Source organism: Panthera leo, chromosome C2 (assembly GCF_018350215.1).
Source record: "Panthera leo isolate Ple1 chromosome C2, P.leo_Ple1_pat1.1, whole genome shotgun sequence".
In the NCBI taxonomy this organism is placed as follows: domain Eukaryota; kingdom Metazoa; phylum Chordata; class Mammalia; order Carnivora; family Felidae; genus Panthera; species Panthera leo.
Window position 1 is genome coordinate 44,637,204 of NC_056687.1, and position 1,024,840 is coordinate 45,662,043.

Here is a 1,024,840-nt window from a genome sequence, read left to right on the forward strand (position 1 = left end):
CAGTCCTTAAATAGAAAGTGCTCTCCTAGTGATGTTAGAAATACTGCTTTGCGTGAGGCTAAATATATCTCTTCATGTGGACTTTACTAAAATCTAAATCAAGTTGACCAAACCCTAATATTCTGAATTTTTCTGAGAGTCCTGCTTGATACTGAATTATATGATCCAATAAAATCCACAGATTACAAATAATGCCATCATAGCCATTGTGGCTACAGTAAAGTAGCAAAGTGATCAAAGAAGAGAATATTAAAAGATAAGGTCAAATAAATGTGGTTTTGGGTGGGAAAATGGGAGGAATAGTGTTGTCAAATAAATGTGAGACATCCAGTTAAATATGAATTTCAGATAAATGAAAACTTTTTAGTATTAGTTTATTCTGAATATATATATGTAATATATAATATATTATACATAATAGTTAAACATAGTTACACATCTGTATTTAAATTCTTGTTCATCTGAAACCCAAATTTAACTGAGAGTCTATTTTCTTTGTTGTTTTGTTTTGTTTTTGCTAATTTAGCAATCCTGGGGATGCAGAGGGGATGGTGATGAAAGGGCATATCATGTAGGATATTAAAGCCATGTCAAAGTCTTAGTCTTTTCCTTTAAGGGAGATGAAAAACAGTGAATGGTTTTAATCTGAGGAAAGACATGATCTGTCTTACAATTTTAAAGAATTTCTCTGGGTAGAGTTAGGAATAGCCTGAAAGGGAAAAATGATGGAAGCAGGGAGAGATGTGAGCAGAATTCTCCAGCAGTTCAGGCAAGAAGTGCTGGTGACTTGTGAAAGTGTATGAGTGTTAATAGTGCTAAGTGCTGTGATTCTGGATTTATTTTGATGGTGATATATCCAGGCTATGTTAATGGATTAATGATGAAGTATAAAAGAAGCCAAGGATGGATACAGTGGGGTTTCCCACCCCCTTGCCAACTGGAAGAAACAAGTTCCCATATGCTGAGATGAGAGCGCTTGCAGGAGAAGCAGGTTAGGTGGATGAAATGAGGAGTTCTATTCTGGACATGTTAAGTTTGAGAAATTTAATGTACATTCAAGTAGAGCACAGTTGGATCTTAGGAGACATGCCCAGGATGAAAATAAAAATTTGAAAATAGTATGCTTATGGATGATATTTAAAGTCACTGAGCTAAGTATGATCATATTCACAATTATTTTGGAGGTTATGTCTCGTCCTCCTGAGCCAAAATTTATAATTGTTATCATGAAACATGCTGAGATATGACACCAGTTATTGGTCAAATTGCCACAAAAGGTAGTTGGTTTTAAGAAAAATATGTGTTCTCCTTGCCAAAAAATGGCCCTAGTGAGGTTACTATAAAGTCTTCAATGAGACAGGCTTAGTACCCTCAGAACATTACTATAAAAAAAATTCCGGTGAATTTATAAATTATCTATGAAATTTGGTACCTGGGGAAGCAGCAGATCTACCAAAACTGATAGGCCTAACTAACATCTCATTAATATGTAATATCTTTAATAAACTGACCTTCAAGAAGACATTGATTTTACCTTAAAATGCTTCTATGCTCTGTTTATAAATTTGAAACAGTAACTTTTCAGAGTAGACAAAGTATCAATAATTCATGATGTTACATTAACATAATTTTCACCTGTGCTTTAATGGCCCAGAAAGTAATGATTTGTAGTTTTATACCCGAGATCCTTCTGTGATAGTTTTTACTTGGTTCAAATACCTCTAACTTTATTATATTTTCATATACCAAAGAGCAAAATGAATAAATAAATAAATAAATAAATAAATAAATAAATAACCTAAACATGTAATTATATCATTAAAACTCAAAATTATGATTTTAACCAACTTCAGGCACTTTACAAATCAATAATACTCAAGTAAATTCATGGCGACAATATAGCCTGAGTAACAAATATCTGAACTGAAATTCCCTAAGGTTCCACAGGTTAATGAACATGAAACTCTGAAACAGTCTTAAGTTTAAGAAGTGTTGAAAATAAAGGAATTAGATAGTTCTTTTTTGCAGTACTTCTTAAAATATGCATCATGGTAATGTTCTTTGTGAATCTGAAAAGTTTCTGAAATTTATTTGGATTTATTTGTAGCACACACTTGAGGGAAGAAAACTTCCCTGAATATATACTACTGATTATGTGTATTTTGCAAGCAGATTGCAAATAAAAGTGTATTTTGCAAGCAGATTTGCAACAAAAGCAAAATTGCAAAAACAAATGAATGAGAGGAAGTTATTTTTAAGAGTATTGATCTACAGATTATACTAATTCTCAACTATGATATGTAAAGAAACAAGATAAGTAGACAGATAAATATAAAGACAGACATGTAGATATGGATACACTGATTATTAGAACAATAGAATTTCATCATAGCTATAGTATCAGATAACAAAGAACCATATTTAACTTATTATAGAAAATTTATACTGTGTATTTATATTTTGAAAATGATATATAACTTGATCTATAGCACACATGAATCTCTATATAAACTTGGTTATGACAAAAGTTTAATGTTCAAAACTTACAGGTTATTCTCCAATCTACCTTGCAATAGGGAAATAATCTTTATGTTATCCCTAACAAATTATTATTTATGCTTTATCATAACAATATACTACATTAAGCATAACTTAACCTATGTTTTGAATAAGACAGATCTGAGCCTAAGTTTCAGATACATCATGAGTTTGGTTATATAACTGTTAGTTTCTTTACTAAAATATAAATAATAGTATCAACTCATAAGACATTCTGGAGGATTAAGTGGAAAACTATATAAAGTCCAGAACTTTAAATAAGTTCAAGCATATTTAATATTATTTTATGACTCTTATTAGCATTTTTATGAAATAATATAGCAGTACCCAGAGTTTCCAGAAATCTTCCCAAACCTCTCTAATTAAATTAGAAAAACAATTTACAAAGAGTGATACCAAATAACTGGAAATAGATGTAGCTAACATCATTGACTTATACATTTATACCCTACTTTAAGGGTCATATATATATATATATTTTTTTAATTTTTTTAATGTTTATTTATTTTTTAGAGAAAGAGAGAGCGCGCGCAAGCAGTGAAGGAGCAGAGAGAGAGGGAGACACAGAATCCAAAGCAGACTGCAGGCTCTGAGCTGTCAGCACAGAGCCCAATGCAGGGCTCAAACTCATGAACAGTGAGATCATGACCTGAGCTGAAGTCGCATGCTCAACCGACTAGCCACCCAGGTGCCCCAGAGGGTCATATATATATTAACTAATTTACTTACTACATACTATTGTTATGTCCATTTTACCTGTGAGAAAACTGAAGCACATAGATATTTCCAAATTCCAAAACAAGTAGTAAATGACAGAGCTGGAAATTGAACCAGTAGCTATTAGGCTCCAGGACATCTGCTCTTTACTTCTATCATACGCTGCCTCCCTAACTATATACAGACAGATGACAGATAGATTAAATAGATTATTGAAAAATAAATGAATTAAGAGAGTGAGATGAAATCAATGAGAGAACAGGGTGGAAGACACTTGGCCCGGCAACATGAGTGTGAAATTCATCTAATTTAGACTGGAGAATGGTAATAGACCTAAACAAAGCCTTTACCAACAGAAGAGAAGATTGGTAAGTAAAATTGGGAGCTAAGGAGGTAGTCAGAGAAAAGATGTGTAACTAGTGCTCAGAATTTCATAGTGGGGCAGTTTCATGGCTTTCACACTCTGCCTGGCATGTGTCTCTTTAATACTATTAATACTCTATAATACTGGGTAACCACAATAAGATACCAATTAACATTTGAATCATGTAATACTTTCTTTCTCTTACATCTGATTCCATTAATTCATTTATTCATAAATTTAACATTCGGTACCTTTTGTAACCAGGCACTACTGTGTGTACTTGAAATATAGTGATAACCTAGGCAGAGAATTTGATTTTCTAAAACATTCTATGGTTTGTACAATTATTGGGAATAATCTGTTCCTCCACCCTTAAGCTCAATTGGTAAACATCAAATAAGTACTCAGAGGCAGTCACTCAGACAGGAAGAAGGACATGTTTCTGATCACTTAACAAAATGAACCTGAGGTGGAGGGTGAAGAAGACATGTGAGAAAGTGCCAGAAATCAGTTCTTCTATGCACAATTTCAATGATCCCTTCATTTCAAGAAAGGTTCCCATAATTCCTGAAAGCTTAAAAGAGACACAGATTTTACTCATACTCCCCTCGGAGATAAGAGAGAATGATATTCTCATTTCTTCCCTAAGCCTGTCCAGGAAGGGCCAGTTCCCATGAGAACAGGAGGTTGTAAACCAAGAGGAAAGATATGAAAGCCACCTAACATCTCAACTTACTTATAACACCCCAAGTATTTCTGGGGAAGATTTTAAATACCCATACACAAAACCTGTCCCCATTAAAGAGATGGTATGTATCTTCAGTTAAAACACTACTTAATTCCACATCATCCCCCAAAGATTCCACTAAGTAATAGAAGGTATTTTTTTTAATGGTTATTTTTTGGGAGAGAGAGAGAGACACAAAGTGTGAGTGGGGGAGGGGCAGAGAGAGAGGAGACAGAATCTGAAGCAGGCTCCAGGCTCTGAGCTGTCAGCACAGAGCTCCATGCTGGGCTCGAACTCAAAAACCACAAGATCATGACCTGAGCTGAAGTCAGACGCTTAACCAACTGAGCCACCCAGACGCCCCATGTTTCTAATAACTTATACAAAACGAGAATACAGTAATACAGTAACCAGTTTGAGTGCAGTGATTATTCTGCTCATCTTTACCACTATTACCATGGAATAAAAGTATACACATTTACTGCTACTTTATTTTTCTTCTTCCCAAATTACAAAAAATAAAAGACTGATAAACATTACTGAAAGCTAAAATAAAAGTAACAGCTAGCTGAAAAATTAACCCATTTTATATGTGAAACATTAGACGCTCTGAAAAAGGAAGCCCTGTCCTTATCCAAGATAGTATAAAGTATCTGTGGCTGGTGCTGTTCTTAAAGTTTATGACTTTGGGATCCTTTCACATCACACTCCTTTTCATATACACTAATCTTATAATGATGCAAAAAACTTGTACGGTCCCCTAATTGAAAGAAAAATTACATATAAAGTCACAAAATATTTTCCTCATCTTTTTATTATAAGAATGTTATTTAAATGAGTCTTATTTATGTGCCAGGTATTTGATTTTCTTTTCTTTTTTCTTTTTTTTTTTTTTTTTTTTACTGATATAGGTGAATATATTTGGGTTTATTTCTGTTTCTTCACATGTATGCACTTACACATAGTGATTTATAGCCTAATATGAAAAACATGTTATATTTGAGAGGGCCTGGGTGGCTCAGTCAGTTAAGCACCAGACTCTTGATTTTGGCTCAGGTCATACATGATCTTACAGGTGCTGAGCATGGAGGCTGCTTAAAATTCTCTCCCTCTTCCTCTGACCCTCCCCAGCTTGTATGCACCCACACACACATACATGCACACTCTCTCAAAAATGAAAAAACAAAATAAAATAAAAACATGAATAAAAATTCTATGTCTGATGTCATGCAACTATTATTCTGAAAGTTAAAAATATCTATTTTTTCATACTATTTTTCAATGAAATATCAGTGTCTATCTAAAAAAAAAAAACAACCTTATAAGATAGACAAAATAAAGACCCCTAAAACGGGAGCAAGGGGAGACAAAGAATAATGACAATAGTAATAATTCGCTTTCTGATGAAAGAATGGAGCAGAATGAAAACATAGTTGGATACTTGCTTGGACAGCCTTTTTGTCTTAGGAGATGGAATCTGAGAGTACTTAGAGGTTGATCTCCGTTGTTATAGAAAACACACATTAGCAAAGAGCGAGGATTTCCTAAGCACCACAAAACATAGAATTGGGTCTTGGAAATGTTGATTTTTATTTGGTCGCAAGTCATTGAAACCAATAATCTCAGTGGGAGATGATACACTTAGCTCACTAATCCAAGGAAATATTTCACAAACCAAGCTTCAACACCTCTGTGTTCAGATCTCTATTCAAAATTTCAAATTACCAGAAAACAGACTGAATGAGGTGGTGGCAAGAGTTCCCAGCTGGGTCATTCTTGTAACTTGTTGTAACGTGGGGGTGGGTCACATTAGCAGAGATGTGGCTGCCAGGGACACCATGAGTGTCAAGGGAAGAAGAGGGAGTTGCTAAACTCCCAGAAGCTATCTTAAATGGTAGTTACTATAGAGCTGGCAATGTTTAATCATTTGTTCAATGTTACCATCTTCAGACCATGAGCAAAGATAAGAAAAGATGGTGTATACAGAAAAATAATTTCCTCTCTCTAACTCAGATCCCATGTGATGAGGGAGCATAATGCAAGCTGAGGGCAAAGTATAAGCTAGCATCACCCCTCCTCCCCACAGGTAGAATATGTGTGATATTCCTCAGACAGTCCTAGCTACACAAGAGCAAAGGAAAGGGGTTTAAGTGCTTGCCATGGCAATGTGGGAAACTAAGGCAAATAAAAAATTAAATTCCCTTACTGCCTATAGCCCATTGACAAGTCTCTGAAACCAGCAGAGTGACCTCCCTTTAGGAGCTCAGGTGCCTTCATGATGACACTTTGCTGGGGTCAAAAGAGAATCTTAGTTCAACATTATCCCTACCTCAAGGATCCTGTTAGTCTACTTTAGCATATAAAAATTCCTTTGGAAACTTCCTTTATCTCAACTCTCCCAAGTACGGTCATCATACTCCAAACTTATGGCCACCTGATATACATCTGAAGGGTCTCATGACTGAGGTTTTACTAAACAATAATAAATGGCATTTGCCTAGCAAAAGCTAGCCCCTCAAGGTCCTGGAAACCTTGCTTCCAAAATTCCTTAGAGACTTAATCTCTCCCTAACCCCTCCCAACCTGAGGGTATGTAATCAGTTACCAGTTATGACCCCAGTGAAGCTCTTCTTGCCCATGGCTCCTGTCTCCATGCTTTAATAAAATCACCTTTTTGCACCAAAGACTTCTTCAAGAATTCTTTCTTGGCTGTCAGCTCCGGACCACCCCACCATCACTCCAAAACTTCATCACCATGTATTTCCACAATGTATGTACACAAACATATACTCAAGTACTGTAATAGTCCTAGCTAAATATTTGGTAAATTATTAGGGTGTTGGTTAGTCTGCTTTAAGCAGGGATGATATACTAGTCACTTTAATTAAATAGAAGTTTATTTCTAATGTTATAATATTATTTCTAATGTTAGAGTACACTAGTAAGAGGTACAGACAAAGTAGAGTTGATGGGTTTTGGAGTGGTGGTTGTCCACAGCCGACTGCTAAGAAAGAATTCTTGAGATTTCTTTGGTGCAAAAAAGGTAATTTTTTTTAAAGCATGGGGACAGGATCTGTGGACAGAAAGAGCTGCACTGGGGTTGTGAGGAGTGACTGGTAATATACTATGCAGTTGTGGGAGGTAAAAGCAAAAGGGATGCCTCCAGAAGCACTTTCATATGCTAAAGAGGACTCATGAGATACCTGAGGCTTTGCTATTGTCAAGCTAAGGTTGTTTTTCCTCTAGCAGGCATTAACATTAAGAGAGTAGGGGTTTCCTGGAGAAATGTTATACACTGTATTTGCCTCAAGTAGTTGTCAATGAGATGCAGGTTATAAAGAAATTTAATTTTACCTGCCGTTTACTTCTTGCCTTTATTCCCCGCATCACTATGGAGGGGAAGGTGATATTAGGGGCCCCAGGAAACTGAGTCTATAGGTTTCTGGAGATTAGGCTATTGATTAAGATTGCCTTTTTCTTGTAACTTACTAAAATATTTGTAAACTGATGGAAACTCATGTCCTGTTTGACAGTGATGTCTATCAGCTACCCATTTGTTTTCTTTCCTTTCTTTTGTTCTTGGGCAGCCAGGAATGCCTGAGTATCACACACCCCACCTTGGATGGGGAGGGCTAGCTTATGCTTTGCCCTCAGCTTGCTTTATGCTCCCTCATCAGAGTGGCACTGTCATTCTTAACATATGACTTCCATGTGTGAATCCAAACCAGCTACTCCTTTTTTTTAATCACCTGCCAACCAAGGAGAAGGGAAAAAAGGAATTAAGAAGTTCATGCTTATTCCTTTTAAGGAGACCTGATGATGACTGAAGGCACTTCTGTTCACTTCTGCTGATCAAAGCTTAGTCAAATGTCCACACCTAAAATGCATGAGAAGCTGAAAAACAGTGTCTAATTTGGTCAACCATGTGGCCTGTTTATAACTGTTACTATGGAAAAATGAGAGATTGGATGTTGATGACAATAAACAATCTGTCACAAAGCTTTAAGAAGCTAAGAAATGAGGCCATCAAAATAAATTAAGAATGGGAAATGTAACAAAGATATAACAAAACCAGAAGTATGAAAACGAAAACTTATAATTCTCAAATAATCAAAGTAACATGGAATTTTCCGAAAACAGAGCCCCCAAGTTACAACAGAGATTTCAAGTGTTTGTTGAGTGAACCTAAACATGTCTCAAGTTTCCTCTGACCCTGAAAAATAGTAAAAAAAAATTATGATTTTGACCTAGTTGTGATACTTACAGTAAAAGCAGATGAATTGTAACAGTTACAATATATATCTTGCTTTTTTGAATTTTGGTTTTAAATTATAATATTTCCTAAAGCTTATCATTACAGGATGATTTTTTGTTAAAAAAAATAGTACTATTGATGGTATTTTAAGTTTCATTAAAGAGAACTTAAGATAATGCTAGTTTACTCTGCCTTTATGTCCATATAGCTCTTCCCCATATACTGGCAGTTTCTTGAATTACATGGAGTGTCCTTTGCAATGGCAAATTTCAAATCATGCAGTATATAAAATATAACTCTTATAGAGTTATATTTATTTATTATAGAATCATATCAGACACTTCTAGAAATACTAGTGCCATATGTCTCATTGATTAAATGGCAATAGACAATTTCCTTTTGGAGTTACCTATTTGTATGCCTGTATGCATTTAAGTAACTGTCCATGTTAAAGAAAATATGACTAGATATTTCAGTCAAATATTAAAAGCCAAATATTCTACAGTGGATATAGACACTTTACTATTCCAATCAGATATGACCACTGGAGACAATAATCAACAAAGATCATCTCCAAATGGAAAAAACAAGGAGAATTTAACTGGCTGGCTGAGATACCTAATTCACTTATGTATTTAATTACTTATTTATGCCATTATAAATAATATATATTGATTATATCTTATGAATATACTGATGATATTCATTCTGTTTTATGGTTAAAATAAAATTCCATTATTATGCATTTTATTGCTCAAATTGTTCTAGCTTTGATCATGAGGAACTCCTTGTGGTTGACTCCTGTGTTCTATCAACAGGTTTCCATATTTTATTAAGAGTTTTCATACTTTCTGGACAAGATATATCAAGCTCATATTATATTTTCCCTGCCTGAGCCCTGGAATCAACTACTTCTTAAAGAATCCACAGTTCCTTTTATTGGAATCTACTGGGTTCTTTTTATGCTCACTACTGGGATGTCGTTGCTTCTATCTACTTTCAGTAAACATATCCAGGAAATGTATGCATGCACACTAATCCATGCATAAGCACACATCTATACTTCTTTATCTGTCTATCTGCCTTCCTATCTACCTACCTACCTATCCGTCTATTTGTGAGAAGCATATTTACTAACTAGATTACAGCATTTTATGTATAGTTCTTTTTGCATTTAGGTTTACAGTTAAGATAGTTTTCCAAAGTTAATAAAGTTTTTTTGTTTTCTTCCCTACCCACTTCATTTTTTTATGGGAGTTTTTTTTTTTCATGTTTATTTATTTGTGTGAGAGAGAGAGAGATTGAGAGCACAAGAGGGCACAGAGGACCCAAGGTGGGCTCTGTGCTGATAGCAGAGCCCAATGTGGGGCTCAAATTCATGAACCAAGAGATCATGACCTGAACGCAAGTTGGACACTTAACTGACTCAGTCACCCAGGCACCACTTCCCTACCCACTTAAGTGTGGTTTTGTTTTTAATTTTCAATTTACTTAGGTTTATTTTTTAGTGTTCATATTCTGTTTTTATTCCCCCAATAATCTGGTTGGCTTTGTTTGTTTGCTTAGAAACATAAAGAAACTTATGAGCTATAGCACCATGGTTCTAAGAGTCCAGAGCCACAAAAAAGGATATACTCAGAGAAATGTCACTTCTTCCTCATTGCTATTACACCGGTCCTATCTCCGTTTTTTTTAACCCCTTCTCATACAATTTCTAATAGAATGTACATATAGAAATCATCTGAAATGACCATCTCTTTAAAGAAAATTTATACTTTTAGTTCTTACTTATATAATATATATTATACATACACCTGCACTTACAGAGAAAGAAAGAGAGAGGTCCTATACATTTATTTCGTCTCAAATTCACCACAGTTTGTATTTTTGTGTTTTCTTTTTTTTTTTTTTTTAAGATTTATTTATGTAATCTCTATACCTAATTGTGAACCCACAACCCAAGATCAAGAGTCACAAGCTCCACCAGCTGAGCCAGTCAGGCACCACTGTAGTTCTGTGTTTTCAATTAGGCAAGATGATCAGAATAAGTTTATAACAAAAAGTATGAGTCTGTTTTACTCAAATAGTCTAGGGGTTGGTGAAAACAAACCCAAAGTCTTATTATAAGTATGTCCTATATGTTTCATAAGACATATTTATACTTAACAATATTTTGTTGCTTATCTGAAACTTAAATTTAACTAAGTATTCTGCATTTTGTGTGATAGGCCTATCTTAGCAGGATAGAACTAGATCAGTTCATAAGGTGACATTTCATGCACACCTAGAGTACAGAATAAGAATCAAAGGTTCTACACAAACAGGGAGCTGGATCAAATTCTAAAGAATATATATGGAATGCAGTGCAGTTTTCTTTTACAGCTATAAACTCATATATATCTTAAAATTTCAATGTGATTTCTGGCAAAGCCTATCATGATCCAAGAAGAATGGGGACGCTTCCTTGAATGGCTCCTATCACTGCTCAGATGCTTTGGAAGACTGGGCTCAAAGATTAGGAACAATTTTGAGAGGCAGTGGGGAAGCTACTTTGGTTGCCTTCAGAATCATGACCCTAATTCTGGATGTTCTTGATTTCCATCATGGGAATCAGGTCTGGAATTAGGGAGAAAGGTATTACTCAGCCATCGAAAAGAATGAAATCTTGTCATTTTCAATGACACGGATGGAAATAGAGTGTAGTATGCTAAGCGAAATGAGTCAGTCACACATGTGGAATTTGAGAAACAAAACAGATGAGCATAGGGGAAGGGAAGCAAAAATAAGATAAGATAAAAAGAGAGAGGGATCCAAACCATAAGAGATTCTTAAATAAAGAGAACAAACTGAGGGTTGCCGGAGAAGAGGTCAGTGGGGGGATGGGCTAAATGGGTGTTGGTCATTAAGGAGGACACTTGTTGGGATGAGCACTGGGTGTTATATGTAATGATGAATCCCTAAATTCTACTCCTGAAACCAATACTACACTATGTACAATATGTTAACTAACTTGAATTTAAATAAAATCTTGAGAGGCACCTGGGTGGCTCGGTCAGTTAAGCATCCAACTCTTGATTTTGGCCTAGGTCATGATCTCGCAGTTCATGAGATCCAGCCCCACATCAGACTCTGGACAGATGCTGTGGAGTCTGCTTGTGATTCTCTTTCCCTCTTTCTCTCTGCTCCTTCCCTGCTCATGAGCTCACTATTTTTCTCTTTCTTTTTCAAAAATAAATAAATAAACATTAAAAATAAAGAAATACAATCTTAGAAGAAAGAAAAGAGAAAAAGAAAAGCAGTTTTCTGACTCTAACAAACAAAGGCTTAAGTTGCTGTTTTAGTCCTTTGCCTCTGTAGAGAATGGAGTTCAGGATTTCATAGTGGGGAAAGTTTCAAAGTCAGAAAAACCTTGCTTCTTTGGCTATTTAAACTGATATTTAGGAAAAGAATTCAGAATTCAGGTACATGTTCTTGAAGTTTTTCTTTGACTTTTTCCATTTGGAATTTTTTGATGATTATTTTGGTGTTCCTATCAGAATCATATTCAGAGAAAAATATAGAATTATCTACCACTTGAGAAAGGGAAAAAATAGCTGCAGCCATGGTGTAGGAATAGTGGTATTAGTAAAAGTCACATAATAGCATAGTTTTCAGAGGGCAACAAAAGTTGCTATATTTTGTATTCATCCCTCAATTATATTTTTCCACTACAGCTTGTGTTACAGTACAAACGGAAAATCATTACTAAGTGCATGTATTTGTTGTCCTAGTTTATGAAAGATCACCAGTGTTTTCAAATTGTGCATAAGGAAAAGTAAATTATTTAATCAAATTGTGTTGGGAAATAGTGAAAAAAAAAGAACATAATTACGTTTAATGTATTCTCCAAGGTAAAGCATAGTAATTTGTTTCAGTACTTGTAGTACATAGGGGTATTTCTAATATGTTTTCTTCCAGATATTTATCTGCCAATATCCAACTCATTAACACTAGCTATTAATATTTGATTTGGAAGAAAAAGATTTAATTTGTAACATAATTTAAACCAGATATTAGCCAGTATTTATACATTTTAAAAAGTATCAGCAGTCCTTGCTGTATGTAAAAGTGCAGTACAATACTCTGCAAGCTTAACTGTGCTAAATGATCTTACTAAAAATGGGGAAAACTATAGTACATAAGCCCATGACCTTTAAAAATAGTAAACTAATAGTAAAAAAATAGTAAAAAATAGTAAAACCAATATTTATTTTATATGCTGTAAAACATTAAGAATTAAAGTGTTTTTATTTCTTCATAAAAACACGTCAAGGGGTACCTAAGAGGCTCAGTCTGTTGAGCATCTGAGTCTTGATTTCGGCTCAAGTCATGATCACAGAGTCATGGGACCAAGCCTAGCATCAGGCTCTGCACTGAATGTGGAGCCTGCTTGAGATTCTCTCTCTCCTTCTCCCTCTGCCCCCACTCACTCTTACAAAAAAATGTCAGGAGTTTGAATAGTGTTTGCCTTCTTTTCATCATGTATCTTACAGTATGGAGCAAGTATCTTTTCTATGACTTGGAAAAGTGTCTTATTCCCTTCTAAGTTTTGATCAGTTTCAAACATTTATCCTTTCTATTTTCAAGGTCATGAAATATCTTCAAAGTTCCTTTAAATGTGAAGTTATTGGCCAGTGTCAGTTCCTTTGAGATATTTTGATTCTTTTTATCATAACCACTTTCTTCATTTGCATTGATGAGTTTGCCTCACTAGATTCTCCTAAAGGCTCTCAGGCTTTTCTAGAATTTTATTTATACAATATTCTACTTCCAGCATTATCATTTTTTGTTGTTTTGCTGCATTATCTTTGTTGGCCAGTTTCCTCTTTTGATTATCCATCTTGTAAAATGCCATCTGAGTTTATCAGGGAAAACAAAGAGGCAATGTGACTATAGCTTTGCTTTCTGTGTGTGAACTGAATAACACACACACAGTGGCCAATCACTAACAGACTCTGAAAGAAGTGATGTGATTGGTCACTGATTCTGATATGCACCAATTATTTACATAGAGATTTGTGGGCTGAAGAGGTAGGAGCAATGTTTGCACTTTATGTGATGATTCACAGATAATGTACTGTAGTAACTGAAATTTGAATCATATTTTCAAAGGGCCGGGGTTAACTAAAGTGTTGTGAATGAAATTTGTTCTTATCCAAACTGCAAAGTTAGGACTATTTGTATCTACTGCAACCAGAACTAGGCTGGTTGTTAAATTTAGTCAGCGATGAATGCTTCCCTTATTGAGATCAGGTGGCTCACAGAGGCTAACTTAGAAAGGACTTAGCTTTTGCCATAAGCTTCACAAGAACCCCCCAAAACACACCAATACCCAAGCAAATGCAGAATATAAGTAAAAATAGCATGCTTATTGTGAAAACACAACTTGGTATGCTTATTGTATAAACACAACTTTAAGACCAGTGCCCTAGTTGCCCCAACCATATGGACAGACATAATCTTTTCATATACGGAAATTCCACTATATCAGATACTATCAGTGATAAAGCTCAGGATAGAAAAAATTACTTTATAGAGACCAGCATTCAGCTGGAACTTTGAGTTCATTACTATCTTAATAATTATTAGCCAAGCAGTGCTTCTACTTTCTCTCCACAAAACTGTTGGTCAATGAGTCTGCCAGCTCATGTCCATTAATATTAACATTATTCATAATTATTGAAGTTGGCACAATGTCTAATCCCATCATACCATATTTCACTTTGTTCTTATAGAGATCATACCCATTCCTCCAATTCAGAATTCTTTCTTACCTATCTAAGCACTTATGCTCTGCCACATGGGCTCTATTCTAAAATACGAAAGAATTTGCCAAATATGTGAATATTATGCTGACATTACAGCTACAGTCATGTGCATTTCTTCTATCAATTCATTCTCCTTCCATGGAGAAAATAACAAATAACTTCAAATTGAAAATATTTATAAATATTTATACACAGTATATTTGTATATAAATATGTAATATGTACATTCTGAAAATTTATGAAGGATTTACAAAGCCTGAAAGTTCTTAACCAAAAAAAAAAAAAACAACACAATTTTTAATGGAAGAGAGATAAAAGACATCTTTTTCCCAAACTACGGATCCTTTAATTTTTTTTCTATAAAAACAAGAAAATACGTGTTTGTTTTAAGGCAGATACTAAAACTTTGTGGTTATGATCTACAGGAAAAGAAAGCCCTGAAAAACTTATTCTCAGTAATCAGGAGCTAATGTTAAATTCTTTTATCTGACATTACCAGAGTTCAAAGATTGTTGTAAATGTCAGTAATCAAATCTACAAAGGATGTCTCTGAGGATAGGATTAGGAAGCAAACACATCCTGAAGTCAACTGTTAACCTCAAATTATCTTTCTATACTCCAGCAAAACATCAAGGAGATTAGAATCAAGGAAAAACCACACTAATTGATACTTACTAATAAAGGTCAGCCACAAGAAGTAATTAGACCTCTATGAAAACCCAGAAGACCTAATCCTCTGCCTGTGTTGCAGTCTTCAACTGGAAGCCCTTAGAAGACACTGCCTCACTATGAGTGAGGGGCATCCATAGGCTGTTATAACATGAAAGTGTTGAAGATTAGCAAAGATAAGCATTAGGATATGAAATTGGGAGAAAAGCAAATAGGACATAAGAGAAAAGAATCACCAAGTGCACCAGAGTATCACTTTCAAACTAAGATCAAGTGAGGAGTTATATGTTGATGTCACAGTAAGATGGGAACAGACAAAATTGTAGAACCAAATGATGCATTTGGAGTGAAGAATTCTCAGTTAATATGTTGGACCATGTAATCATGGGATATGTAAGGAAACCATCTGACCAAAGGTTGGATATTAGGCAATAAGACTGAGCTACTGTTACATGTTCCCACATGTCTCTTCTAAAGACCTAGGATTCATACTCCTTACCTTTTTTTTCTTTACCCTCAAATTAAAAGCATGCTATAAAATACAGCATATAAAATAAAAGCATGGTTTGATTACCAGCTGCTTTGGAAACACTCTGACTTTGGGCAGTGCAATATTTGATTTCCAAAGACAATATCTCCATGAGTTCAGAGGCACAGCAGTGGACATTTGGACTTGAAAATCATTCAGTTTTCTAACATTCTGGGGCATTTGTAGTTTAATGAGGCCTAAATAGTTTACTCTACTTGTCTACCGTCAAGTTTTGACCTCACTCAAGTAATATAGATCATTATTCTTCCTTCACTTCTTTATTCAAAGACTATTAATGGCCTACAGTGTGGCAAGAGCTTTATTTTCTATTTATTAGGAATACAAATATATATGAGAAAGATTTCCTACTTTTAAGATTTCCTACTTTTAAATCCCAAGGAGTCTTAAAAGATGGGGGGAGACAGAAGCAGAAGATTCTAAGAACAACTTCTGAGTACATTAAGATACGGACTCAAACACTTGTTGTCTTTCTAGAGATGTAATTGCAGTAGAACTCAGTATATATCCTTAGCCTCATGCAGGCAAAAGCTTTTTGCAAATCATGTCAATCAGCACATGACATTATTAGATATGGGGCTAAAAGAAGATAGTGTTTGGAATAATGTAGATTGTACAAAATTGTCTGGGGTAGATATTGATCCTCATAATTGCACTATACAGTAATGATATTATATAACATCAGCGTTGGCATCCATCATTTTATTTATATTTATTTTTTGCAGTTTATTATGTACACATTTATGTGATTATATTTATATGTATTAAATTTTATTATGTATTTTATTCATTTGATATTTATTTATTGTCTGTTTTGTGGCTGTATGTCAATGTCGTATATAAGGCAGGCATTTTTTCAGTTTTAGTCTTTGCTATATTGCTAATGCTTGCAACATAATAGATGCACAATAAATATTCATTGACTATTGTTTCATGTAACAGCAGGAGTAGGGCTCCATTATCAGATTTTTCTTACCCCCTACCTGTCAATGCTATATGCGGAGAAATGCATCTTTGAAGGGTAAAACCAGAAGTAGTGTCTGTGATTTGACATCACTTATTTTGTTAGCTCATGGAAAATTATCATGTCTCTGGTAGCCATATGGGCTATAAGCATGAAGGAAAGTACATTATTTTGTGGAGAGGTTAAAATTGTACTGTGCTATTATCGCTTGATAATGCAGTGACACTTTACAAAAAAAATTTTTTTTGCAATGAGAGACATGTGCAAAAAATTGACATGCATTAAGTAACACTGAAATACATAGACAAAAGCTATCCACACAACTATCAATCTTCTGATTACATCAAAGATAATGTCAATGTGCTGTTATTATGTTTTTTATACCTCATTTATACTTGCTAATCTCCCTTTATGGAAGAGAAAGCAGGCTTTGCTATTACAGCCTTTGTTAGGCAACAATATTTGACTGGAATTTTAAAATCTTGTTTGCTTAGAATTTATTTTGCATAGTTATCTTCTATTATAGTAAGTGATAATGTTTCTAAAAATAATGACACAAAATTTTTAAAAATACTTATCTATGTTTTAAAAAGTTAGTTGATTTAGTGAAAACTAAACACTCTGACAGGAAATACTTGGACAGTGTTAAAGTTGTAAAGATGATATAAAAAAAGACTTAAATTTAGAAAACACCAGTTAAAATCCAGGGAGGTAAAACTGGTTCATTATTTGTCTTGAAGCATAATGGAGATATCAAGACCAGAGCTTGGTCCGACCTTAGGATCAAGGTCTTCATGATGTTGTATAAAGACCACAAAGAGATTGTCCTAAAAGGAATTTCTAATTCTCCTTCCTCAATCTCTACAGTTCACACTGCTTGTTCAAATAACAAATTTATTGTCTTCACCTTTCTTAAGATTTTCTGATCTTGATTTCCTGCCCAGTCTGACCTGTGGCCATTGTGCTTGTCAATTGGTTTTCATCTTTCAATTCTGACTCTGAGACCAATACACTCTAAATTGCTCCTGCACTTCAGCTTTGACATAATTTTTCTACATCTTTGAAATATCTTAGATTATTTTTTCCCAAGGCTAATACAAGCCCTGTGTTTTCAACCATCCTACATTCTCCCTAGGTGGAGCTCTTCACTCTATGTTTATAAAGGTGCAACCCAAGTGGACAATTCTAACTATTGTGTTGTATCACTCTACTCAGAAATGGATTTACCCTGACAGTAACGAAATATAAATATCACCAGTAAAGACAACATTCAAAACCATGTAACTAATTATTTTCCGTGATTTTGTGTTCTTTTCTAATGAGAGAAAGCAACATCATATAAGCTTCATACCACATAAGCTTGATAGCAGCTTCAAATATAACAGTAAGAATGATTTAGGCATTTCTGAAACTAATGTATAATGATATATCAACTATACTTCAAATAAGTAAATAAGCAAATAAATACGGATTTAGAAAGGATGTTTCAGGCATATTAGAAAATAATAAAACATATATAAGAAATGATGGGAAACAATTACAGTTTGGACACTGAGGATTGAAACTATCCTCTCTCACAACATATTTTTTATAATAACATGATTTTATTATTCCGTTACCTTCATTAGCATAACTTTACTATTCCATAAGACTCTTTCTTATACAGGAAGATATATTTATTGTTTACAGGAGGAATTTCATGAAAGACTCATAAATTCTTCAATATAATCATCAACAGTTTACATTATTACGACTCTGAACATTTAGCTCTCAAATCCTTGCTTTGCTATTTCTACCAATTCTAGACAGATATACCCTGATTCTTACCTAACCCTAATCAATCCTCCTCACTCTCCACATGGAAATACCACCTTAAATCAAACTGCAAATACTCAATAAAATTGAATCTTGTCTACCCTCCATGGGGCATTCACAAAGTTCTGTTGAGATGGTTTTCTCCCTTACCATGGTAAACAATGAACTCAAATCTGTCTTATGAAGAGATTGTGTTGGTGATATTTGGGGAGCCAGCATACAACAGCTTATAAGCCCTTTTATGTATTCACATACCTGCAAAGAATCATTTTAGTTGTAAACTTCTATAAATTATGACTACACAAATGATTAAGAGGATATAATTTGCATATATATATGTATATATATATACATATACACACATACAGATGACTCCAATCTGGCAGCATCAATGGTTACTTTCATTAATTTTTTCCTCACCCTTTGGAAGATAGAAATCAGAATTTTAACATTTAAGCACTGAATGTGAATTTTCTACAATTTTTAAAATTTCTTCTGAAAATAAATGGTCTTATGAAAGTAACATTTGGTTATTTTTATGGGAAATTTTGGAGTTGATTAAATGTAATTATATGTACTATTTCTTTTTCTTTCAGAGTCTTAACCCACTGAATTTTAATTCCAGAGATAGGGGAAACAGAAGGTCAATTAAAGAATGCTCTGGTCCCCGTTTTCAACTTATTCAATCTAGTTTCTTAATATTTGTGATTCCTTCTCCTTATTTTCCTGATAAAATGCAATGCTAGTTGCAATGGCAATGGCTCAAATCTGCATAGAAGGGAAAGACAGCATGATGACACTACAAAAATAATCATCAATTATTTGGAAATACTTCACTCATCTTTACTGCCACAGAGACAGAACAAAAACCTTCCACCCTTTTCCATTCTGCATCCACAATATCCTGCTTCTTCTTTTTCCATTCCTGTTGGTGCTGTTCATTTAAACCAATTGCATTTTTGCAACCAGGTGTGTGATCATTACGTGGGGAGGTAAAAAAGAGAATGCATGAAAATCGAGGACGCTGCATTTAAATAGGGACTCTGCATTCCGCTGTGATGCCTGCAATAGTAATAAGCCTAGTAATAGTTCATATTTGTGGTATTTGCTTTCAAGATTGGACATAATAATATATTACTGGAGAGGTAGGAAGAAAATACAGAAAAAGGGTAAGGACCAATTTGTTGGGGGAAAATGAGGAATGTGAAGAACCTCAGGTTAGGTCAATAAATAGGCCCTGAATCTGCTATCAAGCTCTTTATGAGTTAATCACTTAACTTTGACCTTTCCCAAAAAGAGAAATGTGATCTTTGTTTAAAGAAATGTGGAGGCCAGCTGCCAGTTCTCCCAGCTGACCTGCACCCACAGATAGGCAAACATAGCCTAGCCTTGTCCAACTTGAGAGCCCTGTCAGACATAACGGTATGGATCATCATTGGGTCCGGAACACACAATACAGGATCCAACATGGCATCCCAGCCACTCAGGTGGTGGCACTGACCCTGCTAATGGTCCATGGGACCATTCTTGAGTGTTCCGAGTCCAGCAATGCAGAAATGTTCCAGGGTGTGCAGGTGCACCCGGGCTCCCTTGGAGTCATCCTCACCTTCACCCCAGTCCCAGTTGCAGGAGATCTCATTCGCCTCAACCCTGAAAGAGGTTCTTGACAACCTAGACAGTCACCTGAAGAAATCTGAATACTTTTGCTTTCCTCTGGTTCCCACACCGTGAGAAGATCAGTGTCATCTACCAGGACCACACCAATAAGCCTCCCTCCTCTTCAGCCAACTGGTTTTGGAACTATGTTATCAGATTCTCTTTACTAGAGTTCTTGCTCTGGATCAGTTCCTTCCTGCAGGGTCTTGTGGGATGGATAAATCACCCCATTTGGCTCCTGTTCACGTGGAAGAAGGAGAGAAGCAACCTTGGCCATAAGATCTTCACCTACAAGTGCCTTTTAAAGCAGCATGTCCACAATAGGGTCATCCCCAGAGAGAAGACCAAAGAGGCCTTGCTAGAACTGAAGGTCATTGTGGGAGCCCACCCCAAGATGGTGGCCTACTGCCCTGTGGAGGTGTACTTCATCCAGGGGATGACATCCTGTTGAGTTCTTGCTTCCAGAGGCATAGCTGCTACACAGATATCATTATGTACGAGTTATATGCAAGGATGTGCCATGGCTGGACTACTGACTGGCTTAGGAGACCATCATGAAGACAGTCCCCCCTCGGTCAAGGCCCACAGCTGTATGTTGAAGGACTTTTGAGAAAATCTATCTAGCCTTTTCAAAGTTCTGTGTCATTTGAGAAAAGCTAAACCCCACTAGGATATTTCTGAATGCATATCTGGAGAAAGTATTGTACTGAAGCAGAAACAGGAAATAAATTGAGCCTACCCCATCCCCCAGGGCCACCTCCGGTTAAGTTGAAGGCTCAGTGTCCCACTGGCCTGATGGGGATCATACCTCTTTCTGCTGGCCCTCTGCTACAACACCCACAGTGATGAGCCTAGATTGGGCAGGATTCCCCACTGTCCTACTTCCTTTGTCATCACAAAAACCCCATGCAAGGAAGAGCACTGCCTTTTGCTAATATTATATAGCAAAAAGATTCTGTGAAACACCACATGTATACATGTGATACAAATATAAAACATATAACAAATATATATATATTATATATATATTTATATATATATAAAACATATTTCTGCTATATGTTAATATTTTTATACAGTTTGAATTATTTTTACATCTGTTTCTACCACCTATTTTAGTAGTCTGTTTGGATTATAAGTTCTAAGAGGTCAGAATCTTTGAGTTCTCCAAGTCAATTCAATGCATAACTAGAATTTTGAAAATCTGTGACAATTGCATGACCTAAGATACTCATTTTCAATTACAGATATCCCACAATTTGCTCTTGTAGAAGGCTGTGTCACCCAGATGCATATATTTGCATTTGTTTACTAATGCCTTTATGTGTGCTTCACTCTGAGTAATTTGAGATTCCAAAATTACTTCTTTACTTCTTATTACTGCTAAAAGTAAAAGAAATTTATTAGCTTGATTGCCAGTCCAACATAAGATAAAAAAGTGGTTTGTTTTTGTTTTTGTTTTTGTTTTTGTTTTTAGAATAAGTTAGTTTCTTTTTGGAGTGATCTGTAAGTCATATTCCAAATGTTTAAAACTATCCCCCCAGCACACAGGGTCTCATTGCATGGCACTATTATCCTGCTCTTTATCCCATTAAGGAAAATATGGTTAAATACTTCAGGGGTTACAAAAACAACAAAATAAGCCTTGTCAGATGTCTTAACAGAAGGTAAAAGTCAGGAAATAATTGTTTCTTAAGTACGTTTCCCTCATAGTCTTTATAGGTCTCCCAGAATTGTGTAATATTAATATTTTACCTCTTCACAAAAGTTGAGGGGCAAATGATTTCACCATTGCTTTTCTCCTTGCTTCCAAACATTTGAAAGAGGAAATATGACTCATTTTGAAAGTCTTTTGGACAGTAGCCTTGCTATTTTCAAAGAAAATATTAGAGCCACCAAACCTAAGACTATGGATTTGGGTTTCAACTTAAAATTAGAGAACCATTCATTTCTTGATTCTACTCTAGCAGAATATATCAGATCATAGATATCAGATCATAGAAGGCTGTGCAGCAATGTTGAAAGAAGGAAAAATGCTATACTTTCAAGTCTGCAAAGACCAACAAAGAGTAAGGCTATATATATTCACTGATATGTAAAGTTATTTCTGCTGAAACAAGGTCCTTTCCACTAAAAAAATCACAATTCTCTCTTTTGACAGGTTTGGAATTGTTACTTTGCTTTCAGGAAATCATGAAAGGGAAAAAATTAGTCCCCATGTTCTGGAGCAGAGGCACCAAGTCAAACAAAAGAACCTCTCTAAGGATCACACAAATGTTTTCATTTACATAAATCAATATCATTCTATCAATGTCTCATTTGGAAAGGATCAACTGTAAAAGAACTCTTTTGCTAATGTCAAAGGAGTCACTTAGGACAAAATTTTTTACCATGGATCTCTGTCAAACGTCAACATCATGAAAAAAGGGAAGGAATCCTGACATGCTTATTTGTCCAGCCACAACCCACATGAAATTAGTTCACACCTTGGGGAGAAGCCCAAGTTGTTAGTCCACCACTGGTACATAGAGCACCCTGGAATGATTTCAACACCTCCCACTTGGGTCAAATGAATGTTCCTCAGACAGACATGACTTTGCAAACAGTGGGATACAGGTCAGCCTTTGCTAGTTCTCTCAGCCAGGTTCCTTTGTGCTATTAACAAACTGTACAACCACATGGGATAGCCTTGGGCCCAAAAAGCAGCAGCTTTGCATCTTCTACGTTGATGGAACTATTGCTTAAGTGTTTGATCTGAGCCCATTGTATCACAGAATTGTGTTAATTAGATACAGAATAAATGGACTATATTCCTATATAGACCAAGCTTTAAGTATCATGGTAACTTTTACTTAGGCCCCTCTCTTTATAAAGAATTTCATCAATATAATTCTAGATGTAAGTCATTTCTATAATACTTATCTCTTATTAAAAATTATGCTGGGGGATGGGCTAAATGGGTAAGGGACATTAAGGAATCTACTCCTGAAATCATTGTTTCACTATATGCTAACTAATTTGGATGTAAATTTAAAAAAATAAAAAATAAAATTAAAAAAAAATTATGTGAATACCTGCTCATGATTTAATATTGACTCATAAGATTAATATGAACCCTACAATAGTACTATTACTTAAGACAAAAACCGAAAGGGTGTGCCAAAATAGAAAATATAATAAAATAGTAAATGATGTCAACCAGTTATGCTCACTTATAAAATTATATTGTTCTACATTTTAATATAATAAACTGTCATTTTTTCTTATCCTAACTTCCAGATAAGAGATTCATTCAGTGTCAGACCTCATGATGATAACCAGCTGCTGTGTGCCACCAACACAAATGGTATGTAGTATTTAGTATCAAGAAGACAATTCTAGACCTACATAATGTGGTGTCATTCAGAGCATAATGTCAGCTACCTGAATTATTTGGGTGGCGAAATTCTCCTTTCTGACATATCTGTAAGGGACATCTGTCACTTGTGTTGCAATTCAATCAAACAAGCTGATGTTTTGAAAAGATCAGAAAACTGTATATTTATTTGTCCATGTTATGCCTTTCTATTTTATGGCAGCCAGAACATGACTAGGCCCTCAGATAAACCTCTCAGGAATTTATATATTGAAGAAATAATGCATAACACAAAAATAATAGTCAAAGAATGACTCAGTATGGTGACTGTGGCAAAAGTAGGGCTAGCATGGAGTTGAGAGTTTGACCATATTGACTGCCCACCCAGCCAAGCATCCAAAAAACTATTATTTGGCTGTCTGTGCAAACTAGATTCTCAGATCCTAGTGGTTTTCTGAGCCTAATCCTCTTGCCTTTCCATTGATTCCTAGAGCTATTTGATATCCCTTCAATAAATTCATTTTTTGCTGAATTCAAACAGAATTTGTCTCTATTGTTCTCAACCAAGAATTCTGAATGATACAGGCACATAGAAGGAATTATATCAGTGAGAGACTTTTATTCACTGGGACATTTTTATTCACAGTGCTGCTTTAATAACTATATAGCTTTATAAAAATGTCTTGAATAGTCATAATGAAATTTTCAGGTTGGGAGAATTTGCTAATGGTCAATATTTGCTGAAATCCTGAGAGAATTCTCCAAGGTTCTGCCTCTTCAATCTTAGAAGCCTAACTACATTTCTATTATGAATTCTGTAGTGATAGACAGCTACACTAAAGTACCACATGTTTAAAATTATAACATTTTTCAATGTATTATTCTGTAGACTTTTATTAAAAATTAATTTTGATTTTTACTAATGTAATATAACTTATGAAACCATAATTTGGACAAAGAATCCATTTTCCAATGAACCGCCAAATACCATTATTTACCACTAATTTATAACACATGGCTTAAGTACAATGATAATGCATGTGTTTTATAAGCTAAGTGTGAATTCAGATCAACATAAATAATTATTTTGAAGGGTGCTTTATCAGAAATTATGTCCAAAATTCTACTCTATATTAAAACAAGGCTTCACATTATTTATGTGAGTAATGTTAACATTGGACAGAAGAAAGTTGAACATAGTCAAAACTTCTAGAGTATGTATATTATTTGGCAATCTAACTCATAGATTAAAGTATCTGTGTCAATGGGGTGCCTGGGTGGCTCAGTTGGTTAAGCCTCTGACTTTTGATTTCAGCTCAAGTCATGACCTCACCATTTGTGGGATCGAGCCTCATGTCTGCACTTACAATATGGAGACTGTTTGGGATTCGCTCTTCCTCTTTCTATCCCCCTCCCCACTCATGCTCTCTCTCCCTTAAAATAAATAAATAAACTTAAAATGTTTAAAATATCTGTGGGTCATTAAGTAAGAAGAGAAAAGAACAGAGACTTTCCTCAAGCATATATATATATATATATATATATATATATATATATATATATATATATATATACACACACACATATATAGGCTGGAATATATTGGAATTGACTTATTCCAGAGCAAAGACCTATCAATAAAACATGACTACAATTCCTTTTTTTTTCTATACGTTACTCAGTGCTCACTATGATAAATGTATTGACTATATTCCCTATGCTCTACTCTTTATCTCTGTGACTTTCATTTTATAACTGGAAGTTTGTACCTCTTATCTCCTTCACCTATTTTACTATATGCTATTGACTATTTTACTTTTTAATCATTTTATACTGGTTCATTAGGGGAGTAAGCCTGTTTGAGAGTAATCATGTAGACATACTTGTGATATAGCTAGTATATATTAAATAAATGTGGTAGGATACTTATATTAACCACCCAAAGGTCCAATTGCCTGCTCTATAGATCCAGTGAAAATACTGGCATTGAAATGGTGAACCTGCATGAAGTTCTCTAGAATGTCAATACATTCAAGATCCCTTCTATGTATATTGTGTCTACTATGTTAAAGAGCAAGAGATTAGCACAGTCCTAAAGCTCTGTGTTCAATATAAATGTAAACTGCATTAGATCCTCCTCCTTGACCAAGATAAGAAAATAATACATTTTCCATATCAACAGGACTAGCCATGTACCAGACGCTATGTTGGTCTGTCCTAGTAAAGATACCACCTCCTCACAGAGACTGATTACACTACCCTTGGTTCAATTTATGATAGTCCATCAGCAGTGACCATGGTACTTAGGGTTTTCTCAGGCGTCATTACAGTGAATTAAAATTTTTATTAGGGATACCTTCTTTAAATAATTAAGAGTACGACTTGAATCCTTCAAATTTTTGAGTGTGCCATGTACTTTTATGCTTCTTCCTGGGTTCCAATATGGTTTCTTATTTACTATCTTGTCCAGTAGCAATGGAGTCATTTGCTTTTTCTCAGACTTTCCTTCTACAATAGCTCTTACTTTACAAGGCATAGAACCAATACAAGTAGCCTACCAGCCAAAAATTATATCCAGCCTAATTTTGTACTCTGGAACCCAGCAAGTGACCACACTATAGATCTGTGGCCACTATGACATGAACAGAGGCCAGGTTTTCATTTATCATCTAGACTTTTTACAACCTCATTTTAACAAGGAGATATGATGGCATTTTGTGTTCTCTGTTGTCAATGTCAACTAATATCCAGTATCCAAAGACCTTAAAAAGATATTAGTATCTCTCTTTCCTTTTATATTTCTCATTTTTCTATAAATATATTTATGTCCATTTGGCAAAGCATTGGGTGAAGAACTACTGAATATATTTGTATGTCATTTCAGGCTTCTATTTCAATGGTCACAATTTCCCTTTTAATCAATGGACTTTGTATGTCTAAGAACTGACTCAGTTCCGCAAACTAAGAGACTATGATTTTCTATTTTGTTATCTGACATCAACCTTCTGCTTGTCTTGATCACTTTGCATTATATAAGTCAAGCAACATACTTCATGACTGTTCATCTATCTTGTCCTTAGGAACTATTAGCTAATGTCAAGGCCTTTCTGATCTTACAGACATTACGCAATTATGTTCACCTAGCCACTGAATTAAATGCTATCATCTGGTCTCTGCTATTCTGTAAATTTACAAGCCACAATGACAACGGAGAGCCCCATTCCATAACATTTCCTATCCTCAACCCTGGCCTACAGAAGAAATACACCACTGAGCTACTCAACAATGCAATGGAGTATCCCCACTCTATTCACACATTTTATAATTTTAGACATGGGCAAATTCTCTGGGCCTTCCTAGGGAGTAGAATCAAATGGTACATTTTTTGGTCTTATATAATAAGTCAATTCTATCAAGTCTAATTTTCTGAACATTGTGAGCCCTTCCTCAATACACTACCAAGGCAGTCCTGCAATCCCACCCATTTAAGCATAAGCCTTCTATTTTTCCAATTTAAATTTCCAACTGTCCCATTTCAATAGCCAACAGCATATACATATAAAACATGTTCCTTTTCCAGAGTTATCAGAGACTACTCTCATTTTTAAAAATCCTTATCTTATCCAACTATAAATTCTTTCCTCCCTGGTCCTCCAGTATCTCTATAAGCCATATTCCCAAATACATTATGTTGGTTATTGCAAGTATGTTAGCCAGAGGCAGTAGTACTTTCATTGAATGATCACTTTCTTTCAGCAGTAGTGACAGTACCCCTCTCTTTAGGGTTTACAAAGATTTAACCTAGTTATTCCACTAGAAGCAATGAAAACAGTCTGAGGTAACACATGAGGACCACAAGCATCATCATGTAAGGTATCCCCTTCATGTGAACACTTTGCTTAATTTCTAAATTTTTTTTACACTTATTTATTTTTGAGCAGAAGTGGGGGAGGGGCAGAGAGAAAATTAGACACAGATCTGAGCTGTCAGCACAGAGCCTGATGTAGGGCTCAAACTCACAAACTGTGAGATCATGACCTGAGCTGAAGTCGGACGCCCAACTGACTGAGCTATCCAGGCACCCCTACTTTGCTTAATTTCAATCAATGAGTAGACTTGCCTGAATGAGGAAAGATTTATGATCTAATGTTTTAAGAGACATTAGGAACTTTCGGTCACCTTTCTTGTATAGATTCCAGGTAGCACTGGTCCCAGTGGAATTAGATATACATGGAACAGATTTGAACCCAACTCAGAGTTTGGAGCTGAGCTAGTCAAGCTTAGATCAGATGAGTAGCAACCAATTCACAGACCACTGGGTGTAAAATTAAATAATTAGTATTCAAATCTCCTGAGTTTGGGAATGGCTGGTCATGCAGCAATATTATCGCAACAGCTGACTGTTACAGAATAGTATTCACTTCAGAAACTGAGCTATTAAATTAGCATATATAATTTCATAGTTTCTCCCAAGAGTCTGGTGATTTTATTATTTTAATATTTGCCGAACTAATGTGTCTATAAATCTAGAACATAGCATCTGTAGGTCACTGTTTATAAGAAGTATTATTCCCATAAAAATTAATTTTCCAATAGCATATATTACAACAGAATGAGAGTTTAGCAATCATTTTGCCTAACTTATTTCAGATTCTGACCAAATAGCTAATCAGCCAAAAAATAACTAAATAGATAGATGTGTGAATGAATGATTGGATAGAATTTAAAAGAACTATGGTTTTCTAGAGACTTACTTTTAAATGATCTACAACTGTTTAGTTTGTTCATTTTAGCCGACTGTATAACTCACTGAGATATAATTTTCCAACTGTATAGCAGGAATAATCATACCAACTTCCACAGAACTGGTGTGAGTTTATAATGAGATATACATGAATTTGCATACCACACTACATATCACTGAATCTGAAAAACAACAGGCATTCAATCTATGCTGAATTTCCCCCCTCTTCTACTCCTCCTATCACTATATTTAAAGAAGAATAATACTAAACACTAATATTTGTATTATGACTAGCTTCATAACTTTTGTTCTCATAAGAAGAGAGAAGAGACCTAATCATTTTGATACCTCTATCTTAATTTTTGTTAGACTTGTCTAGGTATATTTTTAGTATGATTATGCTGGCTTATCCCATATGTATGAATAATTTGGGAAATCAAGGAAACCATGCCTGTATTTGAATGCCAACATGACAGACATTCTAGAAATGCACACATGGATGTTTATTTTGAATTATTGAGTTTTTCTGGCACTTTACATTGTGAAATATTAATTCATTTTGAGTGTTTTAAAAGATGTTTTGCATAAACAATGGCTACAAAAATGAAATGGAAACTCTAACCAAGACTCTAAAATCACATTTTAAAAAGTGATTATCCATTAATTTAGCTTTTTCTAAGTGTTGAAATGGAATAAATTTTTTTAAAACAAGCAAAATTTCTGGTATAGACAGCTGCTGGTTCTTCCTTGACAGGTTTCTTTACTCTTCCACCACTGATATTTGAATTTCCTATTGACAAATTCACTTTTTCTTAGTCAGCCACCAGGTTTCAGAGATGGCCCTGACCCTTGGCTCCAGAGAAGGAAGAGAATGAGGTTCTTGAGTGACGTTAGCCTATCAGCAGATTATGCTACTGATACAACCAAGGAAATCTTTACTGGTGCTTCTAGGAGAAAAAAAGATTAGTCTTTTGAGGAAGACACTCGAATAGACTCTCACTACATGGAAAAGAGGATATGACCTACAGTGTTCCTTTTTTTTAATTTTTTTTTTTTAACGTTTATTTATTTTTGAGACAGAGAGAGACAGAGCATGAACAGGGGAGGGTCAGAGAGAGGGAGACACAGAATCTGAAACAGGCTCCAGGCTCTGAGCGGTCAGCACAGAGCCCGACGCGGGGCTAGAACTCACAGACCGTGAGATCATGACCTGAGCCGAAGTCGGCCGCTTAACCGACTGAGCCACCCAGGCGCCCCTACAGTGTTCCTTTTTGATCCCAGAATAAACCTGCATGAAAATGTAATGAATCCAGAGAAAATACAGCCAAGTTGAGAAGGAGAGACTAAGCCCTGATCATATCTCTCGAGTATGAATCTAGACATACCTGAAGTCAGAGGTTTCCCTGGACTTTTAAGTTTTCTGAGCCAAAAAATATGAGGCTTGTTTACTGTATCTTGACAAATAAAGCATACTGACTGATTTTTTTTTAAAGACGAAACTTATTTATTTATTAAATAAGTAAGGTTTTGTACTCATTTTTAGAAACTCAACATAACATATAAATCTTAGTCTCTGGAATCTTTTCTGTGTGTGAATTCTGCTTTTGCTGTTTAATGGCTGACCTTGGCAAAGTGTGTCAATTGAAGTGATATAACAAAGTGTAAAGACTTACACTTAGAAATAAGAAAAAATTGTTTCTCACAGTTCTAGAGGCTGGAAGTAGAGATCAGGGTTTTAGTATGATCAGGTTCTGGTGAAGGCCTTCTTCTGGATTGCAGACTGCTGACTTCCTGTTGTATCCTCACATGGTAGAAAGAGAGAAAACTGGCCCTCTGGCCTCTTCTTTTTTCTTTTTTAAGTATTTTGAGAGAGAGAGAGAGAGAGAGAGAGAGAGAGAACATGTGAGTGTGAGTGGGGGAGGAGCAGAGAGAGAGGGAGAGAGAGCATCCCAAGTAGACTCCATCCTGTCAGTGTGGAGACTGAGGCAGGACCTGATCTCACAAATAGTGAGATTATGACTTGAGCTAAAATCAAGAGTCAGATGCTTAGCTGCCTGAACCACCCAGGAGCCCCTCTGGTCTCTTCTTATAAAGGCACTAATCACACTCATCAGAGCTCTGCCCTCATGACATGATAAACTTCCAAAGACCCTACTTCCAATACCTCTAATACCTTTATGCTAGGGATTAGATTTCAAGAGATGAATTTTGGGGGGACAAAAACATAGCAGTAAATAAATTAATATATTTGTTCCTCAGTTTCCTCATGTATATCATAGAGATAATAGTGTCTACATCACAGGGTGGGGTTAAATAAGCTAGTGTATGTAAAGCACTAGTAACATCTGGCATATAGTATATTCAATAAATGAAGCTATGATTATCATTGCCTTTAATTAATTAGAATTTTATACCATATATATTGAGAATCTTTTCATTGCACTTCTATACAACATGAGCATAAGATATTCCCTTTAAATAAGAGAAAATGTTAAAACAAATATCAATGCAAATATTCAAATATTCCAACTCTATAAATTCAATGAACAACCAAAGGAATTTAATAAAATTTTCTTAGCTTGAATACCGTATCATCAATACAGCAATAGGTTAACAATAAATTGGAAGAAACAGAGAACTTCACTGTATGGCACACATAAAAGTCTAAATATAAGGAAAAAGTGAATTCCTGAAAAGTTATTAGTAATTCTGTACATTATATATTTAGTAAGAGGCAGGCTAAGGTATACTGAAGCAACCTCAAAATATTACAGGATAAAACAAACAGAAGTTATATTATTGAATTTTTAACAAGTTTTTACTGGCCCACACAATTGTCCTCTTTAAGGTGACTCAGTAAATGTTCGTTTTGATCTTGAGAATTTCAGTGAAAGCCCAACACACTAGATACAGTGAGGAAAAAGAAAAATTTGGGAAATGTCACTTCCACTTTCATTATATATTTTATAACTAGGCACATGATCCCACCTAATAGCAAGGCACCTAAGAAATTCAGTCTCCCTTATGCCACAAAAAGAAAGGAAAATGGGATAGTTTCAAGCACTAATTAATATCTGTAGATTAAAAAGTAAAAATGAAATTATTTACAATCTCTAACGAAACTGTAATGTTTTTAAAAAATTTTTTAAATGTTTATTTACTTTTGAAGGACAGAGAGACAGAGTGTGAGCAGGGGAGGGGCAGAGAGAGAGGGAGACACAGAATCTGAAGCAGGGTCCAGGCTCCGAGCTGTCAGCACAGAGCCCAGCACGGGGCTCGAACCCACAAACTGTGAGATCATGACCTGAGCCGAAGTCGGACACCCAACCGAACCGACTGAGCCACCCAGGTGCCCCATGAAACTGTAATGTTTTTACATTAAAATAAAGCCCCTAATTTTAAAATTACAAATTAAACATGATCAAAGTAAATATTAATAAATAATACTATGTCTGAAAATATCATGAAGGCTATATCATGAAAATCGTCATTAAGGAGGTATGAGTTTAGCCGCCTAAACTGTAATCACCATTGCTTAGAAATATACTATCATCTTTCTACCCTTAATCTTTTCTGATTAAGTCTTTTTTAACTGTTGCATAGTCCCTTTTACAATTGTCTTATTTCTTACAAGAGGTTTCCTTCAAAACCTTTGAGCCTATGGTATCTGATAAAATTAATTCAATTTATTAGAACCTCTCTGGGAAGGCATCAACACTAAAGATTAAATTAGTAAATTCTAAGATACAGTAAAAGATGTTTAGTTCATTATCATAACTCAGAAACAAGAACATGAGGTGATGGCCAGGACTGGAGCTAAGGTGGTTACTCTCTGAACTCCTCCGAATCTAAGTCTTTACAAGATAAGGAGTACTTCTTCCATCTGCTGGTTTCAAATACACACTTAGCAAGAACCACAATCAAACAGGTATTTCTTCTGACCACACCTCCAAACTCTAATTTGGCCTACAGCAGAGCTGATAAGAGGGCTGAAGACTCTTAGCTAGAGGTTTCCATCTCCATTCCATATTTATCATTTACTCAGAATTTCTTTAAAAACATTTATTTAAGTCCCCAAAATAAGACAGAATCACTGAAAAGTCTATGAACTTTGATCGTAGGCAACAGATTTAAAAATCTACTTGTGAATTCCCATGTTCAACAATAATGAAACTACATGTTAGTTTATAATAATTACAACATCTATAACATCATTTCAATTAAAAGAATAAAAAGTATACTAAAATAATGTCTTTAATTTTCTTTTTAACATCCATACCCACAAATATATATATTTTTTACTATCACAGTTTTGTATAAGAAACAATTATGGCACAATTATTTTCCTTTTCATTTATTTATTGTTTAAAAATAGAATGAATACATAGTCTAAATTTATCCTCAAAGGTAGGACAGAGTCAATGTTTGATTGATGAAACTTCCCTTCATCACATGACAGTGTAACTTCAAAGAACTAAAGCAAAAATGGGAACATTGCCTTTGTGTAGTTATTGTTATTTGAAAATAACAGCAAAGTATATAACATAGAATATATATTTTTATATTTAAAGGAATAAAATACAAGAAATTTTTCAGAAAGATGGAAGCTTCATTTTGACATGAATGAGCAATCTTCCCTCTGTAACATAAAACAGTAGCCAGAGGAGGAAAGCTAATAAAACAGGCAGGTTTTTTATAATAGTAAAAAATTATTGCAAGTGACAGAAAACTCAACATTTTAAAATTCTTTAATGAAAATACCAGTATTAGCAAAACTGTGGAAGAAACAGAACTCTCATGTATTGTTGCTAAAAGTGTGGACTGTTACAACCATTACAGGAAATTGTCAGCATCTACTAAAGCTGAGTATGTACCTATCCTTTGACCTGGTAATTACATGCCTAGGTATGCTTCCAACAGAAGTGCATACGTATGTTCATTGGAAAACGAGTTCCAGGGTCGCCTGGGTGGCTCAGTCAGTTGAGTGTCTGACTTCGGCTCAAGTTATGATCTCCCAGTCTGTGAGTTCTAGCCCCGCATCGGGCTCTGTGCTGACAGCTCAGAGCCTGTAGCCTGCTTCAGATTCTGTGTCTCCCTCTCTCTGCTTCTCCCCTCCTCATGCTCTGTCTCTCTCTCAAAATAATAAATAAACATTAAAAAAATAAAAATAAAGAAAAACGAGTTCCAGTATGTTCAGAGCATTACTATAAATAATAGCTTCCAACAGAAACTACCCAAATGCTTATCGGCAGAAAAGCAGATAAATAAACTGAGGTATAGTCACACAATGGAATCCAGAATATCAGCAGGAATAAACAAACAATAACTACACATGACAATATTAATGCATCTCATAAACAAAATATTGAGCCAAAGAATCCAGACCAAAAAATTCATATATGTTCCATTTATATAAAATTCAAAACTGGTGAAGCTAATCTACACTATGAGATCACAGGACAGGGTTGCCCTTGGATGTTACTGATTAACTAGTGGGGAGCATAAGAGAAGCTTCTGGAGTAATAATAATGTTCTATTTCTTGACCTAGGCTTAAGTTACACAAATTTGTTCAGATGGTGAAAATTCATTATTTATGATAACTCAAAAATTATACTTTAAATTCATTAACAAAAGAGTGTTGGTTTGCAAACTGGCCCCTGTACATGGAGGGCAAGAAGAAACCAAAGAAAGAAGCAGACCACTCCATTGGTAGGTGGCAGGTTTAACAATCAAGGGAACTTACCTTTGAGGTTTGTCTTCAACAGCTACAAGATGAGATCTCGGCACCTACCCAACAGAATCTTAAATGTTTATACAGAGGCCTTAACTAGGTTTAGGCAAGTATACTGTTCAGATGGTCTCAACAACACTTACTCTCTCAAAGTTGCATCCTTGAAAACAGCTCCTGCTGTGGGAATGGTGGACAGAACATATATTCCTAGGGTGGGGGATGGGTGAGGAGAAGCTTCTGGATGTGTTGTCTGGTTTGAGCTCAGCGATGAACCAGCAGTCATACTCTCTTGATGACCTTTTTCAACAAAGAGGCATCTATTACAAACTTTAGATGTAACACAAGCTTCAAACAACCTGTTTCTCAGGTACACAAAGTGTGCCTGTTTTTCAGCTCTTTTCTCATCTGTGTTGAGTTGTGAGGCTATGCATGATGTGAAGAGCACCTCCAGCCACTACAGGTCTTTCCTTTCAAATATAAACTCAGTGGAGAGGGGCGCCTGGGTGGCGCAGTCGGTTAAGCGTCCGACTTCAGCCAGGTCACGATCTCACGGTTCGTGAGTTCGAGCCCCGCGTCGGGCTCTGGGCTGATGGCTCGGAGCCTGGAGCCTGTTTCCGATTCTGTGTCTCCCTCTCTCTCTGTCCCTCCCCCGTTCATGCTCTGTCTCTCTCTGTCCCAAAAATAAAATAAACGTTGAAAAAAAAATATTAAAAAAAAAAAAATAAAAATAAACTCAGTGGAGAAATAAACTTCTCATTTCATAAATGCTTTGTGCCTGAACAGCCTGTACTCAGCTATGTGACCATTCTTTGAGCCAATCAACAGAGCTACCTAAAATAGAATGTGCTGAATATTGTTTCACTCAAATATTCACCCAGAGTTTAGTGTGGGGGCATTTTCTTCCAAATTATTTGGACTGAAAAATGGGAAACAGATTTTCTATCTCTAAAAACAAAAAAGCAAGCAAACAAACAAACAAGCATTTCTGTTTACTTACCAGAAATAGAGTGAATGGATGCTATGTGTCAGAGGTCAAGATAACTCTCAAACAATAGAGAGCAGATATGGTTTGACATTGAGGAGGATCATGAATATAGCTGCTCAGGTGAGCTGAGTTATTTCCCATTCCTATGGTGGGTGATGTAAGCTAGCAGGGATGATTATTGCCTGTGACATCACTGTGGTTGAAAGCATGAGCAAGCAAAGAAAGCCAGTGAGAAAATAAAAACAAAGGGGGAAACAAAAATGAGCCATCTTACAGGAAGTGGAACTGAAGTCAACAGAGACAAAGTAACAGAGTCTATCAAGGATATCAAATATAGAACAATTTGAGAAGAAACAACAACAAAACAGAATGGATTTTCAATTTAAAATTTTCAACAGTTAAACTGAAAAAATAGTTATGGTTGAAATTTAACTTGACCAGGAATATCTACTGAAAGAAATACAAAACATATAAAGAGTATAAATGATGAAAATCAGTAATGAAAAATGAGTTGAGGGCATAGATAAGAGAATTTTCACCTGTATAAAAGGAGTCCTCAAATTAAAAAAAAAAGTGATAGAAGAGAGATAATATTTAAACAAATCAAGAAATTTTATTTTATTTGAAGGAGGATTTGTGCCTGAAGATTGACAAGACTCCCTAGGTCCCAAGGAGGATTTATTAAAAAGGTCATTTACTTAGATATATCCTAGGGAATATTTTGAATTCCAACAGTAAATATAAAATCTTATAAGCTTCTAGAAGAGCAAGTAACTTTTAAAGGAAAGAGAATATGACTAAATCTGACTTACTTATAACATTAAAACTTAGCAGTCAATGAAATATAATCTGCCAAGACCAAAGCAGTTATAGTCAACTTACTATTCACCTATCAGAGAAATGGAATGATATTTTCAGGTCTAAATAGATTCAGAATATCTATCACCCATGTGTTCTGAGGAAAATAATTACGAAAAAACAACAACAAAATGACAATTAAATCAGAACTAAGATATTATAAAAGATGAGGATCATATTGAGGAAAGAGTGGTAAGTAATGACTTGCAATTTACATAATTGACTCTAAATGGATAATGTTATTATGATTGGGAAATTGTAATTGTGCCATAAAGTAAGGTTTCCTAAAAGAAATGAGACAAATTATGAGGAAAACCCTAAATCTAAATCAACAAAATCTAGGACCTTGAAGCTATAGAGAATGAAAAAAGAATAAAAGCATTTTAACTGTCACATCTAGAAAAATGATATGCAACAGAAACTGTTCAAAACTACCCAATACCCATTTTGTTTCTCTTCCTTACAATAGAAATTCAATGTTACTCATGGCATGATGTATCCAAATAAAACATGACATTTTCTGCTATGTCTTATAGTTGGAAGAGCTTCGTGACCAAGTACTAGGCAACAGATGCACGTGGAGGTTTTGATTTGATGGCTGGAAGGCTACTAAATAGCTGCTGACTGAACTGAGATGTAGGAAGGCCTATTTTGCCTTCTCTCGTTCTCTTCATTGATGCCTGGAACATGAATTTAATAGCTACAAGTCCTTGAAACAAAACAATAGATAGAGTCAAATTAAAAATACACAAACATGGGGTGCCTGGGTGGCTCAGTCGGTTGAGTGTCCAATTTCAGATGAGGTCATGATCTCGTTTGTGAGTCCCAACCCCACGTCGGGCTCTGTGCTGACAGCTCAGAGCCTGGAGCCTCCTTCAGATTCTGTGTGTCCCCCTCTCTGCCCCTCCCCTGCTCGTGCCCTGTCTCTCTCAAAAATAAATAAACATTTAAAAAAAATACACAAACATGAGCACACATGTACATATGTATGTAGAAGGAGGAAGAAAATACTGTGAAATATGCAATATGAAAGAGGAGCTTATACAGATTTTGAAAGACTACTACATATTATTATCAAGAAAAGTAAAATAAAATCTAGGTGATATGGATTATTTACATGCAAAGTACAAAAGATCAAAATTAGCCAAGAAACAGAAATTGTAAACATACTGTAGAAGAAATTATAAAAGTGATTAAATGTTGAAAGATAAGATCAACTAGATTTTATTGCAGTATTTTTAGTAGTTAAAAAATAAAAGAAACATTAAATATTTATTTATAGAAGAGTAGTTAGATAAACTGTTAGCACATTCACACTATGAAATATTATGCAACTATTAAACAGAATGATTTCAATCTCTATTAATGAGATCATATTTAAATGATGTATTATTGTGTGAACAAAACAGTTTGTAGTATTGTATTAGGGAAATATTAATTTTAATTTATTTTGTTTAATAATATCAAATAGCAAAACTGTGCAGTAATAATAGCAATATTGGTTTTCATGAGACACTGAATTCAAAAGATTCACAAAAGATTTAGGGAATAAATAGAGGCACAAAGAAAACCTACTTAAGAGGCGATTGTACTTGTTTTCTATTCTGCAATGACAAATTACCTCAAAGTTAATGACTTAATACAATTTTTTTCTTTTATAGTTCTGGAGATCAGAAGTTTAAAAGCAAGGTATTATCGGAGATATATCCATTTTAGAGCCTTTGGGGGGAAAAAATCTATTTCCTTGCTTTTTCCAGAATCTAAAGGCAATCTACATTTGTTGGCCCATGCCTCCTTTCTTCATTTTGAAACCACATCACACCACCTTCTGGTTTAGACACCATATCTCCTTTTTCTGTCTTTGATCCTCCTGTATCCCTTTTATAACTACCCTTGTTATTACATCAAGTCCACCCAAATAATCCAGAATAATCTCCGCCTCTCAAGATCTTTAACTTAATCACATTTGCAAAGTTCCTTTTACCATAGAAGTTACATATTTAAAGGATCTTTGTATTAGGATGTGGATATCTTTGGAGGGCCATTCTTTAGCCTACTACATCCATCAATGACTTCAATGCATTAATACAATAATAGCCACTAACCTAAAATTATTAGTATATTTACTAACTTTTTTCCTACTAAACTGAGAAAATCTATACAATCTGAATGTTATGTATCCAAGCTACAAATGAAGTCAGGATGTAGAGTTGAGGCAATGCTTTCAGTTCTAAAAAGTTAAAACTAAAAATGGATTCTTCTAATAGAAACATTAAAAAAAAATAAATATAGTCACATAAATAATTCAAAAAATGAAGAAGGAAAGAAACTTTTCAGCATAGTTTCTGATTAATTGCACATAATAAAGGGAAAATAACTAGTAAACTGGCAAATGCAAATTAGGTATAAAATCTAAACCCTTCACTGAAATTATGCTATAACACTGAAAGCCACCTTAATCATGTTAATTACATGCCTAAGTATATTTTGATTGAATATACAGAGAACATATAACTTTAAATGCATCTAAGACTTTAATTTTAAGGAAAAGACAATCTTTACTTAACACATCAAGTGAAATTTGTCATTGTTATTTGTTAGATTTACATTAATAGTTAAACAAATAAATATTTTCATCACAAAATCCAAAACCATAATCAAACTGATAAAATCTGAGGTAAATTATACGATGTTTTAATAAAATAAGAGGGAGGTCCTTTCATCAAGCATCTTGTTTATAGTTCTTCTGTTGATATCTTCCATCAGGAAATATAGTACATAGAATCTGACAATTTTACTATTGGAAACAGACTGGCAGTTATTCAAGTAAATGTCTTTACAAATCAGCAGAATAAAGCATAGAAGAATTCACTTATTTATTCAAGACATACCACTAATTAGTAGGAGAGAAAAAAATCTACAACTATAACAAAGAACTCATATAATGCAGACATTTTATTTTTGAACATATCATAAAATCCCATTGTAAACATTAGTGTTGCAAATGTGTCTGGGGAAATTAGTTTAAAGAATTATTTTATTCTAGGTTGTTTCCTCAAGAGATTTTGCTCTTATATAATAGGTGATTTATGTCATGAAAAATGTCAAAGTGGCAAGCATCATCTCTTCAAAAAAGTCTGATTATTTATATGCTATTACATTATAGCTATTACAATGGCTATTTATAATTCCATAGAAAATTAGTCATACATGACAAAACATTTAAACAACACCTATAACCCCAAATGGTCCGATGCGTCAGATGTCGATGTTAAATACTGCATTTGCCTTGTTAATTGCCATGTATTTAGAAAACTACTAACCATGAGCAATGTATATGTAACATATAATTGTTTTATTTATTTCTTCTTTACACTTAATGAAATAAAATTTTGTAGATTGAGAAAGTTGCTTCATTGATTTGTTCTAAATGTTCAATATGGCAGAATAAAAATGTAAACTTTTGCAATGAAATAAATGCTTTTGAAGTAATGAAAAACCAACTAGAAGATAATCACTGTAAGATATTCTCTTGATAAGTGACTTTTAGGTAATCCTTTGGGGAATATCAAAATATATATGTTCAGTACATGAACTGAGAGACAGACTCAGTGGTTAATTTTAAATTAAACTATATAAAGTTGGTTGTGATACTTGTGTACAAACAAAAGCACCTGATCTATTTAAAAATGTTTTTAATGAATATGTTATCTACCAATATTTGAATTGATTGTCCACTTATGTAATTTTATTGACTATAATGTTTGGTATAATCCAAAATGTCTAAGACATTAAAGAGATCCTTAAGTAGAAATAAATTTCATACAAAGGAAATCATTCTGATTAAATTTGTAGGTTAAATCACTAGCTTGGTCTATGTTATCATGAAACATTATTAGGAAGAAAAGCAATTTTTTTCTTGGTCATATGATTCAGAAGAGTTCTGAAAAATATATTGTTGCATTACTTTTCCTGCTGAAATTTGAATCATTATTCTTGAGACTATTCTGTTAAGCCTAGATGAATATGTTAAACAATTATATTAACAGCTCACTATTAAAAATTAAAGTTGGAGTTAGATACAACAATGGAACCAGTTTGTGAGGAAGAAGAAGAGGAAGAACAAAGAAGAGGAGGAAGTGGGGGGATTAAAGAGGAAGAAGAGGAAGAAGGTTGTGATGAAATTCACTGATAGATTATAGGTTGGATGAATTGATTAACTGATATTTTTACTTTTCAACTAATGCTATTAGCATTGTGTCAAGAAATACAAAATCAATTTCTATCTACAAATCTTGCTTTGTAGCAGATCTTATAATTACTTATATAATTTAAACTTTATTAATTTATTCATTTGTAACTCAGCACAAAATATTGAAAAATCTCATTAAGATATAATGCATAATAAATTGAATGAACTAACAATTGATAAAGCAACATATAGCTGTCAATGACAAAACACATGCATTGGGATGTATTGGTCAAAGCCTGTTCCTGTGATAAATTCAAATGTATTATACTTCTTATGAACATTCATGACCTGAGAAGTGAATCTATCCTGCCCTGCTTTATGGCCTCCTCCATTTACTCAAGGACTCCTCATTATTGTGACCCCCAAAGCTACAAATGTCTATATATATCTAAAATGAATTTAATAATAATCATAATTTCAGGGGAAGTTTTAAAGATTAAATAAGTCATGTGTATGAAACCCTTAAGCATCATATATTATAGATATGATATATTTAAAAATTTATTTTTTATTTAATACCAAAGAATAAATTCAGCTATTTGTATATTTTCTGAGGTTACTAGATATTTGAAATTTCATTAGCCAGTGTAATGATGAGAAAAAGATACCCAGTTAAAACAATGAATATACATATGTAAGCCCATCGATAGGTGATTGATGGACAAATAGTTGGGCTTTGTCCAAATGGGCTATGCTGTTTCTCGTGAATCTTAGAGATGCTCTACCAAACATAGAAATAGCATTAGCAATTCAGGATTCATTAACGTAATATAACTTCTTAAAATTGATAGTAAATATTTATCTTGTTTTATTGTCCAATTGTAACTTTTTACATGAACAACTTTTCATTTTCCTGTAACTTATTTATAATGGACTGAAAATGAAACGTGAATATATATATAGAAAATTCCTTGACATTTAACTCATTGAGAGCTCAAATGTAATAAAAAGACTCTTACATTCAAATTTATTTACTAATCCCTTTAAATTCAAGTATATTTCTATAAATCTGTTGTGTTTGTCCTCTCATAATACCTCTCAAAGCAATAATGTTTCAATAATTTTAATCATTGGCATTGATTTCCTTTTAGAAAGCAAAGTTAAAATTGCTTTCTAGAGTTCTCAGATTTGGGGCAATTCAGTACACTGAAATTGTACCATCACTTGGCCTTGAAGGATTTGAAAACCTAAAAGAATAAATTCAGTTCTCAAAAGTTCTTAAATAAAGGTCCCAGTGAGTATTGGGAAGAATTATAAAATTATTTTATTGTAGTTTTATAGCTGGTCAACTTGGTTTTTATCTTTTTTTTTAATCCCAGAATCCATCCAGGATACCACACTTCATTTAATTGTCTTGTGTCTTGGCTGTGACAGCTTATAATTAATATTTTCAACTGATATTCTAAACATCGGATTTTTAAAAATTTTACTGTAAATTACTCTTTCCTTTTAGAATATTAAAATTTACAGTAGTAGAAATACTCTAATATTCTCAGGAGTATTTGGTGGACTCTACTCTGTATTAATACTGTCTTCCTACCAATTAAATCTCAAATTTATTTTGTACTACAGCATTCTTCACACAAACACCTGTACCACTGAAAGTTAATTAATATTCTTACCTTTTAAATCAGGCTAGTTCTGGTACTGTGTAGGCAAATAATTTCTCTTGAAATGTTTACTGTCTTTCCTGAAGAAATAATATAGAAATTATTTCTAAATGATCCATGAGTATAGATACAACATCTTTTTATAATACATTGGTACTTGTATTGGAATCCTACCATGAATAAATACATAATAGCATCCTATTGAATCTGTTTCAGTTCTTAGTGTGGAAAACTGAGTGAAAACTCTTATTTTTGTTAAAGGTCATTCAAGAATTTGCCTCTTTGTAGAATTTAGGGCACATATCAGGAAGGAGGGATTAAATTTGGATGATTGGCATAAAAAAATCACTATAAATATCTTTGCAAATATATACATTGATGAAAAAATGAATCTATTGAAATAGTTTTGCATATAACTTTCTAATAAAATGTGGCAGATTCTAATAAAAATGCTCTAATGGCTGAAAGAGTTGAAGAAGCACACAAAACTGTCTAAATTATTTTCTTAATTAGACATTGGTCTGAAAATTTCAGCCTAAAAATTTGATAGAAAAATATAATTAAAAACTCCTGGGAAGCAGCACCATACCCAAGAGAGTCCAACATGTAGAGAAAAAAGCAACATGAACAATCAGAATATATCCACCATAAAATCAAACTATTGGTGAGAGAGAATAATTTGAATAAAAATATAATAATTCTTAAAGAATTTCAAGTATTTCACATATACACACAAATTTCCACTTCTTTTTAAATATGGTTTCTATAGCTGCTATCTAACTCATAACAAATAATCACAATGTTATTTTAAATACCATTTCCAGAAGCGATCATAATTTTAATTTTAATAAAAAATTAAATTAAATTTAATTTAAATTTAAAAGTACAAAAAATAAAACTATTAATCTCACCAGTGAACATACATTAAAAATATTAAATAAAACATTAGGAAATTAAAAGAGTAATTTATTTAAAAATAAATACTATTCTAAGTATTTATTCTATTCTATTCTAAGACCCCCACACACAGTTGTCATACTAAAGGCAGCCAGCACCTCAGGAACATGTGTCTTCTATTTTGGTTTCTCACATTACATATTCCAAGTCTCCATTTAGAAGGCAGAACTTAGCTACCAGGCTCCTTTCTTTCCACCTGATTCAAATGCAAAAGCATACAAAGGCCATTTGCCTCAGGGGAGAAGAGGAAGAAATTGCAAGTCCTAGAGTCTAAGGTGGCTAATGTCCAACATTAAGTTCCTTTTTCTGTGTCATCAGAACATTTTTTTTCTCCTGTGTCTGTACCCAGCTACATTGGACTTGAGCTTGTCAGCAATATGTTGAGGAGGTCTGTGCATTTTTCAGTCTGAAAAGCTCTGAACTCTATTGGAGATATACTGAATGGCTGATATACTACAGTAAATTCCTTTTTTGCCTAAGCTATTTAGAAGTGCTATTTGCAAGAAAGAATTGTGACTGGCACACAGCTTATAACAGTATTTCAAGTATTTTAAAATTGCATCAATCTCTCAGTAGATTCAATTCATTAACAAATTAAGAGACAAACATATGATTACAAAAACTGGGCCAAATTAACACTGGATTGTATGATAAATGACACTGAAGATATACGCAAATTAAACCTAAACAGCATGGGGGCACCTGGGGGGCTCAGTCAGTTAAGCAACAGACTCTCAAGTCATGATCTCACAGTTCTAGAGCTCCAGCTCTGTGTTGGACTCCCCGCTGGCAGTGTGGAGCCTGCTTGGGATTCTCTCTCTCCCTTTCTCTGCCCCTCCCCAGGCTTGCACACACACTCTCTTTCTCTCTCACAAAAAAAAATAAACTTTAAAAAACAAACAAACAGAAAAATCTAAATAGCATGTAAGCAGACTTTTACCAAAATTTAATGACAATGCAGCCCAGGGCCTATATCTTATAGATATAAAACTAGCAATATATATAAAGATATATCCTGTAGCATATTCATAGTGGTAAAAAATTACAAAGTGAATGTCCCTTAATAATAAAATGGTTAAGTAAATGATTTGTATCTCAGACATGTAATATTATGAAAGTATTACAAAAAATGACAATTCTATTTGTCTATTTGACAATTTTCATTTTTCTAAATGATTCCATCAATTATTGAGTGAAAATAGAAAGATACAGATTGCAGTATATAATACAATCTTAGTTTTAAACTCAAAACATGACAAAAATATATTCTTTGTATATATATAATATATATATATGTGTATATATATATATGTGTATATATATATATATATATATATACACATATATATATATATGTACACTCATAACCTTATGTATAAGGTTACATGAATCAAGAGAAGAGAATGAACGAATAAACACTTGGTTCTTAGCATGGGTTAGAACTTGGTCAGGGAACATGGTGAGATTAATGGCTGGGGTGTTATGCTTGGAGTAGATAGAAGATGTCAAGAAAGATAAAGCTTGCAAAAAGGAAAAAAAGTAGAGAGATTCAGATAACACAGAAACAAAAACAAAAAAAAAATGTAATACCCAAACATAAAGCAGCATGTGTGTTATGACTCATGTTATGTAATTTGCATGCATGATGATATTAGCTTGAAAATGAAAGACACTGTTTCTTTATAGCATAAACATATGGAGGCAAATATCATGAAAAACTCTAAAGTGGAGGGTATGTGCCTCAAAGGAATGGACCATAGTAGGGGAGGGTGACCACAGAATTACTGTTCATTGCTGGTTTTTTGTTGTTGTTCATTTGTTTTGTGTGATAATGAGACACTTGTATTCTCCCAGAGAAGCTGAAAGGTGTGTTCTACTATGTTCTAAGAATGTAGTTTGATATGAACAGAGAAGAACTTAGGGAAGTCATAAGACAACTAGATTCTCTGGGAATCAAAAAAGCCTTAGGAGAGCTTTTACCTGGGCCAGGAATAAAACAGCTGTTTATGTTTCAACTTCACACAAATTGACAGAGAGTAATTCTCTTATCAGAGTACCTTGAATAGTGGTACAGGTGGAGATCACCACCCCAAAGGCTATCTATGAAACTGGGGAATGGAGAGAAAAATTTTTATTTATTTATTTATTTTTAAGAGTTTCACTTTGGACCTAACTATCAAATGTCAAATTCCTCAAATTCACAGGCAAAACAAGCGTAAACTTATGAAATGTCTTGATCTAACTTTCAAAATATTTTTAATTGAGATATAATTGGCATATAACAATATATTAGTTTCAGGTATACAACATTATGATTGGATATTTGAATATATCGTGAAATGATTACTAAATAAGTCTAGTGAACATCCATTACCATAAACAGTTACAATTTTTTCTTATGAGAACTTGTAAAATCTACTCTATTAGCATTACTGTTTGTTTTTATTGTTGTTTTTGTTGTTAGCCTTTAGTGTCACTTCACAATTTAAAGAAGATACATCTATTGCATTGGTAAAGTTAATACAAAATAAAGTTTAAAGGCAAAATCAAATGTTCTTCATGTGGATCCTTTGCCTTATTTTAATGGCTTTCCTCTATTTAATTGGCTGCTCAAAAACATAAACCAAGAAAGAAATTACGGAAAAAATGAGGCTCACAATAGTAAGAATATTTTAATTTTTCCCTTTTTAACTACACTGAAAAAGTAACATACACATGAAACTTTTCTGTTTTGTAAAACATGTAGTAAGGCCAGGAACTGTTTTTAGACTTCAAAATATTTTTCTAGCTAACCAAACTACAGTTTTCATTTCTGTTTATTTTTAACAAATTACACTTTACCATTGAGCTATCTCACATGCCATGCCGTCCCCTTCCTTCATGCTTTCCTGGATCTTCCTTAATTGCTTCTGCTCATCCTCACTGCAGTTCTGGGTTATTCACCCTGAGGTTCTCCTATATTGGGTTCACTACTTTCTTTAAAGTAGCTTTGTGAATTAAATATTTATCTTAATTTGAGTATGTCATCTCTTCTTGATATCCTGAGAGATAAATTTATGTCAGAAGTTGTAATTTCTTTTGATGATATGGATGATGCCTTGTGCCTCTTTTCATCTTTGTATCTATCCAGGGCAAAGTTCCTTCAGTGTAGTAGATACTTAATAAATACGAAACCAATTGTTACAGATATCATCTTGAGATGAACATATTACAGAGAATTCTATGCATTATATATAATCTTAACAGAACCACTGATTCAGTCTTCATTTAACCAGCAGTGGAAATATGTTAAGAGTTTATTTTGACACTACAGTGACTCCAAACTGAAAAAAAAAGGCAAAGCTGCCTAAAACACTTAAAAGAGTCCCCCTTTTAACAGTAGATCATACACAATACAAAATATTCAAGGATTTTTTCTTAAAACATTATTTTTAATTACTTAAAATTGAATGTGAGATATAATAATTTTTAGTAGTTCACTAAATACCAATTATCATGAAATAAAGTCTATAGAAGTAAGATGAATCAATGTGGGAAAATAGCTTTTATTTTTCACAAAATGTTGAAATTCTAAATCTAGAAATCACTACCTGGCATTTTCACTTTAATGCATTTTCCTCTTACATTTTCTACTGATGCTTCTGAAAGACACTTCTGATAATACAAGTCCCTCTAGTGGCATCTGAAGTGAAATTTGTAATATAAGTAAAAAGTTATCATTTTTTGTTAGTGCTTGGAAAATACATTAAGAAACTTAAAAATTTCTTGATAAAACTGACATTTGGAAGTTATGATGCAATCATTTATTTATTGCAACTTTTTTTCATTCTGACATATGATATATAAGTATTCTTTGTATAAACTTTTAAATTGATTAATAAGAAGGTAACATTTTCCAACTTGAAAGGGACAGTTTGGTATGCAGCAAAAGGGATTATATTTCTTAAGGAACTAATCTGTGCTAGGTGTTTTATCCATTAATTCATCTAATTTGATCAGCCAACAGATTTTATCATTTCTACTTTAAAATTAAACAGGGGCGTCTGGGTGGTTCAGTCGGTTAAGCGTCTGACTTGGGCTCAGGTCGCGATCTTGCGGTTGGTGATTTCGAGGTTCTTGAGTTAGAGCCCCACGTTGGGCTTGTGGAGCCTGCTTCAGATTCTTTGTCTCCTTCTCTCTCTGCCCCTCTCCCACTCGCACTCTGTGTCTCTGTCTCTCTGTCTCTCTCAAAAGTAAATAAACATTAAAATTTTAAAAAATAAAATTCAGAAACTAATGTTACATGTCTAATTAGTGACAGAACATGGGGTTCAAACACAGGTTTATCTAAGGATTTTTTACTATACATTCCCCTTAAGATAAAATGGTTTAAAAATGAAGAGAAAGACTGACATGAAACCAGAAAATTTGGACAGCTAATTCTAAACTGACAAGTAGAAGGGCAATACTAAACTGTAAGAAGGTGAATGAGTCAAAAGAGATTTTTAAATGTCTGAATTCAGATGTAATTAAATTGACTCTCACTCTCTCCCATATTTTTTCTTTTTAACCAGACAATATCTTACTGAAAAGTAAATTGATAAGTATCTTGCTTCATTTTAAATTTGACCATTTAGTTTATTATATTTATCATGATACTCACTCTCTGATTTCTGTTGAAATTATGTAAGAGATACTATAGTAAACAATATTGGTCCATGTCAAGATTGAAAATAAAATATACAAAACTTATATAATAGGATATTTCTTAACATAATCTTGATTTTTAGTCTAAGAAGCCAAGAGAAAGAAGCATAGTTGCATAGGAGATAGGAAAAACCTATTTTGGAATTTTTTCCCCCAGTTTTCCCTAAGAAAACTATAAAATACCAAAATTTTGACAATTCTTTGTTTCTAGTTTAATTAAGGTGTAATCTCTGAAATATAATCATAGTATTATTTTAGTATTCATATTTCTGGATCTGGTTAATATTTTTAATATCATGTGTTTATAAAAACAAATTTAATATTTGCCCACTGCCAATCATTACCAGTATGACCCCAAACTGGCACTTCTTTTAGGCAGGAAAAAATAATTCTTGTATTTCCATATTATTACCTAATTAAATCTACTCTTGAGATGCTAGCTCTTTCTCTATGCTGGGGATGAAATTTCAGACAAGACCCAGAGCTGGCTGCTCTTCACAAAAATATTCTCATTTGACTGGAAGAAGTAGGATGGAGATTGTCCCTGGATGTGACAGATGCTTAAAGCTGACTTTCCCCTTAAAGGCATTTTCATGGGCATAAAGAATGTAGGGCATAGAGATCCTATATCTCTGGTGATCTTTCTCTAAAGTGTCTTTGGGGGCACCTGGGTGGCTCAGTTGGTTAAGTGTCCAACTTTGGCTCAGGTCGTGATCTTGCGGTCCGTGAGTTCGAGCCCCGCATCGGGCTCTGTGCTGACAGCTCAGAGCCTGGAGCCTGTTTCAGATTCTGTGCCTCCCTCTCTCTGACCCTCCCCCGTTCATGCTCTGTCTCTCTCTGTCTCAAAAATAAATAAACATTTAAAAAATAAAAAAAAAAAAAAATAAAGTGTCTTTGATGTGATGTGCATCTTCTCTGGCTATTAGCAGATAATTCACAGATTGTCCTCTGGACTTTCAGCATTACAAATCCAATCTCTCAGCAGTCATTGACCAGACCATCTAGGTGGACATTTTGTTTCTGTGGGAAATGCTCACATGTAGCCTGTTGTCCTTGGAAGTACAGAGATTTTCGAACCTCAGCTCGTATTCAGATTGTTTCAGCAGGCTTCTCAACCTTTCGATACTAGGCTATTGTTTTCAACAAGATCATCAGTCTCTGTTTGCGAAGCCCACACCCATTTCCTTGAAAGGGACTGAAAGCATACTCTTAACAGAATAAAGTGATGACAACATCCTGTCCTTTACTTTCTTCTGCCTTATATTCCCCAAACTGCATGTGTTAAAAACCACCACTTGTATTGACCAGAAACTGTGTAAGCTGGAAAAATAAAGACTATCAGTCTCCAGTTTAAACAAGCCCACCCTGGGGGCGCCTGGGTGGCTCGGTCGGTTAAGCTTCCGACTTCGGCTCAGGTCATGATCTCGCGGTCTGTGAGTTCTAGCCCCGCGTCGGGCTCTGTGCTGACTGCTCAGAGCCTGGAGCCTGTTTCAGATTCTGTGTCTCCCTCTCTCTCTGCCCCTCCCCTGTTCATGCTCTGTCTCTCTCTGTCTCAAAAATAAATAAATGTTAAAAAAAAAAAAAAATTTAAACAAGCCCACCCTGGATGAGAAGTACTTTAACTTGATGAATTATTCACATTTTATTATTGGATTCTCTTATATCTGAGTTTTTCATTTATTCTGGATTCAATTCCTTTGTCATAATATGGCTGTAAATATTTTCTTTCGGTTACGGCTTACCTTTTCATTCCTTAAGGATGGTTTTCAAAGAACAAAAGTTTTTTTTTTTTTTTTTTTTTTTTTTATGATGTCCAGATTTTTTCTCTTTAATGTTAAGTGTTTGCTGTATCTGCTATAAAATTCTTTATGTCTTCAAATTTTGTCCCTAGACATCAAATCTTTGGGATGTCATGTAGAAGCTTTATAAGTTTAATTTTTATTTTCATGCCTATGACCTATTAAGAATAAATTTTGTATATAAAGTCAAAGACAAGATTTATTTGTGTATGAGCATTCAGTTGTTTTAGCACTAATTTTTGAAAAAAAAAAAAACCAAAAAAACTATCTTTCCCCATTGAGTTACCTTGTTAACTTTGTCAAAATTCAATTGCTCATATATGCATGGGTCTATTTCTGGACCATCTATCTTATTCCACTAATCTCTATTTATATTTATGTCAACATCATACTCTCTTGGCTTATAGTATGTCTTAAAGTTACTCATTTAGAAATGGGCACTGTCCCTGCCCACAACTCCGGAGAAGTGGCACAGAGATTTTGACCAATGAGAAAGGCAGGCCATATAAAAAGAGTTTCAATCTCTCCCCAAAGGAACTGACTTTATTTGGAACATAGTGTGGGAATTTCAAGTCTAAAGTTGCTCTCAAAAGTCAATGCACATTTTGAAGATAAGTAATTAAGAAGTGTCATAGTAGTTCCATAGAGCAATAAGGTAAACTGTTGGTAGGCCAGCTAGTTTATCAGAAAGAATCAGAGAAAGAGACATCTAAAAGAATCCTTCCTGGTGTCAGAACAAACCTAAGATTTACTTCTAGAAATACTCTGGCAAAGCAGCCTATATTTAATTAGAACACATGGTTAATGTTTGTACCAGGACACTTTTGAAAATAATAAGTCAATCAGCAACAATTAGTTATAAAAAAAACAACAACAACTGGGTATGATACCAACTGAGGCACACAGGTTAACAGAGGCATCAGGGAAAGGGACAAATTGCTCAGCTAAAGCTATTGTCATCACAGGGTGACTAGGTACATGCTCAAGGCTGTGCCCTCTAAAGAGTGACATCAGAAGCTTCATACTGAAAAGAAAATAAACTTCACTATAATAGTCCAGCTAAGTTACTAAAAACAAAGCCCCAAAGTAGGATAATCAGTAACCAGAGTTGCTATATTACCTAAAATGGACAGCAACCAAAAATGTGGGACAAGCAAAGACACAGAAAAATATGGTCCCTATACAGGGGGAACAAAGTGGGCAACAGAAATCATCTAGGAGAGGGACATGATATTGGAGTTAGAAGATGAAGACTTCAAAGCAGCTGTTCAAAGAAACTGTGCTCAAAGAAGCAAAGGAGGATATGACGACACTATCTACAGAATAACAATAAAAACATAGAAATTATCTTTTAAAAGAGGAATCCAATGAAAATTCTGGAGTTGAAGAGTAAAATAATTAAAATACAACATTTAGTGGGGTGGGGGTGGGAGGTGCCTGTTTGGCTCAGCTGCTGTAGCATGTGACTCTTGATTTTGGGGTTGTGAATTTGAGTCCCATGTTGGGTATACAGATTACTTAAAAAATATTCAATAGGAAGATCAACAACAGATTTTAACTGTTTGAAGAAGAATCACCAAACATGCAGATTGATAAAGATTAAGAACAAAGAAAAAAAAGAATGAAGAGAAATGAACACATCCATAGGAAAACATGGAACCCTATTAAGTGTACCACCAAAATCCTAATAGGAATACCAGAGAAGAGTAGAGACCAGAAAAAATAGTCAAAGAAATAATGACTGACACAACTCAAATCTGATGAAAAACAATCTACATGTTCAAGAATCTCAACATTGAAAGTAGGAGTAGGAGTAGGAAAGTAGGAGAAGAACAAAGAGATCTACATTTAGATACATCATAGTAAACAGTTTTAAAAGACAGAAAATCTTGAAAGCAGCAAGAGAAAAAGGACTCATATACATACAAAAGAATCCTGATAAGATTAACAGCTGGTTTCTTATCACAAACCAAGGAGGTCAGAGAAAATGGGATGACATATTTAAAGTGCCAAAAAAAAAAAGAAAACAAAACCCAAAAAACTGTCCACTAAAAGTCTTATATTCAGCAAAACTATCTTTCAAAAAATGAAGACAAAATACAGACATTTCCAGGTAAATGTAACATAGACTATCCACTACTAGTAAACCCTCCTTGCAAGAAATACTAAAAGAAATTTTTTAGGGTGAAATAAAGTTTTACCAGACAGAATTTGAATTCACATACAAAATGTAAAAGTACCTTGAAAGGTAATTAAATAATTATAAAAGACAACATTAATGCATATTTCTTTTTTTCTCTAAACTGTTTAAAAAAGCAATTATATTAAATAATATGTATTCTTAAGCCTATAACACATGAAAATGTAATAAATTTGACCACAACAACACAAAGGAGGCAAGTGTGAGCAAAACTGTATCAGAATAAGACAATGACACCAGATTATAATTTGGACCCACAGGAACAAATGAAGAGATCCAGAAAAGGTAAATGAGAAAATGAAATTAATAAACTCTATATATATGTATAGAGTTTATTTAAAACTCTTCTCTTCTCTAAGTTTATTTAAAAAGATAAAATGATGTAATAATTATAACCATGTATTATTGGATTTATTACATAAGTAGATATATGTGTAGAAATAAAAACACAAAAAAGAGGAAAATGGAGTATATGGGAATAATGATTCTGTATGTCACTGTAATTAAATTATTACAAATCTGAAGTAGCTTCTAATAAAATGTGCAGTGGCCCTAGAGCAACCACTAGGAAAATAGCTCAAAAATATTTTTAAAAATCATTGAAAGAGTAAAACACTAAAAGAATAAAAATATACTAGAAAAAATTCACTTTACGCCAAAAAAAGAGCAACAAAGGGAAAAACAAGACATGAAACATACAGAAAACAAAATATAAAATAAATCCAACTATATCAGTTATAACATTAAATGTGGATAGAATAAATAATTCTCTATTTGACACAGAGAATGTCAAACTGGATAACAAAGAAAGATCCAGCTATATGCTGTTTACCAGAGAATCTTTAGATTCAGAGGTACAAATAGTTGAAAGTAAAAAAGTTATAAAAAGATATATCATGCAAACAACTATAACAAAGGTAAAGTGGCTATACTAATATCAGAAAAAATAAACTTTAAATGAAAAAGTGTTAATAGTATAGAAGGGATATTTTGTAATTATAAAAGTGTTAATCCATCAGGAAGACAGCAATGAGAAATATATATGGACTAATAACAGCCCCCAAATACATGAAGCAAAAAGCAAAACTGACAGATTTGTAGGAAGAAATAGACATTTCAACAACAATAGTTGGAGACTTTAATACACCACATTGAATAAAGGCCAGAAAAATTATAAAGAAGATCAATAATAACAAGTCTAAATTAGACCTAATAGACATCTAGGCTCTTAGACCTAGCAAAATACACATCTTCTCAAGTAAAAACAATAAGAAAAAAAAGCGATAAACCCAAAAGTTGTTTCTTTGAAAAGATCAATAAAACTGACAAATATTTAGGTGGACTTACCAAGAAATAAGGAGAGAAGGTTCAAATTACTAAAACATGAATAAAAATAGAGCACATTAGTACCAATTTTACAAAAGCAAAAAAAAATATGAAGGATAATATGATCTACTATACGAAAACAATTTACATAACATAGATTAAATAAGCAAATTCCTAGAAAGACTCAAATTACAGAAACTGACTCAGAAATAAACTATCTGAATAAACCTAAAAATAAGTAAAGATATTGAATAAGTAACTCAAACACTTTCCACAAGACAAGCCCAGGCACAGATGGCTTCACTGAAGAATTCTGCCAAAGTTTCAAAGAAGAATTAATAATAGTATTTCACAAACTCTTCCAGTAAATAAAAGAAGGAACACTTCCCAACTCATACTATGAGGCCAGGATTTCCCTGAACCCTAAAGCAAACAAAGACAACACAAGGAAATAAAACTACAAACCAATACCTCTTATGAATGTAGATGCAAAACTCCTCAATAAAATATTTATAAACCAAATCCAGCAAAATAATTATACATCATGACTAGTGGGATTTATCCGAGGAATACCAGGTTGGTTTAAAATCTGAAAATCAATTAATTTAATCCACTATCTTTTAATAGAAGATAGACAGACATAAACCACATGTCATTATAATAGACACAGAAAATCATTTGACAAGATGCAACATCATAGTTTGATAAAAACATTCTGCACTGTAAAAGGTACCCCTTCCATTTGAGTCAGGGAGAAAACTTAGGATTTCAGCCTAGGATGTAGACTGTCCAGGATTTCAGCCTCCACCCTTGGTTGTGCACCTTTGGTCAGTGCAAAAGCTATAAAAAGCTACAAAGCTATCATGCCTGTAGTCTGGGTGAGGCATAAACATGTTGGAAGGACTCAACTGAAGCAACAGAGGTATGTTTTGCATGGTATACATTCCATGTTATGGAATGCCTAAGGCATTGACTGAATTAAGATCCTTAGAGAATTTTCCATGTCCCAGAAAAAACCTGGAGTAGCAGAATGAGTTCCATGCACCCACAAGTAACATGGACATAGCTCAGAGAGCCACCATTACTTATAGGACCTTTAGAAAAACAGTAAGTATGTATTATCGGAAACATAATGGACAGACAGATGAGGAAACACAAGATAAAGGATGCCTCATCAGAAGCTGGTGTGAACTGAAAACGCTGAAACTAGAATCCTTAACTCCAACACTGAGATTTGATGTCCCTAACTCCTCCACCTATAACTAATTCTCTTTACAGATAAGAATCATAATCCTGGAGAAAGGCATGTGGAGATCCCTTCTGACAAAATGGAAACCTGAAATTAAAATTAATTTGAGTTATAAGAAATTGTTGTATATCTTGAAGCTGAGTTTGTCGAATTAGATGCATATTTGCTAACTTAGCTTAACAGATGTCATAAATGCCTTTCATAGCCAGGCCCTGACAAGAATTCTAGAGCCTCTTGAAATTACGTTGCTTAACTTACATTTCTGCCACCCAACAAAGGGATATCTTAAATACTGACACATAGTTGAATATAATATCTGAAACTATTTTATGTAGCTCTGTACAAATTCACAAGATAGCAGTGGTACTTAATTGGGAAAACTTTTGGGGGAAAAACTGAATAACTTGACAGATCTTAACTTTAATTTGAACATTTTGAACATTACTGACAACATTTTAACCATCTGGACTTCACAATATATAGGATCATTTTGTTCAACTTTTACTTGATTACTCAGACAATGGCAAATGCTTATTCCTCTCTATGAAGGTTAAAGAACTAACATTATTGCCAGTATTCACTTTCCTAACTCATTGGTGTTCACCTGAAGACCTTCTCCCTAAGGCATCCCAGTCTGTTGTTGATGCTTACCTCACCTGATCCCATCTCATCATGCATGAATTATCATTTTCATCTTTATGACATTAAATTACTCCTTTTTCAAATGTACCATGAAGATTCCATATTTTCCTCTATTCTAGGGACAAAAACTCTAAGTCATTATCTTTATAAGTGAAGATTGTTCTAACTTGGTAATATTAATAAAAATCACTATGGGATCAAACAACCTAAAGATTTAAAAGGAAAAATTTTGCATTTTATGATCCTAATGTGTTTATTTTTTATTCTCCTTACCAGTGATTAAGCTCCTTGTCTGAGATGCAGCACAGAGTACAAAAATCTAACCTTCTAAACTTCCATTCATTCTTTATCATACTATCTACGATAACCAAGGCTTTATAATATAAAGTTTTGTATGTGTAAAATCTAATATTGTATTTACATCCAAACTGGAAGACACTGGGAACAAGGATAAAGACAAACATACTAATTTCAGTTGTTATTAAAAGTCAATTCTGAAATATTTGGTTTAAATAACAAGAACATATTCTTCTCAAGCCTGAAGAAACTTGATGACAAGTCTGCCTGGTTATATATTCTATACCCATTATCTACAAGAAGGTTGTTTACTCCACTAATGAGCACAGAGAGCCAGCAGGTGTCTAGAACCATTTGGCAGCTTCTAAACTTTATATGCATATTCCAAGAATCCATTAGCTGAAAATAATATTTAGAAACTTAAATTTCAGAATCCTGCCAATGCTACATCCATAGGAAATCTAGAATTGGAAGATTACATTGTTATAAAATATTTCTCCCTAAAAAACAGCTGAAAAGATTAAGAACCATCTGAAATATTCACATGGCATCATCAATATCATAGTTAATATCTTTAAATTTTGCCAACATTCTTAAACTTAAAATATTGAATAATTTCACCTGTGTATCAGCTCTTTCAGTGACTTGAGGTGGGAGTGACAGAGAGGAAGGGTTGTAGCTTATATCTTCATAGGCCTTATCATAATTAGGTTTTCTATGGAAGTCACAGTGTAGAGCAAGCTGTGGCCAGTTGATGACATCTACTCTCAATTTTCTGCTCCTGATCCACACTTCTCTTAATCCACTATTTCTTTAAGTACTTGGGAATGTTTTAAACTATTTTCTAGGAAAACTTCTGCTTTAAGAACTGTTATGATCCAACCCGATAAATAGGACAGGCCTCCACTTGAGAAATAATATACGTCAGATTCCTAAACTGTTATGGTAAGATGTTAACTCTACCACCGAAATCTTATTTTTAATCAGATTTATAGTCAATCATGTAAAATATGGCACTCCAATTACTAGTGCTAATTGTAATATTAGACTGATTGAAAGCTGGTCTTTGTCATAAACTCATATGGAATATTCATAATGGGGCTCTTTAGGGGCAAATTTTCCTTCCTTGTTTTGTGCTAGAATCTTTATGATATTGTTAAGCCAACACAAAGCTACTTACCTAACTGTATTATTGGAGTTATCCAGATAACTGCTAAATAATACCTTTATATCCAGATACCTTTCCTAAATTATAATTTAATTATATGGCTTTGGTGTCTTCTATGTGATGAGACAAGAAATATCCATTTGAATATTTATTCAGTACCCCTTTACTCTATATAAAAGTTTATTGAGGGCCTATTGAATGCCCCATATATTGTATAGGGGCTGGGAACAAAAAGTCAAACAACTCAAAGTCAGATGCCCCTAAGAAATTTCAGTTTAATTAGACAAATAGACACATAAATTGTTAAAGTATATGAATATACAAGTTGGTATATGCAGCGATTGTGATATGTCTGTGGTACTATGGGAGTACAGAGATGGTTCACTTAATGCTGTAATAGAATACAGGTTCAATTATATTACCTAATATACACGGGAATCATGGTTATTTCTTCTAGAAGTCAATGAAGAAAAGTGAATTTATTTCCATAGAGAAATTTTGTACTCTATTTTATTGTATTTTGAGAACTAGGCAGACTAATTTGTCTTTTCATTCTGACTTAAATTCATTTCAGTAAGTAACTCATACTGCCTGATACATTTTTTAAATATCTTGTCCAAATTAGCTTTTGATGTTTACCTTGTAATTACTTTGTATTACACATTTCTGATTGTGTAATTTTAAAGTAGTAAGGGTTAAAAGGTAATCTATTTTAATCTCCTAAAGTTTCAAAGGGATTAATTTAGGCCTCTGGGTTGTGAACCAAGATTGCATATCTGGTTACTTATGGAATTTAGATTAGAAATGTGGTCACCTGAATCCTAGTAACGTGCTTTAGTTATGCCATCTTTCTGGAAGATGAAATATAAATAGATGACAAATATAAATAGGTGACAAATCAGAAAATAAGAAATGGATGAATAGAGGAAAAGAAACAAAGGAAGGAGGAAAATAGAAAGTTAAAAAAAAAGAAAGGATTTAGATATAAAATAAATAAATAAATTTAGATATAAAAAAGAGAAAGGATTTAGATATAAAATGTTTAAAAATGCAACAGTCAAAAATCTCACCATTAGAGGAAAATACTAGTCTCTTGGCCACTTTTCTAGAATTATTAAACATAATATTCTCTTGGCAACTTTTCTGGTATAATTAAACATGACCCCAAATTCAAATAATGTCTATAAAATGAGGTGTGTCTCAGTGGCTCAGTCAGTTAAGCCCAACTTCAGCTCAGATCACGATCTCATGGCCTCTGAGTTCCAGCCCCTTGTCTGCACAAAGCCCGCTTTGGATCCTCTGACCCCTTCTCTGCCCCTCCCAGCTCATGGTCTCTCTCTCTCTTTCTCTCTCTCTCAAAAAACAAAAAGAAACAAAACAACAATAACAGAAAACAACATATATATATATATATATATATATATATATATATATACACACACATATATATATACACACATATATATATACACACACATATTTGTAAGTATTATATTTGTATGTATATATATATATACATATATATGTATGTATATATATATATACATATATATGTATGTATATATATATATGTATATATATATATATATATATATATATATATAAAAATGAAACAAAATATATCTTTCTCCAGGATCATTGATATAGGGTGTATTTTATTTTAAAGTTTATTTCAGAGAGAGAGAGAATGCGTGAGTGGTAGAGGGGCAGAGACAGAGGGAGAGAGAGACAATTCCAAACACATTCTGTGCTGTCAGCACTGAGCCTGATATGGGGCTTGAAACAAAGAACTACAAGATCATGACCTGAGCCAAGATCAAGAGTCTGACACTTAACTGACTGAGCCACCCAGGTGCCTCTATATGGTATATTTTAAGTTGTAAGCGTAAGTCTATTTATCCAGACATTGGGAAAAAAATGAGAATCACTCTTACCTCCTTTGCTACATTTCCTAAAACAGATGGTTTTTTTAAGACCCAAATGCTAACAGCTCAGGTCTCCACACTAGCAACCTAACATCTAGCTCGCTATGGGTTCTTGATTCATGAGGAGAAACAATTTATTAATTAATATAATTTAATTTATCCCTAAAATATTTATAAACTGAAAAACACATGTTTTTGTGTGTTTGCCACTCTGATTTGTAAAATTAGGAAAGCAGCATAATCTGCTTACAATTAAATAGGGGTAAAACCTGGCATGTATGTCATGGTTGTTTGACCAAAGCACTACCTCAGTTTTATATCAGTTTGTTAGTGTTTGGAGGAAAAAATCACATACCTTGGATATCAAACAATATGATTATTGAGAATTGTTTCAGTTTTCTATTGCTACATAGCAAACTGCCAAAAAATTAGTGATATGAAACAACCATTTATGACTATCCTTCAATTTACTGAAATAATTTTATGTGTGGTTATTTTCTGTTATTATCTATGGTTCTATTGGTTGACTGGGCTCAGCTAGCAATTTTTTCTCAGGGTCTCTCATGCAGCTGAGGCTGGAATCTTCCAACAGATCAAGTGGCCAAACAACCAAGATGGCTCACACACGTGACTGGCAGTTGATTCTGTTAGCTGGGAGATATACTGGAGCTGTCAACCAGCACACTACAATGACCTCTGCATGTAAGAAGCCTCTGGGCTTCTTATAGCATGGAAGGTCATGTTCCAAGAGGCAGAATCCTAAGCATTCCAAGAAGCCCACAGTTTCTTATGACCTAGTCTCAGATGTTACAGATATCATTTCCACTGCATCTTATTATTTCAAAGAAGTTACTATAGACAGTCTAGATTCAAAGGAATGGGGAATTAAATTCTACCTTTTGACGTGAGGAAGAACTTGTATATTCCAGGAGGAAGGAATTGATAGCAGCTATCTTTGGATATTACGTTCCCAAAGAGGTCTCACACAGATGAAAACTCATCCAACAACTGCTTGGGATGGGTTATAGGACACATCACACCAAAACATCCTTCAATTAATAATTTTGGATCTGTTCAAGTGTTTAAAGAAAATATGGAATAAATGCACATCTGCCACAAATTTTGCTCTACAGAACCCAGTAAATATTAACTTACCCTTTATATTTTAAAAATGAATTATTACATGGTGTTTACTTTCACTTTAAAGAATCTCCATATTGCTTTTTTAATATAATGGAAATGAAACAGACATCAATTAATCATTAACTTATTTCCTTTGTCATTATATTTTTTCTTAACTACCTTTTCATTTTCATTACTGGCCACTTATTTTTAATTATAAGAATATTGTCAAGATAACTATTAGTAGGCATAAAACTTTCATTGAAAAAAGATATATTAAGCATATACTCTATACAAGTGGATATTAAAAACAGATTGATGAACATCCCTTTTTGTACATATGGGTTTTATTTACCATATTCTGCTAAATGTATCAGAATGCTTCCTCAGGTATAAAGCTAGAAATAACATGATGTATAATTGTATTGTCTGTCCCAGAGAGCTTTTGTTACATTAGTATTTTAAGAATAACCTGCCATATTCTACACAGCTGCCCAGCAAACAGTAATACCTTCAGTCATAATAACACTTCCTTTGCCTAGTTATCTTGAAGATCTGCTGTCCATATTAATATTTTTATCTTCCAAACATTGATGGAAAAATCACATATGCTTCACATTATTTGGATCCAAAGGTCTTATCAGTTATTGTTAAGAACAGCATAAGTCTCTCTACACGAAAATATTTTTTGGTGAGCAATTCTATTAGAATTCTCTTTTGGAGTATTTTCAACGTGCTTACTGTCTCACACACCTACAAGTATTTCACTTGGTCACATTAATATCTCCCATTTTATTAATTATTAGCAAATGTATGTACCCTTAAGATGAATATTAGCATGGCTATTACTATTAATTTATGAAACTAGTTAAATTGTACCTTATTGTTTTATTGGTATAATAGTAACAGTTATTGTTATTTTCCATTAAATTCATAGCATTCTCACAAGTGCCAAACAACTCACCTTTGCAGTCAGGAATTTTTATTTTGCAGACCATTTGAGTGAATCCCCAGAAAAGGATAACTTTTAAATTGCTTTGGAGAGTCTTCTAATGCTTCTGTTGTTGTCAAGTAACCACCTGGGGAGTATTGTTCCATTTCTTCAAGAGGATAATGTCAATCTGTGGACCTATAACTCTAACAACAATGCATAGGTAATATAACCTCGGTTGTAGCATTATAGACTTATCAAAGTCTCTTCCATATTTCATAGATCAACTCTATTATTTGGTGAAGTCTTGAATATATGTTAACCAGTTACCACCTAAAAGAAGATACTATTGTCCTAGTAGGCATAACCCAGTCTGGAAGATGTTGAGGCAAGGATTTCAACAGAAAATCAGCAAGATTAGAACAGAAATTCCATTTCTGGAAAAGAAATTACAACATTTTAGCAAATTGGTTGGGAAGTCTGGTGTTCAATATTCTGTATTAATCTGACTCTTGGTATTTTTGGTTGGGATTGAAGTTATCTGAAGATGCATGTTTTCTGTTCTTGCTAACAGTAAAGAATAAAAGTGTGTCATTTCACGAAATATTAGCACACCATTAACTGGATAGAAATATGGATAGATTCTGGAAGACTAATAGGCCAGAAAAAGTAAGCCACATTTAGGTGGTATGTTAAACATATGACACATGTGATGCCATCTAAATAAAAATATACTTTGATTTCCTCCTGTCTCCTTAACTTTTTTCCAGTGGGGAAGGAAATCTTTCTTAGCACTATAAATTTGGACATATCCCATGAGTATTCTATTTTAGACAAGGGATAGTCATGTAACCTCATAATTGTAGACCCAATTTAGTACTTAGAATATCCATCAAAATACTAATTAAACACTAATTAATTCAAGAGTATGATTTCTTAAAACATTTTTCTCCTTTTCTAACTCTACTCTTCTAAACCCTGAGAGGCTACCTGTTTTTAGGTTGAGTGATATAGTTGACTTCTACTTTCTCTTCATATTCAAGGGTTTCCACATTAGTTCTGGTTTAATCTACCAGGAAAGAGAAGAGATTTAAGAGGATGGGACATTTTTTACTTGCATTGGTGGCTTCTCTGTTTCTGGTTCTGGCAGGGATTTAACTCTTTTTTTTTTTTTTTTCCTTTCTCATGAGCTGCTATTGTAAATTTTTTAGATTTTCACATCTGCGGCCATCTTTCTCATGCAGTTCCTTTGAACTGAGAAGAGGCATCTCTATTCCAATTGGACCCTTATGACTCATTCAACATTCTCTATAAACCTAGTGTTCATCTCCTGTATTTTAAATACTTTATTTTTTAATGCAGTTTTAGGTTCACAATAAAATTGAAGGGAAGGTACAGAGATTTTCCATATACCTTTTCCCATACGTGTGTATACACTCCCCCATTATCAACATCCTGCACCAGCGTACCTTTGTTATAATTAATGAACCTACACTGACATATCGTTAACACCACCCAAAGTCCTTATTTTACATTGTGGTTCATCCTTAGTGTTGCATATTCTGTGGGTTTGGACAAATGTATAATGCTTGTATCCATCACTATAGTATTATAAAGAGTATTTTCACAGACCTAAAATTCTCTGTGCCCCATCTACTTCCCCTCCCTACCCAGTAATCCTTGGTAGCCACTGATCTTTTACTGACTCCATATTTTGCCTTTTCAAGAGTGTCATATGGTTGGAATCATACAGTATCTAGCCTTTTCAGATTGGTTTCCATGTTCATGTCTTTTCATGGCTTGATAGCTTATTTCATTTTAGTGCTGAGTAATATTCCATTGTCTGGATATACCACTGTTTATTTATTCATTCATCTACTTAAGGAAATCTTGGTTGCTTCTCAGTTTTGGCAACTATGAATAAAGCTGCTATTACAGTGGGAAGGATTTTGTGTGGACATAAATTTTCAACTCCTTTGGGTGAATATCAAGTAGTATAGCTGCCAGATTATATTGTAACAATATGTTTAGTTTTTAAAGAAACTGCCAAACTCTTTCTTCCAAATGTAACATTTTGCATTGCCACCACCTGTTCCTCTTGCTTCTCATCCACACCAGCATTTGCTGTTGTCAGTGTTCTGGACTTGAGCATTTCTTATAGCGGTGTAATGGTGTATCATTGTTGTTTTACTATGGATTTCCTTGATAACATACATCCTGTTTTTTATTGCTGGAGTTCTTCACCTTTTTACTGTCCCTCTGAGACTGAATTCAAAATGGCCTGATTAAATAGTCATTCTCATATGTTCCATTCATTCCTTGCTCTACAAATTGAGGTTCAGACTGCTTCCATTGCAGCCACCCCTATCTTATTTTTCACAAATTATGTAGGCTTTCTCAGGCATAATATATTATCCAAAATTACCACAAGATCTTCCAGCGCACATGCTCTTCTTATAATATTCTTTCCATTGAGATATGCGGCCTACATTTTCTGAAGAAGACTAGACCACACGGAGATGTCAAGTGTAGAAATTCTGATTGACAGTCCCAAATGAGGCATCAGCCAGCATCAACTGGCAGATATGCAAGGGAAGATGCTTGAGTCACTCATAGCCAATGAGTCTCCTGAGCTTAGGCCTCAGACAGCATGAAACAGAGACTGGATCTGCTCCCTGCTGTGCCCTGTTTGAATTCCTATCCCACTGAGTCCATGAGTATAATGGAATGATTGCTTTATGCCACTAAGGTACAAACAATGAAAAAGTGGAATATTAGGAGTGAATTATACACCAGCACTCTATGTCTCCCATGTGCAGCAAATATATCTTAAGCTTCAAGTGGTCTGATGGATCTTTCTCAACTCGTACCAACCATTTTATCTTTGCAGTAAGACGACAGATGTCTTCACAAAGGTTTCATCATAAGCTTCCTTCTCTAAACCTTAATCTTTTTTCTAACAGATGGGTCCAAGGGACAAGAGTGGATTCATGTAAAGTTCCTTTGTAAATGCACATAATAATCTGTCTTTCCTAATCTTGGTATCTGTTCACTGTCAAAATGTCAGTTTTAACATTTGTTACACACAGTATAAACCATCCATGGAAGTTTGGAGCAAAGATGAGAGATGTCTTCCTGTGAGGCTCCAAAGACAGGTTTTACACCATGCCCATAGAGATCAACAATAGCAATATAGAACCAGGAAACTCAGGGGCCCACCTCTAAAGAAATAAAATTGAATTTCTAAAGAGGATAAGGGTCCTGAAATGGGTTTTGTTTCCCTAAGAGTAAAGGGTTTATTATTCTAGCATAAGGATGGAGTAAAGTCTAAGTAGCCTGACTGCTTTCTGCCCAAAGTAAACTTTCAGTCAACCCTCAATGCTGAAGAGAGACCTGATTTGCAAAAAGAATTAATATAAGAGAGATCCACAGTAGCTAATTTTATTAATTAGTCCTTCCTTTAGAAATATGAATGAAAGCAAAATAACTAGTCTTTTAAAAGTTTTTATTTAGGGGTGCCTGGGTGGCTCAGTCAGGTAAGCGTCCGACTCCGACTCAGGTCACGATCTCACGGTTCAGGAGTTCAAGCCCCATGTCGGGCTGTGTGCTGACAACTCAGAGCTTGCAGCCTGTTTGAGATTCTGTGTCTCTCACTCTCTTTCTGCCCCTCCCCCGCTTACACACACTCTCTCTCTCTCTCTCTCTCTGTCAAAAATAAATAAAAACATTAAAAATTGTTTTTTAAAGTTTTTATTTAAATTTCAGTTACTTAACTTACAGTGTACTATTAGTTTCAAGTGTACAATAAAGTGATTCAGCACTTCCATACAATACCTGGTGCTCATCACAAGTGCAGTCCTTAATCCCAGCACCGATTCAACCCATTCCCCCCACCCACCTCCCTTCTGGTAACCATCAGTTTGTTCTCTATAGTTAAGAATCCATTTCTTGGTTTGCTTCTATCTTTCTCTTTGCTTGTTTTGTTTCTTAAATCCCGTACATGACTGAAATAATATGGTATTTGTCTGTCTCTGACTCACTTAATTTGCTTAGCATAATACTCTCTAGTTCCATCTGTGTCATAGCAAATGGCAAGATTTCATTACTTTTTATGACTGAGGTTATATATATAACCTCTTCTTTGTCCATTCATCGGTCAACGGACACTTGGGCTGTTTCCATAATTTGGTTACTGTTGATAATGCTGCTATAAACATTGGGGTGCATGTATTCCTTTGAATTAGTATTTTTGTATTCTTTGGGTAAATACCAAGTAGTGCCATTGCTGGATTGTAGGGTAGTTCTATTTTTGACTTTTTGAAGAATCTTCACTGTTTTCCAGAATGGCTGCACCAATATGCATTCTCACTAATAGTGTAAGAGTGTTTCCCTTTCTTCATATCCTTGCCAATGCACACTGTTTCTTGTGTTGTTGATTTTAGCCATTCTGACAGGTGGAGATGATATCCCATTGTAGTTTTGATTTGTATTACCCTGTGATGAGTGAAATTGACTATTGTTTCACTTGTCTGTTTACCATATATATGTCTTCCTTGGAAAAATGTCTATTTATGTGGTCTACCCAATTTTTTAATTGGATAATTTGGCTCTTGGGTGTTGAGTTTTATAAGCTCTTTACATATTTTGGATACTAATCATTTATCAGATACGTCATTTGCAAATATCGTCTTCCATTCTATAGGTTGCTTTTTAGTTTTGTTGATTGTTTCCTTTCACTGTGCAGAAGCTTGTTATCTTGATGTAGTCCCAGTAGTTTATTTTTGCTCTTGTTTCCCTTGCCTCAGGACACATATCTAGAAAGAAGTTACTGCCAACTAGTCTTTTATGGAAAATGAATCTCCACTTCCATACTTTCCCTCCAAAAAGGTAAGTTAATTAAACAAAACTGGTGATCTTGGAAAATGGAGATATTTTAAGATTATATAATTGTTATTCTTTTAAAGAACTGTTCTGACAACACCAGCATCCATTTTTTTTTCTTCTTTGAGAACCACCCCTCGACTACTTTCAATTTGCATGGTCCTCAAGGTGATTAACCTACCCCCTGCTATTAGGAGTAGACATATGAACTATCCAAACTGTGAGAATTCTGAATCCCTTTGGCAATGGTAATTTAAAATTTGTCTGTATGACCAAAGTTGAGCTAGTAATAGCCAATGAATGTCATTCTCCTTTTCTGGTTAAGGCAGTTGGAAACAGATTTCTGTTATTTGAAACCAAAGAGGTCTGATTCATAGATTACTCATCATTATCAAAGAAAATATTACTATATAAAAACAAAAAAACCTGAACTTTTATTAAAAGAGACTAATCAGACATTCAGAAAGTTGTGGGTATTAAAAATAATGTTATTAAGGAAGTACAAAAGTGAGAGGCAGAGAGTTCAGGAAGAAAGAGTTTTGGAGGAGGAGTTAAGATGGTGGTGGAGTAGGGGAACCCTAAGCTTGCCTCATCCCTTGAATACAGAGAGATAAATATCAAATGATTCTAAACACCCAAGAAATTGATCTGAAGACTGCGAGAACAAACTGCACATATACAGGTGCAAAAATGGCCACATTGTGGAAGGAGCTAGCTATTTTTAACAAGCAGGCAAAACAAACCTAGTTAAAATTTTCAACAGAGCAGACAAGGTCCAAATACCCCCACTGCAGGCAAGGAGAAACTCTGCAGAGGATTAATCTGAGGTAAGGAGCATCCAAAGCATAATAGCAGAGTGGACACCATGAAACACCTCCTGAAGCCCCAGGCCCAAGACAGTAGAGGACCTCTTCTTAGTATGGCCATTATTCTCAGGAGCAGGAATATAACAGATTTTCCTAACAATTACACACACACACACAAACATTGACCTAGACAAAATGTCATGTCTAAGGAATTCACTCCAAAAGAAAGAGCAGGAAAAAGTAACAGCCAGATTTAATCAATACAGATATAAGTAAGATTCCTGAACCAGATTTAAAACAGCAGTCACACAGATACTAGCTGGGCTTGAGAAAAGCATAAAGGACACTAAAGAACACCTTACTACAGTGATAGAAGAACTAAAAACTACTCAGGCCAAAATAAAAAATGCTATAACTGAGAGGCAAACTGATTGGTGGAATGGCAATAAGGATCGATGAAGTAAAGGAATGAATCAGTGATATAGAAGATAAAATTATGGAAAATAATGAGCTGAAAAGAAGAGGTAAAGATAGGTATTGGATCATGAAAGTAGACTTAGTGAACTCTATGACTCCTTAAAGAGCAATAACATTTGTATCATAGGAGACCCATAAGAATAAGAGAGAGAAAAAGGGGCAGAAGGTTTATTTGAGCAAATTAGAGTTGAAAATTTCCATAATCTGGGGAAGGAAACAGACATCAAAATCTAAAAAGCACAGAAAACTCCCATTAAATTCAACAAGACATACAGGGCGCCTGGGTGGCTCATTAGTCAAGTGTCTGACTCTTGACTTTGGCTCCGGTCATGATCTCATGGTTTGTGAGTTTGAGGGCCACATGGGGCTCCACACTGAACGTGTAGAGCCTGCTTGGGATTCTGTCTCCCATTCTCTCTGCTCTCACTTCCACTTGGTCTCTATCTCTTTCTCAAAAATAAATTTAAAAAAATGTAAAAAATTCAACAAGATATAGAAACATAGACAAATTCACAAAATACACAGACAAGGAAAGAATCCTGAAAGCAGCAAGGGAAAAAGTCCTTAATGAACAAGGGAGGACAGATCAGGTTTGCAGCAGCTCTATCCACAGAAACTTGGAAGACCTGAAAGGAGTGGCATGATATATTCAATTTGCTAAGTGGGAAAAATATGCAACCCAGAATACTTTATACAACAAGGCCGTCATTCAGAATAGAACGAGACATAAAGAGTTTTCCAGACAAATGAAAACTAAAGGAGATCATGATCACTAAACCAGCCCTGCATCATATATTAAATGGGTCTCTTTGGTTGGTGAAAAAAAAAGATTAAGAGCAACAAAGACTACAAAGGAACAGAGAACATCACCCAGAAACACCAACTTTACAGGTAACAAAATGGTACTAAATTCATATCTTTTGAATAATAATCAGTTTGAATGTAAATGGACTAAATACTCCAATCAGACACATAGTGTATCAGAATGGATAAAAACAAGATCCATTTATATGCTGCCTACAACAGACTAATTTTAGACCTAAAGACACCTGAAGATTGAAAATTAAGGGATGCAGAACCATCTATAAAGCTAATGGATGTCAAAAGAAAGCTGGAGTAACCATAATTATATCAGACAAGCTAGATTTTAAACCAAAGACTGTAACAAGATATGAAGAAGGGCATTATATCATACTTGAGGGGTCTATCCATCAAGAAGATCTAACAATTGATATTATTTTGATAATATTTATGCTCTCAACTTGAAAGCACACAAATATGTAAACCAATTAATCACAAACATAAAGAAACTCATTGATAATAATAGCAGGGGACTTTAATACCCAGCTTACAGCAGTGGACAGGTCATCTAAGCAGAAATCAACAAGGACACGGTGGCTTTGAATAATATACTGGGCTGGATGGACTTAACAACATATTCAGACATTTCATTCTAAAACAGCAGAATACACACTCTTTTTGAGTGCCCATGAACATTCTCCAGAATAGATTACATACTGGGTCACAAATCAGGCCTTAACAAGCACAAAAAGGCTGAGATCATACCATGCATATTTTCAGACCACAATGCTATGAAACTTGAAATCATCCACAATAAAAAATTTGGAAAACCCTCAAATACATGGAGGGTTAAAGAACATCCCACTAAACATCCCACTAAAGAATGAATGCATTAACCAGGAAATTAAAGAAGAAATTTAAAAAAAAACCCTCAAATACACAACCTAACCTTACACTTAAAGGAGCTACAAAAGGAACAGCAAATAAAGACTAAAGGCAGCAGAAGAAGAGAAATAACAAAGATCAGGACAGAAATAAATGATATAGAAAATAAAAAAAAAACAGTAGAACAGATCAATGAAATTGAGAGCTGTTTTTTTGAAAGAATTAATAAAATTGATAAACCCCTAGCCAGACTTATCAAAAAGCACAGAGAAAGGACCCAAATAAATAAAATCATGAATGAAAGAGGCGAGATCACAAACAATACCACAGAAATACAAACAATTGTAAGAGATTTTATGAAAAATTATATGCCAACAAACTTAACAATTTGGAAAAAACGGATACATTCCTACAAATATACAAACTATCAAAATTGAAATGTGAAGAAATAGAAAATTGATAACCAGCAAAGAAATTGAATCAGTAATCAAAAATCTCCCAACAAACAAAACTCTAGGGCCAGGTGGCTTTCCAAGGGAATTCTACCAGACATTTAAAGAACAGTTAATACCTATTCTTCCCAAATTGTTCCAAAAACTAGAAAAGGAAGGAAACCCTCCAAACTAATCTATGAGTCCAGAATTATCTTGATTCCAAAACCAGACAAAAACCCCACTAAAAAAGAATTACAGGCCAATATCTTTGATAAACATGGATGCAAAAATTCACAACAAGATATTAGCAAGTCGATTCCAACAGTACATTAAAATAATTATTCACCATGATCAAGTGGGGTTTATTCCCTGGTGCAGGTGTTTTTGCAAACCAATCAAGGTGATACACCACATTAACAAAAGAAAGGGTAAGAACCATATGATCCTGTCAATAGATGCAGAAAAATCATTTGACAAAATACAATATCCATTCCTGATAAAAATCCTCAACATACTAGGGATAGAGGGAACATACCTCAACATCATAAATGTCATATACAAAAGAACCACAGCTAATGTCATCCTTAACGGGGAAAAACTGAGAGCTTTTCCACTATGGTCATGAAGAAGACAGGGATGTCCACTCTCCCCATTACTATTTAACACAGTACTGGAACTCTTAGCCTTAGCAATCAGAAAAAACCAAAAACCAAAAACCAAAAACCAAAAAAACCTTCCAAATCAGCAAGCAAGAAGTAAACTTTCACTGTTTGCATACCACATTATAATCTATGTAGAAAGCCTAAAAGACTCCACCAAAATTTGTTAGAGCTAATACATGAATTCAGCAAAATTGCAGGATGCAAAACCAATTGTACAGAAATTAGTTGCATTTCTATGCACCAATAATGAAGAAGCAGAAAATGAAATCAAGGAATCAATCACATTTACAAATACACCAAGTTCAATAAGATGTCTTGGAAAACCTAACCAAAAAGGTAAAATATCTGTACTCTCAAAACTATCAAACACTTATGAAAGAAACTGAAGAGGACACAAAGAAATGGAAAAATATTCCATGTTCATGGATTGGAAAAAAACAAATACTGTTACAATGTCTATAGTACTGAAAGCAAACTATCCATTTAATGCCATTGCTATCCAAATACTAAGAGCATTTTTTACAGAGCTAGAACAAATAATTCTAAAATTTGTATTGAACCACTAAAGACTCTGAATAGACAAAGCAATCCTGAAAAAGAAAAGCAAAGCTGAATGCATCATGATTTCAGACTTAAAGCTTTATTACAAAGCTGCAGTGGTCAAGACAGGCAAAAAACCAGACACATTGATCAATGGAACAGAATAGGAAACCCAGAATTGGACCCACAACTGTAAGGTTAACTAATCTACAACAAAGCCAGAAAGAATACCAAATGGTAAAAAGACAGTCTCTTCAAATAATGGTGTTGGGGAAACTGTGTATCAACATGCAAAAGCATTAAACTGGACCACTTTCTTACACCATACACAAAAATAAACTGCAAATGGATAAATTACCTAAATGTGAGACAGGAAACTATCAAAATCCTAGAGGAGAACATAAGTAGCACCCCCTTTGACCTTGGCCATAGAAACTTCTTACTAGACATGTCTCTAGAGGCAAGGGAAGCAAAAGAAAAATGAACTATTGGGACTTCATCAAGATAAAAATCTTCTGCAAAGTGAAGGAAACAATCAACAAAACTAAAAGGCAGCCAATGGAATGGGAGAAGATATTTGCAAATGACACATCTGATAAAGGATTAGCATCCAAAATCTATAAAGAATTTACCAAACTCAACACCCAAAAAACAAATAATCCAGTTAAGAAATGGACTGAAGAATAAATGGACATTTTTCCAAAGATTTCCAAATGGCTAATAGCCACATGAAAAGGTGCTCGATATCACTCATCATCAGGGAAATGCAAATTAAAACTACCATGAGATATTGTCCTACACTGTCAGAATGGCTAGAATCAAAACAATAAGAAATAAGTGACAGTGGAAATGTAGAGAAACAAGAAGCCTATGCACTACTGGAGGGAATGTAAATTTTTTAGCCACTGTGGAAAACAATATGGAGATTCCTCAAAAATTTAAAGTAAACTATGATGGGACACAACCTCATAACTGTCAGAATGGCTAAGATTAACAACATAGAAAACAACATGTTGGTGATGATGCACAGAAAGAAGAACATTCTTACACTGTTGGTGGGAATGCAAACTGGTGCAGCGATTATGGAAAACAGTATGGACTTTACTCAAATAGTTAAAAATAGAACTACCCTAGACCCAGGAATTGCACTACGAGGTATTTACCCAAAGGATACAACAATACAGATTTGAAGGGGTACATACACTCCAATATGGAAAAAGCCCAAATGTCCATCAGCTGATGAATGGATATAGAATAGGTGACACACACACACACACACACACACACACACACACACACACACACACACAATGGAATAGTACTCAGCCATCAAAAAGAATAAAATCTTACCATTTGCAACAATGTGTGGAGCTAGAGAAATAAGTCAGTCAGAGGAACACAAATACCATGTGATTTCACTCCTATATGGAATTTAAGAGAGCCAAAGCAGATGAACATATGGGAAGGAAAAAAAAGAGAGAGAAGGAAGCAAATAAACCACAAGAGACTCTTAATGACAGAGAACAAACTGAGGGTTGGTGGAAGGAGGTAGGTGGGAGGATAGGCTAAATGGGTGATGAGCACTAGGCGTTATATGTAAGTGATGAATCAATAAATTCTACCCTTGAAACCATTATTACACTATATATTAAGTAACTAGCATTTGTATACAAATCTGAGAAAAAAATATTATTAAACTTTTATTAAATTAAATATTAAATATTAAAAAAATATTATTAAACTTTTAAATTAATAGGAAGGAGAGCCAATAAGTTCTCTAAAATTTGATCAAATAGAAAAAGAATTGTAAAATATGATTGAAAAATTAACAGACATAAAAAAGGAAACCACAAAGTCCAAAATCTATATAACAGTATACCAAAGAGAGAAAACAAATAAAAGAATGTGTGAATAGAATATAACTAATAAAATAACATTTCCCAGAGACAAATACAGATGTTGTTTTTAAAAATAGATTTAATTTTTGGAGCACATGGGTAGCTCAGTTGGTTAAGTGTCCAACTCTTGACTTTGGCTCAGGTCATGATAGGCTTTCATTGTTTGTGGGATCAAGCCCCGCCTTGGGCTCTGAGCTCATAGTGTGGAGCCTCCTTGGGATTCTCTCTCTCCCTCTCTCTCTACCCCTCCCCTGCCTCTGTGTGCTCTTTCTCCCTCTCTCTAAAAATAAATACATAAACATCTAAAAATAGACTTTATTTTATAGAGCAGAAGGTACAGAGAATTCCCACTTATCCCCTTCCCCCGGCACACAGATTTTCTATTATTAACATCTTGCGTTGGTATGATACACATATTATAATTAATGAGCCAATATTGATACATTACTATTAAATAAAATTTATAGTTTATATTAAGTTCACTTTTTGGTTGTACAGTTCTATGGTTTTGATAAACGCATAAAGGTGCCATTATTGTTATTACTTAAATTTTGAAAATGAGCAGAAAGAATAAGAAGAAAAGTTCAATTCTAAATAGACTATCTTGAATTTAGGAACGCCAAATATAACTGGAAGATCCTTACCATTTTCAAAAAGAGAGAAAAATGGGGGTTAGATTCATTGAAATGAAAATCACTAACATCAAATATTAGCAATCACAGGTGACAATGGAGCATGATTTCAAAATTTTGCTAAGAAATAATTATACACTCAGCCAACCTGTAAGAAAATAATAAAAATTTTCTGACATATTAGAGTAGAATATTTTTTTTAAAAAAACATAAAGGTCTGAGTTTATTTCCCATATGCTCTTTTAAAAGAAATAAGTTAAATTGGTGACAGACTATAGGAAAACATATTTTAGGCCACATGGAAATATTATCATTAAATTTAAATATTAAACTAAAGGATTGAAATATTTTTAGAAGTCCAATTTAACAAATGGTTTTCTAGCTTTGAAATAGGTCAGTACTAGATAAATCTTACTGATGATTTAAAGAAGACAATTTTTATCAACAAAGAAAAAATAACCTAGTAATTTGAAAAACAAACAGGAAAACAAAAATGTTTAAACTAAACACATTTGGCAAATTAATACATAGAATGATACTGTAAAATTAATGAAGTCCTAGAGAAGTTTTTAATCTGAGCCACTAGACCAACATGCTGGCACAGGATTAGTCCTTAAGTTTCATTTCATTCCCCCTAGATGTAATCACCAATGTTTCAGCGAATAATACTTGCATAATACTATAATCAACACAGTGTATTAGCATAACTAATACTGAAAATATGGAAAAGTTAGTCATAGTTACTAAACAGAATGTATATGTTTTAATTAAACCTTTGGGCTGTAAAACAATAATGGTAATGGTTATGATCATAATTAAGAATAATAATGCTATATTTGACAAGGTTATGGTAAAGAGACAGAAATGTAAAAGGATATATAGACTGCTCATTTCAAAACTTAATATTTGGGCAGCTAAGAGGTACTCTAAATAAAGAAGAATTAAAGATCAGTGGAGAAATAATTTAACAGTATATGGAGACAGAGAAAAATAGTAAAGAAGTTAGTGTAGGTAAGCTTAATTCCACATTTTCATATCAGAGAGTTAAAAGATGCTTTTTAAATTTGATAAATTAAAAAAACACTAACATTTTACCTAGAGCTTCACTATCCAATACAATAGTTACTAAGCCACATGTATCAAATAAATTTATATTGGTTAAAATTAAATAATTTACAACGTATTTCCAGGTTACATTAGCCATATTTCAAATGCTCAGTAGTCACATATGGCTAATGGCTGCGCTTTTTGGGGAATGTAGAATAGAACATTTCTCTCATATTGGAAAGTTCTTTTGGAAAACACTGATTTAGAATAATGAAAATAAATACCAGAAAACAAAATCCGAAATACGTAGATGGGTTAATCACAAGGATTGGGTCTAAGAGTTGAAAATCGTTAGAGATTTTTAATTTTATACACAACTGGGGAGTTTAGATTTGTATTTATATATGGTTATATTACTTTTAAAATAACAAAAAGTATAATAAAAAATGAATAATCAACACAATTTATAACTCTCCCAAAATACTTGTTATTAATTTTTAATAAATTAAATTGTACTTAAAGCCACATGAATAAGTAATGATAGATATAATTTTTTTAGGAAATACTTGGTATCAGCCAAAAAACAGGTTGAATGCAAAGAACATGAGCAAATACTCAGCTACTTATTACCTGTGTAACTCTGGATAGTTTATCTTTCAAGCTTCACTTTCTCAAATGCATATCATTGGTACTGTTATCGTTGAGTTGTTGGCTGTTGATAAAATAGAACAGCATGGCTCCAATTGCTTCCATTTCTCCTTTACATTTTGTTTTGTGAGGGAACAAATAAAGATCAAAATTGAGTTATTAGGTTAGTTGTGTCAGGTTAGTATCTGAAAGGAGGGATGGTACACAAAGGAAGTATTTAAAGACAAGGTAAAATAAATGTATTTGCTTAAATTATTTTGCATTTTTGCCTAGATTTTATAACAGAGAGTCATTGCTTTATTTTTGTCATTGTAGAATATTAAGATTTTCTTTAGCAAAAGCATTGCTGAAGGAAACATTCAACAAAACTAAAAGGCAACCTACAGAATGGGAGAAGATATTTGCAAACGACATATCCAATAAATAGTATCCAAAGTTTATAAAGAATTTATCAAACTCAACACACAAAAAGCAAATAGTACTTGGATAGTACCTGGCACACAATAAATACTATGTAACTGCTTTCTAAGTAATAGAAAAATTAATACTTTTAATTTATTATATTGCAAGATGACATTTTTATTGGATTTTCTTTTTTCTTTTTTTTAATTTTTACTTTGGTGCTTATAACAAATTAAAGTTATAGAAAGATAGCATCAAGTAACAACCTTGGTATGCTAAAAATGAAACAGTGGTGAGCAGATTCTCAGGCTTTCCTATGAACCCTCATATTTAAAAAAAAAAAAACAAAAAAAAAAACTACTAACATGAAAACGGGATCCTGACATTTCTACATGCAAATTTAAAACTAAAGAAGAAGAAGAAAAAAAAAGCCCCATAACACAAAGACAAACACATTATCATCTAAATGCAAAAGTCTTGCTGCTTCTTTAACGAATTTCTGGGTAAGGATATTAGTTTTGGAACCTCCACTACTGTTACTGAGTCCCTCAGGTTACTGTGATCTTATGAAACCCTGGCAGTTTAACAGCCAGAATAGGCATAGCAGGGTTGATGGCAGCTTCTGAACCATTTTTAAAATGTAGCATCTAGCAATGTAGACTAGGCACATTGGCAAGTAATTCTATTCAGAATTGAAATATTTTTAAATAATATGGTTTTCCATTAGGGTGACTATTTTTAATGTCTTTGACCAACTCAATGTAATATACAAAAAGCACATCATGTCAGGCTAGCTTTGAAGACAATGTAAACCCATGTAGCAGCAGAGTTATTGTTCAAAGTGTGCTTCATTTTCGTTCATGATAAACATGACTGTGTGTCACAGAATTGTTGTAGTAAGAATAGGCTTTTCTTGTAAAAAGTTGTACTGTGCCTATGCAATGTTTACGTGGTTTTCAGATTCCTTTCTTATTTTCCCCAATAGTAAACAAGCAAACAGTGAAAATAAACCTATATATAGAGAGAATAAAATTATATCTATATCTTCATATAGATATAGACATATATAAAATATGTGCTATCCAATGTGGTAGCCACTGCCATATATGGCTATTTAATTTTAAATTTATTAAATTTAAGAAAAACTAAAAATGCATTTACTCAGTCATTCTAGACCACATTCACATACTGAAAAGCTATATGTGAATGTGGTTACTGGCTACTGTATTGAACAACACAGATATACAAAATCTCTAACACTGCAGTAAGTTCTATTAATCAGTTATTAATATATCATTTGTTTTAGATAAATCACATATGACCTTAATATTTTAACTTGTACATATTCTCAATAAACAAGAAACTTATTTTTTTCCCATTGGATAAAAATACTCAAAAACAAGCATGAATATACTTACGATTTTTTATATATTTACAAAAATTATACAAAATAAATCAGGAAGAAATAAATCAATAGTCTTTGACTATACATTAATAATAATCAAAGTCAACTTAGTTTTTATGTTTTTTTCATTAGTATGTAACATTTTATTTTTACCTCTAAAAATAGCAAAGATACTACAATTGAATTCCAAATACTATGAACATCCGTATATTCAAATCCTATGGGCCATTAATAGAATTTAACAGTGAAATACCAGAGGAGTCTCACATTGGCTCTATATTGGAATTTAGTTCCTGAGTAGCAAAAGCCCATTTTCATAACAACTCAGAATGGGCACATCTTACACGCAATATATGTATTTCACATATAGTAAGTTATAATGTTATAATGACTCAAATATTTAATGATCTTTAACAAACAGAAAAAGGAAAACTAGATACTTTTTAATAGTTGAAATATGTAATATTCAATTATCTTTTATGAAAAATTAAGATGATAAATTTGACTCAAAAATAAATATAGTTAGTGTTTAAACACACAGTTATTTAGCACATATTTTTTGTAGACATGTAAAAGAAACATTCTCTGCTTTAAAAACTTTTTGAGGTTCTTGAGAAGGCTGTATATGTGTATCAAAGTTAGACAAAAATGTGAAGAACCATAAGTTAATTGTCAAGTGATTGGTATAAGTGAGTTACATGGAATTTTTAACCATCTAATAATTATAAGATAATATTGAGAAATATTTATATTCCCTATAAACATTTGAACAGCCATAGTAAAGAAACATACTATGATTAAAATGATGGGGAACTCCTGACATAAAAGGCATATTAAGTTTTCATTGGGTTGTTATAGGTCATTTGGAAATATAATGAGATGTCATTCAAAAACTGTTCTTTTTATAATCAAATTTTAATATACACCAAAATATATAGAACTTCATAAATGCAAACATGGTACCTGACTTCAAACTAAACTGAAATATTATGAGAAACATTTTGATAAAAAGTACTTACAAAATCCAGCTTGAGATGCCGGGTTAATTATTTCCTTTCATCTGACACATTTACTCTATCTCTAATTTGTAGTAAGAGAACATGTTTTGCATTAATTGTATCAAAATAGTTAAAATGTTTAGCTGATAATGGTTATTAATATGGATAATATTATTAATAAATTTAACATTTAACTATTTGATATACCCAAATATTTGTATTACAAAACCTAGCTTTGTCTTTTCCTGAAGCAGGTCATGAAGTATCTTTTTTTTTTTTTTTTTTTTTTTTTTTTTTTTTAATAGACCAGTGTTTTTTATTTATTTATTTATTTATTTATTTATTTATTTATTTATTTTTTAATATATGAAATTTACTGTCAAATTGGTTTCCATTAAACACCCAGTGCTCATCCCAAAAGGTTCCCTCCTCAATACCCATCACCCACCCTGCCCTCCCTCCCACCCCCCATCAACCCTCAGTTTGTTCTCAGTTTTTAACAGTCTCTTATGCTTTGGCTCTCTCCCACTCTAACCTCTTTTTTTTTTTTTTTTTTTTTTTCCCTTCCCCTCCCCCATGGGTTTCTGTTATGTTTCTCAGGATCCACATAAGAGTGAAACCATAGGTCATGAAGTATCTTAATACACATATGATATGATAGAAAATTTCTTAGCCTATTTTGATAGACTAATTTGAATACATAAATAGATATTAATAGCAGTATTCCTGTAATATTTTATCTTATTTGTTAAGATGGAAATAGGTGTATTTCAATATATAAAGGTTTTTTTAAAGTTTTACTTTTAGTTTTACTTCTATAATTGGTCTCTGGTTGGTATTTAGAACATGCTCTTTAATGGTATTTATTATAATTCAATAAAAATGAAGTTTTTCATTCAAGTGGGCATGAAAGAAAAACTGAATTAATATGTTACTAACAAAACTGAAATAATTTAAAACAAACTTTAAAAAATTCTCTACATAATTTAGGTAAAATTAATTTTTGTGAATATCTGATGCCACAGAGCCTATTATGTAAACCTCATTAAAAAGGCAAGTAAATTGAATCTAGTTGACTTATTTGGCCATTCTGTATAGCCTTCAGTATTGTAATTGATAGTAGTAAAAGTTCATGTACTAGCTTTCAAAGGATGAAACAATCTTTACCAAAAGTTTAACTCAAGCAAAAGTAGTAATGGTAGAGATCCATGCCTTAAAAGGTGAGGGTATGATTCTTTTCCTCTTCACTAAAATAATGCGAAACTCTATTATGGGGTAATAGATGCCTTGTAATGGAATAATTCATATGTCTGTGACTGCAATATAATATAAGCTTCTAATAGTTAGGAACTAAATCCAAATAATCCTTGTACCTTCCCCATAATGCTTAGCACAGATGCACATGGAAATCTCACCTGGTAAATGTTACTGAATTAGAGTAGTACTAGAGAGAAGATTTTTAATGACTTGCAAACACATTAATATATATATATATATATATATATATATATATACACACACACACATCATATATATATTTAATAAAATGTATGTATATATTTAATATATGTATATATTATATATATGATGTATATATATTTGCACATATATTTTCTCTTATTACAAAATGCCATACAACATAAAAACAAAAGGTAATATCGGAGCAAAATAAGCTAATGTGTTTTATGTAGCCTCAAGTTGATTTATTTTCTGTGAAGTTTTTAAGATTTGATATGCTTAACAAAAAAGTGAAATAGCCAGCACTGCTTTTGAATGTCTTCTTTCAGAAAAATATTAACTATCTCCTAATATCAAAGAAATATTTCTGAAGTGTGTTTTCCTTCTGATTACATATTTTCTTAAAGTAAAGGGCCTCAGATTAACTATATTTGACTTTGTGGATTTTTTCTTTTTAATTTTAGTGGTCTGCATTGTAGAACATAAAACCTAAGCTTTTAATTAATTTATACTTTAAAGTTAATGACATGACAGCAACAATACTTTTCACAGCATGTCTCTAAATTTTATATTAACAAAAAAGACTTAGACAATTGTACCTATTCAAAGTACTAATCTTCTAAGACTTGATGTTTTGACATACTTGAGAATCAACACTCTTTATTTATGTAGCTTCTACCTTGACCTTAGAAAATGTAAATTACAGATATAAATGGATTAATTTACTCTTCTACCAGGATAAAATACCTAAGATTTTCTCAAGCCTTGAAACATGCTGAGTATTAAACATTATAATCCTTTTTTTCCTCAAAGAAATTAATTGCAGGTTAAGTCTCTTCTCCTTTCATCATTTTAAAAAGCAAATAGTATTTTTGAATACTATTATTTCTACTATAAAAGATAGCTTATACTAGTTTTTAGTGTTATTTACATATATTTTTAATTGAACTGTGGTTAACATACAATATTATATTAATTTTAGGTGTATAACATAGTGATTTGACATTTATATACATTACGAAATACTCACCATGGTAAGTGTAGTTACCATCTATCACCGTACAAAGTTATTACCATATTATTGACTATATTCCCTATGCTGTACTTTTCATCCCTGTGATTTATTTATTTTACAACTGGAAGTTTATACCTCTTAATCCCCTTTACCTCACATAGTCTTTATTTAATAAAAATTTAATCATTCTTACCTGAATCCAGACCAGGTATATGTACCATATATCATGAAGAACAGCAGTCTGAAAGAATACAAAAGAATTCTGAATATAGTGCTGAAAAATGAGACATGAATGCTTTTCTGAATATGGGTATGATTCAAACAGACAAGTGCAGATAAATCTACATGAATATTGCATCTGGTTCACTGAGTGGCTTATAATTTTGAAACTGTCACATGTCAGCAAATACATCAACACTGCTGGAAAATCAAAAAGGAACTACATTTCTGTTAAGTGAAATTGCTTCCCCCTCACATAAGATAACCATGACTATATTTTAAATAAAAAGTTAGCTTTTAAAAACAAATTATTTTTACTTATATTATCATTAACTCTTTTCTGAGTGAAGAGAACTGACCACATAAAAGAAATCAACAAATGTTTCAGAATGAATATCAATATACACATTGTGTGTGTATATATATGTGTGTATATAAATATCTATGTATTTGTATGTACATATAATGTAGCACAATGGTCAAATAGTTATGGTAATTCTTTTGGAATCTCACTAGTCAAAGGTCATGATAACTGCACTTCAATTCATGTTCTTTGAGATGAGTTTTTTTTTTTTTTAAGAGGTCGTTATTTTCTAGACATGCAATTGACAATATCTAAATATATGAAGCAGTTTTTATTTTAATATTGATAAAAGTCTTGTAATGTTTTTCTTAAAAATCAAAACCAGAATATAACTATCGATTATCTGACCAGAAAGTAATATGCTTCACTATGACTTATTTACACAAACAAAAATTGTGAATTGCAGATGAATTGTAGGTAGGGGTAAAGATCCAGTTTAAAAATTCAAATCTAACTTTAAAAAGGACATGGAAGTCTATTCTTTGGCAATAAAGAGATTGTTTAAACAAAATATCAGCATAATGAATCATTAACACTTCTAAGACTATTTAGACATAACGATTTATATTATAATGCAGCCTTTTACTTTTACAGTTGGCAAATTATAAACTGAATTTGCAAATGCCCATGTGGTCAGTCAGTATCAGTAAGAGTGGTAAAATCAAATTTTACTCCTTTAAGTACCAATACATAAACTCCATACTTGGCTATCTTTTCAGCAGTGATTTGCATACGTTTAAACTGGCATGGACACCTTTAAAGAGAGGCAGTGTTTGAATTCGTAAGGAGAGTGAAAGTACAGTCACCAATCAGAAACCTTCCTTACATTCTCAAAATCACTTGCATTTTACATTTCTCTCCACGCAGCTGAATTAGACGTGGGGCCTCTTCAGCCACACTTCCCTCTGCTTCCAGTAGACTTTAGCCAATAACTGAACTTCAACTACCATATGTGATAACAAACATCGCAGGGTGGAAACACATCGAATGAGGATCCTTTCTCTCCCAGAATTCCGTAAGCGTCAAACGCCGATCCTTTGCTCCTTCATCAGCTATTTCCTCAACACTTGCCACTGTGCCATTTCCCTCTGCCCACTTTGAAAACATCGTCTACCCTTTATAAGAACACTGTTTTCTCCGCTCAGCATTCTCCATTGCCATAAATACGTTCTGAGTTTTAAGGAGGGCTTTTCAAGCTCACTCGACTGTGACAGGCTAAGTCCCTTCAAGAAAGAAGATGATGATGCTAAAGAATAACAGCAAATAAAGTATTACAGAACCCCCATGCTAGCAATATGGGTTGCTCTGCGCCACCCTATAAAAACGCATTAAGTTTAGTCTGAGAGCCTTTCCTCCTTGCTTTTTTCTTCCTCGTGTGAGCAGTCGCCTCCACCGGCGAGCAGTGGAGGCATTTTTGTTGTCGACTAACCCCCTCTAGCGCCGAACTGGCAGCATCCGAGCCGCGGCTGCCAGGCGGGCCGAGCGCAGGGCTTGGCGGAGCTCAGGAGAGCTCGCGGCTCCGGCCCTGCCCTCTGCGCCCGCCGCGGCCGCGGGGCGAGGGCACGAGGGCCACGGACGCGAGACATCTCCCTGTTAGCACTGCGTGTTGGCCCGGCCCTGCGCTGAGAGCCGCGTGATCCTACCGAGTCGCCAGTGAGTCTGCGGCTTCCCACCGACTCGAGCGCCGGCGGGGAGTGGGTGCCGCGAGGGGGCGGCTTGCGTGGGGAGAGCAGTCCGCTCGCCGCGCACCCGGCGCCGCCGTGGATGTTGCCGCGCGCCGCTCAGCCCTCGGGCCGCTTGGAGCGCACGGTCCGACGCCGCCACGCGGGGGGCACGCCAGGAGCGCTCCGAGCCCCCAGAATCCCAGCGCCCACGACTGCGACAATGCTTGTGACCTCCACCGCGAAGTCACCGCCGCACGGCGACGCGAAGACCTCAGTGAGCCCCGGCGCCGGGCACCCGCCCGTATCCAGCCTGATGTGACTCTCCTCAGCTGCTGGCTCGCTCTTTTTTGCCTTACTAGGACCCGAAACAGCGAAGGAGGCCACAAAGTTGAGGCGCTCGCCCTAGTGGGCAAGTTTGGGCGACCCGAGCGGTTGGAGTGGTCGGCCGCCGCCAGGCTCGCCCCACACCGGGAGCGCCTGCCCACAGCACTCACCCCCTCCAGCGGCGGAAAGGTGGAGAAATCAGGGAGAAACGGTGTCAGGGGCTGATTAGCCCTAACACGCTCGGCGCTGCTGCCGCGAAATGGGAAGCAAAGTGTTTGGGGGACTAAGTTCGGCCTTAGAAATGCCCGGAAAGAGGCTGCCAAGGCCGAGGCTCAGCGCGGACGCGGCGGAGTCGGAGGTGTCCTCTGTGCTAGCCGCTGCGGTTGCCACCTGGGCAAGGGGCTGAGGGCGCAGCGCGCACGTAGCTCGCTCGCTCGGACCACTCGCGGCCCCGCCGAGCCACTTCGTTTCCTTAGCTCTCGCCACATCGGCCGAAGGAGTGCCCGCGCGGTGCCCGCGCGGTCCCCGCGCCCCTTCACAACTGCTGCGCCTCCTGCTTTTGGCTCTGCAAGTGCCCACTTCAGTCCGGAGAGGCGCTCGGGCCGCCGAACTGCCCGCCGCACCTGGTCGTCCCTCCCCCCACTTCCCCCCCGTGAGGCGCCCTCCCCCGCCCCCTCGCTCCCCTCCTCCAAACCACAGCCCGAGCTCGCTCCTGCGCGCGCGCTCTCCCGGGCCCAAGTGAATAGTCCTCGCGCGAGCGGGACACGGTGGTGGATGCAATTCCGCTCCCTTACTGCCGCCAGGAGCTCCCTGGCGCCGCAGGCAGCGTCCTCCTCCGAAGCAGCTGCGTCTGCACCTGGGCAGCCTGGACCTTCGTGCCCTGCCCCCGGGGCCTCGCGCGGGGGGCGCCCCGGGACACCTCCTGAGGGCCGGGTGGAGGAGGAAGAGGAGGAGGAAGAAGACGTGGACCGGGACCCCTACCCTACGCAGGACACCTGGTCCCGCTGCTGTCATTTCTCTTTAAGTGGGAGAAGAGAGCCGGGGAGAGCCATGGGGGGCTGCGAAGTCCGGGAATTTCTTTTGCAATTTGGTTTCTTCTTGCCTTTGCTGACAGCTTGGCCAGGCGACTGCAGTCACGTCTCCAACAACCAAGGTAAGGGACGGGGCGGAGAAGGGGGAGGGGGGGCGGGAGGAGGCGGGTACTCTGACGACCGGTGCATTGGTCGCCTCCTGCAGGTAACTTTGTCCCGGGGTAGGCTTCTTCGGGTTCGCCACATGAGGAGGTCGAGGTTGTTGTCCCCTTTACCAGAGCGCCAGGAGCGGCAACCTTCCCGAGTTGCGGTCCCTTTTGCTCCCAAATGTCTTTAAACGGATGTGTGGGCATCAGCAGCAGTTGGGTCCCACCGCTGGCGGCCGCGGGACCGCTCCCCGCAGCGCTGTCTCCCCAGAAGGTCAGGCTCCGTGGCATACGCTTAATGGACTTCTGGCTCTTCGCTGTGGCTAACGGCGCGGTTACTCGTAGGTTCTCACTTGCTTTCCTGAAAGCGGATAGCTCCCGCTGTACCCTGTGACTAAATACCAGCCTTGTGCCTGTGGTAGCTATGTTGCCCTCGCCCAGCCGCAACCCCTTTAGCCCATCCAGACCGAATGTAGACTTGCTGGAAATTATTCCTGGACCAGATGCCCAGATTTTTGTGGTTTCTTTATTGCCGTGACGAGGTGGGGGGGGGGGGGGTCGCTGGGAGAAAAACCGTTAAGTGTGAATTTCCAAGTTGTGAATATCCTACTCGTAAAGTGGAGTCACTGACAGATTTTTTAGGAGGAAGACTTTGGTAGATAAAGTGGTAAAGTGAAACTGTATAGTGTGTGAAAAGTGAAAGTCAGGTTTACACAATGGAAAGCACTGAGAATTCTTGAACGTTTTCTTTCCTTCTATTCAGTAGTCTTTATGAGACATACCTCACTGGATATCTGCTGTGAATATTTAAGGTTCTGTAAAAATATCACCTGCATAATCTAAATTCCTTGAACTAAGTGGCGAACAACCATAAAAGTTTTCCAGCATGTACCTGGCTGGATGTTCTCATTGGCGCCGTGATGACCATCAATATGTCACCTGTTATGTCACACGTTTCTAAAGACCTCAAATGTAAAACTTCAATTATAGTTACAATTTAACATCTAAGGCTTTGAAATAATTTGCAGATATAAAAATGGAGGTCAGATGATATGTGTGTGCACTTGCTTTGTGAGGATGAGAAGGTAGAGAGAAGGCAAGTAAAACAACACAGCCCTCTTTTGTGTCATAAACATATGACCATTTCATTTTATTTGGAAATATAATTATTCAGAATAAGAATTCTGTTCTTATTTATACAGCTGCTACTTTTGACAGGTTTTCCTAATTATTTGTTTTTTTTTTTTTTACCTGCCAGATTGAAATCATACATGCATATGTAAATTTGGAAATCATACATAACTGTCATGTCTTTGAAGATCTGTCACAAAAGTGCCACCTATAGTACAATACTTGCCTGTGTTGGTGTATACCTTCACACACATTCCTCATTTGTTTTCAAGGGCAATTGGCATTAAATATTGAAGGAGTAGTTACTTAATATACCTCTGTAAGAATAGAAGGTTTTAAAAAATAGCATAAAATTATTTACTTGGACTTTTTTTGTGGGGAGACAACGATTTTTAATGATCAGAAACTCAGACGTTTATATCATAGTATGTGTTAATATTTAGTATGTTAGTATACATGTCTTTAGTAGCCACAGTAGACTCATTTACTAGAAATATTTAACAGTTATTTCCATGCAATCATATCCCTAAATCAACATTTAGTTTTTCATTAAGTATCTATGATATACCAGTTACCATACTGGGCCCTGGGGAAACTAACATAAATAAAACACATATCAGAATCTCCAAGTGACTAAAGTGCCATTCTACCAAAATGTGTCAAGTGTTAAAATACCACCTTTCAGATATTCATGTTAAATTTAAGGGCATTGAAGAGTTATTTGTTAACCTCTTGCAGTAATTTTTATTTTTTATGAGTTTCCCATGCTTTTTAAATACATTTTACCTAAAATATTTACCAATATATGTATTATATGTGTGTTTGTGTCAATTCGCTTAACGTTTGTGAACATTACTTAGTTTACCCATCAGTTAAGGAGGATCTTAATTTGAATTTTTATTATTATAATAGAAACGCAGGCTATGCATAAGATTACACTTGAACAATACTGTACCTAAAGGCTAAGTTGGATAAAATTTAGAGTTCTTCAACAGAAGATTATAGAGAAATATGCTCCGATTTTTTTTATCAGACACAAGTGATTGCTTATAAAATGGTTTATACAGCCTAAATTCATAGTGATTAGAAGTTAAGCCTTATGTTACTTTAGGATAATATTTGAATACTGAAATCATCACACTAATGGTTAATAAAATGTCAGACTTCAAAATGTTATTAACATTTTGGAGATTTTTTTTAATTTGTAGTTTCATGAATTAGATAACATGAATCAAAACATTCCTTAACAATTTTTTAACATTGAAAATATGGGGCATTACAGTATGTGTACAATATAAAAAGAATAATGTAAAACATAAATTAGATTTGTTATACACATGATAGTAAATATTAGTAATATGATTAATGTTTAATTTTAAGGAGGTAGTATTTATTTTCCTAGTAATTTGTCTTATAATGGAATTTATATTTTATTTTAAAAATTTGTTAGGGTAAAATTTCATTTTTATATAATTTGTCTTCTGATTAAGGATATTTACAAAGTAATTTTTTAAATGTTATTTATATATTTTTACCAAATTATATAAAATCTTCCGTGGTGAGTAGATTCACCTTTCCCTCTCCGTTTTTCTATTACTTAGCCAGGGTAAAATGATGATAATGACAAAAAAGTGAACTACTTCATTTTTAATATGATGCTTAACAAGGTACTGAGAGTAACTTGACTATAAGAAGCATCTCTTGTCCTTTAACTGGATGTGAAGCTCTGCACTATAAAGACAAAATAAATCAATTTGACGCTCTCTTCCTATTACCTAAACCTCCTTGAATCGATCAGAAAGTAGAGTTGCTTCCTAGATCACTTCATCTGATTAAGTAAGTGAAAACATGATTTGTGTTCAAATTTCTCATATTCCATTAATTTTCTCTGTATTTAAAACCACAATATTTATTAAGTAATACCAATTTTAATTTAAAAATAACATTTTATCTTCTTTATAAGCTTTATTTCTGTACTGGGCATTTAGGTGAATATAAAGCATAATCTTATTTCATATGTAAGTAACCATGTCTGTCAATTACAGTGGTTAGTAGCCACCAGGGGTCCATTTATTCGAAGATTACTCTGTTTTAGCTAATAGTACTGTATAGCCTAAAAGTGTTGATTTATTTCTCAGATCATGTTTCCAAAACTAATCAGAGACTAAAGTAATTGATTAAAGCAAAATATGGTTCGCATACAAGAGTCTAGTGAACTCATTTTACTACAAAGATTGTGTGAATTGATCTTTTTTTTTTCCAGGATACTTAGGAAAAATTAAATAAACAAGCAAAACAGTAGTCTGACTCATTACTATCACTGAATTTCTTAATTTGAATGCATTGACTGTAAAATCCCCTGAGTTGTATGTGAATACAGGTTAACATACCTGAGCAGAAAAATATCGGCTTAAGAAAAGTCATAGCCTAAAATTAGTTGAACTTCCATCAGTATTGTTCACAAACTGTAAAAGTAAATATTGTTCTTATAGAAAGGGATGAATTGAAAGTTTTTTAGAAAGTTTGAGTGAACTTTATCGAAAATATTAAAAACTTTGTTAAATAAGAGAAACTGGATGATTTACAAAGTATGTTTCTAAAATACCTTTCACCTAGATAAAATTCATTTGCAGGGGTAAGCTGTTCATGGTTGTAAAGGGGCAGGAGTTTGTAATCACATGCCTTCTTATTACCTATAAGTATAAAAACAACCTAAAGTGTCATTTTATAATACATTTACAAATCAGAAAAAATCATGTGTAATTAGTCATTATGATTAGTACTCAAAGTAGAAAGATAAAATGTCATTGATATGTATTGATCATCTAAGTATTGTTTGCTCTGGGTTTGGGATAAAAGTGTATCTAAAAACTTTTTCATGCACGAAAGTTATACAGTGTTCTTTAAGGGTCTCTTTAAAGTAGAAGTAACATGAATAAAATGGTTTTATTTCGATTTTCCTAAGAGGAAAAAATACATATCTAGGAGACAAGACAAAATTAATGTTTCCATTACATCTTTTATTTTTTTTTTTTTTTTACATTTTCAAGCTTTTCTGTATGGAATTTGTATTACTTTCATGTTACAAAATTAAATATTAAGAAAAATATTAGAGTAGAATCCTTCTGTTTCTTCACTCATTATTGCCAGCATAAACTAGTACAAAAGGCATTATGTATTTCTTGTATTTCCTTCTCCTAAGATCTTTCCCCATCAGAGGCACCACATCTCAGTCAGTCTCTACCTTTATTCACACACCCGAGTACTTCAGGGTACATACTGCATTTGTCCCAGATGGCAAGAGAATGGATTGTACTTTATACTGTACATCAACCAGACTCCAGAAGTAATAGAAGTTAGCAGTAATAGAAGTTTCTTCTTTGTGTTTGACTCAACATTTTTTGGGAGCGTAAATTGATAGAGATCAGTACATATAGTTAAGTAATCAAAATGGGTTGACTTTGCCTAAAGTACAATATAATCCAACTAAATTTATAAAGAAGGATTAAGTTGTTTATGCATCTACCATGTTCTTTTCTAAAATAAAAAAATATGTATTTGAAGTGTGCAATATAATTTGATATACTACGTCTACAGCATTTTGATCAACTTATAATTTCATTAGACTGGGGAAGTGACATTTGAGCCAAATTCTAGGGAGAAAAAATGTAGAAGTATGGAAGGGGAAGAATTGCATTCTAGGTATAGAGAACTGCCTTGGCAGTGATCTGGAAAGGAAATGAGCTTGACACATTTGAAGAACGGAGTCCTGTGTGACTGGAGTTCACTGAAAAACAAGAGAGTAGCACAGTGGGCGGTCTGAAAGATGGCTAGGAACCAGATCCCACAGAGAAGAAAAGGAGTCATGGTAATGAGTTGTGTTTTAATAATATTCTAGGTAAAATGGGAAGCTTTTGAGAGATTTTAACCAATTTTCATTTTAAGAACATTATGGCTGATGAACAAAGAAATGATTGGAAGATGGCAAGAATAGAATTAGGGGTCTGTTGCAGTTGTTCAGGAGAGGGGTTATGGTGGCCTGGCCTAGAGTGGTGGTAGCAGAAATGGGGAAAAGAAGACGGATTTGAGATACATTTTGGAAGTAGAATTTGTGGGACCATCTTATCTTTACAAAGAAATAAGTGTAGATATTCAGCATTTATATCTTTTTTTTTATTACCAAGGGGCCCAAACAAATTTTTCATTACTCCCCATAAAAATTACCTTGCCATATAATTACTGATACTTGACAGGGACAGGAGGGGTGATTATATGATATTCTTGGGGGCAGGAATGAGGGAAGGAACATACTTTCCACTAAGCAATAGTAAATTGCATGTCATTTAACAAATTTCTTTGACCAGTTAAATATCAATTGTTTGAATTCCCTTTTAATAATATTATATAGGTGCTGTTATTAAATATATAGAATCATAAAAAGTCTTAACAGTCCTATATATTTAGTCTGTATTTAGAAAATTCATACTCTGGAGAAGCTTCATTTAAACATTTCCAAATATTCTTAAATATATATTCAAACATAGTAAATCTTAAATTTTACTTTACTGCTTAAAATTTTCTGAAAAAAAGGCTACTGTTACAGTTATATCCTTTCAGTAAACATTTTGACTTATGTAATATACAGCCTCAGTTTTCAATGATAAATATTATAACTGAAAGGAAACATCTACTCTTTAAAAGATATTTATTGAAGGCCTTCTGTTTGATAGGGTGTTTACTTGCCATCTATAATGGATAAAGGAGAAGTTTCCCTTCCAAAGAATATGACCCAATGAGGAGTTTCCAGTCTCTTTCCAGATCTGGCAGGAACATTTTGTTTCCTTAAAATGAGGTACAAAAGCGATTAGAAAAACTTTGAAAACACGTTTGTTATGTGATAAGGTATAGCAGTACTGACAATAAACCCTCATAGAACATGTATATATCATTTATTTGAAAGTGATATCTAAGATTACATTTTATCTCAAAATGAGTCACTCGATAATCATTAAGCATCTCGCTTGTGTCAGGAATTATGCTAGGTTCTGAAGCTACATTGATGATTATAGTACAGTCTCTGTTCTTTAGAAGCTCAGTCTGCACTGTTGATGTTGTATATCTTTGAATCATCTTTAATTACTTGGTGATTTTTATAAGATGAAGAATTTTATAGTAAATGAGATTATGAGGGAGAGAGGGAAGGGAATAAAATACTATCAACCTTTTTACACATTTTACTTATAAAATTGCTTCACAAGAATCTTCTAATGTTTTATGATGGGTATATATTTAATTATATAAGAAAAAGCATAAATATACATCTTAAAAATATATTCATGGTATAAAAACATATTTCATATACCTAATGGCTTTCCACAGACTGACATGTGGAGTGAGCTTTTGTTCAAGCTGGCATATTTTGTTTTTTTAAGGTGGACTAATTATTGAAAACTGTAATTTATGTTGAAGATGCCAGTTTCAAATAGGAGCAAGCATACCTTTTAATTGAACTTTGAGTGAGAATTAAGGTTAAAGTGTGTATTTTCAGTCCATGTCCTGAAAAATACTTCAGCTACTTTCCTAGGATACTGCTGAGTCCTCTAACTGTTGGCCTGTTTGATGACCTGTACTTGCATAAAATTGAAAAGTCATCACTCTTCCTCATATTTCCTTTCATAACTTCAGGTGTAAAAGTCATACTTACTTTTTGATCATAGGAGATACAAGATAATATCTCCTTAAAAATTTGATATTCAGGGGGTGGAAATAATGTTATTTTTATCTTGTAATGTTAGATATCTTTGTGGATCTCTGGAGCTGATAAAAAGTAAGCATATGTGTAAATATAGATGTAACTTATTTATTATGCTAATTTACAAGTAACGTAAGACTAGGATAATTATATATTCTTTCAGGTTGTACTGTACTATGATACTTATATTTTGTGGTACATGAGCATCACAATGAGAAACACGTTCTAGTACATAAAGTGTAATATGTAGAATAAAGATAAAACACTTGTCCACAATTAAAAAAATGATCAAATGGAAATTTTCGTACCTATGATAATTATTAATAGGTATATTTTAACTAAGTTAATCAATAGAAATATTTTGTGTACTTAGAAATGAAAAGTATTACATTAGTATGTATTCCAAGTAAGAATTATCAAAACTAATTGAAATTGCCCTGAAATTTGAGTTGAATTATATTTTAATATCACCTTAGTTTTTACTTTAAAAGGCAGGAATTTTTTTGTTATGTTGCTGAGAGATGATACTTTAATATTGTTGAATATGATATAAATTAAATGTATAGAGAATTAAAATGAACAATGTGTGCTATTCTAAAAATTGATAGCTTAGACAATGACATTTATTTTTAAATATGATTCAGTAGTTCCATAGTTTATACAGACACCAAAATGAAAGAAAAATAGGGATAGAAGAGAGAGATGAATTATGGCTCTATTTAAAAAATAAACCTGTTGGTTAAGGAATCTTTCATTATACATCTCTCATAAAGTTCCGACTTAGATTCCTTAATCTCAGCAAGTATAGAAGTGCCCATTGATGACAAACAGTCTTAGCTAAAACTTAAACCCAAAACTACAAATTTCCCTCCACACTACCTCTGAATTTAAAGTATGCTTAGATAATGTTTATCTTGTGAATGCAAGTGAAAATAAGTAGTAGCTGCCATTAAGTGTGACAGGAAAGAGCTGAGCAAACTAGTAGCTAGCATTGCAAAAATCATGAGAGTTTTGTCAATTTTCAAAATTAAGTAAAATTTCCATATTGGTCCACTTGTTAATAATTAGTATGTCTCAACAGCAACAAAAAGACAAGTGGATAATAGGACAATTTTAGGATACTAGAAAATTTAATGAGGAAAGTTCACCCTTAACTTAGCTATTTTTCACACATAATTTAGTGAGGAAGCAGTCAGGAAGAGATCTCAATTTTTATCTTGAAAAGAAACCCAAAATTTCAGAAGTATATATTATTGTTAAAACATATTGCTTAGTATAGTTCAAAGTAAGTAAAAATTAACATGCTCCAATTTTATTGTTATATTTATGATACTATATTAGAGCAAAAAGGTATCTGTAGTAGACGCAATAACTTACTATCTTACAGTGTTATAGTATAATGATTTCATTTTATAGGTTAAAAAAACTGTAGTTCACCAAGGTTATTAAAAGCATCAGTTTGGTTCTTTGTTTAATAAAAATTAAATGTGTAAGAATCTTTATAATACTCACTAGTTTAGGATCAGAAATCTATATATGTATGCGTTGTTTTTTAGATTTTCCAGAGCCCTATTACCTAGTAAAGCAGAATTAAAATATAAGAATTTATTTTAAAGGTTAGTATTCCAAAGTTTTAATATGCTTATTAAGGCTAAATGAAGCTTTTTTTCCCCTAAAAATGTAGTGAAGCCTTAAAATCAGATGAAATTGTTAGCCTGTTTCTATAATAAAGTCCTCAAATACTTTTTGATTGGAATATAGCTGTTGTTACCTTTGGATTTTTTATTTGTTCATTTATATTTTTATTACTTAGATATATATGGTTTATTTTTTTCTAGAATTCTCAAACTAGTTCAACAATAAGGGTACATTCATCCAATTTTTAAATGAAATATATTGATAACTCTTATTTATTTTTTTTTTTTCACTGTGCTGGGCACATGAAATACAAAGGCAGGTTATTGCCAGGAACTTCTGAGAGCCTAAGATCTAGTTAGGCCATTTATATGTTATTGAATAAGTGAAGCATTAATTTATATATCAAGGTTATATGGATTAGCTGTTGCATAGATAAGTTCACATCTATGAACTATTGTATACAGAGATGAAAAGATAAAAGTACTGCCTTAAGGGTCTATGGATTGATATATGGAAACATTGAAAATAAATATCCATTCCCTATATTGGCCATGACTTTATGTGACTGCTAGAAATGAGATAAGTTAAGATCTGCCTCCTGACCTTAAGGGCAATGTTATGAAATTGAAGAGAAATACCAGACAGTTAAACATTAGTGATCTATTATTGCAAATATAAAATGAAGGGAAATAACATCAAGTTTTACGAATAAATGAGTCACACATGGAAAATAAAAATGAGCTTCACATTTATCAGTTTTCATCATCATGAATATATGAAGTTATTAAGAGAATTAAAATGAGTAGCTGCTCCAGAGATCTCAATTCTTTAAAAAAAATTTAATGTTTATTTTTGAGAGAGAGAGAGAGAGCAAGCAAGTGAGCATGAGCAGGGCAAGGGGCAGAGAGAGAGGGAGACACAGAATCCGAAGCAGGCTTCAGGCTCTGAGCTGTCAGCACAGAGCCCGATGCAGGGCTTGAATCCAGGAGCATGAGATCATGACCTGAGCCGAAGTCGGACGCCCAACTGACTGAGCCAAAGTGCCCCAGAGACTTAAATTTTTAAGTTACTTTGAATAGTTATTATGCACTTAAAGATTAAGATTTATTCTACATACAAATGCAAAGTAAATATCCAAGTAATATCTTACATTGAGCATAAAACTTTTAAGTTAAGTGGTACAACTTGGCTTTTTCAATAGAGTTTTATCAGGTTCTTTAAGAAATATATTTAGTGATGGTGGCTGCTTTTATAAAACCGACAAAATCTAAATTTTAATGGATTACTATGATTTTGTCTACTGAATATTTTATCTTTAGATGAAGGCAAAATTGGAAATACCTGTATGGTTTATATTATATTTAATTTAAAGATTAAAAATCTTTTTGTAGGTTCTTTCCATCTCCTAGTATGTTAATTACTTGTTTTATTATATAATTCTTTTCCCTAACTCTATTAAATATTTGTTTTTAGCAGTGTTTCATAACTTTGAAATTGCTTTAATATCTAAAGAAATTAGGTAAATTGCTGTTTTATTGATTTCATATTTGAACAATGTGCCTGTAGAAACACATAGAAATAGAAATTGCTGCCAGAACATGGTATTTTTAAACAGAGAAAAATCAATAGCAGATTATCCATGATTAGCTGTTGACATTTAGATTTGTATATTTAGAATGTCAAAATCTCTGAAAACTGTCAATTTAGTTTCTAAATTACAACAGTATTCTCAAATATAACATTTTATTTTTTTATCTTTTTAAGTTTATTTATTTATTTTGAGAGAGAGAGTGGGGGAGGGGCAGAGAGAAAGGGAGAGAGAGAATCCTAAGCGGGCTCCACGGTGTCAGCACAGAGCCCAATGTGGGGCTTGATCCCATTAACTGTGAGATCATGACCTGAGCCAAAATCAAGAGTTGTCTGCTTAACCGACTGAACCACCAAAGCACCCTTCAAATCTAATGTCTTGTGGTTCACATCTTCCCTCCAACATAAAGGTGTACTTATAAAAAAACAATTAATTGAAATAATTATAGATCTTTTGACAAACTGGACTTTAATTAATTAAAAAATTAGAGATCTGCCAATAAGCCTAATGGATTACTCATATCTTTGCATGCATCTACGTTTGTTGTTATTATTATTACAATATGCTAGTATAGGCATTATTTCTATCTTGTGAAAATAAATGTATTTATAAGGCATATTATAATTGGATTAATATATTCTCCTTTAACCATTATACAATACCTGGAATATGGTTATTGCTATGTCATAAAAATTATTTTGATTCTATGCCAGAGTATATATCATATATCATAAGTCTTCAAAGTATTTTCGCCCACAGGAGATGAACCTAGGCTAGGCTGACCTAGGCTGTCAGAATGTAACTTGTTGCCGGACTTTACTAGACTGATGATTTTTTTGAGGTTTAATATTTTAATTATATAAGATTATGATTTTATAAACACTATACCACACACACACACACACACACACACACACACACACACACACATTGCTTATACATGGATCCCATTCTCCAAATACACCAGTAGCTTAGTGGAAAGTTCTATCCCTGATGTGGCACTAGAATTTACAAAGCTTATATGGTACCTGTAAAGATAATGAAAAATCAGAGAAATTTCCTTTTTAATATGTTTGTCACTGATATATATTAATTCTCCAAGTCCAAGATTATTCTGTTAAGTGCAGTTGCTCTCAACTTCCAATTTAAAAACATGCACTTAATTCTTTCAGTGTAAAAGTAGCAACTATTCCATGTGAAGTGGCTATTTTTAATTTATTTCTTTTAGCTATTAAATTGGAATGATTATGATTTTTGCTTTTGTTACGTATAAATTCTTAATATACTACTTATATATGTCATTTTAACTCCAGGTGCTTCCTCCAAGTTTGTCTTTAAATAAATGTATTAATATTTGGATATCAAGATTGGTTTCAACCTTCAAATTTTCCCACTCACTATTCCTTTCCCTTTAAGATTGCTTCTGAAGGCTGATGTACACATTGATAAATAAGCAGTTGGGAAATAAGATGTCCATTTGCCAATGACTACAATAGTATTTTATATACCAATGATAAGCTTCCTGACAAAAAGTCAGTTATAGAATTACAACTAATAGAAGTTATTCTGAAGTGGCGTTTCTTACCTTCCAATTTAAATCTAAATCATTCTAAGCCCATTTATGAATGTCCACATGAACAAGAATGGCTGATACTTACCTAGTTGTAGATGGAAAAGGGGGGAGCAAAAGGTATGCTCAAGTGTAGAGATGTTTACTACATGGAATGAGGCTGACACAAAAGCAGATTCATGAGGCTTTACTGCAAGTGTAACTTTATCTTGAATCCACACATACATACACAATCTTGTAATGTTTAGCTCTAAAAAACTCCTTGGATGAAAAAACCTAGAAAACAGTTGAATGGGGGTTAAGAATTTGACTAAGAGCTAAAGCTAAATCTTTAGCTAAAAGCAACAAAGTTTTCTTCCCTACTTCTCATTTCTTTTTTCTTAAAAAAATTTTTTTAATGTTTTATTTATTTTTGAGAGAGAGGGTGTGAGCAGGTGAGGGGCAGAGGAAGTGGGAGACACAGAATCTGAAGCAGCCTCCAGCTATCAACGCAGGGCCCAATGTGGGACTTGAACTCACAAACCACGAGATCATGACTTGAGCTGAAATCAGAAGCTTAACCGATGGAGCCACCCAGGTGCACCCCTAGCTCTCATTTCTTAACAATTAATATTTTGGGAGAAGTTTACAATTTTATGGAATTATGTCTATTGATCTTTTTCTTGGTTAATTTTCTGAGTTTTTTTTTTTCAAATGTGTAGAGAATCTTTGCACATCCTATTTAACTGTATTTTCTAGTATGTTATGTCTTCAGGTTAGTATATCCTGCCTCTAATGATGCTGTGACAACAAACATTTCTTTTGAAGATATAAAATGTTCCAGAAAGCAATTAAGCAGAATATTGAAATATAGTCGTATGCTTGGATCCATTAATTCTGTTTTCATGAATTTAAATTCTAGGGAAATGCATAGAAAAAGAGGCTAACATTTATATACAAGGATTTTTTCTGTCTTATTTATAAAATTGAAAAATTGGAATCAGAATACATGCTCCCAAATAGAAGAGTCCTTATAGAGACATAACTTGCTTTATTTGGAAAAATTTCTTTCTTCTTTTTTCTTTTTATTTTTTTTTCATTTATTTTGTTTTTGAGACACAGAGAGATACACAGTGTGAGCAGGGGGGCGACAGAGAGAAGGGGAGACACAGAATCCGAAGCAGGCTCCAGGCTCTGAACTGTCAGCACAGAGCCTGACATGGGGCTTGAACTCACGGAGTGTGAGATCATGACCTGAGCTGAAGTCAGACTCTTAACCGACTGAGCCACCCAGGTATCCCTGGAAAAAAATTCTTAAATGAGGGCATGTGAATCAATAGGAGCCCCAAATTCCTCTGTGTGAGACAGTGGAAAAGTCTGTTTTGCTACTAAAAAGAGAACATTGGAGAGATGGTAGGAGAACCAGGAAAGAAGCCTTGTAAGAAACAGTGTAGTGTAGTGCTCGCTTCGGCAGCACATATACTAAAATTGGAACGATACAGAGAAGATTAGCATGGCCCCTGCACAAGGATGACAAGCAAATTCGTGAAGCGTTCCATATTTAAAAAAAAAAAAAGAAAAGAAACAGTGTAGTGTAGATTCTGGGGTCAGTTTAGCTTAGACAAGAGGAGAGTTTAAAAATGATGGTGACTGCCATTCTATTTGATATTGTTTGCATGACTGAGATGTTAACTGATCACCCCAACTTCACCTGCACAATTTTATCAAAATCTGTTACACTCCAGAAAAATGATAATAGAAAATAGGAGTAAAAATTCTCTGAGAAAATAAGAACAGTTAGATAATCAACCACCCTTCAAAATAAATTCCTGGAGATACAAGATTTAGCTATTCAGCGAAATGGGGTTTGGTTCTGCAGAAACTTTGCCCTATTCTTGTAGGTGGTTAAGAACAGCAGCTGGGTCAGGAATTTTATTCTCATCTAGTCCTAAAACGAGTCTCTAAATCCCTTCAGAGGAGGCAGCATGGATCCATCTAACATGACAGCATTCCCACAGAAAATTTATAGAGGGCAAAGAATTTAAAAAAGAAAAGAAACAAAGCTTCCTCTGTGTTTGCTATGTGTGCTATTTCTCTCATCAGGAAATACAGGTCAAATGTGTAAGAAATGGATTTTAGAGAAGTAAAAGGGAAAGTGGTAACTTTAACAGTATGTAATCTTGTTTCAGATGCTTTAAACACACTAGCTTCACTTTCATTTTTATGAATGAACAGAATAGCTTGGCCACCTGTACTTTGCTCATGGAAATGAGCCCTGAAGTCAGGGATTTGGCTATAGTTTCCAGCTGAAGTGAAAATGGGGGAATGTTTTAGCAAAAATGAAGGAATGGGGTGGGGCTCTGTTTGCCTTCATCCCCTTTTTCCTGGGTGATAAACACTATATCATTTCCCAGCACCTCTATAGCTCCATCATTCTGAGCTTTCAAACACATTTTGTGGTAGCAGCCACCAATCCTATTCTCTCTTTGCTGCCTGATATCCAGCCAAGAGCTGACTTTACATTCTCTCTGATTTTTTGCAAACAGGATTAATTTGGTCACATGCTATCACTGACAAATTAATCTCTAGGAAGGGTATATTTTGAATGGCAACATTTCCAGGTTTGGAGAAATTGTAGAAAAGAACAATGATTCGTACAAACTGGTTGGGATTACCAGGGTCAGGAAATAGATCCTGCATCATCTCATAAGGAAAGCTTCAGACTCAGATTATATTTTTGGCTGTATTTTAGAGGTTGCAAGCTATCCCAGTCCACCTTTATAATGGTTGTAAAATAGGGCACACTGCAGCATGCGGACCACTCTTAGGCGTATAAGTGTCATTTGTTTATCAGGAATACTGTTGCTTAGAGTAACAAATGTTCCTTTAAAAAAAACACATTTGATGAAGAGGTGGCATCATTGCTTTCACTTTTGGAAATTTTATGAAAGGGAAAAAATGAGCCCACGTGGTACAATAAGAAAGGAATACAATTAAATACAGTCATTTCCTTTTACTCCAGGCAGTTTTATTTCTGTCAGTTATCTGTGCTCTCAAGCACCTTGGGATGCTCCCTTTCCAATAAAAGCCTACTAGAAATAGCTGGCTTAGGAGGAGTCTGTGTTCCTCAGAAGTACTCAAAGGAAGAGAGGTGTGGTTATTTGCTTGCTGTCCTGTTCTTGGACACTACTTTAGTATTTTGGCAATTAATGTGTATTTCTTCTTAAACTAAGTATATGGCAATCCATAGAAGGATGAGAGCTATCTTCCAATCTCATGGGGAAACAGAGAGAGCATCTGCTTCCTCTCCCCTTCTTCCTTCCAGCATTCTGACTTGATGATTGATATCTTGTATTAAATGCTTATGACTGTCATATGTAGGGAATGGAATATATTTGAAATAAATATATGTTTAGCTTGAGTTACTGTATTTTGTTCAAAAGCTTAAAAATAGCTTACTTAGCTATTACCGTAGCTCTTATAACCTGTTAGCAATTATTTCCACTCTGACTTACTATCTGTCCACACACACACACACACACACACACACACACACACACACAGCCTAAAACACTATACTACTTGCTCTATAAACTTTTTTTCACTGGTGCGCAATGGTTCACATAATTCCAAGTATCCCATTTTAGTGCTATAATGAAAAGAACTATAAATTTAAAGTGTGTGTACATTTTTATCTTTTTGACTGTATTTCAAGTCATATTACATTAAGTATTTGAAATATAACCTGTGTGAGCCTGTAGTTATTAGGAAAATCAGTTCTAATTTAAGTTCAAAATAAATGGATAGCATCTTTGTGCTAAACGAGGATATTTTTCTGAAAAACTCAAACATGTTTTACTTTCAGTAGTCTCTCCCATTAATGCACGTATAAAAATGTATCTCCAGTTGATGGAGGATTTGGCATACTAGGAAAAATAAAGAAAAAGACCAAATGCTTCTCAACTATGTATATTAATTTAATTCTACCACTTTATCGTTTTTATTCCACCTCTCTAAGGTAAGTAAGCAGCATAAATTACTGCCCTTATTTTACTAATGGAATTTATATGGACATTAAGTTACTTGGCAAAGCTGATAGACCAAATTAGTAACCGCAAAGGAAAAAAGAAAGCCGATCTTAAGCCTGTGAGATCAGTGTACTTTCTAAGTGAGAAGGAGAATTTCAAGCAATGTCTGGAGTATTAAAAATGCAAAGATATTAAATTTAAATATTGTTTCTCAATATTAATGTCTTGAAAGCACTTAAAAACACTGAGCCTATATCTCTTATAAAATAATTAAAATCTGTTTTAAAAGAATAGAAAATTATTTGCAAAGAGTCTTTATAAAGAATCTCTAGATAGCATGCCTGGCTGGCTCAGTCATTGGAGCCTGTCTCTTAATCTCAGAGTTGTGAGTTCAAGCCCTACATTGGATGTGGAGCCTACAAAAAAAAAATCCTTGGAATATACAATTTTTTGTTATTAGCAATTAATAGTATGGCTTCAAATGATACTGTTATTTTTACTCTCATTTTCTGTATATATTGTTTTTTCTTGCTTTTTCTTTATTATTACTCTTTCTGTGGCTCTTGTTTACTAATTTGTCTTGATATGTTTTAGCCATTTGTGTAACTAGCCTTGATTAACAAACAATAATAAAGACTAAGACTTTAGTACCTAATGAGAGGCTGTATAGTTTGAATCTTCAGTTCCTGATGTTCCTCTGCATGGGCTACTTTTCATTTTCCTTCAAATCAGATCTAGCATAGCAACTACCAAGTCTTAGTGTCTATAAGAATTGCTGCAGAGCTTGCTGCCACTATTAAGTGGCACATTTCTGGGCCCACTACCAATGAATTGGATTTAATGTTTGAGATAGTGTTTAGGACTATTCATTTTTAATAAGCACTCTCCAAAATTTAGATGCAGATGGCTTGAGACACTCCAACTTACAGATCCCCATCTGTATCCATTCTAGTTCTTTGTTTGCAAGCTGTAGGAATTAAAATAAGCAGAAAAGGAGCTTTAAAAATGTTGAATAATCCACAGAAACAAAGAGAATCCTAGAGAATCAACTTTAGAAAAAGATGGAAACCAAGGCAGCACCTGGGATCTAGGCATCAGGAATTAATTATTAGCCTCATTGGGCTGAATTGATTTCAGCCCTTTTTCTTCCTATAATTTTATCATTCAGCTAAAAATCTTATTCCTGCAAAAGTGAGTCTGATTGGCTAGATTGTGTCATGAACACCAGCATCATTGAAAGAGTAGAACTCCTTGATTGACAACCTTACCATGACTGGACACTATATGGCACAAGTAATTTTTTAAAAATGCTGTCAGTAAAACAAGTGGAATGGGTAATGGGTGGCCCAAACCCAGCACATGTCCAATGACTGATCATGTAATATTATTATCCAAATAACTTTTTAAAAGAATTTTAGCCCTTACACTAAAAGCTTAATTATGAAGTGAATATAAGTTTATATAATTAGAGTCTGTAGAGTTTCCTGGTTAAGTAGCATCAATTTTGCTACTATCCTCAGTAGAGTATTATTGATTTAGGGGGCATATTTTAATAGAACCATTAAGCCAGTCTCCCAAAACGGATAGTATATATTTGCTTTTACTCAAGTATACTTTAAAATGTCCCTTGAGGGGCGCCTGGGTGGCTCAGTCAGTTAAGCGTCTGACTTCGGCCCAGGTCATGATCTCACGATTCGTGGGTTCAGGCCCCGCATCGGGCTCTGTGCTGACAGCTTGGAGCCTGGAGCCTGCTTCAGATTCTGTGTCTCCCTCTCTCTGTCCCTCCCCCACTCATGCTCTGTCTCCCTCTGTCTCAAAATTAAACATTAAAAAAAATGTCCCTTGATAAAATTCTTATTTTACAGTATAGGAAACATAGGTGACCTGAACTAAACTTTGCTTTACAAGAAATTTGATCTTTTAATGAATGACTTAGTGCTATTATGTTCAGACTTTCAGTGTATTAATATAGTGTACAATATTTTTGGTCATTACCATTTGCTTGATTAACATGAGAAAATTTGTAACACAAAGTATTGTGCCCAATATTGATCCAACTTCTATATACACCTATTGTACTTTTTTTTTAAAAGTTTATATATCTTGAGAGAGAGAGCGAGTGAGCAAGCCTGTGGTTATACGAGAGTGGGAGAGGGGGAGAGACAGAGGGAGAGAGAGAATCCCAAGTAGGCTCCACAATGTTAGCATAGAGCTTGATGTGGGACTCAGTCTCATGAACTGTGAGATCATGACCTAGGCTGAGATCAAGAGTTGAATGTTTAACTGGCTGAGCCACCCAGGCACTCCTACAACTATTGCACTTTTGAAAATAAACATATTCCTAAACTATAGAACAAAATTGATATGCATCTAAGCCTTATGTTTTTAAAATATCCAATTACTGACATTTAAGGGGCTTGGATTTTCATTTTAAAATAATTACTTTTCTGTAGCCCATTTCCCCAGAAATAGCTGCTTAAATGCAGTGGTATAAACTTTTGAGTTTTTGAGTGTTCACTCCTTGCTGGGGACTGTACTAAGTACTTTAATGTATTTAATTGTATAATCCTCATAACAATCCATAAAGTAACCAGTATCATTATCATCCCCATTTTATAGGTGAGGAAATTAGGACACAAACTAAGTAGGTAACTTGGCATAGTGTTGAAGTGTATTAGTTACAGAGTGTTAAGGGTTCATTTGTGTCTCCCCCCCCCCCCCCACTCCCATCCCCCGCACCAAAATCAGTTGTTTTTAACCCCTATTGCCTCAGTATATTGTATATTACCTTCTTTGGGAAATAAGATTGTTGCAGACATAATCAGTTAAAATGAGGTTATACTGGTGTAGGGTGGGTGGGCCCTTAATCCAATATAATTTGTGTCCTAATAAAAAGAGGAAATTTGGACATAGACATGTATGTAGGGAGAAGCTACGTAAAGACGAAGGCAGATATTAGAGTTATGCATCTGCAAGGCAAGCAACACCACAGATTGCCAGCAAATTGCCATAAACTGGGAAAGGACCATGAAATAGATACTCTCTGGCAGCTCTCTGAAAGAGCTAACATCTGTGTCTCAGACATCTAGCCCCCAGAACTAAGACAATACATTTCTGTTATTCTAGAGTCCCCTTTTGTGATACTTTATTATGACATCCCTAGGAAACTAACAGAGTAAAGGATTTGGATTTCTGGAGTTTACATTCCTTTTTTTCCCCCCTAAATGTATCCATCCTAAGTATATAGTCAGTAAGGTTTTTTTTTCCTCTTAAGTTTATTTATTTACTTTTGAAAGAGCACAAGTAAGGGAGGGGCAGAGAGAGAGGAGACCCAGAATCTGAAGCAAGCCCCAGGCTCTGAGCTGTTAGCACAGAGCATGACTCAGGGCTCGAACGCACAGACCAGGAGATCATGACCTAAGCCGAAGTCAGAGGCTTAACCGACTGAGCCACCCAGGCACCCCAAGAAGTTTATGTTCTTAAGCAACACACTATATTGTTGTCTTTCTGAGGTTAAGAGAATGAATAAACACATCATCTCTTGGCATGTGAAAGAGATCTCAACTAGGAAAGCTAATCTAGACTAAGAAGCTGGTAGCATTTTTTTGGAGCTTAAAGTGCCTCTTTGCAAGCACTAAAGAGGAGCCTAAAGTACTACTTTCCTTTAAACTGACAACAAAAAAGAAACAAAAACTGACTAAATATTGTTGGAAAATATCTGAGAATTTAATTATAAATTATAAATTTATATGAATTAAGTCTATTTAAATATATTAAAAAGTATCCCCCTTACTAAATGTCTAGGGGAAGATAGAAAATCTTCAGGAAGATTTCTGTGGTTGCTGTTTGGCTGGTAACTGTTTACATATATCTCAGCTCATATAGAGTACGACTTTTCCATAAACCCAGGCCTGATAACTAGTGAATTTAATAGGAAAAAATGTAGAAGAAAAATATGATTCTTATTCTACAAACCGTAATGGAGAATGTGCATAGCCTTCTGCCCATAGCTTTTTCTAATTAAAACCGACAGCTGTAGAATAAAGGAAAAATCATGCATAACCTAGGTCTCTTCTGTTCAGAAATAAATGCAATGAAAGGTAAAATGAGAAAGAGTTAGAAGTAGGAAGTCCTTAGAAGGTACATTGATACCTCAATTCTGAAATAGTAGAAGCAATAATGAAAATCTCAAGATGTCAGAATGATGTGAATTGTCAAGGATAGAAAAGTAAAAGAAGGCCTAGAAAATTTGGTATTTTTTTTTCTTCCAACTTCAAGAGATTAAAGATGAGTTAAGGGGAGTTTTCTGCATGTATCCAGTAGAGGAAATAGCTTACTATTAAAGTTTGGTCAATATGATGCTTGATTTTCTATCTCCTTATGTTTCTTAAAGTTTTACTTTGTTCAGAGCTGCGTAATCAAATAAGCTTGAGACTGAATTCCAGTCCTATGTTTATTAAGAATGAGTTTCTTAGAAACTGGCTTAATACTTTGGCCTTGCTTTAAACCTCTAAAAAATAACAAAAAGAACACTTAATCAGCTTTGAGAATTTATAGATGCACCTGACCACACAATCACAATAATAGCTATTATTAATTGAGTTATTAGTATGTTTTAAGGACTTAGGTGCACCATTTCATTACATCCTCTCATCTGAATTAGGAAGTAGGTCATGTTGTTTATTCACACTCAACATCTGAAAAAAACAAAGTCAGACTTTGGGGAATTTACTGAAGGTCACAATCTAGTAAATTATCTAAAGATTTTGGAACCAAACCTAGATCACTACCTTTGAAATAGCACACATAGTGTTTATTAATTATATTGCTAGTGGCCTTATATCAAGAATACAAATATGAGTAAACTTAGTTCTTTGAGAATTTACTAATGGGAAGAGAGAGTTAAATGGGTGGAGACAACTTGCTATAGATGTTGTGATGGAAATATGAGCAGGTTACCAGTAGCTTCAAAGGAAAAGATGGTCACATCTACTTTCAGGCACTAAAAAGGACTTTATATAGGCAGTGAAGCTTGAGCCGAGTGTTGAAATATTAGTTGCTATTCATTAAATGATTGGTGACTACAAATCATTCCAGACAATGGAAGTAATAAGTACAAGGTCATGGAGAACACATATGATAGCATTTTGTGGGGGACCAGTAAATAGTTAGGAATGGGTAAAGACTATGAAGAGGAGTGAGGTAGGAGATGAAGGAAGAAAAATAGGAGTCAGGACAGGAAGAGCCTTGAATGCTGTGCTATTAGTGGTTTGTTCTTAATCATGAGAACCCAGAGGTTCTTAACGCTGGCCATATATCAAAATCACACTGGGAAATTTTGAATAAGTGCCCCAAATTTAATGAATTTTGAACATCTTTCTTCCTGCTCTTGTTAACACTCATTAAGCATATAGTAGGATCTTAATAAATATTGGTTGATTGATCTTAGTAGTTAGCTTTTATTAGCTATTACAACCCTTCAGAAATATTTTTAATTATGTTACTGAGTTACATGAAAGGAATTTTTTTCATTATTAAAAAGTTTCATTTTTACAGGGGTGTTCAAGAATTAAAAAAAAAAAAAAAGAGAAGTGTCTGGGTGGCTTAGTTGGTTAAGCATCCAGCCTTGGCTCAGGTCATGATCTCATGGTTCATGGGTTTGAGCCCCATATCGGGCTCTGTGCTGACAACTCAGAGTCTGGAGCCTGCTTCAGATTCTGTGTCTCCCTCTTTCTGTTTCCTTTTTCCACTCACACGCTATCTTTCTCTCTCTCAAAAATGAATAAATGTTAAAAAAATAAAGAAAAAGAATTAAAAAAAGATATTAAGTTAATTATGACCAATAGCCATCAGTGTGATATGTTGATATATTTATTGGTGATTTACTAATAAATAGCCAAAGGGTACATTTTGTGAGCAGCACATTCATGTATTCTTACCCTAGTTATACCACGTTAGCATGATATGAGGCACACTGAACTTTTCCATGATACTGAAGCTGACAATCTAGTTATTTCTCTATTTCAACTTCTAATATAGAATGAATATTTTACCTATGGGTGTTTTGTTTTGTTTTCTTTTTGTTACACACAGATTTAGTTTGTCATTAGTGCTTCAAAGACAGAAATGAATTAAACTAATCTAAAAAAACTTATCTAGGAATAAAAAGAAAAGCTATTCAGTTTCACATATAATGAGATTGTAATAAGTCACTGAGTCCTAACAATAAGTGAAAAGCTTAACAGACTGAAAAACCAACTCCTCTTGGACCTGTGGGAGAGGGGTGGATACTGGGCAAGTTGTTGCCCCCAAGATTGGAAAGAGAGGCAAATATAGGGAAGTCACTTTCTCAGAGCGGAGACTCACAAATGGAAACAACCACAGGAACTATTGCTGGTACATCATGTCTGGCTTTCAAGAAAAAAAAAATTACAAAGTATATCAAAAGGCAAAAAACACAATTTGAAGAGACATAGCAAACATCAGAAGCAGACATGGTTGGAATGATCAAATCAGGATTTTTTTTTCTTTTAAGTTTTTACTTAAATTTCAATTAGTTCACATATAGTGTAATATTAGTTTCTTGAGTAGAATTTAGTAATTCATCACTTAACATACAACACCCAGTACTCATTGTAAGTGCCCTCCTTGATACCCATCACCCATGTAACCCATCCTCTTGCCCTCCTCCCTTCCAGCAACCCTCAGTTTGTTCTCTGTAGTTGAATCTGTTTTATGGTTTGCCTCTCTCTTTTTCCTCCCTATGTTCATCTGTTTTTTTTTCTTAACTTCAAATCAGGAATTAAAAAAAAAAAGTTTATTTTGAGAGAGGGAGTACATGTACATGAGTGGAGGAGGGGCAGAGAGAGAGAAAGAGAGAGAGAGAGAGAGTCCCAAGTGGACTCTTATGTGGGGCTTGAACCCATGAACCATGAGATTATGACCTAAGATGAGTCAGTTGCTTAACCGATGGTACCACCCAGGGGCCCCTCAAGTCAGGAATTTAAAACAACTATGATTAATCTGCTAAAGTCTCTAATGGATTAATTATACACCATGTAAGAGCAGATGGACAATGTAAGTAGAGAGATGGAAATCCCAAGAATGAGACAAAAAGAAATGCTAGAGATTCAAAACAGAACAAAACACCTCAAACAGGAATAAAGAATGCCTTTAATGGGCTTGTTGTTAGACTGGACACAGAAGAACAAATCTCTGAACTAGAGGATATGTCAATAGAATCGTGAAAAAAAAACAAAGAAAAACAAAACAAAAACAGCACAGACTATCCAAGTACTATAGAATAACTACCAAAGGTACAACATACACATAATGGGTATGCCAGAAGAAGAAAGAAAGGAATGGATGGAATATTTGAAGTAATAGTGTTTAAGAACCATAGATCCAGGAAGTTCAAAGAATACCATGTAGAATAAATGCCAAAAGAATAATAATAACAATAAACACTGAGGCATATTGTTTTCAAACTACAGAAAATCAAAGAGAAAAAATCTGAAAGAAGCCAGAGGCAAAAAAACCACTCACCTATAAAAGAACAAAGATAAGAGTTGTATCTGTCATCTTCATAGAATAAGCAAGAAGAGAGTAGAATGAAATAGTTAAAGTGTTAAAACACCACTAACCTGTAATCCTGTATCTTATGAGATTATCCTTTAAAAGTGAAAGAAAAAGGTATTCTCAGACAAAAGTTGAGAGAATTTCTTGGCAGTAAGCCTGTCTTGCAGGAAGTTTTAAAAGAAGTTCTTTAAAGAGAAGGAAAATATTATACGTCAGAAACTTGGATCTTCATAAAGTAAGGTAGAGTATCAAAGAAGGAATAAATAAAGGTAAAATAAAAACAGAAAACATTTTTTCAAAACAATTATAGCAACAATGTAATATATATACACCTACACAGTTATTTGTATTATATACTGTTAATATGTAATTGTATATTCATGTATGTGTATATCTAAGTGAAATAAATGACAGCAACAGTACATGGGACAGGGGAGGAAGTAGGATTATTTTGCTGTCATAAGGTACTCTACCTACAAAGAGATATAGTTTAATTTGAAAGTAGATTTACATTAGTTGTAAATGTATATTTCAAACTCAAGGGCAACCACTGAAGAAAAGTAAAAAAAGTATATCTGATATGCTAATAAAGGAGAGAAAGTGGAATGATAAAAAAAGCTTAATTAAAGTCACAAAAGGCAGAAAGAGAGTGAAGACTAAAATAAGAACAAAGTACAAAAACAATAAACAGAAAACAATGAGTAATTTAGATATTAATCTGATTATATTAATAATCATGTTGAACATCAGTGATCTAAATGGACCAACTAAAAGCGCTTGCTGGAATGGATCAAAAATCAAGACACAATTATCTTTCCTCTACAAGAAAACCAGTTTAAATGTAAATAAACAATGCATTAAAAGTAAATAGATGGAGAAAAATATACCATTCTAACACTAACTAAAAAAAATACATTAGTAGCTACACCAATTTTGGACATAACAGACTTTGCAGCAAGGGAAGTTAGGGATAAGGAAGTGCATTACATAATGATAAAGGGACCAGTTCTTCAAGAAACCCTCTCCAAGAAATCCTTAACATGTATGTGCCTAACAACAGAGCATCAAATTTTGTAAGACAAAAATTGATGAAACTGCTGGGAAAAATGAATGAGTACACAACCATAGTTGGAGTCTTCAGTATCCCTCTATCAGAAATGGACAGGTCCAGCAGGCAGAAAATCAGTAAGGACATGGTTGAACTTGAGAAAACCATCAGTCAACTAGATATAATTGACATCAGTAGACTACTACATCCAACAGCAGCAGAATACATATTCTTCTCAGGTTCACATAGAACGTTCACCAAAATAGACCCGATTATGGATCATAAAACATACTTTAACAAATTTAAAAGAAGATAATTCACACAATTACTGTTTAGGTAACAGGATCAAACTAGAAATTAATAACAGAGAAGTAACTGGAAATCCCAAAATACCTGATATAAATAACACACTAACCAAGTCTGAATCATGAGGGAATAGAAAATCTGAACAGAGTAGTTACTACTAAGGAAATTGAATCAGTAATAAAAAAAACCTCCCAACAAAGAAAAGTCCAGGACCAAATGACTTCACTGGTGAGTTCTACCAAATATTTAAAAAATAATAATACAAATCTTTCTCACACTCTTCTGAAAAATAGAAGAGGAGGAAACAATTCCAAACTCATTTTATGAGGCCAGCATTACCCTGATGCCAAAACCAGACAAGGGCATTACAAGCAAAGAAAATTACAAACCAATATCTCTGGTGAATATAGGTGTGAAAATCCTTAACAAAATATTAACAAAACAAATTCAGCACTGTATTAAAAGGATCATACACCATGATCAAGTGGGATTTATTCCAGGGATATACAGGTGGTTCATCATTTAGAAATCAATGAATGTGATGCACCACATTAACAAAATGAAGGTTAAAAATTATGTGATCATCTCATTAGATGCAGAAAAAGCACTTGACAAAAAGTCAACATCCATCCATGATAAAAACTCTCAGCAAATTGGGTACAGAGGGAACATACTTCAGCATAGTAAACACCATATATTATTAGCCCATAGCCAACATTATACTTAATGGTAAAAAGTTGAAATTATTTCCTATAAGATTGGAAGCAAGACAAGGATGCCCATTCTCACCATTGTATTCAACATAATAGTGGAAATCCTAGTCAGAACAATTAGTCAAGAAAAATAAATAAAAAACAAATGGAAAGGAAGAGTAAAATTATCTTTATTTGCAGATGACATGGTATTATATATAGAAAACTCTTAAGACTCCACCAAAAAGTATTAGAACTAATAAACAAATTCAGTAAAACAGCAGGATTCAAAAATCAATATACAAAAATCAGTTGCATTTTTATACAGTGATAACAAACTGTCAGAGAAACTAAGAATTCAATCCCTTTTACAATTGCATCAGAAAGAATAAGATACCTAGGAAAAATTTAATCAAGGAGGTAACAAATCTATACACTGAACACTATAAGACATTGATGAATATAATTTAAGAAGACACAAATGGAATGATATTCTGTGCTTATGGATTGGAAGAATTTATATTCTTAAAATATGTGTGCTACCCGAAATATTCTACAGGTTCAATGTAATCCCTATCAAAATGTCAATGTCATTTTCATAGAAATAGAAAATCACAAAAAACCAAAAGACCCCAAATAGCCAAAGCAATCTTGAGAAAGAAGAACAAATCTGGAAGCATCATCTGTCCTGATTTCAAGCTATATTACAAAGCCTTAGTAATCCAAACAGTATGGTATTGACATAAAATATACACACATCAGTGGCACAGAATCACAAGCCCAGAAATTAACCCACATGTATGTGGTCAATTTACAATGTAGCAGTCAAGAATATACAGTGGGGGAAAGAACAGTCATTTCAATGAATGCTGGGAAAATTTGACAACCACATGCAAGAGAATTTAAGTGGACCCCTATCTTACTCAAGACAGATTTGAGACTTAGTTATAAAACCTATAAGGTAAAGCTCCTAGAAGGAAAGATAGGGGATAACCTCCTTGACATCAATCTTGGCAATGATTGTTTGCGTTTGACACACAAAGAAAAGGCAACCAAAGCAAATAAACAAGTGGGACTACATAAAACAAAAAAACCTTCCGCACAGCAATGGGAGCCATCAAAATGAAAAGACCACCTATGGAATGGGAGAAAATATATGCAAATCATATATTTGATAAAGGGTTAATATCCAAAATGTATAAGGAACTGGCATAGCTCAATAACAAAAACACAATCCAATTAAAAAATGGGCAGAGGAACTGATAAACATTTGTCCAAAGAAGTATAAATGGCCAACAAGTATATGAAAAGATGCTCTAAATTACTAATCATCATGGTAATGCAAATCAAAACCACAGTGAACTATCATCTCACACCTGTGATAATGCCTATCATCAAAAAGATGAAATAACACGTGTTCACAAGGATACAGAGAAAGGGATTCCTTGTTCACTGTGGGTATGAACATAGGTGTATCAATTACAGAAGTAGTATGGAGCTTCCTCAAAAAATTGGAAGTAGGACTACCATATGATCCAGCATTCCCATTTCTGGGAATATGCCCAAAAGAAATGAAAACAGGATATCAAAGAGATACCTGCACTCCTTATCCATTGCAGCATTATTCACAACAGTCAAGATATGAAAACAACTAAGTGTCTGTCAACAGATGAATAGATATGAAGATTTGGTGTATATATACAATGTAATATTATTCAGCCATGAGAAAGAGGTAAATCTAGCCATTTGAGACAACAGGGATGAAACTTGAGGGCATTATGCTAAGTGAAGAAAGCCAGGTAGACAAAGATAAATAATACTGCATGGTATTGCTTACAAATGGCATTATTTTATTTTATTTTTATTTATTTTTTTCATGTTTTTATTTAAATTCTAGTTACATAACATGTAGTGTAAATATTGGTTTCAGGAGTAGAATTTAGTGATTCATCACTTACAACAAACACCCAGTGCTCATCACAGCAAGTGCCTCCTAAATACCCATCAACCATGTAGCCCATCTCCCTCCCAACTCCACCATCAACCTTCAGTTTGTTCTCTGTTGTTAAGAGTCTCCTTTGTTTTGTTTCCCTCTCTCCTCTTTTCCACCCCCTTCCCATATGTTAATCTTTTTTTGTTTTTTAAACTCCACATGAATGAAATAATATGGTATTTTTCTTTCTCTGATTGACTTGTTTCACTTAGCAGAATACATTCTAGCTCCATCCATGTCATTGTAAATGGCAATATATCATTTTTTATGGCTGAGTAATATTCTGTTGTATATATAAATCACATCTTCTTTATCCATTCATCAGTTGATGGACATTTGGGCTCTCTCCATAGTTTGACTATTGATAATGGGTCTATAAACAATGGAGTGCATGTACCCCTTTGAAACTGTATTTTTGTATCCTTTGGGTAAATACCTAATGGTATTTGCTGGATCATAGGTAGTTCTATTTTTTAGTTTTTTGAGAAACCTCCATGCATTTCTCTCAAGTGGCTATAACAGTTTGCATTCCCACCAACAGTGGAAGACCGTTTCCCCTCTGCATCCTTGCCAATATCTGTTGCTTCCTGACTTGTTAATTTTAGCCATTCTGACAAGTGTTAGGTGGTATCTCATTGTGGTTTTATTTGTGCTGCTCTGATGATGAGTGATGTTGAGCATCTTTTCATTTGTCTGTTGGCCATCTCTATGTCTTCTTTGGAAAAGTGTCTATTCATGACTTCTGCCCATTTCTTCACTGGATTGCTATACATTAGTAGCTAATACACTAATACATTAGTAGCTATACCAATTTTGGACATAACAGACTTTATTATGATATAGTGCCCTTCTTCATCTCTTATTACAGGCTTTCTTTTAAAATCTAGCATCTCTGTTAGAAGTATGGCTACTCTTGCTTTCTTTTGATGTCCATTAGCATGATAGATGGTTCTTTATCCCCTCACTTTCCATACGCAGGCGTCTTTAGGTATAAAATGAGTAGGCAGCATATAGATGGATCTTGTTTTTTTTAATCTATTCTGATACCCTGTGTCTGTTGATTGGAGCATTTAGTCCATTTGCATTTAGAGTAATTATTGAAAGATACAAATTTAGTGCCGTTTGTTATCTGTAAAGTTGGTGTTTCTGGTGATATTCTCTGTTCCTTTCTAGTCTTTGCTGCTTTTGGTCTGTTTTCTCCATTCAAAGAGTGGAGAGTCTTGCAGGGCTGGTTTATTGGTCATGATCTCCTTTAGTTTCTGTCTGGGAACTCTTTATCTCTCCTTCTATTCTGAAGGACAGCCTTGCTGGATAAAGTTTTCTTGGCTTCTTATTTTTCCCACTCAGCATGTTGAATATATTATGCCACTCCCTTCTGGCCTGCCATGTTACTGTGGAGAGCTGCTGCAAACCTGATCTGTCTTACCTTGTAGGTTAAGGACTTTTCTTTTTCCCTTGCTGCTTTCAGGATTCTTTCCTTATCTCTCTATTTTGCAAATTTAATACAATATGTCGTGGTGTTGGACTGCTTTTGTGGATTTTGATGGGAGTTCTCAGTGCGTCCTGGATTTGAATGTTTGTTTCTTTCCCCAGATTAGGAAAATTTTAGTTATAATTTGCTCAAATAATCCATTTGCCCTTTTTTCCCTCTCTTCTTCTGGGATTCCTATGATACAAATGTTATTACGCTTTATGGAGTTCCTGAGTTCTCTAAGTCTGCATTCATGATCCGAATATAGATCACATACCTTTCTTTCTGTCTTCTTTTCAGATTCATTATTTCCCATTATTTTATCTTATATATTACTTATTCCTCAGGTTCTTCCATCCTTGTGTCATTATGCCAGTTTGGTTTGTATCTCAGTTATAGCATGTTTTACTTTGGCCTGACTAGTTTTTAGGTCTTTTATCTCTGCAGGACTGCCAACTGTCTTCTATGCTTTTCTCAAGCCCAGCTAATATCCTTATGATTGTTATTTTAAATTCTGGTTCAGGGATATTACTTATATCTGTTTTTTTATTAGATCCCTGGCAGTGACTTCTTGTTCTTTCTTTTGTGATGGGTTTTTCCATCTTGGCATTTTATCTAGTTCTCTGTCTTTTGTGTGTTAGGAAGACCTGTTCCTGAGAGTAATGGCTTTATTAAGAAGTCATATACTGTCTGGGGCCTGATGCTTCAGGAAATGCTTATAGTATATGTTGTGTCCACTCTGCTGTTGTGTTTTGGCTGCTCTTTCCCTCAGAACAGTCCTCTGCAGAGTTTCTCCTTGTCTGCTATGGGGAGTGTTTGGACCTTGTCCACTGTGTGGTGAGTTTTAACTAGGTGTGTTTTGGTCTGCTTGTTAAAAGAATCTAGATCCTATTTCCCCTAGAGCTGAAGCTTTGTAGCACTCTCTGGTCAGTAGACTTGGCTTTTTTCTGGTTGTCTGAGGGAGGGGCCCAATGCCTCTCTAATTGTCAGGCACACTCTAATTCAGAAGTACCCGCCTATCACAGGGGTTTGGGGCTTGGTGTATGTGGCTCATGCTTCCTTATGGACACTGTGCTGGTCATTGAAGTCTGTGCTCATGGCTGGGGTGAAAAATGGTATCATCCGCTTCTCCTTTCCCATGAGAAGGGAGTTCTCACCTGCTGGGGTTCAGGAAATCCTCACAGAAGAGCACACAATCTCCCCTCATTTGTCCCAGGCTTCTGTCAGATCCTTGCCATCACCTTGTCTGTGTCCAAGTAGTTGCCCATCCAGCAGTGTGGTGCTTCTGTGTTTTACATCAGGCACTCCAGCTGAGTTCAAAACTCCAAATTTTAGGGACCTGGCACAGTATAGATCATGCTGATCTTCTGGTGGAGGGTTTTGCCAACTCTGTGGTTGGTGCCAATTTGTCCCAGAAGGGCAGTCATGCAGACTCGCAGGGGCTTGGATTTTATAGTAAAGAACAGCAAAAAAAAAAAACTGGTGTCCTCAGTAGTCTCTATTCCTGTGCTAATGAACGGGGCAGCTCAATGGTGCCTGCGGGCTCTATTGTCCCCTGAGGTGCAGGGCTACCTCTCCCAAATGCACTCCAAGAAGGGGAACTGTCTCTCCCAGTGTTACCAGGGGGATCTTCAGAGCACGCTCTCTGCTCCAGGCCTCTGCCCTTCTTCTCCACAAGAACACCTCTACTGCCACCAGGCTCCACCCCGGTGATGCCACAGACTTCTAAACTTCAGACCTTGAGCTCTGCTACTTGTACAAACTTAAGATTATTAGTCTTCCTTGTCTTCCCTGTCAGTGCTTTTTGGGGAAGTGTTTTCTTTGCAATGTCTGGCACCCTGCTTCCTCTTTCTGTCTCTTTCTCTCTCTCTCTCTTCTCTCTTCCCCTTACTCTCCCTTTTTCCCTCTCCCCTCTCTCCCTGGTCAGGGTTCCCTCCTTTCAACAGTACCAGTGATTCTTTTCTCCCTCTAATTACATCTTACATCTCTGTACCTCCTACCTTCCATGTGTGGCTTCTTTTCTCTCTCTGGTTGTGCAGTTTGTTTTCTCAGTCCTCAGATGAATTGCCTGGGTGTTGTGAATGATTTGATACTTATCTAGCTGTATTCAGGGACGAGGCAAGCATAAGGTCCTTCTATTTCTCTGCCATCTTAACTCCATCCATATATGGAACCTTAATAAAAAAAAAAAAAAAAAAAAACCTTTGGCACCTGGTTGCCAAAGGTGGGAAAGTGGGGAAATTGGGAAGAGAGGTTGGTAAAAGTATGTAAACTGTTAGCTATAAGATGAATTAGGTTTGAGGATCTAATGTGTAACATGGTGATTGTAGTGGATAACAGTGAATTTTATAATTGAAATTTGCTAAGAGAGTAGAACTTAGATAATCCCATAAAAATATATGAGGCGATGGATATATTAATTAAGTAGATGGGAGGAATCCTTTCACAATGCATATAGATATCAAATTATCACAATGTGTATCACCTTATGCATTTTTACCTATCTCACAATTTTATTTGTCAATTATACCTCAATAAAGCTGAGGAGAAAAAAAGAAAACAGAGGAAGATGATAAACTGAAAACATAGTAATTGACCAATAGTAAAAATTATGTGTTGACCTTAAATATAGATCTTGCTTTCATTCAAGTATTAATGTTTTCCTCTGTATTCTCAAATATATGGTATGTCTATATGTCATTTCTTATCTATATCATTTCTATGCCATAGAAGTGCTAAGTAGGGAAAAGTTTATATTTTTATTACAGACGTCTTCTGAGTTAAAGTATTTTTATTCAATTAAACATTTTTAATATTAATACAATAAAATTTTTATTTACTTTCAAGTGATGTTTTTAAAAAGTGGAGTTTTTTGATACTTTAATCATGGAAATATGGCTGTAACTGATGTTTTGATTTCTTAATGTAATGTTGTGCTTTCTTTTTATTATTATATTTGTATTGATTTATTTGGGCAATTGGGTGTATAAAATAGGAATTTAGAGGTATGTGGAAAGCCAGAAATCACTAGCAAGACTCTGTAATTTTGATCTGAGTGAAATGAGACTGAAAAATATTAACTGATTTGTCCATGGTCATTTAGCAGTTATTGGCAAAACGAATACAAGAACCTCTACAACACACTGAAACTTCCATGTACGACATAAGTGATTTTCATTGATTTTCCAAACAAGTGTGATGATGGGATAAACCTTGCCATTTCTAAATGGAGATACACAAATTTGGAGATGAAAGTTATACAAAAAATATAGCTAAGAATTTCACAGTATCAAGGGGAAATAAGTGTCAGTAATTATTTCTCATACTGCTTGTATAAAATTTGTCTCATGTTCTATATGATGGAGATAAATTCAGTAGGAAGAAACTCAAACCATTGAGAGACTATATAGTTAAAAAGTGAACTAACTTTGTGCTATGTAAACTGTGCAACACTTGACACTGTCCTTAAGTGTGCAGCTTTGATCTCTTTTTCCATAAACAGGATAGTCATATATTCCCTCTCTCATTCTTTAAAATTATTAAATCCCTTTTCCCACTATGGGTCTGGTGCATGAACAACTATCAGGGAAAACCATTTAGGCCATTAATATTTAATTCATATTTTGCTAATTTATTGAAATCATGAGAAAACATATGAGTAGCTTAAGGAAATAACCCTCTTGCTTAACTCCCTTAAGGAAACACCACACAGACTAATTGGCTGGCTGATATTGCTTTTTTTGTGGCTATGGGAAAATATTTCCATCTCTTTGAGCCACAGTTTTCTCCTTGGGAAGGTACTGATAATCCTTAAAATTTCATTTTACCATGTTATTGCAATAGAATGTAGTTTGTCAAAATCTTTTTAAAATTGTGAAGTGCTGCACAATTGTATTATTTCATTACTTTCATCAGCAATGTTCGAACACTTTTAAGTAGTGTTGATCAAGTCATTTAATCATCCATTCCACATTTATTGAAGAAACACTAATTGAATTCCAGAAACTGTGATTCATGTTGGCATTAAAAAGATGAACCATCCTGCCTTCCTTTTAAGTCAAGAAGAACAGTGGGAGAGGTAAGGGCAGGTGAGCCAGTTGTGTTCAGGTGTTGTCACTGTGATTGTACCTGTGCACACTTCAGCCTTGCTGCAGCACATAACAGTGTACATTGGTCTATTCTATCAGTAATTGGCTGGTCCTAGATTATCAAATTGACATATTGCCAAAAGGGGAAAGGAAGCCTGAGTAGATTATATACACTTAATTTCCTTTCAACGTTGGGAGATAGGTAGTGACACTGCGCCCTTTTTTGTAAATGAGGAATCTGAGGTACAGAGAAGATAAGTAATTTATCAAAGATTACTCATATAGGATGAGAAAATAAAAGGAAAACAGCAATGTCTGAAAGTATCTACATTGGGCAATATAAGATGAGGAGGCAGGGAATGGTGACTTTTCATATCTGCTGTTGTATAGCAAGTAGAAGTGTGGCCTGCATCCTCAAATCATATTCTAGAAATAGATGGAAATAGCTTCTCATTAAGAAATTCAGAGTGGAGAAATATTACAATGGTAATTATAATTAAATACGGTAAATATTTTCTGGTAGGAAAATTCATAGGATTTTCTGCATGTTGAGGAAGGGTGGTGCGACTTACTCTCCATGCAGAAATCAACAAAGGCTTTTCACAGGACATATTGCTTGTGTAGTATTTGTGTGTGTGTGTGTGTGTGTGTGTGTGTGTGCGTGGTAAAACTGTATACCACAGTTCAGTGGTATTAAGTGTATTCATACTATTGTCAAGCATCACCACCATTTATTTTCACCTTGCAAAGTTGAATCTTTGTAACCCATGAAACGGTAACTCCCCATTACCCTCTTCCCAGCAGCCCCTGAAAATCATCATTCTACTCTTTTTTTTCTTTTTTCTAATCTCTCCTTTTCCCTCATAACTCAGTCTTTGTTAACTACTGTTTTACTATATTGTTGCTGTGTTCACTTTTTTTACCCTCCACATATAAGTGGAATTATGCAGTATTTGCCTTTCTCTGTCTGGCTTATTTCACTTAGCATAATGTCCTCCAAGTCCATCCATGTCATTGCAAATTTGATTTATTTTAAAGTTGATTAATATTCAATTGTATATATACCTACATATATGTGCAGTATAGTCCATCCATTGATGGACATTTAGGCTGTTACCATATCTTGGGCATTGTGAATGATGCTGCAATGAACAAGGAAGTGCTAATATTTCCTCAAGATAGTGACTTTATTTCCTTGGAGTATACACCTGGAAGTGTGATTGTTGAATCATGTGGTAGTTCTGTTTTTTAATTTTTTGAGGAAACTCCACACCATTTTCCATAATGGCTGTACCAATTTATATTCCCATCAACAATGTACAGAGGTTCCCTTTTCTCCACACCTTTTCCAACACTTATCTTTTGACTTTTTGATTATAACCATCTTAACAGATATGATTTAGAAAAATGCATTTCAGGTCCTTTGCTGAAAAGGATCTGAATAACTTGATTTTTTTTGTTGTTGTTGTGATCGAGTTCTAAGAGTTCCTTATATATTTTGAATATTAACCCTTCATAATGATTTTTAGATGTTTTCTCCCATTCTGTAGGTTGACTTTCATTTTGTTGATGGTTTCCTTTGCTGTGTAGAAACTTCTGTTTGATGTAGTCCCACTTTTTTATTTTTGCTTCTGTTACTTGTGTTTTAGATGTCATATCCAAAATAGCATTAACATAACCAATTTCAAGGGCTTTTCTTACATGTTTTCTTCTAGTTTTACAGTTTTAGATCTTATGTTTAAGACTTTAATCTTTGAGTTGATTTCTGTGTATGGTTAAGATAGGGGTCCAATTTTATTCTTTTGTATGTGGGGATCCAGTTTCCCAACACCATTTACTGAAGAGACTCTCTTTTCCCTATTATGTATTCTTAGCACCTTTGTTGAAAATCAGTTGACTGTACATGTGTGGGTTTATTTGAAGGCTTTCTATTCTGTTCCGTTGATCTATGTGTTCGTTTTTATGTGCAGAGTCTTGAATGACATTGTTTATGATGAGGGAGAATCAACATAAAATGGCTTTTCCAAAGGTTGAAGAGGCCATTCCAAGATGCAGAGAGAGCTAAGAACCTGGCATTTCTGCAGAAAATGCAACTAATTTGGTATAGTTGACTTTGGCGGGGTGCAAAAAGGGATTGGAAGTACTGGACAAATTGGAAAAATGAGGTGGTCCTGAACTATTTTTTTAGTCAGCATGCTTCAATTATATTCTACTTTTGTACCCTTTTCATTATGTTGTGATATCTTTAATACCTTTAAATAATAGCTTATTTAATAATTTTTGGTGTAATATGACAACTTTGGATACAGACATCTTATTTTGATTGCTATAAAATTATAGTAACATTAATAATTAAATTGAAATTATACAAAATAATTTATATATAATGTTATATTAGTTTCAAGTGTACAACACAATGATTTGACAATTCTGTATATTATGCTATATTTACCACAGTAAGTATAGTTAGCATCTGTCACATATAATGTAATTGCAATATTATTAACTAGATTTTACCTTTTGCTTAATAATTAATACTATTTAAAATTGTTATGTAAGATACAATTACGATTTTTACATAACTCAAAAGTATATTTTAATATATCAGTTATAATGCATTTACTTGATATGCTATAAAAATCTATTAATATTTTGATATTTGGAATTTATCAAATTTTCACTAAATTCTCAGTGGTAATTTTTATAATGGTCATATTCTAGCTCTACATGATAAAATAAACAAGTGGTCAAATTGCAGTTTTACATACTTATCTGCAGAGAACACATTTTGCGTGTTGAAAGCCTCCCCCAAGTAAATAATTAAACACAGTTTCTACCACAATTATCTCTTTAATGTAACTCTACATTAGTATTCTTATTGTTCCTACTTTAATTGGTGGTCATTTATGGGTAGATATTTAATATATGTGACTGAGAATGAGCTATAGCTAGTGGAGCCTAAGAGAAAGGCTGATTGAGTGCTAGCTTTATCTCTATAAACTGTCACTTGCTTGCATCCCTTTGACTTTCATTTTAAGGGGAAAATTTTGAATAATTTTATCCATTGACTTTTTAAAAAAGCAACTGGAAAGCCAAAATTATATGTTTTAATTTGTACATTTAATACTAGCATCAGAGACCCAAGGGTTTTAGTTAGAATATGTTGTAATTGATTAGAAGCCATTAATAGATTTTTAGAAATAAGGAGTCTATAATGTAATTAATATTTTAGAATACTCTTTCTGGAAGTGATTAAATGTTTTGGAGACTAGAGCCAGTGGTATCAATTAAAAAAGTAATTTTACAATAGAATAGGAAAGAGGAAACAGTGATTTCTAAGAACCTTGTGAGCTTAAGATTTGGTATCTTGGTCCTGATTGTTGGGTTTTGGTTGGGTTGTTGATTTTGTAGGCACTTACTAGGCAGTGGTTGGCACAGCAATGAAATGATTGGCAGGTGTTAAAAAGGAAAGGGATTAAATAATCCAGTTTCTTTAAAAAAAAAAAAAAAGATTATTCTGGTCCCTGGATCAACAGTGTTTGGATGTTTGGAGAGGGCAAGAGTTGTTAATGGGACACAAGTTAGGACACTATTGCTGTTATTCAGGGGTAAATGATGGTGATGTGGACTAGAGCAGTGGCAGTGAGTGTGGAGAGTGGATAGATTTTAGAGGATCTTAAACCAGCCAGTGAGTCGTCCAGGTCAGAAGTGCTATATGACTTAGCCAAAACTGATTGGCTAGAGCTAATAACACCTTTAGGGCCCAACCATAAAGGGATAAGAAACACAATTGTACTTTGTGCCTGGAAGTTGGAGATCTATATATACTTTGTGAACAGCAATAATGACTTTCTTAGTTTGTCCTCTGGTAACTGAATACTTGACTCATTCTGCCTCTTGTCAACAAAATACACACTTACCTTGTGGTGTTCAGGAAAACTGTTATTTCTCTACTCTTAATCTATTCAGAATTATTCCTTTTTCTTGAACTATACTGGGATGGTAGTAATAATTTATCTCCCTAACTCAGACTTGACCCATTCTTGTGGGTGAAGGTGGAATATTGGGGAGGGTAGGAAAAGTAACAATTGAAAACAAAAGAGAACTGAACCCTGATTACTGGATAGTGTTTTGGGGTTGGACAAATCAGAATTTGTTAAAGTTAAGTCATTAGAATGACTGTTTAGAGGAGAAAAAAGGAAATATACTTCTTTTGGCTTCATTGTGGCAATCAAGTAAGTCAATAATACTGGATTTTGAGAAAGAATGAACATTTATTTCCAAGTTGTAGTAGCTAATGTCAACATTCCTGGCTCTCCATTTTCCAGGCACACAGTAGCATTGGATTTCCTAGCCACCTTTGGGGTGGGTGAGACCACGTGGCTAGTACTGTCTAATGAGTTTAGATCAGAAATGATGTGTATGTTACATTAAGTGCCAGCGTAACACTCTCTAGAGGCTTATTTTCCCTCTTCCATGGCAGCGATCATGTTTATGCCTTCTTGTTCATCCTTGGATTCTAGCTACCATGAGAAGGGCCTCCATCCAAGAGCACAGTGGAGCTCATTGAACTTCTGGAGTTTTTTTTCCCTACAGCATAGCTTATTTTAGCCTATTTTAATATACCTAACAATAGTATATATTGATATACTTTTTGATCTTTATAATAGGTAAAAGTTAGCATCTCAGTTTTATTTGTATTTATGAGGAATATTTAATATCAGTTGCTGGCAGCAGTGCCACGAGAACACCGAACGTTCTGGTTTTGCCACCAGCACTGAAATTAATTCAGTTTATGCTTCCTGCTGTCCCTCACTCCAGGTTAAACATTTCATTAAGTGCTCCTAGGTCATGGTGCCTGTGATACAGCTGCCAACAAGCCAAATATCTGCCTTCCTTCAGATTCTCTCTTGAGGGGCAAACTCCCATCTCTAGCTGCAGATTTCTCCCTAAAGAAAGATAAGATTCATGTGAAGGCATTATTCTCCAGATCTGAGATCAAAGGCATGAAAATGTGATCTCAGAAAATCTTAAAGCATAAAAGAACCAGTAGTGCTACCAGTGTCATACAGGAAAATGGGGAACCTTATCCCAGGGCTCAGCATGAGTTAATGTTTACACCAGTAAGAAGTAAGATTATGTCTACTAAGCCAATAATAGGTGTTAATTGACCTTTCCTTGATGTGTTATATTCCCATAATCCATGAGGAAACATAAGAAATACAGGGGGAAAAAAAGGTGATGTAGCTGCTCTCCAGATGACTATATCTGGAAGGTTACACTTTCTGCACAGTGTTGCTCCCCTACCTCAAGTCTAATTGTTTCTTTAGCACTACATTCTAACTCTAACCTTACAAACAGGTTTAGATTATTATCTTAATTCCTTTAAAACACATTGTAAGTTTCAACTTCATGGTAACATTCTCTAAGTAATTAATCCATTACATATGGTGATGGTATTAAGACCTTTAAAGGTTTATTGCACCTTAATTGGTTTTACTTTCCCTCTTAGAAAATCTTTAATTTTATTCAAGATATACTTCATTAATATCTTACTCTTTTTCAATATAATTGGAGAGAATTCCCCAGAAAACAAAACCAGAAGCATCACTTTGTTCCGATTGGAGTGTTATGTCTAAATATCTTTATTTACTTAGCATCTTGAGTTGAGGGTGGTTTGGTTTGCGTGTGATAGCTGTTTACTCTTAATATCTATTTTTTAAATATTTCTATCAGCCAATTTTTAACTCAGTATGTTTTTTTTTTTTTTAAGTTAATTACCTTAAGAGAGAGTGTGAGCAGAGGAGGGGCAGGGAGAGAGACAGAAGAAAGAGAATCCCAACCAGGCTCCACACTGTCAGCACAAAGCCCAATGTGGGACCCAATCTCATGTCCCGCAGGATCGTGACTTGAGCTGTAATCAAGAGTCAGACACTTAACCGACTGAGCCACCCAGGCACCCCTTAACTCAGTATCTTTAAAATTTGGTGCAATCATAAAACTTAAAGTGGTGTTCTCTATTAAAACACTAATTTTAAAAAATTAAGTAAAGGATAAAAATGCTTTCATTATAGCAGAATTCCTACTTAGTTAGCTTCTGCTAAGCATCTCCATGTAGGGATCTCCTTTGTGCAAGCCAATATGCATTGCCCATCATCTGCAGTATGTTGTCAGAGAAGATCTGTCAACATCTAAGGATTGTCACTGATCTCATATTTTGGTTAATGAGAATATAATGTCGAGAGGTTGAATTGAACAAAATATTTTGCCTTTAATCTGAGGTTTTTGTTTTTATTATTTTTTTAATCTTGCAAGAATAAGGATTCAATGTTTAGTTTTCAGCTAGAAATGAACATTAATGAAAATATTTGGGGACTGGATAGCTGAGAGTGTATGTGAAGACCTGTGAATGTTTGTGTGATGTACGTTGTTTGAAACATGTTCATTTAATAATATTCCTAACTTATAGATTAGAGATATTTATAGAACTCTTTACTAAAGTCAAATTTAGTTTAGGTTAGTTAGGAAGAGAAGGATGTTTGTCAGTTTTATGAGGCATTTCTATCTGTCAGGTGGCAGTGAACAAGCAGAAAGGGTAGTAATGAAGTTGGGTTTTATTCTTTAGAAATCATGAACTCCTTTCTCTAGCAAGGGAAATTTGGCTATGAGTGTTCAGAATAAAGGGATTACTTACATGAGGAACAAGGGATATGTACAAGTACAATTATCACTTGGAATGACAGCCAGCCAAAATAGGCTATCTTGAGAGCATATGAATTATCACTTTCAGCATACCCTGGAGTGTCTACTGTTTATATGACACCTTGATAAAAGTGTGTACTTTAGTGAAAACAGTACTTTAAGAAATTTTTCATTGTCCACTTCTTTAACTTGTAATTCTTATTATTTTTTAAAGAAATCAATATTGATCAATAGATGTGCTTTATAAAGTGAGCATATTTATATTTACATAAAATGCACAAAGCATATTGGAGTCATATTCTTTTCCACTGAATTCTTCTTTGCTTGAACATGGACCCATTTGAGCCCTACAGGTAGGGTATACTTCCCATTCAGGCTGAAAGGTAGGAGTAGCTTTGACTTAATAGAAAAATTTCAGGAATCTTTAACACTGCAGCATAGATTGCTATATTAGGTTAATATTTTATATTTGTTCTAATATCTAGGCTTCTCTGTTTTTCCTAAGGTCAAATTTTGGTCTAGTGATGGAAACTCTGTGCTTGACTCCTTACTTTTGTCTATAAGCTTTATTCCCAACTAGTGTTTGTGGTATTCCCTGTATATCTATAGTTAAACTTCCCACGAGTGACCCTGTGACTAGACACAAAAATGTATGTCACACATTATTCTTTTGACCTCCTCAGTTATTCATATTTAAATTGAGACTAGCCTCTGGATATATGTTACTCTCTCTAATTATGCTCTGACATTCAATGTTTTTACCTACTAAAGATATAGGTCTGCGTTATCTGGCTTATCATACAGAGACATCAAATATGATGAAGCATTTATGATAAATTACAAATTGAGTTTATGTAGGTATAATGAAAAATATATCTCAAAGAGGATTGGGATATTTGGAAAATAATTTAAACTTAAATGATTAAATTTAAAAAATCTGTTTCTGAGTGACCTTAAAGTATCTTTATATATGAGACGTGAGTTATTAGTATACTAAAAGTCATTTTGCTATTACTGGTTTGTTTACTTTGTTAAGAGTAAGGTAATTGAATATCTGGGTTGTGATTAGCCAGTTGAGAATTGTGGCACAATTTTTTCTCAGAATAATAAAATTGTGATGAAATGTGTGTCAAATCATCCTGTGAGGAATAAAAGTGGATAATTTCTATAAGCAAGTATGGGATACATTTGATTTTGATTCCAGTGGAACTTGGCCTGTGAAAAAGTGAGAGGCAAATGTGAAAAAGTGAGAGGTAAATATAAAATACTACAGGGAGGGATGAGGTACTGAGTGTGAGAGAGAGATCAAGATAGGTAGTAAGAATGGGGAACACCAGCTAAAATAAAATCAACCAAGATGATCCTAGCTGATCTTCAGTGCATCCAGTCTGTGTGAGACTAAATAATTAAGTGAGATATAAAGCATGGGCAAATTAAGATAAAAGAAATATATTCTACTTTCAGTGAAGGTGCATTTATTTGTTATATTCTCTACTGTGTCCCTAGCAATTAGCACAAAAACTAATGTAAAGGTGAGACAGATATTTTTGAATTAATTAGTAAAATTTTTTAAATGAGGAAAGCCTGACTTTAAGAAAGTAGCTTATATGATCAAAGAAGAAAATTAATTTCCACATCTTAATAGATTTTCCCCCTTTAGATAGCATGATTAAATGGAAGAATGTAAAAAAAAAATATGTTATACTTATCCAAATATAATCAATCTGTTAGAATTCAAGGTGGGGGCATAAAGGAGATTTATTAATTTGGTGAGGAGTTGTGTTAGGATTAGTCTCATGCTGTGCCCAGTTAACTTTCATTCAGCAATGTAGTTCATGTGCTGTAATACAAAGACTTAGTATCTGGCTCAAAATGAAAATAAACCCCTCACATCTGTAATGTTGATGATACCTCTCTGCTGATGTTCATCCAAATGTCTTGGTGATTGCTCTCAGTAGATTACTAAAGATCTTTTTGTCTTACTTCCCTCTTTGTTTTGTCTGCTCTAACTTTCTGACCATCATTAGTGAATTCTCATAGTGAACTTCTAATCTTTACCCACAGTGAAAACTGATTAATTATCTTATCATTTTATAAGGTCTGACTTGAGTTAACCAGGAAAGGGAAACCTAGCACATTTCTATATATCCTTCATAGATCATAGGTTAAGGAGTTTGTTGGTGTAAAGGGTAAGGTCCTACTGGCCACACCGTATTTTGTAGTATCTCTTCGTTCTCCTGATTCAGAGCTGGCTTTACTTTTCAGTCCCAATTCCAAGACATATATTGTGAATTTAGCTAAACTTACTAGCTAATTACAAGATTAGTTAAATTTGTACTGTTATGCAAAATAGAGTATTGCTTCTCTTGAGAAGAAACATAGTCTTTTAGAATTGACCTTACATGTAAATAGATACAGGAATATGGATTATAATCCATGAGATGATGAAACATTTAATAGATGATATTCTTCAACTCTAGGATTATAGTCTTTAAGAAAATTATTATATAAGAACTTATTTTTGCTAAGTAGATTGGGGGTAAATTATATCAAAAAATGAAATATTTATATATTTTTGGATATTTTGGACCTGTGTGCTATCAAAAGCTAAAATATAATTTACCCCAAAAGATATACAATGAAGTTATTATAAGCCACTTAAAATTTGATTTGATTGGGTAATTAATATAGGGGCAAGTATAATAGAAAGAGTCGTGTTTATTCATTTAGTACATATTATTGATTGCTTATTAGTCACTATATCAAATATCAGTGTTAAGAAGATGGGAAGTTTTGTTGAGATATGTTTTATAATGCTCACAGTTTTCTTGGATGTAGCAAACAAAAATAACTTGGAGTACTATCAGCAGTACTACAACTTGGAGATGTATTAAAAAATCGTCTTTCAAGATGGTTTTATGTTTACCTGTGTATGGGCAAACATTCTTATGTATATGTATACAGTTCATTAAATTAGTCTTACAAGTCAGATTTTAATATTAGTTTTTAATATTGGTTTTTAGCTTTTTTCCCCTATTGAAATTTTACTAATGTGTATTAAAATTCTAAACAGGTGATGAGGATCATAGATTATTTTAAATTATTTTTAATATTTTTACTTTTGTAAAAATTTGTTCAAATCTAATTTTTTCTAAGAATACCCAAGAAAATATCTTAAAATAAAGATTTGTGAAAACTATCAGGTGACCACATCAAGTTTTATCTGAAAATTAAATTAACACACTTTATTATGCTATATAATAGTTAATGGTTTTAAAAAAATGTTCAAGAATTTCTTGTGATGGGATAAATTGGACAATTCATCCTTTAAAAATAAGATGTATTTTAAGCTAGACTAGACTGCATTTTTTGTTATTATTCTTAGATAATCTGAATGAATAACTTTATGTCTATGTATCTTATAAAAATCTTCAAGATTCATAATCCCATTTAGATACATACAAAATCCTGGTGTTAATATATTTTATTTGTTTAATGCTTTAAAATTTATTTTAAGAGAGCGACAGCGAGAGTGCAGGTGGGGTAGGAGTAGAGAGAGAGGAGAGAGAGAGAAATCCAAGCAGGCTCTACTTCAATAGAAGTGTGAATGACTCTGGCTTAATAGTCATTCATTTCACACTATGGGAGATTGGGCAGTAAATGGGACTCCTTATAAAATCAGTTAAATTTAATATAAAGTTTCATGATATTTACTTCTAAAATTTTAGATAAATATAAATGTAATTATTTTGTTGGTTGTATGTTAGGAAAGACCCACAGAAAATAATGTAAACTTTTGCATCTTGCTGTGTTAATTTTCTGTAGCTGCTTATTCGAATCCTTAAATCAGAAAACCAGGAGTTCAGGATCCCTGTAAAATCTCTTAGATATGTTCTCCCTTTCACTCTGCTAGCACTACAGGCTGATCTATTTCCTTTTCTCTTAAACTTTCCTATTCACTTGTTCTTGATAAGATCAGAGAGGCCTTAGCGTAGTGGTTAGGTCCTTGAGCTTTAAAAAAACCCAGCAGGCATTAAATTCAAATGCTTGTGCATTGTATTAGCTTTGCTTCCTGGAGTAGGTTTGTTTCTTTACCTCTTCAAGACTTTGCTTTCTTAACTGGTAAAGTGGAGGTAGTAATAGGAACTTAAAAAAAAAAAAGGTTTGAAATAAATAGCAAATAAGGTAATGCATGTAGAACATGTTTATTTAGCTAAGTGTTTGACTTATAGGATTTAACAAATGTTAGCTAAAATTACTGTATTACAGTATAGGATTTTAAAATGAGACTCATAAACTCAGGTGAAATTCCAAAGACAAGAGCAATGTATAGGTACCAATACCTACATGTATGAAAATGAAGCACTAGACGATTCCCTTTGCACCTCATGGCTAGAAGTTTTTAAGAACCTATTTTTCCAGCACTTATAGTAGACTAGTTTCAAGTATTGTAAGTGGTTGAGTTTGGGGAGATTGGAAGGACTTGCATTTTGGGGTTACAGAGGGGATGCTCTAGTGCAGGGGACATTAAAGGGACAACCTAAAGGTTAATATATGTTCTGGGGAGGGGGTAGAGGATGGTACAGGAGACAGCGACTAAGTGGCCTAAGACAGGAAAGCAGAGGCAAAGACAGGGCTGCACCAGGAGGGAGCTACATAACTGGTATGTAGAGGTAAAATGTGAGGATTTCCATGTCTAATTGTGGACCATTAGGAAAAGAACAGTTCTGAAACCTTTTGGAGAGGGTTAGGGTTAGGATTAGGCCTAGTAGTTTCTGGACAGGATGCTATAAGGTAGGAGCTGAGGAGGAAGTTGAAAATAATTAACTAGAAGAGAAAACGTTTTCTTCAGAATTGGGGTTTCCTAGCAAGAGAATTTCCATAAAATGGTCATCTAAGGTAAAGTCAGTTTTGACCATATTCCAGTCCCAGAGACCACCAAAGCCAGATAAAGACTGAACTGAAGCAGTCATGAAAAACTGTACCACTGTCTCCTTAATCGCTTGGCTTGATCCTGGTGAGTCCAGAATAGCAGCCTGTGAGTGGCAGATTATGAAGGGAATCTAAACACATTCTCTTTCTTGTACTGCAAGCTTCCAGGCCTTAAGCAAAACCAAACTGATGGAGAAGTGCAAAGTAGTGTGAATTTTAAGTTTAATTATTTTCTTGAACTGAATATTTAAAATTTTTGAAATACAACATGTTAAAAGGCTAAATAAAAAGGCATGGCAAAGTAATGTTATCTGCCCAAGATTTCAGTGGAGGATAGGGTAACACTATGTTTAAGGATAGCTGGCAGAAAATTAAAATCAAATAAAAATACACATAAAATAAATATAATGCATAATTACCTAAACTAAAATGTAAATATAAATACAATTCAGTTTTTTCAATAAAATCATCACTTACTGTAAGTTTACTCTTAGCTATATGACACAGGATACATATCTTGCTGCCCTCTGGAAGCATGAATGCTAGTTATGGGAATGTAATTTTATGGTGTAGTAGGAAAAGCAGTATACCTCAGGAAAGATAAAGATTTTTTTTAGAGAAGAAGAGTTGGCATATAAGATTATATTAGTTTCAGTTGTACAACATAATGGTCAACATTTATTATACATTGCAAGATGATCCCACCAGTAAGTGTAGTTACCATCTGTCACCATACAAATTTATTAAAATATTATTGACTGTATTCCCTATGCTGTACTTTACCTTCCTGTGAATTATTTATTTTATAACTGGAAGTTTGTACTTCCTAATCCCACTCACTTATTTCACCCATTTTTCCCACATTCCTCCCCTCTGGCAACCACGAGTTTTCTGTATTTATGACTCAGTTTCTATTTTATTTATTGATTGATTGATTGATTGATTGATTTAAGATTCCACATAAGTGAAATCATACAATGTCTTTCTCTGCGTGACTTATTTCACTAAGCTTACTATCCTCTCTAGGTCCATCCCTGTTTACACAAATGTCAAGATTTCATTCTTAGGGTTGGGTATGTTGTTTATATTACCACATCTTGTTTGTCCATTCATCTATTGATGGACACTTAAGTTACTTCCATGTATTGGCTATTGTAAATAATGCTGCAGTGAACAGCGGGTGTGTGTATCTTTTTAAATTAGAGTGGGTAAATACTTAGACATGGAGTTGCTGGATATTATGGTAGATTTTTTTATTTTTTATTTTTTGAGGAACCTCCATACTGTTTTCCACAGTGGCTACATCAGTTTACATTCCCAACATAACTGTATGAGGGTTTCCTTTTCTCTACATTCTCACCAACACTTATTATTGCTTGTCTTTTTGATACTAATCATCATGACAGGTGTGAAGTGATATCTCCTTGTGGTTTTGATTTTCATTTCCCTGATGATTCGTGGTATTGAACATCTTTCCATCTGTTTGTTGGCCATCTATATGGCCTGTGTCCTGACAGTTTTAGAACATTGTGTTTCTGTTTTCATCTGCTTCAGGGTATTTTTTATTTCCTCTTTTATTTCTTTTTTGACCCATTGGCTGTATAGCAGCATGCTGTTTAGCCTCCATATCTTTGTGTTTTTCCTTTCTCTAAAAATTGATTTCTAGTTGCATATTGTTGTGGTCAGAAAAGATTCTTGTGATTCCAGTCTTCTTAAATTTATTGTGAGTTGTTTTGTGGCCTAACATGTGATCTATCCTAGAGAATGTTCCATGTACACTTGAAAAGAATGTTTATTCTGCTGTTTGGGGCTGGCATGTTCTGTATATATCTATTAAGTCCACATGGACTAATGTGTCAGGACACTGGGTCCATATTGATTTTTCTGTCTGGATGATCTATCTAGTGAGTAAGTAGTGTTAAAGTCTTCTGTTATTGCATTATTGGAAGTTTCTCCTTTTATGTCTACTAATATTTGCTTGATATATGTAGGTGCCCCTACGTTGGGTACATAGGTATTTACAAAGATAATACTATTTTCTTGTTGGATTGACCCCCTTAAATTATGTAATACTCTTTTCATCTCCTGTTACAGTCTTTGTTTTAAAGATTATTTCTTCTGATATAATATTGCTATATTGCTACCCCAGCTTTCTTTTTATTTCTATTTGCATGAAACATCTTTTTCTGCCTCCACTTTCAGTCTCTTTGTGTCTTTAGGTTTGAAGTGAGACTCTTGTAGGCAGCATATGGATGGGTCTTGTTTTTTTGTTTTTGTTTTTCATCCATCCAGCCAACCTATGTCTTTTGATTGTATTACTTAGTCTATTTACATTTAAATAATTATTCATAGGTAGACATTGGCATTTTCTTAATTGTTTTCTGGCTGTTGTAGCTCTTCTCTGTTCCTTTCCTTTTCTCTCTTGTGATTTGATGACTTCTTTAGTGTTATTTTTGGCTTCCTTTCTTATTATTTTTTGTGTATATGCTATAGATCTTTGCTTTGTGGTCATATATCATGTGTGGTCATATGAGTTCATATATCACACCCTATGTATGCAGCCATCTATTTTAAGTTGATGGTCACTTAAACTCTAAAGGCACAACATTTTTACCCTTACCACCATATTTTATTTTTTACATCATTTTTTTTTGTGTATCCCTTATGTAGTTATTGTAGATATCTTTAGTTTTGTACTTTAACCTTCATACTATCTTTTTAAGTGGTTGATCCATTATTTTTTACTACATGTTTGCTTTTACTGATAAGATTTATTTTCTTTCATAGTTTTTTTTTTTTTTTTTTTACTTACAGTTATGGCCATTTATTTATTTGAAATATAATTAACATAGTGTTATATTATTTTCAGTTGTACATTATAATGATTCAACGATTCTATACATTAATCACTGAGTACTCATCAAGATAAGTGTACTCTGAATCCCTTTTATTTCATATGTATACATGTACATACATATACACACACACCACACCTTCTTTATCCATTCGCTTATCAATGGACACTTGGGTTGCTTTGATATTTTGGCTATTATAAATAATGCTGCAATAAACATAAGGGTGCATTTGTCTTTTCAAATGATTGTTTTCATTTTTGGTGGGGAATAATGCCAAGTAGTGGAATTACTGGATCATATGGTAATTCTATTTTTAATTTTTTGAGGAACCTCTAAACTATTTTCCACAGTGGATGCACCAATTTGCATTCCCATCAACAGTGCATGAGCGTTCCTTTTTCTCCACATCCTCACCAATACTTTTTATTTCTTGTGATTTTTATTTTCACCATTCTTACAGGCATAAGGTGATATATTATTGTGGTTTTGATTTGCATTCCCCTGATGAGTGATGTTGAGCATATTTTCATGTGTCTATTGGCCATTTGTATGCCTTTTTTGGAAAAATATATATTTGGGTTCTCTGCACATTTTTAATCACGTTCTTTGTCTTTTTGTTGTTGAGTTGTATACGTGTTTTTATATGTCTTGCATATTAATCCCTTATTGGATATATCATTTACAAATATCTTCTCTATTCAGTAGGTTGCCTTTTCATTTTGTTGATGGTTTCATTCACTCTCCAAAACCTTTTGGTTTGGGTTTATTCTCAGTAGTTTATTTTTGCTTTTATTTTCTTGCCTGAGGAGACATACCTAGAAAAATTTTTCTATGACTGATGTCAAAGAGATTATTGCCTGTGTTTTCTTCTATGAATTTTATGGTTTCAGGTCTCACATTGAGGTCTTTGATCCATTTTGAGTTTATTTTTGTGTATAATACAAGAAAGTGGTTCTGTTTCAGTCTTTTCCCTGTAGCTATCCAGTTTTCCCAGCACCATTTGTTGAAGAGACTATCTTTTCCCCAATTGTGTATTCTTGCCTCCTTCATCATAGATTAATTGACCAGATAAACATGAGTTTATTTCTGGGCTCTCTATTCTGTTCCATTGATCTATGTATCTGTTTTTGGGCAAGTACCATACTGTTTTGACTACTACAGCTTTGTAGTATATCTTGAAATATGGGATTGTGATACCTCTAGCTTTGGTATTCTTTCTAAAGATTGCTTGGCTATTTGGGTCTTTTGTGGTTCCACCCAAATTTTAGTATTATTTTTTCTGGTTCTGTGAAAAATGTTATTTTGATAGGGATTGCATTAAGTTGGTGGATTGCCTTGGATGGTATGGATTTTATCAGTATTGGTTCTTCAAATCCATAAGCATGGAGTATCTTTATTTTTGCGTTATCTTCAGGTTTTTTCATCAGTGTTTATGGTTTTCAGAGTATGGGTCTTTTATCTCCTTGGTTAAATTTATTTCTAGGTATTTTATTTTTGGCCTTTTATTTTTGGTTTATAGAAGACCCTTTAACATTTCTTACAAGCTTGGTTTAGTGGTGAAGAACTCCTTTAACTTTTGTTTATCTTGCCACATGGAGTATTCCTCATTTTAGTGGGTTTTTTTGTTTTTTTTTGTTTTTTCTTTTGGCACTTTGAATGAATTGTCCCTCTCCCTTCTGGCCTGTAAAATTGCTGCTAAAAAAGTCAGCTGGATAGTCTAATGGGAGTTCCTTTGTAAATAACTAGTTGCTTTTTTTTCTTACTGCTTTTAATATTCTCTTTAATTTTCAGCACTTTAATTGTTATGTGTCTTGGCATCAACCTCTTTGGGTTCAATTTGTTTAGGATTCTGTTTCCTGAACCTGGATACCTGTTTTTTTCCTTAGGTTAGGTTGTTTTCAACTGTTATTTTTTCAAATAAGTTTTCTGCCTCATTTCTCTCCTTCTTCTGGAATCCCTATCATGTGAATGTTCTTACGTTTGCTGTTATTCTAGATTTCCCTTACATACTTTTTTATTTTTAAAATTCTTTTTCCTTTTTGCTGGTCAGCTTGGGTGATTTTCATTACCCTGTCTTTCAGATCAGTGATTCATTCTTCTTCATCCTCTAATATGCTATTGATTTTCTCTAGTGTATTTATTGTTTCAGTTACTGTATTCTTTGACTCTGATTGTTTCTCTTTTATATTTTTTATCTCTTTGTTGACATACTGTGTTCATATGTTCTTCTCCCAAGTTTGGTGAGCATCTTTATGACAATTGTTTTGAAATGTTTATCAGGTAGATTGTTTATTTCCATTTCACTTGTTTATTTTTCTGAGGTTTTGTCTTGTTCTTTGCTTTGGAACACATTTTTCCAGTGTCTCCTTTTCTGTGATTCTGTTTCTTCAGCTCAGAAATGGATTTTAATCTGGTAGGAAACACTAACTCTCTGAGTGACCTTCAGTAAGTCTTCTCATATTTCTGGATCCTATATTCCTCATCTGTGATATGATATAATATATAAATAATATAAACTGTCATATGGTAAGTTTCGAGTGAGAAGCAAAAATTAGCCAGGCATGCTAAGTATATTTAGAGGAAGTAGAGTTTATTGTGGTCTTGATCAGTTGGGGAAATTTTTTATGCCAAGGCTACTATTATTTCTCATTTGGACTTTTACTGATAGCTTTCTGATAGGTCATTCTTCTAGGTCCTAGAAAAAGTTTGCTGAACAAGGTGACTAAGGTCCCTAAACTTACAAAACGTACTCTCTTCTTGGAAATATATGATTGAACACTTACAGTAAATAGTTACATGTTTTTCAGCTATAAAATATGCATTAGTCTAAGGAGGCCCATTAAACATGACACTTCCTCATCATTAGGTAAGAGAGATCAGGAGACATTCTAACAAGAATTTCATGGAAACTGTGACCAAGGGTGAGTGGGTAGTTACCAAGATGAGATATTAGTTTGTGAGAAGGCCCAAAGAATTTGAGGTTTTTGAGAACATTAAATAAATTTAGTAAGGCCTGGAGCACTGGGTTTGAGGGATAGAGTGCTAAGAAAAAAGGCTTGAGATGACTGTCAAGAGCCTGTTAGGGACATATGACATGTTGGTCACTTGAGAGTTGCTCAGAATTTTTGTTGAATTTAGGTAATACTCAAGAAAATATCATCTTAAAGAAGAATATAAGAAACACTTAGTGAATAAATACAGATTTGCAAATTGTATTTTGTTTTTTAAATTGACTAAATGTTTTAGCTTAGTCACATTTATGATGGTATGGTAGGAACATTTCTTTATAATGTGTGACATTTTGGAGTTGGCCTGGAGCAACTGGAGTATTAATCTTCTAGAAAACTAGAAATTCCAGTTCTTATCCACATGGGTCCAATACTGTGTCAAGAGGGTATTCATCAAAGTTTAATCTTTTGGACAGGATGAATTCAAAATTGTTTCCTTATCACTCAGTTTCATGAGTTTGGGTCAGTTTAGTAAATGTTCTCAGCCACCCTATTTTGAAGAATTTTATGTGCTGCAGTGGCATCTCAGTGGCACAATCAGTTAAGTATGTGACTTGTGATCTCAGTTCAGGTCTTGATCTCAGGATCATGAGCTCAAGCCCCATGTTGGGCTCCATGCAGGGTGTGAAGCCTACTTAAAAAAAAAAGAATTCTATGTGGTACTATATATTTCTTAGTTTTTGAAGTATTCATCTCACAAACCATTTTCTAATGGAAAATGGTTTACTTTACCTTGACCTATTCCCCTCCATTCCATATGTACTTGAGTCCCTCAAAAGTTCTTGGGTTTACTAAGTACTTGATAGATGATTGACAAAGGTGGTGATAAGGAGACAAATGACTGTTTATGGTGTTTCTCACATCAGTAGCTTATATATCTGGGATTAGGGCCTCAGGCAAAACTATTCATTCAAGAGGTTTCTCTTACAGTTGTTTTTATGGAATTTCTTTGAGATAAAATTGTTTCAGTATATCATCCATTTCTCTGTAAACAAGATGACTATGATATTACTGCTCTTATAATAGAGGGCATATGAGATAATTGTCACTGACTCCAGGGTCAGAGTAGCCTACCTCTTCCTGATTATAGTCAACTTGGCCCCCTTGTTTAGAAAAGAAAGGAGTCTTTCCTTAGTAATAATGTGAAATCTTGACTCTGTTGGGACTTCCATATTTCCTAATATCTACAATTTGCTCTTCTAAGACACAAAGACATGTCATCAAAATTTATAACTATGTCTTAGAGCAATATTAGGTATGGGGATTTATTAATATCCCGTTTTATTTTCTGAGGTTTTAGTATAGTATCTAATAAAAATAAATTTCCTGGAAATTTACCTGAAAACCCAACCAAATAAGGGCTCTATAAAATTGTGGTATCATTCTGGTTACTTCAAAGTGAAAGTGTCAAATCAGTAGTATTCTTATATTTCACTGCAAAGATGTTGTAGCAGCTTCCATAGCTCTTTTAAAATGTTTTTAATGTTTATTTATTTTTGAGAGAGAGAGAGTCAGAGTGAAAGCAGAGAAGGGGCAGAGAGAGAGGGAGACACAGAATCTAAAGCAGGCTTTAGGCTCTGAGCTGTCAGCACAGAGCCTGAAGTGGGGCTTGAACTCACAGACTGTGAGATCATGACCTGAGCCAAAGTCGGATAACTTAACCAACTGAGCCACCTGGGAGTTCCTCTTTTAAAATGTTTTTAATACCATCTGATGTTCCTTTCCTAGCTATTCTCCAATTCTAGTGGCCATAATACATCAACTTTTCTTAATCAAGAGCACCAACTGATTTATTTTATTCTGAGTGGATGATTCTCCTTTTTCATGGGTATTTTTTCCCCTTCTATTTGAGTGTATTGTTTTAGATTAGTTACATACATATTAATTAGAATACATATATATTACATATATATTTTTGTAATCTTAAAATGTGTTCAAGAGTACTTCAAATATATTTTATATATATAAAATCTCTCTACGTGGTTTCCATGGAAATTTCTTTTGCGTAAGTAGTTGAAGCTCCTGAATCGTTATGATTTCATTTAAGTTGTAATTTTTTTCTTTCCAATATGATCAGGATTTTGGATTTTGTGACTTTGCCAGTCCTTTAACTCTGCTCTAGTAATTTCTTTTTAACAATCTGATAGAAAAGCAGAAAGTTATTTTATTATTTATTGCTTTTGGAGCAGTGGATTTATAATCACAGGACCTTAACTGCTACCTCTTCAGTGTACTCCAGTGTACTTTGTAGCTACTGAAAGTGTACTACTTTTTTGTGTGTGTGCTCTGAGTTGTCCATATTTTTTGACCTTTTGAACCATTTACTAATTGTGGCATAGTATGTATTTTGTTATTCTGAATTTCTCATTTATTTACATTCATTTTGCTAATCCATTCAGTTATTCATTTTTGTTTATATGTTTTCTTTTTTTTTAAATATTTATTTATTGAGAAAGAGAGAGAGAGAGAGAGAGAGAGAGAGAGAGAAACAGAGTGTGAGTGGGGGAGGGGCAGAGAGAGAGGGAGACACAGACTCTAAAGCAGGCTCCAGGCTCTGAGCTGTCAGCACAGAGCCCAACTCAGGGTTCAAACTCATGGACTGCAAGATCATGACCTGAGCCGAAGTCAGATACTTAACCAACTGAGCCACCCAAACACCCATATTTGTTTGTTTTTAACCCCTTTTCACCACTCCCACTGCCCCAACTCTTGTCCAAGCTTCATCGACTCTTGCCTAGATTATTGAAATAGCTTCCTTTTTTTTTTCATATACAGAGTTTATTTTTTATTCTCTTTAAATCCTAGTTAGGTAACATATAGTGTAATAATGGTTTCAGGAGTAGAATTTAGTGATTTATCACTTACATATAACACCCAGTTCTCTTCACAACAACTACTCATTTTTAAAATAATGAATTCAGGAAAAGTGTGGGGGGTTGAAATAGACAGTTTTAGCCTTTAAGGATTTTAGGTTATATGGAAGAATAGTTACACCAAGAAATATATACGTTGTAGTAAAATTAAGTGAGATGAGTACTGTCTGTGAAGTATGTACAAATTTCAATGGGGCATAAGAGTAAAAGCATGTATATATTTTGGGAATAAGTTTAGGAAGGTTCTGTAAGACATCACATTTAGGCTAAGCCGTAAGTGATGACTAGGAGTCTTTTTGCAGGACCAAAACAGTGAGAGAATTCCAGTAAGAAAGGAATAGCATGAAATAGAGAGAGGGGAGAGGATGAAATGAGTTTGAGCATTACCAGTATATCAGAGTAATGTAGGGCAGGGATGGGGTACTATAGAAAATGAAGTAGGACAGATAGATGGGATCAAGCCAGGAAGTATCTTGCATGCAGTGGAAAGGATCCCTTGTAAGGCAGCAGTTACCTTACTGTGTTTTCTTGAACATTTTACCATAGAATGTTAATGTATATTCAGTGTCAAAGAGGTTCTAGTACCAAAAAGGTGAGAGAAATACTGGGTTAAAAATAATAAGGAATATCTTATTTCATGTCTTCTCCAATTCATTATTATATACTTTGCATCATTAATCTAAAAGAAATATAGACAATAGTTCCACTCTATAATCATGACTCTTTTTAGAGGCTTTCCATGAGCCTAAAATATAAATTAGATTCATAGCACTTCTTATAATATAGGTCTATATTTATTTTATTTTTTGTTTAATTTCTGTTTCTCATATTAGATTATAATAACCCTGAAAGCATGTGCTATGTTTATTTTGATTCATCTTTTTACTCAGAACCTGCTAGAATGTTCAGTGTATACATTATGAACATTTCTTTTGCACATTTCTGGCAAATACTTTGGGAGAATTCTCTAAGTGATAAGGTGAACCACTGAGGAATTTTGAAAAAAAAGAAGGGAAAATTTGGATTTATATTTTAAGCAGATCACTGAAGCTGCCTTGTGGAAGTTAAATGAGAGGAAAAGGACCAAGGGACCCTAGTCCAGTTGAGAGGTGAAATGGGTAGTGGAGAGAAAAACTGATAGATTTGAAGATGATTTAGGATGTTTAGTGTACTGGTTCCTGGTTGGTGTTGTAACAAATTACCTTCAATTGAGTGGCTTTAAAAAACCAAAAATTTATTCTTACCAGTTTGTAAGTTAAAAATGGGACATGGATCTCTTTAGGCTAAAATCAAGGTGTCAGTGGCACTGTGTTCCTTTCTGGAGGCTGTAGGGTAAAGTCCATCTCCTTACCCTTTCTGGCTTCTGGAGGCTGCCCACCATCCTTGGCTCATGGCTGCCTTCCTCCACATTCAGCCCAGCAAGGTTGTATTTCGCTGCACCTTCTTCTGTAGTCGCATCTTCTAATGACGCCCTCTTCTACTTTTAAAGACCTTTATTATTACAGTGGGCTCACTGGATAATCTAGGATAGTCTCCCTATCTTCAGGGTTAGATGATTATCTAATTCAGTCTGCAACCTTAATTTACCTTTGTCATGTAACATAGCATTTTCACAGTTTCCTTGGATTAGGAAATGAACAACTTTGGAGGGGGGGGTCATTATTCTGCCTACAATATATACTTTGCAAAATTATAGATGAGCAGTTAAGGGTGAGTTAGGGTTGGATACAGATTCCTAATTTGTGTACTTGGGCAGCTGCTGTGTGCCCGTACCTCAAATAGGGAAATCAGGAGGTAATATCTGTTCATAGGAAAATAATCGAGTCACATGTGGACTTGTTAAGTTTGAGGGATATTGAAGGAGGTAATCCAGAAGATATGGCTAACAGTTGACCTGTGAGATGGACCTGGGTGATCAGAGGCTTCTCGCCCCCTCCACTGTCCTTGGAATGTACAGTTCTGCCCATTATTCCTGCAGTGGGAGCTGTTCCAAAGACATAGCCTTGAGAGAGTAAGGTGTTGTTGAGACCATCTGGATGGTACACTTGTGAGAACCCATTTGGGGCTTCTGTAAACTTAAGATCTGGCAGGGAGATATGGAGGTCCACTCATCTTGTGGCTGCCTAAGACAAGCCTTGTTTATTAAAACCTGCCACCTACTAACCTGAAGGCTTTTTGCCTCTCTTTCTTTGGTCTTTCCCTGCCTTCCCTATACAGAGGCCAGTTTGTGAACAGGTAAAGGGCTTGTGAATTGTGTCTGATGGGTAAGAGAGATTTGTTCAGGAGATACTGTTTTGGAGGTGGGTAGAATTGAAATAATAGTTGAAACCCTCTAACTGGTAATTTTTTTTTTTTTCTGAAAAACATGAAGACAGAGAAAACAAGAAGTAACAGATTTCTGAAGAACATACAATTGTTCATTATTCAGAATATGGCAGTTTTAGATTATATGATCAAATAACGTCATCTAGGTAGGAGAAAACTATTAAGTTTCTCAGAAATAATATTAAGTTTCTATGTATTGACAAATCAATGGTTTTAAGTTTTTAAAACTTCTCTCATTTTTGGCTGATAAAAATAAGGATTGTAGTAAAGAGCAGTCTAAGACCAAAACAATCTGTCCAACCAACTATGGACTCTATGCCTAAAAGTTTAGATTCTTACCAAATTGTGCAGCAAGGTTGCAAATGTTATTCCCTGTCCTTATTTGAAACCATATAAGAGTCAGTAATTGGAATTTATTTTACTCACATGTGAGAATCTTTCTTGGGAAAAATACATAGTACTTTGTTATTAACGAGAGTCTATAGATAGAACCATTTTTTCCCCACAAAATAAAAATTAGTACTTCCAAAATTTAGCCAATACTAGGCTATAACCATGGAGACTGTAATATGCCTTGTAAATAGTGTTTGAAATGCCAAAGTTATAGTTGGCAATATGTATGTTTGAAAAATAATTTTTTGGAAGTAATGAACTTCCTATTGTTTCTTCCACACTGTTAAAGTTAAGCGCTTTAAAATGAGTAGATAAAATTGTTTGTTCCTTACATGGAAATAGACGTAGAGGACTGTAAAAGTGAAACAGGGGTTACTCCTTTTCAGTAATTTAGTACTTTCCTAGAAATCTTTGATCTGTAATTTAGTCTCTTGAATGTGTTTACCTGCAAGGAAGGAGATTCCCTGGGGAGATAAATCATCAGTGAATAAATCGTCCTTCTCATTTATAAATTAGTCTCCTGTATGTCTGATTACCAGGAATAAGTCTCCTAAAATATAATCACTCCTCCTTGGAATGATAAAAATCGAGCTTCTCAGCCATGGCAGTTGAAGATGGAGTTTGGATCCTGATGACTTCACCAAAAGAATTTCTCAACATTTTATATTTCTTACCATAATCCATGTCTTGGGTAATCAATAAATTAAAACTGATCACTGCCTTATGAAAGCCTATATCTGCTTTCTTATGCTTAATTATGGTTGGGAAACCTGTGTTGGATAAAATATTCTCCATTTGCCTAAATGCTAAAATGCCATTATCCTCTTTATTGCATAAGATCCTGGTGATAAACACTTTCACAATAGCACTTAATGACTTGCCTTCCCTACAGGATAATGATGATAATGCCATTTTTTGTTGTTGTTTTGCTTTTTTCTTTTATTTTTTCTGCCAACACTAAAGTGTCCATCTGTCATTCTTTCCTATATACTGAAGCCATGCTGCTCTTGGCATGGGTCACATTTGTAAATGTTTCATTTATGAACCATTCCTCCTCCTGACTCGTCTGCAGTACAGAAATATGCAACAGAAGATCAGCTGTCTTTACAGTTCATGTGCCTCTAAATCTGGCATCACATTTGCTCTCTCATTTCCTCAGTAGTTTCAGTAGGAAATTGTCCTACATAATTCTCATGACATTATTTATCAAATTTTCCTAAAAAGCTGTTTTATGTATAAATGATACAACAACTGGTTGTTTTAATATTTTATTTTTCTTCACATTTTTCCTGCCCATTTCTCTCATTACAGACTTTTCTCTTCCACAAGCAATACTACTTACTAAAATTCTCAGTACAATTCAATTTAGTGATTCACGAGACAACACACATTCCTTAGGCAGTCAAGGATGATGAAATTATGGGAAAAGGGTTAAAAATTACATTTTATTTAAATTATTCTTTTACAGCATCTCTCCCAAAATATATATTATTATATGAACAGATTATCAAGTTTTATGACATGACAATCATGTTTTATAAGCAGTTGACTGTTTAAGTGTTCATGGATGGTTTAGTTAGCTGCTTTAGAGGAGTCTTCAATTGGCAATTTGGCTGTACCTTTTTTAGAAACTAAAGCGAGTATGGATAATATTTCTGTAAGCAGCTGGAGGGAGTAGATGGGGAAATCTAAGGAAGAAAATAAAAACATTTCTCTTAGCTTTCTCTTGAAGAAGACTCTTCAAGTAATCAATTAATAAGAGAAACTCAAAGGGCAAAGAAGAGACAATCATGACCCATGACACGAAAAGCAAACTTTTGTTTGTTACTCTTGTTTTTACATGCTAAGTCATACATGCTACCCTGGAAGAGTGGCTAAGACCAGAGTCTGTCAAGAGCCAGGTTAGAGTGGATACTAAAGCTTAGGGAATTACTTGGTTTATGGCAGAGCAATTCCCAACAGTTGGTAGAATAAGAATTATGACTTGGCTAAGTTTACACAAGCACATCATATATTCTAAACAGAGGGTAATTTATTTGAATATGGTAGAAGTTGGAGTTTTACACTTGATCTTAGCCAAAAGGCCAACAAGCAATTAGAAATTGGAGTTTTAGGAATTCTTTTGCAATATAGTTCTATGAGAAATTGCTTATGCCGTGTGATTTTAGCTATGCCATGGAAGAGTCCCAAGTTCATTGTCACCCAAAAGGTGCTGTAATCAATTCAAATTTAAGTCGGATAAATAAATAATGTAGGAAGGGATAAGGGGAAATGAGTATTCATAAGCACATTTGTGTGCTATTTTACTTAAGATGTTTTCTTGATATGATGAGTGTGTTCAGTGGGGCAACAGATTAGAAGGGATAATTTGAACATTGTGCAGTGAGAGATGAGATTAGATGCACAGAGTTTGGACTGAGAGCAAGCAGCCTAAGGGTACTCTTTGATGAAAGGGTAGGGGTAGGGATGGAGCAGGGAAAAGGACTCCAAAAGGTATGAAAATGTTTGTCTTCTGACAATCCATTCTGTGCTCAAAACAAATGCCTACTTTAACTATATTTTTCCAAAGACCACTTTGTCCCTTAACCACTTCTTAGAGAGATCATATGTGAGCCTTCTCCCTTACAAAGTAAGCACAATGACTATATAAATTTTGTCCAGTGCCTGCCTTCCCACTAATCCTGCACTATTTTTTCAGTAGTTGGTTAAAAATGTTTCCTCGAAGGCATGAGTTTTTTGTGCATGCTCCTTCTACTCATCTGTTCCTTTGTTCATTCATTCATTCATTCATTCATTTTATTCAACAAATACATGCGTGCGCGCACACACACACAGACCCTGCCCTTGAGGAGCTCATACTATATTGGGAGAACTAATTTTTAAATTGATACTGATAATTATGTCTTGATTTGGCCATAATTTTAATGGAAAAAATGAGAATGTTGTCCTTTCACCGTTGTCTAATATGTATATTTTTCAAAATTTTAACAATACAATTAAGATTTTTACTGGATAATTTTTTAAAGCTGATGACTTAAGCTTGGGTTAGTAAATGTTTACTTATAGTAGTGTGTAGTTTAATTTTTTAAATTCGTACTCTAAGTAAAACACTATCTCTTCTGAGAAATTTAGCAGATATTTCTTGTTCAGGATTGTTTTGAAGAGTATTCTTCAGGTAGAAAATTACTATTTCCCTTACTGTTGACTACTGGGATATATTTCTACAATCTATTCATTGTTTGGCACTTCTGTAGAAAGTGAGATAAGTTGTCCAATTATAGTTTATGGAGATGTTGATTTGCTATTGGATGTTTGCCCTTTTGGAACAACAATTTAATTCTACACATTCTACTAAATAGCTGCCGCCTTTTCTGCACCTTCTGAATAAGGACATTTTAAGCCTTTTTGCTATTTACATGTTTGAATAAACTATGGCATGTGAGTTGACACAAAAATCCTAACAATGGGAGTGAAAAACATGACATCAGGTATACTCCTTGCGGCTATACATAGTACCCTATAAACTTTCTGTAGTCTGTAATAGCTAATACAGCCTCTGGAATATAACAGCCTCAATAAACGTTTGTTGAAATAATATCAAAATGTCTTAAAGTAAAATCAAGTAACATTTTTATGACTATATGTCCTAATGAAGAAGGTTAAAAATGTTTTACATTATGTCTGTGTAAATGAAATGGAGAAAAAAACCAATATTGCAAAGGGGAAAAAACAAAAACAAAAACAAAAATTCCTTTCCATTTTCCAGGGGAAAAATAAAACTCTGTTTTACTCATATAATTTTTTCTTAGATTCTAGTAAAGGTCATTTTTTCCTTCTCAGTGCAAAGCTACTCTTGTTTCTTTTTAAAGTAAGGGTTTCAATACTTTATTTAGACTGTTCTTCCATTATGTAGAAGTGGCTTTACATTATTTTATTGTAGATAAGACTTTCAAAAAGTATTCATAATCTATTTTGACCAGAGCTAATAAAATAATATTTAAGTGCATTTCAAACCTTGAGTTTCATAATATTCTTCCAAAAAAAATAGAAAGTGTCCAAAGCCCATGGAAGACAAGTGAAAAATATAAGAAAGGAAAGCACTAGAAAGCACTAGAAAGAAGCATCTCTGATGCTGTGTAAGTGATGGGGAGAATATTTAGTGGTTTGGGCTAACTGGAGTATATATAGTAAATGTTGTGAGTTTCTGTGACAGATGAGAAGATCAACAACATTTATTAAATGTATGACTAGCAAATCTAAAACCAAAGCCAAATAGTCTTTTCTACTATTTAATCCCTATGTAATTGAAAAAAAAATGGAAATAATACAGGTCCTAAACAAAGCTACTTAGTTGATTTATAGATCAAAGTGATGAAGATGTCAAAATGGAAGAATTATATTTGCTGTTGATTAGGAATCTGTCAAATTTCTTTTCCTTTTTTTTAATTCATAGAAATAACTAAACAACTTGATGGGGAAAGCAGGACTTGTGAGGTGACTCATTGATAAGTCTTAATGACCTTGCTCAGGAGCCTAGGAGTAAACCTGTCATTTGGTGACCTTGTCATGGATCAGATCTATACTTGGGTTCTCCTTGGGTCTTTGGGGTAAACTAGCCCATCTGAATGGCAGGCATTAAAAATTATTTAAGACTAAAGCAAATAAAGCTGTGTCAAGCAGGATAACAGTATAGTTCTTTTGAGCAAAATAGGTGTGGAAGTGATAAGGATGAACACTACTAGTTATATTTTTAATCAAATACTATTGATAAAGTTTTCACTGGCAGTACTTGACTCTGAGGTATAACTTGCCTTCTATACAGCAAACTGGCTTGAATTTTTTTTTGCTCTTTTCTCTATTTAAGGTAATAATGAAGGAATAATTTCTCTGATTATTAGAGCTTATTTTTCCATCATAACTAAAAAAAACAAACAAAAAAGTGATCTGTTTTCCAGAAGGGACAGAGGCAGAGAGATTTGAACATGCTTTCTAAAAAAGATAACATTTTCTGGAAGAGTAGGAAGTTGAAGGGTATGAATTCAAAAGTTCTAGGCTTGACTTCATCCTATAAATTTGAGAAAGGTGCTTAATATCACTATGTTCATGTTATCTTTCAGATAGGATTTTCAAACTCTCACATCGGGTAGAAAAAACAATCATGAATAATACCTATATTAAAAACAGTTATAGGGGCGCCTGGGTGGCTCAGTTGGTTGAGTGTCCAACTTTGGCTCAGGTCATCATCTCACAGTTAGTGGATTCGAGCCCCACATCAGGCTCTGTGCCGATGTCTTGCTCAGAGCCTGGAGCCTGCTTCAGATTCAGTGTCTCCTTCTCTCTCTGCCCCTCCCCCGATCATGCTTTGTCTCACTGTTTCTCAACACTAAATAAATGTAAAAACAAACAAACAAACAAACAAATAAAACCAAACAGGCAGGTAACCACAGAATTAAGAAAGGCATGACAAAACAAAATGCTGTAAGTACACCTAATGAACAAATAATTGTTCTCAGTTTCTAGACAAAAGTAGTTTTGTTAGTTTTTTTTTTTTTCTTTTTTTTTTTTTTCAACGTTTTTTATTTATTTTTGGGACAGAGAGAGACAGAGCATGAACGGGGGAGGGGCAGAGAGAGAGGGAGACACAGAATCGGAAACAGGCTCCAGGCTCCGAGCCATCAGCCCAGAGCCTGACGCGGGGCTCGAACTCACGGACCGCGAGATCGTGACCTGGCTGAAGTCGGACGCTTAACCGACTGCGCCATCCAGGCGCCCCAGTTTTGTTAGTTTTAAGAAGGAATGATTCTCTTTGGAAAATGTTGGCTTAAAATAATACCAATACACAAAGGGACATAGGAGTAAAGTTAATAATCCTACATTTATTTAAATCAATCTGTGGTTGATTTTTAGAAATTAAATATTGATTTTGACTCTATGTGAGGGTAGATACCCATTGTATACAGATCTGGAAGTTACAGCTGTGATTTTTGTCAATCAGAAATATACGATTATGCCAAAACTGGTAGTTAATGTAGTAATCTGAATGTCAGTTTAAAGCAGGATGTAAACAGGATGACGTTCAAATAGACTAGTGCTAATATACACACAGATATATATGCATGTTTATCTATAATTCAAAGTATTCTCTGACTGTATTATATTTGGTCATGATGTCAGAAGTATTCCTTTTGTTTATTTACTAGTTTGTTTGGAGCTATGGGGGGTTGTAGGGTATGTTACAGTCAGTGGAACATGACTGGAATTTACTATGAAAAGCCTCTACTACTATGTTACTAAAAAACTTAGTAACTTATGTTACCTTTCTGGGCTCTATTTGTAAAATAAGACTCTAAATTGAAGATTATAAGAAGAAATTCCTTTTTCTTTTTCTCATAAAGTCTATTGGAGAAAATCCCAAACTTGTGTTTACTGGTATCTGAACTTTAAAAAATACTGATAAATATTTGGACTCAATTCACATGCCATTAACTTGAATTTTTACAAAAAAATTATCCTAAAAGAATAGCTTAGTGGGTTGATTGATCTCTTCTTTGCCTAATTTGTCAAAATGGCATACAAATAAAATCTCCTCCTTTTTTATTGTACAGTTGGAGTAAAGATGATCTAGCATATATGATAAACCTGTATGCTAATTGCTTTAAAACTAATATCTTAAATTCATTAAAAGGGATGTAGATAAAGACTTGATAAATTATTTAAGGCAAAACTTAGCATTGAGCTTTTTTATCTTGGATACTCATCAGTCTCATTTAATTCAGTATTATCAACCTTGCCTTTATCATTTCATATCTTCTTTTAGAACATAATGAAATTTTCTTAAAACTTCCAAAATAATGAGTAAAGGGAGTACTAAAAATTAAGAGATATTTTCAGACAGAAATATAATATGCTGGAAATTTATTTCTGAAGGTTAATAGGAAAATTGCATGTGGTATAGCAAATATATTCTATGCATTATGTTGCTTATTAAACAAAATACACATATTTTCAAAACTTTGGTACCACCAACCTAGTCCTACTTCCATTTATTTTTGACTTATCCAACTTCTCATTATGATGTGAATAAATAATTATATTTTCATATGTACTCCTTACATAAATAATAAGTATTATGCTATATTTAAAAGCTTGCAGTTAAATTAAAAATAAAAAAAGTATTGACTTTTTACTGAGTTTATGTCGACATCGTGGTTTTTTCCCTGTTTAAGTTTACAGTATTTTTACACTCTGGTAGGAACTGGATAACTCTTGTTTAAAACCAGCAGGAGGAGCTCTCACCTTGCTGGGTTCAATGCAATTAGTGAGCCTGAAAAACCTGAATTTGTGGGGTTTTTACATATAAAACAAATAGTAAAATTTAAACATTTATCACGTTTCATGGTATTAAAAATCTCAAAACTCCTTAGTTTTATTTTAGTATCAGTTTATCGTTCACTTGTCAGGAATGCAAATTTGGAATTTTACTGTTCTTATGAATTTTTAAAAGGTATGATTGCAGTTTAAAGAGGAAAACAGAGCAATAATATAAATCTTGTTTCTTAAAGCTAATCTGAAATAAAAAAATTCTAAGGATTTACACTTTTGTAGGTATACATATTTTCCTTTTTTGTTTGTTTTGAAATTAGTATACTTCACAGTTTACAAATGCTAATTATCGAAAACCAAGCAGCCTAACATTTTAGAAAGTATATTTATATCAACTAATCAATTAATTAATTTTCCAGTCTGTGAAAAATAAATCTCTATTGGTAGACTTCAATATTAAGGATTTTTGAACACTCTGCTCCAGTAAACCTCTTGACTTAAATGGCATGATTTGTAGGTAGTACTAGTGAATTTTCTGTAGAAACTATTCATGAAAAACTAGGATAAAAACTTACAAAGATTTGGGTGACTGGGTGGTTCAGTTGGTTAAGCATCTGACTCTTGATCTCAGCTCAGGTTATGATCTCACTGTTCCTGAGCCTGAGCTCTGTGTTGAGCTATATTGGGCTCTGCACTGAATATGGAGCCTGCTTGGGATTCTCTCTCTCTCCCTCTCTCTCTCTCTGCTCCTCCCCTGCTCTCTCTTTCTCACTCTCTAAAAAGTAATCAATAAATTAAAAAAAAAAAAAAAACTTACAAAGTTTTTGGATCAGCAAAAGAAATAGTGATGTTTTTCTGCATCTACAGAAATAAAAGAGAGGGAGGCAAAGAAACAGACTCTTAACTATAGGGAACAAATTGATGGTTACCAGGAGAACTGGGGATGGGGATGGGTTAAATAGGTGATGGGGATGAAGGTGTACTTGTAATGAGCACTGGAAGTGTTGAATCACTGTATTGTATACCTGAAACTAATATTATGCTATATGTTAACTAACTGAAATTTAAATAAAAACTGTAAAAAAAAGGTAAGAAAAACACTTAAAATTGAAAGACTTTAAGTGTTTTACAAAGGACATTCTAACATCACTGTCCTTGATTTGAATCCAAATCTGTCAGTTTGTGATATAAAGGAAAATTACTTAACCTTTTTGAGGCTCAGTATTCTCATTTGTAAATTGAGCATTTAGAAAAAGACACACCTTCTAGGATGATGTGGAGATTACTTGAGGAAGAAAATACATAGAAACTTCTTCCAACAGTGACGGTGAATTAGTATCATTATTTTTCTAGCCTTCAGGGAAATAATGATGTATTTAAAAAATATAAATGTTCTAGATGAGGGGTACCTGGGTGGCTCAGTTGGTTGAGTGGCCGACTTCGGCTCAGGTCATGATCTCGCAGTCCGTGGGTCCGAGCCCCGCGTCGGGCTCTGTGCTGACAGCTCAGAGCCTGGAGCCTGTTTTGGATTCTGTGTCTCCCTCTCTCTGACCCTCCCCTGTTCATGCTCTGTCTCTCCCTGTCTCAAAAATAAATAAAACGTTTAAAAAAATTAAAAAAAATGTTCTAGATGAGTAACATTAAACTTTTGTGTATCCCAAAGTGCATACTGGTAGTAAATACTTCTGAATTCTTTATAATAGTGTATATCAAAAATGAAAGTAACTTTCATTTGATAATGAGATAAACTTACAGCTTTGAATATTATTATAATGATATCTTTAGCTTCTTTCTCTAATAAATGAGATTATTTTTGTTATACTGAATGAACCCAAATGACATCAAATATCATTTTATGTATTTGTGTGTGTGTATGAGAATGAATGTATGTATATGTGTGTGTTTGTGTGAATATGTATGTATCATCCTTGTATCATCCTTAGTGTACTTTCTTTTACTTCCAGGCTTCTTAGAAATATATGTTAATATGGAGTAGATGAAACTATAAAGAAATCCTTTTAAAAAGCTTTAGCCCTTTGTGTGTCTTTTTTTTCTCTTTAGGTGATGTTTGCAGCCATTGAAAACCATTAGCTAAGTCTATTAATTCATTAGGGGTTAGAAAACGGTATAGCCTAGTTCAGCCATTCCTTCTTCATTTATTAAGTGAACTACTTCAATAAGAGCAATGTTCCTTCTTTAACTGTTTTTTTATTCATAAGTAGTTTATATAGCAAAATCAAAATAAGGGTGCCTGGGTGGCTCAATTGGTTGAGTGTCCAATTCTTGGTATCAGCTCAGGTCATGGTCCCAGGATCATGGGATCAAGCCCTGTGTGGGGCTGTGTGCTGAGCATGGAGCCTGCTTAAGATTCTCTCTCCTGCTCTTTCACTCTCCCCCACTCACGTGTGTGTATGCACTCTCTCTCAAATAAAAAATAAAGAAACAAAGAAAAAACAAAATAAAATGTTTTATTGTTTTCATATTAGTTACCAGTTTTTAAAATAATGGTGTCCTAGTATTCTATAAAAGTTGTCAGTAGGTATATTTTATCATTATGAATGCATGGATTTGAGCATATTTGTGAAGTCCCTATAGTCATTAACCTTGTATATGATCAGATTATCCATTTTTGGCCAGTAGAAGCCTATCCAGGTTGGTTCCCAAGTCTTTTTGACACAACTCTAGTAAAACATTGATATCTTCCTTGATTTCTGTATAAGCATTACAAAACATCACTAATGAAGTAATTTTACAAAAAAAATAAAAATAAATTGAACTTCAGTCTGATCAAGTTACTAAATATATCTACCAATTTAAAGAATATAAAGGGAATGGGGGGCATGTTCAATGATATCTTACAATTAGAAAAATCTAGAACGTAGGACAAAATAACCTTTTTTTTTCCAGTAAATTTGATTTCAAGTAATGAAAAAGATAACTGGCCAGGCATTAAGGAAATATATTAAAACAACAATGAGATACCATTATACACCTGTTGGAATGCCTTAAAAAAGACCTGGACAATACCAAGTCCTGCTGAGGATGTGAAGCAACTGGAAAACTGGTATTCTGCTAATGGGAATTTGAAACATCATAGCCATTTTGTAGTACAGTTGGACAGTGTCTTCAAAATGAGGATTCTCCATAAACCCAGGAATCCCTATTTACCATGAAGAAATGAAGGCATAGGGTCATATAAAAACCTGTACATAAAAGTTTATAGTGGCTTTATTTATAATGTCCCCAACGGGAAATAGCTCACATTTCCATCAAGTAGGGAATTCCATACAATAGGATACTTTTCAACAATAAAAAGGAACTATTGATACATGCAGCAACATAGATGAATCTCAAATGCGTTATGCTACAAGAAAGAACCAGTCTTGAAAGACCCCATGCTATACTATTTCATTCATTTGACATTTTGGGAAAGGCAAAATCATAGGGACAGAAGTTAGATTAGTAGTTGCCAGGGACTGGGCTGTGGAAGGGATTAGCCATATTGGATAACAAAGGAAGTTTTGGGGGTGATGGAAATATTCCATAGCTTGACTGTAGCAGTGGTTACATGGATGTGGGTGTTTGTCACAATTCATAGAAATGTACATTCAGAAAGGGTAAATTTATTGTAAGTAAATCATACCTCAATAAATCTAACAAAAAAAGTTAATGGGATAAAGTGTAGATTAAAAAACAAAAGTAGATTGTCAACTCAGTGTAATGAATAGGACTTATTTAGAGCTTGATTTTTCTATTCAAGTAAGTAGAGACAATAGGGATATTAAACACTGGATATTTGATGGCATTAAGGAATTACTACTTATAGTAATGAATTAAGTTACTGTAGCTATATAAAGAGGAGTCTTTATCTTAGAAATATATACTTAAATTTTTATGGATATTACTGGAATTTGCTTCAAAGAAATCCTGCAGTGGGAGAGAGTAGATAAAAACATGTGGATGAAGTAAGATTGGCTATAAATTGGTAATTATTGAATCTGGATGATGAGTACATGAGGGTTCATTTTACTGTTTTCTCTACATTCTAAAATACGTTTGAGAATTTTCCACAATAAAATTTAAATAATTGAAGCTTAGTTCTACAAACGTATGTTTAATGAATTGATTTAAACAGTACTGAAAGAATATTCTGCAATGACTAATGTTACTCTGTCAAGGTTGTGTCCCTGAAATAGCTCCCACTATGGGAACAGTAGGCAGAGCTCATATTCTGAGAATAGGGGAGGGGGGTGGGGGGATGAGGAGCCTACAGTTGCCTGAGTCCAGCTCGAGGGTCAAATGACAGTCACATCCTCTTGATTACCTCCTTCAACACTTGTCAGTTTTAAAAGTCAGCTATTAAAAATAACTTAATTCTGTTATTCAGTTATCTGCCTTATTTAGCATTGTTAAACACAAATTACATGTTTTGGAAATAAGTTAGGACTACTTTATGTTATTTTGTTATTAATATTATTATATATTAGAATTTAGTATACATAGTTAATTTTAAAGTAAGTAATGCAACTTATTAAAGCTAATGCAATGAATAATAGTAAAGGTAGTTGACATTAATGATTTAAATAACATATTTTTTTCATCAATTGAGATATTCATGTAAGTTTTTTTTTTTTTTTTATTTAATTCCAGTTGTGTTGCTTGATACAACAACTGTGCTGGGAGAGCTAGGATGGAAAACATATCCATTAAATGGGGTAAGTTTAATTATGTTTTTAAAACTTTCATCCTTACTAGGTTTTAGAATTTGTTATAATAGTTAAAGGAACAGTGAATTTTGGCTCTAGTTACCATGAATTTTAGCACATAACTAAAATCTCTTAGAAAAGATTAAAATACAATTAGAATTGGTAACCAATGAGAATGATGTATAAAAATATTTGCTTTTCTTTAAATTATCATTATTCTTTAATACAGTGTTTATATAATATTAGACTGTCTCCCCTATAAATATTTTTTTCATAGAAAAAAATTCTATGTATAAGAGGTTTTTGTATATAGGTTTATTAAATTTGGTAACCTCAGTGAGTATTTGTCCATAAACAAACTTTAGATTGTTATAAAAGAAGTGGATTTTACAGATATTAACAATTTATTTTTTATTAAAACATATGAGTGTAACAAACCAGTGTATGTTTTTGAACTTGACCAAAAGAAACATTATGATTAGGTTTTGTTACCTGAGAGTAGTTGCTTTTGAAAGGCATGTGTAATTTAAAGATGTGTAATTTACAAACTAATTTTTCAAGTCCTGATATCACTTTAGCTGTGGTTATAATGGACTTTTTATGTGGTTTAATATATTTTGCACATTTTCACATTGCAATGTGTTTCTACTTCTTTTTTAATTTTCACTCTTACGTGGATCCTGACAAACTTAATAGAAGACCATGGGGTAGGGGAAGGAAAAAAAAAAGTTAGAGAGGGAGGGAGCCAAACCATAGGAGACTCTTAAAAACTGAGAATAAACTGAGGGTTGATGGGGGCGGGGGAAAGTGGGTGATGGGCATTGAGGAGGGCACCCGTTGGGTTGAGCACTGGGTGTTGTATGAAAACCAATTTGACAATAAATTCCATATTAAAAAATTGTTTCAAGTAAAAATAAAAGGATGGTTTGTGAAGCTTTTTGTATAGATTTTGCCGAATTAAGGAAAATTTATAGTAACGGAGGTAGTCAACAGTTATTCAGGTGTACTTGGGTTAGCTTTTCTTCCTTTTTTTATAAATTGTATTTTTCTCATTCATCAGATTCTTAGTTGATACTTTTATATTGTTTTTTTTTTCCATTACATCTGCAAATTTAAATTTGAAAGGAGAAGTTGACTGAAAAACGTTTTCTTTTTAGAATCATTCAAATATTGCTGTTTGAATTTGACTTTTTATATAAATAGTCATTAAATGTGTATTTTCAAGTATACATTTCTGTAAAGAGTTAACTTTTCTGTCTGTTCAGCAGGCTTTTTGTTTCCTTAGATTTGTTTGCTTTACAGACTGATTTTATTTTTTTGAAATTTTCCTTGTATTTTCATAGAGCTCTCATCAAACCATTCCTGAAAATATATCTTTGAAACTATATTTGTACATTCATCATCTTATTTTTAGTAAACGTCAATATTTATTGATTGTATTAAACATGTTAAATTTATTAGTTACTTTCAAGGAATGAATGATTTTTTTTTCTAAAATACCCCTCCAAGATATATACATATCTGTGTTCTCAGTGTACAAAGTAATTTATAAGAACGTATAAATCCTTAAAAAGTTTATAAGAATTATTTTTCCATTGTTGAAAAAAAATGACAAAAAGTTTAGTGATTATATTATCACTCACCTCATGGAGTCATAGCCAAAGAATCCTGTGAGGAACAGCAGTTACACCCCTGCTGTCGTGATTGTATTTGTCTTGATCAGGCTGTTTCAAAACAAACTGGTAATGAGGAGACACAGGGACTTAGTGAGTTACAAGTAAACTTATTGTAAAGAACTATTGTTCTTACAATGATCTTGTCATAGGTGTTATGAAAGTGAGATTTTTTTTCTACTATATCTAGTTTATTAGTTTCGAAGAGAAAGGGCAGAATTGTCTGAAAAGTAATGCTTACTCCATAGTTTTCTATTTGCAGACACTGCACTAAGAATTTTACATTTTATTTCCATAGTAGCCTTATGAGGTATATCTGAGTTCTGGTTCCCAGTTGGAGAAACCTCTTCTTAAAGAGAGTAAGGAACAAAAAATACCAACAAGTTATAGGCTAAATCGTGACTGATGGGATTTATTTCAAAATAAATTATTTCTACTAAAGCCTATATCTTTATCATGGCACTGGTAACAGAGAGGAGCATTGGAAACTTCATGAAAGGCCGATTAATTATGTTGATATTTGCATAATTGATTCAGATTTCTTTTCTCCCCTTGCCAAACATAGTAGTTGACTGAGATGAACATTTTGGACACCAGCCATGGATTTGCAGGAGGAAAGAGAGAAAGGAGAGGAAGGAGACAACAGTAGAAAATATGTATGATAGAATAAGGTGGAAAAGGGAGAAATGGTTAACATTTATCAGGCATTTACCATATGCTAGGCTTTGTTCAAAGAAGTTTATTCACATGAGTCCTAGAAATCAAGAATCATTTTACCCTATTGAAACATACGGAAATTGAGACTCAGGTACATTAAATAACCTTTACAAGGTCACAGAGCTAGGAATTAGTGCAGTGAAAATTCTAAGCCAAACAGATCCTAATTTTTAACACATATATGTGCTTCTTATTTCCTTTAAGATTCTACCTTGTAAATATAAAGACCAGTGACCAATATGTATAAACTACAGAGGGAAAAGTAACACAAGGATTCAGGCATTAACACATAAATTGAATACTCAATTGCCTTGGAATGTCACTGTTGGGATGATCTATATTACTTTTAGATTATCCCTCAAATAATAATGCATATATGGAAAGTGAAAGCAGTAGGAATAATTGAAAATGAGAGTATATGGACATAGTTTATAATAGGTGCATGAATTAGAGGAAACAGGTTAATCAAGGGATACAATAAAATGGATAGATGACTTAAGTAAGTTTTAAAGAAAATATATAGCTTCAATTTCTCTTTTAATGAAGGGTGTATATTACTGACAAGAATGGAGTTTACTTAATGCTCTTGATAGGTAAAAACAAGTAAGGAAATAATCAAGAAGGATGAAGAACTTTGAAAAAGGCTACTAAAGATGGCAAGAGTGAAAATCATTTAGACATCAGTAATAGTCAAATAATTAAAAGCCTATAGAAACCGTTAATCAATTTATAACATTTAAACTACCATTTATATCTGTATATTAAAATTATATCTATTTGAAATTGTATGACTTTTTTTCAGGTTGTCACATTTATTGAGCCATGCTAATATGAATGGTCATTTTAACTAAAATTGACTTTTTTCACTAAACTTGACTACTTAAGTTGATTTTACAAATGTGCCACAGGTAGAAAAGACAGCTAGATGTTAAATTGGGTAATTTTATGATATCAAGTATAATTGGTATTTCTCTAAATGAAGTATTTTCTAGGAATAACATTTTAATTGATCATTTTTTTCTTTTTTTTAAATGTTTATATTTGAGAGAGAGAGAGAGAGAGAGACAAAGTGTGAGCGGGGAAAGGGGCAGAGAGAGCGAGACACAGAATCCAAAGCAGGCTCCGGGCTCTGAGCTGTCAGTATAGAGCCCAACATGGGCCTCGAACCCATGAATTGTGAGATGATGATCTGAGTTGGATGTTTAACCAACTGAGCCACCCAGGATCCCAGATAAATTTTTTTTCTATAAAGACTTGAACTAAGAGACATTTTTGAAATTATATACTATTTATATAAAATAATGTGATTTAATAAGTTATTTAATAGTTTTTTTTTCTTTTTACTTAGAATAGCCATCCCACCAGTAGTATCATGCTAATGTGGTTACAGGAATAGACATTTGCAATGTTGTAAACACAACCATTACTGGTTATTTGAGTAGTAAGTAAGTACCTCTGGTTACAGAATGTGGAAGATAGGTGACTGAATAGTCTTGAGCAAATGACCTTTAGGCTTGCAAAAATGAAAAAAAAATGTATATATTTGCTGAAATGCTTGCTTGTCAACTCACTTGTACTAACATTTAAAATATGTGGTGTCCAGGATTCAATTTAAATTTTTTTAAATGTTTATTTATTTTTGAGAGAGAGAGAGAGACAGAGCATGAGCAGGGGAGGGACAGAGAGAGATGGAGACACAGAATCCGCAGCAGACTCCTCGTTCTGAGCTGTCAGCCCAGAGCCCAACTTGGGGCTCGAACCCCCAAGCCGTGAGATCATGACCTGAACTGAAGTCGGATACTTAACAAGCTGAGCCACCCAGGCGCCCCCAGAATTCAATTTAACAAACTTTTCATTTTATGCTCTTTGTGCCAAGTACCCTATTAGGGTGCTTAAAAGTATGCTTACATAACTTGCGGAGTCTTGGAGTATAGAGCTAATTCTGCACAATTATAAGGCCAAAGAGTGTCTTCAGGTAGTTTTGAGTAATGGTTTCTGAAAAAATAATAAAAGGAGGGATTAATTCTGGTCAGAAAAAATGGTAGTAGGATGTGACATCAGCTCTTTCTTATAAACTGTGAAGGAATCACATATGGGCTGGATGAGAGGGTGGAAAGCATCTGTTAGGCAAAAAGAATAACTTGAGGAAAGGCACAGAATTCTCAAATGTGTGTGCATTATGTTATAGGAATGTTGAGAATAATTTGTGTGGTTGGGTGAAGGGTTTTGTGGGAAAGGAGACTGTGATGATAGGCTAACCATATTGTGGAAAACTTAGAATTTCAGCTTCTTAACTCATTTAGATTAGCGTATGTCTCACCCCCAGTAAATAGAAGTAAAAGTAAAAATGTTCTGGATTCAGTTAAGCAAACAAACAAAAATTCATAAAGCTTTCTTTTGTTTTAGATAATAACATAGACCCTTGGAAATGAAAGGTAAGCACCTTAGAAAATCGTTAGGAAAGGATGTTCAAAATATAGACAATATGACATTATTGATATATTGAGAACAGAGTACAATTGAATAGTTACACTTGTATATATGCTGGAGCTTGGTTTTAGAAAAGAATGAATACATCAAAGATTTTGGTAACCAGTGGTTGTAATTCTTAACACTATGCTCTCAGTGCCTAATGTCAAAATTTTATGTCTACATAATTTAAAAATCTTAAGAACTTTATCCTGTAAGTGTCCCTTCCATCCTTAATCTGTCAGTGTATTACACTAACATAGTGAAATGATGATGATATAACAAAGTAGTTAATAGTGCTATGGTAATCAATGAAAGAATGCTGAATATAAATTTTTACATAATATATGGAAGTTATTAGTGAATAGTGGAGATTTTTTTTTCATAAATATTAAGTACAGGGCATATGCCCTTGATTTTCCTTTTGCTGTAAATCACTAATAACTAACTAGTTAATACTAAATCTTACCCAGTGCAAAAATGAAAGACCCATTTTAATTTTGAAAATCTTCTGGGAAGGAGATAGTCTTTAAGAAGTCATGTTATTGTAATGCTAATGAGAAAAAAGGAAACATGAAGGATACTGTTCATGCAATAACTTTGTACAAAAGAAGAAATTAAAAAATATATATCTCTTGAGTTCTCATAATCTGAAAAAGAGTTAAAGAAAAATCACATAAATTTTCTTGAAATACTCGTGGTTTACTCCTTTCAACTGATAGTTTTATTTATTGATAGTTTATTTATTACAGTTTGGTTTTGGCCAATATAGAACATTGTAGATGAAATAGAAAAATACAGTAAGACCTGTAGTTGACTGTGACATTCAAAATCCGTAATACTCATTACAGATCAGGTTCCATTCAATACTTCCCAGCAGTGGGTATATCACAGTGGGGCATCCTGGCTCAATATTAATTCTGACTAATAAAAAGTAACTGGTACCCACCAGAAAAGTAAAAGACTTTTCATAATATAGAAAAGAAATTTCATGATTAAAGACATACCGTTTCCTGTGAGCTTTATTAATTATATTTGATACTACTTAAAATGTAATAGCTATGTGGTTTTTAATTTTGATACTGTAATTGCAAAGATAAATGACTTGTTTGGGTAGCCACATACTGATTATTAACAGTACTTATACCTGAATAAATCCTGATAGTTGAAAGGTAACATTTCATAATAATAATTCCATAAGGTATTATTTGATTTATATTCAATATTACACATACTTAATGTTGGGGTGCTTGCATGGCTCAGTTGGTTAAGTGTCTGACTCTTGATTTCGGCCCAGGTCATGATCTGTGAGATTGAGCCCTGCATCGGGCTCTGCGTGTACAGCCTGGAGTGGGCTTGGGATTCTCTCTCTCCCTGTCTCTCTGCCTCTTGTCTGTGCTCGTTCCCTCTCTCTCTCTCTCTTTCTCTCTCTCTCTCTCTCTCTCTCTCTCCCTCCCTCCCTCAAAATACGTAAACATTTAAAAAGTACTTATTGTTGATGGAAAGAACTTGATTTTTAAGTTTTTTAATGTTTATTTACTTTTTAGAGAGAGAGAGAGAGTGAATTGGGGATGGGCAGAGACAGAGGGAGAGACAGAATTGGGTGCAGGCTCTAGGCTCTGAGCTGTCTGCACAGAGCCTGATGCAGGGCTGGAACTCACAAACCACGAGATCATGACCTGAGCTGAAGAGCTGAAGTCAGGTGCTTAACTGACTGAGCCACCCACATGCCCTGAAACAACTTGATTTTTAATCACCCCATCAACTCACCCAGAAGATTTTAACTATTTATTTTTATTCATAGTAATAATTTTAGCAAGAAAATGAAAGTTTTGATTTTCCCAGTTTTTTTCTCCCACTCTTCTGATTTGGCTACTTGTAAAACATAGTAGATCAGATCTTTGTTACAGAGTTGTAGTGGACATAGATATAGGCACACCAATACTCAAAATCAAACTTCTTTTCAACAGTGAAGTACACTGTAACAAAAAGAAGACTGAATGCTAGTAGAAAAAAATTGCTATTGGATATTAAGTTGTATTTTATATTAGTTATGACAATTAGAGGTTAGAAAACTTTGTTTCTGAGATGTCAAATATTAATTTCAAATACCATATATGTATTTTTTGCACGTTGTGACTTAGATGATCTTTAGGGTTTGAATAATCCAAGATGATACAAGATATGTGATCTTATCTGTTAAATATAGTGAATTACTATTAGGAAATTTATTCTGAAGCAATTAGGAAAATAGTGATTCAGGTCATTCATGTCTAAATAAAAGCTATGGGGCGCCTGGGTGGCGCAGTCGGTTAAGCGTCCGACTTCAGCCAGGTCACGATCTCGCGGTCCGTGAGTTCGAGCCCCGCGTCAGGCTCTGGGCTGACGGCTTGGAGCCTGGGGCCTGTTTCCGATTCTGTGTCTCCCTCTCTCTCTGCCCCTCCCCCGTTCATGCTCTGTCTCTCTCTATCCCCAAAAAAAAAAAAAATAAATAAAATTAAAAAAAAAAAATAAAAATAAAAAAAAAAAAAAATAAATAAAAGCTATAAGTGAACATAGTAATTCCATTACTATAATAATTTTTATAATGGCAAAATGATTTTTGTAATAAAAGAGTCTTCTATTACAATTAAACTGTTTGGAAAGGCACTGTATTCCATATATCAGAGCCTGTTTTAAGGCCAACCAGGAAACATAAAATCCATGGAAGGTAGAATTTCCTTGAAGAGAACACAGGAATATGAATTACCCCAGCTACAGGCCCTCTTTTAGCAACTTGTGCTTGGGTAAATGACCTCCCCTGCATGTGGGCAATGCGAGGAAACAGGTGAATAAATATGCATAGCTTATTAGAGTCCATAAATTTCCAAATATTTAATATCTGAGCCACTGTGATATTTTTTGTTTTTTTTCTAAGTTTTTATTTAAATTACAGTTCATTTACATACAGGGTAATATTAGTTTCAAGTGTAGAATTTAGCGATTCATTACTTACATACACACCCAATGCTCATCATACCAAGTACCCTCATTAATAGTCATCACCCATTTAACCCATGCCCTTGCCCACTTCCCCTCCAGCAACCCTCAGTTTGTTCTCTGTAGTTAAGTCTTTTTTCTTGTTTGCCTTTCTTTTTTCCCCGCTATGTTCATCTGTTTTGTTGCTTAAATTCCACATATAAGTGAAAACATATGGCATTTGTCTGTCCCTGACTGAGTTATGTTGCTTAGCATAATAGTCTCTGGCTCCATCCACATTACTACAAAAATGACAAGATTTCATTCTTTTTTTATGTCTGAGTAATACTCTACTGTGTGTGTGTGTGTGTGTGTGTGTGTGTGTGTGTGTATACATACCACAACTTCTTTATCCATTCATCAGTTGTTGGACATTTGGGCTCCTTCCATAATTGGACTACCGTTCATAATGCTGAGCAACTGTGATTTGTGGCACTTTTCTGTGAACTATATCAGACTATTCCTTCCTATATAGTAGCATCCTCTCCAAAATAAGTAAATATGTGGATTACTTCCTTAGTTTTTACCAGTTGAAAGAACATGTATTGAGTAGTGATGAAACTAATTCTATGGTGAGGAAGAGAAGTAAGAGTAAAGCAGATAGTAATGATTTGGGAAATCAGATGTGAAGTATTTACTGATCTGTGAATATATAATTAGCTTCATATTCTCTGGGCAGCTGAAAATAAGTATGTATGCAATTCATTTTTCCAGTATCTCTGCGGTTTTTTATTGTATATTCTTGTCGGTGTCTTCCCATAAGCATGCATATATATATGTATATATATATATATACATATATATATGCATATATATATGTATATATAATGGTATGGGTCACTTTAAGCCAGTTACCTTTGATTTATATAACATAATATTTCCTTTATTCTCTTTATTTTTTACACTATTACTTAGAAAGCTTTAACTTCTAGTCTCCTAGTTCCAACAGAAGTTTACAGTTGTTCTTTTAAAATAACTCCCATATTATATAATTTAAACTCAGTTTCTGGTTTTATCAAAAAGTTCTAATTGTTTTAACCAGAATAATTCAAGCTATTTATAAACTGTTTCATTTAGGAGCCCCTGGTGGCTCAGTCAGTTAAGCATCCGACTCTTGATTTCAGCTAAGGTCATGATCTTATGGTTCGATTTGTGCTCATGTTGGACTCTGTTCTGAGCACAGAGCCTGCTTGGGATTCTTTCCCTTTCTGTCTGTCTTCCTACCTGCATGCACACACATACAAGTTATCTCTCTCTCTCTCTCTCTCTCTCTCTCTCTCTCTCTCAAAATAAATAAATAAACTTTAAAAAACCCATTTCATTTATAAACAAAAGAGTCTACATCTAAATCCAAAGCAAGCACATACAAATGCTAAATTCTCTTATGAACTCTAAGGGATTATTAGTAAAATACTTAACAACTAGATGAAATATAGTCAGCCAGATATTCTTATAATCTTGTTTGCATTTTAAGTGATTGACTCATTCTTAAGCCCCACCTCCAATCTCCAAATCCTGTTGTTCTACCTCCTTGAAGCTCTTTCAGATCATTCTCTATCATTACCGCATCAATTTGGTTCCTCATCACCTCCTCCACATCAGCATGGTTATGTTTTAAATTATCCTCTTGCTTTGGGTTTTTCTCCAGCCCCTTCCACCAACCTTTCAAACCCATCCTTTATCCTGTGGCCAGACTAATCTGAAAACTGAAGATCAAATCTTGTTCCTGTTTAATCCCTATTCCCCTTATCTACCATTTGCCCCATGACCCACAGCTGCTTCTCACTTTTCACCTTCTGATGTTCTCTGCCCTTTAGCCATGCCCATTTTCCAGCTTTTTTTTAAAAGAGACTTTTGTAGTTTCTTCTATGTAACTTTCTGTTACTTTCGTGTAAGACTATGCTATTGAGTTTATATGGAACGTTCTCTTGTCAACCCTTATCTTCTCTGGCTTTTTTCCTGTTGGTATTTTAAAGCAAAGAAGATTTTCCATCTTTTCTGTGTAGACTTATTACTGCAGAAAGTTGAATTTTAGGAAACTCCTTTTTTTTGGGATACCCAAAACTCAATACATATCATAGCATTTATTTCACAAAATTTAAATGTCTGCCTCCTGCCAGATTGTGAACTCTCAAAGAAATGGATTGCATGTGTCACCTGTATCAATTAGGCAGTATAGTGACTGACCTTTGACATGTTCAGTAAAAGTTGGTTGAATAGCTACATAGATATAGAAGTAGCAAATTATTTTATATAAGTTATTGGTTAAGATATCTTAGATAAGATATTGGTATTACAACTCTCACTGGAGCTGGAACAGTTTGATATTACCTTTGGGCTGAATCAGCTATGAAGAAAAGACTAAATGCTTGTGATAATTGAACTGAGTTCTTATTTAGCATTGGTCTTGAGTATAGGCAGAATGGTTTATATATTTATTCTCATTTTTGTATTTTAGGCAGTCCAATCCATTTTATCATCATGAATTTTTTTTTACATTAAAAGTAAGTTGAAAGGTGGGTGGGAAAGATACTTACCTATGAAATAAAGACTATAAAAGAGCTTAAAAGGTATTTAAGCAACCCCAGTCAAGGCATAATACACTTTCAAAGAATTAATGACTGGTTTAGAACAGTTGATGATCTGAATCACGTCTGGGAAGTATTAACCCCAGATGGATATTAATCCTGCACTGTGTTATTAAAGAGGAAGATAAAAAATACAACATATGGATTTTTAATGGTTGATACATGGACTGCAAATTTTAGAAAATTTATGTTAACCAGTCAGGCTTCAAAAAGCATAGGTCAGCATTAAATGTTAAATAGGTTTTTGTAATCTGTATTCCGTGCAATTAGTATTTTGAACTAATGTATCATAGTAAGCAAAATAGGTGTTTAATGTGGTTTAACTTTGTTTTATCTTAGGAAAGCAAAACCTGTTGTGCCCATAAATGTAATACTTGACTTAGTCTTCATCTCTCCCATAATTAGGAAGCAATAAATATCAAAATATTTCAACATAATTTAAAAAGTCTTTCAAATGAAAGCATGAAACTAGGATTTAAAAATATACACACACATACACACACACACACATTTTATCCTTTGATGTTAGTTCATTCTATAGACCACATTTGGAGAGGTAAAATTAAATCTGTATTGTTGATTTAGATTGCTCAATTTAATAATTTTATTCATTTAATCAAATTATATGCTTTCCTTAAATGCAGTACTTTCTGATGCACATTAAAAGGGATTTCTTCATGGTTCCTAATGAGAATTGCTCTCAGAAATACCCACATTTTAGGTCTTACAGTAAAGAAGTAGGTACAGAAAACATACAATAGTTATTTTTTATTCTTTCTATTTATGAACACTGGACTAGTTGTTTGGATTAATGGTTTGCCTGGAATAGTCCTGGTTTATTTTTGTTGTCCTAGAATAATTATTAATTGTGTCCTATTCATTTTTGTTTGGTTGTTTGTTTGTTTTGTTTGGTTGGATCCTTGTTTGGTTGGTAAATTGTATTGCTAGTGTTCAGGTAATGTTAATTATATTACAGATAAACCCCAAATATATAATTCAAGCACAAAAGAATATTATTCTCCCTATGTAAGAGTCTAAAGTGAGTATTCTTTAGTTGTTGTCATGAGTTCCTCCTTCTCTTCTCCATGGAGAGGATAGTCCTTTTTAAAAGTTCAGAAGTGGCACATAGTATATTCCCTCATATTTCATTGGCTACAACCCGTTCACATTATTATACCCAACTACAGAGGAAGAGAAAGTATAAGTTAATCTGGGAAGAAGAGAAAATGGATTTTAGTTGAATGGAGTAAACTACTAGTTGTCATGTAATATCCATTCTCCTTTTTCTCTCTCATTAATAGAACCTTTTAAGGCAGCAGTGTGAGTAAGGAAACTCTGAAGTGTCTAGTGTATTTTGCAGCCAGTTGTGGCCAAAACATTATGTTTTAGCCAATGAGATGTAAATGGAGATGTTTTGTGTAGGATGGCTGCTTAAAATGAGCTCTATCAACTAGAGGTCAGATCTTTTTAATAGATACATCCCCTTTTGCTATCTAGAATGCAGATATGATATGTAGAGTTTTACAGCCATCTTGAACCTCACTCAAGCTGAACTTGAGGATGAGATCACATGCCAGGATGTTGCCTATTATACAACCATTAAACTTGTATTTACATTGTAGACTTAAATAACATTGGAATGTTGTCTTATATAATACTGAGTGAAATAAAGAAAAAAAAATTGGTCTTTATTTTAAACTGTTAGTGCTAGAACAAAAAAAACATGAAAGGAAATAAAAACACTAAGAATATGTTTCTCTAGGTCATGAGAATATGGGTGATTTGGTTTTTTTGTTCTTATTATATTTTTTTTGAAAATTCTCTATAATAGGTGTACCTTTCTTTTATTATTAAAAAAGAAAACATGTAATAAATATATATTTATTTATGCTTCAACTTAATTAATGTGTAATTTTATCAATAGTGTGATTTAATATTGATATTTTCCCAACAATCATAAAATGACTTCGTTACCTCTGTAATCCAGAGTTGATATATAAAATCAATATATGTTATATGTATGTAGGAAAATACCTTAATTTTGTTATATGCTTCCTGAGCTTAGAAAGAGGAAGACTAAGAATCTGGTTTTATTACATCTCTAAGAGATGTTACCTATTAATTTATATAAAAAATAAGAAAGACTGCCTTGATGCAAATGATTGACATTGTGATTCAGAGAGAAAAAAGAATTGTCAGTGTTTATTCAACAGTCATTAATTTATCTTTTTTTATCCATCTATCCACCCATTTAGCAACTATTTATTATAAGCTATATTGTTGGCTATAAGACTAAAATAATAATGAAAATTTGGTCCTTGTTATGGAAGCAGATAGACATTAATGAAATAATCATATAATATGGTAAGTGTAAAACTCAAAATGTGATAAGTATAAGTTTTATGAAGGAGAGATGCCACTGGACTTTATAATAAGGAACTTAATCTGATCAGAAAAATCAGAAAACACTTTCCTAAGGGACAGTGGAGAGGAGACAGAGGGTAAGCATATGCTGGCAGGAGAAAAGAAGGAAAGAAAGCACTTCTCAGAAAGTGGAAACAGAATTTGCAAGGCATATGAGACTAAATTAATGAAGGTCCTTGTGGGTAGAGATCAGAAAGAGAGAAAGAGTGAGAGAAGGAGGGAGGAAAGGAAGGATACAGGTTAAGCAAAAAGAAGCAAAGAGTAAGTCAAGCAAGAAGAGAAAGAAGGTAAAAGAGGCTAGGAGCATTATTAACAAACAAGGCCTTGTCGGCCATAGCAAGGTATGTAATCTAATTATCTTATCTCAATGTAAATTTATTGGAGTGTCGGAAGCAGACTTATATTTTGAAAAGATCACTTTGTTGAATGTGGGCAGAGTAGTTAGAAAGCTTCAAATCAGGGACAGGGACTTAACAGGCTAGTTTTAGGGTCGTAATATTGTGCATATGGCTGCTAAAGCTATTGTGATCTAATGCCATTAAATATTATCATATGTATTCTGGCTATGATTTGTCTGTCTAGATATATAAAGGTTTGTATCAGTCCAGTAATGGTTTATCCCTTACATGATATTCAATGATGCTTTCCAGTAGCTTTTTAAGATTTGATATCTCTAAGCACCGAATCAATTATAATCGTTTACTAGAGAGTAGGAATAAAATATGAATGATAAAAAACATAAAGTTAACCTTCACAAATATTGTCTACCTTGTTATTAATTGATCATTAGTATCATTAATTTCTAGTACACAGATTAGTTTAAGGGAACTAAATAAATTGATTTATTATTTTTGAGTGTATATTAATATTATTACAGAAAAACATACTTCATAAAACTTCACTTACAGGGCACTTAATATGTTATTAATGTTGTGCTTTATTTTATTATGAGGTATTATCTACCCTTGGGTTTAAGGCTTTGTAAGACTATGTTTTTATCGTTTCAGTGAAAATCTAAAATGCAGATAAAACTTTCCTTGGATGAAAACTATAAATATTGTGCTTAAAGTGTCCTATTCATAATTCCTTATTTCATTAATGATCCATTTCTAGTGTTAGCTTTTGTAAAAGAAATGGGGGTAAAAATCAATGAGTATAATAATGGATACAAGGTCAATATATAAAAATTACTTTTGGGGCTCCTGGGTGGCTCAGTCAGTTGGGCCTCTGATTCCGGCTCAGGTCATCATCTTGCACTCTGTGAGTTTGAGCCCCACGTTGTCGGGCTGTGTGCTGACAGCTCAGAGCCTGGAGCCTGTTTTGGATTCTCTGTCTCCTTCTCTCTCTGCCCCTCCACCTCTCATGCCTCTCTGTCTCTGTCTCTCTCTCAAAAATAAATAAACAATAAAAAATTACTTTTATTTCTGTATACTATCATTAAAAAATAAATATTTTAAAGTATCATTTTTAATAACATCAAAAACTACAGATATTCAGAAATAAATCCGAAAAATTATATGCAGGGACACTTTGCATTTGAAACCACAAATAGTCTTTAAAGAAAATAAAGACGTACAGAAATGGAAAGTATATATGTTCATGGAGTGGACAAAACACTATTATATATTAGTGAATTCTCTCAAAATGCCTTATAGACTTAATGAATTCTATCAAAATAGATACTTCATCTAGTTTTTGTTTTTTTCCTTTAAAAAAACTGAGGTGAAATTGACATAAAATTAACCATCTTAAAGTGAATTATTCAGTGTAACCACCACAGTATTGTGGAACTATCACTTCTACCTAGCTCCAAAACATTTTCATCCTCCTAAAAGGAAGCCCCATATTCATTAAGCAGTTCCTCCCTGTGCTTCCTTTCCCTCAGCATCTGGCAATAAGCAATCTGCTTTCTATCTCTATGGATTTACCTATTTTGGATACTTCATATAAATGGAATCATACCATGTGTGACCCTTTGTGTCTAGCTGCTTTAATTTAGTGTAATGTTTCTGAGTTTCATTCATGAGCTTCATCTATGCAGCATGTACCAGTACTTCATTTCTTGTTATGGCTGAATAATATTTCTTGTATGTGTATGCTACAGTTTGTTTATTCATTGGTCCACTGATGGACATTTAAGCTGTTTCTCCCTTTTAGTTATTATTAGTTCTGCTATGCATATACATGTATATGAATACCTGTTTTCAATTATGTAGGGTGTATACTTAGCAATGGAATTTTATGTTTAACTTTTTGTGGAACTCCCAAACTGTTTTCCACACTGGATGAACCATTTTGCATTCTCATATGTGATATTAGAAGCGTTCTAGTTCCTCCGTCTCCTCATCAGCTCTTGTTATTTTCCATTTAGTTTTGTGTGTGTGTTTATGTGAAAATTGATAAGCCAATTCTAAATTTTTTTACAAAATCAAAGAATAACCAAGGAAATCTGGATAATAAAACAAAATATTGAGACATTTATAGCATAAAACATCTAAACTGATTATAATGTGTAGTAATTAATGCAGTATGATGTTGGTGCAAGTATAGACAAATTGACTAATAGAACAGACTAGAAAATTTAAAAATAGACACCATATATTAGGTTACCTGATTTGTAATCAGGTGACATTGCAGTAATATGTTTTCAAAAAATGTTCTGGGGTCAATTGAATAACTATATGGGAAAAATGTATCTTGACCCTTCACATAATACATAAAAAATGGATTGGAGTTCTAGATGTGAAAGATAAAATTATAAAGCTTTCCAAAGAAAATACTTATAAGTTTCAAATGGGAAAATATTTATTAAACATGACCCCAAATTTAATGAACAAACACAAAAATGTAAATTGATCTATATTAAGACCTTTTGTTATTGAAAGAAACCATCAAAAATAGGAAAGGACAACTTAGATTGGAAGAAGGTATCTGCAGTACAGCCACCAGACAAAGGATTCATCTGCAGAATATATATTAAAAAAAACTTCTTACAAACCAATGAGAAGACAGTTGACAGGAAAGAAAACTATGCAAAAGACTTGAATGAGTATTAGAGAAAGAAGATAGCCAAATAATCAATAGACCTATGAAAATGAGCTCAATTTCTTCAAAATGCATCAGAATATAAAACTTGAGATGATAGAGGGATTGATAGGTGATTTTAAAAAGGTGTAGTAGAATGCTGGGACACCTGGGTGGCTCAATTGATTAAGCATCTGATTCTTGACTTTGGCTCAGGTCATGATCTCTGGATTTGTGAGTTTGAGTCCTACATCGGGCTCTGCACTAACAGTGTGGAGCCTGCTTGGGATTCTGTCTCCCTCTCTCTTTGCCCCTCCCCTGCTTGCTGTCTATCTCTCTTTCAAAATAAATAAAAATAAACTTAAGAAAATAAAAAATAAAAAGATATAGTAGAAGGTTAAAGTATCAAAGTGGTGGATATATGGATGTTCATTGTAAAGTTCTTTGAACTTTTTTATATTTTTGCTGTTATAATAGAAATGTTGGAATAATAACATAATGAGTTTTTAATATATACATAACAGAATGGCTAAAGTTTTTTAAAAGTCAAGTTTTAGAAAGGATTTGGACTCATACACTACTGGGGAGTGTGAAAATCATTGTCAATACTCTGAAGAACTGTTTGGCAATTTCTGGTAATTGTTAACACTCCCATTTCCTACCACCTTACCTCTGGATATAAATGCAGTAGAATTGCGTAACATGTTCACCAAGAGACATGAATGAATGAATGTCATTCAAGAATAAAATAAATAAATAGTGGTCCACACCCCAAAGGCAATATTACAAAGCACTGAAAATGAACAAACTATGTCTTCATCCAACAGGATGGATGAAGCTCATAAATATAATGTTGAGTGAAAGAAACTGGAAACCAAGGAGTATATACTGTGTGATTCCATGCATATATAGATTCAAAATAGGCAAACTATTATATTAAAATTCAGGATAGTAGTGACTGAAAGAAGGAAAAAGAATGTCTTCTGAGATGCTGCTAATATTCTGTTTTTGATATGGAGATGATGACATGGGTCTGTACATTTACCCATACACTTGGTTCTGTTCCCTAGGAGAAACTCCCTGGTTTGTTTCGTTCTGTGACTCTGGTTCTACCCTTGATAAAGTTTTTTCTCATCCACAACCACAACTGAGATGTCTTGGGGGATGCACAGGTTTCATAGTCTACTGGTGTAGTTTTAAAGACTCACAAATGGCTTTAGAGCTGTGAAGGCTTGCTCATTGCCAGGTATATCATTTATTTGAAAACAACATTTTCTTCTAAACATTTAGGCTTAAGTCAGTTTCACATTTGAGTAACTATAGCAAATGATCTCAAATAGATGGTACATCATAGAAGGGTACCCCTATTCTGCCTGCATCATAGCTTTGGCCCAAATTTGACCTATTCCTTCTTAGAGTGCATTCACCAGAACTAGCTGCATGCCCTCAGCTAATTTCAGTGGGAGTAAGCTATGTAAGGAAGTGCATGGAGTAATTGTTGAACATTATTTCTCTATAACATCCTCTCATTCTCAGAATTTACTTTTAATTTGAAGACTCGTGGGTTTTTTTTAAAGTTATTTTTAATCCTCTTGAAGAAAATTCACAACTATGATCTCAGGTATTCTATTTTATTGTCATAGGACAAATACTAGAACCTTTCAATCCCTTCTCTCTATTTCTTAGCAGGTCTTTCACAATTTTGAATGCTTTTCTCTTCTTGTAGGTAAACCAGGATATGTTTCTATATATGTTCCACTATTTTAATCATTTTGTCAAGTCAAGTGGGTAGCCTGTCCCCTGATTTCATAGCAATAAATATATGTGTGAATCTGTGCATATTTATGATTCTTTTTGTAATCCTCTCTTTTTATTTCTTTTCACTCTTTTTGTCTACCCCTACGTTTATTTTTATCTTCTTATAATGGAAATTATTCCAACATTTATATCATTGACATCTTAAATATATTTATAATTTTTTTCAGACTATATTATTAACCTATTTTCTTCCTTTCTTTCTTTCTCTCTTTCTTTCTCTCTCTCTCTTTCTTTCTTTCTCTCTCTTTCTTTCTTTCTTTCTTTCTTTCTTTCTTTCTTTCTTTCTTTCTTTCTTTCTTTCTTTCTTTCACTTTCTCTCTCTCTTTCTTTCTTTCTAGAGTCAGGGAGGGGCAGAGAGGGAGAGAGAGAATCCCAAGCAGGCTCCATACTGTCAGCGTAGAGCCTGACACACGGGAATTGTGAGATCATGACCTGAGCCTAAATCAGCAGTTGGACACTTAACTGACTGAGCCACCCAGATGCCCCTGAATCTATTTTTATCCATGTTTATTTACTTTGTCTCATTATGATTCTATTCACTAATCCCTAGCATTAGATTTCTACAGTTTGGTTCACTCCTTTGTTGCCAAGCTGGGCCTGCATATTGCTCAGCAACCATGTTTGTTTGGTTTTAGCTTCCTATCCTGAGTTGAAGTGGGCAGTGAAATAGTGTAAAAAGTCAATCTTGAACCAATAAGCCTCTTCTGTCTTCAGCCTCATGTAAATGATTTTTAGTTCTTTGCCCTCTGAGGACAAAGAGTTAAAACTACCAGGCACAAGTACTTGTTTTCACATCAAGATGTCAGCAGCCCTGTGGCATCAGGTCTCCCTAATACTTTGCATCTTTGTTCACTTTTTCTTCCAAGGACTTCTTACCTGGTTTTCACCTTGGCTATGGTAATTTTGATTATCTAGTTTTATATTTTATTTATGACTTCTCTATGTTGAATAGAAATGGATTATCAAAGCAAGGGGTTATGACATCACTTGACCAGAAATTCAACATAACAAAAGTTAACTTTCACTCACCTGTTGAATGGAGGACCTTATATATACCTGTTAGTGTTTTGTAAACTTTTCATTTATTTATTAAGGTTGAATAGGTTTTAAGTTATCTATATAAAATTTTAGAACCAGCCCTTTGTCTGAAAGGCATTCAAGATTATTTATTTTTTAAGTGTGAACAATATTTCTGTCCTTTATCTTGTTACTCATTAAAAAAAAACACTACAAAATTATAATAGCTATTTCTCTCAATAGCTCTCATAGTATTTCAGGGAAAAAAGTCATAATCAAATAACTGTTACAGTTTTATTGTAATAACAAAATAGTATGATTTTTAGAAATATATTTTGTCATTCTCCAATAGGGTCTCTACAGATACCAAAAACAAAGTTTTTTACAAACACCGGTTCCATCCAATGCCAATTACCTATTTTATGTGTTTTATATTTAGCTTCAGGTGAATTTTCTCTCTCTGTTTATTAGCATTCTTTGATGCTGAGTAGTGATTTTGCTATGTGTTTATTAGCAGACTAAATTTCTTATGGCATCTATTTACTCATTATCTAATTTGCTTTCAAGTAGATCTTGGTGGGTGCTAGAACAAGATCACACTGGATAAAGAAAGAAGACAAGCTACTCTTTGCTTCTGGTTCTTCAGGTGTATACCTAGGAAGCAGAGAGGATGTTATTCAACTAGAAGTACATCTTTCTGTAGTCTTAGTCCTGGACTGGCTCTTCTCTTCACAGACTCACTGTCTGTCTAGAAAAGCAGCCTTCAGTCAGTGTCTTCAAAATATGCTCTTTTGTAGCCTTTTCCTTCTATATGTAACTAAATGTGTCATTTATCTCTGAGTAGATGTTAACAAACATAATCATAAATTCTAATGTAGCTACATATTTGGAAAGAACAGCAAAGTAAAGGGAGAGGAATGCTAATTAAAATTAAAATGTAGTTCAGTGACTTCCTTTATGTAAGAATTTTTCCAAATGGGTTCCAAAATTCTCAAGTTTTTTTGTTAGTGACCTGACAATGTGAATAATGTAATAGAAATCTTCATGACAGGGGTGCCTGGATGGCTCAGTTGGTTAAGTGTTGGACTCTTGATTTCAGCTCAGGTCTTGATCTCAGGGTCATGAGTTCATGCCCAGTGTTGAGTTCCATGTTGGAGGTGAAGCCCACTTTAAAAAAAATACATCTTCACAACAAATTTTGGCATTTCAGTACATGTGATTTGACAGTTTCTCCCTTTGCCAATGGAAAGAATAGCATGGGGCAATGAACTAGTCTTCCTTGGTGAATTAGCCAGTGCTTCCACTTAGTGTTAGGCAGTTCTCAAGGCAAAATGTTTTCCCCTCAATGCATAATGTTTAACCCTAAAACCATAAGACTTCAAAACCTAAAGCAAATGAAAATAGAAATTGTTAGTTTTATAAAGTTTTACACATTACTTGGGTTTTGAGAAATCAGTGTTGGTTTATTTACCTGTTTGGAATGAAATTTTGCTAAAGAAAGAAAACATCTGTTGAAACTAATGGTACATAATTGAAATTTAACCTTTAACTAGGACAGTGCCTAGAAATGAAATGCTGACTTTCCATATGTTACTGTTTTATATTCACTATACAAACTATTTTTAATATTAAAGTAATTAAATGTGTCTATGTATTTAATATTTGTAATGTGACTTAAATATTGTTATTGGGAGCCATAGTAAGGATAAGACATAGATTTATATTGAAACTGGGAAAAGATAGCTGATAGAAGAAATCTGTCATTGCATGAACGGTAGAGAAGGATAGTTTTCCCAACCGCAGCAATACTTTCCTGCCTTCCATCTCCTAACCCTCACTTACCAACTATCTCATCTAGGGATTCAGAGTAATCACTCAAAGCTTCAAAGTATTCTTCTATTGCCAGAATTTAAGTTACTTAAATAATATGTATGACCAATGAATCTTTATTTTTACATGTAAGACATGTAAATTATTAGTCAATTTTATTACCCAGTTATGACTAGTTAAAAGTACAACCTAAATAGGAATTATTACTATATATCATAGCATATGTCATATCATGTGTTCATTTCCTAGGATTTTTGTGACAAATTTCCACCAACTGGTTGGCTTAAAACAACAGGAACTTATTTTATTTTCTCATGGTTCTAGAGACCAGAAGTCTAAAATCAAGGTGTTGGCAATATCACATTTCCTCTGAAGACTCTAGGAAAACATCCTTGCTTGTGTCTTCCAAGCTTCTGGTGTTTTCCAGCAATCCTTGGCATCCCTTGGCTTGTAGCTGCATTTCTCCACTTTCTGCCTCTGTATTCACATGGCTCTCTTCCCTCTGTGTATGTCTTCTTACAAGGACACCAGTCATTGGATTTTGGTCTGTTGTTATACATTTTGATGTTAACTTGATTACATCTTCAAAAATTATATCTCTGTTTCAAAATAAGGTCATATTTACAAGTTCTAGATGGAATTGTAAGGTGGGGGGGCACTATTCAACCCAGTCTGTGTCAGCATATTAATTTTCACAGTGGTATAAAAGGTATACTCATGATTTAAAGTAAAACAATGTGACAGATACATAGATTAATTCAATATGAAGTCAGTACAGTTGTTCAGTACCTGTTTCTTTGAGGTTAACATCTGACATTTTGAATAAACTCATTCTCACTGAGAAGTAGTTGAGATGCTAAAAATGTTTGATAGTTATGTGCTGGTAGAATAATTGCCCTGTGTCTTCTGTCTTTTAATATTTCTTTATAAGCAGAGTCCTGTTGCCATGGAGGAGCCTGTCTTTAGTGAAATCTGAAGAAGCACTGTTAAATACAATATGGACAATAGAAGAAACAAAGGGATTTGAGAAATTTGCAAATGTTTTTTTGTAATTTCAGGAAATAATCTTAATTTTCAATTTAAATATGGTCTCCAACAGCCCTTATATAGATCTTGAAAAAGTTTATGAAATTATGGGAATATATAATCATTTTCTGTTTACTTGTAATGGTTTTTCAGGTGCTTCCCATTGTCAGACTTTGGTCTGCTCTATACTATGAATCAGTGACAGTTGAAGTAAATTAATATGCAAACTGTTTTTTTTTTTTTTTTGAAAATGAAGTGAGCACTATCAATAATTACTCTAGAACAGTAGTTATAAACAGTGCATACAGTCCTGTTAGCTATTTACCAACTTACTGATCTCTTTATTGGTAATTGGAATAATTGTGTCTCTCACATGCCTCAACATGGAAAAAAAATAATGATCAAACATAGTTTCTCTCAGTCATGGCTAATGTTTCATAGTCATTGAACTAAGGAGGAGAAAGGTATTAATTCAGTAAGAAGACTGTGCAAATTGGTGCTCCCTGTTTTGCATAACTCCCTAGACAGGTAAAATGACGTATGTAATTGGAGGAAAACATAAAAGCTACTGTCTGTTTAATTTAAAATTTCACATGTAACATATTACATATTATTCTTGTGTACATGTCTTTTTTATCCCAGGTACTTGGATTACTACAAATGAAATTAAATGGTATTGAATATCATTAGATTGTCATTGTAAATATTCTGAAGAAGACCTAATTTTTTTAAAGCACCTTAATCTTGGTGATACCTTTTTTGCAGAGAAGGATCAGAATTTTCTTTTTAGGATCCTCGATTTTAAATAACTTCAAATTGAGTTATGTAGATTAATTTGTTGAGTCTTACTTATAATACAGATATGTGAAAAGATAGATGTTTCAGGGATATGTTTTTCAGTGTTCAGGTATAAGAAAAAGCAAAAAAAAAAAATCAAAACAGAGGAAGAAGGAAGAAGATAGTGAATACAGTAAACATAAGAAAACAGGAATTGGAGAAGGAAAGAGATGAGGCTTTTGAGGAATACGGAATACAGCTGTAATAACAATCATGGAAAGAGATGTTTAGTTTTTAGAGATTGTTTATTATATATAGAATGTTACTAAGAAGCTTTACATGGCATGTTTTTGCCACAGGAATAGGCTCTGGCATGTGCCACTGCGATTAAGCATCCTATTCATCTCTGTCAGTCGTGGCCCTTCAAAGACTGATTTCAGAGAATTGCCTGTTATGAGAGGGAGGACATGAGGAAACATTTGAAAGAACAAGTGATTAATGGCATCATTACTGAGTCCTGTAGCCATTATGCAAAACCTACAGTGTTTGTGTGAGCAAAATGGAAAAAACTGGAATATCCTTGGATTTCCACATTCTGAATCTTTGACCCAAAATGCATTAATATAACAGGTCACAGGTTGAAGATAAACTCAAGTGCCTGGCTAAATAGGAAGTGGTGATCAGTGTTGATTCTAACTACACATTTTCCTGGGAGTAAAAAAGAACTAATGTTATTTCTTTTGCATGAATTATGACATTTGTTGCTTAGAGGCAGCATATTAGGAGAGGCTAAAACTCATGGAAAATGAGGCGTTCAGTAAGACAGGACAGTTTTTATTAATTCATGAGACTCCCATCAGCTAAGAGATTCTGAAGTTCTCTGTCATGGACACCGTTAACCCAATTATTTTCATGAGGCTTGCAGCAGGCCTAAATATTTGAGTATGCTAATGAGGAAATAGTACATATATTGGCAGTCAAAGAAGAAAATAGATACATATCTGCAGGCTTCTGAGGATAGCCATCACACACACACACACACACACACACACACACACACACACACACATACACACACACACACATCACATATATATATATATGATTAAATGAAAAAAGCTATTACAGGACTATGTCTATAACACTACCTTATTTTTAATCTTGAAAAAGTACCTACAAAAATTATTGGCACTATATATGTATGCACAGTATACATACAATCATAAATACTTGGTGAGTGATTTCCAGTTGGTTATATTGCGGCAGTCCCAGTTACCTCCCAGATTCAGAATCGGATTAAGAGGACTCTGGTAGAAGATGACATTTATTTACTCTATACCCTTTTGTAAAAAAGTAGAATTATACATGATATTCACATTAATTTTTATTTTTTATATCACATTCATTTTTATGCTTTTATATGAAACAAGGAAAATGAGTTTCTAAAAAGGGACAGTTATTAAAATTTTAGTGGTCATAACAGAATAAAAATAAAGTCACATGATTTGTAACTTAAACTCACATTGAGGGAACAAAAACAGCCTTCGTTTGTTGCCAAATGGATGAGAATGGTGTCCTGTTCCTAAAGGAAAAAAAGTAGAGGGGAGTATGTTACAAAATTCATATTGCCAAGGAGAACAGGGAGGCTAGATCATGCTTCATTTTTTGGCTCAGAGTCTACAAGTATAATTATGATTTTGAAGAGTTTCAAGTAATCATTACTCAACTTCCAACGAGTTATAGAAATGGTGGTATTATAAATTATTTTTATATACAATCATTTCCACTAATCACTCATTAATGTGTCTATTCTGCCAAACATCTATTAAATATGAAGATTAAAAAGTGCCAAAAAAAAGTTTGAACATTGTCCTGGAGAGCATATTGTTAATTTTAATTTTAATTCCAGTTAGTTAACATGCAGTGTAATATTAGTTCCGTGTGTGTGATATACCGACTCAACAATTCCATACATCACCCAGTGCTTATCACAATAAGTGCACCCCTTAATCCCCATCACCTATTTAACCAGTCCTCCCAACCACATTTCTTGTGGTAACCATCAGTTTGTTCTCTAGAGTTAAGAGTCTGTTTCTTGGTTTGTCTCTTTCTCTCTTTTTTCCCCTTTGCCCATTTATTTTGTTCCCTAATTTCCATATATGAATGAAATTATATGGTATTTGTCTTTCTCTGACTGACTTATTTTGCTTAACATAATATTGTTTAGTTCCATCTGTGTTATTGCAAATGGAAAGCTTTCATTATTTTTTATGGCTGAATAATACTCCATTGTGTACATAATATACCACATCTTCTTTATCTGTTTATCAATCAAATGACACTTGGTCTTCTTCTATATCTTAGCTATTGAAAATAATGCTGCTGTAAACATAGGGGTGCATGTAGCCTTTGAATTCGTGTTTTTGAATTATGTAGGTAAATACCCAGTAGAATGATTGCTGGATCATAGAGTAGTTCTATTTTTAAATTTTTGAGGCCCCTCCATACAGTTTCCTACAGTGGCTACACCAGTTTGCATTCCCACCAACAGTGAACGAAGGTTCTCCTTTTTCCACATCCTCACCAAAACCTGTTGTTTCTTGTGTTGTTGATTGTAGCTGTTCTGACATGTGTGAGGTGATATCAATTTGTAGCTTTGATTTGTATTCCTCTGATGTTGAGTAATGTTGAACATCTACCTTTTCATGTGTCTGTTGGCCATTTGTGTGTCGTCTTTAGAGAAATCTCTGTTCGTCTCTTCTGCCCATTTTAAATTGAATTACTTGCATTTTTGGGTGTTGAGTTGTCTGACCTTTTATCAGATATGTCATTTGCAAAGCTCAACTTCCATTCTGAAGGTTGCCTTTTAGTTTTGTTGTTTTCTTACAGAAGCTTTTTATTTTGATGTAGTCCCAATAGTCTATTTTTGCTTTTGTTTCCCTCAGAAACCTCAGGTCTCACATTCAGGTCTTTGATCCATTTTGAGCTTGTTTGTGTATGGTGTAAGAAAGTGGTCCAGTTTTATTTTACATTTTCCTGTTCAGTTTTCCCAATACCATTTGTTGAAGAGACTGACTTTTTCCCATTGGATATTCCTTTCTGCTTTGTCAAAGATTAATTGACCATATAGTTGTAGGTGTATTTCTGGGTTTTTTATTTTGTTCTATTGGCTATGTGTCTGTTTTTGTAACAGTACCAAAGTGGTTTGATTATTACAGTTAAAAAAATTTTTTTTTAATGCTTGTTTATTTTGGAGAGACAGAACACAAGCTGGGGAGGGGCAGAGAGAGAGGGAGACACAGAACCAAAGCAGGCTTCAGGATCTGAGCTGTCATCACAGAGCTCAATGCAGAGCCCAAACCCATGAACCACGAGAGCATGACCTGAGCTGAAGTTGGACGCTTAACTGACTAAGCCACCCAGGCACCCCTGATTACTGCAGTTTTGTAATATAACTTGAAGTCCAGAATTGTGATGCCTCCAGCTTTACTTTTCTGTTTTAAGATTGCTTTAGTTATGGGGTGCCTGGGTGGCTCAATCGGTTGAGTGACCGACTTCGGCTCAGGTCATGATCTCGTGGTTTGTGAGTTTGAGCCCTGCGTTATGCGTCAGGCTCTGTGCTGACAGCTCAGAGCCTGGAGCCTGCTTTGGATTCTGTGTCTCCCTCTCTCTCTGACCCTCCCCTATTCATGTTCTGTCTCTCTCTGTCTCAGAAATAAATAAACATTAAAAAAAAAAGAAAATGGAACTTAAAAAGTTTAAAAGAAAAAATATTGCTTTAGTTATTTGGTGTCTTTTGTGGTCCCATACAAATTTTAAGATTGTTTGTTCTAGTCCTGCGAAAACTGCTATTGGTATTTTGATAGGAATCACATTAAATGTGTAGATTTCTTCGGGTAGTGTAGACATTTTAATAATATTTGTTCTTCCAGTACATGAGCATGGAATGTCTATTTCTTTGTGTAATCTTTAATTTCTTTCATCATTGTTTTATAGTTTTCAGAGTACAAATCTTTCACCTCTTTGGTTGGGTTTATTCCTAGTATCTTATTATTTTTGGTGCAATTGTAAATAGGATTGTTTTGTTAATTTCTCTTCTGCTACTTCATTATTGGTGTATAGAAATGCAACAGATTTCTGTACATTGATTTTGTATCCTGTGACTTTACTGGGTTCATTTGTCAGTTCCAGCACTTTTTGATGGAATCTTTTGGGTTTTCTGTATACAGTATCATGTCATCTGCAAATAGTGAAAGTTTTACTTCTTCCTTACCAATTTGGATGCCTTTTATTTCTTTTTGTTGTCTGGTTGCTGTGGCTAGGACTTCTAGTACTATGTTGAAAAGATATGTTGAGAATGGACATCCTTGTCTTGTTCCTGATCATAGGGAAAAGCCCTGTGTTTTCCCATTAAGGTCATTGATTTTAGCTGTAGGATTTTCATATATGGCCTTTATTATGTTGAACTATGTTCCTTCTAAAGCTATTTTGCTGAATGTTTTTATAATGAATGGATTTTGTGCTTTGTCAAATGCTTTTTCTGCATCTGTTGAAATGATCATATGGTTATTATCCTTTCTGTTATTAATGTGATGTATCATGTTGATTGATTTGCACATACTGAACCACACTTGAAACCCAGGAATAAATCTCACTTCATCTTGGTGGGTGATTTTTTTTTTTAATGTATTATTGGATCTGGTTTGCTAGCATCTTGTTGAGGATTTTTACATGTGTGTTCATCAGATCTATTGTCCTATGCTTCTCTTTTTTTTTTAATTTTTTTTAATGTTTATTTATTTTTGAGACAGAGAGAGACAGAGCATGAATGGGGGAGAGTCAGAGAGAGAGGGAGACACAGAATCCGAAACAGGCTCCAGGCTCTGAGCAGTCAGCACAGAGCCCGACGCGGGGCTCGAACTCACATATCGCGAGATCGTGACCTGAGCCGAAGTCAGACGCTTAACCGACTGAGCCACCCAGGCGCCCCTTATGCTTCTCTTTTTTAGCGGTATCTTTATCTGGTTTTGGTGTCAGGATAATGCTGCTCTCATAGAATGAATTTGAAAGTTTTACTTCCTTTTCTATTGGACTAGTTTGAGAAGAATAGGTATTAACTTTTCTTTAAATGTTTTGTAGAATTCACCTGTGAAACCATCTGGTCCTGGGTGTTTCTTGGGAGTTATTTGATTACTGGATGTAATTTCTTGGTGATTGATCTGTTCAAATTTTCTATTTCTTCCTTTTTCAGTTTTGGTAGGTTACATGTTTCTAAAAATTTATCCATTTCATCTAGGTCAATTTGTTGGCATATAGGTTTTCATAATATTCTGTTATTGTATTTCTGTGATGTTGGTTGTTAATTTCTCCTCTCTCATTTGTGATTTTATTTATGAGTCATTTCTCTTTTTTGTTGATAAACCTGGCTAGAGGTGTATTAATGTTATTGATTTTTTTCAAATATTCAGCTCCTGGTTTCATTGATCTATTCTATTGGTTTTGGTTTTTGTTTTAGTTTCCGTATAATTTATATATGCTGTAATCTTTATTGTTTCCTTCTGCTGATTTTAGGTCTTCTTTGTTGTTCTTTTTCTAGTTCCTTTAAGTGTAAAGTAGGTATCCTAGAAAGTATTTTTTATTTGTTGTAGTTACAAGTAAATATGTATGAAAACTTAAAAGACATCACTGTTTCCTATGGAGAGTGGGATGATTATGCCAACATCACAAAACTTATTGCTAATTTAATATGCCAGAGTATTATATTACCAATAAGAAAGACAAAAGATGGGAAAAGACCATGGAAAGAGCTAGGGCAGTGGAAACCTCTTGGCATTGTTTAGCACCTTCTGGGATTGCTGTATTGGAAATATGGGCACACTTGCTGTTAAATTGAGCAGGTATTTGGCAGAAAGTTATTTTTCTTTTTTTTTTTTTTTTTTTTAAACAAATTCTTTTTTAATTTTTTTTTTAACGTTTATTTATTTTTGAGACAGAGAGAGACAGCATGTGAACAGGGGAGGGGCAGAGAGAGAGGGAGACAGAGAATCCGAAACAGGCTCCAGGCTCTGAGCTGTCAGCACAGAGCCCGATGCGGGGCTCGAACTCACAGACCGCGAGATCATGACCTGAGCCGAAGTCAGACACTTAACCGACCGAGCCACCCAGGCGCCCCCCGGCAGAAAGTTATTTTTAAAGCAATGGGCTAATCTTGTCTTGTAGGAACACAAAAACCTCTCTAATTAATTCCAACACAGAAATTAAAACAGGAAATGGTTTACAAACATATTTGAAGGACTAGAGGAGTAAAAGATGGAAAAACCCTAGTACTGAAGGGGCAAAAATAAGTGATTATCCAGAGTCCCATGACAGAGAGCTCCTGTGGCTGCTTCTGTTGTTCAAAGTACTGACTCTCCATTTTTCAGCAAGCCAGGAGTCACACATCTACCCACACTGGCAGAATTTTGGCAAGCACATTCCGGCCAAAGCTCTTGGCATTCATCTATGAAGTGGCTGGTGTCCACATCTCAGTTGATGCTGCTGCATTGCCTGTTGCCAGAGCCAGTGAGGCTGTCCTGCTAAGGACTGCAGGACTACCCCTCCTCTGCTGCCAGAGCCAGAAGTAGACTAGGGGAGTAACAATGCCTTTTTTCCTGCTTTCAGTCTACCATCAGTGTCTCTCACTGACAAGATCCAACTGGAAGTTAGGCAGCAATTGATTCTGGGAAACTGCCACTTCATGTGCTAATTATATTAATTTAACAAATAGATATTGAACATTTTCTGTGTGTCAGATATATTTTAAACACTTAAGACTCAAAAATTAGCAAAACAGACAAAACCTGTGCCTCCTTGGTGCTTATATTTAAGCCAAGAGAGAAAGGAAATAATTGCATGTGTAAGTTACTATGATGTAAAGTGGTGATTTGTGCTAAGAAGAAATAAAGTAATGACAGAAGAGTGAAGACTGTGAGTGAAATGGTGCTGAAGTTGGGGAAGATCTCCCTGATAATATTTGAGCAAAACTCTTTTAAAAAAAAAAAAAGAATGGTGAGCCATGTGGACATCAGAAGGAAGACTGTTCTTGGGAGAGGTATCATCTAGTGCAAACCCTTTCAAGTTTGGATGATTGACAAATGTAAGGAAAAACATGGGAGCTGGTATAACTAGTGTGAATGGAGCAAGGGCATGAATTATAGGAGTTGAGGACAAAGATATCATTCCCCTCCCCCCTGCATTTATGACAGCTCATTTGACTCAGATATTCTATGGAACTCTCTTTGAGAGACTCTGCTTAGAACGCATGATAGAAATTTGTAGATATTTGCCAGGATTCCAGCATTGGCAATACTTCTAAATTTGACGTACAGGATGATGTTATTCATGAAATTTCTGCCAAATACAATTAGCTCACACAATACATGAAAACGATAATATTTTACTTGTCAAATTAAAGTTGTAAACAGACAATAACACTGACAAAAAAGCATTAAAACTAGTGTTCTTGTTCAGGCTAATATCACTGTATATATTGGAAAATAGGTACATACCACAAACCATAAAATCAGTAACATTCTTACCTAGTATTACCATTTATGAGAATCTTGACTAGGGAACGCAAAAAGTACATGTGACATGTGCTTTAAGATGTTAATTGCCTAGTTATTTAACATTTCTAAGAGAACGAAGAAAAATGGCTTTAGAATTCAAAGTACATTAATATTTATGATAGTACAAATAGTTTCACTAAATCACAGATGTTTTATGGTGACTTGGGTCTATTAAGAACTCCAAGGTCTTAAGATCTTTCCTGTTCTGTGAATAATTTTATAGGAATATTTAGTTGTAAAATTATTTGAAAACTATTTTAAATAGGATATAGAAAGTTCTTCCTGTGTTTAAATTTTTAATTACAATTTTAATGTTCACAATTATTAGTCTGAGCATAGAGGCCTGAATGCATCTAATTAAGGATGAAAATACAGATTTAAAAAAATCATATGGAATATTATCATATCTTTCTACAAAGAAAATAAATTAAATTAAAAGTTATTAATGTTATCTAAACCAAATTAAGTATTTTATAGTTCTGTGAACACTGGGTTCAAGAATGGTAAATATACTTGAACCGAAATACCTGACATGCTTTGTCACTTGTAGAAAGACTTATAGCTTAGAAAAACTTGTAACGTGTAGGAAATAAGACTATTAATTATTTTTATCAGGTTTTACTTACTATTATAGGAATCACCAAGAGTGACAGTCTCTACAAATGCTAGAGAAGCGAAACTGGTTTTAAGTTACCATATATGGATGTTTTAAATATAGTAAATTGTAGTCTACAAGAGTTACTTTTATCATAGATTACTTACGGTTTATAGAATCTCATATTTAAGATGTTTTAATTAGAATAATATTGTAAATATATACCTAACCTATGTAGGAATGTGTGTGTGCATTCTCTCTCTCTCTCCCTCTCTCTCTCTCTCTCTCACACACACACACACACAGATTAGTAGTTCAAAACTTAAAACTACATCTTATAAAATCTGAGTATGATAGGTCTGCTGAGTACAAATCATACTGAGAAATCCCAGAGAATTGCCCCCCAATGTTATTTTTCTCCCCCTCCCCCCCTTTTTTTAATAAAAGCTAAATTGTCCAGATTCACTTACCAAGAAATTGCTAAGCAAAGCTGCAAGAGAGAGGAGTGGCAGGCAATATAACTTCCATTCCCCCTACTTTCTCTCTCTCTCTCTTTTTGTTTTTACTTTTATTTCTGCAGATCCTGCAGTCTCAGATTTCTACTCTGTTCTGACCAACACTGTATGTGAAGTGGGTCACGTGTCAGCCATCTTTGGTAAGTTTCACTGAATCCCAGGCTTTTGTCTTCCTTGGTTCTCAGTTTCTTTATTCCTGGATCCTATTCCTCATGCTCTAACATCTGCTTCACAATGCATCAAGATCCTCTTGTCTCACTTGTTTACCCACTGAGTACCTTGAACACTCTGATCACAAGGGAACTCATATCAAAGCTATTTCCATTCACACATCCTGTCATGACATGTGCCTTTGTGCCCTGTTATATCTTTCTTCCTTTCTTTCTTTCTTTTTTTTTTTAAATATCTTTGTGTCTTTGCACCTTTGTTTACAATTTCTAGTTTGTTCTTTGTCGTAATTTTCTATGCTACTTCTTGTGGTCTCTCAGACTACAAAGCAGCAGCAAACTTTTTACAGTAGCTGGCTTAGGACAACCATTGAGTTAGGAAGTAAGGAGTTTTCAAGATATATTTTTCTCTAGAAAGTTTAGAGTACAGAAAGGTCATGCAGAATTTGGATCACTGGAAATAGAGACTGGAAATAAATAGAGACCAGGACATGGGAAGAATACTGATAAGAGAAAGGATAAGATTATTAGGTCTAGATTTGTAGGACACTGAGATTCCAGATAAATGATTCCTGGATTCCTGGTAGGGGCGGTAGGCAACAAAGGAAGAAAGAATTGAGCACTGAGGAAATTAAGATACCTTGGTTGGGTTTACAAATAAGACTTATTGCTACTTATCGTACTCTTGATGAAATATCAAGGAAGGTGATAATTAAAAGATCTGTAGAAGTAAAGTAAAAATAGTAATAAAATGACAAATGACTTGCATTCCTGTGATTTCTATTATGTATCATTTATTAAAATATGTTTAGCATTTCCTTGAGACTTTTACTATAAATACCTTGAATGCCAAGATTTTAGGATTGACCACTTAAATATTTTACCTTATTTCCTTATTAACATTGTGCACCTCTTGTGTTCAAGGAACTGTTACAGGTGTTCTTTATTACATACTCTCCAGAAAAGATGTTTATTTACTTCTTTTTATTCAAGTTATCTGTTCATTATGAATATGGAATAGTTGCAAATAAGATTAATTAGCTTCTAGTATCTTGCAGCTATTTCTAGACCTTTACCTATTTTTGATAACAAGGGGAAAATATTTTGATATTTTTCTCCTGCTATTGTTTTATAATTATTACTTATTTTTTTCATTTTTTGTTTGCATTGATATATAATCTTTTATTGGCATTAATTTCAATTTTTGTATCTTTTATATTCAGTAAAAGATGTCAGTTTCAAGAGAGTATACAGGGATATTTTATGTTTTTGACTTTCTGTAATTAATGATTATTTTATAATTTATTTTAAGATATCAGTAGTCCCTCCCTAAGGTCATATGTCTGGTACAGCGTAATGAAATAATTTACAGTATATCCTGAGATAATCAACTGTGAGAAAATGTCAAAGTTCGGTACCATTCAAACAAATGAGTTAACTTTGTTTAGTTTTCTTTTCTATTAGTGTGTTACATGTTTATGTATATTTTCATTCCAAAGGCCAATTTAGCCTTATTTACATAACAATTTCTATTTTATTCTACAAACACAGGAATACAATTGAATAACCACAGAATTTTTGCAAAATTTTTTCGGATATTTTGCCATATCTGATCACCAGTGATAGAGTGTGGCAAAATGAAATATTGAACTGGATAGCTTTTTTGTGTACTTGGATAGCTTATTTTTAGTTCTCAACTAAGATCAATAAGTAGGGTAAAAATTATATTTCTTCATTCCTTTTTTATTCAGATTTAGCAATTTCATTTCATATTCTGAGATAACAATAACTATTATTAACTGAGTGAGTCAGTGAAGTACAATGGAATCTAGGGGCAGCTGGGTGGGAGAGTTGGTTGGATATGAGAAGATAGTTTTATACTGAGAGAAGGAAGTATTTGAGTCTTTTTAAAATTTTACAATAAAGAAAACTTTTTTTTCTGTATTTTTATTGTTGTAAACTGTTGATGACTTTGAAAGCAAAAGCTATTTGAGTTTATTTGGAGGCATTGAGATGAAAGGATCATCTTAATCCAGTGTTAAGGGGATGGCTTTGTTGATGTTAATCTACTATGAGCCAGAAATAAAGCTTTCAGAGATTTGTAAAGTAATTGAAACACTGGGAAAGATGAAAAACAGGAGCCAGAGGTTTCTTTTGCTTTATATTGATTCAATTAGTGAGACACAGTTTTCAAGGTTTCAGCAACAGTGATAGAGAGGTGCAGGCTTTGATGGTAGATAAGATATTTTTTTCATGTTCCTTTAACTGGTTGTTTTTGTTCTAAAAATAGTTTGGAGAGTTTTTTTTTAGGACAGAGCTAATGTGGTATGTTAACTTCCTAAGGAATTAGTTTTTATTTTTTCTATTTTTATTTTTTTTTAAGTTTATTTATTTTGGGGGAGAGAGAGAGAGCAGGAAGGTCAGAGAGGGAGAAAGAATCCCAAGTAGGCTCTGCACTGTCAGCGCAGAGCCTGATGCAGGGCTCAGACTCACAAACTGTGAGATCATGACCTGAGCTGAAACCAAGAGTTGGATACTTAACAGACTGAGCCACCCAGACACCACAATAATTGGTTTTTAAACTAATATACTTAGTGTAGATGAGAATTATTTGGGCACTCACTCAGATTATTAAGAAAAAAATAATTATTTTTAAACTTTTTAGGCTGGTCCACTAGATTCAAAATCTTTGAATTAATTTTTAAAAGTAAGTTCCAGTGAAACATTTTGGTGTAAAGATAAACATAATAGGAATTTTCACAAATATCTTTAAATATTTGTTTGATATTTATTCTTTTCTGCTGTCTTCCTCCCATTGACATTTCAGAATGGCTAATATCTACATGTGAGATCTTAGAAGAACTGTATAATGTGTGTATGTTTGTAATAAAAATAACAATGTATCTGTGGTTTCACTTACTAAGTTTATTTATATTTTACCTCTTTCCATAAAAGGTATGAGGCAACTTATCATAGCACTATGGAAATTAATTTATAACTTTAGAATTAAATATGGAATAACTTTTTAATATATTCTAAATATTACATCTTAAGAAGACTTGAGTCTTTTATGTTCAAGGGACTCAATATATGTTTTTTATATAAATTAATGGAATGAAGTAAAAAAAAAGTGATAAATCTTCAGTGAATTGCATAACCCAACAGTTATATGACTAGAATATCATGGCCTAAAATCCAACTTTCTTTAACAGGAAACTGTGGATGGGAGTTATGAATGTTGATTTTGTTGCAGAGTTTATGCCTGATCTGGGCATATATTTCTTCAGTCCCACAATGTGGGAATTGGTCTAAACATAATCTAAGATTCCATCCTTACATCTGGTGTCCGTGAATAGCCCATTGGTGCTTATACCCTCCCATAAATAGTTAGCTTGTTAATTCCTCAGTATGCCCAACTCATATCTGTGTAATTCCAAATGCCAGTAAAGTTTTTCTTATACTGAGATGAAATCTGTCTTCGTAAGTTTTGTGTTGTTCGTAGTGCTAAGTGTGCCCTCAGTATATTCATAAAAATTATTGATGAAAATATTATGCAGGACTGGACAGGGCATTTTGTTATGGTCACAGTTTTTAACCACAACAACAGACATTTTTAAGTCCTTTTTAATCAGTACCTTTTGAACTTGGCCATTCAGTTAGTAGTAATCAAATAATTGTCCTTTTAGTTTCACCAACATTTTTCCATCATGCACAGTAGGACATTGCAGAAACTTGACAGATGCCTTGCAAACTGATCGATTTTGATGGCTGCATTTTCTAAGAAGGAAGGAAGTATGAAAGGTGGGAGGGAGAGAAGGAAAAGCAGAAGAGAGGAAGGAAAGAAGGAAGGAATTCATTTACATATGTAAGATTTGCTATTAGAGAATCCATAGGATTCTTTATATGCAGGAATTTTGCTTTGCATATATAATTCCCTTTACATGTTCAGTTTCTCCATGTGTGTCATGAACCAATTGCCAATAAAGAGTGAAAACAACAGATATATCCTCATGAAATTTATAGCCTAGCAAGAGATAGAGAAAAGTGAACAGGAAATTCCAATATTGTGAGATAAATGTGTTGATGTGATAAAATACAGAGTACTATGAAATAATAGAGGAAGTGCCAACCCCAGTTATACATTTATTCTTGGGAGAAGTAGCATCTATTGAAGACCTGAAGATTGAGTAGGATTTATTTAGGCAAAAAGTGGAAAGGCAAAAGTTTTTTAGAAATAATCAGAAGTCCTTCAGAGAGAGAGCACAGTAGTGACTTAAAGAAAGGAAACATGGTTGAATATTCTAGCAGCATGGTTTTTGAGAGAGGGAAAAGCAGTGTAAGATGGAACTAAAGAATAAGAGGAGTTGTAAAAATTTTTTTAATTGAAGTATAATTAACATACATTATATTAGTTACAGGTGTACAACATATTGATTCAGCAATTATATATATTACTCAATGCTCACCAGGATAAGTGTAGTCACTATCTATCACCATACAACATTACAGTATTATTTACTATATTCTCATATGCTTTACTTTTTATCTGTGTGACTTATTTATTTTATAGCTGGAAGATTTTGCCCCTTAATCCCCTTTATGTCTCCCACCCATCATCCCACCCACTTCTCCTCTGACAACCAGGAGGTTGTATTAAAGAGTATGTATTCTGTATTTAAGACTCTTCTGTATTTAAGAGTCTAGGTTTGGGGCACCTGGGTGGCTCAGTCGGTTGAGCGTCCGACTTCAGCTCAGGTCACAATCTCACGGTCCGGTCCGTGAGTTCGAGCCCCGCATCGGGCTCTGGGCTGATGGCTCAGAGCCTGGAGCCTGCTTCCGATTCTGTGTCTCCCTCTGTCTCTGCCCCTCCCCCGTTCATGCTCTGTCTTTGTCTCAAAAATGAATAAACGTTAAAAAAAAAAATTTATAAAAAAAAAAAAGAGTCTAGGTTTTTGTTTGTTTCTCCTTTTATTTGTTTTGTTTTTCAGATTCTGCATATAAGTGAAAAGTATTTCTCTTTTTCTGTCTGATTTATTTGCTTAGCATAATATCCTCTAAGTCCACCCATGCTGTCACAAATGGCAAGATCTTATTCTTTTTTATGGCTGAGTAATATTCCATATATGTGTGTGTCTTTTTTATCCATTCATCTGTCTATTAGTCCATCTATCATGGACACTTCTGCTGATTCTGTATCTTGGCTGTTGTAAATAATGCTGCAGTAAACACAGGTGTGCATGTATCTTTTTTGAACTAGTGTTTTCATTTTCTTTGGTAAATACCTAGTGAAGGAATTACTGGAAGTATGGTTATTTCATTCTGCAATTTTTTTATTCAAGTATAATTTACATAAAGTGTTGTGTTTTTTGTTTAATTTTTGTTTTTGTTTTATTTTTATGAAAGAGAGAGAGAGAGAGAGAGAGAGTGTATCTTAATCAGGCCCTACATTTAGCCTGAGACCCTGGGGTCATGACCTGAGCTGAATTCAACAGTCAGATATTTAACTGACTAAGCCATCCAGGTATCCCCACATACAGTATTATATTTGTTTCAGGTATACAGTATAATATATATTATGATATATATTTTAATGTATTTAGTATATTTTTAATTTTCTGAGGAACCTCCATACTTTTTCCCCCAGTGGCTGTACTAACTTATATTTCGAGCAGTGGTACACAAAGTCTCCTTGTCTTTTGCATCCTCACCAACACTTACTATTTCTTGTCTTTTTGATTCTAGCCATTCTGACAAGTATAAGGTGATATCTCATTGTGGTTTCGATTTGCATTTTTCTGATGATGAGTGATGTTGAGCATCATATCATGTGTCTGTTGGACATCTGTATGTCTTCTTTGGAAAAATGTCTATGCCCATTTTTAATCAGATTATTTGTTGGGTTTTTTTGTTTTGTTTTGTTTCTTTGTTTTTTTTTTTTTTTTCTTTTGGTGTTGAGTTATATAAGGTTTTTATTTAATTTGATATTAACTGTTATGGGAAGTATCATTTGCAGATATCTTCTCCTATTCAGTAGGTTGCCTTTTTGTTTCATTGATGGTTTCCTTCACTGTGCAAAAGCTTTTCTGGTGTGGTCCCAGTAGTTTATTTTGCTTTTGCTTTCCCTTACCTAAAGAGACATTATCTAGAAAAATGTTGCTATGGCTGATGTCAAAGAAATTACTGCCTGTTTTCTTCTAGGAATTTTATGGTTTCACATTTCACATTTAGTTCTTTAATCTGTTCTGAGTTTATTTTTGTATATGGTGTGAGAATGTGGTCATGTTTCATTCCTTTGAATGTAGCTATCCAGATTTTCTAGCAACATTTATTGAAGAGACTGTCTTTTCCCCAGTGTGTATTCTTGCCTCTTTTGTTGTAGAGTAATTAACTATATAAGTATGGGTTTATTTCTGGGCTCGCTCTTGTTCCGCTGATCTATATGTCTATTTTTTTTTTTTTGCCAGTACATAGTGTTTTGATTATTACAGCTTTGTAGTACATCTTGAAACCTGGGATTGTGTTTAGAAAGGCCTTGTGTATGTCACATTAAAGAACATGGACTTAATTGTAAGGGAGTGGCTTAATCCACTTTATATTTATGGAAGATCACTGTTGGCTGCAGACCTGGCTGTATCTTACTATGTACTATTCACTTTAAAACTTTTAGTAGGGGTGGGCGCCTGGGTGGCTTGGTCGGTTAAGCGGCCGACTTCTGCTCAGGTCATGATCTCATGGTCCGTGAGTTCGAGCCCCGCGTCGGGCTCTGTGCTGACAGCTCAGAGCCTGGAGCCTGTTTCAGATTCTGTGTCTCCCTCTCCCTCTGCTCTTCCCCTGTTCATGCTCTGTCTCTCTCTGTCTCAAAAATACATAAACGTTAAAAAAAAAAAAATTAAAAAAAAACTTTTAGTAGGGGAGAATTTCCCAACTTTCTAAACCTGATCATATTCCCCTTGCATATGCTCTTTAAAACTTTGCACATCACCTGCAAAGTGCATGTTATAATTATAATAGAATAATAATTTATGAGGTTAGATGTTCAATGTTACATTCTCCTCCTGAATCATAATCTCTGAGATAATAGAGGCCAAACTGTCTGGTATATTGCTGTATCACCAGCACCTGTCTCAGTACGTTTTATGTAGTAGGTATGCAATAAGTATGTTTTGAATGAGCGATCTATAGGAATCTAAGTACCATGAATAAGAAAGCCTTTAAGATTAACTAATAACTTAGCTAAAGAGAACTAAAACTCAATGATGATTTTAATCTCTTTTTTTTCTCATTCTTATCTCTGTAAGACAAACAGTCGTTGAGGACCTTTCTGTGCCAAGTATTGTGATAGAAACTAAGGAAGATGGGGTGCCTGCATGGCTCAGTCGGTTGAGCATTTGTCTCTTGATTTCTGCTCAGGTCATGATCTCCCTGTTCATGAGTTTTAACCCCATGTTGGGCTCTGTGCTCACAGTGCAGAGCCTGCTTGGAATTCTGTCTCTCCCTCTCTCTGCTTCTCCCCCACTATGCACACATACTGTCTCTCAAAATAAATAAACAAACACTTCAAAAAAAGAAACTAAGGGAAATAAATGATAAGGTGTGTGAATAATAAATATTTAAAAAAAATAATGGCTACAATTCAAGAAAGGTGTATTGTAGAGGTACAATCAGCAATATTAAATAAACAGCTAAAAGTATAGATTTCTTCTCCTTATTACATCTTAAGAAAAAGCTTTATCTTTTATGGATCTTTCATATCCCTGAAGCTGCATATTAACTTTAAAATGTCTTTTATACCAAAATAGAAAGAATTCCCTGAGTAGAGCTTCTTTTAAAGTATAATTAGAGACTTGCTGTTAGTGATTTATCAACAAAGATAAAACACTAGTCTAAAAGATTAGGAGATATTGATGAATTGGAAATAGCTACCTTGTTGCTATTCTTAAAAATCTACTTAAGTTTTTTGATCAATGATAAGTGAGTGAGTATCTATTCAGGAAAATTTTAAATTATGTATAAATAAATAAAATCTTTCTTCTTTTAAGCCAGAAAAATCAATATTATTTTAAATACTGTTTGTAATTACATATTTCAAAAAGCCATTGTAATTACAAAAAACAGCCACAAATATACTCATAAAAGTACCTAATTCAAAAGGATCCATGTAGAATTTTGGCTTCCAAAGCAAATATTAAATTGAAAATTTTCTGGTAAAATTAATTTCAGCTCTTTAAGTTATCATTTGTGATTTAAAAAGAATAGGAATTCCAGAGACCCCAACTCAGTGAAATTTATGCAGTGTGTGAAGAAACTACTTCATAATTTTTGGCAGAGTTAAATGGCAATATGGCCATTAAGTAGAGAAATTCCTAGTAAAGGATATAGGTATTAACCATAAAGAAAAGCAAGTTGAGAGAATCTTGTTTGCCAGGGAAATAAGATGTATGGATATTCTAGAATAAAATTCTCTATTTTGATTCCCCCCACCCACACTCTTTTCGATATTGAAATAAAACTTAAAAGAATGTTGAAGAAGATTATCTAAATTCTTTTGTGAGATTTTGAGAGAATTGTGAGGTTAAAAAAAAATCAAATTTTAGATGACTAAAATTGCGTATACAGATTGGTGAAAAACAGTGTTAAGAAGCAAAACCTTTAGATAGGTAAGTCAATTAAATATTTTTTGTCTCTACTATTAAATATGGGTACTGTGGATTGAATATAAAAGTTTATAAAGTTATGGGAACATTGAGGCATCAATATTTGCACTGTGAAGAAATAAGATATGTCTCCTTGAAAGGAAAGTAAGGGAAAAGGAAGTTAAAATAAGCCATAGTAGCTACCAGTTAAACTTTAATGTAAGGAAAATGTCACATGTATTAAAATATGTATTTCTTTATATTGCTTTAAAATTGAGCATTCCTTTATTCATGGTATTATTAATTATTTACATTTTAATGTTAATAAGCTGTTTTCTGTTAGTGGTACATAAAGTAATTTAGGCTAATCCAACATATCTATACTGGAGAAAACGATTGTTCCTTAATGGAAGCCATAGAATTACTGACTTAATGCATAAGCATGGTTAAATTGTTAATGTTTGGCTAGAATGAGAAGTGATTAAGGTAATAAATTCTACCTACTATGTACCTAATGCTTCACATATATTTTGAAATTCATTCTCACAAAAACTCTTTCATTAATTGATATTCTCATTTTGTAGCTAAGGAACCTAAAGCTTATAAAGTGTAAGAAAATTTCTTACATAATACAAGCACTTATTTTTCAGGGAGTCAAGATTTAAATAAAAATGTGTCTTATTCTAATCCATGTTCTTCTCTTTATACTGCAATAGCCCTCTCACATGATGTTGATAACAGTAGCAATTGCAGCAGCATTAGTAATAATATAGTGATAGCATATACTTATTGGGCTTACTGTGTGCCAGACACTGTCCCCAGCACAGTGGGGACAGTATTAATTTAATACATTAATTCCATTTAATTCAAAAAAGAACTCTGTGAAAAAATGCTGTTTTGTCATATTTTTATTGGTGAGAAGAAGAAACCAGGAAATAGGAGAAACCACGATTGTATGGGTGTATGTAGGTTTGTGTGATTCTACAGATACAGGTAGAAATGCAGGCTTTTAATAAATTAAAATGGTATAGTACTTTGTATTTCAATGTGGTTTTAAATAAATTTCATCCTTTTAATAATTTATGATTTAAAAATGCTGATAATTGAGTCCTTGAAAAGGTTGTAAAGTATTCAAGTCCTAAAGAAAGAGAATAGACCTATCCATATTTGTGGGTGGGTAAAAGACTGATGTGGGCGTATTTGAACTTCTTGGTCCCAGGGTAGCCTAAAAGGCATAATTAAATTTGATTTTTGGTTTAGGAGTTTGAGAACAGAACTGTAGGGAACCAGTTCATTCATATGAACTGGTAAACAGTTACAGTTGCCTGTAAACAGATGTCTAACTGGAGAGAAAGAAGTGGTGATTTTGATTTCTGTAGAGGAGAAAGAAATAAAAGCATACTTGGTAATTCTCATAATGGTAAGTTCCAGGAGTAGTTGAAATCCTTTTGTAGGCTTTTCCTTATGTCATCTTTACCATTTGGTAGTAGTAGCATAGTAGTATTTTTGACATTACTTGGTAGGTTAATAAATATCCTTCTGTATTTACTGAAGTTCTGAGGGGGAAAAAATGTATGTCTTGAAGGGACCAAAGAAAAAACAATGAACTCCACTGTGGAATGGTAGAAAGTAAGTTTGGTCTAACATGGCAGAATGCTTAGAAGATGGTCCTTTTGATTAAAAGACTTATTACTACATGAGGAGACTATTATTATTATTATTATTATTATTATTATTAATATGAGTCTCCAGGATCAAGGGGTCAGTGAGTTCAAAATACTGGGCAATCAGAAAATATAAGAAGCTCCCCCAATCGCAAAGACTCAGTAACTTCATAAAATTTGCAAAATGAGAAATCAGTACATTTTTATTGATTAACTTGTGTAACTTCGTACTTAGTAATCTTCAAAAGTATGGAAGATTTAGTATTTGCGAATATCTACAGTGCCATTAATGTTTTCAATTTTATATTACAGATAAAAAAATTTTCCAGTGGAATTTCTTTGATTCTTCTATATGGTATCTTTCAAATTTTTTTGCCATTGACAGTATAATTTTTATATTGCAACCCCATATTTTAGAAAGTTATGAAAATAATACTTATTGTTACTATTTTCTATTTTACTTTTTCTAGTGTTTCCCCCTCCTCCTCCTGCTTTTCCTCCTTTTCCTCCTCCTCCTTCTCCCCTCATCTCCATTTCCCCTTCCTGTTTTTCTCTCATCTTGGTAGTCGTGACCCACTATCATTACATATTTTTTAAATGTTTATTTTTTGAGAGAGAGAGAGAGAGAGAGAGCACGCACAAGCCAGGGAGGGGCAGGGAGAGAGAGAGAGACAGAATCCAAAGCAGGCTCTAGGCTTCTAGCTGTCAGCACAGAGACCGACATGGGGCTTGAACTCACAAACTCTGAGATCATGACCTGAGCCAAAGTCGGACACTTAACCGGCTGAGCCACCCAGGCACCTCATGACCCACTATTATTTTGATGACCCAGTCATGATCGAGATTTGCAGTGCATTGAGATTGGAGCACAAAAAAGATTATGAGTTGTAGATAATTATTATTAAATTTGCATATATGCTAGAGGTTAAAACAGGTTTGAAGGGAAAAACAACTAATGGTATACTGTTCCAACTGGGCAAAATTATGTTTTAAATTTACATATTAAATATTTATAGCCTTATGTTATTAAAATATGAAAAAGTAAAAAAAATATGAAAAAGTATCCTTTTAAACCCTTACCTTTAAGATTTCAAAAGTTGTGCTGTGATAAGCTAAGTTGCATAATAATGGATAGTCAGTATATAAAGGCATTGCCTGATGGCTAAAATTTCTTTGCCCATTCAGTGATGGAAGGCAAAATACAAGACAGCAAAGAGATATGAGTAGGAAATACATTAAAAATTATGTATGGTAAGGGTTTATAAAACATTGGGACCTTACCTTATAAGGCTTTTTGAAATTGTGTTTTAACAGTATTTTAAATAATTCATGGTTGGCTTTCATGTTTTTTAGTAAAAATAAATAGACATTTCACATTGTAAACATGGATTGAAGTGTGTATAAAAACATAAAGGAAGATATTACCCTAATTTAAAAAAAATAGATGTTAGATGCTTGGTGTCTATTTATAGACTCTAGAAATAGGATAGTCAAAACATGTTTTAGGCTTTTAAACGAATTTTGAAACAGTGTTTTGTACAAGTTCCGATTAAGAAGGTTAATATTTGGGGAGCCTGGGTGGCTCAGTCGGTTGAACCTCCGACTTTGGCTCAGGTCATGATCTCACGGTGTGTGAGTTTGAGCCCCGCGTTGGGCTCTGTGCTGACAGCTAAGAGCCTGGAGCCTTCTTCGGATTCTGTGTCTCCCTCTCTCTCTGACCCTCCCCTGCTCTCTCATGTTCTCATGTTCTGCTCTCTCGGTCTCAAAAATAAATAAACATTAAAAAAAAATTTAAAAAAAAAAGGTTAATGTTTGAGTTTATAAAGCAGATGACCAGAATCCTACTATGAGTTGCCAGTTCTACCCTACTAGGAAGCAATATTTATGACTGTAAAACTTCTAAATTATTTATTATTTCTATGACTAAGATTATGACACTTTATGCAGTCTGTAATGGGGAAGGTAGAAAGCTAGTTAACTACTTTGAAACCTTAAAAAAATTGAATATTTTATAGAGTTAACCATAAGTTGTCTTGATTTTATGAAATGGTGCATTCAGAATTATTTAGCATTTTTAAAAGTAGTTTAATTCAATATATTATGCAGTCTTTATTTGAAATACATAGCAATTTAGTAATACTTCTTGTTTTTTTTAAATGTTTAGATTCTCGCTTATATATGAGGGATGACCAAAAAAAATTGAGTGATCTGAAAGCATAGTATATTACTTTTGATTCATTATTTTATTTCACATTCTTATATACTTAAGTGTCTGACTAATAAATAAATTTCTAGTGGGGAAAGGAGTTTCTGTAGTTATAATACTACATAATGAATTTAATGTGTTTTTGAACTAATTTTTTAAATAAATCAAATACATAAACAAGGAAATATTACTTTAATAAAATATGTCACAGTTTCTTAATATAAACTGGGAAATTTTATAGTGAACATAAAATGAAATCTAGGTTATTCCTTTTCATTCTACTACTTTATTCATAAATAAAATATGGGCAACAATTGAATATGGCCATTTTTTATAACTATGTATTTGAAAAAATGTCTATTCTTTACAGGGTTTAAGGATATGTTATATATATTTTGCATTAATATCAAGAGTAAATAATTAGATAATCCATTACTACTACTCTGCAAACCAGAGGAAATACGAAGTATCAGGAATATCAAAGTTAGAGAATCTTTTTGGGAATGACAAAAGCTCATAAATTCAGGTTTGAGATTAAGGATTAAATTTACATGTCTATATATAAAATACATTAAAAAAAGAAGTTTTAGGAAGAATTCAATTAAAGTTTGTGGCAGGATAATAGATTCCATAGAAATTCATAAAAGTACATTAATATTATCTACAAAGGAATGTTATGTTGTCTCTTGCTTAAAAATGACTCATTTAGGCACTTCATTTAATTTGGCTTTAGGGAATTTTTTATGTTTATGTCTATTTCAGTAAGAGAAACTATCTTTTTTCAGGCTACTGAGGCAGGGATTTTAATTGACTTTAATAACTTTTAGGTATTGGATACTATTTAAAGTCTCACAGATGTAAAAGCCTATGCCTTTGGCCAAAGTAGAAATGTGTGTCCATCTCTAATAATACTTTTCTTAATATTTCTTTACTTGACAAATCACTTTGCTGCAAGCTCTTTGTGTTAATAATAAGTACACTGTGGATTTTTTTTTCTTTTTTTCCATTCTGTGTTGTGTAAGTGTTACACTACTTTATAGAAGAAGAAAAGGAGGGCATACAAAACATAGTATGTCTCTGAGTGTAAATCTGTAATTTGTAAAGCTCTCCTTTGGTAAGTACCCACTTATTTGATATAAATACTCATTAAAAGAATAAATTTTTAACCAGTTGCATATGTAAAAGCTAAAAACATAAAGCTTCCTGGAAACAAAAACAACAGGAGAATACATGACCTAAAAGTAGGCAAAGATTTCTTAAAGACTACTCAAAATCCTTACATTACAAATTAAGTTAAGGAGACAAGGGAAAGGCAACAGAAGTTGATTTTATCTTTTGCTTCTCATTATAACAAATGGTTGGTGGAAGAAAATAATAAAAATAAAATTGCCAAAATAGTTTTGTGTTATGTAAGTTTTCTTATCAGTGACATACTTTCCTGTAACAAAAGATGTTTAAACTTAAACTTTAAATTAATGCCAAATTAATTGGTGGAAAAAGGGATTAAGTGATGGAAAAGCACACAGGATTTAAGGGTGTAATTTCATCTACCTATCATAAATTAGAAAGATCCCCTTTCATTACAGTGTAAAGTACAGGACATATTAAACAAAATGAAAACATGCCTTCATTTATTCATTTATTCAATTCACAGTATATTTAGTGAACGTTTATGTAGTGCCAAAGACTTGCTCTTCAGGAGTTTTTAAGAGCTAGTGTCAAATTTCTCTTGGCCAATTAAGTTGTATTTACAATGACAAACAAACCAGCTAACATTTCCACTTAGATAAGCTATCTTTGTATTAATATATAGATGTTTCTTTTGCAATTTGATTATTTCAGAAGCCTTTGAAGAAGACTTCTTATAGGATTTTCTTTATAATTGTGTGGGTATATGTATGTCTATACTATATTATATTTTTTAGGATGTACATATATGTATGTGTATATTTGTGTCTTTCTGGGAAGACATCCCTTTATTTTATTTTATTTTTTATTGAGAGAGAGAGTGCAAGCAGGGGAGGGCAGAGGAAAAGGGAGAGAGAAAATCTTAAGCAGGCGCCACCAGTGCGGAGCCTGATGTGGGGCTCAATCTCACAATCATGAGATCATAAGCTGAAATCACAAGTTGGATGCTTAACCAACTGAACCACTCAGGTACCACAAGACCTCCATTTTTAAAAATAAAAATAAGTGCGCCTGGGTGGCTCAGTTGGTTGAGTGTCCAACTTCAGCTCAGGTCATGATCTCACAATTTGTGAGTTTGAGCCCTGCATCGGGCTCTGTGCTGACAGCTCAGAGCCTGGAGCCTGCTTCGGATTCTGTCTCCCTCTCTCTCTGACCCTCCCCTGCTTGCACTCTGTCTCTCTCTCCCTCAAAATAAATAAACATAAATTTTTTTTTTCAATAGACCCGTAAAATGACTTCAACTTAAATAGAATTTCTTGTTCTCTGTAGTGGAAACCAAAATAATTAAAACTTATGTTGTAGAATAAAAATAATTTCAGTTTTGAGTAGAATTTGAAATACTAATTTATGTAAGCTTCAAGAAAAAGAAAATTTTATATAATGCAAGATTTTATGGATTATAAAAGAGCATTAAATTTAGCCATCTTTTGTCTGGAATTCTTTAAGGCTATTATCTATATAAGAAAAAAAAAGTTAATTCTAATACATATATCCAGATTATGTTTTACTTTAAGACTGAGAATTATACATATAACTTTATCTATAAAAATAGGAAAATATGCATTGTAAAAACTCACTGGTGATAATGTTACAGGTGATTGCAAGTTTCTTCATGATTAGCATACAATGAGAACATTACTTTGTAAAAGTTATTAAAATCATCTGATAATTGAAAATTGGTAAGCACTTATTTTTCTTTTCCAGATCAAACATATATAGAGGAAAATATTAACTATATAAATCATCTTACATGTTTGCTTTTTGTATTATTATGATTTTTTCCAAGTACATATATGTTTGGTTAAATTTTTTAAACTTCAAAAATATCCAGAAAAATCAAATGTATCATTTCTAAAATCATATATTTTTATGATTGTTTTTCTCCTAATGTAAAATATTTAGGATTATAAATATTTTTGGCTAATATTGGCAATGGTGAATCTCTCAATGCTTTCATCAGTCTCCTCAACTAGAATAGCTAACAAATACTAAATAAATTAATTTCTAGAGATGATTTTGAAATTTATTGAAAAGTCATGACGCTAATGTACTGTGTATATTTGTGATAACATTGAAATCAAGTTAATGGAGCTTCTGTTGGTCAAGATTATGAAAATTTAAGCATGAAAAAGAATAATGACTGAAGTTGATTGAAACATATTAAGTATATTAAAATCCATTGGTCTACTTTGATGTGAAAGAGAGAGAAAACAGAAAAAAAAACTATTATTTGATAAATATTATACCAAATCCTGGGGTGCCTGAGTGGCTCAGTTAGTTGAGCGTCCGGCTTCAGCTCAGGTCATGGTCTCACGGTTTGTGAGTTCGAGCCCTGTGTCGGGCTCTGTGCTGACAGCTCGGAGCCTGAAGCCTGCTTCGGATTCTGTCTCCTTCTCTCTGCCCCTCCCCACTTGTGCTCTGTCTCTCTGTCTCTCAAAAGATAAATAAATGTAAAAAATTAAAAAAATATACCAAATCCTTACTCTGAAATTTTGTAATTAAAGAAAGGTATTAAACATTTATGCTTATTTTTGTAACAACTCTATTTCTGGGTAACCAAATAGTCTCAGTTCATGAGGTACAGGTTTTCATTACAGAAAAATGCCTTCTACTAAATAAAGAAGGAATGGTAGTATTAGAAAAATCACCATTTAACAAAACTTAGTGGAATAATTAATTCAGCACATACTGTCAAAGGATATTAAACTCATAGGTAAAATATTTGCGGTAGCAAATTGATTGGATTTAAAAAGTAGAATCATAATCAAATGCAAGATGTACACCTCTATTGAAAATGTCAGTAAATTTGAAAATAGACTGTGTATGTAGATAACATTAAAGAATTGGTGTTAATTTTATTGAATATGATAATAGTATGATGGTTATGAAGGAAAATATTTTTAGAAGAGTCTAGCTAAAGTATTTACAATGTTATGTATAAATTAAAAATGATAAAAAATGATATTTGGAAATAAATCTAAGTGATGTACCTCCTCCAACTTTTTATCCTCCTGAATATATTTTGGGCAATGTTTTTTTTAATATTTTAAAAACCATTATAGAGTGTAGGTTAATTATCTACCCATCTTTTTCATTTTATTACTTCATCAAAAGCCTATAAAAAGAAAACCTTTATCCTAGTATTTAACATATTTCACATTACTTAAACCACATGAATTAGAAATTCATAATGAATTTGATATAATGAAGAAAATGATGAATGTCTAATAGGATTAATCTGCTGAATTTAAAAGGAAATTAAATTGCCTTAGTATATCTCCCTCTACTAATGATATATTTAATTAATGGATTTCCAAGTTTCAAAAGTTGCCGACCTTCCTTTGTTATTTATATATTACTAAATTTCTTTAAAGTTATTTACAAAAATGTTAGTTTAAATATTTGCATACTTTCAAAATTCACACTTTGCCATAGACAGATCTAGTAAATAGTAAATAGTATAGTTTCTTAGGATTCCACTAGCTCTACTTTGGTTTTTAAATTTCCCCAATTAAAATTAGTATGTTATAACGTAATTCACTTGCAATTCTACAGTTTCATTAGCACCTTGCATTAAGAGGGAAAACAAGAAAGATTAGGGATCAAGAAGACAGACATTTTGGGAGCACAAGTACGTTTAGGACATGGTAGTTTTTTTGGAAGAGAAGAATTTAGTATGAAATTATAGGGATACAGATTTTATGACTATTTTTTAATTTTTTTAAAGTTTATTTATTTTGAGAAAAAGAGTTTGAGTGGGGGAGGGGCACAGAAAGGAGAGACAGAGACAGAGAGACAGAGAGACAGAGAAACAGAGAGAGACAGAGAATCCTAAGCAGGCTCCATGCTGTCACCACAGAGCCCAACATGGGGCTTGATTTCATGAACTGCGAGATCATGTTCTGAACTGAAACCAAGAGTCAGACGCTTAACTGACTGAGACACCCAGTTACCCCCAGAGTTTGACTATAAATTGAAATTGGAGGAAAGTTAAATATGTAAAACAACTAATTGTGGATTGATGAGTCAGACAAGGGAGAGTGTATACATACTTGTTTCTATTTGGGGGTATTATAAACAATACTGTGATGATCATCTTGTCATACAACACGAAATGACCAGTTACCAGTTGTTATTATTTATAGGAAATGGCTTTATTACTGTAGTGTTTTGTGGCAAATTTTTTATAACAATTATGAAGTAGGCTCTGAAGTAGTAATTTAATGTGGAGAACCAACAAGTTTAAGATTTCTTACACCAAAAATCATATTAGTTGGTGTGTCTGGGTGGCTCACTCCATTAAGCGTCCAACTCTTTATTTCAGCTCATGTCATGCTCTCATGGTTTGTGGGATCGAGTCCCACATTGGGCTTTGTGCTGGCAGTGTAGAGCCTGCTTGGGATTCTCTCTTTCCCTCTCCCTGCCCCTCCTTCCCCCAAAATAAATAAACATCTAAAAAATGATATTACTTGCTAATATTTTTACAAATATCTAAATATTAAGGTGTTTTCCTTTCCCATACATCCCACTTCAACACACACACACACACACACACATAAAACAAATTTTATCTTGTAGTTTGGTTTCCTTGAAGCAGCAGAATTTATGCAAGTGATTTTTTTCAAGGAAACAACTTTTGCAAAATAAGGGTTTAGAGCCAATACTTGAACTTCATAAGGATCAACAATAATTTAAAATGCTTTCCTCAGTAAGCCTTAAAAATACATTTTAGGTACATCCAAATGATCTGCAAATTGTAAGGCTTTTGATACCAATAAGTGCTAGAATTAAGTTGTACAAAGGCAGAGATTTTTATGTGTTTTGCTCATAACTATACCAAATGCCCAAAAATTAGTTGGTGTATAATGAGCATGAAATTAATCATTATACTTCCATTAGCACCATATGAGTCTACTTTACCAAAGCTAGTAATTTTTTTTTTTTTTTTGGTGTGAAACCTTGAAGTGAGATTTCTTGAAATAATGCTAATATGGATTTCCACATTTGAAAATGGTTCCCATATATACACTATGCTCACCCTCATCATTTTATAAACTTGTCAGTGATGCAGCCAACATTTTACTTGGTCAGTGTTTTGGAACTCAACATATATAATGTTGGGCTTTATTTTATAAACCAATTTAATAGACTAAAGATTTTGATCTATAATAATTCTTGCTAATTGGTCATTGGAATTAATCATTGGTATTTCATTTTTGTAAATCATCTGAATATAACTTTTCTTAGCTTTCAGAACTTCTCCATGGTCCTTACTTTTTTAGATGTTCTCCATGTGTGTCTTTGAACTTCAGAACTTTCATACAATTTTAATGAACATTAGCTAAATATTTCATTCTATGACAGATTCCATATCTTCATCCAACTCTGCCATATCAAGAAAAAAATTATCTCTACCCAATTCTGAAAGAAGAGTAGCATAATGCGAACGATGATATTTTAAAAGTTTATTTATAAAACGCACAAAAGAAAAAAAAACAGAAGCCACCTCATTAACATCACTTGGTCAATTATAATATTTAACTTTTTAAGAAGTACTTTAAGGTTGTAATTTCTAATTGAGTGCCCTAACTTTTAAATAACTTAATTCTGTAATATTTTCTAGAAGTTTTAATTGAAGTATAACTGACATGCAGTTTTATTTCAGTTTCGGGTATACAACATCATGATATATTTTTATACATTACCAAATGTAAGTCTAGTTACCATCCATAACCATACAAAGTTACTACAATATTATTAACTATATTCCCTATGCTGTATATTATATCCTCATGATTTATTTTATAATTGTAAGTTTGTACTTCTTCATTCTATTTACCTATTCTGCCCACTTCTCAACACATTCCCACTCTGGTACCAGTAGTTTGTTTCCTATATCTATGAGTCTGTTTCTGGTTTTTGTTGTTGTTGTTTTTGTTTTGTTTTTTAGATTCCACATATAAGTGAGCTCATATGATAGTTGTCTTTCTGTATCTGATTTATATCACTTAGCATTATGCTCTCTAGATCCATCCATGTTTTTGCAAATGGCAAGATTTCATTCCTTTTATGGCTGAGTAATATTCCATTGTACATATATATCACATCTTCTTTGTTCATTTACCATTAATGGACACTTAGTGAAGAATGCTGCAATGAACATAGGGGTGCATGTATCTCTTCAAATTAGTACTTTCGCTTTTTTTTGGATAAATACCCGGAAGTGGAATTGCTAGATCATATGGTAGTTCTATTTTTAATTTTTGGAGGAACCTCCATACTGTTTTCCATAGTGACTGCACTATGTGTGGTATATAAGAGTTCCCTTTTCTCCACATTATTGCCATCAGTTGTTATTTCTTGTCTTTTTGATGATAGTCAATTTGACAGGTATGAGGTGATATCTCACTGTGGTTTTGATTTGCATTTCTCAGATAATTAGTGATGTTGAGCATCTTTTCATGTGCCTATTGACCATCTGCATGTCTTCTTTGGAAAAATATTTAAGTCCTTTGCCCCCATTTTTTAGTCAGCTTGCTTGCTTATTTATTTATTTATTTATTTGTTTATTTATTTATTTATTTATTTATTTATTTTTGGTATTGAGTTTTTTAAGTTCTTTATATTTGGATTTTAACTTCTAATTGGATGTAAGATTTGCAGATATCCTCTCGCATTCTTTAGCTTGCCTTTTCATTTTGTTGATGGTTTCTTTTGGTGTGCAAAAGCTTTTTAGTTTGATATAATCCCATTTGTTTATTTTAGCTTTTGTTATCCTTGCCTGAGGAGACTGTTCCAAAAAAATATTGCTAGGGCTGATGTCAAAGAACTTACTGCCTACGTTTTCTTCAAAGACTTTTATGGTTTTATTATCTTACGTTCAAGTCCTTAATCCGTTTTGTATATTTTCCACAATTTAATGTTCTTGTTAATTCAGCAACAAACTACTATTCCAACAACTTTAGTACTTTTGTAACCATTTACAAAATGATTTATGTATTAGTTTTTAGTTTGTTTTCCTAGCAAACAACTGATGTCTATAATTAAAATCTCCCAAGATCCTAATTAAAAAAGAACCAATAGTTTTTATTTATCCTGCTTGGAATTTGCTGAGCTTCCTGAACCTGTGGGTTTCTTTATGATGGAACTTAGAAAAAATTTTGTCGTAATGTTTTTGAATGTTTCTGCCCCAATCTCTCTCTCCTCTATGAGATCCTAAAAGGTGGATGCAGGGTATCTTCATATTAGCTCTCAGGTTATTGAGGTTGTATTCCCTTTTCTGTTTTTCAGTCTTTTCCCTCTGTATGCTTTAGTGTGGATTATTTCTATTAACCCATGTTTCACTGATTCTTTTTCTATTTTGTCCAATATGTTTTTAATTTAAACTAATGGATTTTTTTTTAAATTTCTGATACTGCATTGTTCAATTCCAGAATTTCTGCTTAGCTGCTGTCTTGTCTATTTGTTTCAATTGACAGATTTTTTCTTGATACTGATTCACATTTTCTTGTTTTTCCATGTTTAGTAAGTTTTATTATATACTGAACATTGTGAATGATGTATTTTAAAGACTGGATATTGAAATTTTCTTCTGAAAACCTTTGACTAGTCTTCTAGCAGGCAATTTAAATTACTTGTAGATTACCTTGATTTTTTTTGGAGGCTTGATTTTAGGCTTTGTTAGGGCTATTCAGTCTATTAATTGTTTTGCACTTAGTTGTAGAAACGATCCCTTAGTCTGCAGACAAGGACAGCTGGAGTATTTACAAAGTCTGAATTTGTTGAGACTTAACTGTGAATTCACCTCCCTTGGGGTACTCAACTGCTAAAATCTCTGCTAAGCTCTTTCAAGGCTTTCAGTTTTTTTCCTCTGGGCTGCTTTTAGCCTTGCTTAGAAAAAGAGCAGTTTGAGTGATGTGTATGTGCAGCTTTTGGACCCCACCTTTTTTGGCTGTCCACAGTCACACCCCCAGCCCTCATTTCCATCTGCTCTGAAAGTCAAAAGTCCAACTTCTGATTCCTCCATAGAGATTCAGTAAAACAGCTTTCTAATTGAGCTCTTTCTATTCCCTTCCAGTCGCCCCCCTATATTAAGAGACTGTGGGCCCTCACTATGAGGGTGTCTGAAATCTGACACAGCACCAGTGTCACCAGCACTTTTCTTTCAAAAATCTCATTCATCTCCTTTAGATTCTGCCTCCCTTAAGTCTCTTCCAGTTTTTCCCCAGAGTTTATTCTTACTATTAGTAGAAGACAATTTATCAGAAGCTAGCCTACCTATATCAAAGGCTGAAGACATGCCCTTGTAGTTTTTTTAATAGTCTTTCTAAATAACTAATATAGTAACAGTTAAAACCGTGGACTTGTGAAATTTTATTTATCCTTTAAGATTTGTGACTCTTATGAGGCTATATTCTTGAGGTGTTCCCCTCCCCCCACTTGGCCATCCTGTCATAACTTCATGTTACTTTTACCTTCTGCCAAAAGTATATGTAGATATTCTTTCTTTTTAATTTTTTTAATGTTTATTTTTGAGAGAGAGAGAGAGAGAGAGAGCAGGAGCGCGAGCGGGGGAGGGGCAGAGAAAGGGAGACACAGAATTCTAAGCAGGCTCCAGGCTCTGAGGTGTCAGCACAGAGCCCTACATGGGGCTCAAACCCACTAGCTGTGAAATCATGACTTGAGCTGAAGTCAGACACTTAACCAACTGAGCCACCCAGGCACCCAATATTCTTTATTTTTAAAGTTTATTTGAGAGAGAGAGAGAGAGAGCGAGCGAGCATGCTTAACCAACTGAGCCACCCAGACATCCCTATACATAGATATTCTTATATATCTCTCTTTAATTTCTTCTTTTCTGGGAAGTTATGGGTATCTTTAATACCATTCTGTACAAGCAAACAAAACTCAATCTTAGAACATTTTTTTCCCTTTATTTTAGGCTAGAAAAGCAGTTCACCAGGAGTGCACTGGAGTTACCATTCTAGGATGGTTATATTTAGAGTAGAAAATTCCAGGGTTCCAAGGATATTGCTGCACCCTATCAGCAGTATCATAAGGGGAACAAAAGGTGGGATAGGTTAATGACCTTTCATACCCTGGACTTAAGGACTATTTTTACCTGAAAGCATGTCAAAACCAGCAAGCACTTTTATAATCTCTTATCCCTACCCATTACTAAACTCAATATGTCCATTGAGTTAGATTTGGAAATGTGCTGAGGGAATCCCAGTATTTTCAATGGCAGCTCAACAGAAAACTTTGCCATTTTTTTACCATAAGTCTCTCCCATTGCCACATATTATATTTTTCAGTGTAGGTCACTGTTATCTAAAGTATACACTGGGGAGAAATGTCCCATGATGTATTTCATCAAAAATAGAGGCATATCGGGGCACCTGGGTGGCTCAGTCGATTAAGCATGCAACTTCAGCTCAGGTCATGATCTCAGGGTTCATGAGTTCAAGCCCTGTGTTGGGCTCTGTGATTACAGCTCAGAGCCTGAAGCCTGCTTCGGATTCTGTGTCTCCCTCTCTTTCTGCCCCACCCCTGCTTGCACTCTGTCTCTCAAAAATGAATAAGTGTTAAAAATTTCGAAAAAAAAAGGAATAGCATACCCTTCCTAAGTTAAAATAGCATTTTAAAGACTGAAATATTTTTAATTATAAAAATAAATAATCCAACACAAACATGCAGACAACACTTAAATCTGATTCTCAGGTTTCCCAAAATTTGTTTCACTGAGGAATTCTTTTTTGTTATTATAGTTCTCTCATTTCTTCCTGATGTTGTGCAAAATTATTTTGCATGTCTTCAATAAATTCAGATTGGTGTTAGTCCCTCCATGTAACCTTACCAGTTGTTTTCTATTCATTCTTTATTGCTCTCTAAGCTAATTAGATACTCACTGGGAACTTTAAAACCCTTTATTTAATAACTGAATAATTGTATTAATCTTTATTTATGCTATAATGAAGTTTATAATTAAGGATGTTCATGAGCTGCTACCATTCTTCTGCTTACTCATCTTAATACTTGAGGATCTATATACTTAGAAAATTTCACTTTCTTTCCTTTAAACTGAAGTACATACTCAATCTTTTATAAGACATTGCCTTAAATTGCCTAAAACAATTTGATATTTAAAATTTTGCTAATAGCAACTAGTACATATGTGTGGCATGTCTATTTAATTATGTGGTGTAATAATCTTCCAGGAAGAAAAAAGAATTTGCCATTTATGAACCCTGTATTTCATTACTAAATCATGGAAAATGAAGTTTTTACTAGTTTCACCTCTATAATATGCCTGGTTTATCTGTCATAACTTTGAACATGTTTCTCTTAGACTGTGCTTTTGTTCAGACCAAACTTTTCCCTGGTTCAGTTTTTTTTTTCTTTTTCTTTCATAGTTCGCTCTTTTCAGTTTTGAATTCTTCTTGCTTATGCAAAGTGCCAACCTATTAGCCAGGAATTTGTGAAAATCAAACTAATTTTATTATTGTTGTATGTTTTAACTTTGGCACCTTCAAATTTAAAAGACATATTTAAATTGAATACTTAATGAACACTTGGGAACTCTGCGAACTCTTATTTTTGTAGATATCTTGGAAAGATTTTATTTGCTTATGTTATAGCTGATCTTAAAGACAACACAGCTTCTATTTTGTAGGTTTTTGTCACAGCAAGTTGCCTCTGAACATACCTTCAATTCTGCAGGTTTTCTTATTGTTCATAATCAGGTGTTCTGATTACATATGATTTTCCTTAAGTCTTTGCAATATTGTATTGGTGAACACCTTCACCTTAGAAGTTTCTGTTGTTAAATCATCGGTTCCCCATCCGGTATTTTCTGTTCATTCTGAGTAAGTTAAATAGAGCTTCTCTATCAAAATGTGAAATATATTTCCCTGTTTTAATGAGTTCTTTTCCCACAGAGAGAAATAAATTTGCAAACATTTAAGCCACAAAGACGGATGTTTATAAATCGACTCTTGTGATTTTTAACTTAAATTTAAGTCACAGGACAGTATTAATTTCTCCCAGATTTTCCTTCCTTGAATCAAGCTTTGGTCTTCATTTTGTTTTTAGAGTTTATTCTTAAAGGTTAATTCTAATTTTATTCTGTCATTATTATTAAAGAAATTATATTAACACATTTGAGTTTTATTATCTTAATTGTAAACTATCATTTGTTTTTTAGAGTCAATTTTTTCAGCATACCTTATTATTTTTTAAATGTGTTTCGAAATAACCAAATACAGAATCCTAGAATAATCCAACAAAATATATCAATATCAAGCAGAAATAGACATTTCTACTGATTTTGTGTTTCATTAAGCAAACTACATATTGTGTAACTGTAATTTCACTATATGTATAACTATGTCACAGTCATATGGTAAGTGGATATAAGAATATTTGTAGAAATTAATTTATAGTATTCATATTAATTTACATTGTTTTCAAGTATTAGTGAATTTTACATAAAGTTATAAATTTAGAGTACACAAGTGGGAAGGCAAATGACATTGAAATAAGTATTAACAAATTTAAGTACCATAAAACAAATAATTCAAATGTCTTTTTCCTAAAGGACCATCAATCCTAAATATGAAAACATCAGCTAGAAAATGTTTGTTTTGAGAGAGAGAGAGAGAGAGAGAGAGAGGGAGAGAGAAAATTCCAAGCAGGCTCTGCACTGTCAGCACAGAGCCTGACATAGGGCTCAGTCTCATAAACCATGAGATCGTGCTCTGAGCCAAAATCAAGAGTCCGATGTGTAACTGACTATGCCACCCAGGTGCTCCCCACAAAAATCCTTTATTTTTATTTATTCATTATTATAAAGTTTTTTTATATATTTTGAGAAAGAGAGTGAGAGAAAGGGGGAGAGAGAGAGAGAGAGAGAGAGAGAGAGACTGTGTACAAGTGGGGGAGGGGAAGAGAGAGAGAGAATCCTAAGCAGGCTCTGTACTGTCAGTACTGAGCCCAGTGTGGGGCTCAAACCCATGAACCTCGAGATCATGACCTGAGCCAAAGTCGGAGGCTTAACCGACTAAGCCACCCAGGTGCCTCCCAAAAAATCCTTTAAATATGATCATTTTAGATATTGTATTGGTTTCTAGCATTACAAAAGTATTCTCCATTACTTCTTTTTTCTGTATACTAGCACTATAAAAAATGGTGATACTGTTTACAATTTATATCCACTTTCAATTATACTACAGAAATTCAAATTTATTGGCTCTCTAGTGTCCATCCAAGCCTTGTAAAGTTTAATCCAGTAACATTGAGTATTTAGATTAATAGTTACTGTTTTAGCAACCTCTCTTTTTTAAAAATTTATTACTATGTTCGTTTTCACTAAACCAGAAGATAATACCCACATTACCAACGTTTTTATGGATTTTAGAAAACAACTATAACTAAATCATCCAATAGTTTTACTACATGCCAGGTAGTTAATACTGGGGAAGAATCAAATCAAAATATATTTTTCATGTTGTAACTAATTATGCTGATCATTTCAACAAACTAAAGATGATATATATATTTGCCAACATATAATCTTATCTTTTTCATTCAATTCATTAGAAATGTAATTAGTGATACTTTCATTTTCGGTAAACACAAATCTATAACTATTTCATATATATGTGACATATGTATGTAAAATTATTATTACACATGGAAATAATTCTTATTTATCATCATTAAACAATGCATTTCATTTTTTCTGGACTGTATAGGGCCATATACTATTTAAATATTTTTGAAAATGTAGCTTATAAAGATAACATATCAAAAGTTTTATATTGTCCTAAAGCATCATATTTCATTTTTTATAAAGGATACCACCCTAAATACTTCAGTTTTTCTTAGAAATCATTTTTATGTGTGTGTAGTTCTAAGGATGTTTCTGATCTGACTCACACAAGCATAATTTCAAATATAGCCTGATTTGAATTAATACAATGTAATTATATTTTTCTTGAGGATATTGTTAATTTTACATGAGAGGACTCATTAGTGAAAATGAATACGTGTGTCATACCATATAACACCTTCACCATGCAAAGTTGCTAAAACAGTATGGAAAAAACCTCATAAGGAAAATTTGATATAGCTTTCCTATGCTTTTCCAGACCTATTTCCAACACTGCTAAAAGGGGGGAAAATTCGAGAAGGCACTGAAGAGACCACCTCACCAGACCCTGATGTTACTTCTCCTCTGGATGTACATGCTGCAGCTCCATAGGAGCCAGGTTGGAAAAGTTTCTAGGAAAACAACATATTCCTTAATAACATATATTTTTAAGTAGAAAGATTTTTTTTTTCCTATTTGGCAGTTTGTCTTTTTAGGCCCCAGAGTTGAGTACATGAAAAAGTCTATACTTTTAGTTTGAAGTTAACATTTGTTTCTTCATTTTTTAAAAATGAAGTGGAAAACATCTGGCTTCTCAAAAATATTTTTGAAATGTAATGGTTTTAAAGTATGCAAAATTAGCTAATTAAAAAAATCATGGTTCTGTTTTATACATACTATAAAAATATAAAGCTGTTTCTAATCCATTATACTAGAGTTTAATGTTAAATTATTATAAAAATGATATCAACTTTTTCAAGCACTTCTGTATATACTACATAAATGGCAGTAGATAATTTCTATAATGCTCTTTTTTCTAATACCTCGAGCTCAGTATATATTATCGCTCTTAATTCTAAGTGAAACTTTAAACGTAACTAAATATTCATATAATGTTGTTAATTCTCTATATCTGGGTGGACTCTGGAGATACAGGTCAGTGAGTTAGCAAAATGAACATAAAAGGGCATTTTTTTTATAAGACTAATCTCAGAACCTAAATTTCAGATTTTGTATATTTTGAAATATAATGAACCTCTACTCAGGTTATTGAAATGCAATTGCAATAAAGAGAAATGATACATTTCACACCTGTAAAGATAATTCCTACTTTTGTGCACTTATTTCAGAATTAAACTGTCAGTGGTATAACCTATAGCTTTTCTTAGATCTTTTATTAAAAAATTAACCTCATTTATCATGTTCCCATAGTTAAATTATGTTTTTCATTCTTTATTAATATATTTTTTGATTATTGCTAGGTGATTATATCTTTAAAAAGGCTTGAATGTGGGGTGTGTGTGTGTGTGTGTGTGTGTGTGTGTGTGTGTGTATGTGTGATAGTAATTCCATGAATAGAAGTTGCATATTGTAATTGTAACTGATGTATTTTTTTAAAAACAGTCGATTGCTTCTTGGCCTTTTGGCTAAATCATGTGTAGTATTTGTTCTTATTAGCTTAGTATCTGATATGTCCTCTATTTAAAGATAATATATTAAATAGATTTTTGGAGGAGGGAGGGGGCATAGTAGCTTGCTCCATCCATTCCTGTGCGTTGATCTGTTATTGCAGTACTTCCAGGAATGGTGCACCTCTACACATACACACACACACACACACACACACACACACACACACACACACCACATTCAAGCCTTTTTAAAGATATAATCACCTAGCAATAATCAAAAAATATATTAATAAAGAATAAAAAACATAATTTAACTATGGGAACATAATAAATGAGGTTAATTTTTAAATAAAAGATCTAAGAAAAGCAATAGGTTATACCACTGGCAGTTTAATTCTGAAATAAGTGCACAAAAGTAGGAATTATCTTTGCATGTGTGTAAGGTAATATTACAGTGGTATATGTCTACATGTCAACTAAATCCCAGCGTGTTACTTCTAAAGTTTGAGATATCTTTCTAATTGTTTATAATTGTCTTGCCAACTTTTTCACAGAAAAATATACAGTAACCTATACTTGGTTTAAAGCCTTCCTCTCATTTGCCTTGTATTACAATTACTATTTCAGGGGATTTTGTTTTGTTACTCTTGTTCTTCTTTCCCTAGTATTCAGTTATAAACTCCTTGATAGAAGTGATCATATGTCAATGTATCATTATGTTTCTGTCTCCTGTGAAGTGAGATAAATTGATTATAAAATATTAATTACATAGCAAGTTTGTTGATAGAACTAAATGTACAAATTCAAACGTTAAAAAAAATACTTGGCCTAAAAACATGCTTTATATATAAAATAGGCTATTGATTCCTAATACGTTGTGTTTATTATATTCAGAATCATTTATGGGTTCACCTGCCTGGAAACTGTAAAGCAACTTTGGCATATGTGGCTACTGTCTTTTCTTAATGGTCTAACAGACTGCTATTTTGGATAGACTAGAATGGTGGTCCAAATCATATTTTTAAAAATTCTAACTTTTTCATGTTGCGTTGAATAAACATTCAGTGAAAGTGAACTGTTTAGTATCAGCCTACATAAAATAAGTAATTAATAAAAATAACCCTAAAGGAAGGAAAAACATAAACCCTAAAGTAAGGAATAACGTAGGGTTATTTTATTTTATTTATTTTATTTTATTTAAATATTTTTATTTAGTTTTGAGAGAGAAAGAGAAACAGAGCACTAGTGACGGAGGGGCAGAGAGGGAGAGGAAGACAGAATCTGTAGGAGGCTCCAGGCTATGAGCTGTCAGCACAGAGCTGGATGCGGGGCTCAAACCCACAAACCATGAGATCATGACCTGAGCCAAAGTCGGATGCTTAACCGACTGAGCCTCTCAGGCACCCTGGGTTATTTTTTATAATGAGAGCATCATTGACAAATTTAGCTGCTCTAACTTCTTCATAGTATGGATTAGCAAAACTGAAAAGAGGCAGCAATTGTTAAGAGAAAAATGGACCAAGGAACAAAATTTTCTAACAGGTTGAGATAGAGAAAAAAATAACTTAACTAATCTTATTAATCAATAAATAATTTTAATTGAAGTGCCAAACATATTTTTTCCAGTCAAGAAGAAACGGTCATAAGTAGATCATATTTAGGAGTTTATAGTGACAGGTGAAGTTTAGCAATAGCTCTCTGCATAACTGCTCTCAATGAATGAAGCAAGTCTCTGGAGAGGCTGTAAGAAAGGATTATAGTCCTTTAGAAATAGTCTGGGGACTAAGAGATAATTTAGTTTAAACCTGTCATTTTGTCTCACAGTACAGACCATATTTATATCTGTATGTGAGTATACATACAGGTGTGTGTATATATTAATATATGTACACATACATATATATGTATGCACATAATCATATTAAAAATTGTAGATGAAAGGTGAGCTAGAAATCTTTATTTTCCTGGGGAATAAACTATAAAAATTAACTATTAACATAAAGGAGATAACAAAGAAAGTGAATTTAAGATTTGGGAAATTATCATTGAAATATAAGCAAGGTGAATTATGCAATTCATGATATGTATTCTTTAATATTAGTAGTATTAATCTAATGCATCATCAATTGTAATTGTATTATATATGTGTCCATATAAATATACTGCCATATGTTCATCCCCTTCAGCTACTATACACTTCTCTAAAAAATCCTTGAACAATTATCTATATATTATCTCATTACTTCTCCATGAAAGAGCTATCTGTATTCCCCATCTTTTCTCACAAAACCATTCCAGTCTGATTTTTGTCCAACTGTTCTGCCAAAAAATCTCATCTTAAGATCACCTATAATGCTCACATTGTCAAATTTGGCAGCCTTTGTCTTACATGAGCTATCAACAGCATTAATCATATATAATAGTTACCTCTTTTTGAAACAATTGTATCAGTTGGTTTTCATAACATCACTCTATTTTGTTTCTTTTCTTATGTTTTCTATTTCCTTGGTTGATTTCTCCTCCAAGGATCAGTAACTTGACTCTTATATTGCCATTTAGTCTTCATGTGGTTTTATTGAGCCTTAGGATTTTATATTAACTAAATCCTGAATTTATATTCCAGCCTAGATTTCTCCTCTGAACTCAGACTTGTGCATCCAGAATTGTACCTGCTCAGCTTGGATGTGTGTCAGGCATCTTATATAACTTATGCAAATCTGAACTCCTTATTATCACCTCTTCCTGTTCTTTCCACAGTAATCGCTGTTTCATAAAAGGGAGATCCAGCATTTGAGTAACTCTAAACAAAAACTTGGAGTTATATTTGACTTAACATTTACCTCAAACTTTACAATGGGTTCAACGGCAAATTTCTGTGGCTTTCCTTATAAATATGTACAGAAGTTTTTCTTTTAAAATAAAATTTTAATTTTATTTATTTATTTTTAAGTTTTATTTAAATTCCAGTTAGTTAACATACAATGTAATATTATTTTCATGTGTACAATATAGTGATTCAAAGCTTCCATACAATACCTAGTGCTCATCACAACAAGTACACTCCTTAATCCCCATCACCTATTTAACCCATCCTCCCACCTCACCTCCCCTCTGGTAATGATCAATTTGTTTTCCATAGTTAAGAGTCTGTTTCTTGGTTGCCTTTAAAACCATTATTGTAACCACTCTGGTTCATGATAGCATCACCTTTCCCTTGGATTAGTAGAAATAGCAAGCGCTAAGTAGATTTTGTGATTCCTTATTTACCATCCCCCCTAAGAGTCTATTCTACTTATAGACCTGTGTTGTCCAGTATGGAGCCCCAGAGCTGACGGGTTCCCTGAAATGAAATAATTTTCACTTGCCCTATGTTGTCTGAATTATACATGTGGACAAATTGAATGAGCAGCTAACTTGCATATGACCAAGGCTAATGAAGGTTGTGTAAGCCAGATATTGGAATTAGGATGGGTTCTCAACTTATTCTAGTAAGTAGCATATACTCCCAGACTGAAAAAATTAGAATATAGATCTGTATGACTATCAGAGCACTTAACAATTCCATATTTAGTTTTCTTATCTAAAATAACAAAAATAATGTTACCTAAACTTTGTAGATTTTTTGAGGGTTAAGTAAAAAAAAAATGTAAAAATCAGTGCAGCACAAAGCTGTACTTACAGATTTATATCTATAAATGATGAAAAATATATGAATCTATAATTACTAATAAAATCAATAGATTTAAATTGAGAACTTTAAGCATATCTTAAAGGCTGCAGAAAAGTGAAGGAGAGCAAATTTGCAATTATTAAAACCATTATGATTCTGATGCCCAGGAAATAATATCAGCCTCCAAAATGTACGTGGAGAAAAGAAAATATAGAGCAAAACTGTAATAAGTCAACATTTTCTCAATAAAATTCATGTGATTTAAAAAAAATGAAAATCTGTACATGTTTTAGATAATTTTTCCCAACCATTTTAAAATAAGTATGAGGGCAAAAATTGGGATTTTCATTTGTACTTTGGTAAAATATAACTTGTATGTTTCTTAAAATAGACATACTCATTTAAAAATTAGGTTGTTTAAAGATCAATTGCTTTCATATGTACTTTATATGCTTGGTATGTCCTATAAGACATCAAGGACATTTTCTGTTATTGCTTGTCAACTACCACACAAAAGAAACTGAAGACATTTTTTTAATGTTTATTTATTTATTTTGAGAGAGAGAGAGAGAGAGAGAGAAGGCAGGGGAGGGGCAGAGAGAACCCCAAGTAGGCTTCAGGCTGTCTGTCAGTGCTGAGCCCAACACAGGGCTTAATCCACAAATTAGTCAGACTCTTAACTGACTGAGCTACCCAGGCACCATGAAACTAAAATTTTTTGTGACTACTCAGTCTGTATTCTGTTATAGTTCATATTTGACTTTGGTGTAAGTTTAGGTGTTTTGGATATTTTAAAATATATTTCAAATATTAGGGATCAGTACACTCTTTAACCTATAGGAAAATGTAGCAAATCAGTAAGATTTTACTTTGATGTTACTTTGCTTCCCTGAAAGTTAAAAGAGGTTAAATATCTTAAAAATCAATTAAATTTTAAGAAAAAGTCAATAAGCATTTAACATGTAATTACATTTTAATACATATTAATTAAATGAAATAATTTCATATTACAAATTATAACATGGAAGAAAGTATGAATACGTGGTTAGTCATCTTTTCTCTATCTCCGGAAAGCCTCCTTATACCACAAATTCAAGGAATTTGTAGTATATACCAGATCCAAGATAAATGAGAACCTTGCCAAGATACTTTTTAAACCAAATGCCTGTACCGATTGTTGAGATGGCTTACTGGGTAATAATTACCAATATTGATACTCAGAGGATTAGAGCAAGGTGTAAAAGCTTCAGGGGCCCCAGCGCTGATTGGTTTTCTGAAATGAGGTTGTCTTCACACACCCTGCATTGCCTCTTTTGACTGTGTGTGCTGAATTATGAGTGAGTGGGACATTTGGAGGCCATGCTGTGCTCTTGCCTCTTGCTATGTATGGAATTTTGTTGTGTGCCCTACATACTGTCATAACACCAAACAAAGATGGTGTTACATGAAACTTTGGTGTCGGATTATTATGCCTGTTGCACTTAATTATTAATTCAAAACCAAGAACACTGCTGTTTATTCATAGGTATACACCAGGTCCAATATAAATGAGAATCTGGCAAAGTTACAGATTAACAGAGAGGAGTTGTAGGTGGTTTTTCACTTCTTTTAAATATAATTATAGAATTTAACTAAAGTGATTAAAGTGAAAATGATAACATGAAACAAAAGTAACTACTTGTAATAAATGATATAAAATATATAGAAGTAATGTAGTTAATGAGAAGGTGGGCTATCGATTGAAAACTCTGCTCCATTATTTATTGTGTCACTTTGGGGATATTACCTAACCACTCTATGCCTCAGTTTCTATATAGTAAGGTTTGGTTCATAATAATTAATGACTTCATGGGATTATTTTGAGAATTAAATGATTAAATTAAACTAAATGCTAAATAGTACTATCTATTAGTATAGCACATGACATTAAACCTCTATAATTATTGGGATTATAAGAGAATGATATAGGATTAAAATAGGTAACAATTTTAATGACTAAAAAACATTAAAAAGGAAAGAAAGAAAGATACATGAGGAGAATTAACTCTGAAATGTTTGACTCTATGCACATACAATTTTAAATTGTATTTTTTTCTTTTCTGTCCCTACTATTTAAATATCAGTGTGTTTAGTGCTTTCTCCTCCATTTTTCCTCTACTGCTTAAACTTACTCCCTCTAGAACGTCTTGTCTGTGGCTGCCATAATCATAGAAGGCTAGATATTAATCAAAATATTTTCTGTTGCCCTGAAATTTTATCTGAGCCTCACCCATGATCCACATTGACTACTGGAAATTCAGTCTTAACATTAGATGCTTTATATTCACAAATTTAATGGTCTTAACGTTAAAATATTTGTGTCCTTCACTTCCTAAAATAATGTCCTTTTCATTCAGTGTCTTTTAACTAATGAAGTTCTATCTAGGCTGACCTCAGTTTTATTTTATTTATTTATTATTTATTTTTGAAAGAGACAGAGACAGAGCCTTAGCCCTGAGCCGGGGAGGGGCAGACAGAGAGGGAGACACAGAATCCAAAGCAGGCTCCAAGCTCAGCACTGTCAGCATAGAACCTGACACAGGGTTTGAACTCAGCAACCACAAGATCATGACCTAAGCCAAAACTCATTCCTTTATTTACAAAGACAGAAAAACTGTGCACTGAGTACATTATAAATGCAAACTTGGTATCATAGTCCATACATTTATAGCATTTTAGAAAAAAGAGATCTCTGTGACCTGAGGTAGTCATGAAACAGCATGGTCTCTGGTGAAGATAGGAATTAAAGAGTAGAGTTCACTTACTATTTCTTAGCAACCTAGGAAACTGATTTACATGGTTTGAGCTAAAGGCAGAAAAGGGAGTAGCCCTAATCCTAGAAGCCAAGATTCTCGGAACACTTAATCCTTTTTTATTACCCAAGCTGAGTACTTGTCCCCATTCTTCCACACTATACCAGGCATAGACTGTCATCATTTAGCATCCTCTCCTACCCCCCTCCAGACAAGAAGGTGAGCTAGTTATTGTTGGAGCCTTAGTTGAATAGCCTGGTAAGCACCACTGACCACAGTGACTAGTACATAATAGATATGTTTTCTAAGCTTACTTTCTATTTAGTATCAGGGTCAGTATTTGAATTCAGGATTTTCTGGATTTTCCATAGCCTATGTTTTCCACCATACCATGTAACTTAGGTTTGCCATGCTTTGTTGTATGCCAATCAAATATTTAATTTTTTAACAAGAAATTGCATTTGGAAATTCATTTATATCATTGAAAAATAAAGTATAGGATTTACATTTCAAATTATTAAATCACTATTGAGAAGTTGTATTTGTAAATATAATATTTACATTATTGAAAATTATAAATGAATTAACAGAACTATAGTCACTTCTAATTTTAAGGCTCATTTTACCATCTCTCCTTTCACTACAGAAACAATTTTAAAATTGCTTTAAATATTATACAAATTATATGTTAATAATAAAATACTCAAATGATATCAAAGTCCATGAAGTAAAAAAATGTGAAGTTTTTAGCTCCCACTTCCTCTATTAGAGTTAACTACTATTAAAACTTAGTATTGTTGATGCAAAATAAACAAACATTTTAAAATTTCTATGGGGTGCCTGGGTTGCTCAGTTGGTTAAGTGTCCAACTTTGGCTCAGGTCATGATCTCACGGTTCATGGGTTTGAGCCCCACCTCGGGCTCTGTGCTAACAGCTCAGAGCCTGGAGCCTGCTTGGGATTCTGTGTCTCCCTCTCTCTCTGCCCCTACCCACCCCTCTCTCAAAAATAAATAAAACATTAAAAAAAAAAAAGAATTTCTAAAAAAAAAAAAATGGAAGAAAATTTTGTTTGAGCCCAAGTGACTGCTCTGGGAAGGGAACATTTGGTGTAGGGCCATATACGTTTTTTTAAATTAAAATTTACAAATTATTACATAAAGACCTTTTTCAGAAATTTGCAGACCTTGTTTCTACTGTGTTCAGGGATGTATGACTCTAATCTTATGGGAACCAGGGAAGTCTCTTACTTTTTATCTTTTGTATTTAGAATGCTCCTTTTGGTTATTTTCTTTAAGCACATGTACAGTTAGTGCCTGGGGCAGAAATAGAGCCCATGCTTTGAGGTTTCATGGAGTCATTTTGGCTTTGCTAAATGTTAAAGTATAGCTTCCCAGGGAGCCCAGGAACAGGGCCCACAAACAGTAAAAGTTGAAAATTCCCTTTATATGTATCTATCTTTCCAGGCCCCGTCCCCTTTTTTTAATGGTCTGGTTCTGCACAGTTTTAGGCAGATTTCTTCACTCTCCCTTGATAACATCATGGGCAACCTTCTGTATCAGCATGTGCTGATACATCTCATACTTGTCATTCCTGCTCTCTTATACCTCCCTCCATATCCAAATGATTAGCAAGTCCTATCAGGTCAGCCTTAAAAAGATATCTAGTATCCATTTACTGCTGCTATTTTAATCTAGATGCTATTTTAATCTCCTCTCACTTGAACTATTTCAATAGCATATTCACTGATACCCTCCTTCACTTGCCTTCTGCAGCCTATTATCCATATAACCAGAATGACCCACTTAAAAGGTAAGCCAGATCTCATCATTGCTCATGACAAAACCTTCCAGTCATTTGAAATCTTATTAAGAGGGAAAGTCAAAATCCTCTAATACCTGCTTGAGTCTTAGTGGTCTTTCTTCTCAGCTTTCTCTTTGAATTCATTTCTTTACCACTCCCTGCCTTGCACACTGAACTCCAGTCACACTGGCCCCTTGCTGTTTCTCAAATAAGTTGTGCTTCCTCCCAACTCATGCAATTTGATCTATTTCCTACTCCTTTCATGCTCTTCCCCCATATTTCTTCTTGTCTTGCCCCCTCAGTTAAGTTTCAGATATCACTTGGTTATCTTCTATAAAAGAAAACCTTTCTCTTTCACTCACTGCCCCCTTACCTTACTTCACTTTATTTTTCTCTATAGCAGTTTTCACCAGTGATATTTCATAATGTTTCTTCTTAATTTCCTTCAAAATAAGTTATCACCTAATAAACATTCTGTGAAAGCAGAGTTTATCTTATATTTTCACTGTTGTGTGCCCTAAATAGAACACTATCTGACACATAACAGGTTCTTAAAAAATATTTATTGAATGAATTATTGAATTATATGAATGATTAATGAGCTATATTAACATTTCTATGTATTCTAAAGTATAAATCAACCATAATTTATCCATTGACCTATTATAGATCTTTCATTTGTTTCTAATTTTTCCCTAATAGAAGTACTTCCCAGTGAACATTCTTATGATGTATTTCTATAGCATATTTCTAAAAGTAGACATATCAAAGGGTATAAAAATTTAAATTTGATATATGCTGACAAGGTATCTTTCAAAGATGGATTATATGTATCTTTATAATAATGAGTGTTTTTATCCATGGACATGTTATATCTGTTACATATATTCAGGCTCCTTGTATTTTAATGAGTTTTATTCATACATGTGAATAGACTTGATATTCATACTGTTTATGGTTTTTCAATGTCTATGCAAAAAATATTTATTTAGTACTGTATGTTTTCCATGGAGGCAGAAGGGAAGCAGTTTTGGTATGTGAAGAATTTCCACTTAACTTGTGGAAGTTAGGATTAGTTCAATTTTATTTTTTTTTAAGTTTATTTATTTATTTTGAGAGAGAACAGGGACCACACATGCAAGCGGGGGAAGGGCAAAGAGAGAGGGAGAGGAGATTCTCAAGCAGACTCCATGATGTCAGTGTGGAGCCTGACCTGGGGCTCGATCTCACAAACCGTGAGATCGTGACCTGAGCTAAAATCAAGAGTCAGATGTTTAATCTGACTGAGCCACCCAGGCGCCCTGGATTGGTCTTTTTTAATACTTGTATCAGTATTCCCAGTCCCTTAACTCCTTTTTGGTAAATTTCAAGATTAATGGCAAAAGGAATACATGACCTAAGAAAAAGATACTATGGTGTGAATTTATAGAAGCAGTCAGAAATTTTAAGAAATAAGGGTTGAGTGGTACTTTTTATTGAATAATCTTTATTTTAACCATCACAGACAGAGTTCAATGATTTAAAAAGGTATATAATGAACAACACTCATTTTATTATCATGTTAGTAAATCTCGTATTTCCCACCTTCTTACACATTATGCTAATGACTTTTTCAGATGAGTGCACTTTAATTAAAATATAGGAGTCACTTGAAAAGTGTTATAAGTAAGAGCAAATACAGACTGTGTTTGTGTGATATGAAAAATGTTTTGAAGAAATCAGCTGAAGAATCATTTGCTGGTAGCGCTAAGGGATAAAAATGTTTAAAACACATGCTTTTGGGGCGCCTGGGTGGCGCAGTCGGTTAAGCGTCCGACTTCAGCCAGGTCACGATCTCGCGGTCCGTGAGTTCGAGCCCCGCGTCAGGCTCTGGGCCGATGGCTCGGAGCCTGGAGCCTGTTTCCGATTCTGTGTCTCCCTCTCTCTCTGCCCCTCCCCCGTTCATGCTCTGTCTCTCTCTGTCCCAAAAATAAATAAAAAACGTTGAAAAAAAAAAAAAAATTTAAAACACATGCTTTTTTCATAGTTATATGAATTAGTATTCAGTAGGAAATGGGGTAAACATGCCCTCTACATTTCTGAGCAAATGTTTCAGCAGGTTAGTGTCAAAGGTTGCTAAATGGAAAAATGTTCCATGCTGTAAAAGGAACATGAAAATAAATTTTAGAACATTACTCAATACATATGCACTTCTTTACAAGTGCCTTCCTAAACCTTCTGAAGAAATAACAATTTATATACAGAGAAATGGCTTAGAGATTGGTAATTAGAAGCAAAATTTCTTTCCTTGAAGGTTATTGAGAAACTGCTAATAAGAGGTTACATAGGTGATAGTAAGTAATCCTGATGAGTGAATCACAAAGTTTAAGCATATTCTGATAGCTATAACCCATTGAACTGACTAGACTGCTTCTAACCCAACATAATTCAAATGAATACAAATAATGCACTTAACCCAAAGCTGGGAAACAGCTCTCAGGTTTTTGAGATTCTGGGAGGAAATCTGATGGACTCTGTTAGCTTTTTTTTTTAATTCCTTCTAGTTGAACGTTATGACTTTGGAATGAAAAGAAGATATGTTAAGTAAACAGCAGGTGACAGAACTTAGAATTCCATACAGAAGCGTTCCTGGAAAGCTAGAAGACACGTTTTGCAAAGACCTGAATGAATTAATTTGGCAGGAGAATTGTCCTTGTGATCAGGAGGGCATGAAAATAAAATTTTATAAAAAAGAAGAGAAAATTGTTCAGGTAATTCCACAAACCCAGTTCAAGAGAGGAAATACGAGTGTAGAAAATTTGAATCAGTGATGAGAAAAATAGAAATTGAATGAAATAAAATACTTCTGGACCTAACTGTAAGTGTATTGAACAGAGGAGGAATAATGTGCAGAGTGATTTGGAAAATAACAAAGAGTCATTAAAAGGAATTTGGATAACAGCAATGCAATGTTTTTGGTGGATCAAAACATAAGACCCAAAGGGAGAGAGTCTATGAAGCTGAAGAGTATTTGGAGACATTAAGAGAAGAAAAAGTAAGTGTTGGCAGTGTTGGATGGCTAAGGACATTGCCATGTTACACACAGAGGTTCTCAATTTAATTTTGAAAATTTGAACCAAATGAACATACAAAATGGGACCTCTAGTTTCTGGATCTTTTCATATATGCAGAAGCGTGCTTTACTTAATTTTAATGAAATTCTCCTATTTCTCAATGTAAAGAATCTGTAATGGGGAATGCATTATTGCCTTGAGTACCTTGTAACTACAAAGAATAATAGAAGTTATTAAATTTTAATCACTTGTTAAGTTCCTGTCAACATAGCACTAAATGGCATTGTGAAAATATGGAATCCTTGGCCTGAATATTATGTTTTTTGAGTTTTGTTTTTTCCAGGAATGATTACATTGCTCATGAAACCAGGAGCAAAACTCTACTTGGGGTGATTAAAGAAGCTTTAATATGTAGCCTTTGTAAGTTTCTTGAAGTATGAGTAGAATTTGGATGGATAGAGATATAGTATGGAAGAAGATGATAAGCAAGGTGGAAAAGACAAAGGAGCAAAAAAGTTAAAATAATGATTTCATTTTGGCAAGGTTTGCAGAGATCTTAAAACCCAAACATAAACAGACTCTGAGAAAATGGTTCAAGTACACGAAATGTCTTTGGGAGTTACCTTGGGGTTATCTGCCACCGGACACAAGTGACCTGCCATATTTGTAAACTAATTTTCTAGAATCCTTTGGTTGAGGACTTCTTGAAGTATGTGTTGATTCCCTAGAACCTGTGATATCCTCTCTGGTGTTATAGATATTTTTCTCAAAGGGACTTGGCCTGCTATTTAGTTGATAGGCTTGGGGTATGAGAAATACTGTAGTGCAGAATGTGGGTCTGGTATAATAACTTCACTGTCAGCACTGATATTAGCTTTGATGTGTTCTGGTCTTGAAATTCCTTGGTTTTGATATCGAACAATGCTGGCATGGTGTCTCAGCTATCTCATTTCTTAGAACATCATGATCTTTTAGCCAATGCCACAGATCCCTGCATGTGCATTTCCTCTGATTGCCATTCAAGCTTGGCTGCCCATTTTGGCACTTAGAACAATTACATCCACCTTTCATCTTACATTTAAGTGTTACCATCTGGCTGCTGCTATTCCAAACTCCCATCATTACTATTCTAGCTAGGGAACCAGTTTCATAAGCAGACCTCCAACTCTACTTTCAGATCTGGTCTATAAATCCCAACTGAGTTTCTCAAGATGAGGCTATTCTCATTAGCACATTCCTTTTGGCTATAGGAAAATGTGCCTTTAGGGCTGTCCCAGGAATATAGTCAACTGGTGGATTCTTTACTGTTATTTAATGCAGCTAGTGTTGTATGTTTATCTCTCTGAAGTTTTGATCCCTTCATCAAAACTTGTCATAGGTAGTTTTACCTTTTTTACCCTAGATTATTATCACCCTCTCCCCTAATCCCTGCTTCGAATAAGTATCCTAAACATCCTAACAGCATGTAATGACCACTCTAGGTGTCATTAAATTCCGGGTTACAGATGAAGGGTCCCATATTAAACAACTCTCTTTTATCTGGCCTTATATTATGCCCTTCCTTGTCTAATTGTCTTAAGATCTATTCCCAGGCATCATTTCACAATTCCACCTATACATATTAGCCAGGGCTTATAGTTCTTTTGATCAATAATCCCTTCCCTCCCAGTGAAGGGGGAGTACTTTTATAGTTGGGTTACACTGAGAATTGACTGTACTTGTTGGCCTAGAAGCCTTGAAGAAGGTGGAAAAAGAGATCTTGAAGAAGGCTGGCCTCATCTTACCAGATATCTACCTGAGAAAAAGCCACGGAATATTCCCCAGGCAAAAGGAGGCTGTTCTCCTTTAGCAAAGGTGAATGAGCTATTTCTGCAGGCCCACCCATTTTAGGAAAATCTGGGGATTCAGGTTCTCAAAGATTTCCATTCATCTCCTTCTCTGAGTCTTAGATCCTTCCATATATATGCCTGACTTTATTTAAGAGACACAACTAGGCTGTGAAATCATTCTTCTCTGCAGTTTTGTTTCTTGCACAACCAGGTCCTAAGCTTGCTTTGCATTCCTGACTGCCTTTACACTACAGATTAGTATCTTTATAAATACCATTAAAAAAAAAAAAAAAAAACCCTTTATTTCACTCTATTCTCCTGAGTTGCATGCTACTGAGTTGAGTATATCCTTTTTTTTTTTTTCTTTCAGTGCATTGATAGCATTTAACAGTAACCATTCTTCTTATAATTACCTTTGCTACTGCAGTGTCATTCAAATCCTGGAGTTACTACATAAACTAACGTAATAGCTCCACCTTATGACATCTTAGTTTACCATAGGTAAGGATGTTAGTAATTTAGATACTCTAGAATCCAGGGGTTGTCATTACCCCAATCATTGCCAGTAGTAGAATCCTTGCAACCATTTGGCCAGTGAGTAATCGATTTACCGAATCATTTTTTGTACAAACTAACTTAGTTGCAGTTCCCCTGTAAGGTAATGGTGAGAGGATAATTCAGGTAGTTTATTTGGGAGCAGGGTTGGGAAGGAAAAGTGATGCAGAAAAAGGATGACAGCAATAAAAGATATTTTATTAAGCTAGTGAATACCATGGATAACTGGAGCTTAATACCACCAGGACATTCAGGGAAACAGTATAAAACACATGTCTCAAACCCTAAATTTGATGAGTTATTTGCTGAGGGCTTTTCCCATAGGGGTGTTAATTTGTCAGCACTTCTGATGTGGTGTGTACATAGAGCTTCTGTAGTTTGAGGGGGTAAAAAAAAAAACAACTGTCATGCACAGAATTGATGTTAGAACATCCCAAAAGGTCAGAGGAAATGGGCAGAGCATTTTACAGAGGAAATAGGAGGAGCATTTACTTCCTCCTACAGACACAACAAATATATAGCTACATATGGACTAATTCCCTCTGTAAAGAACCTGAGAACTAGCTTAACACCTCCATAACAAAAGATAAAAGGGACCACCATACCAAGATGAATAGAGTCAGAAACATACTCTCAGCAGAAACCCCATACCTGCCCACAATGAGGAGGGATCTCAAAAAACAAAAACAAACAGATATAAATGGAGTTTCTCCCTAAGGAGAAAAAAGGTTTATGCCCCATACCAGGGACCCTAGCTTTTGAGTCCTGGACCAGAGAGATGAGCCCCTGAAATGTCTCATTTTGAAAACCAGTGAGGATTATGTTCAAGGCAAACACAGGGCTGTAGGGGAAAAGATTTTGCTTTCAAAGTGCCCACATGCAAACCTATTCACCCTGGTACACAGTGCAAAAAAACCAGCAGTTTGGAAAAAGCCTAGGCCATAGGTGAGGAGATTTACTTGCTAAACTTAAAGCACCTGCCAGATGGCCCAAAGTCTGCTGGAAGTCTCTGAGTATTCAACACTGGTAGATGCTATCTTTATAGCCTCCCTCTACCTTGCTGGCACCAGTACTGGCATGCATCATTTTTTTACCCTCCTAACTGCCTAACAGCACTTGGTGAACAGCCCCACCCCTATCACACCTCACTTGTCCTGCTCCAACTGACACACAAACCTACCCCAAACCCCTCTATACCACTTGCACATGCCTGTCAGATACAGCAGGTGAGCCATCCTGTCTCCCCTGCCCCCATCACTCTTGTAACCCTGCTAGAGCCAGTGGCCATGTTCAGACACAGAGAATGCCCCTTGAGCACCAGGCTCAGGTTGTCAGGAAGGATTGTGATTTTGGACTCCATAGGTCTGAAATAATTGGGGAGACAGCTCAGTAGACAATCAAGAACTAAAGCAAGGTTAAATAACATTTATGTCTTACATAGAACCACTCCTTAAAGACAGGGAGAGAGATCACTATTTCACATAATACACAGAAACAGAGAAAATCAAGCAAAATGAGGAAATAAAGGAACATGTTCCATATGAAGGAACAAGATAAAACTACACACACACAACCTTAATTAAGCAGAGCTAAGTAATTTATCTGATAAATCTGATAAATCATCAAAGTAATAGTCATAAAGATGCTCACTGAAGTTGGGAGAAGAATGGATGAACACACTGAACACTTCAACAGAGAGATATAAAATAAGAAGAAAGTACCAAGTAACTCATACAGTTAAAAAATGTAATAACTGAACTGAAAAATGCACTAAAGAATTTCAGCAGGAGACTAGATGATACAGACAGCAGACCCGTGACTTGGAAACAGGATAGTGAAAATCACTCAAATAGGAAAGAAAAAAAAATGAGGATAGCTCAGGGATCAGTGAAGCTACAAGTATACTAACATTTGCATATAGGAGTCCCCGAAGAAGAGAGAGATAAAGGGGCAGAAAACTTGCTAGAAGAACTAATGGCTGGAAACTTCCCTAACCTAGGAAAGGAAACAGACATCTAGGTCCAGGAACCAAAGAGAGTCCCAAACAAGATGAACCTAAAGTGAGCCCTAAACAAGATGAATCCAAAGAGATCCAACCAAGTCACATTATAATTAAAATGTCAAAAGTTATAGAGAGGATCTTGAAAGCAACAAAGGAAAACAACTGATTATATACAAGGAAAACCCCAGAAGGTTATCACCTTAGTTTTCAGCAGAAACTTTGAAGGCCAGAAGAAAGTGGTATGGTATACTGAAAGTGCTGAAAGAAAAAATAATCCAACCAGAGTACTCTACCTGGCAAGATTATCATTCAGAAATGAAGGAAGGATAAAGAGTTTCTTAGACAAGTAAAAACTAAGGGAGTTTATCACCACTGAACTGACCTTACAAGAATTATTAAAGGGACTTCTTTAAGCTAAAAATAAAAGGCCCTAAATAGAAATAAAAAATTTATGAGAGGAAAAAAATCTGACTGGAAAAGGTAAATATACAGTAAAGATAGTGGACTAACCACTTATAAACCTAGTATGAATGTTAAAAGACAAAACTAGTAAAATCAACTATAACTACAATAATATGGTAAGGGATACACAAAATAAAAAGAGATAAAATATGACATAAAAACATAAAATATAGAATGGGATGGAATAAAAATGTAGTGCTTTCAAAATGTGGTTAAACTTTAATGACTATTAAAATAGACTGCTATATATAGGTTATTATATAGGAATCTCATGGTAACCACAAACCAAACTCTAATTGATACACACAAAAAATGAGAAAGGAATCTAAGCTTAATACTAAGAAAGTCATTAAACTACAAAGGAAGAGACAGAAGAAAGGAGCAGAGAAAAACTATAAATATAGCCAGAAAAAAATTAACAAAAAGGCAGTAAGTACATGCCTATTAATAATAATGTTAAATATAAATGGGGTAAATGCTCTAATCAAAAGACATAGTGTGGCCGAATGGATGAGACAACAAGACCAATCCATATGCTGCCTAGAGGAGACTTACTTTAGATCTTAAAGACACACACATACTGAAAGTAGAGGCGTGGAAAATGATATTCTACACAAATGGAGCAAAAAGAATGGGGTAGCAATAATTATATCGGACAAAATAGATTTTAGAACAAAGACTATAACAAAAGACAAAAAAGAACAATACATAATGATAAAGGCACCAATTCAACAAGAGAATATAACATTTGTAAATATTTATGCACTCAACATAGAAACACCTAAATATAAAAAAGATATTAAGAGACCTTGAGGGAGAAATTGACAGCAATACAATAGAATTAGGTGGCTTTAATACCCCCACTGACATCAATGGGTGAATCATCTAGAAAGAAAATCACTAAGGAAACATGAGCCTTAAACAACACATTAGACCAGATGGACTTAAGAGATGTATACAGAACATTCTGTCCAAAAGCAGCAGATTCCTTTCAAATGCACAAAGAACATTTTCTAGGATAGATCACATGTTAGGCCACAAAATAAGTCTCAATAAATTTAAGATTGAAATTAAGCATGTTTTCTGACACAGTGTTATGAAACTAGAAATCAATTACAAAGAAAAAAATTGGAAAAAAAACCCACAAACATTTGGAAACTAAACAGTATGCTGCTAAATGACCAGTGGGCCAATGAAAATATCAAAAAGGAAATCAACAAATACCTTGGAAATGTAAATGGAAATACAACATTCCAAATTCTATGGGATGCAGCAAAGGCAGTTCTAAGAGGAACATTCTTAGCAATACAGGACTACTTTAAGAAATAAGAAAAATCTCAAATTTACAATCTAGCTTTATAACTAAAGGAACTAGAAAAGGAAATGAAGCCCAAAGTTATTAGAAGGAAGGACATAATAAATATCAGAATGGAAATAAATGTAATACAGGCTTAAAAAACAATGGACAATATCAATGAAACTAAAAGCTGATTCTTTGAAAAGATAAACAAAATTGACAAAACTTTAGCCAGACTCATCAAGAAAAAGAAAAAGAAAGGGCCCAAATAAATAAGATCAGAGATGAATAAGAACTTAAAACTAATACTAAAGAAATACAAAGGGTCATAAGAGCCTACTATGAACAGTTATATGCCAACAAATTAGAAAACCTAAAAAAAAATGGATAAATATCCTAGAAACACACAGTCTTCTAAAACTGAATCATAAACAAATAGAAAATCTTAATAGACCAAATACTAGTAATGTGATTTAATCAGTAATAAAAAATCTTCCAACAAATGAAAGTCCAGGACCAGATGTCTTCACAGATGAATTCTACCAAAACTTCAGAGATCTAATACTTATCCTTCTTAAACTAGTCCAAAAGAATTAAAAATGAGGGAATATTTCCAAGCTCATTTTCAATGCTAGCATTATGCTGATAACAAAACCGAAGATACCACAAAAAAATTACAGCTAATATCTCAAATCAACATAAATGCAGAAATCCCCAATATATTTGCAAACCAAGTTCAACACTACATTAAAAGGATCATACACCATGATCAAGTGATATTTATTCCAGGGATGTAAGAATGGTTCAACATCTGCAGATCAATCAACGTGATACACCACATGAACAAATGAAGGGTAAATTATCTAAATAGATGCAGAGAAACCACTTGACAAAATTCAAAAGCCATTTATGATAAAAACTCTCAACAAAGTGGTTATGGACAGAATGTACCACAACATAATAAAGGCTGTAATATGAAAAACCCAGAGCTAATAATGTCAAGCTCAAAGATAAAAAGCTGAAAGTTTTTCTCTAAGATCAGGAACCAGAGAAAGATGCCCACTCTTACCACTTTTATTCAGCATGTTGGAAAGTCCAGCCACAACAATTAAGAAAGAGAAAGAAATAAAAGCCCCAAATTAGGAAGGAAGAAATAAAACTCACTATTTGCAGGTGATTTGATAGTATATATAGAAAACCCTGAAGACTTCCAAAATACTTAGAACTAATAAATGGATTCAGTAAAGTTGCAGGATACACAATTAATATGCACAAATCTATCATGTTTCTGTAAACTAGTAATAACTATTGGGAAGGAAATTAATAAAACAATCCTATTTACAATAACAAAAAATACCTTGGAATAAATTTAATGAAAGAGGTGAATATGTGTGTATGTGTGTGTGTGTGTGTATGAGAGAATATATAAGAAAAGACCATCTCTTCAATAAAGGGCATGGGTAAGTGGGACAGCTTCATGAAAATGACACTAAGCTACTAGGTTATACCATATACATAAATTCCCTCAAAACAGATTAAAGATTTGAAAGTAGGACCTGTAAATTTATAAAATTTATAAAAGAAAACAAAGGCAGTAAGCTCCTTGACATTAGTCTTAGTATATTTTCTGGACCAGACTTTACAGAAAAGTGCATGAAAAGCAAAGTAAACAACTGGGACTACATTATATTGAACAATCTTTGCACAGTGAAGGGAACTATCAACAAAACTGAAAGGTAGCCAACTGAATGGGAGAAAATATTTTCAAATCATATACCTGATACGAGGCTAATATACAAAATATATAAAGAACTCATATGACTCAATAACAAAAAAAAATCTGATTTTAAAAATGGGCACAATATTAAATAGACATTTTTCAAGAGAAGACAGATGAGCAACAGGCACATCAGAGGCTCAACATCACTAATAAGGAAATGCAAATCAAAACCATGGTGAGATATCCCTCCACACCTGTCAGAATGGCTAGTATTAAAAAAAAGAAGAAGAAGAAACAAGAAATCTGAAGCTGGTAAACATGTGGGACCCCTCATGCATTGCTGGTGGGAATGTAAATTGATGTAGCCACTATGGAAAACAGTATGGAAGTTGCTCAAAAAGTTAAAAATAAAGCTACCATATAATCCAGCAGTTTCACTTCCAAGTATTCATTTGAAGAAAATGAAAACACAAATTTGCAAAGATATATGCACTCCTATGTTTATTGTAGCATTATTTACAATAGCTAAGGTATGGAGGCAACCTAGGTGCTATATAGATGAATAAAGATGAGCAGACATGCACATGCTGTCTCTCTTTGTTTATGATGGAATATTAGTCATAAAAAAGAACAAAACATTGCCCTTTGCAGCAATATGGCTGGACCTTGAAGCCATTCTATTAAGTGAAATGAATAATACAGAGGAAGACAAATACTGTTTGATTTCATGTACATGGAGCCTCTAATAAAACAAATGAATAAGCAAAACAAAACAAAATCAGACTCACAGATACAGAGAACAGACTTCTAGTTGCTAGAGGAGATCAGGGGTAGGTTGTAGGCAGAATAAGTGAAGGGAATCAAGAGGTACAAATTTCTAGTTATAAGATAAATAAGTCATGGGGATGAAATGTATAGCATGGGTAATATGGACAATAACACTGTTAACTTAGTATGGTGACAGATGATAATTAGACTTATGGTGATCATTTTGTAATGTATATAAATGTTGAATTACTATGTTATACATCTGAAACTAATAATGTATGCCAGTTTTATCTCAATAGAAAGAAAGTTAACTGATGTCAGATCTGAAGGTCATTGAATGCCATTTAAGAAAATATTTAGGCTTGATTTTTTCTTGGGTGAAAATGTTGCACATACATAGATTGGGGAACAGAGACTTAATTGGGTAGTGCAATGCAAGGGGGATGCGACATGATAATATTCCTTCTATTTCAGTTCTGATCAAGACTTACACTCAGTTCTAATACTAAAGTCACATTAGAAGCATTCACTTGAGAGAATAGCATTCTGAGTGTATTTCAACAATACTATTTCTACATAAAACAAGATTCCATTCTAAAAAATTGGCAACTTACAATGTAGACAAATATTCCTAAGGTTCTTTCCTGTATTCCATTATGAAGATTCACAGAAAATGTTATCCTCACCTTTAAATTTAAATATATTATTTTAGCTAAAGCAAATTAGCCTCATTCCAGCATAATCAATTTCACATAGAGAGACACAACACGGTCCATACCTGCATTTTCTAGTCTACTGTATTTTTTTCAGTCACCTGTATGTGCCCTTTGAATTCCATTTAGTAATATGTCAGTCCCAGTAGTGGTTTGCCAAAGACAAGGGACAGAAATTAGATGCATAAGAAGAAACAAAAAAAGAAGGAAGCATTGAGGAGCATTTTTGGAATAATCCGAAACCCACTTAGAAACAAAAGTGTAAAGGGGTGTCTGGGTGACTCAGTCAGTTAAGCGTCCAACTTTGGTACAGGTAATGATCCCAGGGTTCCTGGATTTGAGCCCCATGTTGGGCTCTGTGCTGACAGCTCGGAGCCTGGACTCAGAGCCTGGAGCCTGTTTCCGATTCTGTGTCTCCCTCTCTCCCTGACCCTCCCCTGCTCGTTCTCTATCTCTTTCTCAAAATAAATAAACACTAAAAAATACAAAGAAAAAAGCATAAAAACTAAGAAAATGTTTTTGTATCTTAATCACTAATCTAGTAATGGTTGCATTAATTTGTTATCTCTACATAGAACACCAATAGGCAGATTCAAATTAGGCAAACCCAGGTCTCTACCCACTCATAAAAACCCCTACAGATTTTGCTGTTTCTGGGACTTCTAGTCAGAAACTTCCCTCTACGACTAAGGTTGAAGATTTTCTTACTGGGACAAATGTAGGCTGGCTTTCTGTTTCTTTCTTTTTAAATTTTTTTTTAATGTTTATTTATTTTTGACAGAGAGAGAGACAGAGCATGAGCAGGGGAGGGTCAGAGAGAGAGGGAGACACAGAATTGGAAACAGGCTTCAGGCTCTGAGCTGTCAGCACACAGCCCGATGCGGGGCTCGAACTCACAGACCGCGAGATCATGACCTGAGCAGAAGTCGAGATCATGACCTGAGCAGGAGTCGAGATCATGACCTGAGCAGAAGTCGGACGCTCAGCAGGCTGAGCCACCCAGGCGCCCCCTGGCTTTCTCTTTCTTTTGGAGGAATTCTCTACTGGTTTTCACAGGTTATTTCAATAAATCTAGTAAAAAGACTTCTGTAGGATGCAGCAGATTGCCAGACATGTTTCAGTATTTATGTGTCTACAATGGAGACAGTTTAAGTTCATTTCCAGAAAACTTATCATGTGTCACACAACTGAGTTCTGATGTCTCCTCCTTGTTTAACAGAAGTGATGTGCAAAAACATCAAGTACTACAAAAAATACTACAATTTAAGCACTAATCTCGCCTACATATGTTTATATAAAGTAAAAAACAGCATCTGTGAAAATGTAAACCTTTAGCTTTGGGTAAAATAATATATCATATTACCAAGGTATTATAACCCTTGCCCAATTTGCCAAGGTTTAAAAGAATCATTCTTTTCATGCGGCTCTCACCCATGTTTCTCTCCCAGATTTCCAAATTTTTAGGATGGCTTATTCATGTATAAGAAGTGAGATCTAGTTAAATTTTTTCACTTTCTGGAAGTAAGAAGCCTCTTGAGGCTAGAAGAACCAATTATGGTTGCCTCTTAATTCTGACTGCTTAGTTCAATGATACAATATCATCATAATTCTATGTAAGTCCCCTCTTGCTTTGTTTAATCCTGTTTCCTACTCAAACTCCTTTTACATAGACATCTATTCTGTTGTATTTAAGGTGAACACCTTTAATTTGTATATGTTCTTAGACATGTAAATTGTCTTATTAATACATTTTGGTTTTCGTAAATTATATTTTATTGTAGATCTCAACTTGATCCTATTTTTTCATCAGCCCTGTGTTTTAACAGCCCTGTGTCTTTGTTACTCAAAATACATTTAGTCTTTCACTACTAACTTCTGTGAATGTATTCTGTCAGTGTTTGGTTCCACTACATTTTACTTATCTCTAGTGATTACCTCTAACTTCCAATTACCATAAATCATGCTATGATGAACATACTTATACATTTCCAGTTATGGACCTGAATATTTCAGTGCAGTTTATGTATTTGTGAATATGTATGTGCATGTACATGTCTTATGATATATGCATACTTAAGTTTCAGAAAATTGTCTATAGTAGCTTCAAGAATCTACTTCTTTATCAACGATGTATGAAGTTTCTTCCTTGTCTACCTTCTGAAAACACTTGAAAAGATAGAGCTTTTTTTATTTTTGTCAATCTTCATGAATCTAAGATGTTATTCCAGTACTGTTCCAGTTTCTTTACATTTTAGTGAGTTTGTGAATATTTTGATGTACTTGTCTTTATCCTATATCCTCAGGGATTATTTTTATTGAGGTTGCTGGATTTTTATTATTGATTTGCAAGAATCCTTTATATAGTCTGCATATTTTTCCTTTCTAAGTATTACCACTGGAAAAAACATATCCAAATCTGTCACCTACCAGTTTTGACCATGGTGTCCTTTGTTGAGTAGAAATTCTTATTTTTATATAATCAGGTTCACCAGCTTTTCACTTTATATTTTGTACTTTAGATTACTGTTAAATAAGTCTTTCTCGAGCCCTAGGTCACAAAGATATTTGTTTATATAGTATATTAACTTTGAAGTTTTATCTTTTATATTTAGATCAGTTGTCTTTGGGGATCAACATTTTTATGAAGGATAATATAGAAATCTAGTTTTATTTTTCTTTATACATTGAGTTTTTCTACTGAACAGCCATCCATTGAAGTGATTGTGTATACACTCTTTGATATTTACTTCCCATATAAACATGGTCTTTGAACTCTATATTCTGTTTCATGACCCATCTGCCTATTACTATGTTAATATAAAAAAAATTTATAACTGTGGAATTACAATATATTGTAATAGTAATAGGAAAACTCACCACTGTAGGACATTTTTTTTAAGAAATAAGTATTTTTGAAATTCTTTCCTGTGTATTTTAGAATAAGTTTACTGAGTTTCTTAAAGATAATTAGCTAGTATTTATTCTATAATTCAATTTAACTTAAAGATAAATGTGGAGAAAATGGACACCTTTAGCCTATTAAAGTATCCCATTATTATCACAGATTATAGTGTCCCATCTAAGAGCATTAGATGTGCCTCCATTTATTAAGAACTTCTTTTGAGACCCTCGCAGGAAGCCAGCTGAGCTGGCAAAGCAAAAATGTGATTACAAGGGTCAAGTTCTCATACCACAGATCACAGTACAGAAGGTTACCTCTGAAGCTGAGAGACAGTACTTAATAATGTCTCAGATAAGAATTAATTGCTCTTAAAGTTTGGTTGAATTTATTTAAGTCTATTAGACTAGGGATTTGAGGCATTTATTTCTGCCCTCAAGTTTGAACCATATTTCTGTTGTTGCTATTGCTATTACTTTTTTTAAGGAAGTAATTTGTTGATTTTTTGTAGTGATTAAGATTGTTATATTTTTATTATCAGAAGTATGTGAATTAACTAGAATTAATATGGAGAATTTAGTTTTCTGCGCTTGGAAACTATTTTTTTTTAATTTTTTTAACGTTTATTCATTTTTGAGAGAGAGAGAGAGTGGGGGAAGGAGCAAACAGAGAGGGAGACACAGAATGTGAAGTAGGATCCAGGCTCTGAGCCATCAGCACAGAGCCAGATGCGAGGCTTGAAATCACTCACCACGAGATCATGACCTGAGCTGAAATCAGATGCCCAACCAACTGAGCCACCCAGGCGCCCCAGATTTATCAATTTTAATTGATTTTTTTCCCAAAGAACCAGCTTCTGGTTTCAATGGTCTGTTCTGTTGTTTTTTTCTTTTTGTTTCTTTTCATTTCTTAGTTTCTTTATCCTTTATTTCTGTTCTAATTTTTATTATTTCCTTCCTTCTGCTGATTTTAGGTTTTGATTATTGTTCTTTTTCTCATTTCTTTAAATGTAAGCTTAGGTTGTTTATTTGAGATTTTTCTTGCTTGTTGAGTTAGACCTGTATTGCTGTAAACTTCCCTCTTAGCACTGCTTTTCTTGATCCCAAAGGTTTTGGATGACTGTATTGTCATTTTTGTTTGTTTCTATGTACTTTTTATTGGTGGACCCCTTTCATTGTTTTGAAGCATGTTATTTAACCTCCATGTATTTGTGGTCTTTCCAGGTTTTTTTCTTGTGGTTGACTTCTCGTTTCATAACATGGTCAAAAAAATGCATCATATGACATCAATCTTGAATTTGTTGAGGCTTGTTTTATGGGCTAATATATGATCTGTTCTGGAGAATATTCACGTACACTTAAAAAGAATGTGTATTATGCTCTTTTAGGATGGAATGTTCTGAATATATCTGTTAAATCCATTTGTTCCAGTGTGACATTCAAGGCCATTGTTTCCTTGTTGATTTTCTGTTTAGATGATCTCTCTCTTGATGTAAGTAGGGTGTTAAAATCCCCTACTATTATTTTATTATTATCAATTATTTCCTTTTTGTTTGTTATTAACCATTTTGTGTATGTGGGTGGTTTCATGTTGGGTACATAAATATTTAAAACTGATAAATTTTCTTATTGGATTGTCCCCTTTATTATTTTATAGTGTCCTTCTTTGTCTTTTATTATAGTCTTTATTTTAGACTCCAGTTTGTCTAATATAAGTATTGCTACTCTGGCTTTCTTTTGACAGTCATTGTATGTTATATCTTTCTCCATCTCTTCACTTTCAATTTATAGGTATCTTTAGGTCTAAAATGAGACTCTTGTAGGCAGCATGTAGATGGGTCTTTTTTTTTATCCATTTTTTTAATATCAGGTTTTTTTTTAATGTTTATTTATTTTTGAGACAGAGAGAGACAGAGCATGAACGGGGAAGGGGCAGAGAGAGAGGGAGACACAGAATCGGAAGCAGGCTCCAGGCTCTGAGCCATCAGCACAGAGCCCGACGCGGGGCTCGAACTCACGGACCGCGAGATAGTGACCTGAGCTGAAGTTGGCTGCTTAACCGACTGAGCCACCCAGGCGCCCCTCTCCATTTTTTTTTATCCGTGTGTTTTGTGGTTGTTACTGCAGATTTTCTCTGATCCTTTCTTGTCTTTTTCTCTCTCATGGTATTCTAATTTTCTTTAGTGACATATTTGGATTTCTTTGTTATTTTTTGTATATTTATTAGTGGTTTTTGATATATGGTTGCCATCAGGTGTGTATATAACCTCTTCATATAGCAGTCTATATTAAGTTGATAGTCATTTAACTTTGAACTCATTCCTCTTCTTTTTGAACCCATTTATTCCTCTTCTTCCCATGTTTTAGATATATGTTATTTTACATCCTTTTATTTTGTGAATTCCTTGACTGATTTTTATTTTTTAAAGAAATATTCATTTTTTTGTTTCCTACTTTTATACTGTCACTTTTGATCTCTCATTTCCCCCTTTATTTCTTGTAAGGCTGGTTTAGTCATGAACTCCTTTAGTTTTTGTTTGGGGAACTCTTTATTTCCCCTTTTATTCTGAATGATAGTCTTTCAGGATAAAGTTTCTTGGATACTGCTTCTTCTCATTCCACTCTTTGAATATATCATGCCACTCCCTTCTGGCTTGGAAAGTTTCTGCTAAAAAATCTCTTGCTAGCCTCATGGTTTTCTACTGTAGGTTACTGACTTCTTTTGTCTTGCTGCTGTTAAGATTTTTTCTTTATCACTGTATTTTGTCAGTTTAATTACAATATGTCTTGGTGAGGATCTGCTTCTGTTGATTTTGATGGGAGTTCTCTGTGCCCCCTTGATTTGGATGTCTGTTTCCATCTCCAGATTAGGTAAGTTTTCAGCTATTATTTCTTCAAACAAATGTTCTGCCTCCTTTTCTCCTTTCTTCTTGTAGGACCCCTGTAATACGAATGTTGTTACATTTCCTAAATCTATTCTCGTTTTGTATATTTCTTTTTACTCTCCTGTGACCGACTTGATTACTTTCCATTCTGTCTTCTAGGTCATTAATTCATTCCTCTGCTTCTTTTAGACTGCTGTTCATCACATTAAGTGTGTTTCTCATTCCATTTATTGAGCCCTTTATCTATACTATTTTATACTATCTATACTATTTTATTCCTTATTTCTGTATTAAGGGTCTCACTGATGTCTTCTATTCTTTTCTCAAGTTGAGTGAGTATCCTTATGATCATTGCTTTAAATACTCCATCAGACATGTTATATCTGTTTCACTTGATATTTGGCTATGGCCTTTTCCTGTTCATTCATTTGGGATAATTTCTCTGTCTACTCATTTTGTCTAAGTCTCTGTGCATGTACTGTGTGTTAGGAAACTCAGCTATGTCTCCTGTTCTTGAAGGTAATGACCTTCTGAAGAACCGGTCCTGTAGTGCTCTGCTATCTAGTGTTCCCTGTTCCCCAGGGCCTGGTGCTTCTAGGGGTGTTGCCATTGTGTGCTGTGTGTTCTCTGCTGTATTGTTTTTACCACTTTATCCATTAGGCCAGTCATCTACAGAAGCTGTCTTTGCCTGTTGTGGAAGTGTTTGGTTCCTGGCCTGAATGTGACATGTTTTACTAGATGTGCTCTGGTATGTTTGTGAACTAAGATCTATCACCACCACCGCTGGAAGGGATGATCCACAATACTTTCAAGTAGGGAGGCACAGTGTGAGCATGAGTTTGGGTCTTCTGGGGGAGGAGGGCTGGCTATGAGGGACTGAAGCAAGTATGACTGGGAGGGGCAGTGCCACCAGAGTGGGGGCGGTGGGTGTCAGTGCTTGGTATAAACAAAGGTAGGTAGGAAGTGTCACTGCTGTGCTAGTTCCCTTAGGTGTCTCTGCATTTATGTTAGTGGGGGGGAAGGAGGGAAGGCAAATGGTATAGCCCCTTTCTTTGTTGCTAGAGAAGTCTCCCAGTGAACACTGTCTCTCTGGGATGCGGTCTGAAAAGGGTGAATAGCCTCTCCACTCTGCCCCAGATGCTCTTCAGATCACTCTTTCCATGCTCTATGTTCATGGGTTGTTTGCCTTCTCTTTAAGATCAACACATTGTCCTCCAGGCTACATCTCAGCTAAGCTCACTGACCTTTAAAACTCCAGGCTTTAAGCCCCACTGGTTGCCATAAGTTACAAACTTTGGTCCTTCTCACTTTCCAAGTCAGTTGTTATGGGGATTCATTTTCCCTTGTGCTTGCCTGTGTGTTAGTATCCTTCTCTGTGACTGCAGCTTCCTCCCCAGAACAGCAGCTTTCTCTCCCAAACTGTGTCTCCACACTATCTACCTTCTTTGATATGCCTTCTACTCTGCCTTTAATTTGTGGAATTTGCCTTGTCAATCTTGAAGTCAATTTCTGGGTTTTTTAGTATCATTTGATATTTATCTAGTTGCATTCATGGGAAAGGTGAGTCTATGGTCCTCCTACTCTGTTGCTGTCTTTCAGCTTAGTTAACTCATTTTATAATTCTATTTTTCCACTTAATAAATCATGGATATTTTTCTAAGCCATTAAGTGTTCTTTTCAAAATGAGTTTTAATGACTAAATGGCATTCTTTCATCTCACTATTCCACAATTATTTTTTAAACCTTATTATGATAAAATTCTAGAAGTGGAATTACTAGACCCGTGGCTTAAATACATTCTCAGAATTCTTCAATATATTGCCAAGTTTTTCATGATTGGCCATTATGCCAATATTTTTTCTAGGAAGTCCTTTTACTCTTAACTTTTTGGTGTTATGTTGATTAGTTGTTACTCTCATTAACATGCAGTTGTGTGAACAATTAGTTACTCTTTCTGGTGGGTGGGGGTGTGTGTTTTAGTTACTGGAAAATTCTTTATTTTGCCAAGCATTTTTATGGATTTTTATATTTAAGTTTTGAAACAGAGGTAACAGTGTAGGGCTAACCAATCTAATTAGTAAAAGAAATTAATCTAATGTGCTTTAAGAAAATTTGAAATAGGGACCATGGATCCACAGCCAATATTTGAGTTGTAGTTGGATTTTGTTTATTGTAAAATCCAGGAGTCTTTAAAAGTAGATATTTTTTAAAAGTAGATATTTAACAATTATTGTTTGGTAACGGACATGTATATTTTGTCTTCTGTCATGAGCTATTATATACCTTCTATGTGTATGCTGGTTTACAATTTTTTCTTTTCATTCTCCTTATGACACTCTTTTCTGGAATTATTCTATCTCCTACTTTACTATATTTCTACTTTCTCAAATGTATATGTTTGTTGATTGTTTTCTAGTAGTTTGTAAACCATTGAGTTTAGTTTAAATTATTACTCTAAATATTGACTATTTTTAGTGTATGTTAAATCCTTTTAAGTAAATGTTAGTGATGATACTAATTTTGAATGTACTTCTTAACTATGGGAACCATATCTATTTAAGTATATGTAGTACTTTGCTTAATTCTATGACCTTTTGATTTTTAGCTACTTAGGAAATGCAATATTTTGCTAATTGGGTTATGAATTATAAACTTTCATAGAAAAAAGGTAATATAAGCAAACACAAAGAGGCACATAATATTTTCATGTATTTTCAGAGAATATCCATGTAAAATAATTCATAAATATTTACTGACAATACACTCATGTTCTTCTGTTTCTTAAAAATATCAGATTAATCAGAAGTATATGTGATAATTAACATCCAATCATTTTTGTCTTGTAAAAAGCACCTCAGTACAGAAGTACCTAAGTTCATTGGGTCCATACAATATATTTCAGAGCTGAAAGATTTATGTTCCCAACATGACCTTAAAATTTTGTTATGCATCATAAGTTTTATTACTATGCTAACAGCAATTTTAGTTTATTATTCTGTAGAATATATGTAATATTCAGGGATAGTTTTTTCCTTGAAGTTTGGAAGGTGAATGGTTGTTAAGCATTGTTATTTGGTTAGCTTCAAATATTGTTTTGTTTTGTTTTGTTTTTTTCCTAAGAAAAGATTAATGGAACTTTTTAAAAGGTTGTTTAACATAAAGGGCAAGTTTATTATACTCCCTGGCTTATTGCACAGTAATGATTGTGTCAGATCCTATATAAAGCCATGCAGTTCTTTTAAATAGTTTAACACAAAGAATATGATACATCTAAACTATACTGTAGTTCATTAATAATTTGTGAGATTAAAAAGAGGGTATAGGGGAAAATTCTCAACTTGGCTCAATAGTGTAAAACTTCCCTTCTAATTACTAATAATTTGTTGTTTTAAAATAATTTTTAATAAATAGAAATCAGTCCCACAGAGTTATTCAAAAAATAGTGCCTATGCTTTTATACTTTTCCCATTATATATGCACTTATATTCTGTGTTCAAGAGTCATTGAATACAAATATGCAAAATAAGTAAGTATAATCTATTGTAGTTTTATTCAAGTCAGAAATACACATATGGCACATGTCAGTTAATGCAGAAAAATTTCAGTTTGAAGCCTTTGAACTTGCTGACGATCATTAGTTTTACCTGTAAGATTTTGATATCAAGTTTTGACCTACCAGGAACAATTCCCATTGAAATGTAGTCCTGGGTAGAGTTGTAGCTTGTTTTTGTGTTTTGTTTTTTTTTTTGGGGGGGGGGGGCAGGGAGAGAGAAAGAAAGAGAGCGTACATGGGGGAGAGGCAGAAAGAGAAGGAGACAGAGGAGCTAAAACGGGTTCTGCACTGATAGCAGAGAGCCTGATGCAGGGCTTGAACCCAGGAACTGTGAGATCATGACCGAGCTGAAGTCAGATACTTAATCAACTGAGCCACCCAGGTGCCTCTAGAGATAGTTTTAATTGAATTGTGAAGGTCTACGTATTTTGAAAAAACAAGTCAAAATAGATATTTTTGTGAAGTGTCAAACAACATATGGACCAGAACATAAACTAAGAAGATATGTATAGAATCATCTTCTTACTTTGGAATAATCTCTACAAATTTATTTTACACATTACATGTCTATAATAAGAAAGCACTTGTCTCCAGATTTCTGCTTGAAGATTATGCTTCTGCCCACACTGGCACTGCACCAGGCCTTTTCTTGTCATAGCTGCCAGAACTTCTCCATTAACAAATCCAGTAGATATTGGGCTGTCTTTATTTTACTGGACCTTCAGCAGCATTTGATGTGCCCAAACACTTTCTCCTTTGTTAATCATTTTCTTCTTTAACGTGTACAGAATATCCGGGAGGTTTCTTCTGCCACTTTGTATTAACACGTAGAGTTTGAATATTCATTTATTTCATACTTCATGTTTGCAAGAATTACCAATTCCTAATTTTAATATACTTAAATATTATACCTTTTACCTAAAGTAGTAAGTTAATCAGAATCGGGGCTATAGACTTTATCAGTAATTAGAGCAAAGGTAATTTGACTGGATCAGTAAGTAGTCCTTTTTATCTCAAAGTCCTTTTCTATTAAAGGATAGCTTCTAAGCAGCCTCGGCACTATTTCACCTGGTCATTTCACTCTCTCTTCTGGTATAGACACATTTTCTTGATAACATTTTCCTCTCCTCCTCCCTCTGTCTTGAAACACACACACATACAGACAGAGCATCTCCCAGTTCTAAACCTGAGTCTTCATCCTAACTTAAAGTCTTGTGCACTAGCATAATGCTGGCTGAGTCATCTGATGTTTGCAATTAAGTCATCTGATATTTTTATGTTCAGCTAAGTCATTATGAAAGTTCTAAAATAAGATTAGTTTAGGAGATTGCTCAAAGTATATATATCTCTCAATAATGTGTGATATTTAGAATACTGATTTAAGAAGTAGTAAGTCTCAGAAGCATTAGCAGAAGCATTCAGGATTGGTTTAGAATTCAAGCCTTCTATTATTCATTTGTACATTCAGCAAATATAGAGAACCCACTCTGATCCTGGTGTTGTATCCCCTCGTACTAGGGATGCAGTGATGGACAAAACAAAGAGCCTTCCCTCACAGAGAATACAAGCTACTTAAATTTAGTTCAGAGACTTCATATGGGCCAATAGGACTTTTCAGATACTTGTGGTGTTGACTTTTCTGTTTTCTCTCTAAATTTAAGAAGTCAATCCCCTCGTCCATAAAACCAGGATGATATGATTTATTCTACCATACAGAAATGAAATGAAATTAAATATAGTTTGTAAATATAGTTTGTGAGATTATTTTTAAGTTTTCTATATTTTGCAAGGTATTTTATTTAAAGTATTCTATATTTGCAAGGTATTCATGTATTGTTGAACATAAGAGAATAATTAAGATGAATACTTACATCTTTTTTGTAGAAATCCTATTCAAAGATGATATTTACACTATGTTATTCATTTTTAAGGGAAAATCTCAACTTTTTATAACAATTAAGACTTTCAGACATTCAGAAGATAGACTCTAAGAAGTTTTAATCTTCATATGACAATGTTTTATGGGAAGAATTATTCCTTCTTAATGGAAATTATCCTTTTTCCTATAATATTTTGATCCTGTTAATAGGACAAATGCACCAAAAGTAATAAATTTATTTATAAAACTTACTTAGTCTCAGCAGTTGTCTTCCAGATATGCCATTGAGTTCGTACTTTTTTTTTATTAAATATCTTTGTAGTGCTAATAAAAAAGTTTTATGTTTGCCCAAAGTGAAATAGAAATGTATCTGCACATGATACATTTTGCTTCTTGTTTTATTCTCTGTAAGTAGTTATCATTTAAATGCAGAGCCTTCACTTTTCTGCTGCAAAAACAGATTTATGTTATTAACTACATGCCTAGCAGCAGAATTCAGGGCACTAATTTTCTAAGTTTATGTCAGTATATTGACTCAAAGTGAATATTTAAGTGGTTCTGAGGAAAATATCACATTAGAATAAGAAGGCCCCTTTAACAAGCTTTTCGTTGATTGAGAATATTAGATACTTATGACTTAAAAATTAAGCCATTACAACGTTACCTAATGAGATGCCTATGTACGTTCAACTTTAGTTTATTTGGATTATGCATGGTAAGAGGTAGAATGTTTGGAACAAATCAGAGATTCACCAAATGAAGGCTTGTCTTCATTCTCAGCTCTTCTATTTTTATCAATCTTAGAATGATGTTGAAGGTTTTCTCCCCTTGTTTCCCTTTCTCATTTAAATTTGGTTCAATTTTGAGGAATAATTAGTTATAGCCACATACTACAAAACACTTGGTAAGAAGTTATACATGGAAACTGAGAATATTAGATTTATCATGGTTTTATTGTTGTTTCTTTGTTTTACTTTGTCCTATCTTTAGATTATTTTTTACTTTTAGAAAAAATCTGAGTAATAGGCTATCTCATTTATTTATGAATTAATCAAATGGCAATGTAATGGTAGCTAATCTAAAAAGGCATTTGCTCTTTTGGATTGTATATCTTTGAAATAATCTTCTGTTATATTCTAACTTCTTTGTATATATTCTGTCTATATATTTATCAAAACTGCATTTTAAAGAAATAAATCAAGAAAAAATATTTTTCACCACATATTTATCTCCCTTTTAGCTTATGGCTGGGATGTGTTACAAATGGGGGCAGATATAAGTTTAAGACTTATCAATTTGATACTAGAGTGTTTAGTAGTATTATTACAGTAAATGATTTTTTAAAAGGCAGAGAGAAAAAGAGAAGAACAATTTCACATATATACAAAAAAGTACTTATTCATTGAGGAAGCACAGGTAAAGGTGAAACCCAAATTATTATTATTTTTTAATGTTTACTTATTTATTTTGACAGAGAGAGAGAGAGAGAGGGAGGGAGAAAACATAACCACCAGTGGGGGAGTGGCAGAGAGGCTGTTAGCCTGGAGCCCAGTGCAGGATTCAATCTCAGGAGAGATGCGTGAGATCAGGACCTGTGCAGAAATCAAGAGTCGGATGCTAAATTGACTGAGCCACACAAGTGTCCCCCCAAATTATTATTATTTTTTAATATTTTGTTCTGAGAGAGAGAGAGAGAGAGAGAGAGAGAGAGAGAGAGACAGCGAGAGGGGGAGGGGCAGAGAGAGAGGGAGACACAGAATCTGAAGCAGGCTCCAGGCTCTGAGCTGTCAGCACAGAGCCCAATGCGAGGCTCGAATCCACGAACCGTGAGATCATGACCCGAGCCGAAGTCGGACGCTTAACCGACTGAGCCACCCAGGTGCCCCCCAAATTTATTTTTTTATAGCTATTTCATTCTTCAATGTTATTAGAGTGCTACTTTCCCTAGTCACAACTATCAGCATATTTAACTTTGTTTCTTACTAATTTGTTTTTCTTTTTGCCAAAAAGCAGACCAGCCCTGAAGCTGGTTAGTGTCCTAAGGTATCTAGGATATGATTTTCCCTCTCCCTTTTCTGTCTGGAGATACAGTAGTGAGCATGGTAGTATGAGGGTAATTCTCTTCTTTTGCTACAAGTTTTCTTGAACTGTGGTTTTTGAGTAAGTAATCAGGACTTAATACTGCTATTTGAAATTACAATTAGGTTACAGCCCTTTCTATGCTGAGTAACAGACTATCTGCTTTTATTTTAAAAATTTAACAGTTATTTTTGAAATAAATGTTTATATTCCTGATGAATTCCAAAGATTTTTCAGAGAGAAGAAGGTATAAATTTGAAAGATTTACATTAGCAGTTTAGATGTTTGGGTCAATTTGCCAGCAAATTGTCTGAATATTCTTGCCTAGAAAGGCTATTTGATTGCTTTATTTTGTTCTCTGAAAAAAGAAAGAAATCTGATTCCACAATGACTGCTAGTTGCTTTAAGAATTAATTTTCTTGTTCTAATTTTCTATGCCCAAAAGGAATCCAGCTTTTTGGCCTAGTTTATTTAGCTTGCTATGGAAACAAAAATTCTCTGTGTGTGGGTGGGGATGGGTTTTTAGAGAACCTCAGGCATAAAAGGATTAAGTACTGTTCATAGCTGTTTGTACTTCCTGTCACTTCTAAGAAACATTCACTTTAAATGAGGCTGCCCAAGAGATCCATCAGTGAAGAAATATTCTTAGGTGCTGTAAAGCACTAAGCTGTATGCACAAACTTTTGGTAAACGTAACCCTCTACTAAGTTTTTCCAGTGTGTAAAAGTTCCTGCTCCTATTTACAACAAGCACATGCATAACATTCTCTAGTGTAAAATATTTAGATGTACATAATCTTTATACCTGTAGAAATTGCACTATGAAATAATCAAACCTATCATTAGTTCTGCAGTTGAAATTAAGTTGATTAATTCTGTCAACTATATGCTTTTACATAATAGGAACTTAACTGAAAATATTTTAACTCCTCCATCTTATGTTGTTTAGTTTTCTATATTTTCATGTAAGACTTAAAATACTAAGGTATAAAAAAATTCACTGGTAGGCCACCTGGGTGACTCAGTTGAATTATCAGTGGCTTCAGGTCATGATCTCACAGTTCCAGAGTTCAAGGCTCACATCAGGCTCTCTGCTGTCAGGGCAGAGCCTGCTTCACATCCTCTGTCTCCCTACATCTCTCTGCCCCTCCCCTGCTCGCTCTCTCTCTCTCTCTCAAAAACAAACACTAAAAAAACACAATTCACTGATAATATTATTTATAGTAGATCAAAACTCAAGTTATGTATTAAAAGATAAACTGAGGCATATTAACATTTCTAAATGTGTATTTGAATAAGCATTAATTTGAAATCAAGCAGTGTCAAACCAAAAGTGATTAAGGGTCATTCTGCTAATAGGAGCTAGGGAAAAGGCTGTTATAGAGCAGAGCAGAAGTCAAAGGAAAGCGAGGAAATTATTTTATTGCCTGTAGCTTAAGTGGGTGCCTTATTTGGGAAAGCCTTGGTTGACTCCTTATGATTTGTTGTTCATAGGTTTTGATTTTCTAACCTTGGAGCATTTATAGGAATTTACTATAGTTTAGGTTTCAGTTTGATTAAGTAGTCTGCAAAAGCATTAGAGCCACCTTGGTCTAATGGTATCCTTGTTTAATTACCTTGATACATGCTCCTGCAGAGTAGAGTATCTTGCAAATTGTATTTGCTCCTACTGCCTGGATTAATAGAAAAGAGAGAGCTTGTCATATGGTCGTTTTATGAGTCCTTTTTTTTTTTAGATCAAGGAGTGAATATATGAATTATATGTAATGAATAGTAAAAGCTTTGCAACTTGAAGTTTCATCTTGCTCAGTGAAAGCTTTTGGTTAAGAATCAGTTGTCCTCTGAAGGGTTGTCAGGAAGTATGTCTCAGGATCCATGACTATTTGTTCTAAGGATGTTAATGTTGGATATGGTATGGTGAAGTCCATGTGGCCACTGGGGGAAACAAGAACTAGACTTGGAAAAACAAAGTTTATTATATTCATCGGACTCAGTAAAGGAGTAACCACATGCCACACAGGGCCACAGGGGAAGTGACAAGTTTTGGTCAAGTGGCAGAAGATGGGGTGAGGGAAAAGCCTGAGCCAGAGCCTTTATTGGGTTTTCTGTGGGAAAGGCAAGGTAGGGCAGGGTAAACAGTTTAGGATTAGCTGGTTAGTATAATTCTGTGGGCTTTAGACTATAGAAGTGCTCTCTAGTTGCCTGGCATCTATCAAGCTCTGGGATAATTTAGGGCAGGGGAAATATTAGTTTGGTACCAGAGTTAAATAAGAAAGTAGCTGGGGCTATAAACTCTAGTTTGGTTGCTTTCATATGCAAATGAACATAATTTCAAATGCAAAGGCCCAGGCCCCTTTGCTGTCTCTAAGAATTGGCTAGCCCTGGGAGGGGTAGTCTCTCCCAGGCCAGTAAGTATGCCATCAAAACAAAAATACGGAAAATAAAATTAGAAAGCTTGGTTTCTGTTATGCCCAGAATTCGTGATCCCCAAAGACCGCCAGGGAGCCGAGTCCGTGTAAAAGCAAAAGAGCCTTTATTCGAGCTAGCTCCAGCTCAATCCCCTACCTGCACGGACGCAGCGGTGAGATACCAGGGAGAGAGAGTTTCAAAAGGACAAAGGTTTTATTGGGGCCTAGGGACAGTTGGTGAGGTAATGGCTGTGGCCTCAGCCGATTGGCTGGGGAAGGGTCCGAGTCCTGTTAGGCAGGTGATGGGGGATTACTCAAGGAGAGGATGCATGGTCAAGGTGAAGGACACAGAACAAGATGGAGTCGGCTGGCTTAGGCCCGCCCTTTCAGTTTCAGTCCTTGGTCCATGCGGCACTGGGCAAGGACTAATTCCTAGGTATTGGGTTCCTTATCTGTAATATGAAAATGAAAATATTTGTTTTGCTTTACTGGATTGATGTGAAACGAATGTAAACATTTGTAAAAAATAAAATTGTAAAAAAGCTTTGATAAATATAAATTCAATATACAAATAGTTTCCCCTAGGAATTAGTGAATCCAAGATACCCTCGAAGATTTTATTTTTTTTTTAATTTTTTTTTAACGTTTATTTATTTTTGAGACAGAGAGAGACACAGCATGAACGGGGGAGGGGCAGAGAGAGAGGGAGACACAGAATCGGAAGCAGGCTCCAGGCTCTGAGCCATCAGCCCAGAGCCTGACGCGGGGCTTGAACTCGCGGACCGGGAGATCGTGACCTGAGCTGAAGTCGGACGCTTAACTGACTGAGCCACCCAGGCGCCCCAGCCCTTGAAGATTTTAAAAGAGAGAACCCTTTGGTTTACAACTGATTCTTGCTTAACCAAAATTCACTGAGCAGAATGAATACTCCCAAGTTAAAAAACTTTTCCACTCATCATTTTGTAAGTTATCTATCTACTCCTTGATCCAAAGAAAGGGCTTTTAAAACTAACGTGAAAAAGAAGCTTTCTGTTCTACTCGTCCAGGCCATAAGAACAGATATAATTTGCAAAATACTTTACTTTGCAGAAGCATTTATGGTTTATTTTTTGTGGTACTGAGCTCTTTTCTATATTATATATTAGTAAACTGTTTTATATATTGGTATTTCAAGTCCTATATGAAAATATTTTTACAAACAGCATGAGATTAAGGAGTCATAATATTTTGGGTTATCTATTATGTAAAAGCAAACAGCTGACAGAATTGACCAACTAAATAACAGAATTAGTAACAGGTTTGATACATATTTTCATCTTGTAATTTCTACAATTTCCAGGTATGTGTACATCTAAATATTTCACAGCTGTAGAATAAATTGTGTGTTTGTTTTAAATAGGGGCAAAAACTTCTACCCGTTGAACATATGTGGTACAGTTACAGTTGCTAATAAGTGTATGTATGTAGATTAATCTTATATATTAATTGCTCTTCATTCTTCTTCTTGCAAGAAGACTTGAAGCCATCTGAGCAAGGAATTCTGGGGTCTTCCCTACAGTGTGGTACAGAAGGAAAGTGTAGGATCTGATGAGGGAGCATAAGATCAACTGACAGGCTGCAAACACTACCCCCCCCCCCCCCCCCCCCCCCCCCGCAAGTTGGGATATGTGTGATATTCCTAGGGCATTCCTGGCTGCCCAGGAACAAAGGGAAGGGGAAAAACAAATGGTTAACTGATAGAGATCATAGTCCTGCAGGTCGTGAGTCTCCATCTATTTACAAATATCTTAGTAAATCAGTAAATCACAAGAAAAAGGCAATCCTATCAAATAGCCTAATCTCCAGAAACCTATAGACTCCTTTTCCTGGAGCCCCAAGATCATGACCCTTCATAGTGATGTGGGAAACAAAGGCAGAAAGAAATGGCAGATAGAAGTAAATTCTCTTATAACCTGCAGCCCATTGACAAATACTTGAGGCTGGAAGAGTAAAACTTTTCTGCAGGAACTCCCTTCTTACTTAATGCTAATGCTTTGCTAGAGGGAAAACTTTAGCTTGACAATAGCTAGACCTCCAGTATCCTGGGAGTCTTCTTTAGCATATGAAAATCTCATTGGAAACTTCCCCTGGACTTTACCTCCCCCAGCTCCACAGTATATAATCATGGTCCCAGGGCAGCTGTTTTCTGCCCACAGGTCCTGTCCCCGTGCTTTAATTAAATCACCTTTTTGCACCAAAGATGTCTTCAAGAATTCTTGAAGAATTCTTCAAAAATTCATTGAATTCAACGAGTTCAATCCCAATTATCATGCAGGCAAAACTTTAAAGTTTCAGATTACCAAAGACTGAAAGCTATCTTAACAATTACCCATGAAAACTTTGCAACAGAATTAACCATCATTTAAGTTGCCTTTTTGCTAACAAATTGCAAGAGACAACACAAGCTTATTTGACTTTTCAGCAAACCTGGATAAGAATAATAAGAGTTTCATGTTTAATGCTGATAGGTCTATCTTAGACCAACAAACTTAAATTAGCTTAAACACCAAAATGTTCCACCTGCATCCATTTAAAAAACAGTCTGTTCCCTATGGTCAGTTCTTACCTGGAATCCCAGTGGGAAAATCTGAAATGGGCGGTCCAAGTGGGTGCTCTTTCCTCCTTGACACAGAGGGTGGGAGGAGGAATGAATGAGGAGGTGGAGGATGGTATAGAATCAGTTATGTAGGCCACATCCTAGGTGATGCAGAAACAGTAGGAGGCAGAAGAGGTGAGATGCCACCAGGAGGTGAGAAAGAGGGTTCCTAGTCTTACATCTCCTCAGTTCAGACAGAGGAGCAGACACCATATTTGTATTCCTTTCCACCAACAAGTGGGAAATGTGCAGTCCATGTCAGACCAGAGAAGACGGAATTTTCCCAAAACAAAGGGAGTTTCAGCAGCTGTTCTGCTTGGTAATATTCCTTAAAGTCCCTGTCCTGGGGTAGACTAACCACAGGTGGCTCCCATTAGAGCCATTAACCAGGAAATGAATGAGCGAGAAGCCCCCACATCTATTAGAGGGACAGAGAGAGAGAGTCAGATAACCATTTATTTTGCCTCTTTCCTTTGTTCTTGGGCAGCCAGGAGTGCTTGAGGAATATCACACATATCCTATCTGGGGGGAGGGGCATGTTTGCAGCCTGTCAGCTGGCCTTATGCTCCCTCATCAGGATCTAAGTTCTTTTAAAGAACTTAATGACTTCTTGTTGGGGTCCATCCTCCAGTGGGTATATTGTGCCATTGGTATGTTCAACCTGAGTTGATTGGAAGGCCAAAATTGGCAGCTTTTTGTAACAGGAGAGGGGCACAGCTTGGACTTGAGGGCTGGGATGCTGTATATATGTGCATATGTGAAGACTTTCATGGTGTGGGAAAGAGCTAGAGTCAGGGAAGGAATTAGAAGTGGGATTGGTTAAAGTTAAGGGCAGTCTCTCTATGGAGAGATACCAGTGTAGATAACATACAATGTTATATTACTTTCAAGTGTACAGTAATGATTCCATAGTTCCGTATATTTCTCAGTGCTCATCAAGATTAAGTTTACTTTTGATCTCCATCAACTATTTCATCCATCACCCTACCAATCTCCCCTCTGGTAACCATCAGTTAAGAGTTCGCTTTTTGATTTGTCTTTTTTCCCCTCCCCCCTTTTGTTCATTTGTTTTGTTAAATTCCACATATGAGTGGAATATGGTATTTTTCTTTCTCTGACGTGCCTATTTCATTTAGCATTATACCTTATACATCCATCCCTGTGTTGCCAATGCCAAGATTTCATTATTTTTTATGGCTGAATATTTCATTGTATATACCATATCTTCTTTATCCATTTAGCTATAGATGGGCATTTGGTCTGTTTCCTTAGTTTGGCTTTTGTAAATAATGCATAGGGATGCAGGGGGCATCTGGATGGCTCTGTTAAGTGTCTGACTTTAGCTCAGGTCATGATCTCACAGCTAGTGGGTTAGAGCCCCCTCATTGGGCTCTGTGCTGACAGCTCAGAGCCTGGAACGTTCTTCGGATTCTGTGTCTCCCTCTCTGTCTGCCCCTCCCCCGCTCATGCTCTGTCTGTGTGTCTCTCTCTCTCTCTCTCTCAAAAATAAACATTTTAAAAAAATAATGAATAGGGATGCATATATTCCTTCAAATTAGTGTTTTCAAATTCTTAGGGTAAATACCCAGTAGTGCAATTACTGGGTCACAGAGTAGTTTTATTTTTATTTATTATTATTATTTTTTAAATTTATTTATTTATTTTGAGAGAGAGAGGGAGAACACTTGTGCATGCATGAATACACTCAGGTGAGGGGTAGAAAGAGAGAGAGAGAGAGAGGGAGAGAGAGAGAGAGAGAGAGAGAGAGAGAGAGAGAGAGAGAGAGAATCCCAAGCAGGTTCCATGCTGGCAGCACGGGACTCGACTCATGAACTGTGAGATCATGACCTGAGCCGAAGTTAAGAGTCGAATGCTTGACCGACTGAGCCACCCAGTCGTCCCTATTTTTAACTTTTTGAGGAACTTTCTTACTGTTTTCCACAGCGACTGCACCAGTTTGCATTCCCACCAGTAGTGCACAAGGGTTTCCCTTTTCTCCACTTCCTCACCAACACTTGTTTCTTGTGTTTTTGACTTTAGCCATTCTGACATGTGTGAGGTTATAGCTTATTGTAGTTTTGATTTGCATTCCCCTCATGATAAGTGATCTTGAGGACGTGTCTGTTGGCCATGTGTATGTCTTCTTTGGAGAAATGTCTGTTCATGTCTTCTGCCCATTTTTAACTGGATTGTTTGTTTGTTTGCTTTCTGATGTTGAGATGTATACTTTTTTTTTATGTATTTTGGATACTAACCCTTTACTGGATATGTCATTTGTAAATATCTTCTCCTATTCAGTAGGTTGTCTTTTAGTTTTGTTGGTTGTTTCCTTTGCTGTCCAGAAGCTTTTTATTTTGATGTAAGCCCAAAAGTTTTTTCAAAAGCCAAGTATTTTAAATTTGAACTTGGCCTTCCATCTTTTTATGAAGGTATCTTTGTAATGTAGGCAAAGAGAACATACTTAGAATTTGATATGATTTAAAGAATGATTTATCATTTTAACATATTTAGACGCATGCTATATGAGCCCTCATACTACCATTCTTACTATGGGCCCCACAATTTTAGAGGTCTTACTTAACACTTGAAAATTATAACAAAAAGATTATGTAACTACATAAATGCAAATATAATTATGTGTAAATGCAGTATTTCTGAAGGCTATATTATGATTAAATTGTCATACCATTTCTATATCTGCTAATGTTTATATTTTTTAGTAAACTTCATAATCTTTTAGGTATACCAATATTGAATTTATATTCTAGTTTTAGTTAGATTCAGATTTAAATATCTAATTTCAATTACTTTGAATGTTTTAGATAAGATAGAATTTAGCAATTGATCTGTTCTAATTATTTCGGTACTCAAATCTAATTCTGACTTTTTTTTTAATAAAAGAAAGAAAAAGCACTAATGACCATCAAATATCACAAATTTAGCTGAGAAAATGAGGTACCATTTTGTTAAGAATCTTTATGCAGTGTCTTTGAGAAGAACCACGTTTTTCATTATCCATGTATATTTTGTCATTTCCTTATCCCTTGCTTCAGCTCAGTTTTAATTCAGTGAATGTATGTTACATTCTTCTCATTCCTGACCTTTCTTTCCATCTAAGTATTTCCCCCACACCCAACACATTTTAAATAAAGATATAAAATGATTTCAGAATTTATTTTTGTCACAAGAGGCCATTTTTGACATTTTAGTTAAATTTCATATTTTAGGAGTAGTTGTGATGACCATGATTAATACTTTTTATTAATACGAAGAGATATAGTGTGAAGGTTTTAAGATGTAATATTTAAACAGAATTCATTGAGAATATAGCCCTGTCATTCTATATGGAAAAGTTCAGGATGTGGTATAGACATGTATTTCCTGAGAAACAAAATCAGTTCTTATTAGAAATTATCTAAAATAAGAATAATCATTTGTTGAGTACCCTCAGAGGCTCTCCAATGGGTGAAATGCTTGGAGTTTTAGATACTGCTTTTGATATTTCACAAATTTTATTATTTGCATCTTGCTTCACTGCTTATATTCAAAATGGTTACTTTGCTTATTAAATAAGCTATAAGAGGGGCACCTGGATGTCTCAGTCGGTTGAGTATCTGACTTTGGCTCAGGTCATGATCTCATGGTTCATGAGTTCAAGTACCACATCAGGCTTGCTGCTGTCAGCCAGTCACCGCAGAGCCCACTTCAGATCCTCTGTCCCCTTCTTTCTACCCTCCCCCACTTGCAGACTCCAAAAATAAATAAATATTTTTTAAATATGAGCTATGATAATGCTTGTTTGCCTTAAATTCAAATGTAAGAATTACATAAGACCCATGATTGCTAGGATGAAAATCATTTAGATGAGTAATTGCATGTATCTTTATGAGATTATTGGATCACTCCTATGTTTATCAGGGGTGTTTTGCAAAATTATATCCACAGTTCCAAAGGAACTTATTGTTTTTTCTGGATAGTATCCTCTCAATTTAAAGCTAGCAACTTGTAAATGAAATTTCAGATACAGATTATTTTTAAGTTTGCTTGAGAATATAATTATTTTTTCATGGAAATGTACAGTAGATATTGAAGACATTTAAGTGTCATAACTGTCCTGTAGACTGAAGAAAGTAGTCAATCTGTTAGAAACTACTAATTGAAATTCAACGAATCTTGATTAAGTGACTCTCTACTGCCAATTAGAGTAAGAAACTGCAAACAGAATGTGTTAAATAATCATATTATAAATCACTGAAGTCTGGTATTAAGAAATAAAATACTTATTCACGATAGAAAATAGTTTATTATTTCCAGTATATATTAATAGAAATGAGAAATTATGATAACTAGCATGTTTTTCCAAAAAGGCTATAAAATTAACAGAATGGTTTGTTTTTAATCTATTGAAAGTTATCACTGTTTCTATACAAATAAAATACAATTACAACCTAAATTTATAATGTACAATTATCAATATTATATGTGTAAATGCGGACGATGCCAATTTACTTCAAGATACTTAGAGATTTTTATTAATTTTTTAAAAAAGAATCAACAAAGTTTATTTATTTTTGAGACTGAAACAGAGCATGAGTGGGGGAGGGGCAGAGAGAGAGGGAGACACAGAATCCAAAGCAGGCTCCAGGCTCTGAATTCACCAGCCACCAGTGGGGCTTGAATTCACCAGCCATGGGATCATGACCTGAGCTGAAGTTGGACGCTCAACTGACTGAGCCAACCAGGCACCCTTCAGAACCTACATTCTTAACCAGAGGTTCATGGTTAAAATCCTGCTGCATTATTGGTTTGAATAGCTTCATTTGTATCCTTTTTATTCATGTTTCTTTGCTAAAACTGAAAATATCAGAAGTAATCATATCTGCTTAACCACTGTGGTTTTATAATCACTTAATTTTTTTTTTCCTTCTTGCAGTGGGATGCCATCACTGAAATGGATGAACACAATAGGCCCATTCACACGTACCAGGTATGCAATGTAATGGAACCAAACCAAAACAACTGGCTTCGTACAAACTGGATCTCCCGCGACGCAGCTCAGAAAATTTATGTGGAAATGAAGTTTACATTAAGGGATTGTAACAGCATCCCATGGGTTTTGGGGACTTGCAAAGAAACATTTAATCTGTATTATGTGGAATCAGATGAGTCCCATGGAATTAAATTCAAGCCAAGCCAGTATACAAAGATTGACACAATTGCTGCTGATGAAAGTTTTACCCAGATGGATTTGGGTGATCGTATCCTGAAGCTAAACACGGAAATTCGTGAGGTGGGTCCTATAGAAAGGAAAGGATTTTATTTGGCTTTTCAAGATATTGGGGCATGCATCGCCTTGGTCTCTGTCCGTGTTTTCTACAAAAAATGCCCCTTCACTGTTCGTAACTTGGCTATGTTTCCTGACACCATCCCAAGGGTTGATTCTTCTTCTTTGGTTGAAGTAAGGGGCTCTTGTGTGAAGAGTGCAGAAGAGCGTGACACTCCTAAACTATATTGTGGAGCTGATGGAGATTGGCTGGTTCCTCTTGGAAGGTGTATCTGCAGTACAGGATATGAAGAAATTGAAGGTTCTTGTCACGGTAAGAAAGATGCATTCAAATAATTTATCATGCATTTAAATAATGTTTTTAAAAGGTAAATTTATTATACATTTATTTTCAAGTGATAAATTTTTAAATGCTATTACTGGTAGAATTAATTGTGCAAGAAATTATTAACTATAAGATAGTTTCTTATTACTTTTCCTCCTGGAGAGGATATATGAAAATATAAAATAAATTGTATACCATGACAAGTGTTGCTCCATATTGAATTCAGTAAACCAGTTAAACTATATGAATGGCTGTATTCACCAAATTTTTATAAAGGAAAGCAACATTAATAGCAGCAACAAAAACCAAAAGGGATTCAAAATGAACATTTGCTCAACTTTCAACATTTGCTCAATGATGACCTATAGAGAATGTGGCATTTAAAGATAGTTTAAAAATAATTCTCTCACGTTTACTGATAGTAATTGTATAGTACATAGAGAAAATGAACTTATATTTAAATAAGTGATAAATTCACATATATGTTACAAAAACATATAGGATAGTTTATGCAGGTGTTGTGTTTGGTGATTGAGTAGTGACTATACTAGAGCTTAATTTATCTTTTGAAACTATTAAGTACAGTTTTCCACCATATAACAAATTACCTTTTAGTTGTAATAATAATATTTCTGTAAGATCTGTCAGGAAATATTAACACACACAAGGGTAATTAAGTTAAAGCCATACCTTTCACATTGTTATGATAATAAAATACCTGTAATTTTCAAGGTAGAACATTTTTTTTCTTTATATATGAATCATTTTGTAAGGGCTTATTAATCTAATAAATTTATACATTAACAATTTTTACATAAAGATAATATATATCAATTGTGTTTGGATTAAGATTTTATAATCAAAATATAAATATAGAAATAAAATTATTGTAGATAAGTATTAACATAGTGCAGATATTTCCCTCTTGATGGTAGGTGATTTATAAGTTTCTTTTCTGTAGTACCATATTAAATTTAGTGATTTCTTTTTTTGTGGTATATTCATGTTCTTTAAAAAGGATGATAATAAGAAAAAACATACTTGTATGCATGTAAGGGTCATGGGAAATATATGTGTTTTTTTTTTATTTTTTTTAACATTTCTTTATTATTGAGAGACAAATTGTTATCAGGGGAGGGGCAGAGAGAGAAGGAGACACAGAATCTGAAGCAGGCTCCAGGCTATGAGCTGTCAGCACAGAGCCCGACACCGGGCTCAAACTCACAAACCTAGAGATCATGACCTGAGCCTAAGTCAGACGCTTAACTGACTGAGCCACCCAGGTGCCCCATGTGTGTATTTTTAAAGGTTTTATCTATTTATAAAACACTTGGGTTCTTGAATGTTCAAAAGTTCACTAACTCTGGTCAGTTCTAATGATTTTATTTGGTTGTTTAAAAATATTTGTATAGAATCTGTGGTATATTTTTTGTAAAGCATGAACCAGGTTTCTTCCACTATTTAATTATTAAAAGATGTTTCATTGAAGTTTATCAATATAGATTTAATTCCAAATTTTTATTTACCCATAACAAGGATTTACAATGGAATAGTCAGAAATGATTCTTTGAAGGAATTTTATAAACATTTCTATATGTTGGAAAATAAACTAAAGAAAGATTAATATAGATGAATAATTAGTGGGATTAAGGGGATAATAAGTGCTGAGGATACTGATACTAATCATGTAGTTTTACCACATTTTAAATTAGGTAGAAACTAGTCATTCATTGGTAAAAATAATAAAGATTTTAAAATACGTGAAGAATAATTCCCAGGATTTATGCGATTAGCTTTTATTAAATATTTGTATTTTTGTGGCATTAATCACAGAATAAAAGGTAGTGTCAATTATTGATGACTAGATTCTTTTTTGGTTAATATGTTTGCTCTGTGAATTTCATTCTTATTTATATACCTTAAACTCTTCCAGTTGTTAGATAAGGATGATTTTGGACAAATGATAATCATTATCAGCTTATGTAGAGCTACTTCTAGACTCATCTGTTTTTATAGCTTGTTATCTTTATTTTAATTTATTTGATTGTAGAAATGCAGGAGAGTGGGTATAGTACAATGTTCATCATCTTGTAGTGGATGGCAGGAATTGGAAGAATTAAGCTTGAATTATAAATCCATGGCTTATTAACTTTGAAATCACAGTTGCCTTATCCATAAATAAAGTACTGGTTGTCATCAACTCATGACAAAGTATATAGAGAAATATTAAAAAATGCACATATGCTTGTTCCAATTAAATACAATAAATTGCTATTTAAAAACACAGGGGAAGTCAGAGTGGATGCAGAGACCTCATTTTTAGGGAGAGGTATCTTGTACTACCACCAGTCTCCATTTTAGAGTATTTATATAAGTGTGTGTTTTGATGCATTGCATTGCCCTTTTATTTTCTGTGATAATAATTTTTATCAGATTCTGTTGCCATCTGTCAACAACTTATTTCACAACCTAATCTTTGAATTACATGTAAACTAAATGGTAAATTAATTGGAACTTATATGAATAAAACCATAGCTCAAGGAAGTATATGGTCACATATATAATGTATATGTGTGTGTGTACATACATACATATATACACACACAATTGATTTGAGCTATTAACATTTTTGAGTATTTATCTGTTAATCACTTTTGGTAGGTTGGTAGAGATAAATACTGATAAGCCTTATGTTTTACTTATCTATTGTTACTGAGTGATAAAACAACCCAAAATGTATTAGCTCAAAACCACACTGATTTATGTTTTCTCAGGCCTCAACAGGATAATTCTTTTGCTGTAGGTTAAGCAGAGGTCAGCAGTGCAGCTAAATTCAGCTGTTGAGGTTGACCAGAGCTGGAACGTCTAAGACAACCTCTTACCTTCCAGAGTTCCTTTCCATATGTTGTCCCATCATTTAAGAATCTAGTTTAAGATATTTTACAGTATGGTGGCTACCTTAAGAGGGAATTTTTCACATGGGCAGGTAAAGAGTGGGTATATGAGGGGGTAATAACACAAGGGGGTGAATACCTGGAAATATGTTTATAGGGAGCTGGCAATGTGACAGTATATCACAGTCCACTCTCTGGATTCTCAAGATTAGTGTCTCTCCTTCATGTACACAACCCCACATTCTCCTAAACATTTATTCCATTATGGCATCATGTTGAAGTCCAGAAGAGCACTGTTAAAACCAGCTCCAGACGTAAATGAAGCTTCATAGCTCAAGTTCCTCTTGATCTGGAGAAATAAGAACTAAAAAGATAAATTATCGTTCCTTACACAGAACACATTGGGATAGGGACAGGATAATTGTAAAAGATTTTCCCATTCCTAAAGGCTGGGAACACAGCAGTTACTGGTCCATTGTGATTCTGAGATACAGCTGGATGTTGTCAAGATCTCTTATAATAAGGGAGGGTAATGAATGTTCTTTGATTGGAGCCCAGTTCTGCTCCCTGGGATTGGTTCTCTGTGGTACTTAGTTTCGTTCTGTGGTTTCTGGCTTTGCCTTCTGAGTCATCCCATCCCTCCCTCCCTCCCTCCCTCCTTCCTTCCTTCCTTCCTTCCCTCCTTCCCTCCCTCCCCTGTCTCTGTTTATTTTCATCTTCCTTATTTATAAGAATTATTTATGTGTCTGTTTCACAGGGCTGTCAGATAAAGGAGTATTTTAAAAGCATGTGTGTAATTAAGGGTAAGAAATTTATTGCTATGAATGACCATAGCATTGAGAACCAAGCTCTGCTGATAAATGTGGACACTAGTGGTATACCTATGGAGTGCTCTGTGTCTTCTCATTTCTGTGAAATAGGAAAGTTTTATTCAAGGAGGGTTACAGTAGATCTGGTTGCTTTAGATCTGGAAAGCCTTAAAAATATCTGTATCCCTCATTTATAAATCAAAATGTTAAATTACTGAGAACAGAGTTTTATTCCCCAGGGCCACTCAGTAACTAATACCAAACTAAGAACTAAAGCCTAAATATTTTTAAGTCTGGTCTTTGTGTTTTTCCTCCCTACTTTGTTCCTTCTCCCATTCCTCAGTTTTCTCTTTCTTTCTGTTTCTCTTTGATTTCCTCATTCCAGGCATCTATACCCTTAATCTTGATTTAACTTTTCCTGCCTGTCCACCAGTGCAGAGGAGCCCTAAGTTATTATTGATCATTCATTAGGGCTTTTTTTCCTGTGTTTATATTTTGGAATCTGATATGAACACAGAACAGTATCTACATATCTGTTCTGAAATTCAGGATACTGATAATGATGGAAAAATTTATAGGCTTACCTGAACTTTGCTGTTACATACGATAAACAGGAAAAATTATAATGAGGTTTTAGGGATTCTGATAATTTACTTGAATAGATTTGAGAACTCTTGGTCTGCTATATAACAAAAACACGGTAAGCTGGTTTAAAACAGAATTAATCTGTGTTTACTCATACTGTCAATTATTTATGAATGATGTGTATTTATTTGCATTTAAATAACTCCTCATTATATTTTATCCTAAAAGTTATACTACTCAATATTTGAACATGTGATTCATTTCTCTGTAATATTGTTAAGGCATATCTAGATCCAAATGCTAGGTGCATAAAGGGGAGAGGTTCTTTTATTCTTGCTATCAATCAGGTTTAAATAGACATAAATATTATATTATGCAGATATGCTAAAATTTAAAACCAAACAGTCATTTAGGTTATTCTGTTATATATAGTAAGCAGTATTTTATTCTCGGCACAAATCTCAACTTATTTTTCATAACTATTTTAATTTTATCTCATAGGTTTATAATTAAAACTATCATACTTAGGCATAGTGGTGTTACATGTTTTATTTTTTTAATTGTCTTAATTTATTCCACAAAGAATTTGAATAAAAAATAATGTTGATTCATGAACCATTAATTTACATCAAATAGTCTTTCACTGCATATATCTAAGAATATCTTAACCTATGGAAGAAATAATTGGAAACAATTAACATGAAAAATTGAATGCAATTTTTGTTCAGTAGTGAATTTTGAAGTGATATGAATTTCTAATAAATTCCTCTTGGATATTAATTTAAAACAAATCTCATTAAGACAGTGGCACTTGTACTTAGAGATAATAGAGTTCGGGCTTTTACGCTTATGTATGTACAAACACATGGCAAGGATATATTCTTCCAGCCTTTAAGTATCACATGATGTAATTTAACAAATAACACTTGACTATGGAAATAAAAGTTCTGAAACATGGAGAATTTTTTTAAACACTCTTCCTCTTTCTACATATATGCTTTTACTTATGTATTTTTCTCTAGTGCTGCTTTAAAATTCAGGAGGAAAGGATTCTGGCAGTTCTCAGACCATTGCGTTACTGTTCACTGAATGAATGGGATATACAGGGCCTTTGGTGACATAGCTATTGATTTGATCTCCTGAAGAGTGTTGTTATTAAGGCTTCATGGCTCTGTCCTCTGCTGCAGTTCAGAAACATTTATGCTCTGTGTTATGATCTTCTGTCTAATCATGTTATCAGAGATGATTGTGGAAGCAGAGAGCATAAAGAAATTTTGAGACACCAGGATTTGCTGACATTAAATAAGGGGGTTTGAGGATATGATGGAAAGCTGAAAGTTGAGATTGGGATCAGAAAAAAAGGGCATACTTATTGGCCCAAATAGTATCTTCACTTTCTAAAGGTTTTCAAAACTAAATATAAACTCTTACAATATAACCTTCAATTCCAAATAAAGCTGCTTTTTCATGAAGCAATTCCTGACTTTCACCCAGCTTGAGAAGAATATGAAATCAAGAGGCTCCAAGGAGTCTAAAAATAGAAGGTATTCTTTCCAAGAAAGATAGAGTAAAGTTAAATAATTATATTTTGTTCTTTGTCACAATTTTAAAAATAGGTTAAAACATAAGCTGGCTTGAAATGATCATTTTTAGTATGTGATTTTAACTAAATTTTAACTTCAAATTTAGTAACTATTTTACTCTCTGCTGACTTGAATGCTAAAACTACTATTTCTATAGGAGCTATCCTTAATTTAAAAAATCCTTTCTTAATACATATATTTAAAAAAAGATATTGGGGAACCTGGGTGGTTCAGTCAGTTGGGCGTCCGACTTTGGCTCAGGACATGTTCTCATGGTTCCTGGTTCGAGCCCTATGTTGGGCTCTGTGCTGACATCTCAGAGCCAGGAACCTGCTTCTGATTCTGTGTCTCCCTCTCTCTGGCCCTCCCCAACTCATGCTCTGTCTCACTCTCTCTCTGAAAAATAAGTAAACATTTTAAAAAATTAAAAAAAAGATAGAATTATTTAGCATCTCTATTCACTTTTCAAACATAGTATACTATGCCATCTACTGAAATTGCTACCAATCTTGAAATTTAGTTCTACCTTTTAAAGAAATAAAATTAATAGGTTTATAAAGTCACCCCTTAGATACATCAAGATATATTAAGTTTTTATACTTGCTAATTTTTTCTTTATTATCTCCTGTTACCTGGGTTCATTATGCTATTTGCTGAAGTATATTTCTGATCTTTTGGCAAGGTACTATAAGTGTTTAAACTCTTCATTTAGTGTATATTTAAAAATAGCTTTATTTTAACCTCCTTTTTCAAAGATTATTTACTTGGATACAGAATACTAGGTAACTATTATATTTCCTTAACATTCTGAAAACATTATTTCCCTGTCCATGAGAATCTACTGAAATTGTAGTTGCTAATGTTCTTCTGACTAATTCTTATTACTTGGGAGATTATAGGTTCCATAGTTTTTCTCTTCTATAGATTCTTTATGGATCTTAGTCACATTAAAATTAATTTTGAAAGAAATTTGTTCTAAATTAATCTCCCAATCTCAGTGTATTGGTTATATATTTAAGCATTAGTGTCTTTTTTTCTTTTTTTCTTTTTTTGGAATTGTTACTTGTAGGGCTGTTTTCTATTTCTCTCTCTCTCTTTTTTTTTTTTTTAAATTTGGAGATGTTGTAGTTGGTCTAATTCTGCTCCCTGAGGCTTTATATAAAGCTATAAAGCAAACTTAAGAGCATTAATAAATTTACCAAATAATTCATATTGGAATTCTTGGTTGATAGGAGTTACACCCAATGCAGTGATTCAAGGATCTAGGCTTCTTGCATTTAGGGGACCCGCCATCTTTTAAGAGTTTTGTAGTTATCTGTGTCCAGAAATTGCAACAGGAGATTGGAGAAGGTACAGGTGATTTTTAACCAACTCAGATATGAAGAGATACATCATTTTACGTACCAACAGTAAGAACTGATTATATAGTCACACCTAGCTGGATATAGAGGTAAGATGTTGTTAAGTGATGTCCCTGACTCAGTAGTTACTTTCCAACAATGCTTCTCTATTATAGAAGAGGAGGCCCTAGTTTCTGTAGCTACTTGGTCATCTCTGCTGTAGTTTACCACTTTACCCACAAAATGTGTATGCTCATTCTCATATATCTGGTAATACAAAGTTTTCTCCACTAGGTTCACATATGTTTTGTCAACTGGTGACCCACAGATTGAATGAAAACCTACCTACTCCTAACATAAAATATACAATAGTTGAAATAAATAGAAAACCTTTCTTTCTTAAGAAAGAATAAACCCAGCCATAGCCATGATGGATAGGCATTGTAAAGAACAGATCTGGGCATGTGAGTTCACTGGGACATTATTACCCATTGTTCTCAAAGGCCATTGACTCCACTGTGAGCCTCTTTTATCATCCTGACAACTTCTGAAGTAGTTATTGGTGGCTGAACAGCTTTCATACCTGTTTTATGATAATGTTTTGAGAGCTTGATGATCATTTCATAGCTATAGGAGACCAGACCAAATTTGTTGGCAATAAAATTTCCTAAAAGTCAAATTAGACTTTTAATCTATCTGTCAATCCATGTGCCAGAAACTACACAGAAGTCTACACCCAAAGTTCTTTCTTGGACATAGTTTTCAAGTATGAATACTTAACTAATGTATCTACTTGCTTCATTATTCATATGCTTTGTTAACCTAATGGCAAGTAAGTTGAGGTCATTATAAAATAGGGGTGGGTAGATCTTGGACATAGGTCTGAGTCTTTTTGTTTAAGATGTCTTAATCTGTTTTTGGTGCTCAAGCTGCTTTTTCTTAATTTCCTCTCCATGTGATGGAGCAGAAGTGATCTTTTATAATCCTGAAAGCACTAAAGTTCTATACTCTTCTTTCCTTTTCTTTGAAACTTTCAATCCAGCCAATATTGATTGAGGTCACCTGTTCCTGGAAATAACTTGTTAGATGCATCAAGTTTCAGTCAACACAAATAAATCAGTAGTTTACCTGTTTCCAAATTATTGCAGATAAAATTTTACAAAGAAAGTTACTATTATGTAATGTGGTCTCCCATCAGTGTAGTCTCCTATTAAAATTTTACATATCACTTGTCTTCTGACTGCTAAGCTAATGCAATATGTTTTAGGTTTTGGTTTTGGGTATATCCCAATTGAAGAGGATATATATATATATATATATATATATATATATATATATATATACACACACACACACACATATATGAGGATATATTTGTAGATAGATATTTAAAAGCTGAGAAAACAAAATTCCAAATTCTAGAGTCTAACATACAGTTTATTTTTCACATACATTAGACCCCAAAGTGTTCCTGGTTGTTGACAGTTTTCCCTCATACAAAGAATAGAGAATTACACCATTTCCACTTGTAGCTTCATTATCACATATGCCTTATAGTCATCTGTATCCAATAAGTGGAAGAAGAAGGAGAGCATATACAGTACATACCTTTTTCTTAAAAGTTTTGGCATAAGAGTGACTTATAAATTTTACCTACAGTAGCCACATTTGTAAAAATTACATAATCCATAGAGTAAAAACTTTTCAGTGTGAACCTTAATATTAAGCTATGTATGTCCAGTAAGTATAATCAGGATTTTTGTCTATCAACAGACAAGCAGAAGCTGTGTAACAATGTTACATCAAAGCAGATACAAACTGAACTAATTATGCTAAATTAAACATTAAAAGAAAAGTTATTTGTATGTATCTATACCTTATTCTGTTTTCATAGAAAAAAAATAGGATTCAACTATTTTGAAGAAGGGGGTGATTATTTCTACATAGCATCCACAAGTAAACATTCAGCATAAACCTTACACTGGAATATTATGTAGTACATTGAAGACATAATGGCAACATTTTACCAGAGAAGAAAAAGATCTTACTTTTCATTTTATAGAAATATAATAAAATAATAAAGTATTGCATTTATTAAATCTGTATATAATTCAGATTAAATCATATTCTAAGCATCAAAACAGCTATAAATAGTACAATTATAATATGCATATTAAAATTTGGGAATCATTTCATGTTAAAAATTTTTCATTATATATTCATAGCTAGCTTTGGAAGTACAGAGGTATGATTGACTATTCTCTATATGAACAAAAGTGTAGTAATTTGCATTTTCAGATATTTACATATTTAAACTCTAGGGAAGTATATTTCAAAGGACAGCAAAATTGTAAGAAAAACAAGCATCAAAGGAAAAACTTGATGCAGAAAAAGGAGTGGGTGAAACAATGTAGAGATACAAGTACATTTAATATGTTTATTTGGTTTAAGAAATCTTGTGATCCTTTGTGAGAAAAGCATTCTTGATTTCATTTATAATAAGTTACTATAATTACCTAGGAGTTAGTGATAAATAACACATTGTGATGACATTGGGGGACATTAATATTTTTGAGTCTTTGGAAATAACAGTATTAAAGAGATCACTGGTGTTCTCAGTTATGCACATGGCCTTTTTAAGAAGTAAGTCTTCTTTTGTACTTGAGTTTTTTTCTTTTTTACATATAATAGTATACAGTAAAAGAATTTAGTGTTAGAAATAGCTTTCTATCATGATTCTGTATGAGCAATAAACTTTGATAACCAGTTACTATTTTCAATCTGAGCTTAGGACAAACTATCTGTTTTCGGAATGAGTTCCAATAAATAAGGAATGTGGTATTTAGTCTCAGTTTTACAGGGAACTGTAGAATGGTGATAAATTTAAAGGGATGGAGATTTCCAATTGCCAGTTGCTATATACAAGGACTATCACCATATAAAGAAGCATGCAATACCAAAATTGATGGGAACTCTGGGAGCGTAAAAACAAGTGCTGCTTTATCTTCAACAATGGACAGGGAAAAGGCATGATTTATTCCTATTATTTGACAGCATCAAAAGTGACTGTTAAAAAAGTCATGAAAACCTCTTAAAAGATGCAAACCCTGTTTCTTTGGACAGAAATAAACAACCATTGTTTTGGATAGAATTCTTTAAGTAGAATCACTCCATTTTCTTTTGTCTTTTTATTAAAATGACTAATATCTGTATTTCTTTGTTTTATTTCTATTCTTGTTTTAAAGTTAACTATTATCCAGGGTGGGTTGTTTTTTACCCTATCACAGTGAAAAATCTTATATTCTTTATCTCTATGTTGACCAATTAAATATTTTTAATAAAATTAATTGTAAAAATTTTAATTGGTAAAACTTCAAAATGGCAATAAATATGGATTATGTGAGAGCTTTTTAAAAGACTTTTTAAAATTAATTTACTAATTGCATTATGACCAAGAGCATACTCTTCTTAAAGTCTAATTATATGTGACTATATTCACAAGTAATTCAGATTGCTTAATGTGAATGAATTTGCCAGGCAGATGAAATGTTATATTTAATTGTATACTTTTCAAAATTATTCTGTAAATAGCATACATTAATTAGATGATATTTTTGTTCATGATAGTTGCTGAATATTTAAAAATTTCACAGGCATCTATTTAAGGGGACTATAAAATTCCTCTATAAACCTATTGATGAGGTATGTTATAACAATATATTTCCTTAGATGACCCATCTTTGATTCATTAAATTAATTTGGTGTCAATGCATTTATTTAATGTTGAATTATACGTTTTTCTTACATTTTTAAAAAATTGGTCAGAGGGTATCCTAATGCAATGAAGTAAAAATGTGTTTTGAGTGATGTAAAGAAGAATAGAATAATTCTTAGATGAGAAAGTGTGTTTGTGGATGAGAAACTGAAACATTCAGAAGATATAAATATTAATTTAGAATCATAAATCACATTCAAAATTCTGATTTATCATTGTTTTAGCTACTTTGAACTCAGTAAAAGTGATTATAAATTTTATGTGAAATAATAAATGGAATGACATGTGGATTATTTGAAAAGAACAGTAAAGGTGAGCAAGAACCCTGACAGATATTAAAATATATTTATGGGAAATTATTTAAAATACATAGTTATTAAGTCCCAAAGAAAAATATTTTGTCAGTGGTACCAAGTAGAAAGAGAAAGAAATAGACGAAACTGCATAAAGTAGTTTAATTTGTGGTAAAAAGAGATTACTGATGGGGAAAATTGATGGATTATTTAATACAGTCGTTCTTAGTTAATAAGGGTTCAGATTGGCGAGGGAAGAGCAATAATGATTTGGGTGTAGGGTTATCACTATCACCTCTTACTAAGCCTAGAGGAATTACCTTAACTGTTGAGGTAATCTTTCTTTAGAATGTGTGTAATTAACCTCCACCTACCTTAGTTTAGGGAACTCTGGGAACAACAGGAATGCCACAGAGAATTTCTTGTTGCCATAAAATGAAGCCTAAGGCAAAGTTACAATGAAAAGATGCTGATTTTTAAGATACATATTAGATTTTTCATGGAAATTCACGACTATAATGAAACAGTAATTTTTTTTAAGAATTAAAAAGGCAAAAGGGAAACATTACTAAAGTACTAAAGGATGAGACTTTACAGCAAAAATTGTTTTTGTTTTTCATTTGTGTTTTAAAGAAGGCATCATCTAGGTATTAAATATGGAGTTTGGTCAATCAAAGGAAAATCTTAGATTATTTTTGATATTGTGAAAGGAAAAATGATCAGACATTGTTAAAGAACTGTAAGGCAGACATTATTTAAGGGGACTACTACAAAGGAGTTTTGGAGTAGAGGAGAGGAATTGAACTCTGAATTCAACAAGGAAAAGTGGGAATTTATGGACAAAGAACAGGGTAGGGGTCAGTGGTTGGAAAATTATTAAGAGGAAACATCAGAGGTAAGGAATGATTCTGGCTGGACTGATCTAACGGGATTCTTGCTAATGGCAGATTAGGGTGATCAAATATCAGGAGATAAGGAAGTGGCCAAATATTGGGTTGAGGGATTCTCTCTAAACTTAAGACTTAGCACGATTCTTGTTAAAACATTTTTTTATAGATAATGTTTGCAAAACTCTTTCCTATAGGCAGATTAAAGCATATCTGAGAAATATGAAAAAAATTATCAAACTTTTTCTTTCTGTTACTGAAACCCAAGTTCAGCTGCCCATCATTTGTAAGGCCAGTACTCAAGAGATAAGTTTTGATTGGAAAGGAAACAGTTTTATTCAGGAGGCTGGCCACCTCAGGGGGAAGGCCAAAGGCCAACTGTGAGGTTTCTGCCTGGCCCAGTGGTTTTTAAATGAGTTTAGGGTAGTTAATCAATAAAGGGAGTACAGTGGTCTGTGATATTTCTTGATTATGTGCAGACTCCCATCAGTGCCAGCTACAGATGTTATCTCAGTGCTTGGAGGTTGTGCAGCAGGGTCTGGTTCCTGAGTGCCTGTGGGTTGTGCAGAGGTGCTCTGTTCTTTCTAGAAAAGAATGCATGATCTATAGATACACAAAGAACGGTTAGTTAATCAATCACCTGGGCTAAGGGTGTTGCTAAAGCTTAAAGAATACTAGGTTGGCCAGAGGGGCTTAGGCCATTTCATTTTGAGCCAATTATTAGGGTGTAACGTTTTTGCAATTAAACATAGAATAAAACCTCTAGTGGAACGGTTTTCCTCCAAAGTTAGCCATTTTTTTATTCATTCATTTATTAAAGTGTCTGTGCTAAGGAATATAATTTCAAAAGCATTCAGTGGAGGATTTCATATTGATTTATTTTGGGGAAACGAGATTTTTATTAAATATCTGAGAGAAAAGATCAGTTAGTAAAAAATGTAGGGATTGTGTGTGCTTTCATTAGAGGAGAATTATTTCAGAGCTGTTTGCTTATAAGACCTTTCTCAAGGACTCTCTTTGATACTAGCTTGTTAATTCTTATTCAGCAATATCTTGACTGGTTCCCATACTAGACACTGAAAGTGTATTTGTTAAAAATTGGCAAGTTGATTGTTTATATTCTTTGTGTAAAATAATACGCAGGAGCAAATGGTAAGTAAAAATCGGTTTGTCTTAGAAATTACAGTTTTACTTAGAAATTACAAGAAAACAGACTTTATGTGAACTATAAGGTACAATTTCCAGTGGTTCCCCTTTTTGCTCCTGATTTCAGATTTTATTGAATTTTCAGCAATGGTAGATGTATGTTTATTAATGTAGGCTATAACCTTAACATTTATTGCATGCCTCTTATATCCTAGGATCTATGAATTGCTATGAATTACCGTGATCTCCGCTGCACAATACACACAGACCTTGCCATACAATGCTGTTCAAACAATTGAGCTGTTACTTTTATGAAGGCACATACACTCGCATAGCGCCCACAATTTGATATATTTTGCTTGTTATGTTATAAAATATATTTAGAATGAGTATTTTTAAAAAGATTCTCCCCAATTTTTGATAATCCTGAACAAGTATCTTTTTACACACATATTTCTAAAGTAAGCAATAAATTATACCTGTTAAAGAATAATAAAATCTTTGTTTTCAGCTAAAATAATAGTTTCAAATTATAAAGGGTGTTATGTATGATGCTTTATGTATGTATATGAGTTTTTTTGTGATCTGTATCTTCAGTTGTTCCCCCTTGCAAATTTATTATTACTTTATTTTGTCATTCACTTATTTTTGTTTCTCTTTCTTGCTGTCTACCCCCTACCCTCTCTCTTATTTATGCCTTTAAAGAAATTAACTTACTGAATATTTTATTTGAATATTTTACTGTAGAATTGTGATTATATTTATGCTCTTCTTATCTTATCTTTTAATATAGCTAGATATAGATAGATAGATATTCTAGTTATTCATTATAATTCATCACAATTAAGAATTTAGAAAAACCATTTGGCATTTAATCTTAAAATATATTTTCAGTATTTCACAGTGAGCATTATCATCTCCTTTTTAAGGAGTGTCGGTCTGCCTTATGTTATTTACTATTTGAATAGTCTTGCTCTTCAAATAGAAGAGTTCTTTCCTTTCTTTCTCCCTTCCCTCCTTCTCTCCCTCCTCCTTCTTTCCTCCCACCTGTCTTTCTCTCCCTACCTCCTTTGTTTTAATAATGTCTTGGAATAAATACAGAAAAACTTGATTGGAAGAAATGGAGAAATAATTGCTTAATACATCATTTTCTGTTAAGACTCTTTATTGTGTGTATAACTGGCATTCTTAAGGAGACTATGATCTTTGAACTATAGATATTAGTGATACTTATACAATTTAATGGCCTGACTGCTAAATGGAAAACATATCATACAATTCTTATGCCTACTAATGAAACACTAAAGAAAGTCTAGCACTGCATCTGAAATGTATCTTTAAATGAGTATTACTTCAAAGGCAAGATCAAAGTATAAAATAATTCCTCAAGGAGATAGCAGTGTTTTTTTGAGAGAATTTTCCTCTCCATGTGATAACAATGAACGTTTATTTACTGTCTGATAGCCATGGAGTAGTAGTATTTCATGAGAAATATCTCAATTTTGCCATGACAATTTGACGGAATTCCCACATGGCCAGCATTTCAAAGTTTGTCTTCTATATATATTCAGAAACGTGATAAAAAATGTTAATTCTAATTAAAATTATGCCTAGTTCATTAGTAGGTCTAATGAGGCCTCCAAGGATAAGTAAATCAAAATTGAAGATTATTGACAGAAGTTTTATTATTGGAGAAAAAAATAATTATCAAATCATTGACTTTGTTGGTTATCTTCACTCCTTTTCATAGAAAATTATTAAAGTTAGGAATTAAAAAGGGAGTAACATAAAACATCATTCTAAAAATATCAGTGGAACTATTTCCCCAGAAACATCACATACGTCTATATTCTTTCCCAAAATATCTGGGAGGGCTTGGATTATAGCTAATTTCATTTCTTGGGGTGCTTGGGTGGCTCAGTCGTTTAAGCGTCTGACTTTGGCTCAGGTCACAATCTCTCGGTTTATGAGTGTCAGGCTCTGTGCTGACAGGTCAAATCCTAGAGCCTGCTTTGGATTCTGTGTTTTCCTCTATCTCTGTCCCTTCCCTGATCACGCTCTCTCTCTCTCTGTCAAAAATTAATAAATATTAAAAAAATATATAGCTAATTTAATCTCTTCATACAGAAAGACCATCAGGCTCTGTCTGGACCATCTTAATTTTTTTAAAAAAATGTTTTTATTTATTTTTGAGAGGGAAAGAGACAGAGTGTGAGCAGGGGAAGGGCAGAGAGAGTGGGAGGCACAGAATCCCAAGCAGGCTCCAGGCTCGGATCTCTCAGTAGAGAGCCCCACGTGGGGCTCAAATTTGTGGACCAGGAGATCATGACGTGAGCCAAAGTCAGGCTCTTAACCAACTGAGCCATCCAGGCACACCTGGACCATCTTAAATGCCAAAATAAATATGCTTTTAGAATAAGAGTCTAAGTGTTGTAAGGACAAAAAGTCATTCTAGCTGTTCCCACCTCTAGTTGTAACAATTAAAATGTTAAAAAGAAACATATATATATCTTTCTATAATAATATAATAAGCATAAATATAAATTGTACATATATATGTGTGTGTGTGTGTTTGTGAAAAGCTATGAGCTCATGATGATAATCAAAAGGGATAAGTTAAAATAACCACATGTACAATGGAAGGGGCTAGAGAGAAGTGTGGACAGTATTAGCAAGGATGGTACTGGAGAACCTGGTCCCACATCCCAAAGGTACAACTTCCCAAGTACCTTAAGTGGCTCTGGGTCACTGAGAACATTACTGGGCTTATTTGGTTCACCAAAGCAGGTGGGTTTTTTTTTTTTAATTAGAAACTGAAAAATTTCACTGCTTTAGAAGATTTGTCAGAAGTGATGTTTTGGAATTAAGAGGATTTTTTTTCTTTTTTTAATTCAACCCTTTTACATTAAATTTCAGAATGGCTTCAGTTACGGCCTTTTTCTTTTTTTAAGTTTATTTGTACTACTTGAGTATCTTGTACTTTGTTTTTCCTAATGAAAAAACAACAGCTTGATTAATCTTAAAATATAAAAGGCAAATCCCAAATTGGTGAATAAACATTGGAGATTGTGTCTTACTGCAGTGGCTTTCTGTAGGGGTTGGTTTTTCTTAGAAGTTCCCTGCCTGTGATGGTCCACATAAGAAACAATGAATTGAGAAGAAATCATGTAGATCCACTAAAACTGAAGAAAAAAGTATAATTATAATAAACTGGGATTAGATTCAATGTGTGCTGTAAATTTTATAATAGTATTATCTCATTTCTTATGTACAGAAAATCTAACTGGTGGTCTTAATTATGGCTACTGGTTGAATATTTCTGCCATTTTATTTTTAGATACATTACTGTTTATATACTTTTTATATTAAAATAGTAATTCATATAGAAATTAAATTATGCAGGCACCTTATGATTTTAAACAATGCATCTTCAGTAATAAAATGAACACTTCTGATCAAGTAAGTGAGAAAATCTAAAATTTTAGTAATTTTGGTCCAAAGCCATTTCTCTGAATATCAGTAATTTGAACAGAATCTGTACTTTAATCTTTTCCCTAAACTTTAAATATATTATTTTCCAGATTTTTTTTTGTTTTGATCAGTTGAAGTGATTATTCCCTTTTGACCTTCCATTCATTTTATTTTATTTTATTTTTTTTTTTTTTTAAACATTTATTTATTTTTGAGACAGAGAGAGACAGAGCATGAACGGGGGAGGGTCAGAGAGAGAGGGAGACACAGAATCCGAAACAGGCTCCAGGCTCTGAGCTGTCAGCACAGAGCCTGACGCGGGGCTCGAACTCACAGACCGCGAGATCATGACCTGAGCTGAAGTCGGCCGCTTAACCGACTGAGCCACCCAGGCGCCCCTTTCCATTCATTTTAGATGTATAAAAATATACCGCTGTCAAGAATTATAGTTGGCCCTTCAACAACATGAGTTTGAATTGTGTGGGTGCACTTAGAAGCAATTTTTTTTAATAAATACAGTACTGTAAATGTATTTTCTTTTTCTTATGATTTCCTTAATATTTTCTTATTATAAGAATACAGTAGATAATTCATATAACATACAAAATGTGTTATTCAACTGTTTATGTTTTTGGTAAGGCTTCCAGTCAAAGAAGACAATTAGTAGTTACGTTTTTGGAAAGTCTAAAGTTATATACAGATTTTGACTGAACCAGACCATTGTTGTTCAAGGGTCAACTATGCTTGAGTTTTCACAGAGATAAACTCTTTATTTTAAAGAGATGATCAACTACTTAATAGAAATATCTTGATTTCGAAAAAGAAGTAAGCTAGATATAAAAATATCTAACAGCAAAGAGTTATTTGCTTTCTAAAAGATTTGTGTACTTTAAAATAAAATGTGTAGAATTCAGTTAAAAATCAAGAGATAAGGTACCTGCGTGGCTCAGTTGGTTGAGTGTCTGACTTTTTTTTTTTTTTTAATGTTTATTTATTTTTGAGAGAGAGAGAGACAGAGTGAAAGCAGGGGAGGGGCTGAGAGAAAGGGAGACAGAGATTCCGAAGGTAGCTCCAGGCTCTGAGCTGTCTGCACAGAGCCTGATGCAAACCTGAGCCAAAGTCAGAGGCTCAAGTGACTGACCTTCCCTGGGTGCCACAAGTGTCTGACTCTTAATTTTGGCTCAGGTCATGATCCCAGGGTTGTGGGATTGAGCCCTACATTGGTATCCACACTGAGTGTGTAGCCTACTTAAGATTCTCAATCTCTCTCTCTCTCTTTCTCTCTCTCTCTCTCTCTCTCTAAGATTCTCAATCAATCTCTCTCTCTCTCTCTCTCTCTCTCTCTCTCTCTCTCTCTCTGTCTTCCTCTGACCCTGTCCCCTCCTCATACTCTGTCTCTTAAAAAAAAATCATGGGATAAATATAAAACTTCTACGTAACAACTTCATGCAGTATAATGACATACAATAAATAATACTTTAAAGTGTGCAGTTTGCTAAGTTTGGACATATGTATATGGCCAAGAAACCTTTAGCACAATTAAGATAATGAACATGTCCATCATACCCAGATATTTCCTCATCAACTTCTATAATTTCTGTCTCATCTGTCTTGCCTATAGCCAGTCACTATAGGCTCTATGCTTTGGTCCATATTTTCTAGAATTTTATATCACAGGGATTATATAGTATGCAGTCTTTTTCCTGGGTTTTTAATTCCACATAATTATTTTAAAAATTATTTATATACTTGCATGTAATACTTCATTACTTTTTTTGTTGAGTAGTACAGTTTTTGGATTAACCACAAGCTGTTAATGCATTCATTTGTTCATAGACATTTTGATTTCTGTTTTGGGCTATTATGAATAAAGTTGCTGAGAACATTTATGTACAGTTCTTTATGTCGACATATGCTTTTATTTCTCTTAGGTAAATACTATGAGTGGAATATCTAGGTCATATGATGAATGTATACTTAAATTTTAAAGAAAATGATACATTTTTGTAGAGGGGTTCCATTTTATACCCCATTGGCAGAGTATGAGAGTTTCAGTGGGTCCACATCCTTGACAACATTAGGGGTAGTCATTCTCTTTAATTTTACACATTCTGAAGTTGTATACTGGTATCTCATTGTGGTTTTTATTTCCATTTTCCCAGTGGTTAGTGATGTTGGAAATCTTTTCATGTGCTCATTTGTTCTTTCTGGTGGAGTGTCTGTTTAAATGTTTTGCCTATTTTTAATTATGTTGTTTACATATTATTGAAATTTGAGAGTCCTTTATACATTCCCAAAACAAGTCCTTTGTCAAATATGTGATTTGAACACCATCTCCCTTATTCTGTGTCTGGCCTTTTTATTCTCTTAACAGGATTTCAAAGAACAGAAGTTTTTAAAATTTTGATTAAGTTCAATTTATTTATTTTATGTCTCCTAACTCCAAAATCACAAGACTAGTTTTCCTGTATTTTATTCTAGAAGTTTTATAACTTTAGGATTTTATTTAGGTCTCACATTTACTATAAGTCAACATTTTTTATAGGGTGAGAGATATGAATAAAAGTTTATTTTTTGTTCATTATGGATATCCAGTTGTTCCAACACCATTGATTGGAAAGGCCTTCCTTTCACTACTGAATTGTCTTTGCATGCTTGTCTGATATAAATTTAACATATGTGTAGGTATAATTTTAGACTATTGCTATGATCCATTTGTCTATTTTTATACAATAGAACAATGTTCTTGACTAATGTAGCTGTATAGTAAGTCTTGAAATCAGGAAGAGTAAGTTTTCCAACTTTGTTCTTCTTTGAAACATTGTTTTGGTTAGGTTTTGCGTTTCCATATGAATTTTTAGAATCAATTTGTAAATTACTACAAAAAAGAGAAACTACTTGGATTTTAATTGGGATTGAGTTAATTCTATGAATCAATTTGGGGAAAAATGACATTCTAGTAATAGTAATTCTTCTGATTTATAAGTACATTATATCTCTTCATATATCTTCTTAATTTCCAATAACAATATTAAAAAAAACATTTTTAGTGTATATATCTTCCATATCTTTTGAAAGATTTATTTCTAAGTATTTCATATTTTGATGCTCTTGTAGATATTTTGTTGATTTTGACTTCCAATTGTTGTTCACATACAGAAATGCAAATAATTTTTGCACATTGATTTTGTATCTTGCAAACATCCTAAACTCACTTATTCATTCTCAAACTATTCCAAAAAATTAAAGATACAGGAACACTCCCAAACTTATTTTATGAGGCCAGCCTTTCCTTGATACTAAAACCAGGTAATGGTATCACAAAAGAAGAAAATTATAGGCTAATATCCCTGGTGAGCACAGATACAAACTTTCTCAATAAAATATTAGTGATCTGAATTCAGAAATACATCATATACCATGATCAAGTGGGATTTATTCTGGGGATGTAAGAATGGTTCTGCAAATCAGTCAACATGATACACCACATCAACAAAATGAGGGATAAATATTGTAAGATTATCTCAGTGGAGTCAGAAAAAACATTTGACAAAATTCAACAGTGATTTATGATAAAAACACTCAACACAATAGGTATAGACAGAATGAACTTCAGTGTAATAAGGCCATGTATGGCAAGCTCACAGCTAATATCTACTCAACAGTGAGAAGCTGAAATCTTTTCTTTTAAAGAAGAAGAAAAGGATGCCCACTCTTAGTACATTTATTCAACATAGTGTTGGAAGTTCTAGCTAGAGAAATTATGCATAAAAAAGAAATAAAAGGCATCTAAATTGGAAAGGAAGAAGTAAAACAGTCACTTTTGTGGAGAAAATGCTTTTATATTTAGAAAACTCAAAAGACCACCAAAACCTGTTAAACTAATAAATTAATTAAGTAAAATAAATATACAAAAATCTGTTGTGTTTTCATACCCTAACAATGAACTGTCAGAGAAATTAATAAAATAATTCAGTATACAATTACACCAAGCAAATACCTAGGAATACATTTCTCCAAAGAGGTGAAAGATCTTTATACTGACAAGTATAAGACATGGTTGGAAGAAATTGAGAAAGACACAAATAAATGGAAAAATACTCTATGCTCATGGAGAAGAAGTAATATTGTTTAAATGTCCATATTACCCAAAGCAATCTACAGATTTAATGCAAACTCTTTGATAATGCAATATAAAAATTCCAAAGTCATTTTTAAATGAAACTAAAGCAAAATTAAAATGTGTATGGACCCACAAAATACTTCAGAGAGCCAAAGCAACTTGAGAAAAGAGAAAAAATCTGGAGGCATTATATTCCCTGATTTCAAACTATATTAATAATCTATAATGGTCAAAACAGTGTGGTATTGGCATAAAAACAAACATGTAGATCAATGGGACAGAGTAGAGAGCCCAGAAATAAACCCATCCATATATGGTCAACTAATTTTTGACAAAGGTGGTGAAAATCTATGATAGGGAAAGGACAGTCCCTTCAATAAATCGTGGGAAAACTGGACAACCCCATGGAAAAGAATGAAACTGTATTGCTATCCTACACCATACACAAAAGTTAGCTTAAAATGAATTAAAGACTTGAATGTAAGACCTGAAACCATAAAACCAGAAGCAAACCTATGCAGTAAGCTTGTTGACGTTGGTCTTAGTGATATTTATTTGGATCTTTCTCTAAAACAACAACAGCAAAAATAAACAATTAAAACTACATTAAACTAAAAAGCTTCTGCACAGTGAAGGAAACCATCAAAAAAATGAAAAGGCAACCTACTGAATGGTAAAGATATTTGCAAATCACACATCAAGTAAGAGATTAATTCCAAAATATTTAAGGAACTCATACACTCAATAATTTTTAAAAATCCTATTTAAAAAAATGGGCAGAGGATCTGAATAGAATTTTTTTCAAAGACATACACATGGCCAACATGCATATGAAAAGATGCTCAACACTAATCATTAGGGAAATGCAAATCAAAATTTCAATGAGATATTACCTCATGTCTGTCAGAATGGGTTTTATCGAAAGGATAAGAAATAACAAGTTTTGCTGAGAATGTGGACAAAGGGAAACTCTTCTGCACTGTTTATGGGAATGTTAATTGCTACAGCCGCTATGGACAATACTATGAAAGTTTCTCAAAAACATGAAAGTACAACTACTTATGATTCAGCAATTTTACTTGCAGGTGTTTGTCTGAAGAAAATGAAAACACTAATTTGAAATATTTACCCCTGTGTTCATTGCAGCATTACTTACAGTAACCAAGATATGGAAGAAACCTAAATGTCCATTGAAAGATGAATAAAGAGATGTGGTACATGTATACAATGGGTTACTACCCAGCCATAAAAAAAAATGAAATCAGACTGCGACAATATGAATAGACCATAAGGGTATTATGCTAAGTGAAATAAGGCAGAGAAAGGTACCATAGATTTCACTTTTATGTGGAATTTAAAAAAGAAAACAAATTAACAAGCCCAACCCAGATTCAGAGTACAGACCCATGGTTGCTAGATGGGAGAGAGGCTATTGAGGGGGATGAAATGGTTGAAGAGGATTAAGAGGCATAATCTTCAGGATAAATAAGTCACAGGGATATGATGTACAGCATGGTAACTATAGTCAATAATATTGTATTGCAAACTTGAAAGATACTAAGTAAGTCATAAATATTACCATCATAAGAAAAAATTGTATGTGATAGATGGTAATGAGACTTACTGTAGTGGTCATTTCCCATTGTATACAAGTATTGAATCATTATGTTGTACGCCTGAAGCTAATGTTGTATGTTAGTTAAACTTCAATCAAAAATAAAAAGATTTACCATTCTAAAAAAATGATGTGAATTGCATTCCCATGATAAAATTTCTCTTTGTCATGATTTAATATCCTTTATAAATATTATTGCATTTCATTTCCTAAAATTTTTAAAAGAGTTTTTGCATCTGTGTACATTAGGGCTGTTGACTTATAGTTGTTCTGTCTAGTTTTGGTATCATAATAATATTGAATTTATAGAATGCATTGGTTAGTATTTCCTACTTTTCAATATTTTAGAAATTTTCAGAATTTATATTATTTATTTTTTAAATACTTGGTAGAGTTCAGTTCTGAATCCATTGTGTATGGATGTTGGCTTATTTTCTTATACATATATGCTGATCATCACTCAACTGAGTACCCAAGGGGTCCCTCTGTAAATCTTAGAGTTTTGTCTTATTTCATCAATCTCCTCTCCAGTTATATGCATGTATATATTATGTATGTGTATATCGATATATACATATTTATTACATTTGCATTTTTTGAAATAAGTCTGTGTCTATCATGATTAGTTATACACTTTTTAAAAATCTGTGTAATTAGAGAAGGGTGAATACCAGTGTGATATATGAATATTGGTGTGGCAAATTGAATTATTGCCCTCAGTTCCTTTTTTTTATTTTTTATTTTTTTAATCTTTATTTATTTTTGAGAGAGAGATGAGTGTGAGCAGGGGAGGAGCAGAGAGAAAGAGGGAGACACAGAATCCGAAGCAGCCTCCAGGCCCTGAACTGTCAGCACAGGGTCCTATGTGGGGCTCGAACCCACAAACTGTGAGATCATGACCTGAGCCGAAGTTGGACACTCAACCGACTGAGCCACCCGGGTGCCCCTGCCCTCAATTCTTAATTCCTTGTATTCAAGCTCATTCCCTTGTAACAGAATAAGAGCCTAAGGTAAAGTTGCCAGTTCTGAGCCTACATCTCAAGAGGCCTAGCTTGGGTTTTGTTTGTTTCCTTGCACCTCTATCAACACCATGAAAAGTTAGTATTTGCTGGAGTAGAAAACCCAAGCTATAATGAGGAGCCAAATCCAGCCAAATCTACAGATTGAAGCAGGGTCACCCCATAAAGTCCAGGCTAGATCAGATGACCTCAGCAAATCTCCAGAATAAATATTAGGAGATGAATAATATAGATAAAGCCATATCTACTGAGAATGATAATATATGAATAATGCATACAAAAAGCTAATAGATCTGGTCATTACATGAAAATGACAGGATAACACATCATATAACCCTGGCCAAGCTAGAAAAATATATCATTTTTAGGGCAATCCAGTTTACAGTAACCTGAAATGGCCTGCACATTATCTCAGTCTGTTGGACCATGGATAAAGGGTCAAGAAAATTCAAGATGGGAATACAAAGCTATAACAATCAATGCTAACAAGGATAGAAACTAAAGAATTATATTATTTCTAGACTATGATGAGAGAAATAGGTATTCTATTATCTAAGCTTCTGGAGTAAAAGCTCTATCTAGTCTATTGGAGAGGTTTCACAAGCATATGCTTAACCCTTCCCTGTTCCCATGATCTAACTCCTCCCTTGACTGCCTCTATAACTTCAACTCCTACATTTGCCACACTTGATGTGACTACATTCCTACTGATATCACTTGATTTGTAGAACTCCCCAAGCTGCTTTTTTCTTTAAGGATTTTACATTAGTTGTTTCCTCTGTCTGAAGTATCTCCCTTTCTGTATTATTCTTCTAGAGGTGCCATGATAAAATACCACAGACTAGGTGGCCTACAAAACAGGAATTTATTTTCTCATAAGTTTAGAGGCTGGAAGTCCAAAATGAGTTGTCAAAAGAATTGGTTTCTGGTAAGACATCTCTTCCTGGCTTGCAGATGGCTGTTTTCTTGCTGTGTCCTCACATAGCCTTTTCTCAGTGCATATATACTCCTAATGCCTCTTCCTCTTCTTAAAAGGACATTTGTATTCTTGTATGAGGGACCTGCCCTTATGATTTCACTTTACCTTAGTAACCTCCTTGAAGGCTCTTTTTCCAAATACAGTAACCCTGGGGGCTAGGGTTATGAATTTTGGAGGACACAGTTCAGTCTAAAACAACTTCCCTCCTGTCCCTACCGTTTAAATCATAACATGGCTGATGACTTTTTATTCAGGTCTTATTTCCAATATCACTTCTTCAGAGTGTTCCTCTTAGACTATGGTTTATCCCCAGTGTAATCTAACAGAATGGGAACTGGGACATATCTGGCTCTGTTCACTCATCACTAAGCTCACTATAACAAGAATTTTGCTTGGCACATATGAGGCGTTGGAAAAAAAACATTTGTTGAATGAATGCATTTTTCCAATGCTCTGGTTTATGGGGCAGCATAATTATTTCTGGGTGTGCTACACACTTTAAGAATACATTTATTGTGCCTTTTCTCAGAGATAAATACACATGAGCTGCATGATCCAGCAAGATAGAACTCAATAATGTTATCCTAAGTATACCATTTAATAGAGTGACTGGTTTATTAAGGAGTTACAATCTGTTATTTCTTAAGTAAGATATTGTTTTAATTTTTTCCAGTAATTGTCCTTAGCTATGTTATAATGGAAATTCTCCCCGTTTTTTTCCTTACGTGGGAGCTCTTCCTTGACTCTTTTTTGTACAGATACCATAACTTCTCAGACACCTGGGTTATTAGTTTATTCTATTATGTATTCATTTTAAAATGTCAATCTCCAATTCCAATCAAAGCTTTTCTACACATACCATCTGTGCTGACAGCTCTTACGTTTTGAGAGTACTGGGGTGTGGGTTGGCTTCCAGACACCCCTTTTCTCTCCCACTTCTAGATACCAGCTCCATCTGTGATGTGACAGGAACAGACAAATGTGTTTTTATAGGACTCAATGAGATTGCAGTCTTCTTTTTGTGGGTTGTTGCTACTTCTTAGACTGAAAGTCACCGTAGATATCCTCTGTGTAGCTGACCTCCCAGTGCTAGTGCTTACCCTGTATGCTTTCCTCCAAAAATTATGCTATTGATGTCCCATTTCTTGGATCACTGAAGAGGCAGATAAAGATTCAGCTTCATTTTTTTCTTTATTCTTCACTAAACCCCCCAAAGACTACTCGTTAGGTTGAATCACTATATTGTACACCTGAAACAAATATTACACTGTATGCTAACTAACTGGAATTTAAATAATAATTAAAAAAAAAAAGACTTCTTGTTAGGGTGACTTTTCCTTTTGGTAACTTACTTGAGTGGACATTAGCAGGTTAGCTTAGGTTCAGGAGCCTTATTCATATGCGTACCATGCAAGGAAAGTCCACAAAGAATAAGAGGACAAGTTACTCACTAGAGCTTCTTGTTTCAGCACCTCCCTCTCTCTATTTTGGTCATTATTTTCATGCATGGACAGCATTAAGCTATCCATGGACCCACCAACTTTTTAGAAGAGGGAATAGATCTCATTTAATAAATTTGAGGGGGATACTTCATGCTATTTAATGTATGTTTTAAGGATATTTAACCTAACATTTATGAAAAATTCTTTTGACTGTCTTACTTCACATCACCTCGAAAGACCATTCTCTCTTATCACTCATTATTGCTGTAATGACTAGGGGCATTGAAACTGGTGAATCCTGACACTCCATTTTTTGAGATAGCTGGCCCCACATGTTGACGTTTGTGAGATAAGAGCATAGATTCCTAACAATGATTAAATTACAGTTGGCCCTTTGTTGGAATTTCTGGCTATGGGATAATTCCCATTTAACATTATATTACAGTAGCATTTTACAGAATAACAGGCTTTACAGTATATATCTTGCCTAAATTAAGTATTTTATATGAAAAAGTTTTCTTCTTTTTCTCATTTTCTATTTTTAGTTTACTTGTGTCATTCATACTGTCAGGTTTTGTAAGATTAAGTTGTATAAAATATTTTTATACTTTTCCTTTTTAATCTGTGTATTATATATTAAATATATTATGTGTTTTAAGTTACAGTATAATTTTATTTTGCCTTTATATATATTTTTTCAAATTTGAATTTCTTTCCCATAAGGGATTGCTCATAACCAGAACCCTATTTAGATTTCAAGGACTTTATTCTTATATTATTCACTTTTGTTGTTATAATTTGCCTTTTAAAATCTATTTTTCATGTTCTGATATTATTAATATATATTAATTTGGTGAAATGTTACATATAAGCAAGCAGAACTAAAAACTATTGTCAGAGGAAATACATTTTTCAATTTTGCATTATATAACCTTTAGAAATAAATTCTTAGGGTTTTTAAAAACTTTTTTATGGTGCTTCTTTTAAAGTTATTTTCTACTTATGTTCATTTAGGTAAAGAATCTCAAATAGAGAAATATCTCATTTTCTGTGCTAAAGAGTTATAAAATTCAATTATTCATAAAGACAAATATCAGCCTGAGTAAAGAATCATCTGTAAGACTAGCAGAATGAATCTATTGCAACATTTACACTTTATACCCTGGAATTGATTTTTTTATGCATTTTAATGTAAGCAGTATTCTGCATTTGAGTACATTACATAGGAAAGTAAAATGTCAAAGCTTATCCCTCTCAGAGTTCACAGTCTCCTCTCTCTCTCTCTCTATCTCATAGTTAGAAGAATTCTCTTATGAGAATATTTGGTGGTCAGTTCATTTCTGATTCTTTTAGAACAGAAATTTGCATATCAAAGTCATGATACAAATAAACATATTCTATCATGGTCCCATCTGTTTCTCTCATTCTACTGAGACCTAGTGTAGAAATAAGGTAGTAGATGGGAGAAGACAGCTAATACATCACCTATATGCCAGTCTGTTTCAAATGACAAAATACACAAATGTTTTCCATATGTTTGAAGTTTTGCTTCTTTGAAACTATTAGAGACAAAATATTGATCTCAGTCATGGGTAGGGGTAGTAAGGTGTAATCAGCTATGATTTCATATAAAGAACATTATCGTTTTTACTCCTATAAACTATAAGCATTATGAGTAAATCAATTTTTAAGCTTTAGAATTAGCACATATATTCTGACATTTTATTTCTAATTGATCTGAAAGAAATTCTAAAATTCAACACCTTAAATTCTCAAACATGAAGAGCTTGAACAAAGCATGACACGAAGACAGGATTTTTTTGTGTGTTTTTCTCTTTGAAGATGTAAAACTAGGAATCTAAAACATAAGAAAATCTAGTCCAAATTTTGAAAATTCAAGTCATTGTTTGCTGGATTCGTTTAACTCCCATCTTCTGTGAACCGAGTGTTACACTGAGAGATACCACACCAAATAAGACACAGTGTCTGCCAGCAAAGTTAACATTTGCAAAGCTGCTCACTAATTGCTTCCTATCTTTTCTTCCAATTTTACTGTTAGATTATTTTCTCAGTGACTCTTGATTCTGATTTGTTTTATTTGAAAAATTACCTAAAAAAATCTAAAAACCAACCACTATTTAATGACAAGTTTTCTGGTTTCTGAAATCACTGCAAAATGGAAACATTTTTAAAGACCATTAGCCTTTGTACAAAATTGGTTATGACTTAATTGAAAATGTTGCTTCCATAGGTAAAATTTTAAGACAAGGCAGTATAGTCTGGTGATGAGGTTTGCAGGCTCTGGAGTCTAAGCAAGGTCAAAGCTCATTTCTGCTACTCACAGAGTAAAGTAAGCTGTTCAACCATTAAAGCCAGGGGAGAAAGCAGTGTGTGTCATGTGGTTCTGTGAGTATTAAAAGAGATAATGTACCCAGAAGATTTAGCATTGCCCCTCTGACATTATAAGTATTTGCTATGTTAGCTGTTATGGTTATGCAAGTTTTCAAAAAATTTTAATAAAAAATAATTCAAAATCCTACCAGGGAGGAGGGAAAGAGAGAGAGAGATTAAATGAGTGAATGAATTGGGACTAAAGAGAGAGATGATTTGGGAAAACATGACATTAGTGGTTTGAAACTGGGCAGAGAAACTTTATACAAGTGAAGGTGTTGATGCTGCTTGAATAATATTGGTCTCAGTAGAATTTTAGCTATTTTTGGTCTGTTAAGAATTGGGATGAATAAACATTAACAGGTTAATGAAACCTCTGTCTGAAAATAAGTGAATCCAGTTGCTTGTTTAATGTACCAAAACCCAACCTTCTAATGCTTTATAATGGCCTCAGTTCCTGTTAAAACTGTGAGGAAATAGCTTCTGTCCCAGAGGTATACTGCCTTTAAAGGAAAGTCTATTTTTATTAACATCCCTTTGTGGCCATAACTACTGTTATGTGGTTAGAGTAAAATATTTTGCTGATGACCCATTTCTGTTTCTAATAGTTCTTAATCAAAAATGATATGCAATACAGACACAAATCTCTTTCCTCATACTTACTCTTAAATCCCATATCCTGATCCCCAAATGGAATTGGGTCTCTAGAATTCCTGTTAAAGCTGTAAGTGGCCAAATTTTCTTTCTTACTATCTATCATTTTAAACATGTTTAGCATCATTTCAGAGTTAAGTTTTATTTTGGTATTCTAAAAATGGGAAGTAAAAAATTTAGAAAGGATACAGAGGGTAGGATTAATGATGCTTGATTGAAGGAACTGGTTTATTTTACATAGAGAAGAAAAAGTCAAGGACTAGATTTAGTGACTATAAAAGGGGCAGAGCTAAATTGCAACTTTCATTGCCTGGATGAATTTGTGGAACTTCTTTAACCACTTTAAACAACAGCTTCCTAGTTTGCAAGATGAAGATAATACTTCTCTCTCATGACTGTTGGAAGGCTTAAATGAGATAATACAGATAAAATGTTGAATGTAGTACCTGGTAATAAAAGGAGATCAGTGAAAATGTCCTTTTTTCTTTGGTCTTTCTAATAGATGATGTGATCACCATGAATATCAGAATAGGAAATCACAGTTGTGATTACCTAAACTTTCAGGATTATCTGTGCCATAATGGTTAGCTGTGGAGTTCTCTCTCTCTCTTTCTCTCTCTTATTCTCTAAAGAAAAAAAATGAAAAATTGATTTCTTTTTCTGGAATAATTACAACGCTCTTTGCAATTCAGTTACTTCCAAAGAGCTTAAAAGTGACTATGATTATTTTCCATTTTATTAAGACTGTGTTGTTTATAAATGTTATTGATAGTATATTCCCTAGAAAGGTGCTGAACTGAAAACAATAGAAGTTAATATAATTTCTCATTTACATGAACATAACTAATAATAAAATATTTGTATTCTTATCGATCATAATTAAATACAAACTTATGTCACTTAATAATTTTAATTCTTGAACTGATAAAAGCTTTTTCCTTGTCTGAGCATTTACCTCAGATCAGCTGATATCTTTTTGTTGCCTTTAGTTGAGTGTTATAGGGTCAAACATTTAAAAATAAATAAATGAAATATTGCAGATTTACAAAGTAAAAACAAACAAAGATTAGAAAATTGATTTCATTGCCCATATGTCTCAAATGCAGCTATATTCCACTTATTGCAAAATAACAACAAAAAAACCCCTCCAGTATGCATGGAGCATCGTACTTTACTTTTTGACTGGATGTATACAGAATGATTAAATAATTACTTCCCTTAAAACACTGAATTATCTAAATATAAATGTGATAATATAGTTTTATAAAAATTTTTCCAAATTTTATTTTTATGGCTTCTAACAGGATTTAGTTAGTATAAGAAGGGAAGGTAGTAACATCTTATTTGCTGTTTTAAAAATACTAAATTGATATCTTTAATGAAATGTAATGGCATATACTGAAAAAGATTTGAAAGTAAATGAGAAAAAGACTCCAAGTAATTTATATAAGAGAAATCCTGATACTAAATTCTCAAAAATTATAATGCTGAGTGAAAGAAGTTGGGAAAGAGTACATGCTGAAGCACAAAGAATACATATGAATGATACGTGAATTTTTAGATTGTAAACTCTTCTATTCTGATAGAAGCAAATCAGCAGTTAACTTGGGGCTGGGAAGGATGAATTGCAAGGAAGCACAGAAATTGGTAGGGGTGATGGTAAGATTTTGTAACTCTTTTGTGGTGGTTTCATCAGAATTCATCAGATTGCACACTTTAACTGGCTATAGTTCGTTTTACAGAAATCGTATCTTATTAAAGTTATTTTTTAAAAAGAACAAGGACAGTAGTTTCACTTTGCTAGTTTTGAAGTAAATAAATATAAAAAACTATAAGGCACTATTTTTTTACCAATGGGCTATAAAAACTAAAAAATAAACCAAACAACAGCAATAATGGTGTCATTTAAATCTAGTGAGGATGTGATGATCATGGCAATTTTATTGGTCAAACTTTTGAATAAGCAATCTGGTAATACCTTTCCAGGGTCATAAAAAATGTTCCTACCCATGGACATATCAATTCTACTACCATTAAATTGTCAATGAGATAATCCAGAAAGATAAAGTGATGTACAAAAAGATTTTCTTTTCAGAGTAGGTTATTTAGTGGTTTTGAATCTTAGTCCAAATATTTAGCTATGTAATAAATATCTCTTCTTTTATTTTTCTCAAGTCAATCTAATTCTATTCTTGAGCCACTTTTCTACTGAAAAGGCAGGAATTGAACCTGAGTTGTTATTACTGTCTTCACCCAGTTGTGCCAAGTTGTTGAAACCTAACTCAATACCTATGAATTAGGGATGACCCTCAAACTGCCATTGTTCTGCACTGGACTACATCCCAGGCTGTACCATTCAGGGGTCTGCTACTTTCTTGCCACTTTCTGTGCAAGGCTGTCTTTGGACAGAATGAGACACCCTGTGTCTAAAAAGCCAGTCTCTTTGGCGCCCTAAAGAGCCACCCCTTTGATGTCTTGCCATCATCCAGAGTTAGAGCCATGCAACAGGGCTTATATCCCCACTAGTTCTGCAACCCCTTCCAGTCTTTTAGCACCTTTTCATCCCCCTTCTTAGTCCTGAAAGTTCTCCTAAGCTCCCTTCCCCTTCCAGAGATTGTAGTATAATCTTTTCAATGAGTTTGGCTACTTCTTAGAACTTTGGTATAGAGTTATGTGTTGTGTCTAATTACTGCCTCTTAAATTACCATGACAAATTCATTTTACTGAAAAACTATAAGGGAGTTAAATAGTCAAGGAATGAGTTAGAAAAGTATCCATTAGATGAAATATTATGGTTATGTTAAAATTTTAGGAATAGAAGCAGAATACAAACTTGTATAAACCATAAATGTGATTTCATAAGAATCAGGTATACTTATGATGAGAGCATTATGGGAGTTTTTCCATGTTTTAAAGTTATGAAAGTGTGTATGTGTGTGTGTGATTTATTAAGAAAAGTACATGTGCATTATTCAACATAAAAAAGTATGATGTGGCCAATTTAAATACAAAGAGCTAGAAAATCCTGAATAACTATAGTTGTCCATATTGTGAAAGTTGTGCACAATAGAAGGAGGGACTGAGAAGCCTTGAAGAAAAGTTAAGGGGTTCTTAGGAATGCACCAGTTCCTCTACGAAGGAACATGGAAAATCCTAAACAAGGAGTTGTGTGAGGAGGCTGTCAGAGACTCAGTGCATATTTTCATGAAGGGTGCTATGAACTGGCTTTAGGAGATAACAATTTAATTTTTACTATGTATACTGTTTTATTCAAGTTGCATATTTAATCACAATGATTGTTGTTAAAATGTTCTAAGTGTGCACTCATGTTATTCAAATTTTTCTAAGTTGAAGAAAACTTGTCAATAATTATATGTACAAAATTTAACCTAGGAAAAATTGCAACAGTTAATTTTAATGTTATATGTGAAAAGGTGGTCTATCTGTCACCATAAATAAACAATGAGGTAACATCTTGAATTCATCATGACATGTATCATGGATTTTTCAGAAAATTCTAGAAGTTATATTCAAAACAAATATTTAAAAATCACTAGTGAACAAACTAAAAACATTCTGATTTTAACTATAAAAAGTTAAAGTATAGTAGCTATATGATGGTGCTTGGCTGAATATAGTATGATAATGCTCAACATATTCTATAAAAAATTGATCATATTCTCATTAATAACTAAAATATAAGATGGTGAAGACTGTCAGGTCAGACCAAAATAAAGCAAAACCCTTAATTTCTAAGATGGAAGACTAGTGAAAACCCCAAGTTCATTGTTATGAAGGAGTATTGAGGTTCAGTGAAGACTACATTAGAAAAAAGCCCCAGTCAAAGCAGCATAGTTTCTGAGAACACACAAAAACTGCTATTATGCCTAATTCTCCCCCAAAATTATAATACATATTTTTGAAGTAATGAGATCTTGCTACAAAAAATATACAAGTGTTTATTGTAGTTTTATAAATCACATAACATTTTCTAAGAATTATTATGAAGTAAAACAATTTTTTTAAGCTCTGCCTTTATATTTCAGGGAGTTTACCTTAGTTGTTGTCTAATTCATTTGTAAACTACCTATTGACCACCATTCTGTCCCTTTATATCATAGGATAAAATTGTATCCTAAGGTGACAGTCTAATCCACCTACACTGGCACTTTAAAAACAAAAAAACACTTTCTTGACAACTTTTAATTTGAACATTCTTTTCCCAAATAACATAATCCAGTTGTTCCAGCTGTTTAAATGAAAATGTAATTCATTTCTGAATTATAATTTCACAATTTGTATGAAAACAAATCATCTTATTATAGTGCTGAGTTTTGTACTTCTTGACCTCCAATGAGATGTTAATGTGAACAGAGCAAACTGAACTCTGCTTCTGCTCCTTGGGGAGAGTTTTACAATCTTTGTAATGATCAGTGCCATAGCTGTAGATTATCACAACCTCAGTATTTTCTTTTTTATAGACTTAATATATAAAGTTATTTGTTGTCCATGAAAACACCATTTAGTATGATGTGAATGGTTCATCTAATTTTCTAAATAGAAGTTTCCATTCTTATTAGAATCTCTTTTAATCTTTGTGTCAGCAAATATGTTATTTTAAAGGCATTATCCCTGGTTTGAAGTCACCCTCAGTAACATTTAGAAGTCAGCTGTGTCTGAGCAGATTTTTTTTCTTTTTACTTTTCCTTTACCTAATTGCTTTAAATCTTTCAGATTTAGCTGAAAACAGACTTAGATTCATTTTAGTAGATTATTTTACACCTGTTGTTTGCAAAGTAGCATAAGCAGTCTACTAAAAATAATATGCACACACACAGAGTACTGATTTTTGGTTTCAAAACAATTTGTTCATGGAACTATAATATAAACAATCACATGCAGAGATCCTCTTCCTCACTTTGAACTTTTCTGGAACTCAGCAGCTAAGATTCCTCAAATTATAGTTTGGAAACTTCTTTGACAATTGTTGTACTGCATGTTAAAAATCCTTTTGAAAGAGGGGCTCCGTCAGTTAAGCATCCACCCTTGATTTCAGTTCAGGTCATCATCTCATGGTTTGTGAGATGTAGCCAGTGTCCCTCTCCGCCCTGACATCATGGAGCCTGCTTGGGATTCTCTCTGTCTCCCTCTCTCTCTCTGTTCCTCCCGTGCTCATGCTTTCTCTCTCTCTCTCTCTCTCTCTCTCTCTCAAAAATAAATAAATACACTTAAAAAAATAAAAAAATCCTCTTGAAAGAAATAGAATTACAGGCATATTTCCACATGTAATTACATTTTCAGAGTATAATGCCAGACTTCTAGGCAAAATGTAAGAGTAAATGTAAACTCCATTCTTTCTTTTTCACAGTCCTGTTTCTTGTTTTGCTTTCGATTAAGATTTAGAGTATCTACAAAATCCCTCTAGAAATGAGTGAAATAATTATTTATGTAGTTAATTACTATAGGTCACAAGCACCCCAGTTTGCCCCCAAAGGAGAGCACAAGCATTCAAACCATTGTTGGAATCACTGTTATTTTGGCTTATCCCTCTCAGGTTTCTACTCTCTTTTTCTGATGCTAGAGCAAGCACTTTACCTTTTCAGCAATTCAAGTCCCTCAGCGGGATGCTTTGCAGATAAAATTTCTCTTTTGTATAGAATACTCAGTGAAGAGGTAAGCTCTAGTGGTACATAACTTTTATAGCCACTAGAACTTTTTACATGATGCCCTTTTATCATCCTTCCCTTCTTAATATCTCCCCAAGTGTATTTTGAAACAGTGATATGCCTCTTCTTGTATTGCAAGTAGTACTTGTTCTTTGATATTTAATACTTGATTCATGTATCTAGAAATCTGTATAACAGCCCTTAAGTTTCCCTTTTGAAAAAGGAATGGATTTATTTAAAGCAATGGATTGTACCTTAATAAAAGTCTTCTCTATTTTTAGTTCTATTGTTGCCAATTTAGCTTTCAAAATTACATGATTTTTGTAGCATAATCCATATTCCAAAATAATTTTATTTATATTTTCAACTTCTTATGTATAAGAGGGATGTTTCTTCATTTGTTGTCAGAGATTTCTCCTTTTAGAATTATATCTATTTTTCTCTTTTTCAGTTACTTGATGAGTGTCTGAATTTTTCTTCACTTGTTATGACAAAACATGATAGTGCTTTGATTTAATCCTTACCATATTTCAGTAATTAGAGTAATTTTAAAAATAAAGTGTGAAATATGTCATTAAGTTTTTATCACTGAGTTATTTTGTTCTATTTCTCTCATAAGACTTTTGTCCTAGATATAGAATAATTTTGTTATGTACAGAATTAGATACATCAATTCATTTTGCCATTGACATCGATTAATCACAGAATCTAGTCACTACACAGAATCTAATATCAGGGTGTCCTAGGTTCAAGTCCAAGTATGTAACTTCCTGGTTTATGACTTTGAGCAAAACAAAAATTCTGTAGCTTGCTTTTTCATCTATTTAGTAGGAATAACAACAGTATCTGTCCCATCAGGTTAGAAAGTATTAAATTTGAAAATACCTTCAAAGGTATCAATCAGCATGATTATAAGTAGGTAGCAAACACCAAATAGATGCTAGCTGGTATTATCCCCATTATTATTATGGTGATTTTCCTAATGCTGAGCAGAACAAAATCATTATTAAAACCCGAGTCATTAGTGTTTTTATATTTTAATGTGTGTGTGTGTGTGTGTGTGTGTGTGGCAAGTAAATCATTGTTTCTGTCCTCTAGTTTAGAGGTTCTTCACTTCTCTAAGGATTTCTTTTGCAATGTAAAGCAGATTAAATGGGTAAAGTTTTGGTTTTAGAGTGAAAGTCCTAGATATGGTTCTGGGCAGTATCCTGTGCTGGAGTTTTCTCTTGAACTAATCATTTAATCTTTTACGTTTAATTTTGTCATCATAAAATAGGGATGATAATCTTCTTAGATGGATGTTAAAATGAAAAAGTATATGTAATGGCACTCTAGATACCTTATCCAAATCCCATTTACTGAGCAATTGCAACCATCCCTTAACTGCTGAGTATTGGCTGCTAATGGCTCACAGCTGCCCCTCCTCCAAGAGTTGCCCTTGGCTGAGAGCTGCCTGGCCAGGGAAGGTATATCCACTGCAAACCCCTGGAGAAACCCGTAGCCATTAATGGATTTAAAAGGGGTTTCCAAAGTCCATACCCCTTCCCTTAAAGCAAGAAAAACTCTGTAATATGATTCACATTGTATAGTTCCTTGTAGGATTCAACCAAAGCAAGACTGTGAGACCACATCGTTGCAAACCTTCCCCTGTCCTACTCTGATTCCTCCACTTTATTTGAAAACACATTCACAATATATCACATGTGTCTAAGTCTTTGTTTCTGGAGAGTAGGTTTAACCAAATATATGTGAAATGCTTTGCCATACTTTCCTGGTAAATACTTTTTAAAGGTAACACAATAGACCATCAGGAGGTTCTTAAGAATACCTCCAATACTGAGAATTCTTAAGTAGGCAAATTATTTACATTTATTAAAAAAATTAAAAGTACAGTAGAATTTAAAATTGTATTTAAACAAAGTAAATGGTAGATTTCTTAACCAAATTTATTAAAGTACCTACAATGTGCCAGATCTGTGCTAATTACTAAGGGGAAAAAAAGATAAATAAGACAGGGTGTCTGCCTTCAAGGACCTTTTATTTCTGTGGGCAGTTATCCACAAACTAACTCTCTCTGTCTCTCTCTGTCTCTCTCTGTCTCTCTCTCTCTCTCTGTCTGTCTGTCTCTCTCTCTCTCTCTCTCTCTCTCTCTCACACACACACACACACACGAAAATTACAATAGCTCTTGACATTTTCTACGAAATATAAAAACAAGGAATAGAGAATAAGAGTAGAATATAGGCGTAGATAGTTTTATTTGATTTCAAATATTTCTCAGTCTTGAACACTTTATTTTTAGTTTCATATCCTGAAGAAGTAGGATGATTTTTAAATGCATGTTTATATAAAACTCACAGGTAGCAGATAGTAAAGAGTTAAGAGAAAAAGTGGCAGCTGTTTGCTACAAGTTTACAGCTTTTGATCCTGGCTGTTTTGTTGTAGCCAGGGGACATTTTGAAGTAAGCTGTTAGGCAGTAAGTCCTTGTAATATAATTGAATACTGAGCAAATTGCAGCCTCAGAGTGTGCCCTTGTAACCTTTATACTACTAAGTTCAATAAAACTGCAGAAGACAATGAAGAGGAAACATGGCTCAGAAAAGAGAAAGAGAACAGAACAACCCAATTTGATCTATGAGCCTGTTTGATACTATAGACTCCAGTGGGAAGCAATAGTAGTTAAAAAGGGAAGCAAATCTGTTAATTCTAGTGATAATAGAATATTTATTACAAATATATACATTTATCAGCACTTAATTCTTGATGTCCACTTTGAAATAATGCATCTAGGCATTCTGAACCCTTATTGCCTTTATTATTAATAATTTTCAGATACTATCCAATTGGGTCTCAAGTCTCAAATAAGTATGTGGAGATACTAATTAAAATATTCATCATATAAATGAGCTAATATTATACAATGGGAATTCTGATAAGGACTTTAAAATAATATTCTAAGTATTGATCATATTTCATAACAGAACAACTTTGTTTTGTCTGATAGTTTATATCAAAATAGGTTGTTAAAGTAAGAAACAACCAAAATGATGAAAGTGTGCAAGCCATCTTCAATTTATAATGGCCTTTGCTTTTAAGGATAGAACAGCTTACTATGAATTCTTAATGTTATGGGAACTTTGGGAACTTGAATTCCTTGGAGTGTCTTCTATATTATTATTTCTACTCTCTTTCTCTGATCAATCCTAATTGATTTTAACATAGTTGTAAAGATCCAAGGATTCTTGTTCTCCCTGGAGATGATTCCTGAAATAAAATAATTTAATTCGTGGGCTATGTCATATCCTTTGGAGATAATTTATTTTATAATCAGGAACACCAGACAAGAGATGCGGTTGTTTACCATGGAGTGGAGAAATTAAATTAACCATTTGTTTTCTAAGTCTTACTTGTATCTTATGTATGACTATGGATTCAAAACCTTATATATCATTGTTAAATATATCATACTTATGGTATTTAGAATTTAATGCTGACAGTTTAGGACTATAATGCCAAAGGACGGTTTACTTAAGAATTCTAATAACCTTTATTCAGATAACTGTCTCATTTTCTTTTCCTCCTCCTCCAATTACTTCTTGTTTCTACTTTTGCTTATTCATAAAAAGTGGAGATGAATTAACATACTATCTTCAGTTTATTTTCTCTGTAGCAAGAATTCTTAGGCAACAGCATCCAAACAGATGAACCCGTCACTACTGGACTGACTCTCTCAGTGCTCGTCTGCATTCCTACAGTATTACATTCACACCTCATTTAGGGCATTTGTTCCATGTTCCTGTGTTATAATCATTACCTGATCATCAATCCTTGAAATCAGATACCCTTCCTGTTTGTGCCTATCCATGTCCCTCTGATTTAATGCATGACGGGTGTAAATGGAACTGATATTTTTGAGTCTGTTGGACATTACTCCTGGAAGCCTTGGATGTGCCCTTGTAATGACATATGTGTAATGGTGTAATGTGAATTATATCATTTGGGAGAACTATGCCCTGCTTATAACCTAGATACAAACCTTCTGGGAAAGGGTGCCTCTTCCCAAACCTTCACATATTTATCAGACTCTGTTTCAGTCCTGATGTTTGCCTTTTCATTTACCGATTGAGTTGGTATGTTACACCTCAGGGAGCACAAACTTTAATGGCCCTGGATATATAGATAGGTCAGATTCATCCAGGGTATAATATCAAAGATCTGGGTCCCTCTCCTGAGTTGGCCTGTCTCTTATCTCACCTTACCTGAAGTCCTGATATTTCACATCACCTCACTCCCACTACTGAAGAGGAGTATACCCGTTGCTAACGTTTGTTACGCATCTCCATGCCCCAGAACTGTCTGTAGGACTAGAAAATCAGTGCTATATGTTTGTCTTCCTGTAGATCCAATCGTGGGTCCAGCCATTAGAGAACTCCTCTGCTTTCAAGCAGGCAAGGTTACTCAGCAGGAGGGACTGTGAACTTTTTGAACCTCAGACTAGGCTCTGAGTAGAAAAGTGTACACTTGTCTACGTCCAAATACAAGCAGTAAGATCAGATGTACTGCCCTGTGTACAATCAGATCAAACTAAAATCTTGACAACCCCTATACTGCTCACATTCTCAATAGCAGGCAATCTAGGGCCTGGTGTGATGACTTGGCCTAGCAGTGTAGCTTTCTGCAAGCTTGATCTCAGCAGGCAAGCCCTCAGAGCAGATAGTAGGTAACAGAAAGGTAGCTGTAATAGCAGACTGGCAAAGTAAAGCAACTCCCTGCTGCAGCCACTGACTCACATGAATACTGCTTTGATCTTGTATTTCATCCTTTTTTGTCTAATACTGTAACCTTTTTGTTTTTTTGTTTTTTGTTTTTGTTTTTGTTTTTGGTAACGCAGGCTAGACTTTTCTTTGTTTTTGAAATTCCTTAGTGTGTGGAATTAACCCAAGAGTCTTACGTTCTAGAAAATCATGAGCCAAAGGCAAGATAGCTCATGCCCAGTCCTATGTTAGAACCAGAAGGAGGACGTACTATCTCAGCAGTAGTTCCATAGACAGGCCAAGTCTCCCTTGGCAGGGGCAGCCAGTCAGCTACGTATACGCAGATCAGAGCTGCCTGCTCTCCCCTTTTAGAACTTTGTTTAGCCATGTGTCCTAGAGGGATACTCTAATCCTCTGGGCAGCAATATAATGGACATTTGTACAATAGAAGTGAGTCATTCTGTATCAAGAACCCTGGAATACCTTTCTAAGAATAGAGGTATTTTCCATGCTGGTACTCTTCAGCAGACACTAGGGTACTTAGTTTATACCAAACTACAGGAGCTACAATGAAATGCCCCTTTTCAGAGCAGTCTCTTCAGTGGGATCACTTTATTTCCACCCTCATACCCAGGGTGAGTTGGTTACTCTGGTTATGACTCTTTTCATTTATCTGATTCCTGATGTCCATTGCTTTTTCCAATGTCCCATCAAGATAAGAATCATCTAAAATTTAGCAAGTATAAAAATCCAAATCTTTATGATAAGGTCTATATAGGTATTTCCAAGCCTTTTTAATATACTGGAGCATGAAAATGTATCTGTTCAGCATACTGGGGTCAACATGCCTCTGTTGCTAGAGGTGATTGAACCCAAAGGATGCGCCCGGCCCTGCCAAAAGCCTTGATGGCTGAAAGAATCAGTATCCGCCCTGGCTGGGAATCCCTGGTTTATTAACAATACTCACTTCCTTAGCATTGCAGTCATGCTTTTTCACAGACTACTAACTTACCTCACCTCTCACTACTTCTCCAAGATACCCTGTTCTCTAGCCACATATAGTGTCTGTACATTTGTAATAGTTTTAACTTCCACACATTTGTAGATGCTGCTTTCTGTACATGGAATACCTACCCTATCTTTCTTCATCTGGCAAAGGCCTACTTAGCCTTTAGGATTCAGTCAAATATTCATAACCTATCTTTTGCTGAAAGATTTAGTCATTTCTTCTTCTGTGTTTCTTTAGCATTTTGCTCATACCCGCATCCTAAAATGATTCATATTGAATGTAATTATTTCTTTGTTACTCAGTCATTCTGAGCAAGAAAATGAAATTAACTTTCAATTAATCAACTTCTGTATGTCAAGTATGGTGCTTAGTGCTTTTATATATACATGATTGAGTTTAATCCTCTAAACTGTGTAAGTTTTTTTGTTTCAAAACTGTTTTTGCATGAGAAAACAGTGTTTCGAATCATTCTACAGTTTTCCTAAGGTGAAGTGTCTGGTAAGTGATGAAGAAAGGATTTCTTTGGATGTTCTGATACTTTATTGGCAATGCCCTTCTTACCGGCACAGTTCTTTACAACCCAACCTAATATGAAGATGCCAATTAAAATGCTTAATGAATAAAGGAAGGAAGGAAAGAACAAAGAGAGGAAAGGAGCAAAGAATGAAGGAAAAAAGAAGCAAAGGATCAATATGCCAATTATAGACTACCAAACAAAAACCCCAGGGCTTGTATGTAATATGCAGACTTAACCAGATTTTCAATTTCAGATAATGGTTGCACGATATTTTAGACTTTAGGGATATAGTAAATATAATGAAAAAGTGGAGTAAACTATTAAAAGTTTGGTGGCTCCACCTTTTTTAAAAAATTAAAGTGTATGTATTAAGGTAAACACCAAGAACTTCATCTAATTCAAGAAAAAGTTAGTCATTAGAAATTCTTTAAAAGAAGCTTTCTCACGTGGATAAACTTACAGAAGAATATAAACTAAAATTGGATATTATCAAATTTATCTAATTTGAACATGTTGACATTTAATATGTAGTTATGGATATATTTCAATATCTAATATTATACACTTAGTTTATTCTGTGGCTAAATTGGATGTTAACATTTTAGTAAATTATGCTATTCTTAAGATGTAATGTGATACATTCAGTAATATATAGTTAAAAAATGCAGATTCTCTGTTTTAAATGTACCATATTAAAGAAAATATCTAATACTGATATTTCATACCCTTGTAGAGTTCAGTCAAGATTATTTTCCTGGCAGATGGCAACATGCAAAACTAATTACAATATGATTAAGAAGGGTTGGAATGTCACAAAATGATAAATTACCATAAATAGGATAGAGGAAAAAAATCACATAGTCAGCATTTTTCTGATAGTCTTTTTGTAAAGGGTATGAAGCACTAGTTTATTTCATTTTTCTTTGACTTCCTTGGTTTGTCTTCTTTTCATTAAAAATATGGGTAGTCAAATATTCAAAATAATAGTATCATAAGTAACCAGAAAAAAGAGATAAATCTAGTCTGACGTTATAAGGTGCCTGATTTCATTGTTTTCTGATTAAAAAGGAATATGTATATTTCTTTAGAAATTTTATGAAGAATAGGAAAAAAAACAAATTACTCATAGCCCCATTACACAAAGACAATATGTTTTTCCATATCTTTTTTAGAATAGTTGTAATGTAAAATTGTTTGTCAGCAGTTTTTGACTACTCTTTTTCTTAAAAGAAGGTGGGTATAGATGTATTTATATGTGAGTACTTGTGATGATTGAAGTTTATAGACGATTTCTTTTGATTGACTTCATTTCTACAATAAAACAAGAAGCAAGGTAACTATCTGAGAGTCATAGGAGATTTGAAAACATAAACAGTATGAAATAGACATCCAGGAATCTGTAAATGAATGGACCAGGGAGCACAATGTGATTTCTGGGAAGCGTTAAAGTCATCTAGAAAGGAAAATCCTATTTTATGTAAATTCCTCCATTGATTAAAAAAAAAGGGGGTGATTTTTCCTAACTCATAAAGCAAATACAACCTTAATACTAAATCTACACAAGGGTAGTGTAAAAAGAGATAAATCAAGCCATTTTCTTATTTGAACAAAGACATTACAGTCCTAAAGAAAACTGAAGACTGAGTACAACAATGTGTAAAAAGTAATACAGTGTGACCTAGTTGGTTTTATCTCAGGTATTCAAGGATATTTTAACATAAAATCTTTTAATGTAATTCATTGCCTTAGCAGGTTAAAGGAGAAATATGATCATCTCAGTAGATGCAGGAAAATCGTTTGGTAAGATTCAATGCCTATTCATGACAAAGACTGTTGGCGTAGTTTGGTAAGATTCAATGCCTATTCATGACAAAGACTGTTGGCGTAGGAGGAATAAAATGTAATGTTAACGTGAAAAAGGATTTTTGAATCAAAAACATGCTTTATTATGAAATTCTAGATGAGTTGAAAGACCTGACAAGATACCCACTGTCTTTATTTTGTCTTGCATTTTTCTAGATCCACTCATTCTAAGGATAGAAAACATTTAAAATTGAGAAGGAAGAAATAAAACTTGCCTTTTTTCAGTGATATTATTATCTGTATAGAAAATCCAAGATAATAGGGCAATAATCTATACAAATCAATGAGAAAACTCAGCATTATCACTGAACACAATCATTTTATAAAAACTGATAATGTTTCTACCTTCCAACAAGAAACAATTAGAAATTATAAATGAAAGGAAGTTTCCATTTATATAATCAAAAACTATAGGAATCCTGGAAAAAGATTACCAAGAAAAAGTTCTGCAAAAATTTTTAGAAAATAATTAAAAACTTTATGAAGAAAAAATAAAACTTTATTGAAGATCAAAAAATAAAATGTAAGTAGATTACTATATTCAGTGATGAGAACTCTCAATACTCAAAATATGTAAATATATATCATGAATGTTGACAAACTGATATATAATTTGTCTGAATGAGAATTTAGTTCAAATTTTTTATTTAAAATTTGTCTTTCTCAGTGTTGTTTTAAAAAATCCATATATACCTTATCATCATAGATAACTTTATATATTATATTAAATATTTTGACATATTTGATTTTCATACTAAGTTTCTGTGAACCTGGATTTGAATTTATGTATGGTATGATGATAGGATACATAAAAATTTCCTAACAAGACCCCTCAAGACAAACTATAGAAAAACTATTGAACATAATAATTTTATCAATATCTGAAGTTCTCTAAGAATATAAAAAAAATTATAAACATAAAAATATTATCCACATTCTAAATGAAGAGATTTGTAGCTCATATCACAGGCCCGAAATCTAGAGATAGGAAAACTTTGTACAGATTACCAAAAAAAAAAAAAAAAAAAAAAAAAAAAAACAATCTTCAGTGCAATGTGCTCAAATCTAATATTTGTTATATTATAGGATGGGCCATTAAATAATTGGTTTGTATCACTTCAGTTGGAAGGAAAGAAGCAGTAGTCAGTGGAAATATAAATTCCCTAAAAGCGAGGATTATTAAGGTAACTTAATTTTCCTTCTAAAGGAGTTACTGGAGAAATGCTGTAGTTGATGTCAATTTCAGGATGCTTGACAGTCATTCACATTATCCTTATAGACAAATGAAGAAATTATCAAGTTTCAGGACTGTTAAATTATGGATCAATGTCTACTTTAATGGAATTCTCTAATGGATGTTACTAAGCTCTACTCATAGAAATATTATTTTTAGCTTGATCAATACAGTTGGTAAAGATATAAACATGTTTTTGTTAAAATCAAAAAGAATAAAAACATGGAACATATAAATAATTCAATAAAACAAACTACTAAGATGAGGATTTACTTTGACACTCTTGGTAAAGAGTTTAAAAATTAATAGGAAAGAAGAGACAAGCAGATTTAGTTGTGCTACGACTGGATCTGTTGAAAGGAGAAAATTAATTTGGCTGGAAGAATAAAATATTAGGAACGTAATAACTGAATGTAAAGCCTTACTGGAAAGGTAGGGTTTTATAAGCAGGGACTGGAGTAAGAGCTGTTGCAGGTGGAGGAAACTGTATGTGAGTAAAGGCATAGAGGTGAGAAATTATGAGACATAGTCACAAATGGCTTGAATATGACATCTAGGGTTCCAGTTAGAAGAATCTTGAATGCCAAATTATGGAGTTGCTGCTTTATTTGTTAAACAATGTCACAATGTCAGTGAAGGTAGTTGAACATAAAGATTATTCTTACAGCAGGATGTAGGATGTGTTGGATCAGTGAGAGATCTTGTAGTAAAGAAAACAATAATTCCAGTAAAATGTAATGTCATTCTGAGCTGTAACATCAGTGGTAGATGGGATTGATGGAAGAAACACAGTAAGGGTCAATTCATCAGAACTCTAATATGTAAACATGGGGAAATCATTCATTTGATAAATGCTTATTGATTGGCAGGTACTAAAAATAAAACAGTGAACAAAATCAGGCAAAAATCTCTACTCTCAAAGAACTTATTTCTAGTGGGGAGAGACACAGGTGATAAATAAAAACCACAAAGGTAATGTATAATAAGTTAGAAAATAAATTCTATAGAGAGACACAAAGCAATGAAGAGGGAATAGGAAGTATGGTGAAGGCAGGGGAGTGAGAAATTTTATAATAAGGTGAACAGAAAAGGCCTTGCTGTATAGGAGATATTTGAGTGAAGACATAAAGAGGGTAAAGGAAGAAGCCATAGGGATGTCTTGAGGACAATTTTTTCTATAGAAGGAATGTCAAAAACAGATGCCCTGAGACAGAAGTATGTTGGAAGTACATGGGGGCCAGTGGAACTAGGAGGATTGAATGAATGGGATATAAGATCCAGAAAATACTGGAGAGATGTCTCCTGGGTAAAGCCAGAGAGGGGGCTTTGGTTTTCACTCAGTGGGAGATAGGAACCATTAGAGAGCTTTGCTCAAGGAAGTGTCATGATCTGACTTATTATATGTTAACAGAATCCTGTTGACACTATTATCTTATGATTATTCTGGTTACTGTGTTGAAAATAGATTGAAGGGAACAAATTGGAAGTAGGAAGACCAGTTATGAGGTTACTTGAATAAGCACCCAGGAGCAGTGAAACACTATCCTGGCAATTTAAGTTGGAGAAGGTATGGTTGTCAGTTAGTAAATCCAACAGAGCAATTAGCAAGAATGCCAGATTTTTGATGAAGATGATAATGCTGTTGTTGGGTCAGGTTAAATTTTAAGCCGAGATAATGCTTGTAATGCTCACAAGTGAATTGATTAATCTAGATTTAGAAGTCATCTGTGCCCAGGGATTATTAGGACAGAAATTATTTGGAAAATGTGCTTTAGTAAAAAACCATTGAAATTTCAAAGGAGTTAAAAGAGGAGCATTAGGGGTAAGACTAACTATCTTTGAATCATTTGAAAACTGTCAGGTCAAATCCGGTATTTTCTTCTGGAGTCTCCCTCTCCTTGACAAGTAATCTAGGGCACTGGACTCAGCCTAGGTCAGGTATGAGAGTCAGCATTACTGAGAGGTTTGGATGAGAACCCTTCAAATAAATATTAAATACGAATGACACAAGGAAGAGAGAGACTCTGGGTGCAAAATCAAATGTTATGTCCAAGAGATCTTTTGTTTTTAAAATTTTTTTAAATGTTTATTATTTATTTTTGAGAAAGATAGAGTGCAAGCAAGGGAGGGCATAGAGAGAGGGAGACACAGAATTGGAAGCAGGCTCTGATCTGTCAGCACAGAGCCCAATGTGGGGCTCGAACCCAAGAACCGAATCATGACCTGAACTGAAGTCAGACGCTTAACCGACTGAGCCACCCAGGTGCTTCTCATGTCCAAAAGATCTTAGTGAGAAGATTTAAAGCAAAAAATGAGAAACAGTAATTCATTTATCAATTAGTAGATAGATCCAGTGACTTTAAAAATATTTTTTTAATATTTATTCATTTGGAGAGAGACAGAGAGCAAATGGGGGAGGGGCAGAGAGAGGGAGCCACAGAATCTGAAGCAGGCTCCAGGCTCTGAGCTGTCAGCACAGAGCCAGATGCAGGACTCACACCCACAAACCAGGAGTTCATGACCTGAGCTGAAGTCAGACACTTACCCAACTAAGCCACCCAGGTGACCCTGGACTCAGTGACTTTTTATGTGCTCTTGGGCTAGATGGGACTTGGGCTGGGAAGTGTGTCAGAATGTTGAAAGGCACAATCAGTAGTAAGCCTAGAGGAAAATGTAAAAACTGAAATATGTGGGTTATTAGAAAATTTCATGCGCATACCAGGAAAGACATGTTTCCGAAAATGGAGTACATTGCTTTGAGAAGCATTAGAAAATGACCATTAAGCTGAAATGGGGAGCCCCACATCAGAGAAGGTTTTCTTTTTTCAAGCCAGGGTGAGGTAATAGTGTTTTAATGATCTCTGTATTATTCTCTAATTTTAAAAATATATGATTATGATACTGATACTTAGTTGGAACACAAAGCTTGCCTGTGATAGCTGCTGCTTTTTATGATTCTTCCTTTATTTGTCTGTTTATAACTTCTCACAGCCTTAGAAAGGAATAACTGAAAGATTGCTGCTCATTTGTTGGGTACTACCCATGCAGAGAACTTTACCATGAAGGCATCAGCATTCTATATTTTAGCCTGACTTTTTAGGGATATAGTAGACTTAAAAATGTGATCCTCAGCATAACCTTGGAATTCACTCAATAAATTTATGTACTAATATAGAACTTGAATTTACTTAGCCCTGGTATAAAGAATCCTTTTGAACGCGACTTCTATTGATTGAAAATATGGATCTTGTCAGAAAGAATAAGTTTATCCAGGAAACATGTCCTGTGATACTATTTCAGACGGGCTTGTCAGTACCCTCAGAGAATTGTGGAAATTGAGAATGGCAATAGCCTACTGGAGGCAATCTGAGAGACAATTAATAAGCTATGTATCACTCATTCGTTTATCATTAAATAGCCTGAATAATTTTATTTCTGCTGACAAAATATCTTAAAAATGACCCCTGGGGATGTAGAGTTTGGAAAGTATCTCTAGAGAGCTGCCTTTTTTTTCTCTAATAAATTGAAACAAAGAAGTACTTATTAAATCTCCTCTTAAAAGAAATAGAGTATGCATGTGTATGTGTGGCCCAGGGTTTCTGGTGCTTAAGGCCTGGCCCCTGCTCTCCAGAAAATGCTATTTTGTAAAAGAGGTAAAAATGTATGTTATTACTATAGCACAAGGTATACTATAAACTGTGTGTCATATGGGTGACATATAATGTTACAGGAAGTCTGATGTGGATGTAACCTACATCAGAATAACCTATAATACTTTTTAAAAATAAAGATCCCTTGGTCCTGTCTCATATAAAGCCATAAAACCAAAATCTCTGGGGTAAGACTTAGGAGTGTATATTTTTAAACTCAGTGGATATTAGATTTGGCACCCAAACGTTATTTGACAAGTGCTATAGTAGCTCCCTGCAAGAAGATCCACTTCCAGTTTTCCTCAATTCAGTCAAGTTCCCTAATCCTGTTATGGTTCTCAATCTTGGCTTTACAATGGAGTTAGTTGGAAAGCTTTACTGATGCTTGGGTCTCACCCACAGGGATTCTGGTGATATTCCGGTTTGCAGCCTAGGCATTGGGATGATATCCAGCCAAACATAGCATAGTTGTGTTTCAGATGTTAGAGCCTGTTTGTAAGGCCATTCATGACATACATCTTACACTCATCTGCTAGCCATAGTGACTACCTGCAGACTTCTACATGATGATGAAGAGGACGATGATCAATATAATAGTGACAGTCAGTATAAAATGTTGTTATTATTCCCATTTTACATATGAGAAACAGAGCTAAAGTGACTTGCCTAAAGCCACAGAGTTAGTAAATGACAGAATTGGGGTTTGAACCCAAGGAGGCCAGATCTCGAGTTCTCACTATTAATACTACCGCACCTGCACATGTTTTATATGCTACCTTTCATGCCACTCTCATGTCACTGAACTACATCATATGTGTTTACACTGCCTTGAAATGCCTCCCCCCAACCTCTTATATGGTGAGTTTTCACCATTTTTAGTTCACAGTTCAAATGTCACCTCCTACAGGATGTCTTCCCTACTTCCCTACCTGGAGAACTGATATTCCCATTGTAGCTTTTGTCAGGGTCTGTTATTTATTTATCTGTTTATTCATTTATTTATTTTGTCTGTCATATGAGTGTGAGCTCCTTGAGAGAAGGGAGTGTGCTATGTTTTTGTGGTTCTCCTAATAATGTCTGGAATATAATAACTATTCAATGTATATTGAATAAGTAAATGATTACATGGAGGAATGCATCACTGAGTATATGGGAAAGCAAAAGTGTATTTTAGTCTTATAAGTAAATTAAGTTAATTGAATTGATTAAGAGCCAAAGCCAAAAATGTGTCAGAAGCTGTTATAGAGCTTCCTGAATTCCTGAATGAGGTGTTTGGTTTCATTTGAAGATAGTGGGGGATTTTAGAAGATTTTAAGTAAGGAAGTCATGTGATACATCTTATTTCCACCACAAGGACTTAAGGAAACTCAGGGGGAACAACAGGGAAATGTTGTAAGCAAGTCTAACCATTCCAAATCATCCTGGATACAATTTTATCTCTATCCAGGGAGATCTACCTCCATCTAACCAAAGTCAGACACATGATGAATTGTGGTGAGAATGGAAGTGAGGGAAATGTGAGGAATGAAGGAATGATGCTAAGCCTATATTCAAGAGGTAGGATAAGGCCATACTGTGTATAAAGTGTTGCAAGTGCAGTAGTCAGGGAGGTAGAGTACATGTTTCAGGAGAAACAAGAGTAATTCAGAGCAGAAGCCAGGAACACCATCCAGGAAAAAAGTCTGCTTTTAGCTGATGCTGGGTGAGTGGTGAGGGGGAGAACATGGAGGTTTAAGGAACCCAGAATTACTAGTAACAATGAAAGAAGTGTTTTCTGATGGTAAACCCAGCAGTAGTGTGCAAGATAGTCTAGAGCAAGGATTGGCATCTGGAGAGCTAAGAATGATTTTTTTAAGTTTTAAATGGTTGAAAAACAATTTTAAAAAGAATATTCATGGACGCCTGAGTAGCTCAGTCAGTTGAGCCTCCAATTTCCGCTCAGGTCATGATCTCATAGTTCATGAATTTGAGCCCTGCATTGGGTTTGCTGCCGTCAGCGCATGGCCCCCTTCAGATTCTCTGTCCCCCCCTCTCTGCCCGTCTCCCACTCATGCTGTCTCTTTCTCAAAAATAAATACACATTAAAAAAATAGTGTTCATGACATGTAAAAATTAAACAAAATTCAAATTTGGCTGAACATAAATAAATACAGATGTATTGGGATACAACCATGGTCATTTACTTAAGTATTGCCTATCATTCTTTTATTACACTATGGTGGCACAGATGAGAGTTGCAGCAGAGACACATGTGGCCCAGAAAGCATCATGTATTATCTGGCCCTTTGCAGAAAGTTTGATGAGACTGGAGAAGATCAAAGCAGAGATTGATTAGGAGTCTTACCTTAAGACTATTACAATAGTCTTACATATTGTAAGGTATTATAGTAGCCTGTGAATGAAATAAAGATATTTTATCATGTAGCCTATGTATTTTTTAAGTTTATTATCTTGAGAGAGAGAGAGAGTGAGAGAGAGAGAGAGAGAGAGAGAGAGAGAGAGAGAGAGAGAGTATGCCCATGAGGGGGGTTAGGGACAGAAAGAGAGAATCAGAATCCCAAGCAGGCACCTCCAATGCGGGGCTGGACTCAGGGCTCAAACTCAGGAACCATGAGATCATGACCTGAGCTGAAGTCCAGAATCAGATGCTTAACAGACTGAGCCACCCAGGTGCCTTTAAAGCTTTTAAAGTTGAATCTGTTGAAAGTAATGTTATCTCAGGGAATAAATTGGAAGGGTGTGGGTCCTAGGAGAAGAGTTAAGAGTTAGAGTGTTATGATAAGGGCAGGGGTTCTGTATAGAGTAGACACGTGGGTAAGTCTGGTCTGGAGAAGGACTAAGATGCTGAGTTTGAGCAGAGCTGCAGGACCAGGAAGTGCAGAATGCTTTGGAATGGGAACATGTTATAAGTGCTAAGATAGAACCAATGAGTGAACCAGAATTGGATGTAAAGGAAAGGATAAGAGCTAGTTTCTTGACCACAGTAGGCATTTAATTACTAAATTGACTAACTAGAACTGATAGAACAGCCAAGCATTGGAAAGTAAAGCACTAAGAACCAAGAAAGGCAATGCAAAAGAGAGCACATTCCAAGGAACTTAGTTTCAGGGTCTAGCAGCAGTCAGTCTTAATACTGATCTATTATTTCCCATACAACTTGGATTTGCAAGACAGTGAACTTCCACATGTTATTTTATTTAAACCTCTTACAACTAATCTGGTAATGTAGATTAGGTAGACATTTGGACTTCCATTTTACATTTATCATAATGGAAAATCTGGAGTATCTCTCCAGATGCAGATTTTTTATGTCGCTAACAAAGCTTAAGCTTTAGAGCTCCCAATTTTTATGGGTCCCTTTCCCTGTCTTGATCTTAAAGGGAATCTCAAATTATCTGATTTCAAGATTAATAAAACCTTGATCTTACCTTGTGTTTTACCTAACCTAGATGGAATTGGTTGGGGCTGAAACTTCAAATCCAGGGTTTTGGTTTTTTGTTTTGTTGTTTTGTTTTTTTGTTTTTTTGTTTTGTTTTTTTGTTTTTTTGTTTTCTGTTATACCTTGTTGCCCACTGGCTGTCTTTTGTATCTTTCATGGCTAGGAGGTAACCAATTCCTGTGGGGCTCACACTACAGATGAAATGACAAAATTCTAAGCAACCAGCAGATGGAAAAAAGCATGTAGACAGGGTAAGCAGCAGTTTCTGACATAATATTTGACAACCAAAAACAGATGAAGAAAACTGCCTGAATCCCTAAAAATAAACATTGCACCAAGGCCTGCAAATTGAATATTCCTTTAGAATGATTTGTTACATGAATGGCTAACACTAGGTTTCCAGATGCTCTCCGTTATTCACAAACACATAGTTATTTTAAAGCTATTGAACATAAATATTAGTGTAGAGAAAAGACTGTTTAGGTTAGCTTACAAAAAAGCAGCATTTCTATTCCACTTCCATTTATTTTTCCTTTAAAACAATTTAATAAGTGCATCATTACAGAATGGTATAAAATATGACAGAATAGTCACTGAATTGATTTAAGCAACTACTTATATAAGGGAAGGCATAAATGTTCACTTTAAAAGTAGTTTTTCTTTATGCACCAAAAGAGAGTAAAATGTTTGCTTTTCATTTTGAAAAAAATTCTTGAATGTAACAGCTATCAATGATATGAAATAAATCTTCTAATTAGTGCTTCAAAAATGTATTATTCTCAGAAAATTAAACCCTCTTTTGATTTTTACCAGATAGATAACATTTTATTTATATGACACATTTAATTCTACTTTCCTTGTGATTTGTTCAAGAAGGATATTTCAGATGGCTGTCAGTTGAGTGTCCGACTAGCTCAGGTCATGATCTCATGGTTCATGAGTTCGAGCCCCATGTCAGGCTCTGTGCCGACAGCTCAGAGCCTGGACCCTGCTTCTAATTCTGTGTCTCCCTCTCTCTCTCTGCCCCTCCCCTGCTGGCACTCTGCCTCTGTCTTTCTCTCTCAAAAATAAATAAACATTAAAAAATTTTTTAAAAGAAGGGTATTTCAGTTTCCATGAGAATCTATTCACATGTGTCTGTGTGTGTGTGTCTTTTGCCCATGTGTGTTTGTGTGTGTATTAAAAGTTTCCAGCTTTCACTGTAACTGAGTAGCTATTATGGCTTCTCCTCTTCCTCCTCCTCCTCCTCCTTCTCCTTCTTTATAAACCTTTTAAGGATAATACAGCCTATACCTCCTTCTGCTATTGCCCTGTCCACCATTTTCCATTTCTGTTACCCTTTGCCCTCCCTCTTTGAGAAATAATGAGGATGATTCTGCTTAGCTGTGTTCCTGAAAAATGGAATCTAAATTGCATATATACTTACTTGATTCTAAGTAGTTGAATGGGAACTAGGCTGACATATTTACTTTCCTTTTACAAAATGTTGCAGACTAACTCTCAAAAAGCACTATATCAGAGATACACTTGAGGGCGACCTTCATCAGAATGATTTGGATTGCTTGTTAAAAATGCAAGTTCCTTTGTCTTAGCCAAAACCTTCTAAACCTGAACATCTGAGGTTCTAGAGTAGGGATAAATATTTTTAACAGACTTCTCAAGTGATTCTTACATTAAAGTTTGAAAATACAGGCTTATATATAGCCTACCTTATTTAAGTCCTAGGAGTGTTGCAAATGGATTATGATATAGTTGCTAAGAATAAAAGGATATTCTTCATCCATAGAGGGAACTTGGGAAATCTTACTTTTAAAACCTCTAGCTAATTAAGATTCATGAGTAGAAATGGTTTGTTTATAGAAAGACTTTTGCTTGGGTCATTAATTTTTAGAAAGGCTTATAATCTTTCAAGAATTAGATTCATCTGGAAATACACACGGGTTTGCAAACTGACACTAAAATGAACAACTGAGTGCTTGAGTGTGGTAAAAGACATAAAGGAAACAGAATGAGTTGTTAGATAAAATGTAATGTTGGGGAAAAACTGTCCTCCAGGCATCTATTTCCTTATAAAACACTTGAAAATGATCTTTTCTAATAACAAATCATATATGCAGTTTTTTCCAAGACTATAATTATATTAAATAGAATTCTCATATTTTTCCTTTAGTGTTCCTTTGATTTCTCTATTTTTTAAATAAAAATAATCTATTTCCTAAGGGATGACAATAATGAGAAGTTGTAGTACTTAAAAATATAGTAAAGGTTAAGAATAGAGCACTCCAGAAAAATAAATTTTGCATTTTTAACTTGGCAAATTTGACTATGACATAAAATATGATATTTTAATTTCAAATTTAATTTCCCATGCAACATAAAATATATTCTGCACTTACCATATGATTTTCCTTGTATTATTAATATGTTCTTTTACTAAAGACATGTGATATTACTATAACCAGAATGCCACTCTTCCAGTACCTCAATCATTTAGAGAAAATTGAGATCAGTACTTTATATAAATATTTGGAAATGTTACTCATCTCATGATGACTAATATCATCACCAGAGTAGATGATCCCAAAACTATGGGTGGCATCCCCAAACTACCTTAAATCCATTGTAGCTTTTATGTATTTCAGTATGCTTGAAATAGTCAAAATTTGCACCTATTATCTCAGCCTACGTAGTAGTTCCCCCTTCACTCTCAGTTAACGTGATTTAGATAACAGATTATATGCTGATTCTAAATTTGAGATTGTTATGTGCTGGTAGGTAAAAGCCCCTCTCCCATTTAAACATTTTCACAAATTCTTTCACAAATTTCACAAATTCATCACTACCCCCATGATAGGTAGCAGAAGCACTGCCCCAAGAAATGAGAGGAATAGCTCTTCTGGCTTGACCTTCTCCCTCAATTTGGAGATGTTTGTGCTCACAAGTCTCATTACTCGTTGGTTCCTGACCTCGTGTTGTATAGCATTTTCTCAGAAGTGGAAAAGTTTATTTAGACAGAAGTGTGCTATTGCTGCTTTGGTAAAAGGAGAATTTCTTGTACCTGGACCTAGTGTTCACAGATCCATGTACCAATACTACAGATAAATATAAAAAGAGTGAAAGTGTTTTAGCCCAGTGGTTGAAAACAGCCTCTGGAGTTAAATAGATCTGAATTTGCAATCCAGCATCCTCATTTACTTGCTATGTGAACTTGGACAATTCTTTTAACCTTCCCAAGCTTTAGGTTTTCTGTAAATGGGGATATTAAAGGTCTTTTCTTCCTTTTCTCATAGATCTGTTGTGAGGTATGATGGAGTTAAGATATTTATCACAGTGTATTACACATAGTACCTATTGTTTTGACTGATACTATCACCAGCACAACTATTGCTGCCAATACTATTGCTTCTTCTAGATAAAATGTACACTTCTAATAGGAAAATATGAGGAAAAACTCTAAAGATAGAATGGATATGTGTGATCACTATTTCTATTTGTTACCTTGCTCAAAAGTTAAAAAATTGTAGGGCGTTACCTAACCCATTCATACATTCGATCAACCAATACATACTGCTGAGCTAGAAGTAGTAAAAATGAAAAGAATAGTGGTCTAAGTATTATTTTACTTTAAACACCTTTCTTTTCAACTGGATGTCCAGGATACTGCATCACAGTTATTTTCAACTACCCTCCCACCTTTTTTCTTTCCCCATATACATTAATATTTAAAATAGAAAACTTAAAGAAAATAGAAATTTTTGATAACTCTACCTTATCTCATCCTGCCTAATGGAAGCAGTATTGGCAACAGTCCTTTTATCAGTTCTGTGTTGCTGGCCTCCCTTGGGCTCGTTCTTGCAACTGCATATAGCAGGCCACTCACCTGGGAGCTGGGTTCAGCTGAGGTGGCTGGGATAGCTTGCTCTTTCTCTTCATGTGGTCTTTCCTCCTCATGAAGGAATTTTATGGAAACAGCAGTGTTATAGGAGGGCAATCCTCAATGTGAAAGGACATTTTAAGCTTCTGCTTAGGTCATGTTTGATGATGTCGCATTGTTCAAAGCAAATCAGATGATCAAGCCCAGAGTCATTGTGTGAGAAAAATACAAAATGTAGAAGTATCAGGAGGGCTAATACATTGAGAGTCATTAATATAAGACCCTACCTCGACTATCACACGGTAGTTTTTTGACAGAATGAAAATACTCCAATATGTGTATGAGTAGGGTACTTTCAGCTACTATTATAGCTGAGCAAGATATTAATTCTCTCATCTACTTCAGGCATGAAAGAACTTCTTGTCTTATTTCTTCGAATGGAAGGGAGAATTGAGCATTCTTGTAATGCAGCCTTGATTTAGACCCTGATCCTTTATCATTGGTAGGCACTAATGTTTCTAGCTCTGTACATAAAGCAAGATGAATTATCTAGTTTTATTGTGTTCTTGTGCTTATTATATGTTGTACTCTCATTTTTTCCTAAATAATGGTATTGACTTTTCTATGGATTTCCTATTTTAATTTAAACAGTATGTGAATCACATTTTTTAGTTGCAAGAAAATTAGAATAATTTGTAGTATTAAAATGCATTGCAGCAGAAATATTGGTAATTATTTTACCTGTCATTCTAAAATTTGATACTCTACATTTTTTTCCAAAACATAGCCACGCACATCTACATGTTCAATGTATGTCATTGTTTTCAATATAGGTATTCAAATGATCAAGGAATAGTTTTTGAAATCCATAATTAAATCAATAGCTTGACTTTTTCCTTATATAAAGGACCACACAAACCACTGACCTTCTTCTTAATCATTTTTAGCTTAAAACTGGACTTTAAAAAATCATTAAAGATATGTGAATCAAGTCTACTGGTTTAAAGAATGAACTAATAGAGGTAGCTTGAGCAAGTCTTCTTAGTGATGTATCAGTAAGATTGTGTTTATTTTTTCATATTTGAAATGATTTCTCAAAAATACAAAAGGCTAAGAATAATGCTGGAGAGAAAATATCTGCTCTTAACTGAAATCTAACCTCAAGAGCTTGGGATTTTCATTCTATAGTGGGGTGGGGGGGGGGGCTTGGTGGGGAGGAGGAATTATCTCTGTCTGAACAGTGGAGTCTTTAGATCAAATACTAAGAATAGATAAAAAGATAAGCCTTAAGTAAGATAAACAAAAGTGAAGCAAGTGGGAGAATAAGAAAACTATTGTTTTTATGACTGTAGTAGCAAAGAGAAGGAAGCCCAGAAGAGAGGCAAGAAAATAAATATCTGTAAGTGTCTGATTTTCAGAGTTGTTGAACCTGATATCTGAGAATCAAATTTTTTCTCTCAAATGGCTTTTCTTTATAATAATAGCCTGTGAAAAATAAAACTAGCTGTCTCAGAGGAAAACACACTTCTTTCTCTTGCATTCCAAATACTTTCATTTAAAAGCAAACCTCAGACACCTTAGGGCAATCCTGTCTCTTGGGGAAGATAATCATTTTAGGATTTGATACAAGTGTAACACCCATTGAAGGTTTTGTAAGATGTTTCACTAGTAGAGCGCTTTATTTTTTTCAGTCATTAAGATGCATAAATTATTCCAGATATATTCTCATCAAGAGTGTTATTATGTGTGGGTGCTGAAAGATATCATTTTTACCTATATGCATTTCTGAAAACTATAACAAATTAGGTCATCACAAATTGGCTCATATTTTCACCTTAACTATTTGATGTTGGAAGTTTTATTCCTGATCCAGAATTTAGCAGCAGATAAAAAATAATTGATAGAATATTTAGATTGTAATAAATACTCATTATTATTGAAATTCATTTCTCAAGTACCATAAAATAGACAAATATGTTGAACATATCCGTAGTAAAATAAGAGCTTATATTTATTGGACACTTCCCGTATTCAGAACATTATATAGGATACTTTTATTATATTAATGAGTCTTTTATTAGATGTTATCCTCCTATTATAGATGAGAAAACTGGAGGGGTTAAATAATAGGAATACCTAAATTAATGATATTAAGCATCGGGGGGTGCCCGGATGGCTCAGTCAGTTAAGCGTCCGACTTCAGCTCAGGTCACGATCTCACGGACCATGAGTTCGAGCCCCGCGTCGGGCTCTGGGCTGATGGCTCAGAGCCTGGAGCCTGCTTCTGGTTCTGTGTCTCCCTCTCTCTCTGTCCCTCCCCCGTTTATGCTCTGTCTCTCTCTGTCTCAAAAATAAATAAATGTTAAAAAAAATGATATTAAGCATCATATTATACTCTGTGACTTATAATTTAGGAAAACTAATGTATCACAGAGTATATATACAGAACATAAAGTACTTTCATAATTTTACCAAATAAGCATACATATTATAATAAGAACTTTTATGTAATTAACAACAGTTGAACTTGCCTTATAGAAATAAACCCTGGGATAGACACCCTGGAGTGGAGAAACAGATAATGATGGCTTGGTTGAATTCGAGATTTCAATAGAATAAAGAATTATAGAAACTTGGTAACCTACATTAGAAAATTATATGAAGAAGTAGCTAACAGTTTTCTTCTAGGACCCAAACGCCAAGAAATGAGATAACAGGAATTCAATGTGTAATGTGGATTTCAGAATAGGTAGACATAGACAGGAATTGGATGTGGAGCAAGTATTGGTCAAGAAGGGGAGCTATGTAAGTTCCCTTCTTGGCAACAGGACTAAGATCAGAATGGAGTTGTGAAAGAGATTAGAGTGGGGAAAAGGAACAAAAGTGAACTGGAGAGCCAAATGAAGGAGACACTGCCATTGTAAATGATTTTATCCAAGTATGCAATAAACAGAGCCTGTACTTTGAGCCCAGAGTCCTCGTCCTCTTGGTGTTTACCTGAAAGAAATCATGAGAAGTTCAACAAGTTGCAAGGAAAGGTCAGTCTTGTGTTTCTGGAAGCTGATAGAATTGGAAAGCATTCTCAAAGAACAATATATAATCAGTTAAAAATGGAATAAATCCACTACTCTGTTTATCGTGGGGAAAGTACAAGGAGATGAGAAGGTAAAAAGTAAGAACACTGAGCTTCGGATACTCCATCCCTAGAAGTCACTACTACCTGGGAGGGAGCCAATGTCAGACTCAGACAGGAAATAGGAAGGAAAGAAGTGATTCACTTAGCAACCTTATAAATGCTCATATTATGTACTATATACTCTGCTCTGTGCTGGAAATACAGACATAAAAAGACACACTGTCTACCTTTATAAGGTTCCTGATGTAGTTGAGGAGATAGAGAAGTATAGCAGAAATCATATGGAGACCCTTTAATAACCATGTACCAGTAGTCACAGGATGAATGGCTAAAGAAAAGAAAGACACTAATTCAGACTTAGTCCTTGGGGACTGGAGAGAAGAATGGAAGTGAGGACTCCCAGAGCATATATTCTTGGTTGTATCTTGAAAGTTGGATAGGAATCACACAGGTGTATAATGGAGAATAGTTATTCCAGGAAGATGGTGACAAATGAATCATCCTTTAGTTGTGATGTAGCCTCGTATGTTTAGTAATTGAAAATATGGCATTGATGGAGGTATTAGTCAAGGTCCGATTAGGAGACAGAAGCCACACAGTAAGTTGGACAGGAAAAGTTTAATATGAAGAATTATTAACTATAATAGGATTTGATTAAGAAGGGATTCTCTAGTAAGAACTAAGAGAACTGTAAAGATAAAAGAATAGCTGATGTAAGGAGTATCTTCCACTCCTAGAGCTGAGGAAAAGCTCCTAATAAAACCCCTCCAGCTTCCTGAACCCTGTACCCCCAGGGCTGAGACCCAGACCTTGCAAGAGAGGGCATCACTGTGGATCAATCACTGCATGGCAGAGAAGTTGCTGGAATGCTAGTTGGTGGAATTTGCTGAAAATTTGCTTTCCGAAACTTACCACAAATTGGTCCTCTAAGGTGTCAGAGAAAGTTGTTCACAGAGAGATGTCTCACTAGAGGCTGCCAAACTCTGTGTGTGGAGGGGGGCGGGGGTGGAAACATGGGGGAAGATGATGGCTGCTGCTGGCCACTGTGTACTGTGGGGTCAAGTGCTGGAAAAGCTCTCTATACTGTAGGAAGCTGATGCTGGACAAGGAGACTTCTGGGACTGTAAGAGCCTAATGCTGGAGCAGGTGCTGGACAAGTTGTATACCTAGTAGGAGCTGTGCAGAACATATACCAGACCAGGAATGAAAATTCCTTCCTCCTCCAGTGCCTCTGTATCACCCTGTACTGATAAAGATTATTAACCTTCATCACAGCTGATAAGGAAAACTGATCTAAATGGCTCAGCTTAGTCTTCACAAAGCAAACAATGAAGAATGAATTTGGAGCTAAAGGGCAATAAATCATAACAGCACAATGGGCTAACAATGGATTGCAGAATACTTGGGGGTGTGGTGAATGGTGTTGGAGAAGGAAGCCAAGGTCAGATGGTTATGGATACATGGAAGGAGCAAGGGATTAGGGAATACTGTAGTCCATATTCTATAATGTGTGATATAATATTGGCTCTGGATACAGCACCTTATGAAAATAGGTATACAAATGCTACATTTCTGCATAAATCTTGAGACTGTAGAGAGAAATCCAAAGAAGACTCATAGACTAAATTTGTCATGGAGTTAATTCTATTTTTTTTTTTTTTGTCAATTCATATAGAATCCTCAATTGCTTATAACCAGGGGTGGCATAATATAAATATTAGATTTTACTATAACTTGGGCCAAATAGTGTAAATAAAATGAGCCAGGATTAAGGGTGTGCCCTTATCAAGTTTTTAGAGAAGCTTACCCCATTCAACAATCCTAAAGAGATCCCTTTCTAGCAAAATACTCCCCAAAAGTCAACTCCCCTTCCTTCTTGGCATGTATCTTAATTTGTAGTTATGTATTAATACACAGTACTTGATTAAACCTGTATAATCCTCACTAAACTGTAAGCTTCAAGAGGACAGAGATGTGTTTTGCTCTCTGAGTAGTTCGCACAGTGCTTGACATAGTAGGACATCCATAATAAATGCTTCTTGAATGGGTAGTTGAATGAATCATTTTAGATTTTGCTACGATGGTCTTGATAACCCAGAACATTTTCTGTCTATTCTTCTCAGTGCCTTTCAGATAATGATATCTTCATTAATCTCATTTAAGTCTGGAGTGCTTCTGATATACCAAAAAGTGACACTGGTCAAGGGTTTTCCAATTTAGGTTTTTAAAATTACATTATCAAGCATTTTTATTTCCCCCTGTTACTCTCAGAGTTGCCGAAATCTCTGCTCCAGCATTGCACGGCTCCCCTTCCTCCAGCCACATTTGTTACGCCATGATTGCTGCTTCAGGATTCCTCCTTTAATGGCTGTTCTCTTCCCGGAAAGCAAAATAAATGGGAAGGAGAAAAGACTTGATTAAATTCTCAGGTTTTTTTTTTTTTTTTTCATGGTTGTTTACTGCTATAACCTATTCAAAATACATACAGTCACAATTTAGGTAAAGTATATTTGAGTTGAAAAATTTACTGCCAATCGAAAATATATATCTGGTATGAAAATTAATACCTTGAGCTGTGACTGTCAGATTCTTTGAACTAATGGGCCTTTACAGGGAGTGCATTATTCAGAATAGTTTAAAATATGCAAACAATGCACAAGGAGATTCATAAAGCTATAAAATTATTCTAAGCCAGAACAAAATTTCCCTGATCTTTAAAGGGATTTAGCTATTAATTTTTAAATGCTGAACATAGTTGACATTTCAAATTGAATTGTTACTGAAATAATCACATTGAATCTCTTGGTTAAATGTTCAAAGTAGAGCCCATGAAATATGCATGTTACCAAATCAAGGCAAAGGGACTTTCTTCTGAATACATGATTTTTATTTAGATAAAATGCTAGATGCTTTTTATTTAGAAATAAAATAATCTCTGAAGAGTAAGATATGTTTACTGTTCCAAAATAAAATTCTGTGTGAAACTCAAGGGGTTTATGCAGTGTTTATTCTGTAGTTAACTTCTTGTGTTTCCACTGTTTGTGAGGAAGTAAATTTAAAAAGTTAGGAAAGTCAGTTTCTGATGTCAAGATAATTAGACTCTGATGGTTAATCCTGGGAAAATATACTATTTTAAGGCTTTTTTTACATATCAGCAATATTTCCCATAACCAGATTTCTCAAAGAGTGGTATTTGTATCCTTATTGTCTCATTAAATGAGTTTATGTGGTACCTGGATGAACATTTTATAATTTCATTCTATTTTTAATTTTGTATGCCTGGTTTCTACTCTATTCAGAAAATACGATACTAGTTTATGTTGTAGTAACTATATAAAGTTTACTTTTTATATAAATGTGGGTTTGTGAAAGCAGCTTTTAAAAAATCACATATAAATAATAATATATAGAGAACACAGATGTTCGCAGCCATAAACATGGTAGGTGTTCAATAAATATTTGTTGAATATGTGAATAAATGAGTAGTGTATCCATATTAGACCTTTACATTTCTAATAAATGAAATCAAGGCGGAAATATATCTAGTGCATTTATTTTCTAGTTAATTCTTTATAATTTATTCCTAATCAGGAATGTTTTCCACTTACCATTGTCAAAATGCCTCATTTTCCAGGAATGTCTACACAGTTTGTTTTGCCGTGGGATCTCTCTTATAGAACTTACACAGAAGAAAGAATTAAGAAAACATAACATTTACAAAGTAATTTCAAAAGTGAAAACTTGTTTAGTGAAAAATAGATGTAGGGATTGCTCAATATGTGAATTAAATGTACTTTTAAATATATATAAATATGAAAAAGTCACTTATACTGTTGACTTCAGTTATAAAACAGACTGAATATTCTAGGTTTTAGGAATCTTAGGAGACAGAAGGATTTTATAAAATATTTCCAAGTGAATTATGCTAGTGTTCCATTTGGGATGAGTTTCTGTCGATGAGACACAAGAGGAGATAGGTTTACCTTATCAGAACAAATGTCTGTGGCTACTGCCTTTTCATACATTTTGCTATAAATAAGCTGCCTCACTGGGGCCTTCCCAGCACATCAAATATCCAGTCAGCTGTGTAGGGACTATAGAGATTTTAGAGTATAGATTACTTACAAGTATGTGTTTTCATTTTTTGTTTTAATAAAGCTAATTCAAAACTCAAGTTTTTACATGTCTTGAGCTCTAAATGTTTTCTGAAGTATACCCAAGTCAGTGCAGTAGGCATACTCATTCAGGGATTAAACAGAAAAGAATCATCACCAGATAAAGCAAATTAATCTGAAAAGACAGAATATGGAGCAGAGACCTACTTTAGCAATTTAATAGGCCAGGAGGGATGTCTTTGTTTTTTGCATCAGGATATCTCAGAATGATATTTAACACTATAGAGCTCTCTAGACTGAAGACTATTTCTTCTTTATAGTACATCTTCCATTTTGGAATTCTTTCCTTTTTTTTCTCACTTTCAGTAAATAATGATAAATTTCAAAAGTGTGTATTTAATTTATGCTGACTGCTGTTGCCCATCTGATTTAGCAGAAAACCTAAATAGCAAACTCTACATCATAAATTTATATCATATAATCTCTTGAATGTTAAATTTGTTCAAATATTTATTCAATGTTTGCCATGCAGTAGGTAATATCGTGTTGTATCAGAAATACAAATATGAACAAGATGTAATTCATGATCTATGGAACTTCAAATTCAGGAGGGGAAGCTAATGTCTTCCATCTTATACATTTTAATTGCAAAATGAGACAAAGGAAAGTGCATGGTAATAATGTATTTTTTATATATAATTCTAATAACTGTGTTTCTGAGAAGTACAGCCTCCTTCTGTTTCTCCAGCATCCCTAACTCTTTCAGGCTGTGTGGCCTTGTTCTTGCTCTTTGCTCTGCCTGGAATGCTCTGCTATTGATATGGCATGAAATATCAGGAAAACCTTCCTTGACTGATCTAAAAGAGCTTTCCTCCTACCTCACTACTCACTCCATTGTATCTCTTGGTTTTCTTCAGAGCTTTTATCATTAACCAAGGCTGCCTTGGTCATATGTGCTTGTTTATTGTGTGTATCTCTCAACCACCCTATAATTCTAGGAGGGCCTGGAATATTACAGTGCATAAATACCACTTAATTAATGAATGAGAAAAAATTAAATAACATGTATTCAGTATTTTATAATTGGCAATGTGCTTAGCTAAATGTATCTGTAACATGCCGCATTTTCCTAAAACATAGGCTACTATGTCAGAAGAGGATGTGGAGTTGGGGGAGTTGGGAATGGGAAGTCATGGGGGCTGAACCAGAGGAACTAAACCTTAACCTCATGGCATCTGTGGCATCTCTGGTTGCCTCATCAGTTGTGAGGCAATATTAAAAACAATGTAGTGTCAATAATAAATGATTGAGGTTTATGAATGATTTTCTTATAAAATATTATAGAGCTGACAATACTATCTCTGTAATATCCCTCACATATTCCTGTGTGGGAGAAGAGGAGGCATTAGGAGGAATGAGTGTAGCATCAGTGACTATTTCTCAAGATGTTAATATGATGATGATGTTGAATTACTGTTGTATTTTTACTCTAAAATTTTTTGATGTTTTAAAAACAACTTATATGTGTTTCTGGGAATGTTTTGTGCATGGTAGGAATATCTTGCATGTATGTCAAAATAAAAAATAGTTTGAGAACTACTACTCAGAGTTACCTTTGTAGGAAAACAGGTGTTCTGGGTAGGCTCAATAACTTAAGCTATAATTTTGCTGAGAGGAGAGATGATCAGTGTGTCTTTGTATCCACAGTGTCTTATAAATGTCTGATACACTGAATATGATCTCAAAATTATCTGTCAAATAATAGAATTAATCAAATAGATAACTGATGTGATTTAACTGGCATAACAAAATCCTAAATGATGTTTGCCATCAGTTGATAGAATTAAATTTGGTAGTCTAGACTTTTTAAAAGTGATTATAGTGATTATTTTTCCTGCAGTACCCCAGCATTAATTTAGGCATCTCCCACTAGAAAAATGGGATTAGATCTAGTCTTTGTTAATAATTCCAACAAGGTGGGGAAGACTTTCCTTAGTAGATATTGTGGTTTATAATAACCTAAACCATTCTTTTCAAACTTCCCCATATACAGCACTATTCCTTTTTTGACTTACTACCATTTTCTGTACTCCTACAATAAAAACAATTGAAGTAAACTATGTTATTTATAGGAGTTTCTTTCCCCTCCAGCCTTTAGGGATTGTTATGGGTTGAATTGTGTCCCACATAAAGATGGTGAAGTCCTAATCCCTGTTATGTGTGAATACGATCTAATTTGAAAGTAAGATCTTTGCAAGTGATCAAGTTAAAATGAGATCATTAGTTGGGGAGTCTGGGTGGCTCAGACTCTTGATCTCAGCCGAGGTCGTGATATCACACAGTTCATGAGATCAAGCCCTGCATCAGGACTGCCAGTGCAGAGCCTGCTTGGGATTCCCTCTCTCCCTCTTTCTCTGTCCCTTCCCTGCTCACACACATGGTCTCTGTCTTACAAAATAAATAAACATTAAAAATATTTTTAAAAGAGATAAGTCTTTTAAAAAATGAGATCATTAGGATGGACCTTAATTCCATATGACCCATGTTCTTATAAAAAAAGTACAGAGAGGGAAGACAGTGTGAAGACACAAGGAGAACACCATCGATAAGCCAAGTATCTAAGAGGGAGACATGGAACAGATTGTCCCTTACAGCTCTTGGAAGGAATCAGCACTTCAGACATCTTTATTTTTTTATTTCTAGTCTCTAGAACTGTAAGACAATATATTTCTGTTGTTTAAGCAACTCAATATTTGGTACTTTGCTACAGCAGCCCTAGGAAACTAGGGAAGGGACAGAAATTAATTGAGAATCATGGTAATAGAATCATAGGTAATAGAATAACTGATTGGAATAATTTTAAAAATATTTAGTTATTAGGGCTATAGTTAGAAAAGTATATCTTTATCAATGATTAAAGTAACTTGAAAATATCTTTTTATAAAAATTACTGTAGACAAGGAGAAAATAATTTCAGGAACTATAATTTGCCAACAAGTGGCAGATTTTTGTCTCAATGTCAACTATTATGAAACACTAATTAATCTAACCTTAGATTTTCCCATTGGGCAGGTACTAATCTGCACTTGAATTAACCATGAATTTTTTCTCGGGTTCAGGAACCTACTGTGATGTGTATTTTGCTCATAGCGTATGGGTCTTCCACTCCAGGCTTCAGATTACCTTTGACATCAAAAACCTTATAACTTCTTGCAACATAGTAAGGCAATGTACCCTCTTCTATTATCCTATCTTCCATTATCTTTTTATGAGGAGGGACTGCTTTCTTTTTTACATAGGGCGTTCGATGCCACATGTGATGTAGATTTACAGCCAAAATAAGAAGATATAGATGTATGATAATACATCTGCTGTATGAGCTTACCTTTTTTTTCCCTCAATCAGTACAGGAATCCTTGGCAGCTGAATTGTGGACCTTTCATCAAACTCATTCATTCACTCAACTCCATGTTTCTTTTTGGTAAATGCTATATGAACTGAAAAGAATTTCTAAAATGCTGTAACACCTTCCTTAATTTCTCTGTAATCTGATTTGTTTTGACTATTGCCTATTTTTATTTCTGAACATTTAAAAAGACTGTGGGGGCACCTGGGTGGGTGGCTCAGTCGGTTGAGCGTCCTACTTCAGCTCAGGTCATGATCTCATAGTTTGTGAGTTCGAGCCCCGCATTTGGCTCTGTGCTGACAGCTCAGAGCCTGGAGCCTGCTTTGGATTTTGTGTCTCCCTCTCTCTCTGCCCCTCCCCCACTCATGTTCTCTCTCTCTCTCTCTCTCTCTCTCTCTCTCTCTCCCCCCAAAATAAATAAATGTTAAAAAAAATAAGAAGACTGTTAAACAGGAGATATAAAGAATACAAAATTATTTCCTGAAATCAAGGCTAACCCAAATGTCTCTTACACTTAAATTGGAATTTCTTTGTTTTTAATGTTTATTTATTTTGAGAGAGAGAGAGAGAGAGAGAGAGAGAGCGAGAGCGCGCGAGCAGGGGAAGGGCAGAGAGAATCCCAAGCAGGCCCATGCTGCCAGCACAGACCCCAATGCAGGCCTTAATCTCAGGAACTGCAAGATCATGACCTGAGCCAAAACCAAGTTGGATGCTTAACCAACTGAGCCACTCAGGCACACCTTAAATTGGAATTTCTGACCTTTAGAGTGATTCCTTCACTTAAAAGCAAATACTACTTGAAAGAGACCCAAGAACAGGTAGTATCAGGAAGGAGAAAAATTAACTTATTCAGTCCTATTATTCACTGTCCTAGGATCACCACATATTTACATCAAAACTAGGAATAAATATAATGTCAACGCTATGGACTGAATGTTTGTGACTCTTCAAAATTCACATGTTGAAACTCCAATGTGATGGCATTTGGAGGTGGGGCCTTAGGAGGTAGGTAATTGGGTCATGAAGGTGGATCCCTTATGAATAGGATTGGTGCTCGTATAAAAAAAGGGAGAGATGGTCTCTTTCTACTATGTGCAGATTGAACAAGAAGGTCACTGTCTGTAAACCAGGAAGATTGCTGTCACCAACAGCCTGATCATGCTGGCACCTTGATCTTATACTTTGAGCCTCCAGAACTGTAAGAAATAAAAAGTCTGTGGTATGTTGTTATAGCAACCTGAACTAAGATAACAAGTAAACCAAGAAAGACAGCGTCCTCTTCTTATTCCTGAAAAGAAACTTCGGTGATTTTTGCCACACAAAGGATTTTGCTTTAAGAACATTTACACAACTGATATTGTTGTGTTAGAAAGATGCTATTTTACTCTGACTGCACAGGGGGAGCTATATCTAATTTTTGTCAATATGGCAATTAAACTTTTTAGAAATAAATTTTTAATATAATATCTCCTCTTTATAAAAACAAAATCCAAATAATTCAGAAGGGTATATTGTAAGATACAATATTTCTCTTTGATCTTGAATATGACCCTATATCTCTCTCATAGAGAAAAAAAATGCTGAGATTTTCTGGAATATCCTTTGGAAAATAGTCTGTGCACATGTAAGTGTATATATGAATGATTACTACTATTTATAATCCATTTATGAGTAAGTATATTTGCCTCCCCTTTGGTAAAAGTATAAATTATTGTTACTTTAAAGAAAAATGTATGCCAGATTCAGAAAAGGGAAAATCAGTATCTCACTATTGGATTAATTTACATTTATTTGAACCCTAGCAAAATTGTAGATTTTCAACATGTTTATTGGCATTTATGTTTTTCTTTTCTTCTTTTATGAGTGACCTGTTCATGTACTTTATTCATTTGTCTATTGTTGATAAAGTTTTTTATCAATATGAGAAAAATATATACTATTTTATGTCATTTGAAGCATATTATAAATACATTTTAAACTTAGATCCATTTCCATAAATATATAAATATCTACAATATATACCATGTTGAATTTTACAAGGTGCCACCTTTATTTTGCCAGTCTCTCTCTGATGGGCATTTAGATTGTTTTCTTTTTTCCCCTGACAATTGCAGATATAAAAAGTCAACACACTTGCATCTGTGTACTTATTTGATGATGTGTGTAGATTATTAGTAAAATTGTGTGTAAAATTAGTAAAATTGTGAGTACTTGCATTTCAGATTTTTATAGATATTCCAGTTTTTTCTTTCAGAAATTGATAGCAATTTACACTCCTAACAGCAGTATTGGAGAGTTCTTGTTTTCCCATACCTTAAGGAGCCCTTAGACCTATGAAATATTTTATTCTTGAAGAACTTGCTAATTTAAATTGGTAATTTAATTAGTAAGGTTTTCATTTTTAATAGTAGGAGTATGATTGGGGAGCCTGGGTGGCTCAGTTGGTTAAGTGTCCAACTTCGGCCCAGGTCATGATCTCATGGTTTATGAGTTCAAGCCCCGCGTCAGGTTCTGTGCTGACGGCTTGGAGCCTGGAGCCTGCTTCAGATTCTGTGTCTCCCTGTCTGTTTCTCTGCCCCTCCCTCACTTGCACTCTATCTCTGTCTTCTCTCAAGAATGAATAAACGTTAAAAAAAAGTGGGAGTATGATTGATCTTGAGATTTTTTTTCTGTTGCTAATTTAAATGAAACAAAGATTCTCAAACTCCTCATTTGAATAATGACTCTGTAGAGTCACAGGATTTATTTTGATTTTATGCAAAAAGAAGCAAAATCCAAAAACTTATTTCTTTCTTATAACTTCAAGGAAACAGAGATAAATATGATTTCTGGGATCAAAAAATAATGGAAACAATAAAGCAGTGTTGCAGACTTTTTAGAAATCATTCTTTACACAACTCACAGCATCATTCTCTGAATTCTATCTAAAAATGATCCTCAGTTCCAAGTTCTGTTCAATGATTGGTAACAGAACAGGATTATGCATTTCCATACACATCTCCATAATGGACTGGAGAGCACAATGGACAATTCTGGGATGTTCTCAATATACCATGTTTTTAGGACATATCATATCATGTAGAATGGTGTCTTTTCTATAGCTTTGGGGAAAAGGGAAGCTTTTTTCCTCAATTTTCCGTTATTTATTTCTTCAACAATTAGGACAGCCTGCGGCTTCAAGGCAAAATACGAGAATTATATTAGTATAGAGAGGGTGAAATGAAATCAATTATGAGAGGCTTAAATTATACATATTCAAGAAGGGTAAAGAGAGTTTTAACATATGGATTATGAAACATGATGTTTTACATCTATTTTGCTCTTGGCTGTTTGAGTTTTTTGCTTATTTAAAAATAAAGATAATATTGATATGTATGTTAGGAAAACTGGGTTAATTACATGTTGTATGTTCCAAATATTTTTTCCAATTTTTTATTTGAACTTTGACTTTTGTGGGTCATATTTTTACTACTGCAATAATTTGAACTTTTATGGGGTCTCTAGGTTTTATGCCACACTTTAAAACTATAATATAAGTTTGGCTTTTAGAAAATCTGTAGCACTTTAATTTATAATTTTCTATTCCTGAATGAATACTGAAGATTTTCAGTTTAATATTTATCATAAAAAAACAACTTATGTAGTGAATAGCAAACTATATTTCTCCCCTTTTACTTTGGTCACAATGGATAAATTAATGTACCAGTGTGTATTATCTGCCACATTTTAAAGATAATATAGTCTTGGGGCACCTGGGTGCCTCAGTCAGTTCAGTGTCCGACTTTTGATTTTGGCTCAGGTCAAGATCATGTGGTTTATGAATTCAACCCCTGTATTGGGCTCTGTGCTGACAGCACGGAGCCTGGTTGGTAATCTGTGTCCTCCTCTCTCTGCCTCACCCCCTCTCATGCTCGCTCTCTCTCTCTCTCTCTCTCTCTCAAGATAAATAGATGCAGAAAAATCATTTGACAAAATACAGCATGCTTTCCTGATAAATACTCTCAAGAAAGTAGGGATAGAAGGAACATTCCTAACATCATAAAGGCCATACATGAAAGACCCAAAGCTAACATCATCCTTAATGGGGAAAAACCGAGAGCTTTCCCCCTAAGGTCAGGAATGTGACAGGGATGTCCAGTCTCACCACTGTTGTTCAACATAGTATTGGAAGTCCTAGCCTCAGCAGTAAGACAACAAATGAAATAAAAGGTATACAAATTGACAAAGAAGAAGTCAAACTGTCACTTTTCACAGATGACATGATGCTCTACATGGGAAACCCTAAAGACTCCACCAAAAAACTACTAGAACTGATACGTGAATTCAGCAAAGTCGCAGTATATAAAATCAACGTACAGAAATCTGTTGCATTTCTATACACCAATAGTGAAGCAGCAGAAAGATAAATCAAGGAATTGATGCCACTTACATTGGCACCTAAAACCATAAGATACATAGGAATAAACCTAACCAAAGAGGTAAAAAATCTGTATGCTGAAAACTGTAGAAAGTTTATGAAAGAAATTGAAGAAACAAAGAAATGGAAAAACATTCCATGCTCATGAATTGGAAGAATATTGTTAAATGTCTCTACTACCCAAAACAATCTACATGTTCAATGCAATCCCTATCAAAATAACACCAACATTCTTCACAGAGCTAGAAAAAAAACTCCTAAAGTGACCCCTGAATGACCTCGAAATGACCCCAAATAGTCAAAGTATTGTTGAAAAAGAAAACCAAAGTTGGAGGCATCACAATTCCAGACTTGAAGCTATCTTACAAAGCTGTAATCAAGACGATATGGTACTGGCACAAAAACAGATACGTAGATCGATGGAACAGAAATGGACCCACAAATATATGGCCAACTAATCTTTGACAAAGCGGGAAAGAGGATCCAATGGAAAAAAGACAGTCTCTTCAGCAAATGGTGCTGGGAAAACTGGAAAGCAACATGCAGAATAATGAAAACTGTACTACTTTCTTACACCATGCACAAGAATAAATTCAAAATAGATTAATGACCTAATTGTGAGACAGGAAACCATCAAAATCCTAGAGGAGAAAACGCCAACATCCTCTTTGACTTCGGCTGTAGCAGCTTCTACTAGAGGCTAGGGAAATAAAAGCAAAAATGAACTATTGGGACTTCATCAAGATAAAAAGCTTCTGACCAGTGAAGGAAACAATCAACAGAACAAAGAGGCAACCTTTGGAATGGGAGAAGATATTTGCAAATGACATGGCAGATAAAGGGTTAGTATCCAAAAACTATAAAGAACTTATTAGCCAAACTCAACACCCAAAAAACAAATAATCCAGTGAAGAAAGGCAAACACACAAATAGACACTTGCAAAGAAGACATCCAGATGACAACAGACAGATAAAAAGATTTTCAACATCACTCATCATCAGGGCAATACAAATCCAAATCACAATGAGATACCACCTAACACCTGTCAGAATAGCTAAAATGAACAACTCAGGAAACAGCAGATGTTGACAAGGATGCAAAGAAGGGAGAACAGTTTTGTACTTTTGGTGAGAATGCAAACTTGTATAGCCATTCTGGAAAACAGTATGGAGGTTCCTCAAAAAATTAAAAGTAGAACTACCCTACAACCCAGCAGTTACATTACTAGGTATTTATCCAAAGGATACAAAAATGCTAATTTGAAGGGGCACATGCACACCAATGTTTATAGCAGTACTATCAACAATAACCAAATTATGGAAAAAGCCCAAATGTCCATCCACTGATGAATAGATAAAGAAGATGTGGTGTGTATGTATGTGTGTGTATATATATACACAATGGAATACTACTTGGTGATCAAAAACAATGAAGTCTTGCTATTTGCAACAACATGGATGGGACGAGAGTGTATTATGCTAAACGAAATAAGTCAGAGGAAGACAAATATATGATTTCACTCATATTTAAGAAACAAAACAGATGAACATAAGGGAAAGGAAAAATAAGATAAAAACAGAGAGGGTGGCAAACCGTAAGAGCCTCTTATACACAGAGAACAAACTGAGGGTTTGCTAGAGGGGGAGTGGGTGGTGGGATGGGCAAAAAGGGTGATGGGCATTAATTAAGGAGGGAACTAGTTGGGATGAGTGCTGGAAGTTATTATGTAAGTGATGAATCACTGGGTTCTACCCCAGAAACCAATGCTACACTGTATGTCAACTAACTTGTATTTAAATAAATAAATAATATAGTACAGTCTTCTATATATATCTACAATAACATTAGAATTAATGAGATAATGTTACCTTCAGAGACATGATCATAAAATGGATTGCAAAACTCTGGTACTGGAAGTGATCACTTTGTTACTGAAATTGCCACAGCTTAATCTGTATTCTTGTGCCACAGGTCGGGAGGTCAGGGGGAAGATCAATGGCAGGATAGGGAAGATATTTCATATTTGGTGTTTTCTTTATAATGAGTCATGTTTCCAAAGTAAGCTTACCTCAGAAAGTATTTTTTTCATCTAAAGCCAAAAATCTCTCTAAAATTGCCTCTCTTACTATTTTTTGCAAGCAGTGTCTAGAAGAGAATGTTCCAGTAAGGTATACAATGAACCTAAACTCAAGATTATATAAAAATGTGTAATAATAGTAGGAATAGCAATTATTAGGTCTATAGAAATACAGTTGATGACTTGACATTTAATAAATTGAACATCAAAAAATCAGCTCACACTGAGAAATGAATACTCTCCCAAACTCAATTTAAGAATATATAGTGCTTAGGGGCACCTGGGTGGCTCAGTCAGTTAAGTGTCTGACTTCAGCTTGGGTCAGATCTCATGGTTCATGGGTTTGAGCCTTGTGTCGGGTTCTGTGCTGACAGCTCAGAGCCCGGAGCCTGTTTAAGTTTCTCTGTTTCTCCCTCTCTCTCTCTCTCTGTACCCCTCCCCCACTTGTTCTCTGTCTCTCTCAAACATGAAAAAATTGTAAAATCTAGAATATGTAGTGCTTATATATAAAGTATATACATGTACATTTATTGGCTTAATTTGAACATCTGTGACAAAATACATAGACATATGCATTATATATTTTCATAGTTATATTTATAGTATAAGGTGAGAAACAGGCTCTAAAAAATAATGACCTTTTTAAAAAAAACTAGAGGCGTTTTACTGTACTTTTGTGCATACTATTTTTATTAAAAAAATAGAGGGTTTCTTTGGTGTAGTTTTGTTTTGTTTTCTTCAATAAAATGCTACTATCATATATAGAAAGCAAACATTTCTGTCAAACTGGCATTAAAAAGAAGGCCCGGGAAGCAGAATTCAGAACATTCTTGGCCTAATCAGAAATTCAACAGGTATTAATGTAGAATTAATATAGTCTACATTATTATCTCTGATTTAATTATTGGGTCTATTGAAATTAGGCACAAACATAAAGAATTTTAAAATATCTTGCAAAAATTATAAGAAAATTTAAAAATAAAGTATAACATTACAGAGGAAGAGTTAAAATTTTTAATATGTAAAGGGCTTTCTTTTATAAGCTATGTTAAAATACTACTTTCCCATTCAAAAATTTGACAAAGGACAAAAACAGGTAGTGCAAACAAGCATAAAAAAATTAAAAAAAAAAAGCTAATATCTATAATAAGAGTGCTCAAACTCACTATAATCAAATATAATTTAATACCTATTGAGATAAGTATTTTTCCTTATCAATATAATGTATATGTTGTAAATGATTATACTTTCTTTTTTCTGGACAGAGTATATTGAAACTCACACACTTAAACACTTCTAATGTGAGTAGGCATTAAAACAGTGATTTCAGAACAATATAGTGCTGTGCCAGTATAGCAAGAGACCTTCAATAGTTCATATATTTTGACCATGTGATTCCACTTCTACTCTAAGGATATATTCACACATAGAGATTAGAATGTATGTTTACTATAATATTATTTTGTTTTTATTATTTTTAAGTTTATTTGAGAGAGAGAGAGCTCACATGCTTAACCAGCTGAGCCACCTAGGCATCCCATACTATAATATTATTTTAAGTTTATTTATTTATTTATTATTTATTTATTTATTTATTTATTGTTTGCTTATTTATTTATTTATTTATTTATTTATTTAGAGATAGCAAGCAAAAGTGGGGGAGGGGCAGAGACAGAGAGAGAGAGAGAGAGAGAGAGAGAGAGAGGGAGAGAGAATCCCAAGTTATGTGGAACTCAAACCGAAGAACTGTGAGATCAAGTTGGATGCTCAACAGACTGAGCCACCTAGGTGCCTCTGATATTATTTAAAAGAAGAAAAGAAATTATCTAGGTGTCCAAAATAAGATTGCTTATCAAAATTATGATATACCATAATAACAATGAAATTTTTATGCATCTATTAAAATCATATTTTTAAGTAGTATGAGGCAATGCTGCCTACATGTTGATAAAAGAAAATTTTAGGGGGGGTACCTGGGTGGTTCAGTTCAGCATCAGACTCTTGATTTTGGCTCAGGTCATGATCTTACGTTCTGTGGGATAGAATCCTGCATCAGGCACTATGCTGACAGTTTGGTTCCTGCTTGGGATTCTCTCTTTCTCTCCCTCTCTCTCTCTCTGCCACTCTCTGCCTCCCACGCACTTGTGCACACTCTCTTTCTCAAAATAAATAAACATTCAAAAAAACTTTTAGACAAGAAAATTTATATATCAACCTAAAATAATATTTTAAAATTTGCATCAAAAATTCTGAAAAAATACAAAATATTAGCTGTTTGCCTTTATGTGTTTGGCTGTTGTGTAACTTATTACATATTTTATACATTATTTCCAGTTTTCAAAATGAGCACATATTGCTTTTAATATTTGAAAAATACAAGAAAAGCTTATAAAAACTTCATGAATTAGATATGGGATTCATACAAGTAGAAATCAGAAAATAGCCTACATTATTTCACTTGATTTTTAATATCATTTATGTATAATGACATATATGTAATTACAGTGTATATAATAATTATAATCATAATGTATATAATCATATACTTTTAAATAAATATGTAGTATTAAAAGGAAATATTCACTTACTGTACATTATTTTTTATAATTTTTTATATTTAGCTATTATTTTATTTTGTTTTTTATATATTTTTTCAAGTTTTATTTAAAGTCAGGTTAGTTTACAGTTTAATATTTCAGGTGTAGAATTTAGTGATTCATCACTTATATAGAGCACCTAGTGCTCATCACAAATGCCCTACTTAATCCCCATCACCCATTTAACACATCCTCCCACCCACTTGTCCTCCAGCAACCCTCAGTTTATTCTCTGTAATTAAGAATATGTTTTCTGGTATTTTTTACTATTTTTAAACTGTTTCCAGCATCAGTTTTTCAGCTATATTCAATTTTTCCCCTGTTTTCATTTATTAGTATCATATATTGTTAGGGTGTTGGCCATGTATACAGTCCTTTTATAACTTTAAATTAGAAAACCCATATTTAGTTTCAGCACAAAGAATTTACTGCTTGTCACGTTAGTATAAAATTCTATATATGTTTATTGATTTTGTTCATGATCTGTCAGTTGTTTATAAGAATGGGTGACCATGCATGCAACACCTGTAAAATAAAAATACTCATGAAAACTTACTCTAATCTTTGGTGTGTGGCATAATCAGTAAGCATGTTTATTTTTTCTTTTACCTTTTGTCATAACTGCCACTACATACCATTAAATTTATTCAGTATTGACTGACAACTTTTTTCACATTTTTAAAAGTGTAGTAAGTGTTTAAGTTTATAGTCTTCTATAACTGTTTGTTGAGAGCAGTCTGGTAAAATTTAACAGCTCTGAATTCCTCACTTTTTTTCTCATGTTACAAATATTTGAATTAGAAAATGCTTTGGCTTTACGATTTATAACAAAATATCTCCAAATTCCTTTTTGGATTATATCAATTAAATATTTAATATTCCATTCTATAACTCAGATCTATCACGTGAGAGCACATCATTTTAAGACCACCTAATTCATGTTATAAGAATTATTTTGTGCTCAACCTCCTTTAATGTATTTCAACAAATGTCTTTTATGAAGACAGATGCTGTCTCAAATCTACTTTCCCTACAATTACCATCCTTTTTTGAAACATGTTTCTACTTTCACTTCCCTATCTCTGCCTGGTCATTCCTAATTTATATCTTCATCATGAGTCTTTTACAAAACTATTCCTTAGTGTGACTGTGATCTCATGGCTAATCTCAGTATCACCATCCTCACCACTCCTTTTTAAGAATGAAGACTGTAGGGGTGCCTGAGTGGCTCAGTCAGTTGGGTGTCCGACTTCATGCTCAGGTCATGATCTCACGGTCCGTGAGTTCGAGCCCCGCGTCGGGCTCTGTGCTGACAGCTCAGAGCCTGGAGCCTGCTTTGGATTCTGTGTCTCCCTCTCTCTCTGTCCCTCCCCTGCCCATTCTCTGTCCCTGTCTCTCTCAAAAATAAATAAACATTTTAAAAAAATTTTTAAAAAAATGAAGACTGTTAATTTTTAATAATTAAAGATCGTTAACCACTTGTTAGTTTTGATTCTTTAGAATTTGCTTCCTGGCCGTTTATCTTTTTCAAATCACAACTGATTATGTTTATCATTTATGTTACTTCTATAAAATTTAAGAACAGGATAACAGGACTTACCCTTAACTTCTTTCCTTTGTGTTTCTATCTGCCACATTTCTGTACAGTGCTTTCATTCAGCTATATTTATGTTCATAATGCTAGGTCTTCTTTCTATTCCTAAACTTGTTCCCTCAACAAAAATCTATACTTACGCTTAGAACTATGCACAAATGTTTACCACCACTTTAAATCTTTCTTTCAAATATAAATTTCCAGCCTTTCCACTTTCAGAAATTCATTCAATAATCATATTCACACAAATTTTCAGATATGTATACACAAAGATAATCACAGAATCATTTTTTGTGACATTTAAATGAAAAAATCTAAGATTTTCTCAAAAGAAAAATAAGTAAGTTAGACTACTGTACATATATACATTGAATTCTATAAAGCCATTAAAAAGCAACAACAGCAACAACAACAACGACAAAAACAAGGTAAATCTGAGGTTGAAACTATCCATGATACGGTGCAAAGTGAAGAAATCAGCATAATAGTATAACTAATATGAATTCATTTTTGTTTAAAATAGGTATTATATGTATGTGTTATGTGTTTGTAGGTGGGTATGAATGCATAGATAGGAATGGTGCTTTTTATTAAAGTTCTTAAAAATATAGAGAGATATTTGTGTATCTATCTACATATATGTTAAAAATTATATATATATATATATATATATATATATATATATATATATATATATATATATTAATATAGATGCAGGGCCCCTATTATAGTATGGAGAGAAAAATTAAACCCTTATAGTAAGCTCTCTTTTTTATCCAGAATGTCTCTGTGGAAGAAATTTTATCCTGCTTTTCACCCATTGCAAAACATCAATTGCTAAATTTATTTGCATCATTCACAACAAAAATGGCAGAGCCAAATATCTGACTTTTTTGAGGTGATCACAGTGTATACACACACTCTCTCTCTCTCTCTCTCTTTCTCTCACTCTCACTCACATACTTCTGCTTCCCTGGAATAACTCAGACTCTTACAGCTTTTCATTGTTATACTAGAAATACTTTTTTGTGCAGAGTTCTCTGCTTTTTGCGTTCTGTGCAAGGTTCTTTCATCACTGAGTCTAATGTAACCACAGGTTTTACTTTAAATTTGTCCTGACCTCATTTATTCTGTGCAGTTACCATTCTTAAACTGTCTGAAATTGCTCTCAGTTTTTGTTTGCCAGTCATTTGCTTTTCCAAACAATACTCATCCAATCAAAAAACTTAACCAACTACTCCCAGTTGGTTCCAATTACATGATTTGTGCTTTCTTTATCCTTATTTATGTGTATTTTGAGATTGTTCTATTTTATATTTAATCAGTTTTCCAGATGATCTTGTCCTGTCTTCTTTTTTTATTATAAATTCTTTAATTTAAAACCCCATTTCTAAAAAAAAGGTTTTAATGTTTATTAATTCATTTATGAGAGAGTGAGAGCATGCGAGCGCATGCACATGAATGAGTGGGGGAGGGGCAGAGAGAGAGGGAGACAGAGAATCCCAAGCAGGCCCCAGGCTGTCAGCACAGAGCCCAACGTGGGGCTTGAACCCACAAACAGTGAGATCATGACCTGAGCTGAAGTCAGATGTTTAACCACCTGTGCCAACCAGACAGCCCCTAACGCCCTCTTTCTTAATCTATTCATGTTGCTATTTTACAGACAATGTTGATAATAGGATTTAAAAAAAAAATATTTCATTAGTTCATAAGATGCTCTAGAGCATGGACTTTCTGAAATATATGACTGTAACTTCATAATGTCTGACATCATTTTATGTGCTTATGACCACAGGATAAATATGTGGTAATGATACAATAAGTGTGAAAGTAATGTATATGCCACATTTTTGGCTGTCATTATTTTTTTAATGTTTATTTATTTATTTATTTATTTAGAGAGCTTACACACTAATGGAGGAGGGGGCAGAGAGAGAGGGTGAGAGAGAATCCCAAGCAGGCTCTGTGCTGTCAGCACACAGCTCATAACTGGGCTCGATCTCACAAACCTTGAGATCATGACCTGAGCTGAAATCAAGAGTTGAAAGCTTAATGGACTGAGCCATCCAGGTGCCCCTTGGCTGTCATTATTTTAAAAAAACTTATTTATCTAAATATTACAAAACCACTTGTAAATCTAAAGATAGTTAAGAAAGCTCTTAGAATCATTAACAAAATAATACATTTCATGATTTAAGTAATTACATAGAAATCCTTTTAGTACTTCAAAGTTTTATGAATGGTACCAGTTTAACTTAAAAATATTTTAAGATCATAAGACACATGATTGCTTCAAAATATTCTACCTTGAAATGACTTCCAATAACAATTTATAACCCACTCTGGTACTTAACATGATATGACAAAATAAATCAAAATTTTATAAAGAAATGTTTCTTTCACCAGACAACAATTTGCACAAGTTGTGTGTATGGTCAGAATGTGAAAGTTTAATTTTACTTTTAAACATAATTTCACAAACTCAGTCTTAGGAAATACATGTCCTCTACTCACCAGCTCTCTTTTATTCTCAGAAAGTCTAGTTTGAGTAATGGAGTTAAAAAACTTTGACAAACTGAGTCATAAAATCTGTACAAACTTGAAGAAATAATACTATAAACATAAAGTGACACAGCACATGGCCAACGTGTTCATGCACAGTGATTCTTTGAGAAAATGGCTGCATGTGACCTTAAGCAAGTTACTTTGAGTTTACTGAAGAGTATCCAGTGTTCTGTGATACATGCTTTATATGAGTCCAATATCATAGTTGCTTGTTGATAGCCTAATAAAGTAAATTTCACAGATTTACATTTCATTTATAGACCATCTGGATGTTATCAAAACAAATTTGCTATACAAATTCAGATAAAACAGAATGATAGTATGAGTTAAATATTACGATTGGATTTGTTGTTTCTGTTACATTTATGCTTGACTGTTTATTGTAGGCCTCGGAAACACAATTGAGCTTTGATTTGATTTCTATTTTTATTTCTTAAAATACTTTCCATCTCTTTTTTAGTTAGCCAGACTGAGTATATTTCTTTCATATCAATAAAATAAATCAAGTCCTCTCTTTGAAATCGATGAGATAAAATTCCCATTTGATAGCTATTTATCGGTATGATTACATTATAAATTACAATTATTTTTAAAATTCTCTGGAAATTATTGGATTAAGGTAAAATTAATATGTAATAAATATCTTAAATATATTGAGCTATAATATTGTCTTCTTCATGCTGAAGCTTCACAGTTCCATGTGTAACAAAGATCTCACCTTTTTTAGTATTTATATTCAACTCTAATTTACTTATGTGTCAAATAAGCATTCCCCAAATTATAGTTTATCTTTATTGTAATTACCATAAAACGATTTTGAAATTCATTGGTTTTAAATAATATTGAATTTTATAGCAATACAAATATTAAACTTTATGTAGAGTTTATCAAATTTTTAATTTAGTTGTACAATACTAAATTTATTGTCCTACTCTCTTCAGTGATACACTTAAGAAATGGAAAAGGTATTAATTTACATGGGCTTACCAGGAAATATAAGAATACACACAGACAGGGGTGCCTGGGTGGCTCAGTTGGTTAAGCGTCCAACTTCAGCTCAGGTCATGATCTTGCGGTTCGTGAGTTCAAGCTCCATGTCAGGCTCTGTGCTGACAGCTCAGAGCCTGGTGCCTGCTTTGGATTCTGTGTCTCCCTCTCTCTCTGCCCCTCCCCTGCTTGCTCTGTCTCTCTCTCTCTCTCTCTCAAAAATAAATAAACCTTAACAACAAAAAGAATATAAACACATATACATACATATAAACATACCTACATTGGCAGTATTCTTTAACATTCATTGGTTATATTTTTTAATATTTTGAACATCCTAAAGATTTAAATATCTACCTAAATAACAATCATTCAATGTATTTATATCGCAAAGGAAAATCAAGGTTTTCTACATGAGTAATTTTTTATTCTGATGAAGAAATTTTAATGACTTATTAATTTTCATATTTAAAGAGTTACTAATCTATAATTTATAGCTATCTTAAAAGTTTCAATTTTAGTCTATCATCAGATTGTATATTTGTAATTTTAGGAGCAGTTAAATACTGTGGAATTATTAGTGGAGAAATAGAACTCATGGCTTTTGAGATCACCACAAACCATGCTGAATATAGTTCAGTAGAAGAAAGACTTATATTGTTTTCCTGTGGGCATGTCACAAAAGAGCCCTGCCTTCTATCCAGGCACTGCCCTTGCCAGAGGGCAAAAGTTTAATGGCTCTTTTTAGGAATGTCTAAACTATGGGAAGAAAAAGACCTAGATTACTTAAAAGAGCAAGAATTGTGCTGGCCCCAGATGAGGTGGATTTTTGGAAACTGGGGACAGTGCATGGATGGTGTCTCCTCCTGTCTCCATCTATACTGCAACAATCATGGTAGGAGCTTGATGGAATTATTTCTGTTGGAGGTAAATTTCTGAAGACTGAGTCTCAAATTTAGGAGATTGGAAATAACAACAAAGGCTCTACTGACTAAAATTATCATTGGAAAGTGGGCAAGATGGTCAGACCAAAGAGACATGGATAATGAAAATCTCAATTGAACTGAAAAGTCATCTCTTTTCCCAAGATTTCTGGACTGTGTAAGAAGCCAGAAACATTTATGACCTTAACAAAGGGGAAGGATCCTGTCAGCTAGGCAGGTGGGGTATTCAGAACCAGATTTGATTGATTCAGAAAGTGGAAAACTAAAAGGTTAAAGTTATTTTTCATCTGAGTACTGTGGTGTATATTTATACTCATTGCAGGAGTCTGTGTATTAAAGTAGCATGTGTTGATTGTTTCACCAGAGTGTCATCTCAGATAATAGTAATGAGTAGTCAATCACCTACGTTCATATCCTCTGGATAGAAACGGAGTTTTAACTGGCAAGATAGCAGAGACTGCTGATGTAGTTTTCTTACTATTCAATGCAATCATTATTGGCATAGTTTTTATCGGCTCAATACTGACAAGTCCAAAGTAATTTAAAAATATCTGTTTCCTTATATCCCATTAAAACATTTTTCAGTTAGGAAACATATTCAGAGATGTTAAGTCACTCCTGAAGTCGCAGAATTAGTAAGTGGAAACCCTAAGATGTGAGTTGAAGTTTATGTGACTTGTAAGTCCATACTAGATTTTCAGTCACTGTAACTTGCTGGGAAATTGATCTTAATCGGCTTTTTTGGGCAAATACTGAGCAAGGATCATCCCTGGGACTCACTCTAACTCTAAGATACCTAGAGCTGTTCAGTTGGCCCGGTCTGTCAGGTATCCGGAAAAGCATACCTGAACTCTAGTTGTATGGCTATCATGTATTTTCATGCCTCATTTCTGTCCATCTTTTTTCTCATATTTCCCCATGTGATGGATACAGATTTATTGGAACACATTTTGTGTTGATTTTTGTTGTCTCTGCCTTTACTGTACTTTTAACTTCTCTTTCCCCCTGCTCTTCTGGGTTATTCCCCACCATAGATCTCAGTGTCTGCTTGGGAGAGCACTGGGTTTCCTCTATCCCTTTTTGCTTTGATTGTCCGTCCCTGACATCTCTTAGCAGTGTTTATGTCCTTAGATTCTGCTAAATGCTAAATGCCAGCTCATTCCATCAACATTGGTTTATTCGACATTACATATGGAAATGGTCTTAGCTAAAAGCAACATCTATCCGTGACATGCCAGACACTAAGAAAGTTTGAGGAAAGGTTTGCTGATGGTTTAGCGCAGCATCTTTCCAAGGGTGTATTCACTATGTTTTATAGCCAATAAGGCACTAAATAGATGCTGGCTTTATGACAGTAGTAGTGTCCTTGACACCTTCTATATCAGGGTTATTTGCTGGATCTTAGAGAGGTTAGAAGAAGAGAAAACAGGATAAACATCAGTGCAGCAAAATGGTAACTCAGAAAGTTTGGATACCAGGTATTTACCAATTGGTAGAGAAGTACTTCACATTTTAACAACTTACAGTGTTTTACTAGGGAGTACTGGCTTAAAAATTATTAAAAACAACAAATATCAAACCTGTTAATGAGATGCTGAGTATTATATAATCTTTTCACGGTCCACTTTTCTAGGTATTGATGTCATACTGTAATTTTTACAATGTAATTTAGTTTCTGAGTCATTGGTCTGTGGACTTATTTTTCTGTAATAATTTTTATTGAGTGGTGTTTCTTTCTTTGTTTTAAATTTTTTAAATATTTATTTTATTTTTGAGACAGAGAGAGACAGAGCATAAGTGGGGGCAGGGGAGGTGCAGAGAGAGGGAGACATAGAATCCAAAGCAGGCTTCAGGCTCTGAGCTGTCAGCACAGAATCCCAACGCGGGGCTTGAACTGGTCAACCACAAGATCATGACCTGAGCCAAAGTCGGATGTTCAACTGACTGAGCCACCCAGGCGCCCCTATTGAGTGATGTTTCTAATGCTGGAATGTCAACAATCTGAAACTCATGCAAAATAGATTTCCCTTGACTCCCCTACTAAATGAGAATTTTGGAGTCTCAGAAATCTATCATTTTCTACTTCTGTACATTGTTTTCCAAAGGGAGCTACCCAAACAAATGGAAATCAGAATTATTCAGACCTATTTTGTAAATGAATATCAGTAGTATCTGAGTGTCCACTTTGAAGCCTGTGATGTGGAAATGGCAATAAAATCTGTCACTATTCATAGGTTCCAAGGCAGGGCCAGCTTCCATCGTAGGAATTTCTAGAAGTAGAAAAGTGACTTTTCCAGAGCATTTGGTAAAGCCATCAAACTACGGCCACTAAGAAAGTTCATTGATTCATAAGTTTTATGACCTCTCTAGCTTCGAAAACTGATGTAAAACTGATGCAATGCTGGTTTAATTGAAAACACACAGGGAGATTATTTTCATCACTTCCTGAGTAAGGAACAGAGCAATATAAATTATATTGAAATTTTGTCTGTGTGTTTAATTGCTGAGTAGAGCACTGCAATTGATAGTTTAAGTACTAATTATTTTAATGTAATTATATTTAATTATTGTAATTGCTATTCATATCTTATGTCCTAATAGAGAGACATCAAGGGCCTTTTTCACAAAATTATTATGTTCTCCTCACGCTAGAAAGCAGAATAGGGAATTTATCTTAGTTTAGTTGAAACAAGCTATTTGCTACTTCATTTATTTCAAAATGAAATAAGTTACTTATTCTTTTGCCTTTTTGGTTAGATTATTTGATGAGGACATTTTGTAACAGATTCTGTGAAACCCTTTAAAATTAAAAAAAAAATAGTGTGGATTCTTTGTTTATGAATCATGACTTTGAACATTGTATACATTTACTTATAGATCACACTATAAATTCACATCTTTTTTTTTTCCTGTTAGGCATTACAGTATAAAGAAAGGGGTGGTTACACATTGCAAATTTCTTTTTTTACTCTCAATTTATAATGTGTGGCAATATATTCAGCTCAGTAAGTGTGTAAATTACAGCATGAACAAGATTTGAAAATTCAAGAAACGGAAGGGAAAAGGCAATCTATAGTAACTAAAGAACAAATTCTAATTTATTGCCTCATATGATCTGAGTTTAATTTGTTTACATTTCACAAGGGAAACACCTATTTACCATGTTCTCTTTGATATAGTACATATAAAGCTGAAATATTGTGTTTCAGCTTGGATAATGGAGTCATTATCTCAATTGTAAACATTCTGTACCTGAAATTGGGATTCATGATGGACTCATTGGCTAAACAAAATTACCATAAGTAAAAACAATTTCTAGAAACTTTAAAGACTTGAGATTTACTTTTAAAATTGCTTTCTTAGTTACTATGGGGAATAGAACTTAGGGAAATGATAAATATTATACTTTTAGAACTAAGAAAAATATAAAATTATCTGCTATAGAGAATAAAAGAGCTAGATGTTTATAACACCTGGAAATAGCTACTAATAATTATAATAATCTCTAATGCTAATACCATACTTAGCAGGTATAGCCATTTGCCAGAAGCTTCATGTGTATTATTATATTCAGTCCTCTCCACAGCCCTGTGATTAAAACATTACTCTTTTTTTCATTTGACTGGGACAATAGGCACAAATAACAGTGTCCTAAGAAAATTGAGCTATATGATTTCCTGTTCAGACCAATTTTCTGACAGTGGAGTTATTTGCAAAATAAATTGTCCCTTGATGTTCCTCTCAAAATATGAAAATAGTCTTGGAATTCTTTGTCATTTTCTATTCTATACATTGTTTCCAAAGGAAGCTACCCAAACTAATGGAAAACAACAACATTAAGAGATTTTTTTACTATAGGGGCACCTGAGTGGCTTAGTTGGTTAAGTGTCCAACTTTGGCTCAGGTCATGATCTCATGGTTCATGGGTTCAAGCCTGGCATCGGGCTCTGTGCTGACAGCTCAGCGTCTGGAGCCTGCTTCAGATTCTGTATCTCCCTCTCTCTCTGCCCCTCCCCCACTCATGCTCTGTCTGTCTGTCTCTCTCTCAAAAATAAATAAACATTAAAAAATTAAAAAAATATTTTCTGCTATGGATCAGAATAACAGTAGTCCTAAAAACAGACAAAAATTTGTGGAAAACTATGTACACTGGATCATGTTTTTTGGATGGGCCCAGTCAGACCAGTGTTGCCCTCAGAATCTAAGCAAAATACACTATGCAAAGCAAGAGGACAGCTATTTGTGTCCTATTGCATAATGACTTTGTGGCCTTGGGAAATGTGCTCAATTTCTCTAATCTTCAGTTTTTCATTCTGTAAGATTAGCTAATATCTATGTTTAATTATTGTGAAGATTAAAGGAAAAGAATGGCCACACTCTGCTTAGTATGGATGCATTATACACTCATTGAATGTTAGCTACTTCTTATTTTAACATTTTAATGATAGGAACTATATATTGTTTCTTTCAAGATGGCTCTTATGCAAAATAGAGTTTGGTTGTCTTAGCATCACTTGTGGTACTTTTAAGAAAAAAAGAAATGTAAACCTTTAAAAAATAACTACCCAGGTGTCTTCTCTGTAGCTTCTGAGTTAGTGCTATGCTGTGCTGGGGCGGGGGGGGTGGGGGGGTGAGGTCGGGGCAGGGGTGGAGGGCAAGGGAAAGGTCCAGTTCATTATGATGGGAGAACCACTATGATAGGAAATTTGGTGTTTCAGAATAGACTCAATTAAAAGTTTTTTTTTTCTTTTTAATGTATTATTTCGTTAGCAAGGTTTTGTGTGTTTGTTTTTTAAATTTAACATATTATCACCACCACATTTAACTAAATGAATAATAAATAAAGCTTCTTACCTGGAAAGGCAGAGCTTGGACATTACAAATCCTTGCTACATTACTCCTTTCTTTAATTTAACAATGTGTTATATAAACCCACATCTTATTCTCATGTCAAGCAATGGGAATGTCATTACTGGAATGGGAGTGATGATAGCAATTAAGGTCATAGACAAAATATTAATATTCAAATGGAGATCAGTTTCAACTCCATATACACATACATATCATTCCCTAACCTTCTAGTGCATAGCTCCTATAAATTGTCTTCGAGGAAAAGGCTTACACCTAAGCAAAAAGAGACCTGATACTTCTCCTTGAATATATATTTTGGGGTCTGTTTTACTCAGATTTTTAAAAAAAATTTTTAAGATTTATTTATTTTTGAGAGAGAGACAAAGCATGAATGGGGGAGGGGCAGAGAGAGACGGAAACCCAGAATCCAAAGCAGGCTCCAGGCTCTGAACTGTCCACACAGAGCCCTATGTGAGGCTCGAACTCACCAGCCGTGAGATCATAACCTGAGCCAAAGTTGGACGCTTAACTGACTGAGCCACCCAGGAGCCCCTACTCAATGAATTCGTAGACAAAAGTGTTTCTACAAAGTAGTCTGAATCAATCTTTTCAACATATCTGTTATTGTTACTATTGTCATCATCATCATTATTGCTTTGACGAGTTACTAATATTCTCTTCTCAAGATATAAAAAAGCTGGTTACTAATGTTACTGGTACTTTGTTCTGTTTGCAGTGTGACTCCTTCATGAAAGAAAACATGTTATAATATTGAACAGTTCTATTCAAATCTGTCTAGGAACATCAGGAGGACATGGTGTGAGAAAATAGTGAAGTTTCATTCCCCTGCCTTTAGCTGCCAGTTTTCCCAGCAGCATTTGTTGAAGAGACTGTCTTTTTCACATTAATATTCTTTCTTGCTTTGTCAAAGATTAACTGACCATATATAGGTGTGAGTTTATTTCTGGATTTTCTATTCTTTTCTATTGATCTATCTACTTCTGTGACTGTAGCATACTGTTTTTATTACTGTAGTTTTGTAATATAACTTGAAGCCCAGAATTGTGATTCCTCCAGCTTTGTTTTTCTTTATCAAGATTGCTTTGGCTGTTTGGGATCTTTTTGTGGTTCCATGCAGAGTTTAGAATTGTATGTTTTAGTTCTGTGAAAAAATGCTGTTAGTATTTTGATAGGGATTGAATTAAATGTGTAGATTGCTTTGGGTAGTATAGACATTTTAACAGTATTTGTTCTTGCAGTCCATAAGCATGGAATGTCTTTCCCTTTCTTTTTGTTGTGTTCAGTTTTTTCATCAGTGTTTTATAATTTTCAGAGTACAGGTCTTTCACCTCTTTGGTTAGGTTTATTCCAAGGTGTCTTATTTTTGGTGCAATTATAAATGGGATCGTTATGTTAATTTCTCTTTCTCTTTCTGGGTATATGGAAATGCAATGGATTTCTATATGCCAATTTTGTATTCTGTGACTTTATTGAATTTATCAGTTCTAACAGTTTTTTTGGTGGAGTCTTTTGGGTTTTCTATATATCATATCATGTCATGTGCAAATAATTAAAGTTTTACTTCTTCCTCATCGATTTAGATGCCTTTTATTTATTTCTGTTGTTTGATTGCTGTGGCTAGGACTTCCAGTACTATGTTGAATAAATTGGTGAGAGTGGACATCTCTGTCTTGTTCCTTACTGAAGAGGAAAAGCTCTCAGTTTTCATTAAGGATGTTGTTAGCTATGGGTTTTTCATGTATGATATTTATGATATTGAAGTATGTTCCCTCTAATACCTACTAGTTGAGGGTTTTTATCATAATGGATGTTGTACTTTATCAAATGCTTTTTCTGTGTCTATAAAAAGGATCATATGATTCTTATCTTTTCTCTTATTGATTTGATGTATTACATTGATTGATTTGCAAATGCTCAACCACACTTGCAACCCAGGAATAAATTCCCCTTGATCATGGTGAATAATTTTTTACTGTATTTTTTATTTGCTTTCCTTGTATTTTGTTGAGGATTTTTGCATCTTTGTCATCGGAGTTTGGTCTGCAGTTCTCTTTTTTAGTGGTGTCTTTATCTGATTTTTGGTATCAGCATAATTCTGGTCTCATAAAATGAATTTGGAAGTTTTCCTTCCTGTTCTATTTTTTAGAATAGTTTGAGAAGACTAGGTATTAATTCTTCTTTAAATGTTTGGTAGAATTCTCCCATGAAGCCATCTAGTCCTGGAGTTTTGTTTGTTGGGAGTGTTTTGATTATTGATTCAATCTCTTTGCTCATTATTGGTCTATTCAAACTTACTGTTTCTTCCTGCTTTGGTTTGGCAGTTTGTATCTTTCTAAGGTTTTATCCATTTCCTTTAGGTTGTCCAATTTGTTGGCGTATAGTTTTTCATATTATTCTCTTACATTTGTTTGTTATTTCTTTTTTTGTTTAAAACATGTTCACTTTTTTTAAAGTTTATTTATTTTTGAGAGAGCACGCATGAATAGGGGCTGGAGAGGGAGATGCAGAATTAGAAGCAGTCTGCAGGCTCTGAGCTATCAGCACAGAGCCCAACATGGGGCTTGAACTCATGAGCTACGAGATAATGACCTGAGCCTAAGGCAGATGCTTAACCGACTGAGCCACCCAGGCATCCCTGTTTGTATTTCTGTGGTGTTGTTTGTTATTTCTCCTCTCTTGTTTGTGCTTTTATTTATTTGAGTCCTTTCTCTTTTTTTCATGACAAGTCTGGTGAAAGGTTGATCAATTATATTGATCTTTTCAAAGAACCAGTTCCTGGTTTCATTGACTGTTTTTTTGTTTTTTTTTTTTTTTTTAGTTTCTATATCATTTATTTATTTTATAGTTATTACTTCCTTCCTTTTGTTGGCTTAGGTTCTGTTTGTTATTCTCTTTTAGCTCCTTTAGGTGTAAGGTTAGGTTGTTTATTTGAGATTTTTCTTGCTTCTTGAGGTAGACTGTATTGCTATAAACTTCCTTCTTAAAACCACTTTTGGTACATCCCAAAGGTTTTGAACCATTGTGTTTTCATTTTCATTTGTTTCCATGTACTTTTTTATTTCTTCTTTTATTTCCTAGCTGACCCATTCATTGTTTAGTAGTATGTTATTTAACTTCCATATGTTTCTGGTATTTTGAGATTTTTTCTTGTGGTTGGCTCCTAGTTTCATAGCATTGTGGTCAGAAAAGTTGCATGGTATGACTCTTTTTCACTCTTTTTTCAATTTATTGAGGCTTGTTTTGTGGGCTAATATGTGATCTGTTCTGGAGAATGTTCCATGTGCACTCAAAAAGAATGTGTATTCTATGCTTTTAGGATGGAATGTTCTTAACATATATTTTAAATCCATCTGTTCCAGTGTGACATTCAAAGCTACTGTTTCTTTGTTGATTTTCTGTTTAGATGATCTCTCTGTTGAGGTAAGTGGAGTGTTAAAATACCCTACTATTATTTTTATTATTACGGATTTTTTCCTTTATGTTTGTGGTTAACTGTTTTATGTATTTGGGTGCTTCCATTTTGGTTACATAAATATTTACAACTGTTACATTTTGTTGTTGGATATTCCCCTTTATTATTCTCTAGTGTCCTTCTTTGTCTCCTGTTACAGTCTTTGCTTTAAAGTCCACATTTTCCAATATAAGTATTGCTACTCTGACTTTCTTTTGACAGCCATTTGCATGATGCATCTTTTTCCATCCCCTCACTTTCAATCTGTAGATGCCTTTAGGTCTAAAATGATTTTCTTGTAGGCAGCATATATAGGGTCTAGGGTTTTTTTGTGTTTGTTGTTGTTGTTGTTGTTGTTTTCCCAGTGTGACACCCTGTGTCTTTTGATTGGAGCATTTAGTCCATTTATGTTCAAAGTAATTATTCATAGATATGTATATATTGCCATTTTATTACCTGTTTTGTGGTTGTCACTAAAGATTTTCTCATCCTTTCTTGTCTTTTTCAATGTTTGCTGATTTTCTTTAGGAATATATTTGGAATTCTTTCTCTTATTCTTTGTATGTTTATTAGTGGTTTTCATATATGGTTGTCATCAGGTTTGATCATAACCTATTCTGCATATGGCAGTCTGTATTCAGTTGATGGACGTTTAACTTTAAATAATCCTTTATTTCTCCCCATGTTTTAGAGATATTTTGTTACATATTTTATTTTACATCCTTTTATTTTGTGAATTCCTTGACTGTTTTTTTGTTTTTTTGTTTTTTTTTTTTTTACAGAAATACTCATTTTTGCTGCTTTTTGTTTCCTACTTTTATACTGTCACTTTTGGTCACTCCTTTCCACTCTTAGCGTTCTATGTAATATTTCTTGCAAAGCAGGTTTAGTGGTCATGAAGTCCTTTAGTCTTTTTCTGGGAAAATGTTTATTTCTCACTGTATTCTGATGATAGTCTTGCTGTATATAATATTCTTGGTTGTAGATATTTCCCATTTAGTACCTTGAATATGTCATGCCACTCCCTTCTGGCTTAGAAAGTTTCTGCTGAAAAATCTGCTGGTAGCTTTTCTCTTATGTGTTACTGTCTTCTTTTGTCTTGCTCCCTTTAAAATTTTTTCTTTATCACTATATTTTACCAATTTAATTATAGTATGTCTTGGTGTGGATCAGCTTTTGCTGATTTTGTTGCATGTACTATGTGCCTGCTGGATTTGGATGTCTGTTTCCTTCTCCACATTAGAGAAGTTTCCAACCATTATTTCTTCAAATAATGCTCCCTTTTCTCTCTTATATTTTTGGGATTCCTATATTAAGAATGCTATTACATTTGATGGAGTCACTGAGTCCCTGTATTTATTCTTGTTTTACATCATTTTTTTCTCTATTTTGTGCAGCTTGAATACTTTCCATTACTCTACCTTCTAGGTCATTAATTCATTCCTCTGCTTCTTCCAGTCTGATGTTCATTCTATCAAGTGTTTCTCATTTTGCTTATTGAGCCCTTTACCTCTGCTGTGTTATTCTTTACCTCTGTTAAGAGTCTCACTGATACCTTCTACTCTTTTCTCAAGTGCAGTGAGGATCCTTATGATCATTGCTTTAAATATCCCATCAAGCACATTTCTTTTGTTTTGCTTAGATCTCTGGCCATGTCCTTGTCCTGTTCATTCATTTGGGATAAATTATCTTCTCATTTTGTCTAAGTCTGTTTGTTTCTCTGTTTTCAGAAAGTCAGCTATATCTCCTGTTCTTAACAGTAATGACCTTATGAAGAAGAGGTCCTGTAGTATTCTGCTGTGTAGTATCCCCTGTTCCCCAGTGGACTGGTGCTTATGGGAGTGTCTCCAGTGTTGTGTTATGTACGCTCTGCTGTTTTGTCCTGGCTGCTTTATCCATTAAGCAGAGGCTCTTTTGCCTGTTGTGGACATGGTTAGGTCCCTGGACTGAATGTGGCACATTTTAACAAGTTGCAGTCTGGTATTCTTGTGAAATGAGACCTATTATCGCCATTGCAAGAACTGAGGCTCTGCAAAACTCCCCGTGAGGAGATGCAGTGGGAGTAGGGGTTTAGGCAGGTATTTTGAAGGATGGGACAAACTGTGCTGGCACTAAGGAAAGGGAGACTGAAAAGGGTCCCAGAGTATGGGGCAGCAAGGCTTGCTGTAAGGAATTTAGGTAGTGAGTGTAGGTGTTGTTCTGGTTCCTGCCAGTGGCCTTGTGCTTATGCTGAGGGGTTGGGAAGGGAAATGGTACCTGCCAGTTTCTTTGTTGCTGGAGAGGTCTCCCTGTGAATTCTATGTCTCTGGGACACACTATGAAATAAGCAAGTAACCTCTCCACTGTGTAGCCCAGGAGCTCTTCAGAATGCTGTTTCTATGATGTATGTCTGCAGGATGTTTGCCTACCCTCTATCCAAAGGTAGTATAATTTTCTCCAGGACTTATCCCTGCCAAGCCTGTTGACCTTTAAAACTCCAGATTATATATCTTGCTAGTTGCCAGAAGCCACGAAATTTGGCCACTCTCACTTTTCATGTCAGTTGCTATGGGCTTTTGTTTTCCCTGTGCACTCCCCTGTGTGCTTATCTGTCTCTTGCTCTTCTCCACAACCGTGGCTCCCTCCCCACCACAGCAGTCTCAACCCTTTCCCCTTCAAACCTCATCTCTGCCCTTCCTACCTTCATGGATGTGGCCTCTTCTCTGCCTTTAGTTGTGGAGTTGTTCTGCCACTCTTCAAGTCAATTTCTGGGGTATTTAGGATGATTTGAAAGTTATGTAGTTGTACTCATGGGATGAGGTAAGTCTAGGGTCCTCCTGCTCTGCCACCATTTTCCAACCAGCCCAGCTTATTAAATATCTTGACCTAGAAGTGACATAGTCACCTTCATTCATTGGCAAGAATCAGTCAACATACCTACCCTCATAAAAAGAGGAGCTGATAAATAAAATCCCTAGTTGGACAGCTACTTCCTAGCTGCAATGATACATTTGGAAAGGGAATACAAAATATTGGTGCATATCCAGCCATCTTACCAAGCTAACTGTATGACTTAAAAAAAATGTATTTCCATCATTCTGTTTCCTCACAGAAAAAAAGAGAATAATACCCCTGAAAGATCAGTAAAAAGAGTAAATGAGATAATGTACCTTAAGTATTTGATGTATGGTCAGGTGTAAAATTAATTCTCAATATATGGTTCATGCTATTATTATTTTCGTCATCATGTGCTCTGTGCTTTGTATACGTAAGATGATTACTTACTCCTCCGTCTCTTTACTTTAGTGATGTAATACTTCTGTCCCATTTATTAAAGTGATTAAATCTCATAATTTTATAAAGTTACAACTATTTGTGTCCTTATTTTATGAGCATTCTTTCCTACAGGCATAGGAATAGCAAATGCTTTTCTTTCATGGCTAGGGGCTCTGTCAGGGAAATTCAGCTACTTTTCTGGGACTGAAAAATGGCCCTTTTTGGTCAATAACTATGCAGCTTCAGACAAGTCATGTAATAACCAAATGGGTGTCCTCTGGGTTTGTCTAGGTCATGGCCAGAGCACCCTCCATGTTGATTACTCTCGTTGCATTTCAAAACTTATGCCAGTTAGAACATAAGGACTGCTCTTCAGCATCAGTAAAGCTTCTTTTATTCTGTGTTCTAGAATCTATGCTGCTGTTAACACTGTGCTACATTGATTATGTTGTATGTATCTTCATATCTGTAAGCTATGTACCTTGTTTTCATATGGAAGTTTTAACATGCTGGAGCAAATCATCAGATAGTTTATTAAACTCTGGCAATAAATGTTTCTAAAACATTAGAGAAAAGAGTCAGTGACTTGAATTGAGCTGAATATTCTGATCAGAATATCAAAAATAAAGAGTAACTTTTAATCACTTTCTACTCTCATTATAGTTCCTGTCATAACAACTATTTTCTCGGTTTTTTAACGGAAGAACAAGCAAGCAACAATTTAATGTCAATTGTCCCGGTCTCTTAAAGATTGCATTGTCACATTAGTTTAACTTCAAATCAAAGTTTAGAAATATTAGTGCTAGGCAGCTATTTATCTTGAGTTATTAACATTTCTCAGTTATTAAAATCCAGTTACTTCTTTTATGTTTCAATGATTGAAATATAAACAAGAAATAGAGGGAAATGTCAAGTGTATCTCACTCTGATTAGTAGTATAATTGTAAAGTTCTTTTAGTATGGCTGCATAAACTATTATTTTAGCCTTTACATTTTAAAAGACTTCAACATTTTAATGGGCAAGATTCATGGGAAGAAAGTATTTGGAGGGACAAAAAAAGGAAAATTGAAAGCTGAGGTATTGAAACATTGAAGATAAAGAGGGTGGCCCTCATTAAATAAATGTGATATAATGTAAAGGGTAAAGAACTTTGGGTAAAGAAAATCTGATTTCTAGGTGTGACTCTTTCTACCAGTGAGTTTGTGAGTTCCCGAGTAAGAAATTTATAATTTGAAGCTTTCAGTTTCCTTATCTTCCAAAGAGGGACAAAATTGATCCCCATTCTTTATGATTAGTATTTGATTTAAAAATTGAATAAAGAGAAAAAGGCTGTCATTAAAATGAATAAATACCAAGAAAAATAGCACTCTCTTTTTAATCAAAAACATTTTCTTTTCCTAAGAAAAGTAGAATTTTTCACTGGAAAGAAAAGGAAAACAATACATAACTTCCTACTTTCTGTAGTTGTGGTTTCCCCCTCCCCCTTTCCTTATAAAATTATGTGACACAGGCTGATAGTGTTTCCCCTTATTCCAACTGTCCTTAGACTAATGAAATCCCTGATGTTTAGCTGGGCTATTGCTCCTTAAAACAACAGCTACATTTCCTTGCCTTCGTAGCTACATGTGGCCATGCAACTAAAATCTGGCTAACCAAATGTGAGAGAAACTGATGTGTGTAACTCCTTGGTTACATCCTTTGAACTTGCTTCAAACTTTATGTGTATCGTCATCACTTGAAAAGCTTGTTAAATAAATAAATAAATTCTCAAGCCTGGAGAGGAGCTTGAGAATTTGTATTTCTAGACCAGGGGTCTCTCCCTTTACAGCACCTGTGATCCATTTCTCTACCAAACCGTGTGTCTGCACTTCGTACCTTACTGGATGTAGTGTTTGTTCTGTCAGTCTTCAGGTCGATTTCTTGGGTATTCAGAATGATCCTATAGTTCTCTAGTTGTATTTGAGGGAGAAGAGGAGCCTAGGGTCCTGTTAGCATCCCCACTGAGAATTTGCATTTCTTTTTTTTTTTTTTTTTTTTTAATTTTTTTTTAACGTTTATTTATTTTTGAGACAGAGAGAGACAGAGCATGAACGGGGGAGGGGCAGAGAGAGAGGGAGACACAGAATCGGAAACAGGCTCCAGCCTCTGAGCCATCAGCCCAGAGCCCGACGCGGGGCTCAAACTCACAGACCGCGAGATCGTGACCTGAGCTGAAGTCGGACGCTTAACCGACTGAGCCACCCAGGCGCCCCAAGAGAATTTGCATTTCTAATAAGTTCCTAGAACATGCTGGTGCTGCTAGTCTAAGAGCTACACTTTGGGAACCTCTGCCTTGTCCTTTCGTCCACTGTAACGCTTGGAATGTGAATGTGATGGCTAGTGCTGCATCTGGATCCGTAAACTTGAGGGTCCTGGGAATGCAGATAAGAAAGCTGGAAGCCTGATTTCAGAAAACTGCAGAGCTACTATATCAACTATGAACTGCCTACATGTATATTTTTCTGTGAGAGAGAAATAAATGTCTCAGTTGTTTGTTAACTTATATTTTCTGTCAAATTCAACCAAACCTAATTAATAGCAATGAAATGTATTAAATAAAATTGGATCACCACTCTCCCCACCCTTCCTACACTTAAGTTTCTTACAGTGGTTGATGGTGGTCTTTCACCCAAACACTTGTGCACACCAGGGAATTTTAAAACTAATATTTGTTCCAAAACTGAGGACTGAGGATCTAATATGAAATTCATTATTTAGCAATTAAGACATCTTTGAGCCGATGTAATGGGTTTTGCTTTAATTCCTGTTATTTCCAACGTTGGTCTAATAAAATGATTTTATATGTATCTGGCTATATGGAGGAAAATACTTGTAAAGTATGTGTTTGTATATTTAACCTCAGGATATACAAATACATCTTACCCTTGCGTATTAAATTTTTGTAGCAAAGCTATATTTAGAGTAGTTTAAAATTATGTTATTGTATACATATATTTTAAATCTATGAGTATTTTATAGTAGTACATAAACATGTTCAAGGATAATGATTAATAATGAGATTTACTGACTTTATAAGTTTTGAGAATGCTTGGCCTTTAACCTCATGACTTTCGATTTTCTGAACTACTGAATATAACTCAAAAGGAGACTATAACCTGTCATGGGTTATGCTGACCAAGGCATTTAAATTCTTAGTGAGACATGTAAGAATAGTATATTCAGGTATTTTTTAATGCTAAAATCATTGGTAAATTCTGGCCTTTATTTACACAACCTTAAATTTCTTAATGTTTGAATAATCAGGAGTGGTTTTAATGATAGAAATGTCCATTTTAATTGAAAAGTGAAAATCAGAAGCTAGTATTTACTTCAACATAAGGGCTATAGAGCAAGCTTTTGCTTTTATGTTCAAATTTAGACCTATATTAAGAAAAAGAAATAAGTCAAATAAAGCCTTTATCATCTCTGTTAACCAACTTTTTAAAATTATAAGTAACTCAAAGTTAAATTCCCACATCTAATGTTTTTCTTCATTGTAGTTCCCTGAGAATATGTACAGTAATAAACACTTAAATGAAAATTCAAATTCCAACAGAAAAAATCCAACTTTCAGATATTTCACTAATGCTTCTCATTAAAGCAATTATATTTTGATATTATGAGAACAAAGAAAAAAAGATAAAATATAGTTTAAGAAGCTACAAGAATTCTTTAAAATGTAAGTATTGAGTATTTATGGTTATATATGTTTTATGAAGAATTAGGTGACTTACACATAAGTAAATCAATAATAAAAGGGAAATAAAATGTATAAAAGGAAAAATACAATGAAAAGTACAAGCTTTTAAAAAATGATGTAAAGAATAATTTAAATGCCTGGACATCATTGCTATATTTTGTTTGCTGGTAGTCAAAGCAAACAAGTCATAACCAGCTACATAATTGTCATTCCTTTTTTTATGGAGGAAGGAGATATACCAGCATTAAAAATAATAATAATAAAATTAAATTTAAAAAACTTTGGATTAAAAGCTTTGAATTTGAAAACCAGAAAAAAAATTGTGGATGCTAAAATGTTACTTGTACTCGAGTGACCATGTCAATTTAGATAAAATCACATTGTTTTTTTTATAATGAAATTACCACGTGACACTTTTAATGTATTATTTTATAGTTATTTGATTAAAACCTAACATGTTAACTGCCAGAATAGAAGATCCTGAGTACTAAAGTATGTCCCATATTTTGTGACACATATGTCAGATATCAAACCTGTGTTTACAATAGGTAAATGTTTTTTAGTAACTGATGAATTGTCAAAGTTTATGCTAAGAAATACCAATATTTTAATCACATAGTAGATAAATGAGAAGAATGCATGCAGCTAACATATCTAAAATGAAAATTCAATGTATGCAGTGGTTATTAAATTACATTTGTGGATAGGAATTATATCATTAGAGATGTCACATCTCCCTTCCTGTCAAATTAAAGTTTTTTAATACCAGTGTAAAATAAATCTTGTTTAGGAATTTGAATTTGGATAACTCAAGTTATATAACTCAAGTTAACAATGCTATTTAGGACTTTTCCAAGTGTTTCATATATAGAAACTAGCATATGTCTCACAAAAACCTTTCTTTTTTTTTAAGTTTATTTATTTATTTTGAGGGAGACAGAGAAAGCATGAGTGGGGGATGGGTAGAGAGTCAGAGAGAGAGACAGAGAATCCCAGGCAGGCTCTGTGCTGTCAGTGGAGCCCAACATCACGCTCAGTCTCACGAACTGTGAGATCATGACCTGAGCTGAAATCAAGAGTGAGACACTCAAACAAATGAGCCATGCAGGTGCCCCTCACAAAAACCTTTTAAGATGGCATTGTTAATATCCTCATTTTGAGGATATGGCTACTCAAGTGCAGAAAAGTTTACACAGCTAGCACGTGGTAGAACCAAGGATTAAATCAAGTCTGACTCCAGGGTATATGCTTTAATTAGGCCTTTGTTCTAGACCTCTAAAACATCTAAATAATTCACATTATTTTTTATTTTTATTTCAAATTATTTGGATGTTATTAAATTTCTGGGACTGTTGGAAATTACAAACTTGAATTGCTGACTTAATTTTTGATTTGCAGGATTACTTAAATCTTCCTGCTTTTTATGTTACCTTTCTTAGGTATTACATCTGGGTAGACAACACAGTTTATGGGAGAAACAAAACAGTTCCAGGAAAAGTAGGGCAAGATAAATTAAAACAGGTCTGAGTAGATTTTAAATATGAATCGGTTTAAACATGAATCATCTAAGTTTTGATGTCATGTGATTATGGCATATTACGTGAAATATCTTTGCCTAACTTATGATTAAAAAGTAGTTGAGCCTCTTAAGACTGTTTCTAGGCCCCTTAAGATAAAGAAGTCAGTAAGGTGGGAAAAGATAATACTTCTGTTATAGATCTACAAAAGAAAGGGGTTATCTGGAATACCTTGAACGCTACATCATAATTTATAATCTACTATATTTATCAAGAAAATAGAGATACCATTGTTATGCTGTTCTGTCCACCATTGATGAATGTGTTTGCTGCTGTTTGATGATTGCTAACAAATTGGTGGCTTCTGCTGTCAGCATTACTATCAGAATGCAGTTCTATTATATTCTCATTAACATAATGATAAAATTAACATTAAGAAAACAGTTTCAGTAAGAATTTATGAGATTCTGTGCAATTAAGCATGTAACAATATGGACAGAGAATTTGCAGAAGGATGTATAATAATAAAAATTTAAAAAATATATATTTGTAGTAGTCAGTGACCTGAGACTTTAGACTGTTTATTGCTGGCTTGTTGATATGTTAATGTGAAGTAATTATTCCAGTGAATTGAAGCTTAAAGTCAACATGTATATTCATTAATTTAGTTTAAGCTTCCTTATTGTTAATCACAGTTGGGGAATCTATTTTCAGAAAACTGATCCACAACTTTCCCATCATGCTTTGCCAACCATAAAATTTAAACATTCTTTCCTGTCAACTTTATAATTTCTAACTAGGAAATTTTTGATCATTTAAAATGTTAAAAACTTGTCTTTAAAATTAAGAAATTATTTTAGTCAGAAATCTGTTTAATATTGCATAGAATTTGTGTTTTGGTATTCACAAATATCTTCACATTTTTTTCCTGTAAGCATATTTATTAAAGCATTAGATATTTCTTAATAAGTATCTCTTACTAATCAGATAGTGTGTTATGTCAGAAACAATACTATATGTTTATCTAATTCTCATTTTTTTCCTCTTTGTCACCCACCTGGATGAAATTTTCCAGCATTCTTTGTGCTGGGTAGACTCATGTAATTTTTCTGGCAACTGAGAAGATTAAAACAATATATAACACTTGTAGGCCTGGTCCATTAAATGGCTTCCCATATTATCTGCCAGTCTGTCTCCCATCTTTCTTCTCACATCCTAACGACAGAAATCCAGTGGAGAACTCCACGGCCACAGAGATACGGAGAAACACAAGATGAAATTAGCCTAGATCCTTGAATGTTCATATGGAACAGAGTCCCTTTACTGACTACACTGAACTGTAAAGTGACTGAGAAATAAATCTTTGGGACTACCAAAGAAAGTGGTATAAGAAATGAGTATAGAAAATTCACTAGTCTTACATCTTCAAATCTACCACCTGCCTTGTTCATTTTAGGTATTCAAAGGTTGAATGGATGAATGAATGAATTAAAGCACCCGTCACATACCATACTACTTTTCAGAATTCTGTATATATTAATACTATATTTTATTAAGTGAATATTGAAAATTACATGATAATTACATTGAGATGTATCTTATATGGTGGGGGGCAGTCATGGAATCTTCCTGAAGATCCAAGAAGTTGATAATAATTAGAAGACCTGCTTCCACATTTCATCTGGATTTCTTAAACTGGTTTTCTAGCTGGGGTCCCTGCACCCATTCCTATTTTCTTCCTTACACAAGTCATCTTAGATGACACTGTCTATGTTTGTTTTATACCACTTTCCTCATTTGACAACTTTGTTCAAGACAATATGTTGCTTACCTATTGTCCACTGAATTAAGTCTATATTCCTCAACTTTTACTGCAAGACCTTTCATAAACTAAGCCTGTTTTCTCTCCAGCTCCCATAAGGTTAGTTCTTTGTAATTGGCTGAACCTCATGTTTGTTTCCTACACAAATTATCCTAACCCTGTTTGCATACTTTTGATTATGCTGTTTCTGTTCTGGAGTGCTCATGTACAATCTTATTCAGTCTTATTTCATGCTCATGTATTCCACAAGGATTTCTTTGATTCTGACAGATTACAAAGACTGAATTTCTAGACAGTAAATAGGGCCCATCCTACATTATTTATCATTTAATGGATGTTATCTTTTGGTGTTCTTCATTGTTTTTCTCTATGTATTTCCTCAAGTAGATTGTGAGTTCTTTCAGACTAGGCATCTCATTTTACTTGTAAGCAGGTCATTCCTTTTAAAGTCAGTTATGTATTGTATATTTTAAGGTTTTTTTTTTTATTTTATTTTAAAGCTTATATTCTCAGGTTTTCAAATAAAACTACATGATACTTTTCAAGTGCCGGCACTGTTATTGTACATAGGAGACCTAAGTTTCCCTCGCTAAGTTTGGCCTCATTCAAAACATAGCGGGGTACCTTTTCTTATCTCTGAAACCTTTATAATTCTGGCTAGTACTTCCCATATCATGTGGTGCAAACCTAGGTAAATTGCATGCTAGGTAAAAGCTGCCGTAGTGTCACCCACAATAGGAAGTAGTAGGAAAGGAGTGTTAGTAGAAAGTCACTGGTGAGCTCAGTAGGAGATAGAACACATGAAAACAGTATGCTTGTTGTTATCAGTAGTTAAACTAGATGGCAAAGGTTCCCATTTAAAATCAATCAATGGACGCCAAAATAGCTTAGTCAGCATGAAACATTGATATTTGCAGATTTTGTTCATTCTAACTCTATTTTAGGATTGGACAGGAAACAGCGATGAAGGAGCTTCAGGAAGTGGCACACCTATTGTTATATTTATAGATCCTAAATGCCTATTTCTTCAAAATATGGCTGCAGTGCCAAGAAAGAAAGGCAGTACACAGGAAAAGAACACAATGGTTGGACCAAAATACATGTGTAATACTACATTATATGACATTACAGACAGGTGTAATGCTATATTATATGACATCACAGTTCTAGGAATTAAAGGGAATCTTTTCCAATAAGTCACCCCCCCCCCACACTCTGTATAACAAAAATCACTGCCTGAGAGGATCTGAGCACAGAATTTACTATCTTATAAGATAGCATATCCCATTTTTAAATAGTTTTCATCTACAATCTGTATTCCCCAAGCTATCCCAAGAATAGGTGGACAAGGGAAACATTAACAAACTATTGAATTTCTGGTGCTACTCTTACCCTGTTTGGGATATTTGACTTCTCCAAATACTCCTTGTTATTTCTTGAAATTTCTAAGGTTCACATGAATGTGCTCTGAGGACTCTTTTTCATGTTAGCAATACTGCAGTCAGCATTTTCCTTTGTTGCTCTTACTTCCAATGTTGATGTTCAAGGCTCTGATGAACACCAAATGTAGGAGCCATTCCAGTGGCAATTATAACATTCCTAGGGCATAGGGCAACCACAGCAACAGATGAAAGGCCAATATTTATAACCACCTCTTTGTCCTATTTCATTTGGCACAACAGTTATAAGGAAATGTAACTATTGATTTATTGTCAGGATTTTCCTATCAGAGTATGAGATGAGTGAGAGCAAGCACTGTGATTTTTTTTAGTTCAAAAATATTTGTTGAATGAATGAACAATTCTAAGCTTCTGTACTCAGCCAAAATTAGGCAATATTCACTTTTCTTTGGGTGAGTTCTTTTTTCCATTGAAAGCTGCCTAATCAAACATATAAATGGGTATCTTTCAGTCTAGCTTTTGTGGACATCCATGGCTCAAATTTAGGGTGAAGGCTGTTTAGGCTTAAGGTAAAAAGTAGATTTATGAAGTTAGTTTTGGTATAAAATAAAACCATCTCCCATGGGCCTAGTTCACTCCAGTAGAGCTAAATAGGATAAAACTTAACTCTTGCAGGGGAAGGAGAGTGCTTTAAGGTCTTAAATGAAAAGCTTCATGAACACTTTAAAGTGAAATTTTAAGAAGACTTGGAAAAATAGCTGTCAATAATGCCATTACTTGTAGTAAAAAAAAAAAAAAAAAAAAAGTGAAGATGCTAGGAGCTTCCACTTTTTCAGCTTTTATACAGTACAGAGATTTTTTTTGTGCTCACAGAGAAGGACGCTAGAAACAAAGTCATATGAGAAGCAGAGACCTTGGAGATGAGGATGTCAAGAAGATGTGTAGCATTCATTTATTCATTAATTGCAGAATATTTATTGAGAAAAAGCAAGGTACTGTGACAGATACCAACAGTAGTAAACTGGATGGACAAATGCTCCTGGCCTTATGAAGCAGATGGTCTAGTGGAAGAAAGACAAAAATTGTAATTATTTTAAGTCATTAATGATAGTCATAATAAGTATAGATGTGATCATATGCTAACCTGATCATTATTCAACCAAAATAATCATTGTCACTGGAAGTGCTGGTGTATATGAGACACATCATGTTGAAAAACATATTTTAGATCAATAAAAAATTAAATTTTAGGAGATATTAAGGAGCATTGAAATTTTATTCATTATATTTCTTACTTCTTGAGGAAATGAAAACTAACCATATTTTAATCTTTATATGAGATAGATACTTAACATATTTATTATATTTTAAATTAACACTCTTCAGTGAAACAGGTAGATTTACCTTCATATGTAGTGATTAGAGTGACTAAGATATTTGCTGGTGGGGGTGGATAATGGGTGCAAATTACTTAGACATGGTAATGGCACTACCTCCATGATATAATTTGCCACTTACACAACTCTCTCAGCAGAAATGTCAGATAACCGCCCACAGTTACACAGCTAAAGGGCAGCTGGAAATCATACTATTTGATTCTATTTGATTGTTGTGTCTGTTTCACTTTCTTTTAATTTTTTTCCATGTTAAACCACATTGTTTCAGATTTCATTTGTTACTGTTGTTGTCGATTTAATTTAGAAACCCAGAAATACTAGATCACCAATGTAGATCCTTCATTTTACAGAAGAGGAAATTGGAATTCAGTGAGATAATGTGACATGCTTCAAATCTTACAAAGATTAGACCAGAGTTGTCATAATTTGTAGGAAGCACTGAAAAATATATAATTACTGAATATATTTATATTTATGTAGTTTGTATGATAGTAAGAAGGCAACATTTTTCCTGAAAATTTTATTATTGGAGATCTTTAGAAAAAGATTTAGAGAGAGCTTTGCATATAAAAATGATACCATCTAGTGTGCTTCTGTGACTGTTAGTTAAAACTCCCCCAAACTCAGCCAGGGATTAAAGGCTCTGAGTTATACACCTAGAGATTTTCATCATGTACAGACTTAGAGGTTATGTACAGCAGCAATGATAATCCATTTATAAATGTGGAATTTTCATGTGAGAAAATTTAATTTTTATTCATGAATTTCTTCTTTGCATGTTATAAAATATATCCTTTGAATTAAGTTTTTAGTATCTATTATTGTGGTGTTCATTTGTTGTGAGTGAATTTTTAAAACTTGTATTTGACATGTACCTAGTTAAGTACTTGTTTTCGGCTTTTAGCATAATAAGCAATATGTGCTATCATAGCTTCAATTTTCCTGCCAAGTAGAGAGTGACAGCTGTGTGGCAATATGTAATGCATATTTTCATCTACAGATAAATTGGAAGGAAGGAAAAACAGCTTCTGGGTGGGCAGGTCACCATCATTTAAATGAATCGTTAAAATTATATTTTTCCCCAGAAACAAAAATATAATTGCTTTTCTGGTTAGATGCACACTGAAAGACCTTATTTATATTATTGTAACATATTTTCTTGCAATTTACAACTTTCCCAAGATCCTTTGGATTTTTTTCATTTGTGTTACTCTCTTTCATTCAAGCAATATGCACTTATTTCTCAGTAAAGCTCCATGATATTTGCTTAAATTTATCCCTGAAGGACAGAATTACTCAGTACATAGCATTGTAACTGAGACCTTGTTCTTCCACATTCATCTGATTGGCAAGCAAGGGAATTTAAGCTGTGACTGCCACTTAAGGAAGGTTCTCCTGCTCACCCGGACGGAGGAAAGATTACAGCCCTAGACTCAATATTTTAAATATGCTATATTTTAACTTCATTTCCAAGTAAAATAAGAAATATCATTTATTTATTACTTGTTTCCATTTTGTATTATAATGTCCTTGCCTGTATCCAAGAAGGCATAGAGTACCTTAACTATATTTCCACATCATGTGGTTTTAAATTTTCTCACCAGTATTTCACTTTACAATATGTGATTTGTAAAGATACGATGTTTATTTGATGACTTCCATGAATAGGAAACAATGAGAAAATTTTAATCTGTCTTTTCCTACTCTCCATTTGCTTGTTTATAAGTGATTTTTGTTGTTGTTGTTTTCATTATTTTATGTGTTGGCATGTCTTTATTGTGAAACTTCTAAAAGTTTAGCTTGGGTTAATAGCTTATGTGAAAACTATTGCTTACAAAAACAGCACACTATTCATGAGTTCTTTGGTATCCTAAGTGCATTTAATTCCACTTTGGACTTGAATGATGTCATTTGCAATGAAAAGAGTATTAGAGAAATAAGTCTGATACCTTTGATGATCATTTCTACAATATTTAGACCTGTCAGAGTAATCACATTTGGGGACACTAGTCAGATTTGGGGATGTTAGAAAGGAAGAGAAAAGCTAAGTGCTTTTTTAGGATTCAAGAATTATATTGGTTCAAAGTTGATAATAGTTTTCATTGTCCCCTACGTGCATGAAGAAGTTAACTTTATATATGAAGCTTAGTCAACATAGTCTAACTTTCTGTCTGGAACAGTACACCATGGGAGAGTTTCTTCTAGCCTAGCCTGATGCTTTACTAAACATTTGGGAAGTTTTTTTTGCCTAAACAATATTTTATAGGTCTTTATTCAGAGGATTCAGGTATGGATCTGTGTCCCTTTTATACAGGATTCTTAATGCACGCTTTCAGTTTTATTGTGTTTTGTTTTGTTTTCCTTCTCTTGAAGTTTGCACCATAAAGTTAATCCCACTGTCTGCCCTTCACCATCATTACCAATAACTGACAGGACAGCCTCCATATTTCTTTAATGATTCACATAAAAATAATTGTTTTTCTATCTATTCAGTCATATTTGTGAGCCTCAAGTTCAACATCCTAACTTACTGTCCTTATACTTCTAACCTACTTGGCTTGTTTTTAGTTACTCATTCCAAAGCAACTATCAGTTGGAGTCTCCACTGTGTGTCAAGCTCTTGTCTTGCCTACTTTTGCTTCCCTCTGGCTTAGCAGTATCCTATAGATAATAATTATCCAGAATTGTAGTCTTTCTACATTATTGTACTATAAAAATTACTTGTATAACCCTTGCTTTGATTTTAGTGATCCTGTCTGAGGTCAGATTTACTGGAAACAGACTTAGAAACAACATTTGAGTTCAGGACATTTACTAGAAGTGCTCCAAGGAACAACACCTATGAGGGAGTGAGGGAAGTGTGACTGGGTGGATGCAGATGTTGAACTGAGATGCATTTGCAAAAGTGGCTTCACCCAATCCAACAGATTGCTCTGGAGCTAAAACAGCCATTCAGAATTGCCCCTGACTGAGGCAAGAGGATCCCCTTGTTTCTACTCATCAACAAGCCATTGATATATACTGCACACCACACCTTGTATGAGAAGCTCCTCCTTTTCTCAAGGGCAGTTCCCAAGGAGGTAGTCAGCTGCATTCCATCAGCAGCCAACACGCTTTGCAGCTGATGAGGCCTCAGTCCACAAAAGGAGATCTGGGTGGCATACCATAGTACCTACAAAAAAACTGTCTTCCCTGGCTTTTCTCTTTTTTTCCATCTGGAAGTAATACTAATCAAAGTCAAACCTTTCCCTTCCCTTCCCTTCCCTTCCCTTCCCTTCCCTTCCCTTCCCTTCCCTTCCCTTCCCTTCTCTTCCCCCTCTCTATCTCTCTCTGTATCCCCCTCCCCTTAACCTTCATAGCATTTCATCTATTTTTATATTGTAACATTTATTGCATTTTCTACTTTATTATACTTTTTCTAGTGTGTACGAGTTAAATTCATAACCACAGCATGGGCACTTTAAAGGTAGAGGCTGTTATAGTAATTCTCCCTTCCTTTCTTTCTTTCTTTCTTCCTTCCTTCCTTCCTTCCTTTTAATATAATTTATTGGCAAATTGGTTTCGATACAACACCCATTTCTCATCCCAACAAGTGCCCTCCTCAATGCCCATCACCCAGTTTCCCCTCTCCCCACCCCCCATCAACGCTTAGTTTGTTCTCAGTATCCAAGAGTCTCTTATGGTTTGCCTCCCTCCCTCTCTGTAACTTTTTCTCCCCTCCCTTCCCCCATGGTCTTCTGTTAAGTTTCTCAAGATCCACATATGAGTGAAAACATATGGTATCTGTCTTTCCCTGACTAACTTATTTCACTTAGCATAATACCCTCCAGTTCCATCCACATTGCTGCAAATGGCCAGATTTCATTCTTTCTCATTGCAAAGTAGTATTCCATTGTATATATAAACCACATCTTCTTTATCCATTCGTCAGTTGATGGACATTTGGGCTCTTTCCATAACTTGGCTATTGTTGAAAGTGCTGCTATAAACATTGTTTGTTTTTCAGGTGTGGAGTTTGGTGAGTTCTTTATAGAATTTGGATACTAGCCCTTTGTCTGATATGTCATTTGCAAATGTCTTTTCCCATTCCATTGGTTGCCTTTTAGTTTTGTTGATTGTTTCCTTTGCTGTGCAGAAGCTTTTTATCTTCATGAGGTCCCAATAGTTCATTTTTGCTTTTAATTCCCTTGCCTTTGGAGATCTGTCAAGTAAGAAATTGCTGCGGCTGAGGTCAGAGAGGTTTTTTCCTGCTTTCCCTTCAAGGGTTTTGATGGTTTCCTGTCTCATATTCAGGTCCTTCATCCATTTTGAGTTTATTTGTGTATATGGTGTAAGAAAGTGGTCTACTTTCATTATTCTGCATGTTGCTGTCCTGTCCTCCCAGCACCATTTGTTAAAGAGACTTTTTTCCATTGAATACTCTTTCCTGCTTTGTCAAAGATTAGTTAGCCATACATTTGTGGGTCCAATTCTGGGTTCTCAATTCTATTCCATTGGTGTATGTGTCTGTTTTTGTGCCAATACCATACTGTCTTGATGATTACAGCTTTGTAGTAGAGGCTAAAGTCTGGGATTGTGATGCCTCCCACTTTGGTTTTCTTCTTCAATATTATTTGGCTATTCAAAGTCTTTTGTGGTTCCATACAAATTTTAGGATTGCTTTTTCTAGCTTCAAGAAGAATGCTGGTGCAATTTTGATTGGGGTTGCATTGAATGTGTAGATTGCTTTGGGTAGTATTGACATTTTAACAATATTTATTCTTCCAATCCATGAGCATGGAATGTTTTTCCATTTCTTTGTGTCTTCTTCAATTTCCTTCATAAGATTTTTATAGTTTTCAACATACAAATCTTTTACATCTTTGTTTAGGTTTATTCCTAGGTATTTTATGGTTCTTGGTGCAATTGTGAATGGGATCAGTTTCTTTATTTCTCTTTCTTTTAACATTTTTTTTTTTTTAATTTATTTTTGGGACAGAGAGAGACAGAGCATGAACGGGGGAGGGGCAGAGAGAGAGGGAGACACAGAATCGGAAACAGGCTCCAGGCTCCGAGCCATCAGCCCAGAGCCTGACGCAGGGCTCGAACTCACGGACCGCGAGATCGTGACCTGGCTGAAGTCGGACGCTTAACCGACTGCGCCACCCAGGCGCCCCTCTTTATTTCTCTTTCTGTTGCTTCATTATTGGTGTATAAAAATGAAACCAATTTCTGTACATTGATTTTGTACCCTGCGACTTTGCTGCATTCATATATAAGTTCTAGCAGAGTTTTGGGGGAGTCTGTCAGGTTTTCCATGTAGAGTATCATGTCATCTGTGAAAAGTGAAAGTTTGACTTCATCTTTGCCAATTTTGATGCCTTTTATTTTATTTCGTTGTGTGATTCCTGATGCTAGGATTCCCAACACTATGTTAAAAAACAGTGCTGAGAGTGGACATCCCTGTCATGTTCCTGATCTCAGGGGGAAAGCTCTCAGTTTTTCCCCTTGAGGATGATATTAGCTGTGGGATTTTCATAAATGGCTTTTATGATGTTTCAGTATGTTCCTTCTATCTCTATTTTGTCAAGGGTCTTTATTAAGAAAGGATGGTGTATTTTGTCAAATGTTTTTTCTGCATCTATTGACAGGATCATATGATTCTTATCTTTTCTTTTATTAAAGTGATATATCACATCAGCAAATATTTAACCAGCCCTGCAGCCCAAGAATGAATCCCATTTGATCATGGTGAATAATTCTTTTTATATGCTGTTGAATTTGATTTGCTAGTATCTTGTTGAGAATTTGTGAATCCATATTCATCAGGGATATTGGCCTATAACTCTCTTTTTTTGCTGGGTCTCTGTCTGGTTTGGGAATCAAAGTAATGCTGGCTTAATAGATGGAGTCTGGAATTTTTCCTTCCCTTTCTATTTTTTGGAACAGCTTGAGAAGGATAGGTGTTATCTCTGCTTTAAAATCTGATAGAATTCCCCAGGAAAGCCATCTTGTCCTGGACTCTTATTTGTTGGGAGATTTTTGATAACTGATTCAATTTCTTCACTAGTTATGGATTTCTTCAAATTTTCTATTTCTTCCCATTTGAGTTTTGGAAGTGTATGGGTATTTAGGAATTTGTCCATTTCTTCCAAGTTATGCAGTTTATTGGCATATAATTTTTCATAGTATTCCCTGATAATTGCTTCAGGGAATTGGTTGTAATAATTCCATTTTCATTCATGATTTTATCTATTTGGGTCCTTTCTCTTTTCTTTTTGAGAAGCCTGGCTAGAGGTTTATCAATTTTGTTTATTTTTTCAAAGAACCAACTGTTGGATTCATTGATCTGCTTTACTGTTGTTTTTTGGTTTTTGGTTTTTGGTTTTTTGGGGTTTTTTTGGATTCTATACTGTTTATTTCTGCTCTGATCTTTATTACTTCTCTTCTTCTGCTGGGTTTGGGGTGTCTTTGCTGTTCTGCTTCTAGTTCCTTTAGGTGTTCTGTTAGATTTTGTATTTGGGATTTTTCTTTTTTCATGAGATAGGCCTGGATTGCAATGTATTTTCCTCTTAGGACTTCCTTTGCTGCATCCCAAAGCATTTGGATTGTTGTATTTTCATTTTCATTTGTTTCCATATATTTTTAAATTTCTTATGTAATTGCCTGGTTGACCCATTTATTTTTTAGTAGGATGTTCTTTAACCTCCATGTTTTTGAAGGTTTTCCAGACTTTTCCCGTGGTTGATTTCAAGTTTCATAGCATTGTGGTTTGAAAGTGTAAATGGTATGATCTCAATTCTTTTATATTTATTAAGGGCTGTTTTGTGACCCAGTATGTGATCTATCTTGGAGAATATTCCATGTGCACTCAAGAAGAAAGTATATTCTCCTGTCTTGGGATGTAGAGTTCTAAATATATCTGTCAAGCACATCTGGTCCAATGTATCATTCAGGGCCGTTGTTTGTTTACTGACTTTCTGTCTAGATGATCTTTCCATTGTTGTAAGTGTAGTATTAAAGTCCCTGCAATTACCACATTCTTATCAATAAGATTGTTTATGTTTGTGATTAATTGTTATATATTTGGGGGCTTCCTAATTCGGTGCATAGACATTTATAATTGTTAGCTCTTCCTGATGGATAGACCCTGTAATTATTATATAATGCCCTTCTTCATCTCTTGTTACAGCCTTTAAAGTCTAGTTTTTCTGATATAAGTATGGCTACTCCAGCTTTCTTTTGACTTCCAGTAGCATGATAGATAGTTTTCCGTCCTGTCACTTTCAATCTGAAGGTGTCCTCAGGTCTAAAATGAATCTCTTGTAGACAGCAAATAGATGGGTCTTTTTTTTATATATAAATTCTGATACCCTATGTCTTTTGGTTGGAACATTTACTCCATTTACATTCAGTGTAATTATTTAAAGATATGGTTTTAGAGTCATTGTGATATCTGTAGGTTTCATGCTTGTAGTGATGTCTCTGGTACTCTGTGGTCCTTGCAACATTTCACTCACAGAGTCCCCCTTAGGATTCTTGTAGGGCTGGTTTAGTGGTGATGAATTCCTTCAGTTTTTGTTTGGGAAAATCTTTCTCTTTCTATTCCAAAAGACATGCTTGCTGGATAAAGGATTCTTGGCTGCATATTTTTCCTGTTCATCACATTGAAGATTTCCTGCCATTCCTTTCTGGCCTGCCAAGTTTCTGTAGATAGGTCTACTACTACCCTTATGTGTCTACCTTTGTATGTTAAGGCCTGTTTATGCCTAGCTGCTTTCAAAATTCTCTCTTTATCCTTGTATTTTCCCAGTTTCACTATGATATGTCATGCAGAAGATTGATTCAAGTTATGTCTGAAGGGAGTTCTCTGTGTCTCTTGGAGTTCAATCTCTGTTTCCATCCCCAGATTGGGGAAGGTCTCAGCTATGATTTGTTCAAGTACACCTTCAGCCCCTTTCTCTCTTTTCTTCTGGAATTCCTGTGATACAGATATTGTTCCATTTAATTGAATCACTTATTTCTCTAATTCTCCTCTCATGATCCTGGAGTTTTTTTATCTCTCTTTTTCTCAGCTTCCTCCTTTTCTTGCAAGCACTGCTATATTAAAAATGGGTCCTACACTGTCCAGGGCCTGGCCCTTCAGGAGGTGTTTTTTGGAGATTGTTACTTGGTCTCTGTTGTTAGTAACTTTGGTTATTTTATTTCCCTACTTGAAGTGATGTTTTGGACCCTCCACCAGGTATGCTTTGATTTGTTCCTTGAAGTAGCTCTGGAAAGGAAAACAGACAAACAGGAAACAAAAATATGTAAACACACAAACAAATAAAACAAACAAAAACAAAAACTAAAAACAATCTAAAAGCAAACATCCAGAAACACCAGCTACAGGTAAAGAACAGGTTGAAGGTGGTGCTGATGGAAGAGCACGTACAAAGAGAGAAATGACAGTGGCAGGGAAAAAGAAAAAATAAACATTGGCCAGGCAGAGAGACTAAAAGTCTTAATCTAACATAGAGAGAGAAAGGAAAATAAAGAAGGAGGTGGAGAAAAAGAAGCAAAGATAAAGTTACCCAGACAGAGAAACTATATGGCTTGATTATTCCAGAGAGAGAGAAAGGAAGGTGTAGAACATGTATCAAGAGAATGGATTAAATATGTCTATTTAAACAAACCAAATAACCAGAGTAACCAGCCTAGAGGAGGGAAGAGATAAGAAGGAGAAATGGAAGGGAGAATATATCTATATAACAAGAATTGTCCTAGAATTAATCCATGCAATGCAGCAGAGCTGGTCTGGAGGATGGAGCCATCTGGTTCCACAGCTTCTATCCTGCTCTAGTAGATACGTAGTTACCAGGCTGTAGAGGGGTGGGGTTTGGTGTAGGCTGGTCCCGCTTCCACTGTGGATCCCAGTCCCTGCCTTGGTGGTGATGGGGAGAAAAATGGCGCCCCCCCCCCCCCCCCCCGCCTCCAGTCTCTTCTCCACCAACTGGTGTCCCAAATCACTCCTTTGGAGCCATCCTCACTGTGCCAGGGCACAGATGAAGCTGTCTGTCTCACTCCACCGACTCCTTTGCCCAGGTGCTTGGCTGGAAATTAATCTCCCCAGTACTGGGGAAGCACCTCCCAAAATGTGGTCCTGGCTGGTTTTGTCCTGGTCGCAGCACTTCAGGGAGGGGACTGGTTTCTCCAGCTGCAGACTGTGCCCTTGATCTACCACTGAACCCAGAGGTGGCTTCCCTCCTCCCCAAGTGCACAAACAGGGCAGCTGGCCCCAGTCTGAAGATGGGATCTGTAGTTAGAGATCCTCTAACCTGCAGCTTGAGATGGGAATCCCTCTCCATCCTCGTCCAACTTTTTATCCCTTGTCCAAATACAGTCCTATGCTTCCCCATTTGCTCTTTCTCTTCTCTTTATCTCTCCACAAAAGGGGATCCCTCCCTGCGTGCCTAAGTGGCCTGTTTTATGTCCCTCCAGTTTGCAGTCACCCACCTATGGCCTCTCAGGTTGTCCCAGTTTCTCCCTGGTAGACTCAGTCTCTTTTCCTCCCAGACTCTTGGGATTCAAAGTACTTTGGCTTCCACCCTTCTTTGTTTGAGAAACACAGGAAGTACAGATCCCTCTACTTCTCCACCATGTCAGCTCCTCTAGCCTCTAATGGTATTTCTTACTGCAGTTTGCATAGAGTAAAATCTTTTAAAATATATCTAGTGGAAAAAATGTTCTGTAGACTTGTTCGTTATAATTTTACCTATAAATAAAATAAAACAAAGACAATATTTTATGTATATCTAGTCATGAGACATATGATGAGAAATTTAATCACTTTTTATTTCATTTATAGAAATAAATGCCTAAAGACTAACTTTAGGCATTCTCTACACTAGAATTCTGCAGAAATATCACTGGCTTTGCGTGGGGTATCTTGGGACAGATGGCCAGTTCCTGATCACCATGAGGAGGTGATTACTACTTCTAACATAACATCTGCTGCTATTATGCTATTCATTCAGAATATATAAGTGAAAAATGGATGTAACAAAAGCAGTTTTGTTACAGGAGCTCCTTGATGAACAAGCCCCCTTACCTTCCATACCTTCAATTACATTTTATAAACTTGAACCACATTTAGGAAATTTTGTCACATCAACCATTTTTTTTATAATAATTAGCTTAGTTTACATCAAAAGGAACCTAAAATTTTTGCTAAGGATCTTCAAGCAAATAACAAAAGGCCATTTGATGGTACAGACAATTCCTTACATTTAAAGATTCTAATTTCACCAGCAAATACAATTGAATTTAATATACTTAGAACTGTTGGATTAATTTCAAAATGTCTCTTCTCATTGTTACATCACAACAAAATGTTATCACATGGTAAGAGATCTGTGTAGATTATTTTCAGTGCTCTTTTATTATTTTATAATTTCAGAAGTGTTCTTTGATGATTCTAGGTTTAGTATAATTTTATTTTCACATTGTCTCTTCTCAGTAAATATAAACAAATGATGATAACTAGGATCCTATATGTTCTCACTTAAGATATATTTTTTTACAACTCTATAGCTTACCATTTTTGTCTTATTTGATTAAGATCATAAGAAGAGAAAAAAACTTTTTAAATTGTGAATCCACTTATTTATTTAAAAACCATCTTGGAAGTGGTGCTATAAACATTGGGGTAAATAGCAATGCTCCCAAGAGGGTATTATGCTAAGTGAAATAAGTCAGTCAGAGAAAGACAGATGTCATATGTTTTCACTCACATGTGGAACTTGAGAAACTTAACAGAAGAGGGATAAGGGAAGGGGAAAAATAATTTCAAATTGAGAGAGAGGCAAACCATAAGAGACTCTTAAATACAAAGAACAAATCAAGGTTGATGGAAGGGGAGCAGGGGAGACGGGAAATGGGTGATGGGCATTGAGAAGGGTACTTGTTGGGGTGAGCACTCAGTGTGGTTGTATGTAAGTGATGAATCATGGGAATCTACTTACAAAGCCAAAAGCACACTGTATACCCTGTATGTTAGCCAACTTGACAATAAATTATATTAAAAAAAAAAAAAAGAACCATTTTGGAGTTGTTTTGTGTACAAAGGGGTTGAAGGATGAATGGGATGCTTTTTTCCTCAAAATTTTCACAAATGTGGTTGAAGAATCTGATATACAAGTGGCTCTAATGCAATTGGATAAATGCTCTTTGGTACTGTGAAAAATGCTACTTGGAACACTTATAATAGAACTAATTCTTGACAGATTTACTAGAAAATAAAGTGAATGAAGGAGGTTGTCTTTGAGCAGATCCTTGTCAGATAAGCCTGATTTCTGATCTGCATAGAGTATGCATGAACAGTACTTCCAGAATAGCTGGGAAATGGGCTGTATCATGAGTAGTAGAACATGACAGAGACCAAAATTAAGGTCTAATATTAAAGGGCCTTAAAATAATTTTACCTGTATTTAATAGATAGCTATTTAAGGATTTTTTTGTTTTGTTTTGTGTTGGTTTTGAGAAAGGGAATAACTTGATCATATCTTTATTTCAGAAAGGAAGTTTTAATTTTATGTGTAGGATAGATTATCAGTGGAACCCTAAATGAGAGGCAATTTAAATAATCTAGCTATGAAATTCTTGCATTATGAATGAAGGCAGGGAAAACTATCAGATATTTATTGCCAGGCAGATGAAGAAAATGTGAGAGAAGTGGGGAATTTACTGGAGTTTCTAGCTTGAATGACTGAGTGAATGGTGATAGAGTAATTAAAGTTTGCAGGAGAAGGAACTGAAAGTGGCAGGAAATATTAATTCACCTTTGAAATGTTGTCTTCATCCATGTGTCTGTGGCACAACCAGATCTTTTTATTCTACAGAAAGCTTCAAATTTGCATCTGTAACTCAGCATCAGGAGTATGTATGCAGCCGCTGAAATCATTGAAATGAACGGGAATTCTGAGGGTTTGGAGGAGGAGGAAAGAAGGGAGAATGAGAATAGAGATTTAATTTTTTTTTTTAATTTTATATTTGAGAGAGAAAGAGACAGAGCATAAGTGGGGGAGGGGCAAAGAGGTAGAGGGAGACACAGAATCTGAAACAGGCTCCAGGCTCTGAGCTGTCAGCACAGAACCCAATGCAGGGCTCAAACTCACGAATCATAGAACATGATTTGAGCGTAAATTGGACGCTCAATCGACGGAGCCACCCAGGTGCCCTGAGAATAGAGATTAAAAAAGAGTGAGGACTCATATATTACATTCTTTGTGGCCGTATGTCCCTTTATGTAATTGCAGTCATTGTATGCACTCATTTAACATTATGCCCTAAGTTTATTCTCATTTTGTTATGGAATGAAAGGCCTTTAGGATGCTGGAGTTAACTGTATTATAGGGGCACTATCACTATATTTTATCTAAACATATCAAATAACTATATATAAAGGACACTTTTAGAAAGAATCCCCTTATTAATTAACTCCCTGAAAAAGAATCACAGAATCTAATGGTCTAGTTTTAAAAAATGATCAGTTATATAAAAAGTTTTTGAATTTTGGCCCAAAGGCAAACAGAAGGTGAGTCAGCACTGGAACTTTTCTTCTTAATTTCCTTTTACATGTAATATTTTCTTCTGTAGTGAAAGCATATAGAGTAAAAGGGAAAAAACTAAACATCTTATTATTTGCATGCATCCAATTTAAAAATCCTAGCTGATTTTAAATATTTTAGATTAGAGGATTATCCTCTTTAAATTAAGGTTGCAAGCTTGACTGTGTTCATTTGCAATCAACTATGCATCTATATCTCACAAGATTTCCTATGCTAGAAATTAATTTGGTTACAAGGAGAAACCAAAAGTTAGACGAATAGTACAGCTTAATTATTTTAGTCTTAAAAGGATATTAAAATATATTTCCTACATTTGGTATCACTTCGTATACAAAGAACCATGTATTACTTAATATTATGTTCACCTCCTTTAGTGTTTGGCACAATGTTGGAACACAATGAATGTCTGTTGAAAAACATCCATGAAAGAAGTATTATGTATTACAAACTTCATTTTGGTCTCCAAATACTGTATCAAATAAGTAGGATGCTAAGAGTTCAAATTCATTAATTTGAATAAAATCATTAAAAGATTATACTGGATTAAGATTTGATTTTAAGTTACTGGTACAGAGCAATTTTATATACAAAGGATTATTGCAAAATCTTCTGGTTCTTTCTAAACCATTTCAGGGTCCCTGTCAACTTCTGATTCAGATGCTGTATAGGCTCAGTATGCATATTACTGACATGTACACTGGAATATCATTTATCTTCTTTTCTCATACTTAAGCTTTCTGCTTCAGTTTTGGAACTCTTTCAGTTATAAATATGCTAGAATCAGAGATTCTTTTAGTTGAAAACTACCTTAAAAACTACCTAGTCCAAATGCCTGTCTGACATGAACAGTACATTTCACAAATGTTCATTCGGCCTGCGCTAACTCTCCCAGAGACCAGTAATTCTCTACTTCTGAAATTATCTCGATACAAAGATCTTGTCTAATATAAATCTTCTCTTCCCCAGTCTTAACACGTTAGTTCCTTTTCTATTTTGATGAGGAAGTGGCTTCCAGTTTGCTCACCACATCCATTTCAGTTTGACTACCCAGATCCATATGTATGGTGTCAAACCCATATGTTTTAGAATCATATAGACATGGCTTAAAGTACTATTTCCAGACTTTAGTACCTGTGATCTTGGCAAAATTGATTAAATTCTCTAGCATTCTGTTTTCTCATCTGTAAAATGGCACTAGCAACAATATCTCCCAGAGGTCGTTGTGAGAATTAAATGTGAAAGTGTCTAAAATATTTCCATACAATACCCTAGTAGTTTAATACATTTTAATTTCCTTTTCTGACTTTTTATGGTTACTGGTAGATCAATACTATCACTTCAAGTACTCTAGATATGGCTAAGTAATACAAAGATTACATTTGCTTTTTGGCAGTCCAATTATGCTATTTACTCACAAGGAGCTGTCAAGGAAAATTTTAAATCCTTTTTGTACAGGAGCTGCTAGCTTTCATATCACCCTCGTGTATACATTTTTTTCCCCTCTTTTTTACACTATAATTGGTATAATGCTTCATGTTAGAGTCTGCTTGTGGCTCCAACTTGTTAAGCAGTCTTTTGGATCCTTGTCCAGTTAGCCCAGGTATCTATTGGCTAGGTTCCCAAATTTGATTTCTGAGAATTTGGTAATAGTTCCCCCTGAATCAGTGATAAACCACTGAACCTAGGAGGGGAGCACATGTAAGCCAGGATGACAGCAAACTATGTACTGATCCATTACTCTGCACCTGCTTATGATTCATCTTACCTTAGCATGTAACATATTTTTTAGCTGCATGTTGCCTACAAAGTTACCATGAAGAAAAATCAGCAAATGTCAAATGGATTTTGGTAAAACCATGCTGGTTCTTTGCCATTCTTCTTCTGCAGAAACTCTTAACCATCCCATTTATAGTATATAATTTCATTTAGGATCAGCATAAACCCAGTTGAAGGCTGAGACTCATTTGCTCACTGCCAGTGTTGCAGTCTTAGTCCAGTCTCACTATTTCCCAAGGGCCGCTGATAAAATCGTACACTCACATGGATGTCTCCTTGTAACATTGGGATATAGTTAGTCTGTGTAAGAAAACTTGAACTATATTAGAGTAGCAAGATATCTTCTTAAAATCCCTTATTCATTTGGAGTTGAAATTCCTTGTCAGTTTATCATATATTGTTTTGGGGTTCAAAAATTACCCTTTCTCTATATAAAGCAAAATAGGAATTTAGATGCTTCTTTTGCATCTCATAAAAATTAGTGCTTTGAAGAAGTAAACATGCTATTTTTTTTTAGTTTATAATTTGTATAATTTTAAAATAAACCATAGCAGTCCTTGTTTTCTTAGAAATAGTAATTCTTAGAAACTGGATACAGGTGAGATTTATTAAACTTGGTGTGCAAATGTTACATATTTTTATAAAAATGTGTTTATAAAACATTGTGTGGATATTGCTTATACTGTTTAGTCACTCAGCTTTGCATGATTAGGAAAGTGCAGAAGCATGAAAATTAGTAATTGCCCAGGCAATTTAGAGAAACAGATAATGAACTGACTCAAATCTTCTAGGCAAACTGCTAATATGTGGAATGGGTTTAAAAAGAGAAATATCTTGGTTGAAAACCATGGTTGTTTTCTAAAAGGGTATTATCTAAAAAGGTTGTCATGTTTATGTTAACAAACAATTCATAGGTCATGAGTTTTGTCTCATAAGTTATCCTTAAGCTGACCTAAAAACAGATGTGTTTAAAAGACTGCTGTTTTCTCTATGATAAAACCATGATTCTGTGGTTTCACAGGATAAGTGTATATAATTATTAGTGTTTATTATCACTAACCAAATAGAGTTTTCAGCATTCCTGGTATATTAATTTATAAGTGTAAACATACCATAGTATATTGGCCCCAAATGATTTTATAGTATAAATTTAAAAACACTGGCTTCTAAATAATGTTTAATATGAGAAAGATAAAATTACTCTAAATTAAGATGATAAATACCTCTTCTCAAATGCTTATTAGTTTGGAATTTTACAAATGACAAAAGAGATTCAGAAATGTTATGTTCTGCAAAAGATCATGTAACTATTGAAAGAAAAGGCAGTTAAGCCAAAGTCCATATTCGTTTCAGTATAATAAGCTGCTACAAATAGAAGATGTTCCCATTTCCCTTGTTACCAATTTAAAGAGTGAGTCCTGATGATATCACCCAGTTTCACAATACCCTAAGAAAGTAGTTTCCAATTATTTTGAGATATGAGCATCTTAGCAAAACTGACAAAGAGCTGCGTATCCTTGCTCTAGAAAAATTCACAAATGCACATTCATGATCTAGATTTAGTAGTGGCCTGCTGAACAGTTACTCAAGATCCTAATCTAAAAGTAGCCCTAACATGACACTAAGAATATGTTGAGATAGAGAAGAGTTGCTTTAAGAGAGTTCTTCTTAGTTCTTCTATGTAATCCTGTACATAGCCAGAAGAATTACTTTCATAATTCTCTTGAGGAAGGAGAGACGATCTCCAAGATTTGGGCCACCTCTAGCCTATGTGGCATTTTGGTGCATACTCCATGCCTTTAAGTAGATCCAGTTAGACATGTTGGTCAGCTTCAGGAATCTAATGACAAACTAGTTTTCCACATGTATTTGTCCTATTGGCTGGGTGCCATTGTGACCATACCATAGAGACCTTGCCCAAGGGCAGAAGTTCATACAACAGAAGGCTTTATAACTGCCTTCTCAAGAGGTTGGATTCAGTTAACAGCAACATTCAATATTTACTGAAAGGATTATACTAGGGTAGGGCTGCAATCCAGGACAGAAGACAAAGGATGATTGTTGCTGCCTGTGCTTCATTACTTTCCCTGAAGCAGAGTAATCTGTTCCAGCTCTACAATAATGCTGGGCAGATATATTGAGAATATACTGAAGGACACCAAATCATAAGCCCTCTCTAGTTTTCAAACTCTCTGGGATGTTTAGGTGTATTTGTCTGACCTGCACATTTATTAAATATTTTTTGTAAATTTTCAGGGAGTTTATAACCCCTTGATGCCTATAGATGTTGCTATGTCTTTCTTCACTAATTATTTATTCAGTGAGAACATAGGTGCCAGGAACTAAACCTGTTTCCGGATATGTCTTTAATAACAAGTGAAATAACTAGCATATTTGATAATATTTGACGTAAGTTATAATCCAGAAATTATTATAAAACTCACATGAAGTCATGATGTCCCACTGAAAAGAAAAGAAAAAACAGAAACAATGAGTAGAAACTTACATTGGTCCTCTTTCATTTTGAGCTATTCTCAATTGCTTCTCTGATATTACCAAGCTCTGTGTAGGAAGAATCAGCTTGAATTTTTTGTTTCTATACTTAACAATATCATGTCTGACACATAATCATAAAATGAAATGCCTATGGCTTTCAATTGAATTTACACATATTTAAAAAAAATCAGACTGTTTTAATGGATTTCAGAATTACTTGCTGTTATACATCATGTTGATTTGGCAAGCATGGAAATCTATTGATTTTATGTGTTCCAATTTTCTACTGAGTGGCTAATCCTTTTTAAAAACAAAATGTATTTCAGTGGGAAGAAAGAAAACAGTACAGATATCTTTAGGCTGACAAAATTCTTACAGAATCAAAGAAATTGAGTGATTCATTATTAGATTGTATACAGCATTTCATTGCTGGACATCTAGCAGTGATTAGAAGCTGAAAGATACTTGGTAAGAGACTGTTTCATCCATATAGAAGATAATGTGTTTCTGTCACCAATAGCCTTAAAAGCAATTTATGAACAGTGTTAATTATTATGAACAGTATGAAATTATTTATATAAAAGCTTGTAAAAATGGAAAACACATAATAAAATCATATAGTTAAAAATATATGTATAAAGAATATATATGTGATACATTGATAAAGGAAATCCTACCATTTCTAAAAATAAAAGTCATGACAATGTTATTTGATGTTGAATTTGAAAAAATATTTATAGCTATCTTATTTATATTTCTATGAATACAAACTGTTGTTCTTATGTATATGTAGTTTTTTTTTTCCAGAATATTTTTATCTGATTTAGAAATAACTATAAGGTATGCTGCTTTTAAGTTTGATATAAAAAAAGAATGCTAATGTGTGTGGTTATCACTTTATCACTTATCCAGGGGCAAATGAAATCACAAATTAGACACAAATTCCCAATATTTTTGATAGTTTAAATAGGTAAATAATAGCACATGTAGCTAATACCATTAGTTATCCTAATACTTGAATTGCAGTGTAAGATTCTTGTCTTCAAAATTCAGTAATGTATTTAAAAACGCACATGTGCTGCCATAATAAACTTCCATAGCTAATTATTAATATGTACAATGCCCTAGCTTCTCATCTTCTTTTTTCTTCTTATATAATAATATTCCAAGAAAGGAGTTCAGTCTGCCTTAAATAGCACTCAGGTTGTGGCTATGTATTGCCCAACTTTATTGCTATCAGCACCTCACGTTTCCTTAAATTTAGCAACACATGAGGAATAGGCTAATCCAATGAAATAACTCCTTGAAATATTGAAATTAGGAGCATAGTCATTGAAATTTTAACTGATGCAGAGATGGGACTGAGACAGCCATTTTCAGGCATGTGCATAATGGTAAATCAGTATAGAAAACAGTCTTCAAGGAGAATCAGAAAGACCAGACATATAAAAAAAAAAAAAAAAGAATAGATCATTGTGTCCTAGAGCAATAGTGTACCGAACTCACCTTATTCCATTTCACAAGAACCAGTTGCCAAACTTTAGGGTATTTTTGCAGGTAGTTTGAAATCTACCGTGGTGGTACATTTATACTATGGAACCAGGCAAGCACTCCAAATCAGAGCTTCCCTGTCCCTGAGAGCTAGTAGTTATTTATACGTTTAGCCACAAACACTGATGGAAAGAGAGCAAAGAGGAGAGTAGTTCCTTAGATAACTGACAGGTCACAGGTTCCCAGCTGTAACTCCTTGCTTTATTTCTGGGAATGATTTCACAGCCTTCTAATAGACCCACATTTATGTCATGCTCATTTTACATAGTATGTACACACACACTCACACACACACTCACATACACATACACTTTGAGCAAGATGCCTTAGAAAAGGAGCATCCCAAATAATGAACTAAATGCCACAATTCTATTCTATACAAGTGGAAGATAAGAAACCTGAGAATGGTAATTTATCATGTTCAGCTGAAATGTCTTATATATACACATGTTTAAATCTCTGTGCTTCTTTATTGATCCTATACAATTTAGAATTAACCCCACTAACATTGAATGGCAATTCTTCTGGCATTAGGGTGAGACATTTCTTCATGTCCATTTTATTGTTAATCTGATCATCATAAAGAGAAAATTTAAGGAGGGATGAATAAAGAGGATAAGTGTAGTATCTTAAAAGATATTTGAGTATTTTATTAAGGACTCTGTTTTTTTTTAATAGAGTGCTGTACCTAACATCTATGTTGGATTTGGTAGTTTGGAGAGTCAGCCTGATTTTAAAAAAAAATGGAAAAAAGAATTATGCTAACTTGGATTGCCTTTCTGGATTTTTCCAAGTCTTGCTTTCACACTACTTCCTCTAATGCCTTTTAGATTAAAGTTAATCAATATTTTGTCACAAATTACCTTAAAAAGACTCATTCTTGGACATTATTTTGAAGAGAGGCCACCACTCCCCCCTTCTCCCAGTTCTATTATTCTAGCTAAACTTCTGGGTACAGATAAAATGTAAAATTCAGTGATACTGAGACACTATTATTGATTTTGGCAAGACATATCCAACCTTATGCGCATGATCCTAGGAGTTACTAAAGCCCAATATCTACTGCAGGTCCTGTCTTTATTGACCTCAGAAATTTTATAGTTAAGGTATCAAATGTCAGTAAGGGACATTAGCAGTTCCAGATCTATCTTTTGACTTGCTGGAAACATCTTTACTAAAAAAGTAATTGACCCACTTTTTAAAAGCTTTACAAATCTTAATTGGGAGCAGGTTGACCCCTCCAAGTGACAAAGAATTTTACCTCATTAGAAGAAGTCCAGTTGTATTGCTTAGAAAAATGCAGGGTGTCATAACAGACTCTTGGAAAAGGACATGCCTTTGAGCTATCAGATTTAAAGACAGAAGAAACCAATGATATGCCTTGTTTTGTGTGTTTCAGTGTGTGTGTGTGTGTGTGTGTGTGCGTGCACACTCATGTTCGTGCGTGTTTAATGTCATCAGAAGAGACTAATACTTTCTTCTTTTTTGAATTTTTTAACATGTTTATTTATTTTTGAAGGAAGGAGAGACAGAGCGTGAGTAGGGGAAGGGCAGAGAGAGGACACAGAATCTGAAGCAGGTTTCAGGCTCTGAGCTGTCAGCACAGAGCCCGATCCGGGGCTTAAAATCACAAACTGAGAGGTCATGACCTGAGCTGAAGTTGGTCGCTTAACCGACTGAACCACCCAGGCACCCCACTTTTCTCTTTGACCTTAAAGTCAAATGATGTTTAGGTGTTAACCTTTAGCTGAGAAAATATTTAGTTTGGATATTTATTGAAACATGCTTCTATTGACTGTCTCTGGCAAAATACATAAAATACAGAACATGGAAGGATACCTATAGAAGAAGGTGACCCAATTCAATAAGGCTGTTTTCTTTTCAGTTATACTAGTATGGAATTGTGATGTTTTACTAATGTATAAATAAGTAGAAATGCTTCTAGAAAATTTAAGGTCACATCTGTTATTGGGTTACTTTTTTTCCACTAATGCGATATGGACAGGTATTCATTGGAAGGCAACACAGAGCAGTATAATTTGTCTTTGGTATTGTAACAATTTAAGGCAGATTACTTTTTGGTATTGTAATTATTATAAGTTTAAAATAGGTATCAAGTTATTCTTTCCTTCTTTCAAGAGAAATAGAAAAATGACTATAAAGCCCTTATAGTTATGTTGATAAATAAATGATCAAACTGAAAACTTTCAGATAATATTACTTACATACATAAGTGGTTAAGTTTTAATTATTAGCAGAATCACAGTAATTCTGGGCTGATCAGTTAGCCCAGAAAATAACCACACACACACACACACACACACACACACACGCACACACGCACATATGCACACGCATATATCTCTTTTATTGAATTTCAGACCCAGTTATAAATGCTTTAAGATTGTTTTACAGTATTCACTCCAGTTCTAATAAGGACATAAGCAAAGGCTATTGATGTAGTTCATCTTTGTAGAACACAGACACGGCTTCAATCACAGTCACACTTCCTACTGTGCTTTGGTTTAGTGAATGGGTTACAAAATGAGACTTATTCAAGATCAAATGGCAAGCAGGCTTGAATCCCAAGGCTGTGATTATATGACAAAAGCCAATCTTAGTGCAGGTCTGGGATTTCCTACTACTTTAGAAGACAACTTTTTTTAACCTTCACAGTATTGCTTGTCTCTTAAACTTTTGAACAGGCACCGAGGTTTCTTGTCTTGACCCACGTTTGAGATTTATGGATTTAGACCTGGTGGCCATGTCAACAAGTTATTACCACCACCTGATTCCAATAGCCAGGGGATTGCAGTTCTGTTGTCTCTGAATCCACACATAGCACTGGCAGCATGGAGCACAGTTCAGGAATGCTAACTCCAGGTGTGAGGCTTCAGCTGGCATCCCCTGAGTGCTGAAGAAAACAGTAATTTTCTTGCTTTCCTGAATAGCTGTGTCAGTCTGAGAGCAAGCAAAAAAAAAAAAAAAAAAAAAAAAAAAAAAAAAAAAAAATATATATATATATATATATATATATATATATATCTCCAAGATCGCTTTATTTTTGGCATTTAGCACAAATAATGCAATTTCACGAAACTGCAAATAATTACATAAAGAAACATAATAAGAAATAATTAGAAATAATTTATTAACACCTCGCTACTAAACAACTTTGTCCTGGGAATTTAGATATTGTTAAGAAAGATATATTGTTAAGAAACATTTCTTAATAAAGAAAAAATTACGACATCTTGTTAAAGATGGTAAGACAAACTCCAAGGAGCACTATTGTGATGGGAATGCTGGGGGTTACTACAATGGGGTTTTGTAATAGGAGAGAGAAATTGGGTTCAACTCCAAATAGAACAAAGAAAAGTGGTAATTCATAGCCCAGGAGAGGGTCGGAAATTTAGTAGATGGGAAATTCTTGGGATCTGGCTAAGGTGACCTAACAGGATTCTTGTGAAGGCAGAGTCAAGATGATTATATGTTACATAGGGATGGTGGAGGATGAGGAACATTAACAGACATTGAAGATGACCAGATATTGAGGGTGAGGGGCTCTGGTTGAATTGACTTTGAAAGATTCTTGCTAAAATTAGGTAATGCACAGATGACCATGGAAGCCCAAAAGTCGGGGACTACTTGAGAAGAGAATTCAGAGAAGCCTGAGTAGAGTTTGGTGACATAGAGAAACTTTATTGATATGCCACACCAAAAAATGACAGATTACTTCCCATGACACTCAGATAATTGCTACTAGGTTTTTATAAATGTTACATCTGTTTTTGCTTTGTACTAAGGGACAGTGAAAATTCAGAGTCCTTACCTGTGTCAAACAAGATAACCAAACTAAATACATCAGAACTGAAGCTAGTATATATATTCAGTTTTTTTTAAGTTTATTTCTTTATTTTTGAGAGAGAGAGAGACAGAGTGCAGGAGGGGTAGGGAGAGAGAAAGAGAGGAAGAATCCCAAGCAGGCTCTGCACTGATGGCATGGGGCTCAAACCTAGGAACCGTGAGATCATGACCTGAGCTGAAACGAAGAGTCAAACGCTAAACTGACTGAGCCACCCAGGTGCCTCTATACACTCAGTTCTGATGCTTAAATGATCAATATTGGTTTATTGAAAATCAGTTCTTTAAGAGCATAAAGAAGAGGATGAGCCAAAGGAGGAGGCATAAGAAAAAGCAACAAAAAGCTTAGATGTACTTGCAAAACAAAAAATAAAACTGAAACAATAACAAACATAAAATATTAAAGAGAAAAATATCATTTTATAATAATCTTGATGAAAGGATGTGACATTATAATTTACCTCACCTCTATGCCACTCTATTAGGTTAGATTACTTCATAACTAGCTTTGTTGGATACAGAAAGTGTCTGAACTCTATAAACTGAAAAATGTCTACTTTTATTTAGATATTTTTATATTTTCCTTTCTTCTACTACCTGAATTGTTATGTTCCCATTGGAATCAATGAGCTATAATCATTCAGAGATAATTTCCTGAGTGTCTGTTGTACACAAAGGTGCAGTGGTAAATTATGTGTTAACAATGTGCAATAAAACTATCATGGAACTTCAAGGTCTATCATTTGATCAAAATGAATATTATTTGGTGTCTGTCATAGTGGGTTTTGTTAGTGAAATTATTTATTTTCCTTTAGTAGTGGTACTGGAGACTATCACTAATTTCCTCAACCAACCTTTGTTATTTTCCCTGCCAGGTTGTGTGTATGTCTTCAGTATTCTGTTTGCCCTTCCTACATTTTATTAACATCTCAAGTTTTTTTTTTCTTCATTTGCTCTCTAGTTGCCATCTGTCAAACTGAATTTACAATTCTTCTACATATGGATGGTTATGTCTAATTTGCTTTTATTGTAAATTGATTTGGCCATAATTCAGATATAATATAATTTTTATAGCATCCTATTAACTTTTTTGTTTTGTTAACATCTATGGTCTATTTGATTATATAGGTATTTCTGATTTACTCAAATTTTCTGACTCTCTCTTGAACGTTATTTTTGTCATCTTTCCATACTAGTTAAAATATACCCATTACCTTAGATAGAGTTTACAACATTAATTTAAGAATTTCCATTCATATTTATCCTAATTTATCATTTTCCTTGCATATTCATGTGTCATTCCAGAATGACAAATTCCTTAGCTATTCTCATGACAATATGCACATTAATTCGTCTGACATTAGGGAAACATTAAGGAATATACATATGAACAATGCTAAGACTACATAAGGCTTCTAATAAAACTATGTCTATCCTAGGCAGTGTGTATATCCTAGATATGCAGTTAAAAGTGGAAGTATTTCAGTTATCCTCCCTGCAATTCTCCCTGATTATAACCAAACTGTCTTTTTTTTTTTTTTTCTACTAAGAAGGGCTAAATTTGTTTCTGAGAGGATATGTTACTGCAGAGGTTTGTTTTTACTATGATTATTTTATTACAACCATTCATATGCACTTAATTTACACAAAGTGATCTTTAATTCAGTAGTTAATTCTTCCATGATTCCATGGGAAAAAGAATCAATAGTGCAGTTTATATACACCTGTGATACCCTGATACTGCAATGGCAGATTAAAATTACCATAGCAGAAAAGAAAAAGAACTAGTATTTGGAGAAGTATTATTATGTAAATTGGTACCCAAGTGTGTGCTTTACTTCACTTTTAGACATATATGAAGTAAAATATACAGAAGCCTTTATTATATGAATGTAATAGTTGTGGATGTGGGAATTTAAAAAACACAAATGAAAGCAGTAATATATATGTAAGTTTATATAAATATGGATAAATAGAGAGTGAGAGAAGATAGATAAATAGGTAATACACACTTGTTAATGTCCCCAAAGAACTATATAAAAATAGAAATAGATCAAGCCTACTTAGAATATTTATTAGTCATAACAGTGATTAAACTGAACTTCAGCAGGGGTGCCTGGGTGGCTCAGTTGGTTAAGTGTCTGACTCTTGATTTCAGCTCAGGTCATGATCTCATGGTTTGTGGGATCAAGCCCCATGTCGGGTTCTGTGCTGACAGGGCAGGGCCTGCTTGGGATTCTCTTTTTTCCTCTCTCTGCCCCTCCCCTACTTGTACTCTTTCTCTCTCTCAAAAGATAAATAAACATTAAAAAACATTTAACTACAGCAATAAAATAATTATAATAATAAATTTTTGGTGCCAGATTCCATAATAAAATAATAAAGATGAAATAGGAAAAATCTGTGAGTTTTTATAATATTTATTTTTTTGTACAATATTATCACAGAAATATAGTTCCTTTCTTCCTCCAAGAGAGGACAGTCACGTCCATATGACCTTATTTGCAAATGGAAAGCTAAAAATGACCCAACTCGATGCCTGGTGTATTATCTAGGGCACCTGTCAGGATATTGGCAGCAAACAGCTAACAGACCAGAAAAGTTCTCATTTCAGTCAAGGTGTGTGAAGTAATGAATATTCTCTTGTTATTGTACTCTTATTTCTAAAAATAGTAAGCAAGAGAGATGCTATCTTGATCAAAGTGTGTGGCTGTCTGCTTATACATTTGTATACAGGCTGTTTTGTCAGCAAATCAGCCTCTGGAGGTAAGCAGCCTGTGGTGGTTTCAATTATAATATAAATGATATGCCATGTTTAAACTGGTATGTTTTCCACCGAAGATTAAAATAAAATTAAACACATTTAAAGTGTATAAAAATTGTATATTACATGGTACTGGAACAATGTAATACTACCCATTTGTCAAATATCTGTGAATGCCATTATACTATTCAAAGAAGCTAGCCCTCAATTTAATAATAATGAAAGCAAAAATTATATATAAATATATATTTAATTAGTTATAGAATTAAAAACTAATCAAAGCCTTTGCTTTACAGAGCTGTCATCCATTTTCTAATCAATGTATATATTTATCAATTCACAAAATAAATAATTGATAAGAACTATCCATGTGTCAGGGACTGTTTCAGGGACTTGAAATATACATACAGTACATTCCAAGAGAGGTACTTTACAAAGTATAGGAGGTGGAAAACTGTTAAGTCATTCACTCTACCTGTTGTCTTTCTTAATTTCTTACTATACCCCTATTAATACACTCCTGTATTGGGGCACCTCAGTGGCTCAATAGTTCGATAGGTTGAACATCCGACTCTTGGTTGTGGCTCAGGTTCAAGCCCCGCAATTCACTTTCCTTCTCTCTCTCCTGGGGATTCTCTCTCTCCCTCTCTCTCTGCCCCTCCCCAGCTCATGCTCCCTCTCTCTCTCTCTCTCTCTCTCTCTCTCTCTGCCCCTCCCCAGCTCATGCTCTCTCTCTCTCTCTCTCTCTCTCTCTCTCTCTGTCTCTCTCTCTCTCTCTCAAAATAAATAAATAAAAATTTTAAAAAAACTGTATCTGTCAAGGTAGATAGTTCCTTTCATGATTATATTTAAGGATATACTGACATGTTTACTTGCTCAAAATGATCTTTCACCTCCTTATTTCCCTGCTTAAATGGCACAGTGAATAAATATCCTCTAAAATCACAGTACACCTTGCAGGGCTTGACACATCAATCTGTTATCAACTTTATTCTACAATCTCTAAGATGTTAGTTTATCAGATTGCTTTACTCTTAGCCAATTGAGAATCCAAAGCTGAGCGAAGGCACAATTGCACAATATGGGGCATCACCTGGAGAGTGGGTCTAAGTGGAACATTGTCATGTAGAGAAGTAGATAAATGAATACTCAAAGTAAATTTACAGGAAGTAATCAATGTATACTTTCTCCCAGGCCTAAAATTGCTACAAAATTCAATAGATATAAAACAATAAAATAAAGAAAATATTGTTTTCCCTTGAGAATATTGCACCATAGCCACTCAAGGCAAATTTTCCCTCTTGTTGTAGCACAATAATATTATAAAATGACATATACACACATACGTATACATACATATACATATACATATACATATACATATACATATACATATACACACACACAGTTTTAAAATAGAACATTATATAATTAGCCCATAAATGTTGATAGCATGGAGAAAAGATAACTGGTGTTCTTAAAGCCTTCCAGTGATTGGTAAAGGTTGAGACTTGTATTAAAAGATAATAGACGTATATTGTAGAGGCATGACACCCAGTCGTAGTGAGCAGGAAGCTTACAGTGACTGAAATAGAGATGTGGATAAAGTAGGGAAGTACTTTATGTTGGGCCTAGAATATTGGATTAAGTCATGCATATTTGGCAAAGTCAGCTTTTGACAAAATTGCTCAAATTTTCAGTGACAAATTTCTCTCAGATTTTAAAGCATTTTCAAATTGAACTTGTAAATTGGCACAAGGTAATTATGACTAAATTTTTCAAATGTTCATATTTTCTTTGTCTTCTGTTTTCTTAGAAAAAAATAATTATCATAATACTTATTAAATATTTATTAGAACAAAGCACAATTGACAAAAATGGTCAGAATGACTCTGAAGACCGTAAGTATTTACATTCAACAATTAGAAGATAGAGTTACAGTTATCAGTAAATATTCCTATATCTAATGCTAATTTGCAAACATAAAATCATAATGTATTTTGTAAAATGTCTTTGAATATACAGACTAGGTATTTGAATGGCATAATGGTGTTCACTTATTGGAATTTGTAGTAAAATTTTTAGTATTAGTAATTGAGACTTTAGCAGTATGAAAGTGATGAGAATGCCATAGGAATGCCTATACCATGTAGGAGATCAAAGAGGTCAAAAGTATCTTCTCTAATAATAAGTTTAATTTGTTTCCAAGAGGGAATTCTAAATTTTATCCTTTTAAGTGTATCAACGTAACTGAAGCTCTTAATTCTATAGCAGATTACTGATACTGAATATGATATATAAAATCCTATTAGCAGCTCAGAGTGTGATTTTAGAAAAGTAACCTCATATTTGAACTAAAGAAAATTGCTTTTGCCCTGGTTTGTTTTCATGAAATTAAACACACACACACACACACACATAAATATAACACACTGCAGAAAATTACTAGAGTCAAATATCAGTTAAAAACAAATGAAGAATGATTTGATATACATTTAGTTTAAACTTCATATGCATTATATTTAGTTATCCACATGAGGTTCTCCCACTGGATAGGTATTTTATCAACATAAGAAAATAACATCTCTTTTAATAGTATAGTATTTCAGAAGCTATATATTTAGATTGTTTCTTTGATATTTTTTTCAGGCAGAATTGTTTTTTGAAACTTCAATGAGTAAGATAGATCAGTGGCTTCTAACTCTAGATAAATGTTAGAATCATACAGGGAAATTTTAGAAAATACTGATATCTGTGTCCCACACTCAGGAGAATCTGAGGTAATTGAGGATGTGAGCATCTTGGACATTGGTATATTTGCAAATCTACTCATATGGTTGAGTAGTGCTGACCAGACTGCAAACAATGAAGAGAAATCAAGTATCATCTGTTCTGAAATATGGGCAAATATTTGCAGGATCTTAATATTGGATTTGATTTCAAAGAAACTAACCAAGTAAAATTATCTTCTATTAAAATGATTTCCCATAATAATACTTTAATGCATATTTTTAACATTAAAAACTGAAAAATCAACAAATACATTCTAAGTTAGGGGAAAATCATTACATTATAGAAAATGTATTAATATAAAGAAAAAAGGAAAATAAAATTTCGTATTTACTGATTTTTAACATATTTAACTGAATAAAAAGAAATCAAGAACTAGACTATAACTAGAATGAAGGAAAAAAAAATTGAAATAATAGTACTGAATAAATAATGACCCATTTATTTGAATTTAGAAATGTGTATCTTGAAGAGTTTTCAACATAACTGAGCACATGAATCACAATTTTAAATATTTACATTTATTTTTTATAAATTTCTAATTTTAAATGTTTAACAGATATTTAAGAAAAAATTGAATAACATGTTTATTGACTTTTCACAGTTTTCTTAGTATCGCATTTGAGATGAAAACACATCAGTCTTTATAGCTTTTAACTTATGTTACTAAAATACAAATGACTAATTCATTTTAATCTCTTATGGACTAAGTTTAGTTTGTCCAGAAATACATTTTTGTACTGTGTAAAACATAAAAAGAAATGGGAAAAAAATGAATGTTGGTTTTGTTTTCTATATTTCATAAGAATTTGAGTATAAAATAAGTACTTCTCTTATTTCCCTAAAGTTAGGAGGGAGTGCAATCAGAAAGGTAAAACCTGTATGACACTCAAAACCTTGACAAAGACACATATTTGCATTTATTTAGCCTGTGGCCAACACTCAGGAGGATATGACATGCTGACTGTAAAAAAACACCTGGATTCAGGGAGCCTGGGTGGCTCAGTTGATTGTCAAACTTCAGCTTAGGTCATGATCTCGCAGTTCATGAGCTCGAGCCCTGCATTGGGCTCTGTGCTGACATCTCAGAGCCTGGATCCTGCTTTGGATTCTATGTCTCCCTCTCTCTTTGCCCCTACCCTGATCATGCTATCTCTCTGTCTCTTTCTCCCTCCCTCTCTCTCTCTCTCTCTTTCTCTCTCAGAAATAAAAAAAAACATTTAAAAAAGGTTAAACAAACATACACACACACACAAAAGAAAGAAAACCTGCATTCAAAGCTTGGCTTTTTCAGTAACAAGCTGCATGAAGTTGAGAAAAATCACTTAATCTATGCAAGCTATATATTTCTGATCCAGTTGAACTTTCTAATCTTTGAGCCCAAAACTTCATTGATTGTATCTCAACATCCACCCCTGGCATTTCTCTTTGGAACCATCTCCATTTGAAAATTTGAAAAATCATTTAAAAAAATTTTGCTGACACACAAATAGAAGGTATTGAAAATAAATACTAATTACTAAGTAAAAGTTGGAAAAAATTTACCTAAACTTCGATTTCTGTTCATTCATTCTTAAGATATTTAATAAGTATAAGGGAGGGTCTGTTAGAGCCGTGTTTCTTAAACTTTAAAGTGCATTCAAGTTACTCGGGAAACTTCTTAAAATGCAGATTCTGATTCAGAATGTCTTAGGTGTGACCTGAGATTCCACATTGCTAACAAATCCCCAGATAATGCTAATGCTCTTGATGTTTTTAATCTATCCTGAGTAGCAGGATATAAAAGAACTCACACTTTGGCTATATAGATAGGTAAACACTCTGAGAGAACTTTTGTATAAAATTCAACTAGATCCAAGATCAAATGCAAAAAACATTTAAGTATTACTGCATTTCTGAGTTTGCTGGAAAGTAAAAGAAACCTACACATACACACACACACTCCTACCCATCCCAGCAAGCTGAAACTATAGTAGAAAACTGTGAGTAGTAAATACTAAATGGGGATGTACACACACACACACACACACACACACACACACACACACACAACCAGCAAGCTGAAATTCTAGCAGAAAGCTATGAGTGGTAAGCATAAAATGGGGTTGTACTGAGGCCAAAGCAGGTATCAGTGCTGCATCACATAGATAAAAGTCTTGGATTCCTAGCAAGGTAGCAGATCTGGACCTGAAATTTTTATATTGAAGCAGGAACCCTCAAAAGGGATTAAAGTGATCTCAGTTTTTTTAATACTTAGAGACTCCCCGAAGAATCATTTCTGCATTTTCTGTTTAGGAAAGCATTCCCAATTATGCCTTTATGATTCCCACAGATGACATTCAATGAAATGTGGGCTCCTAAACTAAAAGTACTCAACATTCATAGAACCAAGCTATTATGATTCAGCAGAAACAAAACTCAAGCAAACCTAAATGGACAATGACCTAGATAGTATATAAAATATCTAAAGAACTTAAAGATGTAAAGAGGTAAAGAAACTTAAACTTAAAGAGGTAAAGAAACCATCAAAATGAGACCATATGAAAACTTCCAAAAATAAAAAAAACAAGATGAAAATAAAAACTCAATAGATAGATTAAATGACAGACAGAATAAGAGAAGTGAATGGGGGATAGATTTGAATAAATTACTCAGAATGCAACACAGATAAGTAGGTAGAAAATATAGAGACCTACAGAGCAGAATGAGAAATTATGCTATCTAACTACATGGTATCCCAGAAGTAGAGAATATGGTAATTAAAAGTACTTAAAGGCATAATGACTAAGTATTTTCCATAATTGATTAAAGATACAAATCAACAGTTCAGGAAGCTCCATATATAATAAGCAAAATAAGTATACACATAGACACGCTGGGAAGAAATTTCACAGCAAAAAGAGATCTTAAAAGTATCCAGAAAGAGGCACCTGGGTGGCTCAGTTGGTTGGGCATTTGAATTCACCTCAGGTTATGATCTCACAGTTCATGAGTTTGAGCCCCCCATCGGGCTCTGTGCTGGCAGCTCAAAGCCTGGAACCTGCTTTGGATTCTGTGTCTCCCTCTCTCTCTGCTCCTCCCCTGCTCACACTCTGTCTCTGTCTCTCTCACAAAAAAAAAAACATTAAAAAAAAAAGGATCCAGAGAGGAAAAGGGCATATCACTTAATATCACTTACAAAAGGATGACTATTGACAGATAGGAGACTTCTGAAAGCTTTAATGTAAGACAGACATGCATAGGGTGGTATATTTAAAGTACTAAGAGAAAATAACCATCAGTCCAGTATTAATTATCCAACAAAATGATCTTTAAGGTAGGAGGATTAAATGACGATACTTTCATTTAAAAATACATAAATTATGATACAATATTTCTTCATTAGTGGAATTTTTGATAGTATTCCTTAAGAAGGTAATAAATCATATTCAAAAGGATACCCTAAACAATAACATAAAAATATCCAAATCTCAATCTTAGTCATAATTATATGTAATAAAATACTATCAAAAGAATTTCTATTTCACATGAAAAGAATTATATCTGGAATGTAAATATTCTTTACAACTAAAAAAATAAGTATAAAAATGTCAATACATAAAGGTAATTTAAAATTTTACATTATGTAAGTCACATTTATGAATTCACTGTACAGACAGGTGGAAAAGACTTGTCACTTTTCAAATTATTTGGAGGGCTGCAATTTAAAGTGTGTTTCTTTATTTTGTATGAGTTCAGACAATTCCTGTATCCTTTCTCTTCTGGGTCTTTGATTCTCCATTTTGTACAGTCTCTCTGCCCTATGGTTGCTTATTCTACATTCTGTAGAGTTGGCTTTTACTTGCCAAAAATGTAGGCTAGTGTCAGATTGCTTGGATTCAAATCTGGATCTAACATTTGAACTTGGACAACTTACTCTCCCTCTTTTTCAGTTTATATATCTGTAAAATGGAGATAGTGATTGAACCTACAAAATTGAAGTTGTTTTGAGGGTTAAGTGAGGTGTAATAATGCTAGCACTCAGAGCAGTGCCTGAAATATGACAAATGCTCAATACTGTTTTTTTTTAAATTATCAAATATTCCAATGCCTTTAACATAGAAATTAATTTAGCAAGAATTTTTTATAAAACTATATTGGTATTTATTGCTAAAAAAGAATTAAATCGTTTGCCAAGTGCCAGTAGTAGACTAGGTCTAGAAACTTGTTTTGCTATTTTTCTTTCTTCATCTACATCTTTATGAGTAAGAAAAAACTGTCTGCATTCTTATGTTTCAGCACTTATGAATAATCAAAGATTAACTTCCTTAAAATATGGAATAGTTAGAAAATCAATTTAAAAATACTGTAGGTTACAGATTGCACCATGACCATATTCTTTTATGATGCTATACTACATGGAAAAGGTTTTCACTGTGTCTGATTCAATTCTGTTATGCCCGTTGGAAAGAGTACTGAGAATGACTGCTCATACAGCTACCTCAAAAGCCTGCTAAATATTAGGTAGCAAAGTTATTTTTTGAACAGTACTAGTTTGCCAAAAAGTAGTACGATCAAGATATATTATAATCTTATAAGCATAATGTTGTTATTCTCCGTGGTTTAGTCAGTAGTTTACTTTGTGTGTTTGGGTGAATTTCTAGTATCCCCACCAAAAATAAGTGTTAGAAAACTATCCATTTTTGTTAATAGAGTGGGTATAGGTGGTCTCATACTGCTTTAATTTAAATTTCTCTGATCAACAGTGAGTTTAAGTATCTTCTGTTTTTTTGGAGTTTTCTATGTTTTCATTTAATATACTTTATACATTTAAAATTATTTATATGCAAAAACTTTAAAATCATATAGGTACTTAGGTTTATAACAAAAATAAACCAGTCCCTATGTACCCCCACCTCATTTCCTATCCCATTACCCAGAGGAAATCGTTTTTATCTTCTTTGGCATTTTTTTCTAGTTTTTTATCTGCATATATCTAAATAAAATGCATATGCCATAATCTCAATTTTAGACATTATTTATATCTATTGTAGTAGATTTACAGCACTTTAAGTTAACTTTCCCCTTCTCAAATGTTGCTAAATCCATATTCAAGATTTCTGTTGTTATAATGCTACAACTGTTGTTCACTGCTGGACCATATAATGCACAAGGAAATGAAAATTTTTCCTCTACAGTTTTTTTTTAACTGGAATTACTGATCTCTTCATATCTTTCTTAGTGTAGTTAATTGTCTTAAAACATGAAAGTAATTTACCTATACATATCCTATGTGCCGTATTTTAATAAAACTTTCATACACTTAAATAGCTCATACATTTCTTCCTTTCCCCCTGTACATTTTTGTTCGGTGGATCTCATTTTGTTTTTGCTTTTGTTTTAATGTCTGAGGCACAGTTGTTGTCCTAAGACTACCTTTTGCTGATTCTTGGATTTCCTTTGCCTTGTTTCTCTGCTGAATTCCGGTTTTAAAACCATATGTAGAGCATTTTCCTGTGTTAATGCTCTCATATTTTTATAGTCTGAATTTTATCAAAGCTTCTTGAGCACTTGAGAAAAAAAATTATGAAACATAAATGTTTACTCTTGGTGGGAATGCATACTGGTGCAGCCACTCTGGAAAACAGTGTGGAGGTCCCTCAAAAAGTTAAAAGTAAAACTGCCCTGCCACCCAGCAATTGCACTGCTAGGTATTTATCCAAAGGACACAAAAATACTGATTTGAAGGGATACATGCATGCCAATGTTCATAGCAGCGCTATCAACAATAGCCAGATTATGGAAGGAACCCAAATGTCCATTGCTTGATGAATGGATAAAGAAGATGTGGTGTATATATACAATGGAATACTACTCAGCCATCAAAAGAATGAAATCTTGTCATTTGCGATGACGTGGATGGAACTAGAGTGTGTTAAGCTAAGTGAAATAAGTCAGAGTAAGACAAATACCATATGATTTCACTCATATGTGGAATTTAAGGAACAAAAGAGATGAACATAAGGAAAGGAGGGAAAAAATAAGATAAAAACAGAGATGGAGGCAAACCATAAAGAGACTCTTAACTGTAGAGACAAACTGAGGGTTGCTGGAGGGGCTTTGGGTGGGGGATGGGCCAAATGGGTGATGGGCATTAAGGAGGGCACTTGTTGGGAAGAGCACTGGGTGTTATATGTAAGTGATGGATGAATCACTAAATTCTACTCCTGAAACCAATATGCACTATATGTTAACTATTTGGAATTTAAATAAAATTTTGGAAGAAGAAAAAAAACACAAATATTTCGTTTTTGTATATCTGTATCTGAATAGGGAATAAAAAACATCATTTTAACTTAATGTTAAGTTTACTTTTTTCTTAATTTTTATTTTACCTTGAAAATGTGTTCATTGTACGTAGTAAATAAAATCAAGCAATACAGACAGATATGCAATGAAATGTAACTCTCCCCTCTGAATTTTTAATTTTTTTCTTTTAATGTTAATTTATTTTTGAGACAATGCAAGAGACAGAGTGCAAGCAGCAGAGGGGTAGACAGAGAGAGACACAGAATCTGAAGTGGGCTCCAGGCTCTGAGCTGTTAGCCCAGAACCCAACACCGGGCTGGAACTCACAAACTGTGAGATCATGACCTGAGCCGAAGTCGGACACTTAACCGACTGTGCCACTCAGGCACCCCCCACCCTCTGAATTTTTAATACATGAGGGAGCTTACTCTAATTTTTCTGCATTTGTTTTCCAAAGTTAATCATATCTTACAGGTCTTTACAACCCTCATTGTGCGTAAGATACAGCCCTCATTCTCATATGAATGAGAATGTACAATACCATCTATACCATGTAGATGGTGTCTTGGGGTATTGTCCAGAAATTCTCACTGAAAGTTAAGTTGGTCAGTACTTCCTAGATATTCTGAGCTTTTAGATTTGATTTTCTCCTGTTCTAATTGGTTTTATTTTCATTTTTTAAACAGGAATATTTTTAGTATTCAATATGTTTATTTATACCGTTGCCTGTTATCCTTGCATATAGCTTTTTCTTATGTGTTTTTATTTCTCTTGACTTTCCTAATTTTAATTTTAAGACAGCATCGATAGCTTTAGGAAATGATAACAATAAATAAAACATTTTAATGCACTATGCTAATGTCCTATTTTACAGTTATATTACCACTTGTTCTCATTTTTACAAATGGCATTTATTTTTTAAATAAGTTGTAATAGGAAGAATTTGGCAATTCCTAAACAGTCACGGAACTCTACTACATAGATCCTTTATTTTGTATCAAACCACATTTATTGAAGAATTTATTTTTTTAATGTGAAGATTTTTTGTTAGCTGAAATAAAACCAGCAAAGTGATTTTTTTGTCTTTAAAAAGCAGTATTTTGAGTGCAGACTATAGCTTAAAAGAGAACAGCAAAATGCATCATATAGAGAGTTGAGTACTTTCCAACAATTCCATGAATGTATTGGTTGTAAAATTCTTGTTACCTACTTTTTAGCAAGTCGGAAGATCTCTAGTATACTTTGGTGAATTTTCTAGCATTGTGCTCTGTTTTTTATGGAAACTCTCTTTGGTTATTTGAAGCATTGTTGTGGAGTACATAATAAAACAGTGTTAAAATCTCCACGTGTGCAAATGTTACAGAGTATTAGTTTTTCCATAATTTTATTCCTTTTGCAGATGTTTGAATCAGTTTATTCTCATATATTAGCAAATTTGTCCTAAAATGTACAGTTTAAAATATAATGTTTAGTATATTCTTTGCTTGCTTATTTAAAATTAACCAGTAGAAACATCCTGTGAAAAGTTATTTTAGAATAATATACCTATATAGACTGATATATTTGTAGCTTTGGCACTGTTGACCCTTTTCTGCTTTTAGATTTCCTTTCCTTGAATGTTGAACCTCCTTCCTGGTTTCTGTGAAAAAGTTTTCTTAGTTTTACCCTATTCTTCCTTGCCATTCTTTCTTAGTATCCTTTGTTGGTTAGTCTACTTCAGCCCATGCGTTAAATGTGGGTGTTTTCTGAGAGCTCCAACAACAGCCTTCATTTCTCATTCTATATGCTGCTGGAGGGTATCATCTAGTTTTGTTATTTTCAATACCATCTATATGGTAATGCCTCCCAAACTGTATCCCAGTCTGTCTCCTTAGCTTCATTTCCAATAATCACGAGCCTATTGGGCACCTCTACATTATGTCTTCCAACTCAGGCATCTTACACCTAGTCTGTTCAAAGCTGAAATATTTTCACATCTCTCAGCCCCCTCACTCTGCCTGTATAAGAGACAAACTCACACCAGCAGGTCACCTTATCAGCTATGTAGAAATTCAAAAGCGATATTTTCTCTCCTCTTATTTTCCATATTCATTTTGTACATATCCAGCAGATTCTACCTCTTTTTATTTTTTTATTTTTTTTTTTTTTAATTTTTTTTTTTTCAACGTTTTTAATTTATTTTTGGGACAGAGAGAGACAGAGCATGAACGGGGGAGGGGCAGAGAGAGAGGGAGACACAGAATCGGAAACAGGCTCCAGGCTCCGAGCCATCAGCCCAGAGCCTGACGCGGGGCTCGAACTCACGGACCGCGAGATCGTGACCTGGCTGAAGTCGGACGCTTAACCGACTGCGCCACCCAGGCGCCCTCTACCTCTTTTTAAAGACTCTTCTTCATCCCTAGTTCATAATCTCATTATTTTGTCCTGATCATATTAACATTTTTCTGATAATTTCCTGTTTCTAATTCTTTCTACCTCCAGTTTGCTCTCCATGTTGCTGACCATATAGTCTTTCTAAAATGCAAAGAAGTTTAAAAGGAAAAAAAAAAGTTGCAATATGTGAAGTGATGTAAGTTGCTCTTTTAAGAAAAATAATTCAATAAATTTAAAAATGCAAATCTTGTTTGTCAGGCTTTTACTTAAAATAAGTAGGGAAAATAATCCTCTCTTAACTTTTCATCTTCATTTCGATGAAATTCAAAAGACAGTATCAAAGCATGCTAGTAGCATCATAGGCTCTGGCCACACTAAAACATTTACTTCCTTACCTAAAACTTTTTTGCTCACTTCTTCCCCTGGTGAAACCCAGCTCATCTACAAAACTTACCTTGGATGTTACCTCATGACTGAACAGATATTTTTTTTTACATCTTTTTACAATAGAGTGAAATGCAGATAACATTTATAGAGGTGATGATATATATTTGAACACATCTGATAGTTTTATAGTTATAGATACCTGCCTTTATGGGTGTTACGGTCTGGGTATGTCTCTGACATTAATTCCCACCCAATCCTCCATACTTGCTGTGGTAATTTTTTGCTTATTTGATTTTTCCCTTTTCTTGACTATGTCCTCCCTGAAGAAAGAAACTGCATGTTTTATTTTTGTGTTTTCTTTGCAGGGCACAGTGCCTGACACAAAGTAGTCATTCAATAAATGCTTACTGATTTAATGAATTGATCTCATCTTGATGAAAAATCTTATTACAAAGCTATTTGACTAGTAGAAAAAATTGTAATAAGTCTTTCTGGAAGGACAACTTCCTCCTTTTTAGTAACGAAATACAATATTCATCCATTAGTTTGTCTATTCATTTAAGTGATTAGTTGTGCAACAATTATACATAGCAAAACTATACAAACATGCATCAGATTGATAGGATTAAAGAGCAACTGTGAAAGTCCATATTTGGGGCATTCTACAGACTATCTGACCAGTAATTCTTGAGATTGTCAAAGTCATGAAAGTCAAGGAAAGTCTGAGAAACTGTCACAGACCAGGAGTGAGATGACAACCTAATGCAACGGGGCAACCAAGATTGGATCCTAGAAAGAAACTGAAAAGCTAGGAGAATCTAAATAAAGTGTGATAGTTAATAGTAATGTGCAAACATCAGTTTCTTAGTTTTGACAAATGTACTAGAAGGTATTGATGCAGGAAACTAGGTGAAGGTATATGAAAACTAACTCTTCATAATGTATTTGCAACTTTGCTATAAATCTAAAATTATTCCAAAGTAAAAGTTTATTTTCAAAAATGCAATCGTAACAACAAATGGCTTAGTTGTTAACATAATACAATATACAGATTTTCTAAACAGTATGTGCACTCAAAGAACACTTGCAATAAAAACATTTCAATTTTTACAAATGTGTATCTTTTTCAAAATTTTAGTGGAAGTTGTAATTGTTTAAAAATGCAATTTTTCTTTTATTATAAGCTACTTGCTATAAGGTTGATTTTAAATTGAGGAGATATAAATGCTTTTATGATCGCACACTACATGTTAATGATCTGTTCTATATCAAAATTTGAAGACATTATTTTTCACCTGATTTTGTCAATTTTTTTTGTAAATCTCTGACCTCGAAATCAATGGAAATTCATACTGACTTTGACTACCTGAATATTACGGACCATTTTCAATTTTTATATTTTTAAAATTCCTCACAGCAAAATATGCTTGAGCAATTGGTCTTTTCATCTATTACAAACATAAAACATCCATTTTCTGATATCAGGGGACACATTTGAGGGGTGGGCAAGCACACATTAGTTTTTCCCTTTTTATTAATGTTTTGCTGGAGGGCAAATGTCAATGTAGCCACTTTCATTTTTTTTTTTTACCCCTCTTGCTGAAAGCTCCTGTAGGGAAATTCTGCACATGGGTTTCTTTGATGGTTCTTTTCATTTTTATCTCCTGCTGTGACTTTGACAGTCAGACTGGCAGTAGGAGACAGAAATAAAAGAAGAAGCCTTAAAGAAATGTTATAGCCTCATGCTGTGAATTTAGAAGATGACAAGGGTTTTTTGGCTTGCTTCCTCTGGCCCATGACTAAAAGAAGAACTGTCACCAGGTTACAGTGCTAAGGGAAGTAATGAGAACATATTTTCTCATGCAGGCTACCTACAGAACTTTGATGCTCATGGCCCGCCCAAGTCAATATGAAACCCTGAGGCTAAAAACTGCAGAGGCTGGGTACAAAACCACATTACTAGGGAAGAGGCTTAACAATTCTCTGTGTACAGCTTCCATGCAGTAGGCATAAAATAAGCACTTATTAATGATAAGGCATGTAAATTTACCTTTCACACCACTGCACCAGCAAGAATCTATAATTGGTCAGTTTGTCTATCCCTACTGTAGCTAAGACACTCTTAAAAAAAAAAAAACAGTTAAATCATATTTCTGTAGAAAGGCATTTCCAACTCCTTGTTAACCAGCAAGGGATTCCATTTCCATTAATGAGAATCCTCAGGGCTATGCAATAGCTAATAATATTTCTAATTAGGAAATTCAAGAATTTCCTGTAAAAAGATTTCAAAATGTGAAATTCCTTAAGTTTACAATAAATCTTGAGAAATAAAATTAACCTCTGATGGATATAAAGTGATCAAATTTATCATTTTCAATAAAATGATATGAAGGAATCAAATTTATCATTTTGAATATATATTTTTAGGTAAAATGTGATTAATTTGTAAAATATTTTGTCCATAAGATTGATATATATTTATCTTTAATTAGAAAGATGAATATGCTTTATTTCAACTGAGATGTAGTCAATCTTGTTAATTTTTTAGGAAAGTTTAAAAATGTATTTGTAAAACGGATTCTAGAATTTCATGAAATTATATATATATATATACATTCATATATATATTTAAATGTATATTGTAAAAAGTAAAATATAATGTTTCCTTTACATATTAAAATATGCAAATCAAAATTTTGAAATTGCAAAAATGTAAAATATGTTCTACAAAAAGATGAAATATTATCTCCTGAATATAAAATTTCTAGAGTTGGGAACTGTGCAAAGTTAGAGATAACACACTCCACACAAGACCACCCTGATTTCTGACATCATCTGTATGTTCAGAGGTTCCCCAAACCACCATTACATTAAAAAAATCAGTAAAGAGATTCATAGAATTCACTGAAAGCTGCTATACCAATGGTCATTACACCTAAAGGATACAGATTAAAATCAGACAAGAGAAGAAGGGCATAATAGAGTCCAGGAGAGTTCCAAACATGGAGATTCCACTTGTCCTGTACCTAAGGAGTCAAGGTATCTTTACCCTCCCAGTATCAGTATGTTACAGTACACACAGGTATTGCCAATACAAGATGCTAACTTGAATTTTTATGTCTAGAATTTTAACTGGGGCTCCATCACATAGGCATGATTGATTTTCAATGGGGCTGATCTCAGTCTCCACCTCCTCGGATATCAGCTAATACCAGGTGACCCAAAATCCATCCTAAATCACATTGCAACTACTTGGCTGGCCCAGGGCTCCCCTGAAAAGATACACCTGTCAAGCATGACATCATAAAGACTAAGAGATAACCTCTCAGAGGTCAGGTGAAACAGGCCAGATCTCATTTTAGGTAAGGCTAAATTCCTTGCCACAGGACTTAATAAGTGTGTGTTCATGTTGCTTCTAGTTATTTTTTTTACAGCCATTGTTATATTCACAGCTCAAAACAAAGCATATTGACTCTGATTTTTTAGTTTATATGATAATAAAATTTATTCATCTTTTTTTGCTATGTTGTTTTTTTAATTCATATATATATACATACAAATATATATGTATCAGTATATATACTGATATATATATGTATATGTGTATACACACACACACACACACACACACACACACACACACACACACACATATATGAGTTTGTCAAAGATGACAGAAACTCTCCTTAGAGGGGTTTTGAATAAACACTGAATTCTGTGAATTTAACTCCCTTCTTCAAAGCTTAGAAGTGCTCAAATCTGACTTATAATTTATTCTTATGAGAAGTCAACATTTCCCTCCTGAGTTATGATGAACTGTGATATAGAAGCAATAAAGTATTATCTTTTCTACTAGTCTTGAAAAAAAAAGCAATATAACAAGAAACGTCTCTTTCTCTAGTTAAAAATTTTGACCTGCAGACTAAATAAAAGCACAGAAACCTTCATGAGTATGGTGATTATTTGAATGCAGTTTTCACTACCACATCCTAAATTCAGGCCTTCACTATTGGGAAACAATTCTCTATGGGTCTCTCATGTTTCTGCACATCTTTTAAGCTGTCTTTGTTTTGGATTACCTTTTCAAGGACGTTTGTATAGTTAACAGCCTTGGACAAAAAAGACAGGGTCTCTCTGGAGCAAAGAGTAGCTTTGTTTACTTTCCAGTGTAATAAAGTTCATCTACCTCTGGAACAAAGTTTTGTCAGCCTACTACTTGATGTAAAAGATTTAGTTTCCTCTACTGTAATGCAGCCCACTGGGTATGCATATGCCACCTATCTCTATGGGAATTGCCACTTGATGAAACAACACAATTGCTGATATTTGATTACCTCTCTACCTGTTAGCAATAAAGTCCTTTGTCTCTGACCCAGGAATCTGTTGTCTTTTGCCAGTGTTCATGAAACTGTGGCAAATAGGTAAGCTTTCAAGTAGGAGAAATTTCAGCCCCTTCACAGTTCCTGACACTCAAATCCACAAAAAGTGTTCCTTTTAGTTTCTCGTCTTGTAATTTCTGACCTCTTTAATCCACTGATCATTGTTTCTAATGTGCACCTTTGACTCAAATCTCTTGGCTACCCATTGCTTACTGATTAAAGTACAACACTAACTCATGCATTTATCAAACATCTTAAAGCACATTTATGACTCACTTTTTAGGCTATGATGGATAGCCTAAACTTAGGATGTTATGATAAGTTAGCTATGCAACTGGCCCCCATAAGCTTGAGGACAACTGCAGTGTTTTAAGATAGAACATTCCAGTATTGGCTTTCTTGTATTACTTTATACTCTTTAAAGAACATGTGTTCCAACATCCTGGATTGAATCACAAAATAGATCCTATGACTTCCAACCCTATGCCTGTGTTCATTCCTGTACCTAAAATACTGTGATTCTGGATCTGCACTTACTAAAAACTAGTCTGTACTCTAAGCCCGTTTTAAATAACAATTTCTTTATGAATGTTTCCCTTTTAACTTAGAAGTGATCGTTGTCTTTGTCTCCTTTTATATGACACTCATTTATATTGTAATTGTTAAATCCATTCCTTTATCTTATACCAAATGATACCTGCTTGAGGAAATATAAAATATCCTATATATCTTTTATTTCTTACATTGCTTCCTACTTAGGTGCTCAATGAAATTGGAATGAATAAGAAACTAAATACAGATATGAGAAATGCCCAAAGCTTCACAAGCCAAACCCAAAACTTTCTTTAACTACCATGTTCTGCCAACCAAATGCAATTTAAACATATACTTTCTTCCTTCAGACTTGGCCATTTGAGCACCAGCAACACAAAGCATAGGTCTGCTAGTCTGAGTTTAGCATGGCTTGGGCCTTATTTGCATCATTTTTAAAAACTAAATAAAGATTATAATTAGACTTTGTTCTTTACTGAGAAGATTCAGAGCTCCTAACAAGTAATAAAATAACCTGAAACATAAATTTAGACAATCATTGCATGACAAAGTTCCATGACAAAAAGTGAAATAATTTATTTCCATTTTAATCAGTATAATAAATATAACTCTGTGGCATCATTATTAAAATTACTATAATTCATATTGATAATATTCTATGATTAATTTATATTGTGATCAACTAACATTTTTATAATATAATATATAACACTCTCATATTATATGATTATATTTAGTATGTATTAATAATAAATAAAATTTATTACCCATTTACTGTGTTAAACATTTATATGTTCACCATAACTCCAACAGGTACATTCTGTTATTATTTCCATATGTAATGTGGGAAGAAAAATTAAATCTAGAGACATTAAGTAGCTTGCCTGGAGACATAAGTAGCCTTTGAAGATTAATGGCCATAAAGATTGAGTAACAAGGTGTCAAGAATTAAGCTTGATTTGGAGATTATACTCCTTTACAAAGTCTGTGTTTCACTAAGTATAATCCTTGACAAAAGAAGCAGAGAAGAGTTATGCTAACACACTGTTTAGGGTTGTTTCTCCCAAGGTTTTTTGAATCAAAAAAGGAAAATAATAGTTGTTGTTAGCAGAGTTTATATTGATAAAATTCACTACTGCAACAGCTCTATCTCTTTAGCATTTTTTAAAAGTTTATTTATTTATTTTGAGAAAGAGAGAGAGAGAGAGAGAGAGAGAGAGAGAGAGAGAAACAGGTGGGGAGGAAGAGAGGGGGCAGAAGCTCCGAAGTGGGTTCTGTGTTGACTGCAGAGAACCTGATGTGGGGCTAACTCATGAACTGAGAGATCATGACCTAAGCTGAAGTTGGACACTTAACCGAATGAGCCACCCAGGAGCTCCTCTTTGGCATTTTTTAAAGCTTTGACTGAAATTCAGTTAACATATAATGTAATATTAGTTTCAGGTGTACAATATAGTGATCTAGCACTTCCACACATCACCTGGTGCTTATCACAAGTGCTCTCGTTAATCCCCATCACCTATTTAACACATTCCCCCACCCACCTCCTTTTTGGTAAGCATTAGTTTGTTCTTCATAGTTAACAGTCTGCTTCTTGGTCTGCCTCTTTCTCTTTCTCTCTCTCTCTTTTTCTCTTGGCTTATTTGTTTCTTAAATTCTACATTGTCAGTGAAATCATATGGTATTTTTGTCTTTCTCTGATTGACTTATTTAGCATAATACTCTTTAGCTCTATCCATGTCGTTGCAGATGGCAAGATTTCATTCTTTTTATGGTTGGGTAATATTCCATTGTGTGTGTGTGTGTGTGTGTGTGTGTATACACATACATACATATATATACCACCTCTTCCTTTTCTATTCATCAATCAGTGGACACTTGGACTGTTTCCATAATTTGGCTATTGTTGATAATGCTGCTGTAAGCAATGGGGTGCATGTGCCCCTTCAGATCAGTATTTTTGCATCCTTTGGATAAATACCTGGTAGTACAATTGCCAGATCGTAGGGTAGTTCTATTTTTAACTTTTTGAGGAACCTCTATACTGTTTTCTGGAGTGACTGCACCAGTTTGCATTCCCAGCAACAGGGTAAGAGGTTTGGTTCTCTTTTCTCTCCATCTTTGCCAACATCTTTTCTTTTCCTGTCTTTTTGATTTTAGCCATCTTGACAGATGTGAGGTGATACCTCATTGTAGTTTTGATTTGCATTTCCCTGATGATAAGTAATGTTGAGCATCTTTTCATGTGTCTGTTAGCCATCTGTATATCTTCCTTGGAAAAAATGTCTATTCATGTTTTCTGCCGATTTCTTAACTGGATTATTTGTTTTTTGGGTATTGAGTTTGATAAGTTCATTGTAGATTTTTGAATACTAACCTTTTATCAGATAATGTCATTTGCAAATATCTTCTCTCATTCCAAAAGTTGCCATTTAGTTTTGTTGATTTTTTACTTCACTGTGCAAAATATTTTTATCTTGGTGAAGTCCCAATAGTTTATTTTTACTTTTGTTTCCCTTGCTTCCAGAGACATGTCTAGTAAGAAGTTGCTATGGCTAGTGTCAAAGAGGTTGCTGCCCGTGTTCTTCTCTAGGATTTTGTTGGTTTCCTGTCTCATGGTGTGGTGTTGGTTGCTATTCTTCTCCTCATTTGTAAGAGCAGAAATAAATTAAACAGAAACCAAAAACCAAAACAAAACAATAGAACAGATCAATGAAAACAGGAGCTGGTTCTTTGAAAAAATTAATAAAATTGATAAACTGTAGCTAGACTTAACGAAAAAGAAAAAAGAAAGGACCCCAATAAATAAAAGCACACCTTCACAAACAATCTTTAAGATTTATTGATTTTTACTTTTGAGAGAGACAGAGTCAGCAAGAGTGGGGGAGGAGCAGAGAGAGGGCGAGAGAGAGAGAGAATCCCAAGCAGCCATCACGCTGTCAGCACACAGCCTGATGTGGGGCTCAAACCCACAAAGCCATGAGATCATGACCTGAGCCAAAACCAGGAGTTAGATGCTTAACCAACTGAGGCACCCAAACAGTCTTTCTTGGGTACTGTCTAGATTAGCAGTTCAGGAGACCTAATCCTGACATCACATGGGATGAATGATGCCATAGCCATCTGAATTAGAAGTTTAGGCAATTGGATTAAAATATACATAATTCATTCATATTATTAGACCTCATTTGAATATGTAAAATAGATGACCATACAAGGAAACAACCTAGTTCTATGTAAGATGTATTTGAAATAGAGGTTATACTGCATTGTACTATTCTGTTTTCTCAGGAGTTTTAACACTTTGAGATTTTAATTTATGGTTAACTTTTTTAAATAGCTGAGGGGAAATTAGAAGATTATTTTTTTCCTTATCTTAAAAATAAGAATAAGTAAACACTAAATAAAGATTCCTTTAAATTGTCAAGAAAGGTAGTATTAAGAAGTAAAATTCCAACTTCTAATGTTGCTCTGCATTTACAATCCTGTTAGGTCCTCTTTTTTTGTTAGAGTGAAGACTTTGAACCCAAACCTAAAAGACCTGGGTGGGCTTTGTCCCTTGGCAGTATGTTGAACAGAATCTTTCGGAAGTCATTCAATTACTCTGAGACCCATTTTACGCATTGAATAAGCGGCCTAATAATGCCCTTCCCAAATACCTGGATGATTAGAAATAAACTTCATAATAAATATGAAAAATGCTCAATACAAAAATGCTGTAATGCTGTGTATTTGTTTTCTGTGTATTTGTATTACTTCCATAAAAAATATTCACAAATTTAGAAGCTTAAATGCAAATTTTTAATCCCATAGTCCTTTTACATCAGAAGTCCAGGTTGATGGGACTGGTTTCTTGGCTCTGTGTTGCATAAAATAGAAACCAAAGTGTTAGCTGGCCTGGGTCTTATTGAGAGACTCTAAGAAATCCAGTTCCTTATGGTTGTAGGTCTGAGGTTTCATTAACCTGCCTACAGAGGTGAGACTGCCCTTATTTCCTGTCTGACTAGAGTGCTTGCATTTAGGAGCCTACATCTCAGAGCCAGCAATAGCATGTCAAATTCTTCTCATGCTTGGAAGCTCTCTGATTGCCCCTTGTGCCACCATTCTTTTATGCCTTTTCTACTCCATATCTCTTTTCCACCTAGAGAAGGTCCTCTATTTTTAAGGGCTTGTGTGATTACATTAATCCCACTCAGATGAGTGGATAATCCAGAGCAATTTCTATTTTAAGGAGTATGGACTTAATGATATCTGCAAAGTCCCTTATACCATGTTACCTTATAACATACTCATAGGTTCCAGAGATTAGGACATCAGCATTTGGGAATGCCACTTTCTGCCTGCCACATACTGTAAAACAAAAGTGAAGTTATTTTATTAGCTCTGAGAATGGAAACAGGAGAATGAACCTGGAGGATTTAAACACTATTGATCAGAGTCAAGGAAGTATTAATTTTAAGACTAGAGTGACTAAACTTTTAATCCAATAATGAGTTTAGTAAAAAATCTTATCAGAATGCAAGAAGGAAAAGGGACTTGTGGAATAAATGGTCACAGCTGAAGCAGATTCCATATAGAGACTAATTCTTAACATTTTTGATAAAAATAAATATACTTAACAAAAATTTCCCCCAAAATGTAACTTATTAAAGCAAATATTAACTAAGCAGATGAATATAAAGATATCACTTATTGCCTATGGTGATTCACTTTGATTAACAGAGCTACTGATCTAATTTAAAACAACCTTGACTAGGATGCCTCAGTGGCTCAGTTGGTTGAGCATCTGACCCTTGATTTTGGCTCAAGTCATGATCCCAGGGTCATGGGATTGAGCCCCTGTCTAGGCTGTTGCCTTAACTTCTAGTTCAGTGAAATCATTTCTGTATCTCCTAGTATGAGCATTTCTCCTTTTGGCACTAAGACTTCTAGGCTAGTAGAGTACCAGGTTGTGGGAACAGAAAACAAATGCTTTTGCTGGTAGGTCACTAAGGGTAATAATGAGTTTACCACTCCCATTTCAACTCCTTGATTTTTAAACTCATTTATTCTAGCTGTGGGAGAAACAGCACCATATTATGGATGCTGACTCAGAGCATTTGCACCCTTCTGGAGAGCATTACCCCAGTCTGCAAGGTATTACCATCTAGCTGGCACTGTAACTGAGTTTCCAAAAGGCCATTCCACTGTTCTGTTAAGCCATTCAGAGAGATCTGTGCACATATCTCTTCCCTAAATTTCCTTGTCACTAATTTTCCAATCATGTACCTTCCAAGTCCCTGACCATCCAGTCAAAACATTGGCCACCACCCATGAATCACACAGCTGGCCCTTTCTCCTTCCAAGCAAAGTGAAAGCCAGGTACACTGTCCTTCAGAGTTGTGTCCTTTACTGTTGCCCTTCAGTGATGTCCCAGAAGGGGGTCTGTAGTGTTGTAGCTGTCCACTCTTGGGGACTGCTTGCATATCATGCAGAACCATCTGAAAACCAGGCTGTATTCTTCTCTTCCTCTGTCAACTGATTGTAGGAAACTCTCCATTGGGCCATACATGCAATTTAGGACAGAGAAGGTAGTGTATCAAGAGTAGGAACCATGGGCATTTGGGCCTCTTTTCATACAACGTGTGCCTTCAGCACCTTCAGACTTGATAGCATATGTTATCACTTCTATTTGATAATAAAGCGTTGCTGTGCACATTTGACTTTATGGCTTGGTAAGTCAGATAACACCCATTTCTTGATGGTCAGCTCAGATTTCATGGTCACATGGTAGTTCATGTTTAAGCATTCAGTCTCTAATAAGGCCTAGCATCAGACCCAGAGCTGTTTCTTAAAAGAGGAGTAGTTATTCATTATTCAGAGGATGGCTGGACATTGTTCCAAAACCCTAAGGGCCTGCACTCTTTTTTTTTTCCCCTGAAGGGACCTGCCAAAGACTACAGACAGCATCCCTAACTGCCATTGACACTTGATGTACTATTGGATCTGCTAGATCATACAGCTCAAGTGACAGAACAACTCAGAGTAGTCTGGATCTGTTGCAGAGCCTTTTCTTGTCTGGGCCCCACTCAAAACAAGCTGCTTTTGAGTCACTAAGTAAATGGGGTGGAGTGACACATGCAAATGAGGAAAATGTGGGACCAGATGTAAGAACTTACTCTTCATCTTATAAGGAATATCTTAACATTCCCCACAGGACCACTAGATCCCTAGAAGTTTCACTGAGGTATAAGGCCCCTGAACTTGTCAGATTTATTTTTTACCCTTTAACATGCAAATGCCTTAGCAGTAAGTCTAGATTAGTTGCAACTTCTGGCTCCTGAGGTCCTGTCAGCATAATAGCATCAATGTAATGGCCAATGTGATATCTTGTGGAAGAGAAAAGCTATCAAAATTCCTTCAGATTAAATTGTGACTGTGTTGTTGGCCTTACCAGATGTAAGCTAACTGCTTCTATTGGAGATTACTGACAGGAATGGAGAAAAAGGCTGATCGATAGCTGCATATCAGGTTATTAGGGATGTATAATTTTGTTCAAGCATTAAAACCATATCGGGTACAGCAGCTGCAATTGGAGTCCTCACCCGGTTAAGCTTAATCTAATCCATTGTCATTCTGTAGGATCCATCCATCTTCTGCACAGGCTAACTGGGAGAATTTGAATGGGGATATCATGGGAATCACCACTCCTGTTATCTTTCAAGTGCTTTTTTTTTTTTTTCCTTTCAAGTCCTTGATTATGGCAGTAATCGCTGCAATCCCTCCAAGAATGCAGTATTGCTTTGGGTTTACTATTTTCCTGGGTAGAGGCAGTTCTAGTGGCTTCCACTTGGCCTTTGCCACCATAATAGCCCTAGCTTCACAGGTCAGAGAGCTAATGTGGGAATTCTGCCAGTTTCTAAGTATATTTATTACAATTATGCTTTTTGAAATTGAGGAAATAACCACAGGATGGTTTTGGGAGGCCCCTGGGCCCATTGTGAGATAGCTCTGAGCTAAAATCCCATTGTTCTCCTGACCTACATAAGCCCCTACTCTGATGGAAGGACCACAGTGATGTTTTGATTCTCCCGGTATTAATGCCAGTTCATAGCCAGTGTCAATAGTCCCCCAGATGTCTGATAATTTCCATTCCCCAATGCACAGTTATCCTGGTGAAAGGCCACAGATCCCTTTAGGAAAGTCTGAGAGAAAAGATTAGTAATATAAATTTTTGGCAGTGCACCAAAGGCTTTTCTGACTTGGCCCCCGCTTCATTCTAAGGGGTTTGTGTCCATAAACTGGCTCAAGGGTGAGAATTGATAGAGGGGCTGTGACTCTTTTTTATGGTTCAGGCTAGACTTTTGTTCATTTGACCTAGTACTTTTCTGCTTATACAGATCAATAAGAATTTAGTAGGCTTCCTGTTTCTCCTCTAGGAACACTATGATCAACTAGTCAAAAAGTCTGTGTGAGTCAAACTTTTCTAATCGCTGCTTTGACTCTGATGTCCATTAATAGTAACTACTCCTGCCTTGCCCTGGCAGTTGTGTGCTTCCAGTTGGCCCCTGCTACCACAGGATCCAATTTCCTGCATTGCATTTGTGTGTCCCATCTCAGTTATTGTAGTTCCCACTGTAAGGTTTGGCCTACAGAACAGAATCATCAGAGATCATTCCAAAGGATGGTAGGGGCTCCTTTCACAAATTTATTTCTCATAGTCATGGTGAAAGGTATGTTTTCTAAACCTTCCCACTATGGGTAAATAGATCTTAAATGACACATTCACTCTACCCATTCTAGTCTCCCTATGGCTTTGAATTCTTTCTTCTGCATTAAACCAAGTTCTGACTTGTCCAGGTTGCTCACATGGGCCACGTGTTGGTCCATGTTTCAGCCAACCAAACAAACAGAGAGAACCTTTGTAACTTCCTGAGCTGTAACATTAAATTCAGAATATTTTTAGCAAGCCTGTTGTCAGTAAAGTTAACCTGATACAACTTTATGTTCCACAATTATCCCACATTTTTAACATTCATTCTTACAGGGTTCCCCAGATTTCTGTTTGTATAAATTAGAAAGCTCAAGGGGTTCTTTTGAAGTATATAGCACACCTTCTCATGGGTCACACTTTTTACCTCACCTTTAGGCTCCTACTGAGATTTGAATATAATCACAGGTCCAGAAGCAAAGAAGGGTGGTGAGGGTGAGTCCTGAGGACCCTGCATTTTCTTGTAAGGCAACTGTCTCAGGGGAGCCATTATAGTTTCCTCAGGCAGTGCAGGGTTAATTTCTTCAGATGCAGATGGGGATGATACTCCCAATGGGGGTGGGGAGGCCTCTTTCACTGGCAAAGAAGACATCAGAATTCAATGTCCCCAACTTCATTGGAATCTTTCTACACATCTCTGTTCCAACTTACAGTATCCCATTTTTCCCCCAGTCAGTGTCCTAACTTGAACAGTAGGTACTCATTAAGGCTAGGAGTTCAACTTACATTGTAATTTAGCCAGTCACAGAATACAATTCTGAATTTAGTTTTCAGTACTCTCAGCATTGCAGGTAGAGGAGAAAAGTCTCTGAGGGCTCACATGGAAGCAGGTCATCTATGCAGGGAATTCAAATTCCTGAGCTCAGCTTTTTCTCTCCCCATTTTGTATAGTGACATTAGGAGCAACTAGCCATTATATTTGTTTGCCAAAAATGTTCAAAGTATCATATACACAACAATCATATCCTTGTTTCTTATTGCTTAGGAGTATCCTAAGGAGATGTTGTACATATCTCCATTGCCAGATCTTGCCATAGACAATCACTGCTCTCTTTACTACTAGAAGTAGAGTCATTAGCATCTTTAAATCTAATCAGATCGTTTTCTGTGTCTATATGTTCCCACAGAAGGCCACTTTGGACATAAATTCAGTCATTAGTGAGTGGTTCAGATAACTAGTACCTCTTGTGGATCTCATTCCAGGAACTATACATTTTGTGGTAATCTAAACTTATAATCTTATTATTTTTTTCTTTATAAATAATAAGTCCCATGATTTAGTCCAAATATCATAAGTAACATTATAGTAGATACCTATCCTATTTCTGAATTTAACATATTTCCGTTAAAATGCATTACCCCATGTATGCCTTGTTTTCGTGGCAGCTTTGACTTGACACATACATACATATCAAGTAAAATGGTTTTTTTGACCAAACATCACTGAAATCCCATTATTTTTTATATTAAATAGACTAATAAATATGCTTGTACTAAATACTTACCATTTGACGTGAATTTTGCCACTTAGAACATCAATGAGAATAACATAACTTCATATACTTCTTTTTAAATGTTGAATATGTGTCTATCAGCAATGTTTTATCTAGCATCCTTCAGGTCTGCCAGTGTCTGTGGCCTCTTAAATGGCAGAGCCTCCTTCCATATAGAATTTGAAATGCCAGGGTTTGGCTTCTCTAGATTCCCTCTCAATTGGGGCACTGCATGCTGTAGGTTCTGCAGATGAGATTTGTAGGAACTACCAGTCTTCTTTCTGCTGATAAGTCGCGGCCATGATGGCAGCTACATCTGATTTCCAGAGAAAGGAGAAACAGCAATTCTACTGGCGATATCTAGTGACCCGTGTTGGGGGTGCTGGTAGTTCACTCTGTGACATCTCATGCCTGGATCTAGTTAGAACGTTGGATGTAGCCTCTGAATCCAATTCTGCCTGCCACGTATTCTGTGGTCTGCCCAATACCTTTTTATTAAATTGCTGTTCTGCCTGTATCACCCACATTCTTCCACAGCACTGACTAAGCTCACTTTATATGCATTAATAGAAATTGTTTAAAATGACCCACATAAATATGATCGCTGACCATTATTTTGGATGATTTTATTTGTTAAGTATTTTATTCAAACTGTTAGATTTCTGTAAGTTTAACTACTTTTCTTGGGTTGCTTACTTTTTTTCTCCTGTGTTACTTTTTTGGTATTCTTATTTCCCTTAAAGTTGTAAGACAAATAACCAGTTTGGTTAAATATTATTTAAAATTGTGAATTGGAAATCCTGAGTATTTGATGTTGAGGATAGACTGTATTCAAGTGGCATATGTTGCTATTTTGGGAAACAGTGTTCTCTTCACGAGGGAGTAAGTAATTCTACTCTTTCTCTCCTCTCACGGACAATTAGTTGTCAGATACTGGCTTTGCTTTCGTGATGCCATTCATATATCTTTATTCCTATTACCACCATCCTATTTGAGGGCCCTATTAACTCTTTCTGGAACTTTTATGTAATGATTCTATTCCTTCAATCACTTCTGCCTTCAATCCACTCTGAGGCTGATTTAATCTTGCAAGAGCAGGACTCTTAGCAATATTCTTTACTTCTCACCACTGCCAGCTAACTTAAATATGAAACCCGCAGCTTAGCAGATAAAACACCTTCTCAAACATATTTGTTACTGCTCTCCTACATATACAAAGCTAGAGCAAAACCAGCCACTTTACTGTTTATTAAATTGTGGTTTTTGTGGGTTTTTTTTTGGTTTTTGCATCTTTTTGCGTGTGCTGTTATCACTGGCTGTCACTTCCTTATTCCTGACCTATCATCTCTTATTTCTTCCTTGGAGATAACCATCTGTACACCAAGATCTCCTCAAATGTCTCCTGACTCCTCAACAAAATATAACCTTCTTGTTCTCTGAAATCTCACAAGAGTTTGCCTAAAATCTATTTCAGGGATTTATAATGGATTATAATTCCAGCATCGGATTACACATATTTTCAATAAAATATCCATTAGTGTATCTTTGGCAGGGTATACATACCATTAAACTTACAAGGTACTTAATAAGCATTTCTTAAATTTTATTCATTGATATAAGTGTTTGGTGAGTTGCAGGTTACATAATAATCATGGGAAATGGAAATCAGAGCAAATAAATTTACAATGTTTAGCTCTAAGGAGGAACAGAAAATGTCTGAGGCTGGTAATGAACAGAGAAGCCAGGGCGTGTGGACTGAAGTGAAAAAGGCTAGAAGTGATTGTTAGTTATTGCCTGGATCATTATGACTCTGCCAGTTAAGTTTTCTGCAGAAGGGAATGAAGCTTTCACTAGCATTGATGAGCACCATTGGGTGGAACAAATAATCTAGAAAGTAGTAGGTAAAGAGCTTCATATTGGAAGTTGAAATGGTATTATCTTTTGATGATTAATAATTTCTTTGAAAGTGTATTTTTAAGTATTCAGTAGAAATTGCAATGTGTCTTTTGTCTATACAAAGCAAGTTTGTAGTGCAGTCAGACAAATACAGACACTTTTAGTTTTCATTTAAAAGACATGATTAGATTTCTTTACACGTATGAAAATATGAAGAAATATCTATCTTTTCCTTCTAAGATTAGTCTTTCCTTCCAAGGGACCTCTATGTTTCTTTAATATTGAATTTGGGTGATTGCGATATTGCAGAAAGCAGTTAGCCTCCCAAAGGAAGTTTTAAATTTAATGGAACAAGCATTTGGTAATACCATCTGTTGTTGTTATGTGCAAATATGTAAGTGCTGCTGTGAAGGACATGAAACGTGGCTCTTAGTTCTGAATACTTACCGTAAACAATTAGTTTTACCTTAAACCTTTATAATTAAAAAAGTCTGATAATAATTAACACAATATTTGTATTTTTACCCTTTTTAGTTAAGGTAGAAAAGCTGAAAGTATGTTTTGTTTTGTTTTGTTTTTGTTTTTTTGTTTTTTTAATCAAAGCAACAAACTTGTGGATAATGGTTTCTGTGCATAGAGGAAACCCTGCCTGGGATCGTATATATCCTGAGTATATTGTTTATCACATTAGGTTGGAACGTTAAATTTGAATAGAAATTAAAAGTGTTTTCTCATGATTAAAAAATCACATCCGTGGGGTGCCTGGGTGGCTCAGTCGGTTGAGCATCCAACTTTTGGCTCAGGTCATGATCTCACAGTCCATGAGTTCGAGATCTGCATTGGGCTCTGTACTGACAGCTCAAAGCATGAAGCCTGCTTCAGATTCTGTCTCCCTCTCTCTCTGCCCCTCCCCCACTCATGTTCTCTCTCTCTCTCTCTCTCTCTCTCTCTCTCTCAAAAATAAATAAACGTTAAAAAAATCACATTTGTTCAGATATGGCAGATTTTTTAGAATCACTGGTTTTAAAGAATCTTTGGGGGCAATATTGTATTAAGAATGCAGTATAAGGGCTGCTATGCACAGTTGTTCAGGCTACAGACTGCCTAACTCCAGTGGTTCCATATACCTTAGAAGAGGCAATGTAATTTTGCAATAACAAATGGCCTCTAAATCAGAGTGGATTATCATAACAAAGTCTTCTTTGTTGCTCTTTCTGTATGACCATTGCTTATAGGCTGTTCCTCTGATGTATGTCACTTTCATGCATGTTCTAGGCTGAAGGTATGTCTTTTATTATGAATTTCTGGTCATGATGAAAGTGATGGTGGTGGTGAAAGGGTTGAGAAAGCATAGTAAAGCATGCTTAGGCTCCTAAAGCTTATACTGAGAAATAATAGAAAAACTTCTGCTTACATTTTTTTGGAGTAATTTGAGTGACAACAATTCACCAAGGCATAGAGAGGTATAATCTTCTTGCAAGATAAGGCAGAGAATATTGGAGAACAATAATAAAATCTACCAGAGGCTTTTTTATATGAATGAATAATGAGATCTTTCTGTTTTCTGTTTCACTTAGATTCTGAATTTTTTATGTTTGAATTCTCTCTATACATCCATTTTAGTTGAATTTCTTTAAAAACTTTACTATATGTTGAGGTATGGATATTCAGATTTAAATTTTTATTTAGAAACAATCTCTATCCAAATGAAATAGAGAATTGACTTAGACACATCATTAATTTTGAAATTCAAAACCCTGACTATTAATACTGAAGCTAGCCAGCTGATAATTGTGTTTTAAGTTATAAGGTGTCATCAATGATTACTTTTGTTCTTTTTTATGTTATCAGACTTTAAAATATAGTGTTCCTTGAGATACTTTTCCTGAAGAACAGCCTAATTTATCCAAGTCATATTAGTATATAATCTGTTTAAAACCAACATTATTGTTTATTAATAATTGATTCTATTGGATAATAAGTTTTGAAATATATCACATATTGAGGCCAGAAGCTCTTTAAAAAAGAGATCTCTCACAACTCTCATTACTAGTTCCACAGCATCAATTTTAATCCTATGAAGCTTTATTTACTTATTTCATTACTACATAAGTTAAGTTAAGGTTTTAGACTATCTCTCTCCTTGGTTTCAGAAATAACAGTATTTAAGTAGTAGTTGTAAGTTATAATAGAATTCCATTTGGATGAATTTAATCATGCAAATACACTCTAGGTTTCATTTTTAAGGTAAATAACATCTAATAATTCCATCTTTTTACATCATGGCATATACCCTTAAAATAATTCTGTTTGTAGTGTTGCTACAGAATTAGAAATGGCATTTAGCATAAAGTCATTAAAAATAATTATCATATTCTTTTTACTATTTCATTTCATCAAAGATTCTGACACAGGTTCTCTTCTATTTTATGTTCAATCTAGAATATACATTTCTTCAGGGCAATGGCTGGTAGAATTCCCTTCAGTGTTTAAATCTGCCTTTTTCTCTTCCCCTACCCTCTCTCCCCCTACCCTTCTTTTTCTCCCCATCTGGTTTAAATATCATTAGTATCTCGTATGTATCATGTGATTTCCTTGTACACTTTTTTTAGATGCTTATTATGGCCTCTCTTTGACATTCTTTGACACATCTTCCCATTTCATTTGCAAGTGTATAGAATCACTGTCAAATTAATGTAAGTATACAGATACATATTTAGACACTAGTACTTCATAAAATGCAATTATTTATGTATTAATTATCTGCTTATTTCCCCTCTTTCCCTCATTCAGCCTCATCCTATACCTTTCAATTAAATAAATTAATTGATTTTCCCCCACTAAAAATAAAGTTTATAGAGATTTTAACCCTCTGTGTATTTATCTCCGGTAGATTTCATATGCAATTCAGAATGTACACCTGAACAAGGAGGCTGGAAGGGAGCTGAAGTGGAAGAAAAATACACGTGTTATTTATAAGCACCTGCTAAATACCCTAAGCAACTTCAAGAATTAGACAAGAGAGCCCTATATGGAATGGAGTTGGAAAGAGGGGCAGTTTTATAGCCGAAGGCAATTAGCAAGTGAAAATTGTTACCATTAATGCCAACTTCTTTGGCACTCACAGCTGAATCAAGAAATCCAAGAAAGGCCACTCTTTTTGTTGTTGTTGTTTAATGTTTTTTGTTTTATTTTTGAGAGACAGAGAGAGACAGCATGAGTGGGGGATGAGCAGAGAGAGAGGGAGACACAGAATCCAAAGTAGGCTCCAGGCTCCAAACTGTCAGCACAGAGCCCGACGTGGGGCTCGAACTCACAAACTGTGAGATCATGACCTGAGCTGAAGTGGATGCCTAATGGACTGAGCCACCCAGGCACCCCAGAGACCACTCTTATGAAACTTCTTTTAACACCTTAGGTATAACCTGCATGAATGAGCCCTTAATGAAGCTCTAATCATGGATACAGTTGCTAATATAAAGTTTGTGCTTAGAAGAGAGTAGGAGAAATAGGACCAGGTCTGAAAGCAGGTGGGAGAAATAAATTCCAAGGAGTGACACGTAGGCGCTCTGCATATTGCTGATTGTGGGGTCTTGAGAGTCCTTTTATTTTCTTGAGAATCATGCAAAAATGAGTGATAAGCTCATTATTATGTTTAGAAACTAACCAGGAAAGAATTCTGTCTTAGCTAGAGAAAAAGATTTTAGAACACAAGAGTTTAGCATGAGCTACAGATTTATAAGAGATAGAAAGCACTGATTTTACATGGTATGGAGACAAAAAGTTTCATCAGTGTTTGTTGAATAAATGAATGAATGATGTAAAAAAATAAGTACAAACATTTATTCCAAAGGTATAGAAACAAATTGCCTACCATCTAATGAATTGAAGATGAGAGAGGTAGATAAAGCTTGAATTTTGTTTCAATAATGGAAGAAATAAGTAGTACGATTAATGTGTAGGAGAGTAATTATCAGTGGGTAGAATCTGGGAGAGAAAAAGGTGGCCAAGAATGCAGTCATCTATGCTTATGAGAAGTAAGAGATAATGAAGATAGAAACAGGCATGGAGAGGAAGGCAGACATGCAAAAGATATTGCAACCACAGAGCCAGCGGATGTTTGAATTGGTTTGATATGATGTCTAGGTGAATTTGGAGGCAGAGCTAACTCCACTATTGGAGAGTTAGTGATTATTAGAATGGTAGTTCTATTACCAGAATCATAGCAATGTAGAGGAGGAACAGATTTAACTACAGTTAGTGAAGAGAGGGAAATGGTCAGTTCAGCTCAGGACAGAATGAGTTTAAATATCCACCTAATAAGATGGCCAGAAGATAATTTGTAATAAAGCTGTGTGACCTGAGAGGTCAGAACCATGAAAATCACCAAGAATCAATTTTGGAAGAGTCCCTATAGATTAAAATTAAAGAGTGGTTACAGAAGAGCAAGAAATCTGTACCATCATACAAGTCAAAGCAGAAAATCAAGAAAGAAGCATTTCAACATTGCCCAATGCAATATTTGTGTGGAGAATTGAGAAAGGCAATCCATAACTTGTTTATGGCAACTTTTAAGACTGTGGGTTTTGTGAAATGGTAGGAGTCAAGTCCAGGTTGTAATGAGCTGAGGAGGTGGTGGGTGTTGGCATGAATGTGCGGTATATACAGACTGGTCTTTTGAACGTTTGCTGTGAATGGTTTGACAGAGTGTGTAGTGAGCTAAATAGGATATACAACAGTGTATCCAGACGTGTGAAATATGCAGAAATAGGAATTATATTTTAGCTATTGTATATCTCCTGTGGAGCTTTGCAGTTCTTGCACAGAGAAGTCTCTCAAAAAATAAGTGTTGAATTAATGAATAAGTGAGCAAGAAGGCCAGCTGGAAAGCTACTTACTTTCCTATCTAGAATTCTGAAACTTTGTCCTTGCAACTATTTCAGGAATAGATAGTTTAAGCAGAACTATCTAATTGCACTGTGATTGTTACTCATTCTAAAATACCTGACTAGTACATATACATAGAGGAAACATGAATTCATGCTTAGACACAACTTTAAGCATATAAAAATCAGTATATAATTAAACACAGTACCAAATATTTTTTTTTCAGGGCAGGGGGACTGAATTAGCTTTATTTTTAAGTGTTGTTTCTGACTCATAAATATTTATCACTGATTTGTATACATTTGCTTTTATCATAACATTACAAAAGTGTCATGTCCTGAAATAAAGAAATTGCTCTAAAATGTAGAAATGTACTTACTGTTATACTATAGATCAATATTTCACCTGGCTTCCTTTGAATAATAGCATCATCAGTCCACTGTCCTATTGCTCAAATGACTAGGTACATAGCACAACCAAATTGTTGTATTTTCAAGGAATCAAGATTATTTACATTTTTATTGAGCAAACAGCATGCTATTCATGGTTTTGACCTTGAGTAACTGAAGATCTGGAAAGTGATTTGTAGTCAGCAACAACATAATTATTTCACATACAGATTTCCATAGAATATGAGTTGATATTTTAGTCTAACATGAAAGATTTTGTCATTTTCTATTACTTCTCATGCCATATGCTATATAAATATATTGTGTATGTTTTGAAATGTCTCAGAGGTTTTGATTAGACCTAGACTTAAATTTTGAGAGGTTAAATAAACTACTAGTAGTAATAAATGTCCATGTAAAATGTCATAAACTACTTTTAAAATGTATTAAAACATAAATGTCAAAGGTAACGAACATGGTAGCATAGTCTAGAAATAATTTTATATTAAATGTTTTAAAACATTATTTACAAGATACTTAAATAAATGTGAGCATATTTGTTTGGTCAGGCTGCCACATACTGGGTGGTTTAAATAATAGAAATTTATTTAATCACGGTTCTGGATTCTGGAAGGCTAATATCAAGGTGTCTGCAAGTTGAGTTTCCTCTGAGACCTCTCTACTTGGCTTGAAGATGACCCTCTTCTTCCTGTGACCTCATTTGGCTTTTTCTCTCTGTGGATCCTTGATGTCGCTTTGTATGTCCTTATCTCCTGTTCTTATAAAGACATTAATCAGACTGGATTAGGGCCTGCCTTACGTCTTCATTTAACCTAATCATCTCTTTTTTTTTTTTAAGTTTATTTATATTGAGAGAGAAAAAGAGTGTGTGTGCAGGTGAGGGGCAGAGAGAGAGAGGTAGAGAGAGAATCCCAAGCAGTTCCCTCAGAGCCCACGCAAGGCTCCATCTCACAAACTATGACATCATGACCCAAGCTGAAATCAACAGTTGGACACTTAACTGACTGAGCCACCTAGGTGCCCCCCACTTTTTGGGGGTTTATTTATTTCATTTTGAGAGAGAGAGAGAGAGAGAGAGAGGGAGGGAGGGATGGAGAACCTAATCATCTCTTTAAAAGCCCAATCCCAAATATAGTTACATTCTGAGGTTCTGGGAGTTAGGGCTTCAACATATGAATTTTAGGGGAACACAGTTCAGTCCATAACAATGAGCTATTGGTAGAAATTTCTGTTCATCCAAAAAATTTCCCAAGGTTCATGCAAATGTAGAAAAGTATTATGAAATACACATCTAGTAAACCCATCGAAACAAATGTTGGCTAGAGTCTCAATTCTACAAGTATTCCCAGCAAGTCTCTTCTTATCATTATAAAATTATTAGTCTACTAGTTATTCAGGTAAATATATTCTACAATTCAAATAGGAGATGAAAATAAAAGTCATTAATCTAAATGTGTAAATTTGTAATTATCAATCCCTGCCAAAGCCACATATAATGCATTTAAATGTAAACATGTACTAAGCCTTTTACTTTTCTGTGTTTATGGACACTTTCTAGTATGCAAAATAAGTCATGTAAGTACTATGCACAATAATTACTGTTTCAAAATTCCATTTAATAAATTTGAAGTTACCTAAAATAGTCTATGCATAATCATTAGAATGTCAGTACACTGATTTTGAAGTATCAGTAGTAGACACACAATGGTTGATGACTTTTTTTAAGAAGGCAAATAGGAAGGCTAGACTTAGGGCAGGGACACCAAGTCTATTTAAGCAACCTGAAGTTTTCTCTCTTGAGTATCACCTCTATCTGGATGGTTCTGGTACACAGTGGCTACCCCAGACACCGGGGCTTTGCTTTTGAATCTGACCTCTAAACATAGTGATTTAACTATGAGCAGTCACAGCTGGACCAATTAGAACCCCTCTTCTTTGAATTAAAACTTGGAATAGGAGAAATGTAACAGCCAAGAATTGAGGAAGATGAGTCATGCCGGTGGCCATACCTCAGAGAAAAGGCCCACTGACCTCTGCTACAAAGGTCCCCAGGGGGTACGCTGGCCTCTGCCCTTCTAGAGGTCAGATAGGATGTCTCAGTTGGTTCTCAAAAAATTGAACCTTGTGTTTCTTTCTTTCATTTTGCTAGTTTGGCTTATGTTGCCTATAACTCAAATGATATTCATATGTCTTTCTAATGTATTCTCAAATGACAACAATTTAAGAGTTTCCTGAGACAAATAATTGGTTCCCACTAAAAATCCTTCAGAATGCTGACTTTTTCCTCTAAATTTATCATTATAATTCCATGTTAAAGACTTGCTTATCTAAAGTAGAACAATACTGAAAATAGATTTAAGAAATACATAGAATTATCAATTTTGCATTGACATTTTTTTATAATTAGTTGTTATCAATTGGCTGTTCAGAAGCTATACTTTTTTTTTATTGTTAGTATATTGTGATTTCTCTTCTGGGACATAAGCGGCATTTGCAATTATGGAAAATTAATGAAGTCAAGATAAGTAGATCTTAATCTTGTCAGAAACATCAAGAAATTAGTCTAGTTTCCACTAGCCCTGATGATTTTGTGCAGAAGAAATTAGCTCCAGGAAGTCTATTCTGGGAGAAAGTACCATTAAGAATATTGACAATTTTCTTCATTTATATTTGCAAACAGTGTGACTTCCCACATGGCTTCATATCATAAAAGATCTATAGATCTAATTCAGTGTCTTAAATAAGGAAGTTTGAATTATGTGAGTGATAAACTTAAGACCACAACCTTTGTTTTGCTTTATAGTGGGACCCAAAGTGCCTGGGACCCAATAGCCAGAGGAAAGAAAGACAAAAATTTATAATAGAAATGTTTATTTTTTTAAGTTTTCTTTAGTATCCCAATTACTAGTTGTATTCTTTTTTAAAAAAATATATATATAATAGAAATCTTTAAATACGGCAGTTTGCCCCTTTGTTTCTTATGGAGGAAGCATATATATATTTTAAATCTACTTTATCTTCTCTTCTCTTGGGGTTTACATTGTTTTTGACATGATTTACCTTATTTTTAAAGCTCAACCAAAAGTGGTAGAGTTCATCCTGTGTTAATTGTTTAGCTTAATTTCACTTATTAATGCTTTGCAGTTGAAATTCATAAAGGATTCCACGTGTTACCTGAGTAATATTTATATTATCCCCATTTTCAATTGAGGTGTGATCAAGTAGAGTCAATGTAATTTTCCAAATATTATCCCACTATTTTACTTAAGTTTAAGTAAGAATTAAATACTTAGAACCTAACTAACCTTGGAAGAATGTTGATTATCTCAAGAAATCAAAAAAATTCAAATTAAAACAATGATATGCAACTTTAAATTATAAATTATTAAGCAATAGGAAAATAGGGATAATATATGGCAGGAAAATTATTCCTTTCATATAATACTATTAGAATCAGCAATACCTTTCTGCTGGCAGTTTAGCAATACATTGAAAAACAATGTAATTGCTTACCATTACTCAACAATCTCATTAGGAACTTATCCTAAGAAAATAATCCTGAATGAGCATTAGCTGTTTTCCAACAAAATTTTTTATATTTTTGTTAAAGCTGTAAGAAAGTAGAAACCACTTAAAGTGTAATAAAAGAAAACTGGCTAATTAAATTACTATACATCATATATTTAAAATATTATTCAATTGTCAAAATGATTTTGTAGAAATCAAGAACACAGAAAGAGGAGGAGTTAAGATGGCAGAGTAGTAAGGGGACCCTGGGCTTGTCTCATCCCTGGAACACAGCTAGATGAACATGGAACCATTTTGAACACCTAGGAAATCAATCTGATGATTAACAGAATAATCTGCATAATTTGAGGGAGACAACACGGCACGTATGTGGTGTGGAGAGGTGAATTAGGGGAGATAAGATCCATCGTGCCACAGAAGGGAGGGAGCCATTTTTGCGGAGAGGAGAAAGATGGAGGGGAGAGAGAGCAGCCATCCGGTTTGCCCAAGAAAGCACTCCCCCTGAAAGGAGCTAGAGAGAAAGAGTGAAGATAAGCACAGGGGTCTGCACAAGAAAACTTTCCCCGAATCATTGACAGAGGGAAAAGGAGAGGTTTCAATACCGCTATTTTTATAAATAGCGTTGCACAGAGTATGAAGTTTTAGAGGTCAGCGCCTGGTGGTGCTCCAGTGAGGAAGCAGGGTGGAACCCCAGGAGTGGGCAGTGCAGTCTAAGGATCCCCTGGGTTGATGGGGGGAAGCAGTTCCCCGGCTTGGAGTGCATTTGGGAGAGGTAATATAGCCTCTCCACGGGCAAAAGACCCTGAAGGCGCCATGAAGCTATTATGTTCACCCATATAGGAACAAAGAGGTGTGCTGAGGGCAGCAGACCCTGGCTCATAGGGCTATGCAGCCTCTGTGCTGCCCAGTGGAAGACTATTTCCTGGGACAAGCCAGCACCAGCCACAGAGTGATGAGACCCTCCCCACGAAGATTGCTGTGGTCTGAACTGCAGTGTTCTCTGAATTGTGAAGTTTTGAAACACAGCCGACTTGTGATAAAACAGCCTGGTAGATAGATGGACAGCTTGGACACAAGGAGAAGGTGGGGAGCTGACGGAAGCGGGACACAGGAGGGGTAACTGATTTCGTGTCTGTGAGGGTGCAAACTTCCTGTTCTGTAGACCAGAGAGTGAGGTGAAGCCATTTTCACCATTAGTTCACCAACACTGATCACCCCAGTGAGCTAAACAGCGCCACCAAGTGGAGAACAGGGTGGTTATATTATGCCCCAGCCCCCTGTGCCCTCCAAGCATATCTCCACTAGGGCCAGTTAACCTGAGAATCAGAGCAGCAGCCCCCCACTGCACCCTAGAAGACAAGCAAATCCCTTCCAGGAGCTTAGTCTACTGACCATAGACTGCTGCAAAGTTTCAGCTCTAGGGGAAACTTGATCTAGCTTCATTTGGTCTTTTTGTTTGTTTATTTGTTTGTTTATTGTTGCTTCTGTTTCTGTTGTTTTTCTTTTCTTTTGTTTCTTGGTTACAGAAAGAACGAATTATGTTATTTTATTTTTATTACTTTTTTTAATTTTTAATTTTTTAATTATTTCCTCTCTTCTTTTCTCCTTTCTCTTTTTCCTATTAAGTTTCTCTTAAAAAGCAGACCAAAACACACCTAGGATCTAGCTACCTTTATTTGATTTTTTAAATTAAAACAATTTTATTTTTTTCTATTATTATTCTTACTGTTTTTTCTTCCTCCAAAATGACAATATGGAAGAATTCACCTCAAAAGAAAGAACAGGAAGAAACAATGGCCAGGGATTTAATCAGTGCAAAAATAAGTAAGATGTCTGAACCAGAATTGAAAACAACAATTATAAGGATAATAGCTGGGCTTGAAAAAAAGCATAGAAGACACCAGACAGTCCCTTTCTACAGAGATAAAAGAACTAAAATCCAGTCAGGCTGAAATTAAAAATGCTATAACCTAGATGTAAACCCAAATGGAGGCCATAAAAATGAGGATGGATGAGGCAGAGGAGCGAATTAGTAGTAGAGAAGATAAAATTATGGAAAATAATGAAGCTGAAAAGAAGAGGGAAACAAAGGTCAGGAATCATGAAGGCATTAGGGAACTCAGTAATTAAAATGTAATAACATTTGTATCATAGAAGTCTCAGAAGATGAAGAGAGAAGAGGGAGAAGAAGGGTTTAGGTGAGTAATTTATAGCTGAAAACTTCCTTAATCTGGGAGAGGGCAGACATCAAAATTCAAGAAGCATAGAGAACCCCCACTAAAGTCAACAAAAAAATGGCTATCACCAAGACATATCATTGTCAAATTCACAAAATACACAAACAAGAAAAGAATCCTGAAAGCAGCAAGGGAAAAAAAGTCCTTAACCTACAAGGGAGAACAGATCGGGCTGTCAGCAGATCTATCCACAGAAACTTGGCAGGCCAGAAAGGAGTGGCAAGATATATTTGATGTGCTGAATGGGAAAAATATGCAGCCAAGAATACTCTATCCAGAAAGGCTGTCATTCAGAATAGAAGAAGACAAAAAGGCTTTCTCAGACAAACAAAAACTAAAGGAGTTTATGACCAGTAGACTAAAACAGCCCTACAAGAAATCTTAAGGGGGACTTTTTGAGTGGAGGGAAGAAAAAAAAAAAAGCAACAAAGACTAGAAAGGACCAGAGAGCATCACCAGAAACACCAACTCTACAGGTAATGCAATGGCACTAAATTCTTATCTTTTCAGTAGTCACTCTGAATGTAATGGACTAAATGCTCCAATCAAAAGACATAGGGTATCAGAATGAGTAAAAAATGAGATCCATCTATATGCTGCCTACAAGAGACTCATTTTAGATAGTACAATTAAGAGTCTCTCAGATGTTCATTTTGAGGGAAAGTGAAGGAATACTTCGTGAGCTATTCATATTCTTTACAAATTCATGTAAAAACATGTTATTCTAGTTAGGATTTTCCTTTGTGAATATCTTTTATCTTCTTTAGTTAAATTATAAGTGAGGACCTCACTTTATAATATTAAAAATATTAGTCACTATTGGCAGTGTTGACTGAGAGTGTGTGCTGTACATGTGTGCATACACATGGATGTGAATGTTTTGCTGAACATAACTTCAGGTAAGATCCTGTCAGTCAGCATTATAAATTTCTTTAGACTCCAACCTTCCTTTTTCATTAAATTAACCAATCAATATCTGAGGCAATCAATGGATTCTGCAGCAGCTGACATGCATTCAGCAGTGGCTCAAGTAGCAGGGTGAGTTCAGTTCTATGTTATAGTTTAAAGTGAGCCAGCCGTTTTTCTTGAGATAATAAAATTAACTGATTATTTCAAAAAAAATTTAAAGTACCATTAAAAATGATATGTTATATATAGTTTTATAGATAGAATTATATGAATTATATAGATAGAATTATATATGGAATAGTAGAGATATACCTTTGCCATGGTATTTTATTTTATAGACCACTGCTCACAGTTGTTTTTGTTTTTGTTTTTTTTAACATCTTGAAATGACTATCATTATTATAGAAAAAAAAAAAAGCTGTCAATGTTTATTTTAAAGCAACAGAGGGGTACCTGGGTGGCTCAGTCGGTTAAGCGTCTGACTTCAGCTCAGGTCCTGGTCTTGTAGTCTATGAGTTCGAGCCCTGCATCAGACTCTGTGCTAACAGCTCAGAGCCTGGAGCCTGCTTCAGAATCTGTGTCTCCCTCCCTCTCTGTCCCAACCCCACTCATGCTCTCTCTCTGTTTCTCAAAAATGAATAAATATTTTTTTTTAAAAAGCAATGGAAATTAATAAAATGTGACATGTTTTCAAAAGTAGCGATTGTTTCTACTTTTTAGGTTCTACACTCTAGAAATAATTTCCCAATGTACTGTTCCCATGGCCCATGGTTTCATTGTCTGGGTTGTCCTTCCTTTCCCAAGATGTTCCTTAGCCATATATGAAAGCAGATGTTTCAAAATATGCTTTCCTCTCAGTCTGCTTCCTATTGATAGAATTTGGGACCCAATGACTGTTTTTAAGTTTTTAGCTTTTCTAATCCAGAGTGGTAGCTTTCAGTGGCTATACAGCTCACAACTGTTAAAACTTTGTTATCTTTTCATCCATTAACTCTAACCTGTTCCATGTGCTAAACTCATAAATCTTATAGAGATAATGCCCCTTTCTCTCAACTTAACTGCCAGTACCTAGACCTTGGTAGAACCATGCCTTTATTGTCTTTTCTTAGCCATTTTGTCCTAAAGGATTTATTGGGTGCCAAATTAATCAGTGAAAAAGTTTAAGTGTGTGATAGCCTAGCCCTTGCCTCTGCCACTGAAAACATTTCTCAATTGTTAGAGATGAGAAACAATCGATTCTTTCAATCCTACAAGACATGAATCTTGAGGATTTCCATTGCTCTCTGCAAGACAGCCAATTTTGTGTGTGAGCTCATCTCTTCTTGTGACATTGTCAAACACAGCCAATACATTTATCAGACTTTTCATCTAAAACTATGAGCTATTTTGGTGTGTTATCAAGTTGCCAAGAGTTTCACCATCATATAATATAGGTTGCCATCTTTCTAGTTCAATAACTATTATCTAGCCTGGCCCAGATGATACCACATGTTTTAGTTTGTTTGTTTTTAATAGAAACACCATATTTTCAGGGCTAATTCATGTAATGTCTTCTACATTAACTAGATTATGTTGTGATAGCAAATGACCCAAAATCTCAATGGAGGATTAAAACAACAAGTTTTTTTTTTCAATTTATGAAATTTATTGTCAAATTGGTTTCCATACAACACCCAGTGCTCATCCCAAAAGGTGGCCTCCTCAATACCCATCACCCACCCTCCCCTCCCTCCCACCCCCCAACAACCCTCAGTAAAACAACAAGGTTTTATCTGTCGTTAACATTTTATGTTCACTGTGGGGCTTAGCCCTATGGCTCTTCTTCATTCTCTAATACAGGCTGAGGATCAGCCCTTTTCTGAGATTTCTGTTATGAGGCAGAGGGAAAGGAGAAATGGAAGAATGATGTGATGGCTCTTGAAGTTTCTCCTTAGAAATGACATATGTCATTTGTGTCCCTATCACAAATTAACCTAATTGGGAAGACACAGGATCAACCTAATGTCAGTGAGGGGATAGGGTAGGTAGGTGCAGTACTCTTACAGTTAGGGCCGTAAGTGGTAAGAATAATTGTGTTATCATCCATACACTCCTTAGAAATCAAGAGAATGCAAGTTAAAACAAGAATAAAATACCATTTCATACATTTCTGACTTGGAAAAAAATCCAAAATATTGATTATACCAACTATGTTTGGAGATGTAGGGAAATAGGAACTCTTATTTACTGGTGTTAAAACTATAAACTGGTTTAATCACTTTAGAGAAAAATTTGGTAGCGTCTCATAAAGCTGAAGAGTACATAAACTATGATCCAGAAATTCCATACTTTTCCAGTAAATTTTCATACATGCATAACATAATAGCATGTGTAAGTTGGTTTATCACAGCATTATTTTTAAAAGCAAATAGTCTTAAATAATGTAAACTCTCAGCAATATGAAAATGGATGAATTATGGTATTTTCATAAAATGGGATGCTGAACATCATTTGCAGTGAATAAACTACAGTTACATATTTTAACATGAGTAACTCTTATGAACATTATTGTGGGGAAAAAAATTTTTCAATTGTGAAAGTTACCTGCCACCATGATATTATTACATTCTGTTTTGCTAAGGATATTGGAAACTGGCCTATAGGATATCTATAAAATCTGGACATGTGAAAATATAGCACCATCAAGGACAACTTCTATCTGTAAAAAATAAATAATATTATTTATGTTTTCAGACTTTGTGGACACTATAGTATGAGATGTGTCAACAAGTACAAGTGAAGATTATCAGTATCACAAAATGCTCTTTAAATACTTCTTTTAAATTGTTTACGAAATATACCTTGTAAAACACAAGCTTGCTTTCAGAATGTAGAATCATGCAGGTCAGGTGAGGTTTGTTGCCTAAAATAATATTGTTACTTATGTAGGGACAGAGAGCAATGAAATTAAAAACAATCCTACTGTAATTCTTTGTTGTGGTCTCCAAACAAAATTATAATGCTTTTTTTTTTTTAGCCTGTATTTTATTTTATTTTATTTTATTTTATTTTATTTTATTTTATTTTTTTGGAGTTTATTTTTTTTTATTTTTTATTTTTTTAATATATGAAATTTATTGTCAAATTGGTTTCCATACAACACCCAGTGCTCATCCCAAAAAGTGTCCTCCTCAATACCCATCACCCACCCTCCCCTCCCTCCCACCCCCCATCAACCCTCAGTTTGTTCTCAGTTTTTAACAGTCTCTTATGCTTTGGCTCTCTCCCACTCTAACCTCTTTTTTTTTTTTTTCTTCCCCTCCCCCATGCGTTTCTGTTAAGTTTCTCAGGATCCACATAAGAGTGAAACCATATGGTATCTGTCTTTCTCTGTATGGCTTATTTCACTTAGCATCACACTCTCCAGTTCCATCCACGTTGCTACAAAAGGCCATATTTCATTCTTTCTCATTGCCACGTAGTATTCCATTGTGTATATAAACCACAATTTCTTTATCCATTCATCAGTTGATGGACATTTAGGCTCTTTCCATAATTTGGCTATTGTTGAGAGTGCTGCTATAAACATTGGGGTACAAGTGCCCCTATGCATCAGCACTCCTGTATCCCTTGGGTAAATTCCTAGAAGTGCTATTGCTGGGTCATAGGGTAGGTCTATTTTTAATTTCCTGAGGGACCTCCACACTGCTTTCCAGAGTGGCTGAACCAGTTTGCATTCCCACCAACAGTGCAAGAGGGTTCCCATTTCTCCACATCCTCTCCAGCATCTATAGTCTCCTGATTTCTTCATTTTGGCCACTCTGACTGGCGTGAGGTGATATCTGAGTGTGGTTTTGATTTGTATTTCCCTGATAAGGAGTGACGTTGAACATCTTTTCATGTGCCTGTTGGCCATCCGGATGTCTTCTTTAGAGAAGTGTCTATTCATGTTTTCTGCCCATTTCTTCACGGGGTTATTTGTTTTTCGGGTGTGGAGTTTGGTGAGCTCTTTATAGATTTTGGATACTTACCCTTTGTCCGATATGTCATTTGCAAATATCTTTTCCCATTCCGTTGGTTGCCTTTTAGTTTTGTTGGTTGTTTCCTTTGCTGTGCAGAAGCCTTTTATCTTCATAATGCTTTTTAAATGCGTAGGCATTTACATGTCACAATGGGTAAAGTAGGATAGAACTCTAATTGTGTTTCCTTAGAAAGATGAACATAGCTTTAGAAATGTCCTCTATCTCTACCTATCCCCCCAGTTTTCACCACAAAGTCCTTTTACTTTTTAAAAATTTTTCGAATTTATTAATTTTTGAGAGAGCGCGGGGGAGGGGCAGAGAGAGAGGGAAACACAGAATCCGAAGCAGGCTCCAGGCTCTGAGCTGTCAACACAGAGCCCAACGCAGGTCTCCAACTCACTGTGAGATCTTGACTTGAGCAGAGGTCGGACGCTTAACCGACTGAACCACCTGGGCACCCCAGTTCTTTTACTTTTAACCTTTATATCCTTTTGACTTTGGAGATGGGAAATTATTAGTGTTTGCTTCAAGAGAAGCTTATAACTATGGGCCCACTTTTTCCATTTCAAATTTTAGTTCATTTTGTGATCTCTACTTAGTTCAGAAATTTTAACTTCTACTGAATAAACCATTTCTACTTTTACAATACAAAAATGACCAATATTTTAAAGATGCACACAGATTTTGTGAAAAAAACTCATGTGTCATTCTAAGAATTCAGAGTTTTTTAGTTTGGCAGAGCTTCCTTCCCTGTGGGTGGCAGTGTATAATATATATGTGATGAATGAAGGTCTGATTAAACCTGAATGGAAATACTGCAATCCCTCATAAATTGACGCAGGAACTAGCAATGGGCAGGATCAGTAGAGACTGCCTAGGAGAGTTTGGGTGATTCGAATGTCCTAGGGCTTACGTGAAGACATTGCAATTCTGAAAGGAACAGCACACAACAACCAAATGTACACTTGTAGCAGGTGCTGTCTTGTCTCACCCTTTTACTCTTACTGCTTCAGAATTCACTAGCCCCTTGAGGTTGGATTTTACTTTGTGGAGAATTAATGTGCCCCAGGAGCAGCCCTCAGTGAATGACGGATGAGAATTGGTATATAAATATCCCAACTTCTTCAGCTTTTTGGTGGGATAATTCTCAGCTACCTGTTCTACTCTTGGCTCTCTTAGTTTCCCAACTAGATTAAACTCCACAATCATCCACACTGGTAGCTAGCTTAAAAACATCTTTTTAATGTGCTGCCTCCCACTCATCCCCCTTCACTTTCCAGATAAACGACTCATACTGGATTTTTATTTCAAAGTCAATATCTCAAGGAACCTAGTTGCCTTCTATATTCTAACTCAGCTTCTTAAAACCATTTTAAAAGATTGTATTATATTTCAAAGAGAAATAAGGGGACTTTCTAGTTAAAAAGCATCTTTAAGGTATCCTAGTGTCTGAAAACATTGCTCGAGCTGTAAGGACCTATACAGGAAAAAAAAAAAAATATGTCTGTGACTGTTACATTCCCTTGGTGATATTATCTATATCTGGCTTATTTTTTGATTCTAGAGCAGGGTAGCTGCTAGCTGTCATCTACTTGCTGTTCCAACTTCCAGCTCATAAATTCTAGCCCAATAACTACAGAACTCCCTATCCCTGGCTCCACTTTTGCCATGTCTGCATGGGATATGACTAAATAGCACTGGATTTCTCAGCTGCATCATAAGAAGACATGAGGGTATAAGGTGGAACTAGTGAGCACTTTGCTTTGGTCCTTTTAATTCCTTAGATTTTCATTTGGCTGAAGGAACCAAACCAAGTTTACATAGGGATAAAAACCAAACTTAATAGAATGGAGATTTTACTGTGATTTCTTTCCTTTGTCTGATGATATTCTTGAAATAACAAAGTCACTTATAATGAAAAGTCGTCAAAGATTTAACATTGAAAGCACCCCAGTGTTTATAGCAGCACTATCAATAATAGCCAAATTATGGCAAGAGCCCACATGTCCATCGATTGATGAATAAAGAAGATTTCACACACACACACACACACACACACACACACACACACAATGGAATATTACTCAGTGATCAAAAAGAATGAAATCTCATCATTGGCAACAATATGGGTGGAGCTAGAATGTATTATGCTAAATGGAATAAGTCAGTTAGAGAAATACAAATATATGATTTCACTCATACGTGGAATTTAAGAAACACAACAGATGAGCATAGGAAAATGGAAGGAAAAATAAGATAAAAACAGAGAGGGAGGCAAACCCATAAGAGACTCTTGAATACAGAAAACAAACTGAGGGTTGCTGGAGAGATGTTGGGTTGGGGGGACAGGCTAAATGGGTGATGGGCATTAAGGAGGGCACTTGTTGGGATGAGCACTGGGTGTTATATATAAATGATGAATCACTGGGTTGTACTCATGAAACCGTTATTACACTATAGGTAAACTAACTTGGATTTAAATTTTAAAAAATTTAAAATAAAAAGAATAAAAAGATAATTTTCAAAAATAAAAATTGTCAGTGCCTGAAAACAGTTTGTGTAAGTGTGAACCCAAAATTAGGGAAACAAAATAGTTTTCACTGGTTTGAAAGTTCATATTTATGTGTATGTCACTTGCTCCAACTTGAATGTGACACAGAAAGGTCTGGCATTTATTCAGCCTGCTCTTGCTGCTTGTTCTCTCCCCAGTTGACCAAGCAAGACTAGTGCTCTTGCTTCCTAAAAGAGTTAGCTTAATTGCAGTTGAACAGGGTTCACTGGCCAAACAGAACACCAGAGCCTTGAAGCATTGGGGTTGTTAGTACAAGCATATATGAGACAAAGAGAAAGCTTCATTGTCTCTGATCTCAAAGAATTCATTAGCTAGCATAGGGGGCTGGGGATGACTACAAGTTAACTTAATTGTTTTTAATGTTTGTTTATTTTTGAGAGACAGAGAGAAAGAGAGAAAGAGACCGAGCATGAGCGGGGGAGGGGCAGAGAGAGATGGAGGTAGAATCTGAAGCAGGTTCCAGGCTTTGAGCCACATGGGGGCTTGATCCCACCAGCTCTAAGACCATGACCTGAGCTGAAGTCAGACACTTAACTGACTGAACCACCCAGGGGCCCCAATTTAACTTTAATAATAGAGTTTAATTGATACAGATAAATCATGGACAACAATGGCAGCAAAAAATGCCTTTTAAATAGAAAAATCTGAATCTCATGATGAAACTGATTTTAGGTCAACTTCAAACATGGTATTCTAGTTTAAAGGACAGTATTTGCAGAGGCTCTGGAGAATGCAGAGTATATTGGGGGAACAAAAAGTATTTAGGGTGGCTACATTGATTTATACAATAGGTAAGAAGTTATGAAAGCTTGCCAGGATCAAATTGTGAAGGATTCCAGGGCGCCTGGGTGGCTCAGTAGGTTAAGTGCCTGACTTTGGCTCAGGTCATGATCTTACAGTTTGTGGGTTCAAGCCCTGCATCAGGCTCTGTGCTGACAGCTTGGAGCCTGGAGCCTACTACAGATTCTGTGTCTCCCTCTCTCTGCCCCTCCCCTGCTTGTGCTCTCCCTCTCTCTCAAAAATAAATAAACATTAAAAAAAATGTGAAGGGTCTTAAATACCAGGCTATCATTCAAATATAAGAGGAATAATAGAAATCTGATAGTGATGTCAAAAAATGTTGTTTTACATTTTGAGAAATATTTCCCAATTGCCATCTAGGCTTCTATCTGTGTCAGTGCTACAGAGTGGTTTTAATTGGCAAAACCAGGAATCAAACTCAAGTTCTGAAAGCAGAATGCATTTAAGTCTTAACCATCACACCATATTGCCTCAAGGTTCTCATGAATATTGCAGTGAGATAAATCCTTCCTATCTTATAAATTGGCTGTGATTGATTGAATGAGATGGTGAATGTATGGTGTTTCACCGCATACTTGATACATATTAAGTGCTCAGTGAATTACATGTCTCTGTCCTGTAATGCTTTCAATCTGGTGGCCTTTGTGCCTGCTTTCCCTGCAGCAATGCAAGCATGCACACTCAGCATTTTCCCTTGTACTGCTTAATTACACAGTGACTGACAGTCCCATTACCCAGATTCTTAGTGTAATTTCTCAGTCCTCTCATCCAATTTAATTCAACAGATATTTACTGAAAGTTTACTAGTGCTCAGCAGACCATTTAGCAGACCCTCTGTTGGGTGTAAGAGGATACAAAGATGAATATGGCATATTCTTTGCATTCCAGGAGTCTGCAGTTTAATGGTTGAGATAGTATATTCATAAACATCTAATACAAGGCTAGTGTGGACACAGTTTTGATTGCCTGCTGGAGGCAGAGATAGGGCAGATGTGAAAATCTGAGAGTTCCATGCAGTTTATTTTTTAATTAGGCCAAAGTATAATGGCTGGTTTAAGTTGGAATCATTTGGCAAAAAGCCTAAGGTACTGTGGTTCAGAAATTACACATAAATTATAATCAAATTGCATCTTAGGAAATAGAAGAAAACATGTCTAATTGCTCAGTTTGTGAATGTTATCTATTTTTCAATAACCAAACAAACAAAAGCTAATTTATCACTTAGGCATTTGTACTGCATTTCAACATGAATGTGTACAAGATATCAAGATATATTTTATAGAATTCAGTAAATGAGAATTTCATTTCCTCTAATAAATTATCAAGCAGTAACCCTTGTCACTTTCTCTAAAGTCTCTTAATGCAAATCACTGAAGTAGTTTACTCATGAAACACATCTATAAAAATGACAACACTGAAAAATTGTCCTGGGGAATATTTGATCAGCATTGGTTTTGTATGTTTCTTTAATCTTAAGTATTTTATAAATTATTTAAATTATTTTTCATAGTCACAGTCAATATAGGAAAATGAAAATTTACTTGAAGCCTTAAATCTATTAATAATATTTACAAAAACTTGAATTGTTAATTCAGGTATTTTTATTGTCTATACACTGTGCAGGTTTCCTGATTCACAGTAGCTTACCTCTTAGTAAAAGTAAAAAATGTACAACCATTGTGGCATTATTTACTATTAAAGAAAAGTAAACATGTCCAAAAATATTATTTAATTAGGAAATATACTTGAAAACCTGCCAAAAGCGACTATTAAGTTCTTTTCAATAATTTAATAACCTTTTTTTTTCAGGTATAAGGAACAGAATGATCTTTTTCATATAACACTAAGATATTGTAATTAAACTGCTGGCATCTTTCATCATGCTGCACTGCCTCAGTGTTCTCATCTGTAAGGCAATAATACATATTGAGTAAAGCTAATTCTGGCTTCCAATCTTAATTAAGAAAGTGCTGTTATATGCAGCAACACATAGCCCTTATATTTCCCAATACCCAATACCCAGTGAAGACATAAATTCCTCACTGCCTGAATTAATACTGGCACACAGGCACATAAGGACCAGAATCTTCATCACTAGCTCATAATTTTTGATTGCTCATCGTTGGCAAGTTACTGTAACTAGGCACTCTAATGGGTACACACATAACCAAACATGCTGACTATGTTGATTTTACATCTGAGGGTTCCATGCAAGCAAAAGAAGAAGCCTCAAGGAGTTGACAGAGTAATGGGGAAAATTGCGTTTTATGAAGTAAGGAAAATTACTGAAAGGCTAGAGACATAAATGAATATTACCCCTTAGACAGAACTCTTATATATACTCTTCATGCAAGAAACTCCTTTATGATGCTCAAAATAGGCTCTCTTTCTGTGAACAAAGATCATGTTTATTGTAGACCTAAGAGAGAAACTGTTGAAATTGATCAAGAGCACTTTGAAGAAATCCGAGGTCCAAGTTCTGCTAGAGGCATCCTGAGGGTATATATTGGAGAAACAATATTAAGGAATATATCTTCTCCAGTAAATAGTGGTAGCAATTTACTGATAATTGACCTGGAAGATAGTTGAACCTATATTGACCATAAGAGTCACAGTCACTCATTCAACAAATACTTATTGAATAAACTCCTTTTGGCAACTTCTGTTCTAGGGACAAGGGATAGGTCATCAATAAGAATAATGTTTCCTGCTCTCAGGAATAGCAATAAAAACTAATAAATGAACAAAATAAATTCAACTTGTAGTTAATACTATGCAGAGCATAAGAACACATGATATGATACAGACTAGTTAGAGGATCAAATCTAAAGCACAAATATCTTTGGTGTATTTCAGAAGGAGTAAGAGGGCCAGTATGACTGGAACAAAATGAGGGTAGAGGAGAGGGATTGGAGAGGTAGGCAGGGGCCAGATCTTACAGAACTGCCCTTTAAGCAGTATAAGTAATTTAGATTTTATTCAAACTGTAATTCTAGCAATTAGAGGATTCAAGGAGTAAGGTGAAATATTTTACTCTAAAGTCTATGCCTGTAAACTCTGATGTACATTTTTAAAAATTTTTAATGCTTATTCATTTTTGAGAGACACAGAAGAGCATGAGCAGGGAAGGGGCAGAGAGAGGGAAACACAGAATCTGAAGCAGGCTGCAGGCTCTGAGCTGTCAGCACAGAGCCCAGTGCAGGGCTCGAACTCACAAACTGAGAGATCATGACCTGAGCCGAAGTCAGACGCTCAACCGACTGAGCCACCCAGGCGCCACTCTGATGTACATTTTTAAAAGATCACTCTGACTATAGTGTCAAAACTATATTTTAAGGTCGTGGGTGCAAAAGTAGAAGAATCATTGTAACCATTTAGGCAAAAGATGATGATGATGTGGACTTGGAGATAAAGAGACAGATGCAGCATCTTTTGGAGTTAGAGCCACAGGAATGAGGTAGTGATTTACCAGCTGAAGGCAAAGATAGGAAACCACATAAGACATTGGATGTTTATACAGATTGTTCATAAGAGTGGGAAAGTTGCCACAAAACTAGTCATCATACCCAATTCTGAACAAAATCATAGTGTCTCTACTTCAAAAATACTACAGGTGACTCTGATTATGATACTCCAAGGAGAAGGAAAGAGATAATAGAAAGCTAATGAAATATTTAAGGTGTAGAGACCTGATGCATGATTGTGGTATTGAGGAAATCTTTCCTCCAGGAAATCCAGGGAGTCAGAAGGCTTATGTTCTAAGTCCAGCTCTGTTACTGTCCCAAGGCGAAATTCTGAGGAATGAGCTGTATCTTTCTAACATTCTGTCTGCTTTGTAGAACAAGAGTGCTGTGGAAGAAGATTATCTCTATAGTCACTAATAGCTTAAACATTTTATAGTCCCACTTAGTCTTTTGCTTTGAAACATTATGGGTGAGAGATGCATGGTAAAAGTGTATATAATTGTGTGTTTTAAATAATTTTCTCATCAAATTATAGACCATTTTAAACCTTGGAAACAGTCTAGAACTTTGAAAAAAGTAACTATTATTCATATGAAAGCTGATGCTGTTTTATTTAAGAAATAGTGAAATTATAAAATATTTGCCTTATGTATTAATAGCTAACCATTTTCTAAATCATAATTCGTTTCTTATGTGTTAAGTTCCCAAAATATAAAGATACTTTACATGGTTAGATAAAATCATATATAAGAGAATCATTACCTAGCACTTACTGTGTGTGGGATACTGCTTTAAAAATGTTGACTCAATTAAATTATCAAGATACCCTTATAAGAGCTGTTTTTACAACTATTTCATAGATGAGAAAATGAGACACAGAGAAGTTAACTTTCCTTAGGTCACATAGTTAATAAGTGGATGGGTCAAGCTTTTAATCCAACTTATCTGGCACTAGGGTTTCTGCCCCTAAATGTTACATTATATCTGAAATTGATAAAGGAAGGCCTGTATTCTTTTTTTTCTCCTTTCCTTTCCTTTCCTTTCCTTTCCTTTCCTTTCCTTTCCTTTCCTTTCCTTTCCTTTCCCTTCCCTTCCCTTCCCTTCCCTTCCCTCCCCTCCCCTCCCCTCCCCTCCCCTCCCCTCCCCTCCCCTCCCTCCTCTGCCCTCCCTTCCCTTCCCTCCTTTCTTTCTTTCTTTTTTCTTTTTTCTTTTTAGAGAAAGAGTTCACCTGAAACCAGGGAGAAGGGAAGAAGGTGGGGGGGGGGCGGAGAGAGAGAGAGAGAGAGAGAGAGAGAGAGAGAGAGAATCTTAAGCAGGCTCCATGCCCTTCGAGGATCCTGACATAGGTTTTGATTTCAGGGCCATGAGATTGTAACCTGAGCTGAAATCAAGAGTGGGACGCTTAAGTTGGACGCTTAACAAACTGAGCCACCCAGGTGCCCCAGGAAGGCCTGTATTCTTGAGAATTTAATATAGAGAAGCAGTTCCTGAATTCCTATGATAAATTATTATCCATCATTATGAGAAAAAGAAGAAGACCCTTAAATTCCATAAAAGGAATTTTGAAGAAATTAAAAGGAGATTTTATCACCCAAAGCCTTTTTATGCACTTAGCAGAAATGATTGAATAAACTAGCACACAGTATATGTTTATTGAGTGGATTCACATTAGAATAGGTTTCAAGTGGATTCACTTACAGTAGGTAGGTTTCCCCTACTAATCTTTAAGACAACTTGATTAGAGTGGTTTAGAAGAGATCATCTTCCTAAAAAATAAGAGGAAAAGAGAAGAAATTTTTGTTGGATATTTGGTAGAGCTATCTACCAGGCTTATATTTTTCTTAAAAGTACATGTAAAATTGAGCAATATATATGTGTATAACTCTGTTGTAAATCTTAGACTTACTTCAAACAATGAATTAGGTTACCACAAAATTAAATTCACTTGTCTCAAACAAAAACTTTTATTTTTCTGAGTTGGAAAATGTAGAAAGACTTCTTTCTCCTGAATTACCTTTCTTCCACAAAACAAACCTAATCCATGTTTAAAATTTAGTTTCTTTTTATCTGATTTACTTTGAAGGAATATAAAAGTTAAAAATATTGAGTATGAATATTTGGATAAAATCAGACATTGCAAAGCTTAAACATAAGTTTGTTAAATCCTAAAGTGCTTTTTTTGATTATATAAGATAGAATATATTCATTAAGTATAGTTACAGTTGCATACTATGCATTTAAAATTCCATTTATTGGAAAATGGAAATTCATCTATGAAATACATGACTGGCATCTTTGGCCATTACATCTGTCTTCCTGACTATTTAGAATACAAGAGAGTTTCTTTCTTGGCAGTATGAATGTATATGGACTGATTGATGTTAAAACATGGATCTAGCCTTCATCCATTGCTTATAATAGCTAGGTATCAACTAAATCCATTATACACATTATATTGTGCATCATACCAACAGGTAGATCTGTTTTCATCTCCATTTTACAGATGAGTAAATTCAGACTTGCAGGGGTTAAATAATTAACCAAAATAAACCTAAGGCAATGTATTTTAACCAGTGGGATTTGAATATAATATTTCTGTGTCAAAAGCTGCAAACCCTATTCACAATCATATAGAGTTTAACATCAGTAAGTATATTAAATATATTTAATAGGTATTTTTAAACTGTACTTAATCTCTACCTTGTTTGTTTCCATATCATTTTAAAAGTTACCTTTTTCATAGTGTCACTTTTTCCTCTTTTACCACCACCTGCTATGTTGTTGAATATTTCTTCTCAGGATCAATCCCTTTGTCTCCTACTTGGTCTCTTATCCCAGACTTCTTTAGTAGATTTGGTATGCTGTCAGCAGATTCAAGTTTGTTTGTTTGTTTGTGTATTTGTTTGTTTATTTTAAGTAGATTCCAGTTTAAACTTGTGTTCTTCAAGGTAAATATGTAATTTTTTTTTTTTTTAATTAGAGAGAGCATGAGCAGGGGAGGGGGCAGAGGGAGAGAGAGAGAGAGAGAGAGAGAGAGAGAGAGAATCTTAAGCAGGCTCTATGCTCAGCATGGAGCCCCATGCGGGGCTTAGTCCCAGTACCCTGGGATCATGACCTGAGTATAAATCAATAGTTGGATGTTCAACCAGTTGAGCCTTCCATGCACCCCAATATGAATTTTTTAAGCTATTTTATAAGACTCCTGATCATCATCCTCCATTAACTACTTTCTATCTCCTTTTCCACTGTCAGCTCTTTATTGTATCCAAGCTGGTTTCCTCTGTGATTTAGGAACTTGTGATACTTACTTTCACCTTTAGGTCTTTTTTTCTCATTCTTTTTTCCCATTTTACCTTTCACGGAAAAGGACCAGTTAAAATGCCACATCTCTAGGCTGATTTTAGCTACGGCACTCCATATTAACATGTTTCTTCTTGAAACTCCAGGCATGTATTATCCCTACCATTTATGAGGTATTTAATCATGTAGTGTCTAATATTCTCATATAACTTGAGGTGTATATTCATTACCTCTTCACTGCATCTTACACAATCTCTACCCACGACTTCTCTATTATATGCTGAGTGAATAGTAACTGTAGTCAATTATGCATTTACCAAAGTTGTTCCACTTGAGAATAATCAAAGGTGATTGTACTTGAAAATGCAGTATCAGCTAAATGGTTTTTGCAATAGCACTGTTATTTTTGTATTAATTTTTGTGTTTGCAAAGGTGCAAAAAGGGAAAATTACACATGCATTCAAATTAAAATATGCAGTCAAACATGGAAGCTGAATATATTTGTCAATACAGCAATTTGAGACAAAAGTTATAAAATTGTAGGCTTCAAAATAAAAGCCTGGATAACAATTTAGGATTAGTTTTTTAAATAGTGCTTGAATATATTTCTTTGATAACAGGTATAGTAAAATTTTATGTTAATTCCAGGTATCTTTTGCAAGTGTTCCTGCCTACTTAGACAAGTTGTATCAGAATACTTATAATTTAGTAATATTTACTGTATATTTAAACATTGATTTTGTAAGCCAAGGAATATCAAAGACCACAGATTTTTTTATTCATTTAGCAAATATTTATTGAGCACCTAATATATAATAAACACTATTAGAGAGTGAGAATTTCAACACAGAGTTAGTTTCTTCTCACAAGTGCTCATATACTGGTGTTGAGGTGGCCTTAGATAATCAAAGCACTGCAAAACAAATACCTGTTTTAATGGAGGCCTGTGTAATATGCACTTGGAACAGACATGAGACACAAATTGGCTTAAGTTGATAATGAAATGTTTTTGGCCTAACACCTATTTTGCCTAGGTATTTTAGAGTATGATCCAATTTGAGGAAATCTGATCTACATATGTATAAAATAGATTAATTAGAGAGTTTGGAGTTGCATAAAGAAAGATTTGCTAAGAATTACTCCACAGTGTTTAAAATATTTACACATGCCCAGATATAAAAGATTTACACAAGATTTTATAAGTACACAACTTCTGATTAATGGGATTTATAGCTAAAATTGAAAACTGCCTCTTTTAGTTCCAAATTGTCCAATAGAAACACTTTATATGGGTTCATGAAATGCTATAACTGGTGTTTCAGGAAAGCTCCTGCTTGTTATGAAAATTGGATTTATCCAAGCACCAGGTTACAGATGATCTGCCTGGGTGTAAAATCGTCACTTGGAAATTCAGGTTCAGGTCAATGGCATTAATATATAGAATGGCTCTTCATGCTGGAACTAGATATGAACCAAATTAAGAGACCATATTCTTGTCAGAAACATCACATCTGTAAAATCTGCATATCATAGTTTCTGTTGATTATATAGCCATGTAGAGCTTTTGCAAGCAATGTATTGGAGGTTCTGAATCTTAAGTTTCTGCTGTTGCTACATGCAGTATTTCACCCTTGAATGTGCCCTCATGATCCGTGAGAATCTGTTATATCTAAACCATGCTGAATCAGTGTAAGTACTCTACTTGTACTTGAAACTGGATGCTTTTCCAGTTTCCTTCAATTCAGTATTTCAGAGAACTCCAATGAAATGTAAACCAAGGTTTTGATAGCTTATTTTAAAGTGGTAATAGAAAGTGATAAAGTAACTATTGTTCAGTTACCCCATTAGTTGTTATTCAACATGCAAACATTGTGATACTGAATACAAAGTAAAACTGTGAAAGTATAATTATGAAATTCAAGCACTAGACAGTTTTACTGTAGAGGGTACTTATGGTGGAACTACATTGAAAACACCCATTCACATTTCAACTAGTGGTATAAATAACCATTTCAAGCTTCTATGGAAAAACAGATATTATCTGAATATTTACTAATGAAGAAGGTGAACTCAATGAAAAAGCTTATCAATTTTAAATCCTACTGTAGTACTTTATCTTTACAGTTTTTAAGAAGAGAAGGTAGTGAATATTTTGAGTGTCTACTCTGCCAAGCTTTATTCTATAATATTCTCACATAATTTTGACTAGTAAGTATATTAAGTATGTATAAAGGTAATCTGTAAGGCTTATATTTGAGCTTTTGCTATATCTGCAGTATTGTCCCAACGCAATAGCATATATAACATAAGTTGTTATGTTATTTACAACGTAGTTCTGTCACGAAATAAGAAATAACAGGTGCCAAAATGTGGAATGCAAATGATGATCATAATTGTAGGTTATTTAGGAGGAGATAAATATGTATAAGTATTGCCAGGAATATCTTCATGTATGTTCATATATCTGCCTATATACATATATAGGTGTATGTGCATATTTGTGTACATATATGAATATTCACATAATGACAAGGTATTGTCCCTAACAAAGTTTGGGCTAAAGAGTCAGAGAGGCCCAGTTTCAAATACTGGCTTGCTCATATAAGCTTGAGCAACCGTTAAAGCCTTTATCTCCTCATTTATAAGATGAAAATGTTAATACCTACATCTTTGGGTTTTTATAAGACTTAAGTAGAATGATGTTTGTAAAACACAGTGGATGATAAATTGTGATTATTATATCAATTATCAATATGATTAGTAACTCTATAAAAAGAATGTATGCTTTTCTTATTAGCAAAATTTTTAGTGTATAATTCAATAATGTTTACATTACTTTTCTATGCTATTCAGCTACAGAAATGCCACAAATACATGACAACGGGACATTCATGATTGTCAGATTGAAGAATGGATTGTTAAGTTTGTTGCTAAGCCAGAAGCAGATATGGTTGTCAAACTTCACAAACTTTAAAGTGTCAGAGTACTTGAGACAGAGCGGTGATGAGTGAGTTTGCTCAGAATGTTCAAATCATGTATGCATACAAGCCATTTTATTATGCATCTGTTCTTTAATTCTAGCTTGAAAGATAAAATGCCTTGCTTATTTTTTCCATAAAATGAGGTTGTCACAAAAGAATTTTATGATAAAAGTTGTGAAATACATGTTTATTTCTAATGGTCTGAGAAAAAAGCTATACTTGTTTTGCTTCTTACGAAAAAAGATAGTGTGTACGAAGACATAAAACCATTAGTTAAAACTGTTATCTGTCAATTAAATCCTACAAAAGAGTGATTTTTATTACAGCAGTTATTTATAATTCAAACACCATCACTAGTTGTCCTTTAAAAGTTGTAGTTCACTCCCTCACTGCTCTAGATTACAGAATAGATATGTTCTAGATATAATGAGTAACCAATATACCCTATGATGAGAACTCAGATTACAGATTAGAAAGGACTTGGGTTTTAACTTTGATTCTCCTACCATATGACCTTAAGCAAGTCTTCCAGTTAGTGTTTCATAAGAAAACATCCCCAAAAGTTACTGCCTTAAAACAGCAACTATCATTAAGTATGAAATTTGACAAAGTTTAGCAAAGACAGCTCATCTCTGCTTTATACAGCATTTGCTGAGGTGGTTATACAAGGACCTGGAGAATCTACATTACAGGGAGCTCACTCACCTTGCTGGCAAGATAGTACTGGTTGTCAGCTGGGTGCTGAGCCAGAGCTGTTGGCCAAGGGCCTCAGTTCTCCACATGGTCCTCTCCATGGCTGCTTGGCCTTCCTCTTGTCATGGTGGCCAGTTTCTAAATGTAAGTATCCCAAAAGGAAGAAACAGCTCTCACTTTTTATGACCTAGCCTAGGAAGTCACATAGACTCCCACTAGTCACAAACACATCCAGATTCAGGAGATGGGAAACATGGACCTGAAAGAACTTTTTGTGGGAAGGGCGCCCATGAGACATTGTCAGAAGAATGGGAGAGTGGGAGGAATTGTTGAGGCTGTTTCTGGAAAATACTATCTGCCTTAGAAAGTTACTTAATATCACTTAACTTCAGTTTTCTCATCAAAGTAGTAATGTGCTGGGCACCCTTCTGATCACTTTATACATATTAATTCAAATTCTCACAACAACCTCTGAGTTCAGTGCTATCATTTATCCCCATTTTCCAGACAAGGAAAATGATGCACAGAAAAATAAGTTGCCTGAAGTGACAGAATTGGTAAAATACAAGAACATAACTCAAAGCCAAATAATCTAGCTCCAAAGGCCACATTCTTTATTATCCTTTGTAACTAATTTTTATAAGCATACCTAAAAAATTGTGTACAAAATGTTTTTCACAGTTATCTGGCTCATTCTTAATGCTCAGTAACTATAAATAGTTTTGCTGTAGCTATTATTACTACTGTATATTACAGTGAATCATTGGGTATGTTCTCTGTGGGGATGGCTTTTCTTATTCATAAAAGTAAATTTAGGTTGGCTTAAGGAGTATAAAAGAAAGGAATGTTGAAGAAAAAGTTAGAAACTGTCATTACAGTTAGATGTCTAGAAAAAATAGTGAAATAAGAATAAGAATCTCTGATGAGGGAAGAAAAAGTTAAATGGCATCTCATTTCAGAATATCTGGAAATATGACTGATGCAACAAACACATTTTTAAAAGTCATGCTAAATATGGAGGAAGTTGTATTAATAATGTTTAATTAATAAGGCTTAATTTTAAGACTAAAATATACCTGAGAGTAACAAATTAATTAAAAATTATATTAGAAGATGAATATTAGAACACTGAAATGGTGATCTGTATTTAAAAAAATATGGTTAGCTTTTAATATTGTGCCAGTGTTATTGCCAGATTGCTTTCAAACTGGTGATGAATGGTAATAAAAATTAAAATGGTATCCAATCACAAAAAAACAGCTAATATAAACCTTTTGGTCTCCATACCCCCACTACCTTACTCTTTAGATGTAAGTACCTTACATCTTTAGAATTTTAACTGTGCATGTCACAAGCCTCAGACTACTAATGTATTTCTGACTTGACTTTCCAAGTAGTGCCCTGTTGTTGACAATTATGCATCTCTTGAAGGAATATGCTTTTTCAAATCATCTTTAACATATAAATTATAAATCTAAGAATGAGAAAAATGGTGGAAGATAAAACAAAGATCTGATATAGCCACTTTATGCTTGTTAATGGCAACTTGTGTGGATTTGCCTGTGTGTATCTTTTTATTTTATAAGTTACTATGTCATATAGTTAAAAAAATACTATTTAGTTTCTAGGTTTTTTACCTAACCAGAAGTTCAAAATCTTATTGCTAGTCTGAGACCAAAGTCACTAGTGGTCTTTTGGTTCAGTTCTCAGTCTTTGGTATGTTAAATAGAATGCCATCCCCATATGTGCAGTTTGGAAGCAAGCCCAGGAGTTCATAAACAAGCCTATGGGACTGATGTCTCAAGCTCCAGTCTCTCCACACTCTTCCCAGTACTCTCTGGTTCACTATGGCTCCTCATCAAGGTCTCTTGGCTACAAGGCTGGCTGAATCTTTATGTACTCCACTCTGGTGTGCAATTCATCAGCTGGATATGCATCCAGGGCCAAGTGAGATGATGGCAGAGAGAAAAAGGAATGCAATCAATGGGAGTTGACACTACCCTCTCTGAACTACAGTTTCAGTGAATGAAGAGGAGGTTTTCCCTTCTTAGGAATTTTGGCTCCTGTGGACTGTCATTACTGGCCACCATCACCACCACCAGCACCACCACATGATTATGTGAGGGATAGGCAGGAGAGAAGGGAAAAAAGAAAGAGAAGCAAAGGAGGAACAGATTTTCACATTCTCTCCTGAACATTAGGATTTGTGTTTCCCACTCCCAAAACCGTGATGAGCAGGCTTGTCCTGGACCTCTGTCTGTGACCTGGTGCCAACTTTTGGTGTTCAGTCCATTAAGTTTAGGCTCCAAGTGTTGGGGGAGGCAGGGGGGAGGGAAGGGAGAGAAGGAGAGAAAGATGGTGAACTCATCACCAACTCAGAAGTACTGCATATTTTGATCTTCTCCAATATACCTGCTTCAACTTACTTTTCAGAGTCCTCAAATATCTGCTGGGTATAGCGTGCTCCGATTTTGTAGATAAGCAAGAGAAAGAGGACATAGTTTGCTTATTCCATCCTTTTCAGAACCCAAAGCCCCTTCCTCTGATTCTTTAGGATAAAAGTTATGTAACCTACAATATAGTTTTGTAGGTATTTTGTTTTTTCTATTTGTTTATTCAAGAGAAAGTCCACTTTAGAAATTTCTTTGATGGAAGTTAGAAATTGGAATTAGTAACAGGGCAATTTTATATACCTCATCTTATGAGGACTTTATGGTAGTCCCCTATAAGGAAGGTTAGACTGAACATTTTGAAGCACAACCTACAAGTTTACTACTAATAGATTTGCATTTGGTCTTGAGATTTTCCTTGGATTGTTATTAATAGATTAAAGAAGCAAAATATCCATGGTTATTTACCCTTAGATTTTAGGTTTTTGTTTTCTTTTCTTTTTAGTTTTTAATTCCCCAATCTTTCCTGCCTTCTCTGCTTACATGATAGCAAAATTTAATTTTCATAACTGCAGAACAGCATCTAAGAAAGAAGTGATAATATTCCCTATCCCAGTTTCTTAAATTCATGAATTCTAATGTTTTGAGAAATGATGAAGATCACATATTTTACTGATAAGTCATTCAGGATTATCTAAACTTACAGACTATTGAACACTGATGAGAGAAAGGGAGTCAATTATATTAATAGCAGTTTCTGTCACACAAGATGCAATTCATATTTCATCAAATGGTGGGAACTGCATGATATGCCAACTAGGATTTCTTTTGGTCCTTTGTCTTAGAGTTCTCTGATAATGAAGATAAATCCCCAAAACATTGCTAGCTATGTATAGCCTCGCCATTCCTTTTTTAACATAATGTATGTATAAAACAGTTCGTACATTTCTTGATTTTGTTTTAGCAGAGACATGAATGTGTGTGTGTGTGAGAGAGAGAGAGAGAAAGTACTTTCAAACTGTATTTTAGGAATAAAAGACAATGAAATTTCAAAAATTTATAAGGGAAATTGCATTGCAGGGTACATACTTCATTAATATTAGTAGTATTTCAGTAACTATACTCATATAGAATGTGCCTTTAATACATGCTTTTTGTAAAAATTATTTTTACCTTATAATATGTATGAAATCTCTTATTATTTTGAGCATTTAAAATTCCTCAGATTATCAACATATTTTTGAAGCAGAAGACTTATGTTTTAATTTAGATTATTTATTATATAATTTTATGAGAATACTTATATATTTTGCATTTTATAGATCTACCATTATCAAATTACATTGCATTTATTCTTCCAGCACTGTTGCTATCTTTATAAGTAGGCACATGGAAACATTTAAACAAATATCTCATAAATAATGGCCTGATTGTAATTTGTTTATTTTAAACTAAATATACTCTAATTACATGATTAGAAATTTACTAAAGTGTAAACTTATTTGTTAAGCATAGTTGATTGAACATATCAGTTTACTTCCATTCCCTCAGGATACTTCATTAAAATGAGTAAGGGAACATAGAAGTACAGCAACAAGGACAAAGTAGGGGATGAAAGGAGTAGAAAATACCTCAGGTGAAAAAGGTCAACAAGTTAACAAAATTACAGAAATTAAAATCGAATGGAAGAGTGATGACTCACCTGGCAATAGATTTGGTATGCCTGTCTAATGGTATAGAAGCTACTTTCACTTTGTGCTATTCTGTTGGGTATATACCTAGGAGTAGGATTGTTATGTCAAAAGATATATCTATGTTCATCTATTGTAAATACTGCCAAACAGTTTCCCAAAGTGGTAGTACCAATTAAAAATCCTTCAACAATGTATGAGAGAGCTCATGTTGCTCCATATCCTCACCAACACTTAGTATTGTGTGTCTTTTTCACCTTAGGCAATCTGGTAGATGGTAGTTGTATTGCATTGTACTTTAAGGTAAGTTTTTCAAGTATGTCTTTGAGAAACTAACTAGGTGAATTTAGGATAAAAACATTATAAAACAGAGAAATATGAAGACAGTTAGAAAAATAATTCAAAATGATTAAAACAGTTTGATTTTTACTTGCAGCCAAGATTTAGTAACATCTGTTGCCTGAAAGAAACCTAGAAGACACATAAGATATATGAAAAAATCATTTTAAGACAATATATCAGATTATGAAAGATTGTGATCCCTGAGAGATGGGAAATAAAAAAGATAAAAGAGGAGAGCCGTACAACTATCCCATTTAGTGTCTTGAGAGAGTTTCCAGGCCGTGGTACAGGGAGGAGGGACCCTGATAGAAGCCAGTAGACTCCTTCTGTGGCTTAAGAAGACAGATCTGAGAGTCCATGTAGACCCAGACAGCTAGATTTCACAAAACAAAGTATGAAAAAGGAGAGTGCGTCCCTAAAAGAGAGCTCCAGAGAGCTGCAGACATTCCCATGAGTGTTCACCTGAGTTTGCTCATGAGCGAATAAACCAACAAAGGAGGTTAAATGAGATTGTAATAAGCATGCAGTTATTTAAAAAAAAAAAAAAAGAAGAAGAAGAAAACGGAACAAAGAACAGATGGGACAAATGGGGAAAAAGTAGCAAGATAGACTTAAATCTAGTAATGTCAGTAACTACATTAAATGTAAATACACTAAACATCTCAATTAAAAGAAAGAAGTTGTCAGATTAGAATTAAAAAAAAAATGCATGACCCAGAAAAGTGCTACCTGCAGGACATATACTTTAAATATCAAAATCCAGGGCACCTGGCTGGCTCAGTCAGTAGAACATGTGACTCTTGATCCTTGGGGTTTTAAGTTTGGGACCCACGTTGGGTATAGAGATTACTTAATAATAAAATCTTTAAAATAAATAAAATAAATATAAAAATGCAAATAGGTGAAAATAAAGGGATGCAAGGAAACTTTTGGAGTTGAATGTATATGTTCACTATCTTGGTTGCAGTTAAATATTCATAGTTGTATACATAAGTCAAAATTCTTCCATTTGTTCCCTTTACATGTACCTGCAGGTTTTTTCATGTCAAGTACACCATAATAAAACTGTTAAAAATAATATGGTGTGTGTGGGGAGAAGAAGTCTAAAATTTATGTAACAGTGGAAGTTGAGTTTGGAAAAACAGGTGTGAGCTCAACTCTGAAGCAATTTAAATGCTAAACTGAATTTGGACTTTATGCTAGAGACCAGGTGTTAACAAACATGTTCCGTAAAGGGCCAGGTGGTATACATTTTAGGCTTTGCAGGCCAAGAGTCAAAATCAATGTTACCATGTACCTATGTAATCATTTAAAAATCCACAAGCTATTCTTAGCTCACAAGCTTTACCAAACCAAGGGCTAGGACAGATTTGGCCAAAGGGCAATGTTTGCCAGCTCCTACTTTTTTGACAATAGACAGCAGCATGGTCATCTCTACGATTTAGTAATGTAACTGGTAGTAACTATGGCACAGATTTGAGCAAGGAGAAAGCAGAGGCAAGCAGATGAGATGAATACAGTAGTACAAGAAATACAGATTTACATAATAAGGTTATAATATTATGGAAGGAAACTAAAAAATAGAATCACGATAGAACTTCTTTATCCATTCATCTGTTGAAAAGCACTTAGGTTGTTTCTGTATCTTGGCTGTTGTGAATAATGCTGCAATAAATACGAGAGTGCAGTTATCTTTTTGATACCCTGTTTTCATTTCCTTTGGATAAATACTCAGAAGTGGGATTACTGGATTATATGGTAATTCTATTAATTTTTTGAGAAACTATACTGTTTCCCATAGTGGCTTAAATAATTTATGTTCCCATCAACAATGCAGAAGAGTTCCTTTTTCTCCACAGCCTCACTAACACTTGTTATTTTTTGTCTCTTTGATAATAGCCATTCTAGCAAATATGAAGTAATATCTCATTATGGTTTTGATTTGCGTTTTTCTGGTGGTTAATGATGTTGAGCATCTTTTCATGTGTCCGTTGGCCATTTGGATGTCTTTTGGGGGGAAATGTCTATTCAGTTCCTATAGTCATTTTTTAATCCAATTACTTTTTTGTTGTTGAGTTGCATGTATTCTTTATAAATTTTGAATATTAACATCTTATCAAATAGATGGTTTGCCTTTTCATTTTGTTGCTTGTTTCTTTTGGTGTGCAGAAGCATTTAAGTTTAATGTAGTCCTATTTGTTGATTTTTACTTTTGTTGCTTCTGCTTTTGTTGTCCTATCCAAAAAATTTTTGCTAAAACCAACATCAGGGAGCTTTTCCCTATTGTTTCTTCTAGGAGTTTTATAGTTCCAGGTCTTATATTTAATATATCCTTAAGCTATTTCAAGTTAATTTTTGTGAGTGGTGCGAGATAGGGATCCAATTTCATTCTTCTCTTTGTGGTTTCTAGTTTTCCCAATACAATTTATTGAAAATACTATCCTTTCCCTATTGCATATTCTTGGTTCCCTTGTCAAAGATTAGTTGACCATATATGAAAGAATTTATTTCAGGTCTCTCTGTTCTATTCCATTGGTCTGTTTGTATTCTTATGCCAGTAACTTACTGCTTTGATGACTATAGCTTTCATTATAGTTTGGAATCAGGGAGTGTGATGCCTCCAGTTTTGTTTGTTTGTTTGTTGGTTGGTTTCCAAATTGCTTTGGCTGTTGGAGGGTTTGTTGTTGTGGTTGTTGTCGTTCCATACAGATTTTTAGGAATTTTTTTTCTGTATCTGTGGAAAATGTCATTAGAATTTTGATAGGACTTGCATTGAATACATAAATGACTTTGGGTAGTATGGAAATTTTAACAATTAATTCTTCTGATCCATGAACATGGAATATCTTTTCATTTGTGTCTTCTTCAGTTTCTTTCATCAAAGTTTTGTAATTTTCACCATATACATATTTCACGTCTTGGTTGAATTTATTCCAACGTATTTCATTGTTCTTGATGCTATAATGAATGGGATTATTATCTTTCTTTTTATGCACAAAGTCATAAAATGGATAGAAAAATGTACATAAAAACAATAAATATAACTGTAATATTGCTAATAAACAGCTCTTACAAATTAATAGAAATATCAAACACATGCAGTACTGACATACATTGGAAAATACTCTTATCTACAGTGGTTTGTTTTTGGAAATGAATTTTACATTCCCTATAATTAGATAAATTAAAAAGTGATAGAGAAGAAGAAAACAATTTAAAAGTTCTTAAGGCTTAGGTACTGATATCTCATCTGTAACAGAAATACAAACAAAATCTAGAATCACTAACGAATGAATATATAGAATGTTTATTACATTTAGAGTTCTAGTAATTTCATACTAGACATTAGTGAATTATTTATTCATTTACTCATTAAATTTTTCAAACCTCTGTAAAAACTAAATATATACTTGAAATATGCTAAGCATTATGGATATATGCCCATGTCTGGCTTGTGGCAGTTACAAGAAATTGAGGTGATAAACGTCACAAAGTAGTTATAATCTAATATGATTCAAGCTAAAAGAGAAGTATATGTTGTGTGCCATTACTGCGTACTACATAAAGAGAATGTGACTACCTAGAACAATGGCTTTCTAACATTATTAACAGCATTATCCATTGTTTTTAAATGAAATATTATATGAAACCTTAATATTAAGGTGAGTAATATTTTAATAATTCAAATGTATTTTTATAACTTCAACGTTTTAAAATTTTTAAAGGAAATTTTTATGTGTATTCAAATGAGAGATAAGTTTGAGAGTGGCAGTACCAATATCCAACTTGTATTTGTATTTTTTGTGGTGATAAAATTTTCAAATTCATGTGGATAATAATTTCAAATGGAAAAGATTTGTTTTGTTTTATAGCTAGCTCATCTGGAGGTATTAGAATAATTAGTTTTGAGCTGCAGTTGAATCACTTTCTATATCTTTACTCACTTCTTCCATCTCTTATAGTAAAGCAAAAAAACAAAAAACAAAACCCTAAATTTTTGGTAAGATGAATTATACTATGATCAGAACATGCACTAAGTAGAAATGTATAATCGTCTGCAGGAATTAAGTTAACAGAGTATTCACACTCTGTTCAATTCAGTGCAAAAAAAAAAAAGAAAATGTATTGAACACCTACTTTATGATAATCAGTGTTACCAGTCTGTCCTTTAGAGCCTTCAGCCATTACACAAGTGCATGTCATGGTGCTGTTGAAAAGAGTAACAGAGGTGCCCCTGGATGGCTCAGTTGGTTAGGCACCTGGCTCTGGTTTTGGCTCAGGTCATGATTTCACAGTTTGTGAGTTCGAGCCCAGCATGGAGCTCTGCCCTGATAGCATTGAACCTGCTTGGGAATCTCTCTCTTTCCTTCTCTCTATTCCTCCCCCGCTCATATGTGCCCTTCCTCATTCTCTCTCCTCTCTCTCTCTCTCAAAAGAAATAAAAAACGAAAGAGGTAACAGGATGGTTAACCCTCAAGCTGGATCCAGGGTTAATTATATATTATTTACATATATTATATTATATATTATGTTAGGGGTTAATTATATATTATTTACATAGTCTAAATTTTGACAGGCTTAGAGAAATATTTTAATGATACGGTGTTTGTATTGATTAGTGACATAGTATTAATTTATCAGCTAGTTAGAGAATAGACTGTGGTTGATATTTATTATGTATCACCACTTAGAGCTTCATTGATAGTGAATAACCAAATTTTTAATAGTAATTTTACTGTACAGAATTGATCATTTTACTTCTATTGAATTGCTAGGTGATTTATGATAAATGTTACTATAAAAGGAAACATTAACTATCCAAAATAATCCATTTACAGCAAATGTGTGTGTGTGTGTGCATGTACGTGCACATCTTGTGGTTTATGCCCTCCTAGAGGATGAGTCACTGGTGCATAGTATACTACTGGTATAAGTTGAATTGCAGTCATTTAGATCTGTAGGAATATTCATCAAAATGTACCTAGAGAAAGACACATAGTTATTTTGGGGGGATTCATTAAATTTACCTAAAAAAAATAAGTGGCATTTTTTTCTTTCTCTCCTGAATATATAAGCGGAAACCTTATTAAGAGATTATTGTTAAGATTCTTGTGTATTTCTAAAAAGAGGATTTTGTGAAAATGAATTGGATTAAAAAAAGTTTTTAAAACATTTTTAAAAAACATAATACATTATTCTTTATTTTGTTTAGCAGTGTTTATATATAAATATTTTAATGTTTAATTTTGAAAGATCACAAGCAGGGAAGGGGCAGAGAGAGGGGTACAGAAGATCCGAAGGACTCTGTGCTGACAGCAGAGAGCCCGATGTGGGGCTTGAACTCATAAACCGCAGTATCATGACCTGAGCCTAAGCTGGAGGCTCAACCGACTGAACCACCCAGGTGCCCCTAACAGTGTTAATTTAAAAACTAATCAGCTGTGGTTTGTTTGAGACCAGAAACAACTAAGACTACCCGCTCCTCCTTCAGGACCTTGGCTGCATACCTAGCATAGGATCCTTTTTTTAGAGCCTCCATTCCTGTGAACATGTACACTGTAAACGACAACATGGATTTAATAAGCAAAGAGCAAATGAGGTCCAATAAAACATTTCATCACATAGTGATTTTTTTTAATTTACTTATTTGGGGACACCTGGGTGGCTCAGTCGGTTGAGCATCTGACTTTAGCTCAGGTCATGATCTCACAGTCCAGTCCGTGAGTTCGAGCCCCACATTGGGCTCTGTGCTGACAGCTTGGAGCCTCGAGCCTGCCTCACATTCTGTGTCTCCCCGTCTCTCGGCCCCTCCCCTGCTTGTGCTCTGTCTCTCTCTGTCTCTCAATAATAAATAAATGTATAAAAAAATTTTTAATTTACTCATTTGCTTACATTTTCATGGTTCTTGCCATATGTGTATAGTACATATACTTTATTTACTTAATATTTTGTCTGCCTACTTTTGAAATTAGTTCAAAATTTTTAAATGAATGTATTTCAGTATAATAAACAGAAAAATATTTTGCCATAAAAAAATAAAAACAAACATGGGGCGCCTGGGTGGCTCAGTCGGTTAAGTGTCCGACTTCGGCTCAGGTCATGATCTCACAGTTCGTGGGTTCGAGCCCCGCATCGGGCTCTGTGCTGACAGCTCAGAGCCTGGAGCCTGCTTCACATTCTGTGTCTCCCTCTCTTTCTGCCCCTTCCCTGCTCATGCTGTGTCTCTCTGTCTCAAAAATAAATAAACATTTAAAAAAAATTAAAAAAAATAAAAACAAACATGATAAAAATAAAACAATGTTTTCAAACTATAGGTAGATCTTGCTAAACTCTGAACATAAGGCCAGCTTTCCTTTTGTTAAAAAAATAAAAAGCACCAATAGGACACGTGTTAAGATATACCAGCACCACACTAGGACTTTTTCCTTTAGTACTCAGAAGGACTGAAGAAGAAACAGAATGCAAATACATTTTAAACAGTGTGATTCAATGTTATTTAATGCTATCTCCAAGAACTACACAAAATCATTTCCCTTACTGCTAGTTTAAGGGCATCCCTATGCTCTGGTAGACAATTTATTTTGTATATGTTTGTTTCAGGTATGCTTTCTAAAATTAGCTTCCTGAGCTGAAATGTGAAGTTATCATTATATTACTAATTTTGAATAACTAATTTCATTAAATGTTACCATATATTGACTCTTCTGTATATGTGTGACCCAGAACTCTGAGATTAAAGTGTGTATAAATTAAAGTATGTTGTACATGTGCAAATGAACTCTAGAAATAATAACAAAAATTATTTTTCCTGTTTTTACAGCTTGCAGACCAGGATTCTATAAAGCATTTGCTGGGAACACAAAATGTTCTAAGTGCCCTCCACACAGTTTAACTTACATGGAAGCAACTTCTGTCTGTCAGTGTGAAAAAGGTTACTTCCGAGCTGAAAAAGACCCACCTTCCATGGCATGTACCAGTAAGTCTACACATTTTCCATTTGGAAATCCTGTTTTCAACCCTTTTGGCCCCTTCATTCTAAATTGTTTTTTAAAAAGATATACAAAATCCTGTAGCAACAGTGTTTTTTGTCTTTGATAGCAGTGAAGAAGAAAGTTTCTCTTTCTTCTCAGCATAACTGCTTTTCATCTGCCTGCAAAGAAAGTGTTTATTCCTCAGAATTCACGTTGACCCATGACATGCAAATCCCAGTGCTGGTCTGAGACCCTGAAAATTTTCCCGAACCTTAGTCTGTCCTTAGGAGGTTAAAGCAGTTTAAGGCTACCCAAGAATTTATAAGCAAAACTTGTTCTTTGCTTCACCCTTATCCATTTTAAGGCACATCAATTTAGGACCATCAAGTTTACTATGTGTGTTGGGGAGCGGTGGGGCTTTCAGACAGAACTTTTAAAGTTATTATGCTATTGTTTTGCAGAAAAGTTCTAGTTTTCCTTGACATTTGTCTTTAAGGGAAGGTATTTTTTTGGTTTGTCCACATTTCACCTCTCACATTCTCTCTAGTTTTGGGGTTGAAACCAATAGAATATTAAATTTAAATGTGAAGGTTATTTTAATGCATGCACTGAGAGTTTTAAATTATTTGTACTCTTTTATTATAAAGTATTGTGAAATATAGTTTACATTTAAAAAGTAAAATGAAGCCTATTAATGCATTGCTAAGCTATGCAAAAGTAAAATGTCACCTCTTAGATAGCTATAAAAGTCTTGTTAAATACATAAATAAGATATTATAGTGAAAATTTGCCCTTCTGTTTGATGAATTGGTGCCAAACTATTGCTTATCTTATGCAATTCCATAAAGGCAAAAATAGATTGAGAATTATATAATGTTAAATATCCCTTAGAGACGATGGTGATGTCCCATTTCTTTTAACTGATGCAGTTTGTAGATTTATCTTCATTACTACAGACGTTAATATAAAATATTTGTATAGAACCCATTTAATAAAAATGTAACACATTCATTAGCAGATGTAAATTTTGCCTTCTGATTGTGAATACTGAGTGACCATTTTCTTCAGAAAATTGTAGCCTGGGAGATTACTACTTGGCATTTTTTCATTGGAATATATTTTAACTTAATAAATAGGAAGAGGAAAATTCAAAATATATTTTTCTTATCTAATTATGGAAATAATTTTTAGTAGGAAAATCTTGCTGTTACTATACACATGAAACCTCCTTGCATGGTTACTGTATATTATTATATTGTGGACAGCAGACTTCAACTTAGGTAAATGGTGGTATTTCATATGGGTACAGTACTGCTAGGCAAGTATTTCTCAAAACCTGTATTGGAAACTGGGTGGAACTTTGTAGGTGAGTGATAGAGGATAATTTTTTCTTTTTATTCTTAGGAGGCCATAAATAGACAATTGACAAATTGAAGGAATACCCTTCAGTAAGGTAGCAGGGTAGACTTGCAGTTCTTTGGAGTCAGAGTCTGGTTAAAGAAATAAATATCGGATGCAACATGGTCTATGAAGCTGATAAACAAGTCAGTCATTGAATCAGAGATGTGTACTTATCAGCTTTGTGTTTATGTTTTTAAGGGTTATTTCTTTTAAAAATATCTCCTTTTTTATCCTTGGTATATAAATTATGTTTATATGTTTTTATTTTTTTATCTTTTGTATGTTTTAATTTCATTTTAATCAGTAGATATCATTTGCCAGGGAACTGTAATTGTCTGATCTTTTGCCATCTTTATTAATGTCTTGTTCATGATGGATTTATTTTATTTTATTTCATTTCATTTCATTTTATTTTAATTCCAGTATAGTTAACATACAGTGTTACATTAGTTTTAGGGGTGCAATATAGTGATTCCACAATGCCATACATCACCCGGCGCTCATTGTGGCAATGCTAGTCACAGCTCTCCAAGCGGAAGCAGAGGAAGGTTTGATACTGGTTATTGTTGGGCAGAGTTTTAGAGAACGGCATAGAGGTTGGCATCAAAAATTGAAAGAGAAGACCCTCCTAAAAGAGGTGAAAGCTTTAGTCAGATCTCCCTAGTCAAGCCCTAGGAGGCTCCCCTCTCAAGGCTTCTCTGTGTTACTTCCTTAAGGACTTCTGTGTGATGTTATAACAAAGACTTAGCATAGTGTATTTAAGCTCACCATCTTTGAGTCAAATTATCTGTGCATGATTCTCGGTGTTGGTACTTCGTGACTGTGTAACCTTGGGCAAATTCTCTTCGCCTCAGTTATCTCATGCATAGTGATAATAACAGTACTGTTATTAATAACAGTATGTAACTCATTCTGTAGTTACAATGATTAAATAAGTTAATAGCTGAAAAGTGCTAAGAACAATACCTAGCACATAGTAGGTGCTACGTACATGTTTGTTTAGCACAGAAAGCTGTTCTTTTACAGTTCATTTTGAAATAGGTTTTGATCAGCTAGTATTCAAACTATTACACAGTTTATGGTTGATACTACTATACTAGGCTCATGGATTCCATCATCTGCATTCCTACAAATTGAAAATATGTATATACTGAATTCTTGACCTTTTCACAAAATACATTAAGTCCTGTACCTCCATTGCCTATCTAATAGGCAGGTTTTCTGAAACACAGTCTGACTAGGGTGAGAGACCCTAACAGTTATTACAATATATACAGAAAAGGTAAGGAGCATAAACTCCAAAGTATCATTACTCCTAAATATCATAAACTTAGATTGTTAGGGAAGAAAAATCAGAAAATGACAAGGCAGGAGATCATTGAACAATCAGACTTAAGAGGACCAGGATAAGTTCACTGAGATCTAGAACATTTGAGGCCAAGAATCAAGCAATCAGCCTTTCCTATCTTTCATTAATCACAAACAATAGCCACATTTTAATAGATACTTGCTTTCTTAACTGCTATATCATGTATCTATGAATTAGACATTCTTTATTACCTTTGTTCCAATAGTGTATTATCTAAAGTGCAGAATTTGGGTTAGTTAAGCAGTCAGTGCCATCACTTTCTGGGATTTTTGTCAGTCTTAGCATTTGAAACTGCATTCAGAGAATTTTTTAGGGATTTAAAAGGAGGCATATTTTCCCTTAGTATCAGAGGCATAGAGATTTTAAATGTATGAGTTTAAAAGAAAGTGAAGGACTGAAATGTTGGAAATGATAAACCAGGACATTTGGCTAGTAAATGGCCTGCTAGGGAAAGATTTTATATATAGGTATAGTATGTGATCATATAATTGATATGATTTTAAGGACCGTAAGAAGTCTTCCACTGCTCCTTAGTGCCATCATCAAAACTGTAACAGCAACCCTTAAAAATGTAATTTCACCATTAAGAGTTTTTATGATTTCTTTGCATTTTCAATGTAGAGATAGGTATCTTTTTATTTCATAATCTTGAGACACATCATATGTAAAATTTATTCACATAAAAAGTTGTATTAAGATTTTATTCTTTTAGAGCAGTTTGAGATTCACAACAAAACTAAGAGAAAATGTAGAAATTTCCCATAAACCTCCCTGCTCCCAGATATGCATAGCATCCCCTATTATCTGCATCTTCTACCAAAATGGTACATTTCTACAATTGATGAACCTACATTGACATATCCTAATCACGTAAAGTCTACAGTTTACATTAGAGTTCACTCTTGGTGTCATACATTCCATGGGTTTTGAAAATGTGTAAGGGCATGTATCCATCATTGAAGTATCTTACAGACTATTTTCAATGCCCTAAAACACCTCTGTGCCCCACCTATCCATATCCTCTACCCCCTAACTTCTGGATACCACTTATCTTTTTACTGTCTCCATACCTTTTGCCTTTTCCAGAATGTCATATAGTTGGAATCATACAGTATGGCTTCTTTCACTTAGTGATATGCATTTAAGATTCCTCCATGTCTTCCATGGCCAGATAGCTCATTTCTTTTTAGTGCTGAATAATATTCCATTGTCTGGATGTGACATAGTTTACTTATTTACTTCCTGCAGGACAACTTGGTTGCTTCCCAGTTTTGACAGTTATGAATAAGCTGCTGTAAATGTGCATGTGGAGGTTTTTGTGTGGACATAAGTTTTCACTTTAGGGTAGATACTAAGGAGTGTGATTGCTGGGTTATATGGTAGGAGTATGTTTAATTTTGTTAAGAAACTACCAAACTACCATTTTGTATTCCTACCAATAAAGAATGAGAGTTCCTGTTGCTCCACATCCTTGCCATCATTTGGTGATGTCAGTATTCTGGACTTTGACCATTTCTAATAGGTGTATAGTAGAATCTCATTGTTGTTTTAATTTGTAATTTTTCCCTGTTGACATGTAATGTGGAGCGCCTTTTCATATGCTTTTCGTCATCCATCTATCTTCTTTGAAGTGGTGTCCCCATAAACAAGTGGTTACAATGAAAACAAATGATGCCTTACATTCAAAGTTAATTCTTCCAATGGTGGTGGGCAGGAGAGTGACCTGATCTTCAACCTATTGGACATGGCTATTGTAGTTTCCTTCTTTGCCATTTAGTTTCCACTAACTCCTTCCTCACAACCTATAAGTATATTTGAATTTCTGTCATTAAAAGAATACTCCAAGTCTAAAATTTTTTCTCCACAAAAAATATAATCTTGTTAAAGCAGACTTTATTGGCTATGGTTACTTCTCCATTTTTTATTTGCTTTTTACTCTACTGTATTAAGATTTTTGCTCTTCACTCTAGGAGAGCAATCAGATTTTTTCCCTACCACTTCATGTAAAATATGTAAGAAAAATTCACCAATTATCTTTGCCATTTTGTTTTAGTAATGCTTTTGTCCTGCTATTCATGGTATTTAACTCTGTTGTTTGAAACTCTCTGTTTCCTTTTATTCTAGGACCTGTTCATCCTTCTAATTTTCTCACCATTGTATTTGTCACCATTGATAGTTTCTCTTCTTTTCCTTACCTGTTAAATATTAATTTTCCTCATGTTCCTTTATTTGCTTTCTTATCTTTTCAATGTGCTCATTCTCATGACTTCAAATACTACCTTTAAATGGATGGTGCCTATATTTTTATTCATATCCTAGTCTTTTCTCCTAAGTCCAAAGTTGTCTAGCGAACTAATTGTGGGATTTGACAACCTATATGTCCTATAGAAACCTGCCCAAATGTCTGACCTTACATAATACCATATTCCCTTTGGTTATTGATCCCATGGTCCAAGATTCTGAGCTTGTTCTCATCCTTGGTGCCAGCAGTTTCTTTTACTTGAAATACTCTTCCTCAAAGTCTTCTTATGGCTGTTTTCTTTTTGCCATTCAGGCTCAAATACCAGCTCTTGGGACAAGCACTTCCTGACCAACCGTTCAAAAATAGAATTCCTCCCAGTACTCTTTTTAATGTCACTTTTTTTTAAAGATTAAAAAAAAGTTTTTATTTACTTTTGGGAGAGAGAGAGAGAGATAGAAAGCATGTGGGAGGGACAGAAAGAGAGGGAGAAGGAGAATCCCAAGCAGATTCTGTACCATCAGCCCAGAGCTCGATGTGGGGCTTGAACTTATGAACCACGAGATCATGACCTGAGCCAAAATCAAGAGTCGGATGCTTAACCAACTGAGCTACCCAGGCTCCCCTGTGACTTTTTATTTTTTATGGATTATAACAGTCTTTGAAATTTCTGATTTATTTGTGCATTTCCTTCTTTGTTTATTGTTATTCTAGCCCCACTAGACTATAAGACCCATGAGATCATGGATGTTCTTTCTCTCCTATTCTCCAGCACTAATAATAGTATGTAGGCACTAGGCACTAGGTTCTAAAATTTATTTAGAATTCATTTGTTTGTTGAAGGAGTAGACTAATAATTTCAAGCTCAACCTGCAAAAGTCAGTTGACTGCTTTGTCTCTCAGCCTTCTCATCCACCCCAGCTTTATGTCCTTGTCCTGGTGAATCCTCATCTGCCCATGCATCTAAACCAGAAAGCTTGGAATCATAATTCTTGCCCAGACTTTAACATGTCCTATCAATGTTGTAGACACAAGTACTATCAGTTCTGCGTCTTAGCATTTCTTCAGTCCATTCCTTCCTGTTAGTTCCTGGCCCTATCCTTTTAGTTGAGGGCTTCAACTCACCCTTGGGCTAATTTAATAATATCCTGGCTAGTCCCCTTCCTTTAGCCTTCTATACCTCCAAATATTCCAAACTATTAGAAACAAAAATAAACCTTGATTGTATTACCACTTCCTCCTATGGTCTTTCAAAGCCCAACCTCCATTTCCCAAATTGTAAGTCAATCCAAGGACATTCAAAATCCTGGCCTGTTTTTCTCCATCTCTATTTTTTTTTTTAATGTTTATTTATTCTTGCAAGAGAGAGAGAGAGAGAGAGCACGTGAGCACAAGCGGGGGAGGGGCAGAGAGAGAGGGAGACACAGAATCTGAAGCAGCCTCCAGGCTCTGACTTGTCAGCACAGAGCCCAACGCAGGGTTCAAACTCACTAGCCGAGCCACGAGATCATGACCTGAGCTGAAGTCAGACGCTTAACAGACTGAGCCACCCAGGTGCTCCTCTCCCTCTCTAATTTTAACTATATTAGGATCTCTCAAACAGCCCTACTAACCAGTTATATCAGCAACATACTTGCAACCTTAGGCCTTCTTGATTTTTAAAAACTCCTTATGTCGTTTTTGCTTGAACTACAAATTACATAAAAGAAATTGTGAATAAGAAATTTAAAATGAAATACCAAAATGTTTTCTCTGAATTTTTAATCTACTTCATAAACCCTTAACTTTATTTCCCAGGTGACTAATTAATGTATATTCTGTACTTTGAAGGATGAACTGTGGAGGACACTTCTTCATGTCAGATCTTGGTCAATTAGGGCTGCCTTTGAGAGCAGTTGAGAGCACAGGAGACGCAGCTGCCTGCCAAGAAATCTGTTATCAAAATAACTATCTAAGGCTTTTCCAGGCCAGAAGGGAAAAGTACTCACTGAGGTTAAAGACACAAAGGAAAATAAGGAAAATAAGAATTACCAAGAAAGTACTTGTCCAGCAGGAAAGGCAGAGAGCATGAAGGGGTCAAGAGAAATGAAGTGAGGGTCTAATACATGGTTGCATGAAAAGTTAGACAAAATATAATTACAATGTCATAGCATTTTTACTTTGCTGTTTCTCTTGTGTTTAAATCAATAGGATTTTTTAAAAGCTTCCAAACAGATGCTGGAAGATTAACACATTCAGCAAACATTCGTGTTACCCACTTAGAAAGGTTCAAAACGTAAAAATGTAAATTATATATATATATATATATATATATATATATATATATATATGGGTAATTCTAATGGACATCATTAAGGATTTCTCTGTTTTTTTCGTCTTCTAAATATGAATCAAGTATCTTAGGAGTAAACACAGTTTTTTCAAACTTCATTCTTAATATAAAGGCAAACTCCATGGTTTTGTGTCTTTATATTTGACATACAGTGATGAGGATTGACATGAACTTACAAAAGTTGAATTTACTTTTGCTATAAGGCTAATATTGTAAAATCGCTTCTTTATTGCTGGAATAATCTGCAACTTTAAAAAGTAATTATCTCTCGGTGTGCCAGGGTGGCTCAGTTGGTTAAGCATCTGACTTCGGCTCAGGTCATGATCTCGCAGTTTGTGAGTTCCAGCCCCGCATCAGGCTCTGTGCTGACAGCTCAGGTCCTGGAGCCTGCTTTAGATTCTATGTGTGTGTGTCTCTCTCTCTGCCCCTCCCCGCTCACGCTCCCTCTCTCTCGAAAATAAATAAACATTAAAAAAAATTTTTAAAGTAAGTATCTCTCATTCTTATTTTGAGTGGAACAAGTAGTGTGTTGAGATGCAACAGGTGTTATTCATTTGTGCTGCCCGACTCATGTCCCCTACTTCTGGGTGGGTACAGGATTTCGCACCCAGGGACCCCCACTGTGCTTGCTTTCTCTTTATTTTTCCCATATCTTTCAGTTTTCTTCTTCTCTCTTTCCTAAGCATGTTTTGCATGGAGAAAACGATTCTGGTTCCTTGCTTTTCCACCTCACAAGTGAAATACAAAAGTGCAACTAATTGTTCAGGTGGCTCATTGTAAGCACAATGTAGGAACCACAATCTGCAGACACTAGAATGGGAGAAGTTGCAAAGATGGATTTTCTTACTTCTAGAAGGCTATGTTATATTCTTGTCTTACTATAGAAAATAGCTCTAACTCAATGTATTGCAATGGTATATTTTTAAAATTAAAATGATCCTTACATTATGGAATAAATACCTGTATGCAATGAATCCCAGTTTCCCCAGTACTGATCACTGATGTAGGATATCTTTTGAGCTTCATAGAGTTTCCTAAATGCAGATACTTTAATCTTTATTTCTGTGGAGGTTCTTTTACCAAATCACCTGGGAGAGGTTCCTCTATAGAAAGAAATATTAAGTGGTCATTCTGCTGATGCTGGAGAATTGAGTTACCACTTGCTCTCAGGCCTCTAACAGTTGGAATCCAGAAAATATTGTACCATTCAGTATCATCTACTTGTACACAACAAACCAGTTACCAAGAAGCATCCATAATTGGAAAAGGAGCATTCATTATTATCTTCACAGTGTTATGCATTTTGAGAAAGGTTATTAATTTGCTTTAATCTATTCATGTATTGTTTTATCTTCCCTCCCAAGTTATGACTGTACTTAGTCTTTTCATATTTCTCTTTTCTATTTCTAATGAGTGTTTAATTAAAAATAATTGACTCAAACACAGAAAAGGCTACATGTAGGTGTGCATAATTTTTTTTATGGTATTAGGGAACTGGATGCTATTTTACTCAGAAGACACAAAGCCAGCCTTCTCATTATTTCATTTGTATTTTAGTGTGCTTTTATCATACATGTGTTTTTGCATTTAACTCTTGACCTGTACAGCAATAATACATTTCTGTGATTCATACAATTAGTTATTCTATGGGTTTCCTTTTTTGTTTTTCTGAATTGATAAGGGTGGCCGATAACCATTTCTTGGAATTTTTCCCAGGTAAAATTATATCTGTGCTCTATAGCATAGAAATTTGGGGCCACAAGTGTTTACTTTTCAAATTCTTAAGTGTTTTAAGGAATTTAAAAGTTCTTAACAAATTTAAAATTTAAGAAGTTGTAAGTTCCTTCCCAATGGATAGAGACATGGGTGACTGCCCTTTTTGTTTATGGGTCTTTGTTAGTTAATCTCAGTTACTGTAACATATCCTTTCCTTCCACTTCTTTATTTTCAAGTTATGTGAGTCTATCCTTCACCAATAACACCAGGATCTTGGAAAGATCATAACCTCAAACTTCCTATTCTCCAATATTTGTCAAAATTTGCACTATTTGAAAAATAATTATTGGAGGATTGCATAATGCCATGCATTCTATTTGTCCCCTTAGTAAAAGCACATGTTGCCTTTGGATCAGGCTGGACCAGGATAAACTTGTGTACAGTAATACAAATATTTCAGTGCAATATGTACCCTTGTTAAGTGTTAGTCACATCTTCTATGAATGGTGATGAATAACCATTTTGGGTTTTTTTTCATCACCAAAAGATGAACAAACTTTTGGGTTTATTATGAGATGAATGAAATCATGTGAAGTAAGAAGTACACATCTTAGAACAAAATGAGTGCTCAAGATGCTGGCTATATTTTAAAAATTCATACCTATAAAAGTATAAAACTGCTCATTTCTGCCTCAGGACCAATAGGAAAATGCCACAAGTGGGTAACACCTAAATTGGAAACTGAAGGATGAGTAGGAATCTTCCACAGAACAAAGGACATAAAGGAACAGCATGTACAAAAGCATTGACATGCAGCAAAAGGGAGCAAGAGACCTGGTTATGAAGACACGTGGTGACAAGGTTGAGAGGTTTAGCTTTTATTCTGGAAGTGAGTGGTATTTGGCCGATAAGATTTTTGTCATTTGTTTCCTTTAATTGTGAGTTTTAGAAGTAATGGAGAATCTAAAAAGAATTATCTAAGTCACCATTCACAGTACTATGAAAATGTAAATGGATAGCAAGTCTTTTTTTTTCTCTCTTTTTGGTAAGTTTATTTATTTTGAGAGAGAGAGAGAGAGAGAGAGAGAGAGAGAGAATGTGAATGGGAGAGGGGCAGAGAGAGAAGGAGAGAGAGAGAATCCTAAGCAGACTCCACACTCAGCACAGAGCCTGATGCAGGGCTTGATCCCATGACTGACTGTGAGATCATGACCTGAACCGAAATCAAGAGTCAGCTGTTCAGCCAACTGACCTACCCAGGTGCCTCAATGGATAGCAAGTGTTAATTTTGAATGTCGATTTCATTACTGAAGTAGGTGCAAACATATTGAAGAAAATGAAAATACGTGAAATACAAAGAATTTGAAGTGTACTCGCTGCTGTATTTTGAGCAATATTTATCTTAAAATTTTAATTTTCAATTGCTCTTCTGTATATAAAATTGTTTTAAAATGCTTTAAGATCGGGGCACCTGGGTGGCTCAGTCAGTTGAGCATGTGGCTTCGGCTCAGGTCACGATCTCACAGTTTGTGGGTTCGAGCCCTGCATCAGGCTCTGTGCTGGCAGCTTAGAGCCTGGAGCCTGCTTCCAATTCTGTGTCTCCCTCTCTCTTCTCCTCCCCTGCTCATGCCCTCTCTCTCTCCTTCAAAAATAAATAAAAACATTTAAAAAATGCTATAAGATAACATTATTCAAGAACCTGCCATCAGAATGCAATATATTTCTAATTTGTATGTTTTGAAAATTTGTATTTGGCAATACTCTCTAAGCAAAGCACTATAAGATACTTTTAATATCACATGTGTTTTTTACCTATAGGATGAATACATGTAGTAGAGTTAAAAAAATATAAATATAAAAAGACCTAGGGATCATCCTACCATTAGTACACTGTATGACCTTGACATAATTATAGTACTTTCCTGGGCCTCATTGCTTTATCTGGCTAAATTGATTTATCTTCCCTCCAATGAGGTTGAAGCTCCATGTTTGTGATTACTTACCATTTATTTCCAAATATACAAACATTTTGTGAACAAAACTTAGAGCACAAAGTGGCTTAGAGTAGGAAAATACAGAATTCTGTTTACAGATACACTTATTAAATACATTTTTCAAAGATCATATAGGAAGGACATTAGATTAATAATATGGCTATAGATAAAAGTTAAAGTTAAGAGCAATAATTCAAAGAGTAAGATGGCTTTTAGAGTTTTAAATTATGTCCATATGCAAATCTGGCAACCTATATTGTAGTACATTATTAAAATACAGAAATGTACTTTTTCATATGAACTATTCCTATGTGTTTATCTTTCTTTAGTATATTTTACAGTTTACTCATTTGCAAAATTATTTACCTAGACATCTCTAGATGGTTCAATATATTTTTTAAATGTTCTTTTTGGGATAGATTAACATAGAACAATTTTTATCTCCTTTGTAAACTCATAGATATAAAGAAATTCCCATTTATTAGGTGACTGTACTATTATATGCATTTTTTTGATGTTTATTTATGTTACAGAGAGAGAGAGAGAGAGAGAGAGTGAGCAGGTGAGGGGCAGAGAGAGAAGGAGACATAGAATCCCAAGCAGGCTCCAAAATCTGAGCTGTCAGCACAGAGCTTAATGAGGGGCTCGAACTCATGGACCACAAGATCATGACCTGAGCTGAAGTCAGACGCTCAACCGACTGAGCCACCTAGGTGCCCCTATTTTACTTCTTATTCAAATTCTAGTTAGTTAACATACAGTGTAATATTAGTTTCAATAGTAGAATTTTGTACATGTGCAATACCCGGTGCTCATCACAGCAAGTGCCCTCCTTAATATCCATTTAACCCATCCTCCCACCCCATCCCCCAGAAACCCTCAGCTTGTTCTCTATAGTTAAGAGTCTGTTTTATGATTTTTCTGTCTCTTTTTTCCCCCAGTCATATGTTTGGTTTCCTAAATTCCACATATGAGTGAAATCATGTATTTGTCTTTCTCTGACTGACTTATTTCACTTAGCATAATATGCTCTAGCTCCATCCTAATCATTGCAAATTGCAAGATTTTATTCTTTTTGATGGCTGAGTAATATTTCATTGTGTATGTGTGAGTGTATATATATGTGATATATATTTATTATATCTATATCTATCTATATCTATGTATATATGTATATATATGTATATATCTATGTACATATATATACGTATATATATACACACACACACACATATATATAACAACAGTCAGTGGACATTTGGGCTCTTTCCAGAATTTGGCTAGTGTTGATACTCCTGCTATAAACATTGGGGTGCATGTGTCCCTTTGAATCAGTATTTTTGTATCCTTTGGATAAATACCTAGTAGTGCAGTTTCTGGTTTGTAGGGTAGTTCTATTTTTAACTTTTTGAGGAACCTCCATATTAAATTATAGAGTGGCTGCACCAGTTTGCATTCCCACCAATATAATGTAAGAGGGTTGGTTCCCTTTTTCCACATCCTTGCCAACACTTACTTCCTGTGTTAATTTTAGCCATTCTAACAGGTGTGAGGTGACATTTCATTGTAGTTTTGATTCGTATTTCCCTGATGATGAGTGATATTGAGCATCTTCTCATGTATCTGTTAGCCATTGAACGTCTTCTTTGGAAAAGTGTCTATTCATGTCTTCTTCCCATTTCTTCACTGGATTATTTGTTTTTTGGGTGTTGAGTTTGATGAATTCTTTATAGATTTTGGATAGTAACCCTTTATCATATATGTCATTTGGAAATATCTTCCCCCATTCCATAGGTTGCTTCTTAGTTTTGTTGATTGTTTCCTTCACTGTGTAGGAGCTTTTTATCTTGATGGAGTCCCAATAGTCCCCTTTGCTTTTGTTTCCCTTGCTTCTGGAGACATATACTACTATATTCATGATAGTCATAAAATTAACAAACACATTTAAATTATTGCCAAGGAGTAACTTAACTCATAAAATATAGTTTAGTAAAATAGCCTTCCATAACTTGATACTCTCAGTTATTTGGATCAAATTTTCATTGTTCTTAAGGTTAGAAAATGCATCTGCGAACACAACTAGCTATATCGTAGATGAATAATTAGTCTTGAGTCAATTTGAAAAAGATCCATGTTTATCTGTGAGTTACTGTATTTCTACAATTATAATCATGGTGTCTAAATCTATAGCAATTGATGTAGTAACTTAAATACGATCCTTAAGTTTGCTGTCGTTCAGTGTCAGCCTTTAAGAGTGTTCTGCAGAATGCTAGTATTCCTGTAGATGCTTCTTGGAAAATAAGGTTCTATGAATAAATGTTTAGAAATGTTGGATTCAACAAAGCAAAGCAAATTGTATTATTTTTCATTTCAGTATCAGTCTACCAGAGGATTCTTAATTTGAGAACTAAGCTCATTTTTTGTGTGACATCTCATGGGGCTAGAAATATTGAAAGGATATATTTTGGGAAATACAGTTCTATTTTTATTTTTTTTTACATAAAATGAAATAAAACAAAAATCATAGCCCACCTGGCCTTTGCTACTGAGAGGAATATGGGGGCTGTAGACTCAGATGCTTTTCTGGGAATAGACTGTACTGCCACCAGGCTGTTTCATAAGTTGCTATTAAAATAACATTCCTTTATTCTTTAAACATGTCACAGGGGAACGCAAACTGAAGCAAAAGATTAAAAGTATACCTGCTAGATACACTAGTAGAAGTAAAATTGTAGTTTTATTGTAAGGTTTAATATACGATGGACTTGAAAAACAGCTAGTTGCAAATCAGAATAATTGTCCTTCTCTTATGAAGTCAATCTGGAGGGTGAAGTCTCTTCTATGTGAATTACTTGTTTCCTTTAAAGAAAAAAAATCAACATAAGGAAATCCCTGAGAGTTTTCTATACAGATGTCTCCAAAAGGGTTATTGCACCAGGTTTTTTTTTTTCCAATGTCACATAATCTTTGTATAATTTATAAATGATAACAAAGCAATCAGGCCACATTCATAAAAGCCCAGTGACAGATAATTTGCTTGAATCTGAGGATTAGAATTAATTGTCTCTCTTTGTTCCAAGTTTTAAATCTTAGTAAATGATTCACTGCATGTCATTACAGCTTAATATTTGCATGAAATCACAGTTTAGCTGGCATAATTTAACAGCAATTAAAAAGCTATTTAATCGTCATGCAAATTGGTATGAGGGCCCTTGAGTAAGAAGGGTGTCTGCCTTTTTTTGAAAGTATCTCCAGGCGGACAGTTATATACTTGCAGACACCCATAACATAATTGATAACATTCTTCCTATTCATGAAAATATAAGTGAATAATAATTCATGTTTTCCATTATAAATAAGAGAAAAGAGCAACAATATGAATATGTCATTCTGTAGGAAGACCTTTTTATGATAATGATAATGAATCTTTATCTCCCAGGCCTACGTCTAGGTTGGAGGCAAAAAGCAACATGCGTCCCTTTGCTGTAGTTTATAATGCCTTCCATATTTTACTCTCTGAAGGCAGACGTTTCTGCAACTTTCTGGAACAAAAATGGCATAAAGCAAAGTATGCAGAAACCTTTTAGAAAACCTAACCACCCCATTTCTAGGTCAGACTTTAGGTGATATACAAACAGATGGCTGAGGCCCCTACCCATCAGGTTGCTTTTATCAGGATCCAACAAAAAGAAAAAGGAAAATATAAAATAACAATTCTTAATATCTCAAACCCAATACATAGTCATGCACATTTATGAGTAATGTTATGCTACTGTAACACTGTATGACAGATCTTACTAATAAGTTCCCTATGCTTATTAAGACTATTCCCTACACTGCAACCAGAATGTTTTTTTTTTAAAACACATTACCTCCATATGTTAAATCTGTAAGTCTGTTTCTGTTGTACACAGAAAAATGTCCAGACTCATTCTAATGACCCTAGAAGTTTTGTGTTATCCAACCCTTTCTTCTTCCTTTAAACTCACTTCTTGGGTCTCCTGGGTGTCTCAGTCAGTTAAGCATCTGATTTTGGCTCAGATCATGATCTTACGGTTCATGAGTTCAAGCCCCACGTCAGGCTGTCTGCTGTCAGCACAGAGCCTGCTTTGGATCCTCTATCCCTTCTCCCTCTGCCCCTCCCCCACTGGTTCTCTCTCCCTCTTAAAAACATACATACAAAAAAGAAAAAACAAACAAAAAGCAAAACCAAAAGTAAACTTAAAAAAAAAAACCCTCACTTCTTGCTTTTCTCCTTTTGCATTCTAGCCACAGTGATTATCTGCCAGTTCCATGACTATTTTAAGATCTTTCTTGACTAAAGAACCTTCTACCCTTAGTATTCTCACTCCTCTGACATCTTCCTCACTAAGTCCATGAGGCTTTCTCAGAATGTTTCTCCAGATTAGTTCTCGTGATAATGTGTATTTCAGCTCCTTTCCTTTTGATTTTGCAATTGCACTTATTATAATTTGAATTTTATTATTGTTTATGTGTGTGTTTATCTGCCATTCAACTAAAATGTAAATAACAAAATCGGAATTATGTCTATTACATTCACACTGTAAGTCCAAGATCTAGCAGAGTGTCTGGGACACATAGTAGTCACTTAAAAATATTTATTTCATGATTAATGACTGTATCTTGAAATCCAAAAGGAGCCTATCCCAAAACTTTAATCTCTTCCTGTGGAAAGAAAGTTGTAGATAATTCCCTCCCATCATCTAAGCAAATTTTCTAGATAGCATAAATTTGAGGAATTGTTTTAGATTTCCTTTAAGCTAATTTTTTTCTAAAGAATGGCAGGGATGTATTTCATTAGTTACTTATTCAATGAATTATTTTTAAAGTATTTATAAAAAGCATAGTCTCTTAGATAAAGGATTCTGTATTATTTCACATATAGTGTGGTGCCTGACACTGAACAGACCATTGGTTAATGTTTGTACAATGAATAATACCAAACTGAGGTTTGAAGTACTCACATAAGTGTAAAAGTTTATTGACACAATTTTAAGAAAAGACTGGAGTAGTTAAAGGATATGAAGTACTCTATGCAGTGAGATCCATATGGAAAAATAGAAAAGAGACTGAGGAAAGATGCTCATGCACTTGTTAGGACTGACTTGGTTTATGCAGAGTTTTGATGATAAAGAAGATTCTGCGGATCTCCTGTTAGCTTTTAAAACACACTTATTTGTGTTTAGTACAGTTAATCTAAGTAAAAGTCTAATCACCATATCTTATGTATACCCTCCTTTATCCCATCCATATAATACTTTTATTCCATGAAATTGGCAAGGCCTTAGTAAAAGCCTTTCTGCTGCTTCCAACTTCCCTTTCTCTTCCTCTTCTTCCAAACTCTCTGTCTACCTAAAACCTATAACTTTTTTCTCAGCCTACAAGAAATAGATCCTTAGGGATTGTCAAAGGTGATAAGTGGGAGTTTTATCTATATACCGAATATAGTATGAAGACTGAAAGACTGAAGACAGTATGTTTTGTATATGTATGTTATTATTTTTCAAACTTTGAAAATGGTGATATAATTATTAAGACGTAATTAAAATCATCACATAATTTAAATAATGTTTGCTTATTATATATTTCAGTAAACAAATTTTCAAAGTATAATTACTATATATTTTGGAGATCTTTGGCTTTGATATTAAATACTCATATTCATATATCAAAAAATTAAGATATAGACCATCTTCACCCCTAAGATTCCTTTCTTACTAGACTTAATCAGATGTTTTTCACCATATTTCTTTATGGTTCCCATTAGAAGAAAGAGCTCAAACTAATATAAAAGACAAATGTTTATTGATTAAGTTTTCAAGGTAGCACCCTCTCATTCATTGTCCTACACATGTACATTTGTTTTTTAATTGCTTTTCTCTAGGGCCACCTTCAGCTCCTAGGAATGTGGCTTTTAACATCAATGAAACAGCCCTTATTTTGGAATGGAGCCCACCAAGTGACACAGGAGGGAGAAAAGATCTCACATACAGTGTAATCTGTAAGAAATGTGGCTTAGATACCAGCCAGTGTGAGGACTGTGGTGGAGGACTCCGCTTCATCCCAAGACATTCTGGCCTCATCAACAATTCCGTGATAGTACTTGACTTTGTGTCTCACGTGAATTACACCTTTGAAATAGAAGCCATGAATGGAGTTTCTGAGTTGAGTTTTTCTCCCAAGCCATTCACAGCTATTACAGTGACCACGGATCAAGATGGTAAGTTCCACTGCTGTTCTCTCTAAACAAACCCATAATTCCTTTTCGATGCATAATATCCCTGGTGGAATTATATTCACTGAGGTGTGGTTGTATACTCTATATGCCAAAGAAGTGATTTTCTGGTTGTTGTTCTTGCTGCTTCCTAAGGTCCAGAAAGATATTTTTTTTATTAGTAAGGTTATTTAGTAACTTATTAGTAAGTTTAATTAGATATAAGGCTTCTCTCTAATGTTTATGCATTGCTTTTGATATAATCCTATACAAATACATCTTAATGAGCAAGTCCATATTAACTTACCAACAAACATCAGATAAAAAAAATGTTGCTAAGTGAATTGAAATCTAGTTATTCCACTTATGGTGCCATTTCTTTTCCATATCAAATAAATAGTAAGAATTAATATTAATTATAATGCATATCTATGTTGTACAAACATCACAGCTAACATGTTTAACTATTATCCACTCTGAAAAGAGCAAAAAAAATATCCAGAAATGAATCCGAATGCTGTTGTTAGGTACCATTTGTGAAAAGTAGTTACATTGTCTTTTTTTAAAAATCCAATTGCTTTCAGTTAAATGCCCCCATCATAACACTACAGATTTTTACTGCAACATAGTTAGGCAGGAATACCCCTATGATTTTTATAAGTGTGTATTTTCTTTAACTCCCTCATAAACATGATTTATTGCAGTACATGATACAGTAAAAGCATCAGAGATTTTAAAAACTCCCTTTGAAAAGCATTCATAAATTATGTGGACACACAAAGAATTGTCTCATAGCAGAAAGTATTGTTATATATGAGCATATATATATGAGACAATTTATAAAGAAAGATAAAACTATTCTTACACATTGTATTTGTTGGCTAGCTCTGCTTTAACAAATGCCATAGACTATGTGGCTTAAACAACAGAAATTTATTTTCTTATAGTTCTAGAGTTTAGAAGTTCAAGAATAAGGTGTCAGCAAGGTTGATTTCATTCTGAAGCCTGTCTTCATTTTACCTTCATTACTACTTTTAAGGCCCTATCTCCAAATACAGTTACGTTCTGAGGTACTGAGGTTAGAATTTCAACATATGAATTTTGGACATGGGGGTACATTAAAGGCAGCAGATGGTGATATTTAAAATAGAAGTATATTGAAAGTGTTGAAATACTACTCAGCAACAAAAAGGAACAAATTATTGATACATATAGCTTAGATGAACTTTAAGCCAATCTCAAAAGGATGCATACTGTGTGATTCACTTATTTAACATTCTTCAAATAACATAATTATAGACATGAGGAATAGATAAGTGGTAGCCAGAACTGGGATTTGGGAGAGAGGGATATGGCTATCAAGAGCAGGAGAGAGCGTTGATGATAATACAGTTACATATCTTTTGTGGTGGTAGTTACATTAAGCTACATATATGATAAGTTCATAGAGCTACACACACACAACATGCCCAGTGGATTTTACCAATGTCATTTTTCTGCGTTTGAATTTGTACCATAGTTATGCAAATAGTTAATACTGAGGAGGCTGAGTAAAGGGTGTATGAGACTTCACTATACATATTTTTATGAAACTATAATTATTGTAAAACAAAAAGTTAAAAAAAATTGCTAAACCTGTAAAATGCACAGAAAGAAAGCTTTAACATTTTACTAAGAACATTGTAGATGAATGTGACTTTTATTTAAAGTATTAAACATAAATTCCCATTGTCAATAATCTTCAGAAATGCATCTAATAAATAAAGCAAAGCCAAATAGTGCCATACAATCATCATCTTTGTATTTACCATGCAACTTTCCCCTTCATTTAGCAAATAGTTACACACCATAGAATTTGCTTTATGGCTATTAAAATGGAATTCCTATTTCCTCTTTTTTTTTCCTTCTTTCCCATAGTATCAACAAAATCTTGTCAAAGTATCTTCAGGATAAAACAGATTAGGGTCTTCTGTTCCTCTCAGCATTAGCAGATTACTTCTAAGGCCTTTTGGCTGTAGCTGGGTCAAAAAAATACAACTCAGAACAATCATTCTTAACTATAGGGTATATATAATTAAGTTGAGGGATAAAGACAGTGTATCACTTTAAATAAAATATATATGTAACTGTGTTTACATATTTTCATACATATTATATTCAGCAGTCTTTCATTCTAGGGTTAGAAGAGTTACTTAGTCTACTCTTCCACCTAGCAGAAAGACAGAATATAATTGTTTCTCACTTTTAAAATGATAGAATTCATTAAAACTATATTGCTTTGAGGACAGAAGGTTAATCAGGCACAAAACAAAATATAGTATCCATATGTTGAGATGATACATTCTGGAAGGATAATATTATTAAATAGTCCTCCTCAATTAATTTTTCTTTGTTGAAGAGTATTAAGAAATAATTATTGATAATTTAATTTAACTGTATTTTAGATATAAATAATAAGAAAAATAAAAATATATTTAAATTTTATTTGAAAAGTACATAAAGGACCTAAACTGAGCTAAAATACACAAAATATTTAATAAAATATTATGACCAGCAGGAACAAGATAATTCTCACCACATTTATTCAACATAGTACTAGAAGTCCTAGACAGAGAAATCAGACAATAAAAAGAAATAAAAGGAAACAAACCTCAAGAGATTCTTAATGATAGAGAACAAACTGAGGGTTGATGGAGGGAGGTGGGTGGGGGACGGGCTAGATGGGTGAGGGGTATTTAGGAGGTCACTTGTTGTGATGAGCACTGGGTGTTGTAGGTAAATAACAAATCACTGAATTCTACTCCTAAAGCCATTATTGCACTGTATGTTAACTATTTAAAAATTTAAGTTAAAGAAAGAAAACAGCTTACATGAAGAAAATTAATTACTTCATTTAAAAAAGAACAAAAGAAATTGTGATTATATATATATATACATATATATATATGTATATATATATATATGTATATATATATTATTCAGGCATAAAAAGGGATAAAATCTTGCCTTTTGCAACAATATGGATGGACCTTGAGGGCATTATGCTAGATGAAGTAAGTCAGAGAAAGACAAATACTACATGATCTCAAATGTGGAATATAAAAAACAACAAAACAACAAAACATGAGATCATAGATACAGAAAATAGATTGATGATTGCCAGAGGCAGAGGGTGAAGAGTAGGAAGAATAGGTAAAGGGAGTCAAAACTTCCATTTATAAAATAAATGTCATGGAGATGTAATGTACAACATGGTGACTATAGTTAATAATATTGTGTTGCATATTGGAAAGTTGCTGAGAGTATGTCTTAAAAGTTCTCATCACAAGAAAAGAAATTCTGTAACTATATGTGATGATGATGTTACCTAGATATTGTGGTGATCATTTCATAATATATACAGTTATATAATCATTATGTTGTACTGCTGAAACTAATAAAATGTATGTCAGTTATGCCTCAATAAAAAAGTACAAAAAATAAAGACCTAAAGATTAAAAAAAGAAATAAAAGGCATCTAAATCAGTAAAGAAGTTAAGATTTTCACTATTTGCACATGACATGACACTACATATATATATATAGAAAACCCAAAAGACTCCATCAAGAAACTATTAGAATTGATAAATGAATGCAGTAAAGTCACAGGATACAAAGCAATGTACAGAAATCTGTTACATTTATACACTAATACTGAGGCAGCAGAAGGAGAAATCAAGGAATCAATCCCATTTACAATTGCACCAAAAATCATTTTATACCTAGGAATAAACCTAACCAAAGAGTGGAAAGACCTGTACTCTGAAAACTGTAAAACACAGATGAAAGAAATTAAAGGCAACAACAACAACAACAAAAAAAAAAAAAAAAAAAAAAAAGGAAAGATATTCCATGGTCATGGATTAGAAGAACAAATGTTGTTAAAATATCTACACTACCCAAAGCAGTCTACACATTTAATGCAATCCCTATCAAAATATTAACAGCATTTTTCACAGATCTAGAACAACCAATCCTGTAATTCATATGCAACCACAAAAGACCCCAAATAGCCAAACCAACCTTGAAAAAGAAAAGCAAAGATGGAGGCATCATAACAAAACCGTAGTGATCAAAACAGTTTGGCACTGGCATGAAAACAGACACATAGATCAATGGAACAGAATAGAAAACCCAGAAATGGACCCACAAACATATGGCCAACTAATCTTCAACAAAGCAGAAAAGAATATCCAATGGGAAAAAGACAATCTCTTCAACAAATGGTATTGAGAAAACTGGACAACATTCAAAAGAATGAAACTGGACCACTTTCTTACACCATATAAAAAAATAAACTCAAAATGGATACAATGTAAGAACTGAAACCACAAAAATCCTAGAAGAGAACACAGGCAGTAACCTCTTTGACTTTGGCCATAGCAACTTTTTTCTAGATTTGTTTCCTGAGGTAAGGGAAACAAAAGAAAAAATAAACTATTGGAACTGCATCAAAATAAGAAGCTTCTGCACAGTAAAAGAAACAATCAACAAAACTAAAGGCAACCTAAGGAATGCAAGAAGGTATTTACAAATGATATAGCTGATAGGGCTAGTATCCAAAATATATAAAGAACTTATAAAAGTCAATACCCTAAAATAAATAATCCAATTAAAAATGGGCAGAAGACATGAATAGCCCTTTCTCCAATGAAGACATACTGATGGCCAACAGACACACGAAAAGATGCTCATTATCACTTACCATCAGGGAAATGTATATCAAAACAACAATGTGATATTACCTCACACCTGTTAGAACGGCTAAAATCAACAACACAAGAAGCAATTGGTATTGACGGGATGTGGAGAAGAAGGAACCCTCTTGCACTGTTGGTAGGAATGCAAACTAGTGCAACCACTGTGAAAAACAGTATGGAAGTTCCTCAGAAAGCTAAAAATAGGTCTACCCGATGATCCAGCAATGGCACTACTGGCTGTTTACTCAGACTATACAAAAACACTAATTCAAAGAGATACATGCACCCCTATGTTTATAGCAGCATTATTTACAATAGCCAAACTATGGAAGCAGTTTAAATATCCATCAGTTGATGAATAGATAAAGAAGATGTGGTGAATATATATATGATGGAATATTATTCAGCCATAGAAATGAATGAAATTGTGTCATTTGCAATGATATGAATGGAGCTAGAGAGAATAATGCTAAGAAAAATAAGCCAGAGAAAGATGAATACTATATGATTTGATTCATATGTGTATATTAAGAAACAAAAAACAAATGAGCAAAGAGAAAAAAAAGAGAGAGAGAGTGAAACCAAGAAACAGACTCTTAACTATAGAGAATGAACTGATAGTTACCAGAGGGAGGATAGTTGTGGGATGAGTTAAATAGGTGAAAGAGATTAAGGTGTGCACTTTTTGTGATGAGCACCAGGTGATGTATGGAATCGTCGAATTAGTGTATTGTACACCTGAAACTCATATAACACTGTACGTTAACTGGAATTCAAATAGAATCTTCAAAAAAATAACAAAAGTAGACATATGCAGGATGGCAGTGAGCTACTGAATATTAAAATACATTTATCTTGCACTAACAAAAAATATATTATGACCAGCTCTACAAGTAAGTATGAGTGACTGTCTCCAGGTCAATTTTGAGACATACCAAGAAGGCCTTGTCTCATTGTACCTGAACTTCAGACAGTAGAGAATCACATCTTTAAAAATGAAAATGCTTTTAAAAGAAAAAAAAAAAAACAAAAAAAAAAGAAAAAATAATAATAAAAAAATTTAAAAAAAATGCTTTAAGCAAGGGGAACAGTATAAAATAACTCAGTCTGTGTCTGTGCATGTATAAGTTACTCTTATCATATCATATCCAAGTGTTGGGTATAAAAAGGAGCTAATAGTAACTAGAGTTTCCTAGAACCAGACTTCAGACGTCATAATGTGTGCCAGCCTTTTTTATAATAAGATAATAGTTTTACTGTTGCAAATTGAAGAAGGTATGTTCCATCATCCCACTTGGGTCTCTTTGGAACATCTCCTTAAAGCAACTTGAAACACTTTCCAAAGTTGTCTGGTAGATAATACATTACAATTTTGTTGGACTAAGGGGACCAGAGTCAAAGATTTTTCTTATTAACTGTAGGTTACATATCATTGTTTTTATACTAAAATGGAACAGTGATACATGCTGTTCATAAAACCTTTAATTTATTCGACATATAGACATTGATGAATGAGCCCTTATGAACTTTACACTCTGGTGGGGAGGCAGATAATAAAAAAATAGTTTGACAAATATATAATTAGTATGTGGTAAGTCCCACTACAGAGAAGAGCAAGGTGCTCTGAGAGCATCTTCTCCAAGTCTGGGGAATGAAGTTTCCCTGAGGAGCTGACATTTATATTAAGTTTTGTTTTGAGAGATGAGTAGGCAAAATGAGATTGGGATGGGCAAAGAAAAGGATTCAGAGCAGAAGGAACCAAGCAAAGAAAGGGTAAGCAACTGAGGGATTAGGTAGTGATAACTAATGTACCCAAGTTATCTAAAAAGTTGATATATTGCAGAGGTACAGCAGGATTTGAGGAAGGGACTGAAGATATAACTTAAAATTTGAAGAAATGAGTGGTGAGTGTCTGTAAAATAGCCAAGACAAGTTAGGGAATCAACCATTTAGCAGAAGATGCTGTTATATTATCAGGGCTATAAACAGGGAAAAAGAAAATCAGCAAAATAATAATATTGTTTATGAGGTGACACGTGTAGGAGTAATGAAGTAAAATATTAGAGACAACTGTATTATCTTTTCACTACTTTTTGTGTGTGCAGTGTGAAACATGGAGATAAAGAGAATATATTCATTGAATTGCCTTTTCTTTAATGTAGTCGACTAATATGTATATATCTTTTCTTATTTTTAAGAAATATTAAGGAAACCATATTAAATAACCCTGACTTAATTGTTTGTTCTCTGTTTATAATTAAACAAATATAAAAAAAATCCAAATCACTTAGAGCCACTTAGCTGTAGTTAGGAGAAACATTCCTTGATTATTCTGATTCCAGTCGGTTAAATAAGATTATAGATTTAAAACTATGACTCCCATAATTAGGAATCTTTGCAATAAACCTTAATTAACTGACTTCTACAATCCCTCAGAGCTATTTTTGCAATCTTCTATTTTCATAGTGTATTTAAATGGTCTTTAAAAGTGTTTCATTTAGAAAGTAACACCTAGAAAACATTTTATTTTAATCTTTAGTGCATGATAGGAAAACTAAGGTGTGTAGTGCAGTAAAAGGAATTATTCAGCTCATAGACAGTAAAAGAGAATGTTAATCATGGATAGTCAACCTGAAACAAATTGTGTTTGTAGATATCCTGACATCTGCAAAAACCTTTAGGGACCATGTTCAAAGTGAAAGAAATGCTAAATTACAAACCAATTCTGCTGATATTTGCTAACGGGTCTTTAAAGCAATTCTTGTCAGAACCAGGTTGTCTAATTCCTTGGTTTCTTAAAATGTACATTTAACACTCTTCTCTCTGCCATTGGATGACTATTCTGCATAGGTCTTGCCTTAGGCTCATATTTTGGCTGGAGATTTCGTATATTTACTCAGGCAGCAATAATTAATTGAACTAGCATTGAAAATAGACTTAAATAAAACAAATTCTCATATTTATAAACTTGAAATGTCTATTTGATTTATGGTTTGCTTCATTTTGGAAATACAGTCTATCTCAAATGCCAACCTTTTATACATTGTTCGAGTAGGTAATTAAGGACACTGTAAACATTCATTCATCTTTATGTCTGTATTTTAAATTATTTTATCTCAGGATATCTCTCACAGTCCTGTCAAAATTATTGACAACAAATACTTATTTTTCTAGAATCTGTGCAAGTCTACTCAAAGTAAAAAAAAATCAGTATGTTTTAAATGCTTACTAAATATACACTGAACACAAGCTAATGGTATAAGTTTCTTCAAAAAGGCAATAATGATAATTTAAGAGAGATGCTCTATTATTTGTATTTTTCATATTTCTTAAACACAAGAAAATTACATATTACAAAACCTACAAACACCTTATATTGAAGGATAAAACTTTCATGTCCAAGAAGTGTTTCTTTTCTGAAAAGTATGCCAGATATTTTATTTATGGAAGATAATTGAAATGTCTGTCTAATTAATCAAAACTAAATAACTTTATGGTTCAGCCAAATATTAACTTATAATAGAGTGTGGATGATTATAAACTTTTCTTACTCCTGAGAACTATCAAATTACATCCAAGTCTAGTGCCTTTTTGTAGCATGCATCTTTTGAGTAATCTAGAAAAGGCTCTTAGACTTTAGAAGTTAATTTGCTGAGGTTAGTTGGTGCCTCAGTTCTCAGTCAACAAATGAAGAAATTGAACCGCTCCCAGTCAGCTATGTTCAATAGCACACATTTTTATACCTCACTGAACCATAAATATGTATTTTTTAATATTTTGCTTTTCCAGCCAACATGTGAGCCTCTTGAGAGCAAAGATGATGTGTTTTTGACTAAGAATATTCTCAACCTACATTGTCTGTATTGATTCATAAATCTCTGTTGACTTGCATTAACAGAAATAGGAGATGATTTGAGTTGTCTTGCATTCATTAACTTATCCATTAATTCATTCAAAAATATTTATTGAATATTTACTGTGTGCCAGGAACTCTTATATGAACTAGTGGTATATAGCAAATAAAGGAGAAAAACAAATAAACAACAACAACAAAAACCAGTTAAGTGTCCCTGACTTCATAGATACCATGTTTTAGTGGCAAATAGTGATATGTCCCAATAGGAGATTTGGAAGAAAGAGAAGGGGGCATTTTACATGGGGAAAGCAAAAATACCTTTCTTGATAGCATAACACTTGAGCAGATCATGAGTTGAAGAGAAAATCTGTGAATATATAAAAGACTTGCAGGCAGTGGTAATAAAAAAGGGAAAAATCTTAAATTTAAGTAGGAATTTGTCTAGAAAGTTATTGCATATATTTTCTTTACCACATACTAAATTTCATGCTCACTAAATCCTCTGATGCTATGCTTACAGAATTTTCAACAAAAGGTTTTAATCAACACTAAACCATCCTTTAATAGCAATCATGTTTTTTTTTTTTTTCTTGGTGATCATACATTGCTAGAAAAATGTGTTTAATCCTAAATTTGATTTTAAGCAGTTGGCTCTTAGAGTTATCAGCTGTTTCTCTGAGGAATTCTCATTTGCACATTTTGCAGGAAAGATTACTGTTTTCTTTAGTAGAAAGTAATAAGATCTTATTGCTATTATAATGCCTTATTACTACATTAACAACGTTAACAGCATTTGTTCACACAAACTGAAAAGTGTTGGTAGAGATTGTTTAGGAAAATATTTTAAATCCTGCAAAAATAGATGTGGTTAGTAGTGAAGATAAATGCATATGATCACATTGTGCAGAATCTATATCTGCCATAGGTCATAAGGCTTTATGATTAGGAATATGCTAGCCAATTATTTGCTCATTTCCAATGCAGTTCTTTGGAGAAGGAAGCCATTTTAATTTCATCAGTAAAACTCTGACTACAAAACAAATTGACTGATTTGGATAACTGATTTGTTGGAGATTACTATTAAACACTAGGTTTTTAAAATATATATTTTCCAAAAGCCTCCTTTTTTTAAATATTATAAAGGACCAGGGGTGCTTGGGTGGCTCAGTCAGTTGAGCATCCAAATTTGGCTCATGTCATGATGTCGTGGTTCATGAGTTTGAGCCCCACATCGGCTTGCTGTTGTCAGCCTGTCAGCACAGAGCCCACTTCCAATCCTCTGTCCCTCTCTCTCTCTTTGTTCCTCCCTTGCTTGCACTCTCTCCTACATACATACATACATATATAATAAAAGATTGAAAAAGCATTAATGTGTAATAACTAAACTAAAAGATTTTCAAGGTTGATAGATTATTCTGATCATTATTGAAAATGTGAAATGTCTTCATATTTAAATAATTTGTAAAGATTGAAAACAAACTGTTGACCTTTTAATCAGACTGAAATTCTATATAGAATTTTTAGATCAAATAGCTTTTTTTTTCTTCCATGTATTTCTCAGCACTTTTCTATTTGGTTTGGTCTCTAAAACAGTCAGTTTCAGCTATATAATTTGTGATGCCCACTGAAAAATTAAACTACAAGACCCTTTGTTCAAAAAGCAGGAAAAAAGAGTCATTAAAGATACTAAAATATAAAGCCTTTTCTTTCTGCAATTTTTCTCTCAACTTGTCATGGTGATTTTTAATTGCCATTTAATGTTCTTCTAAGTAATGAAAAATACAATTGCAAATTATTAACATAAACTTTACCATTCATTTTTATATAGCTCAGTGACACCTTTAAATTCAAATATTAAAATGTTTAACTCATCTGTGGAATCATCAAAGTCACAGAATTATTTTTCTATAGTCCCTCCTCCCTCATCAGAGTCCCTAAAGGTTTCTCAAGCAGACCAGAACAGACAAATGTAGGCCATACTCAGAAAGGTTGGAAGGAGGAAGAGAGGTCTTGCCAGACACGGAGCCAGTTCAGTGGTCACTCCCTCTGCACAAGGATACCCTTAGGGAGAAGACACCCCTAGGTAATCAACCCACAGTACCCACAGTACACAACCCACAGTAGAAGGAAGGACCCCTACAGTCTTTAAACTGCCTTTCTAGGGGTGCCTAAGTGGCTCAGTTGTTTGAGTGTTCAACTTTGGCTCAGGTCATGATCTTACAGCTCTTGAATTCAAGCCTTGCGTTGGGCTCTGTGCTGACAGCTTAGAGCCTGGAGCCTGCTTCAGAGTCTGTGTTTCCCTCTGTCTCTGCCCCTAACCACTCTCATTCTGTCTCTCTCTCTCTCAAAAATAAATAAACGTTAAAAAATATTTAAACTGCCTTTCTAGAAACTGTTTGCTACCTGCATGAGGGGGGTGGGTGAGAAGCTTGCCCCTAGTAAGACATGGCCTCTTCAGAACATAGACAGCCAACACACACACACACACACACACACACACACACACACACACACACACAACTTTACACTACTCAGGGCTAACAGACCCAACCTAGATCCTGCCTACACACATGTCCAGACCCCCTCTGGAGACAGGAGACAACCTAGAAATGTGATCCTGACCCCTCAGTGGTCAACATAATCACCTAACTCAGGTGGAGGGTGGCAGCAATGATGGGGTGAGACAGGAATTGGAAGATTGCATGGCAGAGAGCAGGGGAGTCTGCCTTGGAAAATACATCTTGGAAATGTGGGAAGGTGGCTAGAGGCTGGACCTTACTTAGAGCCAGGGCTCCAAGCTCCAAGTGCATGCTCATTGTCCCATCAAACTTCACTTACAAAACTTGTATTCAAAGATAAAATTGTTACCAATTGCAAGATGGCAGTAGCTGAGCATTAACACCTTACATGGAAGGAGGGAACTGTGTAGGTGGGTAAGTTACACATTCATGAAACAAGCCCTGAAAACAATTTACAAAACAGTAATGTATTATTTTTCCCATTTACCTGTATGTGTTAGTCAGCAAACAAATGTACTCAGTGACTGTGATGTGCCAAGTACTGTGCTGTATGCCATGTAGTGAAAACAAGTTGCATGTTTGAGTGTTTGCGATGGGCTGCCTACTGTGGAGCAGCTAACAGTCAGTCTTTCATTCCCTAGATTTAAAAGGGAGAGCTTACCTAAGTAAAAAAGACTATATGATACCTGATTCTGTATACATTTTCAGGAACTGAGTGCCTGAAGTATTAGTACACAAGTCCTTAAAATATGTATAAAGTAATGAATGATTAAATAGTGATATGACAGGGAGTGAATGTTGACATTTCACTTATCTATTTTTATGAAAGAGAACCTAGTTGTTTGACCACACATTTATTCTGTTAGGCACCAAGCAAAGCTTTCAGTTATGAAAGATTAAAAACAAGATAATTGAAAGTTAGTTCCAAAATGCGCCTAATGCTATTCTAATTATTTTGACATTCTAATAGACCAAAGGTGAGTCTTCATAACTATGATCCCTTTATGCTCTGCTATGTATTGTTATACTGAGTCATTTCCAAGGTATACCCTTAGATAGAGAAGAGGGTTTTTTTTCCTCAAAATAATTATGATGTGGCTTGAATTATGTGTATTCATCCTTTTAAATTGTAATCCACAAAAATAATATAAAAACAGGGAGGGGGACAAAACATAAGAGGCTCATAAATATGGAGAACAAACAGAGGGTTACTGGAGGGGGTGTAGGGAGAGGGATGAGCTAAATAGGTAAGGAGCACTAAGGAATCTACTCCTGAAATCATTGTTGCACTATATGCTAACTAATTTGAATGTAAATTTAAAAATAAAATTAAATTTAAAAAAAACTTAACATAAATAAGGTAAAAAAAAAATAAAAAAATAAATTGTAACCCAGCTTACATATTTAAGTACTCTTTCATTAAAGCAAGTATATGAAGATAGAAATGTACTTTTTATTCCATTTCATTTTGCCTTTAAAAAACTATATAAGTCTTCTGCTCTATGATATTTATTACCTTTTACTTTATATAAAAATATATATAACTCTTCAGCTTTAAGATATGTGAATTGATGACTTATCTTTTTTACTTCCTACTTCAAGGCTTCTTTATATAAATAGTGAATGATTGACTATTTTCTATCTATGAGTTTAGATTATATTTCGATAAGTTTATTTGATAGTTATGTCCTATCTCCTAATTTTATATTTTTAAGTTTTAAATTACTTTTCATGAAGATAAGGATGTTGGCCAGTTGTAGATATGAATTCCACATTAAGATTCCTAAAAGTTGGGAATAGGCTCCTCATTCTATTTTTATGAGAAGAAACATTTAATGTGCTGAATATTTAAAAGATTCAACTGCTGTTTTTATGTAGCGGTTTTACAAAATGTGAGATACTTGTATTAAGAGCAGAACAATTAAACTCTATTTCAAATGCTACTTAATTATATATTTAAATTTAAGCTATAACTGACATGCGAAATTATTTCCTAAAATAAACTATTTTCCACTATCTGAATTTTATTAACCTAACTGCTGCCATCTCATATCAGTTTTACACTTATTTTACAAGGTGACAATTTTCACATGCCTTAAAAAAAACTCAAAAGACTACAGACTTCAGCAAGTCATCAGGCAGGATGCACATATGAATATCATGTAAAATAAATATAATAAATGTTATTTTATCTAATTTCAGAGATCTAGAAGAAATATTTCCAATCCTCTAATATCATTTAGCTGACTCTTTTAGCATGATTTTCCATGTATCACCTAAAATCTCTCTTTTGCCTATTAATCTATATAATAAGAAAATGAAAAAAATGAATTGTATTCCAGGAGGTGGAGGGTCACCATTCCCTCCATCAGCACTCTCTGTAGACAGACTATCCATGGAACATTCCAACTGGATCATCCCTACTTATTTTATTTGCAAGTTTATCATCCCCAATTCAATTGCTTCTACTCTTCTCTAATTCTGGTGGACTGGAGAAGTATTATGAATTTATGGTCACAAATCTTAACAGGAGCCACAGGAGAAGAGATAGTATAACAGATTAAGGACTCTTCAAGAGGTCCTCTTGGATGCATATTCAAGGTAATCTGAGAGCCTCACAGTCATTCTCTTAAATTACCATTATGGCAGTGTTAGGCTCCAGAGAAGAGAATCCTCTCCAAAAGGAGAATTAAGAGTCATGGAATCATCACAAAAACTTTTCAAAATCTGAATACCTCCACCATGTCATTCTGCCATAGTAATGGTGCCTCCAAGTAACATTTGTATAAGAAAAAAAAAAAAAAGCTACTCTAAATAGTGTGTAGTTACTGATAATGAGCTAACAGTGGGTTTAGTTTACTCTTAAAATCTTAAGTTTTTCAACTCTGAACCATGAAACAGGAAAGTGTTCTATAAAAATTATACGTGTTTTAAAAGTTTATTTTTGTAGAATCCACAATATGAAATTTCATGTTAAAATATTGCAGAATGTTTGAATCTTCTTTTATATGACTAAGCTGAAATTAAAATGGTCAGACCATGCTAAAAATATATAACACATTTTGACATAGTCAAGTAATTAGAACTTTAAATGTAGTATAAATTAAAATAAAGAGATTAGTTATTTCTCTATGTCAAATTTAGGCGAAATGTGGGAAAAAGGTCTTAGAGTTTTATGTTCAACAGTATGGCCTTTGGTTATTGATTTAATAAAGCTATAAGAATAGTTTCCTATTAATATCATTCCATATAATTTATTGCTAAACTATAAGAATAGTTTCCTGTTAATATTGTATATAATTTATTGCTATTTGAAGAATAAATATTAGATACAGGTAACATGAAAAATAATTATTTCTGTATTAGAAATAAAATTTTGAAAGTAAATTGTTCATATATGATTTTTATTCTAGTTTTCTCAGTAAAAAAATCCAAAATGATAAATGAAAAAAGTAACCAAATTGCATTCACCTTTTTTTTAACTTTTTAAATTTCTTTGGAAAAAAGAGAGAAAGAGCAGGAGCAGAGGTTGGGCAGAAAGAGAGAGAAAGAGCGAGCGAGAGAGACAGAGAGAGAGAGAGAGAGAGAGAATACCAAGCAGGCTCCACACTGTCAGCACAAAGCCAGACACGGGGCTCAAACTCACAAACTGTAAGATCATAACCTGAGCCTAAATCCAGAGTCAGACTCTGAACCACCCAGGTGCCCCGCATTAACCTTCTAATAGAACTTTTCCTATGGTACTAATGAAGAATTAGATAAAGTTTTCATGAACTTTCAAGGCAGACATTCTCATTCTTAAACTATGGTCCAGAACTACATATCTTTCTCTAAACCGTTTTCTACAAGTGTTCCAATTTTTTCATTTCTCATATTAATATTAATCTAATTTATTTCAATTTTGACTTTAATTTCATAATCTACTTCCATCAATTCTTATTTTCCTCCCTGTGATGTCTCCCAGTATCAGACGAGAGAATGAGGTCATATACCTGCCTTTATTTGACTTTTAAAACCATTATACTTTGTCAAGTTATGAGAATTATAATAAGTAGAATATGGGAAAAGCTACTAATTATTTGACATAAATTTGGCCAATAAGGACTAGATTTTAAAGGGAAAACTATAATTTTAGAGCCAAAAGATGCCTAAGTTATTGTTGCCCACTTATTTACTGTATTAATTTATTAGACAGCTAAAAAGAGTAAATTTTTGAGGTTTATAACAACCAGACAAAAACTCTGATTCCACACTGTCTAAACTTAATGTATAAACATGGCAAACAGATGGTATTGCTGTACAAGAATTTGCAAAACAAATAAACAACCTTTATTTTCAAATTCTTACTTTTCAAAAACTAGGTATTTTTCTCAAAATATCTTTACTAAAATTTTGCTTAACTTTCTGTGTAAAAGTTTTCTTTGGAAGTATGCATAACAATTCCATAATATTTTACAAAAATTTGGTGCATTCTGTTTGGATATTGACAAAGTCATCTGTTGCTAAGATAATGAAGGTGTTACATAAATGCAAAATGTTATGCTGCTCCATTTGGGTATGGCATTTCTTAAATGGAATCTCATCCAAGAATATCCCCTTAAAACATGAAAAGTATATTTAATGAAAATAACCTAATGAATAATTAGCCTGCATTTCAGGAATTAATTTGTTTTCCCAAGGAGAAGATAAAAAAAGTTTGTGATCAAAGGGAAAGAAGAGATAGCCTTGGAAAAAAGTTCTTAATTTGCAAAAAATATTTAACATAGGATAAAGAATGCATCTGAAATTAATGGGAAAATAAATATACATCATCGAATAAAATTTGTCAAAGAAAAATTATTATTTAAAACATCCAAGGGACGCCTGGGGTGGCTCATTCAGTTCAACGTCCAACTCTTGATTTCAGCTCAGGTCATGATATCACGGTTTGTAAGTTCGAGCCCTGCATCAGGCTCTGCACTGACTGTGCAAAGTCTGCGTGGGATTCTCTGTCTCCCTCTTTCTCTGCTCTTCTGCTGACAGTCTTTCTTTCAATAACTAACTAACTAAATATTTAAAAAGTAAGTAAGTAACACATTTCCAGTTAATCCTCAACGAAGAAAATACCCTTTAAAAAATTCCAAAGGATTTAGCAGATAAGTTAAATAAAAAATTTTAAGAAAAAGCAAATATAGGTAAATGTTGACTAGTGAATGGAGGAAAAAAAATTACAAAGCAGAAGACAGATGAGCTTAATTGAAATTTTATACATCAAAGTCATTATAAATAAAATGAAAATAAATGACAAGCTGGGTAAATACCTGTGATAAGTAGAACATGATAAAAATAGACAAAGGACAAGAGTTGTCAATTCTCAGATAAAATGTATTTGCCTAATATGCATTAAAAAACATTTCACTCTTGCTAAAAATCAAAGAAATGAAAGTTAAAACAATGGTAGGTAATTTTCTTCTAACTAGATTGGGTATGTTTTTTGTGTTTTGTGGAGTTTTCCTTGGTAAATGGTAATGCTTATGTCTTCTTAGGGTGTGATTTGATCGAAACTCTCATACCACTACAGGACTACAGAAGTAACCACAAAAATATATGGCAGTGTGTTTCTAGCACCTTAAAATTGTTATCTTTTTACATTTGCTATTCTGCATTAATATCTAGGGAAGATAAGACATATAGAAAAACTATTTGTGTGTGTAAACATGCATAATGTATAAGGAAATGTATATTCTAAATGACCAACAAAACATAATAAGTAAAATGCATTATCTCTGTAACGTGGAATGTTAAGTTTTATGAAAGAGAATAATGCTAACAATATCAGTAAGTGCCACAATGGAAGCTTTCTATATATTATCAATTAATTATGTACACAATTAAGATACACATTATTCATAGCAAAATGAATAGCATTTTCAACATTTTCAAATGTTGGCACTGTTTCACTTGGTGTGGTGGGATTATGGTTGATGATTTCTCTAGAGTAATTTGTAAGGTCCTTCATGATGCTGACCTGATTGTCTTTTTATAGGTCCTTATATTTATCCTGTTACAGTACTTATCACCATTCTCTGCATTTCAATTGCATGTCAGTTTTTTCTACTGGATTGTTGATAAATATTTGTATCCCCAAGGCTTAACATAGTTCCTTTCACCTAAAATCTATGTATTAAATATCTACTAAATAAATTAGTGAATTAAGTGTGTGGGTATGTATACATATGTATACATATACACACGCATGCTCACACAAACACAAAATTTTACAGTACTCAAAGTGAACCTTTTAAAGCTTTAATACCATCATAATTTTGTCCCTTAGTCTTAAAGTGTTTACTAGGGACATCAACAGTAAGTATTCTATTCATAGGTTCATTGTCCTGGAACAGATCTTCAGAAGGCATTCTGAAGGCATTCAGTTGTGTAAACCTAAGCAGGAATGCCCTGAAAATATGCAGGAGAGATTATTGTCCATTTGGTTTTATGGATCTCTAGGGTCCAAAATTTCATATCCTGTGTTACATAGTTTAGTCTGCTATTTACCATCTGCATAGTCATGAATGTATAGCTCATAATGTCATTCCTTCTTTTCTCTTGAAAATGTCCAGTAGTTTAGTCCTACAGAGAGACAGAAAACAGCTGGTTAGAATCTGATCAACTCTGAGTTCTAGTCCCTAAACTGCTACTATCCAGCTGTGTAAATTCAAGCAAGTTATTTAATCTTTCTACACTTCACATTTTTCATCTGCAAAATGAGAATATTGTATCAAATAACATGGTGAACATTCTTTGCATGGTCTTTCCGTATTTAAAACCAGTTTTCTATATAATCCCAAAGACTTGATATAATAAAATTAAAAAAATAGTTGATAAAGATGCAAAACTTTTTTGACACCTCCTCTAAGAGGATACCTTCTCCTAAAAATCTAATTGTAACTTTCCATGCATACAACTCCTGCTATAGGCCTTACACTGTAATTATTTTGCAGTATTCTTGAAAGTTTGACTTGGTGATTTCAAGTTATACAGTTATTTTTAGAAGGTAAAAATAGGCATCTCACTAGCATTTCCTCCATGTTCAAGCCCATATCACTTTACACTCCATGATAAGAAATAAAAGTTTTTTATGGTTACTGGAAAGTAAAAAATATATATCACATTAGAAACCTGAGAATGTAAATAGAAACAATTTTCATGGTTTAAGCATAACAGGAAGAATATCTCTTTCTCCTCTTTCCTTTTGTTTTATTTCACACTTTGTTTTCTTTCACTTTCAACCTTACTTTTTGGTTTTTGGTTTCCACTTGGTTTGATCATATGTTTATTTCCTATGATAGTACCTAAGTCACTTTTTTTCAGAATGGCTTGTGTGTGTTCTTTATTCCACTACTTAATTCCATGATGTAATACATTCCAAGTATAATTTGGTCTTTCAGCAATGGAATTTATGCTCCATGAGTACTGGACTTTTTCACTGTATTTTATTGGTTGGTTCACTTTATCCCTGGAGCTTTGAACAGTACATTTATAGTGTACTGAGCCATGAACAAACATTTATTAAGCCATAATATGTAATCAGTACTATAGTCCATCATGCAGTATAGGAAAGGAAGAAGCTATTGTGGCTTCCTCAAATCCTTACTTTAATTGGGGAGACAATGTTAGCAGACTAAAAAAGGCTAACAAGAAAAGAGAGAAAAAGATTTTTAAGCGCTTATGTGGTAAGATACAGATTGTGAATGCTTTAGTTCAGAGGAGAAAAGATTAATTGAGCTGGAATACTTCTTTGCCTTAAAGGAACAATTAGATTGGCCACACAAGAAGTGTTGAGCCTTGAGATTATGAAGCCATGCAGGAGGAACAGGTTTTTACAATTTGCTTCTGTCAGGGTTGTTGAAAAGCCTAATTCTTCCTGTGCAATCTGAAGACTTCACTGAATCAAGATTTATGCCACAGTCAGTCTTTGATAAGAAAATTATAGAATCATACTCATTCAATTTAGGAAACAATTTTGTGCATGGTATTAGGGATTAGGTTTTAGTAGCAATGTTATATTCTGCTTCCTCAAATATGAGCAATGCTGGATAAAAATATTTGAATATCAAAGATGAGATTTATCAGACAGGAAGCTTACTTTGGGGGTGGGGCTTTTTCTTTTAAGAAGCAGGCCTAGCAAAATAATAGTTTCCATCTGGGAACAAATTTCCATGGCACTCTTACAAGATGCAGAGTTTTGATAGTGATTTATAAACAGCCATGAGAGTGGGATACTCATCTTCCCACAGCAACATCTCTGAGCACTAAGCACTTTTTCGGTCAAGCCCCTAGGATTTAACTGCGGGGCATTCAGTTATAAAACCATTTTTCATCGATCTGAGCTGTTGAGTTCTTAACTGTAGCTTATTTTCACTTTGATTTTGAAATCCATAAATGCCAGTCACAGCATTTAGGAACTAAAATCATTGGCACAGGAATTTAAATGAAGAGTGATAAATCAAGGCTGCCAGTGGCTACTGCCTCAGCCAGATGCAAACACCACAACCACAGTTTTTAATAGCTTTGCATGCCTAATTTCAAATTAAGTGTGACAAATTAAGCAGGAAGTTAATTGCTATCTTGAAACAAATAGTCTGGTGTTGATTGGAAAGGGCATCATAAAGCTGTGTTTTACCTTAACAGAATACCCAGAGGAAATATTAGAAAATAGAGATGTACAAATAACAATTAGTTCAGGTAAGAAAGGGGGGGGGCAGTGATTATTATACATCTGGTTAGATGAGTCCAGGTATATGAAAAGGATACTTCCTCTGAGAATAGCCTTACTAGTCTAAAACAGGAAGTGAGTTCACAGATGTGTCAGAATCTTGGTACCTACATGGAAGATGAGGGAAGAGAAGGCTTAGGTATGTATATCTGTACTACTGCTGACCAGGTCATTAGAAAGTCTGTCAACTCTTCTCATGCTAAAGTGAACAAGGACACTTAAAGTGAATGTGACCCTAAATGCCTAGAGGTGTTATGAATCACAAACTTCTTAACTAGTCCCTCATTTATTTTTCTGGGCCTGTTCTCCATGGCTCTTACTGTCTTTAGCATTTATTGGACAGTTGTTTCTTCTGTAAGTGACTTCCTACTTGACAATTATTTTTAATGTTTCAGGAAATGTCTTAAGAAATAATCTATTCTTTGGAGTTCAAATGAATTTTAAGAAAAATGAAGCTTAACCTTCATTTAATGTGATTAAGTTAGAGATCACTTACTATGTCAGACACTTTCTAGCCCTTATATTCATTTATAAAATAAACCAATCGAATAAGGTATTATTTTGGGTGTTTTCCAGATAAGGAAACTGACACACACAGAGACTAAGTAAAATGTCAGTATCACCCAGTTAGGCCATGGACAAACCAGAATTGGTAACCAAAGAGTCTTGGTCCAGAATTCTGAACTCTTTTTTTTTTTTTTTTAATGTATTTATTTATTTTGGGAAAGAGAGAGAGAGAGTGGGAGGGGCAGAGAGACAGGGAGAGAATCCCAAGCGGGTTCCATGCTGTCAGCACGTAGCCGAATGCGGGGCTCAATCCCACAAACAGTGAGATCATGACCTGGGCAGAAACCAAAAGTTGGATGTTTAACCGACTGAGCCACACAGGTGCCCCCAGAATTCTGCACTCCTAACCATTAGGACACACTGCCTGTTGAAACCTGGGCCTGAAGAGAGTGGTGGTAGTTATAAAACTCTATTTAATCACACCTGATTCACACCAGTCTTTTTGCTTCTCTGCCTATTGCAAATGAGAAACATGCTTATCAGAAAATAAAGATGAATAAAGATAGCTTTTTATCAGACTTTATAGAAAATGTGGCGAGGCTAGCACAGTAAACGTATAGACTCCAGGTGTCTTTGAGCTGTCCTTGGAGTACACAAACTCTGTTAGTCTCTCACTATAACATCTCGCCTAAATTGAAGGACACCATAATCAAAGGAGGCTACTGAAACTAAAAATGATCCTTCTCTACTTAAAAAGAAAGTGTTCTTAGGTCTTTCAGAATATTTTATCTTGATTCAGATATAAGTATTTTTGCTGTTTATTAATATCCATATGCTCATAATATAACATTCAATAAATTTTAGAGGGAAAAAACAATATTAAAAGATACATTTAATAAGAAAGAGTTCAAATTTAAAATGTATATATTCTCTGGTACACCTGTACTTACACATGTATTTTGTCAATTCCAATTCCATGTAGGCCCGGACTCCTGTCACGTTTATTTGCTATATTCCCAGTGAATCTGACTCATACTAGACACCCAAGACATATTTTTTGAGTGGATGAATAATTAAATAAGTGAATATTTTTTAAAATTTTTATGATGACTTACTAACCACTTTCTAGTTAGTCTAAATATATCTGTAATTTAGAATTAATAGAAAATTATATAGCAAAACTAGCTAATATTTACAGTTCAAATATCTCCTTTATTTTGACATCGTAACTCTAGTCAGTTATTTAACTACTCTATATAATTAGCCTTTTATTTTTTAAAGGCAGTGTTAACTGCTAAGTAGAATCAATATATGTTTATTAATGACCACGGCTTATAGGTGTGTTTCTGGCAAACTATAAAACATGTCAAAATTATTTTAAAGAAATGTTTACAGGTGTTGTCACAGCCAATCTAAATGATTTCTGCTTTGTAATTAGAAATAAATTGGATTCATTACTGTATTTTCAGAACCTTGTAGACTGCCTAGCACCTAGAAGGTATTCATAAATACTTGGTGAATAAAGGAATACATGATTAAATAAAGGAATGCACTTTTAAGGTAAATTTTTATGATGCCTTACCTAAAAGCCTTCTATTTAAAGTGGTTATGTGTACCTAGCTAAATAGGTTTCAAAGCAATAGTACAGCTACTTTTCTTTACTTATAATAACTAAAATATGTAAAGATATAAAATTTGTTGTGCTTAAGAAATAGTTTCAATAAGTAAGTTAACAATTTAATGTATTTATTAATATGTAGAATTATGTAGAATTAATATGTAGAATTATTAATATGTAGAAAGGATATAGAATACAAAAATCAAGTTACAGAATTTTTCAAGATTATATCAAAACCGTTTTCTAAGTTATACCTTCTTTTGCTATAATTGTGACACACAAAATTAACAGAAGAAAAAATATAAGATGATATGTGTTGCTGAAGGAGAGACTATAATGCAGTAGATATGAAACTGAGAACTCATAGCTCCTGGACAGTTTATAATAATTATTCCAAATAAAAAATATGAGGATTCTGTATAGGTAGATTCTAGATCTGTGCATGTATCCCCCTTCCATCTAACTTTTTTTTTTTCTGTAAAGGGCCGGATAGTAAACATTTTCAGTTGTGCAGGTCATATATTCTCTGTCAGACTAGCCAACTCTGCCTTTGTAACAGGAAAGCAGCCATCGACAATACATAAATGAAAGAACATGGCTATGTGCTAATAAAACTTTATTTATAAAAAGAGGTATACATAGTCTGTAAGCCCATGCCCAAGATGATAAAGCTTTATATTCTTAGTAATGATGCTTTGATTAATATGCTCATAACTTTTTTGAAAATGAAGTTTAAAAGGACAGCTAGAAAAAAAAAACTCTGTTCATTACTTAAAATCTGTAGAGAGGAAAAGGAACGATTCTCCAAAGACCTAGTATGGTTCTCTCATTTAGAAATAGATATTTTGAAGTAAATGGCTGGTAATTTTATTTTTAAAAAATTAAAGGGAAATTAAAAGGGTATTTTTATGGATTTTAGTCTTCAGAAAATAATGTGAGGCATTGTTAATCTTAACTAATGACAAAATGAAATTATCAATATTTATATAATAAATGTGTGCTTATAGTTAAAGTAATGCAATTTAAAGAAATTTTAATATTACCTAAACATAATCCTTTCAGTTAGCATAGGGAATAATAAAACTTTATAATTCTTCAGGTCCTCAAATTCCAGATACAATTTAAGAATGAGCAATATGAAACTAAATTAAATTTAATGGTGAGAAGTAAAATGCTAATTTTTGAGTTAACAGGAATTATTATCACATGAATATTATTTACAGAGGTTTTATATTAAAAATGAAAAACTTCTTGGAGATTTCACTACTACTAACGAAAACAACTTATCCCAGCTGTTTAGCTTTCACTTTATTTGATTATTGCTTAAAAACTTAATAAATCTAATTCAAGTGCTATTGGCAAAAGCCTAGGTAGGTTAGTGTATTATGAGGGTGTTGTAACTTGAACTGATTTGTGCCAACAAGAAAAAAGGACTGACCTTTACCCATATAACATTTTTCTTAACCTTGGCAAACAGCACAAAACCCCTGGAAAACTAGTAATGATAAGATAAAAGTGTGTTGTAAATATAATACAAAGAATGAGTACAAATTAAAAATTTGACATTTGGATTTTCTTTTTTAAGATAGGCCTGTAAATAACTGTTTCACCAGGTATTTTCATGAGATATTTGCATATAGATAAAGTCATTTATGTATAAGGTCAGTTTACACTCCACTCTCCATTAGAAATAAACAGGAATAAGGAGGTGTTATCATGAAATAGAGACAGAGGCAGAACTATCGAAATCTGTAGCTAATGTTTTGTAACCACAGTAATTTGTTATTTTAATGTAGAAATATGAGTTTAATCTGCTTGTTAAGAGAAAATTAGCTGACTACATTTTTGTTGTGTTTGTTTACTAATTCAGATTTTGAGTATGGGCTCCTATACCTGTAAATATTCCATTGATTTTTAAAAGTAATTAAATAACAAATGATCCCACAAGTCATTTTAACAAATGTAATATATTTTCCCTCTTTTTCTCTTATTATTTTTTTTCCTATAGGCTGTATATTGGTAGGAAATAACGTAATGTTTTTTTTTTCTCTGAATACAGATGATTGGTCCACTGTGGTCTGAAACACTTTTTTGAGCCCACTAAAATAGAGAAATATAATCCAATTTAGATCCACTTTCATAATGCCTGTCAGAGTCCAGCCTCTATTAGAATAAAAGCTTAAGATCAATTGAAAGGAAGGAAGGAAACAACACAAAAATATTATTCACCACATCTTTCCTGAGACACATACGGTATGTGTCAGATAATAAACCTTCAAATAAATGTTGGTTGACTGACTAAATGAGTGAATGAGCACATGAGAAAATAACTTGGGTTTATATTTACTTTTTCATTCCATATTTCAAATGTGAAGGTTACTTACTTTGGCTTATGAAATTTCATTTTTATTTCCCTCAGTTGACCCAAACAGAAGATCAAGGTATTTAAATCTAAAAATCACTTCATAGTGAAGTAAGGTTAAATGAGGGTATGCTAGGCCCAAGAAAGAGTTGTATGTGTTCCTCTTCCCTCTTTTTATTAGGACAAATATTCAACAGTTGTTTTTGTTTTTTGAGCCATAGAGAGGTTCCCCGGGAATCATATCACTGAAATTGGAGAAAACAAAGATGAGTAAGTAATTCTACCAGTTAGGAATGCATTCATTAAAAGTAACCGCAAAACTGACTTTCTTAAACAAGAGAGAGAGAGAGAGAGAGAGAGAGAGAGAGAGAGTGTGTGTGTGTGTGTGTGTGTGTGTGTGTGTTTTCTCATGTAACAAGAACAGAGATAGAATCTTGCTGGAGGTAGTGGAACTATTCAGTGATAATTCATGGTTTTAGGATCTTTCTTTATTTCTCTTCTATCATACAAAATGTGTTGCTTTCTTTCTTCCAATAAAGATGCTGGCTTCATATCCAGGCAGCATATCTCTTTTCAAGGCAGAAAAAAAGAAAAAAGGATGTACAACAAAATGACAATAATAGTGTTTTCTGTCCCTTTTCATTGGGAAAAAAAAGCATTTTTTTTTAAATTTTTATTTATTTTGAGAGAGAGAGAGAGAGAGCACAAGCAGGGAGGGGCAGAGAGAGAGGAAGACACAAGCACAGGAGAGGGAGAGCGAGAGAGAGAGAGAGAGAGAGAGAATCCCAGGCAGACTCCGTGCTGTCAGCACAGAGCTTGAAATGGGGCTCAGTCTTATGACCTATGAGATCATGACCTGAGCCAAAATCAAGAGCCATACCCTTAACTGACTGAGCCATCCTGGTGCCCCTAGAAAGAAAAAGTATTTTTAACAAACCATAACCAGCAAACTTCTGTTTAGATTCTGATAGTCAGAATGTGGCCCCATAGCCATCCCTAAGTACATGGCAGCCTGGAAAATCAAGTTTGGTGCATTTCAGGCCCTACAAAGAAAAAAAAGGCACCAAAGAACACACCTGAAAATCAGCATCAAGTAAGCTAATGTATAGTGTCTGTCAAATAATGTTTAGCAAGTTCCTTAATTGAGCTACAGATTCTGAAAAAATTTCTAGGTTTCAAAAAAATAACTGGGAGGCTAGATTCTAAAACCACTAGAAGTGGGCATTTTGAGAAATGGAATGATACCTTTTTTCTTTTTACTTTTGCATTTTAAAAATCCTTTACAATAAGATATTTTGTTCAAAAATAATGAATAGATTTTCTAGAAAATGATTATAGAGAGGTTAGAAGTTCTTTATACCTTGTTTATTATACTTCATAGTTAATATTAAGCTCTACTTTATAAAATATTGGAGATTTACTAAACCACTCAGTTATTAGTGCTACCTACCATCAACTAGTTAGTATAGGTAAGAAGAGAATAAGGCATGGTAGCCTACCTCAAAGATATTATTACTCTAATAGATGAGGTCTTTTCATTTACTTAGTATGCAATACCCAGTTGAATTAAATCCATATATTGTTGGTCCTGGTGATAAGAAAACTTTTTCAAATTCACAAAAGACAAGGAGTAACTATTTTAATTTGCTTTGTTTTTAGACAGATACTCAGGAATTTACTTCTCTATCACATTAGCCAAACTTACTTATTTTTATTGTACTTTAGCTGTGGCTAATTATTCCCTCTTCTAAATCATGATTTTAACTTCATAATCATGTTTTAAAATCATATTCTAAACTTTATGGGATTAAAAGATTAAAATCAGTCCCTCTATATATAGATATATACATCCATCACACTTGAACATTCACGTGAAACCATTAAGTAGTTTTGAAGAACATGTAGGCAAGTTTTATCTGATTCAAAGGTAGCAAAGTTTTAGTAATCCAAAAATCAATAAAAAAATTTCAAAAGCTAGGATCAAATGTTAACACACATATACGTATTTAAATTCTTAATATACCTAAAATAAATAAAAGGCACATTTTTGGTAATGAGCATGAAAATGGGTGATTTTTCTCTAATCTATAAATATAAACCAATCAATATGAGGACTAAAATCATTATTTTAGTAGTCCATAATTAAATAATTTTACAAAAAGAAATAAAAGTTACTTATAAGTATTAAATAATTGTTCTCAGTAAGAAAAGAAACTCAAAATTATAAATGGGAATGTTTACCTATAAAGTCAGTAGTGATTAAAAAATTAATAATATTTAATACTCGTGGGGGTGTTGCAAGATAAAAGTCTCACATACTGTTGGTAGGAGTTTAAATATGTTTAAACTACTTAAAAAGTATATTAAAAATCATGAGAAAGTAGAAACAATAAATTAAAAGCAAAAATTTAACAAAAGAAGAATGGATTAATAAATTATGAACACTTATGAAATAATTTGTTATGTGCTGTAGAAGAAGAAAATTTTTTCTTTCTTCCCCTATAAATTATTTGGCTGGTGTAATAATTAAATCGACATAACACTGATCAATAGGAAAAAAATTATTTTGTATATATGGGAGCCCCTTAAAAATGTGTTTGAAACTCAAGGGGTGCCTGGGTGGCTCAGTTGGTTAAGCGGCCGACTTTGGCTCAGGTCATGATTTCGCGGTCCGTGAGTTCGAGCCCCACGTCAGGCTCTGTGCTGACAGCTCAGAGCCTGGATCCTGTTTCAGATTCTGTGTCTCTCTCTCTCTCACCCTCCCCTGTTCATGCTCTGTCTCTCTCTGTCTCAACAATAAATAAACGTTAAAAAAAAATTTTTTAATAAAAAAAATATGAAACTCAAGTGATAGAAGCAGGAAGTTTTTGTACCTTTTACTTTTAGATCAAGAAACAATGAATTTGTGAAGAAGTGGCAAGACAAAGGGGTTTGGACTTTAGGTAGTAAATTGGTAAATGAACTTTGTTCGTATATCCTTCTAGGTCCTAAACTCCCTATCTCTGGTTATAATGCCTCAGGTACCTTTAATTCAAAATAATCAATATACCAAGATGGCATATTTTGGCCTGGGAGTATTCTCCCTTTCATACCAAAATCTCAAGTTTACCAAGGGGTAGAAACAATGTAATTTGTATCATTGTATCCTTCACACATCATGTTGGATGTATAAAACAAAGTATGTAAGAAAGAAATGGCATTTATTCATGTAATTCAAATAGCAGAAAACTAAATAGTGTAAATACATAAATTTAGCTATCAATTTGTTTTTATAATGTAATTTTGAACTTCTGTTATTTTTGTGATCATCTTTTATTAATTAAAATACTTGGCTATTAAAGTTTGTAGATCACTGTTCGCTATTAATTTCACAATCCAGTATTACATGGACATAAAATATACTTCATGAATCCATAGTTTAAATTTTGGTTGCCTGGGCATTGTCATAGGAATGTAATTTTCAGAAAAGACTAAAAATAATGATTGAATTAAAAAGCATCAATATTTACATTGACTTCACAATTAGAAAAAAAAACTATAACAAATAAATTAGAAAAAAAGGGAAATATTTAGCAAAACTCTTTATTCCTATTATTTCTCCTACAAAAACTACCAGCATTATTTCTACTTCTCTAGTTCTAGAATGTTAAAGAGGGGCCCAAGAATATGTTGGTAAAGACTCCTCCAGGGGATTACTTTTATCATTTCTCCCCTGCAGGTTAAGAAATCATTTTATCCTCCTGAGTCCTCTTTCTTTGCTTAAAGCATATTAACAGTCTTGCCAAAAAATTAATGATACATGTAATCTTGGCTTGCTATAGGGTATATTGTTGCATTTGTAATTTTTCATGCTAGAAGAGAATATGCTTCCTCTTATAAAGCAAGTCAGATTTGCCTTAGACAACACAATTCTGAGCAACTCCATTTGCCTTTATGACAGATATATAGATATATAGATATAGATAGATAATTTTAATTTTAGAGAGAGAGATCATGAAAGAGGGGCAGAAGGAGAGAGAGAGAATCTTAAGCAAGTTCTATGCTCAGTGTGGAGCCTGATTGTGGAGCTCGATCCCACAACTCTGGCATCATGACCTGAGTGTAAATCAAGAGTCATATGCTCGGTTCACTGAGCCACTCAGGCACCCTACAGATATACTTTCAAAGCTTCATGGCATAACTGAATTCGTCATCTTACTACATCCCAAACAAGGAAGAAATGCTTCAAGACTGTTTTGTTCAGTCTTCTAACCATTGAACTCAGTAGCGGGGTGGCCAAGTTTATAGTGGAGAACCTTCATTACACTCTCCAGTGTGGTACCTATGAAGAATGTCTTCAGTGCAGACTCAGAATATTTTTTCTTCTTCTTTTTTTTAACTTCTTCACTCATAGACAACACACAATAGTACAAACATATACAGTAAATATCATTGCACAACAGACTGCCTGTAGGTCATTCCTTAAGTTCTCAGAGTCAAAAAGTAGTCTTTGGCTTATGTTTTAATTTGCCCAAATCCTACAAGTGTCTAAGAGCAAGGGGCCATTCAAGATTCAAAAGATGTATATAGCTCTTCCACATCATATCTCATATTTGGGAATTTAGACACTCATTTATCCTCTCAACTGTAACAATTAGATAATAGTGGCCAGATAATGGGAGATAAAGGACTAAATTGACTAATATAATTTATGTCCAAACTGAGACATTTCTGAAATGAAGGAGAAAGCTACTTTTTTTTTTTTTTTTTTTTTTTTTTTTATTGAGAAAGCTACTTATAATCATACATGTATGCTGGGCATTATCCTGAACTGTCCCAGGAAAATCTAGATATAAACAGTTTAACATACTGATGAAATGAATGAGCTCCTGGACTGACACATTTCTGAATGTGTAGCCTCATCAAATCTAAGTTAACTCCTGAATTTATTCAAATAAATAAATATTATAATTTACTAAATATTTTACTGCCTTTTTTGTGTACCTTCTGTCTTTAAATTATTTTAATGGTTTTTAAAGATACAAAAGTTCTCCAGAGTTTCTCTTAAAAGTTTTACAGTATTTGTGTTTATACAACTTAAATTAAACCAATTAATTAATGTCACATATATATTCATAGGTTTTCATAAACAAAATCAATAGCCACTTCTTAAAGGATGTTCATTAAGCATTTTTCATTCCCTTTCTTATTTTGATTTTATCATATTTCTTTAAAGCTAATATAGTGAAAATTAAAATCAGAGTTTAGACCCAATGCCTGCTACTTTCCTTTATCCTATTAAATATTACAAATCTACTTGTAGGAAAGAACATTGCTTTGAATTTGTGACTAATAATTTTATTCTGCAACTTTAAACATAAAGATGTATCCAAGATAAAAGGTGACCCTTAATTGGTAATTTAGTGTATATAAGCAGTTTTTTAATTTTTACAAAAAGAACCCCTGAAAATATGTTTTAAAGTTTATAAATTGAACAATGCCTTATAAGTTAATAAATTGTATTTTCTGAGAGCTACATATATATTGGAATACTGAACTGGTTTTCTAAAGACATAGTTTCCTATGAGCTCAGTCAAATCCAAACAGGTGGATGAAAAATCTTTACAGGTTACCAGAAAGTGACAGGAGATAACCACCAGTGAGTCCAAAGAACTTCTCTAATGGCTATTAATTCAGGCACCTGTACTTTACAGTGGCCTATCACTGTGGCCAAATGGATGGTCAGGCAGCCAGATCCTACTCTTGAAATGGAAGGCCTTAGTACTCATTGAGCTCCTTAGGGTATGGGTAGAGGTCTATATTCTTTTTACCATGAGAAGGTCCTCTACAGGATTTTCAGAGTATTCCTGCTTACCAGCCTATCAGCAACTAAGGGTACTTGGCCATTGTCTAAAACTGCTGAATGAAGATGGGCAGTTGAGGAAGGAAGAAAAATAACTGTTAGAATGGGCACCCATGAGAAGTCATACAATCATGGATTTCCCAAAGCCTAGCTGCCAGAGACTCCTGATAGGGGAAAATGTGGCTTAAGTCATAAAACTAGGAAAAGCAACAGAGAATCCTTAGCTTGTTTGAAGTAAAGAGTATGGTGTTTTACCAGGCATTATCAGATAACCACTAATTTGTACAGCCAGATCTAAAAAGTACTCCTCTTCTCTACTGTGGTGACCACCCAGTTTTTGGTCCCAGCAGCAAAGCATAGGAATTAGGAATTAGATATCAGGTAATCTGAGAAAGGCAAATTTGGTTCAACAATGCTTTGTTCCCAATACTAATTAGATATCCTAACAAATGGAAAATATGAGTCACTTCCAGGTTAATGTTATTTCATTCTAATCCTAGAAAAGATTACAATCACTAATTAAACAGTTTGGGTTCAGAAATATTAAATTAAGCACAAGTTGCTAGTTTGTTCTTCATTCACCATGCACATATTTTCATAAGCCATTTTTGTTTCTTGATAGGGAAATTTGATTCTAAAATAGTTGAGTTATACACTATAATAATCTATATTATACTTACGTAACTTCTCAGTGGATCTTTTTTAGACTTTTAGATTGTCTCTTAAATATTCAAGTCACAAAATGAGAACACACAAATCACAGAGTAAGAAAAAAGACAGACCATCCACCCTAGTTTTGCTCTTATCTTCAATGTATTCTAAAAATATATGTTTGGAAAGAGACATATATTATTTTTAATCTGTTGATATTATTTGTGATTTGTTAACAAATTTCTTACTGTGAATGTTAGAAAAAATGTATTTTTAAACCTCATCTTATTAGAACTGTCTTTCCAAAGGTGTGCTATTTTATAAAAAGAAAATGTCACTCTAACAAGTGTGACTAAGGGGGAAAAAATGAGCCATCATAAGCATCTTTTGAGTGCTGTCAGATTGCTCAAGTGAGGAGAATAGGAAACCTATAAAGCAAAGCAGGTCAGAGCAGGGAAAGTACAAATTAAAATCAGGTAAGGCTTAAGCAAAATGAAAGAGCACTTTACAAGAAAGTCCAAATCTAGTTACACAATACATCATAGGCAGGAAGCCAAGCAGAGAGAATCAATGAAAACTGGTTATGATCAAGGTGGATTCAAGGATGGAAGAAGATAGCAAAGAGTAAATGTTTGACGTTGATTTTTTACCGAGGACATGAGTGACATTTTCACTCCCAAATTTTCTTTAGAAGAAAGGTCAGAGATACTAGATCAAACACTATCCAATTCATAGGTGTTGTTAATCCTATTAAAGAGTAATGAATAAATTATATGCTCCCAAGCATTTTGAAGTAAATTTAAAGATGAAATTGTGAAAGTGTTGGTCTAAATATTAGGAAAGTAGCTTAACTGCTGGATGTCCTTATCTGTAAGTTAAGGGTTGATAATAGTGTCCCCTTGAAGGATTGTTGTGAAAATTAATGCCACAACATAAAATTCTCAGAACAGTTCCTGGCATGTTGTAAGTGCTCAAGTAACTTTATTATTTTTGTTATTTAGCAAACCAAAAGAATATTAAATATATATAGGATTATCAAGAAAACAAGAGGTGAAACACAATAAATGTAAGACTCGCCAATATCCAGGGGTGCCTGGGGTGGCTTTGTCAGTTAAGCACTCAACTTTGGCTCAGGTCATGATCTCGGTTCATGAGTTCGAGCCCCACATCAGGCTCTGTGTTCACAGCTCGTAGCCTGCAGCCTGCTTCAGATTCTGTGTCTCCCTCTCTCTCTGCTCCTCCCCTGATTGTTCTCTCTCTCTCTCAAAAATAAATAAACATTAAAAAAATTAAAAGACTCACTAATATCTGGATCACAGCCTTTTCTCTGCCATCTGCATGAACTTTCTCAACGCACTTTATTTTTCTGGACTTGTACTGTTTGTTTTTAAATGAAGGGATTGAACGAGAATATCCTACGTTCCCTTCCAGTTTATAATTTTTAGGACCCTATACATCAATAATCTTAACATTTTTTATAGAGTTATATTTAGTATTTATATTTTCCTTATGTATCTTGTCATAGGATTGTGAGTTTCCTACATTGCACAAACATGAGGGCAAGTTCCAATACCAAAAAATTTCTGGGTGTCACTCTCAAATCCAGAGTCTCATTCAGTCTCCGTCACCCTTTGAATATGTAATTATGGGCATACTAAACATGTCTCACAGGACAAGCAATTTGACTCCATTTCCTCCTTTCAGACAATAAATCTAACAGATGATATAGTCCAGATTTATAGTCCAGTTACTTCTCTAAATACTAGAGACATTTTGTAAGCTATCAGTATTTTTTATCTACATAATTCAGTTGCTTGGCAATTTCTTCACTATTTTAAAATTAAGCAAACCTTTTCATCAGAGTTGTTTGTAAAGAGACAAAATTGACTTGATTGACTTAAGCTACATAGAGATCTCATGGAAATTAAGAAAAAAAAATAAACTGCCAGTCTAGGAAAGGATAGGAAGTAAATCAGTCTAGGATCTAGGAAAGTAGGTGTTCCTCAGAGCATTATTGATGAGACAACAAACTCCAAACACCTTTGTTCTTCGTCAGTCTTATCAGGTTTGAATAAACAAAATAAATACACAGATATTCCTAGAATGTGAATGCAGAGGCATTTGGCAGACTGTCCCAACAGTGCCACACACAGTGGTGGAAAAAAGTCTCCTGAGGGAACATGAGAGCTGGACCAAAGAAGTTAGATGTCATCAGATGATATCAGGGAGGTGTTATAAAAAAGGAAGAAGAGTTTTGTTTTAAGTTGATAAAGATAAAATCTAAACTGCAGTCATGAATTCTAAAAGTGTATGTGCGTGGCTATGGGTGTATGTTTTAAGGTCACTGCTTTATTAGCATTATCCATTTAAATACAATTAATTTACATCTTCTCTTGGGACAAGGAAGAGAAGGATGGATCACATTTTAATTTGTATTTTACTTTACATTAATTATATTTTATTTGCATTTCTCTTTAAGTAAAATTAGGCATTTTTCATTCTGTTAAGGGAGAACAAATTTTCATTCTCCTTAATCAAGTGTGCGTGCCTATTGATCCAATCAATCTCTCACTCTGATTTCAATCACTTTCACCCCACACTAGAGAAAATTGCATAGAATACCCAAAAAGAAGCCTGAAGAGACTCAAATTATAAGGCAAATTAAATAAATTGAGGTTGTAATAATAACATAATCAACATCATTATTACTGTGAATTAGATTTATCCAGTGCTTTCTATGGGCCAAGTACTATTCTAAAGGCTTTACATGTATGAACACGTGGAATCCTTACAACCTGCCTTAGTGTAGTAATAGTATCCTAATTTTATAGCTGAACAAACTGAGGCACAAGGGAGTTCTTAGGGTCTGACAAGAACTGGTGGCACACTCAAAGGGAGTCAACTAAAGAGAATTTAATGAAGGAACAGTTTACAGTGGGGTTGAGGGGTAGGCAAATTTAAGAGAATAGATGGGGATGGTGAAGTCTGGGGCACTAGCATAGCAGGGAATGATTGCCTTGGAAGCCTGAAGGAGAAAGCGGAAGGAACTCTGCTCCTGCAGGAGCTGTATGTAACACCACCGAAGTGCAACCACTTAAAGTCACTAGAGGGGTAAGAATGGAGCAAATGGGAACAAATATCCCGAAATCAATCTAACCAGTGCTTCTTAATTACTTGACCTGAATCACGTAGCTGGTGGTGTGGATGGAGGGATTAAGTTAGTGTTCTGATAAATTGTCTGTCAAGGCAGCCACTCACATCAGGACTGTTAATGACAGTTCGCTCAAAAAAGCATCCCATCAACTTCCACTTGTTCCAGGATGTGGCCAGCCACAGAAAACCCTCACTTTTAGCATAGAACAATCCTTCCTCTTTGGAGATATGCTCAAACTTGCTTTTTTATACCCTTGCAGCCAAAGACTACCACATTTCCTAAAGACAAAAGAACATTTACAAAATCTCACCTTAATAGAATGCTTGCCAGTCACAGACTGTCTCAGGATTTCCCCTCTTTGTCTAGTGCTGTTCTCTTCTAACACCTTTGAAGCCTTGCTAAAATAAAGCAAATAAGTTCACTTACCGAATGTTAATGAATAAACAGCCTTTGTTAGTTGTATATTCAACTTGGTTTTGCCTTTGACAATTCTTAACTATAATATCATACTACTTCTCAAGAATACTGCTGCTACAGAACAAATAATTAGAGCAAAGAACAGAATAAGGTATAGGTATATAATGCACTGGCCATATTGGGATAAATTTGAAAATCAAAATAAATAATATCAGTAATAGATGATCACCTATTGATTAAAATAGTTGGTAAAACTATACTGGCAATAAAAATAAACAAATAGGAAAATAAGTGAGTAAAAAAAATAAGGTGAAAAGGAAACTTCTTCTAATAGAAGATATAAAGGATTTAAAAATCACATTTCAATCATCATGGCAAAAGTATATTCAGGCATGAATTACCAATGAATAAATCTGGAGCCTACGAGTGATTTGATGAGGAACAAAATATTTATATGTTTTCAAAGAATATTCCCTCAAATTCTCAGTAATTCCCTCAAATTCTCGGGCTCTGTGCTGAGGGCTTGGAGCCTGGATCCTGCTTCAGATTCTGTCTCCCTCACTCCCTGCCCCTCGCCCACTTGCATTCTGTCTCTGTCAAAAATAGACATTAAGAAAAAATTTTTTTAAATTGAGAACATTAAACTAAAGCAACTGGGGAGGGGGGGAAGAAAAATACATAAGGAAGGAATTAATAAGGACAAAGGACAAATAATACCTTTGAAAACAGAAGAAACCCTGAAATGTATGAATCAATTCCATGACTGATTTTAAAGAAAAAAATATAAACCATAACTGGCAAGTGAGTCTTCTCAATAACAGAGGTGATTAAATTAAAACTTAAAAATAAAATTGAGGATATTAGCACGGAAAAAGAGGTATTGTAACTTATCACTAACAGAGTGAATCATCATATGTGTGTTATATTTGAAAACCTAGATGAAAATTATGATTTTCTAGAAATACCAAATATCCTTTACAGAGGAGAGAAGTTAAAAATAGACAAATAAACTTGGATAAAACTGTGTCAGATTCAGATTTTTTCACATATTTTAGGAAAAGATAATGCATATTATTTATAGAGCAAAAGGAAGAAAGAAAATCTTCCAAACTACTTAAGCCAAACCAGAATTACCCAAGTACTTACAAAAATGACATTATGTAAATAAATGTCATTTAAAAATAAAATATGTATATGAATTATGCTTATGGACATAATTCCTAATATCATAAATATGTTTGCTTCATCCCAAAAATGCAAAATTATACAATGTTAGATAATCTATTAATAACTCAAAGGAGGAAAAAAAAATAACCATCTTAAAAGATGCTTCCAAATCTCCAGACAAAACTTAGTATCATCCCAGACTTTAAAAAGCATAATTAGAAACTTTTTGGTAAATTATTGACGTTTAATATGCCAACCCTCCCCCCCCAAAACAGTATAATGTACTATAATAATAAATCAAGAAGCCAGTTAAAAGGAATAGAACTGATTTTTAACTTTATACCTTTGACTTAGGTTTGAAATTTTTAACGTTTTAGATTAATTACCTTTAAAATATAACTTAGAACATATTACAAATACAGCAGAAAAACTTAGAAAATATCACCAGGTATTTTTAGAATGTGGACACATAATAAGAGCTCAGTATATGGCTGAAGAGGAATTTTAAGACAGTATATGATTCTCTACTGTGAAAACCAAGGAATGTTTTTACATGTTGCAGTTCAAAAATTGAACACATTTCCCATTGAAATTTTATTTCTTATATTTGTAATATCTTTATAGGCTTGTTTCCTTATCAAGCCTTTGCAACAGTTACATTGAAAGACTGACAATTTCAGTAAAATCTCAGACATTTAATGTCAGCCATTATATAAACAAAGGACGCTACTGAAAGGTTTATTTTTAAATTTTTTTTAGATAGTTATTTTTGAGAGAGAGGGAGAGAAAGAGTGTGAGCAGGGGAGGGGCAGAGAGAGGTGGAGACACAGAATACGAGGCAGGTTCCAGACTGAGCTGTCAGCACAGAGCCCGACATGGGGCTGGAGCCCATGAACCATGAGATCATGACCTGAGCCGAAGTCAGATGCTTAACTGCCTGAGCCACCCTGACGCTCCTGAAAAATTAATTTTTTAGGAAAAATAAATTAAGACATACTACCACACTCAAAATTATTTGTTGAGCATTTTATGCATTATTCCCTATTAGTAACTTGGAATATGAATTTTCAAGATAAAAAATAACAGTATTAACAAGAGAAGAAACATATCAGTGGATGGATCTACATTATGTAAAACAATGAGAAGTCCAATTAATTTTGAAAATATTTTAATCATACTTTATAGATTAATATTTGAAAGGTAGGATATTATTTTGTGGACATTAAGACAAATAGGAACAAATATCTCACAAATTGTGACAAGTGAAAATATTCATTGAATAATGACACCAAATCTTTATCTTACATTTACTTTTTTTAACTTTGATTTGTAGTCAAAGTGGCAAAGAAAACAATAAGATATAGTTGTCTTAAATAGCCTATTATATGTTCAGTATGGTTAAGCAATCTAAACTTAAAATATTAAAAAAATAATAATTAAAATTACTAGTAAGCAATAACACCTGGGCACATTACTTGTAATAAATACAATTTTATGTAATCAGAATACAAGTTCTGAAAATGGCAGAGCATCAGGTTTTGATCCAAATATTCAAGTAGAGACAAAAACTAAAGCAAATTTAGTTGTATCTAATTTAAGGTTGTATTACAAACAATAATCTTTTAAAAAAAATTTTAATGTTTTTTTGTTTATTTTTGAAGGAGAGAAAGAGAGACAGAGCATGAGTGGGGAGGAGTAGAGAGAGAGGGAGGCACAGAATTCGAAGCAGGCTCCAGGCTCTATGCTGTCAGCACAGAGCCCGACAGGGGGGCCCGAACTCACGAACTGTGAGATCATGACCTGAGCTGAAGTCAGACACTCAACCGACTGAACCACCCAGGTGCCCCTTTTTAAAATTTTTTTTTAATTTTTTTAATTACAAACCATAATCTTTACTTAAAAATGTAATAAATTCTTGATCTCATTATCCTATTCTTCTAATCTTAAAAAAAAAGTTATTTCAAGAATTCTGCTTTATACATGTCCATTACCCATTGCTTAACTCAATGCATAGCATTTAATATGCAATTAAATTAGAATAATAAACCCCTAAATAAGAAATGCATAGTCCTATAATTTTTTAAATAAATCTATTTAATATTTACTCTTTATGACATTGTACACCTACTTTGCAAAAAGTAGAGTGAGTCAATACTTCTTCCCAAATACATAGTTAATCCTTATTGTTTTACTAACTTTTAAAATCGGTGCCCTTTTGTTACTTTTGAATAAAAAGTCTCTGCAAGTTTCACTTTAAAATTGATTTCCTCCATTTTTCAGGGGGAAGCAGGCTGGTAGTTTAAGAACAATTTTAGAACCATCATTGTTCTTGTAATCTTATTCTGAGAACATCTCCACTTAAATCTTTACATTTACTTTTTGTTCTTTACCATGAGTCAGTCCTATTTTGCATTTCCTCTTTCATTTCTTTTGTTTATACATTTTAATTGTATGCTCCAGTTAGTACCTCTACTCCTCTGCTGAATTGGCTTTTCTAAAAATAACATCTTCCAAATATGTGACTGCTGATTCCATACACTACGAAGGCACTCATATCTGAAGTGCCAGTTCAGCATTCTGGAGTAGAAGTACTGAATAGCGTGACATGAAAAATAGTGGACTATCCCAGTATGCACCGTATTGTTATAATAGTGATTCATTATAGTTGCTATTAAGTTAGGAAAAACAAATCCCCAAGGGCATTCTTTCCCCAATAAATATAGATCTTTCAAATCCTTAATTTGTATACTAGTGCAATGATTAGAGTGATAGGTATACATTAATTATATAATTGGTGTCTTTTATTTTAACATTTTTATACTTTATGTGCTTATCATTTAAATGATATTAAGTGTAATAGTTTAGAGGAATTTTTTCCCTTTTAAATTTTTTTAATTGAAGTATAATTAACATATAATGTTATGTTAGTTTCAGGTGTGCAGTATTATTAACCAATTCTATACATTACTCAGTGCTCATCAAGATAAGTATACTCTTCATCACCTTTATCTAATTCATTCCTCCCTCCCCCCAACCCAACTCTCCTCTGGCAACCACCAATTTATTTTCTGTGTTTAAGAGTATGGTTTTTTGTTTGTCTTTTTATTTCTTTGTTAGTTTGCTATGTTTCTTAAATTCCACATATGAGTAGAATCATTATGGCATTGGTCTTTCTCTAAGTGACTTATTTCACTTAACATTTTAGCATTTTACCCTCTGGTCCCATCCATTATTGTTGCAAATGGCAAAATTTCATTCTTTTTTATGGCTGAGTAATATTCTATTTTATATATATATATATATATATATATATATATATGTATATGTATATATATGTACATGTACATATATATGTATATACATGTACATGTACATATATATGTATATACACACACACTAAATATATATATATGCATATATATATTTAAATATACATGTATATATACACACTAAATTTATATATATGTAATGATATATGTGTGTGTGTGTGTGTGTGTGTGTGTGTGTATACATACACACATGTATATCACTTCTTTATCCATTCATCTACGGATGACACTTGGGTTGCTTTCATATCTTGGCTATCATAAATAATGCTGCAGAAAACATAGAGGTGCATATATCTTTTTGAATTAGTGTTTTCTTATTATTTGGGTAAATATACCAAGTTGGAATTACTAGATAATATGGTAATTCTGTTTTTAATTTTTTGAGGAACTTCCATATTGTTTTCCACAGTGGCTGCACCAGTTTGCATTCCCACTACGAGTTTATGAGTATACCTTTATCTCCACATCCTCATCAACACTTATGATTTCTTGTGTTTTTTATTTTAGCCATTCTGACAGGTGTGAGGTAATTGATATCTCGTGGTTTTGATTTGCATTTCCCTGATCATTAGTTATGTTGAGCATATTTTCATGTGCCTTTTGACCATCTGTATGTCTTCTTTCTGTTTGTGACCTCTGCCCACTTTTAAATTGGGTTTTTGGGAGGGGGATTTGGTGTTGAGTTGTCGAAGTTCTTTATATATTTTGGATATTAACCTGTTATTGAATATATCATTTTCAAATATCAGTAGATTGCCTTTTCGTTTTGTTGATGGTTTCCTTCACTGTGCAAAATCTTTTTATTTTGACACAATCCCAATAGTTTAATTTTGTTTTTGTTTCCCTGGCCTGAAGAGACATATCTAGAAAAAAATATTTCTATGGTCAGTTTCAAGGAAATTACTACCTATGTTATCTTCTAGGATTTTTACAGATTCAGGTCTCACATTTAGGTCTTTAAGACATTTTGAGTTTATTTTTGTATATGGTGTAAGAATGTGGTCCTGTTTCACTCTTTTGCATATAGCTGTCCAGTTTTCCTAGCACCATTTGTTGAAGAGACTGTCTTTTCCGGAATTTTTGACTAGGTGTCTGTCAGAAACTTGTCTGACTTATGAGATATTGCCATCCTGTAAACCACTGTTAGTAGTCATTGATTTGGCCACACAGTTGAAATGTAAAGCACAGACAATATTCATCTTCTTTTAAAGATAAACTTCAGAGTTATCAGTGATGGTTAAATATCTCAATATTGTCAAATATCATTTAATTACACAAAAGTATGACTGTAATTAAGTGAGTATAAGACATTGGGTATATGGAATATTTTGTTTAGGATGTTTAGGCTTTTTTCTTGTTTTTGTTATTACTAATAACAACAAAAAGAAATGTAACTTTTAAATTCTCATTATATATTTATAAAATATCTAACACATTTACAAGATTAGGTAGAGTAGAAAATTAAATATAGCTAGATATCTACAATCAGCATACTTCCATATAATAGTTCTAAAATATTAAATCAAATACTTAGGGATACCTTTTAAGAAGGATCTAATATGCTCAATAAATTAATATAGCATTGAGTGACAAGTTGTAACATTATTTTAAAATTATAAATCTAATTAATAAATTATAAAACTAATGAATTTATTGGGAAAAATCTGCAAGAGTATGCGATAAGCTTGTCCAAATAAAAATACCAAATTCTTTCTCCTAGGTCAACAAATTACTCACCTAAGTGGCCCTGTTTCATTAATCTGCTGAAATATTACCGTTAAACAATATATTCCAATTGTTATGCATTCTAAAAGTATTCCAAAATATTCATATACATATATGTAGAATAAAATATATTCCAAAGACATATACATATTAAAATTTTGATTAAAATGCTTGAAAAATTCATTCTTCTACCTAATATTTGTGATCATTCTCAAATCAACACCAGTATTAACAGCTACTTATTTTCTACTTAAGTTGATTTTTACTTTTGATATCAATTTGCAAGTGAGTATTTTGTCTAGCTCTAGATTTGAAAATGAAAATACTGTTTTTCTTATTGTAATTGTATAAAGTAAATGGAATTTAAAAGTTGCAGATCACGTAATACTAATGTGAAGCCAGCAAGAAAATACAGCAAATAGCAGTAGTTTGCTTTCTGTGTCCATGTGCTGAGTTGGAATACTCTAAGGTAGCTCTCTCATTAGTATACTGTATCTTGCCGTGAAAATAGCATCTTGATGTATATATACTTCAGCATTTTTGTATCCTTTTTCACATCTTAATAAATAACTTCAATGATTACTTTAAAGCAGTTTCAAAGACAACTATATTCTATTTTTTTTTCCTTTCCCAACTCCCTTGACAGATTTTGTATCCAACATGATAATACCAGGTCTGCCTTATCTGATAGTTCAGAGTTTTACCAAAGCATTTTATATCCATTCCTGTCATTGTCTCCTGAATTTGCTTTAGTAATGAGAATTTCAAACCTAGAGATGGGTTGTGATCAAGTTTTATGGCTGATTTCTATAAGGGATGACAAGGTTAGACTTCCACAAATCAATCTGAGTATGGCTAGGACTGCAGTTTTTCATAAGCACAAGCAAGTGTTAGATAACAATTATCACTATGCTGAAGAAATCATGGCATTTTGTTACACTCTTAGTTGCTTGTTTCTAGGATATAGGAAGAACTTAGTAAATAATTAACTACAGTGTGAAAGCTACTACCTCACTTGACAATTCTTTCAAAAATAAACTATACTCTTGGGTCCTTCTTTAAATAGTTTTCTTATACTCGGCACACATCTAAATTGTCTATGATGTGCTAGAGAGGCGTGATTTAATCCCAGTTACTAAATATATAAAACAGAAACAAATTTTCTGTTAATAATAGATAAAATAAAGACTATTTTCTTAGTATTTATTATTTTGTAACAAACATATAGCCATCATTTACAGTAATCCGCTCAAATATTAAAATATTTTTGGATTGCTTTGCTTCTAAAACATACTTTCCACCAAATCTCAATAAAGACAAGTGTAACCATTAAACATTTTTTTGTGAATGTTCAGAAAGAGAAAAAAAATCATGCATGTTCTCCTAATAAATAGAATCTGATTAGGAATTTGAAATTTAAATTCTGACTTTATCTCAGGCTTCCTGATTAACTTGGGAAAACACTTACTGCATTTTTTTCTACTCAGTTTTCTGATTTTGAAGTGGTTATATTCATTTATTTAATATACATTTTAAAACACAGCCAGCTGATATTATAAAATTTTTCTCAATACTTGCAGAATATAATATTTATTGAAACATGGGAACCAATAAACACATTGAGAGGAAACAAAAAAGAATATTTCTTGAAACAAAAATTTACAGATTTGGGGTTTATTATTATTATTAACACAGAAACTTACTGTATAGTCTACCAAACTTTAGTTTCTCTTAAAACCTTTGTAACTACCCTTTGACCTATGACAGCATAGTTTTCTACTGCTGATCTGTGTGTGTGTGTGTGTGTGTGTGTGTGTGTGTGCGCACGCGCGCACCCGTGTGTATGCACATGTGGGTACATGTGGGCATTTTGGATCCCATAGTTTTCCTATTCAAGGAATATCTGGCCATATGAAAACATATATATCCTTTTAGTATTTAGGTAAGCTGTCTCTTTGAAAACTCATGAAGGAAAAACAACAAAACTTATTTAGGTTTCAGCCTGATGGCTCAAGGATTGAAAACCACTGCTTTGCCTAGAACCAGCACAAAAGAGAAATAAATGAGAGAAATTTTATTTTTAAGGTGAAAGGATCTTTTCATATCACAGAGCTTTGTAAGTGACCTGAAACAGCACTCTGAGAAAAGTAGATGAGTATTTTCTTGTTGTTTGTTTTTACCGGAAAGGAAGTTTTAAGAGCCCTGAATGCCTATTGGCATTAAAGACATCATAGAAAGATCAAAGGAGACCAAGCCAATGATGTAGAATAATTGTATGACTACAAAACTATGTACAGTTGACCCTAAGCAACACAGGGGTTTGAGCACTGAACCCCCACACAGTTTAAAATCCACATATAACTTTGACATCCCTCAATTTACTAACAACCTACTGTCAACTGGAAGCTTTACTTATAGTCAATTAACACATATTTTGTACACTATACATATTGTGGTTTTTGATATTTTATGTATTTTTATTATAAAATAAGCTAAAGAGAATAAAATGTTATTAATAAAACCATAATGAATAGAAAAAACTTTTACAGTGCTGTGTTTATTAAAAAAAAAGTTTGTAAGTGAACTGTGCAGTTAAAACCCATGTTGTTCAAGGGTCAGTTGTGTGTGGTTTTTATTTTTTCTATTTAAAAGGGAAATTTATATGGGGAAATTTTTTCTCTTAATAAATTGCCAAATCACACATAGGTTCTTTGAAACCCAGAATAGCAATTATCACTGACTTTTAAGTTGTGCCTAGATTTTAGACAATCACTCTTTTATTCAACATATTTCACAAGGAACACATGGACTTAGGGAACAAGACGGTTGAACTGAACCTAGTAAATAATAGATTCCATAACCTTGGTTAATTTATTAGCCACCTGTTTCATTCTTATAGTATAATAGAAAAATTAGTATTCTATCACATAAATTCAATCCTTAGCATTTTTCTTTCTTATTCTCTTAATCATAAGAGCCTATTATTGAAAAAATACAAAATAGGGGCACCTGGGTGGCTCAGTCGGTTAAGCATCCGACTTCAGGTCAGGTCATGATCTCACTATTTGTGAGTTGGAGCCCCACATCAGGCTCTGTGCTGACAGCTTGGAGCCTTGAACCTGCTTCAGATTCTGTCTCTGTCTCTCTGCCCCTCACCTTCTCATGCTCTGTCTCCCTCTCTCTCTCTGTCTCTCTCTCAAATATAAAATAAAACTTAAATAAAAAATCTAAAGTAAATGCAGAAAAATTACACCAAGAATTCCTCAGATCATGGACTGAGTTAACACCAGTACAAAAACAGTTACTGCAGGACCTGAGATTTTATTATATCTATCTTGATTATGAAATTCAATAATAATTATAACTTGAATGAAGACAAAGTTTATGGATACCCTGGATAAAGGACAGTAACATTGTCGGACATTACTCTTAACTATCACAGAAGACAATGCTCACACCCTCCTCCAATCACTCAAAGTGTACCCATCATACAGATGATCACTTCATATATATATATATATATATATATATATATATATATATATATATATATAATTTATTGTCAAACTAGTTTCCATACAATACCCAGTGCTCATCCCAACAGGTGCCCTCCTCAATGCCCAACACCCACTTTACCCTCTCCCCCTACCCCCATCAACCCTCAGTTTGTTCTCAGTTTTTAAGAGTCTCTTATGCTTTGCCTCCTTCCCTCTCTGTAACTCCTCCCTTTTCCCCTCACCCATGGTCTTCTGTTAAGTTTCTCAGGATCCACATAAGAGTGAAAACATATAGTATCTGTCTTTCTCTGCCTGACTTATTTCACTTAGCATAATGCTCTCCAGTTCCATCCATGTTGCTACAAATGGCCAGGTTTTATTCTTTCTCATTGCCAAGTAGTATTCCATTATATATATAAACCACATCTTCTTTATCCATTTGTCAGTTGATGGACATTTAGGCTCTTTCCATAATTTGGCTATTGTTGAAAGTGCTGCTACAAACATTGGGGTACAAGTGCCCCTATGCATCAGCACTCCTGTACCCCTTGGGTAAATTCCTAGCAGTGCTGTTGCTGGGTCATAGGGTAGGTCTATTTTTAATTTTTTGAGGAACCTCCACACTGTTTTCCAGAGCGGCTGCACCAGTTTGCATTCCCACCAACAGTGCAAGAGGGTTCCCGTTTCTCACCATCCTCTCCAGCATCTATAGTCTTCTGATTTGTTCATTTTAGCCAATCTGACTGGTGTGAGGTGGTATCTGAGTGTAGTTTTGATTTGCATTTCCCTGATGAGGAGTGACGTTGAGCATCTTTTCATGTGCCTGTTGGCAATCTGGATGTCTTCTTTAGAAAAATGTCTATTCATATCTTCTGCCCATTTCTTCACTGGATTATTTGTTTTTTGGGTGTGGAGTTTGGTGAGCTCTTTATAGATTTTGGATACTAGCCCTTTGTCTGATATGTCATTTGCAAATATCTTTTCCCATTCCATCGGTTGCCTTTTAGTTTTGTTGGTTGTTTCCTTTGCTGTGCAGAAGCTTTTTATCTTCATGAGGTTCCAGTAGTTCATTTTTGTTTTAATTCCCTTGCCTTTGGAGATGTGTCGAGTAAGAAATTGCTGCGGCGAAGGTCAGAGAGGTTTTTTCCTGCTTTCTCCTCTAGGGTTTTGATGGTTTCCTGTCTCACATTCAGGTCCTTTATCCATTTTGAGTTTATTTTTGTGAATGGTGTGAGAAAGTGGTCTAGTTTCAACCTTCTGCATGTTGCTGTCCAGTTCTCCCAACACCATTTGTGAAAGAGACTGTCTTTTTTCCATTGAATATTCTTTCCTGCTTTGTCAAAGATTAGTTAGCCATACTTTTGTGGGTCCAATTCTGGAGTCTCGATGCTATTCCATTGGTCTATATGTCTGTTTTTGTGCCAATACCATACTGTCTTGATGATTACAGCTTTGTAGTAGAAGTTAAAGTCTGGGATTGTGATGCTTCCCATTTTGGTTTTCTTCAATATTACTTTGGCTATTCAGGGTCTTTTGTGGTTCCATACAAATTTTGGGATTGTTTGTTCTAGCTTCGAGAAGAATGCTGGTGCAATTTTGATTGAGGTTGCATTGAATGTGTAGATTGCTTTGGGTAGTATTGACATTTTAACAATATTTATTCTTCCAATCCATGAGCAATGAATGTTTTTCCATTTCTTTGTATCTTCTTTAATTTCCTTCATAAGCTTTCTATAGTTTTCAGCATACAGATCTTTTACATCTTTGGTTAGGTGTATTCCTAGGTATTTATGATTCTTGGTGCAATTGTGAATGGGATCAGTTCCTTTATTTCTCTTTCTGTTGCTTCACTATTGGTGTATAAAAATGAAACCAATTTCTGTACATTGATTTTGTATCCTGCAACTTTGCTGAATTCATGTATCAGTTCTAGCAGACTTTTGGTGGAGTCTGTTGGGTTTTCCATGTAGAGTATCATGCCATGTGCAAAAAGGGAAAGCTTGACTTCATCTTTGCGAATTTTGATGCCTTTGATTTCCCTTTGTTGTCTGATTGCTGATGCTAGAACTTCCAACACTATGTTAAACAACAGCAGTGAGAGTGGACATCCCTGTCGTGTTCCTGATCTCAGGGAGAAAGCTCTCAGTTTTTCCCCATTGAGGATGATATTAGCTGTGGGCTTTTCATAAATGGCTTTTATGATGTTTAAGTATGTTCCTTCTATCCCGACTTTCTCGAGGGTCTTTATTAAGAAAGGATGGTGTATTTTGTCAAATGCTTTTTCTGCATCAATTGACAAGATCATATGGTTCTTATCTTTTCTTTTATTAATGTGATGTATCACATTGATTGATTTGCGAATGTTGAACCAGCCCTGCATCCCAGGAATGAATCCCACTTGATCCTGGTGAATAATTCTTTTTATATGCTGTTGAATTTGATTTGCTAGTATCTTGTTGAGAATTTTTGCATCCATATTCATCAGGGATATTGGCCTGTAGTTCTCTTTTTTTTACTGGGTCTCTGTCTGGTTTAGGAATCAAAGTAATGCTGGCTTTGTAAAATGAGTCTGGAAGTTTTCCTTCCCTTTCTATTTTTTGGAATAGCTTGAGAAGGATAGGTATTATCTCTGCTTTAAACGTCTGGTAGAATTCCCCTGGGAAGCCATCTGGTCCTGGACTCTTACTTGTTGGGAGATTTTTGATAATTGATTCAATTTCTTCATTAGTTATGGGTCTATTCAAGCTTTTTATTTCTTCCTGTTTGAGTTTTGGAGTGTGTGGGTGTTTAGGAATTTGTCCATTTCTTCCAGGTTGTCCAATTTGTTGGCATATAATTTTTCATAGTATTCCCTGATAATTGCTTGTATTTCTGAGTGATTGGTTGTAATAATTCCATTTTCATTCATGATTGTATCTATTTGGGTCATCTCCCTTTTCTTTTTGAGAAACCTGGCTAGAGGTTGATCAATTTTGTTTATTTTTACAAAAAAAAAAAAAAAAAAAAAAAACAACAACTCTTGGTTTCATTGATCTGCTCCACATTTTTTTTAGATTCTATATTGTTTATTTCTGCTCTGATCTTTATTATTTCTCTTCTTCTGCTGGGCTTGGGGTGTCTTTGATGTTCTGCTTCTATTTCCTTTAGGTGTGCTGTTAGATTTTGTATTTGGGATTTTTCTTGTTACTTGAGATAGGCCTGGATTGCAATGTATTTTCCTCTCAGGATTGCCTTTGCTGTGTCCCAAAGTGTTTGGATTGTTGTATTTTCATTTACATTTGTTTCCATATATTTCTTAATTTCTTCTCTAATTGCCTGGTTGACCCATTTATTCTTTAGTAGGGTGTTCTTTAACCTCCATGCTTTTGGAGGTTTTCCAGACTTTTTCCTGTGGTTGATTTCAAGCTTCATAGCATTGTGGTCTGAAAGTGTGCCTGGTATGATCTCAATTCTTGAATACTTATGAAGGGCTGTTTTGTGACCCAGTATGTGATCTATCTTGGAGAATGTTCCATGTGCACTCGAGAAGAAAGTATATTCTGTTGCTTTGGGATGCAGAGTTCTAAATATATCTGTCAAGTCCATCTGATCCAATGTATCATTCAGGGCCCTTGTTTCTTTATTGACCATGTGTCTAGATGATCTATCCATTGTTGTAAGTGAAGTATTAAAGTCCCCTGCAATTACCACATTCTTATCAATAAGGTTGCTTATGGTTGTGATTTTTTTTTTATGTATTTGGGGGCTCCCGTATTCGGCACATAGACATTTATAATTGTTAGCTCCTCCTGATGGATTGACCCTGTATATATTATACAATGCTCTTCTTCATCTCTTTTTACAGCCTTTAATTTAAAGTCTAGTTTTTTCTGATGTAAGTATGGCTATTCCAGCTTTCTTTTGACTTCCAGTAGCATGATAAATAGTTCTCCATCCCCTCACTTTCAATCTGAAGGGGTCCTCAGATCTAAAATGAGTCTCTTTTAGACAGCAAATAGATGGGTCTTGTTTTTTTATCCATTCTGATACACTGTGTCTTTGGTTGGAGCACTTAGTCCATTTACATTCAGTGTTATTATTGAAAGATATGGGTTTAGATTCATTGTGATGTCTGTAGGTTTCATGCTTGTAGTGATGTCTCTGGTACTTTGTCTGCCAGGATCCCCCTTAGGATCTCTTGTAGGGCTGGTTTAGTGGTGATGAATTCCTTCAGTTTTTTTGGGGGAAGTCCTTTATCTCTCCTTCTATTTTAAATGACAGACTTGCTAAATAATGGATTCTCGGCTGCATATTTTTTCTGTTCATCACATTGAAGATACCCTGCCATTCCTTTCTGGTCTGCCAAGTTTCAGTAAATAAATCCATCACTAGTCTTATTGGTCTCCCTTTATATGTTAGAGCATGTTTATCCCTAGCTGCTTTCAGAATTTTCTCTTTATCCTTGTATTCTGCCAGTTTCAGTGTGATATGTCATGCAGAAGATTGATTCAAGTTACGTCTGAAGGGAGTTCTCTGTGCCTCTTAGATTTCATGTGTTTTTCCTTCCCCAGATCAGGGAAGTTCTCAGCTATGACTTCTTCAAGTACACCTCCAGCACCTTTCCCTCTGTCTTCCTCCTCTGGAATCCCAATTATGTGTATATTATTACGTTTAATTGTGTCACTTAGTTCTCTAATTCTCCCCTCACACTCCTGGATTTTTTTATCTCTCTTTTTCTCAGCTTCCTCTTTTTCCATAATTTTATCTTCTAATTCACCTATTCTCTCCTCTGCCTCTTCAATCCAGGTAAGGTCGCCTCCATTTTATTTTGCAGCTCATTTATAGCATTTTTTAGCTCCTCCTGACTGTTTCCTAGTCCCTTGATCTCTGTAGCAATAGATTCTCTGCTGTCCTCTATACTTTTTTGAAGCCCATTGATTAATTTTATGACTATTATTTTAAATTTATTTTCTGTTACATCGCTTAAATCGTTTTTGATCAGTTTGTTAGCTGTCGCTACTTCCTGGAGTTTCTTTTGAGGAGAATTCTTCAGTTTTGTCATTTTGGATAGTCCGTGGAGTGGCGCCGAACTGCAGGGCTCTTCCCCTGTGCTGTTGGGAATAACTTGCATTGGTGGGTGGGGCCACAGTCAGAGCTCATATCTGCCCCCAGCCTACCACTGGGGCCACAGTCTGACTCGTGTGGTACCTTATCTTCCCCTCTCCCAGCGGCAGGACTCACTGTGGAGTGGTGTGGCCCCTGTGTGGGCTACTTGCACACTGCCAGTCTTGTGGTTCTGCTTCAGTGGGATCTGGTGTATTAGCCGGAGTGGATCCACAAGGTGCACAGGGGCAGAAGGGACAGACTCAGCTTGCTTTGCCTTCAGTGGTCCACTTCAGGAGAGGCCCCTCTTCCATCGGCCTCTCATCTACGCTTGGCTCCGGAGAGTCTATTCTGCTAGTCTTCTGGCAGTTTTCTGGGTTATTTAGGCAGATGTGGGTGGAATCTAAGTGGTCAGCAGGACGCAGTGAGTCCAGCGTCCTCCTACGCCACCATCTTCCAGCTCATTACCTGTCCCTTATGCATCTTAAAAGTTTGTTGTGTACTCCACACCTATATTAAAGGAGGGTCATACACTGTCCAGGGACTGGCCCTTCGGGAGGTGTTTTTTCGGAGATTGTTACTTGCTCTTCTGTTGTTGTGACTTTGGTTATTTTATTACCCTGCTCATAGTGATATTGTGGACCCTCCACCAGATGTGCTTTGATTTGTTCCTTAGAGTAGCCCTGTAAAGGAAAACAGGTAGACAAACAGGAGACGAAAACATGCAAAGACACAAATAATACAAATAAACAAAAACAAAAAAGAAACTAAAGACTAAAAACAAAAAACTCACAAATACCAACAACAAGTAAAGAAGAGGGTGGAGACGATGCTGATGGAAGAACATATACAAAGAGAGAAATGACAGGAGTGGGGTGGGGGGAGAAAAAAATAAACATTGACTAGGCAGAGAGACTAAAAGCCTTAATCCAGAGAGAGAGAGAAAGGAAAATAAAGGAGGTGGGGAAAACGAAATGAAGATAAAGTTACCCAGACAGAGAAACTATTTGGCTTGATTATTCCAGAGAGAGAGAAAGGAGTGTAAAGAAGGAAGTTTAGAACATGTATTTAGAAAATGGATTAAATATGTCTGTTTAGACAGACCAAAAACCAGAGTAACTAGCCTAGGGGAGAGAAGAGATAAAGAGGAGAAATGGGGGTGGGGGAGAGAAAATATGTATCCAGAATTGACCTAGAGTTAAGCCAGGCAATGCTGCATCACTTATCGGGAGGGGCTTTCCACAGGGTCTGTGCCACTCAGGTGGATATGAAGTTACCCAGGGCAAAGGGGCATGGTTTGGTGTAATTTGGACCCACCTCCACTATGGGCCCCAGGAGTGATCCCTGAGGCCCCTCCTTGGTGGTGGTGGTGGGGTGGGAGGGGGAGGAATGGTGATTTCCCCAGTCTCTTCTCCACAGAGCCAGACCTGGTGGACTCTGTTTGAGTCATCCTCACTGTGCCCCAGGTGCAGAAGAGGCAGTCCTTCTTGCCCCGCAAACGCCTGACCCTGCATTTGGCTAGGATACAGAGTCCCACTCCGTGTGCTCTGGCACTGGAGAAGTGACTCTCAGTGCAGCGGATATGTGGTCCCAGTTGGCTTTGTCTGTGCTGCCGCACTTCAGGGAGGACTACCTTCTCCCACTGCAGACTGAGCCGCTGCCCTGCTGCCCTGGCTGTGAGCCCCAGGGGTGGCGGATGCAGGCAGGCTTTGTCTTTTCCCACTGTACTCCAGGGAAACGGTGGCCTTTTCCTCCTGCGTACTGCGCCCTCAGCCCAACCACTGCGCCCCGGGGTGGTGGGTGCAGGCAGGTTCTGTATTATTGTGCAGCCCTCCAGTGAGGTAACCACTTTTTCCAACTGCAGACTGACCTACCTACCACCTGACCTACCACCACACCCAGGCCCCTGGCTCCCCTCCTCCCCAGGTGCATGAACAGGAAGCTGGCTCCAGTCCAAAGAAATCCCTGCAGTAAGAGATTGGATCCCTCTCAGTCTCATTCCAACGTCTTTCTCCTATCCAGATATGGTCCTACACTTCCCTGGTCGCTCTTTCTCTTCCCTTTTTCTCTCCGCAGAAGGGGGTCCCTCCCCTCTGTGCCCACACGTTACAGGACAGTTCTCAGTTACCCACCTATGTTTTTTCCAGATTTCCCATTTCTTCCTAGTAGATTCAGTCTCTTTTCCTCCCAGGCTCTGGTGTTCAGAGTCTGTTCGCTTCTGCACTTCTTTGTTTGAGAGACACGGGAAGTATGGATTCCCCCTACTTCTCTGCCATGTTGGCCCCTCCCCAATCCAGATGATCACTTTCATTTCTCCCCATAAAACGTGAACATACTTCCACACATGAATGTGGTGGGCAGCATATCAAACTTGATAAATCATGAACATGTTTGAGTAGATATGTGAAGCAAGGAATAGGGATATGACTAGATCATTTGATACCTTATTTGGCAGTTCTGCATACCAGCAGACTTCCCAGAGTCAGAACTGTTCTATGAGGTGCACTCTAGAGTGAATTTGGATGAGCTTGGCCTATAGACGGAACAAAGTTCAGGGCAAGAAGACCATTATACAATTGGAAATGGTTTTGAATTGAGAGCTACATGACAGTAGGTTTGAAGCATGAGCTTGCACATTCACAACATGCCAACATGAAAAAAAAAAAAGAGTAATGCTATCTCTGCAAGTTTACCATGGCATTTAGGATTTGCCTCTGTGAGATTCTCACCGAGATTATATCCTATGAGAGCCCTGAAATGATGTTTCCTTTTATCAAGCCCCACTGAAAACACAATGCTTCTTGCAGCATGTGACCACTAGCCGTCCACACTCAGTGTCTGTAAAGTAAGCCATTCTGCCCAGCCTTTGAGATTCTAGTTTCCAGGTTTGGTTCGTGCAAATAGGAGTCCTAAAAACAGCCTCCAGTCTTAGCAATGACCTCATATCTATCTTATCCCACCACTTTTAGATAATCCGATCTTGGCAGAGCATTTAAAAAAGAGAGAATGGCACATTCTAGGTAGGAAGCATGTTTTAATTTTAAATGTTTTCTGTTCTCTCTATTCTGTAATCTAGAAAGTTCTTCCCCGCTATTTCCCTGCTGCTTGTCTTCTACAATTAGCTTAATGAATTCAACATGCTAACCAACTAGACTCAATGATTACTCACTTATTGATTGTCTAAAATTAATCAATTTATTTAATTTAACAGACACATAGCCCTCACTATGTGTCAGACAATGTGAAAATTGCTTTACAAATATAAATTCATTTATTTTTCACAGCAATATGAAATACTTATTTTTTCCCCATAAAGTAAATAAGGGAACTGAGGCAGAGAAAGAATAAATACCTTGTCCATCATGGTCAAACAGCTCATAAGGGTTGGAACCAGGTTTCAAACTCAGGCAATCTGGTTCCAGAGTCTCTTCTGTTAGCCATTTTGACCTGTAGCTCTTATCGCACTGTGTTCTGACAATTTGTTCACATTTTTCTCCCTATAAATATTGACATGACCATTCAATCTTTATTAAATAAATGAAAGCTCTGGTATGCATGGTCTTTGTTTGTATGCTTTAAAACACTGACAAAAAAAGTGTCCCAACAAATTGATTAAAGTGTAAATTTATAATTATACTATGAACCTGATATTTGTCTGGTAACACTTATAGATCATTCACATATATATTGAGCAGCATGGCTGCTTATTTGACTTATATTTGAATCATGTCACCTAGTAGAGAATGAGTATAGAAATTATAATAAATGCTTATTGTAGAAATAAATAATAACTTGCATATGCACAGTATACTTTTACTACCAAATTTTACTTCCATTTGCTAATTAAGTTATTTTAAAAGAATTGTTGACTAGTTTTCTTGCTTTCAGTTCATGTTGAATTTGATGTGTTTGGTCATCTCAACATCTGCCAGTTAATGAGCCTATTTTCTTTTTTTACAGTAGTTTTGAATAAGAGCTATGGATAATTTGGGGCCATTTTGTTAGTGACATGTGTAATTTAATGATTATCTTTGCAAAAAAAGAGAATTTAGCATGACACTTTTATTTTTGAATTTTGTATTATTCTGCAAAACCTGTCAGGAAGTAGAAAACAATGAGCACCTCTTGTCATAATACAATATTAAAAATTTTTTTAATCTAAACTGCTGTGTATTATTTTGTCTACAGAGATTTTTCTAAGCATTCATATTTTTACATAGAGATTTTCTTAAGTAATGATATTTTTAACTACAGGCAATTCTTTTTAGTCACTGTCAAAATGACAACTACCTTTAAGTGGTGTATATTGTCTTAGCATAGGAAAGCATCATATCTAATGACTTTTGACATTAATTATAGGTACCAACATTTTAAAAATAAAATGTCATAAATGGCATTACATTGCTTACCTCCACAATATTTCTGGTTGGCAGGCAGTTTGATCTTTGCCTGGAAAATTAAAGACTCAGTCAGCAAGTTCTATTACCTTATTTTTTTTTTCAGGGCATATGTTATCTTTCTCATTTAAGAAATGAAAGTATTTTCTTATAATATCTTAGAACTTTCTATATGCAATGAAAATATTGTTGACTTTAGCCTAAGCCATAATGTAGACTCAGAAAAAGCAAGCATTCATGCAGTGTATATGCCTGAATCTTTTTATTAGCTATATGCCCAATATTATATTAATCTGCTTTTCCAGGAAACAGTTACATAAGGCAAAAAAGTTATAATTTTTATGTGATAAAAATAAAGATTTCCATATAACTTAATGTTGAAGTGAATGGAATCTTCACTAAAATAATAAAAGCAAGAGATAAAGAAGACAGAAAAACAAAGAGAGAAAAAGATGTATATTTGTTATTGAAATGATCTATATAACATTCAAGAAAGTTCCTTTCTAATGTTAAAAGATACACATTTTTAAAGAAGTAGAATCATTTCACACTGAAACACTTATCAAAATAATTAAACAATTTAAAAGATGAATGGATAAATAAAGTGTCATATATATATATATACACACAATGGAATATTATTCAGCCATAAAAAAGAATGAAATCTTGCAATTTGCAATGACATGGGTGTAGCTAGAGAGTATTATGCTAAGCAAAATAGTCAGAGAAAGATAACTGCTATATGATTTCACTCATATGTGGAATTTAAGAAACAAAACAAACAAGCATAGGGAAAAAGAGAGGCAGGCAAACCAAGAAACACACTCTTTTTTTTTTTTCAATATATGAAATTTATTGTCAAATTGGTTTCCATACAACACCCAGTGCTCATCCCAAAAGGTGCCCTCCTCAATACCCATCACCCACCCTCCCCACCCTCCCAGCCCCCATCAACCCTCAGTTTGTTCTCAGTTTTTAACAGTCTCTTATGCTTTGGCTCTCTCCCACTCTAACCTCTTTTTTTTTTCCCTCCCCCATGGGTTTCTGTTAAGTTCCTCAGGATCCACATAAGAGTGAAACCATATGGTATCTGCCTTTCTCTGTATGGCTTATTTCACTTAGCATCACACTCCTCAGTTCCATCCACGTTGCTACAAAAGGCCATATTTCATTCTTTCTCATTGCCACGTAGTATTCCATTGTGTATATAAACCACAATTTCTTTATCCATTCATCAGTTGATGGACATTTAGGCTCTTTCCATAATGTAGCTATTGTTGAGCGTGCTGCTATAAACATTGGGGTACAAGTGCCCCTATGCATCAGCACTCCTGTATCCCTTGGGTAAATTCCTAGCAGTGCTATTGCTGGGTCATAGGGTAGGTCTATTTTTAATTTCCTGAGGGACCTCCACACTGCTTTCCAGAGAGGCTGCACCAATTTGCATTCCCACCAACAGTGCAAGAGGGTTCCCGTTTCTCCACATCCTCTCCAGCATCTATAGTCTCCTGATTTCTTCATTTTGGCCACTCTGACTGGCGTGAGGTGATATCTGAGTGTGGTTTTGATTTGTATTTCCCTGATAAGGAGCGACGTTGAACATCTTTTCATGAGAAACACACTCTTAATTGTAGAGAACAACTGATAGTTTACCAGATGGGAGGTGGGGAGTGGAGGCAATGAGTAAAATACATGATGGGGATTAAGGAGTACATTTGTCATGATGAGCACCAGGTGTTGAATGGAAGTGTTGAATCACTATATTGTATACCTGAAACTAGTATTACATTGTATGTTAACTAACTGGAATTTAAATAAAAACGTTAAAAAATAAAATATTTTAGGGACACCTGAGTGTCTCAGTCAGTTAAGCATCCGACTTTGGCTCAGGTCATTATGTCATGGTTTGTGAGTTCGAGCCCAGCATTGGTCTCTCTGCTGTCAGCACAGAGCCCGCTTGGGATCCTCTATCCTCCTCTCTCTGCCCCTCCCCCACTCCTGCATGCACTCTCTCTCTCAAAAATAAATAACATTTAAAAGAAAAAAAGATTTTAATGTTGGAAAGTTAAATATTACAAAGATAAATAGTTCCAAATTAATTTAGAGTTTCAATACCATCCCAATGCAAATCCAATAGGAACATGGTTTAAAATATAGAAAATTCATTAAGAAGTTTCTCTGGAATATTACAGGTGCAAAAAAACAAAACAGAGTTTTGAAAAAAAATAAATTACTATTTCAGATATTAAGATATCACAAAATAGAGAAATTCAAGCACGATGTTAAATGATTAAAAAATATATTGATCAATGAGAACCAAATCTGTAGGCTCCATTATTATAAGGTAATTCATAACAAAACAAAAGTAGCAAAAATGACCAGAAATTTTAAAAATAGTCACAATATTTTGTAAGAATTAGCAATTCTGGAAATAATCATGTCAGATTCTCACCTCACAATTTGTGCTTAAGCAAAGTACAGCTATATTATTGGGATGGTTAATTTTGTCAACTTGGCTAGGCTGTGGTGTTGAGTTGTTTGGTCAGATATCTATCTATGTATTGCTGTGAAGGTATATTTTAGAGATAATAAACATTTTAAATAAGTAGTCTTTGAACACAACACATTACCCTCCATAAAGTGGATGAGTCTCATCCAATCATTTGAATGACTTAAGAGCAGAGACTGAAGTGTCCCAAGGAAAGACTTCTCCAATCAACAACATCAACTCTTTCCTGGGTGTCCAGCCTACCCAGCTGACCTACTAAGTTTAGACTTGCTAGACCCAAAATCATGTGAGACAGCTCCTTAAAATAAATTCCATTCTCCTATTAGAGAATGAATATGTATCCTACTGGTTCTCTTTTCTGGAGAACACTGACTAAAATTATTACATTTATATATATATTAAATTATTGAAAATAGAGTTAAACACTTGTCAAAATTTCTTGAGGTAAATGAAATTTCTATGATTCAAAAAAAAAAACAGAACTAGAGGTGATTAAATGAAAATTGAAGACTTCTTTATGTAAAATATTCGAGTAAAAGTATGATTATTTGGGTACTATATATATTCTGGTAGTTTTATCATACAAGCTCAAATACAAATTAAGATAATTTCTAAATAGGGGCACCTGGGCCTCGGTCTATTAAGTGTCATCTCAGGTCATGATCTCAAGGCTTGTGGGTTCGAACCCCATGTCAGGCTCTGTGCTGACACCTCGAGGCCTGTAGCCTGCTGCGGATTCTGTGTCTCCCAATCTCTCTGCCCCTCCCCCACTAGCACTCTCCTCTCTCTCTCTTTCTCTCTCTCTCAAAAATAAACATTTTTTTTAAAAAAGATAATCTCTAAATAAATACCCTTTTAAATAAATACCCACTATATATCAAAATCAGAAACTTGGGATTCACCTTTAATTCCTTATATTTATTCTTGCTACCAGCAACCTGTCAATCTCTACCTCTTCATAATTTTATAAATTGTGTTCCTCAAATCTCTCCCTGCCTTCTCCCTTGCTAAAGCTACTCATTACCTTAATTCCATTCTCATCTCTATGATTATAATAATAAACTATAATCCCTTTTTCTATTCTTGTTCCCCTCAAACCTATCCCTCCCAAAACTGCCAATGTTAAATTCTAGCCTTCAAACAATGTTTTAAAAACATTTTGGTAGAAACCTATCACCTGTAAAAGGAAGCAGATACTCCCAAATCTATTACCTTTCCACTACATCTACTACTGTCAAATCCTTCTGCTTGATCATCCATCCTCTGCATTTTACAAAATAGTAACAGAGTAAACTTGACATTACTTCAAACACAATTCCATTGCTCTTTCACATATCTGTTCTTTTTCCACAGACTCTCTTTCACCATTGTATCCCTCTGTTAACTTCTCTGTATCTTTTAAAGCCCAGCTCAACCTTGACTTTTTGTGGTTCATTTATCCACATGGCAAATAAAATGAACATTTCCTCTATGAACTTTGTTATATTTTACACAAACCTCTGCTTCAGAACTTATTTCACTATATTGTTATTATTATTATGAGTGTATAATTCACTTATTGCAATATTAATAATTTATAAATAGCAATTATTCATTATTTGAACTCTACTGCCTGGCTCATCATGTGCACTCATTGAATGATTCTGAACTGTGAAGCACAATAGTTTGACTACTGAAGACCACCGAGTTCAGAGAGAACTTACAATGAAAAAGAAATTAGCTTTGTGATTTATTTCAAAATACATGAGCTTTAATCAGTATGCAAAATTGCATTTCTGGTTATTTTTTAGACATTTTGCTTTTGCTATTTTGTACAGCAAAATTAAAAACAAAACAGTTTGTAATAACATATAGTCATTGAGTAGTTGATTTGTAGGTGATTTTTATTTTATTTTGCATATGCTCTTTGGACATTCAGTTCAGAAATTATAAAGTAACCTAGAGGATATTTTGATTGAACATATAAAATTTATAACAAACACACTGCTAATATTTCTAACAAAACCACAATATTGACTACTTTATGTCATATAGACACATAAAAATAATATTTAAAGATTTATTTTCAATCAACACTATCATAATTTATTGGAAAGAGTACTGGACAATATAGTAATATTCTTGTTTACTTGTTCATAAAAATTTGGGCAAAACACTATTGGTTTCCCAATCTGTCTGATAGGTATAATATTATAAAAGACACTTTTTAATGATTCGAATGTATTAATTGTCATTAAAATAGCTTAATAACTTTAAAACTAAATAAAACATATTTAGTAATAAGTATCAAGTGTTTATATCTAAATATAAGTGAAAAACTCTAATATAAAAATGGCTTATTTTACTTAGAAAATACTTTTCATAACAGAAATCAAAAATCTATTATCTATACACCAAAAATAGGTACTGAATTAATTTAGAATTGCTATTTTATTGGAAACATATTCAAGTACTTGTGTATTTAATGATCTCTTTTTATTTCTTTATTCCCAGAACTACTCCACTAATTAGATGATGCATTTTAGTATAATTTCAATAATACTTATTATAAGTTTGTAGAAAAAGGTAGAATAAGCAAACATATTTTGACAGAAAGAAATCCTTGGGGAAATGTCTTATAAAATTTATGATGAACAAACAAAATGCTTCTAGTAATCACCTTTGAAATTTAAAAACAATACAACAAAATAAAAAGATTGGCATTTTTAAAAAGTCATTGGTTTAACTATTTACAGTAACCACCATAAATCGCTGAACTATGAAATTACTTCACATTATAATTTTGAAAACCATTATTGGGGAACCTGGGTGGCTCAATTGGTTAAACATCCAACTTCGACTCAGATCATGAGCTCATGGATCATGGGCTCGAGCCCCAGATCAGGCTTTCTGCTGACAGCTGGAAGCCTGGAGCCTGCTTCAGATTCTGTGTCTCACTCTCTCTCTCTGCCCCAATCCTGCTCATACTCTGTCTCTCTCTCTCTCTCAGACATAAATAAACATTAAAAAAAAAACATTATTTATTTCAAAGGCTATTAATAAATCTTTAGAAAACAGATTAATCATGTAATTTTTCTGGTCAGAAGATTTTGGTGACTCTGTTTTAGGATAAGCCAAAGTTCTTAACCCCACTCCACTTTCCTCTGAGAACTCTATCTGTCCCTCCCTACATTTTCACTACTGTATCAGAAGTGTTTATATTACAAATATCAGAAAACTCAACTCCAAGTTTACTCAGTAAAGGAGTACTTTCTCACAGTGGGTTTGCTAAGAGGCAGTTGGTGCCATGAAAGCTTTTAGTCAACATATATCAACTGAGAAAGGTTCCACTCTCTCAGTCTGGAAAAAGAAAGCCACACTTGACCACTTCATCTCAATGTAGTAGAATTTATAAGAGAACCATTGAAAAGTTGACAAAGAGGAAGCTGAGATGAAAATGAGCTTCATGAAATATAATCAAATCTCGGATAACTTGGTGGCTCCATATTATTTCTTCTTGTAGGAATTTGAGAATATCATATATATTTTGATAATCATTGTTGCCAAAAAAACCAGTACTCTATTAAAAATATGACTTTGATCACACTATCTTTGTTGTTTCTTCTGTTGGTAGCAGTATCTGAAGTCAGTATCTCAAAGGAAAGGCAGAGCATTGACATGTCTTCAAGCTTAAACATAGTAAGCCCTCAACAAATACTATTCCTCAACAGATTATTTTCTATATGTTCTCTCCAGGATAGATTACAACTTAATTTATTGTACTCTTTCTGGTCCTCCAAAGTATCCGTGAAGTATTTTAAACATAGAAAACTTCCATAATTATTTGATTGTTTCTATTTGATATAGCCAAAGTAGTGACTGAGATCCATCGGTACAGTCCAATAAACATTACACAAAAGTCTATGTTCTATGCATAGCTAAACTGGATATTTTTCATGTAAAATGTCTGCTTCCTCTGTTTTCCTTCAGAGACAGTATGATCAATTTGATAAGCAATCTAGAAGAAAAGAGCAGTGGTATCCAGTGCCATGATACCAGCTGTGCTCCCAACTCTGGTGAACTGGATGCCTTTGAAAGCTTGTATGCTCAGGTACCAAGAGTAGAAAAAATATTTCTTCTATTCTTCTTCTCCATGCTGAAACATGGAAATAATGACAACATGTTACCTCCATTTCATAAAGATGGGAAAGTTAGCAACCAAAATCACTTTTTTCCTGGGATAAAGTGGTTAAAAATGAATGAGTCTAAGCAATCTTTCAAATTTATTTTTTGAAATGCTTTCTATCACAAGTTCTGTCTCTAACCATGTGTGTCTTCCTCAAGCTCTGGTAATTGTCTCTGACTGCCCTTATTTCTCTGAAGATTTAATTAGACACAGCCCCTTGTACTTAATTATCATTTGGATGATGCTTTCACCAAATAAAATTTATATATGTTCTGAATTGATTGTTTTTGTGCGTTTTGGGTTTTTCATACAGGTATCAAGTTGCTCCAACAAAGAGCTGAGCTTCCTTCCCCTCTTTGATTGCATTGACAACTTCCAAGAAATTTAAAAATACAAATGACTAAATTGTATTTGGACTCTGTTTCATTGGTTTGTCTTTCCTTATACCAATACTGCACTGATTTTATTGCTGTAGCTTTATTATAAGTTTTGAAGTCTGATGGAATGTTTCTATAATCTTTGTTATTTTTCAAGATTTGCTTGGCTAGTCTAGGTCCTTTGTGTTTTTATATCAGTTATAAAATAAGGTTATTAACTTCTACAAAAAATAAAAAATGGTCACTAAGAGTTTGTATGGGGATGAATTGGTTCTATAAGTCAATTTGAGGGGAATTAACACCTTAATAATATTGAGTTGTATTATTCAAGATTCTTTAGAGAAACTGAAAAGAATGGGATACATATAGGGAGAGATTAAGAGGAGACTTATTATAGGAGTTGGCTCACCTGATCTGGGACAACAAGAATTCCCACAATCTGCTCTCTACAAGCAGATAACCAGGAAAGCCAGTGGTATAATTCAGTCCCAGACCAAAGACCTGAGCATAGGGAGAAACTAGTGTAAGTCCCAGAGTCAGAAGGCCTGAGAACCAGAAGATCCAAGTCTGAGGGCAGGAAAAGATGACATCCCAGCTCAAGAAGAGTGAGAGCATTTTTTCTTCCTTCTCCTTTTTGTTCTGTAAAAGCTCCCAATGGATTAGATGATGGCCAACCACAATGCTGAGGACTGATCTCTACTTGGTCTACTAAATCAAATGCTAATCTCTTCCAGAAGCATCCTCACTGACACACCCAGAATTTATGTTTTACCCACTATGTGCACATCCTTTAGTCCAGTCAAGTTGACATATAGAATTAACCATTACCTGAGAATTGCAGTGACTGTGGTCTCTCTCCATGTATTTAGACTTGAATTTATCTTAGCAGATTCAGTGTGGAGATCTTATACATCTTTCATTTAATTTATTCCTAATATGTTTTTAATCTCATTTTCCAATTATTTATTGCTATTATATACAAATACAATTGATTTTTTTGTACATGGGCCTTGTATCCCACAACTTTGCTAGATTCACTTATAATTCTAAAAATTATAATAACCTACTTTCCCCCCATGTATACAATTATATTATCTGCAAATAAAGATAGACTTACATCTTCTTTTCTCATGTCTTTTATTTCTTTTTCAAGCCATATTACATGGACTAGGATCTCAATAAAATACAGAATAGACAGTAATAGTGACATTCAGGTTATGGTCCTCGTTTGGGGGGTAAAACATCACTGTTGGGTATGATATTAGCTCTATAATTTTTACACTTACTCTTGTTAGATTGAAGAAGTTTCTTCTGATGTATAGGTTTTCTGAAAATTTGTTTTTTTTAAAAAATGGGATGGAATGTTATCACTTTATTTTCCTGCATCTATATGTGAGTTTTTTTCTCCTTTATTCTGTGACCAATATTAACTGATTTGGAAGCTTTACCTTGCATTCCTGATTTCTGGCTGCTAAACCAACCTTTCATTTCAGGGGTAAACCCCAGTTGTGATGTATTATTGTTTGTATTTGCCTTGGATAATATTTGCTAAAATTTTGTTGAAGATTTTTTACATTTATACTCAGGCAGAATTTTGGTCTCTCAGTTTCTTTTCATGTAACGTCCTTGTCAGATTTTGATACTTGCTACATAGAGCCATTTAAGGAGTGTTTCATCTTTATCTGAAAGAGTTTTCTTTTTGTTGTTGTTATTTATATATGGTAGAACTCTCTAGTGGTGCAATATGGTCCTAGAGATTTCTTTATGGAAATATTTAAGTGACAATTTATTTAAATAAAAATATACATAATTAGTCAACCATTCTATATCTTCTTGTGATCACTTCAAAAGTTATGTTCCAGACGTTTATTTCCTTTCTCCTAAAATGTCAAATTATTTACAGAAAGTTGTTCAAACTATCTATTGTGGTTTTATTGACTAAAGGATCAGTAATTCAGCAATTAGTAATTTATGTGGGGTTGGATTATCCTAATATTGCCCAGGGATTAGGTTGTTGGTTTTTTTTTGCTTAAGTACTACAGTACTTTGGACTTAGTAAAAATCAATTATTTGTTTTTAATGTCATTTACATTTGTTTATATCTGTATTCTTTTCTCTTTCCTTGAGCATAATGTGCTTTTATTTTTGTTGTTGGTTCTTTCATTGAAGCTTAAAGCATTTATTTTAATACTGTCTTTTTTACTATAGATACTTATTTTTAATGTTTATTTATTTTGAGAGAGAAAGTGCATGTGCGTGTGCACACACACATGCACATGAGTGCCGGGGAGGGACAGAGAGAGAGAAGAAAAAATCCCAAGAACAGGCTCTGCACTGTTAGCAAAGAGCCCAATGTGGGGCTCAGTCCCCAAAAATGCGACATCATGACCTGAGCCAAAACCAAGCACTGCTTTCACTGTGCTTGACAAATTCCAATTACTACTCAGTTTTAAATACTTTCTAATTAATATTGTGATTTGTTCTTGACAAATGTATTATTTAGAAATGGGATGCTTACTTTAAAAGTATTAGGGAATTTTTTTTAATATTTTTTTATTATTTTTTTAACATTTATTTGTTTCTGAGAGACAGAGGGAGACAGAGCTTGAGCAGGGGAGGGGCAGAGAGAGAGAGAGAGAGAGAGGCAGACACAGAATCTGAAGCAGGCTCCAAGCTCTGAGCTGTTTAGCACAGAGCTGGATGCAGAGCTCGAATCCACAAACTGTGAGACCATGACCTGAGCTGATGTTAAATACTTAACTCACTGAGCCACCCAGGCTCTCTGGGAATTTTTAGCTATTGTACTATTGATTCTTAGTTTAATTCCATTATGGTCAGATAAAAAAAATTCTATATGATTTCAGTCCTTTCAGATGTATTTATATTTGCTTTGTGGTCCACTAAATGTTCCATGTACCCTGGAAAACTATGTGTATTCTGCACTTGTTTGCTACAGTGTCTTATAAATATTGATGAAGTCAAGTTTGTTGGAAAGATTCTTTATCTCTTCCATATCTTACTACTTTTTTTCTTTGCTTATTCTTCAGTCACTGAGTTCAAATCTAAATATTATGGTTGGTGTGTTTATCTTTTTAGTTCTGTCAATTTTTGCTTCACAAATTTTGAATTAATATCATTAGCTATGTACATATTTATTATAACTGTCTTCCTGATGAATCAAGCCTTTTATAATTTAGAAATTCCTTGCTTTATCTGTTAATAATCTTATGTTCAGTCTATTTTGCCTTATGTAAATATAGCCACACTAACTCCTTTAAATTAGTGTTTGTATGTCATTTATTTTTAATTCTTTTACTTTTAAAGCATGTCTCCCATAAGCATCATATAGTTGAGTAATAGATTTGTATCCAATATGATAATCTCTGGTTTTTAAATGGTGTATTTAGGTCATTTATTTAATATAACTAGATATCATTGGGTTTAAGCCTGCTTTCATACTGTTTTCTATTTTTTTAATCTATTCTTTGTTCCTTAGTTTCTGCTTACTTTTGGGTTAATCAGATTTCTTGTATTTAATTTTTATCTCCTTTACTGCCATTTTAATTTTTTTCCTCCTTTTTTAAATGGTTGCAGAGATAATCATATACTCCTTAACTTATTACTGCACTAGTTGAAATAATATTTTGTCATTACACAAGCAATGTCATAATCATTCAACACTATAAGTTCTGCCTATCCGTTGTATTAGTGCTACCATATATATTTTACTTATACATGTTTTATTAGCCCTGCAATGAATTTTTGTATTTTTTTTTCTTTTTATGTTTATTTTTGAGAGAGAACGCCTGTACGCAAATGTACATGGGGGAGGGTCTGGAAGGGAGGCAACAGAGGACTGGAAGCAAGCTCTGTGCTGACAGCAGACAGACCAATGCTGGGCTTAAACTCATGAACCATGAGATCATGACGTGAGCTGAAGTTGGATGCTTAACCCACTGAGTCATGCAGGCACCCCAAATTTTTTATATTTTAAATAGTATTTTATTTTATTTTATTTTATTTTATTTTATTTTATTTTTTTATTTTATTTTATTTATTTTTCATGTTTTTATTTGTTTTTGAGAGAGAGACAGTGTGAGCAGGGGAGGGACCGCGAGAGGGAGACACAGAATCTGAAGCAGGCTCCAGGCTCTGAGCTGTCAACACAGAGCCCAACGCTGGGCTCAAACTTGTGGACCATGAGATCATGACCTGAGTCAAAGTCAGATACTTAACCAATTGAGCCACCCAGGTGCCCCATTTTAAATAGTATTTTAACAAAAAATATTTCATAATTTTATATTTATCCATATATTTACATTTTCCAGAACCCTTGATTTCTTCCTAAAGATCTAGGTTTCCATCTCGGATTATTCTGGGATTATTTTCTTTCAACATTCCTTATAGTGCATCAGTTGCTGACAAACTCTCCTCTCAGCTTTTTTTCTTTTTTAATCTGAGAATATTTGTTTCATCTTCATTTGAAAAAGATAACCTCCTACTATGTATTCTATGTGTTTTTTTGTTTTTTTGTTTTGCTTTAAATACTTTGAAAATAGCATTCCATTGTTTTCTACATTCAGTATTTTTCTAATATGAACTTAAACAACAACTCATTGTTTCCCCTGAAGGTGATTTGTCCTTTTCCCTTTGGCTGTTTTCAGGATTGCATCTTTGATTTCCCACAGATTAAGATTATGTTCAGGTATGGGTTTCCATTGTATTTATCCTCTTTAAGGATTATGAATTTCTTGGATCTATGGGTTAAAACTTTCATAAACTGAGAAACTTTTTACTATAATTCCTGATATTTATTCTGCCTTATTCTATCTCTCTTTACTCATACTTGGCTTCAGTTATAATGATATTAAAGTAGATGATATTGTTCCACAGGTTTCAGATATGTTCCGAATATTGTCATCATTGTCTTCATCTTCATTATATGTTGCAGTTTTGATAATTTCCATGGCCTATCTTTAATTTTACAATTTTTTCTGTGTCTAATCTACTTCAGAACCAATAAGTCTTTTTTCATACATTGTATTTTTAGTTCTAAAATCTCCATTTGGTGCTCATACACTCTCTCTCTCTCTCTCTCATTCCATCTAAATATTTTTAACTGTGTTATCCGTTTACTTTCTATTTTTTTACATATTTCTAATAGCTCTTTTTAAACATTTGTCCGAATATTTGAGTGTCTGGAGCATATGTGGTTTGCTTATATTGATTTTTTTTTTTACCTTGATTATGGGTCATGTTTTCCCCTTTTCCATATGTTCTCATTTTTTAATTATATGCAACATACTGTATTTCAAATTTATTTTTTAATTTATTTTTTTAACTTAAATTCAAGTTAGTTAATATATGGTGTAGTATGGGTTTCAGGAGTAGAATTTAGTGATTCATCACTTACATATAATACCCAGCATTCGTCCCAGAAAGTGCCCTCCTTAATACCCCTTGCCATTTAGCCCATCCCCCTCACCTCCCCCGCCCCAACAACCCTCAGTTTGTTCTCTGTCATTGAGAGTCTGTCATGGTTTGCCTGTCTCTTTTCTTGCCCTGTGTTCATCTGTTTTGTTTCTTAAATTCCACACATGAGTGAAATCATGTGATATTTGTCTTTCTCTGATTGACTTATTTCACTTAGCATAATCCACTCTAGTTCCATCTATGTTGTTGCATATGGCAAGATTTCTTATTCTTGAATTAACTGTTTCTTTTCTCCGTCTGGCAGCTAATGTGAGGGCCTTATTCATTGATCTTTAAATAATTAAACTGGATTAAGCTGGGTTGCATTTTCAGTTAATTTTAGTCCATCTATGGTTTCATAAATATTGAAGTGAGATCTAGTACTCTCTCAATAGGATTTTGGCCTCTGAGCACTGCAAGACTAGGAAATCCTTTTGTGTTTTCTATCTGTTTTCAGCTTCTTACATTGCCACTTACTCAGCAAAAAGTTCCATGAGACAAGTGACAAGCAAGAAGGTCTAGCTTGGTTTATGAGGTACTTCCAAATTCCAGTATGGTCTATGCCAGCTCATATACTGCTATTTAAATTTTACCTGTTTTCTCCCTTGGAATGCAGAAAGGTTTTCCATCATCACAAAAACTTTCTCTCTCTGTGGCAGGCTTGTTTCTCGGCCAACCATGAAAACTAGCTAAGTTCCCCTAGGGATGGAAATGGCCACTGGTTTCTATTCACCTTGGGAAGGCTTGTTTCCTTTTGGGATTTAATTTATTTGGGTGTTTCGTGCCCTACCAAATTTCAATTATTTTAAATGCATATATTAAAAATATGACTTGTTTTATTTAACTTGTATTTTCTCATTTTTAAAGTAAGAATGATGGTCTTGTATGACTTTTTATATCTAATTTGTAGTACAATATGGGTAATGTACTTTCAAAAACATGATTTGATATGGCTCAAAGTGACATTGTTTCTTTTTATTTTCAAAATGTTTTGTATTTTATATGACTGCTCCTTCTTGTTTTCCAAGTCATTAACTATATTATGATCTCAAGTTTTTTACTTCAGTACCTATAATTAACTTCTAATTTTCATTATTTAGTCATTTCAGTATTCCAGACCCTTTCAGCATTTCCATGACACTTATTACTTTCAAATGTGGAATCAAAAAAGGCACATACTACTTTATTTTTTTAAGTTTTTATTTTAATTCCAGTTAGTTACCAAACAGTGTTTTATTAGTTTCAGATTTACAATATAGTGATTCAACAATTCCATACATCACTGGTGCTCATCACAATAAGTGTACTTTTTAATCCCTATCACCTATTTAACCCATCTTCCCACTCCCCTCCCCTCTGGTAACCATCAATTTGTTCTCTATAATTAAGAGTCTGTTTCTTGATTTGTCTCTCTCTTTTTCCCCTTTGCTCATTTTTTTTTTTAAGTTCCACATATGAGTTAAATCATATGTATTTGTCTTTCTCTGGCTGACTTATTTCACACAAAATGATACTCTGTAGCTCTATCCATGTCATTGCAAATGGCAAAATATCACTCTTTTTGTGGATGAATAACATTCCATTGTTTACATTCAAAATAATTATTTATAGTTATATATATTCATTGTTTTGTGATTGTTTCTGAAGATTTGCTGTGATCTTTCCTTGTGTTTCTCTCTTTCATGGTTTACTGGTATTCTTTGGTGATATATTTGGATTTCTTTCTCATTATTTGCATATTTATTAATGCTTTTTGATTTGTAGTTACCTTTAGGTTTGTGTATAACATCTTTGCATGTAGCAGTCTATATTAAGTTGATGGGCATTTAAATTTGAACCTATTCTTTACTCCTCTTCTCCCCATGTTTTAGGTATATGGTATCATATTTTACATCCTTTTATTTTGTGAGTTTATTGACTGATTTTTTACAAGAATATTAATTTTTACTGCTTTTATGTGTCCTACCTTCATACTGTCACTTTTGGTCTTTCTTTTCCACTCAAAGTCCCCTTTAATATTTCTTGTAGGGCTAGCTTAGTGGTCATGAACTCCTTTAGTTTTGTTTGTCTGGTATATTTTCACCTCTTTTTCTATTCTGTATGATAGACTTGCTGGATAGAGTATTCTTGGGTTCAGATTTTTTCTCATTCAGCACTTTGTATAAAGGCCACTGCCTTCTGGTTTGGAAAGTTTCTGCCAAAAAATTCACTGATAGCCTTATGGGATTTCCTTTGTATGTTATAGCCTTCTTTTGTCTTGCTGCTTTTATTTTTTTTTCTTTATCACAATATTTTGCCAATTTAATTACAATATATCTTAGTGTGGATATGCTCTTGTTGACTTTGTTGGGGGGGGGGGGTTCCCTTTGCCTCCGAGATCTGAATATCTGTTTCCTTCCTCAGACTAAGGAAGTTTTCAGTTATTATTTCTTCAAATAAATTTTCTGCCCCCTGTTCTCTCTTCTTCTTCTGGGACTTCTGTAATATGAATGTTATTACATCTAATGGATCACTTAGTTCCTTAAGTTTATTCTTGTTTTGCATAATTCTTTCTTCTCTCATTTGTTCAGCTTGATTACATTACTCTGTATTCTAGGTCATTAATTCATTTCTCTGCTTCTCCCAGCTTACTGTTCATTCCATCAAGTATGTTTCTTATTTCAATTATTGAGCCTTTAATCTCTGCTATGTATTCCTTAGCTCTATATTAAGGGTCTCACTGATACCTCCCATGCTTTTCTCAAGTCCAGTAAGTATCTTTGTGGGCATTACTTTAAATTCTCTATCAGGCATGTTAATTATATTGGTTTTGCTTAGAACTGTGGATGTGGCCTCCTCCCAGTCTTTGGTTTGGGACTGATTCCTCTGTCTCCTCATTTTGTGTCTGTGCCTTCTCCTATGTGTTAGGAAAATCAGCTACATCTCCTGTTCCTGAAGAACAGGTAATGGCCGTATGAAGAAGAGGTCCTAAAGTGCCCGCACTGTGTAGTTTCCCCTGTTCCCCAGGGCCTAGCACTTTAGGCATTGCTCCAGTATGTGTTGTGTGTGTTCTGCTGTTTTGTTATGGCCACTTCATCCTTCAGGCCAGTCATCTGCAGAGGCCTTTTTTGCCTATTGTAGAAGTGTTTGGTCCCTGGCCTGAATGTGACAAGAGTTATAACTAGGTGTGCTCTGTTATGCTTGTGAAATGAGACCTGTTGCCACCACTGCTGAAACCAAGGTCCTGCAAAATTCCCAGGGCAGGAGACGTACTGTTTGTTGACAGGGGCTTGAGCCTGTCTTATGGGGTAGGGGGCCCACCACATTGAGACTCAGGCAAGCATGACTAGAAGGGGCAATTCTGCCAAAGAATTGGGGGGTGGGGTTTTGTGTAAGCAATTTAGGTAGGGAGTGTCAGCACTGCACTGATTCCTGCAGGTGGTCCTGTGCTTATGCTGAGGGAACAGGGAAGGAAATAACACCTGTCAGTTCCTTTGTTCCCAGAGGGATTTCTCCATGAATGCTTCCTCTCTGGGACACACTCCAAGATGAGCAAATAACCTCTCGACTGTGTGCCCCAGGCATTCTTCAGATGGCTGTTTTCACACTGTGTGTTTGCAGGCCATTTACCCTGCTTTCTCTCTCAAAGCAGCTCCATTGCCTTCCAGGTTCTATCCCAGCCACGCATACTAACCTTCAAAACTCTAGGCTTTAAGCCCTGCTTGTTGCAAGAACTCACAAAATTTGGCCGTCTCCCTTTCCAAGCCAATTGCTATTGGGATTCAATTTCTGCATGTGCTCTCCCATATGCTAGTCTGTCTCTTGCCCTTCTCTATGACCATGGCTCCCTCCCCACCACAGTGGACCCAATCTGTTTCTCTCCCAAACTATGTTTTTGCACTTCCTACCTTCTTTGTTCAATGTGGCCTCTTCTCTTCTCTCCCTTTAGTTGTAGTTTTTTTCTGTCAGTCCTCAGGTCTATTTCTGGGGTATTTAGGATTATTTGATAGTTGTCTAGGTGTATTCATGGGACAAAGTGAGCCTAGGGTCCTCCCACTCTGCTGCCATCTTCCAAGCCCCCTCAAATTGCTTTACTTTTTCAAAACAGTAAAATATTTTATATGTAAAGAATATAATTTTTTCCTAATATTACTAAAAGTATTTCTAGATCATAAGCTGGCCTCTAAACAAAGTACATTTTATTAGATAAAATTAATGAGATAATTGAAACTTTTAAACAGGAAATACAAAATGTGACACCACTAATTATGTCATGATTTTAGGGGTTGTTTCAATATTTGAACAAGCAGTTAATTAATTAAAACTTTTGATAACTATGGGACATCAATCCATGTTCACAAAAATCTCATTTTAAAAACTTTCAAATGAAGAGGAAGCTATCTGCTTAGTGCCCCCCTCCACACACATTCACATCATTTCCTTTTCTATTTCTTTTTCTCTACTATTATCATTTTGTTTCATAATTGGCCTAGGTTTATATTAATCTTAACTACACACTCTCAGGAAATAAAATATTATCTACTTTCAGAATGGAGGATACAGACATATTTAGTGAAGGACAATACATTTCATTAGGAAACTAAATCTCAGATTAACTAAGAATGGGACATTTTTAATGATTACTATTCTCCATTTCAATGGATGCATTTTAAATAGTAAAGAAGAGTTACACTTGTAGTTTTCTTTACTTTCTCTGTCAAACTTAACTTAATGGAAGTTACAAACTAGAAGACAAATCATGAAGAAGTATAATGTGGCCTCTGAAATATGCTAAATTGCTAATCTTCTGCTGACCAATCTATTTAGTATTCTCTAGGGAGGAGTAGAGGTTTGAATCTTTCCCTTTAGAGAGACAATGAGAAAAATTATGATGGAGAGAAACATGTTATTCTCCTTCCTCTTTCAAAAACTCAGAGAGGGAAACTCACCCAAAAGTTGTCCAAAACTGGTATTCCTTTTCAACTGCATAGCACCCACCCCCTTCAAGTATATATGTTTGTGGGAGTTTTGGAAGAGGATCCAGCACAGTCTGTGATTCTGCTGACCTATAGCTGACAATTGGGAAAGAGAGAGAGATACGACACTCCTTTTGACCCGAGAGATGCCTCTGTTTTCCTGGGCTTACAAACCTAACATAATTCTGACCTTGAAGGGGCAGCTTATTTACCACATCATTTTGTGTTCTCAGGGGGAAAAAAGTATGAATTTAATTATATCCTTGTCAAGAGGTAATTCCATCTCAAAAATTAATTTTCAGTGCTTTGGAGTTATTGCACATTAAAAAATATTGTCACACAAAAAACATGGGTGGCCTGTCACAAACATTATGAAACTATTGACCTTACATAGCTTCATCTGCACAACTATTGATTTTTTTCTGTCTTTATTTTGACATTTCATATGATTTCATCTAAGATTCATCACTGTGGAAATGTCAGGTTTAAGGGTATGCTTTTATTGTTTAGGAAGAGCAATCTTAGAAATGGTTTACTACTTATCTATTAGAGGCAGTAGGCTGGATTCATCAATGTTGAAATGATTCAGCATCAAGTTATCACACTTATTTTTTCCAGAGGCTTCAAGATGGCTCGTATTCTTCCCTCCTGAGAAGTGAATTGGGTTGTCACTTTGGGTATTAGATGTCAATAATTCCTAACTGGGCTTTGCAACACTAAACCCATGAATACTCCTTAATTTAAGGACTTATGGTTTATGAGTGGTACACTTGTTAATACAGTTTCTGTTTGTGTTGGGAAGGTGATCGAGGCTTTAATACATTTCCAAACACCAATTACTCAGGACGTAGTCAGAAATCAGTATTTTAATGCAATTTTGTCATATCAATGTTTTGTCATGTCCAGATTTTCAAACTAGATTCTTCATGTTACTTTCTCCCACACCAGTGGGAGATAAATGAAGTTTCAAAGACCCTGAATGGAGTCTGTGACCAAAATATCTTCTGAAAATATGTGTCTCCCTTTTGCTTGGCTAGCTTTTTCAAACTGATGTTTGCAGCACATTACAAAATAAACTGAAGACTTCAAATCAACAGTGAATAATTTATGTGTAAATAGACTGACTTTTATTAGTATAAAAATTGGAAGAAGAGTCAACAAATTATTTGTGTTACTATAGACTAGTTTTAAACCAGGCAACAGCATGTAAAATCATATTTCCAGGCAGAACCAGCTACATAATTTACAAGGCTCAGTGCAAAATGAAAATGTAGAGCACTTTGTTCAAAATTACTAAGAATTTCAACAGCGTACATTAAACTAAGTGCAAGACCCTTCTAAGCATAAGACCCTGTGAGACTGCACAGGTTTTATGCCTATGAAGCCAGCCCTGTTTCCAGTTCCTATCCATGAATATTTAACTTTCTGATTCCATTTTCTAATGAAGAAGAACTTGACCTCCTTACACTACAGTTTTCCTTCCTAAAGAAAGTAACCTCAAACTAAGATAATCCATATACAGATTTGCTAAAATACCATTAACTGATTTTTTTTTCAAAAATAAATAATAATGCCAAACTATGCAAAATAATATCTTGCTTGACTGTGTTTTTTTAAGTCTCCGAATTAGAGATATGTTTTTAGTTTTGTGTGACTAGCTAAAGTAAAATCAAAATAAAAATTAAATAAAAGTAAATTCCACTTAATCTCATGCTAGCATTTCCTTTTCATGGAAGGTAATTCCAAAAGCTTCAAGTATCTCTCCATCTGTCAGCAGATTTGCAGAGAAAAGTACTGTTAATGAAAATGGCAGTATACACAAGGTGACCTTTAAAAGTTACCCACTATTCTCAAAATGACACTGCTTTCCACGGCAAATAAGAAACTATTATCTGGGTTTCGTGTTGTCAACCACTTGTTATGAAAGCGGTAATAATTGATTTAAAAGGAAAGAAAGCATTACAATATGACTATATCTCATCTATTAATGAAATATTATTCTATTGACTAGAAAAAAATTGTTACCAGGAGAAATATTATGCATAAGATAACATTGGGAAATTTATTCCTTATGATTCTTGAATTCTAAGGTTTTACAATAATTTAAAACCAAGTCACTGTACTAAAATGCAATTACATTTTTAATGGCACACGTTTTTTTTTTCCTTTAATTGAATGGAAAAACTAAGATTTTTTTGAGTCGTTAATGTTTTAATTATGGTATTTGATTCAGTGAAGAACAATTCTCCTAATGAGAGCTGGCCTACTTAATGACATTGCTCAGTGTATTATTTAACTAATCAGATTTTTTCCTCAATCCCAGCATTTACTACTTTCTTTTACATATTCGGAGCAGATATGCTAGCCTGTGTATTAATGTTAATTGAAGTTATTCAGGTAGATGACAAAGAAAATTAGACCCCTCAGGGTGTCATATTCCCTTGCAGATTAAAGAGAAGCTTTCAAGAGCTGCGTATATAAATTTGAACAAAATACTCTACTCCACATGCCACTATAGATTTTCTAAGCATTTGATCATACAACTGAGAATGTCTCTGGCAAGATATGGTCTCACAAAACGACATTAAATAATAAGAATGGATTTATGAAAAGAAATTCTACATACATTCTGAAAGGTAATTTTGACTATGAAATTATAATGAAAACATTTTAATAAGCTCATAATTTTTATTGAGAAATGGTGATATTTATATCAATCAGTGCTCAGATCTATTTCTAAATCATGGGACTTAAACAAACAAAAACACTATGGCCATGAAACTTGTGAGATATTTAAAATCTTTTATATCTATGGAAAAGAAACCTCTAGAAATCTGTCCTCTAAAGCATGCATTTAATTCTATATTCAGATCCCTACCTAAAAAAATACTTTAAGAAGTCTGATAAAATTGCAAAATGCAAATGGGATCTATTGACTTTAAGCAGAATAAAAGACAGAAGATAAAGTGTTTCCCCAGTAGTACCACAGAGAGAAAGAAACATAGTTTCAAAGCACAAGAGAAATTACAGATAGCAATATTTTAGTGGGACTATAAAAAGCCCAAATAGAACTAAGAAACAGTATAGCAACTTAAAATTACTTCTCAAAATTATTAGATTGAGAAAGATTCTGATGGAAATGTAAATCTGGAGTGGCTTCTCATTTACTTAGTCTATGAACTGAAGCAGTTTTCTCCTTAGATTAAAAAAGGAAATGCAGTTTCTGTTGGTTGAGTGATCCCCCATACAAAGCAGAAAGCAGCAGAATTTTTTTATCCAGTTCCACTGTCGACCTCACCCTTGTTTTCCACTCTGTCTCCTCAAAGACCTCTTCCTTTTTCCAAGAGTCTCCTGTTTTCTCAACTCTCCTTCTTAAAAACTTTACTGTATGTTGTTTTAAGTTGCAAAGGGTTTTCCATTACCATAGAATAATTGAAGAGCTACAAATAATTGAAATATAAGAGATTCAAGCAGTTTGACAAAAATATGTATAAAATATCATATATTTTGCATGCATATTATACCATATGAGAAAAGCTGTGATCTGAACTGATAGTGAAATACTGAAGTTAGTTTACTGAAGAATCACTACATTCAGAATAATTTATCTCTCTGGAGAATTCCATATGGCACAAAAATTGAAAAGAGTTAATTCATAGATATATTGTAATCTAGAAATACTTACGTGGAAATTCCTTCAGTTGTAACTGTGTCCCATGACTGAGATTTATATAATGTATAGACAGGAAAGGCAGCTGCTGCTGATAGCTCTTTGTATATTTTATACAATATTTACAGTACTCTGGCTTTGGCACTATAAATCAGCCACCCTTTTTTCCTATTTTTGGTGTATCACATTAAGGAATATAAATTTTACATTTTTTAATAAATGGTTCTGGTTAGTTTAGTAGTGATCAAAAATGAAGATAAAAGAATTACTCAGGAAAATAATCTGACCAAGATGTGAAAATTACCCCCTCTGAAGAGATTTAACTGCCCACAGCCAGTTTCTGAGCAAAAGTGAATTGAGGATACTCCCTTAGAAACCACTTAGAACTTAAGAAGCTTAAACTTTTATAACTTGAGGCAGAAATATGTGCTCTTTACAGGGGTTTCAGTTTTTTAGGCTTCAGTCAAGCAAATGGTATTGGTAGAAATTGAAAGCACACATCATGAAACAGCTAAAACCTTTCCTACAGCAGAGGACAAAATAATTTTAAGCAAACTGTTGAACTGTTGTAATTGTAGAAGAAAGCACTGGAAATCTGATGAGATTTCTAAGAAATATGATTTGCCTCATTGCAGAGCCTCTGAAATTAAATGTGAGAAATGTCTTAATTTGCATTAAAATTGCCTAACTAAGCCACTGATACTCCTTAGCACAATGTTGTGTATCAAACTTTTATGAATTCAAACAAGAACTTATATCAATAATTTCCATGTTATGGAGTAGCTTCTCAGTGGCAAGTGGAGAGTTCAATGTTCCAAATAGTGTGAATAACACTCTTGGAGGCTATCAGACTTTGTTTTAGGAGGAAGTCTGAACCTATAATTCCCCTTACTGTCACTTTTAAATTCAGCTACATTTTGAATGAATGAAGAAAGTTTACTGTTAGAAGTGATAAGAAATAAATTGCTTTATAAAATATAAAAATATTTCTTCGTGCACCAAGCCTTCTCTATTTTACATATTTAGTAACTAAGTTTGTATATTGCTTTCTTTTTTTTAAATTTTTTAAATGTTTATTTATGTACTTCTGAGAGAGAGAGAGAGAACATAAGTGGGGGAGGGACCGAAAGAGAGAGGGAGACACAGAATCTGAAGCAGGCCCCAGGCACTGAGCTGTCAGCACAGAGCCAGATTTGGGACATGAACTCACAAACCAGGAGATCATGACCTGAGCTTAAGTCAGATGCTTAACCAACTGAGCCACGCAGGCGCCCCTGTAAATTGCTTTCTTAAGTGCAATTCCTCTATATCTTCCTAGAAAAATAGTTCAGCAATGGTCAGCTTTGAAATGCATTTCCAGGTCACTTTGTACATAGTAACATAAGTAAAGATTATTCATAATAAAATATATTTTCTTCTTGTTTTGTGAACATGAAGTGAAAATGAAAATGCATGTGAATCTCTTTACAGTTGACATGCAGTATTCCTTAGTATAAACCGAGGAGTGAATAATGATTAAGAGGATTTTCAAGTTTATTTTTTTAAACATTCATTATTAGTTCTTTTAATAATAACAGCAACTCACTATATGCTATAATAAACAAAATATTTTTAAAAACATAATTATAGGGGCGCCTGGGTGGCTCAGTCGGTTGAGCGTCCGACTTCGGCTCAGGTCATGATCTCGCGGTCTGTGAGTTCGAGCCCCGCGTCAGGCTCTGGGCTGATGGCTCAGAGCCTGGAGCCTGCTTCCGATTCTGTGTCTCCCTCTCTCTCTGACCCTCCCCCATTCATGCTCTGTCTCTCTCTGTCTCAAAAATAAATAAACTTAAAAAAAAATTTAAAAAAAAACATAATTATATTTTCCAAAACAACAACCAAAAGCATTTACTGACAAGAGTAATCATATTTTTAATTCATATTTTTATTGAAATAATTGTGTATTCACATGTAGTTATAAGAAATGATACAGAGGGGCGCCTGGGTGTCTCCATTGGTTGGGTTTCCAACTCTTGATTTCAGCTTGGGTCATGGTCTCGTGTTTAGTGGGATTGGCCCATGGCAGGCTCTACACTGATGGCATGGAGCCTGCTTGATTCTCTCTCTCCCACTCTCTGCCTCTCCCCTACTTGCACGCATGCATACACACACACTCTCTTTCTCTCTCTTAAATTAAATAAATATTTTTTAAAAAAAGAAATAATACAGAAGAGATCTTTATACTCCTTATATACTATGTTCAATTTCCTGCTCAATGGAAACATTTTGCAAAACTGTAGTATATTATCACAACTAAGATTTTGGCCTTAATATAACCCAATTTTATTCATCTCTCCTCACTTTTACTTGTCCTAATTTGGGAGTGTGTGTGCATGTAGGGGTGTGTGTGTGTGTGTGTGTGTGTGTGTGTGTGTAGTTCTATAAAATGTTACCACCTCTGTAGGCTTATATATCATGATACCAAATAATACTAACACCACAAGCATCCCTTGTGTTGCCCTTTTATAATCATACCTCTTTATCCCCCTTTCTCTGGCAAACATTAATCTCTTCCATTTCAAAAATTTTGTCATTTAAAAAATATTATATAAATGGAGTCATACAGTATGTAACATTTTGGGACTAGCTTTTTTCACTCAGCAGGAAGCCGGAAATTCATCTAAGTTGTATCCATATTATAATATTCTTTGTTATCATTGAGTAGTATTCCATGGTATATATGTCTCAGTTTGGTTAATCATTTATCTGTTGAAGAACACCTTGGCTGATTCAGTTTTTAGATATAGACATAAATAGGCAATATAAATTTATGTACAGGTTTTTTTGTGAACATAAGTTTTCACTTCTCTGGGGTACTTGCCCAGAGTGGAATTACTGAGCCCTATGGTAATTGCATGTTTAGGGATATAAGAAACTGCCAAACTGATTTCCAGAGTGTTTATGCCATTATCCATTCCCACAAGCAAAATATGAGTGACCCAGTTTCTCTGCATCCTTACATTAGATGTTACACTATTTTTTTTTTTTTTTTTTTGGCTTTAGCCAGTATATTAGGTGTAACTGCATCCCATTGTGGTTTTAATTTGCATTCTCCTAAAAGCTAATGATGTTGAATATCCTCTCTTGTGCCTACTTGCCATCTGTATGTCCTCTTTGGTGAAATTTCTTTTTATGTGCTTTTCCCATTTTCTGATTTGATTGTTTTTTTTCCTGTTGAATTTTGAGAGTTCTTTATATATTCTAAATGCTATTCCTTTGTCAGGTATGTAGTTTGCAAATGTTTTCTCCAGGTCTGTAGCTTGTCTTTTCATCCTCAGAACATGAGTCTTCACAGAGCAAAAGTTTTTAATGTTGGTAAACATTTTTTTTTTTTATCATTGTATCATTTTTCTTTCTCTGGATCGTGTTTTGGTATCAAGTCTGAGAATTCATGGTTAAGCTCTAGATCTTAAATATTTTTCCCTATGTTTCTGTCCTAAAAATTATGCTTTACATTTAAGTAAGCTTACATGTACATTGGATATAATTCACTTTAAGTTAGTATTAGGTTTATGCTGAGATTCTTTTTTTTTTTTTTTTGCCTGTGAATCTCCATGTGTTGCAGCGTCATTTGCTGATAAGACTATGTACTTCTTCTATTGAATTGCTTTTAAATCCTTGATTTAGCATTTTGTGTGAGTCTATTTCTTGATTCTCTATTCTGCCTCAATGATTTACATGTCTATATTTCCTCTAATACCACACTGTTTTAATTCCTGTAGTAACAGAGTAAACCTTTATCAGGTAGAATATTTCCTCCCTCTTTATTGTTCTTTATCAAGACTGTTTTAGGCAGTCTAGGGTCTGTACTTTTTCCTTATTTCCATTAAGCTTGTCTATGTCTTCAAAAAGGTTTGTTGAGATTTTGATTGGAATTGCATTAATCCTATAGAGCAGTTTGGGGAGAATTGACATCATTACCATCCTGAGTCTTTCTGTTCATTAAAAGAGTATATATCTCCATTTATTTAGGCTTTCTATGATTTCTTTTTCCAACATTCTGTAATTTTCAACATATCCCGAACATGTATTGTTAAGTGTTTGTATATTTTTGCTATCTAGAGCAATTAGAAATGCCATTGAGTTTTTAATTTCAGTTTCCACATTTTCATTGTTAGTATATATCTATTGATTTTTATGTCTTTGATTTGTATACTGCAATCTTGATGAACTTACCTATTAGTTATAGGAGGGCTTGGTTAGTTTTTTGTTTTTTTTTTTTTTTTTTTTTTGTATATTCCTTAAGATTTTTTTACATAGATAAATCATGCTATCTTCCAGATAGTTGTATTTTTCTTTCTTTCCCTTCTGTATGCTTTTTGTCTCTTTTTGTTATGTTGTTGAAATGACTAGAACTTCCAGTACCATGTTGAATAAGAGTGGTGAGAGTAGACATCTTGCCTTGTTCCTGATAGTGGGGGGAAAGCATTCAGTTTCTCACCATTAAGTATAATGTTATCTATATGTTTTTATAGATTTTTTTTTTATTCAGTTGAGGTAATTCCCCTCATTTCCATTGTGCTGAGTACTTTTATCATGTGTGGATGTTGGATTTTGTCAAATACTTTTTCTGTGTTGATTGATCATACAATTTTAATTCTTTAGCTTGTTGATGTAGTAGATTATATTGATTTTCAAATGGTGAATCAGTCTTACATACAGAGAATAAATACCACTTGGTCATGATGTATAATTCTTTCTATGCATTGCTGAATTCATTTTGCTAATACTATATTGAAGATTTTTTCATTTAAGTTCATAAGAGACATTGAGTGTTTGTTTGGTGTTATGTTTGTCTCATTTGGTCTTAGGGTAATATGGGCTTTATAAAATGAGTTGAGAAGTCTTCTCACCTCTTCTGAAAGAGATTGTATAAAATTGTTGTTAGTTATTTAATTGTTGGTAGAATTCCCCAGTGAAACCATCTCAGCCAGAACAGTTATTTTAGCAAGATTTTAAATTATAAATTCAAGTCTTTAATGGTGAAAGGGTAATGGTAAAAGCCCTCTTTCTGGCTTGCAGATGGCTGCCTCTTCACTGTATCCTTCGCTGTAAACACAATTCAGTCTATAGCAGGATACTTGAATAAAGAGCATTCTGCTGCTGTTAGGTGAAAAGCTCTCTCTATATTTCTAAGTTTGTCTTTAATCATTGGTTTCTATAAAGGAAAATAGCAGAGCCAACCGACAAGTCTGTCTTACATTTTGTCCTTGTTGGACGTTAGTCCTATGTTAGACATAGGTCTAATGTGTGCCTGTATAAATTGTTTCATTCTAACAGATGTCAGACAGGCCAGTGTATTTCCTCCTTTAGAGGGTTTGTTTTTATTTCTCCTGTCTATTCTTCCTGAAGTGCTTACAAAATTTTTGTTTTTAATTTTTAGAGAGAAAGAAAAAGATCCAGGAATTATAATTCAACTGCATGTTTTACAACTCTTGTCAGAGAGACATCAGTGTCTTAGAGATCTCTTTATACATGACTTACATGGAATAATAGCTATTCATAGACAGAATTAATACCCAAAAGGTAATCATATTCCTCATTGTCACATATTCAAGAGGCAAAAATCCACATATTTAACTCAGGTCTAAGAAATAGGTTGGTGCTTTTGTGCCCCAATTATCTAGGAAGCAGCTAAATTCAACAGTTATCGTAATAGGTCACTAGGACTATAGGATGAATGGAAGTGGTAAAATAGACATATAACAAGAGTTTTCACCTTACAGTGTTCTCTTCTCATCTCATATAATACTTTAAAAATTCCAGAATATCCCAACATTTTAAAAACATTTATAAAACACAAGACACCCATATTAAAACCATGGTATGAATTTTGAATCACAGATTAATGGATTTTATTGGCATTGCAAAGGATGAAATAGGCAAATTGTAATGCTCTGCTTTTACCTGCAGGTGATAAACCTGACCTCTGACTTATTACAAAACCAATTTGCAACTTTTTTGAAATCACTGTTCATTTCAAAGGAATTTTTTCAAATAACATATTACATGTTTAAAGACCTAAGTGACCTTAAAATTCTTTTCATTAGTTCCAGACATTATATTGAGGAGTACTAAATTTTAATTGGTCTGACCCGTTTTACTAAGTCACTCTATTTCTCTCTTAATCATTCTTTTCCCCTTTCTCCCCATTTCAGTAGACTGAAAGAATAAAAATAAAGTTAATTCTACTTTTGCCATGCTAGGGTTTGTCCAGGAGATATTTTCAAGAAATACAGCCCAGAGAATATATGACAAAGCAACATTTATTGCCACAACCACTTTAGTGGTTGGTATTTGTACAACATTTGTGCTATAAACTTTTTCCCACCTATGCTAGAAAGTGGTGAAGCTTACTTTGAGGAATGCCACATATTTACTACTTTGTGTTATAACTGGGAAATGAGTCTATCAGCCCAGGAAGCTGTACCAATTTCACTCTAGTAAACATGAGAAACACAATGTTCAAAAGATGCTTTATTAAAATAAAATAAAGTTGAAAGTTTTAGTTGATAAACTAGTAATCATGTTTATACTATGTTTATGCCAATAATCACATTTATATCATGAGAATTTATCAACTCACTTTTAGAGGAAGGCACGAATATACTCTGCTTGTGGTAACTTAACTAAGAGAGCTTGATGAATTCGATAAGAGGAATGGGAGCAGATTAAAAAAGGAATAACAGATGACTCCCGGACATTTGACTTGAACAACTCAGTGAATGGATAGTAGAGTCATTTCCTGAGATAAGGAAGACTGACAAGGGAATAGATTTATTTTGGCCATGCTAAACTTGAGATAACTCTCCTGTTTCCAAGTGAATATGATTATATGAATTTGGAGCTGACTGGAGAGACCAAAACTGGGGAAGTATGAGGAAAGCTCAGATAATAGTTGTTGTTTTTTCCCTCACAAACAAGTAAAACCTATTAGCTTTTGAAAGCCTATCCCCTAAGATCCTCCACTCACATAGTCCTCCCACATTATACAATTCTACTTCTTCATCTCAGACTGGATTTTATGCCAGTCAGAACCAAATCTGTGTCATAGTCATGATGTCTGATTACAGTAGGCTTGCAGTTAAAGCTTGATGGATGAAGACATGAATTGTGTCCATTCTGTTGCAAATTTGATATCTATTGTGCATAAGATAAACTGCTTGGCACAGTGACATCTCTGAAGTCCATCCTTACCCTAACCTCTCTTTGAATATCTACCCAGATCACATGACTGCATTTTTATTTATTTTGTACTGTGTATCCCTACAGCCCTTGTTTGAACACTAAACACGGTGTACTGTGGCCTTGCCCTGAGGACACTAGACTTCTGTTTCAACTCAAGTGAATCATTCTCAGAAACTAATGCTGCCAGCTACATAATAGCTGCCTCCAAGTATTGCCACAACCCAGAAACTCTGGAAGCCTTGTAGCACACATCATATCAAATGCCTGAGATTATCACTTGCTCAGTTTACAACTTTGTCATATGACTTTGGAAGCTGTGGTTTGAGGTCAGGGTGTTAGTTGTATTACTCAGCTCCTGGAATCCACTGTAGTTAGTAGCATTTTGGTTGTGAGAGAGATGCAAAAAAGAGTAGGTAAGACTTAATGGAAGGGTGCTGGGGAATTTCACATAATCAGAAAGTCTTGCTATAAGAAACAAGACTTTTCTAGAGATCTCAGGAATTGGAACCAGGGACTCAATTGCCTCTCTGATTGTCTCCCTGTCTCTGGCTCTCTCATCTTTCTCCATCTATTCTTACTACTGTATAAAGCTCTTTCCAAGAAGCTGGAAACATGATTATGGATCCAGGCTTAAATAATCTCTGCTTAATAATTTCAGTGAAAGGAGAGGGCTGACTTCTCACTGTCTTCAGTGAATAAACAATTGGTGGTTCGCCTGTCTTGGTTAACATATCTACTCCTATAGCAATTACTTAGTTAAGGGAATAGAAAATTGTGAAAAACAATCCTATCAGAATCACCAGAGTATGGAGGAAGCTAGAGGGTGCTATTGTAGGAGGAATAGAAACAGGTATACTGGGAAGATACAAACAGCAGAGACCTCTTTAACATCCTGGCATGCTTCATGGCTGGATCCCTACAAGGTCCGATACTTAGATCATCAAAGATTTCATTAGCCTAATGTTCACTTTGACCCCTTAAGCCACCATCTCTTTTCACTCTTTCTTGTCTTCTTTAAAGTCCTTTATCTTATTCTGCAGAGAAAAGAATTAGTTGTATCTGAGCATCTCCTCTATCATGTAGTATTTCACAATGGCGATAGATTGAAGTGTTTAACAATATAGGCTTTGGGATCAGGGTGATCTGAGTTTATATCCTGACTGTGCCAATTACTCTCTTGATGACCTCAGGCAAATTACCTCATATCTCTGTAAAACAGGGATACCATTTCATACCTTAAGAAACTGTTAGAACTAAAAGATATAGGAAGAGCTTTTCACAGAGCCTAGGACAAACCCTTGTGTTGCTATGGAACAAGCTACTAAACAGAAGAAAACAACACATACAGCAGAGGCAAATAGCGGCTCACAGCTAGCTCCTGGGCATGCCATAGCTAATGACCTACCCCAAGAGAAGCAGCCCACGTCCTGAACTGAGTGACAAAGGCTGTGAGGTGTGCAGGTGGCTTTCACTGATGCCACAGAAGGACCTACAACAGGATGGATTCTGATACCTAGCTTCCACTGAGCTATTTAAGAACCAAAAACTTTGTGTCAAGAAAAGTCACAGTTTGGGCCAGAGCCAGCTGGCTTATCACAAAGCTTGGGGTCTGTGTGAGAACAGTGATAGCCTAAATGTTTTTTTGGTTTTTTCCAAATGAAATTTTAAAATAGATAAAGAATTTATGGGATGGATATTTGTAGTATATTAAGGAAAAGTGCTACAAAAGGTAAGACTCTTATTCCAAACAATGTAGCATGAAGGATTTAAGTTACACACTAAGAAGTTTTCCAATGGTAAAAACTGTTTTTCAGGCAATTCCTGACCAAAAGCCTTTAGGTATATATAGATAGTCCCTGTGACTCCTATACTCCCACATCCACCCATGGCTGAGAGTCATCACTGTCACTATCATTGGAGCTCGGTCAGTTGGGCTATGAGCAGGTAGGAATCTAACTAAGTAACAAGCTGGGTGGGTGGGGAGAGGTGGGTTTGGTTTATGTAAAAGTTCAATGCAGTCATCAAGGACCCAACTGATATCCTCATCCTGTCAGCTTTTGCCCCCAGGCTTTTTGCTTCATGAACTCAAGATATCTGCAGACACTCCAATCACAACATTTTTGCACAGCCGTGTCCAAAACCTGGAAGGATAAAGTGGATGTTTCCCTTAAGTATTAGTCTGCTTGAGCTGCCTTAACAAAGTATCATGGACTGGGTAGCTTAAACATTTATTTTCTCACAGTTTTGGAGATCAAAATGCCAGAAAATTTGATTTCTAGTGAGAGCTCTCTTCCTAGCTTATAGATAGTCATCTTCTCACTGCCTTCTCATGTGGCATTTTCCTTGTACTTCTGTGGAGAGAGCGAGCTCTGGTGTCTCTTACTCTGATGCGGACACTGGCCCTACTGGATCAAGGCCCTACCCTTAGGAGCTCATTTGACCTTTATAACATCTTTATAGGCCCTATTCTCCAAATACAAGCACATTTGGGTCAGGGCTTCAATATATGATTTGGGGGGGACACAATTCAGTCTATAACATCTTACTACTGTTCCTTGTAAAGTGTGAGTAAAATCTTCCCCAGAAGCAAAACTGACTTCTCAATTAAGTCATTCACGGGTAAGGAGAATAAAATTACCGTGGCTGTTTACCTGACAGAGCCAGAGTTAGCCAGCCTCCCCTTAGGCACCTGAACATTCAAGGAGTGACTGAAATCTGACTTTGTTAGTAAGGCAGAAGGAGAAAATGCCAGTGTGAAGGTAACCAACGACATTGGACATAGTGGCTGGAATTTTAAAGGATTTTGTACATTTAAATTTAAAGGGAAAGAAGAGACTGAGAGAAAACAAAACCACTTAGAAGAGCTGGCTCAAGAGCTGGAGATTCTTGTCATGTTATAGTGCTGTGTGGTCAGAGAAAAATATCAGTGTTTTCTCTCTCACCGCCTGATTTTGATATATACTAAATTTAATATATATTTACTGAACACCAAAGTTTATAGACATAAATAATTATAAAATATATTTCAATTGCTTTGACTTTCCTTGATGATGTGACAATTAAAGAGTAATTTATAAAAGACATGCATTCTCTTTCCCAGAGTACCTTCCTGTGTTCCACGCTTTTATATATTTGTATTAATTGAGAAAAATCAATTTCCCCATTACTGAGGAAAATATTCAATGACAGAGGTTTCCATTTGAGAAGAACTTGAGATGGTAGGTGATTGTGAAGAATGTAGCACTATAGGACAAAGAATGTAGACATTCATAGAGGACACATGATGCTGAAGACATCAAGATGTTCCAAGAACTTTGGAAGCTAGAGAGAGGAACAGAAGAAATAAACAGAAATAAAGAAAAAAAAGCACTTCAAAGATAAATGTAGCTCTTTCAAAAACATTGCCTGTAATTAATCTTAGGCAAAGAGCAGAGAAGTCTTTTTTTAATTCCTTCTGCTTCCTAATCCAGTTAGTCCAGTGTTTGCAAAATCAGAACTCAGAGCAAATGTAATTTATATGTGTTTTTTTTTTTCAAATAAATCTTATCTCTGACCCTCTATTTTAAAATTGAGGCATAATTTACACACAGTAAATTCGTCACTTTTTATTTTACAGTTTTGTGAGCTTGACAAACGCGTGTGGTTGTGCAGCCATTACCACAGTCAAGACACAGAACACTGCGGTCAACTTTGACAAGTTCTCTCATGCCCCTTTGCCATCAGCCTCCATCCCCTAACACCAGTTTGGCCACCAGTGTTCTGATTTCTGTGTCTATGGTTTGGCCTTTTCCAGATGTTATACAGATGGAGTCATATAGTGTATAGTCTCTTAAGTCTGGCTATAGTGCCTTTGAGATTCATCTACATTGTTGCAATGTATCTGTAGTTTGTTTCTTTTCATTGCTGAGAAAGATCTACTTAAAGTATTTCCTACAATTTGTTTATTCATTCAGTTCAATTGTTAATAGGTATATGGTTCCCCCCCATATGTGTGGGTTTTTTTGAACAATATTTTTAATAATATGAAAAATAACATGAATAATAAATCACTCAAATACAGTGTTTGTACATAAGTTCTCAATCCACTTGGGTAAATACCAGAAGTGGAATTGCTAGATCATATATGGTTAAGTGTGTGTTCAAGTTTATAAGATACTGTCAAAATGTTTTACAGAGTGGCTTCATCATTTTGTACTCTCATCAGTGCTCTTTGAGAATTTGTTTCTTCATGTCATTGTCAGCACCTGATACTGTCTTTTAAGTTTTAACTATTTTAGGTATGTAGTGGAATCTACTTATGGTTTTAACTTGTAGTACCTATTGACTAATGATGTTACATGGACCATGTTATTTTACCTTGGAAAGGCTATCATGGATTCTACAGAAGAGAGAGAGACTGAGGGGGTGGGGAAGGAGAAGGAAGGGAGGGAGGAAGAAAGGGAGGGAGGAGGAAAGAAGGGAGGGAGGGGAAAGAAAAGGATTGAATTTCTATGTTGGAGCAAATTGTAAGTTTGGTAAATGCTTGAAGCCTAACCAATAATACAAATTAATTCTGCATTGTTTACTTCAGAGAAGTCAAATCGAAAAGAGAGGGAAAGTAAGAAAGAAAGCTCAATGAAGGGGGAAAAAGTTGGAATATAAATATTGTAGTAAAATATTTCACTTATATATAATATCAAAAATATGTCAAAATAATGAAGCAAATAGAGGTATGCATTAAATGTAACTAGCATAAATTTTCATATCCTGGCACTTAGAAACAGGGTCAAAGAAAACTGCTTGGAAATTGGCATCATGAGTATAGTCAGGACACAGTCAAGAAGAAATTAAAATGTAAGCTGGAGTAGGAAAGCGGCAAGAGTGACACCATGCTGATGCGAAATACTTTTCTAAGAAATCTTGTTCTTGCTTTTTTTTTTTCCTCTCTTGTGTTTTGATATAAGGCCTGACACATATAAGGATTCTATAAATAAATGAATGAGAAATTGAAGACAAGGCAAGTCTTCTAGTTCGGTTGAAGTGGATCTGGAAATATGAGGGGATTGACTCCAAGGAGTCCATGGATAGTGTAGTGATTTCTAATGAGCTACACTATGGCGGACTTGGTAAAATACTGCCTAGATGGCATTTCAATATCCAAAGATTATGGGATTTGAATATATCAAAAAGTATATAAATATATCACATTAATAATTTTTAAAAGTAGATATTAGATACCTATTTTGTGTTTAGCAATAAATCCTGAGTTCCACAAAAATATTCAATACCTGGCATAGTCTTTGCCCATAAAATATTTATAATTTAATTGAAATTTTTAAAAATGTAATCCTTGTTAATCTTGATGGATCCTTCCATAGTAGTTATAGCTGCTTGGAATCTTGAGTAATCAGTCAGGTGGAAAATGAGAGTATTTTGCCTTTCAAAGTATTGGTGGATTTTATTGATGGCCCAATACCCACCGGCATTGGGACAAAAGGTCATAATCTTTCTCAAGACTGTCTTGAGAAACTCTTACATAGATTTTATTAATTAAATCCTCCCCCTTACTGCATTAATACATTCTCCCAATTCTGCTTCCTCCTCTAATTATATAAATCCATATCGCATATGGATAACTAGTGAGGCTTCTGGTATATTTTTTTTTTCCTCCAAGGAGGATGAGGGTCTCCGATTCCATTCTTTTACCTTGTATAATCCACTTCATCAACCAATCAGTTGTAATCTTCTTAATGCCCCTGTGTCCTTCAAAGTCTGCAACCATATATTTAAAATTCTGAGATCCACATAATATAGCAGGCGGAGAAAAATAAAGTCCCTTTCAAGAAAGTCATTAGCATTGAAGAAGACAATTAAATACAGAAAGGCATATTCTAAAACACTGAGGTACGGAACCAAAAGAAAAAGGAAGTTTATTACACAAAAATGTTTAAAAAAAAGAAACCCAGATATAATATAGTACCTTTGAGATAGTTCATAACTCTGGGCAGTCCAGGTATGATATGATGGTTTCAGAGTGTCTAGGACCCAGACTCCTTTACTGGTCACTCTCTCATCCTCATATCTTCAATCTCTGGGTCCAAAATGAGTGCTTTAGTTCCTACCATCACATCCCCATTCCATTAGTTAGTAAGAGGAAAAAGGAAGGGAAATCCATAAGACATACTATTTTGTTTTACAAACATGACTCAACTTACATATATCAGATTCTTTTGCATTTCTTTGGCTAAAACCTAGTCACATAGCTATATATAGCTTCAAGGGAGACTGGAAAATATAATTTTTCCCTGGGATACTAAATGTCTATCTTGTATTTTTATTACTTTTGAAAAGAGGAATGGTGATTGGAAGGAAAAAGGGTGATCCTTGCACTGTACCATCGGGCTGCACAAACAAAATTCTTAAGAGTTATCTTTAACACTTCAACTTCCTTCCTTGGAGATTGATGGCATCCCAAAATCCTGTGGATTTTACCACCTAAACTTTACCTCTTTTCTTATCTCTTCCTTTTAGCACCCACTCTGGTGTAATCTACCAGTAACTCCTGCCTAGATCCAGAACATATCCTCATGATTTATTTCCCTATATTCACTTTGGTCTCTCTATCAGCGGTTCTTTAGTTTCAAGGGGAGATTATCTTTTCAAATTTGGATATGTTCATTATCCATTGATACTAATTCTTCTTAGATAAGATAAGGCTCCCCTCAGGTAGGCTAGGATAGGTGTTTGTTTTGCTCAGTATTACATCTTCAGTGACTATTATGGAATAAAATTACAAAAAATATTACATGAATTTGATTAAAAAATCATTGAATGAATATTTTGATTTTTTCTTTTGGGTGAAGAAAGAATAATGCATTCACACAATAATTCTGGGAAGGGTAATACAGTATGTAAAAGTGACTCAAAGGTGTAAGTGGAAATGAATTTAAGGCTGCCATTACTAAGTTCTCATTCCAGAAGCAAATATTTAGAGGGGAAGAGGGTCAGGTCAAGTTTATAGACTACAGTCGTAATTCTTAGAGAAAACACAGTTGCCACACAGTGCCTTTGACAAGCGTCAGTGGTGTGGCAACTTCTTGGCTAAAACTTTGCATGGTTTTGTGAAGTATTTTATCAATTGAAACCTCTTCCTATAAACTTCAGCATCTCAGAAATGAACTCCTATTGCAAATATATTTTTCACATATAAGAACTGAATTAAAAATTGAATCTTTTTGATAACCATATATCAAGACAAGGTATTTTTTTTCCAATATATGAAGTTTATTGTCAAACTGGTTTCCATACAACACCCAGTGCTCATCCCAAAAGGTGCCCTCCTCAATACCCATCACCCACCCTCCCCACCCTCCCAGCCCCCATCAACCCTCAGTTTGTTCTCAGTTTTTAAGAGTCTCTTATATTTTGGCTCCCTCCCTCTCTAACCATTTTTTTTTCCTTCCCCTCCCCCCATGGTCTTCTGTTAAGTTTCTCAGGATCCACATAAGAGTGAAACCATATGGTATCTGTATTTCTCTGTATGGCTTATTTCACTTAGCATGACACTCTCCAGTTCCGTCCATGTTGCTACAAAGGGCCATATTTCATTCTTTCTCATTGCCACATAGTACTCCATTATGTATATAAACCACAGTTTCTTTATCCATTCATCAGTTGATGGACTTTTGGGCTCTTTCCATAATAGCCAAATTATGGAAAGACAAGGTATTTTTAAAGAAGCATCAAGTTACAAATGTATAGTTAATCACCCTATTGTCATATCTGATTTTCTAAAATTATACAGTAGCAACAAAACTGCTATCTTGTGTTTAAGGAACTGATAAACATTTTAAAATTAATTTTTGAGAATTTATATTTTTATTTGTGTATAAGAGAATTATTTTATATATATTGTTTTCATACTAATATTATAAATAAAATAGTAAAAAATGACAATGTAGCTTAGGATAGTATATGACTCCTTATAAAGTATGGAATGCCATAGGCCAAATATTGTTTCTAAAATACTACATTTATTTATGAAAAATATAAATCTGATAATAAAAATTACCTTGCTATTATATTACATATTTAGTTGATTATTGCCCCAAAATAAAAATTCAGTTGAGTGAATTTGAAGATCTAATTGGCTCTATTCAATGATTCATGAATGGGGCAGCATCCCACCTAGTAAGCACTGAGGAGTTGTGCAAAATAGAAAGTTTTTATAGGAAGGAGGGTGAGGCAAGAATTACTAGCAAAAGAAGGGAAAGGATTGTTTCAGACCAGAACATGTTCTTTTGGTTTCATGGGATCAGAAAAATTTTTATCATGCAGGTTACGTCACTATTGCTGACCAGAAAATTTCAGATTGTTGAAAGGTCACAGAGTCCCAGGGTCATGGGAGCAAGTGACTCCAATTTGGATTTTTTGCTTCTTTTTTAACACTATGATATCCATGTAATGACTCTGGTCTAATTATTTGATTTTACAAATTATTTTTTTATGTCTACCTTCACAGTTTAACATCAAGTGAATGTGAATGAATATTAAAACTTGGCAAAAATAAATATCAGATCCTTCTAGATTTAATCTTATTTTCTTCAAAGTTATTTAAACACAGGCTTGATTGCACATGTGAGTAGAGTACCTTATTTTTTGTTTATGTAGTATTTTCAGGTGACTTGAGAATCATTACTATATTTGAAAAGTTAATTTATCAGTATCGTACTCAAAAAGCATTTATTAAGCAACTAATTGTACATAACTGGGCTAGGTGAGAACAAAGATAGTTTTATAATTGTAATTTAATATAGGAAAATAAGAGTTAGATAAAATATTAAATATATTAATATCAGGAACGTTTTTCACCATGTGCTGATCAAAGATATATTTATTAAGTTTATCATAAAATGGGTTATAGAGCAAGAATCTAGAAGCCTACACAATTGGGATGCATAGTTGAGTAGTCAGAGGTGTTTTTCTTTGGTGGATAAAGGAGTAGTACTTATAGAAGTGTTGGAGTGAACCTCAAGTCCTTTTAAGGTCTAGTTACAATGTAATGTAATTTCACCAAGTGGACAATTATCAGAAATAGTTAAAACACTTTAACAAATGAGTTCAACATTTTAATAGCTTTTGGGGGTACTTTCGTAGCAATCCTGTTTTTATACTGCCTATAATAATAGTTTACATATCCTAACATTTACTTAGTACTTATCTGAATATCGGAGCATATTTCCCGTCACTGCTTCAGGTAGCTTTAAAATTGATCTTGGTAAAAGTTTCCATGTGTTATTAAAATCCCCCTTCAATTTATTTTATATCAAAATTCCATTTTACTCTCATAAAAGGTTTTAATAAAAGTGAGAAATATTACTTTTAGACTTATCTTTGATCAGGATTTAGTTTTGAAAAGCATCAAACATTTATTATATGAAATGAAACAAATCAAAGTTCAGGCTCATGATAAACCTTTTGGATAAAGCTAACTTCAAATATATGAGTAATGTTTTGGCATTTATAATCACCAGATATACTTACTTTTCTCTTCAGGCTAATCTACAACCCCTCACACATGACATTGCCAACATCATCAACCAATATTTGTTGCAGAAATGTAGAGCACTATGCAAAACAATAGCAAGACAAAGTGTTATATAGTATCTTCCACAAGATATTTACAGTTTGTAGTTTCAGAGTTTTATAAAAACAAAGGAATAATCGTGGAAAAAAAGCATAAAAACTGTGGCTGTAGGAAACTGAAAAATAAATTTCCCTCTACCCTTCTAGCTTCCTGGGTGAGATCCTCCTTATAACAGAAGACAGATTAACAAGACTTAAAACAAACACAAGTTTAATAACGTGTATATATCCTGTATACATGGGAGGTACCCAGGAAAACTGAGTAACTCCCTAAAATGGGCCAAGCCATCACCTTAAATACCATCTCTAGATAAAGAAAAAAAGATACTGGGGTTGGGGAGCCAGTTATGGGAAGTTATCAGGCAAAGCACAGGAAGCAGGGGTACGGTTGTCATGCAGATTTAAGTACAAGCTTTCTCCATTGATGAGTTTAGTTGATCCTCTTCCTCTTCCTGGTATAGAAGGGAGACACCCTTACATGTGGAGATTCCCCGTAAAAGTATAAATAATCTCTTACCAGAAGGTAACTTTTACTCTGTTTTCAGACCTTTTCCTACGTCTGCTATTTCAGCCTAACATAATCCTTATGCCAAAGGGGCATATTTTGGGGTGACAAATTCTGCTCCCTTTCATGGCAGACACAATTTCTCGTCCATCACAAAGAAATCTTTTTTTTTTTTTTCTTACCACCATAAATGTAATTTTGTTCAGGCAGTAGTGTGCCTAGCTCTAAGGGAAGGTATTTTTGTCTAAACTAGTGCTTTCAGTGAGATTTTTGAAGCACAACGTTCTGCCACCAGCATCTCGTTTACCATTCTTGGCCTCTTCAATTCAAATTCACCTTTATGTCCCAGGCACAGTAACAATTAAAAAAAAAGTGCTGTCAGGACCTTCTGGGTGGCTCAGTTGGTTAAGCATCTGACTCTTAGTTTCAGCTCAGGTCATAACCTCACAGTTCATGAGTTCAGGCCCACATCAGGCCCGTGTCAGGATCTGCACTGTCAGTACAGAGCCTGCTTAGGACCCTCCCTCTTTTCTTCTTTCTCTGCCCCCAACCCTTGCTCTCTTGCTCTTTCCCTCTAAAAATAAATAAATAAACTTTTTTTTTTTTAATGCTGTCAAAAACTTCCAAATACCCCTTTAAAGAGTAGTACTGCTCCTGGTTGAGAAACTGTAACCTGATTAATCATGGTAATTCTGTTCTTTGCAGTTTTTGTTCTAAGAACAGCCATATGACCTAGTTCTCACTGATGGTAGTTCAAGGTAATTCTTATGGTTGCTTCTGGGAAATGTTTTACATCATGACAAAAGACATAAGCATTGGGGAAAGAGTTTGCCTTGCCCCTTCCACCCTCCCAGGTTTGGATACTGATGAGAGAGGATCGGCTATCTGGAAATTAGCAGCAATCTTGTTACTCTAAAGCAAAAAGCAAGAAAAAAAAAAAAAAAAAAAAAACCTTGACAATAACAAGTCTTACACTGAAAATGGTGGAGCAGAAAGATAAAAATCCCTAGACTTTAAAGACATCATCAAACTGCTGAATCACACTAAAGGGATATTTAAAGGTTGTTATTGTTTAAGGGCTTAATTAGCTAAGTAATTAGTTACTGCAGAACCACTTAAAAGACTTATCCAACACATTTGTCATATTGAATCTTGTCTTACATATTTCATTTTTAGATTAGTTTATAAATATAGGGACCACAAGAATAGTATTTTAGGAAGGCCACAATGGAAAACTAAGTAAATTAAAACTATTTTAATGCATTATGAAAATGATATTTTTGTGTGCAGCAAGTATACCTTAGAGGACACCTTGGAGGACACATTAGCATACATCAAATAATATACTAATCCCCATCTAACAAATAGCTCCCATCACTTGCTTAATTTTTTATTATAAAAGCTCCTTAAAATGATACAGCCCCAGTCAGTACACATCCATGAGTATAGAACTTAACCTCCAATGTATCTCATTTTTGGACAGCTGTCATCATTAGAAAGTGAGCCTCAGTCCATTCCAAATCAGGGTACCTATTGTTTCCCCTACATTGGTTCCATGTTTGAAGCCCTATAGAAAAAAAAAAATCTAATCTCCCCTTTCTTGCTAACACGTTTTAATTAGGCAAGGTTAACAAGGAAGGCAATGATAACCTGTGGGATGAAACTGAAATATGACATGTCCGAGAATCCCAGCCTGGCATACACAGGCCTTCCTAAATGACCTTGTACATCTCCCGCTAAGCATTTTTGGTCTTCAGCTCACCATCCATTCATTGCCTTTTAGTACCATTAAACCTGCCATCCTCAAGCTCTAAAAATGAACAACATACTGCATATGTTCATAGCTATTTTAGTAGGGACCGAAAAAAGTGGCAGAAGTCCATCCTTCTGTTCATGCCAAAGTGCAATTTGTCGATTGAAAGATGTTAGTTGATAACAGTGAGAATAGGCTGGAAAAACTCATTTGGCATGCCAACATAGCTTTTATACAATGATTTTAAATTTTAAAAATAGACTGGCCAACCTTCAACTCAGAGGTGACCTGGATCAGGTTATTTAATGCTTGCTTATAAAATGGTGACTAAACATATCATCAAACAAATCCTAAATCCTGACTAATGTTCATGTGGTCTTCAGCTAAAAGGGATTCTATTATTTTTGTTTTCCTTTTATTTCTTACATTAGAAAATTATTAGCAACCCCAGAGAGATATATTGTAACTCTTGTCAATTTGAGAAAAAAGAAATTGAGGTCTTACGTTTTATCATGTTCAAATTTTTGGAAAAATGTGCATTGAAGGAAATTGTTAATAAAAACAAATCTGTTAAAACCGTTTGTTCCATCCCTGCATAGTTTTCAATGACAAATAGAGGCAACTTACTCTGATGAATTTAAAATTAAAAACAGAGGTGGATCTCTAACTTGAAGTAATTAAAGTAGCTATTTTGGGATTAGAAAGTAACTCAAAGTCATTAGAAGATGATTATATATGATACAAGTTGGCTTAGTTTTTCCTGAAGAGAATGTTAACCTGTAAGTAGTAGAAGGAAACTCTTTTATTGTTGTTGTTCATGATGTGTGACTTGAGGTTATAGGGGGTGGAAGGACAGAAAGTGGGAGTAAGTATTAACCATTAGCAATATGGTATTAATATTATATCTTATATTGGTTTATAATTCTAATTAAAAATAGATTATTACATTTGAAAGAAATATTTAGTAATATACATGATTTCCAGTATTACTGCAACTATGTAGAGCATAGATCATGGAAATAAGACTGACAAGAAAAAAAAATCACATAAACTAATATAAGGGTCTGGCATTCTATGCTAGACTTAAGACAATACTCAGGTGGAGTCTACTGTTCAGAGACTGAGAAGGTCAATTTAACTGCTTTAAATTTCCTAACACGCTATAAGTTTGTACATATAGTGTTTGTCTTATTCAGTATTTTACACATTTACCAGAATGGTTATTTCCCCTGAAAACATTCTGTATTTATTGGATGAAGAAACAAATGAATGAATGAGTGAATCAATGAATGAATGAGAAAAAATGTACATTAGTAATGTGGATTTTAAGTTAGCGGTAAGAACTTCTCCTTTTTATAATTGCTGAGTAACTTCTAATTGACCAGTTCTGCAAATAGCACCTATAAACCATGGATAAAATATTTTGTAAAAATTTAAAACAACAACAACAAAAAATTAACAACTACCTAAAGGCTCTGGAGATCTACTAAAATGAGACTTATCCTGGGGAGGGTTGACACCTGGAGGAGGAGAAATGCACTGGACAAATTCCCATTTTTAGAGTTTTGCTTCAGATCAGTTCGTAGGCTGTGCCATGCTAAGCACCTAAACTGGGAAAGAGAACACTCAGTCCTACTAGCAGACATAAGCAGAACAACTACAATTGGAAAGTGAGGGATAAGAAATAGTAGAAAAGAGAGAGCCACAAAGGGAAACCCTAAATTCTGTGTATAAATTCCATCCTAATCTCTGGCTAATCTCCGAATTGCATGTGTGGGGGCACAGATTCCAACAGCCATACTAAGACTGACAGAACTGTTCTGAGATTTCACATGATGCACACCCCAGAGGAGAAAGTTTGTAGTTTGAATTCAGCCAGTCAGCCAAGTCACTGACCTCCAAAAAAAATTTTAAAAAGTATGTTCAGACGAGTATAACATAATACACAGCCTTACAATGTATCAATCATACTGTCTAGAATATAATTCAAAATTACTTGACATAAGAATAGCTTGAGGGGCACTTGGGTGGCTGAGTCAGGTGTGTCCGGCTCTTGATCTCGGCTCACGTCATGATCTCATGGTTCATGGGTTCGAGCCCTGTGTCAGGCTCCATGCTGACTGTGTGGAGCCTGCTTAGGATTTTCTCTTTCTCTCTCTCTGTTCCTCCCCTGGTGGTTATCTCTCTGTGTCTCTAAAAATAAATAAATAAATTTAAAAGAGAGAGAGAGAGAATAGCTTGATACAGCTTAAACTCAAGAGGATGTATATAATGGAGATTTGTCCCAGAATGACCTAGATTTTGAAATTAACATATAAGCATTTTAAAGCTATTATTCTAACTTTGCTAAAGGGTGTAAAAAGATCCCAACAGAAATTATAAGAGAGAAAAATAAAATATATGAATTTAAAAATTCACTGGTTGGGCTTAACAGTAGATTGGAAATGATAGGAGAATTACTGAATTTGAAAATAGATCAATAGATTGTATTCCAATCTAAAGAACAAAGAAAATAAAAGACTGGTGCTTAAGATCCCATGGGTCAATATCGAAAGTATATTTGAGTCTCCAGAAGATAGGAGAAAGAAAATGGGACAGCAAATAAGTGAGAAAAATAAAGGCAAAAATTCCCCATATTTGATTTAAAAAAACCAATTTACAGATTCAAGATGATCCGCAAATACCAAACAGAATAAATACAAAGAAAGCTAAATCTTGGTACATAATAGTCAAACTATGTTTTAACAAAAAAGGAAAATGTTAGAGCCATTGGAGAAACTAATTTATATGCTGGGCTGTAAAACAAGTGTGAACACATTTAAGTAGATTGACATAATGTAGCAGATATTCTCTGACTAAAATGGGACTAATTAGAAATCAATAGCAATAAGATACTCAGGGAAAATTATACAACACACTTTAATCCAAAGGAAAAATATCAAGGGAATTACAAAATACGTCGAAGTGAGTAATTAAAACATCACCCCCAAATTTGTGAAATAGAAGTGAATCAGCTCTTACAGGGACATGTGGAGTTTTAAATGCTTATAATATAAAAGAAATATCTAAATAAATAACTTAAAGTTACAAAGCTGTAAAAAGATGACCAAAGTAAAACCAGTGTAAGTATGAAGAAGGAACAATAAGACCAGAAGTCAGTGGAATAGAAAACAGACACACAATACAGAAAACTAATAAAGTCAAAGCTGGTTCTTTGGAAAGGTTAACAAAATTGATATACCACTAACTAGGCAGGGAGTGAGAGAGCAAGAGTGAGAGAGAGAGAAGACACACAATTATCAACATCATAAATAGAAGAGATATTGTCACTTACTGATCTTATAAGTACTAAAGACTTAATAACAAACACTATTCTAAACAATGTTATGTCAACAACATTCAACAATTTAGATATTGAGCAATATATTAAAAAATTAGGGAATTAACAAGGGAATGAAAATGCAAATATTAAAGAATGGGAGCAAAACAGGTGGTCAATGACCATGAACAGAAAATTTTAAAAAGAGGGGGGAAAAATCTTTTAAGCCTAAGTGAGAACATGAGAAAAACTAAAATGTTATTAGCTATTTTCTATATGCAGGAAAATTAATGTTTAATTCTTGCTGATAGACTACAGGTGTAAACAGAAAAGACAGAGCTGTCTTGAAATGCATTCTCGTGGAAAGTAGAGTTCCTGTCACCCTCTAGTATGTGACTGTCTTTTAGTTAAATAAGAACCTTGGTTATGTGACTCTGATATGATTTGACTGAACTTCATTGAGTTAAAAATTTTAAACTATCATAAATAAAACTTCCTAAGAATAATTTTTTTTACTATTAAAGAAGCTATATAAGTACTTTATTACATAAAACGACCAATTCTACAAAATTCTGCAATGATTTCTGTATATATGTTACTTTCTATAATTATTTTATTGGTTTTTTAGGCTAATAACAAATTACCACAGACTTAGAAGCTTAAAACAATACCTATTTATTTTCTCAGTGTTATTGCAGGTCAGGAGTCTAAGGACAGTTTAATTGGATCTTCTGCTTGGTGTCTCACAGGGTTGATGTCAAGGTGTTGTCTGGGCTGTGCTCCTTTTTGAGCTTAGGATCTTCTTCCAAACTCCAATGGCTGTTGGCCGAATTCAGTCCCTTGTGGTTGTAGGACTAAAGTGCTCACTTGGGTGAGGGGCTGCTCTCAGTTCCTCTGAAGTTCCTTGGCATTCAGCCCTTTCATAGCTGCCTTATATCGTGGCAATTTCTTTGAAACCAACGGAAGTCTCTCTTGTTTTTCAGTCAGCCAAGAAGGAGTCTTATACAACTCACTGTGATCACAGGAGTGACATTTTGTCATGTTTGCCATATTCTATTGATGAGAGGCATGTCACAGGTTCTTCCCACACATAAAGGTAGGGGGATTATAGGAGGCTATGAATCAATGGGGTCATTATAGGTTCTCTCTACCAGTTCTCAAAAATAAGGGATTACAATGTTTAAATAGTAAAGGTTAATACTTTTAAGGGTGAAATATACAGTTATATTTGTGTGAGATAATTGTAGGTGATTTTTCAGATCACAATAGGTCATTTTCAAAGTACTAAAGCTAGTTTTGTAAAATTTCTCATATTGACTAGTTGTCTTATATTAAACTTGTCTTTCAATTTTGGAGATTTTAAGTGGGAAGTTTTTTAAGTGAGAAAAATTTTTCTAAAATATAAGGACTCTACAAATTTGTATGAATTCTTTAGCAACTTTATTTACTCACATATTAAATAATACCCATGGAAAATATTAATAAATGTTTCAATATTTTTACAGATTTGATGAAAACAGACTTTGAACATTGGTTAAAAGAAAGGGTGAGGTCAGATGTCTGTTTCAAGTGGTGAATCTAAGATTCTAACCTCTCATATTGTCTGATCCAAGATTATGACCACGTGAAATTTGCTCTGCATTAACTCAAACTGCATTTGGTAAATGTACCTTGAGGAAATAAAATATATTTAAACGACAATATATGAAATTCTAAATGAGATCAGAGGAATCAGCTATGTAGGACATAATCTCAGATAGTATAATTTATAGTGTAAGGAGAAATGTAATTAAGTAAGCAATAACATTTTATTTGCTTGTCAATCTTTACTACCTCCCCTTATACATTCTCCAACTACTTAGCTGGTATCTACACTAAAATGCATCTATGTATGCTTATGTTGACCCAATTAGCTCAATGAAGCACACTGAGTGAGGTATCTCTGTAGGAGACATTACTCAATTCCCTTCCATCAATAAAATATGCCCTTTTGATTTGTTTTCCCAATACTGTAATTGTGATGCACCATACTGAGTATTCCATCCAATGGGGAGAATGGATTGCTTTGTTGTTATACATCTAGTAGGAATCTCATTTTTTGTGTGCAAACAGCACAAAAATTTCATAGGTATGCATCATTTTTGGCACAAACTAGGCAGCCTCCCTCATTAATGTGCACATCTAGAGTTGCTGTAACTATCAGTAAGAAACTGTGTTAAATAAATGGCTTTGTTTTTTTCACCTGCTAGGCTCTAATAGCATCCCCAAAGTAATCTTGGTCTAACAGCTTGAGTCTTTCGCAAAAACGATCAAGTGATCAATTCTTTTTAACACTGAGAGGTAAACCAGTGCTGTGCAGAATGCCAGGTGCAAGAACAGTTGCCTTGAATAACAGCAGAAATTTAATGTGAGTCATGCAATTTAGCATGGGTTCCTGCTACATGATTTTTTTTAAGTTATTACACCATGTCTGAAAAAAGTAAGGCAAGGGAGCCTAAAGGAAATCAGGCAGTTGATCTAAAAATATGTTTTTATTCAATCAGAAAATATTTCTTAAACATCTAAGATGTGTAGGCTGTGCTAGGCACTGACGATAATGCAATAAATGAAGTTGATGTGGTCACTGCTGGCATAGACTTAACATTTTGGTAAAGGAGAGATATAAATACATGCAAAAATAATAATTTAATTAAAATTTGATAGGACTCTCCTGTGATACAATAGGATATTTCAGTAGGTGATGAGAGAAAATAAGTTGAAGATTTAGATGTATCTCATTTTCACAGAAACTAATGATTCTGAATAATTTATATTTGAGTTTGATAAAGACTGATGTACATAATTTTGTTATTCAGTATTTCCAGTCAAACACATCTATTTTTGAGCATGCCCACTTATATTTTTAAAAGAATTCCTTTAAACCATGTATCTATGATAAAACCATGATACATTATAACTCCAGAGTCTTTATTATGAATAAAAACCATCACATGCAGTATTTATAATTAAAATTCAGAAAATGAGAAAGTTAAGTTTTTCAGAATATCTGATTATCATTTCACATTTATTATTTATTTACTTATATTTAAAGGAGATGTATCTGAGAATTTTAAAAATATGAGTGTTTCATGCTGTTTTATGAAAAATACAGCAACAAGAACCCTATAGGTTAATTGAAACCACAGTCAAGTATTCACACATTAATTAACTTGGAGGAAAGTCTATTGAAGTATGCAAACCACCAAGTCAGGATGTCAATTTCATTTTTTATTTTAATCAGATCGTCCAATCTGTGAAGGTGCTTATGGTCCTAGTTAGTAAAGGATGTGTAGAAGTTCATTAATATTGCTATAATGCTTCTGAAAAAGAATAAAAACTATGTTTGAAATGGAAGTAATTTAATTACATATTTATAGGATTCAAGGGGAATTCACTGTGGTTATACATTGTAGACTGCTTTTTGTGTGAGTGTAATTTCCTTAGTATAGAAATTAATTTGGAGGTGTTGATCCTGAGGTTAAGAATTCTCCAGACAACAGCAGTCCTTAAACTGGTGCCAGGTATTTTAGTAGAAGATATCAAAAGCCAAAACAAGCCACATTGCCCCTGCAATATATATAAGAAAAGTCTCAGGTGCTACAAAGCAAAAATAAATTATCTCTATAGGTCATCCAAGCTTAAGTGTTTTTTTTGTTCTAAAATTGTAACCAAGTTTTAAACACAAAATTAAAGTGTGGGTTTGTGGACCATTGGCCTGGGAATCAGGACACCAACGTGTGTATGTCATTATAAAATAATAGAGTAGGTAAATAATTAATTTTAAGGCTCTTTTAGCATAAAATTTTCAATCTATGGTGGGCATACAAACTTGTCTTTTTTACTTCTTTTGATTTTTATACATTGTAACTTTTTTTAAGCTCTGAATTAGCTATAGAAAAAAGGATGGCAGTTTTCAAAAACCTGAAAATAGAATTACCATATGATCCAGCAATTTCGCTTCTAGATATATACCCAAAAGAATTGAAAGCAAGGACTCAAACAGATACTCACACGCCCGTCTTCATAGCAGCATTATTCACAATAGCCAAAGGGTGGAAATAACTGAAGTGTCCATCAACAGATGAATGGGAAAAACAAAATGTGGTATGTACATGCAATAGAATATTCAGCCTTAAAAAGGAAGGGCATTCCAACCCGTGCTACAAAATGGACATTGAGAACATGACGCTACCTAAAATAAACCAGTCATAAAGAGACAAACCCTGCATGGTTTCACTTCTCTGAGGTACCTAGATGAGTCAAATTCATAGAGCCAGAAGTAGAATGGTGATTGTCAGGGACCGAGGAAGGGAAGTTATTGTCTAGTAATTGCGTACTTTCAGGCTAAGACTAAAAGGTTCAGGAGACGGATAATGGTAATAGCTGCACAGCGATGTGAATGTACTTAATGTCACTGAACTGTATGTTTAAAAATAGTTAAAACAGTAAATTTTATGTTATGTATATATTTTACCACAGTAGAAAAGTCCTGAATCTATGGGAAATTTTTGAGAAAAATTGTTAGGACAACTACAAAAGGATCTAATATCCCATATTATTCTTTGGGGGGGGGGTGTATTTTAATTTGGTAGATACTGTTAGTATTGCCTGAATCAATTTTTGAAATTTTAATCTCTTTTCTTTCACAATTGACCTAAAGAGTAGTTTTCTGTCTACTCTGTTATGAATATTTCAGCAAGCATCGAGAAAAGAGGGTGAATTTGAGATATGGGAAAGAATAGGATGGATGACTATTTTTCCTGTGATAAGAGTTCCTTAGAATTATGCCACAACTAGCAAAATTTCAAAGAAAGAAACCAGTCTTCATGGTTAGGATTATATTTTAAAAGAATATACCAAACAGTTATGCATAAAGACATAATTTATTTCTATGCTACTCTGGTGCTTCTGAATTTACACCAAAAACTGTCATTATTTGCCCTTAGCAAAATCAAAAGGCACTGATTCCTAAAAAGCAACAACAAAAATCCCTTTTGAATAATGTATAATTTCTTTTGTTTGGTGTTTAATTTTGAAAGTAAATGGGCCTGATTTTCTTGGAAATCACTTCAAAAGATCAATGAAGCACAAATGGAAGACTTGATTTTGGTATGTCCATCTTAAACTAAACTATCATGAGCTTTTCCATTTCAAGAAAATCCCCTTTCTCGGGTTGATGTAGGCTTTAAACAGAAGGCAAAATAAACATTTAGGTTTCAAAGGAATCCACTCAATACAGAGAAAAAAGGAAAATTATGTGTTAACAAAACAAGACATTAGCAATATCTTGAAAACTAGATCTACCTTACTAAAACCTTGACATATCAAATGTATTCATGATACTGAGTTTACTGAGAGACATTTTAAAGACATTCCTTTACTTGAAATAAAGATACTCACAAGTGATTATTTAACAGTAGATGAACCGCAAGTTCTGTAATGTTCTATTTCCTTTCCCTTTCTTTCTTTCTTTCTTTCTTTCTTTCTTTCTTTCTTTCTTTCTTTCTCTTTCATTCTTTCTATTTAAATCAAAGTTAGTCAACAGACTGTATTGATGGTTTCAGGAGTAGAATTTAGTGATTCATCACTTACATATAACACCCAATGCTCATCCCAACAAGTGTCCTCCTTAATGCCCCTTGCTCATTTAGCCCATCCTCCACCCAACACCTCTCCAGCAATCCTGTTTATTTTCTGTATTTAAGAGTCTCTTATGGTTTGTCTCCCTGTCTGTTCTTTATATTATTTTTGCTTCCCATCTGTTTTGTATCTTAAATTGCACATATCAGTGAAGTCTTATGATATCTGTTTTTTCTAACTGACTTATTTTGCTTAGCATAATATTACTATATATAGTTCCATCCACGTCGTTGCAAATGGCAATATTTCATTCTTTTTGATCACCAGATAATATTCATTGTATATATATACCACATCTTCTTTATCCACTCATCAGTCAGTGCACATTTGGACATTTTCCATACTTTGGCCATTGTTGATAGTGCTGCTATAAACATTGGGGTGCATGTGCCCCTTCAAAACAGCACTCGTATATCCTTTGGATAAATATCTAGAGGTGCAATTGCTGGGTTTTAGGGTAGTTCTATTTTTAATTTTTTGAGGAACTTCCTTGTTGTTTTCCAGAGTGACTGTACCAGTTTGCATTCCCACCAGCAGTGCAAAAGAGATCCTCTTTCTCCGCATCCTCACCAACATCTGTTGTTGCCTGAGTTGTTAATTTTAACCATTCTGACAGGTGTGAGGTGGAATGTCATAGTAGTTTTGATTTGTATTTCCCTGATGATGAGTGACATTGAGCATATCTTCATACGTCTGTTATCCATCTGGATGTCTTCCTTGGAAAAGTGTCTATTCATATCTTTTGACCATTACTTCACTGGATTATTTGTTTTTTTGGGTGTTGAGTTTGATAAGATCTTTATATATTTTGGATACTAACCCTTTATCTGATATGTCATTTGCAAATATCTTCTACCATTCCAAAGTTTGCCTTTTAGTTTTGCTGATTGTTTCCTTCACTGTGCAGAAGCTTTTTATCTTGATGAGGTCCCAATAGTTCATTTTTGCTTTTGTTTCCCTTGCCTCCAGAGGCATGTCAAGTCAGTTGCTGCAGTCAAGGTCAAAGAGATTGTTGCCTGTTTTCTCTTCTAGGAATTTGATGGTTTCCTGTCTTACATTTAAGTCTTTCATCCATTTTGAGTTTATTTTTGTGTATGGTGTAAGAAAGTGGTCCAGGTTCATTCTTCCACGCGTTGCTCTACAATTTTCCCAAAAACATTTGCTGAAGAGACTTTTTCCATTGGATATTCTTTTCTGCTTTGTCAAAGGTTAGTTGGCCACACATTTATTGGTCCATTTCTGTGTTCTCTGTTCTGTTCCATTGGTCTATGTATCTGTTTTTGTGCCAGTACCATACTGTTTTGGTGATACAACATTATAATGTAGCTTGAACTCCGTAGATTGCTTTGGATAGTGTCGACATTTTAACAATATTTGTTCTTCCAGTCCATTAGCATGGAATGTTTTTCCATTTTTTTTGTGTCTTCCTCAGTTTCTTTCATAAGCTGTCTACAGTTTTCAGTGTGTAATTTTTTCACCTCTTTGGTTATGTTTATTCCTAGGTATCTTATGGTTTTGGGTGTAATTGGTAAATGGGATCAATTCTTTGATTTCTCTTTCTGATGCTTCATTGTTGATGTATAGAAATGCAACTGATTTCTGTACATTGATTTTATATCCTGCAACTTTGCTGAATTCATGAATCAGTTCTAGCAGTTTTTTGATGGAATCTTTTGGGTTTCCACATAGAGTATCATATGGTCTGCGAATAGTGAAAGTTTGACTTCCTCCTTACCAATTTGGATGCCTTTTATTTGCTTGTGTTGTCTGATTACTGAGGCTAGGACTTCCAACACTATGTTGGATAACAGTGGTAAGAGTGGACATCCTTGTCATGTTCCTGACCTTAGGGGAAAAGCTCTCAGTTTTTCCCCATTGAGAATGATATTAGTGGTGGGTCTTCCGTATATGGCTTTTATGAATTTGAGGTATGATCCTTCTATCGCTACTTTCTTGAGGGTTATCAATAAAGGATGCTGTATTTTTTCAAAAGATTTCCTTCCATCTATTGAAAGGATCACATTCTTATTCTTTCTTTTGTTAATGTGTTGTATCCCATTGATTGATTTGTGGGTATTGAACCAGCCCTGAATCCCAGGTATAAATCCCACTTGGTCATCATGAAAAATTCTTTTTTTTTTTTAATTTTTTTTAACATTTATTTATTTTTGAGACAGATAGAGACAGAGCATGAGCAGGGGAGGGTCAGAGAGAGAGGGAGACACAGAATCCGAAAACAGGCTCCAGGCTCTGAGCTGTCAGCCCAGAGCCCGATTTGGGGCTTGAACTCACAGACTGCAAGATCATGACCTGAGCTGAAGTTGGACGCCCAACCAACTGAGCCACCCAGGCGCCCCATGAAAAATTCTTTTAATGTATTGTTGATCTGGTTTGCTGGTATCTTGCTGAGAATTTTTGCATCCATGTTCATCAGGGAAATTGGTCTGTAGTTCTCCTTTTTAGTGGAGTCTTTGGTTTTGGAATCAAGGTAATGCTGTCCTTGTAGTATGAGTTTGGAAGTTTTCCTTCCATTTCTATTTTTTGGAACAGCTTCAAAAGAATAGGTGTTAAGCCTTCTTTAAATGTTTGATAGAATTCTCCTGGAAAGTCATCTGGCCCTGGACTCTTGTTTTTGGGGAGATTTTTTATTACTAATTCGATTTCTTTACTGGTTATGGGCCTGTTCAAATTTTCTATGTCTTCCTGTTTCAGTTTTGGTAGTTTATATGTTTCTAGGAATTTGTTTCTTCCAGATTGCCGAATTTGTTTACATATAATTACTCATAATATTCTCTTATTATTGTTTGTAATTCCATGGTGTTGGTTGTGATTTCTCCTCTTTCATTCATGATTTTATTTATTTAGGTCCCTTCCTTTTTCTTTTTGATCAGTTGGGCTAAGGGTTCATCAATTTTATTAATTCTTTCAAAGAACCAGCTCCTGGTTTCATTGACCTGTTCTACTGTTTTTGTTTTGCTTTTTTGTTGTTTTTGTTTTGTTTTTGTTTTTACTTTATTTAGGTATCATTGATATGTGTTCTAATCTTTATTTCCCTTCTTCTGCTAGTTTTGGGCTTTATTTGCTATTCTTTTTTTTTTTAGGTCTTTTAGGTATAAGGTTACTTGGTGTATTTGAGGCCTTTATTCCTTCTTTAGGAAGTCCTAGATTGCTAAAATCTTCCCTCTTATGACTGCCTTTGCTGCATCCCACAGGTTTTGGGCTGTCGTGTTTTCATTTTCATTGTCTTCCATGTACTTTTTAATTTCCTCTTTAATTAGTTTACCCATTCTTACTTTAGTAGGATGTTCTTTAATCTCCAAGTATTCATGGTCTTTCCAAATTTTTTCTTGTGATTTCAAGTTTCATAGCATTGTGTTCTGAAAATATACAAGGTATTATCTTGCTCTTTTGAACATGTTGAGGGCTGATTTGTGTCCCAGTATGTGATCTACTCTGGAGAATGTTCCATGCACTTGAGAAGAATGTGTATTCTGCTGCTTTCGGTTGAAATGGACTTATCTGCTAAGTCCATCTGGTCCAATGTGTCATTCAAAGCCATTGTTTCCTTGTTGATTTTCTGCTTAGATGATCCGTCCATTGTTGTAAGTTAGGGGTGTTGAAGTCCCCTGCTATTATGTTATTATTATCAATGAGTTTCTTTATGTTTGTGATTAATTGATTTATATATTTGAGTGCTTCACGTTGGAGGCATAAGTATTTACAATTGTTAGATCTTCTTGGTGGGTTGACCCCTTAATTATGATATAATGCCCTTCCTCATCTCTTGTTACAGTCTTGATTTTAAAATCTAGTTTGCCTGATATAACTATTCCATCTTTCTTTCGACAACCATGGTAGATGATTCTCTATCCCCTTACTTTCAATCTGTATGTCTTTAGATCTTAAATGGGTCTTTTGTAAGCAGCATATAGATGGGTCTTATTTTCTTACCCATTCTGATGCCCTATGTCTTTTGATGGGAGCATTTAGTCCATTGACATTTAGAGTGAGTACCAAAAGATATGAATTTATTACCATTGTGTTGCTTTGGGAGTTGGAGTTTCTGGTGATGTTCCTTGGTCCTGTTTAGTCTTTGTTGCTTTTGGTCTTTTTATCTCTTCTCCACTCAATGAGTACCCCTTAAAATTTCTTGCAAGGCTGGTTTAGTGGTCCACAAACTCCTTTAGGTTTTGTTTGTCTGGGAAACTCTTTATCGCTCCAATTTTGAGTGGCAGCCTTGCTGGATAAAGAATTCTTTACTGCATATTTTCTCAATTCAGCATGTTGAATATATCCTGCCACTCCTTTCTGGCCTGCCAGGTTTCTGTGGCTAGATATGTTGTGAACCTGATCTGTCTTCCCTTGTAGGTTAAAGATTTTTTTCCCTTACTGCTTTCATAATTCTTTCCTTGTTTGTGTATTTTTGAATTTGACTATGTTATGTGTTGGTGATGGGTTGGTTTTTGTTGAATCTAATGGGAGTTCTCTGTGCTTCATGGATTTTGATGTCTGTGTCCTCCTCCAGATTAGGAAAGCTTTCTGCTCTAATTTTCTCACATAAACCTTCTGCCCCTTTTTCTCTCTCCTCATCTTCTGGGAGTCCTATGATTCAGATGTTTTTTCTTTAAATGAGTCACTGAGTTCTCTAATTCTTATGCTCTTTTGCCTTAGTTTCCCTTCTTTTTTCTGTTTCATTATTCTCTGTAACTTTGTCTTTTATATCATTGATTCACTGTTGTCCTCCATCCATCCTTGCTGTCATGGCATCTATTCAAGATTTCATCTTGGTTATACCATTTGTAATTTAGTCCTGACTAGATTTTACTTCTTTTATCTCCATAGAAAAGGATTCTATGCTTTTTTAAATCCCAGGTAGTATTCTTATTATCGTGGTTTTAAATTCTAGTTCAGATATCTTGCTTATATCTTTGTTGCATAAGCCCCTGCCTGTCTTTTCTTCCTGTCCTATTTTTGGGGGTGAATTCCTTCATTTTATCATTTTGGAGAAAGAAAAAAATAATAAAACAAAAAATAAAAATTTAAATTTTAAAACAAAAAGATCAAATAAAGGAAAGTAGATCATAGGTGTGTTTTGGTCTGCTTATAGAAAGAAACTTGATAGAATAGAGAAGAAAGGGAAAGAAAAGAAAGAAAAGAAAAATAAAAGGTAATAAAAAATTTAAAAATTAAAAAAATTATAATAGAATAAAATGAAATAAAGAAAATTAAATCAAATAATTAAAAAATATGAAGTATAGGAAAAAATGATAATTTTTAAATTAAAAAAATAAAAATAAAAGTTTGTCTTTCTGTATCCAAGAAAAAGAAAAGAAAAAGAAATTAAACAAGGACAGAAGCAAAAACAAAAACAAAACCAAAACAAACAAACAAAAAAAAAACCCCACAACTAATAAATGAACCACCAACAAACAGAATGAAACCCAAATGAAGTTACATCAAGATTCTCCTAGAACTCAAATTATGAAGCCATCTATAGTCTGTACACTAAGCAGGAGGTGGGGTTTGTGCTGGGCTTCTGGGGGATGTGCTTTGAGGGCACAGTTGAGCATGGCTTGGTGTGATGGCTCTGTTCTCCACTAGGCAGCGCTGCTTAGCTTACTGGGGTGGATCCGTCTGGTGCATATGCACAGGCGAGTGTGTGGGAGAGGTCCAAATGGCTTTACCCAGCTCCCTGGTCTCTTGTACAGGAACTTCGTGCTCACTGGCCTGCCATCAAGCACCTCTCTTTTGTCTCAGGCCTCTGTCCACTCCCTGCCTCTACCCTGTTCCTGTCCAAGCCATCTACCTTGGTGTTACCTTCCTTCACATTTTTATCTCAAATAGGGCTGTGTTTCAAAACCCTACACTTCAGAGACCCCTGCAGCTCAGACACACACCAACTCTCTGGGGGAGGTTCTCGCTGAGCAATGGCCTGGTGCCGGCTTGCCCCAGAAAACGTTCATGAGATCGTGCAGAGGCAGACGTGCAGAGATTGTGACAAACCACAACACACAGCCGGTGCCAGGTTTCACCACACTCTGGTGTCCTTGTCCCAATACCAGCAAATGTAGCTGCCCTCCGGGGTCCACTGAGACCTTTGCCCAAAGGGAGGCCGCGTGGCCTCTACCAAATGCTCTCCATATAGGGGAACCACTTCTCCAGTGTGACATATGGACTCCTCGGACTGCTGCCTGCTCGTGGGGATTCACCCTCTTTCCTCACTGGAGCACCACCAGGCATTGAGCTCTAGAACTTTGGACTCTGTGCTTCACTGTTTATAGAATCCTGATGGTATCGAAACTCTCTCCCTTCTCCCCCTCAGTGGCTTTGGGGAACAGATTTCTTGTTCAGTCCCTTGTGAGTGTTTCCACTCTTTTTCTTTCTTTCTAGCTACTTTCAGGGGAGTGCTTTTCCTGCACTCTCCTGATGTGCCGCTCTCTCCCCCTTTCACTGTCTTCTCTCCGCAGAAGCAGCTCCCTACCCTCCGTGGCTTTTCTCTCCCCCAGTTCACCTCCCCACACTTTGTACCTGCTGAGTGCTATGGCTCAAGTCATGCAGATTGTTGTGTTAATCCTCAGATCAATTTCCTAGGTGTGCAAAATGGTTTGGTGCTGATCTGGCTGAGTTTCAGGGATGAGACAAGCTGAGGATTTTCATGCTGCTCTGCCATCTTCCCCAAAACCTGTAATCTATTTTATTTCTTCTAAACACTACCCTCACCTCATTAGCAAAACATTTTATTTATTTTTTAAAACTTTTTTTAAGTTTATTTATTTTGAGACAGAAAGAGAGCATAAGCAGGGAGGGGCAGACACAGAGAGAGGGAGAGCTAGAATCCCAAGCAGGCTCCACTCTGTCAGTGTGGATCCCTATGTGGGGCTTGAACTCATGAATCATGAGATCGTGACCTGAGCTGAAGTCAAGAGCCAGATGTTTAACTGACTAAGCCACCCAGGTTTCTCCAAAACATTTTAAATACTATGATAGAAAAAAATTACTGAGGTATTTAAACAGATAATATTTTTCACTCTTCAAGTTCTAGGAGTAGACACAAGTTTCCATTTATATCCTGTGGTTTTCATATAAAGAGGCCATGGCTGAATTTAAATGAAAGATTGTTTTAGGTTTGCTTGAATTTGTTTCTAATATGTTTTTATTTGGTTTGATTTGGTTTGGTTTTCTCCAGTTATACCTGTTACTGTGTCAATTATGTGTAGATGAGGGATTTTATTTTGTTTTGTTTTTTACCAACTACATTTTGTAAGATAAAAAGAATCTCACTCTTTGTGGTGAGTAAAATTCATTCACTCAATGGAATAAAACTCTTATTTGCTACAATCCAGATTTAAAACCTACCATTGCACCGTCAATATTTCTCTCTCACAATAGTTATGGAAAGATACTGAAAATTCAGCCGACCATCTCTGAATAAGCCTGAGAAAATTCACTATGGTATTGTTGTTTTGGCTTACATTGAAAGGCCACATTGATTTAAGGCTAACTATAGAAATTCCACATTGTGATTTATCGATCCTCTGCATTTCCATCTAAATCTAGATATTCTTATTTTCCCGGTCTTTTTGGTACTGTAGGCAGTTTAATTTTTGAAAGTTATTATCAGCAATATGTTTGGAGGAGTAATTTTATTAATTAGTTAATTCAGCAAATCTTTATTCAGCAGCTACTATGTGCCAAGCAGTATTCACAGTGCTAACATCACCGCACTAAAGGAATCCAGTAAGCAACCGTTAAGCACTTTCCAGTATTAGACCCACTTTTAAAATTAATAATTAGATTGAATCATTTAGATGACTAAAAGAGATGGCAGTATGATCATATGTACATGCGTGGAAATTCTACTTCGGAGTCGATTGATTGTTAATGGAGTAGTCTCAGACTGGAATTAATAACATGCCACCATGGAATGTACCATTACTTTCTCACTGCCCTATGAAAACAGAAGTGTGGGGGTAAGCAATACCTTCACATGATGGCGAGTAAAGTCAACAGAAAGTGTATGTTTGGAAAAACTAAACAAAAAAACAAATAGACCATGATCGTGTAATTATGTGGAATACAAAAAGAATTGTATCATAAGTCAGAATGTGAATCACATGCTACATGTCACTGTTTGAAAACTATCACCTTACATCACTTGAGTTCATTGAACTTCAGTTCTATCCCTGTGAAATGAAAATAAAAGCTGGCATTTATATGCACTTACCACATGCTAGGAACTATTTTCAGCTCTTTAAATGTATTGATTCAATGAATCCTCACAACACCCCTGGAGGAGATATTACTTATTCCCTTTTTATAGATGATGAAGCAATGGTACATAAATTAGAAAATTGTCCAAAATCACCCGGTTTATGGGCAGGGAATGAGACTTGAATCCAGGAGTTCTTATTCCAGAACTCAGTTCACACCTGTGAATGTTTTTATGAGGTTACACATGAAATAATAAAAAAGAAAGAGCTTTGTTATCTATTTTGTCACATAAAGTATATTATTATTAAAATGTGAATGATTTCCCCATTTTTTGTGTGTGAACTCAGTTTTCAAGTAAATAGAAAGTAAGTTAACTGCCTAAATCAGCTACAGCCAGGTCATGTGCTCAGACTTGGCCCACTAAGAAACTGCACGGTAGAGCACAGTGAGGACAATGAGATCCCAGTATTTATTTTTCCAGCTCTTTTCCTTCAGGGTTATATCTGGCTGGATATGTCCCTGGATGGTGGGTCACTGCTCCTTTCCTGGCAGCTTCTCTCTCTGACTCATTCCCTTGGTTTTCAGCTTCTCTCTCTGACTTGTTCCCTTGGTTTTCTGGTTAACTGCTGTCTCCCTTCTATTAGACCCAAAGACAGTAACAGTTTTGTTTTGGTTTCAGGATGTTTTGTTTTCTGTTTGTAGCTCTGAATTATCCCTGTGCTTTCCCTACACCCCGCACACATCTTTGTAAACAACCTTTTTATAAGCCCTTCCTAAATTACCCCCAATTTGAATGTGCCATCTGCTTCCTGTTGATAACCTAATTGATATGGTATATTTGCTCTTAGAAGACATTGGGTCGGGGGGGGGGGGGGGTGGGGAGGCCATTCAGGTACTACTGGTAAGTTGATACAACTACTAACTAAAACATCTGTGTTAAAGAATAACACCTATAAAAATATCCAGTGAAAAGTCTATCTCCACTTTAGATACAGTCTCTTCAAATAATTAGCACATTTAAAATACACAAGACCAAAACCAAAAGGCAGTATAGCATGCCCATGCAAAACCAGAGCCTGATGGTGATTTTTTTGTAACTTACTCTCTTATGTAACATAGCATTATTTTCACACTTCTTAAATAATTTATACATACTTCACAAGTTCAATGCACTGACTTCAAAACTCAAAATTTACATATTCTTTGTTTGGCAACATTACCATATGTTGGCAAACACTGAACCCATCTGGAATATTTTAAGCCTTTCTGTAATAATATTGTAAGGATTCAAATGTCAGAAACTACTTACTTTTCTGAGACAAATGTCAGTTAATCTCAACCTGAAGACATTTCAATTTCTGCCTGTTGTCTTCATTATATTTTATTTTTTGAAAAAGAAAAACAGACCATTAGACATTGATAGATTAAAATGAGAAACTATATTATTTATATATCTACTAAAATATTGTGTATGGATAATTTTGAAATGTATTTACTTCTTTATAACTGTATATACATCGATATGGCAAAAAAAGTCAAAATACTTCATCATGTACAAACATACTAAATTTGAAAATATGAATGCCTATGCAAAGATAAGTAGCATTTTTATTTTCATGAACCATATTGTATAACTAGTGGTTTCCTTTTTTACCTTGTAAACCATATATGCTAGTCAAAGCAAAAATATATTTATTGGATTTCTATTTGCTACATTTTTATTAATTTTATTCAGCACATGATAAACAAGTAAAAAAAATGAAAAAGTTTTTACTCATTGTAATCACTCCTGTAAGGGAAATAACCTGGTTGCTATGAAAGATAGGTTGACCTATTTTAGATACAGAAGTCAAAGAAAGTCTCTTTATCTCTTTAAGGAGTTGACATCTAAACTGATGTCTGAAGGATAAGAATAACTCAGCCATTTGAACAGCATTCCAGAAATAAGAAAAAGCATATGACCCTGAGCTGAGTAAAAAGTTTTCTGTATCTTGACAGAGGACAATTGTAGGTGGACTACAGTGAATGGAACAAAGTGTCATGATGTAATGATGGAATCTGGGGCTCTTTGGAGCCAGAGCATGCAGGTGAGAAGTTTGGATCATATGTTATGCTCTTTTTGGAAGATATTGAAAGTGTTTGAACAGTAGGCAACAGGAACTGAATTACCTCTTTAAAAGATGAATCTAGCTACAGAGTAAGGAAGGGATTGAATGGAGTCAAGTATGAAAAGAAAGCAGTCGGTGGAAAGCCTGTTTCATTCGTTTAGTCAAGAGATAAAGGTGTGGTGGTAATGGAAATGGAGAGAAGTGAATGGAGTCAAGATGTATCTTGAAAGTAGAGCTGCTAAGACTTGCTAAGAATGGTTTGGAAATGTGGATCAAGCCAAATGGAGGATTCACTTGTGGTTGACTCTCAAGTTTCTGGCTTTAAGAGTTGGGTATATGGTGGTTCATATACCCAGTTGATATGGACAAGACTAGGGGACAGTCAGGAAACTACCAGTCTGGCATAGGTGGCTAGCATCAGCTTCTTGCCTTAAGTCTGATATGATTCTTATCTTGACTTGTGTTCCTTGCTTTATGTGATGCACTTGGACTTCCTTGTTTTATGTGATGCACAAGTCGTACTGATTGATTCAATGATACATTTCATGGCTGTATTTAATTTATCTGTCCTCTTTGTAACATTTATATGCTAATAATAAATAATGTGTCCTTCCTATATTTTGTAAGTTGTAAATAATTTCTAGAGTTATAGCTTCTCTTATTTGTCATATTTGGAATAGGTAACTTTTTTTTTCAGGCTACTAATATCTGACAATTGACCAAGTAAAAAAATAATTTTTTTCAATCTTCTATTCTCTCCATAAAGCAGGAGCTTAATATAAACAATTTGGGCCCCACACTACCTAACAATAAGAAACAAATAACTCTTTGTTGCTTTGGAACTGAAAGCAAAATATTAAAGTGATCTTTTCACCTTCCCTACCCCTTACTCCTCTTCACCCGACCACCACCTTACTCCATGCCCATTTTCAGCCATGTGGCATTTGGAGCTGGTATGGTAGCAAAATCAAACCAGATTGATGTTTGGAGCTTATAATTTGCTACTCGTGATAACCACATGGTACACAAATAGAGACTTTAGTGCTTTCATTTATGAAAAAGGTGATTTGATTCAGCCAAAGGATGCTTTCCATCTCACAACTTTCAATTTTCTTGAAAATTAGCACAAGAAGAAATATTGATAATTATTTCTTCATTCATTCATTCATCTAGGATATAAGAATGCTGACTATGTGACAATTTGGGGAATATAAATATGAATAAGAGAAAGTTTTTGACCCCTAACAGTTTATTGTATGAAAGGGGGAAAGTATAGAACTGACAGATTTGCCTACTACTTTTTTCTCTGCCACTCTTGTAAGTAGCAGTTCTGTATTATGTATGTATCCAACAAGTTAGTTGTACTTTGTAACTTGTATAGCATGTAAAGCCAAAGTATACACAAAAGCGGACCTCAGGGTTCTTGTTAGGCAGTATCTGTTAAATGTATAGTATCAGTTTAAATGCTATGGAATCCAGAGGAGAGGAGGAAATACATAGTGCCTATTATATATTAAAGAGTATTTTATTTTATTTTATTTTATTTTATTTTATTTTATTTTACTTTATTTTTTTGGCTTTAACATGACAGTTTGCCTAACTCCATACAGGATGATGAATGAACATTTTCTAGTAATTAAACTATGCTAAGCATTGTGCTTTGTGTGTTAAAAACATGATTAGTGGCGCCTGGGGGGCTCAGTCGGTTAAGTGTCCGACTTAGGCTCAGGTCATGATCTCACGGATCACGAGTTTGAGCCCCACATCGGGCTCTGTGCTGACAGCTCAGAGCCTGGAGCCTGCTTCAGATTCTGTGTGTCCCTCTCTCTCTGCCCCTCCCCAACTAGCACTCTGTCTGTCTCTGTCTCTCAAAAAATAAAATAAAAACGATAAAAAAATCAAAATTATAAAAACATGATCTGATTTACATCTTTGAAGCAGTATCGTAAAGCTGCAATTATAAGCATTTTTTGGAGGAGAAGCTGAAGTTCAGAGAGTTTGAATAAGTTGTGCAAGATCATGTAGCTCATGAGAGATGAAAGTGGGATCCAAAGCATGTCTGGGACAGGGATACAATGCCATCACCTGACTTATTTCCTGTCTCAGGTACTAGAGAATTCTAATTCCTTCTATTTCTGGTATCATAAGTAAGGGTGAGAGAAGATCAGCCTGCTCCTGTTAATCAACTGAATTTTATGTAGCTAAATATGCTTATTAATCCACTCAAGAAGACCCATAATTAGGAGCCATGGGTCCTAAAGTCGTTTCATTATAAATATCAAATTCAGCACAGCATTTTAGTTAATATTTTTTATGTTAAAGGAACAATAAGTTCAAACTTTATGTCAGTTTTTAAACTTGCTTTTTTAAAATGTTTATTTCTTTTGAGAGAAAGTGTGCATGAATGGGGGAGGGACAGAGAGAAAGGGAGACAGAGAATCCCAAGCAGGCTTTGTACTGTCAGTGCAGAGGCAGATGTGGGGGCTCAATCCCATGGGAACTGTGAGATAATGACCTGAGCTGAGATCAAGAGTCGGACGCTTAACCGACTGAGCCACCAAGTCACCTCTGAACTTGCTTCTTGGGAGTAAGCCTATAGACAAAGATGCAGGGAAAAGGAAACTTTCATGCATTTTGAGGGAGCATATCAATTGATATAATCACTTTGGAGAGCAAGATGATGTGAAGATGTGTATATACTTCTTACTATCTAGTGACTTTACTTTCAGATTCAAACTTGAAACTAATTCCCCTATGTGCCCAAGGACATGTGGGCAGAGATGTTCAATGCAGCACTGGTTTCAATAGGAATATTTTTATCAATAAAAGAATAAGTAAATAACTTTTGGTATAGCCATGCCATGAAATATTATATAGTAGTTAAAGTGAATGAACCAGATATACATGCATTAACATAGATAAATTTAGAAATTTAGAAAATGAAACATTGAATTAAGGACATACTACACATAAAATAATTCATTTTAAGTAAAGTTTAAAAACACTACAAAAATGTTACATTGCCTTATACTACAGTTCATACACTATATAATGTGTAATAGGTATTATTACATCACATATAAAATATTATTCATTTTTAATATATATATATGTCTATAGTAAACACATGAAAACCTTGATGGGAAAGCTATGTACCAACTTCCGGTTGGTGGTAACTTTGGGGATAGAATTTGATTAAAGAGGTCACAAAGGGAACTCTTATTTATCTCTAAAGGATTTTCTGGTCTTTTTGTCTTAATTACACAAAAACACATGGAAACCACATCCTTCAAATGTTCCCATTTGTTAAAACTAGTTAGTGATATATGGATACCCATTACAGTATTATACTTTTCAGTTTGTGTGTATGAAACTTGATGATAAACAGAAGGCTTGCACTTGAAATGTTCTTCTTAAGAACATTATATTTACATTATAATTTACATTATAAAATTTACCTTATTTACATTATGAAGAGATTTGTCTGGGGTGCCTGGGTGGCTCAGTCCTTGACTCTTGGTTTCAGCTCAAGTCATGATCTCGTGGTTTGTGAGGTCGAGACCCACATTGGGCTCCATGCTCACAGTAGGGAGTCTGCTTGGGATTCTCTCTCCCTCTTACTCTGTCCCTCCCCATTCGCTCTTCCTGTTTCTCTCAAAATAAATAAATTAACTTAAAAAAATTTTAATCAAGAGTTTTGTCTTTAGTAATTTTTTGTTGGTAATTCTTGTTTATGAAATATGATTTTGGAGTGAAAAGTGTATTTCTAATACCTCTTTGAAATGCATATTTTTATATTAAATGGCTATCACAATGTTAAGGACAAATATTTTGGCTGACATATAGTTACTCAACCTTTTTGCAGTTTTAAAAATGTATCCTGACTATGATCTCATATCCCTGAAATTCAGCTTTATCATGGCAGCTTAGTCACAAAATATCAATCAAAACGATAGCCTATAAAAACAAGCTAATGATTCTCCTCTTTTCTGATGAGTTAAGTACTTGAAAAATTTGGAAGTTCCCAACTACTCTGATCAATCCATTTCTTGTTAATAGGGAAAGTAAGTCATTTTTAATTTTTTTATGTTTATTTTTGAGAGAGAGAGTGTGAGCGGGGGAGGGGCAGAGAGAGAGGGAGACAGAATCTGAAGCAGACTGCAGGCTCCAGGCTCTGAGCTGTCAGCACAGAGCCCTACATGGGGCTCAAACCTATGAACCATGAGATCATGACCTGACCCAGAGTCAGCTGCTTAGCCAACTGAGCCAACCAGGCACCCCAGAAAGTAAATCATTATTAAAGATAAGGTAAAATTAGAATATTATTTCACAAGTCATTTACTTTTGAAGTCAGAAAATTGATCCATGAATGTCTTGTTATTTGAATTCATCAGACACAAAGTCAGTAACTCTTCAGCCTTTTAGGAAGTAGTACCAGTAATAAGAAATATTGCTTTTAGATATTATAACATGATTTGAAAAATAGAGATGATGATTTTTAAAAGAACATGCCATTTGATTTTGAACTTACCTTTTTTTTTTTTTTTACTATCTCCTTTATATCAGTAAAACTTCATAAAATATCGTCAATTAAAAACGCCATACAGCTGTCTCATTCTATACCCTTAGGCAACACAAACTGTTTCCTCTTTACAAAAAATTCTTTTGCCTGTTTTTTTTTAATCAGTTGTGTTTGCTGTGTAAAATAATTGAAAAATAGTTTATATGAAGCATTTGTTGGATGTATAATTCTTAAAACAAAAGAAAAAATTTTAAGTTGTTTTACTATTAGATCCATAGCTTTTACTTTTAACTAGAGGTAAAACTTTTCAAAGCTTTTTCAGAGACCAAAATATATATAGTCCGATTTTCTTTTCCTAGTAGGGAATTAATAACTATTTCAGCTCCTGCTTCTCTCTACACTTCTATATTCTAGGCTCATTTTATTTTATTTAAAAAAAATTGGGGGTCGGGGGGAGGGGGTGCCTGGGTGTCTCAGTCGGATAAGGGTCCAACTTCAGCTCAGGTCATGATCTCGCAGTACGTGAGTTCGAGCCGTGTCAGGCCCTGTGCTGATAGCTCAGAGCCTGGAGCCTGCTTAGGATTCTGTGTCTCCTTCGTGCTCTGCACCTCCCCTGCTCATGCTCTGTCCCTCTCACTCTCAAAAATGAATAAATGTTAAAAAAAAATTTTTTTACATTTTTTGTGTTTTGTTTTGTTTTGTTTTGTTCTGTTTTGTTTTTTAAATAGGCTTCACACCCAGTGTGGAGCCCAATGCTTGGCTTGAATTCATAACCCTGAGATTAAGACCTGAGCTGAGATCAAGAGTGGGATGGTTAATGAACTGAGCCACCCAGGCGCCTTCCCCTTATTTTTTAAAGGGCTAAAGTAAAAGTTTTATGGCCAAGTTCCAAACCTCATACACCTCCCCATCCCTACTTACAAATCCATTTCTGTTTTGGTTTCCTACATTCACAGGGGCTATCGTGATGCTCCAGGTCATCCAGACTCAAAACCCTTACCCTCCTACGTTTTCCTCTCTTTCATCTTTAACATTCTCACTCTCTTACCTACCAACAAAGAATCGGTTACCAAATTAACCATCTGCTTTTGGTACCGCTTATTACCAGTCTTTCCCAGGCCCCCATTGCCTCAAGCCTAGATGACTGCGATGGTCTTGCAAAGGTTCTCCTTGATGCTATTCATTCTTCATCTTGACAATCCACTCCCATCACTACGTTTTTCCCACACTTTTCACTACTGATTTAAATACACAGTCTGTTCGCTAAGGATATTTACGACTTCTTGTTTTCTGGCTTTTGAGACTTTGCATGGTCTTGGTCAGTACTGTTTAGACCTAATGAGAGGACAGATATTTATTGAGCAGCTACTTTGTGTAACCCATGTTATGTGCAAGCACTGGATACACAACAATGAAGGAGGCAAAAATGATTCTTAATGTACCACCCTCTTTAGTCTCTATTGTTGTTTCTCCACAAAGTAAAAGCATCTCTCATTCCCCAGTGAACAAAGCCTGACAATTCATGAAGTTTGGAAAATAGATACTGTGCTTTCTCCATACACTGGTCATGGTGTTACATAGGTCTTTATTTTTCTCTTTGCATACTAAAACGGAGGGTGTTAAAAAACAAACAAACAAACAAAAAAACTGTCCTAATCATTAAACTACCCCACTGACTTCTGTTGTTTCTGATTTAAGATTAGTTTCTTTCACATCACCTAAAAAATATCAGGGAATTTCATCATTATTAATATTTTAAACTATGTATCTAAATGCTAATTTTACTACATTCTATTCCCATCAACTCCTGGGTCAGTGTGAGTGGAGAGAAGGACTGAAGTGGCAAAAGTTATTGAATAACATGTATTGGATGTACATTTTCTTCTCTTTTATTTATTTAAGCCATAAAGTAAATTAATCAGTTTTTTCTAACTTTAATTATAAAGAATTAAGGACATAATTTATGAAAAAAATTATAATCAGTGCATACTGTAGAGACTATTTCACTGCTTCATTTCCTGAGAAAATTTAAGTATCATGTTAATAAATAAAATTGTTTTTAAATATGTGAACCCTTACTACAAATATAAAATTAATGCTTGAAAAGTTAATTATGGAATACTACTCAGCAGCTAAAAGGAAGAAACTACTAATACATGTACCAACATAGCTGAATCCCAATATATCATGCTGAAATAAAGACTCCGTAGAAAAAATTTTACATACAGTGTGATTCATTTATATAAAATTATAGAAAATGCAAACTCATTCTATAGTGAGAGAAAGCAGATTAGTAGTTGTCTGGGGACAGTGGTAGAGGAGAAATGGATTACAAATGGTGGAATATATCTGTTTTGCTGGTAATAAAAAACATCTGATATCTCATTTGTAGTGATGGTTTCCCAGGTGTCTACATATGTCAAAACTCGTCAAGTTGTACAATTTAAATATATACAGCTAATTATATATAAGGTATACTTTAATAAAGAGAAAAAATTGAATATTGGAGAAAGATGCCAAGATAAATATGATCCAGATTTTTTCCCTAAAGGTACTAATTTCAGTAAAACAAAGATATAGAATTACTTTAAAAAGGTAAATTGGCCTACCTTTGGAAGTATTCAAAATGAAATAAGCAGGCTTCTGTTTGAAATATCATCTGGCTAGTAGAACTGATTGATCATGTGTTCCAATTTCTCTTTAAAATGTCTATAAAGCACATATAAAAACAAATAAAAAAAGAATATTCACAGGTATGCAATCTATTAGGACTAACAGCATGTTGGCAGAATCTGAAAGGATTCTTTAAATCCCTAAGGCAGAAAGAACTGGATTGAGTAAGTTTATCATTGGTTTACTTTTCTGAAAGTAAAGCGTTTTCAGCCTTTCCTACTGTCTTTGATCCATTCTGATGACTTCTGTCTTTTAATTGTTGCATTTAGACCCTTGTAATTCAAAAGGAATACTGGTATAGTTGAATTAATATTTACCATATTTGTTACTGTTTTCTATGTGTTGCTCTTGTTCTATGTTCCTATCTTTGTCTTCAACTCTTTTTTGTCTTTATTTTTTCTATTAAGCTTTATATATGATTACATTTTCTCTACATTTTTAGCATATTGATTATATTGCTTTCTTTACTTTTTTTTTTAGTGGTTGCTCTACAGTTTGCAATATGTATTTATATAGCTGATCCAATCTACTTTCAAATATCACTATACCCCTTCAAAGGTAGTGTGAGTACCTTATAATAAAAAAAATCCTAATTCCTCTCTCCTATCCTTTGTATCCTCATTGTTATTCATTTTACTTGTATATATATTTCACACACACACACACACACACACACAGGCATACATAATTGAATAAACTGTTAGTATGTGTTATTTTGGACAAATTGTTATCTGTTGGATCAACTAAGGATAAGAAAAATAAAAGTTTTTATTTTATTTTATTTTATTTTATTATTTTAATTTTATGTATTCCTTCTTCAGTGCTCTTCATTTCTTTATGTAGATCTGAGCTTCTGACCTATAAAGAATTTCTCCCTAAACTACTTCTTTTAACATTTCCTGCAAGACAATTGTACTGGCAACAAATTTCCTCAATTTTTGTTTGTGTGACTAAGTCATTATTTCTCCTTCACTTTGAAGAGAGAATTTTGCAGGATGTAGATTTCTAGGTTTGTGATTGTTCTTTTTTCTAAACACTTAATATTTCACTCTACTCCTTTCCTGTTTTCATGGTTTCTCTGAGGAGAAATCAGATGTCATTCTTATTATTTGCTCCTCTATAGGTAAGGTGTATTTTGGTTTGTTTTTGCTTTTGTTTTTGTTTTCATTCTGACGTCTTTCAGTATTTTTTTCTTTATCTCTGATTTTTTTATAATTTGAAAATGACATGCTTAGGTGTAATTTTTTCTTTTTTTCTTTTGCATTTATCCTTCTTGTTGTTCTCTGAGATTCCTGGATCTGTGGTTTGGTGTATGACATTAATTTGGGGACGTTCTTAGTCATTATTGTTTCAAATATTGCTTCTATTCCTTTTTCCTTTTTCTGTTCCCTTTTTCATTCCCATTACACAGAAGTTACTCTTTCTAGTTTTCCCATAGTCCTTGGATATTCTTTTTTTTTCAATTTTTTTTCTATTTGCATTTTGATCCTCAAGTTTTCTATTGACACATCCTCTAGCTTAGAGATACTTTCTTCAGCGATTTCCCATGTTCTACTAAGCCCATCAAAAGCATTCTTTATTTTTGTGACAGTGTTTTTAATCTCTAGTATTTCTTTTTAATTCATTCTTAGGATTTCCATCTCTGTGCTTTCACTGCCCATCTGCTCATACATACTGTCTTCTTTATCCATTAAAGTTCTTAGCATATTAGTCATAGTTGCCTTAAATCCCTGGTCTGATAATTCCAACATCCCTGGAATGTCTGATTTTGATGCTTGCTCTGTCTTTTCAATTTTTTTTTTTTTTTTTGCCTTTTGACATGCTTGTAATTTTTCTCTTATTAAAGGGACATGAAGTACTAGGTAAAAGGAACTACTGTAAATAAGCCCTTAGTAAAGTAGTGGTGAGGTTCAGAGTGAGAGGAAGCAGTCCATATTCCCACAATTAAGTGTTAGTCTTTCAGTGAGGCTATATATACTTCTGGACTGTGAACTTCACATGTGTTTCTCAGATTTTTTTTTCTCCCCCCTTATGTGTAACAGAATGCCTACAGTGAGCTGGAGTTGGGTATTTTCCTTCCCCAGGTCAATTAGATTTTGGTATACACCAGCTGGTTAGGCTGTAATTAACTAGTTTCCCCTGAGGGCAGGTTTTGTTAAGGAGGACAGAATACTCTGACACATTTCTAAGTAGTTCCTTTTCTCTTACTCTTGCCTCAAGTGTGAGGAAGTTTTTCACAAGTATTTACTTTAAGAATCTGATCCAGCTCCTGGAGGTAAAACTAACAAAGTATGGGTGCCCCCTTATGACTGGGGTCCCATGGGACTTTTAACTTCCAGACTTGTCCATACTGATCTCCTGGCAGTTTGTCAATTACAGTTCATGTTTTCCTTCCCCAGCACTGGTTCCCTTGGCCATTTCTATTTATGAGTCTCTGTTCTGAGAAGCCTGCATTTGCCTGTCTGTCTCTCCAGTTTTGAGGCAGAGGTTTGTCCTATGATCTCACCTCTTTTGCTGATCTAAGAAGAGCTGTTGATTTTTCAATATTTTCAGATTTTTACTTGTTATTGGGATAGAATGGTGACTTCCAAGTTCCTTACATGCAGAACCAGGCCCTCTGTCTTTATTTTGGTTCAGAAATCCAAAACCTGAACCAGAACATTGGAGAGTCATTTCTACACTGCTAGGTGCACTTTTTTGGGACGTTCATTGAGAGATCTGTACTTATCAGAAAGTCAGGAAGTAAGGAGAAAAATGCCAGAAATGCTTAACCATGCTGGAGGTGGGTTGGAGGAGACCAGAAGAATATAAAATAACAGTATATGATGCAGATTTCATATTATTAGGCTGCCAAAGATTCAGGTAATGAGGATAGGAAAATATTTAGTAGAATTACATTTGATAAAAATCATCTATAATCTGAAAATCCAAGCACTGCACCTGTTGTCCAGCCCTGGGACTAGGTAGATGACACCAAGCCCCCCAAGAACAAAAGTGGAATAAAGATAATTCTCTGGTACTGTGTTGCCAAAGCTCAGACTAGAGAGATTTCTTTCATTTGAAAGGCAATTAACCATAACAGCAAAAGTCATCATCGGACCAATTAAAAATGTTTCAGAAACAAGGAAGAGAACATAATATAGATAATTCAGGGGATATTTGGACCTCTGAAAATCTTTTTTTACTGTAGAAGCTATTAACATAGAAAAATGTTTATGGTTTTCAAATGGGTGTACTTTGACCTCATGTGGAAAAAAGCATAAGGTGAAAAAAAAGTTGGATATGAAATGAAGGTAGAGGTACTAATTAGAGAAGTCAAAAAAAAAATATATGGTAAAGAATAATAAAAATTGATGTGAGAGGAAATAAAATGGAGAAGTGACAAACTAAATTAATAGCGTGGCAGACATATGTACAAAGCTCATTCAGCATTTTAGGGGAATAGAAAAGTGATTGAAGCAGGAAGACAGAAATCCATGGGAGGATAGAATGGAACTTCAGTGCGTAGATGCCCCTTAGAAAGTATCCAGAAGATTAGAGAAGAAGCTGTAATTGAAGACAACCTGAAAGAGTCATTCCAAAATTTAATACCTGATGTGCACAATGCAAAGACCTTCTTTATTTATATTGCCCAGACATGATCTGGAAACATGTTTTGTTTATATATATTATATATTATATTATACATTATGTAGTATGTATTATACATATGTATATATACATATACACACATTTATACACATATATACACATATACACACATATATACACATTTTTTTCAACACAAGCATTTAAATATATATATATATATACCTTGCAGGTTTGTGATAGATATAAAATTTATTGACATAATCAGACCTATACTCAGAATGAATCCTAGAAGGTGCTGACTATGTATGGACATCTTTATTTTCTTCAATCACTGACTGCTTTGAGAAATACACAAAAATGTGCTCACAAATTAAGGAGATTCACAGTGCCTGAAGCACACCCATGGGATTGAGAGAGAGAGAGAGAGAGAGAGAGAGAGAGAGATTGATAATATTAAGCAGGCTCATCACTGGGCTTGATTTCATGACCATGAGATCCTGACCTGAGCTGAAATCAAGAGTCAGATGCTTAACTGACTGAGCCACCCAGGCACCCAAACAAAAAAATTTTCTAATAGAAATATACCTGAAAGAGGTAAACAAAATACATAAGGTAAAGATTTGTCTCAAAATATAGCTATTTAATATAAAGTTTTCTGAAAAGATTTGTTAGCATAATAAAAATAATACCCATGTATTTACTATTGATGCCTATTATATCCCAAGTACTGAGCTAGTCACTTTGTACAAATTATCTTCTTAAATTCCCTACAACAACCCTATTAGATAGATGCTAGTAGTGTTCTTAGCTCATAGATGAGAAAATGAGGTACAGAGAAAATAAGTGAATTGCCTAGAGTTAAACTGCTGAGTCAGAATTCAAAGTTAAGGAACTCTATCTCAAGATGTGATTTTTAAAAATTATACTTTATCCACCCCTATTAAGTAGGCCATATCACACTTATGTATTAGTCAAGTTCAAGAGACAAACATCCTGCATTCACTCAGTCTCTGTGTCTTCTTCACGAGAACAATTGTGAATACTCAAAAATGTTTTCCGTTTTTCAGAAAGTGAGAATGCTATCAGGGTTAGAGGTTTTGCTGATGTGTATATTATATGCAAATGCAACATTTTGTTAAGACTTAGAAATGTTAGAAGTATTCTAGCACATCAAATAATCATGCCTAATAAATAAATGGAATAAATAAATGCCAAATAAATAAATAAATAAATAAATAAATGCCTACTAAATAAATTTTAGTAGGTTATGAGCTACGATTATATTCTTGGTTGACCAGTTTAAGATCCCTTCACCATATGGGGTCCAAGAAACTGCTCAACACTAGCTTAACCATTGGAAGCATTTATAGAGAAATTTTGTTTTCATTTAGATAAAGAGAATTAATTCACTCATTGTTTTATTTTATTTCTCTAGTAGACTCTTGGATTTATATTAAAACAAAAATGATATCTATGTACAAATACAAGAAAGAAGAATTTGATTTTATATAATATAAAAGTCTATAATATTAACTAGAAATATTTATTTTAGATGAACAACTGTATGGATAATAAGCATGTTTTAAATGAGGGTCTGATAAGCATCTTAGCAAAATATTTAAGTTACAGTAACTGATTTTGACATCCTCAGTAAATGCCAAGAAACATAGCTTTTACAGCAAGTTCATGGAAATGTTCAGATAAAATATTCATGAATTCTCTACTAAAAGAAAAGCCTCTTATGGTTTTGTTTGACAGAAGATGACCTTTGCTTCAATAAGTTCCAATCTTTGCTGTAACTTAGTGTTTAGATGCCCTGCTTAGATGAATAAAACATAGCATTTGTTCTTTGTGTTTTCTAGTATATGTGATAATTAATAGAAAGGGACACTTTGAAGTTTTAAAATGAAGTAAATGGGTTAAAAAAGGCATTAAGAAATCTTTGAAGATCAATTTTCCAGCAGGAAATTTGTCAAAGCAATTAGGATCCACCCTGACTTGGGGAAACACAGTAGTGCTCAATTGATGTGCTCTTTCAAATAACTAAAGCATTTTTTAACTTTAGTGATCTGTGCTAGTCATACAGTCAACCACCTGATGGTTCATACAAAGTTGGATCAACAACTGAGTTATGTACCAAAAAAAAAAAAATTATGGGGATAAAATCTGTCAAATATACTATAGTTTTTATTAACATGAGAACAAAATAAACAAGGAAACATGAATTGGATCGTTTTCAACCACGTCCTATAGATTCAATCTAGTTTCAATTGTAGTATTTGTGCTTTTGTCTTTAGTTTTTGTATTCTTTGAAGTGACAGTTTTGTTTTGTACTAATATATTCAGAAATTAGTAGCAATTAAGTAAAAAGTCACATCCGCATGTCCTGAAGATTTAAACGTTTGCTAAAACAACCATCTACTCCACCACACCCATAGCAAATAAGGTATCATCTGATCCAAAGGAAGTTGCCACATTAATTTTGTGGTCATAGGACACCATTGATACATTATATTTTTAATGTTTATTTATTTTTGAGAGAGAGAGAGAGAGAGCAGGGGAGGGACAGAGAGAGAGGGAGACAGAGAATCTAAAGCAGGCTTCAGGCTCTGAGCTATCAGCACAGAGTTCAACACGGGGCTCAAACTCACAAACCATGAGATCATGACCTGAGCCGAAGTCAGACATGTAACCGCCTGAGCCACACAGGCGCCCCAACACATTCACATTTAATAAGTATCCTTTGGAAGATGTTTGCTAAAACTCTCTCATACATGAAGAAACAAGTTGTTTCCTACATAGTGTTTTAGCATGTGGGATATGTAAAGTTTTCCTAAATCTATGATATTAACTATTGCAAAATCATTTGTAGGCTTTATTAATAAAATTAATCAATTTTCTTTTCTTTTGTCTACAACAATAATACACAGTTTTCAGTTCTTGCAATGTGTCAGGAATTATTTTAAGTGCTTTAAGGGAAATAATATATGTAATCCTAACAACAACCCTCCATGGTGGATATTATTTCCAATTTTTAAAAGAAAAAAAAATGAGGAAACAGAGACATAAAGTAAATTGATCAGTCATATGACCAGTGAGTAGCAGAGCTGGGATTCAAAGCCAAGCAGGCTGGCTCCAAAGCCCATGTTTTTTAATCACAGCACTATATAATTACCTCACTTATCATGAGAGCCTGTGCTAAGACTCTCCTGATTCTCTCTCCATCCCTATTCATTTGTAGCTGTGGCTTTCCAGTGGCTACTAGGATATATCATTTAAGAGGAAACTTAGTTTTGTGTCAGAACCTTAAGACATTTTACAATCTTTGTAAATCTTTGTGACATGTGCCAGCAACAGGCCAGTAATGAATACAAATTCTTGAGCCAGAGACAACAGAATAACCTATTCAAAGGTTAGGCTAATATTATTTACAAAAATAGTATTCCAGCATTCTGATATTTTATGGACATGGTGCCACTAAAAGTTTTTCATTTTAGATAACACGAAAGAGAGAAGTATCACACTATTTTCTCTCTCTCTCTCTCTTTTTTTTTTTTTTTGGATATTTACAGTAATTTATTTAATTTATTTAATCTAGCATATTCCAAATTTTTTGAAGGTAAGATACTTTCTTCACAGCACATCTGTTAACATTTTGAAGAACAATGTTAAACAACCACCCTAAGTTTGGTAAAGCTGAGTTATGACCAGTAATATGTGGTGTTTAAAACTGGCTCTCCAGAGCAAGAAGGAAGGAAAGGTAGGAAAGAAAGGGAAGGAAGGAAGGGAGAGAGAGAGTGGGGGGTGGGGGGTGGGAAGGAAGGAAGGAAGAAAGGAAGGAAGGAAGGAGAAGGAGAGAAAGAAAGAAAGAAAGAAAGAAAGAAAGAAAGAAAGAAAGAAAGAAAGAAAGAAAGAAAGAATTGATTGGGGCTGATTTGTAGTTTGAATGTTGAATAACAAAAAGAAAGGCAAATAGATTCTGGCAAGCTGATGAGAGCTGGTTTCAGCCACCATATATTTCTCAATCTTATCAAAATGTAGCATTATCTCTTACATCATCATAAAAATTGGCTTCTCTTGATGTGGAGGTAATTACACATAAGAACCAAGAGGGATTTTTAAGGATTATCATTAAGGGTCTTATCTGAATGACTGTATGTGGACTCAACACAGGCACTTGAAAAAGTCACCTGTGGACTAAGTCACTACTGATTTGGTTGTGAAGCCATAGGCTTTCTTCCAAAATTCCAACATTAGATGCATATCAAGATTGCCTATATCCTAATAATTCTACTATAACTATTTAAATATACTCCCATAACAAAAAGGTATTATAAAATTTTTTTTTAAGTTTTTATTTATTCTTGAGAGACAGAGCACAAGCAGGGGAGGGTGAGAGAGAGGGGGAGACACAGAATCCAAAGCAGGCTCCAGGCTCTGAACTGTCAGCACAGAGCCCGACGCGGGGCTCGAACCTCAGGAACCACAAGATCATGACCTGAGCTGAAGTCGGACACTCAACTGACTGAACCACCCAGGCACCCCTCCCATAACAAAAAGGTACTATAAAAGAGTCTATACTAAGAGACATGTATGTACCTAGGTGGGAAAAACCAAAAGGGACTAATCGTAAAAAAAGAGGTGAGAAATTTGGACCCAGGTTTATTTCAAAGAACTACTGTCTATAGATCTTTGCTTCCTAAGCTGTGTGCCCTGTGGAGTTGTTCCCTCTAATTCCTTGCAAATATCCCCTTATCTAAACTTCCCTTATACATTACCATAAAAATGGCACATTGATATGTGTAATCATTTCAGTCAGGCTCTCATGTGAAACTTTTAAGCCAACAATACCATCCACAGTTATACCACTAGCTTTGAACCATGCCCATTATGTTGAAACTCTCGGGCAGGAAAATCTTTTTCTCTACCCTCTTTTGTTTATTGTTTGGAGCCTACACATAAAATTGACAAAAGGCAGATTACAAAGAGAAAAGACAAATTTTAGTTATGCACATACATAGGAGTTCAAAGAAAAATATGTCTCAAGGAGATGGTCAGAATTTGGGACTTATAACACATCTTAACAGGAAGGGGAGGGAGATAAGTGAATTTATGGGAAAACAAATTATTTTTTAAAAAGATAAATGGGCTCTTAGAATAGATGAGAGATAGGATAGTTTGGTAACAATATCTGTTTAGGTAATTTCTTATTCTGGTGCTAATTTCTCTCTGGTGATTCTGGTGGTCTCCTAAATGTGACACCTGAAACCATAAAACTCCTAGAAGAAAACATAGGCAGTAATTTTTTTGACATCAGCTATAGCAACATTTTTCTAGACATGACTCCTCAAGGCAAGAGAAACAAAAGCAAAATTAAACCAGACACCCCAAAATAAAAGGTTTTACATAGCAAAGGAAACCATCAACAAAACAAAAAGGCAACCTATGGAATGGGAGAAGATATTTACAAATGATATATCTGATAAGGGTAATTTGCAAAATATATAAAATATATAAAAATGTATAACTTATACAACTCAACACCAAAAAAAAAAAATCACAATAAAAATGGGCAAAAGATCTGAATAGACATTTTTCCAAAGAAGACATACAGATGACCAATAGACACATGAAAAGATGCTCAACATCACTAATCATCAGAAAAATGAAAATCAAAGCCACAATGAGATATAACCTCACACTTATCAGAATGGCTAAAATCAAAACCCACAAAATAACAAATGTTGGCAAGCATGTGGAGAAAAAGGAAACCTTATGCGCTGTTGATGCACTGCCTGCAATCACAGGTAGTACCAAACCCTACGTTCTCTGTCTTTTTTCCTATACATACGTACTTGTGATAAAATTTAATTTGTAAGTTATGCATAATAAGATATTAATGACTGTAATAAAATAGAAGAGTTATAACAATATACTGTAACAAAAGTTTTGTGAATGTGTGCTCTCTCTCAAAATATCTTATTGTACTATATTTATCCTTCTTTATGTGATGATGTGAGATGATAAAATGGCCATGCGATGAGATGAAATGAGGAGAATGACATAGGCATTGTGATGTATTGTTAAGTTACTATTGACCTTTTGATGACACATCAGGAGGATCATCTGTTTCTGGACCACAGTTGACCACAGTTAACTGAAACCATGGAAAGTGAAACCATGGATAAGGGAGGACTACTCTATGAAGTGTTGAGGGAAATAGAACAGCCTAAAATGTGAGGAGATGTTGACTGAAGTAAGGAAAGTAATCTGAGCAAATTATTCTTAGGTTTTTCTGAAACACAGCTTCAGGCAAGGAAACATCATTGTGAATATCTAAGGAAAAATTGTCTAGCAAGCAAGGGTTGTTTCTTTGGGGATTTATGATATAGGACAATTTTTGCCTGATAGGTTACTTCTCTTTGAGCAAAGATTTGGTTTCCCTAAGAAGCACTCAAAATTATGTAGCTGAAGTCTACAAATACAAATCAAAGAGAAATATACACAAATTAATATACATAAATTAAAAAAAAAAAACCTATCAGTTGAAATTGAAGTCAAAGCAGAAGATCATAAGAATTATAGTAAGTGACATATTCTAAAATTTTTATATAATAGTATACACTTTCAGGGTAACACTCAAAATACTTTAAAATATGGTATAGGAATTAACCAGATAGGAGACCATTCACTGTAAACCATTGATAACAGCCATGATAGTGAGTTCCTGCTGAATGTCAGCATTTCAGCGTTGGTCTTCCTATTTTGTTTCCTAACATTTTGCTGACACCTAATATAATTTAAATATTCAGAAATTATATGTTGCTGAATTTCAGTATTTAATTTTTGAAATTAATGTTACATTTTATGTATATTTCATGTATACTGTACCATTAATTATAAGTTAATGCTAAGAAAACAAATACTAGTTGGTTTCATAAACCCACCTTGGAAATGTATAGACTAAAATAAAACTTATTTTCATTGGCATACTTTTTTTCCCTATAAATAGAATTTAGGGGGAAAAAAAGCAAGATTATTTAGCATACCATATTACATTTCAAATGAAGTATAAAAATGTGCAAAGATTTACAGCATTTGTTATGAATAATAATCAATTCTTTTTAGTTTTAAAAATCTTTGCGGGGCACCTAAGTGGCTCAGTTGGTTAAACATCTGACTCAGGTCAGGATCTCACCATCATGGGATCAAGCCCCACATTGAGCTCCACACTGGCTGTGGAGCCAGCTTGAGATTCTCTCTTTCTCTCTCTCTCTCTCTCTCTCTCTCTCTCTCTGTCTCTCTCTGTCTCTCTCTCTCTGTCTCTTTCTCTCCCTGTCCTCTCAAAAAATCTAAATAAATAAATAAATAAATAAATAAATAAATAAATAAATAAAATTTTTGTAATACTGTTAACTTCTGTAATACATATGGAACAATGGCATTTGGTTTGTTAACAAAGTAATCACAAAAATCAAGGGGATAAAATATAATATGCACTGAGTGCCTTTGAAGGTACTGGGAGAAAGAACATGAAGTGGAAATTATGAGCTTAGCAGCCAGTATGAGAATACACAGGCTTTTCATCCTCATGCAGTCAGTGATTTGTAAACAACAATTACTAACTAGAGAAAATGAGAGGAAAACACAGAGCTCAGCCAGGTGTTATTTTACGTCAGTGATTTACTCTGCTATTTGATCAATGATGAGAACAAAATCACCCATATCCTCAGGAAGCCATGAATGTTTCAGAGCAGCTGTGGGAGCACCTGGCTACTTGTCCTACACAAAGACTACCTCCATCAAGGAAGAATCAAGATTTATTCCTCTCGGCTTCAACCAGAAACAATGCCAGTGAATCTGCTGTTGCATCGCATTATTTCTTTAATGAGAGAACAAAAGCAGTTTTACAGTCCCATTTCGGATGACTTGGCAGGAATACACTTGCGTCCTCCTGAATCAGTTGTGACAGGATCATTCAACATTCCCTCAAGTGGCCAGCGGTATGAGTACTTTCTCCCTTTATATATCTTCTGGAAACACACACACATATGCGCGCACACACACACAGTTGTGAATAGCTCTCACTTCCAAAAAGTAATAAAGAAAAAAATCCCCAAACACAGCTTTTTAAATATTTTACATCTAGGTTTTATAGAAAACAGAGAATCTAAGGGCTATGGCCTACAAAATCTATAGAATCCAGCAGAATTTTACTGACTGAGATGTGTTAAACTGTGGCTAGGGAAAGTGAGAGCACAGCTCATGGGGTGGAGCAGGTACAGGGATGGGGAAAAATGCCTTTAGAATTAGTGAAAAGGAACACTCTCAATCAATAATCAAATAACTCAGAGTATTTTTGGTTTTCCTATTATTCCTCAATCCAAATACTTTTTTTTTCAAATGAGACAGTTAAATAATGGAAAATATTGAAAATTCAATAAACTAATCCAAGGTGGATTTTAATATTATACATATTAAATTATAGCATATCCATTTTGATTGATACAGCATGTTCAAATTCCTATCACTTTGCCTCTTTACTTATTTTCTGGTATTAATATTATATGTTATTACGCTATATTATAGATTATTTTTTTCTTATATTAATCTACTCTCATAAAATGATGTCATATACATGGAGTATATGACTCAATTGACCATTGCTCCTATGGTACCATAGAGGATTTATAGAACAAAAACTCCATGGACAGGACAATTATCTGATAAGGTTTGAAACAAGATTTAAACAAGTTTTGAATAAAAGAGATTCACATAAAAGTTACCTGATGTGTTTGTGTGGCACTGTACTAGGTCCTATGGAAGGTTCAGATCCTGAAATGCCGCAATCACTGGGGTACAGTCCATAAGTACCAGACTTAGCCTAGAGTCCGCTTCGTACCTCTTATGTAACTGCAAGTTGCTTCTGTTTGATCCTATGTCCTCATCTTTAAAATGAAAATAACTGTACCTACAAAGTTAAAATGTATATTAGATGATATATCTGAAGCGCACAGGAAGTTAAAAAGTGAAGTATAATATATCATTATAGGGATGCCTTGGTGTCTCAGTCAGTTAAGCTTCCGACTTTGGCTCAGGTCAGGATCTCAACAGTCCATGAGTTCCAGCCCTGCATTGGGCTCTGTGATGACATCTCAGAGCCTGGAGCCTGTTTGGATTCTGGGTCTCCCTCTCTCTCTGCCCCTCCCCTGCTTGCACTCTGTTTCTCTCTCATAAATAAACACTTAAAATTTTTAATATATTATTATATACTCTATAAAGAGGAATATCAAGAGCTTATGATAAAGGCAGTCAATTGCTAGATGTCATGAGGAATAGATAGTAAACCTTTTAGGAGTTCAGACATCAAAATCAATTGCATCCAAAGTAATTAAAGAAGTCTTAAGCTAGTTCATAGTTCTATCTGAAGGGGAAGAATGGTAATTGCTGTGATTTTATCTTATATTATGAACCATTCCTTAAATGTGAATCTTTCTTCTAAAATTCCCCAGGTCATCCATGGGTCATTTCACAGCCCCAAAATGGAACTAAAACTGTCTTGTCTGTTTATGCACTTTAGGTGACAACAGCACAGAAAAAGATTCTTTTTTCCTTCTTAAGACATCCAATAAGCAAATCCATAACATTTATAAAACTAATTTTCATAAAGCTTCTTGGGTTAAAATACTTTTGAATCCAGTGTTCTTCCATCTAGCTTCCTCTGCAATTTTGTATCATCATATAAATTCAAGGATGACAAAAATACAGGGAAAGATTATAATTAAATGACTCCTCCATAAGCCACATGTATTACTTTATGGTCATAGCTTATAAGTCTGTTAATATTTAGGTTTAAGGTTTTGAAATTTATTAACTCTTCAGTTGTATTTTTGAAAACAATTTCAGAATGTCACATTAGCTATGAGATGACAAAGATTAGTTAGGTTTTTAAAAATAAAATCGTATTCCTTTTAAAGTAGTTTCAAAAGGTACAGATAATATAATTTGTTAATATAATTTAAAAATCAGTAACTGGTCAATTGTTAGATTCACTTCCGTTATTCTCTTGTTACATCTAGTTTTCCTAGGCTAGCATGAGAAACCACTATTAATAGCTTGATGTGATTCCATTTTAAAATGTATATATGCATATGTACATAAATTATGCATATATATGCATATATATTCATTATATTTTTTCAATGTTTTTTTTTTTTTTTTTTTTTTTTTTATTTATTTTTGGGACAGAGAGAGACAGAGCATGAAAGGGGGAGGGGCAGAGAGAGAGGGAGACACAGAATCGGAAACAGGCTCCAGGCTCTGAGCCATCAGCCCAGAGCCCGACGCGGGGCTCGAACTCACGGACCGCGAGATCGTGACCTGGCTGAAGTCGGAGGCTTAACCGACTGCGCCACCCAGGCGCCCCTATATTCATTATATTTTTAATAGATATCCCAGGGTTCAGTTTTATTCAGAGCAAAGAATAAAAACTTTTGGTCTAGAAGAAACTCAGCCATAGGTTTAGAATCTGTACTCAAACTATGCATGCAATGGCAATAGTATTCTGCTAATATAATTGATTTGCTGCTGCATTTGTCTACTATTTGTCTAATGATAATAGTTTAAATTCTTTAGCATTTATTAATTTTTGAGGGACTCTAGAGTGTGATGAGGGGATGGGCAGAGAGAGAGAGAGAGAGAGAGAGACAGAAAGACAGAATCTGAAGCAGGCTCCAGGCTCTGAGCTGTCAGCACAGAGCCCCACGTGGGGCTTGGACTCACGGACCATGAGATCATAACCTGAGTTGAAGTCCAACACTCAACTAACTGAGCCACTCAGGCACCCCAATGTTAACAGTTTTAAATAGAATAGTTCAACTAGTGTTTAGAGAAGTCCTTACAGTGTTAGCGTCAGGCACAACATTTCACTTCTCTTCATACTGCTGGCTCTGTTTGCGTACATGGGCTTCCTCTTTAATAAAGTCTGTTTTGGTATTGAAGTTCTTGCAGATCCCCTCGTTTTCCTCTTGGTCATATTGGCAACAGTATTGGATGTAACATCAAGAAACCTTTGATGTCTAAGTATTTTGCAGCCAGAGTAAGTTCAAAAAGTGTTCCTTGGTTAACTTTCAGGGATTCTTAGTCCCAAACAGGTATATCATCTATTTGCTTTTCTTTGTTCTCATCATCCTCAAAAGGAGGGTCATCTCTCAGTACTGAATGACCTTTTTATAAATATTGCTGAACTAATATTTAGTAGGGAAACTAGGTCATCATTTACCTCATCATCCATTCCCAAATCTTCCAACATGGTCTTGATAGTTACACAATTTGGTTATATAATAGTTATATAATTTAGTTAACAATTTGGGGGTATCTAGTATTTAGAATTTTTTGCGTACTTTTTTTATGTTTATTTATTTTTGAAGGAGAGAGAGACAGAGTGTGAGCAGAGGAAGGGCAGAGAGAGTCTCTGGAGACACAGAATCTGAAACAGGCTCCAGGCTCTGAGCTGTCCGCACAGAGCCTGACACGGGGCTCGAACTCCTGAACCACAAGATCATGACCTGAGCCAAAGTCGGACACTTAACAAACTGAGCCAACAGGGGCCCCTAGATTTTTTTTAAATCATAATATGAATGTTGATTTACGACTTGTTTTTTTCACGTTAAGTATGACACTTATTTTCCCATGCCTGTGTATATACATCAGTTTTAAAACAGCTTCATTAAAATCTATTGTATGGAGTTCTTTCAAGTGTCCAAACTTTTTTTTAATGTAGCAATAAAATTTGTAAAACTTTTTCCATTCACTATATTATTTTATGTTTTTAAGTTTATTTATTTATTTTGAGAGAGAGATAGAGAATGAGGGATGGGCAGAGACAGAGGGAGAGAGAAGACCCCAAACAGACTCCACGCTGTCAGTACAGTGCTGGATGTGGGGCTTGAACCCACAAACTGCGAGATCATGACCTGAGCCAAAATCAAGAGTTGGAAGCTCAACCGACTGAGCCACCCAGAAGCCCCAATTCATTATATTATTTTAAAGATTTATGTTTTTGCAAATTTTATCACTTAGGTGCCTCCTTTCCACAGTACTAGTTAAAATTATTTTAGTTGTTTATGTATAAATGACTTTCCTGCTCATTTTTTCCTTTTTTTGATGTTATTTAAATAGGCTCATCTTTTTCCCTGTATGTGGAACAAATTTTTCATGAATCAGCTGAGACCCAGGAGTTACAACCCATATTTAAATATAATATTTTTAATCTATTTATATAATTTTCATATATAATTTTTATAATGGTACAGTTCAAATAATTGTATTTTTACCTAGAAAAATTACTAGAAACCAATATTCTTGATTTTAATAAAATGGGATGCCATGAATAAGGAAATTGTTTGAAGTTAAGCCGAGAAAGGACACATTCTTGATTTTGGCCTTCTAGAAAGGCCAACTTTCTGAGATACTGGTGAATAGCATATGTTAAATGCTTAGAAAATACTGGCACAACATAGATCTTTTTGCTAAAAATTGACAGGTAATAATAAGGTCAGCAGAATCTCAGGCTGTTCTAATTTGGGAATACTTTTTTTTGTCTTTATATTTCAAAGAAACTGCATTTTATAGCATCTGTCATATAAACAATTTCTTAAATGCCTCTGGAATGATATAATAGTCAGGAGAGGTATGTGGTATAAATTACTATAAACAGCAGCCTAAAGACAAGCTTAACAGTGAACGCATTAAATCAGCCAGTCATAGACTAATAAAATAGAAATTAAAAAGGCACAGATTATGCTGAAAAGAACTTGAAAGATAATGCTTCAGGTTTTACTTTCTGTAATTAAGTGCTGACAGTGCTGTATCATTTTAACTTATTATTTAAAAAGTGATTTTTCACTGCGGCCTCCACAGGTGGTGAGAGTTTTCAGCGCAAATATTTCCACAATTTTTCACTTGTCTTGTCAAGCTACCTACCAGCATCACATTGATATGGTAGGAAGAAATAGAGTGACCAAGCTTTGTGTTACATGATGTTAGTGTTTCTTTGGGAAAGACTTGAAATTCAGAGCTAAGGGCTTTTTTAAAATACAGAACAACATTAACCTGGAGGAAAAACTGGAAAAAAAAAGTAGTCCAATATCACCAATAGCTTAAGGTGCTATAATCAGGAAGAAGAAAACCTCTCCCTTTTTTAATAAGAAAGGCAGAGAAGTGAGAAACCCGACAGACTATAGGTTAAATAAGGAAAGTCTTTAGGATGAGAGTATCCAACATTTTTCAAAATATGTTTAAAAGAAACAGATTGAATACTTTTTTAAGGTTGTAAATTATCAAATGAATTAGGTAATTAAACAAATAGATGCTTTTTATCACTGCTTTAGAACTTTTTCTTTTGTTTTAATTTTTTTAGAAACTCGCTTTTTTTTTTTTTTAAACCTACCCACTTTCCCTACAGAACCATAAATGTATCTATCCCAAATTAAGGTCTTTAAAGATAAACCAGTTAAAGTGTTGTAATTTTCCTGTTACTACTGTAATAAATTACCACAAATTTACTGTTTCAAGAACAACACATATTTATTATCTTATAGTTCTGGACATCAGAAGTCCAACATGAGTCTTATAGGTATAAAAACAGGGGTGTCAGGAGGGCTGGTTCATTCTGGAGGCTCCAAGGAGAATTCATTCCTTCCCTCTTCTACTTTCTACAGGTTGCCTACATTCTTTGGCTCAGAGCCTTCCTTCTGTAGACAAGTCGCCTCCTGCCTCCCTCTTATGGCACTTGTGATTACATCAGGCCCACCTGGGTAATTCAGGATAATCTTTCCATCTCAAAATCCTTAGCTTAATCAAAACTGCAAAGTCTCTTTTGCCAGGGAGGAACATTCACAGGTTCTGGGGATTAGATGTGAATCTATTTGTGAGCCATTGTGCATCCTATCACAGCTGTCATAGGGCTCAGCATACCATGTTATTCCCAGGTACAGGACAAAGCTAGACACTAGAAAGAAAATAAAGCATCAATTCTGCTGTATATTTCATGTATATTTCAAACTCAGAACCAGATTTCAACCACATGGGGAAAGTAGGTAACAATATAGATTGCTATTAAACTCTGATTATAAGAAAGACATCAAAACAAAAGCATATGAGGCAGATACTGTTAAGATATATTATGTTGTATAAAGCATAATATATTTAATAACTATTTCCAAAACAAGATATCGATCAAAAGTAGTTTCAAGAAGTCAATTAACATGATAAATATCACAGTCACAAAACTTCACAAGTAGAATTGTATTGATTATAGCATGTCTCTTTCCTGAGCATCTACTGAAACACTACTCCATATTCTTGCTTGGCAACTCTACCCATTGGTTCATTGGCAAAGAAAAAGGGAAAATCATAGTCTTAAAAGTTGGTTCTTGATTTGCAATTTCTGGTGTATATTATTTATTTATTATGCCATTGTTATTTACTTATTATGTTGTTTACATTTCATTATGCCATTGATTATACCCCCCTCCACCACACACACACAGACACGCATACATCTCTCTGGAAAGAAGCACAGGGAAGAAGAGAAAGGAAAAGAATAAAGAAAAGAGAGTGAAAAGCACTAAAAAGGGAAATGAAGAAAGAAGAGAGGAAGGAAGGAAAAGGATATGAAAAAGAGAAAGAAAAAAAAAAAGAAGTATGATAGATGAGCAAAAGTGAAGAGTTAATTCCATTAATGCTAAAGGTAAGAACCAGGACCTAGGTTAAAGTTACAGGAAGAAAACAATGACTCCATATGAGAATTTGTTAACAGTTAGAGATTTTCAAAAAGAAATGGACAGCTTTATGAAGTAGTGTACTCTTTAGAGCAACTGTTGAAGCAAGAAGTGGATAATCAGCTAACAAGAATATGTTGAGGAATTTTCTGCATTGCTGAAATAATATACTAAATGACTTACAAGGTCTATCCTAGTACTAAGATTCTACTATTTAACATTTATTGTGAAGATTTCCATTGTCACAAATACATGAGTGTAGAGGTGTGTTCTTGCTCTCCCCCATCTCTCTCTTCTTCACCTAAACACACACACACACACGTGCACACATGCACACACACACACACACACACACACACACACACACACACACACAATTAAATCTTCATTAGGACCAAAATAATTACCTAGAATAATTTACAGTTCTTTCAGGTATTTCCATGTAAGCATCAGAAAATAACACTCATCCTAATGTGAATGAAATCTCCTTTGTTCACTAACTCCACGATGTACTTTTCTTGTTTTGCCATGTAGTTCTTGGTAAACTATTTGAGATTCAGAAAATGTAGTAATCAAAAAGGGTTGTATTAAAGCCATTTTCAAAAATGTGGTAATCTATTCAACAATCATTTATTTTGAAGGTCAAAGCTAAGATTTTGAAGGCTTAAGAAAGGATGTATATCAGAAATACAATTCTACTGAAAACTATACTGAATACACAATTCTTTACTCAGGAAACATTGCTTGAGCCTTCAAGTCTTTCAGTTAGTCTCTGATCTGACAAACTCCAGAAGATATTATTTCCCTGACTATTTCTTTCTCTGACTTTTTAGAATCAGAAGTAAGAATCAATAGTTGCCCTCTGTGTTCTAAAATTAGTTTTTCTCATGTGGAGGAATAAGTGTATTTTCCCCTTTATGTTTGTTGGTACTACAGTGTTGTCACAATATGCCAAATTCAGATGTTATATAAATTCAGGTTATTAAGAAAACAAATTTGTCAAATATATTCAAAACAAATTCTTGAGGTTTCATGTATTGATGCCATATTTTAAAATAAAATTCCATATGGTGCTAGCCTTCTCACAAAATAGAAGATGCAGCATTTGGGATGTATATTGACCTGTAAATTATTTCCCACATCCTCTGCTTTAATTCATTAACTGTTTAAAATGTGTGCCTAGTGTATATTGCGCAGCTCTTTTAAAAAACAATAGGTTAATACATAGTGTGGTTCAGAACATCCAAATCATGTAAAGCACCATTCTCTGTAAAATAACAAAATAAAAAATGTGTGCATAAAGTATGAGAACTCTAACAGAACCATATAGGAAATTTCAACACTAGAGGAATTGTCTGATAAAGTAGAAACATAATTGAATATTTTTCCATGAAAGTAATAATTATGGAGACTATATGAAGATATGGAAATATGGAATAGGATTTCAAATACATGGTTATGCAACTATGTAAAATATAGACATTTACATATAAAGAGGATACGCAGAAGTGAAGAGATTTTAGAGTTTATATGGTGGTTCTTGGACACTGAAGTCCATGTATAAGTGAAGAATTTATAACTAGATTTCTTAGAAAATAGTATATTCATTAGTACTTCCCAGAGTAGTTAAAGAATAGATTTTCTTTATTTTATAGAGGTATAGGAGAGGACTCATAAAATTTAGGTGATGTACATGTACTGTTAATTAACCAGTGGGGAATTGGAAATAGAAAAAATAATACCTGTATGTTAATCAATAGTTATTCTAATATGCTGCGATAATTGAATTCATTATCAGTTTTGCAAGAATTATATCATTTGACCTTGAGTGCTAAATAATTATGTGGCAAAATGTAGTACACTAGTAATATTATTGCCTTATGACATTGCACATTAAACTGAAAATTACCCATAAGATTGTATACATGAAAAGGACATTTTTAAAAATTATAATGAATTGTTATATAGAAGTCAACTTCTAATTTGTATGATTCATCTTAAAGTTATAATTTTTCCATAAAACTCCATTAATACACTATTATACTACAGTTAAAGAGCATTAGTGAAATTTATTAATGGTAGTTTATTAGTACTGAATATGACTCAGTTTAAATAATGAATTATCTGAGCACTTTTTCTTATTTACCATGCTATCCACTTCTGTTTTAGCTTATAGCACACTTCTACTTTTTAGCGACTTCTGCTATTATCATCACTCATTTTTAAAAAGGTATTTTAGTGCAATAATGCTTTCATTGAAAAGCTGGAAAGAGCTTTAATATAATTTTAAAGTACTTAATTCCTTGGGAGAACCAAACTTTTCATTCTCACAAATTTAAGAAATACTTTATCTTTACGATGCAAAGGCAACATTCAGAAATAAAATACCAAACCTAATACTTGAGCCTTCCTTACAAATTTAAAGTATATTTATTTTAATCATAGAGAATCAATTTTTTCAAATTCTATCGTCACCTGCAATTGGCTCATTTGAATAGATTTCTGGAAATGAGTTGGAAAGACATTGTGAGTTCATAATGATAATTCCGATATGAGTTTACTATTACAGAGTTTTTATGTACCTTCATTGATCTGATATCTGTATCTCCGTTTCCTGTTGAAGAAAACAAATAAACAGACCTAGTCCTCAGTAACACCATAATAATTACTCATTTGCTTTAACCCTCAACATACACATAAGGATTCAGATTTATAATACGAATACTACCAACAGCAATATCATTACTAAAAACAGTTTAGTAATTTTTGCAGATTTTTTTTTAATCCTTAAAACTACCTCTTTGGGATATACACTAAGTTACTATGTTTTAAGTCACTTTAAGTAGTTACTCTTGGAAACTGTGCCTCAATACACAGGTTTCATTTTTCTTTTAATTTTTTGATATTACTTTTTTAAATAATTTGCTTTCTAACCATTTAACTATTCACAGAGTTCCAAAGTAAATCTTCAAGGGAAGGCATATTGAGACTTCTATCTTCTAACCTTATCATGTCCATCCTGTTGCTTCCCACCCCTAAGGGTGACTATTGTTATTATTTTTTTATTCTTAGGCTTATCCTTACATTGTTTTTGTACATTTTCCCTCCTTACTTTTTTTATTTAAAAATATATCCTGAAAAAACTCCATTTTTATATGGAGTATTTATAGTCATAATTCTCTGGTGGATGTAGCATAGGTTTTCAACCCGTCCCTTTTTGATGGACAGTTAAATTATTTCCAGTCTTTACAAATAAATCTCAGTGAGTAATCTTATAAATATGTCTCTCTGTGTTTATTCAGTGTGTTTTTGGGATAGATTCCAAAAAGCCCAAGTGTAAATGAACATATAATTTGCCTCAAATTGTTAAATTTCCCTTCATAAAAGTTGTACTATTTTGCATTACCACCGACAATATACTAAAGTGCTTTTCCCTAAAGTCTAACCAATAGAGCCTGATGTCAAATTTTTGGATTTTTGCCAATCTGATTAGTGAAAAATGATACCTCAGTATATTCAATTTTTATTTTTCTTTTTATGAGTGAAATTTAACTTCTATGCAAAAACCTGTTGTTTTAAAAATTAGAATACTTAAAAATGAGTATTTTGTTAGAGAAAATTATGATATATAAATCCAGGGAAATCTTGGAAGTCAAATGCAAGATTACCTTAGATTAGGATTGGGTTGCTAATACAATGTTATATAGGGGAATAAAGACATACTTCTGAAAATAAACTTCAGAAGTTAAATGTGTCAATTTTATTCAAATGTCACAGAAACCATGCAAAAGAAATAATTTTCACTTTGATATGCAATAAGTTACTAAAGATAAGATGTTTGTAATATAAAGTTTTATAAAGTACTAACAGTTTACAAAGTATTAAGTCTTGAAGAGAAAGAAAAGCCTATAAATGATCTTGTAATTTCAGAGTATTTTTCTATAGTGGATTTAGATTTGATAAAATACAGGATCCAAATGTATTGTACCTCATGTCATAGACTAAAACTAAAGCCATCTTAAAGAAAAATCTCCTCTAACAAAGATGAAGATGATGAGTTCTGGCTCTTATTCTTGGACTATTTGAGTTTTTCCTATGTTCCCTAGTAGTGCTTCTAAATATATTTTAATACTTTATTTGGATTAAATAGAGTAGATCCTGAGGCCTTTCTTATTAATCTGACATCAACAATTGCTATCCGCTTCAACAAGAATTATATTTTCCTTGGAAGACAAAATATTAAAGAAAAGATGATGGAGAATGATTCCTGCCAATTAATTCTTAGTTATTTTCTTTCCTTTCAGCACCTTCCCTGATAGGTGTGGTAAGGAAGGACTGGGCATCCCAAAATAGCATTGCCCTATCATGGCAAGCACCTGCTTTTTCCAATGGAGCCATTCTGGACTACGAGATCAAGTACTATGAGAAAGTAGGTCTTATTTGGAGCTTCCTAAAGAAACTATATATACATATATATGTATATATGTATATATTGAGCATGTTGTTATATTATTTTACTTTAAAACCTGTTCTGTGACATAACTTCATACCTACTATGTCTTTCAAAACTCTAGTTTACTACTGTGCTTATACTTTTCTTAATTTGTCTTGTTTTATGTCAGATGATAAAGTTAAACGACATAAGATGTTCATCTCTGTCATGATTTACTATAGGGATTTTTCCAACATAGTAAGCGGTAATAACTCCTTCAACTTACAGTTTAGCTGACATAACATTGTTTCTAAAATTCACTTGGAAGACATAGTAAAATGGAATTGCTGGAACCTAAAGAAGGAGTTTGTATAGCCCATATTGTTTGCCAATGAGTTTACAGTTACAATTCTCTATAATTTGGAAAGGATGATTTAAGGGATAAATGGAGTTTTACATTTAGGTCAGCTGTTTTACTTTTTTAAGAAGCCACCCAGATAAATCTGGTTTATAAATCAACTTAATCTTAATTTTCATTTTTGTCATTTAAAATTGTTCTCAATTACTATATTTTCCCAAATTATATACTTCCTTACCTTTCTTGCATTCACATTCTTTCTTTATGTGTTTTTCCCTTTATTCCTCACTATTATGATATTGTTGCTATAGATATTATAGGAGAGGACATAACAATTCTAATATGTCTCATTGTGCTAATACTGCTCTGGAATATTGATAAAGGGAACATTAAATTTTAAAAAAATAATGTAAAAATTATATATAATTTCTAGTTGTATACTAAAGTAAGAAGGAACTTCTTGCATTTCTGTAAATTACTAGAAGCAAAGGAACATCACAAATTTTGATTTCCTTTGAAAAAATATAGGTCAAGAACAGAAATAGAAGTCTATCTTTTCCTATTCTATTGATTCTGAGCAAATGTATGTTTGAAAAAGGGAGAGGTAACTCAGTAGCCTGCCTGTACCCATTTTTGACTGTCTAGTAATTTCAGCATTATGTAGTCAATGAAAACTGTCGTTATCATGAATTCACATGAGTAACTCCATAGTCTAAGAAAAGAGAAATTTACTGAGTTTTTAATTGGATTACAGATTGTGCACATTGGCCAAACCAGCATGTGCTCAGAAATCCTGCTGAGCTCTCCTTTCAAACGTTACAACCTCTAGCATGCTGTCACAAAGTAAACATATTTTCTGTCTACTAGATTAAGTAGATCTTTAGATATGCAAAAATTCTCATTATTTAAAAAGCAATGGGCACAAATATATCAGCAACTTTTCAGAATGAAAATATCCATCTATGCTTTATAAAGGCTATATTTTGTACACAGAAAACAATTCTCATTTTATAGTCATTTATGTTTCGAATGTTGTAAGATGAAGATAACTTATAATATTTCCAATTAAGGACAAATCATACAGATTCTGTAAAAAGGGAACCATAATCATCCAATCAAAATTTTAGAAATCAATAAAATTCTGAAAGATGCTGGCATAATTTTCCCCTTTTAATGGTGGAATAAATAATGTGATGAGGGAGTCTATTTTTTAAGAAAATGGCAATGATGCAGTGCTAGTGGAGTTACTAAACTTGTAGTAAACATGGAGGTGGAAGCCATGGATTCCTAGTTCATATTCTGATTGTGATGCTCATTATGCCTATGGCCAAGAAAAGTCAATTAATCTTCCTATGTCTCACACTTCACTTTTACAAAATGGAAATGAAGAAAGATATCAAGTCGTCTAGTGGGTTGTAAGGATTAATTTTATAAACAGACCCAAAGATGAAAATCAGTATTAGAAATCATTTAATTTAATTTAAGAATTAGCAGGCGCCTGGATGGCTCCGTTGGTTAAGCGTCTGACTTTAGCTCAGGTCATGATCTCACAGTCTGCAAGTTCGAGCCCTGTGTAGGGGCCTCTGCTGACAGCTCAGAGCCTGGATCCTGCTTCATATTCTCTCTCTCTCTCTCTCTCTCTCTCTCTCTCTGCTCCTCGCCTGCTCACACCGTCTCTCTCTCTCTTCAAAAGTAAATAAAATTTTTTTAAAAATTAAAAAAAAAGAAAGAATTAGGGAAATAATTGACATATAATATAACATAGAATCATTATACAATAGCATGGGAATTGTATACAAACTAAATAAAGATCATCATCTTTTCATATGTAGAGGCAACCAATCAAAGGTGTTAGAATATCAAAACTTTCAGAGAGGTTTGAAATGATTAATAGGATTAAAACCTTTCCCAACCATGCCTTCATATTGTAACTGTACATTTTACCTATTTGCTTCTATAAAGTGATTTCTCCTTCCAAGCAAATATTTTTTAAAAACTTATAACAAGGACAACTTATAATAGAATTCCTAGTTGGAAGTGCTAATTTCCTTCTTTATTAGGAACCTAAATATTGCAAAATACAAAGAAGAGCAAAATACAAAGAAATATATGTACAAATGATGCTAATTTTGGAACACAAATATCCCCTCATATGTGTATATGTATGTATGGTTACATAAATATAGAGAAATATAGAATGGAATAGAGTGTACACCATGCTGTTTCAGGTGTTGCGTGTTGAGTTGGAGTGCAATGGGGGACAGAAGTATATGAATGGAGGCAAGGAAGAGAGAGGGAAGTAGCAAGCTTAGATAAGTATGGATGGATGGATGGATAGATGGATGGATGGATGGATGGATTGATCCTAAATCTCATTGCCTATAAGCAAGCCCTGAGACAGGATTTTGTTAGCAAGTGATTAATTAAGAAAGTTCCCAGGAAAACCGACTGAAGAATGGGGAGGCAGGACTATAAGGGAGTTCTGGAGTAAATTACATCTCAGAGTTCATCCCATGGAGATAACAGAAGCTGAGCTCCCATGCTCTGGCTCCAGTCAGTCATTGGCTACAAGTCTTAATGAGATGTACAGAAAAAAAGTCATTGGCACTTCTGGTTCTCTGTAGTGGCTTTAGTAGCCCAAGTTTAGGTCTTTAAAGAAGGTGCCACATACAAGCCTTCACAGTCAAAAAAAAACATAGGCACTTGGTTGGGGGGGATTGGGAGCGGGAACACATAAAGGTGGTCCAAAGGGATCTGATGGTACACCAACTATTAAGTAAGGTAATTCAGTGCTCAAAGAGCTGTGAAATAATTTTAATCCTGGGCTCATTGTAATATTCATATTCTCCTCAGTCTTTTAATAGGGGTGCCTCAGTCTTTAATTTGTGGCTTGTTAAACTTTCCATTTCCTTTTAATCAAAGTCAGTCTGTATTGCTAACTCATAATTAATACACAATCAATGTTTACACTATTCTCTGAGGAATTCATGCTGTTTTGTTAAGTTCTTCTTAAGAGCATTATTCTATAAATCAGGAAAGAAGTTTGGTGCTTAGAATGTGCAGTGTCCACAAATATCTGAGATCAAGCAACATACCCTTGTTACCAGTGACTTTTTCTCACAGAATGTGTAACATTAGAAAAAGGCACTGGCCTAGGTGGTCAAAAATTTGAGTTTGGCTCAGATCTTAATTTTCTCAGTCTGGTTTTCTCATCTATAAAATAAGGGTAGAAAAATAATTTCATAGTTCTAGCTGTTTCCAGATGCTACTATGTTTTTATCCATATATATACATTATCCCATAACTCAAATAACTGTAGTTTTTCATTTATGTCTACTAAAATTAAATGCACACATACACATTGTAAAAAATATCTTACCACAGGGAACAGTAGTTTTCACATTATAATTACATATAAAAACTACCATTGTCTTCTGTGTGTGATGAGAGGGGTATGGAGAAGAAAACATATTGCTTGTTGATTATAACTAATTAGATATTGTCTCATCAGTTAATTATTCCTCCCCAATTCTTAGTTACTTTTTTCATACTCAAAAAATGTTTAGTTTTTTAAACTCCAGTAAATATAGTTTGAACATGAAAAGACACTTAAAATAACGAAGAAAGTCAAATATGTTACCAAAAAGTTATATTTCATTTACTTACTAACAATGCTTTTCTCCAAAAGCAGAGCCTACTCATAATGAGGGAACTGTTAAAAATAAAAGACAATTTAAGTGATACAAACACGCTTTATTTAACACTTTGTGAAGTGGGCAGTCTCCTCAGAGAACCATGAAATGGGGTAGAAGGTGGGAAACTTTTATAGGATAAAGAACAAAGAGGAGAAAAATAGAAAATATCTGGCTGAGGCCACATATTTAACCTTGTTTGGGGTGAAAAGGAAGAGGGAAAGAAGTACAGAGTTGACTTGGTGCTTGGGGCGGGCCGACTGGATATATGCATTTTTGGTCAGAGAATTTACAGGGGTACAAAAGTTGTATTTGGTTTGCTGATGTGGTACCTCAGGTGAGGGCAGCTCTATCTTCAGCCTAGAAAGTCGTTTCAGCAAAACTAAGACATTATCACTCCCAATCTCCCAGTCTCCACCTCTCAAATTTGCAAACCTACTTGGCAGCTACAAAATACCAAAAATTCAATTGAACATCACACATGCCCCTTCCTTATCTCTTCCCTTCTCTCTTTACCCTTTGTGTTCACATTCTTGATTTTTCCTCTCCTTTTTGTTCTCTGCCCAAGGCACTTTTCTTTCTCCTGCTTCTTTGTTCTTTTATTATATCTATCAAAGTTAGTCTTGATTAGAGTCATTCATGTGTGTATCTGACTCTCTCACTAGTTTATGAGCCCCTGAAGAAAGCAGATCATTTCTTGTCTTTGTCACTCAATGCTCAATCAGTGTCTGATGCTGAAACAATGGTCTACTTTCAGTCATATTCTAAAGAAATTACTAAAAATCCTCTTTGTTCAGCACTCATTCCCAGAAAACTGAGAAAAGTCACTCAGCCACTGTGAAATTAACCCAGCAATTTAACAAACAGAGAAAGAAAGCCTCCAGAACTCCCTATTTCTACCTGTTCATAACGAAAACCGATACACAAATGTCTATCAACTAAGAGGACGTTCTGTTACTACGTAGAGTGTAAGCCCATCAGGGCAGGGATTTCCTTTGTCTACTTTCACACCCCCAGCACTCAGAAGGGTACACCACTAATAATTCATGGACAATGGTTGTCCAGTTACATGTCAGGTACTTGTAAAAGTGTTTTTCATGGATCGAATAATTCAATCTTAATAACAACCTTTTGAGATAAATACTATTACTCTTCCCATTTTACAGATGAGGAAATTAAGGCACAAGAAATCAAAAATCACAGAGCCAGTAAGTGGTTGTTAATGCTGGCCTTGGTACTTGCATCACAATTGGATGTCTCAAAAAGTCAGTGCTTTCTGCTGATATTGATTTTCTGGGTTCCCTGAGGCCAAACACTTCATTATTCTCCAACGCCCATTTTGCATCTGTAAAATGGCAGTGATTAAACATACCTATTTCACCAGGGTGCTATACAGTTCCACTAATTACCAACTGGTAGCTCATTTTGCAAACATGAATCCCCCATAAAGGTTCATTATTCTTACATCCAGTATTTAAAGACACTGTGACTGGTAAAGTCTTTTCCTAAAGTTCTCTTGTTAATTTTTACCACGGTCAGCAGTTTTTAGATTTTGTTCAAGAAAACTCATCATGAGAAAGGAAACATTTCTTATATCCAGATGGTCAATAATTATCTACATAAAATACTGAATTAATATATCTGCCATTGTTTCACCTAGTTTGCTAATAAAGTATCTATTAGTTTTGTATAGAATTACATAATTTCATGTCATGAGAAAAACGTATTATTTTAAAAAAAGGTGAGGAGATTTGTAGGAAGCTTTCGATTATGGGAAATATTTTTATCTGTCAGGCGTGATTTAAGGCAGGCTCTTTTGAGAGAAGTTTGCATTCATGGTGTCCTTTATGAAGTCACATGTTTCTCAATACCAAACTTTATACAAGTCTCTTTGTTTCTCCCCTCCTCTCTTATTCTACTTTCTCAAGATAGTTTTACCCCAGATAACAATTCGATAAATAGTGAATAGCTTTTTTTTCCTAACGATAACATAGTCAGTAAATCTACACTTAATTTGATTAAAAATAAAATAATCAACTACAGACATTTTTTTAAAAACTTCCCTTTTTAGGGGCGCCTGGGTGGCGCAGTCGGTTAAGCATCCGACTTCAGCCAGGTCACGATCTCGCGGTCCGTGAGTTCGAGCCCCGCGTCAGGCTCTGGGCTGATGGCTCGGAGCCTGGAGCCTGTTGCCGATTCTGTGTCTCCCTCTCTCTCTCTGCCCCTCCCCCATTCATGCTCTGTCTCTCTCTGTCCCAAAAATAAATAAAAAAAAAAAAAAAAAAACGTTGAAAAAAAAAAAAACTTCCCTTTTTAGAAAATGGTCAGTGTACCTTCCTAATTTTCTTTTGTTATATTTCCTTCACTTTGGTGTTTGAAGAAGTAAATTTTCTCTTCACTTCAGAATGCTACCCTTAACCTTCATCCACTCTTTAGTTCGGAAGCATATCTCCTTCGTTCTTTGCACCCTCCTTTCCCGGTGGCCATCTCTAACTTGTACATTTTGCAACCTAAATATAAACTTGTGTGTAAACCTACATGTGGTTATTATGTAGTAACTAAGAAAAGTGGGATTGAGAAAAGGGCCTAAGGATCGCCTGAATCACATGAGGATCTTGTTGAAAGGCATACTGTGATTCAGTTGATTGGAAGTGGGTTGGGGGCATGGCGAGTGGGTTGAGGATTTACATCGGGAACCAGCTCCTGAGGGATGCTAGCAGTGTCACGCCAAGGACTGTGCTTTGAATTGTAAGTCTCTAGAGGCCCTGATTCTCCATTACCTCACATTGCCAAGTGTGGATGGGGGGAAATAATCATGAGCTTTTAAACATACTCAGGAACTTAAACATTGAACCATCTTTATAAATGGCTAAGAACTTTATAGGTATTATAAGATTCATACAATATTCAAACCTAATATGTTAGTTTGAAGTAAAATGCAGTGAGGACCAAGTCAGTTTCAGATACAATTGAATGCTTGCTTCTATGGAAATGAGCAAATTCCTGAGCTGTTAAAGTTTTGTGTTGTTTTTCTTTTTCTTTCTTTCTTTCTTTCTTTCTTTCTTTCTTTCTTTCTTTCTTTCTTTCTTTCTTTCTTTTTCATAATCCTTACTTGTTATGATGTCCACCACGGAGAAATTGGATATGAGCATTTGGTACTAATTAAAACAACATTACCTGATGGAAAATGGACAACAAGGGAATTTACTGATACAAACACTCATTAAGGAGATTTCATAGCCAATTTCCATGTTGTGCAGCAAACACCACACTGTGCAGAAGCCTGCCTGGTTTAGTGAGCCCAGGGAGTCTCATGGTGCCTGGGGCAGAGATTCTCAGGATAGCAAGCCTGGGACAGGTGCCAGTACTGAATCAAAAGCGGCATCTGTATGGGTTTCACATACCAAAATAGAAAGAAATTTAAAAGATATTTATACTGTTTCATCAAGCATAAAGTCTACACACATATGAAAATTACAAGTGTCTATTAACTATTCCAGTTTTAAGTTCTCTCCATTTTCATACAAGTTATACTATCTTTATCTTTCATTTGATTTAAAAAATGGATTTACTTAAAATTATAGAAGCTGAGCTTAGTATATCAAAGGCTTGGTACATCCAAAAAAAGGGAAAAAAATTAGTTGGGAGAAGTAAGTACTCTAAATATATTTCATTCAAAAGTTTATACCTAAATTTATAGACTGAAATGAAGTTATAAACATAATGAATGTCAAAAATTTATGTTCCTGTTTCCAAGAACAATAAAACTATACTCCCTCCATCGTGCTCAAAGGGCCTGGGATGCTTTGGGCCATATACAGTCACCCGAAGTGCCATTCTAGCCCTGATGTTCTGTGTAATACTAGGTAAGTGTAAAAGAGTATGCAAAATTAGTGTTTTACTGTTATATTTTCATTCCTCCAGAAAATTCCTTCTGGGCAATAACAAGGACACAAATTCAAACTTTCTCTAAATTTCTGATCTATTTTGGTGAAAATCAGACCAAAAAACTCACTGACAGACACCAATTTTTCTAACGTATATTTCCTTGAACTGATACTGCATTCAGCCTTCAAAGAACTACTCTTCCATTAGCGGAAAATGTAAGTCTAATGTTGCTGCTTTTGAAAGTTAAATACACAAGTCAGACATCTAACTTTCCATCCTAAAATGATGGAAGAATAAATACAATTATATAATGCCTGTAGGTAAATCTTGCCAGATTTTCTAATATAAATTTCAAGCTAAGAGCTGCAGCTGTATTCTGTTATATTACCCTTAGCAAGTTTTTTCGTCACTGGCCTTATTAAAATGTTGACTGAGTCATATTCCCTGGGGAGAAATGTAAGCTTTGCTTACTTTAAATGTAGTTAAAAATACAACCATATTTTTGCCTATTCTTTAGACAATTACCATGTGGGGCTGGCAGTACAAACATAATTACCAATTCATAATATTATCCTTTCTCTTCTCATACTCTACTGCTACTGTCTTTCACCCCACACTTAATAAGAAAACCCACACATTGAACAAAGATACATTTATTTCTTCAGAGGATTTTGAGACCTGTAATTATATGAAAAATCAGGTCAAGTTGTCTTGAGACATCTCCTATAAAAGACAGGGTGGCAGGGTGCATTGTTTGCCTCAGTTTTCCTTGAGGGATTTATTTAGGAAATGCTACTAGAGGAAATATGGACCATGAAAAGGATAAGGCAGAAATGAGCTATTCTTGGTAGCAAATCAGGAATTTGGTGGGGTTTCCTCCCTAGAAATAGTTCACTTCCATAAATACTTTTGGGAAAAGTGTGTATGTGTTTTGAAATTGTGCCTTTTTTTTTAAGTACAGCTTTTATTAGGCTCTGTAGACTTCAAAATAGTGTAATATTATAAAGAAAATTCACCTTTTTAATAAAAATTTTCCATAAGAAATATGTGGGCTGCTCTGTGCCTCTACTGCATGACTTGATTTGCAGGGATGTTTGTTTGTTTGTTTGTTTGTTTGTTTGTTTGTTTGTTTGTTTTTCACTGCCAGAGGGAAGTCTAACATCCAGGATTTGTAGTGTATCCAGAATAGAGTTAGGAAACCAGCCCTTATTTACTGTAAGACCATCATTTGAGTTTTGTTGGATAAATTAGAAAAACAAAAATGAGTTGGGAGCTAAAATGTTTGAACATTTCTGATCCTTGAAACTACTCTTCCAATAGCGGATGGAGGTAGAGAACAAAGTCTTGTTAATAACTAAGTTGGATTATGAAAAAAAGTAATACTAATAACATTTACTGAGTGCACGTTACCTGTTTTAACTCACTGTAAGATGAGCTAATTAGCAGCTAGCTCATGAGAGACACCTACCTACTTCTTGACTACAACTTAGATTTTAGCCTCCAACTGACAACTTAATAAGAAACTTTAATGAAAATATATTTAGATATTGGGGAAACATTAAAAGTGACTAGGCTACTATTTATTTCATTTTTCTTCTGTTATTTATTTAATTTTTTGTGTCTCTGTGGTCAATTCATCCTGATATTTTTGAAATAAAATATTTGACACATAAGAACAAACGTGCTATAATTTTTTTTATTTTTATTTTTTATTATTATATAGTTTATTTTTTTTTAATATATGAAATTTATTGTCAAATTGGTTTCCATACAACACCCAGTGCTCATCCCAAAAGGTGCCCTCCTCAATACCCATCACCCACCCTGCCCTCCCTCCCACCCCGCATCAACCCTCAGTTTGTTCTCAGTTTTTAACAGTCTCCTATGCTTTGGCTCTCTCCCACTCTAACCTCTTTTTTTTTTTTTTTTCTTCCCCTCCCCCATGGGTTTCTGTTAAGTTTCTCAGGATCCACATAAGAGTGAAACCATATGGTATCTGTCTTTCTCTGTATGGCTTATTTCACTTAGCATCACACTCTCCAGTTCCATCCACGTTGCTACAAAAGGCCATATTTCATTTTTTCTCATTGCCACGTAGTATTCCATTGTGTATATAAACCACAATTTCTTTATCCATTCATCAGTTGATGGACATTTAGGCTCTTTCCATAATTTGGCTATTGTTGAGAGAGCTGCTATAAACATTGGCGTACAAGTGCCCCTATGCATCAGTACTCCTGTTTCCCTTGGATAAATTCCTAGCAGTGCTATTGCTGGGTCATAGGGTAGGTCTATTTTTAATTTCTGAGGAACCTCCACACTGCTTTCCAGAGCGGCTGCACCAATTTGCATTCCCACCAACAGTGCAAGAGGGTTTCCGTTTCTCCACATCCTCTCCAGCATCTATAGTCTCCTGATATGTTCATTTTGGCCACTCTGACTGGTGTGAGGTGATATCTGAGTGTGGTTTTGATTTGTATTTCCCTGATAAGGAGCGACGTTGAACATCTTTTCATGTGCCTGTTGGCCATCCGGATGTCTTCTTTAGAGAAGTGTCTATTCATGTTTTCTGCCCATTTCTTCACTGGGTTATTTGTTTTTCGGGTGTGGAGTTTGATGAGCTCTTTATAGATTTTGGATACTAGCCCTTTGTCCGATATGTCATTTGCAAATATCTTTTCCCATTCCGTTGGTTGCCTTTTAGTTTTGTTGGTTGTTTCCTTTGCTGTGCAGAAGCTTTTTATCTTCATAAGGTCCCAGTAATTCACTTTTGCTTTTAATTCCCTTGCCTTTGGGGATGTGTCGAGTAAGAGATTGCTACGGCTGAGGTCAGAGAGGTCTTTTCCTGCTTTCTTCTCTAAGGTTTTGATGGTTTCCTGTCTCACATTCAGGTCCTTTATCCATTTTGAGTTTATTTTTGTGAACGGTGTGAGAAAGTGGTCTAGTTTCAACTTTCTGCATGTTGCTGTCCAGTTCTCCCAGCACCATTTGTTAAAGAGACTGTCTTTTTTCCATTGGATGTTCTTTCCTGCTTTGTCAAAGATGAGTTGGCCATACGTTTGTGGGTCTAGTTCTGGGGTTTCTATTCTATTCCATTGGTCTATGTGTCTGTTTTTGTGCCAATACCATGCTGTCTTGATGATGACAGCTTTGTAGTAGAGGCTAAAGTCTGGGATTGTGATGCCTCCTGCTTTGGTCTTCTTCTTCAAAATTACTTTGGCTATTCGGGGCCTTTTGTGGTTCCATATGAATTTTAGGATTGCTTGTTCTAGTTTTGAGAAGAATGCTGGTGCAATTTTGATTGGCATTGCATTGAATGTGTAGATAGCTTTGGGTAGTATTGACATTTTGACAATATTTATTCTTCCAATCCATGAGCAGGGAATGTCTTTCCATTTCTTTATATCTTCTTCAATTACCCTCATAAGCTTTCTATAGTTTTCAGCATACAGATCTTTTACATCTTTGGTTAGATTTATTCCTAGGTATTTTATGCTTCTTGGTGCAATTGTGAATGGGATCCGTTTCTTTATTTGTCTTTCTGTTGCTTCATTGTTAGTGTATAAGAATGCAACTGATTTCTGTACATTGATTTTGTATCCTGCAACTTTGCTGAATTCATGTATCAGTTCTAGCAGACTTTTGGTGGAGTCTATCGGATTTTCCATGTATAATATCATGTCATCTGCAAAAAGCGAAAGCTTGACTTCATCTTTGCCAATTTTGATGCCTTTGATTTCCTTTTGTTGTCTGATTGCTGATGCTAGAACTTCCAGCACGATGTTAAACAACAGCGGTGAGAGTGGGCATCCCTGTCGTGTTCCTGATCTCAGGGAAAAAGCTCTCAGTTTTTCCCCGTTGAGGATGATGTTAGCTGTGGGCTTTTCATAAATGGCTTTTATGATCTTTAAGTATGTTCCTTCTATCCCGACTTTCTCAAGGGTTTTTATTAAGAAAGGGTGCTGGATTTTGTCAAAGGCCTTTTCTGCATCGATTGACAGGATCATATGGTTCTTCTCTTTTTTTTTTGTTAATGTGATGTATCATGTTGATTGATTTGCGAATGTTGAAACAGCCCTGCATCCCAGGAATGAATCCCACTTGATCATGGTGAATAATTCTTTTTATATGCCGTTGAATTCGATTTGCTAGTATCTTATTGAGAATTTTTGCATCCATATTCATCAGGGATATTGGCCTGTAGTTCTCTTTTTTTACTGGGTCTCTGTCTGGTTTAGGAATCAAAGTAATACTGGCTTCATAGAATGAGTCTGGAAGTTTTCCTTCCCTTTCTATTTCTTGGAATAGCTTGAAAAGGATAGGTATTATCTCTGCTTTCAACGTCTGGTAGAACTCCCCTGGGAAGCCATCTGGTCCTGGACTCTTATTTGTTGGGAGATTTTTGATAACCGATTCAATTTCCTCACTGGTTATGGGTCTGTTCAAGCTTTCTATTTCCTCCTGATTGAGTTTTGGAAGAGTGTGGGTGTTTAGGAATTTGTCCATTTCTTCCAGGTTGTCCAATTTGTTGGCATATAATTTTTCATAGTATTCCCTGATAATTGTTTGTATCTCTGAGGGATTGGTTGTAATCATTCCATTTTCATTCATGATTTTATCTATTTGGGTCATCTCCCTTTTCTTTTTGAGAAGCCTGGCTAGAGGTTTGTCAATTTTGTTTATTTTTTCAAAAAACCAACTCTTGGTTTCGTTGATCTGCTCTACAGTTTTTTTAGATTCTATATTGTTTATTTCTGCTCTGATCTTTATTATTTCTCTTCTTCTGCTGGGTTTAGGCTGCCTTTGCTGTTCTGCTTCTATTTCCTTTAGGTGTGCTGTTAGATTTTGTATTTGGGATTTTTCTTGTTTCTTGAGATAGGCCTGGATTGCATTGTATTTTCCTCTCAGGACGGCCTTCGCTGCGTCCCAAAGCGTTTGGATTGTTGTATTTTCATTTTCGTTTGTTTCCATATATTTTTTAATTTCTTCTCTAATTGCCTGGTTGACCCACTCATTCTTTAGTAAGGTGTTCTTTAACCTCCATGCTTTTGGAGGTTTTCCAGACTTTTTCCTGTGGTTGATTTCAAGCTTCATAGCATTGTGGTCTGAAAGTATGCGTGGTATAATTTCAATTCTTGTGAACTTATGAAGGGCTGTTTTGTGACCCAGTATATGATCTATCTTGGAGAATGTTCCATGTGCACTCGAGAAGAAAGTATATTCTGTTGCTTTGGGATGCAGAGTTCTAAATATATCTGTCAAGTCCATCTGATCTAATGTATCATTCAGGGCCCTTGTTTCTTTATTGACTGTGTATCTAGATGATCTATCCATTTCTGTAAGTGGGGTGTTAAAGTCCCCTGCAATGACCACATTCTTATCAATAAGGTTGCTTATGTTTATGAGTAATTGTTTTATATATTTGGGGGCTCCGGTATTCGGCGCATAGACATTTATAATTGTTAGCTCTTCCTGATGGATAGACCCTGTAATTATTATATAATGCCCTTCTTCATCTCTTGTTATAGCCTTTAATTTAAAGTCTAGTTTGTCTGATATAAGTATGGCTACTCCAGCTTTCTTTTGGCTTCCAGTAGCATGATAAATAGTTCTCCATCCCCTCACTCTCAATCTAAAGGTGTCCTCAGATCTAAAATGAGTCTCTTGTAGACAGCAAATAGATGGGTCTTGTTTTTTTATCCATTCTGATACCCTATGTCTTTTGGTTGGTGCATTTAATCCATTTACTTTCAGTGTTATTATAGAAAGATACGGGTTTAGAGTCATTGAGATGTCTGTATGTTTTATGCTTGTAGTGATGTCTCTGGTACTTTGTCTTACAGGATCCCCCTTAGGATCTCTTGTAGGGCTGGTTTAGTGGTGACAAATTCCTTCAGTTTTTGTTTGTTTGGGAAGACCTTTATCTCTCCTTCTATTCTAAATGACAGACTTGCTGGATAAAGGATTCTCGGCTGCATATTTTTTCTGTTTAGCACACTGAAGATATCGTGCCAATCCTTTCTGGCCTGCCAAGTTTCAAAAGAGAGATTAGTCACGAGTCTTATAGGTCTCCCTTTATATGTGAGGGCACGTTTATCCCTTGCTGCTTTCAGAATTTTCTCTTTATCCTTGTATTTTGCCAGTTTCACTATGATATGTCGTGCAGAAGATCGATTCAAGTTACGTCTGAAGGGGGTTCTCTGTGCCTCTTGGATTTCAATGCCTTTTTCCTTCCCCAGTTCAGGGAAGTTCTCAGCTATTATTTCTTCAAGTACCCCTTCAGCACCTTTCCCTCTCTCTTTCTCCTCTGGGATACCAATTATGTGTATATTATTTCTTTTTAGTGTATCACTTAGTTCTCTAATTTTCCCCTCATACTCCTGGATTTTTTTTATCTCTCTTTCTCTCAGCTTCCTCTTTTTCCATAACTTTATCTTCCAGTTCACCTATTCTCTCCTCTGCCTCTTCAATCCGAGCCGTCGTGGTTTCCATTTTGTTTTGCATTTCGTTTAAAGCGTTTTTCAGCTCCTCGTGACTGTTCCTTAGTCCCTTGATCTCTGTAGCAAGAGATTCTCTGATGTCCTCTATACTGTTTTCAAGCCCAGCGATTAATTTTATGACTATTATTCTAAAAACACTTTCTGTTATATTATTTAAATCCTTTTTGATCAGTTCATTGGCTATTGTTATTTCCTGGAGATTCTTCTGAGGGGAATTCTTCCGTTTGGTCATTTTGGATAGTCCCTGGAGTGGTGAGGACCTGCAGGGCACTTCCCCTGTGCTGTGGTGTATAACTGGAGTTGGTGGGCGGGGCCGCAGTCCGACCTGATGTCTGTCCCCAGCCCACCGCTGGGGCCACAGTCAGACTGGTGTGCGCCTTCTCTTCCCCTCTCCTAGGGACGGGATTCACTGTGGGGTGGCGTGGCGCGTCTGGGCTACTTGCACACTGCCAGGCTTGTGGTGCTGGGGATCTGGCATATTAGCTGGGGTGGGTAGGCAAGGTGCACGGGGGCAGGAGGGGCAGGCTTAGCTCACTTCTCCTTAGGTGATCCACTTCAGGAGGGGCCCCTCTTCCGTGGGCCTCTCGTCTGCGCTTGGCTCCGGAGACTCTGTTCTGCTAATCCTCTGGCAGTTTTCTGGGTTATTTAGGCAGGTGTAGGTGGAATCTAAGTGATGAGCAGGATGCGCGGTGAGCCCAGCGTCCTCCTACGCCGCCATCTTCCCTCTTTCTCCAAAGGTGCTATAATTTAAAATCATAAAGCAATTGAAATGAAACTGAACTGGGGAGTTCTACTATCATCTGTGCCTCTATGTAGTTGTAGACCTTGCGCAAGCCCTTAAATTTCTCAATTTCTGTCAGCCAAGTGAAAATGGCCTTATTATATTATTTTTAAACTCCCTTTCAACTCCTTGACAATCGAAGGAAGTAATACTTTATCCAGTCATAATGGATTTTAACAGACTTGAATTAGAAATCAGACTTTGACAGTAATTAACTGGGTGCCTATAGCAATTATTATTTCCCTGAACTTGAATTTCCTCATATGTTAGGAAAGAAATGATAACAAAATCAGTTGTTATGAGGAATAGATTTGAATATAAACCATCTTACTTACTCCTTGGAAAAAATAGGCATTCAATACGTATAACCTCCTAAAATTGGTATTAGTTAAAATATTGGTACCAGTTTGTGTTTTAAAAGGTTTCAGTCCCTGCATTAAGGTCCTTTTAAATTCTTGTTACCCAAACATAATGACATCTTATCCAAAGTGCACCAAAATGATTATTCTTTCTATAGATGATATGGTAATAAGTCCAACAGGTATAAAGATAGTAACTAGTACCCTATGTAGTAAACTACAGAGCAAAACTAGTTCCTACATTTAAAAAAATGCCATCCGCATTAGTGGGCCTGGGTGGCTCCGTTGGTTAAGTGAGCAACTCTCGGTTTCTGCTCAGGTCATGATCTCAGGGTTCATGAGTTCCAGCCCCATGTAGGGCTCCGCAGCTGGCAACATAGAGCCTGCTTGAGATTCTGTCTCCCTCTCTCTCTGCCTGTACCCTGCTTGCATTGTCTCTGTCTCTCTCAACATAAATAAACTTAATAAAACATAAAAAATGCCATCCAAATCAATATTAACCATTTGATATTATTCCATAATATTATTGTATTGTCACTGAAGAATCTTTAATATAAGCATATGATAACATTTTAATTTGGAAAGTACAAAATCAATTTCTTAACATGAATTTACATAGTTCTTGAACTGCAAAACATTTGACACTAAGAAACAGAAAGTTTTCCTTACAAATTAGATATAAATGTACAGTAGTATAGCCATTAACATAGAAAAATAGTTGTATTCTGATTGTGCTTTCCAACTTAGGCTGTATTTAGCTTTCCTATGGAATTCCTGCCCTTCTATTTAAGACAAGTTTTTTATATATGAGAATAATTCTTTAAGTATGAAGTTATACTTATTTTGGCATATTTCATTATTTCATCCCTATCTAGTTGGGGTAAATTACCCATGTCCACTCTTTCATGTCTTCCCTCATGGTGTTCGTTTCTTCTTTGTCTTTCTTCTGCTCCATAAAGACCAAGTAGATTATGCAAATGATACACCACAGCGAAACATTCTCTTTCCCTCATTTCCCACCTTTGCAATAGCAATCTTCTCTCTTTAATTATTAGAAATTTATAGGGGCACCTGTGTCGCTCAGTTGGTTGAGCATCGGACATCGGCCTAGGTCATGATCTTGCCATTCTGGAGTTCAAGCTGCATGTCGGGCTATGTGCTGACAGCTCAGAGCCTAAAGCCTGTTTCATATTCTGTGTCTCCTTCCCTTTCTCTGCCTCTCCCCCACTCACGTTCTCTCTCTCTCAAAAATAAATAAACATTCAAAATTTTTTTTTAATTTATAAAAATAAGAATATGTCAAAAAGTAGGCAATTTTGTGGTAAATAAAGATTTCATTTGCAAAGAGATTTCCAAAGTGAGAGCATACAAATCCTTTTAGAATTATGGAATTTAAAAATATGAATGGCCATTAGGGCAAATTTAATCTAATCCTGACATATATTAGGATGCTAGACCAAGAATAATTGTGGCTTCTGTGACATTGACCAAGACCACAGCGCAGGTATCCTTAATGTAAGGCCAGCTCTCTTTGAATATTCCATATTGTCTCTTCTTAGAAAGCACCACCATTTGGAAGTAATTATTTAATAGCCTACCCTTACAGGAAAAGATACTGAACATTAACCTCATCTAAAGATCAACTGTATTAGTTTTCTGTTACAGTATAACAAATTGCCCAAACACTTACCAATTTAAAATAATGAATATGTATTATCTCACAAAGTATCCAAGAATCAGAAATCCAGGAGTGGCTCAGCTGCATGGTTCTGGCATGGGGTCGTAGTCGAGCTATTTTGGGCTGCAGTCCACTGAAACTGAGACTAGGGAAACTATTTCTTAGCTCATTCATGTGAGAGGAAGATTCAGCTACTCATCCAGTGGGCCTGATCACATATAAAAGAGAATGCACTTGTAAGGCCAAAGAGGCAATATCTTTTATAATCTAATCTTAGCAATTACTATTACTTCTGTCATGTTCTGTTAGTCATACATACCAACCCTTGCATAATATGGGAGGTATTGTTTAACAGAGGGGGTTCATTAGAGACGTTCTTAGCAGCTGGCCGCTATATCAGGACTCTTGGAAGAATCTGTGGTGTTTTAATTTGGCTTCAACAGAAAATTATCTGTGAGGAAATGCTATGTAACTATTCTGAAATACCTATAGCTTTTTTTAAAATTTTTTTTAATGTTTACTTATTTTTGAGAGAGAGAGAAAGAGAGTCAGAGCATGAGCAGGAGAAGGGCAGAGAAAGAGGGAGACACAGAATCAGAAGCAGGCTCCAGGCTCCCAGCTGTCAGCACAGAGCTGGATGTGGGACTCGAACTCACAACCTGTGAGATCATGACCTGAACCAAAGTCGGACGCTCAACCGACTGAGCCACCCAGGTGCCCCTGAAATACCTATACTTTTAAAACAGACTCTACATATTCAATAATATGGCCATTTCATTTTTTCAAAATTTTTAGAAGATGGCACTATGTTGTCCAAAATTCAATATATAAAGTTCCACTTCATACACATAACAGATCTTTTTTTTTTTCCAAATAGCTAAGTCAGATAATTTAAATAGCCCATGTAGTTATTTTTGTATCTCAAAAATAAAAGTAAAATAAACAACCTAACTACATCTCCAAGTAAACAACCCCAGGGATAGTCCTCATTATGAAGCTTAAGCAGAAAAACTTATACCTTTGGCCTTATATTCAGCTCTCATGACTTATACTGCTTTGATTCTTGCAAGACCTTAACAGTTTCTGATAGTTTGGGTAGATCCGATCCCATGAAAGCAAAATTCCTTTGCCTTACAAAAGGATAAAGGTACCCTTAGAAACAACAGAAGTCTTCTCTCACTGTATAATTACTCCTGATAGTAAAGATATACAGGAAAGTAGTTAATATTTTGTGAATAAATAACATTTAATTTATGAAAGAGATTTCTAAACTTGATTTTATGAACCAACACAGTGTCTTCTTAGGCTATTAAAAAAATAAAATATTTGAACTTTTCCCCAAATCAATATTAATTAAAATATCAAAAAAATATATCAAGCACTGTGCTACATAGTTCTATAAGGAGCCATGGGAAGATTACTAGATCAATTCATAGTATGGAAAAACTAGGCAAAAGAGTTGCATGAATCTGTGCGTTTGTGTGTGTGTATGTGTGTATGTGTGTGTGTATGTGATGTAAATGTAAAATATATGTAAATATATGTATGTAAATATAAAATTAAATCACAAAAGTCCATTTCCCAAGAAATTTGTATCTGGATTTGTATTACCTGATATATTCAAATAAATGTCTTAATAAAGGCCAGGCTAAAAACTGAGGCATTTCTCTCCTCCAACCCATCCTCTAAACTCTGATATTTGGCTCATCTTTTCTAATTGTTAATCAGTACATCTCTTTAAAAAGAAATTTTGTTTGAGAAAATGTCTTACTTTCTTAATTTAGAAAGATACTTAACATCCTCAAGATATTCGTTGGACCTTTAAAATTTAGAAAAAAAAATAATTACTACAAAAGCGCTCTGGGAGTTAAACTATTACAGCAAAACTCTTTTAGCTTTATTCCCGCATAGTAAGCGATGTGTAGGAAGCTGCTTCATTTCCCGGCTCTGCTATTATTATCCTGATTCCTCAGGGGAAGACTTAAGTGTCTTAGATTCTCAAATGAGGGGGAAAAAAACCTAAGTCTGTTATCTGCTTCAAATAAGTAGAAATAATTATGAGGCTTCTCTGACCAGATATAATTTTTTCCTTGGAGAATAAAGCAAGGCCCCTTGAAACAGCCATTATTAATGACACTGATATAATTACTATTTGAAAAAAGGAAATCTGCCCAGAAAAATCAATTATAAACCACCAAATGTTCCTTGGACTTTTCAGAGAGGTTCTATGCCTATTGTCCCTCATGACCTCTCCATTAAGAGAATGGTTGGCTATACTCCTAATGGTTGCCTTCAATTATTTACAGGGGATTTCTAAGCTTTTGTATTTCATATTAAAATGGCCTGGAAAGCATTCCGTGATTGTCTTTCTTGCAGAACAGAACAGCCACTCTGGGGAAAACAGTAATCCAAGTGGCTTTGCTCTAAAAAGGTAACTCAGAATCCTCTCCAATTAGCACTGTTTGTCATGCGAACATTGGTTGTCACAAGATGAAGCAAACAGTGTATGATGCTGTTACTGTCACTGAAAAATTACAGAGGAAAACAGTTAAAATAGTCATTAGGAGTAGTTATCTGTAATCTAAAGAAAACCTGGTTTTTGAGTGTCAGCATTTATCAACTCCTTTGTTTTTAACTTGTCACATTCTACTTCTCTGAGCATCAGTTTAGAATGTCCCATCATCCAATATTAATTAGTTTCCCAATGTGACCAGTGTTTTGTAATTCTGTCTTGTCTATTCTTTTGACACATTGAAGCTCATAAAATTTTCTACAAGATAAAGCTGAAAGCACAATTTGAAATAAAGACAAACTGTATAAAACGATATAATTTATACCAAGCATGATTCATGTTGAAGTTAGGATATGACTTTGTGAAAGAGCCAAAGAAACTTGAACTTGTTCCTCTGTAATGGTCACCTAGTTGATCATATACATCTTTTGATTACAAAATCTTACCATGTTTTTTGACAAAGTCTGTAGACAGGAAGTAGATTTGTTTTGTTTTGTTTGTTTTAGATGAACTTACGAAGGAAGTGGTCTTTAGATTGACTGAGATCTGGGGCTTATAGGAAATTTATTTAAGGTGCTTATTTGTAGCAGACCACAAAAAGACATTTCAAAACACATTCACATAGTCTCTGATCTCTATCCCTTTGTTCAATTAGATGATCAGATTTGCATTTTCCTGATGAGTGATGTCGAGCATCTTTTCATATGCCTAATAGCCATCTGGATGTCTTCTTTGGAAAAGGGTCTATTCATGTCTTCTGCCCATTTTCTCAATGGATTATTTGTTTTCTAGGTGTTGAGTTTGATAAATTCTTTATAGATTTTGGATACTAACCCTTTGTCCAATATGTCATTTGCAAATATCTTCTCCAATTCTTTTGGTTGCCTTTTACATTTGTTGATTATTTCCTTTCCTATGCAGGTTTTTATCTTCATGAGGTCCCAATAGTTCATTTTTGCTTTTGTTTCCCTTACATCTGGAGACATGGCTAGTAAATAGTTGCTACAGCTGAGGTCAAAGTGGTTGCTGCCTGTTTTCTCCTCTATGATTTTGGTGGTTTCCTGTCTCTCATTTAAGGTCTTTCATCCTTTAAAATTTTTTTGTGTGTATGGTATAAGAAAGTGGTCCAGTTTCATTCTTTTGCATGTCATTGTTCAGTTTTCTCAATACTATCTGCTGAAGAGACTATCCTATCATCCAATACTAGTCTCCTGATGTGACCAGTATTTTGTAATTCTGTCTCATTCCTGTCAGAATGAGAATTCCTGCCATTCTCACACCTGTCAGAATGGCTAAAATTAATAACTCAGGAAACAACAGATGTTGGTGAGGATGTGAAGAAAGTGATGTGCCTTTGCACAGTTGGTGGGAATGCAGACTGGTGCAGCCACTCTGGAAAACAGTATGGAGGTTCCTCAAAAAATTAAAAATAGAACTATTCTTTGACCCAGCAATTCCACTACTAAGTATTTACCCAAAGGATACAAAACTACTGATTCAAAAGAGCACATGCACCCCAATGATTATAGCAGCGCTATCAACAATAGCCAAACAATGGAGAGAGCCCAAATGTCCATTGACTGATGAATGAATAAAGAAGATGTGGTATATAAATACAGTGGAATATTACTTGGTGATCAAAAAGAATGAAATTTTCCCATTTGCAACAGCATGGATGGAACAAGAGTGTATTATGCTAAGCGAAGTAAGTCAGTCAGAGAAACAAAAATATATGATTTCACTCATATGTGGAATTTAAGAAACAAAACAGATGAGCATAAGAGAAGGGAAGCAAAAATACAATAAAAGCAGAGAGGGAGACAAGCCATAAGAGACTCTTAAATATAGAGAACAAACTGAGGGGTTACTAGAGGGAGGTCACTGGAGGTTCGGCTAACCGGATGATAGGTAATAAGGAGGGCACTTGTTGGGATGAGGACTGGGTAGTACATGTAAGTGATGAGTCACTTAATTCTACTCCTGAAACCATTATTACACTATATGTTGACTAACTTGAATTTAAATAAATAAAAAAGTAAAGGAAAAAGAAAAGAAATTACATGATCAGAAACTGTCTGTGATGTATTATATAAACCCAGATTCTGCCTTCAAAAAAACAATGGTTGAAATTACTGTCTACTGATTTATTCAGTAACCTTTGTGTGTGGTGGGGGTGGGGGGAGGCAGAAAGGCATGAATGGAAACACTTGTATTTTCCTAGTTGAGTAATATTTGAGGAAAAAATCTAATTTTCTAACTCTAGTGTTATATGGTTTATTGTCAAAAAATAACATATATTTCTTAATGTCACTTAATTGCCAGAACTTTAGAACCCAATTTTGGCTCAAGAACTGTAATCTATAGGATAGAGAAATCTAAAATATATACTCCTTTTTTATTCTTAACAATGAACACTTTACCTTCTATTAATATTTTGTTTTAATAGAGGACAAAACAAAAAACAAAGATAGGAATGAAAAGAAGAAACTATTTAATGCCCCTGAGCTACACGTTTTTGCTATCTGCCTGACAGCAAATCCAGAATTTCTTCTTTCACACACTCTGTACCCTGAACGTTAAATCGAAGACTCTTTGCAATCTACACTTACCTTAGAATTTAGAGTTAAGTGAGTTTCTGTAATAAAAATCCTTTGTGGATACAACTTTAAATAATTAAAGAGATAAAACATGTTCATTTTTGGCCCAGGTGCTAGCCCACATTGAGGAGACACTTAGTATTAATAGTTGTGGCAAAATGGGTAGACAAAAGCATTTAAGGCAAAAAGAACACTTTTGTGAGAACCCAAGACAAAAAGAAACTCAAGGAAGTTGTCAAGTTCAAGAAAAAGACAGTTCCCTAAGCTTAAATACAGCAAGGGACGAAGAAGAGCTGAGGCTGCAACAGTGCAGAAGCAAGCCGAGTCTCCCCAACCTCTTTTCCTTCCTTTCTTCCTTCCTTCCTGCACTCAACAAATACCCCTCAAACATTGACATGTGGCACTGCTTGTCACTGCAGATTCAGGATAAGGATGATATTAAATATTTTAAGTAGTACTTTATTGTATTTGGTTAAATATGCTTACGATATAATTAACTGTCGTTAAAAATTTCATGCCTTTCATGACTGTAGACTATTTTTATATCTTTCATTAATACCATTTAAACTTTCAATTATTTTTACTCAATCTATTACTCAGGAAGCTAGTTAATTTATACCTCTTATCCACTTATTTTCCTTTTTAAATGCCCAAATCAAGATAGGTATTTATAAATGTCTTTCTTTAAAATGTTTGCAATCATGATAGTACATTTGAGTCACAAATTTTATTTCCCAACATTTTTAGTTTGGGATGAATCCAATCAAAATATTGCATTGTTTCAAAATGGAAAGCATTTCAGGAAATGTAGACCTATGATCAGATGTATATTTTAAGACAATAATAGTTCCAATATATTTTTCCTTGCAATTTTATTCTATTTTAAACATATATGTCAGTTACTAAGTAAAGAAGATTTTGTAAGGACAAAAGTGAATTGCATGTTACTGCAGGCCTTTCTGACCATGCTCGTCTCTCTGTGCTAGATTTTGAGTCATATTGGAATCATGTCTGATGCATCTTTGCATTTCCAGCAACTAGTACTTTGCCAGACATAATGTAATAATGCAATAAAAAATTGAGAAATATGTGATTGTATGAATGAATGATCTGTTACCCCTAAACTTCCACTTTTTTGTCCTATGTTTATGGAGTGTTTTCATTGAAAAATGTGCCATGTCACTTAGTCTTGGTAGAAAGTGGTTTATTGTTTTTTAGAATGATGCCAGACTAAGTATATCTAAAGGCTCTTCCTTGGCAAAATAAATAGGTATGTATAAAGCATATTTTTTATTTTCTCCTCACAAAAGCTAAAGGAAAATTTCAAGTACTTGTTTTTGCTTGTCCAAAATCATCATCATCATCATCATCATCATCATCATCATCATCATCTGAATGGGGAGGAGAAACACACCATCAGTTTGGTATGATGGGCTTTCTCAGACAGTAGATTTCTCAGTATTCTAAAAGCACTATTATAAAAATTAGAGTATTAGGCCACCAGTGAGGAGCGGAAATGGCTCCTGGGTTTCCTGTGTTGAGTGAGCCAAGATGCTCAAGGAAAACTGAGGTGGTACCAATTCATCAGCAGCCCCTAGCTACTCACACACATACATGTAAATTCTTTCTGGAGAAAATGTAGGACTCCACCACAGATTATGATTAAGCAATAATATCATAATCAAAGAACACCAAGTACAAGAGAAAGAAAAACATGAATAAAAACATGAATGAGTCATCAGAAACAATCAGCAACAGATTTAAAATCTCAAGGACTAAATATGTTAAAGAATCACACATAGAACAGCTATATATAAAATGTTTAAAAAATAACAAATACAATCATGAAAATGAGAAAGAATAGGCAGATTAGGGGAAAAGGGAACTTATAAAATTAAAAACATGATCATTATAAGAAAAATGCAGCTAATGGATTAAACTTGCATTCATTAATATATGATAAACAATAACAGGAGATCTTTACTAAATTTGAAGATGTATCTGAAAATGTTGCTCAGAACTCACCCAAGAGAGACAAGTTGAGGGAAATTTTATAAAAGAAGAATACAGAAATGTGAATAACAAAATCTAATATACACTAAGCTGGATTCTAAGCAAGATAAAAACAGAAGGAATGGAAAGCATCCAATACTTACATGAGTAATGACTATGAATTTTCTAGAACCAATGAATCCACAAAGTACAACATGTTTGAAATAAGAAAAATAAGAACTAGTGTCTAGAAAATTTTTAGTAGAACTGCGAATGTAAAGGAATAGACAAAGGGGACAATTTTTAAATTAGTTAGACTTATTTGTCATTCTTTTGACAAAGGAATGACAATTAGAATTAAAGTAGACCTCTTAGCACAACAGAAAGCAGAAGATTGAAGAATATTACCTTCAAATTTTTGATAGAGAGCATTTGTCAACCCAGAATCATCTATGAACAAGAGTAAAATATAGGCATTTAGATATAAACAGAAAGAGTTTGTCACCAAAAGACCTACCATAAAGGAACTCCTAAAAGATGGCTTCATTAAGAAGGAAAATTATTCCAAAAGGAAAGTATAAGAAGCCAAAAATGAATAAATAGTAAGTGTACACATAAATCTGAACAAACATTATATGTAAAAAATTGTATTTCAAGAAGAAAACTCAAATGCTGGCTAAAAATAGCATTTATGGGTAAAAGAAGATATCATAAAGGAAATTAAGGTACTTCTAATTGAACGATAATGAAAATATTACATAGCAAAAAGTATGCAATGCAATGTAAGCAGTTCATAAATGGAAATGCATAACAAATTTCCATATTATAAAATAATAAATTCCCAAAAGTAATGAAGTATTCTATTTATGCATTTAGCAGAAGAGAAAAAAAAAAAAAGACATAAACCCAGGGAAAGTAGAAGGAAGGAAATGATCACAAGAATAGAATCAAGAAAATATACACACACAAAAAAAATATACAAAGAGAAGATCAACAAAACCAAAGGTTGAAAAAGATCAATAAGTTACATAAAACCTGAGATAGATTGATCAAAGTAAAAGAAATAAGAAACTAAAAATTAATGATAATAATAATGAGGATAGAATAACAAATATTGTAGGGTTGAAAAGATAATGAATTTACCAAGATCAACTTTGTACAAATAAGTATGAAAAATCGCATAGACTAAACAAAAGTTGCATAAAAATATTTACCAAGGGGCGCCTGGGTGGCTCAGTCGGTTGAGCGTCCGACTTCAGCTCAGGTCACAATCTCACGGTCCGTGAGTTCGAGCCCCGCGTGGGGCTCTGGGCTGATGGCTCAGAGCCTGGAGCCTGCTTCCAATTCTGTGTCTCCCTCTCTCTCTGCCCCTCCCCCGTTCATGCTCTGTCTCTCTCTGTCTCAAAAATAAATAAATGTTAAAAAAAAATTAAAAAAAAATATTTACCAAATATAACTGAAGAAGTTGATAACTTGAATAGTTATTTAACTAGTTTTTTGATAGGTATAATAGTTATTTAACGAATGATTTGAATCAATGGATACAATGGTTTTAAAATTCAGAGATTCTGGTTTAAATAGTTTTAGAAGTCAGTTTACCAAACTTTCAAGGAACACATCATTCCAAACATGCAAACACTTCCTAAGAACAGAAAAAAATAAGGAATTCTATGAAATGCATTCTATATGACCAGAATAACTCTAACTGAAATAGAACCAAATGTAGGAGAAATAATTACAGGCAAATCTCAGAAACATAGCTACAAAATCCTAAACTAAATATTAGCGAACTAATCAAACAAAAAAACAAAAAAAAAAAAAAAACTAAGTTAATTTCAGGAATACATAAAGGTTTTAACAGTAAACAATTTATAAATATAATTTATGATAGGAGATTAAAGGAGGATGCTCTCAATAGATGCAGAAAAGGCATTTGATATCTAATACCTATTCCTTTTGTATTATTTATTTATTTATTTGGGGGAGGGTAGAGGGGGAGACAAAGAATCTCAAGCAGGCTCCACACGCAGCGTGGAGCCCCACATGGGGCTTGATCTCATGACCACAAGATCATGACCTGAGCTGATATCAGGAGTCAGATGCTTAACCAACTAAGCCTCCCAGGTGCCCCTCCAATACGCATTCTTGAGTATAATTATTAGGAAACTAGGAACATAAGATAAGTTGTTTAAGGCAATTAAAATCAAGAAAATAATCAAATAGTAAATCTCCTAAAAACAGCAACTATAGGAAAATGCCTGTTACCATTGTTTCTACTAAATATGATAAGTTCTAGCCATTTCAATTAGATAAAAATAATATAATATAATCATATGAGTTGTAAAAGGAAAACTTACATTATCTCAGATTATATGACTCTCCACATAGAAATTTTCACCAAATTTATATACAGGTTGTTTAAATAATTAGACTGTATCAGGGTGGATGGCTATAGAAATTAAATTGCCTATCTACATACCAGCAACAAACAGCAAACATAATTTTCAAGGAAATTACATTTGTAATAGCAATATAATTTGTGACGTATTTGGGAATAAATCTAAAATATATCTCAATATATGCAAAACAAGTGTAACATTTTATAGCAAAACATTTAAAAACACTTAAATAAATGGAGAGTCTGCATTCATGGATAAGGGAAACTATCATAGAGAGGTCATTTTTCCTCAAATGATATAGACTCAATGCAATTCTAACAAAAATTCTCACATGTCTTTTTGTAAAAATTGACACACTGACTCTAAATATGGCAATGAAAATAAAAGAGGGATAATGAATGAGCAAGGCATTTCTGATTAAAATCAGTCAGTATTACATGTCTTGACAGATATAAAGAGTTACTCTATAGTCATTAATGCTAAGTGATGTTGCTGCAGAGTGAGACAACCTGCGGAATGTAACCTGACAGAGAACCCAGAAACAGACCTACATATGTATGGACCTTAAGCATCTGACACAGAGGTGTCACCGCAGATCATTAGGAAAATCATGGCTTATTCGTTATATGGTGCTAGGCAATCTCTATTGTAAGAAAACAGAAAGAAAGAAACTGGATTCCATTTATTCCATTTAAATTATTTATAAAAATTAAGTCCAAATATTCTAAGGACATAAATGTGATAAGAAAAATTTTTAAATAGGGTTTTTTTGAATATTTTAGAAGAAAAATACGAAATATTATTTTTCTCACCTTGAATAAGGAAAAGGTTTCATAAATGATATGCAAGTCTTTATCATAAAATACAAATTGACAATTTTAATTTATTTTAAGAACTCTTTCTTTCAAAAGACTCTATTAAGATTATAAAAAGATAAGCCATAAAGCAGAAGATCCATGTCATGTATATAACTAGTAAGGGGATTATTAACCAAAATACACAAAGAAACCCTATAAAATAATAAGAAAAATGGGGCGCCTGGGTGGCGCAGTCGGTTAAGCGTCCTACTTCAGCCAGGTCACGATCTCGCGGTCCGTGAGTTTGAGCCCCACGTCAGGCTCTGGGCTGATGGCTCGGAGCCTGGAGCCTGTTTCCGATTCTGTGTCTCCCTCTCTCTCTGCCCCTGCCCCATTCATGCTCTGTCTCTCTCTGTCCCAAAAATAAATAAAAAACGTTGAAAAAAAAAATTTAAATAATAAGAAAAAGAACAACCTAATAAAAAATATCAACCCATAAAACATGAAACTTAAATAAATAAGTAAGTAAATAAATAAAATGGGTATTTTGAGTAAAAAAAAAATGAACCTATGTAAGAAAATATGCTCATTTCATTAGTAATAAGGAAAATGTGAATTGAAACCACATTGAGATAACATTTTATACACACTAGATTGGCAATAATTAAGAAATGTGATGTTTCTTTTTTTGTTTTTGTACTTAAACATTTGTTACTTTTTTTTTTTCAAATTTTTACTTAAATTCCAGTTAGTTAACATATAATGTGATATTGATTTCAGGGGTAGAATTTAGTGATTCATCACTTACATGTAACACCCAGTGCTCAACACAACAAGATTATTTCTAAGAATTGAAGATGATATAGAGCAATAGGAACTCTGATATTGTTAGAATGGATGTAAATTTATAAATCATTTGGGGAAATAATTTTTTAAAGTCCTACATTTTCATTATCCAGTGACTTAGCATTTTCACTATGTATATACTGTAAAAATCTTATATGGATGAAGACAATATCCTACACTGTTTAAGGAAGGATTGTGGTTTTTGTTTTTGTTTTTGTTTTTGGTTGGTTGAGGTTTTTTTAGGTTTTTACTTAAATTCCAGTTAGTTAAAGGTCACCTGGGTGGCTCAGTTGGTTGAATATCCAATTTTGGCTCAGGTCATGATCTCATAGCTCATGAGTTTGAGCCCTGCATTGGGCCCTGCTTCAGATCCTCTGTCTCCCTCTTTCTCTGAACCTTCCCTACTCACACTCTTTCTCTCTCAAAAATGAAAAATAAGCAAAAAATTCCAATTAGTTAATATACAGTGTAATATTAGTTTCTGGTGTACATTATAATGATTTGACACTTCCATACAACACCCAGTGCTGATCACAAGTGCACATCCTAATCTCCATCACTTATTTCAACCATCTCTCCACCAGCCTCTCTTCTGGTAACCACCAATTAATTCTCTATAGTGAAGAGTCTGTTTCTTGGTTTGTCTCTCTCTCCTTTTCTGTTTCCCTTTGCTCATTTGTTTTGTTTCTTAAATTCAACATATGAGTAAAATCATATGGTATTTGTCTTTCTCTGACTTTTCACTTAGTATAATATTCTATAGCCCCATACATGTCATTGCAAATGACAAGATTTCATTATTTTTTATGGTTGAGTAATATTTCGTTGTATAAATCTATCATATCCTCTTTATCCATTCATCAGTTGATGGACATTGAGCTGTTTCCATAATTTGACTATTGTAGATAATGCTGCTATAAACATTGGGGTGTATGTATCCCTTTCAATCGTATTTTTGTATTCTTTGGGTAAATACCTACTAGTGCAATGGCTGGATCATAGGATAGTTCTATTTTTAACTTTTTGAGGAACCTCCATACTGTTTTCCACAGTGGTTTCACCAGTTCTCATTCCCATCAACAGTGCAAGAAGGTTCCCGTTTCTTGTATAAAAAACATTTTTTAACCTAATTTCATCAAGAAAATGACTAAAGTTTAGTCCACTATAGTTTGGTGGAACATGAGTAACATATTATTAGTGAAAATGAATGAATATTATGTATAATTGTACTTGAACATAATGTACTAGTCAACATTATGAACAATGTACTGTCACAGTATGATAAACTTTAAAACATAACATAGTCCTAGAAGACTACATACAGTATAACAATATTTGGAGAAAGCTCAAAGACATATAAAACTTAACAGTGTAGTATTTATGAACTCATACAGATGTGATAATACTAACTTTTTAAACAAGTGTAGACTCAACACAAAATTACCAATAGCAAATACCTCTGTGAAAAAAGGTAAGGGGTTGGATAGGGAAGGAATGCAGAGATAGACCTAATTTAGGTGCCTTTGAGACGGAAAATAGTCCATACAATATGACTCATGGTATCTCAGAATTTATATTAATTTAGTACATCTTATACTGATGTTTCCCAAAGTATGTACTCTACAGCTAGTCTCAGTGGATGTTTTTATCACCAGGGTTGCATGGTCAAATCAATTTGAAATATGTACCATATAGTTTTCATCTCTGGAATTTAACAAATTACATGGACATATTAAATGCTCAGGGAAAGCCAGCAGTAAAGTAACCTACTTAACTTTACTTAACCTAATGTTTTCCAAATTTATTCGACCTTGGTGGAAGTCATACAAAGTATATTACTTAGATCTCCTTTCAGGAGATCTCATTCCAGTTGCTGCAGGGAGGGTTCAAAAGCAGGATTCTCTCACTTTCAAAGAGAAGCTGCCAGGCTTCTGAGTGGCTCAGTCGGTTGAGCATCTGACTCTGGCTCAGCTCCTGATCTCACAGTTTGTGAGTTCAAGCCCAACAACATCGGACTCTCTGCTGTCAGCTCAGGGCCTGCTCCAGATTCTCTGTCCCCCTCTAACTGCTCCTCCCCGGCTAGTGCTCTCTCTTTCTCTCAAAAAATAAATAAATAAATAAACATACATTAAAAAGAGAAAGAGAGAGAGAAAATGCTGCGCCTTTAGCTTCTACTGCAGCTTTCTTATCAAAGCCCCATTCCTCCTGGCCTCTGGTCTTAAAGCCAAGGCTTTCTTGACAAATGCAAAATTCTTCTGACAGACACTATTCTCTTGGGAACCCTTGAATGCTTGGCCAAGACTTTCAGATTTGCACTGCCATCTGAGACATTTTCTATCCAATCCTGTTTCTTTGCCTCTCTTTTTAGAGGAGTCATATTCGCATTATGCATTATGATCTGAAAGCTCTTCTTGTCTACTTAATCCCTTTCCCATTTTACCTACACTTGTATTTCTCTCCATAAATATCTTCACTTTCAAGTTCATTTTGTTCTTTACTTTTGTTTGAGCCTGATGTGGAGCTCGATCTCACAAACCTTGAGATCATGACCCAGGCAAAAATTAAGTCTGTCGCTTAATGCACTGAGCCACCCAGACACTCCACAATTTCATTTTGAAATGATGATGGAATGATTTTGTAATCTGCTCACTAGAAGATCCAAACTTATGCAATCATAGAACTTTTTAAAAAAAAAAATTACCTTAATGACACACATTGCTTGAAAATAATGTTCCGTGGAAAACCCTTTGGGAAATTTTGTTTCAAGCCAAATTTTACCACTTCCAAGTATAGAAATTATAAAAACAAATGTTTGTTTTAGCTCATTCATACTTTTCTGGTAGGAAAATATTATTTTAAAATGATACATGTATATTTTCTCTTCTGAATTTTTGTCTTTATTTTCAGAATGAGGGCTATGGAAAAGTAATACTCATTGCTAAAGTATATCACTTCCAGTATCTTTATTAAATAACTAGTATTCTGATGTGTAGCTTTTTTTATTCCACTGAAGCATGAATTTGAAGCAAAAGCTCTAAGAAAGAAAAATTAAAACTATGTTTTTGTCTTATTTTTATTAAATTTCAAATATTATATGGTTTTATATCTAAATCAAGTTAAATATTTTTTATAAAACTCTATTCAAACTGATGAAAAAAAACAACACAGTAGTTATAGCTCATTGAGCATCACAAAATATTCTATGCCTCACTATAAACAGAAACATTTCGACAGCCCAATTTTTTAAATTTAAAGAAAATTTTAAATGATTTAATGATTGTGGCAACTATGGATGAAAATAGTTTCAGTAAAGTAGTAAAACCAAAGTCGTTCTACTTTTTTTTAAAGCTCTATAATATGGTTTAATTTTTCCAAGGCACTATCTAGAAATACGTAAAGAACTGTAAAACTTCTCATACATTTTGACTAAGAAGTTCCACTTAGAGAAAACACCTTAAAATAAACATACCAATTTTTGGAAAGGTCAGTTTGTACAAAGCTTATACCACCACAACAATTCCAATTGTTTTTTAAAAAATGGAAATAATTCAAAGACCTAATACGAATATTATGTTAGCTCATCAAGCTATGAATCCTATATGGTGAAATTCTAGAATTCAAATGTGGAAAACTATCACATCATTTAAAAAAATGTATGTAGAATAGTAAGGAAACTTCCAGAAATAGTTTAGAAATAAAATAGTTTACAGCTGCATGAAATATGACAAATGAATCATATACCTAGAGATGACCTTATGGGAATTAAATCACAAATAATTTTTACAGAATGAGTAACTAAAGTGTCAACAATGTATAAATTATCTTAGGAAATCACTCATTCATTTATTAAAATAGACTTATTAAACTCTCAGGTCGTAGACACCTGTATTAGGTATTGTAAATTTTTGTTGGACTAAACCTCAAATCCTGGAAATTACAATAACATAATCTAACTTAGAATTCATTTTTCAAGTACTTATCTGACTGGAACATATTTGGTTTCAAAATTATGATTTTATTTTTATTTAGAGTAACTAAATAATTCTTTTGGTTAGGCATATTCAAATCAAGAAGGCTAAGTTCATTACTTTAATGATATAAAGTTTAAATGAACCTCTCTTTATAAAGCATTCATACTGGATACTTTTTAAAATGCATTTATCTTAATGGTTTCAAATGTCCTTCCTTGGTACTCTTGTAAGGGAGGCTGAGTTAACAGCCTATTATTATGTACTCCTTACTGAGCTGTTAATAGCTTTACAGTCTTTCAAAGAATACACCTGCTGCTCATAAAAACATTTATGTTGCTACAGAATTTGGCTGTGTTTTAATATCATGTATTCGCAGTGACCTTGTAGTCCATACTGATCTGATTTGATTTTTTAGAGGAACAAATAAAAATAGACATCAGTCCATTTGCTTGAGTATCTCAATGAAAAATTAGAAAATAATTTGATTATTGTAAGGATTTTAATATTTGAAATATTTTTCTTTAATGGTTTTAACTTTCTTGGTAATTTTATGTACTATTTAAGTTTGTTTAGATTTTTATTCTTGAGATTTTGTTGTCTCAATTTATATATGTTGATAAAGACAGGTTTATATCCCTATATATAGCTGTATATTTTAATTAGAAACTGTTGACTTAAATAGTATTAGAAATATCAACATTTCCACATATTGAAAAAGTATGTATTATAATTAATTTAGATCCTCCTTAAACCTTAGTAATAGAAAATCATAAGTCTGTAATGAGAAAATGTAAAGTTTTAGCTGAGAAAGTATTCTGAAGTTCTTCATGGTTGAATGCAATATAAATTAATTGTTTTTGGCTAAGTTTCAGTTGGCAAAGGCAAATTGCTCCCAGAACGTGTGTTTGATCCTTCTATTTCACACAAGGACATTTAAAGAAGACAATCAGTGCAATCATTATTTCCATATGTCCCTTGATTCATGTGATTTCATGGTAAATCACAGCAGGCGGAGGGATGAAATCTTTTTGTCCTAATTTAGTTATGCCCGAATGTGTATACCTATTACAACTGCTGTAATAAACAACTTCTTGATAATTTTCCTCCTATTTAGTGAATTATGCATCATAGCAGTTTTCATCTTAGCATGTTTAATAACTTTATATTTTAAAAAGACCAAATATAGTCCTTCTAAAGACTTAGTTTAATTTTTGATTAGCTAATTAATGAAGGTATTTTATTGCTGTCCATCAACAACATAGCAAATAAATGGAGGTAGCTGGCAGGCATATAGTCCCCCTCAGTTCCTGAAACATGTCACAATCAAACATTGTTATAAATCACTATTTTAAATCTCAGATTGGCACCATTGTACCAGTGAAGGCAACATTAACTAGTCAACTGGTCATGTCCACAGGCTAACTGACTTGAGGCCCAAGTAACTGACTAAAAGAATATCTGTCATTTAAAGAAATCTGTAGACATTAGTGTTATTCTCACATATAGGTCTCAACTGCACACCTAATCACCTAAGTCATCAGACTCATAGGCATTTGGTTGATTTATCCTACTAAATTTCTTGTTAAAAGATGAAAGTTTCTGTGGTTCTGAGTGATTAATTTACTAAATAACCAATGCAATTCCCATTCACTAACTCAGAATATAGTTTATTATTAAAATTATGTCTTACTGTAAGTGACAGATGTTTCCAGAAAGTACATGGACATCTATTTAATAACAGCAGCAGCAATAATAATCATTCTATGTTATAATTGGAAAGGATGTTCCAGTTTAGAAATCATTTTAATATGCATTCTTATTTGATCCAAAGAATTTGTGCACTGGATGGAGCTGAGATTGTTATGTTCACTTTTTCATTTTATACTATAGCATGGTAATATTATGATATGCTTAAGGTCATCTGTCTTATGAGTCACAGAAAGGGGGCCTTGTTTCTTTGAAATCCGATCCAGTGCTTTAATTAGTAAGATCACTCCGTTTATCAGTAAATAGAGAAGATTCTGTTGAAACTGTTAACAGATTCTGTTGGAAATCCCCATTTAAAACCTAGAAAAGCTCTTATGTTCTGACTTGCAGTCTAGGTATCCTCCTAAATTCGCTATGATGAAGAAATTGATATGAAAGTGCAAATAAAAGAAATTAGTTTGGCTAATTCTTTCTACATTGCCTTCATAGAAAAGCTTAGATCCACAATTTAATTGTTGTGATAGAAGAAATAACACTTTCATTCTTCTAAATGATCCTCTTGACATATAAAAAGAGAGAGTATGTGTCTTGAACCAACTAGTGGTAATAAATGCCATAAAATAATAACAAAATGTAATCTATCTCAACCTTTGTTAGACTAAGTACTTTGAATTTCAGAGGTTCGTATACTATGGTTAGAGTTGTGGGTTATTCATGATATACTGATCTAGATTAACTGTTTTCTTTTTTTAATGTTTGTTTATTTATTTATTTACTTACTTACTTATTTATTTATTTTGAGAAAGAGAGAAAGCAGGGGGAGGGACAGTGAGAAAAGAGAGAGAGAACCCCGAGGCTCTGCACTGTCAACATGGAGCCCGACACAGGGCTTGATCTCACAAACCATGAGATCATAACCTAAGCCAAAAGCAAAAGTTGGATGTGTAACAGACTGAGCCACCAAGCACCACTAGATTCACTCTTATCTTTACATTTATGTTTGTCAATATATTAATAAAAATTGAATATAATATCTATCATAGTATATAAAATTCTTAGGGAGATATGGCTGTATTGCAATACTTGGTATTGGAAGCTACATAATGCAATAACACAGAATCCAGACTAGATACCCTGGGTTCAGATCCCAGCCCTACCACTAACTTAACTGAGTGACGTTGAGCAACTTACAACCTCTCTGTACAACCTCTCTCTCATTTGTAAAACCTACTTCATAGAGTAGCTTTGAGGATTTTCTGGGTATTGGGAGCACTTACAGAGCCTGACACATAGAAGTACTACCAAAGTGTTAACATTAAGAAAAAAAATTAACTACATTATGTTCTGTTTATACTTTCAATTGATTTGTTTTGACTAATTTAACCTGTCATTTCAGGCTAAAAATTCATAAATCCTTCCAAAGAATCAGATATTTGGAATGTTTATGTTGGGTAAATTTTATATGTTAAGATAAAATCTTCAAAATACCATCAGCCAATCTAGTGACAAAAAATGGGATCCATCAAATATAACTTTGGGGCTATGAAACACAGATTAATGTTCAATCTACTTGTTCCAGTTACCTATTACTGCATAACAAACTGCTCCCAAAATGTAGTGGTTTTAAACATAACAATTTATAAGTATTTATCTCACGAATTTATGGATCTGCAATTTTAACCAAACACAGCAGGGGCAGCCGACCTCTGCTGCACAATTTCTAGAACCTTATCTGGGAGGATAGAGAATAGGCTAAGACTGGAACACCTGGGTGGCTAGCCTTGCATTATCTTCTCCTTTTCTCCTCTGCCTCATCCTCTCTCTTCCTTTTCACTCCCTCGTTCTCTCCCTCCTCTCGCCTCATGACCTTTCTCTCCATAGGTCTGCCACATGGCTTTCTTGGGGTCCATGAAGTTCCCAGCAGTCTCCAGCTAGTCATACTTCGCATACCACAACGCAGAGGTCCAAGACAAAGTTGAAAATTGCCAGTTTTCTTAGAGGTGTAACTGGCAGTTTGTCACTTCTACTTTATTGGTCAAATAAGTCACAGCCTAGATGAGATTCAAGGGGAGGGGCAGAGTCCTGACTTTCCAGTGGGAGGAGTGTGAAAGAGTTTGCAACCATCCTTAATTTGTCATACTGCTTGATTTGAGACCTGCATCCTATTACATCATGTGCTTTGCTTCTAATTTGTACTCATTTTCTTTTAAAGTTTATTTTTGAGAGAGAGGGAGACAGAGTGCAAGCAGAGGAGGGGCAGAGAGAGGGGCACACACAGAATCTGAAGCAGGCTCCAGGCTCCGATCTGTCGGCACAGAGCTCAACGCAGGGCTCAAACTCACAGACGGTGAGATCATGATCTGAGCCAAAGTCGGACGCTTAACTGACTGAGCCACCCTAATTTGTACTAATTTAAAAATAAATTTTTTTCAGTACTGGGCCAGAGCAAATTTATTAATTTTGAATATGTATGAAATTATGAAAATTCGAAGTCTATTTAAATAATTATGTGAAAATGTTGCAGAGCAAAAACAAACAAAAAAATAGTTCATTCATAAAAGTTAAGGAGAAGAGAAAGCAAACTTCCACAAAGAAGTTTCCCCAGATCTTAGAATCTGGACTATGCATTGTGTTGTGCCAGTGTATTCATTATCATGAAATAGCTATACAGATCAACGTATCCTAACTTGGAAATAAGGAGATTTCTGCTTGTCCAGGAAAAAAGCATCTGTCGCTAGCAGCCCTCCCAAGTACAAATTGCATGAAGGTTTGAAATGGGCAACATCTGTGGCCAAAGAACAGTGACTGCTTTACTGTGGTGGGATTATTTTTCCTTTTACCCTAAACTTAATTTACTTCTTTATCATCGTTAGTTTCTCTCATTCTAACTTGATTTCAAAACTAGTTTATGTGTATGAATAAATAAATAATATATATCCTCTGTTTGATAATGATATGGATTAAAATAATATTACCGGGAAATGAGTTTGCTTTGCCTTGAATTCCTCTACATTTATTTAACACTGTCTGTAGTCACTGACATATTTACAAGTTCCTTTGGTTTCAAACAACCACAGTGAAACTAGAACAGTGTGTGTGAATGTTCCTATGTTCTGCAGGAAGCTGTCAATTACAACAATCTGTTTATTACTATTACGCTAACTTATTTTCTCCCAGTGATGAAATATTACTTAGTTTCCAGTCACGGTATCTAGGTAAACCTACGTTTTATTATAAATCTGAGGCATTCATTTGATGCACATTTTAATATTGCCAGTCCTCTGAGAAAATTCAAAATCAATGACTGTGTTAGATGATTAACTGAGAATACTGAGTTATTTAGAGCATAATGTGATACTTTTCAAGTCAAGATGATATCACTTATAAAGAAACTTTAAAATATTTTGGGGAGGTGGGACTATGTACCTTGAGATTTAAATTATGCTTTGTAGCTTTGTAGATCAATCTTAACAGACATCTTTGTTTTAATTTTGAGCATAACAAATATACCTGTCATCAGATCACAATTAAGATCCATGAACAAATATAAAAAAAAAAAAGTTAAAGTTCCATCTTAGTGACAAATGGAAAAGATAAAAATGCAAAATAAATCTGCAGAAAGTGTCTCTCCTATTTCAAATGAGGTTAAGGCATTCCTATCCTTGTATATTTAAATGGCTTTCTGCTTTCTTTTCCCCACAAATAGATCATCTAACACATGTTTTGTGGCCCATTTGGACAAATGTAACACTTTACCTGACATTCACAAATGATACTGTTTTTCAGTGGAGTCTTTTGTACAAGTTTTTTTTTTTTTTTTTCCATATTCTCACTCTAGTGAAATCCTACCCATCTTAACTTCCTTAATATTTACTTCATTCTGTTGAAAAATCTAGTGACCATGAGATAGTTTTGGAGGCCAATCACCTACATTTACTGTCTAGTTACCTCATTTTCAAAGATTTGTTTCCTGCTAGCCTTCATTTTTCTTACCTAGTATATATTTCAGTTAGCACTATTGTGAAAAAGCTGCTTTATATTTTTGCTTTTTTAAAAAAACAGATGATCATTTCTAGCTTCATTATTTTTAGAATCCACATTTCCCGGTGAGGTAGAATTAATCAAAACACCATGCATGAGTTGCCTTTCTAGTTTCATGCCACTCCATTCAGCCATATTGTTCTAATAATTTAACTTTGAAAACATTCAGTTTGACATTTGGAATACCATTTATATTTGAAGCAGTCAACATATGCGTATTAATTTTTCCAAAGATATTTAGTGTCTTTTTATTCCCTCTTGGTGGCATTTATTACTAACTTACCCTAATTTTATTCTCAAAGTTTTATTTTTCTAGCTTTTATGTAGCTGATTTAGTAAGCTACTGACTCCAGTAGGAATTTGTAAATTTTTCTGAAAATGTTTAGTTTAAACTAAGTATAATCCTTAAATATTCTTATGATTATGATTTTTTCCTCCTCAGTTCCTCCCCTTAGATAAAATAATTTTATCAACCTTCAATACCCTAATAAATTTTTAATGTTTTATTCTCTATTACACATATTTCATCCTTTTTCTATCTGTATGTGTATTACTATGACCAAATTTACATTTGCTTTAAAAGCTCTTATAAAATTATCAAAAAATATTAAGAATTAATTACAAATTTAAGTTGTCTATGATATACTTTTAAGAAAATCTTTAAGGAATTTTGTGTGGGAGGCACTTTCTTTAGGAACATCTGTCAAACTTTAAACATTTAATTTTACTTGAACACCATCATAAATATTTATAGAGTAATAGAGCACAGAAGAGCAGTCTATATCCCATCTGTATGAAGGTAGGTTACGCAAAAACAGATGGGAAAGTTAAAACTGAATACATATTAAGAGATATTTATTTACAGATGTTTCAACACAAATCTTGGTTTTTATAAGCATATAGGTTTGTAAATATTTTTTTGGCAAGGAAATTCTTGGATGTTCTCAAGGATGTTCCTAAAACAAACAAACAAACAAATAAAAAAACAAGCCAGACATACTGACATAATATTATTGCATTTTGATTGTGGAAGGACTATAAGCCAGCAAAACAATTTTTCTCATCTCTCATTTGAATTGTCATTAATTTGTGCCAACTGATTTTAAATTGTTATAACAATATATAGAACTTAAAAGCTAAACTTATAGAGCAATTAATTCATTAATTTATTCAATCATTTGGCTAATATATTATGAGAGCCTATAATATTCTAGGTACAATGCATTAAGTAGTGGGAATATAGAAGTTAAAAGGCAAACAAAACACATACAAATTTTTATAAAAAAAACTTCTCACAGCATCTGCAGAATTACCTTAAGGCACAAGCCTATCATTGCCCTAAATTAAATGTACCACCTACCAATAATGGCTCCTAAAATAAAGAAATTATGCTATATTACACATCTGCTGGAGCCTGTAAAAGGGTTTTACACATTATTTTGCTTTATCCTTACAACAAGCTTGACCCTTTGAGATGGTATAAACTTTCTGGTTTTCATAGATGGACAGACTACAAGTAGGATTCCATTGGTATCATCCTAGGACCAGTATTTTCTAAAGATCTCACTATAATCATTTAGCCATTTCTCCTAACAGTATTATCTACCCACTCTTTCCACCAGTTAATTATCTACATAGAAGTGATCTGTTTTCTGAAAATCAATTATGAATGTTTAACTCCAGATCACTATTCTTCTATCATCGGGCGTCCATTTGTGCCAGCTCCTACTATTGCTTAACATTTAATGTTCAAGGAATGCATTTAATTTTCATTTTAGGTGAAACACGATATATATTGGAATATAAGAAAAAAATAATGAATGCATTTCAAAGTGATTTGGGGTTACCTCCTATTTTGGATTACTGGGGATAATCAAGTGTTGATTGTCGTAAATTATAGCCATGGTATACTAAATGATACTTCTCCAAAAGTGCAGTCAGAAAGTATTTGTGTACTTAGAATATATACTTCTACATTTTTCTTACTTATGCGTAATTTGTCATTTTGTTTTAGCAGTGGACAGTTTTTACCTAAGCAAAACAATTTAGAACACCCTACCCACTAGCTGAGAATACCCTACCAACTAGCTTGTTAACCACTTCTTTTCCCAAACTATATACTCTGTCATATGTACTTCAGTAAATGTGAGAGAAGAATAATCTTTCCAGCCTGCTTATGTCTCTGGGTCAATCAGCTTTTTGGGCACCAGGCCCATCTCCCCTAGCAGGTGGGGTTAACTTAGATCTGAAAAGAAAAAAAATTTTATCTTTGAAATAACTAGTTAAAATCTTTAACATTGAAAATTGTCTCAGTCATTGAGGAACTATGTCTATAAAGATTTTCTTAAAAAAATTTTTTTTACATTTATTTATCTTTTGAGAGACATAGAGAGACAGAGCACAAGTTGGGGAGGGGCAGAGAGAAAAGGAGACACAGAATCCAAAGCAGGCTCCAGGCTCCTAACTGTCAGGACAGAGCCCAAAACGGGGCTTGAACTCACAAGCCATGAGATACTGACCTGGGCCGAGGTCGGATGCTTAACTGACTGAGCCACCCAGGCGCCCCTCTTTAAAATTTAAAATATTATACTATCACCTATTTAAAGGTAATAAAATTAAGTTATAAATTATATTAAAATGAAAGACATTGAGATACGCATACATCCAAACCAATGTAAGATGACCAGCGCAGGGGGGAAAAGGTAGAAAGAAGGAACTAACAAGTACTTTAAACCTTGGATTGTGAGTAACTTGTTCTGTGAGTGTTCTGCAAGATGAGCAAACATTTCTAATAGATTTTAAATTGATAAATGAGCGATGTCTTTCAATACAAGTAGTACGTAATGCCAAATATCACATGATCACAACTGAGCCAATGGTTCTTGAAATTTGCTTTGATATACAAGTGCTTTGGATTAGAAGCATGGTTCCAGAATGACATATCCTCACAAACCAAGGTTTTACTGTATAAAATAAAAAACAATTAATGAAATTCAGTCAATAAAAATATCTTTGATTTAAAAAAAATCAAAACCAGGTTCTTAAAAGACTGATAAACAAAGTTGGAAGATGTTACTTATGGAAGAGATTTTTAATGATGGGACATGATTGATATAATTTATAACAGTATGTATAAAATATAATGTTAATGGGTAATATCCTCTAACTTACCAAAATTGAATTAGAAGACAATCCAATCCAAATATAGGATAAAATAATTTTAAAAGATGGTCAATATTTACTCCCAGAAGGTCCATTTCAATTACGTTTTCAAGGAATAGATTATTCCATATTAAATAAATTATTTCAAAATATTAGTAAATGGAACATTTCATCATATATTCTCTAATAATCTAATCCAAATTATCACAACCAGAGATTGATAATAAAAATGGAAAAAAATAAGAAAACTCTAAGCCAAGATCACCTATAAACATAGGTATAAAAATTCTAGTTGAAATATCAAATTGAATCCAAAAATCTCAATAAAAATTATAATACTATATTGTGAACAAGAATTAGTAGAATTTATCTAAGAATGCAAAGGTAGTTCTTCATAAGTATATACATTAAGGTGAAAAAATAATGAACTAGGCAAATACAGACATACTGTTTTAGAACATTCAGTATCCTTTTCACATTTTAAAAACAGAATAAAAATATAATCACAGTATAAGAAAAAAGAAAAACTCTCAACTGCATATCTACCAAAAACCTAAGTCAGATGTGATTATGTTTAACAGCTGCACATTAATAGCCATTCCATTAAATAACAGAGGAAAATAAAGTTCCTCCTTTTACTTCCACTGTGCAATATTCTACTAAAAATCTTAGCATTGCAATTAGAGAAGAAAAGTGAGAGATTTTCCTTTTGGTTTCTACAGTAAAATGTTATAGATTTATTCATACTTTTTGCACAATTTTTTGTCATATGCTCAAGTATTGTAAGGTTTCTGTTACTATAGTAACTGGAATATTTTAAAGTATAATGTTAAGTAGTCATTGCTAATATATAGGAAAAGTATAATATATAGGAAAAGTATAAAGATATTCTAATGCCATCAAATCATCACTATCTGGCTCATAGCCTGTGTTATATTTAAAGTTATTTCTAGTGATTCGATAATCAATAATGTAAAATGTAAAGATGCGACCTTGACTCAAAGTCTAATCTATAAGCATATTTGCCCTGGACATATCTGCATTAGTTGGATATAGTGGAAAAACACAACTTGAATGAAAACTACTAACTAGTTAGGTGACTTGCTTTGGTAAGTTACTTATTCTATCTTGACCAATTGCAACATATGCTAAGTGAGAATAAAGATTTTATCAGTTCTTGCTTCACAAGATTATTAAGAATATCACATAAAGACTGTGTATTATAAAGGATTGCATAAATGTGGTTCTCTTATGATTGCTGCTATATCTTTAGATCTAAATGTAGAAAAAAGTCTAAAACAATTTGTAATCAATATATAATCCAATTAATTTAAAATTAAAAAAAAAAGTCAAAGAAGTAACATCTTACAGAAGTCTCACTAGACCCAGAAATTTTAAGAGAACGAAAACTAGCTAAATGATGACCCCTTTGTGGGCCCATTGAATCTACTTCCATTAGTGAGAGTGGTAAACCAAGAGTGAGGTAAGGAGTGGTGAGAAGGAGTTACAGGAGAAGAGAGGGGACTTAATTGCTTACTTGGAACTTTGGTGATTATTTAATCTATATCTGTTAGAGTGCCCCAGAGCCTTCCTTAAGTATAGTGAGCATTCAGTGTCTCTGGAATGAATGAATTTAATGTATGAGTAAATCCAAGTCTTCAATGTGATTTACCAAGATACATAACCCAAGTAGAACAAAGACCAAGATCAAGGCAAGAAAAGTTCAACCCAAAATTCTCTACATGTTGTCTTTTGTTGATACAGGCCATTCAAAAACTGATTTTTTTAAAAAAAAATTTAATGTTTATTTATTTTTGAGAGAGACAGAGACAGAGTGTGAGCGGGAAAGGGGCAGAGAGAGAGAGAGGGAGACACAGAATGTGAAGCAGGCTCCAGGCTCTGAGCTGTCACCACAGAGCCCGTCGCGAGGCCTGAACCCATGAACCGAGAGATCATGACCCACGTCGTGGGGCTTAACCGACTGAGCCAGCAGGCGCCCCTATATTAATTATTTTTAATGACATACATAGCAATATATTAAAGTACATCATTACTAAATGTTTTTCTCACAGTTGGTGCTCTTATCCATGCTCATCCAAGGAGAAAGAGTACAACAAGCTGTTTTACTTTCAGCAGCAAACACTACTGCAGAAGACTGCCAGTGCACTCAGCAATGAGCATCCACTGTCCTATCCACAGCTCAGTGTGCTTTGCAACCAGTGGGGTTATGCCTTTGGAGCTTCACTTTATGCCACTTATTTATTGCCTGACAACTTGTCATGAACCATAAAAGTGTAGAAGTGATAATCCTGAATCTACTACAAAGAATTTAAAAATCATCTAGCTTTGGAAATTAATAAATATTTAGCACTGGTTGATAATACACGATATGAAAACTATGGAGTATAGATAGTGCAGTACTTAGAGCAAAACTTGTAGTTTTACATAGTCTATTTGAAAAGATATACTGACAATTAATGAGTTAAGCATGAAATGCAATAAGTTAAAAGGCTACATAACACAAAGAAGGAAGAAAGAAGAAAGAAAATCATTTATGGTCAAAGCAGATATTAAATGTAATAGAAAACAAAGATGCAATTCGATTAACAAAGCCAAATGTTGGTTCAAACCTCTGGAAAGCTTGATCAAGAAAAGAAACTACAAAAATAAATAGCATTAAGAATGCAAAAGCTATTTAACTATGGATTTAGCAAATACAAAAAACACATTTAAGAGTTTTATGAACAGTGGGATGGTTACCTAGCAAATTGAAAACATCTATGTCATAAAACCAGCAATTCCATCATGGCACAAACTCCGGAATAACTTGCACACATATCCTACTCAAACATGTCCACAGTTCAGCCTGTGAGGATGAATAAAGAGGACTAGATGGTTCTGTGGCAAAGGATGGTCTCTACCCGGTGACAGCTGCTTAGAATTGGAATTGACATGTTGGCAGAAAGGCAATTAGCCAAAGTTCTGGGACACTAGTGCTCTATGCTTGTAATGGATAAGTGCTACCCTGATTTCCCAAGAGCTTGGAAATGCCAGGAGAGAGGGCTGCTGTACCCTGGAAAGAGGAACTCTCATGACTGCTGCTTTCTGAGGCCTCCTCTTTGGCAGGCTGAGATGTGGCAAGATGTTAAGACAAGGCAGCCCATCAACACACTGCTGTCATTTAGGCTGAGGAACCATGTACACACATTTCCTACCTGGGGATTTTTATTCCAGAGATGTAACTACAGATACACTTTTGTATATAACAGCAGAAATGCTAAAAGCTATTTGCAAAAGGTGTCCTTTACTGCCTGTAACTTTACTAAGAAATTACTATTTAGCTACATTTTGATGAAGCAACAAAGACATAATGTGTAATTGGTGTGCTGCCAGTCTAAAAGTAGATTTTTGAAATCTGTATCTTCTCTCTTCAAGGATGAGACAAAATTTATTTTTTCACGGCTTTACAATTTTTTTCTCAGTCATCATTTCATATTGTGAACTACTACTCAAAATGTACCATAACACTTACATTGCAGGAAATTCTGTGAAAGGTGGAATATTCTCCTACTGTGAGATTGAAAATCCAGAAAGTTTTGCAGATTTCTACCAGAAACATTATCACTTCTTCGAATGGCACATGAGCAGGTTTTTTTTCTCTAAAATATGAGTGCTAAGCTCCCTAATTATAAAGGCCTTGATCTTAGCTCCTTCTTTTAGCCCTTAAATGATTCCTCCCATTAATTATTTTAGAGACTATATTTCTTTGCATTTTATGCTAGGTAGATATTTATTTACTTCCTAATCTCGAAATTACTTAGCAGTAAATATAAACTGCAATTTATCTTTTTGTCTTTTATAGTTAAAATGTTGCTATTGTTAACTCATTTTTTTCTTTCTATTTTGTGTTTAATAAACGGTTCTATTTAGGGTATACATGGCAAATTAAATTCCTCAGCTAGACTCAGAATAACATGTAGCATGTAATGTTCTGACAAATAGGGCCATAAAATTTTAAAATGATCTTTAAGATTAGGATGTTTTTCTGAAAAGTAGCTGAAGTGAAATGATTTCCATAGTTCTAAATCTTAAAGCATCACCAGCAAATAAATGGAGTTTGACCCAATCTACACATGTGTAGATTTTTATAACTTCATTTGTTAGTCTGGAAGATCTGAACAACAGAGAGTATCAGGCAAAGGCTAAATGAAATCTTGATGGGAATAATATAGATAGAATTAAGGCGTCAAATGAGTGATTCAGTTAATGATCTTGAAAGTCACTTCCATCCCTGAGAATATCTTCAGATTTATGAGAAGAGTGGAGAATTAACATAAGGACCTGGTGGCCTAATTTGACTTATGAATTTAGAAGAGTTATTCACACAAATACAGTGTTTTCACCTATTAAAATATCAGTATAAAATTACTGAACAATAACACTGTACAAAAATAGTATTAAGTTTAATTTGTCTCCATTGCCAGCATATTGTGGACAGTCTCTTACATGCATGGATAAAATGAACTATCCTGTTCTGAGCTGGTGGGCAAGAGAGCCCCCTTAAAAGACCCTGACTGACCAGATCATTCGATCAGCTGTGGTAAACCCTTCCCATTAGTGAAGGGAGGTAGTTTGGCAATTAACTGCAGGTGACTGGGAACCAAGACTCCAGCCCTGCCTCTGATTCTACGGGTGTGGTAAGTCTTTCATACCTTCTCTGTTTTTGATGCTCCTTTTTGGGCAGACTATGTTAAAACTACGTCACAAGTTTTTACATCTTTAAAAAATAAACTGCAATATCTAGGTGGGGAAGGAGTCAGTTCTCCCTTAAGGGAAAATTTTTATAGTTTTATGTTTCAAGCTGGACTCCACTTCAGTTGTTAACTACAGGGACATCGCTGAGTTTTGGAACAAAGTAATTGATTCGGGATAAAATACTTCAAATTAAAAAAAACAATTAATTTATTTTTCCTTTCACCCACAGGTCTACCCACGGATAGCGCCGGCATTTTGGCACTACCTGCGGGTAGAAGTGAGTAGCGGGGACTTGAACCCTCCCACCCTTGCTCCTTGCACTCTGCTGGTGTGGTCTGATCTGAATGTACCCATTTTGCTCAAGGTGCAGCTGCCATTCTGTGTAAACGTGCTCTCACGCCACCACCATTCCTTAGAGTTGGAGCAGAAATCCAAATCACCAAACCTCCAAGTGCAAGCTTATATAAGATAGTCATCCTTCTTAATAAATTTCCAAATCAAGACCATATCATGTGCATCATAGTGATAAATAAGTGCTAACTTATGGGAAACCATGCTTACACCTCTTTTTAATCAATATTTTTGATATTCAGAGCATACTTCCTCAGCTTAATTTGGGAATATCCCTGGGAAAAGGCAGAAAAACTCTGCTTCATTTCCTTTCTCCTCTTTTCTATCCCCAGGAGCATGAGCAGCTCACCTATTCCTCCACGAGGTCCAAGGCGCCCAGTGTCATCATCACAGGCCTCAAGCCAGCCACCAAGTACATATTTCATATCCGAGTGAGGACTGCAACAGGATACAGTGGCTATAGCCAGAAGTTTGAATTTGAAACAGGAGATGAGAGTAAGTTTTGCACAAACATATAAAATAAGATGTTAAGTTAGTACCATTCCAATCTGACCTGAGTTAAAAACCTAATGTTCCCAATTGTGAATAGTCTCATCAAATGGGATTCTGTTCCTGTAAATACTCATATAGTCATTTCAGTTAATGTTTTGTTGCTATCATTAAATTCCTCCATGAAATGCCCTGTTCTACCACAATTGTAACGTAGCCCAGATACATTTCTTTATGCAGAATTCATCACTCATGCTGTAACATAGAGTCTCAATGGGTGGTGTTAGCCTAATTGTTTGCCAGTCTTGGCATCATAATATGATACTAATGAAAACTTGGAAGAGAATAAAGCCATGAGCAAATGATTTTAGCAGTTAGTTCAAAATTGTGCAGCTTTGGCTTATTATCTTAGATCAATAAAAACAGTGGTCAGGAGAAAAACTCTACTGAAGTGTACATTATAAGTTTAAATATAGACACATGGGCTTAATTAGAAACTCAAATTAGTTCCATAGCCTTGAAGTGTTGAAAATCAAAATGAGAGATGAAGGTGAGGTGTTCCAATGTCATGTAACATAGGCTTTGGAATGTCTTATTCAGTCTAAATCCTGCCCTGTTATTGAATTCATTTTTTGCTTTTAGAAACCTATCTTACTGCTATCTGTGTAAAGATAATATGGGTGGCTTTTGCCATGTTCCTCTATGGAAAATGTTCAAATATCTAATCATAATAAAAATATTTTCTCATCATTGCTAAAATACCCATATTTACTTAAGAATTCAAGAATAGCAAATTTATTATAAAAATTCTTTATAAATAACAGTAATAATAGCTACCATTTATTGAGCCTCTAAAAAATGCCAGATATTATATAAAGTATTTTATATGTATTATTTCATTTAAACTTTTCAACATCCAATGAGACAGGTATTATTTTCCTGATTTTACTTACGACAAACAGAAGCCTGGAGAAATAGAGCAATTTGTCCAGCTAATGAGAGATAATGAGAAGCTAAGTTAAAATTTGAAAATGAGGGCTATTTTCTTCCAAGGCCTGTGCTCTGAACAAGTCTACCATCCTGTAAAGTTCTTTCATTTCACTTGTTGGGATGAGCACTGGTGTTGTATGTAAGTGATGAACCATGGGAATCTACCCCAAAAACCAAGAGCACACTTTTCACATTGTATGTTAGCTAATTTGACAATAAATTATATTTTTTAAAATAATAAATAAATAAATAAAGTACAAAAAATGGATTATTAAAAAGTGCTAATAGTAAGACCACTAAACAGGCCACAATTTCCTCAATTTATCATCACTCTTTTAAAATGAAACTATTTGAATTTCAAATTCTGTGATGGAAGGAATGTTGTTTTTACATTGATGAATAGTATCAGTTCATAAGAACTTCTTTTTTACAACTATACCTCACTAAAAAGTAGCAAGGCACCAACATAATTAAGAAGAAACACAGCTTAGGGAGAGAAAGTAAACTAATGAATAAAAAGAACACTTATAACCTAGATGGTTAATATCAGTGATAATCATTTATAATCTTTCAGACACTATTGACTTCTCAAGCTAGAGATGAAATTATTGGGAGTAGACTGTAATTATCACAAAACATAACTCCATAATTAAAAACAATATAAAAATATTCAAAGTGTCATACCTGCTATGTCCTGTTGACTGTTTTTCCCTTGTTCACACGTCAAGACTTAGCCTAGGTGCGAGCCAAAGAATGCAATTCAAGGAAAGTTTGGTCCCAAGAAGAGTCCTGTCATTGTGTTGTTCAGACTTTGTGTATTACATCCCTGCATCTCCATTCTATTTCTTTATTTCACAGATGAGGAAATTTACCTAACTTTTCAAAATGTACGACGTCTTTGAGTATTATATCATTACGTCAAAAACATACTCTCAGACAAAATTGTAGGGCTAAATCTAGATAGGTCATTTGTGTATATCTGGTACTTCTAGAGAAAATAATCTAGTCTAATTTTTTTAAAAGTTCAGATCTAAATATGAAAATTTTAATTTGCTTTAACTCTAAATTTCAACTCCTTGTACCTTCAGGACTAGAAATCTTTCATATGTTATATAGAAGAGAAGTACTTTGAAATTCCTTATCAGAAAAGGTCCCATACTCACCAATGACTCAATGTAATATTTTTTCACCCAACAAAGACATATAGCACAATTAATATGTGCCATACTCTGTGTGAGGCACTGGGGATAAAAAATATATATAGTATTAATAAGACCAACAGCCTTTGCCTTCACATAATTTATACTCTAGATTTATGGGAAGAAAATTTAAATTTAATTTAAAAATACCAGGTTACTGACATGTACTATCATAAAGATATGCAATGCAAAGGGTGTTGAGAACAGAGGGAAGAAGCCCTAATTTAGCATAAATCAGTCATGAATGGATCTGGTGGAAGGTGAGAAGCTGGGGCTCATTCTCAAAAGAGGAGTAGTAAAGAAATAGCAAAAACACTGAGACCTGAAATAGCACGGACAATTTAAAGAAGAGTAAATAATTTGGCATGGCTGCAGTGAGGAGACCTCCAGGTAAATGAAGGGGAGTAAAGACAGAGAGGGGAGTAAGGGCAGAGACAAGGGCCAGTATGAAGGTACTCTTTTGGCCATGTGAACGATATTAAGCTTCCTGGTGATACTGAGAATCCATGCGAGGGTTTTAATTAGGGAGTAACATGACCAGTCATATGTGCAAGACTCTCTACTGAGCAGTTCACACAAATTATCTTTGTAATTCTGACAAGATTGTTTCTCCTTCTAAAGACATAAGTAGCTTTACCAAAATCTGATAATCAAATGAGCAAAGGTGCAGAATTAGAACCCTAGAGCCACCTGACAATGGCAGCTGCAGAAGGCAAAACACCTGTTATGAATCACTGATTTCATAAATGACATGAAAGGTACTTTTATTAGATCCTTGAAGAGACAAAATGTCTGAGAAGAATCTGAAAAATGTGTTTGTCTAAACCTGGATTTTGGGTACGTAGTGTAGCTCTCAAGTCAATTTACAGCCTAGGGGAAAATCATTTAAAGGGTCATTTTTTATCTGGTTAGTTTTAAATTACATTTTCAAAGCATGCTGTCTATATCCAGAAGAGAACTTCAGTGAATAATGTCATAGTAGGATATGAGCGGGTTTACCAGAAATTCAGGTGTATAAGGATATGAATACCAATCTATAGCATCAGTCTTTCTTCATACTCTCTTAGCTCATAGTTTTTAATTTTTATAGCCTTAGTTTCCTGAGTAGTGCCTGAACTAAGTTCTCTCTTGTGCATTCTATTTAATCAACTAACTTGGTAATACATGCCTAGAGATGGGGGTATGTTGGGGAAGAGAGATTAGATTCTCTCATTTGATGGTCTGGTTCAAATTTTTTAAGTAAGCAAAGGGAAGTAGTTTACAATTTAATTCTCTCTAGCCATATCTGTTTTACTTGGTTCAAGTTTGCCAATAAGACAATAATATAAAATATGAAAGAATTTTTTTTCAAAATCATAATATTTCTTTTTTTTTTTACTGTTTTATTTATCTTTTTGAAAGAGAGAGAGAAGGGGAAGGGCACAGAGAGAATCTCAAGCAGCCTCCCCGCTGAGAGTGCAGAGCCTGACACGGGTCTTAATGTGGAGCTTGATCTCACAATCCTAAATTCATGACCTGAGCCAAAATCAAGAGTCAGCCACTTAACCGACCAAGCCAGTCAAGCACCCCAAAATCATAATATTCTTAACTCACCAGTGTTCTATGATTATAGTGGCATCTGAACAATAATCACGGTGACCCCTCTTGCTCTTACAGACAAAAAGTTGTATGTTTTTCCAGAGTTACATTATGTGGTGGAAACTGGCTAACCAAATAAATGTAAAGATTACTAATTATGACTTCTAACAGTATAAAAAGAGCTTACTTGACTTAGACCTCTTGGTTTCCTTTTGCCCCAGGTCTGTAAAATAACTTCATTACATGTATGTGCATGTATATGGAAAGATAAATAGATGACAGATGGATAGATATAGATGATTGATAGATATATAAATAAATAGGTAGATAGATAATCATTCCTATACAGTCACAAAATACTTTTCTGTTTTAGTGCTGGCATTTCATATGTCTGCTAATCTCTCTTTGGGATTCTTTCTTTCCCTCTCTGTGCCACCCGCCCATCTCTCAAAATAAATAAAGAAACTTAAGAAAAAAAAAAGAGTGTACAACTACATATTGTGTCCATCAACAGCATTTATTGAGTGCCTATTGTGTAGTGGCCTTTTTATTAGGCCAATAAATTACAATACAATAGAATCAGTAGTGAGAAAGTAAGAATATATAAACATTCCATGTGGATCTTCTATTTATTTATTTATTTATTTAATCCAAGTTAGTTAACATACAGTGTAATAATGGCTTCAGGAGTAGAATTTAGTGATTCATCAGTTACATATAACACCCAGTGCTCATCTCAACAAGTGCCCTCCTTAATCCCCTCACCCACTTAGCTCATCTCCCCACCCAACACCCCTCAAGCAGCCCTCAGCTTGTTCTCTGTATTTAAGAGTCTCTTATGGTTTGCCTCCCTCTCTGTTTTTATCTTATTTTTCCTTCCCTTCCCCTTGTTCATCTGTTTTGTTTCTTAAATTTCATATATGAGTGAAATCATGTGGTATTTATCTTTCTCTGAGAGCTATGTGAAAGATAGGTGTCAGAAGCTAATACAAGAATTTTTTTCTGAGCGCCTGGATGGCTCCCTCAGTTGAGCATCCAACTTTGTCTCAGGTCGTTATCTCACAGTTTGTGAGTTTGAGCCCAACGTCAGGCTCTGTGCTGATAGCTAGGAGGAGCCTGGAGCCTGCTTTGGATCCTGAGTCTCCCTCTCTCTCTGTCCCTCCCCTGCTCGTGCTCTGTCTCTGTCTCTTTCTCTCTCTCTCTCTCTCTCTCAAAAATGAATAAACATTAAAAAAATTAATACATTTTTTAATATTAAAATGAAATTTATATTAGGTCTCCACGTATCAAACACACCACATATATAAACATATTAAGTACAGACCTTTTTGGCATATATGAATAAAACAACAAGAAATCTTAACCACTTCATATTTATTATAATTTATGTCCTTATTTCCTGGAGAAAATGTACTTCTTTTCAATGGAGAAAAAAATAACAATTAAAATTGAAAATTTATCCACATACCAATCATATCCATATCCTTACAAACTTCTTTCAAAAAAGGTATTAATTCAATTTTTATTCAAATTTATTCAATTTTAATTCAAAATGTATTTTGTATTTTGGAATAATTTCCTGTGTACACTTTTAAAACTCAAATAAAATATATACTGCTATCTTGCAGCCAACTTGAACATTTTACTTAAATATAGGAAATACACTTGTGAAGCTATCAAAAGAGTGCAGAATCCATAGCTTATAGCCAACTTTTGAAAGAAAGCTGGAAATGTACACATAATAATTAGCAGTTTGCCTCTCCCATTGCCCTAATGAGTAAGATCCTGGAGAATTAATACATTGCCAACATGTAAGCAAAGCATTCTTTTCCCTTGAAAGGATAAGTTATACCTTAAATTTTAACAACATATAAACTTAGGTTTTTACCTGTAAGCTACAGAAAGCACTTTTGTAACACAAAAGCCACATCTGTCAACATTTAAATGTATTATTTACTAAAAGTAGTAACAACAGACTAGATTTATAGCACATAAAATGATCATGCAAAAGTCTTCATGATCAACATTAACTAACCAAACAATAAATAAATTATTACTGAACCATAGTGGGTATTTCAAAATAGAATCTTATGTCATATCTTACACATGTATACAAAAAGTGTTACGTAGATACAAATGAATGAATTTAATCAATTATTTTTAACATCCATAAGAGTTAGCTATTTTTAGTATGGTTTCATGTTTAAGCAGTTTGGTTAATTTTAATAATTTATAAATGGGAAATGATCCTAGAAATTGAGGTTCAATATCGTGTCTCTAATTCTTTCTTCCCTACTTTGTTCTTTATGTCTCCAGTGGACTAATTTTTCTATACTCCGTTCTATACACTTAAAAATTCCAAAACACTGAGTATTTTCTACCATGTAAAAGGTGAATTTCTCAATAAATATTCAAGTTTCCCTCCAGTCCTAGTGCAGACTGACATCATTCCTGTCCTGTCTCCCTCTAGTTAACAAACTCTGAGAAAATGTGTGGATACTTCATACATGAAATTTTCCGAATCTTCATAATTTCTAAGCTTCTTCTGTGACTTCCAACTAGACAATTCAGAAACCTGTCACATTACAAATGATTGCCAGCTCAACTTGTACCTCTTATGAAATATTCTGTATCAGTCCAGTGAAAAACCACCTTTCCTCAGACTTTCTATAATATTTTATTGTGCAAGTGCTAATTATTTGCTAAGCTGCTAGCTCTTTGAGTCAAGAACTATAGCCAGCATATCCTTGTGTCTCATAAAGTGTCTTGCTTACAGTTTCCAATACATATTTAATTTAAAAATGAATAACATGCAATTTTAAAAGGCTAAAATTGGGAGAATAGCATGTTGCCTACTAGTCTAAATAGAAAGAATCAAATATTTTTATTGGCCACAGATAAACATTATTGCTTGCTTTATTTGGGGCTTCAGGTTATATACCTGGCTTGAGTTGTGTAGAAATATGATGTGTGGACCTTTAATTACCAATTAATTGTTAATTCTAAAATTGAAAGCATTGTAGGTATAGTTAAATGATATTTTTATTTTTGTATAATGTATTTTCTTCTTTAAACTTCCTTTTTAAAAAATCTCTATTGTGTGGGATCCAGTCTGTTGATTGAATCACAATCTGCACTGCTTCAATTACTTAGGATGAAATTAGCTACATCATTATTAACAGCAGCCAGAAATTTGGGGATGGTTATTAATGGTGAAGCATGAAGCAGAAAGAGGACCAGCTGACCCTGGTGGAGTAATAAAAAAGTTAATTAATCAAGCAGGAGCCAGATCTCATATTTATGAGTCTACCCAGAGGAGGACAAATTCTAGTATGTAAGATTTTAATTTGAAATAATCTTTAGTCAATAACACACTTTCAATGTTGGCAACCATAGCTATCTAAATGCAAACACCAGTAGGAAAGAATTTTCTAGAAGTTAGGTTGTCCAAATACAAATTGGCTTACCTTTTGAATTAATAAATGCTCTTCATGATAAGAATTTGTGCTGCAACTAGCTGGGTACTTATTCAACATATTATAAAGGGAATCCTTCCTTTGTTTGGGAGGTTGTGATATTAAGTTTAACATAACTTCTAACACTGAGATTCTATCAGATAATATTTATTGAGTTCCAATGTTCCAAGCACTATTCTGTTCTTTGTGTCTTCTAACCTTTGAAATGGATACTATTATCATGTCCATTTTATGGATCAGGAAACTGAAGCACACACAAGCTCAGTAACTTACCTCATTCCTACAGCTACTAAGTGTTAGAATGGGCACATATTATGGCTATAGCATATTATGGGTATAGTATTTTTTATACTAATTCTGAGAACTGGAACTGAGTTCCATTTCTACCCATTCAGTGTTCTTACTTTTCTTATTCAGCTTGGTCATTTCTTCTGACTTTCTACATGATTATTTTTTATTTTTGCCTCCAATTCTTCACCTTCCCTTAACCAATTATATATTCTTTCCTAAAATAGAGTATTTGAATATAAACATAGACTTTCAGAAGTCTATATAAAACACCATACATCAAATTCAGAGAGTTATGCATGTGTTAATACAGATTTCTAGATGAATGCACACATGGTAAACCAAGTATAACACTCTAAGGGAAACATAACGCACTTAGTCTGATTACCTTACATGAGCAGGGACTGGATGAAGGGGAACTACTTGCATAGAAAACGGAAGTCTCTTTTTCACAGGACTCCACTGATTAAAAAGGTATTTTGCTTCAGTTTCTCCTGGACCAAATAATGACCTTAAGTGATGGGAACCAGGCTTATGTACCGTAAGACAGGTTGAGCCGTTCCAATATGAAAAATATTAAAGATCATAGCTTTGCTAAGTGGGCTGGAAAAAATCATTAACTATTAACAGCTACTTAGAAGTTATAAAATGTGTATAGTAACATGCAGGGTTACAAATTGTCTGATATTGAAAAGGGCACTAGCAAATAGCAGTGGTTCTATTTCTTAAAACAGAATATAGATTTACTTTAAGCCAATGACCTAAAGCAACATATACAAAAATGATTTCTTTGAGACGTAAGCCATTATCCTTTGGAAGTTTTTTGGGTTCTTTTGTTTTGTTTGAGATCAAGAACCATCTCTTACTCATTTTTGTGCCTCTTATAATTGCCTTGCTGACACGTTGAAGGCTTTTAGTGAATATCAAGTAAGTTGATGTTATCTGGCAAATATTCAATTAATATGCATCTGTTACTTCAAACAAATTGCATGTATTTTATTATTTCATCTATATACTTTCAGTATCTTATTTGTGTTTTTGTGCATATATATTAATAACAGTGTGCTGGAGTGCGTGGGTGGCTCAATAGGTTAACCGACCAACTCTTGATTTCAACTCAGGTCATGATCTCTTGGTTCATGAGTTTGAGCCCCATGTTGGGCTTTGCGCTGATGGTGCAGAGCCTGCTTGGGATTCTCTTCCTCTCCCTCTCTCTGTTCCTCCCCCACTTGTGCTTTCCCTCTCTCCCTCTCAAAATAAATAAAAAAACTTAAAAAAATAACTATGTTGGGGTTTAGTTATGCAAGATGAATAAGTTCTGGAGATCTAATATATAGCAAGGTGACTATAGATAATAGTAGTGTATTGTGTATTTGAAATTTGCCAAGACAGTAGATCTTAAATGTTCTCACCACACACACACACACACACACACACACACACACACATACACCAACTGTGTGGTGTTGGATATATTAATTAGCTTGATTGTGATGGTCATTTCATAATATGTACTTATATCCAAACATCACATTGTACACCATAAATATATATAATTTTTATTTGTCAGTTATACCTCAATAAGGCTGAGGAAGAAACATAAATATGCATGTTCTCTGTCTTCAGGAAGCTCACCACTAAGCCGCACTAAAGACTCTTCTAACAGAGTTTCCTATTTATGTCATTCTCAAAGTCTAATTTTAATTTGACTTGATTTGAGAAGAGATGGATTTTTTTCTATCAGCTATCATATAAATTGCTTGAATTTTTCTGCCAAGTTATTTGACTTTACAACCTTGAATTCTTCTAGAGAGAAAAAATGTTCCTTAGACATTTCAAATTGCTTCAAATTCAGTGAAAAATATATTCCCTATATAATACATGGAGATTTACAGCCATTCTTCAGACTACACAAATCAGCTTATTGATTTGTATCTTAAAGTGGCTTTTTAAAATATCATATTCTAGTGGTTAGGAAAGCATTAAGGGCACAGTAAGAAAACTGTAGATTGCCTATCTGGAACTGGTGGTGTGGTTCTTAATTATGGTTGACCTCTTATCCCCTCTATTGCTTGATCATGTACTCTGTCAAGACGACTAAGGAATATTGTGTTATTCAGTAGCTTCTTCTGGAATGGTATTCTAAAGCAAGAGGTGGGATCTAGCTAGCCGTGGAATGATGTCTAGTGGTGATACATAGCTGTGGTTCTTACAGGGAGAGGGCAGAAATGCCTGATGCTGCGATGAAATTGTCCTTTAGGAAATCCCAGACCATAAGGATGACACAGCACAGGGCTTGGTTCCTTTTATGGTTTTCTTTCCTATTTCCCAGTGGAATTCTATCCATATGGTAATCCATCATTTTTAGAGCTGAAAACACGTGAGAGTTGAACAAAAGGATTGTCAAAATGTCCAAGGTGAATGAAAAGTATTGTATGTAAAATACGTAAATACTAAATATTATCTGCCTACGTCAAATCATAAAGACAGAGCTTGAATTTTTCTATTTGTACAGTACCAGTATGCAAGAAAAATAAGTTTAAATTATCTAATGTAACATCTTTTAAATTTGTATTCACTCAGTGCAAGACATCTGTTTTCACTGTACCTCACTCTGAAGTCACAATACTGAGTGGACAGATGTTTATAAAATAAACCCAGCCAGCTCTACCAAACGTTATTTGAAAAATTAAGAAACAGCTAGAGTATTTGCATTACACTTTATGTTTTCAAGGGAAACAGTAGTTCAGTGAATTTAAGTCAAATAACAAGAATTCTTGGCAAAACAGCAGGATCCCTTTAAAAGATTTAGCTGTGTGTGCACAAACGCAAGCATGACATGTGTGAGCATATTATCGCACTGTAAAGATAGGCAAAGTAGCAGAATATGGCAACTTTACCACCAGATATAAAATAGCTGATTCACAGCAAACTGAATTTCATATTCTCTTATGCTTTTTGAAAACTGAGCACCCTTTAAAAAATGCTCTTGCACTATAGCTATTTTTAAAATAAATAGTTATCTTGTATTTGCTAGATACAAAACCCGAAAGCAGACCAAATGTGTTTTTTTAACAATCATTTTCAGCATTTCTGTAAACACTGAAATACTACTTACTAAATTTAGCATACATATTTATACCTATATATCCATCCTTACATATGTGTAATACATATATTCTGCATTCATGCACTCTACCTATTCTCATTCTGAGATGAAGGAATGAAATTGACAGTGACTTCAATATACTTGCTTAAGTTGTTACACTTGGAAGCAAAAGAGTTTATTTCTAAATTTGATACAAAGTTTGTTTCTAAATTTGACATAATGAGAGAGAAAGTGAAGGGCATTTGAAAGGCAGCAGCAAAAGCAAAAGCAAGCAGAATGTTTAATTGTTCGATTTATTCGTTCACTCCTCCATTTGGTCTAAAAGTATTAATGCACCAGCCAGATATAGAAGTCGGCGCTGCAGATTCAAAGATGAAAAGAATAGACTTGTTCTCTCCTTTCACAGAAGCTTGTGAGATGTTCAGAAAATTAAACAAGATTACAATACAAGGTTGTGTGTGACGTTTGGGGGAGCACAAAGAGAAGAACCCAAGCAAACGTTCGTCAAGGAAAACTTCCACAAAGAAGTGATGTGTTAAAGGAAACTTTAAAGTTAAATAAAACTTGGCTATGATAATGAGGGGGGTGGAGGGTGAGGCAGGAGGTGGGATAAAAGGATCGGGGAGCTTCTGTTCTCTCATGTGTGCAGGTGTACAGATGAAAGTGAGCGTGCAGCCTTCTAGTAACTGAAAGAATTTTAGTGTGGCTAGAACCATGGTTTTCAAAATGTAGGCCCTGCACTGGAATCAGCAGCAACACCTGAGAAAATGTTGGAAATGCAAATTTTCAGACTCCACCATATACCTGCTGAATCAGAAACTCTGGCAGTGAACCCAGAATTCTGTTTTAAAAAGCCCTCCAAGTGATTCTGATGCACACTGTAGTTAGACAACCAGCAGCTTAAACAGAGAGTACAAAGGTAGAGGTGAGGAATGTTGGGGGGTGACGATGTTGGTATAGGAAATACAAGACATGTGGCTGGAGTCATAGGTAGGACTGTACAATGCTGTCTCCTATCTTGCTACAGAGGCTAAAACCTTCCTGAGTTTTTATTTTTCTTCTAGTTATCTGTAGTTTGGAGACAGGCAAGCCAATCAGAATGAGCTTCTCATAACTGAATCCTCTGGTGCCATTGCTAACACGTCTAATTTTCTCACCTTCATTTTATCCACACTAAAAATAAAACCTTCCAAATATCTTTTTCATTGTCACTCCTATAGCTGTCATAACTTCCAAATTCCCTAGAGACTCTTTTAGCCTTAGAATTCACCTACCGAAGGTACTAGAACCTCGGGAATTATCAATTTAAATTCTAACACATGCTTGCTCTCTGCCAGCATGTAAGCCTGCATATTTCTCCTTGACAGTTCATATTTGGTCTCTGGACTTTCAGGACACAGTGAATTATGACCTGCTCATCAGAGCCTCCTGAGAAAACTGGAGCTGAGCCATCCCATGCCAAACTTTCAGTGAAAGTTGGTCAGTTGCAGATGTTCCAGGAATTATCTGCATGGATAACTTCATGGATCTAGATATCAGAGAGGTAAAAGTGATATGTTAGCAAAGCAAAGTTGGAAACCAAGACTAATATGCCACACAAGGTTGTCACGGACCTGTCTCAGGCTAGATTACTTGGGTGTATGTTCTAATAAAGGCCAAATGATACATTCAGTTAGGCAAGGTAGGAGCTGGTATCTTGGCTCATGATGATTCTCCACCCTAGACATGAATTTGCCATCAATAAAATAAAGGGGATGTGTTAAATTATCTACCCTTGCTTTAAAAATAAGGACCTTCTGAGTGAAGTGGTTAAGGATTTGGGCCAGACCAACCTCTGCCACTCCCTATTTAAGCTTCGGTTTCCTCATCAAAAAACTAGAAATTTACTTATTTGTTTGTACACAGATTTATTCAACAAATATTTGTGAAAACACACTCTGTACGCTGTACAAACTGCTGGTCTACATGCTGTGGATATAGCAGACGTAGACAAAGATCCTTAGCATCCCGTCCTAGAGGTTATGTCCCAGAAAGGAGAGAGACAATAAGCAAACAATTAGTAAAATAGTTAGGGTGCTAAGTGATTCAGAGCTATGGTATGTTGCCTATACCTCCCCTTTAGGACTTTGGCACTTACTCATTCTCTTAGCCAGGATCATAGCTGAATTCTTTTCCAGACATTGCCTCTGTCCAAAAGAAGCTGCATTCCCCAGAGTCCTGCCCTCTCCCCAGGCCTGGACAGAATCCAAGACTGTGTCATTGTGCCAGTCAAAGATTTATCCCATTGCTTAATTCAGGACAACTGTGAAGGGTCATCTCGGCTGAGAGCTTCCTGAGATCTGCAGAGGTGTTTGTAGCTCATATCATAGTTCGACTGCTCCATTTCCCCATTTCTGCTCTCCTATCCTCTCAACCTGTCCCTGCTGAAGTCACTCCTCAATAAACCTGCTGCATGCAAAGCTGCCTGAAGAATCTGTGCCCCAGGAAACCCTAAGACAGGTGATGCGAGATGCTCTGGAGAAGAGCAAAGCTGAGAAGGAGGATGGGGTGTGCCTTTCTCCTAATGTGATCATTAAATGTTAACTATCACTGTAATTTGAATTACTGCTGTGAGCTAGGCATCTGGCAAACACTTCGTGGAGGAGGGCCTTAACCTGGGCCTTGAAGAAAAGGAAGGATATAAATAAGCAGCAAGAACAAGGAAATTTTTCATACAGCAACTGATTCATGCAATTCATTTGGCAGATGCTTCACAGATAAATAGACAGCTACAGAAAACTAGTGAATTTTAGTTAAAAGTTCAAGCTTTGGACTGAACCCTGGATTTAAATTTTGACTCTACTACTTGCTATATATCATAATTTGTATAAGTCAGCTAACCACTCTATGCCTCAATTTCCACATAAGGAAAAATAGGGATAAGAATACCATCTACTTTCTAGTGTTCTTGTGAGTATGCAGTGGTTCAGTGCATGTAAAGTACTTAGCAGAATATCTGATACCCATGTGGTTAGGGCTCAGGAAATGTTGACTATTAATACTGACATTATTGGTAATGATTTTCAGCCCTAAAATTCCATTCTAGCAGTTTCAAAATTGTATTTTAAAAATTAAACAATATTCTTGCTTACCTTCTTGCATCTGGACACTCTAGGAATCAAGTCATTTTCTGATTCTTTCCTTTGACCTTTGTTTTTCATGCCCATTAGCTTACCCTGGAGACAGCTGGCTAGTCTTGGTGTTAGTTTTTGTTTAATTTTTATAGGTGACATATAAGGAAGTCTGGAATTCCCCCAGTGACTTGACCTCCCAGGGCCTAAGCATTGGAGGGTTGGACAAGGAAGCTCCACATGTGAACTTCTGAGATAATCAGATTTTGACCCACACAGTAGGCAAGTCAGGGAATCCCCATCAGTCCTATTCCAGCAACATCACCTTGTGGACCCAGAACTGTGGTGCCTCTGCTTCTGCAGTAATCAGATTATTTATAGGATGGGCCACTTTTCTTTTAAATACTTAAATCATAAAAGATTTCAGCACTAATAGACAATATAGCATAATGGTTAGAAACTGCAACTCTGGAACGAGGCTATCTGTACTTATATTTTGGTTTTGCCACTTCTGTCTGTGTAACAATGGCCAGTTAATAAACCTTATGTGCCTCAGTTTCTCCATCTATAAGGTAGTGATAATAATAGAACTATCTTAAATGATTTTGTGAAGATTAAATAGGTGCAATACATGTGATGTATTTAGAACTGCAGATAGCAAATGTAAACACTCTGGAAGTGTTTGTTATAATAATGACTCCTTCTGAGGGAGACCCAATCGTGTATTTAGTACAATATGATTTTTTGAATGAGCCTGTGCTGTGAATCAGCTACTACTCATTTCCGTAAGGAAGAAGGAAAAAACTATAAGTCTGGAAAGAAAACTTTCTTAGGGTACTATCTGTGGAATCTTCATCACTTTTCAAGTAAAAATGACTGATAGCCACCTATCCCACAATATATTTTTAATTAAATAAGTAACTATCTGACTTATTTCCTTGCATAAGAATAAGCAATCCAAAGTAAAATTTAGCTATATATTGAAAATTATATTTTGGCTTAGAATATGTATTAGTTATACTGTATCTTCTATAAAAATAAACTCAGAATATCTTGTTTGAGGAAGGATTTTACTTTTTCAAATTATGGAACAGGTACAGGTTTAAGAATATTTGAGCTTTTATAAAGACAAATTTTTACCTTGCATGATGACTAGAAATAAGACTGTTCCATTCTTTCCCAATTTTTAAAAAAAAAGTATTTATTTACTTTTGAGAGAGAGAGAGAGAGAGAGAGAGAGGGAAAGAGAGAGACAGAGACACTGAGCAGGGGAGGGGCAGAGAGAAAGAGACAGAGGATCCCAAGCTGGCTCCACACTATCAGTGCAGAGCCCAATGCGGGGCTCGATCCCACAAACTGTGAGATCATGACCTGACCTGAAATCAAGAGTTGGACGCTTAACCGACTGAGCCACCCAGGCACCCCTCATTGTTTCCCAAATTAATCCAAGTTGCTCAGCAGACAAACAAGGGAGAACAAGGAGATTTGGGCTTATCTAATTGCCTTTAGCCCATTATTTTTTCAGTGATGTTCTGTACTGCAGCTCAAAATGCGTTTGGATCTTGCTAAATCATTTCTCAGTGTTTGTATTTATCCATCGTGGGAGCTGCACCATTTTAAAATTAGCTAGCTTTATGTCATTTTCTCCCTCTCATCCCATTTAAATGCCCACTGGGATGATAGATTTCAAATTGAGTTAAACAAAAGATACCCAGTTAATACCCATGGAGATTCTTTTTTAAGTTATGTGCTTTTACAGTTGCTGTCTGCTTGATGTCAGCAATATTTTTAAGGTTTGAAAAGTATACCATTCACGATAATTCTCTACCATTATCCTTGAGATTATTAATAGAAGCAGGAAAGATAAATTTAATGAGTTTTCATTAAAAAAAAAAGAAACCAAACTTCTGCACATGAGGCTATATCTCTGTCATTGTTTTTCTCAGTTCTCTTACTGCTTAAGATGGAGGGAGAAATACCTTACTGGAAAGGAAGGTGAAAAATGAGTAAATAAGAGATTGATGGGGTAATTCTACTTTTCATTGATCAGTGACCTGTAGAAGCCTCTAAGGCACAAGGACTTACATACCAAAGGAGAGATGGGGCACCCCAACCTGGTCCATGACTGGGAAGATAGTTGAAGCAGTCTTATAAGCACCCTTAGCTTAGACTTCCAATAGCTTAAACTGTGGAAACTGGGGCATCAGAACAGGTGAAGAATTGAGAAAAGCTCAGTTTAGAAAATAAAAACAATTAGAAAAATACTTTCTGTTAACATTCAGAAGAGAAGCAGCATAGAAAACTTAAAGCTAGGTATATGCACCTCCATTACCCCCCATACACATGCATACCAAAAAAGGAATGCAATACATGAATTAGTCAAGCTAATAAGTATGTGGAATTCAGAAATTCTTCTCATGTGTTTTAAAAGGAGATAGAAATGACCTCTATTACACTTTCTGTTAATCGTCTAAAATTATTTAATCAAGAATTTTGTTTAACAGAACATGTTCAAACATACATATAACTAATCTAAGTCATTAATACCTCTTACTAGAGATGAGACAGAATTACAAGTATAGTCAAATTTCCTGTTCTAGGAAGAAAGCTGAATGCTCTAAGCAGTAAGTAGGATGACTTTTCCCATATATATGCTAACTTATCTAAATTGCACTTAATTTTTATAGGGTTGCCTTCTCAGAAAGTCTGACTAACCTAATAGAGGAATATTGACTTATATTTGCATTTCCCTTCTCCCTAAAAACAGTTGAGGCAGTCTAAAACACATATACAAAATATTAAAGCATTTAAAAATATTTAAAGCACCAGAATTAGAGCTAAAAGTAGAAAATTTGATCCATAAAAACAAGAGGTGATCATCACTAGTGGTGAACCACATGCACACCATCTCTGCCTCTGACATTTCTGGATGCAGCCAGAGAACAGAGAAGTCCTCAAGCTCTTATGATATGAAACACAAATGCTCTAAGAAAGATAGATGAAGAATCTGAGGATAATGGCCTCAAGCAGAGTTTTTTCAACAAATGCAAAAGTGTGCTTTTTTAATGTGGTGTTTTATGACTACAACCTTTGATAGAAGCAGACCCAAGGTAAAGTTTCACTGATTGAAGATGATTTCCATGCTGGGAATGAGATGAGGAAGAAAGGTTACTTAGTACAATTCCATGCATACAGACTTCAAAAGAGCTAGTATAGCTGGGAAGTGAATGAAAGAGAATCACCCTTTAAATTTATTTTCTAAATATGTGTTCTTTGGTCAGATACTAAAAATTAGAATACCCCAAAGCCCTTCGACTGGAGATATCAAATATACCATGAGCTAGGTTAAGTGAAAAGAGATCTAAGAATGTCCCAGACAGGGCCACAGTGGAAATATGGGGGCGTAAATGAGGCTAAGCTTCAAAAAGAACTGAAACAAGAAACCAGAAAGGTCTTGAAATGAAAGATAACCAATCTCTTTCTTGGTCTACACAGCCACTCGCTTCTGTTTCTCTCGCCTAGGATCAGATTTACCTATGCATATGTTCATTTAGGAAAATAAATCTATCTGCCTCACGGCTTGTAGATTCATATTTCCCCATCATTTCAACCATGCACCAAGACCACCAGAATGACTATGAATCCTAATTCCAAATTCCTGGAAGAAATATCATGGTTTGGCCCAATATGAGTCAGGTCTCCATTCCTAATCCAATTCATGCAGGTAGGGACCAGAGAGAGAGGCAGTTTTCAGAGATAGAGCTTAATAGATACCTGTTCAGTATCCCACTAAGATACTTAGTATCTTAGTATTCTTACTAAGATTACTTACTAAAAATTTTGAGCTAAGTCTTTAATGAGAGCTTAGAATGTGTTTTCTCTATTTTCACACTGATAGATGGTACAAATGCTTCAAAAATAAGGTGAAGAGTGGCTCAGTTGGTTAAGTGGTTGACTCTTGATTTCAGCTCAGGTCATGATCTCATGGTTTGTGGGTTCAAGCCCCACACAGGGCTCTGCACTGACAGCATGCAGAGCCTGCTTGGGATTCTCTGTCTCCCTGTCTCTCTGCCCCTCTCCTGCTTTCTTCTTTCAAAATAAATAAATAAACATAAAAAAATAAGGTGAAGAAGTACAGAAATAATTCCACTATTAAAGCTGAGACAACCAACCAATATTTTTTCCCATCCTTACATTTGCACTGAAATGAGCTGGAGGCGAAGCAAAGATTGTCCTTAGGAAGCAGAGTTGAATCTGCTCCAACAATTAGGCATACTCTAGATTGAAAGCCCACAGTTCCACACCACTGGATACTGTGAAAAAAGATGATTCTGGCCTGGAAAATTTTCAAAGCAGGTGTTCAAAGTCATCAAAAAGAAACCCGAGGAGCAATGCTCCCATGGAAAAAGTTATATTGAACCACATATTTTTGCAGCAAGCTTTCTAGGATAAGTTATGGAAAAAGTATACTTGTAAAAAATGGACTAGGTTGTCTTCTTTTGTAGAGTTTTTATCAATTGCCTTTTGTGTGCCAAAGAAAATGATTTTAATTTTGATAAAGTTGATGATGTTCAATCCCTTCTAGCAGCGGTAGGATAGTAGAATTATTTGTATCCAGAAATCAATTCTAGTTATTAAAAATTAAATCCATATTATCAGCATATAGAAAGAGGCACATATTTCTGTCTAACAAGATAGCACATGCCAGTTTGTCTATAATCAATATCATATGCAGATATTAGTGTAAAAGATGAATAAATAAAACATGACACTTTTTTTATATTACATGAACTTGTGAAAGAGTATGTCAGGATTTTTTTCCCCTTTAGTTCATTTTTAAAGAGGTATTTACTCCACATTTTCAGAATAATAATACTAAGTTTCAGTTTTGAGTTAAGTTGATTCCCTGAGCAATAAAGCCAAAATTTAGTGAAAAATCTACAGGCAAAGCAAACAATCTTATTTTCTTGAAAATATAATATTAATAAGTTATGGTGTAATTCTGTGCATAAAACAAAATATTATGCAAAATTTAACTGGGAGATCTAACACATAATTTAAGGGAAATCATAACATAAATAATAAAAGGGACACTAAGAAAATTGATTGATCTATCGTTTTGTGGAACAACAAGTTTGGCTCTTTTTAAAATAGAGTAAGCTTGGGACACCTGGGTGGGTCAGTCGGTTAAGCATCTGACTTTGGCTTAGGTCATGATCTTGTGGTTTGTGGGTTCGAGCCCCACATCAGGTTCTGTGCTGACAGCTCAGAGCCTGGAGCCTGCTTCGGATTCTGTGTCTCCCTCCCTCTCTGCTCCTCCCCTGCTCGTGCTCTCTCTCTCTCTCTCTCTCTCTCTCTCTCTCTCTCTCTCTCTTTCTCTCTCTGTATCTGAACAGTAAATAAACATTTAAAAAATTAAAAAAATAATAATAATAAAGTAGAGTAGGCTCTCTTTGAATCTCTCCAGAAGTGATTGCAGTGATCAGTTAGAAGCTGAGGTAGTTTGGTTGTTAGAGCAGAGGCTTCAAAAGGTTTCAAGCAATGATGCAACAGCTTCCTTGAGAACTTGCTTTCAGGGGATAATCAAATGAGTTTTGGCATAGGAATAGCAGGTCCCTGTTGGTTGCCTGTGATCTAAATTATTTGGGGCACTGTGTTTGAGTCCATAAAGCTAAGACAAATTGCCCTCCACCCCCAACATTGTTGGTTTCTATGCTTCTGTAAAGATTTCTACTAAAGCCATGTAAGAGACAACTGTACCCTAAATGTGCTTTAACATTAACTGTGAAGGTTAAGTAAAGATCTTCACAGGAATTTGTTTAGCTCCAGATTTGGTGGCAATGGGTTCATAATTAGATGGCTTAAAATGGGCAGATTCCTCCATAATCTGATTTTAACATGCTGTCTCACTAAAGTTGCAAGAAATGTCTGTTCATTTGTTTTTATTTTTGGTCTGTTTGTTTTTACATCTATGCAGTTTTTATTAAATCAATACATGAGATCCATTAAGTGTAAGATAGACAGGACTGATTTCACCCTGAACCAATCAATCAATTAAAGAAAAAGAAAATGGGCTCTCTTCAAGCAGAGCATTTGGTTTTCTTTTTATAAAAATGGCTGTTTTATAAACAGAACCCTCCCCCCCCCGCCTCATTTTGCTTTATCTTTTCAATTTCATTCATCCAGTTATGGGGGCAAACAGACTCAGAAGTCTGTTCAACATAGAAAAAAAAATGTAAATAGTAAATGGAGATTAAAAGCATCTAACTTAAGCAACATAATAAGCATTGAGAGGTTTTTAGTAGTTAATTTGGAAATATAAAGATCCACTTATCCTCTCTTTCCCTCGTTATAGGATATGCATATAGACAAACACAGACAAACTCTCTCCTCTTTGTTTCATTTTAGTAAGTAGGACTCTCAACTTTAAATGATGAAATCCCAACTGGTTTAGTGAAAAGTGAGACTTTATTACTTTAAGTAAAGAAAGTCAAGGTATAGTGTGAGATTCAGGCCAAATCCAGGCTCCAAACATGTCCTCATTTTATTGTCTGATAGTTTCTTCCCATATATTTGCAAGAGTTTATATCCCCAGTAAAAATTGCAATTTTGAGTAAACTCACATCTCCTTCTATTCTACTCATGAGAAAGAACTAAGCACACTGAATGAGGTCACTATATTTTCACGATCCATTCTCTCTACCTTCCTATTCTATATCCTCTTGGTTCTATTCTGCTTCAAAGTACATGTAAAATCTCTGGAAGATGCTGTGGTTTCATGTCTCCATACATGTAATGTCATTTCTTCACACTAGAATGTCCCGGTATCTACTTGTCACTTTGGTTACTTGCCAATTTCTTCTAACCCTTTCAGATTTAGCTTAAGAATCACCTCCTTTATAAACCTTCCTTCACTTCTTCCTGTCGAGATTATCACTCTCCTACTCTTCCCTCATGACCCTCACTCGTACTTCCATTTTAGCAACAGTTTCACTATATTACAGTTATCTATCACCCTCACTAAAGAGAAACTACTCTGAGGATTGGAAACCAGGCTTAAGTCTTCTTTGTCTCCCCAATCCCTACATCACCATGTTTGGCACATTCTAAATATTTTTTTAATGTTTGTTTATTTTTAAGAGAGAGAGATAGAGCACAAATGGGGGAGAGGCAGAGAGAGGAAGACACAGAATCTGAAGCAGGCTCCAAGCTCTGAGCTCTCAGCACAGAGCCGGATGCGGGGCTCAAACTCACGAAACTGTGAGATCATGACCTGAACCGAAGTGGGTCGCTTAACCGACTAAGCCACCCAGGCGGCCCATGGCACATTCTAAATGATTAGTATTTTTTGTTGTTTTTGAATGAATAATGAGTTGATAAATGAGAATTCACTCAAGAAATTTTCTAGAACTTTTTCTAAATAATAAATGTATGCTTTTTATCGGGATTTTTTTTTATATATTTTCTATGAAAAATATTCTTTTTTTATAAGTTTATTTCTTTATTTTGAAAGAGAGAGAGAGCAGGGAAGGGGGAGAGAGGGAAAGAGAAAAAAAATCAAGCAGGTTCTGCATCATCAGCATGGAGCCCAACACGAGGCTCAATCCCCTGAACCATGAGATCATAACCCAAGCTGAGATCAAGAGTTGGATGCTTAATCGACTGAGCCACCCAGGTTCCCCTATGAAAACTAGATCCTAAATAAACCTTTGAGTTTAGCCTTATGAAATATGTGATCTCTAATGGCTATACATTTACTGGCAAAGCTACTTACCTCAAGCTACACTGTTATACAGAGAAGTTATAACCTCAAGTGCATAAGTATGATTATCAATATGCAAATGCTATTAATAACATATGGTACATGTTGAATAGTCTTTTGAAATTGAACATCATTGGTTCCAGGGAATTTTTGAAATTTTTAAGGAAATTCTATTGTACACTGGATCTTTAAAAACTGAAATATGTATGTATAAAGGCGTAAGTATTTCACTTACAAAATATGTTATCAAAGACCTATCTCAACTGCATGTAACAATACGAAATACAGACAATTACAAATTAAATCCCGACATTTAGAATGTTAACAATAGTTCCAGGTGTTTAAATGCCTCAGTCACTTTTCTCTGTTCTTTGATATTTGTCACATGAAGCCTACCTGTCAAGGCATCTTGACCATTTATTAATGCACACAAGAATCTTAAAAAAGAGAGAGAGAGAGAAAAAGTGTTTCATCATGCTGCACTATGCTTCTGCTTCTGCCTCTCCATCAAGTTTTACCAAACTCACATTTTCCAATTATTCCTGTGTCATTTGGCATTTTTATCTGACAAGTAAATTAAGGTCATCAAGAAGAATGAATCTTGAAATCTTCTGTGTCCCAATGTAGCCACAGTTTGACGTACTGAACTGCATTGTTTCTGGAGAATTGGCAGACCAGAGAAAGAAAGCACAGTGGTGCAATCACTTTCTAAAAATATATAATCCCTGCTAAAGTTTCCTACTTCAATAGATATGATCCATGAGGCTTTTTTTCAATTCCAACTGAGAATTTAGTAACTGGCTTACTTGAGTGGAACAGAGACTCTCTTGTCATTCTCCCTCTCTCCCTCTCTTCTCTCCCCCCGCCCCTCATCTTAGAGGTTATTTTTCCTGTTGGTAAATGGTGTCAAATATTGAATAAATGTAAAAGAAACATGCTAATACAATACCATGCCAATACCTTCCTTATTATAAATAATAAATGAAATATTTATTTCATTCAAAGCCTACGCAGGGGTATTTGAATAAAAAAGTTAATTCACAGGGGCACCTGGGTGTCTCAGTTGGTTGAGCGTCGGACTTTGCCTAAGGTGATGATCCCACAGTTAATGAGTTTGAGCTGGCATCAGGCTCACCGCTTTCAGCAGGAAGCCCACTCAGATCTTCTGACCACCTCTCTCTCTGCCCTTCCCCCGCTGGTGCTCTCTATCTCAAAAATAAATAAACACTAAAAAAATTTAACTCACACTATTTTCTTTTTTTATTATTTATTTATTTATTTATTCAATATATGAAGTTTATTGTCAAATTGGTTTCCATACAACACCCAGTGCTCATCCCAAAAGATGCCCTTCTCAATATCCATCACCCACCCTTCCCTCCCTCCCACCCGCCATCAACCCTCAGTTTGTTCTCAGTTTTTAAGAGTCTCTTATGCTTTGGCTCTCTTCCACTCTAGCCTCTTTTTTTTTTCCTTCCCCTCCCTCATGGGTTTCTGTTAAGTTTATAGCACACTATTTTCTATTCACTTATCTCTGAACATGTTATATATCAAAATACAAGTGTGGAAGGGTCATTTATGTAACTAGAACACTTTTAAGCATGAGCATTACCAAATGCAACTTATATGAAAATTCTTCTTTAGCCAGGGCATTTAATCCTTATGTCCAGAATGCATTATTTATCTCTTCTTCAGGAAAAATATATATTTATTAATTTCTGGTCTGTGTAAGGTGCTCTACTAATCCCATGTGATATAGTAAGTTTAAAGATATTTATGCCCTCAAGAAGCTTATTGTGTAGTTGAAATGAGCCCCAACCCCTGAAATCATCAGAAATCAAATCATTTTTGATAGTTGAAATTTTCAGACATAAGTTTGGTCTTAAAAGTATTATTTTTACTATTTATTGTTAAATATTTTGCAGAGACATACTTTTCTAATCATGCACCCACAGACTCTTGCCCTTTTAAATAAAATATCTTGGACATAACTCAGCATTTTTTTATTCACCTTGTATGATCATATTATTGTTTTGAGTTATAACATAGCAAGTCCTTCTGTGTTCCCTGAATTTTACAAGGATGTTTGATCCTAAATTCTTTGCTCCTGAATACTGTATATTTGGGAATGTTATGTCAGCTTTCCGTTTTCCCAGTTCTTCTGTCGGTCAGCCTACCAGTGTGCATGTCCATACAATTCCCTCCCTTCAGATATCTCACCCCTGGCCTCATTTACTTAATTTACTTCTACAATACTGTTTTATGAATTTGGAAATCAATAAACATGTCTGAAGTAAGAGTGTGAGGCATCAAAGCTGTTTCATGGAGTAAACTGTGTGTTCTTTAGTATGTGAACATCTGTCAGATATCTCCTCAGAAGCTCTTTTTGTCCATCTTGCTATTATTCCACTGCATTCCACATAAATGAAGTTGCCATCTAGCTGAATTCAAATACATGTGATAAGATGAGTATAGGAATAGTTGGGGGGACAGAAGAGAATGGGGATGAATCTAAGAAATACTTAAAATGTAGTAATGATGGAGCGCCTGGGTGGGTCAGCATCTGACTTTGGCTCAGGTCATGATCTCACAGTTTGTGGGTTTGAGCCCTGTGTCCGGCTGTGTGCTGACAGCCCAGAGCCGGGAGCCTACTTTGGATTCTGTGTCTCCTCTCCCTCTTCCCCTCCCCCATTTGCTCTCTCTCTCTCTCTCTCTCTCTCATAAATAAACATTTAAATAATTAAAAAATGTAATAATGACAGGATTGATGATTAATGTGAAGGCAAAGGTGAAAACTGTGGGAAGTCTGAGTGCAAAGTTTCAGGCCTGGATATCTCCAGGAATGGTGAACCTCTGCAGTGGGATGACTTTACCCTCTAGGCACTAGGAGAGATTCTGAATAGTTTTAAATATTATTTTGAAGAATAATTATGTGGCCACATAATGTGAGATGGATTGGGAAGAGATACTATAGAAAGACAATTTAATAGACCAGCCTAATCCCTTGAAGCTGAACCTGAAATGAGGTTGTTCCAGTGGTAATAAACACAAGATAATATAAGACATGATAAAGATTTGACTCTGGGCATGGAGTTGTAGGTGAAGGTAGAATCAAGATGACTGTACATTTCAAGTCTGGGTAGCCAAGAGAATAACAGCATCATCTACAAAATCACAAGATTATGTTTATCTAAGAGAAATATATCCTCAGCTTTCATTCATATGTCATGCTCATATGTCTGTATAACCATATAGTGTTGAGATTTTACAGATTGTTAGTCTTCATTATATATTGCTAAATCTTTATATATGTACCTCATTTCATAGGATTAAACTAATCCTGATTATAGTATATGACCTAAGAGGATTTCCTGTATTGGTTGTCAATAAACCTTAAGATTAATTTCCTGGGTACTATCAATCCATTACATTGTTGAGATTTGTGCTGTGCTTTAAAAAAATCATTTTGTTGAAATGATGAGATAATATCATTTGAAATTTTGACATTTCATCAAGAATTGGGAGTCATAAATAAAACATGTGAATATGAAACAAATATATACCACCATTTATTTCCCTGGGCAGCATTTTGAGAAAAACTTTATTCAAAAAAATATGTAACTGCTGTCTTCAATAACTTTAAAAAGATGTTCATAACAGAAAAGAGTTAACTTTAAAAAGCTATTCCACAGAAAATGACACAGCATACAAATAACAGATTTTACTTTGAAATGTAAATATAAACTAGAATAATCTTGATTACAGAGAGACAAAATCATGTCTCTGTAGAAGAAAAATCTTTGGTTAAAAATAGAAAAATTGCTTTTCTCCAATACTTCCCTAAAGACATGAAATTTATTTTTTCCAACCTATTTTTTTAAAGTATTTGGATTCCAAGTAAAGAACTTCGCTTTTTTCTCCTCTTAAAATAGAAACAACTAAAGCAAACCTCCCTTATAGTGGCATCCTTACTTATGCCAAGCATTGGCTAGGTGCTAAGCTCTAGTTCAGTAACAATTTTGCATCTCTTTTTGCCCCTTAAGGAAGTATGCCTCTTTCCAAACTGTACGATGAAATAATAATTTCAATATACTTATATTTTTCCAAGACCTTATTCCATTAAGACCTTATTCCATTAAGCAAAAAGACATTTCCAATCAGCTAGTCACAAATAAATTTCATTCCTTACCTGGATTTCATTGTATCTTTTTAAAGACAGGTTTGCTCTCTAGGGAGTTACTTACAGGAGTAAATAATACACATCCTATCCTACCAAACTAATTAGAAATGTGGTTTTGTTTTTTTTTTTTTTAGGATTGAAAAATGAACAGATGGTACAAGCAGACAAGTTTTCAATCATGGCAGGGGGATTTGTTAGCTATACTGTACTATTCTGGAATCCATTTGGTAGATGCTGTTATGGTTTGTTTTTCTAAGTGTCCATTTAAATTAATCAGGTCTTTGAGGCCTCTAACCAAGGAGCGACTCCTCTTTCTTCTCCTCTTCCTCCTCCTTCTCTTAACACATTAACAACACAACTTTGAACTGTGCAGATCCACTTACACAACAGATTTTATTTCAATGTTTTTTAAATTTTTTTTTCTGCAAAAAGTGTTATTGTTTTCACTTGGTCCAAGGCTTGGGAGAAGGTTCCAGAGTGGTTAAAAAGCTGCATAGGAGCTGCAGGGAGAGGCTCAGGAAGAAGTCCTGACACCAGGGGGATGCCCTTCAAAGGCCACTAGGCTCTGGAGGCTAATAGTTATGCTTGAGGGTGAGCCTTCCGAAGAGATACTCACCCTGCCCAGCCTGGGAGCCAGCCAGCCTGTGGAGGTTATTCAGGTGGTTGCCATCTTCTTGATGAGTTTCACCTCCTCTTCCAGGAAGTGGTTCTACAGGAAGTCACAAAGACAAGGGTATGCAAGGCAGAACCCGGGGCATGCAGATCCCACAGGGCATGGTTCAGGTTCTTCTCTGGGACCATGGAAGCTTCCATAGCGGCTTCCAAGGTTTTAGCCCACTCATCTTGGGATGGTTTCTGCAGGTCCTGGAAGAGGACCCGACCATCCCCACTGGTTTTGCATCTTCCAGAGCCCCTCAGCGTCCTCCTGCTTCTCCTAAGCCAGGTTGCTGAAGGGGCCTATGCCCTCTAGAGCCACAGTGTCAAGTTGGAAATAGAAGCCCGGAGAGAGGTAGGTGTAGGAGGCCTGCAGATGCATGTTGTCCACCTCGGTGGAATAATTCTGATGAATCTGGGAGTTCATGTTTGATCAGCAATAAAGAGCTAAGCTCAAAAGATGGTGTTGGTGGTCCCAGAGGCAGATGGTGGCTGAGATTATGGTTTCAAAGGTTGTGACTGGAAAGGATTTGGAGGGTGACTGGAGGCTGGAGGAAGAAGGGGTATCCTGGATCTGTTCTGTCCAAACATTGTTGAAATAGGACAGATCCACAAGACCACTCAGAGCATTACCTATTGGCAGATTTTTTACAGTACTGTAAATGTATTTTCTCCTCCTTATGATTTTCTTAATAACGCTTTCTTTTCTCTAGCTTAACTTATCATAAGAGTACAGTATATAATACATATAACATACAAAATATGTGTTAACCAACTGTTTATGTTATTGGCAAGGCTTCCAGTCAACAGTAGGCTATAACTACTTAACAGTAGTTGAGTTTTAGGGAATCAAAAGGTATAGGGTGATTTTCAACTGCAGGGATTGGCACTGTAATTCCCACATTTTCCAAGGATCAACTGTATTTCCTAACTGCCACTCTACCGATTTATTGCGAGAGGCTGCTTATTCCTTTCCAGAGCGCCCCGCATATCCCTTTTCTAACAGTTCTTTCACTTGTAGTTATTTTTTCATCGTCTGTCTTTCCCATGAACTGTAAATCCATGAGGTCAGTAACTGAATCTCCAGTGTTTATCTCAGTGTCTGCCATGTAGTAGGTTCTCAATAAACATTTGTTGAATGAGCTAATGCATTCTTTTTTTTTTCAATATATGAAATTTATTGTCAAATTGGTTTCCATACAACACCCAGTGCTCATCCCAAAAGGTGCCCTCCTCAATACCCATCACCCACCCTCCCCTCCCTCCCACCCCCCTTCAACCCTCAGTTTGTTCTCAGTTTTTAACAGTCTCCTATGCTTTGGCTCTCTCCCACTCTAACCTCTTTTTTTTTTTTCCTTCCCCTCCCCCATGGGTTTCTGTTAAGTTTCACAGGATCCACATAAGAGTGAAACCATATGGTATCTGTCTTTCTCTGTATGGCTTATTTCACTTAGCATCACACTCTCCAGTTCCATCCACGTTGCTACAAAAGGCCATATTTCATTCTTTCTCATTGCCACGTAGTATTCCATTGTGTATATAAACCACAATTTCTTTATCCATTCATCAGTTGATGGACATTTAGGCTCTTTCCATACTTTGGCTATTGTTGAGAGAGCTGCTATAAACATTGGGGTACAAGTGCCCCTATGCATCAGCACTCCTGTATCCCTTGGATAAATTCCTAGCAGTGCTATTGCTGGGTCATAGGGTAGGTCTATTTTTAATTTTCTGAGGGACCTCCACACTGCTTTCCAGAGCGGCTGAACCAATTTGCATTCCCACCAACAGTGCAAGAGGGTTCCCGTTTCTCCACATCCTCTCCAGCATCTATAGTCTCCTGATTTGTTCATTTTGGCCACTCTCACTGGCGTGAGGTGATATCTGAGTGTGGTTTTGATTTGTATTTCCCTGATAAGGAGCGACGTTGAACATCTTTTCATGTGCCTGTTGGCCATCTGGATGTCTTCTTTAGAGAAGTGTCTATTCATGTTTTCTGCCCATTTCTTCACTGGGTTATTTGTTTTTCGGGTGTGGAGTTTGGTGAGCTCTTTATAGATTTTGGATACTAGCCCTTGGTCTGATATGCCATTTGCAAATATCTTTTCCCATTCCGTTGGTTGCCTTTTAGTTTTGTTGGTTGTTTCCTTTGCTGTGCAGAAGCTTTTTATCTTCATAAGGTCCCAGTAATTCACTTTTGCTTTTAATTCCCTTGCCTGTGGGGATGTGTCGAGTAAGAGATTGCTACGGCTGAGGTCAGAGAGGTCTTTTCCTGCTTTCTCCTCTAAGGTTTTGATGGTTTCCTGTCTCACATTCAGGTCCTTTATCCATTTTGAGTTTATTTTTGTGAATGGTGTGAGAAAGTGGTCTAGTTTCAACCTTCTGCATGTTGCTGTCCAGTTCTCCCAGCACCATTTGTTAAAGAGACTGTCTTTTTTCCATTGGATGTTCTTTCCTGCTTTGTCAAAGATGAGTTGGCCATACGTTTGTGGGTCTAGTTCTGGGGTTTCTATTCTAGTCCATTGGTCTATGTGTCTGTTTTTGTGCCAATACCATGCTGTCTTGATGATGACAGCTTTGTAGTAGAGGCTAAAGTCTGGGATTGTGATGCCTCCTGCTTTGGTCTTCTTCTTCAAAATTACTTTGGCTATTTGGGGCCTTTTGTGGTTCCATATGAATTTTAGGATGGCTTGTTCTAGTTTCGAGAAGAATGCTGGTGCAATTTTGATTGGGATTGCATTGAATGTGTAGATAGCTTTGGGTAGTATTGACATTTTGACAATATTTATTCTTCCAATCCATGAGCATGGAATGTCTTTCCATTTCTTTATATCTTCTTCAATTACCTTCATAAGCTTTCTATAGTTTTCAGCACACAGATCTTTTACATCTTTGGTTAGGTGTATTCCTAGGTATTTTATGATTCTTGGTGCAATTGTGAATGGGATCAGTTCCTTTATTTGTCTTTCTGTTGCTTCATTGTTAGTGTATAAGAATGCAACTGATTTCTGTACATTAATTTTGTATCCTGCAACTTTGCTGAACTCATGTATCAGTTCTAGCAGACTTTTGGTGGAGTCTCTCAGATTTTCCATGTATAATATCATGTCATCTGCAAAAAGCAAAAGCTTGGCTTCATCTTTGCCAATTTTGATGCCTTTGATTTCCTTTTGTTGTCTGATTGCTGATGCTAGAACTTCCAGCACGATGTTAAACAACAGCGGTGAGAGTGGGCATCCCTGTCGTGTTCCTGATCTCAGGGAAAAAGCTCTCAGTTTTTCCCCGTTGAGGATGATGTTAGCTGTGGGCTTTTCATAAATGGCTTTTATGATCTTTAAGTATGTTCCTTCTATCCCGACTTTCTCAAGGGTTTTTATTAAGAAAGGGTGCTGGATTTTGTCAAAGGCCTTTTCTGCATCGATTGACAGGATCATATGGTTCTTCTCTTTTTTTTTTGTTAATGTGATGTATCATGTTGATTGATTTGCGAATGTTGAAACAGCCCTGCATCCCAGGAATGAATCCCACTTGATCATGGTGAATAATTCTTTTTATATGCCGTTGAATTCGATTTGCTAGTATCTTATTGAGAATTTTTGCATCCATATTCATCAGGGATATTGGCCTGTAGTTCTCTTTTTTTACTGGGTCTCTGTCTGGTTTAGGAATCAAAGTAATACTGGCTTCATAGAATGAGTCTGGAAGTTTTCCTTCCCTTTCTATTTCTTGGAATAGCTTGAAAAGGATAGGTATTATCTCTGCTTTCAACGTCTGGTAGAACTCCCCTGGGAAGCCATCTGGTCCTGGACTCTTATTTGTTGGGAGATTTTTGATAACCGATTCAATTTCCTCGCTGGTTATGGGTCTGTTCAAGCTTTCTATTTCCTCCTGATTGAGTTTTGGAAGAGTGTGGGTGTTTAGGAATTTGTCCATTTCTTCCAGGTTGTCCAATTTGTTGGCATATAATTTTTCATAGTATTCCCTGATAATTGTTTGTATCTCTGAGGGATTGGTTGTAATCATTCCATTTTCATTCATGATTTTATCTATTTGGGTCATCTCCCTTTTCTTTTTGAGAAGCCTGGCTAGAGGTTTGTCAATTTTGTTTATTTTTTCAAAAAACCAACTCTTGGTTTCGTTGATCTGCTCTACAGTTTTTTTAGATTCTATATTGTTTATTTCTGCTCTGATCTTTATTATTTCTCTTCTTCTGCTGGGTTTAGGCTGCCTTTGCTGTTCTGCTTCTATTTCCTTTAGGTGTGCTGTTAGATTTTGTTTTTGGGATTTTTCTTGTTTCTTGAGATAGGCCTGGATTGCATTGTATTTTCCTCTCAGGACGGCCTTCGCTGCGTCCCAAAGCGTTTGGATTGTTGTATTTTCATTTTCGTTTGTTTCCATATATTTTTTAATTTCTTCTCTAATTGCCTGGTTGACCCACTCATTCTTTAGTAAGGTGTTCTTTAACTTCCATGCTTTTAGAGGTTTTCCAGACTTTTTCCTGTGGTTGATTTCAAGCTTCATAGCATTGTGGTCTGAAAGTATGCGTGGTATAATTTCAATTCTTGTGAACTTATGAAGGGCTGTTTTGTGACCCAGTATATGATCTATCTTGGAGAATGTTCCATGTGCACTCGAGAAGAAAGTATATTCTGTTGCTTTGGGATGCAGAGTTCTAAATATATCTGTCAAGTCCATCTGATCTAATGTATCATTCAGGGCCCTTGTTTCTTTATTGACTGTGTGTCTAGATGATCTATCCATTTCTGTAAGTGGGGTGTTAAAGTCCCCTGCAATTACCACATTCTTATCAATAAGGTTGCTTATGTTTATGAGTAATTGTTTTATATATTTGGGGGCTCCGGTATTCGGCGCATAGACATTTATAATTGTTAGCTCTTCCTGATGGATAGACCCTGTAATTATTATATAATGCCCTTCTTCATCTCTTGTTACAGCCTTTAATTTAAAGTCTAGTTTGTCTGATATAAGTATGGCTACTCCAGCTTTCTTTTGGCTTCCAGTAGCATGATAAATAGTTCTCCATCCCCTCACTCTCAATCTAAAGGTGTCCTCAGGTCTAAAATGAGTCTCTTGTAGACAGCAAATAGATGGGTCTTGTTTTTTTTATCCATTCTGATACCCTATGTCTTTTGGTTGGTGCATTTAATCCATTTACATTCAGTGTTATTATAGAAAGATACGGGTTTAGAGTCATTGAGATGTCTGTATGTTTTATGCTTGTAGTGATGTCTCTGGTACTTTGTCTTACAGGATCCCCCTTAGGATCTCTTGTAGGGCTGGTTTCGTGGTGACAAATTCCTTCAGTTTTTGTTTGTTTGGGAAGACCTTTATCTCTCCTTCTATTCTAAATGACAGACTTGCTGGATAAAGGATTCTCGGCTGCATATTTTTTCTGTTTAGCACACTGAAGATATCGTGCCAAGCCTTTCTGGCCTGCCAAGTTTCAAAAGAGAGATCAGTCACGAGTCTTATAGGTCTCCCTTTATATGTGAGGGCACGTTTATCCCTTGCTGCTTTCAGAATTTTCTCTTTATCCTTGTATTTTGCCAGTTTCACTATGATATGTCGTGCAGAAGATTGATCCAAGTTACGTCTGAAGGGAGTTCTCTGTGCCTCTTGGATTTCAATGCCTTTTTCCTTCCCCAGTTCAGGGAAGTTCTCAGCTATAATTTCTTCAAGTACCCCTTCAGCACCTTTCCCTCTCTCTTCCTCCTCTGGGATACCAATTATGCGTATATTATTTCTTTTTAGTGTATCACTTAGTTCTCTAATTTTCCCCTCATACTCCTGGATTTTTTTATCTCTCTTTCTCTCAGCTTCCTCTTTTTCCATAACTTTATCTTCTAGTTCACCTATTCTCTCCTCTGCCTCTTCAATCCGAGCCGTCGTCGTTTCCATTTTGTTTTGCATTTCGTTTAAAGCGTTTTTCAGCTCCTCGTGACTGTTCCTTAGTCCCTTGATCTCTGTAGCAAGAGATTCTCTGCTGTCCTGTATACTGTTTTCAAGCCCAGTGATTAATTTTATGACTATTATTCTAAATTCACTTTCTGTTATATTATTTAAATCCTTTTTGATCAGTTCATTAGCTGTTGTTATTTCCTGGAGATTCTTCTGAGGGGAATTCTTCCGTTTGGTCATTTTGGATAGTCCCTGGAGTGGTGAGGACCTGCAGGGCACTTCCCCTGTGCTGTGGTGTATAACTGGAGTTGGTGGGCGGGGCCGCAGTCCGACCTGATGTCTGCCCCCAGCCCACCGCTGGGTCCACAGTCAGACTGGTGTGTGCCTTTTCTTCCCCTCTCCTAGGGGCGGGATTCACTGTGGGGTGGGGTGGCAGTCTGGGCTACTCGCACACTGCCAGGCTTGTGGAGCTGGGGATCTGGCGAATTAGCTGGGGTGGGTAGGCAAGGTGCACGGGGGCAGGAGGGGCAGGCTTACCTCGCTTCTCCTTAGGTGATCCACTTCAGGAGGGGCCCTGTGGCAGCGGGAGGGAGTCAGATCCGCTACCAGAGGTTTGGCTTCACAGAAGCACAGAGTTGGGTGTTTGCGGGGAGCGAGCAAGTTCCCTGGCAGGAACTGGTTCCCTTTGGGATTTTGGCTGGGGGATGGGCGAGGGAGATGGCGCTGGCAAGCGCCTTTGTTCCCCGCCAAGCTGAGCTCTGTAGTTCCGGGGGCTCAGCAACTCTCCCTGCCTTTGTCCTCCAGCCTTCCCGCTTTCCCAGCAGAGCTGTTAACTTATGACCTCCCAGACGCTAAGTCGCGCTTGCTGTCCGAACACACTCTGTCCGGCCCCTCCGCTTTTGCCAGCCAGACTCGGGGGCTCTGCTTGGCCTGCATGCTGCCCCTCCGACCCGGCTCCCTCCCGCCAGTCCATGGAGCGCGCACCGCCTCGCCGCCCTTTCTACCCTCTTCCGTGGGCCTCTTATCTGCTCTTGGCTCCGGAGACTCCGTTCTGCTAGTCTTCTGGCAGTTTTCTGGGTTATTTAGGCAGGTGTAGGTGGAATCTAAGTGATCAGCAGGATGCGCGGTGAGCCCAGTGTCCTCCTAAGCCACCATCTTCCAACCTCCGCCTGCATTCTTAAACTTATATTCACATTTCTAAGTTTAATCAACTTAACTTGATTAAATGTAGAAGCCTGTACTTTCTAGCACCTCCTGCCTTCTGGAAAGCATTATCTTCAAGCATACAGAATAATTGCATCTTCTGATTAAAATTATGTTGGGTAGACTTACTTCACATACGTATAACTACCTTCAGGGTAAATCTTTACATATCAAGTGGAAGGTAAGGATATGGATAACCCTAGGTCAATCTGGCTTTTTTTTAACCAGAATCATCTAATGCAAATGACAATTCAATCCATTTACTCAAACAAATATTTATTGAGCTACTACTCAATAAATAGGACCTGTATCAGGTCCTATAGTTTGAATACTGTATGAGTTTCAGAGAGCTACTATAGCAGATGACACACACAACAGAAATTTATTCTCTCATAGTTATGGAGGCCAAAAGCATACTCTCTCCTAAGGCTCTAGGAGAGAATCCTTCCTTGCCTGTTCTAGGTCTGGTGGCTCCAGGTATTCCTTGGCATGTGGCTATATAACTCTAATCTCTGCCTCTGTCTTCACATGGACTTCTCTACTTTGTGTTCTATTTTGTCTCTTATAAGGACACTTGTCATTGGATTTGGGCCCACCCAGCTAATACAGGATGAGTAGTAAGTTAAGGAACTTACTTGTACTTGCAAATACTTTTTTTTTGTAGGGGCAGGGAGAGGGTGGAGGGGATGTCATCATTCAAATTACTACAGATACTATAGTGAGTAAAGCCCCTCCCCTCATAGAATTCGTAGTCTAATTGAAAAGACAGGTTACAAAAAAAGTGATTTCAGTAAAGCATGATAGAAATGTATTGGTAGAAGTAGTCCAAGAGCTATGGGAACAGAAGTCTGGGGTCCTAATTAAATCTAAACAAGCATAAAAAGCTTCCCAAATGATGTGATGTTCACATAGGAGGATTAAATAGGAATTGGCCATGAAAGAAAGTTTGACACATTTTAAGGAACTGGAATGAATTCAACATAGAGAACGATAAGAGATTAATCTGGAGATATACATTTAGAGTCATTTGTAGAGAGCCATGTGAGCAAAGTTAAAGACTATAGACTTCATCCTGAGATAGAGTCAGCTCTGTGATTGGCCAACACTGATATAATAAAGCAGAAATTATCCCTGTCAGGACCAAGAGGAGCAACACAGGTCCTGAGTGTTCCTCTTACTCCCATATGGCAAATCTTGCTCTTCCCAATATTTGTAGCTTTTATGGATAACATAGTACCATAGTAAAATAGCTTTGAAAGATTGTGGAAAAAAAACATTTAATTCAAAATTCTCATTTTACAGACATGAAGCCAAGGTCAGGCGAGGCTAATGATTTTTCTAGGACCCACAAAAGAGCTGGATCTAGCCATTTGTTCTATTAGTGAAAATGGTAGTGTAAAATACTGGCAATAGCATGGGCCTGGAGCCTGACAAATCGGGATTGGATTGCTAGCTTTCCTGTGTACAAGAAGTGTGACCTCAGCAAGTAATATAACCACCTATACTAGGAATAATAGTAGTACCTACCTATTAAGACTATTGTGCAGATAAATTTGATAATGAATTTGAAGCACTAAACATAGTGCTAGAAGATAATTTAGTATGAAATAGATAGTGACTGTTGTTGATGATGGTATTTCTAATGTTTTCATAATCATCCCAGCCCTATAATCCATGGCACTTTACTCCCAGTATATAACGGTGCATGACATCATACACTCTTATTTCAAATAACTTATATATTTATATACAACTGAACCTTAAACAATGCAAGGGTTAGGGATACCAATAACCCCCTTGCCCCATCCAGTCCAAAGTCTACACATAACTTTCGACTCCCCAAAACTCAACTTCTAATAGCCTACTGTTGACTAGAAGCCTTACCAATAACAAAAACAATTAACACATATTTGTATGTTATATGTATTATATAGTATATTGTTACAGTAAAGTAAGCTAGAGAAAAGAAAATGTTAAGAAAATCATAATAGAAGATACACTCACAGTATTATACTGTATTTATCAAAAAACATTTACGTGTAAGTGGAGCCATGCAGTTAAAACTTGAGTGTTCAAGGGTCAACTGTATGCCAATCTCCAAAGAAGAGTGTTTAGGATTTCTAGCACAGAAGTTTAAGAAACAATTATACAGGCATATGCATTTTTCAAAGTGACACAACTGCCTATTCTGATATTCTATTAAAATTTCAATTGAAGCAAAGTTCATAAATATATAATCATAAGTGTGAAAATGAAGGTATATTAGTAAAAATAGCAGTTTGCTAAGCGATTGTTTAAGGTAAACAACACAGTGTTCTATAACAAAGTAATCTGAGTCTCAGAAGGTCCAATTACATAATCTTCCCTGTCTGAACTTTGAATATACGGTCTCAGTAAATTACTTGCTACCTGGCTACTGTGAAAGTACAGTCTCCAGATTTAAAACTCTTGAACTATATTATATATTTTACAAATACAGCAGTTGCTAAGTAAATGTTTTCTTTTTAAATGCCATCTTCTGTATCTTCAAAAATTAATGTTATTTTATGTTTTCTGTAACATCTATCCCTTATAATTTGTTATTCAATAATTTTCATGTGAAATGTGACATTTTAGAGCACTCATTAATTCCTGCAGTATCAGTGTTATTTTGAAGATTAGGAAATTCAGTGAGGACCTAATAAAAAATCTTCAGCACATTATTTATTGGATAAGATGCAACCCTTTACCTTGTTTCTGCACAGATTATCAGCTGAAAGAAATAGATGCCTGAAAATATCTTAATTAAATCATAGTGAATAAAATCTAATTCCAAGGTTTAATAAATTTCTTACTGAAAACTGAACATAAATGACAATTGTTTTTATTTACATTTAGGTTTCTTAAAAAGCCTCTTAAATGTTGTGACTGGTTTCTTACTTAACAATAGCTTTTAATGCTCAAAAATTCCCTAGTAGATATGTCATTTTTATGAGGAAGCTATTACTCTGGATATAAATTTGCACATAGTGTATATTGCCTACTTGATTCCCAGAAGAAGAACTATTTCTGTGAAAGTCTTAAAGTACTCAAGTTTAATGAATTATTATGGTAGAGAATTAAATGGTTTTTTTTTCAGTTATATTCCTTTTTTCAAGTTTATTTATGTGTTTTGAGAGAGAATGAAAACATGTGCAGGGGAGAAGCAGAGAGAAGGAGAAAGAGAGAATCCCAAGCAGGCTCTGCGCTGACAGGGCAGTAAAACTCACGAACCGTGAGATCATGACCTGAGCCAAAACCAAGAGTCAGAGGTTTGGGGCGCCTTGGTGGCTAAGTTGGTCAAGCATCTGACTTCGGCTAAAGTCATGATCTCACGGTCCATGAGTTCAAGACCCATGCAGGGCTCTGTGCTGACACCTCAGAGCCTGGAGGCTGCTTCAGATTCTGTGTCCCCACCTCTCTCCAGCCCTCCCCCACTCAAGCCCTGTCTCGCTCTGTCTCTCAAAAATAAATAAATGTTAAAAAAAATTACAAAAAAGAAAGCGTTGGAGGCTTAACAGCTGAGCCACCCAGATGCCCCATGTTTTTCAGTTATATTATTTGATACAATTTTCTACATATAAATTATTTGATTAATAGATTTTTTTTTTCAACGTTTTTTAGTTATTTTTGGGACAGAGAGAGACAGAGCATGAACGGGGGAGGGGCAGAGAGAGAGGGAGACACAGAATTGGAAACAGGCTCCAGGCTCCGAGCCATCAGCCCAGAGCCTGACGCGGGGCTCGAACTCACAGACCGCGAGATCGTGACCTGGCTGAAGTCGGACGCTTAACCAACTGCGCCACCCAGGCGCCCCTTAATAGATTTTTATAGTAATAAAAATAAAGCTTTATTCAAGTGAAAGGATATTAAAGGGACTGTTTGATTCAATATTTTAGAGTATTGCCAAATAACTGAATTATTACTTAAAGTTATAGCATAGGAAGGGGAAATGAAACATAAAACTTAACCTTGAATTCTGGAGATGGTCATGTGTGAAGTCAGGCAAGTTCTTTACCTTCTGTGGGCTTCAGTTTTTTACTTCTATTATGAAGCAATTGTTCATATCCCATTCAATAAAAAGTATTTCTTATTAAAACTTCAATAATACAGGGGTGCCTGGGTGGCTCAGTTGGTTGAGCGTCCAACTCTTGATTTCAGCTCAGGTCATGATCCTAGGGTCATGGGATTGAGTCCTGCTTGGGATTCTCTCTCTCTTTCCCATGCCCTTCTCCTGCTCATGCCCTTCTCTCTCTAAAATAAAAAAAAATTGTGCTTGCTTCGGCAGCACATATACTAAAATTTTTTAAAAAATTAAAAAATTAAAAAACTTCAGTAATACATAGAATGAGAAGTGCTAATGAATTAATTGAAGTAATGTATTTTAGAAGGTTGCCTAAGCAGTAGTAAAACATGCATCCCATGTAATTTTTATAGGTTTGTCAATGAAAGAAATATGTTGTTACCATATGTTATCTAGTTTTTTCTTCAAAAAAGGAAGCTTTCAAATGTCATTTTTAAAATTACTGCTAAACATCTAAGAACTTCCTATGTATATCCTTGTCCTATAAAGTGTAAGTTCCTAACTTTAATGTTTGAATTAATCTCTATGAAATATAAAAAAGGTCATTCTTAAAACGAATTATGCAATAGTCTTTCCACTTTGTTGAAAGAGACATCAAAACAGTGCATAAAGCCTGGTCTCTTGATTCAAGTGTTTAAGGAAATAAATTAGCAATAATATAAACAAAATCCTTTAAGTCTATTTGCTGATTTAAATTTGCAACAAATACTTAATCTTAAAATGTGGGATACTAAGAATCCATCTACTTTTATTGGTACTTTTGTAAAAACAAAAACAGAAAAGGAAAGGAAAGGAAAGAAAAGAAAAAAAGAAAAAAGAAAAGGGCTATGTTGTGGGTTATGACCTCCATCTTCAGCCCTTATTTTGGTTTGTGTGCTAAATAAAGGCAAATATGGTGGACATTTTTGGCATCCATCACCATATTTTCAAGCATATACCAACTTGTAAAATAATTTTCTTAGTGAAATGTCACCCAGGGAAATTTTAATATTGTATTTGTGTTTCAGCTTCTGACATGGCGGCTGAACAGGGACAGATTCTCGTGATAGCCACCGCAGCTGTTGGGGGATTTACTCTCCTCGTCATTCTTACTTTGTTCTTCTTAATCACTGGGAGGTAACGGAAGCATACCAGATTATTTCCAAGATTTGTGAATAACCATTCTCTTATAATACTGTGTATTCATATGCTTTCAAATGTAGCAAACTAGGAGAGAAAAAGGGATCAGGGCAGGCTGCTCTGACTGAAGTTTATATGATAACAGAACCACCATGTCCAATTCTCTGTATCAATAGGCTTCGAAATATGTAAGCAACTAAAGACGTGATAGAAACACTTTGAAAGCTATGAAAGATAAATTCTTACTCGATAAGTTTTTCCTTTACCACGTTCAAATTACACCATGAAAGAGATCTTTCCTGGAGAAAAAAAAAATCATTCAACAGAGAATTTATATAAAAGTTTTCTATAAATTTAGTGTTATAGAATGTGTTCTATTTATTCATTAAGTGTTGAATGGATCTATATTAGAATTACATTAATTGGTTTTATAAATCCGGTATTTCTCCACTTGAAGGTAATAGGGGTGGAAATTTAAAGCAACAATAAATTGAACAGAGCAAAAGACCTAGATCTGAATCCTGACTAGCTGGTCAAAGTGCTTCGGGTATCTAAATCTTATATTTGCATTTTTGCACACATTTGATATAACAATGAATTAAAACCATTTATTGATTTTTAGATATATTAGATTGTTACCATGAGCCAGGTACTGACTGACTATACAGAGATGTGAGTAAAGGTAGTATGTATGAAATCATATAAAAGATTTTTTCTGTAACCCTTGTTATATAAGCCTTGTTATTAGGCCCAGACTTTTGTTAGAAACTGTGAATATATTCAGATCATATTTTTATTCCTACTAAGGAAAAAATAATTCTTTCTTGATTATCAATAGGGGCACAAAAGAATATCTCATGAATTTTCCTGATAATATGAAAAACACACATACTGCAAAGAAAACAATGTCATGATTTAAAAGTGCAGTAAGAATACCAGCCAAAAAGTATGCATCTATGATGACACCAGCTAAAGTACACCGTCTCAACTGGAAAGTGTCGATATTTGATAATGAGCAGAAATAACAAATAGCTACTTTCAGGGGCAATAGTTTAGTGAATAAACAATAAAACACCTTTTTTTATTTATTTAAAAACTCTACTTACATACCAATATTTTATTAAAATTCACTTTTAAATTATAGAGGATATGCATGCATGGAAAATTATTATCTACAGTTTTAGAGCAGGGTAAAGGTATAGATCAATAAGTTCACAAATGTTTAGAAGTTTGGGTCCCTGCCTGACTGTAACTGCTAGCTATTGAAGGTGTCAGATCTAGGTATAACAAACCCACTTTGATAAAACTTACCAAGGAATAAAGAAACACATGAATATTTTAATATGGTTGAGTTGAAATGGTGACTTCTTTATGAAATTAATTGTAAAATGGACACATGTACCCCACGTTTACTTAAAATTTTTTATGTATAAATAGACATAGTATTGCTCTTGTAATAAATAGAGAGTGTCTCAGAGTCCCCTGTTTGGGGAAGCTGATTAACTGATAGAAGAGTGATAGCTATAGTAATAAGAAAAAAAAATTTGAAAGAATGCAGGAACACTGATAAATTAATCCTAATAAAAAGTGCTAGTTTGGGCATGCCATGGTGTCACCATCATATACTATTGCCCAGCACTCTCCTGTTTCTGTCTCTCTTTATACCTCAGGCTAACCTCTGGCAGGTCCTTGCCATCATTACAGCTTTGGTACAACCATCTTTTACAGTGGGCAGAAAATAAATGTTGGAGTCTCTAAACCAACTAACCATCAGGTTGAAAACAAAATATGCAGTATGATATCCTTCAAATACCAAACGTGATCTACAAAATCCTTAATCACTAGCAGGGGAGAACTGGTTATAAAAACCAAAAAACAAGCAAAACCCTATGTATCCTAGTGGAGGTCTAAGCTTGTTTGAAAAACAAACAAAAAAATGTTAGAGTTCTTATGATCGTACCTACGACTCTCTTGCAAGAAGAAGGATTAGAATACAATTTTGGTACATATAAAGTCACAATGACAATTTAATTAGGTAAAAAAAAGAAAACATGCCAACACTTTATGTGTTGCTATGTGTTTAACAAACCTTATTAGAAAAATGTTAAGTGGAAGAAATAACTCTACTGTGTTTTCATTGCCATTTATAACCTAAGTGCTGCTCATGCATTGTGAGTTTGGGGGCATTGATACCTTGATAATATTCTCTTTATCATGGAGTTGCACATAATTTAAAGGCACTCAGTTTGGGGCCCAGAAAGATTATTCAGTTGTTAAAGTATGATGGGGACCTATAAGGTGATTCTAACTCCAAAGTCACAAATTATGTCAACTAGACTGTGATAATTTATATATGATGGTTAATTTCATTCAAAAATATTATTTTTTTCTTATTTGAAAGTACTCTTGAAAAACTGTGGGGTACTTTCTCATGTATGATTTTATTTAAACAGCAGGGCCTCTTTTATCCTCAATTTTTTGAAAAAAAAAAAAGCCTCTAACTTTATAATGGAAATTGATTTAAATGATGTTTCATTTAATAGTGAGTCGATATATGGCACAATCAGATGTAACTTTTAAGTTACAGTTATGTGTATTTGTAGAATATGAGTTAAGGCTTTATTTCCTCTTTGAGTATTTCAGCAGTGATTTAAATGGCACACATACACATGTGGAAAAGCATTTCATTAAAATATCAGAAATTATTGCCTCAACACATGAATATGGGAAGCTTTAACGAAGATATTACAGGCATTGTAGGCTAAATCAATTTGGCCTAATAAACTTGAGAGATGGGCTCAAAAGTTATCTTTATTTTTGATTTCTGAAGCAGAATTATCTTTAAAAGATAATTTAATGGTAAAGAAAAATTTGTACTAAATTATTTTCAGCTTTTACTTCCATGTTTTCCAATTTATATCACATTAGAAAGTAATATTCTACAAACTGGGGAAGACTACTTCAGTTACATAAGATTAAAAAAATTCATTTTTTAAACCAATAATATACTTTAAGCACATAATAGAGGAGTATTCATTGGAAATTATTCTATAAAAACTGTAAGACATTTCTGAATAAATACTCAACTTGCCTTAGGGTTTGAAGATAAAATCACATTGAAAGATTGGATGATATACCACAGATGTAGTCTGTTTAACCATTTGGAATTAGAAGTTTGATGAATTGTCAAATCACATGGATGCTGGAGAATTTATTCATGTTGCAGAAGTCATGCGAGATAAGCATCTTCTCTTTCTCAGAGCACAATTATCCCAAGAGAGAACAGAACATACCTTTACAAAATTCTGACATAAAAAGAAAGCATGTTCTTTAGCAATGAAACTAGAAAACAGTTGTCTAAATTTCTGAGATTCTGACTCAAAAACATTTTCTCATTTTGACTTTTAATGCTTTCTACCAGCTCCAGCTATTAGAAGTTCTATAAGGAAGCATGTGATGGTTATTGCTGATTATAGAATATTCTCTAAGATTCCTATCATTCAAACCAATCAATCCACGTGAGAGTATTTTATTCTTATCTGGGATTAATTCTGATCTATACAAAAAAAAAAAAAAGAAACTTGTGATATAAAGATATTCTTAAACATGGCCTTTGTGATAAGAACTTGGCCTACTGGTGATAGGTAATTTAGTTGGTTTTGGTTCTCATCCAGCATAATTCTAAAACTAAGATTCTGCTTACCCTTTTCAAAGGTGCCAATGGTACATCAAAGCTAAAATGAAGTCAGAAGAGAAGAGGAGAAACCACTTACAGCAGAATGGGCATTGTAAGTAGTACAGTGACCCTTCCATTATTTTACATTGCTCTAGCCCTCAAGAGTTCATTTTAAACTTGTATCCACTGAGTTGAGAAAACCTGAAAAAATGTACTTCCAACCTTTCAGCATTAAGGCTTTTCATCTGGATTCCAGGTTTGTTGGTGGAAATTGCACCTGCTTCTCATTAAATGATAGTACTTTTTTCCTAATTCTGCTTGCTGGAAAACACGAAGGCTGAATATGCTAAAAATACAAGATGACTGCTTATATCTAGTTATTTACCATTCACAATGACTCCTGAATGCAAGTTGGTTTAATTTAGTGGAGCATTAGCCATAGAAATATTAGGGAACTTTTATTCCTTCTTGTAGGGACTGTCATTTAAACATATAACAAATCAATTTACAATTCATTAACACTAAAAAAGAAAATCAGCTCTTTAACTTTTAGAATATGTATGAAATCCTTGAGCTGACTACAAGGTTATATTCATTTGTAGAATCTCTTCCCAAGCAAGTTATAATTACCACTATAGTTGGTTTGATAATTGCCACCCTCTCCTCCCCAACACCCACCTCCACCTCCACCTCCAAATGGCAAACTACTTTGTCAAGACGGTTTCTCTGTCGTGAGATGCTGAATTAACATCTCAGAAAGGGATGTTCTCTAATTAACCACAGTGTAGAAATAATGTGTGAGGCAAGCTGTTTAACTCTTTCAACTCATTTTTTTACTTCAGATTGAGCAAAAGGAGTAAGAGACTTTTCAATCTATATCACTTTCTGAAGGAGGCAGAAAGGATTTAAGTGAGGAAATTACAAACTAGAGGGACGGTTTAGGGCTATTTCTAAGGCTCACAGGATTTGTCAGTGGTCTGAGGACTATCTGTATTAGGATGTTCCATGTTCACTCGCCAGAGTTCTGACTCAGAAGGTGCATGGTAGGGCCAAGACATACGCATTTTTAGCAAGGTGTCCCTGGCTGCTCTTTTCTTACAATACGTTTGAGGCTCACTGCACTGGCAGAGAAGGGAAAGCTAAGACAGCCACTGCCAGCCATGGGATGAGCTGGAAATGCTGCGAACAGATGCAGAAACCTGGACCCAAACACCTGGATAGATGACATATGCTGAGCAACCTTAAGACTCACTGCAGGGCATTTAGTACTGAAATGCAAAGGAAAAAGATGTTCCTGAGGTATTTTATTATCTGCTTTCCAACTAGCAGTTTTTGCATAAACTAAACCAGATGGGCCCAGCAAGAAGCAATGAAAATAACCTAAGACAGCCAAGGAAGTAAAAGAAAGATAACAAACCGAGTTTTAAGGAACCATGGGTAAGTTAAATAAGTAACCAGATAGTCGACATATATTGTGTTTACAAGAAAAAAGAAGGTGATGTTAACACCACATATCCAATTAGATACAACTAATCATCTAATAGTAGCCACTGGATTTGAGTTTATAGAGTATTCATTCTGAAACCACAACTCCCATTAAGTAAAAAAGTATCTGCAATATGAACCAGAGGTAAAGATTATCTGTTCTCTTTTCCTCCAATCTAAACTTTGGAAGTCACATAAAGCATAGTATTTCAGAATCATTGTCAGGCCTAAGTATACCTAGAATGCTTTGCTGATGATATTTGGGGAAGTACTAATATTTTCATTGTTGTTCATCTGGTAGCAGAAGACAGTAGGCAAAAAGTAATGTAAGGGGGCAACAAGTGTAGAGGAACTCATGAAGCAAATTCTGCTGACAATGGACATTTCAGCACCTCCTCTAAACTCACTTCGTTAGCTTTTATTTGTTTGCTTTTGAAATTTTCTTGCAAGAGCATGTTTCTAAGGAATCCTAGCCAACAAATAACTCGGGGTATTATGCAGCTTTCAAAATCTAAAGCAACAAAACCAAGTATCACCTATTCACTATGCCACGAATTTGCATTGATCTTTTAATCCCTACTAATTCATATTTAATAAAGGTTTGCTGTGTGATTATTGCCTGTAAAACCATACCTAAGGTATTTGGAAAGATACAAAGATGTATAAGAAATGATCTCCTGTCCTCCGGGAGCCAGAAATCCATTGGAAAACAGAAACCTACCAGCAAAATAGAGGAATATCTACACACAGTCTGTGATTTCTTCAGATACTGAAAGAAGTGGCAAATGAAAAAATAACCACACATTCAAGTTTTCCAGCCATCCCTGTTTGTCATCTGAGTGCAAAGTGTCCAGGAGGGACACCAACAGGCTTGCTCATTTTGGCAGAAAGGGTTTTGGGAGAAAGGCTTATGCCTTTTCCCCCCATGTCCTGAGCTAGATCAAGTACAAAATGTATGGGTTGTTTGTGAATTAGTGAGCTGATTAGACATTTTACAGAAATATAATAAATATGTTTTCTGGAACCTGTCAGCTCACTCTCTATTAAACCACCAGGTCATTTTACATTAACAGGTAAATAAATTTTTGATTCCAAGTACTCAACTCTTTATTGGGGGGTGAGGAGGAGTGGGACAGAAAGAAAAGAGAATTGAAGTAACTAACAAGAATGACGACTTTAATATGTCAATCCTTGTTTTAAACATACACAAGATGTGTAATCACTAAAATACTTTTAAACTAAATCAATCTTTTTTGTTGTTGTTGGTTTGCAGTACGCTTCCCAGGAATTAAAACTTACATAGATCCAGATACATATGAAGACCCATCCCTAGCAGTTCATGAATTTGCAAAGGAGATTGATCCCTCAAGAATTCGCATTGAGAGAGTCATTGGGGCAGGTAAACATAAAATCTGTACTTTTGAAGATATGATTCCTTGATGGTTTTGTAGCTAGGTTATCAACATAATATTTTAAATCTTAGCAGTTTTAGTCTTGAAAAATTTCAAGAAAGGAGAAGTAAAATTATCTTCTATATGCTGTTACTTTTTTAAGTATGTAAGCACCTAAATTCATTTTCTAAGCAAACATCATTTTTAACTCCTGTAGTCTTCTTTCAGTATGGAGGTAACTTACAATGAAACTAGGGTCATACAGGAATTCATTTTGAAGATGTAACTTCAGGAGTTTTTCATAAGTTGTTAAAGATTTACTGAGGCCCTCAAGGTACCTGGGTGGCTCAGTTGGTTGAACATTCGACTCTTGATTTCATCTCAGGTCGTGATCCCAGGGTCATGGGATTGAGCCCTGGTTGGGCTCCTTGCTGAACGTGGAGTCTGCTTAAGATACTTTCTCTCTCTTTCTCTCTCTGCCCCTCTCCCCAGCTTGTGCATTCTCTCTTTAAAAAAAATAAATTAAAAATAAAATAAAATAAATTATTTACTCAGGCCCCAACATCTATAGATACATAGTATAATTAGTGTTCATATTGATGACTGGCTCTGCAGGATCCAGAAGTGTTCTAAAAATCATTGAGGGTAAAATTAGCTTCAGTATAGTTTTATATCATTTCAATGCTAATTAGTGATTTTCCCTATGTAGAATGTTCAAACAGAACACTATTTTATTCAGCTCTCCTATATAAATACAAAACTATTGTGAATTAGTTCCCAAGACCTTATTCTGTTCATACTTATGACAGAGGCTAAGTTGGTATAACAAAGAGGCCTCAGCATATTTATTCTTCTTTCAAGTCCTTGACCTAAGGAACAGTCCATGTTAGCAGAGGAATGATCATTCAGGAGGTCTTGAAAGGACCCAAGTTCCTTGTACTGTTTGCTCTGCCTTTCCTTAGTGTGTCATCTTCCTCTGAATGGTCAAAGCTGGGACACCAATGCATGTGCCTTCCAACCTGTGAGAAAGAAAAGGAAAGAGTTCAGTCTTTTTTTTTTTTTTTTTGGCTTTGTCTGTAAGACAGTAACACGGAACTTGTAAACATGTCTATTCACATCTCAATGGTCCAGTTCAATTACCTGGGCACAAAGAGAGTTTGGAAACATATTCTCTGACTGGACAGCCATGCAAACAGCTAAGAAGGGGAAGGAGAAAGTGTAAGTAGAGAAGGGAGACTGGATCCTGAACAGGGGTATTGGTCTCCTCTCGATGCTGGATACCTGTTATGTACTGTTTTGAGCAGTACATACAAAGCATGACCATTCCAGCCAGGTATCATGTCTTTGCAGAGGCCAAAGAAAGAAGCTGACCATCCCTTGTTTCTTTCCAAAGCCCTTCTCCACAAGAGGACCAGCTGCATAATCTGCAGAGACCAATGCAGAATGAAAATGTAGAGTCTCTTGTTAAAAAGTTACTAAGAATTTCAAGATAGTGACATGAGAGCATTAAACAAGTGACAGAGCCCTTCTAAACTCAGGACTCTGTATGACTAGTCACATTGAATGGACTCTGTTTCCCAGATACACAGTAATCTAGCACTATACAGGAATTCCAGAAACATTTGGAGAGAGTCCTTCATTATATCACTTCATTCGCTATGCACAATGGGTCATCTCATCTCCTACAAGGCTAGAGCTCCCTTTGAAAGCTGACACAAGGGGCCTATACACTTAATCCTAGTGCTCACAGCTGAAGAGTCTGTCTTATCAGAAAGATTAAGAACCTGGAATGAAACCAGATTCTCTATTCTCTTCTGCTGAACATAAAACACATCAATGGGCATTGAAGGTATAATTGAAAGAGTGATTGCATTATAGTCATTTAGTTTGGGGATTCATTTACTTAACACAGCAGAGAAATAGAGAAGAGAGAAGGTTAAATAATTCCATTGCATGCTACTGTTGGCTTTCTTCCTCAAGTCCCCAAGAAAAAGTGGTATAGCCTTTTATACTGCAGTGTTCAGTCCTCATGTAGATACAGTAGAAGCATTTTCCATTGTAGTCCTTTGTGCATAAATTAAATGGCAGTGTCTGAAATCATAATGTTGAGAAATAATATCAAATATCTTAAATGATAACAAATAAGTATTTTTTTTAGTTTTTTAGATTTTATTCAACCAGAATATAAATTTTGTCCTAAAAAAAAAAAAAAGTATGACACATTGCCAAAGCAGTGACTGTTAAAGAGACTACTTGAATATCATTCCCCCTATTCTATCTAACATCTAATAAGTTGTATTGGGATTCTTCTCATTTGGCAAAGAAAGAATATGTAAACCAGGTAGTCAATCCTATACACCAGTATTCCTTTTTATATTTATTCACCTTTGGTTACTTCAAGTTTCATACAATATGCTGTCTTTTTATTGTTTGTCTTCAAAAAAAATCATAAAAATAAAAATGCTTTATGTTACAAAGTTGTAACATATGTTATATTGTAACATAACTTTGCACTTTGCATTCCTGGCCAGTGCTACTTTGTAATTAACCTCATTATGTCACGTTCCTAAAACTCTATTTGGATGTGGAAAAAAGTAGTAATTCTGTGGACATTTGTCACAGAAGTAGTGTGAAAAAAGCATTGTTTGGTCAAACTATGGAAGAATTGATAGAATTATGTAACATCTCTGACATAATTACACAATTGGTTACTTGCCCAACACTTTACTATAAAGCCTTTCCTTAGGTTGTCTCATATCCTTTATTTTTTCCCACCTATTTGATTGTTTCTTCTCAGACTCCTATTTTCTCATCATCTGTGTGCATTAGGTATTTCCCTTGGAGATGTAAATTAAATGACTTGAGGGGAGAGGTGTGTTGGAGTAGTGGTGATGGGAGAGAAGCAAGACATCAGGTCTTAATAATTGTCAGGGGAAAGGTATTTAGTTCTGACTGAAGCACTGAGAAAGCCATAGAGGGGATACTGAGATTCACCATTCATTGCTGAGGAGAAATCAACAAGACCTACATGTGTTTTGTTTTGTTTTTGTTTGTTTTTTTGTTTGTTTATAAAGAAATAGTTTAAAATGTTGTCCTGGGCACTTTCCAGGGTAGTGAAATGTTCCAAGTCTAGGCAGAGAAGAGCCTGCAGAGTGAAGCTATATGCAGGCAGCAGGTATATTTACTAGGCCTGGGAATTCTTGGGTTCCTTTAGATGAGTTAGATTGTAGATGAAAGAGCAAATAAAAGCTGAGGGTTGATAAAGTGTAAGCTGCCTATAAACTCATGCTTCAGATTCAGATCTGGTCTGAATAAGGTTGCGTGGTCCAGTTTGAAAAGTTCCCAAAGTTGACTCGAATTTGGAAGTTAAGTTGAAACAGGGCTGTGGAGTCAAACAAATTAGTCAAGTAGTGATTCTGCAGTTTAACAGTTGCATGATTTGGGCCAAATTCTGAGCTTCAATTCCCTCATCTATAAAATGGGCATACCTACCTGCTTTCTGAGGTTGTCGTCAGGTTTGAGATATATATGTATAAACACCTGGCCTTCAGCACAAGGAATGCAGCAAGCCATCTTAACCTGTCTCCTTTAGTGTATTTTATTGTTGAAGTCTTAACATAATAGCTAACTCCCTTGTGAAATTGAATGTTAACCTTTGGTAATAATAATGCTTACCCTAGCTTTTTTTTTTTTTTTTTTTTTTTTTTTTTGCTACTTCCCTTTGGAGATTCTTCAATTCTGATAATGATGATGATTAACACATAGTTTTTATTGAGCACCTACTCAAGTTCAGACCCTGTGTTAAGTGCTTTTCATATATTTTCTTATAAAGTTGTCATAATAACCCCATGAGGAAGATATTATTATTCTCATTTATAGGTGAAGAATGAGGTTAAGAAACATTAAGTGGCCTGCTCAAGATTGTAAGATTAGGTCGTAGAAGACCTGGGGTTCACACCCAGCTATGACTGACTCCCAAGCTACATTTTTTTTTACAATTTAACTTTATTTTTTATTTTTTTATTTTTTAAAATTTACATCCAAATTAGTTAGTATATAGTAAAGCAATGATTTCAGGAGTAGATTCCTTAGTGCCCCTTACCCATTTAGACCATCCCCCCTCCCACAACCCCTCCAGCAACCCTCAGTTTGTTCTCCATATTTATGAGTCTCTTTTGTTTTGTCCCCTCCCTGTTTTTATATTATTTTTATTTCCCTTCCCTTATGTTCATCTGTTTTGTCTCTTAAAGTCCTCATATGAGTGAAGTCACATGATTTTTGTCTTTCTCTGACTAATTTCACTTAGCATAATACCCTCCAGTTCCTTCCACATAGTTGCAAATGGCAAGGTTTCATTCTTTTTGATTGCTGAGTAATACTCCATTGTATATATATACCACATTTTCTTTATCCATTTATCCATCCCTACCCAAGCTGCTATTCTTAACCACTGTGTTATATTGTATCTATGCTATTAGTTTACTCTTCAACTCAAAACACTGTGTCCATAAAAGGTATCAAAATGTGCTTTAAAAAGGAACCATCCCAATTTTAAAAAATCTTAAGTAGTTTAAAGATATTTAATATCTCATTGAAACAAAAATTTTAACTGAAAGACAATCAGGAAATCATTTTCATGAAAGAATATTGAATTTCTTATGCTGTATGGATATTTAGAGAATAAATGTATTTTGTGAAGAAAATAAATTACATATAAACCAAAGTCTGAAAGAACCAATTAGAGATATATACAATCTAGAAATAATTGTAATCCTTAAGATTTATTATTATTATTTTATCATTCATGAAAATGTTTGAGAATTTATAGATATGAAAGCTTATTTGTGTTCTTTTATGATTCCAAATACTACATTATTTTTGTATAAGAGCTCAAAAACTATACCCACCTGTTCTCATATAACAAAATATGAGGATAATGGATAAATATGAGAAATTTGAGAATATAAAAACTGAAAAAAATCCAGAAATTAGATAAATGTATTTCTGAGGCCAAAGAAGTTAATACTTCAAATAAATAAAGGTGTAGACCATTAAGCATTTTTCATAGGGTTGGGAAGGGACTTTTATGTGCAAGGCTGTTATTTGCTGCTGGCCAGTGAGTCCTATTAGAATTCTTTTCCTTGTGTTTTGCTCTAAAGAACAAATGTTATTTGGGGACGCTTAGGTGCCTTGAAGTGTCAGACTTCAGCTCAGGTCATGATCTCATGGTCTGTGGGTTTGAGTCCCATGTCCGGCTCCATGCTGACACCTTGGAGTGTGGAGTTTGCTTTGGATCCTGTGTCTCCCTTTCTTTCTGCTCCTTCCCCACTCATGCACTCTCTCTCTCTCTCTCTCTCTCTCTCTCTCTCTCTCTCTCTCAAAAATAAATAAATGTTATTATTTTTTTTTTTAATAACAAATGTTATTCTAATGCCAGCATAATCAAATGCCATTTATTGCTTGGATTTACTTTTCTAAAATTTGCCTCCTCCTCCTTAAATAAAAGTATGTCTTTCCAGAATATTAAAAGCCCTAATTTAACTAATGATAAGATTATTCAGAATAAGTAATGCATCACTGAGCAATTGGCTTATCAATGTAATTCAAATGAGCTATCTCAGAGAAAAATTAGCAAATCTAAAGGTGCAGTAAATAGCATCTTTACTGTTTAAAAAAAAAAAAAGAATGCTTTCCAGGTTTCTAATTGGGAGACACGTTACAGAGTCATTAAATACTTCTAAAATTGGTTGTTAAAAAATGAACCCCAAAATAGCTGCATTAAAATTTTAAGAAAGAAAATGAGAAATGATATTACACACAACCCAAAACATTTCTTTATATGTTCCCTCAGAAATGTTTGTTAGATGGCTAATATCTACTTATATGAGGCACTGTGCTTTTTTTTTTTTTTTTTTCATAGTAAGTCACTATGCTTATCAAAAACATATGCAGTCAGCCTGTCTTCTATAACTTTTGTCCTGGGATTTTCAACTTTGTAATTATCCAAATATTATGTGACAAATCCTTAGAAAACTTATGCAATATCTAGGCTTAATACACACACACATGCATATACATATATATACATATATACAGTATATATACATACATACTTAAAATTCCTTATCTTTCACTGTAAATTTTACTTTTTTTTAATGAGTTTTCTAGGACACTTTTTTTTTGATATATCACTATTCTATTTAATAGTGGCAGCTTATCTTTGTTCATCAATACAGGCCTGAATTTCCATGAAAATGTGCATTTCCATTTAAATGAAGTGAGCAGCTCTGTTGCATAGGAGACTATCAAGAGCATCTATCTTCTTTGACTTTTTGCATCATAAAATGAAATACTGTGGCCAGAGGACTGTAAAACAGAAATTCCCAGGCTAAAAGAACCAGGTCAGATTAGGATAGAATCATTATTTTACACATATCTTGAGAGATAATGAGAAGACTGGTAAACTGAATTTTAATCATGGGCTGAAAAAGGTCATTGAAAGGCTTTTCCTTTTTCAGGACAGTCCTGAACCTAAACCATTAGAAGAAACACTTGGCTTGCAGAATATCTATAATTTTGAAACATTATTCCATTGAAAAATTCATCCTTGTGTCTGTAAGCCCATAGGGTACCCTCTCATATTTGACCTTTCCTCTTTCCCTAGTCTCAGTGGAAATGCATAATATCTCTCAGCCATTCATATTCTATTCCTTTATCTATACAAAACTCATTATTGCCTCCACTATCAGCCTTCTTTTCTCTTGGCTTAGTCACCATTTTTTTTTCTCTTCCTAGAATAGTCCAGGAAGTTTTAACTGTTGGTTTCTCAGCAAGCATCTGCAGGTAAAAGAAAGTCAAAAGGACAACAAAGAGGACATAAAAAGTGAATGACAAACCAGTGATTTATTCAGTCTAATATTTGGTTCTGTTATTGCCATCTCCTTTGAGGTCATAGCTGTACTTGCTAATATGCAGGGCAAAATGCTCACTTCCGGTGCCACTGCTAATTCTCTTGCAAACCTCCAACTAACCCTTCTAGAATCTATTATTTTTTTAGTTATCTTAAAGGAACTCTCTTATCCCCTATATTATTTTTGTTCCTCTTCCACAGCTATATTGTATTTTGTTTGCAACATGACAAGAGGAATGTGGGCAGTATTCCAGATGCAGTCTCACAATTCATTTTTTACAAGAAGAAACTTGTGTTTATGGCTTAGTTCCTCCATGATTGATTAGATGATCTTCTCAAATGTAAATTTTGTTCTTGTCCATCAATGTAAAGGATTTATGGTAGAGGTCAGATTAATTTTCTTTTCTATTCTTGAAACCCCTTTGCCCAACCAATTAGACTGAAAATAAGATCAACAGCAGATTCTGGCAAGACTTTTGTGCCTTTTACTCAAGAATTTCATAGCATTCTAAATCAAATGATGTAATGAAAGATGGGCTATATCCATTTTCCCTGGACATTATAGTATGAATAAAAAGGACAGACTGGAACCAGACAGACCCAGGCTTGAATCACAGTATTATTATTAATTTACTCTATGACCTTCAGCAAGTTAGTGATTTCTCAGAAATTTGGTTTGCTTACCTATAAAATGGATTCTTCATAATAATAATAATAATAATAATAATAATAATAGCTATTATGTAGGATTAGTGTAAAATTTAGAGATGACACATACTGAGGCTCTGTCATACAGTAAACACTCAGTAAAAGGGCAGAAACATGACTATCAGATTCAAAATAGTTTTTATATTTAGTTGAAATGGCTAAGAAGAATGGCACTCTACACGTAATTCTCAAAATACATTTGATATAAATACCTTCCCATACAGAATTTGATGATCAATGCCATAGTAACTAGAATGATATGTATGATTTTCAGAGTTAGTTGAAAATTAGTAGTTAAAAATGAAGTTTCATTTTTATCAGTACATTAAGAGCTATGTGTATATGAACAAATTATTTCCTCTTTTTATTTTTTGAAACATTTTTTTTTTATTTTAGAGGGAGAGCATGAACAGGGGAGAGAGAGAGAGAATCTTAATCAAGGTCCATGCTCAGGATGGAGCCCAACGTGGGGCTTGATCCCACGCATGACCTGAGCTGAAATCAAAACTCAAATGCTCAAACTGAGCCACCCAGGTGCCCCTGTTTTTCTTTCTTTTTTTTTAATTATTTTTTTTAATTTACATTCAAATTAGTTAGCATACAGTGCAAAAATGATTTCAGGGTAGATTTCTTAATACCCCTTACCCATTTACCCCATCTCCCCTTCCACATCCCCTACAGCAACCCTCAGTTTGTTCTCTATATATGAGTCTCTTATGTTTTTTCCCCTTCCCTGTTTTTATATTATTTTTGCTTTCCTTCCCTTATGTTCATCTGTTTTGTATCTTAAATTCTTCATTTGAATGAAGTCATATGATATTTGTCTTTCTCCAACTAATTTCACTTAGCCTAATACCCTCTAGTTCCATCCATGTAATTGCAAATGGCAAGATTTCATTCTTTTTCATTGCCAAGTACTACTCCATTGTGTGTGTGTGTGTGTGTATATATATATATATATATATATATATATATATATATACACACACCCAACATCTTTAACCATTCCCCATCAATGGACATTTGGGCTCTTTCCATACTTTGGCCATTGCCGATAGTGCTGCTATAAACATTGGGGTGCTTGTGCCCCTTGAAAACAGTACACCTGTATCCCTTGGATAGATACCTAGTAGTGCAATTGCTGAGTCGTAGGGTAGTCCTATTTTTAATTTTTTGAGGAAACTCCATACTGTTTTCCAGAGTGGTTGCACCAGCTTGCATTCCCAATGGCAATGCAAAAGGGTTCCTTTCTCCACATCCTCGCCAACATCTATTGTTGCCTGATTTGTTAATGTTAGCTATTCTGACAGGTGTGAGAATAGTATCTCATTGTGGTTTTGATTTGTATTTCCCTGGTGATGAGTGATGTTGAGCATTTTTTTCATGTGTCAGTTGGCCATCTGGGTGTCTTCTTTATCTGATATGTCATTTACAAATATCTTCTCCCATTCTGTCGGTTGCCTTTTAGTTTTGCTGATTATTTCCTTCGCTGTGCAGAAGCTTTTTATTTTGATGAGGTCCCAATAGTTCATTTTTGCTTTTGTTTCCCTTGCCTCTGGGGATGTGTTGAGTAGGAAGTTGCTACAGCTGAGGTCAAACAGGTTTTTGTCTGCTTTGTCCTCTAGGATTTTGATGGCTTCCTGTCTTATGTTTAGGTCTTTCATCCATTTTTAGTTTATTTTTGTGTATGGTGTAAGAAAATGATCCAGGTTCATTCTTTTATGTCGCTGTCCAGCTTTCCCAGCACCATTTGCTGAAGAGACTGTCTTTATTCCATTGGATATTCTTTCCTGCTTTGTCAAAGATTGGTTGGCCATATGTTTATGGGTCCATTTCTGGGTTCTCTATTCTGTTCCATTGATCTGAGTGTCTGTTTTTGTGCCAGTACCATACTGTCTTGATGATTACAGCTTTGTAATATAGCTTGAAGTCTGGGATTATGATGCCTCCAACTTTGGTTTTCTTTTTCAAGATTGCTTTGGCTATTCAGGGTCTTTTCTGGTTCCATACAGATTTTAGGATTGTTTGTTCTAGCTCTGTGAAGAATACTGGTGTTATTTTGATAAAGGATTGCATTGAATATGTAGATTGCTTTGAGTTGTATTGACATTTTAACGATATTTGTTCTTCCAATCCAGGAGCATGGAATATTTTTCCATTTTTTTGTGTCTTCTTCAATTTCTTTCATAAGCTTTCTATAGTTTTCAGTATATGGATTTTTCACCTCTTTGGTTAGATTTATTCCTAGGTATTTTATGGTTTTTGGTGCAATTGTAAATGGGATAGATTCCCTGATTTCTCTTTCTGTTGGTTCATTATTGGTGTATAGGAATGCAACCAATTTCTGTACATTGATTTTATATCCTGTGACTTTGCTGTATTCATGGATCAGTTCTAGCAGTTTTTTTGATATTATCTTTTGGGTTTTCCACATAGAGTATCATGTCATCTGCGAAGAGTGAAAGTTTGACCTCCTCCTGGCCAATTTGGATGCCTTTTATTCCTTTGTTTTGTCTGATTGCTGAGGCTAAGACTTCCAATACTATGTTGGCTAACAGTGGTGAGAGTGGACACTCTGTCACATTTCTGACCTTAGGGGAAAAGCTTTCAGTTTTTCCCCATTGAGGATGGTATTAGTGGTAGGTCTTTCATATATGGCTTTTAAGATCTTGAGGTATGATCCTTCTGTCCCTACTTTCCTGAGGGATTTTATCAAGAAATCATACTGTATTTTGTCAAATGCTTTCTCTGCAACTATTGAGAGGATCATGTGGTTCTTGTCCTTTCTTTCACTCATGTGATGTATTATATTGATTGTTTTGTGGATATCAAACCAGCCCTGCATCTCAGGTATAAATCCCACTTGGTCATGGTGAATAATTTTTTTAATGTATTGTTGGATCCATCCAACATTGGCTAATATCCTGTTGAGGATTTTTGCATCCATGTTCATCAGGGAAATTGGTCTATAGTTCTCCTTTTTAGTGGGGTCTCTGTCTGGTTTTGGAATCGAGGTAATGCTGGCTTCATAGAAAGAGTTTGGAAGTTTTCCTTCCATTTATATTTTTTGGAAGAGCTTCAAGAGAATAGGTGTTAACTCTTCCTTAAATGTTTGGTAGAATTCCCCTGGGAAACAATCTGGCCCTGGACTCTTGTTTTTTGGGATATTTTTAATTACTGATTCAATTTCTTTACTGGTTTTGAGTCTGTTCAAATTTTCTATTTCTTCCTGTTTCAGTTTTGGTAGTGTATATGTTTCTAGGAATTTGTCCATTTCTTCCCAATTGCCCATTTTATTGGCATATAATTGCTCATAATATTCTCATACTATTGTTTTTATTTCTGCTGTCTTGGTTGTGATCTCTCCTCTTTCATTCTTGATTTTATTTTTTGGGGTCCTTTCCTTTTTCTTTTGATCAAACTAGCTAGTGGTTTATCAATTTTGTTAATTCTTTCAAAGAACCAGCTTCTGGTTTCATTGATCTGTCTACTGTTTTGTTTCTTTTGTTTGTTTGGTTGGTTGGTTGGTTTCAGTAGCATTAATTTCTGCTCTAATCTTTATTATTTCCTGTCTTCTGCTTGTTTGGAGTTTTATTTGCTCTTCTTTTTCTACCTCTTTAAGCTGTAAGTTAGGTTGTGTATCTGAGACCTTTCTTCCTTCTTTAGGAAGGTCCAAATTGCTATATACTTCCCTCTTATGACCACCTTTGATGCATCCCAGAGGTTTTGAGCTGTGGTGTTATCATTTTCATTGGCTTTAATATACTTTTTAATTTCCTCTTCTTGGTTAGCTCATTCTTCCTTTAGAAGGATGGTTTTTAATCTCCAAGTATTTGTTTTTTTCCACATTTTTTTCTTGTGTAGATTTTGAGTTTCATGGTGTTGTGGTCTGAAAATATGCACAGTATGATCTCTATCTTTTTGTACTTGTTCAGGGCTGATTTGCGTCCCAGTATGTGATCTAATCTTGAGAATGTTCCATGTGCACTGGGGAATGTGTATTCTGCTGCTTTAGGATGAAATGTTCTAAATGTATCTGTTAAGTACATCCAGTCCAGTGTGTCATTCAAAGCCATTGTTTCCTTTTTGATATTCTGTCTAGATGATCTGTCCATTGCTGTGAGTGGGGTGTTGAAGTCCCCTACTATTATGGTATTATTATCAATGAGTTTCTTTGTTTGTGATTAATTGATTTATATATTTGGATCCTTTCACATTTGGAGCATAAATGTTTACAATTGTTAGATCTTCTTAGTGGATAGGCCCCTTAATTATGATATAATGCCCTTCTTCATCTCTTGTGACAGTCTTTATTTTAAAGTCTAGATTGTCTGATATAAGTGTGGCTACTCCTGCTTTCTTTTGTTGACAATTCACATGATAGATGGTTCTTCATCCCCTTACTTTCAATCTGAAGGCGTCTTTGGTCTAAAGTGGGTCTCTTGTAAGCAGCATATAGATGGATCTTGTTTTCTTATCCATTCTGTTACCCTATGTCTTTTGATTGGAGCATTTAGTCCATTGACATTTAGAGTGAGTACTGAAAGATATGAATTTATTGCCATTGTGTTGCCTATAGAGTTGGAGTTTCTGGTGGTGTTCTCTGGTCCTTTCTAGTCTTTGTTGCTTTTGTTTTTCTTTGTTTGTTTGTTTGTTTTGTTTTGTTTTGTTTTTCTGTCTTTCCTCCCCTCAGAGTCCCCCTTAAAATTTCTTGCAGGGCTGGCTTAGTGGTCATGAACTCCTTTAATTTTTGTCTGTCTGGGAAAATTTTTATCTCTCCTATTTTGAATGACAGCCTTGCTGGATAAAGAATTCTTGCCTACATATTTTTCTGATTCAGCACATTGAAAATATCCTGCCACTCCTTTCTGGCCTGTCAAGTTTCTGTGGATAGGTCTGCTGCAAACCTGATCTGTCTTCCCTTATAGGTTAAGGACTTTTTTTCCCTTGCTGCTTTCATGATTCTCTCCTTGCCTGAGTATTTTGTGAGTTTGACTATGATATGCCTTGTTGATGGCCAGTTTTTATTGAATCTAATGAGAGTTCCCTGTGCTTCTCAATTTTGATGTCTGTGTCTTTCCCCAGGTTAGGAAGGTTTTCAGCTATGATTTGCTCACATAACCCCTCTACCCATTTTTCTCTCTCTTCCTCTTCTGGGACCCCTATGATTCTGATGTTGTTCCTTTTTAATGAGTCACTGATTTCTCTAATTCTTATAATCATGCTCTTTTTCCTTAGTCTCCCTCTTTTTTTCTGCTTCATTATTTTCCATAAGTTTGTCCTCTGTTTTGTTGATTCACTGTTCTCCCTCATGTATCCTTGCTGCTGTGGCAACCATTTGAGATTGCAGTTTAGTTATAACATTTTTTATTTCAACCTGACTAGCTTTTACTTCTTTTGTCTCTGCATAAAAAGATTCTAATCTATTTTCAATGCTAGGTAGCATTCTTATTGTCATGATTCTAAATTCTGGTTCAGACATCTTGCTTGTATCTGTATTGATTAAGTCCCTGGCTGTCATTTCTTCCTGTTTTTTGGGGGTAAATTCCTTCATTGTCATTTTGAAGGGAGAAAAGGAATTAATAAGGTAAAAATTTTAAAATTAAAAAATTAAAAACAACACAAAATAATCAAATAAACAAAGCTAGATCCTAGGTGTTCTGGTTGTTGAAAGGAGCTTGATAGATTAGAGAAAAAAGAGAAAGATAAGAAAAGGAAAAAAAAAGGAAAAAAGAAAAGGAAAACATTTGAAAATTTGAAAAAATGAATACAATAAAATAGAATAAAATGAAATGATGGAAGTAAAATATAATTTAAAAAATTACAAAAAAGTAAAAATTATAGTAGAAAAAAATCAAAGAAAAATATTTTAATAAAAATGGAAAATAAAAATAAATTTTTTCTTTCTCTATTCAAGAAAAGAAATGAAATAAAAAAAAATTGAATAGATGGACCAGGGAACAGACTGAAAGACGATTGAAATTACATAGTTTCCCCTAGAAGTCAAACTATGAAGCACTTTATAGTCTGTAAACTAAGCAGGCAGAGAGACTTGTGTTCTTGAAGAGCGAGGTTGGCCCAGTTGGGTGGGGCTTAGTGTGATGGCTCTGTTCTCCACTAGATGGTGCTGCTTAGCTTTTGGGGTGGATTGTTGTGGGGCCTGTATGTGTGTATGCACATGTGCACAGGGGGGTGAAAATGGCATCACCCAGCCATCCAGTCTCCAGTACCGGAAATCTGTTCTTCCCAATCAGCAATCACGCACCCGTCCTTTGTCTCCAACTTCATCTGCTCCCCGCATTTACAGTCCATGACCAAGCCGTCAGGTTGACAGATGGCACCTCTCTCCTTAGTTTTATCTCAGATGTGGCTGTGTTTCCTAACCCCTCACTTCTGAGGGACTGTGGCTTTGACCTGTTTTGACCCTTTGGAGGAGGGTCTCACCAAGCAACGGCTGGGTGCCTGCCTGCACCCAAGAACATTGGCGGGACCATGCTGCTGCCGATGCCCATAGACTGAGCCCAGGTGCCAGCCCGCCCAGAGAAAGTTCACACAATCATGTAGCGGCAGATTTTGGATATTATGGTAAGTCACAACACACATCTGGCTCCAGGTGTCACTCTTAACGTCCTTGTTCCAGCACCAGCAAATGTGGTTGTTCCCTGGGGTCTGCTGGGACCTCTGCCTGTAGGGTGGCTACACAGCCTCTACCAAATGTCCTCCCAGCAGGGGAGCCGTCTCTTCCCATGTGGCCTGAGGACCCCTCAGACCTTGCTCTCTGATCCTAGGGATTCATCCTTCCCACCAGAGCACCATCAAGTACCAAACTACTATGGAGTTTCAGACTCTGCACTCCCCCTGTTTATAGAGTCTTAATGGAATTTAAACCCTCTCCTTTCTCCCTTTTTTGTTCAGTTCCTTGCATACTCTTTCTTTTCTCTCCAGCTGCTTTTTATTGGGGGTGGGGCAGTGCTTTCCCATACTCTCCTCCCATGTCTGTCCTCTCTCTGCAAGCAAAAACAGCTTCCTGCCCTCCACAGCTTCTCTCTCCCCTAGTTCACCTCTCCGTGCTGTGTACCTGCCAAGTTCTGTGATTCAGATTGTGCAGATTGTTGTGTTAATCCTCAAATCAGTTTTGTAGGTGTGCAAGATAGTTTTGTATTGATCTGACTGCATTTCAGGGACAAGAGATGCAAAAAAAACTTCCATGTTATTCTGCCATCTTGGCCCCTCTCTCTGTGTTTCTTTTTAACTAAAGAAACTCAAAACTTAGTTTCCTCTGTATCTTGTGAGGTTATATTTATTATATATGTGTTTATGTTTACTTTAAGCTTAAGAAGTCATATGATAAAATGACTTTAACCAAAAAAAAAATTTTCACTTCAGTGTTTTAATGTAAAACTGTTATAAACTAGTCTTATCAATTTATTCCTGGCACAGCTAAGAAATTTATAAGTTGATTTTTCAAAGATAGGGCTACGTATCAAGTTTATAGACTTTAAGTTCATTTTATTTACTTCTATTTCAACATTCTACACTTTATTTGGGGGTCATTCAGTGTATATTTGCTATGTCATGTACACATTTCCCAGTCTTGCAAGTTGCCTCATCGTAGTAGTTGTTTGAGAAATACTTGTAAATAAATAAACTAGTAAATAAATGAATGACTAGAGGAATATAGGATTATTTCTAAATAATTATTTTAAATGACTATGTCCATCTGGTAATCAGGAAAAACCCTAATATGGAGGTAAGTTAAAGCACAAACAATTAATATAATATAAAATCAAATACATAATATATATAAAGTATAAGTAGAGAACATATTTATAGAGGACAGTTGTGAGTTATAGTAGTTGCAGTACCTTATGTTAGTAATTTATTTGATAAATCAGACCAAAAGCATAGAAATTATTATATGCCTTTGCATTAGCATAATGAAATACAGAATCTTACAGAAACGATTACATTGTAACTTTACTTTCTATTGAGTTTGTGTAATAGATGAGGTAATTTTGAAGAGTTTTTTTTTTTTTAATTTACAAAGAACCTAGCAATTTTCCAAACTTTGATGAATATTTTGGTAAATATTGATAACATATTTGCCCAAATGAATAAAACTTGGCATCTGTTTTAAAAAAAAAAAAAAAAAAAAAAAGGTACTCCAAGGGGATAGGGGACCTCTGAGTATACCTTGTATAGAAAGAAAAAAATGATACATTTTCTTAAGCCATGAGAAAACCTACACACATCATCAGCAACAATTTCTGTCCCTTATCTCTTGCTACCTAACAAAAACGTTACAACTTAAAAAAGGAACATTTATTATCTTATAGTTCCTATAGGTCAGGAATTCAGGCACAGCTTAGTTCCTACAGGGTGGCTCACAAAGTTGTGTCAAGGTGTCAGCTAGGGATGTGGTCTCATCTGAAGGTCTCATCTGAAGTTCAGGTGGGCCAGGATATACTTCCAACCTCTATGACGGCTATCAGGATAAAGTTCCTTGAGGGTTGTTGCACTGAAAGCTTTAATTCCTCACTGCCTATTGGATGGAGAACACCCTCAGATTCCTGCTGTGTGGGCCTCTTCAACTTGGTAACTTATTTCACTAAAGCTGGCAAGAAAGTCTGCTAGCAAGATATCATTCCACACTGGTGAATAATGAGATGTGAATTAAGATCATAAGTCTTATTATATGATTTGCTTATGTCACACTGTAGTTCATTTAGCATGAGGTAATTAGTTCATTGTTCCCATAGTGATACTTTTGTTCTCAGTCTATGTATTTAACTAATGACTTATCATTGTAGCCTGTCCGTTATCTTTTGCTATGTAACAAACCATCCCAAAACTAAATGGTTCAAATATTAATCATTTAATTTAGTCCTAATTCTCTGGGTCAGCAGTTTTCTTTGGGCTCCACTAGAAGTGAGGATTTTGTCTTGTGGTCTCACCCAGGGTCACTCCTATGAAAGATTGCTCAACTGGACAATGTTGCAATTAGGTGGTTGATCTAGGGGGATTTAGTTGTGTGTAGCTTCTCCCTCAGCAACAGGCTAGGTGTGAAAGTCTCAAGGCAGTGTTCTAAGCAGATAAGAAAAAGTTGTAAAGCATCTTTAGGCTCTGGCTCTGAACTTCTACAACATAATTCTGACACTATGTTGGTCAAAGCAGTCACAGTGCTAGTCCAGGTAACAAGGCAGAAAAATAGATTCTCCCTGTTGATGAGAGGAACAGTGAAGTCACATTACAAAGGGCATGCATACAAGGTTGAAAAGAATTTATAGTCCTGTTTTACAATCTACCACATAGATGATTACTTTAGAAAAATGAATCATTATTTGTTAAGCCTAGCATGGATAACAGGTTATGAATTTATTTGCTACTTTAACTCTATGATCATTTTTGCTTTGCATTCCTAATGAATGATATTCATGGTTTCCTTTATTTAGTGACTAGGTAATCTGCCTTGGTTAAAGTACTATGCAGTTTACAAAAATGAATAACAAAGGAACTCAGGCACAAGAAGGACATGAAGGAAAGTATAATATGAAAGGTAGAATGGAGGGGCGCCCGGGTGGCTCAGTCAGTTAAGTGTCTGACTTCACCTCAAGTCATGATCTCACAGTTCGTGGGTTCGAGCCCCACGTCAGGCTCTGTGCTGACGGCTAGCTCAAAGCCTGGAGCCTGCTTCGTATTCTGTGTCCCCCTCTCTTTCTGTCCTTTCCTTGAGTGCTCACACTCCCTCTCTCTCTCTCTCTCTCTCTCTCTCTCTCTCTCTCTCAAAAATAAAAAAAAAATTAAAATTTTTTTTAAAGAAAGGCAGAATGGAGAAGTAGAAAGGAGGTAGAAAGGACAAGGTAGAAAGGAGCATCATAAGTTAACAAAATATACATGTAAGTCATTATTGAAATTCCATGAGTCTAGAGATCATTCCAGACTCAACGATTAGATTGCATTAGGAAGATGGCTTTTGAAAGATAAGAAATATCAAGGTGAGGAAAAGGCAATGTATATGGGGAAGGAGATAAGTGGTTGAAGAAGAGATATGGAGATTGTAAAGAGGAATTTGGGACAATTTCGAGAGATTTTAGTTTGATGTCATGGGCTCTTTACAATATCTAATTTCTCTTCAAAGCCTAGGCCTCTCCTTTTTCTTGACACAAATATAACTCTAGCCCTGTTTCTTGGATGTTAATTGTAATGGACTTTTTGGTTTGGTGACATTCTATCCTTAATTACATATAAAGTTTAAAATGTTTAAAGAAAAGAGGAATTTTTGCTTTTATTGGGCAAACAGTAAAAATAAAATGCCTTTGCTATGTACATCATGACTGTTGTGAGAAGCAAATGAGATTAAGTTGATTCTAACTGACCATCCAACCTTTATTAAAACATGGCCAATGAAAATGTTCAGTGCCTCACCAGGCAACCCACTCCCTGGGGAACAGTTCTAATATATTGACAATCTATGCAAGTAAAAGTGTGCTTCCTTATAACACTGTATATAATCTTAGAATACTGCATACTGGGCCTTATTCTGCAAAATTGAACTTACACAAAGTAACCCCAATCCTACACTACTCCATGACCCTTCAAATGAAGACAACATGTGACCCTCATAAATCTTTCTTTTCCAGTCTGAGTTGTCCACACTTTTCTTTTTCATCTTTTTTTTAGCATTTATTTATTTTTGAGAGACAGAGCACAAGTGGAGTAGGGGCAGAGAAAGAGGAAGACACAGAATCTGTGCTGAGCACCTCGGTGGCTCAGTCGGTTAAGCATATGACTTTTGATGTCAGCTCAGGTCATGATCTCATGAGTTTGAGCCCTACAGCGGGCTCTGCACTGATGGTGTGGACCCTGTTTGGGATTCTGTCTCTCCTTCTCTCTGCCTCTCACCTGCTTGTTTTCTCTCTCTCTCTCTCTCTCTCTCTCTCTCTCTCTCTCTCTCTCTATATATATATATATATATATATATATATATATATATATATCTCCTAAAATAAGTAAATAAACTTAAAAAAAATGGTCAGTTTTCCCAAGTTTCCAGCCCTTACTTACATTTCAAATGTCTCTTTTCACAACTAGGTCCAAATAACAATTTGTTGACTTTTTGAAAGATGGAAAGACACAGCAACAAGGCAGATATATATGATATTTTATAGCTTCTTATTTATTACTTTCATGGTGGAGTAAATGAACTCACAGGATGAGATGGTATATAATGTATATTAGGATTGTTTATCATTTGAAGCACATGGGCTTTCCATGTTTTCTAATGTAATTGTTTCTTTAAAGGGAAACCTTTGGTATTCTGTTCCTGCCAGAATCTTTCCTATGGTTCTCTCCCTTACTTCATCCTATCAGGAAAGGTAGTCTGTCTTCAATATTAACAGTAGGCAAGAGTTACTAAATGTTTACATGATTGAAGCAAGCTTTACATGTATTATCATCTCTTTGAGTCCTCACAGTGCTGAGAACCACAAGAGTCACATATGTCCATTTTACAGACAGGGAGACTAAGACATTAGGGAAATTAAATTACTTGGTCACAGTGAACCAGCTACTTAATAATGCCAAATTCAACTCCAGAGTAGTCTCAGTTCAGAGCCCATGCTCTTATCAACCATAACTGGATTACAAATAACCTTTTATATTTGAATCTACACTTTTTCCATAAGGATAGCATCTTCTGTCGCTTATGAAATTGCCATTCCTTAAACCACCATTCATTAACACAATCTCCACCTCTCTTAGGTGAATTCGGCTGTGTTCTTTGCTTTCGTCCCAGCCATCTGTCAATCTGTCTATCAATAGTCACTTCTCAACTCCATGATACGAGGACTGTGTATAGTAGCACTTACTATCTGTTTCAGTTATTTGTAGTGATAGCATAAATTGTCTCTGCCACCACTAGCTAACTCTAAGTGCATTGATCCACCGAAAACCACTGCCATACCAGGACCAGTATTAATGTGGATATTAACTATTATCATGAGGTTATTCTTGGGGTGACATCACAAATTTCCTTTATTTGAAGAACAGTTCACATGTTTTTATATGCTATATCAGTCCTTAAGCTAACCCTGTCAGCTCTGCCTTCAGAATATGTCCCAGAGCCAATCATTTTACAGCTACAACCTTGCCCCAACCCACGATCATCTCTCCTGGCCTCCTTCCTCCCACCTGTGTCTCTCTGTGCTCTGTTCTGCACATATAGCACAGAATACATACATGCATTCAAATTAAATCAGATTGTGTCACTTTCTGTTCACAACTCTCCAATCATTTCTTGACTCACTCAGAGTAGAAGCCTGTTCACCTACTAGCTACCTCTTTAACTTCATCTCCCACAACATCCCCGTCACTCACTGCCCTTTGGAATCAGTGAATTCCTTGCTCATCTTCAACTGTGGCTCATGCACTCCCTTCTCAAGACCTTTGTACTTGATGCTCCATTTAACTCAAGAGCACAAGCTCCAGTGACACCATGGCTCTTTCCTCAGTTCCTCCAACTTCTGGGACAATGTTACTTTCTCAAATAGGCCTGTAGGGATGATTATAAAGTAGCACCCTTCCTCCCACACTCTTTCCCCATCACCCTGCTTTTTCTCTACAGCAATTATCACCAAGTGCCCTATTTTTGTTTTGTCTTTTCTTATCATCTGTCTTCCTCTGTCTCTCTTAATCACTGCTATACCCTTTAGCCCTTTAAACAATATTTGGCATGTTGTAGGTGCTACATTACCTTAATGAATGGATACAGAATTTATAATATACAAAAATGATGAAAGTATTTATTCATCCATTAAATGACTTTTATCCTTAAAAGGGTTATAGCCTAGTGTAGGATTGGAATGAGGGGATGAGACAGTAATTCACCTTGTGCATTCCCAGGGTTAAGTATTGTGATGGAGCTATGATAAGGATGTATCAGCCTCTCAGAGAAAAGGCATAGAAGCTAAATTGATGGATCAAGATAGGCTGACCTAAGAGATGACTTCATCCTGTAGAGACTGGAAAGCAAGTGGAGAATGTTAGACTTATGCAATCAGATTTACAATTAAAATGATCACTCAGATGTCTTGAGGAGGATGAATTCAACTAGCAGTGATTGGCAGCAGAGAAACCAGTAAGGATGCAGGGATTCATGAGAGCAAGGCACACAGAACAAGTCTGACCAGAATGACTAAGATAAAGAACACAAGGATATTCAGAAGATTTGACATGTTGAAATATATGTAGAAGAATCTAGTAATCTTCAAGCCAAGAATGTCACTCTGGGCTCTTTTGATGTTGTTTTGTCTTTTGTTTGTGAATATGATCAGAATCCTCTATTTTAGAGTTTTCAGTTTTAAGTATGTACACTGTGTTCAGATGTTGTGATGGTGACTTCTACAAAAAGGTGAAAGTCACTATGCTCTTGCTATAGTAAATAACATTTTTTTACCCCCATGATCTATACCTCTTATGAAGATAGGAAATAACTGGGAAGTTATAAATAGATTAATTGCAGTGTAGAACTCTGTCCTGTGGGAAGCAAATCCTCAACATACAATGCCCATTTTTTAAATACTCATGACCATGTCACTGAGAGAGAAGTGAAAAGTGAGTTCTTCCCAAGAGTAGGCAGAATGTCTTGCTTGACAAAGTTGTAAGCAAAGTCCAGAAAGCGTTGCTCAGCTCCCTGTTGTGTCGTGGGCCCCGTTATTGCAGAAGCTAATACCTGGCTAAGGATAGAAAAATGAAGAGGTGAGGGAGGAGAATTAACTTTTATTTTTTAAATATTAAATACGAAAAAGAGGAAGTATGGTTGTTGTTTTTACATTTGATGTATTGGTCTATTACGATTCACTTGCCAATTGGTGGAACAAATGTCCATAGTACCAGGGAACAGTGACAACTTTTACTTTATTCCATGAAGTTTAACAGCACTCTAGTCATCAATTTTAATTTTTAAAACCAAGTGACTCTCACATATCTGAAAAATTAAAGAAAATAGAAGGGCTTGTAATGAAAGCACAAGCACACCACCCCTTCCCTTCACTCTCCTCTAGCTCCACGTTGTATGCACCATGGCAATACTTATTAATGGATTGTTGTTAATTCTGATGGTTATGTCCATATTTATTTTGACATTAGATGTTATCTATTGACTTCTTATTATCACAGATAAAGATTTAGCTTCCTTATAACACCTACCTCTCCTCTCAGTTTGGTTGTTACCTTTGTCACTGATGTTACCTTTTCACCTTTAAATATTGTCTTTAAGTCTTTATATATTGTTCCAACCAATGTAGGTACTTAACTTTTATGCTTATAGTTTTTTTCCTATAATCAAAGTGAAAATATGAAAACAACTTAATTTCAAACTGCTATACTAATGTTATAATTGTTTTGGGCCTTTCTGCTAAGATTCCTCATGTGAGAGCTCCTGGTCATCAGATATTATTTTTTGCTAAGCTGGGAAGAGAAAAAGGTTTAGCCTTTCTTAACCTGACTGCTGGATTGTGTAGGTCCTTTTAAATGATACCACTTTCTCCAAAGTCGGTTTGTTCTTCTATATCCTGTTGGTAATGCTGCAGGAAATCCATGGGTGAGCTTCCCTAGAGCAGAACTCAGCAAACTATGGGTCACAGGCCAGCTTGCCTGTTTTACTGGGACACACTATAGCTGCTCTGGTGCTACAACCTGCAGAATTAAGTAGTTGCAAAAGAGTCAGAATTATCCACAAGCCTAAGATATTTATTATCTGGCCTTTGGCAGAAAAAGTTTGCCAACCCCTGCTCTAGATTGCTAGAGACTTGAGCGTCGTTCAGTATGTCCAGATTCTGACACATAACTAACTACATTCCTGTAAAGCCTGCTCTCCTGCTTCCATTTGGACTGATGCATGGGTCTCATTCTTTCTTCTGGTCACTTAACTAAGTTGGATCCATTATTTCCTGTATCCCATGATGTATCTCTTATCTCTTTCTTGATTTACTATCTTCACTTTGCCATTGGCTTCCTAATTAACAGTGGAGTTTGCAGAGGAATTACATTTTCTAGGTTCTTTTATATCTGAAAATGCCTTTTCAATTAAACACAGTGAATAATTAGTCTGGACAGAATTGTAAGTTAAAAATTATCTTTCCCTCTGAATTTTAAAGGTACCGCTCTACCGCCTTTTAGCTGACAACACAGCTGCTGACCAGTTCCATGCCTAGAGGCTTCTACCTTGGAATGACATATTAATGTGCCATACACATGCAGGCTTTCAGTCCAGAGAGGCTAGCTTTTGGAAAACTTTTAGTATTCTTTCTTCCCCCCCCCCCTTTTTTTTTTCTCGGATAAATTATGTTCCATTTCTCCTTTGAGAGGGCAGGAAAGTGTGAATTACATTTAGAAAGATTTCCATCAAAATTTCTTTTTTATTATTATAGGCAACACACAATGTTACATTAATTTCAGGTGTAAACATAGTGATTCAACAACTCTCTATATATTCATCACAAGTAACTACCATCTGTCAGTATACAGTGCTATTATAATACCATTAACTATATTCCCTATGCTTTACCTTTTATCCCCATGACTTATTCATTCCATAGCTGAACTCTGTATCTCTTACCACCCTTCATGCGGTTTTTCTCATCTGAGCTCTATTAGTCTGTTAGTCATTTGTAGAACCCGTGGATTGAGTTTTTACCATTTTAAGCATTACATTCATATATTTGGTGTTTGCTTTGTCCTTTGTAGGTAGATTTGTTCTGGGTTCTAGCAGACGTCTTTAACTATATCTGCATAATTCTATCTCCCAAGATTTCTATTGGGTATTTTTTTAGCATTGAATTTCCAGATACTTCTCTAGTTTTTTATTATTTCTTTTCACGTCTAGATCTTTCTTGATAGATTAAACATATTATAACACATCATCATTGCTTCTTTTAGTTTTCTTGTTTCTGTTTTATTATTTTTTGCCTCTCTTTCATACTATATACTCTTCTCACATGACCAGTAATCCTTGGCTTTCCATTCATATTCACAAATAGTTACTGATTGGTGGTTCTGTGTAAGCATGTAAATATGTCTACAGTAGGTGTCATTTTGGGTGGTTAGGGGGTTGTTGTATTGGAGATACTCAAATGCCAGTATGTGGTTTTTATTTTGCTTGGGAATATTCTTTTTTTTTTTTTCTAGAAAAGAACCTTTTGATATTTTATGGTAGTTAGTGGTTAACTCTTCTGTACTAAACTTTAAAGCTATACCCTTACTGTTTTTTGGGTCCCTACATCTCACTCCTGCCCTTTCCCATAATGAGTGCATCTAAGCCAGCAGTCCATCTGTGTTTCCAACATGAAATTTTCTCCTCTCAACAAAGCAAACTCTTGTCTCCCTCTCCCTTTCTATGACATACTATACCCATTAATACTCCTACTCTTCAATCACTTTCTATTTTTAAAAATTTGCTGCAACTCTTATCCACTGGAGTCTCATGTTTTATCCTTTGTCCACAAGGGTTTATACTTAGGGTTTTTCTTTTCTGTTATTAGAGAGGCCTCATAGAGGGAAAGGGGTTAAGCATATAGTACACTACTATCTTTAACCAGAGACCAAGTCTACTATATTTTCAATGGTCTACAAAATGAGATAAGCACTGAAATACCTTAAAAATAAATGTATTTATTTCTAATATATTGATTTCTGACTTTCTACCTTCTTTTTAACTCTTAAACAGTGTCATTTTCCACATGAAGTGAGACTACTAGAAATGCTTCCTATGTAGCTTCCCAAATTTAAACATTTAACATTAAAAATCAATCAATTTATACCATTCAAAATATTTTACTGGAAGAACATGCTGTGCTTCCTTATGATTAATAAAAAGCAAGTGATCGATTAAGAAATAGGCTGACCTGTTTTTATTTCAAGATAGCAGCTACTGTATGGAAATACAAGTTTTATAATATGTCAAATAAAAATTTCTTTATGTATTCAGACTAAATGCAATATATTTTTCTCTTTTGTTGTTTTTTTTTCCTGATTGTTGTTCTTTTATAATCAGAAGGAAACATAGCATCTGTGACATTTTTTTTCACTAACATGAACGTGAATACTGTCACATTCACAATTTTCTCTGCAACGAAATCCAAAGCAATCGTTTGACCTCCCATTATTTAAAAAAAGAGCAAAGAAAAATAAACAACAACAGAAATATTTGGCATATTTCTTTGTTCTGCTTGCAGTCTTATATGCCTTCACAAAATGCTTTTTAAAAGTTTCTGAAAATTCTACTGTATGAATCAACTTCAAAGAGTTTAGGATATACATTCACAGTATTACAAATGTATTTCTCTTTACTTCTATCTTCCATTTCCCTAAATGTAATGCTTTAAATAATAATTCTTCCAATACTATGTGGTTAAACTTAGAAAATACTTGAAACATGGTAATATTACAGTTGTCAGCCATTTCTTGAGCTTTTAATATAATAAATAAGACTAGATGTTGTTTATGTTTCTTTAGCAGATGCTCTTTCAGGGTTCAATTAGTAGAGTTAAACCAATTATATTTCTTCTCAGACGTGACAGGTGCCATCTAATCTTGGGTGGTTACTGACATTCATGACTAATTTGGATATATTGAAAATAAAATAGTCTGGAATTTGGACTTGCGGATACCATACCAAAAGTATTGATTTTAAATAGATTAAAAATCTAAGAATCTGGGGCACCTGGGTGGCTCAGTCATTTAAGTGTCTGCCTTCGGCTCAGGTCCTGATCTCGCTATTGCACAAGTCCAGCCCCGCGTCAAGCTCTGTGCTGACAGCTCAGAGCCTGGAGCCTGCTTTGGATTCTGTGTCTTCCTCTCTCTCTTCCCCTCCCCATCTTGTACTCTGTCTCTCTCTATCTCAAAAATAAACATTTTTTTAAAAAAATTAAGGATCTGCTTAAGAAACATGTTTGAAGAATGCCAGATGGTAAAAACTTTTTAGGTCTACATTCTATGTACTATTTATATTCTTAAGGACAACAGGGTTATCATACTGGATGAGAGCAGTAACTACCCCAGCAATGAGAGTGGGCCTTGTGGACGTCATGGAGAAGAGTGTGTTTGTCTCTCACTAGGATTCCAGAATGTATGGATATCTAATTCTATTATTATCAGTGGCTCATTTAAGCAAGTTTGAAGGTCCTAGTACTTTTAAATTTTTCTTTAATTTCATAATTAGTTTTGTAATATGTAAGTTATTTTATATAAAATACTTAAAATTGTGCCTTGTACCTACTTAGCTATTATTATTTTCACCTAGTAGGAAGCAATGAGTACTTTTACTCATTTTACTATTTTATATTTTAAAATAGTGGTTTTTCCTAGTTTTAAAATGGCTAGATTGAAGATAAAGTTTTACCTATTCTAATACTATATATGCGATATTTTCATATTTTCTAAGGTGACATTCAGTAATAGAGATAACAGTTTGGGATTTTAACTTTTTAATATCTGTCAAGAATGAGATGTATACAAGCATATTCCAAACAAAGAAAGCAAAAATTTACAGTAGTAATACAATCAGAAATTGAGAAAAAAATATCTGCCAAAGGAGTAGGAGTTTTTAATACACTTCCCTTAATAATTGTTAAATCAACAAGAAAAAAAAATCAGTGAGGCTAGAGGATATAAACAATACAATTAACAAATTTGATGATGAATATAAGCTCTTTAAAAAGAGATTTGTTAATATAAGTTACATTTAATAGCATGGAAGCTACATGTATAGTTGGGCCTTGGACAGCATAGTTTGAACTGCACAAGTCTACTTAAAAACCATTTTTTTTTTATAGTACAGTACTCAGTACAGTACTCAGTTTGACATATTTTCTTAATAACATTGTATATTCTCTAGCATGCTTCATTGTAAACACACAGTATATAATACATACAGCATAAAAAATATGTGCTAATCAATGATTTATGTTGTTGGTAAGGCTTTCCGTCAATAGTAGGCTATCAGTAGTTAAGTTGTGGGGAGTCAGAAGTAATATGCATATTTTGACTGCCTGAGGTCAGCACCCCTAAGCCCCACATTAATCAAGCATCACCTGTACTATAGTAGTAAGCAAATATAAGAGTCTCAAGTGTATACAGAAAAATACTATATATTATGCCTGCAACTTTATGAAAAGAATAATTTAAACTTTACGTGTAGGAAATAGGTCAGGAGGATATGCACCAAAATGAGATTATATTCCAGTTATTTGGCCTCTGGATTTCTTCTCTTCTTTCACGTTTTTGATCAAGTAAATTTTCTCATTTTAGTATCATTGAATTTTGTTGCTTCTTATAATTGATAGCATCCATAGCTTAATTAGCAGCAACATTTACTTTCTAGGTTGTACATATAATAATGGTACGTATTGTAGTCTAGGACTTGGTAAACTCTATCTTTTGAATAAGTAAAATAATGAAGTATAAACTTTTGGAAAAGATCAAGTTTGATGAATGTCTTCTGAAAAACAAAAGTGATTGACTAAAATGTACCTCAAATTGGGTTTACATTAGTTAAGATAGTAATTTAACACAAAGCAAACTTTCTAAATGTTTATTGTTTTATTAGAACATCTGCCTGTTATTATCCCTTGAGAGTAAATAAAATCATGTTAAAATGTCTAGAGTTCTGAATCATGGTTTAATTTACTGACTGAATTCCAAAATGTCTTATTTGTGCTAGTGCAAGAATTCACACAAACTGGGGTAAATTATATTCTCTCATGGCTGCTCTCTCAAATAAGACTCTGTTTTAACATAGAGAGTAAAGTACTGATGAAGGAGTCTATTGGAAGGATGTCTGTTGAATCACACATGCATTCAGTGAATGGTTGTTACCCACGGTGTTTGCTATGATACATACTGGAGATTGAAATGAAGACAAAACCCCTGTGAGAGTTTGAGAGAAGTGACAGTAATAGAAGAGTGTAAAAGGATGCATTGGAGAGGAATAAGAAATTATACTTAAAAGGAGGATATTGTCCAGCTTAAATACAAGCTAATATTTAAGAACTCATTCTGTGCCAAGCCTTGTGCTAAGAGCCATCCATATGTTATCACAAATAGGGGCTGAAAAAACACACACCTTATTTTTCAGTCAGAAATCCAAAATCAGTATCACTGAGTTAAAGTCAGGGTATTGTCAGTACTGACTCATTCTGGGAACTTATCTGTTTCCATGACTTCCAGCTTATAAAGGTCACCTATATTCCCTTGCTTGTGTCCCCTTTTCCATCTTCAAAACCAGCACCATAGCATCTTCAAATATCTCTCTGACACTCTTACCTCTGTTTCCTTCATCCCATCCCTTCTCTGACTGTCCCTCATGCCTCCCTCTTCTAAATACCCCTGTGATTACCTTGGCCCCACCTGGATCACTCAGAATAATCACATCCCAAGATCTTTAATTTAACACATCTTCAGAGCCCCTTTTTCTATATAAGGTAATATGTTCACAGATTCATATGTTCATGAATTAGTAAGTAGATATCTCTGGGGAGCCAGAGTTGGTTATTCAACCAACTATGGCTACTAAATGAAATAAGAGATGAAGATAGGAAAATGGGTTTTAAGCCAAGCTGTTGATTGGATTGTGTCCTCCCAAAAGTCGTATGTTGAAACCCTAACCCCTGATGTGTCTGTATTTGAAAATAGGTCTTCTAGTTTCAATTAAGGATAAATGAGGTCCTCAGGATGGAGTCCTAATTGATAGGTCTGGTGGCTTTAAAGGAAGAGAAGAGAGATAGCTCTCTGTTTGGCCTTCTCAAGGAATGGCCATGTGAAGACACAAAGCAAAGATGGCTTTCTGCAAGCCAGAAAGAGAGCTGCAACCTGGAATTAAACCAGCTGGCACCATGATCTTGGACTTCCCAGTTCTCAGAATTATGAGACAATAAACTGCTGTTGTTTAAGCCACTCTGGGTATGGTACTTTTTTATAGCAGCCCAAGCAATCTAATATAGGAGATGATAAGATGGCCCCTGGGTTACACAAGTCTGAAGTTCAAGAGGGAGTCTGTGTTACAAGTTTAGATTTGGAACTTCACAGCCAAGAGGCAGTAGTTGGTGATGGTGAAAGGTATCACCCTGTGATAGATAGTATGTATACTGAAAGGAGAATACAGTTGAGTAAAGAACCATTTGTTTCTAGTAACACTGTTATCCAGTGCAGAGTGCTCAGCAACCTGATTGTGGGAGTAGGGACTGGCAAATGGTTGGGTTGGTCCTGGGTTTCATTCGCAGAGGGGAGGCGGGTGGCTGAAGGGCAAGTGGAAGTATTTGATGATAGTAGTAGGAGCTGCTAGAGGCAGTACTAGGTATCTTTACTTCCCATAACTCTGCAAGGCAGATAGTCAATGTTTTATAAGGACACCGAAACTTGAAGACATTGAGTAACTTTCTGTGGGTCACAGAGACTTCTTAATTAGATTTTATTTCTAACATCATTCTTGGAATGGCAAAATGGAGAATCGATTTTGATCATCACGCAGATTTTTGAAATGCAAATCATTTAGTCTAAAGAGAAACTCTTTCCATATCCCTTCAGGCAAGGAAGGAAGTGGTGTGAGAGACCCTTTGGTAGAGGCTAATACATTAGATTTAAAAGGTGTCCTGGGAGTAAAGGGATCAGTGAGTTTGAAAAGTCAAAATGTTGTGAATAAGAGTATTCAATATGTAAGTTATATCCTGGACTTGTGATGTCAGAAATAGAGACAATTTTAATCTCCTTGAGGACAGAGTTGCATTTGGGAGCATGTATTAGCAGAAAAGAACAAAGAGTGGGAGGTACAGGCTTCTAGTTATGGAAGGAGTAAGTCACAAGGATGAAGGGCACAGCATGGAGTGTATAGTCGGCGAATGGTATTGTAATAGTATTGTGTGGTGACAGATGGTAGGAGCTACACTTGTGGTGATCACAGCACAATGGGTAGACTTGTCAAATCACTGTTGTACACCTGAGACTGATGTCACATTGTGTGTCAGCTATATCTCAATTAATTAATTTAATTAAGTTAATAGTAAGTAATCATGTGCCTGAATCATACAGTTAAATCCTCAACCCCTCCTTGGAGGTACACACAGAAATCTCAAGCTTATGGCAGATTCATTCATTCAGCAACTTACTGAGTGCCTATTTGATGTCAGGAGTCTTGCAAGGTACTAAGATAGAAAGGTCAATGAGATTATAGTCTCTGCCTTTAGGATGTTTAAAGTTAGTAAGGAGAAATCTGAGTTAATAGTTGAAACCAAGAGGTACTAGCATTAGAATAATTGTCGGTCCAGGGTATGGAGAAGGATAAATCAAGGAGCAGTGAGCTCAGCCTTTTGAAGGTATGTTTATAGAAAAAACAGCTTCAAGTTATTATTAATGAATCAATCACATAATATTTTCTTGTCAGGTTGTTGCCTGCCTCTTAACTCCCTCCCATGTGGCCTAATAGGAAAGGCAGAATTTTATTGAAAAGCAAAGTCCGCTTTTGCCTCAAGTATATAAACAAAGACAAATTTTTATCAAATACAGAGCTTTGACAGCAATAGATGTATCTGCTGTGTGCATGCATAAACATCAAATACTGTCTTAAAAGTGCGTTAAGAAGCGTTGCTGCAGGCATGCCTATGATCATAGAGTCTGGCCACTCCTGGCAACTGACTGGGACGCGAAATTGGAGGCTGATTATGAACAAAAGGGCACGTCAACTAGGAAGTTCGTGTAAAGAAACACTGTAGTGCACCAAGCATTAAAATACAATGTAGCCCTCCAAATACTGGGGGAAGGAAGAAAGGGAGGTAAATCCACTGAAATCATGAGTCAACTTTCCAGGCAACTGGAATGATTAACATGCACATTGCTATCAGACTTAACTGCCATTTCTTAATGTTCTGAATTACTGCCTTGTGTCCTCTTGCTACATTCCAATCACAAAAATTGAGAGGAATTATGTCTATAAAAAAACAAAACAAAAATAAAACAAAAAAAAACTTGCCTAGAAAGAAAAAAGAGGCTAATATTTGGAATGTGGTGTGGGGGAAAAAATGGACAATATGGGATAATGTGTTACTTAATTCATTCACTGAAAAAGTCCCTACCCATTGTTTGATGAAGTTAAAAAACTCCTTCACAGGTCTTATACAAAATGTTTCCTGACCTAGACTTTAAAAGCCTGGTCACGAAGGATACTTAGAATAGCATATTTAACATGTCTTCTGTGGTATCAGGATAATTTTAAAAGATTTACTGGTTACATGGAAACTTTTTAGGACCGAAAAAGCTTGGCAAGTATTTACACATTAATCTTTATCTCTCAAAAAGTAGCTAGGTGGTAGGTATTTAACCCCCCCTCAACCCCACCTCCCACATCAATGATACTAAAACAGAAAAAAGTAATGTGACTTCCTCTAATACCACAAAACAAATGAGTGGTGAAGGTGGAAACAGAGGACCCATTTTCTAAGAACCTGTCCTTTCTCATGTCTTAACTCTTCCTATTGACAAGTCTGGTTAAACACGAGAAATCTTGCATCATGTTGAATCTTTCTGTGACAGGGAATCAGAAGCATTCAATATCAAATATCATTTCAACTGGTGTGAAATTATAAATTTTCTTTAAAAATGTTATTCTCTTTCATGTGTAGAAGGTGTGCTATGTATTGTGGAGAAATCCAACAGAATAGTCATAAGTCCTTGAATACAATTGGGTAGGTGACCCTTCTGATAACATTAATAATAATGGAATTTATCTTAAGACCTCAAGAGACTAAGATATCCCTCTAGAACTAAATTAAAAATTGGTTATATGTTTTTCCTTTATGCCGCTTCTTTTTTAACACTTTCTCTCTATGACACTTAAAAATATTCTTCCTGTTACCTCCACATACAGGAAGGAAAGTGGATTGTGCATGATTAGGTTAAAAAAAACTGAATGCAGAAGATACTGAGGCCTCTCTTAACTGTACACAATGAGAAGAAAACAAAGGATACTATGCAATTAAAAAAATGTTATCATATTGGAAAATCCCTGTCCTCTAAGATATCCCAACTCTGGGTCTTGAGGCTTTTTTCCCTTGACTTATTCATTTCCTTCATTCAACAAATATTAAAGAGTTGTTTATTATGTACTAGGCACTGTGGATACAATAGAAAATAGAGATGTTAAGGTCCATGCCTTCATGGCTTACATTATAGTGGACATGATCAAGGAGAGATTTTTAAATGGAGAAATACCTACCAAATGTGTAAAATAGTTAAACATGAATTTCACAGAAATTTCAGATAGTCAGAAATGGTATACAATAAATATATTATGCTAATACTTTCAAAGCCAAAGATCCCAGGAACACACTGTAGTTTAAAAAGTTGGGTTTATTGTTCGTTTTAGCAAGGGAAAAACACACAACATGTGGAACTGTAGCGTGTGTCAGTAAGGGAAATTTAAATGAAACCTACTAAAGGATTTGGGCTTTCATTGGGTGATTTAGGCAATCTAAGGAAGCAGATTAGATTAGATGCTGCCAGAAAGCAGCAACGATTCTATAATTGAGTGTGTGTGTGTGTGTGTGTGTGTGTGTGTGTGTGTGTGTGTGTGTTTTGTATTAAGTATTTTTTATTCTATTTATTTTTATTGATACACATGTAGTTGACACACAATGTTACATTAGTTTCAAGTGTACAACATAGTGACTCAGCAATTCTATGTGTTATGCTATATTCATCACAAGTGTAACTACCACCTGTCACCATAAAACACTATTATAATACCATGGACTATATTCCCTATGCTGCACCTTTCATCCCTGTGACTTATTCATCCCATAACTGGAAGCCTGAACTTCCCACTCCCCTTCGCCCCTTTTTGCCTATACCCCTACCCTCTCCCCTTTGGTGATCTCCAGTTTGTTCTCCATATTTATAGGTCTGTTTCTGCTTTTTTCTTTATTTGTTCATTTTGTTTTTTAGATTCCACACGTAAGTGAAATAATATGGTGTTTGACTTACTTCACTTAGCATAATGCCCTCTAGGTCCAACCATGTTGTTGCAAATGGCAAAGTCTCATTCTTTTTATTGGCTGAGTAATACTCTGTTGTATATATACATCTTCTTTATCCATTTGCCAATTGATGGACACTTAGGTTGCTTCCTTATCTTGGCTATCATAAATAATGCTGCAATGAACATGGGAGTGTAGATATATCTTCAATATCCTGTTTTCATTTTCTCTGGGTAAATACCCAGTAGTGGAATTACTGGGTCACATGGTATTTCTATTTTTTTTTTTTTAATTTTTTGAGGAACAGTGCTTCACCCTGTTGATGAGGTAGGGATTCTTACCCTAGGGTCATGGGATGCCAAAAACACAACACCCTATGTTAGGCAGGTGAGGTTGGTAGATATTTATCAATTACATGTACTCACAGCCCAGGGAGGAAGAGGACACCACACACTACACAGGCCCACCTGGAGGTTGCACTTGGGAACCTACCAAACAAACAGGGAGGCTGTAAGAGACAGGCTTTGTAGTACCAACAGGATAAGGCACCCTCTGTTTCCCTTAGGAGGATGTGATTGGCTTGTTTGAATCATTCCACAGACTGACAGGAAAGTGAAACCTGCTACATGGGGATAAGGAAGAACTATATATGAGCCATTAGGTAAAGAGGGATATTTGGCTAGAGAACCATATATATGGGAGCCGAGTGGGAGGGAGAGCCTGTGGGAAGGCTGTTTGAGGCCTTCCCAGTTTCCCCCAGATATTAAAACAGCACATAATATTGGGCTTTAATTTTAGGACTTACACCACAATATCTTAATGAATCTTATCTCCACAGAGGGGAGACAAGAACAAGGATAAGGATACAATTGGTGAAGAAAGAGCCATTATTCATTCTAGCCAAGAGAGGAGGGCATATTTAGTATTTTGGCATGTGACCTTGCCTTTGTCTGTGCTTAGGCAAAGTACACAGTGACCTTGCTCTGTCTCATTTTGTCATGGTCTCAGAGTAACCTTGTCAAGGCTGGTATAGTGTGTGATAGGAGAGTTACACAGCCCAGCTGTGAGACCGAGGACAGCTTCTGATTGTTGAGCTGCTAATTTTTTCTTTTTCATTTAAAAGGGACTGATAGTAGTGGAGATTAAATTAGATGGATTTATCAGAGCAAGTTTTCTGAAGGAGGGACCTCAGACTTGGCCTTTACTGCTTATGAGAAACCATCCCCATAGAGGACTGAGGAAGATGGACAAGGGAGGAAAGAGGACACTTTGTGGAGAACATTCCTATCAGAGGGAAATAGCAAGTGTAAGGAAAGAAATACCTCATTATACCTGAGAGATATGTTCTAAAAAGCCATCAGGAGTGTGGATCTTGGCTTCATTGACTCTCAAGGGGTTGGAGGTAGGGGAAACCAGAGTCTCAGGACGTGGAAGAGAAAATTTTGGAAATCTTCCAGGAGATTGTGAGGTGGCAGTCCCCCGAATGGATGGTCCCTCACCACCTCCACCATTCTCTCACGGTTTTAATTTGGTTATGTAGACTTTATATGGAAAATCCAATACTAATTGTTATTATAATATAATAACAAAATATTAATAATAATAAACATCCCAGACAGCACTAAATGGTAGTTATAAGCACAGACCCTGGAGCCAGACTTCCTGAGTTCAAATTACAGTTTTACCACTTTCTAGTTGTGTCACGATAGGCAGGTTATTTAGCCCATGTATCTCAGCTTCTTCATCTGCAAAGTGGGGATAATAATGGTACCCACCACAAATGTTTGTTGTCAAGATCAAAATATATATTTAGTTTTTAGATCTGGTTCATGTTAAGCAATGTATAAGTGCTACCTGTGTAATAATGATGGCGACAATGATTGGAAAAGAAAAAAAAAAAACTATAGTTAGCACCATATTCCTGTAGTCAGTGAGTTAATGATGCACTAACCAGTATATAAAAATGTTCACACATCATAGTGAAGAATAATTTATCTTACTGATGGTTATGTACAGGGCCTCAACTCTTGCTACAAGGATAATAATATAATGGAACAGCCTTTGGCAATATCTTAAACTATGCATTTGATTTAGATTATATTTTTACTCTCTGATATGTCTTATACATTCAGGCCTTCCACAGATAAGGGTTTTAATACATTTCCTGACTGCAGTTTTTGGGCTTTGCCTGAAGAATACACTAGGAGTCTCAGATCTTTAATTGAGGCAGCCATATTTAGTGTCACTGAAATAAGTGTGATAACAGCTTGATGGTACAAAGTTTGACATGAAGAAAACACCTACCTGGTGATAATAGGATACATAAATTTCAGAGAACAAAAAAAAAAAAAAAAAAGAAAATTACCACTCTGCCTGTCTTGATCAAATAACACCAGTGTTTTCTATTTATTTCACTACATTCAAAAGTTTATTTGGATTACTATGAAATGCTAACAGAAAATCACTTGCATTATGGGCTCAAGACAGGTGAGGAGTTTTAAAATATTGGTGAGCTTTTATTTTCACTAGAAAACTTATTAAGGCAAAAGGAAAAAAAAGAAATATCTGTTTTATTGTGGATATTTATTATAACAAACCACAGTGGTCCAAGAAGGAATTTGAAGTACCTTAGTAGGCCTGGATGTATAAGACATTAATTTAGACATAGGTACATACCTTTTCTCTCAAGGTTCAGAGCTTCAATAGTAAAATGTCAAACATCTCTACCAATGGCCATTTTTTTAATGTCTGAGAGAAAATCTTTAAAAATTTTTTTTGTAATTACAAAACTGAAAAACTACAGCCTCTTTTTCCTGTCAACATGAAACATTTAACCTCCAACAGGTTGAGAGTATCATTAAGTAAAAACAGACTTTTCTTGTTTTGATGTCAAATTAAACAAGATTTATAAAACTCTAATATCATATGCACTGAACTTGGGGACCCCACTCTAGTCTGAGTTTTCTATTTGCTTATTTGTTGGTTTAACGTAGAGTAAACTCTCTTGTTAGACTGCTTTCTATTTCTAATAGACATGTTTACACATAATTTAGAAGCAATATTTTGGCTTATTTCCTTCCTAGTGTTTTTTTTTTCACTTAAAAAATATCTTAGCATTTATAGCAAAAGGTGGTTAATATTCATGTATAGTCAATATTTAGTTGATTGTAATGAATTGGTTCTTCTTTGGACCAAATAAGGATAATTGAAATCTATGGTACTTCAAAAATTTAATTTGGTTCTCTACACTTAAATTTACATTCCATTGAACTATTAGCCAGAACTGCTAGCTAATAAACTAACTGAAGATATTTTAATTTTCATTTCTTTCACCATTCCAAAGATTCATATAAGTTAAAGTACATGAACAGCACTTTACAGTTGATAAGCACTTTTATATATATCATCACTTTTGATCTTCCCAGTATCCCGATGAGGAAGGGACATTATAGAATTATGGAAGATTTTATTATTATCTTTACTTGATAGATTAATAAATTGGTGATCAAGCATCATGCTCTTAAGCAAATGTAGGTAATTGGCCTCAGAAAAGTTAAGTCTGGAATTTCAAGTTTTATTGAATTTATTGCATTGCACTAAGAAAACTTCCAAACTTCTTTCCCACGATAACCTCACTTGCCACCCTTGGCTTCTGACCTTTGAAACATTGTCTTCATTTTTCTCGCTCCCTCTGTGCACCACTGCCTGGAACGTTACTGCTTTTCTTGAATATCCAAATCGTACCTATCGCTCAACATCAGCAAAAGTTTCACCTGCTCCAGGAAGCCTTCTAGCTGCCACTGTTCTTAGTTAACTAATACACCATTTGCAGAGATTGGTTCTTATGTTCTTGAGTGTTATATTTGTTCAGCTAAACTCTTCTGCTAGACTATAAGCTCCTAAGAACAGAGACCAAGTCTTACACTTCTTTGAACTCACAGCACTGTAGCACTGGATATGTGTATATGTATACATATATATGTATACATATATGTATATGTATATGTATACATATTAAATATGTGTATTTAATATATATATTAAATATATATATTAAATTTGTGATAAATATTTGCCTACTATTCATTACTTCCCAATGAAGCCGTTGCTGAGCCATAAATTATATTACTATATTTGTATTCCAACCATGTGACTTGTAATTTAGCCTGTATAATCACCTATTATAGTTGAGTTCAGTGTAGTCATTTCAATATGTTCATGTACCAGTTGACCCTAGCATTGATTTCTGGTGATAGTGAAACTCAGATATATGGTCTGCAGGATCAAGTCAGCTACACATGCCTGATGGATTCCCTGAATAGAGCAGACATTTGGCCCATATTTCAGTATTGAGAACAGGAACAGGAAATGTTATACAGTGATTGCTTTTCTATAGAATTACATTAGCATCACCCATTCTGCTAGTCATAATTTCTCTGCAGATCAGGGAGATCTATCAATGGCAGTTCCTGTGCCTTACCATATGAAAGTGCATTCCATTATTCATTATAAATGATGCTGATCAAGCACATCATCATTATAAGTTTAATTTTTAAGAAAGAAATCTCCATGTGGAAATGACACAGTTGACAGTCATTATGTTAAAAAAAAAAAAAAAAAAAAAAAAAAAAAACAGTACCGTATGACAACTCAGTTCTTCTGGAATGTAAGTATTCTGCTTAAACAACTACTTTTGTTCATATTTTAAGGAGAATTTGGAGAAGTCTGTAGTGGGCGATTGAAGACACCAGGGAAAAGAGAGATCCCCGTTGCCATCAAAACTTTGAAAGGTGGCCACATGGATCGACAAAGAAGAGATTTTCTAAGAGAAGCTAGTATCATGGGTCAGTTTGACCACCCAAATATCATTCGACTGGAAGGTGTTGTCACAAAAAGTAAGTACTGATTCTCTTCATTACTTCTTTTGTATATCTCTATCTTAGTTCCTTAAAATTAACAAACAAACGAAAACCTCACTAGCAATACCACAGCCATTAAGAGGATAATCTACTTCAGAGGGCGCCTGGGTGGCTCAGTCGGTTAAGTATCTGACTTCAGCTCAGACCATGATCTCACCATTCATGAGTTTGGGCCCCCTGATGGCTAAGAGCGTGGAGCCTGCTTCAGATTCTGTTTCTCCCTCTCTCTGCCCTTTCACTGTCCGCTCTCTTTCTCTCTCTCTCTCTCTCTCTCTCTCTCTCTCTCTCTCTCTCTCTCTCTGTCAAAAATAAATAAAAATATTAAAAATTTAAAAAAAGAAGGTAATGTAGTTCAGATATCATCTTCTGAACCCCTCAGAATCTTGATATTAGGCTATGATATTATCAGAGTTTGCACTGGTCACCAAACAGCTTTGAAATGGTATTTATTACCTGTAAATCATTTGCTAATTTAACTTGAAGTAATGAATCAAAAGTAAAGGGCTACATATTTTTCTAATCTCTATAAGCTGTTTACTTCTTCTAAAGCTGTTAAAATTTCAATATTAATAGAAGAAACAGTTAAAATATTTTAGGTCATTAAGGTAAAATACTTCTGCTTGTAAATAAATTTCATATACAAATATGGACGCTTTATCTGAAGTAGAACTTCTAAACAAACATTTTTATATGGAACCCATCTACATAAATGCCATTAGAACTAAATTACTTTAATTTATATAAAATGGAAAAAAGAATTAAAAATTCGAGGGGAAAAATCCTGTTTTTACAGAAATAGTGAGCTCAAAGCCATCCCTTTGAACTTTCTTAATATTTCTTAATATAAAATTAATCTTATACTCTAAAAAATAGATTGCTATATAAACACTTTTATTTGAATAATGACAGGACATAAACCTTAACTCATTTCTCCTTATTCACTAAAAATTATAACTTATAAAACCCAATAGCAAATGGCATTAAAAAAAAAAAAAAAAAAAAAAAAAAAAAAAAAAGGAGTTCCGGAAGATGGCGGCGTAGGAGGACGCGGGGCTCACAGCGCGTCCTGCCAATCACTTAGATTCCACCTACACCTGCCTAAAGAACCCAGAAAACCGCCAGAGGATTAGCAGAAGGGAGTCTCCGGAGTCAAGCGCAGACTAGAGGCCCACGGAAAAGGGTAGGAAGGGCGGCGAGGCGGTGCGCGCTCCACGGACTGGCGGGAGGGAGCCGGGGCGGAGGGGCGGCTCGCCGGCCAAGCAGAGCCCCCGAGTCTGGCTGGCAAAAGCGGAGGGGCCGGACGGACTGTGTTCCGACAGCAAGCGCGACTTAGCGTCTGGGAGGTCATAAGTTAACAGCTCTGCTCGGAAAGCGGGAAGGCTGGAGGACAAAGGGAGGGAGAGCTGCTGAGCCCCCGGACGGCAGAGCTCAGCTTGGCGGGGAACAAAGGCGCCAGCGCCATCTCCCCCGCCCATCCCCCAGCCAAAATCCCAAAGGGAACCAGTTCCTGCCAGGGAACTTGCTCGCTCCGCGTAAACACCCAACTCTGTGCTTCTGCGGAGCCAAACCTCCGGCAGTGGATCTGACTCCCTCCCGCTGCCACAGGGCTCCTCCTGAAGTGGATCACCTAAGGAGAAGCGAGCTAAGCCTGCCCCTCCAGCCCCCGTGCACCTTGCCTACCCACCCCAGCTAATACGCCAGATCCCCAGCAACACAAGCCTGGCAGTGTGCAAGTAGCCCAGACGGGACACGCCACCCCACAGTGAATCCCGCCCCTAGGAGAGGGGAAGAGAAGGCACACACCAGTCTGACTGTGGCCCCAGCAGTGGGCTGGGGGCAGACATCGGGTCGGACTGCGGCCCCGCCCACTAACTCCAGTTATACACCACAGCACAGGGGAAGGGCCCTGCAGGCCCCCACCACTCCAGGGACTCTCCAAAATGACCAAACGGAAGAATTCCCCTCAGAAGAATCTCCAGGAAATAACAACAGCTAATGAACTGATCAAAAAGGATTTAAATAATATAACAGAAAGTGAATTTAGAATAATAGTCATAAAATTAATCGCTGGGCTTGAAAACAGTATACAGGACAGCAGAGAATCTCTTGCCACAAAGATCGAGGGACTAAGGAACAGTCACGAGGAGTTGAAAAACTCTTTAAACGAATTGCAAAACAAAATGGAATCCACGATGGCTCGGCTTGAAGAGGCAGAGGAGAGAATAGGTGAACTAGAAGATAAAGTTATGGAGAAAGAGGAAGCTGAAAGAAAGAGAGATAAAAAAATCCAGGAGTATGAGGGGAAAATTAGAGAACTAAGTGATACACTAAAAAGAAATAATATACGCATAATTGGTATCCCAGAGGAGGAAGAGAGAGGGAAAGGTGCTGAAGGGGTACTTGAACAAATTATAGCTGAGAACTTCCCTGAACTGGGGAAGGAAAAAGGCATTGAAATCCAAGAGGCACAGAGAACTCCCTTCAGACGTAACTTGAATCGATCTTCTGCACGACATATCATAGTGAAACTGGCAAAATACAAGGATAAAGAGAAAATTCTGAAAGCAGCAAGGGATAAACGTGCCCTCACATATAAAGGGAGACCTATAAGACTCGTGACTGATCTCTCCTTTGAAACTTGGCAGGCCAGAAAGGCTTGGCACGATATCTACAGTGTGCTAAACAGAAAAAATATGCAGCCGAGAATCCTTTATCCAGCAAGTCTGTCATTTAGAATAGAAGGAGAGATAAAGGTCTTCCCAAACAAACAAAAACTGAAGGAATTTGTCACCACGAAACCAGCCCTACAAGAGATCCTAAGGGGGATCCTGTGAGACAAAGTACCAGAGACATCACTACAAGCATAAAACATACAGACATCACAATGACTCTAAACCCATATCTTTCTATAATAACACTGAATGTAAATGGATTAAATGCGCCAACTAAAAGACATAGGGTATCAGAATGGATAAAAAAACAAGACCCATCTATTTGCTGTCTTCAAGAGACTCATTTTAGATCTGAGGACACCTTTAGATTGAGAGTGAGGGGATGGAGAACTATTTATCATGCTCCTGGAAGCCAAAAGAAAGCTGGAGTAGCCATACTTATATCAGACAAACTAGACTTTAAATTAAAGGCTGTAACAAGAGATGAAGAAGGGCATTATATAATAATCACAGGGTCTATCCACCAGGAAGAGCTAACTATTATAAATGTCTATGCGCCAAATACCCGAGCCCCCAGATATATAAAACAATTACTCATAAACATAAGCAACCTTATTGATAAGAATGTGGTCATTGCAGGGGACTTTAACACCCCACTTACAGAAATGGATAGATCATCTAGACACACAGTCAATAAAGAAACAAGGGCCCTGAATGATACATTGGATCAGATGGACTTGACAGATATATTTAGAACTCTGCATCCCAAAGCAACAGAATATACTTTCTTCTCGAGTGCACATGGAACATTCTCTAAGATAGATCATATACTGGGTCACAAAACAGCCCTTCATAAGTTTACAAGAATTGAAATTATACCATGCATACTTTCAGACCACAATGCTATGAAGCTTGAAATCAACCACAGGAAAAAGTCTGGAAAACATCCAAAAGCATGGAGGTTAAAGAACACCCTACTAACGAATGAGTGGGTCAACCAGGCAATTAGAGAAGAAATTAAAACATATATGGAAACAAACGAAAATGAAAATACAACAATCCAAACGCTTTGGGACGCAGCGAAGGCAGTCCTGAGAGGAAAATACATTGCAATCCAGGCCTATCTCAAGAAACAAGAACAATCCCAAATACAAAATCTAACAGCACACCTAAAGGAAATAGAAGCAGAACAGCAAAGGCAGCCTAAACCCAGCAGAAGAAGAGAAATCATAAAGATCAGAGCAGAAATAAACAATATAGAATCTAAAAAAACTGTAGAGCAGATCAACGAAACCAAGAGTTGGTTTTTTGAAAAAATAAACAAAATTGACAAACCTCTAGCCAGGCTTCTCAAAAAGAAAAGGGAGATGACCCAAATAGATAAAATCATGAATGAAAATGGAATGATTACAACCAATCCCTCAGAGATACAAACAATTATCAGGGAATACTATGAAAAATTATATGCCAGCAAATTGGACAACCTGGAAGAAATGGACAAATTTCTAAACACCCACACTCTTCCAAAACTCAATCAGGAGGAAATAGAAAGCTTGAACAGACCCATAACCAGCGAAGAAATTGAATCGGTTATCAAAAATCTCCCAACAAATAAGAGTCCAGGACCAGATGGCTTCCCAGGGGAGTTCTACCAGACATTTAAAGCAGAGATAATACCTATCCTTCTCAAGCTATTCCAAGAAATAGAAAGGGAAGGAAAACTTCCAGACTCATTCTATGAAGCCAGTATTACTTTGATTCCTAAACCAGACAGAGACCCAGTAAAAAAAGAGAACTACAGGCCAATATCCCTGATGAATATTGATGCAAAAATTCTTAATAAGATACTAGCAAATCGAATTCAACAGCATATAAAAAGAATTATTCACCATGATCAAGTGGGATTCATTCCTGGGATGCAGGGCTGGTTCAACATTCGCAAATCGATCAACGTGATACATCACATTAACAAAAAAAAAGAGAAGAACCATATGATCCTGTCAATCGATGCAGAAAAGGCCTTTGACAAAATCCAGCACCCTTTCTTAATAAAAACCCTTGAGAAAGTCGGGATAGAAGGAACATACTTAAAGATCATAAAGGCCATTTATGAAAAGCCCACAGCTAACATCATCCTCAACGGGGAAAAACTGAGAGCTTTTTCCCTGAGATCAGGAACACGACAGGGATGCCCACTGTCACCGCTGCTGTTTAATATAGTGCTGGAAGTTCTAGCATCAGCAATCAGACAACAAAAGGAAATCAAAGGCATCAAAATTGGCAAAGATGAAGTCAAGCTTTCGCTTTTTGCAGATGACATGATATTATACATGGAAAATCCGATAGACTCCACCAAAAGTCTGCTAGAACTGATACATGAATTCAGCAAAGTTGCAGGATACAAAATCAATGTGCAGAAATCAGTTGCATTCTTATACACTAACAATGAAGCAACAGAAAGACAAATGAAGAAACTGATCCCATTCACAATTGCACCAAGAAGCATAAAATACCTAGGAATAAATCTAACCAAAGATGTAAAAGATCTGTATGCTGAAAACTATAGAAAGCTTATGCAGGTAATTGAAGAAGATATAAAGAAATGGAAAGACATTCCCTGCTCATGGATTGGAAGAATAAATATTGTCAAAATGTCAATACTACCCAAAGCTATCTACACATTCAATGCAATCCCAATCAAAATTGCACCAGCATTCTTCTCGAAACTAGAACAAGCAATCCTAAAATTCATATGGAACCACAAAAGGCCCCGAATAGCCAAAGTAATTTTGAAGAAGAAGACCAAAGCAGGAGGCATCACAATCCCAGACTTTAGCCTCTACTACAAAGCTGTCATCATCAAGACAGCATGGTATTGGCATAAAAACAGACACATAGACCAATGGACTAGAATAGAAACCCCAGAACTAGACCCACAAACGTATGGCCAACTCATCTTTGACAAAGCAGGAAAGAACATCCAATGGAAAAAAGACAGTCTCTTTAACAAATGGTGCTGGGAGAACTGGACAGCAACATGCAGAAGGTTGAAACTAGACCACTTTCTCACACCATTCACAAAAATAAACTCAAAATGGATAAAGGACCTGAATGTGAGACAGGAAACCATCAAAACCTTAGAGGAGAAAGCAGGAAAAGACCTCTCTGACCTCAGCCGTAGCAATCTCTTACTCAGCACATCCCCAAAGGCAAGGGAATTAAAAGCAAAAGTGAATTACTGGGACCTTATGAAGATAAAAAGCTTCTGCACAGCAAAGGAAACAACCAACAAAACGAAAAGGCAACCAACGGAATGGGAAAAGATATTTGCAAATGACACATCGGACAAAGGGCTAGTATCCAAAATCTATAAAGAGCTCATCAAACTCCACACCCGAAAAACAAATAACCCAGTGAAGAAATGGGCAGAAAACATGAATAGACACTTCTCTAAAGAAGACATCCGGATGGCCAACAGGCACATGAAAAGATGTTCAACGTCGCTCCTTATCAGGGAAATACAAATCAAAACCACACTCAGATACCACCTCACGCCAGTCAGAGTGGCCAAAATGAAGAAATCAGGAGACTATAGATGCTGGAGAGGATGTGGAGAAACAGGAACCCTCTTGCACTGTTGGTGGGAATGCAAATTGGTGCAGCCGCTCTGGAAAGCAGTGTGGAGGTTCCTCAGAAAATTAAAAATAGACCTACCCTATGACCCAGCAATAGCACTGCTAGGAATTTATCCAAGGGATACAGGAGTACTGATGCATAGGGGCACCTGTACCCCAATGTTTATAGCGGCACTCTCAACAATAGCCAAATTATGGAAAGAGCCTAAATGTCCATCAACTGATGAATGGATAAAGAAATTGTGGTTTATATACACAATGGAATACTACGTGGCAATGAGAAAAAATGAAATATGGCCTTTTGTAGCAACATGGATGGAACTGGAGAGTGTGATGCTAAGTGAAATAAGCCATACAGAGAAAGACAGATACCATATGGTTTCACTCTTATGTGGATCCTGAGAAACATAACAGAAACCCATGGGGGAGGGGAAGGAAAAAAAAAAAAAAAAAAAGAGGTTAGAGTGGGAAAGAGCCAAAGCATTAGAGACTGTTAAAAGCTGAGAACAAACTGAGGGTTGATGGGGGGTGGGAGGGAGGGCAGGGTGGGTGATGGGTATTGAGGAGGGCACCTTTTGGGATGAGCACTGGGTGTTGTATGGAAACCAATTTGACAGTAAATTTCATATATTAAAAAATTAAAAAAAAATGAAAAAAAAAAAAAAAAAAAAAAAAAAAAAAAACAAAAAAAAGTAATTTAAATCTTTGAGAAGCATTTTTTCATAAAACTGATATTTCTCTTAAACCACTTATATAAAATTAAAATTTCACATCATATTTGAAAACAGGCAAGTATAAAAGCTTACTAAAAGCGTACAACTGAGTATGTGTATGAAACTCCTAAGTCCCTCTCATAAGGCATTGACCAACATGCTGCCCAAGGGGAACAGAAGATAACAGTTAGCCTTGACAGTCTGGAAGACCCAAAAGTGTACTTTTGAAGATAGCTGTTGCACTGGTCTGTTACTTTACTGACCTTAACGGGGCCTTCCAGTATTTACGTCCTTGTGTTGCTCTCTCCATTGGTTCTGGACTTGTCCATGTGTCTGTGTGGAAGCACCTTACACATTTGCATTTTGGAGCTTGTCCTCTTACAACACTGCTTCCTGTAACCCAGCCTCCAACACTGAGCAAAACCAGTATCAGATCTTTGTTTTCTCCCTCTGGTAAATCACATTATATGACTTTGTTATGTCACATATTGCCATATATTTTATATGCTAGATATAGATATAGATATAGATATAGATATGGATAAAAGTAATGAAAAGGAAAAAGATTTATATAGCTCTATGAAGTAGTAAGATTTATTTATCCTAAATCAACTGAATAGGTTTAGTGAGATAGTCTGTGGCACGTGTCTGCCCATTTGAAATACTCCCCAATGCAGTGATTGTTTCATATGTCTAATAATCTTGTCTAAAAATGGGACCAGTGACCTCTACAAAGCCAGATTTGTATGCTTCCTAAGTCAGGGTCCTTGTTCCATTTCAAGAAAAAAGAAAGAAGTGGGGGGAAGGAAAGGGAGGAAAAGATAGTTGAGAAAGGACAGATTCAATATGCTTTTGAATGGCAATCATCATTACAGTTTGAACTTGTAAAAGTGAGCCCATATAAGGGTGCTGGGCTGTTGCTGAGGTGGATGGTAGAGATAGAGAAAGGGGTAATTCCCACAAAGATAAGTGGGCATATTTATACTCTTATCTTCTTGACTCAAGTGCTATGAGATTTTTAGGAGAAAGGCAATAAATAAATGAATGCCTCATTCCCATAAACACATGGTAATTGTTCCAAGATTGCCCTTAAGTAGCTAAAAGATAGCTAGCAATTAATGCTCCCTAAGGACTACCATATTGCATAAAAGATAATACTGACAAAGATAAAGATGAAGCATAAGTTTATGCAGTCATGTTAGTAGAGTATCCTGGGGTTCTCAGAAATAAACTCAGACTCTCAGTTGAAAGTAATGCAAAATTATAGATCAAAATCTTCATCAGATCCTTTTATAAATTCTTAATAGGGATACTTTTTATCTTATGTATACGTTTTATCTCCAAGAGATACATATTACAAAGTTCTTGGGAACACTTTGCTCTTTCATATTCAAAGCATATAACTACTTTTATTTTAAACTTGAAAGTTAAATGATTAAAAGCTGCATTATATAAAAAGTGTGTGTGATAAAAGTTGAACCTATTTATTTGATACACATCACAATTTCATTAACCTGTTAAGATAAAACTGATATAAACAGAGATTACTCGAGCTAAACCATATGCTTAGCACATACTTTTTGTCCAACAAGCAAATAGAAGCCATTAGTTAGAGAACAGACTTATAGCCATTAGTAGCATGCATAGTAGCAATTTGTAACTGGTAAGGTATACACCAGTGTCATTAGTTTCTTAACCAAAAGAGAAAGTACTACCCTCCTATAAAAAGATAAGAATAGTGGTTAAATGATGAAGACATACAGTGCAGTAACCACACTCCTGAAGCCTGGCCCAGCAGTTTGAATCATGATGATGGAAGGAACCAGAGAGAACTGATGAAGTGCCTATCTCCCAGCTTAGAGGCTGATAATTAAATTTAGATATACCAACTATATCTCAGGTAAATCATAGATCTAGTAAGGAGTAATAGAAACCAATGAGGATAGCAAATGAATTCCCAAAAATAACTTCATTTCATTGTAGGACTTTCCTAAAGACATTCTGTGGGGACAGAACAGGAGCTATAACAAGAAAGTGCCAGCATGCCCAAACCTCTTTAAATATGGCAGAGTACTGTGGGCTCCTTTCAGACAGTTTCAGTGGGTCTACACAGGCTCTAAGGGAGTAGATTCAAGTCAGTCAAATACATTGTACAGTAACTGCATGAGAACTGCCCCTCTGGTTCCAGAATTGCATTCTGCTTGTCAAGTAATACATTGCCCAAGATTTCTGACTATTACTGTTGCCACCAATGTGATCCTTGCCTCTCCACCTGGTGTGCGTCCAGCTACCAGTTACAGGGTCTTGACCAAGTCCTCCATGTCTTTAGGCATCAGTTGTTTGGTTTTTGTTTTAATCTACACAAAAGATTGAAAAGTGCAGATTGGACTAGAAAACAGTAAAAGTCACATTTAGCCCTAATATTTTGTGTTCCATTCCTTTGCCAAAGGAAGAGGGTCACAGATGTTGGTGAGGAAAATTTGTGCCATTGGTAACTTATCACCTCACTTGTAATTTTTTAAATAACTTCAGGTTTGTATCAGTAATCCAAAGAGAATAGAGAGAGGTTCCAGAAGAAACAAAAAGTTTTATTTTAAAATAAAGTTTTATTTTAACAATCTGTGAGAGAATGTATAGGTAAAATTTTCCTGTAAGGCAAAATCAAGGTTTGGATATAAGGAATATACATTGTAGGGGTAAATATTCTGCAAAACTGATTCTAATAAAATAAATTAGATAGTTTTCCCCCCCAACCCACCGGCCTCTGGAGTTCAGCCATTCTGCTAGCTAAGATAGTTTGAGAGGTTTGTTTTGCTTTGTTTTCTGAGACAGTTATTGAGCACCACCAGGTGTTAGAAATTATTTCTGATTAAAACCTAGAGCTATAGAAAAGAAGCACTCAGTGTTCGTGAGAAGCCCACTTGTTGGTGTCTGTCCACTGGGAGCAACAGACAAGCAGGCCACTATTTCCCAGTGTGATGTGTGGCATGTGTTGTTCTGGATACAGTTATTGTTAATTTATTCATCCATTTATTCAGTGAATATTTACTTACTGGGTGCCCACTCTTCTAGTCAGTGGTAATATGGTATTGAAAAAGAGCTTCTATCTACTGGAGGAAACCAAAAGAAATTAAATGCATGAATATAATTTTAGGTAAAGAGAAAAAAACCTGAATGAAGTGAAAGATCAAGCCCTGCCAAGATTTGGTAGAAGAATATTCAGGCAGAGAAAACAGAAACTCTTGTGGCTAAGAAAGAAGTTGGCATGTTTCGGGGCATCAGGGGCAAAGTAATAGCAGTAATACAGATTCGGGCATCCAAAACATCAGGGGCAAAGTAATATGTAATACAGATTACATATTCAAAGAAAAAAACCATAGGTAGGCAAAACAGTGAGGGGACTAGTGTAGTAATCCAAGTAAAAAATAATGGGAAACTAAATTAGATAAGATAAGAAGGGAATAGAGTCAAGAGATATTTCCAGAGTTAAATTGGGAGACTTCAGTGACTGATTTCAGATGTCTTACAAGTTTCTGGTTTAACACAAGAGAAGAAATTCTGGAGAAATGCAGATTTGGAGAGAAAATGATGAATTCTAACTTGATGTTGTATTTGAGGTGCCTGGGACACTTAAAGAACTCCAGGAATCCTCTGGAACCTGGGTGGACGTCTAGGCTGCAGGTGAAAATTTAAGAGTACTCATCAGATGGATGGTGAGGGGCACCTGGGTGGCTCAGTCGGTTAAGCGTCCGACTTCAGCTCAGGTCATGATCTCATGGTCCGTGAGTTCGAGCCCCGCGTCGGGCTCTGTGCTGACAGCTCAGAGCCTGGAGCCTGCTTCGGATTCTGCGTCTCTCTCTCTCTCTCTGACCCTCCCCCGTTCATGCTCTGTCTCTCTCTGTCTCAAAAATAAACAAACAAACAAACAAACAAAAAGATGGATGGTGATTGGTAGTTGAAGCTATTGGGAGGACAAGCTTACCCAGAAGGTTGAGGAGAACTATCCTTAACAGGCAAACTGAAGATGAAAAGCTTACAAAAGATACAGAAGAAACAACCTAGAAGAAAGGTTCCTAAGAATGAGGGAGAGGCCAATAGAGTAAAGGGAGCTGGGAAGCCAAGTAAGACAAGGATTGAGAATCATCTGTTGGGTGAGGCAATCAGGAGGGCACAGCCCATTACAGCTTATATGAAGATGGTCAGATTGCAGTGGACTATAAGGTATGTGCACACTGCAGTCAGACTGATAGGTTAAAATGCAAATTAGATTGTGTTGATTTCTTACTTACATTCCAGATGCTTACCATGCTATGTTATTCATTCATTCAAGTAATATTTATTATGTACCTAACTACTGTGTGCCAGGCACTTTCATAAGCATTAGGCATTTGGCAGTGAAAAAGAAAGCCAGAATACCTGTCCTCCTGGGTCAGGTCCATACATTTACGTCCTCTGGTTTCATTCTTCTCCAGTCTCTTGAATTGTAGATTACATTCCTGCTGAATGACAAAAGCATCTTAAAACTTACCCTCATTTATTCCATGTATCTCCTCCTCTTCAAAATCCCTGAGGAGTTGAATGCAAATGTACCAAGCTGACCCTAATGGGTACATAGATAACTATGATATGAAAAGGATATTGGTACCTAGAAGTCCCAGACACCTCTGGAGTTACCAGCCTCCTTTTTTTTTTTTTTTCAGTCATGTAAGGGGCAAGGTCATTTGCTCAAGTGATAGGTAAAGGGCTTGGGGTATTCCTGAATGTTTGAAATAGCCCTGAGAAGAGTGAGAAAGAAAACAGACCAGGAAAACTTAGAAAGGTTGTGAGTATCACTGAGGACACAAGAGAATTTGGAGATCATGACAGAACTGCTACCCCAAAGATTGTGGTTAACAAATGTGGTTAACAAAAGGAACGATGAGAGGCAGCAATAAGAGAAGAAATCCTAATTTGTTTTAATCTTTTCTCTCTTCTCCTAATATCTACTATTTGCTGCTACTGAAAATAGTGATGAATTATAATTGTGCAATTTTTGGAGTCTCAGTGGATTCTTGGGATATTTGCTGCAAAGCATTTGCCACTTGGAATTATAATGTATACATATTGATAAATAGAAAATGAACTAGGGGTGCCTGGATGGCTCAGTCGGTTGAGCATCCAACTTTGGCTCAAGTCATAATCTCATGGCTCATGAATTCAAGCCCCTCATCGCATCAGCTCTGTGCTGACAGCTCAGAGTCTGGAGCCTGCTTCAGATTCTGTGTCTCCCTCTCTCTCTATCCCTCCCCTGCTCATGCTCTGTCTCTCTCTGTCTCAAAAAATAAATAAACATTTAAAAAATTAAAAATAAAATAAAAATAAAATGAACTAACCGTGACTATAAGAAATAGTAACAAGATGACATATTCTGGTAGCCCTGCGTACCTCACTCCATTCAAGCAGCACTGAGGCTAATTGGGAGCAGCAGCTTATACTCTGCCAGAGTGTGCTTCCCTATTTACAAGAGAGAAGGTACTTCTTCAGTGTTCAGGAGGAATTTATTCTTGTTCCTTCTGTGTTTAAGTATCTGGGTTTTCTCAAGGTCATTCAGTTTAATCACCTTTCTAGATCTGCCTCTAACTTAATGTGTCCTTCCTGTGGTTCTCCCCTTTCCCTAACCAGCCCGCTAATTATCAGGTAGACTGTAATAAGATGTAACAGTTTAAAAATTCTAGTAACAAGTTGCTCAGTATGAAGATAGCACTGTAAAGTATAGAACTAGGAGAGAAAAAGGAATATAAATACAATCTTATGTATACCTAATGCTGCCCTTTAATATCTCAAAATCAAAATGAATAGAATTATCTAGAGGGTGAAATCTTACTCGTTTTCAAAAATAAAAATTCCTTCTAAATCATTCATGATGAAGTTTTTTTTTTTTTTTCTTCTGGTGAAAAGTTTGATGGTGCTGAATTTGAGAAGAGCTATAGATAACTCTATATAATAGACATAAATTTGCATCATGACATCAGGAGCATGAGAACCATTCTACCAGACTGGAAGTTCAGGCAATCAGTCATTACTGAGGAAATTTCACCAGGTTCCTGATGGTCTTATGTAGGACTGGATAAAGAACAGTAGAAGTCTTTATCACTGCAAATAATTATGGGCTCCTTGCATATGTGGCTTCTAATAAAAAACTATCCAGGAACTCCTGGGCACCTTAGTCTGTTAAGTGTCCAACCCTTGGTTCAGCTTAGGTCGTGATCTCACACAGTTCATAGGTTCGAGCCCCATGTTGGGCTCAGCACTGACAGTGCAGAGGCTATTTGGGATTCTCTCTCTCCCTCTCTCTCTGCCCCTCTCCCCCGCAAAATAAAAATTAAAAAAAAAAAAAAACTACCCATAAACTTAATAAAAATGTAGCAAGCTCCTTATTTAATTTCATGATGATGCATACTTTAATGCTTATTTTGTTGTTGTTGGAATATGTTACTCTGACTTTTCTCCAATTTTCATTTTGACATAATTTCAAACTTAAAGAAAAATTTGTGAAAATAGTATAGTTCCCACATAAATTTCACTCGGTTTCCATTGATGTTAATATTTTACATTAACCATAGGATTATTATCAAAGCCAAGAAATAAATATCAGTACGGAACTATTTACCAAACTACAGAATTTTGTCCAAATTCTATCAGCCTTTTCACTACTGTCCTCATCTGTCCCAGGGTCCTGTGAGAGTTCCCACATCCCCTTAGGATCTTCTAATCTGTGGCAATTCTGCAATGTTTCCTTGTCTCATGACCTTGACACTTTTCAAGAGTACTAGTCAGTTATTTTGTAGACTATCCCTCAGTCTAGGTGTGTCTGTTGTTTTTCCATAATTTGATTTCTGGTTATGAATTTTTGGCTGGAGTATCACAGACGTTATATACCTTTGTGAACATCATGTCCATATGCCTTATTCCTGGGATGCTAACATCAATCACTTGGTTAAGGTTTTGCCTTCTAGATTACCCAGTATAAAGTTACTTTTCCCCTTTTGTAATTAATATATGTTTGGGGGGAGATAATTTAAATTATACAAATATCCTGTTTCTTTTCAAACTTTTCCCTACTAATTTCATCATCCATAGTAGATCTTGCCTACAGCAGTTATTACTGCTATTTTCTAATGGTGAGTATTCTGTTTCTTTAGCTCTTCTATGTTTATTAATCAGAATACTTCTTTAAGGAACAGTTGTATTTCAGAATGTTCTATAGATAGAATTATACAAAATGAAGCCTTTTGAGTCTGGCTGCTTTCTCTTAGAATGCGCTTGAGAGTCATTCACCTTTGTTGTTGTTATTATGGAGTAATATCTCTTTGTACAGATGTACCATAGTTTGGTGATACATTCAGTAGTTGAAGGGCATATGGTCTGCTTTCAGTTTAGATGATTGTTAGTAAAATTCTGTGAACGTTAATGCACAGGTGTTTGTGGGAACGCATATTTACATTTAACTTGGGTAAATGTTTGGGTATGGAATGACTAGATTAAAAGATAAATATGTGTTTAATTTTGTGAGAAACTGCCAAAATGTTTTCCAAACCTGATGTACCATTTCACATTTCCACCAGTAATGATGGGTTTCAGTGGTTCTGTTCTATGGACGATAGTTGGTTTTGTAACTTTTTTAAAAAAATTAGCCATTCTAGTGAACCTATATCAGTATCTTATTGTCATTTTAATTTGCATTCCCTAATGACTATTAATTTTATCATCTTTTCATATGTTTATTTGCTATCCATATATATCTTCTTGGTGAAATGTGGTTTCAGATTTTTACCAATTTTCTTGCACTGGGTTAGTTTTTTCTTAATGTTGAGTTTTTAAAGTTTGAAAAAATATTTTCTAGATACAGTTCTTTGTCAGAAATGTGATTTGTAGATTTTTTCTGGTTTTTAGCTTGTTTTTTTATCTGTTTGTTTTCATTTTTGTTTTTTTATTTTTGTGTTGTTGTTCTATGAAGTGTGTCTTTAACAGAGTAAGTTTTGTAAGATTTGGTTATATCTAATTTATATATTTTTTTCTTTTATGGATTATACTTCTTGGTGTGATATCTAAAAACTTTACCTAACCCAAAGTTACAAAGATTTGTTCTTCTTTCCTCTAGAAGTTTTATAGCTTTGCACTTTGCATGTAAGTCTATGATCCATTTTGAGTTTAGTTTTGTATGAAATGTGAGGTATGGGCCAAGGTTTTTTTGTTTTTGTTTTTGGGTTTTTGGTTTTTTTTTTTTTTGCATATTTATCATTTTATCACCATTTGTCAAATTAGTTGTTTTTTAAATAAAACTGTTTTACTCATTTTTAAGGTTCCTTCTTTGCTTCAATGGCTTTCCTTTACCTCCTTCACCCACCAGACAAACCTCATGCTGCCAAAGCTAGAAATTCAAGGCTCTATTTGATTGGCCCCACTCACAACATACCTTTAGCTTTATCTTCTGCCTTTTATACCTTTAAGTGTATATTCTATTAACAGTGAATCCTTGGTAATTACCCTGAACACACTATGCTGTTTCTTATTTCACATATTTTGGAGAAATTCTCCCTCTCCTCTGCCCCCATCACCCTTAACTCAGCCAGGAAACTCTACTTATAAGCGGATGACACAGCTTATATGAAACTTCCTTTCTAGATCTCTGCAATGGGTTAGCCATCTGCATTGCACTTAACATGTTGTACTATAACCACCATTTATATGTGTGGCCCAGAAGTCTGTTGTATTCTTAGCCCTTATACCATAGGATTAGGGCCTTAGCACCCTTTTCTGATGCCCCTGAGGTTTTGTTCTGAAACAGTCCAACCAATCTGTTAGTTGTTACCTGTTAGGGCTCCCTCTTATGTACACACTACCTGCTAACAGCTATTATGGAGGTTTCCCCAGCCCAGTCACTGCCTATCAGTAGAATAAAACAATCCTGCCATTAATGCATTTATCTGGGTTTTCAAAACCCCAGAATTTTGCGGGGTCCTCTGCTGAGTGGAGCAAGGAAATAGTCTTTCTCTATCTACTTGGTTCCTCAGTGTTTTGCTTAGATACCAAAGCTGTACTCATGTACTCTGAGCAGCTAGAATCTCTCTGAAACAGGTTTATTTGGTTTCGGATGACCCTTAGTTTCTCGATAATAAAGAACGTGTATGGCTATGTATGGCTACCTCATTTTCTCCACTTAATCTCAATATTCTATCCCAGCTCTACTTCATTCTCCCCTCCATCTCCCTCCTCCCAAATTTCTAATATATATCCCCTACTATGTATTTTAAACTTATTTCCTTTTGAATAGAATGGGAAATCCTTTGTACCGGAATGGGCATTTGGGGGGAGGTCAAGGTCTGTTGAAGACAGTTTTTATTTTATTTATTGTGGCACCTGGCATGGTGCTGAGCATGGAGTAAGCACTAAGTGCATATGGATGAAAGAAAATGGTATGAAAGGGAGAAAGGAAGGAGAAGGTAGGGGTAGAATAAAAAGAAGAGAAAGAAGAAAGAAGGAAAGAAGGAACTTAATTTTTCAGACTTCAAGGCCAGTTCTAAATCTGAACGCTGTGTAATATCAATCACATTTATATGAAATTGGCAGCTTTTGTCATAATTGTGATTCTCTGTACTTTTGTAGTTTTTCATTCCTCTGAACAACAATCATATTTTTAGCTGTTTTTGTCCTCTGAAATTTTCGCTGCCTACTACATTGCATTATAATTATTTAGGTACGTGTCTCTTTCTACTGTAGATGAGAATCAACTTGGAAGTAGGAACACAACTAATTCATCTTTACGTTCTTCTACGTTATGTAGTCTAAGTCATATCACTTAGCATTCAATCCCAACTTCAGAATGGATGAAGAAATATGGTAGTGTGTTTCCTATGCCTGAGAAAAGAAAGTAGGCACAACTTAGTCCGCTCGTGATTGAGATATAGCAACACAGTGATGTGAATTTATTGACATTTTTATTAGGTTACATCAATCACTGCAAGTGAATTTATTCATTTTCCACTCATCACAAATGCCAACCAGAGACATCAGTGAATTTTTTTCTCCTTTTCATTCAGATGCAATGACTATTTCGGGTTTCTTAGCCCTGAAAATAATGCATCGACCTTTCCCCTAAACATTAATGGCATGATTTCCTTGAAATAAGTTCAGTTTTCATTTTGGCATAGCTATATATTATATGAGACATGCTATTGTATTTGGTACAGCTATCCATAAATATAGAAAGCTATAGCACCTCTGCGACTTGATCACTATTTCATGTACCTAATCACTGAAGTATTCCATTACACTGGAATGAAAGTATACAGAAATGCCTTCCATTAGCTACAGTTTCTGTGATTTAATGATTTCTTTAATATAGATTACATATCATTGCAAGAAATCCCAGGATATTCCCTGGGGAAAACAGGTCTGGATAGGAAGCATAAGGCTGCTGGAGAAAATCAAGCAAAGAAAGGGGCCACTCCAAAGAAAGGAAGAATCAAGGGTCAGTCTACTGGGATTTCTTAGTTTGTTTCAAAAAATGTAGAAACTAGTTATTTCCCTAAAAAAGGATTTGTAATTCATATCATTATCTTACATTTTAGGTAAATAACTTTATATATTAAAAAAAAAAAAAAAGTTTCCCTTATGTCACTGTCAGTATTCCAAGTTTTTTCTGCCTGAATCAAACAATAGTCCTGGGTCATAGCATTGATTGATAATAGATTCAGAAAATATTTCACACTACCTCCAAGTAAAACATTTGGAAGACTACATTTGCCACATGATTAAAGTTTCAATTATACAACATGTAAAGCTTAAAACTACTATTGTTTTATAAGGTGAAACAAATGAAGCCATTCCTATATGTAAAATATTGCTACTAATCATTTGGTATCTTCCCCAAGTTTTAGCTACAGGGAAATTCTCAGTTGTTCAAGTGGCCCACCCTTCAGTCTAAGTATAGATGTCTACACTTCTTACTAATTAAGAAATTGAGAACTGTCCAGGAAAGCCGATAAGAAAAAGATTGTAGGAAAGCTAGTATGAATGGAGCAAATCCCTCTCTAAATCAAATTTGAGTCCCTTCAAAAGCTTATGAAGAATCCATAAAAATTTCATGGTTGAGGGGTATATTTCTGCTTGTGTTAAAGATGTCTCCTATACAATAGGAAAAAAAAAACCTTCTTTTAAGAAATAATGTGTTATTCAAAGACATGATGACAAAAGCTATACTATCATTTAGAATCTTGATGTCAATCATGGAAAGACAAAGTACACCTATATCAAACATTAACTTCTCTGCGTAACACTAAAGGTGGGTATCGCAGTAAATACTAGTTTTGTAGTTTCTACATTTTGTTCAGAAACTACCTCCTTATTGATGCAGAAAACAATTATTATCTAGTTATAAATACCATATGCTAGTACCATAATAGTGTAGATCTTCCCTAAAAATGTGGTCTCAGGCAAACTTCCAGAAAGCAGGGAATATTCTTTCCTTTATATCATTTCAGCTTTCAAAAATTTTCGCAGGAAACCTCTACTTTCCCATAGTGAGGGAAACCTATATTCTGATTTTCAAAAGCTGTAACTTCTTCTTTATTATTATTTTTAAATGTTTCATGTCCTTTTTATTTGCCCAAATGGAAATTTGTCCTACAAAATATTGTCCTTATTGGTCAGGACAGTTATAGTTAAATGAACGTATTGTGGAGCCTGTTAATGTCTACGTTGTGACTCTCTCATACCTTAAATTAAAGGTATCTTTCTGAAACTAATGCAATTGCCTTGTAACTCCTCTTCTTGCTTTCACTGTTGTCCTTACCACAACCCACTTTCATATTCAGAGTGATTTAAAGAAAAATGTGCAAACTGCACTTAGGAAAAAAAATTGCCAGGTCTTTACTTTGGTCTGCAATGCCTTTAATGATCTGGACCCTGCTTTCCTCTCAGATGTTGTCTTCTACTTCTATGCCCTCCTACCACCCTGTGCTCCAGACCATCTGTGTTCCTGGAACACACCAAGCTCACTGCTGCTTCAGGGTTCCCCATGTTCTTGTTCACTGCCATGATTTTACCAAATATCCTTACCAGACTGGTGTCTGAAAATACGAATACCCTACCTCCTCTCCCCAGACACTCTTTATCCTCTATCTTGCCTTATTTTCTTCTCTTGTACATATAATTTTATAAATGGTGTAGTCTTCATTCTGATGTGCTTAGAATACTCTGCACCAACGAATGTTCTGGAATATACAGAAGTAAACACTCAGTGGAGATTTGCTTTATAAATAAATGAACCATTTTAACAATATCATTAAAACAATACCCTACTAGCATTTCTAGAATTCCCAGTTTTACTCATGCCATTATTTTGGCACATTACCAAATACAGATTGTTTAGACCAAATAGATTATTCAGTCTAAAACTTAAAATGTAGACTAAAGCACTATGAAATATTTTTATAATATATCAAATTGTATATAATAGGATTCTTACCTTTTTATAATTATTTATAAACCAGGCATATCATTAATATAAAGACTCTGGAATTGGGATTATGTAGTAAATAATGAAGTTATCAAACACTGCATATGTTGAGAATTGTATAGAGAAGTCATTCCAGTTTAGATGGATTAGCCTGTTAGCAAATTAGTTAATAAAAATGAACTCAAAGAAAAGCTTGAAGCAGAAAATTTTTAGAAAGTAAATTAACTTATGAAGCATATTTATTGGAAAGCAACATGTGTTTTTTTTTAGCTAAATAGATTCCCAAAATAGCAAACTTATTATTAACTTAATAGTTTTTTGTTCCAATAAAATTATTTTGTAAACCAAGTTAGTGTTTATTTTTGGATTACAGCTTTAGAATAATTTTGTTTTGTTTTCATTTGTTATTTTTCATATTGTCTGTACTTCCTAAAATAAACAAATATTGTGTTGGTATTTTGTTTCTAAGCTATGATGAAAAATATCTTTATATTAAATTGAACAACCTGACGAAATTGCCACTTTTATAGATGAAAAATTATTGAATGTAGGAAATTCCATATGCCTCTACCTACGAGTTAGGTTTCATTTCTAATAGAGTCAATTTGCAAAAGAGTTGGCCAGTTTATAAATAGAATGTTATCTGTATACATACTTTTTTCTATAACCAAACCCTTGAAACAATGGAGGGAAACATCTCCCCAAATAAAATAGTAAATTAATCAGCAACATAAAACCAACTCATCCTAAATTAAGAAAAAACAAAAATAATTTACTGAGCCACATACCTGAGAAGTGTAGTAATCCAAGAACAGCTATATGCAGGGGTTCAAAAAAACAGTGAAATCACTGATGGATGGACGGATGGATGGATGGATGGATGGTTAGATAGATGGATGGATAGTTAGATAGATAGATACATAGATAGATAGATAGATAGATAGATAGATAGATAGATGATAGATTAGATAGATAGCCTCTACTTTTCTCTGCATGCTCCCTTTGGCTTCCTTTTTAGGCAGATTCTTTCTCCTTGTTGGAAAGATGACTCCCTGCAGATCTATTGACTAAATTGTCCCTAGCTGGGCCACATGCCCATCTTTGGTATAATTGTGTCCAGGTGGGTGGGACGCTCTGGCCAGACTGTGTCACATATCTCCCCCTCTGGAAGGAGAAAAACTTACAAGAATAGCTTGGAACAAACAAGGGACATTTCCCAAAAGGAAAACAACAAAGAAGTAATTAGTGTTCACTTCATGGATTTTTAAAAAAATCTCTAGAAAATTAATTTGTTTGGTCTTGATAGTTATGAGCATAACTCTATGCTTGTGTGTATAATCTATATATAACAATAGGAGACACTATCAGATTTGCAGGGTGATTCACAACAGACTGAGAAGAAAAATATTTTAGGAAACCAAATACATTGCTAACAGCAACAAACTAGTATACCTATGATTATGCTGTTTATTAACTATAATTTTTATTTTTTTAATAGCTGCTTGTAAACGGAGCTAATAAGTGGACCTTTTTGCTATTTAAATTTGTACTTAAACAAAATCAAAAATATAAAGAGTAAAAACAAATCATAACTTGCCATTTAAAAAAAACTTTGTTAAACATAATGTGATTTTTCTTCTGCCATCCAGTTCCATCTCCTAGAGTTAATCCCTGTTAATAATCCAGAGATCATCTTCCTAAATTTTCTATACATGTATATAGAAGCATCTGTGTCTGTACCTCTCTATATGCAGTTTTATTCACTGGAATCATGCTATACAAATTAGTTTCAATATTTTTTTTTAAATTAGGCATTCTATTGTTGAACATTTGGTTTGGCTATGAGTAACTTAACAGCTATAATCATGGTAGTTTAAGTAATATATAAATTTCTTCCTCACATGAGTCTAGATAGACAGTACAGAGCTTTTTAGAGGGTCCATGATCATTTGAGATCAGTTTCTTTCTATCTCATTTTCCACTCCCCACTGCATAGGACTTCAATCTTCCTGTTATGGTTCTGCCCTAGTTCTACCTGTCCTGGCCATCTCTAGCCAGCAGGAAGGAGGATGCTGCTTGCTAGTCACATTAAGAACATTCTGCAAAAGTTGTGTTGAGAACAGCTGCAAGGGAGGCTGGGAAATGCAGTCCCTATCTTAGTGATATTGTTATTAATATTGTGTATTAATAATGCCTTCTTATTTTCTGTATTTTCTGATATTTTGACATATGGGACTTGCTGATCCTAAAGAAACTGCCCCTCCAAGGCAATCAATTCCTAGAGAGGGTAGAGGACTCATTCACAAGTGGCCCTTTCATATGCAAACAAATCAATCCAAAACCTGTACACACACACCCCCACACCGCCACCTTCTTTATTGAACTCTCCCATCCCAAACTATTATTCCCTGGTCCTAACTATCCTAGAGCCAAGTATCAGACAACTAGGCTCAGCCCCTATACCCTGAAGCCCCAGAAAGTATTTCAACTAGTCAACTGTAAACTCGCTTGATCAGCTTACATTGCCTTGCTCATTCCTTCCTGCTAAAATCCCAGGTAAGGCTCTCATCCACATTTTCCCCTCACTCTTGTTACCTCCTGACCAACCACGGTGCTTCTCGTGTGGCCCTGTGTGGTGTGTGATGTTTCCTGTTTCTAGTAGGGATGTTTGAATATAAAAACTCATTCCTGTATGACTATCATTGTCAGTCTGTCTTACCATACCTGATCAAAACAAATCCTGGATACATTTTAAAGCATTACCAGATAGTGTTGAATGCTGCACACCACTAAAATCACAGAATCAAAACCCTTTAGAGGGATAAATTTTATGGTATGTGAATTAGCTTTCAATAAAAAATAAATTAATTTTAAAAAATGGGCTTTTCCACAGTAGAAAAATGAAATAATAGGTGTTGGGGCATGATAGCCATGCTACAATATTATGTTCCAGATTAGCACATATAAATATCCCTCTTTTTCATGTCTGCCTTAAGTTATATGGTTATATTATACTTTATTTAACATTTCACTTAACAGTAAACATTTAGATTGCTTCCGTTTTTTTTTTATAAACTGTGCTATAATTTGGATCCGCATTATGCTTTTATTATCATAGGATAGATTCCTAGAGTTGTAATTCTTAAGTCAAGTGTGGGTGATACTGTTTTAAAATAGATACTGCAAGGGCGCTTGGGTGGCTCAGTCGGTTAAGTGTCCGACTTCAGATCAGGTCATGATTTGACAGTTCGTGAGTTTGAGCCCTGCATTGGGTTCTGTGCTGATAGCTCACAGCCTGGAACCTGCTTCAGATTCTGTGTCTCCCTCTCTCTCTGCCCCTCCCCTGCTTGTGCTCTCTCTATCTCTCTCAAAAATAAATAAACATTAAAAAAAATTTTAAATAGATACTGCAAATTACTTTCCAAAATATTGTGCAAATTTAGAATCCTTTTAAAAGAATGAATGCTCATTGGTTTTTACTTAATTCTACCAATTATTCATCTTTAATAAAATTTTTACCAATCTAATTGATCATAAAACACCTCATTATTGTTTTAATTTGCATCTTCAACTATATATGTTAATTTTATGCATTATAAAAAACTATATATGCATTATTTTTACCTTTATATTATTTCGTATATTGTATATTTTATAGAATATATAATTATATATTTATATTGTATATTATGTTTTTATAATGCATAATTTCTTATGCATTATTTAAAAACTATATATGCATTATTTTTTATGTTTAGTGACCATTTTCATCTCTTTCTCTGACAATTGCCTATTCATATCACTAACTCTTTATTAACCTGGAGTATGTAACTCATTATTAATGAGAGACATTGATGTTAACTTCCTGTCTCTATCTGGAAAGGTATAAGATAGTCTCTTCATCTTACATGACTCCAAGATATATCCAGGAATATGTCTTCTTTACATACATCTTGATTGGCTCTCATGTGCTTCAAGAACTGTAAATTCACTTTTTCTCCACTTCAGGGTAGTTCTCTTCAGTTGTTTCTTTGAAAATTGCTTCTCCTCAATTTTTTCACTCCTGCTGGAACTCACAGAACATGCACACTTAATATCCTGAGTCTGTCCTCCTTCATATTTCATCTTAAGTCAAGATCTTCCATTCTCCTGTGATCTTAAGATCTTTTAAAAATGAGTATTGAATTTTCAGTAGTGTCCTCCTTTTTTCCAATTTCTCTGGTGCATTTTCCTTCCGCTTTTTAAAATCTTACTTATTATCTCAAGAATTCTCAGTGCACATGTACAATGACTCTTCTATTTCATCAACTGTAGCTGCTGTAGATGAGCCACCTGCTCTGGTTGTTCATCTTGGTCTCCTTTGTTCAACTCCACCTACCTATTCTTTACTGATTCATGGCAGAGAAGTGGTTCCCTCAGCACAAGTACAGGGAGAGACGTAGTAGATTTGGCAATTAATAAGATATTAATCGATTTTCTCTCCCAGTGTAGAGTTTATCTACTGAAGCTTAGGAGAGGACAGAAGAAGAGAGACCACTTGAATTGTCGGAGGGTGATACAGCTGAGATGAGAGGCTTTTCCAGCTGGCTGAAGGCATCTCCAGCCTGAATGGCAGGCTGTTCTCACAGCCATAGGCAGCTAACTGCCTGTCGTTGGATAAGGGGATCCACTCAGCTAGTGTCTCCCACAGACAGTTTCAAGATTGGTAGCCTTCACCTCAGGTTCTTTAGAGAGCTGAGCCTTTTACTAGGCCACTGGCTACTTTTCATTCAATCAATGAGTAAATTGTAGACATTGCTGTTTCCCCCTCACATGTGTTTTTTTTCCTGTCTCTCCCAGTGTCATGGCTGTTTGTCTTTCGTCCTCTTTCCTGTTTTCCATTGCCTTCCGTTATTCTTCTGTCTGCTTCGTACATAGTATATATTGCCAGCATATACAGGTACAGGCAACATTAATGTATCCTAGAAAAGACAAATGGAAGTAAAATAATACTTTAAAAGGCTTTGATAAAAATATATCTAAGCCTTTAATCAGAACCATATAAAAAAGAGGGTTACAGGTGCTGGTAGACTTTTTTGTTACTGTTTCATACCATTTTGAAGTACTTGTAGTTTTAACTTTATGCTTGTCATGCTTCATAATAATAATGACAATTCTATTATATAGGTTTTATAATTATAAAATATTATATTACTTACTTAAATATCATATTAAACATTTAGATATTATATTAATTACAAAATATTATATTGTATATAAAATATTACAGTTAATTTTTTCACAGTAAAATTTAAATTGATTGCTAAAATTATACATTCTGAATGCTGAGTATATGATCCAGTATTTTTTTTCTTATGAATACTTTGTTTACTGTAAGGAAATAAAACGAACACTAAAAATAGCATATTCACAAAAATGGGCCATAAAGCCAATTTAACTAAAAGGCAAATTTTTCAGATTGTTCTCAGTACGTCCGGGCCCAGTACATTGCTGCATGGTGCATGGTTGGCATTTAAAGAAAGATTCAATAGATAAAAACTGCAAGTCCTGTTAAGTGTTAGAACCCATGATACATAAGTCATGACAAAAATTGCTATCCAACTTTTTCTTTTCCCAAAAAGAAAATAATTCATACATAATGGATCATGTAAAAGAAAAAAAAGGAAGAAGAAAATAGTAACATTTTGTTGAATTTGATCAATACATAGAATTACTATTAAATGTGCAAAGATGTCTGAAGCTAATGTCAAACCTGAAAAATCTGTCAGCAGCTGTTATACCCTTTAAGACCAATTGCTGCATAATCAGAGGTCATACAAGAATGAAAGCTTAGGCATGGTCCAGGTAAATGTCTGGCATATACAGACCTTCAAGGCAGAAAAAATATCATTCCCAATGTCAGAAAAGAGAGTAGAAAAAGGAAGATAGAGGACTCCCATCAGCATAGAGGTGATATCAATGATATCCAATCCATATACCAAGACAGAAGTGGTTTACAGAGAGTAATAAAGACCAGAAGAGAGCCTAAGGAGTCTCCTGCTAAAATTCATTTTTTTAAAAAAGAAAATTTTGTTTCACAAGGGCCTGAAGAAATCAATTGAATAAATATCAAAAGGAATCTGAGCAGTCAGGAACAGCTCCTTGAAGTCCCCTACATTAATCAGATGCCATGATTTATAAAGTCCATTATAAATATCCAAGGAAAATTAGCTTACGGAAAAAAAAATCAAGTAATTGTGCATTTGTAGCAATATTAACAATCTTATTCTTACAGGTGATTATTATCTCTAATTACATCTTTTAAAGAGAGAGGAATATGTTTAATGGAATAACTATGTGTATGATTTATAAATTCTGAGAGAAAGTTTTTAAATTCTGCTTTCTAAATAATTCTAACTTCTTAAAATCATACTAAGTAAGCTCTGATGGTAACTAAGTATCAGAATGTAACTTGAATGTATTAGATATTAATATAGTAAAATACCAGAATTTACACATTATGAATACAAATATACATTCACACATGTTTATTAAGATTTTAAAATTTTCAAGGTCTTGCCCCTGGAAGACATCATAAAGATAGGAAGAGCCTTTATAGAATTTATCAATCCTACCAGAAGACAGTTTCAGTGCTTACTCTATGTAGCCAAACCTCCTCGATTTCAATGAGAAACCTGAAACTATAAAGAATGAATCTGCTAAAAGTCACATACTTAGTTATTACTAAAGTTAGGATTATATTGGACAATGATGACTTGAAGTCAGTTTTATATGTTGATTATTCAAATTTATTTGTAAAATCAAGGCAGCTTTTGTAAGAAGTCACAGAAATCCAAGTCATATTGTCTTTTTTTTAAACCCATAGAGGAAAAGATTTATTCATATATTTGGTTACCTTAAAATTAAGAACTTCTGTTCATTAGTAGACATGATAAACAGAATAAAAGACAAGTCATATTGTCTTAATCCAAAGAGGTTATGTTGACTCTTGTAACTAGAAATCTAGGATCTTTTAGCTGCAGGTATGGCTGGATCTAGAATTAAAAACAAAAGTTGCTTTCAATCTATTGGCTATGCTTTATTCTATAATGGCTTCACTCTCCGGGTGAACTGTCGCCATGTGACAGCCCACTGTATTTTGATGTTAATCCCCTACCTACTTCAATTCCAATGAATAGTTGCCTTTATTCCCTGTTCTCTGTAACAACATCCTGGAATGAGTGTCATTGATCTGACATGCTATAGGCTTATCTCTGGAGCTCAACTGGAATGGAGGGGTGGCTTGAAACTTCACCACTGCAGAATAGAAACTAGATGAAATTAGAGAAAGCAAAGGTTGTTTTTAAGGAAAGTCAGTGTGTTCTTCTAAGACCCAAAGAAAATGGATTGCAGGCAAGCAAAAGCAGATGTCTACTATATTCAATTGGGTTCATTTTTTATTCTGAAGATGACATCACATCTGGCACACTTAATATTATAGTGTTATGGAAAGAGCATTGGGAATAAAGGCAGAAAGGTCTAATTGTATGACCTTGAGTAGGTTGACAAGCCTTTCTGAGTTTACTTTCTTCATATGTAAGTTATTAAAAATACATTCATCACCACTAAATTCTACTCCCGAAACCAATACTACACTATATGTTAATAAACTGGAATTTAAATTTAAAAAATACATTCATCATTGCAATTCTATAAATTATTTCATAAAGAAAAAAAAAAACTTGGTAAAAACGGCATATGTGCTAAAAATAAATTCAGTCCTGCTCTATTACACAACTTCCAAGGACATTGTTCATGCAGCATACGATAGAAGAAATCTAGCAATGTTGTCCATTAAATGGGGCTAATAATACATTCTTTACAGAGCGGTATGAAGATTTCATTTGATAATGTGTGGCAGTGTCCAGTATAGTGATAGCCACTGTTATGGATTGAATTGTGTCCCCCAAAAAGACATGTTCATGTCCTCTCTGACTGTACTTCAGTATGTGACCTTATTTGGAAGTAGAATGGTGATAGATGTAATTAGTTAAGATGAGATCATAATGGAGTAAGGTAAGCCCTTAATCTAATATGACTGGTGTCCTTATAAGAAGAGGAGAGAAGACATACAGGGAGGAGTATGCCATGTGAAGACACAGAGACACATAGGGAGAAGACAGTCATGTGAAAACAGAAATAGAGAGTGGAGTGATGTATTTTACCAGCCAAGGAACAGTAAAGATTGACAATGGTCTCCAGCAAATAGAAGCATGGAACAAATTCTCCCTTAGAGCTCTTAGTAGGAATCAATGGGACCAGCACCCTGATTTCAGGCTTCTAGCCTCCAGAACTATGTGAGAATAAACTTCCCTTGGTGTAAACCATCCAGCTCATGCTATTCTTTGTATCATCTGTAAGAAACAGCCACATTGGAGTCAGTCAGGATTAAACTTGAACTTATTTTATTTTAATGTTTTTGAAATATAGTATTACTTACCTATTTTAAGTCTTTTGATATTTTGAAAATAATATTTAACAACCATTTTATTAGTGTTGGGCATCTCATTATATCTTTATAACACTAGCCATTTTGCCTATTCCTTCCTAGAAAGCCTGTCTTGTCCTACTCAATTCCCTTTCTCTCCCAGCTCTCCTCCTACTCCTCTGACTAGCTATTCTCTGGCTTTATCATGTCCTCCTCTTCCTCTGCCCTTAAGGTTTGTGGAGACCAATATTTGACCCCCAACCTTCTTTTTACTGTGCTCATCCTGACCATTCATGCATTACCAAATTCAGTCATAGCCAGCACCACTCCCCCGAGCTCCAAATATGCAATGGCTGGGTGCTCTTCTCCATCTGGATATCAAATACACCACTCAGAATATGTCCAAAACAGAAGTCATGATCTTTCTTGCTTCTCCTTCATCATAAATCCAGGATGCATCACAGATTGCCCCTTTCTCTTACTCTTCACATCTAATCCAGATCCACATTCTCTTGCTTCTTAAATCTATCTCCCTCAGTTCATCTTCATTACTAACTTTATTAAGTTCTCTCATCATTTCTTTTCTAAATTAACATGGGACGCCTGGGTGGCTCAGTCAGTTAAGCATCCAACTTCAGCTCAGGTCATGATCTCACAGTCCGGTCTGTGGCTTCGAGCCCCACATCGGGCTCTGTGCTGACAGCTCGGAGCCTAGAGCATGCTTCAGATTCTGTGTCTCCCTCTCTCTCTCTCTCTCTGCCCCTCCCCTGCTCATGCTCTGTCTCTCTCTCTCTCAAAAATAAATAAACATTAATTTTTTTTAAAAAAAGAGAGAATCACATAACTTTTATCTCTTGCCTCCATTTTTGCCATTCTCCAACTCATTCTACCCAGAGCTGCAGGAGTGATCTTTATAAAATGCAAAACAGATAAAATTCTCCCCTGCTTAAAAGTTTTCAAGTTTACTCACAGTTTAATATAGAAAGTTCAAGTTTTTTAGCAGAGTATTCAAGTCCTCTATTGATCTGGCACTTGCTTCCTCTCTCAGATCATTTTGATAATTGCTGTACATGTTCCAGCTCCATTCAATCACTTAAAGTGCTCAGAGAGCACCATACTCCCTAGAGCAGCTCCTTCTGCCTGGAATGTTCCTCTCTTCTTTCTTAGTATCACTTTTCCTTTTTAGGTTCAAATCAAGGCGTCCCTACTTCCTATAGAATCATGACTTCCTTTTTCCCCTACTGTGCCCTCCTCAAATATCTAACTTGGCATCTGAAATGCTGTGTTACCCTTATTATTTTACATACACTTATCTCTCTCATCAGGTTGCTTATATTTCCTGTTCTGTCACTTATTTAGGTGACTTTGAACAAGTTTATTTCTCTGCCAAAAGAAAAAAAAAAGGATGTAGTCGTTCTTTTTTCATTGGATTGTTAGGAAGATTAACTGAATATATATTTATATTATTAAGAATGTATTTGTGAATATTAAGAACATAGTAAATGTTATATACATTGATAAAAATACTTCTCATGACAAAAGATTAGAGCAAGACTTCTGTTTTAATTGGAAAGAATTCTTATTCTTGCATCAGCATATATTTAAAACACTGAACTTATTATAAACATTATTTCTGTAGCTACTGGTACTTTCCAATATGCATGTAAAAATATACCCACTTATATAAAATAACAGAGTTCCTTCTTTCCTGTTGCATGTTGAGCAAATGCTTGCTGTGATCAACCATCACCCTCTGATGGCTTTTCTCTGTACAAGGATGCAGAACCAGAGGGGCATTATGTAAGTCACCATGGCTTTTGTTGAATCAAACCCTGTTGAATTCTATATGAAAGAAACTCTTTTACTGTGAAGTATCCACTGGCACGATTACTGGGTTGCACTACTAACATGTTACCCAGCTGCCAACAGCAATTTTATGGTTGAAGTCCATGTAAGTAGAGTAAAAAAAATACATGAAAATGAAATAAAATTGTGATACAAATACAAATGTGAAGGAGTCATAGAAGTGAGTGGTCAGGAGAATATTATGGAGGAAAAAGGCCATGAATTGGGAGGATAAAGGTGCCTGGGATTCAAACAAGCAAAAAGATCATATGCCAGGGATGCTAGGTCAGGGGAGCAGTATGAGCAAAGGCACAAAGACAAGAAGAGCATTTCTGTATTTCGGAGATAGGGAGCATCTCAGTCTGCCTTAAGCATTAGGTTTACACGATGAGGTATTAGGGTATAAATCCAAAAGATATGTTAAATCATATTATGGAAAGCCTTAAATACTAAACCATACTATTTTAACCCTACTGAAAATGAAATAGAAAGTTTTTAATACTAGAAAGGTTTTTTTGAATGTTAGAAAGTCTTGAAGAATAGAAAGATGACAAGTCTTCCTGAAGGGGTGGTGTACAAAATGGCTAGAATAAGCTAGAGGTTAAATTCCGGCCAGAGTGCAAGGAAATAATATCCTTCTACAAGCAACTGTAGAGTCCAGAAGCCAGAATGTGGCAACAAAGAAGTCATCTTCAGATTCTGTTAAGAACCGAGAAAGGTCAGACTGAAATAGTTCACATAGAGAGTCAGGGAAAAACAGTTTGAAACTCAAAGCCCAAATTCAGGGGTAGAGTCCCAGATGAATGGAATTGCACATGGTGGGCAGAGCCCAGGTCAGATTCTGTTGTCACATAGAAACACGTCACATGTATCACAGTAGGGAGTTGTCATCTGGGGCAGCAGTCTCAGTAGTTACAAAATACTGCTCCCAGGGTAGCCCAGGAACTTAATAAACCCAAATAGGGAAAGAGTAGAAGCAGAGGGACCAATTAGCAGCCTATTGCAATAGTCACAATTAAGGGTAGTAAGGGCCAGAGGTAAAATGGTAGAAATGGGATTATAGGGGTTGACACAAAGAAGATTCAAGAGGAAAACACTCCTTTTTTAAAAAGTTCTAGAGTTAAAATATCGTCTTTTGAAACAATCGCTTATGTCAGGTAATTTCTCCAAAACGTAAGTGCTAATTGATAGATTCTAAAGCTGAGTTGTGAGTTAAATTCTTGTACTTTTAGAGAAGTCACTCTCTCAGTGACCTGGCTACTGCGTTATCATCTCAAATGCCATTTTTTCTTATTATTTCATTATGATGTAACCTTCAAAGGACAAAAATTACATGTAAGTCATAAATCTTATTTCCCTAAGACAAAAGAAAGTCTGCCTTGCAACTTGAAACTCTTTTCTCTATTTCACACTACATAACATACATTAGACCCTAATTTTTCTGTTACTTTGACTCCCCATGAACTTGCCATTAAATAGCTTTTAATTGAGATCGAACAATAAGAACCTACAAAGAAGTGAATTCTCAGTTCACCAAAGACTAATTGCCAAGCCCTGCAGTGTTTATAAGCATCAAGGTCAATGTGAAATGTAGAAGGTCAATGAAACTTGCTTATAAAAGAGCTCTGGACTCAAGACCAACACTGCAATGTGTAGCACATTAGCAGCATTTCAGTATACCTCTGCTGCCACTTTCTGTTCATATAACCATAAAGTTATTTTAATCCAGTTTTACTTTTTTCCTTTAGTCAGCATTTTATCCATATATGCAAACTATCCTTTTAATCTTGGCAGTTTATCTAAAGTAGAAGCTTTCTTGGACCAAAAAATCTATATGGTTCTGATTAATGCTTATGTGATCTTAAACACTAATCCCTTAGTTGCTCCTTTTTTCCTGATTTGTGTTTTATGTGATATTTTAACATACTTGTTGAGTTATAAGGCACTCACGGTAATATAAGACCTTAGCTAGGTAACAGAATCATAGTAAATTATACACCACATGGTTCTTGGCCTTCTGGTTCCCAGATTTTAAATCCAAGAGCAGAATGAATGTATAAGACTTTTTTTAAAAATTAATTTAGGATTCCTTTGTGTTGTTACATAGCTGGCTCATGAGTGACCAACTTAATCTGATACAATTTCTCACTTGCCTGTTGATTGCCTGCTATGTGCCAGATACCATGTTGCACATTTCTCATACATAGTTTAACAAATCCTCACAAACACTACAAAGCTAATTTTTGTTTTCTCCATTTCTCAAATAAAGAGCTTAATTCAAGGATGGTAAGTAACTTGTGCAGTATCATACAGCTTGTAGGTGTCAAAGTCAAGCTGTGATCCATGTCTGTCTGACTCTAAAGCTTATGCCCCTTCATTATGTTAGATGAAATCTTCTGCTTTCTGCCCACACCTTCATAACAAAATGCATATAGATTATATTGCACCTCTAGATGTAGGACACTGATGAATTAAGTAAAAGACAAAATAACAGCCAAATTTCTTAGTAAAGAATAATTCCAAACTCACGGCCTTTTAATAAAAACTTTGTCTATTTTGAATAACTCTGCCTCCCAGTGACGTAGTTTAGAAATTGTTGGGGACACCTGGGCGGTTCAATCAGTTAAGCATCTGACTTTAGCTCAGGTCATGGTATTGCAGTTCATGGGTTTGGGCCCTGCGTCCGACTCTGTGCTGACAGCTCAGAGCCTGAAGTCAGCTTTGGATTCTGTGTCACCTTCTCTCTCTGCCTATCCTCTGCTTGTTCTCTCTCTCTCTCTCTCTCTCCCTCTCCCTCTCTCTCTCTCAAAAATACATAAACATTAAAAAAAAAGAAATTGTTGGACTAGGGCACCTAAGTAGCTCAGTCAGTTGAGCATCCAACTCTTGATTTCGTCTCAGGTCATGATCTCAAGATTTGTGTGTTTGAGCCCCACATTGGGCTCTGTGCTGACGGTGTGGAGCCTGGTTGCCATCTTTGCTTCTCTCTCTGCCATCTTTTCTCTCTCTCTTTCTCTCTCTCAAAATTAAATAAACAGTAAAAAAGAAATAAAGAAATTTTGAAAATATGTAAAGGGTAGAAAGGGTAATAATATTCTTCTTACTCGCATACAAGGAATTCATGATGCCTGACAAGGGCCAAAACAAGCAAGAGCTTAAAAGAATAAATATAAAACAGTGTGCTTTCATATTATATTAAGTAGAGTAAGGCTTTAATGCTGGTCAACTGAAAAATGCCAGTGAATTTTTGTTGGCCACAAGTTCAATAATAGATTACAGTGTGACATGGCTATTTCCAAAAAGCTAACTACATTTTTGGTTCCATTGATATCATTGGGAAAAGGACCATTTTGAATGACTGAAGGATTCCTTTAATAGTCTATATCTGGTGTACTGTGATCAGTTCCAGATAACGTATTTTAAAGGCAATATTGACCAAGTATATTTTTTCCAACAGTAGGGTAACTAAGGTGGTGTGACTTAAAATAAGTGTCTAATAGATCAAGATATGTTTATCCTACAGTCAAAATGTAGTAAGAAAATGTAAGTGGCAATAATAGGATTCTCCAGATATGGTAAGTGTTGTTACATACAACTGTGAAAAACAACAGATGGAAGTTGCACGAAGGCAAATTTTGTATTGATTTTATATGAGTTCGGAAAGCCCAACGATGAAACAGACTGACACAGAGCATAGTTACAGAGATGCAAATAGAACAGTAAAAGAATGTCCACAATGTTCAGGCTCTTCCCAATTCTAAGATACTTTGCCTAAATGATAGCCATGATATTTTAATATTACATTATTTATCAACCTATCATATAATGTGCACCAAATAACTTTTCACCCTCTTTTATTTAAACAACTTAGAAGAAAGTATTTAATTGCTTTGAGAAGAACTGTAGGTTTCTCTCAGAGAAATCCAAATTGCATTATCAAGTAGAGAAATGGTTTTAATAATTTATCCTAAAGGCTGAATTTATAGAGTCATTCAATCAACAAACATATATTGAGCAGTTAATAGGATTCTAATACAAATAATGTTCCATCTGTACTCCCAAAGAGTATATAAGTCTAGTAGAAGTGACGAGAGATGTGGAGGATTGATACTTGAGTGCAATAATAGGTAATGGACGAGTGCATGAGGTTCAGGCTAAGCACATTAGATCCATCTAAAGAAGAATGAGAATAAAAGAAACTTTCTTAGAGGAATTAACACTTAAGCAGAGTCTTGAAGAACGAGTAAGAATTAATTTGGTTAGAAGGGTGAGGAAAGGATATATTATTAGCAGAAAGAACATGTAGGAAGAAGCTATAGAAATGTGAAACAGGTTAATAGGTTTATAAGCCTACAAGCATTTCCTTACTCTGGGAGCAAAGGGTTATTAGATTAAAGCAATTTTGGGACATGTGGCCAGAGAGATTGACAAGTTGAAAAACAATGGATAAAGAGAAAAACTGCAATATTTATTAAGCAAATGATTAGTATGGAAATTAGATGATGAGTTCCTACAAATCACTTTTAAAAGACTCCATTATATAAAATGGAGCAAAAATATGAGTAGCCAATTTGCATAAAAACAAATATGATTAGTAAAAATAAGAAAACGTATTTAATCTCACTATTACCCAAGATATGCAAATTAATACCAAAAATTTAAATAGTTTTTACCTAATTAGCAAAAGATTGATAATACCACTGCTAGGGAGGGGATGAGAAAATAAGAACATACTTGTCACTCACTATTGGTAGGAGTATAAATTGACACAATTGACAGACTTCTTGTGGACTATTTGAAAGTATTTATCATATTTTAAAATTAACATATTGTTCAACTCATAAACCCTACAATGATGTAACTATTCTGGATATACACACAATAACCCAAATACCAAGAAGGAGATGGTTAGATAAATTATTGCTTATTTGTCCTAGTGAATATTATGATGCAATTAAAAAGGAGGTAGACCAATATCAAGGAGGGTCTCCAAGACATGTAATCAAGTTTAAACATAAAGAAGCATATTTACATATCTATTTTTATAAACATACATAGCATACAAAAACATCTGAGAGTGCACACATCAAAATGATAGCAGTAAAAGGCAGGGATTAAATGAATGATAAAAGGGAATTTTCACTGTTCTGAAGTGTTTAAATTTTAATAAGAATATCTTTGTGCATTACAGTGTAATTTAAATTATAAGCATTATTCTTAAACCTGTGGGGAGCTTTTAAAAGGTTTAAGCAGGGAAATCACATAAACACATTTGCATCTTGGTAATGCCTTCCTGCCAGCTGATGTAAGGGCAATTGGAGGGACGCTAACCTGAAGATAGGGAAGTCAATTAACAAATGGCTCCAGTGGTCCCGAGTAAAAGTAATGGTGGACTTAAAGAAGTTTTACAGTTGTGGTAAAGATGCAAGAAGGAGATGACTGACAACAATATTTTCTACATGGAATCCATAGAACACTGCACCTTAGGATGACAAATGTGAGAGAGGTCTAAATGATCCTCAAGTTTCCAACTTAGCAATTAGCTGAATGGTCAAGTCCATTCACTAAGTGAAAGGATACAGGGTGTGTGTGTGTGTGTGTGTGTGTGTGTGTGTGTGTATGTATGTTGGAGAAAGAATTATAGGAGTTATGATCCTTAGATCCTTGCTATCCTGAGGAATGGGGGAGTTTGATAGGAAGGCTATCTCAAAAGAGATTTTCTGTGAAATCTCTTTTTTCCTAGAGAAAATACCCATCCTATATAGAATGTGTCAATGACAAATGAGTTCCATCAAAATGTATTAGGTTTCTATGTTGCATACCTGAAACTAATAATGTATGTTAATTATACTTCTGTAAAAAAAATTGTTTTGTATCCTCTAGATAAATTATAAATACACATCATAAAATTGTCCAAAAAATGTATTAGATTTCTATAAAGCTTCAAGAAGTTTACACATTCCACAAAAGTTATTCAGTAAATGTTTCCCTTGAGTAATCACGGAGCAGCTACATCTACCTATGATGTTCGTAGTATCAGTGGGAGACAAACAGTGTATTGATCTCACCCCCTAGAGAGTTTTACCCTTCAAACATTCCCTCCATTCCACTCACCAACCAGCCTGACCAGCTGACATTCAGGTGGAGGCACAAAGTTTGGGGAAGTCTTCTGTCAGAATGGCTTAAGTATACCCTGACATATAAATCTTGACAAGCTTGGGTTCTTTTTGGGTCAGCAATATTTTCTGTCCTCAGGTTGATCCCAAAGTTACAGAAGTGGAAGAAGAATTCAATTGAGGCAGACTACTTGTTTTTCTAAATTCAAAGCATACCATCTTTATTTTATGTATGCACTTTATTTTATGGTTGAAAGGTAAAAATAAAAACTCATTCATGTACAAAACTATGGCATTAAAACTAGATTAGAAATGACTTGTGGGGTGCTTGCATTTATTAATCAGAATTAATTCTTGTCAAAAGTAAAAGGTTTATATCTAAAAATGGTAGAAAATATATGATAAGATTCATCTGGTCATTTATCAGTTTTTAAGTGTTAAGGATACAGTGAACAAGATCATAGGATATTGGCCTCATAGAAATTAGCTAATGGTGGAGATGTACAAGAATAGTCTAGAATAGCCAAAATGAAGAATAGTCTAGAATAGCCAAAATGATAATTATTAAGGCTGTTTCAAATTCAAAGAGATAAAGCAATCATAGGATATTGGTACAGTTAATTCAGGAACCAGGCATGTTAAAGGAGGCAAATCAAAAATCAGTTTAAGATTAGATTCTGTTGGGAGTAACAGAAAATTCCAAATAACAGTGGGTTAAAAGAATAAAAATTATTTCTTTCATACGTAAGCAACATTCAGAGCAATCTATGGCTAATAGGAGGGCTTCATGATTTTCAAAGACGCAGGCGTCATCCTTGAGTGGGCTGTCTTTAGCACACTGCCTAGGATGGATGCTTACGTCCCATGATTTCAGAAAGAGGAAACGGTAAACATGGTCTATTTCCTCCTTTTAGGGACACATACACTTACTTGATCACATACAACTTAATCAAATAACCTCATCTGGATGCATAAGAAAGCTGGAAAAAATATGGTCTTTATTCTGGCCAGCTATGTCCCAGCTAAAAGTCAAGGAATCTGAAAGTACGAAAAAGGAGGAAAGAGATATTTACGGGCCACTGTCAATCTTGGCCACCATGAGGTCAGAGCATGACTAGGGATGTAGAACTTTACTCCAACATTAAGAATAAACCAATGTTGTTCCATTTGTGAACGTCCAGCATATAAGAGGCTGATTAGGTTGTAAAAGTTCTTTCAGATGGGGTATCTTCACCTAGTGATTATTCTTATGGTTTTTTCATGATATACATTTTATAAATTAAAAAAATCTGAGGAAACTATACTTTTTTGTCTCATTAAAGACTGAATATTTGAAAGTCTCACATTTGTTCATTGTATGAGATTGTGCTTAAAGTCTGGTGAATCAGTACTTTATAAACACACTCACACATACACACACAAACATGCAACTTTATCTTTATGCAACAATTTTCTTTGATCTATATATGTCATTTACCCAAAAATCTATCTCCTTTTCATTGTTTATTTCTTGACAAGCCTATTCCACTATCTATTATTTATCTTTGCCAGCACTTCTTTTCTATAAATACAGTTTGCTAGATTATACCTACATCTGTACTTAAATATGAACTTTCTGGGACTCTTTCCAAACTAAGAGTTTGTGATTACAGTTAAGCAGTGAAATTGTCACTTGCTTTTTCCTTTCTTGGAAGTACTCCATCTTCTTAGGTCACTGCCATCTAGTACTGCGAAAATGTGATTTGAAAAGCAAGTTTAAATAGAGCTTTCTAATTAGGCTGCATTCATTTATATTTTCCCAAACCTGCACCCAGGTTACCCTAAAGTTATATGCACCCAATTAAAGAATATTCAATTTGAGATCTATATGCCTTTGAGTATGAATGGGGTAACTCTCCATGATTGAGCTTGATCCAACTGCTCATTCAGCTGAAGTGAATTAAGTCTTCTAGGGCACCAGGGTGCCATTTAGGAAATTACCTCTGCCAGCACACTAAAATTACCTCACATGGGTGAGCAGCATTCTTCCAGGGAGTAGTTTCATCACCCCACTTCTCCACTGGCCCAACCTTATTGACGCTAAAGGGTGATTCATATGACACAATATTTACCTATGGCTCAGACAATAACAACGGCCTGCTCCATTTAAGAGCACATGTGCCAGTATTTAAAGGGTAAATGAGAGAGCCATTTTGTTTGGATTTTTTTTAGAAATAAGATATAAACAAAAGTGCATCATTGTTCCCTAAACTCTGAAACTATAAAATGTGGTGATAAACTCATCACTATATAATAATTCAGCTCCTTAAAAGTATCAATAAACAAACATCTTTTTTCTCTATTAACACAACATGTACACAAAATGAGTCTATTTAAGTAGCAATAAAATTGAATGTAATACTTTGAAAGCAGTAAGTTTTTATTTTTCACTTACAAATATAAATGTCCTTTTAATTTTAACTCACTCCAGTACGTCTCTTAGATAGTACTTCTCTCTACTCCAGACATTTATTGGTTCCTCTTTTGAAAACTAACATCCAGAGCATAAAATAGTTTTTGTGGTGCCATAATTTGTTAAATAATGCTTTTGAAAGTGGCTGGGTGCCCAAAGAGTCCATGCAGAAATAAAATGCACTCAAACTGCTTCCAAATGTTTTCCTTTCCAGATATATCATGTCAGAAGCTGCCATTCCTCTCACACTGTCGCTATATCCAAGAAGCTATAATCATGCACCACCACGAGAATACCTTAGCAAACTACCCAAATTTACATCCAAGCCAATATTGAAAACATAATAAAAAAACGTGTATGCTAAGTGAACCAGTAATCTAATAATACAAGAGGCTGAAACTGCTTTGGAATTAGCTCTGAAAAATACATTGATCGGGGCATTTTCAACAGTGAACAACACCTGCTAGCTCCCTTTTTCTCACTTTCTCTCTTTATAAAATCCATGAATCTCCTTCAGCAATTCTCACAGAATAGGATGTACCTCGACCCTCATTTTGAACTCAGTCTAATGGCTGCCATGGATGACCTAATGGTCAGCAGTAGTGAAAATGGTGGCACAGCAAGGGGCTGGGAGATTGTCGGTGGAGGTATTATTTTAGGCAATCTGGACAGGCCCAGTTCATGTTGCTTAAGAGTAATAAAATCAGACTTCTTTGAGCCTGTTTCTATTTTTCTCCCTTATTACCAGCAATGAGTGTTACCTCAGATCAGACCTGGAAGTTAATATGGTTCCTAAAGGCACCAAGCTTAAAAATGGGAATGGCCTCAATAAAAATTAAAAGATACATAAAACTGAATAAGGCCTGACTCTCTTCAAGCCCATTTCACACTTATGATCATATTTAGACATAGATCCCAACACTGTTATTAGTTTGCTTCAGGCCACAGTTGAATTTGCTGGCTCAGATCTAGGAGAATTAGGCCCACAGAAAATGAATGGTTAGTCAGTCTCTCCCTCAGAGAACATCATCCTTAGTTCTGTGCTGCACATTTCTCTTGGGCTCAAGCAGTCAAGATTGCTCTGCCCTTGAAATCTTCTCTCTCTTTGTCCCTTAAATGCATAAATGAGAGGACACATATAGAATACTGAAAGAAATGAAGTGGAGGGTATGTATGAAGGCCCCTTGTCTGGCTGTTTGTGTCATTAAGTGTCCCCATCTGTCTGTCTGAGAATAAAGAGCATATGAGCTAGAGAGTATGGCTTTGCATGCCATAACACTTTTAATGACTCTATTTTTGACTAACCCACTAAACCAATTACATGGATTTTGTCATTCCACCCTCAGAAGCTGCTCTCAAAACCATCAGTAACATTGTCATGAGTCAGGGAGATGTGGATGTGCTTTATACTTCCTGTGTTTACCTTCACAACTGACCCTGTATGCAGCATACCATGCCCAGTTCTGTCAGAAATAAAAATACAAAAATGAGAAACTCTTCAAAGAACTTATTGTAAGCTGTGTCATGAACAGAAACAATTATACAGCAAGGAAAAATGTAAGTGAGAGAGGGAAAAGAGCCAAGAAAGGTCGGTAGAGGCCTTATGTGAGTGACTGCTTTGTATCAGATATTTTTTAAAACACTGTCTTGTATAATTGTCCTCATAACAGACTGTTTTCTACATGTTACTGAAATGGGAATTGAGGCTCAGGGAGTTGAAGTGACTTGAATACAGTCATCCAGCAGGCTAGGGCACAGCAATGTCTTGAAACAGAGCCCCTCTGACTTCAGCACCTGTGTGCTTTCCATGGCAGCTTTACTGCCTCCTGAGGGAGCACAGAAGAGGGCAGATTATTCCAGCCGTGAGAAAACAAAAAGCCTCTTAAAAGAGATGGCACTTAATCAGGGCATTTAGAATGGGTCAGGCCAAGATAGGGCATTCTTACTTTGTGTTGGAAGGAGTGAGCCACACATTTAAGTAACAATGAAAATTCTTATGTGTTTGGAGTAAAAAGTCAAGAATTTTTGAAACCATTTTTTAACAAAAAATATCTTGGAGTGCCTGGGTTGCTCAGCGGTTGAGTGGCTGACTCTTGATTTCGGCTCAGGTCGTCATCCCAGGGTAATGGGATCAAGCCCCACATCGGGCTCCACACTGAGCATAGAGCCTGCTTGAGATTCTCTCTCCCTGACCCTCTCCCCTGCTTGCTTGCTCTCTCTATCTCTCTCTCTCTCAAAAAAAATAATGTGGTAATCAACATGTGAACATTACACTTAGGTGATAAAATTTAGGTTGCAAATATAAGATAAACATCAAACAACACCATACTTTCAGTTTAACAGAAAGTATAACATTTATGGGGCACCTGGGTGGCTAGGTCAGTTGAGCATCTGACTTCAGCTCAGGTCATGATCTTGAGGTTTATGGGTTCGAGCCCCATGTCAGGCTCTGTGCTGACAGCTTGGAGCCTGGAGTCTGCTTCCGAGCCTGTGTCTCCCTCTCTGCCCTCTCCCCCACTCTCACTTTGTCTCACTCTGTCTCTCAAAAATAAATAAATGTAAATTTTTTTTTTAAAAAGAAAGTATAACATTTATGACAGTCATGCTTAACACCTAGGTTAGTACAGAAATGGGCAGGGATGTCATAGAGGTATGCAAAGATTTAACAGTTCAAAAACCCTTAGCACTTCTCAGAAAATATGAATGGGAAATATGTGGCAAATATTTCTGTAATATGGTAGTTTCAGTCCATTAGTGATCAGTATGCATTTAAAGTAACTGTAGCTGTTTTTGAACATGGAAAACTAGATTCAAAGTAAGTCTTTGCTCAACAAGCTAATGATAGTATGAATCCCTTATATTTAAAAGTATAGTTTAAATTTGACAAGTTTAAAGTAAAGCATTTTTGTTTTTGTAGTAACTTTAAGATATTGACACTATGCTAATAAATAGGTACACTGCTGTGCAATTAATTCCATTACCATATTTTATATTTGTTGGTCATCATTAGCATAAATTTTATGCTTCAGAAGAAATAGATCAATCTAGCAAAATGGTGACAATTAATTTTCTTTTAAAGAGAGATTGACCAAATTTAAGGAAGAATTGATATCTCATTTCCAAATTACTGATACAAAATTACCAGAGAATATAGTTATATATTTTGACCAACACCCAATAATGTGCAAAAAAATTGCAAGATAGATGCATTTCCTGTTCAATTTCCAAAACTAAATAAAAGCTTCCTGACTGAAAGCATTTACATTTTTCACTCTCTAAAGTAAACATTAGAAAACAAAGTACAAAAAAAAAAAAAGATCTCTCAGCTTCTGAATAGCCCACTTAGTTACATAAAGTATTTTCTGTACCAACACTTTCTCAAATTCAAAAGATATTTACTTCCTAAGAATATGACAAAACAGTCTTCATTTCAAATCATTTGGTCCGTTTCCATGGCAACACTGCGGGATTCCTTGGCTACTGTAAGTTGCATTAGTTGACTATGGAATTTCTCAATTTGCGTCTTGATCTTGGTCTGTTCTATACACCAAACAAACTAAATCATTTGTTATTTAATTCACAAACTCCCATCAGAATGTCTATATTTGAGAACCACACGTGTCTTGATAGGACTGACAAGGTCAGGGCGAAGAGACTAAATTCCTTCCAAGTCTGGTACTGCAGCATCTTGAGCCCATGAAGGAATAGGAAAGGAGGCAAGGCCTGGACTGGAAGCAGTGCAACCTGGCCCACCTACCTCTGAAACCATACTTATTCTTTGGGTTTGAATTCATCAGTAAGGAGAATGTGAAATTTTTTAATGAGGAATAACATGATCTGAATTGAAAGGACTCAAGGAGGTGTCCACCTAAGTGTCTACACCACGAAGGTAGGGACATGGAAGGAAATCCCACATGTTTACCTTGAGTGCAAATTGGCTGGAAAAGTGGACATGTCTTTGCCAACACCACACCTTTATGGTACTACTTCAGTCATACACTTACGGTATCAGAATTGATGTAAAGTCATTGGGGTCTTGATTAGTTTTGTTCTCTATTGGCTATTCTCAATTATTTTCAAGACTTAATGTGTTCCTTGATTATTTTCAAGACCAAATTCTTGAAATGATAACTATTAAACCAAATTATCTTGTTATCTAGTCCGTACCACATACATGTCAGATGAATACCATTCTTTTTTTTAGGGTTTTATTTAAATTCCGCTTAGTTAACATACAGTGTAATATTAGTTTCAGATATACAATACAGTGACTCGGTGCTTCCATACAATACCCAGTGCTCATCACAACAAGTGCACTCCTTAATCACCATCACCTATATCACCCCCCCACCCACACTCACACCTACACCTCACTCTGGTAGCCATTAGTTTGTTCTCTATGGTGAAGAGTCTGTTTCTTGGTTTGCCTTCTCTCCAAATCAGTACTGTTCTGACCTTAAAAAGCTAACAGGTCTTTGAAAGGAATTTCAATCACTTAGCCTTTAATGAGACATGTTTGGAATTATGTTTTAGCACATTTTTTGGTAGATAAGACGGCCAGTGATGTTACCACCCATATCTGGAAGTGAAACTAAATCCATAACATTCTCTTTCATGCTTTGTACATGAGAGACAACAGTGTGATACACCTGACAGCAAGGTACATGCTAGCAACCAATGACTAATCCCGACTGAAGGCAGCCTTAGAAAATTACAAAGAGGCAGAGGCAGCCTGCCTCATGACCTCTTTATCAAGTGTACAAACTTCCCTTTAATAATGTGACAGATATACCCACAGTTTATAAATATTAAATAAATAGCACACTCTGGCTGCAAAGCTAAATAGATCTAGCTCTCATATGCATGGATTAATGCTGCTTAGCAGCTCCTTAACTGACACCTTGGCACCCGAGGTAAAAAGCATTTTTATAAAAGAACATATAGGGTTTTGTTGTTGTTGCTGTTGGGTGTTGTTTAAAGAACATATGAAGTCTGACCCCAGAAAGAAAAGCTGGGTGGCAGTCCGCTGACCAAGGCCCCGTGTGGTGACTCCATCAGGAGGACATGCTTTTCAAGTACAGGTCACCCCTTCACCACTTCTTAGATAAAAGAACTCTAGAATTTAAATTTTTTAATTAGAATTTTACTTGTCCCTCATTCCTAAGTGCTTCTTCATAAGCACTTCGTGGAAAGTCACAAATCTCATTGAACTTTAATAATTATACACAGTTTTGAGGATATTTATATTATTAGAGTATACATGGTTTTAAAATCTCTGATATCAAGAAAACTCAGTCTGTTATTTGTCCAAATAAAGTCAAACTGCCTTTGAACTATTCATATAAAGGTGGTTTTAATTCAACTCAATAAACATTACATCGAGCCCCCACTGTGTGCAAGCTCTGGGACTGGACATATAAAGGAGAATAAAACATGCATGACTTGTCCCTGTTCTTCAGGGATCACATCCTAGTAGAAAAGACAGATATGTAAGCCAGAAGTCACCTGATGGCAGCCCACAGGCTGAACTCAGCTAAGAGGTATGTTTTTGATTTGATTTCTACAGTGTTGTTTAAAACATCTGAATTTGTTGCCCTTAGCCAGAACTTTCATTTGACCCAGTGCCTTTGTCATCAGTTATTTTTGGTCATCAATTTGATATACCTATTTATTATACCCGAAGGGCCATAAAGGCATTTGCATTTGGTATTACAAAATTGTAAACAAATAAATAATTTATCTATGATAGTGTTCTACCTCTGTTCTAGTAGCTAAGACTAAATGGAGGCACAGAGGAAAGAATATGAGTTCTCCCTGGGTATGTCGGGCATGTTTTGACAGAAACCAGAGGCCAGAAGGGCTTTTCAAGAGGAAATGTCACGGAGGCATAGAGATATGCCATGGTAGGTCAAGTTTAGGGAATTAAAGAAGATAATATTTCTCTCTCACTATTGAACGCTTACTTTTAGCCACTAACAGGCACTTCCCATGATGTGCAGTAAACCAGTATAAGTGATATGTTTATTATTAGCTCCATTTTTCAGATGAAGAAATTGAGTATCAGAGAAGCTAAATAATTTACCCTAGATGAATCAGCTGATGAATGGTAGAATCAAAATTCTGGTCTCAAGCCTAGGCATTTTCAAAAAACTGATGAATGTGTTGGCATATTGCAAATTTAGTCAGGACAGTTTTTTAATAATTAAGATTCCAAGTCCCACCACATACAAACATAGGTAAGACCACTGGACATAATCCGTATTTGGGGAAAATATAATTCAATGTAACAAATGGGATAAAAATTATGTAAACAGATTTTTAGAACTTAAAGGAAATTCGGCTAAGTGCTAGCCCAAGTTCATCATTCTACAGATAAGGAAACTCAGACATTTAAAACATTTGTTTTTAAAGAGTCAGAGAATGTCTACTTTAAATATAAATTTAAAAATACTTTAATAAATGTCTTTTTTGATCAGCTTCAGAATATCTTAATTCTCTTTGTTAATGCTAGCTTTAAAAAAATAGAACCACCATAATTTTGTCATGCATATCCTAAAAGTTCAAAAATAACTCAAGGAAAGCTACAAATTTCTTTTTAAAAGCATTGCAGAAATAACTCATAAAAATCCAGCCATGAAACTACCCTTTTTGCTTCAATACTTTTATTGTGACCTATTGAACAACAACAGGATGATAAATCTATAAAATTCATATTGCAGTGACCTGAAGGATTAAAAAAAAGCCAAAAACAAACAGTAATGGTTGCATGATCTTTAATTGTATTTGGTGCTGCAGAATCTTCATGGAGATTAGCTGTGTAGCTAGCTAAAGAGGAAAACATGAATTTAGTTGTAGGCATATTTCTATTTATAATAATTTAGGAAATGAAAAGATTTTGTAATTGTAACTTTGGCTTAGCTTAGTTAGAATCATTTCCTGAAAATAACAGTGTCCTATCAAAAATTGATTTCCTCTTTTTGTACTAGAAATGTATGTTGTAGTGCAAAAATCAAACAAAAAAAAAATAGGTGCTTCAAAATATTTACTGAACAAATGAATAAGTGTATGAATGAGTTATTTATGAATGTAATAGTTCCCTTTCACATGTTAGGCCTAATTGATAATTAGGTCTCATCTAGGCTGTTGGCCTAGGAAGCAGTTGAACAGGCTCAGTACTCCTTTAGATCCTCGCAAGATATTTGCCAAAGGAGCAATTTATTACTTTTCATCTAACCATTTTTTCAATCCACTTATTCCATTTGCCTTTATTGAAACCCTACTCTGTGCAACTTCTGATCAAGTTAAAGCAGACAATGTTGGGGTCCCAGCTGGCACACCTACTACACCACGATGAGGCAGGTATCTTTTCTCCACCAAACTAGGCACAGCAGCTTAGTTTTTCCTGCATGTTATTAAGTAAAGAGAATTAAAGATTTCTTTGGAGTAAAAAAAAAAAAAATGTATTCTTTAAATGCTTTTTTTAAAAATGGCTTCTTACTGTTTCTGGTCTTCCTTCAATGGTCATATAACTCTTAGAGTCTGAGGCTTCAACCACCATCACAAAAAATTAGGAAGCATATGTTCAAACAAACAATGAGCTTATGATTTTGTTTTGTTTTGTTTGTACTTCTCTTGGTAGAAGAGAGAATGTGTGCTCTATAAATTTTTGGAACAGAAATAGAAGAGAGGCACACAGGAGAGAAAACATGAGATACACTAGGACTGGAAGGAAACACACTTTCTGACGCAGGATGAGTGGAATGGACAGGTAGACAAACAGCAGGTAGATAGACATACGGATGGATAGGCAGGCATATGTATAGAGAACGAGTAGAGAATCTTTGAACGTTCTGAAGTGAGAATTCCTCAAGAAAAATAGCCCTTGAGATAGCCTTTGGTTTAACAGACTATGTTATCATTGAACTTTGCTCATTCACACTGTAGCTCAGAGGTACCATCATTAACCTAAACTACGCAGTCATGTAGTAGCTACCATATGCCTGTTAAAGAACTGAATACTGGATACTTAAGGCTGAAGAAAGGATCTCTACTCTGATGCATACATACTCAATTCTCAACTCTCCAAAATTTTAGTCATTCCCTTTTCAGTAAACATGTTTGAGCCAAAACTCTTTACTATGTGAATACTGATTTGTTTATGTTATGTATTTATTCAGTTATACTTTGTTACCTTTTATATTATTATAAAATACAAAAGGAATAAAATTATTTTGACATAATATTCATTTTATATACTAACAGCATAAAATGTATCACTATAGGATCTGATGATTAAGTTCAGCTTATTTTGACACTTGATTTCAAATAATACTCATACCACACATGCACAATATACACGAGATGCTACATATTTAGGACTTTTTGTGATTTCTTTTTGCATCAGTGTAGATCATCCTTGTATCACATTATAGTTGACAAAGAGCTCTTTTTAGCAGTTGGAGACGTGGCTTTTCCATTTTCTGTGTGTTCTGTATGTTTGCTTGGACCTTGACTACCTATTTTCTAATGTATACACAAGGTTGAGAACCACTGTATAAGGAACAACATGGCTTCTGGGATGACTGCCTGAGGCCAGGTGAAATCAAGGCCTTGCCCTAATTGTTCAAGCTCTTGAAGTAAATGTTTTCCTTCATAAATACTTCAGCATTTTTCTCACTGTTTTATTGTTTAAACAAGCATTCTCCAAAATTCTCTGAGTATACACCTCTAACAATAAAAATGTTGAGCATTATACATGGAGAGTATTATGAATATATTTTATTTACAATTTATTTAATACACATGGGTGCATATATTTCCAGTTTACAATTCTAAACTGTATTTAACTGCATCTAGGTGTTCTTTTTCTACACATAGGTCAAAATGTGTATCTGCAAAAACAAAACAAGATGGAGACAATTTGAAGTAGCCACATCTGAAAAAAATTCATTATTATAGGGATATTTCCTTTATTAAATTTTTCAGACAAAGTTAAATTACTGATGCATGATCTTCAAAGAAGGGATTTTTATCTGTTCGGTTTTCGTGTATGTGAGTGGTGGCAGGCGGTAGTTCTGCATTAGAAAATTTAATCAGCCTACCTCGGTTTCTCACCCAAAGAGATTTCCTTTTTAAAAAAGAAATTAGGACCATTTAAGGATATTGTCTTATATTTATGATTATTTAACCCTTACAAGCAGCCCCATGAGGTAGGGTCAATTGTTATTTTCACTTTATGTATAAGGAAATTAAGGCGTAGAGTTTAAAGTCATAGTCAACTTTTTACACAAATTCTTAACGATATTGAATGTCCAATGTAAAGTTATCTCAAAGAGATCAATCACTGCAATATCAAAATGAAATTTTGTTTCATTTGGTTTAAGTGTTAAATATATTTTACTATAACTCGTTGAAAACTGGTTACTCTATAGACCACATTACTTTCAGATAATCTGGGCAATCAGAATCCTCCATTAATTGATCAGACCAGATGTCAAAATTCGGGCCATGTCAACTTCTGCATTTTTTACGCTGTGGTTACTAGCAACCATTATTTTAAGGATGCTTTTCTCTCAGACAATGTTTCTCAGTGGTGTTACTAGCATTTTGAGGGAAATGCTCCTTTGTGCAGGGGGTATACCAGTTATTACGATGCCTTTAGTTCACATGCGGACCCTCACTCACTAAATAATGTCTTTCCCCAGTCATAATTTGCAGTACTCCCTAAGCATCCTTGACAACCACTGAACTACTGAAGGACAGATAAATTAACTCCTGCAGCCAGTAACTTATGTTAATTTACCTTATACCAGTAGTTAATAGTGTCTTTTGTTAGTGTGATACCCAAAAGTGTTTGGAATTATATTTGAGTAGTGTTGCCAGAGTTAGCAAATAAAAATACAGGACACCTGATTATCTGGTAACTCTATATTAGAGATAATATAATGCTAGTGTCCTATCCTGGTGTCTCTTTAACTCACCAACTCCAGATCACTAACAAATTGGAAACTCACTTGTTTGAGATTTAGAAAAGCATGTGTGAAGTGGCACATCTTATATTTCAAATTTGTAGTGGCTAAAGGAATACTTTCATCAAATAAAAATCTAATTTATATTGACAAAGAGTCTGTTGAATGCACGTAAAAACAAAATACTGATGGACATTTATATTTATCCTGCTACAGGTGTTTGATGTTGTTCATTCTTTAACTACAATATAATTAATAAGTTCCACAATTGCTTATTTATTTTGTTGTTGTTGTTTTGTTTGTTTTATTTTAAATCCACTATAGTTTACATAGTGTAATATTAGTTTCAGGTGTACAATACAGTGATTCAACACTTCCATACAACACCCAGTGGTCATCACAAGTGCACTCCTTAATCCCCATCACCTATTTCACCCGTCGCCCCACCCACCTCCCCTCTGATAGCCATCAGTTTTTTTCAGTATAGTTAAGAGTGTGTTTCTTGGTTGGTGTCTCTCTTTTTTCTTTGCTACAATTACGTATTAAAAAAAAATAATAAAGACAGCGAGGGCCAGCAACTTAAGCAGTAGAGCAAACCAGACTAAAATTACTTCATATCAAATCCCAGAGGTTCCTGAACTTAATTTCTTGTAGATTAAGAGATAAGGGAATTATAACAAATAAATTCAGCTTCATTATTCAATTGTGAAAACAGAGCTATAATGTTTCATGCAATCTCTATTGACATGACTGACCCTAAGGAGGAAACTGATAAGGCATTATTATCACATAATATCATATTTCAATTGAATACGTATTCATGTACACCAGCTTTTCTGTTTGTTTCATATATTAAAAAATGACAGTCCCTTAAGGAAGAAATGCCACAATAAATGAAAGACCTTTTAACCCACAGTAAAGAAACATCACAAAGCCATTATGAATGATGCAGCAGGTTTAGGAAAATGAAAGCTGCTATTAAATATGACAGGCTGTCACAACAATAGAAATCGTAATCAATGTAATCATAGCAATAAAATAATATTTGTATTTTGTTTCTTTCAAGGAGTTAAAATAATGGACATCTTTTCTAAGTTAACAATTTCACATAATATGGCAAAATAATAAAAAGAAAGGTAAAAATCTCTAAATCTGAAGCATATTAAAATTATTTAAAGTCTGCTCTACACACTTTTGTTTTTCTCAAAATTTCTTTTGAGATAATTGCATTTATATTCTTTTTTCTTTCCTGTGCATGATTATGTTCTTTTGTTTTTTTTTACAATCTAGTATTCTTTTTTCTAAGTTTGTTTGTTTGTTTGTTTGTTTGCTTTTGAGCAAGAGTGTGCACACAAGCAGGGGAGGGGCAGAGAGAGGGAGAAAGAGAGAATGGCAAGCAGGCTCTGCCCTGGACTCAAACTGAACGAACCATGAGATCATGACCTGAGCTGAAATTAACCAACGTAACCATTGAGCCACCCAGGTGCCCCTACAATCTCATATTCTTGAACCAAACTTCTTATCACTTGGCTTCAATAAGTCCATAATCAGCTAGAATTGGAATATTTCTGTTTTTACCGCCTATAATAAAATCTGAATTTCTTATAATTATTTTCTCTGTTGTAAAATCACCACTTCTTTTGTAACTTTAAGAATACAGTATAAATATATAATTGTCTCTACCTGGTATTCAGTAATGCTCCGTGGTGATGGGTACTTTCTCAGACAGTGTTGAAACATTGCAACGTGGAAAATGCCTTGCATGGGAAACATTGTACATGAGGAAATATTTGTGCTCAATGATATATATACCCCATGTAATAGCAAAGGAGAAGTTAGATTCATTGTTCATCAAAAGTTCCCTCAGAACACTTTCTGACCTACTGCTTGGCACTTTAGCCACATCCCTTCATGTTTAAGGGACTCAAACTCTGCTGGACCTTTCCACTAAAGCCTCATAAAATCAATAGCAAAACCAGCTTAATTACAGCATTTGATTTTCTTTCCATGCTTTCTTTATTCCAACGCACAATAAATAGGCCTCACCCATTAAAATATACATTGTAACTTCGCTTTCTAAGCATTTCTAAAAATCTAAGAAATCCTGGCTTTTCTTTAGCAACAGCTCTCTCTGTAGAAGCAAGTTGTATACAATGTGTTATGCCAGGTCCCTTTAATCCTGGTCAGATTTCAAAGAGGCTATGAATTTTAACATATTTTAGGTGCGAAATTTGTGTCAAGGAACAGAATGAAGTCTCTTCAAAAATGTAAGACTTGCTAAAACTGAGCCTGAGAGGATTGATTCAAGGTCTCTTTAATTGAAAACTGCTGGGCCTGATTGGAGCTTCAGGGGCCCCAAATGATGTGCATTCCTTATAACCATCAGTGTAACTTGCTTTTAGAGTGTTACCGTGATTAAACTTAGATATACCATATCAATTACCAGTACTGCCCATGCACTGAGAGTGCATGTATATTAAATTTTCTTCTGAATGATTTTAGTGTCTTTCAGGTCATTGAGATACCAAATTATAATGCTGTTATTCCAAACTGAAGGGTTTCTGATTCATATTCAGAGAATAGCAATCTCCCAAATAGGAAATGGCTCATTATTCATTTTTAATCTACACTGGGAAGATTTTGTCCTAGGAGTGTGCCACCTAAGTGACATCACTTCCCTTTTTCATGCCTTAGTTTGCTAGTCTATAAATGAGAATTTTTTGACTGGATGACCTATGATGTCTTTTCCAGCTCTGACATTCTTTTATTCACAATTCATGATATAATCTTATGAATAAACTTCCAAGTGGTTTCCTGTTGGGTTTTTTTGCTTCACAGTAGCCTTCTTAAAAGTGAAAAAGCGTGTGGTTCTACCTTTGCAAGCTCTGTCTTCTCCCTAATAGAAAGGTGTAACAAATTAAGAATTGTGGATATGGATTTCCTTACCGCTATTTCAAAAACATATATAATTGCTGGATGGTGTAAAAGCTTTCCTCATTTTAAGCACCACTGCTGATAGACCTAAAGCAAAACACTGCTTCTTCCAGTGCAGCTTTGATCTCAGATCCCGCTGTGGCTGTCTCCTGCATGTCTGTCACTCATGTGGACAACTCTGCAAATAGACAACCTCAGTGACTTTTATTTATATCTGCTTTGTCAAATGTAGGTTTAGAAATTTTATCTTCACATTCTACTACTTGTACATCGTTTGGGATTATAACTAGTTAAGAGTACTTTCTTTTCAAAACCTAAGTTTGTTTTTTTTTTTTAATTATGAATAAAAATGCATTCATTCCTTTTAATTTTATAGCTTCCTTGTAAGGTTTGATGTTTTTATTAATGATAGGATTTTTTCCCCAGTTAAATGATCAACAGCTTTTCCACAAATAGATTTTGATTAATGTCCATTTTTATCTCTTAAAAGGATCCTTCCCGGCCATTGGGGTGGAGGCGTTTTGCCCCAGCTTCCTGAGGGCAGGGTTTTTAAATAGCATCCAGGCCCCGCATCCAGTGCCAGGGGGAGGATCTCTGCCCCCCAGGATTCCTGCTGGTAGGTATTTCAGGTGAAGTTTTCTGCCACCATATACAGCACAGGACTGTGCTCACAACTGAAAGATACACAATACAGAAATAAATATTTCTAAGATATATTGTTGAAAAAAAATACAAGTGACCTTTCTTTAATGCAGGGACCACATTTATAATATCTAATGCCGTGAAAGTGGTAAAAGGAAGTGGAAGACAGATCTGTAACCTGAACACCCAGTTAGCATACTGCTGCTCCCTCCTCTAGAATAATTTTTACATAAATAAGGACTAGAGCTTCAGATCTCAAATTTTATAACTCAAGAATAAAAATAAGATAAAGTGGAGCTACTTTGCCACTTGGAATTCACTAGAAAAGAGAATTAAAAACAGCATTATTGACAGGCAATTCCGTGTTTGAGCAAGTTTATAGAGATTTAATTAAAGTTTAATTTTACTAAAGAGAAATGATAGGAAGAAAAGCCAGAAAGTAGCAATTTTGAAACTTGAAGAACTTTTTTGAAAAAGAATATTAATGCACAGTTTCCCCTTAAACATGTCAGTCTGACCAAAGCTGTATTTTATCAATGAAAGAAAGAAAATATAGGGAATTGAGCATTTTTCTTCATGTTTATTTATTTATTTTGAGACACAGAGAAACAGAGAGCAAGTGAGAGAGGAGCACAGGCTCTATGCTGACAGCACTCCAGGGCTTGATCCTACCAACCATGAGATCATGGCCTGAACCAAAATCAAGAGCTGGATGTCTAACCGACTGAGCCAGGCAGGCACCCCGAAAATCGAAAATTTTAAAATGCAATTTCAGGGGCACCTGGGTGGCTCAGTTTGGTGAAGCATCTGACTTCAGCTCAGGGCATGATCTCATGGCTCATGAGTTTGAGCCCCTTGTCAGGCTCTGTGCTGACAGCTCAGAGCCTGGAGCCTGCTTCGGATTCTGTGCCTCTTCCTCTCTCTGTCCCTTCCCCACTCACTCTCTGTGTCTCTCTCACAAAATGAATAAACATGAAAAAAATTGGTAAAAAATACTTTTAAAAAATGAAATGAAATGAAATGAAATGAAATGCAATTTCAAAGTTTAGTAAATCACTTTCTGGATTATCCATGATATTATTTCCGAAACAAATTGCTTTTTTCCCTGCCAATTTATAAAATATCAAGCTGCCTTCTTCTGTTGTATAAAAGATATAAACCCACTTTATATTTTGTATGTGTCTTAGCAAAATAGAATTAGGGTATTGATTCTTGGAGTTTTGTTTTGTTTTGTTTTGTTTTGTTTTTTGAGAGAGAGAGAAGCAGAGGGTGAGGGAGAGAGAGAATCTTAAGCAGGCTCCATGCCCAGTGGGCACGTCATGGGCCTCAATCTCACAACCATGAGATCATGACCTGAGCTGAAATCAGGAGTCGGACCCTTAACCAACTGAGCTACCCAAGCACCCCTTGGAGCTTTACTTATTGTAATTCTAGGGGTACCTTGGTGGCTCAGTTCCTTAAGTGTCTGACTTGATTCAGACTCAAGTCATGATCTCATAGTTCATGAGATCCAGCCCCCGTCAGCCCCCCCACTGGGGGTGGAGCCTGCTTAAGATTCTCCCTCGCCTTCTGCCCCTCTCCCTGCTGTGTCAAAAAAATTTTTTTAATTAGTGTAATTCTGCTGTTTTTTAGTCATGATTGTGCCACAAATTATGGTGATGACATCAATGTATTCAGGAGGGCTGGCCCAGCCAACCAATCCTGGGAATGTTTGAAGACACTAGGAAATCCAATAAAAACAAAATTCCAACACGCACATTTCTTGCTTTTCTTAACAATATTATACCAACAAGGCCTAACATTATTACATTTCTATTTTTCTGTTGCTCTTAAATTACCCTTGCCTTCTTAATTAAAACATACAAAATAGCAAATCGTAAATATGCTTTGATGTCGTTTGGTTTTATCATTGGACAATTACCGATATGGTTGGAGGCTTTGTGGCCAGCAATGCCACTGATACAGTAGGAACCAAAACTACATGAATTTAAAACTAGCAGTTTTAATTCTAATGAGTGCCACTTTTTTTTCCTCTTTAGAAACAAAAATGGTATCAGTTGCTCAGAAATGTTATTATTCTTACTGTTGGTGGTGATGGTGGTGTTGCAAAAGACACAAAATAAAAATCTATGTAAGCTAAGCTCTCAGAGCTGCAAATATAAAAAGGCAGTTTTCACATATATTATTAATATCTCAGTGATTAGAATTGAGGAATGGATGATTTGTAGTTTAATAGCTTAATCCTTAACTCTTAATGACAAATCTCAGTGGATTTAGGTATGTTTGGCAGAAATGACATTACACAGTTCAGAAGTAACTTGAATTATTCAGCATTACTGCTAAAAATAAATAAATAAATAACCCTTGTCATTTAGCCACTGAGAATAATAGAAGAAAGATGATGTTTCTATAGCACATACACAGAAGCAACTTTCTAGAGAGAGATCTGAAAGAACACTCTAGCACTCTGTTCTTCTAGGCTTTAAGCCAAATTTGCCTCCAGCTTTCATAGGAAAGAAAACTCAGTTCAGTTTCCATGACTTACATACAAATCAGGTGTAACAAAATTGCTTCATAAAAAATTTATAGATCTAAACTTGTTCCTGTTCCCTCAAACTGAAATTAACTCAACTCACTTTTCCTGGCTTATATCACTTTGATAAGTGATCCCTGTGCATTTCCTCTGGCACTATTCAGTAATGACTGCTACAGTTTCAAAGGTAATTTTTATCCTCTTACATTCATCTATAGGTTATTTCCCGAGAATTTCCTTTATAATTTTGTGTAAAGGAGAACGAAGTAGTAATCATGAGTTTTTATTCTTTCATATTTTTTAAAAGTATTTCTTTGCTATCTAATAAATGAACTCATCACCCGTTATGTTTAGGACATCATTAAGAAAATAGTTCCTCCCTTGACCTGTACCGTGGCACTTTGAACAGGTGGCCAATGTTTGACGGTGACTGGGCAGCAATCAATTTGCTTTATCCCAATTGATTATTTGTCACAGTACTTTGAGGGTCTCAAAAGACATTAGCTATGTGATTCAAGGAAATCACAAAGCCTGTTCTAATGATGGTGCTAATTTAGTTCCCAGTTACTTATCTTAATTGAATTTAAATGAGATACACGATGATGTTTCTTATAAAATCATTTATTTGTATTCATGTCACACTATGCTATCAAGGAACAGTGTTTATATAGTACTTATTTTTTTTAGTCTATTTATTTAATTTGAGAGAGAGACAGAGAGCACACACACACACATGGGAGGGGTAACGAGTGAGAGAGGGAATACCAAGCAGGCTCTGCTCTGTCAGTGCAGAGCCCAATGGGGGAGTTGCACTCATGAACTGTGAGATCATGACCTGAGCCAAAACCAGGAGTGGGACTCAACCCACTGAGCCACCCAGGTGCCCCTATAGTACTTATTTTTGCACTAACTGCAATGAATCATTTAATTATGAGACCCAGAAAGCAGACAAGCCTAAAATCAGTATTTAATTAACTATTGTCAATTGTTTATACTGTCTATATGACCTTTTTTATTTCTAGAAAGGTCGTAGTAAAGAGTTATCTTTCTTAGTTTCAAATATAGAAAAATGCCAGAAACTAATTGACTGAAAATTAAATAGCAAGTATATTCATATATTTATTTTCTTTCTTTTTTAAAATTTATTTAAATTCAAGTTAATTAACATATAGTGTAGTACTGGTTTCAGGGGTAGAATTTAGTGATTCATCGCTTACGTATAACACCCACTGCTTATCCCAACAAGTGCCCTCCTTAATGCCCATCACCCGTTTAGCCCAATCCCCCCCCAACCTCTCCTCCAGCAACCCTCAGTTTGTTCTCTGTAGTTAAGAGTCTCTTATGGTTTGCCTCCCTCCCTGTTTTTATCTTATTTTTCTTTCCCTTCCCCTATGTTCATCTCTTTTGTTTCTTAAATTCCACATATGAATGAAATCATATGATATTTGCCTTTGACTGACACACTTATTTCACTTACACTCTAGTTCCATCTAGATACATTGTTGCAAATGGCAAGATTTCATTCTTTTTGATCACCCAGTAATATTCTTTGATGCAGTGGCTTTCAAGCAGTAGTTACTCAATAAAGTAAGAAAAGTCACAGGAGAGAAGAAGAGACAAGAGGAGAAAGGAAATAGAAGAGAGAAGGAAGCTGAGAGAGGAGAAGGTAGAATGGCAGAACTGATATTATATTTTTTAATGCAAAGTCTTCCCCTGCTGTATACCTCCTTATTAAAGTCAAATTTGGGGAACCTGGGTGGCTCAGTTAGTTAAGGGGCTGACTTCAGCTCAGGTCGTGATCTCAGAGTTCATGAATTCAAGCCCTGCATCTGGCTCTCTGCTGTGAACACAGAGCCTGCTTCAGATCCTCTGTCCTCCTCTCTCTCTCTGCCCCTCTCCCACTAATTCTTTCTCTCTCTCGCTCTCTCGCTCTCTCTCTGAAAAGTACATAAACTATAAAAAATTAGAATCAAATTCTACCTCTCTGAAAAGAAGTAATGCCCCTTTTCTAAATGTATAATCAGGCACGTACTCTAAAATGGAAATAAATTGTCCTCTTTAATACATGTAGTTATTTCTTTTTTTTAATTTTTTAATGTTTATTTATTTTCATGAACAGAGGAGGGGCAGAGAGAGAGAAAAACACATAGAATCCGAAGCAGGCTCCAGGCTCTGAGCTGTCAGCACAGAGCCCGACATGGAGCTAGAACTCACAGACTGCGAAATCATGACCTGAGCTGAAGTTGGATGCTTAAATAATTGAGCAAGCCAGGTGCCTCCATCAAGTTATTTCTTTGATTTAATTCTGTAGGCATACAGTATCTGAAAGTAGGATGGAACATTTTTATCTGTCACAGAGCACTGATTACAAATAGGGTCTTAGATTTGTGGCTTATCGTATGACAGACTCTGCCTCTACCCAAACCCTTTATGTTTTTGGCGATTTCATACATATAGCATATACAAATAAAACCAGCATAATAAAGTTATTGAGAAATAAAATTACACAGTTACAATGATAGGATAATATATGGACGTTTCCTGATTTATTCTTTTCTGTCACTGCACAGCAATAACTATCTGACATTGTGTAGTATCTTAAATTTACACTAAGATCCAGACATTACAATGTGTCTTAAAAACTAGACCTACTTATAAAATATAAAAGCATACTCATTATCTAATATTTACTCAGAAAATAATAACCTAGGTTAGTATGTTTAGATCATCGAAATTCTAGGTTACGTATTTTAGCAGTTTTTAGTCAGTTGTGGGAGACTGCATTTTTCTTTAATTAGGTAAATTTACATATATATTTATATGTAAATATATATAATTTACTATATATAATATTTATATGCATATACACACATTATACACACACACACATATATATATATAATATTTACTTAATTATACACACACACACACACACACACACACACACACACATGATTCAAGACCAAACTCAAACATATGCTTTAAACTAACAAGATTTATCAATTATAACCAAAGTCTATGAAAGAGAAAACAAAGGAAACAGGCAGCATGAGGGATTTAGAAATAGATAAATTCTGAAAGATATCATTGTTCAAGATCTTCCTAATACTTCCTTTGTGGTTAATCTTGGAAGCTCTTCAGTTGTTGAGGGACTGTTCTTCTGAAACACCATCTCAGTTTGTCTGCTAGTGCTTTAAATACAATGCTATATATAAAACACCTCTTTTGACATTTTTACCTGAGCTTCTCTTCATTGCCTTCCATGTGTTAGGTTCAAAGTAAATGGCAAACATGGAGTGAATCAATCCCATGAGACTCCTCTGCCTACACTGAAACAGATAGCAGGAGAAATACGAACATATGGGACCCAAACACCAGATTTGCAGTCACTAAATATATAACTAAAATAATGTTTACTATTATTTTTTTACCCTTTGAAAAAAGATTTGAATGAGCCTTCTACTCAGTTAGCCAGACTTTTTCATATCCTCATGAGTGTCCCCTGACTAGCAATGTTAGGAAATGAATTCACAGTCCAATTTTCTACACACTAACAACAGATCTAAGTAGACCATTTCTATAGCAAAGGACTTACAGAGCTAAGCCAATATTAAAATGTCTTCAAAATCCATTAACCATGATTATCAATATTTTCCTTTCCATATTTCATGTGAAATCCTATCTGATATGGAGTCAGGGCAAATATTACATGCACTATTATTCAGGCAAAAAATTTTATTCAGAAGGCATATAGTTTAGATGGTAGAAATAAGTTAGGAATGATAAATAAAGTTGAAGCTGCAGAGATTCTCAGAGCTAGTGCATATAATATCAGTTTTGATGCATACAGAGGACTGAAGAAAAGCAGTAACACAAATATATAAGACTAAGTGACAGACTTTGAAAGAATATATGTAAGTTAAGGAAAATTGGCATGAACTCAGTATGCCAAGGGAAATCAACAGTAGGAAAGTATATAACTTTTAAATACAATTGAACTGCAGTTCAGAAAAATCAAAGTAAACCATCTCATTTTTTATATGTTCAGGCATTCTAAAAAAGGTCAGTAACTTTGCTTGAGATCCATAATTTGATATTTCAAAATTAATCATTTCTGACAAAATAATTTATATTGGCTATAGTTCTGAGGATGATTATTCTTTTCATATTTTTATGTAGTATAGATGACAATTGACCTTATTTTATCTTTAACAAAATATTGTTGTAATAAATATGCATAAAAGATAAGAGACAGTGGTTTACTTTTTAAGTAAGAGACTTTTAAGAGGAGAAAAGCTCTTTAATTAAAGGATGTATATTTTATACATTTCTGCAGCTGAGAATGTTGCCAATTACCTTGAGTGAGGTGTGTGTGAATCAGTATTTGCATGTGCCCACTCAAACCAAAAGCTAATTATAAAGGGTATAGGAAAAACTGGATTAAACATACAAACTAAAATCCTGAATAAATTATTCAAAACATGAACTGTGGTTAAAAAACAAAAAAGAAAAACTTTCATCTGGATTCCTAACTCCTAGATTCTTTGTTCCTTGACATTTGTGTGATTCCACCTAGGACCCAATAGCCCCTACTCAGTACTTATTTTATATGGTTCTCCCCAGAGAACCCTCCTCCTCGAAAGTTTATACATCTGCAAGCTTCAGAAGGAAACGCTGCAGAACTGCAACTCTTAAAAAACTGGCATGGGAAATCTGGGGCAGGAATGGGCAGGAGAACAAGATTATTCTATCTCAGGACTGAGGAGTGGCATAGAGAAAAGAGAGTCACAGATAAAATGACAGAGACCACTCCCAGCCAAGAGAAGCACAAGGAAAGTGATATGAGTAATTGTATTTCTAGTCATGTCCCCAATAAACTACCCCTTTAAAATATCTGCACACTGTTACTGCTATGTTAGATGGTTATTTAAAAACACTTTTTGGGATATACTGATAGTTTCAAAACCTGTGCAAGAGGGGCTGGCCGGATAATGTCAATGTGTGTTTAGTCTGCTTCCTCTATTGCTTCAAGTCAGTTGGTTCCAAAGAGCACGGTTCTTTGACTTACTGAGGAAAAATACACAACAGGTTAAAAAATAATTAAAAACTTACAGAAGACAATGTGAAGATGTTTCTTATCCCACATGGGATAAGAAAACTCAGGATGGGAGCATATACAAAATTGAAGGTATAATTCAAACTTTCAAATAATATCCAGTTTATGAAACCTTTAATCAATTGCAGAATTTATGAATAAGGACTCCTATAGAGTCCTGATGTTGTAATACAGGTCATGGACTCAGATTTCTAATGGATTATACTGTTTCTTGGTCAAAAATAACAGACTCTTCACCAAGAAAATAGACATATGATCATATATGTAAATATTTGCATACAATTTCAGGAGGTCTCTGGACACCTTGAAATCCATAAATGAAGAATCCTAGGTTCTTATAAACTCAATGTTTTAGAGAGTCATGTGTAGTTGACATAAATGAACATCATTATCCTCGTGTAAGATCGACAGTGCATTTAAAAGAAAAATTTTAAAAATAGAGCCACAAGATGCATTTGATATCAAATTCTTGAACATTTATAAAGAGAATTTCAAGGGGAGGGGCCAAGATGGCAGAAAAGCATGGAAGTTTTTTTGCATCTATCCTCTCTGAAATGCAGTCAGATCAACACTATACATCTGCACACCTAGGAAACCATCTTGCACACCTAGGAAACTGATTTGAGGATTAACACAACAATCTGCACGACCTGAACCACAGAACTTGGCAGGGCTACTCCAAGGAACAAATCAAAGCACACCTGGTGGAGGGTCCAAAATGTCACTACGAGTAGGGTAATAAAATAGCCAAAGTCACAACAACAAAGAACAAGTAACAATCTCCCAAAAAAATACCTCCTGAACGGCCAGGTCCTGGACAGTGTATGACCATCATTTAATATAGCAGTGCTTGCAGGTGCAGAGCACACAACAAGCTTTAGAACACAGAAGGGACAGAAAACTCGCCAAAATGACAAAACAGAAGAATTCTCCTCAAAAGAAATTCCAGGAAATAGCAACAGCTAATTAATTTATCAAAATCAATTTAACCAATATAATTGAACAAGAATTTAGAATAATAGTCATAAAATTAATTGCTGAGCTTGAAAAAAGCATAGAGGACAGCAGAGAATCTATTGCTACAGAGATCAAGGGACTAAAAAATAGTCATGATGAATTAAAAATGCTATAAATGAGGTGCAAAATAAAATGGAGGCGGTCACAGCATGGATTGAAGAGGCAGAAAAGAGAATAGGTGAATTAGAAGGTAAAATTATGGAAAAAAGAGGAAGCTAAGAAAAAGAGAGAGGAAAAAAAATCCAGGAGTACTAGGGGAGAATTAGAGAACTAAGTGATGCAATCAAATGGAACAATATCCATATCATAGGAAATCCAGAAGAGAGAGAAAAAAGGGCTAAAGGTGTACTTGAACAAATCATAGCTGAGAACTTCCCTGATCTGGGGAAGGAAACAGGCATTGAAATCCAAGAGGCACAGAGAACTCCCTTCAGACATAACTGGAATAGATCTGGAACAGATCTTCTGCATGACATGTCATAGTGAAACTGACAAAATACAAGGATAAAGAGAGAATTCTGAAAGCAGCTAGGGATAAACGGACCTTAACATACAAAGGTAGACACATGAGGGTAGTAGCAGACTTATCTACTGAAACTTGGCAGGCCAGAAAGGAAAGGCAGGAAATCTTCAATGTGATGAATGGAAAAAAAAATATGCAACCAAGAATCCTTTACCCAGCAAGTCTGTCATTCAGAATAGAAGGAGAGACAAAGGTTTCCCCCAACAAACAAAAACAGAAGGAATTCATCACCACTAGCCAGCCCTACAAGAGATCCTAAGGGGAACTCTGTGAGTGAAATGTTGCAAGAACCACAAAGTACCAGAGACACCAGTACAAGCATGAAACCTCTACAGATATCACAATGACTCTAAACCCGTATCTTTCAGTAATAACACTGAATGTAAATGGACTAAATGCTCCAACCAAAAGACATAGGGTATCAGAATGGATAAAAAAACAAGACCCATCTATGTGCTGTCTACAAGAGACTCATTTTAGACCTGAGGACACGTTCAGATTGAAAGTGAGGGGATGGAGAACTATCTATCATGTTACTAGAAGTCAAAAAAAAAAAGGTGGAGTAGCCATACTTTTATCAGACAAACTAGACTTTAATTTAGAGGCTGCAACAAGAGATGAAGAAGGGCATTATATAATAATTACAGGGTCTATCCATCAGGAAGAACTAACAATTATAAATGTCTATGCACCAAATGCGGCACACCCAAATATATAAAACAATTAATCACAAACATAAGCAACCTCATTGATAAGAATGTGGTAAATGCAGGGGACTTTAATACTCCACTTACAACAATGGGTAGATCATATAGACAGAGATTAATAAAGAAACAAGGGCCCTGAATGATATATTGGATCAGATGAACTTGACAGATATATTTAGAACTCTACACCCCAAAGCAACGGAAAATTGCTCATGTTCACTCTTCTCAAGTGCACATGGAACAGTCTCCAAGGTAGATCACATACTGGGTCACAAAACAGCCATTAATAAGTGTAAAATAACTGAGATCATACCATGCACACTTTCATATCACAATGCTATGAAACTTGAAATCAACCACGGAGAAAAGTCTGGAAAACCTCCAAAAGCATGGAGGTTAAAGAACATCCTACTAAAGATGAATGAGTCAACCATGCAATTAGAGAAGAAATTTAAATATATGGAAACAAATGAAAATGATAATACAATCCAAACGCTTTAGGATGCAGTAAGGCAGTCCTGAGAGGAAAATACATTGCAATCCAGGGCTATCTCAAGAAACAAGAAAAATCCCAAATACAAAATCTAACAGCACACCTAAAGGAACTAGAAGCAGAATAGCAAAAACACCCCAAACCCAGAAGAAGAAGAGAAATAATAAATAAACAATATAGAATCTAAAAAAAAGTAGAGCAGATCAACGAAACCAAGAGTTGGTTTTTTGAAAAATAAACAAAATTGATAAACCTCTAGCCAGACTTCTCAAAAAGAAAAGAGAAAGGACCCAAATAGATAAAATCATGAATGAAAATGGAATTATTACAACAAATCCCTCAGGAATACAAGCAATTATCAGGGAATAGTATGAAAAATTATATGCCAATAAAGTGCACAATCTGGCAGAAATGAACAAATTTCTAAACACCCATGCACTTCCAAAACTCAAACGGGAAAAAATAGAAAATTTGAACAGACCCATAACTAGTGAAGAAATTGAGTTAGTTATCAAAAATCTCTGGGGAATTCTACCAGACATTTAAAGCAGGATAATACCTATCCTTCTCAAGCTGTTCCAAAAATTAGAAAGGTAAGGAAAACTTCCAGACTCATTCTATGAAGCCAGCATTGCTTTGATTCCCAAACCAGACAGAGACCCAGCAAAAAGAGAGAGCTACAGGCCAATATCCCTGATGAAGATGAATGCAAAAATTCTCAACAAGATACTAGCAAATCGAATTCAACAGCATATAAAAGAATTATTTATCATGATCAAGTGGGATTCATTCCTGGGCTGCAGGGCTGGTTCAATATTCACAAGTCAATCAACGTGATACATCACATTAATAAAAGAAAAGATAAGAACCATATGATCCTGTCAATCGATGCAGAAAAAGCATCTGACAAAATTCAGCATCCTTTCTTAATAAAGACCCTCGAGAAAGTCAGGATAGAAGGAACATACTTAAACATCATAAAAGCCATTTATGAAAAGCCCACAGCTAATACCATCCTCAGTGGGGAAAAACTGAGAGCTTTCCTCCTGAGAAAGGAACACGACAGGGATGTCCACTCTCACTGCTGTTGTTTAACATAGTGTTGGAAGTTCTAGCATCAGCAATCAGACAACAAAAGGAAATCAAAGGCATCAAAATTCACAAAGATGAAGTCAAACTTTCACTTTTTGCAGATGACATGATACTATACATGGAAAACCTGATAGACTTCACCAAAAGTCTGCTAGAACTGATACACAAATTCATCAAAGTCACAGGATACAAAATTAATGTACAGATCAGTTGCATTTTTATACACCAATAATGAAGCAACAGAAAGACAAACTGATCCCATTCATAATTGCAACAAAAATCATAAAATACCTAGGAATACACCTAACCAAAGATGTAAAAGATCTGTATGCTGAAAACTACAGAAAGATTATGAAGGAAATTGAAGAAGATACAAAGAAATGGAAAAATATTCCATGTTCATGGATTGGAAGAATAAATATTGTTAAAATGTGAATACTACCCAAAGCAATCTACACATTAAATGCAATCCCGATCAAAATTGCACCAGCATTCTTCTTGAAGCTAGAACAAGCAATCCTAAAATTTGTGTGGAACCACAAAAGGCCCCGAATAGCCAAAGTAATTTTGAAGAAGAAGACCAAAGCAGGAGACATCACAATCCCAGACTTTAGCCTCTACTACCGAGATGAATCATCAACACAGAATGGTATTGGCACAAAAACAGACACATACACCAATGGAAAAGAATAGAGACTCCAGAACTGGACCCACAAATGTATGGCCAACTAATCTTTGACGAAGCAGGAAAGACTATCCAATGGAAAAAAGACCGTCTCTTTAACAAATGGTGCTGGGAGAACTGGATAGCAACATGCAGAAGAATGAAACTAGACCACTTTCTCACACCGTTCACAAAAAGAAACTCAATGTGGATGAAGAACCTGAATGTGAGACAGGAAACCATCAAAACCCTAGAGGAGAAAGCAGGAAAAAACCTCTTTGACCTCAGCTGCAGCAATTTCTTACTTGACACATCTCCAAAGGCAAGGGAATTAAAAGCAAAAATGAACTATTGGGACCTCATGAAGACAAAAAGCTTCTGCACTGCAAAGGAAACAATCAACAAAACTAAAAGGCAACCAACGGAATGGGAAAAGATATTTGCAAATGGCATATCAGACAAAGGGCTAGTCTCCAAAATCTATAAAGAACTCACCAAATTCCACACCCGAAAAACAAATAATCCAGTGAAGAAATGGGCAGAGGACATGAATAGACACTTCTCTAAAGAAGACATCCAGATGGCCAACAGGCACATGAAAAGATGTTCAACATTACTCCTCATCAGGGAAATACAAATCAAAACCACACTGAGATTCCACCTCGCACCAGTCTAAGTGGCTAAAATGAAGAAATTAGGAGACTATAGATGCTGGCGAAGATGTGGAGAAATGGGAACCCTCTTTCACTGTTGGTGGGAATGCAAACTGGTGCAGCCACTCTGGAAAACAGTGTGGAGGTTCTTCAAAAAATTAAAAATAGAAATACCCTATGACCCAGCAATAGCACTGCTAGGAATTTACCCAAGGGATACAGGAGTGCTGATGCATAGGGGCACTTGCACCCTAATATTTATAGCAGCACTTTCAGCAATAGCCAAATTACGGAAAGAACCTAAATGTCCATCAACTGACGAATGGATAAAGAAGATGTGGTTTATACGTACAATGGAATACTACTTGGCAATTAGAAAGAATGAAATCTGGCCATTTGTAGCAACATGGATGAAATGGAGAGTATTATGCTAAGTGTAATAAGTCAGTCAGAGAAAGACAGATACCATATGTTTTCACTCATATATGGATCCTGAGAAACTTAGCAGAAGACCATAGGGGAGGGGAAGGGGGAAAAAAAGTTACAGTGAGGGAAGGAGGCAAACCATAAGAGACTCTTAAATACTGAAAACAAACTGAGGGTTTACGGGGGGTGGGAGAGAGGGGAGAGTGAGTGATGTGCATTGAGGAGGGCACCTGTTGGGATGAGCATCGGGTGTTGTATGGAAACCAATTTGACAATAAATTTTATATATATATAAAATTTTATATATATATAAAATTCTCTTTTTTTCCATTTTCTATATGAGTGTGTATATATATACACACTCATATGGAAAAAAAGAGAATTTCTATTTTTTTCCCAGAAAAACATGAAAGGTATGAAGTCTTTAAGTAATCTCCACATTTTTTACTAGTTCTTTTTACTTCTACTTTACTAGTGTTTTTTTTACTATTTTCAGATTCTTTAAATACTATTAGCTTTTGACCTTAGTTATTATACATTCTTATTGGCATAAATGCTACTTTTATCTTAATATAATTTAAGAAGTTTGAATCTTAAAAATCTGGACCTTATTTATATGGCTGTTTAAATTCTCAGTTGAGAATATACGTCTACTCCCTAGAGATCTTCATGTTTTATTATTACAAATTGTGTCCTCTTTTTTGATGCTATTCAAAGAAACTATCAACACTTTCAAAAGATTCATCCCGGAATCATTTTCTTTTCGCAAAGAGAAATTCTAAAAAAAAACTTTATACAGCTTGCTAAATTAACTGGGTCTCCATGTGAATTCGTGTTTAATTTCTGTGTTGGTTGGAATTGCTGTGTCTTTGTGTTTACACCTTAATTGGAAACACGATAAGTAACTGAGCTGCTCAAATGTCTTTTCCTCTCCCAGAGGGCTGTATGCATGCTCTCATGGGCTGCTGGGCCACTTGTGAACATAAATAAGTGGGGATAGACCAACCCTGTTATAAAACTTGTCACATTGCAGCATTCTTTGTCTTGTAGGACAAAGCACAGTGGAAGGTGCCCGTGGCACAACGTAGGGTTTTCTTAGTTGTGTTCACAGAGGTCTTAAAAGAAAGTTTAATTAGCAAAACTGAACTTTCTTTTTTTTTTTTTTTAAATTAAACTCCTTATAAGAATTACAGAAAAGGCTCAAAAATAAGTAGTAACTTTCCTGGAAGGGAAAAAGGAAAGTAGTTGGTAGTTTAACTTATATATGTGTTTCATTTAAGAAATACTTTCTCCGTTGTTAAAAATCTCACCATAAATAACCTATGTAGCTTGAATTAAATCTGTCCTCTCTGGACATTTGCTTTATTTTTAGATTTTGTGTTGATTTTCTTTTGATTAGCAAATGGTACAAAAGACCAAAACGCTGAATATTTGATTAGTTGTATAACCATAAGACACTTATGAAACCAGAAATAAAGGATACCATTTGAAACACTACTGGAAAATATGCTACCTTCTCTCAAAAGCTTCAAGACTCTCTTAAAATATTTCCTTGAAGGATCCTCAGCATTATTATCATCAATTGATGCTTAAGAATGGGGAAAGCAAAATCTAAAGGTTTTTTTCCAGCAAGTTTCCTTAGCCTGTATTGCCTGTTTATATAGAATATTATAGAGCTTTATGAGGCTTTAAAATCCAAGAACTTCTCAGGGTGCCTGGGTGGCTCAGTTGGATAAGTGTCTGACTCTTGGTATTGGCATATGTCATGATCTTGTGGTTTTCCTGAGTTCAAGCCCCTCATCAGGCTCCATGCTGACAGTGCAGAGCCTGGTGGGAATTCTCTGTATCCCTCTCTCTGCCCCTCTGCCCCCTGCATTGTCTCTATCTCTAAATAAATAAATAAATAAATAAATAAATAAAACCTTAAAATCCTGCAACTTCTCAAGGACAAAACATCTTTGGGAGCAACACAGTGCCCAGTCCATAATGCGTTTCCAGAATGTGTTTCTAAGATGAGGCACAGATATTTAGGGTAATGCTTTATGTCTTCAAATTACTAGTGGAGACCCAAGTATCATTTGGGGGTATCAGAAGATGGTCAAGAACTCAGACCCTGGAGCTAGATCTCCTGTATTCAAGTCTTGGCTCTGCCAGTTGCTCACTGTGCATCCTTGGGCAAGTTGCTTAAACTCTCAGTGCATCCATAATCTGAGCTGTTAAACTGAACTAGTATTTATCCTCGCCACAGGGGTTGGTATGAGGGTTAAATGAGGTCACACCTGTAAAACCCTTAGAATAGTGCATGACATATTGAAAAACTTATTTTTTAAAGTTAGCCATTCATTACATATGTGCTGACTTAGATGTAGTATCTATTTTTAAATTACCTACACAAAAGTGTTTCACAGAAAATAAAACAAGAACAAAGGCAGCATAAAATTATTTATTTGTCACATGGTTTAATTCAGTTTTGAACTTAGGTATTACATAGTATTTCAAGTCATGAGAATGCTCTGATACGTTTTGTTCCTTCCTACCTAGTAGTAATTAAATAATTGATTGGTGTATAATCAATCATTTCACTATAGTTGAAAGCAAAAAGTCATAAACCAGATCATTTTAAAACACGCACCTTTAATTTTATCATTGTCATAACACTTTTGTAAATATGGATGTAATAAAAAAAACAAGAGAGCCACTCTTAAAAATTCATATGTTATTAAAATTTTGCAATATGGTTAGTGTCTTAGAGTGAAAACAAAATCTAACATTAGGCATCATTGGCAGTAACTTTCATTGTCAACAAGACATGTCTAATTACAGAGAAGTCTTTTTTCCCATATGGTAATTTTCAGTAGGCAGGATAGTACTGAATATTACTGAAGTTAATTGATGCAGATGGTATGCCACTGTTCTCTGGAACTGGCAGGAAAATTACGTCTCATTTCTCAAACCTCACACCTTTTATTTACTCTGAAACAAATCTAGATTAAGAAATGCTACAGTTTTCACAAATGTAGTCCTTCCTCCTAATTTCTGCTCAGCGATTTTATCATTGGGTAAAATAATTTATTCTTCATCATTTTTCAGAGCATTTGGATGGCTTCTAAATTTAAAAAATAAAATAAAGAAATTAAGAGAAAACATGGAGCCAAATCAACAAAGTCATCATGTAGATTCAGGAATTTCAAATAGATTTAAGGTTAAAACCAATTCCAAATTAAGCAAAAAGACATATTGTTACAGGTACAAATGTGTAGAGTACAAAAGACAGCATAGCTTGTTAATGGGGATAAGAATCTATTTCCTACAGAAACTATTCCAAAGAAACTATGTATTATAGTGTGTCATTTAAAGTAATAAAATACTCATTTTGATTATTTTACTCTAGGAGAAACCATCTTGTTCTTTAAAACAACTTCAAACCTGTCAATTTCAGGTGTGTAGGATTTAAGTAGACTTCTGAGACCATCAAGAAAGCTCCTAAATATACTGACATAGCCATTTTTGGTTATGAACCTTTTTAACTCCGAAAACCACTTCTTAGTTTAGGACTTAACATCAAGACAGTAAGGTAGGATATGATATTTGCATTTATCCATTCATTCTTTAAGCTGTTATTGGGTGATTCAGTATTTAGTATAATGTACTATTCCCTGTGTTTTAAACACATTTTCTCATTTAATCTCACTTCTCACACAATAGAGGAAGTGTTATTATTATGTAATACTATGTAATATACAAATATACATGAATGAAGAGACAGGCAGTAGCATGAGTTATGAAAAGTCACTTGCCCAAAGTGGAAAAGTCTTTAATATCATATTATCTAATCCTAATCCCACAACTTCTAATTGCACTGTGCAGAGCACACAAGGTGTATGATAACCAACTATCCCAATTTGCCTGAGACATAAGAATTTCAGTGCTAAAACTGATAATTTACTGTATTATATAAAACATGTAACTAGTGGTGATTTTTACTTTGCCATAGGATATAAAAGAATTTTCATGTCCATACCAAACTACAATAAAATATGGAAATAATCCACTTTTGTAAAACTTTTTGTTACATAGTGGGCAACTATAATAAGGGGAAAGCAGATAATTGTGCACAGAAAGGAAGGAAAGTAAATGTACACCAACATTTTTAAGTGCCAACTATTGCCAGACACTGTGCTAATTATGTTGTCTCATCTAATTCTTTGAAAACCATATGTAGTATATAATATTATGCTCATTTTTCAAATGCAAAAACTGAAAGAACAAAAATAACTTGTCCAAGATCATGAAGTGAATAGGTAGCAGAGCTAAATTTTGAAGTTTTCTTTCTTCAAAACCATATATTTTACAATGAAAATAATTTAAAATGTATTGATTTGCCATCCTGTAATTTCAATAACTCTTTTCTTGGTCTAGAATCAGTCATAAAGAACGTCTTTATATGTGTTCCTTCTGGCATTGCATTTTAAAAAAATGAAATTGAGTACCTATTAGGTGCCTAATTCTGTGCTTAATAGTGAATTTACTGAGAAGAACTAAGCACACTTCCTGACCTCCAGGGCATTTTATGGAGGGAGGCAGACACCTACACAGCAAATACCAATTCCATACCATAAGTGTATCACATACACTTGATTAAGATATAAAAGGAGGAGAAAGTAAACAATCAGTTCTTCCTAAAAGGGAAAGTGATTCATAGAATTGACAGTGGAGACAGTATTTAAGTTCTACTTTTTCTTTTTTAAGTATATGATTTTACCAAGTGGAAACAGTGAGAAGGCAGTCTTCCAAGGAAGACAGGGAGGTACAAGTAAAGCCACACTTCATGAATTATGAGTCCCCTAGATAATTTGAAAAACAGGAGTTAGGGAACTAGTGGGAGGTAAAAGATGACACTAGAACAAAGGCAGAGAAGAGATTGTGAAGGAATTTATTGCCAAGCAGTGTAGATTTTAATTCTGCAGCAAACAAGACAATAAGTAAAGCAAGTTCTTAAAGGAGGGTATGAAACATTAGCCCTTTATAGTAATTGACTGTTTACCTATTTCCGTTCTCCTTTTCACTATACACTCCATGAGAGCAAGGACCTTGCATTGATTGTGTTTTTTCAGAAACTAGAAGAGTACTTATATATAGTAGGCACTAAAAAAAAAAAAGTTGGATCATTCTTTGAAACAGTGATTATATAAGTATTAACAAGTACAACCAGCAAATGATTATTGTAATAAGTGAAGCAAGAGAAAATAAAGGCAGAATATGGGCAGTGATAATAGATTTTATATAGAATCAGCACAACTTAATAACTCATGGACAGGGGTTTGATAAAGTGAAAAGTCCAATATTAAAATGGGATTTCAAACCTGGGTAACTAAGTAGATGGTGATGTTTTAACCCCAACAGGAATATAGGAGGGAAAGCAGGTTCAGGGGAAATGTTAAGATTTTATTTGAATCCCTTAAAGTTAAGATTCACATGGGACATGATCTGATAATCACAAGTCAACAGTATAAAGGAAAAATAATTCCCCAATTTTAGTACTTATCTGGTGAATAAAAATAATTATTTAATATATTATAACTTTGTTCAAATTTATGTCATCCATATCTTTTGAATGCCTTAGAGGGATAAGAAAAGTATTTATTATCAAATCCATTTGAGATCATTATAATTCACTATCTCTACAGCAGAAACAGGGGAGGTAGAAATAGGTTAAGTAACTGGCTCCAAAGTCCTGAATTGCAACTGGGGAGGGGATAAATACAGGCAATGTAACTGTCAATCCAAATTATCACCACAAACTTTATTATGTGGTAGATAAAATATAGACATGATATAATGTTAAATAAACTAAAATTGTTTTAAATCTACAATAGAGTTTGGGGGTCATTGTGATTTCTTTAGATTCTTGATATTACTGACATCATATTAGAAATGGCCAAGCTGATACAAAATTCTACATCCAGTACAAACTCATTGCTTATATGAAAATGTTAAATCCCTGTAATCCCCTTCTTTCACATATCTTCTTGAGGCAAACAAATAAACAAACAAACAACACTATTTCACTTGCAAAATGTTTTCCCTAGAACATTTAAAGAATTCCTTTCTTTTGTTTTCTTTAACAACAGCACAAGAAAAATATACTCTTATCACCATATGGTTTCTCAACACCACCCATATCAAAATCATCTTAAGTATTAGGAAACTGTAAATTTGAAAAAAAAATCATTAGTCAATAGTACATTAAAGTCCCAGTTAAAGGAAGTAATTTTTGTCTAAAACAGAAAAAGATGATCTGGGATTTTGTGATTCATTGTGTTCAGGATATGAATAAGTGATTTCTTACAGGGTTTTGATTCCAATGTAATTTAACATACCAATAAACATTTCTGGGCTACTTTTTGAAGGAAAATGAAAGAAATTCACTTTTTTGTGTGACTTCAAGAAGTGTTTTTGAAAATTTCTTAAAGCAAGCCATTGAGACTTCTAAAAAAAAGTCTAGGGATGTTGAGACTTGACTAACATTCAAGAATCCTGGAGTTTTTCCATTGACTTCAGTACAAAGCAAATACTAAGTTAATTCTGTAACATGAGGCACTTGGGGAAGTGGCAAAAATTGGAAAACAGGTGAGAAAAGCTGAAATGTTTTGAAAATATAAAAATAGAATCACCTCCAAATATATTTTCCAAGAGCAATAATGTATTGTATAATTTTTACATATTTAAAAATATAACAGACAAAGCACTGTTGCCAATAGGATTCTCTCACCTATCCACATATTTGAATACCATCCTTTCATAATTTCCCTATACTTATCTATTTTGTTAATTATAAAATGTAATCATAGACTATAAAGTTGCTTGTAATCTTCACAGTGTAACTAACCCTCCTATAGAAAATCACTAGGAAACAAATAACAGGTTAGATGCCAGCAGTATTCTAATAAAACAACTCCTTAGTTTAATAATAGCAGCTCTAAATTGGCATTACTGCACAAAATACAAAAGATGCAGGGCTCAGATGGGAAGCTTATAATTCACAAGAAACCAGGGGAGTCTTCATTTGACTCTTTATTATCTTTAATGAGAAGATGAAACTTGTCACTGATGAATTTTAAGATTGTATAAAGTGTCTCCCAAGGAGTTATAGATAGAACTAATTTCAAAGTACTTGGTATTCACATAGATTAGAATCTTGCCGAAATACTTCAGTGTTACTCTCTGAGGAATTACGAAGTCATTGAGAAAAATCAACTCGTTACTATAAAGCACCTACTCTGCTCAGCCTTACGGGAGGTAGTTTTGAGAAACCTAATGAATGCGGGGAGACATAGCATCTATGGGAAAATAAGAGAGAAAAACAACCTAATATAGAACCAGGCACATTTCATAGTGCAGACAATAGATGTGATGGGAATGCCACTAGAGGAAATATCACCATGGGGACTTTCACGGAAGAGGTGTGAGGTGAGATCAGGGAGAAGCAAATTGGGAAATAATCCTGGCAGGGGAATACCAAAAGGGAAAGGAGAGGAGGCAGGATTGAACCAGTATAGATGATAATAACAACAAATGGAGCAGGAGAGGACAGGGCTAGTTAGGAGAGATGAGGTCCAGCAAAGGAGGATAAGCCTTACGGCTTCTATCTATAAATTATGTCTGAGAGGCACCTATGGCATAAAAGTTAAGAGCTTAAACTCTGAGACAGACTACTCGACACTGCCACTTAGCTCTTTGATGGGCAAGTGCTTTAATTTTCTATCTCAATTTCCTTATCTGTGTAATAGGGCTAATAATAATTTGTATTAATACAAGCGAAGTGCTTGCAAGCTCTTTTGTATCAAAACTGACATTCTTAGGGAGAGGTATATATATGTTTCTCTGGCAGCATGGTCAAGGTAGATTGAAAGGGTTAACTCTGGGTAGGTGAACTCAGGCAGTCACTGTAGTAACCCAGCATTTCCCCTTAACATCCATGATCCATTACAATTGAAACTAGAATAACGGTCTCAGAATTTCCATATATAAGTATAAAAAATGATCTTTTATTTTCCCTACCTTGCTAACCAAGTGTTTGCATCCAGCTCCTGTTTCCAAGCTCTCTGAAACCAATGGCCAAATAAAAGATTTCATGACAAAGTGTCATATTTAAAATCTGGATCTTCTAGTTCCTTGCTACAATAGTGCTGACAGTTCATTTGACCTCAGGATTTTCTGATAAAGTTCTATATCTGTGTTTGGGTGAAAGTAATGACTTTGAGGAGCATTATGGAAATCCACCAAAATGGAAAATTTCTTTGGATTCTAATACTATGCATGATAAATTGGGAGCTTTATTACTACATTTAACCTTTAGCACATCTTTCTTTAAAATATAGATTCAAATGTAAAATCTAGCATTTGCAGACATTGTACTAATTTGTTACAGTCACCCTTTTTAACCCACAAGGCTTTGAGTTCATAACAGAGACATGAATTACAATATGAGGTCTAATATTTCCATCATTGGTACACATAATTTCTTTCCAGATCTTCTTTGTACTTACGAGGAAAAAATGTGCACAGTGCAGATTCAATTGCTAAAAATTTCAATGAGAAGCAAGGAATATAGAAGTAAAAAATAAGTATGTCATATATGTTTATTTCAGGTAAATATTTTCTCTTCATATGAAATTAGTTTATCTTTTAAACTTGAGCAATTTGGCAGAACAAATAGATTCTTTTCTTTGAAACAAATCTAAGTTATTTATGTCAAATATTCTACCTAATAGAGGTATTGGGAACTGTAGCAATTGCAAATAGATATGATAAAGAAGAAATAAATGATGTTCAGTTTCTGATTTTAGCTTCTGTTACTAGACTACAAAATCAGAGCTACTTATTTTCATGCACTGTCATCAATGTTTTGTTGATCTAATCTATGTCCAATAAAGACATGATCAAGAACTATTGCAAAGCCCACCAACTTGGTAGCATTCATCAATCTACTGACATTTTTCTACTTAAAAGCCCTTAAAAGCAGACTATGACTAATGGTTTATAATTTCTTAAAGAGAATTTATGAATTTCTCCTTTCCTCTTTGCCTTAGGAATATTTCAGAAATGCCCAGTCTAATGTAATTCAGCCACAGTGACTGCACCACTGTAGGACAAGGTGTTCTGCAAGTGCCAAGGCAGCTACAGGGACTGCTTAAACCCTGCCTTCAGCTTGTTCATGATCTTTTAGGAAAAGCTCAGGACAAAAAGAACATAATATAAACAAGTGATTGCAGGGCTTCAGAAAAGGAAATGCTTAATTCCTTTTTAATTTGTATTCTTTATATGAACTCAACAGAAATGATGCCATAAAAAAAGGGGAGATGCCTATGTGTAATAGGGAGACTTTTGTAGAAGCACGTTGGCAAATGAAGTTTCTATTAATAAAATACAAGTAATTTAGCTGCCACAGCTGGAAATCTCTTACTGCAGCACAGATTTCCGTAATTGCTCTAATCCTTGTGTGTTCTTTTGCTCTTTTTGCAGGCAGACCAGTAATGATTGTGGTGGAATATATGGAGAATGGATCCCTAGACTCCTTTTTGCGGGTGAGGTGTTCTTTTCTGATGGCATTTAAATAAGATATTCTGAGTTCTAGATTTAAATCATTTATCATAAATTAATTTTTACATAATGTTATTCATGGATTTTTCCATGAAGAATAGCAACATTTTCTCTAGGGTGCATTTCTCCGATACTGTGATACATTAGTGTGTTACCAATGGGAGGAGTATATATACATATAATAATATAATTGATTTCTCCTATAAATTCACATGCCTTATTAATATATATATTTCCAAATGATGTTATAAAGAGATTAAATGAAACTCAGTTGTCTCACATAAACATTCATTTTGTTTTATCACATTTAACTATTCAGCATGATGTTTTATGCATGATCTATAATGCTGAGCCCCTTAAATTGATGTATATTTACAAATAATGACTCAAGTTCATATCAGAAAACTGGTTTTATCACTCTTAAGTTTGTTTCCCTGACTTTCAGAAAACAAAAGAAAAAAGAAAAAAGCCTAGCAGAGATTGTTTTCAGAACAAAAATTTTAAAGCATTCTTTTTAAAGTGACTTATTCTTGAAAGTATGGTGTATACAAAAATCATTTGTCTCACATAGTAGTAGAGAATAACAGAGCAATCTTGAAGTTATATTTCAAATGTATTTATAATGTCTTTAATATTTAAAAAGCCATCATATGCTACAAAAATACTCATTGATAGTAAAAAAAAAACAATACAAAAAATAATTGCTACAGTAAATATTTTTCATCCCCAGCAGAGGTCACATATTTGAATGTCATTGTATTCTCAAATATTCATCTATCTGCAGAGATATGGTCATTTTTTTACTTATAACATGACTGGACTTTTGCTATTTGGAATATATTATATTATTTGTTATCTTCATTTTCATAGGATAAAAACAGTCTCAAGCATTCTTTCTTCATTTAATTTTTTTGTTCTATGTTATTTGGTTAAGTTCTGCATCTTACCTTTCTTTTTTTAAATCTCATTTTCATTTATTTTTCTTGAATTCATGCCCTCTTTTTCTGACTTCTCTCAATATTAGCAGTAATGATATATTTACCCTGTGACTGGACTTGATGCCCAGATTCAATGCCAGAAGCTGAATTCAGCAAAATCGTCAAGTTATTACAGAGCAATACTCTTCACACAATGCAGTCTCTCAACCAAGTATGCTTTTTAAAGCAAAATGAAATTCATAGGTGTTTGGGGACATGAACTATTTGTTTTTATTTTTTCTGTAGCCATTCTCAGGATGTTATTTTATAACTTGTATTCATTTCTCCTGTAAATGTGCTAAATTATTTTAGAATAAATTATCAGGACCACCTATGGTACTTAGAAATGCATATATAGTTAGGACCTTCCATTATGTTTATTCAAAAACTCATTCTTATCAGACATATACCAACATGACTTATTCTCTAATGACGCTTGGGATAAGTTATGGATTTTTTTTTGCATCAACTATATCCTAGAGCTGAATATAATGGCAAATAAATGCAGCACATACTCAATCTAAATTGCTCTTGAAAATGGGATCAAATGACTGCCACAGCAAATTAGGAAAGAATTCTTAGCTTCAGATATCCTTTTTATCCTGCTGAATCATGAATTAATTACAATATATTATAAAGAAAATATAATAGCTTATCAATAAAATATTTATGTAGAAGCATCTTGATACCTGTTTATAAGTGGTATATTTCATGATTTAAAATTTAAAAACTAATATTTTTTGGCTTTTGTACATTATATAGGTAAGAGACCACACAGTCTGGGAAAGAATAGATGTTCGGTTAATGGTGGCTATCATTACCACTGCTGTAAGAATCTGAATGTCAATATATGCCAGATCATCTTGGTTCTGTCCCTTCCAGCTATGTGACCTTGTGACTTGGGAAAGTTACTAACTTCTCTGTGCCTCTGCTTACTTATCTATAAAATGGGAATATTAACAGCATCTACCTCATACAAGTGTCATTGAGTTGATTATTTTAAAGCTTATAAAATAATACATAACACACTAAGTGGTAGAGTGATCATTCAAACTCAAGTCTCTGACTCAAAAAGCCATGTTCTCATACACTTTTTTAAATAAAATTACTTTTACTTCTTTTTATAAGTTCACTGCCATATCCCCATGTGAACTTGTCTCCTGTCTGCACATAGAATTTCTATTAAGATAAAAATCACATGCATGAGAAAGAAAAAAAAAAAAAAAACATGGCCAAATACTCCCTTCTTACTCTTCTTTAATATTCTTACCCTTCTTTGTAATCATATCTCTTTTATCCCAGAAGCTCAAAGTGGTATATAAACTTTATGTCAATAGCAGATGCTCAACTCCCCATGGCAATATATATATATATATATATATATATATATATATATATACACACATCTCCCACAAATTCTCAAAAACGAAGTCATTTTTCAAACTACTGCTTTAGAATTTGATAATCGCAGCTTCTGTGAGCACAGAAAGAGGAAGTGGCTAAGTGCATTGCATTGTAGGGAAGTCATCCATGGCTCATTAATAGCATTCTGTGCTTGCTAGAAGCAGAAAAGATTTCCCTTTGGTCTCCCACATATTTGAAAATCACTTCAATTTACTTTTATATGAAACAGTGGTAGCAAAACTAAGTACAAAATTACAATCTAGTGACAGTGGTGGTAGCTGGCTGGCTGTGATATTGCACTGGATTCATAAATCTTCTATTGTTCAGGATCCTTATGGACATTCCTCCAGATACATATTGGCAAGAGGTGGTGTGGTTAAGTGCCTGTGTTTGTGTATGTGCGTGTGTGTGCTTGTGCACACGCAGATGGGATATACATAGGTATGTGACTGTGTGTGTGTTTTCAATTAAAAAAAAAATGCATTCTGACTTAGTAAGGAGAGCATCAGCCCTGTTGCTCAGAATGTATGATCTTACTGATGTGCAAATTTTCCTAACTTTTCCAAGGAAATACACTAGTGTGAATTAAATGTAATCTTGACCATCATCCCTATACAATCTCTCTTGAACTATGTATATGGATTTCATAAACGCTTTTTGTGACACTTAACCTGGCAACTGCTTTCCCCCTAAATTTCTGGACTTACATTTTTATAACAATATTAATTAGCAATCCAAATAATAATAGTTATAAAATACTTTAAAACCTTGAGATACCACATGCCAACCACAAAAATGTTGATCAAATCACAAAATTCAGTTGTTCAAAAAAATAATACCACTGGTTTCAGTTTAATATGTTATTGTGTTCTTGCTACAGCCTCTTGCTGCCACCTCAACTCGTTTGATGTTACAGATACATTATTTGCAAAGCACAGTCACATGAGCAAGCAAGAGGGAGTGTCATCCATATAACAACAGAAAAAAACCAAAAGGTTGGGGGAGAATTACTAAAAACAGAAGCTGACAGGATCAGATTGAATAGGGAAACCATATTTCAAAACGTGGTCAGGAAAGGATGCGTAGGAACAAAAAGAGCGTGTGGAAGGTAGTGCTACCAACTGATAGGAAGATACAACATAGGAACAGGATGGGCTGGTAGTTGGGAGATGATGAATTTCATTTGGGTCATATTCCATTTGAGAGGTCTATGGAGCATGCAGTGAAAATGTCCAGACAGCAATAAGAAATATAAATCTGAAGCTCGGGAGAAAAATCTTGACCAAAGTTAAAGATCTGGCAGTCATTAGCATAAAAGTGGTTATAAAACCCAAACCATGATATTTTTTAGGAAGAAGTTTAGAGAAAGGCAAGGAGTTGAACAAGGTTGGAACTCCGTGATGTGCCACTCAGAGGAAGTTGCTGGGTGGAGTCTCCAAAGGTAACTAAGAATAAGTGGTCAAAAAAGAACAAGGAGGAAGATGAGGACATGGAGTCCTACACATCAGGCAAGAGCAAATAAGCAGTTGTCGCCAGTGCAGCAGAGAAAGTCAGGAAAACAAAAACTGGAAAGCATCTATGGGATTTACTACTTAAGTCCTCAGTCATCTCAACAAGCGCATGTTTAATGAGTTGATCCCAGACAGAAGTCAGAATGTATAGGGCAAAATGAGATTGAAAGGTAAATAGGAGTTGGTAATGGAGACCATTTTTTAGGTAAACAGTAGCTGAGGTAGCAAGGCAAGAGGTAAATCAAATGCTAGTAGACAAAAAGAAAAGCAAAGGGTATTTTTTAGTAGAAAGAAATTTAGAGAATTTGTACACTGGGGGATAGGGAATTAAAGAACATACATTGGCAAGGCAAAATATCTCAGGAGATGAGAACGTACAAAATCAAGAACCTTGGTAGAGGATTGGCTTTGAATAGTAGAAGCCTCCACATCTTCCAAGACTCATGGGGTTGTGTGTTGTGGACCTAGAGAAATTTATGAGAAGCATTAAATTGAAGGAAATGATACCTGATATTGTTGCATTTCTATATGAAGTAGGAGAGTTTATTTGGGAGTTTGAGAACAAACCTTAATTTAAAGTCAATGTTTAAAATAATTGCTGAAGTTAAAAGGAAAAGTGGCTGATCAGACCAAAGTTGGGGGGTGGGGGGTAGTGTCGTGTGTAGCGCAAGTACAACAGAAACACCGGTATTAAAGGAGAATTGGAGTGGTGGAAGAAGAATCTTTCAGGTAAGCAACTGGTGAATCCAGGATAGAGAAAGAAGGAAATAAAGAAACTGATAGACTAGACACGAGTAGAAATGTCATCATTATGTAAAAGAGGAAGGATAGTTGTATGGTGAGGATGAGAGAGCTGAAGGAAAAGAAAAGTGTACCAGAAACTAAGGTACTAGCAGTGGTTTGTTATACCACAGAATATACCAGCTTGCAAAAGATGATTATTAAATGGTCAGGAATTTAGAAAAATGGTTGTTAAACTATTAGTAGCTTGAAATTGGGTATGAGGGAAGTATTTACACCACACAAATGGGCAAACACCACAAATTGGGGCTTGTTTGTTTTGTTTTTCTCCTGAGGTCTGGTTTACAAACACACTAGATTGATACTTACTTAAGATTTCTGAAGCAAGGCAGTTTTAGGGGTGACAATTTCCAGGTGTGGACCTAAGAATCTGTGGCTAAAGCAAAAATGAAGATGAATATCTTTAATTAACTAATGTAAATAACATTTATGTGTGCTTTCTATGACTTGGGTATTTCTCAATTCCATGAATTCATTAACTCCCCAGGTGCTTACGACAACATTATGAGGTAAGTGTTACTATTATCCCCATTTTACTAATGAGGAAACTGAGGCAAATCACAATAGGTAACTTGCCCATTATGAAACAGCTGATAAAGCATTCATTCATTTTTTTGCACAAATATGTGTTCACAGACTGTAGAACCCCAGGTACTATTCTGGAGCCTTGAATACAGAAGTGAACAAAACAGAGATAAAAAATCTAGTGGAAGGGAAATAAAGAATTCAGCAAAATATATGGTACATCCGATGGAGAGAAAAAGCAGGAGCAGTGAAGGTGGGAGTGAGATTAGGTTTCAGTATTACATTGAGTGAACACATCAGGTCTTACTGAAAAGTGTCATATGAGGAAAGGTGGAAGAAGGTGAGGGAGCAAGCCAAACGGATACCTGGGGAGAAGTGTTGCAAAGAGAATAGGTTCCAATGCCCCCAGGTTGGAGCATTTTATACCCAAGGAGCTACAAATTGTCTTTATGCTTTATGACTATATGCCTCTTTTGCCTAAGACAGTGCTAACTCATGTCTATGGTCCCTTCAAAATTGCTAATATTGACCCTTTTACGCTGCAGTTGGGTTAATAAAATATGTAGTCACCCTGTCGTGATGGCTAGAATAGGTGGTAGAAGATAATCAGAGAGTTGATGGAGGCAGAAACGGACTCAAATGTTGAAGGGAAATGATTCTCAACCTTGGCTGTATGTTATATTCATTTGACTTAGAGAACTTTTAACAATCCCAAGTTGCAGCCTGCATCACAGGTGAATTAAATCAGAATCTCTTGGTGCAACACATGCATCAATATTTGTTCAAAGTTCTCCCAGTTGAGTTTAATATGCAACCAAGTTGTAAAAACAATGAATTGGGACATTGTTGGCCATTGTAATGACTTTGTGTTTTCTCTGAGTAAGACATGAAGCTGTTGTAGGCTTTAGGGTACAGATACAATATAATCTGTGTCTTAAAAATATCACTCCTGTTGCTATATTCAGAGACTGTAGTGAAGTACAAATGGATGGAAGGAAATTAGGAGGCTTTTGCAATAAATATCCAGGTAAAGGGATGAAAGTGACTTTAGATGAGGATTGTTGTAGTTGAGTTGATGGAAAATACTAGATTTTGTGTTGTATTTTGAAAGTAGAGCCAATAGGATTTGCTGTTAGATTGGATAAAGTGTAGAAGCAAAAGGGAAGATTGAAGGACAAACTAACATCCATAAAATAACGTCAATAATAGGCAATAACTACTTCTTACAGTTATTGTATTATATCGTATTAAATAGTTAATAGACCTAAAACCCCTAGAATATGTGTCTAGGTACTTATTAAAGTTTCCATAATGTATCTATTATTATAATATATTTCAGGGGTGCCTGGGTGGCTCAGTCAGTTAAGCATCCATGATTTCGGCATAAATCATGATCTCATGGTTTGTGGGATTGAGCCCCATGTGGGGCTCTGCGGGGATTTGGTGTCCTCCACTCCCTTCTCTGCCCCTCACCCATGCTCATGCTCTCACTCTCCCTCTCAAAAATAAATAAACAATGTGGGCACCTGGGTGTGCAGTCGGTTAAGCTCAGGTCACAATCTCGCAAGTTTGTGAGTTCAAACCCTGCATCAGGCTCTGCACTGATAGTGCAGTCTGCCTTGGATTCTGTCTCTCCTTCTCTCTGCCCCTCCCCTACTTGTGTGTGCTCTTGCACTCTCTCTCTCTCTCTCTTTCAAAATAAACTTTAAAGAAAACAAATAAAAATTAATTTAAACATTTTAAATATATAATATATATACACATATACATATATGTATACATACATATGTACACACATACACACATATACATACACACATACACACATATACATACACACATTTCAGAAGATGTCACTAACAGTTTTAAAATTGTTTTTCTGTTACTTCCTGGTCTGTTTTTTCTAGTGGCTAAAAATAGTTTTATTTTCACCATTTAAAAAAACCTAGATATATGTCAAGAATATGAGTATTTAAATAATACATATAAGTGCATATCAGCATTTCAAAAGCAATGTGAGTCATTTGAAGAGTTCCCTTGAACAAATGCAAAGCAAATATTAATTTAAAAAATTAAAGGGATCTTTTAAATATTTATGTAGTCAAATTATAAATCTAGTAAAGATGGCATTTTACCTTATGCTAGTTATATATTAATAATGAGAGCTGTATTTTATTAGCACACTTTTCTTGTAAATTGTGTTGTGTGGAATTATATTTGTGCTGGGGTATGAGAGCAAAATTAATCTACATCACATTCATTTGATATTCAACAGTGAAAAAAATTAAGTCACACTCACCTACCAGTAGTTTTTTTGAAACCATAATAGAGTTGAATTAATCCTCTTAATTCCTTTTTTTCCAAAAAATATATGTAAACCTTCATGTAGATGAATGTTATTATTTTTCATGCCTGTGCCAGCTTAATACCAAATGCTATTCTAAAAATAATATGACAGTAAGCATCCAAATATATGAAAGCAGGGTGTACTTGGAACCAAGCATATGGGTGGCTGAGCTTTTTATTTTAAATTTAGAAATTCAATCATCAACTTCCAAAAGCCTAAATTTATCTCTTTTAGCATTATAGTACTGTAAATGTGTTGTGTCATTTGTAGTACCTGGTACCATGAAGTTGTAGTTTACAATTTTCCTCACTAATTCTTTTGCATACAGGTCTTTGTGCTGATTTTTTAAATTGGTGTAGTGTTCATAATTATAGTAATATAAAGAGCTATTCCATGCATTTTCCTGAGCTCTTCTATAGTCATTCCTACATCCTTATTTGGACCATACAGGAGATTTTAGATTTATGGAACTAAATATTAGACCTGAGTCTTGGTAGTTCCCAGCCATGCTTGCAAATCAGAATCACCATCCTAGAGAGATTTTATAAAATATATATACAGACTCAAGCAGATGTATCTTGCAAAATATTCCCTGGGTAATTTTGATGCACTCTAATGATGCTTCATCAAGGCTTTGGCACTCTGACACCTTTCCCCAGATGTCAGACAAAAGAAGTTTAAATTGTCTTGGCTTTACTTAAGTGAAGCTAGTGTAGATGGCCGTCGCATAAACCTAAGCAAAAATCTTTTTAAAAATTAAAAAAAAATTAAATTCAGTAGTAAGCTTTGTAAACTAAAGCTATATTATATTCAGATTCACTTTAAGCCTTTAACATGTAATTCTGAAACCCAACTACCATGTTTCACAAATCCATATCTACTCTCTTCCTAGATTTTTTTCGGTATTTTAGAAATGACATTTTTAGTTTCCTTGTGATTGAAATTTCTGATTCTGTTATTGGTAGCCTTTCCAGCTCTGCCTAGCTTAAGTGCAAATCCATAATGACTACAAAAGAAAAAGCCTTGGAGGATTTAGTAAATATTCCACAGGAAATTATAATAAGATTTTCAACTGGGGAGGCCACAAGAACCAAGACTTCGGTAAAAAGGAGTTACTAACTCTTATTTGTTCAGTGATTATTTTAAAACAAAAAATGACTTGGTCTTTTCAAATCTATAAATAACCTTAGCCATTTCTTTTTCAAATTCAGGAGTATTTTTTAAAGTCACAGCATGGTCAACTTTCTGATTTAGGAACATATAAAAACTGAAATTTAACTTTAAACTTAAGTTATAGAAGTAACCCTCCAAGGTCTGTTTTCTGCAAAGTCACTTATAAATCAATTTTTGAAAACTCAAATGCACTTTCCCATAAATATTTCTTTCAAAGATATTGCTTAAGTCCCTAGGCAGATCCATAAAAGCCTCTTTAACACAGACCACAGCTAAAGGATGTAACTTCCAATACCAAAATGGGCCAGGAGTTTCCTTCAAAACCAAAAAAGAGTGTTTTTCTCCCTTCTACATGATTTGCCTTGGGCAAAAATTTTTTTGAGTCTATTTTTCTGTGGCATCCATCCCTTTATTCATGTCCTCTTCCTAGCTCCTCAAATATCCAACTTTTACTGTTTTAAATCCCATGTCATGGCACACACTCCCCATCTCCTCTTATCCACAGGTTAGGTCTTTTTCCACCTCGTTGAATCACCTATAACCTGGACCCCACACACATACCCTATTCTAAGCTCTCATTCTCTCATCACCATAGATTTTAACAAGATATATGGTTAAACTAACTCATACTATTGCTTGTGATTCACAAATACTATTTTAATTCCTCCAGAGTTTGCTTCTTTTACATGGACTTGTAAACACAAATAGATTTTTTTTCTTCTGGAAATAACACTTAACAGGAGATCTACTCTCTTAACAAATTTTTAAGTGTACAAAACAGTATTGTTGACTATAGGTGCATTGCACAGCAGATCTCTAGAGCTTACTCATCTTGCTTAACTGAAACTTTATGTCTGTTGATTAGCATCCTCCCATATCCCCCAAGCTCTGGCAACACAGAAGTTGGGGGACAAGAGGTTTACAGAGTCCGCTATTTATATACCTCAGTCTTTTGTAAACCACTTAGTGAGGTACATGTTTTTCACAGCCCTTTTATAGCTCAAGTTAGCATTTTGGAAGTAATCATTTTACAAGACTTCAACTAACCCTTCTGGTTGTGTCATTCTGTTTTGAAAGGCTGGTGCCTTTCCTTATCACTTGTGGTTAGTGAATCAAAAATGTCTTTTGACATGCATATGAATCAAACTTCATTATTTCATTTTAGAGCATCAATTGTCATTATCCAATAGTGTCATTACACCAGATTTGTGAGGAATCTTTGAAGCTGATTTATTTATTGTAGGTAACCAAGACACTGCACAATGAATTGGATTCTCTGTAAATGTTTGCTAAATGATGACGTGCGATTTTTATTAATTCTACTCTATAACAGCAGCTTATCACCTACCGTATGTAACACTGCTTCTCATTCATGTTTAACATTTTCAGGACACTGAATCACTATAGTCATTTACTATATATAAAGGAGTATTGCACATTTTCAACAACAAAGTTTTAGGACAATGATTTATGTTGTGGTTCACAGACTTTTGATAGTTGGTAAGGCAATTCTTTTGATGGGTTCAACATCACTCTTCTCCAGTGAGGAACTACAAAGAAATATAGTAGAAATATATCTAACTTATTTAGCCCCCTTTTCATCACTCTTTAGTGAAAATGTAAGAATCTGATGGTCACAGTCAGAGTCAAACCCGTCTTAACCTCAGAAGTAAAGATGGGGTTGCAAGTGTAGTGAATACTTCTTCTTCACTCACGATTCTTTCAAAGAATCTCTTATAGTAAGTCCATGAAAAATATTTCATTAAAGTATCCTCCCACTGACTAATAGCCTGAAGTACTTCACTCCATTAAGAGAAAAATAAATAAATTCAGTTCAGTTCAATCCAGTGAATATCTGTTGAATATCTGCCACATGCCAGATATGGTTCTAGGTCCTGAGATTTCAAAGATGACTGAGACAGTTGCCCTAGATGAGATTATGTTCAAGCCAGTGAGAGAGACAGACATATATGCATATGGTTTTAACCAGTGTTGGTGTAGACAGGATGCTTTGAGAGCAATAAAGAAAGAAACTTGGTCCCAGTTTATTCTTCCACTTTCCTGACTGGTCCAATGTATTGTAGGTCCTGCTGGCTATGTCTTGAAAGTAGATCTCAACTGTGATTCAAGTCACCGGTTTCTCTCTCCTGTGTTACTCTAAAAGCCTCCAGCTTGATCTCTCTGCTAACGTTTTCATTTGCAAGTCAGAGTTTATCACTCCCCAATTAAAATTCTTCTCTAACTTCTCGAACCAACTTTGGCTCAGGTCATGTTTCATGAGTTCGAGCCCCACGATGAGTTCGAGCCCCACATCAGGCTCTACACCGATAGTGCAGATTGTCTTTTGCTCCCTCTCTCTGCCCCTCCCCCACTTGTTCACATTCTCAATCAATCAAAATTTTTCTCTAACTTGTCATTATTTTAGAATATATTTCAGACCATTCACCATAGCTTACATGACCCTACCTGATATTGCCTGTGCCTACCTCTCTAGTCTCCCTGTCACTCAACAAGTTCTGGCCTCATTGGCTTTTATTCATCAAGCATGCCAAACTCATTCTCAACTTAAGCCATTTGTTCCTGCTGGGAACTACTCACACCCTCCATCACATCATCTTCTTTTCACATTACTCCATTTTATTTATTTTACAGTTCTTCATTATTTAAAAGTATCTCATGTATTTCTTACCTATTTATTTTCTGTCTTTCTGCCTCTAATTAAATGTTGGTGCTACTGGAACAAGCACCTTTCTCTTTTGATTCCCACTCTGACTCTAGCAGTTAGAGCAATAACCGACCTGTAGTAGATTCTCAGTGAGAACTATTTGAAAGAATGAACTTGGGGATTCATCCAAGACCTCCTAGAAGACATGACACCTCTCCTGAAAAATTCACGTGACCAAAGACTACATGGACATTCCTGGAAGAGGGAACTGTATAAGCACAGCACACCAGACATGAAATAACAAGTTGTATGGGTGAATTAAACACACACACAGAAATTGAATGAGAATAAGTTACATGACAGTAGAGATGGAAGCAAGGGTCATGTCTGTATTAAATACTGCACTTTATTCTTCACTGAAGGTCATCGGAAGGTTTTAAAGGAAAGGAGCAATGTGCTGATATTTGTGTTTTCATAGAATTTGAATTTTTTTTCCAAAAAATAGACAACGATGTGATGATTTCAAGACAGCATAGCACTCGATTCTTACATTTGTCCTCAGCACAGGCTAGGTACTTGAGCTCAGCCTAAGATGAATGGACTCCTGAGAGGCTTAAAGTGTTTTTGCAGCAGAACACTTCAAGCAGGGCCTTGAGAAGCATCATCCGGAGTTTGCATTACTTGCATTGTGAAGACAGTGTGACTTGCCAATGACTGCTCAAGTCTGGTGGATGTTTTGCTTCGGGGTCTGAGAGACAGTCCGGTGGAGCTCTGCAGTGTTCAGAAGTAGCAGGCATTATTATGTATAGCTTTCAGAAATCACCTCCCCGTCAGGCTCACCCTCTCTGGCACATAGAGGTTAAGCTCCATGTTTCTCTGCAATCAGGCTGAGACAGCAGAGAAAAAGAAGAATGAAGACAAACTGAATCCTAGCTACTAAGCTCTGAGATGCAGTGTGTAAATATGCCACATTCACTCTCTTTCATTTGAATCTGCCTTCCTGGGGAAAAACCATGTGTCATAAAAAAAAATTCATAGTTTCTTTTTGATTAATCTCTAGTAGGAAGCCCAAAGATATTAAATCTCAGTACTCTCACATTTTTCTCCTCCCCTCATAAACAATTCAATTCAGTTTGAATTAATATTTATCGAGTGCTGACACAAGGCATGGCAGTATAGCGGATGCTGTGATGGAGCTGCTACATAAAAGGGAGAAAACCTGTGTCCTAGCTTAAGGAAAGAAAGCAGCTTTTTTTAAAAATATAAGACAATGGGAATAATATAGCAACCAGTGCACTACAAGATGGTACCAAAAGTTATTTAACTTGGTCACCATTTATTAACCATTTACCATGTTCAAGAAAACCAGTATGTCCTAAACCACACCTGAGGAGCCTATGTTGACAAGGACTAGAAAAGGGAATATAGATTTTGCATAAAGGAGAGAGTTGTATCATTTGTAGAGAAATAGATTTATGCCATACCTCATGTGTGAATAAATGGGACTATTCCACTCAGCAACATAGATAAGTAGGTCCTCATTTGTTGGTTTACCTAGAATGTTCTTGTTTGTTTTTGGCTTAGAGTTCTCAGAGCTCTTTTATACCTTGCTTTATTAAGCAAATTATGCTGCCCAAACTAGCCCAGACTGGGTCATTATGGTAAAGTTTGGGTCAACTCCTTTTTAGACAACTCCAATTAAAAAGAATACAGGCTCTGGAATTAGTCTGCCTAGATTCAAGCCCTGACTCTACTATTTATTAGGTTATTAAATATCTTTGTCCTTCAGTTTGACCATCTGTAATTGGAGATAGTAAATACACTTATATCACAGAATTGTTAACAAACATTGAGTAAGATCAGAATAAGAAGTTTATAACTGCGACTGGTTTGTAGTGTTTAAGGAATGTTAGCATTTTCCCCCTAGAATAATGCATCAATAATAGTAGTATGAGTTCCTAAAAGAATATAAAACTATGTTTGGAACTTCTCTTTCATCAAGCCCACATTCTATAAATAGGAGAGAGAGAGAGAAAGAGAGATTGTCACAGGTTGGGCACGCTGGGAAGCAGATTCTAAAAGGAGATACACATGAAGACACTTCACTGGGGGAAACATCAAGATCATCTCCCTTATTGCTCTAAGTTCTAGAGTTTTGGTAGCTGATACTCCTTACCTGAGCCCCTCTCTGGGAAATGGCCTAGGTAGAGAAAGCTATCATATCAAAGATCATGACACTTTACAGGAGCAGCTTTCAGCCAATGGTTGAGTGATGTGAGGGTAATAAGGACCCAGACACTTTTCCTCAATTTGAACCAACTCCAAACAGTTCTCCCAGATCCAGGATATTCCATAGGATATATCAAGGCGTTCATCGTGAATGCACTGCACTTTAAGTTCTTCTACTGCCCGGTCCTGCTCTCTTCTACCCCCCACAGGGGTTGATCCTGAGAGTGTGTAATCAGGGGCTGACATTTAATAAAATAAATAAATATTACTGCTTCATCAAATATATCTCACTCATATACAAAACTGTCTTCTTTTTGTGTGTTTGTTTAGTTCATGTGGCAGAGAACAACGTGAGGATGGAAGATACTAGTACAGTTTGGTTTGGTGCCACAACCTTGACCCTTGATTTGTGTTACGGGTTCTGCAGTTTTACCCAGAAGAGTTTTGTTCCATTAGTACAAATATCACCATAGTGAAAAAAAAAACAGATATATGTCTTAGTGCTGTTGTAAAAATAGCTTCGACCTCATGGACCCCTGAAAATGTCTTGGCCATGGGAATTAGAAGTACATATTCTACGTTGTATGGTCCCATGACAGAACATGGAGTAAGTGGTTTATCTTCTTTACAAACACCAAAATCTCATTTTTAAGGAGGCCATGTATTGCTGTTGGAATTGTGATTGCTGTAATACTGAATGAAAGCAGTTAATGTAATTCTCTCCAAAGGTTGGTGGTAAAGAGTAGTTAAAATAATTTTTAAATAACTTGCATGAAATAGAAGAGAAGGGAACACTCCCAAACTTATTTGCAAGACCAGTACTACTGGAGCACCGGGTTGCTCAGTCTTTGAGCATCTGACTCTTGATTTCGGTTCAGGTCATGATCTCACAGTTGGCGGCATCAAGCCCTGCATCAGGCTCTGCACTGACGGTGCCAAGCTTGCCTGGATTCTCTCTCTCCCTCTCTTTATGCCCCTCCCCGCTCACACAAACTCTCTCTCTCTCTCAAAAAAAAAAATTTAAAAACAGAAAAAAAAAAACCTCTAACAAGACCAGTATTACCCTAATAACAAAGCCAGACAAAGACACCACAAAAAAACTACATGCAATATCACTTCACACCTGACAGAATGGCTAAAATCAATAATACAAGAAAAAACAGGTGTTGACAAGGATGTGGAGAAAAGGGAACCCTCTCACACTGTTGGTAGGAATGCAAACTGGTGCAGCCATTCTGGAAAACAGTATGGAGTTTCCTCAAAAAGTTAAAAATAGAACTATCTTACAATCCAGCAATCATACTTCTAGGTATTTACCCATAGAATACAAAAATACGAAATCAAAGGGATACATTCACCCCGATGTTTATAGCAGCATTGTCATCAACAGCCAAACTATGGGAAGAACCCACATGTCCATTGACTGGGTGAATGGATAAAGAAGATGTGGTATATAGATATAATGGAATATTACCCAACCATAAAAAAGAATGAAATCGTATCATTTGCGGCAACATGGATGGACTTGGAGGTGAAATAAGTGAAATAAGTCAGTCAGAGAAAGACCAATACCATGCGATTTCACTTGTATGTGGAATTTAAGACACAAAACAAATAAGCAAAGGGGGGCGGGGAAGAGGGAGGCAAACCAAGAAACAGACTCTTAACTATAGAGAACAAACTGATGGTTACCAGAGGGAAGGTGCGTAGGGGGATGGGTAAAATAAGTAATGGAGATTAAGAAGGGCACTTGTTGTGATGAGCATCAGGTGTTATATGGAAGTATTAAATTACTATATTGAATACTTGAAACTAATATTACACTCATGTTAACTAACTGGAATTTGAATAAAAGCTTTAAGAAAACCATCAGGAGCGAACCACAGGAGCAAGGCAGCTCAAAGGATACATGCATTCGTTCATTCATTTATTCATTTATTCTGTAGATACTTGTTGAACACCTGCTATGCACCAGGCATTCCTCAAGGCATTAGAGATGAGTAGTAGACAAAATTAACAGAAATCCCAGCCCTTGCAGATCTTACATTCTAATAAGAAATAAAAATAAATAACAAAAATAAATAAAATACAGGGAATGGCATTTTTTCAGTACTTGCTACAAAACTTTTCTTGCTTTAGTGAATAGTGGCAAGGGTGTGCTGAGATCTACCCTGTCATATAGGCTTATAGAGATTAGCATAATAACATTTTTTCTGAAAAGCAATTGGTCAGCCTACATCAAGGGTTTTCATAATGTTTATGTCTTTAATGTATAAAGTCTTCTAGAATTTATCCTCATGCAAAGATGGGTATATGTTATTCACTGAAGTTTTAATTAATAATAAAAAACTGAAAATAAGCAAAACTTATAGGAATATGGTACATTTATACAACATAAACTATATCATCTTTGTAGACAATATTTTATAGGGTAATATCATTGCTATTTTCATAATATACTATTAACAATATGAGATTAATTTTAATAACATAAAAAATTAGACTACCAAATGGTGGCTCTTAAATATGAATGAATTTTATCTCTTTTTATAATTTCCTAATGTATTCCAAAATTTTTTTATGTTATATGGTTTTTTTAAATATAATTTATTGTAAAGTTAAACTTACAGTGTATACAGTGTGCTCTTGGCTTTGGGAGTAGATTCCCATGATTCATCACTTACATACAACACCCAGTGCTCATCCCAACAAGTGCTCTTCTCAATGCCCATCACTCATTTTCTCCTCTCCCCTGCCTCTCCCATAAGCCCACAGTTTGTTCTCCATATTTAAGAGTCTCTTATGGTTTGCCTCCCTCTCTGTTGTATTCCAAATGTTTCACAATGGGTTCATATTATTTCCATAATCAGAAAAATATGTTTCATTATTTGTTATTTTATTTGCTTTAATTTTGTTTTGCTTTGGTTTTGGTTGGCTTTAGAGCTCAGTTTGGAGCAATAGCCAATTTTGTGAGACCCCATTGGTAAGCTCAAGTTAATAATTAGAATAAAATATGCAGATAATGGATGCTTCTTCCCCTATGAAGCTGAATCTTAGGTTATAATTTGACAAATATTTGTTAACCATTCAGAAGTCATCTACCTGCATTTGAAGCCCAACTCTCTCATTTACTTATCTTGGATGAATTGTATAACTTTCCTAGGACTCAGTCTCCCCTCTGTTAAACTGGAAAAGAGGGGGCATTGACTAGATTAATGGGTCTTTGGCTTTTTTAAGTCAGAGATCTATTTGAGAATTTGGTGAAAACTATGGATCTATGGCATATAAATGTGCATCAGCATCAAAAAGAATAAAATAATTACATTTAGTAAAAAAAGTGCAAGATTTATATACTGAAAAGTACAAAATATAGTTTTACCAGTCTCTGGGCCAGTATCAGGATTAAGAAATTGGCAGCTCCCACTTCCTATGTCTTAGAACATTTATTCTTAGAACCCATTCACCATGCTGTGAGGAAGCACAGTCTATCCCACGGAGAGGTCCATGTAAAGAAGAGCCAAGGGCTCCCAGCTACAGTCTCATTTGAACTCCTGGTCAATGGCCAGCCCAAACTTGATAGACTTATGAATGAGTCATCTTGGAAACTGTTTCCAGGCCCAGATGAGCTGCCCTACTTAATGACTCCTGAACAGACATGAACCGTCAGAGCCAACCCCTAGCCAAGCTGCACATTAGTGGATTTTTAAAAATTATTTATTTATTTATTTATTTATTTATTTATTTATTTATTTTGAGAGAGATCAAGCAGAGGAGGGAAAGAGAGAGGGAGAGAAAGAGAGACTCGGAAGCAAGCTCTGCAGTGTCAGTGCTCAGAGCACAATGTGGAGCTTGAACCTATGAAACATGAGATCATGACCTGAGCCACCATCAAGAGTCAGACCCTTAACTGACTGAGCCACCCAGGTGCCCCCACGCTACACATTTGTGACCCAAACAGATGACTGTCATTATTTTAAGTTACTAAGTTTTGGGGATAGTTTGTTATGCATCAAGAGCTAACTGGAATGCTTAATAAATGTTGGCTTAATTATATTGTGCTAAATAAGACTTAACCTCAAAATCTTTCAAGTAAAAGATGTCTATTGCTTTAGGCCCTTTTGGGTTTTGACAAATTTTGGACTTCCCTGAACTTGGATATGGATGATTATGTGAAAATGGTTCTTCTTTTGGCAAACAAAAGCTTCCTCTGCTGGCAAAAAATTAAATTCTTTGTGACAACTCGATAGCCTATATTGGGTCTAAATAAGAGGAATCATAAAAACAGTTTAACAAACATTTTCTACACATTTTCTTTCATTAACAATATTAATTGTATAAATATTTCAAGCAAATATATTGTGGAAAGTAACTTTTGCTATATTTAATCAATTTTGTGAATTTTTGCTGACAAAGTGAAAATGCTATTTCAAAACACAGATGGCCCTCTCACAGCATTTTATCTTCTCACAAGGAAGAAGCACAATTCTTGCCAAATGGAAGCATTGTTTCCTTGGCCTGCCTTTTCCCTTTGTGCTTTCTAGAATTCTAATTTGACTCCACAATACAATAGAAACACATAGTCTAGAAGTTAAAAAGTCACCGCATTACTCAGACTTGTGAAATATCTGGGATAAAATTCATCTTTTTCTTCCTTAAAAAAAGCCTCTAAATTTCATCAGCAGCACTACACTCAAAATACCTACTCAGATGAGTGGAAACTCAGCCTCCTGGTGGTCATAAGCAAAAAGTATTACTTTTAAATGTTAATTAAAAATGAAAGCTACAGGGCGCCTGGGTCACTCGGTTGAGCATCTGATGTCAGCTCAGGTCATGAGCTCACAGTTCGTAAGTTCAGGCCCCGTGTCAGGCTCTGTGCTGATCGCTTGGAGCCTGGAGCCTGCTTCGGATTCTGTGTGTGTGTGTGTGTGTGTCTCTCTCTCTCTGCCCCTTCCCCGCATGCTCTCTGTATCTCTCTCTCTCTCTCTCTCTCTCTCTCTCTCTCTCTCTCTCTGTCTCTCTTTCTCTCAAAAATAAATAAACATTAAAATTTTTTTAAGAAAAGAAAACTACATGCCAATATCCCTGATGAACATAAATACAAAAATCTTCAACAAAATATTAGCCAGCTAAATTCAACAGTGCATTAAAAGGATCATACAATGTGATCAAGTGGGAGTTATTATAGGGATGCGAGGATCGTTCAACATTCACAAATCAATCAATGTGATATACCACATCAACAAAATGAAGGATAAAAATCCTATGATCATCTCAATATATGCAGAAAAAGTATTTGACAAAATTCAGTATCAATGTCATGAAGGCCATATATGAGAAACCCATAGTGAACATCATACATAATGGTAAAAAGTGAAACCTTTTCCTCTAAGATTAGGAACATGACAAAGATGTCCATTCTTGCCACTCTTATTCAACATAGCATTGGAAGTCCTAGCTGAAGCAATTAGTCAAGAAAAAGAAATAAAAGGCATCTAAATCATTAAAGAAAAAGTCAAACTGTCTCCATTTGCAGGTAACATGATATTATATACAGAAAACCCTAAAGACACCACCAAAAACCTGTTAGTGATAAATACAGTAAAGTTGCAGGATACAAAATCAATATACAAAAATTAGTTGCATTTCTATACACTAACAAAACACTGTCAGAGAAATGAAGAAAAACATCCCATTTACAATTTTATCGAAAAGGAATAAAACAATTAGGAATAAGTTTACCCACAGAAGTGAAAGATCTGTACACTGATAACTATAAAATACTGAAAAAAGAAATTGAAGATAACACCAAAAAATGGAAAATTATTCTGTACAGAATACTCATGGAGTGGAAGAAGTAATATCTTTAAAATGTCCATACTACCCAAAACAATCTACAGACTCATACAATCCGATCAAAATTCCAACGGCATTTTTCACAAAATTACAACAAATAATCCTAAAATTTGTATGGAACCATAAAAGAGCCCCAAAAGGCAAAGCAATCTTGAGAAAAAGAACAAAGCTGGAGGCATCACATTTCCTAATTTCAAGCTATATTACAAAGGTCTAGTAATAAAAACAGTATGATGCTGGCATAAAAACAGACACATAGATCAATGGAACAGAATTGAGAGCCCAGAAATAAACCAATGCAAATATGGTCAATTAATTTATGAAAAAGAGCTAAGAAAAAACAATGGGAAATTACAAGTCTCTTCAACAAATGGTGCTAGGAAAACTGGACAGCCACGTTCAAAAGAATGAAACTGAACCCCTATATTATGCCATACACAAAGATTAACTCAAAATGGACTAAAAACTTGAACATAAGACCTGAAACCATAAAACTCCTAGAAGAAAACATAGAGGATAAGTCCCTTGACTTTGGTCTTGGCAGTGATTTTTTGGATTGACCCCAAAAGCAAAGACAACAAAAGTAAAATAGACAAATGGGACTACACCAAACTAAAAAGTTTCTGCACATCAAAAGAAACTATCAACAAAATGAAAAGGTAACCTCTGGAATGGGAGAAAGCATTTGTCAATCGTATATTCAACAAGGGGTTAATACCCAAGTATACAAGGAACTCATACAACTCAACAGTAAACAAACAAACAAATAACCCGATTTTTAAAATGGGCAAAGGACCCAAATAGACATTTTTCCAAAGAAGATATACAAATAGCCAACAGGTAGATGAAAAGATGGTTAACATCACTAATCATCAGGGAAATGCAAATCAAAATCACAATGAGATATTACTTCACATCTCTAAGGATGGCTATTATCAAGAAGATAAAAATAAAAATGCTGACAAGGATATGAAGATGGGGAACCATTGTACATTGTTGGTTGGAATGTAAATGGGTGCAGAAAATCTGGAAAACAGTATAGAGGGTCCTCAAGAAATTAGAAATAGAACTATCATATGATCCAGCATTCCACTTTTGGGAATATATCCAAAGGAAATTAAACCATTATCTCTAAGAGATATCTGCACTCCCATGTTCATTGCAACATTATTCACAACAGCCAAGATATGGAAATAATCTAAGACCTAAGTGTCTGTTGATGGATGAATGAATTAAGAAAACCTGAAAAAGATATAATGGAATATTAATCAGCCTTTAAATAAAAGGAAATCCTGCCATTTACCACAACATGGGTAAACCTGAAAGATACTGTGCTAAGTGAAATAAGTCAGACAGAGAAAGACAAATATTGCTGGCATCACTTATATGTGGAAAATAATAATAATAATAATAATAATAATAATAATAGTAATAAATAAAACTTATAGAAACAGTGGAAAAGTGGTTGCCAAGGGTGGGGGAAGTAGGGGAAATAGGGTGGTTTGTAAAAGGATGCACACATTCTGTTAGAGTAAGTCCTGAGGATCTAACATATAACAAACATAGTGACTATCATTGATAACACTGCATAGTATAATTGATGTTTGCTAAAAAGAATAGAACTTAAGTGCCTTCATCTTAAAAAAAAGGAGGGATATATATGTAACCATATATATATATATATATATATATATATATATATATATATATAATCTTGTATGATAGCCAAAAAGTGGAAATAACTCTACTGTTTATCAACCAATCAACCGATAGAGGTACTAAAAAATGAATAGAATATTATACATCAGTAAAAATAATAAAATATTGAGTGAACCTTGAAAGATTATATTAAGTGAAAGAATACAAGTCACAAAAGACCACATGCTTTATGGTTACATTTAAATGAAATACCCAGAATAGGCAAAACTATAGAGATAGAAAGTTGGTTAGTAGTTGTCTAGGGCTGGTGGGGGAAATTGGAGGAGATGGGGGATGGCTGCCAATGAGTATAAAATGTCTTTGGGGAATTATTATAAAGTTTTAAAGCTGATTATGGTGATAGTTACCCTAACTCTGTGAATACACTAAAAATGATAAATCTGCATAGTTTAAAAATATAAAATATATGGTATGTGAATCGTATTTCAATAAAGCTGTTAAAAAATAACTTGGAACAGGGGCTCCTGGTTGGCTCAGTTGGTTAAGCCTCCGACTTCAACTCAGGTCACGATCTCGTGGTCCGTGAGTTCGAGCCCCGCGTTGGGCTCTGGGCTGATGGCTCAGAGCCTGGAGCCTGCTTCTGATTCTGTGTCTCCCTCTCTCTCTGCCCCTCCCCCGTTCATGCTCTGTCTCTCTCTGTCTCAAAAATAAATAAACATTAAAAAAAATTAAAAAGAAATAACTTGGAACAAAAATATTAGCAAATCAAATCCAGCACTGTATAAAAGAATTACAGCCACAACCAAATGGGATTTACCCTGATGTGCAAGAATAGTTCAACTTTCAAAAATCAACTAATGTCATCTATCACATCAAATGACTAAAAAAGAAAAATCACATGATCACATAAATAGAAAAAGGTACTTGATAAAATCGAACACCAGTTTATGATTAAAAAAAAAAAAACTTTCAGTAAACTGGAAATAGAAGGAAAGTTCTTAAATTTAATAAAAACTGTCTACAAAAAAAAACCTATAGTTATCATACTTAATGGTGAGAAACTTAAAGTTGTCCCACCAGGATCAGGAACAAGGCAAGTATGTCACTCTCACTACTCCTTTTGACTATCATACTGGAAGTAGTAGCTAACGTAAGAAGACAAGAAAAAGTGAGGAAAGTACACAGCTTAGGAAGGAAAAAATAAAACCGTCCTTATTACAAATAACATATTGTCTATGTAGAAAATCTGAAAAAACCTTGCAATCTGCAAGGTTGAAGAATACGAAGTTAATAGACAATATATAAAAGTCAATTGCTTTCCTACATATCAGCAATGAACAAGTGGAATTTGAAATTAAAAACATATACCATTTACATTAGCACCCTCAAAATGAAAAACTTAGGTATAAATCTAACAAAATATGTGCAATATCTGTATGAGGAAAACCTTAACTCTGATTAACAAAATCAAAGAAGAACTAAACATATGGAGAGATATTCCATGTTAATGATTAAGGAAACTCAGCATTATTTAAATGTCACTTCTTTCCAACTTGATATATATTTTTAATGTAACCCAATAAAAATCCCAGTAAGTTATTTTGTGGACATCAACAAAGTGATTCTGAAGTTTATATGTAGTGGTAGAAGGCCTAGAATGGATAACACAATATCAAAAAAGAACAAACTCAAAGGACTGGTACTACCTGACTTCAAGACTTATAAACAATAATCCAGACATTGTGATATGGATGAAAGAATAGACAAACAGGCCAATGGAACAGAATAGAAAGTCTATAATAAACATAGTCAACTAGTCTTTGACAAAAGAGAAAAAGCAATACCATGGAGCAAAACTTGTCTTTTCAATAAGTGGTGCTGGAACAAATGGATATCCACATGCAAAAAATAAAAACAAACAAAAAGCAAAATCAACAACAAAAGAACTAAACACAGAATCTTACACCCTTCACAAAAATTAAGGCAAAATGTATCACAGACCTAAATGTAAAACACAAAATTATAATAATGCTAGAAGAGAACATAGAAAAACCTAGATGATATTGGATATGGCAAACACTTTTTAGATTTAAAAATTTAACTTTAAAATTTAAAACTTATGCTCTGCAATAGATGATGTTAAGAGAATGAGAAGACAAGCCACAGACTGGGAGAAAACATTTGCAAAAGACACATCTGATAAAGGACTTGACTAAAATATACAAAGAACTCTTAAAATTCAACAACAAGAAAACAAGCCATTTTAAAAATGGACCAAATGCCTTAACAGTAACGGCACCAAAGATATACAGATGGCATATAAGCTTATGAAAGGATGCTTCACACTGTATGTCATCAGGAAAATGCAAACTGAAATAATGAGGTACCACTATGCACCTATTAGAATGGCCCAAACTGGTAACACTGACACTAAATGTTGGTAAGGATGTGAAGCAATGCATTCATTGCTGGTAGGAATGCAAAACGGTACAGCCATTTTGGAAGATAGCTTTGGGGTCTCCTAACAAAACTAAACATATTCTTACTGTATGATCCAGCTGTCACCCTCCCTGGCACTTAACCAAAGGAGTTTAAAGCTTACATCCACATAAAAGCCTGCAACTATAAACATGCTATGAACACAGATGTTTATAGCAGCTTTATTTATAATCGCCAAAACTTGGAAGCAATGAAGATGTCCTTCGTAAGTGAATGGATAAATGAAACTGTTACGCATCCAGACAAAGGAATTTTATTCAGCACTAAAAAGAATAGAGCCATCAAGCCATGAAAAACATGGAAGAATCTTAAATGCATATTATGAAGTGAAAGAAACCTATCTGCAAAGACTGCCTACTGTGTGATTCCACTATATGACATTCTAGAAAAAGCAAAACTATGAAGAAAGTAAAAGATCAGTGGTAGCCAAGGTTTGGAGATGGGGGAGGGAGGAGTGGTGGTGTTGGTGAATAGATGAAGCACAGAGGATTTTTAAGACAGTGGAAATACTCTGTATGAAACTATAATATGTTTATGTCTTTATAAATTTGTCCAAACCCATAGAATGTAGAACACAAAGAAAGGACCCTAAGGCAAACCATGCATTTTGGATGATCATGATGTATCAATATAGGTTCATCAATTGTATCAAATGTACCATTCTGGTGGGGAATGATTTGGGGGAAGTTATGCATATGCATGTGCAAAGGGCAGAAGATATATAGGAAATCTCTGTCTCTTCCTCTTAATTTTGCTGTGAACCTAAAAGTGCTCTAAAAAAGTAGCCTTTTTTTTTTAAAGAAATAACTTGGTGCTTTGTGTCACTCTCAGAAAAGATAGGAAATTAAATTTCAACCTGGTATTAAATAAATTATTTCTTTTTATGATGTAAGGGTGTATGTTGCCCATTGATTTTTCAGGAAAGTAAGAGGAGAATTTCTGATATTAAATTAAATATTTATATTAAATATTAATTTATATTAAAATTATAAGAAATACATGTAATTGTAGTACTGTAAGGTTTTATGAAATAATAACTATTAAATTAAGTCAGGGGCTGTGCTATATGTTTTATATGTGATTCTCACTGCACCTCTGAGTTAGATTATTCTATTCTCATTGTAGAGATAAGAAAACTGAGGCATTCCTTAGTTTTCAGATGGTCCATTCACATTTCCTACCATGCAGAAATTCTACATTGATGAGAACTGTACCAGGCAACTTCATTTCTAATAGGTAAAAGAGCCACCTCTTTAAATGTAGTGTAATCCTTTCTAGGCTGAAAGAATTTATGCTTTGAATTCTATTCAGTGGCTTTGAGAGTCCTAATAGAGGAGAGGTAGGTAGTGTACATTATAGAAGAGGCAGATTTCATCTAATAGTGCACTGTCTAGGAAGATGGATTGGAAACATAAAGAGCTAATAACAACAAAGATTTTCTTTGCTAGGTTATCTTTTATACATTAATTATAAAGAAGGACCTGCTTAAATGGATACTCTTCCTACATAGACTGTTTCTTTTGAGAGTTCTTTTCCTTACTCTGCACTTGAGTTGGGAGATATTATCAGAGAGCTATCAGGAAGATGAGTTGATATAAAGACAAAGTTTATTTCATTTGTAGTATAAGCTTATTCATTTAAGTGACGAATGAATCCTCATTGTATAGGACTGTGTCACTGTGATATGGTCAGATCATCCCTGTATTTAAATCCACATTATAGTTCTAAATCAGATATCCATTAAAACTTGTTTAACTTGGCAAATTTTAAGATAACTCTTATTTATGCATCTGTCTCTTACTAGATATTCATTTTAATAACATTCATAAATAAATGTCACCTAATATATAAAACCGACTTGGGAATTTTTCATGTTTCTCTATAACTCCTTTTAAGACAACTATCTCCAAATAACTTTGTAGAGCAATATGCGTTATTTTCCAAACTTAAAATATTTTTATTTTATTTTTCTCTAATTTCTAGAGTATTGTTTGTGTCTGGCCTTACTGAGGCACACATCTTACATGGATGACAATTAGATTCTTTTCCTTTTTAAAAAAGCATGTTTCAGAAGTAGATCCCTCAGTGCCCCTTACATTCCTGAAATCATTGTTGCACTATATGCTAACTAATTTGGATGTAAATTTTTTTTAAAAAGCATATGTTATTTTTAAATCAAATGAGAAGAAATAGCACAATCAAGGGATTGTCTGCTACATACCGGTGCTGTGCCTGGCTTGTTATTCATATGATTTTATTTAATCTTCCCACCTGGGCACTAAAATAGTCCTGATTTCAGTCAGTTGCCAACAACTTCCTTTCTATTTGCTCTATATAATGAAAGAATTGGAAAATCTCGTTATTTTCTGTTTGCATGTATTTTTTTTCTCTCTTTCCCATAGCTTCCCTAAACTTGTTTCTTGTTTAGGCAAACAAGTTTTCTTTTCCCTAGTAATCGTTTCTTACTCATATTTTGAGTTTATCACACAGCTTTTATGCAAACCAAGGGGTTTTGCAATCCTTCTGCCCACCCGAACTCACAACTATGGGAAGCAAATTCTATTCTCTGGGAGTCATTGCTGCTACCTAATTTGACTTCAGTCTCTCAAAGTTTTTGAAATCTTTCTTTCTAGAAGTTAATTTGGTTGGTTCTCTTTTATCCTTTGTTCTCCTTTGTCACTTCCAGCTAGACTTTTTCCTTTCTTTTAAATGTCAAACAAATTCTTACATTTCTTGATCAGCAAATTTGATGCTTATATTATTGGATCCAGTAAAATAAATTCAAGGGTTTTACTTAATGCTACGCACACATGTACACACACATGCATGCACGCACACATGCTACATTAAAATAAATCAATGTAAACAATTGTAATTATCTTTCAGAAACATGATGGCCATTTCACAGTCATCCAGTTGGTCGGTATGCTCCGAGGCATTGCATCAGGAATGAAGTATCTTTCTGATATGGGCTATGTTCATCGTGATCTAGCAGCTAGGAATATATTGGTCAACAGCAACTTAGTATGCAAAGTTTCCGATTTTGGTCTCTCCCGGGTACTGGAAGATGATCCAGAGGCTGCTTATACAACAACTGTAAGTTTGCATGTCCTTTTCCAATATATAAGTTGTTCACCTTTATTATTTTTAATGTTATAAGAATAATCCTTTTTGGCTTTCCTGATTTTCTACTCACACCTCTCATTTTCACAATTTAACATCATTATTTAATTGAGAAATAATTGCTTTATCTGAGTGCCTGGTTTAAAAACAAAAACAAAAACACCTTCTTATATTTAACTTTTTTTCTTTCATTGTACTGGACTTTAATATCATGCTTGAGTTCCATGTCATGACTGCCTTTACAACAAATCTTCCTTTTCCGAAGGCATTTTTGATGTTTAATAATTATTTCCTAAATGCAGTTCTATACAGGACAATGGTGAATCAATTAAGTCAGTGATAGTGAAGAAACAATGGTTATGAAATTACTTTTTTTTTGCCCTCACAACAAATGTTATGGATTGATCTGATCATACTTAAAGATGAACAAGATAGGTTTCTCTAGAGATACATAAGTACCCTCTAAACTTTTTTCTGACTGATGCTTGGGAATTGTGCGAGCAAGAACAATAGGCTAAAACTTTAGAACCAAACTATCACTGTAGATTATATGATCTCAACTTAATTCATTAATAGTTTAAGCATTTCTGAATGCCCCAAAACCAGTTAATTCCACCAACCTTTTTTATTATTGTTTCAATGATTTCAGGCTCAAAGTCTTTCTTCAGCTATCTTAAACCTAATAATTTGTAAAACTATACTATATGTTGTTCTTTTTTAAACAAAACCTTCACCATTGACTTGGCAGTCACCTTCAATGAAAAGTAAGTCAGTAAAATTATTCAAGTTGTTTTTATCCTCTCCTCTTTTCTCTAACCTTACACATTATTTTAAAAGAGACAAATCCATTATTTAGTTCCCTTTTATCTCATTTTCTATGAGTTTTTTTGAAACATCAGTGTATTCAATTACTCCAGAAGGGATGCAAGTTTAATATTATGAATGAAACATATTATGCCCTTACCATATTTACAGTGTAAAATGCTCTATATCACCTTATTGATGATATTTTCATTATTTTCTAAGCAAAATGAATTAATCTCTTAGAGCCTGACATATAAGGTAGCAATATCTATTTATCTTTTAATTTGACCAAAAACCTTCATAAAAATAAAAATCTATCATGTCTCAAAATAAATTGTTCATTTCAAAAACGAAGTATTTTTTTTTTTCAAAAAAATTTTAATGTTTATTTTATGATTGAGGGAGACAGAGTGGGGGAGGGGCAGAGAGAGAGGGAGACACTGAAGCCAAAGCAGGCCCCAGGCTCTGAGCTGTCAGGATAGAACCACAAACTGTGAGATCATTACCTGAACCGAAGTCGGATACTTAACTGACTGAGCCAACCAGGTGCCCGAAAAGCAGTATTTTCCAACTCTATTTTCTAATTGGAAGATGTCATACATTTTTTTTTTCAAGGCTTTTCTCTTCTTTTTATTGATGTATAACTTGAAGCAACTTTTCAAGTTACAGAACAGTGTAGATAAGGTTTTTCTATTATGCATATTATTTTCAACCTTGGAGAATGGTGCTTAAAATTATTATATAAATACTATGCAATATATGAGGTGCCTGGGTGGCTCAGTCGGTTAAGCATCCGACTTTGGCTCAAGTCATGATCTCTTGGTCCATGAGTTCGAGCCCCATGTCAGGCTGTATACTGACAGCTTGGAGCCTGGAGCTTGCTTTGGATTCTATGTCTCCCTCTCTTTCTGCCCCTCCCCCCTCATGCTCTGTGTCTCTCTCTCAAAAATAATAAACATTAAAAACATTTTAAAAAATATTATGCAATATAATATTTATAAAAATTCCAACAAATGTGATCTACTAAAAGAACAAAATGATACAGGAAATAAAGAATAAAATAGGAAATAACTACTAGACTCTTTGTATGCCTATATGATATATTTGAAATCCTTATTAAATAATATTTTAACTACTTTTTAAAATGGGAAGCTCATAACTAAATTTAAGGCGCTAATAAAATTGGAAGGGTCCCCCAAATTTTGAAGCATATATAGGTTTTATTGTGTCAGATTTGAAATCCAGATTCCAAGCATGTTCTTCTGTCTTACATGATTTTAGGGACTGGAACAATGCTATTATAATTTAATCTGACTACAGAATTAAACATCAAGTTAGGTAACCAGAATATTAATTCTCCAAAAGTGCCTCTTAGAAGCTATAGATTATGTCTCAATTAAGAAATAAGTTGCTGAATTTAAGAGGTATCAGTTGAATGATAAATAATGTGATTCAGTACTTTTTATTGTTTTTAATGCCAGTTTAATGTACAGTGTTATATTAGTTTCATGTATACAATACAGTGATTCAACAATTCTGTACATTACTCAGGGCACATCACATAAGTGTACCCTTAATCGCCTTCATCTATTTCACCCATTCCCCCAGCCACCTCCCCTTTGACAACCACCAGTTTGTTCTCTATAGTTAAGACTCTGGTGTTGTTTTTTTTTTTTTTCTCTTTTCCTTTGTTTGTTTGCTTTGTTTCTTAAATTCCACATATGAGTGAAATCATATGGCATTTGTCTTTCTCTGACTGATTTATTTCACTTAGCATCATACCTACTAGATTCATCATGTTGTTGCAAATGGCAAGATTTCCTTCTTTTTATGGCTGAGTAATATTCCATTGTCTGTATATACCACACCTTCTTTATCCATTCATCTACCATTGGACACTTGGGTTGCTTCTTGGCTATTTTAATTAATGCTGCAGTAAACACAGGGGTTCATATACCTTTTGAAATTAGTGTTTTAATATTCTTTGGGTAAATACCCATTAGTGAAATTACTGGATCATATGGTATTTCTATTTTTAATTTTTTGAGGAAACTCCATACTTTTCCCACCGTGGCTGCACCACTTGCATTCCCACCAACAGTACACAACGGTTCCTTTCTCTCCATATCCTCGCCAACACCTATTGTTGTGTATTTGTTTCTTGTGTATTTGATTTTAGTTGCTTTGATAGTTGTGAGGTGATCTTATTATGGTTTTGATTTGCATTTCCCTGATGATGACGTGTCTGTTGGCCATCTGTATATCTTCTTTGGAGAAATGTCTGTTCATGTCTTCTACTCATTTTTAATTGGATCATTTGAGGGTTTTTTTAGATGTTGAGTCCTTTAAGTTTTTTATATATTTTGGAAACTAACCCCTTGTCAGACATATCATTTGAAAATATCTTCTCCCACTCAGTAGGTTGTATTTTTGTTTTGTTGATTATTTCCTTTACTGTGCAGTAGCTTTTTATTTTGATATAGTCCCAATAGTTTAATTTTGCTTTTGTTTCCTTTGCCTTGGGAGACATATCTAGAAAAATGTTGCTGTGGCCAATGCCAAAGAATTATATCTGTGCTCTCTTCTAGTATTTTTATGGTTTCAGATCTCACATTTAAGTCTTTAAGCCATTTTAAGTTTATTTTGTGTATGGTGTAAGAAAATGGTCCAGTTTCACTCTTTTGCATGTAGCTGTTCAGGTTTTCCAACATCATTGTTGAAGGGATTGTGATTAAGGACTTTTTTTTTTAATCTCAGAAATACCTAACTCTTCAAAGGCTCCTGGAGTATGAAATACCATACTGATTACCTCACTTTATAATGAATATGACCATTTTCAAGTAAAACACTAGCATTCTTGCCTTCAAAGAGTTTACCCTTTTACAGGGTAGACTCATGCTTTCTTGTTATTCAGAGCATTAATTGTTGACATATAGGTCTAAAAAGAAATATGGAAGTACCAAAAAGCATAATTCTGGAGAAGACTTTACAAAAAATTAAAATTTGAACCAAATGTTAAAAAATTTCACTAGGCAGATTGTTGGGGAATTGAGATAGAGGAAACAAAAAGAGGAAAAAGATATGGAAATTTGTGGAAGTGAATGGATGTGTTGATGGAAATGTGGACAGTTTAGAATGGAGAGGAGCAGTGGACAACCCAGGTTTCTTAGGAATAATTGTGAAGGTAGGTGGGTGGCACTTCAAAAATTTGAAGGTTTTCTATTAAAATTAAGAGAGACACTGATTTATTTAAATAGGGGAATAACAAAATACATGTATGTCTTATGAGATTATTGACAACAGTGTGAAGGAAGGAAGGATTGAAGGACAGGGAGACTGGTTATAGGAAACAAGTTAAGGCATTATTGCTGTAGACCAGAAAGGCCATATGGCTTTAATTAGGGCAGTAGCAATTGGAATAAAGAGCAGAGTAGAGAATTGAAAATTATTATGATGATGATACAATTTACAAGACTCAGTAACTAATTAGATATGAATTATAAGGAGGAAGAAGGATTTAAAAATGACACCAATAATTCTAGATTGAACAACTAGTTGAATGGCGACAACATTAATCAAGACAGAGAATATTAGAGATGGCCGTTAACGGCATTAGATTACAAAGCAAAATTACAGTAAAGGGTCACAGGCACTCTGTTTCAAAGTCGTCAGGGTAATGTGAGATTGAGCATTGGCATTCTGTTGCAATTGCATGTCAAATTTTTAGGACTTTATATAAATTACTTAGTCCCCAAATTCTTTCTGCATTTCCTATTAAAAGGAATGAGATTCTTAGAAAACTTTACTGCCTAGTGAAGATATACCTAAACTCAAGCACATCCTGTATAATAAAATACAGGAGAAGGATGGTTATTTATATGAAGTTATTCTTTGTTTTATAAAAACATTTACATGAAAATAACTTTAAAGAGCATGCTCCATTGATACATTTTTTAAAATATGATTTTATTTTTTTAAGTGTTACCTGTATATAACTTTCATAGAATATATCTTTTACCTTAAATGATTTTTATTTTTTTCTCTTATGTGTAACTATAATTGTTACTTCCTTATTATTTATAAATGTTTTTATAATCAACATCAGAAGTATTCGGAAAGGAAGGCTTGTGAAATGTTTTAAAAACAGGGGCAGCTGGGTGGTTCAGTCGGTTAGGCTGTGCAACTTCAGCTCAGGTCATGATCTCTCAGTTTGTGAGTTTGAGCCCTGCATCCATTGGGCTCTGTGCTGACAGCTCAGAGCCTGGAGCTTGTTTCAGATTCTGTGTCTCCCTCTCTCTCTGCCCTTCCCCCATTTGCGCGTGAGCACGCACGCGCGCACTCTCTCTCTCTCTTTCTCTTTCTCTCTGAAAAAAAACATTAAAATAAATTAAAATTAAAAAAAAACAGGAAAACATCATAGATGAGTATTTTTTTGTAATCTTCAGGAAAACAATTCTTGGAATATAAGTATGCTACATGGAAACTATCCCTTCCTAATCAAAATAGGAGCAGAATAAATAGACATTTTCCATTAAGATGACTTTACCAATTTAGAGAGCCACATACCACAGCAAAGAGCAGTAAGAACTGGTAAACAGACAGGCTGGAAAGATAGAGTGACCCGTGTGATTCCAGTACTGACCATCGCACTGAACTTACTGATCAGTATGTAGCAGATGAGCAGAATGGCCATTGGAGTCAGTGTGACCAGACCAGAAAGAGATGTGACAAGAGAGATTACTTTGCCAACAACTAGTAACAATTATTCTAGTGCCTTATTTAGAAGATATATACGTGTAAAAAAAAAAAGCAGAAGAAGATATATACATGTAGTATATAAGACCATATTATCTACATTATAAAACACTAAAGTAAATAAAGGAATGAGAGTTATGACAAATACAAGTAGAAATTTTAGTATGTCTTCCTATAACTTAAGAATGTTTTGATGTTCTGCTTCAGATCTAAGACCTATTCATTCAGCATGTCCTCCACGGAATTTATTATAGAGTTACCACATTCAAGGTCCTATTCCTTTGGAGAGCCAATAACCAAAAATCAAGGGATTCTTGAGCATGGATAAATGATAACACAGAGAGGGGAACAAGAGTAACCAAATATAGTAAAACATAATAAAACCAATAAGTGTGCAGACACCAAGAAGGAGCAATGCAGAACTAAAGGTGCCAGTAGTAGTAGGAGAATTTCCTGGTAAGCCCTGTGCTAAAATACATCAAGCCTTTGCAAAGGGACCTTGAGAACTGATAATTTAATGAAAACCAAGAAATGTGCATGGGGGCTAAAGCTAGGACAAAAATGCCCAAAAATGGGATCTAGACAAGGACTGAGGCCTTTTGTTTACATGCCAACCTTACAAGGCACTTAGTAAGGAGAGATTGGCGAATGATTATGAACCCCACCTGACAATACATGTACAATTATTGATACAGGGCTGACTTAATCATACAATATTTACTGAGTTTGAATTGTTCTCATTTGATTACATGGTTTTCTGTCTGTTTATAATTTAGATGCTAAGAAATCTCTCTTTTCTGAATCTTGACACACATTCACATGGACAATGTTTTATATCCAATTCCATGGGAGGGACTCTCTCTCATTGGAATATTGCTAAGCAACCAGTCTTAAACTTACCTTGAAAATGTTAAGACTCATTGTTCTCATTTATTGAAGTGATGTCCTATTTACCTGAAAAGAACATTCAAAGATATATTATGGCTCACACTTACCTGTTTCAAGAGATAAATTTTATTTAAAATACAATGGCAGTCACTGTACAGATTTTTTCAACTATAATGATTACTTTTTTTATACTTTAAAGATCAAAACAAAATGGAAGAATTATTTTATCACCATATCTGCTAAAAATTCTAAAACTCTTTGATTCTAACTTTAAATTGTGTTCATTTTATGTTATCCACGGCAAACTTTGCTTTTTCCTTTGAGAGCAGCAATTCCATATGAGTATTATTTTCTTAGTGGAAATATGGACACTCACAACTGACAGCACATAATCTGCATAATCACAATTCTGTTAACATCTTAATTCTATTTACTTTGCTTTCATAAGACCTCTTCCAAGCTCCACCTCTTAACTTCCCCTCTTCTACATAAGGAATAAGAGAAGTCAACTCTATCAATCTAAAAAGTCATGGTCTATACCCAACATGGAGCTAATTATAGCAAATAATGGAGCAGCAGGAGGGGGACTTATTTACATGCCTATGCCAAAGTTGAGGGGAAATCTACACAAGCTTCCTCCTTTACCTAATTCAACTGCATATAAATTGGCTTGACTTTCTGAAGTGAATTTTTGAATGTTGAGATATGTCCACCTTTAAGAATAAATATTTTTAGTAAAGGTGAGATAAAAATTATTTTAGATCATTCACTATTCTGTCTTTAAGTACTTTAACATGAGTAATTAAGATTCACCTGGAGATTATGCTGAACCTGCTAATAAAACATACTCAGAATTTTCATTCATTTTCTGTATACTTTAAATTAAAAAGTTACAGTAAAAAGTTTTGCAGTAAAAAATTTTTTTAATATTTTTATTTAAAATCTTATAATATCTGGGGCACCAGTCGGTTAAGCCTTCAACTTCAGCTCAGGTCATGATCTCACTGTTTGAGAGTTCAAGCCCCGCGTCAGGCTCTGTGCTGACAGCTCAGAGCCTGGAGCCTGCTTCAGATTCTGTGTTTCCCACATTCTCTGCGCCTCCACTGCTCTCTCTCTCTCTCTCAAAAATAAATAAACATTAAAAATTTTTAAATCTTATATCTGATGCACTGAATAAAAGAACTCTCACTGAGAAATATTTCTAATTTCTTAGATTTTGAAAAATAAAACTTTATTTTTAGGTGTCGTACTAGTGTTTCAAGTCACTGATGGTAGAGGTGACATTGTACTAAGATATAGCATTTGGTAAGATGCATGTTACACTAAGTCCACCTTAAATGAACCAGAAGAATAATTTTTTTTTTCAATTGCTCCTTCAGATTTAGCCAAGCTAAAAATGGAGGGGGTATGACTGTTTAAAGCACAAAGGCAGACTCTTGGAGTGCCTGGGTGGCTCAGTTGGTTGGGCGTCCGACTTCGGCTCAGGTCATGATCTCACAGTTCGTGGATTCGAGCCCCGGGTTGGGCTCTATGCTGACAGCTCAGAGCCTGGAGCCTGCTTTGGATTCTGTGTCTCCCTCTCTCTCTGCTCCTCCCCCACTCATGCCCTGTCTCTCTCTCTGTCAAAAATAAATAAACATTAAAAAAATTAAAAAAAAACAAAGGCAGACTCTTATCTTAGGTGGATGACGATGAAGCCTAGTAGTCCCCAAAAGCTACATCTAATAGCATAAATAGAATATGAGGACAGGCACCTGCACAAAATTCACTGAAAAATTAAAGTAAGGGAAATGATAGTTTCTTCTAGGCAAATGTAAATTCAGCAGCCTAGGTGAATGTAAATACTTTTCATAAAGGGAAAAAGTAAGAAAAATAGCAATGTTATCAGAATGCTGTATGTGAAGATTTAAATAACTTATTTTTCAATAAAATGGTGGTGAACAAATAAATCTTGGAAGAATGAAAAACAATGAAATCCTGGTGAGAGGAACCAAATTCGTCACTAAGAAAGGAATTATACAGTTTGGGGAAAACAAAAGAATGACTCCTCACACACTATGATAGCACTCAGTCAAAATCAGTCTGATATATAGACCATTATAATGAGCTGAAGAGAAAGAAATCAATGTGTCATATTAGGTTTCCTAATTTCAAAGGAAAAATGTGCCCTTGAACCAGCAAGTATCTCATGGACTAATTCGTGAGAAGAAAATCTAATAGTTTTTATTCATCTTTGTCAATATAAACTTTCTGTAAAGGGAATTCTAATGATCTAATGTGTGGAAGCTGTATTCTCAGAAATGAACATCTCTGCACTCTGAGGCCAAATGCCAGAAAGCAAATCCACAACAGTGGGGACGAAAGGGCAACAAAGCTTTATACTAAACCAAAGAGAGCATGTGTTCAATGCAAAGCAAGAGTCCTCTTCAATAACTGTTCAAGAGGTGAACACTACACACACCAGCTTGGATCACAGACTCAGAGACCCAAACTCTTAATGGTAGTTGTCAGCACAGAACTTCTTTGAACTGTGCTACTTGAGTGAACTGATAACAGCAGATGTTGAGCATAATATGGACATGGGAATCAAAAGAAGATGAACATAAGAGAAGGGAAGCAAAATAACATAAAAACAGGGATGGAAGACAAAACATAGGAGACTCTTAAATACAGAGAACAAACTGAGGGTTGCCGGAGGGGCTGTGGGTGGGGGATGGGCTAAATGGGTAAGGGGCATTAAGGAAGACAGTTGTTGGGATGAGCACTGGATTTTACACATAGGGGATGAATCACTGGAATCTATTCCTGAAATCATTATTGCACATATGCTAACTTGAATGTAAATTAAAAATCAATCAATCAATCAAATACCAGAGAAAATTAGTATCTAAAGAGCCATTTCCTGAAAAAGCTTCATTTCTGAAGCATAGGAAACAACAGTGTGTGATCATTACAGAGTTCTTTGTAGAAAAACAAATGAAAAAGATTTGAAGATTACCATCATACACAGAAGAGAAAAGTACTGAACAAACAGCTCTATCAGAAATCTGGAAGATAGAGAGGACCATCTAGCTAAGTCATACATCCCATTAAGAAGCCAAGCCATGCTTTGGGAAAATCTCCATTTGCCATTTGTGCAAATCATCTACAAAAACAAGCCCTTTGTCTTTCTAGAATGCATTTAAATTTTTTTTGTTGTTTTGTTTATTTATTTTTGAGAGACAGAGAGATAGAGCACGAGCAGAGGAGGGGCGGAGGAGGGGCAGAGGAGGGGCAGAGGAGGGGCAGAGAGAGAGGGAGACAGAATCTGAGGCAGGTTCCAGGCTCTGAGCTGTCAGTACAGAGCCCAACACGGGGCTTGAACTCATGGACTGCGAGATCATGACCTGAGCAGAAATCGGAGGCTTAACCAATTAAGCCACCCAGGCGCCCCGGTCTAAAATGCATTTTAAAGAAAAGAAGCTAAGGCCTTAGACCTGGAAGGGCATTATTGAAGATGAGACCACTAAGAAACTTTCTGCTTAGTACTCAAAGTTTGGTGTGTGACTTTCAGGTAATTTGTTTTATTTGTTAAAGTAATGAATTCCTTTAGATTTGTGTAAAACCCTGGAGAACAGATTTATCATTTACATTTTTGAAAGGATTTCCAGAACTTAAGACAATATGCTATTTAATAGCTGCTTTATTAATTGCTGATAACTAAACCAATAAGAAAAGGGTAGAAAATAACTGTAACATTTTTCCATAAAATTACATTTATTTCTTCTCTAACATCACTGTTAATCACAACCCATCAAATAAATAAGCCTAAAATAATCCTTAATGCATCAGAAAGAAATGAAAAAATTGCATTACAAAGCAACAAATGTAGCACATATTGAAGCATTTACAACAATGAGTCACAGAGGGAAAAATTCTGTTTTAAAGTCTGTGAACACATACTGTCAAAAGCTTTGAGCACAAAAGTATGCCTACAGCATAGATAAGATACAAGACAAATGGTTCATAAAATCACATAATACATAAAATCTTAATCCCTGCAATCATCTGACATACATCCAGTCCTTATAACCTAACTGGTAATCAATGAGGAATAATCAAATGCTGAAAAGTATTCAGCGTACACCTGATGATTAACCAAGAACCACCGCAAATACCAAGTGCTGTTTGTTTTTGTGTTGGCAACATCCAACACTGTCTAATTCAGAGTTAGTCTCCCTGCTCCCAGTGATTTTAGAACAAACCCAAACCAAATTGATTTACTGAGAAAGATCAATCAGCAGATGTTCAGCAAGCAGAAAGTACAGTGCTCACTGGCCCATCTTGCTTGTGCAAAAGAAGATGAAATAAGACAATGAACACAAAGCTGCTGACTTCAAACCTAGAGCTTCAAAGATATCACCTGAAGAAACAGTCATTATTAATGCTTAATTGCGAGTTCCACTCTGATGTTGAAATAATGCTTTTTGTTGTTGACAATAAAAATTGGAAAGAAGAACATTATAAATAAATGTGGGATAAATCACATCAAAGCTCTGTGGAAAAGCTTACTTATTCCCAGTATAAAAAGCTTCATGTCAATAGCAAAGAAATTGAAAAAGGTTATCAGTTATTTATACTGTCAGTAGTCAACCCTGCTAGCTACCTATTAAACATCTCTTGTCATCTCTTTCTTGCTAACAAAATCTTTAAGTTTGGATGTTTGTAATGAGCTCAGATCTAATAAAATCATGATTTATATAAGCCAGTTATATTTATACCATTGTCCTCTGACACTTAACGTTTTACACTTTTGTCACTTAGAAGTAAAGGAAAGTGAGAAGCACAACTTCTAGAAAATTTTCTGGTTGAGGTCTATCCAAAATAATATTGACTAAAGAGCTGTCTAATACTGGCCCTTACTTTCCTTTATTCCCTTGAATATATTTTGGAAAGACAGCACTTAGAGCTGTGACAGCCATCTTTCATACATGAAGCAACAAGCCGAAGGAGACAAACCCAAAGCTGAGGATGGCCAGGGAGGAAAATTCAAAAAAACCTAGTTCATGATGCAGGGATATAGTACAGTACTAGAGTATTTGACGACAGAGATCCTGGTTCTCTGATGAAATCATTGCACTTCTGTGTCAATACAATGATTTATAGTGTACAAGTGGAAACCACTTACTCCATATTTGCTTATAATTTAATTAAATGCCATATTTGCTTGAGTTCCTGAGAATTTCACATCTATAACTCTATGACTTGGAATCCAAAGACATTCTTATATAGTAATCAATAAATAGATGGGGTGCCTGACTAGCTCAGTTGGTTAAGTGACCGACTTCGGCTCAGGGCATGATCTCACTGTTTGTGAGTTCAAGCCCCACATCGGGCTCTGTGCTGACAGGTCAAAGCCTGGAGCCCACTTCCGATTCTGTGTCTCCCTCTGTCTTTGTCCCTTGTCTGCTTGCATTCTGTCTCTCCCCTTCAAAATCAATAAATACTAAAAATAAAAAAAAACAATTATGTTATGAAAAAGTAAAAAATAAATAAATAGAAAACCTCCATATTCATAGAGGATATAAATGGAAAAATTCAAAATGAAAGTTTGAGTAAAATATCACCTTAGTCATACAAACTAACAAGACTAAGAAGACTGTAAATGTACAGTTAGTCTGAAGATGCAGTTATCATAATTTATTCATTTAACATATATTTCTTAATATTATTAAGCAACAAGTTGGATAATGGAACTAAAAGTGCTTAGAATCTGAGGAGAGAACAGACATTAAATATTCATGCTAGTGAATGTATTGTTAAAATCTGAGATTTATACAGCACATGTGTACTGAGTGCCAACTATGTGCCAGATACTGTTCTGGGCACTGGAGATATTCCAATAAACAAGCTTTTCTCGTGGAGTTTACAGTATTGAGCATGGTGGGAATAAAAATAATTGTTATATAAAAATAATAAAGTTATTTTTTAACTGAATCTCAATCTCAGATAATGATAAATACTGGATATATAATATTTTTTTATTTTTTTATAATTATTTTTTAAATAAAAGGGAGTAGCTACCTTGGAAGGTATGTTCAGGAAGTACCTCTTTAATGAGATGGTATTTGAAATGAGACCTGAAAGTTATAAAGGTACACGCCAAGAAAAGATCTGAAGTCAAATGTTCTAATATAAAACAAATATAGATCCTAAGGTAAGGACAAGCTTGGCATATCTTAAGAGTAGGAATAAGTCCAGGATAGCTGACACATTGAGGGATTAGTAGGAAATGAGGACAGAGGGGCCAAATCCTGCAGAAACTCAAAGGTCATGGAAAGTAGATATTTTATTCTAATTGCAAAGGGAACTCATTGGAAGATTTTAAGCAGGTGATGACATAACAGAATTTGTGTTTTTAAGAGCTCACTCTGGCTGATATGTTGAGAATGAATTAATTGTAGAGGGTCAATGAGAGAGATAGCAAGGAGACTCATTCACCCCACCCTAGACAGGAAACAATGGCAGCTTGGTGGAAACTGGCAATAGAGAAAATAAAGAGTGGTGGGGAGATTTGGGACATCTTGTGTCAATAGCTTTGCCTAGATGTGTGTGTGTGTGTGTGTGTGTGTGTGTGTATGTGTGTGTGTGTTTTAAACAAATGAGGAAGTTGAGGCCCAAAGAAATTAAGTGGTATGCACAGCTCACATGGTTCTTCCATTGGAAATGGTGTCATTTAACTATTGCAGTAATGACAATGTTAAGGGAGTGTCCCACAAATGAATCTTCCTCCTCCTCCTCTTCCAATACTTCCCTTTGAAAATTCTCTTCTATCATTTGCAAATTCCCTTCCATCTCTCACCTCTGAGTCCCATGCAAAAGGAATAGATAGTAGTAGTTGAAAGTCTTGAAGATTGAGAAATAAAGAGATTGATCTCTTAGTCTTTGGTGATGTATATTTTGCTTACTGAACTTTTAAAATTATGCTGTGATGATAATTTACTTTTATGATAAAAGATATATATATATGTATGTATATATATGTGTGTGTATATATATATACATATATATATATACATATATATGTGTATATATATATATATACATATATATGTATATATATATATATGTATATATATATATAATACAAATAGAGAAATAGCTCCTAGCAGAGCTCCAAGATATCCTTCTGACCAGTATATATGACGTTTCACCTTGGTATTAATCAGTGACTAAAGAACACGTTTATGTAATTGTTTTAATGCAACTTCTCCAATCAAAAAGATGGCTCAAGGTCATTTCACTGTACTACATTTATTTTTAAATGAAGGATAAGATTAAGGAAATGAACATTACCATTACTGATTTTTAAAATGGAATTCTGGGCAATAGTCCAAGAAACCTCAGATTCTTCCTCAGAATTTCAATTCAATACCTATCCCTCATTGTCACTCCATGGCCTACCATTAAGACCCACAGTCATCAACTTTTCCAAGCCCATAAACAATCATTAGGAGTGCTAGACAAAGCACTACAGACTCTTGGAGTCTGCTTTTAAAAGACATGAAATTGAATTTCAAACATTACAAAAATTTATTGGCATCCTTGTTAAGAAATAAATACTTTTTCTCGCATTTATTCATTTTGTCACCTGGCTACCCCTGCTTGGTTTATGCTAGCTTACTTACCAATCAGGGTTTCAAAGGACAAACATTTGCAGTCATGGCTCATTACAGGAAAGTAAAAGAAGGCTGCCGAAAAGGAGGCTGCAAAGAGTTTTCCCCAAACTCTCCCTTGGGCCTCTCTCTGCAAAGAATAGCTCTGAATGCATCCATGATCCATCAGTATTTTCATATATTCAGATCATGACTTGTTCGAATTAACATAAACACAGAAAGTTTCACTGTACCTAGTTTTGCCTCTTTAAACTTGCAATAAGAACAGGGTGTTATTATATGAAGCATGCACATTATTCAGTTGTTTAACCATGCTCTTAATCAGTGTATAATATGTGTCACAAATAGGCAGCTGCTAGATGAATTATACATAAAGATAATGTTTTCTAGATTACTCTTGCCTGTATATGTTGCATAATTTAGGTCTCAACAGATTCTGGTCCTTAATTCTCTTCTTTTTATAGAAACCGAATCATTACCTTTTTCTTTTTAGTGGTTCAAAGGTTTATTTTTCATATATGCTGTACAAGTAAAATCTCTTTAAGGGAAGGTAACATCTTTAATTTAAGTGTTTGACCATTTATTTTTGCAAAAGCTGAGATTTCTTTTTTTTTTTTTTTGTCTTTAGAAAAATTTTCTGACTCTTGTACTAAAGTTACAAATACATTTGCTTTTAGAAATAATTGCTACTCAAAGGAGGACACAAATTCAATAGAACTAAATTGTGCTCTAATATAAAATAGTAACTAACAAAATCAAGGGGTACGCTGTGTCCCCTCATCTTCATGCCAACCTCCATGGAGTTTCATAAGCAAGACATTTCAATACCCCAACGTGTATATGGAATCATTAAGTAATGGAGAAAACAAACATTACAGACATAATATGGTTAAAAAACAGTGGATTATAAATTTGGAGCTTGAATTTTAATCTCAGTTTGGCAATAATTCAGTGAATAAACATGGATCATTAATTTAAAACCCTTGTGCCTTGGGGAGCCTGAGCTCCTCGATTTCCACATCTTGAGTAGAATTAACAAAGCTGTCCACTCTCCACTTTACAGAAGTGTTACAACAACCAAGATAATAAATAAGCTGAAGTGTGGATCATAGCTTCTTTTGGGATTAATAGCATAAAAATCACCTAAGGCACTTCTTAAAATGCAGATTCCCAGTTTCCAGCCTCAGAGATTCATTTTCATTCAGTAGGTCTGGGGGAGGAGTAGCAAGGTATGATCTGCAAATCTGGATCCCTAATAAACACCCAGCTAATTGTGACACAAGTTATTTAAAGGTTCCATCCTGATTAGCTGCTCTAATACAATCTGGACACATATCCAGTCATTTCCTCCACCAGCCTGACTGAAGTCCCAGGCAGGTAAAATATTTGTCAGTACAGAGGGAAAGGGGATGCGAGAGGAAGGGAGGAAAGTGGTGAGGGCAATGGGAAGTTGGAATTGTTGGCATTCCAATAAGAGAACATACCACAAAACAAAAATTAATAGTTTATCTGACATTAATCTGAATATGTACTTCATTTCTCTCCAGTACTGACTGATGTAGAAATGTATGCCCCTCTCTGGGCACTTATTGAAGACCTGTAACATATTGTGAACATACTCTAAACTATGATATATAGCTTGCCCAAAAACATGAACAAATTTTTTTCAGATAGCAAAGTCATTTAGTTGCACCAGGTGCGGAATTTTATCTCAGTCTTGAAACAGTTGTGTATTTTTCAAATTATGCCATTGATTGTTTAATATATCTAAAGCTGGTGGGGTTTGAGGGTACTTGGAAATGATTAGGTTTTATTTGAACTCCAGTATACCTTATGGGAAATGGAAGAAACTGTAGGAAGTTTAGTTTCTGGATTTTGACCTAGAATATTTTTTCTGGTTCTAAAGTGAAATGCATTCTCCACACTCATCCTTAGAAACCACAGTAGTCTTAGGATTAGTTGATAAAAACTGCACATACTAAGGGGAAAAAACGACATAAAAGCATAATAAAACAAAACAAAATAAAACAAAACCTTCATGAAATCATCAAATGATGCTACCACAGGGAATCCATGCATCTGTATAGACATGCCCCCTTGTGGTGAACGAATGGGACACAGGACATTTGAAAAGTTTTGAAATGCAGAAAAAGCAACTTTGTTTTTCTTAGTTTAATATTGTCTGAAAAAGAAGGTGTATATATTTTTTATTTTTTTTAATGTTTTTATTTATTGTTGAGAAAGAGAGAGACAGAGCACGGTCAGGGGAGTGGCAGAGAAAGAGGGAGACACAGAATCTGAAACAGGTTCCGGGCTCTGAGCTGTCAGCACAGAGCCCAATGCAGGACTCAAACTCTTAAACTGTGAGATCATGACCTGAGCCAAATTCAGACTCTTAAATTACTGAGCCACCCAGGTGTCCCTAGAAGATGTATATTTTAATGAGCTCTGATCTACAAGGATTTTATTTGTGTGTTGTTTATTAAAGCTTAATAACTCTGAATCATTTACCTATAAGAACAGAGGAAAGATCAGAGAAAACTGATTGAATCCTAATATTTAACTGAGAAATTTCTCACATTTAAATTGAGACAAAAATGTAGACTTTAAAATAATTTACCATTGTTCTCACCTATAAAATTTAAGGTACGAGTGGAAACATAATCCCTGTGGGGGGGGGGGGAATATATATATATAAAATCAGAAAAAAGGAATTGTTAAAGTAAGCGAAAGCAGTGTATGTTTGAAATAAATCAGGTAGGGGACACCTGGGTGGCTCATTCGGTTGAGCGTCCAACTCTTGATTTTGGCTCAGGTTGTGCTCTCAGTCCTGGGATGCAGTCATGGGATAGAGCCCCCATGTTAGGCCCTGTGCTAAGCATGGAGCCTGCTTGGGATTCTCTCTCTCCCCCTCTTTCTCTGCCCCTCCCCCTCACTCTCTCTGTCTCTCTCAAAATAAACAAACAGTTAAAAAAGATAAAATCAGGTGAAAGACCAGAATAGAGAAAAACTTAATGGAAAAAAAAATGCAGACTCTTCATTGACACTTTTAAATACCAATGCTAAGTTTTCTTGCATTGGAGTGAAACTCCTAGTTTTGAGAATATTTAAGAGACCATGAAGAGGCCATTTAATTAAGGGCCAGAGTGCAGTACAACCATGATTTTAGCAGGGGATTTAAAGCAGTGAGAAATTCTACAGATTTGGGCTCAGTAGCTTATATCTAATTGATACATGTAAGAGAAAAATGTAAATAAAAAACCAACAAACCTGATTAAACTCTTATTAATAAAGAGAGAAACAGTCAAGAGTTAAACCTGAAAAGAGTATTAAAATATACAATACTCCAGTGGATTTTCTATTGTATTGGGGAAATTACCAGAAATAATAATAGCAATTGCAGGCACTACTTTGAAAAATAAATGTCATTTATTTTATAGATATGTTTTCCCAATCTATTTTGGATATGAGGATAGTAATATATAAGTTAATTGTCAATAAAACAATTCTAAACTATTTTTCTGGATTACTTCATATTATACATTAGATTATAAAACCACAGAATTTAGACCACATCTGTTCAAGTAAGAATTTCCCCCTCCTACCAACACTATTACAGTTTATTCAAGTATTAGAAAATAGCCCAGACAAATACAAAAGCATTTTAGCACCTAATAAGATCATAAGGAAGTGTATTTGTAAATGGCTAATTTTCTTATCCTGAAACGAGGGAATATAAGGAAGTCTCGAAAACCAAAGCAGTCCATTTTTTGTGATATTTTGAATTAAGCTTCTGGCTAAATATTTCTTTTTTTGTTTTTAATTCCTATTCTTGAAACCTTATAAAACACTGACAGAAAGAGTATATTATTAACAATCTTAAGATATAATGCCATTTATTAATACTCCCTTTGGTATTTTGCACTGTTCTCTGGAATTTTTAAAACTATCACTATATATCCATTTTTACTAGTTTTCTAACTTTGAATTTTTAATGTTAATCCAGGTCACATTTCCAGGATAGTCTCTAATAAAAGTTTTTTGAAGCTCCTCATGTCTCTCCACTGTCTAGATTGTAGCCATCCTGCCATTCACATTGGCAGGAAATGCAGTACGTGTGAATCTGAACTTTGGAATGTGAAGGGTGTTCAGACTCATTTAGGAAGTCTCTTGTCCCTCACTGCACATGGCTTGTATTTAACTTGTCTGGCACAATCCAAGGCAGAAGACAGGATGAATGAACTAGGCCACAATTTACAAGAGGCAGACACACAAGAATGAGAAAAACAAAAATGAAATATGAATGTGGCACAATGTGACAGAAATGTGCCCCATTAAAACAGGATTCTGTAAGATGTATTCCATGCCTGATTTTGTCTGCGCTGTCCCAGAATCTTAGCCGTCATGGTCAGACACGGTCTGCCGGTGAAGGTATCAATAGATGACAATATCTGGAGAGTATTCTTTAATTCCAATTTCATCGGGATGACAAAAGGATGACTTAAAATATCTTGAAACCAGGTTCTGAAAATAAAACAAAATACATTTTACCGTAGATCTATCCAGTGTATAAGAAAATGACATCCTAGGGGTGCCTGGGTGGCTCAGTCGGTTGAGCCTCTGACTTTGGCTCAGGTCATGATCTCACAGTTTGTGGGTTCGAGCCCCACGTTGGGCTCTGTGCTGACAGCTCAGCCTGGAGCCTGCTTTAGATTCTATGTCTCCCTCTCTTTGTCCTTCCCCTGCTCATGCTCTCTCTCTGTCTCAAAAATAAATAAACATTTAAAAAAATGACATCCTAATATTAAATCCCAAGTTTTTCTCAGTAAAAATATATATAAAGCAATAGTTCTATTTTGATCTAATCTGAATTCTTCCAGTTTTCAATGAGGCTTTTCTTGTTGTTTCTATCAATACATTTGCTCAAAGTTTACGTTAGGTGCATTCTCTTTCATTTTATTTCTAAGGCAAGTTACTTCCCTTAATACAGTAGAAAATGCTAGTTCCCTGCTGTCTTTGTAAATCCAAAAATAACATTTCTTTGTGTGGTAGCATAGCACCACCAGTCTCTTTCTAGTCCTCATACTAGACACTGCATTTTTCATATAAATGGAAAATATTGATAAAGAGGTCTTTTGTGGAACATTATCAAGAGAAGTTTAGGGGGGAAAGAATTGTAGTTAAGACCAGGCTCCCTAATGTTGGTCAGCTAACTTGGCGTCGGGGGTGGGGGGGAACTCAAGCCCCTACATTCATTTAAAGAAAGATATTAACATACTGTAAGAGTTCTTCCCCTGGCTTCAAACACTCAAGAAACTTTATAGAACATGGAGTTTGTGATGGATGGGGCACTATTACTGAGACAGTTTATAGTTCATAAAACTCAGGTATTCAAGTGGCAAATTCTACAATTATACTACAAGTAGTATAATCAGGTTTGCAGACATCCAGACTAAAATACCTATTAGAAATTTTCTCAACCTAACTCTCCAGTCATTTTGGGCTGCCATAACAAAACACGATAGACTGGGTGGCTTAAACAGCAGGAATTTATTTCTCATAGCTCTGGAGGTTGGAAGTTCAATATCCAGATGCCAGCTTATTCATTTCCCTGGTGAGGGCTCTTTCTTTGGCTGGCAGACAGTTGCTCTCTCACTGTGTCCTCACATGGTGGAAAAAAGAGAGAGCTCTAGCCTTTTCTTCTTATCAGGACACTAATCCCATCTTGGGGACACTAATCCTTATGACCTCATCTAAACCTAATTATCTCCTACAGGCTCCACCTCTAAATACCATCATCACATTGAGGTTAGGATTTCAACATAGGATTTTTGGAGGGACACAGTCAGTTCCTCATACTAACCAGCTCCTTAAGAGCTGAAAACTGGAAGGAGTATAAAATTCTCCCTTGGAAGGTGATCAGTTTGTGTTCTCTGTGTGGTTATTGTGTGTTAGTTGGTTATTTTTAAAAGTCAAGCCATTAAAAGGAAAATTCTCATAGTTGAGTAAAAGAATCCTGAAATCACAGTTGTAATGAGATTTGCTTTCATTTCAGGGATTCTCTTTACGCATTACTACCCCATCACATCTTTCAAAATTTCTCTTTTGGTCTGAAACTAATACACACAACTTGGGGGTGGGGGAAGGGGGTTCACAGTTGGAACTCTCATGATGTCCATGAGCTGCATGGACAAAATCAGCACTGCTCTTATACTGGTCCTCAGCACATTTGTGGAAAGTACTCTGCTCTTGGGGGTAGAAAAGTATACCTTTCCCCTTCATTTATGTCAACATGTCAGAAGCATTGTTTATGTATGATTTAGTATGACTTCCTTTCCCACAAGCCTTCCTTTTGGGTCCTGGAGACCCTCTGGAGCTAGCTCAAATAGAAGATAGAAATATTTTTTAGTATTTCAAATCTAAGAGTGAGGGAGTATAGAGACTGGAGAGATGAGGAAGGAGGGAACAGATATCAAGCTATCAAGCCTCTTTGCCTTGGGATTGGGCAATTAGCCTGTCCCTTTTTGCAAATATCTCCTGATCCCCATTTAAATAAACAAACAAAAAAACCTTAAAAAATAAATATGAATTAAACAAGTGAGAAAAAAGACAGTAAAGGTGAAACATATGTTTTAAAGCATTAAATGAAATAGCCAAGGATTAAGCAAGCTGTAAACTGGAAAGTTAAAAAGGGATTGGAAGCACCCTGGAGAACAGAGGATTCTTCTTTGATGAGGGTACCTTCAGAGGCCCGGACACAGGCCCTGTCCCCACTTACAGCAAGGATCCCTTGCCTGCAGCATCCAGACCTAAGACATCAAGACAAACTGCTCTCTTTAAGGAGTTCTAACTCATCTCCCAGTTCACTTTGTCTCTGACAATCCAGAATAAACAGTCTCCCTCTCTTAAAGTGATTTTTCATACAGAAGAATTTTATGGGTGATTTATATTTTTTTCTTAAATTGCAAAATAAAATAAATCTTTAGGGAATGCTTGAAGGTGCCTATGTTTTATGGTATACTCTTAGCATCTTCTGTTAAAGACTGAGCAGGGGCTCCTGGCTGGCTCAGTCGGTAAAGCATGTGACTCTTGATCTCGGGTTTGTAAGTTCAAGCCCCATGTTGGGTGTAGAGACTAGTTAAAAATAAAATCTTTAAAAAAAATGGAATAAAGATCTGCATGAATTAAATGGCCACCAGAAAATAAAGTGTGGTGTACCGGTACGTGATGTGGCAGGTGGCCAACACTGACAGCATGCTTCTCATGTTTCTCATCTCCTTTACCATCTTTATATACACAGGCTCCCAGTATGCATTTACTGTACCAGTCAGCATCTGGGGCTTTGTCAGAAGACTGCTCTAAAGACTGCTAGCACCCACTTTGCCTGCTGGCAAAAGGAGTTGGGAAGCAACTTGGAATCCACATCCCTTCAGGGACAGCCTCTGATGGATAACTGGCAGGGGCAGTGGGTATAAAGACTTCAGCACTCTTGCCTCTGATATGGATGACTCAAGGGGGAGATACAAAAAGTAATGCATGATAAACAAGTTTAGAGTAGAAGGTACCAGTGGGGTGGGAGTCAGGGCAGAAGTGAGAACTAGAAGAGGAACCCCTGGGGCTTAAAAGGCTTAAACTGTACTAACTGAATTAGAAATGCTGTATTTTCTTCTTCTTTTTTTTTTTTTTAAGAGAGAGCGAGCATGCACACAAGCGGGGGAGGGGCAGGAGGAGAGAGAGAAAGAGACAGAGAGAGAATCTTAAACAGGCCATCTTGGGACTCAATCCCATGGTCCTGGGATCATGACGTAAACCGGAATCCAGAGTCAGATGCTTAACCAACTGAGCCACCCAGGCACCCCTGAAATGCTATATTTTTTAAGCCAACCAGTGTATATGTGGATGGTCACTGTACTAATTTTTATGTGGCTTTTATAAGGTGTCTAAAACACTTTATATTTTTAAAGAATTTTTGGAAACATTGACAAGGTAGCAACTGTGTGCTTTTCATTAGAATTCAGAAATATATTGGCATCTTTAAAATGTTTAAAAACAAACAGTGCCCCACATTTGTCCTTCAAAGAGGGTACACCTACCCAAATCCAGAGTTAAAAGAATAGAAGTATTTAAAACAAAATCCTGTGCCCACCTAATCTTCCACTTCTCCCACTAACCCCACTTTACCTATGCTTGATGTAGCTCATCAATACATACCTTTACAACATTTTTTTCCCTCACTTGTTTTCCCAGCCTTGATCTCATAGTTAGCTATTTCAAGAATGCACATTAATGCCTGTCCCCTTCATCTTCAACCTCATCAAAATTCAGCCCTTTGTAACATACATTTTCCTTTTCACCTACTTCTGTTTCCAGGCTCCTGATGTTGCAATTTAAGTGACAAAACTCTACCAATGGGATTATCTACTTTAATAGTAGAACAACTGATGGTAGGCACTTTAAGGATAGAGATTTTGTTTGGTTTTGTTGTTTTTTGTAATGTTTATTTATTTATTTTGGGGGGTGCAGTGAGCACGGATTGGGGAGAAGCAGAGAAAGAGGGAAAGAGAATCCCAAGCAGGCTAGGCACCACCAGTACAGAGCCCAACACATGGCTTGATCCCATGATCCCAGAGATTATGACCTGAGCCAAAATCAAGAGTTGGACCCTTAACCAACTGAGCCACCCAGGTACCCCTGTTTCTTTTGCTTTGTTTTGTTTTGTTTTGTTTTGTTTTGTTTTGTTTTGTTTAAAGAGAGGGAATGAGTGGGGCAGGGGCAGAGGGAAAAGGAGAAAATCTCATGAAGGCTCCACACCCATCATAAAGCCACATGTGGCGCTAAATCTCACCACCTTGAACTCCTGACCTGAAATGAAATCAAGAGTCAGACATGTAACCAACCAACCAAATCAAGAGCCACCAAGGTGCCCCTAGAGATTTTGTTTTCAGTGTTATTTCTACCCCTGTATGAATTAGCTAGGGCTGCATAATAAAGTAGCACAAACTGAGAGGCTTAAGAATTTATTCTCTCACAGTTCTGGAGGCTAGAAATCTGAGATCAAGGACTGTACAGGGTTAGTTCCTCCTGAAGGTTGAGAGAAAGAATCCCATTTCATGCCTCTCTCCTAGCTTCTGGTGGTTTGCTGGCAATCTTTGACATACCTTGGCTTGTAGAAACATTATCCCTATGTCTGCCTTCATGCTCACATGGCATTCTCCTTGTGTGCCTCTCGCTATGTCTACATTTCCTCTTTTTATATGGGTACTAAATTAGGGCCCCACCCAATCCCAGTGTCACCTCACCTTAACTAATTATATCTGCAACCACCCTATTTCCAAGTAAGTGTATATTCTAAGGTCCTAGGTGGTAGAACTTTAACATAGGAATTTGAGGGAGATACAATTCAACCCATAAAATCTCCTATCTCTGAGATCCAAAGCATTGAGAGATTATCTTTCTTTGAACTAAGAATGGCCATCTGGAGAAGAGGCTTTAGTTTATTGCCCAAGAACTGTTCCCTGAACTCAACTGAAAAGAATTGAAGATACTGTCATTTCTCATTTGAAGTGAAAGCTTTATTTTAATGTCTTGTTGTCATGTGCAAAATTCCAGCAAGTTTGTCTTTTAAGTATTTCCTACCTCTTTCCATTAAACACTTTTCTACCCAGTGTAGCCTTAGAGCACTACCATATTAGTTTCCCTAATGGGTTATTCTCACTTACAAAATGTTGGCTTTATTTTGGCTTAGCTATGAAGTTTAATTGCATGAATTCATAATTGAGTTTCCCCTTTGGTTTATTAATCAGAAACATCATATCATATCTCAAACTGATAATTTGCTGGCAAGTTGTGGCAAACATATACAATGTTATTTATAGATATCTCCCACTTTGTCTCTGCATGTTAACATTATCTAATAAATCATATAACTGTAAAAGTAAGAGAATGCCCAGCCTAAATCTCCTACTTTTATTGAAAGTATGACATTTTAGAGAAACATTCTTAAACTTTCACAATGTCTATAGCTTAATCTCCTGCTCTATAATTTGACTCTTTAATATGTTGATATTACCTCATATACCTCATAATATGTTGATATTAATATGTTGATATTACCTCATAGATACTGTTACCATTCAGTATGAAAGAGTGCTGGGTTACATGTTCTGAACTGATTTTATATAATATCACCTCAGAAAAGATGTTGCTATAAATATATAGGTATAACATTTCCATTTTCCCATTTACAGTTTCACTTATACTGTAGAAAACTAAATTATCATGTAACACATTTGAACATTTTAATATCTGAGTACCTATGGATAAATAAATGTGAAAAGTGTTAACTGATATAACATCTTTTCTAGGAAGATACACTGAAAGCATATGATTACTTTAAAATATTAAACAGAAAATTGAGGAACATACAACTAGAACTTTCTGATTAGCTTTAATTCTTTTTTTTTTAAACCAGCAATTACTTGGGGAAGCAGGGGGCTGGGGGTTGAGACACTCAAAATAAGAAGGAAAAAAAAAGTACAGTAAAACCCCTTGGTTTGCAAGCATAATTCATTCCAGAAATATGCTTGTAATCCAAATCACTTGTATACCCAAATGGATTTCCCCATAAGAAATAATGGAAACTCAAACGATTTGTTCTACAACCCAAAAATAGTCATATAAAAATGATTACAATACTGCAATATAATACAAAATAATAAATAAAATACAAAATATAAAGAAAAGTAAATAAGTTGCCCTGCACTTACCTTTGAAAACCTTCATGGCCAGTGTGAGGGAGACAAGAGAGAAGAGGGTTATTGTGTAGGATGACTTTCACTATCACTAACAGAATCACTACTATCTGTTACCTCAATGAAGTCGTTTTCTTTTTGTGCAACTTTAACAAGGAGTCTATCCAATGACACTTGCTTTTGCCCCCTTTTGAGGATTTCGTGGAAATGTGACATTGCATTGTCGTTAAACAGGTTCATTCCTCACACTGCTACAGCCTTATTCAGGTGGTGCTTTCCTACAAAATTTTGCACAGTTTCCCACATTTTACACATCTCCCTGATTTCATTTGAAGTGAGGGATTCCTCTTTTTCTCCTCTTCTTTTGCAGATGAGATACAGACATTGACTTCTTATAAAATCTTGCAATTTCAGCCACTTGCATACCTTGTTCGTACTTCTTAATGATTTCCTTCCATTATGATCATCTCCTTCTTCTTACCACCTTTCTTTTCAGCCTTTTTCTCCATGGGGGCCAGTATATACACCCACACAGATTTTGACTACAGTACAGTATTAATGAACACTTGTCATGTACTGTATTTAATGTAACTGACAATAAGGCAGCAGAGGAAAAGGTCTCTATCGGAAGGCAGCCTGAACTAGAATGAAGCAAAGTATTCCTATGCTTACTCTTGTTTGGAAAAGCAATGGACTGTCCATAGGTGCTTTTGAAGTGACAAAAAATACCCTAGTTCCAGTTGTGGGCACCTTCTATTGTTATGAAAAATCACAATTTCTGAGAAACACTGTGACCTGAGACTGAGCATCTGAGCGTGGAAGATGATCACCCCTAATCCCCGAGGGGGGGGGGGGGTGAGAATCTTTAGCTCACCTGTGATCATGTGATCTTCGGTGTCACATACCACTCGTATTGCAAGACATAGTTCATTTATCAAGTTAAAATTTATTAGAAATGTTTGCTCATCTTGCAGAATACTTGCAGGACAGTTACTTGCAATCCAAGGTTTTACTGTATCTCTTTTACAGAATAGCCTGGGCAAGATCTGAAATAACATGGAGATCCTAGCCCAGTAGACAGCACAGTGGACAGGTGTTTGAAAAGGCAAAATTTTATCCTTGTTTCTCATGTTTGTTTTTTGTCATTGAGTGAATGACCCAGCAGAGGCTGTATGCCTTTTGACACCATTTCTACCAAGCCTCTATTGATCCTTTCATACCTTTCGGGGACCAGAAAAGCAGGACAATGAATAGAGAAAGCCTAAAAACTAGGTGGCTTTTTCAGTTCTTCTTACAAAAGAAAGATCCCCAAGAGAAGATTCACCAAATTTCTCTCCCAATTGAAGTTTTAATTTTTTACATTTGTGTGAGACCTGGTCTAAGCCAAGTGAGTTCATGGCAACTAACTCATAAAGTATTTTTAGTAGATAACTATACCAACCTAAATACTTGAGGTGCCTGAAAATGAGCAACCACCCTCATGAACTTGCTTCAAGTTAAAATTTGAGCAAGCCAGAACAATTCTGCCTCATGTGTCAACCCTCAACACACAAACATTTATTAACAAACATGTACAAGACATTCATACAATTTATTCATACAATTCTCAATTCTATGAGATCAATGAGGTTCCAGCTCTCCATTCTTATAAGGGATTCTCTAAACATATTGCCTGAAAAAATATATATCAATTAAAGAAGTCTAGACAACATCCCAAGGCCAAGATTCTGTGGCCTTATAGGCCGAGCAGATTCACTGTGTGCACCATTTAGAGATTATTGAGAGATTAGAATCCATCCCTCAGATGACAGGCGAGCTATAGGCCTCTCTGCATTTCTATATCCTGAATATGCAAGAAGAATAAATTATCACTAAATAATTTTAGCCAATCTACATACCTTGAATGCCACTAATTTCACCACTTCTAACATCCATTATGCTGGATAAAAATCTGCCAATTTAAACAATGAAATTTCTTTTCTGACATTCATTATACTATTTATTGAAGCTTGTGATATTGATCCAGTATAAATAGCTCAACAGTTTTATCAGTCCCCTCTGGAGTCTGGGCTTCCTCTTATAATGCTAGTGAGCCAGGAGTGAGCTGTGAGATGGCAATAACCACTCACATCTGAAGTGTAATTTACATGAACTGTCTAAGTAATTTATAGTAAATTAGAGACATTTTTACATTAGAGCAAATCTCTAAGACACTAAGATCTCTTATAATACCATTATTTAATTTTCTAGCCTCATTTTTTTCTTTTTCTTTATCCTCATACTCTTCTTTATGCAAATAAACATTCTCTTTTAGATTTTTCTTTCTTCATTTCATAGGTCAGTAAATCTCTGATTTCTTATCTGTGCCTTCTAGGAAATAAACTTGTCCTGTCATTACCTACATTGATAATTTCTCCAAGAAAAGTCTTTGGACTACCTGCTTCAGAATCATCTGGGGTAAATTATTAAAAATGAAGATTCCTAAGGAACACCTCTGAGGTTCATCTAAAAATCTTCCATTTTAACAGACACACTCCTCCTCATGATTCTTATACACACTGAAATTTGAAAGCACACTCTATTTTGCGTGTTCCAGTCAAGTAGTAAGACCTGTATTAAACAGAAACTGCGTGCAGGTTGGCTTTCTTTGGTATTTTTACTTGGCACATCTACTTTCCAGCACATTGTAGAACCTTCATAAATATTCAATAACTAGAAAAGCAAACTCTCAATTATTCAGGTGTGAATTAACTAACCGATGGATTATCTAGGCTCTCCGCTTCTTCTGACTTCTCCTTAATGCATTGTGGCTATTTCTCTGGGGAAGATATCACTCATCTGTTGCAACTTGTTAACAAGTTTGATGAAAAGCCCACTTTCTAAGCATATTGAAATGTTGTTGGGGGATTTTCTGTGCAATAAACATCCTGCCTAAGAGTACCATCCCTTTTCAGATAATGAGGAGCTAGCTACATTATACACCAATCACACAAAGGCAGAAAAGACAGACCTTAACCATTTCCTGGAAATAAAATACTTCATAATTAGCTTTACAAGTTATAATGCATATTGCTAAATATACACATAAAACATCATACATACAACTAGATTATTGGGTAATTAAATACAGGATAAAAAATGCTTCCCACAAGGGTCTGAAAATGCCATTGACTGGTATCCTTAGCTAAAATTGAGAGGAAGTTAGAAAAAAAGGTACAAAGGCAACCTTTCTTCTTAGACAGATCCACAAAAATATAGTAGAAAGCATGGTATTTGGTCATCTCTGGTACCTAGTACAAAAAGACTTACCTGCTTCACTTTTTACATCTCTTATGCCATCTTTCTTTCTATAGGTTTTCTCAGGTCTCCTGAGATGTTATTGCCAAGCCCAGGCTGACCTGAGAATTACAGGCATATCAAGTTTTAGAACCTTTTTTACTCAATGACAGTTTCTTGTCTATCTGCAACCCAGATCCAGGGCATGGATCACTCACTTCTAATAATTTATGGACAACTCAGGATGGGGACTCATCGTGCCTTTAAACAGGAGGAAAAAACTCTCTGATGTGAACAGTATATAATATCTTCCTGAATTTTTAGCATGTGGCACACTCACTCCATTCTAGTGTATTCACTGTCCACAGAGGTCCTTTATAAATTACCGTCACCATCACATGCACACTTCTATTTCTTTCTTCAAAACAGATATTGTGAAGAGTTTTCTAATTTTTTTCACTAGCCTACTGCTATTCATCTTCTCTGGATTCCTAGGTCTTCCACAATGAAGGTTTCACTCATTAGATCTGGGAGCTGCGAGATGGTAAAGAACGTCTAAGAACACCTAAGTTTAAAGTATCGTAGAAGATCTTCTAGAAGGTCTATTTGCCTTTAGGATCCTTAGAGGCCTGTATGTGGTGTCAACTCAATTACAAATACATTTTTAGTATATCACCCAGAGTCTCAGTTTCTCCATCTATAAAAATGTAAATGATACTACTTATGTGGTTCATTCTATACTTGCCCTGTCTATGTATCACAAATGCCTCCTCTGAACAGAAAGCTGGCTGAGACCAGAAGACATGGGGTTTAATAACTTTACAAATAGCCACTCTATTCAGTCACTGCCTTCTCTGTCTCAATTCTATTATCTCAGAAGGCTGGGGCAAGGTAGGGTTGGGGAAGAGAGAGGGAATAATGACATGGCAAGACATGTGGACTTCTCTAATATGTTCATAAGGAAGAAGTTGGTGAGATAAATTCTTATCCAGTCACTCTAATACTTTCTTAAAAACCAGCTTCAGTCTGTTTTTGCTTGATTATAGAGTAGCATATGAGAGCTATGTGTTGGAAAGTATGAGTTTATGAGCACATATCCAACTGGATTATGAAAGTGGCATAGTCTTTGATAGAAGTCAAATATAATATGCTTAATTTGCACATTGCCTTATTATTCTTTAATATCAAGTCTCCTTGCTGTAATCTTGGTATTGTTTGCATGGAAGATAGTACTTTAAAATACCCTTTACTTTGGATAGACTCAGACCAAAATGACTAAATGTTCCTTTTTTTTTTTAAGTGTCCTACATAAGCAGGAATTATTAAAAAAACTGCTGCAGGAATCGTAGCATAAAAGATGAAATCCTAGCATAGATTTTCAATGTTAAAAAAAAGTAGAAATAGAAGCTATGATTCAGATTGTATTCTATCTAAAATGTTTAACCTTCTTCCCTATGCACACTGCAAAGCTGTTTAGGTTCTTACTTCAGGAATACCTTTGACTGCACTGCTGTGACTGCTCAGAACTTGATTTAGGATACAGTAGGCACTATTGGATTATACAGTCCATCACTGTTGCTGAAAGGATGAGCACTTTGTGCTTTTCAGATGAAAAATGGAAAAGTTTCAAAGAATCTAGTTAAATCCCAATTAAATTTAGATCCAAAATTGTATTGTTCCTTTCCTGACCAAAGGGACTAAATAATATAATAAGTCTTTTTCAATTCCAATTTCAAGTTCTGGTTCTTACCTGTTAAATCACCCAAAGCGCTTTACAGGTCTACCAAATACTACTCCATCTTCCACCTCTGAAGAATGCTACTTTCTGCTGCAGGCCTCTTGGCTTTATAATGATAACCCCATGTTTTTCTCTCTGTATCTCCTCTCTGAACACTGTTTTGCTATGACTAGTCCCTTTTCCAAACTATTTTTATTTCTGCAACTTTGGAAGTTTGGTTGGCTTTCAAGACCAGGATTTTATTTACTGCAATTATTTTTACATGTTATTGTTGGAGGATGGGAGGTAGCTAGGGGAAGTTTAGGTAGAAAGAAAGAATTTCAACTATCAATAAAAACAACTGTGAAGGTCACATGGGGCACAAAAGCCAAATGCATGGTGGTGAGTGCGGATCTTTAGTACCACACTTCCGCCTACCGTTCTTTAGTTTTAAAAGAAAGACAGAAAGGAAGTAAGGAGAAAGAAGGAAAGAAAAAAAAAAGAAAGAGAGAGAAGAAGGAAAAAGGTAGAAGGGGAAGGAAGGTAGGAAGAAGGGAGGCCAAAAATGCATCTTGGAATATGTGGGAATAACTCCTTCTTAAATTGTGTTAAGATTGATTTTATTGTTGCCATTTGCATAAGTGACCCCTCTCAGGGTCATGTGAGGGCAGAAACTTATTACTTACTCTAAAATACTAAACTATATAAATTTTTCCTTAAAACTTATTTTGCTAAAAATGATTTTTCATATTGAAACCTCAGCTTTGACACATTTGTATTCAGAAGTGAAAATGATCTGAGTAGTGAGAAGGAAATTGAAACTTCACCAGGTAACACCTCCTCATGCCTCACAGAAGTATGCAGGACTGAATCTGTAAATCTAATACCTGTATACCTGGCCATAAATAAAGGCCTCAGGGAGACTGGCTATTCACAGGGCCCTGTAGAGAATTCTCTTTTTAAATGAAGAAATCTCTTTAAAGATTAATCATGCACACACCACTTCCCCATCACTGCTTTCTGTTTCTATAAAGTCAGAGTTGCATGTATTTGTTTTCAAAAAAAAATTTTTCTGAGCTATCATTTCAATAACTTCAATGTGAAAAAGCTTAAGGACAGAGACAGGAAGAGGAAAAAAGAGAAGAAAAAGGAAGAAGCAATTGGTGTTGCCCAGGGAGTGGCATGAATATCCCTGCAGATTCCAGACATAGGACAGGGCAAGAGAGGAGAGGAAACTACTTCCTTAAAGGGATAGCATCCCCCATCCACTTTCACTGATGGAAAACAAACTGAATTCACAGGTTTTGGGACATTACCTCATCTGTGATTATCTGAATTTTAGGATGTTTTGCCAACAGCCTAACCTGCTATAGTGGAAGATAGGTTAGTATCAGGTTTAGGCTGTTAGCTCCACTCTAGGTCATATGCAAGAATAGGTTTGCTACAATTTGAGGACCTCAAAACCAGCTTTCCCAAGAAAAGGCCCCCAAATCAGGATGAACCTTGTTCCATGGGTGTCTATAGACTAGGCCCATTGGCCAAGTCCATTTTTTCAGAATCTATTTGCTCAGGACTTGATGTACTTCTGAGTACACTGAGGAGCAAAGGGCTCATGCCCCATTACAGCAAGCCAGGGCCATCTTAATCAACTTCAGCCTGAAATATATCTGACTGATCTAACAAAAACTGCCTGATGCTTCCTGGTAATAATTTTTAATTATAGTTTTGTCTGCTATTAACAAGAATATATTTTACCCTTGATTTAAATGATATAACTTACATAGTAGTAGAGTATAAAAGTTTTTCCAGAAAATACTTTTTTTAAAAAATTCCAAACGAAAATGAACAAATAGGACAGCATCATACTAAAAAGCTTTTGCACAATGAAAGAAACCATGGTGAAACAAAATGAAAAGGCAACCTACTGAATGGCAGAAGATATTTGCAAATGACATAACCAATAAGGGATCAATATCCAAAATGTATAAAGAACTCACACAATTCAACATGAAAAAGACAAATAATCCAATTAAAAGATGGACAGAGGAGTGGAGTAGACATTTCTCCAAAGTAGATATACAGATGGCCAACGGACACATGAAAAGATGCTCAACATCACTAATCATCAGGGAAATACAAATAAAACCACAACGAAGTATTCCCTCATACCTGTCAGAATGGTTAGTATCAAAAAGACAAGAAATAACAAGTGTTGGCATGGATGTAGAGAAAAGGGAACCTTTGTGCATTGTTGATGAGAATGCAAAGTTGTGCAAGCCACTATGGAAAACAGTATGGATGGTCTTCTGAAAATTAAAAATAGAGCTGCCATACAGTCCACCAATTCCACTTCTGGGTATTTATTCAAAAAAAACCAAAAAACACTAATTTGAAAAGATATTTGCACCCCTGTGTTCATTGCAGCATTATTTACAGTTGCCAAGATACAGAAGCAACCTGAGCATCCAACAATACATAACTGTGTAAAGAAGATGTGGTATATATTTTTACAACAGAATACCACTCAGCTATAACAAAGAATGAAATCTTGCTACTAGTGACAACATGGATGGACTTAGAGGGTAGTATGCGAAGTGAAATAAGTCACAGAGAAAGGTATATGTGGTATGACCTCACTTATATGTGGAATCTAAAAAATAAAACAAACAAAACAAAACAAAACAGAAGCAGATTCATAGATACAGAGAATAATCTGGTGGTTGCCAGAGTTGTGGGGATAGGGAGATGAGTGAAATAGGGGAAGGGTTACAGTTACAAATTTCCAGTTATAAAATAACTAAGACACAGGAATGTAATGTACAGCATAGAAAATATAGTAGATAATATTGTAGCAACTTTGTGTGGTGACAGATGGTAGCAGGATTCATCATGGTGATCACTTTATAATGTATATAAATGTTGAATTACTATGTTGTACACCTGAAACTAATATAGTATTGTATGTCAACTACACTTTAATTACATATATATATATATATATATATATATATATATATATATATATATTCATATTCATTCCAATGGAAAAAGCATTTTCTAAGAAAGAGCTATACTTGAAATGATGTGTATGCAGAAAAACAGAAAGAAATCTACAAGCTAAGCACAACACTATACCAAGAAAAATAAAAACCTAGATGATTAGGTAGCGATTCATTGCCCAGGAAATACTGTCTATGTGAATGGTAATGGGAGCATATTAACAGTGCCATGCTTCTTTTCTGTGTACCAGGAAATGCATTCCAACCAAGTGCACATATTGTCTCAACTCTACTACCCACCTAAGGATTTTAATAAGGCCACATTGATCCACACTGGCTGTCTTTCTAATGCTTCATAACATGCTCATGCAAGAATAGTTACAATTTTCAGCAATTCAGTTTTATCCATTTGCGCATGCAGTTTTTAAGAATATCTGGGCACTTCTGGCTATACAAAGTAATTTTCCATTTTTGGGCAATAAGATAATTTACCTAATCATTTTATTAATTAGTAGACCCATATTCTGCATCTTCAACTAAAAGACGATGAAAACAAATTTTCTTTAGATAGGACCAGCTTCTACTGATTTCTGCCAGTATTGTAGCCCTTGTGACTTAGTGGAATCAGGAAAATTCAATTACAGAGTTTGAATCAAGTCCTTGAAAAGTACAGCACAATGGCTTCTGCTTATTGCAACCACTTTAAGAAATGGTTATTTGAGTCTCTAATAACTGACTGATTCAATTAAAAGGAGACAAGAAAACCATTTGCTGAAGCAAGCCACTATATTTGTTATTCAGTGCTGTCATCTAAAGCACATCTCTGAAACCACAACCTTGAAAGCCAGTAGGTCTCCATCTTTTCCCATCCTAGTCCATTTGAGGGCTATGGCATAGCCATTTTTTACTTCATCAGTTCTCAGCCAGGAGGCAGGGGTGTACATCAGATTTGGGGTGAACAATCATAACTTTGCAGGATTCTAATACATCAAGACACACAGCCATATGGGGATTCATGCTCCCAACCAGAGGAAAATCACATTTCTGGGGCCTGTGGTTTGCAGGAGACAAACTAAGAGATAGTAGTACATTGTGATTCATTTACTTCACAACAAGAACAGCAGAAAGCAATCAGAAACCTGCTTCGATTCTGGTTTTATGGTTAAACAAAACCTGCATAAACAAAACCTGTAGGCCTTGAATGCAAAGTTTAAAGAGCAAGAATAACCCGATAGTGACATCCCAAAGAATGTACATAGCATAACTCTTGTTTTGGACCCTAGAAGACCAAAATCTAACTTCATCAGCATAACTTTGGAATTCCTTTTATGCCACATAGGGTGATAACTTTATCTGAAACATTTGTTCTCTATAATCCCTGAGTATGTATTTATATACATTACAAAAGTGAAAAATTATTACATCAAATCTTTTTATTGAACTTCAGGAATGTGTAGATACATAGATAAATTGAATCTTACATCAAAAATCGACTATTGTTACAATGAATATCAGCCTGTAGTCTTTTAAATTAAAAGGCAGAAGAATGCCTGTTCCAAATTCTAAAATGTTTGAAGGAGTTAAAAATGAAAAGGAAGGTGATTACAAGTGAATCAATTCTAGTCATTTTTTTTTTAATCCAAATTAGTTAACATATAGTGTAATAATGGTTTGGAGTAGAATTTAGTGATTCATCACTTACATACAACACCCAGTGCTCATCCCAACAAGTGCCCTCCTTAATGCCCTCACCCATTTAGTCTATACCCCCCATGGAACACCCCTCCAGGAGTCCTCAGTTTGTTCTCTATTTAACAGTCTCTTATGTTTTGCCTCCCTCTCTGTTTTTATCTTATTTCTCCTTCCCTTCCCCTATGTTCATCTGTTTTGTTCCTTAAATTCCACATATGAGTAAAATCATGGTATTTATCTTTCTCTGATGGACTTATTTTGCTTAGCATAACACATTCTAGTTCCAACCATATTGTTGCAAATGGCAAGATTTCATTTTTTGATAACCAAGTAATACTCCATTGTATATATATACCACTTCTTTATCCATTCATCAGTCGATGGACATTTGGGCTCTTTCCATAATTTGGCTATTGTTGATAGTGCTGCTATAAACATTGGGGTACATGTGCCCCTTCGAATCAGCATTTTTTATCCTTTGGATAAATACCTAGGAGTGCAATTGCTGGGTCATAGGGTAGCTCTATTTTTTATTTTAGGTGTATTCTTAATATAGAGCCAACAGCATTCCTATAGCACAAATGTGAGAAAAAAATAAAGAAAGCTGTAAAGGAAAATTCCAAGGCTTTCTGAGCAACCCTAAAAGGGAAGAATGCATAGAAGAGCACTTACAGAGAGAGAAAAAGTGCTTGATATATGTGAATGCATTCTGTGGTACTGGTGGGCATGATAAACAAGGTTGCAAGAAACTGTTTAAAAGTAACACTAAGTAACTCACGCCTAATTAATGTACTATATTATGGCACATGCTTAATGAAAGAATCATTAACTGGAGTATAATTAGATGTTTAATTCAGTCCCTAGTCAATCATTTGCTTTTAAATACACCTAAGAGTAAATAACCTCAGCTATTTTGGTTTTTACCTTCATCTTATCTTGAACATGAGTAGAAGGGAATCTGTAGCATGTACATAGAGGTACCAGACCCCATAATACGCCAAAGTGTCTTTCTTTGAGAAAGGCTTCCACAGGAACCCCAAAGAGGGTCTCTTTTTAAGTTATTTTAGTTCTATATATCTCTGTTGCTGATTCACCAAGGCATATTAACTTATTAAAAGCACTCAGAAGCCTCAACATTAGGGCTATTTTCTAACCCTTTGTGACCCAAAGTTATTTGACCATATAATCTTTTGCTTGTCTCATACTAGCAATTTATTTTCAATGGCACCTATTTTGGGAAATGGTGCTGCACAACTTTCTGTTGTGAAATGGTCAGAAGAGTTGCTTTCACTTCCTCATAGTTACACTAGATGACAGAGAGTCCAAAGTACTTCTTGTATCCTCGCTATCTTTTAGGGTTTTAATGAAATATCTCTTGTCATTTTGACTTTTAGTTCTCCCTTCCTCCTTCCCTGCTCAAGTCTACAAACAACTCAAATATAAACCCAGGGGTGGGAGTGGACAAAGAAATTATAGCCCCTGGCACAATATGTTTAGACTCATCTCCATTTTTTGATGTCTCAGAATTCATTTAACATGTCAGTGTCATAATGCCCACTCCCTTATCCTATATTGTGCTTTCTCCAAGAGAGTTTTCTTAAAGAAACAGACTTCTGGCAGGCTGGGCCCACAAATATACCATGGAGATACACCCAACCATGGCCCATGTTCTCTGGGATCTCTCAACAAGTGTGCACATGACTTTCTCTCTGGTTAGACTGCTAGTTCCTTCAGGGAGACATTTATTTTTATATGTCTACTGTTTACCACATAAGTACTTGAGTGTTGCTGAATGACAAATGTGAAAGTGAAAAAACCATTGGGTTCCTCAACTTCTCAGTAATTTAGTAATTTCAAATAAAGGCATTGAACCTAAAAATAAAAAAAGACATGATTTAATTATACTGTCATGGTTTGTTTACATGTCAATGTCCAAATATTTGCATAATGAAGTGGGGTTTTTTTTTCATATTGCATATTGAAGTGTTTTAAATGAAAGGAGACATAAAATCAAAAGTACTTTCTACAGGGCTCCTGGTGGCTCAGTTGGTTAAGTGTCCAACTTTTGATCTCAGGTCAGGTCATGATCTCACGGTTCCTGAGTTCGAGCCCCACATTGGGCTCTGTGCTGATGGTGCAAAGCCTGCTTGGGATTCTGTATCTCCTTCTCTTCGCCCCTCCCCCACTTGCTCTCTCCCTTTCCCTCTCTTTTCTCTCTCTCTCTCTCTCTCAAAATAAATACATAAAACTTTTAAAAAGTAATAAAAGTACCTTCCACAAAAATGAAAAAGTAAAAAAAAAATCTTTGTATTTTTACTTTTGTAATGAAAATCTATTAAGCATTTTTTTATAACTGTTCTACCACACACGTACACAGGAAAATATACAGAATCACCACTGGGTTAATAAAAGGCAAAAGTAAGTAGGTAAGACAAAAGTGATACAACATTTGGTTCATGGATCAAGAGAAGAAAGCAAATGCCAAATAGAAAAAATGGAAAAAGAAAGAACATTTCATCAAAGATGAAATTCAAGTGACTGTAAATATGAAAACTTGTTCAACCTCACTAGTAATCAGAAAAATGCAAACTGAAACAACAAGATTGTATCTTCAACCATAGGCAGAAATTTGAAAGATTTATAATATTCAGAGCTGGCAGTGATAAATGGAAATAGGCACTTTCATACACTATTGGTAGGAGTACCAATTGATAAATCTGTCTTGAAGAGCATTTGACAGTATCTCAAAATTTCAATTTGCAACTCTTAGCTAACGAGGGCCCTCTTCTGCAGAAATACTTTCACGTGAAAACAAAGAATTACATACAGGGTATTGATAGCAGCATTGTTTATGACAGAGAAAAACAAAGTAAATATTATATCTTCAATACAGGAATTTTAAATTAATAATTATACATTCAGCACTTCACACAACACCCAGTGCTCACTACAAATGCTCTCCTTAATCCCCAGCACTTATTTCCCCGATCCCCCACCCACCTCCCCTCTGGTAACCATCAGTTTGTTGTCTGTGGTTAAAAGTCTGTTTCTTGGTTTCTCTCTCTCTCCTCTCTCTCTCTCTCTCTCTCTCTCTCTCTCTCTCTCTCTCTTTCCCCTTTGCTCATTTGGTTCATTTCTTAAATTCCACATATGAGTGAAATCATATGGTATTTGTCCTTCTCTGACTGACTTATTTCACTTAGCACAAGACTCTCTAGCTCCATCCATGTGTTGTAAGTGGCTATAATTACACATTCATATTATGAAATACTATGCAGACATTAAGAATAATGAGGCAGATATTAATGGATTGACTTGGAAAGAGCTCCAGAACATATTAAATGAAAAAATTTAAAAACATATTTGAAATTTAAATTTTGAGCATAATTCTATTTGTATAAATTTGTGTATGTTTGTCAAATGAATGAATCTGTGACTTGAAGGCTTTTTGAGCTATTCACATTGCAAAGGCTTTTTAAGCTACTCAGGTAGCTGATGCACTGATCTGTTTTGAATGAAATATGACCTTACAAATGAAGAAGCAAAATATGCTGAAACAGAGTTGGTGTGGTGCTCACCAAGCCCAACAGTTGTTAACTGATGGGGAGAAAGATGAGGAGGAGCTAACACATTTTACTGTAAACAGTTCTGTATAATTTGAATCATTTGTTACAAAATTATGTTACATATGTCGTTTAAAAATATATTTGGCCTCTATTTATCGTAAGATTTGCTACAGCCATCCCATAAGGCTTCCTCAGCTTAGTACTTCTACGCCTAGTGGTTGAACGTTGGTAATAGCCGATGGCACAGGTGTGAGCAGTCTTACAGGCTGCCTCTCAGGAGTAAAAGCAGCCAAAATGTTTCTTAATAATGGTCAGCCCATCGAATTCAACGATTTGAAATAATTGTTTCTTTCCTTCTTACAGAGATTACTTCTCAGATCACCCGACAGGCTATGAGTCAGTAGCCAGCTCTCATATACAACTCTGATCTATCAAAGGAAGGTGAATGGTGTGATGAAAGGCCTCATAACTTTAAACAGGTCAAAGGAGTGGTGATGATGGTGAAATGTCTCAACTCGGATCCCTCAATAGATCATTTTTCAGAGCACCATTGGATGCTAAAACTAAAATGATTTAAGGAAAGTAAATAATCCCCAGGGTTTAATAAGGATATCTAGAAGTGTTAGTACTTACAACCCACCTAAAGCACGCCTTTCTTTTTTAATCGACCCTTCTACTTATTGGCATAAAGAACAATCAATATCTATCTATACTGCCATACAATTTTACAATGCTGAGCAAGTAACGTCTCAATTTCGTCTGTAGACTCTGACTCCTCACTGCTTATCTTGAAAATCCTTTTGCAGAAGTAATGACCTCCCTATTAAATTGTGGTCGAATCATTTGGGCTCAATACAGGGCGCATTTAGCTCAAGCCATGCATTTTCCAGCAGCATGAATGCGAACACGGAGGCCCACCGTGTACACCACACATGTCACGTGGCTATTTCTCCAGTGAAGGACACTGAAAAACTATCTAAGAGCTCATTTTCCTCTTGATCTATCATCTGTATACTCTATGGACAGCCTGTCTGTCACTACTCAATTGTTCAAAACAAAATGCATTCTCTCATATTGGACTGTGAGAATTTATAAACATAGAGATAACCCACCTAGTTACAGCTGAAAGGTAACAAATGTCAGCAACTGCCTAGAGCCTGACTACATCTTAATAACAAACAGCAAAACCTTCCCTTCCATTTTGAGTACATTCTTTTAAGATTTATATAAACTTATTATAGCACTTTCCCAGATACCATTTTTATTGGATATATCTGCATTTTTTATTCAGTCTGAAACCTTTAGAAAAATCTGTTTTCCCTTTAAGAAAAAAAAAAAAGGTCTTAGAATATGTTTAAATTACAATTTTTAATTAAGCTAAATTCATATCAGAGAACTCAGCCTTTATTGACACTATGCTCTTATGAATATATATATAATTTTAGTTGCATTCAGGTGATATTTTAGTTCCTGACCATTGTGTAAAAAAGATACCTTTTCTATAGTTGTCTGCCTTATGTCACTACACGTTCTCTGATGTATGCAGTAACATTCATTCAACAAAGATAGCTCCTGGTAATAACTGTTAATTGGGAAAAATTATAGAAAATAAACAGCATAATAACCCCCCAAACATTAGTGCAGATGTAGTAACTATAAAAAGGATAATCAAATCACCCTCTGAGGCATTCGGTTGCTTTTCATATTTGGACCAGAATTAAAGTAATGAAAAATGAAACTTCACAATTTTACAGAGAGGAGAGTAGCTGGCAAAAATAGCTTGTCACAGTTTAATTTGAAGTTTCCTAGCTTATTAAAAATTTTCTTTTTGAATTCTAAATTCCCTGAAGCATTGTCAGTCCAGGGGCATGGTAGCTCGAGGGTTGATTAATTCGGCTGCTCACCAGCCCCACAAAATGCCTTATGTACTTCTTTCCGTAGTACTGTTGTGCCCCTCTGTGTGCAGCTTAGCTCTCTTTCTGGTTGCAAGTGGCTACTGCAGTTCTAGTAAGAGGAAGAAGAATTGTTCACTAAGCATTCCCAGAAGCCCCTCAGCAGACTTCCCCTCCTGTCACGTCGGCTAATACCCACGCCTAAATCTATTGCAGACAGAGAACAGAATTACCACCAATGGTTTTGTGGACATGTTTTTGTGGAGTAAGGTGGATTACCCAACACAATTCTAGTTCAGCTCAAAAAAGAAGAAATAGTTTGGTTAATGTTTATTGGATAAAAATAAATAGTATCTGCTATTCCCTGGATTTACTGCTCATTATATACATGTCCACCTCTCCAGTATATGTTCACTGGGAATGGGTGAACATACATATTTGTATGTTCAATGTATGTTAGGTATTCAATGAATACTTTCTAATTAATGAACAGATGAATGAATGGATGGATGAATATGAGAATAAATAATCCATAAGAATAGAAAAATTTTTATGAGAAGTTAATAAAGATTAAGTTTTAGAGGTTCCTTGTAAGAACCTAAGAAGAGCTATAGAAATGTGTTCTTGTGATCATCTATTATAAAATTTGCAAAAGGAAGATATACTAACTGCAGTTCGTTAAAATTGCTGACTCTGCTCTGACTGGCTTACTTTCCATAACATTTCTCCTAGTGTTAGAGTGACCGTGAGCATTTGGGAAATTCAGTTATCAGAAAGTTGAGTTGGGGATACATTTGTTTTTAATTCAGTGGGATTTATTCATGTGTTTCTCAGTCATTTCCACATATAGTAATGTTATTGCTAGCCACCTGTGATAGGAATGGTTTCCATAAATACCCCTCCACCCACCTCATGCTGAATCACCGCAAGATGATATAAAGGTGCAGGGCCAGAAACATTATCATGATTAAACATGCCTTGCAATACCCAGCCCTCAAAGAATGTCAGTAGCAAAAAAGAAATAAGGACTGAAAGGGAGGAAGCCAGAAACTAGTCTGTTCAAAATTTTTTCAGTCACCAGATATGGAAAACTTTAAGTAGTCAGTTTTTATCAAAGTCCAATTGGAACAGAAGTTCTCTCTTGTCAAAAATACATTGGGGGGCAGCTGGGTGGCTCAGCCGGTTAACCATGTGACTTCGGCTCACATCATGATCTCATGGTTCGTGAGTTCAAGCCCCACATCGGGCTTTCTGCTAACAGCTCAGAGCTTGGAGCCTGCTTTGGATTCTGTCTCCCTCTCTCTCCGCCCTTCCCCCACATGTGCTCGTTCTCTCTCTCTCTCTCTCTCTCTCTCTCTCTCTCTCTCAAAAATAAATAACCAGTAAAAAAATTTTGGGGAAAAAAAAATATATATATATGTATATCAGAGGGGCACCTGGCTGTCTCAGTCGGTAGAGCATGGGACTATTGATCTCAGGGCCATGAGATTGAGTCCCACAATGGGAGTGGTGTTTGCTTATAAAATATGTATATATATAAAGCACCATACCTTCCTTTTGCTTTTAATGGGTATTTTGCGAAACAGAATTTATCACAATTCCCGTGTTTGTAGGATACAATTCTATAACAGTACTGCAAAGAACAAGTTTTCCTATAATAGCTAATAGAGAAACTTGGTAAATTTTAGCAGCCATCACAAAAATTTAGCAGCCATCACAAAAATTTACATAATATCAAGTTATTAAACTTTAATAGAAAGTTATTAAACTGAAAGAATTATTTTCTAAACTACTAATGAAACCAAATTTTAACCAGTCGCGCTAGGGGAAAGTCTGAATTTCCTTTGTTTTCTCTTTACGGAATTATACAACTGCAGCCAAATGAAGAGGTGAGCAAAATTATGTAGGCAAAAATGCAGCTAATGTGTGTGCCATTTCAATGCAGCAACAGCCTAAAATAAGAATAATATCTAATTCTTATGGAGTGCTTTCTAAAGATGTGCTTGTGTTTGCTTCTTCAAATGCATATAAAATAACTCAGTGAAATTGCTGTATCATAGCAGAATGGGGTACGTTATACAGCAGTGACCTATAACCCTCCAAATATCAGCAGCTTAATGCAATGAAGGTTTATTTCTTGCTCAGTCTTTCATATTCTACAGGTAGAAATTGTGCTCTTTGGTTGTCACATGGAGACACAGTATATCAGTGCTTCCACCACCTGGAATATCTCCAGTCACTTTAACAATGAGAAAGAAAATGACAAATAACATGTTGATTTTTAAAAGCTTTGATGGGGGCAGGGGGGTGATACCCATAATTTCTGCTTATGTTTTGTTGACTGAAGCAAGTCATATGGCCATGCCTAACTTCAAAGAAGTGGGCAAAAATAATCTCTCCATTTACCTAGAGGAAGAAAAGGTATTTGTAAACAGCTGATAATAACTACTGCGGGTACTATTATCACTAGTTGACATACAGGAAAACTGAAGCATGAAGAAAATTAAGTAACTAGCCAAAGTTTATACAAATAATAAAATGCAAGGTTAAGATTCACATACATGTTGCAGAGTCCACAAGCTTTAACCACTATTTGTCTACCTCCTTTGATGTACATTCTTTGGTAAATCCTTAAGCTCTAGAATAGCAAATGGTATTACCCCAAGATTTATATTCTTGCTAAAAAATTATGACAAGTAATACAAGCAAGATCTGCACATTCTCTACTTTAATGAGCAATATAGCTTACATTCTCAATCATTACATTTATTCAACAGTTCCAAAGCACATTCAGAAGTTATAAATGAATATAGTTATTCATTTATGATGTGTCATCACATCAGCTTCATGGAGAAAGATAAGAGGAGGAAACTCTTCTAACACTGACTGGAGGAAGGAATTATCTGGATATTAAGGGTCATCTATTGGACATCTAATAGCTTGGACTCATTGCTAATGATCAATACTCTGCCTTTCCTACCTGCCCTTACTTCCTTTATTTCCTTCTTTTCTTCCTACTTTGCCCCTCTTTCCATATTATTTCCATATTCTCTTTCACAAAAAAACATATTGCATTCCTGGTATATGGCAGGTATTAGGAATTGGAGAGAGAAACAGGAATAAGATCTGTCCTTTGTCTCCAAGGAACTCGCAATCACAGCCATAAATGAGATGTGCAAATGCTATATAAGATTCAATGAGACATACTGAAAGTCTTTTGAAATTCATACTCTAAACATATGCCTGATTTTATAGGGGCAGGACCAGACTATAATTTGCCAGGATATGTTTATTACAGCTCTCAGCCTGTGAATTTATTAACATCTCTCTAATGCACAAGACCTTTTGGTTTCATTCACTGATATGTTTACAGCTGACATGCACTATCTTTCCTGGCTTTTGTACCCACATTTGTTTATACTGACACATGGTGCCTATAGCTTTATACCTCAATGAGATTTCCAGTGTTTTCCCTGAAATCACTCAGAATTATAGTAAAGAGATGCATTTATAACCATCAGGGAACACTGGATCTTGGATTCTCTATTCTTTGGCATCTGTTAGTAAATATCTTCCTACCCTCCCTGGCTTTAGGGTATACATTGTTTACCTGTGGCACAGCAAAAAACATCTCCCATATTTTGTGGAGAAAATTCTGTGTCTGACTCTTATGGTTCTGAGAGTTGTTTACAGCCATCTGGCAGAAAGTCTTTCTTGTACTTCACCTTCAATGATTTGTGTGTCAGGCTTTTTGTCTCTTATGGTGCATGAAGAGGACAAATGAAAGTCCTTTCCCCTGCAGTATCTCTCCCACTCATAAAAAGTTATGTTTCTAAACTTTAATTACTGGCATGGTATCCTGTCTCCATTCTTAATGTCAGGGGTCTTATTTTATTTTCTTCTTCAATTACATCTTTTTCAAGTGCTTTATGTATTTCAGTCTGCATTAGATCCTTCACTGTAAAGACCAAAGATAACATTTGTGCTATGTTACAACTGCCTTATCTCTATCTGTGTCTTCAGTTTTCTGTGTAGAAGTACAGGTGGTTCTATATTTGTTAAAATATTATTGGACACAGGGGCCATAATGAAGCTTTCAAAAATTCTTCATTTTTTGAAAATGAACTTCATTGAAATTTTCAAAATTTCAAAAATTCTGAAGTTTTAAAAAATTCAAAAAATGAATTTTCCAGTGTGGAGGTTCCTCAAAAAATTAAAAATAGACCTACCCTATGACCCAGCAGTAGCACTGCTAGGAATTTACCCAAGGGATACAGGAGTACTGATGCATAGGGGCACTTGTACCCCAATGTTTATAGCAGCACTCTCAACAATAGCCAAAGTATGGAAAGAGCCTAAATGTCCATCAACTGATGAATGGATAAAGAAATTGTGGTTTATATACACAATGGAGTACTACATGGCAATGAGAAAGAATGAAATATGGCCCTTTGTAGCAACGTGGATGGAACTGGAGAGTGTTATGCTAAGTGAAATAAGCCATACAGAGAAAGACAGATACCATATGTTTTCATTCTTGTGTGGATCCTGAGAAACTTAACAGAAACCCATGGGGGAGGGGAAGGAAAGAAAAAAAAAAGTGGGAGAGAGCCAAAGCATAAGAGACTCTTAAAAACTGAGAACAAACTGAGGGTTGATGGGGGGTGGGAGGGAGGGGAGGGTGGGTGATGGGTATTGAGGAGGGCATCTTTTGGGATGAGCACTGGGTGTTGTATGGAAACCAATTTGACAATAAATTTCATATATTGGAAATAAATAAATAAATAAATAAATAAATAAATAAATAAATAAAAATACTACCATTTTCAAGAAGTTTAAACTGGAAGCAAGTGTTTTAAGTTGTCAGAGATTATAATATAATGCAATGCAATAAGCGTATTCCCTGTTTCAGAATGAGATTCTGAGGGCTGTTGAGGAAAGACCCTGCATTAAGTTATTTTGTACTCTATTTTCCTTTCTAGGCTTGAGGTACACCTCTCCACTTAGTTTCTTTTATAGCAGATGCTGTATAATTTTGTTGCCATCATTAACATTTCTAGTATTCTGGAAAGGTTGGGAAAACAAACAAACAAACAAAAAAGCTATTTCCATAATAATGCTGCATAATAAGCAATCCCCACACCCCCACACCCCCCCACCTCCCACTCCCAACAAAAAAAATCTCAGTGGCTTACAACAAGCCTTTATTTCTCACTCATGAGGCTGCAGGTCAGCTGTGATAGTTCAGCTTGAAATGTTTGTTAGGTTTAGCTTTGCTCCACCATTTCTCGTTCTGGGACCCAGGTTGAAGGAGCAGCAGCTCTCTGGGGCATCACTTCTCATGGTGTAGGCAGGAGGGCCAGAGTGAGAGCCAAACAATGCAAGCATATTAAAGAAAGCCCTGGTTGGGTGTGACCTGTCTACCTAACGTTACATTGGCCAGGCAGGTCTTGGGCCAAGATGAAAGTCACTGGGGCGAAGAACTATGCTTCTCTCACAGTGACCAATGGTCAGCACAGGAAGGAAAGGCAGACTTGTGACCAAATAACACAGTCTACTGTAAGTATCAAGTATGATTCCGTCTTCCTCCGATGGCATATGGTAATTGCCAGTGCAGATTTCTAGTCATGTATTTCAATGTTCTTTAAGAAAAAACACCTTATTTTTTTGGAGTATGTTTCTTCAGTTATTGATATGTGGTTTTCTACTTCTATTTGTCTTTCATGACTTCAATTTAGGTCAAAGAACAGTATTATTTCTACCATCATTTACTTAAATTGATATAAACCACCTAATAATATGGTTCTTTTTCACATGACGTTATAACTTTTTTAAAAAAAGTAACGCCTACTTCTTTTTTGAATGAGATTACTTTTTAAAAAATCTACTTGTACTTTGACCCACTTCTAAATATAAGAAAGAAATAATTGGGGCGCCTGGGTGGCTCAGTCGGTTAAGCGTCCAACTTCGGCTTAGGTCATGATCTCACAGTTCCTGAGCTCAAGCCCCATGTCGGGCTCTATGCTGATAGTTCACAGCCTAGATCCTGCTTCAGATTCTGTGCCTCCCTCTCTCTCTGCCTCTCCCCCACTCATGCTCTGTCTCTCAAAAATGAATAAATGTTAAAAAAAAATTTTTTAAAGAAACAATTATGTCATTAAAAGAGTAAAGCTCCTTGTTTTTGTTCCAAGATTACATTTAAGTTCTAGTTAGCATATATGGTAAATTGGTTTCAGGTGTAGAATTTAGTGATTCATCACTTACATACAACACCCGATGTTAATCACAAGTGCCTCCTTAATACCCATCACACATGCCCCACCTGCATCCCTTCCAAAATGCTCAGTTTGTTCTTTATAGCTAAGAGTCTATTTTATGTTTTACCTCTCTTTTTCTTTCCTCTATGTTCATCTGTTTTATATCTTAAATTCCACCTATGACTAAAATCATATGGTATTTGTCTCCTTTTATCCACAACAGAGCCCTACTTTCTGTCCTAAAAGAAGATGTTGATTTTTTCTGTATATTTAAATTTGTAATTATTCATTGAGTAAGCTAAATATATAGCTTATATCAAGTTTTAAATACTGTATATAGTTTTACTTTTATTTCTTCAAAGTTCTCTTCTTCTGTGAATCTTGACATGCCATATATTTGCTGTAACAGTTCATAACTTAAAATAATCAAAAGATCTAACAATTTTTGTTTAGTTTACACACATTAAACTCATAACAACAAATATCATTTGAAGTAAATGTAATTTGCCAAATAGTACCATCTGCAGATAATGTGGCCTTATGAAGTCATATGAAAGTTCACAGAATAAAATAGTAAACTTTGATGTTTATATTAGAGATTGGCCAAATCGTTTGTGTGCATTCTAACATCCGTGATGTTTGGCTTATTCACAAGTCCCAGGAAATATGGTACAGCAAACAGTTGGTCCTTCCAGTGTCATAGTAAGATGTATGTTCATTTCCATTAATATCAACGATGGGCTGAAAAGCATGTTTGATTTTAGCTAGATATACAAAAATTAATTTTCTTCTGGAAGCTAGGATTTTTTTTTGTTCTGGTTTTGGTTTTGGTTTGTTTTTGGTTTTGGTTTTGTTTTTTTGCATATCAGCTTTGTAGGAGGGACCTGTGAGGAAGGTGAATAGGTGTCTCCATAGCTCTGACTCCAGGTGAAGATGGAGCTCCATGGTTCCTCCTGGCATCCACTCTGGGCTGCAAATGAGCTGCTGGAAACTCAGAACCTCGTTCCAGGAGCTAAGTGAGCCAGTCTTTGTATTGCTGTGTTCTATTTAATAACTTTAATAATATATAATTTATATACCCAAAAGCTCACTCATTAAAATATACAAGTCAATAATTTTTCATATATTTACAGAGTTTTGTAACTATCACCATAATCTACTAATTTTAGAACATTTTCATCATCCCCAAGAGAAACCCCTGTACTCATTAGCATTCACTCCCCATCTTGTTCCCACTCCCCCACAGCCGTAAGCAGCCATGAATCTACTTTCTTTCTCTATATATTTGCCAGTTCTGGACATTTCACACTAACGAAAGAATATATTATGTGTAGCCTTTTGTTACTGACTTCCTTCACTGAGCATAATGCTTTCAAAGTCATGATGTAGCATTATCAATACTTCATTTCTTATTACTGACTAATTATATTCCATCATATGGATATACCATATTTGTAGCCAACCATCAGTGATGGACATTAGAGTTGTTTCCACTTTTTGGCTATTATGAATAATGATGCTATGAACTTTTATGTACAAGTTTACGAGTAGACATATGTTTGTCTTTCTCTTGGATATATACCTAGAAGTCAAATTGCTGGGTCATGGTAGACTTAAAGCATGGTAACTCTGTTTAGCTTTTGAAGAGCTGTCAAACTGTTTTCCAAATGGCTGCACCATTTTACAATTCCACCAACAATGAATGAGGTTTCAAATTTCAATGCATCCTCACTAACAGCATTAATGCCTTCTTGATTATAGCCATTCTAGTGGGTGTGAAGGGGCTTGCCATTATGACTTTCCCTAATTACTGATGGTGTTGACCTTCTTTTCATGTGCCTATTAACCACTCATGTATCCTATTTAGAACAATGTGTGCTCAGATCCTTTGCTCATTTTTAAAATCCAGTTGTCTTTATATAATTGAGTTGTAAGAGTTGTTTATGTATTCTAGATACAATTCCCTTAGCAGATAGATAATTTGCAAATATTATTTTACATTCCGTTAGTTGTCTTATCACTATCCTGATGGCGTTATTTGAAACACAAAAGTTTTAATTATGAAGTAAAACGTATCTATTTTTCTTTGAGCACTTGTGCTTTTGGTGTCATGTTTAAGAAATCATTGGCTAACCCAAGGTCACAAAGATTTGCTCCTGTGTTTTCTTCTAAGATTTTTAGTTTTGGCTCTTACATTTAGTTCTGTGGTCCACTTTGAGTTAATTTCTGCATGTGGTGTAAGATAGGCATCTGACTTCATTCTTGGGGAATGTGGATATTCAGTTGTCCCACACGATTTGTTGAAAATTATTTTCCCCCATTGAATTGTCTTGACCCCTTTGTCTAAAATCAATTAACAAAAATATTTATTCATGATAATTTATTTTTGGTCTATCAATTCTATTCCATTGACCTATGTGTCTTATTTTTATGATAATACCGTACTGTCTTGATTATTGTAGCTTTATAATAAATTTTAAAATCTAGTAGTATGAGTCCACTTTGTTCTTTTTCAAGATTGTTTTAGCTATTGTGGGTCCTTTACAACTTAGCTTGATTTTTAGAGTCAAAATGGAAAGCTCTTTTAGCCCATTTTATTTTTTGTTGGTTTGTTTTTTTACATCTGAATTATACATAAAAAGCCTAGTAAATCATCTCATAAAACAAATGATATGGGTGTGATTAAGGGAAGGGTTGTTGACTTTTATATATATATATATTCACATACTAAAATATCTCTGAGCTTTAGATAGTATCATAAAATTCTTGCTTGAGGAAAAGTTTTTATTTGAATTTCATATTCTAATAAGCCTAACACCCAACTCACATAGCAACTTATTTATCTTCTTGCACTAAAATATCCACTGAAGCAGTAGTCTTATATTAACATTGATGTGAACATGATTAGGTTTGGAAGAGCACAAACCACATGACATCCTGAGCAAAAACAACAAAAAACAAAACAAAAACAAAAAACAAAACAAAACAAAACAAAAAACAGAGAAAATTCACTTCTAGCCCTTTCTGATATACTGACTTTGAACTTTTAACTACACAAACTTGTTTTGTGAAGAAAGTGACCATTTCCTTAAACCCAGAGAAGAGCCACCATAGAAATGACTCAGAGAACTGGGGAAATGATTGCTGGTTTCATGCTCTGCCAAAAAACTATGATGTTTTCTTGGATCTGAGTTTATTTTGGTGTCAAAGGTATTATGGAGAGATTTCCACAGTCTGCATGGCCCTACTCTCTCTATTCCAACGTTGGAGAGTTTATGTTATAAAACATTGAATCCATTGTCAGCACATTTTTGACTGTATGGGAATTTCTTTTCTATTCAGATTGTGTCCTACTGCCAAATTTATAAAAACATTATTTTCATCTGTCTTTTCTCTTCTTGTTCTTAATAGTTATACCAAAGTTTTCTGTCTGAATACAATTAACTCCTTTATTCTGTATGTAAACCTTTTTCAATGATAGACTATTAAGAAGTACTTCTGGCGTATGTAGTAAACCTTTTTCAAATAACCAGTATTTGATCAGAAGTTTTTAATAGGATGCTTGGAGGGCATTTCAAACACAAGGCTTTGGTGCTGTTTTGGTTTCTTTAGTTTTTGTGGTTTTTTTGTTTTTCTGTTTTCTGACTCAAGCCTTTTTATGGTAGAGTTGCCAGTAATACCATAAATCTCAAAAAGGCCATTCTTGTCCTAAACCGATTGACCCTTCAGTCCTGAATCCTCAGCTAGCTCAGGCGTTCTCCTGGACCTCACTGCCATTTTCTGAATAATTTATGTGATTTACAATGCCTTGTAAAAAGCACTGAAACATCTCTGTGTGTGACTTGTTTGCTTTTGATTTATAGTGACATCTTTTCATAGTAGCCCAAAGTTGCTGAAAAACTTTTCTGAAACATTATGCTTTTCCATTCATACTCAGATTACTGTAACTCAGTTATCAGTGACCTCAATTTTCTGCCCTGTTGTTTTCCAAATTAAAAAATACATGTGGGTAGTCTCTTCACAAAATCACACATTTTACCCAATAGATTATTATCCTTTGTGCACTCCGCCATTACCAGTGGTTACCTGACCTTTAGAAATAAGAGAAGCATTATGAGCATCTATTGAGATATTAAAAACTGTAATATTATTAATGTTTCTTAGGGTCAGCTGGCATGTTTACACTGCAGCTATGATGGTGATTCAGAGGATGACATGTGTGGTTGCTAAGTGGCCCTTCTCAAGGCTCTATGATGATCTGATAATAATAAAGAAAGTAAATGAGGAAAATACTGTCTGCTTCAGTGAGATAGGCATTTGCAGAGAAGATTGAGCACGTATGAAGTGCTCTGCCCTGGTAGAACATAAGGAGATACAGAGGACCTGCCAGTGTGGGTGCCTTATCATTTAAATTAGGCATCCTGGGAAGATGCTAAACAACATCAGCTAAACAAGGGGAGGCACATAAATTGTTGGCAGGGAAATTCAGAGGTCAGGATCAGCAGCACCAGTATATGTTTAAATAAAGCCTTTTTTCTAGAATACATAAAACAAGATCATGCCTCATCTTCTGGGGAACAATTGTTTCTTCTATTTAGAAAATATAACTACGAGGATTTCATGGACATAATTATCAGCAAAAGTGATTGCATCAAAGACACATGAGCCTTGTGTTTTTCACTGTTGAACAAGGATTTTGTTTTAGAAGGAAAAAATGATGTTGATAAGATTTAAGATTGTATATGCTGATTTAAGACCATTGTTTTCTGGAATCCGTGCTTCAGGGCAAGTGTTTCGACAAATTGAAAGAACAAAATAAGGTAATATTTGCAAAATGTCTATTACAGTGTCCAGTAAGCGCTCAGTAAGTGTTAGCTATCATCATCATCATCATCATCATTTTCTTCTAGTGGATGGTTATATTTGTGCTTGGTCAAGTAGACATTGTTTTGATGAAGGTCTTCATCAAAGGTAACAGAAATAAAGAACTTTGTGCTCAGCATATTAGCCCCATACTTGTACCCTATTTTAGCTATTTAAGTTGCAAATGGTCCACAGTTAACTTTGATTATCTTATATCAAGCACTGAAACAGTTATCAAAAAACCTAGTGTCTGGTTCTGCCTCTACCCCTCACTTTTGTGTGACCTAGAGTAAGTCTTACTCTCTCTAGGCCATGAAATCGATGAATCTATGAGTCCTTTTCATCTCTAATATTCTATGGGGTAGCTCAAGGGGCAAAACTGCAGGAAAGGTATTATAATATATTGCATTCACTTTTAATCTGTCCTTGGAAGTCACTTCACTTCTGCCCCAAGCAAGCTCCACATCTTGTTTAAGAGTGTCATTTCACTGAGTAGTACTCCAGGCTGTAGAAACTTCCATTGCATAGTGTCAGTGCTGTGGATATTAAATATTTACTAGGGATAAAAACCTGCTGTAACCTACTCGGAACCAAAAATTGAACTTTTAGAAACTGTTTTATAACAGAGAGATAGATACCTGTTGTCTTCAAACTATCTTTTACCATTTGTAGTGCCTTTGACCTTCATGTGGATTCTATAGCAAATGAAGTCAAACTTTTTTCAACTGTTTATCCCTGGGCAGTACCATCTGATATGAATAGTATTCCATCAAAAGGCGTTTTTTTCCTGAGGAAGTCTTGCTGTAATACATCATCAGGGTGACAGCCAGTGTATTATACATTACAATAAAACATCCCCAGAGCAAAGGTACATGTGATGATGAATTATGCTAATATGTTATTGTCATTATGTTATCAGCACTCAGAGAGTGATTTACTGAGATACATCATCAGTGAGAGATTATCTGATTCCATATTACTCAAAAAATGACACCATCATGGAAAACCACAAGCAGATTCAGTTGATTAATAGGGTTGGTGATATTCCAGTGCCAGAACTCATGTATAGTGGTATATTAAAATGTCCTTTGAAACTGAAAACAAGTTAAAGAAAGATGAGTCCATGAGGTGAGGTTGTAAAAGCACTGTCAATTTAAATACTATTACTGTAGACAGAGTGGATACTCAAGTATGAACCAGAAGTCATCCTTTGTCCTTTATTCAAACATTTGACAGAGATTTAGTTCTACTTAATTACCTTTAAGAAACCTGAGAATTCCTTATAAGAAGCTGTCTGTTGTACGACCACTGATTATCCTATATAGTGACAGTCTACAATTGACACTTTATAATGATATATGCATGATGCCCGGTCACTGAACCAACCAAACATATCATGAAACTTTTACTGAATGGCAGTTTATTCAGGACATAAGTGGATCACTTTTGTTACAGCATCTTTTTTGCACAGAACCTTGCAACATTAGGCACTCAAAAGATACTTGCTAAGCTTAATTGATGATTTTTTTTATAGCGTTCCATATAGAAAAAACACAAAACAACATCTTACACCAAATGGTTAGATTAAAAGAGCCAGACATCATGGATTGCAAATTTAAAATAAAATAAAATTTAATTTAATTTAATTTAATTTAATTTAATTTAAAATAAAACAACTTCATTTTTCCTGGCCCTGCTTGTTCTATCACAATCACAAAAGCCACTACTTCTTTCTCATGGCTCTCATGCTAAAGTCTCTAACCCATTCATAGAGTGTGTGTGAGGAGAACAGGTAAGCAGCAGGGTAGATCCCGCTTAATTGGCATGTTCTTGATCTCACACTGATGATCTGAGCTTGCTTGGTAATTAAAACAGACCTTTTTTTTCTCATAGAATACTCTCATAGCTTCCTTGGGGACCTGTCCCCAATTGTTATACATCTCTTTCCTGAAGATTTCTTATTAGTTTGTGCCTTTTAGAGCTTACAGTCATTTCATTAGTCTCTGTTTTCCAGCTATTCGCCTCTCTGTTGTCATATTACACTTTTGGACAAAGTCCCTTTAAAAATATATGTATGAAGACCAAGCTGGCCCCATTCCGTAAGGTCCATATCTGACGCACAGGAAACATACTCCTCTGCCTGTTCAGTGAAAGCACAGCTGGGTTCTAATGTAATAATAATTACAATAACTGACTTTTACTGAGTGCATACTATGGGCAGGCACTGCTGCATGTACTATCTTATTAAACTTTCCCAAAAAGAGAAGAGTGGTACTGTTATCCTCAGTTTACAGTTGAAGAAACTGAGTCCTCGGGAGATGGATTTACCCAATGGTACAAGGCCCGGAGATGAGAGCCAAGACTCAAGACTTGATGGTCACAGCTTTACTCTGCATGCTTTTAACAATGACATTAAATTACAGATTTAGTATTAGCACCAAATACTAAATTGAGCTTTAGAATGGCATACCAATGTTCTCTCATTAAAACAGGTACCAACCAACCAGTGTCTCACCTTTAAGCTTTTCCGGGCATGGACTCAAAGCAAGTACCCTGTACTCTCCCTAACTCCAATGGCAAACAAAAATTCTCTGTGTTCCTGTCAAAGCCCCTCATTAGATTTAAGAGAGTTGCCATAACATACCAACTATATTCTCCAAAAGTAATTATTTCCATACCAGCCTTTTCCACCTCAGTGATCTAGGTACTGAGCAACAAGTCCTAAAACCATTGCTTTTATTTTATTTTATTTTATTTTATTTTATTTTATTTTAATTTTGTTTTATTTTATTTTATTTTTTTGCTTCTAATCTCCATTTCAAGTGTGTAATAATGTAAGAGAGGTTTGTAATGTAGAATACTTACCACGTACTTTTTTTTTTTCCTCCTTGGCCTTTTTGGGCCTCAGCTAAAATTGAAACAGAAAGGGACAGAAATTATAACATTCTTTTTCAAAAATAAAGGCTATTTTCTGTCACCTAAAAGACAAGGATACGAGAGTGTATGACTTCTAGGAATGAGTGGGTATGTCCCCCTGTCAGTAGTAAAAACCTTAAAAGATGTATGTGTTCCAGACCTCAAGAAATGTTTCAGGGTCATGAAAAGAGTTTTTACTTCAGCTGATTTATATGTGCAATTTCAATAGGGTAGCCTGTTCTAGACTGCTTCCGGGGATCCACTGGTTAGGTCATGATGAAGCTGGTAACAACCTGTCAGTGTGCAATTTGGTTTGGAGGTGTGTTATCAATTTCCAAGGTATCTAATATCCCTGACTGAGCTGGCAGAATGTGGGGCACTCTGCATCCAGTGATCATTGTGCCAATCTCTCCCACATATTAGGGTGCTGCCAGCCCTCCTCCCCAAACTGCTTCCATTTAAAATTTGCCAATACCAGCGACATCTGGGTGGCTCAGTTGTTTAAGTGTCCAACTCTTGGTTTCAGCTCAGCTCAGGATCTCAAGGTTCATGAGTTTGAGTCCCATGTCCATCTCTGCACTGATGGCGTAGAGCCTCCTTGGGATTCTCTCTCTCTCTCTCTCTCTCTCTCTCTCTCTCTCACTGTCTGCCCCTGCCCTTCTCTCACTCTCTCTCTCTCAAAATAAATAAACTTAAAAAAAATTTAAAAATAGAAGTATAAAACTTCCCAAGAACATCCCAAAATAGGTTGAATGAGGATTCTCCCTCTTATATACTGTGCCTGGTCTTAGTTTTATTGGCATGTTAATTGAAATAAATTATTAATGAAATTTTAAGATTAAACCATTAAAAATAGCCAGTGCATGTTTGTTTTAGTTATCTATCTATTATTAAAGAAATAGTCATTGTCTTAAGAAAAAACAAATAACAACAACAACAACAATTGTGGCAAGCAAGCTATTTCACAGTCGAATTCTTGACATGAAGGCTTTTTGTGAAACTCTGTTTTGCCACCTAAAACTTCCTCTTCCTTGTGGGAAATGTACTTCCACTTAAAAGCTGAAAGAGAAAATTCTAGTGCTTAAACAAGTGAAACAGTACATTTCAAGATAATAACACTATATAATTAATACGTAAAGCTCTTTACATTTATAGAATACTTTATCCACAATACTTTATTGAATTTTGACAAAAGTAGAGCAGTATTATTATATCATAGGAAAAGCACTGATTTGAGGGCAGAGGCCTGTATCCAATTCTTAGATGTGGCACTTTCGTTGGCCATGTTGCCCTGGACAGTTTTCATGCCTTTTCTGACCTCTATTTTCTTTGTCTAAAACTGGTGGCAACTGTTTTTATTCGTAATAAGTAAGCTGAGTACAGGATCTATGCCTTATTTATCTTTGTGTCCACAGGTCCTAGCCTAGTGGCTGACAATAAGTGCTTCATGATAAGTAAATAAGTCTGTGAGGAATTATTATCTTCCATTTGCAGATACGCAGAGTGAGTTAAAAAGTTTCAGTGACCTAGCATTACACAGCGAATGAGGAAAATGCCATGGTTGGTTGTCAAACAGGATCAAATTCCCAGAATTCTGACATACGTGGTGTCCAAAAAAGAAACATTAGTCACTGTGGAGGAGAACATCCATGTGTATATAGGAAAGTAGGTTCTGAGAGCCTAGGCTTCAGGGTGTTCCACGGGAGAACCGTTTTATCCCCCCTCCTCCCAGTGGATTCTTACAATTAGCAACAAACACAATGATGCCATTCCTCTAGGTGGAGATAAATATAGAACAGGGGTAGCACATCGTTTCCCATTTTGAAATGACAGACATTTTTTTCCTGAGTATATTCTACGATTTTAGCACAGAGACTAAATATAAAAGAAATAATACAAATTATCACTCTTATATGAGCTAAGCACTGTTGCAAGCATTTTAGATACGTTCTCTTCTTTAATCCACAACACAGTCCCATAAGATACTAAGATTATCTCCACTTTACAGGTGAGGAAATTGAGGTATGGTGAGGTAAGGAAGTTTGCCAAAAGGCCCAGAGCTCCTAAATAGCAGAGGCAGGATTTGGATCTAAGCAGTGTGACCTAAGAGCCTTGCTCTTAACCTCTATGTTTTACTGCCCCAAGATAATAAATAGAGAATATAGGACACACAAAAAAGATCCTGATATGCACTTCCAAGTCCAACTGAGCTCAGCAAGAACACAAGGCCTAGAAGAATAAACTGTGCCTCAGAGAAAGACCAAAAAATGTCTAGAAAACATATGGAAAGTAATTTCTTTTTGCTTCTATTTCTCTTATGCAACAATTTTCTATAACATGTGTTCAGATAAGCATTTAACTAAATATATTTTTTTCTAAACTTGCATATGACTAGAATAAATACGCTGAATTTTCAAGGGTGGCAGAAATATTGATTCTGTGACAACTGTGTTAGCCCAGGTTCCCTAGAAAACAGAGCCTCAGAAAGGAATTCAAAATGATGAAGCTTTCTTTGGGATGTACAAAATCAGGGCATCTAGACTAAGGAAAAATGGAAGAAGGTAAAGCAATATCACAACCTAGTGGTACTTGCTCCTGCTTTACATGGGCCACAAAAACACAGTAGTTGAGAGATGTGTCCAATAACCATGCAGAACTTCTCCAAATGGGCTGTATGGAGAAAACATGCTTTGAAATCATTTATGGGGAAAAAGGGAGAAAGAGGGACTTCTCTGTGCAACTCCCTCCCATCTCTGGTTTCCCAGTGGCCAGTGTTTGTGGAATTGTGAGTTAATTCCCCCTTGTTTCCAAGTTTAATGGACTGGCACCTTAATGACCACATGATATGCCAACTTTCACATTCAGCAGTGTGGTAGATCAAGTCCAGAAATGATGGAAGTGACAAATTCTGAGCCCATAGCTAATGAACCTGAATGAGTGCAGGTGAACTTGGCATTCCCAAGGCAAGTGCCCAGTCAGAGCTCAGGGATGGCAGCCTGGTCCAAGAGGCAGATGAGGCTAATGTAAACTGACACGTTCCTTAATGTTTGTGTGACTTTTAGGAAGTCAACTTTAACTCATATGAACAGAATCAAAAGTCAAGCCCACTAGGAATGAGCCATCTCCTTTTTAAGATACGACAACATCTAGGGTGTAGGGTATAGAGGAAGAAGAAATATACACATACACAACACACATTTATGATGTACACATATATAGGTACATTATTTATAAAATTTCCTTCAATATCACAAAATATTCAGTACTGAATGTTATAAGCCAACTACAACCATTGGATTTTTAGATATATAATTCTGAAAAGATGTGGGTATTCAGAGCCAGCATTCCATCAGTGGTAGACAAGAGCAGGATAGTCCTAATACAGCAGGAAGAAGAATGGAAAAGCCACTAGAAAGGAGTAGAATGTTAGGCTACATCACAGGACAAAGACCAGGAAGCAGGTGGGTTGTGTCAGAAGATGAAGAAAAGGGTTTTCCTGTTGGTGGGCGAGGCACAGTATCCAGAGCATTGGGTAGCAGATAGTGAATGGTAGTCCAAGAAGGCAAACATTCTATGCCAAAGTTTATGGATCTCACAATCAAAAATTCTAGTATCACTTTATTCTGATGAGATCTATACACTAGATAGGAGCAGGGCAAATATCTACGTGTGAGAACTGGACAGGGGTTGATCTCAAATAAGCAAGCAGGACCTAAAGAACAAGGAGGACACCCACAAGGCTTATTCAGTTTTGAGTCTTACACTGTGAGGGGCTCCCTGTCGAGGAGGAGTAGCAGCCCCTGAGCATAAGAAAGAGCTTAATGTACCAGTGATAGCTAGGTATTCCTTCTTGGAGAGATTAGAGGACTGTGGGGGCAGGGAGTCAGATTAAATGGCCAGACGAGTCTTTTAATTACTAACTTTCCTGAATTAGAATACTGTGTTCTTTCAGCAAAATGTACTAAGCACTTATCTCTGATATTCAATATGTATTTCAGACTAGCAACAAATACAAACATTGTATAACTTATTGGTTTTGATAGTCTACTCTAACATATCTCCACTTGAACATATTTCTCATGATCATGGAATATATATGTATGTGTACATAGATGTACACATTTTCATTTTAATTTAATATTACTCTATAAATTTGTCCAATAATGGTTACCTACCTTCTGGACTGTTGTGCAGTATGGGTTGTACTTATTTGACACTCACATTCACCTGTAATCCCTTCCTTCTTCCTTTCCACCCCCCATCAAGTGTAATGCAATCAATTCCTTAAACCATAGATGATAGAAATAATGTATACAGGTATGTAGCCATTTCCCCAAATTTATAAATTGGGTGCCAGGTTGAAAATAATGTCAGGTATCTGCATTTCTAATTTAGTGTTCTCCAAAGTAGCCTCTGACAACTGGCAAAAGTATCCTGCTCTGACAGTCTGACCCTTACACTCCAATTAAATATAAAAACAGATCTGAATCTCTTTCACCCAGTTGTACTGTCAAGGCTAGTATAACTTGACTGTCACATAGAGCTCTTTAAATCAGCCTGCCAAGAAAATATGATTGTAGTACAGATTTTAGCATTCAGAAATGTTCACTCCCCTTTCACTTACACAGATTTTAAGGGTCAAAGCTATGCATTTTTATCAGACATTTTATTATCTTTCAACCTTTGTGAAGATCAATGTATTAGAATAGAGGAAGAACTTTTTCTCCTTTACTGCTGAAGTGATTTGGTACAAGGGAAATACTAATGAGGATTTTTTTTTTATTCCTTACTGGAAGTTCCCATTGGACAGAAGGAGAAAGTTTTATTAAAAAGATGGGTGCAATGTTTGAATTCCATAATACTTCTGGAAAGTAAACATCTGGTCAAAGTAGATGAGCATCTAGAAAAGAGATAAAAGTGTGGAGTTTTGAATTTTCTTAGAGATATGATGCTTCCAAGTTGCAGCATGTTTCAGCAAAAATTTAAACCATAAGAACCCTGACTTATAAGTATAAAAGAGAGAAACTTTTCAAAGTAGGTTTTTTTTCCATTTATTTTAAATGTAATATAGTTCTTATTATAATGGCCTAATAATTATAATTTTTAGCATTTTCTGTCCTATTATGGATACAGAAAGCTAGTCACTATTTTCCTTCTCGTTGTCGTCCCAACCATTGTGATCCCAATGGTTATACTTTTAGAAGGTGGCATGCAAGTCATTCTGGCTTCAACTCCCATGGGTTGACTGAATCACATTATTTTAGAGTGAACTTCATTTAAAAGAGCGAACTATTAAAATGTCTAGGTTTTCCTCTTCAAACAAACAAACAAAAATCCTAAATAAGTAAATCCAAGTCTAATACATTTAGGCTATTATCCCCATTGTATCATCAACAACACAGGGACTCACTGTACTAAATATGTCTCATTCTCCTTAAATTAAGAAAGTTCATCTTTCTTTGCTAAGAGATATAGGCAAGGGAGGGTGGGACCATTTGAGGGTACGTGAAACTGAAAGATTGACAGCAGTGGCTGAAGTCAGGCAGAAAGCAGACAGCCCTGGGGAAGCATTGCTGACAGCAACACTAATGCACTACAACGCTGACATGCAACTTCCTCTAGATTCCAGAAAAAAGCCATTTGGGAAGAGCCTGTCAATAATGTAAAACTGGGCCAATGGTTCTGGTTGTGGACTGCTAGCAAATGTCTACCCAAGACTAACTGGAGATGACCAAACTCATGTTTCAAATGAAAAATATAAATATAGCCTTCCTCAAATGAAAGGAAGTTTCCTGCAAATTAGAATGCTATTTTTTAAAAAGTATATTGGGTTTAACATCTCAGGTATTTTTCTACAACTAGACCTATTTTTTTTTCTTCCTGAATTCTCTGGGCTCTGCTTTAAGTTCAGTTTTGTTTACCAGCAAGATATGAGAACAAGTTTAATGCTGTGAAAGATGTTTTACTTAGAGCAATAATATGACAAGCAGAACTGAATGCATAGCAACTTGCACATTACATAAAGCTTTCCAGCCAACACTGGCTTTAAAATCACCAGTGAACTAAAAAAAAAAAACAAAAAAAACAAAATATAAATATTAGACTCAAGGTATAGATGAAAAGCACCATGTCAAAAACAAAATTAAATAAATTATCTCCTTTTGTGCTTAAATAATGGATGAAGCTTATGGTAAGCATAACTGCTGTTTTTGATTCCTTGAATTGCTTCAGCAACTTGACCTTGGGTTGAATTCTCTGCAGTGTAATATTGAGCCCATACGAAGTCCTTTTCCCTGAGCAAATTTGTTTTCAGAGGGGGATAAACAACTAAAAATTGATCCTATAGAATTTCATAAATGACAACAGTGAAAAACAACCTTTCTGAATGAATTTTCTTTCTTCTACCCACTTCACATATATATGTGAGAAAGCAAGAAAGAAAAAAAAAGTTGAACACTTGTCCTTCTTCCCTGTTAGGTAAACTACTTAAACTATAAATTTCATAAATAAATCACACAAAAATTGTTATGGACTAAGTGGGAGAAGGTAAAAGATTAATTGTTTTTTAACATGGAATTATTAATTTTAAATATTATAAGAAATCTTTCTAACTAACAGGTCCTTAGGGGATTTGTTCTAATATATAAATGTAAAATGTATGTAAACAATGCTTCGACAGCACATGAGAGTCCTTGAGAAGAAAATTTTCCAAAATTAGTGTTTGGGACTATTCCTCCTTTAACTTTGTTTACATGATTGATTGAATTCTCCATTTAGACGTGTTAAACAGAGTAAATGTCATCGCATTCTCCTCTGGAATAAGGCAACTATCTAATCAGAGGAATTGAAATAAGTGTTTTTAATGTATTAAAATGTGCTGTCATGTGTGACTATTACAGAATTATTAAATAATGTTACTAACTCCCTAGACATGGCAAGATTTTCCTGCTTCTACTCTTCCCTGTATTTGTTCCCTAAGCCCCCGTCAGCAATCCACAATGCAGCCAACGTGATCTAAAAAAGCAGCAAAACCCTTGGTTTTGTCACCCTATTGCTTGAAGCTTTTCAGTGGTTTTCCACTGCCATGAGAAAAGGTCCAAATTCTTTAAATGCATTAGGAAGCCCTTCATGATTCTGCCTGCTGCTTGCTTCTCTAGCCTCTGTCTCTCCCCACTCCCTCACCTCACACTCTATTCTCCAGTTGCAACTTCTGTCAGTACCTCTAAATCTGTTATGATTTCTCTTTTGTACCTGTTCTTTCTACCTAGACCAGTCTTTCCTACTCCATCCCTGATCTCCTTTCTCACACCTCTTTTATTGGTCTAACTCCAATCTTCCCTAAGGTCCAAGCCTAGACATCATTTCCTCTTAGAAGCATTTTCTGACCTCCCCTACCATGGCATCTATCACATTTCATAGCATCACTTACTATGTATCATTATCATCCATTAAACAATAAATACTGTCATGATCTTATGCTACGTTTCCAATATTCCTATAACTGACATTAACTGAGTACCTATTATGCTCAGACTCATTTCTAAGCTCTGATAAAACAGAAAAGAACCAAGCAAACAAAATCCCTGCCTGAGGGAACTTATATTCTATACAAACAACAAACATTTATTAGCAAGAACAGAGTGAAAGAAAACAGAACAGTAGAGAACAAAAGGAAAAGAACAAATCGAGAAGAAGGTACAAAGTGAAATAAGAAAGAGCCAGGAAACCTTCAAAGCACAGAAATACAGGTTGATCTCTTAAAAGACCCCACCCCACTATTAGATAGGCCCTCTTTCATTTAAAACTTTGCCATTGGCTTGTGATATTTGAAGATGGTATAGTTTCTTTCTTCATTCTACCTGCAGCCAAATACATCCAGATTCTGTCATTCAGCATTCCAGAGATCTCCTCCAGAGCCCTCTGCTGTCCACAATGAACAAGGCTTCAGAACCCAAGTGGTATACTTAAGCCTGAGCAAAACAAGCTGGAAGCTTATTTTACAAGCATTGCTTCTCCAAAATTTATTCACTGGGAAAATCTTCTATAAAACTGTGAATATGTTATGCAAGTAAAATTAGACCTTTCAACCTGCTTGGTATGATACATGATCGCACACACTGCAGGTGATTCTGCCAGAAATAAAAGTAATTTAATTTTTTTATTAGACATTTAGTAGAAAAGGTCAAAAAAGAGATTTAGGATCCCTGTCATCCCTTTATACTTAAAAAATTAAAAGACCTTATTTACACCACTTTTTACCACATGATTCAGATCTTTCAGCCACAACAAAATTAGAGTGAAAACAAACAAAAAAAATCAAACCAATTGTATATAATTTTGCATGAAGAAATAGTGACATATGCATAGCAAATTATAAAATGCTGTGCCTGTGAACTCTGTTCTCTCTGAAGAGATGTCCTGGCTTCTTTGTCTTACTAGTCAAACTCCTACTTTCCTTTTAAACTCTACCTAAAACTTACCTCTGTTATGTCACCTTTCTGCTTCTCCTCATAGCCATCCCAAACAGCTGACCCTCCTTTTTTGCTGTCAAATGAATCTAGTACAGACTTCCGTTAGAGCCCTTACCCTCTGTGCTTCCATTATTTGTTTATGTCGATGTGTCTCCTACTGTAAAATGATCTCCCTGAGGACAAGGAGAATGTCTTTGTGACTCAAGCACCTGGCATGTGAGATGTGTTTAAAACAAACAAACAAAAAATGACCAAAGAATAAGAGAATGAATGAATGAGTAAGTGAAAGCCACCAGTGACCTTCAGTGCCTTTCTGGGTGAGGCTCTCTATGAACTGAAAATTCAGATTGGGAAATTTTCCTTTCATCTTTTCCTTATCATTAACCAAGTTCATAATGATGACTAAGAAGGAACTAAAAAAGCAAAATTTGAATTCCACTTATACAGTATGGTTCTGAGACTGTACTTTTCATTTTACATCATTTGCCTAATTCATCTCATCCAGTCAACCCCTCAGCCAATAATCATTAAATTCTATTATAATCATAGCACCATGCTAAATACTCTAAAGTAGATTACAGAGAAGAATAAAAGACCCTCCAAGATTTTTATAACCTTTCTGAGAAAACATTACATCCACATTTTAAAGAGCCAGATAATAGTACATAGAAGGTATGTAACACAGACAGTGGGTGTTACAGGCAGGCATAAGAGGAGCAAAATAGGAGCTAAAGAAAAAGTTGACAAGGCAACATTTCATGTTGGAATAATGGAATGAACAAAGGGTTGACTGTGTAGATTTCCTCAACTAAAATTCTGAGGGTGTAAGAAATCTATATAAATTGTGGTAAATTGTAATCAGTCTATCGCAGAGTTAAAACTTATTCAGAATACTAGCATTTTAATAATTCTTTCAGCCAAAGTCTGCTTTCTAGATAGATTTATTTGTACAAGCATTTTTTGGTATTTCCAGCTCCAGGTACTTCCAGACTTTTCTCAAGTTCTTACCCACCTTTGAATATAAGTCCCTCAGCCCCATCCTTTCCATAAAGTAATGCTTCCTCAGTCTTTCGGAAGATTTTGCCCTCACTTGTGCAGTGTTTGGTTCCAAACAGACTGCCTCTAAAGATGTCATCATGTCATCTTGTCTCCCCGCCTTGGCTTACACTCAGAGCTAGCCTTTCTGACAATGGGTAATTTGAGGTCACAGCGCCACTCTGATCTGATGTATCACAATACTTCATGCGACAGCTGCAAGAGAAGACCTGCTTCTCATATATGTTCAGTCAGAACACTGTGGGTCTGTCAGGAAGACTCTGATTTAATGTATAAAGTGCCTGTGGGCATAATAATGATGCAGGAAGCAACGGAGCTCAGCACTAACCCTTTTTGTCTACGTTTCCTTAGACAGAAGTGGAGGTTGTTCCTTCTAACTAGAGTATCAGCGTATTAACTCTAACTAGAGTTTTAGCATATTAACAAATCATAGAATATTAAACCTTCACTGGAGCTGCAAGATCACACAGTCCAACCCCCTCAATTGACAGAGAATCTGTAACTTGTCCAAGATCACACAATGAATTAGTGGGGAAAAAAAAGAGGGATCAGAAGTCATACATTCGGCTCCACTGTCACTTTCTCTTCCTATGTTGCACATTCTGCTTCCAAAGTAAGCACCCCTTACTTATGAGGGTCACCACTGTGTATGCTCTAGAGTCCTATACACTTTCTCTGTCCTTTTTGAATAGGGTTTTCAAATAGGGTTAGCAAATAATACTAGTATAAAAATAAACATATTTCATTTTATGTAGTCTCTTTTCCTAATGACAGGATATGAATTTTTCCCCAAATAAATAGCATTGGATCATGGATGGCATAAGCACTAATTACTGCTTGTCATTAGTATTATTCTCACAGGGCAACCTGATAAGAAAGCAAAGTATACATTAATTTGAGGCCATTCAGATAAAAATGCTTTGTAGACACTTGTGTTAAAAACATGAAGAATTGTATTATTTGACATATTATATTAGCATTTAATGTATAAATATCTCAATAGTAATGGTCAAAAATAATCTTTTACTCACCCTTATGATTTATGCAGTACACTTTTTAGACCTATTACTTTTGTGTTAATATCCATAGATCTTTGCCATAAAACTATATGTGAGAAGCTTAAGAAACTTTGTCAAAATACACTGGGGAGGTAGCAGAGTGGGAATTAGTCTTCTGTACAGCTTGATTAAAAGGAAAAATAAAAGGAGAGGGATGGAAAGAAAAGATATCTACTACTACTCTCCAGCAAGAGTAGGGATAGGATTTTTAACTCTGTTAGTATCCACTATCCCCTTGGGACCTTACCATACGGTATATTCCCAAAACCATAATGAACGATAGGTTGTGTTGAAAAAAATTACCTATACTGTCAATGGTATTTAAGTTATCTACACTCAGACACAATGGCAATTCTCATAATAAAGCATGTGTTTAATTCTAGCACATTACAGTAACATTGTGTCCTACTTTATCTGCCTTATAGGATGGCATAGAAAATCTAATTTAACAGATGTCCCCCATAACAGTGTTATTCACTTAATGATGTAGCACCTATGTTCTCATCGAAAGAGAGTACTGAGAAATAGGTGCCAGTGAATTATTTTCAGGAGCAATTTAGGAGGAAGCAGGTGAAAAGGATTCTAATTTCTGAGGCTTTGAATAGCACAATAAGCACTGTTTTATTACGGGAACAAAAAAATTAGCATTCACTGAGCTGTTTATGCATTTAGACAATGAATAAAAATGTAGTGTAGTTCCAGGTAGATAATGTGGGGAAAAGGAGAACGAGAACGTCTTTCTATAGTTAGGATTTTTTTTTTTACAGAGTAGAAAACAAAGCTGGTGAGTTAGCTATTCATGTTTATTTGAAATAATTTCTCATCTGGTCCTATTCTTTATGAAAAATATGGTCTAAGTAAATTTCAAAAGTAGATCATCGTTCTTTTCATAATCAGAAGAGGGAGGTCAGGTTGAAGTTCAAGTGAGAGATGGGGAGAGCAATGCCTACAGAAGCCAGGAGGATAATGGAAATGAGGCAAGTGCATCTGAGGAAGGCTTAGTGAGATGGTGGAGTGGAATGGTCGTGCTCTGAAGTGGCAACACCCTGTCTAAAGGCATTTAGAGACAATAGGGGGAAAAAGAAAACAAAAACAAAACTTAGCCACAGAAAACCTAACTGCAAGCCCACTTCAGCTCAAGGCCAAACAGTTGGTCACCTTTAGATTCAGTAAAATCCAAGACCTTGAGACCTCAGCGAATACCCACACAAAGGCCCTTGGCACAGGGAGTGAAAGCCTGGTACAAGAAACTGTTAGGAAGTCTTTGTCTTATGTAAAGTATAAAAATAGTTGTTTCATGTTTATGGCCTAAAACAATGCTATTTACTATAAATTTCCGCAGCACTTATCATTCTATAAAAATTGGTTATTAAGAACCAGTCAGTGCCTTAATTTTTAAAATACCATGCAAAAAAAGGTCTTCTGCTTACAGCAAGAGTGTCTCAACCTGGCATGTATAAATCACATGATACTGATGCAAAATCGTGTGTATGTGTGTGTGTGTGTGATTCCATGTGTGCATTTGTGAAGACAAAAGGTTTGTATCTTAACCATTGTGTCACACCCCACAAAGAGAAGAGAAATACTCAGCAAAAGGCAAGAAATCCAGAAAGTATGATCAGGAAGATCCAGCTGTAGGCAGAAATCTGGCTGCCAACATTTAACCACAGAATTATACCCATGAAAGAATAAGATGAATGAGAGATGTCTCAGTTTTGGAAGGACACCGGTTGTGCAGTGGCAGGAAGGTAGGCATAGACAGAACTCCCTGGACCAAGATAGACAGATTTCCTCAAACTGGACAAGGCATGTCTGAATCACAAGGACTGGGTCAGAGCTTGTCTACCAACAATTTATGTGTTGCCTCTGGCTCCTAAAAGCTTTTGTTTGAGAAGCTCACCCTTGAGCCTAGCACTGCAGGCGGTGGGCTGGTGACTCCAGATGAGAGAACTGGGATGCTGACATGGCCTAACATGCAGGTCCAAAAAAAGAGATTTTTAAGTACCTAAATTAAGGAGACAGACGTGTCCCGAGTGCCTACTATATGTCGGGTGCTTCATGAGTACTATCTCATTTAATCTACTTCACAAATGTTATCTAGAAACCAAAATGTAAGTAGATCTCTCCTTTGTGACTACAGATGAATTCATTCCATTATAGCCCTCAGTCTTCAAGGAAGGGCAAATATTATCCCCATATTTCAGAAAAAGATAAAGCTCCACACAACAGCAGAGTTGCCCCACAGGTCAGTAAACCTCAATGAAGGAGGGAAGTATACATCACTCCGTGAGGGTGTGGGATGTAGTTTTTAGAAATTTCACAATATAATGTAGCTGTACACAATATCATTTGTTGGTTGGGGAATACAAACTAGAAAGAGATGTTCAGAGATAGAGTCACTTCTCAAGATCAGTAATTCTTAAGAGAAAGGAGAATATCCCCCAAGAGAGGATTTTCTGTAAACTAGTGTGTGAGAGATCTTTCTGCAATTTGCTATGACTTCCCAGGACACCATATTGAATTAAAGCAGAACACCCCAGAGTGCCGATTCCTCCACCATTATTCCCCAAACCAGACCACCTTTGCCACAGATAATCCCACTGACAAGACATTTTAATGTAAAATGATCTTTCAGTAAACAAATTAATGCCCCTTTCATCTGACATCAGTAAGCATTCGCATAATGAGTTTTCCAAATAACCAGTGGTTGCTCATTAAGAGTATTTTAACCCATTAAAAGTAAAAAACAAAAAGGGAAAAAAGTCAGTGTCCTATTTTCATACCTTTCTAATATGTATTTTCATACTGTTACCTTCTTAAACTAAAAGTGATTAAGTTATTTAAACTCTTCCGTATGAGTAAGGATGATCACTGTGACCATTAATTATCGGCCTGGGATGTGACTCAAGAGTGTGTTTGTCTCCTGTACTGTGTGTCATCAGGCTATCTGTTTATGTGGACTAGGTACCAACTCATACGGCCTGTCTACTTACAATTTAACAGTAGCCAAGAAACTGTAGGCAAATCATTAAAACGCACTGTAATTTACGAGTTTATGATCATTAATTCAAATCCCCTCATTTTGCAGATCTGAAATATAAGACTCAGAGTTAAGACTTGCCCGAAGTCACACAATGGACTGTAGAAGAGTTTCATCTCACTTAGAATGTGCAGCCCATAAAGAGAAATACTTAAAATTGTTGTTGGAAATTTCTTAATCTGTAAGCATTGTATATATGTTTTAATTCTGACACTCATTAAAGTGTGGGTACTACAGAGATAGATTAAGAAAATTTAAAAAAAAAAACATCTACAGGCTGGTCGTTGTCTATTCTAACCATTTGCCTTTAAGATAACCATCAAATCCAGTGAATGAGAAATGGAGAGAGTCTTAAGTATTCTTGTTTCTCAGTAGAAGTTTTCTATTTGGTTTCAGTATTAAGCCTTTGTAACCTCACTATATTTCAATTGATTGTCTCCTCCACTGAAGATTAGAGGATTGGGTTCTAAACCTCAGATGTTAAATACAGTTATAATGCAATTCCTCTCAGGAGGTATGGGGTTTACAGGTATACAAGGTTACTGGTTGCTTCTTCAGCACTTTTCCTGCTATAACCCCTCTTTAGACACTAAGCTCTGAATATGACTTTTAAAGCAGAGAAAAGGTTTGCTAACAACCCCTTCCATAGTGAACCAGATCCGGTTTGCTTACTTCTTGTTTCTCCTTTGTTCCCTAAGTGATTAAGCTTGCTGGATAAGGCAGGTACTAGGAAATAAGAAGTCTTTTGAGTTACATTCAATCATTTTGATTAGCATCACTGGTAACTTTTTTTCCCCCTCATAAACATATGGTAAAGCAATATGTAATGTTCCAATGATTGTGATTTCAAATCTAAAGTACTATTTGTTCATTCCTGAAACCTGAAACAAACATCTGGTGGTTAATGCTTTGAGAAAAAAGTAACATAGTGCATTACCTCTGTCTATGATTCAAGATCATGGGCAAAAAATAAGTAGCTGGGATTAAACCACAAATGTTTGTTGGTCCACTCAATTTAAAAAAAAAGGTGGAGGGGGAGAACTAAGCTTCTGTGTGTCCTCTAAAGTAGGAAAGGGGATAGAGTCCATGTGCTACTCTTAAGGACCTCTTCCTTTCAGCTTTATCTTGCACTTAGAGATCAACTATATTCAGTCTGTGTCTTGCCACTAGAAAAAAAAAAAGATCTGAATGCTTCCTTATCTCCATCTCATATACGCTCAGAATTACTGAAATTTGTGCATACTGTCAGGTTCATGTTACCATGTGTTTTTATTAATTAGAATTATATCTCCTACGTTAAAACTTCTGTGATGATATTTCATCTTCCAGATTTATTCTAGCTCACACTTCCCATTTCAAGATGACATTTGGAATAGAATTTGAAATAAAGATTTGCTGTCCATTTTGCAATGTTGTTTATCTTAGATAAACATTTTTGGTTTTTAATAGGGATAGTGTATTGGTCTGCTAGGGATGCCATAACAAAATACCAGGGGCTGGATGGCTCAGGCGACAAAAACTTATTTTTCACAGCTCTGGAGGCTGGACATCCAAAATCTAAGTGTTGGCAGGTGTGGCTTCTCCTGAGGTCTCTCTCCTTGACTTGTAGATGGACAAATTCTTGCTGTGTCCTCCGATGGCCTTTCCCCTGTGCCTGCACACATCTGGCATCTCTTCATCTTCTTATAAGGACAGCAATCATACTGAAGTAGGGCCCGCCCTTACGACCTCATTGAACTTTGATTACCTCTTAACAGGCCCTATCACCAAATACATCCACATTGGGGTTTAGGGCTTCAAAATGTGAATTTTGAGGAAACACAATTCAGTTCATAACAGATAGCAATGCTATTAATCAAGCATTCTGTAATATCTTCTCCTTGAGGAAAAAAACAAACTCTTAGGAAAGGGATAAAGTTATCATTTATATGTGATATCAGCTTATGCAAAATATAAATTTATATGCGATTCACTTACATGAGATGTCATTTAAGTTAATGCACCTAGGGGTGTCTGGGTGGCTCAGTTGGTTGGGCATTCTACTTCAGCTCAGGTCATGATCTTACAGTTTGTGGGTTTGAGCTTCACATTGGGCTCTATGCTGATGGCTCAGATCCTGGAGCCTGCTTCAGATTCTGTGTCTCCCTCTCTCTCTGACCCTCCCCAGCTCATACTCTGTCTCTTTCTGTTTCAAATATAAATAAACATTAAAAATAATAATAATAAGTGAATGCACCTAAAATAACCATTAACTACTTTTTTTATTGGCCTGTCTTAATAGAACTCACAAAGATTTAGTAGGGCCAGCAGATTTCTATGTATTTTTTTGCCAGAAAGACAAAGAAAGATCCAGAATGAGAAATTTCAAATGAGACTGCTGCTCTTGCATCTGTTCTGAAGTTAGCTCTACAGATTTGGTCTTTATTCTCTGGAAATGTGGCTTCATATTCGAAACAAGCCTGAGCCTGACTTAAGTGGCTTTGAAATTCAGAGCCATGAGACCCAGGGACTTTAGCCACAAACATGCCATAAAACAAAGGCTGCTAGAGTGCTGGTGCACAAATACAAGTCAGAGTGTCCTTGGTCCCCTCATGAAGTACAGACCACAAGGTGTTTTTTCAGAATACTATTTTATGTGTTGGATCATTTACAGTACTTCCATTTCTGAATTTTTTTTTTTTTAATGTTCTGTGGTAGGGTTGCACGGTTTAGTAAATAAATATATAGGATACCCAGTCCAATTTGAATTGCAGATAAACCATGATTTTTTTTTTTAGTATAAATGTCTCATGAAATACTTGGACATAGTTACACACACACACACACACACACACACACACACACACACACACACAATGTGGGGACATGCTTAGACTAAGAAAAGAAGAAAGAAAAAGTATTTGTTATTTACCTGATATTCAGATGTAACAGTGGGGCCTATATTTTATCTGGCAACTCTACTTTGGGTTTAGAAATGAATCCTCCTCTTAAAACTCGCTTCCTCTGCCCATCACCCTCTTCAACTACTGTCACCAACTTTGTAAATTTAATTTCCTGGCCTTCATTTGGAAAGGCCAGTAAGTGTGAACACCGAAGGTTTCAGGCTCTGGCTTCCTTCCGTTATACTACTATGATATATGCTTGCAGATGTTCAGTGTTACAACACTAAAATTAGTTTGGTCCAACTTTTTCCCCATGCTGAAGTATTTACATCTTTATATTGATACCCTGTAATACTACTATGATAACATTAGTAGACATTATGTATTTAATAATGTTGAGAGGAATCTCTAAATCTCTAAACCCTGGGCTCAGTCTGCTCACCTGTAAAATCAGGGGATTGAATTCAAGGTATTATCCCCAAGGTTCCTTCAACATTTCCTTGCTACAGGTCTTTAAAATGAGGATTCCGTTAATGCTCTCATTTGCCTTGTAAACCTAATTATTCCCCCTCTCGGATGAATCTCTTTTCGAGTAAGTGCTTAGATTACTAAAAAAAAAAAAAAAAAAAAAAAAAGTAGTGTTTAGATTACTCGATTAATGGCTTCACCTTTAAAAATGTTCGACCTAACTTCCCTAAGGGCCAATGAATGCACCCACTATTGCCTCCCACCCCTACTCACCCTAACATTAGACTCTGAACGCAGTGGGGGATCAGATGATGTGATCCTGGAAATGCTGATAATGATGAAACAATTCCATCGAGGTGCGTTCTGACTTAAAAATTTATGTTGCCAGCAGAAGCAATCTCCGCGGTCTGGGCGCAGCTCGTTCTCTTCCGCCATCTAGTGGCGTCAAGGGCGCCCTCCTCCGCTCAGCTTGCTGTTCCGCGCTGCAAAGATTTCAGATTGTAACTCAAACGGATGAATTGTTTTATTCTTGTCATTACAGTAAAAAGGGATTTATAGAGTGTTTCGAGAGATAAAATGTAATAAATGTTGATAAAAAAATAAGTATAACACATTAGTCGACTTTAATACCTGAACAATATAGATTAAATTCATGCAATTTTATCTCTTTAACATGTTCAAATGTTAACTTGAACACCGAAGAACAAGAATATAAACTAGCCTAAAGTATCATAAAGAAAGATTATCCTTCTCAGGTGCTCTTGTATGATGTTAAAGGATTTCTTAATTTGAAGTAAACATAATCATAGATAAAAAGGAAAGAGAAAGTTCTGATAAACATTGAGTTACAGAGAATGTCTCCGTTCTGTATTTAACTGTTTATCTTCAATTAAGTTAGAACGTATTATCATTATTATTTATACATGTAATACAGTGTTTAATGAATGCTGAACGATATTTGGTGTTAACGTTCTATAATCCAGAACTTTCTTCAAATGGCATGATAGTGAGTTTAATTGTGTGAATCTAAAGTGAAAATAAATTTTCTCTAATGAATGAAATAAAGTATTTCTGAAGTGTGACTTATTTCCCATTAAAGTTGTTTTCACTGAATAATTATTATAGGAAAGATATTTCTGACATTTAACATTATTCTGGTTCTCTTACTTTTATTTAAAATGCCAATGCTATCATGCAGTATTTAGATCTTTCTAACAAAATCTATTTAATTGGACTGCCACTTGGTTTTTTAGTATACTTGTGAGCCAGCTGAGAAATCTCCAATTTGTTTTCCAGGGTGGGAAAATTCCGATAAGGTGGACAGCCCCAGAAGCTATTGCCTATAGAAAGTTCTCCTCGGCAAGTGACGCATGGAGCTATGGCATTGTCATGTGGGAGGTCATGTCCTACGGAGAGAGACCTTATTGGGAAATGTCTAATCAAGATGTAAGTGCCCCAATAGTTAAACTTATTTTTTAAATATAATCACATTAGCCCTGAGGAGCAAATATGCTTTTGCCCTCAGATTAGCCTTTATCTTCCTGAGAGCTGTTCAGGGTCTGTGGCTGAGTTTGAGAAGCTAAGTAACCTTTCACTCTGAGCTGTCCTGGGTGTCATAGGGGCCAGCTGATGGGCTTTGTCATGTGAGTACCTGGTCCACATCTTACATCTGAGACTTCTACACTCATTGCTTTAATGCAGTATGACTGTGCTAATGCAACTGTCTTGATCTACAAGTAACAAAAAACAAAGAATAATGTTTACCTTTCCTTTCTTCCTTAAGGCAGTGCAATGCGCCACTGTATAGAGGAAATTAATTTAAACTAGATATTTTAGAAGAAAAAGAGCAAATTCTTTCAGGCAGAGTATTATCAATATGACATTTGATATTGTTCTTTTGAGATATGTGACCCTTTATGCAATTTCTTTTGTTTCTATTTGACCTATAAAGATTACCTGGGTGATTAATAATATTATACAGCAGGAGAGTTCTCTGTGACCTCCTAAGAGATAAACACAGTAATCAGAGAATGTAAGTACCCTGACAATGCAAATAAGTGTACTGTCAGAACTGAAAATATATGTTAATTTCACACGTTTCCATCTCAGAACTTGGACTTTGTCCACTCACTTGCCAAAGTATCTAATGGTTTCTGAAACAATACTAATGGAAAATCACCTCTAATGTGATCCTGAATGTTCACAGGTTTAAAAAAAAAGAGGAAAAAAAGACCATGTAACTGTAGAAAATCTCTAAACACACTCAGTAAAACAGTTTTCACATCTCTTTTGTTTTTTCTAGTCAATTGCTTGGGCAGTCCCTCCGTACATCAGACCCCATTACTCCATCCCAAATTCAAGTTGTCCAAGTATCTAAAGGACTCACCCAGCAACAAAGAAAGTTTTAATACCAGGAATAGAGAAAACTTCGTTTTGATTAGCTCACCATGGCTATTATTTCTCCCTGCCATAGAGTGTTACTTTTGAAGCTGAGTCCTGCTCAGTCCTATGGGGGCCTACCGACTCTGAAGAATGACAGGTCTAGAACCCTACATGGCAGCAGGTTGGAGGTCATACACACTGTTCAGTCATTGCCCTCCAAAGCACATCATGAAAAGAGCCCATGTGACTAGGCCCTGCAGAACATCTTCCCTGAGGTATAGAGTGTGCCATAACAAGCAATATCTGCTCTACTCCCAAAACTTAGACTTTGGGATCCAGGCCAGGCTAGAGTCTACTATTCTTCTGGGAATTTTATTCAAAGGATGTCATTGCTCTTCTCTGCTGCTGGACCTTGTTTGGGGCAACTTGTGACCTCCTCCGCAGTTCTTCTTAAAATTGAATATCAAGGACACCTGGGTGTCTCAGTCAGTTAAGAGTCTGACTTCAGCTCAGGTCATGATCTCCCAGTTCATGAGTTTGAGCCCTATGTCAGGCTGTCTGCTGTCAGCATAGAGCCTGCTTTGGATCCTCTGTCTCCGTCTCTCTCTGCCCTTCCCCTGCTTGTTCTCTTTCTCTCTTTCAAAATAAATAAATAAACTTTAAAAAAAAAATGAATCTCAGAAGCAGAAATTTGCCCCCTATGATCCCCAAAGGAAATCATTTTTTTAACCTGTTATCCAAGGTAATGGAAGCCCTGGATTCAGTCACCATAGTTCCTACTCTACTCTAAGCCCAAAATAATGCTTGCCTACTTGTCCTACTTTCTCATGACTAAAATAGGCCATTCAAACAAATCTCTAGAATAAAAAAATCCTTTCCTGATGAATTACAGTCTTCACTGAACAGAAGAGCCCTCACTTCAAGTACCCTCTTTCATTAGTACCCCATTTAACCCTTAACCAGTCCCCCTAGCATGCTTCAAACAAAAACTGCTGAACTGATAGGGCTCCAAACATTACAAATAATGTATTCTCACTGGTAAAAAGTTCTTGAGCATTCACAGCTGACATACGTGTATTTGTTTGCACATTATGTACCAGTAATATATTCATTTATTCCTTTAAAAACATTTATTGGGTGCTTTCTTTGTTCTAGGAACTAGAAATAGAACAGAGAACAAATGTTATACCTGGAAGGGACCAAAAAGATTATCTAGTCCAACCCAAGTCCAACTTGCTTATGAAACTGAGGCATCCAGAAGCAACATGATTTCCTTAGAATCCTATAGTAAGTGACTTAATGGTAATATTAGAACACATGCTCATAAACTTCTAGAATAAGTCATGGGCAAGGAAAAGAGAAGAAGAAATAACTGCTTCTTTTCTTGGTAGTTTGGTTTACAGTCCAAAGAGCTCTCCATGTAGGGCTGGTGATGTCTTGCCTCATGGAACTTACATTCCAGCAGAAGGGAGATACACTGTAAACAAAGTACATAAGTAAAAGATATAGTATCTAACATGATAACCACTGTTTCTGGGGAAAAACATGAAAAGAGGATAAAAAATTCTAGGGCACTGATTTTGAATACAACATGTATATTGCCACATACATTCATAGAAGTCATTTCTATGTGGTCATAAAAGTCATAATTAGCCATTCTTATTAAATATTTATAAATAATCTTTATTATATCAGATGAGATAAATAAACATAAAGAGAAGTTCCATTATTTTTCCTGCCCCCTGGGTTATCATCTAACGGCTGAAGTGACTGTGCCACCAATTTAGTAACCATATCTATTATGTAGACCATAATTTAACCATGAAAGTCACTTAATTTTCAAAGTGCCTCAGCTTCATGACCAATAAATATAATAAAAAGACTGGGTTAGATTTTTAATATCCCTTTCAGCAATAATAAGTTATGATTTTCATAATCTCTGAAGAAATTATCATACTTGTCTCAGCAAAAGAATGATTCCAATTGTTCTTTTCTGAGGTTTAGGACATTCCTGAAACTCTGTAGGGTGCCAAGAATGAGATAGGACTTCCACAGAACAGAGTAGATATAAATTTAAGATGCCATACCACAAAACAGACTTTTTAGGAGAGTAGCCTCTGAGGGGAAAATGTCCAAATAAGTAATTTCCAACATAGACTACCATGTAAACCGTTCTTAATTGTTGCCCAGAGAGTTCCAAACTCTGTTGTCAACCCTTCCCTTCCTGGAGCTTGCCCAATAGCTTGCCCAGCCATTCTGGCCATGTGTATTGATTACCTGTGGCCAAGATGACCATTTAGAGAATGATTCTGTCTATTAAACCTCATTTGGCCACAAAGAGTATACCTGGAACCAGGAGAAGCTGCTGCAGCCAGTAATAGACTCCTGACATTAAGGCCATTCTCCTTTGTTCACGATTGCCAGTGCCCAGAGCACAAGGCTGAACCTGAATGTTCCCTTCACCCAGAGCTTGGCTGCTTTTTGAGGACCAGATAGGAACTAAGCGGGCAATTTTCAAAGTCTTTGAGTGGCTACCAAAGAGTATTCAAGCAAGAATCTAAAAATAGGAGGAGAACAAGAAGTTGTGGGTGGGGGAAGGATTCAAACTCTTGAGGTCCTCAGATCAATACAAGACCAGGGGAAAGCGGTAAGAGCTAAAATCCTTTATGTATCTTGTGACTATTTTTTGCTGCTGCTGTAAAGATTTGAAATTCTGTTTAGCGTAACATATTGGAAGTCAGCATATCTGTGACAGATCCTATAACCAGGATTTCTGTTTGGAAGCAGAAATAGCTTAATCAAAACTTCCCCACCTGCTCCTCTCCAAATACTGGTTGGTTATTCTCTATTTGTTCTGCATTTCTCATTTGTTTGGTCAAAGTATAGTCTTATGTTTGCCAAGGTGCATTTTAAATAAAGAAAGTAATATTTTAGACAATAAAAATCCAACTATCTTCTGTTTGAATATTTTATGTTTTTACTACATTTTGGTTAGTTTAACTAAGCTATGGGCTTAGTTAAATACGGAATGTTAACATGTTTTACGATTTTAAATGAGTTTAGGAAATTTCAGATCATTTTTATAAAATAGTCCCTCTATTCTGTAGACCCTGGCAAATTTTATTACAATGAGCAATTCTGAGTTTGTAGAATCTGTTTTACTGAATAATATAATGAGTTTCCCAAAGGTCAGTGGTACTGTACATTAGGGAAAGGAACTGAGAAAAAACAGAGTATACAAGATTAGTCCATAAAAGGCCTAACAAACATTACAGCAGATGCCATCTGCTTAGCTATTCAGTAGTTACTTATTAAACATGTGCCAGTCACTGGGCCCAGGTGTGCATGTGGTATGGGGATGGAGAACTAGAAAACCCAGTTCCTGCTCTCAAGGAGGCCACTATGTAGATGAGGAAGTGAAGTTCTGACATTTGTAAATCTCAGCCCTGTCCCCAAATAGAATGTGCGTTCCTCAAGTGTAGTCATCATACTGCCTTCTTTTTTATTAGAAACAACACTGTGTGAATGGAACGGTTTTCTTTTTTTTTAATATACCAAAAAAGTATGCAAACTCTATTTTTCAGCGTTCTTTTGATTTTAAATGACAAAAACTCAACCCAAACTAACTTAAGTAAAAAAAAAAAAAATTTTTTTTTCATTCATGAGACTAAGAAGGTTTAATAGTGCTGAATCCCAAGGACCGTGTAGGATTTTTAATGCTTCCCTAGGTCAACGGACCTCATTTTCTCCTACTGCAAAGGTCCTCTTTCTCGTATTCTTTACACTCTGGGGCTCAGGACTCCTCAGCAGAATGAAACATTTTTCCTCTGTGAAAATTCATACACCAATCCCAGAGACGACTCCTGGTTGGCTCTGTCAGGGTCCTTCCCAAACCTGAGCCAAAACCATGCCAAGGAAATTGATGCTGTGATTGGCCAAGCTAGCTTTATGTACCAGCCTGTGCCTTTAGAGGTGGGTGGAGCACTGTGATTGGAAATTTCCACATAATCACACCCAGTGAGAGAGGAGGTCCCCAAAGGAAAGTAGTTGTACCTCCAGAGATAGACTGTTTTGTCCTTTTTGGTATACATAGTTTTCAAAAGCAACTTTGTTTATTGTATTATCAAAGGGCACTAAAAACATTAACATTGTGCATCATTGTATTCTAGTGAGGGAGCTGGTATATTGGCAAGATCATGAGAGCTTTGGAGCAAGGTTCTTCAACCTCAGAACTGTTGACATATTGACTGTTGGGCTGAGTAGTTCTTTGTTGTGGGGACTGCCTTGTGCATTGTAGGATGTTTTGCAGTGTCCTCAGCCTCTAATCACCAGATGTCAGTACCACCTTCCCAGACATGATAACCAAAAATGTCTCCAGTCAGAGATGGGGCACACAAATCACAGCCAGTGAAGAATCACTGTTTTAGTCTGGAAAGATCTGGGTTCAAATCCCAGCTCCACAGTTCACTGGCTGTGTTATCTTAGGAAAGTGGTTTTAAGCTTTTTGAGATACTGTCTGTAACAGTATTCAGAATACTCAACTGCAGGATTCAAAAGAATTAGAGATAATGTCTGTAAAACACCAGGTACATAGAAGGTATTTAATTAATGAAATGTAATAAACATAGCTTGCATTTCTAAGAAAGTATTTTAGATTATGGCTCATTTAATCTTGAAAATAACTATCTAAAATAAATCCTATTATTATTCCCATTTCTAGGTGAGATAACTAAAGCTTTCTAGAAAGTTTAAATAACCTACCCAAGGTTACTAGCATTGGTAGAACTGAAGTTCAAGCCCCCTGCTTACTCCAAAGGGCATGGGTTTTTTTTTTTATGTTTATTTATTTATTTTGAGAGGGAGAGCATGTACACAAGCAAGCAGGGGAGGGGCAGAGAGAGGGAGAGAGAGAATCCCAAGCATGTTCCATGCTGTCAGCCCAGAGCCCAACACAGGGCTCAATCTCATGAACTGTGAGGTGGTGACCTGAGCTGAAATCAAGTTGGACACCCAACTGACTGAGCCACCAAGTTGCCCCCAAGCTATACTGTGCAAGTCTAGTTTTCAAAGAAATCTCTATACCACAGAAGTTCTACATAACGAAATCAAAGCATCTTTAATTATGTATACCACTCTGTCATACAAGAAGTGTTTTCATTGTTTTCTGTTAGCAAAAGAATGCAGATTGACTCACTGTTGTTTGGAATTATAAATCTTTTCTGCAGTGTTCTGGGTTTTGATATTAAAAATTTATGAAATGTACCATTTTTATAACATTTCTTGAAAATATATACAGCAGTAGCTTAAAATCAAATTCTAATGATGGACAAATTTAGCCTACTAGCAGAAACGTGTCACAGGTACATTGAAGGTGCACAGCTCCTTACTGTTTTCTAGCTTTTTTTTATGATACTGCTGGATAATTTTTATGTTATTTTCATTCAAGTTCAAAATAATTGTTGTTTATTATACAGTGGAAGTACAATGTAATGCTAGGAGCTATGCAAGTTCCAAAGATGACACCAAGGGCACTGCAGTTCTCCCAACACTTACACTGTGTAATGTGCTTAACAGAAGAAAATGGAAGCAAAACATGAACAGCAGGAAACAAATAACCAAATCCCCACAGAGCTAATATGTAGGGAGGAGAACTAATGCCACAGAAATGAGAGGCGACTTGGCTCAAACTAATGATCTGAACACAAGACCAGAGTCTTGGGTCGGGTTTGGTTTTGTTTTTAGTTTTTCCCTTGACATAATGCCGTTAAAAAAAAAAAAAAAAAAAAAAAAAAAAAAAAAAGTCTCCTTGAAGCAATTTGAAACCCTAATGTCTCCTGGGTATGGTATCATTTAGGCATATGCTACTAAGCTAGTTCAGTTTCCCAGAAAGATAACCAGTATCAGGGATCATCTCATTTGAAAGCTTACAAGGAAACATAATGCTGTCTCAGTGTTTCTGTGGGGTTTTGTTCCCTTCAGTTTTCAAACGTTTTTATGTAATAATGAGTTTTGCTTTAGATTGCTTTCGGAAACTTACCTGAAGAAACAAAATTGGAGTTTATCTTCAGGGTTTTCCTTTTATAGGTGATATGGTTGAAAAGAACCTTTTGACCTTGTCTGAATTGATTCCTTTTTTTCAAAATTTATGAAGGAAGAAAATAACCTTTTACCATATTTCTTGTTTGTCCTCATAATTCTATAACCTTTTCAATTATAAATCAGTGTTTCAGCCAAGAATGGTGGATGTGTAGAATCCACTTACCTAGAAATGCAGTATGGTTTTATGAGTCGAAGAGTCCAGTCATTTCCAATTTTTGTCTCTGATTAGATTTTCCAAACTCTTCTTTATTACATAATGGTTCTTGTGTAATGATCTGTGGAAGATACAGGAAATTGCTAAAGGCCCATTCCCATTATTTCAACTTTTCCATATTACCGAGGGAATTTTTGCATTTCTTTGAATATGTACTCTACCAAGGCAATTGTCAAATGGCCTTCCTTTTCTCAATTTTTCAATAATTCCTTCTATTGGTACATAGAAAATAGCAACATTTTAATTAAATTCATACTAATTACACTAGCATAAGGCATGTCTGCTACAGAGGCAAGAGTAATAGGGGATATTATGAAAGGCAATTAATCACCATTGTAAATAATTCAAAGGTAAAGTTCTAAGTAGAGGAAACCAATAACTAATATACTACTACCTCGGTGTAATTTCCAAGGGAAACTTTTTTAACCAAACAACCACAAAGCTGAAGAATGTATACATGCCAGTAATGTTTTCATAAAAAATTAATTATACCTTCGATATATTTATATATTGAAATATATTTACAATCTTTAGCTCTTACAAATTTTGTTCCATCTTTTGCTGTCTTTGGAGCATTTACAAAGAGGACATTTTAAAATCTCCCTTTTCTTTGTACTCATAAACTATTTTTCCATAGCTTCTCAGTCTTAGTTTATCAGGACAGATTCTGGCCCTGTCCAGATTTTTGTCTCCCTGCATTTGCATTTGGAATTCTCTGGGAAACAGACCATTCAATGAAGGCCAAATCTAGACATAGAGGTTACAAAAACTCAAGATGCAGAGATGTTACCAAAGGTCCTGCAGATTAAGACTGCAATTTCAGTGACTCTAGAAACAGCTTTTTGAGCTAAAAGGTACTCTTGCAAGTACTAAATCCAGTTCTCTTCTCTTCCTTAATGAGGAGACAGAGACTTGCCCAACTACTGAGTTTGTTAGTGACAGTTTCGGACTTTGATGCAGTACAAGTGACACCTTCACTAATGCTCTTTCCATGACTTACTCACTGAAGCAGTGTTACATATAAAGTGTTAGTTATCTGTCTTAACAAGCATGACTTTCTACTGTTAGGGGTAAAAGCTTTTCCAGATGACAAGTCTTACCATCAACAACCTTTCACCTTGCAAAGTCATACGGTTCATACCGTTCCCCATTTTGTCCACTCATTCAACAGTCCAAAAGGTGGTAACCTACTGAGGACAAACACTCTATGCATTTTATATGTCCTTGACATTCTATGGTGAGTTCCAAAAAGTGAGATTTGAGAACTGCCTTAAGTGTAGACTTTTAAGAAACTTTTCATCTTGAAGTTAAAACGAGGAAATCTTCAGTTTCCACGCCCTAATGATCTACAAATTACAAATGAGCCTCTGAAAAAAAAATTGTTTCTGCCTGTACCTTATTCATTCCCCACACTATCCCCCTTTTTTCTTACTGTACCCTGAATTTAATTTGTGTCTTGACTGCCTTTCACTGAATTTTAAATCCTAGATGTTGAAAAATATTGAATAACAAAATAAGTATAAGATTATAAATGTTATTTACTTATGACCACTTCTTCCCTTCTTTTTTTTCTCTCCCATGTAGATCCAACCTTTATATTGCATATTAGGAAAATAGATTACCAGTTTTCAGTATTATTGTATTACAAGTTCAAATATCCTAATATGTATAAGTAATCATTATCACAAAAAGTGAGTGTATACTGGGACCCTTTGCTTCACCTTCCCCCTTTTACCTGAAATTATAGGTTTTCCACAAAGTGATGATGAATATTTAGAGGGAAGATAAAAATAAAATCACTTCACATTCCATTTACTAGTATACATTTCAGTAGACTAAAATTTTGAGACAGTTTCTTTTAAAAGAGAGTATGAATAACTAAATTCAGTGTGCTTCTTTTTGGAGATACTCAGCATTTTTATAACACAAAATGTGATTCCCTGCATAGCCCGAGCGGTCCTTGTTCAATGGTATTGTTCAGGGATGTCTCAGCATCTTCATATTGACTGTCTACTTCTTGTTTGCCTGGTTTAATAAAAGGTGCACCTTTTCCTGCTTTGATTCAGAAACTGTCAACACAATTGGAAAACTCATCAGATTCAGCAAGAACAGAACAGTCTGCTACGTGCCCCAACTGAGCCTTATGTTGATTCTAGGCTGCTAAAAATTGCAGTGTCGATGACAAGGAACCAGTACGGTCTGTTTAGAATAACTAGCCAGGTTTTAGATAATAAATTCTGACAGAATCTAATTCCTTCTACCTCTGCATGGAAATTATTACTGCAGTCATTTTCATATTTTTTCACTTTATTTTAATTTTCTTCTTGCATTTTTAAATAAGGGTTTAACCTTGTATAATTCTTCTCCACAGGATGACAGCCTACAACTATCATAAACCAAACTGTTACAAAATTCTTTCTAGTTAATCATCACCCCTTCATATCCTAAAACAACAAACCTCAATTAGTCTTTTAGACAAAGTACCCCATATGCTTCTGCTTCCTTGTCAGTCCTTAACTAAGGAATCAGAAAACACCTATAAAACAAAACTACTCACAAAAGACATGTTTATGAAGATAAAGGTTAATATAGGTTTTCTCAAGCTGCCCATAAAATAGTTTTCATAGATCACATATGTGACCATTGAAACTATTTTTTGACTTGACAAGGCATTGTGCTGGATGCTGGAAACCTATGGGAAAAAGAAACAGTTGCTGCTCTTGAGGGGCTCAGCTCGTCCAGCTGAAAGAGCACAAGTGTTTTGTTGTGGCCAGAGCAAAAATCTGGACACAGCCAAATGTGGGGACTGGGAGCCAGGCTCCTGCAGAATTTCAGATATGGGAGGATGGGATCACAGCCCCACAGTCAAGAATGCTTTGCATGGGCTGTGGGAGATGATTGGAGAAGGGAATGAAAGGCAAGGAGACCAGTTAGGAGGCTGTTACCAAAATGGGGAGTAAATCATTGGGAGAATTTAAAATGGAGCAGATTTGGAATACATGAAGGTAGTAGAATCAGAACAACTTAAGTTACTTTTGAGTATCAAGGCAGAGAGAGAGATCCACATGACTCCTTGATCTCTGCCTTGAGTCATGAGAAGAACGGCGGTACCCTTTGCAAAGGACAGGAATTCCAGAGGAGGAATGGGATAGGTTTTGTACAAAATAAATCTAAGATATCTGTATGACAGCCTCATGAAGTTCTATGTCATGTAGGCGATAGATCTGAAACCCAGCAGAGATAGCCAAGCATGCGCTGTGACTGTGGCAGGCACACGCACATAGGTGAGAGTGAAGCCTGGAGGGCGCAAGAGCGTGAGAGAGACTCAGGGCCTAATTCTGGCGGAATAAGTCAGGGATGTGGCTCAAGGCTCAGCACAGATGTTCTCAACCACTACCATGATTCAGAGGCTATCAAGATGATCTTATCAGTCCGTTTTTCAGGGGATTATTAGCTATGCAATAACAACCCAATCTATTTATCAGCTTGAGCTTCGGTTTTCTTACCTATAAAATATGCATAACCATACTCACATAATAAGGTAATTTGAGACCTAAATAGAGACTAAATAAAGTGAGCTATGTTAAAACACCTAGTCCAGAGCTTGGCAGGTAATAAGCTCACAGAGGTATATATGTTACTTGAATCTGAAACCAGAAAGCTCATAGGAAATTGAGCACAGCATCACCCAGCCCCCAAATTCTTTCTTCTCCTGTGTCCTGTCTTTACCAGTTGACCAAGTTCAAAAACCTATCCTGCCATATCTAATCTTAATCCGATCATGTGTTCTTGTCAAATCAGTCCACTTTTGTACACCACGGCCATGGCCTCCGCTAAGGCCATCCTGATCTCTAGCCTGGATCCCTACAAGCCTCCTTCCTGGCCTCCCACCCCTCCCCATCCCAGGTGCACTCTCCACACTGCAGCCAGAGCGAGCTTTCCAAAGGCAAACCTGGTGTCATTTACTTGCTAAAACCCTAAACCCTTTGCAAAAAAGTCATTTGTAGCATACAAAACCATTCATGATCCCAAGAAATATAATTTTACATAACCTTCCAGCCTCAAATCTTACCATTCCTCTCTTTGAAGATTCTAGTCTAGATGCAGGAATCTACTTTCATTCCCTGATCAGGTCACATCTCCCTCCCTTCAGCCTGACCAGTTGACCCTGCTACCTTCTCCATTTCCTGTAAGATCCAGCTCACCTCCTCTGAGAAGCCTTCCCAAGACTGGGTTAGGCACTCCTTCCACATGCTCCCGTAACTCCCTGTTCTACTGGCATTTACTGTATTCAAACTCCCCAGTCTTCTTCACCAGAATATGTGTTTCCAAAAGACAGAGGTATTTCTTACTCATTTGTTAACTCTTATATATAGTGTACATAGTACATATATATATATATATATAGTGTGTGTGTGTGTGTGTGTGTGTATATATCTTTGGATGAATACATTTAAAAAGCTATTAGAAAGATGTTGCTGTCTGTTAACCATTTGTGGATCATATTGCTTAATCTTTCTTTGGCTCCCTCAAAGCCAGAATTTTTAGGTGTGCAATCTTAGGCAAGTTAAATCTCTCTATGTTTACATTCCTTATCTATAAGGTAGGGATAACGATAGTATCTACCTCATAGGGTTATTGTGAGGATTAAAAGAGTTGATACGTGTAAATCATTTAGAACTGGTACCTGGAAGTATCCAAGGGCTCTCATTAAGTGTTAGATGTTATTGTCACTGTTGTTATTGTTATTACTATTATCCTATAAGGAACCTTCATGTTTGACACCTGACATGAACCAGGGCTCAACACATTTCACAAGGTCACGAGTTAAATGACTGAGGAAACTTAAAAGTCAGAGGTCAGCAAGAAGAAAAGTCATGAGTACCCCGATCCTCCCACTGTCCCCACAGAAAAGCATACTAGGGCCAGACACAGTACTGAATTCATTACGGGTAAAAGTTCTAGATGAGGGACCACACTCTCTTGTCACTCTCTCCTTTTATAGAACAATTATGAGAGCAATTCTGTCAGAAGAGAATATGAAAGCCTGCTTGGCACCAATCATTGTGGCATTGGGTGTTAACTGTTTATGAGAGTTGTCTAGGAGAGTGACCTTGAGGTCACTGGGAGTGGCCTCCAGACGGGAGGAAGAAGCCACCAGTCTTACAGAAAGTTGAGTTTGAGTCCAGTCCTTCTCTCCTGGAGGAGAGCAAGCCCCAGTGTCACCAGTTTTTGTCCAAGCAAGCCAGAGTGAGATCATGAGATCATTTTGGAGAATGCTGCGTGACGCACCAATTTTTTAGTAATACTTCCTTCAGAGAGGACTTGAAATGCTGTCATGCTTGTACCATGAAGCCATCTTGGGTAGCTTGAAACTTTGGGTTTTCTAAGAATCTGCTATTCTACCAAAACAAATCCAAAATTTTCTTCTAATAGCGTTGGTTTTGTTCAATAACATTTATTTATGTGTCAAGCACCATACTAAATGATGAGAATATAAAATCTACAGACATAATTCCTGCTTTCAGGTATGAATAGCCTTAGAGGAAAAGCAGATGAATGGTTACAATACAATGTAATAGAAGCAATAATAGAAATGTGTACAAGACTCAGAAGCATTCAGAAATGACTCTGTTCAGCCTGAGATAACATTTTGCAAACTATGAAGTAAATATGTGTTTGATTTACCCAGAATATAAAATTCAGGATCCAGATAAAAACATCGAAGTCCAATTGCCAAGTGCCATGACAAAAGGTAACATGGCAATCACTCCTAAAATTGTGTTAGTTGATATAAAATTGGAACGGAAGATGTTATCATGAGAACTGAAAAACATTTCTGAGGAATGGTCAGAGGAAAAGTTTGAAAGCTAAAGGAACTAGATTTAAATGCTAACTCTGCCATCTATGCTGTGTGGATTTAGGCAATTTTCCTAACCTCTCTGAGTCTAAATTTTTTCACTTAAGAATAGGGATAATATGGGGAACCTGGCTGGCTTAGTCAGAAGAGTGTGCAACTCTTGATCTCAGGGTCCTGAGTTTGAGCCCACATTTGGGTGTAGAAATGACTTAAATAAATAAGACTTTTTTTAAATAAATAAATAAATAAATAAGAATAGAGATAATAACTACCATACTGAGTTATTTTAATCAGTCAATGAACATGCAAATCACCTAACACATGATGAATACTGAGTAAAAGCAGCTAATTTTTTTTTTCTTCAAAGTGTGGCCTCAATTGTCATCTATTTTATTCTATGCACTTATAATTAGGTAACTGTGGTCAATCAACTAGAGAGCTCTCCTAGGGTAGGATTTTAAAGTCTTTTTATAATGGAATTCTATCCTATTATTCTTTTTTTTTAGTATTATTATTATTTTTTTTATTCTCAAGTTAGTTAGCGTACAGTGTAGTCTTGGCTTCAGGAGTAGAATCCAGTGATGCATCTCTTACATATGACACCCAGTGCTCATCCCAAAAAGTGCCCTCCTTAATTCCTGTCACCCTTTTAACCCTTAATCCATTCATCAGTCGATGGACATTTGGTCTCTCCTTAATTTGGCTATTGTTGATAGCACTGCTATAAACATGGGAGTGTGTGTGCCCCTTCAAAGCAGCATTTTTGTATCCTTTTCTATACTATTTTTCTTAGTTACTTTTCAAAACTATCTACAGTAGTTTTGATATACTAAAAAGTGTTGTAAAATATCTTAAAATCCAAGCCTATTCAGTAGCAAAAATAATCAGAAAACAGGTAAAAAAAAAATCCTGTTCAATAATGAGATAAAATGAATAAAAAAAATGCTATTGTCCTGATGGGTTAAAGTGTTCTGGTCACAAAGACACTGATGGGGTTGTGAGAAATCCCCTATTACAAAAAAGCTAAAGCTTAGCAGCTAAGAGGTTCTGGAAGGCATATTATTGCTCCTTTTTTACAAACTGCCTCTAGCATAAATTATGGATATTTCAGGGTCCTGTCAAATAGTGGCCATTAAAAAAGAAATTAAGAAAGAAAGCATGTAGATACTGCTACAGTAAAGAGAGGTCTCCTGTTAGCAATATTAGCACTTGCATTTTTGTATTTCTATTGTTGATGAGGGGCAGGGATGAGGTTGAATTGTGCCTGTCTTTAACTATCAGTCTGTTCCTCAGTTTCCCACCTCAAAAATGGGGAATGAACCCTTTTATTTGTCTTTCTCCCAGAGAGGATATAAGAATAAAGGGTCACATGAATCCTTTGAGCACTTCACACACAAAAAATAAATAAATAAATAAGCTGTATAAATTCAGAGTCAATTATATCATATTACTAGGAAATTCTCAGGTGGGCTGTATATGAAGTAGATGATAATCCTGTTTTATCTTCTGTGTGATTTCCTAAGTAAAACAAAACAAAACAAACAAAAAAACTTACTATCATCATTTGTTACTCTTAACTTTGACTTCTCGTAAGATTCCTTTCACTAGAGCCACACTGTCCTGTACAGTAGCCATTAGCCACATATGGCTATTTAAATTTAAATTTTAACTAATTAAAATGAACTAAAATACAAAATTCAGTTCCTCAGTCTTATTAGCCACATTTCAAGCACTCAACAGGTACACGTGACTACTTGCTGTCATGTTGGATAGAGAGAACATTTCTGTCTTCACAGAAAGTTCAATTGGACAGCGCTGGCCCCAAGGATACTCAGGCTGAATGACCCTAATGCTCTGTGGCCTTAAGGTAACCATTGATAGCATTTCAAGGATTGAATGACCCTAGAAGTTCTGAGAGGACTTCATAATCACATCAGTGTCAGACTAAGGGAAAGCCAGAAGTAAGCAAAGAGAAATTAAATAGGCAATAAAGAAGAAGGAATGATAGCCAGCAAAAGAATACACACTGACATTATTATAAAAGGATAAAAAATGACTCAGAAGTTCAGTGCTTCAGCAGAGGTATAATTTTACTTAAAACATTTGCCACAGGTGGTTTGCACAAAATGCATCAATCCAATGCTGACTTTCTGATGTCCTAATTGGGTTTTCAGACATTCCAGCTAAATCACACAGGAACTATTTCTTGAAATTGTGATGAAGCTTAACCTCCCTTCTGAATACCTCATGTTTAAAAACATTTTCCTCAAAGAGGTGTCAGCAGATATTAATGTAGATACTTGCAACTTGTGTATTTATCTTTGTTTGGGCTGCTTGTACTCACAAGTAATTTTCATGTTTACCAAAATTTTGGCCTCTAATTCCTATATAAAACAGAATTATAATTTAGCATATATTGTGTTATTTGTTCCAAAAAGTAAGAGACTAACCTATGTATGTTTGCATTTAGGTCATTCTGTCCATTGAAGAAGGCTATAGACTTCCGGCTCCCATGGGCTGTCCAGCATCTCTACACCAGCTGATGCTCCATTGCTGGCAGAAGGAGAGAAACCACAGACCAAAATTTACTGACATTGTCAGCTTCCTTGACAAACTGATCCGCAATCCCAGTGCCCTTCACACCCTGGTGGAGGACATCCTTGTGTAAGATGCATCGTGTCGATTTTTCCCCCTCAACAATCATTTCTTTCAGGCTATAGACAAGACTAACAGGTAGAGAGGAGAAAGTTTACTGTAATAACTGTCTAGTTGTCAACCTTTTAGAATATTTTATACAAACCATATTTTGTTTATCAGCTGAAAAAATAATTTATTAACATTGATAAATGGATTTTTTTTAAAGAAAACAGGTACTCCTTTTGTTCTCTCCATATCTAATCTTTCTGAATTACTTTATATATATATGTATATATATATGTGTATATATATATACACATATATATATACATATATATATATACACATATATATATACATATATATATACACATATATATGTACATATATATACACATAAAAATATATGTATATATATGTATGTGTATATATATATATATATACACATATATATTTTTTTTTCTTTTTTTTAACCTGTGGGCATCTTTGGTATTTGTATATCTTTTTTTTTTATTTACCTATCCTTCCTTGCCTCTGCAAGTAGTATTGGTATATATTTGCAGCCTCTTTAATTTTCTTGTCCATTCTATGTTCTGTCCCTCTATTTGAAATGGCAAGCAAGACAGGGGCAATTTGTGAATCAGCCAGGAGTGAGGATGTTTCCTGCTGATACGATCACACCCAGCTATTGTTACTTTCCATTCCTAAAACCAGAAAAAGACAAATGACAAGACAAGAAAATGAAGGCGCTCATACACCATTTTGTAAAAGTCAGTAGAGTTGAGAAGATCTACTCCTCTCTCTCTAAAAATCAGTTATAAGAAGGGGGGAGTGTAGAAGAAAAGAAACACTACTATCTATGTCTGAAAAGATTACATTTAAAATATTTTCAGACTGAGAATATATGTCTTTATTTAGCCAAATAGGACTTAGAAATACCCAAAGTATTTCCTAAGCTCACTTTCCTAACTCAGGGGACAGCCAACAGGATATACAGATGTTCAACTTTAGGTCATAGGTTCAAGTCGGTGCAGGTTTTAGTAATAAGGCCAAAGGCTCTTCAAGGACTACTTAAAGCAGGCCTCAGTTCACTGCAGAGCACACAAGAGTTCACCTCTAAATCGCTAATTGGCAGCCTCAGTAAAGTGAAGCCAAGCATGAAATAGCTAGAGATTAAACTATTACTCTAGCCCATCTTCCCTAAAGCAGTCCAACAGAGGAAGCTTAAAGGGCGGCAGGGGGAGGGGAACGATTTAGGATTTTATCATGAAAGGGCAGTTATTGAAGGATTTTAAGCAAGAGAATGGCATAATCACATTTACATTTCTGCAAGATCACTCCAGAGCTGATTTAGACTGAGTGCAAAACAAGGAACAAGACTGGAAACAGAGACAGATGCTTATAGAAACTCAAGATAGAAAAGATTAGGGCCTGACTCATGAAATGGGAAAAAGTTTGGGGTCAGGAGATAAGAGAATGGATTTATTATCAGGCAAGGAAAAAAATGTGTCTTGGTCGCCAATTGAATATGGAGGGAGGAGAGAAAAGAATCAAGAATTTTGTCAAAGTTACTTTCTTAGACAAGCTGGCTGATATAATATTACCACTAAGAGAAAGAGAAAGAAGGATAAGGTTCTAGAATAGAAATGAGACCATTTCAAGTAAGCTGAATTGAAGGTGCCTGTGGGGTGTGTGGGTGGAGATGTCCAATAGGCAGTTATATGTGTAGGTTGAACCTCAGGTGGAAAGATCTGAGCTGAAGATTTGAAGATCATCAACATAGAGACTATAGCTGAAGATTCATGAATATTAAGATGACCCATGGAGACTATAAAGTATGCAAATTAACACAGGGAAAGAGCACAACACCAAGATTTAAGAAATAAGCTGAAGGAGAGTACCCAGAGGAGACTGAGAAAGAAGAACCAGACAGGTAATAATGAAAGCAGGGAAAGAGCAGTGTCATAGGAGCTAAAAAAAAAAAAAAAAAAGAAACAAACAAACAAACAAAAACAATGGGGAGAGTTTTCAAGGAGTGTAATGCCCCAAGTCTTCACAAAGCTTCAGTAAGATAAAAAGTGACGTGGGCCCATTGAATTTAGCAACAGAGTAGTCAGGTATTTATGCGCAGCCTTAGCGAGAGTATTTGAATAAAGTTGTGTGAGACAGACTGCAATGGAGCAGAAGTAAATATGAGGTCAGAGAGAAGAGCAATACAAAGCACTAAGAAGCCTGTCTCTGAAGAGAAAGAGAAGTAGTTAGAGAAAATATTTCTTGGTTTTTGTTTTTATATGTCTTATTGAAGAGATGGGTATGCATTGACATGGAAGAGAAAGAGCTAACAGAAAGAGATCATGCAGTGAGTGTGCATTAATGGGAAAGAACTTTGGTTATCTATAAACTGAACTCATTTAATCTGAGCCTTTCATTGTGGTATAGGGTTAATGGACCCCACAGCCAGTGCCCATCAACAGAGCTCTCTAACTGTTCTATGGCTGTAGAAGCAGGCAGGTAAGAACCTTCTTTTTGAAGAAAAGTAGATAAAACCATTTCTTTCCTGCTTTTTCAAGATTATGAATGTTTATCATACTTGGAAAATAATGATGAAGACTCTAAGATGAGAAATATGCCAAAAAGTCAAAATGATCCTGAGGTAAAGTCAACATGAGGGCTTGTGTCTTAAGGCCAGAAATTTATGGTTTGATGTTATATGCGGTGTCCTGTGGACAGGCCAGCAAATGGCAAGTCTCTGATGGCACCACCACACATGGGCAAGAGTTGCATACTTTATATAAAGTTGGCAGTTTCATTTGATGACTGATTTGCTGTCCTTGTTTCTGATAAAGATATATGGGCTAGTGTTTTCTGCTGTTAATGTACTTTTGTTTGAGGGGCACCTGGGTGGCTCAGTTGGTTAACTGTCCGACTTCAACTCAGGTCATGATCTCACAGTTCATGGGTTTGAGCCCCATCTCGGGCTGGGAACCTGGAGCCTGCTTCAGATTCTGTGTGTCCCTCTCTCTCTCTCTCTGCCCCTCCCTTGTTTGTGCACTCTGTCTCTCTCTCTTTCCCTCTCAAAAATAAATAAGCCTTTTAAAAAATTAAAAAATATATTTTTTTGTTTGAGAAACAAAAGGAACCAGAGTTCTAAGGGTACTAGGCCTAACCATTATCACCATTCTTATTTTCACAGCAGCCTGAGAGGGTTACCCTTATCTACCCCTTCACCTCCAATGCCACCTACCCACCCTGTCCCTGATCCCAGAGAACTGGGACTGTTTAAGGGCAAGAGATGTGGTATGAAGGATAGCACGTTAGCTGAAGAATGTGTGGTTTGTTTTATGAACTGCCCCATCTACCCCCCAAGTCCCAAAGCCCAGTCATCTGTCTCCAAGTGATGTTGGTTTAAAGAAACATGACAGAGAATAGAATTTCAGTCTTTCCTCCCATTTATCTTTCAAACAGGTAAAGGAGTTTAAGTGTATAATCCACGGCAACTCTGATTAAACCCTCCTGTACTCTTATTAAACATCAAGTATTCCCAGACTCCCAGGTTTCTCCCACACTTCTACACTGACATAACTCTCTCATCCACTAAGGTCCCTATGGTTTTTATTCTACTCTAATTGCTTTTTTCTCAAGAATTCACCTGAGAAGCTTTTATCCTTTCTTTTGACAGAATAGTAAGAGGAGAAGAAATTAAAGGCAACAAAAGGGATGAGGAAAGCTGTGAAACCCACAGCTCAATAATTTTATACTAGCATATCAGAAATTTTATAAATCTTGTATCGGCAGTTTTTCAACAGACAGAACACCCAATAGAAAAAATGTTGGTCGAGAAAGCTTTCATTGGAGCAGCTCTTCTAAATAATGCTGATATTCTCATGCCTGGCATGCTCCCATGGGTATATGCAGAGCTCTATAATTCTGAGCATTCTTACTTTCTGTCCTACTCAAGTATGTGGATATATAAGTGAGCATAGCAATATTATAAGTATAACTTTAAATCCAATTGATTTTAAAAAAATAATTTGTAAAAAGTACCTTATAATGTAGGCATTCATCCTTTTATAAATGTGAATTTCACACTACCTTTACTTTTATTCATTCTACAATGTTGCCTTATAACCTCCTTTTGAAGAAGTATTTGTAGCTGTCACATGGTGCACAGCCCCTGGGAGAAAAGGCTCACTTCGAGGCCAAGGCTATATGGAGAATGGCATCAGGAGCAGTTCCTGGCCATGACCTTTGAAACACCTCTTGCTCCCTTTCCCCTGACCCTCATAATAAATGCTATAGCTACTCTCAACCCCAGGTCAAGCATACTCTCATGAGGCCGGGGTTACATGTGAGGTCCAGTGGTTTAATAGTATAAAGTGAACTGATGACTATATGGGTGCCCCTTCAACCAGCCCAACCTTCCCCCACCACACCCACATTATTCTACACATTCATTCTCCAACCTCTTCAGCTCTCACCGCTGATTGCTCCATTCACTCAGCATACTGAGTGCACTAGGCTGAAGTCAGCTGGCCAGTGCCTTTTTGGACAGTGCTACCATATGATGGGAGAATAACACTTTCCTCCAGTCCCTGCTCTAGATCCCCAGCACTAACAAAGAATTTTACACATTATGAGCTCTTTTGACAACATCAGGTGAAAAGGTGGCATTCAGGGATGGGCAGCTGTTGACCCAATGGGCCAGTCCATGATAGTCACCTGCCTCAGAAATCATGTTCTGCCAAGTTCAAGACACTTAGAAATATTCTCACTGCCCACTGGGCCATAGTTAGGGATCTTAGAATATTTTAGCTGTTAGAAACTAGAACCACCACTTTCCTTCCTATTGAACTTTCAAGCACTTGGCTACCTACTTGGCTTCATGATATGTGAGTCATAAAGGTAGGAAAAAGTTCAAACCAGTATCAAAATTGAGAACCTCTGCTTAGAGAACCACAAGTAAACATTACAAGGTTAAATGGTACTACCTCTTCTGTACCATTTATAAAGCACTTGGAATGTTGTCTTCTGAGGGCAATAACTTTCAACAATTTGATATAAAATTTTCCATTCATTTTGAAAAGATCTTCCTCAATGCTGTCTAGGCTTTAGCACTTGCTAAAATCAGTTATCTCTATATACCAAGTCATGGATAAACTTATTTTGTTTAATTTTTTTATAACTAGAATTTTTAGTGGTATTTTCCATGACATAAATGACTGGCTCGCCAAAACCAGTGTTGTAATTGATTGATTAGCAAATCTTTGGGGGAAGGAAGACAAAATATTAAATGTTAATCAGGAAGTGTTAACCTTCTACCTGTTAGAAAATCTAAATTTAATTCACATGAACTGTTGGAACAAGCTACTGATAATACTGATATTAATACCAGTACTAACACTGATAAAAATCCCAATATATATCATCAATAATAACTATTATCACCATTTGTTGAAAGCCTAGTGTGTGCCAGTTATTGTACTAGGTACTTTTATCTATTAGGTCATTTACTCCTCACTATAATTATCCCCATCCCTCACATAAGGAAATGGAGACTCAAAGAGTATAGCAAGTAATTAGTGGATTGGATATTTTAACAAGGCCCACCAAATGCAAAGCCCTTGTTCTTTCCACCACACAGTATGCAATCATGCAAAATGTCAAGATATTTCCCAATATGGCACTGTTTCAGAAATATGAATATAGGAAAAGAGGATACATTTTTTTTTTACATTTCCAAATAGGTTTTCTCAGACTAGTTTCAATAGGACTAATCAGACTTCATAGATGGAGTATATTAAAAGCCCAAAAATAATTTGCAGTGGGGCACAGCCTGTTATTTTATGTTCTACTAAGCCAATACAAAGAGGTAGAGTATATGCCTTCATTCATGGTAATAAGTAGCAAGCATACGGTCCATATATCCCCTCAACATCCTCCTACAATGTTCAGCCACTTGAAGTACATTACTTGGAAAAAAAAAAGAGTAGTAACTATAACAAAATAGAGAAATGAGGAAAATATGGCAGCAACATAGTTCTAGGATTATATCCTCAGGCATTTTGTAGATTGAATTTTTCCAGTGTTGGCAAATATATGCTTTCCTTCTTTTCCTTGTTATGGTAGACATTACTAATCATCGCAACACTCTTTTCCACTACACCCAAATGCTGCCATAGTATCCTTTTTAAGAACATATTTTGACAACCACTGCCAATGAACTATACTTAGCATGTGATAAGAAATCCATTTCTGTCCCTATATTATTTTATTACAAGAATAGGCTTTCCTTGAAGTTCACTGATCTATCATTCTGGCTGTAGGGACAATGTGCTAGGTGTTTAGAATTATGGGAGATTTTTAAGCAGTATTATTCCTACTCTGTATATTACTCCTAATGTTCAAACGCATCTACAATATTGAAATTTTCACTCCTTCCTACTTTCTACCAGGTATCATCCTTATGGGAATTAAACAATCATATCAATTTTTTAAAAAACTTGAAGACACTGAAAATAAAACTTTGATGACAAATAATTCATCCTCCCAATAGAATACTGTGGAGAGTCAGATTGTTTGGAACGATGAGATATCACCCACAAGCATGAAATAGGCAGAAAACATATTGCATGGTTCTATGCATTTGAGATTTTATAGCATTTTGAGTAAAATCATACTTTAAAATTTTAAAAAGAATACCAAAATTCATTTACTAATTTAACTTGTGTTCAAGATTACTATTAGAGCTCATTGGAGAAAGAGCAAGGTTTTCTTTTTCTTTCTTTTTTTTATTTTTTTAATGTTTATTTACTTTTGAGAGTGAGAGAGAGCACAAGCAGGGGAGGGGCAGAGAGAGAGAAGGAGACACAGAATCTGAAGCAGGCTCCAGGCTCTGAACTATCAGCACAGAGCCCGACGCAGGGCTCCAACCCATGAACTTGAGATTATGACCTGAGCCAAAGTCTGATGCTCAACCGACTGAGCCACCCAGGCACCCCTCTTTTTCATCTGATTAAATAAATTCTTCCTTCAGAGTTTAGGTAGATATTTTATGTATTAGAAGATTATTTTATGAATTAACTAAATAGTGTGAAGTGTAATCCCTGAGTTATGAGATCAGAAACTCATGTAAAAACTGTGATATTGAGTAAGTTGAATGCAGCTGCTATGGTTCTAGGTCCCTAACCCTGTGCTACCTCACTCCACCTTTAGCTGCCTCTCCCTCCACTCTGAAACCTATAAAGGCAGAAGCAAAAATTTTCACAATACAAGGAACAAGTTAAATAAACAACATGTTCCTTAATAGGTTGACCATTATATCAATGGGCATTTACTCTTCAATTTAAGGGAACTAAATGAAAAGAGATCATTCATCATGAATCAGTCATTATGTAATGGACCAAACTTTTCTATAGAGAATATTTAAGTCTAAATCATCACTTATTTAATAAATTCCTATAATACATTCGGCATTGTGCTATGGTTGACAGCAAATAGAAAGATATGTGAGATATGGTCCCAGCCATCAGGGAATTTTAACTTAACTCTATAAAAAAAATTCTTTTGTCTTATGGATTTTTCCCAAAGAAGTAATTCAACTAAAACAAAAAGATACATGTTGTAAGACTGCATAGTCATCTGTAATAAAATAATGTTGCTAGCCATCTAGGAGTCTAACTTCAGGGAATTAAATTATTAAGCATCAACATATAAAATATTATACACTCCTTTAATGTTTGAATACTATTAAAATATGTAAGATATTAAGAAATGAAATAAAAGCCATATAAAATAGAATGGACCCTACCTGTACAGTTCTGCTAACCATATATAAATGGAGGAGCTAGGGGAAAAAAAAGTTATATTAGAGTAGTAACAAGAGAAAAGCCATTAAGCATGTGATGGCTTCATGTTAAAACAAGACCTTACCTTACAACAGTGTTTCTCAAAGTATAACCTTTATTAAATCATTTTAATCAATATATTACTATTATATTTGAGTCATAAATATAAAACATGGAAAACTTTTGAGGATAAAAATCTTCTTGCTTTTTACTGGCAGTTTTAATACCTACTGATTAGCTATATGATAACTTTCTAAATTAAAAGACTAGTACTATTGAGAACTCAAAGGGCTCATTGGAGTAAAAACTTATTGGCTCTCTCAGGGCTACTTAATTTTACATATTAGATGTATTACAAGTATGTGTGTGTGTGTATATATATATATACACACACATACATATATATATATATATATATATATATATATAATCGAACCTTAAACTGTGTCATTACCTATTCTACCTATATTCCAGCCCTCTCTCTAATCTAAATTGACCATCATTTATACACTTAGAATTTACTAACTTTACCCCTTCCTCATTTTTCTGAGGAAAGTTGTAGACCCTTGACCTTCTGTTCTACAATATGTAGTTTTTTCAATGTGAGCTGCAGATTTTGCTGTAAAGACATTTCTCAGGTGGGCAGCTCCCACTAATCACCAAATAGCAGAAATTTCTATGTGCTCAGCAAATAGCAGACTGAATTTATCATTGTACATGGTTGATAAGAAAGGGCATTTATTGTTTATTAGGTAATATTCCAGAGAATTCATGTGAGGGTGATGGTACCCAGCCCTCAAAGGCAGAAAATAGCAGCATTTTTCAACTTCTTTATAAGATAAGGTGAAAGAAAAGTTATTGCACAGTGGATATGAACAATGAAGGGACCCTGACCTTACTAAATCAACTGCCAATGCAGTCGTAGAAAGGCCAAAGAGTAACTAGGTTACTAAAGATGTGTGGAGAGAAAGGGAATTATGGTAGTGAGACATTCTGGGAGCAAATAGTAAATGCTTTTCAACAGAGAAATAGACCATTTAAGTCATTTAGGACACAGAACGTCCTTCCACGACCTTTCTATACTAAGGATATAAAATTAGCAAATTACATTTCCACTCACCAATTACATGAAATTGTGAAATTTCACGAGTTATTCCAGAGTTATCTCAGGAGACTGAAGTGCAAGTCATCAAACTTTGTGCATCAAGAATGGGATAGGAGCATGAAGGGAAAGTCACTGAAGTCCGTTCTTTTAATTTTGTTCGGTCTCAACAAACTTTGACAGGTAATTAAAAGGTATGGGAGCCACACTGTTTTAAAATAGGACATTCAGTTTTCTAGTGTATGTGGGTTTGTTTATGTTAACAAGCAATAAGGGTACCCTAGTCATTTTGACATTTAAACTTAGTGAACTTCCTACAGCAGTATTTCTTAAACTACGCTTTACAGAAACTGGTGAAATAATTTAGGAAAATAATGCAGAGGCTATTCTTAATGCTCTTATATGTTCACATTGCACATTAAAATAGTGAGGACTTGGAGAAATGCTATAATTAAAAATTCTGTTTAACTTTGTTTGCAATGGATATCTTTATTATTTTGTATTTTATATGAATTTTTGCTTATTTTATAATACTTATTAATACCTTTAGGAAACAAAAAATATAGCAATAATTAAAGTATTTATTAGTAGATGCTATGATAGGTTTTCAACCTTTGGACATAACTATTCTTCATTAGGGTCAAATCATGAATCGTTCTGATACTAATTTGAATGAATCATCCCGCAATCAAAATAGCATTGCAATTTATTGTATAAAAGAAGAACATGTAGCTTTTAACAGCCTCCCAAGTTGTAAATACAGCAACAGAAGTGAGTAGTGGTAAAAAGGGTATAGTCACTGTTAAGAATAACCAGACTTAATATGGACCACTTGGTAGTCACAAGATACATGCATATAGCTTATGCAAATTCCAATTGTATATTAAAAGCAAAAGCCCTCTTTTTCCTCATTATTTCTCTTCACCTTCATCTCCACCTTCAACTAGACCCCAGTTTAGAAAAAGGGAAGTCAGTGTAGCAATCAAAGGAAAACCAAAGAAATGAACCCTAGGCCTTTAGTGGGGACTGTGTCCTGAAAAATTCCAAGGGCCACTTTCAGACTTCTCATGAGTTGTTCAGTATGCAATTTGTATGGCCATGCAGAATGTCTCTGACTTTTGTGTACCTAAAGACCCAAGGCGTGGTGATTTAAGGGTAACTTAAAGGATTTTATGGGTAATTTTGATTATTAGAGATTTTTATTTTTTAACTTATGCACTAATCTTAACTCCCATTCTCATATATTTTTAACAGAATGATACCAGGGTCATATGGCATGCATACTCCATTCTACAGTGGAGGAATTCTTATTTCATGTGGTTTCATCATATGTGTTCATACACTGTCAGTTTCTAGTTAAAGCTGAAATAGTTCAAATATGAATGGCAAAAACTATTATGATGAAGTATTCCAAATATGAATGTTAAAAACTATGGATCTAGTTAAGTCTCTATGGATTCCATCATTCTTCAATTTTATAAAAAATTAAAAGTGAAGTAAATGAAAGTTGGATTATCCTTCAGTATTCTAATAAAAATAATTCAATGGCTTGCCTCTAATGGGAATATTTTTCATTACTTAGAAAATACTGATTTGACTCAAATACCAAACATAAAAAAAAGGTTATTGCTTTACTATTTAATATAAACTCTAGACCTAATAATTTTTAAATGATATATTTATTACCCTAGAGGGCTAAAAACTCACTTATTACTATAAAAGCAATTTTACTGCCAGGTATTTTGTAAAACTATATAAAATATTTTTACAGTGTTCATGTATTTCTATAAGGAGAATAATATACTCTATTGCCAGAATCAGTTAAATACACAATTCTTAGTTAATTTTACTATAATTTGTAAGGTTACTTCCATGTTTATTCTATTTTTACCTTACATAAAACTATTATGTGTATTTACATACACATATATGTACATATATACACATACACAAATATGTATGTATGTATTTATGTATGAATACACACACACCTGCTAGCCTTTCCAAAATAATACCTCTGTATTATTTTTATATTAAAACTACAAAAATATCCCCAATTGGAATGCTCTTTGCATTAGATATTAGGAACAAAAATACAGATGTCTATATGACTTACTGTAAAATCCATCAATGCTGGATTCCTTTTGCTTGTGAACCCAACCTTGCATTGATTTTGCTTTGTTTTATACCACAGTAATATCTGTGTTTTGGTCTATCTTACCCTATGCATGGATGCATATGTAAATTTTATTCATGCAAGTGAGCTCTGTAACAGGGGAAATTACTTTTTAATAAATAATAAATATTTGTTGAATGTTTGAGAACAAATAAGTGGAGGACTGATCAGTGAATTCACTGTAAAAAGGAGATGGGACTCTCACAGCAAATGCAAAGGCAAACGGGAATGGATTCAGTGGCAGGTTAGAAAGTGTAAGAGTAAACAGCCTGTGGCTAGTTACTGTCCTTTGGGGATGGATACTGGGCTATTCCTTATGTTTGAAAACACAAATGTATGCAAGAGAAAAAAGTAAATAGCAGTTAGCAAGATGCAGGTCTTCTCACATCAAGTATAAAACCCAATAGTGGCGAAAAGCAGAAAAAGAAAAACTGACAAATGAAAGTGACCAGATAAAAGTGGCTGATTTAAATATGATATAAAATTAGAGATTTTTTTAATGGAGTATGAGAATATTAGTCATAAGAATATTGTAAAAGGAAAAAAAAGTTGTTTTTATTTAATTTTTTCTTTATCTGACTGTTAAATGGATTTTTTTTTTTTTTTTTAGAATGCCAGAGTCTCCCGGTGAAGTTCCCGAATATCCTTTGTTTGTCACAGTTGGTGACTGGCTGGATTCTATAAAGATGGGACAGTATAAGAATAACTTCATGGCAGCAGGGTTTACGACTTTTGACCTGATTTCAAGAATGAGCATTGAGTAAGTGGTCCTAGGTTTATTATTATATTCAGATGCTGCACTCGGGAGATTACAATTTCAAATGCAGTATCAGGAACACCATGATTCAACCATTTCCTAAGGGTAGTATGGCATTTCCACATCTTTCCTCACCATTTCTGATTATCATTCCAGTGGAAATTGGACACTACACTGTTAACTATTTTCTGTTGGAAGAATGTGTTTAATTCAAATAGGTATTTTCAAAAATTGTAAATGCTTTCTGAAATACATATGACTCTCATTCACATCCTAGACTTTACGTCAACATAGTTAACCTAGGCAAATTACTTATGACTCACATATACAGCCTATATTATAAATGTTGGACATTTTTCCATTGTCTCAAAAATGATTCTTTGCCTGGATGCAGTAAAAATGTTCAGCATGTGCTTAACAGATAGCCGGTTGGTTGAACTATATGAAATTGCCATTATTTTGAAGTAATAATAGCAATTTCATATTGTTCAACAGAATACAATGGCATTTTATTCATATTATTGGATGACCATAGGGCTCCAATACAGTCCACATTATACATTCTACCCTATATATTATTTTCTAATGCTGTTGAAAATTTGTGTCATTATCTAAATTGTATACCTTTTAGTTCTATGAAATGTCTGAACCTTACATTGGTACCTGAATTTGAAACATTTCTTTGTACCCTTAAATTTGAGGTTGACTTGATACATTATCTGGTGCCAGGAAGAAGAAAAATGTAACAAACTCCTGATGTTCATTTATATCTTTGTTTAAACTCTCATTTTACCAGTTACACAATTTTTGTTAAATTCATAAGGCAAATCTGACATGGTGCATATCTTCTGTCTCTAAATCTTCATTTCCTAACTTGTCTTTACCAGATCTATGAACCAGATGTTCATATTCTCTCTCCTCTTCCCTCCCCTCTCTATATCTTTGTCTCTTATAGTGATATTAGAAGAATTGGAGTCATACTCATTGGACACCAGAGACGAATAGTCAGCAGTATCCAAACTTTACGTTTACACATGATGCACATACAAGAGAAAGGATTTCATGTATGAAAGTACTACAAGCACTTGTGTTTTGTGCCTCAGCATTTCTAAAGTGAAAGATATCCTCTCTACTACCCTCTCTTCCGATTCTCCAAACATCACTTCACAAACTGCAGTCTCCTGTTCAGACAATGGGCACACACCTTTTGTTTATGCTTCCAACCCAGATTTTAAAATCACGCCTCATAGCTCCTCTCTGAGTTACCTGCAAATGAAACCCTGGCCCACTGCAGATTACCACTACACAATGGTAAATAACTCAGCATGGATGTGCAACTTTGTACAACAGTATTTGGGAAGTGTTCACAAACTTAACCTAAAGGAATTTTCCCAGGTGTGGCTTCCTTAATGATGGATGTATTTAGAGTTTGATGATACATGAAAAAGAAATAGTTGACCTTTCTTTCATGTTTTGTGATCAGGTAGCTTCCAAACTGACATAAATATGTTTTAGATAATTATATTCAACTCTGTGGATCATATTGTTACTTTATTTTATAATAGTTTAACTGTTAATGCCTGATGTTGTCAGACTTATTTGCAGCAATGACCAATGATTTCATTTGGTGAATTCTTGCCATATGTGACTGTGCTAAGAAGGGGGTTATCAGGGAGGAAGAGGGAGAAACACTCTGCTTTTCAATCTTCTAAGGCTGAGTTTGTCTATTCTTTTAAATTGACCTTGTAGTGTCCTACATATTTCATAATAAGTGGTAGTTTAGAGGCTTTTCCCCTTTAATTTTTACTAACTACATTTCTCTCCTACATTATGAAGCTCACCCCAGAAAGATCAAGAGTGAGTCCAGTGTTCTAAAGGCTTTCATAGAGGAAGCGTGAAATAAAACCATGTCTGTTCCCTTGGTTCACCTTCATAAGTTTGCAAAAGCAATTTTCAAAGCATTGATAAAATTAATTATTTTCAGGGGAATTGCTTTGAAAAACAGATCTAAGATTACCGCCTTAGATATAATGTAAAGAAGATTAATTTAAACAGAATTTTATGATAGCTGTATGAGGGCCCCAAGAATAAATACATTTGGCTGACAGTCTGATATTGGTGCATTTTGCAAGTTTAAGAACTTTTATATTTTGTTCATGAAAAATAAGTTAGTTACATGAACATGCTGAGCTGTTTTCCGAACCTTTCAAGAGACAAGTATGTCACTGCATGTTCCAAAGGTATGAACAGACCTAAAACATGAGGGTATATAAATTGTGTGTCAAACTGAGTCCATAACATAGTAACATAAAAATGTGAACACAGCTATAGTGTATTGTCATAATCTTCTCAGAGGCTGCAAAAAAGTCAAATACATTTTTCAGTGAATTAAGCTGAGTCAATTTATCAAAATAGTGCTGCTTGATGAATAAATTCAATTGTAAAATCAGCTGTTGCCTGAGAAACTAAAAAAAAAAAAAAAAAAAAAAAACCTACTGTGCTAGGTGTGGAAGAGTAGGGAGAATGTGTTAAGACAGAGGAAAAGGGGCAGGTTATCTAAAGATGCTGATTTAATAAGTCGGTTTTTCTTTGATTTAAGAGATAAAGGTGCCCAAACCACATTCTCCAATTCCTACCTAAATTACATTTTTTGCTAATAGCAGCTGTCTTGCTATTAAAGGAGACTCACTCTTTCTTTTATTCTTCTTTTAAGATTTGTTGACTGTCGCATTAGACTAGACCCTTCCACATACATTTCTTTTGCTGATTTATCTCCCAATTTTTGCCTACTGCAGCTTAATTTTTTCTCATTTCAAATAAAAATTGTATAGAACTAGAAGGAAGAGTCTTTAAAGTATTCCTTAAAGTATATTAAAAAAAAAAGAAAAAAGTGAGAAATTCATCACTTTTTAAGTAAGTGTGTCAGAAATAGCAACATTTTCTACCCATCACTTGCATGGTCATGCATCACTCATACACTATCTGCAGTTTGCTTGATACATTTACACAAATCTGGATACATTTAGAGGAAATATAAAATTTCCATATTTACTGTCTTCAAATATATATTAAATAAGAACAGATGTAAAACAGATTAAATTTATTAATCATATATATTTATTTTTATAATACAACAAAAAAGGTATTTAGAAACATAAGGAATAGAATAATTATGGTCTTCCATAGGACTCTGTCAGCAACATCTGTATACTTTGATGAAATAAATTCTATAAAGTATTTAAACTTCTTTGAGATGGGCATTCAGTACTTGAAAGATTAAAGTTCACTGTTAAGAATTTTTTCTTAATACAGAGATCTTTTTTCTATATCTGATTTATATTTCTTTTTTTCTTCCCTAACATCTTCCTCTAGTATTATAAAACTACCTTTTCACTTTGTGTCTTACCTCAAATGCTCTTTAAAATTTCTTTAAAATTACATTTATATTCTTCAGAACTGTAAGCATGATAATCTTACGTGTAATTTTGAACCTCATCATGGTCAGAAATGTTGCGTGCACACATGATTGAAATAGGTGTGCATGATTAAACAGAAACATTAAAAAAATAAGGATATCTATTTCTTCATTGACTACCAATCACAGATCCCATGATCCCAAGGATATTATAATATCCAGGAATATTAACAGTTAAATTGCCAAATTCATTTGGAAACTTTACAGGAAATATTTTGAGATTTACTAGTGTACCTGTCTAGTAATTAAAACCATTTAATATGCATAAGTATAGAATTTAATTACATAAAGAAAATTAGTAACTTACATAAATCACAGCTTTCAGTAATGATTTTTGATAACTTCAATATGCATATACCTTCATGTACTTGCTTTATTTTAAATTTCCTATTTCACACTACTGAGAAGCTTTTGAGATTTTGAAAAATCAGAGAGTTGAAAAAAACATTTTCATTTTATTTTCTGGGTGGTCAGTTTCCAATATATAACCAACTCAGTACCTCAGAGTATAAGGCATATTTGGGGGGGGGGGGGAATGTAAAAACAATACACAATCAAGAAGAGAGGTTAGGTTTGTAAATCATTTAAAAAGCAATCAAATTACAAAGCTCTTGGCTTAACAAGAATCAAGAATTATAGCACTTTTGCACTAAGTTATCTTAGTTGTTGATAAGTAAGTTATGCATGCCATAATAAAAAGATTTGTTTTTTCACTCTGCATTACTCTTTAAAATCTATCCAGCTATCACCTGAATAAAACAGCCTTCTGGCTACAGTTCTAAGGCCTATCTCAGCCTATGAAGGGAAAACAAATCCAAATCCAATCCCTGAAAAGCAGTCTTTACAGAAGGTCTTCCGAAGAGATGGTGAAGAATGAATCTCAACCACATTTCCCTAAAAATCCATTTTTTAATATATTTCCCTACCAAATTTCTACTTTATAAATCGGTTAAATCTCTTCTCCCAAAATCTTCACCAATATTAGGTCTCTTTTTTCTATTCCTTCATTAAATTTTCTAAAACCACCTTGCTCAGCCCCTTCTGTTCTCTCTTTACTCCTCCACCCCATCTCTTTTCCTTTCTCAGCTTCTACCACTCCACCCCTGGTCCCTATCAACAAAAGAAGCACAGCAAACCTAAAAAGATCTTACCACTGTCCTCAGAAGAGGCTGAAGGTAAAGGGAAGAAGGGAATGTTACAGAAGTATTTGGGGTCTCACTACATAAGTGGGAGCATTTGCACTCACAGAGAGGGAATGAACTCTGGCTTTTTATTACCTGGAAATTAAATGCTTTGGAAAGTAATCGCAAAATGGATGATGATGATTCTTTTCTACAGCTTTAGATAAGGAAGTTTATTATTAATTTAAAAATTTGTATTCTAGGAATCAAAACCTGTTATCAATTCACAGTTGGTGTATATGTGCTTATATAACAAAGAGATTAAAAGCAGATATATCACTTCTTTTAATATTATCACCTTGACTTCTCCAAGGCTCATATTATTTCATGTCCAATCCAAAAATATTTTGATGCTTTTTATATGAAGACTCCAAAAGGTAAAGGAGTATGCTGAGTCAAATTGATGTTATTCTCTCATTGGACACCGGGCACTGAAGTCACCTAACTTTCGGTTCTTGTGATCAATATTTTCAACAACTTTCAATCTGTATAATGTTCAGTAAAGGCAGTGTCAACTATTTAGTTCATTCTAACAAATATCTATGAGGTGCCTCCTACACACGTAAGATTTTATGGCAAAGATGAGTTTGGCTAAACTGTCTTTACCTTCAAAGTAACTCTTAAGCTTAAAACTAAGAGGTTAGAGCCTATTTGCTATGTTTACTGTGATTGCCAAGTCATTAAGAGTCAGCTCTTTCCATAGAACAAAAATACATTAAATAAGTTAATAAAACCTTGTCCAGTATTAATTGGATTTGCAGTCCCTATAGAGAGAAATATTTTGGACTTCAAATTCTCATAGAACACTCCACACTTCCTCTAGCAAAGAGGAGCATGGTTGCAGTCTCTCCTTAAGAGTCACAGATTGTTATTGTCCAATGGCAAACTTTTCAATTTATGTGTAGATTCACTACCTCAAAGGTGTCTCCAGTTAGAAAACATTAACCATTTTTCAAAACAACTCTGGAGTAATCGCTTGCCCAAGCGAATTCACTAGTTTTAATAAGTGTAATAAGTATGAACCTACAATAGTTGCATAAAATCCTTTCAAACATGATACATTTAACAAGAGAAAGAGATGATTACTCATGCCTAGATCTAACATATTACTAGAAGAAATAAAGGAGAGGAGAAATCTTAAGTTGTGGAGGCATAAATACCCCTCTTAAGCTTACTGTTTCAATCTAAAACAAAATATTAGGCAGGTATTTCAAAGATTTCCAGGATAAAAATAAATTGTTTATGTTATAAGGGGATGTGACATTTCTGGGGGAAAAAGGGCAACAGATTCAGAAGATACAGGTCATCAAAATGTAACTTTAATCCTCTTTTTTTTTTTTTTACTAATAATTAGATTTGGATTTCAAATTAATGATGGCTTTATATAAAACGTGTAAAAAAGGATGTTTACATATTAATTGAAAGATGTGGCTTCTTTGGTTTTAAGTCAAAGCAAAAATTGGTTGCTTGGCATTTGCTTTTTTTTAGGATTTTAGAATAGATTTGAAAGTCTACCTTTAGCTTTTCAGTGTTGATGCAAAATTACTGAACTTGATTTTTTTTAAGTTTATCTATTTATTTTGAGAGAGAGAGAGAATGAGTGTGGGGGGGGGGGGACGGGGAGAAGATAGAGAATGAGAGAGAATCCCAAGCAGACATCACACTGTCAGCGTTGAGCCCGATACAGGGTTTGAACCCACACACCGTGAGATCCTGACTTGGGCCAAAGTCAGACACCTAATGGACTGAGCTAATTTTTGAGCCACTCCAAAATTACTGAACTTTAAAAATGAAACAAAAAAGAAGAAAGCTTTTTAATTACTAAGAGTAGCAAAAAACTACTAAAAGAATAAACTGTATCTTTTAAAAGAAATCTGGCAAATACAGTTTTGTGTATGTATTAATGATACCAAGTCACCTCCCTTTTATTGTATTTTTGCACTTTCCGATTGAAAGCAGTTTCTTTCCAAACAAAACAAAGGAAGGTTCTCACTTGAATTTTCATGTTGGTTAACTACAGTACCAAATCTCTATATCATTAAGAGAACTTTTGATTTGTTTCATTTAAAAGGAAAAATCTTAAAGAATGCCACTACCCTTACACATACCTAATTCATCCTTAAGAATAACAAAGACATTAAAGAAAAATTACCTGACAGATGAGGATGAAAGATAGCTCTTAAATGTAACATAAAGAAGTGGTTTCTACTTTAGATTATAAAATGAAGTACAGATTAACAACACAATTTCCTGGGAGCTATAAATTAGAAAGGTATTAAACTCAGTGAAAAATCTTCTCTCAAGTAAAGCTCTTTCCTTACTTGTATTTCTCCATTATTTTTAACCTCTGGATGTCTTTATTTTGTTACAATAAACTCAGTTTTGGCTCAGATAATAAGTTATCAACTCACATAATAAATCAGAACAACTGATGACTTTAAAGCGTCCTATGCTCTACAACATAATGAAAGAACAACGTACCTCTGGATTCCTATTTAGTTAGCACCAGTCTCCAGCTCATTAGCCATCATTGAAGGGGAAAACTGTCTTTATTCCAAAATGATATGTTATTATAAAGAAGAATCCAAGGTAGGAGAACCTTCATTTTTCATATATCCAAGTTTTATATTTAGGCATTATTAACTTTGAAGATAGACGTCCTTGCTTTGATAACTTAAATATGAGCTTACATGCAAGCAATATTGATGGAAACATTTCTACGAGTTTCCCCACATTTATAGATCATCATCTTCAGAACAGTCTTCATTGGCCTCTGTTCTAGAAAGATCAAATATCATTTAACTTTTCAAAATCATGATAGATGGAGTGAATAGTGCTAAATCACAAAGATGAATAAACAATGTGCTTTCAAGATTTTTACCTAATTTAAGATGTCCTCTTCTATCACCTCTATAATAAATTGCCTCCCTACATTTAGTAATTTGTAGAATCAAATGTATGCATTTAGCTAGACATTGCTTTTGTTAAATTTTCATTTAAACACATCTTTACTCACTTAGAACCTGGAATATAATTCATCCCATTAGCTGATTTTTCGTGCAAAGTAGTAACTTTTGCTCTCTTTAGAATTATTTACTCAGTAATGTCATTATTTAAGTTGTAATAAAATTTTTCATTGACTGTACATGCTTTATTTATTGCCACATATTTTTATCTTTAAAATAAATCTGCCTAAAATTGTGGTCTTTAGAAGCTCTATGACAAAATCAATGACTACTATTTGCTAACAAACTTGTAACTGAATGAACTATTTTTCTGTCTATGTGACTGATGTGAGCATTGTTAAATCTAACTTATTTGAATATTCATTGGTATTTTCTCTAGAGCTATCATTTCAATATATTTAAAACTATCTTTAAAACAATAATGAGTTTCATAGACAATATGACAATAAACAATGATTGGGGATTTTTTTAATTCCTGCACTGCTTGGAAAATAAGGTTTAATGTTTATAAATGTTTGTCATTGAAGTTTTTAATTTGCTTAAAAAATATTTTTTAATGTTTACTTTTGAGAGAGAGACAGAGTGTGAGTGGGGGAGGAGCAGAGCGAGAGCAAGACACAGGATCTGAAGCAGGCTCCAGGCTCTGAGCTGTCAGCACAGAGCCTGATGGGAGGCTCGAACTCACGAACCGTGAGATCATGACCTGAGCTGAAGGTGGACGCTTACTGACTGAGCCACCCAGGCGCCCCTTAATTTGCTTCAATGTGATGTTTCTTCCATGCCATTTATATGTGTTCAAAGAAAATTGTATTAATTTATCTATACTATGCAAAAATCTCATCATCTTTTTACAAATATAGAGTTTTGAAATAATTTTGGGTTTTTTTTTTTTAGGCCTCCAAGAGAAAAATAAATGTGAAATGGGAGGGGTTTTTTTTTGGGAGGGGGTGGGTAGGGCATAATACCTGAGCAGTCCTCAAAAATATGAGTAACATTTGATTTTTTAAAGATTACTATATGTGCTTTATTTCTGATACATTATTAATCATGTTCTTAATCAGTTTCCATCTAAGGTCGTGTCATTGAAAATTTGAATAACTACAGGATATAAATGTCTTTGGATATTTTTCATGAACTACACTTGGGTGTAATTTTGTATGCAGTACACACTTTGACACCTTAATTTTGAATTTTGAATTTTAATAGTTTCTTAACAACATTTCTTTAAATATTGGTTATGTTATACCTTCTATAATAACCTTATTTTTAAAAAATTCATGCAGAGCATGAATGCAGAGCATGGAAAACAGACCAAGTCCCATTAAAACTGATGAAAAGACAAGAAAGTAATACAAAAAATTTTTTGTCAAAAATATTAATTACCACATTAAAAAAAAAACTATTAGAATAGAATGATTAAAAATTATGTCGTATTCCTCTTCTGGTAATTGTGAAACTAAAATGCATTTTGAGGATGGGAATCTCTAACTAAATGTCTATTAATATTTGTTAAAATATATAGTGATATATAAAATAAGAAAGAAATTTTACCAAAATATCAAAAAAAAGAATTTTTTAAAAGAATTTATTAACAAACCAAATGACCACAGTTACTAACATTTCCATATTACTAGATCTCTTGATTTCTAAGACATATATAATAAAAGAATTTGTCAAAAAAATAAATTCAATAATCAACTGTCGAAGGATTTTATACATATCAATGAATCACTATCATTAATAATAGTTTTTCTTCTATTACTATTAAATGTAAAAAGTTTACATAAGATGCAGATAAAGAGAATGTAGTTGAAAGGACAGACTTTCAGAGTCAATTTATGCTTTTATGTAATTATATAAATTTTACATACTTTGAAAAGTTTAAAAAATGTGGTACATACATATTAATTTTATGTTATATGTATGATCTCCAAGTGTTTATATTCGTTCAAGAAAATTGCCTTCTCTTTTCAGTTAACTATTTTTAAAAAGAGCTACTTTACATCTTATATTTCTTTCAGTCTCATAATACTTATAACTTTATACTTCTCAAAGAAGTTAAAGCCAAATGCCAAAACACTGTGGCTACAAGTTGTTATTTTGGACATTACTGTTTTTTTAAAATCTAATATTGGTCAGATGTCTCATAAAGTCTGCTAAAGAAAGCAAACTCTACTTTCTCATGAATGGAAATACAAAAAGAAACTCCTACATTGGACTTTGTATATTCAAAATAGCATATATTTTTATAGTTATTTTTCACTGATTACTGTTTATTCAATGTTTAAAATTTCACCAGATGGAATACTTCAAACAAAAGTGAAATGCCTTTCCATTTTTTTAATTACCTGCTTATTTTCTTCAGAGTTTCCAAAAATCCCTTTGAGGAAGCAAAACATTCCCTTTTCCCACCTTACAGCTTCACTCTACTATTAAGTGAAATCGGTATCTATAGTTCAATATAAAGAATAACAACAAGCATGATTTCTCCAGGCAAAGCTCTGACACTATAGGGAACAGATATAACAAATAAAAGAAAAATAAAGGAAGTTATATATGTCTGCTGGTCCAAAGTTGTATAATTCCCAAATTTTAAAATTAGTATACACACATATATACTGACTGACTTTAAACATATTTATCTATCGTTCCATTTGTTACATTAGCTAATGTTTATTAAACACTGTCATGTACCAGTGTCCTGTTCTAAGCACTGAGAATATAGAGTGACCAAGATATAAGCAAAAGCCTTGCCTCATGGAATTGATCTACTAGTAGTGAAGGCACACAATAAAATAGTGATAAGCGTTATCTTGACAATTAAAGCAATGAAGTTATATAGCATGACTGTGGCTTTTATATTAAATGGTAAAAGAAATTTTCTCTGATGATGTGACATGTAAACTGGTATCTGAAAAGCATGAAGGAACCAGTCACGAGAAGATCTGAGGCAAGAACATTCTAGGCAGAGACCAGTTGAATGTGTGGGAGTTTGGAATGTTTGAGGGTAGAGACAACAATGTGCCTAGAACACAGAACTGAACAGAGGCCAATAGGAGACATGAGTCAAAGAACATTTATCAGGCTACTGCAATAGTTTAAGCAGAAAAAAAATGTTGGCTTTTGTTGAAGTGGAAGTAGTAGAGATGGAAAGAGGTAGATGAATTTGGGGTATGTTTGAACAAAGGGCTTCCTAATGAATTGGGTATGAGGATGGAAAAATAAACATCAAAAAGATTCTATATTTGGGGAATGAGAGACTAAGTCAGTGGTGGTGGGGGAGAACCAGGTTTGGAGGGAAAAATCAAGAGTTTGGTTTTAGCTACATAATGCCTGAGATGCCCATTAGATATTCAAACAGAGGTAACAAGTAGACAGTTACATATGAGTTCCAAGCAGCAGTCAAGGCTAGACATAAAAATTTGGAAGTCATCAGTATATAAATAGTGTTTAAAATTTTGAAATCACCTGGCAAAAGGTTTTTAGAGAAATAGGCCACAGTTGAGGGTCTAGGGTATTCCAATGTTGAGAAGTTAGGCAGAGAATTGGAAGCCAACATAAGACACTAAGGAAGCCAAAGTAAGTTAGAGGAAAAAGAAATGCAACTAACTGGTCATCTGGATTAAATGCTTATAAGAAGCCAAGATGAGAACGAAGAAATGGCCATTGGACATGGCAACATAGTAGTTATTTGTGGTCTTGACAAGGACAGTCTCTATGAAGTAGTGTAGTCAAAGCCTGATTGAAGTGGATTAAGAAGCAATTGCAGGAAAGGTGGTGGAGTCAATATCTACTAAAACTCTTTCAAGAAGTTTTCCTTTAAAAGAAGAAATAAGGCAGTAGCTTCAGGGAAATATGGGGTCAAGAGAAGTTTGGTGTGTGTGTGTGTGTTTAGAGAAAAGATGCTAGAGTATATTTATATACTAATGAGAAAAATCTGGTAGAAAAGGGGAAACTGATTATGCAAGAGAATATAATTATAGAAAAGGTCTTGAGAGGTAGAAGGGTTAGGATTCACAGTATAAGTAGGGAGGTTAGTTTTTATAGGAGGGGACATAGAATGGCAATGCAGGGAAGGCAGAACTGCAGATAGGCTGATAGATTTGTGGTAGAAAGATAAGGATGTTACTAGGTGAATAGTTCTATTTACCAAGATGACATAAAATTCAACATATGGAGTGGGAAGGGAGTATAGGTTGGAGGAGGAGTAAGTAGTTGGAAAGGGGGAAAGTGAACTCTATAATATATACACACATACAGACCTAGCCATACACATATACATAAACACATAGTGGGTATTTGTATGTTAATACATCATAGGAAAAAGACCTAGTATATAAAATATTTTAAAGCCATTCTTACTGAATATTTTTGAGACATCTTATTAGAAGGACCTGAAACAATTCTGTGATCTTCAAGGACTCTTGTAATAGAGTTCTCTTCTCCTAATGTAGAGATTGAGGATTTCTCAATGACATAGACATTCCACATGTTTTGTTATTTTTGTCTATTATAGAGTAAAAGGCAGAAATATTTTGTTACTATTCTAATTCAAAGCCTATGAAAATTAAAATTAGTTTAATCTTGAAAGATGTGTATGTATACTCAAGCTGGAGGTTTCCTCAAATTACCATTTTGGAGGGTTTTAAGCCCCCCATTGAATTAAAAAAGAAAAAAAAGGCAAATAGGCTCTAATCATTTAGTAAAACAATACTCTTGTTTTCATATGAAAAACATCAGTACCATCTGTCATTTAGGAGAAACACATGGGCAATAAATATGGTTGTTTTGTTCATTGTGACCTCCCTATCCTATTGGAAGGATATGATCTCTTAATTGTGCTTGGATCTTTATTTCTGGATAGGCTGTATGTAATTCAATGTGTTGAATTTATAGGTGCATATGGGTTTGATGTAAAATTAGATTGTGAATAATGGAATAAGATTGCTCTCCTTTTTTTTTGCTGTTTTAGCATAGACAAAAATATAAAGATATATGTGTACATATAAATATGTATTTGGTTAAACACTTAATATTTAAATGGCCATGTCAAATATTAAATGGTAGATGTCAACAGTTGCAGTGTATTCAAAATAAAAGTTATAAAAATCTTTCTAGCACAAATCCTAAAAAGTTTATTAATTTAATACTAAATAGTACATTTATATAAAATACCAGATAACATCTGTCTAGGTTGAGACATTTAATTCCTCATAAAGCAATTATTTGACTCATGAAAAACTGCAGCTGAAGTCATTTCTCCTTCCTATAAGAGTGAATATGGTTTTTAAAATGTATCTCTCTGTAACCTATCATAAAGTTAGTTATCATTAATTATGGATTTAGCAGTGTACCCATCTACTCTTACAAAAGGAGGAAAAGATCTGTGAGAATAAGGAAGTGCAGCACTATAGTTTTTTTCTCTTTGTTATTACTGTTTCTCTTTGGTATCTATATAGAACTTCAATATATGCCTTCCACTCAGGTTCCTTACACAGACTATGTTCTCTTTTCTGGTTGTATAACAAGATAATAGAGAGATAAACACAGTAAAAGGGTGTTAACAATTGAACTGCAATCCTACCTATTATCTACTTTGCTATAGCAGTGAAGTAGGCCAGACTTACTAAAGTTGGTATTGTTGTCATCTTATAAAAATCTACTGTAATATTATGATGTTCCATGTAAATTTTCATGTGCTGGCATGCTTACAAGTTAATAGTGTTATAGAATGCTCAGCTCTCAATGAGGGATTGTTTGTGGTGAATTGCATTACATATGTCATCTATTTGCTGAAAGAATATGGTGTTTAGCAAAACTACCTGCTGAGCAACATAGTAACATTTTTGTACAAAGTACAAATTACTAATTATTGTATTTTATTTTTCTATGATTTCCTAAGAGGCATTACCAGGGTCTTACAGATGGAGTAAGCCTGTTTATTAAAATATCTATTAGCAAATAAAAGTTACAGTTCTGGTGGTTAAATTTGTGACTTTTTTGTACTGTTCTTTGATGCAGATTTAATACATTTTTAGTCTCTTAAATCTAGATGCTCTTTATATATATTATTCTGGATGCAAAATCATAGCTGTAATTTTTCAAGATAATTAATGTCATTAGGGTCAAGGGATAAATTCACATAAATCATTATAAATAGATATATATTTTTGTAGTGATTTCATATCGGCCAACTATTTTGTGAGTTTCAATAAATTAAACTGTTCATTGCAGAGGTGATACGGTACATAAAATTACCGAAAACCAAAAGATACACATAATGTCCAACTATTCAAACAGCTTTAGACTATTCATTCCAAAAACATGCAATAAATTATGATTCAGTGATTTTCTATATTCTTTTAAAAGTTGCTGGTAATAAAATACATAAAAATTACCCTTGGGTCACCTGGGTGGCACAGCCAGTTAAGCATCCAACTCTTGATTTGGGCTCAGGTCATAATCTCACGGTTTGTGAAGTTCAAGTCTTACACTATCAGTGCAGAGCCTGCTTGGGGTTTTCTGTTTCCCTCTCTCTGCCCCTCCCCTGCTCTCTCTCTCTCTCTCTCTCTCTCTCAAAATAAATAAACATTTTTTTAAAAGTATCCTGAATTAATCAGAATAGTATTGTAGTTGTATCTTACACTGGACTCTTATAATTCTTCTACTACAGTTCCAAAAGCCAGTGTAAAATTAAAACTGGTTATAAAGTACTAGAAACTTTCTTCTCTTATACAGATATCTTAAGTAGTCTTCAGAAAATCACATACCATTTTTAAAGCTTCTTTCCCTCATAATAAAATGAAGATAGCCAAACTAACTTATTACATCAAGTGGAACAATTTTTATGCTGAGCCTAAATGTACTCGAAGGCAATTTCAGTTGGCAAAGTACCACAGCGCAGATTCAACCATATGAAATATTTACGTTTTTAAACTTTGACGTATTTTCAAAATTGGCATTTTCTAGATTATTAAGTACATTGTAGGTTTTATAACCACAATTTAATCTCTAATGATAGTAAATCAAGACATCAACTACACTTACCTAAGATAACTATTTTCTTAGCTATTTTTTTTTTTGTAAAAGATTTATGTTTATGCCCAAATTTACTGAAAATTTGATACCCAATCTCCTGGTTACATTTCCAGTATTCACCAACTGTTTTGTACTAAGCAAAAATTGAACTCAACCTAAGGACAGAAAATATCAACTCCAAACAGGAAAAAATAAGTCTGTCCACTAATGTTTTCTGAAACATAAGATTTCTGCTTAACTCTAAGGAAAAAAAAAAAAAGTCATTCAGGCTATTCAGAAATTAGCTTCCATGTCTCATCAAAATGAATCACAACAGCGAGACACAAAGAAAAGTAATACCTCCCTGTAAATGCATTTACAGTCAGAAGTTAACGAGCCAGAACATTTAGGAATTGGGTCAAATCCTATCTATATAATAAAAATTTCAGGGTGAAGGAAGACAGGAACTTATTTACTGAACACCTACTATGTGTGAAACATACATAGTTTTTTAATCTATTCAATCCTCAAAACTGCCAAATGAGATAATAGTGTATTTTTGCAAGTGATGAAGCTGTAGCATAGAGAAGAGTTAACTGGCCTAAGGCCACACAGAAAGAATATATCCGTACTCCATTTTTTTCAAGAACATCTGTAAGTATTTTGAAATATACAACTGTTGGGTTTTTGGTTTTTGTCAGTTTTAGCCTTTCAAGTCATTTGCACAGAACCCCACTCTTTTTCATTGTAAAATAATCACATTTGCAAATTTGGAAATGTCACAAAACAAAACAAACCAACCCACCCACCCTGTAGTCATTCACATAAACACTTCCATCAATAATTTTATGTAACTCTTCCAGTCTCTTTTTTCACCCTCCTAGGCCAAAAATCAGGCAGGGTAGTAAACATAACACTAGCTGGAGGTGGGGGGAGAGGGGGCTGATGGTCCATACTCAAGGCCAAAAAGGAAACCAGAGATGAAAACTCATCTGAAGAACGTTTTAAGCCATGAAAACCATTCATCGGCCCTGGGACGGAGGTAGGTTAGGCTGACTGAAAAATCTTCAAAATTACTCCCAACTGTAGTCTGTCCTTTGGAAAGCGCGGATCTGGATATACGCAGATATTTTCAACTGGACTATCACTGTAAAATCCCAGTGCAATTTAAGGTGGTTAATGTTAGCATTCAGACTATTCCTTTTCTGAACCACCTACCGCCTTGATTCTGGGGGCAGTAATCTAATCAGATTATGACTAGTGGAAATTTCTTCAGGAGATCAGAGAGCTAAGAAGCCAGAGTACAGGCATACTTTCTCTGTCGAGTAATGCTTTCGCCTTTTTACACTAGTTTCTCTCCACTCCCTAACATTTCTACTTTCCAGGACTCCAGAGCCTGAGGCCTAACACAGCCCGGAAAGCCTCGGTTCAAGGGGCAGCGGGGCAACTCCGGTGCACGCCTTGCCAGAGTGGGCACAGTTGTGTCTTTCAATCGTTGCCATCACGCTGCCGCGCGTGCCGGGTAAACACACATAGGTTTCTTAGCGCTCTGGCAGCCACAAGAAGGGCCCGCCCCAAAGGGGTGAAATTGCTGATACTCTCCCGAGAGCCTGGGAGAAATCCGGACGGAAAGAAACGCCCACAGCAAACGCCAGGCCCGGAGCATCCCAGCAGGCTGTGCGCGCTCCTACAACTCCCATCATGCTCCATCCGGGACAGCACTGCTCCTCGCAGGAAGGCGGCAGTTCACCCCGCCACCTGTCTAAACACATTCTTTAATACTCTTCGGTGTGCCTCTGGCATTTTCCGGTGCTCTTCAATCCCATAAACAAGAGCACCAAGTCTGACTTCCTAAAACTCCAAGGAGGCGTGGCTTCGGGACCGGAAGAACGTCCGGTTGCCTAGGGAACGCTACGCGCCTAGGCGCCTGCCCAGCCACTGATGCTGCGGCTGTGGCACAAGCTACCAATTCACCGAACTTGTAGAAGCGGCTTTGCTCAGGAGCAGGGATTCTTCCAATGGAAGCATAGAGAAGAAGGCTGAGAGACGCCCGATTCTTAACCCAGAGACGGATACGAGCGAGTGGCCCATTCCTGTACCTCTTCAGCTCCTGGGCCCGCAAGACCAACCTCAAAGACCAGGTATCTCCCTGCCCCCTATCTGTAGCCAGCGCTGCCACCATCGCCACCACTCCCGCCGCGTTTTAGAATTGCGTTTTAGAATTGCTTTCTACTCTTTCCTAGTTTGTTTTTGTTTTTGTTTTTGTTTTTGTTTTTTTTTACTGTGTACCTTGTTTCTAAAGTTTAAGAGGTGGAAAAGGAAAGCTGGTTTATGCGGTTAGTATAAGGGACCCCAGAAAACTCGTTGAACTGGGTTGGGCATATGTTTGTTTGGTTTTAACACCGCCCAGTTTTTTGTTTTTATTTGGTTTGTGGAAAACGTAATTGAAATTTCATCATTAAAAACTAAAAGCCTAATAAAAATGCCTGAAGTACTAAGAGTGAGCTATAATTCACTCTAGGAATACTTCTTAAAGTTTACAAAGTACCATTCGTGGTGTTTTCTCTGCCCGACCACTATCTCTGAGGCCTACCTTCCAAGCCCTTTACTGTCTGTGGATAACATCCTAATTCTTCAAGACGTTTCTGGCAACAAGTAATCCTTTAGAAGGAATCTCAGATCACAATCAAGAGAATTGATTGGCTGGTGTGCAGAGAGAGGAAAACAATAAAACAGTAAGATAATAAACTGGAAAGGTAGACTGGAGCCACGCTGTGAACCTTAAAAGCTATGGGAGAAAGTTTGGGCTTTATTCTGAAAGCCAGTAGTTCTCAATAGTAACTGTACATCAGAAACACTGTGTAACTTTTCAAAATACAGATGCTCTAATCCCTTCATCAGAATTACTTCAAGTAGTTGATTCCCCTGTGCAGCAAAAGTTGGCAGGGCTTTAGACATAGTGAGCTACAGAAAACTTTAATTTTATCTCCCACTGTGCACATAGGGCATTGTAAATAAACGTTAAGTGGCTTAAATTGTTATCTTTTCTTCTCTCATGCCTGCAAAAATTAAACTTACAGAAATGAATGATTACTAAGAAATAGAAGCATGTATAAGGCTATAATTATAGCTTTTAGAACAACTGACTTCTAAATTGTATGCCCCCAAATATTTCATTAACAAGCATTAGGTTTGATAATCCATGAAAAAGGGTTGGAAAATCACAATCCAGGGTTCTATGGAAAATTGAATGAATATTCAAGTATCAAGCTTTTGACAGTCAGTGCTTTATAGTGGATGCTCAAAGGAGGAGGATGTGAGAAGTAGTCATTTTTTAAAAAAATCTGTTCAAATTGTATGAAAAATGGAAAACAAGATATTGCCCTTATATAAGCATGTTTGGTACAATAAATAACAAAGTGAGTAATAGCAAATCTACTTTCAATTAAAATGGTCTGTGTGAATTGCTTCATATCAGAAGGCTAACTTAAAGTAGATTCTACAAATGCTCCTTAAGTGGAGATTTAAAGGAATTGATGGAGTGAGAGTTGAATCTCCAGCACAAGGAGAAAAGTGGCACAAGTGGAGTACCTGAGATCAAACCCATCCCTTGGATAAAACAACTGTGGCTCTGTTTTATAGGCCCCATGCTTATGTGGGGCATTGTACCTTCTCTTTTCTGAGCATCATTGGAATTCAGTTTTGAAATTTCCGTATGATCCCCCAACAGGCCTAAGCAAAATCGATGACACAGCCTCCTTTTGGATGCACTTGTCTTGGAAACCTCATCATTTAAGTTGCTGCAAGCTCACAGCCTTCAAGGAATGGCCTTGCCTAGGATAGTGTGGGTTAAAAAGTACTGAAGGAGCTGGGGAATGACAGGCTTCTGGAACCTTAGATGGAGATGAGAATAAATCAATTAAATGAGATGACTATTTAGAGAACTCAGAAATGATGGTTAAAATAATAGGAAATACTTTGGACACAGGCAGATTGCAGTTGCTGCTATAGCAGTCCGGGCAGCAGTTGAGAGCTGACAACAGGGATATCTCTCTTCTGCCATCACATTATAATGTTTTGGGGAAGGATGGACCCAAAGGGAGCACCTTTGGAAAGTTTCATTTGGAATGTTCATAGCAGGTTATGAACAAGCAATATGTCTAGCAATGTATATTAAGATAAATATATCTGTTAGGATTCTTTGTTCCTATTGATAGAAAATGCAACCTAAGCTGGATAGAAGCAAACAAACAAAAACAGTAAATTTAATAGTTCAGATTATTGCATAATACAACAATGGGCCTGGCTTCAGAAAAAGATTTAGCCAGTGGCACAAATAATGTAGCTAAAATCTAAGTTTTTCTCTCTCTTTTTTTTTTAATCTGCCTTCTAAGCTTCCGCATTAGGCTTAGCATGAACCCCTTTGCCCATTCATTGTTCCAGATTTCCAGAAAAGGCTGCATATATTTTCAAGATCATAAGTGGCATAGTCCACACAATACTGAGTTTAACCACATTTTCTTCTTAAATATTATAAATTACAATGAGAAAAGTACAGTTATTTCAAGGGCATTATTCTGTGTGTTACCTAGGGTTGTAAGCTGCCAATCTGCATTTCAGTTAAGGCTCCTTTGTGATAATCAGCTTAAATTCTGTTTACTAAATACAGAGCTACATTGACATGGTTTTTATCATTATGTCTTTAAATTATTAAATTTTTGATGCACATGCTCATATTTTCCTTACCTAAAGTGCCTGTGATTGATATATCATTTTTACTTTCTGACTTGCAGCTGGTTTGTAAATATTTGAATCACATTATGGGATTGCTAGACAGACTTTCAGGCTTGCTTGGCCTAAGGAAGAAGGAGGTTCATGTTTTGTGCCTTGGGCTGGATAATAGTGGCAAAACAACAATCATTAACAAACTTAAACCTTCAAATGTAAGTATCTTTTTTAGATGCTTTAAGTATTTTCTGCGAGAGAAAGTTAATATGCGGAATTATTTTGTTTGCCATCATTACTTCAGATAATCATGTTATGAAATCCTGTTAACCTTGTAGTACCTTAAAGTAATAAATGTCAGGGTGCCATAATTTGCAGTGTATTTTATGCAGGTATACATTAGTAATACTTGTCTTGATAAATATGTCTTGATAATTATTTAAATTGGAATATTTTCCAAATGTCTTTTTTTCTCTAAAGATTCTCACAGATTTGCAAAGTTTACTCTTAGGTAGCATTGCCTTCTTTTTGGCTCTTTCTTAATAAGCAGAGGGAAAGGTGAATCATTTTTATGGGTTCTATGGATAATTAGACAGTTTACCAGGAGTGTAGTATACCTATCAGTAGTAGTAAGCAGAATGACTTTAAGTCATAGAAGTAATAAGTATATGAAAATATAATTTTAATAACTGTAAAATATATAAAGCTATACATTCAACACATGGTACATAAGTTGAAGTTAGGTTCTGCTACACATAAAGAAAACCCACATAACAGTGGACTAAATAAGTAAGAGGTTTCTTTTTCTGTCACCTAAATAAGTCCTGAGGAGGTATTCCAGGGCTGCGGTCAGTTGTGAGATATCCAGGCATTTTCCATCTTTCTGTTATGCTATTCCAAGTGCCTGGTTTTCATCTTCAAGATCTCCACATGGTCACCTTGGTTAACTATTATATCTGTATTCTAAGTCACCAGGAGGAGAAAAGAATAAGCTGAAGGAATAGACCTTCTTCCTAAATAAGCCCTCTTTAAAGAGCTTACCCAGAAGCACCAACTGATGATTCCTAACTTACATTTCATTGGCTACCCCTAACTATAAATAAAGCTGGATTTTTTAAAGTTTATTGATTTATTCTGATAGAGAGAGCGAGAGAGAATGGGGGGAGAGGGAGAGAGAATATTAGACTCCTCACTGTCAGCGCAGAGCCTGTTGTGGGGCTCCATCCCCCAAACAGTGAGGTCATGCCCTGAGCCAAAATCAAGAGTCGGCCACTTAACCGACTGAGCAACCCAGGTGCCCCTAAGCTGGATTTTTTTTTTAAAGCAAGGCATACTGCTGCTTCCAGGAATAATAAGGATCCTGTAAGTATAGAAAGAAGGAGAGAATGGATATTGAATAGACAACTAACATTTACAGTTGTAAATACACTTATTTAGGTAAAAGCCATTAGTGAAAAATGTAGAGTGAAAAAATAGACTGCATACAGATGGGACAAAAAACAAGCTCGTACTTTTAATGACTAAATGGCTAGAGAATGGGAAATATTGCTCCTAAATACAGTAGTTGAAGATGAATTTTATTGTCTTCAAATAATGCTTCAGGTTGGGCAGAATAGACAGCCTTACTACTACTCCATTTTCTTTTGCAACAGCTTTAGTTTTACTTCTGTTTAGTTGGAGATTGCTTTGGAATTACAAAAACACCATTATTTCTTTTTTTCTGGTCATTATTCCCTTCTACACGGATGAGTTTGCCACAGAAAAACAACTAACTGCTGGTGTATCTTCAGGTTGGAGATAGTTTGAGGCAGCCAGGATAAGAAGTCGAAGATGGATTTGGAAGGCAATTTAGTTAATTTAAGGAGTTCGCCACTGAGTTGGGAGTCAGCTCAGGCATACATGCTGAAGTCAGGCAGAGATCAAAAATACCACCTTTGGGGTGCCTGGGTGGCTCAGTCCATTAAGTGTCCAACTTCAGCTCAGGTCATGATCTCACGGTTCATGAGTTCGAGCCTCACATCAGTCTCTGTGCTTTCAGTGAAGAGCCTGTTGGGATTCTCTCTCTCCCTCTTTCTCTGCCTTTCCCCTGCTTGCATGCACTCTCTCTCTCTCAAAATAAATAAATAAACTTAAAAAAAATACCAGCTTTATTTAAAAGGTTGATTTTGGAGGGTGAGGTTAGGTCTGTTCAGAGGAGTTGCTAACACTCTATTGTATTGAGATTGGCCTCCCAAAATTTCAAGTTTTCCTCCTCAGGAAAAAATCCTACTCTTCTAGGTTTATTGAATGGCTAAGATCAGATGAGAGTGCATGCTTGTGATAAGCATGTGGCTTGTGATAAGCATGAGGAAAGAGAGGAAGAATGAAGAATGCTCAGTTCACTTCACAAACTGGGCAAAGGAGTAATTCTTTTCCCATGGAGAGGAATAAATTGGTGGAGGGGAGATTGAGAAATAAGGAGTATCATTTAATGAAGTTTTCTCTATATGAAGACAGGAAAAAAGAGATTCTTCCCCAATAAGGCAAAGATCAGGTCAAAAAGCCCACATACGTTGGAGTCTATCTCTTGACTTTGTGATTATACGAAATTTCTTTATCAGTCCTTCAGAGGAAGATAAAGCAACCTACCCAGTTGGATGGGGTCCAGAATTGAATTTAAAGAACAGTGAGTATATGTTAAAAGTAGAGCCATACCCAACTGTGCCTGGGCCCATAATCAGTACTGTGGATCAGCTATCAGAAGATCCGTATGGGCAAATGCTTAAACTCAGTGACTGGTGACCTGCATTTCTGTGGGTAAAGCTGTCAGCAATAAGCGAACAAGATTATAAGGAAATTTTTTAAGCAAAGGCCTATTCTGTCAGAGGTGTTTACACTTTTCTCCACATCAGAGAATAGCCTCAAAGGTAAATTTTTTTGTTTTGGTAAAACTGATCTCAAATAAGTACAAAATTATTGAAACCAGAGCCACCATTAATAACCACAAAATGGACCAGTCCCCCAATGTCTACTGTACTCACATTGGGAGAAATAACATTAAAAAAACAGAATAGAAATTACAGTTTCTTTTTCCATCCTCCCCAACAGTATAGTAATCTTATGTTCCAAAATATGGTTATTACCATAGGAAGAATCTTCCTTGGTATGGATGCAAACAGCTTTCTTACCTGAACAAGGATATTCTTTTGAAGACAATGGCTCTTAGTTTTTAAATTAGCTATGGATTTGTTTTCATAGTTTCTTTTGTCATTTCTAGGGATTTGGGTCAAAAAGGGAAGGAGACAGCATGCTCAGTCTGGATCTTAAAATAATCTTTTTTTTTTTTTTTTTTTTTTTAAAAAGAGAGCACATGAGCAGGGCAGGGGGCAGAGGGAGAGAGAGAGAAAGAAAAAGAGCAAGAGAGAGAATCAAGCAAGCTCCACGCTCAGCATGGAGCCTGATGCAGGGCTCAATCACACAATCCTGGGATCATGACCTGAGCTGAAATCAAGAGTCGGATGCTCAGCCATCTAAGACACCCAGACACCCCTGTGATCTTATAATACCCCCATTTCAGACTGGTTTTGTAACCTGTTAACCCTGCCTAACACACCACATTAGTCAGGAAGAGCCCTTCGGAAAACCTGGGTTCACAACCAGTAACTAAGGTTTTTTAATTAATCTTCCATTGTTTTCCAACATCCCTGTCTCTCTGTTACCTCTGGTGAACTACAAAACTAGCCTAGACTTGCTATACAGCTATTTTAAGGGGATGATCACCTACTTTCTAACACCACTTCCTGAGATTTAATCTTTAGGCAACTACCCTGTCTCCTTGAATAACTGACCTCTAGATCCTAAGAACACAGTAAGTTGCTTTGCTTTTTTTTTTTTTTTAATTTGGTGCTAATAGCCAAAAGACCACTTGAAAAAGGCCCCCAATCTCTGTCAAGGGTATAGATAATAACCCTTGTTTCCTCACTGTCTCTGTACTGAAGAAATCTCTTGTGAGCTTACATCCACTATTAGAAACATTTTTAAAAGTTTATTTATTTATTTTGAGAGAGAAAGAGAGAGAGCATGCCCACACAAGTTGGGGAGGGGCAGAAAGAGAGAGGGAGATAGAGAATATCCAAGCAGGCTCTGGGCTGTCAGAGCAGAACCTGACACAGGGCTCAATCCCACAAACCACAAGAACATGAACTGAGCTGAAATCAGTAGTCAGACACTTAACCGACTGAGCCTCCCAGGTACCTCTAGAAAGATTATTTTTAATGAATTAAGTGAATTATAGAAATCTACAATGCTCTATCAAGAAACTTCTTGCAAAAGAATTTGCAAATCTTATTTTATAGTAACGTCCCTTTTTTTTTGTCTGTGGATAGAAGCAGTTTCTAGGTAACTAGATACTTCCCGGCCCCAAAATGGCTTTAAGCTATCTTAATGCTTATTTATTGTCAATGTATTGAGGTTGCTGGTGTTTTCTAAACTGATGAATGGGGGTGGGGAGGCATTTTAACCTGATCACTGGAGAATCTGGTCTTAGCTGTATTTTCTTAGAGATGCACTCTATAAATATCTTTCTTTTCCAATTCCCAACCACCCCCCCTTTCCCAGCATAAATGCCGTTATACTACCACATCATCCTGATTTGTATGATTTAAAACAATCTGAAATATCTTGCATGTTTGATTGGTAGCTTGTTTATTAAATGTTTCCTCATAAATTTAAATTCCTTAAGAGCATATATCTCATATTAATCAACACTAAATCCCAAATAATATTGCAAGGTATATAAGTGTATTTTGGGTGAATGGACTGATGGGTTATTTTTCTATTTTCATTTTTGGGCAGGGAATGATGATTGATGGCACCAAGGTTATCATGTTTAGTAGACCAACCAAATAGAATCCTCTCTCAGAAATCCTGTTCTATTCTTGTTAACATTAGTCTATCCTTGGGCTGTGTCAGATAGACTATTCCACTGAGGTGATAATTCCTATACTCTTTGCTTGCTTTGTACCATTCCCTGAGCAAGTTAGAGAATGACCAAATGTATTTGTTCCTAGATAGAGCAGAGGACGATTAATGTTGGAGATCATTCTCTAGAAGAAAATGAATCCTGCTTGAATCTGGAAGCACCAGCTCACATACCTTGTTTTATCCTAATTAATTTGTGGAATTTCTTCTTTCTAATTATCTTACATTGCAACTTTAGAAATGATGGGAAGAAAAGAAAGTTGATTAATTTTATCCCTGTTAATTAAAACAGCAAGTTAAAAGAGAAGATCTGGAAACAAAGAGTTTGTGCAGAAGCTGGGTGATTGTGAAGAGACTAGGCAAATGTTCTAACTACAGTTCAGTGAGGATAGGGCTATTCTTTTGAGGTGTATCTTCTGAGATTTCTTTTTAAAAAAAATTTTTTTTAATGCTTATTTATTTTTGGGAGAGAGACAGAGCACGAGCAGGGGAAGGGTGGAGAGAGAGGAGACATAGAGTCCAAAGCAGGCTCCAGGCTCTCAGCTGTCAGCACAGAGCCTGACATGGAGCTCGAACCCACAAACCATGAGATCATGACCTGAGCCGAAGTCGGACACTTAACTGACTGAGCTGCTCAGGCGCCCCTGAGATTTCTTTAAACATTTAACTTCCTTGCTTTTTTATTACTGTTATATTTTTCCTGATAATAATAGCTGATGATTTTATTATGATTGTGATCAAAATCAAAAACCAAAACAGTGGGTTATTTAGGGACAACAAAAATTAGGAAACTGTTTAATCCAAAGTTTGTTTTGCAGTGAAGAAACCCTAAGATCTGAGGCAGGACTCTGAATCGCAGGAAATGAATTCTAACATAAACAGAAAGATATTTTTGGAAGAATATAGGCAGCTCATAAGAAAGAAAAGCTGAATAAACAAACTTCAGAAAAGCAAAACCGGGCATCTCTAGGGAGGCCTTTTCACTAGCACATTGCTACTAAGGTGACTAAGCTCCAGTGACTTTTCAGCTTCTGTCTTTGCATTTGAATTTTAAATTTCCAGAAGCAGACTACCAAATTAAATGTAATGGTGTGAGGCAACAGTTTTCTTTCTACTCCTGCTGTTTTCACACAAAAGCAACATGATGAACTAAAGGGTGATCTTTTTTAAGTTACACTGTGATTGATTGCATGGAGAAAGTTGGAAAGAGACTGAAATCAGTGACTATAATTATATTTGTTGAGTATTTACTATGGGCCTGACACCGTATTGAGTATTTTGCATTCATTAACTAATTTAATTCTCATGATAACTTTACAAGTTACAGATAATAACAGATTTCACATTTGAGAAAACTAAGGTTTGGAGAAGTTAAGTAACTTGTCTAAGATAGCATATTAACAATTAAGAGTAATTACAAGTTTTTTGTAATAAAGCAAAGCAAGAAGTGAGCCTGACAGAGCCTGACATGGGGCTCAATTTCATGAATTGTGAGATCATGACTTGAACCAAAATCAGGAGTCAGATACTCAACCAGCTGAGCCACCCAGGCACCCCAGTTTAAGGCACTTTAATTGCCAGTTTAAGTCACTTAATTGACTTTCTAACATGTCTCCTGCTGTACTTTTGCCCCCTTGTATCTCTTCACACAGAATTCCCCACCATGACCTTCGAGGCTCTACCTCTCTTTATTACATACAGCTCTCTGCCTTACTCAGTACATTTTAGATATACAGGTCTTATACTTTACCTCAGTGACAAGTTCCTTCCTGCATTGGGGTCATTGCACTGGCTAATTCCTTTGAATGGAATATTCTTTGCCAAGATCTCGTCATAGCTTTTCTCCTTTTTGATATTTACTCTTGGGTCAGATGTCACCTCCTCAGAGAGGCTCTTCCATGCCCCATACCAACCTCCTCCCCCATTGCCTCCCATCCCCAAATCACCTTTCATTGTACTTATCACTGCCTGAAATCGTGTTCATTTGTAGTTTACTTGATTATTGCTGTTTACCTTCTTTAGATAATAAGCTCAGTGAGAGCAGGGGCCATGTATATTCACCATCTAGATATGAGAACAGTCCCCTATAGTATATAGAAACTCATTAAGTATGTGGTGAAAGATTACAAAGTCCTGTATGTGAACTCGGAATGACTCATCAAACCGCTTTAAGGCTGTGGTAACTTGCAGCAAGCCACAAAATATGAATTAAGACATACACATTATACAGATTCATATTAGTAAACCTTAAACTTCTGTAAAGCATTCACACACTGTGATCCCACTGTAAAAATTATAATTTTGTTTAATTCTGTCATCTCCTTAGTGAAAAATTTTAGAATTGGATATTGGATATTTTTTTTAACCTGAGGAATAATTCATCTTTGGTAATTGCAAATTTCTAAATTTATCTTTTCTCTTAAAGGCTCAATCTCAAGATATAGTTCCAACCATAGGATTCAGCATAGAGAAATTCAAATCGTCCAGGTAATTCACTTTATTATGCTTGTGACTAAGAAGTTTTGGGTGGAAAAGTGATAATATTAGATCTACCTCATCATTCCTTCTACTTTTAGAAAAATTAATTTGTTGTTTCAGAAATCCATAAGTATTAAAATATTTGTACCACTACCTGTGGATTATTTTTCAGAATTTAGAGTTCAGACAAATTCTGATAATCTCTCTAGCAAGGAAAACATTTTTTATATGTTACTCATTGAAAAATATTTATATTCAAAAATTTATCTTATGGGACTTGTACTTGAAAATTGATTCAAATTGCATATTGTATATCCAAAGGTGGCTTCTTTGAAAAAATTTAAAATTTTAAATAGAAGTGACACCTTAAGTTAGTAATTTATAAGGTAGTCATTGTTTTGTTTGGTGTTTGATTTTGTTTTGTTTTTATTGTCTTTTTCTGTAGTTTGTCTTTTACAGTGTTTGACATGTCAGGTCAAGGAAGATACAGAAATCTCTGGGAGCACTATTATAAGTAAGTATGTTTATGAATGTTAGTTAACTAGATGATTATATTTTAATAACAAATAACGATTAACAGATAAATCCAAAAGATTACATGGGCTAGGTTGCAATGTTTATTTTTCATATAATTTAAGCACATTTTCTAATTTAAAAAGATACATGATCATACTTTATATTATTTTTCAAAGGCTTCAGGCTCTTCATGACTTTGGTTCTTTGCATATGCTGTTCTCTCTGTTTTTAATGCCCTCTTTTATTTTGTTTAAAGTTAATATAGTCATGCTTTAAGGCTAACTCAAAAGTCACCTCCTCTGTGAAATTTCACCATGTTGCCCAGGTATTCTGTCCCCAGCATTCACATAGTACTTTGCCCATTCACACCTCTGTAATCATAATTCTTAGGTCTTAAAGTCCTGTACCATACCTGCCTCCATAGTGAGAGTATGAATTCCTCAAGAGCAGGGATTATTTCTTATTAAAGTTTTTTCTTCAAGGCCAAGTATGATGCTGGACATATACATCAGTACATATTTATTGAATAAATTTAGTTAAAATAATAGTCCTAACAGTTGATCCATTTTTCTATAACCAATTCTAAACAAGATATTTTTCAGCATATGCACATCAAGTGCTCACTAATCACTGCAGATTATCAAGTTACTAGGATCCAAATGTATTATATCCTCTCAAGATTTGCATGTGGTATTAAAATGAATTCATTAACTTCTATTATTGCTAGGACTCCTTCATATATAAGCAATGTAAATTACTTTTGGAGTCTGAAATTATAATCAGTATCGTTTGACTAAATGCCCTTTTGTCATTATGAACTCTTGTTTTCAATGGTTATGACATGACTGCCAGATCTGATTTTAATTTTTTTTGATCAATTCTTTCCTGCAAATGTGCAATAAAAAAATACATAGAAAATAGTACTTTAAAAAAAGGAAATGTTTCTCTTTTTTTTTTTTTTTTAAGTTTATCAATTTATTTTGAGAGACAGAGACAGTATGAGTGGGGTAGGGGCAGAGAGAGGGAGAGAGAAAATCCCAAGCAGGCTCTGCACTGTCAGCACAGAGCTTGATGTGGGGCTTGAACTCATGAACCGGGTGATCATGACCTGAGCCCAAAACCAAATGTCGGATGCTTAACTTACTGAACCCCCCAGATACTCCAAAAGGAAATGTTTCTTATTTTAATTCCTTTTTCTTCAAAATCTTTTTGGAAGAAGTTAATTATGAACACTATAGATAAATTGTAGGTTGAAAAGTGAATATGGTTACTATGGAGAAGTTTATAATAATAGTAAATTTATATCTTGTATCTCTATATTTTTCTAATTATGAAAGAACAAATTCATTTTAATCTGTTAGACTGAAAGAGGTTAAAAAGATTAAGTGTACTGTTGGCAAAACAAGTCATTCTTATGGTGGGAATGTAACATCTTTTTCAGGGAGATTTACCAGTATCTGTTAAAATGAAAAATGTTCATGCCCTCCAGCCATCATTTTGCTGCTTGAAAAGTATCCTATGACTAACACTGGTGGGCAAAGATATACACTGAAAATTGTGTGTTGAACCCTGTTTATAATGACATATCTCAATTATAAAAAGAAAAATAGTATTCTTAATAAAAATATGTGCTTAGTATATATAGAGAAGAAAAAAAATAGGTGGAATGTACACCTAACCATTAATAGCATTTGTTTTGGGAACAACAAGATTATAAGGGAAGTTTACTTTGTCATTTATATGATTCTATAATATTAATTATTATATAATTTTTGCATCTTATCCTTATAATATGAAAAAGTAATAAAATACAAAATATAAGGAGTGCACTTTTTTTAATATTTGAAAAATATAGAAGAGAATATACAAAAGTTGTTTTCCATAAATGTCACTACTAATAAATTTGCTATTGTTAATCTTTTTTGTATATTTCTTCTTTTTTAAAATATAAAATACACACTTTACATAATTGAGAAAGGAACATTATAAATTGCCATATATAGTTTTTTATCCTGCTTTTTCAGTTAACATTCATGATAAGAATAAATCAGGAAAAACATACAAAGAATATAACTAATGCATGGCTACCTGTTATTTTTTCATATGCCTATGTCTATTTTTTTGGTCATTTTTCTATTTTTGGACATAAAGGCTTTCCTCAGTTTTTGAAGATTATAAACAGCCCTTCAGTTAACACATCTTTCTGCATAAATCTTTGTCATAGTCCATGTTTCCTCAGAATAAATTTCAGAAATAAAATTACTGGTTCAAAGTGAACATTTTTAAAGCTCTTGGTAGATCTTTCCAGTGATATCAATTTCTATGGCTACTACTAATAAATGACTGGTGATAATCTGTATTCATTTTTTTTAATGGTAGAAGAAATAGAACTAGAAAGTTGTTTTATTTTTATATTCGTGTGATTACTAATGACATTGAACTTTAAGATAATAACTTACTACTAGAATAAGTGATTCACAACAAAAGTATAAATGTCCAGTAAATATATGAAAAGATATTGAACTTCACTAGCAATTAATGAAATACAATGTAAATATGCTTTTAAAATGGCAAAAATGGAAAACTGTTAAGAAGCCATACAGGAAAGGGTGGGAAAAGTACTGATATTAGTATAAGTATGATGTTGATAAAGCATGTCTGGAATACAATTTGTCAGTGTTTATCTAAAACTTTTAATTTTGTATATATTCCTAGAAATTTTAGTCCTAAGAACAAATCTTAAAGTATCAAAAAATTTAAAAATTGTATTTAGGAGGATGTTTATTCCAAACTTTTTCATAATCATGAAAATTAAGAATAATCTCTAAGTCCAACAATAGAAGTTTGGCACAGTATTTGATGACACCATGCAATGAATGGGTCAGAGGGAATCAGTGACTTTTTTTTAAGGGCCAGTGAGATCTATAGGTGAACCCTTAAGCCAGTTCAGTAGCTGGTTATCAGTAGATGGTTATCAGTTTAAAAAAAAAATCAAATTGAATAAAATAAAAGCTATTTGTAATTATTTCCAAAAACTTATTTCAAATATAGTTATGTATACTTATGTGTCCTCTTAACGTAAAATGTATTTATCACTATGGTTAAGGTAAAAAATACTGGTATAGTGTTTCATGTTTCATACAAAGGTAGCTCAAACAAGAGGCGCCTGGGTGGCTCAGTCAGATAAGTGTCCAACTCTTGATTTTGGCTCAGGTCATGATCTCATGGTTTGTGAGTTTGAGCCCCGCATCAGACTCTGCACTGATGTGTGGAGCGTGTTTGGGATTCTCTCCCTCTCATTCTGTGCCTCCCCTGTTCATGCTCTTTCTCTCTCTCTCAAAATTAAAAAAGCTCAAACCATACTGCAGAAAAAGATCACGGAAATGTTTATATATCAGAAAGTCAGGATGTAAAACAGCAAGATTCCATTTAAATACAAATGTAGATATTCATATGTGAGTATACACAAAGAAAATGTCAAAAATGATTTACACCAAAGTATTAATAATGATTGTATCTGTGTAATAGAATTATGATTTTACTTGTGATTTTTTAAAATTATGAAATAACAAGTCATTAAATTTACCATATTATCAACCGAGAACAAATTACTTTACATAAAATATGACTAATGATAATATATTAATCACTCATATAAACTAATAAATAAAGAGATAATACACAGGTTAGGAAATGCAGATGAATACTAAATATGGAAAAATGTATGAGTTTATCGTTAATTTTTCTCATTTTTTATGTTACACAGAGAAGGACAAGCCATTATTTTTGTCATTGATAGTAGTGATAGATTAAGAATGGTTGTGGCCAAAGAAGAACTTGATACTCTTCTGAATCATCCAGGTATGTTTGTGTGTTTGTGGCATCTGTGCTTGAGGGTCTGTTTACATGAGATGTTTTGTTCTTTAGTGTTGGCAGAAAGTGTTACTGGTGTTATGTAATTATCTCTATTTTAAAATTTTTGAATTTTTTTTGAAATATAATCAATACAGTTTTATATTAGTTTCAGGTGTACAATACAATGATTCAACAATTCTAACAGTAATGAGTATATTACTCCCCTTTATTTTCAATTTTAAAATATAGTAATTATGCAGAACTCATATCTTTACCTGTAGCACATTATATATGTTTTTTATTTTATTTTTTTAAATTTTCACGTGTTTTACTTTTGCATGTACTTTTTAAAATTTTTATTTAAATCCAAGTCAGTTAACATATAATGTGATAATGGTTTCAGGAGTAGAATTTCGTGTTTCATCACTTACATATAACACCCAATGCTCACCCAACAAGTGCCTTTCTTAATGCCCATCACTGTTTGGCCCATCTCCCACCCAAAGCCCCTCCAGCAACCCTCAGCTTGTTCTTTATTTAACAGTCTCTTCTGGCTTGCCTGCTTGTCTGTTTTTTATCTTATTTTTCCTTTTCCCCTATGTTCATCTGTTTTGTTCCTTAAATTCCACATATGGGTAAAATTATATGGTATTTACCTTTCTCTGACTTATTTCACTTAGCATAATACATTCTACTTACATGTCGTTGGAAATGACAAGATTTCATTCTTTTTGATTGCTGAGTAATACTCCATTGTGTGTGTATGTGTGTATATGTGTATATATATATATACATACATACCACATCTTCTTTATCCATTTGTCAGTCAGTGGACATTTGGGATCTTTCCATAATTGGGCTATTGTTGATAGCGCTGCTATAAACATTGGGGTGCATGTGCCAATTTGAATCAGCATTTTTGTATCCTATGGATAAATACCTAGAAGTGCAATTGCTGGGTCATAGGGTAGTTCTATTTTCAATTTTTTGAGGAATCTCCGTACTGTTTTCCAGAGTGGCTGCACCAGTTTGCATTCCTACCAGCGGTGCAAAAGGGTTCCTCTTTCTCCACATCCTCACCAACATCTGTTGTTTCCTCAGTTGTTAGCTTTACCCTTTCTGATAGGTTTGAAGTTGTATCTCATTGTTGTTTTGATTTGTATTTCTCTTATGATGAGTGATGTTGAGCATCTTTTCATGTGTTTGTTAGCTATCTGGATGTCTTCTTTGGGAAAGTGTCTGTTCATGTCTTTTATTCATTTCTTCACTGGATTATTTGTTTTTTGGGTGTTGAGTTTGATAAGTTCTTTGTAGATTTTGGATACTAACCCTTTATCTGATATGTCATTTGCAAATATCTTCTCCCTGGTTGCCTTCTAGTTTTGTTGATTTTTTCCTTTGCTGTGCAGAAGCTTTTTATCTTGATGTTCATGTTTGCTTTTGTTTCCCTTGCCTCCAGAGACATGTCTAGTAAGAAGCTGCTGAGATCAAGGTCAAAGAGGTTGCTGTCTGTGTTCTTCTCTAGTATTTTGATGGTTTCTTGTCTTACATTTAGGTCTTTTACCCATTTTGAGGTTATTTTTGTGTATGGTATAAGAAAGTAGTCTAGGTTCATTCTTCTGCACATCGCTGTCCAGTTTTCCCAACACCATTTGCTGCCTTTATTCCATTGGATATTCTTTCCTGCTTTGTTGAAGATGAGTTGGCCATATGTTTATGGGTCCATTTCTGGTTTCTCTGTTCTGTTCCATGAATCTATATGTCTACTTTTGTGCCAGTACCATACTGTCTTGATTACAGCTTTGTAATACAGCTTGAAGTCCAGAATTGTGATGCTTCCAGCTTTGGTTTTCTTTTTCAGAATTGCCATGGCTATTCAGGGTCTTTTCTGGTTCCATACAAATTTTAGAATTGTTTGTTCTAGCTCTGTGAAGAATGAAATTTCAAAGGTTTTGCAGTGTTTTCCAGGTTGCCCCAAAATAAAAATACCCTTTTTTTTGGTTGCATAAGAAGAATAGGTGTCAGTAGCCAAAAATATAGATTGATAAAGAAGAAAGGAGGAAGTAAAATTCCATGTATTTCACCATGTATTTAAAATTATTTTGGTTATGGGGTGCCTAGGTGGCTCAATCGGTTAATGGCCAACTCGATTTCGGGTCAGGTCATGATCTCACGGTTTGGGAGTTCAAGCCCCACGTGGAGATCTGCACTTACAGTGAGGAGCCTGCTTCGGATCTGTCTCCCTCTCTTTGTCGTTCCCCCACTTGCAAGCACATGCTCGCCCTTTCTCTCTCTCTCTCTCTCTCTCTCTCTCTCTCAAAAATAAACATTAAAAATAATAAAATAAACAATAAAAATTATTTTGGTTGCCATTTTTTCATACATGTATGTATATATAGGTATGTGCAATCACAGAATTTCATATATATTTTTTCTGAGAAATATTTTGAAATAGATCTTTTACGTTTTTAAACTCTAAATGCCAGCCTCTATCCCCTTTTAAGATACCAGTATTAACAATTTGGTATTTTTTTTCTCATTGTTATTTATTAAAATCAGATCATATTCTCTATACTCTTCTGATCTGTCTATTCTCAGATAACACTGAATGATGGAAATCCTTTCAAGTCAAATTGCATATATGTAATTAGTCTTTTTAACGGTGCCTAATATGCCATACTATGAGTGTACCACATTTATTCTATCATTTACCAATTGATGGATATTCTTTCTTTTTCTCCACAGTACAATTCTCCAGTAAGTATTGTGGAACTCTGCATTAATAGCTTTACTCCTGCAAAAAGATTTTAAGTGGTCTTTGTGCTATGACTTTTAGGAAGAGGTGGTGGTTTAAAAGAAGTGTAGATTTATTAGGAATAGAATGGGAAGAGTGTGGGGCTTTCTAATAATTCTTCCTGCTCAACAACAATCACTGGTATTTTTATCAGACAACCTAAGCTTATTCAAATATTTGGGGTAATAATTATCTAGCTCGTACTTTTTATGTGACTTTTTCACTTTTAAAAACTTAGCAATCTTTTATCAGGGTTATCTGCTTTTCTCCATTGTATATTCTTGCCTCCTTTGTTGTAGATGAATTGACTATATAAGCATGGATTTATTTCTGGACTCTCTATTCTATTTCATTGATCTATGTATCTATTTTTCTTTTACCAGTATGATACTGTTTTGATTACTGTAGCTTTGTAATATAGCTTCAAATCTGGGATTGTGATACTTCCAGATTAGTTCTTCTTTCTCAAGATTGCCTTGGCTATTTGGGGCCTTTTGTGGTTCCATACAAATTTTAGGATTATTTGTTCTATTTCAGTGAATAATACTATTGGTATTTTGATGGGGATTGCATTAAATCTGTAGATTGCTTTGAGTAGAGTGGACATTTTAACAATATTAATTCTATCCATGATCATAGTATATCTTTCCATTTGTTTGTGTTGTCTTCAATTTCTTTCATCAGAGTCTTACAGATTTCAGAGTGTAAGTTTCACCTCCTTGGTTAAGGATTTTGTATATTAAAATGCAATATGTGTTACAGATTTTTGTGTATATATATAACAAATATATAGCAAAATTTGGTATATTAATTTTGCCTCCTGCAACTTTACTGAATTCATTTATTGGTTTCCAACAGTTTTTGATGGAGCTTTTGGGTTTACCATATATAGTATGTCATTTGCAAATAGTTAGTGACAGTTTAACTTTTCCCTGCCAGTTTGGATACCTTTTATTTCTTTTTGTTGTCTAATTGCTGTGGCTAGGACTCACAATACTATGCTGAATCAAAGTGGCAAGAGTAGACATCATTGTCTTGTTTTTAATTTTAAAGGAAAGATGTTCAGTTTTTCACCATTGAATATGATATTAGCTGTAGGTTTTTCATGTGACCTTAGTATGTTTAGGTGTTCTCCCTCTAAACCCACTTTGTTGAGGGTTTTTATCATAAATGGATGTTGTATTTTATCAAATGCTTTTCTCCATCTATTAAGACGATCATATGGTTTGTATCCTTCATTTTGTTAATGGGGTATATCACACTGATTTATTTGCTAATATTGAAACATCCTTATGTCCTTGGAATAAACCCAACTGGATTATGGTGTATTATCCTTTGTTGAGTTTGATTGTCTACATTTTCTTGAGGATTTTTGCCTCTGTGTTCATCAAAGATAGTGGCCTGTAATTTTTTTTTTAGAGTGTCTTTCTCTGGTTTGGGTATTAGAATAATGCTGGCCTTATAGCATGAATTTGGAAGGTTTCCTTCCTCTTCTACTATTTGGAATAGTTTGAGAAGGATAGATATTAACTCTTCTTTAAATGTTGATAGAATTCACCTGTGAAGCCCATTGGTCTCGGACTTTTGTTTATTGGTAGTCTTTTGATTTTTTTTTTTTTTATTCAGTTTTGTTACAAGCAATCAGTCTGTTCAGATTTTCTATTTCTTCCTGATTCAGTCTGGAAAGATTATATGTTTATAGGAAATTAATCCATTTATTCCAGGTTGTCTAATTTGTTGGCATATAATTTTTCATAGCAGTCTCATAATCCTTGACATTTTTGTGGTGTCTGTTCTTCTCTAATTTCTGATTGTACTTATTTGGGTCCTTTCTGTCTTTTTGTTTCTTGATGAGTTTGGCTAAAGATTTATCAGTTTTGTTTATCTTGATTTCATGATCTTTTGTGTTGGTTTTTTAGTCTCTATTTCATTTATTTCTACCCAGAACTTTATTTCCTCCTTTTAGTAACTTGGGGCTTTGTTTGTTGTTCTTTTTCTATTTCTTTTAGATAAAGGCTCAGATTGTTTGAGATTTTTTGTTTGTTTGTTTCTTGATGTAGGCCTGTATTGCTATAAACTTACCTCAGAACTCCTTTTGCTGGCTTGGGCTCCTGGGTGGTTTAGTTGGTTAAGCATCTGACTCTTGATCTCAGTTTAGGTCATGATTTCACGGTTAATGGGATTGAGCCTCGAATCAGGCTGTGTGCTGACAGTGTGGAACCTGCTTGCAATTCTCTCTTTCCCTCTCTCTCTGCCCCTTCCCTGCTCTTTCTCTCTCAAAATAGATAAACATTTAAAAAAATTGCTTTTGCTGTTTCCCTAAGATTTTGAAGCATTGTGTTTTCATTTTTGTCTGTAGGTATTTTTTATTATTTCCTTTTTTATTTCTTCATTGACCCATTCATTGGTTGTTTAGCCTCCATGTATTTGTGTTTTTTTCTGTCCTTTTTTTTTGTAGTTGATTTCTCGTTTCATACCAATGTGGTCATAAAAGATATAATATGAGTATTCTTAAATTTATTGAGACTTATTTTGTGACCTAACATGTTCTGTTTTGGAGAATATTCCAGGTCTACTTGAAAAGAATGTGTATTCTGCTGTTTGAGGATGGAATATTCTGTATATATCTGTTAAATCCATCTGTTAAATCCATCTATATATTTGTTCAGTGCCACTGAACAAAGTTCCTTATTGGCTTTCTGTCTAAATGATCTTTCCATTGATGTAAATGGGATCTTAAAGTCCCCTACTATTATTATATTACTGTCAATTTCTCCCCTTTATATTTATTAATATTTACTTTGTATATTTAGATGCTTCTGTGTTGGGTGCATAGATATTTACACTTGTTATATCCTCTTATTGGATTGATTTCCTTATCTTATTTATTGCTTTTCTATGTATTTTGTTATAATCTTTGGTTTAATGTCTATTTTATCTGGGGCCACCTGGCTGCCTCTGTGAGTAAAGTATGCGACTCTTGATCTAATGGTTATAAGTTCAGACTGTACACCCACGTTGGGTATAGAGATTACTTAAAGATAAAAAATATTTAAAAAATGAAAAATAAAAATAAATAAAATAATATTTATTTTGTCTGACATAAGCGCTGCTACCCCAGCTTTCTTTTGCTTCTATTTGCATGGGAAATCTTTTTCCATACCCTCATTTTCGGTTTGTATGTGTCTTTAGATTCTGAAGTAATCTCTTGTAGGCAGTGTATAGATGGGTCTTGTTTTTTTTTTTATCCATTCAGTCACCCTGTATATGAACTTTTTAAAATTGATGTATAAGTTGTGTATAGTCAAATGCTTAGATCTTGATTATATAGTTCACTAATTTTGACTAATGCATACACTCATGTAACTACACTGCCTATCAAGAAACATTTTCATCACCCCAGTAAGTTCTTTCACACTCCTTCCCAGTCAATACTCCTCACCTCATACCAGAGAACTTCTAATCTGATTTCTGTCGCCAGATTAATTTTTAAAATTAATTAATTTTAACTATTCTACAGTTTCATGTAAATGGGGGAGGGGGAACACATACATTTTTGTGCATAAGTTTTTTTATTTGGCATAATGTTGTGGAGAATCATCTATATCGTTTTATATATCACTTGTTTATTCCTTTTTATTGCTATGTAACATTCTGTTGTGTAAATATCCAACAGTTTGTTTATCCAGTATCCTGTTGATTGACATCTAGACTGTTTCTAGGTTAGGGCTATTATGAATAAATCCAATATGAACATTCTTATAAAAGACTTTTTTGTAGACATGCTTTCATTTCTCTTTGAAAAATTCCTAGGAATGATACTGCTGAGTCATAGGATAGACATATGGATCATATTTAAAGTAACTGCCCTTTGATTTTTCAAAGTGGTCATACTATTTTACATTCTTAACAACATATATGAGAGTTCCAGTTTCTTTACATCCTCTCCAATGATTGATGTTATAATATATTTTTTTCACTTTAGCCTTTCAACAAGGTGTGTAATAGGATCTCATTTGCTTTTAATTTCTATTTTACTGATGATTAAAAATGTTGATCACTTTTGCATATTTTATTAACCATTCTTGTACATTCTCTTGTAAAATTTCTTTTTAAAAATATTTATTTATTTTGATAGAGAGTGTGTGCAAGTGGGGGAGGGGCAGAGAGAGAGGGAGAGAGAATCCCAAGCAGGCTCCACACTGTCAGCACAGAGCCCAGTGTGGGGCTTGATCTTACGAACCATGAGATCATGACCTGAGCTGAAATCAAGAGCCTGATGCTTAACTGACTGAGTCACCCAGGCACCCCTCTCTTGTAAAATGATCTTTTTAAATCTTTTGCCCATGTGTTTAATTTGGTTGTTTGTCTTAGTATTGAATTTTAACATTTCTTTATAAATTCTAAATAGAATACCTTTGTCAAATATATGTGTTTTGAAGATTTCTTACCAGTCTGTGGCTCACCTGTTTATTTTTTTCACATTATTTTTTTTTTTAAGTTTATCTAGAGGTGGGGGGCAGAGAGAGAGGAAGAGAGAGAGAATCCTGAGCAAGCTCTACACTGCCAGCACAGAGCCCAATGCAGGGCCAGTTTCACACTGTGAGATCAGGACCTGAGCCAAAATCAATCAAGAGTTGGGCACTCAACCAACTAAGCCACCCAGGTGTCCCATTTTCACAGTATCTTTTAATAAACATATTTATCTAATCTTGGTGAAGTCTAATTTATCAATTTTTTCAATTTTTATTTTTAATTTCAGTTTTAGTTAACATACAGTACAATATTGGTTTCAGGAGTAGAATTCAGTGATTCATCACTTATATTCAACACCCAGTGCTCATCACAAGTGCCTTCCTTAATACCCATCACCCATCTAGCCTATCTCCCACTCACCTCCCTCCATCAACCTTCATTTTTTCCTTTTAATACAAGCTTTTTATGTCCTCTCTAAGAAATCTGTGCCTACTGACTTAAGATTACTAACATGTTCTCCTATGCTTTCTTCTAGTAGCTTCATAGTTTCTGTTTTTATGTTTAGGCCTGAGACCCATCTTGAATTAATTTTTGCATTTTTTTTTACAGATATCCAATTACCCCAAAATACATTTGTTGGGGAAAAATTTTTTTCGCTGAATTACTTGTCAAAATCATTTGACTTTCATGCTTATTGAATATAATTTGTGTGTACGTGTGTGTCTGTTTCTGGACTCTGTATTCTGTTCCCCTGATCCCTTTTATGTGCTTTTGCATTGTCTTTATTACCATAGATGTATAATAAATCTTGAAGTCAGAATAAATCCTCTAATCCTGGTCTACTTCTTCAAGATGATTTTAGTAGTTTTAGGTGTTCTATATTTTTAAATGATGTTTAAAATCAGCTTATTAATTTTGTAAAACTGTGCTGGGATTTTATTTTGATCATATTTGGAGATAGTTGAGATCTTAACATTAGACTTAACATTGAATGTTCCAACTCATGGACATGGTATGTCACTTCATGTATTTATCCTTTTCTCAATTTCTCTATCTTTTATAGTTTTCTATGTAGGTCTTACACATCATTCATTCAACTTATCCATAAGTTTTTTTTTTTTTTTTCAAAGCTATTGTAAATAGTTTATTTTATTTCATATTCTAATGGTTCATTGCTAGTATGTGAAAATATTGATTTATATTATGGGAGGTTGTTAAATATACTTATTCTAGTAATTTTTCTCTAGATTTCTTAGAATTTTCTATGTATGAAGTTAACAACAAAAATTCTTCTTCCTTTTTAGTCTTTATGCCTTTTATTCTTTTTCTTGTCTTATTGCACTGGCTAGGACCTTCAGTACAATGTTGAATAGAAATGGTTAAGTCTTGGGGCGCCTGGGTGGCTCAGTTAGTTGAGCATCCGACTTCAGCTCAGGTCATGATCTCGTGGTTCATGAGTTCAGCCCCGCGTCAGGCTCTGTGCTGACATCTCAGAGCTGTCAGCACAGCGCTGTGCAAGATTCTGTGTCTTGCTCTCTCTCTGCTCCTCCCCTGCTCATGTTCTGTCTCTCTGTGTCTCAAAAATAAATAAAACATTAAAAAAAAATTTAAAAAAAAATGGTTAAGTCTTACCTTTTTCCTACTTTCTTCCTGCCCTAAATCCTGGTGTTTGCCACTCTTCCTTACTAATAAATGCCCTTTGTGACTACCCCCCCCCCCCAAATAGGGCACTTTCACCTGCATTAAAAACCTGGTCAGGTGGATATCCTTTCTCCTCAATGATTTCCTTAATGGCATCTGGAGACTGTCTGCTACCTTTTGGTTGGCAGAAGCTACTTCTCCTGTTATCTTGATACTTTTTAAGCCAAATCTCTTTCTAAAATTATCAGGCCATCTTTTACTTTAAAAAGAATTTTTAATGTTTTTATTTATTTTTGACAGAGAGAGATAGGAAGAGAGAGAGCGAGAGAGAGAGCAAGCATGAGTGGGGGAGGGGCAGAGAGAGAGGGAGACACAGAATTTGAAGCAGGCTCCAGGCTCCGAGCTGTCAGCACAGAGCCTGATGCAGGGCTTGAACTCATGGACTGCGAGATCATGACCTCAGCCGAAGTCAGACACTCAACCAACTGAGCCACCCAGGAGCCCCATCAGACTATCTTTTATTAGCACTAAATCCTCCACTTTCCTTTTGCTTTATGTTCACATAATAACTTCACTTTTTCTTGAATCATGTTAGAGTCTATAGGGATGCCTTTCTTATAGCAATCCTGCACTCACATAAAAGCTACATTTTCAATACAAGATGAAAAGGTATTTCATGAAATGTGCAAGGTTTTCATGCCTGCTGGCATAACTGCAGCAATGGCTTCATGAATTTCCTTTTCTTTTTTTTTATGTTGGTCCTTATAGTGGAATCATTTACCTTGAAATGTCAGGCATCCACAGATTCAGACCTCAATCTATGGTACATATCAAGCAATTCAACTTTTTCTTGTAACGTCATAACTTTTCTTTGCTTCTTTCATTTCCAGGATGACTGGTGGGACTTTGTAGGGGTGCCATATAATTCAAGGTTTACAGTATTGCACAAACTAAGGTGAAAAAATATGTGAGAACTGTAAGAGATAACTTTTACTGTGATACACGATTTACTGGAGAGAAGAATTCACATAGAGATGATTAGGGTCAAATAGCATTTTAAACAGATACTTTCAACACTTAAGCTCACTGCAACAGGTGCAGGAGATGACTTTGAAATTATCTCAGTGGTACAGTATGTGTTGCAGTTAATTTTATGCAGTTATGAATTAATACTGCATCTTTACATTTGTTTGCATATCTCTTAACTGAATGCTGCCATGTTTGGTCTATGTACATGTAAATTTTGATGAATTTTAACTTTTTATAATAGATTTGTATATCTTTTATGATATTAAATGATAAATTCATCTTGTATCTATATGTATCTTATGCATTCATGAGATACCTAACCTTTTCTTAATTTTTCTTCTATGTTTCTGGGCTACATGATTTGTTTACAGATTTTTGCAAATTGTTGGTGAATCTCCAAAAAATTTTCAATATATTTATTGAAAAAAAAAAAGGCATGTATAAGTGGACCTGCATAGTTCAAGCTCATGTTATTCACTAACTTTGTCATTCATCCATTGATAGACACTTATGTTGTTTCTGTGTCTTACTCCCATTCTTTGCATCCAACATTTTATCATTAAGTATGCTGCTCAGTAGGGTTTGCTTATATCTTTCCTTATTAGGTCAAGGAAATTTTCTGTTATTCCTAATTTTCCAAAAGGTTCCATCGTAAACTCATGTCATAGTTTACCAAATGCTTTTTCTACATCTATTGCAATGATAGTATGATTCACATATATTAAACCAAACTTACGTTTCTGGATTAAACCTCATTTGACTATTGATTATTAACCTCTTTATATATCATTGAATTGGATTTGCTGACACTTTGCTAAAGAGTTTTGTTTTTGTGCTCATGAGGTTTTTTGGTTTATACCTTTCTTAAAATGCTCTAGTCATCAAGGTTATAGAGGCCTCATAAAATGGGTTAGAAAGTATTTACTCTTTCTTTTTTTATTTTATTTTTTGGGTTGGATAGAGTTGGTATTATTTCTTCCCTAAGTGTTAGATAGAATATACCAATGAAGTCATCTGGGTTGGGATTTTGTGTGTGTGCAAGGAGTGTCAGGGAGTAGGGAGACTATGAATTATGAGTTAAATTTCCTAAAATGATATAAGTCTGTTAAAGTTTTGTATTTCTCCTTGGGTCACTTTTGGTAATTTATGACCATATTTTTAAATTTATCTCCATTGTCAGGTTTACTGGCATAAAACTGTTTATAATATCCTCTCACTATCCTTTTAATGTCTATAAGATCTATGTATCTTCCTTCATTTCTGATATTGATAATTTATGTTTCCTCAGTTTTTTCTTGCTCAATCTTTTAAACAGTGTATTGATTATATTAACTTTTTAAGAACTCTGGCTTTGTTAATTTCCTCTGATGGTTTGTCTTTTTAAAATTTTTGTTAATTTTTGTTCTTTGTTTTATTATGAAAATTCTATACTTACATTGTATTTCAGTGTTTATTACCTTTTTCAGTTGGAAACAATTTTTTTAAGTTTATTTATTTATTTTGAAAGAAAGAGAAAGCAGGTGAGGGACAGAGAGAGAGAGAGAGAGAATCTAAAGCTGAGTCAGGTCTGCCCAGAGCCTGATTCAGGGCTCGAACCCACAAACTGTGAGATCATGACCTGAGCCAAAACCAAGAGTTGGATGCTCAATAGACTGAGCCAGCCAGGCATCCCTACATGTCACAAATTTTGATATGTTTGTTTTATTATTTAAAGTATTTTCTAATTTACCTTGTGAATTCTTTTTTGACCCTTAGATTATTTATTATATTTAATATAATATAAATATATAAATATAAATTATATTTAATATAATATAAATATAAATATAAATTATATTTAATATATAAATATATATTAAAATATATAAATATAATAATATAATATAATATATATATTATAATAATATAATATATAATATATATATTAACATTACATGTATAATATATATATATTACCATTACATATATAATAATATATGGTATATATTTATAATATATAATATAAATATAAAATATATAAATATATAAATATAAATTATATTTAATTTCCCAAATATTTGAGAATTTTCGAGGTTTCTTTTTGTTATTGATTTCTAACTTAATTCCATTTGATGGAATAACATATTCTGTATGATTTCATCCTTAGGAATATATGGCCCAACGTATATGGTCTAGCTTGGTGACTCTTCCATCTGCAATTAAGTAAAATATGTATTTTGCTGTTGTTGGGTGAAGGGTCTGTAAATGTCAGTTGATAGATAGTGTTCACATCTTATACATTCTTAGTGATCTTTTTTGTCTATTCTATCAATTTCTGAGAGAGGGGCCTTGAAGTATCCACCTATGATTGTGGATTTCTTTATATTTCCCTTTAATACTGTCAAAGTTTGCATTATATATTTGGAAGCTTATTTATTAGATACATATGCATTTAATATTGTTTTGTCCTCTTGAGTAAACGATCAACACTTTTATAATTTTTAAATGCCTGCATTTTTCAGAGAGAGAGGGGCAAACTAAGAAACAGACTCTTAACTATAAAGAACTGATAGTTACCAGAAGGGAGGTAGGGGGGATGGGTTAAATAAGTGATAAGGATTAAGGAGTGTACTTGTGATGAGAACCAGGTGATGTATGAAGTGTGGTATCACTGTATTGTACACCTGAAACTGATATTTCACTGTATATTAATTAACAAACTTAAACAAAAACTTAAAAAACACTGACATAAAGCAAACTGCACAGAGAACAACAATAACCAAAAAATGCGGTCTTTTTCTTTAATACCCTTCATCTTGAACACTACTTTTTCTTTTTTTTTTTTTAATCTTTTTTTTTAACATTTATTTATTTTTGAGACAGAGAGAGACAGAGCATGAACGGGGGAGGGTCAGAGAGAGGGAGACACAGAATCTGAAACAGGCTCCAGGCTCTGAGCTGTCAGCACAGAGCCCAACGTGGGGCTTGAACTCACAGACCCCGAGATCATGACCTGAGCCAAAGTCGGCCGCTTAACCGACTGAGCCACCCAGGTGCCCCGAACACTACTTTTTCTGATAGTAGGGTAGCCATGTGCGTTTTCTTACATTTACATGTGTGCATAATGTTTTTCTATCCTTTTCCTCCCAGCTTGTTTGTGTCCTTATGTTCCAAGTGTGTTTCTTGTAAACATCATATAGATATGTCTAACTTCTTTTTATCCATTCTGACATTCTCTGTTCCAGGGTAAATTCTAGCTGGACTAAATATTTAAATGTAAAAATCACAACATTACAGCAGTAGAATAAACTATGGGAGAAGTATGGGAGAAGTTTAAAATAATTACAGGGCAAAAAAAATAAATAAATAAAATAAAATAAAATAAAATAAAATAAAATAAAATAAAATAAAATAAAATAAAATAAAATAAAATTACAGGGCAAGAGGAGACCTTTCTAACTATAACACAGAACCCAGAATCCTAAAAGAAAAGATTGATGAATTTTACTATTTAAAAAGTTTTGACTTAAAAGAAACCATGAGAAGTCAAAGGCAAATGTCAAGCAAGGGGAAATATTTGCAGTTTATATCATACCTAGAGGACTTTTTCTCTTACTACTTGTTGTGTTCCTACAAATCAATAAGAAAATAAAAACTTACTAGAAAAATGGGGAAAGGATAGGGTAAGATAGTTCATAAAAGACGAAATAGAAATATCCTTTGAATATATAGAAAAATTCTTGACCTTTCTCAAAACAAAGTAAACATATTCTGGTAGTACTTTTTACCTATCCCCTGTCATATAGAAAAGATCAACAAGTTTGATAACACTCTTGTGGCAAGGGCACTGGAAACATTAATTCTTATCCATTGTTGTTGAAGTATACATTGATACAATTTTTAAGGGAAAGCCTTTCAGTAATCACTGTCAAAATAGCAATTTACATATCCTTTCACCAGCAACTCTACTTCTCATATTTAACCTATAAACATGCTGGCTCATGTGCAAAATTTGCTGTGTACACTTTTATTCATTTCAGCATTGTTTATAGTTTTAAAAATTGGCAACAACACATATATCTCACTGGGAACAGATTATGCAAATTATGGCACATAGTACTAACAGACAGTATTCTGCAACTGTTAAAATAGTGAAGAAACTGCTCATTATGTACTGATATGGGATGGTCTTCAAGATATGAAATTAAGTGAAAATCAAAATATATAAAACTGAATAGTCTGCTACTATCTGTATAAAGAATAATGTATAATAATTGTTTGCAAATATTTCTAAAAAGATGCCAAGAAATAGGTAATATGGGTTAACTCTTCTAGAGAGGACAAGTGGATAGCCTGGGACAGGTGGGAGGGAGATTCTTTTGCTGTATACCATGTTGTGTCTTCTGAATTTTGAACTATTTAAAGGTGTTATCTATTCAAAACTGAAAATATTTCCAAAATTGTAACAAGGTAAAAAAATATCTTGTTAAAATATCCAGCTTGTTACCTGAAAACTGTGACTAAAATCTAAAATCAAGATGTAGTTTATCTTCTACTTCATTGAAGTTTGCCTCCTTTCTACTGACAATAAAAACAAAATATTTAATCCCTTTGCAAGTGCTGCTCAGTAGCTGCTTAACGAGCCCCAACTCCCACCTCACTCATCTTTGTTTTAAAGCTCCAACCAGAGGGCAGATAGTCTTAAGAAGAAAGGTTTTTTGTTTGTTTGTTTGTTTTTAATTCTCCTATCATTCAAATACATGCCTGACAGTACATGTCTTCAAATGTTTGTGTATGTTCGATATAGAAAGAAGAGGTTGGAAAACAGTTTTAGTGAATTTTAGTTTTAAGAATTTGGGGAGAAGGACCAAAAAGCTGGAGGTGTGATGATCGTCTTATTTTCTCTTTTAGATATTAAGCACCGCCGAATACCAATCTTATTCTTTGCAAACAAAATGGATCTTAGAGATTCAGTAACATCTGTGAAAGTGTCTCAACTGCTGTGTTTAGAGAACATCAAAGATAAACCATGGCACATTTGGTAAAGTTTTATATTTACTTTTCATTTTATCATTCTGAAAAAAATCTCTGAGCTTCAATTTTTCTTTGCCAAGCTTATCGTGTAAGTGACATAACATGATAGGATATAAGCTAGGGATTTTGTTGTATAGAATTCTGTCAGTGCAAGTGCTCATGAATATATTATTGTTAAAATATTTTCAAATCTTGGGGCACCCGGCTAACTCAGTTGGTGGAGCATGTGATTCTTCATCTTGGGGTTGTGAGTTTGAGTCCCACTTTGGGTGTAGAGATTATTTAACTAAGTAAGTCTTAGAAAAAAAAAAAAAAACTTTTAAAATCTTTTTAGGGATAGAAAAATATAAACCACTCTTTAAAAGAATAATTTAGCCCACTTACTCACCCCATTTCAACCACACTGATTTCCTTCTGCACATTGTATCAGCCATCTACAATCCCATAAGAACATTTGCACGTGTTACTCCTTTTATCCAAAATAATTTTCCTGACTTGCTATTATACCTCCTTCAGGAGAGAGACCCCTCCTGATAACCCTCCAGAATATTACTATATCTTACCTCTGTACCTTGTTTTTTCACACTTTGCTTTATATTTCTATTGCAATGTCTTATCTGGGTATTGCTTCTTTTATAGTCCGTCTTCTCATACTAGTGCATTAGCACCATGAGAGCTTGGATTTTATCAGTTTTATTCACTCTGTAACCCCTAGAATAATAATAGTGCCAGGCACTTAGTATGTACACAACAAAGTTTGGTTTATATGAGTATATAGAAATGGGAATAATAATTTCATTTGGACATACTAATAAAATTGAACTCTGCAATAATTAGTATCTGACATTATTATTCAGCGTTTATTTGGAAAGCGGTGTCTTATTGATACATTTAACTCCAGTGTGTCTTTCCTCCAAAATATTCCAATAAGGATTACCAGAAGTGATATATTAGTGTTTTAGTGCCAGCCTTACATTAATGTAAGCTTCCTTCTGTCCACCCACCTACCTTCTCCTGCTGCAAGATGTCCTTCTCTTTCCAGTTTCCCTTTTTTTAAAGAAGGTTTTTATGGAGAAAGGCCTAACAGAGGCAGAGAAATCTACTGCCTCTAGAAGGAGAAACAGAGTATGAACAAGGAGATAGTAGAGCTCAGAAAAGAATTTTTAGAACTAACCTTCGTTCTGAAAAAGGAATAGTATAAAAGAGAGTTTGAAAAAGCCCTTAAAATGCCTCAGTTACTCAGGGCCAACAGCATCTCTACCCAGGAGCAAAACACTGCATATCTTGAGTAAAACCTTACTTTGAAATCAGAGGGAGAGTCAATTTTACTAAATGTCTTTTGAGTTGGATTTGAGGTTCTGTGGTATTTTGTTGGTAAAGAAAGGAGGGATTTTAGGTAAAGAAATATCTTAAGCTAGAAACATTGTATTTCTTTAAATCATACCTAAATTGATAATATCTAAAGTAAAATAATTTTTAATTTTTGCATTGTATTAAGTGTTGGGACTGTTTTGATAGGAAGTACATTAAGAAATCTGTGTCTAAATTAGTAAAAGATATAGTCCTACTTTTAATTTTGGAATAGAAATTTACTTTGCAAATGGAAAAAATCTTTCTACTTAAAACAATCAGCGATTGAATTTTAATAGATTTATTTATTCAGTTGTGACACCTAAATATTTCTCACTGAGAGAAAAAGTAACATCCTGACATTGTAATGATGTGGAGTATTATATTGCCTGGTTCTATATTTTCTATATAACTTACAGAAGAAATTTATCTATAATATTGACTTCTTAATTCGAAAAATATCTCACTAAGTTCTAATTAGTGTTTCATTTGTTAAGTTTTTTTTTATTTTTTGCTATTTTCTTTAAAGCATGTAAAAAAATTGAAAATACAGTTATTTTTCTTTTCCTGTTTTACAGATAAAGGTAACACTCAATAATATGGAGATAAAATATGGTATCTCTCTTGCCTTAGGTACAAATAAATTTACTGGGCAATAAACAAGAGATTATAGAGAAACATAGCCTGGAAAATTATAGGAAAATTTCTGTGGTTTAATCATTGGTTTTCATCGTTGTACTAAACAGGTAGTCAACTCTGATTTTTCAGGGTTTGATTTTGTTAATATTCTTCTTGTGTGTTCTTTGACTAAGTCCCTGGTACAATATGTATTTGCTTATTTACTCTCTTTTGAGGGCAACAGATAATGAAACAGATAAATAAGTATATAAAATGTCAGCTGGAAGGATGAAGAAAAGTAAAGTAGGATAATAAGAGAGAGAATAATGAGAAGTGCTCTCTCTGCAAGATCTAATTGAAGTCAGGGTGCAATTCATGCGAAGGCTTGGAGGAATAGCTTTCCAGACAGAGAGACCAGCCAAGTGAAAAGTCTCTTAGGTGAGAATGTGCCTGGTGTGTTCCAGGAATAGCAAGAAGTCCAGGCTGGCTGGGACAGAAATCTAGGGGGAAATTATAGGAGATGGGGCCGTTGAGAAATAGCCAGGGACCATACCCCATTGGGCCTTGTAAGACATGGTAAAAACTTTGGCTTTTTTTCTAGTTATAGACCTGATGACGTGTTCAAAAGGAGAGGTAGAGTTCATACATTTGGGAATTATTAGGAAAAGATGCAAGGTTTTTAGTACAGTATTAACATCTCCAGTAAAGGGGGAAAGTTTTTCCATTGTATTATTTGTTTGGTTGGGACTATAGTCTTGTTTGGGACTATAGATGTGTGATAAAAATCAATACACTGATCTTTCTTGATTTAAGCATTTTAGTTACTGATGTTTTGCTACTGATACGGATAATTTATAATTTGCTTTGAATAATTATGTATCAATGCTGTTGGTTTCTTTCTATTTAAAAAATAATTCTATGATAAGTCATATTTGTAATCTAATAAGTAATGCCTTGGAAGTAATTTCTGATTTTATTAGCATCTAATTATTTTAGGTAGTTAGGTACATTTTTAAATCTTGCTTCAGCACAGTTAAAAGGAACCCTAATCATTCAGGAAATCTAATTGTTTATACTAAATGCTGTCAGTCCATGTCTTTGAAAAAGGTGATCTGATACTATAAAAATCCTCTGCCTTTTATTATGTTAGTCAATTTACCATCATTTTATAGATGCTAAAACTGAGACAGAGAGTTAAGTAATCAATCCAGGTTCCTGAAGCCAGTAGGTATAAGAGTATGATTGAAATCTGAGATTTTTTTATTCTGCCACTTCACCAAAGTTATAATCATAGGTTTATACCGTACAGATACCAAATTCCATTTCAAATAAAGCCATTCCATCATGTGGCTAAATTGTAACCGAAGTCAAACATTTCTAATAAATAAATGCTCTTGAGTCACTAGGACTGGGCAAAGTAGAATAATAATTTTTTAGTGATATACTTTTTCAAATGTCTATATAAATTATGAATAATTTTATCATGTCTTCTTCCTGAGCACTTAGACTTTTATTTCCTATGTATATTCAGTTTCAGTGCTTAATCAGCTTTGCTCAGATATGTTACTAGAATATAACAATTTGCCATATAGCAAAATTATAATTATTTATTCTTATGTTCTATGATGTAGTGAAATGGATATGTTTCTTATGGATTTTATTTCAGTGCTAGTGACGCCATAAAAGGAGAAGGATTGCAAGAAGGTGTAGACTGGCTTCAAGGTACATCACAAAACACTGTGCATTTTCAGCCTTTATTTCCATTCCATTCACATTTTTTTCCTCCTTTTACATTTCATTTTTGTTATATCATAGCCTTTCTCCCTCTTGTTTCCATTTATTTCTGCTGTCAGAAAAAACAATACAGTAAGTATCCAGTACCTTGCTACATTTACTTCTATTACATTTTTCTAAAGGGTTTATTTAAATAAAGTATTTGCATCTTTACAATTCAATATATATGATAACTCTAGAAAATAATTATAATTTATGGCAACAAATTTCTATCATATCTAGTAATAGAAGCACACTTGAAATTTGGGACAAATTTTAGGCCTTACTGTCAATATTTAAAAAGTAAGTTTGCATGGCATATATCTTTTAAGAATCATGCTGAATTCTATGTATAGCTCCATTTATACATAGCATGTTTATACAACTCTTTTTTTTTTTTTTTTGAGGTGGGGAGGGCAGAGAGAGAGAGACAAGAGAATCCCAAGCAGGCTCTGCAGTGTCAGCGCAGAGCCTGACATGGGGCTTGAACTCACGAACCTGTGAGATCATGACCTGAGCTGAAATCAGGAGTCAGACACTTAACCGCCCAGGCACCCTTACACAATTTTTAATACTCATTTAGTGTTATAAATACTGGTATTGTATTGATGTTTTATATATTGCAATTTTGTTATTCATCAAAATAGCTGTCATAGGTTGGTACAGGCTTACTGTATGAAGGAATAAATTAACATCTAGCATTTCCTCTAAGATTACACTGTTTACTAACCACAGGAATGGCTTAAAGAAGTGACCCACGCAGAGCAATGGGTGTGAATAAAACCAAGTTTTGTAGGTCTTTTTTATTACGGGACCCTGAGAGTCAGGCCAAAAATTGTCCATTTGTGAGTAGAGCTGAGGATCATTCCTATCAGGAATCTCCCTGCCCTGAGCAAGGGTGAATGACAAAATATTCTTAATTCTAGTTGTAGTCTTGTGGCTATAAATTTAATTTCTTCTACACTAACCCTTTAATACCAGTTATGTGTGATTTTGTTTTTTCTTATTCATGTCCTCATGAATCTAAGAATAGGCTGCTTGCCCATACAGAAAGAGACCTTTCTCTGGTTCAGAGTACTAAATGTACATCTGATAAATATTTTTATGTGTTATTAGTAAAGTATGGTATTAAGTAAAGTGCACAGACTGTCTTTTTTTCTGTCTTGTATTTGTGTAGACATCATGACATTTACCATTAAACTACAAAGAATATTATAGTCATATTTTACAATTAAGTAAAACATAATTGAGAACCTCTCATGGTTCGCAGAATAACTGGAATTTTTCTGTGAACACACCAACTTAGTTTCTTAGATTGCGATAAAGAAGTGGTTTACACTTCTGATGATTTAATGGGACTGATTCCCACGTAAAACAGATTACAGAGCAACATTCTACAGAAGACGCCAGAAGCATGTTTTCAGCCTTGATTTCTTACTTTACAAGTGTTTATTGCTCACAGTGAAGTTATAGCACAGAGAGAAACCCTACTATTGCTCATAAAATCATAGTATTGAAAACAGGTTGATAAATTATAGTTCTCTCTCTTTTTTTTTTTTTTTTTTTCCGGTTTATATTGTCTGCAATAATGATGCCACTAGGTGTCAGTAACGATCCAACATCGCAGTGCCACTTGCCAACTCTGGTCTAATTACCTAATTTTTGTGTCTTTGATTTTTCTGACTCATAATCTCCGCATCTTACCTCCCTTTTTGTACGGAGAATACACTATTGGAAATAGTATTATGTCTTTGTGTTACCGTATTATTTTATATAACATTTATAGCAGTTTTCTGTGAGCAGTTTCCCTATTGTATGTAGGGACCATGAATAGTAATGAAAAGCATTTGGGCTTTTGAGTCTAGCAGATTTATTCTACTACTTATTAACTAATTATTAACAATCATATATTATTTTCTTGTGAATATAATTTTGTCATCTATACAATTAAAAAGTAAAAGTCAAAAATTGTATGGGTTAAATGAAACACTCTGTTAAAGTGCCTAGCATAAGAAAAAAACCAATGAATGTTAAATTTACCCTTTCACCTAACTACTCTCTATTTATGAGAGGAAGAAACTTAATACCTAGATTAAAAATTGTATGGGGCTCCTGGGTGGCTCAGTTGGTTGAACGTCCGACTTCAGCTCAGGTCGTGATCTCACAATCCATGAGTTCGAGTCCCGTGTCAGGCTCTGTGCTGACAGCTCAGAGCCTGGAGCCTGCTTCAGATTCTGTGTCTCCCTCTCTCTCTGCCCCTCCCCTGCTCATGCCCTGTCTCTCTCTGTCTCAAAATTAAATAAAAACATTAAAAAATTAAAAAAAAATTGTAATCAGCTTGGTTATGAATAGGAGATCCTTTTTTTCATCTTTCCTGATGATAGTAAATAGCTTATTACCTTTTGATTCTCCTACTATCTCTCTGGATTTAAAAAGAGGTAAAAACCTATTTTGCAAATTAGGTAGCAGTTAATATTGGAGACTAGTCTGTGCCTATAGCTGTTAATTTATTAGCCAAACTTATTTTTATGTAAATTTAACTGTGAAGGATAGATATTCTGCATTTATATCTCTTCATTTTGCTTCCAGAATTCTGAAATTTCCTAGCATGATAAACAAGAAAGCCTCTGGTTCATTTTAATGAACAATTTAATCTTATTATTTTAAGGTTGAAAAATTTTGAGTAAAATATTAAATGACATATTTTGTGCCATGATTCCATTCTCTTTTGGAAGGATTCTCAATAATTATATATGTATTACAGCCCAAAGACAAGAACTCCTGAGTAGACTATGAAGTATTTTTTAAAACCATCAAAGAATATATAGAAACCATTGCAGAGGTATCAGTTGTTTTCTAGCTCTGAAACTTTCAAATGAGATATTTATAAAAAGAAATTTTTCCGCATGACTAATGAAATGTACTTATTTTATCACTTTATCTGTATTGAAAAATTAATGCTTCCAAACTTTTAATATAAGACTTTTATAAACTATGCATATGGGTATTCCCATGAAAGATGGAGGAATGAACACATACTTAGTTTCTTCCCCTTCTCAAATCTCACTAACAGAAAGGGGACTTTTGTTTAAAGACATTAACCCACAAGGGCAAAAAACTGGAAGTGACAAAGATGTCAACCAAATTTTGAAAGCTGGATGCCTGATGCATGTTGAATGACTTAACAGACCTGAGAAAGGTGAATTCTGAACCAGCACTGAGGACAGCTGGAAAGCATCCCAATTTACATTTCAGATCCCCTCAAAGGCTTATTGATGGAAAGTGGAACTAAGGATGAGGTGAGGCTGAAAAGAGAAAACAGTTATATTTTCTTGCCCCCACAAAAGACTGAAGGTTCATTCTTGCAGAGAGTCAAACAATATCTTGACTGGGGAACACCAAGCACAACTCTGTGTGGCAGAGCTGATCTGAAAATGAGGAGTGATACCAAATATTGTAATCCTCGTCTTCCTTCTCCTACTTCTCCCAGAAGACACCAGCAGTAGGCAGGATATAAAAAGTCATCTTTGAGGAGTAAGACCAGCCAGAGAAAGACCTACAAGTATTAACATCAAAGATTTCCAAGAAAATGGCTTAGCTAGCTACACTAGAATAAAGACCACATTTGACAAGTCTCACACACATATTGAAACTTCAGTCAGCTTTATAGTGTTCACTCATACTTATGAGAAGGTGACAAAGGATCACCAGGCATTTGAGGACCTAAACATTATAAGTTATGGAACATTAACAAACAAAAAACAGATCGGTGGAAGTAGAATTTAATTTTTTTTAAAGATTTATTTGTTTTTGAGAGAAAACAAATAAGAGAGAGAGAGAGAGCAGAGCACAAGTAGGGTAAGGGCAGAGAGAGAGGGAGACACAGAATCCAAAGCAGTCTCCAGACTCTGAGCTGTGAGCACAGAGCCCTACGTCAGGCTAGAACTCACGGACTGAGAGATCATGACCTGAGCCGAAGTCAGACACTTAACCAACTGAGCCACCCAGGTGCCCCAGGAGAACATTTCAAAAAACTATTAGACTATCCTTAAAGGGATAAGAAAAGGTATTACTTTTTATTTAGGGAAAACATTTCAAAAAATGTATTAGAGTATCCTCAAAGGGATAAGGAAAGGTATTACTTTCATGACTATGACCAGGATACTACTTGAAAAGGACCAAAGGAAAAAAAAAACAAGTTTTTGGAAAATATTAGAAGAAATTGAAAAGTCAATAAAAAGAAGATAAAATAGAAGCGTTCTCTCAGAAAGTGGAGCAAAAAGATAAAAAATATCGGAAAGAAAAAAAAAGGCTCCATATCCAAATAATAGGAGTTTTAGAATGAACAAAGGGAGAAGAAAGAGGGAGAAAAATCATCAAATAAATCACCAAACAGTGTTTTCTAGAACTAAATGATGAGTTTTTAGTTCAAAGGCCTCTTGAGAGCCCAATGCAGTGGATGAAAATATTCCCACACCAAGGCTCATCATTACTTAATTTCGACACTGAAGACAATGGAAGATCCTACCAGCTTCCTGGGAAGAAAATAAGAAGTTTCATGTAAAGGATAAGGAAGCAGAAATAGCATCAGACTTGTAAACATCAGTATTTGGAAGCTGTGAAATATTGGGCAATGCCTGGAAAAGTCCAAGGGGAAAATAAGAGAACTGTATGCTCAGGCAGTATCATTGTATTGTGATTGTAGCATTAAGACATATTCAGCCATGCACAGTCTCAAGAATGTACCTCTGTACTTCTTACTGAGGCGGCCATTGAGAGATATACTCTTAAAAAACAAGGGAATAAACCAAGATGAGAAAATAAGAGACCACGAAACAGGAATAAGAGTATGTGGGATGGATCCTCAGGATGATAATGAAAGATAATGAAATCCTAGAATGATAATGAAAGATCTCATATCAAGATAACTGGGCAAGCACAGAGAACAACTTGTCCAGATTAGAGTTTTGGAAGACTCTAAGATTTCTTCAAGAAAGTGAAATTCATAGGCTATGTAATTCAAAATAATTTCATAATACGAATGAAATTCATAGGCTATGTAATGGTGTTTCATTACTCCACACTTAAACAGTGTGGGAGTAGTGGGATTGAATTTATGTTAAGTACTTTAAAAAATTAAGCAGATAGGCAGGGTTGGAGAATGAGGAACAATTATTAAAATGGAGAAAACAAAATGTAAAAGAAAGAAAGAGTAACAGGGAAGGGGGTACAACCTGTCTCAGTTGTTAATAGCGTTTACCTAGTCATACTGATGACTATATTAATATGGTAGAAAAATGGGAGTAATGGAAGTATAATGAGGGTTGCAGAGGAGCAGGGTAGAGAAGTATGTGAGAACTGAAGCCTCATATTACATTGAAGGAACTGATATTTTAAGAAGAAGAATAAAAGTATATTTAGAGATACAGAGCTAAATCTCCTAACAGGGAGTTAGAAGCAGTTACTTGTGAAGAGAGAAAGAAGAGATGAGGCAAGGGACTCCTAGTTTTCATACAAGCCTTAGAGAACTAGTTGACTCTTAACCATGTGTATGTGCAATGACAAAAACAAAAACTACAGTATGTTTGTGCTTTTAAAAAAACTGGTGTGTGCATACGTTTCTACAGTGTTTTTATAGATTTATTTTGGATTACTTTAGAAAATGGATCTTGCCTGTGGAGACTGATAATTTTTTATTTGGTTTTTATTATCAGATCAGATCCAGGCTGTGAAGACCTGAAAAGATAGTATTTGGAAACTTCAACAATTTTCAATTCAAGGAATGTATCTTAAGGCAAACTGAATACTTCAAATTTTTAAAAGATGTTTGTGCATCTAAGAATACTTTATAATCTTCCGCTTGCATTTATGGACTCTGAATGAGCTTTTTAAGAACATAGGACTGCAGGTATGCTATTCTGACCATTAATTATATTAAAATTGAATCTTTCCCCAGAAGGGCTCTTTCCACAGGATTACCAACTTCTTGGTAAAGGTCTACATTTGATTGTAATTAGAATGTTTAAAGTCAGAGTTATAAGCCATCTCAATATCTCATCATGATTTATAATATCTTTAATGCATTTTATTTTTTAAATTGTCTTCTAAAAATTTAGTTTACGATATGACTTTGTAGTACGATTGTGCTTGGAAGAACTTTATTTATAAGGGACCATGGGTAATTAATATATACATAACATTTTTACTATATGTCACTGTCAATAAAACATTATATGCAATATACCAACTAGTGTGCTTTGTTTATGCTGAAAAGATTAATGCTGTGTTAACTTAATATTTAGTGTTTTAATGTCAAGCATTTGTAAATTATCTGAGACCAAGTGAAGCTGAATTTATCCATCCAGTGAATATGTATTGAACCTCTCTGCACCTACTCTAGTTTGTCATTGTCCTAGGCAAAGGTGATACAAGGTAAATAAGATATATTCTTTATCTTTAGAGAACTTAAAATTTAATGAGGGAGAATTTGAGGACCTTTTCATACATAGTATCTAACTTTATTTCATTGGCTAAATGAATATATTGCATTTTAATATTAAGAGGTATAAAAATGAATTAGTGCAATTCTTCAATAATTATTTTAGTGGACTTCTTGTTTCTTTCTTTAAAATGCCTCCAGTTGCCAGAGCACTTTGTTAAAGTAGATTGTGACTCACCAAACAATGTTTTTCCTGAGCATAAGCTGCTAAAAATGTTTAGAATTTTAGACACATGCCAGGCATCTACTCTATGCAAATTTTGTTAGTTCTCAAAACTTAAAGACCACTTATAATTGTGAACTCTAAATAGAAGCTTTCATTTTAAATTAACCACTAGAAAATAGTATATAGAGCAATGATATCAATCCTGAAAAATACTGCATATAAAAAAAAACTGCAGTATATAACGTGTAACATCTTAAACATCCTTAGGTGTAAAAATGATAAAAATAGGAGGCAAAAGGTAAGTAAATACAGGTGTGTTATAGTAACTATGATTGTGGTATGTCTCATAGAAATTTGAATAAAGTAATTTTAAAGCCACAGTAAACATTCTGTAATCCAGTTTCTTTTAGCCCAGAAATACTAGTGGTTTGGATTTGGAAAATTGAAAGTTATCCAAAATATTCTAATACTCCATCATTTTAGCTTGCCAGCCTCTCATAAATTGTTTTGATGAGGATACAAAGTGAGATTCTGAGTAATGTAGAGTTGCCTGAAATGTAAAAAGAAGATGATGAAAACACCGAATGTAGTTTAACAAAATACTTACTACATGCTGTGTTTAGGAGAATAGGAGAATGGAGAAGGGGTATGTTAGAATTCAAATCCTCATTCACCATAACATAATAATAGCAATAATAATAGCTATCACTCTATGAATGCTTTATTTTAAGCTAGATATTATTACACTTACTGGATCTTAAAGTATTTAATTCTCAACAATAACCTCGTATGGTAGGTTTTATCATTTGTTTTATAGACAAGGAAACTGAGACCTAAAAAAATTACTTGCTAAATGTCACTGGTAACTGATGGTGCTAGGATTTAGGACCAAACCGTCTGTTTAAGACAGATGAATTTGAGAGATAATGAGGCGCCTGGGTGGCTCAGTCAGTTAAGCATCTGACTTCGGCTCGCATCATGATCTCACAGTTCATGAGTTTGAGCCCCGCGTTGGGCTCTGTGCTGACAGTGCGGAGTCTGCTTTGAGTTCTGTGTCTCCCTCTCTGTCTGCCCCTCCCCTGCTCGCTCTCTCTCTCTCTCTGTCTCTCAAAAATAAATAAACATTAAAAAATTTTTAAAGGAGTATTACAGATATTAGAAATATAGAGGTATCTGCCATGATAGCTAAAAGGATTGAAAAGATTCTCATTGGGGTGGGAGACCAGGGTGGGGTGGGGAGGTCAGAGAATAGCGATTACTGTTATGTTTTGTTTTTTAATTTTTACAGTTTTAAGTCTGTAAACACTTCAGATTTTAAACTCTGGGCCTAAATGATTGATGAAAATAATTTTTAAAACTATGTTGATACTAATTAGTATTCCACAAACTACAGTAACTCACACCTGTGTAAATATTTAGAAGTACTGCCTTTTTCTTAACCCATGATCTCCAAATCTAGTTTATACTCTATAAACATCTATTCTACTCTACATTTTCATGTGAAGACTATGTAGAAGCACATTGGGCTGTAGTAGTTACAGGATGTCATGGAAATGTGTGGAAGCTGAGTTTATTGCATTTGTGTTCTAACATAGTGTACAATTAAATTTTATTGCATTAAAGCTCAAGCAAGTGTTTTTTTTTCATGTTTAACATCACTTTGTTACAAAGCTTAATTCATTAAGCTCTACATTTCAATATAAACATTTCATAAAATGTTCAAAACTTACCCTGTTGTATGTTTTGCATTTAAATATGTGTGGCTCTTGGCGCCTGGGTGGCTCAGTCGGTTAAGTGTCCGACTTCAGCTCAGGTCATGATCTCATGGTTCGTGAGTTCGAGCCCCTCATCAGGCTCTGTGATGACAGCTCAAAGCCTGGAGCCTATGTCTCCCTCTCTCTCTGCCCCTCCCCTGCTCACACTCTGTCTCTCTCTCCCCCAGAAATAAATCAACATTAAAAAAAGGAAATAAATATATCTGGCTCTATTCAACCTGTGCCTTGTAAATCACAAGAGCTGAGTTTTATAGATTTGTTTTTCATTTATGGGTTGTCTGCTAAAAATTGTGAATTATTTCTTGATAAGTTATTTTTTTCTTTGGAATTTTTGTCATAGTACATTGTGATTTCCATAAATATATTCAATTACTCTTAACAATACTTAAGGCAAATACTTCCTGTGTGAATGTTCTAGCATTTTAACTATGCTTATTTTCTGCTTTCTGATTATTCTCTTCTTATTTAAAAACATAGGGGCACCTGGGTGGCTCAGTCAGGTTAAGCAGCCAATTCTTGGTGTTGGATCAGGTCATGATCTCACAGTTTGTGGGTTTGAGCCCCACATCTGGCTCTGTGCTGACAGTGTGGAGTCTGCTTGGGATTTTCTCTCTTTCCCTCTCTCTGCCCCTCCTGTGTGCTCTCTCCCTCCCTCAAAATAAATAATTTTTTTTAAAAAAGCATAAATAGGGGCGCCTGGGTGGCGTAGTCGGTTAAGCGTCCGACTTCAGCCAGGTCACGATCTCGCGGTCCGTGAGTTCGAGCCCCGCGTCAGGCTCTGGGCTGATGGCTCGGAGCCTGGAGCCTGTTTCCGATTCTGTGTCTCCCTCTCTCTCTGCCCCTCACCTGTTCATGCTCTGTCTCTCTCTGTCCCAAAAATAAATAAAAAACGTTGAAAAAAAAAATTTAAAAAAAAAAAATAAATAAAAAATAAAAAAGCATAAATAAAACATTAAATGTTCATTTAAATGGCTTTAAAATAGGTTTGTCCATTTCTGTGTGGAGAAATACTATAATAATAGAAAATTGTTTATTATGTTTAATTGAATGTTTCATGTAACTTAGTTATTATATTTTCATAGTGAATCTTTCTCATTAAGGATGTTCCTGATGGGGCTTGCAAAGAACTGCCTCAGGACCATTACTTACTCTCCCTTCTGGTTACTCAATTTTAATGCCACTCTTGGACATTTTATTAACATGCAATGTTAAACTTTTTCTGGTGATTTAGAATAAACCAAGAGGGGCAAATTAAATCCTTCTCCAAATTTGAAATCACTAACTAATGCTATACAAGTCACAAAAAAAAAATGGGTATTTTGCAAACAAAATTTGGTTAAATATATAGTACTTCCTATATATCTTAGATATATAGAACTTCCTAAACACTTTACATATATTAATTCATTTAATCCTCATGACAATGCTGTGAAGTAAATGTTATTTTCTCTGTTACATAGATCAGGTGTCAGCAAACTACCAGTCTGGTTTTGTATGGCCCTTGAGCTAATAATTTTATATTTTTAAAGGATTAATTAAGGGAAGAAAAAGGAACAACAGATACTGTAATGTGGCCCACAATGCATAAAATTATTTACTGTCTGGGGCTTTACATAAAAACTGTCAGTTCCTGTTGTAGTGCAAATAAACAGAGGACCCTAAATTTTGAGTCTAGACAATCTGGTTTCAAAATCTACATTCTTAACCTCTGTGAGATTTGTCAAAAAGCTAAATATTATTCTAAAATGGAATAAAACAATTACAAATTTTTTCCTAAATAATTATATTAAAGATGAAAAATTAGATTCAGATGCCTAAAAAGTAATGCTCTTTGAAATCTCTGCTGCCTCCCCCTCCCCCCAGTAAGATAGATGTCCTGACCTAAAGTTTTTTTCCTTCCTTTTCTTTAAATGAGTGGCAACAGCGGCACCTGGGTGACTCAGTCATTAAGTGTCCAACTCTTGATTTCAGCTCAGGTCATGATCTCATGGTCTTGAGACCAAGCCCTACATCAGGCTCCTCTCTGGGCATGGAGTCTGCTTAAGATTCTCTCTTCCTCTCCCTCTACTCTTCCGCCATTCACTCACACACTCTCTAAACAAATAAATAAATGAGTGGCAACAGGTTGTGCAGATTCTGAAACATCAGACTTGTTAATATTTTAAAGGATAACCACACTCACAGATTATCCCCAAGAATTTGGCTTGGACTTCCAGACCTCCCAGTGACATTCATCAATATTTTGATGTAAATGATAACTAGTGTTGATAGTCTTGAAATATATATGGTAAAATGTGGAAACATTTATAATTCAATTTGTGGATGTGCATTTTAAGTGACCACAAGTAATAATGAAAGCGAAAAATATTAATTAGTTATGCCCCCATGTTCAAAATTTTTGCCATGTGACTGGTGATATAGCATATATCCATAAAGGATAAGGCCCCGAAATTAGTGTCTCTTTCTCTTCCTCTCTCATTCTCTTTTATTTTCTCTTGGAAAAGGTTATAAATTCTTTCAAGTATTTTATGAAATACCTTACTGTAGTAAACTATTTCTGAGATAGGTTTATGCTTCTTCCAATTAAATGTAATCATTAACGTTGGCAGTTAAAGCTAATTTCACATTCAAGCTCTATCTTAGGCTTAGTGTACTGTGTGTGTGTGTGTGTGCACACACCATCCTAAGGTCATAGGAAGTTACGCTTCACTCACTGGTGATCATTAGCTTTTCTCCTTGGGCTTTCTTAGGCAAATTTATAGATGAATCTTGCAAACATGTTATTTTTATCATGTTTTAGGGTTTTTTTTTATTTTGTTGTTTTTATAACTCTTAAATGTGATATATCAGCACTTACCATTTCTAGAAACCTTATTGTTTATTTGATAGAGATTTAATGCATTTTTAGATGTGGGTTATTAATGTCTTAAATACTGTCTACTAATTTGGTGAGTTTAATTTATCAAATCACAGAATAGAACTTATTGTCCCTTTTCATGTTTTAAAACCCCTATACTATGGTTTTATTTCATTTATGCATAGCAAAACATTTTTTCAGAACAAATAAATACTACACTATATGTTAACTAACTTGAATTTAAATAAAACCTTGGAAAGAACAAATAAGATTTCCAAGACCCTATATCAACATGGGCTCTTATTACTGTTAAAAATTAGTTTTCTATTATGAAATACTATATCTAATACAGAACTAGTTTTTATTTATTTTTTTATTTTTTAATGTTTATTTTTCAGAAAGATAAAATGTGAGCAGGGGAGGGGCATAGAGAGAGGGAGACAGAATCCAAAGTAGTCTCCAGGCTCTGAGCTATCAGCACAGAGCCCAAAGCCGGGCTTGAACTCACAAACCACAAGATCATGACCTGAGCCAAAGTCAGATGCTTAACTGACGACTGAGCCACCCAGCCTCCCCTAGAACTACTTTTTAAATGTTAATGACATATTTTCTGATTAAAATGGGATGTTGGTCTCTATAAAGGCAAGAGGCAATATTTTTCTGCTCATTAGATCTTCACATATAACAAGCAAAGATACCCAGTACTCAACACATAACTTGTCTATATGGGAAATGAGTATAAACTTAAGAAATAGACTATGGTTCTTTCTTAAAAGAGATTAGGACAAGCCTGAAGCTTCCACTCCATACTAAGTGGGCATTTTCTTAGTCTTTCTATGAATAGGGCCCTACAGTAAAATAGCACTCAAACAACAACTATGTTTAAGAACCCTAATTATATTTACTTTTAATGTCTCAGCAGAATTACTAGCACCTCAAAGAAGACCTTGTTTAAGTTTAAAGATTATACAATACTCTGTGTTTAACTTAATTACATCCTTATTTTTATTAGATTTATTTCAGTATCAGTATAATATATTTTGCCTCCCAGAAGCAAACTGAGAAAGAGTAGCTACATCCTAAGGTCACCTTATAACAAAATGAAAAACCAGAACACTAGAATGTCTTATTCTAAGGAAACCTTGAGATTATTCAATTAATTTTTTTTATTTTTTCATCTTTTTCTTTAGACCTACCTCAAATTGTTTTTTGAAAGGCCAAAATTAATATCAGTATACTTACATTTACTGAGATAATCCTCTAATCAGCTGCAAGCAGAAAAATTTAATAGTGTAACTACAAGTATAAACTCTAATTATAAAGAAAGAACCCAAATCCTTCTCTTCCTTCTTACAGAGAATGCTATAGAGTGGGAGGGGGCAGTGGTGCCCTGGATAAAACTCTAATCCAGGCCAACTTTCAGAAAAATCATGATTTCATATTGCTTCCAAATCTGTGTAGCCATCAATGAGTAGATGGCTAATAGTACAGTTGCTTGTTTCAGTAAGCCTGGGGCACAGCCTGGAAACCAGAAAGTAAACACATTAGTGATTGATAGACTCTGCATAGTAATGTAAAGCTCTTCCCAGCCTATGTTATATTTAGAAAAACGGTTTTGTTTTCCTCAAAATTATTCTAGACTTTGGCTCTATTTATTTTAGGGAGGTGTGCATGAGCTTGGTTTGGAAGGGCAACAGATGTGTTTTGAATATTTGAGCCTTTCACTATAATCCTTTATTGAGGAAGCTGATGCATTTCATCTTTTTTGCACATCTGAGCCACTCTTATTTTGAATATCCACTCACCATCCAAGATACTGTTCTCTGCTGATTTCTATCTTCAGTGTTTTATCTATAGGTATTTCAGTTCCTAGGGTTCCCTATGGAAAGTCTTAACATATTCTATTAAATTGAACCATATGACATTGTCATTTTGTAGGCCCAAAGCAGCTGAATGACAGTGCTTTCATGTGGTTCAGTTGAGATCATCTGGATACTTCTGAATGGCTTATTTCTTCAGTAAGGGCCAAAGAAATTCACTGGGAATAATTAGGCAGCCAGAATCTGGCCTAGCCCAAAAAGGACACGTGTTGAAAAATATGACCATATGACCACAACACTTTGTAGTTCCATGCCTCAAACTCAGCAAGTAATCTAACAAATTTCTTACCTTTTGTATTATTTCAGACGTGTTTTATAAGCCATTTCAGATTCTCTCAGGCTCACTATCTCTTGTTCCTGCCACGGCTTGTAGGCTCCAGCCATAATATGTAGGTACAACTTGACAGTGCCCCACATCCCTCATTTCCTGTTTTAGAGCTCCCTATTTTTGCTCCCATGGCCTCACCACTATCATTGCAGAACATACATAACCCAGCAGGGGAACCAATGGCCAGTGGGAGACAGGAGCCAGTGAATAAATTCTTCCCTCTTTCTATGTTTCCCGTTGATCATGGACAGTCTTGGGACACTATTATATAGCTTTTGGAATGATTCCTCTGAATCTAACAATTAGTCACACTTAGTATCTAGCTCAGTAACACCTCAGATTGCTTCTCGACCTGTTTCATCATCCTTTTTCCATAACTTTATTCCCTCATAAAGTGATAGCACAGTGTTCCTCTGCCTCAGCAATGCTTTCTGAAGAACCCAGGCTGTATCCAATACTGTTCTCAAATTCTGATCAAAGTCACCTTTGGTAAAACACATGCACTGAAGTCTGAGAAGCACTCCACTAATATTTTTTTTTCACTTTTAACATAGACTTTATTTTTAGAGAAGATTTAAGTTCACAGCAAACTGAGTAGAAAAATCAGAGATTTCTCACATATTTCTACTCTGACCTCCACATAGCCTCCCCCACTATCTACATCACAAGACCTAGGATTGTGAAGAACATAAAAGCCACCCATAAGTAATCATAGTGATAATCAGTTGATCAAAAAGTACCTTGGAAGTTCTGATTCTGGGTAAGTTGGAGAAAGCACACTCCACCCTGTCTCCCCTCTGAATATAACTGTATAGCCTGCATAGACCACCTATTTGAATGCATGGACCTTGAGGACTGAGAAATAAATAATGGCAGGAAGACTGAAGAAAACCAGAATTTAATGTGCCACCAGTCATCAGTAACTATGCCCATTTTTCCTGTGGTATCCTCACTTCCTGGGTTTAAGGCTGCATCAAACCCAGAATTGTGATTCTGTGCAGAGCTCCAGCAGAAATTCTAGCACAAAGAGTAGAAAAGAAGTTTTTAATGATCAGCAAAAGTTAAGGAAATATTGCATTCTTTTCTACACTGTGTTGTGCATCAGCCCCCAAACAATCTCAGGTATTTATTCAACAGCAGCAACAATAGCAACAGCAGCACTGGGGAACTCACAGCTAAAATTCTGAAGAAGATGAACCCTCCTCTATAGTCCTTATGGTCCCAAGAAGTTGCAGCAAATGCTCATTCCCTTTGTTCTCTTTTCCCACTGCTTGGTGCCATACAAGGGCACACTCCAAGAGTATGGCAGAGTAGGGTGCATAAAGCACCAGCTTTCTAGCTGGAGGATCAAAAAAGGGAGCCCCAGGAACTGGACAGTATATGGAAGATTGGGAGAGGGAGGAGATCGGCAAAACAACACCATAGAGTTGTTTACAGACTCTCAGCCTTAACCTCAGTGTGGGTCTGAGTATAAATAATGTGTAGACTTTAAGAACCAAACTATAGGATAGACTATGACCCAAATTCAAGATTGGCCACTGGGTGGCACACACATGGACTAGAGGTTTTTGGAAACAAATAACATTGAAACTATAATTCCTATGAAGCTAGTTGGAACTTTTGCCTTGAACTCAACCAGGTTGAACACCTGCTAAAACAAAATTATCAGCAATCTCCATAGAATTTAATTAACAGTGTCTCATAATATTCGAAATGCCCAGCATACAATGCAAAATTACTATACAAAAGCCAGGGAACATTCACAGGGGAAAAGAAAAAGCAGGTGATGCCAATGCCAATGGAACACAGATGTTGGAGATACCTAACATATTTATCTAACTTTAAACCAGATTTTGGGGCTCCTGGGTAGCTCAGTCGGTTAAGCGTCTGACTTCGGTGCTGGTCATGATCTCGTGGTCTGTGAGTTTGAGCCCCACGTTGGGCTCTGTGCTGACAGCTTGGAGACTGGAGCCTGCTTCAGATTCTGTGTCTCCCTCTCTCTCTGCCCCTCCCCAATTCATGCTGTGTCTCTCTCTGTCAAAAGTAAATAAACATTAAAAAAAATTTAAAAGTTATTATAAAAATGCCCAAAGTAGAGATGAACATTCTTGAAACAAATGGGTAGTCTCAGCATAGAACTAGAAGATATAACAACAAAGAGGAATGAACATTTTAAAACTGAAGTGTGCAATAGCTGGAATAAAAACTGACTGAATAGGTCCAATTAAAGAATGAAAATGGCATTTATTTCTTTTTGTTGTCTGACAGCAGTGACTAGGGTTTCCAGTACTATGTTGAAGAGAAATGTAAGAGTGGACATCTTGTCTTGTTCGTGATCTTAGGGGAAAAGCTCTTAGTTTTTGCCCATTGAGGATGATATTAGCTGTGGGGTTTTCATATATGGCCTTTATTATGTTGAGGAATGTTCCCTCTAAACCCACTTGTTCAAGGTTTATGTCATGAATGGATGTTGTTTTTTGTCAAATGCTTTTTCTGCGTCTATTGAAATGATCATATGCTTCTTATCCTTCATCTTATTGATGTGATATATCATGTTCATTGATGTATGAACATTGAACCACCCTTGCAGCCCAGGAATAAGTCCCACTTGATCATGGTGAATTTTTGTTTAATGTATTGTTGAATTCAGTTTGCTACTATTCTGAGGATTTTTGCATCTATGTTCATCAGGGATATGGGCCTGTAGTTCTCTTTTTTAGTGGTCTCTTTATCCAGTTTTGGTATCAGGAAAATGCTAGCCTCATAGAATGAATTTGGAAGTTTTCCTTTTTCAGTTTTTTGGAATAGTTTGAAAAGAATAGGTATAAATTCTTCTTTAAATGTTTAGTAGAATTCATCAACTGGCCCTGGACTTTTGTTTGTTGAGAGTTTTTGATTGCTGATTCAATTTCTTTACTGCTTATTAGTCTGTTCAAATTTTCCATTTCTTTGTGTTTCAGTTTTGGTTTATAGGTTTCCAGGAATTTATCCATTTGTTCTAGGTTGTCCAATTTGTTAGCATATAGTTTTTCATAATACCCTCTTATAGTTGTTTGTATATCTGTGATGTTGGTTTTTATTTCTCCTCTCTCATTTGTGATTTTGAGTCCTTTCTCTTTTTTTTCTTGAGAAGTCTGGCTAGAGGTTTATCAATTTTATTGACTTTTCCAAAGAACCAGTTCCTGATTTCATTGATCTGTTCTATTGTTTTTTAGTTTTTATATCATTTATGTCTGCTCTACTCTATTATTTCCTTCCTTCTGATCATTTTAGGTTTTGTTTGTTCTTTCTCGAGCAACTTTAGGTGTAAGGTTAGGTTGTTTACTTGAGATTTTTCTTATTTCTTGAGATAGGCCTGTATTGCTATAAATTTCCCTCTTAGAACCACTTTTGCTACATCCCAGAGGTTTTGGACCATTGTGTTTTCATTTTCATTTGTTTCCATGTATTTTTTTTTATTTCTTCTTCTCTCTCTCTCTCTCTCTCTCTTGTTTTTCCCTGGTTGACCGATTTATCATTTGGTAGCATGCTGTTTAGCCTCCATGTATTTGTGGTCTTTCTAGATTTTTCTCTTGTGGTTGACTTCTAGTTTTATAGTATGTGGTCAGAAAAGGTGACTTTGATCTTCATGAATTTGTTGAGGCTGTTTTTGTGGGCTAATATGTGACCTATTTGGGAGAATGTTCCATGTGTGCACTTGAAAAGAATGTGTACTCTGCTGTTTTAGGATGGAATGATCTGAATGAATGTATCTGTTAAATCTATCTGTTTTTGTGTGTCATTCAAAGCCATTGTTTCCTTGTTGATTTTCTGTTTAGATGATCTGTGGATTGATGCAAGTAGGGTATTAAAGGTAAGGAAGGAAGTAAAGGTAAGAAAGAAGTAAAACTTCACTGTTTGCAGATGACATGATACTATATAGAGAAAACCAAAAGACTCCATCAAAACCTGCTAGAAGTGATAAATGAATTAAGTAAAGTTGTGGGATATAAAATCAGTGTATAGCTGTTGCATTTCTATACACCAATAATGGAACAGCAGAAAGAAAAAATAAGAAAACAATCCCATTTATAATTGTACCCAAAATAATAAGATATCTAGGAATAAACCTAACCAAAAAGGCAAAATACCTGTACTCTGTAAACTATAAAACACAGATGAAAGAAATGGAAGATGATACAAAGAAATGGAAAGACATTCCATGTTCATGGATTGGAAGAACAAATATTGTTGAAATGTCTGTACTACCCAAAGCAATCTACACATTTAATGCAATCTCTATTAAAATACCAACAACACTTTTCACAGAACTAAAACAAACAATTCTAAAATTTGTATGGAATCACAAAAGACCCTGAATAGCCAAAACAATCTTGAAAAAGAAAAGCAACGCTGGAGGCATCACAATTCTGGATTTCAAGTTATATTACAAAGCTTTAGTAATTAGACTAGTATGGTACTGGCACAAAAATCAAAGGCACAGAGATGAAAGGAACATAAAAGAAAACCCAGAAATAAACCCATAACTGTATGGGCAACAAATTTTCAACAAAGTAGAAAAGAATATCCAATGGAAAAAAAGACAATCTCTTCAAAAAACGGTGTTGGACAAACTGTACAGCAACATGCAAAAGAAGGAAACTGGACCACTTTCTTAGACCATACACAAAATTACATTCAACATGAATTAAAGATCTAAATGTGATACCTGAAACCATTAAAATCCTAGAACACAGGCAGTAACTTCTTTGACATCAGCCATAGCAACTTTTTTTTAGATATGACTACAGAGGCAAAGGAAACAAAAGCAAAAATAAACTATTGGGACTATATCAAAATAAAAAGCTTCTGCACAGCAAAGTAAACAATCAACAAAACTAAAAGACAACCTATGGAATAGGAGAAAATATTTGCAAATGACATGTTCAATAAAGCATTAGTATACAAAATAAAGAACTTATACAACTCAATACCCAAAAAACAAATAATCCAATTTAAAAATGTGCAGAAGGCATGAACAGACATTTCTTCAAAGAAGACATACAGATGACCAACAGATGCATGAAAGTATGCTTATCATCACTTACCATCAGGGAAATGCAAATCAAAATTACAAGATCACCTCACACCTGTCAGAATAGCTGAAATCAACAACATAGGAAACAGTAGGTGTTGGGGAGGATGTGGAGAAGAAGGAATCCGCTTGCATGGTTGGTGGGAATGAAAACTAGTGTAGCCGCTGTGGAAAACAGTATGGAGTTTCTTCAAAAAGTTAAAAATAGGGGTGCCTGGGTGGCTCAGTCAATTAAGCAACCGACTTCTGCTCAGGTCATGATCTTGCGATTCATGAGTTCAAGCCTGACATCAGGTTCTGTGCTGACAGCTCGGAGCCTGGAGCCTGCTTTGGATTCTATGTCTCCCTCTCTCTCTCTGCCCCTACCCCGCTCACACTCTGTCTCTCTCTCTCTCTCTCTCAAAAATAAATAAAGATATTTTTTTTTTAAGTTAAAAATAGAACTACCCTCCAATCCAGCAATCACACTACTGGGTATTTACCCAAAGAATACAGGAACACGAATTAAAATGGATACATACACCTCTATGTTTATAGCAGCATTGTTTACAATAGCCAAGATGTGGAAGCAGCCCAAGTGTCCATTGATAAAGAAGGTGTAGGGTGCGTGTGTAATAGAATATTATTCATCCACAAAAAGAATGAAATGTTGCCATTTGCTAAAGAGTATAATGCTAAGTGAAATAAGTTGGCCAGAGAAAGACAAATACCATATGATTTCACCCATATATGGAATTTAAGAAACAAAATAAATGAGCAAAGGGAAATAGACAAATCAAGAAACAGACTCTTAATTATGGAGAACAAACTGACAGTTACCAGAGGGGAGGAGTGTAGGGGATTGGGTTAAGAAGATGATGGAGATTAAGGAGTAGATTTGTGATGAGCACTGGTTCATGTATGGAACTGTTGTATCACTATATTATACACCTGAAACTAACACAATATGTTAACTAACTGGAATTAAAATAAAAATTAAAAACAAAACAATGAGGGTTGCCTGGGTGGCTTAGTCAGTTAAGCGTCCAACTTTGGCTCAGGTCATGATCTCACAGTTCGTCTGTGCTGACATCTCAGAGCCTGGAGCCTGCTTTGAATTCTGTGTCTCCCTCTCTCTCTGCCCTTCCCTTGTTCACACTCTGTCTCTTTCAAAATTATATAAACATTTTTAAAAAAAAGATTTAAAAAATGAATGAAAATGAGAGGAAAGACTCCATGAACATGAAGGTAGATTAATAGAAATCATCCAATTTGAATAATAGAAAGGAAGATTGAATTTAAAAAATAGAGCCTTATGGAACTGTAGGATAACATCAAAAAGTCCATTTTCATATAAGCAGTATCCCAGAAGGAGAAGAGAGTAAGGAGCATAAGAAGTATTTTAAGTAATAATGATGAAAAACTTCCCAAATTTGATTAAGGGCATAGCATACAGATTTCAGAATCAGGGCTTGAAAACATCTAGAGAAAATGACATAATTTATAGGGAAATACCAATTCAAACGACTGCTGATTTCTCATCAGAAATCATTGAGGCCATAAGGAAATGGTACGCTATTTTTTAAGTGCTTTTAAAAAAAAAAGTATAAACATGGAATAATGTCCAGCAAAAATATCCTTCAAGAATAAAGATGTAATAAAGACACTCTAAGAATTACAAAAAGCAAGAGCATTTATTGCCACCAAATCTGCTCTAGAAGAATTGCTAAAGGAAATTCTCTAAACAGAAGGGAAATGATACCAGAAGGAAACTTAACATCCTGTGTTCTTTAAAACATATTTGACAGTTAAAAATATGTTATGGGGGGTTGCGCCTGGGTGGCTCAGTCAGTCACTTAACAGTGTCTGTTTCTTGATTGAGGCTCTGGTCATCATCTCATGGTTCATGGGATCAAGCCCCATATTGGGCTTCATGCTGGCAGCGTGCTCACATGCTCTCTCTCAAAATAAATAAAATTAAAAAAAAAAATTTTAAATGTGTTATGGAGTACCCAGGTAGCTCAGTCAGTTAAGCATACTACTGTTAATTTTGGCCCAAGTCATAGTCTTACAGTTTATGTTTTTGAGCCCCACATGGGATTCTGTCTCTCTGCCCCTCTCCCACTCACTCTCTCTCTCAAAATAAATAAGCATTAAAAAAATAAAAAATAAATTTTAAAAAATGTGTTATGGGGGTTTTAATTTATATAGATGTAATGTGCAATACAACTACAAAATAAAGGGGGAGAATATAGGGTCAAATATGGCTCTTTCCACATAATTCTTGAAGTGGCATTTTTTTCTAAGTAGACTGTGAAAAGTATGGTTGTTGTAATATCTTTTACAGAAATTTTTAAGTAATCTCCCAATATGGGGCTCAAACTCACCCTGAGATCAAGAGCCACACTCTATCGATTGAGCCAATTCAGGTGCTCCTGGTTGTTGTAGTATCTAAAGAAGGCACTAAAAAAAACTATACAAAGAAATATAGTCAACAGTGTAATAAATAAGTTAAAATGGAACACTGATATGTGTTCAAATTATCCAAAAGAAGGCATAGAAGAAGAAGCAGAGTAAACAAAATGTGGAGGTAACAAACAGAAAACAGAATGGGAGACCTAACCTAAATCCAAACATATCAATACTTCAATAATAACATATCAATAATTTATCAATAATAAATGTAAATGGTGCAGAGGCACCTGGGTGGCTCAGTTGGTTGAGCATCCAACTCTTGATTTCAGCTCAGGTCATGATCCCAGGGTTGTGGAATCAAGCGTCATGTCAGGCTCTGCACTGAGTGTGGAGCCTTCTTGAGATTCTCTCTCCCTCTGTCCCTCTCCACCACTCACTCTCTCTCTCTAAAATAAAAAATACATTTCACATGTAAATGGTGTAAACACACCAATTAAAAGAATGGATAAAAACATTACTGAACTATATGCTCTCTATAAGTAATTCACTGCAAGTATAGTGATATAAGTAAGTAAAAAGGTAAGAAAAGACTTACTGTACAAACACTACACTATTCAAAGGAAAGCTGGAGTAGCAATATTAATATCAGACCAAGTAGATTTCAGAGAAAGGAAAATCACCAGGAATAAAGATGGCCATTACTTAGTAATAAAGGGTCAAGTCACCAAGAAGATAACAATTTTAAATGTGCACTTACCTAAACACTTCTTCAGAATACATGAAGAAAAATTGACAGAACTATAAGAAATCTATCCATGACTATAGTTGGGTACTTCCATACTTCTCTCTCAATAATGGATAGGCCCTGTAGACAGATATAATCAAGGATATAAGAACTGAAAGTATCATCAACCTGCTAGGTCTAAATGACATTCATAGGACACCCAATCCAACATATGAGTAGCACTTTTTTTCAAGTGTATATGGAATATTCACCAAGTCATAAAACAAGCCATAATAGATTCAAAACAGTTGAAACCATTCAAAGTGCATTCTCTGACCATGAAAGAATTAGATTAGAAATCAATAAACATTAAAAAATCACTACTTAGAAATTACACACTTCTAAACAATCCATAGGTCAAAGAGGATGATTCAAGGGAAACTAAAAAAATATTTGTAACTAAACAAAAATTAAAATGCACCACATCAAAATTTGGAAGCTGTAGTTAACAGCATATATATTAAGGAAATATATAGAATTAAATATACAGGATTAAATTAGAAAAAACAAGGAAAGATTTGAGGTCAATATTATGTTTCTATGTTAAGAAATAGAAAAAGAGGAGCAAACCTAAAGCAAGCAGATTGAAAGAAATAATACAGATTAGAGTAGAAACCAATGATACTAAAAACACAATAGAGAAAATAAATAAAACCAAAAGCTGGCTCTTTGAAAACAAAACATAACTGCCATAGCTGTGAAATGGGTTCTAGGCCTTGGGTGGACCTTGTGTTGATCTACATATCAGGAGATGAGAGATCATCTCCTGATCTTGATCGAATTATTAGGTAATTCTCACTACTAGAATACAAGACACTCTATATTGTAAAACCAGCTTTTTTGCGGCAACCAGTCAGTATTCAGGAGGCTGGGGGTACTTTTCTAGGGCTTTGACCAGCCATGGTAAAATGAACTATTTAGAAATTATACCTAAGAAATGAAAACAGGTAGTAAACCACAATATTGTATTATTTCTTTTTTCTCCTTCTGTTTTCAACAATGTGGGTGTGTGAAGATACCTATCTAAACACACATGCATGTATATATGTTTGAATCAAGACAGATGTAGGACACTGAAAGAAAAGGTGATCTTTTACAAAATTAATTTAAAAGTAGAAATTATAAGTTAATACAAGTGATATCCTAAAGTTTCATAGAACATTCATCATCTGAAAATACCAAGATAATATATTTAAAACTGTTAATGAGGTTTCCAAAATTTTTAAAATTCTGTGCTTTTAATTTCACATTTGCATGTTTTATAAATCTGAGATGGCTGTATTTCAACAGTACTGATAATTTCATTTCCTGCTGTTAAGTAAAGGCAAAATGGCATCATGTTGTATACAATTCTAAAATTTACAGTAGGGTATATAAAGAAAAGTGGGAGAAGTGAGTAATCACAGTATTAAGTTATATAAGCATGCCAAAATCACAATAACTTATCCATTATAATCAATATTCCATTCAATTTGTGAATGAATGTAGGAAGAATATCCTATATGTACTGACTTGCACTAGTTCATTTAGCCAACTAAAATAAGGTATCAGTGACTAAAACTGGGTTCATTGATAGCAAAGTAAAATAATAAAATGATAATGCAAATTACCCATTATGCCAAAAATCAGTCATCAGGGGTACCTGGGTGGGTCAGTCAGTTAAGAGTCTTATTCTTGGTCTCAGCTCAGGTCATGATCTCACAGTTCATGAGCCCAAGCCCCATCAGGCTCTGCACTGATGGCATACAGCCTGCTTGGAATTCTCTCTCCCTCTCTCTCTCTGCCCCTACTCCACTTATGCTCTCTCTCTCTCTCTCTCTCAAAATAAAGAAATAATCCATAACAAAACATGAAGAAGAGGTATAATTTCTCCTCTCATGTCCCTCTTGCAATCCATCAGCAAATTCTGTATTTTAAAAGTCTAGAATCTGACCTCACACCTCCTCCATTAGTATTTCTCTGGTCCAAACTACCATAAACTCCTGTCTAGACCCCTAAACTCACTCCCTAGTTAGACCCTCTGCTCCCTTCTAACCTCAACAACAATTGTTCTCCTACACAGCAAGCAGTGTCATTTTTGTTTCTAGAAAATAAAACATATCACTCTATCCTTAACCTTTCAATAGCTTTCATCACATAAACCCCAAAATATTGCCAGAGTCTACAAGGGTTCCTATCTAACATGTTCTAGCTATATCTTTAGCCTCTTTCCTAATAACTGGTTGCCCTCACTTACTGCACTCCAGCTTACTATTTATCAAATGAGCCACTCTTTCTAATCTCAACACCGTTATATTCTTTCTTCTAGCTGGAATGCCTTTCCTTAGATCCTTGCATACCTCACTGCCTCATTTCACTCAAGTCGTTTCCTCAGAGTTGTCATCTCTGACTATTATATTCAAACGAGCAAATCCATCCCTTTCCCCTATTTCATTCTGCCTTATTTTTTCTTATTGCACTGTATCATGACTTGGTATTATTATATATACTTACGTATATTCATTGTTGGTCTTTCACACTAGAATATAAACCCCATGAGTGCAGAAAATTTGTTACATACTGCATTCCAAGTGCGTAGGATACTGCACCGTACATTTTAGGCCCATATTTGTTGAATTAATTAATATGTAAGCCAAGACATGTGATTTTTGCCCTGGTTCACAGATTTTGGGAGCATAATAAGGAAATAAAATTGGAATGTTAGTGAAGGTTAACGCTGTGTTAACTTAAACAAAATATTAAATTATTCTGTGATTAACTATTTTTTATATGTTAATTTCTATTCCTAACGATATTCTTAAGCTTCTAACCATGAGGTACTGGGATAGTAGTATATGATCTTTTTCATTGTTTTAAAAATAAGCTTAGACTGAATGATGATTCTGGTATAAAGAAATAGGTTGCTGATAGACCAACCTTCCTACAGAAAACTATAAATGCTGGGCAGCAACAAAAAAATCCAACTACCTGAAGGTTCTTGAGAATGAACAGAAGCTGGCATATTTTGGAAGAGAGCTGAAACTTAGAAGGCAGCACTGCACTGGGGTGAGTTTTGAGGTGTTTTTTTGTTTTGTTTTGTTTTTGTTTTTTGTTTTTTGTTTTTAAGTAAGCTCTATGCCCACAGTGGGGCTTGATCTGACAACCCCGAGATCAAGAGTTTCATATTTTACCAAATGAGCCATCCAGGCGACTCCATTTTGAGGCTTCAATTCTGAGAACAGGTCACAGTCACAGCTAAAATTCTGGGCTGCTAAACCTATGATAGAAAATCTACTATATTTTGCCCTGAAGAAAAGAGGACAAAGATCATGGGACAACCAAAGCCACTGCAAAGTAAACGGAGGAACATTTAGTAAAGGATAGATCCAGAGAATAGGAGTCTAAAATTCTAAGTATAAACATCCCCAAGTCTCTGGCTGAGTCCCAAACCAGGAACAAACAGCGGGCAGACTCAAAGCAGCTTACAGCTACAACTAAAACAATGAAATAAGATTTGATTTGCTGTCCACAATCAGCAAGGGCAAGTTTGCAGTTTCAATTTAAACAATTTAATGTCCCTATAAAATAAAAATGACAACGCTCTCTCGAATTACATGATAGAATCCACAGTCTACAGCATAACATTCAAAATCTAAGAGACAATCCAAATTTACTCGACATAATGACTCATTTTCAAAGGAAAAGCTAATAGAGGTCAACACAGATGACTTAAATGATCAGGTAAGGACTTTAAGGCAGCTTAGTAATTTATCTCAGTGAGATAAAAGAAAAAAATTCTTATAATAAATGGAAATTTTCAACAGAAAAATAGAAAATATAAAAGAAAACTAAAAGAAATTCTAGAACTAAAAAATATATCGGACACTAAGAAACCACTGCATAGACTAACAGTAGAATGAAAATGACAGAAGAAATAATCAGCAAACTTGAAGATATAGATCAAAAGAAATTTTCCCATGTGGAGAAGACAGAGAAATATGGAAAAAACAAAACAAAACAGAATCTCAGGATTCCGTGGCATCATATGAAAAGTTATATGTGTGTATATGTGTAGTTGGGAGTCCCACAGGGAAAGGAAAGAAAGAATGGGGCAAAATAAATTTTTAAAGAAATAAGGGCTAAAAATTTCCCAAACTGAATTAAACACATAATTTATAGATTCAAAAAGCTCAGCAAATGCCCAACAGAGTTAGTACAAAACAAAACAAACAAAACCCCTAGGTACATCATAGCAAATGGTTGAAAACCAAAGAAAATTTCAGAAATATCTAGGGTCAAGTGGAGGGAATCCACCTTATATACTGAGTGATATAAACTACTGTGGATTTCTTACCAGAAATGATCTAAGCTAGAAGACAGTAGTACAATATCTTTAAAGTGTTGAAAAAAAAAAAGTTGATCCAGAATAATAAGATTGAAAATTAAGAAAAAAAATTCACCAGCAGCTTTGCACTACCAATAAGAAAATTCTTCAGGCTAAAAGGAAATGATACTAAAGAGAAACTAATTTTCAGGAAACAATGAAAACCAATGAAATGGTAAATATTTGGGTCAATATAAAATGTTTGGGGTTTTTTTGCTTTAATGTCGTTAAAGTACATGTGAATGTCTGAAGCAAAAAGTATACCATATTGTGGGGTTTATAATATATGTAGATGTAATACAAATGAGATATGGCAGCTGCAGTATAACTGATAAGGTGAATCATAAAGGATCTAAACAGTTGTAAAACTATGTTGTACATGAAGTGATAGAATATTAATTCTAGTAGTGAAAATTAAGGATGTATATTATAATCCTTATAGCAACTATTTAAAAAATGTAAAACGTATGTTAAAATGCCAATAAATTAAAATAGAACTCAGCTGACCCAAGCAAACATCATCCATGATAGGACAAATTAAAATCATGTACTACCAGCCACAAGAAGAATATAACATTACTTTCGGTGTATTTTTGCCAAGAACTCATAGGCTGAATTTAGCCATAAGGAAACACCAGGCATACCAAATGAAGAGATGTCCCCCTTACCCCCAACCAACAAAACAAAACAAAACAAACAAAAAACTGGCCCTTAATGTTCAAAAGTTTCACAACCATGAAAGTCAAAAAAAGACCAAGGAACTTTTCCAGAATAAAGGAGACTATGGAGACATGACAACTAAATGTAATATGTGATTCTGGATTGGATCACTTTGCCATGAAAGACATTGATGAGACAATTGGCAAAACATGAATGGTGTCTGAGGCTAGGATGGTAGTATTAACATTAATTTCTTGATTTTGAGGGTTATATTTTGGTTACTTAGGATTTTAGGACAACGGCCATGTTAAGTATCATCAAACTATTGAGGGGTGTTAGGACATCCTTTTGACAACATACTTTCAAATGGTTCATTAAATAAAAGGATCTCTGTACTATTCATGTAATTTCTCAGTAGGTATTAAATAATTTCAAAATAAAAATTATCTGTAGATAAAAATAATTTTATATGAAATAGCAATATAGAGCAAATGGCATTCTCCATGAGAAGAACCAGAACAGAATACAGTAGATGAGTAATTTATTTTCAAAAAAGGTCTGAAGTTGCATCACTCATATAAAAATTGACTACCTGAATATGTTGATAATTGCAACTAGCTTGGTAATGTGAATATACTTCAATGAATTACAGAATTCTTGAAATTTAAAGATATAATATTAGAAAATACAGTACTACTGCCAATTTTTTAGGGGGAAAAATAACCACTAATCATAAAGATGGATCACATGACTTTCTGGATTTTACAATATTAATAACATCAATTTGACGACTTTTAGAGTGAATCCAAGGTAATAGCTATGAGAAAGATAATTGATATAAGAATGTCACACATGTCAAACTAATTCTTGCATATACTGGATTTGGGTCCTAAATTAGATAGTTGGTTAGTAGTAAGATCTTTCCTGCCTGACTTACTGGTCTAACCTGCCTTTGTTAGTAATTGGCAGCTGTAAACTCAAATTATGTAGGTCGTATTAGAATCTGTGTAGCAGTTTCTCTACCTGCATATTTCTCATACCTTATCATTGTCATTTACTTTTAATTATGTAATTATTTTATTTTTTATGAATTTTTCTTTTTGTTTTTATTCTAGAGAGAGAGAGAGAGAGAGTGCAAGGGGAGAGAGGGGCAGAGGGGGAGAGAGAGAGAAAGAGAGAAAGAGAGAGAGAATCTTAAGCTACATGTTCAGCATGGAGCCCAACGCAGGCCTTGATGCTATGACCCTGGTATCATGACCTGAGCTGAAATCAAGAGTTGGATGCTCAACTGACTGAGCCACCAGCCACCCCAATTATGCAATTATTTTAAAGAATGTAGCAAAGAGTTCACTTAAAGGTAGTTTCGTATTAACATACCAAAGCTTTTGAATATCCTTGTGTTACACATAGTATTTGATGATTCACAATGTAGTAGCACTCATTTACTGCAATGTTTTCTCACTAAATCGGACAGTAAATATTAATTATGTGTCCATTGTTGGGCTAGTATTGTGTACACTCCTATCGGACTTTAATATTGCTTTATATCTAATATAGATTTTATCTAATTGTAAATTTAATTGATTATAAATTTATCTAGTTTTATCTAACATAGATTTATAATATAAATATATAACAACAGGTGTATGAAACTGGTTGTAGTTGTGGGACGTTATGATCTATACTTCTGGAGCTGAGATTTGTGAAATCTATCCTTGACCCCAAGTACAGCCTGCCCAAGTGCTACAGTTAGGCACTTTCTTGTCCCTTTTCCCATGTACATGTTTCTATTATCACATTGTCTTGTAATTTGTAACTTTTGCTTAGTTCTATTTCCATCTCAGAGACTGAGCTTGTTGATGGTTGATTCCAGTCACCAAACATAGGGCCTAGAAGTATTTAATAAGAGGTTAGTGAATGGGCAGAAGACTATAAAATAACTTTGTAAATGAAATATTTTATTTTATTTTTTAAATGTATATTTCTCCTACCAACTCTCCTAAGGAAATTTGAAGCAGCTAATACTAGAGTCATGAATACTAGGTCAATAATCTTTAGATTCTATTTATGTATTTCAGAATTTTCTATTTTCTTGGTTTTGTTTTGTGTTTCTGAAATGTAGACTGATTAATAGGCTTTTCAGTAAATATGTCCTTTTTTTTTTTTAAGTTCTCTGATTACCTTCCTGACCAACTAAGGAGTTTTGCCAACAAATAGCTACTTGTTACATTTTCTTTAAAGATATTTTTTTTCTAAGCTAGATTGTGTTTTATTTAAGCTATCCAGACCAAATATACCTATAGAATATACTTAAGTGGTAGGAAGAACTGGAATGAATATGGCAGAATTTTAAATAAGTAAGTTAATTTCCCTTCCCTCAGGTTGCAGGTGGTTGATAATTTTATAGAGGCAAATTCTTTACTGTGGTGCGGTCAGCTACTTCATTTGATAATATACATGATAGATCATTTGAAGTGGAGTTTAATACCAACTGTGAGGTTCAAAAAACATTCATTTAAGTGTCTTCCAGACTTGGTCATTCAAAGTATGTCAGTACATTTACCTGTATGAGAAGTAAGCCAAATGATTTATAATGGAAACTGACTACCTAGAAGTGCTTATTTGAGGAGCTGAAACAAAAAGTAGAAGATAGAATACAGGCATGAGTCAATTTTGAGATGGTTATTAATATGAAATTATGACAATTATTTTACTTCCATATTTGAGTCAAAATATTCCTATTGTAACTTTTTGAATTCAGTTTTACCTTTTGTCATAGGTTACTCCTTTTTCTCTTTACCAGTAAAAAGTTGACTGGAAGAGGTGAGGAAGGAATTCAATTGCGAGGATAGACTGAATGAAATATTTGATGTTGAATGCTTTTGTTAATTATTTGCAAAACCAGTTAAGTTCTAGTTTGATGAGTTTATACAAATCTTTTAAAATACAAGTGGAGTTATTGAGAAATGTACTTGCTACATTAATTTTTTTTTAAGATTTTATTTTTAAGTAATCTCTGTACCCCACATAGCGCTTGAACTCAATGTGATCTAGAGTCACATGCTTCACAGGCTGAGCCAGCCAGGTACCCTCGTACTTGCTACATTTCTAAAAAATCAAAATTTTATCCACTACAGTAACACTTAGTTTTATAAGCTTCATACAGATTTTTTTGTTACTACATTAAGCAGTATTTTTAAATAATTTTTTGAAAGTTTGTCAATGATATTATTTCAGAATGGATCATGTAAGATTTTCATAGATAAGTATGTCAACTTATTATATTCAGTGATATATTCAGTACTTCATCACTCCAGGTTATACGCAAAGTGGATACACTTCTATTCCATTCTATACAAAGAAAATTCATGAAAATGAAGTAATGCTAATCTCAATTTTGGTTAGGTAAAGTCCTGACGTGAAAACTGGTTCATCTTATATGACAGCATATATCACTTCCAGCTGCTTTCTCTCTCTAATCAAAGCATTTGCTCACAGTAACAGCTGCCTCTATGTCTTGTTTTCAAACCATTTGCAACAAGTCAAACTGGGAACAACATGTCCATAGTAAGAAAACTCTAGGACATGTATGTTGCAAATAAAAAGTGAAATCCATTTCACAAGCCGATTATCATTTTACTCTAAAGCTTTGTTTCATGAAGCCCTAATAAAATTTGCAATCAACACTAATAAGTGCAGTCCAGAAATTTGTAAATAATTATTTTTTAAAGAATAGGTTCATTTAAAATTGTATATCAGATATTCACAATATAGTACTTATATACTCAGATGAAATAATGAGGGAAAACAATATTCAGAAATGGGGTTTTCATATACAAGTAAATTCTTATTCTGAGCCATTATGTGTGCCATGCTTTTGAAGCTGCATTAATAAAAGTTAATATTCTACATATGACTTTGTATTTTAGACAGCATTTAACTCAAAAGACACATTAAACTGAGTTGATATGAATAGCTATTTTGACATACATCTCAATCTGTGTTTGCTAAAGAAATTCCTCTATTTTTATACTTTTTAGAATATAATGGTTTAGTATTACCAAATTTGGCACTGCTTGAGAAATAAATATTGAATTGTTAATGTTATATTTTTATAAAGAATTCATTTCTCTTTGCAATTGTTATCAAGAGAAGAAAAGAGTAAATGTAATTTAGGTCAGACTAACATATCTCACTTTAAACTTGAAAGATATGTGTTTGAAAGATCTCAATCTCCACATGTTCTAGAAATAAAAACCAAACAAACAATACAATAAAACTTCATGCATCCCCTAGAAGTCTGAATAACCAATTACTTAAAAATTTCACCATCTGCTCCCATTGAAGCAGTAAGACTGAGGCATTTTCCCATGTTACAAACCATGATAATCAGAATATAACAGAATGCAAAATGCTAGCGTTATTCTCCCCGCCCATAACTCTCCCCCCCCCCCAACACACACACACTTTCTTATTTGCTGTTGTGGTTCTTAATGAAAACTTGAGCTATGCAAACAAAGGAAATGGGAGGATATTCCCCCGCCCCATCTCCTAATTGAATGCTTATATCCAGTAATAGCTTTTTGCTGCCCTGGGCAGCATGACATTGCCTCATTTGGCCATGCACAGCTATTATTCTAGGAGACAGCTAGCGAAGTGCCCCAATCCATCTGCTTGCTTTTCATGGGCTGGTGCTTTCCTTGATGTTGACAGCTGTCTTAATATTCCTGGGCCACCTGCCACATAGTAAATACTGTGCTCTAAGATATATACCGAAGCTTATCCCTCTGGTGGACTTTTCAGAACAAAAAGCTTAGCATTTCTAAACTACACTTGCATCCTTTTAAATGCTTCAGGGATCAGCACTTTTAGTCTATTCTCATACTTTTGAGTTTAGTGCTTATGCTTTGGGAATCACCATGTGAAGAGCTTCAGGTTTTCTCCTGTATCAAATAAGCTACTGAAGTGCATTCTTTTTGTGGGAGTCATGGTGGTCGCAGGAGGTAAGAGAGCATGCGGAGAGTTATTTCCTTTATGAACCATGCTGGAAACTTATAGACTATAATGGAGGTCCATCCTATATGTATGCTCACAGAAAGATTTCCCTATTATACCCTCTTTGCTCATCTGTTTTTCCTATCAAACTTGCCTCTTGAAGGAAAGTATCTTACTCATCTTAGTATCTCTAAGAATAAGCATGCATCTGACACATAGTTTGGCACTTAGGGACAGAGGTTCTGAGGTATCTGAAGATTTTTACAACTTGATTGGTCCTTTTTAAAGAAAAATGATTTAAAATTAAGAATGAAAATTAGATATAGAAATGGATGAAAAAATAAATCATGCAAATTACCAATTTTAAAAAGTCAACTAACAATACAAAATCACAAAGTCTAGAAAACCAATATATTTTTCCATTGCTTGGCATACCTCTATAATACTTTTTTTCTTTTATTTTTAATAGTATACCCTTTGAATTTTTTTTTAATGTTTGTTTTTGAGAGAGAGAGACAGAGCATGAGC

The 1,024,840-nt window shown here is 34.8% G+C and overlaps 2 protein-coding genes, 1 long non-coding RNA gene, 2 other non-coding genes and 3 pseudogenes across 7 annotated transcripts; 5 read left to right on the forward strand and 3 right to left on the reverse strand.

Annotated features, from left to right (window-relative positions):
* Positions 1-903: 903 nt before the first annotated feature.
* On the forward strand, positions 904-20,789 carry LOC122229253 (annotated as a pseudogene).
* A 33,700-nt stretch (positions 20,790-54,489) lies between these two features.
* On the reverse strand, positions 54,490-81,204 carry LOC122229902. Its single transcript, XR_006207177.1, has 5 exons — positions 81,133-81,204; positions 79,100-79,147; positions 73,611-73,738; positions 59,951-60,123; positions 54,490-54,589 (listed from the first exon to the last, which is right to left on the reverse strand). It is a non-coding gene; the product is annotated as an uncharacterized LOC122229902 (long non-coding RNA).
* Positions 81,205-82,251: 1,047 nt separating this feature from the next.
* Positions 82,252-943,760, forward strand: EPHA6 (EPH receptor A6). 2 transcript variants are annotated; one of them, XM_042903083.1, is made up of 20 exons: positions 82,252-82,630; positions 150,578-150,642; positions 253,801-254,464; positions 450,755-450,910; positions 467,862-468,197; positions 611,259-611,383; positions 657,651-657,698; positions 658,105-658,267; positions 696,839-696,947; positions 700,665-700,738; positions 703,385-703,510; positions 740,849-741,034; positions 792,850-792,975; positions 815,751-815,812; positions 842,358-842,567; positions 914,897-915,046; positions 930,626-930,819; positions 933,232-933,303; positions 942,525-942,674; positions 943,627-943,760. In XM_042903083.1, the coding sequence occupies exons 1-20, from the start codon at positions 82,252-82,254 to the stop codon at positions 943,739-943,741; spliced, it is 3,510 nt and encodes a 1,169-aa protein (XP_042759017.1). In that variant the 3' UTR covers positions 943,742-943,760. The 2 variants fall into 2 exon arrangements, with proteins under 2 accessions (XP_042759017.1, XP_042759018.1); XM_042903084.1 differs by lacking the exons at positions 657,651-657,698; positions 933,232-933,303.
* On the forward strand, positions 95,771-95,877 carry LOC122198949. The gene has a single exon (XR_006193237.1). It is a non-coding gene; the product is annotated as a U6 spliceosomal RNA (small nuclear RNA).
* Positions 209,865-210,055, forward strand: LOC122199074. The gene has a single exon (XR_006193339.1). It is a non-coding gene; the product is annotated as a U2 spliceosomal RNA (small nuclear RNA).
* Positions 684,533-685,034, reverse strand: LOC122198458 (annotated as a pseudogene).
* LOC122230346 lies at positions 782,888-783,144 on the reverse strand (annotated as a pseudogene).
* A 15,289-nt stretch (positions 943,761-959,049) lies between the features above and the next one.
* Positions 959,050-998,780, forward strand: ARL6 (ADP ribosylation factor like GTPase 6). 2 transcript variants are annotated; one of them, XM_042903327.1, is made up of 8 exons: positions 959,055-959,451; positions 962,104-962,253; positions 969,420-969,481; positions 969,918-969,986; positions 973,755-973,849; positions 988,674-988,803; positions 992,431-992,486; positions 998,252-998,780. In XM_042903327.1, the coding sequence occupies exons 2-8, from the start codon at positions 962,131-962,133 to the stop codon at positions 998,275-998,277; spliced, it is 561 nt and encodes a 186-aa protein (XP_042759261.1). In that variant the 5' UTR covers positions 959,055-959,451; positions 962,104-962,130; the 3' UTR covers positions 998,278-998,780. The 2 variants fall into 2 exon arrangements, with proteins under 2 accessions (XP_042759262.1, XP_042759261.1); XM_042903328.1 differs by lacking the exons at positions 992,431-992,486; positions 998,252-998,780 and adding an exon at positions 990,725-990,742 and having other exon boundaries at positions 959,050-959,451.
* The last annotated feature ends 26,060 nt before the right edge of the window (positions 998,781-1,024,840 follow it).

Bases quoted from the DNA above. Each gene is read 5' to 3' on its own strand.
- EPHA6 (XM_042903083.1), top strand. From the start codon at position 82,252: ATGCAATTCCGCTCCCTTACTGCCGCCAGGAGCTCCCTGGCGCCGCAG. The intron at 915,047-930,625 runs GTAAGTGCCCCA...GTTTGCATTTAG, and splicing joins GGGAAATGTCTAATCAAGAT to GTCATTCTGTCCATTGAAGA. The intron at 942,675-943,626 runs GTAAGTGGTCCT...TGTCTCTTATAG, and splicing joins ATTTCAAGAATGAGCATTGA to TGATATTAGAAGAATTGGAG.
- ARL6 (XM_042903327.1), top strand. From the start codon at position 962,131: ATGGGATTGCTAGACAGACTTTCAGGCTTGCTTGGCCTAAGGAAGAAG. The intron at 969,482-969,917 runs GTAATTCACTTT...CTTTTTCTGTAG, and splicing joins GAGAAATTCAAATCGTCCAG to TTTGTCTTTTACAGTGTTTG. The intron at 973,850-988,673 runs GTATGTTTGTGT...TTTCTCTTTTAG, and splicing joins TACTCTTCTGAATCATCCAG to ATATTAAGCACCGCCGAATA.